The 1,071,184-nt window shown below is 38.8% G+C and overlaps 1 protein-coding gene, 1 long non-coding RNA gene and 1 pseudogene across 43 annotated transcripts; 1 reads left to right on the top strand and 2 right to left on the bottom strand.

The window, feature by feature from the left end:
• Window positions 1–540, bottom strand: part of LOC129622095 (40S ribosomal protein S15-like) — a 2,081-nt pseudogene extending 1,541 nt beyond the window's left edge.
• Window positions 541–96,413: 95,873 nt separating this feature from the next.
• On the top strand, window positions 96,414–791,147 carry LOC129621292 (uncharacterized). Of its 42 annotated transcripts, none has more exons than XR_008699202.1 (13): window positions 278,129–279,492; window positions 435,090–435,197; window positions 446,336–446,389; window positions 456,564–456,738; window positions 458,379–458,475; window positions 507,265–507,390; window positions 529,764–529,834; window positions 531,641–531,775; window positions 602,685–602,837; window positions 603,287–603,381; window positions 612,906–615,028; window positions 740,253–740,445; window positions 790,888–791,147. XR_008699202.1 is itself a non-coding variant. In XM_055537540.1 (8 exons), the coding sequence occupies exons 2-7, from the start codon at window positions 127,569–127,571 to the stop codon at window positions 602,830–602,832; spliced, it is 603 nt and encodes a 200-aa protein (XP_055393515.1). In that variant the 5' UTR covers window positions 96,419–98,141; window positions 127,272–127,568; the 3' UTR covers window positions 602,833–602,837; window positions 603,287–603,972. The 42 variants fall into 42 exon arrangements, 16 of the variants coding, with proteins under 16 accessions (XP_055393513.1, XP_055393517.1, XP_055393514.1 ...); XR_008699203.1 differs by lacking the exon at window positions 790,888–791,147 and adding an exon at window positions 758,127–758,782; XR_008699201.1 differs by lacking the exons at window positions 602,685–602,837; window positions 790,888–791,147 and adding an exon at window positions 758,071–758,782 and having other exon boundaries at window positions 278,130–279,492.
• LOC129621294 (uncharacterized) lies at window positions 246,609–248,726 on the bottom strand. Its single transcript, XR_008699211.1, has 2 exons — window positions 248,395–248,726; window positions 246,609–246,783 (listed from the first exon to the last, which is right to left on the bottom strand). It is a non-coding gene; the product is annotated as an uncharacterized LOC129621294 (long non-coding RNA).
• Window positions 791,148–1,071,184: the final 280,037 nt, after the last annotated feature.

Genomic DNA, 1,071,184 nt, shown 5'->3' with positions numbered 1-1,071,184 from the left:
TCCGGGAGTTGGTGATGGACAGGGAGGCCTGGCCTGCTGCGATTCACGGGGTCGCAAAGAGTCGGACACGACTGAGCGACTGAACTGAACTGAAGGTCTTGCGGTTGTAGACGCTCATCATGCTGTCCAGCATCTGTGGCAGGAAGATCAGTTTGCGCAGGTGCGTCTTCACCACCTCGGGCTTCTCCAGGGGCAGCGCATCCTTCCTGGCCTTGCGCAGCCGCTTCAGCAACCAGTCTCGCTTCCGCCGGAGGCCGCGGTTCAGCCGCCACTGCCGCCGCTCGCCTTATGGCTGCATCGGCTGCTCGTACGTAGGACATGTCCAGGTCGTAGAACACGGTCGAGATCCACGCCACGGTAGGTGAACTTGCGGATGGTCCGCTTCTAATTCTGTTCCACTTCCGCCATCTTGTCGGCTCCTTGGAAAGGATCTGTGCTGCATTTCAAAAAGGCATACTCAGGCACTTGTCTCATTTGACGTTCCAAAAGCTCTGTGAGGTAGTTGGGGCATCGATCATTATTCTAAAATTTCAGAAGAGAAAATTGAAAGTTAGAGCTAGGTTTTTAAAATACTCCAGGTCTTGGTCTTGTTCTGTCTCCGGGTAATGTCTTGCTCTCTTAAATCAACCCCCGTTTGTTGCACTGACTGTATGATTACAATAGTAATCACCTGATTTAGGAGCACATCACTTAATGGATACAGAGTATCTATATTGTGTGCTGTTCGCTGTTCCTATTATTGAAATGGAAAACTTCATCTCTCCAATAGAGGAGGGGTCCTAGCTTCTACTTAGATGTTATTTTAAATCACAGGCTGACTAGCTCTCAAATGAATGGATTTACTGCTTTGTAATTGCAAAGTAATAACAAGAACAGCATCCCATTGCTGAATTCCTGATTGTAGAAGAGTTAAAAATTGTGTAAAAAGAACTTATTCATGGAAACAACTCAGGATGTTATTGGGGAGAATCATACAATTATTTATTATCTTCATTGAAGAAAAGGAATTATAAAGTAACAGAGAGGTAAATTTCAGCAGAAAATGAGGAAGGAGAAACTCGGGGAAAAGCTATTCCATTTAGGGAATAGTAACTTGAAATGGAGCTTCTAAAATCAGCGTTTAGGCATTAGCTTCCCCCCAATCAACATTCAGAAAACTAAGATCATGGCATCTGGTCCCATCACTTCATGGCAAATAGATGGGAAAACAGGGGAAACAGTGGAAACAGTGGCTGACTTTATTTTTCTGGGCTCCAAAATCACTGCAGATGGTGATTGCAGCAATGAAATTAAAAGACGCTTACTCCTTGGAAGGAAAGTTATGACCAACCTAGACAGCATATTAAAAAGCAGAGACATTACTTTGCCAACAAAGGTCCGTCTAGTCAAGGCTATGGTTTTTCCAGTAGTCATGTATGGATGTGAGGGTTGGACTAGAAATAAAGCTGAAGAATTGATGCTTTTGAACTGTGGTGTTGGAGAAGACTCTTGAGAGTCCCTTGGACTGCAAGGAGATCCAACCAGTCCATCCTGAAGGAGATCAGTCCTGGGTGTTCATTGGAGGGACTGATGTTGAAGCTGAAACTCCAGTACTTTGGCCACCTCATGCGAATAGCTGACTCATTTGAAAAGACCCTGATGCTGGGAAAGATTGAGGGCAGGAGGAGAAGGGGACAACAGAGGATGAGATGGTTGGATGGCATCACTGACTCGATGGACATGGGTTTGGGTGGACTCTGGGAGTTGGTGATGGACAGGGAGGCCTGGCGTGGTGTGGTTTATGGGGTCGCAAAGAGTCAGACACGACTGAGTGACTGAACTGAACTGAACTGAATCTCAGGAATATAAGAATGCAAACAGGACCAAGTTTGCACTGAAATAGCACAAAGGACAAATGTGTGGTTTGCATTTGCTGCTTCTGTTTCTTATTCCTCAATTCCTTGTGAATCCTCCAAAGTCTGATTTCTACCCAGTTATTTGCAGTTGCTCCCAGATTGATTCTCTACTCTTTCCCTGTTGTTTGTATCAAGCCTACAAAGCCTTTCTGTCGCACATGTATCTTGGTCTTTGTTTCGGCATGCTGGATTTTTAGTTATGGCATGCAAACTCTTTTTTTTTTTGATTGAAGAATAATTACTTTACAGAATTTTGTTGTTTTCTGTCAAATATCAATGTGAGTCAGCCATGGCCCATGAAAGGAGCTGGCAGAACACTAGGGTGGTTTCTCAGGCAGCACTTCAGTCTCTGTCATTTTCAGCTCAGTAGACCGCACCCTTTCTTCCCTGTAGCCGCAGCTCATGGTAGGCAGCCTCAGGTCCTGTCCTTTCCACCAAAAGTCCTGATTCTGGTTTCTGGCATCATCATCTCCTTCTTTTGTTCTGTTAGGCCCGGGGTGGCAAAAACTTCGTGGTACTGCTAATCTCTGGATTGCCCCATTGTCCCTTTAGTGTCTCAGCTCTTCCATCACTTGGGTAACTAATTACTTTTATTGAGTCTCCTTTACTTGAATTGCCTCTCCTCAGTTTTTAATTATTTGTGCCACTTACAGGTCTCTTCTTGATCTCTACAGTTTCCTTTCCCCCCTGCTTTAACTCAGTGAACTTACCATTACCTCTGCCTCACTGGTATTTGCCTCTAGTACCATTTTTCTACCTGCCTAGAGGATGTCCCCACCTGGCAATGCTGCAGAACCTTTGAGATCCAGATGCCCCCAAGTTATTTAGAAGACAGAGGTGATGGTGGGGGCGGGGAGCTCTTTGGCTCAGAGATATTTGGAGATTGAGCAATAGTGGTAGGGAATAGCAATAAGTATAAAGAATATTGTGGGTAAGTGACATGAAACTTAGATGATTTTTCTGCTTTCCACCTGCATGGCTCTAGTCCAGAACCTCAAGCTGCATTGCTTACAGGGTTTCAGGCAGGTAACATAATTGAGTGAAGTGGGCTGGGTGAAAGAAGAATGGTCTCTTGATTTATATCCTTTTGACACAGAAACACTTTGTGTGCATATTATAACACTGTGGGAATGCTCTTCCCTTCCATAAAGAAAATGTTCTCTTCCATTTTTCAGGAAAAATTCAGCCCTCTTTTGTTTTTCCACCTTGGTAGAGACTTACAGGTTTCCCCTGCTATTCAAAAGTAGAGCATTCCTAGGAAATCTTCTTTAAGCTGAAAGTTATAAGGCAAAGAAGCAATTGCCTTAAGACACATCTTGCTAATGGAGGCACAGGCTAAATTGAGAGAACACATAGATGCTCACAGAGACAGCTCAACGCTCCAGCGGCCTGATGCTGAGATGCTGCGTATCATTCCCGAGGAGGGAGCTTAGTGGGGCCACTCTGGCTTCTCAGGGTGCAAGCTGATTCTCTTAAGTGTTTAAGGGCTCACTGCAAAACGAATGTGGAACACTATTTTTGATTTTCATCTTTCTTTGGTAAAAGCAAAAATCCTTCTCTGATTTCTTTTGGTTGGTGAAAACAGGTACTAATGTACATCTTTTATAAAAGTAAAGTGATGAAAAGCGAACTTTTGAAAAGCAAGGGATACCTGTGGATCCAGAAAAGTACTTTTCTACTATAAGTAAACACCCCTGTTTACCTTGAACTTACACAGTGCTCTTTGTCAGTTATATCTCTTTTTAAGTTTTATTTTTTTTGTGTGTGTGTTATATGTCATAACATATATTTCACTAAAACTGGAAGAAAAAATATTGCAAATTTAAAAAGAAAGAGATTTCCCGCCAGCAGGCCCTGAGCGGTAGATGCCTTGCCTCTAGTGGCTCGCTACGACCGAGTGGTTGAGCCTCAGCAACGGTGGCTATGTCGTGACAGAACACACTGCGTAGCTTCTTCCCTAAGTTTCCAGGCGTGAATAATTCCAACAAAGCCCCTGTCAGGGCCTCAAGTGAAAGCAGAGCCATTGCCCCTAGCACCGGGGCCTCCCTTCCCCCAGGCGGGGATGTGGCCTGGAGCGAGGCAGGGCCAGAGCCCCTAGCGGTTACCATGTCGGGGGCCGAGGCCAGGAACCTCAACGGAGGGCTGTGGAAGTCAGCATCCCCTGCGGTCCCCACCAGCAGTTCTTGTGACTTCTCACCAGGTGATTTGGTTTGGACCAAGATGGAGGGTTACCCTTGGTGGCCTTGCCTGGTTTATAACCACTCTTTTGATGGAACATTCATTTGTGAGAAAGGAAAGTCTGCCTGAGTTCATGTACAGTTTTTTGATAATAGCCCAACAAGGGGCTGGGTTAGCAGAAGGCTGTTAAAGCCGTATACAGGTTCACATTCAAAGGAAGCCCAGAAAGGAGGTCATTTTTACAGGGCAAAGCCTGAAATACTCAGAGCAATGCAACATGCAAATTAAGCCTTGAATAAAGACAAGATTAAGAGGCTTGAGTTGGCAGTATGTGATGAGCCCTCAGAGCCAGAGGAGGAAGAGACGGAGGCAGGTGCCACTTATACATCAGATAAGAGTGAAGAGGAAAATGAAATTGAGAGTGAAGAGGAAGTGAGGCCAAAGGTGCAAAGATCCAGGTGAAGTAGCTGCCAAATAAAAAAAACGAAGGGTCATATCAGACTCTGAGAATGACATTGGTGGCTCTGATGTGGAATTTAAGCCTCTCCATTGGCAGGCGGATTCTTCTTTTTTTTTTTTTTTTAAATTTTATTTTATTTTTAAACCTGAAACACTGTATTAGTTTTGCCAAACATCAAAACGAATCCGCCACAGGTATACATGTGTTCCCCATCCTGAACCCTCCTCCCTCCTCCCTCCCCATACCCTCCCTCTGGGTCGTCCCAGTGCACCAGCCCCAAGCATCCAGTATTGTGCATTGAACCTGGACTGGCAACTCGTTTCATACATGATATTACACATGTTTCAATGCCATTCTCCCAAATCTCCCCACCCTCTCCCTCTCCCACAGAGTCCATAAGACTGTTCTATACATCAGTGTCTCTTTTGCTGTCTCGTTACAGGGTTATTGTTACCATCTTTCTAAATTCCATATATATGCATTAGTATACTGTATTGGTGTTTTTCTTTCTGGCTTACTTCACTCTGTATAATAGGCTCCAGTTTCATCCACCTCATTAGAACTGATTCAAATGTGTTCTTTTTAATGGCTGAGTAGTACTCCATTGTGTATATGTACCACAGCTTTCTTATCCATTCATCTGCTGATGGGCATCTAGGTTGCTTCCATGTCCTGGCTATTATAAACAGTGCTGCGATGAACATTGGGGTACACGTGTCTCTTTGATTCTGGTTTCCTTGGTGTGTATGCTCAGCAGTGGGATTGCTGGATCATAAGGCAGTTCTATTTCCAGTTTTTTAAGGAATCTCCACACTGTTCTCCATAGTGGCTGTACTAGTTTGCATTCCCACCAACAGTGCAAGAGGGTTCCCTTTTCTCCACACCCTCTCCAGCATTTATTGCTTGTAGACTTTTGGATCGCAGCCATTCTGACTGGAGTGAAATGGTACCTCATAGTGGTTTTGATTTGCATTTCTCTGATAATGAGTGATGTTGAGCATCTTTTCATGTGTTTGTTAGCCATCTGTATGTCTTCTTTGGAGAAATGTCTATTTAGTTCTTTGGCCCATTTTTTGATTGGGTCATTTATTTTTCTGGAGTTGAGCTGTAAGAGTTGCTTGTATATTCTCGAGATTAGTTGTTTGTCAGTTGCTTCATTTGCTATTATTTTCTCCCATTCTGAAGGCTGTCTTTTCACCTTGCTAATAGTTTCCTTTGATGTGCAGAAGCTTTTAAGTTTAATTAGGTCCCATTTGTTTATTTTTGCTTTTATTTCCAATATTCTGGGAGGTGGGTCATAGAGGATCCTGCTGTGATGTATGTCGGAGAGTGTTTTGCCTATGTTCTCCTCTAGGTGGCAGGCGGATTCTTATCCGTTGTACCACCAAAGAAGTCCCATACACCTCTCCTTCATTATCCCTGTCCTGGGAAGCTAACGTGTGTGTGTCTTGCATCCATAGCCTTTCTACTTGGTTTCCTGCTGCTTTTGGCCAATACAAGGCATGGGGGGAGAGGGGAGAAAGGGAGGGGATCAAGGTCTCAAAGTAGATTATATGCGCGGCTGGGCAGTGAAGGTCATCTCTCTTGAACTATGACTTTGGCTAAACTGAGGAAATTATGAGTTGAGTAATATTTCAACCTGCTACCCAAAAAAGCTAGATCTGCACCTCAGTAGCCATGGTCCTTGACAAGTCTTAACAGAGTTGCAACTTCTGTCAGAGGTCTTTTTAAAAAATATTTATTTTTATTTATTTATTTGGCTGTGCCAAGTCTTAGTTGTGGCATGTGTATCTCAATCTTTGTTTCGGCATGCTGGATTTTTAGTTATGGCATGCAAACTCTTTTTTTTTTTTTAATTTATTTTAAAATTGAAGGATAATTGCTTTATAGGATTTTGTTGTTTTTTGCCAAACATCAACATAAATCAGCCATAGGTATACATATGTCCCCTCCCTCTTGAACCATTCTCCCATCTCCCTCCCCTTCCCTCCCCTCTAGGTTGATACAGAGCCCCTGTTTGAGTTCCCTGAGAAGTACAGCAAATTTGATTGGCTGTCTATTTTACATATGGAAATGTCATTTTCCATGTTACTCTCTACATACATCTCATCCTCTCCTCCCTTCTCCCCATGTCTGTTCTCTGTGTCTATTTCTCCATTGCTGCCTTGCAAATAAATTCACCAGTATCATCTTTCTAGATTCCATATATATATGTTAGTATATGATATTTATCTTTCTCTTTCTGACTTACTTCACTCTGTATAATAGGCTCTAGGTTCATCCACCTCATTAGAACTGACTCAAATGTGTTCCTTTTTATGGCTGATGAACTATGGACAGAGGTTCGTGACATTGTACAGGAGACAGAGATCAAGGCCATCCCCAAGAAAAAGAAATGCAATAAAGCAAAATGGCTGTTTGAAGAGGCCTTACAAATAGCTGTGAAAAGAAGAGAAGTGAAAAGCAAAGGAGAAAAGGGAAGATATACCCATTTGAATGCAGAGTTCCCAAGAATTAGCAAGGAGAGATAAGAAAGCCTTCTTCAGTGATCAGTGCAAAGAGCTAGAGGAAAACAATAGAATGGGAAAGACAGAGAAGTCTTCAAGAAAATTAGAGATAGCAAGGAAACATTTCATGCAAAGATGGGCTCAATAAAGGACAGAAATGGCATGGACCTAACAGAAGCAGAAGATATTAAAGAGGTGGCAAGAATACACAGAAGAACTGTACAAAAAAGATCTTCACAAACCAGATAATCATGATGGTGTGATCACTCACCTAGAGCCAGACATCCTGGAATGTGAAGTCAAGTGGGCCTTAGGAAGCATCACTAGAACAAAGCTAGTAGAGGTGATGGAATTCCAGTTGAGCTATTTCAAATCCTAAAAAATGATGCTGTGAAAGTGTTGCACTCAATATGTCAGTAATTTGGAAAACTCAGCAGTGGCCACAGGACTGGAAAAGGTCAGTTTTCATTCCAATCCCAAAGAAAGGCAATGTCAAAGAATGCTCAAACTATCACACAGTTGCACTCATCTCACACACTAGTAAAGCAATGCTCAAAATTCTCCAAGCCAGGCTTCAGCAATATGTGAACTGTGAACTTCCAGATGTTCAAGCTGGTTTTAGAAAAGGCAGAGGAACCAGAGATCAAATTGCCAACATCTGCTGGATCATCGAAAAAGCAAGAGAGTTCCAGAAGAACATCTATTTCTGCTTTATTGACTATGCCAAAGCCTTTGACTGTGTGGATCACAACAAACTGTGGAAAATTCTGAAAGAGATGGGAATACCAGACCACCTGACCTGCCTCTTGAGAAACCTGTATGCACCTCAAGAAGCAGCAGTTAGAACTGGACATGGAACAACAGACTGGTCCAAATAGGAAAAGGAGTACGTCAAGGCTGTATATTGTTACCCTGCTTATTTAACTTCTATGCAGAGTACATCATGAGAAACGCTGGGCTGGAAGAAGCACAAGCTGAAATCAAGATTGCCAGGAGAAATATCAATAACCTCAGATATGCAGATGACACCACCCTTGTGGCAGAAAGTGAAGAAGAACTAAAAAGCCTCTTGATGAAAGTGAAAGAGGAGAGTGAAAAAGTTGGCTTAAAGCTCAACATTCAGAAAACTAAGATCAGGGCATCCAGTCCCATCACTTCATGGAAAATAGATGGGGAAACAGCGGAAACAGTGGCTAACTTTATTTTTTTGTGCTCCAAGATCACTGCAGATGGTGACTGCAGCCATGAAATTAAAAGACGCTTACTCCTTGGAAGGAAAGTTATGGCCAACCTAGACAGCATATTAAAAAGCAGAGACATTACTTTGTCAACAAAGTTCCATCTAGTCAAGGCTATGGTTTTTCCGGTAGTCATGTATGGATGTGAGAGTTGGGCTATAAAGAAAGCTGAGCGCCGAAGAATTGATGCTTTTGAACTGTGGTGTTGGAGAAGACTCTTGGGAGTCCCTTGGACTGCAAGGAGATCCAACCAGTCCATCCTAAAGGAGATCAGTCCTGGGTGTTCCTGGGTGGAAGGACTGATGTTGAAGCTGAAACTCCAATACTTTGGCCACCTCATGCGAAGAGCTGACTCATTTGAAAAGATGCTGATGCTGGGAAAGATTGAGGGCAGAAGGAGAAGGGGACGACAGAGGATGAGATGGTTGGGTGGCATCACTGACTCAATGGACATGAGTTTGGGTGGACTCTGGGAGTTGGTGATGGACAGGGAGGCCTGGCGTGGTGTGGTTCATGGAGTCAAAAAGAGTCGGATATGACTAAGTGACTGAACTGAAATGAACTGAATCATGGAACATGTGTTCTGGAGGAGAGCCCTCAGAGATTTAATGATGTGGTTTAATCAGTCAAGAAGATGGAAAAAGGGTAGTTGTTGGCTGATGTTTTGGACATATCTGCTCATGGAAGATGGCAGGAGTGCTCCAGTGTGGGCAGTGAGCATGTGGCCACTGAGGGCAAATGGAGAGAACACACAGGGTACTATTCGAGGTCAGTTTCAAGGAACCCAGTGGAATGTATCTGGCCAATCAACTATTAATTGAATAGCTACTTCATACCTGGGAGAACTCTATTCATGGGTCTGCATTTCAGCAGCTGGAGTTTAGCCACAAGAAGGTGACTAAAGATATGGTGTTGATGGTAGAGGAATTGGACTTTGGGTAGATTACCAAGGCAGGGATGCAATGACAGGGGCCCCAGGCAGGGGTCTCACTCCTCACAGAATATGGTAGGAGTGTTCTTGGACTTCTTAACCTGAGACTATGAAAAGCATAGGACTAGCAGCCAGGCCAGAGTCCCTCCTTAACCGCAAGGAGTTAGTCTTTAGTAGTAGAATTTCAGGCATCGTGGAAGATAATAGATAACAGCTCACAATTATTGAGCACTTTCTATGTGCTAGGTACTGTGCAAAGCATTTCCTGTGTATTATTTCATTCAAGCTTCACAACAACCTGTGCAGTAGGATGTGTTATCCTTCTTTTTTAAAGAAGGTAACAAATAACTTTCATTTATTTAAACAAAAAAATTATTTATCTATTTTTGGCTGTGTCAGGTCTCAGTAGCTGTACCTGGAGTCTTTGTTGAAGCGCGTGGGCTTCTCTCTAGTTGTGGTGTGTGAGCTCGGTAGTTGCAGTTCATGGGCTTAGTTGCTCCAATGCATGTGGTATCTTAGTTCCCCAAACAGGTATAAATCCTGTGTCCCCTGCATTAGAAGGCAGATTCTTAACCACTGGACCACCAGGGAAGTTCCTTATCACCCTTACTTAAAAAATTAAAAAAATTTTATATTGGAGTATAGTTGATTAACAATGTTGTGTTGGTTTCAGGTGTACAGCAAAGTGATTCAATTATACATATACATGGATCTATTCGAGTAATCCTAAATAAGATATGGTTTTTGACATAAGTGAACTTGATACGCATGCATGCATTGGAGAAAGAAATGGCAACCCACTCCAGTGTTCTTGCCTGGAGACTCCCAGGGACAGACGAGCCTGGTGGGCTTCCGTCTATGGGGTCACACAGAGTCGGACACGACTGATGCGACTTAGCAGCAGCTTAGCAGCATTCTGTTAGGCAGTTAGAATAGGAAAAAGGAATCCAGAATGGTGGTGACAAGGAAGGGAAAAACTTGCGAAAATAGAGCAAAGGAAGGTCTGAGGACTGGAGTGAGGACCTCAGGTAAAACAAACAGCACTCCTGGCTAGCCCAATTTACATAGAGCAGGCCCAGGGGGAGGAGGAAAAACATATAAAAGGAGGAGCCAAAATTGGGACAGGTGCCTCTCTTCTCTTCGAGTCTTTTGGGTCAGCATGCCCTCACACCTCAATTATGTATTTTCCTTTCCTTTTTAAATAAAACTGAGCTGTAACACTGGCCCATCCATCGCTTCAAATTTTTGTCTCGGCGAGACAGAACTGAGGAAATGACACACACCTCTGACACCCATGGTGCTGTTTCTTGGATTTAACCTGGCTGAAACAATCTCGGCATGGACACCCCTGACACCCATGGTGCCGTTTCTTGGATTTAACCTGGCTGAAACAATCTCAGCATGGTCCCACAAGGAGGAGGCCAAGCACAGCAGGAGCCCACTCAGTGAAAAGCTCCCACGGTGGAAGGTGAATGCGAAGAAAACCCAGAGCAGGGGAAGTGACAAGAAGCCCAAACAAGCTCAGCAGAAAGCTCACACAGCTCAGTCTCAAATTCCAGAAAACCTCCGGTTAAGGTAGGAGGTCCTTGCTCCTGTGGCTGGAAGGACGTATGCTTAACAGAGTCTTAATTCCTTTACAATCTCTCGTTTCTTGTTTCCTCAAACCCCCAGCGAACAGGCGAGGGGCTGTGAGTGCAACTGAGGGACTCTGGAGAGACTACTCCTCAGTGTGTTGTGAAGACTCCACTATCCTCTGCGTTCTAGTAGCTGTTACCCAAGCCAGTGGGGGTTCTTCTGTCCTTAATCTTCTTTGTGCCAAGAATCAGGCCAATGAAAACTGTGAGCACAGGTCAGGTATTTAGCAGATTTTCCAGCAGGTTATGAAGGGGATTCCTCAGCATGTTTTTCCCACTGCTTTTTCCTCATGTCCTTCAGCTCCTCTCTTCTGGGACTCGAGCCTGGCCAAAACTTATGGTGCTTGGCTTCAGGACCTAATGAATCCCAGGATCTGACATCTCATTGCAAAAATTCAGTTAGAGACACAGCAATAGTTAAGAGGTCGATTTGTTCTGATATAGAGAGAAGCACACTCCGCAGGGTGTGGGCCATTGCAGAGGGCAAGTGCCATGGAATGTGGTGCGGCTAGTTTTTGCCAGCTAGTGAATTCATATGCTAATGAGTGGGAGGATCATCACAATCACTGGGGAACCACTACTCCTCTGTCTTTTGACAGTGTCTTGGAACTGTTCTGCCACCTCTGGGAGTGTCATTTAGCTTGCAGATTGGGGATCAAGGTTTAGTTGAATTTGGCTTGTCATCTTGGACCCCTTTAATTTTAATCAGTTATTGTTATGCCCTTGGGCTATGTCATTCTTTCAAAAGTTGTGTCCTGCCCCCTTCCCTCCTGTTTCATGCTCTTTTCCTGAACCCAGTCTGGGCCCACAATGTTGCCTCTACAATTTTCTGAAGGGACAACCAGAAAATAGCTGGCCCTTGGGAGGGAAATACTGTATAATATCCAATCCCTCTAAATATTCAGGCCTTCATCCTCCATGTTTCCTACAACATGTGCAACAACAGCATCTCTCAGTGAACCCACTAGGGTTGGTGACAGGCACTCAATGCCTACTAAAAGTCCATCTGTTGGCATCCCTTCAAGGCAATTGGGCTTCTGGAGATAATGTTTGCCACTTTGGGAGTTAGCCCTATAGGCCATTTGAGCCCAGACCCCAGACCCTTACTGCTGCTGCTGCTAAGTCGCCTCAGTCGTGTCCGACTCCGTGCGACCCCAGAGACAGCAGCCCACCAGGCTCCCCCATCCCTGGGATTCTCCAGGCAAGAACACTGGAGTGGGTTGCCATTTCCTTCTCCAATGCATGAAAGTACCCCTCTCCTAAAGTTACAAACATACCCCTGGATCAAATCTCCACTCCACTTTTATGGAACATCTGGTCTGTTGCCGCTTATCAATTTGTTCTTAAGCTTCTTACTAACTCCTGCAACCAGGACCCTGCCCCCTTGTGGGCAACATTATTCCACCCTGTTTATTATTAAGATACTCTTAATGCCCCTAACAGGGCCAGATAACTCACTCCTTTTCATTACTTCTGTTATTACCTAAAGTGGGTCTGTGACAATGAAATGTTTATCATGGGAGACACCCTAACCTGCTCTTATGGAGGACTAGGGGAGGAAATCAGTGACTTACATTCCCTTAGAACAGTAAGAGAATAAGGTTTATGGCCGCTTCATCAGGTTCCCAGTCTCAGGGCACAGGCTTGGATTGCTTTACATCATGGTATCTATTCCCATCTGTGGTGAACAAACTGGCAATGAGTTAAGATTACAACCTACCCAGGACTGGTCACACTGGAGACCTTGGGGACGCCCAACTCCAGTCTGTGGGTCCCATGAGGTCGACCTGCCTCGACTTGCCTAGGAATCTGGTCCTTGAAAGGTTGTCACACCTCACCCTGCTCAGGGACCCACCAGTCCAGGGGTCCCAGGAGATCAACATGCCTTGACCTGCCCAGGGACCCAATTCTCAGGAGGCCAACATGCCTCAACCTGCCTGGGGATTCGATCTCCAGGAGGCTGTCATGCCTCAGCTTGCCTAGGGATTGGCACCCTGACCCAGGGACACCTGGCTCTCAGGTTGCAATAGTACTGGGTAGGATAAGCTTCAAAAAGACTCACCCCTAAGGAAGTCCACCCATGGAAACTGAAGGAGGCTTATTAGTTTTTTCTTTTTTCTTTTCCTCCCTGTCATCACTGTCTTTCAGATGGGAAATAACCAATCCACTTCCCGACAGACGCCCCTGAGATGCATCCTTGATAATTGGAAGCTGTTCCATTCTCTAACTCTAAGAATTCGCTAAAATTCTTTTGTGCCACTGCGTGGCCATGGTATCCTCTGGGGGACAAGGAACACTGGCCTGAGGGTGGGAGTTTAAATAACAATACCATTCTTCAGCTAGACTTATTCTGCAAAAGACAAGGGAAATGGACAGAGATCCCCTATGTCCAAATTTTCTTCCAACTAAGAGATATGAAGGAACTCTGTCTTAAGTATGGGTTTGTTATATGCCCTAAAAGTGAGCCTACTAGGCACATAGTGTTAGGCACAGACAACCAAGAGAAGGAACCCACCCCCATGAAGGCTCACCTCCCACAGCCCCCGAGTTGCCTGGTACTCCTTCCTGTATCCAAACATGCCCCCATATCTGGGAGCACCCCCTCCACAAAAGCCAACTCCAGTATGTCTCTTAGTTGAAACTGGAGGAGAATTCGGACCAACCCAGGTCCATAAGCCCTTCTCCCTCATAGAACTAAGACAAATCAAACAAGACCTGGGAAGCTATACAGATGACTCAGGCAAATATATAGACACATTCTAACACATTACCTTGGCCTTTGACTTGACATGGAAGGACATCATGGTCATATTTAGTCAAACTTTATCTGACCCTGAGCATGCTAGGGTCTTAAAGGAAGCCTGAAGCTATGCTATGGGGCTTCATATGTCAAGCAATAAATACCCAGTAGGGGAAACTGCAGTCCCCTCCTCAGATCCTAACTGAAATTAAACTGACCCTGAGCACATCTGGGAAAGGGATCATTTTCTGATTTGTGTGAAAGCAGAACTGAAAGCAGCCCAGCAAAGAGTAATCAGCTATGCCCGGGTCTTAGCAATAACTCAGGAGCCCAACGGGAACACCATTGCCTTTCTGGAAAGGCTAAAAGAGGCCCTCCAAAAGTTTACCAGTTGGGACTTAGACTCTTACGAGGGACAGGTGATTTTAAAGGACAAATTCCTGTCCCAATGTGCATCAGACATCAGGATAAAGTTACAACAGCTACAGCAGCAGGACCCTGCTGCCTCTTTAGATGAGATGGTCCAGACAGCTACCAATACCTTTTATAGCAGAGAACAGAAGAGGGAAGCCAAGGCCCAGGAAAGGGAGAAAAGAGATAAGGCATGCCCAGATGCTGGCCGCCTTCCAGGGAAGCCCTATGGCAAACCCCGAGTTGTTGAAGGACAAGGCACCAGGCAAATGCCTAATCTGTAGGCAGGCGGGGCATTGGGCCAAAGAGTGTCCAAACCGTGATAAGTCTCCTAAAATGGCTTGCTACAAATGCCATCAATTGGGACATTGGGCTGCACTCTGCTCTCGGGATCCAAGAACCTCAAGGTCAAGCGGTTCAACAGGACTGAAGTGGCCCACTCCAGCCAGCCTGCCTGTCACAGATAACCATCACGGGGCTGGAGCCAAGGGTGCAACTGGATGTGGCAGGTGGGTCTGAGAATTTCTTGGTTGAGACAGGGGCTACTTACTCTGTCCTGACCTCCTACTCCAGAGCCTTCTCCTCCCAAACCTGTACCATTTTTGGGTGCTGCAAGAAAAACAATTACTAAAAGATTCACCCAAGCACTTCTTTGTTGCTGGGATGGACAAATATTTTCCCACCAGTTTCTGGTGGTCCCTAAGTATCCTACTCCCTTATTGGGAACAGATACATAACTAAACTGGGGACCACCCTTGTGATGGGAAACTTTTCAGCCCCTAGAGCCCTAAAGCTTCTGGTTACTACTGAGGAACCCATTACACCCTCTCCAATAGAGAGGGACCAAAATCTATGGGAGGACAAAATTAACCCCCAGATGTGGGACCAGGGGACTCCTGGACGAGCCCACCAAGCTGAACCAGTCATCATTGTCCTCTGAGATCCCACTCGGTTTCTTAACTAGAAACAATATTCCCTCAGAAGAGAAACTAAGGAAGGACTACAGCCTCTAATAAATAAATTCCTTGCCAGTGGGGCTATTGGTCCCTACCAATTTGCCATGTAACACCCCGATCCTCCCCTGTAAAGAAAAAGGATGGAATCTGGCTAATGGTTCAAGATCTCTGGATCGTAAATGAAGCAGTAGTCCCCCTCCATCTCAGTACCCAATCCCTATGTAATCTTGGGAGAAATCCCACCCAGTGCCAAGTGATTTACAGTCTTGGATCTCAAAGATACATTCTTTTGCATACCACTGGCTAAAGAATCCCAATATCTTTTTGCCTTTGAGTGGGAGGCTCCAGAAGAAAAACACCAACGGATGACTTGGACAGTATAACCTCAGGGATTCAGAGATAGCCCCAACCTGTTTGGGCAGGCTCTTAGCCCGAATCTCTTAGATCTGGACCTGGGGCCAAATGGGAAGATATTACAATACGTAGATGACCTACTAATCTGCTCTCCAGATGAGAAAAATGCCCAACAACACGCAATTCAGGTTCTAAACTTTTTGGCAGAGAGAGGATATAAAGTCTCCCATGCTAAGGCACAGATGGTCGAGACAAAGATCACTTACTTGGGAGTTCAGACTACACACGATCCAGGAGGCTGTCCTCTGATCGAGTACAAAGAATCCTCCAGTTGCCCTCCCCAACGACTGGAAAACAATTGTTTGCTTTCCTGGGGCTAACTGGGTATTGTACAGTCTGGATACCCAACTATGGTCTAATTGGCCTGTCCGTATATGAAAGCTTGAAGGGACGCGATGATTTAATCCCACTGATATGGGGAACTCCTCCAAAGAAGGCATAGGCTACACTAAAACAAGCCTTAACTCAAGCACCTGCCTTGAGGTTGCCAGACCCAAAAAAGCATTCCAACTTTCAGTTGAGTTCAGTTCAGTCGCTCAGTCGTGTCCAACTCTTTGCAACCCCATGAACCGCAGCACACCAGGCCTCCCTGTCCATCACCAACTCCCAGAGTCCACCCAAACCCATGTCCATTGAGTTGGTGATGCCGTCCAGCCATCTCATCCTCTGTCATCCCTTTCTCCTCCTGCCTTCAATCTTTCCCAGCATCAGGGTCTTTTCAAATGAGTCAGCTATTCGCATGAGGTGGCCAAAGTACTGGAGTTTCAGCTTCAACATCAGTCCCTCCAGTGAACACCCAGGACTGATCTCCTGTAGGATGGACTGGTTGGATCTTCTTGCAGTCCAAGGGACTCTCAAGAGTCTTCTCCAACACCACAGTTCAAAAGCATCAATTCTTCAGCACTCAGCTTTCTTTATAGTCCAACTCTCACATACATACATGACTACTGGAAAAATCATAGTGTTGACTAGATGAACCTTAGTTGGCAAAGTAATGTCTCTGCTTTTTAATATGCTATCTAGGTTGGCCTTAATTTTCCTTCCAAGGAGTAAGCGTCTTTTAATTTCATTGCTGCAATCACCATCCGCAGTGATTTTGGAGCCCAGAAAAATAAAGTCAGCCACTGTTTCCCCATCTATTTGCCATGTCCTCGAAAAAGAAGGAATAGCCTTGGGAGTGTTAACTCGAAGGTTGGGACCTGAGCCCCAGCCTGTAGTTTACTTATCCAAGAGGCTTGACCCAACTGCCTGAGGCTGGCCTCCCTGCCTTCGAAATCTTGCAGCTACTGCAATCCTGACAGAATAGAATCCTTTAAAATTCTATTTGGGGGGCAAACTAACTATTTTTACCAGCCACCAAGTGAAAGAACTCCTGAAAGGGAGGGTCATTTTTGGATGTCTGATCAAAGAATCCTCAGATATCAAGTAGTGCTGATGGAAAATCCAGGCTTCAGTATATCCCCTTGTGAGGTTCTTAACCCAGCCACCCTCCTGCCTACCCTGGAGGGCTCTCTCCCCTTTCACTCTTGCCTAGAAACCTTGGACCACTGGACAAAACCCCAAGAGGGATTGTCAGAAGATCCTCTGACCAGTCCTGAGGAAATCTGGTACACTGATGGAAGCAGCTTTGTTTTGGATGGAAAAAGAAGAGCCAGATATGCAGGAGTCTCCAATTTTGAGACCATGGAGGCTAAACCTTTGCTACCAGGTACTTCAGCCCAATTTGCTGAGCTCATAGCCCTGACTTGAGATTTAGAGCTGGGAAAAGGAAAAAGAGTAGCCATTTACACTGACTCCAAGTATGCTTTTCTGGTGCTACATGCACATGCTGCTATTTGGAAAGAAAGGGGCCACTTATCCACCCAAGGGTCCCTAATCAAATATGGTGATCAAATCCTTAGGCTCTTGGAAGCAGTCCATCTGCCTGCTGAGGTTTCAGTCTCCCACTGTAAAGGACACCAAAAAGGGAGCACGGAAGTGGCATGAGGGAACCAAGCAGACAATCAGGCAGCTAAGAGAGCAGCATTACAGAGCAATGATCTAATATAGGGGTTGTCACCTTAGTTCCACAGACTAATTTGCCAGAAACTCCTTCTATACTGAAGGTGAGACTCTTAAAGCTAAGAGTGAGGGGCTTTCAAGAAAATCCTATGGGGTGGTTCCAAAAGGAGGGACTCCTTTTTCTGCCTGGGAACCTCCAATGGAAGTTGGTTAATTCCTTACATGCCACGACTCATTTAGGGGAAAAGGCCCTCCAAAGGTTACTAGAAAGATCCTTCAGAGGAAAAGGCCTCCAAACGACTATAAGGCAAGTGGTTTCCTCATGTCCCACTTGCCAATTAAACAACCCCCAAGGAGCTCGAAGATCCCAGCTGGCCCAGCCTGTGCAACGATGTGGGACCTACCCAGGAGAGGACTGGTGGATGGACTTCACCCAGAAGCCAGTTTCTCAAGGGTATAAATACCTATTAGTCATGATAGATACATTTACAGGATGGATTGAAGGCTTTTCCACTCGGACTGAGAAACCTGAGAAGGTGGTAAAAAAACTGCTCCATGAAATCATTCCAAGATTTGGTCTGCCCAGGTCATTGCAAAGTGACAATGGGACATCGTTTCCTTCTAAGGTCACCCAAGGGGTCTCTAAAGCATTGGGCATTGCTTATTATCTCCATTGTGCCTGGAGGCCTCAGTCTTCAGGAAAAGTGGAAAGAACCAACCAATTCTTAAAATCAGCAATAAAAAGATAACCCAGGAGACCTCCTGGGATGAATGAGGCTTTACCAATAGCTCTCCTCTGCACCTGTATTGTCCCCAAGGAACAGGTTGGTCTTAGTCCTTATGAGATGCTATATGGGAGACCTTTTGTTTATGTCAATGACCTCTTCCTAGATCCAGAGGCTCAGACCCTCCAGTCTTATACTGTGGCCATTGGGCAATTCTAATAGGATAAACGCTTGTGGGGAGTCAACCAGGACCCAAAAGATTCTGAAGAGTCACCACTATATGCTCCAGGGACTCAAGTTCTAATTGAAGTCTGGAAAGATGGGTCCCCAAAGGCTCAACTCTGGCCTACATGGAAGGGCCCCTACCCTGTAATACTTTCTATCCCCACCACAGTCAAGGTATCAGGACATGACTCCTGGATTCACTACTCATGAGTCAAGCCATGAAAGAAAATAGAAGAGGACACTCAATACACCTGTGAGCCCCTGAGAGATCTCAGATACCAATTCAGGACTACAAATGAGTGCCATTCTAATGGACATCCCCAAAATTAAGTTTCTGGGGATAAAATTTCTCAGGAGAGCTCTAAAGAGCCTTGGTAGGGGTTGTACTCCAAAACAGATAGGAGATAGATCTCCTGATCCCTGAACAAGGAGGGACTTGAGCCATCTTGAGTGAGACATGTTGTTTCTGGGTAAATACATCCAGTTAAGTACAAAAAAGATCTTCACGACCAAGATAATCACGATGGTATGATCACTCACCTAGAGCCAGACATCCTGGAATGTGAAGTCAAGTGGGCCTTAGAAAGCATCACTATGAACAAAGCTAGTGGAGGTGATGGAATTCCAGTGGAGCTATTTCAAATCCTGAAAGATGATGCTGTGAAAGTGCTGCACTCAATATGCCAGCGAATTTGGAAAACTCAACAGTGGCCACAGGACTGGAAAAGGTCAGTTTTCATTCCAACCCCAAAGAAAGGCAATGCCAAAGAATCCTCAAACTACCGCACAATTGTACTCATCTCACACACTAGTAAAGTAACGCTCACAATTCTCCAAGCAAGACTTCAGCAATATGTGAACCGTGAACTTCCAGATAGTCAAGCTGGTTTTAGAAAAGGCAGAGGAACCAGAGATCAAATTGCCAACATCCACTGGATCATCGAAAAAGCAAGAGAGTTCCAGAAAAACATGTATTTCTGCTTTATTGACTATGCCAAAGCCTTTGACTGTGTGGATCACAATAAACTGTGGAAAATTCTGAAAGAGATGGGAATACCACCTGACCTGCCTCTTGAGAAACCTATATGCTGGTCAGGAAGCAGCAGTTAGAACTGGACATGGAACAACAGACTGGTTCCAAATAGGAAAAGGAGTACGTCAAGGCTGTATATTGTCACCCTGCTTATTTAACTTCTATGCAGAGTACATCATGAGAAAAGCTGAGCTGGAAGAAGCACAAGCTGGAATCAAGATTGCCAGGAGAAATATCAGTAACCTCAGATATGCAGATGACACCACCCTTATGGCAGAAAGTGAAGAAGAACTAAAGAGCCTCTTGATGAAAGTGAAAGAAGAGAGTGAAAAAGTTGGCTTAAAGCTCAACATTCAGAAAACGAAGATCATGGCATCTGGTCCCATCACTTCATGGAAAATAGATGGGGAAACAGTGGAAACAGTGCTGACTTTATTTTTTGGGGCTCCAAATTCACTGCAGATGGTGACTGCAGCCATGAAATTAAAAGACGCTTACTCCTTGGAAGAAAAGTTATGACCAACCTAGATAGCATATTGAAAAGCAGAGACATTACTTTGCCAACAAAGGTCCATCTAGTCAAGGCTATGGTTTTTCCAGTGGTCACGTATGGATGTGAGAGTTGGACTGTGAAGAAAGCTGAGTGCCGAAGAATTGATGCTTTTGAACTGTGGTGTTGGAGAAGACCCTTGAGAGTCCCTTGGACTGCAAGGAGATCCAACCAGTCCATTCTAAAGGAGATCAGCCCTGGGTGTTCTTTGGAAGGACTGATGCTAAAGCTGAAACTCCAGTCCTTTGGCCACCTCATGCAAAGAGTCGACTCATTGGAAAAGACTCTGATGCTGGGAGGGAGTGGGGGCAGGAGAAAAGGGGACGACAGAGGATGAGATGGCTGGATGGCATCACTGACTCGATGGATGTGAGTCTGAGTGAACTCCAGGAGTTGGTGATGGACAGGGAGGCCTGGCATGCTGCAATTCATGGGGTCGCAGAGAGTGGGACATGACTGAGTGACTGAACTGAACTGAACTGAAGTTAAAGAAAGCCTCACAGTCCTCAAGAAAAACATTCAGACTCTATGGGATCTCAAAGAACAAGCTGGAGAGTTCTCCAGGTGGCTACAATCTCTCTTTGAGGGATCCTCCTGGTGATGGGAAATTTGGAGTTGGCTAATGCCCCTACTAGACCCTGTCATCACCATATTGATGCTGCTTATGATTGTCCCATGTATTATCAATTGTCTGACCTGTTTTATCTCTGCCCAGGTCAACAAGCTACAAAATGCAGTGCTGGTTCAACAAGGATATATAAAACTACAGCTGACCACAGAAAATATCACTCACCCTTGGATGGACACCACTATAAGAACTCTGAGGCTTGAGACTAGCAAGAGGGAAGGCCCAGTGCCCCTTGCCAACCCAGTTCAGCAGGAAGTAGCCAAAGAGTACCTCGATGTCCCTATTCCCAAAGAATTGGGCCTGCTATCTCTTGAGAGGGGAATGTTAGGTAGTTAGAATACAAAAAAGAAGTCCAGAATGGCGGTGGCTAAAAGACAAGGAAGGGAACAACCCGTGAAAATAGAACAAATGAAGGTTCTAGGACCAGAGTGAGGACCTCAGGTAAAACAGACAGCACTCCTGGCTAGCCCAGTTTACACAGGGCAGGCCCAGGGGGAGGAGAAAAAACGTAAAACGAGGAGCCAAAATTGGGCCGTGGACCTCTCTCCTCTTTGCGTCTTTTGGGTTGGCATGCCCGCACGCCTCCAGAATGTGTTTTCCTTTACTTTCTAAATAAAACTGAGCTGTAACACTGGTTCGTTCGAAGGCTGTAACACTGGTCCATCGTACCCTTCAAATTTTTGTCTCAATGACACAGAACTGAGGAAATTACACACTCCTCTGACAATTCTTTTAAGGATTCTTTTCCCATTTAGGTTATTACAGAATATTGAGCAGAGTTCCCTGTGCTATACAATAGGTCCTTGTTGGATATCTATTTTAAATATATCTGTGTGTACATGTCCATCCCAAACTCCCAATCTACCCCTCCCCATCATTCCCCTCCAACCATCAATTCATTCTCTCAGTCTGTGAGTTTGTTTGTTTTGTAAATAAGTTCATTGTAAATAAATTCTGTTTTGTGAATAAGTTCATCATCTTTTGAGGTTCTGCATATAAGCAATGTCATGTGACATTTTTCTCTGACCTACTTCACTTAGGTCATCCTTATTTCTAAACAAGGAAACTGAGGAGTGGAACAGTCGTGCAAGGTCACACACACTTAGTGATGAAGCTGGGGTTTGAGCCACGGCTAGCCGTTTGTGAGTAGGAGACTGTACTTCAGGCCCTCAAATCCACATCATTGGCAGTGGCCGGCTCTGCACATCTGGCAGCCTTCAGATGGGTGTCCTGAGTGTCCTGCAGCCTTCAGGGCACAGCAGATGCTCAGGGAGTGTGGCTGCCTCACTGTTAAATTTGTCTATGTGGCTCCACCCCCTCTACTGGTTCTGTGGTCCCCCTACTCCTACCCTGTGAATGGCCCTGACATTAAATATTGGAAAGTCAGAGACAGAGTGGGGAAGATTCTGAGAAAAGCAACAAAAATGATTCAGGAAAGAAAGGGGTTGATGTATGTGGAAAGATAAAAAGAGATATATTTATCTGACTGGGCTGGGTGACAGCTAAGAAAGGATGTGAACACCCAAGAGGGCAAAGAATGGGCTAGGACTGTCTTTTTTTGAAGTACTTTACAGCTCCAGCATCAATACCTCTCTCTCTGGTCTCCTGCTGAAATTCAACAAGGATTTATTGAGTGTGGGAGGCTTTACTTTTGTATTCAATGTGTTTCCAGAGGCTGTGTCTTAAGCGGCTCAGTTGTAAGGTAAGAACCCGAGGGCACTGTGTTAGTGCCTTCCTCTGAGCTGATGCATTTTCGCATCATTGTTGGAAGTCATCAAATGAGTGGGATAAGGCAGAGAGATACGATTTTTATACCTGAAAGAGACCTGAAAAATCATCTAATGGTCATTTTCTACGTATGAAGACTGAAGCTCCAGGTAGTTATGTGATCCATCCAGAGTCACATGGCAAAGTTGGTGACAGGCAAAGCAGAAAGGCATCCTGATTAGAAAGTACAGTGTGCATGAAGTCTGTGAAAAAGAGCCAGGCCGATCACATTGCAGACATATTGAGGGACATCTCTCTACCAGGTCCAATTCTAATCTCAGATGCAGCCATGAACCAGACAGGCCAGGTTCCTGCCCTCATAGCACTTACACTGTCACAGAAATTATAGAGGTTGGCAGAATCCATGTTTAAACCCAGCTGTACCCAGCCAGTGACAGGAAGGGCTATGACAGGTAGGCGTCCCTGGTAGGACACTGGTGGGATGGGGTGGGGGATCAGGAGAGAGCTCCTGTTCGTCCGCTGTGATAAAAAGGGGATGCTGAGCACAGCATGCCCAGTTACTCTTCTCAGACTTACCAGTCGCATGAGTTACTCTACCTCCTTGGGTTGAGTGCATCTTTGGACAGAGAGAGGTCAGCAGTGTATCACACACGGGGCTCTCTCCTATGGAAGGAAACTTTGTTTGGCTGCATCATACAGTGTCATACATATGGGATCTTCGTTCCCTGACCGGGGATCAAACCTGTGACCCTTGCAGTGAAAGTGCAGAGTCTTTAATGACTGGAGTGCCAGGGAAGTCCCTGGAAGGAAACTTCTTCTCTCCTCACTGGAAGAAATACAATACCAATACAATAATCAAATGTACAAAGGTAAAATTTGCATTGTGGCAAGCCTCAGAAGTGGACATTCCTGATAACTTAATTATCTATTGGTGGACATTACAGTTGCTCCTTTGTTTTGTTCTTACAAAAATGCAGCAGTGAGCATCCTGGGACATCTGGTGATACATTTGCTAACTAGTAATAAGTAAATTTCTAGGAGCAGAGTTAATGGCTCAAAGAAAATGTGCATTTCAAATTTTGATAGCTATTGCCAAATTGCTCTCCAAGAATGTTGTACCGATCTGCATTCTCAACAGCAGCATAGGAACATAGTTGCAGGTTCAAATGCTGGGCACACAGTCTGTTTTAAATGATTCAGAGAGAACGTTCAATTTCTACAATACCGTATAAAGTGATAGCACATAAGTTCATAGAGTGTTTGTTGGACATTTTACTTAATATGATCTTATTTAACCCTCATTCCTATGAGGAGGGCATTATGGTTTCCATTTAAAATATGATGATACAGAGGGTAAGCAAGATTAAATTGCCCAGGGTCACAGAGTCATAAATGGCAGAGACAGTTTGTAGTCCAAGCAGTCTGGTTCCTGTGGTTGTGCCACATAACACTCCAGCTGTGTGACACGGCTGATGCTGGGAAAGATTGGGGGCAGGAGGAGAAGGGGACGACAGAGGATGAGATGGTTGGATGGCATCACCGACACAGTGGACATGGGTTTGGGTGGACTCTGGGAGTTGGTGATGGACAGGGAGGCCTGGCGTCCTGTGGTTCATGGGGTCGCAAAGAGTTGGACACGACTGAGCGACTGAACTGAACTGAACTGTGTGACACGGTGATTTTGCAAAGAGAAGAGCGTAAGAAAAGGATGGTGCTGTAAAAGATGAATTCTCTTGAAAGAAGGTGCTGCTTTCATGCAAATGTTCCTTATAATGAGGCATCTGAAAGAATCATTGACAATGTGTGGTGTATATAAGGAGAGCTGCTAAATAAAATGTTTTCTGAAGATTTGCATGAAACATCAGCTGGGTTTTGATGCTTGCTGGTTGTTTAAGATGTTTATTCATGTTGAACAATGTTTATTTATTGAAAGTATCATCTATTTAAATCAAATTATCTCCATAACTGAATATTTATATGGATGCTTTATTGAATATTCCTAAACATTTGCCCAAACCACAAACGATTTATTCACAGTTATAAATGTTTACTTCTTTAGAGTAAAAAATTGCTTAAAAGGAACTTAAAAGCAAATTGGCATTTCTGCCATTTGTGAACATCTGCAGTGCTTTCTGCACATTAGCTGCTAGATAGTTCTGCCTTAGAAAATAACTAAATATTCTAATTATTTATGTTCAATAAAATATTTAAAATTTACACAGCATCTCTTTTATTGTGTCATGTAGGAGCAGCAGCTCTTGGCTCTGGGACCCACTGGTAATAGATGGATTTTGAGATTTTTCAAACACCTCAGCTGCAGTAGCATTTAATTAGCTGAAACCCCATTTATTAGACTGTACACTCCAGCGCCACGAACATTAGGCCTTAAATAATCCTGGGCTGAACAGATGCCAGTATGAGCTATGAAAAAAGCAATAAACAAAGTGATGCAGTGCCTCATGGTTTTATTCACTGTACTGAAGGTTCCCAGGGACTAGATTTGGAAACTTTATTGTTACCTGTAAAGGATCATTGACCCTTTGATGGATGGACGCAATTACGCGCTTCTTTGGCTTTGGTGAAGATGAACGCTTCAGGAGTCTGGAGGCCTCAGTGGGAAGCCTCACCTGTGCAGAGGGGGACGGGGAAGGGTAGGCACTGGATGGTGACCTCGAGGCCCTCTTTGGCTCTCTCATCTATGGTTCCATCATTCTGATCACAGTCCCAAGGCTGAGAGCGACTTGTGATGCTCCATCTCTTTCTGGGTGTGCCAATTTGTTGTGGTGGTCTTAATGAGCACTATCTGTTTCTGAATCAGATGAGGGCCCAGGTTTTCCAGGGTTACACTCAACACCCTCTCTTCCCAAACGTGTGCACACATCTAGTGTAAAAAAATACTCTGTCCGGGTCCCACTATTGAAGCAATGAACTTGTTGGGAAGATAGTGAGTGAGCCCGTCCGGGGCAAGCAGGCACACACTTGCCAGGAAAGTGGCTTCGAAGGCAGATTCTAGATGTCCTCGCCATCCCTCCTCGCCTTCCCATTGCATTCCATGAGCCTCACATTGCGTGTAAGGGTATACTTACTCAAGGTAAAGTCTGTTGAAATAAGAAAAACCAGAAAATAGGAAAAGGCTAACCTCAACCCTGTAAATCTCATGACCCTGCTCATCACCATCCTTTCCTCAAAGTCGGCTTTTCTCCTCTTCAACGTTTCTCCTTCTTCTTCTTCTTAAACCATTTAAAAATTGAAGTCGTTACTTTACAATGTTGTGTTAGTTTTAGGTGAACAAAAAAGTGATTCAAATTAAAAAAAAATTTTTTTTCTGTTACAGGTTATTACAAGATAAGGGATATAGTTCCCTGTGCTATACAGTAGGTCTTGCTGTTTATTTTATATATAGTAGTATGTATGGTACTCCTAATTTATACCCTCCCTCCCCCCACTCTCCCCTTTGGCAACCATAAGTTCTTCAACACTTCTTCAAAGTGCAAGGACATTTATGGGAGAAAAATGAGGGGAACAAATCAGAAAAGTGTGGAATAGACGAAGAGTGAGAAGAAAGAAACTAGATGATTTAGGTTATGCCCAGCCAGAGATGCCACTGGGGTAGCAGCTGAGAATAGGTGTGGACAGGGGTGCCCATAACTCCCCAGCACTCACCTAGTAGTTGGGGCTAGAGATGAAACAGAGTGGGGAGAGCACCTGGATTCTATCAGATTTTTCCTGTTCCTTCCCAATTTGCTATTAAACCATTATTCGTCTCATCTAGGGGGACAATGTGAGACCATTGCGAGGATGAAACAATATCGTACACCCCTTCATCCTCTGGTGATGCTGGTGGTGGTGGGAGTGAATGGAGGGCGGGACCTGCCCCTACTCTCCTGTCCCCTGCCTGGCTTTTCTCTGCTCCTTCCCACAGTCCATGATTGTTGTGGACAAGGGTCTGCACCTTAAGCCCTCCTCTGACCTGGTTGGCCGCATCAGGTTCAGGCGTCTGATGGTAGAGGTCAAACTTACTCCTCTGTACCTCACTCTGGGGGCCTGTTTATCTTTAACTCCATTTCTGGGACTGACTCTGTGATGTTCGGAAGACAGGTTGACTTAAAAGGACAGCTGTCTTAAAAGGAAACTTTAACCAATATTGTCTTAGTCATTTGTTTTTCTTAGCTATGAGCAAGTTGTTGACTATAAGTCTAGAGAGAAAATGTTTTGACTTTGGGCTGAGGTTTAGGGATTTAGGTTAATTAGGAAAAGTCACCTATATTTTCTTGATTTTAGCCCATTGTTACTTTGTTGTCATTTCATTTAATTCAATGCTCATAAAAATTAGGATATGCAAATATATGTCTAGTAAAAAATAGACATCACCTCCCCACAGTTTGATATCTTGTTCTGTTGTTTTGCTTTATTACCATATCAATAACTTAAAAAATAATTTTATGATAATGATGGTGTCTAATCCACTACTCACGCAGAGAGTGTGGATCTGATGGTAGCTCAAGAGTAATAAATGTCACTTGGGAGAGAACTAATAAATCATCACAAAGCTATCTTTGGGTTATCATTTTATGGCAATCAGAGACAAACTTAATTTTGTCTTGACACACATACTTGATGCTATGTCTTTTCTTATCAAAATTTCCATCTTTTTTCCATCTATTTCCACTGGTGTTGATATCTTACCCTAGTGTGTAGAACAGTGGCATTCCCTTAAAGAAAAAAGACTTATTGAATGAATAAATGAATTCTGGAAAGTTTTAGGGTGTAATAATGACATCTTACATCTGTCTTTCTAGGGGATGTTCCATTTTTTTCAAAGAACTTATATATTCTTCATCTCATTTGTTTTTCAAAAAAAGTCCTATAAATCAATACACAATCTCTCCTATCTCTACAAATGAAAGAATTGCAGTTAAAACATTGTGACAGGGAATACCCTGGTGGTCCAGTGGTTAGGAGTCTGTGCTTTCACTGCTAAGCCCCCAGGTTCAATCTTTGGTCAGGGAACTGCTGCTGCTGCTACTGCTAAGTTGATTCAGTCGTGTCCGACTCTGTGCAATCCCATAGACGGCAGCCCATCAGGCTCCCCTGTCCCTGGGATTCTCCAGGCAAGAACACTGGAGTGGGTTGCCATTGCCTTCTCCAATGCATCAAAGTGAAAAGTGAGAGTGAAGTCGCTCAGTCGTGTTTGACTCTTAGCGACCCCATGGACTGCAGCCTACCAGGCTCCTCCATTCATGGGATTTTCCAGGCAAGAGTACTGGAGTGGGGTGCCATTGGGACCTAAGACCCCACAAGCCCAGTGGTCAAAAAAAAAATATTGTAACAAAAGTGGGACTAGATCTTCTTGTCCAGAGCACTGAAGTTTCATGTTGCACAAAACAGTATAATCTTTTCTGATTTTATTATTTTAGAGTTACACAAGTAATAGATAAATGCACTTTTATTTTTTAAGTATCAGGGAATACAGGTGTATAAAGAGCAAAATGTAAGTTCTCTTACATTTTGTCCTGCAAACACCATTCCTAGTTCTTCCCCCTGTTCACCGGGCCTCAACAATGGGTATGTATATTATATTCATTCTTTTATGCAATGACATCAATAGGTATGTGCACACACAAGTGTTCAGGTAAATGGACTCTGATTTGCTTTATCACTTCACAGTCAGTACTGGAACATTGTCCAAAACTGGAACATTGTCCATGTCAACATTTAATTCTACCTCATTTTTAAACAGCTGCTTAGATTTCTCAGCATATGGTCGTACCATAAATTAAAAAAATTCTATATTGATGGTTATATAAAGTTGCTTGAATTTTTGGGACTCCCCAGTGGTTAAGATTCTGCACTCCACTGCAGTGGACATAGGTTTGATCCCTGGTCATGGAACTGAGATCCTGCATGCTTCATGGCACAGCCAAAAAAAAAGTTGCTTGAACTTTGAAGCTTTGGACTTTTATAAACAGTGATGCTGAATTTAACATTCTTGTACATACATCCTAATTTTGTCAAATTCTTGCTTATTTCCAGCCTGGAACTGTTAAATTAAAAAAAAAAAAAAAGCTGTTTAAAGCCATTTATATTGCAGGTTAGGTGGTTTTACCTTGCATCATAAGATTAAATGATACTATATACTAATTTAACTATATCTTAAAACTAGGAGAGATTTTATGATTTAAGAGAGAGATAGCATTTTGGGTTTTTCTTCCTCATACTTCATGGCGGATTCTGCTAAATTTCCCTCTCCTTAATATCATTCTTTGGGATTGGAATGGAAACTGACCTTTTCCAGTCCTGTGGCCACTGAGGAAATGGTGGAAACAGTGTCAGACTTTATTTTTGGGGGCTCCAAAATCACTGCAGATGGTGACTGCAGCCATGAAATTAAAAGACGCTTACTCCTTGGAAGGAAAGTTATGACCAACCTAGATAGCATATTGAAAAGCAGAGACATTACTTTGCCAACAAAGGTCCATCTAGTCAAGGCTATGGTTTTTCCTGTGGTCACGTATGGATGTGAGAGTTGGACTGTGAAGAAGGCTGAGCGCCAAAGAATTGATACTTTTGAACTGTGGTGTTGGAGAAGACTCTTGAGAGTCCCTTGGACTGCAAGGAAATCCAACCAGTCCATTCTGAAGATCAGCCCTGGGATTTCTTTGGAAGGAATGCTGCTAAAGCTGAAACTCCAGTCCTTTGGCCACCTCATGCGAAGAGTTGACTCATTGGAAAAGACTCTGATGCTGGGAGGGATTGGGGGCAGGAGAAGGGGACGGCAGAGGATGAGATGGCTGGATGGCATCACTGACTCAATGGATGTGAGTCTGAGTGATTTCCAGGAGTTGGTGATGGACAGTGAGGCCTGGCATGCTGCAATTCGTGGGGTCACAAAGAGTTGTACACGACTGAGTGACTGAACTGAACTGAACTGAATATCATTCTCCTTCATGTTCCCTACTAGCACTGATTTGGGGCAATAATGGAGCAGTGTAAAACTAGATTTTCCAGGCTTTTTTAGAAATAAGAGTGACTCTTCTGGGCAATTAGACACAAGTCCAGGAAAACTATTCTTTTCCTGACAAATGGACAGATTCAGTTGGTACACATCATTTACCTCTAGCCTTTCCTCTTTCCTTTCTATGGGGCCTTCCCAGGTGGCTTGGTCATAAAGAACCTGCCTGCCAATGCAGGAGACACAGGAGACTCGGATTCCATACCTGGGATGGGAAGATCCCCTAGAGGAGGAAATGGCAACCCACTCCAGTATTCTTGCCTGGAGAATCCCATGGACAGAACAGCCTGGCAGGCTACAGCCCATGGGGTAGCAAAGAGTTGGATACAACTGAGCACACACACGCTTCTCCTTTCTACTGCTGCCTAGAAGGAAGTCATCATGTGACCATGAGAAGGGCCACATGCTAAAGATGGAAGAGCAGGGGATTAGATGAAGCCTGAATCACTGGTGATTTCTTTGAGCATCTGGTTCCGCCATGGTTGGCCTGCTTCTGATTTCTGCCTCTATAAGAAAAATAAACCCTAATTTGTGAAGGCAATCAAGTCAGATTCCTGCTGCATACAGCTTAACACAATCTGAACAGAGCCTTATCTTAGTTACTGAACAAACATAACTCAGCCTAAGTGAGTGAGTTGTCTGAAGATTCCTGTCTCTGACCTTCAAAATTGTGTGTTCTGTGTCAGAGACTAAGGTTTATTTTTTTTTTCCTAGTTAAGTATTCTTATTTATTGCTTTACATATAACTATATCTCTAGCTGTATATACCTAATGTAATTAATTTTTGAGCCATTATGCAAAAAATTAAAACTATCCTGAGGATCATGACAGATATTTGTGTATGTTTAGTTGCTATTTTTTTGTGTCCTTTGTCTTTGGCATTGGCTGTCTGTTTTATGAGAAACTGAAATTAAAACTTCTAATATATGAGGTGTCTTTTCCTGAGAGACTCAGGGGGAAGACAGTGTCATTTGTTGTCAGGTTGGTGTCTTTTTTGTTGTTGTCTTTAGAGCATATAGAGTCGATTATTTTCTCCCAGTGCCAGGTTTGAAAGGGGTGCTGTCAAACAGTAATAATGTAATATTGTTTTAGATAAATTTTGCATCAAAGTAAAAGCATGTGGGAGAAACATCTTTTTCACTTTGTTGATGGGTCGAGTTTGTTTTCATTAAAAAAATAAAAAGTAGTCTGAAAGCTCTTGATAGTGTGTGTTAAAGGGATTAACCCTCTGGAACCATGACCTTCCCGAGCCTCTGAGAGAGGCCTGTGAGTGTGTCTGAGTGGTGTGGGAATTGCTGGAGAATGGGGGTGGGAATTGAACATGTCTGAGAAATTTTGGCATATATTATACATTTGGAAAAGCAAGGCATATCAGGTTCCTAGGGCTGCTGTAACCAACAGATTGGGCAGCTTAAAACCATAGACATGAATTGTCTCATGACTCTAAAAACTAAAGACCAAAACCAAGGTGTCAGTAGGGCCACGTTCCCTGTAAAGCCTGTAGGGGCCTCTTCTCGCTTGTGGTGGTGGCCAGCGGTTTCTGGGATTTCTTTCTTACACATGTGTCATGCCACTCCTGTCTTCATGTAGCGTTCTCCTGTGTCTTTTCACGCTGTCTTTCCTCTGGGCATGTCAGTCTCTGTGTCCAGATCCTCCCTTTTATAAAAAACTCCAGTCCTATTGGATTGGAGCCCACCACAATGACCTCAGTTTGATTTGACTATCCCTGTAAAGACTTTATTCTAAAATGGTCTGGTGATGAGGTGCTTGGGGTGAGGACTTCAGTGTGTCTCTTTTGGGGGGATACAGTTCAACCCATGACAAAAAGTTTTCCATGTCTAACTTGGAATAATCAGGAAAGCGTTTCTCACACATATCCACTATTAACCTGAATTTTGGAGCAGGGAAGCAGAGTCGTAAATTTGATGTCATTTGTTGTAAGCACTTTATCTCCTTGAGAGTTCCCCTCCTAGATGTCATGTTCCATTTTGCCTCCTGTGAAAACCACTGCCTGGTCCTAATCAAGCTCCATGTGGGCCTCTCTTTCTAGTGATGCCCCTAAGATCTTGGCCTTTCCAGAACCCTCTCCATCAAGAGTGCTAGGTTTCAAGGAGTCATTTTCATGGTTACCTCCCTGCACTTGGCTTGGAGTAGTTCCGTGAGGCTAAGTCCTTGCTAGTTATCCCTGAGATGTTTACTCATCTCATAATGAGACCTTGCCATCTCTGGGAAGTTCCTCATAAGTAAGGTGGTTGGTTTCTGTCCACAATGTCTGATTTCCTCTCCCCTTCCTAGGGTATTGATCCCTTTCCTTGTCCACTGCCTTCTTTTCCAGTTCAGCAAAATCCCTTTCCTGAAAATGATTTCTTTTGGAGTGGCTATTGGTTCATCAGGGGGCTCTGGAGTTTTCTTCCAGTTAGGCCTAGTCCCTGGGACCACAAAAAGCACATCCCTTTTCTCTGGAAGATGGCCTTAGCCTTAGAAATGCTGTAGCCAGAGAAAAAGGGAACACAGGTCTTGCAGCCCATCCTTGGAAAGATTGCCTTCCCCCTAGAATGGGCAGAATGACTTCTATATAAATATAGCAAAGAGGAAGATGAAGTGAGATTTCATGTTAAAACTAGATTTCATGTTGGATGTTTGCCTCCTGTGATAGGCGGATTCTCTGGGCCGGTTTTGTTTGAGCAGACCTATCAATATACTTCATGGGCCATGATAGTGACAAGCGGGTTTGGTCATGGAGGTAGTCTCTGATGCAGACACATGGTAATTACTCATTAATAAGTATTACTTTTCCAAGCCTAAAATAACCTTTAGTGGTTTTATGATGTGAAAATTCCTGTTAGATAACTTGGCTAATTGTTACATAGCTGCCACAATAACAAATCACCACAAATATCAGAAACTGATTCTCTGTCAGTTCTGGAGGCTGGAAGTCTGAAGTTGACATCAGTTGGCAGAAGTCTAGGTGTTGGCAGGGCCCCACTCCCTTCAGAACTCTCTCTTCCATCATCCGGGGTTGCTGGTCTTCCTTAACTTGTGGCTGCATCACTCCATTCTGGCCTCCATGTCTCATTGCCTTCCCCTCTTCTGTCTGTGCCAAATCTTCCTCTGCTTTGCTTTTTAAGGGTACATGTGTTTATATTTGGGGATTCTCCAGTGGCTCAGCAGTAAAGAATCCACCTGCCATGGAGGAGACTCAAGAGACATGGTTTCAATCCCTGGGTTGGAAAGATCCTAGGAGGAAGACATGGCAACCCACTCCAGTGTTCTTGCCTGGAGAATCCCATGGATAGAGGCGCCTGGCGGGATAGGGCTACAGTCCATGGGGTCGCAAGAGTCGGACATGACTGAAGCGACTGAGCATGGCATGGCACGTGATTGCATTTAGGTCCACCTGGATAATTCAGGATCATCTCTGCTTTTCAGAACCAGAACTCAGTCACATCAGCAAGGTCTTTGCCATATGGGGTCACATTTATAGGTTTCAGAGATTAGGATCTGATACTTTCTGATGCCATTATTCAACCCACCACAGGTATTATGTGTGACAGCCATGTGTCTGCCAGGGACTTCTCTACACTGGGCACCTGCCTTTTAGATGGGCCTTTGTCCCAGCTGGTGACTCCTCCCTTTGTTATTGTGAAGGCCTCAGCACGCTCCCTGGCCCCTGGTGTGTTAGCAGAGAGAACTGTGGAGATTAGTCTTTGTATGACCCAAGATCTCTGCCCACAGCCTTAGCAATAAATGGCAGACCAAGGAACTTGAGTTAATTGCCTTGGCACACAGAGGGGCACTGACATGTGCAGGCACATGTATGTGTGTTCACTGTGCTCCTGTTACAGAGCAGTGTATCCTTGCTTTGACTTTGGGACTTGGCTTTTGCTTTGGACTTGGGAATCACGGGGCCTTGACTATTTATTTGGGAAGAGGCTTATCAAAACCTCATCCTAACTGTGAGTTTCTTCCTGCCTTTCAATGACGAAGAGAATCCTTTCTCAAGGTTCTGGTATCGCTGGAGCTCTACTACCTAAAGGCCGCCGGAGGTAGGAGGGAGCCATAGACAGCTCAGGATTCTTCCTCTCAGTGGAGTAACTGGTAACTCAGGGCTGAGCTGTGGAGTCTTCCTTGAGGTTGTTATATCCTGTTGAAAGCCTCAGAGGATACATTTCCCCCCATGATTATCTCTGGGATTTGGCTATGCTGTTCGCTATTAATAAGATTTTGGAAAAATGATGTAAGAAGACTCTTGAGAGTCCTTTGGACAGCAGGGAGATCAAAGCAGTCAATCCAAAAGGAAATAAACTCTGAATATTCGTTGGAAGGCCTGATGCTGAAGCTGAAGCTCTATTACTTTGGCCACCTGATGTGAAGATCCAACTCATTGGAAAAGACCCTGATGCTGGGAAAGATTGAAGGCAGGAGAAGGGGATTCAGAGGACGAGATGGTTGGATGGCATCACTGACTCAATGGACATGAGTTTGAGCAAACTCCAGAAGATAGTAGAGGACAGGGAAGCCTGGTGTGCTGCAGTCCATGGGGTTTCAGTGTCAGAGATGACTGAGCAACTGAACAACAACAAAACTAGTTTGATTCTCCTGATGATTCTTTATTTTTTAAATAACATATTTGCATCTTTATTGATTATAGGATACATTGTTTCATTTGGGAATGCAAACTAGTACAGCCACTATGGAGAACAGTCTGGTGATTCTTTAAATAGCTGCTGACACCAAGCAAGGCAAGGGTTTTGACATTCAAAATGAGAACTAGAGCTGAGTTAGATCCCAACTTTCAGTCACTAAGGACCCAGGAGGTAACATTCCTGTGCCCAGTTAGCATTTAAATTGGAATCCGTCAACTTGGCTCTTAGAAGAGTTTCCCCTTCATTTACCTTTTCTAAGCAGGAACCACTGGCATGGAAGATTATTGGTGTAGTGACAAAAATAGAACTAGTAATAAAATACATTCACCTTCTTGTCTCTTGTTAGTTCTTAATCTATCTGTCTGTCTATCTATCTATCTATTCTGGGCCAAGGTTCTCCATCTTGTCTCACTCCAGGAAAGTCACTTAATCCCTTGCCATAGGCTGTGATTACAGTGTGCTGATACCCTTTGATTCATTATGCTGAGGACAGATGTATTGTTTTCTCAGATGGTACATCTACCCAAGTGTAACCCTTTTGAGTTAATTATGGTCATTGTCTTACTGCTTTCTGGATGCTGCTTCCATTTGCAAAGTGTAACCCGTGAAGATGATGGGAATTTTGTGTATGAAAAGGAGCTGCCCCCAGGCTGTGGAACGCTGGTGCTTTAGTGGTACTCTAACAAAAGGCAACCTGAAGTACATAAGTACTTTGTACATAAGTACACTTTCCAAATGATTGAGAAGAATCAAGTTCTCTCCTATATAGTTCTTACATCACTGGCATCTACTATTGTGGGCAAACTTGAGCACACCAAAAATGACTGACTGAGGAGCAGGTGAGTGTTGATGGGGAGAGTCTGAGACTGCTGATCTGGCTTAGGTGGAGTTATTTTTCCTGTGGACCCAGAGACTTATAGTTGTAATGTTGCTAAATCATAAATACCTGCTATCAATATGATATGACATGATCATTTTTTTCCCCCTGCTAATACAAATGTTCTCAGTTGTATGATGGAATAAGTACTTTCATGGTGTCAGAAGAAAAGGATTTAGTGACTCAAATAGAGCTGAAAGGCTTTCTTTAGCTGAGGTACATCAGAGAGCACCTGCCGACTGGGTGATCCCTCCATCAAGTAGGGAGTGGCAGGGTAGGGGGCTGAGTTCTGGCCGTGTGTTGTGGTGTGAGCTTGTGTGTGCTCAGTCATGTATGACTCCTTGTGACCCCATGGACTGTAGCCTGTCAGGCTCCTCTGTCCACAGAATTCTCCAGGCAAGAATACGGGAGTGGGTTGCCATTTCCTTTTCCAGGGGATCTTCCTGACCCAGAGGTCAAACCCGAGTCTCTTACATCTCCTGCATTCACAGGCAGATTCTTTACTGCTGCACCACCGGGGTAGCCCTGTGGTGCCAACTTAGGCAGTGGTTTTCTGTGTTAATTGAACCTGCAGCTGAGGTTTCTTCTTGTTTCCATGTCTGTTGTTTGGGGTCCAGATGACCATTCCAGCAGTATTTTCTGAGGACTGTTTTTGTAAGCCTTGTGGTTTATTGGCTAGTTGAAATAGGGGGCAGGGAAGGTGGTTGTCAAAAAAAGAAATAAAGACAAAGGTAGAAGACATGGCAGAAGCTGAGGACCCTTTATCATGTTTGTCTTTGTTAAGTTTTCAAAGAGTTCCTGGGCTTCTCGTTTCTTCCTTCTTTAGTGTTTTAAAAATTACTAGGAAAAATGATTGACTTCAAGTGAATTCCATTTGTAGAAAATTGTAAGTAATCTGTACATATAAATTATATAAGTATATATTTAAAATATTATATAGTACAAATATACAATATAACAGAAAAATAAATAACATATAAATATGTATATTTAAAATATAAACATATACAACATAAGCATATTATATAAAAATAAGTTGTAGCATGTATATTACATGAATATTATATAAATATGTAATATGTATTACATTATATTATATAAAATAAGTGTTATTTGATAAAATACACATTAGACCAAGTTCTATATGAATATATACAATTTGTGAAACTCAGCCATGCTAACAATGTTAGGATTTAGTAATTTGGTAATCTTAGGCATGAATACCGTTGACTCTGGAACAACACTGGTTTGATCTGCTGTTGTTGTTCAGTCACTCTGTTGTGTCTGACTCTTTGCAAAACCCCATGGACTACAACATGCCAGGCTTCCCTATCTTTCACCAACTCCTGGAGCTTTCTCCGACTCATGTCCATTGAGGCAGTGATGCCATCCAACCATCTCATCCTCTGTCCACCCCTTCTCTTCCTGCCTTCAGTCTTTCCCAGCATCAGGGTCTTTTCCAATGAGTTGGGTCTTCACATCAGGTGGCCAAAGTATTGGAGCTTTAGCTTCAGTATCAGTTCTTCCAATGATATTCAGTACTGATTTCCTTTAGGATGGACTGGTTTGGTTTCCTTGCTGTCCAAGGGATTCTCAATAGTCTTCTCCAGAACCACAGTTCAAAAGCATCAGTTCTTCAGTGCTCAGCCTTCTTTATGGTCCAACTTTCACATCAATACATGAAAAACTGTACTACTGGAAAAACCATAGCTTTGACTATGGACCTTTTGACTATAAGGAGCTTTGTTGGCAAAGTAATGTCTCTGCTTTTTAATACGCTGTCTAGGTTTGCCACAGCTTTTCTTCCAAGGAGCAAGCATCTTTTAATTTCATGGCTGCAGCCACCATCTGCAGTGATTTTGGAGCCCAAGAAAATAAAGTCTGTCACTGTTTCCATTGTTTACCCTTGTATTTGCTGTGAGGTGTTGGGACTGGATGCCATGATCTTCATTTTTTGAATGCTGAGTTTTAAGCCAGCTTTTTCACTTTCCTCTCTTAGGTTTATCAAGAGGCTCTTTCGTTGCTCTTCACTTTCTGCCATAAGGATGGTGTCATCTGCATATCTGAGGTTATTGCTCTGCTGCGGGTCTGCTTATATGCAATATTTTTCAGTAGTAGATACAGAGCCACTATATTTATAGATCCATGGTTGGTTGAATCCATGGATAGGTGGTGCAGTGGTAAAGAATCCACCGGCCAATGCAGGAGACTCAGGAGACTTGGGTTCAATCCCTGGGTTAGGAATATCCCGTGGAGAAGGAAATGGCAACCTGCTCCAGTATTCTTGCCTGGAAAACTCCAAGGACAGAGGACCCTGGTGGGCTGCAGTCCATGGAGTCGAAAAAAGCTGGACACAACTGAGCACACACCCACACACGCAAGTATATGGAGGGCTGACTATAAGTTGTACAAGGATTTTCTATTGTGCAGAAGGTTGGCACCCCTAATACCCACATTGTTCAAGGATCCACTGTAGTCTCTCTTCTAAGAACAGAGGTAGTAATTCCACCCAGCCCCTCATGGGTGATAGGAAGCATAATCATAATAGCTACCATTTATTGAACTCCTTCCTGAGCCCGGGCACTTTATATGTTTCCTAAAAATGACTTATATTTACATAGTAAAAAGCCTGATTAAAAAAAAAAATTGACTCAGAAATTTGGAGTGGTTGTGAATGGTAGTTTTCTATTCAAGATGGTGCTCAAGGTGCTCATGGGCTTTGTTTTAATTTTCTGTGTTGAATAAAATTTTATAGTAGTCTATAAATTATGCCACAACCTATGGAATTGTGTTCATGTAGTTCTGACAATTCTATCACAGGTCTCACAGTTCTAAAAGTTTTACCCCTTCTGGGCTCGCAGAGTATTAGCTTGTAGGTGGGCTGGGGGTGGAAGTTGAGAGCCCTGGGTCCCTTTTTATGCCCCTAATGTTATGCATTTGCTAGAAGTTATTTATCCAAGCAATTGTCTTCTTAAGAGATCTCCATGAGGTTGATAGTACATTTATTCTACTGCTATTGTTGCCTGAAACATAATAGACATTCTTCTTAGTCTGCCTTCAGAACTAGTCTTGGGAGCATACATATTTAAAAATTCATTCTCAGTGCTTTATGGGCATTTTAGATGACAAAGTAATTTTAACACGCTCCATTGTCCACATTATTGACCAACTTTAGCTGTGAATTCTAGTTAGCTGTTCCCAGTCAACAAATCCTTTCCTTATAGGGAAAAAAGAATCCCACTAGTTAGGATAGATAAAAAAACAAATGCTACAAGCCTTGAAGGTAACGGTAAGAAAGAATTTCCAAAATGTTTCATAAACCAACATCTACTACTGTAGGAATAATTGTATAGCCACTTAAGGTGGGGGGGTACTTTGAAAATTTTGTGTTTGCTAAGAAAGCACAACTCTATTGTGAATGAGGAGCCCTGCATGGATGTCAGATCAAAAAGATGTGTTTGGTCACAACAGGAAGTGTCAAGGCCAGGAAGCAAATTCAGTGGGTGGAATTACTATCTTGGGTTATCGTTAACTAAGACTTTAGGGGAGGAGGGCACAGAGGGAGACAGGACAGAAAACAGTTACTTTTTAGGATTAAGAATATGTAGATCTAGTTATTGAGGTTTGCCAGTGTCTCTGTGGACTTCCATATATGCATATGTGTGCAGTGTCCTTATTTGAATTTAGTAAAATTGGCTGGAGAACTTGAATGAAATGGTTTATTTTGCCCCCACAGCAAAACTGATGGGAAGGATAATTTTCATAAATGCTGTTTTTATTTCCAGATCTCTAAAAGAAATGAATCTGAGGGAGGAAATGTGGATTGAAAACAAATAAATGTAGTTCAGGCCTTCTCAGGATACATCACTTCTTGGAACCCCCCTGACTATATAAATATGTAGTTAGTAAAGAATACTGACCACTTGGGGGTAGTGTGGAATCTCTGAACCCTAGAGGATGGATTTCACATTTGGGAAAAGTTTCTGATTAATGAACCAAAAGCATTTCTTTTTCCACTATTTTCAGATACTATTAGAAAATTATACAACAAACCAGTCTTGCAAAACTATAGCCATTTAAAAAATGGACATTTTTATGAGAAGTGTGGATTCACATGCAGGTGTAAGAAATAATACAGAGAACTCCTAGGGGGCCTTTTGTCCAGTTCTTCCCAGTGATAACATTTTGCAAAGCTATCTACAGTATTATAATCAGGATATTGACATTGCTGGGATCCACAGTCTTTATTTAAAATTTATTTGTTTATTTATTTGGGTGTGCCAGGTCTAAGTTGTGGCATGTGGGGATCTGGTTCCCTGACCAGGTATTGAACCCAGGCTCCCTGCACTGAGAGTGTGGAGTTTTAGCCACTGGGCCATCATGGAAGTCTCAGAATCCACAGTCTTATTTAGATTTTTTCTAGCTTTGCTTTTGTTCATTTTTTATCTATGTGTATATTTAATTCTTGCGTTTCCCAGATGGCGCTAATGGTAAAGAACCTGCCTGCCAGTGCAGAAGACACAAGAGATGGAGGTTCAGTCCCTGGGTTAGGAAGATCCCCTAGAGGAGGGCATGGCAACCCACCTCAGTATTTTTTCCTGGAGAATCCTGTGAACAAAGGAGCCTGGTGGGCTACAGTCCATGGGGTTGCAAAGAGTCAGACACAACTGAAGTGACTTAGCGTGTACACACATATTTAGTTCCTAACACTTTAATCACGGAATGTGTATGCTTCAGTGGTCTTCAGTGTATCACCATGTCATGCAGCCATCACCACCGTCTAACCCTAGTCTTGTTCCATCTTAGCACATAGATAGGTTTGTGTATCACTGCTGCAGTCAGGATTGGACTCAACACTTCAGTCTTGCTCAGTTCAGATGGAATGACCACATGGAAAGCCACGTGGTTGCCTTTTTATAAGTGCACCCACTGCTTGTCCCCTCCCTTCTAGTCCTAACCCGAGGCCACCACTGATCACTGCAGTATTTTTTATTGTTGTTGTTTTAATTCTTTAGATGTGAAATCTGAATGATTACAATTAGAAAGAAAACCCCTTTAAGCTCTGGCCTGGGGATTCTTAGCCACTCGTCTATTTGAGAATTCTAAACTCTGTGTCTAGGGAGGGCATTTTTTAAAAACCACTTAAAAAAACCTAAAGTGTAGTTAATTTATAACATTGTGCTAGTTTCAGGGTTACAGCAAAGTGATTCAGTTATGCACATATCTATATATCTGTTTTAGATTCTTTTCCATTTTAGGTTATTGTAAGACATTGAATATGTTTCCTTGTACTACATGTTAATTCCAAACTCCCAATTTATCTCTTACCTGCTGATTTATCAAAGTGGGTCCAAGGCAATTACCAAGGTCCTTTAAGATGAAAGAGGAAAGCAGAGGCAACTGTATCAAGGTGATATTACTAGCGAAAAACTTGCTCAGCCATTCCTAGTTTTGAAGGTGGAAGAAGGCCATGAGGTCAAGAAATGTAGTTCTAGAAACTAGAAAATCAAAAAAAGAGATTTTGCCATAGAGCCTCTGGAATAACACAAGACTGCAACCAACAGCTTGATTTAAGCCCAGGGAGACCCAATTTGGACTTCTGATCTTATGAACCATAATATTTATATAATAAGTGTGTGCTGTTTTAAGCGGTCAAGTTCATGGTAATTTGTTAACAGCAACAGTAGAGAACTAATATACCAGAGGACATGGAAAACCACCCAGTGGCTGCTGCTACTCAGCATGAGGTGATGAGACTTAAGACCAAGATGATAGCTGTGAAAAAAATGGCCAAATTGATCCAGTGACTGTACCCACTGGCTCTATAACAGAAAGCTAGAATTTAGAAGATTTGTCAGAGTTACTTTATAAGGAGTAGAGAATACCTTGATGGTTTGCCTCCTTCCATACCTTCTGAGCCAAGTGAGGGGGCAGAAAGGCTAAGCTTGAAGACCAGTGTCTCAGGCGTGACTGGTTGCTTGTTGAACCAAGGACTCAGGGCCTGAAGGGACTGAAGCAAAATATGGGGAGAAAGTTCTTGGAAGAGTTTGACTCTGTGTCCCTGGAGACTGGGAGGCCTGAAAGCTATGCTTGACTCTTTTTTATTTTTAAAAATTTTAAATTATTTTAAATTGAGTTATATTTGATTTACATTGTGTTAGTTTCTGTTGTACAGCAAAGTGATTCAGTTATATATCTATATATATTTTTTCTTTTTCAGATTCTTTATAGGTTATTGCAAGATGTTGAATATAGTTCCTTATGCTATACAGTAGGGTCTTGTTTATATATTTTATATAAAGTAGTGTGTATCTTTTAATCCCAAGCTCCTAATTTATCCCTCCCCTTCTTTCCTCTTTGGAACCATAAGTTTGTTTTCTGCCTGTCAGTCCGTTTCTGTTTTGTGAACAAGTTAATTAGTGTCATTGTTTTTCTATTTATATATTTTTAAACAATGGCTTTTCTAAGTGAAATATTTAGTTTTGGCTGCGCTGGCTCTTCATTGCTGTGCAAAGGCTCTCTCTAGCTGGGGCGAGCAGGGGCCACTCTCCAGTTGTGGTACTTGGGCTTCTCATGCTGGTGGCTTCTCTTGTGGAGCATCAGCTCTAGAGTGCGTGGGTTTCTCTGGTTGTGGCATCCAGGCTTAGTTGATCGGTGGCATGTGGAATCTTCCTGGACTAGGGATTGAACCGGTGTCCCATGCATTGGCAGGTAGATTCTTAACCACCGCGGAAGTCCCCTGCTGTATTTTAAATTGTGATCTTTATTATGTGTCAGGGGCCCTTTCGATGTGAAAGCATAGTTGAAATAGGCAGAAATCAATTAGAATATAATTTGATTCGCAAAATCATGTCTGCCTATAAATTCTGTTGTTGTTTAATCTCTAAGTCATGCCTGATTCTTTTGTGACCCCATGGACTGTAGCATGCCAGGCTCCTCTGTCCTTGGGATTTGCCAGGCAAGAATGCTGGAGCGGCTTGCCATTTCCTTCTCCAGGGTATCTTCCCAACGAGGGATTGAGCCCGAGTTTTTCTGCATTGACAGGCGGATTCTTTACCCCTGAGCCACAAGGGAAGCCCCCTAGAAACTTTGTTGTTTGATAACTAAGTCGTGTCCTACTCTTTGTGATTGCGTAAAGCAAGGCTCTTCTGTCCCACAACACAAATAATCTCGGTCCTCAATGTGTTAAGACAAATTGTGTGCAGTTCCACATATAGACACTAGGCGGCACTCTTGTAAGGCAAACCCTGGCTCTACTAAAAGTAAGTCTGGGTTTTGCTGGTAAAATGTAGTCACTCGAAGTTGATTCCCTCATTTTGTAGTAAGATTTTCAGCCTGCTAAGCATGAGAAATAGAGAAGAATTGATTTATCCTGATACTCTAAAAGAGACATTGCAAGGGGCAATCTTACAAATGCTATGTGTGTAGGACTTAATGGGACACCACATGTTGTAGAGTTGACCTAGAACACAAGAAATCATCAAGCCCTTTGGTGGAAGTGGGTAGTCACTCAATCCTATTTTGAACATTTTAAGCTCCACACTTATAGATAGATTTGTATTTTTTAATTTATTAAAAAAAAAAAACCTTTATTTTGTATTGGGGTATAGCTGATTAACAATGTTGGGATAGTTCCGGCTGGATAGTGAAGGGACTAAGCCATACATATACATGTATCCATTTTCCCCAGACTCCCCTCCTATCCAGGCTGCCTTGTAACATTGAGCAGAATTCCATGTGCCCTAAGCCCGAGGCCAAGGGTGGTGGCGGGGAGGAGCAACCGCACAACCGAGACCAGGGGCAGTGGCTGGGAGGACCAACCCCACGTCCAAGGAGCCGTGGCTGCGCGGGTGCAGGAGGGCCTAGAGGAGCTATCCCACATTGAAGGTCAGGAAGGGTGGCGGTGAGGAGATACCCCTCGTCCAAGGTAAGGAGAAATGGCTGCGCTTTGCTGGAGCAGCCATGAAGAGATACCCCATGCCCAAGGTAAGAGAAACCCAACTAAGATGGTAGGTGTTGCAAGAGGGCATCAGAGGGCAAACACACTGAAACCATACTCACAGAAAACTAGTCAATCTAATCACACTAGGACCACAGCCTTGTCTAACTCAATGAAACTAAGCCATGCCCGTGGGGCAACCCAAGACGGGCGGGTCATGATGGAGAGATTTGATAGAATGTGGTCCACTGGAGAAGGGAATGGCAAACCACTTCAGTATTCTTGCCTTGAGAACCCCATGAACAGTATGAAAAGGCAAAATGATAGGATACTGAAAGAGAAACTCCCCAGGTCAGTAGGGGCCCAATATGCTATTGGAGATCAGTGGAGAAATAACTCCAGAAAGAATGAAGGGATGGAGCCAAAGCAAAAACAATACCCAGCTGTGGATGTGACTGGTGATAGAAGCAAGGTCTGATGCTGTAAAGAGCAATATTGCATAGGAACCTGGAATGTCAGGTCCATGAAATCAAGGCAAATTGGAAGCGGTCAAACAAGAGATGGCAAGAGTGAATGTCGACATTCTAGGAATCAGCGAACTGAAATGGACTGGAATGGGTGAATTTAACTCAGATGCTTGAGAGTCCCTTGGACTGCAAGGAGATCCAAACAGTCCATTCTGAAGGAGATCAGCCCTGGGATTTCTTTGGAAGGAATGATGGTAAAGCTGAAACTCCAGTACTTTGGCCACCTCATGCGAAGAGTTGACTCATTGGAAAAGACTCTGATGCTGGGAGGGATTGGGGGCAGGAGGAGAAGGGGACGACAGAGGATGAGATGGCTGGATGGCATCGCTGACTCGATGGACGTGAGTCTGAGTGAACTCCGGGAGTTGGTGATGGACAGGGGAGCCTGGCGTGCTGCGATTCATGGGGTCAAAAAGAGTTGGACACGACTGAGTGACTGATCTGATACAGTAGGACTTTGTTCGTTATTCATTTTGAATATAGCAGTGTGTGCATGTCCAGGGCTTCCCACATGGCTCAGTGGTAAAGTGCCTGCCTGTCAATGAAGAAGACACAGGAGACGTGGGTTTGATTCCTGGGTTGGGAAGAGCCACTGGAGGAGGAAATGGCATCCCACTCCAGTATTCTTGCCTGGACAATCCCATGCACGGAAGAACCTGGCAGAGTATAATCCATGGGGTCACAAAGAGTTGAACATGGCTGAGTGACTGAGCACTCATGTGTACATGTCCATCTCAAACTCCCTAACTATCCATTCCCCCCATTCTGCCCTCCTGGAAACCATAAGTTTGTTCTCTAAGTCTGTGAGAGTCTTTCTGTTTTATAAGTAAGTTCATTTGTATCATTTCTTTTTAGATTCCACATGTAAAGAATGTCATATGATATTTCTACTTCCAAGATAGATATATCTTTAAACTAATTTTATTTTCAGTTTGTGCTTCCACATTCATGTGATTAGATGAACTTGATGAAGAAATGGTGGGAGAGAGAATATAGGAATAGAATACAATTTGGGAAGCTTCATTTTCATCTACACACAATTCAGCAACAGTCCTTTTCAGAATCCACTATTGCTGTATGTTGAAGAATATCCATAGGTTCCTTGCCCCAGCTCTACACTGAGCTGTGTGTGTGTCTTAGGGATCTTGAGTCTGCATAGAGAGATGTTCATTTTGACTCTTGATTCCTTCCACTGACCCTTCGCCCAGGGCTACTCTTACCTCTGACTCTCAGATGTGCCTTGGAGTCTGTCTTTTGCAGTCAAAAGGAATGACTTTTTGTCTGATCTTTATTAATGACCATGAAAAAAATTGTTACATATTCTAAAGAAAGGGGAGGAGAGAAATCATACTAATGAAAGCAACTAGTTTTCAGTCCTTTAACAGTGTTGTTGTGAGGAATATCACTTACTATGAGAGACCCTTTGGGGGATCCTTTAGTTATAGGTAATTTTGATATCTAAAAGAGAATTTGCCCTGATGGTAGGAAGGCATATTCTAATCTGTCTCTCATCTTCCCACATCCTTTGTAGTCTGCTGAGGATGCTGTGTCTGTGCTTACCCTCGTTGTTGATTGTCCAGCTATCCATCCATCCATCCATCCTTCCATCTCCCTCACTCTGATACTTTTCCCTCACCCAGTAAACATGCCTCAGTGTATCCTCTACTCCAGGTGGGATCTTTCTGAATCAAAGATGGGTCTTCTGATTTTCTCTTTTTAGTTCTACACTCTAGCTTCTAAGTATTACGGGGAAATATACTTTCCTCACCAAGTTAACCATCAAGACACACAGAATGCTCATCTTTTCAGAAGCAAAATTTTTTAAAAAGGAAAAAATATAGATGTGTATGTATCATACATGCTTCCCAGCTGGTGCTAGTGGTAAAGAACCTGCTTGCCATTGCAGGAGATGCAAGAGGCTTGGATTCAACCCCTGGGTCGGAAAGATCCTTTGGTGTAGGAAATGGCAACCCACTCCAGTATTCCTGACTGAAAAATTCCATGGACAAATGAGCCTAGTGGGCTACAGCCCATGGGGCCACAAAGAGTTGGACATGACTGAGCACATTTATTATACAGGTACATGCTGTTCTTTAGCTGTAAAGTGGAGAAGGGACTCATTAACGTCCAGGAGACATAAAGATGTGACCCCCAGAAGCTTCATGCCTAATGTTGGTTTTTTTGTTTCAGTGGATGACTGTGTTAGCCCTTTCTCAGTCTGAGTAGGTATTTGCAATTCCGAGCATTTGAGTCACAGTTTTTAGTTAAAGAATTGATGCTGAAAGACCCTGTTAATATGCAAAACTCTTTACAGAAGAAACTTATCCTCATCATCACCTATTAACAGAGGTCAGTCAGTTAGTCGCTCAGTCATGTCCGAGTCTGTGACCCCATGGACTGCAGCACGCCAGGCTTCCCTGTCCATCACCAACTCCCGGAGCTTGCTCAAACTCATGTCCATTGAGTCGGTGATGCCATCCAACCATCTCACCCTCTGTAATCCCCTTCTCCTCCTGCCTTCAATGTTTCCCAGCATCAGGGTCTTTTCCAATGAGTCAGTTCTTTGCATCAGGTGGCCAAATTATTGGAGCTGCAGCTTCAACATCAGTCCTTCCAATGAATATTCAGGACTGATTTCCTTAAGGATTGACCGGTTTGATCTCCTTGCAGTCCAAGGGACTCTCAAGAATCTTTTCCAGCACCACAGTTTCAAAAGCATCAATTCTTTGGTGCTCAGCTTTCTTTATAGTCCAATTCTCACATCCATACATGACTACTGGAAAAACCATAGCTTTGACTAGACAGACCTTTGTCAGCAAAGTAATGTCTAACAGAGGTCAGTTGATCAGAAAAACTTGCTGACAGAGGACCAGGTCCTAGGAGAAATACAGCTTCAGAGAATATGTTCTGACAGAGAAGGGGAATGTCCTCCGGACTTGGGTTCTTGATTAGGAAGAGGGCTGCCTCAGAGGGAAACTGCGTGTAGGCAGTCAGGGCCTGGGGCATGAGGAGGGTAGAGTGAAGGCTGATGGGGAGACAGCCTGGAGTCACAGACGAATCTCCCTGCCCCACAGCCTGCCTGTTCTGGTCCCAGGGACGCTCAGGCAGGTTCTGGGCCAAGTGCTCAGCCTGCAGCACATGCCTCGGGCTTCCCTTCCTGGTGCATTCTCCCTGTATGTCTCAGATGCATTTTGGCCCCTCCCTTGAATCCTGGCAATATCAGTGTTCATGAGCATGCTCACGTGTTTTTGTGTACACAGCCTTATGGTTTGGACACTGAGGCAAAGCTGAGGCTGTGTGAGGCCACCAGCTGGGACTGCCAAGGTGCCCATGGGCATATATATCTCCCACTCGAGACCTCCTTTCCAACCGGAGGCATTTCACTGTGATGTCCTCCTTGGAGCTAGAGATCTCATTCATGTGGTTATTTTTCTTTTGCAGTTCTCTCTCTCAGCTCGCTTGGTCCTGGGGCTTTTGGCTCGGCAACACTTCTCCCAGGAGGTAAAGGAGAGTTTAATTAGAAAAAGATCCTCTTGCCTATGGTGGTGATTATCATCCTTTATCACGGTCACAGTCTTAACTCCGGTCTGCTCCCCAGTTTCAGTGCTTGGCTGGGAGGCCAGTGGCCTAATTCCATGCTGCTCTCCTGTGGCTTGGCAAGGGAAAGCACCTCTCTTCCCACCTCCATCGCTTTAGCAAAATCAAATGGTTCTTTAAAAAGGCTTGTGCAAAGCTTTAAAATCACAGTGCTTCAGGTGAGGTCAGACAGAGTTTTTAGTGAGGAGTTTATGAGCCCAAACTTTGAGGCTTTCATTGCCTTTGCCAGGAAATAAGGCCCTGCTCTCAGGAAATAAGCACATGCTCTCTGGGTGCCTCCACGGTCACTGCTGTGAAGGGCATGGAGCCAGGGGCTTAGAATTCCTTCTACTGATTAAATGTGGTCGGCTGAAGGCTGAACATTTTTAAGAGATGCAGCTTGTATGTTTAAAGAGTAAGGTTGTGCTGACCAGGAAAGAGCACGGGGCTGTGAGTCTGGGACCTGGAGGTCACAGGTCTTGCCTTCATCTTCCTTTCCTGACTGAGAAGCCATGTATGTTTTTCGGTTCCGGCATTGTTTTTTGTTTTTTTTAAACTGGGACACTATTGTTGTAAAGGAATCTGCCTGGCTGCCTGTTGGCCCAAGCTGAACTCCACAAAGGGCAGTTTAAATTCCAGAGATGTGTTCTTCCTGTCCCGGAGATAAGAGAGCGCCCTTCATGGGCAGGGAGCCACTGAGGCAACATTGCTAACTCCACCCCCTGCCCCCACCCCTAAACTGCATAATCCCAGCTCCAGAAAAAGTCTCTACATTCATAGTGTAACCCCAAGCAACCCTTAATGTACAGTCCTGGAGAAGTGGTTGGGATGTGTATGCAGGATGCACCTTGTTCTAAACTTCTTGATGTTTTGGACATCTGGATATGAAGACAAGACCTTCAACTTAAAAAAATTTAAACTTTCTGCCATCATGAGCTGTAGTGGGGAGGGGTGTCTACTTTTTTAGGGAAATGATTGGCACTCATCAAGGTAGTGTGTTTAAAGGAGAGGGCTCCCTGACTGAAAATAACTGCTTATCCTCCTTCCTGTTTATAGAATAGTTCATTTGAGTAAAGGAATTGCTCATTCCAGATCCCCTTTTTAAAAACTCTGGACTTTCCTGGTGGTTCAGTGATTAAGACTCTGCACTTCCGATGCAGGGGGCACTGGTTTGATCCCTGGTCAGGGAATTAAGATCCCACATGCCTTGCAGCTTGGCCAAAAACAAAAAAAACAACAAAAAAAACAAAAAACAAACAAAAAACCAACCCCAAACTCAAACCTCTGAGAGGTGTTAATAAAAGGAAAAAAGAAAGAAAGAAAGTGAAGTTGCTCAGTCGTGCCTGACTCTTTGCAACCCCATGGATAGTAGCCTGCACCAAGCTCCTCCGTCTGTGGGATTTTCAAGGCAAGAGTACTGGAGTGGGTTGCCATTTCCTTCTCCAGGGAATCTTCCCGACCCAGGGATCGAACCCAGGTCTCTCACATTGTAGACAGACGCTTTACCATCTGAGCCACCAGGGAAGTCCTTAATAAAACGCAGCCATTGTTATTCACAAACACTTTAGTGAATTAGTTTGGCTATTAACTTTTTTTTTTTTTTTTGGAAACACTGCTTGTGGGATCCCCATCCAGGGATGAAAACCACGCCCTTGGCAATGAAAGTGCAAAGTCCTAACCACTGGACTGCCAGGGAGTTCCCAGGCTACTGACTTTTTAATGGCAGCAAGGTGAGGGCTCCTTGGGAAGGCACAGCGGCAGCTTAGTTGATACATGTGTATATGCGTGTGTTGGGGGAGTGGGAGTAAATGAGGAGGGTCCTGAGCACCTGGGGTAGGGGGTGGGATGCTCCAAAGACAGTTTCTTCCTCTGTTGTCGTTTTCTTCAGAGCACTATTTCTGTAGCATTTCCACCCACCAGAGGTCCACAAAGCCACCGTCCTTATCACTAATGCCATTAATTATGGGAGGAGCCTGATGGGAGGAAGCATTTCCCTGTACCTTCTCTAGTGTCCTGCTTTAAAATGACCTTGGAACTTACTAGTTGTGTTGTCTTATTATGGCTTTTACACTTTTTTTTTGCTTGTAAATGAATACAGCTATTTTTGTTTGGAGCTTTTTTTTGGGGGAGGATAGAATTACAGCACCCCACTCCAGTACTCTTGCCTGGAAAATCCCATGGGTGGAGGAGCCTGGTAGGCTGCAGTCCATGGGGTCGTGAACAGTCAGACATGACTGAGAGACTTCACTTTCACTTTCATGCATTGGAGAAGGAAATGGCAACCTGCTCCAGTGTTCTTGCCTGGAGAATCCCAGGGACGAGGGAGCCTGGTGGGCTGCTGTCTATGGGGTCGCACAGAGTCGGAGACGACTGAAGCGACTTAGCAGCAGCAGCAGCAGAATTAACAAATTTCACATTTTTGTAAGTCTTTAATTTTTTTTCTTAATCTTTTTCTTGGATTAAATGTCTAAATCCATAGTGTCTTAATGCAGGAATCCAGACTGTACACAGGCTGTTAGCTGGTACCAGCAGCATGGCCCTAGCTGTTGTTAAAATATTAGTGAACTTTTTATACTGGTTGAGCTAGCTATTGTCCTGAAGCTCCTGACAACCCTTCCAGCCCCTCATCTGGAATTCCCTTCTCCTCACAATCCGATAATAAAAGGTTAATGCCTGGTCCCACAGGAGGCCTCTGCACTTGCAGCAGCTCCATTGCCAGTACATACTTCTTGGGGATGATATTTTGTGGTCCCCTTCTCCTTGCCAAGCACTGTTAAAGTTTTTTTTTTTTTTTCTTATACCATTTTAAAGGTTATACTCCATTTATAGTTATTACAAAATATTGGGTATATCCCCCATGTCATACAATACATCCTCATAGTCTATCTTACATCCAATAGTTTGTTCCTTTCACCCCCCACCCCTATATTTCACCCACCTCCACTGGTAACTGCTAGTTTCCTCTCTATATTGGTGAGTATGCTTGTTTTTGTTGTATTTCGTGTTGCTTCTATATCTTGGCCCTTGTAAACAATGCCGCTAAGAATGTTGGGCGAATGTATCTTTTTGAGTTAGTGATTTTTTGTTTTGATATAGGACTGGAATTGCTGGGTCATAGAGTAGTTCTATTTTTAGTTCTTTGAGACACCTCCATGATGTTTCCCATAGTGATAGCACCAGTTTTCATTCCCATCAACAGTGTATGAGGGGTCCCTTTTCTCCACATCCTCACTAACCTTTGTTATTTGTTATTCTTTTTGGTGATGGCCATTCTGACAAGTGTGAGGTGATGACTCTTTGTAGTTTCTTGTTTAGCAATTTTCTTGGTTTATTATTACTGTTTGGCCATGCTGGGTCTTTGTTGCTGTGTGTGGGCTTTCTCTAGTTGTGAGGAGCAGGGGCTACTCTTTGTTGTGTTGTGTGGGCTTCCCATTGTGGTGGCTTTTCTTGTTTCAGAGCATGGGCTCTAGAGGGCACATGCTTCAGTAGTTCCAGCTCAGGGGCTCAGTAGTTGTGGCTTTTGCGCCCTAAGGCTCAGGTTCAGTAGTTGTGGTGTGTGGGCTTACTTGTTCTGAGGCATGTGGAATCTTCCCGGATCAGGGATTGAACCCATGTCCCCTCCACTGGCAGATGGATTCTTATCCACTGCACCACCAGGGAAGTCCTGACTCACTGTAGTTTTGATTTGCACTTTTCCCCTGATGATTAGCAATGCTGAGCATCTTTTTATGTGCCATCAAGCACTATTTTTAAAAAATGTGTCATGCAGTAATTCCGGGGTCTGGAAATCTGGCTTGGGGGGGCACATCTGGCCACCTCCTTTTGAAAAGAGTTTTATTTGACATGGCCTTGCCCATCCATTTGCATAGTGTTTTGGCTGCTCTCACCCTACAGAGTTGAGTAATTGCAGCTGAGACTCCATTGTCCACAAAGCCTAAAATATTTATTACCTGATCCTTTGCAGAAAAAGTTTGCTGACCTCTGCTTATCCATTCCTCAGACAAGCAGAATGGTCCAAGGAATTTGCCTGTGACCACGCTGCGTCCTTGGCATTGTCAGCTGATCAAGGAACTTCTTGTTTTCCTGATGTTGATTTCTTCCTCCCACTTCCTTGCTCCTGCATCCTACCTCACTCTACTTCTATTAATAAATGAAAAAAGTAATGAAGAGATGGGAGCTAGTAATTGTTTTTTTTTTTTAAACAAATGTCAAAAAATCCTAAGAGTATTCCTGACATTAAAAAAAAAAAATGTTGGTGGTTCTCTATTTACATAGAGTTTTATGTGATTCAGAAAGCCCATCTGTAATTCATTTGAGTTGAAGTCCCATTTGTCACTGCTGTCAGGATGGTAAAATATATTTGAAACCTTTTTGCTTTAAGGAAAATAGAAAGCTTCGCTGCACTTGACATTGAGCTGAACACTTTGCCACTTTCAGGGAAATGTCAATTCTGAGAAAGACTTGTGCAAAATGAGGATTGGACAAAATAATTATCCTTGAAACAGGGTTCTTTTTTTGCTTAAATAGGATCCATTTCCCCAAGAGCCCATAGGTTCCTAAAACAAGAGGCTGTGAGAGGGTTAGGGTGGGGGTCACCATCACAAGTAGCCTTCACTTCGCTTACCCCTCGATGGAGAGTCAGTAGCAACCCTCTGGGATGTGTTTTGTAGTCACTTCTAGAATAAAAATTTAATGTATTTAGGTAAAAATAGGTAAATCACTATAAAAGAAATTCATCAGTGTATATATATATATATATATATATATATATATATACACACACACACACACACACACACACACACATACATACATACATACTTCCCTGGTAACTCAGACAATAAAGAATCCATCTGCAATTCAATGTGGGAGACTTGGGTTTGATCCCTGGGTTGGGGAAGATAACTCTAGAGAAGGGAATGGCTACCCACTCCAGCATTCTTGCCTGGAGAATTCCATGAACAGAGAAGCCTGGTAAATCACTATAAAAGAATTCATCAGTATAGAAAAGTACAATTTGAAGAAACTTTAAAAAAAAGCATGAATTCTAAATCCCTCTTTTCACTTTAGAGACAGTGTGTCTGATGTTCTTGTACTCACTGTAGTTGGACCCCCTTTGAAGATCTGTGTTGGGAGGAGCAGGAGATCTGGCCACTTTAACATAAGGTTTCCTCAGCACGAGCCCTCTTTGGCTGCCTACTTTCATTCTGAGGGATGGCTGTCACAGAAGTAACCTTATCTGAAAAGGTGCATCCCATTATATTCTTGCTTTTTCTGGAGCAAAGAAATGGTTGCAAAAGTCATTTTTTAGCCTTTCTGGTTGATCAACTAAGGAAATATCCTGTTAGGGCCATCCATGGGTTTAGTTAGATCACAAGACAATGAGAAAGTGGCCAGAGACTTGTCAGATCCAATCCTGAGTGCGATAGCTTGACCAGAGAAGAGACGACAGGGTGGCGGCATTTCCTCCAGGACTCGCGGGAGTGGCCCCCGGGGTGTCCAGGCTCCAGTGACACGTTGACAAGGCTTAGGGTGAGCTGCTTTCCTCTCACAGATAGAACTGTGCCCTGCGACTGAAGGCTCTTCTCAGGCAAGGTTCATGTTACTATATTATTGCTTCTCCACTCTTCCTTGTCATTTTCTCCTCTCACTTGCTTCCACCCACCCATTCTTTTTCACATGTGGTGGAGAGAGCCAAGAAGAAAGCAAATCAAGGAAAGAAGGGGAGAGGAAATGGGGGTTTGGAAGGGTAATGAAATGTCAGTGACCATACAGACCTTTGAGTCAAAAGGAAAGGAGGGGGAAAAAAAGAAAAGAAAGAAGATATAACCACTATGATTTCAAGGGGCGAAAGCAATCCTTGGAGCCCGTATCCTATCCTAAGAGAGTTTCACAGGAGCCATCTCAGAGGGCATGACTCACGGCTGCAGAATCTTCAGAGAAATCCTAGGAAACAGGCAGTTTGTGCAGGACATTTAGATTCTCTTGAGTAATGAGTTTTTACATGGGAAAAAGTTGACTTTTTTAAGAGTTGAGTTTTTACTGGAAAAGGATTGACTAAAAGGGAATAAGGAAATAGATACATGTATAAGTGTGTGGGTGTGTGTCCTTTCCTGTTTCCATCTAGGGATCTTTCCTTCCTCCCTCCCTGCTTTCCCTTCCTTCCTTTCTCTCTTCATATGCTAGAGAGCAGACTGGCTCAGAGCTATCTGTAGGCCATATGAGACTTAAATGGAGACATGTAAAGCAAATGTTCCTTATTTAGAAGAGATACATAAAAAGGAATTGGCATTCTCCCTTTGATGAGAAGCCAGAAATAAACCCTGAGCACACAACCAGCAGCTGTGGAAAAAAATTCTTAGGTACCCAATGGTGAGAAGAAAGCAAAGTTTAGGTCAAAAGCTTGAGTTGAGCTTAGTTATGCTTTGAGTACTCCTCAGGGTCTAGTTCGGAGAAGGCAATGGCACCCCACTCCAGTACTCTTGCCTGGAAAATCCCAGGGAGGCGGAACCTGGTGGGCTGCTGTCTATGGGGTCGCACAGAGTTGGACAGGACTGAAGTGACTTAGCAGCAGCAGCAGCAGCAGGGTCTAGTTATTTTTGCTTGTCCACTCATATTCCCCTGGGGCTCTCCTCTCTGGTAATGTGGGGTGGCTGCTGCTGCTGCTGCTAAGTCGCTTCAGTTGTGTCCAACTCTGTGCTACCCCATAGACAGCAGCCCACCAGGCTCCCCCGTCCCTGGGATTCTCCAGGCAAGAACACTGGAGTGGGTTGCCATTTCCTTCTCCAATGCACAAAGTGAAAAGTCAAAGTGAAAGTGAAGTCGTGCCCGACTCTCAGCAACCCCATGGACTGCAGCCTGTGGAGGCGAGGTCTTAGTCCAGATCAGTCCTGGAGCGTGGGGCAGGGGGCTGGGAAGGGAGCCCAAGCACTGCATGGCCACTGTGATTCTCCAGCTTGCCTGTTTGGAGGGGGATGGGGAGTGAAGGCTGCAGGCAGCTTGTTGCTTGTTTCCATCACACATGGAGACACTATCAGTTTATTTTTATAAACTGTTGTAAAGCATTGCCAAGCCTGCTCCATGATCTCTGTTGGAAAGTGCGCACTTTTGTAGGGCTAGCTTTATTTAGGCTGAGTAGAACTTGCTTTTCTGTTAAAAATCTGGTACCTTGCAAAATCAGGAGCATAGATGAGGTTTAGGGATTGTAACAGTTACAGATGTGTTTGGGCTTCCCTGGTGGCTCAGTGGTAAAGAATCCTCCTGCCAGTGCAGGAGACGCAGATTCAATCCCTGGGTCAGGAAATCCCTTGGAGTAGAAAATGGCAACCCACTCCAATGTTTGTGCCTGGGAAATCCCATGAACAGAGGAGCCTGGTGGGCTACAGTCCGTGGGGTCGCAAAAGAGTTGGACATGACTTAGTGATTAAACAACGACCACAAATAATATGTTCGGTGGAAGGCAAGAAGAACGCTGACTTGCAATGGGTTGAGTTGAACAAATGGACGTTTCTTTCTTTTCAGATAAGAAATTTAGAGGTTGATGGCTGCTGCTCTTGTTTCATAGGCTCAGTGATGTCAAGCTGGTGTGTCTCAGAGTCTCTTACTCTTTCTTTTTGATCTTATTGCCTCTTGGGAGCAAGGCTGGCTGCCCCAACTCTAGAAATCAGGTTGGAAATCAAGGCAGAAAGGCGAGGAAAGAGCATAATGCCAGTGACGACTGTCTTCTTTATGAGAGGAACGAAAACTTTTCTAGAAACTCCAGTCACACTTCTATTTGTATCTCAATGACTGGAGTCATGTTGCATGGCTCTCCTTGGAAAAGCTTGGAGAGAAAGAAGGGGTGGATGTCAAAATATAGTTTTCAAAGAAATTAAAATGTGACTCTCGGGGACTTCTCTGATGGTCCAGTGGTTAAAACTTCACCTTCCAATGTAGGGGGGTGCCGGTCCATCCCCTAATCTTAGATCAGGGAAATAAGATTCCACATGACTTAGGGGCAAGAAACCAAAACATAGAACAGAAGCGATATTGTAAAAAATAGAACAAAGACTTAAAGAAATAAAATGTGCCTCATACAGATAAAGAATATATGTAAAGCATTAATTTATTAATAAGGCAAGAAGCAAGATAGGTAAAGGAAGTTCAAAGTAGAAAGGAGTAATTTGCTGAAGTAAGTTTCCTAGGTTAGAGACAAAACAGGTTAATTAATAGTGAATAAACTGTAGCCTTTGGTATTTGACTATACAGAATGATACAATACATTAAAAAAACCTATGTGATGTTAACATGTAAACATCACAGAACCTGGGCTTTGTTCCTCAAATATCCCAACCAAAAAGGGTTTTCCAGCAAGAGAAGAACAGAAGTATATTCATCTAATGTCTCCTGGACTTCTTTACATTGTCAAAATTCAGTCAGGATTTATAAGGTCTCCTCAGATCTAGAGGGAATAAAATAAATTGATTTATGATTTTTAACAGGCATGACTGAGTAAGGAATCATGCCTATACAATTTCAAAGTCATGAAAAGATATTAATCATAATTAAGTTTCCTCTAAGAAGACAGTTTAAACAGAGATCAGATGCCAGGCTAATTGATTATACAACTATAGGATGGTCACTCTGACGGTGGCGGGAATAGGATATTTTAGACTCAGTGTCTAAATATTTAATATTTAGACAATATTAAATATTGGGAAGCAGGGAATTGGGACAAAGGCTGTAATGAGGAATAATAGAAATCAGCTAGACGGGCAATGGACATGTCCCTATGATTATGTAGTATGTAAAGAGAAAAAGTAATTAATAGAAACGAGAATGAGAAGCAGGAATGATATACATATGAATGAAATACATATATATTAGCTGCTGACAGAAACCACACACTTGTAAAGGTCATGTCCAGACATTTAGAAATACAATATTCATCTTCAAGGAAAGTGATACTGCTTTAAAATGAGAATGCAGAGACCTTATATTCTGCCAGAGTTTTGAATTCTTGTGTTCCTTATAGTTGTAAAACAGTATGGGTTTCAGCCAGCTAAACTTTTCAGTATAAAACCAGTAGACCAGATAGTTTTTAGTGGATCTAGTTTAAAATTGCTTAAAAGGAACAGTGGTTTTGGTTTTCTGGGTTCTTATGTTTTAAGGCTCTTTCTTTTTATGTAGGAATTAAATGCCCACAATCTGGAGAAAAAGAGACAAAAGAGTGTTTTTCAGTTGGTGAGATGTTGTCTGGAAGGCCCGTAATGGGTGTTGGGGTAGCTGAGAATTAACACTAATTTACCTGAAACTGCCTTAAGTACTTTTATTCTATCTAATAGTCTTCCAGTGCTACCCACGTGGTTGTCATTTCCTTCTTTGATCTTTGTCCCATGACAGTACACACAGCATTTTAAACATAGGCAGGAAGGACAGGGGAGACACTACCTTGGCAGAACCATCTGTTCTTGTTACACAAACCATCCATTTCTGCTGTTCAGTGAACACCGCATCCGTCTCTAGCAGTGACCTCTCTTGCACTCCATTACTGGCTGGTGTGTTTAAAAGCTTTGGTACCTTGGATGGATGTTTCTGGAGAGATACACATCTTAAGCCAGCTCCCAGGGAGGGACTGTTGTTCCTGCCTGCTGTCCTTTTTCATTTTCTCATTTACTTTTCCTCTTTCCTTTTTCTCTCTGGAGAACTCAGAGCACATTTTTCTCCTAAGGGCTTAATTATACTGTCTTGTACTCAGCAACTGTTCCGTAGGTGGCTATGATTGTAGGACACCCCATTTGTCTTGAGAGTCTCTTTTCAGTGGGCACGGAGGCTGCCATTATTTGCTCCATTACAGCTCAGGACACTGGAATGCAGGCAAAGAACACTTGCCTGAAGTCCTGTGGAAAGTTGTAGCCCGAGACCCACCCAATCCACCCAGAACTCAGTTCTTTTGACTTTGTTGACTGCTCTGGTGTTTATGTTGCTTCTGCAAAACACGCACTCGCGCTTGCATGCACACACACACAGACACAGACACACACATTGGGTAATCCCACTCTTCTCCTGACTTCCAGGCCTATTCATAAAAAGAAACTTCATAGACAAATAAAGTACTCAGTGTGGATACATGGACAGCTTCCTCCTGTGTTAGGAAGGAATCACTGAGAAAGTTCAGTAATCATATATGTAAAGCATGCGAGTGACGTACTTAGCATGGTATTACAGTTTGTCATTTAGTATTTAAAAATGTAGATTTGTCTGTGACTCCTTCCTGTACATATGTCACACATGGAGACCGCTACAAGTACCTGCTGCTTCTCCTAAGTGATGGATTTAAAGATTTATGAATCTTAGCATTGGAAGGGATCTTATTTTATTTTATTCATATATGTATGTGTGGTATGTGTGATTTAATTTTATTTTTTCTTTTCTGAAAAATGGAAGTATAGTTGATTTACAGTGTTGTTTTAGTTTTGGGTGTACAGCACAGTGATTTAGTTATCTATTAATGTATCTATTCTTTTTTCAGATTCTTCTCCCCTTACAGGTTATTACAAAATTATTGGATATTCCCTGTGCTACACAGTAGGTCCTTGTTGGTGGAAGGGATTTGAAATGTTGACTGTCTAGGGTGGAATGTTCTGAAAACATCATCTCCCTCAAATCAGGCCCTCTACTTCAGTTGCTATATTTTAAGTTGTAGGCGCTTTTGATTGCGAAGTGAATCACTCTGAACTTAGTTCCACTAATACCTACCCCCACTCCTCCTGGTCATTTTCTCATAGACTCCATTAAGGCCCATTTCCCCTTATCTTATGTTTTTGTAGTAGAATTTCTAAACTCAAGAGCTGGGTTTACACATCCCTATCACATTCCATTTTTCTCAACAGTCAAGGTAATTTTGAGTTTTTATTTTCTGTCATCCATCAAAAATCTTGGGGTCATTCTTGGTTTCTTAGTTCTTCTCATCTCTCACAGCCATTCCTTCTGCCAAGTTGGTCAACTCAGCCTTTAACATATATCGCATGCAATTGCTTCTCACACATTTGCTGTTATCAGTGTAGTCCGAGCTTTGGCTGTCTCTTGCCTGCACTAATGTATCAGTGTCCCACTGTCCTCTCTGCTTCCATCCTGATTCCCCTACAGTCTGTCCTGCTCCACTGTTAAAAGTTTAATTATCTTCCTTAGAGGGAGAGGAGAAAGGGCACAGACGCACAGAGAACAGCAACCTCTGTCATGAGTCAAAAGTAAATACAAAGCCCCGTTTGTCAGGTCTCAGCAAAAACTCACCAGTCAGTTGCAGCAGCTTTATGTCCAGCAGGGACAACATGTTGCATGCCAACGTTGCCTTTGCTGTGATGTTCCTTGACCCAGGCATGAGTCTCTATTTCAGGGGTGCACAGAACATTTCTGTCTTTTTAAAAACAATTTGGAGTAATTTGAGCTCACGGTTGACAGGCCAAATAGCATGAAGATTTTACTGATAGTTGGAAATAAAACTATGTAATCGGTGGTTCAGGATGAGGCATGAGTGAATTCTCAATGCCATGGTTGGGACTATCCAGTGTCCTAAATAAATTACAGTTCATGACTTGGTGGCAAAGTGACAGTTTTTCTAAGGCCTGGACACATCAGAATTTCTCAAGACAATTGATGAGAAAAGGATATGAAGAATAGCACATTCCCTGTTGTCTGCCACCCATTGGAAACCAGATGGTCAGAGCACAGGATAGAAGCTTGTCTCCTGGCACTCTTGCTACTTACAGAGGAAATGAAATAGTAGTCATGTGCAGAACAGACCCAGACTGGTCAAGAACCAGACTTACTCCAGGAGCCAAGAGACAAATGATTAGAAACAGAAATTGAGTCATCTGGAGTAAAAGCTACATCTCCATAGCCTGTTATTTCAGGAGCTGAGAAAGTCAAACCTGGATGAAAGAGGTCCGAGTTGTATATTTATCAGGTAACACAGCTAATTAAGTGTTTCTCTTCCAGTGGGTGGAAGAGAAACTCAGGGATAAGAGCAATAAGAAAACTAAAGGGTTTTTATTTGCAATATTTTGCAAGAAAGACCAGCCTTCAGAATTGGCTTTCCAAGTAAAGGACACAGCAAGTATTTAAGAAAAAAAAGCCCTTCAGGATTACCACTGGTTAGCTGTTCATGATGGGAAACAATGGCAGTTTTCTCATGTAGTTATTAAAGCTGTAGAAATGGAGAAGTTTTATGTAAATTTACTTTCCAGTGATGTATGCATACATTGTCTTGTATACAATAATTAAACCTTCTATGCCTTAATATTAAATGAAGAAGGTATGAATAAATCACAACTGATCAGATTAAAAATGGGGCTTCCCAGGTGGTGCCAGTGGTAAAGAACCCACCTGCCAATGCAGGAGACATAAGAGACATGGGTTCAATTCCTGTGTCGGGAAGATCCTCTGGAGGAAGGCATAGCAGTCCACTCCAGTATTCTTGCCTGGAGAATCCCATGGACAGAGGAGCCTGGTGGGCTGTAGTCCACAGGGTCGCACAGAGTCAGACATGACTGAATTGACTTAACACGCAACATAAGATTAAAAATATATCTGTAGAATATTCAGATATCTTTAGATGCTGGTATTGTAAAAGTCAGGGGTCAACATGTTCACTCTTGAGTTGTTTGGGACAGGGCTCAAGGTCTCATTTATTTTGAGGATGAATGTTTGATAGGATATCCCTGTTTTCAAGGTTTATCTGCAGATGTGAAGTGCTTTTTAAAAAAATTTGTTAAAAAATTTTTTTTTTTAGTATGTAGTATGCTTGGTCACAATGGTGGCAGGGCAAGGTGTTAGTTTTGCTTATTCATTATGTGTATTAGTTTCTTTGGTTAATGTTTACCTCTTCCTTTGACTCTATGAAAGAAAGCAACGTGTCTATTTTGTGTTCTGCCATATCCTGATACCTAAGCTAGTGTCCTGGCTTACAGTAGGTAAATATGCTGGGAGTTGGTGATGGACAGGGAGGCCTGGCATGCTGCAGTTCATGGGGTCGCAAAGAGTTGGACATGACTGAGCGACTGAACTGAACTGAACTGATGCAATAAGTATTTGTTGAAGGGATGAATGGGTTTGAGGTAATTGGTCTTCATTCCATCTTTGGGCATTTATGAATTTGATAAACCTACTTTCTGCATCTTCAAACTTGTTGTTAACATGACATTGAACATCAAGGGAAGAGTCTTTGAGCAGATCAGCATTAATCCATTAATTGACAATCTTGGGGGCAGTTAATGGAGTGATTTCTCTCATACTGATGTTCTCGCATTTTTAAATATTGAAAACTTTGTAGTAGATGAATTGGTAGTAGAGACTTCACTTCTCGCTACCCTAGAAGACTACCCTAGAATGGATTGACTTGTAGGGCTTCAAGTAGGACAATACAGGATGACAGTGACTGTTCCAGAAAAACCCCTCCAAGGCAAGAGTTGATTCCTTTTCTTCCCAGGCGTGACTCAGTCTAGACAGCACTCTTGGTTGTATTGACTGTTATCAACACCTTATTAAAAAGTCAGCTCTGTAGAAGTTTTTTTGGAAGCAGGGACTTCCTTGGTGGACCAGCAGTTAAGTTTCTGCACTTCCAATGCAAGGGGTATGGGTTCAATCCCTGGTAGGGGAACTAAAATCCCACATGTCATGCAGTGAAGTCAAGAAAAAAAAGTCCTTCATCATTATTAAAACGGGTGTTTTTATTTTTTGGAAACAGAGTACTTTTTTAACTGTTAAAATTGGTTTCATCATTAAATTAACTACCTTTTATTAATAAATTAGACTGGCTGCTAGAAATACAAAAGTGAAGGGTATATGATTTCTGCCTTGAAAGAGCTAGAAATCTTATGGGAAAAACACTGTGTGAGTAATCATGGCCCTGTGTTGAAGATGTTTGCAGTGGAGTAGATGGGACGCTGGGGAGCAAAGAAGGCCTGTTTAAATTATCCAGGTCAGTCATGAAGGCAGAGGTAGCAGGTATGGAGAAGGGGGACAGAAATGAGAGATGTCGAAGCATTCAAGGTTTATTTACCCAATATTTACTGAGCATCTCCTAGGTTAAGGACTAGAATTTAGAGATTGAATGAAATAGAATCTCAATCTTTGAGGAACGGATAGTCTTCTAGGGTAGCAAGACACAAAAGTAAGTGCTATGATGGAGGCATGTATGTATGCTGTGAGCTCAGAGAGGAGTGAGAGGGTGCAGGTGGTGGGAGGGGAGATTACCAAGGTGGTATTAAGCTGAGCCTTAATGTGAGTTTTCTAGGTGGACCAGGCGGGGAAGGCAAACCAGGAGAAAGAATAGGATGTGCTTAAGCAAAAAAGGCTCTGAAAGAGTTAAGTCATTCCTACTGGGAACAAAAAGGAAGGTAATAAACAAAGGAAAAGATTTACATAAGTTTATCATTTAGCTTTTGCTGTGTAATACATCACCCCAAAATGTGGTAACTTAAAACACCAACCATTTATTAATCTCATGATTCTGTGGACCAATAATTTGGGCTGGGCTCAGATGGGCAGTTCTTCTGGGGTTTGCTGGGTTCACTTATGTATCAACCATTGCTCTGAGGGCAGCTGGGAGATGGTTGATCTAGGATGGCCTTAGCTGGGATGACTCATCTCTGCTGCATGTGGTATCCTGTCCTCTAGTAGGCTAGCCAAGAGAGTTAGCACAAGTGTGCTCAGTTCTGCTGAGGCCAAGATCGGAACTTCCACAGCATGCCTTCTGCTGCATTTTACAGGGCAAAGGGAATCCCAAGATTTGTCCAGATTTATGGGCTCGGAAAGACTTCATCTCTTGGTGAGAGGAAACTTGAAATTCATGCTGTAAAGGGTGTGGTTAGAGAGGGGTGTGAAAAGCTGTGATCCTTTTTGCTATTTACTATAATATGTATGAAAATGGAAGAGAAAGATACTATGGCTTCTTTTCTTTGCAAATATGGATTGGGGCTGAATGAATGCTTGAGGAAATTGATAAGTCTTGGGACTATTAGGCTATTAAGAATAGACTGGGGGGTATGATTGGCCAAATGAATGCCTTATTTAGTAAGATTGAGTGTCCAGCTGAGAATGGAAGCCAAATATTGGAAACCAATCATGTTTAGATTGTTTTTCTCCTCTGTCAGATATGAATAACAGCAAAGATTTACCTGCATGACTATGAATTTTTTTTTCTTATGACACACTTGTAGAATGCTGGGAAAGAGTTGATGCTTGAAGCATTATTTACTGAATAAAGTAAATAACTTGGTGGCATGTTTTTAGTTAAATTCAAATCATTTTATTTTCAAGTTTTACAGCAACAGTTTTCGCTTTCACTCACTCACACATTCATTCATTATTTCCATAAATATTTCTATTACATACCTGCTCTATTCCAGATACTGTTCTGGCACTAACATAGTTCCCACTATGTTAGTGGTCCAAACTATGTTTAGTGGTCCAAACAGAAAAGAGAAATTTGTGGAGCTTGCATTTTAGGGGGAGGGGCTGGCAAGTAATGAGATAAATTCAAAAGTATAGAGTATGTTAATGATAAGTGTTAAAGATGAAAATAAAGCAGAGAAGGGGGATATACAATTTTTTTGAAAAATTGTTGAAGATAGGCTGGCCTGGGATGGCTTTGCTACCAACCAGTGTTCAACAGAAATTGATAAGAGGCCAGACAAGAAATTGAGGCAAGGCTTTATTGGGGTCCTTGGTGGCTCAGATGGTAAAGAATCTATCTGCAATGCAGGAGATCTGGGTTTAGTCTCTGGGTCTGGAAGATCCCGTGGAAAAGGGAATGGCAATCCACCCCAGTATTCTTGCCTGGGGAATTCCATGGACAGAGGACCCTGGCAGGAAAGGGCTACAGTCAATGGGGTCACAAAGAGTCAGACCCGACTTAGCGACTGAACAATAACTAGTCTATGAATTGTGCTTGACGTTTACACTTGATAAACAAGGATGTGAGGAAGTGGGTGAATTGAGAGTAAAATGAAGGGTGGAAAAAAGGGAAAGAGGACATGATTATCTGATTTGTGCCAGGCCTGGTTCTAGTCTAGGACTGTGAAGAGTTTTACTGTCTTCACAAAGCATTGCTCTGCTTTTCAGATTGTTTGGTTTTATGCTGGAGAGAGGAATAGGAATGACTTGGCAGATTCAATTGTAAGATTTTGATGATTAGGCCAGGAGAGTGGGCCATGATATTTGTTGGCAGTATTTGTCGCACATGTACTTTTTGCCAGGCTCGCTGTAGATGCTGAGGATATAAGCACCGTAAGACACAGGATCAGCCCTCAGAATGCTTGTGGTCTTGTGGGTCACGTGGATGAGCACACAAGCAATTTTAATACAGGGCTGTGGGACACGTGGAGGAATATCTGACTTAGTTTTATTTATTTTTTAGGAACTTTTTTTTTTTTTAGGAACTTTTTAAAAAAAAGATTTATTTTATTTCTTGGCTGAGCTGGGTCTTTATGCTGAGCGGGTTTTATCTAGTTGTGGTGAGCAGGAGCTACTCCTCATTGTGGTGTGCAGGCTTCTCATTGCAGTGCTTTCTCTTGCTGCGGTGTGACTGTGGCTGGTGCACCCGCTTTGTTGCTTGGAAACATGGAATCTTTCCCAGACCAGGGATTGAACCCCTGCTTCTTGCATTGCAAGGCGGATTCTTAACCACTAGACCACCAGGGAAGCCTGGCCTTTGCTTTAGAGTGTCAAGAGGAGTTCTTGGAGAAGGAAGACTGGAACAATGAGTAGGAATTACTTAGGCAAAAGTGAAGGGGTAAGAGGGTTGTATTTTAGGCAGAAAAACAGAATGTGCAGAAGATGGGAGATGAGGAGGTAAATTCAGAGCACTTTAAGTGAAGGATGCTGGTAAGCCGTAGTGGATCGATCAGATTATTTAAATAGGTCCTCAAAAACTACAAGATTTCCACAATATAAGACTTGGGTCGTGTTCCTGTCTCCTGGCTTTTTTGTTTTATTCTGGAAGGCAGCTATGTTCAGTACTGTACTGCCAGCTCCTGTTTCTGTTTTATTTTGTTTGAGCTACTTGGGGTTTTCTGTTTTCCATTAACAACGTTATTAGAAATGAATCAAGGATGAATCAGGGTTCACTATCAGCCACTGCAGATTTATTACTGATCTTAACAACCTTCACTCTTAACTTGGCCTACTTTAGTGTTTGCTTCTGTTGTTTCTTTATGTAAAAATGTAAAAATGTTTTGCACGTAAAAAATCTCACCGAAACAGAGACCCTGCCACTGCAGCTTCCAGTTTTTGTTAGAGAACATGAAAATAAGCACGTTTACACATATTATTGGTGAGTCTATTTTCTTTCTGGTCTTTTATCTTCATCCTTTTATCCTTATTTTATTGGAATCACCCTCCTCTGATGACCGGGGCAGAAACTGTGCCTCATATGTGGGCCCTGGAAGCACGGAGAGTCTGTTTATAAAGACTTAATAAAGGTGGAGACTCTAGGTATGGGAGAAAATGCAAATGAGTCCAGTGAAAACTTTTTCCCCTGAAGGCGGATACGTTATAATGACAACAATCATTCTCCCCTCTCCCAGAAATCCTTCCCTTTGTGCTGAGTCAGCCTTATCCTGCTGTTTCAATTTATTCTCTTGCTATCCTGCAATAAGAGTAGATGTTGAATTTTTCGCTTATTGCTTGCTGCTGCTGCTAAGTCGCTTCAGTCGTGTCTGACTCTGTGTGACCCCATAGATAGCAGCCCACTAGGCTCCCCCGTCCCTGGAATTCTTCAGGCAAGAACACTGGAGTGGGTTGCCATTTCCTTCTCCAATGCATGAAAGTGAAAAGTGAAAGTGAAGTTGCTCAGTCATGTCCGACTCTTAGTGACCCCATGGACTGCAGCCTACCAGGCTCCTCCAACCATGGGATTTTCCAGGCAAGAGTACTGGAGTGGGGTGCCATTGCCTTCTCTGACTTATTGCTTAGGAGTCTTTATATCTGGAAAGGAATTGAGAGATTATCTGCATTGTTGTTCCCCATCTACTGATAAGGAAACAGCCTCAGCCAGGTAAAGAACTCCCTAACGGCGCATGTCCAGCCCATTGCAGAACCAAGATGTTCTCAGACCAGAAGCCAGGTCTTCTGACTTGAATTTCAGGGTCTGTTCTCTTCAGCTGTTAGCTTTCACCAGAGGCAAAAATTTTTTAAAAATGAGGAAAAAGGGTCATCTGGAGTCCCCGTGGGTTTTTGCTTGACATGACTACTTGTTCAAAATGCTTAGGCAGCTGGGCGTTTTTGTTAGAGCAATTATCTCTAGACATTTATGCAAAGTTATAAAATAGGGCCAATAGTATAAATTTTGAGATTAATACAGGGATATTAGAAAGTGATTAATCATTGTGTGAAATGTTTTACTGAGTAGGTACTCCTATTATTTGCTAGTTATATATATACGTAAATATGTATTTTAGAAATATAAATATTTAGACATATCTAATATGGCTGGCTATCTGTGATTTATGTGTTTATTAATTACTGAAGTATAGTTGATTTGCAATGTTGTGTTAGTTTCAGGCATACAGCAAAGTGATTCAGTTTATATATATATATATATATATATATATATATTCAGATTCTTTTCTTTTTTTTTTTTTAGCTGCAAAAAACTTTATTGTTTCCATTTGGTCCAAGGCTTGGGAGAGGGCTCCAGGATGGTTAGAAATTTGCCTAGTTGCTGCAGAGAGGGTCTCCAGACAGAAGCCCTAACACTAGAGGGGCTTCTCAAACACCACTGGGCTCCAGAGGCTCCTAGCTGTGCTTGTGAGCCTTCCTAAGCTGTGCTCACCCAACTCCACCTGGGGACCAAACAGCCTGCAGAGGTTGGTCAGGTGGTCACCCACCTTCTTGATGAGCTTCACCTACTCCTGCAGGAAGTGACTCTCCCGAAAGTCACAGAGGTGGGGTCTGTGTGGGTGGACCCGAGGCCATGCAGATCCTAAAGGGCCTGTTTCAGGTTCTTCTTCATGAGAATGGCACTTCCACATGATCCTGGATTTTACCCCACTCATCTTGAGACATCTTCTGCACGTCCTGGAAGAAAGCGCAGCTGCTGTGCTGGTTTTGCATTTTTGAGAGACTCAGCACCCTCTTGCTTCTCCTGGACAATCTGGGGGAAAATGTGGCCCATGCCAGAGCCATATCGTCACAGTCGAAATAGACAAGAGGTAGGTGTGGGAGGCCCGCAGATGCATGTTGACCAGGGAGTTGACAGCCTCCCTGTTGGCAGAATAATTCTAATGTATCTGGGAGCTCATGGTTGATGGGTAATAAGGAGTTAAGCTCAAAACATGGTGTTGGCTGGTCCCAGTGACCGAGGATAGTTGAGTGGCTGATTCTGAATATTGGGACTGGAAGAAATGTTGGAGGGTGGTCAGAGACTGGAGCGAGGGGCGTCCCTGGGTCTCTTCTATCTGAACATTGTTGAAGCAAGAGACAGATCTGCGGGACCGTGGGGCACACTGTACACACACATCTTTTCCTGTATGGGTTATGACAAAATATTAAGTATAGTTCCCTGCGCTAGACCAGTCCTTGTTGACTATCTGTATTATGTAGTGTGCATATGTTAATTCCAAACTCCTAATTTATCCCTGCCTTTCCCTTTGGTATTCTCTCCTGGAGAATCCTGTGGACAGAGGACCCTGGCAGGCTACAGTCCATAGGGTTGCAAAGAGTCAGACACCACTGAAGCATCTGAGCACAACTCCCCTTTGGTAACCATAAATTTGTTTGGGTCTATTTCTGTTTATTTCTTTATTATTTATATGCAACTTTTCCAGGAATCTGTTGCTTCAAGGGAAGCCTGATCATTGACTGGGGTTTTATAACTCACTCTAGCTGTGTTAAAAGGCTCAATGAAAGTTTTTGATTTTCATACTGAACTCTGCAGCAATTTGTGGGGGATCAATTATGTTTTATCCTGTAGAGTTCCGGCTGAGCTTGTGACTGAGCTTGCAAACCTGGGACTTGGGTAGGAAATAGGAGACACTTTTTGTTAGGTGGTGGTGAGAGAAGATATGATTTGTCTTTATAACCCTCTAGTGAGCTTTTCTTATGAACGCTTGCTTTGAGTCTTTAGGCTGGGATCTGTTCTGTGATCATTATAGCTTTTCAATGTAATAAACAGCTGATATGCACTTATTTGTTTAGGAGGCTCCTATGTGTTTCAGAGTTTTAACTCTATGACTCCATGATAAGTGAGCAAGCAGTGGGGGGCCACCATCACTGTTTCTTCCTGGAGAGTTGAAAAGAGAAAGGTTTATAGTTTATGCAGACAACTTAGGCCCGTGTTAAGAGGCATGGATAACCTTAATGCCTAAATAACATACTGATAGTTTGCTAAATATGTCTAGCAATTTCTCAAGCCTGTGAAAGCCAAGTATTGTTTAAAATATAGGTTTAATAGTATTTAACATCAAAGAAACAAATCCCTATAAATTAGAATAAATATTGAAGATGAGAGGCAGCTACTGACTAAAGAGTGGGAGCACAGTGATACAATCAACCACATTTGTTCTTTCTGACACCCAGTGGTTGAGTTGATTAATCTGCATTCTGTGACATAAATGAGATGTCAGTCTGCAGCATTAACTCACTTTTTATACAAGTTGTCCCCTTATTCTGTTATTAAGGTAGGCTCGGTGAAGTCACAATGACAAACAGCCCTTACCTTTTGATGGCTTATATGTAACAAAAATTTACTTTTTTGCCCATGTCACATGGTCGATGAGAATTGACAGGAGGGCTATGCTTATCTCAGTCATGCAGAAACACTCAGGATGATGGTAATTCCAACTCAGTCTGAGTGTCTGTGATTCCCAGGAAGCATGAATGGAGTTCTGTAGAGTATCAACCTAGTAATTAAATGCTTCTGCCTGCAAAAGACACATACCACTTCTACTCACATTTCATTTCCCAAGTTCAGTTCAGTTGCTCAGTTGTGTCCGACTCTTTGCAACCCCATGGACTGCAGCATGCCAGGCTTACCTGTCCATCACCAACTCCCGAAGCTTGCTCAAACTCATGTCCATTGAGTCAATGATGCCATCCAACTGTCTCATCCTCTGTCATCCCCTTCACCTCCTGCCTTCAGTCTTTCCCAGCATCAGGGTTTTTTCCAATGAGTTAGTTCTTTGCATCAGGTGGCCAAAGTATTGGAGTTTCAGTTTCAGCATCAGTCCTACCAATGAATATTCAGGACTTTCCTTTAGGATTGACCGGTTTGATCTCCTTGCAGTCCAAGGGACTCTCTCAAGAGTCTTCTCCAACACCACAGTTCAAAAGCATCAATTCTTTGGTGCTCAAAGTGAGTCGCATGTCCACACCCAGTTCAAGGGGTCAGAGAAACACAGTCCCACCAAGGCTCTGAAAAGAGTGAAAAAAACAAGTAATACAACTATGATATAGTAGCACATTGAATTGGTAAGATATTATCTGTAATACTTTACTTTCCTCTTTGCATTTTCAATAAATGAAATAATAGGATGATATTTCCAGTGATAAGTGATTGATTCTTATTTAGAAGGTCAAGTAGGTTATTCTGAATACCCTCTTTTATTATTTCTATGTGGTTATAGTATATGGAGACCATAACCATTTAATTTATGTCATGCCCAGAAAACTTACTTGAACATTGAATTAAATTGTTAATTTTATAGTTTCCAGAGTTAGAATTACTCTTTGCTTATTAGGTTTCTTCTAGAATTTTTAAAAATTTGTTTAATTACTTGAGAGTCTCTCATAGAAAAATTAAAAAAATTGTCATGTCATATATGACAATTAGAACCTTCGATCTAAAAAGGCTGTAGCATGTTAAATATGTCCAGTGTGAGAGGCACATTACTAGCTACTTTATCTATGTTATCTCATTTAATCTCCCCATCAATTCTATGCAATAGATATTATGGTCTCTTTTATAGGTGTGAAAACAGACTCATAGTAGTTAAGCAGTTAATCTAAGCACACTGCATTTATGGAGCTGGAATTTGCCCATCTCCAGGGGATTGTTCCAATCCAGGGGTTGTACCCAGGTCTTCTGCACTGCAGGTGGATTCTTTACTGTCTGAGCCACCAGGGAGCCTATATCTTACCTACCTAATGCTTTATGAGGATTAAATTAGTTATTATTTGCATAAGTGCTCAGAATAGTGGTGAGAACAGAGTAGGTGTTGTACAACTGTTTTACGTGAATGAAATCTGTGGCTTTTGGTCATGAGAGTACAGAATTGGAAACGCTGAACAACAAAGAATTCCCAAGACAGTAGGGGCAGAAAACCAGGAATATCTCTTTTAGGTAGAGGGAAGCTCTCCAGTTTTTGATGGAATGAAACTCTAATCTTCAGTTGTATTTTGGAGGAGAAGGTATACAGGATCCATCTGTTTTTTAGGTAGTTGACTAGCTGTTACTTTTCCTTTATTTATATAAACTATTGAGTTACCTGATAAAAACAGAATGGTATTTAGTCACTGTCATGTCTGACTCTTTGTGACCCCATGGACTGTAGCTTGCCAGGCTCCTCTGTCTGTGGGATTTCCCAAGCAAGAATACTGGAGTGGGTTGCCATTTCTTTCTCCAGTGGATATTCTAGACCCAGGGATTGAACCCAGGTCTCCTGCATTGGCAGGTGAATTCTTTACTTCTGAGCCATCAGGGAAGCTGGATTAAAACACAGTATCCATACTCAATTTAGGCACAGGAAGGCGCTTTGTTACTTGAAAGAAGATTCGGGAAAGAGTTTCTTGACTTTCTATGGGTCTCATGGTGCAACGCCCTTTCCCACCCACCTTGTCCTGCCCTATACAGTGTTGTGTGTTATAGATTCTTAATAAATATTTGAAACTCAAGTGGGCTGGAATAGCAGTTCTTGATGGTTTCTCTATATAAAATAGAACGAAACCTCCGTTTAAATTTTCAGATTCTTCTTCTTTTTAAAAATTATGGACAGGATAGCTATTAGGCAAAACTTAGAGCCAAGAATATGCAGCTAATGCAATTTGAAAGGAGCTTTATTATTTATAAAAAATATTTTGATTTATGTTTTTACCTTTTTATAGTAAAACAGGTAATTTCCTTTATTTGGCCTATATATGGAGTTTCTCTTACACTTTGGTTCATGTCATGACCACCTGGATTTGTGCTATTACAGTGAATTAAGCTAAAACATGAGAACTATTGTGAAGTTACATTATTAAAATCAATAACAGCAGCAAAATGGCAACAACATTTCATTCTTAATGGCTTTACTAGTGTGTGAAAGGAAACATATTTGTAAAAAAAATTTTTTTTCATGTTGAGAATAACATTTTAGACTATCAGTGAAATTTAAAGTCAATCACTAGATAAAAACTCTCTTTTATGTACATTAAAATTTTCCATTTCTGAATTTATAATTGTGTTTATTTATTTAGGTTCTGGTTGTGCCGAGCATTCATTGCCATGTGGGCTTTTCTCTAGTGGCAGCGAGTGGGGCTACTCTGCAGTTGTGGTGTGTGGACCTCTCAGTGTGGTGGCTTCTCTTGTTGCGGAGCATGGGCTCAAGGTGCTCAGGCTTTAATTGTTTTGATTCCTGGACTCTGGAGGCTCAGTAGCTCAGTAGTTGTGGTGCAGGGGCTTAGTTGCTCCTAGGAATGTGGAATCTTCTCGGACCAGGAATCGAACCCATGTCCCCTGCATTGACCTGAATTTAAACATTTTACTTTTTGGATAATCATGCTTTTTCCCTTAAAAATTAAAAAAAATTGTGGCCAAAATACACAGAACATGAAATTTACCATCTTAACCATATAAAAGTGTACAGTTCATTTGAGTTAAGTACATTCACATTGTTGTGCAACCAGTCTACAGAACTTTTTTCATCTTGCAAACCTGAAACTTCTGTACCCATTAAAGGACATCTCCCTATTTCACCATACTTGTAGCTCCTGGGAACTACTATTCTACTTTTTTGTCTCTGAATTTGACCTCATATAAGTGAAATCATATTGTATATGTCTTTTTGTGACTGGGTTATATTATGTAGCATAATGTCCTCAAGGTTCATACATAATGTAGCACGTGTCAGAATTTCCTTCCTTTCTAATCTGAGTAATATTTCCATTGTATGGATCTATCGTATTTTGTTTACACATTCATTCATCAATGGTTGATGGATGCTTCTGTGTTTTGGCTACTGCAAATAAGGCTACTTTGAACATTGATAAGCAAATATCTTTTTAATAATAGACCTTGCTTTCAGTTCCTTGGGTACGTCGCCTGAAGTAGGATTGATAGATCATACAGTAATTTCATGTTTTTTTGGAAAAACATTGCATCACTTGGCATATGAGTTCTTAGTTCCCTGACCAGGATTGAACGTTTACTGTTTGCAGTGGAAGTGCAGAGTCCACCACTGCCAGGGAAGTCCCCCATTTTTATTTTTTGAGGAACACCATACTATTTTAATAGCTTTTAAAATTCACTTTAATTTTTACTTTTATCAAAGCAACTTGTGCACAAAAATAATTAGATAGTACTGAAACGACTTGGTTACCGCACCCATTTCCCTAAAATAGTTATGTCACAAATTTTGGTTAAATAACCACTGCTTACATTATTATGATGATTATAAATATTTTGTGTTCCTGGACCATTATGAGCTGTATGATAAGTTTCTTTTCTTGTGCTAATTTTTTTCAGGTTGACTATAACACTTAAGGAAAATCAGTGAAATTATTATTTTTTACTTCTTTTTTTCTTTTCCTTTTTTTTAATCAGTGCAATTTCATCAGTAATTAAATGATGAGATCCCATCTATGTTTTTATTATTCCTGGAATTGTTAATATCTCATTTTTTTCCATTGGCTTTGTCTCTGCACTTATCGCTATACTGTATTTCCCAAATGCTTTAATCAAGCTGTCAAATGCTTCTACTGGTTTTTCCAAATGCTCAAGCACATTGTTCATCCTATTGATTCCGCTGTTTCCTTATGCAGCCTTCCTCCTGCAGCTCTGTCCTCCTGCTCTCCTCTGACTGGGTTGAGTTCTAGGCTTGATGCACAGTTGATATCCCAGGACTTGTCTTCACCCCTTTGGGTGTTGGAGGCTCTTCCTTAGTTCTCCCATCTTAGCCTTACTTTTTCCTTACTCTGCCTTTCTTTTTTCTTCCTGGGAACTTTGAGAATCTTTATTCCTGGTACAAGTCTTTTCTTATTCACTGTGCTTGGAACATGGTGGGTCTTTTTGTATTATTTCCTTGATGGCTCCTTTCCTCTGTTTTTTTCTGTTCTCTCTTAAATGGAACTTGTCCTGTTTCATTTTAAATCTCTTGAACTAATTCTCTAACTTTCTTACTCATCTCTTATTTTCCATTTCTTTGTCTTTTTTTTTTCAACTTTGAGGGGTTTCCTTGGCTGAGATCACATTCCAACCTTTACTGAGCTTTTCTTTTTGCTTTCATATCTATTTAAACATTTCCAGTAACTCTTTCTTGTGCTCCCATTGCTATTTAAAAAAGTATTAGCTTCTTGTTTCTGTTTTTTGAATGCACTACATTCTTTTCACTTCGTGGGCACATTTAATACGGACTTTAAAGTTTCTTCTTTGTTTTGTTTATAGTTTATCCATTTCCTCCAGGTTCTTCTTTTCTGTTTATTTTTACGATCTTACACTTCCATACTTTGAATTCTTTCCTCAAATTTCTAATCATCTTTGGTTGTCTTTCCCATTTAAATGTGAGGCACAAAAATGCTGATAGAAAACTCTGTGGACATAAGGTGGGCTTCTCTGACATGACAGGTTATAAGCAGACCTTTTGTTCAGGGAAGCCTTAAAGATCATGATTGTTAGATCTTTTCTCTTTGCCATTCAGTTTCTCCCCCAAATTTCTTGTCTCCTGCCAAGAGATGTGTGCATGGCTGTTAGCATCCTGGACATAGAATGGAGGTTTTATTAATAATAAGCAGGCTTCATTTAATTCTGATTTTCAGTTTAGCATCTCACTCCTGCCCTCAATTCTGAGTGCCTCTGAACCTGGTGATTATAATGCCGATTAAACTGCCTTTTTAAAGCTTATAAGTTGTTATTTCTCAGTTCTATTATAATTTGCCTTGCTGCTGATATCTGCCGTTCAATGACTGATAAGTTAATAGAATTAAAAAAATCAAATGCATTTGACCTTCTGGAAAGGCAGCAAGTACTTTTAAAAGTTACATGAACAAAGAAAAATTAATCACAGAGAAAGGAGGAAGCGATTCCCTTAGGCAGAAATGTTTTCAAGAGATTTAATTTTTGACCTGATAAATACAACTGATGAAAAATAGGAATGAAAGTTACTAAGCTGCTGTTATGTGGGATCTAGCAGCGATTAAAAGAAAGAAAAAAAGAAAGTCATTCAGTTGTGTCCGGCTCTTTGTGACCCCATGGACTGTAGTCCATCAGGCTCCTCTGTCCATGGAATTCTCCAAGCAAGAATACTGGTGTGGGTTGCTATTTCCTTCTCCAAGCAGTGATCTAAGGCATAGTATTAATATAACTGTCATATGGGCAGCTGCAGGATGAAGATGGAATTAGTAGTTGAAACGGAAACAGAAGATGAAACAGACAAAACTTCACAGACGTAGCCCTTGAAACCTGGAGGCTGGGAGGGGCTTGCAAGGGAAAGCGGAAGATTTTTCTTAAAGCCAAGAACAGGGAGAGATGGCAAGGAAGAGAGAAACTCTAGCATGGAGCATAGTATGGTTGATGTACAAGTGAAAGTGAGAGTGAAGTTGCTCAGTCGTGTCCGACTCTTTGCGACCCCGTGGACTGTAGCGTGCCAGGCTCCTCTGTCCATGGGATTCTCCAGGCAAGAATACTGGAGTGGGTTGTCACTCCAGTGGAAGATCCAGGGGATCTTCCCAACCCAGGGATCGAACCAGGATCTCCCGCATTGCAGGCAGACGCTTTATCCTCTGAGCCACCAGATGTACAAGTAGGAACCTTAAAAGCTGAGACCAAGAGGTGCTGAGTGACGACAATGGCTTTGATCCATGACCATGAACTGGGACTCTGCCCTTTTTATCCTGATACTATAGTTTAGGATATAAAGGGCACAGTCCCAGTTCATGGTCATGGATCAAAGCCATTGGGAACTATAGTATCCTACAAAGAAGGCAATGGCATCCCACTCCAGTACTCTTGCCTGGAAAATCCCAAGGGTGGAGGAGCCTGAAAGGCTGCAGTCCATGGGGTCACTGAGGGTTGGACATGACTGAGCAACTTCGATTTCACTTTTCACTTTCATGCATTGGAGAGGGAAATGGCAACCCACTCCAGTGTTCTTGCCTGGAGAATCCCAGGGACGGGGCATCCTGGTGGGCTGTCGTCTGTGGGGTTGCACAGAGTCAGACACGACTGAAGTGACTCAGCAGCAGCATAGTATCCTAAGACCCTGCTGTAGGATGTCTCTTGGGTCTGGCCAGGTGGCTAATTCAGGTTTTCCTCATGTCCATGGTGGAGGGAGCCTTTTTTTTTTTTTTTTGCCATTAAGAGTGAATACAAGACCTTTGTGTTTTAACTAGATTGTCAGAATATATCTCTGCTCTTTTGGTTGTTAATACTTCTGACAGGCTGCCTCTTACTTGCAGAGACTTAAGAGTTGCTTTGTGGGCTTTCTTGGTGGCTCAGATGGTAAAGGATCTGCCTTTGATGCAGGAGACCTGGGTTCCATTCCTGGGTTAGGAAGATCCCTTGGAGAAGGGAATGACTACCCACTTTAGTAGAATTGCCTGGAGAATCCCCATGGACAGAGGAGCCTGACGGGCTACAGTCCATGGGGTTGCAAAGAGTTGGACACGACTGAATGACTAACACTTTACTGTTCAACAGTTGCTTTGTAGCTCTCTCAAAGTTTGTCTCTCACTTTTACTACTTTTGCTGTAAGTTAACCTCTTTCCTTTACCTTCTTTTGGAGAGGTCTTTTGACTCAGGTCTTGGGATTAACGGCTCCCAAAGGTTTCACATTCCCAGCCCACTTCCTACGCTCTCTAGGGTCAGACTGGTCTGGGGGAGGTTGAGAAGAACTTGGTCCATGTTCACAAGATGCCCCGATTCCCTGGGGCAAGCATGCTGTGTCTGGGCTGCAGGGAGCGGGGGCACTGTGCTTCCTGGAGAAGTCTCGGGGGAGGGGTCCAAAGAGATTTCTACAAAAGCACAACCTTTCTGTGAAGTGTCCTGTTGTATTTTGAAAAACATTCAGGCAATTAACAAATTTAAAATCCATACTATATCTGTATTGTTCTAATAGTTAAATATTGAGTGATATAAAGTTTGCATAAATAAAATAATATTATTTCCTCTCTAGTCCTCGGATATACATGATACACATGCTTTATGGCATGACTGCACACCCTTGGTGGCTCCCTTCTGTGACCCTCTGGGGTCATGTATAGATGAATTTGACAAGTAAAGAATTAGAAAGAACATTGAACCAGACATGTTCAATGTGTCTATGACCTTGGTTCTCTGCTCACAGGCCATGTACCTGAAGGTCAACTGCCTACTCTCTCTGAATCTCTGTTTTCTCCTCTGTAAAGTGGGGAGTTTGGAATCGATGTTCTCTCTCTCTCTTTTTTTTTTTCTCATTAGCATTTCTTTCTCCTGAATTACCTAGATTTTTGTCTCAATATTCTGCTTCACTTCACACAAAACCATGGCCACCTTGTAATCTCTACAGATCCCCTTTTATTTGCAATATTTGTGGTAAAATGGTATTAGTGCTCCCCGTGAGGTGGTTAGAAGCCACCAAGAATAAAAGTTATTGCAAAGCTCTTTGTGTTAAATAGAGAATAGCATACAGTCATGTTAATTAATTTTACGCTTATGTGGTTTCAATTCCAACCTGGCCTTTTCATTTGAACATACATATGTATTTATGTGTGAAGTGTGTAATTAGGTTTGTCGAATTATGTTCTTGGCTTAAAGTCTCTTCCAGGCATAATACTTAAAAAAAGCAAAACAATTAATTAAAAAGTGGAATTGTTTTGACTATTATCATTAGAGGAGAGATGTTAAAACTCAGAGTGGCTTGGAGGTTGTTGGAAGACACATGCATACAGGTCTGAAACAGGCCTCTGGGTATTTGACGTGAACAAAACTGATACAGTATTTCCAAATGATTGTGCTAGGATTTAGAGATTTGTTTTTATCCTTGGTGCAGAGTTCAGCTGTTTTTCCAAGGGATGGAAGTCCTGAGGTGAAGTAAGCACTGTTTCATAAGGTATTGCTCCATCTTACATGGAATAATCTACAAATTACTCGCAAGACTTTGATGCTAGGTCCAAGGAGAGGAAACCTGAGGGATGTTACAGTTTCAAAATTGGGCCCAAGGACAAAGACCCAGGACCCTGGGGAGGAAGATTTTAGCCCAAGTTTCTGGTCAAGGAAACACCTTAGAAGCCACAGAGACTTTTGAGCTTCTGTTCTTAGGGTATACATACCTATCGCTAGATTGGTTACATGAGCAGAACGTGTGCTTTCTGAGAACATGGCTGTTTTCTGAGTGTTTATCAGGGCACAGTCCTGCTCAGACAAGCCTGGAACATCCCACTTCTCCCATCCCGTTTTCTGCCGTTCCCTGCAGTGGTCCCGTCTGTAGCCAAGCTGAACAATTTTCTACTCCTTAAAGAAAGTCGCCGTGTACTTGTGCGCTCCTCCCTTCTTTGCCCGGCTGGTCAGATCTCACTTACCATTCAGCGGATGCGCTACTGTCATCCTCTGGGAATTTTCTACTAGTGGTACCTCTGCCCCAAAGGGAGTGAGAGGGCCACCTGCGCTGCATCAACACTCTCTCCGCTCATCGCTCTTCTCACTTGGCTTGTTATTTCGGGTTAATGTCTGTTCACCTGCTAGATTGGGTGCTCTATGTGGGGAAAGAAGGGACCAGGCCATATTCAAGACTGTATTCCAGACTGGCCCAGGCTCAATAAACATTTGTTCAAATGACGACTGCATGTCCTGCCTACCTGGGTCTGTATTTCCTCTGGACCTTGTTGTCTTTTTTTCCTGAATGCACTTGGCACTTTATTAGTAGGGGAGTGTGGCCTGGGAAAGGGGAGGCTGGGATGGACAGGACCAGAGCCCATCTTGTGGTCTTGCTCAGTTTCCCATGCAGCCAATTCGAGCATCAGAAAAGTGCCAAGAACGAGGAGATCCTGAATTACCTCAAGTACATCTGACCATTTTGTCTTTAGTCTTCCCCAGATCAGTCATTTAGCCTTCATGGGGTAGTGTTTGGAGTGCATGGGCTCTGAAGTCAGTCTGCTGGTTGGAATCATCTGCTACTTATGAACTATGTGACTGCTATAAACCTTGGTTTCCTCATCTGTAAAATGGGGATAATAATAGGATTACCGAGTTGTTCTGAGGATTAAATGAGTTAATATTTGCAAACTCCTTAGAAGAATTTTTGACTGACACTTAAGTTGTATTTTATTTATTTATTGAAGTTGTATTTTGAATAGGTAAAATAATTTTGGGGAATCTAAATCAACACAGTAGATGGAAAGGTGATGACTATGGGCCCAGTCCCCATATTGTACAAAGAATGACCTTTGCTGATTAGTACCATGCAAATTTGCCTCCTGTGCAAAGATGATTAGATATGATTTCAGAATAAATCTCATTGCAGGAGTGAAAACTTTATTATCAACTGAAAAACATCCCTGTAGCTCAGGAAAAGAAAATATAACTTTAATGCCCTTGTCACCTAATTTTTAAAAAATTTGCAGTTCTCATTTAAACATATCATTACCCTGTTCAACACTTGAATTGTCTTCTTTTTAAGTTTATTTTGAAAATGTTTATCTTTTAGAAAATATTTATTTTTTTTACATTAGCCAGGTATTAGTTGTGGCGTGGAGGATCTTTTTGTCACAGCACGTGGGATCTTTGGTTACGGCATATAGGCTCTAGTTCCCTGACCAGGGATTGAACCTGGGCCTCCTGCATTGGGAGTGTGGCGCTGTAGCCACTAGACCACCACAGAAGACCCTTGAATTGTCTTCTTATTACTCCAGATTTCTCACTGTGCCTTCAAGCCCCACATAACCTGACTTTACGTACCTTCTGTAGCTTCATCTCTCTCTCTCTCTCTTTTTTGGCCAGTCCTTGGGACATGAAGATCTTAGTTCCCTGACCAGATATCAAACCTTTGCCCCCTGCAGTGGAAGAGTGAACTCTTAACCGCTGGACTGCCAGAGGAGTTCCGACAGCCTCATCTCTTGCCACCACTCCCTTTATCTTCCAGATGTGCACTCCTGTCCATTCCCAAACATGCAGGGCTCTTTTCCCTCAGTGCTCCCCTTCCTTCCATCTGTATAAGCAGATCTCTTCCTGTTGCTCTGGTTTTCAATTCAAGATAAGTGTTATGACTTCCCTACTAGCTTAGGGACCTTGGCTATCTCATCCCCTAGCATTTGGATCTCTCTTACTGTACTTATTTTCTTACTGTGGTGCATTTGATTGCTTAATTGTCAACATTCCCCATTAGATTATAAGCTCCAGTGGGGCAGGGGTCAAGTGTGTTTTGCTCACTGTTTTTATATCCCTAGTATCTTAAATAAGACCTGGTGTTCAGTAGGCATTCAGTAAATACTTACTGAATGGTGTTTAATTTTAGAAATCAGAAGCTTTTAAGTCTAACCCAACCCAGATGTCAGCTCTCTGGGTGTCCCCAAGTCTCCCAGCTTGTTGCAGTGGGATTGTCCATTAAGACTGAGTGAAATTGGAACTTCCTTGGTGGTCCAGTGGTCAAGACTGAGCTTCCAGTGCAGAGGGTGTGGGTTCAATTCCTGGTTGGGGAACTAAGGTCTTACAAGTGAAGTTAAAAAAAAAAAAAAAAAAAGACTGAGTGAAATTGGCTTGGGTCCCCAAACCATTTATGGTGGGTCATCTCATCTCTGTGGGACTTTGGACGATGGGTCTCTTCCTCCCAGACATCTCTGCTGACCTTTTGCAATTTATTGCCTTGCCTGGTGGTCCTTTTCTCTATGGCAGCTCTCTACTACACACCATCTCAATTCCCTTACTGCCCAAAGTGATCCCTCTCAAGGCTCTGTGAGTCGTGGTTACTCAGCAGTGCATTGCAGCCAGCAAGTTAAAGTTTGACACATCTCCTTTTTGAATGATCCTGTGTCTATTCCATCTCTGAACTTTTTCTTGCTTATCTTTTGGACTTGGATGGCAGCTTCCTGTGATGATTCTGGGTCTCTCTTTGTCTTTTGCTCTATACCCAAGTTTCCCAATTCCTGTTAATTTCTTACGCAGACCCAGCTTAGCTGTTTCATTGTCTGGCTTTTTCTCATTCAGGTTCTGTCCCTAGGAGTTTATTTTTGTAATGAAACCTGTCCATAATGACTAAGATGGAGGCAGCAGAGGGTCATGGGAAGAGGATGGGCTCTAGGGCCAAACAGGCTGGTTCCATACTGAGTCTCCACCTTTACTGGCTCTGTGGTTTCTCCGGGCTACTTCACTTCTGCTGCCTCAGGGTCCTCCTTGGTAGGATGGTCACTGTCATGATATAAGGTAGGAATTGTAATGAGGATCTCATGAGTTAGAATGAAATGAAATAAAAAAAAAAACTTAGAAAAATGCCTGGCACAGAGTATGTGTGTGTGTGTGCTTAGTCACTCAGTCCTGTCTGACTCTTTGCAACCCCATGGACAGAGTAGCCTAGTGGGCTACAGTCCATGGGGACTCTCCAGGCAATTCTACTGGAGTGGGTTGCCATGCCGTCCTCCAGGGGATCTTCCCAACCCAGGGACTGAACCTAGGTCTCCTGCATTGCAGGTGGATTCTTTACTGACTGAGCCACCAGGGAAGCCCCAGAGTAAGCACCTATTAAATCTTAACCTGTGTTTTTATTATCTCTTATCTTTTTAGAATTGAATGTAGTTGATGTACAATATTATATAAATTACAGGTATACAATATAAGGATTTACAATTTTTAAAGTTTGTACTCCATTTACAATTATTATAAATATTGGCTGTATTTCTTGTGTTGTATAATATGTCTCTGTGGCTTATTTTTCACATAAGAGTTGGCCCTTCTTAATCTTGTACGCGGTGTTGCCCCTCCCCGCTCCCTCTCCCCACGGGTAGCCACTAATTTGTTCTCTATATCTGTGAATCTGCTTCTTTTTTGTTATATTCACTAGTTTGTTGTATTTTTTACATTCCACATATAAGTGATATCATACAGTATCTGCTTGACATTTTACTTCGCATAATGCACTCTAAGTCCATCCATGTTGTTGCAAGTGGCAAACTTTCATTCTTTTAACTTTTTTTTAAAAAAATTGAGATGTATGCATAATCAAGGCAGTTCTGTCCCTGAGAGAAATTTTTCAGAACGCTGTTTAAGCAACTGCTTTTTCCTTATTGTACTAATTCCAAGACACTTGTTGGTTTTCTAAGGGGTTTTCTGACTATTGTCAGCATGTAGGCGTGGCTAAGAGCATCAGCTCAGGGATCAGACTGGACTTAGGACTTAAGGCCATCTGGTTTAGTTTTGTGATCTTCAGAAACTGATTAAATTCTCTCAGACTCAATTTCCTCATCTATCAAATGGGGACACTACTACTTTCTACAGAGAGAGTGTGTGTTCCATGAGCCCATGTATATAAAGCATTTAGCACAGTGTCTAGTATATAGTAAGTTCTTTAGGACTGTAAGTGACTATTCTGTTATACTGGAACAGAGCAGGGCCTTGTGGTCCTTCCCCCATCTTCTCTGCCTGACTTTTGCCTATGGAAAACTTTAGTCAAAGAATAAGTTTAATCAGAGAAATGAGAAATGCAGAAACAAAGGAAAGCAGTCAGAGGCGACCAGATGATAATAATGTACTCATTAAGTGTAGTCAAGAACCTTTAGTTCCTCCTCAAGGTCTATAGACAATATTCTGAGCCCTAACCTGTGAACTATCTTATAGATACTGAAACCTTCACCAAGTGAAGAGGTTAAGTACGTGATGAGCAGGCTGTAGCCATGACATAAGCTGCCACAGTTCTAAGAACTGGCTCCATAGAAATGAAAACAAACTGACCCTGGAACTGAAGATTAAATATACCTAAATCAACCCTGACTATTCATTGAAAGGACTGATGCTGAAGCTCCAGTACTTTGGCCACCTGATGCAAAGAGCTGACTCATAAGAAAAGACCCTGATGTGGGGAAAGACTGAGGGCAAGAGGAGAAGGGGGCTTCAAAGGATGGAATGGTTGGATGGCATCACTGACTCAATGGACATGAGTTTGAGCAAACTCTGGGAAATGGTGAAGCACAGGGGAGCCTGGCTGCAGTCCATGGAGTGGCAAATAGCAGGATACCACTTAGCAGCTGAACAACAATGAACAGCACAATGACCAAGATTGCTTGTCAGACCACCGATGTTTAATCTGAAGATAACTGTCAGTGCTGACTATATTGTTTCTGCATGTAGCCCCCTTCTTTTAGCCTATAAAAGCTCTATCACACTGATGGTCAGTGTGGGGAGTTGGCCTTTGGACAGCAAGTGGCCAGTATCTGGAAAAAACTAAACTTTCCTTTCCACCAACCTGGCCTGTTTATTGGCTTTTGAGTGGCTATCAGCTGGATCCCACACCTTTCAGTAACAATATTAATTTTATTGTTACATTTTTTAATCATCAAGAGCTATAGCATGTGCTTCTTGAAGGCTGAAGAATTAAGTAGCACATCACTTCATCACACCCTGTGGTGTGAAATATCTTCTTATTTATTTAGAAAAGGCTATTAGTCTTGATGTTCAGTGGAGCTCTTATAGGAGGGACAAGAGAGGAGGCATGAAATACATTTCATGAGAAGAGCAATGGATCTGTCCATATGGCACTTTTACCATTGGTGGAATTAAAAACTATGAAATAGAAAGCTTCTCTTCTCAAGGGGCCACAGCTCTCCAGGAGTGGAGCCTTCTGCTCTCCTTTGACTGATGAGTGAATGGATGAATGTAAACTTGCCATCCAGCAGAGAGTCTGATTGAGTGATATCCTAATGGAGCCATTGGCAAAGGATAAACCAAGATAGAAACAAAGCTGCATTCCAAATAATGCTCAAAGCCTTTCTTGATACTTCCATTATAATTCATTCCTATGAGAGGCACTTTGAACCATTTTAAGGCTATTACATTGTAATTTCAGAGTTGGCTGTAAATTTGAAAGAACACACATGCATGGTTTCTTAACCATTCAAAGAAAGTAGAAATAAATGTAAGATTTGCCATCCAGAATCCACATTCCAAAACTAGTGCGATATTGAAATACTGCTCTGCATTTCATTTGAACTCAGTAGACAATACTTTAAAAATAAATCCAAACTTTAAATATAATCATTCCTGTGCCGACTGTATAGATATATATATCAAAGAGGGTAGAGTGCCAGAGATCTGAAGGAGGAAAGGACCTTTCAAGAATCAAAGGATCCTGAATTTAGTTAAAATCTTCAGCTAAGTTGTATAACAAAGTATGAACAGTTGCTTATTGTTTGGGTGGTAGTTAACTTATATGACAAAGCATTAGAACAATACAAAGAACAGCAAATCTGCTACAAAAAGCAAATGCCTCATATGTTATTCAGTGGCACTAACTCTTCTCTATCTGGGCCAGCCAAGGGGAAAAGAAAAGTCTGAGTTAGTCAGATGAAGGCTTTTGCCAAGAGTTTTAAGACACAAATTTTACTAGGTAATAAAGTTTATATAGCTGTTACCACATGGGCCACTTTGCAGGCAATCTGTAGTTCAGGCACATGGCAGAATTTATTATTTTTTTTTTAATAAACATTCCTCACCACTGGACTTGTTGATAGCTTTAATTATAAGAGCTTCAGCTTCTCGTACCTTCTTCCTAAGTCAGTGACTGCCTCAGACAGCTTTGGAATAGAGGGGGAAAGAGTACCAGGGAGAAATTAGATCCACATTCTTTATTCTGCTGCCAGGTGCTGTCCCCATCCTGCCCTAAGCCAGAGGAACAGGCTTCCTTCTCTCCAGTCCAGCATCAAGAGGCCCCACGATCAACTCAGGGCCTTTTCTGGACTTGGGGCCAATTTTCCCGGACAGTTACTGTGGTCCTAGACATAGCACGTGAGTCTTGTCATAGCAGGAAATAGTGGCTGAAGCTTTAAAGAAAGTACCCAACCCTGCCTCACAAGTGAAGAGTTCTGGGAAGAATTTTAATGATTATCTAGTCCCAACACCTCATTTTACAAATGAGAAAATGGAGGCCCAGAGAAGGGACCTTACCCAAGTCACAGATACACTAGGGTAGAACAAGAACCTGGGTCTTCCTTACCCTCAAGTTCTTGACATTTTGGAGGCTCATGCTCTGTTGGGTTCATCTACTTGAGTTCATCCTTTGATGGAAAGCAGTCACGTTGCTTGGCACCTGATCAACTTTACGCCCTTAATACAGCTGACTGACATTCTTCTGTTGTACATAGAAACACTGAGTTTATTCATCACTATTTGTGCACTTGAATAGTATTGCAAGGCCATCCTTGAACACAATGAAACTTTTGGCTTATTACATAAAAACAACTCAATTTTGGGAGGGGTTTTTTATGTGGAGCATCAAGGAAGTGAAGTCTTCCAACTTCTTTTCTAACATTCCTCCAGTGAGAGCTCTTGTTGAGTGGGTTTAAGTTGGTGCTTCCCAAGTAGTAGACAACCTCCAGAAATGTATATAGGTACACCAGGCCAGGCTCCGTGGTAGGTGAGGCTTGAATATTTCAGTTACCTATTTTTGAAAATGTCCCAGGAGCATCTGCCCACTGAGTCTCATTGGGACCAACCATGGGATTCTGCCCTAGGCCTTGGCACCTCCTCATGTCAACCACAGCTCAAGGATTCCACAGCATGTGTAGGATTAGACAGTGAAGAATCATTGCTCCAGAAATTCAAATGTTACAGGGAAAACAAGTAACTCAAGACACTATTTACTGAGTTTAAAAGGCATAGGAAGTTTCTGTGTGAAAGACCACCATGTTTTTTTATCTAGTTTGCCTTTATGAGAAGTCATTTATTTATCATAAATTTATTGATTGATTGTAACAAAGTATATATTATTTTAGAGTCTGAGAGTTGTCAAATAGAAATTAAATGGTTATGGTGTTTTGAGGCATTCTCTGTTGTGAGTATGCATAGATTTATAGATTTACACAAGTATTATTTTATTTTTATCTCTAAATGTATATGTATTAATATACACCTTAATATTTTTAGTATATTACCAGGCTGTGCCGTATGATAATACATTATAAACATGTTCACCCTATCATTTTATTACAAAGTTGTCTTTGACAATGTGTATAACTAGAAAAACTATAATGATATTCTTTATACTTATTTATTTAATTTTAGATATTTAGAATGTGTAACACTGTTATCTCTATGTATTTTATATTGTTTTATGAATCATAGGCCCTTGGGATTGAAAGGACATTTCCAGTTACTCAATTCAGTGGTTCTCCTTTTGAGGTGATTTTGTCTCCATGGGGATGTTTGGTAACATTTGGAGACGTTTTCGATAGTCACATCTGAGGGGCTCCTACTGGTATCTAATGGGTAGAAGCCAAGGTTACATAGAAACAACCTATGATCCAGAAGGTAGCTCCCTCAGCAATGATTCAACCCCAAATGTCAATAGTACTGAGAATGGCAGACAGTAACTTGGTCTAGCTACCCATCTTTTATGTAGTTCATCTCTCTTCTGAGAAAATAAGTTTCAAAATTTAGGAAACCAATAAGTCATAGTTACAGGAAATATCAGAGTATGTTTATCTCATTTTCCTCATTCTTAATACACATAAAAAGTGGTATGCATTTGTTTGAGATGGAAGGTAATGAAATTTAAAGACAAGATTCCAGATTAATATGCTTTTCAAGGTGACCATTTTAGGAAGCTAAAAACTTACTCTAGAGTGCAAATTGTCTCAAAACATTTTTAGAAATGCCTTAAAACAATTTTAGGTAGCAAACAAAAATCAATTGTACCTTATTTCAGTATAAAAATTGGTATTTGACAACTTGTTCCATCAAATTTAGTTGTCAAAGATGTATGATTTTCTCTAAATCAAATCCTCTTTCAAAGACTGAGACTTGCCACTATTTAAGAATGTTCCCCAGTATTTTGTGCAATGGCAAATCATTGCATCAAGTGCAGCTTCCTCAGACAACTTTGTGTAATGCTAGCAGAATTTCGACTGTGCAAGTTCTGAGTATGATTGCTTTTTTAAAAGTCTAATTTAATTTTGTACTTTTTATATATTTAAATATTTTTATAAGGCTATATATGTTTATGTGTGTATTCTATTTTATGCTTACAAATTCCATGTTATTTTAAATCTGCAAATCAAAAGTATGTTATTATTTTTTAAAACAAAATTATAAACTGTGTGTGAACCGAACATATGTAAAGGTCTTTGTCATAAAAATTTAATTGTTAGAATCTCAGAGAGTCTCGTTTTTCATGGTGATAATCTTAGTTTTGAGTCTCATGTATGCTATTCCTCAAATAATATATTAAAAAATATACTAGGAAAATATAGCTTCTTATGGAATACTTAAGAAATATAGATAAAAGAGTTTTTAAATTAATTTTGTTTACATTCTTATGATTATTGGTAACTTGAATAATATGTTTCTTAAATATAGAATTGCTTAAAATTTTATTATTTTCTAAAGTTATCAGGTTATGGATGTATATAGTGGTGTTCAAATATGCAAGAAAAGAAAAGCTTCTGAATCTTTTGCCTCATAGGATATAAATTCTTGAGTTGGGGATGATTATAAAGAGTATTTAAATTGCTGCTGCTGCTAAGTTGCTTCAGTCGTGTCCGACTCTGTGTGACCCCATGGACAGCAGCCCACCAGGCTCTGCCGTCCCTGGGATTCAAATTGCTACATAATGATTATTACCTGTTGGTATATGAATGTGAGTACAATTTTCACTTTTAATTAGTAAGCTCACTGAATTTCTTGATAACTTTATGAGAGGAAAAATTTCTGTGATAGTATTAGTAGGTAATTGAATCATTTTCAAATAACATAGGGTCAGTATCTATGTTATATTATAATATGTAATAATATATAATTAATATACAGTAATATATAATAATATACAATATAATGAATATGAAGGTTATCATCTTATTGTAGACTTCTTTGTTTTATGCCTAAAATTTAAAAATAATAAAATAATTTTAACTTCCAAAAAAAAAAAGAATCATTGCTCCAGCATCAGCCTTTTACCCCTCTTGTTAACCTTACAAACATGGAAGGTAAGTTAGCCACAGGTTTATGAAACACTTTTTTTTTTTTTAATTTTATTTTATTTTTAAACCTCAAACACTGTATTAGTGTTGCCAAATATCAAAACGAATCCGCCACAGGTATACATGTGCTGAAACACTTTTGAGTTTTTTCTTTTTCTATATTCAGTTTCAATTCAATTGACATTTGAATTGGGTTCAAATAGTGATCACAGCTGTAGCTCTTTCTAACAGTCACACATTACTATTCTGCTTACATTTAATGTTCTGTGGTCACCTTCAAACACTCCCACTAAAAGCAGCCCATTTTGTTTTCCCCTCCCCCTGCTAGGGATCCATCATCATACTGAAGTTTTTCATTCATCTCGATTATCTAATCCCCTTTCTTACATTAATCATGTTTTACATGAACTCCACTCTAACTTCCCATGCTACAATTAATCTTCATTACTATCCAATGAGATAAACTATTATCTCCATCTTATAGATGAGGAAACTAAGGTTTAAGAGAATAGATCATTGCTAGTACGTAGCAGATATGGGATTTAGACTCCAGGTTTTCAACTAGTACGCTATCCCAATCCCACCCACCTTAAACTGGTTTCAGCATCTTAGAATTTGCTGTTGAGATTGCACACAAAACTCTGACATTTTTGATGACTATTAGTACTAAAGCCAAGCCAGAAGCAGCCAGTAGCCAGGGTTATTTCTGAACTTAAATGTTTATATCTTTAAAATATCTTATATTACTTGTACCTTGACTTTGCATTCCTGCTTTTTGCACACATCTTTGGTTCTGAACCCTACGAAGTCTGTTATTCTATTAGTTTCCTTGATTCTCTTGTCTGTTGGGTGTATATGGTCCTTCATATAGAGGGAATGGAGAAGAAACTCAGCAGAAGTATGAAGACTGTAATATTCCATTTCACTTTTGTCTGCCTTCATGTATTGTGGGAGAAACCTCATATTCAAGTTTCAATGACAGTCTAGGAAGGAGAATGATTTTCTTTAATATCTTTATAAAAATCTTCCAGAATGGATTTTGGGTAACTGGAGAGCAGTCTTTCCAGCACAGAAATAGAAAATTTGTTCAACTTATCTATCATTTTAATATTCAGCTAACTTGGATATTGTATGGCTCATCTTTGTCTGGAAAGCTGTTTTGAAAATGTTTCACATATCGAAGGAGACAAGTTGATGATGAATATGATTTTTCTTTTTCATAAAAAAAAAATCAGCTCCTGCAGCAAGACTTTTGTGTGGCTTTGGGTTTGTAAAGCTGTGCAGGAGGTATTTTTATATATAGAAATATCATAGTTAGGGGAAATTTTTATTGGCTTTGGGGATAGTAAAATAGAAAATTTGTAACTTGCAATGGTCCCCGAGTGTCTCAGTTTTACTGTAGTTATAACTGGAGAAATTTCTGTCAATTGGTTTGAGAGAAGTCAAGTGGATTGAGTAGAAGTTTCCTCTGACAGTATCTGAATAAAAATTTGCTTTACTGAGACAATACAGTCATCTCTAGGCTACTTTATCATAGATAAATGAAAGAAGTGTGCCAGCAAATAGTACTGACTCTGAAATCTCCAAATGTACATCCTGTCTGATTTCTCTGGTGCATGCTCTGATTATATTTAGTCAAAACTCCCCAGAAGGCAACTTTCTGTTTTCTCCAAGTTTAATGAGAATGCTTGGCTGTACTTGTTGAAGAAAGACTAAGGGTAGGAATCTATTAATTTACTCTGAATGGCAATTAGGGTGATCTATAACTATTATCATCATGTACTCTGTTATCTGTCAATTTGCCAAGTATGGAAAAAACATGATTGCTACACAGTTTCTAATGGGAAAAAATGGAATTCTTCTCAAATTTGTAACATTTTCATTTGCATCATGAAACCTCAGGGGAAGCAGCTACTTGCAATTCTGTGAGTTCAGTTGGTTTTCGAGGAGAACAAATGCAACAGGAATTTTCACAGTTATACAGAAACTTCACCTTGGATGCTTCTGTCTACTCTTCTAACCATCGGAAGTATACAATTTTGGGAACTCACAATATGTGCTGATACCTTGATGAAGGAATTTTCTGGAAAGCAAGATATATCACAACAGCAGTGTTGAAAGCAATAAACCTGAAGTCTATGTACATTTTGCAAATGCTGGGCTTGAGTTTGTGCCATTTTGAAGAAATTCCTTATAGCTCAGATAGAAAAGAATCTGCCTGCAATGCAGAAGACCCGGGTTTAATCCCTGGGTCTGAAAGATCCTCTGGAGAAGGGAAGGGCAACCCACTCCAGTATTCTGCCTAGAGAATTCCATGGTCAGACCATGGGGCCACAAAGAGTCGGACATGATTGAGCAGCTATACACACCAGGTGCCTCTGTCTAACTGATGGTCCAGCCTCTGTGAGATTGGACTTCAGTATTCTCAGCCTCTCAGTCTTTCCAGTCTACCTCAGCACCTTTTCCCCTAAGTTGGGAAAGACCTGAGATCAAGCAATTGCTTATATTTGTTTACTGTATTATATAGTGCCGTCTCAACTAGACATTGGAGGTTAAGCCTTTTTTAATTTACTTAGTGGAATTCTCTGCCTTCTGTTTTAACCAAATTTCTGACAAAGAATTGTGCTGATCAACTCACCCTTTTCATTAACAAAAGCAATACAATTCTACCCCAGTAGGCCATCAAATTATATAATGTTTGATATCCTTAGCCAAATAGTACTATCCCATATATTGACTTCCTACCTGTGGATATAATCACTACATATAAGGAACAGAGAATTTCTTTTTCAGGTGATTGGTTTGAGCTTAGTCACTCAGTTGTGTCTGACTCTTTGCAACCCCATGGACTGTAGCCCACCAGGCTCCTCTGCCCATGGGGATTCTCCAGGCAATTCTACTGGAGTGGGTTGCCATGCCCTCCAGGGGATCTTCCCAACCCAGGGTTAAACCCAGGTCTCCCACATTGCAAGTGGAGTCTTCACTGTCTGAGCCATCAGGGAAGTGCAAGAATACTGCAGTGGGTAGCCTACCCCTTCTCCAGGGGACCTTCCCCACCCAGGAATTGAACTGGGTCTCCTGCATTGCAGACAGATTGCCTTTTTGAAAAATTGAAGTATACTTAATTTACAACATTGTGTTAGTTTCAGGTGTACAGTAAAGTGATTAAGTTATACATATATACACACACACACACATATATTCTTTTTCAGATTCTCTTCCCTTATAGGTTATTTTAAGATATTGAATACAGTTCCCTGCCCTATAGAGCAGGTCTTTGTTGTTTATTTTATATATAGTAGTGTGTGTCTGTTAATCCTAAAATCCTAATTTATCCCTACTCGTCCCTTTTCCCCTTCGGTAACCATAAGTTTTTTTTTCCTATGTTTGTGAGTCTATTTTGTAAATTTGTTCATTTGTATCATTATTTTAGATTTCACATGTAAGTGATATCATATTATATTTGTCTTTCTCTGTCTGACTTCACTTAGCATCATAATCTCTGGGTCCATCCATATTGCTGCAAATGGCATTATTTCACTCTTTTTCATGGCTAATATTGGTGGCTTAATATTTCTTAGCATCTGAGCCACCAGGTCATACAGTTCATAACCTGTATAATCCATCAATTAGTACACCATATATTTCCTTCAGTGTATCTATCAGTAGATACGTTGGGTTTCCAATCAGTAGGCATTCTTTCCTTCCTTCATTCATGCTACTGCATACTTGCAACTGAATAGCATGTGCAAGACCTGCAATTGTAATTCATCCCACTTCTGATGGAAACTCCCTACAGCTTGCTTGATGAACCTCACATACTGACTGACTGATGTCAGAGAGTTAGTTCTGAGTTTGTGTATTTATTTCCTATTACTGCTGTGACAAATTATCACACACTTAGCGAGTTTAAACAATACAAATTTGTTATTTACAGTTTTGTCATTAAAGTCCAAGACAGGTGTCACTGGGCTAAGATCAAGGAATTGGCGAGACTGCATTTCTTTTGGGTGTTCTAAGGAAGATACATTTCCTTGCCTTTTCCAGCTTCTAGTGGCTGCCTCATTCCTTGGTTCTTGTCCCTTCCTCTGTCTTCAAAGCCTGCAGTGGTGTGTAAAGTCTTTCTTACAAGGTATCTCTAACTCTTCTTTCATTGTAGCTCTCTCTAACCACAGCTAGGAAAGTGTCTCCACTTTTAAGTACTCTGAGCCCATCCACATAATTCAGGATAATCTCATCTTTAAGGCCACAGTGACTTTTTATTTTTTTTTGCCAAATAAGGTAACATAGTCATGGGTCTGGGGGAATAGTATGTGGACATCTTTGGGGCCATTATTCTGCCTCCCACAGAAGGGTATGGTCTTATAGTCTTTTCAAGTACATAATTTTAAGTATAGAAAAGTGCTATTTAGGAAAGCAGTCTCATTATTTAATAAATAAAGGATGAAGCTACATACTTGGCTAACAGATCTATTAGATGTTGTATTTGGCTCCTAGAGGGCAAACACTTTTCTATCACCACAACGGAAGCACACTGAGAGACTGAAATATTAATAACAAAGTATTCAGTAAATGGAGAGTAAAACAAGATCCACAGGGCTGCCAAATTCCAGGAAAATCTAGACTAATGTTCTGTATTATATTTTCTTTCTTACAAGAAAAGACAAAGTCCAAATAGTTTAACTGAATACAGAGAACTTTACAAAGACAAGTTTCTGTCTTTCCAGCATGCGCATGTACACTCACACAAATGCACACACACTTTTTCTTTTTTGAAACAGTTTACTTTCTGGTGAATTTGGTCAAAATAGAAGCTGCTGGAATGCTTCATTTTTTGGAACAAACTGGATGAGAAAATGTCTTATTGCAGGCTCCTAATTGGTACACAGGGAAAAAATGGCACCCTGTTTTCTGAGAAATTAAAGCATTTCCAGTGCAGAGATGCCAGTGATGGGTTGCAGATGACCATGAGAGATGGGCAGATTATGGAGCTGCAGTGTGGTGCTCACAGCTGGAGGCAGGCTTAACATGGGGCCATCACTTGCTTTTGCTTTTTTAATTTTATTGAAGTATAGTTGATTTACAATGCTTTGTTAATTTCTGCTGTACAGCAAAGTGACTCGGTTATACATATATATATATATATATATATATGCATATTCTTTTTTATATTCTTTTCCACTGTGATTTAACACAAGCTACTGATATAGTCCTCTGCACTATATAGTCGGACCTTGTTGTTTATCCACTCTATATACACTAGTTTGCATTTGCTAATCCCAAGCCCCCAGTCCATTCCTCCCCCATCCCCTGGCGACCGCAAGTCTGTTCTCTGTATTTGTGCGTCTGTTTCTGTTTCGTAGTGTTGTATTTTAGATTCTACATACATGATGTCATATGATATTTGTCTTTCTCTTTCTGACTTACTTTGCTTAGTGTGATAATCTCATTGCTGAAAATGGCATTACTTCAATTCCTTTTTATGGCTGAATAGTATTCTATTGTTTATATATGCTACATCTTTTTTATCCATTCATCTGTCACTGGACACTTAGGTTTTTTCCATGTCTTGGCTATTGTGAATAGTGCTGCTATGAACATAGGGGTGCATATATCTTTTTGAATTGCAGTTTTGTCTGGGTATATGCCCAGGATTCAGATTTCTAGATCATATGGCAACTCTATTTTTAGTTGTTTGAGGAACCTCCATACCGTTTTTCGTAGTGGCTACACCAATTTGCATTCCCACCAACAGTATAAGAGAATTCACTTCCTTTTGTTTTCAATGTAATTTCAGAACAAGTCTTTGTGTCTTTGTGTTTTCCTGGTCATTAGGAGTCACAGGAGTGGAGGGAAAGGGGAAATGAAAGAGAAAATTGAAGCATGAATGTAGCTGAGAAAGAAGGGAAAAGCTAATAGATTCTTGCAAAAATACTTGACATGCAACCATTTTAGGATCCAAGAGAAAAAGTCCAAATTTGAATATCAGTGATCACAGTTAATGTTAATAATCTCAATCTATTATGGGGTGACAAGCACTGTGTTAAGCTTGTCATATATTTGGCTCATTTGATTCTCCACATTCAGTGAGTATAGATATTATTATGGTCCCCATTTTATAGATGAAGAATTGAGAGAACAGTTAAGCAAATTGCTTGAGGTCATACAGCTGTCAGAGCCAGGATTTTAAATCCCGTTTGGCTTACTCTCTGTCCCTCTCAGCCCTGAATGGCTTGGGTTGGGTGGGAGAGATGGCATCTCAGTGGCCAATGTCTGCTGCCTGGCTGGCCTCCCAGCATTGTCCTGAGGGCTAGTGTGTTCTGGAGTGGATGGTTTTGGAAACTACTGTTTCCACAGTGGACTGTGGGCATGGGTCCATGGTTACTGCTACTGCTGCTAAGTCACTTCAGTCGTGTCTGACTCTGTGCAACCCCAGAGATGGCAGCCCACCAGGCTCCCCCATCCCTGGGACTCTCCAGGCAAGAACACTGGAGTGGGTTGCCATTTCCTTCTCCAATGCATGAAAGTGAAAAGTGAAAGTGAAGTCGCTCAGTCGTGTCCGACTCTTAGCGACCCCATGGACTGCAGCCCACCAGGCTCCTCCATCCATGGGATTTTCCAGGCAAGAGTACTGGAGTGGGATGCCATCGCCTTCTCCGGGGTCCATGGTTGGGTGTGAGCAAAGCCCAAGCTTGTGAGAACCCCTCTCCACCTGCTCCACTTAGAAGACTGGGCCATCATCACCTGGCTTCTGGCTGGGCAGGTTCTGGGCCATCACAGGGGAATCAGGTCCTACATAGGCTGAGCTGGTGTGACTGCGTTTCTTTCAGGCCAGCTCCCCAAGCTGACTCTGCATGTCACCCAGCTGAAAGAGAGTCTGAGGCTCCTCCCCTGCCCACATAGAATGACTTACCTGGTGTGGGTTGGACCATTATCCCTCCATGGTGGGAAGTATCAAGCTCAATGTTTAAAATCATGTTATCCCTATTCGTGTAGAGACAGAAGCCTGCCTGTGAAAAATATCATCCAAGTGGATGTATATGTATTTAACTGCTTTTTCCTCCCTATGAGAATGAAGAGAAACCATGAAACCCAAATGAGCCTGTTGGGTTCTGAGTCTGTTTGATAAGTCAGCAAATGTTTACTTCCTTATTCAAGCGCATTCCATACTAAGTACCATTTTTGATGCTTTGAGTGACAGCATGACTGGCACGCAATAGGCATTCGATGAATGTGGAGGTGAATCCACAGGAAGAGGTACAGGGTTGGTTTCCAGTTTTATAAATGTCACATCCCAGTGGGAAGAAAGTATGCACATGTGAAGCAGAAGAGAAAACCCGCCTATTTAATGGGGCAACCATGGAAGGGACAGAGCATTCTAGAGCAGCAGCCCTCAGCAAAGATTTGGTGGGTGTGGGTTAAGTTGTGAGCAGCACCCAGAAGGAAGTGTAGGAATAAATTGAGTTTGAGTAGGAGGGGCCTGTTCTGGGTGGAGATTTCTGGGAAGGTGGAGTGCTGGGAACAAATGCGACGTATCACAGGAAGAACAGAAGGGACAATGTGGAGGAGCTGTGTGGCAGTTCCAACCTTGGTGGAGAGCTGATGTGGTGGAGAGCTGATGTGGTGGAGTTAATGAAAGACGACCTTCGGGAAGGGGTGTCTCATGAGGAATAGGAGAGGATGTGGCTGGTCATAGATCAGGGCTGGCTCACTGATGGCCATGACCTCAGGAGGAAGGGCTTGTTCTTGATTTGAGTAGTACCGGAAAGATATAGGTTCATTAAGACATGCAGTACACAATTGTTGAACTAAATCAAAGACAAATTTGGGCGTTATATAAAATGGATTGGAAGGGATTTTAAATCTGTAGTTCTTATTTGAAAATATAACTTAGATTGTTACTGAACCAAACTTAGGTCTGTTCTCCTGCACACAATAGAGCCAATGACCAACATAGACAGCAGATTAAAAAGCAGAGACATTACTTTGCTGACAAAGGTCCATCTAGTCAAATCTATGGTTTTTCCAGTAGTCATGTATGGGTTTGAGAGTTGGACTATAAAAAAAGCTGAGCGCCGAAGAATTGATGCTTTTGAACTGTGGTGTTAGAGAAGACTTTTGAGGGTCCCTTGGACTGCAAGGAAATCCATCCAATCAGTCCTGAAGGCAATCAGTCCTGAATATTCATTGGAAGAACTGATGCCAAAGGTGAAGCTCCAATACTTTGGCCACCTGTTTGGAAGAACTGACTCACTGGAAAAGACCCTGAAGCTGGGAAAATTGAAGGCAGGAGGAGAAGGGGACGATAGAGGATGAGATGGTTGGATGGCATCACTGACTCGCTGGACATGAGCTTGAGCAAACTTTGGGTATTGGTGATGGACAGGGAAGCCTGACATGCTGCAGTCCATGGGGTCACAGAGTTGGACATGACTGAGCGACTGAACTGAACTGAACTGACTGACACCAGATTGTGGGGACTTCCCTGGCAGTCCAGTAGCTAAGATCCATGCACCAACTGCAAGGGGCATGGGTTCGATCTCTGGTCAGGGAACTGAAATCCTATGCATGTGTACACACACACACACACAAATTCACTTCCTGACACTGGGTTGTGGTGCCTTTTTTTTTTTTTTAAAGGAAACTTCATACTGTTCTCTATAATGGCTGTACCAATTTACATTTCCACCAACATTGTAGGAGGGTTCCCTTTTCTCTACACTCTTTCCAGCATTTATTGTTTGTAGATTTTTTGATAATGGCCATTTTGACTAGTGTGAGGTGATATCTCATTGTCATTTTGATTTGCATTTCTCTAATAATTAGTGTTGTTGGGCATCTTTTCATGTACTTTTTGGCCATCTGTATAGGCTTCTCAGGTGGTGCTGGTGGTAAAGAATCCTCCTGCCAGTGCAGGAGATGCAAGAGATATGGGTTTGATCCCTGGCTTGGGAAGATCCCCTAGGGCAGGGGATGCCCTGCTCCAGTATTCTTGCCTGAAGAATGGACATGGAGACAGAGGATTCTGGTGGGTTACAGTCCGTGGGGCCGCAGAGAGTCAGACATGACTGAGCAACTGAGCACATGTCTTCTTTGGAGAAATGTATATTTAGATCTTCTGCTAAAAATGGTACAAATATATTTATTATAAAACAGAAATAGAGTCACAGATGTAGAAAACAAACTTTTGGCCACAGGGGTTGGGGAGAGAGAAGGGATAAATGAAGAGATTGTGATATACACACTACAATATATAAAGTTGATAACTAATAAGGACCTACTGTATAGCACAGGGAACTCTAGTCAATACTTGTAATGACCTGTATGGGAAAAGAATTTATAAGAAAAGTGGAGTATATGTATATGTATAATTGATTCACTTTGCTGTATACCTGAAACTAACACAACATTGTAAATTGACTATATTCCAAAAAGAAAAAAAAGGTGCTGTAGGTGGCTGGTGCTCATAAACCCCCAAACTCCAGGAGTGGTTTCAGCAAAGCATTTTCAAAGGCCAGGTGAGGTGTGTGTGTGGGATGGTCCCAGGGTACCTGATCAGCTCATGCACAGTTCTCTGATTGGTCGATGGTGAGATAACAGGGTGGTGTCACAGGGGTTAATATCATCAGTTCTTAGATATCAGTAGGTCTGGGGCCTTTGTGCCCAAGGTCATCAAGTATTTAATTTCTTTCATTTAGTGGTGGTTTTAGCATCTACAATCCAGGAAATGTGCATCAGATACTATTATCTAGGTACTTCAGAGAGGAGCTGCAGCAGAGGATATGGGGGAGGGGTCTGTCCCAGAAGGCCCCACAGGGTCTTGTTATTAACAAGAATTAGAGGCAGCTTTTTATGGGACTCCGGTTGTGGGGAGGGGTATAACCTAAGAAGTAGTTCTGAAAAGCTGTTACTCTTGTAAAGGCCCCTGACCACCTCCCCCTTTTTTTGGTGGGGGCAAGGGAGATAGGGTGGCAATAGGAAATTAATCAGCTGTGGGGGACTTCTCTGGTCGTCTAGTGACTAAGACTCTGTGCTCCCAGTGCAAGGGGCTTGGGTTTGATCCCTGGTCAGGGAACTAGATCCCACATGCCGTAACTAGGAGTTGGAGTGCAGTAACTAAAGATTCCGTGTGCCCAAAGAATCTCGAAGATCTGGTGTGCTGCAGCTAAGACCTGGTGCAGCCAAATTAGAAACAATCAGCTTTGGGGTTCCAGGGTTCCCCCAGGGCCTCCATGGGCCTGTGTGGAGGCCTTGTGTGTGAGATGTGTTTTGTTGGCCTCATGGAACGAGGGGCACACAGGAGTGGAGACAAGTCTAAGCCCCAGGCGGAAGCCTGCACATCTCCTCTGGTGCAGAGAAGCTATTGTTCTCCTGGGCTCTGGGCCCTGCATTTACTTCATCTGGTAAAAACCCTAAGCCCAGTTATTACAGATGCCCTGTGAGGAAGCCACTCTCAAGACCTGTGTGGGGCCCATTAGCGCCTCAGCAGCGGCTCCCAGTGTGCCCGGAAACAGCACGACATCATTTCAGTGAGCCCGGTCTTTCCCTGCAGCGTGAGAGCCATTTAAATCTTGACTTTGCCTCCTCATGCTTCATTGTATTTACAGCCGGGTGTTTTTCTACCATTATTTGGTGATTTTTCCTGCAAGGAAGCCATTTGATGAAAAATGCCTGATTATTGCTGCCAGAAAAATAATATCTAACCATTTCTTTGAATGACATAGTCTGAAAAGTTAGTGTTATTCAGACAAATGCAAATAATTTCAACAATGACTCTGCAGTTAATCACGGCTAAATCAGGTCCTCCCCGTGTGCCTTCTCCTGCTCAGTATGCAGTAATGGAGTGTTCAGTGGAGTAAACACTGCACAGGGTCTGAGAGGGAAGGTATTCGCCTCTTCTAGCATGTCTTGTTAGAAGCCTGATCCGTTTCAGCTGACACTAGTTGACTTGTAGAGTGACCCCTGGCAAATATGTAGCTATTAGGTCCCACAGACATCACACATTTCTTACAAGTGGTGAGGCTGAATCAGACCTTGGCACATGATGAATCCTGAAGCAGGTGAGTGGAGCGCAGAGGTGGACTGTGTTAGGGAGTCCCGGGCACTGGGAACTGAATCCTCCCTTTAAAAAAATTGTATTATTTATTTATTTGGCTGCCATGGGCCTTAGTTGTGGCACGCGGGCTCTTTAGTTGCAGCATCTGAACTCTTAGCTGAGGCCTGTGGGACCTAGTTCCCTGACTAGGGATCAAACCCAGTCCGCCTGCATTGAAAGGACAGACTCTTATCCACTGGACCGCCAGGGAAGTGCCTGAATCCTCCCTTTTTAAAGATGAAAAGTCTGACTGTCAATGAAAGCTCTGAACAGGGCAGGTTCCGCGTTGCTCCTGCAGAGGTTGTTTGGTTGGTGCCTCTGAGAGAAGCTCCTGTGCCCACTGGGGTGTGTGGCATGAGGGTTCTTCACAGCTCTCTGAAAGGGCTAAATGAGTGTTTCTCATCTATGGGGTCGCACAGAGTCGGACACGACTGAAGTGACTCAGCAGCAGCAGCAGCATCTACTAATATCCAAGATGGTGAATCCAAACCTTCTCAGGGACTCAGCTCAGACCCCTCAGTGACATTCGCAGGTGGAGCAATCAGGGCTAAGTACGAAGATCTGTGCGGTGTCTTCCCACCTCAGCCAGTAACAGGCAGAAGCTCTGCTAGATGCCTGGAGAGAGACTGCCATCAGACAGCGTCTCTCTGAAGAACTTCCAAACCCCCTTTATAAAGCAAACCCATTACAGGAAACTGCCTTTTCACCAACATTGTTCTGGGGAAATGGGGTCATTGCTGATAAAAATGCCAGATGGATATCTGCTACTTTGAGATTTCTGAATTGCCGTAAAGAGGACCTTCAATTTCCTTTGCCTCCTGGAGAGAGGATTCCATCCACAAACTTTCCTGAGCACCTACTAAGGCCAGGGATCATGACTGGTACTTTCCATAGGTAAGTCCTGCAGGTATAGCCTGCGAGTGTAGTTGTCTTGAAAGGTGGGGCTGTTTGTGGGCTCTCTTTTCTGGGATGAGGGCAGAGTACCTTTGGACGAGTTTTGCCACCCAGGAATCACGGTGGGTGTGACACAGGGGCACCGGACCTCTGTGTGCAGACTCTCCTTTGTACAGCGAGTGTGAAGACAGCTCCTTTCAGCAATCCATTTAGTTTGCTAGCAGCCCGCCCCTTGTTTTGAGCAGGGTTTTTCCCCCAAGTGTGGTCTGTAGACCTCTTGCGTTAGAATCACCTGCTTGTCAAATATGCACCTATCGATTCGGAAGCATGGGAAGCAGACCTGGGGGTCTATATTTATAACAAGTACTCAGATCAGTTTTACGGACACTGCAGTTTGAGAACCAGTGGCTTAAAGGATAAAATTCCAATTTCTTCACCCAAGGTACAGTCCTTTTACAGTCTGGCCCCAGCCTACCTTTCCCACGTCCACTCCAGGGCTCGGAACTTCTCTGGTCTCCTCCCGTGCCTGAATGCACCTCCCTGTCCTTTCACGAGCCATGCCCTCTCTTCTTTCCTTACTGACCAGTTCCTCTTTATCCTTGAAGACCCCGCTCAAATGTCTGTGTCCTTGTGAAGTCATCCCTGAGTCTGGCTGGGGGCCTTTTTCACTCCATCCTGTCTTCCTACATGGGCTCTCAAGTGGGGAACACCTCGGGGCAGGCCTGGATTTCAGCACATTGGCCACAGCCCTGAAACCCCATCATGGTGGGAGCTACTGGTCCACTTCTCTGAGTCTGCTGGAAATATTGGTAAATTGCCAATATAAAGATTACTTTTTTGCAAGGAAAACTGAATTATTCTGTTACTTTGGTGCCCCTTCCACCTGGAAGTTAGAATTAGGCTTCTGAGAAAAAGGAGAACATGATGGCTCCCAGAGGACCCGGGAGTGGAGGAGTTCCATAGCAGATGACATTTAGAGGACCATCTCCCCTCCCTTCCGTCCCTTCCGTTTATAGTAAACCCTAGGAGTATCTGCTCTTGAGTGGTAAGGACATTGAGGACAAACATGAAATGAGTGCTAATGGAACAAATAAGAACCACAAAGACAACATATAATTGTAAATGCAAAATGTGATCAGGTTGCCAGCAGAAGAGCTGGGTCTCAAGTGCTCTTGAAAACAACAGGGTGATTGCGTCTGTGTCCCGTGTCCCACCACATGCGGCGTCCCACAATCACCACGTGATAGTTTGTGGCGTGTGAGGGATTTCTGGCATTTCTGAGAGTCCAGTGTCAATTCCATATGTCAGTTTCATGACTGGTTTCATCTAGAACAGGGTTTGTCACAAGGATCCAAGGATGTAGCTCAAGAGGTCCCTGTATCCTCAAAATTATTTGTGAAATTTGGCATGAGTGTATATACGTTTTTCTTTGGAAATGTCCATTGTTTTCATTGGTTTCAAAAGGGTCTGTAAACCTGAGACTTTAGAAACACAGCTCTAGAACTCCCCAGGAGTGGAGCCCTATTTTTAGCATTTCCGAGAAGGGACTTAAGCATAGGCTTTTGGGTTCAAATTACATCTTGGCTCATTTACTCACTGTGTGACTTTGGGCAAATTCCCTAGCTTCTTTGAGCCTTAGTTTCTTCAAGTGTAACACGGATTGCTAACTTCACCTACTTCAGAGAGTGGTTGCAAGGATTACCTGAGTTAGTCCATGTGAGGCATTTATAACCTTGACTGTGACAGAGTAAGCATTCAATTAACGTTGGCTGTGTTCATGCTATTATTGTGGGTTTTATTACTTTATTATTATCATCTAGTGACCCTTGAATCTCTGACAGGCCTTTGTATACCTACTACCATTGCAAACTTCTACTTCCTTTACCCCACCCAGCTCAGTGCTCTATCATTTGGTCTGTAAGCTTAGGGACAGATAGAGTAACTTGCCTCTTGCATTGAAATAGCTATGATGCTCTGGCATTAACAAGGTTCTTTGGTAGACAGTGAAATTCACACCCGTTCCTACTTTCTTACTGCTAATCAGTGATGCCCTGACTTCTTTAGGACTATCCTCTGCATAAATAATATTTTGCATAATTTTGCATTTTCTGCATAATTCTAGTTTGCTGCATAACAATGTGTCAGTTCATTTTTCCCCTTTCTGTGCCCTGGAAAGAAAGAAAGTCATCTGAAATGGCTGGCAATCTCACAAGTGTTTGCTCGTTAGCATTACATCTTTGCAACATTCCCCAGAGGTATGCTAATAAGCATCAAGCAAAACAACAATAAAGAAAATCAAGGGAGAAAAAAATATACACTACTGCAAAACAGATTTGTAGCTTTCACTGCTTCCCAGTCACTCTGCTGCTGCTGCTCAGCCTCTGAGCTGTTAATTGTATGTAATTATAAAGTGCTGAACTATGAATGGTCCTGACTCAAAGCTGGGAACACAGAACGAGGCTATATTCAAATGATGCATTGCTCTGTGAAGAGAAATATGCTGTTTACAATCTCAGTGGGTTGTTTCCCTCGTAGTTCTATGATTCTTCAGATAATATTTTTGGTTGTGGAGAAACAGCATATAATGGTATATAGATGAGAGAGAGAGTGCCTTCCACATCAAGAGTTTGGGGGATTGAATAAAAATGAGATCCGTTTTTATTAACTTATACCTCAGGACAGAGGGTTTTAATTTTGGTAATTTAGACCTAAACTTGACCATGAATATTATGTAAAAACTCTTTAAAGCAAAGGAGGAAGGTGTTTGGGAGCTGTAAGAAGAACTGGGAAAGGACCTTCAGCTCTAAGTGTGAGAGGTTGCAAGGTCTTAGAAGAGGAGAGGGCATTTTGAGTTGTCCTTTAAACCTGTTTTGAACAGTTTTTGTGGTATGGGAGCTTAAAAATGGCCACAGTGGCCACACCTAAGTTCTCTTGAACTTAGGTAACCTTGAAAGTAAATGAGAGCAAGCTAGATTTTGGAAAAATAATTACTCTCAGTTTCATTTAGGTGTTGTTTATTGTGCTTTCTAAGCCTAGGAAAGGCATTCTTTAGGTTGAATACACTAGAGAATGTTTCCAATCATGAAATAACTGAATGAACTATAAACTCTCTTGAAGAATTCTTTCTTTTACCTGTTTAGCAAGTATTGAGATATTGGGTTCTAGAGTCAGACATTCCAAGCGCTACTATTTATCAATACTAACTATATAGCTTTATAGCCTTGGTCACTCTTCAGTTGCCTCAATCTGTAAAAGGGATGTAACAATATGTTTTCTTCCTATCTCGCTGAAACATTTGGAGAGTCAAACAAGAAATTGCCTGTGAAAGTGGTTCATAGATTCTGGTGTTCCATTATGATCAGCTATTACTCTAGACCAATTTCTCATCCTCAGCTGCATAATTTTTCATTCTACTGGTGTAACAACTGTCATTTTTTTGGCACCAGAAATTGTTAGATACTTAATGTATATAGTCTCAGTTGAGACTTGGAATGATTCTGTGAGATAACAGGTAGCTTGACTCCCTACCTTTGTGAATGGGGAAATTGAGGCCCAGCAAATGAAGTAACTTACTAGGATCACACAGCTAGAAATGGGGGTGAGGAGGGAGACAAGTTTCTCTGTGTCGATCACTTAACAAATTACTGGGAGATCCATGCTTAGAAATAATCATGCTTTAAATTCAGTAGATACCTACCATAGTGATGATAGAGGCTTTCTGCCTTTGGTTTAATTATTCTTTGTAAGACAGATTACAAACCACATGATTTGGCAAACAAGACATACTTTGGCACTGCGATTCTCAGAAAATCACTCAAGAAGCTCATGAAATAAGCAGATTCTAGGGCCTATCATTCAAGATCCTAAGTTTGGAGTCCTGAGGAGGGGCCTTGGATCTGTCCTTTGAGTAAATTCTGTCAGAAGTTCTCCCAGGGTATTGGGTGACAGGTGGATCACAGCAAAGAAACACTGCGCATCTGGTTGTTTGGGAGTCTCGACAGCATGATTTGTTCTTTTGCATAATGTTTTTTACTATTTCCGTTCAGTTCTTTTCGTTCAATGACGTGATGAGGCATCTTATGATAGAATCGAGGCTGATTTAGGTGTGGTTAAGGCTGAAAGGCATTAAAAAAAATCAACCTCTGGTAGTTTTCCCCTCCCACCACCCCCACACCCAGGCCCTGCAGGAAAGTAAGTGACAATTGCTATAAAACAGAAGCTGGAATGAAAAATTAGGACCTGTTTTAATATTTGAGCCTCAAAAATGGTTTATAAAAATGCAGCAGCTTTAAGAATCATTAGCTAGGATAGAACACAAAGGACATTATTTGTTGTTGGTTAGTTGCTAAGTTGTATCCAACTATTTTGCAATCCTATGGACTGTAGCCTGCCAGACTCCTCTGTTCATGGGATTTCCCAGGCAAGAATACTGGACTGGGTTGCCATTTCCTTCTCTAAGAGATCTTCCCAACCCAGGGATCGAACCCACATCTCTTGTGTTTCCTGCATTGGCAGGCGGATTACCACTGAGCCATCAGGGGAGCCCAAAGGTCAGTATTAGAGGGATTTTTAAGAAAGTTCTTGTTTTATCAGCAAAGAACATGAACAAATACTTCACAAAAGAGGAAATATATATGGAGATGTCAACCCCAATAACAAAGAAATAGAAATCAAAGCAGAAATACGTTCTTTTTAACTTAGCAAATTGGTGAATATGTTAAAAACTGACAAGAATGTGGGTGACAAGAGGGTAGACATTATTTTAAACAGTTTACTTATATTAATTTAGCCAGCACAATGACTTCATTATGTACTCTATTATTATCCCCATTTTACACCTGACAAAACTGAAACATATAGGGGATTTGGGTACTGCTGGTGGCATTATCTTTTTATTGGGTAATTTGACACTATGTTCAAGAGCCTTGAAAACATTCATCTACTTTGACTCTGTAATTGCACTTCTATGAAAACAAAGAAAGGTTTATAGAAAAATCTATGTGCAAGAATATCCTGGTAGCTTTATACAAAATGCAAAACAAAAAAACAAAAAAAAAACCCATCTGATTTTTTTCCCTTTTTTAAAAAGAAATATGTTGAGAACTTTTACGTTTTCACTTAAAGTAAGCACTTCACAGCTTCTCTTTGGCATATTCAAATCGCCAGCATCACTACTCATGTGCTTTGGGGCCATTATTAAGTAAAATAAGGGTTACTTCAACACAAGCACTGTGATGTCCTGATCCTTAGTAGTTATCTGATAACCAAGGCAGCTACTAAGTGACTAACAGGGGTTGGGGGCTTGGAGGGATCCCCTGGATAAAGGGATGATTCATGTCCAGGGCAGTAAAGAGAGTAATGGCTTGAGGTTTCATCATGCTATTCAGAAAGGTCTATAATTAAAAACTTAAGAATTATTTCTCAGATTTTCCATTTAATATTTTCAGACTGTGGCTGGCCATGAATAACTGCAATTGCAGAAGGTGAAACTGGTGATTAGGGAGTCTACTCTATAATGGAGAAGATATAGACAGAAAATGCCTATTTTGGTGTCTTGAAGACCTGGGCTTTAGTCCCAGCTCTGCTTTTACCAACTGTGTGGACTGAGGCCAGTTATTCTATTTTTCTCTGAATGTATGTTTCCTCTTTGTTAAAATAGGCTTTACAATACTTATAATACTGGTGGTACAGGGTTCTTCGATTTGTTAAAAAAAAATAGCAGCCACTTGTATAGTGCTTACTATTTGCTAGGCACTATTTTAAACAGTATATAGTTATATTAACTAACGTGCACAGCGATTGTCTTAATTACATGCTATTATTATTCCCATTTTATAGATGAGGAAACTGAGGCACATTGAAGTTAATTATCCAGGATCATACCTCTAGATAATGCTCAGATTTGAATCCAGGCAGTCTGGCTCAGATTTATACTTTAATTATGACACTACGCTGCCTCAAATCAAGTTAAATGGCTTATGTGGAGCATCTAGTATATCTTTCTCTGTGGGAGTAATATCATCCACCTCCAAAAGGAGTAAAAACTGGTTATTAGGGGACAAAAATGTTTTACACTTTTTGTATAAAGCACAGATATTCATGCAGTATATAAACAGATACAGAGTATATTTGTAGTATTAAACATAAATGGGGGAGGGGAGTGATTAGAAATAAAATGTCTAAAAAGGCTGCTTGTTGTTGTTTAGTCACTAAGTCCGACTCTTTGCAACCCCATGGGCTGTAGCCTGCCAGGCTCTTTTGTCTGTGGGATTTCCAAGGCAAGAATACTGGAGTAGCTTGCCATTTCTTTCTGCAGGGGATCTTCCCTACCCAAGGATGGAAACCTCATCTCCTGCATTGCTGGCAGATTCTTTATCACTGAAAAAATGTTCCTTAGGGGGAATAGTAATGAAAAAGTAATGAAAAAGAGTTTAAACACCACTGATCCAGTGCAATGCTAGGCACACAATAGGCATCTCATAAATTCTCTTTCCTGTTTTCACGCCAGTTTAGTTTGAGAGGTGAGAAGTGGCCCAACTGATGTGTTCCCCAGCCCAAGAAGAGTTTAGTCTGAGCTTAACACAAATGGGCTGAGAGGTAGAGGGCTAATGCTATCGCTTGACTTACACTGGAGTGGGAAGCTTGGTAGGACTGAAGGGACTGTGGCTGCTCAGAGGCTGTTTTGAATGCACATTAAGCTTAGTTATTAAGCAGCATCTTTAAAAAAATTATGCGAGATTTCAATGTCACAATCAGGCTGCTATTCAAGAATAGATGAATATTCAAACCTAACAAATACATGAGATAAATAATTTCTGCAGTCACTGTGGTGTATCTCTTGGGTCCCAGGAATAAATGCAAACCAAGTACAACTCTATAGAGTATGAAAAAAAAAAAAACCCAGGCAAATTCTTATGTATGGTTAAAGAAGAAATTATTATATTTATGTATAATGTCTATCTCTCTATGTGTAAAATCTTATCTTTAAAATAAAAAATTAATACAAAAATAGCACAATTAAGTCCCTTTCACTTTCCTTTTCTGTTTGGGGGAATATTGTCTTAATTATTTTACTCACCAGGTAGAGTTATGTATTCTTTTTTAATGTAATTTTTATTAAAAATTTTTTTTAAATTTTATTTTATTTTTAAACTTTACAATATTGTATTAGTTTTGCCAAATATCGAAATGAATCCGCCAAAGGTATGCCTGTGTTCCCCATCCTGAACCCTCTTCCCTCCTCCCTCCCCATACCCTCCCTCTGGGTCGTCCCAGTGCACCAGCCCCAAGCATCCAGTATCGTGCATCGAACCTGGACTGGCAACTCGTTTCATACATGATATTATACATGTTTCAATGCCATTCTCCCAAATCTCCCCACCCTCTCCCTCTCCCACAGAGTTCATAAGACTGATCTATACATCAGTGTCTCTTTTGCTGTTTCGTACACAGGGTTATTGTTACCATCTTTCTAAATTCCGTATATATGCATTAGTATACTGTATTGGTGTTTTTCTTTCTGGCTTACTTCACTCTGTATAATAGGCTCCAGTTTCATCCACCTCATTAGAACTGATTCAAATGTATTCTTTTTAATGGCTGAGTAATACTCCATTGTGAAAAGATGCTCAACATCACTCATTATCAGAGAAATGCAAATCAAAACCACTATGAGGTACCATTTCACGCCAGTCAGAATGGCTGCGATCCAAAAGTCTACAAGCAATAAATGCTGGAGAGGGTGTGAAGAAAAGGGAACCCTCTTACACTGTTGGTGGGAATGCAAACTAGTACAGCCACTGTGGAGAACAGTGTGGAGATTCCTTAAAAAACTGGAAATAGAACTGCCTTATGACCCAGCAATCCCACTGCTGGGCATACACACTGAGGAAACCAGAAGGGAAAGAGACACGTGTACCCCAATGTTCATCGCAGCACTGTTTATAATAGCCAGGACATGGAAGCAACCTAGATGCCCATCAGCAGATGAATGGATAAGAAAGCTGTGGTACATATACACAATGGAGTATTACTCAGCCATTAAAATTTTTTTTACTGAAATATAGCTGATTTACAATGTTTTAGTTTCAGATGTTCAGCAACGTGATTCAGTTATATACACACACATTCTTTTTTTACTTTCTCTTCCATTATAGGTTATTATAAGATATTGAATATAGTTCCCTGTGCTATGCAGTAGGTCCTCATTGGTTATCTAGTTTATATATATACTTGCTTGTTCTTTTTTTTTTTTTTTTTTTTTGCCTCTCTTGCTACATCAATCCTCTGAATGTTAAAATATATAAGTATAATCTGGATACAATTTATGATTATATTTCCTGTAATGAAATATAGAATATAATGGTTCTAATTTAGAACCATTATAGAGCACATAGCAAATTTCTTCAAGGATGTTTTAAAATGAAATAAGACCTGCAGATATGCTCTTCACCAAAGTAAGTCCTGTAGGACTACCTACTTTACCTCTCTTTTGATTCTGTTATTGCACCTCTTGAATCAAGTACATTCTTACCAGGTACCTGTGGAGACTTGTGGTGGCTTTTAGGGAGCTGAAAACAGTTATTTGCCAGTAAATAGCTTTCTTGGTCAACTTCGTCAGAAAGAGCGGGGCCCCCCTTTTCCTGGCAAATAAGGCTCAATAGAGGACTGGTCAAAGGAAGACAGAGCCTCTTTCACCCTTTGTCCCCTGAGGGGTTGAGAGCCAGGAAAAATTCAGGAGACCCATTTCTCTTCGGAAAGTGAAATCTAGGTGAAAGCTACCATGGATGATGTCATTCCCTCCTGTCCCATGTCTAGGTAGATACCAGGCAAGGTTATGAAAAAGAAAAAAATTGTTCTTGGCTTCCCAGATTCACCCTCTCCCTTTCCCATCCCTGGTTGTCCACCCTAGTCTTTTTTAAGTTTTTTTTTTTCTTTTTTTATGTGGACCATTAAAAAAATTCAATTAAAGTATTTTGTTTTTGTCTGTGCTAGGTCTTTTTTGAGGTGTGAGGGCTTTCTCTAGTCGCGGGGTGCAGGTTTCTCTGACGTCTCTCGTTGCAGAGCACAGGTTCTAGGCACATAGACTTCAGCAGTTGCAGCACATGGGCTCTAGAGCACAGGCTCAGAGTTGGGGCTCATGGGCTTAGTTGCCCTGTGGCAGGTGAAACCTTCCCAGATCGGGGATTGAATCTGTGTCCCCTGCATTGGCAGGTGGATTATTAACCACTGGACCACCAGGGAAGTCCCAATGTGGACCATTTTTAAAGCCTTCATTTAATTTGTTGCAATATTGTTTCTGTTTTGGTTTTTTGGCCATGAGGCATATGGGATCTTAGCTCCCCAACCAGGGATGGGACTTGTACCCACTGCATCGGAAGACAAAATCTTAACCACTGGACCACCAGGGAGGTTCCCCCACTTTAATCTTGATCTAGCTGATATGACAACCTCAGTGAACACTCTCTTTTTCTCCACCCAAAGCTGAATGTTGCTCCAGGGGAGAGGGTATAAAGGAGAGAACAGGGGCTTCCTGCACAGAATCTCTTGTCTTCTCGATCACATCCTCTAGGGGCTCTGAGTGGGAATTCCAAGACATAAACCAAACAAAAAACAGCTAAGGGTTGAGGAAGATTGTTTGGCCTGTTGTGTCCTCATGGTGGCATCAGGAGTAAGTCGTGACTATTTGTGAACTGATGACGGGTGCTAACCACTCTGTTTCATGCTGATGCAGGCAGGGCTGGTTCTAGCATCACAGGAGACAATTCTGGTCTATTATCTCCCAACCTCCCTTCTTGTGGCCACCCCGGGATGTGTATGTCAGGTCCCCCACTGACATGTTTCCTGACTTCAGGAAGCACAGTTGATGGAGGGCCCAGCTGCTGCATTCTGAAACCCATCCCAAATTACTTTAAAAAAATTTTAACATTTATTATTACTTTCCCCCCACATGTATTGAAAAATAATTGATATATGACATTGTGTAATTTAAGATATACAATGTGATGATTTGGTACACATATACATTGAGAAATGATTACACAATAATATTTGTTAACACCTCTGTCACTTCATAAAGTTATCATTTATATGCATGTGTGTTGAAAACACTGTAGATCTACTGTCTTAGCAACTTTCAAGTCTATAGAACAGTATTGTTTATTATCTTCTACCAAGGCCATGTTCCTGCTCAGCTGTTTTCAATGACAGCATGAGTCAGGGACTGTGTCTGGGGAACGTGAGACTTCTCTGATGGCCAACTTTGGCTCAGGGACTCCCTGATGGCCTTGCTGAAGTCAGTACTGCATTGCCAGATTGTTGCTGTTGTTGTTCAGTCTCTAAATTTCGTCTGACTCTTTGGGACCCCATGGACTGTAGCACAGCAGGCTCCTCTGTCCTCCACTACCTCCCGCAGTTTGCTCTGATTCATGTCCATCAAGTCAGTGATGCTATTTAACCATCTCATCCTCTGTTGTCCCCTTCTCCTTCTTCCCTCAATCTTTCCCAGCATCAAAGTCTTTCCCAATAAGTTGGCTCTTTGCATCAGGTGGCCAAAGTATTGGAACTTCAGCTTCAGCATCAGTCCTTCCAATGAATATTCAGGGTTGATTTCATTTAGGACTGATTGGTTTGATCTTCTTGCAGTTCAAGGGACTCTCAAGAGTCCTCTCCAGCATCTCAGTTTGAAAACATCAATTCTTTGGTGCTCAGCCTTCTTTATGGTCCAATGTGATTGCTATGCTGGATGATTATAGGGTAATGCCAGTGTCAGATGCTTCCATCCAGTCTCCTGTCCTTCCTTCACTCTTTCTCTCAGGCTCATATCTGGACTGTGCTCTGAGGCTCTCCAAGTCCTGTGGTTACTTCATTTTCGATAGGCATTTCCCCTACTACATTTCTAATGTGTTCATCCCACTTTGACTTCTGTTTTGTAGAGAAGACCCTCATGATGCTCTACCTCCTGGCCAGTCACTTCCCACCTTTGTCTTCAGCCCATTTCCCTTTCTACCCACTTCATTAGAACTTACTCTCAGGAAAGAGGCTCTGATACCAGCTATTTTGGGTTACTTCTCGTCATACTCATATACCAAGAGAGCTCTATTTGCAGAGTTACAAATTTTTGTCCCTAACAAAGAAACTTCAGGCTCTCACAAGCCTCTTGGATGCTCCAGCAACCAGGTCCAACTACCTAATCTGCTTTTTATAAACACTAGTTTCCCATCATAAACTCAATGGACATGAGTTTGAGCAAACTCTGGCAGATAGTGAAGGACTGGGAAGCCTGGCATGCTGCCGTCCATGGGGTCGCAAAGAGTTGGACATAACTGTGACTGAACAATAAATTTCCCATTTAAATTTTTAAAAATTTATGGGCATCCACAAAAAATAGAAGTGGTTTTGGCTGGGGGGCTTTGGCAGGGAAGGAATGTTGAGGGGCTAAGGGAAACCATAGTGATTCCTACTCTGGTGTGGCCATTCTCCTGCCTTAGTTTCCCCCTGGCTCCTTCCAGTGAATATGGAAGTGTCTATGTGGGGGTCAGGTGGTCTGGGTATAGGCTGTGGCTCTAGCTGTTCCTGAGTATGGGAACCCAGACCAGCCTGGTTGCCCAGGGTACCTCCACAGCTGATGTTCCTGGAGGCTGTGCATCTCAAAGAGCTGTCCATGGTTTTGAAAGCTTGTTCCTTATAACGTGTATGGGAAAGAGAAGGTGTTACTGTTTTTTGTGCTGACCTCACCTGCTTTAGAACCAGAGGTGAAGGCGTTCTCTCATTTCCATCCAGGTGTCGACTCACCTGGAAGGGTATTAGCTATACGTCTTCCATGCCCAAAGTTCTCTCTAATTGTGATCTACCTTAACCCAGACCCCTTTAGACCTGTTCTTGTTGTTCAGCAAAGCTGTTTGTTCTTCTAGATGATTATAGGGTAATGCAAATCAGGGAAGCAGGAAAGCTGGGAGATACACACCCTAGTCCTCAGATGGATGGTTGTTTTTTTAAATAGAATGTTTTTTTCTTTTGATGTTAATAATTTTTAAAGTCCCCATCAAATTCACTACAACATTATTTCTGTTTTATATTTTGGTTTTTTGGCCTTGAGGCATGTGGGATCCTAGCTTCCAACCAGGAATCGAACCTACACCCCCTGCATTGGAAAGTGAAGTCGCAAACACTGCACCACCAGGGAAGTCCCTGAATGGTTGTTCTTTATACCAGAGGACTAACTGAGAAACATAGCTTCCATTGGTCATGCAATCATGCACTTACAATACAAATACTAGCAGCTAACATCTATTGAACATGCAAAGAAATAGAGGAAATGCAAAGAAATAGAGTAAAACAATAGAAAGGGAAAGACTAGAGGTCTCTTCAAGAAAATTAGAGATACCTAGGGAATATTTCATGCAAAGGTGGGCAGAATAAAGAACAGAAATGGTATGGACCTGACAGAAGCAGAAGATATTAAGAGGTGGCAAGAATACACAGAACTGTACAAAAAAGGTCTTAAGGATCTGGATAACCATGATGGTATGATCACTCACCTAGAGCCAGACATCCTGGAGTGTAAAGTCAAGTGAGCTTTAGGAAGCATTACTATAAACAAAGTTGTGGAGGTGATGGAATTCCAGTTGAGCTATTTCAAATCCTAAAAGATGATGCTGTTAAACTGCTGCAATCAGTATGCCAGCAGATTTGGAAAACTCAGCAGTGGCCACAGGACTGGAAAAGGTCAGTTTTCATTCCAATCCCAAAGAAAGGCAATGCCTAAGAATGTTCAAACTACTGAACAATTGTCCTCATTTCACATGCAAGCAAAGTAATGCTCAAAATCCTTCAAGTTAGGCTTTGGCAGTATGTGAACCTAGAACTTCCAGATGTACAAGCTGGATTTAGAAAAGGCATAGGAACCAGAGATCAAATTGCCAACATCCATTGGATCATAGAGAAAGCAAGTGAAAGCTCAGTCATGTCCAATTCTTTATGACCCTATGAACTGTAGCCGCCCAGGCTCCTCTGTCCATGGGATTCTCTAGGCAAGATACTGGAGTGGGTTGCTGTTCCATTCTCCAGGGGATCTTCCCAACCAGGGATGAAACCTGGATCTCCCACATTGTTGGCAGATTCTTTACCATCTGAGTCACCAAGGAAGCCCAGGAATTCCAGAAAAACATCTACTTTTGCTTCTATGCTAAAGCCTTTGACTGAGTGGATCACAACAAACTGTGGAAAATTCTTAAAGAGATGGGAATATCAGACCACCTTACCTGCCTCCTGAGAAACCTGCATGCAGGTCAAGAGGCAACAGTTAGAACTGGACATGGAACAATGAACTGGTTCCAAATCGGGAAAGGAGTATGTTAAGGCTGTATATTGTCACCCTGTTTATTTAACTTATATGCAGAGTACATCATACAAAATGCCTGGCTGAATGAAGCTCAACCTGGAATCAAGATTACCAGGAGAAATATCAATAACCTCAGATATGTAGATGACACCACCCTAATGGCAGAAAAAGAAGAAGAACTAAAGAGCCCCTTGATGAAGATCAAAGAGGAGAGTGAAAAAGCTGTCTTAAAACTCAGCATTCAAAAAACTAGGATCATGGTATCTGGCCCCTCTCACTTCATGGCAGATAGATGGGGAAACAATGGAAACAGTGAGAGACTATTTTCTTGGGCTCCAAAATCACTGTGGACGGTGACTGCAGCCATGAAATTAAAAGATGCTTGCTTCTTGGAAGAAAATTTTATGACGAACCTAGACAGTATTAAAAAGAAGACACATCATTTTGCTGACAAAGGCCCGTCTAGTCAAAGTTATGGTTTTTCCAGTAGTAATGTACCGATGTGAGAGTTGGACCATAAAGAAGGCTGAGTGCCTTAAGAACTGATGCTTTCAAACTGTGGTGCTGGAGAAGACTGTTAAGTGTCCCTTGGACAGCAAGGAGATCAAACCAGTCAATCCTAAATGAAATCAACCCTGAATATTCATTGGGAGGACTGATGCTAAAGCTGAAGGTCCCATACTTTGGTCACCTGATGCAAAGAGCTGACTCATTGGAAAATATCTTGATGCTGGGAAAGATTGAGGGCAGGAGGAGACGGGGACGACAGAGGATGAGATGGTTGGATAGTATCACCAACTCAATGGACATGAGTTTGAGCAAGCTCTGGGAGACAGTGAAGGACAGGGAAGCCTGGTGTGCTGCAATCCATGGAGTTGCAAGGAGTGAGACACGACTGAGCAACTGAGCAACGACATCACTTGAACATAGGCTACAGGCCAGATGTTGCTTAGTGCTTTACCTGTACAGCCTCATTTAAATCTCCTTATGTGCTTGAGCTATGAGGACAGGTCTGTCATCCCATTTTGTAGCTGAGAACTTGAAGCTTACTTGCTGAGGGTCACAAACCCAAGAAATGGTTAGGCCAGGATTCAAATCCAGGATGTCTAATGGCTGAATTATACTTCTTCTCCTTTTTGCCAAATGTGTTGAGCACTGATACATGTCACCTTCTGAATGGCATTTGCTTGGAACTAAATAAGAGCAATGTTGGGCTTAAAGCTCAGCATTCAGGAAACTAAGATCATGGCATCTGGTCCCATCACTTCATGGGAAATAGATGGGGAAACAGTGGAAACAGTGTTAGACTTTATTTTTTGAGCTCCAAAATCACTGCAGATGGTGATTGCAGCCATGAAATTAAAAGATGCTTACTCCTTGGAAGGAAAGTTATGACCAACCTAGATAGCATATTCAAAGGCAGAGACATTACTTTGCCAACAAAGGTTCATCTAGTCAAGGCTATGGTTTTTCCTGTGGTCATGTATGGATGTGAGAGTTGGACTGTGAAGAAGGCTGAGCACCGAAGAATTGATGCTTTTGAACTGTGGTGTTGGAGAAGACTCTTGAGAGTCCCTTGGACTGCAAGGAGATCCAACCAGTCTATTCTAAAGGAGATCAGTCCTGGGTGTTCTTTGGAAGGAATGATGCTAAAGCTGAAACTCCAGTACTTTGGCCACCTCATGTGAAGAGTTGACTCATTGGAAAAGACTCTGATGCTGGGAGGGATTGGGGGCAGAAAGAGAAGGGGATGATAGAGGATGAGATGGTGGGATGGCATCACCGACTCAATGGATGTGAGTCTTAGTGAACTCCAGGAGTTGGTGATGGACAGGGAGGCCTGGCGTGCTGTGATTCATGGGGTCGCAAAGAGTTGGACACAACTGAGCGACTGAACTGATTTGATTGAAATAAGAGCAGCACAGAAAGCTGAGAGTCCTTTGGATCTCTTTGTTATCTATTTCCCTCCCTCCCTTTCCTCCCTTCTTTCCAACTTCCTAGCTTCCTTCCTTCCTTTTAGTTTTAAATTCTGAAATGCCAATGTCCAAGCACAGAAAACATCAAGGTGGCTGTCTCACCCCAGGAGTTGGTACCAAGACTAGAGCCCAATCCCTCAGGTCCTTGACCCATAACTGTACTGGCTGGTGATGTGGAAGAAGGCTCTGGTTGGGTCTGGAATGGCCCACTCTCCTGGACAGTCTCCTGGCCTGGCCTGTAGAGTCTTTGAGAGATCAAGTGCAGAAGGAGAAGAACTATTTGTTGAGAGGCAGGTAGACATTTCTCAGGCCTTCGTAAAATGGGAACAGTCATAAAAAGTAAATCATATGAAAGAGCCTATTCTGTTCACTGCCTGAGAGTTAGTTTCCTGAGATAAGCTTTTCTGAATAGTTGCCTGATCATCTGTGCCATCCATGGCCATTGACATTCTGTTGGCATTGGTGTCCCCTCCCTACTCAGGAGTCTAGAGTGTTGATCTGTATTGCTAATGACAAGCCAGGGAGACATAACATTCAGAATAAGCAGGCATCAGGAATATTTATGTGTGTCCTGTTAGCTAAAACCTCAGTTTTGTGCTGCCAATAAAAACTGGGTGACAGCTCTCTTCCAAGAATTTGTTTTCTTTGCCTGTTATTTGAAAATGTTGCTGTGTCTCAGCTTCACTTGGAAGACAACAAATTTTACAAAACATAAATATAGTGCAGTGTCAGATTCTGAAGGCACTCATGATAACAGCAAGACTTGTTTTTAAATGACAAACAAAATCCTTTCTAGAGTGAAGAAAAGAGAAGATGGGGGAAACCTGTTTCTCTAAATGAGTTGAGCGGAGTCTGTAGATGCCTGTTTCAAGACTTTCCCCCAGGATTGGGGGATTTCACTGAAGAAAAAGCAGAGTCTCTCCAGAAAGGAAGCTATACACACACACACATACACGGGCCACCTGCATATGTCTCATACAGGGTAGGTGCCCTATACATTTTTATTGATAATGGTGACTGTGTTAGTTATCTGTTGTCGTATAATAAACTGCCCCAAAACTTTGTGGCATAGAACAGTAAATGCTTATTATCCCACACAGTTTCTGTGGTTCAGGAATCCAGGACAGACTTTGCTGGGTGGTTCTGCTTACGGTCTCTCCTGAGATTATAGTCAAGATGTGGCCAGGTGCACAGTCCATGAAAGCTTGAATGAAGCTGAAGGAGCTACTTTTAAAGTGGCTGACTCACTTGCATGACAGATTTGCGTAACTTGTCGGAAGGAGGCTTTAGTTCCTCACCATGTGGACCTCTCTGTGGGAATGGTTGAGTGCCCTCACAACATGGCGGCTGGTTTCCCCAGAGCAAGTGACCCAACAGAGAGAGCAACAGGGAAGTCTAAGTGTATTTCATGACTTGCCCTCCTAGGTCATGCTCTATCATTTCTGCCACAATTTATTTATTAAAAGAGAGTCACTTGATCCACACACAAGGAAGGGGAATTAATTCCACCAAAGGAAACAATATCAAAGAATTTGATTTGAAATTCTTTTATTTGAAAACAATCACAGTGACTTTTAAGATGTGTGCAAAATGGGATACTTAAATTGTTCACAACTGTTTCCCTTTGAAGACGATAATGTCTCTGACATCAATCCAGAAAGGCTGTCACCAACATAGAACATGTCAATAAGAAGAATGATGGGCAGTCAGTAAATGATTTTTTTCATGGAAACAGATCAGAAGAGAAACTAACCTTTCTAAAGTTAAATTTGAGGCTTCACTCTTCAAGTTTTAGATGATGGTGAATTTTATTTTCAGCTGAGTAGAAAGAGACAAGTTTGATGTATTTCATTCATAAAGAATGTTTGGGTGTGGGATTTTCATTTATTCCCTGCATTAATATAAGGATCCTAATTTAGATCCTCTTTTCCTCATGACTTTTCTCAAACTTTCTTCTGTAAAAAAATGCCTCTGCTTTTACTATCAACGGTGTGGTCTACTCTTCTCCAGAACTGCTGTGGGGAGACATATATGATTGGAAAAATGAGATGAGGTTGAGTGAGAGAATATCCTGCTTTGTTTCCTCTGTGATTTGAATCTTCTTTTACTTAAAAGAAATGACCCCCGCCCCTGAAGTGTCAAATCTGGTTTTTATCAAAGACTAATTTTGAACTTTGGGAACATGAGAGTTTTCCTCCAGCTATTTGGAATCTCTTTTCTCAGCTTTAAAGAGAGATCTGATAGCACTTCGGATGCTTTAACATCCTTGGCAAAAATAATTAGCACATTTTAAAACCAAGCAGAAGATAGTGATTATTATAGAGAATATTTTATGGGTGGTGAATTAGTCATGGCAATAGATTTCTGGATGGGAGGATTTCTGGATGGTTGGACGAGATAAATAAATCAGTGTGTATGAAAGCAGTGTGTAAATGTAAAGGGCTATTAATCAGCATTCCAAAATGCCTCAAAATCTAAAAAAGATTTCCCAGTAAAACAGCCCTCTTCAACACAACTTGAATAAAGAGATGTTAGTGTTACTCACTCAGTCCTGTCTGACTCTTTGTGACCCCATGAACTATAGCCTGCCAGGCTCCCCAGTTCATAGGATTCTCCAGGCAAGAACACTGGAGTGGGTTACCATTCCCTTTTCCAGGGGATCTTCCCGACCCAGGAATCGAACCTGCATCTCCCACATTGCAGGCAGACTCTTTAATGTCTGAGCTGCTAGGGAAGTCTAAAGCAGTGCTTTTTTCCAAATGGGAAGGGGAGATGTTTATCCTACATGTAACTTGGAGCCCATATGGGGCTTGTTTTCATTCCAGGGGAAACCAGAGCTTGGCTGTGTCTGGATAGCACAAATCTGGCAGTTTGACACATCCCTATTGAGCATTAGGGCTGGGAATTGGTAATGGCCCTTCAGTTAATCCAGGCTGGTGGTACATTTTTCATCCTGGTGTTTCTAATGACTCTTGGGGTTTTCATGCCCAGGCCCTGTTCCGGCTTATCAGTGGCTTCCCTGGGGTAGGAAAGATGCTCTTTTGATGTTGTCTGTGGATCTTCACATTGTCCCCATTAGCTGATAAGCTGGTCTACAGTGATGCTGTATGTGCATAATCATAATGAAAAGTCAGTCTTACTACCTTAGGGAAGCATCCTAGGAGAACAAGCATTAACTTCATCATGGAAAAATCCTATGCCAACACAAATCTACTCATGGGGATAGAGAAGTGCAAGATCTCTGCTGTATATTACCTGGGCATCTGAGTAATTATTCTGCATATCACACATGCCCTTAGAAATATTTACTCTCAGACATGTTCCCCAGGCACTTGCAGGACGGGATCTGTGGGCTCAAATAAATGAGGATATTGCCGTGGGTAGTGATGAACTAAATTCAAGGTTGGCATTAGATTTTCAGTAGATGCATAATTAGACTAATCAAGACAGAGATTGAAGGGGCTTAGCCAGAACTTGAAAGAACAGCTGTTCAGTGATAAAACAGAATTTAGGCAGTTTTTTTTTTTTTTCCTGACATAAAGGAATCTGTGGTTTACTTTTTTTTTTCCCCCTTAAAGCAAAGCACCTGTGAACTGGAATGAGGGAGAATTTCAGTTTTTATGTTTATGATAATGCTTGCCACTCTGATCCGCAGCCTGAGCTGAAGTCTTTTTCCTCTTGCTATCCTCTGCCTCCCTCTCCCTTTTAATCTCTGCTCAGTGCTTGTAGATTTGCATGTATGAATAGTAACACCTACTGACGGGCAGGGCTCAGGAGATGCAATTTGGTTGCTAGCTTTTCCTACTGCAGAGCCCTGTCAGCATAACGCATTGGTTTGGAGTGTAATCAGTGTCCCTCCTTCTGCCGTGCCTGCTCCTCCTCGGCTCTGAGTTTCCTCCTCTAACTCCCTTCTCTGGCACTGGCCTTGCAGCAGATTGCTTGGAGAGGTTTGATTTCACCCTCTGTAGATACCAGAGGCATCAGTTGCAGGGCCAGTCATATGTTCTCCAGGGAAATAGCTCATACTGTCATTTTTAATCGAGTAATTTCTTGCCTGTTTTGTCATTTATCATATCCTTTGTTTGAAATATTAGAGTGCTCCAGCTAAAAATTACAGGCCTCCATTCTGGTACCCTTTGAACACTAGCTTCATATTAGAAGAGAGATGATACGAACTTCTAATCAAAATTCACTGCGTGAGGTTCTGTCTTTTCAATAGGGGACATTTAAAAAGCCTGGGAGAGGAGGAAAGCAGTAAACATCACCCTGATGGGAAAGTCCATGATAATAGTGAAGGAGCCCACAGAAGAAATCTTTTTTTTTTCTTTGAAAAAGCAGCCCGCTTTTTCAGTGCAAGACCCCCTGTAGACTTTGATGACTGAAGAGTCTGACATCCTGTTAGCTTTCAGTGGGGGAAGGGTGTTTAAGCAGTTTCCAGTTACTGATAATGAGGCTAATGGCAGCATCTTTCTGAGAAGGCGGAAACCCTTACAGATCGACATCCCAAACGCCTCTCCCTCTTAATACTCCCCTTCCAACCCATCTGCCACCAGCTGGGATCACATAACAGGATGATTTGTCAGGAGGGTCTATGCAGTCTCAGGGCAAGCTTCCTTCGAATTTACAGTACTTTTCCACCTTCTGACACAGGGACATGAGTTAGGCCATGAAAACTCTGCATGAGACTGGGGAAATGGTATCAATATTACTCCTTTCCGTGGTTTTTCATCTTTTACTCACTTATTTTGCTTGTCACATCATGTCTACAAAATAGTTACAGGAGCATTGTTTGAAGTTGCAACAATCACAGGATAATTCACACAAAGTACCTTTTTCCCCCTCCCCAGATATTCAAGGCTATGTTTGTATATTTTTAAACCTGTCCATAATTATTTCAGATGAATGGCTGTGTCTCCTTAGTGGCCCCTCCCTCCTGCCTTTGGCTGGTTCAGAGCCTGTGAGAACCTCTTTAAGGATATAAAAGTGTCCCGTGAATGCTTTCAGCTGTGAAACCTTTGGCACAGGCTTCAGGTCCCTTTCTTGTATGAACACCACAAGCTTCATATTCCTATAAAATAGGTCTTGGACTTAAAAAAGGCTAGTTTTTCAATCTATTGATTGCCCCAGGTCAAGCCAGCTAATTCCTGAGCACTACCTCTGACAGTATTGAACAGGCAGATCCTTCTAGATCAAATAACTCACATCGCTAAAATAATATTAAGGTTTGTTGTGGCACAAGCCAAATAGTGGAGAAAATCCATCATTATCACCTGATGCCTCTGCCCTTTAATTTATATCATTATAAAAAGATAGAGAAAGGAGCAAAGAAAAGTACAGGGAAATGTAATCAGTGTGATCTACAGTGTTCTTAATAAAAATGCCCTTCCTTTATGAGCACCTGAATGGGCATATAAATATAAGCAGCGATGGGAATTTTAATCAAAGCTTTACAGCTTTTGCTTTTTCAAGACTTTGACTTCCTGACCAAGTTAACTTCCAGCCTGAGAGTTTCTGGTTCTCCTTACCCATCTTGAGAAGAACTTTTTTCTATTTTTGTCTTGGCCCTTAACCAATGTAAGTTGGTCTCCTTTTGTGTTCCTCCGAAAATGATTTCTCTTATAAAAAGGACTGTGGTGAACATTTCTTAAAAACTTTTGGGAATTAGAAAATGAAAGCAACAGATTGAACATCATCTCACTTACAGATAGAAGAGCAGGGCCAGCTGCCTCATGGGATGCTGTAGGGCATCTGTGAGCCTTGGGCTGCAGACACAGCATGTTTTTCCAGATCTGTTGGCTGTGCTGGGTCATCCTCAGACTTTCTCCTTTTCATACACTCAGAATTTAACCAGATGGCATCTCTGCCACAGTTATAACCTTGGTCAATAAAAGGAGTTGGGAGATGTGAATCTGAAAATGGGGCAGAGTGTCAGAAGACCAAAGTGTGATGTTGCTCCTTTAGAGTTCTGACGGGCTATGAGTAAATGAAGAAGGAAACAAACAAGAAACTTCCACAGAAAAGAAAACATGTAGGGAAATGTAGAAGTTTACATAGTAACTGAGAATAGGACTAAGTGCTTTATAAAGGTGTCCAAGAAATAGTTATGGTAAAAAAAAAAAATAAAACTACACATATAGAAAGGCATGAAAAAAGTAAGCGGAGAAAGGAAACCAGAAATTAGCCATGCAAGATAGAGGCAAGTAGTTAGGGGTTAATTTTCTCATGAATTGGCTTTCTCATCTTTCCTTCCTAATATAATGGGGATCTCAATTTGAGAAATTGAGTTGTGTTTATCCCTGGACTTATTTGTTCTTTCTGAGCAGGAAGCTGGATGACACCGCCGCTACTCAAGGACTCAATTTGCTCTCTGACTTAAGAAACTATCTTAGAGTAAGGTGTCACAATAGCACACACAACTTTTATCATGTTATACCTTAAAAAGAGTGGAGTATACCCTACAAGCAGCCAGGAACATTTTCTACTTCTGATAGGCAGAATGATTGGAATATGTAGGCATCTGCATCTTGACTTTCTTCCTAAATTAGTGATTCTCAAAATTAAATCTGCTAAGAATTCTGATTGCAGAACTGAATACACGATATCATAAACAGTGTACTTTGTAGGTGATTGTAAAGGTAATTTTATTTGAATATATAATTAGATATAATTTTTACAATATAGTTACTTACATTATATATGATTTTTTCTATGTATTTTTTATTTAAAAATTATTTATTTTAATCGGATGCTAATTACTTTACAATATTGTGATGGTTTTTTCCATACATCAACATCAGTTGGCCACAGGTATATATGTGTTCCTCCCATCCTAAACCCCCCTCCCACCTCCCTCCCCACTCTCTGGGTTGTCCGAGAGCACTGGCTTTGAGTGCCCTGATTCATGCACTGAACTTGAACTGGCCATCTATTTTACATATGGTAATATACATGTTTCAATGCCATTCTCTCAGATCATCCCACCCTTGCCTTCTCCAACTGAGTCCAAGGTCTCTTCTTTACATCTGTGTCTCCTTTGGTGCTTTGCATGTAGGATAGTTGGTACCGTCTAAATTCCATATATATGTGTTAATATACAGTACTTGTCTTTCTGTTTCTGACTTACTTTATTATGTATAATAGGTTCCAGGTTCAGCCACCTCCTTAGAACTGACTCAAATGCATTCCTTTCTACTGCTCAGTGATATTCATTGTGTATATGTACCACAACTTCCTTATCCATTCATGTGCTGATGGATATCTAGGTTGCTTCCACATCCTGGCTGTTGACAGTGCTGCTGTGAACATTGGGGCACATGTGTCTCTTTCAGTTCTGGTTTCCTTGGGTGTACGTCCAGGAGTGGGATTGTAGGGTCATGTAGTAGTTCTATTTTTAGTTTTTTAAGGAATGTCCATACTGTTCTCCATAGTTCTGTACCAGTTTGCATCCCCACCAACAGTGTAAGAGGGTTGCCTTTGCTCCACACCCTCTCCAGCACTTACTGTTTGTAGACTTTTTGATGATGGCCTTCTGATCAGCATGAGATGATACTTCATTGTGGTTTTGATTTGCATTTCTCTAATAATGAGTGATGCCGAGCATCTTTTCATGTGTTTATTAGCCATATGTATGTCTTCTTTGGAGAAATGTTTGTTTAGGTCTTTTGCCCACTTTTTGATTGGGTTCTTCATTTTTCTGGTATTGAGCTGCGTGAGCTGTTGTATATTTTAGAGATTAATTCTTTGTCAGTTGTTTTGTTTGCTATTATTTTCTCCCATTTTGAGGGCTCTCTTTTCACCTTGCTTATAGTTTCCTTTGTCATGCAAAAGCTTTTAAGTTTAATTAGGTCCCATTTTGTTTTTATTTCCGTTACTCTGGGAAGTCGTCATAGAGGATCTTGCTGTGATTTATGTCATTGAGTGTTCTGCCTATGTTTTCCTCTAAGAGTTTTGTAGTTTCTGGTCTTATGTTTATATTTTTAATCCATTTTGAGTTTATTTTTGTGTATGGTGTTAGAAAGTGTTCTAGTTTCATTCTTTTACACGTGGTTGGCCAGTTTTCCCAGCACCACTTGTTGAAGAGACTGTCTTTTTCCCATTGTGTATTTTTGCCACATATATGTGATTTTTAAAGGTAATTTTATTTTACTTTGCTATAATTCTTGATTTTATTTATATTTTCTTATTGAAGAATAGTTAATTTACAATATTGTGTTAGTTTCTGATGTACAACAAAGTGATTCATTTATATATACATGTTTATATTTTGTTCAGTCACTCAGTCAGGTGTGTGTTTGTGTGTGTGTGTGTGTGTGTGTGTATATATATGTGTGTGTGTTTGTGTGTATATATATATATATTCTATTTCATTATGGTTTATTACAGAATATTGAATGTAATTCCCTGTACTATACAGTTGGTCCTTGTTAATTATCTATTTTGTGTACAATAGTTTGTGTCTGCTAATCCCAAGCTCCTAACTTATCCCTCTCCCCCCTTTATCTCTTTGGTAACTATAAGTTTGTTTTCTGTGCTTCTGAATCTGTTTTATAAATACATTCATTTATATAATATTTTAGATTCCATATACAAATGACATCATACAGTATTTGTCTTTCTCTTTCTGACTTCAGTCCATATGATAATCTCTAGGTTCATATTTGTTGCTGCAAATGGCAACAATTCATTCTTTTTTTATGACTGTATACTCCATAATTTTAGAATGTAAGTGTCTATAAAATGTGATTCCACAGTAGATCTTTGCATGCTCCAGGAGATTGTTTGCAAAAGATGTCCTGGGGACAGTGAGGTTGGTGGTGGACAAGAAGAGTGGTGTTGATGATAGCATGTTGCTAGTCACACAGCTCACTGGTGCTCAGCCTAGCCCTATAGCACTGAAGGCAACAGAAGGAAGGGAAATGACGCCTCTGGAAGCCCAGAATGGATGTGAAGACTAAGCCTTGGGTTATATCTGCTCATCTCTGCCAACAGAGAGGAAGCAGATGAGGGTGTCATGACTGGGTGGCATTGGAGCTTTGACTGCATTCTTGGCAACACTAAGAGGCAGCGTCATAGTGATCCATGAGAGGAGAGGGGGGAATTGGTGATTGTTACATAGTAGGTGTGGGATCTCTTTGAGGGGATTTCCTAGGTTAGAGGCTATTTACCCAAGTGGTTAAGAGTTCCAATTCTAGAGACAGGCTATTTATATCCCAGCTCTGCCATTTAATAATTCTGAATTCTTGGGCAAGATAGCTACTGATCTGCTCTCAACTTCCTGTGTGTAAAGTGAATAATAATTTCACCTTCTTTGCAAGGTGGTAGTAAAGATTAAAGATAATATACTTAGAGAGCCTGCCACATATGGCAGTTATTACTATTCTTTCTCTTGTTTAGGGCACCTTTCCTAAGGAGACATGTTATGATTTTGAAGTGTTCCTCTCTCCACTTATAATTTATTGTGTATGTACTCTGAGTCGAGCACTAGGCTGGGCTCTGGGGAGGTGGGAAGGCAGTGAGCTGGAAAGTAAGTATGGCTGAAGAAAAGCTATTTCATGGAAGATGTGGTATCAGAATACTTGAATTGGATTAGGTTGTGACTGTGATTTGGGATAAAAAATTGCCACTATAAAATTGGACCTTTGTGTTCAAGTGAATATTACACTTGAGCAAGATTCAGCGACATTAAACCTTCTGTCATAAAGACAGAGGTAATGGCTTTTTGTGGGCAGAGTAGTAGAAATGCTTCGATTGTTAAGTATTTATATAACCCTTTATATTTGCAATGTATGCACTTTATCATTTCCCAGAAGTTAGTGTCTAGAAATATTTCCTATTGGGGAGAGAAGGTTCCTTATACGTTCTGGCTATACCTAACACTTTGGGAGTTTTTGGCAAATATTAAAGGACCCCCAAGAAGGCTATTATTAAGGAAGGGAGGCAGAGCTAGCTTGAAAGTAAGTTGAGGAGAGCTGACATCTCTCCTTGCTTCTTTGATCCTCTTGCCCCTGATCCAAAGGTGTCCTGGAGAGTACCTCAACCCCTGAAGATGTTTTGGACTCCTCTTGGTCACTGGTTAGAGAACTTGTTCCTGAGACGTGCCTGGCTCAGCTCCATTTCTGTTCTTCCCTGTGTGATGACTTTTCCGGGACTTCCTTCATTGTTGGGCACAGGGTTTGAGACCTTGGAGTTCCCAATAGGGCGCCTGATGTTACACGAATAGGGATAAGAGATTAGGGCTTCTGATGACTTGTAAGGATGAAGAGATTAAGACTAATGAGACTGCTTATTTTTCCCATTTGAGACAACTATTTTTTAAAAATTTTAATTAAAAAAAACTTTTTGTTTTATATTGGAGTATAGCCGATTAACAGGATTGTGACAGTTTCAGGTGGACAGCAAAGGGACTCAGCCATGTGTATACATGTATCCATTCTCCCTCAAACTCCCCTCCCATCCAGGCTGCCACATAACATTGAGCAGAGTGGCCTGTGCTGTACAGTACGACCTTGTTGGTTATCCATTTTAAATATTGCGGAGTGTACATGTTGATCCCAGTCTCTCTCTCTCTCCCCCTCATTCTTCTCCCCTGGCACCCGTAAGTTAGTTCTCTAAGTATGAGACTGCTATTTAATGTAACCACCACTACATTTTCAACTAAGAATAGAGTTGATTATATTCCATTCGTCTTCCATTTGAATCATAATTTCTTCCCAGGAATATGGTTCTGCTGTCTAGGTGTAATTTCTCTCTACTTTTCTGCCACACGTGAATAGTAATTATTACTGTGGGGTCTCTGCTTTCCAGCTCAAGGCCCTGCCGTGTGCCCCAGTTTAGACCTCTCAATAATGTAACCGTGTGCTAGTGTCTACCTCATTTCTAGCAAATGAGGTAAAATAATAACGTCATCTGCAAAAAAGGACGTGCAGGACGATGTGCGATGTAATAAAGATAGAAAGAAAAACTAGTTACCATTGATTGAGTAGCTATGACTTGGAGGCCTAGCGTTAAGGATTTTACATACATTATCCTTGTTTCTCTCTCAAAACAGTACCACCAGGAGTGTGCTACTCCTTTTATTTTTCAGATAAGGAAAGGTGAGGTGTGGAGAGAGTAAATAACTTGTTTAAGTTCACATGGCTGGGAAATGTTGGAGGCAGACCACAAATGACTCCCAGATATGTGTTTTTGACCACTCTGTGAAGTGACCTCTCATAACGTGAAAGTGAAAGTCGCTCAGTCGTGTCTGACTCTTTGTGACCCCATGGCTCCTCTGTCCATGGGATTCTCCATGGCAGAATGCTGGAGTGGGTAGCCTTTCCCTTCTCCAGGGGATCTTCTCAACCCAGGGATCGAACTCAGGTCTCCCACATTGCAGGTGGATTCTTTACCAGTTGAGCCACAGGGAAGCCCTAGAATACTGCAGTGGGTAGCCTATTCCTTCTCCAGGGGATCTTCCTGACCCAGGAATTGAGCCGGGGTCTCCTGCATTGCAGGCAGATTCTTTACCAACTGACCTATGAGGGAAGACCCTCATGACATAATGAGATTTTAAAATAAAATGTGCCAGAGTATATACATCTAAATGTGCCCTTCTAAATCATCATCTTGAAAGGTCACACAATTATTTCACTGAAGCAGCTACTGCTCAGAAAATTTTATTTTTATTGAATAAACTTGCTTTACAATGTTGTGTCAGTTTCTGCTGTACAAGAAAGCAAATTGGCTATATACATTAATATACGATACTTGTTTTTCTCTTTCTGATTTACTTCACCCTGTATGGCAGACTCTAGGTTCATCCACATCACTACAAATGACCCAATTTCATTCCTTTTTATGTCTGAGTAATATTCCACAGTATATATGTACCAAAACTTCTTATCAATTCATCTGTTGACGGACATTTAGGTTGCTTCTGTGTCCACTGCTCAGGACATTTTTGAAACTTCTTTTGAATGTTGACAGATCTAATCTTTTGAGGGTGGATTTGATCTCTGGAAATGTCTATAAGTCACTTGGAGTTCAGTCTGTTGAATAAGGTTGACCATCAAGTTGGATGGCTCTAATTTTTCATCTAAGTAAAGACATGTATGGACTTAATTTCCCTTTTTGATTTATGCATTCCCCAAAGGCAGTTCCAGAAATATTTTGGGCAACAGAAACATGACCTAACATGTACATCTGTTTGGGAGATTTCTTTGAAGGATGTTATTAGGAAGTTCACATAGAATTTTATTTCGTGATACTTACTTACACCTTGCAGAAACACATATACACATGTACAGAATGAGTTGATGAGCATGTTAAGTCATCTTTAAACATTTTTGTGGTTTAAGAGGATTATCTTTTCAAGAGCAATGCATTGTCTCAACTGCCATTTAAGCAGATTATTTGCAAAATGTTCCATCTATCAAGATGTCCTGAATTGCCATGTATTGAATTCCCCTTTGACTCCTTTGTTCACATTACTTATAACTTTTTCACTATGTAAATATAGAAAAATGATCTTGTACATGCTTCTTGCTCTCTTTTCATTTCATATTTATGAGATAGAGAAAAATTCAGAAAGGAAGTACCGAATGAGTGAATGTTAATAGACTCACATATCAACCTATGTAAAAATATATTTCTACGAAAATTGAAGTTACATGCTTTGAAGCACAGTACATTGAGGATAATGAAGCTAAAAGCAAAGTTTGAGTTCTGAAATATATGAAATAAGAACACAATAATCCACAGTAGTGTTAATACAAAAGTCGGAGGTGTAGTATATTGAAGCCCTGAAGAATTTGCAGTTTCAGTAAAAATTTCATGCTATTAATATTAAGGAAGGAGAGGGTGGGATGAATGGAGAGAGTAGTATGGAAACATATACACTCCCATATGTAAAATAGATAGCCAGTGGGAATTTGCTGTATAACTCAGGGAACTCAAATCAGGGCTCTGTGACAACCTAGAGGGGTAGAATGGAGTGGGAGGAGGGAAAGAGATTCAAGAAGGAGGGGACATAGGTATACCTTTGGGTGATCCATGTTGATGTATGGCAGAAACCAACACAATATTGTAATTATTCTTCAATTAAAAATAACTTAAGAAAATTTCAGAAAATACTATGGTTACCATGCAGTGATATCTATTGTTAAATTTTCAGAAATTTTGTGAGCCAGTTGATGTCATGTAAGTAGTCTTGCGATCAGCCATGGTAAGAGCATTTATGCCAGATATTGGCAAATGCCACTGAGTGATTTTTCCTTCTCAGGGACTGAGAATAATTGATAAATATCACTAGAACAATACTAGTTGCATATCTGAGTTTTATTCTTCTTTACCCTCTATTTGAAGAAACTTTAGTTAATTGTAATGCTACTAACATAGGTATAATTCTCAGAATTATGATTCTGAGGGTGCCTTCTATCAGTGACCCTTGGAATCATAATGAAACCTAACAGAAAAGCAAACCGATTACTTTCCAGGATTTCTCTGGTGACACACTGTGTTCTGTGGAATTTTATGTGAGTGCTGTTGTGAGCAAGTCACTGAGAGTACCTGGAATTCTTAGGTTCAGCAGAGATAAAATACCACTTGCTACCTTTAACTCAAGGAAGTTGTAAGAATTCATTAAGATAAATGATAAAAAAAAAACAACAAAACCTGGGTATAAAGTGATGATGCTGAGTTGCATAAACCAGACACCAAGCAGCCTCATGACTTGATCTTTATACCTCACTTGTAGTGTGCCTATGATGCAATAAGAATTGTTGATTTGATACACCAGATCTTCTGCCTTTGACTGAACATTGTCCTCTTCAACAGTATCCCCTTGGGAAGCAGTACACTTATTTGCTGTGAAGAAAGCTGAGCGCCGAAGAATTGATGCTTTTGAACTGTGGTGTTGGAGAAGACTCTTGAGAGTCCCTTGGACTGCAAGATCCAACCAGTCTATTCTAAAGGAGATCAGTCCTGGGTGTTCTTTGGAAGGACTGATGCTAAAGCTGAAACTCCAGTCCTTTGGCCACCTCATGCGAAGAGTTGACTCATTGGAAAAGACCCTAATGCTGGGAGGGATTGGGGGCAGGAGGAGAAGGGGACGACAGAGGATGAGATGGCTGGATGGCAACACCGGCTCGATGGATGTGAGTCTGAGTGAACTCCGGGAGTTGGTGATGGACAGGGAGGCCTGGCGTGCTGCGATTCATGGGGTCGCAAAGAGTTGGACACGACTGAGCGACTGACTGAACTGACACTTATTTGCCCGGGCTTCCTAGGTCTGCTCGTCAGTGCAGGAGACACAAGAGACGTAGGTTTGATCCTTGGATCGGGAAGATCCCCTGGAGTAGGAAATGGCAACCTGCTCCAGGATTCTTGCCTGGATAATTCCATGGACAGAGGAGCCTGGTGGGCTACAGTCCATGGGATCACAGAGAGTCGGATGTGACTGAGCATAACACACTTATTTGAATGATGCTACTGTTGCATCATCAGAATATGTTTGGATCTCATTTTGGATCTAATTTCAGAATCATTTTACAAACCAAACAAGAATACTCAATTATTTTAAAGCCACAGCTCAGCTTATACTCAGAATGGTGTTACCTAACAAGGTTGTGCTTTTATTTATCAGGGTTGACTTTGAGTGACTTGGGAGCAATTTTCAGAAGTTAAACCTGTTCTCAAAAGATGGAAATTTGCCATCACCAAAGGAAATTAAAAAAGGGGGCAGGGAGGTTGGGAAGAAGAGAGGGATCAGACACTCTCATGCATTGTTTAAGAGTTAAAATTTATACTGTCTCTTTGGAAGGCACTTTAGAAACATCAGTTTTAAATAAACTTAACCTTTGACCTAGCAATTATACTTCTTGGAATTTATCTGACAGATACACTCATGAAAGTACAGAAGGAATCTTGTATAGATTATTTACGGCAACAGGAAAAGATTAGAAGAAACATAAATATCCAACAATAGGAGACAGGTTAAGTAATTATGGAACAACCATAAATTACAATACTATTCCATCATTAGTAAGAATGAGGCAGTTTTATGTGCTGGTAAGGAACAGTCTCCAAGATAATATATGGAAAAACTAGTTGCAGAAGTGTATACTACCATCTTTGTTAAAAAAGGATATAATTACATATTGACTTCTTCTAGACTTTAAGCGTCTATATCTATATACCTGTGTTTCTCTCTATTTGTATTATCTCATCTCTGAAAGGATTTGAATAAACAGGTATCACACTAACTCTGGGAAGGGGAACTAGGAAACCAAAGAGAAAGGTTGAGAAGGAGATAATTTTTTATCTTATAATACTTAAATTTTTGAATACATATGTTCAAAACACAAATAGAATAAATGTCAGGCACAAGGTGATTCTCAAGCGTTTCCTTAAAGTTTTAAACACTGGTAGTACCACTGTTTAAATAAATAAATAAAAAGTGAGCTGTGAACAAAGATTTGCCACTTGGAGGGGGCCGAAGATGCATACGTTTCTTGGGTGTATGTGTTCTGATGTGTTTGTTAAAGAAATGTTTCACGACTTTAATCTCATTTTACAGAGGGATTCCACATTGGCAGGAAGGTGCTAAAGACAACAAATTAATGCCTGGACCTTGAGGATTCCATAACGGCAGGGACCGCACATGTTTATTCACACCTAAGCGTAGAATGGTGTCTGAGTCTCAGTCAGAATTATCAAGTCATAAGTAGTATGAACCACCTCTAGCTATTTTAAGTAGGAGAGGATATCAAACAGCTCACAGACTTTTGGGAGGGATGGAGTGCCAGGTTCAGCACAATGGAGCGAAGACAGTGCACCAGCCATTGAAGAGTGCAGAACCACTGCTGGATACTGCTGCATTCAAGATGCCTGGGCTGGGGCTACTGTGGCACCCACATTGGACCCTGGGTGAGGCTGCAGGTGAACATCGCTTGGCTACCAACCTATTGGTCAGAAATCAGTCACACGAACAACAGGAAACTATCACTTATGTTGGGTAGCCATGTGCCTAGCTAGAATTTGATGCTCTGTTACAAGAGGGAGAGGGGAAAATGGATATTGTGAGACAATAGCAGTCGGTCCCACAGAATCCATTGTTGAACAAACATGACTTGGAAAAATGGTGGGTAAGAGTCATCTCCATGTGGGTCTTGATGTGAAGGCATCGGACTTAAGTCTTCTTGAATCTATGCTCTTAAGAATGATTTTTTTTGCTTCAAATGAACAGACATTGAAAAAATAAGAAAACCACTATTTATATATATTTGTTTTTGATTGTTTCCTTGTGGTTTTTGCTAAATCACTAAGCATGGAGCCATGCATAGGCATCTCGGTCTGCTGGCAGTTGGGAAAAGGGAAGTACTATTGTAGCTCTGTCCTATTGGAATGAGTATTTTTAAGTTTGACAGTTGATGAGATTATAGTTTTATCAGATTTGAGTAAATGAGTTTCTTTTTTGCAGGGGAGCACTGGAACCCATCAGAGAGAGCATTCTATGCTACAAGACTATTAGTGTAGTAGAGAGACCCCAATTGTCAAACTCCTTGACTGGGGAAGGTTGCTGTTTTTCATTAACCAGGAACTTCCATTTTCTGCAATATGATAAATAGCCAGGTGATGTTCTGGTTCATGGAAAACTCAAAGTAGCTGTATGAAGGAGTTTTCTCTTCTGAGTATTTGCATTTTCCCCTTTTCTTTTTCCTTGAAGAAAGTCATCACTGGATGATCTCCAGGTTATTAAAAATTGTAACAGTGTTTTTATCGTTTGAGTATGAGAATCTTTTCACCTATGAAAGCCAGTGTAACTTGAAAAATGAGAAGTGGTGAATCCCTGAGGATGCTGGAACTCCAGTAGAGATGTTCTGATGCTGAAGAGTCTAGTTGTAGAAGTAGTCTGTGCCTGGGGATGGGTATGGATATAGCAAGATCAATTTGGAAGCTGCCTTGTATTAGATAGCCTATCTCCAGAAAGAATTAAAAAAATAAAAGTTATAACTTCTTTCAGAGTCAATGGCACACTCATTTTGTTCGGTTTTAAGAAGCTATTAAGCATTGAGGCAAATTTAAAAGAGGGGGTAGTCTCAAAAATTTTAATAAGAGAAGAATTAAGAAATTAAGCCAATGCTTCGTGACATTGTACAGGAGACAGGGATCAAGACCATCCCCATGGAAAAGAAATGCATAAAAGCAAAATGGCTGTCTGGGGAGGCCTTACAAATAGCTGTGAAAAGAAGAGAAGCGAAAAGCAAAGGAGAAAAGGAAAGATATAAACATCTGAATGCAGAGTTCCAAAGAATAGCAAGAAGAGATAAGATTCTTCAGCAATCAATGCAAAGCAATAGAGGAAAACAACAGAATGGGAAAGACTAGAGATCTCTTCAAGAAAATCAGAGATACCAAAGGAACATTTCATGCAAAGATGGGCTCGATAAAGGACAGAAATGGTATGGACCCAACAGAAGCAGAAGATATTAAGAAGAGATGGCAAGAATACACAGAAGAACTGTACAAAAAAGAGCTTCACGACCCAGATAATCATGATGGTGTGATCACTGACCTAGAGCCAGACATCCTGGAATGTGAAGTCAAGTGGGCCTTAGAAAGCATCACTACGAACAAAGCTAGTGGAGGTGATAGAATTCCAGTTGAGCTATTCCAAATCCTAAAAGATGATGCTGTGAGAATGCTGCACTCAATATGCCAGGAAATTTGGAAAACTCAGCAGTGGCCACAGGACTGGAAAAGGTCAGTTTTCATTCCAATCCCAAAGAAAGGCAATGCCAAAGAATGCTCAAACTACTGCACAATTGCACTCATCTCACACGCTAGTATAGTAATGCTCAAAATTCTCCAAGCCAGGCTTCAGCAATATGTGAACCGTGAACTTCCAGATGTTCAAGCTGGTTTTAGAAAAGGCAGAGGAACCAGAGATCAAATTGCCAACATCTTCTGGATCATGGAAAAAGCAAGAGAGTTCCAGAAAAACATCTATTTCTGCTTTATTGACTATGCCAAAGCCTTTAACTGTGTGGATCACAATAAACTGTGGAAAATTCTGAAAGAGATGGGAATACCAGACCACCTGATCTGCCTCTTGAGAAACTTGTATGCAGGTCAGGAAGCAATAGTTAGAACTGGACATGGAACAACAGACTGGTTCCAAATGGGAAAAGGAGTACGTCAAGGCTGTATATTGTCACCCTGTTTATTTAACTTCTATGCAGAGTACATCATGAGAAACGCTGGACTGGAAGAAACACAAGCTGGAATCAAGATTGCCGGGAGAAATATCAATAACCTCAGATATGCAGATGATACCACCCTTATGGCAGAAAGTGAAGAGGACCTAAAAAGCCTCTTGATGAAAGTGAAATGGAGAGTGAAAAATTTGGCTTAAAGCTCAACATTCAGAAAACGAAGATCATGGCATCCAGTCCCATCACTTCATGGGAAATAGATGGGGAAACAGTGGAAACAGTGTCAGACTTTGTTTTTCTGGGCTCAAAAATCACTGCAGATGGTGACTGCAGCTATGAAATTAAAAGACGCCTATTCCTTGGAAGGAAAGTTATGACCAACCTAGACAGCATGTTCAAAAGCAGAGACATCACTTTGCCAACAAAGGTTCGTCTAGTCAAGGCTATGGTTTTTCCTGTGGTCATGTATGGATGTGAGAGTTGGACTGTGAAGAAGGCTGAGCACCGAAGAATTGATGCTTTTGACCTGCGGTGTTGGAGAAGGCTCTTGAGAGTCCCTTGGACTGCAAGGAGATCCAACCAGTCCATTCTGAAGGAGATCAGCCCTGCGTGTTCTTTGGAAGGACTGATGCTAAAGCTGAAACTCCAGTACTTTGGCGACCTCATGTGAAGAGTTGACTGATTGGAAAAGACTCTGATGCTGGGAGGGATTGGGGGCAGGAGGAGAAGGGGATGACGGAGGATGAGATGGATGGATGGCATCATGGACTCGATGGACGTGAGTCTGAGTGAACTCTGGGAGTTTGTGATGGACAGGGAGGCCTGGTGTGCTGTGATTCATGGGGTCGCAAAGAGTCGGACACAACTGAGCGACTGATCTGATCTAATACTTTAATGTGCCAGCACTTTAAGAGATCTCCAGATGTTTACACTGAGAGCTCAACTGTAAATCATACTCTTTAGCTTGCAAAAATATATTAAATAGGTTAAACAAAATGGTCTGTACTTGGGAAAAGTGTCTTTGATCATTTCTAGTGAGCTCTGAGATTTGAAAGTGTTCATATACTGTTTTAAATGTTTGCCTCCCAAAGGGTCTTATCTGACTCATGCTTGTTTTCTTTCTTATTTTTTCCCAAAGTGCTAGGAAGAATTCTGGTTCTCAATAGTGACTGTTTAAGGAACAACTCTTGCCACTGGGTTTTCCTTCTTTTGTTAGTTTGTCTCCTTCCTTTCCTTCTTTTTTTTTAAAATTGGGAATGCAGTTTTTTGTGTCCTTTCTCTGAGAAGACTGATTTCTTGGCATTTCTACTGTTTATTCCCTGAGACTATGGGTGCTCAAGAAATTTTCTTCAGCATCTTGTCATCCAGTCTCCTCCTATGGGTGTCACTGTAGGGTAATTGTGTTACCTGATTTGGGTAAATGAATTTTTCTGTTTTTGGGGGAAGGCATTGCAATTACTTGTTCAACCTCCTTGTCCGTATCTTCCTTTGTGTAGTAGAGAATTGTGATTAAGACAAGGAAATTCATATTGTAGTTGAACTTTTCTCTTGGCAAAGGTGACCTTGTAAGGTCTCTACAATTAACTAGAACCAAGATACAAGGGTGGCTATAAATGACCAAGCTGAAGGTTAATTTAAATATACTGGCAGCTAAAAATGGAACAGTTTGTCTTTTAGCTGAGCTAAGGCATTTTATGATTCATCAGTCATTTCAGTTCAGTCGCTCAGTTGTGTCCGACTCTTTGTGACCCCATGAATTGCAGCACGCCAGGCCTCCCTGTCTATCACCAACTCCTGGAGTTCACTCAAACTCATGTCCATTGAGTCAGTGATGCCATCCAGCCATCTCATCCTCTGTCATCCCCTTCTCCTCCTGCCCCCAATCCCTCCCAGCATCAGGGTCTTTTCCAATCAGTCAACTCTTCGCATGAGGTGGCCAAAGTATTGGAGTTTCAGCTTTAGCATCAGTCCTTCCAAAGAACACCCAGGGCTGATCTCCTTCAGAATGGACTGGTTGGATCTCCTTGCAGTCCAAGGGACTCTCAAGAGTCTTCTCCAACACCACAGTTCAAAAGCATCAATTCTTCAGCGCTCAGCTTTCTTCACAGTCCAACTCTCACATCCATACATAACTACAGGAAAAACCATAGCCTTGACTAGAAGGACCTTTGTTGGCAAAGTAATGTCTCTGCTTTTGAACATGCTATCTAGGTTGGTCATAACTTTCCTTCCAAGGAGTAAGCGTCTTTTAATTTCCTGGCTGCAGTCACCATCTGCAGTGATTTTGGAGCCCCAAAAAACAAAGTCTGACACTGTTTCCACTGTTTCCCCATCTATTTCCCATGAAGTGATGGGACCGGATGCCATGATCTTTGTTTTCTGAATGTTGAGCTTTAAGCCAACTTTTTCACTCTCCTCTTGCACTTTCATCAAGATGGTTGTAAAAATAAAGAGGTGCAACAGATACCAACTGCAAACCCATTCTTCCCTGTGTGTCTAAAGCTTGCCTGGTGTTACTGTGGGTGAGCTTGTCTGGAAGCTCATTCAGAGTATGTCCATATGCACATGTCCCTTCCCAGCTTTTTCCTTTCTGTAAATAACCCTACTAACACCTAGCTCACTCAGTGTTAAGATCTCTGGGTCACTGTGGATCTTCTGTTTGTCCAGTAATTGTGGTCACTTGCCAAGTCTTGTCCATTCCTCTGTTTCAAATCTGTCTCATCTTGGCAGAGGGCTGTGCCTTCCTGTCAGAGTCACCGCCACACCCCCAGTTCAGGGGCCCATGGATTGTTGCAATAACCTTCTGCTTCATCTTCTTGCTTTGGTCACTATTGCTTCAGTCCATCCTGTGTTTAACATTATTAATAGGCTCAGTCCTTGCAATACATTGTTTTTTTTTTTTTTTTTTTTTTTTTATAAAATTCTATGATTCCTGTTCCTCATAGGAAAAGCTCCAAACTGCTTGATCTAGCTTTTAAGATTTGGTTTTTACTTTACTCTTTTTACTCCCCTACATAAATACAGTTTCTAGGAAGATGATTACTTTCTTCTTCTTTCCCTTCTGCTTACATCACCTCACCTTCATCTTATGCTGTTTTCAAATCCTATCTGTTTCTCAAGGGCGCAACTCAAGCCTCATCTCTTGGTGAAGTCCTCCTTGTGCATTTCTTCCCAGGCCGACCGGGTCCTTCTCTGAGCTCAGAGACTCTGGAGAAAGTTGGAGCTGGTGGGCCTTAGCAGCTATGAGTCCATTGGTTCTTTCTGCTGGTCATGTAATTTATACTCTTACTCCTGTCTCCTCCACTAGACTTGGGGCCATGTCATGATTTTCCATGCCTGGCACACTGCCTGGCACATGGTGCTTGGCACAAGGATGCAGTGAAAAGAGACTGGGGCCCAGGCCACTAGCGGCAGTCCTGGGCCAGGCCTTCAGGATTTTTCTGGTCTGTATTGTTCTCTGTATAGCTCTTGTATGCAGAACTGGGTGGATTTTTCTCTTGTATGGTTCTTTAATAATTCAGAAGCTTAACTCTTCAATGATCTTAGAAATATCTCTTCAACACCACTTCCTCTCTGTCACCACTCTTCAGGGATAAGATCATCTTTTTCTTTTCACTTGTATCCCTCCAAACCCTAAGTCCTGACAGACCAACTGTTGTGAGCTCAATTGGTGGACATTTCTTGAAGGTATCTGTCTGTGAGACCACAAGCTTTTGAGGAGTGATAGAGGAGAGAACAAACCTTTTCTGACTATGGACCACAGCTGACTGTGGAAATAGGTTTTTTATTCTAGTTCCTATTTCTGGTACACTTTTAGCTCAAATTTCCGGTTAACATGGATTTTTGAGTGTTTTCTGATTTACACATTTCTACTGAGCGGGCTGGCACTCTCTTTTCTCCTCCTTGCAAAGAGTTTAGATTTCATCTGCTGTCTGCCTTCTAGATTGGATAAATATCCAAGATGGTAATTAGGCTAGAATCCTCTATGTTCTCACTCTGACAATGGGTTTTTATGGAATGAAAAGTTTCCTAAGATTTTGAAAATGTGTCATGTTTCACCTGGCATGGCTAGGAAGTACATATTTTTATGTATTTTCCTATAGAAAAGCCATTTTTCTCCCTGTTCTGCCAGGAGACAAATCTGTGGGGCTTGAATTTGAAACCTTTAATAGATAATCACTATCATCCCATATTTAGCGCACAACCACAGGTGCCTGGCCCTGCCTGTGCTGCTGTGAATAATGGGCCCCTTACACTTGGACCTAAGGTACACTTAGCCAGTTTACTGGAGGACAACTCCCATCTGTGTGATATTAGAGCACTTTAGCGTGGCCCAAGTTCTGATGTGTTTGACTTGTTAAAAAACACATAACGGTTTTTTACCCTGAGAAGGTGAAGGGGGCAGGATCTGAGTTACTCATGAATTATTTCCAGAATCCATTTCAGAAGAGAACTCCGTTTAGATCTCACACCCTAAATTAAGATTCTAAGACCTGTACATTTCCATTGTCACCTTGGAAGTATCTCCTAAATGCCCCTCCCTCTCCATTCCCACTGCTTTCGCCTTTGAAGACTTCTTACCAAAATGGCTGCCGCCCTGACCCTCTGGTTGTCTTTTTTGATGCTGGCCCCACTCTCCATTTTGTATAGCATCTCCCTGTCACATTGATCTCTCTTAAACACCTCATTCATCACATCAGTGACAGCGGTTTCTTAGAGAATGTCAGAATTTTTAGCCTGCTGAAACACGGATAATGTGGCCACTTTCCCTATCCTCAGAATCAGGGTTTTGTGAATATGGTATGGCTTGCTTCCTTCCCAGCATCTCTTGCAGCCCAGGGAGTTGGGAAGAGACAATAAACCAAGAGGTTGAGTTAATGACCTTTCTCTAAAATCTATTATACTGCTACGCATTGCCTCCATGAGGGAATTTAGAAATCATCTGTCCCCACACCTTTCCATTTCATAAACGAGTGAGCTGAACCCCAGAGCCTGTAGACACTCACCCAAATTCATCCAGCTACTAATGGCAAGATGTCTTGACCCCAATCTATCATTTCTCCTCTTATTACTCTTCGGGGCTCTACAGGCTCTCCATGACCTGATCTTTCCAGCTAATCTTTGGTTCTTACAAGTCTCCAACTCAGCCTGCTGTTCTGATGAAGGCAGATTTTTAACTGTGATGTGAAAGTGAAAATCCTGTGTCTGTGACCATGTTCTTAGCTTTTCTTTTGCCTGCAATAATCCCTCTTCCTTTTAATGGTTTTAAAATTTCCTCATTTATGCTATGTGTTAGAAAGAATATGGACTTTAGAAACAGATATTTCATCATCTGCAATGTGAGTGATCATGGGCAAGATAGTGAGTTTGTTTCCTCACAAGAGGGTTGGATTAACTTAGGCAACATGAAAAAATGGAGTTTATTTCCTGGCACATGGTAGGACATCAAACAAGGTTTGTGTCTTGCCTTTATTCCCATCTCAATGTCCGCACAGTCCCTGGTGCATTTTCTGATCATCTCTCCTTTTACTAGTATTGTGTTTCTTTGCCCTTTCCTATAAGAGGGTTATCCATCTCTACCTCGCTGCTTTTGGGCTTGATCACATGACTTGCTTTGGCCAATGGAATGTGAACATGCGTGATAGACATCATGTTCTCCTTAGAGAAAGTGTGTTTCTGCTAGCTCCCTCTCTCATCCCTGCTGCCGCAAGACTGGTTTGTGGCACACAGGAGTCACTTGAGTCCTAGAATGAGAAAACAGGTGATGCTGCAGGAGTGACCTAAGATGTGAGCACAAGATAGATGTTTGTTGTGGTACATCTAGGAGATTGTGGGAATTGTAACCACAGAAGATTTCCTAATCAGTTCCTTTTTCCTCTGTGTTAATCCTGTTTCCCAAAGTAGAGTTCATAAATACAGGTGTTCAAGAAATTTAACAGATTTTATTTCTGTAATAATTCTGTCTCTAAGCCTCTATGCTGCTGGATATGGAAAAAACCCAGACAAACAATTTCACCCTTTCTTGGAATGGGTGCTAGTCACTGCAGTTGTGTCCGACTCTTTGCAACTCCATGGACTGTAGACCCCCAGACTCCTCTGTCCATGGGATTCTCTAGGCAGTAATACTGTAGTGGGTTGCCATGCCCTCCTCCAGGGGATCTTCGTAACCTAAGGATTGAACCCATGTCTCTTTTGTCTCCTGTACTGCAGGTGGATTCTTTACTGCTAAGCCATCAGGGAAGCCCTTCTTGGAATGTCTTCCCCTCAAATACCTTCCTAGGATTGTGCTAGAGTTATTATGGGGGCCCAAAGCCCTGGGGTAGTGGGTTTTGTTCAGGTGGCCATCATTCCTGTGGACACAACCTCTTTGGTTATGCTTGGGGTGTGGGAATCTTCGGCAGGATCCAGATGCAACCCACTAACAATTTCTGTATTTCTGGATCCCGAAGAGTGTTGCCAGTATGCAAGCCTTAGGTTCTCTTTGTTTTTGAGACTCATCAACCCTCTCCTTTTCTCTCCCTGCTAATCCAGAAGCATGTTCTTCCAATATTGGGGGAATCTTTCCTCTTCCAAATTTTTGCAAGAAACTCTGACTTTGCTTTCAAATTCTCTTCCCATAAAAATTGGAAAGCCTTGTAAGCTGCTGTTTTCCTGCTGTGTACCTACTTGGCCTGAGGCAAGGAGCATAGGGCTGACTGTACCTATTTGACTGCAGTATAAAGAAAAGGGAAAAGTCAGGAACAAAAATAAGTTAGTATTTAAAATTATTCTGTAGCTGCATTTCTCATTTAGGGCAGGGTTTTTCAACCTAGGTACTATTGATGTTTGCACCTGGATCAATCTTTGGGGACTCTCTGGTGCATTGTAGATGCCAGTAGCAATTCCCAGCCCCCACCAATGTTGTGACAACCCAATATGTCTCTAGACATTGCTAAATATCATGAGGGGTAAAATTGTGTGTACTCAGTTGATAACCACTGATTTGATATATGAATGTTACCAAGCTTGGTCTGCTTGCTGCATGACAGGCCAATAATACTGAGACAAGGTACCATCTTATCGGGGTCTGGATGCCGGTTTCTTTTATAGAACAGAGAGGCGGAGGAGGTGAGGAAGTAAAGTAAAAAGGCTATAAGTCTTGCAAAATGTCTCCTGGTTTGACCAGTGTTACGGAGTGCCTGTGTGCTAAGTTGCTTCAGTCGTGTCTGGCTCTTAGAGACCCTGTGGACTGTAGCCCTCCCAGGTTCCTCTATCCATGGGATTCTCCAGGCAAGAATACTGGAGTGGATTGCCATGCCCTCCTCTAGGGGATCTTCCTGATCCAGGGATCGAACTCATATCTCTTATGTCTCCTGCCTTGGCAGGCCGGTTCTTTACCATTAGCGCCACCTGGGAGGCCCCCAGCATTAGGGAGAGGATGTGTTAATTTCTTCTTTTCTGCAGCCAAGCCATTCACTGTTGTGCAGGGTCTGAATGTCTTCCTGTGAGCTCAACAAAGGCATTTTAACGTTCAGGCAGAGAGGCAGGGTTCCCCGAGACAGGTCATTATGTGTGCTTATAGCTTATAGGTAGTGTCCTTTCAGTGATTATAGTAACAAAAGCAACAGAGAGCAAAGGTTAAAGCAGAAGAAACAGATCCAACATGGAGTCAGATTTTGTTCTTCCCTGTTATATGAATTGAGTTAAAACCTTTGCTTTCCGCAAGACTTAAAGAGGCACTCAAAAGATATTTTCTAACTAGAGGAATTAAAGTAGTAGGTTTTATTTCTATTTTAGCTGGGGGGCTGTAGTTCCTTTTAAATAGGAAAGTGAAGAAAAACAAACAAGTTTGTCTTAAAAACATTTCCCCTTCCTCACCCTTTTGCAGGTATGCAATCTCTCTGGGTGAATGCTCAAACTAATTACTATTACTGAGGTATTCTAATGAAATGCTGAATTCAGTCACTCAACCAGTGTGGCAATTAACAAAACTTTGCTTGAGGAAGAACATTTATGAAAAGGAACTACAAAATAAATACATACCGAAAAACAGAATTGCTGGGAAAGCATGAGCATGAGTCTATCATAAGATTCTGCCAACATCTCAGTCCCAGAGTTTGCTGCTTGAGGGGTTTGTGAGAGTGAAGGATAAAAAGGTGAATTGAAATCCCACATGCTAATAAAGCTGTATATGCTGTCATGGCTCCAATGCCCCTGAGGATCTTTAGCAATGACAGGAGACTTTCCCTTGAAGGGTGAGGGCTTTTGACATGATGTTTCCTTAGCCGGTGAGGATTCCATGTTGGTCAAGAGAAGAGATTCTTTGAGTAGGAGAGGTGAGTCTTGTTCGTGTGGATATGTCAGAGTTGAAGGCGTCACTTAAAAATTGTTATTTATGTTTTATAGGAAATTAACCCTGCCTCTGTTCTTGGACACAACAGCCACCCAATTACGAAGGCAGAAAGGCTAGGAAGGGATTAGCATTACTCGTGTTTGGTGCTGCTTATCCTTGGTTATGTGAACTGTGTGCATTTATCTTCAGGCACACAACAGATCGTCTGTCATCTCGGATTTCTGAGAATTTATATATGCAAACACTTGGCAGAGCTGGTATCTTCACAACCTTTCTTAATAATAACAGACGCTGTTCAGTGCCTAGGGTACAATTTAGTGGGTACATCTCATTTTGGCATATGTGTGAAGAGGAAAGCCTTGTGTGGTAGGATTACTTTACCACTGTGATATTTCAGAAATTGCTGAGATTTAAATTACCATGGGACAGTATTATTAAAGTGAGGGATTTATTCAGTTTACACTACAAACCCTTGGAGAGAGAAATGTACTTATATTACAGGTAAAATCAGAAGGGTAAATAGCAAGTCTGGACACCATTTTCATTTAAGTAGTATTTTAGTTGTATGATGATTTTTTTTTAAGGACAAGTGCAGACAGAGGAGTGTTTAATCAGAATGTGAAAAGGTAAGCTAGGAGGCAACTAAGAATTCAAAAAGAAGCTTATTTTTCAGACAATAAACTATAACTGCTACCCTTAGAACAGCCTATTTTTTTTAACCTAAATCATTTTTTTAAAGGACTCTACCAAGTGTGGTATGTTTTCTCCTCCTTTCAACTCTTAAGGTATGTTTCGGACTTGCCTTTCCTAGACTTATCTTTCTCACTTCCCTGATAGCATCATTTAGTTTCTCTTTCCCAGTTTTATCCATCACTTTCCAGAGATCAAGCTGAAGACTCCCTTTGTTCCCAAAGTCTTCCTTAACTTACACTAATCAGTATACTGATGACTGTCTTGCTGGTGTGGGCTCCACACTTAATTTTCAGAACAGGCTTATATCAGTGCATTCTAGAATGTGTTGTAAGGGTTGACACTTTATGGGATGTTAATTGTCCATAACAGGGTAGCATGGCTGAGTGGTCTAAGGTGCTGGATGAAGGCTCTGGTCTCTTTGGGTGCATTGATTCAAATCACACCGCTGCTAAGTGATTTTGGGCTTCCTTAGTGGCTCAAATGGTAAAGGATCTGCCTGCAGTGCAGAGACTGGGGTTTGATTGCTGGGTCAGGAAGATCCCCTGGAGAAGAGAATGGCTTCCCATTTCGGTAGACATCACATGACAAAAGGTACCCATGTTGATGAAATAAGTTGGAAATCCTGTGTAGACAAACTTTTGCCCCCTTATCTCCAGATCCCCTAACCAAAACTTCTCAGTGATGTGAATCTCCAAGATGGGAAAATAATACATGGTATTTCCACACATTGCTCACAGATTTTTTTTCTTGTAACATCTATTAACTTCCCATGACGTCAGCATTCCATTGAACAGAGCAGACATTGGGAATGGTGGGACTCTGACAAGATGATGCTGGCTGTGCACATGCTGGGATGAAGCGGCGACTGAGTTCAGAGCTGGAGAATACACGGGTGAGTGGGAAGTCACAAGGGAGCACTTCCATGAAGGTACCAGCCACAGGAGATCCAGACCAAGTGGTCCATAGATCTGACCCAGTTCCAGGTAGGCTGTGAAAATCTAGTGGACAGAGGGACATGACCAGTGGCTTGTGGAATAGAGAAATGGCTTTGAAAGTGCTGTGCTAAAATTGTCAGAAAATCAGGAAGTAAAAGAGATGGAAACGAGCATGACTATTCATAAATTCATCACGTATTTGTAGAGTATTGATTATGCATTAGACAGAGGGTTTGAAGGAATGAAGTGACCAAGTAGAACCCTCCTAACTAGCTTGAGAATTTGGAGTGGAGAGAAGAGGAATGGAGAAAACCAGATCCTTAAGACATTTGTGAAAATGTTGAAAAGTGTGGATGGGGGTGCTTTGCAGAGGTGGACTGCTCAGGAGCATCCCCGTGCCTCTGCCCTGTGGCCAAGGGCATTCGCTGTAATTTCCAAACCCCATGACCTGAAGGGACATGGGCTGTTGACATGCAGCCTGGTGACTTAGAAAGAGCACAGACAGCTGGGGTCAGCCAGGGACTGACGTAGCCATCCATGCCATGATGGAAACAGAGAGTAAACTCCTTGCTCCTAATGACTTGTTGGGTTTCAAGAGCAGAGAGCCCTATTGTAGGAGGTGAACCTCCTCTACCAATTTCCTTTTATTTGAGAAGCACCTATTACATTTCTACAACCATTAGACTTCTCTCTCTTCTTCTTGAATTAACTCCCCCTCACATGGCTGCCCTTGTGGCTTGGCTGGTAAAGAATCTGCCTGTAATGCAGGAGACCCGGGTTCGATCTCTGGGTCTGGAAAATCCCCTGGAGAAGGGAATGGCAACCCACTTCAGTATTTTTGCCTGGAAAATTCCATGGACAGAGCCTGGTGGGCTATAGTCCATGGGATCTCAAAGAGTCAGGCACAACTGAGCAACTAACACACACACACACATGGCTACAGTCCACAGGGTCACAAAGAGTGGACACGACTGAACCGATTTAGTACACACCTTCTTTTGTTTCCAATCACTGTTCAAAAAAGAGTATATTGAAGTAGTGGGGAAAAAAATAAAGCAAATTGAGCCATCTGGAACAGTTCCATATTCTTCCTGCCAAGAATGTCCTATGTCCACAGCAGGAAGTTCAATTAACAAATCCATGAATCAGGATTTTAATTATGCATTTATCTGGAAGGAAAATGTTAGCTTCCCTTCTACCCCATACCTTACTTGTGGGAGTCACAGTGTGACAGTGACTGAGCCTGGATCCCTGTGGTGAAATGCGAGATGGTGAAATGCTAACGTGTTGTAGAAATTCATTTACTTTTGTTCACCAGTGTTTCTGTATTTAACAAGTAGCAAGAATTCTTAGTTGTATGAAAAGAATCAGAATTGTCTCTAGAAGGTTAAGAAGTACCCTAATTAAGAAATTTGCTAACTGTTATTTCCTGCTGTGTCTATAGACGGTATTTGGTTTTAAGTCATGACTAAGCATCTGAACAAAAGGTTTCCTTTATTTGAACATGTTCTCTTTTGTTATCCTGCCTTCCCAGATAATGGTGTGCTCCTTATGGCTGGGGACATTCTTCCTTCTCCCTGTTTTCCTCCTCCTCCTCTTTCCCTCCTCGGCCCCTTCCTTCTTTCCTGATGCCTCTTCTTCTTTCCACTGCAGCTCTTGAACCTAGAGGCCCCCAGTTGCTCATTGAGAAACTTCCATTAATTCTATCATATAGGAGAAAATTGCTCTCATTGCCTCTATGCTTAGATATACCCTAGCCTGAGTAGGAGGGTTGGTAAAAGGGCTGAGTATTGGGACAACCAAGTCCATCCTCTCTGAAGGCTGTGGCCTACACTGTCCAGAGTAAGAAAAGAGAAACATCATTTGCCAGACAGGATCTTAGGAGATTTTGTTGACCACATGACTTCAATCAACTCTCAGAAGATGGAGGTAGTTCAGAGAGAGAAGATTTAAGCACCAAACTTACAATAGCTCCCCAGATCCTTTCCAAAAGCCAACAAGTCTATCCTGCTTATGAAATTGCTGGACGACACTCGCTGTTCACACTTTGTTATATATATGACAAAACTGATCCTTGGTCCTTTGAAGTCTAATCTTGTTTTTAAAGAATCTGAAACTATGATCAGACTCCTTAGCTCCCCAATGCCAAATCTAAAAAATATGAAGTTATTGATTTTATGTATCAAATAGGAACACTAATATTCTTTTCTTTTCCCTTCTTATCCCTGTTTACAGAGGGAATTTAACTGGGCTCAAGGTTTTCACACAAAGTTATTTGATCGAGGGATGAGAAGGAGCAAAGGAAAGCCATTAAGGGATATCTGATCACTCCAAGCCACCTTGCCAAAGTTGTTCCCTAGATGGGGAAGAATGGGAAGTGAATGGCAAGAACACTCTGGGTTCACTGCTATTTTATTTTACATGGCATGTAATATCACATGCCTATAGTGGTTAAATATACCTTTGATAGAAGAGAATTTGTGGGCCAATGAGCAATAAGAACTATCTCTTAAAAAGTATGAATCCGAGGTGGTTAAACAGGTAGTTAAAAAAGGTGTAGGAATTACAAAGTAACTCTCCTAGATGCAGCACTGGGCTAAGATTTAATCAAGCCATTGTGAGTTTTTAGGATATTTATGCTGAAGACTTCAGTTTAGGGTAGTAGGAATAAGTACTAATAAGGATAAAAAGAGCTTTGGAGTTGGCAGAACAGCTTATCTTCAATTTTTTTTCCTTTTGTATTGCTAAAGAATTTGGAAAAACAAAGTATTCCTTCCCACATTTTAAAGTCAGTTTCTAAAATTTTAACATATTTATATACAAGAAAAGATGTAATTTATCAAATGTAAGTATGGACTTTTAAAAAGAAGACTGTTACATTATTCTTATTTTATCGCATTTCCCTTTGCCTCTCCAAGAGTCTAAAGACCATAGCAATTTACACTGAAGTTGAATTTATCTCATGTATTTCTCTCACCATAAGTCTCAAAGTGTTAACATTTTTCTGTACAGAGTTATTACAGGTTGGGATAATTCTTAAGTAAAAAATTAGTTGGAAATGCATCACATAATGAGACGGTTTTAAAAATTCTTGTATCTGTGGATGAATTTTGCTAGAAAGGAACAGAGTTAGCATCAATATAAAATCTATTTTTATTCTTTTATATTTGTAAGCATTTGAAACTTTGTTCATCAGTGAAAAAATGGAAAGCAGGTTATTTCAATGTCAGTCAATTCTTTGGACTCCTTTCAAGTTAAGTGTCAAAGAAAAATCAACTCTTGATCTTTCATTAGAATAGAAGGAAGAGTTTTTATCAGTGATTTATTGACTTGTTCTTTATTTAACCAGATTAAAAGCAGGAAATTGGACATCATCTGAGTTGTAAAAGGATACATAACCCAGTCAGAGAGTTACTTTCTCAGCAGTGTTTTGATTTGTCTCTTTGTTGCCCGAGGTTTCTATATTGCAGGGCAATGCACTGGTGAGAGATCTAGCTGGGTGAGCTCCGCCTTTCTTTCATAGAACAGGAGAAGGGCTCTCCTGAAAGGGGAGGTAGGAAAGGAGAGTCAGCATGGTGCCTTGAGGACATTTGTTCTCAGGAAGATCACTTTCAGGCATTTTAGGATCTGGAAATGGTCTCCTCTAGGACTTCCTGAGAGCCTAAGGGAAAGCCTTTGCACACTGCTACCCCAGTGAGAGGACCTCTCACTTAAGAACATCAATGAAAAATATTGCCTGCCATATCAGTAGACAAAGAATGTTGCAGCTATCCAGTTGGTACACCACAGTCCTCCTTCCTGCTCCCCCAAGGTGCGGGAAAATACAGATACTGGCCCTAGATAGCTGAGGTGCATGTCAAAGGAATGATTTCAATGAGCCCTGACGCTTGCAGCTTCCCATACATAGAAAAGCACTAAATTCTTAACTTGAAATATCTGGTTTTCTTTTATTAACAGTGATCTTCTGATATTCCAATTACCTGGTATTTTATTTTGAAAACTCCTATAAATCCTGGCTCCCCCCTTGCCTCCTCAGAGCAGTCTCTCAGAGTTATCTGAGATGCTGTGTCCTGGGCTTATGTCCTCAGATTTGTCCACTGAGTAGAACATCACTCTCAACTTTTAGGTTGTGTATTTTTTTCAGTTAACAGGAATAATGCAGATTTCCTTACACTATTGGAAATGGGCCCTTTTGGAATAAAACCCTAAGGATTTGGAGTTATTTAATCTGTGAGAAAAGCAAGAGAAGGGAAAGGAATATCAAAGGATATGGTCTGGTGGGTGGTGAGAAGTTACTCTTCATTTTATTGGGAATATAATAAGAATCAATATAATAAATTTAGACCAGAGTCCAGAAAGGTTCTATCATTGGGATGTATCATTAATCCTTTTTTGAGAGATCTTTAAGAAAGATGTAATAATACAATTTTCAAGCTTTTGGAGAATGCTAGTAATATTGAATATATCTTCTTTGCTTGATCAAGGATAGTCCAGAATAAAAGGCACAGAGTGAAAATTATTTTTGATAAATTTTACCTGATGTGACTATATAGGGGAGGAGTTACTGAGTATAACAGTATGCTGCTAAGTCACTTCAGTCGTGTCCGACTCTGTGCGACCCCATAGACGGCAGCCCACCAGGCTTCCCCGTCCCTAGGATTCTCCAGGCAAGAACACTGGAGTGGGTTGCCATTTCCTTCTCCAGTGCATGAAAGTGAAAAGTGAAAGTGAAGTCGCTCAGTCGTGTCTGACTCTTTGCGACCCCATGGACTGCAGCCTACCAGGCTCCTCCATGGGATTTTCCAGGCAAGAGTACTGGAGTGGGGTGCCATTGCCTTCTCCAGAGTATAACAGTATATTGAGCTCTATTTTCAAATAAAGTTCTGCTTTGGTCACTTACTGGCTGTGTAACCCTAGGAGATTTTTTTAATTGTCTCTAAGCCTCAGTTTCCTTCTCTGTAAAGCAAGACCTACTCCATAGGAGAATGAGGATAAAATAAGATAATATGAAATCATTAAATATAAACCACTTGCATGCTACTAGCACCATACTAATTGTTCAGTAAATAATAATTAGCCAAAATCTGGAGGGAATTTCTGTAAAAGAACTGTACTCATTAGAGCTTGTGTGAAGAAATCTTTGAATTTTGACAGTCTCTTAAATTTTTAGTTTTTATTCAGCTATCAATTATCTGGTAACTTCTCTCTGAATAGGCATGGATGTCAGGTTCCCTGATATGAGAAACAGTATTGAGGCAGGAGATGGTGGGCTTCTGGGCTGGACACCTGGTATTTGTCAAGTGGAATAAAATTCAAGCTTTTTTCTCACCCAGACACTCCAAAGACAAAGCTAGCAGCAAAAGCTGAGCTCTGCTAAAGCAAAGAGATAAGGTGCCCACTCCTGAGATCAAGGAAGACTTTCCTGTCTGCACATGAGCAAGAAGCCTTCTTGAGGGTCAAAAAAGGAAGGGGCTCCACCCTATAATAAGTGTGGACATGCAGCCATAGGCCTCTGGAGTGGGGTCCATCTTAGAAAAAAGTCGTGCACACATCTTGGGGAGGGTTCAAGGACCAGTCAAATGAAGAAAAAAAACAAGATAGTTGGCCAAAGGTAAACAAAGACCCAGAAGGACTGTCCTATGTAAGTGATTTACATCACCTCCTTATTGTGTTCTGCCTCATTCAGGATGCCCGCACTCCTCTCTGGGTGTGTAACTCAGGTTAGCTTCCAACTTATTGCACTCCTCCTCATTAGAGAGGATGCCCATACCCTTTCTCTTTGGGTGTGTATCTCTGCCCTGCTTCTGAGTTAGATAAACAAAATGTTTTCCTGTGTGCTCTCCCATACATTATGTGATATCTCTAATAAACTTTGTGCCTGTTTTTACAGATTTTCACCTCCTTGAAACATCCTTGCTTTCAAACAGGGGCAAGAGCCAGGGCCACTTTGCTTCCAGCCTTTAGCCCCTGGTGGTCTGGTGGCTAGGACTCCTAGTTTTCATCCAGGTTACCCAGGTTTCATTCTTAGGCAGGGAACTAACATCCTTCTTCAGGACTGCTCACTACTCTGCTTCCAAGATCAGTACTAAAATTTTTGGTAACAATTAGTGAATCTTTCAGTCTCTTGGATGTGGTGAAGAACAGAACAGTGTGGAGAGGACCTTGGGTTGGTGATTGAGAGTCTCTGGTTCTCACCCTTGGTCCAGTCATTAACCAGCAATGGTCATGGGCAGATGATTGGTCCATAGTACCCATTTGCTAAGCAGTGAGGCTGCTGGTCAAACCTGGGTGCAAAGGGCATCTGCTTAGTGTATATGGATGAAGTTGCAGGAATGTTATACAATATAGATGCAAAATTGCCTGGACTATGGTCAAAGTGAAACCTGCCCTGTTACACAGCCTTTATAAACCCTGGACTGGCTTTGCAGAGCAGCCAAGCAAAAGGCCCAGTGGGAGAGGCATATTGAGCAGGACTTCCAATACATGCACTCAGATGTGGAAGGGTCTTAAAGCTTCTTTTCAGCCCCATAAATCTTATTCCTTAGCTACATTTCATCCCTTAAAAGAAACCAATTGACTTTGATGTCCTCTTAAATTTTCTGTTATCAGTACTTGAAAAGAGATCCTTTCAAATAATAGACCAAATAATGCAAAAAAGAAAAAATGCAAATATAAGAACATAAAAAAATAAGTTAGCAAAAGAATTAAAATTATGTTGACAGCTTTCTTTTTCCTTTTAAAGAAAGCAGAAACTTTTCTAAAAGATGGAAATGGTTGGTGATGTGAAGTCAACATTTAATAAAATGAATATAGGCAGAAGGCCCTTGCAGTACTGTCAGATTCTGATGAAAATATCTTTAAGAATAGACATGATTATTTGGCCTGAAAATTTGTATTTTTCAAGAAGCACTTGTATGGGGATTCCAGAAGTGTTCTGGTCCTATAGGCCTCCTTTGTCTTTTCTTAGGGTAAGTCCTCAAACTGAAGCAGGAACTGCTAATTAGCCCAGGCACACATCTTCACCTCGTAACTCTACTTAAATCTTCAAAAGAATAGACTCGAGTTTGTGAAGGCTTCAGAGCAATATAATTGTCTAATTTTCCTAGATAAAAAAAGTGACTTAAGGTTAACTTTCTGTTTCCTAGAAAATACCACAGTAGGAATCTTGACGTGGCTACCTTCCCTTTGAAGAGAGAGGTGAGTAAGATTGATGGTCTAGTCATTTTCAGGATGTTTCAGCTGATAATTTAGGACACTTGCAAAAGCATCATAGCTCATTTAAATACCACGTTAGAAATTTCCAGTTTTCCTCATGAGGGCAAGAGATGCAAAGATGTGCTCATTATCACTATGCATGGCTTCTGACAATTAACCATATTTCAGAAGCATCATCAGAAGTCAGGGTAAGCCTTGCTGCAGGGTGAATTGGGGGTTCCGCACACCTAATTAGCCAGGATTCAATTATTCAGCATCAAATGGGAAACCAGTCAGGACTTCCAATTATAATTCAAAAATGTTTTCTGTCTTACACTGCAATAAAAATAACACTCTAGAGTGAAAGAATCAGATAAGGCACAGTTACAGGAAATGCTGAGGGAACAATTACCAAGAAGTGAAATTAGAAAGCTGTAAATGGATGGGTGAAACCTGACTGGAATAAACAGAGCCTTCCTCTCAATAAGTGGTTCTCATGAAGGCAATGGCCTCTTTTAGCCTTGTAGGTTGTGAATATTCCAGGAATGACCTAGGTTTTATAAGACAGGTTTAATCATGAATGGGGTTGGGTCAGGCATTAAATTCTCACTTGATACTACACTTTGAATCTCCAGCGTGACTTGGCCGGTTATGCAGGGTACAAGAGTTTTCCTGGAAAAGCATATTATTTTTTAATAAATGGCAGTGATGTATTTATTAAACTAAGGAGATTGAAGCCAACCAATGATTATAGTTGATAACGGAAGTGTGTGCTTTCTTAATTGGTGAACGTATTAATGATTCTCTTCATGTTGACTCACGTTATTCATTTATGACAGAGGTGTCTTACAATGCATATAAAAACCCTTCCTTTCTAGGTGATGGGAGGAGCAGGCAAGAAATCCCATGCCAGTTCAGTTTTAAAACTGGCATCTGGAATTTCCAGACTGATCTTTATAGCCAAGTCAATTGTTTCCTACCCAGTTGGAGCAACTTGTTGAGAGAAAAATGATATTGGGACTTGGAAAATGCTTGAGAATGTTGTCTATATCTTAAGTCAAAATGTCTAAAACTGTGTATTGAAGGATTCTCTAACATCATTATTTTTGAATGTATTTATCATAACATGTAATTGTAGGATGAAGGGCTATTTTGAGTGGGCTGTGCAGCCAAGGACATTGAACGAGTCAGGCATCCTCATGCAGGATGATAGATAATGCTTATACTACCCTGGTCTGTGTTAAGAACGTTCTTACACATGCTGACTCATTTAGATGTACTTAGTATTTCTGAAGGGTAATAATGTATTAGCTTTACATTTCTTCTGTAACATTACTACAAATATAGTGGCTCAAAGCAGCAAACATTATCTTACACTTCTGTAGGTCAGAAGTCCAAAATGCCTCTTCCTGGGTTGAAAATCGAAGTATTGGCATGTGTATGCTAAGTCGCTTCAGCTGTGTCTGACTCTGTGTGACCCCATGGACTGTTGCCTGCCAGGCTTCTCTGTCCATGGGATTCTCCAGGCAAGAATCCTGGAGTGGGTTACCATGCCCTACTCCAGGGCATCTTCCTGACCCAGGGATAGAACCCACACCTCCTAAGTCTCCTGCACCGGCAGGTGGGTTCTTCACCGCTAGAGCCACCTGGGAAGCCAAGTGTTGGTACAATCATGTCCCTCTGGAGGCGTTAGGGGGGAATCCATTTCCTTGCCCTTGTCTGCTTTTAGTCATTCTGCACTCCTTCAGAGCCAGCAAACAGTAGAGTGTTGTTTCACACTGTATCACTTGGAGAGTGACTCTTTTATCTCTCTTTTCGAAATTTAAGGACTTTTGTCATTACCTAAAACCCACTGAGATAATCCAGGATAATCTCCCTATTTTAAGGCAATCTGACTAGCAACCTTAATTCCATCTGTAACCTTAATTCTCCCTTGCTGTGTAATGTAACATAGTTACAAGTTCTAAGGATTAGAAAGCAGACATATTTTGTTGTTGTTCTTGAAAGAAAGTGAAAGTGAATTCGCTCAGTCGTGTCTGACTGTTTGCGACCCCATGGACTGTAGCCTACCAGGTTCCTCAATCCATGGGATTCTTGCCTAGGCAAGAATACTGGAGTGGGTTGCCATTTCCTTCTCCAGGGGATCTTCTCAGCCCAGGGATCGAATCCTCATCTCCTGCATTGGCAGGTGGATTCTTTACCACTGAGCCACCAGGGAAGCCTGTGGACATATTTGAAAATGAAAGTGAAGTCGCTCAGTTGTGTCCAACTCTTTGCGACCCCATGGACTGTAGCCCACCAGGTTCCTCATCCATGGGATTCTTGTTGTTGATTAGTCCCTAAATCATGTCTGACTCTTCTGTGATACCATGGGACTGTAGCCTGCCAGCCTCCTCTATCCATGGGATTCTTGCCTAGGCAAGAATACTGGAGTGGGTTGCCATTTCCTTCTCCAGGGGATCTTCTCAGCCCAGGGATCAAATCCTCATCTCCTGCATTGGCAGGTGGATTCTTTACCACTGAGCCACCACGGAAGGCTGTGGACATATTTGAAAGTGAAAGGGAAGTCGCTCAGTCATGTCTGACTCTTTGTGACCCCATGGACTGTAGCCTACCAGGCTCCTCAGTCCATGGAATTTTCCAGGCAAGAGTACTGGAATGGGTTGTTATTTTCTTCTCCAGGGGATCTTCCTGACCCAGGGATCGAACCCTGGTCTCCCGCATTGCAGGCAGACGCTTTACCATCTGAGCCACCAGGGAAGCCCTGGTGTAGTATCCAGTGGACATATTTGGGGGCCATAATTCTGCCTTCCATAGTAAGTATTATTATTACCCATTTTATAGCTGATAAAATGCAGAGATGTTAAGTAATTTGCACAAAGTCATTTAGCTAGAAGGATTGGGGCAGAATTTGAACCTGACACTAGAGTCCATTCTTTCAATCACTATACTATGCTACTTTTACTGATATTTTGGCAGCAGGAGTTTGGGTCATTCAAGTGCAACGATATCAACATATCCCTTAACTAGAATCTATGCATGCACTACTGGAGAAGGCAATGGCACCCCACTCCAGTACTCTTGCCTGGAAAATCCCATGGGCAGAGGAGCCTGGTAGGCTGCAGTCCATGGGGTCACTAAGAGTCGGACACGACTGAGCGACTTCACTTTCACTTTCCAGTTTCATGCATTGGAGAAGGAAATGGCAACCACTGCAGTGTTCTTGCCTGGAGAATCCCAGGGATGGTGGAGCCTGGTGGGCTGCCGTCTCTGGGGTCGCGCAGAGTCGGACACGACTGAAGCGACTTAGCAGCAGCAGCAGCAGCAGCACACATGCGCTACTAGAACAGGATCCCCTGATCTCGGGGCATAACTAGGATGACTGTGTCTCTTTCAGGATGGTACTTTCTGGTTTTGATCTTTCACAGTCCTAACCTAGGTAAGACAACAAAGAATAGAGATAATTCATCCTCCCAGAGGTGGTTGCATTTTCTTATCTTATTAACATATATTTATCAAATCCTTTTTGAGGGTTTATCAGACCTTATGGTTGGCTCTGAGGAACCCAGATTAGTGACATATTGCTCCTACCTTCAAAGGGGTCATAGTCACTGGCAGAAAGAGACAAAGTTACTAGAAAATGTGGTAAGTGTGATTACAGAATAGTATAGAAGATTGAGTTCTATTAATCCTGCCTCCAAAGCATATCTTGACTCTCTTCTCTGTGGCCATCCCATAGACCAAGCCACCACTGACTCTGTTACCTGGACAATAGTTTCCTCATTTGTCTCTCTGCTTCCCCTCTTGAATCCCTATAAGTTATGCTCCAGAGTTGAATTAATTTTCTAGAAAATGAAAATCAGATCTTATATCACCCCTGCTTAAAACCCTCCAGGAGCTTCCACTCTACTTAACATACACAAAACTCTGTAACAAGTTCTAAAACCCCCTTGTGCGCCCCCCTCAACTCCTCCTCCTGTCACTCTTGTTCATTGTTCTCTCACTAACCTATCTTCTGAAAATGTTAATGTGCCAAGTTCTTTCCAGCCTGGCCCTTGCATGTATGTCCTCTGCTTCCTTCTTGAACTTCACATGATGGTTCCTATTCCTCTTTCTGGCCTCAGCTGATCTGACCACTTAAATAGGTGCTTCCCTCCCTCACTGTTTCTACTACAACCCTCTCTCTTTTTCCTTACAGTTTATACTGTCTGTAAGTTTTCTGAAGGCACAACCATATCTAGAGTCCTGCACAGTGCCTGGCACACAGAAGGTACACAATGAGTATTAAAAAAAAATCCCAAGTAGCAGAAAAGAAACCAATTAATTCAGTCAATGGACATGAATTGGAGCAAACTCTGGGAAATAGTGAAGGACAGAGGGGTCTGGTTGCAGTCCATGGGGTTGCAAAGGGTCGGACACAACTTAGTGACTGAACAGCAACAATTCAGTCAAAAGAGATAACACTAGTACCTCCCCTAGGGTTCTAGCAGCAGCTATAGGAGAGTTGGACAAAAGGAGAGAATTCACAGCACACTTAGTATGGCATCTGGAGAAGATGGAATTTTAACTACTGTTACTTTCACTGGGCTTCCCTGGCGGCTCACATGGTAAAGAATCTGCCAGCAGTGCAGGAGACCTGGGTTTGATTCCTGGGTTGGGAAGATCCCCTGCAGGAGGGAGTGGCTACCCACTCCAGTATTCTTGCCTAGAGAATTTTATCGACAGAGGAGCCTGGTGCGCTTGCAAAGAGAGTCCATGGGGTCGCAAAGAGTTAGACACACTAAGCACTAACACTTTCTTTACTTTCAAAAAGGCATCAGGTAGTGTTTAAATGCAAATTTCCATACTCATTTATGTTTTTCAAATACACTTTCATTTTTTAAGAGTGAGAATAAATAGAGACTTTGTGTCAATTAAAGCTGTATTTCATCCCATTTTTAGTTCTTCACGTTGAAGATCTTCGACAAAGGACTTTCCCTTCCTCCCTACATTGAGGGCAGCTTTCACTCTGGTTCCTGTTCTGTTTTTCTCCTGAGAATTGTCTGCTCTAATTGGATACAGACCACTGCTTACTTAGCTTTAATAACAATTCTGCTTGTTAATAAACAAAATTAATCTTGATTAAGCCAGTTTATTCAAATAATATTCTATTCTGTTTCCTTGGGGTTTATTTCCTTAGGCCTTTATGCTTCTGTTCTAAATTCACATTTTTTTTTTTTCTCTCTGAGTGCTTTCCTTCCTTACTTCATTCTCAAAGTAAACATGTTTAAAGTATAAAAAAGGAGCTTATGGATGAAAATGAACGGGAGGCAAAACTCCCCTGATTTTGTTTCCTCGTTCCCTTGAATCTGTCTGGTTGTATTTCCTTTTTGCTTGTTGTTTGAACTAAGAGCTGTATTAATGGCAAAGGCAGATTTGTTTCCTTGGCTTGGAGGTGATTAGTCAGTTTAGAACAGGCCTGGTTGGTTTGTTTTTACTGCCAGACTGTCCTGGCTCACCAATCCACAGTCAAAACAGGGCTTGTAAATCATCATTTCCTTGCTGGAATCAATGGGGATCAATTTTCCAGCCTCTAGAAACATCCTCCACAAATCTCTGAAAGCCTTTTGCAGGAAAAAACTGTCTAGCCTGATTCAGTCAGCCTGCTTCCAAAGTTTATCATCTGTTTTGATACCTGAAGTCACTCTTGTTCACAGACTGAAATGCTCTGACTAGTCCCCTGCCTGGAGAACATCCTCTGGAGATGTTCTCTCATCTGGAAGGACTGGAAGGCACTAAACCTTTTACATTGTCTTCCTTGGTTCCCATATAACAAAACATGTGGCTTTAATAGGCATATTTGCCTGGGAGTATTGGTAGACTTTTGCCGCATTGATGTATATAGTTCTTAACCTTATAGCATTGCCCTTCATAAGTTCTTACCATTCAATTGCTCAGTTGTGTCCAACTCTTTGTGACCCCGTGGAATGCAGCACGCCAGAGTTCCCTGTCCTTCACTATCTCCTGGAGTTTGCTCAAATTCATGTCCATTGAGTTGATGATGACCTCCAACCATCTCATCCTCTGTCACCCCCTTCTCCTCCTGCCCTCGATCTTTCTCAGCATCAGGGTCTTTTACAATGAGTTGGCCTTTTGTAAGATTGACACCCAAAATAGGTTACTGTTGGAGAAGTAACTGTACATGGGCATGGGTTGCCCACTCTTTAGAGGAGTTATTTATTCAGTTCTGATGCTTTTTTTAATTATTAAGACTAAATACTCATTTCAGGTGAAGGTGGTTGTTCCACAGAATAGGTCTAATGTAAGTGCTCTCATTTAGTTCTTCTCAACCAAGATCCCACAAAGAAATTGCTTCCTAATGTGTTAAGGCATCCAATGAATATAGTGAATTAACTTCTTGTCTATGCCTCTGCTGCTGCTGCTAAGTTGCTTCAGTCGTGTCCTACTCTGTGCGACCCCATAGACGGCAGCCCACCAGGCTCCCCCATCCCTGGGATTCTCCAGGCAAGAACACTGGAGTGGGTTGCCATTTCCTTCCCCAATGCATGAAAGTGAAAAGTGAAAGTGAAGTCGCTCAGTCGTGTCCGACTCTTCGCGAGCCCATGGACTGCAGCCTACCAGGCTCCTCCATCCATAGAATTTTCCAGGCAAGAGTACTGGAGTGGGGTGCCATCGCTTTCTCCTGTCTATGCCTCTAGGATGGTACTAGTTTTGTTCCATTCTGGGAAGAATTGAGAAAAAAATTACACACCAATCATATTCTGCAGGATTTAATTCTCCAGTGGAACTTTGAGAAAAACTGTAGAGAATACCGTGTCTACTTTGGAAGCAGGTTTTCAAAAAATCAACTCTGTGTGTGGTACTCAAATGTTTGTTAGAGTTGAAGCTTTCATGTTCATACTCAAGGTACTTCCGAATTCCTTTAAAGGTCCATCCATCAAACCATCCTGGTGAGGTTGACTTCTTAACTTACCTTCAGTTTGTTTCCCTTGGGTTCAGGACAGTTTCTGGTCTTTATTTCCTCCTGGCATCTATACAATACACTCACACTGTAAATCCTTGTTCCAATCTTAGTTTTGAGAGTTATTACTTCTCTGGCCTTTTTTAATTTCTTCTAGTCCACATTAGGAATAATAATATGAGTATTTCTATCTCAAAGAAGAAAATGTGGATCAAAGAAGAAAATGTCCTTGAAGGTACTTTATAAACTATGAGGCCATATAACTATTGTAATGATCCAGGCAATTAGAATTATAGGAATGGGCAATGGATTTAGATGGATCTACATAAACATAGGGTTCAAGTCCAGGTAGATACAGCAGGTCATGCACCCCGTTCAGGCAGCCAGAAAAGTTGGCACAACACATTAGTGATCAGGACCCTTGATACTGAAGAGTGGGGTTTCATCATTCACCTCAAAGAGGTGGTACACAGAGCAGATGAACTGCACCTAAGAGAAGATGGATGAGAACACCCAATTGGAAAGGAGATTTAGACAACTGTAGTGAGGGGAGATTCATGACCAAGATAATCATGATGGTGTGATCACTCATGATCACTCACCTAGAGCCAGACATCCTGGAATGTGAAGTCAAATGGGCCTTAGGAAGCATCACTATGAACAAAGCTAGTGGAGGTGATGGAATTCCCGTTGAGCTATTTCAAATCCTAAAAATGATGCTGTGAAAGTCCTGAACTCAATATGCCAGCAAATTTGGAAAACTCAGCAGTGGCCACAGAACTGGAAAAGGTCAGTTTTCATTCCAATCCCAAAGAAAGGCAATGCCAAAGAATGTTCCAACTACCGCACAAATGCACTCATCTCACACGCTAGTAAAGTAATGCTCAAAATTCTCCAAGCCAGGCTTCAGCAATATGTGAACCGTGAACTTCCAGATGTTCAAGCTGGTTTTAGAAAAGGCAGAGGAACCAGAGACCAAATTGCCAACATCTGCTGGATCATGGAAAAAGCAAGAGAGTTCCAGAAAAACATCTACTTCTGCTTGATTGACTATGCCAAAGCCTTTGACTGTGTGGATCACAATAAACTGTGGAAAATTCTGCAAGAGATGGGAATACCAGACCACCTGACCTGCCTCTTGAAAAACCTATATGCAGGTTAGGAAGCAACAGTTAGAACTGGACATGGAACAACAGACTGGTTCCAAATAGGAAAAGGAGTTCGTCAAGGCTGTATATTGTCACCCTGCTTATTTAACTTATATTCAGAGTACATCATGAGAAATGCTGGGCTGGAAGAAGCACAAGCTGGAATCAAGATTGCTGGGAGAAATATCAATAACCTCAGATATGCAGATGACACCACCCTTATGGCAGAAAGTGAAGAGGAACTCAAAAGCCTCTTGATGAAAGTGAAAGAGGAGAGTGAAAAAGTTGGCTTAAAGCTCAACATTCAGAAAACGAAGATCATGGCATCCGGTACCATCACTTCATGGGAAATAGAAGGGGAAACAGTGTCAGACTTTATTTTTTTGTGCTCCAAAATCACTGCAGATGTGATCACAGCCATGAAATTAAAAGACACTTACTCCTTGGAAGGAAAGTATGATCAACCTAGATAGCATATTCAAAAGCAGAGACATTACTTTGCCAACAAAGGTCCATCTGGTCAAGCCTATGGTTTTTCCAGTGGTCATGTATGGATGTGAGAGTTGGACTGTGAAGAAAGCTGAGCACCGAAGAATTGATGCTTTTGAACTGTGGTGTTGGAGAAGACTCTTGAGAGTCCCTTGGACTGCAAGGAGATCCAACCAGTCCATTCTAAAGGAGATGGGTCCTGGGTGTTCTTTGGAAGGAATGCTGCTAAAGCTGAAACTCCAATACTTTGGCCCCCTCATGTGAAGAGTTGACTCATTGGAAAAGACTCTGATGCTGGAAGGGATTGGGGGCAGGAGGAGAAGGGGACGACAGAGGATGAGATGGCTGGATGGCATCATTGACTCAATGGACATGAGTCTGAGTGAACTCCGGGAGTTGGTGATGGACAGGGAGGCCTGGTGTGCTGTGATTCATGGGGTCGCAAAGAGTCGGACATGATTGAGCAACTGAAATGAACTGAACTGAGTGAGGGGAGATTCTGCCAGCCTGAGGAAAACAATAGGGGAACTCCTTTTGGACTTTGTGTGTTATGTTAGTAAAATTCATTACTGGAGCAAGTGCAAAAGAAGAGCATTGAAACTACTTAAATTAGCACATGCTTAAATATTTGTGTGAGTGTGTGTTCAGTCACTAAGTTATGTCCAACTCTTTGCAACCCCATGGACTGTAGCCCACCAGGCTCCCCTGTCCATGGAATTTTCCAGGCAAGAATACTGGAGTGGGTTGCCATTTCCTCCTTCCGTGGATCTTCCCAACCCAGGGATTGAACCTGTCTCCTGCACTGGCAGGTAGATTTGCCACCACTGAGCCACCTGGGAATCCTTAAGTATATTAGGAGCCAAAGAACCAAGCTTTGTGCTCAATTCAGCTTGTTCTTATGGGATGTCAATGGAAGTCATTTCAAACTGATGATTGTTTTTTAGATTCTGACATATAGGAATTACTATCAAGGAGGACAAATAGCAAATGAATATAAAAATTATATATCACAAGTTGGGAATATAATGATAATAATAAATTAAAATTATTGAGCACATGTTATGTTCCAGGCAGCATTTTAGGCACTTTTCTTGCTTAATCCCTGTAATAACTCAATAAGATAGGTACCAATTTTATCTTCTCCATATTACAGTAGGGAAATTGAACCCTAGAAAGTATAAGTGACTTGCCCAAGGTGCCACAGGCAGTTATTGGCACAGCTATGTTTTGTCTCCAGAGTAAATATTCCTATCATCTATTCTAGAATGCTTTAAGGCAGATGTTTATAAAGTGCTTGTCAGTAGAATGATCTTAAAAGCTGGGATGGCAAGCCAGAGACGGCCTTGAGAAATAGCCAGAAGTTAATTGAATACCATTTTAATATATTTATGAGTTATAAGGTCCCATCAGATATGGAGAACATGATAAGTTGCAGAGTTCTGTCAAATGCAAAGATAATTATAACTAGATGAAAGGCTATTTAAAATCTCAAGATTCAAAGAAATTGAAAATCCAAACAAGTAATGTATAGTAGCCTGAGTTGATTATAAAGTACTCAAGATCTACTTCTTTTGTTTTGAAGCTCCCATTATGGACTGAAAATAGGACTCAGTAGACCACATAAGGAATTCAGTGAGGACTGAAAAAATAAAATTGAAGATAAGAGAAAAGGATAAAAACTAGACATGAGTTGAATAAATCTTGAGATATCTGTTGAATTTAACATTTTATTTCAGGGAACAGAGTGTAATTAAACCAAATAATTTAAGGGCTATGAATACTTTGGGGTAATCTTTTTTTTGTGAATATTTAATGCATTAATTTATTTCTTTCCTTCATGTCTTTAATTAATTGTCACCTTTTCAGTGAGTCTTTCTTAGCCACCCAATTAAAACTACACACTCCTTTACAGCATCACATAATACATGGGACACTTTATCTACCCTGTGTGCTGTATTTTTCTTCCTAGCACTTATCACCTTATAATACTCTTTTTTTAAAAAAAATTGAATATTTGGGCTTTCCTGCTGGCTCAGAGGTAAAGAATCTGCCAGTCAACACAGGAGTCACAGGTCAAGAAGATTACCTGGAGAAGGAAATGGCAACCCAATCCAGTATGCTTGCCTGGGAGATCCCATGGACAGAGGAGCATTCCAGGCTATAGTTCATGGGGTTGCAAAAGAGTTGGACATGACTTTGCAACTAAACAGTAACAACAGTAGTTGATTTACAATGTTTCAGGCGTACAGCAAAGTGATTCAGTCGTCTACCTACCTTACCTACCTACCTATTCTTTTTTCAGATTCTTTTCCATTATAGGATATTACAAGATATAGAATATAGTTCCCTGTGCTATTCAGTAGGTCAATGTTGTTTATTTTACATATAGTAGTATGTATATGTTAAATTTCTAAAATTTCAAATTTATCCCTCCAAAGGGGAGGAGGGAAAGGGGAAATGGGTAGCCATAGTTTGTTTTGTAGCCATACTTTCCTCTTTGGTAGCCATAAGTTTGTTTGCTCTGTCTGTGAGTGTTTCTCTTTTGTAAATAAGTTCATTTGTATCATTATTTCACATTCCATATTTGAGTGATATCACATGGTATCTGTCTGACTTACTTGACTTAGTATGCTAATCTCTAGATCCATCCATGTTACTGCAAATGGCATTATTTTATTCTTTTTTTGTTGCTGAGTGATATCCTATTGTGTATATTGGAATGCTTCCATATCTTGGCAATTGTAATTAATATTGCTATAAACATAAATGTATCTTTTTGAATTAGTGTTTTTTTTTTTTAATATATACCCAGGAGTGGAATTGCTGGGTCATATGGTCATTTTATTTTTAGCTTTTTGAGAAATGTCAATACTCTTTTCCACAGTGGCTGCACCAATTTACATTTCCACCAACAGTGTAAAAGTGTTCTGTTTCTTCACATCCTCATCAACATATGTTATTTCTGTTTTTTTTGATGATAACAATTCTGACCACTCCAGTACTCTTGCCTGGAAAATTCCATGGACAGAGGAGCCTGATGGGCTGCAGTCCATGGGGTCGCTAAGAGTCAGACACGACTGAGCACCTTCACTTTCACTTTTCACTTTCCTGCATTGGAGAAGGAAATGGCAACCCACTCCAGTGTTCTTGCCTGGAGAATCCCAGGGACGGGGGAGCCTGGTGGGCTGCTGTCTATGGGGTCGCACAGAGTCGGACACGACTGAAGTGACTTACCTTATTCTGACAGGCGTGAGGTGAGATATTGTGGTTTTGATTTTTATTTCTCTGATGATTAGCAATGTTGAGCATCTTTTCATGTGACTGTTGGTCTTCTCAATTTTGTTTTAGGCAGATTGAAATTCCCCTAGTAGGTCTTAAGGTAGGTAGGTGAAGCTATTTGGCTGTTTTATAGGTAGAATGAGAAAGGTTTTGATCTGTAATCTTCACATGGTAGAGCTGGTGATAGGGTCTGCTTTCAATGATCAGAATTGTTGTGTTGGAGTACATAGTTTCCTACTGAAGCTATGTTAATTTAAAGGTGAAATACTCATCTTATACTCCCATGTAATACGGTTATAGAAAGTTCATAGGGTGATCAATACCTCCTACCTCATGGGGTGGAGGTGGGGTTCCTGTGACTAGCTGATGGGGGATGGAAATTTCCCAAGCTTGAGTCACAAGTGGGTCAGCTCAGTATGTGAGGGCAGGAGAAAATTATTGCAGCTATAAAAAAGCAATGAAGACACTCTTTATATTGATAATAGAAATATCTGAAAGATGCTTATTTAAGTAAAAAGAAAGAACAAGGGGTAACAGAAACTGTTTAAAACGGATAAATGAGGAAATAGGCATAGTTCACCATTTAGATGTATGGTATGAGTGTGTGTGTTAGTTGCTTAGTCGTGTCCGACTCTTTGCCACCCCACGGTCTGTCCATGGGATTGTCTAGGCAAGAATACTAGAATGAGTTGCCATTCCTTTCTCCAGGGGATCTCCCCAACCCAGGGGTCAAACTAGGATCTCCTGCATTGCAGGCAGTTTCTTTACTGTCTGAGCTACCAGAGAAGTCCTCAGGTGTATGGGGGTAACAACCAAAGGAAGTAAAAGCAGAAACTGACAAAAGTGAGTTTATCTGAGAAGAGAGATTATTGATAGGTCAGAAAGGGTTGCAAACTGCTGCTTTTCATTTCGTACCTTTCTATACTGTTTTAAGTACAACTTACTGAGAAATCTGTATATAGGTCAAGAAGCAACAGTTAGAACTGAACATGGAACAACAGACTGGCTTCAAACTGGGAAAGGAGTATGTCAAGGCTGTAAATTGTCACCTTACTTATTTAACTTATATGCAGAGTACATCATGTGAAATGTTGGACTGGATGAAGCACAAGCTGGAATCAAGATTGCTGGGAGAGATATCAATGACCTTCAGATACACAGATGACACTACCCTCATGGCAGAAAGTGAAGAGGAACTAAAGAGCCTCTTGATGAAAGTGAAAGAGGAGAGTGAAAAAGTTGGCTTAAAACTCAACATTGAAAAAACTAAGATCATGGCATCTGGTCCCATCACTTTGTGGCAAATAGATGGAGAAACAATGGAAACAGTGACAGAGTTTCTTTTCTTGGGCTCCAAAATCACTGCAGATGGTGACTGCAGCCATGAAATTAAAAGACACTTGCTCCTTGGAAGAAAAGCTATGTACAACCTAGACAGTATATTAAAAAGCACAGACATTACTTGGCTGACAAAGGTCCATCTAGTCAAAGCTATGGTGTTTCCAGTAGTCATGTATCGATGTGAGCATTGGACTATAAAAGAAAGCTGAGTGCCAAAGAATTGATGCTTTTTAACTGTGGTGTTGGAGAAGACTCTTGAGAGTCCTTGGACTGCAAGGAGATCAAACCAATCAATCCTAAAGGAAATCAGTCCTGAATATTCATTGTAAGGACTGATGCTGAAGCTGAAACTCCAATATTTGGCCACCTGATGCAAAGAACTGACTCATTGGAAAAGATCCTGATGCTGAGAAAGATTGAAGGCAGGAGGAGAAGGGGATGACAGAGGATGAGCTGTTTGGATGGCATCGCTGACTCGATGGACATGAGTTTGAGCCAACTCTTGGAGTTGGTGATGGACAGGAAAGTCTGGTATACTGCAGTCCATGGGGTTGCAAACAGTTGGATATGACTGAGCAACTGAACTGAACTCTAGGTTTTTCTTTTTCTTTTTATTGTAGATAGGGCAAGAGGAAAGTGTAAGGGTGGGGGGTGGTCCCAATATGGCAGAGGAATAGGACAGGGAGAATTTCTGCCCCCGACAAATTCATCAAAAGATCATTTGAATGCTGAGCAACTTCCACAAAACAACTTCTGAACGCTGATGGAGGACACCCAGCACCCAGAAAGGCAGCCCATTCTCTTTGAAAACAGACAAGCAAAAGCTGAGAGAATTCAGCATCACCAAAGCACTCATCAACAAATGCTGAAGGATCTTCTCTATACAGGAAACACAGAAAAGGTTTATAAACTCGAACCCAAAACAACAAAGTAAATGGCAGTGGGATCATACTTATGAATAATTACCTTAAATGTAAATGGATTGAATGCCCCAATTAAAAGACAAAGACTGGCTGAATGGATACAAAAACAAGACCCCTATACATGGTGTCTACAAGAGATCCACCACAAACCAAACACATAAAGACTGAAAGTGAAGGGCTGGAATAAAGATATTTCATACAAATGAAGACCAAAAGAAAGCAGGAGTAGCAATACTCATATCAGATAAGATAGACTTTGAAATAAAGGCCTTGAAAAGAGACAAAGAAGGACACTACATAATGATCAAAGAATCAATCCAAGGAGAAGATATACAATTATATATATATACCCAACACAGTAGCACCACAATATATAAGGCAAGTGCTAACAAGTATGAAAGGAGAAATTAACAGTAACACAATAATAGTGGGAGACTTTAATATTCCACTCACACCTATGGATAGATCAACCAAACAGAAAATTAGCAAGGAAACACAAACTTTAAATCATACCATCGACCAGTTAGACCTAATTGATATCTATGGGACATTTCACCCCAAAAGAATGAATTTCACCTTTTTCTCAAGTGCACACTGAACCTTTGCCAGGATAGATCACATCCTGGGCCATAAATCTAGCCTTGGTAAATTAAAAAAAATTTGAAATCATTTCAAGCATCTTTTCTGATCACATTGTGGTAAGATTAGATGTCAACTACAGGAAAAAAACTATTAAAAACAAAAACTTATTGAGGCTAAACAATACACTTCTGAATAACCAACAAATCACAGAAGAAATAAAAAAAGAAATAAAAATATGCATAGAAACAAATGAAAATGAAAACATGACAACCCCAAACCTATCAGTTCAGTTCAGTCTCTCAGTCGTGTCCAACTCTTTGCAAACCCATGAATCGCAGCACGCCAGGCCTCCCTGTCCATCACCAACTCCGGAAGTTCACTCAGACTCACATCCATCCAGTCAGTGATGCCATCCAGCCATCTCATCCTCTGTCGTCCCCTTCTCCTCCTGCCCCCAATCCCTCCCAGCATCAGAGTCTTTTCCAATGAGTCAACTCTTCGCATGAGGTGGCCAAAGTACTGGAGTTTCAGCTTTAGCATCATTCCTTCCAAAGAAATCCCAGGGCTGATCTCCTTCAGAATGGACTGGTTGGATCTCCTTGCAGTCCAAGGGACTCGCAAGAGTCTTCTCCAACACCACAGTTCAAAAGCATCAATTCTTCGGCGCTCAACCTTCTTCACAGTCCAACTCTCACATCCATACATGACCACAGGAAAAACCATAGCCTTGACTAGACAAACCTTTGTTGGCAAAGTAATGTCTCTGCTTTTCAATATGCTATCTAGGTTGGTCATAACTTTCCTTCCAAGGAGTAAGCGTCTTTTAATTTCATGGCTGCAGTCACCATCTGCAGTGATTTTGGAGCCCAAAAAAATAAAGTCTGACACTGTTTCCACTGTTTCCCCATCTATTTCCCATGAAGTGATGGGACCGGATGCCATGATCTTCGTTTTCTGAATGTTGAGCTTTAAGCCAATTTTTTCACTCTCCACTTTCACTTTCATCAAGAGGCTTTTTAGTTCCTCTTCACTTTCTAAGGGTGGTGTCATCTGCATATCTGAGGTTATTGATATTTCTCCCAGCAAACCTATGGGACACTGTAAAAGCAGTGCTAAGGGAAAGGTTCATAGCATTAAAGCTTACCTCAAGAAACAAGAGAAAAATCAAATAAATAACCCAACTTTACACCTAAAGCAACTAGAAAAAGAAGAAATGAAGAACCCCAGGTTTAGCAGAAGAAAAGAAATCATAAAAAATAGGCCAGAAATAAATGAAAAAGAAACAAAGGAGACCATAGCAAAAATCAACAAAACTAAAAGCTGGTTCTTTGAGAAGATAAATAAAATAAAATGAGATAAAATAGATGAACCATTAGCCAGACTCATCAAGAAAAAAGGGAGAAGAATCAAATCAACAAAATTAGAAATGAAAATGGAGAAATCACAACAGACAACCCAGAAATACAACGGATCATAAGAGACTACTATCAACTAGACAACTTGGAAGAAATGGACAAGTTCTTAGAAAAGTATAACCTTCCAAAACTGAACCAGGAAGAAATAGAAAATCTTAACAGACCCATCACAAGCATGGAAATTGTACCTGTAATAAAAAATCTTCCAACAAATAAAAGCCCAGGACCAGATGGCTTCACAGGTGAATTCTACCAAAACTTTAGAGAAGAGGTAACACCTATCCTACTCAAACTCTTCCAGAAAATTGCAGAGGAAGGTAAACTCCCAAACTCTTTCTATGAGGCCACCATCACTCTAATACCAAAACCTATAGACAAAGATGCCACAAAAAAAGAAAACTATAGGCCAATATCACTGATGAACATAGATGCAAAAATCCTCAACAAAATTCTAGCAAACAGAATCCAACAACATATTAAAAAGATCATACATCATGACCAAGTGGGTTTTATTCCAGGGATGCAAGAATTCTTCAGTATTTGCAAATCAATCAATGTGATACACCACGTTAACAAACTGAAAGATGAAAACCACATGATTATCTCAATAGATGCAGAGAAAGCCTTTGACAAAATTCAACGTCCATTTATGATAAAAACCCTCCAGAAAGCAGGCATAGAAGGAACATATCTCAACATAATAAAAGCCATATATGATAAACCCACAGCAAACATTATCCTCAATGGTGAAAAACTGAAAGCATTTCTCCTAAAGCCAGGAACAAGACAAGGGTGCCCACTCTCACCACTACTATTCAACATAGTTTTGGAAGTTTTAGTCATAGAAATCAGAGAAGAAAAAGAAATAAAAGGAATCCAGACTGGAAAAGAAGAAGTAAAACTTCACTGTTTGCAGATGACATGATCCTCTACATAGAAAACCCTAAAGACACCACTGGAAGATTACTAGAGTTAATCAATGAATATAGTAAAGTTTCAGGATATAAAATTAATACACAGAAATCCCTTGCATTCCTATACACTAACAATGAAAAAACAGAAAGAGAAATTAAGGAAACAATTCAATTCACCATTGCAATGAAAAGAATAAAATACTTAAGAATAAATCTACCTAAAGAAACAAAAGACCTATATATAGAAAACTAAAACACTGATGAAAGAAATCAAAGATGACACAAATAGATGGAGAAATATACCGTGTTCATGGATCAGAAGAATCTATATAGTGAAAATGAGTATACTACCCAAAGCAATCTATAGATTTCATGTAATCCCTATCAAGCTACCAACAGTATTTTTCACAGAGCTGGAACAAATAATTTCACAATTTGTATGGAAATACAAAAAACCTCGAATAGCCAAAGCAATCTTGAGAAAGAAGAATGGAACTGGAGGAATCAACCTGCCTGACTTCAGACTATACTACAAAGCCACAGTCATCAAGACAGTATGCTACTGGCACAAAGACAGAAATATAGATCAATGGAACAAAATAGAGAGCCCAGAGATAAATTCATGCACCTATGGATACCTTATCTTTGACAAAGGAGGCAAGAATATACAATTATACAATGGATAAAAGGCAATCTTTTTAACAAGTAGTGCTGGGAAAACTGGTCAGCCACTTGTAATAGAATGAAACTAGAACTTTCTAACACCATACACAAAAATAAACTCAAAATGGATTAAAGATCTAAATGTAAGACCAGAAACTATATAACTCCTAGAGTAAAACATAGGCAAAACACTCTCTGACATAAATCACAGCAGGATCCTCTCTGACCCACCTCCCAGAGTATTGGAAATAAAAGCAAAAATAAACAAATGGGACCTAATTAAACTTAAAAACTTTTGCACAACGAAAGAAACTATAAGCAAGATGAAAAGAAAGCCTTCAGAATGGGAGAAAATAATAGCAAATGAAGCAACTTACAAAGAATTAATCTAAAAAATATGCAAGCAGCTCATGCAGCTCAATTCCAGAAAAATAAACGACCCAATCAAAAAATGGGCCAAAGAACTAAGCAGACATTTCTGCTTAGTTGGCCAACAAACACATGAAGAGATACTCAACATCACTCATTATCAGAGAAATGCAAATCAGAACCACAATGAGGTACCATCTCATGACAGTCAGAATGGCTACTATCAAAAAGTATACAAACAGTAAATGCTGGAGAGGGTGCAGAGATAAGGGAACCCTCTTACAGTGTTGGTGGGAATGCAAACTAGTACAGCCACTATGGAGAACAGTGTGGAGATTCCTTAAAAAACTGGAAATAGAACTGCCATACGACCCAGCAATCCCACTGCTGGGCATACACACTGAGGAAACCAGAATTGAAAGAGACACGTGTACCCCAATGTTCATCACAGCACTGTTTATAATAGCCAGGACATGGAAGTAACCTAGATGTCCATCAGCAGATGAATGGATCAGAAGGCTGTGGTACATATACACAATGGAATATTCAGATCAGATCAGTCGCTCAGTCCTGTCCGACTCTTTGCGACCCCATGAATCGCAGCACGCCAGGCCTCCCTGTCCATCACCAACTCCCGGAGTTCACTGAGACTCACGTCCATCAAGTCAGCGATGCCATCCAGCCATCTCATCCTCTGTCATCCCCTTCTCCTTCTGCCCCAATCCCTCCCAGCATCAGAGTCTTTTCCAATGAGTCAACTCTTCACATGAGGTGGCCAAAGTAATGGAGTTTCAGCTTTAGCATCATTCCTTCCAAAGAAATCTCAGGGCTGATCTCCTTCAGAATGGACTGGTTGGATCTCCTTGCAGTCCAAGGGACTCAGCTATTAAAAAGAATGCATTTGAATCAGTTCTAATGAGGTGGATGAAACTGGAGCCTATTATACAGAGTGAAGTAAGTCAGAAAGAAAAACACCAATACAGTATATTAACACATATATATTGAATTTAGAAAGATGGTAACAATAACCCTGTGTACAAGACAGCAAAAGAGACACTGATATAAAGACTTTTGGACTCTGTGGGAGAAGGCGAAGGTGGGATGATTTGAGAGAATAGCATTGAAACACGTATATTACCATATGTGAAATAGATCACCAGACCAAGTCTGATGTATGAAACAGGACACTCAAAGCCGGTGCACTGGGACAGCCCTGAGGGATGGGATTGGGAGGGAGGTAGGAGTGGGGTTCAGGATCGGGGACACATGTAAACCCATGGCTGATTCATGTTGCTGTTGCTAAGTCACATCAGTCATGTCTGACTCTGTGCGACCCCATAGACGGTGGCCCACCAGGCTGCCGTCCCTTGGATTCTCCAGGCAAGAACACTGGAGTGGGTTGCCATTTCCTTCTCCAGTGCATGAAAGTGAAAAGTCAAAATGAAGTTGCTCAGTCGTGTTAATGTATGGCAAAACCACTACAATATTGAAAAGTAATTAGCCTCCAATTAAAATAAATAAATTAATAATAAAAAGGAAAGTGTAAGGAGGTGGGGGCTGAGGGAAAAAGCCACAGGAGACAAGACTGTTTTAGAGAATATTCCAGGTCATTAGCCTGGTGAGCTTTTCAGATGCTCATACCAGAGTTACTGATCTTGACTCCATTTCAGATTCATTCTGCCAATGTCCCATCATGGCTGTTAGGATCCATGGTAGCCCCTGGTGTCTGCTTCCCAATCCACTGCCCACATGGTAGCATGGGTGCTGGCAGATTCAAGTTTCAATGCAGATGCTTCCAGTGATGTGCTCTGTTGGGAGAATAAGCAATCATGCATTTACAGATCCTTTCATGGTACCTAGAGAAGTGTGAAAATATTACACAATACAGCATTCTGCAGGAATGTGAAAGAGGCACCTCCAGTTACTTAAGTGTGAAGCATCATCCACATGAGGGCCTTCCAACCTCTTTCTACCTGTGTCATCTTCTCCTGCAGCCTTTGCTATTTTACCCCTTAGGCCTCAGCCTTCCATGATGCTGATCAAAAGTTGGCCTGCCATCCTCCCTCTCCTGCCTGCTAGGCTGTATCTCAACCCTAATTGCTTTCATCATGTCTGCATTCATCCTTATTTATCTGTTTACTTATTTTTTGTTCATCATGTCCAATAGAATCTAAGATTCACTTCAAGTTTATCATTTACTTAATATGTGTTGAACTTGAACAAATTTACTTATTTTTTATGCTTTCCTTTACTCATTAGTGAAATGCAAGAACTTTAAAAGCATTGGAAGCATTTGTATTAAATGAATGAATACTGAACTCTTTTTGTATTGCTTGAATATATATATTTCCCACTATTTATAACAGTTAATGTTTTAAACTATCTATAGTAACTGTGTTCTAAAAGGATTTGAAACACCTGGCTGCCAGGCACTCAGTTAAAAACAAGGGATTCTATTACTGTGGAATTCTCCAGGCCAGAATACTGGAGTTGGTAGCCTTTCCCTTCTCCAGGGGATCTTCCCAACTCCAGGATCGAATCTGCATTGCAGGTGGATTCTTTACCAGCTGAGCCACAAGGGAAGCCCTATTACTAATGGAAGAGTGGATCAAACCTGCATTTGCAGCATTGCAAGTGGATTCTTTACCTGCTGAGCCACTAGGGAAGCAGAAGTTTTGGGTCCATTGGAAATTCTTTATGGTCACCCTGCTACATAAAAAGTAAATTTTGGAAGAACACTTGACTTTCCATATGTACCTTATAGTGCTGCTTTTCTACATTTCCTGGTTTATGATTTTATTTTACAGACTGTTTTACATTATTTGAAAACACACATTGTAGATGTGTTATCCATCAAAGTATAGTTGAAACATTTTTAGTCTTGGCATTTGACATTGTATAAAAATTATTTATATGCATATTTGCAAAGTTAGTAATGCTAATCAGGGTAGGCTTGCATTCCCTTCATACCAATTGTTTGTTTTCATCATAAAAATCATATTTACTACTACTATTTTTCTGTTACAAGCTACAGAGTTGCTGTGTTACCTCAAACTCACTCTTCTCATGTTATTAAAAATAAGACGGAAAATAACTTAGTTTAATTGTATTGCTCTGTAATTTGTCTTTATTGGAACAAGTTAACTATAGCTTCTAACAGTGCATTTCACTATCACTGGGAAAATTTAAGGAGTCTGAAGTAATTATAGTGTGCCTTTGTAAGGAGTAATGAATACTGTCTTGGTTACTGAGAGCAGCTTCTCCTTTTCTTAATGATAATGTAAGGTAGAGAGTAATTCCCAACTCATGGTACGTGACTCCCTAATGGGTGTGACTTAGGAAACCTCAAAACTGGGGAGTTTGTAAAGGAATATTTACCAGAATCTAATTCCTCAAATGTCTGTATGTGTGTATGCTCAGTTGCTTCAGTCTTGTCTGACTCTTTACAACGCTATGGACTGTAGCTCCCCAGGCTCCTTCCTCCATCTATGGGATTCACCAGGCAAGAATACTGGAGTGGGTTGGCATGCCCTCCTCCAGGAGATCTTCCTGACCCAGGGGTTGAACCCATGTCTCCTACATTGCAGGCAAATTCTTTACCCACTGAGCTACCTGGGAAGCCCAAAGTCTGTATGGGGAACCTTATATTTAACATACAAACAATGAAACATAAAGCATAACAAAATAAATTTTTTTGAGTGGTTGAGGATGCTTATGGGAGATAGTACCTTTTTTTTAAAATTAGTGATTCTTACTGGAAAGCTAAAGGTTTTTTTTGGAAAGCTTAAGATTTTATATTATGTGAAGTCACAGTGGCATAAGGGGTTAAAAAGGGACTAAAGTAGTCTTTGAGTGTATTACTATTGACTCAAAAGTTACTCATCCCTGTTAGAGTTTTTCTGTACTATTCAAAATCCACATACTTTTTTTTCCAATTTTTCATCTTCTCTCTGTCTTCTAGAGTGATATTCTTTGTGGCTGCCTGTTTATGTGTTCTTAGCTTTTGGAACCAACAGTGGTAAAAGCACAAGTTATTTACCCTCTGTGGAAGAGAGTTCATCTCTGTAGAGAGCTTTTCTCTAGGGTAGTGTTTCCAAAACATATCCATCATGCCATCTCTATGATATTCCTCTCATCTGTACTATTATTTACTTATTTTTCTTTAAATACAATCCCTTTCTAAAAACTTTAAATATATTTTAAAAAGAAACAGTTTTACTATTAGTAAAAGCCAATTTCATTTGTCACAAATATAAGATAACTATAATAATAAATAAAATACCTTTACTCCACATTGTCATTAACTAAATAACAAAGGAAAACAATAATATCAAGTTATAAATATAATTAATTTTACAAAAATGCATACCTAAAAGTAAATTCCTTGAGGAGAAGAATGGAATTTTTCAGCAGTCAGTAATAAAGTATGTTTAATGTCACCTAGTTTAAAACAAAGTTGAAGTTCTTCTTCAGTAGCATTATTCTTTGATTCTGGTGTCACTTAGCACAGAGTGTCACTCAGCACAGAGAGTGTCACTCATAGGTGTTTTGTGTTCAGAAAGAGTCAAGGGTAATTATTCAGGTTATACATACACAAGGTCAGTGATGGGTATGGAAACATGGTATACGGGGATCTGTGTTAGAGATCTAGGCCACCATCATTAGTAATGCTCCCAATAAGCCAAGAAAGTCAATTCCTAAAGATCTGAAGCACTCAAGCTGTGCCAGGGCACACAGTGCCTTGCTCAACTGGAATAAGATAGGTTACTGCAGTTGCAACAATTATTGTCTCATTCAAGCCAGTGATCCCCAACCTTTTTGGCACCAGTGACCAGTTTCATGGAAGACAGTTTTTCCACAGATGGGGTGGGGATTGGGATGGTTTTGGGATGATTCAAGCACATTGCATTTGTTATGCCTCTGACAGGAGGCAGAGCTCAGGTGGTAATGCCAGCAATGGGGAATGGCTATAAATACAGATGAAGTTTTGCTTACTTGTCCATCATTCATCTCCTGCTGTGTATGTTTTTAACAGGCCATGGACTAATACCAGTCTGTGGCCCGGGGGCTGGGAACCTGTGTTCTAAGCCACAAGAGCCTTGGGTGTGTCATACTAGTTATATATTTTTTTCCTAAGATACTTTAAAATAAATACAGAATTATAAAAATTGTGGTTCCTACCTCCTCATATTGCCCATGAAGGAGGATGGCTGCATACATTTGACTCAGGTAACAATATGTAGTAAGAGCGTTCATTTAAGGAACTATAATATTAAGAAATTTTCATCTGCATCAGGGTTTTTTACTGCATTTTTGTGTATGAGAAATTTCAGAGACTGGTATATGTTTTAGGATATTTCAGAAAAAATTCTGAATCTTATCCTTAATGTATTTCTTCTATATCTCATTTATCCTAAATGCAGAGGTAGATACCATGTTGGTATTTGATAAGGCAGTGGAAATGATTCCTGAAAGTGTCTGAAAGGCCCTGTCATTGAATATTACTTTTTAAACCAATCATTGCCAACCCAGAATTAAAGATATAGCATATGTCTTAGTGTGGTATCAGTCTTCTGAGAGCATAAAGAAGGCTTCAAAACTCTCTACTTTGCAGCTTGTAATAGCTTTTAGTATAAAAACAGGGGCTTTGAAACTGCTGTAAAGGTTAGAAATGAGAAGACCTCCTTGAACGATCTTAAGATCTTGTAAGAAATCACTTGGCTGTGTCACTTCTATCAATAAATGACCTTCCAGTGAGCATGGTTAAAATACAGCATCAAAATCTAAAAGCTAGAAGGCACTGGCTTAATAAAGATCATGTTTGGAAGTACTTTTGTCAGGAAAGGGTCTCAATTTTTTTCACCAGTCAAATGTATATCGAACCCAGTTTCCAAAGACTTCTTTGAGCTCTACAATTCTTGTAATATTAAAGACTTGGAGATCTAATCTATTTCTACTGCCAGTTCCCTCAGTGGATGAGGGGACAGAAATTATTAGAAATGCCTGTCTTAAATTTACCAGTTAGGGATTTAAAAATGCGTTCTCAAATGAATTCAACAATCACTTATTAGTAGTGGGGTTATCACTAGTAATCTTACTAGTGGGGATATTACTAGTGATATTACTAGCAATGGGGATATTACTAGTGTCATCTGACTTTTGTCCTAGAGATATTCACTATTGAGGAGGGAGGCAAGCATTTACATAATGCAAGCCAAGCTGTGATAACTGATCTATAGTGATTTAAAATGGGAAAATGTGGGAAAGAGGAGACAGTGATTAATTCTTGGTTGGTGGATGGCTTTGAGAAGTAACACTTTGGCAGAACTTTTGAAAATAAGGAGTTTGCCTTTTGGAAAATGAATATGAGCCACTTTAGGTAGAAGGAGCTGCTCAAACAAAAATATAGTGCCTTGATCAGGGTTGAATGAGTTACCCTGTGGGGTTGGAGGTGGGTGTTGTTAGGAATGAGAAGAAGAGTGTTGGAGTCATTTGGGAAGGCCTTCGAATTTCACACTGGGAGTTTGGATTTTATATTGTAGAATGTAATGAGCCATCGGGAACTTGGTAGTGGAATGATATCATTCAATTGATTTTTAAAGATAACAGGGAGCAATTTGGAGGGGGGTGGGGTTGGAAGCAGAAAAAGCAGTTAGGAGCTTATGCAGTCACCTGAGATGTTGTACAGAGTTAGTTTGGGGGAAATGAGGTGAGGCAGATTGAATATGGATTGATAGGACTTAGCTATTGAGGGATATGTAAATAAATAATTTGTTGTTCAGTTCAGGCACTCAGTTGTGTCCAACTCGTTCTGACCCCATGGACTGCAGCATGCCAGACATCCCTGTCCACCACCAACTCCCAGAGTTTACTCAAATTCATGTTCGTTGAGTCGGTGATACCATCCAACCATCTCATCCTCTGTCATCCCCTTCTCCTCCTGCCTTCAATCTTTCCCAGCATCAGGGTCTTTTCTAATGAGTCAGTTATTCACATCAGGTGGCCAAAGGATTGGAGTTTCAGCTTCTGCATCAGTCCTTCCAATGAATATTCAAGTCTGGTTTCCTTTAGGATGGACTGGTTTGATCTCCTTGCAGTCCAAGGGAGTCTCAAGAGTCCTATCCAATGCCACAGTTCAAAAGCATCAATTCTTTGTGCTCAACTTTCTTTATAGTCCAACTCACATCCATACATGACTACTGGAAAAACTATAGCTTTGACTAGACAGACCTTTGTTGGCAAAGTAATGTCTCTGCTTTTTAATACGCTGTTTAGCTTGGTCACAGCTTTTCTTCCAAGGAGCAAGTGTCTTTTAATCATGGCTGCAGTCACCATCTTCAGTGATCTTGGAACCCCAAAAAATAGTCTGTCACTGTTTAAACTGTTACCCCATCTATTTGCCATGAAGTGATGGGATTGGATGCCATAATCTTAGTTTTTTGAATGTTGAATTTTTTTTTTTTAATTTTTTGTAATTTTATTTTATTTTTAAACTTTACATAACTGTATTAGTTTTGCCAAATATCAAAATGAATCCGCCACAGGTATACATGTGTTCCCCATCCTGAACCCTCCTCCCTCCCCATTCCACTTTTTCACTCTCCTTTTTCACTTTCATCAAGAGGCTCTTCAGTTCTTCTTCACTTTCTGCCGTAAGGGTGGTGTCATCTGCATCAGATCAGATCAGATCAGATCAGTCACTCAGTCGTGTCCGAATCTTTGTGACCCCATGAATTGCAGCACGCCAGGTCTCCCTGTCCATCACCAACTCCCGGAGTTCACTCAGACTCACGTCCATCCAGTCAGTGATGCCATCCAGCCATCTCATCCTCTGTTGTCCCCTTCTCCTCCTGCCCCCAATCCCTCCCAGCATCAGAGTCTTTTCCAATGAGTCAACTCTTCGCATGAGGTGGCCAAAGTACTGGAGTTTCAGCTTTAGCATCATTCCTTCCAAAGAAATCCCAGGGCTGATCTCCTTCAGAATGGACTGGTTGGATCTCCTTGCAGTCCAAGGGACTCTCAAGAGTCTTCTCCAACACCACAGATCAAAAGCATCAATTCTTCAGCACTCAGCCTTCTTCACAGTCCAACTCTCACATCCATACATGACCACAGGAAAAACCATAGCCTTGACTAGACGGACCTTTGTTGCAAAGTAATGTCTCTGGTTTTCAATATGCTATCTAGGTTGGTCATAACTTTCCTTCCAAGGAGTAAGCATCTTTTAATTTCATGGCTGCAGTCACCATCTGCAGTGATTTTGGAGCCCAGAAAAATAAAGTCTGACACTGTTTCCACTGTTTTCCCATCTATTTCCCATGAAGTGATGGGACCGGATGCCATGATCTTCGTTTTCTGAATGTTGAGCTTTAAGCCAACTTTTTCACTCTCCACTTTCACTTTCATCAAGAGGCTTTTGAGTTCCTCTTCACTTTCTGCCATAAGGGTGGTGTCATCTGCATATCTGAGGTTATTGATATTTCTCCTGGTGATCTTGATTCCAGGTTGTGCTTTATCCAGCCCAGCATTTCTCATGATGTACTCTGCATATAAGTTAAATAAGCAGGGTGACAATATACAGCCATGATGTACTCCTTTCCTGATTTTGAACCAGTCTGTTGTTCCATGTCCAGTTCTAACTGTTGCTTCTTGACCTGCATACAGATTTCTCAGGAGGCAGGTAAGGTGGTCTAGTATTCCCATCTCTTGAAGAATTTTCCACAGTTTGTTGTGATCCACATAGTCAAAAGCTTTGGCATAGTCAATAAAGCAGAAATAGATGTTTTTCTGGAACTCTCTTGCTTTTTCAATGATCCAGCAGATGTTGGCAATTTGATCTCTGGTTCCTCTGCCTTTTCCAAATCTAGTTTGAACATCTGGCAGTATCACGGTTCGCATACTGTTGAAGCCTGGCTTGGAGAATTTTGAGCATTACTTTGCTAGCATGTGAGATGAGTACAATTGTGCAGTAGTTTGAACATTCTTTGGCATTGCCTTTCTTTGGGATTAGAATGAAAACTGACCTTTTTCAGTCCTGTGGCCACTGCTGAGTTTTCCAAATTTGCTGGCATATTGAGTTCAGCACTTTCACAGCATCATTTTTAGGATTTGAAATAGCTCTACTGGAATTCCATTACCTCCACTAGCTTTGTTTGTAGTGATGTTCCCTAAGGCCCACTTGACTTCACATTCCAGGATGTCTGGCTCTAGGTGAGTGATCACACCATCGTGGTTATCTGGGTCATGAAGATCTTTTTTGTATAGTTCTTCTGTGTATTCTTGCCACCTCTTCTTAATATCTTCTGCTTCTGTTAGGTCCATACATTTTCTGTCCTTTATTGTGCCCATGTTTGTATGAAATGTTCCCTTGGTATCTCTAATTTTCTTGAAGAGATCTCTAGTCTTTCTCATTCTATTGTTTTCCTCTACTTCTTTACATTGATCACCGAGGAAGGCTTTCTTATCTCTCCTTGCTATTCTTTGGAACTCTGCATTCAGATGGGTATATCTTTCCTTTCCTCTTTTGCCTTTCACTTCTCGTCTTTTCTCAGCTATTTGTAAAGCCTCCTCAGACAACCATTTTGCCTTTTTGCATCTTCTTTTCTTGGGGATTGTCTTGATCACTGCCTCCTGTACAATGTCATGAACATTGTTCTTGAATGTCCATAGTTCTTCAGGCACTCTATCAGAGCTAATCCCTTGAATCTATTTGTCACTTCCACTGTATAATTGTAAGGGATTTGATTTAGGTCCTGCCTGAATGGTGTAGTGGTTTTCTATACTTTCTTTAATGTAAGTCTGAATTTGGCAATAAGGAGTTCATTATCTGAGCCATAGTCAGCTCCCGGTCTTGTTTTTGCTGACTGTATAGAGCTTTTCCATCTTTGGCTGCAAAGAATATAATCAATCTGATTTCGGTATTGACTATCTGATGATGTCCATGTGTAGAGTCTTCTCTTGTGTTGTTGGAAGAAGGTGTTTTCTATGACCAGTATGTTCCCTTGGCAGAACTCTGGTAGCCTTTGCCCTGCTTCTTTCTGTACTCCAAGGCCAAATTTGCCTGTTACTCCAGATACCTCTTGACTTCCTACTTTTGAATTCTAGTCCCCTATAATGAAAAGGACATGTTTTTTGGGTGTTAGTTCTAGAAGGTCTTGTAGGTCTTCATAAAACCATTCAACTTCAGCTTCTTCAAGCATTGCTAGTTGGGGCATAGACTTAGGTTACTGTGATATTGAATGATTCAGCTTGGGAATGAACAGGGATCATTCTGCCATAACCTCTAGTTTGTTCTCTATCCATAAATCCAATTGTTTTGTTATATTCATTCATTCACTTTAGTTTTTAGATTCAACATGAGTGATAACATACAGTATTTGTCTGACTTGTCTTGACTTCCTGCTCTTAACATTCTCTCTTTATTTTTAACCTTTGCCATTTTAATTACAGTGTATATTGGTGTGGACCTCTTTGGGTTGATCCTGTTTGGGACTCTCTTTGCTTCCTGGACTTGGATGGCTGTTTCTTTTTCCAGGTTAGGAAAGTTTTCAGCTGTTATATTTTCAAATATGTTCTCAAATCCCTTTCTCTCTCTCTTCTCTTCCTGGAACTCTTCTTAATGGGAATGTTAGTATGCTTGATGTTGTCCCAGAGGTCTCTTAAACTGTTTTAATTTTTCATATTCCTTTTTCTTTTGTGTTCTGCTTCAGTGATTTCCATTACTCTCTTCCAGCTTGCTGATTTATTCCTCTGTGTCTTAAGCTAATGTTTTTCATTTCAGTTATTGTGTTCTTCATACCTGTTTGGTTCTTCTTTTCTAACATTTTGTTAAAAACTTCTAACTTCTCACACTGTTTATCCATTCTTTTTCTGATTTCTTTGATTCTCTATGATCACTACCCTGAGGTCTTTACCAGGTAGATTGCCTATCTCTATTTCACTTAGTTTTTCTCTTGGGGTTTTATTTTATTCTTTCATTTGGAACATGCTCTTCTGTCACCTTATTTTTTCTAATTTGCAATTTTTATTTCTGTGTATCTATTAGTTAGTTAGGTTAGTTACTTTTTCTAGCTTTGGAGTAGTGGCCTTTTGTAGGAGATGTTCTGTGTATCCTAGCGTGCATCTCCCCCCGCCACCCCGTCCCCTGCTCTAGTCACTGGAGATGTATTCTCGAGGGGTGCACGGGTCCTTCTGTTGTGGTGGGCTGACTACTGTGGGTGGTCTGGTAAGCCTTGCTGGTCCCTGTCCAGTGAATTACCAAGGTCTGTGTTGTGTAGATGCTGTCAGTTACTGGTTGACAGGGCTGGGTCAGGAGGAAGCTGGCTTAAGAAATCTGGGGGACCTGGGGTTAGTACTGCCTCACTGGGAGGCAGAGCCATGTTCTGGGGTGGGTGGTTGTGGGGCTGGGGTTCCCAGATCCAGTGTTGGCCTACTGGTGGATGGGGCTGTTTCCTGGTATGGCTACTTTGGGCTACAGGGTGTCCCAAAGCTGGTTCTGGTCTGTTGGTGAGTCAGCCTGATTCCCAGGGGCTCCTGGGACTGATGTTGATTGGAAGATGGGTGAGAATGGGGCCCAGGGGAGTCTTAGGGCTACTGCTGACTCACTGGTGGGCAGAACTGGGTCCTGGGGTCTCTGGGTGCAGGGCCTTGGGAGTCCCAAGGCTGTTGCCATCCTTCTGGTAGGTGGGGTTGGATCTCAGGGATACTGGCTAAGGGGCCCAAGGTGTTCCAGAGCTGGAGTTGGCCTGTTGGTGGGCAGGGATGGGGCCTAGGGTGTCCTAGGATGGTGCTGGTCTCCTGGTGTGTGGGCTGGTTTCTGACAAGGCAAACTGCATGGCTGGGGTGTTCTTGGGGCTGGTGTCCACCTGCTGATGGGCAGGGTTGGGATCCAGGATATTCTGGGATTGATACCCACCAGTGTGTGAAGTAGCCAGGGCTAGTGCTGGTCCACTCATGGGCATAGCCAGGTCCTGGGGTCTCTGGCTGCAGGACGCAAGGTCCCAGAGCTGGTGTAGGACTGCTGTCAAGTGGGACTGGTTCCTGACACAGCTGGCTGCGGGGTCTAGGTGTCCCAAATCTTGTATCAGTCCACTGGTGAGTGGGGCTGGATTCTGGGGTTGGACTGAGAAGACCAAGGTGTTTTAGAGCTGGTACTGGACTGCTGAGGCGTGGACTAGGCCCTTCCATAGCAGGCTGTGGGACTGTGATAATCCTGAGGCTCATGTCTGCCAGCTGGTAAGAGGGGCTGGTGCTCAGTGGGTCCAGGGGCTGATGCCTACCGACTGGTGTGTGAGGCTGGTCACAAGGCTAGGGTCAGCTTACGGTGGGTGGGCAGGGCCCAGGGAGCCCTGGGAATGGTGTCTGCCCACTGGTGGCAGAGCTGGATCCTAGGGTTTCTGGCTGCAGGGCTCCGGGTGTCTCAGCTCTAGTGCTTGCACACTGGTGTGTGGAGCCACATTCTGGGTCCTCTGGTGGCTTAAGGCTGGGGGGAGGTGGGGCACTTTGGGGGTTGGGGGGAGGGCAGCTTAAGAGATCCTACCGGCTGGTGTGTGTAGCTGTCTCCTCCCGGTTCCCACAGCTAGTTGCTTGGCCTGAGGCATTCCAGTACAGTTGCCTACAGGCTGGCTGACAAAGGCAGGGCCAGATCTCAAGGCTAATAAGCTGGAGGGAGTATTCCAAAATGGCACTTCCAGCACCAGTGTCCATGTGGAAGAACAAAGTCCCCAGAATGGCTGTTGCCAGGGTCTCTGTCCCAGGTTGAGCTCCAGTTTGCTCCTGCCTCTCTGGGAGGCTCTTCAAGATCAGCAGGTGGGTTTGACCCAGGCTCCTGTTGAATTACTGCTTCTGCCCTAGGTCTAAGAGCATGTGAGATTTTGTGAAAAGTGAAAGTGAACTTGTTCAGTCATATCCGACTCTTTGTAACCACATGGACTGTAGCCTAGCAGGCTCCTCCGTCCATGGAATTTTCTGGGCAAGAGTACTGGAGTGGGTTGCCATTTCCTTTTCCAGGGGATCTTGCTGACCCAGGGATCGAACCCGGGTCTCCTGCATTGCAGGCAGACACTTTACCTTCTGAGCCACCAGGGGCCCTTCAATAATGGAGTCTCTCTTTCCCACAGCCGTCTGACTCACCTGAAAGTGAGCCCTACTGGCCTTCAAAACCAAAATTTCTGGGGGCTTGTCTTCCCAATGCAGGACTCTCAGGCTGTAGAGCCCAATGTGGGCTAGCCCCCTTGCTTCTTGGGGTGAATCTCTGTAATTGTAATTATTTTCCCTTTTCTTGGTCACCTACCTGGATGTATGGGTATTAACAATACTGAAACTCTGTCCCACCTACTGGTCTCATTGTGGTTCCTTCTTTATGTCTTTAGTTGTAGATGATCTTTTCTGGTAGATTCTGGTCTCTCTTATCAATAATCGCTCTGCAAATAGGTATAATTTTGGAGTGCCCATGGGAGGAGGTGAACTCAGGGTACTCCTACTCCACCATCTTGACCAAGCTTCTCCAGATGGGAGGATTTTTAAGAGAAAACATAGGTCATCTGTGTTGACTAATCACCACCCACCCTCCACCCCCTGCCCAAATTAAGCTTGCTTGTATCTTTGTTACAGGAGGTAGTTTTACACTGTGGTGTTGGGTACTAGCTGAAGTTAGGGTTCTGCACCCTGCCACTAAGACTGGCAGGGACATGCTCCTTGATAATTCAGTTCAAGGAGTTGGCTCCCAGGTCCTGGAGAAAGGCAGTCCTGGGTTGTAAAACTGGCCAGAGCATTTAAAAAAGATTTTCTACGTATCAAAGGGGCAGAAAAAGAATTTATAATTTCAGATTTTCTAAAGGAAATGTCCTAAGAAAAGGGAGGTCAGGGCCTGGAGTGAGGAGGAGCTCTGCCTAGAGTTATGTCTAGTAGAGGGGATTGTTAAGGCAGTCTTGATCAGATTAGTGGACTTGGATGTAGAGGTTGAGGGGAAGGTATGTCAGATGATTCTTTGGTTTCTGGCTTTGGTCTTGGGTTTCTTTCTTTCTCCCCCCGCCCTTTTTTTTTTTTTTTTTGATGCCATTTTCTCCCTGATGGCTCAGTGGTAAAGAATACATCTGCAGTGCAGGAGATGCAGGTTCAATCCCTGGATTGGGAAGATCCCTAGGTTGGAGAAGGGAATGGTAACCCACTACAGTATTCTTGCCTGGAGAACTCCATGGACAGGGGAGCCTGCTGGGCTACAGTCCATGGGTTGCAAAGAGTCAGACACAACTGAACAACTAACACTTCACTCGCATAGAGAAGAGAAGAGGAATAGAAGATGGGTTTTAAAAAAAAGACAAATTAAGTTTTAGAGAAACTGAGTTTGCAGTGCTTGTGGGATATCCAAGTTGTGTTGGATGTGTGGGTCTATGATCCAGAGAGATGTGGATTGGGAGGAAGGTTTGAGAGTGGACATATGGAGCTAGTGGCACCTTTAATTTCAGCTCATTGATTGCATAACTTATGTTTAGGTGAAACTAGCATTGCCCTCCCACACCTCCAGTTGAGGGAGAATCTGTATGGATTAAATGGAATTTTGTGAAATAGTAAGATGCACCGAATAAATGTCCAATATATCTCGTTACTTCTGTTATGGTTGTGTGTGTGTGTTAGTCACTTCAGCTGTTTCCGACTCTTTGCAACCCCATGGACTGTAAGCCGCCAGGCTCCTCTGTCCATGGAATACTCCAGGCAAGAGTACTGGAGTTGGTAGCCATGCCCTTCTCCAGGGGATCTTCCTGACCCAGGGACTGAATCTGGGTCTCCTGCATTGCAGGCAGATTCTTTACCCTCTGAGTGAGGAGCTAATGTAAGTTAGAACATGAGAATCAGATGGTTAATGAATGACAGTTACCATAAAACTAATTTTCATTGTGTTCCAGAGGCTATGAGAGCCCAGAAGAAGGGGTTGTTTACTAGAATATATTTTCCTTAGAGTCAGCAAACAAACAAACAAACACCAATGAGACAGAGTTCCCCAGGGCTCATTTTCTTTTTGCAAGGTCATTTTGCATCCAGTGAAGGATTTGGACCTTCCCTGAAAGAGAAAAGAAAATATGCCCCCCCAACCCTCCCGCCCCGTCCCCTACAAACCAAAAGCAGTTAGTTTTCAGACAAAATGGTGAAAAATGGAAAACCACATCAATCAGTCTGTTCTCTTTGACCCAGTTACTACCTACTTTTCCTAAGGTCTGTTCCTAAGTCTGTAAGGTCTATTTCTTTGCTAAAAACATTTAAAGATGCCTATGGTATGGGGGTGGGAGGGTGGGGAAGGATGCAAGCCATGATATTGTCTTTCCCTGGGTTTTCATGGAGTTTCAGATGCACTGGGGAACCTGGAACTATAACTTAGGGGTAAGAATATTTTGAAACCTGGGGACCATGGATATTTTTGTGCTTTTTTGTGTTATGATTGGACAATAGCAGCAGAGTGAGTTTAGCCATGACAAGCCACATCAGCTCAGCTGTAGTAACCTTTGTATAGTAGTATCAGTTTCTGACATTTAAATGATGAAGGATAGAAGCGTGTGGAAGGTAAAACTCTAACCTGCTCCTGACTTCAGGGGCAGATGACAGTGGCATGAATTTTTACTACTTGGAATTTGGCATTGGGGTTTGTTTATAGCTAATGCAGCTTTCCTGTTATTAAGACACACCTTTAGATTGGTGTTCCAAGAGTTCTCCAAAGGCTGTTCACATGTATTTTGAAGAGCTCTTTGAGCATCAAATGGCTCACACGAAAGAAGGCTTTTCATCAACTGAATGTGAAGGGGAACATGATTCATAGGAAAAATAAAATCCCCCCATCGGCTTTTTGTGAGGAAAACCACAAAGGGGAGCTCTGGGTTGGAAAATTGTGTTCAGTTAAGCTTATTATGGCACAAAGACTGTAGGGTTCTTATGTTCCTCCCTGTATTTATGGGATCCTTGAAAAAGGTAGGTGTTTTTTTTTTTTTTCCCTAGCTCTGAAAAATGTCTTTTGGATTTTTGGTGTATTTTAGTGGCGGTGTCATTTCTGAAACAAATGGTTATTGACCAGAAATTCATTTTCTTTGCAGTTAGTGAACAAACAAGCAAAAGCAAAGAGGGAGAATCCTCCCCCCAAGGCCATTTTCTGAATTTTGCTAAGTACTGGATCAGCTGGGTATAGTCTATCTCCTGGACAAGTCAAAACCAGGGAAAACCAAAAAATAAGCTGTGTGGGAGATGCTTCCCATTTTCAGTAGGAGGGGAGGGAACATCTGGAGTTTAGCTGGGAGGGAAAGCAAGCTGAGCTGGCTCCCTGCTGCTGGGGTCTGTTGGAAGGAAGCTGTCAGACAGCAACATGATATATTATCCTCTGCAGACAAAACAATACGTGTAAAAATAAATAGCCATGGATGTTAAGCTCCCATAATGCATGTTGACACATGAAAGCAGAAACATCACAAACAGGTTAGTCTGCCTTGCTCCCCTGTCTCCTGTGATGATACGAACCAGCATAATACAGAGAAGAACTGGGGGAGGAAGAGCCAGGGAGAGGGGAGAAAGGAAATGAAGAAATGTTGCTCTTTAATCACCCTGGGTTCCCTTGATGCAGCTGTGGTGGGTGAAGAAACTTATAGTCACATATCAGGTGATTTTGGAAGACAGTCTATTTTAAAACAGTTGCCTTGGGGGATACAGGTTTTAGGTGGCGCTAGTGTGCCCAAGACTGATTTGGAGCTTTAATAGTTGTTTTATTTTAAAATAAAATGATGAAGTTTGTTTTTACCATTGTACTGAATAGGAGTCTGTTAACTGAAGTCTAAGTAAAGTGGTTAAAAAAGGAAAACCATTTTCAGACAGTCTTTCCTTTCACCCCACACCTGACCCCTACTAAGTTTTAGTTCAGTATAATTTTGTTATTAGACTCCAAAACTTGACCTCAAGGGACCCTTTAATGTGTGGGTTTTTGAGATACACCTTACTGTGAACGGTGGGGTTAATCTCCTGAGTGGTAAGAGCCAGTTCTTTGTTCCTTGAGTTTCTAAATACCAGAAACATGTCTTTCCTCTTTAAAAACGGTGGACTATGTAATATGGAAATTCACTACAAGTCATCAATTACACAAAATGGATTTCTAAGGGATTTTTTTTTCCTGTTTCTGACTCAGGCTGTTTTCTGATCTGCATCCTAAAGAATCTGAGCTTGTAGGGGTTGGTAATAGATGCTCCAAAAACAGTTTTGTGAACAAATAAACTTGAGACTCTCTGGCCAACCAAGACCGTGTATGCATGCGTTTAAACTGGGGGACATTTTGGAGCCTGGTCCTGCCAGGACGCGTTGGGCTTTGTATGCAGTACTTTACAAATCGATTTAACCATGGAACTTCCAAGAAACCCGGTTTGGATTCTGGACAGATGGGTCTAATTTTTCTTAGGGTTTTTACAGAAGAATTACTATAACACAATATCCATAACCTTAGGTTGTTTATGTTTGTAGTATTGTCAATGTATTGAATAAAGGCAAAAAATCAGTAAAAATGTCAGACAAGTCTTTTTTCCCAGATAGTTCCAAAGCTGCGAAGTGTAAATGTTATGGTTCATGTTGGCACCATAGAGGTTGGTAATACTTTGTTTTTATTTCTAGCCAAAATTCTTAAATTCCCACTATTCTAATTCCAGTGGCAAGGATCACAATAGAACTCTTAAAAATTCACACAAAATGGCTTTTTGAAAATATAGAAATGGTTTTTTATTGTAGAAAATACAGAAAAAGCATAAACAACAATATGCAAGAAATAATATTTGCTTGAAATCCTGACACCCAGAGAAAACCTCTGTTGACATTCTGCATAAATCAGAGCTGCTGATGATAGTTTGCAGATGTGTTTTATTTGGCTGTGTAATATTTACATTTTTAAAAATTAGACTGTCAACATGTAAAAATTGGGTGATTTCTTACAGACACATATATCTTCTAGCTTCTTCTGAAATAGTGAAGATTGGTATCATGTGACCTGCATTCTGGCATGTCAGGGTTCACAACTGCTGTCTTTAGGAAAGAACCCCCGTCATAGTGTATCTGCCTGTATGGGGAGATATTTGGGTATGAAACTCCAGTTATAAGTCCTTTCCCATCTTTTTCCTCTTGCATAACATTTAATTTTTTAAAAGGTACTTATCCTTTTATATTCAGGTATAAGTTTTTTCCTTTGGCTATTTTATAAACATTTTTCTATGCTCTTAAATATTCTATATCATTGCTTTTGTCTGCATAATATTTTACTATATGGCCATACCATTCTTTGGGCCTCCCTGGTGGCTCAGATGGTAAAGAATCTGCCCGCAATGTGGGAGACCTGGGTTCAATCCCTGGGTTGGGAAGATCCCCTGGAGAAGGGAATGGCAATCCACTCCAGTCTAGAGAATTCCATGGACAGAGGAGCCTGGCGGGCTACAGTCCATGGGGTCACAAAGAGTCAGACATGACTGAGCAACTAACACTTTGACTTTCACTTTCATACCATTCTTTATATAACCAATTTCCTACTCTACTGGGCTTTCATGTAATTCCTTGGTTAATGTATTCAATACATAGCACAGGGAGATAAACATCCTTGTGGGAAAATCTGTGCACACGTCCAAGATTGTTTCCTTAAGATAAAGTCGTATACTTGGGAATCACTGAGTCAAAGAACATAAATACTTTAAAGACTTTTGAGACTCCTTGCTAAATGTACTCAACTGTATTTTCACATACTTGATAATGAAGTAATCTCTTCAGAAGTCTTAATTGGTTAATGTGTCTTCTTAGAGGTGACTTGGAGAAGGCAATGGCACCCCACTCCAGTACTCTTGCCTGGAAAATCCCATGGACAGAGGAGCCTGATGGGCTGCAGTCCATGGGGTCGCGAAAAGTTGGACACGACTGAGCGACTTCACTTTCACTTTTCACTTTCCTGCATTGGAGAAGGAAATGGCAACCCACTCCAGTGTTCTTGCCTGGAGAATCCCAGGGACGGGGGAGCCTGGTGGGCTGCCGTCTATGGGGTCGCACAGAGTTGGACACGACTGAAGCGACTTAGCAGCAGTAGCAGCAGCAGAGGTGTGACTGTGAGCTGTATTTCCCACATTTTAACACAGGACTCTTTTCTCACATACCTGCTAATAGCTCAGGACACAGTAGTGTTCTATAGAGAGTCTGAGGAATTTCAAACTGAGTTCCTGATTGTGAGAAAGTGCTATAGGTGAAGGGCATTCAAACAAGCTGTGTTTACGCTGTAATTCTCTGTAGTTGTCAACTTATGTATATTATGTTAGGAATTCCTATCCAAAGAAAATTTTCTTGAAAAGCCTGCAAAATTCTCAGGGCAGGGACTATTTTTATCCATTCGCACTCTTTTTTTTTGGGCACTCCTTATGGTTTTCAGAATTTTAGTTCTCAAACTAGGGATGGAAATGGGCCAAGGCAGTGAAAGCGCTGAGCCCTAACCACTGGACTGCTAGGGAATTCCTCATTCTCGCTCTAACCAACATCCTCTGACCCCCTCTTTCTTCCTTCTTCCTCGCCAGTATTGCCCTTATCACCTCTGCTTGTTTTTCTTTTTTTGCTTATGTGTGAAGAAACAAATATCAACCCTCATTTTTTTTCAGAACACAAACTGATAAATAAATAGACTCCCTGTAGAAATTTGGGAGAAATAATCTATTTTGCAGTGTGGAGCCATAAGCAGGTTAGTGTGTAGTAGAGTGTTGAAGGTGAAGTCGAAGAAGAAGGCAGGCGAGATGATCTGAGAAGATCTTTGTGGGGAAGAGACTTAAAGGGGGCAAGCCAGAGAAAGAGAGAAGTTACAACCTGGATGTTTTAAGTGAAAGATAATGTGAGGCTGAGTGGTGAGTGTCTTCAACTTGAGCTTGATGGCAGAGGGATATGTGAGAAAACTGGAGAGGGAGGAGAAAGCACCGAGGATGACTTTTCAAATATCTCAACCATCAGTGACATGTTAATTTATGTCTATATATAACTTCCCAGGATGTTTATATCCAAATGTATTCATGGAAATGGAAAAACAATTTAAATATACACATTTAGAGTTAAGAGGCTCTTATGTACATAGTGGTCTTAAATTTTTTTCAAAGTTAAAACAACTTCATTAAAAAAATTGAGGTGTAATTGATATACAACGTTATACTAGCTTCAGGTGTACGACAAATGGTTCAATATTTGTATATATTGTGAAGTGATCACCGCAGTAAGATGTGGCGATCACTTCAGTTAACATCACCACAGTTAATATCCATCACCATACATAGTTACAGAATTTATTTTTCTTGTGATGAGAACTTTTGAGATCTACTCTTAATGCCTTTAAAATATGATAGTATTATTAACTATATACCGTGCTATGCGTTACATCTCTAGCACTTATTTATTTTATAGCTGAAAGTTGTGCTGTTTGACTCCATTCGCCCTTTCACCACCACCTCCTTCCCCTCCTCTGGCAACCATCGATCTAAAAGAGCTTTATTTTTGACTTAAAAATTTAGCTAATTTATAATTATTAGAGAAATGCAAATCAAAGGTATAATGAGGTGTTGCCTCATACCGGTCAGAATGGCCATCATCAAAAAGTCTACAAATAGTTAATGCTGGAGAGGGCATGGAGAAAAGGGAATACTCCTACATTGTAGTGGGAATGTAAATTGGTGCAGCCACTGTGAAGAACAGTGTGGAGATTCCTTAAAAAAATAAAACTAGAACTACCATATAATCCCACTCATGAGCATATATAGGGAAACAATGAAAATTCTAATTTGAAAAGATACATGCACATAAGTGTTCATAGCAACACTATTTATAAACCATGACATGGAAACAACAATATCCCTTGACAGATGAATAGATAAAGAAGATGTGGTATATAAAAAAGGATGTGGTATATAGACATACAATGGAATATTAGTCATAAAGAAGAATGAAATAATGCAATTTTCAGCAAAATGAATGAGCCTAGAGATTATCATAAGAGAAATAAGTCAGACAGAGGAAGACAAGTAGCATATGATATCACTTATATGTGCCCCATACATATGCTCCTGGCTCATGCTGGTAAACATTGACTAGGCCTTGTTTTTCTTTCAGGGTATGATGCCTGTCCTTCTAACAGACCCAATTCTTTCTGGGTGGGTTATATTTTGACTTGGTCTTGATTACTGGTCTTAGTTACTAAGTATGGAGGGAGATGCTAGAGGAAGATCTTAAAGGGGGTGCTCATATTGTCTTGCAATGTAGAGGCCTCTGTGTTAATTGCAAGGGGGACGTTCTAGCCTTCAACGCTGGGGAATGGGACACTTATGTAGGGGAATCTGGAGTTTTATGCCTGCATCTCAGTTCTCAGGAATCTTCTTACTCAGAGCTCTGAGCTTGGCACTGGAGAGAACTCAACCTTCTCTTTAGGTGTGCTATGCTTATAACTAAGTCCTAATTCTTAGCTTTTTGTATCTTTTGGCTGCAGGAGATAAAAATGTTTTTATATATTGCCACTAGAACCTTTGTTTTTCATAATTCACCTTCAATTAGTGATTAATCACCCTAGCTTTTCCTTGTCTTTCTCCAATGTATTGATAAAACTCAGCAGTAGCCATCTGATTCCAGTGCCTTTACAACTGCTACTTCTGTACCTGTCAGTGCCTTCTCTCCTGAGAGTATCCCATTCTGGTTCACTACCAGTGAAGATTTTAACAGTTGCACTCCTGCCAAATGCCAGGGGCTTCAGTTCTGCATCTTATACCAGTGATGGGGTCTTAATTGCCAGCCAGTTAGCAGGTAGACAAGTTTCAAAATCCCATGTTAGATTCTGCTTTCTCAGTTGCTCCTGGCATCTTGTATCTTAGGTTGCGTGTCTTGGGAAACAGATTGTGAGACAGAGATTCACATGCAGAAAGTTCACTGGGGAGTGGTCTTGGGAACAGCTCCTGTATCTTGGGTTGGGTATCTTGGGAAACAGATTGTGAGACAGATTTACATGCAGGAAGTTCACTGGGGAGTGGTCTTGGGAACAGTTCTTGTGAGGAAGTAAAGCAAGCAGGGTTGGCAGAGAGAGAAGATGAGCTGCAACACAGTCGCAGCAAAGGCCTCCACCGATCCCATGAGGGACTTTGTTTTGGGGATGATGCTTCAGAGTAGGTCCAAACTTAGGCAGGGGAGCCAGGCCACTGAAGCCCTGTAGCAAACAATCATTGGGTGTGGACTATCCTCAAGGAGAGGGAATAACCTCAGATGGGACAATTTTCTAGGCCCAAGGGCATTGTCTGTGGAGGAACTCAGCTATAAGCTATGAGCCACCACCACTCCTGGCAGGTGGGGGAATTAGAGAACCAGGACACAGCATAGCATTCACTACAGTGTGTTCTGAGATTGCTACTCACAAGTCTAACAGACATCAGAGGCTTATATATAAAGCACGGCCCTCGTGTTTTTTCTATCCAAGACTGTCTTTCAGAGTCTTTTTCTGTAAATGCTAAAATAGTGCATCTATGAGGTTCAGATCATAGCTCTTGTTTTCTTTCCTGTTTCAACCCTCACCTAATATGCCAATAAGTACTCCCAACAATAACTTCAAAATATTTGTTTTGAGTCCATTCACCTCTGCATTTTTATTGCTGTTATCTCAGTCAAGCTACTGTAGTCTCTTGCCTGTTCTACTACAAATGTCTTTTAAGTCCTTGTTTGCACTTGTATTTTCTACAATTAATTTTTCATGTGGCAACACAGCAATCTCTTAAAGATGTAAATAGGGCCAGGTCACATTTTTACTTAGACACTTAATGGTTTACATTGCATTTAGAAAAAAATCTAAAGCTTTTTGCCATGGTTTACAAGGCCCAATATGATCTGGTCCTTCCTAGTTTCTCTGACCTCATATTTACGTCTGTCCTCTATCATGATGGTCACTATTATGGCCTACCCAATAGTCATTTCCTCTCCTTCTTAGCAACAGAATTTTGATTTTTTTGGCATGATGTCAATATCCCCAGGTGATGTAATAAGACTAATCCAAGGCAATTATGAAAATCCTAACTTTCCCAGCCCACTTCCCTGCTAGATGCATGGTTGGGGGATGTTTATGAACCACTCAGGCCAATAATACCAAATTGAATTTTGCTAGAGTGTTTCTGAGAAGGTTTTCTCTATTCATTTCTTGTTGAAAGGAGGTAATAAACCTAACACATTGGTCCTTTCCTGTTCTTTCTGCCGTGATTGTAGACACACTGTCTGGAACCACTGCAGCCATCTTCTGACAATGAAGAAACGACCTACAGAATTACAGAGATGTTGACTCTAAAATTCTTTGACCTCTGAGCCAGTTTCTTATCTTTATCACTCAAACACTAAACTCTACCACTTGCCAGCCAGGTCGATATACTTGTTCTCACCAAGTCTGAAACGCTTTTTTTCCCCCCTGTATCATCACATGGCTGCTGCTTCTTCATACAGATAGATTTCAGCTTACCTCCTCAAGGAGGTTGTCTCTGACCACCCAGTCTCAAGTTGGATCACTCCTCTGAGTCCTGTTCAGACACTGTATCAGGATATATATTTAAACTAGCACTTAGTGTTTTGTGAAAATATCTTATCAATTGACTACTTTTAAATAATCTTTCTCCACTAGAATGTGATTCATGAGAGTGGGGATACTATTTGCCTTGTTCATGGCTATTATCACCAACACTTAGACTAGGGCCTGGCAGATAGTATGTACTACTGAATGTTGGGTCTTCCCTAGTAGCGTAGTTGGTAAAGAATCTGCCTGCAATGCAGGAGACCTGGGTTCAATCCCTGGGTCAGGAAGATCCCCTGGAGAGTGAAATGGCAACCCACTCTAGTACTCTTGCCTGGAGAATTATATGAACAGAGGAGCCTCGTGGACTACAGTTCATGGGATCACAGAGTCGGACATGACTGTGTGACTAACTTTCACTTTCCACTTTCAGTGAATCTTGAGTAAATGAATAAATGCTACCAAATACTAACTGTATTTGGTCATTCACTCTTTTAAGTTTGCTGGCCTTCATAGTTTATTTTTGGTAGAGATTCTAAGTAGTACCATTTAGAAACACCACACGGTGCTGTGAAAGTTGAATAGAATCACGTGTATGGAGGTCCATGGGAACACAGAGGACAGTGCAAGCTCTAAGATTATGAATGACAGCTGCCCTTTCTCATTTCTGAATGTCCGTGCTGCAGGCGTTGCAAATTCCCCTCTTTTATTAAACTCTTATATATGCAGGAAAGAGTTATGAGCTTAGGAACCTGGGAAAGTAAAATCAAATGACTTGATTGCAGTGTTTATTACAGCAGGCACCTGGGAGCACTCTGGCTGCTATGTTTGAATGTGGTATTACTTGGTCTGGGTACTACAGAGTGAATGAGTTTGGATTTAGTGTACCAAGGGTAAAGTCAACATATAGACAGTTGCTAGCAGAGTGGAATGATAAAGGTGTGATTATCTGAGGAAAGTGATTGGGGATTTAAAAATCAGACTAATCATAATAATAAAGTCAGAAATTGGGCTTTATCAAAAGAAGGGGAAAAACAGAAGGAGGCATTTGGGAAAGAGATCATTGAGGTGGTAGAAACAAGTATACAGAGGTATTTTTGGCTGCTGTTTACAGAAGTGATGATAGAGGAAAATTATGAAAACTAGGGGGATTATTTTTGATAATTTAAAAGTGGAAGTAGACTGGGTAACATCCATCTCTCCATTGCTCCATTGTTCTCAACAAAATACAAGAGCTTTATACAGAGAACAAAGATTTAATTATTATCCAGATATGAACTGCTGGAAATCTAAGATGGAAGAAGTAAACACATAAAAAAGGAAAAGGAAAACAGTTTTCTGATGTTACAGTGGAAAGAGGACTGGGCTTGGAATAAGACAATGGTTGATTAGTTCACTAAATATATTAATTAGGTATCGTCCATGTCTAGACATTGCTGGGTGCTGAGATACAGTATGGTTACTACCTTTAGGGAGTAGCTCTAGAAGAGGCTATGGGCAAGTTGGCAGCAATTTTAATAGAGGATGATAATACTGTAGTAAGGGAGAACAGGATGCTTTGAGAACACATAGAATCTGCCCTTGTGTGTGTGGGCACTGGAGGAAGTGATGTCTAAGCTGAGACAGTGAATGTGCTGTTTGTGCCGCAGGGTCTTCGAGCCATCTGTTTCTTGGATTGCTATTCCCCCTGTCTTCTGCATAGCTGTCTCCTTGATAGCTTAAAGATAACTTTCTCAGGGACATTTTCCCTGAGCAGTCAATCTAAGGATATCTCACAGAAAATCTACCATATCACTCTTCTATTTTTTGAGCATTTCTCATTATTTACTATTTTTTGGTATTTTTACTGTATGTCTCCCTTTAGCATATTTGCTCCAGGGGACCTGAACTTTGTCTTCCTTTCCCATCACTGGATCTTTAGTGCTTATGACAGTGCCTGGCTCAGAAGAGTTTCTCAACAATATTTGTTGAATTAAAAAATGAGCAAATGAGAACAGCAGTCACAGAAGGCAAAAGGGAGATGAAAGAGAGAAGAAGGGAATGTTTTGTTAGAGAACTCAACAGTTGTGGGTTCTGATTGATTCCTAAATCCCTGTTAAGGTTTTTTGAAGAGATTGGCTTCTCAGGGGAGCCTTCTTTGCCTGTGTAAAGTGTTGGCTCTTCTGCACTGATGGACTTTAATTTCAATCTGGTCATATTCTGCTGCATATTTCAGAGTTCTATTTTATCTCTGTTTTGGCACTCTTCCCTGTATTCCTGTTTTTGTTGCAGAGGTCTTACTTTTTAGATTTCCTTGGTCCTGTCAATGGGATCTAGCGGATGAGTGGTCAATCTATGGACTCAGGTTGCTATCTTAAATATGAAAGTCTGAAATGTTTCTCTTAGGTAGATTTGAACCTATGTTGCTTTCCCCCATAGACCATAGCTAGTAATTTATTTTTCCTTTGCCCAGAATTTACTCATGGTATACCATCCTTTCTTGCTTTAGGAAAGCTATAGGTGGCTCATCTTAGATTTATGGTCTCCAGATCCTGGTTAGCACTTCCTGGGAGACACAGCTATAATTAATTATAGTTGTTAAGTGGTGTTGGTTCTGCCCTAGATTTGGGGGAATGGCTCCTATTTTGGGCTTTTGTCTTACCCTGCACAATCTCCATGGACTATTTCTAGTGTTAATTATCATTAATGGTAGGTCTTCTCTCACTTCTGGGGAGAATGGGCTTATTGTTTGAAACCTGAGTATAAGAATACATTATAATGAGTTTTTCTTGCTTTTTGAATTTTTAAGTACTCATTTAACATTTGTTTGAGGGAGATGGCAAGTACTCTCCTTTTCGTGTGTTTGCTACTGCTTCTAAGTTGCTTCAGTCGTATCCGACTCTGTGCAACCCCATAGACAGCAGCCCACCAGGTTCCTCTGTCCCTGGGATTCTCCAGGCAAGAATACTGGAGTGGGTTGCCATTTCCTTCTCCAATGCATGCACGCATGCTAAGTCGCTTCAGTTGTGTCCGACTCTGTGTGACTCTATGGACAGCAGCCCTCCAGGCTCCTCTGTTCATGGGATTTCCCAGGCAAGAATACTGGAGTGGGTTGCCATTTCCTTCTCCCTTTGTGTGCTTGAGATAAAAAAATAAAGTTTTATCAGAACAGAAAAAGCTTTATTTGGAAATTATTGCCTGATGGATGCAATACCTATATATATCTTCTATATATATCAAATGGATATTCTTATACATGGGAAGTCTCCACTCTAGTCCTGTCCTTTCTTGCTTGATTGTCACTGATGTGTACATCATTATCAATCCACCAGTGCTTGAAGATAGTGAGTCCGGAATTGGTAATGAGATGGGGAAGAAGCTGTGAAAATCAGAAGCAGTTTAGAGGAAGTGAACACTCCTTCCCCAACCCAGGGTAGCTCCCAGGTAGGACTGTTCTAGCAAATGCTGATCCTCCAGCCCTTTTATTTTGTTTTGTAATTCAACCTGAAATCCTGTCAGTCAGATACTCATTTGGGTAAATAAAAACCTGTTAAAAACATGCATTTATCTGTAGAAAGCATGAGTAATGATCTCACAAGTAGAATTAATCTCTTCCTTCTCTATGTTTTTCTGTAAGTTACCTCTTGCTGTATAGCAAATCACCCAGGGTTAGTGGTTTAAAAACAATAATCATTTTATTTGCTCATGATTCTGTTGTCAGTGATTTCGGCTGGCGTTAGATGAGAGGCTCTGCTGCTGGTCTCTCTGGGGGTCACACATATCTCTGCAGTTATCTGGAGGTCTTAAGTTGGGCTGGCTTCTCTCTGCTGCTGTGGACCTATCTGCCAGCAGGCCAGGAGGCCAGCGTGAGCTTCCTCACGTGGTAGCGTTGGCTTCCAGAGAGAGCGAGACCTCTGCAAGGCCTCTTCACGCTGTGGCTCAGACATCACACGATGCCTTTCTGTCACATTCTATTGGTCAAAGTCAGTGAAGATCAGCCATAACTTAAGGAGTGGAATAATAGACCCCACCTATTGATGAGAGCAATAAACTGCTCCTAAACTTCCCCTAACCTGCTCCTGCTAAAGCCTTTGACTGTGTGGATCACAACAAGCTGTGTAATATTCTTAAAGATATGGAAATACCAGACCACCATACCTGCCTCTTGAGAAGTCTGTATGCAGGTCAAGAAGCAATAGTTAGAACCAGACATAGAACAACGGACTGGTTCCAAATTGGGAAAGGAGTACATCAAGGCTGTGTATTGTTACCCTGCTTATTTAACTTCTATGCAGAGTACATCATGCAAAATGCTGGGTTGGATGAATCAGAAGCTGAAATCAAGATTGCTGGGAGAAATATTAGCAACCTCAGATATGTAGATGATACCACTTTAATGGCAGAAAGTGAAGAGGAGCTAAAGAGCCTCTTGATGAAAGTGAAAGAGGAGAGTGAAAAGCTGACTTAAAACTCAACATTCAAAAAACTAAGATCATGGTATCTGGCCCCCTCACTTCATGGCAAATAGATGGGGAAAATGTGGAAACAGTGTCAGATTTCATTTTCTTGGGCTCCAAAGTCAATGCAGATGGTGACTGCAGCCATGAAATTAAAAGACGCTTGCTCCTTGGAAGAATAGCTATGTCAAACCTAGACAGTATATTAAAAAGCAGACACATAACGTTGCTGACAAAGGCCCATATAGTTAAAGCTATCGTTTTTCCAGTAGTCATGTATGGATGTGAGAGTAAGACTATAAAGAAAACTGAGCACCAAAGAATTGATGCTTTTGAACTGTGGTGTTGGAGAAGACTCTTGAGAGTCCCTTGGACAGCAAGGAGATCAAATCAGTTAATCCTAAAGGAAATCAACCCTGAATATTCATTGGAAGGACTGATGCTGAAGCTGAAACTCCAATCCTTTGGCCACCTGATGCGAAGAGCTGACTCATTGGAAAAGACCCTGATGCTGGAAAAGACTGAGGGCAGGAGGAGAAGGGAACGACAGAGGATGAGGTGATTGGGTGGCCTCACCAACTCAATGGACATGAGTTTGAGCAAAGTCAGGGAGATTGTGATGGACAGAGAAGCCTGGTATGCTGCAGTTCATAGGGTCACAAAGAGCTGGACATGACTTAGCGACTGAACAGCACTTGATGCGAGGGGGCTTCCTTGGTGGCTTGGCGGTAAAGAATCCACTTCCCAGTGCAGGAGATGTGGGTTTGATTCCTGGGTCAGGAAGATCCCCTGGAGAAGGAAATGGCAGCCCACTCCAGTGTTCTTGCCTGGGAAATCCCATGGACAGAGGAGTCTTGTGGACTTGGCAAAGATTTGGACATGACTTAGTAGCTAAACAACACATTGCTGAGATGACATACACAGTCTCATTCCAAAGGAGGCATGCCTCCAGAGATGGGAGGGATTATTGCCACCATCTTTGCAGCTTCTATGCATGGCTTCCTCTTTAAGCTGTTGGAGAGCAGAAACTTTTATTTGATCATCCTGCAGAGGGACTAGAGCGTTTCAGAGCAGGTGTTTGATAGTCATTGGCTGAACTGAATTCATACGCAGAGTAAGATTAGCTCAAGTCCCACAGGAAGTCAAAGTTCGAGTGTCTGAATATAGGTGAAATTGGGGAACTTGGGGTAGGTTCAAAGGCTGGGGGTAATGATATAGTTATATTAGTGAAGTCACGGTTCTGCTGCTCACAGCTCAAAAACCAGTACGAAAGGCTAGTGTTGGTTGGAGAAGAAAGATTGCTTTATTCAGGAGGTTGGCAGCCTGGGGGAGACGGCTGATTTGTATCCAAACACCAGCTCCAAACTGACCATAAAGTTTTTCAGGGGAAAATCATTTGAGGAGAGAGGCAGTCTTTGTTATCTTCCACTGCATACACTGCATTCTTTCTTCTGATTGGTTGGTGGTGAGGTAACAGGGTAGTGCTCCAGGAAGCTTGTGCTCAGCCTGCAGTTACCATCCTCCACCCTCCACTGCAGGAGGGAATGGCGAACCACTCCAGTGTTCTTGCCACGAGAACCCCATGAACAGTATGAAAAAGCTACATTACTTGCATCAAAACAACTCCTAAAATGTCTGTGGGTTTCTCTAAGACTGATTCAGATCTACTCCATGCAATAAAAGTCTCACTTGCGATTCTGAGCTAGGTCTGTCTCTTCTATGGGAGCTGTATCCTGCTTCCGTGAGACAATAACTTGAATGAAAGCACTTTGTACAGCTGAGAGAGCCTACCAGTTGCTGCCTAAAATATTTCAAAGGTATTAACAAACAGGCATTCAGGGTTTGATTTGATCTTTGTTCTGAGGTTGTTTCTTGTTTTGACAATCCTTTACCACCTATAGAAACTGAAATGTTAAACAATGTTATCATCCAGTCCAGCAAGTTCTGGCTCCCCTCTGTAGCTTCTAATTCTGCTTGCAAACCGAGCAGTTCTTCCTCTAGCCCATCTCTCTTTCTATACTTTCTCAGAATCAGCTAGATGGAGCCAGTGGACACTTTCAGCATTCTGCTAGGAAATCATCTTGCCAAGGTCCACAGTTTCATTATGCTCATTTGCTATCTTCTAAGTTACCATAAGTGATAGTTTTGCCAATTGTTTCTTTATCACCTAACACGGGTGTCCTTTTCCAGCCTGCTGGAGCAGGCTCTTCATTGCTTTGTCAGCCTCGGCTAACAATTAGCTTGCCATTTTTCAGCATTGTCTGAAATTGTATCTGCTTCTTTTCCAGGTCCTGCTATCTACCTGGTCTTAAAACCAATGCTGCCTGTTTTACTAGTTATACTAGTACACTCTGTTATACTAGTGCTCTAGTTCTGAAATTAGATCTCTCTCTCAGATTTTGCTTTGTAACAAATCACCTTCAAACCTAATGGCTTAAAGAAGAAATAGTGATTATTTCTCACACCCTGTGAGTAAGTTGGGTGGTGGTCTGATTGGGGTAGACTTGGCTTGGCTGGGGGGTATAAGATGGTCTCTCTCACACGTCTTCCAGTTGCCTAGGTGTCTATGGGGTGATGGAACTGACTTGGCTCAGCGTCTTTTATTTCTTATATTGTGGTAGTTGCAATTTACTAAAAGTATCAGAAAAAGGCAAGTTCCTGAACTTGCAAGTTCTTGCCCAAAAAAGGCAAGTTTTTGAGTTCCTGCTTGTATCATGTTTGCTATTATCCTCTTGGTCAAAGCAAGTCAAGTGGCCAAGCCCACAGTCAGCATGAGATGTGATTACCAAAGGCAAAGACAGGGAAGGGAGCTATTGCAGCCATTTTTACAATCTCCTGCATTTGATGTGGTCAGTGTCCCTTTTAGGATTTTAAATTTGGTTCAGTATTTCTTCCATTCCACAAGAAGTAGCATATAATGTTTTGTGTTTGTATTTTCCAGTACCGCACAAATCAGTGTATGTTCACAACATTCATGAACAATAAAGGGAAATTCCTTATCTGTACAGATGGTGAAGTAAACATTATGAGATTAAAAGAATGTTTCAAAGAATGTTTCTTTCCCCAGTTTTTGTAAAGATCTCACTTGTGAGGAATTGGACATATTTTTGTGTATTCCTTTCTCACAAAGAGTAGGCTTTCAATCCTTTGAAAACATTGCTGATGATATTCAGTTAACATGAACATCTTTTTTTGTCTAAGAAGCAAAAAAGTTGTAAAGATGCTGTTACATTCACTTCTCTGTAGTATTAACAATAATAGCTCTTATTGCTTAAAAAACTAAAACAACTTGAGATCTTCTAAGTTTTATATTGACAGTGCTCCATTAAGTATCTGCAGAAGAAGAAACTTATAGTGCTGATATCTAAATGGAAAAAAAGAAGCAGCAGGGCAAAGTGGTTGAAGAGAAATGGAAAGCAATAAGAAAGCAATTAAAAAAAAAAAGTTTGATGAAGAGGAAGTAAACCAAAAGAGTTATTAAAAAAATCAGGCTTGGCCTATGTGATAGTTATGGGCCAACTTGACTAGGCCACAGGGTTCCAGATAAACATTAAAAAAAAAAATTAATTTATTTTAGTTGGAGGTTAATTACTTGACATTATTGTAGTGGTTTTTGCCATACATTGACATGAATCAGCCATGGGTGTACATGTGTCCCCCATCCTGAACCCCTCTCCCACCTCCCTCCACATCTCATCCCTCAGGGTCATCCCAGTGCACAAGCCCTGAGCGCCCTGTCTCATACATCAAACCTGAACTGGCTATCTATTTCACATATGGTAATATACACGTTTCAATGCTATTCTCTCAAATCGTCCTACCCTCGCCTTCTCCCACAGAGTCCAAGTCTGTTCTTTATCTCTGTGTCTCTTTTACTATCTTGCATATAGGATCATTGTTACCATCTTTCTAAATTCCACATATATGTGTTAGTATACTGTATTGGTGTTTTTCTTTCTGACTTACTTCACTCTGTATAATAGGCTCCAGTTTCATCCACCTCATTAGAACTGAATCAAATGTATTCTTTTTAATAGCTGAATAATACTCCATTATGTATATGTACCACAGCTTTCTTATCCATTCATCTGCCGATGGACATCTAGGTTGCTTCCGTGTCCTAGCTGTTGTAAACAGTGCTGCAATGAACATTGAGGTACACGTGTCTCTTTCAATTCTGGTTTCCTCGGTGTGTATTGCTGGGTTGTATGGCAGTTCTATTTCCAGTTTTTTAAGGAGTCTCCACACTGTTCTCCGTAGTAGCTGTACTAGTTTGCATTCCCACCAACAGTGTAAGAGGGTTCCCTTTTCTTCACACCCTCAGCATTTACTGTTTGTAGACTTTTTGATAGCAGTTTTTCTGACTGGCGTGAGATGGTACTTCATTGTGATTTTGATTTGCATTTCTCTGATAATGAGTGATGTTGAGCATCTTTTCATTTGTTTGTTAGCCACCAGATTAACATTTGAATCAGTAAACTGAGTAAAGCACATTGCCCTCTTTCAGTTCAGTTCAGTTGCTCAGCCGTGTCCAATTCTTCGCGACCCCATGAATCACAGCACGCCAGGCCTCCCTGTCCATCACCAACTCCCAGAGTTCACTCAGACTCACGTCCATCGAGTCAGTGATGCCATCCAGCCATCTCATCCTCTGTCGTCCCCTTCTCCTCCTGCCCCCAATCCCTCCTAGCATCAGAGTCATACGGACCTTGCTTCTATCACCAGTCACATCCACAGCTGGGTATTGTTTTAGGTGGGTGTTAGTCAGTCATGTCCGTCTCTTTGGGCCCCTTGGACTGTAGCCTGCCAGGCTCCTCTGTCCATGGGATTCTCCAGGCAAGAATACTGGAGGGGGCTGCCATTCCTTTCTCCAGGGGATTGTCTTACCCAATTAGTCAAAGGTCTGAATAGAATAAAAAGGCTGACCTTTCCCTTAGTAGGAGGAAACTCTTTCTGCCTGACAGGCTGGAGCTGGGATACAAGTTCTTTCCTGCCTTTAGACTCTAACGAAACATGTGTTCTTTTTAGGTCTTAAGCCTCCTGGCTTTCAGACTGGAACACACCAGGGTGTCTCTGGCTTGGTGCCTGCAGGTATTGGTACTTGTCAGCTTCCATAATCTTGTGAGCCAATTCCTTGTAATAAATTACACACACCTACACACATATACTCACATGCACCCTACTGGTTCTATTTCTCTGCAGAACCCCGGTTAAATATAGGCTAGAGGATTAATTGGAAGGAGAAGAAAAAGTAGAATTAGAAAGAGATTTTAGTTTATGATGAAGATGTCTCTTAATGGAGAAATTAGCAAGTGTTGTGTAGAGAGAAAGCAACTGTATCACTTCTCCCAGTTCAGATCAGATCAGATCAGTCGCTCAGTCGTGTCCGACTCCTTGCGACCCCATGAATCGCAGCATGCCAGGCCTCCCTGTCCATCACCAACTCCCAGAGTTCACTCAGACTCATGTCCATCGAGTCAGTGATGCCATCTAGCCGTCTCATCCTTGGTCGTCCCCTTCTCCTCTTGCCCCCAATCCCTCCCAGCATCAGAGTCTTCTCCAATGAGTCAACCCTTCGAATGAGGTGGCCAAAGTACTGGAGTTTCAGCTTCAGCATCATTCCTTCCAAAGAAATCCCAGGGCTGATCTCCTTCAGAATGGACTGGTTGGATCTCCTTGCAGTCTAAGGGACTATCAAGAGTCTTCAGTTCAATTGCTCAGTTGTGTCTGACTCTTTGCGACCCCATGGACTGCAGCATGCCAGGCTTCCCTGTCCTTCACCAACTCCTGAAGCTTGCTCAAACTCATGTCCATTGAGTCGGTGATGCCATCCAACCATCTCATCCTCTGTGGTCCCCTTCTCCTCCTCTTTCAAGGATCTTCAATTTCAAAACTGTGGAGAAGGTTTGAATGAAGGTTCAGTAGTCATTATTCAGTTCACTAACTTTTATTCCCATAAATTATATAGTTTGGATAGGATAGAAGGCAGATTACAGGCTTATTTACAGATATGTGGTGGTGGTGTTCATTGTTCAATTGCTAAGTCATGTTTGACTGCGTGTGACCCCACGGACTGCGGCACGCTAGGCTTCCCTGTCCTTCACTACCTCCTGGAGTTTGCTCAAACTCATGTCCATTGAGTCAATGATTGCAGATGTTAGGCAACACCCAGAACCAATAGGGGGAAGCCTGCCAATAGCAGCAGTTAGTGGGGAAGCCCAGCAGAATGGAGGGCAGGACAGATGCAAAGGAGGAGAACACATTATATTCAGGATTAGCTTCTGAATGAATGGGAGTTGGCATCATGGTGAAACCCCCTAAATATTTCTGGCAAAATATTAACTACTCTGGAAGTCAGGCTAGCTTGAGGAAATCAGGAGATAAAGAGAGAGCAGAATTAAGAGTTCCCTTTTAAAGGTGCTTTAGGGGTGGATATTATCCCAAAAATGGTGGCTTAAAAGGTTCAGTGTCACTATTGTTCAAATTAGAAAATGCCTTGAAAAAGTAGGAAAGAATGATAAGGCTCATTAGAGTTTTTATAGTGGTTGTGGGAAAAATTGTAGAAATAACTGTTCCAAATTTAATGAAGGAGCACATTTAAAGGCAAGTTTTGATGCAGTGAACACACATTTATGACAGAGGGCCATTTTGTTTAATTATCCTGTTCGTGGAGAGTATTTGTGCCTCATATATAAGATGAATATGGATAGACTATACAGATTATTTTGGATGTTCAAATAAAGAAAGTTTAAGGACAATGGTGATACAATTTTAAAAGAATTTATATAAGTACAGTTTGGAATTCTTATAATTAAGATATTATATGAGAAATTTGTTCATATTATAGAAGACTTAGAAATTAGGGGAAAAGGCACCAACAGTCCCATGACCTCAACTGCAATCACTATTATTACTTTGATATATTTTATTTCTAATATTAAAATGTATTTTTAAACAGTTTTAGTTATAGTTGACTAGCTTTTGTCATTAAACATTCTATTATAAACATGCAACAAGGATTGTAATTTTAAAATATTCAACCTCCTTTTCTCTCTTTTTTTGTTTTAATGGGTACCCAACTTTTGGTGAGTGTAACTTCTCTAGCCACAAAAATGTTTGCGGTTGCTACTGAATAAATGCCGAGCCCTAAGCGGGAAGGTCAGGCGCTTGTTGGTTGCTTACTCCATGTCTGTTTCACCAGTCTTCTTTGCTAACAGAACCCTGATCTTGTCCAGATATTGTCTTCCCTGACATGATTCAGAGGTGGGTGACCCAGTCTGTGGCTTAATAGTTGATCCTTGGTTTAGATGATAAGATATGAGGGTGGGGAGTCTTTTCTTTCTCTTAAAAGGGTACCAGAAAAGCTGGTCCTTGTCCAGAATTATACCTTTGGATGGCAGAACCAAGTTATGAAAGGAACCTAGGATAGTGTTGATGAGCACTAAGTCAGTTAACTCTGAAACCTCTGGCTTCCTCACTGTTGAAGCACATTTGAGTTAGGTTTTCTGTATGCAAGGAGAAAGGATTCTAACTGAGAGATGAAGGTCATATTTTGGTTTGACATTCAAAATCAAATTATACAGTAGGTCAAGAACAGTGAGAGATGTACTTGAGAGATTTATTACATTCTGTAGCTCCCCTCGCTCTCTCTGTGTCCACCCCTGTCCCTTCCCGCCAACCGCCCTCTGGCTAGCATATTGACAACTGAATTTGGAAGGTTTAGTTTACAGTGTTCTCCAACTGTATGGTTGGAGACCTTTCTGCCAACCTCTAAGACTTAACTGGGAATTAGAAGAAAGAAGGTCTTAGGGAAAAGGTAAACCTTTCTGGGCTCAGGGGATTGTGGATTGTGGGAGGTATGGGCAGGAGAGAAAGAGAGGACAAAGCATTTGGATATGAGTTTCCCAAGCTCTTTTTTTCTAGTTTAGTAGCAGAGATTCATTCTTTGGGGGTAATCCTGAGCCAAAATAGGAGGGTTTTTGCCTTTTCTCCCCTTGGTCATGGCCAGAGAGAAAAATAGAGTAAGATGTTCAAGAAAAGGGCAGGGAGCTGAGATTAGGTTTTGGGGGAGTAATTCCTATGCTATATATATAGATGCTAAAACAAGAGCCAGTGTGCTTGCCACAGGCTCACTTAAGGCAAAGGCTGGGACGGATGCTGGGCCAAAGGGCCAGGTGGGGACCTGGCTGAGGCTCAGAGTTCTTTCTATAGTGTGCTCCAAGGTGAGGCCAGATTACCTAGGGAGTCCTAATTCACTGAAACAGAAGAGACCAGACTACATGTTACACCAGAGGCATTCTCCTTGAATGCAAGTGAGGCAGTATAGAGATCAGAGGAGGTGAGGCAGCAGTCACGGAAGGTCCTGCCAAGGTTAGGGGTGATGTTCTTTCCACTCACTCTCATCATATAACACAGCCCATCTTCTTATGAAAAAAGACAAAGAGGTAAGGAAGCCTGAATAAAACCCAAAGGGAATATTATCATTGTTATTAAATTATTACATTGGATACAATCTCGGTCTGGACAGAATAATAAAAGCTATTTTTTTTTCATTTAATAAAAAGTGAGAGCTTAGTGTGATGACCAAATTAATTAATTATAAAAATTAATTATAGACAGAATAAGCATTTTCTCTGTATTTCAAAACTAAAGTGTGAGTTGAATTGTATTTTTTCTGTGTTCAACATAGTTTTCATCACTGCAGTTTATAACAGTGGCACACTGCTGCTGCTGCTGCGAAGTCGCTTCAGTCGTGTCCGACTCTGTGCGACCCCATAGACGGCTGCCCACCAGGCTCCCCCGTCCCTGGGATTCTCCAGGCAAGAACACTGGAGTGGGTTGCCATTTCCTTCTCCAATGCATGAAAGTGAAAAGTGAAAGTGAAGTCGCTCAGTCATGTCTGACCCTCAGTGACCCCATAGACTGCAGCCTTCCAGGCTCCTCCATCCATGGGATTTTCCAGGCAAGAGGACTGGAGTGGGGTGCCATTGCACAATAGTCCGTGACAAACATCTTTGAGCATAACAGATTTTTCTACATTTTGGGTTATTTCTTGAATTAGATTTCTGCCATGAGTTTGCCTGTTCCAACAAAATGATCATTTTGTTTTTATGCTGAAATGCGCTCCAAAAAAGCAATTTTAATTTACACACCTACTAGCAGCAAAGTATCAATTACAGTTTCACATATTCTCTGGCATCTAATATTATTAAATATATATATTTTAATATAATCAGTGAAAAACATTGGTGTTTTATTTCTTATTCAGTCAGTAGAATATATATATTTTTTAAAATTCATTTTCATCTGTAGTGATTATTTAATACTTATAGCTTATTATTTCATTAGATGCAATATCAAACATTTTGTGCCTTTAGAAAGCAATGTTTGTTGAGTGTAAAGAAGTTAGTTAATTCAGTCACAGGTCTTTATGCCTGTTGGGGGACTTTAATAAGGATGGCAAATGGCCAGAGCTGTTCAGAAGCCCATGATGCATCTCTCTTTGGAGAAGGTTTACTTGGGGTAAGCCCTACCCATGAGCCTTAAAAAATTTCCATGCTGAGCTTCCCCAATAGCCTGGCACCATATTCTCATTTACAAGTTTCCTGGCTGCAACTTATAAGAAGGAAGTTTTAGAAACCAAACAGTGTAAGCTCCTACTCTGGAAAATCATCCAACAGCCAATATTGTAAAGTTTCATGGCTTTCATCTCTTTTCCTTTGCTTCTTTTCCTGCAATGAGTGTGTCCCAGCAGGCATGGGCTGCTTATTTGACCTGCTCTGTGGGGGTGCAGGTTCCTGTTCTTCTCATCACATCACACCACACGGTGTGTGAGGCAGCTGTGTCATCCGACAGAGTGTCACCAGCCTCCTTTGGAAGTCAGCATCTGAGGAGACTGTGGGAAGTCACAAGGGTGCCTGAGACCTCTCCCTAACCCCGCCATCCTTCTCCACTTTCCACAAATAGTGTGATGTGACCTGTCCCCACTTATCTCAGTGATCCTCAGTTCTTTCTCATTGGACATTGATGAGAAGAGTAAAGTTGTTGCCGGTTCTTGCCATCCGGGGAGCCTGCCTCCTGCTGCTTCTGGGACAGACTTGCCCTGGGAAGGGCCATTCAAATCCCCAGGTAGTCAGTCCTGAAGGGTAAGATCAAAGATCCAAGTTTTGTGTCTAGTTAAACTGGGCTACATGTGGGAATACTAAAGTTTATCAGATTAAGGAAGAAAGTGACAACAGAAGGAAAAAGAATCGTTATCCCACCAGATAAAGCTATTTTAATTAGTGTATATTTCACGTCTTTCTTTTTGGTCAACTTTTATAAATCTAAATTGTAATATGCACACAACCTTGCAGTTTGCATTTTTGTTTCTGTGTCTGTATAAACGAGCTTCCACACGCTGTTACACAGTGTTATGTAGGTGTGGGAAGTTTGCAAATCTGACATGGCTTCCCCGTGCTTCTTGCCAGTGATTGGCCCAGAGGTGCTCAGGCGACCAGCTGTGGCCCATGTGATATGAGTGTACTAAGAAAGAGGAGAGGAAGAGGAAGAGCCAGGCCTTCTGTGGGGCCCGGTTATGCTTGCGAGGTGATCCTCGTTACTGAGCAGCCATCTTGTTATTATGAGGCCCGCTTCAAAGGCAGGAAGACACTGAAGGTGGCAACTATTCCCTAAGCACTGTTTTGTCCAAGATGTGCTGCTGTGAGTAAAGTAAGCACACCGTGGTCCCTGCTCTACTGACGAGACAAATCTACAATCTGCTGACAAGACAGAGTCCCAAATAATTATAATACAAAGCCAGTGTGATGCTTCCTTTAGCGTTGTTATTACTAACCAGTGGCATGTAAAGAAAACTGTCCAATGCTTTACCAGTTAGCAGTTGTGGGTTACAGCACCTCTCTGTGATCTGGTTGGGTTACCACATATCACTGACCTTGGTCATCTACCCATTTGTAGAATGAGGAAGCTATACTATTTGAGCTCTATGTCTCTTTTAATTATTAATAATATTTTATATTTCTCCCATTCTGGTAATAATAAGCCGGCATGTGAACAATTGAATGAATGACTCCCCAGAGGGTTTTTTGTGGGGAGTAGGGGTTGTTTTTTGAGTGTGTCAAGAAGTTATATAAAAGTAAAACAGAACAATGAGAGAAAAAAATGTAAGGTGCACAGATGTTTGGTAGGCAAGTGGAATTAGATATACTTTGCAAATTGATAGAATGAAAACCAGCCAATTTTATTTTGGATTATAAAAATAAGATATACAATGTGTTCTGTAATAGAAAAATTGTGTGTCCAGGAAGAGGTAGGAATTGGAGGGTGGCATGACTGGCATCTTTAGGCTGGTGAAGGGCACAGTGTTAATTGATCATCTTCTTCACTTTGTGTTTCCTCCCATCAGTGCGGTAGGTCAGTGGTGCTGATTGGATGGTGAGTCAGAGAAAATGAAAGGAAACCTATTTCTACTCTGGGTTCTCAGCACATAGATTTATTGCTCCTGTATTTATTTCAGCAACAAATATAGAACCAGACTCAAAATGACAAGTTTACAAGCCAAGCAGGACCTGTAGTTGAATACATTCCCCAGAATAATGACATTTCCTTCTTGGAAACCAGCTGTTACCCGGAAGGTTAAGAAAGAAAACTTTCTCTGTGTAGCACTGTCTAGTTGGCTAGATCCACATGCTCCATGTATAAACAAGGCTTTAAACTAGAATATACTCTAGTTTCAGATCTTTGGAGCTATCAGTTTTTGTGGGACTATCCCAAGTTGCCTCACCTTTCTTTGAAACACTGTGCAAGTTGCTTCAGTTGCTACTGTGTTCTCTATATTCTGCTCTGCTGCTGCTGCTAAGTCGCTTCAGTCGTATCTGACTCTGTGCGACCCCATAGACGGTGGCCCACCAGGCTCCCCCGTCCCTGGGATTCTCCAGTCAAGAACACTGGAGTGGGTTGCCATTTCCTTCTCCAATGCATGAAAGGGAAAAGTGAAAGTGAAGTCGCTCAGTCATGTCCGACTCTTTGCGACCCCATGGTCTGCAGCCTACCAGGCTCCTCTGTCCATGGGATTTTCCAGGCAAGAGTACTGGAGTGGGGTGCCATTTTCTGCTCTAACTCTCTTCTATTCTAACTGTGATAGTCAGTTAAAGCACATATCATGTCAATGGACTGCTACAAATTCATCAGAAGTTTCCTAGTGTTACCAAGAATACAGTCTACCTCTCTACCATGGTGCACAGGCTGCTGTGTTATTGGTTCTTGTTTTCATCTTCACCCTTGTCTCATAGTACTCTCTCGCTTGCTCACTCTGTTTTCTAAAAAGAAACCTCCTAAGCTCCTTTCATTTAGAGGTCCTTTGAGGTCATTAATTTATTTATTCATTCATTCAAATCATCCATTCAGTTAAAAAATATTTACTAAGTCCCTCCTAAGAGGTGCCAACTACTGTTTTAGTTGTGGTCTAAAGGTTACTACATGTGTGAGCTGGCATTTGTGCCCACTGAGATGAATTTGCCTGGGAAGAATTGCAAAAATGTATTTCTAGCACTTCTCATTTAATTCAGTTCATTTTAAGATAATAAAGAATTGGCATATTTTGTTACCCTTGGCTTTGTGGTATTAGAGGCATAACGCTACAGTCTAAAAAAATTGCTTTAGCAAAAAGAATGATGCCAAGAGGTAATCTATTTCCATACCGGTTTTCTGTGCTTCGTGTATGATGCATATGTCACAGTGGCTCAGATTTGTGTATTTTGCATTTTTAAGAAGTTTGAATTGGGGGAGGAGGATATTCTGTTTATCTTTAATGGAACAGCTTGACTCTGTGCTTCACAGTCACCAACTTTAAGACACTGTTACACTAGGAAAGCAAATGGACCAGGGCGTAAAGAGCAGGTCAAAGATTGTATGGAAAATGACAATATTTTACAATGTAGAATTTTGGCAAAATGTGAATACGATAATTACACATTCAAACCTCTTCAGCTGCTGAGGTATCATCTAATAACGTCCAACAATTGGCTCCCTACCAGGTATACTCCAAATGTAATGATGTTCTTGAAGCTTTTCTTTACAGAATCATTTCTCAAATGTGTACAAATTGCCTTGTGCCAGCATGGAGAGCCCTTTCAGCATTTCAACTCAGATTTCAGAGGAAGACTCATTAATTAGGACTTTTTCAGACAAATTCCCTTGCTGACAAGAAAAACTGCTGACTCATTACTGAGATGATACCAAAGTTCAAACCGTGTGTGTGTGTGTGTGTGTGTGTGTGATCCCTTTGAAGTTGAACTTTTCATTCCAAGGTTTATGGTGTTTCACTTCTGTTGATTTTATGTCTGTTTCCAACTAGGTTGAAAAATTTTGAGAACAGATAATATCATGGTATATTATTTTTTTCCTTCTTTCTTCCCTCTCTTCCTCTCTCCTGTATTTCCCCAGTTAACACAATCATAGTTTTCAGCATACGACAGTAAATAATAGATACTTGATGTAATTTTTCCCATTAGACTATAACCTTGAGAGAGAGAACTGACCATCTCATTCATCATTATAACCTTGATGTCTGGTGCCTGGATATAGTAGGTGCTCCCTAAATTTTCTAAATCAATAAGTGAAAAAGTAAATTTTGTTGATTAGCTGATTAGCTGATTATCATAAGTACTGCTTCAGAGGCACTTATTCACTTACTGAAATCCCTGGAAACTCTGGAGAAGGCCCAAAGAAGTGGATACTAAATACATAAATGGCTCATTCTATTTTACAGGGAAGACATATTTCTGGCTCAGTTGAACAGTAAAATTAAGACATTTGAGTATGACTATCTTCTGGACCAACTATTTGTAGAGAACTCCTCTGGAGAGAGCCAGAAGCATCATCCTACATGACATGGTGGTTGTTTTCTCTCCAGTCTAGTATTTCTGTCTGATGGGATCATGAGTCTCTGACTTTGATCCACTGCTCTCTACTTGTTCACCTTGTGTAAGAGAACTCAAGGGGCATGGGGAAATGTTACTGACAAAGGACCATACTCTTCTAAGGGATGCTGAAATGTGCAGATGGTGTTATCATGAGGCACGGTTAGGTAAAAATCACATACACAGAAACAATCATAAGGTCTGATGCATGATTATATATGGGCTTATTTTATTAACATTATTGCATAGAATATAATATATACTACACTATTGTATATTATGAATAGTATCTATTCTATTAGCATTACAGTATTCTATATCCAACCAGTCCATTCTGAAGGAGATCAGCCCTGGCATTTCTTTGGAAGGAATGATGCTAAAGCTGAAACTCCAGTACTTTGGCCACCTCATGCGAAGAGTTGACTCATTGGAAAAGACTCTGATGCTGGGAAAGATTGGGGGCAGGAGGAGAAGGGGACGGCAGAGGATGAGATGGCTGGATGGCATCACTGACTGGATGGACGTGAGTCTGAGTGAACTCCGGGAGTTGGTGATGGACAGGGAGGCCTGGCGTGCTGCGATTCATGGGGTCGCAAAGAGTCGGACATGACTGAGGGACTGAACTGAACTGATTCTACATTACTATTTTGTTATTTCCTTTTCTATTATGTTTTTATTGTGCTAACAAAATACACTTTATCATCAAAAGTGAAAGTGCTGAGCTTAGCTCAGTCTTGTCTGACTCTTTGCAACCCCATGGACTTCCCTGTTCATAGAATTCTGGCAAGAATACTGGAGTGGGTAACCCTATTCCCTTCTCCAGGGGATCTTCCTGACCCAGGGATTGAACCTGGGTCTCCTGCATTGCAGGCAGGTTTTTTACTGTCTGAACCTCCAGGGAAGCCCACACTATAGTTCATCTATATTCTAGCTAAATAATTTATTATTATTATTCATCCTTATATTTATGAGAGATAAGTTGATATTCCATTCAGTTTCAAAAGATGAAACAGATTCATAGTAGTGAGATAACTTTTTGTGTGAGAAAAACTTCTTAAGAAAGGATTACAACTAGGAGCCTCCCTGGTTGAAGGACCATACATTACCCAAATCCTCAGGCCAACTCTCTTTGTGATGAACTAGATCTGGAACATGAACAAGAGGCTGTTATTACTGCAGTGTGGAAACATGAGAGAATTCTAACTTTAAGTGACATTCACTTCTTATGCACTTAACATTTTCATAACAGTTTCTTCAGACTCCACAGAAAAAATGTGAATGCTCTGAATGAGTCATTCTGCACTAAAGGGAATTAGTTATCTTTATTTCTTTGGGTTTTTGAACCCAGGCATTTATTTCCTGTCTTCTGTTTTGTAGAGTGTATATTGGAGTAAATTGGGGGTGAGTGAATTTTGTAACAGCTTAGAGTTGGAAAGAACATTTGGGATTGTCCCCAGTACAAGAAGCCCTGCTACACTATTCCTGACCTCAGCTACAGTTTGCACATTTTCAATGATGATCTAACTTACCACTTCAGCCTATTCAGTTCAAAAGGTTTGAATTGTTAGAAGATTCTTTTTTTTTCCTCCTTCCCTTTTTCCCATCTTTTCTCCTGTTCCTTCTTCTGTTGTAAATGAAAATCTTGATTTATTTATACTTCCACTCACTGGTTCTCCAAAGCTATATAGAATGATGCAGATCTTTCTCACATATGTTAGCCCTTTTTTGTATTTGATGCCAACCCTCCTGCTGGCCCCAGGGAATCTGGTGTCAGGGATAAACATCTCAGTTTCATCAGTCATGCTCAAGGACAGGTTTCTTGGCCCTTTGCTCTCCTGGGAACACTTCTCTGGATGAACTTTTTGTTTATTCATGTCATGCTCAATACTTGGAGTTCAGACTGGAAGGTAGTATTGTGGACCATGAGTTTAGGCCTTCCAGGTTCTCAGCACTACATTCTATTAACTAGGAATAGAACTATTAAGCGCTACACTTCTACCAGGTTTGTGTTTATATCACTTATGTTATTGGTTCATATTATGATGGCTACTGAAATCCATGGGTCTTTTTCTTTAAGAAATAACTTCTTTCTTATAAAAGATATAGCTATTGTTATTGTGGAAACTTTAAGAAATGTAAAAAATAGAAAAAGTCACCTAAGTAAGTGCATCATACTTTAGGAATGTATTTAATATGTTCTTGAATGTATTTTACAAAAGTAAATAATACTAGACATATAAATTTATAATCTTTTTCAACTTTTTATATCGTGAAAGATCTTTCTATTCTAGTCAATATGAAATTACTTTATTAAATTTAATTTCTTTGTAGGATTCCTTTGTGCAGTTGTATGGTTATCATGATTTATTTAACCTTTTTCCTATTGATGATTATCTAAGTTGTTAATACTTTTATTTTTTATGATGAACAATGCTGTGATGGGTATTCTCCATACACATTTGCCTATTTATTTGATAAATTCCTGGCAGGGGAATTGCTAAATCAGAATATGTACAACTCTAGAAACTGTTGACCACTTTGTACTTTCTCTAACAGCACAGAAGACTGGGCTTCTGGTTGATTCTGATGATAACAAGGGTGGTTGGGGCCAAAGTACACTATGGGAACTTTACATACTTATAAAGTATGTGGAAATGGGGACAGTGTACTTGTCCAACAGTCAGGTGCATTGTTGTGTATGTGTGTGCATGTGTGTGTATATCTGGCAGATTTTCATGCATATGGAAATAGGCAAGCACCTAACTGCTGCTGCTAAGTTGCTTCAATTGTGTCCGACTCTGTGCAACCCCATAGATGGCAACCCACCAGGCTCCCCAATCCCTGGGATTCTCCAGGCAAGAACACTGGAGTGGGTTGCCATTTCCTTCTCCAATGCATGAAAGTGAAAAGTGAAAGTGAAGTCGCTCAGTCGTGTCCGACTCTTCGAGACCCCATGGACTGCAGCCTATCAGACTCCTCCGTCCATGGGATTTTCCAGGCAAGAGTACTGCCATTGCCTTCTCCAGAGCACCTAACTAAGTATATGCAAATGAGAGACAATTATGTAGTAGAGTTTAGGGGAGGAGAAGAGAGAGAGGACAGAGTTTGTCATGCCATGTGTGGACCACATAATTTGAGAGGATCTTTGAGGTGCAGGCGTGAGTCCTGTAGGATCTAGTTTGTGCTTCTGGATTCCTTGGTTGGTCTTAGACCTTAGGGATAAAAGCATTTCTGATATTAACATCTCTGCTCAGTTCTTTCTGTTGCTCCCATGGCTCTGGCAGATCCCCCTGCCCCTTGCTAAGGCATTTACCAGCCTGCTTGGCAGGACTTCCTCCTCAAACCTGGTATTTTGTCTTCAGTACCATGTGCTGGCCTCCTGGATTTTTGTAGATGACCTTAACTTCTTGATGTGAAGTTTTACTCCCGTGTCCTTTTAAAAATTGGAATTATGACTCTGAGAACAAGAACTATCTTTCAGTTGTCATATTTCAGAAATTAATTTGGTATCTGTGTCACAGGTTTTTAGGGTATCCCTATGGATTTGAGAAGGAAACAAATGTGACATTAAAAAAATCTTTGTAAATAGTTTTGTAGCAATTGATTTAAAAAATAGGAAAAAAAATGCTAAGCCTTCCATGAGACAATCCTTTGTATGGCTAGGTAAAGCGTTTTCTTAGGGTATTAGAATTAACTGTCATTCTTAAGTTTAACACCCTGTCACTCTTAGGGGGAAATGAACATTGCTTAGTGTCCTCTTCAGCTCTGTGTCCCAGCAAATCCTGCCTTGTTTTTATTCCCAGTTATTCCACACTCCATTTATCTCAGATATACACCTTTCCTCTGTCTGAATGTTCCGTTATTCTTTCTCTGTCTGCAAATCATTGCTTAGCCTTCCAGATTGGGTTCAGACATTACCTCTTCCAGGAAGGCCTCCCTGATTTCCCCCTTACTCCAGACCAAAGGGACCAAATGGAACAGGGTGTCTAGTGAGACTGACTAGAGCACACACTCCTCTGGGTTGCCTTGGCTGCATGGTCTCCCTCACTCCACCATGACAATGAAATCATGGTAAGAAAAACCACAAGTAAGTAAAGTGATTATTAATCAGAGGATGAGCAGTGATGGTTTGGATAGCTCCAAGCAATGGTAGGGTATGGGAAGGAGTTCTGGAGGGGTTTGAGCAGCAGACAAATGGAATCACGAGGGAAGGAATGTCGGTTGTCTGTATAAAAGGTGTGAAACAATCCTGGATTTAGTTGTGGTCAGTGCAGCTGGTAAACTAAATATGTGTATGTCCACAGTGCCACACATGTCCTGTCTGATGCCGCTGTGCCTGGTGGGCTGGAGGGAGAGGGGTTATGAATCAGCACCCCTAAGGCCTGGCTGCAGTATGGCAGACTTTCCTAGAGGACTAGGGATCCTGGAGTCCCAGCTCAGAACAGAATAGGAAGCTATTTCCTGTTGGTTTCAAATGTCTGTGTTCCTAAATATGTCGCCATCAATCCCCACAACAGGCACTCTTTCTCCTGAGTCCTTTCTTGGGCTCTGCCTTATTGTTGGACCCCTTCTCTCATCCTATGCTGATTTTTCTCTCCTTTTGACCTTTAAGTCTGGACACTTCATACAGTCATTCCCTTCTTATCCTTTGGAACTTGCCAGTGAGAAGCTCATAATTTCTTTCAGTGTATACCTCAGACAGGTCCTGCCTTTGCATAGCCAGGAAAGATCATTAATGAGCTTTCCCAAACAAAGGAGTTGACTTTCCTGTTATTTTATATGGCTGCTTCAGAAGCAATTACAGTGTTTTATTTTTAAAAGAAAGTTTTCTTTCCTCGGCCCATTAGAGTATTTTTAGGGGTAGGGTGTACAGAGAAATGGGAGAGAACTCTGGTGCAGAAGAAAGAACCTTGGTTTCTGAGTCAGAAGACATGGTTTTAAATGCCCTTTGAACTAACTGTTCATAGGTGTGTGACCCTAGGAGCACTGCTTAATCTCTCTGAGCAGAAGTTGTGTTATACTGGTTACAAAGTGTGGAAAATAGTAACGATTGTCACAGAGATTAAAGAGACAATGCATGTTAGAGTGAGCAGGACAGGGGCTGGTTCAGAGCAGGTGCTCAAAATTGTAGTTTTTAAAAAAGATATTTCTGATTTCTATGATATTGTTAGTCACTATTGTGGCAATGGTCTTATTTATCTTTTTTTATGTCTTTCAGTTCTCACTGTCTTATACCCCAGCCAACACTTAGCATTATCCAGCTTTCTAAATTTTAGCTGTCTTGTTGTAAAGTTGCATTTCGTTGTTATTTTAACTTTCCTTTCTCTGATTACTTGTTGATTTGAATGTCTATTCTTATGCTTGTTAGCCTTCAAGATTTCCTTTATCATCAATTGCATTTTGTAATCCTTTGCCTATTTTTCCTTTGAGAGTGCTGTCTTTTTATTTTGGATTTAGGAGTTTCTTAGACGTTCTAGATACTAATCTCAAACAGGTAAAGCCGTGTGACTATCTCCTCCTATTCTGTCAGTGCTCTATTAATTTTGTCCACGGTACTCTTTATGGAACTGAAAAGCTTAATTTTGATGAAGCCTAATTAGTCAATGTTTTGATTCTTGGTTTTGTGTTTTTGCAGTTTAAGAAGACTTTTCCCATTCTTAGGTCATGGTAGGTCTTCTGCATTTTCTTTTACTAGCCATTGTAGCATTTAGGTAACTGTTATGGAGTGAAAGTTTGTGTCTCCCCCAAATTCATATGCTGATTTCCATATACAGTCCCCAACGTGATGGTACTCAGAAGTGGCGCCTTTGAGAGGTAATTAGGTCATGAGGGTGAAGCCCTCGTGGATGGGATTAGTGCCCTCATAAGAAGATACATGGGAGAGCTTGCCTCTTCTCTCTCTGCTCTCTACTGTGTGAAGATACAACAAGAAGATGGCCACCAGTAACCCAGGAATCAGGCCCTCACCCGGACACCACATGTGTCAGCAGCTTGAGATTGGACTTCCAAGCCTCCAGAACTATGAGAAAGACACTCTTGCTGTTTATAGCAGTCTGAACTGACATAGTAATTAATCCAGGTAGAGTTTGTGTAGGGCTTTGCATATGGTTGAGCAGGGATCCAGTTTTAGTTTCCTCATTATTTTCTTTATATTTTTAGAACTTAATTGGTACATGGTAGTGTTGAGTAAAGTCTGTTGACTGAAGGAATTGAAGTTTCCTCCAAAGTGGGGAGAAGAAGTGTGTGTACGTGTGTAGAGTGTGAGTATATTGCGTGAGTGTGTATGTGGTGTGAGTCCGTGTGGGGGTGAGTGTATGAGGTGTGAGTGTGTGTAAATCCTGTGAAAGGTGTTTCCCTCTGACTAAGAAGACTATGGTTAGAACTGGTGGCTATACTCCCTCCTCCCCACCCCAGCTCAAATACTGACTTAGGGTTTATGTGGGAGGATGGAATCGGAGCATAGATTTAAGAAAATATTTATCTCTTGATTGAAATCTACTCAGGTTTCTGTTTTCAATTCAGTTTTATTTGAATGTGATAGAGTCAAAGGTTATATTAAAAATATCTAAAGCTGGTACAAGTATTCTTGCCAAGAGAATCCCATGGACAGAGGGACCTGGTAGGCTACAGTCCATGGGGTCACAAGAGTCGGACACAACTTAGTGACTAAACCACCACCACCACTAAAGCTGTACCATTTAGATACTGACCAGTTAAAATGAATGCTTTTAATATGTCATATTGGTGTGTTCTGGCTGGATATTAACCATGGAAGCAGTAGTTTCCCAGTTTTTATTAGATATTATTAAATGATAATATATATAAAAGAGCTCTGTGAACCAAAGACTTAACACAAATGTTAGGCAATACTATTATTATCTCTGTTTGCTTAGAAATACAATGTGAAAAACCCTATTTTTCTATATAAAATGGATTCTGGTTGCTAGAATACAACTCTCTGGATCAATGGTTGAAAGAAGATAATGAATTTAAAAAGTTTCCTGTTTGCTTAGAAATACAATGTGAAAAACCCTATTTTTCTATATAAAATGGATTCTGGTTGCTAGAATACAACTCTCTGGATCAATGGTTGAAAGAAGATAATGAATTTAAAAAGTTTCCTGTTTGCTTAGAAATACAATGTGAAAAACCCTATTTTTCTATATAAAATGGATTCTGGTTGCTAGAATACAACTCTCTGGATCAATGGTTGAAAGAAGATAATGAATTTAAAAAGTTTCCTTTGACTTGACTGGAAAATTCTCTGCACCTCAGTGTGACTTGACATTAGGGTCAACCAGCACCTGTTCTTTGACCTCTGATGCTGTTGAAGTTTTAGTTCAGAAAAGTTTGGGGGCACCTTTGTGGTTCTCCAGTCTGATTTGAGTGTTTTCCTATTTTTCGTCAGTTTTAGGTAAACTGATTCCAGTAGGTGGAGCTCTTTCTCAATGTTCAGTTTTCATTCAGGTGGGGACTTGTTTTTCACCTTTCTTTTCTACACTGGCTTAGTCATAACTTGGTACAGGTACTTAAAACAGTGTCTGAAATTAGCATCAAATGTAGGTTATGTGTTTCTGTAAAATGAGTTTTCCCCCAAGTTGTTTCATGGAACAGCTATGATTAATTTCCTTCTGAGGTCTGATCAAACATTATTGACTTTTTTTCCCCCTTTGATTATCTACATCAAAGACCCAAAATACCTACACTTTACTATGAAGCTATGTCCAGGTCCTTGATCAAATGTGACATCTTTTGATGTGAATTCTCATCATGCATATTAATGCCCTGGCTTTTGTGTTACATGGTCTGTGTTGCCTCACTCCTCCTGTATATTAGCAATGTTGAGTTTGGGGTTTAGAAGCTGCAAATGTATTTGGTCATAAATATGCATACAGCAAGAAAGCTTTTTCTCATCTGGATAATCCATTTAGTGCCACATCTAGAGGCTTCTCCATATACTTGGAATTATGCACAGAAAACAGAATTTAAAAAAAGAAATGTCTAGAGGTTATCACTTTTAGAAGCAGTAGGCTGAGTTGTAAAATGGACATCCATGAGCCAGTTTCAGGGCTTAGTAGAATTTTTTTTTTTTAATTAGTAATCTATTTGCTTTAAGAAATGTCATCTAAACTCTAGATTTTGGACTGATTTATTAGTAAACATTAGTAACCATCAGTTCAGTTCAGTCGCTCAGTCATGTCCGACTCTTTGCGACCCCATGAATCACAGCACGCCAGGCCTCCCTGTCCATCACAAACTCCCGGAGTTCACTCAGACTCATGACCATCGAGTCAGTGATGCTATCCAGCCATCTCATCCTCTGTCATCCCCTTCTCCTCCTGCCCCCAATCCCTCCCAGCATCAGAGTCTTTTCCAATGAGTCAACTCTTCGCATGAGGTGGCCAAAGTACTGGAGTTTCAGCTTTAGCATCATTCCTTCCAAAGAAATCCCAGGGCTGATCTCCTTCAGAATGGACTGGTTGGATCTCCTTGCAGTCCAAGGGACTCTCAAGAGTCTTCTCCAACACCACAGTTCAAAAGCATCAATTCTTCGGCACTCAGCTTTCTTCACAGTCCAACTCTCACATCCATACATGACCACTGGAAAAACCATAGCCTTGACTAGACAGACCTTTGTTGGCAAAGTCATGTCTCTGCTTTTCAATATGCTATCTAGGTTGGTCATAACTTTTCTTCCAAGGAGTAAGTGTCTTTTAATTTCATGGCTACAGTCACTATCTGCAGTGATTTTGGAGCCCAAAAAAATAAAGTCTGACGCTGTTGCCACTGTTTCCCCATCTATTTCCCATGAAGTGATGGGACCAGATGCCATGATCTTTGTTTTCTGAATGTTGAGTTTTAAGCCAACTTTTTCACGCTCCTCTTTCACCTTCATCAAGAAGCTTTTGAGTTCCTCTTTACTTTCTGCCATAAGGGTGGTGTCATCTGCATATCTGAAGTTATTGATATTTCTCCCAGCAATCTTGATTCCAGCTTGTGCTTCTTCCATAGTTTGGACTAATTTATTAGTAAAGATTAATAAAATTAAATACTTACATATGGAAATTTATAGCAGAGTTATGATGCTGTTTCTTCAGTGAAACTTCAGGAATTTTTTTGCAGGAATAAAAAAGAAGTAGCTAAAGTGTCCAGCATCTGTGACCACAGGTATGAGAGCAGAAAATGTAACAAATTCTTTTTTCATTTGTCCTGTTTTCTTTTCCCCCCTTTCCTGCTGTTTGACTTGTGAGCAGTACAGAAAGCACGTTTCAAGTATGTGGCATTTTTCTACTGTTAGCCTGGAAGCATGATAAGTAAATGCTAACAGCACATTAACGGGGTATAGTGGACTAGGTATGTTAGACTTTCTGCTAAGATGCTGAGAGATGTTTAAGGAGATTAGAGATAAAGAGGAATAGATAAAGAGATAAAATAGATAAAGAGATTAGAGATAAAGAGGAATAGCTGCTGTTCTAGATGTCTCTGGGTACTAGGCAGGAAGACTAGAGAACACTCCAATAATTTCATTGCTTCTCTCAACTCTTCATGCTTCAAGGCTAGTAGTGGGGGATCCGAGTAAAATTAATTCAACAGATAGTTACTGAGCACTCAAACAATCTTAGTAGCTAGACACAGGAATCTGAATAAATATGGATTTTGTCTTTTTGAAGGATATACACAAATGCATAATTATAATTGTTACTATTGTGATAAGTGTTGTTATCATGGCAATCTCTATCTCTATACATGTATAAAATTAATTAATTTCCTGACTCTTGGTTTTCTCATATATGCATCTTCCATGCCAGAGACTTTTCACGTACTTTAAAAATTATTTAATTTCCACAACAATCTTGTGGGGGGGATATTATTAACCACGCTTTATAGATGAGGTTTGAAGCAGTTATAAAAGCAATGTTCCATTGACCCCATCTTATTATCTGTGATGTTCTTTTCCAGTGTCACATAGTGGGACCTAGAGAGTCAGAGGCTTGGGTATTCAAGACACAGTAGATGCTGCCCCACATTTTGGGTCTCTAATCCCCGAAATTAGTGAGTATAAAATTGTCCTTTTGCTTCAGTGAATTTATCAGGAGGCCTTCCCTAAACATATCAAAGGGCCAGTGATCTCCCATTTCTCTTAAGAAAATTGACATAGATATGACATATAACACTGTATAAATTTAAAGCTGTATAATTCCATTTACTTTTGGATATTGCAAGAGTGTTATTGCACTGGGGTGGCAGGAGGGCTGCGAAAACCCCTCAGGAAACAATTTCTGCTCCTTCCTCGTTAGCCTGACACTGCTACATCCAGGAACAATCCTGTCTGCGGGAATCCCAACTGAAGGTGCTGTCCGATTGGCTAGGACCGATTGGCACTTGTTCTCAGTGACAGCAGCTCAGTGGTGAGAGGTGGTGGCACTGTTTGATCATGGCTCCTTTATAGACGATGACAGCAGCTACCCCTCATTATCTCCCATCTCTTTCAGTATTGCTTTGGCGTCTTGGCAGGCGGCTCTCTTAGTTCAGCACCGCTAGTGGAGGACAGCTCACAGCACCTTCAGTACTTAACTGAGTTCTTCCGGGGCGGATCTGGGAAGGAAGATGGGTTCACCAGGGAGGTGAGTCTGGGTTACAGATCTACTGTGAGGTTTCCTTATAGCAGTTTTGAACTTCTGAGGCAAGGTATAGGTCTTCAGAATTCCTTAGTTCAGAGTGAGCTTGTATGCTTCTTGTGGTTACTATGAAGTAACTACAGTTTCCTCCAGGCAATATCTGAACTAAAATTCCTCTTCATGTGCCTCCTCAGTAGGTCATGAAAGCTGGGAGTAGCCATAGGGAACCTCATATTTCTTCAAACTGGATGCTTGGAACTAAATTTCAGAAGGGTCTCTGGGTTAAATAGATGGAAGTGGTCACCTTTTAATTCTTGGTGTATGATTTCTGAGGTGTCTGCTCTCATTGACTTAGAGAACAAGAATAAAAACTAGCTTTCTATTATTAATAGTTCTGCTATGAACATTGGGGTGCATGTATCTTTTAAAAATAGAGTTTTTGTCTTTTGGGGACATATGCTCAGGGCTGGGATTATCGGATCGTATGGTAGCTCTATTTTTAGTTTTGAAAGGAAACTCCATACTGTTTTCCAAAGTGGCTGTACATTCCCACCAATAATGTAGAAAGGTTACCTTTTCCCCACAGGTCTCCAGAATTTAATATTCTTAGATTTTTAATGATAGCCATTCTGCCTGGTATGAGGTAATGTCTTATTGTGGTTTTCGTTTGAATTTCTCTAATAATTAGTGATGTTGAGCAACTTTTCATGTGCTTGTTGGCCATCTGTATGTCTTCTTTGGCTAAATGTCTATTTAGGTCTTTCTGCCTATTTTTTGACTGAATTGTGTTTTTTTGATATTGTGGTGTATGAGTTGCTTGTATATTTTGGATATTAACCATTTGTTAATACCATTAACAACTGATATTTGTTAATGGTCACCATTTTTTGTCATATCATTTGTAAATATTTTTGCCCATTCTGTATGTTATCTTTTCATTTTGTTGTGGTTTTCTGTGCTGTGCAAAGTTTTTATGTTTGATTAGGTCCCATTTATTTATTTTTGCTTTTATTTCTTTTGCCTTAAGAGATTTGATCTAAAAAGATATTACTAAGATTTATGTCAGAGACTGTTTTGCCTATGTTCTCTTCTACGAGTTTTATGGTATCATGTCTTTTATTTAGATCATTAAGCCATGTTGAGTTTATTTTTGAATATGGCATGAGGGAGTGTTCTAATTTCATTGATTTACATGTAACTGTCCAGCTTTTCAAACACCACTTGTTGAAGAGACTATTTTTTCTCCATTGTATATTCCTGCCTCTTTTGCTGTAGGTTAATTGACCATAGGTGTGTGGTTTATTTCTGGGCTCTCTATTTTGTTCCATTGATATCTTTACATCTGTTTTTATGCCGAGATGTGGAAATAACCCAAGTATCCATCAACATACAGTTGGTTTAATAAGATGTAATATATAAATATCAATACAGTGGAATATTACTTAGTCATGGAAAGAATGAAATACTGCCATTTGCAGCAACATGAATGACCTAGAGAATATCATACTGTGTGGTACTGATAAGTTGGACAGAGAAAGACAAATAGTATATGATATCACTTATATGTAAGAATATAAAAAAATAGGACAAATGAATCTATGTACAAAATAGAAACAGATTCACAGGGATAGAAAACAAACATATGGTTACCAAAGGGGAAAGAGAAAGGGGGAGGGATAAATTTCAAGTACGGGATTAGCAGATACAAGCTACTATACATAAAATAGTGAAGCAATAAGTTTTTACTCTATAGCACAGGGAACTATGTTCAATACCTTGCAATAAACTATAATGGAAAATACTCCAGAAAAAAATAACAGAATCATTTTGCCATACACCCGAAACTAACACAGTATTGTAAGTCAACTATATCTCAAAAAAAGAAAACAAAAAATACTAGCTTTCTTCTGGCCAACTCCGGCTTTTCCACATGTCTTTTCTCTCCTTCACCTGCCAGCTCAAAGATTTGAAAGAGACAGCTTTTTCTTAGGAGTTTATTTGTGGTGTTCTTGTTTAACCCTCCTCCTCTTCATTCCTGGGAAAGACCTTCTTTTTCTCTTCAGTTTAGCTGAGGAAACTAATTTTCATGCTGTTGTTTTCTTCCACAGTATTGCTAGAACACAGCAATACCCACAGCATTGCTAAAGAGTAAATAGTAGGTAACTAACCATTTCATGTTAAGAACTACCATGTTGAGAAACCCCACAAATGGAAATGGAAGTTTAACAACAGCGTTAGCCATAGATCCCTAGGCAATTTCACTTTGTAAATTCCAAATGACCAGGTAGCTGTGTGTGGTGTTGCAAAAGAATAGCATTGGCCCTGAGGCAATTCCACTGGTCAAGTTCTATAGGCCATTTAAACTCAGGACTATTTACAGAGCAGAGAGTCCTTACAAACAGTCCTTCAAAAAGCCTTGTGAGCCTAAGGCTTTGTGGCTCCAGAACCCGCTATATAAATCAGATTTTAAATTAGTATTCAAATTGAAGAGGTATGTACATCTGTTACAGAGAAGGCAATGGCACCCCACTCCAGTACTCTTGCCTGGAAAATCCCATGGATGGAGGAGCCTGGTAGGCTGCAGTCCATGTGGTCGCTAAGAGTCGGACATGACTGAGCGACTTCACTTTCAATTTTCACTTTCATGCATTGGAGAAGGAAATGGCAACCCACTCCAGTGTTCTTGCCTGGAGAATCCCAGGGATTGGGGAGCCTGGTGGGCTGCCGTCTATGGGGTTGCACAGAGTTGGACACAACTGAAGCGACTTAACAGCAGCAGCAGCAGTACATCTGTTATGAGGCTGGTCATAGACTATGGGAGATGAGGGGTCATTTACTTGAGTTTTGGTTGTTTTGAGAAAAGGTGACCCCAATGGGTTCAACTATTTTCACACATTTGGTCAATCTTGCAGGCAAGTTCCCTTATTGATAGAGAAAATTAGCTCCCCCAGGGAGCTTTGGGGCAGAACCCCATGCAGATCTCCCTTTCATTAGTGCCACAGTTTTTATTGGGAGTTTCAAATTTTATTGTATAATATAACTAGGATTGTTTTAAAATAAAAATAGCACTTGAATTATCCACTTAGGACAATTCATAGTCTATGTGCCATGCTTATCTTGGAGTTTTGTACATTCCTTGGGACACCAGACACACAAACACAGTTTGAGAGTGTAACCCTGGCTGGATCCTGGGCTGTATCTGTTTGTCTCAGCCTCTGGGGAGCTTCTCTGATAGCTCAGTTGGTAAAGAATCTGTCTGCAGTGCAGGAGACCCTGGTTGAATTCCTGGGTTGGGAATGTCCACTGGAGAAGGGATAGGCTACCCACTCCAGTATTCTTGGGCTTTTTTTGTAGCTCAGCTGGTAAAGAATCTGCCTGCAAAATGGGAGACCTGGGTTCGATCCCTGGGTTGGGAAGATCCCCTGGGAAAGGGAAAGGGTACCTACTCTAGTGTTCTGGCCTGGAGAATTCCATGGAGTGTATAGTCCATGGGGTCACAAAGAGTCGGACATGACTGGGTGATTTTCACTCTCTGGGGGAGGAGACCCACCTGCATGGTTCCTAGGAGCCAGTAACCTACCTTCTCACCATGTGGTTGGACCATATGAAAACAGCAATTCTGTGGTTCCTGAGCTTAGTTATAATCATTCCCTCTGGCTCATTTCAAACTTTACTTGTTGACATGCTTTCATCACTGCTGGTTTTTGTTGAGATATTTGTCTTCCTGATTTGGTCCTTGCTTCTGTCTTCTTGCCAAGGTTTAGGAATGCTTCCCAAGCTTGGCCTTTTCAGCTCTCTCCTTGACTTCAGTCTTTCCTTTGCATACCAGTCATTGGACTTCTAGGCAGTCCATCCCTGTCCCCAAGATACCCTATTTCAGCACAGCTTACTCTGCAACATCTCTTCCAGATTGGCTAATGTCCCATGAAGAGAGCCAGGGGTAGGTCCTGCCCTCTCAACAAGTGGACACAGAGGACAAGAATGTGTTATTGGGTAATGCTTTGTAGCCACGGTTTCTTTCAATATGTCCTGGAGCCTTGAACTAGACTAACTTTTCTATCATTTTTTCAATTAGAATACTGTTCTCAACCAAACATTAGTCTGCGGTAGTTTTAAATTACCATGCCTGATTCACAGTGATTGAATTTTAACAAAATTCCTGCCATATTAATATGTTCAGGAATAGGAAGTTGATTGGGAGTCATTTCATGAGTGGAGGAGAGCAATTTAAAATTGTTAGAACATTTCACGTATCTTAGCACTTGGTTTGGGATGGTTTGGTGCCTGCTTAATATAGGAGAATGTGAAATTGCTGGCAATGAAATTTCAATCAGTGGCTCTGTATCTGAGGGGAACTCTCTAGCAAATAGGCAGTGAGTTTTCTCACCACTATTCCCCTTTGGAAAATCTCTGACCCTCCTTTTCACCTTGTTTGGGTGTTTGGGGCACATTTCTAGCCAACATTTAACTAGGCTTAGAGTTGTATCAAGCTCCACAGTGATCTAGTCTCTCAACTTGCAAACCTCAGTTCCCTCTGTATTTTCTGCTATTTCAGAAATGGAAAAGGTCACAACCTACAAAAATTTTGACAAAAACAAACTCCACTCCCAAGTTGCAGAATAATTATTTATTTCTCTGGAAATTTAAGCCTTTTCTGGGGGCAGTATGTTGAGCATCGGTAGTGTAAAGGTGTTTACACAGCACCTGGGAATCAAAGTGTGGCCAAGCAGGTGAGATTTTCTTCAGCTTGCACCTTGCTAATGATTTTGCTCTCAGTTTTATTTTAAGATTATCACAATGAGTTAAAGAATTCCACCTAGGTCTAGACTGTGTGAAAGGTAGATTTCTGTAGACTTGAAAACCAAGGAGCTTGATTCTCAGTGGCCTTTGAGAAATAACCCTGTGATTAAAAAAAAAAAAATTATCCCCTTGGCAACTCATCTCAGTATGGTACATTAAGACACACCTAGGTCCCTGGTGGGGAAGTATTACCACCTTAGGCAGAATTAAAAAATAGATGGGGATACTTTTAAGATATCTCTATTCCCTCTTTCTTTTTTCCCTCTCCAATTTTAACCCTAACTCTAACCCTCACCATCCTCTCTGCCCTTTGAAATGTCATCTCAGTCTTTCCTCTTTAATTCAGTCCTCCCTTTCTGTCAAAATATTTTGGTTCAACACTTGTCTTCTAGAAATTCTGATTCCTCTTAGTACATTGATGAGTGCATGTCTGTATGCTCAATTGCTCAGTTGTGTCTGACTCTTTGTGTCTACACAAGAGTAGACTCTTGTGTCTACTCTTTGTGACTCAATGGCCTGTAGCCCTCTAGGCTCTTCTCTCGATGGGATTTCCCAGGCAAGAATACTGGGGTGGGTTGTCATTTCCTTCTCCAGGGGATCTTCCTGACCCAGGGATCAAACCCATGTCTCCTTCGTCTCCTGCATTGGCAGGTGGATTCTTTACCACTGAGCCATATGGGAAGCCCACACTGATGGGTACTAATGGATTAATCTATCACCTGTCATAGTCCACATGTCTCTTTTATTATTATTATTTTAATATTTTATTTATTTACTTATTTTTAAAAGGTATACACTGTGATGATTTAATATATGTATACATTTGGAAGTGATTGCTAAAATCAAAAGTAACTTACCTGTTACCTGGTTACCAATATTTCTGGTAGTGAAAATACTTAAGATTTACTTGCTTAGCAAATTTCAAGTTTACAATAGTGTTATTAACTATAGTCATCATGCTGTACGTTAGATCCCCAGAACTTATTCATCTCATAACTGAAGATTCATAGCCTTTCACCAATATCATTTCCACCATCCATCAGTCCCTGGTAATCACCATTGTCTGGTTCTATGGGTTCAACTTTTTCAGATTCCACACGTAAGTGAGATCATACAGTATTTGTCTTTCTGTGTTTGGCTTATTACCCTTAGCATAGTGTCCTCCAGCTTTGTCTTTGTTGGTTCAGCCATTATGGGAAATGATATGGAGGTTCCTCTAAAAGTAACAGTAGGTGTACCATATGATTCAGCAAATTTACTTCTGGATATGTATCCAAAGGAAGTGAAATCAGTATTTCGATGAGATACTGGGATATTTGCACCCCCAGGTTCATTCTTGCATTATTCACAATAGTCAAGATATGGAAAGTATTTTAATGTTCATCAGTGGAGGAGTGCATCATGAATATGTTATGTGTGTGTGTGTGTGTGTGTGTGTGTGTGTGTGTGTGATGAAATATTATTCAGCCACGAAAGAGGAAATCCTGGTGTTGCCCCATGTTTATTTTTAACAGTCCTTTGGAGACAAGGGATTAATGGCCATCAGTGACTTTGACCCTGGTAGTGGATATTTCTGCCCTGCAGTAGTTAGATAGAATCATACTTCTGAGCAGGTGGTCTTTTCCCATGCCTTCCAAAGCCTTTGAGAAGGCCCTTACCCTTCACGGTTGACCTCAAATAAAGCCTGCAGGGACCGTTGGTGTTTCTCCAGTATTTACCGAAGGACGAATCTCAGAGTACATTAACTTGTAAGAAATGCATACTAGGGCAGGCATGCATTGTTTATTAACTTGTTTCAAAGGCAATTTAAGAAAGCTCAAGTCTGATTAAATGATACAGAAATGATGTTTCTGGAGAAAAGATCTCAGTTCATTAATTTTTAAAATCTCTGCCCCTCCCCCATCTTTTGAGCTGCAGTGCTTTTTTCATTCTATTATTTATTTATTTTTCCAAAAAGCTGTTTTGAAGTCTCTGAATTTTCCTCTTGGGTACATTTCACTCCCATTTCAGTCTCTTAGCACTATTATTCAAATGTTCAGCATTTAGAATCACTAAATGTCTTTCCTGGGATTATAACTTTTATTCCCATTTATCTAATGAATGCAAATCAAATATTTATCATGGATTGTGATTAAAATATATAACCCCCTAAAGATGTTTATATTAAAGCAGTTCTTCCTGAAAAATATCCTTATTTTTTTAACTGTTACTGTACAGTTGTGAAGTGCATCTTCTGATGTATATTTATATTGATAAAGTTAAAACTATAAAAAATTTAAAAAACGACTTCTCGATAAATCCCAGGAAGTTATTTATATATATCAAGATTCCTCATTTTAGTGTTGAAGACATTTTTATGTGACCTGAGGCAAAGGAACCTGCTTGGGGTCTCCTTGTGAATTGGGGGGGTGCTGTTGGAGCACACAGCTCCTGATGACACGTTGAGTTTTGAGCCACATGCAGGAACTACAGCTAATGAGTCTCAGGCAAACACAAACACTGACTGCACAGCTGCAACAAAGTGGATTGTTTGTGTTATTTACGATAAAAGACATTCTATCAATGAACAAGAACTTTAGGGACATATTTGTCAAAATTAGTTATTTTTTATAGTGGAGGACAGAGGAGCCTGGTGTGCTGCAGTCCGTGGGGTGGCAAAGAGTCAGACATAGCAATTCAACAACAACAATGAGTTATAATGCATTGATTGGGTGTTTGAGAAACTGCTCTGGGAAGGTGGTTCAGATGTTAGAGTGTGATGCCAGGAGTGGCCTGGGCTTTATGTGGCCAGTGGGCTTCTCGGAACTCTTTGAGGAAACACAGATAAGCAAATCCACATTTAGGTGAAGCTGTGGAGAAAACCAAGGAGCAGAACAGATGTTGAAAAGAATTGTGGTGCTAGTTTGCTGGAAAGAAGGGAGAAGTAAAGCTATGGGAGTGAAGGAGGCACTGAGGCTTGGAGGCGCAGGAAGGACCCCATTTCTGGGCCCCCAGTTACACTTCCACACCAGGTCACATTCATTTCATAGCATCCCCTGGGGGCAGGCCTTATTTCCCCAGCTGACATGTGGGGAAAATGAGACACAAGGAGAGGTTAAAAGCTGCTTGACGTCACATAGCTAGGATGTTTCAGAATTAGAATTCTGACCCAAGATGTTCAATCCATGATTCTGCTAATTCATATTACAAGCATAGTGGAGAGGTTTATTTTCCTTGATGAGTTCTCTGAAGGATGCTTTTTTCCTTACCTGTTTATCTCTTAAGATGTTCACACATAGTGACCAGGTCCCCTTATCTCTGGGCTGTTCATGGGGCATTTTCCTAATTTCCTTTTATCACAATGCAGGTTTTAGCCTGGGCTGGGTTGCTCCTCATTTAGATTCCAGACAGAGGAGGCATCTAGCTTTGGCAACCCCAGCTTGGCAGAACCTCTGAGGGGCTTCTGGAGAGAGACAATCTCAGAAACATCAGTCATTTTCCCAGAGGTGCAGGGACAGTGAAGAGAAGAGGTCTAGCCTGTGTCACCCTGTGACCAGCTGTGACTTCTGCAGCTGCTTGCTCTCCAGGATGCTGTGTCCTGTAAAAGGCAGCGGCCATGGAAAGCCAGCCTGCAGCTACAGCTCTGGATGGATGAGTCCCTCCATGAGGCAGGGCAGCCAGGGCAGATCCGCAAGGCTGCAGGTAACAGTGGGCTCCCGACTGCCCCTGGAGTCCTGCTATCAGACTCTCTAGAGAGATCAGGAGGGGAAAGTGCAACTGATGTACTAATCAGTTCTGCTTTTGCAACTTACATTTGGAAAAGGTTACAAGGAATGAGCACGTCTATAGCTATACATATTCTCCCTGGTGGGATGGTTTCAATGCTTTGGTTGCCACCACTTTTCTGTGGGCTTCTGCTCTCTAAGAGCTAATATTATGGACTTCATTCTTTGTGGTTATAGGACTCTCATGGGGAACAAGGACTCAGGGACTGAGTTTTGTTTCTGTACCATAGTGTCTGGGTCTTTGTTAGCAGCCACATGCAGGAGTCCATTGTTGTTCTTGTGTAGTCGCTAAGTCATGCCTGACTCTTTTTGACCCATGGACTGCAGCACAGCAGGCTCCTGTCTTTCAGTTTCTTTTGGAGTTTGCTCAGATTTATGTTCATTGAGTCAGTGATGCTATCTAACCATCTCATTCTCTACCACCAACTTCTCCTGCCTTCAATCTTTCTCAGCATCACGGTCTTTTCCAATGAGTCAGTTCTTCATATCAGGTGGCCAAAGTATTGGAGCTTCAGCTTCAGCATCAGTCCTTCCAATGAATTTTCAGGACTGATTTCCTTTAGGATTGACTGGTTTGATCTCCTTGCAGTCCAAGGGACTCTTGAGAGTCTTCTCCAATACCACATAGTTCAAAAGCATCAGTTGTTTGGCACTCAACCTTCTTTGTCATCCAACTCTCACATCCATATATGACTATTGGAAAAACCATAGTTTTGACTAGATGGACCTTTGTCAGCAAGGTGATGTCTCTGCTGTCTACGTTTGTCATGGCTTTCCTTCCAAGGAGCAAGTGTCTTTTAATTTCATGGCTGCAGTCACCATCTGCAGTGATTTTGGAGCTCAAGAAAATAAAATCTGTCACTGCTTCCATTTTCCCCCCTTCTATTTGCCATGAAGTGATAGAACCAGAAGCCATGATCTTAGTTTTTTGAATGCTTAGTTTCAGGCTAGCATTTTCCACTTTCCTCTTTTACCCTCTTAAAGAGGCTCTTCAAATTCTCTTCACTTTCTGCCATTAAAGTAGTGTCATCTGCTTATCTGAGGATGTTAATATTTCTCCCAGCAATCTTGATTCCAGCTTGTGATTCATCCAGCTTGGCATTTCACATGATGTATTCTGCACAGAAGTTAAATAAGCAGGGTGACAATATACAGCCTTGATGTACTCCTTTCCCAATTTTCAACCAATCAGTTTCATGTCCGGTTCTAACTGTTGCTTCTTGACCTGCATACAGATTTCTCATGAGACAGGTAAGGTGATCTGATACTCCTATCTCTTTAAGAATCTTCCAGTTTGTTGTGATCCACATAGTCAAAGGCTTTAGCATAGTCAGTGAAACAAAAGTAGATGTTTTTCTAGAACTCCCTTGCTTTTTCCATGATCCAGCAAATGTTGGCAATTTGATCTCTGATTCCTCTGCCTCTTCGAAACTCAGCTTGTATGTCTGGAAATTCTTGGTTCACATACTGCTGAAGCCTAGCTTGAAGAATTTTGAACATAACTTGCTAGCATGTGAAATGAGTGCAATTGTGCAGTAGTTTGAATATTCTTTGACACTGCCCTTCTTTGGAATTGAAATGAAAACTGACTTTTTCCAGTCCTGTGGCTGCTGCTGAGTTTTCCAAATATGCTGGTGTATTGAGTATGGCACTTTAACAGCATCAGGTCTTAGGATTTTAAATACCTCAGCTGGAATTCCATGACCTCTACTAGCTTTGTTCGTATTAATGCTTCCTAAGGCCCACTTGACTTCACACTCCAGGATGTCTGGCTCTAGGTGGGTGACCACACCATCATGGTTGGGCTTGGTTATACTTTTTTATATAGTTCTGTGTATTCTTACCACCTCTTCTCAATCTCTTCTTTTTCTGCTAGATCCTTACTGTTTCTGTTTTTTATCATGCCCATCCTTATATGACATTTTCCCTTGATATCTCCAATTTTCTTGAAGAGATCTATAGCCTTTCCCATTCTTTTGTTTTCATCTATTTCTTTTCATTGTTCATTTAAGAAGGCCTTAATCTCTCCTTGCTATTCTCTGGAACTCTGCACTCAGTTGGATATATCTTTCCCTTTCTCCCTTGCCCTTCACTTCTCTTCTTTTCTCAGCTATTTGTAAGGCCTCCTCAGACAACCATTTTTTTGCCTTCTTGCATTTCTTTTTCTTGGGGATGGTTTTGGTCACTGCCTTCTGTACAGTGTTATGAACCTCTGTCCATAATTCTTCAGGCACTCTGACTACCAGATCTAATCCCTTGAATCTGTTTGTTGCCTCCAGTGTATAATCCTAAGGAGTCAGGGAGAATAGTAAATACTTGTTGAATGAATAGGTCAATAATGAATGGCAAACACCACGCACTGGGATTTATTAAAAAGTGTTCTTGACAAGATCCCCTGGAAGAGGGCACAACAACCCACTCCAGTATTTTTGCCTGGAGAATCCCATGGACAAAAGAGCGCTATGGTCCACTGGGTCATAAAGAATCTGGCATTACTGAAGCAACTTAACATGCATTCAACCCATTCAATCCTCATAATTACCTTGAGGTGGGTACTTTTATAATGACCACTTCCATTTTACAAATCATAAAATAAAAATACAGAGAAGAAGCTTGTTCTAGTCATCTAGCATGTAGTGAAACTTGTGTTTGTATTACTTACTGTAAACAGGCCAATAAATCGAGTGAGAAGTTATTAGGGCAAGGAATAGAGACTGTATTTGGAAAGCTGGCAGATGGAGAAGATGGTGGACTTGTGTCCCAAAGAACCATCTTACCTGAGTTAGAGTTCAGGCTTCTTTTATACTAGAAGGGGAGGGAGTCAAGTCAAACGTTTCCTGGTTCCAGTCACACTTCAGAGGAAATGTGTTAATTTCTTTCTTTCTGCAGTCATTCACAGGCAGACCTGGTCAGGATGCTTCATGTGAGTGAAACAAAGGTATTTTAGCTTACTGATCATTACCTTGGAGGCAGGGTTCTCAGAAGTGGACCATTATGTATAATTTAAGCTTATAGGTAATATTCCTATAGTGATTGACTATAGTGATTCCTATAGTGATTAAGAATACAAAAGTTCTTACTGTTATACTTGGAATCAAATTTAGATCCTCTGGCCCTGAAGTCTGTTTTTTGGCTACTAATCTATACTGCTTTTTGGAGGAGGGTAGGGGCTGACCGGAGAAGGCGATGGCACCCCACTCCAGTACTCTTGCCTGGAAAATCCCATGGATGGAGGAGCCTGGCTGGCTGCAGTCCATGGGGTCGCAAAGAGTCAGACATGACTGAGCAACTTCACTTTCACTTTTCACTTTCCTGCATTGGAGAAGGAAATGCCAACCCACTCCACTGTTCTTGCCTGGAGAATCCCAGGGACGGGGGAGCCTGGTGGGCTGCCATCTATGGGGTCGCACAGAGTTGGACATGACTGAAGTGACTTAGCAGCAGCAGCAGCAGCAACAGGGGCTGACAGCAACCTCTCTAGAATCTTTAAGGTCACATACACTAGTTACCTTGGCTGACTATGAAGAGTCTTGAATTTTACTATATATTTCTTTTAAATGGCTTAATTTCAGGAGGTATTGCTCTACCTTTAAATATTCTCAAAATTTCCTAAAATGGAAAATCATTCAAGGCTAAGGTGACATTGATGCAGTTGTTGCTGGAGCATTTTTATACTGGACCTAAAAGTCAGGTTCATGTGTCCATCTGGTGAGATGCTTGTGGGCAGAAATGGCTTGGCTCCAAGCCTTGGAGGCTCCCAGGGGAAGCTGTTGGTAAGGGGTACAAGTTTTTGCAGAGAGACTGGCTCATCCCTTTTATCCCTCCTTTCAGAGCTTGGAGTCAACTCCCCAGCTGGGTACCCCAGAGGCATAGCATTCTTCAAAACACTGTGGCATAGACAAAGAAACAGACTTGTGGTCGCCAAAGGGGAGGCAGTTGGGGGGAAGGGTGGCATGGGAGTTTGGAGTTAGTAGATGCAAATTATTATATATAGAATGGAAAAGCAGCAAGGTCCTAAGCACAGGGAATTGTATTCAGTATCCTGTGATAAACTATAATGAAAAAGGATATGAAACAGAATGTGTATACGGATACTTTTACTGTGCAGCAGAAATTAACACAACATTGTAGGTCAACTGTACTTCAATAAAATAAATTAAAAAAAAAGCACCATGCACTACGGAAAAGGTTCCCTGAGTGTAGGTATGAGCCATTTCCTCATGGGCCAAGCTGACTTGCAGCTGGTGTGGGTGGCTACAAACCTAAATGGGAAGCACAGGAAAAGGGAGTGAAGCAACGTGCAGCTACACAGGCTGACGGGGGCGGTGATAGGAGCTTCTCCTGTTACCGTGGTTTAATTAAGGGTAGCTGGAGGAGGACTTTCTTCAAGGAAATGCCATGAGTGTCTAACGGATGTTTGAAGTAGGGAGTTCATTTGCAGCATAAGGAAGGACGATTTCATTCCATTGAGCAAATAGGCAGGGAGATGAAGAGCAGTGGTGACTTTTAATTTCACTTTAAGGAGATTATGAAAAGCAATAGAGTAATGATTCCTGGGAGGCAGCCACGAGCCAGTAGACTCACTGTTAATGTCAGGGACTTTTGCTTATATTTAAATCTTATTATTTGTCTCTGTTCTTCCACTGACAGGTTGTACAGTCTTGATCCCATTCCATTGCCTCCATTCTTCCATGGGGAAGATGGAATTATTTCAGTTCTTGGGGATCTGGTGGTTTATGGGGCTCATCTGGGAAAGAAACTGGGGAGTGTTCCTTCATAAACATTTTCTAAGTCTTGTAAAGATGGTAGCATATGGCCTTTGGCCTGGAGGCATTCCCACCCCAGACTTGCCCACTTGTTTGATTTTGAAGACAGAGAGGTGCTAATTTTAATTAGTATTTTTTTTTTCAAATAAATTTTTGCTGCTTGGCTTAAGGATCCACCCTGTTGCTGGAAATCTATGCTTTCTTTAGAGTCTGTGGAGATCCTGATGATGTTTCTAACTCTTCCCTTTGAATGGAGAGAAGAGGTTCTGCGGCCTACATGGTTTTCTCTGAATAGAGAAGCTCTCGCAACTGTTTTCTCAAGTCTTCTCTGGAGGGAAAGGAAAGCTTGAGGGCTTTGATTTTAGAGCTGTTTTCTCCCCCAAGGGCCTGCTTGGGAAGGCTATTGTTCCTAGTTTTCTTGAATTCCTAGGTTGCTGGATGGAGAATAATGCAATGAATTCATGTAAACCTGGGTGCCTGGCTCTCCAGGCACTTCTCTATAATGAATTAGCTCCTCTCAACCCAATTCATTGGTAAGAATGAATGATTCTGTCATATAGATTCCTGAGGCCTTACACTTGTGGCCTTGCCAGCTCTTGCTTCCTGCATCACTCAAAGTCCAACAAAGAGAATAGAAGCCATTCTGTGCATTTAAATTAAATGAATTTAATACAAGGTACTTGTTATTATCAGTCAAGGGAGAGATGGGTAGTCAAGGGGAGGACAGTAGATATTCAAGGGGTTAGAAACAACCAGAAGCTTCCCTATCCTTATGCGGAGAAGCAAAGGGAGAAGGTGATGGTATTGGAGCCCATGGGTTGGGCTCACCCATAGCTGGCTGTCCAGTATGAGCTGGGATCAAGGAAAAAGCATAGCTTCTGCTGGAAATGCTACTTAAGACAGACTGGGAAGGAGTTAGGGAATTGCTCTGACTTCTCCCTTTCTCCTGCCTCCCAGTCTCCTTTTAGTGTTCCTGTTGGTCAAATCCAGTTGGAAGCCAGTTTATGAGACAGGATGAGAAGCAGCCTGATACAGGGGCAGGTCCCTCTGCAGCATAGTAGAGCAGGGGAAGGCTGGGGAAAACTTTAGGAGCAAAGGGGCCCATGGCTGGTACACCCAGGGCATAGCACCCATGTGGGTCTCACCCATGGGGTCTCCGCAAAGTCCCTAGACAGTTCTGGCCCTCAGGATTATGTGTATGCTTGGTTGTATGCGTTTGGGAACCTGATATAAATGTGTGAGATCTTCCTGGTTGCTCGTTTGGAGAAGTTGCGGGGTCTGCCACCTCCCTTAACTCCACTTTCATGTTCTGTTTCCTATTTATTCATGCCACCTCTGCATCTTCCTGCTCATACAGGCTGCACACTTCCTACTAACTAGTGCAGAGCTAATCTGCCAATCTGCAGAGGGTTCAGTTTCATCCTAACTAATTTGGTCATGATTTCTCTCTGCACTCCTGTATCCCCTCCTTGGTCATTAGGAATCATTTTCTTTGATAAGGTAATTGAGATGCTGGGCATAATTTATCAGCTAACATGGCTATATAAGGATTTCATATTAATGAAGACACAGTGGTAAGACGATGATTCTAGTTCCTATTAAATACAAACGCATCCACGGCATTGACACTGACTGGCAGTAAACCACCATTCATTAAACTCGCCAAGCTTATATTATTCTCTGTAGAGACAGCTGGAAAATTATCCTTGGGTGCCACAACACTAATTTTAATTTTAAAGAAATGAGCCATGAACTACTGAAAATAATAATTCTCAGTGATGACACCTGAGAGGCTGTTGTGGGTATCAGCCAATATATTAATTTTATCTCTGGTTTCCAAGCTGCAGAAATCCTCTTGTGCTAGTTATACAAAAAATGTGTTAAGGCATGGCCCATACAGCTATAAACACAAAAAGATTTTTAAAAAATAGTTCTCTATTTTGCTGAACAAATATCTGCTCATCCTTTACAGGGTTTTTCCATTCAGGATGGTAGGGAGTTGACCAGGTACTTGTCTTTCAGAGAGACCTGTTAAAATAACAGTGCTACCATTCTTATTTTAGGAGAACTGTATTTTATAAAGATGCCATTCCTATTTAGAAAACTGTGTTTCTTTGTTTGGTTGATTCAAACAGTTGCTCTTGGAGTCTAAAAGAATCTGTTTTGCAACCAGAGTGAATATTCCACAATATGTGCTACCTAGTGCTAACCACCGCTAGTCTCTGAAATAGTTTTGAGATACAAGAGCTAAAAAGAAAACCACTTCGGAATTCCAAAGGAAAATTAGTCTGCATTACATTTTAATTTCAACTCATCATCATCACCACCATCACTATCCAAACCCATTTGCCTTCTTAGTTTACAAATTTTATCAGAATTTGCCCCCTTTTACCAGAGAAGGCAATGGCAACCCTCTCTAGTATGCTTGCCTGGAAAATCCCATGGACGGAGGAGCCTGGTGGGCTGCAGTCCATGGGGTCGCGAAGAGTTGGACACGACTGAGTGACTTCACTTTCACTTTTCACTTTCCTGCATTGGAGAAGGAAATGGCAACCCACTTCAGTGTTCTTGCCTGGAGAATCCCAGGGATGGGGGAGCCTGGGAGTCTATGGGGTCGCACAGAGTCGGACACGACTGAAGTGACTTAGCAGCAGCAGCAGCAGCAGCAGCCCCTTTTTACAGGCTCACTTAACATGTTGGACTGGTTTCTTCAATTATCCTCCAGTGATAAACTCTGGCTCCAATGTCTAAAGCTCCCTGTTCAACTGCACCATAAAATATAAGATGGATCTTATTAGGGAGGCAGTGCAAGCTCTTGATAGTGAGAGATGGGCCCTAAATGGTTGCAGTCTTGGTGTGCCCCATGTGGCTGCTTGAGAGTCAGGAAGGTTGAAAATCGAATAATTGAATTCCCTAGTGCTAGAAGGGGAGAAGCTGCAATTGCTTGTTCTCTTCTTCATTTAAATTTCTGCCTTTTTCCATCTTGGAAGCACTCTCCACGGGACTAACAGTTGAACCACCAAGGAGAAGATTTATTTCTCTTCCCAAAGATCAGGTGGTTTACTCAGAAGCAAGTGGCCACTGGAGGTTTGAATGAGTTCAGTAAGAAGCTCCTCTTTGAAATCAGTGCTTTGTTCCTCTTGCTTCCTCGCAAGGTTGCACTGAGGAGATGAGATTTTGCATGGAGAGTTTGATTTGCTTCAGAAATCATGACTTTGCAGCTGTAGATAATCTTGTAAGAGTTCTTTTGATTGCCTTTTATTCAGCCCAGAAAATGGTCCTAGAAACGTTACTTGTTTGCTTCCCATATCAGGAGGTCAAAATCTATGCTAATACACAAGATAACCATTCTTAAAAATTCCCCCAATACAGTTTTTATATCTTTGCTTGGAAATGCATTTTTTTTTTTAAAAAAATAGATAAACCAGACAAAAAAGGAAATATACTACTAGCATGCTCGGTTTAAGTCATTCTTACTCTGTTTCTTTTAGATTCCGTAAGTCAGAATTTTACAATTACTATTTTAAAAGAGTTTCTTAAGGATACAGGGAGCCTAAGAATTATTAATATCCTCTAAAGCAGTCAGAACAGTTCTGGATATAGAGTGGCCCTTGGGGTGTGTTGATTAACTAACTGGATCTGATTTCATTGAGATGATGAAGATTAGTTGGAGTGCTTTCTTCTTGGGGATCAGGATTCTGTTGGTTTGGGTGTTACACTTTGCAGAAAAGAAAAGCTCTAAGGTAGGTTAGCTTAAAGATGACCCAGAGGGATGGTATGGGGAGGGAGGAGGGTTCAGGATGGGGAACACATGTATACCTGTGGTGGATTCATTTTGATATTTGGCAAAACTAATACAGTTATGTAAATTTTAAAAATAAAATAAAATTAAAAAAAAAAAAAGAATAATTAAAAAATAACACTTGTGGCTCAGTGGTAAAGAATCTGCCTGCCAAGCAGGAGACCTAGTTTCGATCCTTGGGTTGGGAAGATCCCCTGGAGAAGGAAATGAAAACCCACTCCAATATTCTTACCTGGGAAATCCCATGGACAGAGGGGCCTGGCAGGCTAGAGTTCATGGGGTTGCAGACAGACACGACTAAGTGACTAAAGAACAACAACAAGGAATAATGAGGTTTTTATCAGCTCCTACCCCAGAGTAAGTTATGACCAACCTAGACAGCACATTAAAAAGCAGAGACATTACTTTGTCAACAAAGGTCCGTCTAGTCAAGGCTATGGTTTCTCCAGTGGTCATGTATGGATATGAGAATTGGACTATAAAGAAAGCTGAGTGCCGAAGAATTGATGCTTTTGAACTGTGGTGTTGGAGAAGACTCTTGAGAGTCTCTTGGACTGCAAGGAGATCCAACCAGTCCATCCTAAAGGAAATCAGTCCTGGGTGTTCATTGGAAGGACTGATGTTGAAGCTGAAACACCAATACTTTGGCCACCTGATGCGAAGAGCTGACTCATTTGAAAAGACCCTGATGCTGGGAAAGATTGAGGGCAGGAGGAGAAGGGACGACAAAGGATAAGGTGGTTGGATGGCATCACCGACTCAGTGGACATGGGTGGACTCTGGGAGCTGATGATGGACAGGGAGGCCTGGCGTGCTGCAGTTCATGGGGTCACAAACAGTCAGACATGACTGAGCGACTGAACTGAACTGAACCCCAGAGTCAGGTTGGGGAGCAGGAGTGGGGAGGCTTGAGCTCTGAGATGCTCTCTGCTCTGTTTCCAGCTGGTCATGTAAGATGATTGCCAGCCTCATAATCACTGAACAGAGTATTGAGTTCACTAAGTCTTCACCCCCAAAGAGTCAGTTTCAGTTGATCTTAGGTGATGCTCAGGAATTTGGATGCTCGAAAAACTCCCCAGGTGATTCTAAAGCGCAACTAGGGATGAGAGCCACCCTCTAGTAGAGGTGTATACCTGAGTCAGGGTGACTTAATAAGATTTTTGTCTCTTTGGAATTTGAAATCTGGCATGGAAATACCCAGAAATTTAATGTTTCGTGGGCTGTCATGTTGATGATAGTGGTCTGCTGAGAAAATTTCTAAATTCTCCTGTTGAGGTTGGTTTTTGAATTTATTGTGGTACTTTTCTCAGTTCTTAGACATTCAGTTCTCCCTTTGACTCTGTGAGATCAGTTGGTTTTCTTCCATCCATCCATCCATTTATCCACCCATCCATTCATCAAACATTTATTCAGTGCCTAGCTAGTTGTTCTTTCTTTCCTGGATTTCATGCTGGAAATCTATGAAAGTGGTTTAAAGTTTGAAGTGGGTAAAAGTTTGAAGTCTACTGTTCCAGCTCTTGTCCTGATGAACGCAAGTACTTTCTCATTCTTTGGTCCTACTTTCTTCATTAAAATAAACATTCTTTGTTTTGTTTTGCACTGTGTCTTCCTGAGGTCCAATGTCTTGCTTACCAGAGCATTAGCATCCTCAAATCTAGAGACAGTTTGGAAAAGTGGTGACTAGTGTGGACTCTCTAACCTGTCTTTTTAGATTTGACTCTGGCTCTTCTTATAAGATACCCAGCTTGTTTACTTCAACTTTATTGAGGTATAATTATATTGACATATAAAATCAAAGGATATTTCAAGTGTATATGATGGTGATTTGATATAGGTACATGATGTATGTGGTTTCTTTCTTAAAACGATGGTAATGAAAGTGCTTCTAACTTATAAGGTGCTTGTGACAGTTAAATGAGATATCTGTGTAATCATTTAGCATCTTTTCATGGTAAATATTCAGTGAGTGGTAAATTTTTGGTATAATCATCAGATGTTCTGTTGCTTAAAGCAGGTATATCTGATTATTTCAGTGATGGTTCAAATAGTCTCTGTGGCAACTACTCAACCCTGCCATTGGACTGCAAAAGCAGCTACAGACAATACACGAGCAAATAGGCATGATGGCCACTGAAATTTAAAAACATATGTGGTGGGTGGATATGGCCCTTGAGCCATAGTTTGCCAGCCCCTGGTTTGGAGCAATAGGAACTACAGGCGTGCAACAATATAGTTGTAGAGGGAGGTTCTTATTCTGGAGAGTGGTGGCTTATTGAAACCTATAAGAGAACTTCTATTATTTTCAAGAATTAATAAAATTCTGGGAGGATAAAGGATGGATCAGGACTCCAGTCTTGGCAGGACTTGAGGCCATAAAATATAGGCTTCATCATTACCAATACACATTTATTGTTTAAAATGTGCCAACCAGTGGGGATGGAAAGGAAAGGTCTGGAGGACCCAGAGCTCACTGGGAAGCGCTGCTCATCTTTCCCCCTCAAGATACTTCTTATTACAGGTGTGGGTTCTAACGTCAGTGATGTCACTAGGATTCCTGGAACAGGTAGCTGTAGAAACAAAGTTGTCTTGTGGGACATCATTTCATGAGAATAAATGTTTTTCCTCAGAAGCTCTTGATTAGCCATGTGGAATCTACTCTGGGGCTGAACCTAGAAAGGAATTCTTTAAGGAGCCTCCTGCATGTAGTTATGGTTTCATTTTTCAGTGAAGCAAGGTTGTGAGAGTTTACTCTGCATTTAGAAGGGAAAAATGTGACACCTCGCTGTCCCATTTATCAGGAGCTTGGCACTTTTGTAGGCAGCAAGGAGACTTGTAAAGAAGACAGATAAAACCACTGGGAACAATAGTGATTCAGTCCCAGGGAGCTCCTTGCCCAGCTGTATCTTCTCATTTCCTGGAATGTAAAATCAGTACTACTCCCCGCAAAACAGGAAAACCCAAATGGAAATACCAAAGTGAGACAGGGAGAGGAGAGACACTTGAGGGAGAGAAACTGGGGAAAAGAGACCAGGTAAAGGGAGACAAAGGAGAAAGAATTCTTCCCATTGTTCCGGCCTTCTTCCTCCACAGATGGAGACACAGAGAAAAGATATTCAGAGAGGAAGGTGAGAGAGAGAGATAGACAGAGGATGCTATGGGTCTGCAGGGGTGGAATATAACAGGGCATAGTTCATTGTGACACGTGAAACTAATTTTCATCTTTTACGGCTTCATCTTACAGGGCTGCAGTTTATTTTGCCACCTGGTATCTCCAAGAAAGATGCACAGACAGTTAACGGCCATAGGATGGCATCTCTGATGTGCTCATGTACTCATCTATCCTGTTTAAAGAGCTAGTTCATTCGTAAAATAAAGTCACCCTGGGGCCTTAAAGTTCATAAAATAATATTTATTGGCTATTCATAGTTAATTCTTCTCTCTGGCCAGCAGGTATCATATCTTAAGGAAACCTCACATACCTTTTGCTTCTCCGGCAGAAGAGAGCCCAGGGTATGTGTGTACTGCTTACAGGTCATGGACTTTTCACAAAAATCTTGATTGAGTGGGAGGGCTATATTGTTGGTTTCCAGTTTTCTTTCTTTTCCTATGACTTCATTTATGGAAGAAAATTTTTGTGCTGGTTTGCTTTAAACAATAAAAATGTTGTCTCCCTCCCCCCACTTATAGATCTTGGGTGAACTTCAGGAGATGGTGAGGCAGAGGGAGGCCTGGCATGCTGCAGTCCACACGGTCACAGAGAGTCGGACACGACTGATTGACAACAGCAACATCGACTTAGAATTTAATAGGAGCTAGCCTTTGGGTTTTGCACTTGAAAAGGGTAGTGGTGATGAGAGTAGTGATGAGAGGGGAGAATTTTCTCCAAGGGAAGTGTCGAGAAATCTGAGATAATAAGCATTGCTTTGCTTTTCAGATATACTTTGGGGGTTTTTAAAAAGCTTTTGATGACAATTTTTGGATTGACAGTTCTGAAGGTCAGAAAGCTTCATTTACTTATGGAATAGGTCAGCCATAATAGTTGTGTAGGTTCATAGGCCGTAGGATTTGAAAGACATTTGTGTAAATGTAAAAGAAACTAGACCTTAGCCGATAAAGGATTTCAGTAAAAATGGATGGTGGTATTTCCTTGGGCTACAGACTTTACTTCTGTTAGAGCTGTGTCCCACATCTGATTCTGAAGTTGGTTGAGGTATGGTTTTCAGGTTGGAACGAGCCAAGGAATGAGCTGCTTGGCTCTGTGTGCTGCGTCTCCTATGGTCTGGGCCTTGGGTTGTGTCAAGGCCATTTCTCTGAGGTGGCAAGAGGATAAAGAGCCTGAATGGAAATATTTTCACTGACACTGTTCCTGGACAGAAGCCAAATTCTGATGCTTGTTTGGGGCTAGAATAACTGCTTGGCTGGAATTGCTACTATGCACTGAGTTATATGCCCAATCAGAAAGGAGTGGTAGGGGAGAGACTTGGAGAAAGGGTATAAAAGCTCTTGGAAGTAAGGAACTAAACAAAAGCAGGTTTGAATCTCCTTTTCTCTAGGGACTCAGAATATTTCAAATTTCCGCTGTGAGCTGTGCTCTCATTAGACTGCTATAGAATATCCATTCAGGATATTCACTTCATCAACAGTGAAATGAAGATCAGATCTTTTGTCTGCCTTTCATTATCCCCATGGACTGCTGGGGGGAGATGTTTATCTTTTCCTGGAAATGAAAGGCACACTACCTACCTAATAATTAACCCCTTGAGTGTCATGTAAAACATGGAACTCAACTCCTTTGCTCTGGAAATCAGCCTTTATCCACAGGACATCCTGAACTGAGAAATAAACTCGTCATTGATTGTGAGTCAATAAGAGAGTACAAAGAGGAGCCTGGTTACAAAAGGCAGGTTTGTAACCTGCTTTGTTACAAAAGGCCTGGTTTCATTTGGCAAACCAAATGAATTTCTTTTGGGCATTGTAGTGGTCTATAATAGTGTCTCTTGCCCTTCTTCTGAAGGACATTGAGTAGATGTGACGTTGAGGACTACTGATGAAGAGCCTGGTCATAGAATCAAAGCTTTACCCCTAAGACATTTTTCTTCATTGCTTTATGTATTCTAAATACTTAAGAAAATTATTCAAGCAGCAAATATAATTTTATACTTGATTAACAGCTGTTTATTTGTTTATATTTTTAGTTGGAGGATAATCGCTTTATAATATTGTATTGGCTCCTGCCATGCAACAGTGTGAATCAGCCACAAGCACACATACATCCCCTCCCTCCTGAACCTCCCCCTACGCCCCCACCCCATCCCACCCTCTAGGTCATCCCAGAGCACCAGGTTGAGCTCCCTGTGCCCAAATAGCAGCTTCCCTCTAGCTAGCTATTTTACACACGGTAGCCTATGTATGTCAGTGCTACTCTCTCGGTGTGTTCGACCCTCTCCTTCCTCCTTCCCCCGCTGTGTCCATAGTCTTTTCTCTATGTCTGTGTCTTTATTCCTGGCCCTGCAAATAGGTTCATCAGTACCATTTTTCTAGACTCCATATATATGCATTAATGTATGAAATTTTTCTCTTTCTGACTTACTTCACTCTGTATAACAGGCCCTAGGTTCTTCCACCTCACTAGAACTGACTCAGATGTGTTCCTTTCTGTTCATATGCTGTTTTCAAACTAAAATATTTGTCCCCACAGTATTCATCCCTATCTCTGTAGTTGATATGGAAAGAATGCTGGAGTTCTCTCTTCTTAGAACCCGTTCATCATCACACCACTGCTTGTACTGTTGTAAAGCAAACAAGCCCACTAGGGCTTCTGGGAAGTCATTCTGATGCCCCATTTGATACAAACCCTGGGCAGTGAAGAACACATCCAGTTAATATATCCCAGCAATCCTAACAGTGCCTGTTGGTTGCTATTCTCTGTACCCACTGACCCACCCTTACCCTGTTGCTGGAAGGTTATATCTATTTAGCAGCATGGAAGATAATTTTGCCTTTCTCTTTTAAGCAGAAGTCTCTTCTGTCCAGATACCTATTTTAGTCCAACAACTAAACAGTTGCAAAAGCTCTTGAACCTGGTCTTTTGGCGCTTCTGCACCAGCAGGTGCTATGATCACAGATATATAATAACAGAATGAGATAAAAATACTAGCAAGTATAAATCTGGTAATCCTGGATTCGTATCTTTTCTTCCCATTTGGCTTTAAAAGAACTTGAGTACTTGGGGGGAAAAAGGCTGAAAGATGTCCCATCTGATGTCCTGATCCTCTAGGTGATGTTCGAATCAAAGATTAAGAGAGATTCATGGGACTTTGACTTTTCCTTGTTATCTTCTTTAAGTGCAAAACTGACATAAGAAACGTCAACCTGCCAGGAATGTGGCATTTGCTTGAAAGAAACTGTTGGTGTTAAAGCCAAACAAACACAGTCTTCCCCTGTTCAGACCAGGGTGCATCCCAGTGGCTTTAGCTCACACTTATCCTCCTCTGCGGAGAAGGCAATGGCACCCCACTCCAGTACTCTTGCCTGGAAAATCCCATGGACGGAGGAGCCTGGTAGGCTGCAGTCCATGGGGTCGCTAAGAGTCAGACATGACTGAGTGACTTCACTTTCACTTTTCACTTTCCTGCATTGGAGAAGGAAATGGCAGCCCACTCCAGTGTTCTTGCCTGGAGAATCCCAGGGACGGGGGAGCCTGGTGGGCTGCAGTCTATGGGGTCGCACAGAGTCGGACATGACTGAAGCGACTTAGCAGCAGCAGCAGCAGCAGCATCCTCCTCTGATGTCCCCACAATGTCCCCTCATTTTGCTGGGTGAAATTTCTCTGTTTCTGAATGAAAAAGCTTTTGTTAAAATTCTAATAATTCCTACACTTATAAGTCCATTTTATTTATCTCTCTGGGAAGTGGAAAGAGGGAAAAACTGAGAAAAATTAATCATATTATGTAATGTGTGACTTGTTTAAAGCATGGACATTATTTTACCTCTGAGAGAGTATTTTATTCTCTAACATCATCTCCAATATTCCATGTCCCTAACTTTCCTTCCCTCTTTGATCAGAGAGAAGTGGGTTCTCTCTCCCCTACCTCACCATACCACCAGGGTGCTTAACATCTGTAGTCTGTTGTGTACTTAATTATTTGTGTTTGTATCACCCGTTGGGTCATACATTTCTTGAGGAAGTTGTGTTTGGTTCATCTTTATTTCCTCAAACAATCAAAAAGAGTTCTTTAGGATTTCCCTGGTGGTCCAGTGGTTAAAGAATCCTCCTGCCAGTGCAGGGGACACAGGTTCGATCCCAGGTCCTGGAAGATCCCACATGCTGTGGAACAACTAGGCACATGTTCCACAACTACTGAGCCTGTGCTCTGCAACAAGAGAAGGCACTGCAAGAGAAGCCTGCAGACCGCACAAAGAGTAGCCCCACTCGCCACAACTAGAGAAAGCCCATGCACAGCAGTAAAGACCCAGCACAACCAAAAATAAATAAATCAGAAAAAAGAGTTTCCTTATACATAGTAAGTACACAATAAAGTAATAAATAAATGTTAATGGAGGTGGTTTCTCCTTGTCTTTTTGAGTATTTTGAAATGATGCTTCAGTTTTCTTCTTACGATGAATACTTATTTAAAGACATGATACTACGGGCCAGATACTGTTGTATGCACTGGGGATATAGCATGAATAAAACACAGAAATCATCCTTGTGGCTAAATATAAAAAAGCAAGTGTGTGTATGTTGTTGTTGTTTGATTGCTGAGTTGTGTCTGCCTCTTTTGCAACCCCATGGACTATAGCCCATTAGACTCCTCTGTTGATGGGATTTTCTGGAGGGGTTGCCATTTTCTTCTTCAGGGGATCTTCCTGACCCAGGGATTGAACCCACATCTCCTGCATTAGCAGGCAGATTCTTTACCACTGAGCCACCAGGCAAACAAGGGGTGAGATGGGAGAAGACCTTCTACAGTCCAGGCTTTTGCTGTGACGTGGAAAGCTCACAGGCTGAATGTTGAAGTGACGTGATTTGACATATGAGGTTAAGAAATATGTTGTCAGTAATGATAATTGTGTTTTGATGATTAGAAATCTTGGTGCCACCGGTGAAAATGACATTCACTGTAGGGTGGAAGGGAGTTAAATGGCTGTAGGAACCTTTGTCTTGAAAGCGTACATTAGACATATTCAGAGTTTCTAAGGGCTTCCCTGGTGGCTCAGGCACTAAAAATTCTGCCTGCAGTGTGGAAGACCTGGGTTCAATCCCTGGGTCGGGAAGATCCCCTGGAGGAGGGCATGACAACCCACTCCAGTACTCTTGCTGGAGAATCTCCATGGACAGAGGAGCCTAGTGAGCTATAGTCCATGGGATCACACAGAGTCGGACACAGCTGAAGTGGCTAAGCAGCAGCAGCAGAGTTTCTAAATGCATTTAAAACAGAGTACTGAAAACAGCATGACCGTCCTGCTGTGATTCTGAGTATGAATGCGTAAAGCCTGTTTTGTGGCCAGTGTCTTAGTATGGCTTGTCTTGTGCGTGTGTGCTGCCGCTTCAGTCATGTCCGACTCTTTGTGACCCCAAGGACTGTGGCCTGCCAGGCTTCTCTCTCCATGGGATTCTCCAGACAAGAATACTGGAGTGGGTTGCCATGCCCTCCTCCAGGGGATCTTCTTGACCCAGGGATGGAACCTGTGTCTCTTGTCTTCTGCATTGGCAGGTGGGTTCTTTACCACTAGAGCCACGTGGGAATACCTGTCTTGTCTTAATTTAAGCTTTATTGATGCACTACTCTGAATATGCTTTTCGTGTCCTCTTATCTGCCAAGGTGCTTTTGTTATTTGGTGTATACAGTAAGCACCATAATGTGTTGGAAGTAAATTCTTACCAAGTCAGCAGCCATTGTAGGCCAGTGGTCACAAAGCTTATCGGATCTTATGCCTCTATCTGTGATATATTTTTCAACATTCACCCACAATCTACTTATATTATTTACTGTTTACATGTACTCGAATAGTCATATATATTTATTATAAAACATACACTTAAAGGAATTTAAAAAGATGATATAAATAAATACCTTAAATGATATTTTATTTAGTTTATGGTTACAAAATATTTTTTCTGTCATTAAAATATTGTTACCATTTAAAATGAGAGCAATGTACTTGAATATGTTTTATTAGTTTTTAGACTATCTGTAAAAAACTTTGTGATGAAGCAATTAGAAGAGGTATTCCAGTTCGAGTTTGAGACTTGGTTTTTCAATTGTTGTCATAGTTGAAAAATATTCCTCAAAAACACCCAAATAGAAGGAATTCATCATGGACTTCACTTCATCATGTAAGTCAATTTACAGCCCCAAATTCATCTTGCAGTAGGTTTTCATTGAAATACAGCTAGTGAATTTCCATCGTCTGTGATATCAATCAGATGTTTTCGCAAAACTAATTTGAAGGTAAGGCATTTTAATGTTTTGAACAAAGGTGTTCAAAACCCACTGAAACTCTCCATTTGGAAGATTTAAAAACAGTTTTCAGAGAGGAGAGTGTTTATAGCAATATGCTTACAGTATTTTCTTCAACAAAATCATATAATGATGGAAAGATTTTCAAGCATTCATTTTCACAATGTCTTTCTGTACATGAATTTCTTTTGAAAAGCAGTTGCTTTCTTGCTTATTGTTAAAGCATCTAATTTACCTTGAAGGGACAGATTAAGTAAGTAGCTGAGAAAGAGCTCATACAGGAAGCCGGAGAAGTGTTGACTTTGCTTTTGCCATCTTATGTTTTTCCTTGCATTGTTAGTAAGTTGGTTTCTTTGCAGAAATATCTTGAAGCCATCAGAGCTTTTGTGAAGGATTAGTTTGATTAACTAGATGATACAGCCTGTGAATCCACTGAATTGGGCACATGTAAAATGCAATAGGGAGCAGGATGCTAAAAAGTAAGGAGAAAGCCGGGGCAGGGCTGGCTGCTCCTCCCACGTCCCTCCTAGAGAGATGCCGTCTGATGACCTGGCAGGCAGACATCTGTGTGGAGAGAAGATGCTGGAGCTGATCCATAGGTTAGATGTTAGCAGATCTTTATTCCTTTCTTTTGAAGGATTAAAATATATTAAAAAATAGAAGTCCTAATATTTTTTATCACTTCAGAGCCTCACCTGACACACCTCCCAGGGTTTGTGCAACTCGCTTGGGAGACTCTGTCCTTAATGCTGGCATTTTCAATTGGAGGGCTTGAAAGTCCTGAGGAAACACAAAGCATTAAAAAGTTTTGCTGCTCCATCATTTGTAAGATCCCATCAGCAGAAGATCAAGCAAAAGAAAAATAATGGTTTGGGGGACAGAGATAATTTATGGCATCACTGTAGTAATTGAAAGCAAAGCTAATTAAATCTCCTTTGGCTGGTCATTGCTTACCTTCACATGCAAATGAGTGTCTATAGCTGTCCAAAAAGTCCTGTATCACTTATGCTTTCTAACAGCTTAGTCACCCTGGGGATGGCTTCCAGTAAGCCTTCTTCCTATTATAAATTCCGTCTTTCTAGCTGGTTTCTGTCTTGCCTCTCCTTTCACTTTTCCTAGATTAGGTATGCCATTGCCTGGGGAGAGGGATGGGTTCATTCATTCCTTCTTCACTTTTGGTATCAAGTTATCAGTGTCATCCCAGGAAGGGAAGGGTTGGAGCCCAGTGTACCATTCAAATTAATGAAATATTTTTACATCTGATTCTGTGATGCTTTGTTTATTATTTTTTTAAAAAAGTTATTATTTTTTAATGGGCTCTGAGAAAACAGAGTTTTTCTTGTTTGTTTGCAAGCAAGTTTAATGTTGTGAATGTTCCTCTCAGAGTTTAAAATTCCCAGGGCTGCTGCAGTGCAAAAAATATTAATCTTTTCTTTTTCTTTTTTCCTTAAAAATATCTTGGGAGAAGAGTAAACTGTTAAGAGATACAGAAATTGCAAATGGTGTGTGGCTGCAGTGTTGATGGGTGTTGCCACAGCTGAATAATGTTGGCAGTCCAGGGAGGGACACGAAAAGGCAGTAGGAGGAAAAAAGTTTAGTTTTATGAGCGTGAAGCGGTTGGTGGCAGAAAATGTTGCTGGACATTTCCTTTCTTCCTCTGTTTCTTTTTCCTCCCTCCCACCTTCCTTTTTTCCTTCCTTCCCTATTTTCTTTCTATAGAGCATAGGAACATTTAGCAATTTGTTCTGTCGAGGTCGGGGGTGGTGGGATGGGGGGAAAGAAATGATTCCAGATATGAGGAGTTTAAAGGAAGCCAAAAACTCCAGCGATTTCAGAGCATGAGTGAGGTAAGAAAGGCGATCCCTTGATAGGGTAGCCCAGTGTGGGTATCAGAGCCGGAGAAGGTTTCAGGTGGGCATCCATACAGGTGGGAGACTAGTGTCCTGACATGGAGTGCCAGAGCCTGATTGGGGGTATAAAGCGTCTAAAACTGCTGTGTGGGAGCAGTCAGCCCAGGGTCGCAGAGCCCTAAGCAGGCTAAGGAATGTATTCCCAGGGGCAGAGTCTGACAGCCTTTTGTAAAACTTGATTTTCTACCGTTATGCCTTGAAAGGATAGGGGACATTTTTCCACCTTTCCAAGCGCGGGGAAGCATTGCTAAATCGATGAAGGGTCACCTGGCTGTGCCTTTACTTTAGACTGTCACAAAAAGGGATGTGAAAGATTAGGAGGGAAGCACTGGACACGTAAAGCATATGCTGGGGAAAAAAATAGGAAAGTGATATTTCAAAACGTTTGAAGAAAAACATATACAGAAACCTACAGGTCAGGACTCCCAATAATTTTGTGTTCGTGCTTACAAAGCATGAACAAAAATAGAAAATCTCTTACCTTGACCATCACCTTCAGAATGGGAAGCAAGAAGCTGCTTTTTTTTTTCCCCCCCTCTCCTCAGCATGACTTTGGTATGATGGAGAGAAACAGCTTTGGAATCAAACTTTGTGTTTAAACTTCATGAAGGGCATCACTGTGGGACCGTGGAAAGACATTCTGGCCTGTGAAACTGGATAGATCTCATATAAGTGGTGTCAGGTCCTGCTTACTAACCAGGCATTTGGTCCTCCCCACCTGACTCACATATGGTACTACGTAGAGATGGTCCAGGTGGTGAGGGCGAGGGGTCTGTGGGACTCCAGAGTGTCAACCTCTTTCCTACTATGGCTTATTTGTGCACCTCTTCTTAAAGAGGCTCTACTTTGAGCTGAAACACAGAGCAGCTTTTTAATTCCTTCCTAGTCTATCGCTGTGGTGGAAAGCAATTTGCAATCTCCATGCTCCTTTGGCTATCTCACTGATGGTAATCCTCAAGACTCTTCTTTTTCTGATCCAGAATTTACCTTTTATTTATTTCAAAAAAGATAGGTGGTGGCTTAGAAGAGGTGTTGTGCTGGTAAATGTTTAACACCCAGCTTCCTAACTAACTAACCAGTCCTGTTTTCTGATGCCAGTTTCTGTGGTGTAAGTACTTCCACATGGCTGTTTTCAAGCTACGAGCGTGACACATGCAGCGGACAAAATTCAGCAACCAGCCACTGCACGTTGGTACAGCCAGCTCCCCACACCCCTAGAGCCCGTACCCAGAAATGCTTTTGTTTAAGCTGAGCTAATTTCACTTTTATCCACTTTTACACACTTCTCAGTAAGAAATAAAAAAAGAAATAGAACTTAAATATTCTTAGGTATCTTTTAAGCCTGATGTGATGATTAGTTATTCATTTTTTTTTTCTGAAGTGAAATGAAAATAGGGAAAAGGGAGAGCTATTTAGACTAGACTTTCTGATTAGATTTTAAAATAGAATAAAGTAATTGCCTTTTCTGGAGATTTATAAAAATAAGATTTGAACCTATCCAAAATCAACCATAAGAAGTCTGTCTGGTGGCTGAAAATGTTTCAAAAGAATGTTGAAATTCTTATCTAATTCTTTTTGATATTTGATCTTATTAAAAGAGAGATCTGTATTTTCTTATACAGTTCTACGATTACCTTTTCTCTTCACTATTTTCGTGTCTTATTCAATGTGCCTTGACCCATCAGACTACCATATGCACCATTTTTAATTTTTGCTTTTCTTAAGGGAAGGTTCACAAGAGAGGATTATTAATAGTATAATGAAATCAAATTTCAAAAGGGAGGCAAGTTGCTAGCCAAATAGCTTCCTTTAGTTGGATGTATTCTGGGCTTTATTATGGTCATTGACCTTGGATTTTTTAGGAACTTTAAGTGGTTTTGAATCAGCTCATCTGCCCTGATTTTTAAAATTTGGAACTAAAATATTTTCTGAAATGACACATGAAGAAATAGCTCTTTAAAATTACATCTGGAAGTTTCTTTGTTCTTCCAGCATTACCTTTTTATTTTGAGCAGATATGCATTATGTTTTCCTATAAAGGTTAAAGTTCAAAGTTAAAATCTACAAATCTACAAGTTTCTTCTTCTGGCCTACTTTTCAATCTACTCCTTTATTTTCTTTCTGCTCCCTTTTCTCTCCTTTTTCTCCCTAGGCTGTTACAGTGCTAGTGGATTGTGAACTCGTTGAATGTCAACTTCTCTTATTCATCTTTGATCCACAGCTTTGAAACTGCTTGGCATATAGTAGACTTTTAATAAATTTTACTGAAATCCATTTTTAACTTTTTCAGGTAATTTCTGTTGCTTGTGAGTCAAGCAATAGACCCTTGGGTCTTAGATATTTTATTCAGAATACTTTGGATAGGAAATGAGATATAGAATAAAGAGCATATATGGAGAAAGCGAGAAATAGTGGATTTTGTTTTGAGATGATTCATCAGTGGCAAGTGTAAGAAGCATAAAAAAAGACTTCTTTTTAATAAGGCTAAAATGTAAGTGCTGAAAAATTGCATTCAGCATTAGAATGATCAACTGTCTTGGTTTGTTTGGGACTGAAGGGGTTCTGGGATGTGAAACTTTCATTGCTAAAACTGACAAAGTTGTGGATAAATTGGTCATCTAAGGATTAAATTAGTCTTACCTGGTGGCACGGTAAAGAATCTGCCTGTAATACAGGAGACTGGGTTCAATCCCTGGATTGGGAAGATCCCTGGAATAGGAAATCCACTTCAGTAGCAACTCACTCCAGTATTCTTGCCTGGAGGATTCCATGGACAGAGAAGGCTGGTGAGCTACAGTCCATGGGGTTGCAGAGAGTCAGACAAAACTGCGTGACTAACAATTTCACTTTCACTTTTCAGGACTAAACTCATGGAGAGGATGGAAAGGTATTCTGCAGTGGTTCTCAACCTTGAATGCACTTTGGAATCACCTAATGAGACTTGAAATATAATGACACTCCCTTGGAATTCTGGGGGCTTCCCCAGTGGCTCAGTGGTAAAGAATTGCCTGCAGTGCAGGGGGATACAGGTTCGATCCCTGGATAAGGAAGATTACCTGGAGGAGGGCATGGCAACCTGCACTAGTTGCCTGGAGAATCCCCATCCTGGAGAATCCCCATGGACAGAGGAGCCTGGCAGACTACAGTCCATAGAGTTACACAGAGTTGGACTAAAGCGAGTTAGCATGCAAGCACGCACTTGGCATTGTGACTTAATTGGGATGTTGCCTAGGCATCTAGATTTTAAGAGCTCCCCAGGTGATCCTAATGTGTAGGAGATCTGCTGTGTCAGGCGGGTCTTAGTATAGAACAAGCTTGTTCTCATAGCTTTGGCACTGGAAATGTTGTTTGGACTTGGTGAGCTAGGCCTAATGACGAACTTTGGTTTGGGTTGCAGTTTGGGGAGAATGATGACTTGGACTGTGTTAAATCTTGCCTTGCCTTCTGCTGCTGCTTAATACTGAAATAACAAACAAGCAATCCAAAGCTATACTCTAGATAAGGAGACAGAAGAGTGGATATAGTTCATCAACCTCATCATCTGCTCCCCTTGGGAGGCATCTTGACAGGGATATTTGGCCCTGGTGGACTCACCTCATCAGAAGAGTTCAGAGTTGTGATTTAGCCACTTGGGTACCATAAGGGTGGATTAATAGTGACCTCAACACTGAAAGTCCAGTGAACATATAAGGATATTACTGCTGACCCTTGGAAACAAACTTTTGCTTTCTTTTTCTTACCAAATCATTGTTTTTAACAGACTTGGCAATGGCCAGAGAACAAGGTAAAAGTATAGCTGTGGATTCTCTTTGTACATTTTTCTTACAGTGCATACCAACATCATTAACCTGACAAAGACTCTTTGTTGCAGTTGGGCTGTTAGGGAGTCTCCGTTTTACATTTTCAGAAATGGAGGCGTGTCAAGGTTAAGTTTACCAGACCCAGCCAGTGAAGATGAGGATAGAATCTGCTTTCCTGGTTGCTCTGGGAAACTCTGCCCAGCTCTTTCTTCATAAAAGCTTTATGTAAGGTTTAGTCACTCCATCCTGTGTTTGTAAAGGGGCCAATCCCTTCCTAATAAGAGACGGATGGAGATAACAAACTCATTATCCATAGGCTACTGGAGAGTCATTATGTGGAAATGACTTTCACTCACTTTTGATCTGAGTGGTATGGGGATATATAAATCTAGTAATAAAAGGCCTTAGCTCTTGTAGATAAGCCCTGAGGTGTTCCGTCCTCTGACAGTTTGCCCTTTTAAATTAAATTAGAATTATCCCTTTATCATTTAGGCAGCAACACTGCTTTCTGGACAAGCTCTGTGAATTTTTCTAGAGGTGTGGGCATAAAACCTTGACCAAACTCTGCCCTCTTTCAATTTATTGAAGACTAATTGAACAGCTAAAAGTTGAAAAGAGGTAGTGATGCTTTGCAGCACTCCAAATTGGGCTGCTCTGAGGGTGTCTTTAGGACAAGTGGCAGGAGGAAGGGACATGTTTGTCTCTGTGCAGCCTGCCTTCTTACCAGTGGCCCATCTTCCACCCAATATGGTTTTTCTGCTTTGGCATCAGTTAATGGGGCTGTTACTCACATGGTCATGTGGATGCTGTTTTACTGTAAACACAGATATCTTGGCTTCACTACATGATTAGAATTGGGACTTGAAGGTTACTTACGCTTTGTCAAAACTTTATGTCCTTTTAAAATTTTTATAAAATTAACTTTTATTGAAGTATATTTGCTTTACAATGTGATAGTTTCTACTGTACAGCAAAATGAATCAGATATCTGTATATTTGTCATTGTTTAGTTGCTAAGTCATATCCGACTCTTTGCGACTCTATGAACTGTAGCCCTCCAGGATCCTCTGTCGATGGCATTTCCCAGGCAAGAATACTGTTGTGGGTTGCCTTTCCCTTCTCCAGGGGATCTTCTTGACTCTGGTCAAACACACGGCTCTTGCTGCATCTCTATTGCAGGCAGATTCTTTACCACTGAGTCCCTGGGAAAGCTCCACAGATACATATGTCTCCTCCCTTTTGGACTTCCTTCCCATTCAGGTCACCAGAGTTCACTTGGTAGAGTTCCCTGTGCTATACAGTTATGTTCTCTTTAGTTATTTATTTTACATATAGTGTCAATAGTGTATATGTGTCAATCCCAATCTCCTAATTCCCTGCCCCCACTTAAAGGACCTAGTCTGTCATCTATTTTTTTTTTTTTTAATTTGGAAGCACAGATTTCCCATGTTGTAGAATTTAATTGAACTTCAAGCAGCTATTTCTGAACCTTGACATCTCCAGAGCTGGCCACCTTTCCCTAGAATCTGTCCAGCTGTAGCAGCAGCTGGGTTTTTCTGCAGCAAAGCTCTTTAGGAGAGGCCCAAGCTGTCTCCTCCTGCATATCGTTTGCTTTTGCACAGTGCAGCTGGGACTCTGCCTCTGAGGCAGAGGGTGAGTTGTCAGAAAAGACCTAGAAAATGATCTGATTGGCTTTAATTCTTCCGGACAGGGGCACAGGGTCTTCTCCTCTCCTAAAAGCATCACCTGTCCCCCTCTCCCCCACCAAAAAAAGTGTAGAAGGAGAGCATTTTGCTTTGGTAACCTTCAAAAGTGATTGAGGAAAGTGTATTTTAGGAAAAAAAATAATCTCTTATATGACGAACATGACATAGGTTCAAACTGAAAATGATTATAAATTATGTCAGTCTTCAAGCTATTAAAAACCTGCTGTACTCAACAGGTGTGTTTGCTGAAGTTCCTCTTTTGATAGGGTCATGGAAAGCTCCCACCTTCCCAATAATGAGCTCTGCCTTTCTGATGAGATGGCGAATGGCAGGCAGTAGGCTCTGTGACTCCTAAACCTGTTGTATGGAAGGAAGGATGTTTTCTTCCGTGATGAATATGTTTACTATCTTGTCACAATAGAAATGTCAAAACCTAAAGGACCAGCCCATAGGCTGAAAACCAAATTTCCATGCCAGTCACAAATCCTTATTATGAAATATAGTCTGTTTCCAAGGAGGATCGACTTCTCTGAAGAACTCATCTGGGTTTAGAATGAAAGCCATAATGAATATGTTGTGATGACTGGAAGGAAAACTAGCATGTGGTAAGTGGTGAGAATTTGGAAACTAGTTAAAAGAACCTTGGCTCTGCCCATCCTGTCACACAGCCCTTGTGTGTTAGGAGAATGGAGAATTATGTGATTAGTGATTTTGAGCATTTGGTAAGACTTTTTAAAAGCAGATTATTATGTAGTGAACACTGATTATTTGTAAACACTTATTTATAGAAATTATTATGATGTTTACATATGATTTTTCTTTTCCGTAAACTTACAGACTAGTAGGAGAGATAAATTATACCTCCACATAAGCAGAGTTAAATTTGATTTGTGCAAAGCACCATGGGGTGGGTATAGTCTGAGTGCTGTGGCTGTTTGGTAGAGTGAGAACTCATCACTTCTGTGTTGACCTGAAAATTTCATGGAGGAGGTGGCATTTGAATTGGACCTTAAAGGGTGAGCAAGTTTGACTAGGTGGAGATGAAGGGTCAGTCCAGGCAAAGCTGGCTGTCAGTGAAGTGCAGCATGAGACAGTGATGGGCATGTGTGGGAACCAGCTTGCAGCTAATGGAGCCCCCAGAAGGTGACTCGGATGGTAAAGAAACTGCCTGCAATGCAGGAGACCTGGGTTCCATCCCTGGGTCAGGAAGATCCCCTGGAGAAGGGAATGGAAACCCACTCCAGTATTCTTGCCTGGAGAATCCTTTGGACAGAGGAACTTGGTGGGCTATGGTCCATGGGGTCACAAAGAGTCAGACATGACTGAGCAATTAACACTTTGGGCTTCCCAGGATGGGGCAGTGGTAAAGAATCCGCCTGCAGGAGACATGAGTTTGATCCCTGGGTTGGAAAGATCCCCTGGAGAAGGAAATGGCAACCCACTTCTGTATTCTTGCTTGGAAAATCCCATGGACAGAGGAGCCTGGTGGGCTACAGTCCATAGGGTCTCTCTTTTTTTTTTAATTTTTATTTTATTTTTAAACTTTACATAATTGTATTAGTTTTGCCAAATATCAAAATGAATCCGAAGAGTCAGACATGACAACTGAGCACACTCACATAGAAGCTAATGAATGAGATTGTAATGTTTGCAGGAAGGAGATGTGGAAGATAAAATGGGCTGTAGGGAACCTTGCTTCAACATTTAAGAATTTGTTCTTAATTCAGTAGTCATCACCCTGGTTTCCAGCTAGTGTGGATCAGGACAAAAATGGCCCTTGAAAAGGGCAAGTCTTCACTTGTTCTCTGTACTGAGTCTGGCTCAGTTGTGAGGAGAGTCAAGAAGAATATTAAAGTACTAACTAATTTACTCTAAAAATTGTGTTAGATTTGGTTAAACATTTAACTCTGAAATGATGCTCTTTTAATTCACAGTGTTTTGAATGTTTTCTGGAGGCAAGAGAGGAAAGTGTTTTGAAATCTTGGTTAAGCCCAGAGACTGTCACTGACTGTGCTGAGCACAGAAGATGAGCATGGCCTTAGGACAAGCTCCCTCTGAAGAGCAGAGAGATTGATATCAGAGCATCCCTGCTGACCTTGAGATTTAGAGAAATGATCCATAGCTAAAAATCTGGGATAATGGATAAGGAAGCAGAATGAAAGTCAAAGTGAAAGTGAAGTCGCTCAGTCGTGTCCGACTCTTTGTGACCCCATGGACTGTAGCCTACCAGGCTCCTCCATCCACGGGATTCTCCAGGCAAGAGTACTGGAGTGGGTTGCCATTTTCCTTCTCCAATGACAGGTCCACTAATCTCCAAATTGATGAATGAGATGAAATTTAAAAAATATTTCCTGAAATGTTAAATCCTTAAAAAAAGTGGTTGTTTAGCTATGGTTCTGAAATTGACCATGGAGAAGTGGGAAAATCCCACTGGTTTTTTGTGTTAGGAAGGATATTAGTGACAAAATCTCCTCATGTGTGTTGTGGGGAGCCAAACTAGAGGTCACTGTAACTTCATTCTTTTCTGAGAAGTCTGAAACAAGAGTGTCAGAGGCTATTTTAGTCACTCATCTGACAGATAATCATCACTGGTGTGATTTCATGATTTCTCTAACTCCTTCAGAATATGTTGGCATATTAAATTGCTTGGTCTTCTGATTTTCACATTGATTCTTCTTGCTGAAGTATTTCACTGGCACACACCTCCCATTCATGCTGTTTAATGCACATTTAAGGGACATTTTGATCAAAGAGTCAGAAGGATCAGAAGCCTTTTATTGGGAAGAAATGAACATTTATTAACTATCTATAACTATTCAGTGCCAGACAGATGAGTGAGTACTTTCCATCCTAAGCATTATCCCATTTAATTTCTGCCACAAGACTGTAATGGGATATTAGACCCTTTTTTGGATGAAGAAATGGAGGCTTACCCTTTGGAAGTGAGTTACCTGAGGAAATGCAGCAGTAAGGATATCAGGGTTTAATCAGCTGAAATCTCAGATCCAGGCAGATCTGAAATTTCAGCTTATTTTTTTCACCATACTTTCAAGGTTTTGCAATCCATGAAAACTACCTTTTACAGACCATCTTCTAAGGATCTTAGAAATGAGTTGATAGGTTGCCCTTTGGTTCTCAAACCCAGTGATTCAGTTTTATGCCATCTCTCTTTCTCCATCTTCAGTGTCTCACTGGCCTGCCCACGGAAATTTTTCTTCCCAGTTGTTCTGAAGGTAGGAAGATAGATAGGGAATAATGATGATCACCATAGACCAGAGGTAGATGAACACATATATATGAACACATACATACAGTTCTGTAGCCTAGGAGTCCCTTAGCAACAGAAGAATGTTTTGGAACAATCTATTTACCAGAGTGCCAATCCTTTTACACTTGGGGGTTCCTTAAAAAGGAAGCATCTTTTGATGGCCAACAATCACCTTTTAATATTTAGTCACTTTCCCCACTGTGGGGATTATGTTTGCTTGGCTTTAGCTGTGGGCAGACCTTATGTGTGTAGCTGTAACTATGTGTATGTCAGCGCTGAGTCTATGGTGGATCACTGGTAGATAGAAGCAAGATAATAGAGAATAGAGAATGGAGACAAGTTACTGCCTTGACTCTTATCTTCCTGTCATAGCCAGATTGTCACGGTTTTTGAAACATGTCATCTCCATGTCCTGATTCCATGGCCCCCACTACTCCATGGGAGCTGCTCTTACAATGCTGTCTGGTTTTTAGGTCCAGTGGACAATTCTTACCTCTTACCTTTCTTGACATTTTTATGTGCTTTTCACACATTCACTATTCACTCCTTCCTAGAGAAAACTCTTTTCTTAGCTTCCCTGTCCGGTCCTGGTTCTGCATTTTCATCCTCTGACTTCCCTGGACATATCTCAGCCATTTGGAATTCTTCTTATTCGGTCTTTACATGATGAAGCTTCTCAGGACCAAGTCCTCTGTTCTTTCACTGGACATTTGGACTCTAGGTTGATTTCATTCCTTTCTATGGCTTTAGATCTTTTTGTTGACCTCTAAAGTTAAACTTTTAGCTCCAACCTCTCTCCAGGTGCAATATGTAAATGATATTCCTTCTTGTATGTATAATAGGCACCTCAACATGAACATGTTCAAAACAGAACTCATGTTCTTCCACCTCAGACTTGCTCTTCCATGATATCTCCAGTTCATCATATGGTGATGAAACCGTTTACCTGGTTTCTCAGCTGGCATCCATCTCTCTCACTGCTCACACCCAACTTAGTCATTGGCATCATATCCTACTGAGTCTACATCCTAGATATTTCTGGCATCTCTCTCCATCCTGTTTTGAACCACCACCATCTTTTTCCTGAGCAGCTGTTAAAGCCCTCAGTGTGATCTCCAAAAAAATCACTCTATATAACCTTCTTCACGTGCAATATGATCATCTCACACCCTCTCTAACATTATCTCCAAGCTGCCATGTGCTATTATGGTAAAACACACTTTCTTGATGGGTGTGATTTTTCCCTCCTCTTTGACTTCATTTTTTGCTTGCTTCTCCTTATGCACTATGCTTTCAGCTCATGGGCTCTTGTTCAGTTCCTCGTCCTTATCTGATCCTCAAGGGCTGCCTGGATCACTTTTCTCCCTGTTTCCACCCTTCTCTCAGCCTCCAAACTTAATCAACTTCCATTTGTCCTTCTAATCTCAGATCAGATGTTGCTTTCTTCATGAATATTTTCTTGATTGCTCCTTCTAGCTGATAGGCCCATATTGTTCTATAATTGATGCTTCCCAGGTGGAGCTAGTGGTAAAGAACCTGTCTGCCAAAGCAGAAGACATAGAGACTTGGGTTCAAGCCCTTGGTTGGGGAGATCCCCTGGAGGAGGGCATGGCAACCCACTCTAGTATTCTTGCTTGGAGAATCCCATGGACAGAGGAGCCTGGTGGGCTACAGTTCATAGGGTTGCAAAGAATTGAACATGACTGAAGCGACTTAGCACATGTACACACATTCTATACTCTTGCGACACTATACATTTCCTATATAGCACTCTTTCATAAACATTTGCTTAATGTCTGTGTTCCTGCTAAGATGATGAACTCCAAGCTCTATCTGAGCAGAGATGTGTTAATTATTAATGTATTGCACAGTATTCGGCACAAAGTAGGCACTTGTTACATATTAATTGAGTGAATGAATGAATATTCTTAGAATGCATACAGAGTTATAGTGGCTCATAAAGTAGCCACTGGCCACATGTGGTCAGTGAGAGGTGCTGGAAGTGTAATGTACACATTGGATTTCAAAGACTTTAATAAGAAAAAATGTAGAATTCCTCATTAATACATTTTTCTATTTATTGCACATTTACATGATAATATGTTGGACATATTGGGTTAAATAAAATGTAATGTTAAAATTAACTTCATCATTTTTTTTTACATTTTTAAATGGGGTTTCTAAAAATTTAAATTACACATGTGGCTTTCACTCTATTTTGGTTGGACAGTACTGATGCAGAGCATTACCTGCAACTAAAACTGAACATCAATGCTTTTAAGCTGTCATGTAGAAAATATTAAAAAGGCTCCATTTTAAAACCTTTTGCATTGTTCATTCTGCAACCTCATTCTCTCCCATTGCAATGTGTTTGGTTACCTGGCTTGTGGGGTCCATCAATGTCCCTGTCTTGCACCTCCCTACTCAGTTGCTAATTTCTCTGCGGTCACAAGGGTGCCCAAGAAATATCTGTAATTGGCAGTCCCCTATTAACTGGCTGTAGGGAAAATTTGCCCTTGGTGCAGTGATAGTGCCTGCTTGTCAAGGGATCTCTGTACTCATAATTCTAAAAACTACGTAATTGGTATGTGAGTAAGAAATAAGAGGTGGTGTTTGTCCTTGAAACGTTTCTTTCTCCAAGTCTCACTGAAGCCATGTAGGAATGGGTTTGGCTGTAATAAACCCTCCCTCCTCCGCCCCTCCACACCATTGCTTAGATTGTTAAAAGAGTTATTTGGAAATATGTTTGATTATTCTCTATTTCCCTTAAAAATGTGAAGACTCTCTGTTGGGATATTTTAAATTTATTAAACACATCCTATTGTCTTTGCCTTTGCTGCATTTGTGTGAGTGATCTATTTTGAACATTTGCCATATGTTTTTTTCTTAATGAAACTGGTGGATTGACTTAATTTGAACATTTCAGGGAAAAAGCATACTTTTCCAGTTTTTGTTACCTCAATGTTATTTATTATATTTGAACACTTTATTTATTAGAGTTCTCCAGAGAAACAGAAGCTATGCTAAGTTACTTCAGTCGTGTCTGACTCTGCGACCCCATGGACTGTAGCCCGCCAGTCTCCTCTGTCCATGGGGTTCTCCAGATAATATTACTGGAGTGGGTTGCCATGCCTTCCTCCAGGGGATTTTCCTGACCCAAACCTTCGTCTCCTGCATTGCAGGCAGATTCTTTACCTGCTGAGCTCCCTGGGAAGCCCGATATATCTCCATAGGCATAGATATATATGAGGAGATTTATTATGGGAATTGGCTCATGTGATTATGGAGGCTGAGAAAAACCACAGTCTGTTGTCTAAAAGCTGGAAACCCAGGAAACCTGGTTATACAGTTCAGTGTCTGAGTCTGAAGGCCTAAGAATCAGGGGAGCTGATAGTATTACATCCTGATTTGAGTCTGAAGGCCCAAGAACTGGAAGTGCTGATGTCCAAGGGCAGAAGATGAATGTCTCATCTCATCTCTTTGCCTGAGATGAGACATAAGAGAGCGAAGTCCCCCTTCCTCTGCTCTTTTGTTCTATTAAGGCCCTCAACAGGTTGGATGATGCCCACCTACTTTGGGGAGCACAGTCTTCTTTGCTCAGTTTACCTACTCAAATGCTAGTTTCTTCCAGAAACACCTCATAGACACACCCAGAAATAATGTCTTCCCAGCTATCTGGGCGCCCCTTTACCCAGTCAAGCTGACACATGAATTTAACTATCACACCATAGATGCTATATGTGATACATGTGTGTGTGCTGTGTGTGCTCAGTTGCTCCATCGTGTGCAACTCTTGGTGACTGCATGGACTGTAGCCTGCCAAGCTCCTCTGTCCATGGGATTTCTCAGGCAAGAATACTGGCTGGGTTGACATTTCCTGTTCTAGGGGGATTTCCCTGACCCAGGGATTGAACCTGCATCTCTTGTATCTCCTGCATTGGCAGGCAGATCTGTTACTGGTGCATCACCTGGGAAGCCCCATATACCATTCACAAAGTAGAACAGAAATGCTTTGTTTTGGCTTCAAGGAATTTATACTCAGATTCATTACACTATCAGTCTGGACATTGCAGACAATCCTAGACAGGGTTTGACTAGGGATGGGAGGCATTATGTGAGAGAAGTATACTGACTGAAATCATCTGGATTTCAACTGGCTTTGTATTTGTGTCCAGCCACGTCTATTAGGCTCATCATGAATGATTGCATGTTTATTCTGACCATAATCAGAAAGTCATCCTTGATCCATATTAATTGCTCTATTAGAATGGCTGCTTTTTCAGTCTTCAGTTGACCAATACCCAGGGCATGCATAATCAGATTGTCTCCTGTGACTGTTGTAAGCATGAGGCCATCAGATGGACTGATCTCAGCCCAAAATAGTGTAAAAGAACCTCCTTTACAGGCCCCGTTGCTCTCTGTGTAATATATTTATGAGAAATAGTTGAGACGTTTTTAACTTTGGAGGTGTTGTTCTGGCTGAGTGGGCTGTTTCCCTGGAGAGTTACCCTGGAGTCCATGTCACCTGAGCAGAGCTCAGGGGAGACACGGGCCAGGGCTTCAGGTTTACTGGCCTTTCTTGTTCTGTCCTAGACTCACTGACTCATCTAGGTTGTCATAGTGTGAAGAGCCACCTGAAGAAATGTCTTATAAGTTCCTTGCTATGCATCCCACTTGTCACTGGGCATAACAAAAGATAGATGCTCCTTGGTTATCTAGAGACTTAAGGGGTCAGGAGCACCTGTGCAGGGCTTACCAGGGCTATTGTGCTCTGCATGTCTTGAGTGGAAGGGGAGCCTGTAGCAGTTTTTTTTATAGGTTGAGGTGTTGGTAGGCAAGTAGTGCCTGACTCTTAAGGAGGTAAGAATGACCATAGAAAAATGAATTTCCTCCAATAGAAGTAAAAATGTATGGCTTGCTACAAACTTCTAAAATACTTCAAGATAAAATATTCCAAGTAATATACACACACATGTGTATATATACATTTTAAAGCTCTGAAGTGCAGTATATGTTCTCTTTGAAGATCTCCACAGTGTTAAATAAGTTTGGGGAGAATATGTGTACTAACATTTAGACATCATGAGTGATAGAGAATTGATTCTGAAAAGAAAAGGAAATGGGTGTAATGAATGATTGAAAGTGAATGGTATTCAGTATAGGTGAATGAGGAAGAGATTTTATCCTCGTGTACTTTCTGGATATTAATATGGTAGTAGAGAGTATATCAAGGATTTTTAGTTGCAGAGATTTTTCTTGCATGTGTATTTATTTAGTCTGCCTCAGAAGAGTGAGAGAGAAAATAACTCAAGCGAGCATATAAGCCCACTGGTTTGTGGGCCAGTTGACTGTGAATTTTAGAGCATCTGTTGACCCATTTTGCCTTACAATGTTCTGTATAGAACTAAGATTTGTTTATCAAGCATTTTATTTTCAAATTAAGTTTATTTGTTTATTTATTATTTTTGCTTGCCAAATAGTTTATTTGGATGAAATTATACTGAGAACAAATATTGCCATGTGAGATAAGTTAAAAGGAATTCAGTTTCACAATAGATTGTGAATTTATACTGAAACAAAACAGTTCACTCATTTCTCTTATTCACCCTCCCCCCACCTATATTTTCGTTATGCTTTTCTCCCTCTGCTGCTTTATTTGCAAAGAATAAAACATGTCAATTTCTGGAAGTTAACTTGCTTGATTCTTTTTATCTCTTAAAAAAGCAATTTTTTCTCATATCCTGAACATAATAGGGGTTGTGATTTAAGTAGGTAAAAATAGAATAAACTTTATTTTTAAAATGTCAATCATTAGTTTGATAAACCCATTAAACAAAAGACAAAATGATATCAAAGATTTGGAGTCAGGCCTGAGAAAATTAAGACAAAGCAATTAAAAAACATCATGAGTTTGACAAAAATAATCTGACCTTCCCATCAGGAACTCTTTTGATCTTTACGATGCAGTGGAATCAGACTATGGTTTTATGGACTCATCGCTCTCTCTTTTACTGGGAACTCCTTTTTTCTCAGGGCGGAATCCTGTGATAGGTGTGATATGCTTTCAAAATCCCAAAGTTGGCTTCTTGACCTGAACTTGGGCATTCATTTCTTCCTGGGATTTTTACATTTGCAGAGAGCTGGTGAGGTATTCTCTCCGTGAAGGGTGAACGTCATAGAAAGTCACAAGAGGTAAAGCACAAATGCAGCCCAGAACTTGCTGTTTGGAGGCGTTAGTAGGCAGTGAGAGGGGATTGGGGTTGGGGGCAAGAGAGAGAGGGAAGGAGGGAGACAGAGACAGAGAGGCACAGAGATTTTTCTCTAGGTTGTGGGCGGCTGTTAGGGTTGGTTCTAGCCCTGCATATTCTGCTGATTGATCAGGTGATCTCTTTGGCTTTCATGAGCTGGTCTACTTAACCAGGCTTGAGTTATTTTTTCCCTTTTGTAATCAAGACAGCCCTGATTCACATACAGTCTTTAAAGCTATTTTCAAAAGACAGTAGGGATTTGACAGCATATCTTTCAAATTGCTTATCTATCAAAGTAAAAGGCTTGCTAATTTAGCTTTCTTTGGGAGTAATTTCCAGTTATAGGTACTCATCTGTTTCACTCTAACATAACACATTATAGCAAATATTCTCTCGTGTACATTTTGGTATGGTATTTAGTAGACAGTGCCAACTAGCATAGATTGGAAATCTCCTTCATATAACTTCAATTTTATGACTGACTTTTATATTAAATTAAATTTAGACATTAAGTCACAAAACCATTAAATCACTAAATCTTCATGTCACATTGATTCCATCTTTGCTATTCAAATGAGAAAGTTTTTGTTTCCTAAAAGCTTTTTGTTGCAACTGGTGCAGGTAGAGTAAAGAATGTTCTAGTGTGGTTGAGGCTGAGGGGAGCTTGTGAATGCTGCCCAAGAAATGCTTCAGAGAAGAGAATCCCAGAAGAGGTTGTATTTCTGGTTCCAGAAAGCCTGGACTCATCACCCTAGTGACCTCACAGGTAAGACTTGTCCACTCTCCTGTTGGGGGTTTCTTGGTAGATGAATAATAACCTGTAGTAGCTAGTGGAGAATGGATGTCTGGTTTGTTTCTTGATTTTATTTCTTCTGAAAGAAAACATCTCTGATCCAAAATTTCAAAAGATGTCTTCATTTCAACTGAAGCAAACATGATCAGTTTGACTGAGACCAAGATGAACAGTATATAATTTATAACCTCTGAGACAATTTTTTCCTGCAGTTTCCTGAGGGTGGAGGACAGTTGCTATTTATAGATACATTTTTAAAATTAGCATTCAGACCTTTACCAGAACATGAGTGTAAGTATAATAGTTCTGTTGTATGTCATCAACACATTGAACCAATGTCAAAAGACTTTTCTTAGTGTTCAATACTTCTGTACTTTTAAAAATCATATACCTACAGTTTATTTGCTGAAAGCTATTTTTCTCAGTGTAAGTTGTAGCATACTTAAACAAAATTCAGCCTGGCTAAGACATTGCTCATTAAGGATTCTCCTTCACTGAGTTGGCCTGGCCTTGAGGCACAATAGTGAACAAGGCCCAGCCACTATACGACTCTATGGATCATCATATCTGGTGGAAGGGTTCTTTAAATCAGATAATAAAATATTTGTGAAGACTTACTGAATTAATGTGATCTACAAACAGTCTACTATAAACATTTATATATGACAAAATATAAGGTTAGATAGTGTTTTAGAAACATTTCCAACTCCTTCAAAGGAGGGTGTGATAATCTAAAACCATAAAGTTAAAAATATAGTTTCTATTATGTTGTTCAGATCTTTTTCTTTGTGCCCTGATGCTTGTGTTGTGGGATATCTATCCTGGTTGTCCACCTCTTGTCACTGTGTCCTGGGCTTTTCTTAAACACTCATCAATCAGTTATTAATCAGTTGATTTCTATAGAATTTACTTCCCTCAAATAGGTTACAGAAAAAGTTAACTCCTTTATTTGTTAATGAAAATGACTCACTGAGTTTCAGCACATTGTGACTGCATTCTCTCTGAGGTCTTGTTCTCTCTGTGGAAAATAGAAGTTTTCTGTGTTGAGGGACTGAGAAGGAAAATTAAGTATCTTCATTGGTGAGTAGAGTCATTTTCTTCCTTAAGTCTGGGGCCAGAAATAGATTTGCCCCACTTTACACACCACTCTGTTATGCTTTCTAAAGCCCCAGAGAGCCTTCTCCAAATAGTAGCATCTCAAAATCATTGCTTAATTACTTCATGACCCACATTGTGTGGGCTTTAAAAATGCAAGGTTTTTTTCCCCTGTGAAAAATGGCCTTACCCAGCATTTTTTCTATGTAGTATGTGTTGACATTTGGTTTATGCTGTTTATTTTTAGCTGTTTAAAGTAAAGGTAAACTTAAAAAAAGACTCATTAGAAGTCAAATGGCCTTTGTTTATCCATAACTTTTTTGGAGTATGAATACCTCATAAAACTTCCAAAAGGCTTGACTGAAGTTTAGCAGTGGTGAAAGTGGTCAAGAAGTACATACATACATAGCACATATAAGAATGTAAAATGGTACAGCCATTATGGAAAACAATATGGAAGTTTCTAAAAAAAAAATACCACTTCTATGTGATCCAGCAATTCTACTCCTGGGTATGTATCCAAAAGAAATGAAAGCAATACCTCCAAAAGATATCTGCCCTCTCTTGTTCACTGCAGCATCATTTACAAAAGTCAAATATGGAAATACCAAAAATGTCCACTGATGGATGAACGGATAAAGAAAATATGGTATATACAAACAATGGGATAGTATTCAGTCATAAAAAGAAGGAAATCCTGCCATTTGTAACAATAGGGATAAGCCTAGAGGCCATTATGCTAGGTGAAATAAATCAGACAGACAGACAAATACTGTATCATCTCATTTATAAGTGGAATCTGAAATACTTGAGCTCATAGAAGCAGAAAGTAGAATGGTGACTGCTAGGAGCTGGGGTGTGGGGGAAATGGGGAGATATTCAGCATGTACAGGCTTCCAGTTATAAGATGAACATATTCTGGGGATCTAATGCACAGCATGGTGACTGTAGTTAATGATATAGTATTCTATAGTTGAAATCTGCTAAAAGAGTATACCACAAGTGTTTTTACCACACACAAAAAATTGTAACTCGGTGAGGTGATGCATGTATTAATGAACTTGATTATGATAATTATTTCACAATCTGCACATATAACAAACCATTCCACTGTATACCTTAAATATGTGTGCTAAGTCACTGTGACCCTATGGACTGCAGCCCACCAGGCTCCTTTGTCCATGGGATTTTCCAAGCAAGAATACTGGAGTGTGTTGCCATGCCCTCCTCCAGGGGATCTTCTTGACCCAGGGCTTGAACCTACATCTCCTGTGGCTCTTGCATTGCAGGTGGATTCTTTACCTCTGAGCCACTGGGGAAGCCTATACCTTAAATATACACAATTTTTATTTGTCAACCATACTTGAATAAAGTTGGGAAAAAAAAGAATAGCAGTGACTGGTGCAGGTTCAGCTGTTTCAAAGTTAGCAGCAGTGGGTGCTGGCTGCACTCTGCATGATGTGTGCAGACAGTGATGTGGGATAAATGATCCTTTCTGAGACCCATGGCATGTGGTGATGACCTTAGGGCACTGGAAAAGGATGTAAAAGTAAGGTTGAGTGGCTTTCTGTGTCTTCTTGAATTTGTTTAAGCAGTAAGATAGCCTGTCTGAAATGTCTTGTAGACTGAAAAGTATGAGGGACTAAGGGAAATGGGAAAATCCAGAGGAGTTTGATGGATCTAAATTTAGATGGTAATAGGTAATTACTTTGGACACAGTTCTTGCATGAGACCAGATGACAAAGGACAGGGAGGGAAAGTTGATGAAGAACTTGGATGGAGAGTCTATTGAGTGATCTTGGCAAATGTTCCATGGTGTACCAAGTTGAGATTCTGTTAGTTGAGAAATGGATTATCTAAATATTGATTACTTAGGAAAAAGATGGTGCCAATGGGAAGGATAGAAAACAGTGAAATTAAATAGGAAATACTGAGATGTAACTGAGGACAAGACCATGGAGAGTCATTACTATTTTCTGTAGAATAGTTCTGGAAAGTATAGAGTTTAGATACCATAGAGTTTAGATACCAGGGAGATAAGTCCATTGGATTAACCTCATACAGAGGTTGGTTCTTAGGTACTTGAAGTTTTTGTCTTGTTATTTGGTTTGAGTATTCTCGTGACCTGCCCTTTCCTTATAATACTTATGTGGTCCCTCTTAAATGCAATTCAATAGTACATAATATTAATTTTATTATATTGGTTATTTCTGTTCGTAAGTTGAGAATTACTCCTGTGTGCATGGTGGGAGAGGGAGTGCTTAGGGTTCATGTAGAAAGCATTAGAACTTTCACTTAAATTTATCATATGTGTATTATATATATGAGAAAGAAATCGCATGTGTGTGTGCTCATTTGTGTCTGACTCTTTGTGTTCCTTTGGACTGTAGCCTGCCAACCTCCTCTGTGGAATTCTTCAGGCAAGAATACTGGAGCGGGTTGCCATTTCCTCCTCCAGGGGATTTTCCCAAGCCAGGGATCTAACCCATGTTTGCTGAATCTTATGCATTGCAGGTGGATTTTTTACTGCTGAGCCACCAGGGAAGCCCCTGCCCCCAAATTAAGAAATTAAGAAAGAAATTAAGCTTTACTAATATTTAATATGCAGGTTGATATTGGCTCCTTTCCTTAGCATGTATGTCACATCACAAAAATATGCCATGAGAAACTTGGGGGCTCCACAGGTCAGTGCCCCAACTCTTTACTTTCAGTATGTTGTAATATTTTGCAGTTAATTTGCCTCTGGTTAAGTAGATCTATGGATTATAGTCTAGATGTAAATAAAAACTCTCATAAAATGGACAAGTGGTTTACAAAGATTCTAACCGAAAAATTTTGGCTAAGGTGAAACTAGAAATGCTGGGAACTACACAGAAATTCCCACCCTAACACTCCTCATCCTAATTTTAACCTTTATCAATCACATCACAAAACAACCACAGTTTAAAACCATCAAGAAGAGTTTAAAAAGTAAACTCTGTGTAGGCTCAGTCGGATGTGACTGAGGACCGCATGGACTGTAGCCCGCCAGGCTCTTCTGTCCATGGAATTTTCCAGGCAAGAATATTGGAGTAGGTTGCCATTTCCTTCTCCAGGGGATCTTCCCCTGGATCCAACAATCCATGTCCCTTGTGTCTCCTGCATGGGCAGGTGGAATCTTTACCACTAACGCCATCTGGTGGAGAAGGAAATGGCAACCCACTCCAGTATTCTTGCCTGGGAAATCCCATGAACAGAGGAGCCTTCAGGGCTACAGACCATGTTGTCGCAAGAGTCGGACACGACTTAGCGACTAAACCACCAACACCAACGCCACCAGGGAAGCCCAAAAAGTAAGCCACAAAATCTCAATTGTTAATGATCATCTTATTCAAAATTTATATTATGCCAAGTGATAAAGAACTACCATAGTACTTCCTTACTATTACATGCATGTATTTATATAAATAAATAGTACTTGTGTGCTGCTGCTGCTAAGTCGCTTCAGTCGTGTCCAACTGTGCGACCCCAAAGACGGCAGCCCACCAGGCTCCGCCGTCCCTGGGATTCTCCAGGCAAGAACACTGGAGTGGGTTGCCATTTCCTTCTCCAATGCATGACAGTGAAAAGTCAAAGTGAAGTTGCTCAGTTGTATCCGACTCTTAGCGACCCCATGGACTGCAGCCCACCAGGCTCCTCCGTCCATGGGATTTTCCAGGCAAGAGTACTGGAGTGGGGTGCCATTGCCTTTTCCAAGTACTTGTGTATGTTTATATAAATAAATATACATTTTGAGTGAACACTCAGAATTTTTTCCTGAGGGAATGTGTATGTGATTAAAAAGTTTAGAGACTGCTGCTCTTGATTATTTCTATAGCATTAATAATACAAGCATGCCTTTCAATCTTCTAACACCTATTTAGAGTTATTAACATACTTAGATATACAACTCACAGTTCTAGTAGGGAAAGTTACACATGTGTTATGAAGCCTTGACTATAATGAGACCAGGGTCATTATTGCTCATCTGAACTTCAGGCATTGGATCAGTCACCTTTTACTTCTCTACCAACTTATACTGTTCAACTGTATCTGGTCTTCCCATAAGGCCTCCTTGCCAATAACAACCCTCTGTTTTATGCTCTTTAGAGGACTGCATTTCTGTTTCAGTCTTAAAAAACCAGACCATGTAATAATGGAACACTTAAAATCAGACATGTTTTGAAAATCTGGGGTGTGTGATAGCCATGATTACAGTGTTATGTATAAATGCAAGCTCAAAATTACTCTGTTGATTGAGACAAAGACTCAAGTATTAGTCTGTGTGGAAGGATTGGTATCTGTGTTGCCTTTGCTCAACACTGCATGCACTCAGACGACAATGCAGTAATCCCTCAGTTTTTCAGGGCTTAAGTTCAGGTGGAATATGACTCACGATATGGAAATGAGGCAGTAATCCTGTCTGCACTTTAAAAGGTGATGGGTCTGAGATCAAGACGAATTTAGCATGTTTCACGTCCTATGTTCATAATTATTTGATTAGCGCTGACTGCTCTTCAGTGCCACTGGGGAATGTAATTGGGTAGTCATCTGCAATTTGGTTTTGTTCGTTTGTTTTGGTGCATGTGTTTTTATGTAGATATTTGTGTGTTTTCAGTTTTCCTTCCAATATTTAGTGTAAAAGCAGACACTAAAAAAGAGGATAATTTCCATTTGGCCATGATGGCTCAGGGAATGGATGTAAGTAGTTTCAGCAGCTCAGATTTCTCCTATTTCTCAACTGATTTATTGTGTTCCTTTCAATAGCTTTTTTGTTGTTTATTTTATAACCCATCTTCCACATCCACTGTAAAAGTCATAGTTTGCTTTTAGTATGGCTTAGAAAGAATATTATTTAAAAAATGTTTTCTCCAGAAATTATTTATACAGCAGAAGTTTTTTTGTTTAACAAAATTTGTGTCATTTAATAAATTCTATAATAGAAAAATATAATGAATTATACCCGATCAGAAATAAGCTCGAGGCATATCTTTGAAAGAACTAGAATCCATAGTTCAAAGAGAAGTGTCAATTTTAATTTAATAAGGACTTTCTGTCTTAAAGCCAACAGATTATCTTTTTAATTTTATTTGTCATGAATAATATTACAGACTCACTAAATGGGTTTTCTTTTCTTTTTACAAATGGAAATGAACTGAATGAACAAATGTCAGTTGTAATAGGTTCAGATTGATCGGACACTGATCACATTAGGGTAAATCAACCAAGCTTTTTTTAATCTAGAGGTTGTAGAAAGAGGTCAGAGCAACATTATCCAGTGACTTTCCCAGGACCTTCAGGGAAGGTCCTTCCCAATAAACAGGACCTTCCTGGTAGATACACTTGGGTAAGATACACTGTGGGTAAGAAGTCTGAGTGACCAGCGGTTATGTTAAAACCTCTGGAAGTTCAGCCCTTTACACCTGAGGCCAGAGCAGTTTTGCACGCATAGTTTGATGTGAGCTGGGAGTGCTCCACTGAGCCAGGTGCATTTCATCCATGCCAGTGTTAAAAAATATACAAAAGGTCTCCTGTGTGTGCTTCAGTAAAGCACACTTAAGCTAGAACACAATGCTCATTTATCACCTTCAGACTCCCTAGACTCTCATAGCCTGGGCTTCCAGCTTTTCTGAACTGAGTGCTACAAACCAAGGATGGGGTCAGTTACCCAGGCAACTCCAGACTCAGGCCAGCAGGTCTTGAGACAACTAGTAGGATTATCCTGCATGTATAAATATGAACTATCTCTAATTAACCCACCAAGAGAATCCAGCATTTACATATTGGGGAATGTTTCCTAGGCATTTCCCAAATAAAAGCACACTAGCATACTATTTAATCATTTGCTTTTACCTTAACACAATGCTGTAGATATTGATAACTTTTCATATTAATAAATATTGATATACAATTTTTTAATTATTTTAATGGCTACATAATAGCCTATGATATGGTTTTATATTGCCAGTTGCTAATCAGCTATTGATCAACATTCATGTTTTTATCTTTTTGTTATTATAAAAATGTGACATTGAATCTCCTTGTAGTTATGTTATCAAATTAATTATTTTTCCTTTCTCCTATTGAATTCTCTTACAGATTTTGTGGGAATACAACTCATGATATTATTACATATTTAGATGTTCATGAAGGTTATTTTAATTCTGGATAGTCTGCTAAACAAATAATGATTGGAGACTGGCCAGAGGTAGAGGGTAGTCTTGCTGCTGCTGCTGCTGCTAAGTCGCTTCAGTCGTGTCTGACTCTGTGCGACCCCATAGACGGCAGCCCACTAGGCTCCCCCGTCCCTGGGATTCTCCAGGCAAGAACACTGGAGTGGGTTGCCATTTCCTTCTCCAGTGCATGAAAGTGAAAAGTGAAAGTGAAGTTGCTCAGTCGTGTCCGACTCCTAGCGACCCCATGCACTGCAGCCTACCAGGCTCCTCCGTCCATGGGATTTTCCAGGCAAGAGTACTGGAGTAGGGTGCCATTGCCTTCTCTGGAGGGTAGTCTTAGGCTAAACTAATTAAACCAAGAAAAATATTTAGAGCAGGAAGGAGTTTTTTTCTTTGAGGTATAATTTACTATATGTATTAAAATTTGCCTTGTTTAGATGTATGTTTCTTTTACTATCCATAAATGCACATAGCCAGGTAACCTCTTCTTTTATTTTTTATTGGAGGATGATTGCTTTACAATGTTGTATTGGCCTCTGCCATACATAAACATGAGTCAGCCATAAGTATAAACATGCTCCTTTCCTCCTGAACCACCCCACCCCATCCCACCGCTCTAGGTGGTCACAGAGCACCAGGTTGAGCTCCCTGTGTAATGCAGCAACTTGCCACTAACTATCTGTTTTACATATGGTAATGTATACGTTTCAGTGCTGCTCTCTCAATTCATCCCACCCTCTGCTGTGTCCACAAGTCTGTTTTCTATGTCTGCGTCTCTATTCCTGCCCCACAAATACCTCTTTATTTAATTTCCTCCTCATTCTGAATGTTCTCTCATGTCCCTTTGAAGTCATTCCTTTCCCACAACCCCAGCTCCTGTCAACCACTAATCTATTTTATTATATAGTTTTGCCTTTTCCAGAATATCAAAGAAATGGACTCATGCAGTATGTAGCCTTTTGAGGCTGACTTCTTTTATGTAGCATGATCTATTAGATATTCAAACATACAGCTGCATACACCAGTAGTTTGTTCCTTTTTACTTTACTCATCAGTTGATGGACATTGAGTTGTTTTCAGTTTTTGACAGTTATGAATAGATCTGTTGAAAACACGTACCTACATGTTTTTATATGGCTGTGTGTGCATGCTCAGTCACTCAGTTGTGTCTGACTATTTGCAGCTTTGTGGACTGTACCCTGCCAGGTTCCTTTGTCCATGGGATTTCCCAGGCAAGAATACTGGAGTGGGTTTCCATTTCCTTCTCCAGGGGATTTTCCTGACCCAGAGATTGACTCATACTTCAACACACACACATGCACACAGCACTTCAGCAAAGGTTGGGAGATTTACTGATTCAAGGCATTCAAGAAAATTTCTGTTCAGCCATCAGCTGATCACTGAACTAAATAAGCAGAGACTTCAGTGGTTACATATGACAAAGGATACAGACTATCAAATTTATAGTCTAGGAAAGTCACTATGCAAATAAATAGCAGTAACGCTTTCACTTTTTAAGCAACAGCAGTAAACAGCAAAAAGAAAATACTCTGTGTGTGTGTAAATCTTATTTTCAGAGTTGCTACATTATATTATTTATAATGTCCAATTTTCAGCCAAATATTATGAGACACACAAGAAACAGGAAACTATGGCCCATTTATTGGAAAAAGCAGTCAGTAGAAACTGTCCCTGAGGAAGACTTCAACAACACTATATGTAAACCAACCAGACCTAAAAGACATCTACAGAACCCTCTACCCACAAATAGCAGAGTATAAATTTTTCTCGAGTTCACAAGAAACATTTCCAGATAAACCATATGTTAGGCCATGAAACATGTTTCAGTATGACCCAGAAGACTTCACTGGTGAAGTTCATGAATTTTAAAGAAGAATGAATACAAGTTCTTCACAACCTGTTCTGAAAACAGAGAATCACTTCCCAGCTCATTCTATGAGGTCATTGTTACCCAGATACCAAAATCAGACAAAGCCATCATGAGTAAAGAGAACTACAGATCAATATTGCTTATGAATATGGGTGTAAAAATCTTCAACAAAATACTAGCAATAGCATGCAAAAGGATAATATACCATGACGAAGTGGGATTTATCCCAGGATTGCAAAGCTGTTCAACACTTGAAATTTATTCAAAAGAAAGTCAACAGAGTGAAAAGGCAACCTAAAGGATGAGGAAAAAATATATTTTCAAACCATGTATCTGCTAAGAAGTTAATTTCCTAAACATAAAAGGAATTTCTACAACTCAATAGAAAAAAGTTCAGATAACCTGATTAAAAATGGACAAAGGACTTGAGTGGACATTTCTCCAGAGAAGACATACACATTTGAGAGACACATCAAACATTGCTCAACATCACTAATCATCAAGGAAATGCAAATCAAAACTACAAATGATGAGATATTACATCGCATATTTTAGGGTGGTTATTATTAAAAAAACAAAAGATAACAAGTGCTGGCAAGGTTATGGAGAAATGGAATTCTTGTACACTACGGGTGGGAATGTAAAATGGTACAGCCTTTCCAAAAATTACTGGAGTTCCTTCAAAAATTAAAAATAGAAGTACCACATGATCCAGCAATCATACTTCTGGGTATATATGTCCAAAGATTGAAACTAGGATCTTGAAGAGAATGCATTTCCTTGAACACTGTCTATAGTTGAAGTGATGAGAGGGAAAGAGCAATGAACTGGATGCTGGGTGATGCTATCTAGACCTCTGAAGAGAAGCATCAGTCAAAATACCTTAGTCTGGAAATCACAGACTGAGAAGTTATTATGCTCCCATTGGAACATAGATAGACGAGTGAAATTTCTAAACAGAGATAGACATTTGTCATGGGTTAGGGAGAAATTGCCTCTATGTCAATTGCCTCTAGAACTAAAGGATAGATTGTTTTTCCTGGAATAAGGCTCTGGATATTTTTTCATTTTTTAAGTCTCTCAGTTGTGTCCGACTCTTTGCGACTCCATGGACTATACAGTCCATGGAATTCTCCAGGTCAGAATACTGGAGTGGGTAGCCTTTCCCTTCTCCAGGGGATCTTCCTAACCCAGGAATTGAACCCAGGTCTCCACATTGCAGGTGAATTCTTTACCTGCTGAGCCACAAGGGAAGCCCCCTGGATATTAGAGTTGTGTATGATGTTTCAGTATTGGATCATCTAAATTTGGAGCTCTTTTTGTTGAGTCTAATAGTTTTACCCACTATTCTGTGTACAGGATAACTCTGTAGTATAGATGACACAGATTGAAAAGACTGTCTTGTTAGTCTCCTTTAATTTTGTGTCCTATCTGCCCAAGTAGAACAAAAAGACTTTTTGGATAGTGATAATTATGCAGCAGTAATAATGACTAATGTCTCTTGGGGTACTCTGCTTGTACTGTCCATGAATTATCCCATGCAAACCTCACAACAGTCCTATGATGTAAGTAGCATCATGATTCTATTTTATGATTGGGAAAGTGGAGACATGAAGGGGTCAAGTAACTCACTCAAGGTTATGTACCTCCTAAGTACTAGAGCTGAGATCTGAATGGAGGCAGGTTGATTCCAAGGGCACATTGTAAAATATTACTACGTATGTGTTTTATATGACATTCTTTCTACAGTACTGTTTAATATTGACAACTTACAAATATTATAATTATCTGGACCTACAAAATGTTGGGCTGGCAAAAAAGTTCATTTGGATTTTTCCATAGCATCTAACAGAAAAACCCAAATGAACTTTTTGGTCTACCAATAAAAATAGAAGTAAATAGTAAACAAGGTCATAAGGCAGCAACATGGCATCAAGCCCATAGTAAAGACTCAAAGTGTTGAATTTTCTAGGAGGAGTGAAGCTTTAACCAGGTTTAAAAGCAAATATTTTCAACATCCCTGTGCAAAAGGATCCCTTGGGAGCTGCTTCTCTTAGAGATTGTAATACAGGTCTGAGAGCAGTAACCTGGAAATCTGCATTTTAACAAAAACCTGTATCATTCTGATGCAAATAGTTGGTGGCCTATAATTTGAGGGACAGTGTCTTAAAGACAGCAGGACTTGACTAGTAAGGCAGAAGAAAAAGCTTTGCATTCAGGCAGTGATAATGAGGTGGGCCATGTGGGTGAGTAGAGGGAATAATAGATAAAACATTTGCTCCAAGCCACTGGTTCTGATTGTCGCTGCTATATCATTTACTTATTTATACAAACATTTTGAGCACCAACTATGTGCTGCTTACTATAAGCACATTTTCAATAACAGAAAAAAAGGAAAATGGCTAGTCATCTTCCTCAGAGAGCTTCATCTTATAGAAGAGAGGCAGGCATACACACAAAAATAGCAATATGGTAGCACAACAATGCATATATCGATTTGCTGTGGTAATGCTACAAAAATGGGGAATGAGTAAAGCTAAGATGAACTTTGAAGGATGGATAGGGTTTGAACACAGAGATCGATGGGTATAGGGCAGTCCAGGCTGAGGGTACTATGTGAAAAATATCGTTGTGAAGGGAAAACAGGAAAAATTCTGGCATGACAAATAGTGTGGTTTTGGCATAGAGTATGTGAGAAGAAATAATGGGGAAGATGACAGGAAGGAGGTATATAGACTAGATTGTGGAGGGCCTTAAATGTCAAGACAGAAATTTGGACTTGATTTTACCAGCAATGGAAGCCATGGAAAATTTTGGTCTAGAGCCATGAATTAATTCAGTCTGTAGTACTAAGCAAACTATTTTCATCTGATTAGAGTAATCTCTGGTAATACTTAGGAAAATATAAGTTCTCAAGCCCCTCTGCTATAAATTCTGATTCAGTAGGTCTTATGCAAAGTCTAGAAACTTATATTAGAAAACCCACTCATATGATTCTTAGGATCAGAATTGTATGAACAACAGTGAAGTAAGAAAAGCCTGAAATCAGGGAGAGAAGTTGGGAGCCCATGGTCGTAGTTTAGATGAGAGGTAATAGATAGTTCTAGACTTGGTGGTGCCTGTGTGGACTGTATTGGTGCACACAGACTAAACAGCTGCTATGGAGGTAGAATTAATAAGACTTTTGTGCCTGGATATAAGAAAGAAGGGAAAGACAATGACTAAAAAGATTTTGCATGAATTCCTGGAAGATGCTGGTGCCGTTAATCTCATCAGGCAATCCAGGAATAGGAGAAATAATCTTTAAGCTTGAATAGAGGAGTCCCAATTTTGAGATGCCATTAGGACATGCAAGTGGAGATTTCTTCATGCAATTGGAATGTGAGGTCTGCCTCTCTGGAGAGGGTTGGGGAATGAAGGTAAATATTTGGGAGACATCAGATTAGAGGTAATGACTGAGGACATGCTAATAGGCAACAAAAGAATGGGTACCATCTACAAAATCTTGGAAATATCAGAAAGAGAGAGGAATTCTGAGAGCAATGAAGGCTGTAAATGAGTGAAGTGTTTGGGAAACCTAGGGAGAGAACATTTTAAGAGAGAGGCAATAGTCAACAGTGTTAAACTGTGAAGGCAAATGCTTCTGATTCATGCTGTTGGCCGTGTAATCCAGTTGTGACTTAATTCTTAGAGCTGCCGTAGACATGAAACACGTTAATATTAATGCAGCTGGATCAGCCTGATTGACAAGTAACTTTACAGAGGCTCCAGAATTGTATGTAATTCTCCCTCTTATAGTCTCTTGAGGATAAAAATTGTGTACAGATCTTTAATTGTCTGATTAATTCAAGGTGGTTTATTTGTGTGATATACTTCATTCTTTCACTTATATATGTGTAGTTTTGAATGGTTTCTTGAAATAATTCAAATTTATGTAATTTAAAAATCTTGTCCTATGAATTGCTATGCCATTTTATATCTTCCTGTTGTCATAGCAACTAGTTATATTCACCTCCTTTTTCACCTGAATCTCTCAGTCTGGTCACTGACAATTAGATGCAAATGTGAGCTTTCACATCTTATAGGAAGGGTAGGAAGAATAGGGAACTTATGATTTGTTTTTTTCCTCTGATAAGAAGGTTAAAATTTAGAAGACTCGAGGCCAGCTTCTGTTTTATAGAAGGTTAGAGAAGAGAAAAACCTTGATTAGAAGAAACAAGCAGGAAGAGATAGGCCAATCCCTGGAGCCTGAGGAGGAGAAGTAAGAGTGTGACAGGGGAGCATCCCAGACTGAGGAGTGACCTGGGGCTTGAATGTGGCAGGAGGCTGTGGACTCCCAGGCTCACCCACTCCTGAAAATGTCTGTCACTAACTCAGCTTGTGAGAACAACAACCAGCACAGACTTGGAGCTGGAGGCATCTTCTTGCTTTCCTGGAGGTAGGAAGCCACGATGAAATCAGAGTGAATCTGCCCTTATTTTCTGCAGGGCTGTAAAAGGGAGAGGAAGGAGGCTTTCTGTGGTGGAATATATTTTGCTGTTGTATCATTTCCGAAAGTCATAGGTACAATTACAATATTGTATTTAGGTACATTCTGAGTTCAGTAGGCTTTTGTAGACCAATCCACATGCACTGACAGGTATAGTGCAAGGATTCCAAGCATGGCTGTTGGAACCATGTGGATCTGAGTTTAAATTCCTGTAGGACTCCTTATGTGACCTTGGGCAAATTACTTTCACTGCCTCAGTTTTCTCATCTGTAAAATGGGCATATTTACATATTTAGCATAGGTTTTAATGATTTCCTGAAATTATACAAAGCACTTAACATAGTGTGTGGCATATAATCAATGGTTAAAATGGTAGTTAATGTGGCAAATGTATTATAAATTCTAACAAACAGCTAGCAGAGACTTCTGTTGCAAGCTGCATGCACATGCAGTTGGTGAAAGACTGACTTGAGACACATAGATGCACTGGATTGCCTTCTATTTCTACAACAGTTTAAGTGGAATTCTTTATTCAACAGGTATTTGGTAGAGACAAGGAAAACCTGACTTTTTGGTAGCAAAGACTAATTTTCTCATAACAAAAGTATGTATCTTTTATGTTCAAGATAAAAGGATTATTATTTGTAGTGAATATTATGCAACACTTAAATTTATTTAAAATGGTCTTATTTTATGGTGTTCCATTCTTTCTAAGAGGGTAGCATTAATCATCTTCACCAAAGACTGAGACACTCTCCATGGATTTACAAAATCTTCATAAAAATAGGTGTGGCAAGTCAAATGATTTTTTTATTACACATCTCTCACATCTCTCTGGGATGTCTGTGAAATATGTGCTGGTTATTTTGTTTCTAATTAACCTGGTGCATACGAGTTAAAAAGTGAAGTGTTAACTCTGATTTTACTCTGCCTTCAAGATGTAAACAGTTTAGGTGAAGTTCAGTTTCTAGAGCTGAAACTGGTTAATTTCTTGGGTTGTGAGTCCCCTTCTTCCTCCTCGTCTCCTTCGGAGACTGCTTCTGGATTTGGGGAAGAGGAAGGTGAAGGGTGACCCTGTGGTGGTGGAGGTTCTGTAGCCTCTGAAGTGTCTGGAGTGATGTCACCATCATCGCCCTGGTTGCCATCTGCCTCATGTGACCTTTGCTCTTTCCCCTCTGCTGGATAGAGGGGTGCTACCCTAGTTTTTCTGGTGTGGAAAACAGACCCTAGGGTGTTGCAGTGTTCATATCTTTGTGTAATCCCTCTCCTTATTTGAAGTGAGACCCAGGAATTGCTTCTAACCAGCTGAATGTAGCAAAGGTGAAATGATGTCATACCCACGGCTATGACATTATATGCCAAAGGTGAAGGGATTTTACAGATATAATTAAGGTCCCAAATCAACTGATTTTGAGTAAATTGAAAGGACAGTTACCTTGAGGGGTGGGGGTGGTGAGGGCTGATATAATCAGGTGAGAGCCCTTAAAAGAAGGACTGCCCCTTTTGGAGGTCAAAGACCCCAAGCAGGAGAGACTCCTGTGGGTCTGATGAAGTAAGTAGTGAGGATGCCAGTGGGCAAGACACTGTGGGTGGTCTTTAGCTCTGAAGGTGACCCCAAGCCAACAGTCAGGAAAAACTCACTCAGGGCTCTTTATTTTATAGCCAAAATGAAATGAATTCTGCCAACAACTTGAGTGAGGTTGAAAGCTGACTCTGAGCCTTTGCATGAGAATGCAGCCTACCGCCACCTTGATTGTAGCCTGTGAGCACCTGAGCAGAGGACCCAGTTAAGCCACGCCTAGACTTTTGACCACAGAAACCCTGAGATAAAACATGTGTATTGTGTTAAGCTGCTCAATTTGTGGTCATTAGTTACACAGCAATAGAAAACTAATACACCTGGGAAGACGGCCCCTCCCAGCAGCAGTTCCGTGCTCGGAAGTCAGTTCTGACCCTCGTTCAGTGGGGACCTGACCTTTGCTCTGCAGGCCTGGCTTCAGCTCTACTTTGGTTCCCACCACGGTGCCCCTTCTGCCAGGCTCCTTGGTCATCCTGCAGCTACTTCTTGATCTTATTTTTGCCACAGAAGAACCAGGTAAAGTTGCTCTGAAATGCTAAATTTTAGTACCTTTCTTTGTCTGATCAAACCACCCTGGCAGATTGACATAGCAATTCCTTGGGTTGGTGTGAGAGCCACACAAGTGCCATCTTTTTCAGAAGTCTGAAACAAAATGGGGTCAGATTTTCTTCTGCCTTCAGTGTTGTCTTTACTTGTTCAATGCACAGAAATCAGGGCATACATTCTGGTAGTCTTGCTCCTTCTTTTCTCTTCATCTATAATCTCTTTGGGGAGATAAGGGTGAAACCTCCTTCCTGCCCCCTCCTCTCCCAGCAGCACATTCTTTTTTTGTTAGAATAGGCCTTCATTATTACAGAAAGTTGTATTTTCTACTCTAGGGGAAAATTCCATGAATTTGGCAACTCCAGGTTGAATTGGCAACTCTAGGCTTGGTTGCTGATATATTAAAGGAGGAGATAAAGATATAAACTCCCTTGTTCATTTGTTCATTCGTCCACTAAATATTTGTTGAATGTCTGCTCTTTGTTGAGAGTCTGTTACTGGGCTCTGTTCATAGCGGATACAGCCATAAACAAAACAGAAAATACCTATTCTCCTGGCGATTATAGTCACTCAAAGGGAATGCCTGACATTCAAAGTTATTTCTTGCTGCATAATCTTATTTTGCATGTTAGAAGCTGGAAATCACTTCATTCTTTCTCTTTGCATCCTTAAAAATATAATTCATTTGTTTATTTTTGGCTGTGCCGGGTCTTTGTTGCTGCACGGGTGTTTCTCTAGTTGTGGCAAACAGGGGCTACTGTTTAGTTATAGTGAGCAGGCTTCTCATTGCAGTGGCTTCTCTTGTTGAGCGTGGGCTCTAGGCTTCAGTAGCTGTGGCGCACAGGCTCAATAGTTTTAGTGCATAGGCTTTGCTGCTCTGCAGCATGTGGGATCTTGATGGATCAGGGATCAAACCCGTGTCTCCTGCATTGGCAGGCGGATTCCTTTTCACTGAGCCTCCAGGGAAGCCCTTATTTGCATCTTTGAGTGAAAAAATTCTTTTCTCTACGCCCTCCCCCAGCCAGATGTCAGTCAATATGATGGTCTTATACTCAAAAAGTCAGAATAAAAAGCACATTAATGGCTTTCAAAATATTGCAATCATTGAAAATGTTTCAGTTCAGTTCTGTCACTCAGTCTTATCTGACTCTTGCCATCCCCTGGACTGTAGCATGCCAGGCTTCCCTGTCCATCACCAACTCCCCAAGCTTTCTCAAACTCATGTCCATCGAGTCAGTGATGCCATCCAACCATCACATCCTCTGTCATCCCCTTCTCCTCCTGCCTTCAATCTTTCCCAGCATCAGGGTCTTTTCTGATGAGTCAGTTCTTCACATCAGGTGGTTAAAGTATTGGAAGTGATTGTTTCTTCTGAATTTAGTGTTAGAAAGTGTTTTTTAAAATATTTTTAAAAATTATTTTTCACCTTCCAGATTTCTTTTGTAACTTTTTAAATGAAACAATTAAAATGTTTAAAATTTGCATAGTAAAATGAGATGTTTTTCCAGGTAACTACACTATGCTGTTTAGTGTTTCCTCAGAGTTTTAGATGATTTGAGAGCATTGACCCAAACTAATCATCAGCTGGCAGGAATCAGGGTTGCTGAGGCTTGTGATTATTGTGTGAATCTTGTACAATGCAGCACAAATTCTGAACTGAACTGAGTACTGATGAGGAGTTTTTTTTTTAAACTAATTTTAGTAAAACATTTCATTTAAGGTCCCTATTTTGGTGGGAGTAAGGCCAATTTCCATTTCATTAATTATGTAAGGGATTACATGTGGAAACTTGAGATAATTGATACAATATTTTCAATTTATTACAATGATAGTTTAGTATGCTACGGATTGAATGTTTGTATTCCCACCAGCTTTGCATGTTGAAACCCTGATTGACAATGTGATGGTATTGGGAGACAGGACCTTTGGGAGGTAATTAGGTCATAAGTGTGAATCTGCTCTCATGGCCTTAGTGTCTGTAAGAAGAGACATGGAGGGCTTGCCTCCTGTCTCTCTCTTCCCACCATGTGAGGACCCATCAGGAAGGCAGTCATCTGCAAAGTGGGAGGAGAGCTCTCATCAAAACCCAGCTACCCTGGCACGCTGATCTCAGACTTCCCAGCCTCTACGACTATGAGAAATAAATTTTTGTTGTTTTTGAGCTCCTAGTCTACAATAATTTGTTATAGCAGCCCCAGCTGACTAAGACAGAGTGCTAAAAGATTGGTGTCTGACTGAACCACCCTCGAATTTTCCTCTGATTGTGCTCATGACTGTGTGGGGTTAAGGGGTCATAATAAAAGCAGGTGACAGAGCCCTGGGGGTGCTTGGGGCCTCCTGTGGTGATTCATGACTATGTTTTCTTCTAGTTAGTGCTAGTTATGGTTTTATTTCTATCATCTACTGGATACTGAAATATTTTAAACAAAATAGCTTTTATAACTAGTCTAGTGGAACAGCTTATAAGATTAGGGTATACTTAGTGAGAAATGTAAAAAGGAAAAATTGATGAATACTCTAGGAAATGTACTTTATACCACAAGATGTGTGCTGAGTGCTTTTTTAATGTAAAGACCTTAATATGGCAGATTCAGGCCAGAGGGGGAAAAAGTAAAATACCACCATGCAGCCTAGTGCCATTCAGAAAATTTGGAACACTCTAATTCAATTATATTGTCTGCCCTTGGTGGAAAGTTCCAGTTTTCATGTTCTTCAAGTGGTAGAGCAACTGTGAACAGAAGGTAACCAGGAAGGCTTATGTGATATGCCAATGTGAAGAAAGCTGAGCGCCGAAGAACTGATGCTTTTGAACTGTGGTGTTGGAGAAGACTCTTGAGAGTCCCTTGGACTGCAAGGAGATCCAACCAGTCCATTCTGAAGGAGATCAGCCCTGGGATTTCTTTGGAAGGAATGCTGCTAAAGCTGAAACTCCAGTACTTTGGCCACCTCATGCGAAGAGTTGACTCATTGGAAAAGACTCTGATGCTGGGAGGGATTGGGGGCAGGAGGAGAAGGGGATGACAGAGGATGAGATGGCTGGATGGCATCACTGACTCGATGGATGTGAGTCTGAGTGAACTCCAGGAGTTGGTGATGGACAGGGAGGCCTGGCATGCTGCAATTCATGGGGTCGCAAAGAGTTGGACACGACTGAACTGAACTGAATGTGTATTTCTATCTGGAGTAATATGGCAGGCAAAAGAGAGAGCTAGTTGGTTTTCTAAATATGCTATATCAATATCTCATGATTTGGATTCTCTTAAATAAACAACTAGTGCACAGATGAATGGGGAAAAGAAATAACTCTAAATAAAGTATAAGCAAGAGATTTTGGCCTTTGAAGGAAATCAACTTTTAAGTTTTCAGTTGTAGCCCAGTTTTTAAAATCTGCAATTACCAGTAATTAGTCTAACTCTGGGAGCTAGTGAAGGACAGGGAAGCCTGGCATGCTGCAGTTCCTGGGGTCACAAAGAGTTGGACATGACTAAGTGACTGAACAACGATGACAAAATCTCCTCTTAATGTGAAACTTTCCTATGCTTACTGTTTACCAAATACAAGAGTTGTTAGAGGTTCAAATGGTGATAGTACTAGAAATAGGTAATAACATAATACCTCGAAGTTACATGATATAAAGACCCTTTGAGTTATTCAGTGCTTTGGGAACTTTGTTTGTTGTGTTTGTTATACATTGTTTTTAGAGGTGTGTTGGAATCCTGATTGGGTAGTAGAAACACTGGGGACCCAGTGAAGAGGAGGTGGATCCTAGGTAAAGATAGATAAACTGATAGTTAGACAGCGAGAGCTAAGATGGCTCCTACCAATAGATAGAACGGTTTCCCTACTCCAGGTAGGAGTGAGGGCTTTGTTATTGATGTATCTCAGGTGGAGAGCAGACATTAGTTCCAGCACAGCCTGTGGTTTTCCAGAAGGGGAGGCATTACGTGCCAGACTTTCATGGAGGAGAGCCAGCAACAAAAGAAAGAAGAAATGGCCCTTTGGGAAGGAGCTGAGAGAGATTTTCTGGCTGTTTTTTAAGACTTGGCATATACAGCAGAGTGCTGGCAAAGCTGGGAGAAAGAACACAGGAGCAAATCTAGCTGCTGGGTCTTGCATGAACGTTAGAAGAAAGGAAGAAGCATGTGGTCAAGGACGAAGATAATGGTTTTAGTAGGTTGAGGTCACTTGAATTTTCAAGGCCAAGAAGCAGTGTGTCCACCTAATGTATGATATGTGGATGTATCTGAGAATTATTTCGGCTATTTAATTGCTCATAACTTTCTAAATCCTTAGCCTGTTTTATCATTATTTTTTGATATGGCATTTATCACTACCACATTATATATTCATCTGTTTACTCTTAATTTCTTTCTACTTGCTTTATAAGGGGAGGCACTTGGCTTCATTTATTTATGTGTAACAATCAAATGGTATCAGATGGATAGTAAATACTGAAATCAAGTGTATTTATATATGATTGTGGTTAATGCTGGTTCAGGAAGTCTAATACATGGGCAGGGGTTCGAGAAAGAACTGGGGAAGGGGCAAAAAGTGTGTTAGTGGGTGTAGTTATTTAAAGAGATGCCCACAAACTATTCGATATTCCTCTCTCCAGAATGTGGAGCCCAGTTTCCCTCCCCTTGAGTGCAGGCTGTACTTAGTGACTCACTTCTGATTCACTGACTGTGGTGGAACTGATGGGTGTAACTTCCGTGTCTGAGGCCTGAAAGATACAGTGGTGTTTCCTTGGTTCTCTCTCTGTCTGGTGCACTCACTCTCTGTCTGCTCATGCTGGGGGAAGCCACCTGCTGTGTCCTGAGGTACACAAGCAGCCCTTGGAGGGGCCCAGGTGGCAAGGAACCATTGTTCTGGCCAACAGCCAGTGAAGAGCTGAGGCTTCTGCCAATAACCGCAGGCATGAGCTTAGAAGCTGGTCCTCCAGCCCCGGCTGAGCCATCAGCTGCCTGCAGACCCTGCCAGTACTTTGTCTGAAACTTCAGGAGAGATCTTGAATCAGAACTGGCCCTCCTGCCCCACCTCAGGCAACTTCCAAATTCCTGACCCTCAAAACTGAGATCATAAATGCTTGTTGTGTTAAGCCCCTAAGTTTGGAGGTGATTCGTTCTACTGCAGCAGACAACTACTATCAGGAAGAATCTGTCACCCAGAAATAGTCATACAACTGTTACCTGGGAGAGTAAAGAAAAAATGCATGAATGGAAATGCCCACACCTACTCCTACATATTTTTATTTCTTTTTTCCATTTGGTTTCTTTTTTGTAGAAGACCATATATTTATATTTTTATAACATTCTTCAATGCCTATCCTGCCAACCATCAATGGCTAATAAGTGATGATGACAAGTTTTACATTTTTATGATAAAGTTCTCAGCTAGGACAGAAGGCAGTTTCTACATCAAGATGTCTTTCCCCTTTTCTATTCTGTTTCATCATATAGATTATTTGTCATATGAACGAAGAAACATGACTGTGTGTATGTGAGAGAGAGAAGAGAACAACCTCTAACAACCATACTGTGGCTTTTCAAACTCACATCACATACACAGAGCTTGAAAACATGTACAGAAACTGATTTAAACTGCTTTACAATCAATTAGTATTTTTTTTTTCTTGAAAATTTACTGAAAAATGGTCCTTACCTAAAGGGGATTTAATTAACTCCTGGCCAGAAAAGTTTGCTGCAGAAATATGTTTTCTTTTAACTAACAAATATGACTTATTTCAAAATGTGAATGCAGAATATTGAAAGATAGTAGATATTGTTAGGATTTGGAAAAGGATTTTTCTTAGATTTTGGAAGAAAAAGTCTATAGTCCCTTTTTGAGAGCTTGTTATGCCATGATCTCCTTCTCAGCACTCAGAAATGGACAACACAGAAGTCATGCTATCTTACACCTGGGAGATGATGTTGGCTTTGGGGTCAGAGTCATCTGGGTCTCACCATTTACAGGTTATGTGACCTTGGACAAGTGATTTAACTTTGTTGGTGCTTAGCTGTCCCTCTCTGGCACCTCCCCCATTCACTCACTCCAACAATTCAGTGAACAATGAAGATGATGACATATGCTCTTTATTTGAAGCCAGTTAACGTGGAGATAGGTTGTTAGCTTGGTACTAAAAATGACCTTCTAATTGGAAAAATGATTCCATTTCCCCCGGCCAACCATGAGGTAATTGATAGGGGCAAAAGAGCATGGTTTCAGTTCTACAGACATGATGTAAAGAAAGGCTAAGTGGGCTGAATGCAAGGGTTAGAGTTGGCTGTTAATCTGATTGTGTTAGCAGAGCTGAGGTGTAAAAGGGCAGCATAGCATGGCTTCTTCTGAGTCTTGGCATGTGTCAGGCGTGTTTTAGAGTGTGTAATTTCAAGTTGTGGGTACATATGAGTGATCCAGAAAAGGTGTGTGTGTGTGTGTGTGTGTGTGTGTATGTGTGTATGAGTAAATACCAGTATGGTGTGGCTCAGCAAAGCTGGGTGACTTAATTACATCTTGACAAGGTTGGCAAATTCTGATTTTCCAGACAGAAGTATATGCTGTGCTTGAGACTTGCTTATTAGTGAAGAGATCAGGATTTTCCTCTCGCCTGTAGGATTATCCCTTTGACCAGATAGCAGTGTGATATGGACTTAGGAGTCATGAAGTTGCCTTAGCCCTCAGTGTCTCTGGACCAGAGCAGGGTAAAAAATATAAAAAATGGTACCAGCTAACATGTACTTGGGCTTCCCTGGTGGCTGAGTGGTAACGAATCTGCCTGCTAGTACAGGAGATGTGGGTTTAATCCTTGGGTCAGGAAGACCCTGTGGAGAAGGAAATGGCAACCCACTTCAGTATTCTTACCTGGGCAATCCTCTGGACAGAGAAGCCTGTCAGGCTACAGCCCATGGGGTTGCAGAGTTGGACATAGCTTAGTGACTAAGCAACAACACTTATCATCTAGCTCTGTGCCAGGCAACATTGTTTTTCACATGGATCTCGTAGCTCGATACCCCCCAATCCCTCTACCTGCTGCCACTGACAGTCTTAAGAGGGAGGTGGTATTTATAGCTACTATTGGCATGGTGGTCGTTACCCCGTGCTTCATCATTTCACTTCACTGACCCCGGTGACCCTACTTTCCACTAGCTGTTAGCATTCTAGAGCTGCTCTTTCCTTTGAATTACTGTCACTATTCACCCGGGAACATTTCCATCATCTGTTTTTTTTTAAATTGAAGTACAGTTGATTTACAATGTTGTGTTAGTTTCAGGTGTACAGCACAGTGATTCAGTTATACATATATATGTATTGATTCTTTTCCTTATAGGTTATTACAAAATAACTGAGTATAATTCCTTGTGCTATATAGTAGGTCCTTATTGGTTATCTATTTTATATATAGGAGTATGTATATGTTAATTCCAAACTTCTAATTTATCTGTCATCTGTTTTTGTCTTCTGCTTCCCCCCAACCCAAATAACTCAGTGCTACTGAAAGTCACTTACATTTGATAATTCTCTCTTATATAGAGGCAACCATTCATTCAACCTGCTTTGTTCTAGGCACTGAAGAGAGAGTGGTGAAGAAACAGACAAAATCCTTGCTCTTGCTTACTTTCTGGTAGGGGGAGATGGGTAATAAATGGGACCATAAAGTAAAATATATAGCACAAGAGAGTATAAGTATTGAGGAGTATTTAGACTGAAAGCAGGGAGCGGGAATAAGAGGTAGAGATGGGTAGAGAAGCTACAGTTTTAGATAGAATGTGTATTGAAAGTCTTACTGAGAAAATGGCTTTTGCATAAAGAGATGGAGAAAGTGGAGAACAGATTGTTGCTATGACCTTAGTTGGACCCCTGTGAATGAGCAGCAATTATTTCATCCATCTCTTTTTGACTCAGTCTCTCAGACTACAGAAGTTTTCAAATCCCTCTAAGCTCCTGCCAAGTCCTTAGCTTTATGAGATCAGGATGCTTCCATATTTATCTGGTAGGACTGAGGATTTATCAGCACAGAATTTATGCTGCTGATATTTATTGAAAGCCAGTCAAACAGAATGATCAAATAATCAATCCTGATCTCCTGTAGTTTATATTTTAGTTTATGGAGCTTCTAGCATCATTACCTCATTTCCTACTTTCATCTTGAAAATGTCTCCATCTTTCTCTCTTCTCCTCTCATCCTGCTAGATTTATTGATATAATTGACAAAATTGTAAGATATTTAATGTGTACCACTTGATTTTGATATACATTTATACTGTAAAAGGACTCCTGCATCTAGTTAATTAACCCAACCGTTACTGTGCATATTTATTCTTTACTTACTACTATTTAAAGGAAGTAACGTGCCATCCATTTATGCTATAGATCTCAACTTCTTCTACCTTCCTCTAACAGTGCCATTAATATTTGCCCTTTCATTTGTCAAATCTTTACCTTCCTGCTTCACTAGTTACTTAGTTCCATGATGCTTCCAAATGTGTTGAGGACTTTACACTCCTAAAGAACCTCTTGATTCTCCTTCCAGTTATAAGTATTGGTGATTACTATTTACTTTTCTTTCATTGAGAAACATCTTGAAAGCTTTAACTGCATTGTTTCTATCTCTTTACATGATGTTACCACCGTTTCATATGGAAAATCACAACACATGGTGCATTCTGAGACAGAATAAATTGAAATTGGAGTGTTGCAGGAAGTCTAGGGTATCCTGATTCCTACCTATGAAGTGAATTTACCCACAGTTTTACTGACAGTGCTCAGTTAATAGTCCCTGATATCTTTCTAGCATCAAGTCCAAAATAATTTTCTCTCATTGTCCTTGAACTCTTTCTGGAAATATACAGTAGTTGATATTTTTGATATATTTTCTCTTAGGATGTGGGAGTTATCCTTCTCTTTTTCCTCCTGTGGCCTCTTCATCTTTTTCACTAGCTTCCTTTTCCTTTTATCTCACAAGAGTGCAAATTCTTTAATGCTTCTCTGCATGGACTTGCTACTTTCCTGCTTGGTGAAGAAGTCTAAAGTTTTTGGTTGTTTGCATTCGTGCTACCTCCCAGATTTGTATCCAGTGCTCTGACTTTTCTATAAATTCAGGCCAACATTTCTAACTGTTTTATTTTTCTATAATTTAAATATCTCCTGTATAACACACTGTAGGTTAACTCACTGTCTGTTGTGCCTGCTATAAATTCAGTTTATTTCTGTCAAAGATGCCTCCATTTGTTCAGTCATCCAGGCTTGAGTGCTCAGTGGCAGTTTTGATGCCATTCTTTGTCTTTCTCCACAACCTATCCCTTGCCCTGGCCATCTTATCACTCTCTCTGATTTTTTTTTATTGTTTTCTTCAAAATTTGTAAATATTTATTGCTGTATATGTAAATTTTTTGAGATAATGCACAATACCCACCTTACTCAACATTCTATCTCCGGCTACTAGCACAGTACCTGGTACAGAGTAGTTCTTATTAAAAATCTATTGAATGAATGAATGAAGGAAGTACAGTTATTTCTCCAGGATGTCTCCAGTTTTTCCTTTACTTTGAATTGCCATCCCCACCACTTTAGTTCAGCCCTTGTCAATGATTGTTGAGATTATGGCAATAGCATCCTACATGGTCTCCATCCTCAGTCCTTCCCCTGAGCTGTCCCTGCTATGGGTAACTACTAGAATTCCTCTCCTTCTAATAAAAGACATTCTTGTAGGAAAAAATTAGCCCAGCCCCCTGAGATGATCATTAAAGGTCTTCTATACTTAGTGCCAGCTCTTCATCACTGTCCCTCTTAATCTGCATTTCATACCTCTGTACGTCAAGAGCTACATGGCACAAGACTAGTTATGTAACATCTGGTTACCTTTAATCAAGAGTTGTTATTCCTGGGAGAGGGCCTTTGACAAATATTGTCCAAAAACTAGATGATCATTATCAACTCTGTAGTTATGAGAAATTAGTAATATAAGTTAGAACTCTGACTTTATATTCAGACTCTTCTCTAGAATATATTTTACCAACAATGGGAAGGGGAAGTATAGGAGGAATAGAATTAAGACAATACCTTAGGAATACATTGTGGTTATGGAGTGAGGAGCTATAAACAAAACTAAACTGCAAAACTTCCAGAAAAGTACACGACATGTAATATCTCTATAAGTAGCAAGGAAGAAGGGAGATTGTATACAGGGGAAGGTTGGTTGCAACAAGTAGACTCTGGAATAAATGTAATTTAATCACTTAGATGATTCTTTTCCTTTCTGAAATTTCAATCACAAAATCCCACTTAATTTTATTTGTAGTAAAGTCACCTGAATCTGGATGGAATTCATGATTTGACATATTGTGGATCAAACAGATATGGTCCCACAGTAGATGTATTAATAGAATAAATGCTGTTGAATGAGTAGATAAATTTCCTGTCTAGAGACCATGTTTGGCATAGCAAGTGATGAAAGATAATGTAACTGGTGAATACATAACTTGGAATTGCAAGAGGGGCAGATTTAAAAATTCCAAGGGCACAGTAATATGGGGCCTTTATAATTGATTCTGAAGAGATTGAGTATTTATTGAATGAAGTAAATGTAGGGAAACTTGTTGGTTAGAAAGACTTGGGAAGCCTGTAGTGCTGATTGGAATTCTAATCTGTCGTTTACTTTCTCTATGGCCCTGGATTTTTTTTTTAAATTTTATTTTATTTTTAAACTTTACAAAATTGTATTAGTTTTGCCAAATAGTTTTCTCATCTGCAGCATTGGTGAGTATTTGTTCTTGCAGGATTATTATAAGCTTGAGATGATGAGTAAAACAACTAATTTGGTACCTGGTACTTTGCATTATCCCCTTTTATTTGGTCGACAAATGATAACTATTATCCCTAGTATTTGGGCTTCCCTGGTGGCTCAGTGGTAAAGGATCCACCTGCAATGCAGGAGCCGCAGGAGACTAGGTTCAATCCATGGGTTGGGAAGATCTCCTGGAGGAGGAAATGGCCCCCACTCCAGTATTCTTACCTAGAGAATCCCGTAGACAGAGGAATCCAGCAGACTACAGTCCATGGGGTCTGAAAAAGTCTGATACGACTAAGAGTCTTAGCATCTATCACTAGTATTTAGCTAAGGAGTCTAGAGAACATCTTCCTGGAAATATTTAAGATGAAAATAAATAATTGGTGATATGACTAGTTTAGATTTTCTCACTTTCTTGGAGATAGTTCAAATAATCTTAATAGTGCATCACAACCACGAAGTAGCATTTTATGTGAAATATACAACCAATTTACAAAAAACATGGTATAATTAGTGTTTTGGTGACTTTTAGATTTGGAGATATGGAATTGAATTGTGAATAAAAGTGTTGTTTGCCAATTGCACATGTAACTGAACACAACAACATTATCAGGATGAAAAGGGCCAGGATATTATTTCTGTAGTCACAGAAAAGCAGTGAGATGTGGATAAGAGATGCCCAGATGACATCATATGGAATGACTTTCCCTGGATGTGGTTCATTTGTAGAAACTATGATATAAATGGTTGATTATCTTTATCTCTCACTCCATTGTAACAGATGGCTAGAAATATTTGCTTTCCCTTCATTCCAAAGAATAATTGCTGAGTAAAGCTAAGGAATCTTGTGATATGCAATTTGAACTATTTGAGAGACATTTTGATATATCTTTATAAAGTGTTTATTCCTAAAGCATCTAATGTGCTTCAATAGCTAATAAATCACATTCACCTGAAAGGTTGTTCAAAACCAGCAGCCCCTCTCCAAAGGTACAAAATTTGCTTTACTTGTCTAGATCAACCACTTTTCACTAAAAGGTTAATGATATTTCATTGATTTCCCAGTAAAGGTACTCTCTACAGATCATGTGAATACCAATATAATTTTATATGTATTACAGCAGAAATGTATCAAGGCTAATAATAGTTTTTTCTTTAACTGAAACATATTTTAAACCACAAAACATTTTAAAAATTCATGTACCCTGGAAAATATTTAATATTATGCAATGCTATTCTATAGTATTCAGGATATGGATAGTGTCTACCTTACTTGTTTTTTATATATATTTCTCTCCAAATATGTATCCCTTCCTCTGTACTATCTCTTGAAGTTTGGAAAATATGTCCTGCTTTAGGAAATTGTGATTTAAAAATCTTAATTCATAAGCTAGGTACATTTCTTTGCAAATGTACTTCTACTTATTAATTGCCTTAACTAAAGAAAATCATCTAGTTTATTTGTGCCTCAGTTTTCTATGCTATACAATGGGGATAATGATATGTTTTCTTATTTCTCTTACACAGCCAGCATGAACTTTAGGTATGATTAATATTTAGGTATAATCAATGATATCATTATTTGTATTAACTAAATATCCTGTTTATTGAGATATAATAGACGTTTAACATTAAGATGTACAATGTGATGATCTGATATGTCTATTGCAAAATGATTACCATAAGATTATTTATTTTGAAAAATTGAAGTATAGTTGATTGCACTGAATGTATAGATTGCTTTGGGCAGTATGGACATTTTAATTTAATTCTCTAATCCATGAGTACAGGATATCTTTCCATTATTTGTGTTTTTAATTTATTTAATTAATGTCTTATAGTTTTCAGCATACAAATTTTTCAGCTCCTTAGTTACATATATTCCTAAGCATTTAATTTATGCTATTGTAAATAGGAATTTCTTTATTTCTTTTTTAGGTATGTTGTTGTTAGTGTATAGAACAGAACTGATTTTTCTATGTCAATTTTATATCCTGCAACTTTACTGAATTTATTAGTTTTAAAATTTTTTTGGTGAAGTCTTTAGGGTTTTCTGCGTATAATTGACCCTTGAATGATGTGGGAATTAGGGACAGCAACCTCTTATGTGGTTGAAAATCCACATATAACTTTACAGATGGCCTGTTGCATCCTTGGATTCAACCAGCCATGGGATGTGTACATACACTGTTGTACATACTTACTGAAAAAAATCCATACGTAAGTGGACCTGTGTAATTCAAACGATCTTGTTCAAGGGTAAAGTGTGTAAGGTCATATTGTCTGCACTTGGAGACAATTTCACTTCTTCCTTTTCAATTTGTATGCCTTTTAAAATGTCTTTTCTTGCCTAATGTTATGACTGGGATTTCCATACTGTGTAGAATAGGAGTGGTGGGGATGGACAGCTTTGTCTTGTTCTTGATCTTAGAGGAAAAACTTTGAACCTTAATTGAGTATATGATATTAATTGTGGGCTTGTCAAGTATGGCCTTTATAATGTTGAGGTATGTTCCTTCTATACTCAATTTGTTAAGACTTTCTATTATGAAAACATGTTAAATTTTGTCAGATGTGTTTTCTGAGATGATCATATGATTTTTATGTTTTATTCTGTTAATGTGGCATATTACATTTACTGATTTTTATATTTGGAACTATCCTTGGCATCCCTGGAATAAATCCTATTTGATCAAGTTGTATAATCTTTTTAATGTGCTGTTGAATTCATTTTGCTAGTATTTTGTTGAGAAATTTTGCATCTATTATATTCATCAGAGATGTAGTTTTCATTTCTTTTTGTTTTTTAAAAAAATTGTAGTGGTAAACCTTAGAGAATTCTTCCTAAGATGTCTTTTTTTTTTTTTTTTGTAATGTTTAATTTTTATAGAATTTTAAGAGATTGCTTTCCATTTACAGTTATTGCAAAATATTGGCTTATATTCCCCATGTTGTACAATACATCCTTGAGCCTATCTTACACCCAACACTTTCTATCTCTCCCTCCCCCACTCCCATACTGCTCGTTCCCCCACTCATAACCACTGGTTTGCTCTTGCTTTCTATATCTGTGAGTGTACTACTTTTTTTTTTTTCATTTCTTATAATGTCCTTGTCTGGCTTTGGTATCAGCGTAATGCTGGCCTCTGAAAATGAGTTTGGGAATATTCCTTCCTTTTTCTATTTTTTGGAAGAGTTTTAGACGGATTGACATTAATTCTTCAAAATTTGGTAGAATTCACCAGTAAAACCATCTAGTCCTGGACTTTCCTTTTGGGAGTTTATTTTTTTTTTTTTAGTTACTGATTAAGATTCATTAATGGTCTGTTCATAACTTCTGTTTCTTAAAATTCAGCCTTGGTAGGTTGTATGTTTCTAGGAATGTATCCATTTTCCCCTATGCTATGCTATGCTAAGTCACTTCAGTCGTGTCAGACTCTGTGTGACCCCATAGACGCTCCAGGCAAGAACACTGGAGTGGGTTGCCATTTCCTTCTCCAATGCATGAAAGTGAAAAGTGAAAGTGAAGTCGCTCAGTCGTGTCTGACTCTAATTTTTCTCTAGGTTTACCAACTTATTGCCATATAATTGTTCATAGCACTTTTTAATGATTTTGTCTATTTCTGTGGTATCAGTTGTAATGTCTCATCTTTAGTGATTCTGAGTCCTGTTTTTTTTCTCTTACTCTTGCTAAAGTTTGTGTTTTTGTTTCTCTTAGACAAAAAGCAGCTCTTAGTTTTATTGATCTTCTCTGTTTTATTTTAATTTTTTTTGGTCTATTTTATTTCTGCTCTGATCTTTATTATTTTCTTCCTTCTGCTAACTTTGTGCTTTGTTTGTTCTTCTTTTCCTGGTAATTGAAGAGTGAAGTTAAATTGTTCTTTCCATCTCTTCTTTTTTCTTAAGTGTCACTGTTTTTGTGGCATTCCATAATTTTTGGTATCTTGTATTTTCATTTTTGTCTGTTACTTTCAGATTTCCCATTTAATTTCTTCTTTGACCTAATGCTTGTTCAGGATTGTGTTTATTTTTTACATTCTCATGGGTTTTTTCAGTTTTCTTCTTATTGATTTCTAGTTTGATATAACTGTGGTCTGAAATTGAAGATTTCAATCTTATTAAATTTGCTAAGACTTTTTTTTTAAATTTTATTTTAAAACTTTACAAAATTGTATTAGTTTTGCCAAATATCAAAATGAATCCGCCACAGGTATACATGTGTTGCCCATCCTGAACCCTCCTCCCTCCTTCCTCCCCATACCATCCCTCTGGGTCGTCCCAGTGCACTAGCCCCAAGCATCCAGTATCATGCATTGAACCTGGACTGGCAACTCGTTTCATACATGATATTTTACATGTTTCAATGTTCCATATACAATGGAGAAAAAATGTTTATTTGCTGATGGATGGAAGTTTCATTTATTAGTTTCATTTCATCTATAATGTTATTCATGTTCACACTTTCCATATTGAGCTTCTATCTGGATGATATATTGATTGCTGGAAGTATGATATTAAAGTCCCTTCTACTATTATATTGGTGTCTATTTCTCCCTTTAAGCCAGTTATTGTTTGCTTAATCTGTTTAGATGTTGCAATATTGAGTGAATATATATTTACCTTGTTATGTCTTCTTGATAAATTAACCTCTTTATCATAAAATAATGACATGCTTTGTCTCTTGTTACAGTTTCTGATTTAAAGTATATTTTGTATGATATAACTATCCCCACTCTCTTTTGGTTTCCATCTGCATGTAATATCTTTATCCATTCTCTGAAAGCTGAAGTGAGTGGTCTTAAGACTGAAGTAAGTCTTCTGCAGGCAATATATAGTTAGGTCTAGTTTTTCAATTCATCAATTCACTCTTTACCTTTCAATTAGAGATTTTAATCTAATTAAAGTACTTATGGGTAGTACTTACTAATGCCATCTTAGTAGTTTTCTGGCCGTAGTTTCCTTGTTCCTTTTTTCCTCTCTTGCTATATCTTCCTTTGTGAATTGATAGTTTTCTGTAATGATATGCTTTGTGTATATCCACGGTAAGTGTTTGCTCTGTGGTTACATCTAAAACATCTTTAGATACAGTAGTCTGTTTTACAGTGATAACAACTTAACTACAACAACATACAAAAACTCCACCTTCTACTTCCCATATTTTGTTTTGTTGCCATGCCTTACCTTTTTAAATTGTGTATTTATTAACAAATTATTATATAGTATGTGTGTGCATTATTCACTAAGTCGTGTCCAACTCTTTGCCACTCCATGGATTGTAGTCTGCCAGCTTCCTCTGTCCATGGGATTTCCCAGGGAAGAATACTGGAGTGGGTTGCCATTTCCTTCTCCAGGGGATCTTCCTGACCAGGGACTGAACTTTGGTCTCCCATATCGCAGGCAGATTCTTTACCACTGAGTTACCAGGGAAGCCCTGGATCCACCTACCTTTGAAAATTGTGTTCTGACCTGTGACTGTTGTCCCAGCCACTCCCTGCCCTGATCCTGTAGTTCACAATTCAATAATTTGGATGGGATGAGAAAGAAGTTGGTCTCTTTTACAGTGAGTGTCTTACACAGCTGGGAAAACTGGGTGCTCACTGATGCATTCTCATTTTCCCCCTGGGAGAAATGTGGGACAAGAAGGACTCCTCACACTTAGCTGTGCTTTTTAGGGGGAGAGGTGATGCGGGTTAAGTGAAGCTGTTCCTCTTATCCTCTTCAGTACTTCCGATCATATATTTTTGCTCAAATGGTGTGCTAGAACTTCTCTTCCAAACTCCTAAATTTCCCCAAAGACTCCCTTGTCCATGAGAGTTTTTCTAAATTGGTCTTCTTCCAGGCCAAGAGAGTAGCAAACTTATTTTGCCATGATGATGACATCACTTCTTAATTTGAATGCCACTTCTAGCTTGCTTTATATTAAAGAATGAGGAACATTACTATGTTTTTAGTTAACAAAGCCATTTTTATTTCAACTGAAAGTTGCCAGTCCAGGTTCGATGCATGATACTGGATGCTTGGGGCTGGTGCACTGGGACGACCCAGAGGGATGGAATGGGGAGGGAGGAGGGTGGAGGGTTCAGGATGGGGAACACATGTATACCTGTGGCGGATTCATTTTGATATTTGGCAAAACTAATACAGTTATGTAAAGTTTAAAAATAAAATAAAATTAAAAAAAAAAAAAGAAAAAAAAAAGTGACATGGGGCCTTGACTCTAAACTAATTTATTTTTTGTTCCCATTAATAGTGAGTGACATGAAGCTACATGAAATGAAAGTCTTGGATTTATTTGAATCAGTATAGGTTTGCAAAATTGCATAGAGACTAAGGATATTCACTTAGAGATTCAAAATTATTAAAGTATCTTTGGATGAAAGTAGCTCCAACTAAGGTCAGCAGTAAGATGGTACCAGTTCTTAAGGAAAAACTCATTTTAATATAAAGGCAGTTCTGGACTAGAGATTTGGCATCTCTACTAGGTTAAGGAGGAGGAATAATATGAAACTAAGAATATGAAGTTTTTTTTTTCTTACAATTAACCTTACTGGGAGCATGCCATGAGAAAACTGGCTGTACTTCTTTGCAATGAAAAATTTTAATGCTCATGGGAGGAATGGCCTTCTTTTGTAACCTAAGGAACCTTGGTACCTTGGCATAGTCTGGGCCAGCAGGAGGTGTAATGACCAGGATAGAAATCTTAACCCAGTTGCAAAGCTTCAGCTTTCTAGTTTTTTTCAAGTGAAGGCTCTATAACAATTGAAATTAGCAGAGAGAAGAGGGGGAATATTTTCTGATTACTGAAATTTTGACTATGTCCAATTTTATGAGTGGTAGGAGCAGCATCTGGCAGTATGTTCTAAACCGATAGATACCTAGTGATTCTCTGGACATCACTTCACGCTGAAGATCAGATCTCAGCACATATGAGTCATCTGAGGATCTTGTAAAAATGTAGGTTCTAATTAACCAGATATGGGGTGAATCTTGATTCTTCATTTCTCACAAGTTCCCAGGTGATATTAATACTGCTGGCCTAAAGATCACACTTTGTGTAGCAGAGAGTAGTAGAAAGATTTATGACCCCCAAGAAAATTTATGCCCTAATCCCCAGACCTGAGTATGCTACCTTACATGGCAAAAGCAACTTTGTAGATGTAATTAAGTTTACTAATCTATTGACCTTAAAATAGGAAGATTATCCTGGATTATCTGAGTGGGTCCAATATAATTACACGAGCTCTTAAAAGCATAGAGCAGAGAAGAGGATGTTGGAGAGAGTCCACATATGAGAAGGACTTGGCATATGATTCCTGGCTTGAAGAAAGAAAGGCCATGAAAGTATGAGGAGGAACTGAGCTGAATTCTGTCAACATCGTGAATGCGTTTGAGAGTATTCTTTTCCGAAGCATCCAGTAAGGCATGGAGCCCTGCCAACCTCTTTGGTCTTATGAGACCCTAATCAGAGAGTCCAGTTGAGCTATTGTGCCCAGAATTATGAGATATAGAAACTATGAGGTAATAAATGGGTATTGGTTTAATTACTTAATTTGAGATAATTCATTATGACAGCAACAGAAAACTAGTAAACAAGGTAATCTAGAGCACCTAGAATCTAGGGAAGCGGGAAATCATCCCCCATAACAGCGAGAATTTGAGTCTGAGTATCAGGGAAGATATGAGAACAATCACAGTTGGCCTTTACATTGACTAGACCCCTAGGTGTCTCAGAGTTATTAAGGAAGGCAGGACCCTGACAGACCAGAGATCCTCTCACAGTAGAGAGGTGGGGCATGGGAGTCATATTAAAATAGAATACTCAGAGAAATAGGAGGTTCTCCAAGCTGGCAAAATTGGACATCAAAGTCATAAGCTGTCTCTCTATATTACAATAATATCTATGTACCAGGAGACACTTCTCTGTGGGTCTCTTGTACTTCTTCACTCCTGTGAGAAAAAACACTGACAGATTTTTATGCAGACAATCCTTTCAAGGATATTTGTGTACTGAACAGCCTTGAAAGATGGAGCTAATGATGTCTTCCTCTGGAGCAGGGGAAGGTTTATTTACTGTCCAGTATAACAAAGATAATGTCTCCATCTAGTTCAAAGGTAAGGCAGATTTGCTTGCTGCCTATTATAAAAGATTGGGTTTCCTTTAGCTTGGTATTCCTTGGCTGTGGTGAAAATCCACTCTGCGTTCAGATTCTATGTGAGATGTGCAACATTACCACACTGGGACTTGAGGAGCAAGGAGAATAAAAGTAAATGTGAAGCTTATGGTTGCTGTGCTGTGAGCAATCATGTCCTTTGTCTCTGACCTAGAAATCTGTCTTCTGTCACTGGCCAGGAAGCAGTGGCAGACTAATATATTTGCTAGCAAATAGGTTAAAACCTCAGATCTTCGTAGTTGTTGCTCAGTGCTCAGTCGCTTCAGTTGTGTCTGACTCTTTGCCGCCCCATGGCCTGTAGCCCTCCAGGCTCCTCTGTCCCTGTGATTTTCCAGGCAGGAATACTGGAGTGGGTTGCCTTCCCCTCCTCCAGGGGAATCTTCCTGACCCAAGGATCGAACTGAGTCTCCTGCATTGCAAGTGGATTCTTTACCTGTTGAGCCTTCTTAACTATGAGTAAATTTGTATGTGTTTGTATTTATGTGTATGTGCACACAAGTAGCTTCCAAATTTCAATTTTTTATCTGTCAACTATTAAGTTGAAGATTTATGTATTGTGGAAATGTCTGAAGTTTCTCAATACCCTGAATTCAATAGGTTTTTGGCTCTTAAGTCATATAGTGTATATTGAATCTCTTGCCATCAAAGAAATATTACACAAGAACTCCAGATGTTTTAATGAAATAAGCAGCTATATTAACTTTTTTGATATTTATTTTATTACCATGGTTAGCATGTATGTTAAGTAACATATATCTTTCCCAAATAACATATTACTTGGAATTTTTGGTTTTCTTGCATCATTCTCATTAGTGGTTTTGGGTTGTTGTTGCTGTTGGAAATATCTTTGCTTCATTTAAATAATAATGGTAGTAATGATAATGAGTTAGGTTTTTATTTAAAAAGTTTTCTTAAATAATACATTCTAAATTTTGGGACTTGAGCCTTTATAAACATTGTAAGAGGTGATTATTATTCTTCACAATTTTTAGGAAGAATTAATTTTGTAGGATGGTCTCAGTATGATAGTACCTTACTGAGAAAAACATAAAAATTTAGCAGATATTTATTGTTCTTTTTTGGTAGACTGGGAAATTCTCTGTAAGAGCCCTGTTTTCATCTTTTATGTCTGTCAAGGAGGAAGAAGATGAGTATAACTGAAGATCATTCAATTAGTTTCTTTTTTCAAAAATGTGTACTTGGGGATCTGGAAAGTTTCAGATATTCAGAGTCTAGCGTGTTTAGTATAAAATACTGCTTGATGTTTTTCCTCATCAAAGCTTTTTCTTGAATATGCCTATTGAAAATTCATTGTGTCTACCAAGACAGATTAAATATTTGCATGCAGAATTGTTCCAATTTTATGAAAAGACTATAAACAATTATATGTGTATTGTTTTTGTTTTTAACCACCAGTATTTCTCCATCTGTTCTTCATAGGTTTCTGCCAAGCAGAAAAACATGACAAAGAATCTCGACCCAGTGCTACCATTTTTTGAAATGCTGGGCTTGTTTATAGAGGAAAAGCAATAACAAGTAATTGTATAATAAGGCATTGCTCCTGTGTGCTGAGTGGAAGATGATTGCTGCCAGACCCTGCTGAAATTAGGGCAGAGGTGGTACAGGAGATGATGGAGAAAAAGTCGTTCCATCCCTCCAAAAGCTTTCCTTTTTGTATAGGCTGGGCTAACCCGATAAATCAGCTTTTTAATTTAAATTTTTCACAGTTAAAAAATAATTAGTTCTTTTACGAAGTATTTTTTTGAGCACCTTCTATATACAAAGCACCGTAAGCTAAGCAATATAATTATTTTCTTTTAAAAACCTAGCAAGTCTTGCCAACCTCTCTATTCAGCAGAGGGAAAAAAGCCCAAGCTTTCTGTGCTGCAGCAGTACAGATTTGTTTTCAGTATATTGAATCCAAACCTTGAATAAGATAATTTTTCTTTTTCAACAGATCATTGTCAAAATGTAGTTTGTTTTGGCTATTATATAATATCTTCCTGAAGAGGTATTCATTCACTATTTCCAGATTAGTAAAGATCAGTTTAGAGGATTAATAAAAGGTCACCAAAATACCTTAAAGGAAAAAACCATTTCTAAAAAGAAGGGTGGTTCTTGTTTCAACAAAATGTTAGAACCATTGACTTTATCTTCAATGTTCTATCTTCCCCTTTAATTCTCACTGGGCTAGTAAAGTGCTGTGATTTGAGACTGGACTTCTCACCTGGTCATGTGATACCATTTTAACATTATAAATCCTGCCCCTCTTTTTCTTTGTGATGTTGATTGTTGATATGATTTTTCCAAACTATTTCATAATATTGGAAGTATAAATTTGACACACATTTATGAAAATATCAGTGATTTTGCTGTTAGTTTGATATCCACCACAAGGTGCATATCTAACAAGGATGCTTTTAGTTTCTGAATTATTAAGGTTATGTAATGTTCCTAGAAATGGTACATTTTATAAAATCATGAAAATGAGCCTTATAGGATTGGAGGAATGGAGTTTTGAGGTCTCTGTTGGCCCAAACTAATAGAAACCAGGGTATCTTATTTGCATTTGTATTGTTGTTTCTACACAATGTAATTTGTAAACACCAGTAAAAGTAGTGTTTATTTATTTATTTTTTCATATGGGGGAAAATGTTCTATCTTGACGATAGTTTGTAAAAGGATAGTAGATTAAAAGTTCAAAGCAGTTCTGTTATTGAAATAATGGAATGAGATGGGAGTTGAAAATGTTAATATTTCCCCCGTTAAAAGGGAAAGTAATATTTATTTTCAAAGTGTTACCACATGAGTAGTTTTTCATAGACCCTATCCCCCCAGGATATTTTTATGTTTTCTTAGTTTGAGGGGAATAGTTTAACAGCTTCTTTGATTAAAGTGGGAACTATTCTAAGTAGTCTTCAAAATGCTGTGCAGATTCTCAGCTCAGCACTGGCTCTTCTGTTTCCTTTTCCTGTAGTAATGCATCCAACACTTCCCCACACCCGACAGTACCCTCAGCCCAAGGGACAGGCCTTCTGGATCTCCTGAGTCTTATCTTAGTCCACACTGAAGTACCCCCTCCCCTCATGTTAACCCTTACTCACCTTGAAAGAAGCTATTCGCTTGGCTCTTTCTCTTGTCCTTTCATGTTTATGGGTTTTGATTTTCTGACTGCTGTGCAAACCCTGTGAGAGCCAGAGCCATGTTTTATAAGTCCTGTGTAACTCTGTGATGCCTGGAACAGAGTAGCTATTCAGAAAATTATCTTTCTTGACTGAGTGACATCTGGGACCCCAGTATGAGCGGTGTATTGGGTCCTCTATGTTTGGCTTCTATCTTAGTCAACTTGGCTGCTGCAACAAAAATACTATAGATGGGTGGTTTATAAAGAACAGAAATTTATTTCTAATAGTTTTGGAGACTGGAAGGCCAAAATCTTCTCTCTTGTGAGGACCTGCTTCCTGGTTCATAGATTCATCTTTTTGCTGTGTCCTCACATGGTAGAAGGGTCAAGGATCTCATTGAAGTCTTTTTTATAAGGGCACTCATTCCATTCAGAACGCTCCAGTCTCATGACCTAATCACTTTCTAAAGGCCCTACTTCAAAATATCATCACATTGGGGATTAGGTTCCAACATACAAATTTTAGGGGGATAAAAACATTTAAGTCTGTGGCAGCTTCCTTTCTGTAAAGATCCAGTGCCTGTATGCAGAAAGAGGTTAAAATGTATTAATTCCATAAATGAATGAGACAATGAATAGGATGCAGTTTTTGAATCAGGTGAAGCAATCTCTTAAAGAAGGGCATAGAAATGGCATAGAACCTTCCATTGGAAATAGCCTTACAGAGGGGTATGTCAAGTGTGATGACAACCAGTATAGGGCACTGGAAACTGGAAAAACAGTCAGATGGCACCACGTTTCTGCTTAAAGGGATAAGATACCTTGTTTGGATCCATACCCTGTGGGAAATACAAACTCTGATTAAGAATCTCAGGTTTCTATGGAATCTAGAAAGATGGTAGTGATGTACTTAAGTTCAGAGGGCAAGAATAGAGTCACAGACATAGACAACGTACTTGTGGACCCAAAAGGGGAAGGAGAAGGTGAGATGAACTGAGAGAATGGCACTGACATATATACACTACCATGTGTAAAATAAATAGCTAGAGGTAAGCTGCTGTTTGGCACAGGGAGCTCAGCTCGGTGCTCTGAGATGATCTAGAAGGGTGGATGGTGGGTGGCGTGGCAGGGAGCCTCAAGAGGGAGGGGATATATGTATACTTATAGCTGATTCACAGCAGAAACTAACACAACATTGTAAAGCAATTATACTCAAATAAATTTAAAACAAATCCTGAAAAAAAAAAAAAAAAAAGAATCTCAGCTTTCTGGGCCCATACCTGAAGCTTGACCATTAGAAAAAGCATTTTTTAAATCAGCTTTTAAAGTCTGATCTTTTGGAATAAAAACAAACCTTTATCAGTATTGTTGGAGAAAGTGACTGGAAAGAAAAACTGGACAGATGAACCTAAAGCTGCTGATTCAGCAGCAGCTTCCTTTAGTGCTGCTCTGATAAGTTGTGAGGGAAGAACAGCTCTCTTAGAAATATGGACTTGAGTCTTCTGCGTGAACTTGTTCCTTGCCAGGTGAGCCGTGTTACCCGCTTGGAGCACGTTTTTCTGTAAGGTTGTCTTACCATGGAAGTCTGTCAATATCGGAGGCTTTTTTTGACTCAAGTCGAGTGCAGGGTCAGCGGTGTCTGGCACCACCCTCTGAGGTAGTATCTCTGTAAAAGTCTCTCAGTGTTCTTTTGTTTCTGCGGCATTTGCTTGTCATCTCATCACCACTGACTTCAGTAGGGATGGGGTTTTCTAGTAAACCTGGGTGTGCTTTGCTTGTGAAAAATACATTAAGAGAATATAGCTGAGGTGCTGTGGTCTAGAGATCAAAGCACAGAAACTGGTTTTGACTTGGGCCTAGCAGAGATTTGCTATGGCTCTGTTAGCAAAACTTGATTGGTTGGGAAAAAAAAAACTGATATATATATCAGTTTTTTTCCAACCAATCAAGTTCTGCTATATATATATATATATATGTATATATATATATGAAAAGCACCTGGGAATATTTAGATGCTTTCCTAATTTGGAAAAGAACCTGATGCAGAAGAACAAATTCCCAAAAGCCAGTAGCTCTTTGGTCTATTGTTAAAATTATGCTGAGAGATTTTGGAGAAAGACTATATGGAGGAACTACATAAACAATGCCTTAAAATTGTCTTTAACATTGTAAAATGATGCATTTTGCATTTTCTCATCTGTATATTAATCTCTTAGTGAATTAATATCTGTATTAATCTTCTGTATTTTTTTATTTGGAGGAAAAAAAACTTCCTCCTTTTCAAGGATAGTCTCTCCATTATTGTCAGTGATCTCATTTATTTGGACTACTTTCAGGCTAGTAAAATAAATTTCTCTCCCTTTTTTTCATTTGCATATTTAATCCCTGTCTCCAGTGGCTCCTTTGCAATTTATCTACAATAAATTAAGATTTTCTCATCTCCTAGAATCCCCTTCTGTTAACCTTCCCTTACTTTTGGTCTGTTGTTCTATTTTTATTCTCATCATTAATAGTGCTGTTCAGTTCACCTTTATGAATTAGACACTGGGGAGGCAGAGATGAACATGGAATGTCTGTTTTCAAGTAGCTGATGGTCAAATGGAAGGTTCCGACAAAGGAGCCAACATAGTGGATTGTGATAAATACAAAGCCAGGTTAAGAGACTGAACCTAAGGAGACAGGGCCATGTGACTCCATCTGAATGAGCAGGAAACTTTCTCAAAGTAGGTGCTGCTTTAGAGGACTCATCAAGGATGAGCAAAGAAGGTGGAAAGGCCTGCATGCACAGAAACATAGAAACATGAGAAAATAGATATTTGATTTGGTTGAAGAGCAGGGACTTTGGAAGGTACACTCACAGACAATGATTCTAATTGCCAAGATAGAAAATAAGGAAGGGGGAACCAGCAGGTTTGGGATGAAAAAAGATTTTACTTCAGTTTTGGTTGTGCTGAGTTGGAGTGGAGAGATGTACCAGTGGTAGGTCGGGCCCAGTTTGTTAATGGCCCTACATGTCATACAGAGGAGTGTCAGTTTCCAATTATTTCATAACAAATTAACAAAGACTTAGTGGTTTAAAACAACACAAATTTATCACCCAGCTGTCAGATGTCCTATGAGGCTGACATGAAGGTGCTGGAAGAACTATATTCTTCTGGACATTCTAGGGGAGACTCTATTCATGGCCTTTCCCAGATTCTAGAGGCTGCCTGCAGTCCACGGCTCAGGAGGCTGCATCACAAGCTCTGGACGTGAGACATGGATATCTTTGGAGGGTTGTTATTTTGCTTACTACATAAGGTGTTTGAATTAATCCTGAATGCAAGGAGAAGCTATTGACATATATTTATCCAAAGAATATGGTGGTGCTTTAGAGATTCATGCTTCACAAGGGTCAGTTAGTTGGAAGTATAGATATTTGGGGCAAGCTGAAAAAGGATACTGCAGTTTTCCATGCAAGAATGTTGGGATCCTGAAACATGGCAGGTAGCAATGTTGTTGGAAGGGGAGAGGGCAGACTTAGAAAATGGACATAGGGACTGATTGAGGTATTTAGAATGAGTCATCCTGGATGATGCTGAAGTTCCAGCCTTAGGGAGCCTAGATAGATGACAATTCCCTTAGCTGAGATAGACAATAAAGAAGGAAGTGCCAACTTATCTGGGGAGACGAAAGATTTGACTTCAGTCTTGGTTGTTCTGAGTTTAAGCTGAGAGGCATGGTACCCAGTTGAAAAAGATCTGCAGCCCAGGAGAGAGGACTGTATTTGGAATCATAAGACAATCCTTGCATGGAAATAAAAGAGGTAGCTTGAGGATAGGATATAAATTGAGAAGACTTGGGGCAACTTCTGTGAATAATTTCAAGGTCTATATTATTGACTGGTTTTACAAAGCTGATATACTTTTACAAGTGCTATTGGACATAAACTAATGCATATTCCATATTTGGTTCAAACTCATGATAAATTAAGAGTGGAGGTTCTTTGAGGATGGGGCTAAGTCTTTATATATCTGCATCCCCTTCTGTGTCTTCCTATTGATTGAATGAGTATCTGTCCACACTCAAGCATAAATTTAGTTTGGAGTTATGTTGGACTTTGTGCTAAAATGCAAATCCCAAGTAATTAAAATAAATTCTTTGGTTTATTGATGCATTTTATAGTATAACTTACAAGCAGAATATTTGGTTTTCTCTGTCAATTGTTCTTCAAAGTTACAATCATTATCCCTGTTCAATTAGGTTAAATATAGATACTTCGTAGGGCATTATCTGAAATGTATATGTTGTCGATGCTGAATACTTAAAGAAAAACTGTCTTCTCTTTACCTTAGATCAGGGGATAGAGTTTTTATCACAGTTTATGTCTGTTCCACACAACTTTATGATACTGTTAGTGTCAGAAAGAAGCTGTGAGAGACAATCCAAAATTTCCTCCGGAATTACTACCTTTCCCAGGATTTATTTTCTAACTTGATAAAATCGTCACTGTCGTTTTTGGACCAGAGGCCTTCATGGTTGTCTTTGGCTTCACTTTCCTTCCCTTTGTTCAGCGGGCCTCCCAGATTTGTTAATTCCCTTTCTGAAATGGCTCATCATTTTCTACTCTTATTTTTCCTGAACTCTTGAAATAACCTTTTAATAAGTCTCCCTGCGTTCAGTCTATCTTCAGCACTAGTTCATTTTAAACATTGTCACAAAGCAAGTTTTTTGAAACAACTGATTGAATCCCATATAAACCCATCAGCAGCTCTACGTTGCCTATAAAATAAAAATAAAGCTCCAAACTTCTGACACATGAGACCCAGCCTGCCCTCCTCCAGATACTTCCCACTGGGGACCTCCCACTTTGTGCTTTGTCACTTGTCTCCTACTCTTCTGGTTGGAAAAGCCTTTCTTCCTCAGCCTTCCTGGCCTCTGCATTGGTTTAGTGAACACTGACTTATTTTCAAAGGTTCAGCTCAGAGGGCATCTTTTTTGTGTGCCTTAGACCCTTACCTGCTTCTACTCCAAGTGTTCTCACCATATTAGCCATTTGTACTTTAATTCTTTAAGTGTTCCCATCCCTACTCCTCACCCTTCCTGACTACTCTTGTCTGTGGATCCTTGGCATATAATTTCTACTTAATAATGGAGTGGTTTCATGGAAAATCTGATGAGAATCTAATTCCAGCCTCTTCCAGGATTGTGCATCTCTGGGCCTCTTTCTTTGCCTATAAAATGGGAGGAAATTCAAGTATATCAGATCAACTCATGATAGCATGAGATGGCTGCCACAAGTGTTCTTAATTTACCTATGAGTTTTTAAAAATTAATTTATTTTTCATTGAAGGATAATTGTTTTTCAGAATTTTGCTGTTTTCTGTGAAATCTTAACATGAATCAGCCATAGGTATACATATATATCCCCTCCCTTTAGAAACTTTCCCATCTCCCTCCCCATCTCATCCTTCTAGGTTGATAAACAGCCCCTGTTTGAGTTTTCTGAGTCACACAGCAAATTCCCGTTGGTTATCTATTTTACATATGGTAATGTAAGTTTCCATGTTACTCTTTCCATACATTTCACCCTCTCCTCCCCTCTCCCCATGTCCATAAGTCTATTCTCTATGCCTGTTTCTCCATTGTTGCCCTATAAATGAATTCTTCAGTACCATTTTTCTAGATTCTGTATATATGTGTTCACTTCAGTTCAGTTCAGTCACTCAGTTGTGTCTGACTCTTTGCAACCCCATGAACTGCAGCACCCCAGGCCTCCCTGTCCATCACCAACTCCCGGAGTTCACTCAAACTCACATCCATCGAGTCAGTGATGCCATCCAGCCATCTCATCCTCTGTCTTCTCCTTCTCCTTCTCCTCCTGTCGCCAATCCCTCCCAGCATCAGAATCTTTTCCAATGAGTCAACTCTTCACATGAGGTGGCCAAAGTACTGGAGTTTCAGCTTTAGCATCATTCCTTCCAAAGAAATCCCAGGGCTGATCTCCTTCAGAATGGACTGGTTGGATCTCCTTGCAGTCCAAGGGACTCTCAAGAGTCTTCTCCAACACCACAGGAAGCAACAGTTAGAACTGGACATGGAACAACAGACTGGTTCCAAATAGGAAAAGGAGTACGTCAAGGCTGTATATTGTGGTATGTATTGGTGTGCATGCTGGCTATGGCTCGGGAGTCAGGTCTCAGAGGCCCACGGCTGAACTTGTGTCAAGGCTTAGCCCTTTGGTGTGGGACTGTGGTGTTTGGGAAGCTGGCAGGGTGCCTGGGCACAGGTGTGAGGCAGTGGCCACTTACCAATTAGTAGGGAAGAATTTTAATATCTTTTCTAGCTAATTATCATCCCTGAGTTGAGAGGTTGACTTACTCTGCAGTATATTTTAGGGCTATTGGGAAGACCATTCTCCCTTATAATTCCCATTTGTTGGTTGATACCATAATTTATATTTTCATTCACTCATCACACTAACTTACAATGTCTGAGTACTGCCAAAACGTGAATTCCTCAGCTATGTTTAAATCTGAGACACCAACTATTGTCTCTGATCATTTGTTCAATGGGGAACACATGTATACCTGTGGCGGATTCATTTTGATATTTGGCAAAACTAATACAGTTATGTAAAGTTTAAAAATAAAATAAAAAAAAAATCTAGTGCTTGTTTTCATTTCTCAGTTTGAAATTATGTTGTAAAAACCAAAGTGCCCAGTAGCTTGACTTATAATTGTCCAATTTTCTTTGAATTTAAATTATACAAGTTGTCCCTTACTAACTGTTCATTTGGTGCTATGCACTGTTCTTCCTCATAGCAACTCTAGGAGGAAGGTGTTTTCTACTGTCTCTTTTTTGTTCAGTCACTCAGTTGTGTTCAACTCTTTGTGACCCCAGCCTGCAAGGCTTCCCTATCCTTCACTATCTCCTGCAGTTTGCTCAAACTCATGTCCATTGAGTCGATGATGCCATTCAATCATCTCGTCCTCTGTCACCCCCTTCTCCTCTTGCCCTCAGTCTTTCCCAGCATTAGGGTCTTTTCCCAATGAGTCGGCTCTTCGCATCAGATGGCCAAAGTATTGGAGCTGCAACTTCAGCATCAGTCCTTCCAGTGAATATTCAGAGTTGATTTCCTTTAGGATTGACTGATTTCCTTGCTGTCCAAGGGACTCTCAGGAGTCTTCTCCAGCCCCACAGTTCAAAAACATCAGGTCTTCAATTACTGTCTCCTAAGAGATGAGAAAATTGAGCAGTTAATGCAAGTTGTCCAAAGCCACAACTAGTAAGGCTTCTGGAGTCTGTGTTGCTAACCAGTGTACTGTTGTGCCTCTGTGTTAATAACCTGTGTGATAAACAAAAGAGACTATTTTCATTGTTCTTGAGTCAGCCTTGTGATAGATGTTAACATGATTTTGTCATAATCTATTTTAGATTCACTTGGTGGTAATGAAAAGCATAGTAAAATATACACAGAGATAGAGAAAATTCTCTTCTCTTCTTTTTCTCCAGCAGAGGCCACAGTGTTTTGCTCTAGGCATAGCCTTGTGGGTTAGGAAATGGTGTTGTGTTATCTGAGGGACCTCCTGGCCTCAGCTTTTGATAAAATATGAAAATTTAACTCTGGAGATTCATTGTATTTATGGAAGCTGTCAAGTAAAAAGCTGCTAATTGATTTATCTATGCTGGAATATTCAAATTCGAGTGCCTTCCCATGTTGTGAGCATTTTAATTGAATCGAAGATGACTTTCTCAGATGACTTTCTGTAAAGAGGTGTGATAGGGGCCATGTTTTATTGGTGCTATCTAGCTTGGCTGATGGTGGCTAAGGAACCTAGGCATAGAAACTACATATTAATTAATCAATTTGTTGATCCTACAAATATTTATTGACACCTCCACTGGGCTCAACATCATGCTATGTGCTGGAATCTAGAGTCAGCCTTCACTGTGATTGAAATGACATGCTGAAAGGAGTGTGGTGGGCTCCGAAAATCAACCCATTACCTTGGGAATTTTGCCTCGGGCTAGGTTGGTCTTCTCCAATACAATATTTATCACCAGTGGATAAAGTTCAAGACAAGATTTTTCCAAAGAGAGATGACGGGTGGTGAGCTGTAGAATCTTGTAGTTTTGCTGCCCTTCTTTTGTCTGACTTTCAATTCTGATACAGTCAATAAGACCAAAGGGGAAGAGGTCGGGGAAGATGAGAACTCCTAACAACATCAACAGGTCTGGCAAAAGACCTGGGCCATCAGCGATTAGTTTGCAACTTTAGCTCTGATAAAGTTTTGGAATTATCAATGATTAGACTTTTCTGTATTCTCATGTATTATGTTTTCTGTTAACATAGGGTGTGGCACATCATAAGCATTAGTTTAATGTTTTTTTTTTTTTTTTTAATTTTATTTCATTTTTAAACTTTACATAACTGTATTAGATTTGCCAAACATCAAAATGAATCCGCCACAGGCATACATGTGTTCCCCATCCCGAACCCTCCTCCCTCCTCCCTCCCCACTCCATCCCTCTGGGTCGTCCCAGTGCACCAGCCCCAAGCATGCAGTATCGTGCATCGAACCTGGACTGGCAACTCATTTCATACATGATATTTTACATGTTTCAATGCCATTCTCCCAAATCTTCCCACCCTCTCCAGCATTAGTTTAATGTTAACTGATTAAAAATTGAGTTAAATATCATTTCTCCTACAGGGGTAGATACTTTTGCTTTTAAGCATAACTGAACTTTTCAGTTCCACAGATCATGAAATTTGAAGACCTACAATAATTAGAGCAGTAAACAAAACCCCACAAATCAAGGGAAAGGCACATCCCTTATTCTAACACTCATAGAATGGGTGAGATAAAAATTAGGGCTACAGAGGGTAACCACTTACTGGTCTAAGGCTTTCATACTGGACTCTTCAAGAAGACTAATTTAGCATGGAGATGCAGTAGTATTAAACTCTGGTTCTTTTATGCTAGTACCTCTATGAATTAACTACTCAGAATTTCGAACCATAGTTAACTGTCCCAATTTACTCCTCTAAGATATTTCACCTAAGAGAACCATGGAGGCACACTCTGCTTGAACAGTAGATGTCAAACCTGGTTGATGAATTTGGTTTCTTCTGCATACCTGAGTTGATGAATGGGAACTGCTGATAAATCTATACAAATGAGAACTTTCTGGAAGGCGGGGCAGAGATGAAAGACAGCTGTTTTTGATTTTGCCTGGTGGTTCCACGTTGTCCTGTTTTACTATACTTTTGGCTGTCCTTGGTGTATACACATCCCTGCGCTGCTAATGGTTGATCTCTTTTTGGGAGTGCTAGTCTCTAAACAAATGTTCCAAGTGGGAATTTAGGGCTTAAGAAATTGTAACTCAGAGCTAGCTTTAATATTTTTGGTTCACTTGCTGCTTGCCTTCATATGATGCTTTCAAGACAGTCCTTCAAACATTTATTTATAATGAGTTAGGTGACCATACCAGTTTAAAGACAAACCTATACTGTATCTGCTGTGCCAACTGTAGAATAGTTATTACTCTGTTTAGTAGCTAACTCCAACAATAATGTTCATTAATAGAATTTTTATATTATTTTTACTTTTACCAGGAATCTCTAGTTTTCCTGCTTTATGAATATTCAAAATAAAATTATAGAAAGTGCTAAATTTTTCTTTCTGGAGAGGGCTGGTTTTCACTTCCTTGAATCTCCTGTTTCTAGGGTATTTTACAGCGTTAAGCTGCCTCTTAGGGCTCTCTTATTTTCAATCCTTGAGATCATTAATAATTCATGCCCCAGCTGTGTGAATTGGGAGGTTTAATTAGCTATTACTATTTTCCAGAAAAGAAAATTTCATTTATGAGTTTTATTTCATGGAACAAACTACTCAAGGAATTTAGGTGTTTAAAAATATCTTTATTTGAACTGACTCTCAGGCTCCAAATTTATTCTTCATTGCATTTCCATTTTATTTTAGGTTGGAAAGCTTATTTATAAAATATTATTTTTGTAGATTAGCATATTTTTGCCCTTTAAGTGCTTACAGTATTTTGGGAGTGCTTTTGCTTGGCCTTTTCCCAATACCCTATTTTCATTGCTGTCTCAAATCTTAAGTGGTTAGTGTCACATATTTTTTTTTTATGCACTGTAAATTTGTGAGACATTTAAAGAGCCACTTACATTTTTGTCTAATATTCCATAATCTTTTGTACTTAGTTTAAGTAAATTAAGTATCTTTTAAAGACCTGAGATAATTACTTTCTGCTATCATATTTTGACGTTAGTCAAATCTCAGGATATTGGACCTTCAGTCAGGCAGAACTTGGCCTCAAGACCAAGACAGCGTGTACATCTCTGTCAAAGTACAGATAGGGTTGTTCCGAGAGGCCTCTGTACTTGTTTATCTCTTGATCAGAAGATGTGCATGCATGCTGTCACTTTCAGTCATGTCCAACTCTTTGAGACCCTGTGGACTGTAGCCTTCCAGGATCCTCTCTCCATCGAATTCTCCAGGCAAGAATACAGGAGTGGATTGCCATGTCCTCCTCCACGGGATCTTCCCAACCCAGGGATTGAACCCACGTCTCTTACATCTCCTGCATTGGCAGGCAGGTTCTCTACCAATAGTGCCACCTGGGAAGCCCTGATCAGAGGTATGGCTGTTCAGTTATCCTACAAGCATAAAATTAAAAAAAAAATTAAATTACTTTATTTCAATTTGAATGCTTAAGAATTCATAGGAAACAGGAAGAGCAAGGATGTTGCAAAATCTAAAACCACAATTTCAAAATCTTTGAGCCATTGGGTCTGACCAATTTTCCTTGGTGTTAATCTTTTTAAAGGGATGATGAGATGACTTTGTAAGGTAAATTTTCTGCTAAATGTAGTACAAAAGGAAACCTTTGGAACTGGAGAAATTTAGAAAACTAAATTTGATTTTAACTTATTTGGATGAATTAACTTTATTTCATCTGAATAAGTGTCTCTAGATAAACTTGAGAAAATCCAGGAACTCACTGAACAGATAAATTTTTATTTGCCTCTGGAATGACAGTCTGTGAATCAGTCTGGGAAAATATGCTAACTAAGGCAAATTCTTAGACACTTAGAGATTTACATGTGTTTATTTTCATGTGAACTATTATATTCAGGCTGAAGACATTTTGGAAAGATTGTCCCCACTTCTTTTGATGTTTAGAGCTACTTTATGAAATAATCCCTCTTCTTTAATTTTATAGTATGCAGAATTCTGTACCTTGTCAGCTCTCAGCTTCTTTTGCTGCTATTTTAATTGTTTGCAATTAAAACTTTTACTGTTAGGCAGGTAGTTTTATTTATTGATTGATTAATCACCTAATTTCAAGTTAGGTGTGACTACATGTGTCTGATTTACCACTAGGACATTGTATGTGGTTTAAATGATTACAGAAAGGACTGTGCTAAATAGTGATTTACTGAGTACCCATGAGTGCATTGACCATACCAGGGAAAGATATATTCCTTTATCTAACTTCATTTCTGTCTCTACTATAAATAACCTACAAGCCTTCTGGGATCTTGGTTTGGTTTTTGGTCACTGGCTAATTGGTGTTTGAATTATAATTTCACAAATTATAAACAGAGGATTAAGTCACAGGGTATAAAACTTGTATTTTTTCCTTATGCAAAATTAATTTATTTCTGTGAAAGTAGATGACATTATTTTTCACACCGATTTCATTTTCTTGGGATAAGTGGAACTGGAAGAAGGTCTGTTTCCTCATTATGCTATAATACCCCCTGTTCAAAAACCATGGCCATATTACATTTTACATTCCTTTTTCTGCTTTGCCTTGGTAACATTTCTGTGAAATTATTTCAAGAGCTGATTGCATTTCAGAGCATGTTTTAAATGAAAATATGGGCCCTCCAGGAAATTTGTGTTATCTTGGAGGTACTTTAGAAGAGGAGAAAGAAGCAAAGATGCAAGTGAGAAGAAAGCAGGTAAGAAGACTCTTTCAGTTTAGGTATGCATAGAGAAAGCCATGGGCTTCCCGGGTGGTGCAGTGGTAAAGAATCTACCTGCCAATGCAGGAATCGCAGGAGATGCAGGAGACGTGAGTTCGATTCCTGGGTTGGGAAGATCCTGTGGAGTAGGAAATGGCAACCCACTTCAGTATTCTTGCCTGGAGAATTCCATGGACAGGGGAGCCTGGAGGGTACAGTCCATGGAGTCTCAGAGTCATCCATGACTGAGCATGAACACAAGAGAAAGCCACATTAATTGATAGAAGTTTTTCTTTTTTTTTTACTGGGGACTCTAAATGGTAACTGTCAAACTGTCATTTTGCATTTTCACCTTCTGCTTTAGTCAGAATTCTTTTGGTTGCAAATGACAGAAAACCTAACCCAAACTGGCTTGACTTGTTTAAACGTTGGAGTTTATTGGTGCGTATGAGTGAGATGTGATGCCCAAGTGTGCCTTGATGCATGGCTTGGACCACACTGCTAAGAACTGAGTTCCTGTTATCCAGTGTTGGCTTTGTTTGGGGACCTCATATAGTTATGAGGTGTCTGCCAGCAACTCAGATGTTTAGATCCAGGGTGAGTAAGCAAGGATCCTTGTCTCGGTGTTGCCAGAAAGTATCCTGAGAATCACAAGGACTAGACTGGATTAGGTTACTTGCCTACCTATCCTACCCCAGTCACTGTGGCCAGGGAAGGTCTGACTCTAACTGAAGGGGCTTCACCCCCAGAACTGTGGAGGGGGCCTGTCCAGATCACGTTATTTAACAGTAGGAGGATCTTATCTCCAAACAAAAATTAAGGCAGTTGCCAAAAGGGGAGAAGGAGTTTGGGGAGGTGAAGGGAATGTTCAGTGTCTACTACACATACCATAGGGATCACCCTTTGGACTGGATTTACTATACGCATTATGTTAAGCTTTTGTTCCCAGGACTCCATAAAACTCCCAATCCTGAGTACCATCTGAAGTATAATCATTCAGTAGGAGGAATATGTGTGCTTAGTCACTCAGTCATGTCCAACTCCTTGCGACCTCATGGACCATAGCCTGCCAGGCTCCTCTGTTCATGGGATTTTTCCAGGCAAGAATACTGGAGCGGGTTGCCATTTCCTACTCCAGGGGAACTTCACAACCCATGGATTGAACCTGTGTCTCTTGGATCTCCTGCATTGGCAGGTAGAATTTTTACCACTGCACCACCTGGGAAGCCCTCTGAGAAGTATTTATTCATTATTTACTCTCAGGACTCCAAAGAGCAGGGATTAATCCTAGTCATAGCATTTAACCTTTAATTATTGACTACCAAGTAAGAAAGGGAATATTTCCAATATCCAGATATTTGATTTTAAACATGCATATACCACTAGATGATGCTTTGAAGTTTATCTAAAAGTGCAATGTGTAACCTTTTAGAATTTGATAATGTCTATCCACTCTCCCCAGAAAAGTACATGGGCACATACAAAGTATGACACAGAATTTCGTGGGGAGGGGAGATCCAACCGATCCATTCTAAAGGAGATCAACCCTGGGTGTTCTTGGGAAGGAATGATGCTAAAGCTGAAACTCCAGTACTTTGGCCACCGCATGCAAAGAGTTGACTCATTGGAAAAGACTCTGATGCTGGGAGGGATTGGGGCAGGAGGAGAAGGGGATGACAGAGGATGAGATGGCTGGATGTCATCACCGACTTGATGGACGTGAGTTTGAGTGAACTCCGGGAGATGGTGATGGACAGGGAGGCCTGGTGTGCTGTGATTCATGGGGTCGCAAAGAGTCAGACATGACTGAGCAACTGAACTGAATTGACTGATCCACTCTCCCCAAAAAAGTACATGGGTACATACAAAGTATGACACAGAATTTTGTGGAGAGGGGATAGCAATTCCAATTGAAAACTGATGAAATCCCACTACTTATCCAGAGATGGCTTGCCTTTTGTGATATCCTAGAAAAAAGTTGTTCAGTTTAAATTTGAAATTGCCAGGGCTTGATCCAACTTTGGTCCTAGAACAGTCTTAGTCTGCTAGTCATCTCAGAAGCTTCCTCAAGGCTTTACTTTCATCCTTCACTTATATGTAGGCATTTTTGCCTTTTTTTTTTTTCCTTAGTCTTTGAATAAAGATTCTCTCCCTTGTGTCTCTGGACAGCCACTGATGGAGACCTCATGGCCACTCAGTTCAGTTCAGTTCAGTTCAGTTGCTCAGTCATGTCCGACTCTTTGCGACCCCATGAATCACAGCACGCCAGGCCTCCCTGTCCATCATCAACTCCTGGAGTTCACTGAGACTCACGTCCATCGAGTCAGTGATGCCATCCAGCCATCTCATCCTCTGTCATCCCCTTTTCCCGCCTTCAATCTTTCCCAGCATCTGGGTTTTTTCCATTGAGTCAGTTCTTCGCATCAGGTGGCCAAAGTATTGGAGTTTCAGCATCAGCAGCAGTCCTTCCAATGAATATTCGGGACTGATTTCCTTTAGGATTGACTGGTTGGATCTCTTTCAATGCAAGGGACTCTCAAGAGTCTTCTCCAACACCACAATTCAAAAGCATCAATTCTTCAGTAGTCAGCTCTCTTTATAGTCCAACTCTCACATCCGTACATGACTACTGGAAAAACCACAGCTTTGACTAGATGGACCTTTGTCAGCAATGTAATGTCTCTGCTTTTTAATATGCTGTCTAGGTTGGTCATAACTTTTCTTCCAAGGAGTAAGCGTCTTTTAATTTCATGGCTGCAGTCACCATCTGTAGTGATTTTGGAGCCCAAGAAAGGAAAGTCTGTCACTGTTTCCATTGTTTCCCCATCCATTTGCCATGAAGTGATGGGACTGGATGCCATGATCTTAGTTTTCTGAATGTTGAGCTTTAAGCCAACTTTTTCACTCTCCTCTTTCACTTTCATCAAGAGGCTCTTTAGTTCTTCTTCACTTTCTGTCATAAGGGTGGTGTCATCTGCATATCTGAGTTTATTGATATTTCTCCCAACAATCTTGATTCCAGCTTGTGCTTCTTCCAGCCCAGCGTTTCTCATGATGTACTCTGCATATAAGTTAAATAAGCAGGGTGACAATATACAGCCTTAATGTACTTCTTTCCCGATTTGGAACCAGTCTTGGTTAGAAGCTTGGAATCATGTTGTTCCATGGCCAGTTCTTAATTGTTGCTTCTTGACCTGCATGCAGATTTCTCAGGGGGCAGGTCAGGTGATCTGGTATTCCCATCTCTTGAAGAATTTTCCACAGTTTGTTATGATCCACACAGTTAAAAGCTTTGGCATAGTCAATAAAGCAGAAGTAGATGTTTCTCTGGAACTCTCTTGCTTTTTTGATAATCCAACGGATGTTGGCAATTTGATCTCTGATTCCTCTGCCTTTTCTAAATCCAGGTTGAACTTCTGGAATTTCTCAGTTCACATACTGTTGAAGCCTGGCTTGGAGAATTTGGAGCATTACTTTGTTAACATCTGAGATGAGTGCAATTGTGTGGTAGTTTGAACATTCTTTGGGATTGGAATGAAAACTAACATTTTCCAGTCCTTTGGCCACTGCTGAGTTTTCCAAATTTGCTGGCATATTGAGTGCATCACTTTCACAGCATCATCTTTTAGGCTTTGAAATAGCTCAACTGGAATTCCATCACCTTCACTAGCTTTGTTCATAGTGATGCTTCCTAAGGCCCACTTGACTTCACATTCCAGGATGTCTGGCTCTAGGTCAGTGATCACACCATTGTGATTATCTGGGTCACGGAGATCTTTTTTGTACAGTTCTTCTGTGTATTCTTGCCACCTCTTCTTAATATCTTCTGCTTCTGTTAGGTCCATACCATTTCTGTCCTTTATTGTGCCCATCTTTGCATGAAATGTTCCCTTGGTATCCTAATTTTCTTGAAGAGATCTCTAGTCTTTCCCATTCTGTTGTTTTCCTCTATTTCCTTGCATTGATCACTGAGGAAGGCTTTCTTATCTCTCCTTGCTATTCTTTGGAACTCTGCATTCAAATGGGTATATCTTTCCTTTTCTCCTTTGTCTTTCACTTCTCTTCTTTTCACAGCTATTTATTTGTAAGGCCTCCTCAGACAACCATTTTGCCTTTTTGCATTTCTTTTTTCTTGTGGATGATCTTGATCACTGCCTCCTGTACAATGTCATGAACCTCCATCTATAGTTCTTCAGGCACTCTATTAGATCTAATCCCTTGAATCTATTTGTCACTTCCACTGTATAATTGTAAGGGATTAGATTTAGTTTATACCTGAATGGTTTAGTCAATGCACTAGTTTTAGCAAACCCCCTCTTCCAACAACACAAGAGAAGACTCTACACATTGACATCACCAGATTGATTATATTCTTTTGCAGCCAAAGATGGAGAAGCTCTATACAGTCAGCAAAGCCAAGACTGGGAGCTGACTATGGCTCAGATCGTGAACTCCTTATTGCCAAATTCAGACTTAAATTGATGAAAGTAGGGAAAACCACTAGACCATTCAGGTATGACCTAAATCAAATCCCTTACAAACTGAGCAGGGGCCCCACCCAAATCACATATGAGAGTTCTGCCTCTCAGTGTTCTTTCTGATGAAAATACTCAAGTCGCTGGTACAAAAGAAACATTCTTCTTAGCTGCTGCATCGGCAGTTCCTTTTCTGTCTACTCAAACCAGTTCTTCTCGAATGGGAGTTCAGTTTGGAGGTGGTCTCTTAATTACCAGTAATCTACCTGCAAGTGCTATTGGTAGGTGTAGGAAGGTGGTGCTATAATTTTATGGGGTCTGTGCTTCATGTCTGCTTGAGGTGACGAGGTTTCATTTTCACTTAAAAGAGTGGATCACATAGACTTTCAGCATGCATTCTTCTCTTTTAAGCCCTCATTTGTTCTACCATCAATAGCTAAGTGAAGGGCCATGGATGCTGCCAGCATTCTTGCAGCCTTTGCTCTTTGTTTCCTGGATTCTCTGTGGCAGTGGAATGGGCTGTTCTTGTTTAGAATCTAAAATATGGAGCTGGTTAAACACTGGCAGGGAAGCCAGTGGCAGTAGATTGTCAAGTGGTCCTCGAAACTGGGCAGGAATGAGTGCTCAGAGGCAGCTGATGCCAGAGTGTTACTTGGAACTTCTTTTCTGTCTTTGGTAAACACAGGATTTCAGCTTTGAGCTGGAACTAACCTGCTGTGAGAATTCTTTGAGTACATAAGCAGGATTGGCATGGTGCAGACGTGGTAGCCCAGAGGCTTGTGCCCTGTGTGCGAGTCAGCATTTCTAAAATCCACACCGGGTGGGTGCCAACATCACAGAGGAAGAAGTGTAAGCTAGGAGGCGACCCAGAGGGAGTTAGAAGTGAAGGCAGATGGGGTCAGCTCCCAGTTGGCGCCACAGGAATTAAGGGAAGAGGAAAGGTAATACCTCAGGGAGACATTCTAAGGCAGCAGTGAAATGCTAGGTAATAATCAGGTGATGCACAAATACAGAAAACGTTAATGCTGAACAACTGAGTGGGAAAAAGCAACACATAACCTGACCAAGTACTGTTCAGTAACCAATCTTGAACAGATGCAGCTTACATAAATGTGGTCCATTTAGACCAGTGCAAGGTATTTGTTTTCTCAGATCCCACATACTTTCTGATTTTACATCCAATAAAAGTAGGTCAAATGCTCAAATAAGCCCTGTTAGGGAGATTCTGGCTTTCATAGGGTAGACTCAAAGGTGGCCAAGCATGTGGGTTCCCAGGGAGGACAGAGTAGACCTGTTGATAACGTTTCTCTTGACCAGTTCCTGTCCTGCTCTTAGCAAACAGCTGGGCTGTTGCCGAGTTCCACCCCAGTTCCAAAGCCGATCCTGAGACAGGATACAAATGAGTAGTCTTCACCAGGTTCCTTCCTTCCTGCCTCCTTCCCTCCCTTTATTCGTTCCTTCTCTCATCTACAAATATTTACTAAGCACCTATGGGGTGTCAGGAATTGTGCTTGATGTTAGGGATTTCCAGGAGAGAATGCAGATGTAGTCCCTGCTCTGCTGGAGTTTGCAACTGAATAAAAGAGAATCAAATAATCATACCAATCCACGTATAATTATAAACCTTGATAAGTTCCATGAAGGGAAGGTACAGGGTGCTATGTGTATGTACCATAGCAGGGCCTTAGTTTTAGGGCTTAGAGGAGGCCTCTGTCAGGGTGCACCGTTTGAGCTGAGGTTTGAAGGATGGATAGGAGTTTGCTAGTCAGTTGAGAGTGGGTTCCCTATGTCTGTAAAGGTCTTATGAAGTAAAGAAACATGGGACGTTTGAAGAGCTGTAAATAAGATTGTAAGTGGTTGGAACACACAGAGAGGAGAATAGTTTGACATGAGCCTGGAGAGATAAGTGGGCAGAGTTAGTCTGTGAGGGCCATGCCAAGGTTTTGTTCTCTGTCTTGTTAACGACGGGAAGCTATTAGTGTGTTTCAAGAACTGGTGAAGGGGCAGTGGAGCAGCGCTGTCATCAGGCTTACATCTCAGAAAGAATTCTCTGGCTGCAGTAGACGGAATGGACAGGGCTGGGAAGGCTCTGGCTGATGTAGGGAAAGAGCTGAGAAGCTTCTGTGGTTGTTGAAGGGGGGTGGGGTGGGGGGTGGGGGGATGGAGTGGGAAGTGATGGTGCCCGGATTAACATTGCAACAGAGAAGTAGGTTATTCCCACAGATACTTGGAAGGCAAAATTTGCAGGACTCGGTGATGGACTGCCTATGATACTTACTTGCGGGTGTTTGGGGTGGGGGTTGTGGAAAATTCCAGCATGACTTCAATGCCCTTGTTCACAGAAGTAGGCTGGATACTGGTACCACTCACTGAGAGAGAAAGTGGAAAAGTTGTGAGTTGTTCTTGAACATGTTGAAATATAAGGAATTTCTGCAATACTTTCCCCTCCTTTAAGATGGGGTTTGAAATTAATTCACAGCACAGAAGAGAGTCTTTGACTAAACCACAGTATTAAGATTCTGTTGAATGTCTGCCCCAAATGTTCAGCTTCTATTCAGATCTGAGAGGTGATATTTTGGGGTCAACCAGACATAATTCCAAGGCTGTCTATGACATGGACAATTTACATTTAAACCTTGGTTTCTTCAGTAAAGTGGAAAACTCATTGAGATGAAAGATGTATTAAGTCATATGGCAGGAGTCCAGTGCCATGTATGAAGGAAGGACAATTTGGATGCTTAGGAGAAATTTTGGGATCTTTCTATAAATTAATAGCTCAGGGTTGCTAAGGAGAAACATGCCTGTGGACTGTTTCCCCATCCTCTCCTAAGTTCCCAGGGATAGACATATGACTTTATGCTGCTCAGGAATGAAATTCCATGCTAGGATGTAGCAGAACCTGTCAACCTGCTCATCTAGCACTTTCTGTAAGACAGACAAGAGTGTAGTCCCAACAGGGCTGCTACTCTCTTACTTTCTTCTGTTTATTTTCTTTTCTCCCCAAAGCCACATAGCAAAAATACGTACTTCGGTTCTTCCATTCACTTTAACTTCATTTTACTTTGTCAATTCTAATATTCATCTTTGTTAATCATTACTGACAGTGTGTGGATCATCTCGCACAATGCCTAGCATGTAGAATCTACTCAACCGTCATCATTTCTTTTTCAGCAGAAGCCCAGTGTTTTGCATTTACAGTGACTTTCTTTAAGGCCCTAATTGCTCACATCTGAACGGGGAGTTAAGTCACTCAGGTGAACAGAGCTTTCCTCCCATGTTTAGTCTGACAATGGTAGAAGATATTGAACTTAAATCTTCTTAGGAATTGGGGTCCCTAAGCCCAGTCTGCTGTTTGGTCGACTATTAGACTTCAGCGATGTCATTGGATTTCAAGGCTAGTCACCCCACTCCAGCACTCTGGTGGGCTGCAGTCGCTAAGAGTCGGACACGACTGAGTGACTTCACTTTCACTTTTCACTTTCATGTATTGGAAAAGGAAATGGCAACGCACTCCAGTGTTCTTGCCTGGAGAATTCCAGGGATGGGGGAGCCTGGTGGGCTGCTGTCTATGGGGTCGCACACAGCTGGACACGACTGAAGCGACTTAGCAGCAGCAGCAGCAGGGATATAACTAGGCCCAGGGAGAATTTTAACATGTTGCTCCTGGAAGATGATTTTGGCCATTCTATATGGACCATGGGTTCAGACTAGTCTTTTGCTCTAGGAAATTTCCAACTATCAATATTGAATGTTGAACTCTTTGTTCACGCAGTAAATGCTGCTGATGTAATAGTAAAATACTATTCTTGTCTAATTTAGTTCTGTTCTTTACATATATTCTTAGTACTGGGAAATTTGATGTGGGCATATCTTTACTGGGGTTTCCCCAGTGGCTCGGTAGGTAAAGAATCCATCTGCCAATGCAGGAGATGCAGGTTCGATCCCTGGGTTGTGACTATCCCCTGGAGGAGGGCATGGCAACCCACTGCAGTATTCTTGCCTGGAGAATCCCATGAACAGAGGAGCCTGGCAGGCTATAGTCCATAGGGTCAAAAAGAGTTGGACACGACTGAAGCCAATGAGCATGTGTGCATGTATCTTTATTATCAATGGGAAGGTGCTGAATTAGAAATTTTCATTTAAATATTGCTAACTGGATACTTTGCACATAACATTGTCATGGTCTCTCAGGTGTTAGGCATGAGACTTTTTTTCTTCTTGATTTTGGAGAGTTAGTGTCAACAGGGAAATAGAAAACAGGTAATTCAAACATGTTTAGCAAATGAAGATTAGTTTCCTGACACTACTCTTGCCCTTTTTCATGAATGATAGAAAAATGTTTTTCCATAGGAAATTTTTAGTATAATATTTGTCATCCTGTCTCAAAGCAAATAGGAAATTTGCTTATAGTTTTGTGTTCCTCACTAGAATTATTTTTGAACCAGGAGGATTTTCTGAAATCAGAGTTTGGTCTTTTTAGTCCTGTGTAATTCAAGGGAGAAGACCTCGCTCAGTGTTTCTTCAAGTCCTTCCTCATGGCTGAACCTTGCATAGCTCCTGTTGGCTGGTACATTTTTGAGTGAGGGTTTTAAAAAAATGTGGCTGCAAAAGTTTTCTTTTTGTACCCATCCAAACACTAGGTTCTACTAGATGCAAATGGGCTGCACATGATTGGAGTGATATCATTTTATTAAAACTCTTCTCATAACCCAGCTCTAAAAGGCCTTCTGTTTCTATTATAGCTAAGTTATTGATGCTAAATAGTTCAGCAAATTGGGTTGTTGAAGCGCATCTGCCATGCATTATTCATGAAGCTCGTCTTTCACAAATCAATGCTGTCTGTTGCCTCTTCCTGGAGTCCTAGCAGCACCACTTCCCGGGAAGTGTGCTTCCTTTGTGAGCCAAGAACCCGTGTCATATGCACAGCCACCAGGCCAGCACTTGGTTACACTGTTGTCCTCGAAATGTAGTGCCTAATGGGGAAGAGGTTTAATTAATGTGCTACAGTAAGGTGTCTGTTTATAAAGAAATAATGTACTATAAAATTAAGCCACGTATAGTGAATGTACCTCCTAATGGTGAGGCTGGCATTTTAAGTGATCAGTAAATCACTTAAATATTAAGACTTTCTTGAATAAGGGTAATAAAAGGAGACATTTGGAAATGGTAGATACCGGTACATACAATTATCCACTAAATAAAACATTTTTATTGTGATACCAGTGTTAATCACGTTGTAGAACGGGGCTGATCAGGAGCAGAGCAAAATAGTATCTGGACATTTTCATTTCTGACGTGATTAGCCTACATGAGAATGTAAGTTGCAAATATTTAAACCAGACTTTCCTCAGAGGACAGCTGTGGTTTAGTTTCCTGAGGCTGAAAGATTACTTGTAAAACTTGTAGAGCTGCTTTGTCCTACGGTTTAACCCTTCTTTATTTGAATCAAGTTATCTGGGTTTGTGACTTTTCCCAGCTTCCTGCTTCTGGGCTGTCTTTCTAGCTTGTAGGGCAGAAACCTATTCTCAGGTTTTTCCTACTCTCCTCACCATAAAGGGCTCTCTCCCACTTCCAGCATCCGCAGGCATGATCAGTCCTACGTGGTCTCCTTGACCTAGTTCTCCAGGTGGTGCTAGTGGTAAAGAACCCTGCCAATGCAGGAGACTAAGAGATGTGGGTTCAGTCACTGGGTGGGGGAGAGCCCCTGGAGAAGGAAGTGGCAACCCCCTCCAGTATTCTTGCCTGGAGAATCCCATGGACAGAGGAGCCTGGTGAGCTATAGTCCATAGGGTTGCAGAGAGTTGGACACATCTGAAATGACTTACCATGCACACTCACACCCTGTTGCTTATAAGGAAGTTGACTGAGGGCTGAGGTGTGAGGCTTGCTGTTGCTCATCTGTGCCCTGGAGCTATTTAATACTCCCTCTGTGTCCAGTGTCCTTTGATCACTGTGGTCGAACCCAAGGAAACCAGATGGACCAGGAGGTTGTACTGTTTTACTCCAAGGGCTCAGGCTTTTCCAATAAACCCCTTCTTGTTTCTGGCATAAAACGATTTGATTATAAAAATTTTCTACTTTAAGCCTTATTAAACAACATGCTCCCAAACCATCATGTGTATTTCCCTCCCTCATTAAAAAAAATTATAAAAAGAAAGTTAACAAATGGTTACACTATTTAGTTATAATTAAAAACTAAACAAACAATCAAGAACTTGTATTCTCAAGCCTTTGCATAGTATATATGATTAAGTGCATTCTGCAAAATGGAAATTATCTGTCTGTAAAGTGTTAAGCCAATAATAATATATTCAAAATGCTTTAGAAGACATCTATTTATATTTAATCTTTTAATAGGCTACTGTATGTGAGCTGGATTATCTTTAGAGGGTTTTGTAAAACGGAATTGTAAATTTCAAGATGTTGTGCTTAATGGGTTGTGGTTCTGAATCCCAGATCTCTACTGATGAAAATTTGGCAGGTTGGGAAGTGAGATGAGGGTTTAATGAACAAAATCTAATCTAAGAGATGGAAATGCTGTTCCTCTTAAATACAGAGAAATTAATGGAGTGGAAAAGGCACAAACAATTTCTGCTGCGGCACTGAGTGATTTCCGTAATGGAGAGGATGGAGGCTGGATGGTTGGGGCGTGTGTTAGGCAAACACTGCTGGTGACTAAACCTGGCCACCAGGTATTATGAAGCCTTTGTCATCCCCACTCCAGATCCCTTAGCTTCAGTTCATACTGGTGTTCCAAGGCCCTGCAAGGAGATGCTTTTGATTGGTTTAAAGGCCAGTGGATGCTTGTTTCTTTAACTCAATAGAACATCACGCAATCAGGAGCTTTCTTACTGTGACCTTGAGTAATAAGGGCAGGACCACTGTTAGAGATGTGGATTTAGAGATGTTAATCAATGGAAAAGCTTTCTCTTACCTCCAGTTAATTTTCTGTTCTAAATGCTGAACAAATTTCTCCTTTCTTCTAGCACAAGGTAAAATCTCTTTAAAAAATATCTCTAACTTGGGATTTAGTTATGAGCCAAAGCCAGTTGCTAGGGGCAACCAGGACAGAAGCTGTTAATTAATTAACCTCTGTCATTGTGTACAAATTAAGCCCCTGAGTCCTGGCTTGAAAGCCGATGGGCTGGGTGGGCGTGTTTTGCTGGGCTTGGGGATTGGGCTTGAACAGCCTGGCTTCAACCTCATCCCGCCCTTTTCTATCACCAGTTCCCAATAGGAAGTTAGTAGCTTTTGTCCAGGAGTCAGTAAGGGAAGAAGATGAAGAGGCAGGATTCCTCTGCTTATGGAGAAAACATCCTTAAAGGGAATAAAACAAAGACATGAAACTAACATAAGCTATTGGTTAGTGCCTAGCAGGTGGCAAGAAAGTCCTGTTACCTCTGTGTGAGTGTGTGTGTATTTGGTAGGGGATGGGTGAGAAGTGGAAACTTTTGGACAGCTAGACGTTAATTCTGGTTCTGGCAGTGAAGAGCACATAGCACTGTGGGGTCCAGGAGATCTGGATTCACACAGTACCAGAGAATCACAAACATGGCGCTAGAGAATTAGTGACACAGAAACCAGGCATTTGCTGACTGTCCTTCTGCAGGTGGTCCATTTGGTTGGTGGCTAGTGGATGGCCCAGGGCCTGAAGTGCTAATTGTCACCAGAACAACATCAGGGGATGGCAGGTGAATTTGCTCCTGAGAGGAACAAACCAGAAACATTGGGGACTTTAAAGTTTTAACCTAAACAAAAGAACAAGCCAGAGCAGAGAATAATGGCTTGCTTCCAAGTTAAAATTTATAATGAATTAATAAGGATTATAAATAAAATGATGACCACAGTCCTGGGAGCTATTGGAAATGATCTGTATCTTAGGCTTCAGATTTACTTTTTAAAATGTTATTCTAGAGAACAGTTATTTTTCTCTTTGAAGTCTTTCTTATTGTTTGTAAATGTTTTATAAAATTTTTAAAATTGAAGTATAGTTGATTTACAGTATTGTGTTAGCTTCAGGTGTACAGTGAAGTAATTCAGTTATGTATGTGTGTGTATACGTACATATATATACATACATATATATATGTATATTCTTTTTCAGATTCTTTTCCATTTTAGGTTATTGCAAGATACTGGATATAGTTCCCTGTGCTATGCAGTTGGTTCTTGTTGTTTATCTATTTTATGTATAATAGTGTATATCTGTTAATCCCAACTGGCTTGTCTTAATTTTGCTAATGATTTCTTGTTTTAACACAAATAGAAATTCTTGATATTAAAATGTGTTTTGTTGTCATTACTGGCAAAATATAGTTCATGCTCTGCATTGGCTCCCTATGAGCTACAAAATTCTGGGTCAGCTACGCTCAGGGCAAAATGGAGGGCAAGCCATTTTACTTCCCATAGAATCTGGTCTTGCTTCCTCCATTGACTGGGGAAAGATTGTGCAGTTGCTGGAGGATTAAGAAAGGGTAAGGAAGAGAAGTGTGTGTGTGTGTGTGTGTGTGTGTGTGTGTGTGTGTTTGTGTTTACTAGAAGTAAACTCTGTGAATCAAGGATCTTAGCTGTCTTGCTCACTGCCCTGTCCTCAGTGCCCGGCTTCTGCCAGACATTTGAAGAATAGGTCTCTCTAGCTAGCTGTGAGGCCCTATATTGTCTGGCCTGGCTCACTGTTTACTACCTCACTGTCCTCATTTCCTATGGTTTTTCTTACTGCTCATTCAGCATCAACCACATTTTCCTTCTTGTAGTTCCCTATACACCTCAAGCCTAGTCTCACCTCAGGGTCTTTGTACTTGCCATGATTTTAGCCTGGAATATGCCTCCTGGATTTAGGAATGGATTTCCCTCTCACCTCCTTCAGGTTTCTGGTCAAAAGTCACTGCATCAGGGAAGCTTCCCTGGCCCTCTATTTAAAATAGCCTTCCTGTTTGCATGGCCTTCCTTGTTTCTCATCTTAGCTTTATTTTCCTCCTTAGCATTTATTGTCTTTGGCATATGCATAATCTATCTCTGGCTTGTTGATTGGTCTGTTTTTGGTCACTAGAACATAAACTCCAACAGGTGAAGAGTTTTTGTTTTGTTCACTGCTGCTTTTTAGGACCCAGAACAAGGCCTGGTGCAGAAGAGGCCCCCATTAAATTAGTTGAATGAATGATGGAATGAACAAATATCATGTATTATTTTGACTATACTTACACATATTGATAATATAGCAATTGTAGCTCAATATTTTCTACTTTACTCACATATGTAACTTAAAACAAGTGATTTCATTAGGGCTTATTCCACAAACACATTTGACAAGCTTGAATGGTTATTTACACAAATACTGCAAAATGGATAATTACTTCAAGAATTAAAAAACTGATACAACTGAAAACACAAAACAGAAGTTCAAAATGGAAATTTAACTTATTTTGCTAGTATGAGATCAGAAAAAGCAAGAGAGTTCCAGAAAAACATCTATTTCTGCTTTATTGACTATGCCAAAGCCTTTGACTATGTGGGTCACAACAAACTGTGGAAAATTCTTCAAGAGGTGGGAATACTAGACCACCTTACCTGCCTCCTGAGAAATCCGTATGCAGATCAAGAAGCAACAGTTAGAACTGGACATGGAACAAGAGATTGGTTCCAAATCGGGAAAGGAGTACGTCAAAGCTGTATATTGTCACCCTGCTTATTTAACTTATATGCAGAGTATATCATGCAAAATGCTGGGCTGGCTGAAGTACAAGCTGGAATCAAGATTGTTGGGAGAAATATCAATAATCTCAGATATGCAGATGACACCACCCTTATGGCAGAAGGTGAAGAAGAACTAAAGAGCCTCTTGATGAAAGTGAAAGAGGAGAGTGAAAAAGTTGGCTTAAAGCTCAACATTCAGAAAACGAAGATCATGGCATCTGGTCCCATCACTTCATGGCAAATGGATGGGGAAACAATGGAAACAGTGACAGACTTTCTTTTCTTGGGCTCCAAAATCACTGCAGCCATGAAATTAAAAGATGCTTACTCCTTGGAAGAAAAACTATGACCAACCTAGATAGCATATTAAGAAGCAGAGACATTACATTGCTGATAAAGGTCCATCTAGTCAAAGCTATGGTTATTCCAGTACTCATGTATAGATGTGAGAGTTGGACTATAAAGCTGAGCGCTGAAGAATTGATACTTTTGAACTGTGGTGTTAGAGAAGACTCTTGAGAGTCCCTGGACCGCAAAGAGATCCAACCAATCAATCCTAAAGGAAATCAGTCTTGAATGTTCATTGGAAGGATTGATGCTGAAACTCTAATACTCTGTCCACCTCATGTGAAGAACTGACTCATTAGAAAAGATCCTGATATTGAGAAAGATTGAAGGTGGGAGGAGACAGGGACAACAGAGGATGAGATGGTTGGATGGCATCATTGACGCGATGGACATGAGTTTGAGTAAGCTCCAGGAGTTGGTGATGGACAGAGAAGCCTGGTGTGCTGCTGCAAAGACTTGGACATGACTGAGTGACTGAACTGAACTGATGAGATCAAAATCAATTAGAAAGTACCATCTCCATCACTCAACAATGACTTTGTCTGCAGTAGGGTTTACAGTAGGCTTTCCTTGTTCCTGTGCTGGTTATGATGTTGATTCCTGAGCACAGAGTAAAGACCTGATTTCCTGTCTCTCCAGAAAAACATAACCTCTGTTTCTGTCTTGGGGATGTTTGACTTTCTATTATTATCCAGTAACAGCACACTGAAATTGCAGAAGATAATGCTGTGAGAACTGAAATTGCAAAAAAATATTTCAATCAAGAAGTGATTCTTTTGTGATATAAAATCTCCTAAAAATATCCAGAATTAAAAGTGAATAAAGGGACTTCTCTGGTGGTCCAGTGGTTCAGACTGTGAGCTCACAATTTGGGGAGCCTGGGTCTGATCCCTGGTCAGGGAACTAGGGGCTTCCATGGTGGCTCAGACAGTAAAGAATCCACCTGCCATGCAGGAGACCCAGGCTCAATCCCTGGGTTGGGAAAATCCCCAGGAGAAGGGAATGGCTGTTAACTCTTTTAAACAAAAATTTTAGTTTAAAAAAGTGTGGGTGATTGTTTTGATTTGCTTAGTTTCTAGAAACATTTTCTCTATATACGTAATTCTTAGAGAGAGTGCATGCGTGCTATGCATGCTAAGTCACTTTCATTGTGTCCGACTTTCTGCGACCCTACGGACAGTAGCCCGCCAGGCTCCTCTGTCCATTGGATTCTCCAGGCAAGAATACTGGATTGGGTAGCCATGCCCTTCTCCAGAGGATCTTCCCAACCCAGGAATGAATCCTGTGTCTTTTATGTCTCCTGCATTGGCAGGTGGTTTCATTACCAGTGGATTAAGGCATTTAGAAACACTCTCTCTCACAAAATAGTCTGCCTCCCAGTCAATACCTCCTGGTATAGGTGGTGAACAGTGGAGAATGGTGGAATCCCCCTTTAAAGAGAGGGTGGATATGGAGATGGGCTCACATGCACTGTGTCAAACGCATCAAGATGTGTTATCTCTAGGCAGTGATCTTGAAGTAAGCTTCTCTGCATCTCATCTGAAATTCTACTCTTGGAAGCATTTGCTGAGCTCCAGTCGTTACTGACCCTTGCAAAACTGACAAAGGAACATTTCAGAGAGGGGAAACTAATTTATTCTGACTGCTTGTCAAGCATCATCTTAACTAGCCTTATCTTTTTGCCCTAAAAGGTGTAAGATTCTAACCTCTGCTTCTGCAGCATCCACATTAAACGGCAGAATGGCCAAGCAGCTCCTATCAGGAGGTTTATACATTAGTACAGCACCATTAAGAGCTGGGAGTACTTAAAGCACTGATCTTTTGAAATCAGGGGCCAGATGGTCAGATAAATTGACCTTCATTGCTCTCTTATTAGCAGAACGCATCTTTTCTTTTTAATTCAAAATGGTTGCCAGGAAAGTGGATTCTGAAAATTCTCTGAACTTTTAGGTTTGAGATGCAGAACTCTTGAGCATGTGGCTGCTTGAGACATATTTGGGAGTAATATTGTGCTAGCTGTACTTCCCATAACTTTCTTCACAAAGGACTTGATGAATGCCTTCCTGACCTGGGGTGTGTAGGGCTACAGATTTGGGAAGTTTTTCATTAACTAAAGCAAAAATCTTAAAAAAATTTTTTTTGAAGTATAGTTTATTTACAGTGTTGTGTTAATTCTGCTGTACAGCTAAGTGATTCAATTACACATGTGTATATTTTTTTCAATTAGCAGGAATATTGGATATAGTTCTCTGTGCTGTACGGTAGAACTTTGTTGTTAATCCATTCTATATATATTATTAGCAGATTGCCCTGGCTAACCCCAAACTCCCAGTCCTTCTCTACCCCACCTCTTTCCCCTTGGCAGCCAGAAGTCTGTTCTCTGTCTGTGATTCTGTTTCTGTTTCATAGCTAAAGTTCATTTGTGTCATATTTTAGATTCCACATATAAGTGATATGATAGTATTTTTCTGACTGCACTTAGTATAAGGGCACATACTAAGTGTGCATACTAGAGTATGCCCAGTCTCTAGCTGCACCCATATTGTGGCAAATGGCATTATTTCCTTCTTTTTATGGCTGAGTAGTATTCCACTGTATATATGTATTATATCTTTATCCATTCATCTATCAATGGACCTTTAGGTTGCTTCCATATCTTGGCTATTGTGAATAGTGCTGCTATGGGGTCACACAGAGTCAGACACGACTGAAGTGACTTAGCAGCAGCGGCAGCATGAACATAGGGGTGTGTGTATCTTTTTGAATTACAGTTTTGTCTGGATATATGCCCAGGAATGGAATTGTTGCATTGTATGGCAACAACCAGAGGAAAATTCCTGAATCACTATTTCTTTTTTTTGGCTGAGGTTCACTCTAACTGCACTTCATATACTGTCTAATTCAGCCATTGCAGGGGCCTGGTATATGTGCCTTGGGTATCAAGTCACATTTGCTTACAGGAGGGAGCTGGTGGATGGTGGGGGTGAGAACAGTGATTGCAGAGGCAGAGGTCTGTGGTAGATAGAGCCCTCTTGCTCATTTGTGTGTTTTCTAGTTGGTCAACTAGAACATAAGCTTCATGAAAACATGGCTGTTGACAATTTTGTATTCCCAGGCATGGTGACTGGAGTCATGCGCTCAGCAAACATTAGCTGAGTGAATGAAAAGACAAAGAGTTTCGCTGGAAAATACATGGCCTTTTCCATTTATTGCATTCTGACGTGGCAGATCCAGAAAGGAAGAGATACCACATGACACTTGGAAATGGCCAAATAGGTTGAGGCTGTCTGGGGAGGGAGGAAGGGATTCAGAAGGACTTGCAGGGTATACTGGAAATGCTATAGAAATCAGGTCCAGACCAAGATTTAGACATCATAGGAATGCTCTTTCCATAAGTAGTTATGGTCCAATCCTTCATTCTGGGATTCTGTCCCTTCAGCTACTTTACCTGCTTCACAGAAATGTTAAGATAATAAAAGAAGATAATAGATTTAAAAGCACTTCTAAAAGAGTGTACTCTTATGGAGAAAGCTACTATTTAACTGTTGAAAATATGTTATATTCAAGTTAAAATTGTTCCTAAGTGCTCAGTCCCTTTAAAAAGTGATTGCTGCTGGCAAGAGCCATTTTGATGGACAGTTATTGCCTCCCAACTGAAGTGAGTAGAATAATCAATTTCCATGGTGTGTCTGATGACCTGTGGCTGAAAAGAGAGCCTCAGGGGTGATCGGGTAACTGTTATCTCATAGAAAGCCGACAGCCTGGGAACATGGGGATGTGGGAGAGATGTGCTCAGGTGACAGCAGGAATCCATATCTCTGCCTGATCTGGAAATTCATTTCGATGAAGTAAATAAGCCAGGGGAGCAAAGTAGAACTGCGTGGGAAGCAGCTTCTTGTTGCAGTTAGAATCAGTTGGTGAGGCAAGTTTTCACTTTTGGCAAGGACAGTTTGAATATTCTGGTTGATCACTCGAAGGGCTTTGAGCCTAGTCCACTGGATGCTTGAAGGGCTAGGATTGGAGTATGAATGGCTCCAGCCTGCTCCCTCTGGCTCCACCCACACCCAGGGAGCCTCCAATCAGTGTACACGCGAGGTGCCCTCCCCAGCCTGAAAGACTAAGCTCTAGTTTCCTGCAAGCAACAGACCTTGGCCTGTCTTGGGCTTCGGTTTGCAAACGGAGGAGCGCGACCTGGCTTAGGGAAGGTAGACCAGAAGAGGGGGTGCATAGAACCTGGGGATGAGAGGCTCCTATTTGTGTGCAGAGTTCCTGGGCGTTGAAATGTGATCTAGAAGGAGGGAAGCGGCTCCGGATGAGCAAGTCCCTTGACCTCCCGGACTCCTCACCCTAGGAGGAGAGGTGAACCAGGAGAGGGCCAGAACAGGGAAGGATTAAAAAAAAAAAAAAAAAAAAAGGGGATTCAAGACAGTGGTCCAGTTTCCAGATCTAAGGGAAGTACATTTGATATCAAAGCATGAGCAGGCAGGTTAACTGCAAGAGCCCCTAACTGTCAAGTGAGGGATTGAATAGCAATTCTAGGTAGCTGTTTATTGGAAGGTAAGTCAAGCAAAACTCTCCAAAGGGTTGCCACCTGACTCAGAGGAAAGTTGTTGTCTTTGCAGTGGCTCCAAGGCCGTGCATGATCTGCCAGCCCTCTCTCCTGTGACCTCCCTGACCTTACCTACCCTCTTCCCCCACTGCCAGCAACTGTGCTCCATCAACACTGGCCTCCTCACTGCCTTTCAAGGGTGCTGGGCATGTTTGCAGCAGCTTTCCCCTCTGTGTGGAATATTCTCTGAGAACTGCCTGTGCTCTCTGTTCAAATGTTCTCCTTCCACTAACCTGATAGGCCTATTTAAAATGGAACCAGGCACTCTGATTCCCCCTCCCCTTCTTTCTCCTTCCCTGCCCTACTCCTGACCCCATCCATCACCTAGTAAGTTACTTATTGATTTTTTTGGTCTGTCTCACCTCTTGGGAATGTAAGTTTCATAAGGCAGGCTTCAGTCCCCAGGAGAATGCTTGGTATATATTAGTAGTAGGTGCTCAATACATCTTTGTTGAATTAATAAAGTAACTTCTATTAAGTAACAAACAATGAGAGGAATTCCTGAAAAAAAGATTGTCAGTTTCTTAAAATGCATAGGATGTATAATTTCTTAATTTTCTTGCCATATGCAGGGGGATAGTATCTAAATATTTAAATGAAGGCTTTTCTTTCTCATCAATTTTCTTGTGGCTTCATAGGTCTCATTTATTGAGCCAGTAGCATTTACTGTCTTCTGAGACTGAAAACTCAAGACCAGAGGAAAAAAGAGTCAAAGAATTCCAGGGGAGGCTCTTGAAATCAGTAGAAACCTCTGAGAACAGAACCTAGAAATATTTATTGGATTGTATATATTCTGTCCTTCTCCCTCTTATTTTTTCCCTTTTCCTTTCCTCTGCTCTCTTTTCCTTTCCTCCTCCAGATTTGGAGCAAGGTGCTCTGTTAGGACTGCAGGACTCAGAGATGGATGGTGTCAGTTCCCAGGAGTTGACAGTTTGGTGAGGGAGATTTCTGTGGAAAGAAATCATTTCAGCATCATGTGCACACTGCTATCATGGAAGTATGCCCAGGCGCTGTGGGAATCAAGCTGTTGAAAGATACCTCGATTGGCCAGTGGAGACAGAAGAGGCTGCCAGAGGAGCCCTGGGCACATGGGTGGAATTGTATACAATGGAGACATGGAAGACTATTGAGTTATTGTTGAGGAATTATGAAATCATTTTAGGTCTGAAAGAGTCTGGTTATTTCTAAAATTCCCTTTTTCAGACCCCTTTCCTACTCATTCTGCATAATTTCCATCTGTCTCTCTGTTTCTATGTACATAATATACACATATGTATATATGCATATCAGTACCACTGGCAAAGGTATTATTAATATGGCTCCTGTAGGAGTAATTTTAGCAACCGCCATTAGCAACCACCAAGACCTTGGCATTGGTGACCTCATTTACTTCTACTAACACACCAAAGCAGAAGAAAGCAACACCACCCTCATTTTATAGTTGAGGAAACCACAGCACCATAATAACACAATAACAATAAATAACACACAGTGATACCATTATTTGAGTCTTTCTGATTTTGATTGTCCATGTGTTCTTCTGCATCACCTGTATGTGTCAAAAATATGTTTATATCCTAAGATGTAGGACAAACATGTATGTGAAAATATGCTGCTGAAAAAGTGGCAGAATGAACAAGCAGCAAATGTGTGCATTCTGGAGAAGCAGTAGCTGTAAGAAACCCCCAAGACTGAAGAGGACTTCTTGACTGCTGCCTGTATCTTAAATGCCATGAACTTTCTTATGCCTTCCTTTTATGAGTAGAAACATCTGCTTTATAATAATGTTCACTTTCCTTACAGGAGAGTATTTAAATGAAGTTATCAAAATTTTACTTGATGATTTTAGAGAATTTTAGTGCTCCGAGAGGTAAAGAAATGGGGGCAGGTTCCTGTGCTGGCTTGGTATGGTGGGAATTCCTTTGCAGTTCTGTCAATGAGATTTAATCATGTTATCTAGGTACCTCAGTGTTTCTGTTCTAATGTCTTATTCCTGTTGAATTGTGATAATGGGTAGTGGTTTTAGATATTTTGCAGTTTTTCCCATGGTACTTTGTGCTAGCCAAAAAGCTCTAAGGACACATGCTCTTTGCAATTAATGTTTCCCAAAACTTTGTAATTCACATAACTCTTTGATAACCAGATAGTGATTCCCACTCATGGTGTTTAATGTTTCAGATGATCTCCAGTTATCTGCAGGAATATAAGGAATTTAACATTTTCTAATAAAATGTATTCTAATTTATTATTATTTTTAACTTGGAATGAATTACCTGTACATAGCTGAAAAGCTCAGTGGAGGACAGTATCCATTTTTGCTTTAATTACAAGTAACCTTGGCCACTATTTAAAGTGCTCATTGCTGCTTGCACCACTGTATATCTGCAGCTATGTGATATTAATTTTTAATGAGAACCTGAAATCTAGGACTGTGCTCACTGGGTTTTATTGTATGTGTCTTTGGGAGTTTCCATTCTGAATAGAGTTGTTGACTAAATACTAGTCTTATAACCCATTGATGAAATCAAGATAAATGCATTAGCCCCATTCTAAAATTTTCTTCAGTTCTATCCCACTCAAGTCTCTGCTTTGGCCTACATATATGGGTGTATTTAACTGAAATAACTGAAGTTTCCTATTCCCTCATTGTTTTACTTATAACAGTAATATGCTCATCAAGATTATGTAATAAAGGGGTTCTCTGGTGACAGCACTAGGCTGGGTATTATCTTGGAGGAAAGAAAGAGTTTTTACAGTTAAATCTGAATATTATAAGAGCAGATATAAAAATAAAATGTGAAATTCTTAAGCATAAGGATCATTTGTGTCTCATTCACAATTGGATCCCATATATGTGACACATATTAGGTGCTCAAAAGGCTTGAAAGAATGACTCACTTATAAAAATGGCATTTATTTATTTTTTGCATGTTTTTACTAATATTTTAATTAATTAATTTAATTTCTTTACAATATTGTGATGGCTTTTGCCATACATCGACATGAATCACCCATGGGTGCACATGTCCCCCCATCCTGAAACCCCTCCTGCCTCCCTCCCTACCTCATTCCTCTGAGTTGTCCCAGGGCACTGGCTTTTGAGTGCCCTGCTTCATGCATAGAACTTGCACTGGTCATCTATTTTGCATATAGTAATACACATGTTTCAATGCTATTCTCTCAAATCATCCCACCCTCCCCTTCTCCCACATAGTCCAAAAGTCTGTTCTTTACATCTGTGTCTCTCTTGCTGCCTTGCATATAGGATTGTCATTCAGATCAGATCAGATCAGTCGCTCAGTCGCGTCCGACTCTTTGCGACCCCATGAATCGCAGCACGCCAGGCCTCCCTGTCCCTCACCAACTCCCGGAGTTCACTCAGTCTCACGTCCATCGAGTCAGTGATGCCATCCAGCCATCTCATCCTCTGTCGTCCCCTTCTCCTCCTGCCCCGAATCCCTCCCAACATCGGAGTCTTTTCCAATGAGTCAACTCTTCGCATGAGGTGGCCAAAGTACTGGAGTTTCAGCTTTAGCATCATTCCTTCCAAAGAAATCCCAGGGCTGATCTCCTTCAGAATGGACTGGATCTCCTTGCAGTCCAAGGGACTCTCAAGAGTCTTCTCCAACACCAAATTCCATATATATGCATTAATATACTGTATTGGTGTTTCTCTTTCTGAATTAGTTCACTCTGTATAATAGGCTTCAGTTTTGTTCACCTCATTAGAACGGACTCAAATGCATTCTTTTTTATAGCTGAGTAATATTCCACTCTGTATATATACCACAGCTTCCTTATCTATTTGTCTGCTGATGGACATCTAGGTTGCTTCCATGTCCTAGCTGTTGTAAACAGCACTGCAATGAACATTGGGATACATCTGTCTTTTTCAATTCTGGTTTCCTTGGTTTATATGCCCAGCAGTGGGATTGCTGGGTCATATGGCTATTCTATTTCCAGTTTTTTAAGGAATATCTATACTGTTCTCCATAGTGGCTGTACCCGTTTGCATTCCCACCAGCAGCGAAAGAGGATTCTCTTTTCACCATACCCTCTCCAGCATTTATTGTTTGTAGACTTTTTGATGGCCATTCTGACCAGCATGAGATACCTCATTGTGGTTTTGATAAAAATGGCATTTAGCATGATGCTGGCCATGTGGTAAATTTTCAGAAGCTACTTATTGATCTAGTATGAACCTTGGGACCTCATGCAAGGGAAACTGGACTACCTTCCTAAGTCTTGGATGTGGGCATGACTGCCAGTGGGGAATCGAGTTAGGTTAGACATAAATTTTCACATACTCTTTTCTTCCTCTCCTTCTTCCTATCTGCTCCATTTATTATCATCCTTCTGTTGCTGCCAGCTAATCCAAAATCCTGTATGATTCACTACCATAGGCGAATATGTTTCAAAGTCACTTCTTAGAGTAAAACCTTGAACTTCCTCTCATAGTATATTTGAAATTTACATCTCAAAACTCACTGCAAAGTTTCTGACTCCTTCAATTCTGGACTCTGTCTACTGCCTAAAATAGTGTGAGTGCTAAAAATACATGTGCTCTGCCCCAAAGAGTTTACTATGTTCTCAGTAGAAACTTTAAACTTTCCCTTAAAAGTTAGATAAATTTGGCTCAATGGCAAAAGCAAATTTATTTAAAAACCGTTTTTATACTTGTTTCATAATAGTAACACTTTATCTTTTTTACAGTGATTTATAGGCACTGGAGCAGAACAGGGGAGTCATGGAAAAAAAGCAATTAACGAATAAAGGAAAAAAGTACCAATAGTGAACAGGAAAAAAATCTTCTGAAAGCTAAAGAAGAGAGAATAATTGATGGTTCCATTTTAGCTTAATGTTATTTCTGGATCTCTTTTATAATGTGTTATTTACTGCATAGTTTATAGTTGACAGAAAATAAACAGCATTTGCAATATAATGTCTTTAGCTCTGCCATCCACTTGCTCATCCCCCTTGCCTGTCAAGCCGGAACTTCCACCAACATCTGTCAAAGTCTCCTGTGATGGAGTCTGTTTTTAATAAGCCCAGCACTATAATTACCTTATTGCAAAGTTAAAACCAAATGACACTTATGATGAAGGTTTCAAGGCTAAACAGTACAGTCAGTGAAGCACGCCAACTGTCAGACCGGAAATAGCTGCTGGAGAATTTGTTTATTGCTTGACGAGGGTCACTTCATTTGTACTTGGAAACTTTAACAGCTACAACAGGTAAAGATAGAAAAAGAATGTGTGTCATGGAAAATAACTTAGAAAGATACACTTATTCATAGATTTTGGGGAAGATTAATTAGTGGGCTTCTGTGCTCAGGAACAACTATACTAGGTATTTCTGTAAATATTTTCAACCAATATTTCAAAACTCCCTAATGATCCAAAGAGTTAAAGCATTGTCCGAATTTTGTAAGTGAGGAATCTGAGTCTTTGAGAGTTGTTAAACTGTGGGCTTGAGGCTACCCAGCTGGTAAGTGATCAAGCAAGGCCATGAACCCAATCTAGATGATTCAGAGTTCAATGTAGTTGGCCCTTAACATTATAGCTGCCATAAGCTCAGGTGTTTGGTCTAACATGGCCCAGATCGTGGTCTGGATGGAAATGGGATGCAGGTTAGACATGTCCTCATACTAAGTTACCAAAAACTAAGGAGGTAAGAGACACTCAGATGAAAGATTATCCTGTATTTTGTGACAGAGATCCATCTCTATTTTATACTGTTTGAAGCTTTACCTTTCTGTGACAATCACAAGCAATTGTGAACTGATATGTCAGTGAATGCTGCATCACACATAGCATCTTTCACTGAAGAAGCTCTGGAAATAAATAGAGTCTTGCTCTCCTCTTAACATGTGTGGATGACAATGATAGAATGTGTGTCTGAAAGCTTAAGAGCATCATTTTTATTTAATGGATAATACAAGATGGATTGTCAAGTCATCTGGCTCATTCAGAGCCACCAGGCTACTAAATCTGGAATCCCTTTTCTCTATCTAGTATTGCAAAGCAGAAAGATGGGACTTCATTTCTAGTCTTCTCTTAAATTACTTCTGGGCAATGGTAAAAGCATCAGACTCTTTTTCTAGTTCACTTGAGCGTTAGTGTTGCACCAACCTCAAAAATCTCTCCACTGGCACAGCTGGGAAGAAGCGTGCCCTCTAGTGGCTGTGCTTCGCAATGCAGTGTTAACCTTGGCGCCGCCAGACCTGTAAGCAATTTACTAAGCAAATAGGGTATTTCTATTCTCTGGACTAACTAACCCCTAGAAGGGCAGGGGTTTAAAAGGATGAATTGATGAAGTGGAAAAATAACTTAAATATTTGACTCAGTCACAGGTTTATAAAATCTGTGTGAAAGAAAGGTGTATTTCAGGCTATGGGACTTAACATTCAATCATTGCCATGCTATATTGGCAAAGATGGAAACTGTTGAAATTGAACTGTTGTCTCTTGGACGGCATCTTTGTGCAGTGCCTGGAAATGTCTTCAGCTGAGCCATCAAATACCATGCAGCCTACAAAGCTCAGTGAGGGAGTCAGCTAACATGTGGGTTGTTGGAAAGCTGGAATCCTGACTTACTAAGCAGAATACTTACTCTTCCCCAGCCCTCTTCCTCTCCCAGTACTGGGTTGCTTCTCAGCCTGGGTTGGGGAGAGGGTCTGGGGATTGGAGTGATCACTGAGGGACTTCAGGGTTGTTTCATTTGTTCTTAGTAGCCATGGAAGGGGGATCTGGCCCTCAATTTTCTGCACATTTATTTAAAAGGAAGAGTATTTGACGTCTCTGTCATTGCCATTGTCTTCGTGCTACCACTTCTGAGGCAACAGTCTAAGTCTTCTCTCAGCATTTTGCTATATTCACATGCTTTACTCAGAAGCTGTAAGGTTTTCTATCATTTCTATTAAGAATACTAGTACTGTATCTACAACCTTTAGACCTGATAGCTTTTCATGTTTCACTACTACCTCTAGTCACATATAATCACTTTGTAATATTAAAATTGCTCATGGCTAGACCAAATGTGTACCTCATGTGAATAGGATGGAGTTAGTTTAGAAGGACAAACATTGGCAGTGAGCTCATGGGGCTATATTCCAGCCTAGTGTCAGAGGGAGGGTGGATTCCTTTTGTCGGTGTTTAGTTGCTGAGTCATATCTGACTGTTTTGTGACCCCATGGATGGTAGCCTGGCTCCTCTGTCTATGGGATTTCCCAGGCAAGAATATTGGAATGGGTTGCCGTTTTCTTCTCTAGGGGATCTTCCTGACTCAGGGATTAAACCTGTGTCTCCTACATTGCCAGGTGGTTTCTTTACTAATGAACCACCAAAGTTTCTAACTCATGCCCTTCACTTGGATCTAAAAATAATCAAATAATTTTGTGTGTTATTTCCATCTCCAACATCCAGACCAGGGTACAACAATGAAAGTGAAGAAAGTGTTAGTTGCTCAGTCGTGTCTGACTTTTGCGACCCCATGGACTGTAGTCTGCCAGACCCCCCCGTCCATGGAATTTTCCAGGCAAGAATACTGAAGTGGGTTGCCATTTTCTACTCCAGGGGTTCTTCCCAATCTAGGGATCAAACCAGGGTCTTCTGTATTGCAGGCATATTCTTTATCACCTGAGTCACCAGGGAAGCTGGTACAACAGTAAAACAATAAAAAACATTTATGCAAGTGTATGTTATGAGAAATAAGCTACACCAAGGGCCAGAGATGAGCAGGATTCAAAAAGAGCTGCTGTGAATTTGAATTGCCTGGGAGAGGTTGCCAGTAAGAGTTAAGAGCATGACTTGAGATACAGAGTGGCATAGCGGGCCAGATGTTCTGTCTGGTAGGGCCACAGAATAAGGAGCGGATGCCTGGAACTAAGGAGGCACTATCCTGCAATGTCTGGATTCAATTCTTAAACTGTAATAGTAATGGGTGTGTAATTGCTATTACAAAGATTACGAAGGTCACTTAATACCTCCACATTGATGCATTTGACTTAAATTTATGAACACCATTTTTAGTGTTTATAGTGAAGAATGTTTCTTAGTCATATCAGAATCACCTTGAGTGTTTAAAAAGGTGCTTCTGGGCCCTTTCCCTCTTTCTGGCTCTCACTCTCTTAGGATGGGGCTTAGGATTCTGCATTTAAGATAACCTCTAGAGAAGAATGCTGTCCTCTCTAAAGTTGGTGAATCACTGGTAAAGAAGAAACTGAAAGTCCATGTGCATTTATAACAGGACTTAGGGATATGTTATTGGGTAATTGGAATCTTGTCACGTGAGGGCTGTTGCTGATACGTGGCTTTTCCTGCATCTGAGAGATATCATTTGGCTGCTTCAGGCAGAGCCTCATGGAATGGAGTCCTCATGGGTTTGGAGCCTGGACCTCAACTTTGCATATGCAGAAATTAAATGGGATGTATTTGCCTGCAGAGAGGCTGACTCTTGTTAGTACATTTGCAGGGGACTTGCTAATTAACAGAATGCTGCTTTATTAAATTGTCATAGAAGTTATGTCTGACTCAGGAACCAAGACCACACTGGTAGGCCCTCAGGAGAGACAATATATGGCAACAGGTGACTCAGTGAGCAAAGAGTTATCGAAGTGCTTTGAAACTGTGTGAGTGCTAGTCTCCTTCTCTGCCCAAATTGGACTTTTCTTGAGCATCTCATTCCTGGTACTCTCTTCATGTATTATGTGGCTGTTCACAAAGTCAACACTTAAGAGAGTTATTGAATGAACAAGTGATTCTAAAGCAAGGGGATCAGATAATCATAAGGCACATCTACAGTAATCTAGGCCAGTAGTATGGATCATTGTTCTGTGCATCAGGGGTATTTTTGCCTATGAAAAGAGATGCTCTATCCTGGGCACCTGTAGAAACTGACAAATTCTTAGTTCAAGATCTCCCTTACTGTAACTGTCTCTGCAGAGCCCTGCTCTGTGTTCTATATTTCAATATGTAACTGTATCTCATATTGTCAAGGTAAATTCTGAGTAGATACTCCTTTGTTGATTTGTTTAATAAGTTATATGTCAGTTACTTGCCTGATGTCAACCTTGACCACCTTATTAAATTGAGAACAACAATGGACATGAGTTTGAGCAAGCTCTGGGAGTTGGTGATGGACAGGGGAGCCTGGCATGCCACAGTCCATGGGGCTGCAAAGAGTCAGCCACGGATGAGCGGCTGAACGAACTGATGGTAATCTCATTTAAATAACCATTCTTTTTAGGGGGACTTTTTTATTTCTCACTTCAGAGAATGTAACATTTCCGGCCTTGTTTTCATATTCTGAAACATTTTTAAATTATTTTTTAATGTGAACCATTCTTTAATATTTATTAATTATTATAATTTTGCTTCTGTTTTATATTTTGGTTTGTTGGCTGCAAGGTATGTGGGATCTTAGCTCCCTGACTAGGGATCGAATCTGCACACATTGCATTGGAAGTGGTTAAGCAGAGTCTTAACCACTTGACTGTCAAGGAAGTTCCTTTGAATTTTATAGTTTGTTATATTCTCTTATAACAAATTGTTTCTAGTGTTTTTGATGAAGAGTTAACTTGTGCAGAGGTTTTAAGATAAAATTTGCCAATGACAGATGCACAGGAATAGTTATAATTATTTTAAGGTAGGTTTTGTTGATTTTTGCTATGGTCTCTTTTGTTTCTTTTGCATTTATTTCTGCTCTAATTTTTAAGATTTCTTTCCTTCTACTAACCCTGGGGTTCTTCATTTCTTCCTTTTCTAGTTGCTTTAGGTGTAGAGTTAGGTTATTTATTTGACTTTTTTCTTGTTTCTTGAGGTGTGCCTGTATTGCTATGAACTTTCCCCTTAGGACTGCTTTTACTGTGTCCCACAGGTTTTGGGTTGTTGTGTTTTCATTTTCATTCGTTTCTATGCAAATTTTGATTTCTTTTTTGATTTCTTCTGTGATTTGTTGGTTATTCAGCCTCCATATGTTGGATTTTTTAATAGTTTTTCTCCTGTAATTGAGATCTAATCTTACTGCATTGTGGTCAGAAAAGATGCTTGGAATGATTTCTATTTTTTTGAATTTACCAAGGCTAGCTTTATGGCCCAGGATGTGATCTATCCTGGAGAAGGTTCCACGTGTGCTTGAGAAGAAGGTGAAATTCATTGTTTTGGGATGAAATGTCCTATATATATCAATTAGGTCTAACTGGTCTATTGTATCATTTAAAGTTTGTGTTTCCTTGTTAATTTTCTGTTTAGTTGATCTATCCATAGGTGTGAGTGGGGTATTAAAGTCTCCCACTATTAATGTGTTATTGTTAATTTCTCCTTTCATAGTTGTTAGCATTTGTCTTACATATTGTGGTGCTCCTGTGTTGGGTGCATATATATTTATAATTGTTATATCTTCTTCTTGGATTGATCATTTGATCATTATGTAGTGACCTTCGTTGTCTCTTTTCACAGCCTTTGTTTTAAAGTCTATTTTATCTGATATGAGTATTGCTACTCCTGCTTTCTTTTGGTCCTTATTTGCATGGAAAATCTTTTTCCAGCCCTTCACTTTCAGTCTGTATGTGTCCCCTGTTTTGAGGTGGGTCTCTTGTAGACAACATATGTAGGAGTCTTGTTTTTGTATCCATTCAGCCAGTCTTTGTCTTTTGGTTGGGGCATTCAACCCATTTATGTTTAAGGTAATTACTGATAAGTATGATCCCATTGCCATTTACTTTATTGTTTTGGGTTCGAATTTATACACCGTTTTTGTTGACAAACCATTAGCCAGACTCATCAAGAAACAAAGGGAGAAAAATCAAATCAATAAAATTAGAAATGAAAATGGAGAGATCACAACAGACAACACAGAAATACAAAGGATCATAAGAGACTACTATCAACAATTATATGCCAATAAAATGGACAACGTGGAAGAAATGGACAAATTCTTAGAAAAGTACAACTTTCCAAAACTGAAACAGGAAGAAATAGAAAATCTTAACAGATGCATCACAAGCACGGAGATTGAAACTGTAATTAGAAATCTTCCAGCAAACAAAAGCCCAGGTCCAGACGGCTTCACAGCTGAATTCTACCAAAAATTTAGAGAAGAGCTAACACCTATCCTGCTCAAACTCCTGCAGAGGAAGGTAAACTTCCAAACTCATTCTATGAGGCCACCATCACCCTAATACCAAAACCTGACAAAGATGCCACAAAAAAAGAAAACTACAGGCCAATATCACTGATGAACATAGATGCAAAAATCCTTAACAAAATTCTAGCAATCAGAATCCAACAACACATTAAAAAGATCATACACCATGACCAAGTGGGCTTTATCCCAGGGATGCAAGGATTCTTCAATATCCGCAAATCAATCAATGTAATACACCACATTAACAAATTGAAAAATAAAAACCATATGATTATCTCAATAGATGCAGAGAAAGCCTTTGACAAAATTCAACATCCATTTATGATCAAAACTCTCCAGAAAGCAGGAATAGAAGGAACATACCTCAACATAATCAAAGCTATATATGACAAACCCACAGCAAACATTATCCTCAACGGTGAAAAATTGAAAGCATTTCCTCTAAAGTCAGGAACAAGACAAGGGTGCCCACTTTCACCATTACTATTCAACATAGTTTTGGAAGTTTTGGCCACAGCAATCAGAACAGAAAAAGAAATAAAAGGAATCCAAATTGGAAAAGAAGAAGTAAAGCTCTCACTGTTTGCAGATGACATGATCCTCTACATAGAAAACCCTAAAGACTCCACCAGAAAATTACTAGAACTAATCAATGACTATAGTAAAGTTGCAGGATATAAAATCAACACACAGAAATCCCTTGCATTCCTATACACTAATAATGAGAAAACAGAAAGAGAAATTAAGGAAACAATTCCATTCACCATTGCAACGGAAAGAATAAAATACTTAGGAATATATCTACCTAAAGAATCTAAAGACCTATATATAGAAAACTATAAAACACTGGTGAAAGAAATCAAAGAGGACACTAACAGATGGAGAAATATACCATGTTCATGGATTGGAAGAATCAATATAGTGAAAATGAGTATACTACCCAAAGCAATCTATAGATTCAATGCAATCCCTATCAAGCTACCAACAGCATTCTTCACAGAGCTAGAACAAATAATTTCACAATTTGTATGGAAAAACAAAAAACCTCGAATAGCCAAAGCGATCTTGAGAAAGAAGAATGGAACTGGAGGAATCAACCTACCTGACTTCAGGCTCTACTACAAAGCCACAGTTATCAAGACAGTATGGTACTGGCACAAAGACAGAAATATAGATCAATGGAACAAAATAGAAAGCCCAGAGATAAATCCACGCACATATGGACACCTTATCTTTGACAAAGGAGGCAAGAATATACAATGGATTAAAGACAATCTCTTTAACAAGTGGTGCTGGGAACTCTGGTCAACCACTTGTAAAAGAATGAAACTAGAACACTTTCTAACACCATACACAAAAATAAACTCAAAATGGATTAAATTTCTAAACGTAAGTCCTAGAGGAGAACATAGGCAAAACACTCTCTGACATACATCACAGCAGGATCCTCTATGACCCACCTCCCAGAATATTGGAAATAAAAGCAAAAATAAACAAATGGGACCTAATTAACCTTAAAAGCTTCTGCACATCAAAGGAAACTATTAGCAAGGTGAAAAGACAGCCTTCAGAATGGGAGAAGATAATAGCAAATGAAGCAACTGACAAACAACTAATCTCGAGAATATACAAGCAACTCCTACAGCTCAACTCCAGAAAAATAAATGACCCAATCAAAAAATGGGCCAAAGAACTAAATAGACATTTCTCCAAAGAAGACATCCAGATGGCTAACAAACACATGAAAAGATGCTCAACATCACTCATGATCAGAGAAATGCAAATCAAAACCACTATGAGGTACCATTTCACACCAGTCAGAATGGCTGCGATCCAAAAGTCTACAAGCAATAAATGCTGGAGAGGATGTGGAGAAAAGGGAACCTTCTTACACTGTTGGTGGGAATGCAAACTAGTACAGCCACTATGGAGAACAGTGGGGAGATTCCTTAAAAAACTGGAAATAGACCTGCCTTATGATCCAGCAATCCCACTGCTGGGCATACACACTGAGGAAACCAGAAGGGAAAGAGACACGTGTACCCCAATGTTCATCGCAGCACTGTTTATAATAGCCAGGACATGGAAGCAACCTAGATGTCCATCAGCAGTTGAATGGATAAGAAAGCTGTGGTACATATACACAATGGAGTATTACTCAGCCATTAAAAAGAATACATTTGAATCAATTCTAATGAGGTGGACGAAACTGGAGCCTATTATACAGAGTGAAGTAAGCCAGAAAGAAAAACACCAATACAGTATACTAACGCATATATATGGAATTTAGAAAGATGGTAACAATAACCCTGTGTACGAGACAGCAAAAGAGACACTGATGTATAGAACAGTCTTATGGACTCTGTGGGAGAGGGAGAGGGTAGGAAGATTTGGGAGAATGGCATTGAAACATGTAAAATATCATGTATGAAACGAGTTGCCAGTCCAGGTTCGATGCACGATACTGGATGCTTGGGGCTGGTGCACTGGGACGACCCAGAGGGATGGAATGGGGAGGGAGGAGGGAGGAGGGTTCAGGATGGGGAACACATGTATACCTGTGGCGGATTCATTTTGATATTTGGCAAAACTAATACAGTTATGTAAAGTTTAAAAATAAAATAAAATTTAAAAAAAAAAGGAAAAAAAAAAAAAGAATGAAACTAGAACACTTTGTAACACCATACACAAAAATAAACTCAAAATGGATTAAAGATCTAAACGTAAGACCAGAAACAATAAAACTCCTAGAGGAAAACATAGGCAAAACACTCTCTGACATACATTACAGCAGGATCCTCTATGACCCACCTCCCAGAATATTGGAAATAAAAGCAAAAATAAACAAATGGGACCTAATTAACCTTAAAAGCTTCTGCACATCAAAGGAAACTATTAGCAAGGTGAAAAGACAGCCTTCAGAATGGGAGAAGATAATAGCAAATGAAGCAACTGACAAACAACTAATCTCGAGAATATACAAGCAACTCCTACAGCTCAACTCCAGAAAAATAAATGACCCAATCAAAAAATGGGCCAAAGAACTAAATAGACATTTCTCCAAAGAAGACATCCAGATGGCTAACAAACACATGAAAAGATGCTAAACATCACTCATTATCAGAGAAATGCAAATCAAAACCACTATGAGGTACCATTTCACGCCAGTCAGAATGGCTGCGATCCAAAAGTCTACAAGTAATAAATGCTGGAGAGGGTGTGGAGAAAAGGGAACCCTCTTACACTGTTGGTGGGAATGCAAACTAGTTCTCCACTATGGAGAACAGTGGGGAGATTCCTTAAAAAACGAAATAGACCTGCCTTATGATCCAGCAATCCCACTGCTGGGCATACACACTGAGGAAACCAGAAGGGAAAGAGACACGAGTACCCCAATGTTCATCGCAGCACTGTTTATAATAGCCAGGACATGGAAGCAACCTAGATGTCCATCAGCAGTTGAATGGATAAGAAAGCTGTGGTACATATACACAATGGAGTATTACTCAGCCATTAAAAAGAATACATTTGAATCAGTTCTAATGAGGTGGATGAAACTGGAGCCTATTATACAGAGTGAAGTAAGCCAGAAAGAAAAACACCAATACAGTATACTAACGCATATATATGGAATTTAGAAAGATGGTAACAATAACCCTGTGTACGAGACAGCAAAAGAGACACTGATGTATAGATCAGTCTTATGGACTCTGTTGGAGAGAGAGAGGGTGGGAAGATTTGGGAGAATGGCATTGAAACATGTAAAATATCATGTATGAAACGAGTTGCCAGTCCAGGTTCGATGCACGATACTGGATGCTTGGGGCTAGTGCACTGGGACGACCCAGAGGGATGGTATGTGGAGGGAGGAGGTAGGAGGGTTCAGGGTGGGGAACACATGTATACCTGTGGCGGATTCATTTTGATATTTGGCAAAACTAATACAATTAGGTAAAGTTTAAAAATAAAATTAAATTAAAAAAAAAGTTAAATAAGCAGCCATAGACAATAGCAAAGAAATGGTATGACTGTGCAACAATAAAACTTTATTTATGAACAACAACCAAAAATTTTAAGGTAGGGAAACAGTTGAGTTGTTCAAAAGGACAGTGCATGTTCTATTTCAAATTAACTCTTGTGTTTTTATACATAGGGAAATTTCTCACTAGTCTGAAATCCCGACAGTGAAGTCATGAAAACCTCCTTATCTGGTTGATTTTTCTAGAGATGATACCTTTCACGTATACTTGAAAACACTTACTAAGGTTTGACACTATGGTCTGCCTTCCAATATCCTCTTCATTGCCTAGACTCATCTAGAAGACTTTGAAGAATGACAAGTCTGAAGAGGAACTTCTTCAAGAAAAGAAATTTTTCATTGCTGAGAAATTGATAAGATCTTTAAAACACGTCATGTACAGAAAAAATTTAAAAAATGACCAAACATCTGTCTGTCTCTTAGGCAAGCAGAGAGTCTTGTCTTTTTTTTTTTTTTTTTCATTTAATAACAGCAAGATGTCACCAGCTCACGATTTCTAGTGGTTTGGACTAGAGAATAGGAAGTGCATGTGTGTATGTGTAAAATAAGAAATAAATAAAACATTAAAGCATTGAAACTCAATGAGGCTACTGCATACAATGTATTATCTTGTCAGAGTAGAAAAAGAGCAAGATTGTCTATTTTCTTTACCTGTTGGTAAATAGGTGCATTATAGTAAAGAACACAGGCATCTTTTTTTTAAATTTTATTTTATTTTTAAACTTTACATAATTGTATTAGTTTTGCCAAATATCAAAATGAATCTGCCACAGGTATACATGTGTTCCCCATCCTGAACCCTCCTCCCTCCTCCCTCCCCATTCCATCCCTCTGGGTCGTCCCAGTGCACCAGCCCCAAGCATCCAGTATCGTGCATCGAACCTGGACTCTTTTTTAAAAATCAAAATAAGGTATAAAAAATAGATTCTCAAAATTTCAATTTATTTCTTTTTTTAAAATATAAATTTATTTATTTTAATTGGAGGCTAATTACTTTACAATATTGTTTTGGTTTTGCCATACATTGACATGAATCCGCCATGGGTGTACATGAGTTTCCCATCCTGAACCCCCCTCCCATCTCCCTCCCCATCCCATCCCTCTGGGTCATCCCAGTGCACCATCCCCGAGCATCCTGTATCATGCATCGAACCTGGACTGGCGATTCATTTCACATATGATAATATACATGTTTCAATGCCATTCTCCCAAATCATCCCACCTTTGCCCTCTCCCACAGAGTCCAAAAGAATGTTCTATACATCTATGTCTCTTTTGCTGTCTGCATACAGGGTTATCATTACCATCTTTCTATATTCCATATATATGCGTTAGTATACTGTATTGGTGTTTTTCTTTCTGGCTTACTTCACTCTGTATAATAGGCTCCAGTTTCGTCCACCTCATTAGAACTGATTCAAATGTATTCTTTTTAATGGCTGAGTAATACTCCATTGTGTGTATGTACCACAGCTTTCTTGTCCATTCATCTGCTGATGGACATCTAGGTTGCTTCCATGTCCTGGCTATTAAAAACAGTGCTGCGATGAACATTGGGGTACATGTGTCTTTTTCAATTCTGGTTTCCTTGGTGTGTATGCCCAGCAGTGGGATTGCTGGGTCGTATGGCAGTTCTATTTCCAGTTTTTTTAAGGAATCTCCACACTGTTTTCCATAGTGGCTGTACTAGTTTGCATTCCCACCAACAGTGTAAAAGGGTTCCCTTTTCTCCACACCCTCTCCAGCATTTATTGCTTGTAGACTTTTGGATAACAGCCATTCTGACTGGCATGAAATGGTACCTCATTGTGGTTTAGATTTGCATTTCTCTGATAATGAGTGATGTTTAGCATCTTTTCATGTGTTTGTTAGCCATCTGTATGTCTCCTTTGGAGAAATGTCTGTTTAGTTCTTTGTCGCATTTTTTGATTGGGTTGTTTATTCGTCTGGAATTGAGCTGCAGGAGTTGCTTGTATATTTTTGAGATTAATTCTTTGTCAGTTGCTTCATTTGCTATTATTTTCTCCCATTCTTAAGGCTGTCTTTTCACCTTGGTTATGATTTCCTTTGTTGTGCAGAAGCTTTTAATTTTAATTAGGTCCCATTTATTTATTTTTGCTTCTATTTCCAATATTCTGGGAGGTGGGTCATAGAGGATCGTGCTGTGATTTATGTTGGAGAGTGTTTTGCCTATGTTCTCCTCTAGGAGTTTTATAGTTTCTGGTCTTATGTTTAGATCTTTAATCCATTTTGAGTTTATTTTTGTGTATGGTGTTAGAAAGTGTTCTAATTTCATTCTTTGACAAGTGGTTGACCAGTTTTCCCAGTACCACTTGTTAAAGAGTTTGTCTTTTCTCCATTGTATATTCTTGCCTCCTTTGTCAAAGATAAGGTGTCCATAGGTGCGTGGATTTATCTCTGGGCTTTCTATTTTGTTCCTTTGATCTATATTCCTGTCTCTGTGCCAGTACCATAGTGTCTTGATGACTGTGGCTTTGTAGTAGAGCCTGAAGTCAGGCAGGTTGATTCCTCCAGTTCCATTCTTCTTTCTCAAGATAGCTTTGGCTATTCGAGGTTTTTTGTATTTCCATACAAATTGTGAAATTATTTGTTCTAGCTCTGTGAAGAATACCGTTGGTAGCTTGATAGGGATTGCATTGAATCTATAGATTGCTCTGGGTAGTATACTCATTTTCACTATATTGATTCTTCCAATCCATGAACATGGTATATTTCTCCATCTATTAGTGTCCTCTTTGATTTCTAGTAAGAGAAGAATATAAGAATAATTTTTGTCTAGATTTCTTTAGGGAATATTTACTTCCTTTTTTCTCTTTTGACTGTGATTTAGCCAATCAAAAACATAAAAGTGCTAGTTCAGAAAGTGATGATGTGCATAATATGCCAGACTAGTAGTGATGGATGAACAAAAAAAAAAAAAAAAAGATTTGCCCCTACAATAGAGTTAATTGTGTTTTTCTTTTCTCCTGATGGTTTTCTGAGTTATTGGATTTCCTTGTTAGATGTTATACAGTAAATTGTTAGATGCACTTGTCAGGAAGTGACTTATTATGTATACTTGTCGCTGAAAAATATAGCAAATAGCATGTTCATTGAAGGAAACATTTATTGAAGGAGCATCTATAATCTATTAGTGCTGTTTTTTAAAGAAGAAAAGAATCCAAAGATATTTTCATGGTTTGCCTTTGTTTGCAAGTCTGTTAAGAGCTAAATATTTCAGCTGCCCACAACTTGGTAGGTGATTGCAATTAAGGGTGGCACTGAATACTATAATTTCATAAATACCTGTTAAGCAGCAGGGATTTACTGAGCTTTTATTAGATACCTGGCTTAGTAAAGTCTTTTGCATGTGGAGGAGGAAGGTGAGTTTCAAAAAGAACTGAATGAATTGAAAATAAACTGCATATCCAAAAGTATTCTTGGAATTCTGTAGGTGGAAATCAGTATCAAAACTCTCCTGAAAATCCTTGCTATGTGGCAAGTCCCTGGACTATGCTTTTGTTTGTCTCAGAGAAGCTCCATGAAAGTATGTTTTCTTTTGTGAATCTGTTCAGAGAGACACCAAGAAGCATCCTCCTCCTCCTCCTGGTGAGGAGGATCTGGAGTTAGAATTGAGATATATCCTGGCTGAAAATGCCCTAATTCTTTTAAAGCTAACTCAGCTTATTAAATGCCAGAGTTCTCACTCACTTGGTAAAAAACAATTAACGATGAAGGCTGAGCCTCAATTGGCACTTTATATCTAAACAAAATTCACTCTATTGGTGACTGCTTTTTTAATCCCTATTTCTGATTAGTTATTAAGTTTCTTGACATTGTTACAAAAATTAATGGAGCTTAAACAGCTGGATTTCTGATGATGTTGCCCGTAATGGAAAGTATGATATCTTGACTATGGAAGTTCAGGGACAGGAATATTCAGTGTGTGCTTTGGGCAATCACAGAGGTGTGCTGAGATAGATTGTCAGCAAAGTCCTGAAATGTGGACCTGGTTTTGGAAAGACTGAGCAGGGTAGACATACTGGGGGCAAGAGTAGCAGAGGTAAAAGCATAGAGCTGGGATGTGAATTGTGTGTGTGTGTGTGTGTGTGTGTGTGTGTGTGTGTAAATGAACATGACAGGAAGAGACAGTTTCCAGCGACTGCAGAGACTATGCAAGTTGACATTCTATGGTAGAAAGCTTTGAGGGCTTATAAGAGAAGATTGTATTCAGCAAAGTAGGCAAAAAAAAACTGCCTTGAAAATTACTGAAGGAGAGAAGGCCATGAAGAATGTTTTGGCCTAATGATTGGAACAGCAGGGGAGAGATGGAAGTCAGTTATATTGTTAGAATAGATACCCAATTAGTGGGCCTTTCCCAGTATTTGAATAGCTTTAATTCTGTTTTCTCTTTCACTTACTTAGTACAAATGAAACCCGCTGGCTGGCTGTCTGGCCCTATAGTCTTCCCACCCTGCCTCAGTGCTGTCCGGAAGGGACTTTTTTGGTAGATGGTTTTAGACACACCAGCATGTGAGTCCAGGCTCTGTCTGCCACCTCCATTCTACCCTATGACAGTCATCCCATGGCCCTGTGTTGGACCTGAGGACATGTCACCCATGGTGCTATCTGCCCTTGGGAGAATGGACCCAGGAAGTAGCATACGCAGGTTCCAGCTCAGGGATATTTGGGCACATGGAGTGATATTTAGAGGGTGGAACATAGCTCCAGGTGGCTCATCCCCTTGACCCCAGGCCTTTCTCATTCTTGGGGAGAGGCTTGCTGGTAGAGGGCCTAGTCATACAAGAGAGACCCTAGTCAAAAGCCCTTGAATGCAAGTAAACCAGAAAGAAAAACACCAATACAGTATACTAACGCATATATATGGAATTTAGAAAGATGGTAACGATAACCCTGTGTACGAGACAGCAAAAGAGACACTGATGTATATAGAACAGTCTTATGGACTCTGTGGGAGAGGGAGAGGGTAGGAAGATTTGGGAGAATGGCATTGAAACATGTAAAATATAATGTATGAAACGAGTTGTCAGTCCAGGTTCGATGCACGATCTGGATGCTTGGGGCTGGTGCACTGGGACGACCCAGAGGGATGGTATGGGGAGGGAGGAGGGAGGAGGGTTCAGGGTGGGGAACACATGTATACCTGTGGCGGATTCATTTTGATATTTGGCAAAACTAATACAATTTTGTAAAGTATAAAAATAAAATAAAATTAAAAAAAAAATAAAATAAAAGCTCCTAGTGCTGTTTTTCTGGTTAGTGTACTTAGACCTGGAGGCATTATGAGTTATACATAGACATCTCAATCCACTATTTTGTTCTTTTAATAAACATTCACAAAACATTTGGTGCATCTTTGTGAAAAACAAAACTTTAAAAAAATATTTTTTTTCCTGAACTTCTCACATCATTTCTTATGATGTAAGGGGCAGAGAGGCAGAGTTAGGCCCTGCCAATCTCCCTTGCATGACTTTAATATTATTCTTTCACTTACTCAGGAATTTATTGAATGCTTTTCTCTTAAAGCATCTTCAGGGCACTGTACTGAGTAAATACTGAAACTATAAACAAATGTACACAGCTTCTTTTCTCAAGGAACCTATAGTTCAATTGAGAGGCAGACTTTAGGTAAACATTCGAAAGATCATGGTAATTAATGTAATTAATGGCATTTCAGATAATTACAAGAGACACAACTAAAGGATATGATGATGCTGAGAGGTCAGAGAAGGCTTCTCCGAAGGAGTGACTATTATTGAGTAAATTGAGAGGTGAGAATTTTTTTTTACAGGGGACACAGCTGTTGCTAAGACTGGAGGAATACTGACTATTCAAGGAATCACAGGAATGCAAAATGGAGAGAAAACAATGCAGAGTGACAGTAGTTAGACAGCAAGCTGAAAGTGCAGATGATTTAAGGAACCTTTAAAAACCTTTAAAGGTTTTTACCCTAAAAGCAATAGTAAGCCGTGGAAATACTTATTTAAAGGGGATAGGATAGTGTGCTCAGACTGTATATTTAAAATCTCCCTCTGGCCTCATTGAGGAAAACATCTTAGAAGGGAGATGGGTCACTTGAGGAGGTCAACTAAGAGGCTGTTGGTAGTAGTAAGGAAAAGATAATTATAGCTTGGATGAGAGGTGATGATAATGGACAAGGGGAGAAGTATATGGATTTGAAAACTATTTAAGAGGTAAAATTAATCAGACTTGAAGAGGGAGATTCCAAAGGTGATTCTCAAGGATCAACCCTAGGATTTCTCTTTATGAACATTTATAGTGGCTGGTAGACCAGAAGGGGGATTTCTCGGATAGCTCAGCTGGTAAATAATCTGCCTGCAATGTAGGAGACCCTGGTTCAATTCCTGGGTCTGGAAGTTCACCTGTGAAGGGATAGGCTACCCATTCCCATATTCTTGGGCTTCCCTGGTGGCTCAGATGGTAAAGAATCCGCCTGCAATGCTGGAGACCTGGGTTTGATCCCTGGGTTAGGAAGATCCCCTGGAGGAGGGCATGGCAGCCCACTCCAGGATTCTGACCTGCAGAAACCCATGGACAGAGGAGCCTGGCGGGCTACATTCCATGGAGTTGCAAAGAGTCAGACATGACTGAGCGATTAAGCACAGTACAGGACAGATCAGAAGGCCTACAAATAATGATGACCAAATAAATATGAACTAGAGGGGAAAGGAAGAAAGCCAGGGGAGTGTGTTCCAGAGATGAAAGGAAGATAAATTCAAGAAGGTTTCTGAAATAGCGAATACAATAAAGAGTAAGAAATATTCTTTGGACTTAACAATGTAGAGATCATTGGTAACCATAGTAAATATAGTTTTAGTACAGCAGTAGAGGCAGAAGCCGAAATTAGTGGGTCAAGAGGAAATGGATAATGTAAATATGGATAATTCCAGATTTGGCTGAGAAATGGTTATGAGATAAAGGTCTATATGGGCATGAAAGAGTTAAAAATTTTTTTTTTAAATATTAAAAATATTGAACCACTTGAGGATGTTTAAATTTTCTTGGAGCAAGTCCTAAGAGAGGGGACGTAATTGAATATACTAGAGGAAGAGTCCTCTCCTTACCTCAGCATCCACCACTAGTCATTGTTTCGTGAAAACTTTCTGTTCTCTGGAAAAATTCTGAGGGTAAGAATTGAGAACTTTGAAGCAACAGCAGTAAGATTAGGAACTTTGCTGGGGCAGGAAATACATCAAGGAAAAGAGTGACAGCCCTGGTAATTGAAGGACTGATTTAGAATTCAGACATTGTTTTGCAGCAGCAGAGCCTGTGATTATGCTGGGTGGGAATGTGACTTATATAGACCTTTTTCATAGAGCCTTTCATTCCTTGGGGTTCCTGGAACATTGTGACTGTAAGTATCTGTGCTAGTTTCTGAAGCTTGACTTACTCCATTGAAATCACAGGAAGAATGTTATTTGATTTATGAAAGGAGTTAGCCAGCCATTCACCTAATTTTGAAACAGTTACAGGAATAGGAGGAAAGAAAAGAGATATTGAACCAGAACTGTACAACTTGCTAGTTATAGAGATGCCTAAGGAAGATAAAGATTTTTTAATATTTAGAGTCATAATTCATTCAAATGATGTTAAGAAATCAGTTTTCAAGACAATACAAAATCACTAATGTAGACAAACTTTGAGTGGATTTTTTTTTAAAAAAGTTTGACCTGTAGAATAATATGGAAACCTTAGTTACTTTAAATCCTTCTTGAAATGAGAAAGGGTATGAAATGTTAAAAGAAATATATCTGTTTTCTATTAAGTTCATGAAATTATTAAAGCAAACCAATAGCATTTCTATTTAATAAACTCGGTGATGTAGTTGTGTAGCAATGGTAGTAACTGTGCATTTGTTATCTCACAGTTTTTGTGGGACAAAAGTCAGGTATGAGTTAGCTAGGTTTACTGCTCAGCGACTCCCAAAATTGAAATGAAGGTGTTGGCCAGAGCTGTGATCTTATCTGGAGCTTGGGGTCCTTGTCCAAGCATCTCCTGGTTGTAGTTATAGGACTGAGATCCTGCTTTGTTGCTGGCTGTCTGCTGGGGTGACTCTCAGCTCCTCAAGTTTGCCTGCCATTCCTGGCCATATGGCCGTTTCCATATATGGCAGTTTGTTCCTTCAAGGCCTTCGAAAAGAATCTGCTCCAGCTTTGAATCTCTCTGATTCCTTTTGTCTCTGTGCCCTAGACCCTTTTTTTAAAGGGGTCTCATTTGATTAGGCTAGACTAGACTCACCCACACTCAATGAAAGTCGCTCAGTCATGTCTAACTCTTTGCAACCCCATGGACTGTACACAGTCCATTGAATTCTCCAGTGGGTAGCTGTTCTCTTCTCCAGGGGATCTTCCCAACTCAGGGATCAAACCCAGGTCTCCTGTATTTCAGGGGGATTCTTCACCAGCTGAGCCACCAGGGAAGCCCAAGGATACTGGAGTGGGTAGCCTATATCTTCTCCAGGGGATCTTCCTGATCCAGGAGTTGAACCAGAGTTTCCTGCATGATAGGCAGATTCTTTACCACCTGAGCTACCAGGGAAGGTCCACCCATACTCAAGAGGAGGGGATTATATAAGGTGTGCGTATGGGACAGCAAGAATTTTTGGTACCATTTTAGAATTGTGTCTTCCACAAATGGCTCAAATTGTGTAGATGTTAATAGACTGTACGCAGAGGTGAGCAGGATTAAGGAAGCACAGTAGGAATGATGAAGCCGCCTGAGAATAGCAACAGCAGGATATTGTTATCAGAGCCTGGTGAGAGTTTGGGACTGTGGGGGACAGCTATGGCCTTTGGAGAAGGCAGCTACTGCCAGAGTCTTGGACTGAAGCAGAGAATTAACAGAGAAGAATCCCCTACTTCTGTTTTCCTGTCTTCTAATCTCCTGTGTATGGCTTCCATGGGTGAAACTGAGCTTGAAACTGAGGGCTCCAAGCCTGGATCAAGCAGTCCACAGAGGTCAGCCTTGCAGAGCCCAGAGAGGCAGAGAAGATAAGTGAATTGACCTTCACAATGCTCAAGAAATGGTAATTGTTATTGTTAAGGGATCTCTGGTTTATGAGCATATCCATAAGTCTAGAACTATAAAGGACCAATCTCCCCTGTCAACATTCTAAGTGTTTCTGATAGGTGGGTGATGACAGAAATGTGGGAGAATGAAACTGGCCAATTTATTGTGAGTAGAGATGGAATAATGAGCTAACCTTAGCATGTTCCTTTGTCTGGAGGAGATCATTGATATATATTTGTAGCAACTGCCAAGGTAATGATGAAATTGTAAAAGTTGTTAATGAATAGGAAATTATTTCATAAATATTTGCCAAATGAACAGAATGCTAACTCACATTAGTGAAAGCGAAATTCACTCAGTCATGTCTGACTCTTTGTGACCCTAGGCACTACACAGTCCATGGAATTCTCCATGCCAGAACACTGGAGTGGGTAGCTGTTCCCTTCTCCAGGGGATCTTCCTAACCCAGGAATTGGACGCATGTCTCCCACATTGCAGGTGGATTCTTTACCATCTGAGTCACTCACATTAGTACTTAAAAAAAAAAAAAACCCCATTGATATTAGAAAAAAAGAATTCAGTGGATCCTACTGACAAATTTTGTGCTACAGTAGGGTGTGAACTTGTTTAAAGGAGGGAGGCAAGAGAGTGTGTCCTTTTCGAATTCCATTGACTGAACTAATTGCATTTACTATGTCCATAAACAATGGCTTATGAAAACTAACTTTGGAATCAAAATTATAATTCCTACAATGATCACATTAAACCCATAGCTATCCAGTGAGAACACTGAAAGTCAAGATTAGTCTTGTTTATGAATTCCTTCAGTTGAGTTCAGTCGCTCAGTTGTGTCCAGTTCTTTGCGACCCCATGGACTGCAGCACGCCAGGTTTCCCTGTCTATCCCCAACTCCTGGAGCTTGCTCAAATTCATGTCCATCGAGTCGGTGATGCCATCCAACCAGCTCATCCTCTGTTGTCCCCTTCTCCTTCAGTTGCCATAGTGAAAGAAATAGCATCTCTAATAAACTTTTCAGCACCAGGATTTTAAAATTTATAGTTATCCTTCCTCTGGCAGAATTTATTTTTTCATCTTAATGTGTAAACAACAAAGCATTTGTTTTCATTTGAAAGTCTAATTTTTATTTATTTTAATTTTTGAAATTAATTACTTGAAATGTTAAATAAGTTTATTTATTTATTGGCTGTGTTGGGTCTTTGTTGCTGCGTGAGTGGGGCTACTCTCTGGTTGTGGTGTGCAGGCTTCTGTTGTACAGGATGGGCTTTTGGGTGCCTGGGCTTCAGCAGTTGTGGTGGGCTCAGTAGTTGCGGTTCCCAGGCTCTAGAGCAAAGCCTCAGTATTTGTGGTACATGGCTCTGTGGCTCTGAAGCATGTGGGATCTTCCCAGACCAGTGATCAAACCAACCATCTCTCTTGAATTGACAGGCGGATTCTTCATCCCCGAACCACCAGGGAAACCCCTGAAAGTAATTTTTAAACTCCACTGAGTCTGAGTGTGGGGAGAGAGCAGGAGGAGGGTGCGGTTTGTCAGTTTCTACCACAGTGATAGTTGAACCTGAAAATTTAACCATGTACATTGAACAGGACAAGGCAGACTCAGATTCTGATTTTTATGTAGGATCTCTGATTATATTTTAGAAATTGAAAATAGAAATTAGAAACCACTTTACCATGGGACTTCTTGTTTAGTATTTCCAACAGTTTCTGATTATTCATTGGTGATCAATGAGTTTAGATTTCTAGCCAAATTAATAACACACTTAGTATAGTTAGGAAATAAGAGAATAATACATATTTCACATTTTTCTCCAAATGTGCAAAGTCTGATTTATGAACTTTCAATGTTCCACCACCTGTAATGCTTATTTTTATGTTAATTTTGCATTGAAAAAATTGCCTTAATGTTCTAATTAGCATTTCCATCGTATTTGCTAACATACTTTCATGCTTATCTTATGCAGTGGAAAACTATAGTTAAACATTCCTCTAGGAAAATTAAAAAGTTCTTCATCTGGATACATTTTTCTGATAAAAACTATAGCAGGGACCTCAGAAGGAACACTGGTAAGGAATACTGAAGATGGAACGGAGAGTCTGAAGCATGGAGACAGTGTAATATTATGTTAATTTCATTTTTAATATCAGACTTGGAAATTTTTCTGATGTACTTTCTGCTTTGACTACCTATATCCATTTATATTATTTAAATTGTCCCAGTAAATGTAAAAATTTCTCTCTGAAATGTATGTAGAAGATAGGATTTTACCAATGACCATCTGGTATTGTTTGAGTACCAGTGGAAAAGTTGCTCTATTTTTATTAAAAAGACTTAGTCTTTACTTCCTTCATTCTTATGAGTTGTTCAAACCAATCTAAACCTTTCCTTTTCTCTTCAAATTTTCATTATTCTTGGATATCTAGCCTGGATAATAAGAATTTAATTTTATTTCATGATTATTGCTGCTCTATTTTAAAATTTCCCTCAATTTAACTCCAGTTATTTTAGAAACAGTGATCACCTAGGTAGAGTAACCCAGCATTTTATGGTAATGTAACCTACCACTTTATAATTTAACAACTGTATTTTAATATATTTTTAAGAATGAAAACTTTCAAAGTGATGAATGTCACACCTTTGTTAATGACTTGAAAATCATCCAGTATCATTTACTCTTGGCACTTGTTGTTTTCTGTTTCCTTCTTCAAATTTAGTTCTTCACTAAAATAGGCTGGAATCACTCCAGAAGGATGCATTGCATTAGTATAATTGGACAGCTCTCTCTTTGTGAATTGGAAGGAAGGGCAGTAGAAAGCAGCAGTATTTTGTGTCCTTGGAAACACTGTTTGAGGAGCTGCTATTTGGGGAACTTTCTGACCTACTTTGTGCGGTCCAGTGGCCACATCGCTGGTGGAAGCCTTGTTCTGCGTGGCACTTGTGTCATGGATTGGGAGGGCTCACGACCCTTCTAGAGGTGGGATTTATGACCCTCCTGTCCTGGGATCCCACCCTCATTATACACAATGAGATTTATCTTTAGCCTGTTAGTGGAAAAAATGTGGTCATGTCATAAAATGGAAGTTGTAATCTTTCGAAAACTGAAGGGAAACTGGGTAGCCAGATTATAGAAAATCCATTTTTTTTTTTTCAGGCTGTTTTACTTCAACAGAAGTAATATGTCTGTGGGTGGTAATAAATTGTAGCCAGCCAGGGTTTAACACTGATGTGTATTGTGCAGATTTAGATTCCCTTCATCTTTGTGTAACTGGCTCCCTACACCAGAACTGCAGCATTCCAGATGTGATAGGAATGTGAATATTTCCATAAAGTACAAACGCTGGTGACTGTTTAGTAACTGTGATGGTGCGTGCTTAGTAATGAACTTCAGTGTTTTCCTGTAATGCTAGTTTCTGAAGACACAATAAGCTTAATTGTTTTAGGAAAACTATCTGGGCACATGGTATTTATATTCTGGTGACTGTGAAGTTTAGGTAGACAATTGAATTCGCGAGCCCTGTATTCAATAAATTTGTCTAGGGTAAGCTTATTTTGATTAGTGGGCTAAAGCTGTTTTATATTTACGCCCTTGTTGTTTCTGGAATAAATTCTAGGTCAAGGTAACTCAAACTGCTAAATGAATATTTTTTCAGTGAAGTCTTGTAAGTTGGGGACAGTGCTCTTAAATCTTCTTGGCTGAGTTGCCATCCATTGAATTGCTGGGCTGAGATAGGATCAAAGTCATTTTTTATACCTAAAAAAGTTAAGTTTTTATTAAAAAAACAGACTCAGTCCAGAGAGTATCTTCAGTCATTGAAAGGGAAGGTCACTATATATTTTTCATTCTTGTAAATTATCAGCTGAAGTATTTGGAACAGTTCTAGAGAAGAAGAAAATCAGATTTCTTGCTATGAGAAATTATAGCTCATGCTAAAATACTCTCATGATTTGTGTTTTTAATCAGTTTATTGTTATTATAGTTAATACACCTACTATCTCTGAGGAGTAGGTTAAAATTATTAACCCTACTTTACAAATTGGGGAATCAAGACACACTTATGTTAAGTGGGGTCGCAAGCTCCCACAGTAACTCACTGACTCAGGGAGGATTAGTCTGGTGTTCATGGGCTGTCTTTAGTCCACGAAGTCTTTGATTTACTTGTAATGAATTACACTGTTGCACCCTCTGTTCCTATTTGGAAAAGAAGTACTGACATTTGACCATCTTCCTTTTTTTTTTTTCCTTCTGAGCCATTGAAGATAAACTTATGGTTGTAAAATCCTTTGTAAAATGTGCATATTTTGTGGTTGTAACTTTCAGTTTCATTTTAATGTTAAAGATCTTAGACAAATCTGAAAATTAAATTTAAGCCATAGGTACATTTCATTGCTTGGCTTCCCAGGTGGCACAGCGGTAAAGAATCCACCTGCAATGCAGGAGACACAGGAGATACTGGTTCGATCCCTGGCTCGGGAAGACCCCTGGAGTAGGAAATGGCAACCCATTCCAGTATTCTTGCCTGGAAAATCCTGTGGACAGAGGAGCCTTGTGGGCTACAGTCCATGGCATTGCAAAAGAGTCAGACATGACTGAGCAACAAAGCATGCATATTTAATTGCTATTCTGTTCATTTCTATATATTTGGATGCAGTTAATCAACAAATATTTATTGAGCATTTACAGATTAAAATTTGTGTTGAGTGATTGTCAGCCACAGACTTTCCTAGGAAGTGTTGTGATATTTTTCTCTCAGGTGAGATATTGACAGTACTTGTAGCAAATTTTGGGTCACAACTCAGCTTTCCTCAGATGGTACTGGATGACTTAGATAAGATCATGGTATAAATTTTCAGCGTTGGAGTGCTTAAGGGTGATTAGTTCATTCTCATACCATATTGCTGCTTTCTTCTCTCACCGCACACTTGGAGGCACAACTTACACTTCAGGTACAGTTTGTTCTGCTTGACCCTTTACATTCCAAGCTCCAGCCATCTGGAGAAGTGCCTTGAAGACACTCTACTGTCACCACCAGCTTCTGTACATGAGTTTCCTTAATCAGGTTACAATACTTTACTCCCTCTGCACCCTCTGTCCCATGTCCCAGGCTGACTCCCTAGCTCTTAACTCCAGTTTTTGAATCTTAGCTTAAGTACTAAGATTTAAAGATCAGATCCTGCACAGTATAAACAAAATTTAAAATTGTGGTCTATTTCATAATCCTAAACAGAATCTTCCTGTTTCTTTCTAAGCAATCCTCTATGGAACTATCCTTAGAAACAATTAACCCCAAATCCTTTCTCCAGTTCATTTCAGTTGCTCAGTTGTGTCCAACTCTTTGCGACCCCATGGACTGCAGCATGCCAGGCTTCTCTGTCCATCACCAACTCCCAGAGCTTGCTTAAACTCCTGTCAATCGAGTTGGTGATGCCATCCAACCATCTCATCTTCTGTCATCCCCTTCTCCTCCTGCCTTCAATCTTTCCCAGCATCAGGGTCTTTTCCAATGAGTCAGTTCTTTGCATCAGGTGGCCAAGTTATTGGAGCTTCAGCTTCAGTAACAGTCCTTCCAATGAATAGTCAGGACTGATTTCCTTTAGGTTTGACTGGTTTGATTTCCTTTCAGTCCCAGGCACTCTGAAGAGTGTTCTCCAACACCACAGTTCAAAAGCATCAATTCTTCAGTGCTCAGATTTCTTTATGGTTGAATTCTCACATCCATACATGACCACTGGAAAAGCCATAGCTTTGACTAGATGGACCTTTGTCGGCAGACTAATATCTCTGCTTTTTAATACGCTGTCTAGGTTGGTCATAGCTTTTTTTTCCAAGGAGCAAGCGTCTTTTAATTTCATGACTGCAGCCACCATCTGCAGTAATTTTGGAGCCCAAGACAATTAAGCCTGTCGCTGTTTCCACTGTTTCCCCATCTATTTGCCATGAAGTAGTGGGACTCGATGGAGAAGGCAATGGCACCCCACTCCAGTACTCTTGACTGGAAAATCCCATGGACGGAGCAGCCTGGAAGGCTGCAGTCCATGGGGTCGCTGAGGGTTGGACATGACTGAGAGACTTCACTTTCACTTTTCACTTTCATGCATTGGAGAAGGAAATGGCAACCCACTCCAGTGTTCTTGCCTTGAGACTCCCAGGGACGGGGGAGCCTGGTGGGCTGCCGTCTATGGGGTTGCACAGAGTCGGACATGACTGAAGTGACTTAGCACCAGCAGTGGGACTGGATGCTATGATCTTAGTTTTTTGAATGTTGAGGTTTTTTTTTTTTTTTTTTTTTTCCTGAGTCACCAGGGAAACCCAAGAATACTGGAGTGGGTAACTTATCCCTTCTCCAGGGGGTCTTCCTGACCAAGAAATTGAACCAGGTTCTCCTGTATTGCAGGCAGATGCTTTTTTTCTTTTTTTAATTATTTAAATTAAAAAAATTTAATATAAATTTATTTATTTTAATTGGAGGGTAATTACTTTACAATATTGTATTGGTTTTGCCATACATAAACATGAATCCACCATGGGTGTAAACGTGTTCCCCATCCTGAACCCCCCTCCCACCTCCCTCCCTATTCCATCCCTCTGGGTCATCCAGTGCACCAGCCCTGAGCATCCTGTATCATGCATCGAACCTGGACTGGTGATTCATTTCACATATGATATTATACATCTTCAATGCCATTCTCCCAAATCATCCCACCCTCTCCCTCTCCCACAGAATGTTCTATACATCTATGTCTCTTTTGCTGTCTCGCATACAGGGTTATCATTACCATCTTTCTAAATTCCATATATATACGTTAGTATACTGTATTGGTGTTTTTCTTTCTGGCTTACTTCACTCTGTATAATAGGCTCCAGTTTCATCCACCTCATTAGAACTGATTCAAATGTATTCTTTTTAATGGCTGAATAATACTCCATTGTGTATATGTACCACAGCTTTCTTATCCATTCATCTGCTGATGGACATCTAGGTTGCTTCCATGTCCTGGCTATTATAAACAGTGCTGCGATGAACATTGGGGTACACGTGTCTCTTTCCCTTCTGGTTTCCTCAGTGTGTATGCCTAGCAGTGGGATTGCTGGATTGTATGGCAGTTCTATTTCCAGTTTTTTAAGGAATCTTCACACTGTTTTCCATAGTGGCTGTACTAGTTTGCATTCCCACCAACAGTGTAAAAGGGTTCCCTTTTCTCCACACCCTCTCCAGCATTTATTGCTTGTAGACTTTTGGATCGCAGCCATTCTGACTGGCATGAAATGGTACCTCATAGTGGTTTTGATTTGCATTTCTCTGATAATGAGTGATGTTGAGCATCTTTTCATGTGTTTGTTAGCCATCTGTATGTCTCCTTTGGAGAAATGTCTGTTTAGTTCTTTGGCCCATTTTTTGATTGGGTCATTTATTTTTCTGGAGTTGAGCTGTAGGAGTTGCTTGTATATTTTTGAGATTAATTCTTTGTCAGTTGCTTCATTTGCTATTATTTTCTCCATTCTGAAGGCTGTTTTTTCACCTTGGTTATAGTTTCCTTTGTTGTGCAGAAGCTTTTAATTTTAATTAGGTCCCATTTGTTTATTTTTGCTTTTATTTCCAATATTCTGGGAGGTGGGTCATAGAGGATCCTGCTGTGATTTATGTTGGAGAGTGTTTTGCCTATGTTCTCCTCTAGGAGTTTTATAATTTCTGGTCTTACATTTAGATCTTTAATCCATTTTGAGTTTATTTTTGTGTATGGTGTTAGAAAGTGTTCTAGTTTCATTCTTTTACAAGTGGTTGACCAGTTTTCCCAGTACCACTTGTTAAAGAGATTGTCTTTTCTCCATTTAAGCCAACTTTTTCACTCTCCTCTTTCACTTTCCATTGAGAGGCTCTTTAGTTCCTCTTCACTTTCTGCCATAAGGGTGGTGTCATCTGCATATCTGAGGTTATTGATATTTCTCCCGGCAATCTTGATTCCAGCTTGTGCTTCATCCAGCCCGGTACTTTGCATGATGTACTCTGCATATAAGTTAAATAAGCAAGGTGACAATATACAGCCTTGATGTACTCCTTTCCTCATTTGGAACCAGTCCATTGTTCCATGTCCGGTTCTAACTGTTGCTTCTTGACCTGCATACAGATTTCTCAAGAGGCAGGTCAGGTGGTCTGGTATTCCCATCTCTTGAAGAATTTTCCACAGTTTGCTGTGACTCACACAGTCAAAGGGATTGGCGTAGTCAATAAAGTAGAAGTAAATATTTCTCTCGAACACTCTTGCTTTCTCTGTGATCCAGTAGATGTTGGCAATTTGATCTCTGGTTCCTCTGCCTTGTCTAAAACCAGCTTGAACATCTGGAAGTTCTTGTTTCATGTATTGTTGAAGCCTGGCTTAGAGAACTTTGAGCATTACTTTGCTAGCGTGTGAGATGAGTGCAATTGTGTGGTAGTTTGAACCTTCTTTGGTATTGTCTTTCTTTGGGATTGAAATGAAAACTGACCTTTTCCAGTCCTGTGGCCACTGCTGAGTTTTCCACATTTGCTGGCATATTGAGTGCAGCACTTTCACAGCATCATCTTTTAGGATTTGAAATAGCTCAGCTGGAATTCCATCACTTCTTTGTTCATAGTGATGAACATAGTGATTCCACTACTAGCTTTGTTCATAGTGATGCTTCCTAAGGCCCACTTGACTTTGCATTCCAGAATGTCTGGCTCTAGGTGACTGATCACACCATCATGGTTGTGTGAGTCATTAAGATCTTTTTTGTACAGTTCTTCTGTGTCTTCTTGCAACCTCTTCTTAATATCTTCTGCTTCTGTTAGGTCCATACCATTTCTGCCCTTTATTGAGCCCATCTTTGCATGAAATGTTCCCTTGTATCTCTACTTTTCTTGAAGAGATTGCTAGTCTTCCCCATTCTGTTATTTTCCCGTATTTCTTTGCATTGATCGCTGAGGAAGGCTTTCTTATCTCTCCTTGCTATTCTTTGGAACTCTGCATTCAAATGGGTATATCTTTCCTTTTCTCCTTTGCATTTAGCTTCTATTCTTTTCTCAGCTATTTGTAAGGCCTCCTCAGACAACCATTTTTCCTTTTTGCATTTCTTTTTCTTGGGGATGGTCTTGATCACTGTCTCTTGCACAATGTCATGAACCTCTGTCCATAGTTCTTCAGTCACTCTGTCTTATCAGGTCTAATCCCTTGAATCTATTTGTCACTTCCACTTATAATCATAAGAGAATTGATTTAGGTCATACCTGAGTGGTCTAGTGGTTTTCCCTACTTTCTTCAATTTAAGTCTGAATTTTGCAATAAGGAGTTCATGATCTGATCCACAGTCAGCTCCTGGTCTTTTTTTTGCTGGATGCATAGAATTTCTCCATCTTTGACTGCAAAGATTATTATTTCTGTAATAGTTGCTGCTAAACAACCTGGAACTCTATATTCCATGTCCAAAAAAAGTATGCAAATGAACTGCTGCTTTGTCTACTTTGGTATTAATATTATCCATTTGCATTCTTTGTTCCCCTTTGCTTGGTTTACCTTGACTATTTGTTTACTTTACTTTTGTGATTTGTTCTAATGAGATTGATTTTGGCTTTTTATTTTGACAATTTTTGCTTTTTAACTGAATTAACTCTTGAAGACTAACAGCCAACATTATATTTAATGGGAAAATATCAGTGGCTGTCCTAAAACCAGAAATAAAGTGGGACTCTGAAATCACTATTATTGCTTGAACATATTCTTGAATTTATGGAAAATGCAATAAATTATGAAATAGAAGTAGGAGATATCAGTAATCAAAAATAACATTTAACGTCTCATAAGTAGATGATATGAATTTTTGGTTTAAAAACAATCAAGAGAACCATTTGAAACTATTATGATTTTTGAATAATTTCAGTAAGCTAGAAACAAGATAGAAGGCAATGGCACCCCACTCCAGTACTTTTGCCTGGAGAATCCCATGGACGGAGGAGACTGGTGAACTACAGTCCATGGGGTCGCGAAGAGTCGGACACGACTGAATGACTTCACTTTCACTTTTCACTGTCATGCAGTGGAGAAGGAAATGGCAACCCACTCCAGTGTTCTTGCCTGGAGAATCCCAGGGACAGGGGAGCCTGGTGGGCTGCTGTCTATGGGATCGCACAGAGTCGGACACGACTGACGTGACTTAGCAGCAGCAGAAACAAGATAGGGAAATAATATAATGCTAATAGTTTTCTTATAAATTAATAGTAACTAATTAAAAGATAATAGATTAAAAGCACAGTAAGTTAGTAAGAATAGCAATATCCATTATATCAACAAAACTTTTGAGAGCCTTCTATGTACCTGCATTGAGCTATAAAGTCCTTGCCCAAGGGCTTAAATTGTGATATGCAAGATTAACATACAAACCTGCAACTAAAGTATAGTATGTTCTGTGTACAGGTAACATTCAGGTTAAGGATGTTTCAGCTGAGTTCTAAGGGAAAAGTTGGGTGAATTTTAACAGGGAAACAACAAACACCTGTTTTTCAGGTATATGGAGTGATGATGGACAATAGTATCAGGTGATGAGAGGGAACCTCATGCATTCAGGAAGACTGGACCGTTGGGTGCAAGGGAGGGAATAAGAGTGATGAGCCTGGTGAGAAAATGTGTGGTCAGTTCACTAAAGTCTCTGTGAACTGTGTTGAAGGTGATAAGGAAGTCCCACCTGTGACCGTCTCCCCTTCTCTTGGCATCTTGAGGATAATATTGGTAGCTTGGATGATACTGGTTCACTGTCTGTCATTCTTTTCTGAAGAGGTTTGGTGTGAGGATGGTTGTAGAGTTTTCTTTTCTCCTTCTATATAAATAGGGTAATGTATTTGAATTACTTTCTGATTGACTGGTGTGCTGAGCAGGATGTTTTCCTGCACCAAACTCCTTCTCAGGGATTGGATACGTATTAATAAAAACCCAACAGTGAGCCCTGGACTCTGAAGGAAGGTTTTAAGATGGTCTTCATAGTCAAGGAGGTAACCCACTCTGGTGTGTCTGAGGTCAGCTGAGGTCCACACAAAACCTATAAGAGGACTTGATACGGAGCATGTGGGGTTTAGCAAATAATGGCATAATGAAACTATAAATACCTGGGTTTGCCTGATGGCTACACTCTGGAGAAGTGCATGTATGTAAAATAAAGTCTTTTGCTTAGGAAAGTGCTATCCAAGTCTAACACTGGATTTTCACAAAAAATATTGAGGTTCTCTTGAGAAGCTATGGGGGCTTCCCAGATGGTGCAGGGGTAAAGAATCTGCCTGCCAATGCAGGAGATATGGGGTACACGGGTTCGATCCCTCGGTTGGAAAGATACCCTGGAGTAGAAAATGGCAACCCACTCCAGTATTCTTGCCTGGAAAATTCCATGGACAGAGGAGCCTGGCAGGCTTGTATAGAGTCAGACACAACTGAGCTCACACGCACGTTGAGAAACTAGGATGGTTCATTGCTTCTGCCAGTTGAAGGTAATGAGATTCTAGCTGGGTGGGAAGATCATGAGTTTATGTGCCTGGTTCTATTGCGGTCAGGCATGCCATTGGTCTTCTGGCTTTTAAGAGTTATAAGTTAAATTTCACAAGAGAGATCATCCATCTTACTTGGCATTGACTGAGCCACTAGATGGTAATATTAATAATAGCAGTTAACCTTTATAGAGCACTTAATATTTTTCAAGGCTCCATGCTAAATGCTTCCCTTGAATCTTCACACCCCTATGAGGTAGATAGAAATCATTATCCCCTTTCTATCAGATAAGTGGCTCGAGACAGGAGAGATGGTATCTTGCTTATGGTAATATAGGTAGCACTTTTGGGGAGTGGGTTTCACACCCACACCTGTCAGATTCCCAAGTGCATCCTGTTAATCAGGGGTGTTTGGGGTTTTGAGAAGCGGAATTTCAATTTGGAGTGGTTGGTCAGGCTGTCATTTTTTACTCTATAGACACCAGAATACAAGTTGAATGTGGCTTTGTTGACTAGAAATTTTTCCTCTACTCAAGAAATCTTGTTTTTGTCCCCCCCACACCCCCCAAAAAAAATCAAAACATGCACATGGAGTTCTTGGGATAAGATGAAGCTGCTGATCATTTTTGATATATTTATCTTCTTTCTCAATGGCTTATGTTGACTGGTCTGGAATGGAAATGTGAAGTGGGAGGTACAGATATAGATGAACAATAAGTACAGATGTGCAGAGCAAGGTCTGAGATACAGGCAAGGTGTGGCTGATAAGGGTCAGGAAGAGGAGCTCCTGAAAGAGCTCACAGTTGGCCCCATAAACATGAACATATGTTCTTTTTTTGAGGAATCCTTATATTCTTGTTTTTTTTTTTTTTAAATAACTGAAGATATTTTTGCATAAGACTTTTGATTATAAAGCAAAACATGACAATATAATAAAGCACATATACTGTCCACACAAATAGATCTAACATTTGAATTTTACTTTCAGAATGGCATTTGTCATGATTTGTAACTAGCAAATAAAAGTAATTGCCATTTTATTTCCTATATGCTTGATCTTCTCTGATTGGATGTGCACACTTTGTAAAGCACTGCCATTCTACATTTTCCCTTAAATTGATTGCCTTTAAATCACTGTATGTTTGGACAAAGACTGTTTTGCCATAGAGATGGTGACTGAAGTCATCAATAATCAAATTAAAATAGGAAACACCTCAGAAAATCTTGTGGTATTCATGTAGTATTTTAAGATAGAATCTCAGCAAATTCATAAATAGTTTTGTCTTAAAACTTTGCTTCTTTTAAAAAAAAATAATTTATTTTAATTGGAGGCTAATTACTTTACAGTATTGTAGTGATTTTTGCCATACATTACCATGAATCAGCCATGGGTGCACATGTGTTCCCCGTCCTGACCCCGCCCCCCCACCTCTCTCCCCATTCCATCCCTCAGGGTCATCCCAGTGCACCAGCCCTGAGCACTGTGTCTCATGCATCGAACCTGGACTGGCAATCTATTTCACATATGATAATATACATGTTTCAATCTATTTTCTCAAATCATCCCACCCTCACCTTCTCCCATAGAGTCCAAAAGTCTTTTCTTTACATCTGTGTCTCTTTTGGTATCTCGTATATATGGTCATCATTATCATCTTTCTAAATTCCATGTATATGTGTTAATATACTGTATTGCTGTTTTTCTTACTGAATTTACTCTGTATAATAGGCTTCAGTTTCATCCACCTCATTAGAATGGATTCAAATGCATCCTTTTTTAATAGCTGAGTATTATTCCACTGTGTATATGTACCACAGCTTTCTTATCCATTCATCTGCTGATGGACATCTAGGTTGCTTCCATGTCCTGGCTATTGTAAACAGTGCTGTGATGAACATTGGGGTACACGTGTGTCTTTCAATTCTGGTTTCCTTGGTATGTATGCCCAGCAGTGGGATTGCTGGGATGTATGGCAGTTCTATTTCCAGTTTTTTAAGGAATCTCCACACTGTTCTCCATAGTGGCTGTACTAATTTGCATTCCCACCAACAATGTAAGAGAGTTCCCTTTTTTCCACACCCTCTCCAGTATTTATTGTTTGTAGACTTTTGGATAGCAGCCATTCTGACCAGCGTGAGATGGTATCTCATTGTGGTTTTGATTTGCATTTCTCTGATAATGAGTGATGTTGAGCATCTTTTCATGTGTTTGTTAGCCATCTGTATGTCTTCTTTGGAGAACTGTCTGTTTAGTTCTTTGGCCCATTTTTTGATTGGGTCGTTTATTTTTCTGGAGTTGAGCTGCAGGAGTTGCTTGTATATTTTTGAGATTAATTCTTTGTCAGTTGCTTCATTTGCTATTTTCTCCCATTCTGAAGGCTGTCTTTTCACCTTGCTTATAGTTTCCTTCATTGTGCAAAAGCTTTTAAGTGTAATTAGGTCCCATTTGTTTATTTTTGCTTTTATTTTAATTACTCTGGGAGGTGGGTCATAGAGGATCCTGCTGTGATTTATATCAGAGAGTGTTTTGCCCATGTTTTCCTCTAGGAGTTTTATAGTTTCTGGTCTTACATTTGGATCTTTAATCCATTTTGAGTTTATTTTTATGTATGGTGTTAGAAAGTGTTCTGCTGCTGCTGCTAAGTTGCTTCAGTCATGTCTGACTCTGTGCAGCCCCACAGAAGGCAGCCCACTAAGCTCTCCCATCCCTGGGAGTCTCAAGGCAGGAACACTGGAGTGGGTTACCATTTGCTTCTCCAATGCATGAAAGTGAAAAGTGAAAGTGAAGTCTCTCAGTCGTGTCTGACTCTTAACGACCCCATGGACTGTAGCCTACCAGCATCCTCTGTCCATGGGATTTTCCAGGCAAGAGTACTGGAGTGGGTTGCCATTGCCTTCTCCGAGAAAGTGTTCTAGTTTCATTCTTTTACAGGTGATTGACCAGTTTTCCCAGCACCACTTGTTAAAGAGATTGTCTTTTATCCATTGTATACTCTTGCCTCCTTTGTCAAAGATAAGGTGTCCATAGGTGTGTGGACTTATCTCTGGGCTTTCTATTTGGCTCCATTGATCTATATTTCTGTCTTTGTGCCAGTACCATACTGTCTTGATGACTGTGGCTTTGTAGTATAGTCTGAAGTCAGGCAGGTTGATTCCTGCTGTTCCATTCTTCTTTCTCAAGATTGCTTTGGCTATTCGAGTGTTTTTTTGTATTTCCATATGAATTGTGAAATTATTTGTTCTAGTTCTCTGAAAAATATTGTTGGTAGCTTGATAGGTAGTTGATAGCATTGATTTTATAGATTGCTTTGGGTAGTATACTCATTTTCACTATATTGATTCTTCCAATCCATGATCATGGTATATTTCTCCATCTATTTGTGTCATCTTTGTTTCCTTTCATTAGTGTTTTATAGTTGTCTACATATAGGCTTTGTTTGTTTAGGTAGATTTATTCTTAAGTATTTTATTCTTTTCGTTGCAATGGTGAATGGAATTGTTTCTTTAATTTCTCTTTCTGTTTTCTCATTGTTAGTGTATAGGAATGCAAGGGCTTTCTGTGTGTTGATTTTATATCCTGCAACTTACTATATTCATTGATTAGCTCTAGTAATTTTCTGGTAGAGTCTTTAGGGTTTTCTATGTAGAGGATCATGTCATCTGCAAACAGTGAGACTTTTACTTCTTCTTTTCCAATCTGGATTTCTTTAATTTATTTGTCTTCTCTGATTCCTATGGCTAAAACTTCCAAAACTATGTTGAACAGTAGTGGTGAGAGTGGGCACCCCTGTCTTGTTCCTGACTCACCACTGAGGATATGTTTGCTGTGGTTTGTCATATATAGCTTTTATTATGTTGAAGTATGTTCTTTCTATGCCTGCTTTCTGGAGGGTTTTTATCATAAATGGATGTTGAATTTTGTTAAAGGCTTTCTCTGCATCTATTGAGATAATCATATGGTTTTTATCTTTCAATTTGTTAATGTGTTGTATCACATTGATTGATTTGTGAATATTGAAGAATCCTTGCATCCCTGGGATAAAGCCCACTTGGTCATGATGTATGATCTTTTTAATGTGTTGTTGGATTCTGTTTGCTAGAATTTTGTCGAGGACTTTTGCATCTATGTTCATCAGTGATATTGGCCTGTAGTTTTCTTTTTTTGTGGCATCTTTGTCTGGTTTTGGTATTAGAGTGATGGTGGCCTCATAAAATGAATTTGGGAGTTTACCATCGTCTGCAATTTTCTGAAAGAGTTTGAGTAGGGTAGGTGTTAGCTCTTCTCTAATTTTTTGGTAGAATTCAGCTATGAAGCTATCTGGTCCTGGGCTTTTGTTTGCTGGAAGATTTCTGATTAGAGTTTTGATTTCTGTGCTTGTGATGGGTCTGTTAAGATTTTCTATTTCTTCCTGGTTCAGTTTTGGAAAGTTGTACTTTTCTAAGAATTTGTCCATTTCTTCCAAGTTGTCCATTTTTTGGGCATATAGTTGCTGATAGTAGTCTCTTATGATCCTTTGTATTTCTGTGTTATCTCTTGTGATTTCTACATTTTCATTTCTAATTTTGTTGATTTGATTATCCGCCCCCCCCCCCTTTTTATGAATCTGTCTAATGGTTTTCTTATTTTATTTATCTTCTCAAAAAACTAGCTTTTAGCTTTGTTGATTCTTGCTATGGTCTCCTTTGTTTCTTTTTCATTTATTTCTGCCCTAATTTTTATGATTTCTTTCCTTCTACTGACCCTGGGGTTCTTCATTTCTTCTCTTTCTAGTTGCTTAAGGTGTAGAGTTAGGTTATTTCTTTGATTTTTCTCTTGTTTCTTGAGGTTAGCTTGTATTGCTATGAACCTTCCCCTTAGCACTGCTTTTACTGAATCCCATAGGTTTTGGGTTGCTTTGTTTTCATTTTCATTCGTTTCTATGTATATTTTGATTTCTCCTGTGATTTGTTGGTTATTCAGAAGAGTGTTGTTTAGCCTCCATATATTTTTATTTTTAATAGTTTTTTTCCTGTAATGAATCTTACCGCATTGTGATCAGAAAAGATGCTTGGAATGATTTCGATTTTTGTAATTTACCAAGGCTAGATTTATGGTCCAGGATGTGATCTATACTGGAGAAGGTTCCATGTGCACTTAAGAAAAGGGTGAAATTCATTGTTATAGATATCAGTTATGTCTAACTGGTCCATTGTATCATTCAAAGTTTGTTTCCTTGCTGATTTTCTGTTTTGTTGATCTATCCATAGGTGTGAGTGGGGTATTTAAAGTCTCCCACTATTATTGTGTTACTGTTAATTCCCCCTTTCATACTTGTTAGCATTTGCCTTACATATTGTGGTGCTCCTATGTTGAGTGCATATATGTTTATAATAGTTATATCTTCTTCTTGGATTGATCCTTTGATCATTATGTAGCATCCTTTGTCTCCTTTGTCTCTTTTCACAGCCTTTATTTCAAAGTCTATTTTATCTGCTATGAATATGTCTACTCCTGCTTTCTTTTGGTCTACATTTGCATGAAATATCTTTTCCCAGCCCTTCATTTTCAGTCTGTATGTGTCCCTTCTTTTGAGGTGGGTATCTTACAGACAGCATATATAGGGTTCTTCTTTTAGTATCCATTCAGCCAGTCTTTGTCTTCTGGTTGGGGCATTCAACCCATTTACATTTAAGGTAATTATTGATAAGTATGATCCCATTGACGTTTACTTTGTTTTCTTGGGTTCGAGTTTATACATCTTTTCTGTGTTTCCTGTCCAGAAAAGATCCTTTGATTTTCAGTTTCAGTTCAGTTGCTCAGTCATGTCCGACTCTTTGTGACCCCATGAACTGCAGCACGCCAGGCCTCCCTGTCCACCAGCAACTCCCAGAGTCCACCCAAACCCGTGTCCATTGAGTCAGTGATGCCATCCAACCATCTCATCCTTTGTTGTCCCCTTCTTCTCCTGCCCTCAATCTTTCTCAGATCAGGGTATTTTCAAATGAGTCAGCTCTTTGCATCAGGTGGCCAAAGTATTGGAGTTTCAGCTTTAGCATCAGTCCTTCCAATGAACACCCAGGAATGATTTCCTTTAGGATCAACTGGTTGGAACTCCTTACAGTCCAAGGGACTCTCAAGAGTCTTCTCCAACACCACAGTTCAAAAGCATCAATTCTTCTGTGCTCAGCTTTCTTCACAGTCCAACTCTCACATCAATACATGACTACTGGAAAAAACATAACCTTGACTAGACGGACCTAGTTGGCAAAGTAATGTCTCTGCTTTTTAATATGCTGTCTAGGTTGGTCATAACTTTCCTTCCAAGGAGTAAGCATCTTTTAATTTCATGGCTGCAACCACCATCTGCAGTGATTTTAGAGCCCCCAAAATAAAGTTTCCACTGTTTCCCCATATATTTGTCATGAAGTGATGGGACTGGATGGCATGATCTTAGTTTTCTGAATGTTGAGCTTTAGGCCAACTTTTTCACTCTCCTCTTTCACTTTCATCAAGAGGCTCTTTAGTTCTTCTTCACTTTCTGCCATAAGGGTGTTGTCATCTGCATATCTGAGATTATTGATATTTCTCCCGGCAATCTTGATTCCAGCTTGTGCTTCCTCTAGCCCAGCGTTTCTCATGATGTACTCTGCATATAAGTTAAAATATAAGCAGGGTGACAATATACAGCCTCGATGTACTCCTTTTCCTATTTGGAACCAGTCTGTTGTTTCATGTTCAGTTCTAACTGTTGCTTCCTGACCTGCATACAGATTTCTCAAGAGGCAGGTCAGGTGATCTGGTATTCCCATCTCTTGAAGAATTTTCCACAGTTTCTTGTGATCCACACAGTCAAAGGCTTTGGCATAGTCAATAAAGCAGAAATAGATGTTTTTCTGGAACTCTCTTGCTTTTTCAATGATCCATCGGATGTTGGCAATTTGATCTCTGGTTCCTCTGCCTTTTCTAAAACCAGCTTGAACATCTGGAAGTTCACTGTTCATGTATTGCTGAAGCCTGGCTTGGAGAATCTTAAGCATTACTTTACTAGCATGTGAGATGAGTGCAATTGTGTGGTAGTTTGAGCATTCTTTGACATTGCCTTTCCTTGGGATTGGAATGAAAACTGACCTTTTCCAGTCCTGTGGCCACTGCTGAGTTTTCCAAATTTGCTGGCATATTGAGTGCAGCACTTTCACAGCATCATCTTTCAGGATTTGAAATAGCTCAACTGGAATTCCATCACCTCCACTAGCTTTGTTTGTAGTGATGCTTCCTAAGGTCCACTTGACTTCACATTCCAGGATGTCGCTCTAGGTGAGTGATCACACCGTGATTATCTTGGTTGTGAAGATCTTTTTTGTACAGTTCTTTTGTGTATTCTTGCCACCTCTTCTTAAGATCTTCTGCTTCTGTTAGGTCCATACCATTTCTGTCCTTTATTGAGCCCATCTTTGCATGAAATATTCCCTTGGTATCTCTAATTTTCTTGACGAGATTGTTAGTCTTTCCCATTCTGTTGTTTTCCTGTATTTCTTTACATGATCGCTGAGGAAAGCTTTCTTATCTCTCCTTGCTATTCTTTGGAACTCTCCATTCATTTGGGTATATCTTTCCTTTTCTCCTTTGCTTTTTGCTTCCCTTTTTTTCACTGCTATTTGTAAGGCCTCCTCATACAGCCATTTTGCTTTTTTGCATTTCTTTTCCATGGAGATGGTCTTGATCCCTGTCTCCTATACAGTGTCGCGAACCTCATTCCATAGTTCATCAGGCACTCTGTCTATCAGATCTAGTCCCTTAAATCTATTTCTCACTTCCACTGTATAGTCATAAGGGATTTGATTTAGGTCATACCTGAATGGTTTAGTGGATTTCCCTACTTTCTTCAATTTAAGTCTGAATTTGGCAATAAGGAGTTCATGATTTGAGGCATAGTCAGCTCCTGGTCTTGTTTTTGCTGACTGTATAGAGCTTCTCCATCTTTGGCTGCAAAGAATATAATCAATCTGATTTTGGTGTTGACCATCTGTTGGTGTCAATGTGTAGAGTCTTCTCTTGTATTGTTGGAAGAGGGTGTTTGCTATAACCAGTGAGTTCTCTTGGCAAAACTCTATTAGCCTTTGCCCTGCTTCATTCTGTACTCCAAGGCCAAATTTGCCTGTTACTCCAGGTGTTTCTTGACTTCCTACTTTTGCATTCCAGTCCCCTATAATGAAAAGGACATCTTTTTTGGGTGTTAGTTCTAGAAGGTCTTGTAGATCTTCACGGAACTGTTCAACTTCAGCTTTTTCAGCATTACTGATTGGGAGATAGACTTGGATTACCATGATATTGAATGGTTTGCCTTGGAAACAAACAGAGATCATTCTGTCATTTTTGAGATTGCATCCAAGTACTGCATTTTGGACTCTTTTGTTGACTATGATGGCTACTCTATTTTTTCTAAGGGATTCCTGCCCACAGTAGTAGATATAATGGTCATCTGAGTTAAATTCACCCATTCTAGTCTATCTTAGTTTGTGGTTCCTAGGGTGTCGATGTTCACTCTTCTCATCTTGTGTTTGACCACTTCCAACTTGCCTTGATTCATGGACCTAACATTCCAGGTTCCTATGCAATATTGCTCTTTATAGCATCAAACCTTACTTATATCACCAGTCCCATCCACAACTGAGTGTTATTTTTGCCTTGGCTCCATCCCTTCATTCTTTCTGCAGTTATTTCTCCACTGATCTCCAGTAGCATATTGGGCACCTACCGACCTGGGGAGTTCATCTTTCAGTGTCCTATCTTTTTGCCTTTTCATACTTTTCATGGGGTTCTCAAGGCAAGAATACTGAAGTGGTTTGCCATTCCCTTCTCCAGTGGACCACATTCTGTCGACCTCTCCACAATGACCTGTCCGTTTTGGGTGGCCCCACACAGCATGGCTTAGTTTCATTGAGTTAGACAAAGCTTTGGTCCCTGTGATCAGATTGGCTAGTTGTCTGTGATTGTAGTTTCAGTCTGCCTGCCCTCTGATGCCCTCTCTCAGTGCTTACTGTCTTACTTGGTTTTCTCTTACCTTGGATGTGCGGTATCTCTTCACAGGTGCTCCAGCAAAGCACAGCTGCTGTTCCTTACCACTGCTCCTTACCTTGGATGTGGGGTAGCTCCTCTGGGCCACTGGGCCTGACCTCAGGTGTGGGTAGCTCCTCTTTAGCATTTGTTGAAAAGCTGATTTAGTGGTGCTGAGTTCTCTCAGCTTTTGCTTGTCTGTAAAGCTTTGATTTCTCCTTCATATTTGAATGAGATCCTTGCTGGGTACAGTAATGTGGGTTGTAGGTTTTTCTCTTTCATCACTTTAAGTATGTCTTGCCATTCCCTTCTGGCCTGAAAAATTTCTATTGAAAGATCAGCTGTTATCCTTATGGGAATCCCCTCATGTATTATTTGCTGTTTTTCCTTTGCTGCTTTTAATATTTGTTTTTTTGTGTTGATCTTCATTAATTTGATTAATATGTGTCTTGGGGGTGTTTCACCTTGGATTTATCCTGTTTGGGACTCTCTGTGTTTCTTGGACTTGAGTGGCTATTTCCTTCCCTATTTTAGGGAGGTTTTCAACTATTATCTCCTCAAGTATTTTCTCATGGTCTTTCTTTTTGTCTTCTTCTTCTGGGATTCCTATGATTTGAATGTTGGGGCGTTTGACATTGTCCCAGAGGTCTCTGAAGTTGTCTTCATTTCTTTTCATTCTTTTTTTTTTTTTCCTCTCTCCTTCTTTTATTTCCACCATTCTATCTTCCACCTCACTTATCCTATCTTCTGCCTCAGTTATTCTACTGTTGTTTCTCTCCAGAGTGTTTTTGATCTCAGTTATTGCATTATTCATTATTGATTGAGTCTTTTTTATTTCTTCTAGGTCCTTGTTAAGCATTTCTTGCATCTTCTCAATCCTGTCTCCAGACTATTTATCTGTAACTCCATTTTGTTTTCAAGATTTTGGATCATTTTTACTATCATTATTCTGAATTCTTTTTCAGGTAGACTCCCTGTCTCCTCCTCTTTTGTTTGATTTGGAGGGCATTTATCATGTTCCTTTACCTGCTGACTATTTCTCTGCCTTTTCATCTTGTTTAGATTGCTGTGTTTGAGGTGGCCTTTCTGTATGCTGGAAGTTTGTGGTTCCTCTTCATTGTGGAGGTTCCTCCCTGTGAGTGGGGTTGGATGAGTGACTTGTCACGGTTTTTTTTTAGGGAAGTTTGCGTCAGTATTCTGGTGGATGGAGCTGGATCTATTCTCTCTGGAGTGCAATGATGTGTCCAGTAGTGAGTTTTGTTGCCTGTGGATTTGGTGTGACTTTTGGCCACCTGTATTTTAATGCTCAGGGTTATGTTCCTATGTTATTGGAGAATTGGCCTGGTATGTCTTGCTCTGAAACTTGTTGGCTCCTGAGTGGAGCTTGGTTTTAGTGTAGGTGTGGAGGCTTTTGGGTGGGCTCTTGTTGATTAATGTTCCCTGGAGTCAGGAGTTTTCTGGTGTTCTCAAGTTTTGGATTTAAGCCTCCTGCCTCTGGCTTTCAGTCTTATTCTTACAATAGCCTCAAGACTTCTCCATCCATACAGCACTGATGATAAAACATCTAGGTTAATGGTGAAAAGATTCTCCACAGTGAGGGACACTTAGGGAGGTTCACAGAGTTGCATGGAGAAGAGACGAGGGAGGAGGGAGATAGAGGTGACCAGGAGCAGACGAGGGGGATGCAAAAGAGGAGAGAGCAATCTAGCCAGTAATCAATTCCCTATGTGTTCTCCACAGTCTGAAACACTCAGAGAGGTTCACGGAGTTCCATAGAGAAGAGAAGAGGGAGGAAGGAGATGGAGGTGACCAGGAGGAGAAGAAGGGAATCAAAAGGAGATATACAGACCTAGCCAGTAATCAGTTCCCTAAGTGTTCTCCATAGCCTGGACCACCCAAAGAGATTCACAGAATTGGGTAGAGTAGAGAAGGGGGAGGAAGGAGATAGAAGTGACCTGGGGGAGAAAAAGGAGAGTCAAAAGGGGGAGAGAGCAGTCAAGCCAGTAATCACACTCCTAAGTAAAAATTGGTGCTGAAGATTGGATTCTTAAAGGTACAAAATTGATAACAAATGCCAAAAAGCAAAGATTAAAAATCTAGAGTAGAGTTTAGACTCTCAAAAATACAATATTAGAAGAAACATTATCACAAAAATTATAAAAAATATATGTATGAAATTTGCTTTAAAAATAGGGTATTATTTTTGCAAGGTAATAGTAGGTAATAAAAATGAAAATTAAAGGAATAATAAAGAACTTAAAAATAAAAAGAAATTTTAAAAATTAAAAAATGATAATAGTAAAATATATCTACAAATTTCTCTGGATCTGTTGAGGGCAGTGTGGAATCAGTTCAGTTTCAGATAATTCCTTGTTGCCGCTTATACTTCTTCTCAAGGTCTATAGGTCCCTTCCAATGTAGTCAGTGTTAACTACAGGGTTTCAATCTGTTGTACCTGTCACTTCCAAAGCGGTTCCCTTTTCTTTGTTTATTTTGGCTTCCTTTGTTTGCAAGTCTCTTCAGTGTCTAATTTCTGCCCTGACACAAGGGGGCTAAGGTGGTCACTTATTTAGGCTCACTTTTTCAGGTGTGCTGTGGGGAGGGAAGAACACTGCAAACAAATACCACTGGTGTATGTGGGGAGTGCTCGCAGTGTATGGACTGCACTGGGTTTGCCCCAGCTCATGGCGGTGGCATGTGCTTTCCCTGTTGACACTGCTCAGGCTCCAGGTTGCTCTGCAGGGAAACTGTCTAAAGCGTGCCCTGGGTTGCGTGCACTTCCCAGGACTAAGCCACTCATGTTCAGGTTCTCAGGTACTCCACAAAGGCACAGCCTCGGTTGGGTGTGCGTTTTATGCCCTTCCCAGGTCTGAGCAGCTCAGGCGACCAGGTGCTTGGTGAGTGCACTCTCTCTGGTGTGCACTGCATCTTATCACCTCCCTGATCCAGCTGCTCGGTTTTCTGGGTGCGCAGCGAGAGTGCCATCTCAGGTGTGCCGTGTGTCTCCTGGCGGATGTCAACCGCCCCAAATCCCAGGAACGCTTGGTTACCAACTGGGAGCCTGCTCACAGTTTGGTGGAGGATGCCGTCTCTGGGGCCGAGATTGCCTCTTGCCTTCCAGCTCTGGCTATTGCCAGCCTGCCTCTCTGCCTCCGGTGGGGGGAGGGGCCGATCCGCAGCCGGCTAGTTCTCCTCTGGTATTCGCTCAGTCCTTTGTTCTGTGAGTGGGCCAAGCTGTGCCTTAGAGCTTTTTGCGGGGAAATTCTCTCTCTCTCTCTTTTTTTCTCTCTCTGGCTATCCCACAGTTTGGGTTGCTATCTTACATTAGCTCCCTCAGATTGTCCTCAGGGCATTTAGGCCTGGTCCTTACCCTAAGCAACACAGCTGGCACCTCCCTGTTCAGCCCCTGCTTGCTGTTGGCGGTCGTGAGAATCTGGGCTACTTCTCCGCTGGGAGTTGCGGTCAGGTGTGTAGTCTGTGGGTTTTTTGTTTTTCCTTTTTCCTCCCAGTTATGTTGCCCTCTGAGATTCAAAACTCTCCACAGACCCGCCAGTGAGAGGGTTTCCTGGTGTTTGGAAACTTTTCCTCCTTCACAACTCCCTCCCCTGGACGGGTCTCTTTTTTCTCTCTTTTTATCTTTTATATTTTGTCCTACCTCCTTTTGAAGAGAACAGGTTGCCTTTTTGGGCGCCTGGTGTCCTCTTGCCAGCATTCAGAAGTTGTTTTGTGGAATTTGCTCAGTGTTCAAATGATCTTTCGATGAATTTGTGGGGGAGAAAGTGGTCTCCCTGTCCTATTCCTCCTCCATCTTCTGAACATATGTTCTTAAGAGCAGGCATTCTCACTGTGAAATCCATGTTCATCAAGCCCTGCTTGAGCCTTGCCATTCTAATAAGGCAGAAGGAACTATAGAATGCACTTGTTCAATAAAACCTCAGTGGTGTCTGAAGTGCCAAGAACCTATGGACAAAGTGCTAAACACAATCACTTTGGATGGGAGTTGAAGTTGGAATCAGTGGGAGGCAGTAGCGGCATGTACTTGGCACAGAACTATAGATTCCTGGGCACCTTGGCAAGTCTGCCCAGTGCATGCTTTTATTAGGTTACCTATTTGTTGTAGTTTTTGCCTTTTCTTAACTGGAAGCCTGCTGATCTCTTTGTTGGGATGAGCCCTAAAAATGTAAAAAGGCTATTTTACACCTAAAAAGGTAGAAAGTCTACAATGTATCACCTCCTTATTTTAGGCACAATATTATTTTGGGCAGGGCATTTAACTAACTTTCAAATGTTTGTCTTTTGAAATATTAAAAAAAAGAAACAAAATGAAGTTTATTTATTAAGGGGAAGTGAATGCCACGTTATTATACATGACAATAAAAACCAAGTGTCGTGTTAAAAAGTTACTGTGTCAGTACTATTTAATTGCCCATTTTAAGGGGAATTGTAAAATCACTTTGATATATATATTCTAGAAAGTAAGACTTATCTACTACTTGATGGGGATAAGCCAGGCTTGTTCTATGTTTTTATGATCTGAAAAACGTGGTTAGGGATCTGTGGGCAGGTACGGGCTGATGATAACAGCTCACCCTTTCTGAGATATGATGAGAATTCACATTGGCTACTGGGAAATGATGGTGGTTTAACTCCCACTATTAAGTTTATGACGTTGTCCAGGGTTAGAACTTACTCCTAATGGTGGCAATAGCTCACATTTACAAGGCACTTTCCTCATGAAGGGTCCCAGAGTGCCCTCTGAGCATATGTTTACGGGAATGACTGCTCTCTGCGATGCAGCCATTTCTCCGGAGAACAGCACCACCCATAAGGTCACAGCTGTGTGGTACCCACCAAGGACAAGTGTGATGATAACAGTCACTCGGGCGTTAGTTTTAAAGCAACATAATCTACTCACCCAATTTGACTGGCATACCAATATTATTAATAATGTCCTTCTAAAGGTTTTGAATGAGCCTTTGATGATTATGAAGTCATTTTTGGCTTTTTTAATATGGCTCTTGATAGAACACTATCTCTGAATGTCTCTCTAACTTAGTATTTTTATTTTCAGAGATATTAGTTCTTTCTTCTGACTTAATGAAAAATAGATGTTGTATGTCCCCTCCAGTACCCATGTGTTCTTTGGAAATTTCTAATTTCCATATTGTCTTTGTTTATGTTTGTGTGAATTTCCTCATTAGGAAATAATTTCCATGTCCAGGAAGGATACTAGAAGGGTTTTAAAGTTCCTCCCAGATATCTGCCTTCATAAAGGCAAATACGAATGAAAAATAAGAGGCTTAATTCTACCTGATGAAAATAGACTGTTCTTCTCCCTTTTCTTGGAGGGTTTATTTTAGAAAATTTGTGATTTCAGGTTCTTTCTCTGTTTCTTTGAAATGCATGTAAACCCTTTTTTAAAGCTAAATACATCTCTTATCAGTTTCTTTTTTGACCCAAGAATGTCTCAGGGGCCTGGGAAACAATTCTTGGAAATATCATCAAGGAAGTTGATGCCCCTAATTTCCCAGTTTCTACAGGAGGGTAGAGGTTCAGAGAGTACCTGCCTCCAAACTATCTCACATCATATAGATATGAGAAAATTATTTTTCTTTTTGATGAAACCATCTTGCTAAGCCAGGTGGTCACCTCCATTACCAAGTGAATCTAAGACAAACTGCTTGTGACAAATGGGGCTGTCAAGTCCTCTTACCTGAGGACTAGTTATTTCTTTTGAGAACTTGCATGTAATGGAGGGATGGTAGCTGCTTGGCTACATAGAAGGGGTGAGATTTCTTTCTGTCTTTGTGGACTCTCAGTGGATTAGTGTGCTTCACATTCTGGCGTAATGTTTATTCAGTAATAAGGCTTTTCTTTTTCATTTACATTTGCTGAGAGGTTTCCTAGGTTTAATTCTGTTTCCCCAACATCTTCCTATGTGCAGTGCCATTGGGCAGTTAGTAAAGTTTTATTAAAATAGCTTAGGCACAGCTGTTAGAACTACTGTGTCATGTAAAATAGTATGGCTAACCTGTGCTGAGGAGTGCTATATGTGATTTAATATATTTTGCTTCTCATTCTGTGAGAAAAACTTGAGGGAGGTCAGTTTAATTTTCTTGTACATTTTAAAAGATAAAATATAACCATTTTAACAATAATACATGAATTATCACTATACTCAATTTACACATTTTATAAAATACCATTGCAGGGCTAGTGTCAGAATTTCCTAAATTTCACTTCTGAGTTATCATTTTTAAAAAAATTGAAGTATAGTTGATTTACAGTGTTGTGTTAGTTTCAGATGTACAGCAAAAGTGATTCAGTTTTGTATATAGATATTCAGATTGATATGTATTCCCTGAATATATATATTCTTTTTCAGATTCTTTTCCATTACAGGTTAATACAAGATACTGAATATAGTTCCCTGTTCTAACAGTAGGTCTTTGTTATTATTTTATATGTAGTTGTATGTATCTGTTAATCCCAAACTCATAATTTATCCCTCTCCCCAGCCTCCCACTCCTGTTTCCCCTTTGGTAACCATAAATTTGTTTTCTATGCCTGTGATTCTGTTTCTATTTTGTAAGTAAGTTCATTTGTTCTTTTTTTTTTTTTTTAGATTCCACATATAAGCAATATCATATGATACTTGTCTTTCTCTGTCTGACTTACTTCACTTAGTATGATCATCTCTAGGTCCATTCATGTTGCTGCAAATGGCATTATTTCATTCCTTTTATGGTTGAGTAATATTCCATTCTGAATATTTTTGAGAGTGATAGTGAAGTTGCTCAGTCATGTCTGACTCTTTGCAACCCTGTGGACTGTAGCCTACTAGACTCGGTCCATGGGCTTTTTCAGGCAAGAGTACTGGAATGGGTTTCCATTTCATTCTCCAGGGGATCTTCCTGACCCAGGGATTGAACCCAGGTCTCCTTCACTGCAGGCAGACACTTTACTGTCTGAGGCACCAGGGAAGCCCTATTTCTCTGCTCATCTATAAGTGTACCTCTTTTTATTTCAAAATTTCTTTTGCCATATAAAATCCTTAATTAAAAATTTTCAAATCTTTTCCAATAACTTAAGCCTCCATTTTACATTAACATTTACTGAGATTTAAATACAATAATCTGTACAACATAGTCAGCACAGAACACATGGGAGGGATTCAGTGTTAGTTGTCATTTATTATTATGGGCCAAACAATGAGAAGGTGGAGATAGAGGGAAGACAGGGAGGCATATAGTGATTTTAAATACAGTTGTTATTTTATCACTTGTATGTAAACAATTTGTAAGAAAATTCTTGGCTTCCCAGGTGGTGCTAGTGGTACAGAATCTGTCTGCCAGTGCAAGAGACACAGGAAACACAGGTTCAATCCTTGGGTTGGGATGATCCTCTGGAGAAGGAAATGGCAATCCACTCTAGTATTTATTCTTGCCTGAAAAATTCCATGGACACAGTCCCTCTCTGAGTCTGTCTAACAGTTGAGGTGAAGATCAAAAAGGAAATGGCAGAGTCAAGTTTCCAGAGGGGGCTTTAGTGAACTTTCAGATAAATCCCAGGTTCAAGCTTCCTCCTTAGCCTATTCCACTGACTCACACATAGGTTTTTACAATGAGGGCTTCCCAGGTGGCTCAGATGGTAAAGAATCTGTCCACAGTGTGAGAGACCTGGATTTGATCCCTGGGATGGGAAGATCCCCTAGAGAAGGGCATGACAACCCACTCCAGTTTTCTTGCCTGGAGAATTCCATGGACAAAGGAGCCTGGTAGACTACAGTCCATGGGGTTTCAAAGAGGTAGACAAGACTGAGCAATTGACACGACTGAGTGACTAACACACACACACACTCAAGAGGTACTCAATAGTGCATCTCAGCACTGGTCCTCAAATGAACTTCAGCAGAAGGGTGCAAACTTCCAGTTACAGATGAGTAAGTCCCAGGGATGTGATATACAGCATAATGACTATAAGTTAATAGTATGTCCTGTACACTTGAAAGTTGCTTCTGTATACACACAAAAATGGTAACTATATGGGGTAATGAATTTGTTAACTGACCTTATTGTGCTTATCAGTTTGCAATATATATGTATATCAAATCATCACATTGTATGACTCAAATTTATACAATGTAACATATCTAATATGTTTCTATAAAGCTAGCAAAAAAAAAAAAGAATTACCTGCAGGGAGGTTGCCAAGGTGATGAAATCAGAATCATCAGGCCTGGGGCTTGGATATTTATATTTGAAAACTGTTCAAGTGATTCTTATGTTCTTTATTTTCAAGAATTACTTTTTTCTTTTTTTCAATAGCGGAAGGTAACTAAGGTGAGGCAGCTCTCCATGTTAATCTCAGTCTGGTTTCCTTCTGTGGTTCAGTATTCCTTTTCTTGCCACTAACTGGTATTTGTTTTTAAATATGTAAACTAATTCTGAAATCAGCTTCAGCTCATTTAGCAGTATAATTTAAAAAATTCAACAATTTTAAATTGAGGTATAGTTGATAAAGTTATTAGTTTCAGGTGTACAACTGAAACTGATAGTTATTAGTTTTTAGATTAGTTTTTCAAAATTATTTAGATTATTCTCCATTTAAAGCTATTATAAAATATTGGCTGTATTCCCTATGCTGTCCAATATATTTTTGTGGCTTATTGATTTTACAAATAGTAGTTTGTATCTCCTAATTCCTTACCCCTATCTTGTCTCTCCCCCTTCCCTCTTCCTACTGGCAACTACTGGTTTGTTCTCTGTTATCTTTGTTTTGTTAAATTCGTTAGTTTTTTTTTTTTTTTTAGATTCCACACATAAATGATAATATTCAGTTAAACATTATGTAGGATTCATTCTTAGGTCGAATGTCTCCCTTTCATTTGAATGCACCTTCTTCTGTTAGTCTGCAGATTTGAATAGCTCATCTGGTGATCTCTTCACCCCTCTTTGCATCAGGAGGGGCGTGGCTGTCTGTCCTCAGCACAAGAGGGGACACTCAACCGCTCAGGAAGCTGGATTAGCACCTGGAGGGCACCTCCTGTGTTCACTGCTGTGTTATCACCAGACTGGGCACCCTCCTCCCCTGCCCTTTCAGCTCATTTCAGGTGTGGAACAGGCAACTGCATTCCTGAGACCTGCCCTTCCAAATCTATTTGTCGCTCTGCAGTGGTAGCAGTAGCATGAGGCTAAACGTTAAAAACGAAATTTTCTCGGTGAAGCAAGCAGAGAATGTTTCATTTTATTCATCATTTGCCTCCACTGCAGCAGTTTCTCACCATCCCTCCCTAATTTTTAACACAGAAGATGGAGATGGGGAAGTGTGTGAGGTATTGATGCCATGGTTAGAGAGTTCAATACATTGAACAGAAGCAGAGAGATTTCATTTTCCAAACAGCAGCACCAAATAGCCCTGACCAAACAGCGCTCCTGATTTGATGGCGGTAGAAGGAAAGAATCTGCCTCATTCCTGAGGTGACTTTCACAGAGGGAGACTGGAGAGAGGCCAGCCTGGTCTGTGTGTGTGTTCTGACACATTGAGAAAACATTATTCCATAAAGTAAGTCTATTTCTGACTTGGTTTGCTCAGGATCATTCCTGAGCTTCATGCTTGAACACAAATGAACACAAGAGGGGAGAGTAATACTAAGAGGACCCTTTATTGTGCTGTGGTATTGTGCAAGGACTACACGAGGAGGAGGAGGAGATAGCATCATGAAGACTTTGGTAGTTTTTACTTCATGAAGTTGTTTTAAAACTGAAACAAGATAAGGCAAATGAGATGCTTAACACAGTATCTGACACAAAAAAAGTGTTCAATAAAAGACAGCTATTTGGTTTTATTACTGGTGCTTTTTTGAGAGTTGGCCTAGTACAGTGAGGTTAAAAGTGCAAGCTCTGACTCTAGCCTTGTTGTTGTTCAGCTGCTAAGATTTGTCTGACTTTTTGCAATCTCATGGACTGCAGCACACCAGGCTTCCCTGTCCTTCACTTCTCCCAGAGCTTGTTCAAACTCATATGCATGAGTCAGTGATGCCATCCAACCATCTCATCCTCTGTCAGCTTCTTTTCCTACTGACCTCAATATTTCCCAGCATCAGAGTCTTCAATGAGTCGGCTCTTCGCATCAGATGGCCAAAGTATTTAAGCCTGCCTGTGTTTAAATCTTCACTCTGTGACTGTGGGCAAGTGAAAATCTTTGAGCCTCAGTTTCCTCATCTGCAAAATGGGAATAATAATACTGTTTGTACCACGAGGCTGTTAGAAGGACTGCACTTACAACAGTGCCTAGTATGTAATGCAGCATAATATTTGTCACTTTAAAGAATGATCTGTTTTAAAACATGATCTATTGCTAATCCTCAGAAAAACAGGTGGGTAATATCTACATTTTATAGAGGAGGAAGATAAGGTGAGTCACCCAGACACATGGTTTATAAGTGCTAGAAACACAACTTGAACTTCAATCCTCCTGCTTCCAAAGCCCACATTCTCCCCAGAAGTCCACAACATTTTAGCCCATCACTTGATTTATTTGTGCCTGAGCTGAGTTTTTATTATTATTGTTGAGGTTATTGTTACTATTTTTAGAACTTGGTGAAATGGGCTCCTAAAAACAAAAATTATAATTTGTATTGCTCAATGGAGAGGGGATATATGTACACATGTGTAGCTGACTCACTTTGCTGTACAGAAGAAACTAACACAAAACTGTAAAGTAACTATATTCCAACTTAAAAAATTGCTAAATGACAAATCTTTAGAGAAGGCAGATTGAAAATAGTAAGGTCAATTTGGATAGCCCTGGGTGTCCTTTGAAGGAATGATGCTAAAGCTGAAACTCCAGTACTTTGGCCACCTCATGCGAAGAGTTGACTCATTGGAAAAGACTCTGATGCTGGGAGGGATTGGGGGCAGGAGGAGAAGGGGACAACAGAGGATGAGATGGCTGGATGGCATCACTGACTCGATGGACATGAGTCTGAGTGAACTCCGGGAGTTGGTGATGGACAGGGAGGCCTGGTGTGCTGCGATTTATGGGGTCACAAAGAGTCGGACATGACTGAGTGACTAAACTGAACTGAACCGATTGATTTAAATTTTCAAATTAATTTTTACTTTTTATAAGCCTATTTGACAGTTGTACATTATTTAATATTTTGTATTTCTATGCAAATTTTAGAAAATTCAAATTTTAGGAAAAGTCTAAGGGAGGTTTCCCTTATTTTGGTCAGTTTGATGAAGGGATTGGAAAGGAAGCATTTATGGCTTTGAGGACAAGTTACTCCACTACTCTGGACTGAAAAATTCCATGGAAAGAGGAGTCTGGTGGGCTATAGTCCATGGGGTCACAAATAGTCAGACATGACTGGGCATGCATATATACACACTAGCTTATAATAAACTCATATGACAAACTAGAAAATTCTAGAGTAATATATTCATATACCTGAAGTTGGGGTGCTCTCAAAGTTGTAGGTGCCAAGCGTGGTGAAGACCACGTGATCAATACATGGCTGTATCCTCAGGGATGCTGAAGGAACTGTGGTTGTGAAGCAATACATCAGTGCTGGGGATTATTATCACCACCCAGTGGAAGTAAGCCTACTTTCTCATTGAGTCCTCTCTTCCTATTAAACACCTAAAGGCTGAACATCAGGTGTGAATTATTTTTTTCCCTCATTACCATAAGGCCATGAGGTGGCTTTAGCTATCAACTTCCTCTGCAAAGTCCACCTTTTATAAAGGGTAAGTGATATGTCTTCATTCTAATGTAGAGCTTCCCAGGTGGCACTAATGGTAAAGAACCAATCCGCCTGCCAATGCAGGAGATGTAAGAGATGCGGGTTTGATCCCTGGGTTCGGAAGATCCCCTGGAGGAGGGCATGGCAACCCACTCCAGTATTCTTGCCTGGAGAATCCCATGGACAGAGGAGCCTGGCGGGGTACGGTCCATAAGGTTGCACAGAGTCGACCAACTGAAGCGACTTAGCACACACGCAATTCTTATGTAAAGACTATGCAAACACAGTGTAACATAAGGCTCTCTCCCAGCTAGATAGTTACTCCTAAGTCCCTACTATAATACAATTTCTGAGCTGCCGCTCTTTCTCACTGTTAGAGCACCACTGTTGAAATTTGGCTTTCAGAAGGAATCTAACTTTGGTCTCTATTGTTTAAGACACTGTAATCTGATCTTTTATGATTTTTCCTACTGTCTATTTTGTAAGCTGAAATTTTCCCTCCCAGTGACTCTGGAAAATGTAGATGTTGATGAATTTGAACTGTTATTGCTTGAAAAATTGCTGCTTTATTACAAAACCCCTGGATTTCTCCATTTTTGTTAGCTCTTCGGTGAGCCCTGGTGATGGTGTTAACAGAATTAACTGCCTTAACTCTTTATTTAATGAGGAAAGTAAATTTCAATGGTAGATCAATTAAGCAGATGTATTGATTTCTTATGGCAGAAGTGAAGAGGAACTCAAAAGCCTCTTGATGAAAGTGAAAGTGGAGAGTGAAAAAGTTGGCTTAAAGCTCAACATTCAGAAAACGAAGATCATGGCATCCGGTCCCACCACTTCATGGGAAATAGATGGGGAAACAGTAGAAACAGCATCAGACTTTATTTTTCTGGGCTCCAAAATCACTACAGATGGTGACGGCAGCCATGAAATTAAAAGATGCTTACTCCTTGGAAGGAAAGTTATGACCAACCTAGATAGCATATTCAAAAGCAGAGACATTACTTTGCCAACAAAGATTCGTCTAGTCAAGGCTATGGTTTTTCCTGTGGTCATGTGTGGCTGTGAGAGTTGGACTGTGAAGACGGCTGAGTGCCGAAGAATTGATGCTTTTGAACCGTGGTGTTGGAGAAGACTCTGGAGAGTCCCTTGGACTGCAAGGAGATCCAACCAGTCCATTCTGAAGGAGATCAGCCCTGGGATTTCTTTGGAAGGAATGATGCTAAAGCTGAAACTCTAGTACTTTGGTCACCTCATGCGAAGAGTTGACTCATTGGAAAAGACCCTGATGCTGGGAGGGATTGGGGGCAGGAGGAGAAGGGGACGACAGAGGATGAGATGGCTGGATGGCATAACTGACTCGATGGACGTGAGTCTGAGTGAACTCTGGGAGTTGGTGAGGGACAGGGAGGCCTGGCATGCTGCAATTCATGGGGTCGCAAAGAGTCAGACACGACTGAGCGACTGATCTGTTCTGATCTGATTGATTTCTTGTGAATTTTACTTTAGTCTTTTCTCATATTAAATTGTATAGATTCAAAAATAATAGGTTATCAAATTTTACTTTCTGCAGATTATTTCCACCCCCTCCACCACTGTCCTTCAAGGCTCTATATTTGTCCTTCTAACTTATTTGTCCTTCACAATATGCTATTTTACTTGCAAAGTTGGAGATAAGATATCCATATATTTTTATATCTCTGCCTCCAGTATTTTTTGAGCCTAAAATTCAGACTCATTTATCACTTCGAAAGGCACTTTCAATAAAAGGGGCGTATAGTATAAATGCCAACAATGTGTCATTTCACTACACCTGTAATGAAGCTTTTGTTAATAGTTCTTTTTATCTATCATCCATTCAGTCATCTACCTCTCTATCCAGCCTGAAAAAGACAGCAAAAATTTTATAAGAAGTCGTCATTGGTACTTTTAGGATTCTTTCTCATCATAAAATCTTATAAGAGATTGATTCAGCTTAGAGCAAGTGAAACATCAGTGAGGGATGCTATATTAATGGATGTAGAGACAATGAAAATGATGGTCTGAACGAGGAATAAATTGGTTCACTTTGGTGCATAAATTCTATCAGGCCATTTGGACACACTTTAATAAATTTTGTTTCATTGCATGAAATGCTTACCCATTAGCTGGAAACAGTGGCACCATCTCTGAGAAGGAAGAAAGAGCTATAAGAGTACGTTACAGACTGTGCAGACCAGATTAACCCACTAACCTGAGTCAGTAAGATTCAGAGGAAGAGTAAATGTGGGGTACAAAACAATGCATTGCTTGTCAAGTCTGGCACAGAACTGGTCTAACTACTCTGGTTTGGCATCTCTACTACCTGAAGTCTTCTTATTTTAGATTTGGTTATTGTATTAATTTTCTGTTGCTGTGTAACAAATGAGTACAGATTTACTGGCTTAAAACATCACACATTTATCATCTTACAATTCCCGTGGGTTGGGAGTCTAGGCAAGACCTAGCTGGATCCTTGGGAACAATACAATCAAAGTTGTCACCAGGACAATGGATCATTTTCCAAGCTCGATCAGGAAATTGACAAATTTTGTTTCTTGCGATTGGAAGGATGGGAACCCCAGTTTTCTCCCCATTCTGAGTTTCCCCAAGAGCTGGCTGTTGTTGAGATAACCATATCTCCTAGAGCCCTTATATTTCCTTGCCATACTGTTTCTATGGGGCTTCTCACAACATGGCAGCTTGCATGTTTAAAACCAGCACGAGAGGAAGAAAACAGTAAGTCTGTTTGCAAGATAGAATTTGACGTAATGTAATCTCAGGAGTGATATCACATCACCTTTGACATAGTCTGTTGGTAAAAAACAGGTCACAGGTCCTGCCCGCACTCAAATGGAGGGGATCGCAAAGGGAAATAAAACCAGGAGACAGGGTCATGAAGTCATCTTGAGGTTTATCTGGCATACTTAGTCAGGACATTTGAGTCATGCAGAGAAATGGAAATCAGACCCTGTGTACGGTATAAAAGTAGCTCCAAGACAGTGATTTATCTGCAAAATCATCTGCCTAGGGAGGGAAGAGGGAAGCCCTCTTTGTGGGATAGAGGAGGCAATTACTCTCTGGTTTTTTGTGCTTTAATACCTGACTTTGTTATTGTCAATTGCTGTGTTTATCTTTAGAGGGTTTGTTGGGTTAGAGAGTAGTAATGAATTAAAAGCTGTCTTAGACTCCTTCTGTCTATTTGAGATTTTCTTAGAGGATTAACATGGTTTTGTTTTCAGCTTTTATCAAAATGACTTTGGTATTCTCTAGCATGCAGTGTCGGAGAAGGCAATGGCACCCCACTCCAGTAGTCTTACCTGGAAAATCCCATGGACAGAGGAGCCTGGTAGGCTGCAGTCCATGGGGTTGCTAAGAGTCGGGCACGACTGAGCAACTTCACTTCCACTTTTCACTTTCATGCATTGGAAAAGGAAATGGCAACCCACTCCAGTGTTCTTGCCTGGAGAATCCCAGGGATGGAGGAGCCTGGTGGGTTGCTGTCTCTGGGGTCGCACAGAGTTGGACACGACTGAAGCAACTTAGCAGCAGCAGCAGCAGCATGCAGTGTAATTTTTACCCAGTTACTGGAAAGATTTGATGTACAGTGATCTCAGAAATATCAATAACCTCAGATATGCAGATGACACCACCCTTACGACAGAAAGCAAAGAAGAACTAAAGAGCCTCTTGATGAAAGTGAAAGAGGAGAGTGAAAAAGTTGGCTTAAAACTCAACATTCAGAAAACTAAGATCATGGCATCCAGCCCCATCACTTCATGGCAAATAGATGGGGGAAACAATGGAAACAGTGAGAGGCTTTATTTTTTGGGGTTCCAAAATCACCACAGATGGTGACTGCAGCCATGAAATTACAAGACGCTTGCTCCTTGGAAGAAAGGCTATGACCAACCTAGACATCATATTAAGAAGCAGAGACATTACTTTGCCAACAAAAGTCTGTCTAGTCAAAGCTATGGTTTTTGCAGTAGTCATTTACAGATGCGAGAGTTGGACTATAAAGAGAGCTGATCGCCAAAGAATTGATGCTTTTGAACTGTGGTGTTGGAGAAGACTCTTGAGAGTCTCTTGGACTGCAAGGAGATCCAACCAGTCCATTCTAAAGGAAATCAGTCCTGACTATTCATTGGAAGGACTGATGCTGAAGCTGAAACTCCAATACTTTGGCCATCTGATGGGATGAACTGACTCACTGGAAAAGACCTGATGCTGGGAAAGATTAAAGGTGGGAGGAAAAGGGGACGACAGAGAATGAGATTGTTGGATGGTATCACTGACTCAATGGACATGAATTTGAGTAAGCTCCGGGAGTTGGTGATGGACAGGGAAGCCTTGTGTGCTGCAGTCCTTGGGTTGAGTTGGACACGACTGAGCGATTGAACTGAACTAATCTGCCACATTGACTAACATCCTTTGCAAAACCTGGTATACTTTTTGTTTGTTTGTTTGCTTAAAACTAAAGGCAGTCAGTAACAAGTAAGAGTACTAAGTTCATTGACCCTAGGAACAAGGAAGCTTTTCAGTTCAGTTCAGTTGCTCAGTCGTGTTTGACTCTTTGCAACCCCATGGACTGCAGCACACCAGGCCTCCCTGTCCATCACTAACTCCTGGAGCTCAAACTCACATCTATCGAATCAGTGATGCCATCCAATCATCTCATCTTCTGTCGTCCGCTTCTCCTCCCGCCTTCAACCTTTCCCAGCCTCAGGATCTTTTCCAAGGAGTCAGTTCTTTACTTTTACTGAAAGATATTTAGTCTTGTGATAATTTATAGCCAAGATGATGATTAGCTACTTAAGAATCTGAGAGCGGTTTATTGTCCACCAAGGACCTGGCTCATATAATGTTGCTGATAACTGTGTTTTGATGGTTTTTCTTTCATAGCAATTAATCTGATTTTTTCCCTCCCCTTTCTTAGTTGCCCCATTCCCTGTTATTTATTCTCCAAATTGCTTTTGGGCATTCCTTAATGCTTCTGTTACCACATCTACAGACCTAATATGAATGGCACACTCTGCCTGGAACGTGAACACTAATTGAATTTGCTTGCATTCAGTGATTTTAATGGGGCTCTGGAGTGTTGTTTAGTGACAACTTTTATATGGAAGACACTGAAAAAATTAACATGTTACATTTAGTAAATTAGCAATTACTTAGCTCCATTATATCAAAACCAGCCACCTACATTTATTAATATTATATTCACAAAGCATGGATTTAATGCAGGGCTCCAGATCTCTTTGTTTCCATGGAGCAATGTTTATGTCAGCATTGTATTTTCCAGAGGAAAAGAAAAATTTGGGGATGAATTCTTAGATGGAAAAACCCTCATATATAGTAACTAGTGTTATTCACTTTCCTCTTCTTTGCTGGTAGACCCCTCCAAAGTGGTCTCATTGAAAGCTGAAAAGAAAGTGAATGAGGGCTTCCCTGATAGCTCAGTTGGTAAAGAATCCTTCTGCAGTGCAGGAAACCCCAGTTTGATTTCTGGGTAAGGAAGATCTGCTGGAGAGGGATAGGCTACCCACTCCAGTATTCTTGGGATTCCCTTGTGGCTCAGCTGGTAAAGAATCCACCTGCAATGCGGGAGATCTGGGTTCTATCCATGAGTTGGGAAGATCCCCTGGAGAAGGGAAAGGCTACCACTCCAGTATTCTGGCCTGGAGAATTACATGGACTGTCTATCCCCAATTATAGAAATAAATGTTTGTTGTCTCAGCTTGTCTTTGGGCTATATTCTTCTCACCACTAATTTAGGAAAAAGTTGTAAGGTGTGAGATAAAGTCTGCATGTAGGCTTTTGGGAAAATTTATTTTGCTGCTATAAAGAGGTATAAGAAAAAGCATTCCTGCTTTTTCTTTTTGAAGTTGCATCTTCATATGACATCTGAAACTCTGGTAGCCATCTAGAGGTCATGAGGGCAGTTGACATGTTGAAATGGCAGAGTGGAAAGAGGGAAGGAAATGGAATCACTATGACATCATTAACTTCTGAATTAGTCTGTCCTGGAGATGTCCTACCCTGGTACATCTTGGTATCTAAGATAATAAATATCTTTATTATTTAAGCCAATCCAATCATTATTTATTTCCTTCCTGTCTTCTCTCCCTCCCTCCTTCTCTCTCCTTTCTGTCTCTCTGTCAAGCAAAGTCATTGTGATTGATTCACAAATGTATCTGGGAATCAGATTATCAAAATGAGTATCTTATCAAGCTTTTCACCTTCCTTCTTCTTTTCTTACTGATTAGTTCAATGAGTCTTTGTTCATGCTTGTTTATGGAATGGATGAAGGAGCTACTCCTCTTATATATCATTGTGAGAATGACAGTAATCAAGGGAAACACAAGCCTAGTAGTAAATAAATGGCAGCTACAGCTGTTACAGTAAAAAGCAAAAAACCTAGGCCCTATAAGCTTCTGCTCATTGCTTGCTTTTAGATCAATAGGAGCTGGAAACTTCTACTCATTGCTTATTTTTTGGTCAGTTATCATAGCCTCTTCCCACCCCCAAATTCTTAATATGTGAATTAGATTAAGAGGCAAAGGACAAGTGTATCCACTGCCTATATCTACCAAGCAGCTATTTATCTACTGAATGGATTTAGAATCAGCTCCTTTTTAGAAAAAATTTCCACGGGGGGGTTTTGTGTTTTGTTTTGTTTTGTTTGTTTTTTGTTTTAAAACACAGGCTTAATTAGCTACCAAAGCCGAATTTAGAGCCAGCAGGTCTGGGATTCCAGACCCAATTCTGCTCCTTCTTAGGAGCAGGGGCAGGGCAGGTCACTCTCTAAACTCTGGGTCTTGAGTTCCTATCTAGAAAATGAAGAAAACTACTTGAGTGTTTCCCTGATGATAAAAATCACCTCCCCCCCACCGCCCCCTGTTTGGGGCAGTTGTGGGACTGCAGCATCCAGCTTTTCTACTTATAACCTATGTGATCCTGGGAGTGTAAGCTAACTTCTCTGAACTTAGATGTTTTTGTTCATTAAATGGAAATAATGCCTCACAAGACAAGATGGTGAGTGAGAATCAAATATAATGTGTATGTGAAGACGCTCTTGTGAAAAACAAGTGCTATATACATGTAAGGTGAGAATGTTTCGTTAGGTTATCACAGACTGTCTTCTGTAGTTCCTTGTGAAGCCTGTATTATCTTTTTAGTTCATTTTGGTACTATGCTCTGTGTACTCTAACTTGGTCTCCAAGATGCTTTCAGAGATTCTTCAAGGTCAAAACTGTTTTCATAATAATACTAACATGTTATATGCTATTTTTACTCATTCTCTCACAATTGGATTTTTCTGGAGGCTCTGTGTTTGGTGATACCACAACAGATTGAATATAGAAGCAGATGAAATATAGAATATAGAAGCAGATGAAACTTCTTTTTAAAAAATTTTTTTGTTTTATATTGGAGTATAGCTGATTTACAAAGTTATGTTAGTTTCAGATGTCCTGCTAAGTGATTCAGTTATATATGTACATATATCGATTCTTTTTGGGATTCTTTTCACATTTAGGTTATTACAGATTATTGAGCAGAGTTCCCTGTGCTATACAGCAGTTCCTTATTGATTATTTTATATATAGTAGTGCGCATCTGTTAATTCCAAATTCCTAATTTATCCTCCTCCCTTCCCCTTTGGTAACCATAAGTTTGTTTTTGAAGTCTGTTAGCCTATTTCTGTTTTGTAAATAAATTCATTTGTATCATGTTTTATTAGAGATTTCTAATAAGCCAAAGTCACAAAACTAAAAAACAGTGCCAGTCTTCTCATTACCTTTTTTGTTTTCATAAAAACATGTCATTCATGTTAATATTAATGGATTTATTTTAATTATTACTATTTTAAAATGAAGTAACACAATTCTTGAAATTTCTAGGCTTAACTTTCAGTCAGGTTAAGCATCCAATGATATCCATATAAACACCCACATAAAAAACCATGTAAACAAGGGATCTTTGAAGTTGCAATAATCTTTAAGATTGTGAAGGAGTCCTAAGACCAGCATATTGGAGAATCACTTGTCCAGGCTCAGCTCCTTTTCTTTGACCGAGAGAGCACTGGGCTGCCTATTTCCACTGCCTTCTAGGCGGAATTTCTTTGTGTGCTACACTGAGAGTTCATACTTAATGGTCAGTTTCTAGTTTCCTTCGCTTTTTCTGTCACTGTTCTGGGAGCACTTGTGGCATGGATTGGTCTCAGTTTTCTAGATCTCCCAGTCATTCTTCTTTCTCTCCTTCGATGGGTCAAAAATCTCAGGTAAGTTCTCTTCCAGGCAGTTTAACATAGTAGTAGACTTCTGTTTTTTTTTTCTGCCTCACATCCCAGCTCCCTTCCTGTTTAGGGACCTCTGACTCTTGGTGGAAGACAGCTGCTTCTCCCAATTTAGTAACTGAAGGGAGCAAATACTCCTCTACACTCATGGTCCATTGGCTACAGCCATGTGAACTAGGTTTGGCATACTGAATGCCCTGCCTGGGGCTTTGACTCTGGGGTGGGTGATGGAAGGAGGAAGGATGGATTAGGACTTACCTGTGGCAGTTACTGTGTGTGGTAACAGGGATCACACACACCACCTCCAGTAGCAGTATCCTGCCCTGATGTGGGCAGTGCTGGGGGCAGTGATGTTCTCATAGCCTGGGAATCCTAATGCTTTGATGCCTTTGTTTCCATCCATTTTATGTGCTTTCTCCAGTTTTTCCTGTCAGTTCTGTAAGCTACCTAATTTCCTTTCAATATATTCCTTTTCTGCCTATGTTAGTCAGAGACCATTTCTATTTACAGTCAATAATAGCTAACACTTTATAGTGCTTTCTGTGTGCCAAGCCCTGTTCTTAGTACTTTGCATCTATTAACTCCTTTAATACAGCAATGCTGTAAGAACGATACCATTATAATCCTCTTTCTACACATGGGGAAAATATGATACAGGTTAAATGATGTTTCCCACATCACACAGATAGTAAGTGGCCATGCCAGGCTGCAGGCCCAGGCAGCCTGGCTCCAAGCCCAGGCTTTTACATTCTCTGTTGCACTCTGACTGAACACATATGTGACTGGGACAAAGATAGGAGTCTAAATCACCCAAGAGCAAGTAATAGGGGCCAGTGCTACATGAAATCTGGGTCTTTTATCAACTCTTACAACTATAATCCTTTTGACACACAAACATGTGCCTTCATTGAAGTAAATTTAAAAAAAAATAATAGGTTAATTCATAGTTGCCCATGGCAGGTATTTTTCTAAACATTTTAAATTTTCCTTTCTAGCTGTGCTTTATATGGATTCTAATGAGAATCCATTTAGAATCTGTCAAATAAGCTGGTAACAGCCAATGTACCTTTAAATAGATGAATAGATATGCATACATAATGTGAAGTGAAGTGTTAGTTGCTCAGGTGTGTCCTACTCTTTGTGACTCTATGCACTGAAGCCCAGCAAGGTCTTCTTTTGTCCATGGGATTCTCCAGAAAAGAATACTAGAGTGGGTTGCCATTTCCTTCTCTAGGAGATCTTCCTGACCCAGGGATCGAACCCTGGTCTCCTGCATTGCAGGCAGATTCTTTACCACTAAGCCAGTCACCAGGGAAGCCTGATACACACACATACACATGTTAAATGTATGTTAACTGGCAGTCACATATAGTGCTGATGGTTTGTAGATAATTGAAATGGAGAAATGACCAATGGTATCAGGACTTCAGTGTTTGCTCCCCTGTAACTCAGAATAATCTGGAGTCCCTTATATCATCTCCTCCTCCATTCTCACATGCTTCCACTCTCCAGGGCTAGGTGAGGGAATATGGGTGCTATATTTTATTTTATCTAGACCATAAAGTGAACATCCGGCAGTAGAATTAATTAGAAGAAAGGAAAAATATCAAACAATGAATAGATTTCAGGGCATTAATTCAGTTCCATGCACTGCATTGCGTAATTACCAACCACATGGCTTCTCAGCAATTACATCATCATGAGCAGTGAAATTACAGTTCAGTGATAATTTTACAAGTACAGCAGTGGCAATCCAGTATTAATAACTCTGAACATGATTATGAAAAGCCAGAGTCTATGGTTCAGTAAATACTGCTTGTAATTGGAGTTAAATTTTCATTTGCTGTAGATTTAATATGTTACCTCTTTAACCTTCGTCAGTGTGTTCCTTGTTCTCTAAAAGTTTCATAATCCCGTTCAAACAGAGATGAACTGTAGTGCCCTGGACCTCTGATAGGGAAAAGATACCTTGACTTTGAGAGCTGTGCAGGGGTTCTCAGGGAGCTTGCTCTGCAGTATTCCATAGGGACAGTGGTGTAATTGTGGCATATTGAAAGCTTTGATAACTTGGTGAGGAGGAGGCAATGGCAGAGATGAATTCCGATATGATGAAAAGAGCTGAGTTTTGAATACAGGCAAAGCATTGAACTGGCTGGCCAGCTTCTGGGTCCTGGTGAATATGACAGCATACCACATTGTGCTTGGGAAGGCAGAGAAATCAGACAAGTTTATTAGAGTGTTCGTTATTTTTCCTTGAATTATCAGACACTATTTGGCAGCCTAAGACTGGTATTCTGAACTTCGAGAGTGGCTGAAATAAGGGCTTCGGGCAAAATTTCACTCCAGGGATGTTGAACCATGGGAGGGTTCAGTTTAGACTTCGTGTTTGGTCCAATTTTACCAGAGGGCCACTCTTTGATCAATACTGTGGTCAAGGCTGTGTAATTCTAAGCCTTTCAAGTTCTGCTTGTGTTGTGCCTTTAGCTCTGCTAGGAAAACTGGGTCAAACTTAGTTTATGCTCCTTATGGAAAGAATTTCATAGAAGTACTTTTCATTGTCATGACTATGGAAAATTAGGAAATGTTCTTGAAATAATAGAGTTGTTTGATGACACTTATGGCTAATGCAAACTAAACATATTTCTATATTTGCCACAGGGAAATTAAACAACCTAACATTCCCTCTCTTATCGTGTTTGACCATTACTCCCCACAACGCACATACATACCTTCCCTAAGGGTTCTTTTAGTTTTACAGTTCTTGGTCCATTTTATCTCTGACCCTGTGTTAGGGTCATCTTCAGAATTTTAAGAGGGATGGGAAATTGATATTGTTGACTCTGTCTTGTTCCCTTCTACTGTATTTTGAAAAGTGTCTTGGGTCTTCTGTGTGTCCTTCAAAAGTGTTTCTCCTGTTGACTTCTACAAGTTGAGTCAGGGGGATATGCCAGGGTAGATAAAGAGCATATTGAATTGGCTCCCTGGAGTAAAGCATCAGGGTGATAAATTGGACTTCAACACATACAGGACTGGGAATTGCTTTCGATTTGTCTTATGTAGCTTGTCTCCCTGTGTATACCTTTCATACCTATAGCACATTTTGCAACAGATGCTCACCTAAGACAAATACAGTGTTGAAATATGAAGGAAGAGATCAGATTAAGTTCAAGTATTGTGAAATGAAATGATGGAAATCTCAGAAGATCCAGCAAAAATAAAAGCTACAAAGTTATAAAGAGCCCATGTCATAGATTTAGCAGAATTAATGTCTTAATTGTAAGAATCCATGGGCCTTGGAACTTGGCAATGTTGACAAAGTATTGCAACTCAACATGTCCATGTGTAGCGAGATCGTGGCTGGTCAGAGCCTTGGGTAAATTAGTGCAGTTGAACTTGTAGCAGCTGAATGGAAGGAATGGTAGGAAAAATGGAGTAATTCTCCAGTAATCAAATGGCATGCTTTGATAGAGGGAGTTGCAGTCTGCTGGCTGCTGGGAGAAACTGTCACACTAGTGGTAACTGATGAAAGCTTTGCCAGCAACTGTCAGTCCATCCTATCTGGCTTGATATTAAATGCAAAGTTGGAAAGCATTCAAAAGTAGAGTCTAGCACAAAGGAATAAAACAGATAGTTTGACCTGGCAGACATCAGCAGGAGCTATCAAAGAAGTGGTCATTCATTCATTTAATAAATACAGAGTACCTAGAATAGGCCAGGCATTCTTCTAGACCCTATATTCCATACAGCAGTGAACAAGATAGTGAAACTTCCCTCCTTCCCGCCCACGGAGCTTACATTCAAGTAGGAGTAGTAGTAAATAATGTAAGTAAACTAGCCAATAGTTTAGATAAGTTCTATTAAAAAAAATCAAGGAAGATGGATAAGGGTCATTGTGGATAGGGTTGTAATTACAAATTGGATGGATGTAGAATCCCAGCTCTAAGCAAGAGGAACAGACAGCATGGGAAGTGTACTAAACCATACTTAACTTTTGGTTTCCTGGCTTGAGGAGAAAGTAAAAAATGTTCAATAATGTGTTCTCTGTTTTCTGGATTATTATCTAGAATAAAGAGGATACCTGAGGAAATCATTAAAAAAAAAGGAGCCAGGAAATTGAAGATTCTGAGGCTAGAGGGGAGAACCAGAGCTAGGAATAAAAGAGAAAGAGAGGAAGAGATGGAGTCAGAGGAAAAACTGCATCACCGGAGTTTCCCACAAAGTGTGATATTTCCCAAAGGCAGAGAAATCAGGATCTCCTGGAACAGATGCAGATTTAGAATGTTGGACTTAACACATAAAGGGAAGGGAACCTTGCCTCCAGTCTTGCCCATCTCCTCAGTGTGCGTGTCCCAGAAGTACCTCCAGCTCAACTTCAGATGTATTGAAATAATGTGAATATCAAAGGAGCAACCTGTGCTTTTCTTAACATGTCATTCTCACTATATATGCATATTTTTTTCTAGTTCTGGGTGTCACAGTTTAGGAAAGACAGTGTCAAACTAGTGTGTACTCAAAATAGCATGTTCCTTATGGTGAGGAGAATAGAAAGTAGATCACAAGAGGAATAATTGAAAGAGTTGGAGATGTTTAATATATTGAGTAGAGTTAGTGGTGTGGCTTGTTAGCTATTTTCGATATTTCACAATTTTTGTATGGTAAATGGTTTCAATTTATTTAGCCTCAGAGTTGAAAACCAGGATTAGACAGTAGAGATTTCTGGGATATAGATTTCAACTGAATACCAGGAGGTACTCTCACAGTTAGATCTCTCAAAACTGGAATGAAATGTCTTAAGAGACAATGAGATTTTTGCTGTCAGAGTGGCATCTTGTCAGAGGCAGAATAGCTACTTAAGGGGCTATTCCAGAGGGGACTCTACTGCAAGATTCAGACCCGCAGTTGAGAGTGATGATGGTGGTGTGGATCAGGGTGGCTTTTCTGGAAGATCAGAGAAGGAAAGCTTTGTCTCACGTTGCAAGCGTTGGATTTAGTATTTGGCCTTGTCATAGCCACTGTCTGGAACTGGCATTCATAAGCTGACTGTAAATCAGAATTACCTGGTCCCATTTCTGGGAATTCTAATTTTGATGGTCCAGATGGGAACTGAGTGTGGGAGTTTTTAAGAAGCACATCAGATGATTGTAATGTGCAGACAGAGTTGAGAACTACTGGTTAAAGGAAAGCGCATCCCTGGCATTCAGAACTGTCCACAGTCAAGTCCCTCCCTATTCTTCTCACTTTCTCTCCCACTATTCCATGAGGAAATCTTGGGCTTCAACCAGTTCTATTGGTTGCTACTCTCCAGACCTCTGGACTGGGTTTTTCTGGACTTGGTGTGTGACCATGCCCTAACCTCTGCCAGGAATGTGGCCCTCCAAACCCTTATCCTGCTCAGCACTGCCAGGCCCCCCTATTTATGAACATGCTTCTTGAAATCCTCCAGATTTTCAGGTGCCATCTTCTTAACTATCGTCTCTTATGTGAATTTTAAGGTCTTTTTTTTTACTGTTCCTAGGAAAACTTTTAATCTTTCACCATTAATATGATATAAACTGTGGGCTTGTCATATATAGCCTTTAGTGTGTTGAAGTATGTTCCTTTTATACTCAATTTGTTGAGGGTTTTTATCATGAAAGGATGTTGTATTCTGTCTAACTTTTCTTTTGATTAATTGAGATTATTCTGTGATTTTTATCTTTCATTCTATTAATATGTATCACACTTATCTATGTATGTTGAACAATGTTTGCATCTCATGAATAAATACCACTTGATTAACATGTATGATACTGTCAATGTGCTGTTGAATTCAGTTTGCTAGTATTTTGTTGAGAATTTTTGCATCTCTCTTCATATAATTGGTCTGTAATTTTCTATTTCAATTTAATTCTTTTTTCTTGTAGTGTCTTTATCTGGCTTTGGTGCCAGGATAATACTGGTCACATAAAATGAATTTGGAAGTGTTCTCTCATTGTAGATTTTTTGCAAGACTTTGTGAAAGATTGTTGTTAATTTTTCTTTGAAGTGAAGCGAAAGTCGCTCAGTCGTTTCCCACTCTTTGCAACCCCATGAACTATACAGTCCATGGAATTCTCCAGGCCAGAATACTGGAGTGGGTAGCCTTCTTCAGGGGATCTTCCCAATCCAGGTCTCCTGCATTGCAAGTAGATTCTTTACCAGCTGAGCCACAAGGGATATTAGTTAAAATTTACCAGAGAAATCATCCTTTCCTTGTTGGGAAGATTTTGATTAATTCAATATTCTTACTCATTATTGATTTATTCAAAGTTTTTATTTCTTTATGATTTAGTCTTGATAAGTTGTATGTTTCTAGGAATTTATTCACTTCTTCTGGATTATCCAATTGGCTTAATTATTCACAATAGTGTTTTATGATCTATGTGTTTTTGGTCATATCTGTCTTAATGTCTCTTCTTTCATTTATGATTTTATTTGTGTCTCCTCTTTTTTCCTTAGGTTATCAAGCTAAAGGTTTGTAAATTTTGTTTATCTTTAAAAAACAGCTTTTAGTTTCATTGACTTTTATTTTTCCTCTCTATCTTCTAACTTCTGCTAACTCTGGGCTTAGTTTGTTCTATTTTTAGTTCTTTGAGATACAAAGCTAGGTTAAGATCTTTCTTTTTTCTTAATATGAACATTGTTTTTTTATAAACTTCCTTCTTGGAACTACTTCTGTGATATCGCATAGGTCTTGGTATGTTGTATTCCCATTTTCTTTTGTTTAAAGATATTTTTGATTTCCCTTTTTATTTCCTCTTTGACCATTCACTGTTTAGGAGTGTGTTGTTTAATTTCCTTATATTTGTAAAATTTACAGCTTTCCTCTTGTTATTGATTTTTAGTTTTGTATTACTGGAAAAGATACTTGGTATGATTTTAGTCTTCTTAAGTTTGCTAAGACTCATTTTGTAGCCTATCATATTATATATCCTGGAGAATGTTCCCTGTGTGCTTGAGAAGTATGTATGTGCTGCTGTTGTTGGATGGAATGTTCGATGTCTGTTAAGTCCATTTGGTATAAGATATGGTTTAAGTTCTGGAGAAGGCAATGGCACCCCACTCCAGTACTCTTGCCTGGAAAATCCCATGGATGGAGGAGCCTGGTAGGTGGCAGTCCATGGGGTCGCTAAGAGTCAGATATGACTGAGCGACTTCACTTTCACACATTGGAGAAGGAAATGGCAACCCACTCCAGTGTTCTTGCCTGGAGAATCCAGGGACGGGGGAGCCTGGTGGGCTGCTGTCTATGGGGTCGCACAGAGTCGGACACGACTGAAGCGACTTAGCAGCAGCAGCAGCATGGTTTAAGTTCAGTGGTTTTCTGTTGATTTTCTGGATGATCTAATCATTGTTGAAATTGGAATATTGAAGTCCCCTACTATTTATATTTTTTCTACTTCTCCCTTCAGATGTATAAGTATTTGTCTAATATATTTAGGTGCTCTGATATTGGTTGTGAATATAATTATTATTATATCTTTTTGATGACTTGACCTCTTTATCATAATATCACAAAGGTCATTACCTTTGTCTCTAGTTACCATTTTTGGCTTCCTCCCCCTACTCATGGAACTTCTGATTTAGTACTCTGGATGCTACAAGAGAGAAGTGAGTCTCTCTTGCTGTATCCTGTACACCTGGGGAAGCTGGGTGCTCACTCAGCTGCTCTCCCTTTCCCCCGCGGGAGAAATCACAGGCTAAGAAGTTCTCACTTAGCTCTGAACTGTGCTGCCCTTGGGGAGGGTTAATGTGGCACACTCACGTTATTGCCTTTACCCACTATAGTGCATAATTTTTTCTTTTTCTCCAGAGAAGAACTGGAACTTCTCTTCTGGAAACCTTGATTTTTACAAAGGTTCTCTTGTCTGTGGGTGGCTAAGTCAGCGTCCTCTAGGTATACTTGAACTGTGGCCAAGAGGGTCTGGAACTGGTTCACAGGCTGCTGTGGGAACCACTGTTGGCACTGAGGTCTGTCTGAACTTTTAATTGATGCACAGGTGGGCAAGACTCTTCCCAGATACCTTGGTGTAGGTGCTGGCTCCCACAGAGACACTTTTGTTTGTGGATGTTTTGCTGAATTTTTATTGTTGAGAAGGCAGACAGAAATGAAGGATACCTAATGCCACCATGATGCTGACATCACTCCAAAACTCAATGTAAGATTTAATCTATAGATAATTTGGGGCTGAGTGGACATCTTAAACATACTGAGATTTCTAATTTATGGACATGGTTTAAGTCTCCTTTTATTGAAATTGCCACACTTTTCTGGGCTCTGATATTATTTTATATGCTCTGATATCTGTCCAGTTACTCCATTCCCACAGTCTTGGCAACAGGCAAAAGAATTTGTCTGGTCTAGAAACTTTTCTTTCTCTTAATATTCCACAGATTTCTAACACTATCAGTAATTAGATGATGTGTTTTGAATGTCTCTGGTTACTGAAATTTTATCCCTTGGGGGCTAAGTTCCTCTTTGAGGATTTTTGAAAAAAGAAGAAATATTCTAAAGCAATGAGTAGAGAAAGAACAAAAGGAACTAGGGAAGTCATTATGCAAACATATGAACAATTGAAGCTATTCTGCCTTGAAGACATGATGTCAGATATCTAGCCAATGATCTGAGTGAGCAGATTAAAAAATCTTTTGCAGTTCTTGTCCACCTCAGTTCTTGTTTGAATGTTGATCTCGTCTATGGTTTCCAAAGAGTTCCAGGAACATCAAACTTCTACAGTTCTAACTCTTTAATAGACCTCAATATTTCCATTTTAATCAGGCAGCTCTCAGTTGATGGGTGCTTTTCTCATTCTTCTGAAACCCAAACTTACTTCATTACCAACATAGAAGAACTTGGGGGTATTTCTCTGCCCTCTGGCTTTTTAGTTTTTATTCAGGAAAAGTCTTGTTTGAAGTGATTATAGGCAGATTAGCTGATGGAACTCTACAGCTGTGATTTTTTAGAAACTGCACCGTAGGAAGAGGCAGTTTTTTCCAGCATTACGTTTAGTGCTTTTAAAATGCAGATTTATTAAGCGGTAACAGGCCTATAGACTGGTTTAGCTGCTTGTTCCTATTGAGGCTATAAAACAGACTCATAGTCTTCTCAAACACAAAGTAGTTTGTTGCATTTATACAAGGCTAGGGTGGAAGGATTTTTAATGCTGCCCAGCAATTTAAGGTTCATAATGATTTTTCTAAGGTTATTGTACTTTGGTAGGGAAACTTAGGTTTTGAGATATTGTTTGTTGTATCCTTTACACATGACAGGTAAAGAGACCCAAATATACTTTTCCAGTTAGGAAACAGTTGTTTTCCATCTCTAGCATGAAACATGTGTTTTAATTTTGGCTAGCATTAAGCCAAGGTGGAGACTGAGCTGAGCCTGGGTTAGCAAGTCTGAGTTCCCCAGTCTTCTGCAGACTCCTCTGGTGACTTGTATTGCTCAGGCTAAGGTAACAGATTTTATGGAATCTGCCAGGTCAAATGGTATTTTCATGCTTTGTACTCATTGGGAGGTGATTGTTGTTCCTGTCCTAAGGTACCTTGGGGATTTAAAAATTTTGTAATAGACAAAAACCATCCAAAGAAGTTTTGTGACTAACAAAGAGAGGAAAGTGAGAAACTGATGGATAGAAGGGAGATTTAGTATAATGCTAAAAGAAATTTGCAGTTTCAAAATGGGATTTTTATAGAAAATAGAGGCAGTTGGGTCACTCTAATGTGCGGAAGCAGGAGAGTTCATTTTCTTGTTTTTAAAGGGATTTATCTCTCCCTTTTTTCACTTTCCTTATTTATTGTTTGAAATATAACATATGTAACTTTTAGCCCACCTAGGAAAATGATCTACTTTTGTATATTCTTCTGATTTTTCACTATTTTGGAGAGTTGAATACCTTCTGCATAAGAATAAAATATAGAATATAAAAATTGTCTTATGAATCATTTAAACTTTATGATGGTATTAAAAAACTTATTTACTTTATAAAAAAGACCAGGAATTGTGAAGTATTATAGAGGTCATAGTTCTTCTCTTTACTTATGAGCTAGTGGACTCCTGCATTAGAAAGTCTTGAACATGTCTTCATTCTGCAGTGGGCAGAGGAAAGGGAGAAGCCCAATGGTAAGAATGTTTCTCTGGGACTAGGCTAATGTGAGAAAGCCTGCTATAGTCGGGTATCTGAAATAGTCATAAAGGGGAAAGTTTTGATTCCAGGACTGGTTTCAGGGAGCTGTTAGGATAAGACCTTTGAGCTTTTCTATTTCTTTTTGGACAGCACAAACTATTTAGAGGTCAGGCTCCTCCAGCCATCTCTTTCAGTCACTTCTGTGTTGAGGGGCTCTAAAGCCATGCTCAGGATTGCTGCTTTGCTAGAAGGTTTTCCAAGACTCAGAAATGCTGTCATACTCATGGTTGTGGTTTATTTTAAGGAAAGGATATGAATCAAAATCAACATGGGTCCAAAAGGCACTTGGGTGAAATCCAAGAGAAACCAGATTTAAGCTTCCACAAGTCCCCTCCAAGAAGAGTTGTACAGAGCTGTTGCTAATTTTCCCAGCAGTGCTGTTTGACATGTGTGAAACACTACCAACCAGAGAAGGATATATGGAGCCATGGTGTCCAGGATTTTTATCTGAGGTCTGCTCTGTAGGTATGGAACATCTTCATGACTCCCTGTAGTTATTCAATGTCTTGATCACTCCCCAGCACCCAGAGGTCAAACTAATATGGGATATTCCAGTGTCTCAGGCATACTAAAATAGGCATTTATGACAAGTTACATTGGTAGCCTAAGCTGTCTTGTCAAAGGACTAGAGGGTGATCAGAGGACTCAGAAATATAGACATGGTCTCAGGCAGGATATTCCTAGGAATCAGAGGTTATCTCCCATGAGTTGGTCAGGGGCCAGTCTTCCTGAAGTCAGTCCTTTCTTTGGAATGTTCCCTCCTGTTTCAAAACAGGAGGGAAGGGAGCAAGGTGTTGGGTTGGCCAAGTTTATTCAGGTTTATCCATAAGATGTTATGAAAAAATCGAAACTAAATTTTGGCTAACCCAACACAGCTTTAAGAGAAAGACAAAGCCATTGAGGATATGATAGACTGTTTAGAACCAACTAGGTCTTCAGTTCAGTTCAGTCACTCAGTCATGTCTGACTCTTTGTGACCCCATGAACCACAGCACGCCAGGCCTCCCTGTCCATCACCAACTCCCAGAGTCCACCCAAACCCATGTCCATTGAGTCGGTGATGCCATCAAACCATCTCATCCTCTGTTGTCCCCTTCTCCTCCTGCCCTCAATCTTTCCCAGCATCAGCATCTTTTCAAATGAGTCAGCTCTTCACATCAGGTGGCCACAATATTGGAGTTTCAGCTTCAACATCAGTCCTTCCAATGAACACTCAGGACTGATCTCCTTTAGGATGGACTGGTTTGATTTCCTTGCAGTCCAAAGGACTCTCAAGACTCTTCTCCAACACCACAGTTCAAAAGCATCAATTCCTTGGCACTCAGCTGTCTTTATAGTCCAACTCACATCCATACATGACCACTGGAAAAACCATAGCCTTGACTAGACGGACCTTTGTTGACAAAGTAATGTCTCTGCTTTTTAATATGCTGTCTAGCTTGGCCATAACTTTCCTTCCAAGGAGTAAGTGTCTTTTAATTTCATGGCTACAGTCACCATCTGCAGTGATTTTGGAGCCCAGAAAAATAAAGTCAGCTGCTGTTTCCACAGTTTCCCCATCTGTTTGGTATGAAGTGATGGGACTGGATGCCATGATCTTAGTTTTCTGAATGTTGAGCTTTAAGCCAGCTTTTTCACTCTCTTCTTTCACTTTCATCAAGAGGCCCTTTAGTTCTTCTTCACTTTCTGCCATAAGGGTGGTTGTCATCTGCATATCTGAGGTTATTGATATTTCTCCCAGCAATCTTGATTCCAGCTTGTGCTTCCTCTAGCCCAGCAGGGTTTCTCATGATGTACTCTGCATAGAAGTTAAATAAGCAGGGTGACAATATACAGCCTTGACATACTCCTTTTCCTATTTGGAACTAGGTCTAAGATGGTGGAAATTTTGACTTCCAGCAGAACTTGAGCCTCAATATATGCACCCAAGTGCCATGATAGTTCCAAGGCTGACCATAAAAAGGCCAAAAAATAGGTGGTGTTCCAATTCCAGGAAATCCTTGCCGCATTGCCCCAAAGCAGTTGGAATAACCCTCCCACTCATTAGCCTATTAAATTACCCAGCCTGTAAAAACTAATCACTCCATATTTGGGGGTTGCTCTCACCTTTTGAGATGGACTACATTCTGTCTATGGAAGGTGTCTCTCTCTACATAAATCTACTTCCTACCTATCACTTCTCCTCTTGCTGAATTCCTTCTGTGCTGAGCTTCATTAAGTCCTGAAGGCCAAGTGCACAATTCAATTATAAGAGTGGGTTTGAGTCCCCATCCCAGTTTTGGCTTGGTTTGAGTCCTATTTGAGTTGTGTGGTTTCAGTTTGAACACTCAGTGCCTGATGAATTAACTGTTTACTATACAACGTCAAGGGTTTCCCAGGTGGTTCAGCATTAAAGAATCCGCCTGCCAAAGTAGGAGACGCAGGAGGCTTGGGTGCAATCCCTGGGTCAGGAAGGTCCTCTGGAGGAAGGAATGGTAAACTGCTCCAGTATTCTTGCTGGAAATTTCCATGAACAGAGAAGCCTGGTGGGCTATAGCCCATGAAGTCGCAAAAAGTCAGACGCAACTGAATGAGCGTGTGTGTGTGTGCACACACACACACAGACACACTCATAAAACATCAAATTCATAAATCCTGAGAGGCTAGTTTCACAGACTAACCACAAAGCCAAATGCAACAGAATGGAGGTTCAACTTTTGTTGAACTCACTACCACGGTTCTTAATTATTTTCTTTCCCTTTTTCCTTCAATTCTGACCCATCTTCTTTCAGATCAAGGCAGTCTTTCTTCCTAGTTCTGCTCTTGTTCTCTGAAATAACGGTGGCTTTCTTTTAGTCATAACCCAAGAGAAGACAGAGATAATATTTATACCTATTTTCCATTATTCAGGTTTTGTAAGTGTAACTTAAATAATATAGTTAGAAATGCTTTCCCTCTGCATGGGAAAGGTGGGGGTAACATGGAAAGAATAATGTGATTCTTGGCCACATACTTAGAGAAGGTTTCTCAATGCCTGGATGTCATCCTTTTTTCTTTTTCTGAACAACATTTTTGGCTGCTCCCAATGTAATAACATATAATGAGAATTTTTACTTACTGTGCATAAAGAAAATTGAAAATTTGCCAAACATTTATCCTAAATGTAACAGCTTAACAAGTTATAACAGAAATGAGTTGGAAGTATAAAGACAGCTCACTTCCTCCAAGTAGGGGTAGTGTAAAATGGGGTGTTTATGCTGAATTTGTGTAACAGACATTGTTGACTAGAATTAGAACTGTTAACTCACTGGCAAAATACATGTTTCTTAAGCCAGATATCTCAGTGATGGTTTCAGACATGACAGCTTCTGAAAGGAAAAATACAAACAAAAACAAACCAAAAAATGTCTCTTTTACAGTAATGGAAAGCAGGCTGTGTGTGTGTGTGTGTGTTGGGGATGAGAGGGGAGTGCTTGGCCACACAGACCCTGATTAAAGTCACCTTGGCACTCATTTTTGAGAAGCAGAAGCTCATTAGTGTAGAGAAGCAATGGGGATGTAGAGAAGCAACGGGGATCACCAGGCTGATGGGGAGATCTGGCTCTCAAACTAAAATCTAGGTTTCACTTGTCAGGAACCAGGACTATTTCATTGAATAATTCCTGATTATATTGAAAGAGTATTGTGAACTTTTGAGGAAGCTTTTATGTTTTAATATCTTCTTGTAACTTTATAAAAAAATTTTTTTTAAATTTTTAAGTTGAAGGATAATTGCTTCACAGAATTTTGTTTTCTGTCAAACCTCAACATGAATCAGCCATAGGTATACATATCCCCTCCCTCTTGAACCTCCCTCCCATCTCCCTCCCCATCCCATCCCTCTAGGTTGATACAGAGCCCCTGTTTGAGTTTCCTGAGCCATACAGCAAATTCCCATTGGTTATCTATTTTACATATGGTAATGTAAGTTTCCATGTTACTCTCTCTGTACATTTCACCCTCTCCTCACCTCTCTCCATGTTGATAAGTCTGTTCTCTATGTTTGTTTCTCCATTGCTGCCCTGCAAATAAATTCTTTGGTAACATCTTTTTAGATTCCATATATATGTGTTAGTATACGATATTTATCTTTCTCTTTCTGACTTACTTCACTCTGTAAAATAGTTTCTGGGTTCATCCACCTCATTAGAACTGACTCAAATGAGTTCCTTTTTATGGCTGAGTAAGGGAGGCCTGGTGTGCTGCAGTTCATGGGGTCAGACACAACAGAGTGACTGAACTGAACTGAATTGAACTGAATATTCCATTGTGTATATGTACCACAACTTCTTTATCTATTCATCTGTCAATGGACATCTAGGGTGCTTCCATGTTCTAGGTATTGTATATAGTGCTGCAATGAACAATGGGATACATGTGTCTTTTTCAACTTTGGTTTCTTCAGAGTATATGCCTAGGAGTGGGATTGCTGGGTCATAAGGTGGTTTATTCCTAAATTTTTAAGGAATCTCCATACCGTCTTCCATAGTGCCTTATCAATTTACATTCCCACCAACAGTGCTAGAGGGTTCCTTTTCCTCCACGCCCTCTCCAGCATTTATTATTTATAGACTTTTTGATTATGGCCATTCTAACTGGTGTGAGGTGGTACCTCATTGTAGTTTTGATTTGTATTTCTCTAACAATGAGCAACGTTTAGCACCTTTTCATGTGTTTGTTAGCCCTCTGTTTGTCTTCTTTGGAGAAATATCTGTTTAGGTCTTTCCCCCACTTTTTGATTGAGTTGTTTGTTTTTCTGATATTGAGTTGTATGAACTGCTTGTATATTTTGGAAATTAATCCTTTGTCAGTTGTTTCATTTGCTATTATTCCTGTTCTGAGGGTTGTCTTTTCACTTTGTTTATAATTTCATTTGCTGTGCAAACGCTTTTAAGTTTAATCAGGTCCCCCTTGTTTATTTTTATTTTTATTTCCATTACTCTAGGAGGTGGGTCATAGAGGATCTTGCTTTAATTTATGTCATTGAGTGTTCTGCCTATGTTTTCCTCTATGAGTTTATAGTTTCTGGTCTTAAATTTAGGTCTTTAATCCATTTTATCTTTGTGTATGGCGTTAGGAAGTGTTCTAATTTCATTTTTTTATATGTAGCTATCCAGTTTTTCTAGCATCATTTATTGAAGAAGCTTTTGCCTTTGCCCCATTGTATATTCTTGTCTCCTTTGTCAAAAATAAGGTACCCATAGGTGCATGGGTTTATTTCTGGGCTTTCTATATTGTTCGATCGGTCTGTATTTCTGTTTTTTGTGCCAGATATCCAATGTTAAAGCATGCATATACACAACATAGAATTTAGAGCAGCTCATACACCATGATCAAGTTGGGTTTATTCCAGGGATGCAAGGATTCTTCAATATATGCAAATCAATCAATGTGATACACCATATTAACAAATTGAAAGATAGAAACCATATGATAATCTCAGTAGATGCAGAAAAAGCCTTTGACAAAATTCAGCACCCATTTATGATTAAAACTCTTCAAAAAATGGGTGTAGAAGGAACCTACTTCAACACAGTAAAGCCCCTATATGATAAGCCCACAGCAAACATTTTTCTCAATGATCAAAAATTGAAAGCATTCCCCCTAAGATCAGGAACAAGACAAGGGTGTCCACTTTCACCACTACTATTCAACATAGTTTTGGGAGTCCTAGCTACAGCAATCAGAGAAGAAAAAGAAATAAAAGGAATCCAGATTGGAAAAGAAGAAGTAAAGCTCTCACTGTTTGCAGATGACATACTATACATAGAAAACCCTAAAGGTAGTATCAGAAAATTACTAGTGCTAATCAGTGAATTCTTGTGAGTTTTATAACCAGTAGTTAAATTATGCAACTCTCAATAATTGATTAAATAATGCTCTCCCCCACCCCCCAAAGCAAATGATATTGTGGTGCTGTTTTCTGATTCTGAGACTTGGCTCTCAGTGCATTTCTCTGAGGGCAAAATCTCCTTGTGTTGTTTACTGGGGCTGAGGAAAAAGCTCTCATACACATTTAGAAATAGTATCTGTGTCCCAGGGAGTGCAGGAGATGAATACTTTTATTCTCTTTTTAAGTTGTCCTGTGACTTGAAAATGCTGTAGTAGAATCGTGACACTAATAGTAATGGTCTGGTCTCTCCATGGAATCCAAACTCCTGTCCCAGTGGCCAGTCTGCTCTAAATTCTATGTTGTGTATATGTGTGCTTTAACATTGGAAATCTATTTATATTTCAATAGAGTATATAAGAGGGGAAAACATTAACAAGGAGTTGGAGTAACACATGTTTTTATATACAATATTCTGGTATTGGCAGTCAGCTTGGAAAATCATTCCATAGTGAGGCTCTGAAGGAATGAGGCTCTTGAACAGTAAATTTGATAGGGAAAAGGAATCAGAAAGTGGTCCGAGTGTGGGATGCTGATGTGACAGTCTGTGCAGAGCCAGGGATCGACATGGGCTGTTAAAGTTGTGTGGGGGATTCCACACCCTCTCCAGAATTTATTGTTTGTAGACTTTTTGATAATGGCCATTCTGACTGTGTGAAGTGGTATCTCATTGTAGTTTTGACTTGCATTTCTCTAATAATGAGCGATATTGAGCATCTTTTCATGTGTTAGTGATCTGTATGTCTTCTCTGGAGAAGTGTCTGTTTAGGTCCAGGGATGGGGGAGCCTGGTGGGCTGCTGTCTATGGGGTCGCACAGAGTCAGACACAACTGAAGCGACTTAGCAGCAGCAGCAACAGAACATGGAAGCACCCTAGATGTCCATTGACAGGTGAATGGATAAAGAAGCCATGGTACATATATACAATGCAATATTACTCAGCCATAAAAAGGAATGAAGTAAGTCAGAAAAAGAAATATAAATATAAATATTGTATACTGATGCATATAAATGGAATCTAGAAAGATGGTACTGATTAATTTATTTGCAGAGCAGCAATGGAGAAACAGACATAGAGAAGACACCTGTGGACAAAGGGGGAGGGGAGGAGGGAGAGGGTGAGATGCATGGAGGGGGTAACATGGAAACTTACTTTACCATATGTAAAATAGATAGCCAATGGGAACTTGCCATATGCCTCAGGGAACTCAAACAGGCACTCTGTGACAATCAAGAAGGGTGGGATGGGGAGGGAGATGGGAGGGAGGTTCGAGAGGGAGGGAACATGGATGTATCTATGGCTGATTCATGTTGATGTTTGACAGAAAACAAGAAAATTCTGTAAAGGAATTATCCTTCAATTAAAAAATAAATAAAATGACAAAAAAGTATTACTAAAAAAAAGTGCTTTGGGGGAGGGGGATGTGATGAAAGGAAGATGGAAGGATGAGACTTGACTAACTTCTAACTTCCTCTAGGATCAGACGTTAGTGGTGTGATGATCAATCACATACTCCGCCCTAAGGGGACCAATGCATGGTCCTTTGGTGAGCTTTGCAGTAGGCAGTGCCAGCCCACTGGGCAGGCTTTTCTGGTGCCCATTTGTGACTCTGGTGACACCTGTAATGGATCATGTTTCTCAATACTATTTTCCTAATTCTTTGTCTGTTCTGACCCTAAATGCCAGCTATGACTTCAGGCTTCATTTCTCATGATATTCATTAACATTTTTTATTTAGCTCAAAGGTACCCCCCCCCTTGGCTTACATTTGAGGTGTTTTGATGACTTTGGGAAACTATTCCAATCAGGCATTCTGTATTTCTCTGTTTCCTTATGATTATTCAGAGATCTGGGCCCCACCATTTTCAACTCATGGCTTCCAGGGTCATTCTGGTCATTCATATTTTAACCAGCAGTAGGGAGAAAGCCTGGGAGTTCAAAATCATAGGATTCCTCTCAAGTATGAGATGCAGAAATTGTACACATCAGTTCTGTTCAAATCCCACTAGTGAGAGCTTGACCTCACAGTTGGTGCTATGTGGTAAAGAATCCACCTGCAAATGCAGGAGATATAAGAGACTTGGGTTTGATCCCAGAGTTGGGAAGATCCCCTAAAGGAGGGCATGGCAACCACTGCAGTATTTTTGCCTGGAGAATCCCATGGACAGAGGAGCCTGCTGGACTACAGTCCATGGGGTCACAGAGAGTTAGACATGACCAAAAGCAACTTTGCACACATTCATGAAAGTTTGGCCACATGGCCTCTCTTCATTGCAAGGGAAGCTGAAAAATGCAGTTACTGCCTGTGACCCAGCCACAACACGTCACTACAGAAGAGGAGGACAACAGATTTGGTGGCTACCTAGCAACCTCTGCCACAGATAATTTTATATAATTCCTTGGCTCTGCCAATGAGAACCATCAGTTTGCATTATATCAGAAACTCCCTTTTTCTTGACTTTGAGAATGATTGAAGCTAAATTTAGTGGCTGTTAGAGTAACTCAGTTTCATTTTTCGGTATGTTTTTTCATTACTCTGAACCAGTTTTTGATCTCTCTTTTTACCTTTAATAGTTTTGTCTATCATACAATTTAATATTTTAAGCCATTTCTAATCCTTTTGGGAAGTAAGTAGAATATAAATAATAAATGGAATAGTACAATGCAGTAAGAAAGCCGCCCAAGAGTGGATAATGTACAAAGATGTAACTGTGTTTGGAAAATGTAATTCTATTTGGTAAGTTCAAATTGTTGCTCTGAAAGAAATGTGGGGAGAAGAGTTCCTTTGGAATACATTGTAGAACTTACATTCACAACATGGGCAACCAGTTGTGGCAAAAGTCCAGGCAGTGTGACAGTTAAGGAATGGGATGACTCTCTGGTGGAGAAGGGATGTTGCATACCAATATATAGGTATCTTGTCCCATAATATGTAAGAATTACTGTTTTTCTTTTGTTTTCACTACTAAATGATGCTTTTTAGAGTAGAAGAATCGTTCATATGTCAGCAATTATGGTCATGTTTAAAAATCAAACAAACAAACTGAGTTTTGAGCCCCTAATATGAGCTGAGCACTATGTTAATTTCAATGGGAGATCTAAACAATGCTCCCTTCCTAAGGAACCTTGATACTCATATAAACCTGAGAGACATGATGTATTATACTCCAAGGTATTTGCAATCAGCCTTATGAAGCACACCACTCCCCGCCCCTCCGCCCCCACTGCCCTAGTTCTGTGCTTGGCATGGTGTGGATTCTCAAAGACTCAGGGTGAATGAATGAATAGTATTAGGATGTCAATGAATACTGAGCTGAAATTTGAAATAGGTATTAGGAGTCTCAGAAATATACAGAATTTTTTGATGTTCTAATTACAGAGGTTTTGCTTGGATGCACTAAAAACAAACAAGCAAAAAACCTTAAACTTAGTTCCCAATTTGACAGGGAAATTCATAGTAAAATCCTATTTAATAACTCCTTCTAGAGTTGTCAGTCAACATACCTGTTCACTATCCTTAGAATTGTGAGAAAACATATGTCCTATTCAGACAGATGCCTCTTTCATAGGCATTTATGACAATATACCAACACCTAAGATGTGGGTAGCTTGAACTTTGAGTAATAAGGGATTAAACTTTTAATATATCTACCTATGGGCGTTCATTTATTAGAAGTTGTGCTTAACATTTTATTAAGTTATAAGCTTTCCAAAATTGCCCATATTTTGAGCATTTTCCATCTATCTTGGTGGTGGTTTATCTTTGCTTATTCTGTCTAGCTTCTCTCATGATTTTAAAAAGCTTGCAAATTCACTAAAAGGACACAAATTATGTATAAAATCTTTTGTTTATATGGTAAATACTTATAATGTGTCCAAATATATTCTTATACCATTAATGTAATACAAGGCATGGACTGCTGCTGCTGCTGCTGCTGCTGCTAAGTCGCTTCAGTAATGTCCGACTCTGTGAGACCCCATAGATGGCAGCCTGCCAGGCTCCACCATCCCTGGGATTCTCCAGGCAAGAACATTGGAGTGGGTTGCCATTTCCTTCTCCAATGCATGAAGGTGAAAGGTGAAAGTGAAATCGCTCAGTCGAGTCTTACTCTTAGCGACCCCATGGACTGCAGCCTACCAGGCTCCTCCATCCATGGGATTTTCCAAGCAAGAGTACTGGAGTGGGGGGTGCCATTGCCTTCTCCGAAGGCATGGACTATCGGTTGCTTATTAGCAAGGATAGAGCACTGCAGCTTTCAGTTTCTGATATCTTTACTGCATGGCCTTGGGCTGCTCATTCTTTTTCCTTTGGTGACAATCTGAGTAATTTTTCATCACTTAACTTTATTGTTTTATTTGATCTAACATTTAGGAAGCATTGTGAACCTGGTGAAATAGAGAAAAATTAACAAACACTATTCATGATAATAGTATTGCCAGGAACAATAATCCAATTTCCCGTGCTGGTAAGTGAATTCTTGCTTTTCACATCGAAGAGGCTTAAGGAGGCTTTTGATAATGGGGTGTTTATTGAATGTGTCATAGATGTGAAGTAAATCAATTACCTAGGCACAATAACCTCTGTAACTTTCTGCTAGCAAAGCAATTCAAATGGGCCTTTAAGAAAATTTTTTTTCTCTGTGCTCTTTGAAAGTTGTTCACACTTCAACAGCTAGGACCTTCTCAAAGGCCCATGTAGTAAACATATAGGAATTTACACTCTCTGTGAGAACTGATTTAAACTCCTAGCTTTCCCACGTAACTTGAGGTCTCTACTCTCCTGCAGGGAAGCTTTGTAGTCCTCTGAGGATAAAGCATTCAGGAAGTAAAACAATCCTTTCACAGTCACCTATCAACATATAAGCATTTTTGACTTGTAATTATAAAGTCATGAAACTTTATGGACTATGTAGTCACAAATTTTGGTTGAAAGATAAATTTTAAAATGTTGTATATTTTAAGAGATTTCTACCCTCCAAAATCTTGGACTAGCTGAGTTTTGCTTGCCTTAAGTTGTGTTGGGTATGGGATTCTGTATATAGACGTCTCAGCAAAATACTGCTCATGTGTGGAACAGTCCTGCCACATTCCTCGGACCTCCAGTGGCACAGATGACACTTCTCCCTGTACAGGGCTCTCAGTCAATTCAGGACTTTTCTTCCCCCTCCCTCCCATATCCCTCTCCCCTCCTTGGCTGTCCCATCTTAAGCCAGTGCATATCCACTCAGGTCCCATGTTGCTTGGTTCTTCCTTTCATGGTGGTCTTAGTTTAGGTTCCCCAGAAAGCTAGGCTGAGGCAGTGGATTTATGTGTTACTAGAGATTACAATCCCAGGAAGCAGGAATGAAAGATAAGAGAAGTGAGAACAAGAAGGAAGAGCCAGGGCAAGGCTGTGGCATAGAACTAGCTGCTATGAAATGTAAATGATTGCTTGATGTTCAGGGCTGTTCCCTGAACAACTGTATGAACAGCTTCTCAGGACTTTCCATTGGAGGATGGAAAGGACAGAAAGGGCACTGTTGGTGCCCCACCAGATGCTCTTTACTGGGCCTGGTCATCCATCTTTAGCTGCTGTGCTGGCTCATTGCTGCTGTCTGCTCTGCAGTGGCCAGTGGCCAGAAAGTCACTGTAGCATAGAGTTATGTCTCCTGAGCCCACAGCCGTTGGCTGACTGACAGGAAGTTCAAAGGACTTTCTCTCTGCCTCAATTCATGTTGCAGAGTGGCCCGCATATTCAGACAGAAGCTAGTCATCTTCTGAGGTCAAATCTTTGATTGGCCCCTTCTCCTATCTTGATCTGATTTCCTCACTCGCCTTGTCCTGAGAGCTTTCCTTTCATAAATCACTTGAACATAGATTTTTGCCTCCAATTCTGATTCCTGAGTTCAAATGGGGCTCACTTCTCCACTGGCTTCTATTTCCCTTGGTCCTGAGTCAGTATCAAAGGGCAGAGGGGCAAGAAAGGCACTTAGCTCAGGCCTGTGGTGATGTGCTTGCTGTGAGGTGCACCAGTGTGAGGTCAGTAAGAGCCCCTATGGAGTGGGCTTGCTGTGGCAGCAGCTGAAATGATGGGCAGAGAAGGCCAAGAGTGTCTGAAATGGATGTACAAGAAATCTGATGCAATCCTCCCCTTGGACCACTCACATCATTTCATGATCTCTCTTCTTCCCCTGGCACAACATGGGACCTCTAGTATTCTGGCAACACTATGGCCTTACTTTCTCCCTGGGGGCAGGTACAAGTTACAGTATTTCAGAGTGGTAGCTAGCTATATTCTCTGAGGCAAGAAGGAAAGGAAAACAAATTATAGTCCCAAATTCTGCAGCTGATCCTGATGCCTTGTTTATTAAATATTTTTTAATTTCTTCACCTGATATTCTTGGTTTCCCTTACTCTCTATCAACCCTTGGCTGATCTGAATTGCTTGTCTGGTACCATGATCTAGGCTCTTTTCTCCAGGAGTCTGAGTCCTTGGTTGTTTTGTCCTTACTCAGCTGTGGTTGCTGCAATTAACTGGTTACTATAATCACTGGGTAATGAAGCACTTGAGATGCCCTGGGTTCCAGGTGTGCGGCTTTCTGCCCCATTGTTTAGCGGACACATCAGCTCATCTTGGCAGTCAAGGCCAGTGATCTTTGTCAGCATGACCACTCCATTTTCTTCCTAATTCCATGAAATGGAAAATCCAAAGTGACAGGAGATAGGATGTTGTGGATGTTGTTCAATTGTTAAGTCATATCCAACTCTTTGCGACTCCATGGACTGCAGCATGCCAGGGCTTCCCTGTCCTTCACTATCTCCCGGAATTTGCTCAGACTCGCACCAATTGAGTTGGTGATGCTATCTGAACATCTCTTCCTGTGATGCACACTTCTCCTTCTGCCCTCAGTATTTCCCAGTATCAGGGTCTTTTCCAATGAGTCAACAAGAGATAGGATGGTGAGCATGGGTGTGGCCCTTGGCAGAAACTCCCTATATTCCACCCCTACACTCACCCTCCCACACATGTGCATGTGAACACACACTCACACACACACCCAGACTTTGGGATGAAGACTCCTAACCAGTTAGTGACTATCATTGCAGGAGTAGTAAGCACATATCCTGCAAGTGGGATCTAAAGACCTGTTGGGCCAAATATCAGATCCACTTGAGGCAAAACTTCATTGATCATTTGGTTTCCATAAGCTTCCATCTCTAAACAGAGGACCATAATTTTAGTAGCATTGAAGGATTCTTCATCAATCAGGGGTCTCTATGAACTGACTTAGATTTGGAAATTACCCAAGCGAACTACGTTTTTCTTCTCTTTGTTGTAGTTGTTGATGTCATCCTTTTGCCAGCCAGTTCTCAATTTCTTGTGTATTATACAAGTTAAGATATATTACAGACCTGGTCTAGTGTCTATCTATTTGACCAGAAACTCCATGATATATTAACTATTGCCTGAAATAATGTATAAAAAGTATGTAACACAACTAATATCGTCCCTATATATACATTCCTAGGTTTGTCAATTACCTTGGTTGATGGTGCCATTTACTTAGGGACCGTGGGAGGAGGAAACTAAAGCAATCCCACTGCTGGGCATACACACTGAGGAAACCAGAAGGGAAAGAGACACGTGTACCCCAATGTTCATCGCAGCACTGTTTATAATAGCCAGGACATGGAAGCAACCTAGATGTCCATCAGCAGATGAATGGATAAGAAAACTATGGTACATATACACAATGGAGTATTACTCAGCCATTAAAAAGAATGCATTTGAATCAGTTCTAATGAGGTGGATGAAACTGGAGCCTATTATACAGAGTGAAGTAAGCCAGAAAGAAAAACACCAATACAGTATACTAATGCATATATATGGAATTTAGAAAGATGGTAACAATAACCCTGTGTACGAGACAGCAAAAGAGACACTGATGTATAGAACAGTCTTATGGACTCTGTGGGAGAGGGAGAGGGTGGGAAGATTTGGGAGAATGGCATTGAAACATGTAAAATATCATGTATGAAACGAGTTGCCAGTCCAGGTTTGATGCACGATACTGGATGCTTGGGGCTAGTGCACTGGGACGACCCAGAGGGATGGTATGGGGAGGGAGGAGGGTTTAGGATGGGGAACACATGTATACCTGTGGCGGATTCATTTCGATATTTGGCAAAACTAATACAATTTTGTAAAGTTTAAAAAAAAAAGAGTAGACAATGAGTTTAGTTTTATTCATTTTGAAGACATGCAGAAGCTGACTATCTCTGGATCTGATATTAGGGGAGGGGGTCTGTGCTTAAGGCAAAGATTTGAGAGCCATTTGGATATAGGAAGTAGTTGATATAATGGAGGTAAAGGCTATCATTCAGATAAACATTGAGCTCTAACAAAAGATCCTCTCCCCCCAAAAAATGCTTGTAGATAGTTCTCATTGCATTCTCAGTCACTTCACAGAACCTCTTTTTCACCTTAATTAAAAGTCAACTGTCCCCAAAGAATAGTGCTTTCCAGAAAAACCTTCAGGCCTGTGCTCTTTTTCACCATGCTTTCTCATACCACGGATTCCAGAACATTCTCTAAGAGCTCCATGACTGATTTCTTCTTTGGCTGGATCACCTTCTAGAGATCCTTATTGTTGCTACTTTCTGACCATCTTTCATGGAAGAGATTGTTCTTTTAGACCTCAACCCTTACATCAGCACATGGTCATATGAGTCATGCCACAACATAGCCTCGATGATCAATTATATTACCATTCACTCATATTTGGTGCCGATCCTGCTGGTGATCCTCACTGGGGAAGAATTGTACATCACTGATCTGTGGAACTGAGGCACAGACATATGGCTTGATTTGGCCAGGAAAGTGTGAAAAGAATTAAGGAGTGTGGTTTCTGAGGAGAAACGTTGATAGTTAAGTCAAGATCTACCTTGCTCTTTTCCTCCTGTCATAAAGACTGGTAATGTTCCAGATGGAGGTGGCTTGGTCAGCATGGATCACAGTGTAATAGAACAGAGCTTTTTCGGATTTGAGATGCATATGTCATCTGAATAAGAAATGTAGCATTATTGTTATAAATTAGAGATTTGGGGGCATTTGTTTACAATCTACCTGTCAGTTCAGTTCAGTTCAGTTCAGTCGCTCAGTCGTGTCCGACTCTTTGTGACCCCATGAACCGCAGCACGCCAGGCCTCCCTGTCCATCACCAACTCCTGGAGTTCACTCAGAGTCATGTCCATCGAGTCAGTGATGCCATCCAGCCATCTCATCCTCTGTCTTCCCCTTCTCCTCCTGCCCCCAATCCCTCCCAGCATCAGAGTCTTTTCCAATGAGTCAACTCTTCGCATGAGGTGGCCAAAGTACTGGAGTTTCAGCTTTAGCATCATTCCTTCCAAAGAAATCCCAGGGCTGATCTCCTTCAGAATGGACTGGTTGGATCTCCTTGCAGTCCAAGGGACTCTCAAGAGTCTTCTCCAACACCACAGTTCAAAAGCATCAATTCTTCAGTGCTCAGCTTTCTTCACAGTCCAACTCTCACAACCATACATAACCACTGGAAAAACCATAGCCTTGACTAGACGGACCTTTACCATCTCAGAATTCCAGATTACCTCAATTCTAGTAATTTACTCTCAAGGCTACATCCAGATGTTTATGAATCTCTAGATAATTCTAGCGCTAAGGTAGTAAATGTTGATGTAGACATCTGGAGTCACTAACCTTCATTCTTCAAGCTCTCTTGCTTCCTTACTTTACACTTGATCTTAGGTCTTGTACCACTTTATAAACATTCACACTCACCTCTCTAGTCACGGCTATAGTAAGATATTGGTTAGGATTTGGCAAAATTTCTTTTTATTTTTTTTTATATGCATCAAAGTTTTTATTGTAATATAGTCTTATTTTTTATTGTAATATAGTCTTTTTTTAAAATTTTATTTTATTTTTAAACTTTACATAACTGTATTAGTTTTGCCAAATATCAAAATGAATCTGCCACAGGTATACATGTGTTCCCCATCCTAAACCCTCCTCCCTCCCCATACCATCCCTCTGGGTCGTCCCAGTGCACTAGCCCCAAGCATCCAGTATCGTGCATCAAACCTGGACTGGCAACTCGTTTCATACATGATATTTTACATGTTTCAATGCCATTCTCCCAAATCTTCCCACCCTCTCCCTCTCCCACAGAGTCCATAAGACTGTTCTATACATCAGTGTCTCTTTTGCTGTCTTGTACACAGGGTTATTGCTACCATCTTTCTAAATTCCATATATATGCCTTAGTATACTGTATTGGTGTTTTTCTTTCTGGCTTACTTCACTCTGTATAATAGGCTCCAGTTTCATCCACCTCATTAGAACTGATTCAAATGCATTCTTTTCAATGGCTGAGTAATACTCCATTGTGTATATGTACCACAGCTTTCTTATCCATTCATCTGCTGATGGACATCTAGGTTGCTTCCATGTCCTGGCTATTATAAACAGTGCTGCGATGAACATTGGGGTACACGTGTCTCTTTCCCTTCTGGTTTCCTCAGTGTGTATGCCCAGCAGTGGGATTGCTGGATCATAAGGCAGTTCTATTTCCAGTTTTTTAAGGAATCTCCACACTGTTCTCCATAGTGGCTGTACTAGTTTGCATTCCCACCAACAGTGGAAGAGGGTTCCCTTTTCCCCACACCCTCTCCAGCATTTATTACTTGTAGACTTTTGGATCGCAGCCATTCTGACTGGTGTGAAATGGTACCTCATAGTGGTTTTGATTTGCATTTCTCTGATAATGAGTGATGTTGAGCATCTTTTCATGTGTTTGTTAGCCATCTGGATGTCTTCTTTGGAGAAATGTCTATTTAGTTCTTTGGCCCATTTTTTGATTGGGTCATTTATTTTTCTGGAGTTGAGCTGTAGGAGTTGCTTGTATATTCTCGAGATTAGTTGTTTGTCAGTTGCTTCATTTGCTATTATCCTCTCCCATTCTGAAGACTGTCTTTTCACCTTGCTAATAGTTTCCTTTGATGTGCAGAAGCTTTTAAGGTTAATTAGGTCCCATTTGTTTATTTTTGCTTTTATTTCCAATATTCTGGGAGGTGGGTCATAGAGGATCCTGCTGTGATGTATGTCAGAGAGTGTTTTGCCTATGTTCTCCTCTAGGAGTTTTATAGTTTCTGGTCTTACGTTTAGATCTTTAATCCATTTTGAGTTTATTTTTGTGTATGGTGTTAGAAAGTGTTCTAGTTTCATTCTTTTACAAGTGGTTGACCAGATTTCCCAGCACCACTTGTTAAAGAGATTGTCTTTAATTTATTGTATATTCTTGCCTCCTTTGTCAAAGATAAGGTGTCCATATGTGCGTGGATTTATCTCTGGGCTTTCTATTTTGTTCCATTGATCTATATTTCTGTCTTTGTGCCAGTACCATACTGTCTTGATAACTGTGGCTTTGTAGTAGAGCCTGAAGTCAGGTAGGTTGATTCCTCCAGTTCCATTCTTCTTTCTCAAGCTCGCTTTGGCTATTCGAGGTTTTTTGTATTTCTATACAAATTGTGAAATTATTTGTTCTAGCTCTGTGAAGAATGCTGTTGGTAGCTTGATAGGGATTGCATTGAATCTATAGATTGCTTTGGGTAGTATACTCATTTTCACTATATTGATTCTTCCAATCCATGAACATGGTATATTTCTCCATCTGTTAGTGTCCTCTTTGATTTCTTTCACCAGTGTTTTATAGTTTTCTATATATAGGTCTTTAGTTTCTTTAGGTAGATATATTCCTAAGTATTTTATTCTTTCCGTTGCAATGGTGAATGGAATTGTTTCCTTAATTTCTCTTTCTGTTTTCTCATTATTAGTGTATAGGAATGCAAGGGATTTCTGGGTGTTGATTTTATATCCTGCAACTTTACTATAGTCATTGATTAGTTCTAGTAATTTTCTGGTGGAGTCTTTAGGGTTTTCTATGTAGAGGATCATGTCATCTGCAAACAGTGAGAGCTTTACTTCTTCTTTTCCAATTTGGATTCCTTTTATTTCTTTTTCTGCTCTGATTGCTGTGGCCAAAACTTCCAAAACTATGTTGAATAGTAATGGTGAAAGTGGGCACCCTTGTCTTGTTCCTGACTTTAGAGGAAATGCTTTCAATTTTTCACCATTGAGGATAATGTTTGCTGTGGGTTTGTCATATATAGCTTTGATTATGTTGAGGTATGTTCCTTCTATTCCTGCTTTCTGGAGAGTTTTGATCATAAATGGATGTTGAATTTTGTCAAAGGCTTTCTCTGCATCTATTGAGATAATCATATGGTTTTTATTTTTCAATTTGTTAATGTGGTGTATTACATTGATTGATTTGCGGATATTGAAGAATCCTTGCATCCCTGGGATAAAGCCCACTTGGTCATGGTGTATGATCTTTTTAATGTGTTGTTGGATTCTGATTGCTAGAATTTGGTTAAGGATTTTTGCATCTATGTTCATCAGTGATATTGGCCTGTTGTTTTGTTTTTTTGTGGGATCTTTGTCAGGTTTTGGTATTAGGGTGATGGTGGCCTCATAGAATGAGTTTGGAAGTTTACCATCCTCTGCAATTTTCTGGAAGAGTTTGAGCAGGATAGGTGTTAGCTCTTCTCTAAATTTTTGGTAGAATTCAGCTGTGAAGCCGTCTGGACCTGGGCTTTTGTTTGCTGGAAGATTTTTGATTACAGTTTCAATTTCCGTGCTTGTGATGAGTCTGTTAAGATTTTCTATTTCTTCCTGATCGAGTTTTGGAAAGTTGTACTTTTCTAAGAATTTGTCCATTTCTTCCACGTTGTCCATTTTATTGGCATATAATTGTTGATAGTAGTCTCTTATGATCCTTTGTATTTCTGTGTTGTCTGTTGTGATCTCTCCATTTTCATTTCTAATTTTATTGATTTGATTTTTCTCCCTTTGTTTCTTGATGAGTCTGGCTAATGGTTTGTCAATTTTATTTATCCTTTCAAAGAACCAGCTTTTGGTTTTGTTGATTTTTGCTATGATCTCTTTTGTTTCTTTTGCATTTATTTCTGCTCTAAGTTTTAAGATTTCTTTCCTTCTACTAACCCTGGGGTTCTTCATTTCTTCCTTTTCTAGTTGCTTTAGGTGTACAGTTAGGTTATTTATTTGACTTTTTTCTTGTTTATTGAGGTGTGCCTGTATTGCTATGAACTTTCCCCTTAGGACTGCTTTTACCGTGTCCCACAGGTTTTGGGTTGTTGTATTTTCATTTTCATTCGTTTCTATGCAAATTTTGATTTCTTTTTTGATTTCTTCTGTGATTTGTTGGTTATTCAGCAGCGTGTTGTTCAGCCTCCATATGTTGGAATTTTTAATAGTTTTTCTCTTGTAATTGAGATCTAATCTTACTGCATTGTGGTCAGAAAAGATGCTTGGAATGATTTCTATTTTTTTGAATTTACCAAGGCTAGCTTTATGGCCCAGGATGTGATCTATTCTGGAGAAGGTTCCACGTGCGCTTGAGAAAAAGGTGAAATTCATTGTTTTGGGATGAAATGTCCTATATATATCAATTAGGTCTAACTGGTCTATTGTATCATTTAAAGTTTGTGTTTCCTTGTTAATTTTCTGTTTAGTTGATCTATCCATAGGTGTGAGTTGGGTATTAAAGTCTCCCACTATTATTGTGTTATTGTTAATTTCTCCTTTCATACTTGTTAGCATTTGTCTTACATACTGCGGTGTTCCCGTGTTGGGTGCATATATATTTATAATTGTTATATCTTCTTCTTGGATTGATCATTTGATCATTATGTAGTGACCATCTTTGTCTCTTTTCACACTTTGTTTTAAAGTCTATTTTATCTGATATGAGTATTGCTATTCCTGCTTTCTTTTGGTCCCTATTTGCATGGAAAATCTTTTTCCAGCCCTTCACTTTCAGTCTGTATGTGTCCCCTGTTTTGAGGTGGGTCTCTTGTAGACAACATATGTAGGGGTCTTGTTTTTGTATCCATTCAGCCAGTCTTTGTCTTTTGGTTGGGGCATTCAACCCATTTACGTTTAAGGTAATTACTGAAAAGTATGATCCCTTTGCCATTTACTTTATTGTTTTGGGTTCGGATTTATACACCGTTTTTGTGTTTCCTGTCTAGAGAATATCCTTTAGTATTTGTTGGAGAGTTGGTTTGGTGGTGCAGAATTCTCTCAGCTTTTGCTTGTCTGAAAAGCTTTTGATTTCTCCTTCATACTTGAATGAGATCCTTGCTGGGTACAATAATCTGGGCTGTAGGTTATTTTCTTTCATCGTTTTTAGTATGTCTTGCCATTCCCTCCTGGCTTGAAGAGTTTCTATTGAAAGATCAGCTGTTATCCTTATGGGTATTCCCTTGTGTGTTATTTGTTGTTTTTCCCTTGCTGCTTTTAATATTTGTTCTTTGTGTTTGATCTTTGTTAATTTGATTAATATGTGTCTTGGGGTGTTTCGCCTTGGGTTTATCCTGTTTGGGACTCTCTGGGTTTCTTGGACTTGGGTGATTATTTCCTTCCCCATTTTAGGGAAGTTTTCAACTATTATCTCCTCAAGTATTTTCTCATGGTCTTTCTTTTTGTCTTCTTCTTCTGGGACCCCTATGATTCGAATGTTGTAGCGTTTAATATTGTCCTGGAGGTCTCTGAGATTGTCCTCATTTCTTTTAATTCGTTTTTCTTTTATCCTCTCTGATTCATTTATTTCTACCATTCTATCTTCTAATTCACTAATCCTGTCTTCTGCCTCTGTTATTCTACTATTTGTTTCCTCCAGAGTGTTTTTAATTTCACTTATTGCATTATTCATTATATATTGACTCTTTTTTATTTCTTCTAAGTCCTTGTTAAACCTTTCTTGCATCTTTTCAATCCTTGCCTCCAGGCTATTTATCTGTGATTCCATTTTAATATCAAGATTTTGGATCAATTTCACTATCATTATTCGGAATTCTTTATCAGGTAGATTCCCTATCTCTTCCTCTCTTGTTTGGTTTGGTGGGCATTTATCCTGTTCCTTTATCTGCTGGCTATTCCTCTGTCTCTTCATCTTGTTTAAATTGCTGAGTTTGGGGTGTCCTTTCTGTATTCTGGCAGTTTGTGGAGTTCTCTTTATTGTGGCATTTCCTCACTGTGTGTGGGTTTGTACAGGTGGCTTGTCAAGGTTTCCTGATTAGGGAAGCTTGTGTCGATGTTCTGGTGGATGGAGCTGTATTTCTTCTCTCTGGAGTGTAATGAAATGTCCAGTAATGAGTTGTGAGATGTCTATGGTTTTGGGGTGACTTTGGGCAGCCTGTATCTTGAAGCTCAGGGCTGTGTTCCTTTGTTGCTGGAGAATTTGCTTGGTATGTCTTGCCCTGGAACTTGTTGGCCCTTGTGTGGTGCTTGGTTTCAGTGTCAGTATGGAGGCATTTGATGAGCTCCTGTCAATTAATGTTCCTTGGAGTCAGAAGTTCCCTGGAGTCAGGGTTTGGACTTAAGCCTCCTACTTCCAGTTATCGGTCTTATTTTTACAGTAGTTTCAAAACTTCTCCTTCTATACAGCACCATTGATAAAACATCTACATTAAAGATGAAAAGTTTCTCTACTGTGAGGGTCACTCAGAGAGGTTCACAGCGTTACATGGAGAAGAGAAGTGGGAGGAGGGAGTTAGAGGTGACCCAAATGAGATGAGGTGGAATCAATAGTGGAGAGAGTGGGCTAGCCAGTAGCCACTTCCTTATGTGCACTCCACAACTGGACCACTCAGAGATGTTCATGGAGTTATACAGAGAAGAGAAGAAGGAGGCAGGAGATAGAGGTGGCCAGAAGGATAAAAGGGGGAAATGAAAAGGAGGGAGACAGATCCAGCCAGTAATCAGTTCCCTAAGTGTTCTCCACCGTCTGGAACACACAGAAATTCACAGAGTTGGGTAGAGTAGAGAGGGGTTAGGGAGGAGATACAGGTGACCTGGTGGAGAAAACGGAGAGTCCAAAGGGAGAGAGAGCAATCAAGCAAGTAATCTCGTTCCCTAGTGAAAAATGGGTCCTGAAGATTGGGTTCTTAAAGGTACAAAATTGGTAAATAATACATAAAATCAAAAATTAAAAATCTAGAGTAGAGTTTGGAATTTCAAAAATGCGATGTTAATGAAAAGAAGAAGGAAAAGAAAGAGAGAAAAAACGAACTAAGAAAAACAAACAAGGTTGTGAAAATTATAAAGAAACTACAGGTACAAAATTGATAACTAATACCAAAAAGCAAAAATTAAAAATCTTGAGTAGAGTTTGGAATTCCGAAAATACAATGTTAAAAAAAGAAGAAGAAGAAGAAGAAAAATAAAGAGAGAAAACAAACAAACCAACAAAAACAATGTCACAAAAATTATAAAGAAAATACAGGTACAAAATTGATATCAAATACCAAAAAGCATAAATTAAAAATCTTGAGTAGAGTTTGGAATTGCAGATATATGATGTTATATAAAAGAAGAAGAGGAAGAAACAGAAGGAAAAAAAAGAAAAAAAAGTCACAGAAATTATAAAAAAAAACCCACTATATGTACAAAATTGATAACATATACCAAAAGGCTAAACTTAAAAATCTAGAGTAGAGTTTGGAATTTCAAAAATACGATGATAAAGAAAAGAAGAAGGAAAAGAAAGAGAGAAAAAAACGAACAAAGAAAAACAAACAAGGTCGCGAAAATTATAAAGAAACTACAGGTACAAAATTGGTAACTAATACCAAAAAGCAAAAGTTAAAAATCTAGAGTAGAGTTTGGAATTTCAAAAATACAATGTTAAAAAAAAGAAGAAGAAAAATAAAGAGAGAAAACAAACAAATCAACAAAAACAAAGTCACAAAAATTATAAAGAAAATACAGGTACAAAATTGATATCAAATACCAAAAAGCATAAATTAAAAATCTTGAGTAGAGTTTGGAATTTCAGATATACGATGTTATACAAAAGAAGAAGAGAAAGAAACAGAGGAAAAAAAAATCACAGAAATTATGAAAAAAACTATAGGTACAAAATTGATAACATATACCAAAAGGCTAAAATTAAAAATCTAGAGTAGAGTTTGGAATTTCAAAAATACAATGTTAAAGAAAAGAAGAAAAACAAAACAAAACAAAACATGATCAAAAAATTATAAAATATATATATGAAGTTTGCTGAAGAAGAGAAAAAAAAAATAGGGTCTTTTTTTTTGCAAAGTAATAGTTATAAAAGTGAAAATTAAAGGACAATAGAGGACTTAAAATTTGTTTAAAAAAATTTAAAAAAAAAAGAAAAAAGAAAGAAAGATTGATCGTAAAAATAGTAAAAATATATCTAGGTCTTTCTCTGGTTTTGTTGTGAGTATTGTGGGTTCAGTTCATTTTTGGCTAGTTCCTTGGTCTGACTTATATTTCTCAAGATCTATAGGCCCCTTCCTATGTAGTCCGTAGTAACCACAGGGTTTTAATCTATGGCCTGTAGCTTCCAAGGCGTTTCCCTCTGTTATAGCTTCTTCTGTTTGCTGGTCTCTTCAGTGTCTGGTTCCCACCCTGACACAAAGGGGACGGTGGAGGACACTATTTTTTTAATTTTATTTAGGCTCACTTGTTCAGCCGCGCTGTGGGGAGGGAGGGAGGGATGCTGCAAACAGATAACACTGGTGTGCGCTCGCAGTGCCTCAGCCACACTGGGTCTGCCCCTGCTCACGGCGCGTGTAGCCTCCCTGCCCACACTGCTCGGACTCTAGGTTGTTCCGCCGGGAACAATCAGAGGCCGGCCCTGGGCTGAGCTCCCAGGTCCAAGCCGCTCAGGTTCAGGCACTGGGGTAGTCCTCAGAGGCGCAGACTCGGTTGGGCCTGCGTTTTGTGCTCTTCCCAGATCCGAGCAGCTCAGGTGATGTGTTTGGCGGGCGCCAATGCTGCGACTTATCGCCTCCCCGCCACTCGGTTATCTGGGTGTAAAACCGGCGCACCTTCTCAGGCAGATGTTGACCGTCCAGACCCCCAAGAAGTTTTAGTTAGCAAAGAAGCCTGCTTACAGTTTTATAGATAGTGTCTCTCTTGGGCTGCGATTGCCCCCTTAGGGCTCTGGCTGCCTGTCACCGGAGGGGGAAGGTCTGCAACCGGCTATCTCTGTTCAGTCCTTTGTTCTGTGCGCGGGCCTGGTGGTGTCTTAGGTTAGGGTTGGCTTTTCGCGTGGTAGATATCCCACAGTCTGGTTTGCTAGCCCTAATTATTTCGCTCAGATAGCGCTCAGGACATTCAGGCCCGATTCTTACTCTAAGGGACACAGCCTGTGCCGCACTTCCCTGCCCAGCCCCCGCTTGCTAATGCCGTGTGCAGGCGTCTGCGCTGCTTCTCCACTGGGGGAGTTACCGTAGGGCTCACAATCTGCGATTTTTAATTGTTTGTTTATTTTTTTTTCTCCCTTTTATGTTGCCCTCTGTGCTTCCAAAGCTCGGCACAGATTTGGCAGTGAGAAGGCTTCCTGGTGTTTGGAAACTTCTCTCTTTTTAAGAGTCCCTTCCCGGGACGGAATGCCGTCCCTCCCTCTTTTGTCTCTTTTTTTGTCTTTTATATTTTTTCCTACCTCCTTTCGAAGAGTTGGGTTGCTTTTCTGGGTGCCTGATGTCCTTGCCGGAATTCAGAAGTTGTTTTGTGGAATTTACTCGACGTTTAAATGCTCTTTTGATGAATTTGTGGGGGAGAAAGTGTTCTCCCTGTCCTATTCCTCCGCCATCTTGGCTCCTCCTCAGGATTTGGCAAAATTTCTGAAGGTACAACCTGCCAACATTTCATCATATGTCCTGCTTCCTTTCTTGAGACTTCTCTGATGCTGTGGCATGGGATGCTTCAGGAAAATTTGGCAGTCACATATGTGCAAATTGGAAATGTGATGCAGTTAATGCCAATGGAATCACCTTCACCAATGATGTCTGAAAGTGCTTGGAAAATATTATTTTTTAAAATTAATTAAAAAAATTGGCTGTGATACACAGCATGCCTGATCTTAGGTCATTGACCAGGGATCAAGCCTTTGCCCCCTACTGTGGAAGCACAGAGTCTTAACCACTTGACTGCCAAGGAAGTCCCAATACTTTATTCTTTTGTACCCCAGGTGAACAGTTATGGACACATTTCACAGTTCTCAGAAGACCAAATGAGAGATCAAACACTAGTTACATGTATCCATGACTAACTTGATAACATATGCTTATATTGACTTCCCTTTCCTGTTTAAATCTCTCTGATCCTTATTCTGGTTCCTTAGACTTTCTCAAACCTTTGTCTGAGGTTCTGCTTCCAGGAAACACACACTATGACAGTTTTTCTCAAGTTCCCTAGTTATGCATCCCTCAATTTTCTCCTTAGTGCACTGTCCACTCATGGCTTCATTTCTTCTAAATATTACCACAAGCTTGTTATATATTACTTCAACCATTTTGTTATGAGCATTCTTAATATCAGAGTTTCCCTGTGTTTCCTCTCTTAACCAGATCCATTCTGTTAACCCTGACTTGGATCAAGCCTTTTTCACTCCTGTATTTTAGGTGCTGAAAGATGCTGGATAAAATCAGAGTCGAGGGAACTGACACCAAGCTGATGGGCTCCACTGTGACTTGCCACCTCAATACTGCCCTTAATCAGCTCCTCTTCTATGTCTCCAGATCACTTTTCCTAAACATCGATCACCCTCTTCAAAATACCCACTCACTACTATTGCCCTTTTTCTCTGGAGATACTTTCTTTTCCATACAGGAAAAAAAAATGTGCTTGTCGAGACAGGTGTACCCCTTGTTGAATTATATCTCCAACCATGCCAATGTATCTGTCTCTGTTCTACCACCTACTTTCCTTTAAAGCTTGAGATATCTCTTCTTATATCTAAGACAAATTAATAATATCTCCTTGGTGGTCTTGATTTCATCAGTGCTGGTTCTTGTTCAACTGTTCTCTGTATTCTCTGTTTACCACACTTTAAAGTATAGATATGGCTGAGTGCTTCATCCAGAGAGACCCTCGTAGACCCTGTCCCTCCCTTTGTTATTATTTTCCTCACTACCAGGGTTTTCAAAGGATGTCGCATAATTCATCTCTTGTTATTATAAGGACCTTTCTCTGCAGCCCATTATAATCTGGTTCCAGCTGTACTGTCCCACTGAGTCTGTTACGAATTTCTTTCTAAACGACAAACCCCAAAGACTTTGTATTTTTATTTTTGGTTTGTTTGCTTATACTTTACCTGTCACAGTGCCTGCCAATACTAATCTCTATCTTCTTGAAAATCCTTTTTCTCAAGCCTTCATAGATAGCAGTGGCTTGCTCTCTGAGTTTCCTTCTCAGTACCTTTTCTTTCTCAAGTCCACGTCGTCTTTAATCCTCACCTCTTTTGGACCAGATTTCTTATTTGCTAAATCAGCTTCTGATTTTAATTTGATTTTTTAAGTATGTTTGCCTGTAGGGTAGAATTCATTGGTTGAGGGATTTCTTTCTTTCTTAAAAATTTATTTTTAATTGGAGGATGATAACTTTAGGCTTCCCTCATGGCTCAGGTGGTAAAGAAGCTGCCTGCTAAGGCGGGAGACATAACAGATGTGGGTTTGATCCCTGGTCTGGGAAGATCCCCTGGTGAAGGAAATGGTGATCTGCTGCAGTATGCTTGCCTGGGAAATCCCATGGATAGAGGAGCCTGATGAGCTACATTCTATGGAGTTGCAAAGAATCGGACACTACTTATGTATATGCTGTGTGTGTGCTTAGTCTCTCAGTTGTGTCCTACTCTTTGTGACCCTTTGGACTGTAGCTCGCCAGGCTTCTCAGTCCATGGGATCCCTCAGGCAAGAATACTGGAGTGGGTTGCCATGCCTTCCTCGAGGGGATCTTCCCACCCCAGGGATAGAACCCATGTCTCCTGTGTCTCCTGCTTTGCAGGCAGATTCTTTAGCACTAGCACCACCTGGGCAGAGAAGGCAATGGCACCCCACTCCAGTACTCTTGCCTGGAAAATCCCATGGATGGAGGAGCCTGGTGGGCTGCAGTCCATGGGGTCGCTAAGAGTTGGACATGACTGAGCGACTTCACTTTCACTTTTCACTTTCATGCATTGGAGAAGGAAATGGCAACCCACTCCAGTGTTCTTGCCTGAAGAATCCCAGGGATGGGCTGCCGTCTATGGGGTCACACACAATCAAACACGACTGAAGCAACTTAGCAGCAGCAGCAGCAGCACCACCTGGGAAGCCCAAACTCAACTCATAATTGCTTTACATAATTGTGTTAGCTTCTCCTGTATAATAACATGAAGTAAATCAGAGAAAAGCAAATATTGTATATTAACACATATATATGGAATCTAGAAAAAGGGATTTCAAGTAGAGTTTGAAGGCTTATTTTCATAATGCTTTTAATTGGCATGCTAATTTATTTATCAGTCTCTCATCTGACTCTTAAGAATGACTCATCCTCTGTGAGACTGCTAATCTCTGTGAATCTTCCTGGAGGAGAGCAGATGCTGAGATGTGGTGACTGTAGCTCCACAGTGTCACTCCATGAAGCGCAGGTAACCAGCTGATTACTGCCTACTGTGCGGAACATGGGTACCTCATTTCTCTGTAACCAGAGTAGCCTTATGAGAGAAGTGAAGGGGAAATTTTAAGGGTCCATGTGTGAGAAAAAGGACGAATTATCAAAATGAGCATCTTGTGGGGCTAAGGAGATTCTTTGAAAAAACAAAAAAACAAAAAACACAGATACGAGTGAAGTGCAAAAATTTCTGTTTCATGGGCCCTAAGGTTACCTTCGTTAAAAGATGGGGCCTAGGATAATGCTGGTTTTAGAAGATACCTTACGAAGATTTGTTGACTGAATAATGGCAGATCTCTGTTTAGAAATTTAAACTTTTATCTGAATGTCAACTCCTTTAAAATTAAGGCTACAGTATTCACATTGGAATTCAGTGGATGGTTTAATAACTGCCAAAAAGCATATATCATATATTAATATTTAAATGCTTCCATGAGTTGCCGTTATAATACATGCAATTTTTAGTCTTTCTAACAGACTCCAAGGATCTCTTTCCCCACTCAGTTTTAGGAAGAAAGATGCTTTTGTTTCTTTGGGTTTTGATATTGGTGTCTAGGGTACTTCACAGGATTTGAAAATATCTAGCTAGACTTGTAGAGAATATTGTGTTCTTGGGATTTTGAAAAAAGAGATTACTTTGACATGTTGTAATAATAGTGAAAAGTAAAGTTATATCTATTAAAGGCTTAATTGATAAATTCTAGCTAGGGTATCTGATTTTGCACGCTACAGAATAACATATAGGCAAGTTTGAAAACAAGTACAGTAATTGTCTTCTATAGATGTTATATCCACGTGTTTCTGGCAGATCCCATATTGGCTATAAAAAGAAAGTAATAGTATAGTAGCAAGGCAAGTTGAGAGTTTTCCTTTGAGAATCCTGATGACTCATCTTTTTTTATTGCTAGATTTAAGGTGAAGAACACTTGTTTTGAAAAATGTGATTTTTCTCTATTGCTGTGTTTAATTAAATGCAAAAATCCTAGAGTGGATCAACCTTTAAGACTGCAAATTTCAACTCATAAAAGTCAGATAATGGAAAAGTGAAGGTTGTGATAGCAATGTTAACTCATCCATTGCATATAGGTTGCATTTTGCATGACTAATTAGGCGATTTAAGCAAGGGTGATGCCAGAGGTATCTTTCCTCTCTTCTCTTAAATCTGGGACTATTTTAAACTAGTCTTTCTATATGCATCATTTAGTAAGAGCCAAAAATACTTTTAGCATAATTTAGTGTTAGTATTTCTTTCTGAGAAGTTGTATTAGCTTTGAGAATAACTCCAGTGGCCTGGATCAGCACTACAGTGGCCAATTTCTTTCTAGTATATTTTTTCTGAGTAATGTTTTAAACTTTAATATATGGAATACTAAAATAATAAAGCAACTGAGAGGATTCTATAGTAACTTTACTGGAATATTTTCCAAGAGACCACAATTTACTTAATTTTTCTGATTTTGTTGGCTTAACTCTAAAAAGGGGGATAAAGTTGACCATACAGGATGGTTGTGAGGATCAAAGACATAAAAAGGTCATGAGTTGTTATGTCCTTATTATTTTACTGTTATTTCACAGAGAATAGTTATAACGATGTTCCAGCAACATTTGAAATATTTCCGTCTTGTCAGCCAAGTAGAACTTGCTGCAAAATTAGTCTGACATGTTTCCTGATGTCATGGACATCTGATACATTTTGTAGATTTCTGGCTCCGTAATTCTCTTCCTGCTTCTCCCAAGGCCCTCCTCTGATGCATTTTCCACACTGCTGCCCTAGTGGTTTTCAAGGAGCATGTGTATGATCAGTTCACTTTCTTGTTTAAAATGCTTCCAAGGACTCCACTGCCTTGAGGATAAAGTTCCACATTTGCCCCGGATGCTTCCTGTTAGTCTGTGTGTCTTCGCTTCTCTGAATATTCAGTTGTGTTGCTTCATATGCCTTTACCCATCTCAACCACCTGCTTCAAATTCTCCTTTATTCCTCATGACTTACTGTGGTGTGAATTCTTCCAGAAAATTTTCTGTGATTGTTTCAGCTAAATTTAGGTGCCCTTTCTGGGGCTGGGAGGCACTTGGTTCTCTTGTTGTTGTTTAGTCATTAAGTTGTGTCCAACTCTTTGTGGCCCCATGGACTGTAGCCCACCAGGCTCCTCTGTCAATGAGATTTCCTGGGCAAGTATACTGGAGTGGGTTGCCATTTCTTTCTCCATGGGATCTACCTGGATCAGGGATCAAACCCACCTCTTCTGCATTGGCAGGCAGATTTGTTTAGTGCTAAGCCAGCAGGGAAGCCCAGAGTTCTCTTAGCATCCTCTTATGGTTTTTATTATTTGTCTTGGAACTGCCCATCTCCTTAGTAGACATCCTTGGATTAGACATCTCTGAGGCTAGTGTCAGCATTTTATTCATCTCATCCCACTATCTCAAGGGCTGACAAAATACCTGATAAATAGTCAATGCTCAATAACTGTTCAACTGAAATGCAGATTATGTGTAGTGAATACCTTTGGGATCTTGGCAGTCCCTTGGCAGTTGCTTCTAGTAACCTCTTGGAAGCATGTTGAACTCATCTCAAAATCTCTCCTAAACAAAACCTCCCTACCAATGTATAATAGTTTTGGAGGGGTAGGGTGAGGAATGAAAGTAAGGCAATGGTGTTTATGTATGGAGTAATTTCTACCATAATTCAACTCATTTTAACAACTATAAATGACAGCAATATACTTAATGTGTTGCCTGTAGGTGGCCAGAACCCCAGAGTGAAGTATTTCTTTTAGGTTCTCTCCTAAGGAAGATGGATCAAGTTATATCATTCATCATTCTATGGCAATATCATAAGAGATACTATTAGTTTTCTTTTGTTTTTAACATCTGCATCTGCAAATGCATAAAAGCAGCTGTGATCTCTGCATCTAGTTGAAGAGCAGAGAAAGTCAGACATATAAGCCACCTGTCAACCTGGTGTCAGAATTTGACACAGGCAGTAGGAGAGCTAGTGAGGTGGTCTACTGACGTTAGGGTATTTCTCTTTTAGATATGGACTCCCTACCTTTAAGTTACCATATAAATGCCATGGACAAGTTTCTTTACTTTAGGTCCACTGGTGGGCTAGGGAAGCTACTAATTAATTTTGAGGGAAGTGGGGTGGGTAGGGTGGATTTTTTTTTAAACTGCTGTCCATTTTAAAAAACAAACTTGCAAGTACTAATTTCCATTAGGCACTTTAAATGAGTCCAGGACCCTTTAGGGTAAGGACCCTTGCTCATTAATTGATCAGGCTCTTATTGATGAAACTGCAAAGGTGAATTAAATGTAGGACCAAGATTTTAGGAGGGTGATGGGTAGGAATGAAGGAAACTGATTTGGAATGACAGTTTCCTCTATCTAGGCAAGGAAGAAGGCTTTCATTCCTAATAATGCTTTAGCCTATGAAAAAATTTATTGATTTAAGAGTTTGCTTCTCAGTAAAGATTGAATTAATTCATTTGCACCTTCCAAGTGCACCCTTGTAAAAGAGGTAGAGTGAAAGATGTCCTTAAAGAGAGAATGTGAGCTTTCTTTATAACATATACAAGTTAGTTCAAGATAAATTTTAATTTTTAGGAGAAAACTATTAATTATATTTATAAGATTTAATATCAAAAAAAGAGTTAATGAAGAGCCTAAAAACCAGCAGTTCTATTTTATCCAGAAGAAAAAAAGCTTTGTCATTTTCTAATAATTTTTGTAGCAAATATGAAATAGTTCAAGACATCCAACTTTATGGATTTTTAATAATTATGTTAAAACTTGAATTTACAGACTGAAGTAAGACCTGAAATCATGACTCCTAGAAGAAAACATAGGTTGCATGCTCTTGGACATTGGTCTTAACACATTCTTTCCTTCTTGGATTTGTCTTCTCAGACAAGGGAAACAAAAACAAAAACAGACATATGAGATGACATTAAACCAAAAAGTTTTGCACAAATAAAGAATGCTATTAACAAAGCAAAAAGGCAGCCTACTGAATGGCAGAACATATTTGCAAATGATATATTTAATAAGGGATTAATGTTCAAAATATATAAAGAACTCACATGACACAGTATCAAAAACTAAACAATTTGATTAAAAATGGACAGACGCTCTAAATAGAAATTTTTCCAAGGAAGGCACGCAGATGACCAACAGGCACATGAAAAGATGCTGAGCATCACTAATCATCAGGGAAATGCAAATCAAAACCATAATGAGATATCACTTCATATCTGGGAGAATTGGTTATCATCAAAGAAGACAACAAATAACAAAACTGGTGAGAATAAATGGCAATCCACACCAGTACTATTGCCTGGAAAATCCCATGGACAGAGGAGCTTGGCAGGCTACAGTCCATGGGGTCGCAAAGAATCGGACACGACTGAGCGACTTCACTTCACTCACTGTGCACTGTTAGTGGGATTTATAAATTGGTATAGCCACTATGGAAAACAGTATGGTCCTCAAAAAATTAAAACTAGAACTATCATACAATCCAGCAACTTCAATTTGGGGTATTTATCTAAAGAAAACAAAAACATTATTTCAGAAAGCTATATGCACCTCAGTGTTTATTTCAGCATTATTTGTAGTAGCCAAGATATGGAGGTAACCTAAGTATCTGATAGATGAATGGGTAGAAATGATGTGGTATATCAATAGATTGTATTACTCAGCCATAAAATAATGAAATGTTGCCATTTATGACAACATAGTATTTTTCTAAGTAAAATAAGTCAGAGAAAGAAAAATATTATATGATTTCTCTTATATGTGGAAAAAACAGACAAAACAGAAATGGACTCATGAACAACAGACTCACAGCAAATGAGTGGTTGCCAGAGGGAAGGGGGCTGAAGGTTGAGAAAAATAGGTAAAGGGAATTAAGAGATACAAACTTCTAGTTGTAAAATAAACAAGTCACAGGGATGTAATATACAGCATAGGGAATATAGTCAATAATACTGTCATAATGACAGATGGTTACTAGACTTATCATGATCAATTCCTAAAGTATATAAATGCTGAATCACTATGTTGAACACCTGAAGCTAATATTAAATTGTGTGTCAGTTATATTTCAACAAAAAATAAAAAGGAAAAAACTGAGTTTTCAAGCTGCAGAGACAGAGTTGTGTATTTTTAAAAATTATCTCTTTGGAAAGCTACACGTGGAAAACACATTGAGTCCTCAGCAGGGAGGGTGGCACGAATGGAAATTTTATGTTAAATTACAGCACAAGCTGGCTGTGGCTGATAGGATAAAAAGAGTTGGTTGTGACATTGTGAAAATCTAGGATAGCTGGCCAAGGAATCACTAGAGATTGAGTAATGTCCTACTGAAACAAAATCTGATATCCTTAACACATTTGATGTGGCTTTACACTCAACCTGCTGAAGTACAATCCGTGCAGGTTCTGAACTGAGTAAAGTCATAGATCGAATTTTAACCTAGAGCTTCTATCTGAAAAATCTTTTCACACAAGCTCTCCAATTTGCTAATTCTTTTAGAAACACTGACATGAAGGAGTACACACAGAGATAGTTTTTAGACAAACAAGGGACATATTTCTTATTCTTAAATATTTTAAATATGGCAATCATATGTGTGAATATTTAAGAAGACAATTACTGATAAAAATGAAATCCCGAGATTAGTTGTTTGTCAGTTGCTTCATTTGCTATTATCTTCTCCCATTCTGAAGGCTGTCTTTTCACCTTGCTAATAGTTTCCTTTGATGTGCAGAAGCTTTTAAGGTTAATTAGGTCCCATTTGTTTATTTTTGCTTTTATTTCCAATATTCTGGGAGGTGGGTCATAGAGGATCCTGCTGTGATGTATGTCAGAGAGTGTTTTGCCTATGTTCTCCTCTAGGAGTTTTATAGTTTCTGGTCTTATGTTTAGATCTTTAATCCATTTTGAGTTTATTTTTGTGTATGGTGTTAGAAAGTGTTCTAGTTTCATTCTTTTACAAGTGGTTGACCAGATTTCCCAGCACCACTTGTTAAAGAGATTGTCTTTAATCCATTGTATATTCTTGCCTCCTTTGTCAAAGATAAGGTGTCCATATGTGCAACTCCTACAGCTCAACTCCAGAAAAATAAATGACCCAATCAAAAAATGGGCCAAAGAACTAAATAGACATTTCTCCAAAGAAGACATACAGATGGCTAACAAACACATGAAAAGATGCTCAACATCACTCATTATCAGAGAAATGCAAATCAAAACCACTATGAGGTACCATTTCACACCAGTCAGAATGGCTGTGATCCAAAAGTCTACAAGTAATAAATGCTGGAGAGGGTGTGGAGAAAAGGGAACCCTCTTACACTGTTGGTGGGAATGCAAACTAGTACAGCCACTATGGAGAACAGTGTGGAGATTCCTTAAAAAACTGGAAATAGAACCGCCTTATGATCCAGCAGTCCCACTGCTGGGCATACACACTGAGGAAACCAGAAGGGCAAGAGACATGTGTACCCCAATGTTCATCGCAGCACTGTTTATAATAGCCAGGACATGGAAGCAACCTAGATGTCCATCAGCAGATGAATGGATAAGAAAGCTGTGGTACATATACACAATGGAGTATTACTCAGCCATTAAAAAGAATACATTTGAATCAGTTCTAATGAGGTGGATGAAACTGGAGCCTATTATACAGAGTGAAGTAAGCCAGAAAGAAAAACACCAATACAGTATACTAACGCATATATATGGAATTTAGAAAGATGGTAACAATAACCCTGTAATGAGACAGCAAAAGAGACACTGATGTATAGAACAGTCTTATGGACTCTGTGGGAGAGGGAGAGGGTGGGAAGATTTGGGAGAATGGCATTGAAACATGTAAAATATCATGTATGAAATGAGTTGCCAGTCCAGGTTCGATGCATGATACTGGATGCTTGGGGCTGGTGCACTGGGATGACCCAGAGGGATGGAATGGGGAGGGAGGAGGGAGGAGGGTTCAGGATGGGGAACACATGTATACCTGTGGCAGATTCATTTCGATATTTGGCAAAACTAATACAATTATGTAAAGTTTAAAAATAAAAAAAAATGAAATCCCTTGTTTAATTTTTGCACCCTGTTTTTCCTATTGAAGAGTTTAGATTCTCTTGAATTTTATGTTAACCCTACCTATGTATGATTTTATTCTATTGCTGCGTATGTACTTAGCCATAAGTTAAATATGTATTGGGTTGGCCAAAAAATTTGTTCAGGTTTTCCGTAACATATTTTGGAAAAACCCAAATGAGCTTTTTGGTTAACTCTACTATTTTGCATGGTTTCAAGCTTTAGAACTGACACCATAGAACTGACACCACTCTCTGTGTCAATTCCTTCCTCCTCATCCCTTTAATAATGTATTTCTGACATCGTGTTATTAGATTACACTGTATTTATTCATTCTTCCATTGGAAAACATTTAAATCATTTTCAGTTTTTTTTTTTTTTTAGCTGTTAAAAATTGTGTTCTCTATTTGTGCATTTTTTCTTTAAACAAATTTCTATTGTATATCTAATGTGCTGGGAGAATATTATTGTACTAGGTGTTGAAGATACAATGGTGACCAAAACTGATAAAAATCTGTTTCTTTATGGAGGTTATGTTCTTCCATTTCTTCTTTCTTGTCCTTAAGTATTATTTCATATTTTCTTATAAAGATGTTTTCCATCTTTTGTTAAATTCATTTTAAATACGTTATGTATTGCATTGCTATAGTGAACAGGATGTATTTTCTTCTATTATATTTTCTACTTAGTTGTTACTGACATATGGGAATGCTAGCAGTTTTGAGGAGTTGATCTTGTATTCAAAACCTTGCTAGTCTGATTGAAATATATACATTACCATGTGTAAAATAGCTCATGCATAGCCTAATGCATAACGTATAGTGCAGGGAGCTCAGCCTGGTGCTCTGTGACCACCTAGAGCAACTAGGCGGCAGGTGGGAGGGAGGTTCAAGAAGGAGGGGACATCTGTATACCTATGGCTGATTTATGTTGATGTATGGCAGAAACCAACACGGCATTGTAAAGCGCTTATCCTTCAATTTAAAAAAAAGGAAAAAGCTTTCTAGTCTGTATCAAAACTTATAATACTATGCCCATAGTATTTCTTGAATTTCTGTTACTATAAAATTGTTTTCAAATGAAGTCAGTGTTCCTTATTTTTACTGACAAAGAGTGATAGAGATATATACGTTCCAAGACTGGTGAGACTATTACTAAAATATTCTTTATTAAGCATACTATTTGCTCTTAGTTTGTTAAATACTCTTTATGAGGATGAGGTTAATGAAGTTTCCTTCTATTTCTTGTTGCTAAGAGTATTTTCATGAATAGATAGTAAATATTAGTAAATGGTTTTCTGTATCCATTGAAATGCTACTATTTCTCCTGATAGTATATTTCCTGTTGGGTATGAGGTGCATGGCTTTGGTGATGCTGAATCATCCTTGCATCTTTGAGATGATGCCTCATGAGCAAACATTGTTATCACAAGAACATGCTAAATTTGATTTACTTAAGTTTATTTAGGATTTTTTTTTCTGTAATCATAACTGAGAATGATCTAAGCCTTCTTTTTTCTTGTACTTACCTAATCTGATTTGGGTAGTCTATGCTACTTTTATGAAACATACTGAGTTGGTCTTCCTTATTATTATCTTGAAAAAGTACATAATAAATAGTTATTTTTTAAGGTTTGGAAAACTTATAAGACCATCCATCTTACCACCTGCAAGTCTTTTAATTGCCCAGATTCCTTAATAGATGTTGATATAGTTTGATAGTTTTAGTTATTAAAAGATAGTTTAGTTATTGATAGTTATTGATACATTTTTTGGAGAAGGCAATGGCACCCCACTCCAGTACTCTTGCCTGGAAAATCCCATGGATGGAGGAGCCTGGAAGGCTGAAGTCCATGGGGTCGCTGAGGGTCAGACATGACTGAACAACTTCACTTTCACTTTTCACTTTCATGCATTGGAGAAGGAAATGGCAACCCACTCCAGTGTTCTTGCCTGGAGTATCCCAGGGACGGGCGAGCCTGGTGGGCTGCCGTCTATGGGTTGCACAGAGTTGGACATGACTGAAGCGACTTAGCAGCAGCAGCAGCAGATACATTTTTCTAATTTCTCTTGCGTAAATTTTTTAGAAAAATATCTGCATCATATACATTTTCAAATTTACTGGTGTGAGTTTGTTCACGCATAGATTTTACTTGTGATTTCCAAATCTAAACTGTATTTCTAATTACATTGTTTTACTTCTGTTCCCAATAGTTTCACTTGTGTTTTCTGTCTCTCATTTTCTACCTTTCTCCCTCCTTCCCTCTTTCTTTCTGTTTTTTTTTTCCCCTCTTTCTTTTTAGATCTGTTTTCGTTAGAATCTTTTTTTCAAAGTATCAGCTTTTGATTTGCTGCTGTTTGTTGCTGTCTTTTCTATATCATTAATTTCTGTTAATCTCCAATTAACAGAAATTAAAAATAAAAAAATAAAATCTTTCAGCTTTTTATTTTGCAGTTTATTTTGGGTTTAGTTTGTTATCCTCTTTACAGCTCCTTAATTTAAAACTTAGCTTATTTTCCTAATCTTCCCTTTATAAATAAATTCATTTAAAACTGTGCAGTTTCCTCTAGCTGTTCCTTTAATTATATACCATTACTTATATATAACACTTTCATTATTATTCACTTCTAAATGTTTCATAATTTTATTGCTATTTCCTCTTTAATATTAGGGCTTCTCTGGTGGCTCAGCTGGTAAAGAATCCGCCTGCAGTGAGGGAGACCTGGGTTCTATTCCTGGTCTGGGAATATCCCTTGGAGGAGGGAATGACTACCCACTCCTGGCCTGGAGAATCCCAGGGACGGCGGAGCCTGGTGGGCTGCCATCTATGGGGTCGCACAGAGTCGGACATGACTGACGTGACTTAGCAGTAGCAGCATGCTTTTATTATCTTATTTTCGCTCTCAAATGTTACTTTAGATATTGTCATAAAATATGCATACTACTGATTGAAATTTTGTTTAGTCTGCCTTTGTAGGTTTATTCCATGGTCAGTGTTCTTAAATGTTCTCAATTTTCCATATGTGTGGTGAATATATAATTTTATTCTCTGTGGGATGTTATATCTATTAGATAAGCTTGTTCATTTTGTGGTCAAATCTTTTGACTTATATCCATTTTGCTGTTTGAATCATTGGTTTCTAATGTAGTTGTTGTTCAGTCGCCCAGTCATGTCTGACTCTTTGTGACCCCTTAGACTGCAGCATGCCAGGCCTCCCTGTCCCTCACCCTCTCTTGGAGCTTGCCCAAGTTCATGTTCATTGCATCTCTGGGATTTCTTTGGAAAGAATGATGCTAAAGCTGAAACTCCAGTACTTTGGCCACCTCATGCGAAGAGTTGACTCATTGGAAAAGACTCTGATGCTGGGAGGGATTGGGGGCAGGGGGAGAAGGGGACAACAGAGGATGAGATGGCTGGATGGCATCACTGACTCGATGGATGTGAGTCTGGGTGAACTCCGGGAGTTGGTGATGGACAGGGAGGCCTGGCGTGCTGCGATTCATGGGGTCGCAAAGAGTCGGACACGACTGAGTGACTGAACTGAACGGAACTGAACTGATGGGTTCTAATAGAGATATGTTAAAAATCTCCCATTATACTGTGGCTTTTTCAATTTCTCCACATAATTCTGTCAGATTTTTCTTTGCATATTTTGAGACTGGGCTGTTAACTATATACACTTACGATTGTTATACAGTCAGTGAAATTTTCCTATTTATATAACATACTGTCTATTTGTGCTGCTATTAATGATTTCTGTGTCAGATACCTTTTTGCCTGGTGAAGCAATTTCATTCCTTATAGTGGTTTAACTCCCAGTCCTATTGGTCATGCTCACTGCTTTGCTCCACAGAGATTCAGTTTCTATTGAGGTAGTTATATTGTTTTGGAGCTTGGCTGTTTTAAACTCATTATATTTTATTAATCATTACCATGGGTTTAGAACAGAGGTGTGTCAAAATGTGTATCTCTGATTCTGTGATTGACTTTTTTTTTTTTTTTTTTGCATCTAGAATGCTAGTTTTTGAAGTGGAATCTGAAAACTACTTGTATTGGAGTCACTTGAGGTACTTTTTTGCATTCCAGTCCCCTATAATGAAAAGGTCTTGTAGGTCTTCATAGAACCTAGATAGCATATTCAAAAGCAGAGACATTACTTTGCCAACAAAAGTCCGTCTAGTCAAGGTTATGGTTTTTCCAGTGGTCATGTATGGCTGTGAGAGTTGGACTGTGAAGAAAGCTGAGCACCGGAGAATTGATGCTTTTGAACTGTGGTGTTGGAGAAGACTCTTGAGAGTCCCTTGGACTGCAAGGAAATCCAACCAGTCCATTCTAAACGAGATCAGTCCTGGGTGTTCTTTGGAAGGGCTGATGCTAAAGCTGAAACTCCAGTACTTTGGCCACCTCATGCGAAGAGTTGACTTATTGGAAAAGACCCTGATGCTGGGAGGGATTGAGGGCAGGAGGAGAAGGGGATGACAGAGGATGAGATGACTGGATGGCACCACCGACTCGATGGACGTGAATTTGAGTGAACTCTGGGAGTTGGTGATGGACAGGGAGGCCTGGTGTGCTGCGATTCATGGGGTCACAAAGAGTCGGACACGACTGAGCAACTGAACTGAGCTAAACTGAACTGAGGTACTTTTTATAAATTTAGGTCCTCTGGCCTTACTCAGAACTAGATTAGATTCTTGGGGTATAGTGATGGTATCTAGGAGTGTTTAAACAAGATTTTAAACAAAATTCGCGTAGGATTTTCATGTGCACTAAAGTTTGTGAACTACAAACATGATGGAAACTTGTCATTTTCTAATCTGTTACAACGTTTATCCAAATATTCAGACAGATGATTCTGTTTTTACATGTCTTCATGGTTTTTAGATGGATGGATAAACACTCTAGGTGGCTTTGGGCACTTTATTTGTATTTTTCAGTCTCAATTTCTCAATCTGTAACATGGTTAAATAGATCTGTTTGGTTAAATAAGAGAGACTCTAAATACCAGTCTGGCACTGAATAAATACACAATAAATAGTAGTAGACTGTGTTGTTACAAAGAGAAACCTGAGGCATAAAGCTTGAAATTTGCAAAATAATAGTCTGAACAATTTTATTGTAGTTTCAGTTTTTTAAACTATGCCCAAAATCTGAGAATAGAAATCAGTCTGTTTGAAAGGAAGAATGAGAGAATGCTTCTGAAGAGCTTAAATAATGAAAAATAGCTAGATAAAAGATGACTTGCATCTGACTCCAGTTACAGGTTATAACTCATGTTTTAATAATCCCTTGTTTAATCTTTATGGCTATTTGAAATCAAATTACATTCTACAACAAAATTAAGTAGAATTGGTTTTAAGTTTCTTTAAAATCAATGGGTGTAACTGCATGAATTGATATTTTCAATAAAAAGTGAACTGACATTCCATTAATCTCAAATATTAGAAATGTTTTTAATATTGAAGAACTACATGACTATGATTGATCACTGGTTTATCACTTCTTATTAAACATTTAGAAAAAATTGTTTTAGGTGTATAGAAACAGGTTAATATTTGGCACAGAGTAGCAAAGCATGAGTTTACTTTAAAGAAAAGATCAGAAGAACCAAGAAGACAAATGGAAGAAAAAATTTCAGGACAGTTCTTCATCTATATTTCCTTAGAAATCAGGTACATGCAGAAGCAAAGTGTTTAAATCTCTGTTTCTGGTTAAAATAGAAATAAAATAGAAATGACTTCCAGTTCTGCTGTTGTCTGACTGTAAGCAATTCTCACTGACTTTTGTTTTTGATGGTCATGTATATACTTATATAATAACATCTCCCAATATTATTACATTTTAGTCCATAAGTTATAAATATCAAGATGGAATTGTGAATACAGTTGTCCCCACTTATCCACTGGAATAGGTTCGAAGACCACCAGTGGAAGCTTGAAACTGCAGATGGTACCTGACCCTGTTTTTTTCATCTACCTACAGACATACCAATGATAAAGTTTAATATATAAATTAGGCTCATTATTCTCATTGACTTTAAAGTCTCTGTTCCTTCTCTGTAACAATGGGGAAAATGATAGATATCTATATCCTAAGACTGTTGTGAGGATTCAATGAATCAACCCATTTCAAGCTTTTAGGACTGTGTCTAAACTTTTAAAGACCTAATAAGTAGGAGTTACTTTCTTTGGCTCTCTAACACTGCTTCAAAATCATTTAGTGGCTTTTTTAGTCTATAATGTAATATAAGTAACCTGTATGAAGTACTGAGTTAAATACTTTGCAAATCTATGAGCAAGTTCTATTGATATTATTATTATAATGTTACTTATATTATTAGTTCACATTTAAGGAAACTGAAGAACAGGAAGTGAAACAATGAATGAGAGATCATAAGAGCCAAGATATGAACTCAGAGATTGTGTTTTGATATCTCTCTCTCTTTTTTTTTTTTTTTTTGCCACAATACTTAGGAGTTGGTGGAGGAAGCATTTACTATCACCCTATAGGGGGATAGCTCAGTACAGGTATTATAATTCCTTAAACATCATTCAGGGTTGGAGATTGGCTAAAGGAAAGGTTTCTTCAGGTTATTCTTAGAGGCTAAAATGATGCTGGTTCACTATTCTTTCAATCATATCTCTTGCCTATTCCCTCTCTCATCCTCTCTCCTACTCTCCTTTCACCACACACCTACCCTCAACTACTTACCTATCCATCTGTAACAGTGACGCCTTAGTGGTCTTTATTTAAAGTGAAGAATGTCTATAATGGGACATAGACCAAGCTTTATTGTACATTGTTTCATTTATTTCTATCAGGATAGTCTTTAAATATATCTTCTATCTTAAGTAAAATTTCACACTGGAGAATATATAAATTCTTAAAGAATGATCTGCTATCTTTCATCAAGAAAAATTGATTTTCAGAATATAACTTTAAGCATGTTTTTGGGTGCATTCATTTTTTTTCCCCTACAAAGATTAACTTACCATCACATCAATAAGAGGGAATGATTATAACAAACTCCTGAGTTGAAGATAGTCATTATAAAAAAAAAGTAACAAGAGATATTTCATAGGTCAAGTATTTTGTCTGTGAGCCTTGCTGCTGCTGCTGCTGCTGCTAAGTCACTTCAGTCGTGTCCAACTCTGTGTGATCCCGTAGACGGCAGCCCACCAGGCTCCGCCATCCCTGGGATTCTCCAGGCAAGAACATTGGAGTGGGTTGCCATTTCCTTCTCCAATGCATGAAAGTGAAAAGTGAAAGTGAAGTCGCTCAGTCACATCCGACTCTTAGCGACCCCATGGACTGCAGCCTACCAGGCTCCTCTGTCCATGGGATTTTCCAGGCAAGAGTACTGGAGTGGGGTGCCATTGCCTTCTCCGCTGTGAGCCTTACCCTGGCTCTATTAGCTAAAAGTGTTGCCTCTTCAAGGCTGAGTAAATTCTTGCAAACATATCTTCTCTTTTGCAAGATTTTCTTAGAGATTGGGTGAAGTGGTGGGGTGGAGGAAAGTGATTGACATTAACTCTTTTCTGGATGGAGTCTAAATTTGTAACCTCATGACTCAGAGTTATGTATACTTCCCAAGTCTTCGGAGTCCTCTTGAACATCATTTTACATTTATTGTGTAGTGCTATACTACTGACTTGGTCTGAAATACTCAAAGTGGTGTTTTTGTAAGAGATTTTTAAAAATATAATTATCTTTTTATAGATTGTAACTATTTACTTTTGGCTACAGAGTAAACATTAGCTAATAATTCCAGGTGACTATAGAAAACTTGTGCTTCTAGGTGTGAGGTCAGTATCATGGTGGCAGAAGATATTCTTCCTTTCTGTGCACCCTTTTCACAATTATGGTTTGGCATCCATCTCTGAACAGCAGTGTCTCTGTGGGAGGTGTGGGACCCACCATCATTTGCCAAGAGGCCCAGAAGTCTCGTGGACCCGTGCATCAGGCACTGGGCAGACAGACCTGGGTCTGAGCTGTGAACCACCTCTAGCCCCTCTCAGCCTCTATCAGTGAGATCCTGGAGAATGTTGTTTCGGAGAGGCACCCATGGATGAGAGCATTTGTAGGAGTTCTGGTTTATACTTCCTGGATAGCGCAGTGGTGAAGAAGCCAGTGCAGGAGACACAGGTTCCATCTCTGGGTCAAAAAGATGCTCTGGAATAGGAAATGGCAACCCACTCCTGTGTTCTTGCATGGAAAATTCCATGAACTGAGGAACCTGGTGGGCCATGGTCCTTGGGGTCGCAAAGAATTGGACACAACTGAGCACGTACCATTTTTTAGATTTCCTGAGGAGAGATTCTAGCACTCTGTTGGAACCAAAACAACAACAATAAAAAATGAGTTTGGATTCACTGAAGAGGGCGAGAGGAACTTTCCATTGCTGCTTCTCTCCACAGGTGGCACTATACTTTCAGTGCTGCTGCTGCTGCTAAGTCGCTTCAGTCGTGTTCGACTCTGTGCGACCCCATAGATGGCAGCCCACCAGGCTGCCCTGTCCCTGGGATTCTCCAGGCAAGAACACTGGAGTGGGTTGCCATTTCCTTCTCCAATGCATGAAAGTGAAAAGTGAAAGTGAAAGTGAAGTCGTGTGTGACTCCTAGCGACCCCATGGACAGCAGCCTACCAGTCTCCTCCATCCATGGGATTTTCCAGGCAAGAGTACTGGAGTGGGGTGCCATCACCTTCTCCGCTATACTTTCACACTATACTGCTAAGTCGCTTCAGTTGTGTCCCAACTCTGTATGACCCCATAGACGGCAGCCCACCAGGCTCCCCTGTCCCTGGGATTCTCCAGGCAAGAACACTGGAGTGGGTTGCCATTTCCTTCACCAATGCGTGAAAGTGAAGTCGCTCAGTCGTGCCCGACTCTTAGCGACCCCATGGACTGCAGCCCACCAGGCTCCTCTGCCCATGGGATTCTCCAGGCAAGAGTACTAGAGTGGGGTGCCATACTACAAAACTATAGTAATTAAAACAGTATTTTGTTGTCATGAAAATGGACACATAGGCCAATGGAACAGAATTGAGAGCCCCGAAATAAATCTCCACATATGCAGTCAACTAATATTTGACAAGGGGGCCAACAACATTCAGTGGGTGAAGTCAGTCAATGGTTTTGGGAAAGTTGGATAACCACCTGCAGAAAAATTGGACTGCTATCTTACACTACTCGCAAAAATTATCTTGAAATGGATTAAAGACTTAAAGATAAGATCTGAAACATTCAAAGTTTTAGAAGAAAACAGAGAAAAGGCTCCTTGACAGGGATCTTGGCAACAGTTTTTGGATATGGCACCATAAATCAATCATCAAAAGCAAGAATCAATAAAGGGGACTATATCAAACTAAAAAGTCTATGCACAATAAAGGAAAATAAACAGTCAATAAAATGAAGAGGTAAATTAGGGAATAGGAGGAAATATTTGAAAATCCTATGTTGGAAATTTGGTTAATATCCAAAATATATAAAGAATGCATACAACCCAATAATATTTTTTATTAAAAATGGGCACAGGAATTGAATAGATATTTTAAAGATAAATCTGAATAGACATTTTCCCAGCTAGTAACAAGTGGGAGGGATTCTGGGCAGTGAAAACAGCATGTACTGAATGAAGTTCAAGGTCCTTAGCTGTTCAAGGCTACCTATTTATATTCATTTGTGTTTCTGCTGCTGGCTGTGTTTATCATCCTTTTTCTTTCCGGTTTTTTTGTATATAACTTGGGAGCTGACACTCTACATTGACTGTTTTCTTTTTTCCTTCCTATTCATTATGGCTAGTCTTTTAAACATTTATGTAACTCTTTTATTAAGTTATTTATGTTATTAGGAGATTTTTGGTGTTTTAAACCTGCCATGCTACTATATTTTATATAGTAGAAGTTCTATTTACTTATTTTGAATTGGTTAATTCTTTGAATTTGTTTGGATATTACGTATATATTAAATATATATATATATATAATTTTTAGTTTTTATTGCAATATAGTTCATTTACAATGTTGTGTTCATTTTAGGTGTACAGCAAAGTGATTCAGTTATATATATTCTTTTCTGAATTCTTTTCCATTATAGGTTGTTATATTGAATATTGTTATAGTCCCTTTGCTATATAGTAGGTCTTTATTGGTTATCTAGTTTATGTATAGTAGTATTTTATATATGATAAGTGTATATTTAATCTCATACTTCTAATTTATCCTTCCCCTCCTCCTTTCATCTTTCGTAATCATAAATTTGCTCTCTATGTCTGTGAGTCTATTTTGTAAATAAGTCCATATCATATTTTGAATTCCACATATAAGTGATACCATGATATTTGTCTTTCTCCCTCTGACTTACTTCATTTAGAATAATAATCTCTAGATCCATCCATATTGCTGCAAATGGCATCATTTCATTCTTTTCTTGTGGCTGAGTAACATTCCATTATGTATAAGTACCACGTCTTTGTTCATTCATCTGTCAGTGGTCACTTAGGTTACTTCCATGTTTTGGCCATATATAAATATTTCAAAATTGTTAAAACGACTCAAATAGTAATTTGGGTACAGAGCTCATTGTGTTTTTTCAGATTGGTAAGCAAGGTCTTGTTTCTGGAAGGTGAGATATTTTTCTATGTATCTGAAATACAACTTGTATCTAGGACAAATCCTCTACTCCATCTTGGAAAACTATATTTCACCTTAAGATTTTGGATAATTCAGACTTCTCAAAGATTAAGGCAGCATAGCCATGTGGAGAGAGTCAGACAGACTTGGGTAGAAATATTGGATCCTTTACTAACTGTTACTTTGGATGCAGTATTTATCCTCTCCGAGCCTTTCTTTTTTCATCTGTAAAATGGAACAATGTGTATTCATCAATATTTTTTGATCACTTCCTATGTTCTAGGCATGCTTCTTGAGGTGCTATTTTAAGTATTAAAAGGTTAAAGGAGATGCTGCATGGCACAAAAGTTGTGTTAAGTAACTGGCGATAGATTGTCTCCATCATCATCCCCTTAATTCACTTGAAAATTCAGTTTTATTTTATCAGCAACATCTGCTAGAGAAGAACTGGTTTATATTGGGTTTTTCTTGATCCTTTCGTAAACTCTGGGCTCCAGATAGTGGAGTTGTTTGGCCTATACAGTGTTTAAAAAACAAAAGAATTTGAGTACTTTGAACATGACTTGTATCCCTAAGTTAGACACATGCCCAATATTCCTATTATGTTGATATTATCCTACATCTACATCTGTAGCTCTTAACTGCCCATCAGAATCATCACTTTAAAATATCTATATGTCTAGGCTGCATTTCAGACCAACCATGTAAGAATCCTTCAGGGTTGGAGCCAGGCATCAGGATTATTTAAAGCTCTTCAGGTTCCAGTGCATAGTAGAGGCTGAGAACCATTAGGGGTCTGTTACATTTATTTATGTGAACTGTGTAGCCCCTGAAGGCAATGGATACCATTTGGGAAAGCTATGATTTTGACTTCTAGAAAAACCTCTTTGCTTCACGTGACCTTCTGGCTCATATCCTTTCCTGTTTAGTAATGAAGTCCTCACTTTCTGATGGAGGCTGGACATCACGAGGTCCTTGTCTGCCTCTGAATATACACTGAATTGACACAGCTTCACTGTGGATAAACATGCAATATTATCCCTGAAGCCTGTTCTCTTGGATCTTGGAATTTTTCCCATGAACTGTACAACCATCTCCTATTTAACCCCTCCCCTGGAGGTTGGAGCTGTAGGTTTCTCTCTGCTCGCCGTGGCTGTTCTGCCTTAGCTTAGGTAGCTGGCTTCAGGTTCAGGTAGGAGCTGCCCAGATTTCTGGTTAGCTGTTTAACCAGTTTCCCCATAAAAACTATTTTGCTTGTCTTCCTGTTGCGAGAAGTGCTGACCCCAAATGTAGAAACATTAATATGAGGAAAATGACAACAGATGTGTCCTGGGCTAGAAATAGGAAGGGGTGGGAGGCAGCCAAGACAGACAGTGATGGTTTTTAGGTTTAAAAGTAAACCTAAATAATTCCCGTCTGTGTCTGACCTCATTTTTCTATCTCCAAATAAGTATTTAAACAAACATATTTTGAAACCCTCAGCTGTATGATTTTAGTTGTTTAATGGGCTCAATCAAGCCCTTGTGTGTATGTTTATAATAACCTATTTGATCTGTGAAATTGAATGCCCAAGTATATCATCTCAGGGAACTGTTGGCTGAAAACACTTGCCTGTCTTTATTGTTTCCCATGAATGGTTGTGATTAGACTTTGGGAGAGTGACTAATACAAACTACATCTGAAATCACAATCACCAGTTGAACTCTTGCCATGCATTTAGGGTTCTATAAATGGCTTGGTGGGCTTCATGGAAGGCAGATTTTAAGCCACTTGCATGAAATGGTGATGTAAAATCCCTGGACAAACATCAGTATTAATAATCCTTTAACAGTTTTATGATAGTAGTAATAAAAATCAAGGCAGGTTCCTGGAATAATTTCTCTCCCACTCTGTGATGAAGGCATTCTTTATTATGAGATTTCATTGTTCAGGGTCTTTGGTAACCATGGAGTCAATGGCCATGGTGGTTCTTTTGAATCTCACTATTGGTGCATTTGATTTAATTCAGCTTTTCAATTTCTCCTTTTAGCCTGGAGTCACAAATTAATTACTCCCATGCTTGTCATAGAGCCAATGACCTAACTTGAAATAGTCAGAGTATTTTAAATTTAGCAAATTCTTCCATAGCCTAGATTAATCTAATCTGTGCAACCCTCACCATTCCACAAGTAACTCTAGCCTAAATCTCTATTTTTGTTGCAGTCTGAGTTCATAAGTCTTACTCTGGGTAACTATTTTCTCTCACCTCACTTACACCTTTAACAGCCTTTTAATTTTCTTTGTTGAAGATATTGCTTCCCTTCAGAGCTGACCTCTTACCAAATACACTTGACAAGTGCTCAGGAAAATTGAATCCCTCCCCTGCTGCCCTCCTCCAAAGAGGAACTGATCTATATCCCTGTTGACCCATAAAGAATGTTTGCTAAAATGTGCCCTTGACTAGGTCACTTATGTTCACAAAACTCTAGTGACTCATTTGCTTTTCTAGATTAAGCCTATTAATTCAGGCTAGACTAGCATCTAGCCTGAATTTCCAAATCTTACTTTCTCTGTGAAGCCTTCCTGCCCTTCCTTAATACGGGCAATACCCTCTCATCTAGAAATTTAAAGTACTGTTTTCCACACCGCTTATAATTTACTGTCCTATATTGTAGGTTTTTTTTTTCTGCTGTCTGTGTCTCATTCCTCTAATAGATGATAAACTCCCAGAGGGTTCCTCCCACAGAAAGTGCACTCAGTAAATATCTGTCATTGATGAGAACAGATGATAGATCATATTTTGTTGGAGGAGTGGAGGCAAAGTCTCAGAAGGAAAGCTGTAATTTTAGGTTTATCCCCTCCCTCATAATAAAAAATGGGAGCATTTGTTGCAGGCTTAGACTTGGTAGTTGATATGAATTTTCTCTTTTAATCTTCCAAACCCTATATGGTTCGTGCTATTATTATTTATGGATGGTGAAACAGAGGCACAAAAAGTTTAAATCACCCATCTAAGATCATCCTGCCAATAAATGGATAGCTTAGATTTGAAACCAAGGGAGTCTAATTCTGAAACCTGTGCCTTAATGTTTGCACATGCTCCCTTGCCCCATCTCATCTGGACTAGTTAGGAATGGATATGCAGGTGCAAGTTTCAAGAATCTATCTCAATGAAATATTGGTCCCTTAGAAGAGTTTCAGGGATTGCCAAACATGATTCCAATGACCAAGTTTGCAATCAGGCCTTGATGCTGCTAATCTCTGCCTTTGGAGGAGGAAGAGAGGAACTATACCCCTTCAGGAGTTATTTTTATTGAAGCTCAATGTGGAGGAGGTAGAACTTAGAATTCCATCTCTTTTGATCAAGTCCAAAGTGTTGCGTTTATACATGTCACCCTTAACTCACACTGTGGATCACCAGATGTACCATCTTCATTATATCAGTGAGAAAGAGAAAACCGCTGAAATGATCATGGCATGATGTTTTTGGTCACTTGAATTTTTAAATTTTCTACTTGATGGAAGAGCTCTTTTAGTCTTATTCATACACATAAACAATATTAGTTGGTTAAAGTATGCTAAAACTTCTTTGTATCTAGAGTCTGAATCACCAATGTTTATGTTTTCCAGACAGCATCATCCTCTTTGCCATCAAGCGTATTGGTCAGGCAGGACTTCCTGAAAGTATGCTCCACTACCACCTCTGGAATTTTCTTGCAAGCTGCTGATACCAGTTTTGCAAGACTGGGTGCACATGTGCAGTCAACCAGATTTCATCTCTACTGCTTCATGGCCAACAGCAATTGTAAGTCACTTTATGTTCTCATTTTAAGAGAAGTTAAAATATGAAAAAGCATTCGTCAGAATTGGTGAAATAGAGCAAATATAATTTTACTCGAAAAATTGGTTCCGCTGTTTGAAAGTATTTGAAAATCTCTAGTGTTGTCAGAGGAACCTCAGTCTTGAGGAAATCAGAGGACCTGGGTTAAGTACTGCTTCTCCTGACTAGTTTTAGCAAGCAATATGGTCTCTCTGAATCTTAGTTTTCTAACCTATAACCAGGGAATAAGCACACTTACCTCATGGTATGGTTGCAAAAATTAAAAGAAAATGTATATGCTACCAAAGCAGGAATATTTCCAGCTTGATTGTCCCTATCTTTCTGTTGTCCAGAGCAGTAATAGGGACCTAATAGTGGTTTCTAACAGTTGTATATTGAATGAATGGACCTTTCATGTGGCAGACTAAATGCCAACTCTCTCTATTGTCTTGGGGAAAGGCAGTATATTCTAATTGAAGGAGAAAGCTAAGCAGGGAATGTTTAAGCAGGTGTGTAATGTTCTTTAGTCTCTCTCCATTTCGTGTTAGTGGTTTTGTGGTTTTGGATTCTGTGTACTTCCCAAATAGTGGCCATTTTTTCCAGTCTAAAATTGCTTGGTTATTTTCTTATATGGCAAAGAAAATTGACATAACTGTAGGTCATAACTGTTTTATTACTCTTGAATTCTTAAAAATGTCATTTATTTTAGTTTTCTTATATATGTTTATTGTTGAAATATTAAAATATACAGAAAATGTGGAAAAGAAAAAATCATTTTATAATTTCACTGCCTAAAGAGAATAATTACTGATATTTTTTCTTATATAATTGGCAATGCAGTATACATATCTTATAGTCTGATTCTTCACTTGATATATTTGAGCATTTCTCCATATATTTAAATGCTCTTCATAAACATTATTTATAATGGTGCTATATGATAATCTGAGTAATCTGCACTTGCTGAAAATTTAGATTGTTTCCAATATATTGTTATTTTAGATATTACGGTAATGACTATCCTTGAATATTTATACTTATGTGCATCGCTCATTTTTTTCAAAATAAATCCTTAAAAGTCTATTTATAAGGTCCAAGGTTGAAATTTTACTCTAATTTAGTTAAGAATATTTGAATTTAGCTAAAAAGTGTTTCTAGAAAGTGACAAAATGAGGAGGATTGTGGAGGTGTGCCTGCCAGACTTGCCAGGTGGGCTTTGCCAGATTCACGCTTCCGTTTCCTCGGGGGCTGTCATGATGTGCTTTCTGAGTGACATTAGGGCTCATGAGTTGCTAGGACTGTCAGATGTTAAGACTGATAAGCCTCTTATTTATCTTTCTTTTTCCATCCAAAAAACCCGAACGTGATGTCCTCACTAAATGATGGGTAACTATGAGGAACAGTTCCCATTATTCCCTCATTTCATTCACATGATGAATGAGTTAGAAAATGAATGCAATGTCTGAGCACCAGGGGATCTGATTGTCACAGTATGAAAAGCCTTTTAGTGATAACTGCATACATGCTCCCATATTACTGCCAACAGAGTCGGCACAATCGAGTTCGAATGGTAGATGTACTAACTCCCGTGTGGGACCATTGATGTTTTTACAACCTACTTGCAGCATCGTGTAACTGTTTTGCCAAGTCGAATCCTCCCAGTGAAGTCCAAATTGAATTGAGGAGGAGGTTCGGTTTTCAGTGCAGTGGGAAGTCTACAAGGTAAGAAAAAAGTCTCCAAAATTATAATGCAAACCTGCCCCAGAAATGTGTATTATTTCTCGGAATGTGTACCAGCTGAACTGTAGGAAAAATAACAACCAAAGGCCATAATGGCTCTTTGGTGGATATTGTGTCCCATCTGTTGGTGGTAGCAAGGAAGACTCCAGGCTGTTATATTTGTAAAGCTTCTCATTGGTAACAAACCAAAGTCCCTCCTGGCATTCTTCTTACTTTGAACTTGCTTTGTAGCTCATTTATTAGAAAGAAAAGATATGAAAATGGTTGGATGATGTCTGAAGGGCAGTAAAAATTTCAAGTATTCCTTGTTGCTTTCTAGTGAAGAGGATAAGATGAATGATTTCATAACAAGCAACCAGAAAGACTTTGAGAGCCAAAACTTTTGGCCAGGATTCCTACAAAGTATATTCTTTAACTCACAATAACCCTGTGTACGAGACAGCAAAAGAGACACTGATGAATAGAAAAAAAAAAAAAAAGAATGTAATATTTGTGACAGGGAGTTTTATGTATCAACTTGAGACAGGTGCTCAGATTAAACACTATTTCTGGGTGTGTCTGCAAGGGTTTTTCCAGATGAAATTAGCAATTGAATTAGTGGACTCAGTAGAACAAATTGCCGTCCTCTATGTGAATGACTATTATTCAATCCGTTGAGAACCTAAACAGAACAAAAGGCAGAGTCATGAGGATTTTTCCTTCCTCCTCACTTTTTTCTGTTAGCTTCTTGAGCTAGAACATCTCATCTCATCTTTTCCTGCCCTTAGACTGAAATTCGAACCATCTGCTCTCCTGGTTTCCATGCCTTTGGCCTTGGTTTGAATTACACCGCTGTCTTTTCCGGGTCTCCAGCTTGCAGATAGCAGATAATGGGACTCCTCAGCTTCCATATTTACATGAACCAATTCCTCTTAATCAATCCATCTCTCCCCTAGCCCTGAAGGTTTTGTTTCTCTGGAGAGCCCTACTACAATAATTCACTCTGATTTTCCTCAAAGAGAAACAGAAACCTAATTGTATTTATGGCCCAGTGTGTGGATCACTGACCTTCACTCTTGCAGATTCAAGATTCTGGCTTAGATTGGACTTTTATAGATGCTGGTCTCAGTTGGTCAGCCACTGACATGAGAACTCAGGTGCCTCTGGGATAATGTGTCTCAAGCACTCAGTTTGAAAACCTTAGTCATTCCAGAAGAGAGGCAGTTGTGAGTACAGAATTATGCCTGCCCCTTGTCTGAATCCTGTCAAGGCATAAGTGCTGTAAGTGAAACTAAGAAAGCTATTTTAATCCTTAAAGAGATACTTTTAAACCTTTAGAGCTTCAGCGGAAGCTCAGATTGGGAATCCCATATTAAAGTGTAACCCCAGAATGTGGGCAGAGCACTGGGGCGACATCATTGTGGTGTCTTGAGGAAAGTGGCAGTGGAGGTCCCATGCTCAAAAGGGCCAGGTATACTGTGAATAAGTGTGACTTTGCCCCTCCCTACAGTCTCCTGGAATACTTGGTGGTAAGAGTGGGTATGGGTTCGAGTGTTGAGGACAAGCAGAATCATGAGCCAGTGAAATTCATGCCACTTCTGTTAATATGACCTCATTCACACACTGGGAAATTGAATCCTCAAATCAGTGTTCACAAGGCATTCATGAGAATCATTTAGTTAAAGAGTATTAATCTTGCAAAGGCCTAATGCTGCAGAGACCTAAAATTAACCATACTGAGACCTAACTGTGTAAGAAAGTTAGGGGAACTAGTCAAACATAATTGTGCTGAAAAGAAGAAAATGTGTGAACTTGGTTCTTTCTCTTCAATGTATATGCACAGGAAATATGACATTTCTGCCCTAAGTTGAATGGCAGTTTGCCTATGTAATGTGGTTTTCTGGTGATGGTGGGGGTGCCTACATTTTTAACTAGCTGACATAGGGATACAGAAGACCAGCCTGCTTGCCTCAAGCTGGAATACTCTAGGGTACAAGTCATGGCCTTGAACTTGCCATAGGATCAGGCCAAAGCTAACACACATAGACTTATTAAGTTCCAGGCATTGTTGTAACTACTTTATTAACAGCTCATTTAATTTTCACTCTAACCTTGTGTATCAGACATTAGTTTCACTCCATTTTAATGATGAGGAAACTGAGACACAGGGAGCTTAAATAACTTGCCCAAGATCTCTTGGCTAATAAGTGCAGAACTGAATGTAAATCTAGGCATCTAGCTCCAGAAGTCTTTCTTTTAAGCAAGATTCTGCCCAGATGCTTAGTGGTAACATTCACCTTTTGGTAGAGGTATTTTAATAGCATAGAATCTATAAACAGGGTGTGTGTGTGTGTATTGGCAAGTGTTGAGAAATGTGTGAAGACAGTAAATACAGATACTAGTCAATGATATTTTATAATTTTTGAAGGAATTTTACATTTTTGAAGAAAGTTAAAAAGTTAAAACAGAATATGAGTATCTACAAATAGGTGTTATAAATTCTTCAATCCGAGTCTTTAAATCTCTCCTCTTTAAGGTAAAAGCCCAATGTACTACTAATCCCTTATGAAGAATAGCAGCCTGATTTAGTTTCATACCCTTTGACAGAGTCACCCATCACTGTGTACAACCTGCTTAGTATGGGAGGGATGAACTTTGATCTGATGAGCTGTATTTTATAAATGGAATTAATCACAGGCTTCAGGGAGATGAGGTCATCAGATTTACACTGAAGTTCTAGTGCAGTACAGGCATCAAGGCTGTATCTGCTCAGCTCCTGTCCAAAGGGTGAGCCTTCTCTTCTCCATGGAGGTATTTGGCCTTGGCTCCTCAACTAAGAGCATCCTCTCTGCTCTGCAGTCCTGCTGCTCTGTGCTTTCACACTGGAATGGAGAGGGAACCTGTCAGAGTCAGAAATGCGTCTTCTTTCCATTATCGGTGTCGCCTCACATTTCTCTTCGATGCCTTTGACACTTCCAGTCTTCAGCCACTGCCATGTGTTCTGCATAAATTTGTCCACTACTATTGCTTTCCTCATTGGTCAGAGGAGGGAAATAAATTTTTCCTTTCTATATTTTGTACTGTCTCTGGTGAACCTGTGTGCGAAACTGATGAGCTGTCTCAAGGCAGAGAATCCCAATTTCTGAGGCTTCAAGAAGCAACTCAGTAGCTATGCATCTTCTGCCTGCTGGCAATGGAATAGTTTCCAATTCAGAGGCATAGACCTCTACTTTCCAATCTCTTTGGGATCTGAGATTTCCTGCCAAAGACATACACACACAGACACGCACATGGTGTGGAACCTCTATATTGATAGAAGTGGCTGTAGCCCCTTCTGTATCTCCTGTGTTCTTCAGCCTCCCTATGTTCAACCCTTGAAGCAGGCTTGGTTTACAGCTAAGCAATCACGTGCCTGTAAGACCTAGTTTGTTCCTAAAACCTGTTGGGCTAGAGAGTGCTGTTCAAAGCTGTATTGATTGAAAGCACTTAGGGTTTCAGTGCCTCTAAGGCAGAACTCTCAGAGGTTGTTTGATCTGTGGTCTCTTTGAGCACTCTCCAATCTGCTTTAGTGTCTCTTAAACATGGATGAGCTTTAGAGGAAACCTAGCATTTTGTGGCAGAGGAGGACTGGAGGGGTTGGTACAAGTCCTTCTGGAACAGTTTAGGACTGGAATAGGCTGCTCAGATCCACAGCACTCAGGACCAGCTGGTGGGCTATGTTGCACCATGGGAAAGAAAGTCGGGTGGCAGCCTTGCAGACAGTTATGTGCTCTAAGGCTTGACAAGGCCTTTGGGGAAATTCTGGAACCACGATTGCCTGGGAGAGAGGTCCTGTGTCTCCCAGGAGTGGATTTACCTTAATACCTGTTGCCTCAGCCATCCACTGTGAACAGCCCACAAGAAGTGGTTTTGCTATAGACATAGTGGTGGATCTTAAAGTGTAGCAGCTGGGACTCTGGCCTAATTGTGTTCCCTATTGGTAGCGGTTTGAGAGAACCATTCTCTCAGTCACTGCCATAAAGGACTCCATGAGGGTCAGGCATGAGGCTGCCTGGGAACATAAACAGAGTTATCCCTACCTAAGTGGAGAAGAGAGAGCCTGGGTCTGAGCACAGTGAAAGGAGGACCTGTTCACTCCAGTGAAAGAGAAGGCAGGCTCATCTCCTGAAGTTTCTGCATTGAGAGTAGGAGATAGGAAGAAGCAGATGGTGACCTCCAGGAAACGGAAAAGAGCAGAGGAGATCTCTGTGGGAAGAGGAGCTTTCTCGCAGTGCCTAGCACATGGCCAGCAGAGAGATGCCACACAGTCAGCATGGGGCCAGGTTGCAGCAATGGGATCACGGTGGAGGAGATGGTGGCTGAAAGAGCTGACTTTCATGGTGACAGTGAGATACTGTGATTCTGTAGTGACCAGAAATGTGGGGAAACAGCCTTGATCCAAGGTCGAGTCAAGGAGAGTCACAAGCGGTGTTGATGAGAGCTGTTATCTATGAATGTGAGTCAGGAACAGAGTGGTTGGGAGCTCAGGGTTCCAACAATCACACAGAGGCCATTGGCGTTCCTCATGTTATGGCGGGACACCTGTCCATGTGTATGCCAACTAAGGAAGCACTTTCTCTCTCTTTTCTCTTTAAGTGCATGTCAAGGATGATGAAACCAAATGGTGACTGAAGAGGATATGGAGCAATTATATAAAGAGAAATAGTTTGACTTGCGTGGTTGAAAACTCTAAGTGAATACAGGCATTAGGTCAATCATTTTCCTATCCTGGTTTGACAAGGACATGGACTGTGTGGAGAAAGGACAAGCTTTTCAGGATAAAATGCTCCTAGTTATTGGCTGACAGTATTTTATTTATTTATTTTGATGTAAGCCACACTGAGCCCAATAAAGGAGAACTAGCCAAATTAGCAGGATCTGGGTTCTCATTCCTGGAACTTGCTAACAGGAGGGTATCAGTCAGGCTTACAAAATTAACATTTTACTGATAGCAATGCACAAAGCCTTTTAATGATGGCTTTGGTCTCTGAGCTTAGGCTCTTGACTGCCTGTTCCTTAGCAACGGAGGGATTGGCAGAGAATGTGTTTTGATGTATCATTAAATAAAGGCTGCACAATGCTGAAAACTGGGGGCAGAAATTGGGATAATTGTATTTATTTTTTGGTGTATTATGTTAAAAATAAACAGAAATCCTTTATGCCCTAGAAAATATGCTCTCACTTGAGCATGCTGTCTCTGTCTCTTTCTCTTGTGCTTTTTGAGCACTACCGTTTCTTTTTCTCATTCCCCACCCACCTCTGCAATTTAAGCACGCATTTATCTTTTCTTATGGATAGCATTTCAAGGTTTTTTTCCAGCTCTGTTCTGTCATAAAAAAATTGGATCACACACTATCACAGCCAAAAGAGTTTGTAGGGATCCTTTAGCAACCTGCTTTACTTTATTCTTATTGAAACCATGGTTCAGAGAGGGGAAGGGACTGCCTGGATCTGACTTGTCCTTTACCTCTCAGATTAATTGTCACCTCCTCTGTGAAGCCTCTCCTAATGGCACAGGGCTAATAGGCACCTTGTTTGAAAGGATTCACCAGATTATAGTTGTTGTTTACTTGTTTGTCTCGTCAGTTCCACAATGACTCTTGTTCATTGTCCCAAACCCAGAATTCATAGGGTGTCTGACTTGCATTTGATATATAAGAAATATGATTTAAAATAAATTGTCCAAGGCCATGGCACCAGTTAGTGAAAAACTAGGACTAAGACCCAGGTTTCCTGGTTTCAAGTTTACTGTTATTCCATGGCCTACTTTACAACTGTTACCAAATGCAAGTTTCAGTGATGTCAAGTCATACCGAAACATCTGAGTTTTGAGCAGAGAAAGGTTTATTGCAGGGCCAAGCCAGAAGAGCGGACGGCTCATGCCCCTAAACCCTGAACTCCCCAGATGGTTTCAGCAAAGCATTTTTAAAGGCCAGGTGAGGGAAGGGGAGGTCACAGGGTATGTGATCAGCTTGTGCACAATTCTCTGACGGGTTGATGTTGAGGTAACACAGTGGGTAACATTATCAGTCCTTAGGTGCCAGAAGATCTGGGGGCTATGTGCTCATGTTTATCAGGTAGTTAATTTCTTCCATTTGGTGGTGGTTTTAGCATCTGAAAAATTCTGGAAATATGCACAAGATACTATTATCTAGGTATTGATACTGCAGAGAAGAGCTACAGCAGAGGACATGGGGGAGGGGTCTGTCCCAGAAAGGCCCCACAGGGTCTTGCATGGTGACACAACTCTTATAGTGATGTAGAGAAAATGAACACATTTAGAACCCAGCTATGCTAAGTCTTCCTGCTGCTTTCAGTCAAGGAGAGTGGACCATGAAGATGACCAAATCCAAGTGGCTGGGGCTGCCTGGGCTTCAGCTCCATTTCTGCCGTGGGTGGATCCAGTTCATGGAATGAGCTGGACTCTACTTCAGATCATCCCATCTCCCTCCCTGACATTTAGCAAAAGAACAAAGTGCCTGTTCTACAGGTGCTGTGTTAGTCTCTGCTGATGCAATAGTTAACTAAAACAGTCAGGGTTCTAACTCACACAGAGACAACAGCAACATCTAAGCATAACCACTACTGGCCCCTCACATTTTTTACTCCATGTCACATTTCAATATTCCAGTTCTCTAATTATCAAGGTCTCCAAGGTTTATGAGGGAGATATCTCTAGTAAGATACTTCTGTTCTCCACATTTTCTTTTCTCATTAATCAGACTCTGATGAAACCCTCTGTGCCCAGAAATGACAGCCAAGTTACTCCTCTCCATATTCTGACAGTTTGATAGGATATTTTACATTCTCCATCTGACATCAGCACCTCTCATTCATTTTCTAACCATCTGCATTCTGGCTTCTGCTCCTCATCTCCCCAGCCCACCTTCCATTGGCCTTCACTCCAATATTTCATGAAATTCCTCTGTCAGAGTCTCCAGTGATTTCTAATTGCCAAATACAGTGAATAGAGCTTTAATATTCACTGTACTTGCTACCTCTGTGGTGTAGTAAACCCTTGACACTTGGGTGAAATATGTCCCAAGAACATTATGTACTCTAGATTCTTGAGTGTCACTCTTGCCTATAACATCATCATAACTTGCACTAGATTGCAACTAAAGAATTTTGCTGATTTAGATTCTTAATGAGAGTTAATGTGTCCTTGACAATAAGTAGAAGAAAATACAGCTGCTTAGAGAGGTGGATGTTTCCTGCTAAGTGATGTGCTGTCCTTAGTAGCTGAGAACTCATGTGGGTGCCCTCACTAAGATTTCAGACTGCTACTTGTCATGAAAATTGGGATTGCTCAGACAACTGAAACTAAGAAAGTTAAAACTATGAAGGCCTGAGGCTACCTTTCCATCGCTCACTCCGTCTTGAACACCCTTTCTCCCCTTTGGCTTTGGATTCCTTGATCTCTGTTTCTCTCAACTCTTCAGGATAGATTCCTTTCCTTTCGCCCATCCCTTAAGTATTAGTATTATGGAGAGCACTGATCTCAGATAATTTCCTTTTTATTGAATAAACTCTCTTGTGCCTGAGAGTTTGATCATTCCATATTTACTGTATATTCCAGTACTGGATGGTTCAAAACATAAATGTGCTGGGAAAAATTGTCCGTACAGTGTGATTTCTGTGTTGTGCTGACACCATTCCCCATGTACTTGTAGTACGTGCACTCGTGTTGGTTACTTTCCATTTGATCTAGGTCTATTCTCTACTTGTTCCTTGCTACATGCTCTGGAAGGCTGACTTCTGTAGTATGTATCACCTAGTTCTTTGGCCAGTCAGAGGTACTGATTAGAGCTCGGGGGACAGGAGAAGAGAGGTGGGGGCCTCTCTTGCCCTCATTCTCTCCCTGCCTGGCAGTGAGACTGATAGTGGCTATACTCCTTTGTGGCCAGAAGTTATACTAGGTGGGCCTTGTCTCATGACTTCAGTTCTCAGTGGGCTATAATAACATAGTTTATTCCTTCTTGCTGTTGCTAGCCCCTGGCTGTTTCAGCATTCTCTTGTTTGTTTCCCTAAACATGCCTGTGACTCTGTAAATAGTGCCTCCATTGGAAATTCCTTCAGTTAAGCCATTCTGAATGAGCCATCTGTTTTCCACAGGTCCTTGAGAATACAGAGCTCATTTACCTTACAGAAACAGGCACTAAATCATCTCCTACCCTTCCTCAACTACCTTAGCTATTTTTCATTTTAACTATTGCAATGTCAATTGTACAAACTCTCAGAATCAGTGAAAGTCATCTGCCAGAAAAGAGCTCTGAGACTGGAGTCCTACAGAAGGTGAAGATATAAGGGCTGGGCAAAAGAAAATGCATTAGTGAATAAGGCTTTAAAGAAGCAGTGAAGAAGATCACTAAGTCTCCCTTCGTTTCTCTTCATTCTATTTCCCTTAGTGGCACCAAATGAAATTTCTGAAATTCAAGTTGGATCAGGCTATTCTCCTTAAAAACCTCTGGTGGCTCCCTGGTATTCATGATGTAAAATTTAAACTCCTTTATGTGTGTTCATAATTCCTTATTGTTTTGGCTTTTCCTTACCTTTCTCTGGCATCCTTCCTGCCAAACCCTGAATGCCCACTGGCCCCTTATGTACCATATCAAGTATTTAGTTCAATATTTTTCTCTCCCCAGCTTCTCCTGCTTTGTTTTCTGTCTTAATGACATCATTAGTCATTTAAATTCTCGAAGTCACAAGAGGCTTTTAATTTTATCTCCTTCAACATCAGCATCTAGTAACTTGAAACGCTACCTAGGAGAGAGAGACCCAGCTTCGTCCTTTACCGGAAAAGTCACTCCATGTGAATTTTTAGTTTTGTACATTCAGAAGGGTTTGGTACACAGTAGGGAGGTGATGTATAAATTAGCCCAGGATCCTGAAGGCATGTCAGTGAAAGCACTCTCTTTCTCTCTTTAGTTGCTAAATCGTGTCCAACTCTTGCGACCCCATGGACTGTAGCCTGCCAGGCTCCTCTGTACATGGGATTCTCCAGGCAAGAATATTGGAGTGGGTTGCCATTTCCTTCTCCATGATAGCACTGGAAGTTTCCAAATAACTTGTTCTCTCTAGCTTTTCCTTAGCTCTTTTTACTATGTTTTTGTTTCTTTTAGAAATAGATTTTTCCTTCACACTGTATACTCCAAAAATGCTGTAATAGAGATGGAAAAAGTTTCCATGACTATGAGAGTTTCCACAGCAGACCCACCACCTAGTGGCCTTGGAAGAGAACAGGAATAATTAAGAATTCAAAGGCAGTTCACCATCAAATTACAAATTTGGCAGCTTTAATTTTGGAATTAAAACAGCCAGATTGTGTTCATTTAAAATGTTTTATATTGGCATAACAGATGTCTTCCCTGGGGAACACTCTCAGCAATTAAAATATATAGATACATAAAATATATATGTATATATTTTAAGATCCATTATTCTGTGGCATTGTTGTTTTTATGTTACCAGCCAGAGGAAATTATAAAATGGTAATAATAGCAGACATTTTTAACAAACTCTTCTTGTACAGACTCTGATTCAAGGAAAAAAATACCCTGAGATACCAAAACAGATAGATGATTCTTTTAATCTAAAGAAATCTAGAGGAGAGAGAGTCCACAGATGGATTTGCCAACTCATACTAGGATCCACAAAGAGCAACTGAAATTTCTAAAGAGAGAGATGTCTTACATAAACATTTTTTATGCAGGTGAGATGAAGGGGAAAGGTTAGTGCTTTGATAAGTAGGTTGTGCACTTATTATATTTCATTTGCTTTTGACTTAGAAGTTTGAAATTGACCTAGGTACTTGTATTAGCCAGTGTTCAGCCAGGAAAATGGAAGCAATTCATGTCTTCCAAGTATGGAAACTTTTATCCAGGGAATTGTAGGCTTACGGAAGTTGGAAAGTCTGGAGAGACAAAATTCTGGGAAGCCACCAACAATGATATAGTTATTGGCTTGGCCAAAAAGTTTGTTCAGGTTTTTGTACCATTTTATGGAAAAACTGAAGTTTGACCATCAAAAAGGCTGAGCTCCAAAGAATTGATGCTTTCTAATTGTGATGCTGGAGAAGACTCTTGAGAGTCCCTTGGACTGTAGGGAGATCAAACCAGTCAATCCTAAAGGAAATCAACCCTAAATATTCATTGGAAGGGCTAAAACTGAAGCTAAAGCTTCAATACTTTGGCCACCTAATGTGAAGAGCGGAATCATTGGAAAAGACCCTGATGCTGGAAAGATTGAGGGCAGGGGGTGAAGGGGGTGACAGAGAATGAGATGGTTGCATGGTATCACCGAATCAATGGAGATGAGTTTGAGCAAATTCTGGAGTTAGTGAAGGGAGAGGAGCCTGGTAGGCTGCAGTCCATGAGGTTGCAAAGAGCTGGACACAACTTAGTGACTGAACAACAACAATGAAAAAACCCAAAAGAATTTTTGGCCAACCCAATAGTAATGGCTTTCAAGGGGTCCCCTGGAAATATATGTGAATCTCAAGGATTCGAGACAGCTATCGCTACCTTCTCAGCCTTTAGCACTAAGGCAAGTAGTCTCCAGGGACCTAGGCCCATGACCTTAGCTAGCTTCCATAGCCTGGAAGCTGCCTGTATGTCCACGTATGTCTGCCTGTGCCTGCCTCTAGGCAACAATGGCTTCCTTCCATCTCCCACCCTCCAGCTCTCACACCAAAGGTTCCACATTGGCAGCTGTAGCCCAAAATCAGGGGAGAAAGGGAATTTGGGGGATGCTGTTTCTGGCTTCCCCTTTCCAATGCAGAGCAAGTCAGAGGAGGAACATTAATGTGAAAAGTAAAGTATATAATTTCAGTGGCAAAAGTTTCATATTCAGCAGCAAATTTCAAATAGCATTGGAAAATTTCTCATTAATTTTTACTGGCAGGAAGGAAACATGTATAATGGAAAGAAAGTGGTCTTTGGAGTTGACACACCTGGGTTTGACTCCTGATCTCCCTCATCTTAGCTTTGTGGTCTTGAATGCATCATACCACCCTTCAGAGCCTTTGTATTTTCATCCAGAAAAATGTAGATAATGATGTCCTTTGTGAAGCATTGCTTTGGAAAGTAAATGAAATAATCTATGTAAAGCATTTATTTTGCACCACAGGGCTTGGCATGTAATAAGCAGTCAGAAAATGTTAACTCTGTAAGAAATTGAAACTGGGGCCGGGCATTCAAGGCTATAGCAGGTTGTCTATTTCTATGCCTTGAGCAAATTACAGTGTTGTTGCTACATTTGTAATGGCTTGCCTTTTCCCTTGTAGTACATTACTTACAACTTTCAGTATCAATAAGCTTTTCTCTCTCGGTATTTCTTTTACAATTTTCTCATCCAGAAATAGCAGCACAAGGAAGGCAGCATAGTTTGGAAACTTTGCCAGTAATTGGTTGTGTCTCCCTGAACAATTAAGTTACTTTCTCAAAGCTGCAATCTCCTTATGTGTAAAATGACGAGCTTAAAGTATGCAGGAAGGAGGAAGGCATGACTTTGATTGTTTGATTTGCTTTATTTCATTTGTCCAACATTTTCCTGCCTTGTCTGTTATGTTTAAATCACTGTTAGCTACTATGTGGGTGACTAAAAAAGATGTATATTAAAACCACTCACCTAGAGCCAGGCATCCTGGAGTATAAAGTCAAGTGGGCCTTAGGAAGCATTACAACAAACAAAGCTGGTGGAGGTGATGTAATTTCATTTGAACTATTTCAAATCCTAAAAGATGATTCTGTTAAAGTGCTGCAGTCAATATGCCAGCAAATTTGGAAAATTCAGCAGTGGCCAGAGGACTGGAAAAGATAAATTTTCATTCCAATCTCAAAGAAGGGCAATGCCAAGGAATGTTCAAACTACTGAACAATTGCACTAATTTTGGATGCTAGTAAAGTTATGCTTAAAATTCTTCAAGCCAGGCTTCAGCATTATTTGTACAGACACCATCCAAATGTACAAGCTGGGTTTAGAAAAGGCAGGGGAACCAGAGATCAAATTATCAGCATTCATTGGATCATAGAGAAAGCAAGGGAATTCCAGAAAAACATCTATTTGTGCTTCATTGACTACAGGAAAGGCTTTGACTGTGTAGATCACACCAAACTGTGGAAAATTCTTAAAGGGATGGGAATACCAGACCACCTTACCTGTCTCCTGAGCAACCTGTATGCGGGTCAAGAAGCAACAATTAGAACCTTACATGGAACAACTGTCTGGTTCAAAATTGGAAAAGGAGTACATCAAGGCTATATATTGTCACCCTGTTTATTAACTTAGATGCAGAGTACATCATGTGAAATGACAGGCTGGATGACTCACAAGCTGGAATCAAGATTGGCAGGAGAAATATCAACAACCTCAGTTATACAGATGATAATACTGTCATGGCAGAAAGTGAAGAGGAACTAAAAAATCTCTTGATGAGAGTGAAAGGAGAGTGAAAAATTTGGCTTAAAGCTCAACATTCAAAAAACTAAGATCATGGCATCCAGTCCCATCACTTCATGGCAAATAGATGGGGAAACAATGGAAACAATGATAGACTTTATTTTTTGGGGCTCCAAAATCACTGTGGATGGTGACTGCAGCCATGAAATTAAAAGATGCTTGCTCCCTGGAAGGAAAGCTATGACCAACCTAGACAGCATATTAAAAAGCAGAGACATTACTTTGCCAACAAAGGTCCATCTAGTCAAAGTTATCATTTTTCCAGTAGTCATGTATGGTGAGTTGGACTATAAAGAAGGCTGGATGCTGAAGAATTGATGCTTTTGAGTTGTGATATTGGAGAAGACTCTTGAGAGTCCCTTGGACAGTAGGAGGTCAAACCAGTCAATCCTAAAGGAAATCAACTGTGAATATTCATTGAAAAGACTGATGCTGAAGCTGAAACTCCAATATGTTGGCCACCTCATGCAAAGAGCCAACTCATTGCAAAAGACCCTGATGCTGGGAAAGATTGAGGGTAGGAGGAAAAGGCAGAGACAGAGGATGAGATAGTTAGATAGCATCACCAACTCAATGGACATGAATTTGAGCAAACTCCAGGAGATGGTGAAGGACAGGGAAGCCTGGTGTGCTGCCATCCATGGGATCACAGGGTCAGACATGACTTAGTGACTGAACAACAACAATATAAAAACATGGCCCCTGCCAGTAAGACAGTATAATCCAGTAAGACAAAGTTATCAATACATAAATTGTAGTAGATTTGGAGTTTCTGGCATGAACTTACAAGGTTTTATCATTGTGGGTAATAAGTCCAGTAAATATATGAGAAACTTCAGGGAGAGGAAGGTAAGTGATACTCGCTTTAAAAAATATTCCAAAACAAGGACTATATTCAGTATCTTTTCATGACCTATAATAGAAAAGAATCTGAAAAAGAAAAAAAATATATATCCAAATCACTTTACTGTATAGCTGAAACTAACAAAATATTATACATCAACACTTCAGTTAGAAGAAATATTCCAGTGATTCCTCTAGGCTTTGCTTTCTATTGAGAAAAGACACTGCCAAATGTAAATAATTGGTTGGTTCTTCAGTCAACCTCTTATCGACAACTTGGCACCCATTTTCTGTACTGTTGTAGGCTCTGTGCTAGGATGTGGATATACTGACAACTATTTTATCTGCCCTCAAAGATTTTTCATTTTAGTTGTTTGAATGTACCTTTTACATAGTTGACGTATCTTTGGTTAATCCCATGGACAGAGGAGTCTGGCAGGCTACAGTCCAAGGGGTTGCAAAGAGCTGGACACGACTGAGTGACAGAGCATACACACAAAATCGCTAAGAAAGGCTTGTAGGGTTGGAAAACTGTCAGTCTCTGTCTTTGCCATAATGTTAAAATTTAACTCACTTTTCTTTTCTAAAGTCTTCTAAAGTTTGTCTGGGATTACTCATTTCATCCTTTTAATTGGTTTCTGATTTAGGAATATGGGTGGTATTACCTTTTCTAATATTCCACTGAGTTATATTTATAGACTATAATTTTGTGTATTGAATACACTAGTTATCCATAAAATATTAATTACAGAAGCAATTTAGAAAACAAAACTGGTCTCAATTTAAATAGTCTTTTAACTGTGAGGACTTATGACCTACATATATAATTGAAATTAAGTTGTACTAAAAATGACAGGTACATTCAATGTTGAAATGAGTTAGAGAAGTTGCTGTTAGATCACTATTTCAGAATATTTATTAAAAAGTTTTTTAAAAATTCCTCGGAGAATCATAGTGATTAGTGCAATGGGCATTTTTTTTTCTCAAATAGGAACATGTCTGACATTCAGACAGAAGTCCTCCTTTCAAAGATATGTAGCCACAGAGACACTAATGGATGAGCCATCAGTCATGCAATGGGAGAACTAGTTTAAGTTTTAAGGCATACTAATCCTTGATATCTCATACCTCAAAAAGTTAATCCTGGCTTTGCAAATCGTGTTGCAGAACAGTATTTTATGAATGGTATAGCATCTTGTTATCCATTACTGTGCTGTACAAGCTTTGTTGCTACCACTTCATTTTCAAAAGCACCAGGCTAGTGCTGTTGATGATGTGTAACACTGTTGTATATTGTTCAGGCCATGTTTTATAATGAGGACAGGAATTTTCAGTTTGGGTGTCTGATATTAAAATGGGTTTTCTTTACTACATTAAGCTGTCTTGGTAAAAGATCGTGATAGAATGTACCATTAACCATTCCACTTGGATTATCTCCAAATGAATATGAAGTTTCTTTGTGTTTAGATCTCCAGAGATTTGTTACAGGGTAAAGGAAATTTTGGAACTAGAAAGGACAAATCCCTTCAATATCTAATACCTAAAACATCTAACTGGGTTATTTGACTGGGAGTGTAGTAGTGAGACCAGTGGAAAGTGAGGCTAATAGATGTTAAACCACGATGGATCACCTTAGTTTCCTGTTTAAAATCCTGTATAGGCTTTTCATTTTGTCAAGCTAAATCCCCAATATCTTGGCACAGCCTTCTGTTATCTAAGGATGGTTTGCTTGCCCACCTTTATCTTCCGCTCTTCCTCCTACCTCTCTCCCACAAGATTCCTTAAAATCTTTCTTTTCTCTCCCTGGAATGTTCCTGTCTTTTCTTTATCTACCTAATTTATAGACAGAGCTCAAGTGATAACTCCTTTGGGCAGCATTCCTTCACCAGCCCAGAAGAATTAATTGAAGAATGTAAAATTTTAACTAGAGATACTTTTCTCATGTCTTATCAAATTAATCAATTAACCCAGTATGTGATATGATATACTAGAGTTTATCCAGATTAGTTAAAGTGATACTGACCAGGGCTCTTGGCCTTCCCCAGTCAAAAGAAATCGATAAGAGGCTAGAAAGGAAATTTAGGCACGGCTTTATTGGGGGCCCTGTTGTAGCAGTGGGGAGTAAAAACAAGTAACAGTTTCCCATGCTTGCTCCCAAAGGAGGGGCAAGCTGATTCCTTCTATGAGGGGGAGGTAGGGATGTGTCCGGGGTTGGGGTGGAGGCATGGCTGAGGTGATTTGCCCTCCCCTTTGGTGGTGTTGAGTGGAGGGGCACACACAGTACCCTGCTTCTGCTCCCAAGTTCCTGCTTTTGCTCCTGGCTCTTCAGAAATGGCAGTTACGCTTTCTGGTTTTTTTTTTTTTTTTTTTTTTTTTTTTTGTATCTTCTCCATAGTTTGCCCCAACTGTGCATGCACATGGTTGTTTTTAGTCTCTTAACAGTTTGTGTGTATTTTATTGCTTGAGGATAGGTTTGTTCAGGTGCGAGCATTATTTATTGCAGCAAAGGGTACCAGGGCCCAGCTTGTCTCAAAAGGACGGTCACAGCATCCTATACATACCTGTAATGTTATGTTGATCAATCTCTAGTGAAATTTCTAAGTACTGGTTTGTCCATCCTTATATTTGTTTTTAACATGTGTATCTCCAGTACCTAGCACCATCTTTGGCACAGAAGAATATATAAGAACTAACATTTGGCTGAATGTTACTATATGCCAGCCACCTTATCAAGTCTTTTGCATTGTATTAACTCATTTAATTCTCAGTATTAACCTGTGATTCAAGGGCTAGCATGATCAGCATTGTACAGATGAAGAGTCAGAATGATAAGAAGTGTGACCCATTTCCCAAGATCACTTAGTAAGTGACAGAATCAGGGTCTGAATGGAATGGTCCCAAGACCCATGTTTTTAACCATGAAATGTTCTTTCTCTTTTGTAGATGGTAGATTCTCAAAAATATTTGGTGAATGAACAGCAATATAATTAGTGTGATGTATTCGTTAGTATTAAAGTTTACACAGGCCCCTGAGTATCTGCATTCTCAGTCCAACGAAGCTTTCTTAAAGACTGTCCTACTTTATAAGTCAGAAGAACAATGTAGTAAGTATGCTAGCCTGAGGGACCTGCATTCTAGTTAAGTCCTACCATGAACATAATACATGACCTTAGGTAAGTAAGTTTACCTATCTGGGCCTCAGTTTCCACATTGTGAAATAAACTAAAAGGACTCAATGAATACCAAGGAAACTACCAACTCTATAGTTTTATCCTTTCTGAGTATAATGCCATTTGCCTCCAACTTGTAACTAAAATTGCTATTTTAGGTATTGTTAGCAAATATTTCAAAATTAGTGTATATATACTTTATGCTGGTTGTGGTGGTGGTTTAGTCAATAATTCATGTTCGACTCCCCCAGGGACTGTAAAAACCCACCAGGCTTCTCTGTCCATGGGATTATCCTGGCTAGAATACTGGAATGGGCGATTTCCTTGTCCAGGGTATCTTTCCAACTCAGGCATCAAATCTGTGTCTCCTCCATTGCAGGTAGATTCTTTGCTGCTGAGCCAACAGGGAAACGTGTGTATAATTTATAAATAGTCCTAATTCACGGACTAATTTATTTAGTTCATGAATGAGTCTACACCACCATTCCCTGTGTATCATTGGAGAATGTATTTGACCTCATTAATTTACTATGTCCCTCTCTATGAAATGAGGATAATAATAGTGTGTACCTCTGAGGGTTATTGTGAAGATAAAAAGAGACAATGCATGTTTTATGGGCTGACGTGGGGCCCTCCCTAGCCCTCCCCAGATACCTCTGAATATGACCTTATCTGAAGATAGACTACAGAGATAATGAAGCTAAAATGAGGTCATTAGTGTGGGCTCTAATCCAGTATGACTGGTATCTATATAAAAAAGGGAAATTCAGACATGAGACCTAGACTGAGGGAGACTGCGTAAAGAGAGATAGGGGAAGAATATGGTTTTCTACAAGCCAAGGGGAGGGACTTAGAAAAGATCCTTCCCTCACATACCTAAAAAAAGAAGCAACTCGGCCAAAACCTTGATGTTGGTTTTCTAACCTTCAGAATTGTAGGACAATACATTTCTGTTGTTTAAACCATGTAATCTGTGATACTTAGTTATGGAAGCCCTAATAAATAATACAGCAATAAGTTCTTTGCCACATGTAGTTCAGTTCAGTTCACTTCAGTCTCTCAGTCATGTCTGACTCTTTGCAGCCCCACGGACTGCAGCACACCAGGCTTCTTTGTCCATCACCAACTCCCGGAGCTTGCTCAAACTTATGTCCATCGAGTCAGTGATGCCATCCAACCATATTATCCTCTGTCATCCCAGTATCCTCCTGCCTTCAATCTTTCCCAGCATTACAGTTTTTTCCAATGAGTCAGTTATTTGCATCAGGTGGCCAAAGTATTGGAGTTTCAGGTTCAGCATTAGTCCTTCAAATGAATATTCAGGACTGATTTCTTTTAGGATTGACTGGTTTGATTTCCTTGCAGTCCAAGAGACTCTTATGAGTCTTCTCCAACACCACAGTTCAAAAGCATCAATTCTTTGGCACTCAGCTTTCTTTGTAGTCCAACTCTCACTTCCATAAATGACTACTGGAAAAACCACAGCTTTAACTAGATGGACCTTTGTTGGCCAAGTAATGTCTTTGCTTTTTAATATACTGTCTAGGTTGGTCATAGCTTTTCTTCCAAGGAGCAAGTGTCTTTTAATTTCATGGTTGCAGTCACTACCTGTGGTGATTTTGGAGCCCCCAAAAAGAAAGTATGTCACTGTTTCCATTGTTTCCCCATCTATTTACCATGAAGTGATGGGACTGGATGCCATGATCTTAGTTTTCTGAATGTTGAGCTTTAAGCCAACTTTTTCACTCTCCTCTTTCACTTTCATCAAGAGGCTCTTTAGTTCTTCTTCACTTTCTGCCATAAGGGTGGTGTCATTTGCATATCTGAGGTTATTGATATTTTTCCCAGCAATCTTGAATCCAGCTTGTGCTTCATCCAGCCTGGCATTTTGGATGATGTACTCTTTATATAAGTTAAATAAGTAGGGTGACAATATACAGCCCTGATGTACTCTTTTTCTGATTTGGAACCAGTCTGTTGTCTATGTCCAGTTCTAACTGTTGCTTCTTGACCTGCATACAGGTTTCTCAGGAGGCTTATAAGGTGGTCTGGTATTCCCATCTCTTGAAGAATTTTCCACAGTTTGTTGTGATCTACACAGTCAAAGACTTTGGTGTAATGAATAAAACAGAGCATTAATGCACCATATTTATGGAGCACTTACATGTGGCATACTGAACCCCATGAGTAATATGCCACATGTGAGTGCTCCATAAATACTGGTGTATTAATCATATGATGACAATTTCTTTTTGTTGATATAAAATGGTGGTTTAGATATTTTTCAGGTATCTTTATGCTTTGTTTTCTCATGTATCCTAACAATGACTAGATTTAAATTATATACTTTTCAAAAGAATTTTATGGAGTGAAGAGGTATATTGACTAAAAAAGAATACACAGTCTCAAAGTTGAGAATTGTGTTTTATTTGGCAGACTTACTAAGGACTAGAACCTGGGATACACTATCTCAGAAAGCTCTGAGTGACTGTTGCAAAGAGGTAAAGGAGGGTCAAGATATATAGGTGTTTTTGCTGAAAGGAAAAACACATGTAGTCAAATATCAAAAGATTTACAGCTAATCACAAAAATAGACATCCCAAGTTAATGATTTTAGTGCTTTTATTTATATGGTAAGGTAAAAGAGTCTTGGCCTCTTGAAACCATTCTTTGGTAGGCATCTTAATTATCTAGGGACAGTATCCTATTTTTATCTATCCTGAATTTCCTGCGGGTTCACCATTAAGGCCAGTTGCAGTGGCTGATGGCTTTGTGGCTGAAACATTCTTTGTTTACTGAAATGGCAGGTGACACTCTTTGTTTATAGGTATCTCTACTTTACAGTTAGGAAAACTGAGGCAAAAGGAAATTAAAAGCCTTTGCTCAAGCTGCTTATGTAATTGTTTTAACTGAGTTTTTCCTATGTGAGCTTTAGAATTCAGTTCTCCACATTCAGTAGTCAGCATTATTCTATGCACTTTGGCCAGAAGATGAAATGATATGGCTTTTGCTTTCAAACCAATCATCTTTCAATGGAGAGAAAGACATAGGGACCAATGTGTTGGTTACTTATTCTGTAGTCACTCTCCCTTCTTCAGTTTATAGAATCCCAATTTTGTTTAATTTGCTAGTCCCAGGTGATGGATCATGACTGGTTTAAGACAGTAATGACAGTCTGGTTTTTGTAGCTCAAAGGATTGCAGCTCACATAAACCAATAAAAGTATAACAAAGTTGGAATTAAGGAGAATGTGAAAATAAGCTAAATCTACAGGGTCTGTATCAAGAAGACAGTGGTTTACCTTCTTTCAGAAGAGAAATACTTTTGGAAGAGTTGTCACTGAACTTTGTTTTGAACACTAAAAGGAATTTTCCAGGTGGATGAAGGGCAGGAAGTCATTCTAAGCAGTCAGGACATTATGTGTAAGAACAGAGATGAGCATGGCCCTTGAGTGTTCGAGAAAGTGACAGTAAAGCCATTTGTTGGTCTTGAAGTGTAAAGGGCAGAGTGAAAAGTACTAAAGGTGAGACTGAATGCATCTCAAGGTTAGGTTATATAAAGCTTTATGCAATATGTTTACGAAACTAAACTTTATTCTGTTTAAACAATTTAATTCTGGGAACAGACAATGAGGAGCATTTAATTTTAGGCTGGAGAGAAATTGTGGTCATAATGGTCATATCTGGTGTTTAAAAAGATCAGTTCTTCAAAGCATTGTGTGTGTGTGTGTGTGTGTGTGTATCAAAGCTAAGAAGAAATTTGGGCCATTCATGTGGGAGACAATGGAAGCTTGAACCAAGTCAGTAACAGTGAGGAGTAGTTCATTTACTCATTCATTCACTCAACAATTCTATACTGAACACCTCCGTATTAGTGTTCCCCAGAGAAACAGAGCTAATAGGATATATATTTATGTACAAAGAGATTTATTACAGAGAACTGGCAAATGTGATTATAGAAGCTGAGAAGTCCCAAGATTTGCAGCTGGCAAGCAGGAGACTTGGACTTAGATTGGAACTTATATTTTTAGCTATCTCTCTGGCTTCTCAGCCCTCCAGTCCAAGTCCAAAGGCAGGAGAAGAGCAATGCCTAGCTTGAAAACAGGCAGAAAGAGTCAGTCACCTCACATTACTGTACTCCTAGAAATTTCACTGAGGTAGAAGATACCTGAGCTTTTGTTGGATTTCCTACCCTCTAGCACACATATGTCTTATCAATAAGTCTGGAGCAGGCGCTGCTTCTTGCTCACTGGGTCAAATTAGCATAGCATCATCAATGTAATGAACCAGTGAGATATTGTGTGGAAGGAAAATGCAATAGATTCCCTGTAAACTAAATTATGACATAGGGCTGGAGAGTTGACATACCCTTATGTTGGACACCGGAGAAGGCAATGGCACCCCACTCCAGTACACTTGCCTGGAAAATCCCATGGATGGAGGAGCCTGGTGGGCTGCAGTCCATGGGGTCGCTAGGAGTCGGACACAACTGAGCGACTTCACTTTCTTTTTTCACTTTCATGCATTGGAGAAGAAAATGGCAACCCACTCCAGTGTTCTTGCCTGGAGAATCCCAGGGACGGGGGAGCCTGGTGTGTTGCCATCTCTGGGGTCACACAGAGTCAGACACGACTGAAGTAACTTAGCATAGCATAGCATAGCATATGTTGGACACTGAAGGACTGGTCTTGCTAGCTAAGAACAAACAGCTTTTGGTGGCCTTTATTAACAGGTACAGAGAAAAAAGTATTTGCTAGGTCAGTAGTTGCATACCAGGGTCAGTTCAGTTCAGTCACTCAGTTGTGTCCAACTCTTTGTGACCCCATGGACTGCAGCACGCCAGGCTTCCCTGTCCATCACCAACTCCTGGTGCTTTCTCAAACTCATGTCCATCGCATCAGTGATGCCATCCAACCATATCATCCTCTGTCATCCCCTTCTCCTCCTGCTTTCAGTCTTTCCTAGCATCAGGGTCTTTTCCAATGAGTCAGTTTTTTGCATTAGTTGGCCAAAGTATTGGAGTTTCAAGTTTCAGCATTAGTCCTTCAAATGAATATTCAGGACTGATTTCTTCTTGGATTGACTGATTTTATTTCCTTGCAGTCCAAGGAAATCTTAAGAGTCTTCTCCAACACCACAGTTACAAAGCATAAACTCAACATTCTATTCTTCTGGAATCACTCTCATTACCAAAATGTGCATTAGGATTCTCCAGGAAAACATAGCCAAAAGGTTGTGTATATATATTACACATATATAACGAGGTTTACTATAAGGAACTGGCTCACCTGATTATAGAGACTGAGAAGTCTCAAGATCGGAAGTTAGGAAGCTGGAGACCCAGGAGAGCCAATGATGTAGTTCCAGTCTGAGTCTGAAGGCCTGAGAACCAGGAGAGCTGATGGTATGAGTTACTAGTTCAAGTCAGAGTCTGAAGGCAGGAGAAGGCTACTGGTCAGCTTGGAGACAGGTATATAGAACGTGTCAATCCTTAGTCAGCCTTTTTATTCTATTCAGGACACTCACATTGGGGCGGTCAGTGGTCTGTGGTCAATCTACTCATTTAAAAGCTAATATAATCCAGAAATACTCTCAGACACCATCGGAATAATGTTCCAGCAAATATCTGGACACCCATGGCCCAGCCATGTTGACACATAAAATTATCCATGTCACGTTTGTTGTGCTACACACTTCTCCAGACAATGGGGGATTACATCAGTGAATAAAACAGAATTCACTGCCTTCCTTCACCTTACATAGTAGAGGGAGACAAACAATAAAGAAAACGAGAGTGAAGAACAGGAGTCTCCTCGACTTTGGCAAATAGGTTGTGTGGTGACAGAGCCTGGACCACGTGAGGGGAATGTGAATCTGGAAGGAGCCCTCCTGCCTCCCACCTCCTCTTGCTCTCTTATCCCTCCTCAATTACCATATTCCTATGTGCTTTTAGTGCCCTGTTCCCTGCTATACTCTGTTGTATCATGCAAGTTTATTTATTGGGAGATGAGAGTCACATTTTGTTTTCAGTCCTTCTCCAGTATTCAGTGGCAAATTAAGTTTGAACAACCTGTCATTTAAATAGAAAAAGAGACATCTAGTATGTGTAAGCACCTGTGTGGTACCTGCTATGTTGCACATTACAAAGAAAAAGCCCTGAGAAATAGGTGTTAGTGAGTTGTAAGGAAGAGATCCCAACCACAGGCTGGGATGATCATAGGGCCGCTCATAGGGCACTAGATCTCTGAGTTGAAGAATGGGTAGGATTTCAGAATATGAATTGGGGAGGAGGGGAGATTTTCTAGGCCAGTGGTTCACAACCTTGGTTGCATTTTGGAATCACTCTGGGAAATTCTAAAAATAATATTTGGGCTCTGGGCTGCACCTCCAGCAATTTTGTTTAACTCAGTCTGGGGTGAAGCCTGACTATTGGGATTTTTAAATCCTTCCCAAGGGTTTCTAATGGACAGTTAAAATTGAGAAGCATTGTTTGAGGTAGAGGTGATCTAATGAGCAAAGACGCCCAGTAAAAGTGAGTGCAAAGAGCAGCTGGGCATGGTGATGCCAGGTTCCTGAGGGATGTTCGTGTGTGTTTGACATGACAAGTGTCATGTCAAAAGAAAAGCAAGAAACAGACTGTGGAATGCCACGAGGACCAAAGTGAGAATGTTGGGAAACTACTGAAGGATTTTGAGCAAGGAATAGCATGATCAAAGTGTGTATGTGTGTGTGTGTGTGTGTGTGTGTGTGTGTGTGTAAGGGATATTATTTATAATTTGGAAATTAATTGCTTTGAAATAGAGCTTTGGTAGAATTCAAGATGATGGCAGACAGCATTAAATCAGCGCTTCTCAGACTTCACTGTGCCTACAACCTGGGGATCTTGTTAACGAATAGATTTGATTCAGTAAGTCTAGGGTGGGGCTTTAGACTGCATTTCTAAGAAATTTCTCAGTGATTCTGATGTTGCCGATCCTTGAATATCAAGGTGCTGCTACTTACAGAGTTACTCTTATGGGAAACTGAGCTCAAACACAAGAACCACAATTTAAGAAAAGCCTTGGCTGTTCTTCATGATTATTTTCCATTTTCCATAGGCTTAGTATGGGGAGTGTGTCTTATTCATCCTTGAGTTCTTATAGTGAATTGACAGTGCTTTGTATGGATAGAGACTCTGTACATTGACTAAATGAATGAATTATTCCCTACAATTAATCCTGTAATGCTACTGAAAAAAAAACTTAGCTCCCTCATGGCAACCATGCTTGTACTTTCCAGTTCTTTCTATTCCTTTTGGGAGAGAATTCACACTAATTTCCTCTGTATTATTGCTGCTTGTGATGGTTTCTGGTTAATTTTAAATATCTTTCACCAGGGAGTTTCTACAGCAGTTGTAGAATTCTGGCAACTTTAGTATTTCTTTTCCTGTATTTTGTATAACTTCATTACTTTTTATTGAATTTTATAAACAGCTATTCTTTTATAAAAGAACTAATCAAGTATTTGGGTCATACACACTTTCTCTCTCTCATTTAGATAAATATATACTCTGTCCAAATTGCATAGATTTCAGTTTTCAAGAAGGATAAAATATTTCTCAGTTTAATATGTCTAGATGAAACACATTTTCAAATATTTTGTACTAACCTCTCTACTTTAATATCTAGCAATCTATCCTTCATTATGTTTAAATGCATTCTAAAAAAGTATCCTGTGCAAAATCCACAGACAACTCTCTGGCATACAAAATGGGTTCATCCCCATAAAAATGCAAATTAACTGTGTGCAAATGTAGGCCTTGAGTATTTGTATAGAAAAGAAGAAAGGCTTCTAACCGAGCCCCAAGGAACTCTATCCACAATGAACTGCTCTGCGGCCACAGTAGTGGCACTGGATACGCTTCAGAGTCCTTCTCTGAAGACACCTGCTGAGTATTGAACTGGAGATTCAAGTTTTTAATCAGAAAATGGTCTGCTTGAAAAGAATTAAAGACCTGTTAGCACTTTGCAGAGCACAGTCATCCTACCTCCTGTCAGTCTGAGATTATATGGGTGTTGTAAATTTCCTGAATGAGAACAGAAATTGTGCAGTAAGTAGATCAAACTCTGAAATGATCAATGAACAAAGAGAAGTAATTATTTAACTGGTGGCAAGCAAGAGCCTCTCAGCCTTTGATTGGTCTTTTATCAGGCCTATCTGGAACTGTGTGTGTGTGTGTGTGTGTGTGTGTGTGTGCAGGTGTTAGAATACCTGGTTTTATGACAATCACATGTGTGCGTGCTCAGTCACTTCAGTCGTGTCTGACTCTCTGCGACCCTCTGGACCATGGCCCGCCAGGCTCCTCTGTCCATGGGATTCTCCAGGCAAGAGTATTGGAGTGGGTTGCCATTTCCTTCTCCAGTCATAAAGTATGAAGTGAGTGAAGTGAAGTCACTCAGTCGTGTCCGACTGAGTGCAACCCCAAGGACTGTAGCCTACCAGGCTCCCCGTCCATGGAATTTTCCAGGCAACAGTACTGGAGTGGGTTGCCATTTCCTTCTCCCATGGCAGTCACACACTGTGGCAAATAGTTGGCAGGAAAAATGTTGCTGATGCTTTGTTACCAAGTTTACATGTGTATATTCATGTCTTAGAAGTCTGATAAGTAGGATGTATGTATTACTGTAAAATCCCCTTCATGGTTTTCAGTGAGTGAAGGCACCAGGAATATTCTATTGAAACTATCAAATACAAATCACCTTTCTCACTGTGTTTCCAAAAACATTATATCAGTTAGCAAATTACTCTTTCTGGTAAGTTTAATCCCTGTGGCTTTTCATTTTGCCTGTCTCTAAGGCTGTGAAAGCAGAAGGAAACACATACAAGTCCTGGGACTCAGCAATCCAGAGGATCAATTCTCTGCGCATGATTATAGCCAATTTGTCTTTCCTGGGGAGGGGGGCATTCTCCCTGATGAGATTCTTAGGGGTCTTGCTTCTCTCTCTCTCCCTCCACTTTTCTTTTCTTTCCACAGCTGTGCCCTTAATGAGTTCCTGTTTCTCGCACTTGTTATTTCCAAGCGTTAGACCAACCTATGTTGTTTTCAAGTGATTCTTGAGTATATAATTATAAAGCTGACTGATCAATATAAAATTTTACTTTGGATAGCAGTTGTTGTTCAGTTGCTTAATCCTGTCCAACTCTTTGCGACTCCAGGGACTGCAGCATGCCAGGCTTCCCTGTCCTTCACCATCTCCTGGAGCTCACGCAAACTCATGTCCATTGAGTTGATGATGCCTTCTAACCATTTCATCCTCTGTTATCCCCTTCTCCTCCTGCTTGCAATCCTTCCCAGCATTAAAGTCTTCTAATCAGTCAGTTCTTCACATCAGGTGGCCGAAGTATTGGAGCTTCAGCTTTAGCATCAGTCCAATGAATATTTAGGGTTGATTTTCTCTAGAATTGACTGTTTTGATCTTCCTTGCAGTCCAAGGGACTCTTATGAGTCTTCTCCAACACCACAGTTCAAAAGCATCAATTCTTTGGCACTCAGCTTTCTTTGTAGTCCAACTCTCACTTCCATACGAGTCTTCTCCAACACTACCGTTCAAAGCATCAATTGTCTGGTGCCCAGGCTGTTTTATGGTCCAACTCTCACATCAAGACTTGACTACTGGAAAACTATAGCTTTGAATAGATGGACCTTGTAGGCAAAGTAATGTCTCTACTTTTTAATATGCTGTCTAGGTTGGTCATAGCTTTTCTTCCACGGAGCAAATGTCTTTTAATTTCATGGCTGCAGTTACCATCTGCAGTGATTTTGGAGCCCCACCCCCACCGCCCCCGAAAATAAAGTCTGTCACTGTTTCCATTATTTACCCATCTGTTTGCCATGAAGTGATGGAACTGGATACCATGATCTTTGTTTTTTGAATGTTGAGTTTTAAGCAAACTTTTCCACTCTCCTCTTTCACTTTTATCAAGAGGCGTTATAGTTCTTCTTCACTTTCTGCCATAAGGGTGGTGTCATCTGCCTATCTGAGGTTATTGATATTTCTCCTGGCAATCTTGATTCCAGCTTGTGTGTTATCCAGCCTGGCATTTAGCATGATGTACTCTGCATATAAGTTAAATAAACAGAGTGACAATATACAGCCTTGACGTACTCCTGTCCCGATATGGAACCGGTCTGTTGTTCCATGTCCAGTTCTAACTGTTGCTTCTTGATGTGCATACAGGTTTCTCAGGAGGCAGGTTTGGTGGTCTGGTATTCCCATCTCTTTAAGAATTTTCCAGTTTGTTGTGATCCACACAGTCAAAGGCTTTGGTATAGTCAGTGAAGCAGAAGTAGATATTTTTATGGAATTCTTTGCTTTTTCTGTGATCCAACGGTAGTTGACAATTTGATCTCTGCTTCCTCGGCCTTTTCTAAATTCAGCTTGAACATTTGTGAGTTCTTGGTTCATGTACTGTTGAAGCCTAGCTTAGAGAATTTTGAGCATTACTTTGCTAGCATGTGAAATGAGTGCGATCGTGCAGTAGTTTGAACATTTTTCTGGATAGCAGAAAGTTTTTCTTAAGCCTTTCGTATGTAGTGCAGTTTGTAAATGAGACATTTTCTAAGTTAGCATATGTTCTGGAGTCTGGCTCACTATAACAGTAAGATCTGAAAGCTGTTCAGGTTTTTCTCCTTTAATAGTATCTGTCTGTCTCCCTCCTTCTCTTTGGCAATGTCTGCCTTAAGCAGAGTGGTATAACAGATGAGGAGTGCCAAAGAAGTCATGGCTCAGAGAGCAGAAGTGTCCTGTGTGCTTCTTATGTGGTGGGATTGTGGGTAGGACAAATTCCCTGGTAGAGAATGTTTTCTCACAGGCACGGCCTCCAGCCTGACTGGGAAGCAGAAGAGCTATTTGTGCCCCATGGTGGCTCACATTTAGTAAAGGAAGCCATAGGACTGTTAGGATGAAGTGAAGAACCACTGAAAGATGGGCAAGACCTGAATTGGAGGCCTCAACAGATACTCCCTGGACAAGACCCAGACTGACTCAAGAATAAGGTGGGTATTCATCCTCAGTGTCTGAATACCCTGAATACATCTGGAAACCTCGGAGGAGAGTGTGGGACCTCATGTTGATGAAGATTATCTTTGTCTTATTCTTGGAAAAAGAAATTCCCTTAAATTACTTAAACATAGAGTAATCTCCCTTGCATACTTGCACTTGTAGGCTTAGATTCATACTGACTTCATTACTGGGCTAATAAAAGTGTATTTTTCCACGTGGCCTACCATCTTCTTTTTAAGGTCATTTGTGTTGGAAGTCTTTTTTAAACATTTTCTCTCTCTTGCTTCCTTTTAGTTCTCTCAATTTTTTTTTTTTGATGGTATAATTGGAAGACTTGATGCCCATTTTCAAGTGGGGAGGGAGATGAATCATCAAGAAATAAAGCCAGTGACAAGAAGTTATGTGAGACAGGAGGGCCAAAGAATCACACTGATGGGTACTGAGACAGGGTGAATCCTGCATTGCTGTAGGGGCCAGGCCATGGCACACATCAGTGCAAAGAACTCTGAAAAAGACCTGAAGCCTTTTAATCCATTTGAAAACACACAAAGAAGGACTTCCCGAGTGGTCTAGTGGTTAAGACTTCACCTTCCAATGCATGGGATTCAGGCCCGATCCCTTATTGGGGAGCTAAGATCCCACATACCATGTGGCCAAAAAACAAAACAAAACAAACAAACCATAAAGTAGAAGCAATATTGTAACAAATTCAATACAGACTTTAAAAATGGTCCATCTAAAAAAAATCTTTAAAAAAACACATCAGTTCAGTCAGTTCAGTTGCTCACTCGTGTCCGAGTCTTTGCGACCCCATGAATCGCAGCACGCCAGGCCTCCCTGTCCATCACCAACTCCTGGAGTTCACCCAGACTCGTGTCCATCGAGTCAGTGATGCTATCCAGCCATCTCATCCTCTGTCATCCCCTTCTCCTCCTGCCCCCAATCCATCCCAGCATCAGAGTCTTTTCCAACGAGTCAACTCTTCGCATGAGGTGGCCAAAGTACTGGAGTTTCAGCTTTAGCATCATTCCTTCCAAAGAAATCCCAGGGCTGATCTCCTTCAGAATGGACTGGTTGGATCTCTTTGCAGTCCAAGGGACTCTCAAGTGTCTTCTCCAACACCACAGTTCAAAACCATCAATTCTTCTGCGCTCAGCCTTCTTCACAGTCCAACTCTCACATCCATACATGACCACAGGAAAAACCATAGCCTTGACTAGATGGACCTTTGTTGGCAAAGTAATGTCTCTGCTTTTCAATATGCTGTCTAGGATGGTCATAACTTTTCTTTCAAGGATTAAGCATCTTTTAATTTCATGGCTGCAATCACCATCTGCAGTGATTTTGGAGCCCAGAAAAATAAAGTCTGACACTGTTTCCACTGTTTCCCCATCTATTTCCCATGCAGTGGTGGGACCGAATGCCATGATCTTCGTTTTCTGAATGTTGAGCTTTAAGCCAACTTTTTCACTCTCCTCTTTCACTTTCATCAAGAGGCTTTTGAGTTCCTCTTCACTTTCTGCCATAAGGGTGGTGTCATCTGCATATCTGAGGTTATTGATATTTCTCCCGGCAATCTTGATTCCAGCTTGTGCTTCTTCCAGCCCAGCGTTTCTCATGATGTACTCTGCATAGAAGTTAAATAAGCAGGGTGACAATATACAGCCTTGACACACTCCTTTTCCTATTTGGAACCAGTCTGTTGTTCCATGTCTAGTTCTAACTGTTGCTTCCTGACCTGCATACAGATTTCTCAAGAGGCAGGTCAGGTGGTCTGGTATTCCCATCTCTTTCAGAATTTTCCACAGTTTATTGTGATCCACACAGTCAAAGGCTTTGGCATAGTCAATAAAGCAGAAATAGATGTTTTTTTGTGGCAGAGCCTCAGCACCTGTGTGGAAAAGCCCCCTTGCTGTGGGGGAGCTTTGATTTAGACAGGTTACATGCAAGGTCAGAGAAATCTAGAAAAATCCAGAAAGTTGTCCAGAGGTTTGGAGTCAGGAAGAACATTGAGGAAACAGCCACTGGAGACAAAAAATAAGGAGGAAAATAAAGGCAATGACCCGAGAGGTCTTGAAATTACAAATGGCAAGTCAAAGATGGTAAGGACTTATCAGATGCATCTGGGGTCTCACCACTCTGGATATAATGGAAGCTGAATGGAATCAGGTGTGTACATTGGCCCTGACAAAGGAGACTCCAACTTAACACGGGGTAGAAGCTTTTTAATAAGCAGTCCTCTCCTTTCTTGGCACTTCCCTGTGTTTGTGTTAGTCCCTCAGTTGTGTACGACTCTTTGCAACTCCATGGATCATAACCCACCAGGCTCCTCTGTCTAAGGGATTCTCCAGGCAAGAATACTGGGGTGGGTTGCCATTTCCTTCTCCAGGGAATCTTTCTGATCCAGGGATCGAACCCAGTTCTCCTGCATTGCAGGAGAATGCTTTACCGTCTGTGCTACCAGGGAAGCCCTGGCACTTTCCTACTCTCATTCTACTCAGAAGACCTCTAATTTCTGTCCCACATGTCAGGGAGAAATCCACCTCCTCATGTGGACACTTTACCCAACACGGTAAGCTCCAAGTCTTTTTCTGGACTGGTTCCCTCTTCTCATGACATAGGTGACTGCTGTTTTTGTCCTCCTCTTGACTGAGTTGCCTTAATGGAATCAGGCAAATGGTGCTTGATGGTGATATTTTTAATTGAAGTGGCTCTTTCATCGATATATAAATATAGAACAGTGCCAATTGTGAACCTCCATTATAATTTAAGTTTTTACATTTAATTTTTATATCTTGGGTGGGCTGTGGGCTGCAGGGGGCAGGGTGGTCCAGGTGGCAGACTGGGTCGGACTGGGAGGTGGGGAGGGAACTGAGCCTGCACTGGGCATCACAGGTAAGAAGCTGCCACCACCGCCATCTTCTCTTCTGCCCCAGTGTCTCTGTCTCACTGGCTCCTCTCCCTCCCGAATGGCCAAGTTTTTTAATATTAGCAACGGTTATACTTTCCACCACCCATGAGTGTTTTGCATTTGGCACCCAGTGCCAATCGTGAACCTCCATTATAATTCAAGTTTTCCTGGGGGTAGGGAACCCCTGTTAGGGGGTTTAACCCCTGTTAAAACTTGCATGATGATTCTTGTTCTGTATCCGGTATACTCTCAGATCCAGTGGTCTTTCCTGACACTGCTTTCTTATGCATGTCTCATCTTTTTAACTCTCATGGGAACACCATTTACTTTAATAAAATTCACAGATCTTAAGGTATGGTTTGATGAATTTTGACAATTCTCTATATGTAGGTAATATCCACTCAAATTAAGCTATAGAACAATCCATCATCCCATAAAGTTGCTTTGTAACTCTTTCCAGTCAGTTCCCCTACCCCCAGGAAAATTAGTGCCTTATTTCAATCCCCATGGGTTAATTTTGCCTGTTCTTGTACTGGGTATGAATAAAATAATTTATCATGTGCTCATTTGGATCCAGTTTCTTTTATCTAATACTGTTTAAGGTTTTAAGATATTCATTTTGCATGTATTGATGGTTCGTTACTTTTCACTGCTGAATAGTAATACATTGTGTGACTATATCACAATTAGTTAACCCATGCTACTGTCCATAAAGCGTTAAGCTGTTTCTAGTGTGGAGGTATTATGAATGCGACATTTATCATCCTTCTTTCACAGGTCTTTATTTGTTTTGTGGGCATACTTTAAACACGGGGGGTAAATATCTAGAATTGATATTGCTGGCTCATATGGTATTTCCAAAGTACTTGTGCTATTCCACATTCCCATCTAATCGCGTCATGTCCTTGTCAGCATTTAATGTTGCCTACTAGTTCAGTCTTTCTAGGAGATGAATATGGTATCTCATCGTGGCCTTAAATTGCATTTTCTTGGTGATTAATGCTGTTGAATGCCTTTACATATGTTTTGTGGTTATTCCTTTATCATTTTTCATGAAGTGTTTGTTCAAGTATTTTACCCATTTTAATTATGTGGTTGGTCTTTTTTATTATTGAATCATAGGGTTTAAAAATATATTTCATCATATTTATGACAAAAATAATATATATAATATGTAACATATATGTACTATATTCTCCTGTCTGTAATTTGCTTGTTTTGTTAATAGTTTTTTTTTTTTTTTTGAAAAGCAGAATGTCTTAGTTTTTATGAAGTCTGATTATTAAACTTAAAAGTTTATGATTAGTAGTTTTTATATTCTGCCTATGATATATTTGCCTTTACCAAGGTCACAGAAATAATTCTTATTTTCTTGTAAAAAACTGTGACTTATATTTTCATGATCCATTTAGTTTTGACAAGAAGTCTTTTATATCTCTTGATAGATTTTTTACATAGATATTTGACATTTTCTGGTAATATTTTAAACTTGTTTTAAGATTTTAATTTTATATTATTTATTGTTAATGGAAATACAAATGACTTTCAAAAACATGTTAAATTCATTATGTTAGTACCTTTAAAAAGACTTCTTAGGATTTTCTAAGTGTACAATCATCTCAACTATGAATACAATTTTTTTTTGCTTTACACTTTCCTGTCTCATAGTTTCTACTTCCTTTTCTTGTGTCATCTACTGGCAGGAACTTCTACTATAGTGTCGAATACAAGCGATGACAGTGACTATTTTGTCCTGTTTCTGATCTTAGGGGAAAATCATTTAGTCTTACAGCATTGAGGATAATATTATTTCTCAGTTCAGTTCAGTCACTCAGTTGTGTCTGACTCTTTTCGACCCCACGGACTGCAGCACGCCAGGCTTCCCTGTTCATCACCAACTCCCGGAGCTTACTCAAACTCACGTCTATTGAGTCGGTGATGGCATCCAACCATCTCATCCTCTGTTGTCCCCTTCTGCTCCCACCTTCACTCTTTCCCAGCATCAGAGTCTTTTCAAATGAGTCAGTTCCTCTCATCAGGTGGGCAAAGTATTGGAGTTTCAGCTTCAACATCAGTCCTTCCAGTGAATATTCAAGACTGATTTCCTTTAGGGTGAACTGGTTGGATTTCCTTGCAGTCCAAGGGACTCTCATGAATCTTCTCCAACACCACAGTTTAAAAGGATCAATTCTTTGGTGCTCAGCTTTCTTTATAGTCCAACTCTCACATCCATACATGACTACTTAAGAAACCATAGCCTTGACTAGATGGACCTTTGTTGACAAAGTAATGTATCTACTTTTTGATATGCTGTCTGCTACTGCTACTGCTGCTAAGTCGCTTCAGTTGTGTCTGACTCTGTGCGACCCCTGAGACGGCAGCCCACCAGGCTCCCCCATCCCTGGGATTCTCCAGGCAAGAATACTGGAGTGGGTTGCCATTTCCTTCACCAATGCATGAAAGTGAAAAGTGAAAGTGAAGTCGCTCAGTCGTGTACGACTTTGAGCGACCACATAGACTGCAGCCTACCAGGCTCTTCCGTCAATGGGATTTTCCAGGCAAGTGTACTGGAGTGGGGTACCATTGCCTTCTCCGGATATGCTGTCTAGGTTGGTCATAATTTTTCTTTCAAGGAGTAAGCGTCTTTTAATTTCCTGGCTGTAGTCATCATCTGCAGTGATTTTGGAGCCCAAAAAGATAAAGTCTGTCACTATTTCCACTGTTTCCCCATATATTTGCCATGAAGTGATGGGATCAGATGCCATGATCTTAGTTTTCTGAATGTTGAGCTTTAAGCCAACTTTTTCACTCTCCTCTTTCACTTTCATCAAGAGGCTCTTTAGTACTTCTTCACTTTCTGCCATAAGGGTGGTGTCATCTGCATATCTGAGGTTATTGATATTTCTCCCAGCAATCTTGATTCCAGCTTGTGCTTCATCCCGCCCAGTGTTTCTCATGATGTACTCTGCATATAAGTTAAATAAACAGAGTGATAATATACAGTCTTGACATACTCCTTTCCTGGTTTGGAACCAATCTGCTGTTCCATGTCCAGTTCTAACTGTTGCTTCCTGACCTGCATACAAATTTCTCAAGAGGCAGGTCAGGTGGTCTGGTGTTCCCATCTCTTGAAGAATTATCCACAGTTTATTGTGATCCACACAGTCACAATAGATGTTTTTCTGGAACTGTCTTATTTTTTCAATAATCCAGCAGATGTTGGCAATTTGATCTCTGGTTCCTCTGCCTTTTCTAAAACCAGCTTGAAAATCTGGGAGTTCATGGTTCATGTACTGTTGAAGTCTGGCTTGGAGAATTTTGAGTATTACTTTATTAGCATGTGAGATGAGTGCAATTGTGTGGAAGTTTGAACACTCTTTGGCATTGCCTTTCTTTGGGATTGGAATGAAAACTGACATTTTCCAGTCTTGTGGCCACTGCTGAGTTTTCCAAATTTGCTGACATATTGAGTGCAGCACTTTCACAGCATCATCTTTTAGGATATGAAATAGCTCAACCGGAATTCCATCACCTCCACTAGCTTTGCTCATAGTGACGCTTCCTAAGGCCCACTTGACTTCGCATTCCAGATGTTTGGCTCTATGTGAGTGATCATACCCTTATGATTATCTGGGTCATGACAATACTTTTTGTATAATTCTTCTGTGTCTTCTTACCACCTCTTCTTAATATCTTCTGCTTCTGTTAGGTCCATACCATTTCTGTCCTTTTTTGAGCCCATCTTTGCATGAAATGTTCCCTTGGTATCTCTACTTTTCTTGAAGAGATCTCTAGTCTTTCCCCTTCTATTTTTTTCCTCTATTTCTTTGATCACTGAGGAAGGCTTTCTTATCTCTCCTTGCTATTCTTTGGAACTCTGCATTCTTGCTTTTCTCCTTTTCCTTTTTCTTCTCTTCTTTTCACAGCTATTTTTAAGCTCTCATCAGATAACCATTTTGCCTTTTTGCATTTCTTTTTCTTGGGTATGGTCTTAGTACCTGCCTCCTGTACGATGTCACGAACCTCCTTCCATCGTTCTTCAGGAACTCTGTCTATCAGATCTAATCCCTTGAATCTATTTATCACTTCCACTGTATAAGCATAAAGGATTTGATATTATTTCCAGGTGCCCTTTTTTTTATTTAAGGAGGTTTCAATTCCTACTTTGCTGAGAGTGTTAATTTTTTTTTAAGTTAGCAGATGGTTGTTTAATTTTGTCAAATGTTTTTAATGCCTGTATTAAGATGGTCACATGTTTAAAAATTTTTTTTCTGTTTGTTTTCCATTTTCTTATTTCTCTTATGGGTCATTGAGTTTGATTTGCTAATATTTTTAAAGAACTTATGGAAATATTACTCTATTATTTTATTTCTTATAATATCTTTATTAAGTTTTGGTATCAGAATTATGCTGGCTTTGTAAAATAAATTGGAAATTGCTTCCTCTTCTATTTATGAAATAGTTTGTGTAAGATTGCTTTTATTCTTTTTTAGTGACTCCAATTACATATTAGTTACGTATGATTTGATAGTATCCTACCAGTATCAGAAGCTTTGTACAGTTTTTTCCTATTCTTTATCTTTGTACTATTTTCTGAATGCATTTTAATTCACTGACCCTTTATTAACTCTTAAACTTATCTAATGATTTATTTATTTCTAAGATCACATTTTTTTAGTTCTAGAATTTCTTTTGGATTATCCTTAGAGTTTCTGTTTTCCTGCTAAGATTTTCCATCTGTTCACACATGTTGTTTATTTTATCCGCATTAACATATTTAACACATTCATAATACGTATCTTAAACATTGTCTGCTAATTTCAGTATCTGGGTTTTCTCTTGGTATGCTTCTGTTGATTGTTTTCCCTCTTATTTGGAGTCATGTTTTCATGCCTTAATATTTCTGGTAAACTTTTACTGTTAATATTATGTGTCAAAAAATCTGGTAGAAACTGAAGTAGATATCATTTGCCCCAAGAAAAGGCTCAAGTTCACTGGAGTTACTATGATTCCCCTATAAAATGTTAAGTTATTTATTTGCCCACTGTATACTGGTATTTTGTCTGCTTTACCCTTGAAAATTTGATTTTGTCTGGTCTAGTATATGGCATACTCAAATAAGATATTTGAATTTTATATTTCCAGGGCAAACAAAATAAAACAAAAAAAATCTTTTACATTGTGGGTAGAAACCAAAGGTAGCACCTCAAAGGGTAACAAACATATTGTTTGCTCATTCCTTCTAAATATTTATTTTAGTAATTGTAAACAAAATAAATGAGTGTGTAATTATTACTGAGATTCAATATTAATCACAAATCTTGGAAAAATAACACACACACACACAAATTCCCTTTCTCACTGGATCACATTTGCAGCTTAATTTTTTAATTTATGAATCAGTCCTCTTGTCAGGTAGGATAAAAACTCCATAAGTTTAGGCACTTTATTATATCCACCTATGAACTTTTTCTGTTTCAAGTAGGAAGACACAACAACAAAACTCCACACATGTTGGCTCTTTGCTTATGTCAGGTGTAGGGAAAACTTGTGTTCAGTGGTACATTCAGGTCAGTGCCAGGATTTATGTATCCCATGATTTTTTGGTGACCAGATAAAATCTTACATTTAGTTAATGCAGATGAAACTCATATCTTGAAAATTCTGATTGAAGGTAACTGACTGCAGTTGAAGGTAACTGTGAAATTGTCCCTTTGTATAAATGGGGGAGGGAGGGGAAGAAATAAACTTTTTTTTTTTTTTTTGAGGAGTTTGATATTTCATAGTTGTATTGAATGATCTGGGCTTCCCTGGTGGCTCATTGGTAAAGAATACCTGCCAATGCAGGAGATGTGGGTTTGATCCCTGGGCTGGGAAGATCCCCTAGAGAAGGAAATGGCAATCCACTCCAGTATTCTTGCCTGGGAAAACCCATGCACAGAAAAGCCTGGTGGGCTACAGTCCATGGAGTCACAAAAGAGTTGGATATGACTTAACTACTAAACAGCAACAGCAACAACAATTGAATGATTGGCTTGAAAGGTCGGAATCCTATAGCACTCCTCCCCATCATGAGATGTCTTAAGACTTTCTCCATTCTTGAATACTCTCAGTACAAAATTAGGAACTGTGCTATTTTGTTTTTCTTACATTGAACAATTTGGCTTTTTGTGTGTGTTTGTGTTTTATTGTTCAACATTAATATAGACCTTAGCAATGTTGTATGTTGCTGATGCTGGGTATAGATTTCAAAACTCTTAAGGAGGATACTCTAAGATATTTGTGTCACCAGGCTGCCAAAAAATTACCTGGGAAAAACCTTCTTAAAAATTACAGTGATTAGAACTAAAGGAATTACAAATATGAAAAAAGCTCACATGTTGTCCCCAGAGGCAGATGTGAAATGAGATTCATTTTCTAAATTATCAGAGGAAAAAATATTTTAACAGAACTAATTTGAAACATTTGTCTGTATTATTATAGGAGGAGATAGGTAACTAGATATTTATGGGAATGAACTCTGTGTTTCAGAATTTAATGAAGAAAAATATCCTTGCCTTCATGAAGCCTTCTCAAGTGAAAATCTGAGGGATACATAAATGTTTGTGATGAGTACCCTAGCCATGATTTTGGTCCAGATGTTTTATTTCCTGTGATGTCCCTATTTAATTAGCAGCAGATTCAATATAGTCACAGATGTGAGCCAGTGAAATGATGATGATGAAACCATTACACGGTATAATTGTTTTAGCTGTTCCAGTTGTTTTTTCTTTCTTCTCTAATGGCCTATCATGTACTCTCATCGCAAATAAAATGTTGTGTTTGGTAATGGCTCCCTTTGAAATTATTTTTCTTAAATGATTTTGGATTTTCTAGATGTTTTGTGTAAACTTGCAGTTGATAACTAACATGGTAAGACAAGGAAACAAGCCAATAACACAGTGGATTAGAAGATTGTTCCACTTAGAACATTGAATTGTTGGATGCAAATTTGTTGGAATAAAAGGTTGATGCATTTGCATCTCTATGTTAAAGAAGAAAGACATGTTGGTTTTGGATTAGAAATCTAATTAGGGACTCGAGCTACTAGTATAATGATTCTTAGCTATTTCTGAACAATTTATCTTAATTTGCTGAAACATGCTTTTATTTCTCTTTTACCCCTGTGCACCCTTTCCTTTAATATATTCTGTACCAATCAGGGCGTCAAAGTGCAGTTCATGTATTTCCAAGGGAGCTACTTGGAAATTTCAGAAATTTAAGTTTATTAGCGTGGCTGTAATTTTATTCTACTACTTAATGCAATACAAGCAAAACAATGCAAGTACATTCTCACTGTCCATAATGGTTTACAGGGAAACAATCTGGAATTCTATAAAACTGTAGTCATTATTTCCTGTGTTCAGGTACGCTAAAGCTGAATCATTGCCTTGCTGTAGAATTTGAGGTATGTCTTAAATAAATATTTTATTTTTGAAGAAACATGAAGATATTAGCATGGCATTGCTTCACTAATTCTCTAATAATGACTCAATAGATAGTGTCAGAGTGATGCTTTAGTATAGTATTTATAAATCTAGTAAGTTGGTGTTGTTCAGTCACTAAGTCCTGTCTGACTCTTTGCGACCCCATGGACCCCAATGAATCGTTGATGCTCTCTGACCATCTTACCCTCTGCTGCTGCTTCTCTGTTTGCCTTCAGTCTTTCTCAGCGTCAGGGTCTTTTCCAATGAGTCAGTTCTTCGCATGAGGTGGTCAAAGTATTGGAGCTTCAGCATCAATAAGTAAACTGCTGTAAAAGTGTAAATATCCCAAATAATATCTTTCCTTCTATAAATAGGCTATGCCTATTTATATAAATTCACTATATTATTACAATAAATTTGTCTATGGTTAAGCAAGTGTATGTATTTGAATTTGATTTTTTTCTATGGAGACTTTCTGTTCGATATTTTAGGGTTTCTTGATTTTTAGCAATGCAATTTTGTTGTTTCTGTTATTGTTGATGATGGGCATTAAGCAAAATGGTAAATAATAAATTTGTCTTTCCATGGCTTTATACCTGTCCTCTGTATGTGTATTCTTCCTGATATATAATAGAAACAAGAAGAAAAATATTTGTAATCATGGCTGTGTATTTTGGTGCTTCCATGCCCAGTAATAGCTGTAAATGGACAGTTAGAACAATCATAGTCTGACAGGACAAGGCAGCTGAAGGCTCAGATCCCTTAGTATTAGAAGTCTAGATTACCTCACTAGATAAATAATCCAGGCCAGCTAACGTGTTGGCTGAAGACAAGGGAACTATAGAATGGCAATTGGAGAAGAGAAGTAATGAGTTTCAATTATAACATGATGACCAGCTTTACCAATAGAGACTAGAACTTAGTTTTTCTTTTTCTTCTTTTTATTTGACTGCATTGCATGGCTTGAGGAATCTTAGTTTCCTGACCAGAAATTGAACCCATGCAGTGAAAGCACAGAATTCTAACCACTGGACCACCAGGGAATTCCCTAGAACTTAGTTTCCTAACCATCTATAAGCCATTTTTGGTGACTGAAATTAGCTAGCCTTTGGAAAGAGTCACTTCTCCTTGAGGGGAGAATTTAGATCCTTTTTTTTTTCTCAGAAGAGGACAAAAGAGAATCTCCATGTCCCAGGGTGTTCACTGTGTTGGGCTAGTTTAAGCAGATCCCTGGGTTTGCTTAGCCAAGATTTTTTGCTTGATATTGTGGAAGAGTCTCTAGGAATGTTGCCTGAAACTAAGTGTATCCTTGCAGACCTTAAAGGAGTGGTTTCAGTATTCAGGACAGGGAGGCCCTGTGAATGCTGTTTTTGTCTTCTATCGGGGCAGCTATTCTCAGGTCCCCACATTGCTCGTGGTCATGACCTGGCATCGTCTTTCCTCAAGCACCTTAAGAGCTTCTTACCTCTCTCCCAGAGACTTCACCATCACTGTTGAGGCCCAAGATTCCATGGGGTCTGCTGGTGGGAAGGTGGAGGGAGGGCAGTGCCTGAGTGTGCACCTGCCCCTGACTTTCCTCTACGAACTTGCAGGTGCTGCCAATGCCATCTTGGGATCTGGCTTTCTAAGCTTTGCCAGATTGGCTGGTGTGGTACAACCTGAAAGTGTCAAGGACTTCATGTTCCATGGGGCAAACAAGTCCTTAGGTATATTCTTGTCCCTTTCACATCCCTGTGGACTATAAAGAGAAATAGTTCATACTTCCTTTGTGAAGACATCTCATGAGACAAGGCACTCATCTGCATTTGGTGGAAGGGAAGCTGAGTCTAACTGGGGTACCCTCTCCCCATTACTTGTTCTCCCTCCTTTCCTGTCTCATCCTCTCTTACCTACTACTTCTGCTTCCAGGAATAGCAATTCCCAAAAGAGTATTGGCTTGTAAATTTTGGCCATGAACACTTTTGTAGGAAGGGGTTGATAATCTGGTTAGGGGAAGGAAGTTTGCCTTGTTCACCCCAAATCACATATTCAAACACCTACCCTACAATGGTTTTTGTGTATTAACCAATTCATTTCCAGCCATTCAGCAAGGGCAGTTAAAACTGCCTTCAGAGGGTGTTAGCTAGTGTCCAGGTGTGAAGTCATTAAGAGTTGTGCTGGCTGAGCTTTGTGTCTTGAAGACATTTTTTAAAGATCAAAACTTCAGTGAATACAAGCCAATTATGCTTTTATGGCTGACAGACTGACTGGAGGGACTCAGAATTATATGGAAGCAGCATTTCAAGAATCAAAAGGCACCTTTACAGCACATTAGGGCTTTGGTATGTTCTGAGTTATAGAATACAAGTTCTGGAGCTTTTCAAACTTCCTTTAAAAGAGGTACTTCCTTCCAAATGCTTGTTGTTTTTAGGAGATGAAAGCTGAAAATCCTGTCTGATGAGGTGCTTAAGAACTCTAAGTGTATAATCGTGACTTAAGATGGAAATAGCTATTTTGACCTTTCTATTTTCAGTTGGTTAAAAAATCAGAAATAGCAACAGTAATAAGCTTTTACTTTTAAGTGTTTTGGAAAAAAATGTTAATTTTTTTCAGATCCATTTAATAAAAACGAAGTAAATGAACATATGAAGTGAGATGAGATGACCTTATTTATATTCAGAGTTGAAGTATATAGTATTTGATATTTTTGATTTAAAGATTTAAACTATGGAGGAAACAAAGAACATTTAAAGTTGAATTCTAAAAATCAAGGGCAATTTAGACCACAGTGCATCTAGCCTAAAGGTACCCATTGGTTAAAGTTACTTTTTCACTTTTTGTAATCCTGACTCTATTAAATATGATGGGGAACTATATTCTTATATGGAGAAAATATGTTCTGGTTGAGATTAGTAGTTTTATATGGTTAACCTAAAAACTTTTTTTTTTTTTTTTTTTTAGCCCAAGCAAGGCTAGAATACGAATGAGAAAATATATGGAAAGTTTAAAAGAGGAAAAAAATGCAATCACCTTATAGGTTTATTAAACATGATTTTAATGCTCTAAGAGGGGTAAGGAAGGTAACCACTTCCTTACTAAAGAATTTGACTACGAGAGAAATGGTCCTTGAAGGACCATTGATACTGCTTATGGAATTTGTAATCCTTATTTTGTAGGAGTGAAATTGGATACAGGGAATATGGTTGTATTAGTTTTCTATTGCTATGCAACAAATTACCTCAGCTGATGAAAGCAACAGGAATGTGTTAGTTCAGAGTTCTATGTGTCATAAGTTCAGGCAGGCTCTCTTGGCTCTCTGCTTATGAGGTCAAAATAAACATGTGCGTTGGGCTGGGCTGACCCCTTATCCAAATGTTCTAGGGAAGAATCTGCCTTCAAGTTCATTCAAATTGTTGACAGCATCCAGTCACTTGTGGCTGTAGTTCTGAGGTCCCTGTTTCCTTGTTGGATATCAGTTAGGGATACCTTCATCTCCTGGAGGTTCCTTCATCTTTAAAATAGCAACTACTCTTCAAATCTTTCTCATACTTCCAATATCTTCTGATTCTCTCTTATGCCTTCCTCTTTGTCACCAGCATGAGACATCTCTTTATTTTTAAAAGCTGAAGTAATTATAATAGATCAGAACAACTTGAATGTGTTCTTTTAAAATTTATTGGAGTATAAGTGATTTGAGATGTGTTAGTTTCTGCTGTATAGCAAGTGAATCAGTTATACACATAACATATTCATATATCCACTCTTTTTTAGATTCTTCTCCTATATAGGTCATTACAGAATATTGAGAAGAGTTCCCTGTGCTATACAGTAGGTTATTATTAGTTATCTATTTTATATATAGTAATGTGTCAGCTGCAGTCTCCATTTATACCTTTTCCTCCTTCCCCCCCGATAACCAAAAGTTTGTTTTCTACATCTGTGATTCTATTTCTGTTTGTAAATAACTTTATTTGTACCGTTTTTTAGATTCCACATATAAGTGATATTATATGATACTTGTCTTTGTCAGACTTACTTCACTCGGTATGACAATCTCTAGGTCCATCCATGTTGCTGCAAATAACATTTTTTGTCCTTGATTGTGGTTTTTAAAGGTAATCTTTTTAAGAGTAAACTGTGGCATGTAATATAACACAACCACTGAAGTGGTGCTTCATCACATTCACAGGCTTCAATAATTAGACTGAAATCTTCCATTTCTAGAAATTCTGTGTACCAGAATGGTTTTGCAATTTTGAGGGAGGAAGACCAAACAGTTAATTTAAAAATTTACCTTCCTATTTTTCCTGTTTTCCTTTTTTCCCAATTCAATCAAGTTCTCTGCCTTCTTCCTGTTGTCTTGGAATAGAAGTATGGCTGGTTGAAAAGCAGAAATCAACTCTGATTCTTCCTGGCTTATGTTTTGAAAACTTAAGCCAAGGGATGGTAGAAGTTGCCTGGCTATAGATAATTTTTTTGTTCCCAAATACAAAGGCAGAAAGATATCCCTTTATGCTAGAGATTCCCAATTGAGGAAGAGGAAAGCTTGTTCAAAGCAAAGAGGTGTTTCCCAGGGAGAGCAGTTGGGAGGCAGCAAGATCCTGCAGCTAAAACTGCTGTAAGAACTAACTGGGCAAAGAGGTTTATAGTCAGCCTCATGAAGAACTATCCCAGGTGTGCCAGGAGCATCTGCTAGTCACCAATGGCAAGGAGTTTTAAGGGTAGTATGGTAAATATCTCAGCGACAATTTGTGTGGACTGCTGAGATGATATAGGACATCCTGTCCTATTTTCCTTAGAAACTCCCCTCCTTCACCTATATCAGATTCCAGAACTGTGACTTGACCCAGTGATTTGTTGCTGTTTAGTGACTAAGTCATGTCTGACTACTGTTTGACCCCATGGACTGTAGCCCACCAGGCTCCTCAGTCGATGGGATTTCCCAGGCAAGAATACTGGAGTGGATTGCCATTTCGTCCTCCAGGGGATCTTCCTGACCCAGGGATTGAACCTGAGTCTCCTGCCTTGCAGGTGGATTCTTTACCACTGAGTCACCAGAGGAGCTCAGAAATACAGGTTTAATATAGAGGCTCCTTGAAAGAAATACTATGGCAAGCATAGATAGCATATTAAAAAGCAGAGACATCACTTTGCCAGCCAAGGTCCATATAGTCAAAGCTATGGCTTTTCTATTAGTCATGTACAGATGTGACAGTTGGACCATAAAGAAAGCTGAGCACCAAAGAACTGATGCTTCTGAACTGTGGTGCTGGAGAAAACCCTTGAGGGTCTCGGACAGCAAGGAGATCAAACCAGTCAGTCCTAAAGGAAATCAACCTTGAATATTCATTGGAAGGACTAATGCTGAAGCTGAAGCTCCAGTACTTTGGCCACCTGATGCAAAGAGCTGACTCATCGGAAATGACCCTGATTCTGGGAAAGATTGAGGGAAAGAAGGGGGCAAACAAAGGATGAAATAGTTGGATGGCATCATCAACTCAATAGACATGAGTTTGAGCAAGCTCTAGAAGATAGTGAAGGACAGGGAAGCCTGGCGTGCTTCAGTCTTTGGGGTCGCACAATTGGACACGACTGAGCGACTGAACAACAATAGTGGCAAATTAAATTGCTTCAGAGGATAAGGTTGTTCTTCTCATGTTCCTGGGTATTTGGGTTGTGATTCTTACTACCTTGCTCCTCTTTTCATAGTTTCCCCCTTCACCTTCTCCTGATCTTGGTGACATAGAAAATGGAAACGCTTATTGTTTGTAAACACTAGCACTACCTCCAGGAGAATGAAACTATTAGATGATCAAAGATGAACACGGGGTGCCTATATGTACTGGGATTATGGGCTAGAGATAACAAACATGTGCTGTACATTTGTATTTACTGAAATGTGCTCACGAGTCCTACTCTTGGTCTGTGGAATCTTGTCAGTCCTATAGCAGATTAGGCTACGTTATGCTACAGTAACAAACTGCCCCCAAATATTGATGGCTTATAAAAAATCTTGTTTAAAAAAATCGTAAAAAAAGTTTATATTTCTTGCCCCAACTATCTGTTTATCCTGAATCATTGTGACTCTGTGCCAGCTTTATTGTGGGATACGGACTGAAGAAGCAGCTTCTATCTGGGATGCTGACCTCATGGCAGGATCCCAAGAGAGCATGATTCTTGAAGCTTCTTTTTGGAAGGGGTCCATCTCATTGATTCCATATCATTGGCCATATAAGATACAGAATTAAGGCTGACATCCAAAGGGTAGTAATATATAATCCTATCACATGAAGAAGAATATTTATTTTGAAAAACATAATAGGATCTATCACAAACTTCCTTCAAAACAAAACTATTATCTCGCATTTTCTATCTTCTCAAGTTTTTTCCCCTAACTTATATCAGATATTATGTTAGAAATTTGTCTGTCTTTACTAGCTGGATGGATTTAAAAACATGACAAAGTGTTTCTGGGCTATGCCAGTTTCTTTCTCTCTGACTTTCTTGGATATTTCTGGAAGATATCAATTATCCTGATGTTGTCTGGACCAGGATGCTGGTGATGAGCCAAAGACTGCAGTAGCTGGCGGCTCTGGCTCATGTCTGTCTCTGTTCACAGCTTATTAAGTAACCAGCATGAACAGGGGCTCTGTGAGAGAAGGAGATTAAGACAGAGATCATTGGTCCCTGTTGGGGTTAATGATCTCATAACGTCATCATTCTTTTTGTTTTACTTTGTTTATAGTGTCTCGGCAATCTTAATGATTCACATAATTGCACATGCATTAAAAATTAATTTCAACTCAGAAATCTTGAAATACACAATAAATTCACACGTCTGAGAGGAAGTTGAACTTAGAAAAGAGTTATTACAGCTCTGAGGTGTTCAGGGAATGGATATGAAGAGCCACAGGAGACATACAGGTTTGAAATTTAAAAAAAAAAGGAGCCAATCACATAATTTTAGAGACAGAAGAACTTTGTGTATATTATTTATCAAAAATCACCAGATAAAAAACTTGAAGGTTTATTTGAGGTTTATTCAAAGTCTGTTTACTGTACATAGTCTCTATTCAAGTATGCAAGTCTTGTCACACACATTTCATGTGACTTCTGACATTTGTTTTCATTGAAATGACTGACTAAATTGTTCAAGCAGTTTCAAAAGGCAGACATCAGTGTAGTGAATTTCAAAAAATCCCATGCAAAAATATCTATCAAAATTGGATGAACAGGAAATGTTTGATGTTATTTATTTTCTTGAAGTAGAAAATTTGGTTAGAGATTCCCACCTTATGAGGTAGTACCAGAATCTGAGAGGCTAAGTTCAGTTCAGTTCAGTTCAGTCGCTCAGTCGTGTCTGACTCTTTGTGACCCCATGAATCGCAGCACGCCAGGCCTCCCTGTCCATCACCAACTCCCGGAGTTCACTCAAACTCACGTCGATCGAGTCAGTGATGCCATCCAGCCATCTCATCCTCTGTCGTCCCCTTCTCCTCCTGCCCCCAATCCCGCCCAGCATCAGAGTCTTTTCTAATGAGTCAACTCTTCGCATGAGGTGGCCAAAGTACTGGAGTTTCAGCTTTAGCATCATTCCTTCCAAAGTTAGTGAAAAAAAAAAAAAAATGGTGTGGGGGGGAGATGAAGTTCACATTTTCCAAGCCCATAGTGAGGTTTTGTAGTTTGATAGCTTTTTGTTTGTAAGCAACACATAGGGTGCAGGGAGCTTTGCAATATCTAGAACCACCCAGTAAAGGATGCCATGCCCTTGAGTACCTTCTGATGTCTTACTGTCCCCTCCCTGAGGGCACTTTCCCAAGTGTTTGGGACCAACTCTCTTTCTTGCCTTTCCTACTCTTTTCTCCCACATCTTTGCTCAGTTTTGTGGAAATTGCTGTTTCTTCTAGTTGCTTAAAAGAGACTGCCATTTTTTTTTTTTTTTTTGCCCTCAAGGGCACTATCTTCTGCATAGCAGCAAAGCAATTGGCATTGAAGCTGCTGTGCTCCAGGGTCTGAAGGTGCTAACATCCCCGAGCGGATGGGCAGATGTCTCCAAGGTGAATTGTATATTTGGTTCTTCTCCTTTCAATGAGTGAATGGTTCTGCTTTGTCATTTGATAGATACATCTGATAGGTGTCATAGATGAAACTGCTCCAGAAATCGAATGGCACGTGAGTCTACACTAGCACATGAATCAAACGGCATGCCTTGCTTTTATTTGAACCCTGATGAAGCCAGGTCTCTACCTGCATCCCAACAGATGTTCTGCCTTTGTTGACACAGTTTTCAAGATTCTTTTCCTTTTAGCACCAGCTTTGACAGCCTACTCCTAGAATAACAGAACTCAGGGAGTTTCCTCAACTTGTTTTTCTTGTTGCTGTCAGTTGTTAACCAATTGATTTCTTGATAATGTCTTGACTGCAAACATCTAAGCTTGATTGTGTGTCTTTATAGAGTTGTCTAGGTGCTCTGTCCCGTATTTTGTGTGTTCCTGACAGACTGCAATAATGTTTAGTATTGTAGGATTTTTGTTGTTGTTGTTGGTTTTTTTATTTTTATTTTTTTAGTGACAGGTAATGGTGGTCCTTTTATCAGACCCAAGACTGGGTAAATAGAACTATTTATCCAAGTTCAGATTATTATGAGCCCAGTTGTACCAGTGACAGGGAAGTTTGAAGGGCATAATGAGGTTTATGCTTCCATGCAAAATGTGTGAGGTTGATAAGATGTTGCTTTTGTGAAGCACTGGGAAATTAAATTGCTGAATGACGCTGAGCATTGGTAGGACTTAGGTCTGTACCACAGGCCAGTGACAGAGGGTAGGAGGAAGAGCAGTATATTTTATGATCAGTAAAATATAACCTGTGAAATTTAGTATGTCCTTCAATTATATGTTGAAGGCAACAAACTCTCTATTAGCAGCACCTGTGACTTTGTCATTAATAGAAATCATGGGTGTTTTTATGCCATACTGTTGCAGATATTTCAAAATCATTTACACTCAACACTACTTTGAAATTATTGGTGTTATTAGATACACTGCTACCCCTTGTAATTTAATGTGCTAATAAAGAAGCACATGCATTACTGTATGACAGTAAAAACTGTGATATTTCTATTCCACTGATTTTTCTTTTCTATTTAATTTCATGCATTTAAAGCATATTTTGACAAGAGGTCCCCAGCAGTAAAGGTTAAGAGTCTCTCCTTTGATAGATGCCCTGGTTGTAGCCAGACCACAAACAGCTTCTTTTTTCTAATCTCTTTCTTTTCCTTACTCTTCAGTACTGTCAAGGATGTTTTTTCAAAGATGTGCCTTGCCTTCCTGCCCTGCATGAGGGCTCACTTCCCCTGAAGTTATAATTCACTTTGGAAATTTCAAATTTGCAAGTGTTATTTGAAATAGGAAAAAATAAAAAAAAATCAAAATATAGGTCCAAGACATTGATGTGGTATAATCTCCAAGAGCTAGAAAATCCTAAGTATTAATAACAATGGCTAAATTAGAATACAGTTCAAAATACTCATGTGTATTAAATTCCTGACCTCCTTAAACTTTATAGCTCTTTATGCACTTTGCAAACCCTTTTAAGGGATGGCTACTGGAGGATGAGGCACACGATTTGTTCAACATCATATTCCTTACAGTACTTTGCAAGAATCCTGAAATTGGCTAGCATTCAATTGTTTCTTGAATTGAGTTCTAAAGGAGAAACAAAGGCAGTTTTGCAGAGAGATTGAGAATATACATGTTGTTTTGATTATTGCGTTAGTGGCTGACATCTTGATGTTACTAATACCCGGTTTTTGATAACAGTGAAGGCATTAGAGACACAGAAAACAAAATGTAAATCTACAGTGAAAGTAACAGTGACTTACAAAATAAACATGGTCATATAGCTGTATTGGAAAGTTATTGGACCTATCATAGTTATGACATCCACTGGAATAAATTAGTTCTATACTCGATTGACACCTGTTCTCAGGCAGCATCTTTTTTTTTCCCCTGGAGATATCTGGTGTAATTACAGATACTGTTTTTAGTGTACAGTGTCAGAACACGATTTGATTGATATAACTGACATGACATCACCTTTGGAACTAAATAGATAATATCAGATTTAAGATGACCATATATTTATCTCTCTTCTGTTTTAGCTGCATATTTTATTAACTCTAGTTATGAATACATTTAAGGGATGTGAAGAAAAATGGAAAATATTGTATTGGAAAATCTCATGTAAGAGAAGCAAACACTTTTGTACTAGTGATTTTCAAGCATTAGCTATTTTCTGGTAAAAAAAAATGTAATAAAATATACAGATATTCTTCCTTCTTACTGTTCTGCAGTCTTGATCCTCTTCATTTTTATTTTCATTGCACTTAGAGACTTAAGAAGTACTATATACTTTACTTATATGTGTGGTTTATTGTCAGTCTCTATCTAGTGGAATGTGAGCTCTTTGAAGGTAGGAATTTTGTTAACTGATATATACAGATAGTTTAAAGTGATGCTTGGCATAGAGAAGGTCCTTAATAAATATTTGCTGAATAAATGAGTGACTGATATATAAATGAATAAAACCAAAGTATATAGCATGAGTGTTTCTTTGTTAACTCTGGTTTAAAATTTATCTCAGAATCTCCTTATGGTCATTTATGCCCTGGTTGCTTATTCTACAATCCTTTGATTAACTATAATTGATAACTTTAAACATAATTTATTGTATTAAAGGTTACTGAGGCATAAAGCAACATGGGGAATTCCCCATGGTCTGGTTAGGATGTAATCACTAGTGATTATGTTAATTGTGTCATCATCCTAACGATTTTATAAAATTTGTGAAATGTTAACATTGACATCTGTCACCAATTTTCTACAGAAATGCTGAAGATGAACCAGACAGTATGTATTAAAAGCTCAAGCCTTTCAGGAACATAATCAAGAACTGATTCTGAAAGACTGGCATCACAGTGGCTAAGCACAGATTGCCAACCACCGTAAAAATGTACGCAGTGAGCACTAATGGTTGGTTAGATAACAATGTAAGAAGAATGCTTGTGAAATGTTTTATTTTTGCCTTCTAAAGATCAGTGACTTGGAATTCTTTTCTCCTTCTCAGATATTGAACTGAGTTCTTAATTCTAATTCTCATTTCTAATTTTGTATTTTAAAAATTCACATTGGCAACTGTGAATACTTTGAAGTATTGGATGAAAAAAGGTTTCTAGAATAGAGCATGAAAGGATCCTGGGGCTATTTATTTGCAGCTAAAGATATCATTTTAAGTGAAATATTGGCCAGATAATCATGAAAAATATGAACCAATGCACTCAGTTCTGGGAACTCTAAAAGCACTCACTAATTACACACTATTTCTCAGGGAAAACATGTGATTTCCTTAGACTGCAGAGTTGTACTAGCTTGTTTGATTATTTGAAAAATCTTTGCTTTTTGGAAGGAGATAAAAATAAACTATGGTTCTTTCTTCATGGCAATAAAACAAATAGCTAAGCAATGAAGTATTTAGACAAGTGTCATTAATTATATTATTAATAAACCAGAGAACAGAGTTAAGTGGATTCAACAAAAAAAGAATTGGCTGTGGTAAAAAAAAAATTGTGTGTACTGACATGCTCACTTTTCTTTTTGCCCATATGCCAGTAATGATAAAGAAAATAAATGAGCAAGGGAAGAAAGAAATATATTTGATACAGTTGAAGTCTGGCCACTTTGAAATAACTCTTAGAAAAGGGATGAAGAAAATGAGGGTGTTCTAGACATCCTAAGTTTATTGCCAGCATCTTTTACCTCATGCTTATATTTTAATTCCTTTGATCTTAAAAATAACCCTGTGAAATCAGTATGATTATCCTCTGCATTTTCTGTATGAGAATGGGATGCTCATAGAGGTAAGAAATTGAAGTAAACTCATGTAGTTAGAATGTATGACCCAAGTCCAAATTTTTGGATTGCAAAGCCCATGTGTTTTCTGCTCTATTGTGCAATAGCTCCTCATTTCAAGCATGTGGGGGTAATATCATAATTTTAGATCCCCTAAGAGATTAGCCCTTCTTCCCATGATTCTGGAACTCACATGTTCTCAGATTTCATGATCATTTTTGCCTTTAGAGGGCTGCATACTTGGCTTGTTGTTGTGGCAGTTGCGATTATTTTACTGATTTGAGCTTAAATATGGATTTACATTTAAAGATTTAGGAGCTTAATAACTTTAGTGGGGAAAGAAGCTTTGGGTTGAACTAATTAAACACCATAGGTGAACCAGATTAGGGGTACATTGGCTAATATTTCATTGAGGTGCATATACACACGATACGAAGTGTTAACAATCAGAGATCAGATCAGTCGCTCAGTCATGTCCGACTCTTTGTGACCCCATGAATCGCAGCACGCCAGGCCTCCCTGTCCATCACCAACTCCCGGAGTTCACTCAGACTCACATCCATCGAGTCAGCGATGCCATCCAGCCATCTCATCCTCCGTCGTCCCCTTCTCCTCCTGCCCCCAATCCCTCCCAGCATCAGAGTCTTTTCCAATGAGTCAACTCTTTGCATGAGGTGGCCAAAGTACTGGAGTTTCAGCTTTAGCATCATTCCTTCCAAAGAAATCCCAGGGCTGATCTCCTTCAGAATGGACTGGTTGGATCTCCTTGCAGTCCCAGGGACTCTCCAGAGTCTTCTCCAACACCACAGTTCAAAAGCATCAATTCTTCTGCGCTCAGCCTTCTTCACAGTCCAACTCTCACATCCATACATGACCACAGGAAAAACCATAGCCTTGACTAGACGAACCTTTGTTGGCAAAGTAATGTCTCTGCTTTTGAATATGCTATCTAGGTTGGTCATAACTTTCCTTCCAAGGAGTAAGCGTCTTTTAATTTCATGGCTTCATGACTGCATCTCTAGTGATTTTGGAGCCCAGAAAAATAAAGTCTGACACTGTTTCCACTGTTTCCCCATCTATTTCCCATGAAGTGATGGGACCGGATGCCATGATCTTCGTTTTCTGAATGTTGAGCTTCAAGCCAACTTTTTCAATCTCCACTTGCACTTTCATCAAGAGGCTTTTGAGTTCCTCCTCACTTTCTGCCATAAGGGTGGTGTCATCTGCATATCTGAGGTTATTGATATTTCTCCCGGCAATCTTGATTCCAGTTTGTGTTTCTTCCAGTCCAGCATTTCTCATGATATACTCTGCATTTAAGTTAAATAAACAGGGTGACAATATACAGCCTTGACGAACTCCTTTTCCTATTTGGAACCAGTCTGTTAGGTATCATTACAGTGTGATTCTTTTCTTAAATACTAACCCATCATCTCTAGGGGTATTTGCAAGATAACACCCTTTGATCTCTGAGTAGCTAGATAAGTAAAGTTTCCTACATAATCTCAATCTTGCCATCCAAGTTTGCCTCCAAGTCCTCTGGTTTCTTAACCCACATTAGCCTAGCTGTTTTTCTGTCCTGGTGCTCAGAGGTTTTTTCCTTACTGACAAAGCCTTTGCACGTCAGATTCTACCTCACAGTATAATACTCCTATGTGATTGATTGACTGTGATGTTAGGTAAGGAAAGGATTTCATTCCTTGACCAGAAGACTTTGTTCATTACCTGAAACCTGAAATAGATCTGGCGTACATGTCACCTTAAGTTCATAGGCTTACCAAATAATCTGTAGTCCAAAGGGCCCTTTTGAGGGGACACTATTAATAATTATACCAGGACAATAGGTGTAAGCAGGCACTATATTACAAGCCAACCAGCACACCCCATTAATGAAGGACTGCTGAGTGAATAAATGACTAAAATGCCCTTCCTTCATTCCCTGTTAATGTACTGTGTTGAAGTTCAGGAAATTCAAACAAGTCTAGCTCTGGGTCCTGAGAATGTTTGGCTCATCCAGAATCTCATCAGTTTAATCACTTTGCATCTCCTTCCAAGTAGGGAACAATGGCAAGATCAAAGTGTTATGGCTCCAACCTTATACAGTTTCCTAAAACGGGGGATTCTAGTACTTACGTAGAACACAGATTTAAAAGATCATGTTTTCTTTTTTTTTTTTAATTTTATTTTTAAACTTTACAAAATTGTATTAGTTATGCCAAATATCATAATGAATCCACCACAGGCATACATGTGTTCCCCATCCTGAACCCTCCTCCCTCCTCCCTCCCCCCTCCTCCCTCCCCATACTATCCCTCTATCATGTTTTCAAACACTTTCTATCCTTGGAATCTGTGTAGAGGTTTCTCCATGACTTTGAAGAAAAGGTTGATGGCATTTTGCTATGAAACACACGACAAGGTCTATCCTTCAGATAAACTCCTGCATCTTTGTGGGAGATAATTTTTCTAAGCTTGTGTATTTTTTTGTAGTATATATTATTCAGCGATAAAAGGCAAAGGTCAACAATGAATGTGAAGCTCCATCCTCACAATCTATTCAAATATGAATGTCTTTAGACTAGACATTTACAATGCTCTCCTATTGCCTCTGATTGGAAGCCATGATGGGATTGTATTTTTATGCAAATAAAAAGACATTAACTTTGGAAAAGATCTATAGTGAATCCCTTCTGGGGTTCCAAGAAATCTGCTGAATTCAAATGCATTTGGATGCTATAAATGACACTAATGTGAGAGAAGAAGGACTATATTCAGGAGAATAGCTCTAAGATGATCAACCTGGGGTAAAACACCACCACCACTTTTCATGTCATTTATAAAATGTTAACTTTGCTGAATTTCTGCATCCAATTGAGAATTAATCACCTCTTTGAAGCAGAAGTTTCACCAAAAAATATACCACCTTCATGCAGGATAAAGTGTTTGATTTTTAAAAATAGCTCTCAGTATTTTTTAACAGGAGGTTGACCTTTAGGTAGTTTTCGATTATTTTACTCTCATGTTGTGTTAACAGCCTCTGTCTATACATAAACAGAAATATTCTTGGCCGTTAAATTCTGCATTTTCTAAAGCATGAGATATATTGAGTATCCTATCTCTTTTAAAAATCAAAGTCCAAATGGAAAGTTGGCTATTAAGCAGTTTTGTGTGTGGTATTACTAGTGAGTTATTAAGAAAGGGCATACTGTAATGTGCTTTGAGGGCAGGCTCATTCCTTACTAATGTACATTGGAGAGCTGACCCATAACAGCTCTTGTATATAAGAAGGATTAAGCATCAGAGGCTACTGTGTTATTAAATACATAATTTTAATCATTTTCCTCAAGCATCATAAGTGATGTGATTGAAATACAAATTAGAAGATTCTAAATTTAATCCTATACTTGAGACTGTGGATGTATATACTTAATATCCAATATTTGGAAACAATGGGAAAGACATAAAAGAAATGGGGCATATGTTGAAAGATAGGAAAATGAGAAAATATTACATTATTTCAAGGAAGAAAGAATAGCCACTTAAAGTACATTAATTAGTAATAGTTTGCCTGGGGGTGAGGTGGAGGGAGTGGATGTTGCTTACACTAACAAATAATTTGATAATGGACTAGAATGAGCTTGTGGAGTGAGTGTGCTGAGGTGAGGGAGAAGGAAAAATAAAAAAAAATGACTCTAAATTTTGCAATTTGGGTGAGCGAGAAGATGATCCTTCTGTGAAAAGACATAGGAAAAGAGAGTTGAGGAGTTGTCCTGAGTGTAGGTGGGTAAGGTTTGCACAGTGATGGAAGTCAAATGACATTATTTTTGAAAGACTTTTAGAATGATTTTAAAGTAGAATATTAAAGAAAGGGTATGGTAGGAAAAGAGAATATTCCAAATGCAAAGGCTTTTAGAAGGGACAAAGTGTGCTCATGCACAACCACAGAAAGGGGGTTTTACTTTGCTCTCAAGAGAACACTGATCCAGGGTTATGCTTAAAATAGTCCCAAAAGAAAGGTATAAGGCCTTACAAATAGCTGTGAAAAGAAGAGAAGCGAAAAGCAAAGGAGAAAAGGGAAGATATAAATATCTGAATGCAGAGTTCCAAAGAATAGCAAGAAGAGATAAGAAAGTCTTCTTCAGCGATCAATGCAAAGAAATAGAGGAAAACAACAGAATGGGAAAGACTAGGGATCTCTTCAAGAAAATCAGAGATACCAAAGGAACATTTCATGCAAAGATGAGCTCGATAAAGGACAGAAATGGTATGGACCTAACAGAAGCAGAAGATATTAAGAAGAGATGGCAAGAATACACAGAAGAACTGTACAAAAAAGATCTTCATGACCTAGATAATCACGATGGTGTGATCACTGACCTAGAGCCAGACACCTGGAATGTAAAGTCAAGTGGGCCTTAGAAAGCATCACTACGAACAAAGCTAGTGGAGGTGATGGAATTCCACTTGAGCTATTCCAAATCCTGAAAGATGATGCTGTGAAAGTGCTGCACTCAATATGCCAGCAAATTTGGAAAACTCAGCAGTGGCCAGAGGACTGGAAAAGGTCAGTTTTCATTCCAATCCCAAAGAAAGGCAATGCCAAAGAATGCTCAAACTACCGCGCAATTGCACTCATCTCACACGCTAGTAAAGTAATGCTCAAAATTCTCCAAGCCAGGCTTCAGCAATATGTGAACCATGAACTTCCTGATGTTCAAGCTGGTTTTAGAAAAGGCAGAGGAACCAGAGATCAAATTGCCAACATCCACTGGATCATAGAAAAAGCAAGAGAGTTCCAGAAAAGCATCTATTTCTGCTTTATTGACTATGCCAAAGCCTTTGACTGTGTGGATCACAATAAACAGTGGAAAATTCTGAAAGAGATGGGAATACCAGACCACCTGATCTGCCTCTTGAGAAATTTGTATGCAGGTCAGGAAGCAACAGTTAGAACTGGACATGGAACAATAGACTGGTTCCAAATAGGAAAAGGAGTTCGTCAAGGCTGTATATTGTCACCCTGCTTATTTAACTTATATGCAGAGTACATCATGAGAAACGCTGGACTGGAAGAAACACAAACTGGAATCAAGATTGCTGGGAGAAATATCAATAACCTCAGATATGCAGATGACACCACCCTTATGGTAGAAAGTGAGGAGGAACTCAAAAGCCTCTTGATGAAAGTGCAAGTGGAGATTGAAAAAGTTGGCTTGAAGCTCAACATTCAGAAAACGAAGATCATGGCATCCGGTCCCATCACTTCATGGGAAATAGATGGGAAAACAGTGGAAACAGTGTCAGACTTTATTTTTCTGGGCTCCAAAATCACTAGAGATGCAGTCATGAAGCCATGAAATTAAAAGACGCTTACTCCTTGGAAGGAAAGTTATGACCAACCTAGATAGCATATTCAAAAGCAGAGACATTACTTTGCCAACAAAGGTTCGTCTAGTCAAGGCTATGGTTTTTCCTGTGGTCATGTATGGATGTGAGAGTTGGACTGTGAAGAAGGCTGAGCGCAGAAGAATTGATGCTTTTGAACTGTGGTGTTGGAGAAGACTCTGGAGAGTCCCTTGGACTGCAAGGAGATCCAACCAGTCCATTCTGAAGGAGATCAGCCCTGGGATTTCTTTGGAAGGAATGATGCTAAAGCTGAAACTCCAGTACTTTGGCCACCTCATGCGAAGAGTTGACTCGTTGGAAAAGACTCTGATGCTGGGAGGGATTAGGGGCAGGAGGAGAAGGGGACGACGGAGGATGAGATGGCTGGATGGCATCGCTGACTCGATGGATGTGAGTCTGAGTGAACTCTGGGAGTTGGTGATGGATAGGGAGGCCTGGCGTGCTGCGATTCATGGGGTTGCAAAGAGTCGGACACGACTGAGCGACTGATTTGATCTGATCTGATCTGATACATTAATATGCACATTGTAAATTGCATAACACCTTGAGGACAAATTGGATATTTTAAAATATATTTTATCTTATGCAGTAATTACATTTATATTAATTTACTTCTTTTGGTTCTGCTCAGTGGTAATAAAGGAGAAATCCGTCTTTTCGTCACTTTGTGGGATGGTGTCTTAGTCTGTTTGGGCAGCTATAGCAAATTACTATAGGCTCTGTGGTTTAAACAACAAACATTTATTTCTCATAGTTCTGGAGGCTGAGAAATCCAAGATCAAGGGGCTGGCACATCCAGTGTCTGGTGAAGGCTTGCTTCCTGGCTTTAGATAGCTCTCTTCTCATTGTATGCTCACATGGCAGAGTAGAGACCTAACTAGTTCTCTGGCCTCTTCTTTTAAACTAATCTCATTCATGAGTTCTCCACCTCATGACCTAATTAACTCTGTAAAGTTCCACCTCCTGATACCATCAACATTGGGATTAGGATCTCAACATATGAATTTTGAAAACATTAGTCACTCAGTCATGTCCGACTCTTTGCGACTCCATGGACTGTAGCCCACCAGGCTCCTCTGTCCATGGAATTCTCTAGGCAAGAATACTAGAGTGGGTGCCATCCCCTTCTCCAGGGGATCTTCCCAGCCCAAGGATCAAATCAGGGTCTCCTTCATTGCAGCCAGATTCTTTACTGTCTGAGCCACCAGGGAAGCCTAATGAATTTTGAAGAGACACATTTAGTCCATTGTAGATAGGTACATAACTCTTTTTGACTGACTCTAACAGTAGACTTTCATTTTTATGTGTAGAAATAATAAGATAAGGAAAATAAAACTTGGTTTCTTAATCTTGACCAGAGTTAAGTAACTAGTATATGGGAGAGTTGGGATTCAAATCCAGGAAGCCTACCTTAAAAACTGTTAGTCTTTATTATTATCTTCTTTAAGATAACTGTTTCAGGGAGTAGGAATTCATATTTGTACTAATACAGTTTCTACTATTCATGTACTGTTCACATATATAAGTAAACTTATTTCATAAATTAAGTAAAAAATTCGCCCTTAGGAAATTAAAATAGTATACCATATTCTAGAAGAAATAACTTTAATAAAAAGCTCATCATCTGTAATTTGACTTAATATGTTATCTGGAGAAGATAAAAATTATTTCTAAACATTGATGCTAGTATTTTCCATGGAGTTGTTTATAGAGCTTGGTTTGTTATATAGTAGACAAGAAATAGGCAATATCACAAAAAGAAATTCCATTTAGTGTCAGACTAATTTGGGATTCACTTATGGTTTAAATGGGCTTCCCTTGTGGCTCAGCTGGGAAAGAATCTGCCCACAATGCGGGAGACCTGGGTTCGATCCCTGGGTTGGGAAGATCCCCTGGAGAAGGAAAAGGCTACCCACTCCAGTATTCTGGCCTGGAGAATTCCATGGACCATATAGTCCATGGGGTCGCAAAGAGTCGGACACGACTGAGCGCCATTCATTTCACTTCACTTCACTTCAGGCAAGAAAGAGAACCTGTTATAAATAAATGTTTTTGTATTTTTGTGTATATTTATATATAGTACATACACACAACAGAAACTGGATACCGAGTATTCAAAAGGTCAGTGCAGTGTCCAAGTCTGGTAGGTTTGTGTTTTGTCTGCCTACAGAATTAAGTAGGAAATTGGGTACTTTTTAAAAAATTGATTGTTGTTGTGAAAATCTTAGGGATTGAAAGTCCGATAGGTTGTATTTGCATTATTGGTATTATTCTTTTGAGGAATGATAGGCTGACACCAGCACAGTCCAATGTCAACCAGTGTCGTGATGAAGGTCAGGAATGAGACCCAACCAGAGGCTCAGAGAAAGTCTGGTATTGAAAGCCCTAGGATTACAGAGAGCCCGGATTATAAATTATATCCATTTAATCTTTTTTTTCCCCTGATTCTCTAAAGCTGCTTATGTGAACAGCTGATAACTCAAGCTTCCTTGTTTATGACAACTATTATATTAAGGGCAGAGTGACTCCAAATTTAATCTATTGACATTTCTGTAAAAAATAACCTTGTCATATTCCCTCAGTACTGTTCCCCTATATCCTTTGGTTGTCTAAGTCTAAACCCTCAAATCTCATCAGCTTCTTTGTCTTGTGACAGGGTACACACTCACAACACACACACACACACACATTTATATAACCTCAAATGTTTTTTTATTATTACTGGATTTCATTACTGGATTTCTTTGCTTTATGCAGAGTATTCAAAGAGAAGAATAGTATATTCACTGATTTTATGATGGTAGATTTATGTGCCATCGTAAAAGTGAATAAGAAAAATTAATTTGTTAAAAGGTTTTCTAGCATCTTCAAAGAAGCTCTGTTAAGGTACAGAGGCACTTTCAGCATAATCTTTTATCTCCAGGAATTTAGGGTGATGTTTGTCAGAGGCTGATTACAGCCTTACCTCTCACTGTATAAACTGGAGCGAAGTAAATTTCATTCTTCAAATATATTACTTACCACTTTTATCATTAGTTTGATGTGCTTTGTTAAGCGGGATTAGAGTAATATTGTATCACAGTGATCTGCCACACCCAAAATAACAAATCCACTTGGCATATCATCATATTTAGGAAACTGAAGCATAGCTGCAATATTGTATATATATTACATAGTGAAATTCTTATCGTCTGAAATTCATATCATTTTAAATTCTTACACAGTAAAAATCTGATCTGTTAGCCAAGTTTATTCATTTTAAGCAGCTATGTTCTCTTGTCCAGCAGGCATGTAACATTATGCATATGTATTTTGTCTTAAATGCAACTTCAACTTAACAAGCCAAATTTTATTTTCCTGAGAATGAAAAAATAAGTGATCAGGTATGCTTTTGGCTATGCTTTCTTCTTTTTCTTTCTTTCTTTTTTTTTTTTTACAACTTCTAGTTCTTAAAGTAGCTATGAATATTCAGTTTTCATATTCTTCTAATATATGCATTTTCCTATTGTTTTTCTTGGAGTGTCAAATATTATTTTAGAGTCAAGCTCCCCAAAGCTAAATTAAACTTATATTATCTAATGATTGGCTGAGATGTTACAACAAAGAGACTGGAAATAGGTAGATTATTCCCATTTCACATAATAGCCCAGAGCTAAGGAATTTGGGCTGGAGCGGTAGCTGTATCACCCTTACATAAAACTTCAGTGGTGACCTCTGTGGTGGCGTCTCCCAGCTCTTGAGAAGGAAGGAAAAGAAAGTTCTGCAGAAATGATTAAGGACATGACTGGAAATTATATCTAACACTTCTTTTCATAGCCTATTGATTTAAATTTAGCTGCATCACCATACTTTAGTGCAAGAAAGATTAGAAATCATAGTCTCCAGATGTATGGCCGTATATGAGCAGCTAAAAATCTGGGGACTCGCTCCCTCTGAGGAAGAAGGGAGCACAGTTTGGTGACTTCTCCATGGTCTACCTCTCTGACCTCCCACATTTCTCTGCTCATTCATGCATACCTGTCTCAATGTGTACCCTTGTTGACTCTTCTCCCCTACATAGAACAGGTACCCTTTCTATGAGAGAGAGGCACCCATGCTACATCTACATCAAAGTCTAGGACCTCTGAGTGGTGCCTGTCCTCTTTGCTGGGTTTTGGTGCAGCTCTTCTAGGTTCACTAATTTATAAAATAAAAGGCAAGATATCATCCATCCTGTCACCATACCTGATGTACAATGGTGGAGTAGCAATAGGAAAATACATTTTGTATTCTAGAGGGAGAGTGGGGATATACAACAGTTAGTGTTAGCATAGTTATCAAATCCTATTGAGTAGAAATTGTGAGGTCTCTCCTCTAGTAGGAGGGTGAGTTCCTTGGAGGACCCATCTTGCTGCCTCTGCCCATAGAGTTGTTCCTTTTGCCATTGGCTGTGACCTCTGGAGAGTTCTTCCCTTCTTTGGCCAACTTTGAAGAAGGTGTTGGAAAGCGTGTTTTCCTGGGCGCTACTCTCAGTAATAATTTGTATGTTCATTAGGGTGGTGTTATACCATACAGACCTGAAAATGCAGTGGCATAAATAAGACAAAAGTTTATTTCTCTCACATAGCAGTTTAGAGGTGAGTGGTCCCTGAACTGGGGGGCGTCTTTACTGTCCTCAACATGTATGGCTTCCATGGTTGTCCCCATCGTTGTCACATCCTGGATAGTGGGAGGGATTCAGGGCAGACTATATCTAGGACAAGTATCTTTCTAAGAAGACAATCTAGAAGTCAAGTACATCATTTCCTTCACATCCCATCGGCCCATACTTCGCTGTTAGCAACACCAAACTGTCTCAGAGATAGAATCTGGAGCTGGGGAGCCATGTGCCCAGATATAGCACTGGGGTTTTCTTTACCAAAAGGAAGAATAGCTACTAGAGAAAAGGAGTGGGTATCTTTCATTCCTATTTGTTCTCAGTAGGGCCATTCTCCATCCAAGAAGAGAAAAGGGCAAGGAAACTCAAAAGAAGAGAGAAAAAAAATCCTAAAAAAAATAAAAAAAAAATAAAGCAAACCAAACAAAAAACCCCAGAACTTGATATTTCCTTTGCAAGCAGAATTTTAGGATATAATTTTTTCAGTAATTTCTTTGATTCTCTAGTTTAATTCTATCCCTGGGCACAATAGCTGAAAGATCATGAGCTCTTTACGTTGTAACTTTATTTTGGACAAATCAGCAGTGTCCTTGTCATTTCTGTGAAGACATTGGTCTGTTACAAATGATTTGTTCCATCAAGAGTCATGACCAGAATGGTTTTCTGTCTACGTTCTATATCAGGGTTTTCCAGAGAAACAGAGGTAACAGAAATTTCTGTATAACATTTATCCAGACTCACCAAATTTGAACAGTTCGCTGCATTTGTTCCATTGTTCTCTTTCTCTCTCTCTCCATATATACATACATATATGTATGTATATATGTGTGTATATATATATATGGGCTTCTCTGGTGCCTCAGCTGTAAAGAATCTGCCTGCAATGCAGGAGACCAGGGTTTGATTCCTGGGTCAGGAAGATCCCCTGGAGGAGGGTATGGCCACCCACTCCAGTACTCCTGCCTAGAGAATCCCATGGAGAGGAGCCTGGCGGGCTGCAGTCTATAGGGTCTTACAGAGTTGGACATGACTGAAGCGACTAAGCAGAAGCAGCAGCATACACACACACAGTTTTTCTGTTTTTTTCCCCAGAAAAATACATTATATACATCATACTTCTTTACCTCTTAATACTCTAGTTTTCTTAAATCAAGAATATTTTTACATAATCATTTAAGGTTATCAAATTCACAGAATTTAACATGATGCAATACTTTAATATATCATTCATATTCCAACTCTGTTACTTGTTTTTATAATACCCTTAACTGAAATTTCCCCCTTCCAGTCTGAGATTACACATCGCATCCGGTCTCCTTTCATTTAGGACAGTTCCTTAACTGTGTTTTGTCTTTCATGACATTGATAGTTTTGAAGAATACAGTCTAGTTTCTTTGTCAAATGTTCTTAATTTTTGTATAATGTTTCCTTATGATTATATGGAGGATATACATTCCTGCTCTGAATACCACAAAAGTGATAACATGTCCTTCTCAGGTACCACATTTGAAGTGGTACCTTCTGTCCCTCAAGGGGGATGTTGATGTGATTACCTGATCCAATTTTTGTTTGGCTTATTCACTGAATAGTTATTTAAAAATTTTTTTCCCCAATTAATAAGTTATATATGGAAAGCTTGTGTCTTGGTTTGTAGAGTTTGTTGAGTATAGAGAGCTGTCTCTTGTGGATGACATTGCTAGGCGTGCAGCACTATGCCTTGGGTCTCCCCAAAGACACAGCAAGAAACATTCTATTAAGTATCTGTACAGTAAAGTGACTCAGTTAGGACACACACACACACGCATGCATACATATATTCTTTTTATAATCTTCTCCATTAGGGTTTATCACAGGATATTGAGTACAGTTCGCCGTGCTATACAGGAGGACCTTATCGTTTATCCATTCTATATATACTAGTTTCCATCTGCTAAACCCAAACTCCCAGTCCATCTCTCTCCCATTTCCCTTCCCTTTGGCCACCACCAGTCTATTCTCTATGAAGAACATTCCAGTCCTTATAAATTGAATTCGGTCAGTTTTATTAAACACTTACTGCATTGTCTTTATTCTTATTATTTGACTATTGACCAGTGGAAACTGCAATGAATGGCATTATTTCCCAGAATAGAATTAAGAGCCACTGATTCAAATAATTAGACAATGACCAACTTAATGTGAGATTTAAAAATCTCATTAGTTTAATTCATGAGGACCATTGTACTCTTACATTTTAAAACTTACAAGCATATTATATATTTCAAAATTATTTCAAATTTTATAATTATTCTTTGGCTTATTGAGGTATAAATGTTGATAAGTGTTCTCAAATCTGTATTTTTATTACTCCTTTACTGACTTTTAAAATATTCATTAGAAGCACTAAAATGTACATTAACTTTCTCCACATCAGCTTACACTTAAGAATAGTTTAACTAAAGATTAGACTATCTTAATAGTAAACAGTTCTCAGAATATTAGAATTTTGCAGTAATGGTTTTTCTAGTTTTAGTAACCACATGCTTTATATTAATTTTACTCAGAAACTAGTATTAAGATGCAATGCTATAAAATCTAATAATTAAATCTGGTGAAGCAAATGAAAGGAAATTGCAGATTCATTTTTCAGAGAGAAAAAAATAAAATTTAAATAGCTTCATGTGGAATAAGTTGAACTCCTAAAGATTTTCATCTATGTACTCATAAATTGTCATACCTGCTTTAACATTCTTAAGATGATGATCAACAATGCCATCACAAACTTAATATACCATGACCACAAATTTATTTTCCAAAGGAAAACAAAAATTTAAAAACTCATTTGGTCTATACATTTCTAGAGGATTAGGTGGTGTTTTTCCTACATACATAACTGGTTGTTGAATTAATCAGTGGGTGAAAAAACCTAAAATGATTTCTCTTACCACTTTTAAATAGATTAATTTTTGAAAATAATTTCTATTGTATTTATTTATCTAAAGTTAGGTTTTAAATAAATCACATAGTAAAAAAAAAACAAACCCATAGAAATGAGGCCTAAATATAAGGTTTAATCTATTCCATTAAAAATGTCTGCATATTGTTACTCCAGGGCTACTATTGAAAGCTTCACAAGGTCATCAGTGACTCTGATACCCTGTTATCTGTTTTCTGTCACTTTTGCTTGTGGCTACTATATTCAGTGATAGCTCATGGTTTATTATGACTACTGGGGCTCCTGCCATCACAATGACATTCAAGGAAGCAGGAAGGAGAAAAAGGGAGGAAAGAGAAAAAGCACCAAGAACCTCCCTGTCAAGTGAATTCCTCTCTAAGAAAATTTTCTCAAAGTTCTACATATTAATAATGCATCTGCTTATATGTCATTGGACAGATCTTAGACAAAGACCATACCTACCTGCAAAGGAGATTGGGAATAGGTGCTGCTCGCTGGGGTCAGTGTCATCTTGAATAAAAGTCAAGTTCTGTTACCAAAAAGATGGAGGAAGTGGCCACTGTGTAGGCAACCAACAGTCTTTGCCACATGTATTTCAAAATATATGCCACATGTATTTCTGGCTACTAAGGTATTGAAAGTAATGAAGAAATACTGCAAGAGGTGTGATAAGGCTATTTGGAGGTTCCAATATTTGATGCTTTTTAACTTATAAATGTGACAATTTTATATGATTTAGCTAAATATTTCTGGTAAGTTGGCAGGCGTAAGTTCTCTAAACTGGCTACAAAACATCCAAAGTACTAGAAGAAATAATTTAAAAGCAAGCAAACAAACAAAAACTTTTGTATTTATAATTTCATTATCCTAAAGAAAAATACTAAATGGGCAGTAAAGAAGAGAGAATATACATATTTGAGATAAAGGAGACTCAAAACTGCTATATCCCCTGAAGGTGTCCAAAGGTGAGATTTAGATCTTTCATACCTAAGTGATGCTAGGGGTCAGGGGAGGCAACTGTGGACCAAGACTTGGCCTTGCCTGGAGCAGGAGGTTGGTTGGGAGACCACCTCATATAAAGCCAGGCTTCAGATCTTATTTTCTGCTATTCTCTTGTCACTGCTGCTCCTGCCACTAGAGCTTCCTCATTTCTCTATGAACAGGCAAATGAGGTTGCTATGGTAGGGTCTCTGCATTGGCTGTTCCTTCTGCCTGGAATGTTATTTTCCCAGGTGTCTGTCTGGTTTGCTCTCCAACCTTCTCCTAAGTCTTGGGTCAGGGCCACCTTGACCACCTTATTTAAAATTGCAAAGCCTACCCCATCTCACACACATCTCATTCCTACCCTGCTTTGTTTTCTGGTCCTATGGCATTTAACGCCTATTATTATAGAAATTAGCTTTTAAAATGTCTACTTTCCTCTCAGACAGAATGTAAACTCTGCAAGGGAAAGTATTTCTTTCTGGTTCTTTGTTTGGTCCCAGGTGTCTAGAACAATGACATTGTATTAAGTCTCGATATATATTTGTTGAGTAAAAGACAGTTTATTATTTTCCCCGCTAGTTGTGAGAGTTGAGCTTTGCTCAATGAAATCTGAGTTATGTGAGTCCTTTCATTGTCCAGTTCGCCCTTCCTCTCTTAGGGAGTACTGACAGGAGGTCTATTTCCAGGACCATTATACAAACATCTGGTCCACTCAGAAAACAAGTATTTTGGCTGATTTTTTTTTTTTTACCCACTAAAATAACTTTATTTGACTCCACAAATTACTGATATTGGTGCAGCCTTAAATTGGATTTGAGGTTCTTTTATTATATATCCCATAATGGACAGCAGTATAGTGTTCTGTTTTTCTACGGACTTTAGAGCCGTGTCAGAGAGCAATAAAGTGGTTTCACTTTGAGTTTGAAACCAACCTACTCACTCTTAAGTCTGATGGAAATGTATTGCTTCAGATTTTTTCCAACTGTGACATTAAACACAAAATGAAACAAAAACTCAACTACTCAGATAAATAAACTTGTGAGCTGCTATTAATTTTTATGTGCTGTCCATGGAGGAGTGACAGATAATTTCTTAGTAGCTCTCTATCACTAACCCAGCATCCAAAGATTCACTGGAGATAATCTTAAATATTACAGCATAGTCTGAGAATAGGACTATTGCCCATCCAGACAAAAAATAAATGGCAAATGGTGCCACATACCCAATTTCTGAAAGTCATCCTGGATTTGCAGCACTGAAAGCCTGTCCCTCTTTTTAGTTAACAAGTGTGCTATTTAAAGTGATACCCCCCACCTCAACATGATATAAAATATTAAGTACTTTTTACTATAGTTTTTCTGAATATGGTTTTGGAAATCATCTTGGGCTAAGTTCAGAGAGGAGAGTAGGGATGGAGAAGGCAAAATGAGTTTCGTGGCCACTATTTATTCACCTGTCTTTGAAATATTAGACATCTATAAGTGCTTTCATTTGAACAAAGTATTATTGCACTCAAGAGTTGACCTGAGGAAGAACCTTTATCAAAAAATACTGAGATCACATTGTGTTGCTAGTTCTATCTACTTTTTTAACTTAACATCACAGCACAATCTTTTGGAATAGCACAGAATGTCTTTAAAATGCTAGCTGCCATGCTTAATTTTTTCAGTAAATATTGGCTTATTGTTTTTCTTAAAAGGGCTACACCTGTGTATGATGTATTTTTGATACTCTCATGAAGCTTGCATATATAAATAAACTTTTATTACACAGAAGTATATGTTCTGTATTTTTCTGGTTTTGGAGATTACCGAGGTATAAACAAAATAGTCTAATTTCACAAGCCAGCTGGCATATTTCATTTCCTTAGTGAATAAACCAGTAATTCTTTGCAAGACCTTAACTTTACGTAAACACAGATTGTGTGTTAAATATGCAATGAAAGAGACTTTAATTATAGCGTCAAAACCTTGCATACTTATAAATGTAAGTATTGTACACACAGGCTTGTATTTGTTTTGATATAATGAAGTTTCACAGAGAAATTGGTGTTCAGATTATGATCTAAGCACATTTCTAAGCATTTGTTAAATCCTTGAGTGACACGTTGGATAACATAGTGAAAATTGACTGCAATTTCTCATATCTAATGATGGTTAATAGCTCAGAAAACAAGCTCAGAATTCACACTCTCATAATGGGGATGTGCCGCTGTCAAATCACTTAGGTATAATTATGATTTTGTAATCATAATGACTAAGTGTGTGTAATTAACAAAACAACTTAGAGTGATATGAGAAGAAAATGCTGTGAAAATGTACGTGAGTGTTAAAAACAGAATGTGTGATATCAGTTAATTCTTATCTGAAAGCTGTATAATATGTATGTCTTTTGATTCTAGAGAAAAATATCTAAAAAAAACAAACTAAAACAAAACAACCAAAACCCAAACCCAGTCTGATGCACATAGTGAAAATATAGTGGATGGATGTCTCTTGCAGTTAAACTCATGTCCTTGGAGTATATAATTTGTTTTAAGGTATTTCACAAAGCTGCAGTGAGGTACTAAAAATGTGCTGAGTTTCAGATTCTCCATATTAACATTGGATGCTAAAATTTATGGGTTTCATTTTTGCAACTGTTTTTGAACCCATGGTGGGTACCAGTGAAGAGAAGAGGAAGAAAGGAAAGATGAATTGAATGAAGATAACCCTGAAGTATGACACTTGAGATTTGACCGAACATTAATAAAATCTGGTATTACCTGCCCCTCTGAAAGCAACAGGAATATGAGATGGTAAAGGGTTTGGTTTGGTAATGGTCTTTATCATCCGGTTGTTGTTCAGTCGCTAAGTTGTGTCTGACTCTCTGCAACCTCATGAACTGCAGTATGCCAGGTTTCCCTGTCCTTCACTGTCTCCCTGAGTTTGCTCAAACTTATGCCCATTGAGTCAATGATGCCATCCAACCATCTCATCCTCTGTCGCCCTCTTCTCCTCTTGTCCTCAATCTTTCCCAGCATCAGGGTCTTTTCTAATGAGTCTGCTCTTTGCATCAGGTGGTCAGAGTATTGGGGCTTCATCTTCAGCACCAGTCCTTCCAATGAATATTCAGGGTTGATTTCCTTTAGGATTGACTGCTTTGATCTCCTTGCTATCTAAGGAATTATCAAGTCTTCTCCAACACCACAGTTTAAAAGCATCAATTCTTCAGTGCTCAGCCATCTTTATGGTCCAACTCTCACATCCGTACATGACTACGGGAAAAAACATAGCTTTGACTATACAGACTTTTGTCGGCAAAGTAATATCTCTGCTTTTTTATGCACTGTTTAGATTTGTCATAGCTTTTCTTCCAAGGAGCAAACGTCTTTTAATTTTGTGGCTGCAGTCATCATCTGCAGTGATTTTGGAGTCCAAGAAAATGAAATCTGACGCTGTTTCCACTTTTTTCCCCTTCTATTTGCCATGAAGTGATGGGACCTGATGCCATGATGTCATTTTTTGAATGTTGAGATTTCAGGCAGTTTTTTCACTCTCCTCTTTTACCTTCATCAAGAGGCTCTTTAGTTTCTCTTCACTTTCTGCCATTAAAGTGGTGTCATCTCCATATCTAATTCCAGCTTGTGAGTCATCCAAGCTTGACATATTCCTTTCCCAATTTGAACCAGTCCATTGTCCCGTATCCAGTTCTTACTGTTGCTTAAATCAGTTACCTGATTTTGTCATTGAACTTTAGTCTGCTCCTTTGACTTCCACTCAATTTTTCTTACTATTAATTTTTATGTACATGATATTTGAATTTCTAACTATAAGTTAATGTATCTGTATTTCTGTTGTTGTTGTTTAGTCATGAAGTTGTGTTTGACTCTTAGTGACCTGTCCCTTTAGGAAACAAAATCCTAAAAGTCAGAAGAAAGGTATGTTTTTCTTATTCTGATTTCTTCAAAAATCCCATAGAAGATGATTAATACACATTTGGTAAATCTTTTAAAAAAATTTCTACCTAAACCTTCTGTTCTCCAAAAAGGCAGTAAATGAAACTCTTTGTAGAGTACTTTGTTTTCCAAAATGCTTAGATATTTATGCTACTTAAAAGTCATTAACAGGTTAGATAACTTTTCAAACACTAGGATTAACCTTCCACTTAAAGAATCAAGACAGTTTATTATGTATTTCCCCCTTTGCCCAGTAGAGTATTTAGCATAACACATACTTCAGAAAATATTTTCTCATCGTTACCATCTCAGAATTCTTCTTACTTCTTTCCTTAGAGTTCTTGCTGTTAGATGTTGGTAATATAATGAGCAATTTACTGTCTGTACATCTGACACAGATATTCCTCTTAAGGAGAGAACTGTCCCTGCTTGAGAACAGAGTTCCCTAAGAAGCTTGGGGAAGAGAATGACCCTCTGAAATCCTAAGTGTCAAATGGGAAACCACACTCATGTGCCAGGAGGTGAGGGAATAATCAAATGCTGGCTCAAGATGGTACAGTCAAGTGATATAATATTGGCATAATACAGACTCATAGATCAATGGAGCAAAATAGAGAGCCCAGAAATAATGACATATATATGACCATGCATATATGGTCAATTAATTTTTGACAAAGACACCAAGAGTAGATAATGGAGAAATTGTAGTTTCTTTAACAAATGGTGTTGGGAAAACTGGACAGCCACATGCAAAAGAATAAAATGGAGTCCCTGTTTTATACCATACACACAAAATCAACTTATCACAGATTAGTGACTTGAAAGTAAGACCTGAAACTGTAAAATTCCTAGGCGAAAAACAGGAGACTTAGTTCCTTGCTATTGATTTTAGCAGTCATTTTTTGGATTTGACACTGAGCGCAAAGGCAGTAAAATCAAGAATAAACACATGGGATTGAATCAAACTAAAAATTCTACAGAGCCAAAGAACCAACAAAATGAAGAGACAATCTGTGGAATGGAAGAAAATATTTGCAAACCATACATGAGATCAGGGGTTGATAACAAAATATATTGGTACAACTCAACAGCAAAATAAACTCTAAGTTTAAAAATTGGGCTAAGGATCTGAATAGACATTTTCCCAAAGAAAACATATAAATGGCCAATATGTACAGGGAAAGGTGCTCAACATCACTAACCAAGGAAATACAAATTAGACTGCAATAATTTATCACCTCACACCTGTTGGGACATCTATTATCAAAAAAAAACAAGAGATAGCAAATGCTGGTGAAAATGTGGAGAGAAGGGATCCCTCCTACACTGTTGGTGGGAGTGTAAACTGGTACAATCTCTAGGGAAAACAATATGTATGTTCCTCAAGAAATTAAGGATAGAACTACCATATGGTCTAGCAATTGCACTTCTGGATGTATATTCAAAGAAAATGAAAGCATGATACCAAAGAGATATCTATACATTCATTGAATTCAGTGTAGTATTATTCATAGTAGCCAAGATATGGAAACAATCTAAGTGTCCATCCATAAGAAGATGTGATGTGCGCGCGCGCGCACACACACACACACACACACACACACACAAACACACACACGATGGGATATTCAGCCATGATAGGAAATCCTGCCATTTCAGATAATAGACCTTGAGGGCATTATGTGAGCCATATAGAGAAAGACAAATGGCATCACTTGTATATGAATTCCTAGGGAAAAAATTCAATTTCTAGAAACAATTTAGAATAGTGGCTGCCAGGGGCTAGGAGTTAGAAGAAATGAGGAGAGATTGGTAAAAGCATATAAATTTTTCACTTATAAGATGATTAAGTTCTCAGGATTTGATGTATAGCATAATGACTGTAGTTGATAATACTGTTGTATAATTGAAATTTGCTAATCAGTCTCAAAGTAACTGGATGACACAATTTCATTCCTTTTCAGGTATGAATGATGGTGGGGAATCTTTCACAATGTTAACTCATCATATTGTATACACTTTTATATTGCAAGTTTTTTTTTTTAACAATTATGTACAATAAAGAGGATGGAAAACTTACAAATAAATGGCAGAGTCAAAGGGTTACAATGTTGGCTGCCCATTTCTCTGATGGGGCTAGGCTCTTCATTCTTGGTTTTGAGGGCAGTTGGTGGGGGAGGTCATCTTTGTATCTCTTTTAGGTAACTCTTCATTTGTGAAGCAAAAACTCAGATTATATTATATGTTGACATCCAAATAGTTTTATCTAAATCCAGTTCCAAAAAGCTTCAAATTACTGTACTCTAAGATTGTGGCATGATAATGTCACTCTCTATTTCTGACATTGTAGTGAATTTTTAATCTTTTGTGAAAATCTGTGACATTTGGAGAAAAACTGAGAATGGATTTTGTGGGGAATGGAAGTTTAAAATGTCTGATTAAAGAATTGCATGAGTCTATTTAAATAAAACCAGTGGGTATGTGTATGTGTCTGTGCATAGAGATCCAGAGAAAAGGAAAAATTATTGCTTAAAGGATAGACACTCAAATGTAAAGGCTTGTTTGTCAGATGTGGCCTTATTCTGAGTGTGAGAAATTTTAAATATTTTTCTTCCCTATTTGTTATAATTGTATTTCTTGGAAATGAGATGGTGGCATGTCTTCCTTCTAATATCTGGATAAGATTGCTTAGAGCTTCCCATTCCATACAATGTGTTTTTCAAAGATCTCTTGAGGGGTTTATATTATGCTCACATCTGATGCGAAACTATTTCCTCAGAATTAATTTAGAAATTGAATCACCCTTCTTTGCTTGCTTCTTTTACTCTACCATGTGGAATCCCAAATACGAACCTTCAGCACAGTGTTCATAAAAGCTATTGTCTTAGGGCAGATGTATGTGATAGACTCTACTGATAATCTACAGTGGGTTATGGACAGATTTATTCTACAGAAGTGCCATTTCAAATTAGGAAATTTTTTTCATCCTCTGTAACCCGAGGTTTCTTCATCAGTGGTATCACCACTCATAGATTCTGGCCATACACCATCCTGACTGCCTTTCTCTTTCCCCCTTTCCAGTTCTTCTCTCCAACTCTTTTTGTCCCTGGATAGCATAGGTAACTCCATACTCTTCTTAATAGTTTTTTTTTTTTGTAAAGCAAAGTACTTTTGCTCAGCTTCTAATCACAAAACTCATTAAGGTGTTCAAAACAAAAAGACTTCCTTTGGAAAGAACTACCAGAAATTGTGATTCAAAAATAGCACTTTCTGCTACTAATACTCCTTTCATAAGAAGAATAATGATTAAGATGGTTTTATTATTTTCTACCAATCTCTCCCCTTGCTCTAGAAGGTAGATGATAGAATAAAAGCAGGCTCTTAATTTTATTTGTATCAAGCAGTCCAAGGTCAATAGCTTTTTAGAAATGTAGATTGCATGAGAGCAGCCTGTCTGAAGGCATCCAGGTCAGAAAGCTATAATGGCCACATCTTAGAAGGTTGCTATTCCTGTTTTGGAGGAAAATGTGAAAAATTCATGGGCAAAAGGAAAAAGTGTATGTTTCCTTTATTCTTCTAGATGAAATTTTGGACATCTTTTACAAAGTTGAACTTTTAGAATTAAAGCAGCAAGTCACGAGTGTCTGTCAGGTATGGGCACATACTTTGTAACTCTACAAGGGCAAACCTATTTCTACTTGTTCTAACTATTTAGTTTCTGGTTGTAAGACATGAAGGAGGCTCAAAGATGGATTAGATAGATAAGAACACAAGCGTTCCGTATCGGAATTTATTTTGAATTTTGTTTGGCTATAGGTGATATTTCTGTTATGAGCTGACCTTGATGTAAGATCGTACTCAGAACTTTTGTTTCCAAGAGCTATTCTGATGTCACTTGGTGTCCACAGCATGATCTACTAATGTGGTGGCATCATCTCTGTGACTTATAATTATGTGCTTTTGCCCACTATTGTGAGGCACTGGGCTTGGGAAGTCCTCTGGGCTCTGGAAATAAGCATTTCAGATATGATGTTCTTTATGGACAGTTTTTATTCTATTCTCCAGCCTGCATTTCCTCATTCATTACTCAGAAATAACTGCTAAAATTCTGGAACTCATTATTATCTTTCTCTTTCTTTAGTACAATATTCCCCATACTTTGGAGTGGTATTAAAAATTCATTTTTCTGGGCTTCACCTTAGACCTCCTGAATCAGGCTCTGGTAACTAGTCATATGATCTGAAGCCCTATCCACCCTCACCAGGCTTGAGTTTGAAGGGCCCTTGGGGAGGAGAGAGGAATCCTGGCACCCCTCTTTAGAAATGTGTGACCATAACATTCTTTTTTAGATTTGGACTTCAGAAATAGCTATGAAACTGCAGCAAAGTTCTGTTCAACATTATGTTTATGGAGTAGCTCTTCTTTTCCTGGTTTCAAAGACTTTTTTTCCATTTGTATACAAGTATGGTACCAAACTTGTCAAATAATTTTCCAGGACTTATTGAGAGGACCACTGATTTTTAATTTGAATAATTACTGACTATAGGTCAATGTTTCTAATAATTTCTAACTTTAATCAATGTTGTATTCTCCACTCATAGGCTCATAATATTAAAGAATCATTGATTTTCCTGGTTTTTGTATTTTTTAACGTGCAGATTGATTTGTGAGTATTTTAGCTAGTATTAATATATTACATCTATAGTCAATAGGTGAGATTGACCTAGTGTTCTTTTTTTTCTTGAACTATATATTTTTTTAATTTTAATATCATGGTTATGCTAGTTTTGTAAATGCCATTTTGGAGGCTTTATGTGTTCTGTGCTCTGAAAAAGTTCATAAAGCACTAGAATTTTCTGTCCCAATTCTGATAGTATTGCATCACAGTAGGATTTGGGGGTCTGTGGGAATAGGAAGGTCATTCTGGGTGAGGCTGGGTCAGGATAGGCTGTTTAAAATGTAAGCTTGGTACCCACAGTACTCAGAATATTCCAGTCTTTTTAGTCCTATATACCTTCATTTCAGCAGCTACAAGATACTTGGAGAGGATCATAAAGAAGCAGGTGCTCCTTTTGGATGAAAACAAAGTGTGCCTTTTCCATCCCAGGAAGAAGGATGAAAGAGCTCAAACTTTCCTTTGACACACAGTGCTGCAAAAGTTTGAAAGATCATTTTAGCCTTGCCATGTTGCTATGGTAACCTGGCTTTCTGTAGCTAATTGTGTGCTTGCTTTTTTCTTTCTTTCCAAGTAGAATGAATTGTACTCATGCTCAACCTTTTAAGCAGCAAAAGTAAGGCACCCAGAAATATGGACTGACCATTCTGTATTTATGGACATTTGCATTTAAGAATAATTATTAATTATACATGGGAGTGCAGAACTGTGAATTCAAAAGTCTTCAAAGTAAACCAGAACATTTTCTATTTATCTTATCGATGTTTTTTGTTCTCCTGCAGCAACTGGCTTTTGGCTTAAAAGATGAAGGTGATGTGGTTAAGTTTTGTTCCTTTCCGAAGGCATCCAGCCAGAAGTGAAGCCATAGGAATGCATGTTTGCAGCAAATCATGGCTTAAGCACGATCCTACTCAATGGTAATTGAGTATTCCTGTGGTAAGACATGGAAGTAAATTGAAATGGGGCTCTAATTTAAAATTATGAGCAATTCATGCCCTACTTCCAATGATTCTGTCATAAATAAGCCCTCTTTTGGTCTGATATAATTTTGTTTTTTAAAAACTCCTGTATCATAAAATGGGTGGATATCTTTTATTTTCTCAGGAAACTAAACCCTTTGTTTAATTTTGAGAAAAATTAGCAAAGAGCCTAAGAAAAATGCCGTCTACAAGTAGGTCGTGTAGCTGCAGTAGGACATTATGAAGCTATTCCATTCAGTGAGTTGTGATTAGTAAATATGGAATCACATTTGGCAAAGATCTAGAGCACTACCTACCAGGTCATACAATAGCTAACATGAATTACACCTACAATCCTGAGGACATATCATTTCTCCTTGAACGTAAATAGTCTTATTTATTTTAAAATGAGAGTAATGAACTAGCCTTGGGTAATTGTTATAACTTTGGAATTCAAAGAAGCAAGTGATAGTGACACAGTCACTATTCATAGGCAGATGATATATTGCTTTATGTTATAAACTTGGATGAACCAAATTGCAGTAAGCTGTATTCTTCAGCAAAGGAGAGCAATTTATTTCAGTTGAAGAGATGAGGTAGTTTCTGAATGAGGGAACTAATATCTGTGAGTGCTATATGTCCTATATTTTAAATCTGTAATCTCACTTTATCATCATCATCGCTTCAGTAAGTAGTTGGAATTGAATGCATTTTGCAAATGTGTGAACTTGAGGCCCGGAAAGTTTAAACCATTTGCCCAAGTTCACAGAAGTAGGAGCTAGTCAAAAGAGGGATTCAAATACTAGTCCGTTGCTCTCTGAAATGTGTTGGTGCCTTTCATGAATGATGAGGTATACATGAAAGTTTATGAAAAAGATGACAGTGTTCATTGTGTTCTTTTAAGTCGATCTGTAAAAAGAATACAACCAAGGATAGTTAAGGCCTCAAGGGGAATCATTTCAAGGGAATCTCTCTCTGCCATTTTTTATACCTCTCTCTGGTTCTGCCATAAAATGAGAAACAGTGATCTGACTTGTCGTCATAGTTCATTTTACTGCTTCAGCTCAATTTCTGGAAGAGGGGCTTTCAAAGGGGTGGAAGTGTGGCATATGTGGGCATGGTTTACACATTTTTCCACTTATTCCTTCTATGCCCTTAAGTAGGAGGTTGCTTTAGAGTGTTTTCCAGCTGATTAATAAAGTAGGACTTCACTTCCATTTACTTATCATTATTCTGTAAACCTACCTTCCCTGGGGTCCACCTAGGGAAGAATGGCTGTGATCTGGGGGCAGATTTCAGGTCCTCTTGTCAATACCTCATGGAAGCACACCAGAACCCCCTATTTATAATGGAATAAAAAGTGAAAATTTCAACAAATATATCTTGTAATCATCATTGAGTTGTGGTTGGAATTCCAAGAAGAAAAAAAGTATGAGAAGAATGTTGACATGAAGGAAATTAGAAGGAACCTATGTGGTGGGTGAGAATTCTGCCTATACAAATTAGACAATACAAATATAAGCTTAAAACGACTTGCTTATGGAGGTAACAATTGAATTCAGGGTGTGCAGGGAATCAGACCCATCTCCTCTGATAACCATTGACCCAAGGGCCCTATTAATATAGCAGCTGTACAGAAGGGCTTCAGTAGAATTGTGCTGGGAGCTGCTAGCCCTTGGAAGCTTTGTCCAGTCTTAAATCTTTAACCACTACAGTTTGACAGAATTTTTGGCCCAGAAATCTGAGCCCTCCTAATCTGGTATTGTACCTCTCCCAGTGCCCTATATTTGGACTATGCAATCCTAGAAAAATAAAAAATAAATTGAGCACAAAGAAAGAATGAAAAAACTCATCTTGATGCTTTTGTGTTGACTTCAGGATGATCATTTGTATTTTAAATGTTTGTAATATATAAGGCAATGTCATATCAAAGAACATACATAGTGTTTAATTCATTTGATTTAATAAAGAATTATGCATTATGCACTTAAGTAAGTACTTATCAGGGAGGTGATGTCCTCACAAATCAAATATATTAAATGTATAAACCCAGCTTGAAATGTTGAAAGGAATTAATCCAAGTTAGGAATAGATTGCTTGTGTGTGTGTTCTTAGTCGCTCAGTGGTGTCTGACTCTTTGTGACTCCATGGACTGTAGCCCACCAGGCTCCTCTGTCCATGGGGATTATCCAGGCAAGAATACTGGAGTGGGTTGCCATGCCCTCCTCCAGGGCATCTTCCCAACCCAGGGGTCAAACTCGGGTCTCCCGAATTGCAGGTGGAGCTACCAGGGAAGACCATAGATTGCTTAGGAGAGTTTAATTTGCTTGATTTGTGTTAATGAAACAGTTGTCAAAAATAAGGAGTCAGACTGTATGGATTCAAATTTCGGGGGTATTGATTTTGTACAATTTACTTCACCACCTTTTGACTCAGTTTCCTCATTTGTTAAAGGAAATTTGTTGTTCAGTTTGCTCAGTCCAACTCTTTGTGACCCTATGAATTGCAGCACGCCGGGCTTCCCTTCCTCTACTGTCTCCCAGAGTTTGCTCAAACTCATGTCCATTGAGTCACTGATGCAATCCAACCATTTCATCCTCTGTCAGCCCCTTCTCCTCCTGCCCTCAATCTTTCCCAGCATCAGGTCTTTCCCAATGAGTCAGCTCTTTGCATCAGGTGGTATTGAAGTATTGCAGCTTCAGCATCAGGCATTCCAGTGAATATTTAGGGTTGATTTCCTTTAGGATTGACTGGTTTAATCTCCTTGCTGTCCAAGGGACTCTTAAGAGTCTTCTCTAGCACCACAATTCAAAAACATCAATTCTTCAGTGCTCAGCCTTCTTTATGATCCAACTCTCAAATCCATACATGACTACTGGAAAAACCATATCCTTGTCTATACAGACCTTTGTTGACAAAGTAACGTCTCTACTTTTTAACACGCTGTCTAGATTTGTCATAGCTTTTCTTCCAAGGAGCAAGCGTCTTTTAATTTCATGGCTGCAGTCCTGTCCACAGTGATTTTGGTAGTAGTAAATAATAGTAGTAAAATAATTTTACCTACTTCATTGGGTGGTTGGGAGGATAAAGAGAGTTAAGACATACATAACTGCTTGGAGCAGAGCATGGTGCATTGTAAGCCTTATAAACATGCTTGCTATTGTTTTTTTTTAATGTAAATTTATTTATTTTAATTAGAGGCTAATTACTTTAAGCAGAGTGAGAACAAACATTTTTGTTCTTACCTTTAGCTTTTTACCTCCCTCAGGGAAGTATTATGTGTTCTTCATCAGCCCCACCCATATCAGAGTAAGTCCTTTCTCACATGCCCTAATTACTACTTCTGCTTCATAACACTTATACATAACACTAAGTGGCATGTATAAGTGTGTGTGTGTTTGTGTGTGTGTGCATACACGCGCCATTTTGTGGTTGAAAAAACACAGTCCTAAGACTGAAATGAATACCAATTTATGAGTTTTACTTGCTTTTCTTGAACTCTATGCTAGGGTCTACATAATCACAGTGTTAATTACTAATTCACTATTTCCTCCCCCATTCACTTCCCTCACATTTCTTAAAGTCTGCTCACATACCTTTCTTCGCTTACACTTTCCCCAGCCTGAGACTCATTCTGATCCTTTTTCCTTTCCTCATTCTTTTGTACTGAAAAAGCCCAGAGGCCTATTCTGGCAAGATTGAGCCCTTCTCAAAGGATGGAGAGGATAAGAACCTGAATAGAAACATTAAAAAGTGCTTACTAAGTCCTTGTTGAATAATTCAGTGGGGTTTTTTTTTTAAGTCATTTATTATTAGGGATGCTGGCTTTTTTGTTAAAAAATGTTGAATAATTTTTGTTGATTAGAGTAGGACCTATCAAATTGATATACTTGATCTGATTATTCAAGAGAAATAGCATTTTTCAAGTAATATATAAACCCAAGTGAAGTACTTTAGTACCTTCAGGGTACAACTTGGGGAGTTCTTTTTCTAGTTGGAAAGAGCTAATGCTTTTTCAGGTGTACTGTGTGCTTAGATTGTTACATAAATTGAACTTATTTTCTCATGTCTGCAGTGAAGGTAGTTATTCTTCCCATTTTATAACTGGGAACTGAACTTCAGGGATGTTTAGTGATTAGCCAAAGGCCATAAGACTGTAAGTGATAGGTCAGGGGTCTGAACCTAGGTTCAAAGATCTAAAGTTTACATATTTTTACATCCTACCACATCTGGGGATGTAGGCAAGTAGGAATCTTTGTCTCAGCTTGGTAAACTCTTAGTTTGAAAACATTCTGTACAGTAGTCTCCCTTATCCACAGTGGGTATATTCCAAGACCCCCAGTGCATGCCGAGATATATACTGTGTTTTTTTTCTATACATACATATTCATGATAGTTTAATTTATAAATTAGACACAGTTATCTTCCTGACCCAGGGATCGAAAAGAGATTAACAGTAATAATAAATAATTATTAAATAAATAAACACAATAAGAGAGTAGCCAATAATAAAACAGAATAATTGTAGCAATACACTGTAATAAGTTACATGAATGCGGTGTCTCTCTCGAAATGTCTTATTGTACATGTTTAATGCCTTTTCCATCTGAACTAAGCACTTATGTCCTATGGCTATGACTTTTGAAGTTTGAGGTGCAACAGTAAAACAATCACGAACTTCTTTTTCCTTTTCACAACTTTATGGACTGAAGATTCATTCTTATTGTAGATATGAGCAACCTCACCATATGATATTTTTTTTCCTTATTAAGTTGAGAACTTTACCTTTTCACTTAAAGGGAAGTGCATTATGACTTCTCTCTTTCTTTTTTTCTACTAAAGTAACAGCTTCTCTTTGGCTGAATTGGCAGTATTACAACTCTTTCACTTTGAGGCCATTATTAAGTAAAATAAGGATTGCTTGAACAGAAGCACTGTGGTACCTTGACAGTCGTCAGATAAGCAACACAGCTTCTTCTTGTTTAGTCGCTCAGTCATGTCTGACTCTTTTGCAACGCGATGGACTATAGCCTGCCAGATTCCTCTCTGCCCATGGGATTTTCCAGGCAAGAATACTGGAGAGGGTTTCCTTTTCCTCCTCCAGGGGATCTTCCTGACCCAGAGATTGAACCCGCATCTCCTGCACTGCGGGTGGATTCTTTAACACTGAGCCACTTGTGAAACCCCAGACAGCTAGCTAGTCATTGCCTATTGGGCAATAAAGGGTTGATTCGCATTCCTGGCAGGATGTGCAGAACCACAGAGATTTCATCGCACTGCTCAGAATGGGACACAATTTAAATATATGAATTGCTTATTTCTGAGATTTTCCATTTAATATTTTTTTAATTTGGTTGAGTGGTTAGCTGAAACTTCAGAAAGTGAACCCGTGGACAAGGGGGTGACTGTATACTAGTCTCCAATCAGTGTGTAAATTACTTAATGGGTTAATCTGAGGGAAGCTGGAGTCCCAAAGAATGGTTCAGTTTTTTTGTTTTGTTTTGTTTTCTGTACTCACTGTTTCCCTTTTCTCATCTTTTCTAAGTAACATAGAAAGTTTTTTTTTTTTTACCAATTTCTATATTGTAAGACACCCTGTTCACATAAAATTATTCAAATTTAGCACATTTATTTCCAAATAAGTTTTGAGATACAAGCATTGCAGAAAACTCATGTTTAGTTAAAAACACCAGTGGATATTGAAACACTCTTGGTTATAAGTAGAGATCTGAGAATGTTATTATGTAAATATCATGGAAATTTTATTTTTTATGCTTGTAAGAATACATTTCTGAAGGTATTCCAGGAGGGTACTCACATGAGTAAGAAAAATCCTGAGAAGTGAGGAAAGCAGACCCCTCTTACTTTTTGTTTGTATTGTTAAATATTATCAATTCACAATGAATTAAAATAGCCTAGAAAATCTTTTCATTTAGGAACTGAAGTTTATAACGCTTTTTTTGAAATAAGTTTTCACTGTAACAGAAAAATAACCATCTAACAGACTATAAAAGTGAAATAGGTTAACTTGGTCCAGAAGCTGAGCACAATTTAGACAGTGGTTGGAAGTGAATTGCAACCAAATTGAGAGCTCTGTTTCCTTTGTTGGGGGAGCAGGGCAGGAGCAGGACCAGCTCATAAGTGACTGAGCGTCCTTGTAACTGGAAGTTGTGAGGGAAGTTGTGGGGTTGTAGTGACAGACAGGGGAGGGACTTCCCTGGTGACTCAGATGGTAAAGAATCTGCCTGAAATGTAAGAGACCCAAGTTTGATGCCTGAGTTGAGAAGATCCCCTGGAGAAGGGAATGGCTACCCACTCCAGTAATCTTGCCTGGAAATTCCATGGACAGAGGAGCTTGGCAGGCTACAGGCCATGGGGTTGCGAAGACTCAGACACAACTCTCCACTTTCATTTTCACTTTTCAGTGACTGATGGGGCTCACATGGCATACAGAGGAACAGAGTGCACAAAAATGTAATTCTTCAGAATGGAATGAAGAAGAGAGTTACATTAGAATATCCGTAAGTTTTATTACAGAAAAAGAAATTTTAAAAATTAAGCAGTATGCAGACAGTGATTGGAAATTAGAAAAAAATTAATCTTATATAAACATATTAAAGAGGACTATAGATTTTAAAATTTGAGAACTGGCATCTTTAGATGATTTTATTGGCTTCCAGCAAACATTTATTTGAAACATTAGACTTGATAGGTTTTTCTCTTTTCCTTCCTGAACTCTTACCGGTTACATACAAGCTATGCCACTGAAACTGGTTGGATAGTTTCAGTGGCTCAAGTGACAGGAGAAGAATGTTGAATAATGTTAAATGACATTACATTTTGCTATATTGAGCCATCTATCTGTTGTTATCTTGATAATAGAAGAAATGTTGAAAGTATTATCAGAAACTGGGAATTACAGGCATCAGCTCCTAGCTTTCTTCAAGGAAATGAAAGATTTGGTTCACAGATCCAGCATCTTAACTTTTCTAAGGGTGCTCCCCAGAGGACAGGCTGCTGTCTCCCGAGTCTTGCAGGTTTCAGGGATATGGCACAGGCTAGCTGCCTTGGGGAGAGTGGAGAAGGCAGCTTGGGTTGATAGAAGACATAGCACCTCCACTCAGCTCAGTAAAGGGCAAGTGGACAAAAACCATGGCTGCCCACTTCTCCCTGGGGAAGGAAAGTGTTTATTCAGGCATCTAATGTTACAACTCTTCTGGGAGCTGGTCAAAGGTTTTGCTTCTGACTTTCCTGTCCCAGACTGCTGATGGCACCTGGCATAACCTAGCTGCCTGGGGATCAGTGAGAACGGAGCTGGAGATTTGGGTTGGGAGTTGCCATATCCCTTTCCCCCTGGTTCAGGAAGAGCAAGTGGTCAGAAAATTTTCATTCATGACTTTTGGGAATGTAAAATAATATAGCCACTACCAAACATAATCTTACCATAAGATCTGGCAGTTGTGTTCCTTGCTAATTGCCCAAAGTAGTTGAAAATTTACGTCCATGCAGAAACCTGTACATAAGTGTTTATTGCAGCTGTATTTATAATTGCCAAAACATGAAGTCAGCCACAGTGCACTTCAGCTTTGTTGTTGTTCAGTTGCTGAGCATTTTCCAACTCTTTGCGACCCCATGGAATGCAGAACACCAGGCTCCTATCTTCTACCATCTCCTGGAACTTGCTCAAATTCATATATACTGAGCTGGTGATGCTATTGAATGATCTCATCCTCTACCACCCCCATCTCCTTTTGACTTCAATCTTTACCAGCATCAGGATTTCTTCCCATGAGCTGACTCTTTGCATTAAGTGGCTGAAGTACTGGAACTTCAGTTTCAGCATCAGTCCTTCCAGTAAATATTCAGGGCTGATTTCCTTTAGGATTGACTGGTTTGATCTCCTTGCTGTTCAAGGGACTCTCAAGAGTCTTCTCCAGCATTCTAAAACATCAGTTCTTCAGTTCTCAGCTTTCTTGATGATCCAACTCTGACATCTGTACATGGCTACTAGAAAAACCAAAACTTTTACCATCTGGACTTTTGTTGGCAAAGTCATATCTCTGCTTCTTAATACAATGATATGCTGTCTAGGTTTGTCATAGCTTTCCTTCCAAGGAGCAGGCGTCTTTTAATTTCATGGCTCAGACACCATTCGTGGTGATTTTGGAGCCCAAGAAAATGGTCTGTCACTGCTTCCTCTTTTTCCCATTTTATTTTTTATGAAGTGATGGGACTTGATGCCATGATCTTAGTTTTTTGAATGTTGAGTTTCAAGCCAGCTTTTTCACTTCCTCTTTTTCACCCTCATCAAGAGGCTCCTTAGTTGTTCTTCACTTTCTGCCATTAGAGTGGTATCATCTGCATATCTGAGGTGGTTGATATTTTTTCTGGAAATCTTAATTTCAGTTTGTGATTTATCCAGCCCAGCATTTTACACATGTACTCTACCTGTAAGTCAAGTAAGCAGAGTAGCAATGTATAGCCTTGTCATACTCATTCCCCAATTTTGAACCAGTTTGTTGTCCCATGTCTGGTTCTAACTGTTGCTTCTTGACCCACACATAGGTTTCTGAGGATACAGATAAGGTGGTCTGGTACTTCCATCTCTTTGAGAATTTCCCACAGTTTGTTGTGATCCACATGGTCAAAGGCTTTAGTGTAGTCCATGAAGCAGAAGTAGAAGTTTTTATGGAATTCCTTTGCTTTCTCCATGATCCAACATATGTTGACAACTTGATCTCTGATTCCTTTGCCTTTTTGAAACCCAGCTTGTACATCTGGAAGTTCTTGGTTCATGTACTGCTGAAGCCTAGCTTGAAGAATTTTGAGCATAATATTACTAGCATGTGAAACGAATGCAACTGATGGTAGTTTGAACACTCTTTGGCATTGCCCTTCTTTGGGTTGGAATAAAAACTGACCTTTTCCAGTCTTGTGGCCATTGTTGATATAATTTCCAAATTTGCTGACATACTGAATGCAGCACTTTAACAGCTGTGGTACATATACACAATGGAGTACTACTCAGCCATTAAAAAGAACACATTTGAATCAGTTCTAATGAGGTGGATGAAACTGGAGCCTATTATACAGAGTGAAGTAAGCCAGAAAGAAAAACACCAATACAGTATACTAATGCATATATATGGAATTTAGAAAGATGGTAACAATAACCCTGTGTACGAGACAGCAAAAGAGACACTGATGTATAGAACAGTCTTATGGACTCTGAGAGAGAGGCAGAGGGTGGGAAGATTTGGGAGAATGACATTGAAACATGTGTAATATCATGTATGAAATGAGTTGCCAGTCCAGGTTCGATGCACGATACTGGATGCTTGGGGTTGGTGCACTGGGACGACCCAGAGGGATGGTGTGGGGAGGGAGGAGGGAGGAGGGTTCAGGATGGGGAGCATATGTATACCTGTGGCGGATTCGTTTTGATGTTTGGCAAAACTAATACAGTGTTTGAGGTTTAAAAATAAAATAAAATTAAAAAAAAAATGAAATGGCTTAGCTGAAATTCCATCACCTCCACTAGCTTTGTTCATAGTAATGCTTCCTAAAGCCCACTTGACGTCACACTCCAGGATGTTGGTTCGAGGTGAGTGACCATACCATTGTGGTTATCCAGGTCATTAAAACCTTTTTGAATAGTTCTTCTGTGTATTCTTGCCACCTCTTCTTAGTCTCTTCTGCTTCTATTAGGTCCTCACGGTTTCTGTCCTTAACATGCCCATCCTTGCATGAAATGTTCCCTTCGTATCTCTAATTTCTTGAAGAGATTTCTAGTCTTTCCCATTCTATTGTTTTCCTCTGTTTCTTTGCATTGTTCCTTGAAGGCCTTCTTTTCTCTCCTTACTATCTTCTGGAACTCTGCATTCAGTTGGGTATATCTTTTTTCCTTGTCTTTTGCTTCTCTTCTCCCCTCAACTATTTGTAAAGCCTCCTCAGAGAACCACTTTGCCTTCTTGCATTTCTTTTTCTTTGGAATGATTTTGATCATTGTCTCCTGTACAATGTTATAAACCTCTTTCCACAGTTTTTCAGGCACTCTACCAGATCTAATCTCTTGAATCTATTCATCACCTCCACTGAATAATCATAGGGGATCTGCTTTAAGTTATACATGAATGGCCTAGTGGTTTTCCTACTTTCTTCATTTTAAGCCTGAATTTTGAAATAATGAGCAATAAGTAGCTCATTATCTAAGCCTCAGTCAGCTCCAGGTCTTGTTTTTGCTGACTATATAGAGTTTCTCCATCTTCAGCTGCAAAGAACATAATCAATCTGATTTTGTTATTGACCATCTGGGTGATGTCCATGTGTAGAGTTGTCTCTTGGGTTGTTGGAAAAATGGTGTTTGCTATGACCAGCTTGTTCTCTTCACAAAACTCTGTGAGCCTTTGCCCTGCTTCATTTTGTACTCCAAGGCCAAACTTGTCTGTTATCCCTGGTATCTCTCGACTTCCTGCTTTTGCATTCCAATCCCCTATGATGAAAAGGATATCTCTTTTTGTGTGTGTGTGTGTGTTAGTTCTAGAAGATGTTGTAGGTCTTCATAGAACCATTGAACTTCAGCTTCTTTGGCATCAGTGGTGGGGGCATAGATGTGGATTACTATGGTGTTGAATGGTTTGCCTTGGAAATGAGCTGAGATACCTCTGTTGTTTTGAAAGTTGCACCCAGGTACTGCATTTTGGACTCTATTATTAACTATGGGGGCCACTCCATTTCTTCTAAGGGGTTCTTGCCCATAGTAGGCCGTTCATTTTAGTTCACTGATTCCTAAGATGTCGATGTTTAGTCGACATCAATCTTGCCGTTTCCTGCTTGACCACATCCAATTTATCTTGATTCATGGGCCATATATTCCAGGTTCCTATGCAATATTGTTCTTTACAGTATCAGACTTTACTTTCACCATAGTACTGGTGGTGAACGTAATTCAGTAGGTGACTGAATAAATAAACTGTGGTACAACCAAACAATGATATTTTAGCACTAAAAAGAAATGAGCTTCCAAGCCATGAAAAGGCATAAGGAACCATATATACATATGATTAAGTGAAAGTCAGTGTGAAAAGGCTACATGTGATATGATTCCAACAATATATATTACATTCTGGAAAAGGCATGTGCTGTGCTATGCTTAGTTGCTCCATTGTGTCCGACTCTTTGCGACCCCAAGGACTGTATCCCTCCAGGCTCCTCTGTCCATGGGGATTCTCCAGGCAACAATACTGGAGTGGGTTGCCATGCCCTCCTCTAGGGAATCTTCCCAACCCAGGGATCGAACCCAGGTCTCCCACATTGCAGAAGGATTGATTACCACCTGAGCCCCTAGGGAAAGGCATGGAGACAGTGAAAAGATCAGTGGTTTTCAGGGTGAAAAGGATGATAGGTCAAGCACAGAGGATTTTTAGGGCAGAGAAAATACTCTGTATGATACCATAATCATGGATGCATGTCATTGTTCATTTCTCCAAACCTATAGAATATAAAATATCACGAATTGAACCATAATGTAAACTATGGGTTTGGGAGATGATGTGTCAATCTGATTCATCAAGTGTAACAAATGTACCACTCTGATAGGGTATATGGATAATGGGGAAGGCCATGTATCTGTGGGGACAGGGGCATATAGGAAATTCTGTGCTTTCAATTTTGCTGTAAGCCTGCAAGTAGTCTAAAAAATAATGTCTTAATAAAGAACAAGTAAAACTAGCACAGAAATGCAGGGAATGCCAGATTCCAGGTGACTAGCAAAAGTATTTTAAGGAATGCAGTTGTATTTTTATATAAACTGGTTTATTTAAATTTTGAATAGGTGAAAAGCATTATTTTTCAGCTGAGGATTCATATGTAGCAGACAAGGGTCCAATCACCTGACCTTTTTGACTTTTAATAACATACTGTAATTTTGATGACTATTATTGAATGTGACGTGTGTGTTGCACCGGTTATAAGAAATAACCATGTAGAATGCAGCTGTCATAAAAAAAATGTGCTTAATCATTTTCATTTGATGAATAAGAAAATTATGCCTCTGAACTGTGAATTACAAGATCTCTTGGGAATAAACTATTTGACACAAATGTGACATTTGAAAATGAACTTGCATTAACAGTGTGGTGATTCTGCCAGGTTTCACTGGAATTGTCGATAGTAAATTGGAAAAGAGCTGGGACTAACTTTGCACCCACTGCAGTATCTGTGCTGCTCCTTATCAGGCTCAGTGTCAAATAAACTTCATGAAGACTTAAAGCCTTAGAGATAAGCATCCAATTGAAAATGCTCTCCTATTATGCATTTAAGGCAATGTGATCCTACCTGGTCTCTAAATGGAATTTTAAATGACTGGAACCATTGGGAACTAATTTTCTGCGTTGAATGCTGATTTTCAGGGATCATTCTTATTACAGTTCATTGTAATATTCCATTTAAAAATATTTAGAATTATTTTAAGTGATTTTATAGTTTGGGATTATTGGTAAGAAGATACAAAGTGATTTCTATGGCACAGGCTTATTAAAACCAGCTTATGTTGCTGGTTTTCCTTACCCATAAGAGTTGTTGCCTAGCAAGAATTGTAAGTATGAAAACACCTGATTCCATTTGGCATGCCTGTGATCTGCTTATGGCTTAGACCCAGAGACAAGTGACTTTTGTAAGCAGTCATCTGCTGTGTGCCCTGAAATGATGATTTTTTTAAAAAAATTATTTCACTGAAGTATGGTTGATTGCCAGGAGAAATATCGATGACCTCAGATATGCAGATGATAGCACACTTATGTCAGGGAGCGAAGAAGAACTGAAGAGTCTCTTGATGAAAGTGAAAGAGGAGAGTGAAAACGCTGGCTTAAAACTCAGCATTCAGAAAAGTAAGATCATGGCATCCTGTCCCATCACTTCATGGGAAATAGATGGGGAAACTGTGTCAGACTTTATTTTTCTGGGCTCCAAAATCACTGCAGATGGTGACTGCAGCCATGAAATTAAAAGACATTTGCTCCTTGGAAGAAAAGTTATGACCAACCTAGACAGCATATTAAAAAGCAGAGACATTACTTTTCCAACAAAGGTCTGTGTAGTCAAAGCTATGGTTTTTCCAGTAGTCATGTGTAGATGTGAGAGTTGGACTATAAAGAAAGCTGAGTGCTGAAGAATTCATGCTTTTGAATTGTTGGTGTTGGAGAAAACTCTTGAGAGTCCCTTGGACTGCAAGGAGATCCAACCCATTCATCCTAAAGCAAATCAGTCCTGAATATTCATTGGAAGGACTGATACTGAAGATGAAATTCCAATACTTTGGCCACCTGACGTGATGAACTGACTCATTTGAAAAGACCTTGATGCTGGGAAAGAATGAAGGCGGGAGGAGAAGGGGATGACAGAGGATGAGATGGTTGGATGGGATCACTGACTCAATGGACATGAGTTTGAGTAAATTCCAGGAGTTGGTATGGACAGGGAGGCCTGGTGTGCTGCAGTCCATGGGGTTGCAAAGAGTCAGACACGACTGAGCGACTGAACTGAACTGATATTTGATTTACAATGTTGTGTTAATTTCTGCTGTATAGCAATGTGATACAGCTTTATATATACACACACACGTTCTTTTTCACAGTGTTTTCCATTGTGGCTTATTACAGGATATTGAATATAGTTTCCTGTCCTATAGAGTAGGACCTTGTTGTTTACCCATTCTATATATGACTATGTATAATAACTTGCATCTTCTAACCCCAAACTCTCAATCAATTCCTCCCCCACCCCTTTCTCCCTTGGTTAGACAAGCTCTCTGTGTCTGTAAATCAGTCCTATTTCATAGATATGTTCATTTGTGTCATATTTTAAATTCCACATAAATGGTGTGATATGATATTTGTCTTTCTCTTTCTGACTTCATGTAGTATGATCATTTCTGGGTCAATCCATGTTGCTGCAAGTGGCATCCTTTCATTCTTTTTATGGCTGAGTAGTATTCCATTGTATGTATGTATGTATGCATGGTCCACATCTTTATTCATTCATCTGTCAGTGGACATTTAGGTTGTTTCCATGTCTTGTTGTTCAGTCCCTAAATCATATCTGACTCTTTTCTACCCCATGGACTGCAGCATGCCAGGCATCCCTGTCCTTCACTATCTCCCAGAGTTTGCTCAAACTCACATCCATTGAGTTGATCATGCCATCCAATAATTTCATCCTCTGTTGTCCTCTTCTCCTCATGCCCTCAGTCTTTCCCAGTGTCATGGTCTTTTCCAATGAGTCAGCTCTTCACGTTAGGTGGCCAAAGTATTGAAGCTTCCGCTTCAGCATCAATCTTTCTAGTAAATATTCAGGGTTATTTTCCTTTAGGATTGACTGGTTTGATCTCCTTGCAGTCCAAGGGACTCAGAGTATTCTCCAGCACAATTCAAAAGCATCAATTCTTCAGTGCTCAGGCTTCTTTATGGTCCAACTCCCACATCCGTACATGACTACTGGAAAAAACATAGCTTGGACTATATGAACCTTTGTCAGCAAAGTGATATCTCTGCTTTTTAATACCCTGTGTAGGTTGGCCATAGCTTTCCTTTCAAGGAACAATCATCTTTTAATTTTGTGGCTTCAGTCACATCTGCTGTGATTTTGGAGCCCAAGAAAATAAAAGTATCTCACTGGTTCTCCATCTATTTGGCATGAAGTGATGGGACTGGATGCCGTGATCTTAGTTTTTTGAATGCTGAGTTTTAAGTCAGCTTTTTCACTCTCCTCTTTCACCCTCATCAAGAGGCTCTTTAGTTCCTCTTTGCTTTCTGCTATTAGAGTGATATCATCTGCATATCTCAGGTTGTTGATATTTCTCCTGGCAATCTTAATTCCAGTTTGTGAGTCATCCAGCCCGACATTTCACAAGATGTACTCTGCAAATAAGTTAAGTAAGCAGAGTGACAATATACAGCTTTGACATACTCTTTCCCACTTTTGAACCATTCTATGTTTTGGCTATTGTAAATAGTGCTGCTGTGAACATAGTCTTGCATGTATCTTTTTGAATTATATTTTGTCCAGATATATGCGAAGGAATGGGGTTTTTGGATCATATGGTAACTCTGTTTTTTGTTTTTGGAAATCTTCATGCTGTTTTTCACAATATCTGCATTAATTTTCATCCCCACCAATGGCATAAGAGAGTTCCCTTTTTTCCATATGTTCTCCAACATTTATTTAAAGATGTTTAAATGATGGCCATTCTGACTGGTGTGAGGCGATATTTCATTGTAGTTTTGATTTGCATTTCTCTAATAATTTGGGCTGAAATGATTTAATGCATGTTCCAAGATGGATTGTTCTACTTAAAAGAAAAAAATTAAAGACAATCTGCATCAAGTTTCATTGACCCAATAGCCTCTTGAAGATGATGCTGGAGGAAGAACGTGGCTGAGGCAACTGTTGAGCTGACTGAGGAGTCCCAGCTGATCACTTAGTAGCTGTGTAGTTGGGGCAAAGTCCTTAACCTCTGTGGACCTTAATTTCCTCATGGTGAATTGGGTACAATAATATCTATTTCCAAGAGTTATTTGTGATATGTTTAAAATAACAACATATATGTGAAACTACATTTACAGACAATGAAGTCTTATACAAAAGTTGGGGCAAGACTGGGTCTCAACTGAGTTGCCCCAGGCAACATTGCTGGCAGTGTGAGGAGACAGTTTTGCTCGTCAGAACTTGGGCAGGAGATACGCTGCTGGTATCTAGTGGGCAGAGGCCAGGGGTCCTACAGTCCACACACGACAGCCTCCTGCAGCAAAGAGTGCTCTGGACTCAAATATCAGTAATGGCTGTTGAGAAATGCTGGGTTAAAATTTAAAAACCCAAACTTGTATATAACTCTAAGGAGCTGACTCTCCTAGTTTTTCAATCATCCTTTAAATGCCATATTGATTACTTAATTTACATTTTCATCCCAAATAGACTTAAAATAATAGTATTCACTATAGCACTACAACTTACATTTTGCCTTACATTTTTATTATATTACCACATATGTTCACCTTTCTGTTAAGCTTTATATAAGGAATTATAATTATGAAAGTTCTCTTGAGTTAATTTGTAGGATTCCTGAATTCACAAATACTTTAGTCTTTTAAAAAATATTTGATAGTTTTTATATTAGTTTATTATAAGTCCATCATCCATTATTTGAAAATATTAAACCAAATGTGTTCCAGCATTCAGGATCTTTTTGGATTTCATAAAGGTGCCTCAGTGGTAAAGAATCCACCTGCCAATGCAGAGACACTGGAGGTACAGGTTCAATGCCTGGGTCAGGAAGATCCCCTGAAGGAGGAAATGGCAACCCACTCCAGTATTCTTGCCTGGAAAATTCCATGGACAAAGGAGCCTTGTGGGCTACAGTCCATGGGGTCACAAAAGAGTCAGACATAACTTAGTGACTAAACAACAACAACAATGTCATGCCAACTTTGCATATGTGTGTATTGTGTAATACCTCATCAAGGTCTGGGGCATTGTGCTGCATTCAATAAAATATGTAAATAGTCACATTAAGTGGGTTAAATGTGCTTTATATCAGTTGAGATCATATTTTACCTAAAAGAATTTGGGTTGGGTGTTGTTGCCAAATAAATTGCAAAACAAGGCTTTCAGATTTTAGAGCCTTTGTGAATTTTGAAATTGTAGATGAGATAGTCATGTCCCTTTACTAAGCATAATGCCCCATGTCTCTGCAGTCATGTTGTATCACGAAAAAAAAGCAATAGAGTATATAAATTTTACTATACCACACAGATATGCAGCCCTCTCCCAGTCAGTTCAGTAATTATTGGAAAGGGCATGTACATTTGAAACACACACTGCTTTAATTAACATTCCAAGTTATGCCAGACTATATAAATAAGTGTCCCAATTAATGAGCAGTTGCAACCAATTTTCACAGTTAACAGGGAAAATACACCCTGCAAAATGAAAACACTTGTAGAAAGGATAGAATTTATAACACAAGATGTTTACAAACTATAATTGGATATATACAGTCTGAGAATGAAAGTATTATTAGTGTCTATTTTAATTAATAGTAAATATATATGTTCAGAACTTGACACAGTTTCAGAACAATGTCATTCTGACCATGTGTAATAATACCTTCAGTTCTTACTGTGTTCCCTTATGAATGCTTAAAATTTAAGACTCTCAAAGAAAGGGATAATGGGACAAATACTCAAGAAGTTTGATATATGATAAAATGAATTGGAGATGCAAGAAAATGCTTTTCAAAGTCATTGCTTTCTGCATAAGACTATGGACATGGAATGTGTAGAATTCTTAACTTAGATTTATAAATGAGTATCTTTTTCTCTGGCCTGTTCTTAAGGTTTCTTCACACTGGAGCACATGATATTGAAGTATTTCAGGGCTTTTTCTCCTTATTATTTCCCATATGCTGTAGGAGCCTTGGCCCTGATGGCTACTTCTTGCTTAAGGCAAATGTCTTTGATGTAGGTTTCCTTGAAATCCACTCCATGTTTGAAACCATCCAAAAGGACTTTGGTCTCCAGGAATATGGTAGTAGACAACCTGAAAATACTCCCATTATAAAACATTTATGAGTGTTTAAAATAAAAAATATCTTTTAAGTTCCAGAGCTAGGGACCTAAAAAGTAAAGAACACTTCCAGCTCCTAAAAAATGTACTGGGAAACCAATTCAGGAAGCAGAGGCCTGAAACAGCAGTTTAATGAGGCGCTTAGAATTTTAAGACTTAAATGATGAGAGGAAAAGGGGCTTTGGATAAAGAGAGGATGTTGGAACCGACCTGTGGCGGATTCATTTCAATATTTGGCAAAACCAATACAATATTGTAAAGTTTAAAAATAAAATAAAATTAAAAAAAAATAAAAAGCCAATACCTTCAGAAACCTATACATCATAATATTATGGAGTAGGGGAGAAACGCTAATTGGCTAGGGAATATGACAAAACAAGTTGGTAAAACTTGGTTTTTGACACTGGGTAGAACATGAATATATACCTGTTTCATAAAAACTTGTAGTCAGGACTTCCTTTCACATTTGCCAAATATGTAACCTCAGGATATTAACAAAAATTTTCTTTGGTGTAAACAAAAGAGATGCCTATTGTTTGTACAGAAATAGATAAAGCCCTGGCTATTTTGGTAATGATCCAAAATTACCAAAGTTTCAAGAAAAAAATTGAGAATAACTTAGCAGATATAACAAATACAGGGAATAACCCCCTAAAAATGTAGAGCTATCAGTCATAAACCATAATATAAGTATTAAGATTAGCAAATTAATGAAGAAGGAAAAAATTGGATGTATAAAACAAGATAAAATATTACCAGGCTAATTTTTTGAAATGACATGATTTGTTGCTAGAAATTTAAAAATATTGTTCAGTAGAAGAACTTAAAGATAAAATTAGACAGAGCTTAAGAAGAATTTTGGGCTTCCCTGATGGCTCAGTTGGTAAAGAATCTGCCTGTGATGCAAAAGACTTGGGTTCAATCCCTGGTTCAGGAAGATCCCCTGGAGAAGGAAATGGCAAACCACTCTAGTATGCATGCTTGGGAAATTCTATGGACCCCAGACCATGGGGTCGCAAGAGTCAGACATGACTTAGTGACTAAACCAACCAACCAACACAAGAGGAATTTCATGACCAATAAAGCATATTAGGGGCAGTTATCCAGGATGCAGCCTGAGAGGTAAAAAGATAGAAAATATTGTGAAACATGGATCACTAAATGTTAGGTGAACATATACATCTACAAGTGGGTTCTAGACAGAAAACTGGGAAAATAAAGTGTTAGTCACTCAGTCGTGTCCAACTCTTTGCGACACCATAGACAGTAACCTGCCAGGCTCCTCTGTCCATGGAGATTCTCCATGCAAGAAACTGGAGTGGGTTGCTGTTCCTTTCTCCAGGGGATCTTCCTGACACAGGGATTGAACCCAGGTCTCCTGCATTGCAGGTATATTCTTTATCATCTGAGTCACCAGAGAAGCCCAGAGAAAATTGGGAAAATAGGGGGGATATTATTGAAATAGACTGTGGGAGAGGGAGAGGGTGGGAAGATTTGGGAGAATGGCATTGAAACATGTAAAATATCATGTATGAAATGAGTTGCCAGTCCAGGTTTGATGCACGATACTGGATGCTTGGGGCTGGTGCACTGGGACGACCCAGAGGGATGGTATGGGGAGGGAGGAGGGAGGAGGGTTCAGGATAGGGAACACATGTATACCTGTGGCGGATTCATTTTGATGTTTGGCAAAACTAATACAATTATGTAAAGTTTAAAAATAAAATAAAAGTAAAAAAAAAAAAAAAGAAAGAAAATAGTTGAGAATTTTCCAGATTCTCTCAGATTTTTCACAGACATGACTTCTATGGATTCAATAATTACAATGAATCCAAACACAATATCAATTAAATTCACATTTGGAATATTAAAATTAAGTTGAAGATAACAGAAGACTTTAAAAATACCAGAGTAAATGCTGATGATATACAAAGAGGGTGACAGATGATCAGCTAATTTATCAACAGTTTTAATAGAAATCTTTAAATAGTAGAATGACTTTAGAAGTTATTAATCTGGAATTCTATACATAGGTAAACTACAATTTAAGAACGTAGGCAAAATAATCGTGCTCAGACTCACACTGAGAGTTTCCTAGTAATAGACACTAAAAAAAACCAAAGAATGTAGTAAAGAAAAAAGTCATCTCCAGAAAGGAGGCATGAGAAGCAAAATGGAGTGCTGAGCAAGCAAATTATTAAACATATAGCAAATTAAAATACACATTACAGTTGTGTAAAGCAATAGTGGTAATAAGTGCTTATTTGGGGGTTATAAATCAAGATGGAACTAGAATACTTATGAACAATAACAAATAAGGCCTACAGGAGGCTATCAATTCATTTATTTAATGAGTATTTATGGGTCAGACAAACACTTTGGGTGCAAGAGATTCAGCAGTGAGCAAAACGGCAAAAGTCATGACCCTTGTGGAGATTTCATTTTAGAGGGGAGAGGTAGTCAACTATCAGAGTAAAATTATATAGTATTCCTGGTGAGGATATAGTTAAAGAAAATTTAAAAAACAGAGCAGAAATAAATCCTAAATTGGATGGGTTGCAATTTCAAATAGGAGGTCAGAGTGCACTTCATTGAGAGGGTGACCCTTGAGCAAATCTGAAGGTTGAAAGAGATTCTGGGCACAGAGTAGATGCAAATGTCCCAAGGAAGGAGCTTGCCTGGCATGTTTGAGGAAAAGCTGACTCAGAATAAGCTAGGGAGTCGTGGGAGGTGAAGGTGAAGAGGAATAGGGGGGTAGAAGATGCAGAGAGTTAAATTGGGTGTTAGGATGAGAAACAACACAGGCTTTGGAGAAGAATGACAGGGCAAGAATTACATTTTACGAAGATTTGTCTGGATCCTGTGTTGGCAGGCAAACACAGGAGAAGAAAGAAAGATGGGAGGAAGCGTTAGGACACTACTGTAATAGTCTAGGCAAGAGATGGAGGGTGTGAAGTTTCCATATGGTTCAGAGGAGGTAGAAAGATTGACTAATTTTAGATATCATTAAGCCAAATGGGTATGTTGTCTGACTACTGAACTATATAACATTACCATTCTTGTAAGTTAAAAATGGTCAAATATTAGTAACTTCCTGTGGTTTGATATAACAGAATTTTAATAAAGTTGATGGAAAAGTATCAAAATGTTTAATGAAATGTATTAAAGGAGAACTGGAGAATCACAGAATCACATAAGGTGCAATTTAAATTAAAAGCACAGAGCATGATGGTAAAACCATAAATGTATCAGTATCAAAATATATCCAAAGGGACTAAATTCACCGTTAAAAGACAGAGCTTGCCTGTTCGGAAAAACCAAAACTGCTGTTAAGTTCTTAAGAGAGCCCTAAAACATAAAACACAGAAAGGGGAAAAGTAAAAGCATGAAAAAACTATACTGGGTAAATATTAGCCAAAGGAATACTGGTGAAGCTATATTATTTTTACCAAAAAAAAAAAAAATACACTTTAAGGATAAAAGGGTTGGTATATGATGATAAAGAGAATGGTTCTCAGAAATACATAAAATGACATCTCATGCTCCTAATACCATTTTGAAATATGTATATAGAGAAGAATTGATGAAAATATACAGAAAGTCTAAAAAGTCAATAAGCATGGAGAACTTAATAAACTTCTCTCAGTAATTAGATGAATCAGACCAAATATTTGGTTAGGTTATAAAGGATTTGTATATCACAGTGAACAATACTGATCTTTTATGCCATAAACTAAGTCTCAAAAACACCAGAACTTTGGTATCATGCCAGTCATGTTCTTTGATCACAGTGCAACTAGTAATTGCAAAGGGATAACTTAAAACCCCCAGATTTCTGGAAATTAACAAGTCCTAAATACCTCATAGGGCTTTCCTGGTGGCTCAGTGGTAAAGAACCCACTTGCCAATGCAGGAGATGTGGGTTCAACCCCAACCCCTGGGTCAGAAAGATCCCTGGAGAAGGAGATGGCAACTTACTCCAGTATGCTTGCCTGGGAAATCCAACGGACAGAGGAATCTGGCAGGCTACAGTCCATGGGGTCACAAAAGAGTTGGACACAACTTAGCAATAAACAGCAACAACAAATACCTCATGGGGTGACATTTATAGTTAATAAATGTTAGAAAATACTAGGTATTGCAAATGATTTGACAGCAGTTGCTATCAGATAATGAAAATACTACAAATTTGAGAAATGTAGCAAAAGTAGAATGTAATGGAAATGTGTAGACTATAATTCTTAGGAAGAAGAAAGGCTGAGAATTAGGTAAGCATCTAACTCTGGAAATGAAGTAGAAGACGATCTCTGATAAACACAACAGCAGAAATTATTATAATAAAAAGCAAAGAAACAACAGAGAAGGTCGATAAGACTAAGAGCTGGTATTCTGGAAATAATAATAATCTAATTATTTGATGTGGTTGATCAAGGATAAGGGAAGAAGGCACACATAAACAGTAGTAGAAATGATAAAGACACCATGCTGTGCTTAGTCACTCAGTCATGTCTGACTCTTTGCAACCCATGGACTGTAACCCTCTCCTTTAGCCAGGCTCCTCTGTCCATGGGGATTCTCCACCAAAAATACTGGAGTGAGTTGCCATGCCCTCTTCCAGGGGATCTTCCCAACTCAGGGATCAAACCCAGGTCTCCCTCATTGCATGCAGATTCTTTACCATTTGAGCCACTAGGGAAGCAAAGACACCATAACTCTAGGTAAAATAAAAGAGAAAAGTTAAAATTCTATGGAAAATGTTATACCAATAAATTTGAAAACTTATATGGGATAAACTATTTTCTAGAAAAACATACCAAACTGTCTCAAGAAGAAATGGAAAGCCTTATTAGACATATTAAAAATAAAAATGTGCTCTTCTGTCTCCAAACCCAAGCACCAAGCCTACTTGACTTTATTGGTGAACTCCGGTAAACATTCAAGAAACAGATACTCTCAGTCCAATGCTATGGAAGAAGATCATTGTTAATCTTTAAAAAATATGTATATATCATACTATATATGCTTTTAAATTTAATTTTAGATGTATAGTTAGGCTTTGAAATTCTGTATGTAATCCTGAGACTTTTAGCTGTTCTACTTACCAATTAGTAGAATAAGAATTTCTAGACAACTGAGAACTGTTTATGACATGCAAGTAGATAGAACTCTTATTTTAAAGGTATTTTCAAAGAGGCTATTAGATAAGAATGTATATGCAAGACCACACACAAAAATATATTTACCACTTGTTTGGAATGGACCTTTTTATAATAATTCATATTGGTAGCCATCCTGTTATCATACAACCATTTAGTTGCCCTTGTGTACTTATGTGTAGAAAGTCCTTTGTGAAACATTGTTTTCAAAGGTATAATGTTATCTTTCAAAGAATATAAACTTTAATCTGAAGTCCTTATAAACCAATTATTTCTCATGAAAGATGGCATCCAACCTAGGGTATCCAACTCTACATGTATGTTCAGGAATTTTTTGTCTCTTTCCCCTCTAGATTTAAGTGTATGTTAATAAATTGCTTTAGAAGATTTCTTACCTTCAAAAATCTTGTGAAAGTAATTTTTTTAATGACAATATTATATGTAGTCCAGAAATGAAAAGGCAATTAATTTATAAACAAAACTTACTAATCTAAATGTAAGATTCCTAAATTAAACATTTGGCAATTCAATTTTAGTGGAATATTAAATAAAAATATCTAACCATCAGGTTGGGTTTAGTCTAAGAACTCAAGGTTAATGAACAATTAAATCAAGGATAGATTAAAGGAGACAATTCATATATATAAATAGATGCAATGAACATGTTTGAAAAAATTTAGTATCAATAATGATAGAAATTTCTTATGAAACTATGAATAAATACAATGAATGATATTTACCAAAACCACCCAGGAGTATCATTCTTAAGTACTGTCCACTCACACACCCTCCTTAAGAGGAAAAGCATAAATAAACATGTTTCCTTGTAGTTCCCTTGCATGTGAGTGAAATTTTTACCACTAAACATTTCACTGAGGGTAAAGCCCACTTGAGTGCCTGTTCTTTCTGCAGTGGTTTTAGTCTATAAGTCATGTTGGTGATGCCAAAGCCTAATTTCTTGTTCTTGGAGCAGTTGTTAGGTACTGTCTTTGTTACAAAGTCAGCAGAGTTCTGAGTCCATAATTTCAATTTAGTTTTTTCTGACTCTTAGAGATTTTCCGTAATTTTGATTGAGCTTAGGTCTGTTTTTAAAAGTGAAGTGAAAGTGAAAGTCGCTCAGTCGTGTCCCACTCTTTGTGACCCCATGGACTATATAGTCCTTGGAATTCTCCAGGACAGAATACTAGAGTAGGGAGCATTTCCCTTCTCCAGGGGATCTTCCCAACCCAGAGGTTGAACCCGGGTCTCCTGCACTGCAGGCAGATTCTTTACCAGCTGAATCACAAGGGAAGCCCAAGAATACTGGGGTGGGTAGCCTATCCTTTCTCCAGCCAATCTTCCCGAGCCAGGAACTGAACCAGGGTCTCTTACATTGCAGGTGGATTCTTTACCAACTGAACTATCAGGGAAGACCTGGTATATTGTTATAATTTATCTAGCATCTGGATGTTTTGTGGAAGCTAAGGATGTTTTGTGGACACTAAGCTAAGACTAGAGATCTCTTCAAGAAATTTAGAACTACCAAGGGAATATTTCATGCAAAGATGGGCACAATAAAGGACAGAAATGGTATGGACCTAACAGAAGCAGAAGATATTAAGAAGAGGTGGCAAGAATACACAGAAGAACTACACAAAAATGATCTTCATGACCAAGATAACCACGATGGTGTGATCACTCACCTAGAGCCAGACATCCTGGAATGTGAAGTCAAATGGGCCTTAGGAAGCATCACTATGAACAAAGCTAGTGGAGGTGACGAATTCTGGTTGAGCTATTCCAAATCCTGAAAGATGATGCTGTGAAAGTGCTGCACTCAATATGCCAGCAAATCTGCAAAACTTAGCAGTGACGACAGGACTGGAAAAGGTCAGTTTTCGTTCCAATCCCAAAGAAAGACAATGCCAAAGAATGCTCAAACTACTGCACAATTGCACTCATCTTACTTGCTCGTAAAGTAATGCTCAAAATTCTCCAAGCCAGGCTTCAGCAATATGTGAACCGTGAACTTCCAGATGTTCAAGCAGGATTTAGAAAAGGCAGAGGAACCAGAGATCAAATTGCCAATATCCATTAGATCATTGAAAAAGCAAGAGAGTTCCAGAAAAACATCTACTTCTGCTTTATGGACTATGCCAATGCCTTTGACTGTGTGGATCAGAGCAAACTGGAAAATTCTTCATGAGATGAGAGTACCGGACCACTTTATCTGCCTCCTAAGAAACCTGTATGCAGGTCAAGAAGCAGCAGTTAGAACAGGACATGGAACAACAGACTGGTTCCAAATTGGGAAAGGCGTATATCAAAGCTGTATATTGTCACCCTGCTTATTTAATTTACATGCAAAGTACATCATGTGAAATGCCGGGCTAGATGAAGCACAAGCTGGAATCAAGATTGCTGGGTGAAATATCAATAACCTCAGATATGCAGGTGACACCACCCTTATGATTATGGCAGAAAGTAAAGCACTAAAGAGCCTCTTGAAAGTGAAAGAGGAAAGTGAAAAAGTTGATTTAAAACTCAACATTTAGAAAACTAAGATCATGGCATCTGGTCTCATCACTTCATGGGAAATAGATGGGGAAACAATGGAAACAGTGACAGACTATTATTTTGGGCTCCAGCATCACTGCAGATGGTGACTGCAGCCATGAAATTAAAAGACACTTGTTCCTCGGAAGAAAAGCTATGACCAACCTAGCCAGCATGTTAAAAAAAGCAGAGATATTACTTTGCCAACAAAGGTCCGTCTAGTGAAAGCTATGTTTTTTCCTCATGTATAGATGTGAGGGTTGGACTATAAAGAAAGCTGAGCACCGAAGAATTGATGCTTTTGAACTGTGGTGTTGGAGAAGACTCTTGAGAGTTCCTTGGACTGCAAGGAGATCCAACCAGTCCATCCTAAAGGAAATCAGTCCTGAATATTCATTGGAAGGACTGCTGCTGAAGCTGAAACTCCAATACTTTGGCCACCTGATGTGAAGAACTGACTCACTGGAAAAGACCCTGATGCTGGGAAAGATTGAAGGCAGGAGAAGAAGGGGATGACAGAGGATGAGATGGTTTGATGGCATCACTGACACGATTGACATGAATTTGAGTAGGCTCCGGGAGTTGGTGATGGACATGGAAACCTGGTGTGCTGCAGTCCATGGAGTTACAAAGAGTCAGACATTACTGAGCGACTAAACTGACTGAAACTATTTACAAGAGGTTGGAAATAAAGTAATATAATGTATAGTTTATAAATTATCAGGTAAACACATAGAATTGATGAAAAAATGAGTTTCTGGATTTCACCATTTTCACTCATTCCTCAAAATTGTTTGTAGAAACAACCTTGGATAAGGGCATTATATTCTAAGCATTCTAGGACAGGAACCATGTCATCATCTACTTGCTGATAAGGTTCATCATACTAAGTGCTCTGCTCAGGGCTCAGTATGTGTCTTACTTGCCAGGGGTTATTTTAACTATAAAACCAGCCTTTAGTTTCTACAATTTTGTATAAAATTATACCAAGTCTAAGCTAATATAACTTCAAAGGCATGGGACTTAAACTTATTCTTTCATGTAGCACCAGTAAGTATCTCTAAACCTAACAAATACCATATGATATAAGGCAGATTTTTTAAAAAATTAAAAATTTAATTTTTTCATGAAGTATTTGAAAATAGCCAAAGACTGAAGAATTTGACATCTTTTAAAAGACAGTTCAATCGTATTTCTATGGGTGCATATGTAGAAACTAGGAAAGTGAAGGATATATTTCACCTGTGGTAGAATAAAACATTTCCCAAAAAATGAGTACATATTTGCACTAAGAAAAGGATATATCCTAAGTGTATGTAGATGGTTTTCTCTTGGGGTGCGGATGATGCTTACAATTTCAGTTCAGTTCAGTCGCTCAGTTGTATACAATTCTTTGCGACCCCATGAACCGCAGCACGCCAGGTTTCCATGTCCATCACCAACTCCTGGAGTCTACTCAAACTCATGTCCATCGCGTCAGTGATGCCATCCAACCATCTCATCCTCTGTTGTTCCCTTCTCCTCCTGCCTCCAATCTTTCCCAGCATCAGGGTCTTTTCAAATGAGTTGGTTCTCCGCATCAGGTGCCCAAAGTACTGGAGTCAGCTTCAGCATCAGTCCTTTCAATGAGTATTCAGGACCGATGCTTACAAAGAGAATGCTTTGGATTTTAAGATTCGGTTGGTTCAGTGTGTCACCCAATTGAAAAGAGCACAAAAGGTAGGGGACCAATTGGTATAATTAGTTTGGGTTGGCCTTAATTTTTATTTCTTTTTGTTGTGAACATTATGGTCCAGTAGTTTTCTTATTGTCGAGGCACTTTCTGATCTGCAGCTCTCATCACTATGAATGCTTTGGATGCAACTGGCTCTTGGCTAATTCTGAATTCACTAGAGCCATTAAACAAATAAGTCTATAATGAGGCTTTTTTTTCCCCCACAAACCTTTTATATATCTTCCTCCATAGGACACTTAAAAAGTAATTTAGTGTCAGCTGCAAATCAGCATCTCTACAGAAACCATTATGTTTTTATGTTGCTTGGAGTACTCTAAGAAAAATGCCATTTATGAGGTTAATTAATTAATTTCCAGTTTCCATGTGGTAGCTGACACTTTTGTTTACAGACTCATAATAAGGTCTCACATGACAAATGGAAATATTTGCTATGAGATATACTGTAGTTTACTGTATATAAATTATACCTTTCTATATTCAATTTGTCTATGCTAGTTATGCTCCAAGTTCTTAAAATCTATTTTAGGATGCAAAAGTATATATGGACATTTTAATTTAAGCTTTATCTCTGAATTAATTTTCTCATTATTTTTATCCTTGTGATTGCTAGAGAGTCATTAGTTTTAAAGTGACGAAAAGCAAAATATTTATTGTGACTCTTTATTCTTAAACATTATTTAGAAAATGCTCTGACTTTTCACAAATCCTAGTTGATATCTCCCTCTAGTCTTTTCAGCACACAGAATTTTCCTGCTTTATTAGAGAAGTGAGTAGATTGTAGATACTCGTGGTTGAAAGGTAATCTTTGATCCCCACCACCAACAACTTTTCCTTGTTCTCTAAAGTGATTATTCATGTAAAGGACCATTAAGATACTAAAATCATTACTTGGATTATTAACAAGGCCTCCTAAAGTCTTAGAGATGGATAAACTTGATAAATTCACTGGCTGTTCTGAATGGGCAGTCTCACCAGTCTCATTAGCACAGAAGTCACATTCAGAGGACCACTGAAGTCACTCTTCCCACAAGGATGTTGAAAATGAATGACATGGAGCCCTTTTTGAGGGCATTCACTGTAACAAAATCTCGTAAGTTGTGTCATCTTTCCAGCGCAGTGCCATAATCATGATGGCTGATCTCTATTACTGCAGAAAGTTCAACCAATTTTATCCATATCACTAACAGGATATTCCTGAATGCTTCTGTTTTGGCTACATAAATGTGTTCAGCACTTCTGTCCTTAAATGATAAAGGACTAGGAGTTACATTTTCAACGAAAATGCCCCCATGAATATATGAGTGAGCATCTCAAAGCCTCGAGGACTGTGAAACTAACAATTATGCTTGAAAAACTCCCTGTAGGAAATGCGATGGTTTGCTTTGTTCTGCAGTTCTCTTGTTCCTGTTGTGGGGCTATGATCATCCGTGTTTGAAACTCAAGATGAAGTAGACCTTCATCTTCTATTGAAAGGCCTGACCTTCAGTTTCCTGTGATCCTTTGGTTAAAAGAAATAAAAGGACTTTTTCTTTCCAGTAAGATTGTCTAGCAGGCATTGACAACCTTTTCAATTCCTCTGTCAAGCTAGCGGGGGCATACTGGAGTAAGATATGTCCCTGCTGAGTTACCTTTACCTATGACCTGACATTTTAAGCATTTCTTGTTCCATCCTCTCCCCAGACGTGTAGAATCTTTGTTACTATCCTTTCAGAGTATAGGTAGAGTCTGATAGAAAAGAAATGGAGAATAGACATGGATGGAAAGAAGAGGTAAGAGTAGATGGGTCAAGTGGCAGCTGGAGACAGACCAGGGAGGCTTTCTTTTTCTTACCTGCTGCAATCTTTTCCCCAGATTTGACAAACCTGGGTGGAGAGTTTGGTGTTTGTGCTTATTAATTACATTGGTTTTTAAAAATCTATTATTCTGTGGCAGTGTAAGTCTCCCAGTTTATTTACCTGATAATGTCATTCTATGGTACTAAAAAATGGTGGTTCTCCATCACCACTTATTTCTGAAACACAGATCTTCATTTTTCTGTTATTTTTTTGGTTAAAGCCATTTACTATTTCCTAGTATCTATCTGAGAGAATAAGTTCAAGCTCTTTAGGTCTCTAACATGAGATTTATTTAATTTTTTTCTTCTGATCAGGCCTAACTTACCTTCTTAACTTCTTCCTGTTACTTCTCCCAGCATACTCTGTGCTCCAGCCACAATGATCCATAAGCACACTTGATTAAGGGTTGAGTTTTGTGCTAAGTCAGAGCCAGAGTTCCTTTCCAGTTCCTTTTCACCTTGGCAGCAGCTCTTCATTCTTATATTTAATTCAAATCCCTTTACCTCCATGCCATAGCTCTGTCATTTCTTTCACTTAACATTATGGCAGAAAGTGAAGAGGAAATAAAAAGCCTCTTGATGAAAGTGAAAGTGGAGAGTGAAAAAGTTGGCTTAAACCTCAACATTCAGAAAACGAAGATCATGGCATCCGGTCCCATCACTTCATGGGAAATAGATGGGAAAACAGTGGAAACAGTGTCAGACTTTATTTTTTTGGACTCCAAAATCACTGCATGGTGACTGCAGCCATGAAATTAAAAGATGCTTACTCCTTGGAAGGAAAGTTATGACCAACCTAGATAGCATATTCAAAAGCAGAGACATTACTTTGCCAACAAAGGTCCATCACAGTCAAGGCTATGGTTTTTCCTGTGGTCATGTATGGATGTGAGAGTTGGACTGTGAAGAAAGCTGAGCACCAAAGAGTTGATGCCTTTGAACTGTGGTGTTGGAGAAGACTCTTGAGAGTCCCTTGGACTGCAAGGAGATCCAACCAGTCCATTCTGAAGGAGATCAGCCCTGGGATTTCTTTGGAAGGAATGATGCCAAAGGTGAAACTCCGGTACTTTGGCCACCTCATGCGAAGAGTTGACTCATTGGAAAAGACTCTGATGCTGGGAGGGATTGGGGGCAGGAGGAGAAGGGGACGACAGAGGATGAGATGGCTGGATGGCATCACTGACTTGATGGACGTGAGTCTGAATGAACTCCGGGAGTTGGTGATGGACAGCAGGCCTGGCGTGCTGTGATTCATGGGGTCGCAAAGAGTCGGACATGACTGAGCGACTGAACTGACTGAACATTATTATAGTTGTTGGTCAGTTGTTTCAGTTCAGAGTGATGATTATACTCTTTCATATTACCTCATAATTTTATCCCATTTCCTTGACCATTTCCTTCATGGGTTCAGTCTTTGTCATTTCAATATTTGTGCCAGTTCTCCCTTTATTTTTTAGCTGAGGGTCCAGCAGTATCATCTCTTGATATGTGATGGGTCAATGCTGTTGGTCAGGATACAATATTAATTGCAGAAAGAGAGAGGCCCAGAAAGTGGATAATTTATGTTACAGATGCACTCAGCCCGGTATTATTCAATAGAGAGCTCATCGCCTGAGAGTTGTTGCATGATGGTTGTTCACGCTCATTGAAAGTATAAACTACAAGCGCTTTCATTGGGAGAGAATGTTGTAGTGCTCTGAAAATGTGAAAAATACATATAGCAATATATACAGGTGTATAAATATGTGTTTGGGCTTCCCTGGTGGCTCAGATGGTAAAGAATCCACCTGCAATGCGGGAGACCTGGGTTCAATCCCTGAGTTGGGAAGTTACCCTAGAGGAGGGTGTTGCAACCCACTCCAGTATTCTTTCCTGGAGAATCCCCATGACAAAGGAGCCTGGTGTGCTACAATCCATGGGGTCGCAAAGAGTCGGACATGACTGAGTGATTAAGCACATTCACACACGAGTGTGTGTTTGATTTTTCCCTCTTTTAATAGAGAATACTAAGGGACTAAGGGACAAATTTCTCTTGTGTTGTTGGAAGAGGATGTTTGTTATGACCAGTGCATTTTCTTGGCAAAACTCTATTAGTCTTTGCCCTGCTTCATTGCGTATTCCAAGGCCAAATTTGCCTGTTACTCCAGGTGTTTCTTGACTTCCTACTTTTGCATTCCAGTCCCCTATAATGAAAACGACATCTTTTTTGGGTGTTAGTTCTAAAAGGTCTTGTAGGTCTTCAATGAACCATTCAACTTCAGCTTCTTCAGCGTTACTGGTTGGGGCATAGACTTGGATTACTGTGATATTGAATGGTTTGCCTTGGAAACGAACAGAGATCATTCTGTCGTTTTTGAGATTGCATCCAAGTACTGCATTTCGGACTCTTTTGTTGACCATGATGGCTACTCCATTTCTTCTGAGGGATTCCTGCCTGCAGTAGTAGATATAATGGTCATCTGAGTTAAACTCACCCATTCCAGTCCATTTCAGTTCGCTGATTCCTAGAATGTCGACATTCACTCTTGCCATCTCTTGTTTGACCACTTCCAATTTGCCTTGATTCATGGACCTGACATTCCAGGTTTCTATGCAACACTGCTCTTTACAGCATCGGACCTTGCTTCTATCACCAGTTACATCCACAGCTGGGTATTCTTTTTGCTTTGGCTCCATCCCTTCATTCTTTCTGAAGTTATTTCTCCACTGATCTCTAGTAGCATATTGGGCACCTACTGACCTGGGGAGTTTCTCTTTCAGTATCCTATCATTTTGCCTTTTCATATTGTTCATGGGGTTCTCAAGTCAAGAATACTGAAGTGGTTTGCCATTCCCTTCTCCAGTGGACCACATTCTGTCAGACATTGTACAGGAGATAGGGATCAAGACCATCCCCATGGAAAAGAAATGCAAAAAGCAAAATGGCTGTCTAGGGAGGCCTTACAAGTAGCTGTGAAAAGAAGAGAAGCAAAAAAACAAAGGAGAAAAGGAAAGATATAAACATCTGAATGCAGAGTTCCAAAGAATAGCAAGAAGAGATAAGAAAGCGTTCTTCAGTGATCAATGCAAAGAAATAGAGGAAAACAACAGAATGGGAAAGACTAGAGATCTCTTCAAGAAAATCAGAGATACCAACGGAACATTTCATGCAAAGATGGGCTCAAAAAAGGACAGAAATGGTATGGACCTAACAGAAGCAGAAGATATTAAGAAGAGGTGGCAAGAATACACAGAAGAACTGTACAAAAAAGATCTCATGACCCAGATAATCACGATGGTGTGATCACTGACCTAGAGCCAGACATCCTGGAATGTGAAGTCAAGTGGGCCTTAGAAAGCATCACTATGAACAAAGCTAGTGGAGGTGATAGAATTCCAGTTGAGCTATTCCAAATCCTGAAAGATGATGCTGTGAAAGTGCTGCACTCAATATGCCAGCAAATTTGGAAAACTCAGCAGTGGCCACAGGACTGGAAAAGGTCAGTTTTCATTCCAATCCCAAAGAAAGGCAATGCCAAAGAATGCTCAAACTACCGCACAATTGCACTCATCTCACACGCTAGTAAAGTAATGCTCAAAATTCTCCAAGCCAGGCTTCAGCAATATGTGAACCGTGAACTTCCTGATGTTCAAGCTGATTTTAGAAAAGGCAGAGGAACCAGAGATCAAATTGCCTACATCCGATGGATCATGGAAAAAGCAAGAGAGTTCCAGAAAAACATCTATTTCTGCTTTATTGACTATGCCAAAGCCTTTGACTATGTGGATCACAATAAACTATGGAAAATTCTGAAAGAGATGGGAGTACCAGACCACCTGATCTGCCTCTTGAGAAATTTGTATGCATGGAACAACAGACTGGTTCCAAATAGGAAAAGGACTATGTCAAGGCTGTATATTGTCACCCTGTTTATTTAACTTATATGCAGAGTACATCATAAGAAACGCTGGACTGGAAGAAACACAAGCTAGAATCAAGATTGTCGGGAGAAATATCAATAACCTCAGATATACAGATGACACCACCGTTATGGCAGAAAGTGAAGAGGAACTCAAAAGCCTCTTGATGAAAGTGAAAGTGGAGAGTGAAAAAGTTGGCTTAAACCTCAACATTCAGAAAACGAAGATCATGGCATCCGGTCCCATCACTTCATGGGAAATAGATGGGAAAACAGTAGAAACAGTGTCAGACTTTATTTTTCTGGGCTCCAAAATCACTGCAGATGGTGACTGCAGCCATGAAATTAAAAGACGCTTACTCCTTGGAAGGAAAGTTATGACCAACTTAGATAGCATATTCAAAAGCAGAGACATTTCTTTGCCAACACAGGTCCGTCTAGTCAAGGCTATGGTTTTACCTGTGGTCATGTATGGATGTGAGAGTTGGACTGTGAAGAAGGCTGAGTGCTGAATTGATGCTTTTGAACTGTGGTGTTGGAGAAGACTCTTGAGAGTCCCTTGGACTGCAAGGAGATCCAACCAGTCCATTCTGAAGGAGATCAGCCCTGGGATTTCTTTGGAAGGAATGCTGCTAAAGCTGAAACTCCAGTACTTTGGCCACCTCATGCGAAGAGTTGACTCATTGGCAAAGACTCTGATGCTGGGAGGGATTGGGGGCAAGAGGAGAAGGGGACGACAGAGGATGAGATGGCTGGATGGCATCACTGCCTCGATGGACATGAGTCTGAATGAACTCCGGGAGTTGGTGATGGACAGGTAGGCCTCGCGTGCTGTGATTCATGGGGTCGAAAAGAGTCGGACACGACTGAGTGACTGATCTGATCTGATCTGAAGGGACAAATAACTTTATAAAAACCAGTACTTGTAGAACCATCACTAAATAGGATATCTGTGTACTTGATAGTCCTTCAAATGCTTTTTTTCCTTTCATATCTTCATGCTTTTCCCCAAGATGTTTTTTTTTTTACCTGGAATACACCTTCTAAGAATCCCTTTAACTTGGTGATCTTGGTAGCCATCGTGATTAGATCTCCAGTCTGTGTGAGTGGAGTTATCAAAAACATGCTTCTATTCATTGTTGTCTAATTGCCAAGAAGCCTCTCAAAACCAAGCAATAAGTATTACAATTATCTGAGAACCTCTTCAAGTAGCTTCTTGAGCTCCTGAGGACTAAGACTTGGTCAATTTTTGGTTCAACTCCAATCTCAATGGGTTTTTCTAGAAAGCTCAAGGGTCTTGTGTTAGCAAGGTGAGACAGATTCCAAATTGTATGGCAATACAGAGAGGTCACCCTGAGAATAGGGATGAGGGAGATAAGCATTTGGGAGGCACTCAGAATTCTGTGTAAAAAACAAAACAAAACATAAATTTTGGCAGAAATCCAACTTTGGAATCAACCTGGACTAGAGTTAAACTATAAGTTTAGTAGCAGGGTAATGAAGACTTCTCAAAATATGATTATTAGAAACTTAAAACTGCTCTTCCTTGTGAAAATTTCTACTCAGTATATTGCTTTCCGCGTCGATCTCTTCTTTGGGCCCCCACACACATGCAAAGCAGAATATTTCCAACTTTGTGTAGGTACTAACACCTGCGACTATTCTCAGTAGATTAACTTATAGTTTGATCATGCCAGAAGATAATTATAGCAGATAAAATTTTATTAAATTGTTTATTATTATCTCAGGAGTGTTTTTCTTGGGTTGCAGTCATATTGGGGAGAAAAATGAATGTCTATGAAGGAACTATAACTAAAACCACTAATATGTGCTTTTAAGACTGGATAATGTTCATTTGTTACTGTATGTGGATGAAACACGTTGTTGTTCAGTTGCTCAGTCATGTCCAATTCTTTGTGACCCCGTGGACTGCAGCACGTCAGGCTTCCCTGTCCTTCACTATATCCCTGACTTTGCGCAAACTTACGTCCAGTGAGTCGATGATGCCATCCAACCATCTCATCTTCTGTTGCTCTCTTCCCCTCCTGCTAATCTTTCCCAGCATCAGGGATTTTTCCAATGACTTAGCTCTTCACATAAGGTGGTCAAAGTACTAGAGCTTCAGTTTTAGCATCAGTAATTCCAATGAGTATTCAGGGTTGGTTTTTCTTTAGGATTGACTGAAACACATCACTCAATCACAAATGTTCCCATTTCAAGTTTGTTTTTTATGAAGGTAAACAGAAGGGAACTAATATCTAATGAATGTCTCTGTGAGTCAGAAATTCTTCCAAAAGATTTCTATACTATGTTTCACATAATTTTGACAACACTGTCCTTTGGAAGATGAGGAAGTCAAAGCTCAGAGATATTAAGTAATTTATTCACAGCCACATAGCTAGTAAGGGGTGGCCAATGTTTTGAAACCAGGACTCTCAAATTTCAAAACCGTGTATCACATTATCTTTCAATAAAAACAAAAGCATATTTTAAAATACTATTTTACTTTTGTCTTTCTCTGTATTATTTTACTTAGTGTAATGCCCTCCAAATCAACACATGTTGCTGCAAATGACAAAATTTTATTCTTTTTATGGCTGAGTAGTATTCCATTGTGTATATACACCATGTCTTCTTTATCCGTTCATGTGTTGATGGGCACTTAGGTTGCTTCCATATCTTGGATTTTTTAAATAATGCTGCTACCAACATTGGGGTAATGCATCTTTTGTAATTAGTGTTTTTGTTTTTATTTTGGATATGTACTCAGGAGTGGAATTGCTGGGTTCTGTGATAGTTCTAGTTTTAGTTTTTTGAGAAACTTCTATACTGTGTGATCTCACTTAAGTGTGGAATCCAAAAAATGTTACAGACTAGTGAACATAATAAGAAGTAAGCAGACTCACAGATAAAAAGAACAAACTAGTGATTACCAGTGGGGAGATGGAAGGGGGAAGGAGCAAAATAGGAGTGGAGGAGTGGAAGGCACACATCTATTGAGTGTAAGGTATGCTAGAAGGATGTATTGTACAACACGGGGAATGGCCAATATTTTGTAATAACTCTAAGTGGAGTGTAGTGTTTAAAAATTGTATAAAAATAAATAATAGTTTACTTTCGATAATGACTCTCCTTTGGCAATTTGAAAGATACAACACGTATCCATAAATAATTATTATAAGTAATAATCATAAACACAAGTGGTTGTAACAGGTAATGTCTAACAAAAAATGGCTAGAATTGTTTAAAGAATGTCTGTGCTCTGTGTGGTTCTGGCTCACTTTTTTTTAAATTCTTTCAAGTTTATGGTTAATAATACAAATTAACCACACATTTAACATGTAAATATGAGTGTAAGTGCACATAGATACCTGTAAAATAAATGCTTTATAAGGTGACTAACATAGATCATCAAGTCAACAAATCAGTTTCTGTTTATATTGATCATTCTCTAATCAAAGTACTAGTTAATATAAAGGTGAAATCAAAGGTGAAATGTGACTTGCTGATACGTGCAGGAGGCACTGACAACTTTGAAAGTGGTTAAATTGGGGATACTTACCTAAAGCAGACTCTAAGTGAGGTTCCCTATCACAGGGGGCGACTGTGCACGAGGATGCATTCCATTTGGTCCTGTAGCACTTTTTTTTCATCAGACAATACATTTCAGAAACAGCACAGTTCTGAACTGCAATATTGCAGGAGGCAAAATTCAGTATTTTAGGAGTTGCAAAGGTCTGATTTTAGACATTAAAGTTTATTAGGCTGTAATGATAATTTTCTTAATGTTTGGTGGGATTTAACCTTTAACAGAATGACATGCCAGCTCTAAACTGTTTAAATGCCTTGACACTTAAGACTTACACTAAAATACCAATTTTCATTTTAATCCTTAAAAAGGTTATTGAAGTAGATTAAACAAGTGCTTATGGAAGCCAGTGTATCTGACACCATCCATTCTACCTTATAATAATATGATTTCTATAAATTTTTGACATTTAACAAGGAATCTACTGATGCCTTTGTCTCAAGGACAGTTCTTCTGCCAAAAAAAAAAAAAAAACCCCAAAAAACCCTAAAAGATAAGATGATTATAACCTTCCAGGTGGCAATATTTTTATAATCTTCAAATGTAACCGTAAAATTGTGGTCTCTCTGAAATGTACATTTTAAAAATCAATTTTATTGTAAAATGTAAATATTTATATAAAATACCTGTAGTCATTTGTTCACATTTCTGTAAAACTTCTCCATAGCAAATTAGAGGGGAATGTAGCTTTGTCTTAGGTGCCCAGAATTTCAAGATTGTTAAGAGGATTTGTGTAACTTAGAGATCCACCTTCCATTCTCGGAATATCGTGTATTTATTGAGTACTTCCTATGGAGCTTTGCACTAGTCTTAAATGTTTACAGAAATGAACTCCTTTAATCCTCTCTACAATCTTATAAGGTAGATACAGTTATCTGCATTTTGCAGTTGGGAAAACTTAGGTATGAAGGCTGACTATTTTCCCAGTGGTAGACAGCTCACTGATATGTGAGATACTGGCACGTGAACTCCTGCCGTGTCCCTGGGTAGCACCAGCTCCCATTGTAGGCTACTAGTTCTCTTCTTTTCTGACTCTGCTCTGTGATGTGTTGTTGAGATCTTGGCTACGTGTGATGTGAGGGGTTGCTCCAAACTAGACATGCCATAGCTTATTTTGCCATGTGATTAGGTAGACTCTTGTATGAAATTTGAAAGGAGGATGTAGGAGGAAGAAAGGAGAGATCAAGAAAAGGAAGCTGAACCATAAGATAGCAGGAACTTAGAAAATACTGGAGGATACAGTCCAAAGTGAAATGCCTGCCTTGGCAATAAACAAATGGATTCTGCTAAGCACAGAAGTGGGAAAATTTCATCTGGAGACAAAAGAATAAAGGACAGAAAGAGAGGGCATGCATTTGTTTAAGGTGACAGACCTGCTGAAAGTTTGAGATCATTTTGCACATCAAATTGAACGGAAACAGATTCAGTGATGAGACTTTGGCTGGCTTCAAACGATATAACTGTAATGTTATTCTTCCTATTAGTACTGCTAGCTCCTATAGTAAGCTGAAGAAAGAATAATCTTGTGATTGGTCAAGCTTGAGGTGTTCCTGCTTCTTTTTATTAGCTGCTGAAAAACACACAGTTAATTGCCTTAAAAGGGCTGGTCATCATTAGTGTGCCATATAAAACCCTATAAATATAAGGATATCACAGGAAGTCCTAGCAGTCAGTTGCTGAGATTTCCTTGTACTGATGGACTTGATGAGAAAGGCTTCTCAGTCTGGGTTGATTTAGGAAAGTAGAAACCACTTTAGGACATTTCAGCCAGAGGGAATTTAGTATTGGGATGTGTGATACACAATGATTTGCTTGGACCTAATAGAGAACAGTGGAATAACTCGGAGGCTAGCAATAGCAGGAAGATGCTAAAACCCATAAAGCTGGACAGATAATGGGTTGTTTGGAGGTCGCTAAAACAAAGGTTTTCAGAGCTGTTTCTGCAGGATTTGGAGTTGTAGAGATGTGGCCATTCCAGGTGATGCTTCTAAGGCAGGAAGAATGAGAAAATTATCTGTTTTCCCCTTCTCTCTGTCCAATAGAGCCCAAGTGAGAAGAGAGCCTGACAATGAAATTAGTAAGAGAAAGGCTGGGAACATACCTGAAAGCAAACAGACAATGATATTTGCACATTTCTCAAAAACGTGTTTCAGACCATAAGGAAAACTTTGGGCCAGGTAGAAATAGAATGTAGACATTTGTGAGATTAAGTTCCTGTGTTTCTCCAGCCCAGCTTTGTGAGCGTACTCAGTCATGTCTGACTCTTTGCAACCCAATGGACTATAGTCCCCCAGGCTCCTCTGTCTATGGGGATTCTCCAGGCAAGAATATTGGAGTGGGTTACTATTTCCTTCTCCAGGGGATCTTTCCAGACCAGGGATCGAATCCCTGTATCTTGCATTTCAGGTGGGTTCTTGACCACTGCATCTGGGAAGCCCTAGCCCAGCCTTGCCTAGGGACAAAACTATTGTAGCAAGTCATAGTCTCTCTATCTCTGACCCCCTGTGTAAATATTATGGGAATCCCAGTCCTGTTGCCAGTCCCTCCAAGAGAGAGAGGTATTTTTTATGCTTGAAATACAGTCCTCTTGCCTAAAAGTGTGTATTCTTTCCTTCTGCCTCTTCTGTACTGAGGGGCACCAACGTCAGGTGACTGGGGCACTTGACACTTTTTACTGATAAACTCATAGGTCCCTGACTCTATCTTTCCCATTCTAGATTAGGTTTTGGTCATGTTCTCCCATTCCTTTTATCTACTGATGGACTCCCAAGACCCTCCCACATTGCCTCTACTGCTGCTGTTTACACATTCACGCCAAAGGATATAAGAACCAGTCTTCTTCCTTTCTGACCTGAATCAGGCCACAAAACATCTATTTATCATAGTATTATCACGTGTTCCACCCCTATAATTCGAGGAACCTGTTATAAGAATACAGATGGTGTCCTACTTATCATACTGGTGGTTGACAAATGCATGTTCATGATGACTTGAAAAGGCTGATCCAAACGTACAATTCTCAAATGTCTCCAGAGTTTCCAACTGGAACATGGGAGCACAGGGAGAGAGCTATCTTTGATCCTGCCCCACTTCTTTCACCATCCCCTCCCCTCATTTCTCACCCTGGGGGCTGCCCAGGCATGTGTGTGTAGTGCACACACCTAAGCCTGTTCATACTAACTTCCTCTTCTTGCATCTAAAGGTGTAGGTACTGCCTATCAGAATGCAATGGAACAACGTTTGACTGGATGCCTCACTGGACCATAAAGCCTATGAGGCCAATGCTCAGATCCATGACCCGCAGAAAATGTGAGATAATAAATGTGTGTTATTTTAAGCTGCTAAATTTGTGGTGATATTTTAATGCAGCACTGGATAATGAATGAGGGGAGAGTCTATGTTAATTTGTTCATCTAGCATTTAGTGTGCAAATAAATATTTCCTACAGAAAAAAAATGAATTCATCAAATGTTTAATATGCACCACCAAATATCAAGAATTACTTTAAGAATGTCCACCACAAACAAAACTCCTTTTGTCCAACAAGACAAAGCTCCTTTTATACTAAGAAGTACAGGAGATCAACAATGAAGCTGCTGGTATGAGAATACAGGGAAATGTAGAGCAGGCAGGTATAAATATTGGAGTTAATTAGGTGCTTGTTGTAAAATGGGAGTAAGTTTGGATGTTTCACTCGATAGTATAACACATTTTTATTACCAAGTGAGACGCAGAGTAACAGAGAAACACAAGTAGACAGAGGGCTTTATTTCCAGTGATCTGGCATTGAATGTCTTTAGTTGCAGAAACTGAAACTTACATATTCCTGGGATTTCATGAGAGTTGTGAAATAGCTCTTATATGATTGATCCTTGGCACCATGCTCACCTGTTCACCAGGAGCATCTTTGTTATTGATCCTTGAGAAAAACTGAGCACCCTCAGAGGTGAAAGATCTGAGCTTTGAGGTTAGGAAGTTTTGTTCCTCTCAAAAGGTCAGAAGGCTGGATGAAAGTAATTGCTATTTAATATATTTGTTTAGATGATTAAGAATTTCCTGAAGATTAGCCTAAGTGCCTTATATACTGTTATCTTTGACTTTGTTTCTAGTATGAGACATTTTCAAGAAATTATAAGGAAATGTCTTGGTTTACAGCCCAATTTGTGTACTGATCTTTCACAACTAAAACGTGAGGTTGAAACCTCCGCAGTGGCAGCAGGGTCAAAGTCTGAACTCTGAATATCTGAAGTCATTGCTCTCATGGGAAATAGAAATGCACTTTAGTCCATGAAAACAGACAGAGAGAAAAAACCCATTTCTTCCTAATGGTGTGTGTGTGCCTTTTGTAGAGATGTCTAAAAACAACCTGCTGGGCTTTGACTCCCATTTGAAGTTCAAACATGATGCCCGTGGTATAAATTACAAAGCTTTTATTGTGTCATTTTTATGAAGGAGAATGATACATACTATGCTTTAAATTATAGTAATGACCCGCTTATTCAGAGGTTGAATTTCTAACAACCTCTACCCTTGGGAACTCAGCCCAAACTTAGAAGGAAGAAAAATCAGCCCTGAAGGCTGACAGTGGTTACAAAGGCATACACTTCACTCCTGGGGCAGGGCCTTATTGGCCTCCCTTTAACACACAGTTTTTTAACAAGCTTGGTTATCTGGCTTCCTAACTCACAGAAGACAAGAAATGACAAACTAGAAAAGAGGCAGAGAAGAAAGTGTTGGAGGTGGCCATCAGAATAGCCCGTGGTGACTCATAGTCTGGCAGGAAAGGCAGAGACTGAAGCTAAAAGGCAGAAACAGCTGAGATTTGCCACCCTGACCAATACGGACCGTACATTATCCAGAAAATGCATAATGATGCTCAGCATCCCCTGTTTAAGAAGTAAAGAAGTCATGTGTAGCTGTGTAACACTTTGATAGGAAATTGTATTTTTCAATTCCTTCTACTTCTTTCCTTCTTCTTATCATTGAAATAGCATGAAAGTTATCTGTGTTGCTATGCTGTGCAGGCAAGAGATGGTACAGAAAGAGAAGAGTCAAATTCCTGGCTTTTGAGCTCTTGTGCATACTTTTATATATCTATAACAGAGATAAAAAGTCTTAAAAGTCACAGCTTTCGCTTGAAAGAGCCAGGGACTCAGGTCAGAAAAATAAGTTTTATGAATTCCAAAAACTTGGCTTTAAATAGTAAGGCCAGAATCTTGGAAGATTCAATGCATAGAATTTGAACTATAACTGCTAGAAGGGGAAGCATGTTTGATGAGGTAAACACCATTTTCCTGGCCAGAGAGGATAAGAGAATTGGAGGAAGTATGTGACTTCAGCTTAGATACACTTTGGGTACCTGCGAAGGGCCTGGTGCCCCCTTCTGCTTTGGTGCGTCTTGGGGAAGGTGGTAGTGATTAAAATCTCGTATAGATGTAGGAGGTCTGAGAGCAGTGTCTTTTGCTTTAGGGTGTAGAGTAGGAACTCTGTGAGATTCAGGTAAATTAAACCATGTGTCCAGTCTGATAAAGTAGCCGTATGTCAGTGGATTTTTTAGGACATAGTCTTCCAGGGTTCTCTAATGTAGTGTAAGGATCCATCAGAAAAGCTCACGGCCCAATCCCCTCCCGAGATCCCCTGAGGGCAGTGAGATGAGCCGCACCCCTGGTGCACATCACGGTGTCAGGGGGTCATGTGTGTAAACCTGGCTGCTGAAGGGAGAGGCCAGAGAGATGAGGCTGGCTCAAGAAAGGGCAGTCAGTAAAGGTGGCGGTGCTCACCTCTCCAGCCCCCTCCTCTTTGACTTGAGCCCAACAGATACCCAATGAGAAGGAAGGGGAGGATGTGAGGGGAGAGTCGTGGAGAACTGAGGAGTTGCTCAGAAGAAACTGAATTTCAAACTGAAAAGACTGAATTACCTTTAACTGGCAAAGATGAGAAAACAGACACTCATAAGGAATAAGGTAAATTTAGTTATTGAGAAGCAAAGAATGGTATAAATTTTTGTACATCCAGAATATATTCTAAAAGATTTAAAAAGATCTTCACTTAAAATAGTTAAGATGGAAAAGAAAAAGGGTTTTGGCATTTCACCTTTATAGTATCTCATCTCCTCACAGTGTCTCTCAAAAAAAATAAAATAAAATAAAATAAAAGCCAAACAAACAAATCCTCCATGTGTAATATAGTAAAAGTATTTTTAACAGCAGCTCACCCTTATTTTTTAACAAACAAATCCTCCACGTATAATATAGTACAAGTATTTATAACAGCAGCTCACCCTTATTTTTTTGGTAAAGTCCAAAGTACATTGCCCTGGGAGATGCTGTTTTTTTGAGAACAGAAAAGCTTGCAGGCCACAAGTGGTTAAATGCACCTGAAGCACCATAATGTATATGGTGCAAATACTAAGAATATTGTTTGTATTCAAGAAAGGAGGTGTGTTGTCACCTGTTTTCATCTGTAGACGCATCTAGATGATATATACATCCTATGCATCATCCCTACATGTGCATATTACAGCAAGGGAATGCATTTTTTTAGATATCCCCAGTCCTCTCAGTCCTCTTCTGCTCAGCAGCAGTTTTCATATGTGATTAACATCCAGATAGCATTTTCCACATTAACCTTGTGATGTCTGATAGGACAGAGACGGATACTGCCTTGCTCAAATGTGTACACATAATCCATAATGAATAACTGCAGCTCCTCAGTGACCATGGCAGGACATCACAAGCAAAGTGAAGACCAGGTTGAGAAAGACGCTAAGTCCAAAAAGCAATATTGAACGATTTGTCTGAGCATGCAGTTCAAAACACCAGCAGAGTTCCTTCCTGCTTGGTCCAACCCAGGCGTGTCATTCTGTACCCAAGGAGACTCAGCCACAGCTGTCCTTAATATCCCTTTCCCATGGGGCATTGGTTTAGATAGGGCTTCCTAAATGGCCCTAGTGGTAAAGAACCTGCCTGCCAATGCAGGAGATCTAAGAGACTAGGGTTCAATCCCTGTGTCAGGAAGATCCCTGGGAGGAGGGTACGGCAACCCACTCTAGCATTCTTGCCTGGGAAATCCCACAGACAGAGGAGCCTGATGGGTTATAGTCCATAGGGTCATAAAGAGTTGGGCATGACTAAAGTGATTTAGCATAGTAGAGCATAACAGGCATCTGCTAGATTCTTCTCTATAGGAGAGAAGACACAGATTCTCTTTTTTTAAATTAATTTATTTTTAATGACATAGATTCTCTTGTCTGAAACTGCAAAATTCAGTGAAAAGTTATTTTAAGATGAAAAGGAACAAATTAAAGAACTTAACATTTCATGAAATTCTACAAATATAGAAACAGGTGGCATTGGGATTGGAATGGTTAATCTTATATATTGTGTGGAATTCTAATGGGGAAGATTGGTAAAGGGAGACACAAATGGTAAGCTCTTGAATTAATTACATTGGTGAGAAAGAAAAAGAAAGGTAAGAAAAGTGAAAAAATTGCAGAGGAAGAATGTATAAAACTTGAGAATTTACAGAATATGAGGACAGGAAAAGATGTGATTTTGAGTTTTTATGCAAGGATGTTTGAATGGATGTTGTCACTAACAGACCAAGGAAACTGGAGGAAGAAGTAGTTATCAGAGTAGGAAACGCATTTATTTCCTATACATGGAATTTAAGTTGTGGGGACAGGATAGCGAACATGTCTTTCAGGTAGATTTTGTGGCTCAGGGGAATATCAGCTGCATGCCATAGCCATAGATTTGTGTTGTCTGCATTGAAGTTGTAGCTGAAGGTGTGTAGTATATGAGATCCACCGGAGGGGAGAAGCTAGAGAATTCTGAGCAACTATTTGGAGATAAGAAGTTCTCTCATTAAAGGAGAGAAGCTTTGTTCAGAAAACAGGGATTGATTTCAAGAAGGAAGTGATAGAGTTTCAGAATGTGAATGAATTTTGTTCATTATGCTGATTGCATCAATGGGGTAAAGTGTTGAAATCTGCATTAGTATAAGACTTAGTGTTTTTTGTTACTCAAAAAAGAAACCTCCCTACTAAAAATTCCAAATAAAATTATGCTTGATTTAAGTTGTTTTACCCAAGGATTATTTGTCTTCCTTCCCTCCCTCCTTTTTGCAAATTGTTCTTCTGGGTTTGGACCTCTAATTCTGGAGTTTTGAGTCTCTAACGCTTTATGTCAGGGGTCCCCAACCTCCAGGATCTAATGCCTGATGAACTAAGGTGGAGCTGATATAACAGAAATAACGTGCACAATAATTATAATATGCTCGAATCATCCCCAAACCATCCCTCCCCACACTGGTCCATGGAAAAATTGTTTTCCAGGAAACCAACCTCTGGTGCCAAAAAGGTTGGGGACTGCTGCTCTATGTGATGGATGTAGTCTTTCTCTTACTCTTTTCCACTTCCATGTGCAAAAAATAACCTAAATGTTCTTTAAGCCCCTCTGATGTTCGTATCAGTAAGAAATCGCTGTTTTGAATATAGTGTAGTGAGTTGCCTTCTTCATTTTTTTATTAATGAATTGAGGCAAAATGCACATAAACATAAAAATATTAGCTTAATAATTTCTAAGTCTAATTTAGTGCTAACTATATTGCACTTTTTGTAACAGATCTCTAGAACTTTTCATCTTGTGAAACAGAAACTCTCTACCCATTGAATAACAGCTTGCCTACTCTCTTCCCCCCAGGACTTAGTAACCATCATTCTTTTTTCTGTTTCTAAGAGTTTGACTACTTTAGATACCTCATGTGAGATGAATCATGCAGTATTTGTCTTTTTTGGTGACTGACTGACTTCATTTAGCAATGTCCTCAAAATTCATCTTTGATATCAAATATTACAAATTTTCCTTCCTTTTTTTAAGGCTAAATAATATTCCATTGCACATACATACCACATTTTGTTTACCCACACATACATCAGTTAACATTTAGGTTTTTTACTTGTTGGCTATTGTGAATAATGCTTCAGTGAATGTAAACACGCAAATATCTCACTGGGATTCTGTTTATAGTTCTTTCACATAGATACCCAAAAGTGAGATTGCTTTTACACCATTTGCATTACACCATTTTACATTCTCACCAACAGTACACAAGGGTTCCAGTTTCTCCACATCCTCACCAATACTTATTTTCTGTTTTTATGATAGTGGCATCCTAATGAGGGCTTCCCAGGTGGTGCAGTGGTAAAGAATCCACGTGCCAATGCAGGAGATGCAAGAGACATGGATTTGATCCCTGGGTTGGGAAGATACCCTGGAGGAGGGCATGGCAACCCACTCCAGTATTCTTGCCTGGAAAATTCCATGGACAGAGGAGCCTGGCAGGCTATAGTCCATGGGGTCACGAAGAGTCAGACGTGACTGAGCACATATGCATATCCTAATGGATCTGAGATGATAACTCACTGTGGTTTTGATTTTCATTTCCCTGATATTTATTGATGTTAATCATCTTTTCATATGCTTGTCAGCCATTTGTATATCTTCTTTGGAGAAATGTCTATTTAAGTCCTTTGCCCATTCTTCGAGGTTTTTTTTTTTTTTATTGTTGTTGAGTTGTAGGAGTTATTTATGTATTCTGAATATTAATCCCTTATCAGATACAGAGTTTGCAAATATGTTTCCCATTCTATAATTTGTTTTTCACTCTGTTGATATTTCCTTTTCTGAGCAGAAGTTTCTAAGTTTGCTGTAGTTCTATTTGGCTATTTTTACTTTTCTGGCAGGTGGCTTTATTCCTTCTTTTAAAGTGGGACAATCGTATTACTGACTCTAAAATCATATTTGCCCATATGATTTTAGAGTCAGTAATACTAAAGTATTGACTAAGTACTAAAGTAATACTAAAGTATTGACAATACTAAAGTAATGACTAAGAGAGACAGACAATATGCTAAGCTTCCCAGACCCCTGTGGCCTGATATGTTCTCACCATTTTGGCAGTATGTCTTTACTTTTCCTCAATGAGAGTGAGTTTATCAGGGGTGAATTCTATAAGATCCTTGGAAGGTCATTCTTTGGCTATCGGTCAAGATGGGACATTATTTTTGCTGAGGGTATCATTGTTGGTTAAGGGTTGGGTCAGAAGACTGTAACTAATATATCTCTCAGCTGTAACACTTTCTTGTTACTTTCTATATATGGCAACAAAATTCAATGAAGGGAAGAGCCTCTTCCAAAGTCAATTAATTGGGAAAGGCAAATAGTCCAGAAATCACAGGGGAGTTGCATGTTGTCCATCTATTGACTAGAGCTGCAAACAGAGCTGCTTAATGCAGTGTAAGAACTTGTCATTGCAAGCAGGCTTTTGCTCAGTTTACTAAATGTATTGACTGTAGGATATAAAGAAATCCCTTATAAACAGATTTAAATGCAAAGCAATTACAAACACAGCCATCTATTTTTCTCTCTAATCTCAGGAGGGAGGGAGGAACAGCTGGTATAGCCATTAGCCTCAAGGAAAAGCACACACAGCAACACCTCTGGCTCCCCCTTTATCACCTGCCTGTTTAGCAATGTTGCTTCCACTCACCGCTTGATTGATGTGAGAGCCAGGATTCCTGTTTTCTGTGAATCATCATTTGCCCACAAAAACAATTAAAAGTTCTGAGGATAAAATAAAACCTTCTAGTTATCCTTGCATATAATTAAGGCATGTCCAACAACTTGGTCAATAGTCCTGTTTTGTGACAAGTGTGCAACAAAATGAGTCTATATAAGCAGTTCATAGTCAAGCATCAACAAGGGGGCTTAATTTAGGTTTGGAGGTTCCATTAATAGCTAAAACATTGATATTGCCACAGTCAACTGTATATCAAACCTTGGAACTTCTGTTTGTTTTTGAAGTTGGCCACAGAAAATAATTCATATTGGTCCTATAACTCTTAACTTTCTTTAGAAAACATATCTTTAATTGAGCTCTGCCCTTTCATGTCTAAATCATTATCATTCTGGCCTCAACCACTAAGATTCTGTTGCCATCATAACTCTTCTTTATAATTTTATTGTTATCTAATCCATCTGAGCTCCTAAAATGAAGTCTATAGAGTGGGTGACATAAAAACAACAGAACTAACTTTCTTATGACTCTGGAGGATGAAGTCCAAAACCAGTGTGCTATAGATTCAGTGCCTGGTAAGGGCCCACTTCTTGGTTTAGAGAAGGTTGTCATTTTGCCAGGTTCTCACAGGGCAGAAAGTACAAGAGAGCTCTCTGGAGTCTTTTATATAAGGGTACTAGGCCCAGTGTTGAGGGCTCTACAAAGGCCCTGCCTCCAAGTAGCATCACTTTGAGAGTTAGGATTTTCACTTTGAGAGTTAGGATTTCACATATGCATTTTGCGGTAACACAAACATTCAGTCTATGGTGTGTATCGTCTGGCTGCTTTCATCTTTTCACTGTTGATTGGCAAAAGATAAACATGGGTGTCGTCAGGTTTCCACTGCCTGCAGGATGGTAGATAGTAATGTCCAGAACACATTTAAGTTATTTAGGTTAGTGATCATGCTCCAGTGTGATTCACAGATGTTACTCTGAGATGCCTCCATTCTATAAGAGGAATAAGTAATGATTTCATGAGAAAAACTACTTGGAAATTTGAAAGTACCATGTAAAGACAAAGAGTAAATTTTTCTGTTCTAACATTGGAACAAATTAGATTGACTCTTGTGATACAAAATAAAATTAGTATTTTACCAGAAGGATACATGTGATCAAGAAAATATAATTTTGAGGAATTATTTAGTACCTGTTATAGAATCATTTTTCTGATGATGAAAACACTTTATGAAGAACAAATGAAAAAAAATGAGTGCTGCAGTGAAATAGGAACACAGACAAATCTGCATTGAAATTCTATTAACAAGATGAAGTGTGGTTCACGTGTCTTACAGCTGCCAACAGTGAGATTTTTCTTAGCCTTGGAATGCTGTTTGAATGCTTGTTTAATGGAAAACCCTTTGAAAGGAGGTTAGTATGATTGGCAGTATATGGAAATTAACCCTCAGAGGTAACCCAATTATTAATGCTTAAACCAAAGGACTGACCACTTGATTTATAATTTAACCCACATTTTAAATTTCAGTTAGGAAAAGTATGACTTGAAGATTTTTTTAACACTTCTTATTTTAAAATAATTATGATTCACAGAAGTTTTAAACAAAGTACACAGAGAAGTCCCATGCATCTTTCACCTGACTTCCCCATATATTAACATCTTGCATAACTATAGGGCAATAGCCAAACTAAGAAGCTGGCGTTGGTACAATCAATAGAGCTTTGTCAGACCTCATCAGTTACACGTGTATGAAGGTTTTCTCAGGAAATTTTTTATGACTTTATTGTAATTCTTCAGATGGTCTAGATCTAGAGCTTTTAAAACTAAAAATCACATCTTCTGTAAAATGGCAAAAAATGATCTTGGAGAAATAGCAGTGAGTGGTCTTAAAGAGAGATCTTATTAATAGCTCCCTGCCCAGGAATTGAAGCTAGGTAGTCTGGATGAAGTCTGAACCAGGTGGCTCAGATGATAAAGTATCTGCCTGCAATACAGGAGACCTGGGTTCAATCCGTAGGTTGAGAAGATCCGCTGGAGGAGGGAATGGCAACCCACTCCAGTATTCTTGCCTGGAGAATCCCATGGACAGAGGAACCTGGCAGGCTACAGTCCATGGGATTTCAGAGTCGGACTGGACTGAGCAATTAACATTTTCTTTCAGCTTGGATGGAAGCCAGGAATCCTAGCTGCTAGACCACCACAGGGTAGAGACTGGAAGTAAGGTTTCCCTGCCTCTTGCCCCATTTAACGGCAAGAATGTTTCAGGGAGGCCAGAACTGTAAAAACAGGTACAAAATCATTAGAGATACAGTACAACAGGTTGGAGAGTACATAGAGAAACAGTGTTTATTTAAGACAGAAGCAAGGCAGAAATACACATCCAAAGAGAGAGTGTGTGGGTGGCCTCCCTAATGCAGTAAAGAGGTGATTTAAATCACTTAAACAGAGCAGTTCTTCCTGGTCTCTGTTTACCTTTGGCCAATTATCTTGTTTCTTTTTCCACAACTGACTAGTTTTAGGACCCACCCCTACATGCGTGGGCTACTTTTTGCTAAGATGGATTCCACTGCAAAGGCTTGTGCGGGGTTTTGTTGTCACCTATTATGGGGTGGCACCCCCTCCTTCTAAACCCCCAAGTAGTGTTTCTGGGCCTGTGCAGTCAGGGGAAGTTCCTTGACCTCAGGAGTGGTCATCTTGTCTTGTTATTCCAGCAGAGCTCAGCTTTTGCCACTAGCCTTGTCCTTGGAGTGTCTGGGGGAAAAAAAAGCTTCAATTTCACTCCACTTGACAAACACCAGCTGTTCATCCATCTATCTCCTACCTCAAAAGCACAAACTGATTCTTATTTTCTTGAAGGAAGCTGCATATAGAGTATGTTGTAACCTCAAATAATCCACTGCTGAATCACTCAGAAAGAACTGCCAGCAAGTCTTCTCTGATTTGATCCTGATCAAACCAGCCAAAATTGTAGGAGCCTATCCCTTTATTCATTAGGCTAAATTTACTTCAATTAAGAAGGGTAACTGAGAAGCACTCTTTGATAGCATGTATGGGATGGTTTATTTACTATAGTATTAGTCATTCATTTAAAATATTTTGGTTTTCATTTTTTAAGATGTGTTCAGATTATTTTTGCTCTGTGGTACATGGTATTATCTATTTTTTTAATTTATAACTTGGTTTAGGGTGTTTGTGTTATGACTGGAAGCTTTGTGTGACATTGTACATCCTTTGTTTATTCTTCTTGCTCCTATTGACATTGTTAGAGTGTTCAGCCTGGCACACTGTAGGAAAGCAATATATATTGTTGGAAATGAATAGCTCTTGGACTTCCTGTTGGAAACAGATGCTTCATTTTTCTCTTTCTTTAAGTTTTCTGTAGCCATTAAGGTTGTCTGGCTCCTATCATCAAATATCATGAGGCCCAGACCCAGAAACAATTTCTTTGGAGTAACAAATGAATGAGCTCCTATCTTCTTAATTCTTCCACTTATAAACATCTCATCACAGATTTTCAAACTCTTCATTTGGTTAAGTTATTTAAGGGACTTCCTTTTTCCTTATCAATTCCTTCTATATCTAATGCTAAATTATCTATGAGACTCTGGGTAAGTCACTTTACCCTTTAGGGTTATTTTTTTATCTAAAAATGGAATTTGAATCTTAACTTTTCTTGTGTAATTTAGTGGTTAACTTGTAACTCCTTTCAGTATATGGTTATTCTACAATTTATTTAAACATTTTTCTCTGGGTGCTTATTTGGGTTGTTTCCAGTCTTAACTGTGTGGTTTATAACTCTCAAATATATTTTTCAAGTCTGGTAGATTTAGTGTCAATGCTACTGAGGATAGAGGATTAAAATATTGCTACTTAGGTAAGAGTTGAATAAATTACTTCCTTCAGCCTTCTCTCTCCACCCAATTAACTTCTTTTACTTCTCTTTCTACTTTTGTGATCCTTTTAATTTATATATTCTAGCTCTCTTTTTATCTATCTTTCTAATCTCACTTGCTGCTGTTCATTTAGATTGAACAAGAGTCAGGAATCCCTAAGTTCTGAAAGTCTTAATATATTAAGAGAAAGTTATATTTAGTTTATTCAGGTTTTTATATTATTTTATATTGATTGAATATTAATGTTTGTAGTCCTCTCCAAGAAGCTCCTTTCAACATTTCTAAAACCAAGAATGTGACTTGAGTTTTCTTTGTATTATCCTCCCAAAATAAAGAATCTAGTAACAGTGGTCTGAGAAAGTTACAGAATAAAGTAAACCAAGAAAAGTCTGAAAGTTGAATAAGCAATAGAGTAAAATCTTACCTGTTGCTCTTACCTTAGTAGCGTTTAGCTTTTATTTATCATTGAAAAAATGTATTGGAGGCTGGAAATAGGTAATAAAGAAGCACAGCTACTGGTGAAGGATTTTTGGAGATTGTGTTTACGCTGTTAGTTTCATCTTAGTTATTTTACCCCATTCCTTCTCACCTCTGCTCTCGACTTCCCAATTTTTCTGGCAGGAAATACAATATGATGATGAAGAATGATAGCTGGCAAATAAACTGACCATTTGAAGATTCAATTTCTTCCTCTGTGAATGGAGATAATGCAGTTTCCCTATTAATATTTTTAAAGTTAAAGAGCATAGCACAGTGACCAAAATGTTGTGATAGCTAAAAGAAACACTGTAAGTGCTGACTTATTAAAAGAAATGTTAAAAAATGAATGACACATGCCTTACCCTTGAGGCTCCAAAAGCTAGTGGAGTGAATATCTTCCTATCTATTAATATCTTTCTATCCATTCATCTATATACATCATTCTAAAAAGAATTAAATGTATTGGAAATACAAATGAAGTGCTATTAGAAACAGAGGAAAAGGTGATTGATTTTGCCTAGGGAGAAAATAAATAGAGCAGGTTAAACACAGGAAGTGATATTCACAACAGATTTTGAAAAATAATTCAAGTTTTTGACAGAGAATTTCAGAGAAGAGAAAGGCCATTGTGTACACAGAGAGAAAAAATATAGAATGTTGGGTGAAGACATTGGCATACTTGTAGACTGAGAACAAATAGTCAACAGAGAGGTAGAGGTTGAATGGGGAGGCAGAAAAAAATCAAATTATATCCAGGGGAGTAAGGAGAGTACAAAATTTAGGGCTTATTTACAAAATAAGAAAACAGTTTGCCATGGAAAAAAAAGGAAGGACCCTTAGCTTAGTTGCTAGGAAAGGAGGTAATTAAAGGAGGAGTTACATTTAGAGGTGGAAGAGAGAAAAATTAGGTGGAAATTTTAAAAAATTGTTTTGATATATTATAAAATGAGTGTGGGATGATTCTTGGAGGACTTGAAGAAAGTGATGATTGTTTAGATAAACCATTTGGCATGTCAACTCAGAATGAATGAAAAGAGAATAGCAATGAGTTTGCTGGAGGTTATAAATTTCTCCCAGGTAAGGGTTATTTCTTAATCTGATAGATTTCCCCAGTTAGTTTTGACGTCTCTTGCAAAGACCAGAGCTTGAGGCCATCAGTACTCATGCACTACCTTCTGTATGCTAGGCATGACATCAACAATAGCTGACATTTATTGTGTGTTTGCTATATGCTAAAGCAGTTTGAATCTGTTATTTAATCCTCCTAAAAACCTTTGAGGTAAATACTATTTTCTTTCCTTATTTCACATAAGAAATTATTGAAGTCAGAAAAGTCAAGGTCAGAAAGTTACAAATTAGCAAACCATGGCTGGAATGCAAGCAGTCCGGCTTCAGAGCCTGTGCCCTTAACTTTTATGCTGTATATCCCTGCCCAACGCAGTTAACAAAACTGATATGGTCTATGCCCTTTGGAGCTTATAGTGTGGGCAGAAAACAACAACACAAAATGCATATAAGTAAAATAAGTAAAAATTATGGTAAACGTTAGAAAGAAAATCAGTAGAAGGAGCCAACCAAGAGAAAAGCTGGGGACAGAATATTCTAGGCAGAAGAAAGAATACCTTAAGGATTTACGATGGGGAAGAGCTTGGTAGTTTTGAAGACCTGGAAGAATACTGGAGAATAAGAGAAGGAATGAGAAGCAAGAGATAAAGATGGAGATATAGGTAGACACTGTATCTACTGAAGCTTTGAGAGCCATGGTAAGAAGTTAATACTTTGAGTGATTGTGGGAAATCATTGCAGAAATTTAGCTAGGGAAGTGACACAATCTGCTTTGCATTTCCCTGGCAGATTTCTGAAAAGAATGTATAGAAATGAGTTAAGATGGCAACTGGGAGGTGGCTGGCATAACAGATCAGGAAAAATATGATGATAATTTTGACTAGGAAAATGGCCAACGAGACTGCAAGAAAGGAAATGGTTCCATATATATTGTGAAGGAGGAATCAACTAGTCTTAAACAGGAGAGAGAGGGAAAAAGAGCTCTCGAGGATGACTTCTAGGGTTTTGGCTTGAGCAGCTTGGTGGCTAGAGGTATAATTAAAAAATGTGTGGAGATTGGAGGTATGGAAAGCTTGAGATATGAATCAAGAGCTGATTTGGGGTATGTTAAATTTGGGGACTCTGACATATCCAAGTGCAGATGTTATGTTATTGGATATGCAAATCTAAAACTTAGAGGGAATTCGTACAACTGCTGAGTTCTGCATTCTGCTGAGGACTGGGCAGTTGATAAGTGGTTTTTGAACCACAAACCAAATTTAATAAGGTTTGGTTTGTGGCTACAATCCATTTGTAAAGTACATTCTTTGTTTCAATAATGAGTTCAGGGAAGATCTTGATTTCTTAATATTTTTCCATGAGTCAAATAAAATTCTGTACTTATATCTTGCTGCTGCTGCTACTGCTAAGTCACTTCAGTCGTGTCTGACTCTGTGCAACCCCATAGATGGCCTCCTACCAGGCTCCTCTGTCCCTGGGATTCTCCAGGCAAGAAGATTCTCCAGCCCACTGGAGTGGGCTGCCATTTCCTTCTCCAATGCATGAAAGTGAAAAGTCAAAGTGAAGTCACTCAGTCGTGTCCGACTTTTAGCGACCCCATGGACTGCAGCCTACCAGGCTCCTCTGTCCGTGAGATATTCCAGGCAAGAGTACTGGAGTTAGCAGTGATTAATTAACTAGAAATGTGAGAGCAGGGTCTATGCTGTGTATGTAAGCAAGGTCAAGTCACTGATTGGCTACATCTTAGCAGGCATTTGAGGTCATGACAAACTCTGTTGTCAAGTTTCATATGTACTAGCTCTTATCATGGTGAAAGATGTTCCACATACCATTTTGGCAAATATATGGTATATACTGAGCCTGTGTGCGTGTCCATTGTCTTTGACATTCTCAAACTAAAAAACAGACCACTGATAATTTGTGATTTGTTGTTTTCTATCAAAAATTTTAAAAAATCAACCTGGGACAGTATAATGTTACACCTGTGCATGTATAAAACAAGGGTTTATACATGCTTTAAATCACTGGGCTTTAAAAGACCTGCAGGGTGTGTATCTATCATGGCTATATTTCTGTTTCTTGATTTATTCAGTTCAGTTCAGTTCCTCAGTTGTGTCCAACTCTTTGTAACCCCATGGACTGTAGCACACCAGGCCTCCCTGTTCATCACCAACTCCTGGAGCTTGCTCAAACTCATGTCCATTGAGTTGGTGATGCCATCCAACCATCTCATCCTCTGTCATCCCCTTCTCCTCCTGCCTTTAATCTTTGCCAGCATCAGGGTCTTTTCCAATGAGTCAGTTCTTTGCCTCAGGTGGCCAAAGTATTGGCCAAAGTATTCTTTCATTGGAAAGTCCAAAATACTAGGAAGTTCCTTCAGTGAGTCAAAATTTGTCTCCTTATTACTTCTGTCCTTTTTCTGTCTCCTGGAGACATGGAACAAAACTGTACTTTCTTATTATGTGGAAATCTTTTGTATGTCCCCTCTGTATTCTTGGTCAAGCATCCTCATCTCCACATTCTTCACATGATGTGTTGTTAGTCCCTTTACTATGTTATAGAATCATGTCTATAAGCGTTACAAAATTAAACATAATGACCCATTGTGCTTCATCAGTATAGAATACTTTGGATTTATTACTTCCTAAATTGTAGATCTCCATTTCTGTGAATTCATCCTACAACTGCACTGGTTTATTTGACACACACATTATGCATTTACTTGAACTCCTAAAACAATGATAAAAATGAAAATAATAGTGACAACAAAAAGTGCCATTGATTTGATATACACCTTTCCCCATGATCAGAGCTGTTACATTTGAAACTTAGCAACGGAATTTGTCATGTCCTGAAGCAGCAGGTGGACTGCTTCGCCAATCAATATGCCAGGCACATTGTATGCAATATCTCAGGAATTTGAATTCATAGTTGACTTAACCCAATATCTTTTTTTTTTTTTCACGCTCTACTAACTACACTTTCCAAACTCTATTCCTCTAGGTACAAGGTCTTCAAATACTGGGACCTTATCTATTTTGTGTATCACTTTTTCCCGAGTGCCTATAATAAATGACACATAATGGGTGCTTAGTAAATGGTGGCTCTCATGGTAAAGAACCCACCAGACAATATAGGACACATAAGAGACTCGAGTTCAATCTCTAGGTTGGGAAGATCCCCTGGAGGAGGGCATGGCAATTCACTCCAGTATCTTGCTTGGAGAATCCCATGGACAGAGGAACCTGATGGGCTACAGTCCATAGGGTTGCACAGAGTTGGACATGCACACACACAAATACTTATTAAAGGAATAAGAAACTAATTTTACTTACAGCCATATCTCTTTTTGTCATCTTTTCCATAGGAATATAATTTTATCACAATATCTTGTTTAAATCGTGAATATTATTGGCCCTTTTAATATAGAATAGAAATCTTGCTAAGGAAGAAATAATTTGAATTGGACATGATCTTTCTTAATGGGTTATGAGTCAAGTTTTAAGTAAAATTAAGGGAGTTTATAAACTCCCTGAAATTGTTTGCAAAATTTTGTTTGTTTGCATGTACATGTTTTGGGAAGATAGCTATCCATCCTATATTTCAGTTATGCATCTAATGTTTTGGGGGCAAATGTATCCATAGCTTGAATCAGATTTCTGAAAGGATCTCTTATTCAGGAAAGGTTATCAACCTTGGAGTGAGTGGTTCTCACACACTTTTATTTCACAGTTGGGTCCTGCCTGGAATTGAAGTTCGTGCTGAGTGTACCTTGCCGCCTTTGAAAATTAGAATCACATTCACTGTCTTCAATGCTCTGGGACTTTCATGTTTCCTCAGTTCTCTAAAGATTACCTAAAGCAGTCTATCATCCTGAAATGAAAGTCTGTTCAGTAACCTGAAATATAATTCTCAGGTCAAGAGATTGACTTATTTACAGCCTATAGATATCCCCTTACAAGCCCTTCCCTCACTTTGAGCTTCATTTCCCAGGTAACCAATTGTTTGTTCTACTCATTTTAGTCTAAATGTCTTTTCCTTTACAGTGAGTACAAAAGCAAAACAAGAGTTGAGGAGTTCAGTTTTCTATTTGTTCTCTATCTACAATACACCATCAGTTTCAAACAGCAGGTAGACTCCTCCTTTGTGGCTGGGTTTCTTTCATTGGAGAAACTTACATTTGTAGGTGGCACACTAAGAAGTACGTGAGTGAGGCTGAAAAGGAGAGGGTGACAAAGCAATGCTGTTGTGGTTGTATGTGAGAGCCCCCCGGGGTAAATGATCCAGGGATGTGTTGGCGTGTTCCTTACACAGGTCACGGAACTGGGACAGAGACAAGAGGTGCCAGAAGTGGAGGCAGGGGGTAGGTGTTAGCCATTCAGATACAAGTACATTCAGATGGCTCTTACCAGCTGATCACCATCAATTATCACTACCTTTCAGACTGTAATTACTCAACAAACTAGGAAGGAAACCTCTGAGGGTTTGAGAAGGTTGCTCATGTTTCCCTGTTCTAGATTCTTCTGCTTCTTAGGGGGTTCATTCTGTGCTTTCTGGGTGGTATGTTTGTTTTTCATGGCATCTTCTTGCATCAGTGGACAGATATATACATGTGGGTATCTGACTTTGATTCCTTCACAACCATACATGCCCTGTGCATCTTTTGCATCAGAGTTCACCCTCCCCATTGCAATGAAAGTCTTCAACAAAACGAATGGAATTTCAGTGGTTTCTTCCCAGCATATTTCCGCTGAGTTAGTGCAGAATCAGTTCCCTATATCTAAGGAGACAAGTGTGCTACTGTGAGGAATATTTCTTAAATGCTGGATAAGGTTAATGACTTTAAACACAATTTAAAGTATAGCACTTTAAATAAGTCTTGAACATGAATGCCCTAGTTTGCCATAAAGAAAGCAAACTAACCAACCAAATCCAGCTACTTAACTAACCAAATAAACCAGCCAACAAACAAAAGACAGTGAGAAAAATGGAAAGAAATTAGAGAAAGAAGCTGAAAGAAAATTATTTTCACCCATAACTCTTTTCTGATCAGCACAGATTTGATGGTAGAAGGTTTGTATGTTTAGGGATTATTTGGAATACATTTAATTAAGAAGAGGTTTGTTTGGAAGTCTGGTGATTTGGGGAGTAGATAAGGCCCTGGTGATAGACACGAATGTAAGAAAAACCAATGCTACAGTAGTTTGTTGAAGGTTTGCTGAGTACATTGGTTATATGACCTTTTGGAAAGTGAGGAACATAGAAACAACTATTTTGGATTTTTTGTTTATATTGTTTGAAAAGACAGCAGTTCACACACACACACACACACACACACACACACACACACACCACTTACTCTTCTCTTTCCTCTTTGGAGGCGCTGTGATTTTCATAAACACATTTTTCCTGCAAAGATCTTGAAATGAATTTTATAGGAGTCTGCAGTGGAAAACATTAACATGCTTCAGAGTATGACTGAATTTGGCACCTGTAATAAATTTCCAGTGTCATTCTCTGAACCTGATAGGCCTTGCTAGAATTTTAATAGCTTCTCCACAAACCTGTAAATACAACTAAAGTGTCTGTCACCTTTAGAAAATAATCATTCTGACATGCTTTATTCACTTACAACTCATTTGACACATTTTCAGTTACATTTAAATGTGAGCTTCATTTAGTTCCTCATTTCACTTAGCAAAGGTTAGCTATTCATTACATAAGTTGTTTCCAGAGATAGAAAGACCCAGATCAACAGAATTAGAATACAACGTGAATATGGTATTCTTGTTAAATCTTCTGTGCTCAAAATATATTTGCAATTAATTACAAATGTCTCTAATGGGATTTCAGGGTAATGGAAATATCAGTATTGATTGTTTCACTACATACTTGATTTCTCCCCTCAAAAGCATCATTTCTTTTTCTCATTAAGGAATATTTTATATTTGAAGACTTGCAGTTTGTGGAAAGGAAGAAGAGAGCTGACATTATTCCGATCTTGCATGTGAAATCTTCAGTTTGAAATATCTTTCTTTCCATTTCAATTTGTGAAGGCATAGAAAGACTTCACGTGTTGAAGGCATTAGGTAATTCATTTCAGAGCTAGAATGATTTGGCAATCTACTGAAGACACAGATGAACCAGGATCTCAACTTTCCCCTTCTTATTTGGGGCTGAAGGAAACTCAGAAAGAAGACAAAAACTCACAAATTGGCTAGCTTTTCACTTAGTGATTAGTTTACCACTGCCAGACTCCAGTCTCTTGAAGACTAATGCTCCTTCTTGCCACCAGACCCTTGATGCATGTTTGGCAGACGGTTTGAATGCTCTAGTACTGAGGTCTACTTGCTGGGCAGCTCTGTGACCGGGGGTTATGGCTGACAATCAACTTACAGTATCTAGATGGACACAAAGGGTGATTTCAGCTTCCTCCAGGTAGAGCATGATGTTTTGAAGAGGGCTCAGAATAGGATCTTGTTCACTCTCAAGCACAGGTGGCCAGGCTCTTTGCTAAATAGGTGTGTAAATTGTTAAATTAAACAAGGGAGCTGTTAGACTGAGGTGGTTCTAATATCTTAGCAGTGTAGGTCAGCAAACCAAAACCTAAGCCTGAAAATCCTCAAGGTTAAGAAATTAAGCCTGAGAATAAGGAACACGCTATGGCTCACCAAAGGTTTCCTTGCTTTGTTTCTGCCTTTTCTCTATAAAAGTCTTTCCCAGAACTCTTGTTGGTGGAGAGCTTTCAACTACTTCTGGTTTTGGTTTTGCCCTATTCAAATTGATTTTTGCTCTAATCAAACTCTTAAACTGAAACATATTAAAATTTTATCTTTTAAAACTGAAACATATTAAAATTTTATCTTTTAACAAAATGTATTGTTTCCCTAAGGCTTCTCTCAGCCATTTGCAGAAAAGGGAAGGGGAGAGGGGAAAAGAGGAAAATGTAGGTTGGGGGGCTCTTAATCTTATACAATTGCTCTGCAGAGAATGACAATCAGAGCACATCAGGCCTCAGCTTCACAAGAAAATGCTCTCTAGATTGAATGTTTATATGAGGAAAAGTTCTCCAATAAGTAAGAGAATGATTCTTCCTCCTAGGCACAGTGTAGGAAGGGAACTTAAGGGAAGATTGTTCATTATAGAGTGATGCTTGTTAAATTACATTTGAACTGGCCTTTGGATTTTCCAAAGTGCTTTTATTTTTCATAATCCCCATTTGTCCTGTAAAACAGCTCCATGAAGTAAGGAAAAGGCAGGTGTTTTTCTCAGACGTGGAAAGAAAACTCTGAAACACCAAAGTAGGCTTTCTGAATGAAGCTTGTTTACTTGCTTCCCTGGAGGAGCCGTGAAAGAGAAAGCTAAAATGCTCTCATGGTGAACACAGTAGGACCACATCACTTATTCCTTTATTTCAGATACTGGCTTTATTTTCTTACTTCTACCATCGTTCTCCCCACCACATCACTCTGACACACACACTTAAAACCGCATGGCATGTGGAACAGTTGGGCATCCTTATGCAAATCAAAACAACCCTCCAAACCCCCCAAACCTAGACACACCATATTTAACCAAAATAGATCATAGACATAAATATAAAATGCAAAATTATGCAACTTCTAGAAGAAAATATAGGATAAAATATCTATGTGATTTGGGGTTTGCAAATGAGTTTTTAGATGGAACACCAAAAGTTTGTTCTATGAAATAAAAATTTGATTTATTAGACATTATTAAAATTAAAACTTTGCTCTGTGAAAGACACTGTCAAGAGAATGAAAAGATAAGTCAGTGACTAGGAGAGAATAAAAAAGATGTCAATGACTAGGAGAAAATATTTACAAACCACATATCTGATCAAAGATTTATAGTCAAAACATACAAAACTCCTAAATTCAACAGTAAGAAAACAAAAAAGCCCAATTAAAATTGGTACAAGAGCTGAATATACACCTCACCAAAGAAGATATATAGGTGGCAAATAAATGTGTGAAAAGATGCTTTATGTTATTTGTGTGTTTAAAGAGCAGGAGATAACACTACACATATATTACAGTGTTAATATCCCAAAGCCAATAATATCAATTATTGGTAAAGATGCAGAGCAGCAGGAACTCATGTTCATTGTTGGTAGGAATACAAATTGATATAGCCATTTTGGAATATGATTTGGCAAATTTCTTACAAAGCCAAACTTGGTCTTGGCACATCATCTAGCAGTTGGGATCTTAAGTGTTTACCTAGTTGATCTGAAATTTTATGTCCACATAAAAATTTGCATTGTGAGTGTTTGTAGTAGCTTTATTTTGCCCTTTTTTTTGTTTTAAAATTTAATAGTTAAATTTATTTATTTTTAATTGAATAATATTGCTTTAAAATATTATATTGATATCTGCCATACATCAACATAAATCACATAGGTATACATATATCCCCTCCCTCTGGAGCCTCCCTCCCACCTCCTACCCCATCCCACCCTTTGAGGTTGTTACAGAGCCCTGGTTTGTGTTCCCTGAATCATAGAGCAAATTCCCATGGCCTATCTATTTTACATAAGGTAGTGTATATGTTTCCATGTTACTCTCTCCATTTGTCCCATCCTCTCCTTCTTCCAGGATGACTGACTCTAGGTGGGTGATCACATCATCATGGTTATCTGGGTCATGAAGATCTTTTTTGTATGGTTCTGTGTATTCTTGCCATCTCTTCTTAATATCTTCTGCTTCTGTTAGGTCCATACTATTTCTGTCCTTTATTGTGCCCATATTTGCATGAAATGTTCCCTTGGTATCTCTAATTTTCTTGAAGAGATCTCTAGTATTTCCCATTCTGTTGTTTTCCTCTATTTCTTTGCATTGATCCCTGAGGAAGGCTTTCTTAACTCTCCTTGCTATTCTTTGGAACTCTGCATTCAAATGGATATATCTTTCCTTTTCTCCTTTGCCTTTAGCTTCTCTTCTTTTCATAGCTGTTTCAGACAACCGTTTCGCCTTTCTTTTTCTTGGGGATGGTCTTGATCACTGCCTCCTGTACAATGTCATGAACCTCCATCCATAGTTCTTCAGGCATTCTGTCTATCAGATCTAATCCCTTAAATCTATTTGCCACTTCTACTATATAATTGTAAGGGATTTGATCTAGGTCATACCTGAATGGTCTAGTGGTTTTCCCTACTTCAATTTAAATCTGAGTTTGGCAATAAGGAGTTCATGATCTGAGCCAAAGTCAGCTCCCTTTATTTATTTATTTATTTTGGTGGGGGGGCGGGGAAGGGAGGGTCTCCAAAATCACTGAAGATGGTGCTTGCAGCCATGAAATTAAAAGATGCTTGCTCCTTGGAAGAAAGGCTAAGACCAACCTAGACAGCATATTAAAAAGCACAGACGTCACTTTGACAACAAAGATCTGTCTAGTCAAAGCTATGGTTTTTCCAGTGGTCACATATAGAAGTGAGAGTTGGACTATAAAGAAAGCTGAGCACCAAACAATTGATGCCTTTTGAACTGTGGTGTTGGAGAAGACTCTTGAGAGTCAGTTGGACAGCAAGAAGATCCAACCAGTGAATCCTAAAGGAAATCAGTCCTGAATATTCATTGGAAGGACTGATGCTGAAGCTGAAATTCCAATACTTTGGTCATCTGATGTGAAGAACTGACTCATTTGAAAAGACCCTGGTGCTGGGAAAGATTGAAGGTGAGAGGAGAAGGTTATGACAGAGGATGAGATGGTTGGATGGCATCACTGACTCGATGGACATGAGTTTGAGAAAGTTCTGGGAGTTGGTGATGGACAGGGAAGCCTGGCGTGCTGCAGTCCATGGGGTCACAAAGAGTTGGACACGACTGAGTGATAGAACTGAACAGAACTGAACTCCTTCCCACCCCCACCCCTGTGTCTGTTAAGTGTCTTCTTTATATCTGTGTCTCCATTGTGTAACAACTTTATTTTGAGTCACCAAAACCCACATGCAACCAGGAGGGTTTTCCATAGATAATTAGATAAACTTTGATACATTGATACTGTGAATTAGTATTCAGTGATAAAATGAAAGAATTATCAAGTTATGCAAAAGCATGAATAAATCTTTACTGTATATTGTTTAGTAGATAGAAGCCTGTCTGGAAAGACTTTATGTTGTATGATTCCATTGTATGCTGACATTCTGGAAAAAACGAAACTTTGGAGTTAGTAGACAGATCAGTGGTTGCTGGCAATTTGGGAAGTAGAGGAGGATTAAGTAGTGAATTATAAGGAGTTTTTAAGGTGATGAAACTATTTTGTATGATATAATGGTGAATTCATACCATTTGGGGTCTTAATATCATGGAACTTTACAGCACAATGAGTGAACTTTGTGTAAATTAAAAATTATTTGAGAGGTTGAGGGATCCCAGGATGGAATGCAGAGTATGATGAAGGAATCTAACTCTATTAAAAATGTATAAAGTAACCTCACAGATGGGAGTGGGAAGAAAGCTGCTGACCTACGTAACTTTGGAAGAGTAGAGACTAAGACTAATCGCAAATGGAAGTATACATGTACTCTAGTTGATAAAGTCATTTCCCTCTGAGGCATGGGTGAAAAATGCTGAAATCACTATGCATGTATACTGAAATTGAACAATGGCAGATGTTGGAAACAAGGTTTTTTTTGTTTGTTTGTTTGTTTGTTTTTTCACTGTTGGAGTTAGAGGTTATAGACAAGCAAGGGGAGAAAGCTAGAATGATCCATGAAATATTGAATCAGATGAGCCTTGAATCTTACAGTGCTGGAATGTAAAGAAGGGCTAAGAGAAAACAAACCAAAAAGCCCCTGAAAGAGGGAAGGATGTTAGAATGACACCAGTGCCAACTGGCTCCTGCTGGCCAAAACGGAAACAATTTAAGCAACACAATGAAGTATATTAGATAATAACTCAGAGTATAAAATAACTATCCATGAATCTATAATGATATGAATAAATGCTTGAATAAATACATTGGGAGAATAGACAGATCTGGGCAGAAGAATTTTCAGTAATTTGTGTAGATGCTATATTATCAGGGAGGAGGCTCTTGCTTATCATTCAGCTCTCCTTAGCTGTGGTGTGCATAATGACTTTCTTCCAAACAATGCCTGCAGTATGTTTGGGGCGGGGGGTGAAACAGCTTGACAGTGGAGAAACTTCACACACCCTCCATTCAATGGGCTACGTTAATGTCAACAGTCATAAATCATGTGGGCTGTATGTATTCTTGATATGATCGGATGAGAATGGTACTTTATCTCTGTGGCTTTTTTTTTTTTTTTCGGGAACTCTATAACTCCAGTTAATCTTGAGAAAAACATCAGACAAATCCCGATGAAGGGACATTCTACTAAATTCCTGACCAGTACTCCTCAAAACTGTCAAGGAAAATATGAGAAACTGCTAACAGACAGGAGGAGCATAAGGAGATATGATAGACCATTAAGTATAATGTGAAATCCTGGGTAAGCTCCTCAAACAGGAAAAGGGCACTAGGTACAAATTAAGGAAATAGGCACAAATTATGAACTGTAGTAAATAATAGTGTATCAGTATTGGTTCATGAGTTGTGATCAATGTGCCTTACTAATATAAGGTGTTATCAGTTGGAGAAATTGGGTGTGAGATACATGGGGACTCACTGTATAACTTCTGTAAATCTAAAACTATTCTAAAATTAAAAAACAAAGAACCTTGAAAACTCCTAAAAGAAAAAAAAAAAAATTAAATCTTCCAGGAAGGTGAGAATACTTTGAAATTCTCTACCTACCCACCATTGGCTGTCAAGATTTGAGAGTTATCATAGAAGCAAAAATTCTAAATAATCATAAGTCTGCATGGATGAGTTTTTAAAATTCATTTCATTATTCTGGATAGATGATTCTTAAACTTTGATGTGAGTAGTAATTACTATTCAGATTTGTTGACCAAAATCATGTACACTGTACTTTATGCTTGATGTAAAGAAACTTCTAGGGTAATTCAATTCCTGTGACTTTGGCTTTGTACACCAACTTTGTAATATAACCCTGGAATAAGTTTCTGTTTTTCTATAATTCATCTTGATCTAGGAACTTTGGATCCTTTGGTGTAGACCAGTGAGAATGTTGTGTTATGAACAAAGGACTATGATGGATCCTATTATCTTGCACCCTCTTTTATTTTTTTTTTAAGCCAACAGAAAGAAAAGGAGAAAAACACCAACCCTTATATTTTCCTTTCAAGGCCAAATTTAAGTGTGTCCTCTGAACTTTTCTTGATTTCCAGAGTGAAATAAACCATTCTGTACCTCCAAAGAGGAGGCATGGCTCCACTCCAGTATTTTTGCCTGGAGAAGCCTCATGGACAGAGGTAGCAGATCTGACAGCATGACAGGCATCAGCATCTGCTTCAAATGTTGAGGCTCAGCATCCTTGTCTGATACTTCTAGGTGGAGTCTCGGGTGGTGGATCCTTGTATCTGTAGGGTATGCTACAATGAAGACTGAAAGAAAGCTGAGTAGAGTGTGCATTTATGCATTCCCCGTTTTTCTAATCTCTTCTTTGGGATGCCTGGAGGTGAGACTTTAATAGCAAATATTCTGTAATCCTTTACTTTTATTAAACAAAATTATGGATAATAAAACCTATGTACACCTTTTTTTTTTTAAAAGCAGGAACTAATAGAGAAATATAAAATGAAAGTAAGTTAAAATAAAATACTGTACCTTTCACTACAAGCTGAGCACTGAAGAATTGATGCTTTTGAACTGTGGTATTGGAGAAGACTCTTGAGAGTCCCTTGGACTGCAAGGAGATCCAACCAGTCCATCCTAAAGGACATCAGTCTTGGATGTTCATTGGAGGGACTGATGTTGAAGCTGAAACTCCAATACTTTGGCCACCTGATGCAAAGAGCTGACTCATTTGAAAAGACCCCGATGCTGGGAAAGATTGAGGGCAGGAGGAGAAGGGGATGACAGAGGATGAGATGGTTGGATGGCATCACCGACACAATGGACATGGGTTTGGGTGGACTCCGGGAGTTGGTGGTGGACAGGGAGGCCTAGCGTGCTGCAGTTCATAGGGTCACAAAGAGCTGGACATGACTGAGTGATTGAAGTGACTGACTGACATTTCACTATATAACACATAGGCATAGTTATACTGGAAGGTCAAAAAAATGAAGAAAATCATGAATTTCTAAAATATTCTTAAGGTGGGACATTAATGTTGCATTTGCATGTGTGCTAAGTCAATTCAGATATCCCATGTCCAGGGGAAAAGGAGAAGCCCCAGCAAGATGGTAGGAGGGGCAAAATCATGTTTAGAATCAAACCCCGTACCCACCAGAGACAGAGGGCTCAAGCATACCTTGTGTGCACCAGGACCTGGACACCCTACAGAGACTAAGACAGAACTGTATTTGGGTATCTCCTGAGGAGGTACGGGTCAGCAGTGGACTGCTGCAGGGGCAGGGGCTCTGGGTGCAGTAGACCTGGGTATGGCATAAGCCCTTTTGGAGAGGCCACCATTAACCCACCATAGAGCAGGTCTGGGGAAACAGACTCTGGGAGGGCACAAACAGAACCTTGTGTGCACCAGGATCCTGGAGAAAGGAGCAATGACCCCACAAGAGATTGAACCAGACTTGCCCATGAGTGTCCAGGAGTCTCTGGCAGAGGCGTGGGTTGGCGGTGGCCTGCTGCAGAGTTGGGGGCACTGAGTGTAGCAATGCATGCATGGGACAATGCATGTAGCAATGCATCATTAGCAATGCATGAAGGAGGTTGCCATTATTTTCATTACCTCCACCATAGTTAGGCCTCAGGTCAAATAATGGGGAGGGAACACAACCCCACCTTTCAACAAAAAATTAGATTAAAGATTTACTGAGCATGCCCCACCACCCATCAGAACAAGACCCAGTTTCCCCCTCAGTCGGTCTTTCCCATCAGGAAGCTTCCATTAGCCTCTTATCCTTCTCCATCAGAGAGCAGACAGACTAAAAACCACAATCACAGAAAACTAACCAATCTGATCACATGGACCACAGCCTTGTCTAACTCAATGAAACTATGAGCCATGCCATGCAGGGCAAACTGACTGATGGGTCATGGTGGAGAGTTCTGACAAACATGGTCCACTGGAGAAGGCAATGGCAAACCACTTCAGTATTCTTGCCTTGAGAACCCATGAACAGTATGAAAAGGCAAAAAGATAGAATACTGAAAGATGAACTCCCCAGGTTGGTAGGTGTCCAATATGCTACTGGAGATCAGTGGAGAAATAACTCCAGAAAGAATGAAGAGACGGAGCCAAAGCAAAAAATAACACCCAGTTGTGGATGTGACTGGTGATAGAAGTAAAGTCCAATGCTGTAAAGAGCAGTGTTGCATAGAAACCTGGAATGTTAGGTCCATGAATCAAGGCAAGTTGGAAGTGGTCAAACAGGAGATGGCAAGAGTGAACACTGGCATTTTAGGAATCAGCGAAACAAAATGGACTGGAATGGGTGAATTTAACTCAGATGACCATTATATCTACTACTGTGGGCAAGAATCCCTTAGAAGAAATGGAGTAGCCATGCTAGTCAACAAAAGAGTCCAAAATGCAGTACTTGGATGCAATCTCAAAAATGACAGAATGAACTGTGTTTTTTTCCAAGGCACACCATTCAATATCACAGTAATCCAAGTCTATGCCCTGACCAATAATGCTGAAGAAGCTAAAGTTGAATGGTTCTATGAAGACCTACAAGACCTTCTAGAACTAACACCCCCCAAAAATGTCCTTTTCATTATAGGGGAATGCAAAAGTAGGAAGTCAAGAAATACCTGGAGTAACAGGCAAATTTGGCCTTGGAGTACAGAATGAAGCAAGGCAAAGGCCAATAGGGTTTTGCCAAGAGAATGCACTGGCCATAGCAAACACCCGCTTTCAACAGCACAAGAGGAGACTCTACACATGGACATCACCAGGTGGTCAATACCAAGATCAGATTGATGATATTCTTTGCAGCCAAAGATGGAGAAGCTCTATGCAGTCAACAAAAACAGGACTGGGATCTGAGACTGTGGCTCAGATCATGAACTCCTTATTGCCAAATTCAGGCTGAAATTGAAGAAAGTAGGGAAAACCACTAGATCATTCAGGTATGACCTAAATCAGTTCCTTACAACTATACAGTGGAAGTGACAACTAGATTCTAGGGGTTAGATCTGATAGAGTGAGTGCCTGAATAACTATGGATGGAGGTTTGTGACATTGTACAGGAGACAGGGATCAAGACCATCCCCAAGAGAAAGAAATGGAAAAAAAGGCAAAATGGTTGTCTGAGGAGGCCTTACAAACAGCTAAAGAAGAGAAGCTAAAGGCAAAGGAGAAAAGGAAAGATATATCCATTTGAATGCAGAGTTCCAAAGAATAGCAAGGAGAGTTAAAAAAAAGCCTTCCTCAGTGATCAATCCGGAGAAGGCAATGGCACCCCACTCCAGTACTCTTGCCTGGAAAATCCCATGGATGGAGGAGCCTGGTAGGCTGCAGTCCATGGGGTCGCTGAGGGTCGGACACGACTGAGTGACTTCACTTTCACTTTTCACTTTTATGCATTGGAGAAGGAAATGGCAACCCACTCCAGTGTTCTTGCCTGGAGAATCCCAGGGACGGGGGAGCCTGGTGGGCTGCCGTCTATGGGGTCGCACAGAGTCGGACACGACTGAAGTGACTTAGCAGCAGCAGCAGCAGTGATCAATGCAAATAGAGGAAAACAATAGAATGGGAGAGACTAGAGTTCTCTTCAAGAAAATTAGAGATACCAAGGGAACATTTCATGGAAAGATGGGCACAATAAAGGACAGAAATAGTATGGGCCTAACAGAAGCAGAAGATATTAAGAAGAGATGGCAAGAATACACAGAACTATACAAAAAAGATCTTCATGACCCAGATAACCATGATGGTGTGATCACCCACCTAGAGTCAGACACCCTGGAATGTGAGGTCAAGTGGTTCTTAGGAAGCATCACTATGAACAAAGCTAGTGGAGGTGATGGAATTCCAGTTGAGCTATTTCAAATCCTAAAAGATGATGCCGTGAAAGTGTTGACTCAACATGCCAACAAATTTAGAAAACTCAGCAGTGGCCACAGGACTGGAAAAGGTTGGTTTTCATTTCAATTTCAAAGAAAGGCAATGCCAAAGAATGCTCAAACTGCTAAAGAATGCACAAAAGCACTCATCTCACATGCTGGTAAATAAATGCTCAGAATTGTCCAAGCCAGACTTCAATAGTATGTGAACCGTGAACTTTCAGATGTTTAAGCTGGATTTAGAAAAGGCAGAGGAACCAGAGATTAAATTGCCAACATCTGTTGGATCATCAAAAAAGCAAGAGAGTTCCAGAAGAACATTTCCTTCTGCTTTATTGACTATGCCAAAGCCTTTGACTGTGTGGATTACAACAAACTGTGGAAAATTCTTCAAGAGATGGGAATACCAGACCACCTGACCTCCTTCCTGAGAAATCTGTTTGCAGGTCAAGAAGCAACAGTTAGAACTGGACATGGAATAACAGGCTGGTTCCAAATCAGGAAAGGAGTTCATCAAAGCTATATATTGTCACCCTGCTTATTTAACTTATATGCAGAGTACATCATGAATAATGCTGGATGGGATAAAGCACAAGCTGAAATCAAGATTGCCGGAAGAAATATCAATAACCTCAGATATAAAAATGGCACCACCCTTATGGCAGAAAGTGAAGAAGAACTTAAAGAGCTTCTTGATGAAAGTGAAAGAGAAGAGTGAAAAAGTTGGCTTAAAACTCAGCATTCAGAAAACTAAGACCATGGGATCTGGTCCCATCACTTCATTGCAAATAGATGGGGAAATAGTGGAAACAGTGGCAGACTTTATTTTTGGGGGCTCCAAAATCACTGCAGATGGTGACTGCAGCCATGAAATTAAAAGATGCTTGCTCCTTGGAAGGAAAGTTATGACCAACCTAGACAGCATATTGAAAAGCAGAGACATTATTTTGTCAACAAATGTCTGTCTAGTCAAAGCTGTGGTTTTTCCAGTAGTCATGTATGGATGTGAGAGTTGGACTATAAAGAAAGTTGAGTGACAAAGAATTGATGCTTTTGAACTGCAGTGTTGGAGAAGACTCTTGAGAGTTCCCTGTACTGCAAGGAGATCCAGCCAGTCCATCTTAAAGGAAATCAGTCCTGAATATTCATTGGAAGGATTGATACTGAAAGTGAAACTCCAAACTTTGGCCACCTGATGCGAAGAACTGACTCATTTGAAAAGACCCTGATGCTGGGAAAAGATTGAAGGCAGGAGGAGAAGAGGACAACAGAGGATGAGATGGTTGGATGGCATCACTGATGCTATGGACATGTATTTGAGTAAACTCTGGGAGTTGGTGATGGACAGGAAGGCCTGGTGTGCTGCAGTCTATGGGGTTACAAAGAGTCGGACATGATGGAGCGACTGAACTGAACTAAATAAATTCAGTCATGTCTGACTGTTTTTGACCCCATGGACAGTAGCCTGCCAGGCTCCTCTGTCCATGTGGATTCTCCAGGCAAGAATAGTGAAGTAAGTTGCCATGCCTCCTCCAGGAGATTGTCCCGACCCAGGGATCAAATAAGCATCTCTTATTTCTCCTGCTTTGGCAGGTGAGTTCTTTACCACTAGTGCCACCTGGGAACCCCAGTGTCCCATTTAGGACACTGAAGAACCATATGACTGAGAGAAGCTGTAAGTCTAAGTATATTAAATATATCTTTGAGATTTGATGCTCCTCCTATTGCTTCCTAGATTGTATACGAGATATTTAGACATCTTGGTTGATGTCAGGTCATTCTGCTTGTTTTTTCCATAAAGACCAAGCTTCATCACATTTAATTTGCTATTTACTGAGTACCAGGTTGGTCCTAGGCTAAATTAGTAAGTGAAACCTTTTGTGCTTTCCTTGTATTAACCAGTGCTCATCTCAGGTCTTTGCTCTAGAGCCAAGTGTCTCTTTTTCTCTCTCTACTTCCCAAAGCCTTCCCACATCCCACTGTAGTCAGCTGCACTTTGCCTCATTTCTGAAGTCTGTGCTGGTATCTGACTAGCCTCTCAGTCTTACTGAATATCAGAGTTGGAATGGACATCTGTTTACTCATTAAATCAACACTTTTTTTCTTTTTTTAGGTCATACTGTCAAATAGTGAAGTGAAAGTCGCTCAGTTGTGTCCAACCCTTTGTGACCCCATGGACTTTACAGTCCATGGAATTCTTCAGGCCAGAATACTGGGATGGGTAGCTTTTCATTTCTCCAGGGGATCTTCTGAACCTAGGGATTGAACCCAGGTCTCCCGCATTGCAGGCAGATTCTTTACCAGCTGAGACACAAGGGAAGCCCAAGAATACTGGCGTGGGTAGCCTATCCTTTCTCTAGTGGATCTTCCTGAACCAGGAATCGAACCAAGGTCTCCCACATTGCAGGTGGATTCTTTACCAACTGAGCTATCAGGGAAGCCCTACTGTCAACTATCTCCTAGTTCCTGGGGCTATGGAGGTGAATGAAAGATGGTTTCTTACTTGCAAGGTGTTTAAAAATCACGGATTGCTGTGCAGCAGGATAAATGCTTGATACAGGTGAGCCTGAAAGTCTTCTTACAGAAGCGTTCACTAAAATTTGAAAGATAATTAAGATTAGAAACTTGGGGGAAAAAAAAAGGCCAAGATGTCATTATATATTCACACCACTCCCTTGCCCCCAAGGACTGTGTTTTCGCATGAGAAAACATCCTGTACCATAAAATTCACACTGTCTTGCACTATTTCCTTAAGACATTTTCGTGAATATAGTAATTTCTGAGAGAACTCAGTGCACAGTCAGGATTTTCTTGAAGGATTCTTACTTGTTACTGAAATGATCCTGCTCCTGTGTGCCATGAAATGCTGAAGTGTGGGTAGATGGTTGCGTGCGCCCAGTCAGCAGCCTTGGGCTGACTCCATCCAGTGGTTTAAAAATAGTCATAATGATGCTGCTGTTTGTTTTGCCTGCAGCATTTCCTCACAGCTGTTATTTTCCACTCTTCTAGATATAGGGATGCACTATGAAGATCAGTGATGTTTCAGGATAAATCCTTCGAAAGCCTGGACTGTGGCAGTTCATTGAGGTTAATTATACTTCCTGGTGAGCATTTCTGTGGCCTTTTCTGAGCTGCTGTGAGTAACCAGAGTCCCGAGTCTTCCTTCTTAGTTTGAAATGGGAATATTCTGTATTATCTACTGCCAGTACTTTCACCAGGTGGCCCAGGTCATACTTCTGAGAGTGTATTTCATCCAGGTTCTGATTAATGCTGTCTATCGATTTCATATCATGGCCAAAACCCATACACACACCTGAGTAACCTGAGGGAAGTAGCAAATCCTGTATTTTAAAAACAAAAGTATCCAGGCAGTCCCAAGATGGTGGAGGAATAGGATAGGGAGACCACTTTCTCCCCCACAAATTCATCAAAAGAACATTTGAATGCTGAATTATTTCCACAAAACAATTTCTGAATGCTGGCAGAGGATACTAGGCACCCAGAAAGGCAGCCCATTCTCTTCAAAAGGAGGTAGGACAAAATATAAAAGACAAAAAAAGACAGAAAAGAGTTAGGGATGGAGACCTGTCCTGGGGAGGGAGTCGTGAAGGAGGAGAAGTTTCCAACCAGTAGGAAACCCTCTCACAGCCAGGTCTGTGGGGAGTTTTGGAATCTCAGAAGGCAACATAACCAGGAGGGAAAAAAGAAAGAAAGAAAAAAAAACCCCTACAGATGACATGCCTAACTGCAACTGCCAACAGAGAAGTAGCCCAGACACTCATGTCCAGCATCAGTGAGCGGGGGCTGGACAGGGAGGCCTGGGCTGCATCATCGGTGCTTAGGGTAAGGACTGGTTCTGAATGCCCTGAAGACAATCTGATGGAGCTAACTTGATATAGTAATCCAAACTGTGGGATTTCCAGAGAGAAAAAAAAAGAGAACTTTCCCGCGAAAGGCTCTAATGTGCAGCCTGGCCGGCTCACGGAACAAAGGATTGAGCGAATATCAAATGAGAGTTAGGTGGCTTCGTACAGGCTCCCTCCCCGCGGCCCCCCTCCCCACCCCCACTGGAGGCGGAGAGTCAGGCATGCGACAGTCAGAGCTGGAAGGCAAGGGGCAATTTTGGCCCAGAGATGGGCATCCTCTACCAAACTGAGCAGTCTCCTTGTTGCTAACTACGTCTTTCTGGGATCCTAGATGGTTGACATCTGCCAGGAGGGTCACAGCCTGAGATCAGCTCCCCAGAGGAGACACACGGCATACCTGAGATGGTGCTCTCCTGGCACACCTGGGATAAGGCCCACCTGGGACAGTGTCCTTGGCAAGCACCTGGTCACCTGAGCTGCTTGGACCTGGGAAGGGCACAGAACGCACACCCAACCTAGTCTGTGCCCATGCGGAGTACCCAAGAACCTGAACCTGAGCAGCTTAGACCTGGCAAGTGCATGAACACAATGGTCCAGACAGTACCCCTGCAGAGCAACCTGGAACCTGAGCAGTGTAGACCGGGAAAGCACACGCCACCGCCATGAGCTGGGGCAAACCTAATGTGGTTCATACACTGTGTGCACTCCCCCCACACACCAGTGATATTTGTTTGCAGTGTTCCTCCCTCCCCACAACCCAACTGAACAGGTGAGCCTAAATATGTGACCACTTTCACCCCCTTGTGTCAGGGTGGAGATTAGACGCTGAAGAGACTTGCAAACAGAGGAAGCCAAAATAAAGAAGAGGCAACCTGCTCTGCAAGTGACAGGTGCAACAGATTAAAACCCTGTAGTTAACATTGATTAAGCATTGGAAAGGACCTGTAGACCTTGAGAAGAAGTACAAGCTAGAACAAGGAACTATCTGAAACTGGACTGACCCCACACTGCCCTCAACAGCTCCAGAGAAATTTCTAGATATATATTTACTATTATCATTTAAAAATTTTTGTAAGTTATTACTCATTTAATTTTCATTTTTATAACCTACTCTTACCTTGCAGAAAAAAGACTGTATTTTAAAAGCAAATTTCGTATATATATATATTTTATACTTTTTGTGATTGACTTTGTTTTGTGTTTTAAATATTGTATTTTTGAGAGTCTAACCTCCACTCTAGATTTTTAATCTTTGCTTTTTGGTATTTGTTATCAATTTTGTACCTTTAAGAATCTAATCTTCAGTATCCATTTTCACTTATTACTACTACTACTAAGTCGCTTCAGTCATGTCCGACCCTGTGCGACTCCACAGACGGCAGCCCACCAGGCTCCCCCGTTCCTGGGATTCTCCAGGCAAGAACACTGGAGTGGGTTGCCATTTCCTTCTCCAATGCATGAAAGTGAAAAGTGAAAGTGAAGTCGCTCAGTCGTGTCCGACTCTTAGCAACCCCATGGACTGCAGTCTACCAGGCTCCTCCATCCATGGGATTCTCCAGGCAAGAGTACTGGAGTGGGGTGCCATTAGGGGTGTGATTACTGGCTTGATTGCTCTCTCCCCTTTTGACTCTCCCTTTTCTCCCCCAGGTTACCTCTATCTCCTCCCTCCCCCTTCTCTTTTCTACTTAACTCTGTGAATCTCTCAGGGTGTTCTGGGCTGTGGAGAACATTTAGCGAACTGATTACTGGCCTGATTGGCCTCTCCCCTTTTGACTCCCCCTCTTCTCCTCCTGGTCACCAATAGCTCCCTCCTCCCTCGTCTCTTCTCTATGTAACTCTGTGAACCTCTCTGGGTGTTCCAGACTGTGGAGAACACATAGGGAATTGATTACTGGCTAGATTGCTCTCTCCCATTTTGACACTCCCTCTTCTCTTCCTGGTCACCTCTATCTCCCTCCTCCCTTTTCTCTTCTCCATGTAACTCTGTGAACCTCTCTGGGTGTCCCTCACTGTAGAGAATTTTTTTTTTTTACCATTAACCTAGATGTTTTATCATCTATGCTGTATGGATGGAGAAGTCTTGGGGCTACTATAAGAATAAGACTGAAAGCCAGAGGCAGGGGGCTCAAATCCAAAATTTGAGGGCACCGGAGAACTCCTGATTTCAGGGAACATTAATTGATAAGAGCTCATCCAAAAGTCTCCATACCTACATTGAAACCAAGCTCCACCCAAGAGCCAACAAGTTCCAGAGCAACACATACCATGCTAATTCTCCAGCAACCCAGGAACACAGTAATGAGCATTAAAATACAGGCTACCCAAAGCCATGCCAAACTCATAGACACCCAAAACTCGCTACTGGACACTTCATTGCACTCCAGAGAGAAGAGATCCAGCTCCACCCAACAAAACACAGACGCAAGCTCCCCTAACCAGGAAACCTTGACAAGCCACTACTCCAACCCCACCCACAGGGAGCATGCTCCACAATAAATAGGAACCACAAACTTCCAGTCTACAAAAAAGGCCACCCCAAACAGAGTAATCTAAACAAAATGAAAAGGCAGAGAAATAGTCAGGAGGTAAAAAAACATGATAAATGTCCTCCAAACCAAACCAAAGAGGAAGACATAGGGAGTCTACCTGAAAAATAAGTCAGAATAATGATAGTAAAGATGATCCAAAATCTTGGAAACAAAATGGAGTTACAGATAAATAGCCTGGAGACAAGGATTGAGAAGATGCAAGAAATATTTAACAAGGACATAGAAGAAATAAAGAAGAGTCAATCAATAATGAATAATGCAATAACTGAGATCAAAAGTACTCTGGAGGAAACCAGCAGTAGAATAACTGAGGCAAAAGATAGGATAAGTGAGGTGGAAGACAGAATTGTGTAAATAAATGAAGGAAAGAGGAAAAAAGAAAAGAATTAAAAAGAGGACAACATCAGAGACTTCTGGGACAATGTTAAATGCCCCAACATTCAAATCACAGAAGTCCCAGAAGAAGAAGACAAAAAGAAAGGCCATGAGAAAATACTTGAGGAGATAATAGTTGAAAACTTCCCTAAAACGGGGAAGGAAATAGTTACCCAAGTCCACGAAACCCAGAGAGTCCCAAACGGGATAAACCCAAGGCAAAACACCCCAAGACACATATTAATCAAACTAAAGAAGATAAAACACACAGGGCAAGTATTAAAAGCAGCAAGGGAAAAGCAACACATAATGGTCAAGGAGATCCCCATAAGGATAATAGCTGGTTTTTCAATAGAAACTCTTCAGGCCAGAAGGGAATGGCAGGACATATTTAAAGTGATGAAAGAGAAAAACCTACAACCCAGATTACTGTACCCAGCAAGGATCTCATTCAAATATGAAGGAGAAATCAAAAGCTTTACAGACAAGGAAAAGCTAAGAGAACTCAGCACCACCAAAGCAGCTCATCAACAAATGTTAAAGGATCTTCTCTAGACAGGAAACACTGAAAAGGTTTATAAAATTGAATCCAAAACAACAAAGCAAATGGCAACAGGATCATACTTATCAATAATGACCTATATGTAAATGGGTTGAACGCCCCAACCAAAAGACAAAGACTGGCTGCATGGATACAAAATAAGACCTATATATGCTTTCTACAAGAGACTCACCCAAACCAAGGGACACATTCAGACTGAAAGTGAAGGGATGGAAAAAGATATTTCAGACAAATGGAGATCAAAATAAAGCAGGAGTAGCAATACTCAGATAAAATAGACTTTGAAATAAAGGCCATTACAAAAAAAAAAAAAAAAAAAACAAAACACACACACACAAAGAAGGACACTACAAAATGATCAAAGGATCAATCCAAGAAGAAGATATAACAATTATAAATATATATGCACCCAACATAGGAGCACCTCAATATGTAAGGCAAATGCTAACAAGTATGAAAAGGCAAGTTAACAGTAACACAATAGTGGCAGACTTTAATACCCCACTCACACCCTATGGATATGTCAACCAAACAGAAAATTAGCAAGGAAACACAAACTTGAAATAATACACTTTACCAGTTAGACCTAATTGATATGTATAGAACATTTCACCTTTTCCTCAAGTGCACATGGAACATTCTCCATGATAGATCACATCCTGGTCCATAAATCTAGCTTTGGTATTTAAAAAAAAAAAAAACTGAAATCATTTCAAGCATCTTTTCTGATTACGATGCGGTAATATTAGATGTCAACTACAGGAAACAAACTATTAAAAATACAAACAAATGGAGGCTAAACAGCATGCTTCTGAATAACCAACAGGTCACAGAAGAAATAAAAAGGAAATCAAAATATGCATAGAAAGAAATGAAAATGAAAACATGACAATCCAAAACCTATGTGGTTGAGTAAAAGCAGTGCTAAGGGGAAGATTGATAGCAACACAAGCTTACCTCAAGAAATAAGAGAAAAATTAAATAAGTAACCTAACTTTACACCTAAAGTGACTAGAAAAATAAGAAATGAAGAACCCCAGGGTTAGTAGGGGCAAGAAATCATAAAAATTAGGGCAGAAATAAATGAAAAAGAAACATAGGTGACTGTAGTAAAAATCAACAAAACTAAAAGCTGGTTCTTTGAGAAGATAAATAAAATAGACAAACTATTAGCCAGACTCATCAAGAAAAAAAGGGAGAAGAATCAAATTAACAAAATTAAAAATAAAAATGGAGAAATCACAACAGACAACACAGAAATACAAAGGATCATAAGAGATTACTATCAGCAGCTATATGCCAATGAAATGGACAACTTGGAAGAAATGGACAAATTCTTAGAAAAGTATAACCTTCCAAAACTGAGCCAGGAAGAAATAGGAAATCTTAACAGAATCATCACAAGCATGAAAATTGAAACTGTAATAAAAAATCTTCCAACAAATAAAAGCCCAGGACCAGATGGCTTCACAGGTGAATTCTACCAAAAATTTAGAGAAGAACTAACACCTATCCTACTCAAACTCTTCTAGAAAATTGCAGACAATGGTAAACTCCCAAACTCATTCTATGAGGCCACCATCACCCTAATACCAAGACCAGACAAAGATGCCACACAAAAAAGAAAACTACAGGCAAATATCACTGATGAACATAGACGCAAAAGTCCTCAACAAATTTCTAGCAAACAGAATCCAACAACATATTAAAAAGTTCATACATCATGACCAAGTGGGCTTTATCCCAGGGATGCAAGGATTCTTCAATAACTGCAAATCAATCAATGTAATATACCACATTAACAAATTGAAATATAAAAACCATATGATTATCTCAATAATGCAGAGGAAATCTTTGACAAAATTCAACACCCATTTATGATAAAAACTCTCCAGAAAGCAGGCATAGAAAGAACATACCTCAAAATAATAAGAGCCATATATGATAAACCCACAGTAAACATTATCCTCAATGGCAAAAAATTGAAAGCATTTCCCTTAAAGTCAGGAACAAGACAAGGGTGCCCACTCTTACCACTACTATTCAACATAGTTTTGGAAGTTTTAGCCACAGCAATCAGAGAAGCAAAAGAAATAAAAAGAATCCAGATTGGAAAAGAAGAAGTAAAACTCTCACTGTTTGCATATGACATGATCCTCTACATAGAAAACCCTCAAGACACCACCAGAAAATTACTAGAGCTAATCAATGAATATAGTAAAGTTGCAGGATATAAAATTAACACACAGAAATCCCTTGCATTCCTATACACTAACAATGAGAAAACAGAAAGAGAAATTAAGGAAACAATCTCATTCACCATTGTGACCGAAAGAATAAAATGCTTAGGAATAAATCAACCTAAAGAAACAAAAGACTTATGTATAGAAAACTATAAAACACTGATGAAAGAAATCCAAGATGACACAAATAGGTGGAGAAATATATGCCATGTTCATAGATCGGAGAATCAATATAGTGAAAATGAGTATACTACTCAAAGCAATCTATAGATTCAGTGCTGCTGCTGCTAAGTCACTTCAGTCGTGTCTGACTCTGTGTGACCCCATAGACGGCAGCCCACCAGGCTCTGCTGTCCCTGGGATTCTCCAGACAAGAACACTGGAGTGGGTTGCCATTTCCTTCTCCAATGCGTGAAAGTGAAAGTGAGGTCTCTCAGTCATGTCTGACTCTTTGCGACCCCATGGACTGCAGCCTACCAGGCTCCTCTGTCCATGGGAGTTTCCAGGCAAGATTCAATGCAATCCCCATCAAACTACCTATGGTAATTTTCAGAGAACTAGAACAAATAATTTCACAGTTTGTATGGAAATACAAAAAACCTCGAATAGCCAAGGCAATCTTGAGAAAGAAAAATGGAATGGCAGGAATCAAGCTGCCTGACTTCAGACTATACTACAAAGCTACAGTCATCAAGACAGTATGGTACTGGCATAAAAACAGAAACATAGATCAATGGAACAAAATTGAAAGCCCAGAGATAAATCCACACACCTATGGACACCTTAGCTTTGACAAAGGATGCAAGACTATACAATGGATTAAAGAGAATCTCTTTAACAAGTGGTGCTGGGAAAACTGGTCAAACACCTGTAAAGGAATCAAACTAGAACACTTTCTAACACCATACACAAAAATAAACTTAAAATGGATTAAAGTTGTAAATGTAAGACCAGAAACTATAAGACTCCTGAAGGAAAACATAGGCAGAACACTCACTGACATAAATCACAGCAGGATCTTCTATGACCCACCTCCCAGAGTAGTGGAAATAAAAGCAAAAATAAACAAATGGGACCTAATTAAACTTAAAAGCTTTTGCACAATGAAGGAAACTATAAGCAAGGGAAAAAGACAGTCTTCAGAATGGGAGAGAATAATAGCAAATGGAGCAACTGACAAAGAATTAATCTCCAGAATATACAAGCAGCTCATGCAGCTCAATTCCAGAAAAATAAATGACCCAATCAAAAAATGGGCCAAAGAACTAAACAGACATTTCTCCAAAGAAGACATACAGATGGCTAACAAACACATGAAAAGATGCTCAACATCACTCCTTATCAGAGAAATGCAAATCAAAACCACAATGAGGTACTATCTCATGCTGGTCAGAATGGCTGCGATCCAAAAGTCTACAAGCAATAAATGCTGGAGAGGGTGTGGAGAAAAGGGAACCCTCTTACACTGTTGGTGGGAATGCAAACTAGTACAGCCACTATGGAGAACAGTGTGGAGATTCCTTAAAAAACTGGAAATAGAACTGCCATACTACCCAGCAACCCCACTTCTGGGCATACACATCGATGAAACCAGAATTGAAAGAGACATGAATCCCCCAGTGTTCATCGCAGCGCTGTTTACAATAGCTAGGACATGGAAGCAACCTAGATGTCCATTGGCAGACAAATGGATAAGAAAGCTGTGGTACATATACACAATGGACTATTACTCAGCTCTTAAAAAGACTGCATTTGAATCAGTTCTAATGAGGTGGATGAAACTGGAGCCTATTATACAGAGTGAAGTAATACAGAAAGAAAAAAACCAATATAGTATATTAACACATATATGGAATTTAGAAAGATAGTAATGATGACCCTATATGCCAGACAGCAAAAGAGACACAGATATAAAGAACAGACCTTTGGACTCTGGGAGAATGCAAGGGTGTGATGATTTGAGAGAATAGCATTGAAACATGTATATTACTATATGTGAAATAGATGAAAAGTCCAAGTTTGATGCATGAAACAGGGCACTCAAAGCGGTGCACTGGGACAACCCAGAGGGATGGGATAGGGAGGGTGGTGGGAGTGGGGTTTGGGTTGGGGAACACATGTACACCCATTGCTGATTCATGTCAATGTATGGCAAAAACCACCAAAATATTGTAAAGTGATTAGCTTCCAATTAAAACAAATAAATTAATTAAAAAAATAAGAACACAAATATATGTCTGTGCTATGCCGTCATTCTGATTTGAAATGCAAATTTATAGTTAAAAGTATTGTCATCTTTGGAGTGATTAAAAAGTATTTGGAGAGGAGTCAGGAAGTGGCCGTTAGCTGAAAGGACTGAAAAAAGATGAGAGTTTCTGGAATATATGTAAAAATTACATTTTGTGCATGATTTAGGTTTGTTTCTATTTCACATGCATTGCAGTTTTTGAACACTTATGTGATAAAATGACTTGATCAATTATTATGATAATGACACTTGAGTCAAATTATGAGTTTAATTATAATTATCATCTTTATACAGAGTTAATTAATCATAAAAGAGTACATTATATAATCTTTCTGTTTAATGAAATTCATTATAGAGGCTCCCAAAGGACTAAATATAGTTTAAAACAAATTAAACCTGTGACTGGGGTTACGACTATTAATGCAAATGTGGTCTGGATTAGTCACTAAAAAGGACTGAATAAGACATTAGGCCCCAAAACGTTAAAGCATCAGACCCTGATGACATATCTTTTTCCTCTGGTAAGCAGAACACATCATTTAGTGACTTTCTGAGTAGTCTTGAAATTTAGTGATAAAGCTGGGACTGTATAATTTAACTAGCATAGATAATACAAATGGCTGTGTTCAACTGTGAATGTAAAGAGCTACATTTTAAAGAGTTGGAGTCGTTTACACGTATTGAAAGAGGAATCTATTAGAGGATATAAGCTTTGCACCACTGACTATCAAACCCTCATGTTCAGAGAAGCAATAAATAACAGTAATGTTCGTGATACTATACAGGTATCAAGACAGAAAATGTACAGAGAACAAAAGAAAGAGAAGATAGAGACCTATGTTCCTGGAAGAACTAAACCCTGCTGGTCTGTGCACAGATGCATTTTCGGAAGTTCCTAATTGGGATTTGTGCCAATATTCCTCTGTATATCTGAACGAATTAGCCTTGCTCCCAGGATTGAAGTGAAATGAGTCACAGCTAAAAGAAATCGGAGCCTTGGATGAGACAGAAGCACAGTAGTAGGTAGACCCTAGAGAGACCGTGGGACCCTATCTGTTCAAAAACAGACTTGAAAAGTCTGAAAATGGCACACAGCATTGTCAAACCTTTCCTCCATGGTTTGGCCTGTGTTCTACTCTTTGGGTGGGCTTTCCTGACTCAGTTTCGATCCCTGGGTCAGGAAAATCCCCTGGAAAAGGAAATGGAAACCCACTCCAGTATTCTTGCCTGGAAAATCCCATGGACAGAGGAGCCTGGTGGGCTACAGCCCATGGGGTCACAAAAGAGATGGACACAACTAAACAGCAATAATTACTCTCTGGGTTGATCCTTGTTTAGTATTGTATTTTGGGACAGTGTCATTAATAGGTTTGCCTATATCTATGGTTCTCTCTCTCCATATAGTTTTATTTTCGCATTTTTAAAATAACCATTTTACGATTTGGATAGGAACTCTTTACTTATTTTGTAGTGACTTTATGGACCTTCTGTTTTTTTAAAAAAAATTGTAGTAGGCTTTATTTTGATTCTAAAAATAATAATTCACTTTAGAAAAAATAGAAAATAAAATGAAGATAAATGATAGTAATAATGAACACCAATATACTGTTTACTATGGTGCCAGGTATTATTTCTAAGGGCTATAATATTCTGAATCATTTATTCTACAAAGTTCAAAGTAGTTTCAAAGGCTTTAAGTTCCTTTACCCATTTGAGGGGAAGTACAGGATAGATGCTGAACAAATACTTAGTGAATGTTGGTCAAATAAAACCAACACTTTAAGACAGTTGGTATATATGCTCAAGACTTTGATTACAAAAATGGGATCACACTGGGAAAGGGAGGAGTAGTGAGCTATTTATTGGAAACAAAGTTTATGTTTAGGATGATGGAAAAATTCTGGAAATGAATTGTATAATGGATTGTTATATGGATGTACTTAACGCCACTGAATTGAATACTTAAAAATGACTAAAATGGTTTATAGCTATTTTAACACAAAAAATACTAAAAAAGAAATTTAGGACCCTATGATACAAAGCATTTGGAAACATATATTTTCTAAAAAATGAACACATTTTTAACCCATTCTAAGGTCACTAAGTGGACAAGATAGATAAGAATCTATAGGAATCATTGTCATTTTCTCCATTCCCTCTAACATACTTGAGGATTTTGCAGTGATTTGAAAAGAGTGCGTCCATTAAGTCATTGTTTTCATGTGGTCAGGAGAATGTGGGTAGTGGTGTTGGAGCCCCCCCATTAGTGATTTTGATAGGGCCATCTTAGTTGAGAGTCGCTTGTCTATGATATTCACTTAGGATAGACAATATATTATTTTGATTATTGCCATGTTCTATGTGATCTTTTCCTGAACTTGGGGGAAACGTAAGGTTTTAAGTAATAATACACTATCCCATGTAGAAGATTATTTAATATTGCTTGGCTGGTGCTGCATACAGTGAAATGCCAGAAAAGTGTAGGAGTAACCACTGGATAGAAAGGCTTTCTCATGGAAAGATATACACAAGTTGAGGGGAAAGAAACCAGGATTCTATTTCCATCTATTTTGATAACACTCTGCTGCCTCTTATTTAACTGATTCACAGCTGTGGCCTAAATGTTCATTTTCTCCCAAATTCATGAGTTGAAATTCTAACCCTCAAGGTGATGGTATTGGTAGGAATTTCGGGAGGTAATTAGGTCACGAGGGCAACGCCTTCATGAATGGGATTAGTGTTCACTTAAGAGGTCAGAGTTTCCTATCTTCTGTCATCTTGTAAAGATACAGCAGAAAGATACCATCTATGAAGCAAGAAGCATGTTCTCACCAGATGCTGAATCTGCTAACACCATGATCTTGGACTTCCCAGCCTCAGAACTGTCAGAAATAAATGCTTGTTGTTTGTAAGTCATCCAGTTTTTTGTTTTGTTGTAGCAGCCTGAATGGACTGAGACATTCCCATATAGAGAGTTAAGTGTTGCTGAAACTCAGTCTCTGTTCTCTGGTGCTGAATAGAAACATGGAGACGAAGTTTTGGGTGAAGTAGAAAAGAGTAGTTTTGATTGTTTTGCTAAGCAAGGGGTGCTACAGTGGGCTAATGCCCTGAAGACCATGTGACCCACCCTAGAGGGGGTAGTGAGGAGTTTTATAACATGAAAGGAGCAGGGCATGATCAGCTTGTGGACAGTTCTTAGATTGGTTGGCATGGTGAAGTTTCAAGCCTGATCAACCTTCTGGTTTCAGCCAGTCTAGGGCCTATGTTCTAGTGCTCAGCAGTTTTCATCTTCCTATTAAAAAAATTGGGAATGTATATCAGGCCTTTATCTATATTTTGGAGGGAACTGGGAGCTCAGTGATGCTGTTATGTGGCAGAATTATAGTCTAAATTGTTACCAGTTCCTTAGTCCAGCAGCTATTCTTTGTTTCTAACCTTTACATTTTCCAATCATTAATTCTTGAGTCAACATTTTACTTCAAAAGACAACGACACAGGGGCTTGTACACAGTTTCATTAGTTTCTGAGTCTCTCTGATTTTTGAAAACATAGAAGAGGCATGTGTTGTCATGGTGATGGGATAATAACAGGAAAGATTGGTATTTAACAGTGTTTTGAGCTATGTAAGTTTCTATAAAAGCTAGATATGAGACATGACTTCACCTAAATTGGTAATACTGGTGAGAGATAGAAGGTTGATAAAACTTCCTAAGATTCAGCCAGCTAGAATTAGAAAGTAAAGGTATCAATTTTAGAAAAATTTGTAATACTGGTATTTGAGTGTTTACGAAGTAGGTCACTCCTGTATTAGTTTCTTAGGACTACCATAAGAAATTAGTATAAACTGGGTGGATTAGAACAACAGAAATTTATTGTCTCACAGTCCTGGAGTCTATAAGTCCAAAATCATGGAGTTGGAGTTGGCAGGGCTAGACTCCCTCTGAAACCTGTAGGGGAGAATCCTTCTGTGCCTCTTTTATTAGTAGCTTCTGGTATTTGCTGGCATTCCTTAACATTCCTTGGCTTTAAGGGCATCACTCCAACCTCTGCCTCCATCACATGGCTATCTTCTCCATGGTGCCTTTGTCTGTGTCTCTTCTCTTTTTATAAGGACACGAGTCATATTGGATTAAGGGTTCCCCCTGTTCAGTATGACTTTATCTTAACTAATTGTGTCTAGTCACATTCTATGATATCAGAAGTTAGGATTTCATACCTTTTGGGGAGGATACAATTCAACCTATAGCATATGTTAAGTTGGTTCTCAAATACAGGGTCACAGATTTTTAGCTATATTAATTTAATAGAAGTAATCTAACTTTTACAGAGGTTTAACTGAGATACAGAGAACTAAAGTGAATAGACATGGCCAGGTAACCTCTTAAACGCAGATAAGATGCTCACAGAGAGTTGCGTTCTTCCTTGGGACAAAATGTATGTCACTATCCATTGAATTCTGGGAAATGGGGAGGCTCTAAGTGTAAACTCCTGTATGTAATTTTGTATATGTAAGCATCATATATGTATGTCAGTGTAAGATTATCTAAGTATAAAGGTGGTAAGGCAAAATCTGTTTACCTATTTATGGAATCTGTCTGACAAGATGATTTCCAGATGGCAATGTTTTGTTTCCTTCTGTACAGACTGGTGACAGTGTGATTAAATAGGAAGTGCTGGTTGGGAGTAAGTTTGAGATTTTGCAATGCTGCTAATTTGCTGAATGGTATTAAAACGCAGAGACATTACTTTGCCAACAAAGCAACACTGGACAAAATTAGTAATTAGACAAAATTACTTTGTCTAGTCAAAGCTTTGGTTTTTCCAGTAGTCATGTATGGATGTGAGAGATGGACTATAAAGAAAGCTGAGCACTAAAGAATTGATGCTTTTGAACTGTGGTGTGGGAGAGGACTCTTGAGAGTCCCTTGGATTGCAAGGAGATCCAACCAGTCCATCCTAAAGCAAGTCAGTCCTGAATATTCATTGGAAGGACTGATGCTGAAGCTGAAACCCCAATACTTTAGCCACCTTATTTGAAGAACTGATTCATTGGAAAAGACCCTGATGCTGGGAATGATTAAAGGTGGGAGGAGAAGGGGACGACAAAGGATGAGATGGTTGGATGGCATCACCAACTCAATGGACATAAGTTTGAGTAGGCTCCAGGAGTTGGTGATGGACAGGGAAGCCTGGCATGCTGCAGTCCATGGGGTCACAAAGAGTTGGACACGACTGAGTGACTGAACTGAACTGAACTGATAGGTAGACCTAGAATTCATCATATCAACTGGGATATTTTTGGAAGTAAAAGAGGGTGCCATTAAGAATTATGCCATCAGAAAAATAGGCATAAATCAGGAATGTCCAGGCAAATTAAGATGTATATATTAAATTATTTTTTAAGTAGATAAAATTTTTAATTGGAGTTCCATATTCAAACTCTCAGAAACTAATGAATAGACAGAGAAGTAGAAGGATATAGTAGACCTGAAAAGCACTATGAACCAATTTATCATGATTAGATTTATACAATTTTCACACAACACTAGAATACAAATTCTATTCAAGTTCCCATAGACTGTAAACTAGGAAATATGGGAACATATCCAGGAACATAAAACAAGGTACAAAAATTTCATGGTCTAAAGGTATTGAAATTATACAGTCTGTTCTCTTATCATTGTGGAATTATGTTAGAAATCAATATCAAAAGATATTGGGAAATAACTCACATATTTTCAAGTGCAGTGTGATATTTACCAAGAGAGATCTTCAACTTAGCCATCGAAAGCCTCAATAAAGTTAGAATGAAAAAACAAAAACACAGAGGATGATTGCAGAGAACAAAGTATTTAAATGAGAAATTAGTATCAAAATGAGAAATTAGTATTAAAGATATTTTAAACAAAATCCCATGTATTTGGATATTAAATATCTATCTTTAAATGAAGGTGTACATAACACTAAGAAGCCTAAACACAGACATCTAAGAAGCCATAACACAGAAAATTAGAATATATTTGTAGTACAATAAAAATGAAAAGAAAATTTATCAGAATTTGTTGCATGCAGCTGAAGCTGCTCAATGCAATTAAATGTGGTGTGGAGCCTTGAATAAGATAAGATGTGAAAACAAATAATGGACACTAGCATACAATTTTGTGAAATTTGAACAAGATCTGTACTTTAGTTAATAATACTATATCATTTGTTAATTTCCTGTCTTTCTTTTTTACAACATAGTATTTCTTCATATTCTAAAAGTTGGATTAGAAGTTTCAAGCCTCATTCAAATTTTTTAAAATTCACTAAGATAATAAATTTTCTGGACTTTTAGCCGTAATACTAGATGACAAAATACATGGAACTGTATCAAAGTTTTGAGTGAATATAAATTAGAAATCTAAGATTCTCATACTAAGTCAAAAAAGTGGAATTAAAATGTCATAACTTTTTTAGCTATGCAAAAATTCATACATTTTCTAAAATATGTTATACAAATTATATATATATATGTGTGTGTGTGTGTATAGAAAAGCTTTTCTACTATGCTTGATAAAGGCTCAGTGAATTTTAACAGATATATACAGTTTGTCTAACTACCAAAATGACTTAGAACATTTCTGTCACCCATAATTTTCTCTGTGCACCTTTGTAGTCAATGCTAATCCTATTCTTGTCCTGGGAACCCCGATTTATTTTCAGTAACCATAGTTTTGCCTTTTGTAGAACTCAATTTAAAAGGAATAAGAAAGTAGGTAGCCATTTGTGTCTGGTTTCTTTTCCATAGCAAAATGCTTTAAAAATTCATCTACATTGTTGCATATTAAAGTCTCAGCGTGATACCATTAAACACTCAGGAAACACCACTATAAAACACCTTTTTATTATTGAATAGTGTTCCATCATATTTACATAACACAATTTGTTTATACTTTCTTCAATTTAAGTCTGAATTTGGCAATAAGGAGTTCATGGTCTGAGCCACAGTCAGCTCCTGGTCTTGTGTTTGCTGACTGTATAGAGCTTCTCCATCTTTGGCTGCAAAGAATATAATCAATCTGATTTAGGTGTTGACCATCTGGTGATGTCCATGTATAGAGTCTTCTCTTGTGTTGTTGGTAGAGGGTGTTTGTTATGACCAGTGCATTTTCTTGGCAAAACTCTATTATTCTTTGCCCTGCTTCATTCCGTATCCCAAGGCCAAATTTGCCTGTTACTCCAGGTGTTTCTTGACTTCCTGCTTTTGCATTCCAGTCCCCTATAATAAAAAGGACATCTTTTTTTTTGGGTGTTAGTTCTAAAAGGTCTTGTAGGTCTTCATAGAACCGTTCAACTCCAGCTTCTTCAGCATTACTGGTTGGGGCATAGACTTGGATTACTGTGATATTGAATGGTTTGCCTTGGAAACGAACAGAGATCATTCTGTCATTTTTGGGATTGCATCCAAGTACTGCATTTCAGACTCTTTTGTTGACCATTATGGCCACTCCATTTCTTCTGAGGGATTCCTGCCCGCAGTAGTAGATATAATGGTCATCTGAGTTAAATTCACCCATTCCAGTCCATTTCAGTTCGCTGATTCCTAGAATGTTGACATTCACTCTTGACATCTCTTGTTTGACCACTTCCAATTTGCCTTGATTCATGGACCTGACATTCCAGGTTTCTATGCAACACTGCTCTTTAAGCATCAGACCTTGCTTCTATCACCAGTCACATCCACAGCTGGGTATTGTTTTTGCTTTGGCTCCATCCCTTCATTCTTTCTGGAGTTATTTCTCCACTGATCTCCAGCAGCATATTGGGCACCTACTGACCTGGGGAGTTTCTCTTTCAGTATCCTATCATTTTGCCTTTTCATACTGTTCATGGGGTTCTCAAGGCAAGAATACTGAAGTGGTTTGCCATTCCCTTCTCCAGTGGACCACATTCTGTCAGATCACTCCACCATAACCTGCCCGTCTTGGGTTGCCCCATGGGAATGGCTTAGTTTCATTGAGTTAGACAAGGCTGTGGTCCTAGTGTGATTAGATTGACTAGTTTTCTGTGAGTATGGTTTCAGTGTGTTTGCCCTCTAATGCCCTCTTGCAACACCTACCGTCTTACTTGGGTTTCTCTTACCTTGGGCATGGGGTATCTCTTCACGGCTGCTCCAGCAAAGCACAGCCATTGCTCCTTACCTTGGACAAGGGGTATCTCCTCACTGCCGCCCTTCCTGACCTTCAATGTGGACCATTCAGGTATGACCTAAATCAAATCCCTTATGATTATACAGTGGAAGTGAGAAATAGATTTAAGGGCCTAGATCTGATAGATAGAGTGCCTGATGAACTATGGAATGAGGTTTGTGACATTGTACAGGAGACAGGGATCAAGCCCATCCTCATGGAAAAGAAACTCAAAAAAGCAAAATGGCTGTCTGGGGAGGCCTTATAAATAGCTGTGAAAAGAAGAGAAGCGAAAAGCAAAGGAGAAAAGGAAAGATATAAACATCTGAATGCAGAGTTCCAAAGAATAGCAAGAAGAGATAAGAAAGCCTTCTTCAGTGATCAATGCAAAGAAATAGAGGGAAACAACAGAATGGGAAAGACTAGGGATCTCTTCAAGAAAATCAGAGATACCAAAGGAAGAGTTCATGCAAAGATGGGCTCGATAAAGGACAGAAATGGTATGGACCTAACAGAAGCAGAAGATATTAAGAAGAGATGGCAAGAATACACAGAAGAACTGCACAAAAAAGATCTTCACGACCCAGATAATCACGATGGTGTGATCACTGACCTAGAGCCAGACATCCTGGAATGTAAAGTCAAGTAGGCCTTAGAAAGCATCACTACGAACAAAGCTAGTGGAGGTGATAGAATTCCAGTTGAGCTATTCCAAATCCTGGAAGATGATGCTGTGAAAGTGCTGCACTCAATATGCCAGCAAATTTGGAAAACTCAGCAGTGGACAGGACTGGAAAAGGTCAGTTTTCATTCCAATCCCAAAGAAAGGCAATGCCAAAGAATGCTCAAACTATTGCACAATTGCACTCATCTCACATGCTAGTAAAGTAATGCTCAAAATTCTCCAAGCCAGGCTTTACCAATATGTGAACCGTGAACTTCCTGATGTTCAAGCTGATTTTAGAAAAGGCAGAGGAACCAGATATCAAATTGCCAGCATCTGCTGGATCATGGAAAAAGCAAGAGAGTTCCAGAAAAGCATCTATTTCTGTTTTATTGACTATGCCAAATCCTTTGACTGTGTGGATCACAATAAACTGTGGAAAATTCTTCAAGAGATGGGAATACCAGACCACCTGATCTGCCTCTTGAGAAATTTGTATGCAGGTCAGGAAGCAACAGTTAGAACTGGACATGGAACAACAGACTGGTTCCAAATAGGAAAAGGAGTACATCAAGGCTGTATATTGTCACCCTGCTTATTTAACTTATATGCAGAGTACATCATGAGAAATGCTGGACTGGAAGAAGCACAAGCTGGAATAAAGATTGCCAGGAGAAATATCAATAACCTCAGATATGCAGATGACACCACCCTTATGGCAGAAAGTGAAGAGGAACTCAAAAGCCTCTTGATGAAAGTGAAAGTGGAGGGTGAAAAAGTTGGCTTAAAGCTCAACATTCAGAAAACGAAGATCAAGGCATCCGGTCCCATCACTTCATGGGAAATAGATGGGGAAATAGTGGAAACAGTGTCAGACTTTATTTTTCTGGGCTCCAACATCACTACAGATGGTGACTGCAGCCATGAAATTAAAAGACGCTTACTCTTTGGAAGGAAAGTTATGACCAACCTAGATAGCATATTCAAAAGCAGAGACATTACTTTGCCAACAAAGGTTCGTCTAGTCAAGGCTATGGTTTTTCCAGTGGTCATGTATGGATGTGAGAGTTGGACTGTGAAGAAGGCTGAGCACCAAAGAATTGATGCTTTTGAACTGTGGTGTTGGAGAAGACTCTTGAGAGTCCCGTGAACTGCAAGGAGATCCAACCAGTCCATTCTGAAGGAGATCAGCTCTGGGTGTTCTTTGGAAGGAATGACGCTTAAGCTGAAACTCCAGTACTTTGGCCACCTCATGCGAAGAGTTGACTCATTGGAAAAGACTCTGATGCTGGGAGGGATTGGGGGCAAGAGGAGAAGGGGACGACAGAGGATGAGATGGCTGGATGGCATACTGACTTGATGGACGTGAGTCTAAGTGAACTCCGGGAGTTGGTGATGGACAGGGAGGCCTGGCATGCTGCGATTCATGGGGTCACAAAGAGTTGGACATGACTGAGCGACTGATCTAATCTGATCTGATCTGATTTGTTTATACAGTCAAACAATAAATATTGGGATTGTTTCTAATATTTTACCTAATACAAATAAAACTTCCTTGTATATTCCAGGACAAGCCTTGTGTAGACAAATGTTTTAATTTCTCTTGGAGAAATAGCTAGAAGGCAATGGCACTCCACCCTAGTACTCTTGCCTGGAAAATCCATGGACAGAGGAGCCTGGTGGGCTACAGTCCATGGGGTCGCTAAGAGTCAGACACGACTGAGCGACTTCACTTTCACTTTTCACTTTCATGCATTGGAGAAGGAAATGGCAACCCACTCCAGTGTTCTTGCCTGGAGAATCCCAGGGACAGGGGAGCCTGGTGGGCTGGCATCTGTGGGGTTGCACAGAGTTGGACACGACTGAAGCGACTTAGCAGCAGCTGAGGTGTCTAGATTGTATAAAAGTGTGTTAAATGTTATAAGACATTGTCAAACTACTTTCTAAAGTTGCTGTAGCTTTTTACTTTCCCACCAGAAATGTGTAAGCATTATAATGCTTCATGATTTATACTAACACTTGATTGACTATTGTCAATCTTTAAAATTTTAAAATGGTGTTTCCTGAGTGTTTAATGGTATCACACTGAGACTTTAATTTGCATTTCTCTAACGACTGTAGATATTCAGTTTCTTTTTCTGTATTTCTCCATCATTTGTATATCTTCTATAGTGAAGTGCCTATCCAAATCATTAACTCATTTTTTAGAAAACTAAGTTGGTTTTAACATTTATGTTCTGGTTACAAATAATTTAATATTTATTTTATAAATATATTATAATAAGCATGACTTACTTATTTTAAAAGTTTCTAAAGAATGTCTTTTGAAGAGCAAAAAATTTAAATTTTTATGAAGTTCACTTGTATTGATTTTTTCCTTTGACAATTCCTGCTTTTCATCCTAAAATTTAGTTTGTCTAATATTAATATAATCACGTGAACTTTTACAAAAATTACTGTTCATGTGAAAAGTTTTTTTCAGCCTTTCATTATTAACTTGTTTTCATGTTTTATATTTAAAGTAGGTTTCTTTTTGAAAGCATATATTAGGCTTTTCTTTTTAATCCAATTTTTCCATCTGCCTTTTAATTAGATTGTGTACGTAATTTGCATTAAATACAATTTCTACAAATGTAGGCTTAATTTACTATCTTGATGTTGTTTTACCACTTATCTGTATTTTTTGTCGTTTTCTTTTCCCTTTTTGCATTAGCATTCGATTTTTATTTCTACATTTGTATAAAAATCTATACCATTTTATTTAGTTGTATTTTTACTATTTATAATCTATAGGTTTAGATTATTACAGTCTATGTCAAATAATATTATACCTCTTCACCTAAAATGTAAGTTCTATAGAGCTCCATTTCTTTTCTTATCCTTTGTGCTACTGTTTGATGCATTTCACTTCTACATATGAAATTAATGTCTACATCTATTAGTATTTCTTCTTTGACTAGTTAGTTATCATTTTAAAAGATTAAAAATGAGATACATGCCTTTCATGTATACTGATGAATCCACCACTCCTGTCTTTCTTTAAATTTCTATCTGACATCATTTTCCTTTTGCATTAAGAACTTTATTGTAGTGTAGGTTTGCTGGTAGTTAGTTCTTTTTCATTTAAGTTAAGCTCTTGTTTAAGTAAGAGAGTCTTTTGTTTATTTTTGAAAGATAATTTGCTTCATTAAAAAATTCCAAGTTGACATCTCTCTTTTCTATAACTAACGTCAACTGTGCTTTTGTCCTCTTGCTTGCCTTGCTTCTCAAAAGAAACCCGCTACCATTTTTCAACTTGTTCTCCTGTGTGCAGTGGTGTGCTTGGGCCAGCTTATACCACCTTGTGAGAATTGATTGTGAGCCTCAATTCTTTGTGTCCCAAACTCAGCATTCAGGAATATCAGACTGACAGACTGAAATAGGCCAAATGGGAGTATTTATACTATAGAATCCACAAATACTCCAAGCCATGTTTTCTTCCCCAGATAGCATGTTGTTAAACATTTTGCAGCATCCCATTATCTTTCATTATCTATCTCTTTCTCAGGTTGCTTTTAAGATTTTTCTCTTACCTCTGGTATTTAACAATTTTATTATGATGTGGCCTTGTGTGGCATTTAAGTTTTCTTTTACTTCAAGTTTGCTGGTATTCATCAGATTTAGAGGCTTTTTTTCAGACATTATTTCTTCAAATATATATATATATGTGTATATATATATATATATAGTGTTCCTTTCTGTTTTTCTGGGACTTTAACTATAAGTATGTTAGATTACTTGATGTTATCCACAAATTACTGATGGCCTGTTCACTTTTTCCTCCATATTTTTTCTCTCTTTTCTTTATTTTGAATAGTTACTATTGCTTCTTTCAAGTTCACTCATCTATTTTATTTGAATGATTTATTCTAATGTCATTTCCTAGATGAGATTGTTACCTTATCTCTAGAAGTTCAATATGCATCTTTTATATCATATCGTCTACTTCTCTCTTCATCGTGTTCAGATTTTTCTCTACTTTGGTGAACTATGGGAAATATTTATAATAGCCATGTAAATGAACTTTACTGCTAATTGTACCATCTCTGTTATTTCTGGTTCTGGTTCTATTGATATTTCTCTTAGGTCATGAGTCATGTGTTCCTTTTTCTCCATATACCTAGTAATGTTTTTATTGGATAATGGTCATAATAAATTGTATGCTCTTAGTTCCTATATTCTGTTATATTCTTTTAAATTGTGTTAGACTTTATTCTAGCATAAAGTTATGTTACTTGAAATCAATTGGATTATTTGAAGCTTTACTTTCAACTTTGTTAGGAAGGGTCCAGAGCAGCTTTTAATCTAGAGCTAATTTAGCCCCAGTACTAAGGAGGTATCTTAGAACTTTATTTAAAGGTCTTGTACTACAAGGCATTTCCACTCTGATAAAATATGATCCATTTCTAGCCCTGTGTTAACTCTGCCTGTCACTTCTCAGTGGTTATTTCCCTGGGTCTTGGGTAGTTTCCTCTCATACATGAGCGGATCAGTAGTAGCCAAAGATGTTCCAGAGTTCTCTGAGGGCCCGTCCCTTTTCCCAGCATCACAAATGTCACATTCTAGTTGTCTTGGCCTCAAACTCCAGTCTTTCTTTCTTATACTTAGTGGAACTCTGAACTCTAGTTGGGTTCTTCTTCCTTGCACTGTGGCCTAGAAACTGACTCCAGGCAGTTGACTGGAGTGCTGGGGCTCCTGAAACGTTCCCCCTTTATTCTTTAGGAATCAGAGACTTTCACTGCCTATTGTCTAGTTGTGTGGTTGTCAATACCATCTCTTGTATACCATTATAATTGGAATCAGAAGTTGAAGATTTGATTTTATTTTAGTTATAAGTATTGTGAAGCAAATAATCTCAATTGTATGTTTATATTTGATTGTAGACTGTAAACAATTAGTCCCTATTGAAAACACTAACCCATGCGGTGTTCGGTCCTTACCTACTTGCTCTTCAGGGTCTGCCTGTGTCCCTAAATCATTTAATAAATGCTCTTCAGTGTATGGAGAATGCCCAGGGCAGTTGCCAATGATTTTGAGCAGCATAGTATTTACCCATAATATGTTTTCTAAAGGATATTGTGAACACTGTCTATAAAGCAGACCTGAAGCCTGGGATTTCTTTTTCTGTTTAAACTCTAAACTTTCATCTTACCATCCTACGTATTCTTCTTTCATACACAGGAAGCAGCACTTCTGCCCTTTAATGGGAAAGAAGCAGAGGTGATCAGAGTGTGAATTTCTACTATCTTCGGCAAAAGGGCTATAAACTATGGAAGAATCTATTTCCAGTTATGATTGTAAAATTGGAAAGCAGTGGAAAAGATATATTGTCAAACAGACACTTTCTGATTTCTTACCTTGGAAAGAACACAGAAAGCATCATGAGTCACATAAAGGAAGGAAAGTGCATTGGCATGACTGGCCATGGCAAGAAAATCTATCAGATCTTTGGAAGTAATAATTTATTTTGGGAGGTAGTAAGTCAAGTTCTCTGTCCTTGGGCACTTTGTAGAAAGTGGAAGTGGGTAATGTAAAATATAGCTCTTTCTTCTATAATATACCTTCATGCTTCTCTTTATTAGCCTAACAAATCTGCTCTGTCTCTTGGCTCTTTTGCTTTTTAGCCATTTCACTATTTTCCATCCTTAGGAATGCTTGTTTGTTTTCTGCTTCTCAGACAGAGTTTGTCTACCTCACTAAAATTAGTGTGGAGACCATATCTCTTCTAGAAGCCTTCCTAGATGCCCACTTGGCTCTAGTTTCCCTGACTTCAAGTTTCTTGTTGATAATAATGGGTTTAAAATCTTGTGTATGGAGCATCTCTGGCGACTTAGTGGTAAAGAATCTGCCTGCCAGTGCAGGAGACACAGGTTTGATCCCTGCGTTGGGAAGATCCCCTGGAGGAGGGCACAGCAACTCCCTTCAGTATTTTTGCCTGGGGAATCCCATGAACAGAGGAGTCTGGTGGGCTACAGTCCATGGGATCACAGAGTTGAATACAATTTAGCAACTAAACAACAGAACACTTACTGTGTAACAGGCTTTATGCTAAGCTCTTGATGCACAGTTGGAAACTACAGAATTTACATGTAGTGGGTTAGGAGAACAGGATACAAACAACAGCAGAAAAACACAATTGCAAATTGTGATACATTTCTGATAGAGGTAATGTTGTGGGTGAGGAGTGGACTTAAAACTGTTCTGAAAGGTAGAACTTCAACTGAGTAGGTACTAGGTAGAATAGTGGTCTTTGCCCTCCGAGGAGAAAGAACACCAGATACAAAACCCACAGCCTTCTGTTTAGTTAAAAGGCGCAAAGCCTCTTAAGAGAGGTGGGAGATGGAATTGGAGATATCGACAGGTGTCCAATCAGGGCCAGCAGTGGAGGCCATGGCGGGGGGCTTGATTTCAGTCTGAGTGCAGACATCTTAGTGCAGATGACTGAAGAGAGGAAATGGTCAACATCTTAAGAAGATGGCTGGGTGGATTGAGGATGGATGCTGGGGAAGGAGTAAGTCTCAAAGTATGGGGGAGGTTTCGTCCAGAGTTTAGGCCAAGGATGACCATTTCTGGAACCAAAATGATGGCAGACATATTCAGGAAATTCTTTCTTCTCTCTATTCTTGAAACTCTATTTGCTATTTTACCTTTCTGTCAATTTTTCTGTCTCCTCACAACTTTGCCCTGTAAGTGGGTATCAATACTACTCTTTTCTTTATCTGGGGCATGATAGAAGTGGGAAGGGAAAGGGTCACTGTAATTTTAAGAAAACCACTTAAAGTTGGATATTAGACATCACAGTTCTTAGAGGTCTTTGGTTTAGTCATGAGGGCTCCCTTCCTGATGTCCTTCCCCTGAGGCTCCACCTGCTAACATTTTCAGGTGGTCCTCATCTCAATGGCCCCCATCCTAGACTAGCCTCTGTCAGCTGCCTCTGATGAATACTAATAATGACCCATTATTGAAATTACTTAAACTAAATCTCTATCTACTGCAGAGATGAATTCAGAGATCACCTAAAACAAAGAAGCAAGCTATTTCAGTCATTTTAAAAGCATTTTTCCACAATATTACATAAAGTAGAAACAGATAATGCCTATCTAGAAGAATTGCTGTAAGGATTGAAAGTTATGTGAGTAACAGTAACTTGAGGAGGATGGGATTTAAAGTGGAGCTGCTGTTTCTGCCAGCTATGGAACTGCACTGTCTGGGATTGTGGATTCAGAGGAGGCTCTGACATGTCTTGTGCAGTTGTCTTCTTCAATAGAGGTGCCTTTGTAGTTGCAAGCACCCCTTCCCTCGTGACTCAGCTCGTAAAGAATCTGCCTGCAATGTGGGAGTCCTGGGTTCGATCCCTGGGTTGGGAAGATCCCCCGGAGAAGGGAAAGGCTACCCACTCCAGTATTCTGGCCTGGAGAATTCCATGGACTGTATAGTTCATGGGGTTGCAAAGAATCAGACACAACTGAGAAACACTCACTTTCACTTTCATAAATGACCATGTAGATTTCTGATCTTGAACTGGAATGGAAAAGGTCATGATTGGCTAGTTCTGCCATTTTTCCAATTAAGGACCCTAAACCAATCTGTCCATCAAGAAGGGCACTGTGACAGGATGCACAGCTCATTCTACTCTGATGCTTACAAGACAACACATTTTCTTGCTGTGAAGCTACTGAGCTATTTATAATACCCAGAAAATATATTGCTTTTTAAAAAATTACTTTCTGAGTTTGCTTATCTATTTCATTTGCCTAGACTGCCCTTCCCATATAGGAGAGACACCTACAGTTCTGCTCAGCTCAGCTCAAGTTGAGCCTACTCCTTCCTGACTCTCCACTTTTTGTCTTATCTGTTGCCCCATATTGAGCTATTTCTCCTGTATTCTGAGTGTGGCTTATGGATATTCCCATTATAGAACTTTTCACTTTAACTGTAATTGCCTGCTTTGTATTCCTGCTCAATTATCAACTCTTTAGAGGTAGTCTTTCCATTTTTGAATCCTCTGCACTTCAGGGAATGTTTGACATTCATTGGCCACTCAAGAATTATTGAATAAATAAAGGAAATAAATATGCAGTTGTAACTGGAATTTCTATATTGCCCTGGACCAATGAAGGTTAAGTTCATAAGGCTTTTATTAACAGGACCCTAGATAAGCTGGCAATGGCACCCCACTCCGGTACTCTTGCCTGGAAACTCCCATGGATGGAGGAGCCTGGTGGGCTGCAGTCCATAGGGTCGATAAGGGTCAGACATGACTGAGCGACTTCATTTTCACTTTTCACTTTCATGCATTGGAGAAGGAAATGGCAACCCACTCCAGTGTTCTTGCCTGGAGAATCCCAGGGATGGGGGAGCCTGGTGGGCTGCCGTCTATGGGGTCGTACAGAGTCGGACATGACTGAAGCAACTTAGCAGCAGCAGATAAGCTGGTGTTTCTTGTCTGTCCCTGTCCCCACCTTCTTTCTGATCTCCTCTCACTACTCTGCTCCTGACTCACTCTGCTCACTGTCGTCTTTGCTCTTCCTCTAACAAACCAGACATGCTCCTGCCTTTAGGCCTTTATGAAGGCTGTTCTCTGCCAGGAAGGCACTTTGCTCAGGTATCTCAATAGTTTGTTTGCCACTTCCTTCAGGTCTCTGGACATGTGTCACCTTCTCATTGATGGCAGTCCCCTTCCCCTCCCTGCACTGTAACCCTCTTGCCCTGTTATGTTTTATTATTCTTTCCATGGAATGAATTGTCTTTTAATCCCACATGCGTGCTTAGTTGCTCAATTCATGCCCAACTCTTTAGTGACCCTATGGACTGTGGCCTTCCAGACTCCTCTGTCCATGGGATTTTTTCAGGCAAGAATACTGGAGTGGGTTGCCATTTTCTCCTCCAGGGGATCTTCCCAACCCAGGGATTGAACCCATATCTCCTGTGTCTCCTACATTGGGGCAGATTCTTTGCCCTCTGAGCCATGGGGGAAGCTTCTTAATCCTGGCATTGAAGGCAAAAGAAGGGGGTAGCAGAGGATGAGATGGTTAGATAGCATCACCTGTTCAATGGACATGAATCTGAGCAAATTCTAGGAGATAGTGGAGAACAGGGGAGCCTGGTAGACTATAGTCCATGAGGTTGCAGAGTTGGACATGACTTAGTGAGTGAACAATGAATAACAATAAGAATATACTTCTGTCTCTCTTCTTGCTAGAATGTAACTTCACTAGGGATAGTTGTCTGCTTTCTCCATTGATATTTTTCATTGATGTATACCTAACAGCATTGAAGAGAACAATGGTTAGTGCATTGGAGACACTCCATGAATATTTGTTGACTAATGAATGTATTAATATTCAAATATATTCCTCAAGGGATTTCCTATTAAACCACTGTCTTATATTAATAATGTCTTAGTCTTCTCAGGCTGATATCATAGTGTCATAGATTGGTGGCTTTTGAACAACAGAAATTTCTTTCTCACAGTCCTGGAGGCTGGGAATTTCAAGTTTGCAGGTCAAGTCAATTTGGTGTTTGGTGAGGGCCCACTTTCTAGATAGTTCTTTTCACTGTGTTCTCACATGGTGGAAGGAGGTCATGCAGCTCTGCAGGGTCTTTTATAAGAGCATTTATATCATTCATGAGGACTTTGCCCCATATCTAACCACCTCCCCTAAACCTCACCTCCTGTCACCTTTGGGGGTTAGGATTTCAGCATAGGAATTTCTCATGGACACAAACATCCAGATTAGAGCAGATATCATAGTGTAAATTAGTTCATTTGCTTTTCCAGTAGACATCTAGGACCCAAGGAAATGAGATAAGGGTAGTACATTTCAATGTAATGAGAAAAAGGCAGGTTTGGATATAGTCTTGTGTTGGGAAGGGATCAGCCCAGGAAAGGGTGCACCTATGGCAATCCTTGAGTGGACCATGGATAGCTGCAAAATATGGCAGTGGGGAAGTAGGAAGAAAAGGTGGTACTGTCAGGGGAGTGTAATCTCCTCGGTTCTGTCTCGTCACAACAGAGATTTGAAGCAAGGGACGTTAAAGCCCTTTGCGCATCACAGCTCTCAGACAGTGTTATAGCTCCCTCAGTTTTACTTAGAAAATCAAGGAAAATACATCCTTAAGGTGTGAGGGCATGCCGACCCAAAAGATACGAAGAGGAGAGAGAGAGAGAGAAAGAGCATGCATAGGAGAGAGAGACTCCTGGCCCTTTGGCTCCTCTTTTTATATGTTTTTTCCTCCCCTGGGGCTGCCCTAGGTAAGTTGGGCTAGCCAGAAGGGCTGTTGTTCTACCTAAGGTCCTCTCTCTAGTCCTTGGACCTTCCTTTGTTCTATTTTCGCAGGCTTTTCCCTTCCTTGTCTTTTAGCCACCGCCATTCTAGATTCCTGTTTCCTATTCTAACTACCTAACAGTACTAAAAGTAGGATTTCTAGAATCTGCAAACAAACAAACAAACCAAAAAACACAAAAAACCTTGTTTTTCCCCAGAAGTTTGCTAAGGGTAAATCCTACATAAAAGAATTTCTCTCATCATAGTTTTCTTCTGAATAGATTAGCTGCTTTTTTGGCATTGTTCTCTTGAACAGAGATTAATGATACCACAAAATAGAAAGACCCTACTTATCAGCTTGATGAACTTACAGAGTGCCTTAAAGATTTTGTTCCAGATCGAATGGATTCCACAGAGTAGAGTGGATCTTAGGTAACATGAAAACAGAACTCAGTGTTTTTGACAAAACTCTATTTAAGTTATTCAGAGTTGAGATGAAGTAACTAATTTATAAAACATAATACATATAATCCATCTATTTTGTAAAAGAGGAAATATGATTACAACATCTGTGCTGTGTGTGTGTGTGTTTGTGTGTGTGTGCATTGCTTCACCAATATGCTGACATGGAGAATTAAAATTGCCTCAGTATATCAACACTTACCCTTGTTCTCGAGCCAATTTTTGTCATTCTTTATAAGAATTGAGCAAAGATTTACTATTTAACATTCAGGAGTCTTTCCTTGTCACCTATAGTATTTCAAGCATATGACACAGAAAACCATATTTGAGATATGAAATTGACTACTATTCATATCTTAGATAAATGAAAGGAAATATATCAAAATGTATTTCCATAAGCTGCACCATGTGTTGATCTATGATGTTTTGACTTCCAAGAGAAAATTATATCTTTTTTTCTGCAGGTTTAAGAACTGTATTCATACTGCAGGTTTCAGGGGCACGCTACAATGCATCTCCCTTGGATTAACTTTGCTAATATGTCTTATTCAAAACTGAACAACAACAATACCACAGGTATTTCATCACCATTACAGAGGTAAAGATTAGTATGAAAATATTAAAGAAGAAAGCATTGTATCTTAGAATGCTGAAAGTTCTTATTTATTTTCTCTCTTGTTCATAAAAAGCACCTTGGGGAAATTTATATTTATACCTCAGGTCATACACTGATGACATAATAAAGACATGAGGAAACATTTTCCTCTGAGGTGTAGCGCTAAACATTTAGACAGGTGCATCTGATACATTTCCTTTTCTCTTGGCTTAAATATTGATTGCAGAGATGACATTTGTTAAGTGCATGCAGAATCACTTAGAAAATAAATCTAGGACCACAGTTTTCTCACCCTGTGGAAGAGCTAGACCAGAGTGTGGGAGTTCTTTTATTCCTAGTTGGGGTTTATATTCATGTTGTTGGTCGCCATTAAGATGTCTGTAGTCTACTTTATAATACTTCAGTAAACAGTATGATGTAAATGTGCATTAGTTAGCTTTAATCTCCACCAGAGGGGCAGTCAGTTGCCTTAATTCAGTATTCACACTCCAGGGGTGGTCCACTAACATTTAATTAGCAAGGCCACATTCCAGAGGCATTATTACAAGTGCTTTAGCTTTCTTTATCCCTAGCACTGAAGATTAGTCAATTAGCACATTAGCAATGGGTTTTCATTGGCAGAATTAATAGCTTGATAATCAGCATAATGGTTGATATAAATTATGGGGGTGAAATAATAGTTTAAAGTAATAGATTGGCTTAAATATTTTAGAAGCATTTCTCACATTTCCTCAATAGGATATAATATTGTAGTGAGCTGTCTGTTCTTCATCTTTAAGGAAGGCACCTGAGTCTTACTGCCTAAATGGTCCAGTGTGCTGTTGTGGTTTTGGAGGGTTCTGACTGCCTGAGTCTCATCATCAGGTTAACTGAATTCTGCCTCTATAATATGTTCATGCCCCCTCCATCCAAGAGAAGTTTTTATACAATGTATGGTTAAAGTACTTACAAAATCAGAGAGCTGCAATTTTATTAAACTTACAGTACAGGTTTTAAGATCATGATAAATATATGCCACTTTATGGAAATATTTGCTTTCTTTATGATCTGGTTGTGAGGATAAGAGAGATGTCTCAGTCACCCATCCTTCCACTTGCAAATTTACCTGTTCACACATATATTGTTGACTTCAAAAATAGTCACAACCCAGAAGTTGAGAGTTATATTTGGTGGGAAGTTTTAGGACTTCAAGCCCCATAGACAGCATCTCAAGTAGCCTTGAGAAAATTGTTATGAGGAGATGGAAGGAGGAGTCAGTTTATATAGAAGTTTGCAACAGGAGCAGGTAGTGTGAATATCAAAAGATTATTGCTAATTAAGGAAAACCAGATAGATCCAGTGAGGAATTTAGGGCTTTTCTATGTATGGGAAGATGCAAGAGTTTGGACTTACTGAAATCATTCCTTTCATATGCATCTCAGTTATCTGGGGCCAGTATCCTCCTGCATTTTTAAAATCCCTCCCTGACTTCCCTGATAACTCAAACAGTAAAGAATCTGCCTGCAATGCAGGTGGCACAGGAGACTTGAGTTTGATCCCTGGGTTGGGAAGATCCCTTGGAGTAGGAAATGGCAACGCACCTCAGTATTCTTGCCTGGAAAATCCCATGGACAGAGGAGTCAGGTGGGCTATAGTCCATGGGGTCGCAAAGAGTCAGACAGGACTGGGCAAGCACACATGCACAGCCCCCCCACCCCTACTCTACCCCCACCCCCGGACCCCCAGCTCCTCAGTGCTCACCAAGGTGAGGGCTCATGCCTGCTGAATAACAGGCATTGTTCTTTCTGGATGCCCTCCAGGCTCAGAAATTCATATTTTGAGGGGTGGAGTCACAGATGGCTGTGACATCCCTATTTATAGATATGAGATAAATATTCCAGTTCTCAATATTCATTTAATACTTCAACAAACAACAAACATTAGACATCTACCATGTACCAGACATTGTACTTTTTCTAGGGGATATAAGCATGGGAAAGATGAAGCCCTCATGAAGAGTTTGATTACTCAGAAATGCACAAACACATGGATATTTATGAATAAGCACCAGGTGTTATCTATGCAGCATTATAGCAGGCATGGTACTCAAAGGGCTCAGGGACTTCTGGAGAAAGTGACAGTTAGGTTGATCATACTGGAGCAGTTGGATTTGGTTTGTTAGGGGAATGGGAATAAAATAGGTGAAAAAAAAACACCATGAGCCAAGGATTGGAGAGGAGGACAGCATGGTATGCACAGGGCATAGATCAGGCTGTAGAGATGGATCAGGACCTGGTCATGGAGGCTTGTGAACACATGCTGGTAAGCAGCCTGCCCTTATCTCTGAACTGTCTGGAGCATTTGAAGGGCTTTAAGCTGTGGAGGGACAATTAAATTGATCGTAGTTAGATATTTGACAGCTGTGTGAAGGGAGACTCATAGACACTGATTTAAGAAGCTGTTGTAATGATAGAGGCAAGAAATTATAGCAGGGATTAATAGGAGGGGATGGATTTGAGACATGTTTAAAAAATAAAATTCATGGTGAAGGAATGAGAAGAGTTGCTGAGGATAATGAGTTTAGTTCAGTTTGGTCGCTAAGTCCTGTCTGACTATTTGAGACCCCATGCACTGCAGCACGCCAGGCCTCCCTGTCCATCACCAACTCCCGGAGTCCACCCAAACCCATGTCCACTGAGTTGGTGATGCCTTCCAACCATCTCATCCCCTGTCATCCCCTTCTCCTCCCGCCTTCAATCTTTCCCAGCATCAGGGTCTTTTCCAATGAGTCAGTTCTTCGCAACAGGTGGCCAAAGTATTGGAGTTTTAGCTTCAGCATCAGTCCTTCCAGTGAAAATTCAGAATTGATTTCCTTTAGGAATGACTGGTTGGATCCCCTTGCAGTCCAAGGGACTCTCAGGAGGCTTTCTCTAATACCACTGTTCAAAAGCATTAGTTCTGCGGTGCTCAGCTTTCTTTATGGTCCAATTAATTTCTCATGTTAGTATCTAACCTTAGAGCGTGCCATGGCATCATTTCATAATAAAGAAATTTATATGTGTAACTGTGCATATAACACAGTAAAAATGGCAGAATAAAGGTGGTGGGGAATTATTGTAAAGATAAAATGAAGTTTTACAGATGCAGGCACTGAATTGTTGCTGTACCTCTGGGAACCAGCTCCAAGGAACCATTGAGAATTGATGTCCCAATCTCTCTGCCTCTCAAGGATTGCATGGTCTCTCTTATTTCTGGTTTCTGTGCTTCTTCCTATTTCCACCACCCCTCTTAATCTGCTTATATGACACATAAATGTCAGTGATAACTACCATGATCACCATCAGTCTCCTTGAATGTTAACTCAAATTTTTGAGACAAATTGTGAATGAAATGGACTTCTAGCTAGTCAGGAACTGGCTTCTTACTCTGCTGTGGCCAGGAGTATGGGGTCATGTAGTAAAGCAAGGCCTCTGATTCTGTCCCATGGCCTGGGGCTGTGGGCAGGGGAAGTTTCTAGAAGGTATGATTCCAAATGATGCAGGCAATAAACATCCTGTATATGTAATCAGTGTGTATCTGGATGTTGGTATTCCTATGAATAACTTATTATTTTGCATTTAAAATCTTTTCTAAATAATTTGAAATAAAAGCATATTATTTTTTATAATAAAATTTTATCAAAATAAAATTAGTGGGAGGATATAGGAGAAAATGCAGAGAAGGAAAGAAGGTTGGGGGGTGAGGATGGGTTAGAAATAATCGGCATCAAGTATGTTTGATAAAATTTGTGAATACTGGATTGAGGATCCCAGGTGATTGGGTTTTGGGGCTGATGAAGCTGTATTGGGATTCTTAAAAAGTGACCTGGGATTTGCTTAGGGTGAGGACTTGCAGGATTTTGGAGGAGGGTCTTCTCCTTATATTTTACTAATAAAGTTTATTTGTCTCATGAAGATTGTTGAAGTCAACTAAAACTAATAAAACAAAGTCTTGCCCATATACATACATTCTCATTTTAAAATTTTATTTTATATCATTCTCAATCAGATGTTTTCAAAATCAAATGTTTGCTTCTGCAAAATAAGAAAATAGACTTAAAAATCTGAGTATTTTTTAAAAATCAGGATCTGTGATGATGTATTATTTGGGGTCATAGATTTTTTTGATGAGAGTTACATCATTGGTTCACTTACTTCTGCTGTGGTGACTATGCAGATTTAGCTGTGATGTTCCTGTGTGTGAAACGTCACTCAGGTGAGGAACATTTGTAAGAAGTAAAGTGAGAATGACCTAATAAGTTAAGCAGAATAATTGCTGGATCATAACATACTGAGAATTTGAAAAGGAATGCTAGCATCCTGAGTGGTTGGAAAGAGATGCCTTTGGAACCATAACGAATGCTCGAATACTATTTAACATGTTGCAAAGTATTTTAAAACCAGGATTTAAAAACTTTGTATTTTATCTTGTATATCATTAGCTAAAGGAAGAATGCAAGGTTATATTTTCATCTGAAAGAATAAATGCACAGGTCAAATACTATGTAATATTTTTGGATAGGCAATGTAGAGTATTTATATATGAAATCCTTCTCCTTTGGGGTGAATACTCGCATGTAATTCCTATGCAACATAATTTTATTGATTGTCCTGAGTGATCAGATCTCTATCTACCTTTGTCCTATTTCTTGGATATTTATTCCAACTTAGTCTATTAGTCTTCTGCTTCATTATTTTTTTTTAATTTTATTATTATTATTATTTTACTTTAAAATATTGTATTGGTTTTGCCATACATCAATATGCATCCACCATGGGTGTACATGTGTTCCCCACCCTGAAGCCCCCTCCCACCTCCCTCCCCATACCATCCCTCTGGGTCATCCCAGTGCACCATCAAAAAGCATGTATTAAACATCTTTTAAACACATGGTTTGTATTGGGTTGGCCAATAAGATGGTACAGAAAAACCCAAATGAACTTTTTGGCCAACCCAGAACTTGGTTCTCAGGATGCAAAGATACATCTTTTATTTCTTAGACATACGAACCTAGCAAGGGAAATAATATAAAGATTGTTGTTGTTATTTAATCACCAAGTTGTGCCTGACTCTTTTGTGACCCCATGGGCTACAGCCCACCAGGCTTCTCTGTCCAAGGCATTTCCCAGGCAAGAGTATTGGAGTGGGTAGCCAGCTATTCCCTTCCTCAGGGGATCTTCCTGAACCAGGGATCCAGCCCAGGTACCCTGCTTGGCAGGCAGATTCTTTACCACTGAGCCACCTGGGAAGTCCAAAGATAAGAATACCCACACTACAATGTGAAATTGCTAAATGAAGGTACATTTCTGGTAGTAAAGGTAGTACAGAGGAGGAAGCAACTGATTTATCTTGGAAAACAAAGGAATTATTACAGTCTTCTCTATTGGCTCTTAAATAGGTGTGTGTGCTCAGTCACTCAGTCATGTCCAACTCTTTGTGATTCTATGGACTGTAGCCTGCCAGGCTTCTCTGTCAATGGGCTTTCCCAGGCAAGAATACTGGAGTGGGTTGCCATTTCCTCCTCCAGGGGATCTTCCCAATCCAGGGGTCAAACCTGTGTCTCTAATGCCTCCTGCATTGAAAGGTGGATTCTTTACCACTAGCACCACCTGGGAAGCTCTTACATAAGGTACTTGTATTTCCTGATTTGCCTGTTGTTCGTCATTTATGCTTCCTTTCCCAGGGTGAATATTAATAGCTCCCTCTTTCACAATCAAAGGTACCCTGATATGCATGACACAGTCATTAGGTCATCCTACTCTTAAAGACTGAAACTAAAATATTATCTGGATCCAGGTTACCAAAACCCATGTATCCCTAGGTAAGTGATTTGACCTGTTGCCCACAGGTTTTGGGAATCCTGGGTGTCGGTAGGAAGTTGTATTAGAAAGATGGCTCTGCTGGTAATGTGGAGAATGCAGTGGAGGAGAGAGCTTGAAAAAAAAAATAGTTTAGGTGGTTATTGTAATTGTCTATATATCAGTAAATTAGATCCTGAAGTAAAGTGATCCTGGGGATAGAAAAGAGGAAATCAGAAAAAAACAAACTCAAGATAAACACTGTTTGCTGTAATATTACACTAATGTATGCAGTTTACTGTGATTTAGAATGAATACTTTTGCTTTCCTAAATTATAATTAATGTTACATACAACCATCACTTTTGAATTCTTATAACTATTAGAGACAATTTTGAAATAGCTGACAGTAAACTTTACAGGCTTCTTTTGTGGAAGACCAAATTCAACTCAATACAACAATTTTTAAAAATTATATGTAGAAGCTTAATGATTTTTAACTCTTGGGATAAACCAGTGGTTTATAAGAGAATGACCCAGATATTTTAAAATATTTAATTTATATCTTAAAGTTTGAAGATTTAGCAACTTATTCATTTTCCTTCCCACATACTTGTATGTAAAGGTCTTACCATTTACCACTCAACAGTATTCATTGGCAGTGAGTAGGCAGCTGTTCAACACATTTATGGGCGTCATAAATCCAGCTGTTTTCATTTTCCATTACCCAGGTTCCTATAGTAACCAGTGACATTCAGGGCTGACTTAACGATTCACACGGCATTAAAACTGCTTTTGCTTTTACTCAGATGAGTTTCAATTGCTTAATACACCCTAATTTCCTACCTTTCACATCTTGTCATTCCATGTCTATCCTGTTCCAATCCATCCTTCAACATGTTTCTTAGCTTGAAAATGTAGCAATCACAGTTTTTCTCAAAGCAATCACTGGATTCAGATAGAGTGTTGACATTCAGCAAGCAGATGAGTACATTTTAGAAACTTCAGCTTCGAATGGGTTAACCCAGAGGAAATTCTCATAACTGGAGTGATACCTTAGGGTTTTAATGTTTTGGTCACAGAAAATTTAACTGAGCTCTGTTGTGAACCAGATGTTCATATATCGTATTTGAAAACTTCCTTATTTACTTTGGAATATGATTTGAGCTTCCTTAGGCATAATCTCTTACTATTTCATAAAAATAGGAAATGTCTTTTCCATTTGTCGAATTTGAGCATCAAGGGTATGATACAACCATTATATATGCCAGTACAAAAATCACTAGACTAGGTGATTTTTCACTTTTACCACCTTCTTAAAAAATTTTGGCCTACCCTCTCTAACCTACTTTGTGGGAGTGACAGTCAATAAAATGACAGAATCTTTTTATTTTGATCTGGTGAAATAGGTTGAATGAGACAGGCATGGTTTGAATGTGGACTTTGCCACTTACCAACTTGTGAACAGAATACGCGAAAACCTTACTGAACTCTGTACTCTAAAGGAGACAAAACAAACCCGTAGCTTGTACAGTCCTACATAACCTGGCTTTTACTGGCTTCTCACACCTTTTCTGATGGTACCCCACACCCAGAACTCCCTTGCTTATTCCATGTACCTGAGTGAAGGCTGTTTCTTGAACATGTCAAGTTAATTCAGCTGGCTTTGCTTTTGATCCTCCCTCTGTCCAAAACCTTCCTTTCGGGTCCTCCAAGCTGGGTTCTTTCTCATCACTTATATCTGATCTCAAATAGTTTCTTTTAAGAGAGAATTTTTTCTAAATTAGCCTCTCACATCCTCCACACTTTAAGTCTGCTTTTTTTCCTTATAATACTCATCACTAGCCAAAATTATCTCTCTAACTTATGTCTTGTCTGCTTCTTCCCAGGAAATTTTCCATGAAGGAAAGGACCTTCATTGTTTTCTTTACAGCTTAATCTCCAATGCTCAACCAACACCTGACAAATAGTAGGGGCTCACTGAATGTTTACTGAATGAATGAATGAATATATATTGTTTTTTTACAGGGATATTAAAAGTGGAGTGCAAAGATAGAGGAAAACAATAGAATGGGAAAGACTAGAGATCTCTTCAAGAAAATTAGAGATACCAAGGGAACATTTCATACAAAGATGGGAACAGAAATGGTATGGACCTAACAGAAGCAGAAGATATTAAGAAGAGGTGGCAAGAATACACAGAAGAACTGCACAAAAAAGATCTTCATGACTCAGATAATCACGATGGTGTGATCACTCACCTAGAGCCAGACATCCTGGAATGTGAAGTCAAGTGGGCCTTAGGAAGCATCACTACAAACAAAGCTAGTGGAGGTGATGGGATTCTAGTTGAGCTATTTCAAATCCTAAAACATGATGCTGTGAAAGTGCTGCATTCAATACGCCAGCAAATTTGGAAAACTCAGCAGTGGCCATAGGACTGGAAAAGGTTAGTTTTAATTTCAATTTCAAAGAAAGGCAATGCCAAAGAATGCTCAAAATACCACTCAATTGCACTCATCTTACACATTAGTAAAGTAATGCTCAAAATTCTCCAAGCTAGGCTTCAATAATATGCAAACCATGAATTTCCAGATTTTCAAGCTGGTTTTGGAAAAGGCAGAGGAATCAGATCAAATTGCCAACATCTGCTGGATCATTGAAAAAGCAAGAGAATTCCAGAAAAACATCTATTTCTGCTTTATTGACTGTGTTAAAGCCTTTAACTGTGTAGATAACAATGAACTGTGGAAAATTCTTCAAGAGATGGGATAGCAGACCACTTGACCTGCCTCCTGATAAATCTGTATGCGGGTCAAGAAACAACAGTTAGAACTGGACATGGAACAACAAACTGCTTCCAAATAGGAAAAGGAGTACATCAAGGCTGTATATTGTCACCCTGCTTATTTAACTTATATGCAGAGTACATCATGAGAAAAGCTGGGCTAGATGAAGCACAAGCTGGAATCAAGATTGCTGGGAGAAATATCAATAATAACCTCAGATATGCAGATGACACCACCCTTATGGCAGAAAGTGAAGAAGAACTAAAGAGCCTCTTGATGAAGTGAAAGAGGAGAGTGAAAAAGTTGACTTAAAGCTCAACATTCAGAAAACTAAGATCTTGGCATCCGGTCCCATCACTTCATGGCAAATAGATGGGGAAACAGTGGAAACAGTGGCTGACTTTATTTTTTTGATCTCCAAAATCATTGCAGATGGTGACTGCAGCCATGAAATTAAAAGACACTTACTCCTTGGAAGGAAAGTTATGACCAAGCTAGACAGCATATTAAAAAGCAGAAACATTACTTTGCCAACTAATCAAAGCTGTGGTTTTTCCTGTGGTCATGTATGGATGTGAGAGTTGGAGTATAAAGAAAGCTGAGTGCTGAAGAATTGATGCTTTTGAACTGTGGTGTTGAAGAAGACTCTTGAGAGTCCCTTGGACTGCAAGGAGATCCAACTAGTCCATCTTAAAGGAAATCAGTCCTGAGTATTCATTGGGAGGACTGATGTTGAAGCTGAAACTCCAATATTTTGGCCACCTGATGCAAAGAGCTGACTCATTTGAAAAGACCCTGATGCTGGGAAAGATTGAAGGTGGGAGGAGAAGGGGGTGACAGAGGAAGAGATGGTTGGATGGCATCACTGATGTGATGGACATGAGTTTGAGTAAAGTCTGGGAGCTGGTGATGGACAGGGAGGCCTGGTGTGCTGCAGTCCATGGGTTCACAGAGTCTGACGTGACTGAGCATCTGAACTGAATAAGTGAAGCACTTGACTCAGGGTAGATGCTTAAATGATGGCGTTTATTCTTATTAAGTACACAAGTAGTATTTGCCTATGAAAGTTGTCAAGTTTTTATTCTAGTACAGATATTAAGTTATTCAGAAATAAATGATCTCTCTAAAGAAATCCTCCACAAGATAATTTACTTGAAGTATGCCATCAGTTTCCTTTTTGAATCCTGACTGATACATCATCTCTGTTCATCAAACAAAAGATTGCTTATTATTTTTCATATTAAGCGCTTTTTTTGGTATGATTTTTAGGAACACTTCTTTCCATATCTGAGTAAGAATAACTACTCTTACCTTTGTTGTTTTCTTGTTTCTTATATATATCTATCACATCGCTTACAATACTTTATTGCATGTTGGTGGTAAAGTATCAGTAATCTTTATTAGACTCTGCCCTTGAGGAGAAGGCTTATGTCTTATTTGTCTTGGTATTTGTAACACCAGCTACATTGCTGACTTCTTAGTGGCCACTTGATGATTAATTGTTGAACGAGTAACTCTGAAAACTATCATGTACCATATGTATTTTAGGAGTTTGTATTTTTGTCTTGATAGGAGTGTGTCTTTTTACTGTGATTGCCAAGACCTTAAATTCTGGTCCACAGTGATGATATTAGAAATTTTATAGATTTTGCACTTATTCTGAAAAGGTGATAATTGACACAACTCAGTGCTACAGTAAAGCTAGGGAAGTAGGTCAGGTTAACTGTGTGGGTGCAAACTGTGGATATTCAGTGGGGCAGTTAACCTCAAGGAGGAAGGTAAGTAGGGAAAAGACACTGCAAGGAGTTTAAGTTGACAACAGTATTAAAGATTTCCAACCCAAATTAATTCCAATAAATAAATACATACAGTTTTTAAAAACAGTGAAAAACTATTTTACAGTGAGCAAAAGTTTGTTGTTAAATATTGGTCTTCCTGATTCAGAGTTAGGTTCTAGTGCTTTTCAAAAGGCACAAGCTTTGTCTTCTTCCTGAAATTGGTTCCTACTTTTGTTTTTCATAATTAAGACATCAAAGGACAAATGATCATGATGGACTGTGTTTTATAATGGTAGTGTATTCAGGGTGTTTACAAATTATATTTCAAAGTTAAAGTATCACTGGCTATTTTAGATAGAATTATATCTTTACATAAGCAAGCCAGCAACCATTTAAATATACTCTAGATATGTAATTAATAACTTAATGGTGTTCACAATATTAGCAGGAGTATGTATTGTTCTCCATTGTTTTTTAATTATATTAAAAGAGTAAGTGGAAATTCACCTACATGGCAAAAGAATATGAAGAAAGCAGTATATAATTTGTTTAAATGTCTCTTAAGACAAATTCAGGTAACCCCATTTATTTAAACCATGTCTTCAGTGAAAGTCTTGTTAATGGCCTCAAATCTTCCAGGTCTGGTTTACATTAATCTGTATAGATGATTTTACTCTTTCTTCCAGTACTGAAGACCACACCAAAGTCTAGTACGCATGTGATGACTTTCTTGGTTACTTGGTGAAGATTTTAGAGTCAGTATTTTACATCACTCTGATTGTCAGATTGTGTCTTTGAGATGTCAAAGGCATGAGAATAAAGCTGGTTGTATACATGGACAATTAGGAAGCCACTTATTTGGTATGTTTTCAGGGAAAAAATAAAATTCTACCACTTTATCTGTCACCACTTATCTTCCCCATTAATCTAAGCTGATGTCTAAGATTTCTCATCAATTTCACTTATTTTGAATTAAAATAACCTCTTTCACTAGACTCTGTTTTAATATAAACATTCAAGCCCTGATGGCGAAGTCTTATTAATCAACAAGCATGGATGAACTCATAATAATAGATAAGCTTAAAAATGAGAATGATGCCCCATAGAATTCCATCCTTGGTCCTTCTTTCTTTCCACACCAATGTTTATACTTGAGCATTCTTTTTCACTCCTGCAAAAATATTATTATTTTCCAAGGATGCCCTGGAAGTCACCTACATCAGGAATGACCTCGGGTGCCTGCTAAAATGCAAAATACTAGAGCATTTATCAGGCCTATTGTAACAGAGAATCCTAGGGCAATATTGTGAAATGTACGCTGAAACATTTTTAACTTTCTAAGTAATCACTGACCTATTGTGATGGCTCTTTGTCTATATCTTGGACTCGTTCCTCTTTTTTTTTTTTTAAAGATACAATTTACAAACAATACCGCTAACCTTTTTAGAGTTTATAATTCAGTGGTTTTTTAGCATACTCAGAAGGTTTTATGACTATCAATATTATCTGGAAGAGGTTGGAGGCAAGTACTGTGGAGAATTCAGTTATGTGGGAGAGTCAAAAAGAGATGTATTAAAAGAATTAGATGTATTGTTAAGTGTTACAGATGCTTACATTAGATATTGTGTGGTTTCATCACTTTCAATAGTAACATTTAAAGTATCTCTGCGGAGATAGTGCATGGTGGGGCTGGGGGTGGGGATGAGGATAAGTATTGTTCCAAATTGAAAAGATGAGTTCTTACTCCATGTAGTATTTATGTAGTATATGTTTGTGGCATTTATATAGTAAAACATAAAAGAATGGTCCATGTAAAACAATACATCTGATGGTAAGTCCCTGTGACTCTCAGGCTAAGGAGCTGCTTTGGACACTTCCCTTCTTCTAATCCTTAATACAAAGTGTGTAGACCTTCTTCTAATCCTTAATACAAAGTGTGTAGAAGACAGCTGTTCACATCGTCATAGGTGAGAATGGGCCTTATTAGGCTCAGCCTCTCAAGTGCTATCCATTTTCCCTGTAGTCAGGTGTATGATACTAGCTAATGGCCTCTTCACCAAATAAAGCTGAAAAACTTTCATTAATAAGAACTCTGAAAGCAAAAGCATAATGTTTTAAGTCACAAGCATTAAAAGTGAAATTCTCCCTCTTGACCCTCAATAATACTAGTTTTTATTTTTAATAGAACTCTAAGAATGTTATTTACATATATGTATTTAAGGTTTATTTGCTTCTTGGTATCTGCCAAATTTCTTTGAGTATTCTTTTTAGTTATTTCTTTTCATGGAATTTCTCTTTTTAAAGTTGGAACAACAGATGGGTTGGATCAATATAGTCAGAAAAGTCAGAGTGATGCCTTTAAGTCATTGCCAAGTTTGGGATTTTCAAAAATGCAGTTGAAATTCTAATGGCTGTTTTTTATGGTGGAAATTAAAGTGAGGATTTTGAAAGGGTCAACATTCAGAAAACTTAGATAATGGCATCCGGTCCCATCACTTCATGGCAAATAGATGGGGAAACAGTGGCTGACTTTATTTTTCTGGGCTCCAAAATCACCGCAGATGGTGATTGCAGCCATGAAATGAAAAGACGCTTACTCCTTGGAAGGAAAGTTATGACCAACCTAGACAGCACACTGAAAAGCAAAAACATTACTTTTTTCACAAAGGTCTGTCTAGTCAAGGCTATGGTTTTTCCAGTGGTCATGTATGGATGTGAGAGTTGGACTGTGAAGAAAGCTGAGTGCTGAAGAATTGATGCTTTTGAACTGTGGTGTTGGAGAATACTCTTGAGAGTCACTTGGACTGCAAGAAGATCCAACCAGTCCATCCTAAAGGAAATCAGTCTTAAATATTCATTGGAAGGACTGATGCTGAAGCTGAAGCTCCAATCCTTTGGCCACCTGATGTGAAGAGCTGACTCATTTGAAAAGACCCTGATTCTGGGAAAGATTGAGGGCAGGAGAAGGGGACGACAGAGGATGAGATGGTTGGATGGCATCACCAACTCAATGGACATGGGTTTGGGTGGACTCCAGGAGTTGGTGATGGACAGGGAGGCCTGGCGTGATGTGGTTCATGGGGTTGCAAAGAGTTGGACACAAGTGAGTGACTGAACTGAACTGAATTATATTAATTCATAAACACCTGACTTGTGTTTGAGAAAAATTGATGCTTAGCACAGGTGCATTTTTTGTGCAATGTTTTGTAAGGCAAGGATTTGTCAGATCTTCTTTTCATGAGTGAAAGCTACTTTCTGAGTAATAGTGTACAAAAGTGCCCAATTTGAAATACAATAAGGCTGATTTATTAAAACCAAGTTCCATATATGTAAGTGATTCTTCAATTACTTGACTAAATTAAATATTTTTAACCAAAATGATTTGAATATAGACAATATTTGAATACCAAAAACATGCCCCATCTCTTTGAGGAATAATATATTTGGCCTTGTTATCTTAAGGAAGCTCTGAAGAATTTTTCTCCTCCCTTACCTAGTGTTTCATGTAAACACATGACTAAGATTGCAAATTATAGGCCAAAGTGGATTCTTTTTTTTCTTCCCACTCCTCCAAACTTTAAGTGTCCCAAGAGAAAGGTTTTAATGAAATCACCATCTCAGCCTTAGCTATTGCATCTAGCTTGACACTGGGAATACTTGTTATAGGCAAGTTGAAAATTTTTAAATCATGAAAGATTTACATGAATGTTGTAAGGTTTGAAATGTTTTATGGCATGTTCATTCACACTAAATCAGCCTTTGCTTTTTAGATTTTTCTTGCAAGACACTTATGCAAATCCAAAATGACAGGAATGGATTTAAAATGAATTTCAGCATCTGAAGATTAGCAAAAGACGACAGACTCATAAAGTGCCATACTCTTTCTGAGGATGAAAACTTTGAGACATTGTAAGCTGGAGCAGACTGGAATGAGAATAGATAAACAGACTAAAGCTATTAATTTCATCTTTGTTATTGAAGCAGCTCAATCCTTTACTCTCAGGATGCCTTCACATCTGTTCCATGGTCTTTGGGAAGCAATACCATCTATGGCATATAAATGGCTCTGCTCAAAGGCTTATCTTCTGTGTTTTCCTTATCATGTTGCATTGAACTAAGCATAGAAGAGTTTTTACATATTAGTAAAATCTTTATGGCAAAGGACTGAATAGTTATTTGATGAATTTGGTACTGTTCTTCACAGAAGTTGACTTTTCCCATGACAGAGTATAAAAAGATGTGCTGTGTCACTTTTTAGTCATCAAATAAATATGTGATTAGTTGTATGTCAATCCAGAGAATTTGTTTATTGCTCTCCCTTCTTAGTTTTCAGACGTCTGTTTTCATTTTCCCATATTAACTGCCTCTATCAACAGACTCCAGGGAAGTGAAGGGCTCAAGTTTTGGTGATCAGTCATTTGATTTTTTGACAATGTGGTGAAGAATATAAAAAAGTGAACAAACAACTCTAGTAACACTAAGTGCTACAGAGAAGAATTACAGTTAAGATGGTTGTGGCAGGTGGTATTTTCCAAATATGGTTGCAAGACCAGCATCCACACTCCATGCTCTTCAATGTGACCTTGACCTCCACCATCAAGAGGTGGAGTCTAATTCCCCTTCTCCTGATTCTGGTCTGGCCATAGTGATATTCTTGTTTCCAGTAAAGTGAATCTGAAGTCATGCTGTAGGGTTTCTCTGCTGGGTCAGAAGGAGTGTGACGGCTTTTGCCGTGGACTCTTGGAACCCTGCTTCCTGCTTGCCCCTTTTTAGAAGTTTCCCTTTTTGGCCTTGGGCCCTTTGACCTGGACTAGTAGGCTGCTCAGAGCCCCATGCCTCAGAGTGTTGTTGTACTAGAAAATTCCAAGAAATCATTCCAAAGACCTCTTTTTTGTGTGCCTGGTATTGGCTAGGGCTAGTGATGCTAAGAAGTGACTTAGCAGCAGCAGCAGCAGTGATGCTATCTGGACAGGATGCCTCAGGCTGGACTGAATCTTAGACCCGCAGATCCACTCCTCTGATCCTCTGTACTAGACCCACGGTTGAGCAGCAGACCTGAGGATTGTGCCTTGAGAGTTGTCCAGGAGCTCTGCACCTGGGCCCAAGTTCTAGGAGGGCAGCTCCTTGAGCTGTTCTCTCTTTCTGGCCTGTGTCATGTTTATTTGGGGAGATAATGTGAGTTTGTGTTGTCAGAATAGTGCTGACATGATGACTTGGGGTGACTCAGTCGCACTCTAGATTCATGATGCACCTAGAGCTCAGAGCTAGTGAAGGTCCAGAGCTCTGACAGTCCTCAGAATGAGGGCTTGAGTTGTCATCCAGGTTGTGACTACAGTGTGGACTTCAGCCTACAGCATGGGAGTCTTAAGCTGGGATGGATGAGTAAGGGACATTCCTTACACTAATGGAACTAACTGCTCTATTCACTTCGCCTATAACACTTAATAGACAATTATAAGAAAGAAGCACACTCCGTGTGTGCACATATGAGCACATGCATGCATGCGCCCAGTACTTAGTCTATAATGAGCCCCTCTAGGAAGTATATGCTGAATTGGTTTGTTGAATTAAAAAGTTGCCAGTACTCAGATCTTCTGTATTCACAAAAATAATTGGTCAGATCAGAACAAAAATAAATTTAAGGTATAAACTTTAATTCTGGGTGGATCAATTATAGAAGCTTTAGGACTTGTCAGGTTTGTGTGTTTTCAGTCTCAACTTCCGCTGCCCAAACAGTGTTTGTCTTGCTTGGCTTTGAATCTCTGGGGTGAGCATACCATGCTCCCTTAGGTGCTATTGCATTGTTATAAGGATACTTGCTCTTAAGGAATTAATAAGAATTACCTTTTTAAAAATAGAAGGTCTTAATTAATTCTTCATATGTTCCAGATACATTTTTTCCTGAAGAAATGCAGATGGCTTCAACACAGTAGTATATTTGTTACTGTTAGAAAATGCCTCCTCTTGTATGAAAAATGGCTGTTACACCATCAAACATATGTATTGGCATATACACCCAACAGTGTATTATTCTATAAGGAAATAACTCACACAAGCATTGTTAAGTTTCTTCATATAAATTTTTAAAAAAATAGGCTTAAAATTGTTGAAACTTTAACATCTTTTTTTATAAAAATATATTTCAATTATACTCTTTACTAATACAGTGTTTCAGGTTTAAAAATAAAATAAAATAAAATATAAAAAATAAATAAATAAAATGTCCCACAATAAAAATAAAATAAAATAAAATAAAATTCGGTTAATATTTTCTTCATCATTTGGATGAAGAGAGGTAATTCAGGTACTTAGGATTGCTTTCATGTGGTAGATATATTCTCACTACAAATATTTTTTTAATTATAAAGAATTGCAAATCATATAAAATCTTTCATGTACTATAAGATACTATCTTAAGTGTGTTTCATGAATTAACTCATACAGTTCTCACAGCAACCTTATGAAGTAAGCGTATAAGTTCCAGGGGGATCATTTAATTTATATCAGGTTAACATAACTAGTAGGTAATAGATTTGCCACTTGTGCCTAGGTGGACTGGCTTCAAAGTGTGAGCACTTAACCACTATGCTTTTGATGTTATGAAGTTAAATATAAATATTTCTGTTATTAGGCTAATGAGAAGTTTTCAGTTTGAGATGGAATGAATAATCTGAGTGTGGTAAACTAACATATGAAGTAGAATGTGGCAACAACCATAGATTCCATGGCTTTCCAAGTGTATCCTTTCAAGGGGGATACCTACAAGTGAAACCTGGTAGAGGTTAAAGATGATATCAAATGGAGCAACTTTGAACACCCATCCATTCATCCATCAATCTATTAACTTAATAAGTATTCATGAAATGATTTATCACATAATATCTGTAAGTTACAATGCTAAAGACTATGAAAAATATAAAATATAAAATATGACTCCTTCCCCCATGACCCCTATTTAAAAATGACATTTTAAGTATGAACAAATGTAAGTGCTTTAGGGTGTTACTGAAATTTTTCCTTAAGGTTGGGATAATCATACTGATAATATAGATAAGATGGTTTCATAGGCCCCATCATAGGTTTCATAGGTTGCAAAATATACAACACAGAGTAATCACACCATCATAAAGTACTTGCTAGAGTTGTATACAGCTTCCCAGATGATTCTTAGGCTCACTATGTTTTGAGAACTATGCAGACATTAATCTTGAACTTTTATATTTTGTTGTATGTCACATTATACGTTATATTTGTTGCATGTCCTTAATTTTTTGTGGTGGCATACATCCTTTGGCAGTTTACAAAGCCTATCATAGATATATGCTCATGAAATATTAGGAGCAGAAGTGGAACACAGTATGGTGAGTGTTTTGAGTTGAAATGTGTTTTTCCTCAAAAGTCATGTTTTGAAGCCCTAACTCCCAGTACTACTGAATGTGACCTTATTTAGGACTAGGGGTGCTTTCGATGTTATTACAGTTGACCCTTGAACAGCATGGGAGTTAGCGGCTCTGATCTTCTGTACTGTAGAAAATATGCATACGGCTTATAGTTGGCCCTCTGTATTGTGGTTCCTCTGTATCCTCAGCTCCTTTGTATTCATGGTTTCATATCTGTGGATTCAGCCAGTGGAAGATCATATAGCGCTGTAGTATTTACCATTTAAAAAATGTTCATATAAGTGGACTGGGCCTGGTGGTCTACAGTCCATGGGGTCATGAAAGAGTTGGGCACAACTTAGCAACTACACACATACACACAGTTCAACCCGTGTTGTTGAAGGGCCAACTGTAGTTAAGATAAAGTCATTCTGAAGCAAAGCGGATTCCTGTCCATCATGACTGGAGTCCTTATAGTAAAGGACATACACATGGGTAGAACACCATTGAAGACTGAGTTATGCTGCCACAAACTAAAGAACTACTTAGTAGGCCTGCAACAGATTTTTCCTTAGCACTTTCAGATAGAGCATAGCTTTGCTGATACCTTGATCTCAGACTTCTCGTTTTGAAAAGAGTGAGACAACAAATTTCTATTGTTTAAGCAACTCAGTGTGTTACACTGTGTTATGGCAGCCTTAGCAAACTAATACAGTGGGGAAGGAAGATAATTTTTTCCAAAATACTTGATTAGGCCTCTAGATTATTATTGCATGTAAGTAACTTACAGATACATTAAGATATAGTTGCCTAGAACTATTCTAAAATTGAAAGGCTAATTGGGAAGTAAGTTAATGGTTAAAAAAACAATAAAAGTGAAAGAAAGTGTTAGTTGCTCAGTTGTGTCCTATTCTTTGTGACCCCATGGACTGTAATCCACCAGGTTCCTCTGTCTGTGGAATTCTCCAGACAAGAGTACTAGAGTGGGTAGCCATTCCCTTCTCCAGGGGATCTTTCAAACCCATGGATCAAACCCAGGTCTCTTGCACTGCAGGCAGATTCTTTACCACCTGGGAAGCCAAAATGAACTTTAGCTCTAGAAGGATCTGGATCCTAAATTCAGGTCCACTGCTTATTATCTATGTCACCTACAGTACATTAATTTTTCTTAGCCTTTGTATTCTCATCTGTTGAGTAGTAATGGTAGTATATGTCTATCTTATATAGTTGAGGTAAGTGCCTGTGTGCGTGCTAAGTCGCTTCAGTCGTGTCTGACTCTTTGCGACCCTATGGACTGTAACCCGTCAGGCTCCTCTGTCCCTCATTTATCCAGGCAAGACTACTAGAGTGGGTTGCCATGTCCTTCTCTAGGGGATCTTCTTGACCCAGAGATTGAACCCACATCTCTTATGTCTCTGCATTGGCAGGTAGGTTCTTACTGCTAGAGCCACCTGGGAAGCCCAGTTCCGTTACAAAGAGATAATATCTGAAAACAGAGAACACCTTAAAACAGTGTTTGGTACTATGGAAGCACTCAATAAATGAAAACTCTTGTTAGGACTTATTATTATCCATCAATTAGTGTTAAGTCTACAGTGATTCCCCTACAGAAAGAGAGTAAAACTGATTTTATTTTTGCTTTTATTCTCCATTATACTAGATATGAGAACCTGGCAACTTGTTTGAGTTGATGGCTAGAAGAGGGTTATGGATGTATCATTATGAGACTTCCCATGCAATTTATGGATGGATGGAATTTATAGCTTTGTAAATAAAGTGATTTAACTGTTAAATAAATATGTTAGTTTATTTACAATATAATACAGTGCTGACCCAGACTGAAGAGTGTTCACCAAATCAAACATTTCCAGCCTAGAAAGGTCCACTCATAAGGTATTTTTCTTTCTGTCCCAGGACATTTTACTTTGTATATGCAAAAAATACAGTGGGACAACACTTAACTCAAGCTAATGCTTTCTCATTTCCAAATTTAGGAAGTTTAAAGAAGAAAATAAAAACCACTATTCACAATAGCCATAGATAAGAAACAAGCACTTAAATTCTTGATGTATATCCATATATGTATATGTATGTTATACATAACATATATATAACATGTATATATGCATATATATGGTTAAAAATAAATAAACATAGCTCAGTCTGTCTATATATAATTTTAAAAAACTTTTATATGCTGAACATGAATATAATTTTTTAAGACTATGAGGCTAATAACTTCAAATATGTGTCCATATATTTGTATAGTCCAAAACTTAGTAGATCCTATATTGTGTATATTTTCATTGTTTTAAAATACTGAAAAGTATGAGTGTGACTATTCTTGAATATAATTCTTTGTGAAATTCTCTAAGTTTTCCTTAGAGTAAACTGAAAGTTTGAGTCCTTATTAATGACCACATAAACCTTGGTTTCAAGTAACTGACATGTAAAAATAATTCAAGAAATCTGACTTGGGATGCATTTTCACATAGAGCCTATTTTGACTAAATTCAGTGAAAAATAAAGTTGTAATTAAATAATGAATAAATTTCATATGTCATTTTTATGACATGCTGCTGCTGCTGCTGCTTCTGTCGCTTCAGTTGTGTCCAACTCTGTGCGACCCCATAGACGGCAGCCCACTAGGCTCCCCCGTCCCTGGGATTCTCCAGGCAAGAACACTGGAGTGGGTTGCCATTTCCTTCTCCAATGCATGAAAGTGAAAAGTGAAAGGGAAGTCGCTCAGTCATGTCCGACTCTTAGCAACCCCATGGACTGCAGCCCACCAGGCTTCTCTGTCCATGGGACTTTCCAGGCAAGAGTACTGGAGTGGGATGCCATATGAAACCCAAATACCAGGTTTCTTGTTTTAATGTCCTCTAAATAAGGCCTTTGGTTGCCTGGACTCCAAGTTGGCCATAAAACAACATTGTCCCATAGCTGTCATTATCATTATGATAACAGCTAACATTTGTGAAATGCTGCAATGGGTGCTTTTTGCATTATTTTAATAAATCCTTTCAGAGCACTATGTAGAAGGCATTATCATGTCCATTTTGAATTGGAAAAAAAGCAGCCTAAAAATAAGTCACTTTCCAACATCCCAGAGTAAATGGCAGAACAAGTTGAAAGTCAAGCCCAGGGCTGTCTGCCTTCAGAGCACAGACTCTTATGCAATATGCCCTGTGTGTTAGTCACTCAGTTGTGTCCAACTCTTGGTGACCCCATGGAATGTAGCCCGCCAGGCTCCATTGTCCTTGGGATACGCCAGGCAAGAATACTGGAGTGGGTTACCATTTCCTTCTCCAGGATTATGCCCTGTGACCGCTCCAAACATTTAGAGATTCTTAGGATTCTCAAAACTGTTCACAGTTTGGATCCGTTGTGCTGTACTGTGCTGTTCTAAGTCACTTTAGTGGTGTCTGACTCTTTGCAGTCCCATGGACTGTAGCCCTCCAGCCTCCTCTGTCTATGGGATTCTCCAGGCAAGAACACTGGAGTGGGTTCCCATTTCCTTCTCCAGATTTATGCCCTGAGACCTCTCCAAACATTTAGGGATTCTTAGGATTCTAAAAACTGTTCAGAGTTTGAATCCACTAGAGTCTCTTGTAATTAGGAACATCCTACACTTTCCTTCATATTTATCCCACTTCAAAATTATATTTCCACTTCCAGAGTGGTACTGGCTTCTTGTTAAATATCTAAGCCCTAACAACATGTTCCAGGGCATTTGAAAGTTTATGCATTTTAGAAGGGAGACCATATAAACTTTGCTCATGGTTCATGCTCCTGAGACTTCTTGGCAAAGATACTATGTTCTATAAACTTTCACTCTATAATCCAGATCATGAACTCCTTATTGCCAAATTCAAACTTAAATTGAAGAAAGTAGGGAAAACCACTAGACCATTCAGGTATGATCTAAATCAAATCCCTTATGAGTATAAGTGGAAGTGACAAATAGATTCAAGGGATTAGATCTGATAGACAGAGTGCCTGAAGAACTATGGACAGAGGTTTGTGACATTGTACACAAGGCAGTGATCAAGACCATCCCCAAGAAAAAGAAATGCTAAAAGGAAAAATGGTTGTCTGACAAGGTCTTACAAATAGCTAAGAAAAGAAGAAAAGCTAAAGGCAAAGGAGAAAAGGAAAGATATACCCATTTGGATGCAGAGTTCCAAAGAATAGTGAGGAGATAAGAAGGCTTTCCTCAGAGATCAGCGCAAAGAAATAGAGGAAAACAATAGAATGGGAAAGACTAGAGATCTCTTCAAGATAATGAGAGATACCAAAGGAACATTTCATGCAAAGATGAGCACAATAAAGGACAGAAATGGTATGGACCTAATAGAAGCAGATGATATTAAGAAGAAGTGTCAAGAATACACAGAAGAATGATACAAAAAAGATCTTCATGCTCCAGATAACCACAATGGTGTGAATACTCAATACTCACCTAGAGCCAGACATTGTGGAATGTGAAGGCAAGTGGGCCTTAGGAAGCATCACTACAAACAAAGCTAGTGGAAGTGATGGGATTCCAAATGAGCTATTTCAAATCCTGAAAGGTGATGCTGTGAAAGTGCTGCACTCAATATGTCAGCAAATCTGGAAAACACAGTAGTGACCACAGGACTGGAAAAGGTCAGTTTTCATTCCAATCCAAAGAAAGGCAATGTCAAAGAATGTTCAAACTATGGCACCATTGCACTCATCTCACACACTAGTAAAGTAATGCTCAAAATTCTCCAAGCCAGACTTCAGCAGTATGTGAATTGTGAACTTCCAGATGTTCAAGCTGGATTTAGAAAAGGCAGAGGAACCAGAGATTAAATTGCCAACATCTGTTGGATCATTGAAAAAGCAAGAGTTCCAGAAAAACATCTACTTTTGATTTATTGACTTTGCCAAAACCTTTGACTAAGTGGATCACCACAAACTGTGGAAAATTCTTCAAGAGATGGGAATAGCAGACCAGCTGACCTGCCTCTTGATAAATCTGTATGCAAGTCAAGAAACAACAGTTAGAACTGGACATGGAACAAGAGACTGGTTCCAAATTGGGAAAGGAGTACGTCCAGGCTGTATATTGTCACCCTGCTTATTTAACTTATATGCAGAGTACATCACACAAGATGCCGGGCTGGATGAAGCACAAGCTGGAATCAAGATTGCTGGGAGAAATATCAATAACCTCAGATATGCAGATGACACCATCCTTATGGCAGAAAGTTAAGAAGAACTAAAGAGCCTCTTGATGAAAGAGGAGAGTGAAAAAGTTGGTTTAAAACTCAACATTCAGAAAACTAAGATCATCGCATCTGGTCCCATCACTTCATGGCAAATAGATGGGGAAACAATGAAAACAGTGAGAGACTTTTATTTTTGGAGGGCTCCAAAATCACTGCAGATGGTGACTGCAGCCATGAAATTAAAAGACCCTTGCTCCTTGGAAGAAAAGTTATGACAAACTTAGACAGCATATTAAAAAGCAGAGACATTACTTTGCCAACAAATTCGTCTAGTTAAAGCTGTGGTTTTTCCAGTAGTCATGTATAGATGTCAGAGTTGGACTATAACAAAAACTAAGCGCTGAAGAATTAACTGCTCTGAACTGTGGTGTTGGAGAAGACTCTTGAGAGTCCCTTGGACTGCAAGGAGATCCAACCAGTCCATCTTAAAGGAAATCATTCCTGAATATTCATTGGAAGGACTGATGCTGAAGCTGAAACTCCAATACTTTGGCTACCTGATAAGAAGAACAGACTCATTTGAAAACACCCTGATGCTGGGAATGATTGAAAGCGGGAGTAGAAGGGGGCGACAGAGGAAGAGATGGTTGGATGGCATCACTGATGCGACAGACATGAGTTTGAACAGGCTCCAGGATTGGTGATGGACAGAGAGGCCTGGCGTGCTGTATCCTGACATGGGGTCACAAAGAGTTGGACATGACTGAGTGAATGAACTGAACTGAACTGAGCCCAGAAATTATATAATTAATATTTATTTTAAAATATCATTGATGATGCCTGTGGTGGAGATGATAGGTTTTTATCTGGGGTTTAGCATGGGGAGCGTATACAGTTGTTACAAATCTTATAAACTTGGACATTCAACTCCCTTGTAATTTTCATAGAGCAATCTCAAAAGAAAACGTTCAAAATATTAGACATATTGTACAGAAATAATCCCTTTACAGTGACTAAACAGAAAAAAGAAAAACAATACACATTTAAAGAAAAGAATTTATATAATATTTGAATGCTTACAAAATGTCATGAGAGATGCAGGTCAGTCTAAATAATGCTAACACCTTTTAAAAAATTAAGTAGAAAATTTGTAAACCAATATTCCTTTTAAGTAATTAGTTCAGTATTGTTAGATTTATCTAAAGTCAACCATTGAAATACATAGTTTATGCTAGTTTTGGAAAATAGATGGGAAGGAATAGTCTTCAACATTTTGGACCCTGCTCCTATCTTTAAAACTTATGGTCTTGTCAATCTGTTAGGTTACTTTTCCACATTTACTCAGATTTAATATGTAAAATTTAAGATGTATTTAGATGGATTGTTTGTATCTTTATCTGAATAAAATGAAAATAAATGAATTTTGAAAGTTCTCGTTGAATTTATCAGAATATAAGGATGAGAGGTGGGGGGAAGACAGACAGACAGACAGACAGACACACACACACAGAGGGAGACAAAGGTGGCGGGGTGGGGGAGGAGAGAGAGAAAGAATGAATTACTTCTATCTTTTCTTTTTGGATTTCTGAGAATGTTTACAAACCAGAAATGTGATGCTTGGCTAAACTTTGGTTGTTTCTCACTGTCTAATCAATAAAATTCAAATCTGCTTGAGTCTGAGGTTTTGTGTTATGTGATGTGGGAATGATATTTTGGTTTTGCTAAATCTGAGGTTCTGTGTAACATCCAGGTTTATATGTTGAATATAAGGTTTGGAACTGGAGAAAGGTTAGACCATTAAGAAGAGAAGAAAGATCACTTACCACAATGCTTGACACTTGAGTTGTCGCCCAGTAAGTGCTTTCTTTTACCCTCTTAAGTAGTAAGAGAAGACAGGGAAAGTTATAGAAAAGTTTGCAATTCTCTTTGGATAAAGAGTAGAATTTGAAGCTGATGAAAGAAATGTAATATGTTTTCTCTTGTTTCTTTCCATCTCACCAACCAGCCATCAAGAATTTACATCAAATGGGGCTGATATTGACATTCTTTAAGTAATGAATTTGTTGTTATATGTAAGTGTATCTCAGGCTTTGCAAAAGTCATATATGAAAATACATATTTTGATAAATTACCTTATTCTTATGTTCTTAAGAGGATTCTTATGATTGTAGACTCAAAATGGTCCTGGGAGATAATTCTCTAAAGGTGTGTCACATTTCTAAACATTGTGTAAGTGAGGCACTAATGGATCTTTTATCTTTTCAAAGAAGTCTGAATAGTGATCAGCCTTGGAAAATAGAGCTAGTCTTCCTTTAGAGGAAAGGGCAGGCATGCCTTTTGCACACAATAAAAGATTCAGGCTCTCTAAACTCTGGGTTTCTCTTTTGTAATGCAGCTCACTGTGTATAAGCATTCATCCGAGTTCATTCGTATCACCTCTGTGGGACTTGAGGGGAAAAGGGAGCTGCTTTCAGATATCCTGACGGTCATGCTGCTTGCTGTGCTGTAAATAATAGAAGTCTGTTTCTGACCCAGGGGTCTCTTGTCATCTGCCAGCTCCCAAGAAACTAGCAGGCTAACTTGTTAGTGTGTGAGTACAGTGAACTCAGACCCTTCACAATTATTAGAGATAGCTTCTTAATATATACCAGTTGGGTAACTGAAAAGTTTTCCCATTAAAAGAAAAATAGAAATTGATTTACATAAAGTTAAATTACATTTTTAAAAAATGTATTCATACATACTGGATAAAGCAAGGTGTCTTTATATAGATTGGATTCAGAATTGTCCCTCTTAATTGAAAAGAAAACATCACACTGATATATCTTAAAATGGTAAGAAAGGGTTTATTCAAGACTCTTACAATAGAAATAAACAATAAGAGAAAGTGATTGGGCTCAACTCCAAACATGGTAAAGACAGCTGGGGATTTATCACCAAAGAACAGAGTGAGGGGGTCAGTGAATGGAAAATAACTAGGTAAGATGTCAAAGGTAGGGGAATTCTTGCTGGACTGATTTAACATGATTCTTGCCGAAGACAGGCTGAAGGCTTAGACATCAGGATAAGGGATGAGGAATTTGATCAGATATCAAGTGCAATCAGATAACAACAATGGGAAAATTCTCACTAAACTGACATATCAGGATCCTTACTAAGACTGGAGGGGAAGACAGGTCAAAGACAGGATGGGACCAAAGTTGAGACCTCATTGGAAGGAGTTCACAGGAGCCAGCTAAAGCTTGTTCATGGGGGAGTCTTTGGCAGAATTCAAATGTCATGTGCGGAAAATTTTTTATTATTTGTGAGAATGGGAGGCAGGCATAGGGCAGTGGGCACTGTATGTCTCCTCTACAGGAAGATATATCTGTATCATTTAAGAGTCCTTTGTTATATAGGGTTTCTGCTGACTTAAAGGAGAATAAATACTTATCACAACTGCAGCTCAAATAACACTTCAGCCAGGAAATATTTCTAGATCAACGAAGTCAGAAATCTTCATTGCTTCTAGGAATACGTGTAGTACTCTATCTGCTTCTGAATCTCAAATTTGGAAACTCATTACTTAGAACTGTGTATGTAGCCTGCAATATGTGACTTCTAATTCATACTATGCAAAGCTTTATCGTTATCCCAAGATTCAAAATTCATTGGAGATTTAGTCATTTTCTGACTCATATTTGTAATTCCAGCAACAGCTAGCAGTGGTTCACACAAATCCTTAATCAAAGTATCAAACAACTTCTCCTCCTCCTCTACCACCACTCTCCCTGCCTCTTCTGGCTCCTCCCTGACTCCTTCTGCTTGCCTTTCTCTCTCTCTCTCTCTCTCTCTAATATATATAAAATATGTATATGTATATATAGAGTGTGTGTGTGTAGGTATATGCATAACCTACATATATGCATAACTATGTATGCATAGCTCCGTATATATGTATCCACACACACACGTCTATATGTTTGCTTTTCAGACTTTAAGATCATATAGGCTGTAACATTTCAATGGACTGCCTATGGGAAAACCAGAATGATGACAGCTACTGCAATAATCTTGTTGAATATCACCTGGCAAAAAAAACTTGCAAAATTCTAAAAGGCATAGTTTGATGTATAAGGTTTGCTAATGGGTGAACTGGCTTTGATATTTTGAAAGCAGCTGGGTGCAGTCTCATGTGAAATAATCAGAAAGGGACTTTAATTTCAGTTTTTACTATTTTAGTTTGTTTTAAATGTCGGTTCATTTTTCCTGAACCACAATCTGTTAGGATAGTACCTTGAAGGCAGAAGCCATATCTCACACTGCCATAGAATGCATGATGCACATCAAGTCATTTATCGATAAATGTTTGATAAAACAATCAATAAAAATGAAAGTCTTAGATTTTTTTATGAATGATACTTCTTATCTGTTTATAAAATAAATACATATTCACTGTATTAAAATTTGAGAGTGATGATACAATATAATGACAAACAAAAAGGATCCACAATTCAAATATTAAGATTACCACTTTTAACGTGTTAATACATCTATTTTGTTTCTTTTATTGCCATATGTGTTTCAGAGCTTTCATTACTATATATATTTTAAAAAATGAAATCATTATATAGACTGTTCACTGTATACTAGTGAATACAGATAATGTATATGCTCATATCAACAAAACAGATGATCATCAAAGTAATTATGTTGAGAGAAAGAAGCCAGAAAAAAAATACATACTGTATAGTTTCATTTATATAAAATTCAAGAAAATGCAAACTAATCTATTGTGAAAAGCAGATCAGTGTTTGCCTGGGGAAGGGAGGAGGCAGGAATGGAGGAAGGATTACAAAGGAGCAGGAAGAAAGTCTTGAGGGTGAAGGATATGTTCATTATCTTGATTACAGGGATGGTTTTGAGCTTCCGAGGTGGCTCAGTGGTTAAAAAAAAAAAAAAAAAAATTGCATACGAATGCAGGAGACTCTGGTTCCATCCCTGGATGGGGAAGATCCACTGGAGAAGGAAATGGCAACCCATTCCAGGGTTCTTGCCTGGAGAATTGCATGGACAGAGTAGCCTGGCGGGCTACAGTCCATGGTGCGGCAGAGAGTCAGACAGGACTTAGTGACGAAACAACAGCAGTGGTGCTTTGATGAATATACAATATGTCAAAACTTTTGTTACACTTTAAATACGTGCTAATTTTTGTCAACATGTTAATTATACTTCAATTTGTTGTTTAGTTGTTCAGTGTGTCTAACTCTTTGTGACCCCTTGGACTGCAGCATGCTAGGCTTCCCTGTTCTTCACCATCTCCCGGAGCTTGCCCAACCATCTCACCCTCTGTCATCCCCCTCGCCTCTTGCCTCAGTCTTTCTCAGCATCAGGGTCTTTTCTAAAGAGTCGGCTCTTCGCATCAGGTGACCAAAGTATTGGGGCTTCATCTTCAGCATTAATCCTTCCAGTGAATATTCAGGGTTGATTTCCTTTAGGATTGACTGGTTTGATCTCCTTGCTGTCCAAGGGACTCTCGAGAGTCCTCTCCAGCACCGCAGTTCAAAAGCATCAATTTTTCGGTGCTCAGCCTTGTTTATGGTCCAGTTCTCACATCCACACATGACTACTGGATAAACCATAGCTTTGACTATACGGACCTTTGTTGGCAATGTCTGTGCTTTTTAATATGCTGTCTAGGTTTGTTTTATTTTTTCTTTCAAGGAGCAAGGATCTTTTAATTTTGTGGCTGCAGTGACCATCTGCAGTGATTTTGGAGCCAAAGAAAATAAAGTCTGTCACTGTTTCCATTGTTTCCCCATCTATTTCCCATGAATTATGGGACCGGATGCCATGATCTTAGTTTTTATTTTTATTTTTTGATCTTAGTTTTTAGAATGTTGAATTTTAAGCCGGCTTTTTTGCTCTCCTTTCACCTTCATCAAGAGGCTCTCTAGTTCCTCTTTGCTTTCTGCCATAAGGATGGTGCCATCTGCATAGCTGAGGTTATTGATATTTCTCCTGGCAATCTTGATTCCAGCTTGTACTTCATCCAGCCCATATAGGTTAAATAACCTGGGTAACAATAAACAGGCTTGATGTACTCTTTTCCCAATTTTTAACCAGTTGGTTATTCCATATCCAGTTTTAACTGTTGCTTCTTGACATGCATACAGGTTTCTCAGGAGGCAGGTCAGGTGATCTGGTGCTCCTATTTCTTTAAGAATTTTCCATAGTTTGTAGTGATACACTCAGTCAAAGGCTTTAGAGTAGTCAATGAAGCAGAAGTAGATGTTTTCTGCAATTCCTTTGCTTTTTCTATGATCCAGTGGATGTTGGCAATTTGATCCCTGATTCCTCTGCCTTTTCTAAATCCAGGTTGAGCATCTGGAAGTTCTCGGTTCACGTACTGTTGAAGCCTGGCTTGCAGAATTTTGAGCATTACTTTGCTAGCATGTGAAATGAGTGCAATTGTGTGGTAGTATACAAAATGCTAAAAAAGAGTTATATTCCTTAATTTTTATTGAGTATTTCCTCTGGGGATTTATTTTAATTACTAGTCAGTAATTATCACTTCTATGTGATCTTATGTTGTGTCTAATTATGTAAGGAATCATTTTATAACAAGTAACACTAAACTCATCTATAAAGCAAGCAATTTTGAAGACTTAGTTTGCAATCTGATATAATGGATAAAGTGATGTGAAGACACATCCATCTTTCAGATGTGTAATAACAAATAGAAATAAACTGCTATTTGTACTTTAAATTGACATTTCTTTATTTTAATTTAAAAATGTTTTAAATGTGAACACATCCTAGACAAGTATTTGCAAGTCATTAATATTATGCGTGAGTTATACAGTTATTCCTGGGATGTTTTTGTGCATGGTGAATATGTATCATCTGTGTGTTAGTCACTCAATCCTGTGCGACTCTTTGGGACCCCAGGCTCCTCTGTCCATGGAATTCTCCAGGCTGTGTGGCCCATGTATACCATGGATTTCTCCAGGCCTTATGTACCACGTGGGAGAGGGAAAATTATATTCAGGTCCCTGGTTGGCAAAATATGAAGAATATTTGTTGTCCACAATACCCAGAAAAGAATAGAGTATTTCTCATGAGGGCATCAGGAAAAAGGGGCGACAAAGGATGAGATGGTTGGATGGCATCACTCACTCAATGGACATGAGTTTGAGTAAACTCCGGGAGATGGTGAAGGACAGAAAGCCTGGCATGCTGCAGTCCACGGGTTGCAAAAAGTCAGACAGGGCTTAGAGACTGAAGAACAACAACATCAGAGGTGTTTATAAACTGACAAATCTAGCCCAGGGATTTTGGTTCTGCACATGACCAGGATGAGACACTGATTGGCTTGCTACTGTCCCTCATTTAGGGCTGAAACTCTCAACCCTCTGTTCCAGGTCAGGCATCTGGGGCATTGTTAAGATGGGCATCTCTGGACTCTTCTTGAGATACCAGCTTCAGTTCAGTTCAGTCGCTCAGTCAAGTCTGACTCTTTGTGACCCCATGGACTACAGCATGCCAGGCTTCCCTGTCCATCACCAACTCCCAGAGTTTACTCAAACTCATGTCTATCTCATAGGTAATGCCATCCAACCATCTCATCCTCTCTTGTCCCCTTCTCCCCCCACCTTCAGTCTTTCCCAGAATCAGAGTCTTTTCCAATGAGTTGTTTCTTTGCATCATGTAGCCAAAATATTGGAGTTTCAGCTTCAGCATCAGTCCTTCCAATGAATATTCAGGACTGATTTCCTTTAGGATGGACTGTGTGTTAGTCACTCAGTGACTAACACATTTAGCATCAATTCTTCAGTTCTCAGCTTTCTTTATGGTCCAACTCTCACATTCATACATGACTACTGGAAAAACCATAGCTTTGACTAGATGGAACTTTGTTGGTAAAGTAATGTCTCTGCTTTTTAATATGCTGTCTAGGTTGGTCTGTCTCTTTTTCTTTCAAGGAGCAAGGGTCTTTTAATTTCATGTCTGCAGTTACCATCTGCAGTGATTTTGGAGCCCAAAGTTTCTCACTGCTTCCATTGTTTCCCCATCTATTTTCCATTAAGTGATGGGACCAGATGCCATGATCTTAGTTTTCTAAATGTTGAGCTTTAAGCCAACTTTTTCATCAAGAGGCTCTTTAGTTCTTCTTTGTTTTCTGTCTTAAGGATGGTGTCATCTGCATATCTGAGGTTATTGATATTTCTCCCAGCACTTTTATTCCAGCTTGTGCTTCATCCAGCCCAGCATTTCTCATGATGTACTCTGCATATAAGTTAAATAAGCAGGGTAACATTTTCTTTTCCCTATTTGGAAGCAGTCTGTTGTTCTGTGTCCAGTTCTAACTGTTGCTTCTTGACCTGCATACAGATTTCTCAGGAGGCAGGTCAGGTGGTCTGCTATTCCCATCTCTTTCAGAATTCTCCAGAGTTTATTGTGATCCACACAGTCAAAGGCTTCGGCATAGTCAATAAAGCAAAAGTAGATGTTTTTCTGGAACTCTCTTGCTTTTTTGGAAAAAAAAAAAAAAGTGGAATATTCCACTCTTCCCTGATGGCTGAGGAAACTGTTATTTTCCCTGTCATTTTAATTTTATTTGTATCAAATGTTGCCTGAAACTTAAATGTAGTATGAATTTTATTTTAAGAAACTGGGCTATCAACTTCTGTTAAGTTGAGTGAGTTCCCACAATTTGTTAGGCACATGTAGAAGTGCCTAACACTTCTTTAAGATTTGCACAGTGTAGACATGTCTGGGGAATACTTTCTTGAGCATGTTATTATTCTTTTGTAGACAACCTACTATGGTAACGATAGTATTTCTCTGTGTGGATGAGGCTGAAAAGACAATATAGAACTACCTATCACTTCTCTACTGTGTACACCTAGCATTTAGTATTTGCTTTATTTTGGTAGCACCAATTTGAATATTGTGTTACAGTTTATTGTGAGCTGTGGCTAAAGAATTTCCTGTATAGCTGGGTATCATTTTAATTTGTCAGTTTTACACAATTATATCAAGTTGCTTGAAAATGTTTATCAGTAGCTCATTGAAGGCCTTTCTTCAGTCTCCCTTTTTTGTGATGATCTCACTTGGTTTGCTTACACAACTGTTAGACTATCCTGTTTTTCTTTGAAATTCTTGATCACATCTTGGAGTAGTTGTATAGTATTGCCTGAACTCTTTGTTGCTGGACTGGGGTATGAGTTTCTAGAAACTCATTACAGCTCATCTTATCTTTCCATAGAAAGTGATATCAAGATAGTGCTAAAGATCTTGAAAATGAGTTGAATTGCAGTCCTCACAATATTGAAGTCTTAACCCCCAGTATTTCTGAATATAACCTTATTTGGACATAGGGTCCTTGAAAAATGTTAAGATGAGATCATATTGGATTAGGGTGGGCCCCCAAACCAGTATGACTGTGGTTCTTATATTAAAAAAGACCATGTGAAGACAAAGATATATGGGGGACAGCATGATGACAAAGGCAGAGATTGGAGTTTGTAGCTGAGTTATGTAACTTCAAGCCAAGGAACACTCAAGACGGCTAGCAAATCATCAGAAGCTGGGAAGAGGCAAGGAAGGACTCTTGCGTCTTCCCATAGGTGTCAGAGGGACCATGGCTCCACGGACACCTTGATTTCAGACTGATAGCATTCAGAAATGTGAGATAATAAATGTCTAGTGTGTAAGCCACCCAGTTTGTGTTACTTTGTATGGCAGCTTTGGGAAACTCATATACTAGGGAGTCAATATTTTTATTGAATTATTACCTCTTTGGAGAAATTGTTTCTCTGTCTCCTTTGGTCATTTACTCCTATGAGAATTGACTTGTAAACAATCCAGAAGAAGAATTTAATGATTAAATCTTAAAGCCTTGAATTTGGAAAGGACCTTCCAAGGTCTCTGATTCAACCTTCTGTTTAGTGCAGTGGTTCTTAATGTAAACTATATAATGCTTCCTAGAAGAGTACTTACAAAAATGAGCAATCACTACCTATACAGAGTAGTACATTCCATTTAAAATTGTTTTTCTTCCTATTTTAAAACTGTGATTAATAAATATATAAAATCTACTATCTACTATCTTAACTAATTTAAAGTGTACAGTAGTGTTAAGTATATAATACTGTTTTAGAATCAATTTCAAAAAAGTTTGCAAGAACTTTTTTTTTTCATCTTGCAAAACTGTGATTCCGTACCTATTAAACTCCCCATTTCCCATTTGAAAGCTCCTCTGAAGTTCTTTTCAGTAGTGAATTCTAAAGGGTAAGATTGTCTTCTTGCCTGCCAAGAAGCTAATTCTATGCTTTGGAGTGATCCAGTTGGCTTATTGCTTTTTTTTTTCCGCATGAATACCATATAAATTATTGTCTTAATGTTGTTACTATTTGCCTTCCAGGAACTCACAGTCAATAAAGTGTCCAGATTTTACCAGGCAGTAAAGCCTTTTGACTTATGTCTAATATTTCTTGGATTTTTGATCTCTTTCTTTGGTCTGTGTCCACTATGATTACTCATATAAGTCACTTTCTTCTCTTCATGTCTTTTGATTTCCATAAATCTCAACCTTTTGAAATTATCACTTAGTGATAATTTTAGTATTTTAGATATATTTTTATATTTCTATTTCTTCTCTAGAACTTGTATGCCTCCATTTCCCATGTTAGTCAATCAAATTCATCAGGGCAGTGATCAAGTTCTTTCATTAATGCATCATCCATACCTATCTAAGTCTTGTCTTGAGCCCCCTAATAGGCACCTCCTGCTGCCTGCTTCAATCCACAAAGTCTTAGGAGATATAGTGTTTCCCAGCACCGTCTTTCAAGATTGGAACTGTGATAGAATATTGTCTCCTCCAGAGGTGTGAACTTGGATAATATATTTAGCTTTCTGGGGCTTAGGTTTTCTTCATTGGTACAGTGGAGATAATAAAAAAAGAATTACTGGATTTTTGTAAGAATTAAATGAGAAAAGGCAAGAAAAATGCTTGGTAAAGCATTTCCTATTAAAAACTCAATACATTGTCATGTTTTTATGCATGTTGTTATTATTTCTGTACATTTGACAAGATGACCATTTTATGTGTATTAATCTTATTTCTCTGGTTAGAATTTAAGATTTTTAGAGGCAAGAATCATGGCGTAAACTTCTTTTGAGCTCTCCATTGCCATTGGTACAATGCTATCCCCATAGCATTGAGTTAAATCCTATATTTAATACATATGTGAAGATAGTTTTTATTAAAATAAGGAGAATTGGATAAGAGATTTAATAGAAGACTGGCAGATACCATATTTAAGATATCATTCTGTTGTATCGTTATTAAGATATGTACATGTCTGTATTATAAAAAGGGACATTTTATGCCTTATTAGGATGCTGTGGCAATATTGAAGCTATTTGGATAATAATATGGTCAGGACATCTGTGCAGCAGTTATAGAATGGCTAATGATGGACATGTATATTTGCCCGCATGTCCTTCTTTGGTCATTTGAGGAAATAAAGAGGAATTTTTCAACAAGATGTAGCTTTGAAAACTTTACTTTTTAGAATCACTGTGGTATATGCTATAGAAATGCATTAAACTCTTCCCTCAGAGCAAGAGGCTGTTATGTTCTCCAAAGTATGTGTTCTGGAATCTGTTGATCATTGTGTCTTATTGTGTCGTCACAGATATTCTACCTTAGCCACAACAAAAACCATCATTTAACATTTATGAAGTATCATTTAAAATATAATGCAAAGCAAATTTTGCTTTGATAGAGAAGCCAAGGTAGTATTATAAATATTCATGTAAGGAATACAAAATCTGTATTAATGATTATGAAGGCTTTTTAAATTTCTTTAATATTTGCAAACCATATATTTGTTCAGCTAGCAGAGGGAAGTTTGTTTTCTATTACCTAGATTCTCCTTTTCGTCTGCTTTACACAGTTACCTTCATTGCTTATTATGTACTTTTCTTACTATGATCCAACTTTTAAATGAATTGCTTAATTTAGCAAATATTTACCTACTGCCTTCTACACACCAGACACTGTGTGAGGAGTAGGGAAGATGCTGCTAATAAAGAGACACAATTACTGCCCTAAAGAGCTTCCATAATTATTTACTTTCAACTGAAAAATTTTATCATATCAATGACATAGGCTACCTATCAGTGATAAAAAAAGGTTAAATCTAAAAATAGTTAAATTTAATTTGTATCATGTAACATCACTAACTCAATATATCTATTAGAAATTTTGATTCAAACCTACAAGATGAGTGAATTGCAATGCATTTTTGTGACAAGAGAGAGTACAGTTGACCCTTGAACCACACAGAGGTCAGGGTCATCAACCCCTAGATAACTTGAAAATCCACATGTAAACTTTGACTTCTCCGAAACTTGACTAATAGCCTATTGTTGACAGGAAGCTTTATGGATAACATAGACAGCTGATTAACACATATTTGTATGCTATATGTCTATCCACATATATTTTGTGCATTCACAACTTATCTATTTTCTTAAATTTTTTTTACATATTTCTAGGTTACATGGTTCATCTGCAAGTTTTTAAATTGTCACAAAATTGTAAAGATTTTTCTAATGTAATTATTGAAAAAAAAATCGTATAAGCAGACCAACATAGTTCAAACCCACATTATTTAAGGGTCAACTGTAACTACTTACTTATCACACAAGGTGCATTACCTGAGAAAACATCTACATTTTCAAAATGCTTTGGTTTATTTTTATTCAACTATGAATTATGCTTCAATGTCTGCTTTTATGAATTAAAATAAGGAATGCTGATTTAAATGATTTTGTAGATATGAAAACATGGTTTACTCAATGCCTCATCTTGTTTCTTTGCATTATTCTGCTTCTCTTCTAAGGCTTGAAAAATGTCTATCTAGTTAATATTACCTTATAAAGGCAGGAGTTCATTAAAGTTGTATAGAAAGTAAGAACTTTTTTGGGTAGTGATTCACACTGTTAGTATTTTTCCCAGATGATACCACCTTATTTATAGAACTAATTTTAATTGTAGATTTTTATCAAATATATGACTGCTACGTAGTCAAATCCCTTAATGATTATGTAAAAATTGGTTGAAAAATGACCTATGTTTATATTCTTTGATAGGTAAGTAATGAATGAAGTTTTGTACATGTATTGGTTTACTCAGCATTTCAAAAAGAATAATTCATTACATATCTAGTTTCCTGAACTCTAGTGGGGATTATTGTTGAAACTTGGGCTGCAGTGTGAAAATACATCCTTAAAGATAAAATGGCAGTTAGAATTTGCTTTTTCATGTTGGGGTCTTTATATTTTAAATGGTGTTATATTTAGGCTAAGGTAATTCCTAGTGAATTTAGTGTAAACCTGGATGTGAGAAATGTTATAAAATTCAATTTGTGGCTTTTCTAATTCTGCTTATTCCAAGTATTATAGAATCTCTGGTGACACTGCTTAGAGATATGAATTATTATTTGTGTGTGCTCCAGAAATAGTAAATAATCTTGGCATTTGTTTTCAATTTATTTGTTCAGAGGTTCTGACCCCTTCTCACCCCCCAACCTAAGAATACATTCCCTCCCCACTCTCAGGTTGTTGATTTGTTGTTGTTCAGTTGCTCAGTTGTGTCCAATTCTTTGCGACCAGATGGACTGCAGCACACCAGGTTTCCCTGTCCTTTGCTATCTCCCTGAATTTGCTCAAACTCCTGTCCATTGAGTCAATGATACTATCCAACCATCTCATCCTCTGTCGTCCCCTTCTCCTGCCTTCAATCTTTCCCAGCATCATGGTATTTTCCAATGAGTCAGCCCTTTGCATCAGATGACCAAAGTATTGGAGCTTCAGTTTTAGCATCAATCTTTCCAGTGAATATTCAGAGTTGGTTTCCTTTAGGATTGACTGGTTTGAACTCCATGCAGTCCAAGTTACTCTCAAGAGTCTTCTCCAGCACCACAGTTCAAAAGCATTAATTCTTCGGTGCTCAGCTTTCTTTATAGTCCAACTCTCACACCCATACATGACTACTGGAAAAACCATAGCTTTGACTAGACGGACCTTTGTTGGTAAAGTAATCTCTCTGCTTTTGAATATGCTGCCTAGGTTTGTCATAGTTTTTCTTCCAAGGAGCAAGTGTCTTTTAATTTCATGGCTGTGGTCACCATCTGCAGTGATTTTGGAGACTCCCAAAATAAAGTATCTCACTGTTTCCATTGTTTCCCATCTATTTGCCATGAAGTGATGGGACCAGATGCCATGATATTAATTTTTTTTTCATGATCTTATTTTTAGGATTGTTGAGTTTTAAGCCAGCTTTTTCTTTCTCCTCTTTCACCTTCATCAAAAATCTCCTTAGTTCTTATTCACTTCCTGCCATTAGATCAGATCAGATCAGATCAGTCGCTCAGTTGTGTCCAACTCTTTGTGACCCCATGAATCACAGCACGCCAGGCCTCCCTGTCCATCACCAACTCCCGGAGTTCACTCAGACTCATGTCCATCGAGTCAGTGACGCCATCCAGCCATCTCATCCTCTGTCTTCCCCTTCTCCTCCTGCCCCCAATCCCTCCCAGCATCAGAGTCTTTGCCAATGAGTCAACTCTTCGCATGAGGTGGCCAAAGTACTGGAGTTTCAGCTTTAGCATCATTCCTTCCAAAGAAATCCCAGGGCTGATCTCCTTCAGAATGGACTGGTTGGATCTCCTTGCAGTCCAAGGGACTCTCAAGAGTCTTCTCCAACACCACAGTTCAAAAGCATCAATTCCTTGGCGCTCAGCCTTCTTCACAGTCCAACTCTCACATCCATACATGACCACAGGAAAAACCATAGCCTTGACTAGACGAACCTTTGTTGGCAAAGTAATGTCTCTGCTTTTGAATATGCTACCTAGGTTGATCATAACTTTCCTTCCAAGGAGTAAGCGTCTTTTAATTTCATGGCTGCAGTCACCATCTGTAGTGATTTTGGAGCCCAGAAAAATAAAGTCTGACACTGTTTCCACTGTTTCCCCACCTATTTCCCATGAAGCGAAGGGACCACATGCCATGATCTTCGTTTTCTGAATGTTGAGCTTTAAGCCAACTTTTTCACTCTCCACTTTCACTTTCATCAAGAGGCTTTTGAGTTCCTCCTCACTTTCTGCCATAAGGGTGGTGTCATCTGCATATCTGAGGTTATTGATATTTCTCCCAGCAATCTTGATTCCAGCTTGTGTTTCTTCCAGTCCAGCGTTTCTCATGATGTACTCTGCATATAAGTAAACAGGGTGACAATATACAGCCTTGACGTACTCCTTTTCCTATTTGGAACCAGTCTGTTGTTCCATGTCCAGTTCTAACTGTTGCTTCCTGACCTGCATACAGGTTTCTCAAGAGGCAGATCAGGTGGTCTGGTATTCCCATCTCTTTCAGAATTTTCCACTGTTTATTGTGATCCACACAGTCAAAGGCTTTGGCATAGTCAATAAAGCAGAAATAGATGTTTTTCTGGAACTCTCTTGCTTTTTCCATGATCCAGCGGATGTTGGCAATTCGATCTCTGGTTCCTCTGCCTTTTCTAAAACCAGCTTGAACATCAGGAAGTTCACGGTTCACATATTGCTGAAGCCTGGCTTGGAGAATTTTGAGCATTACTTTACTAGCATGTGAGATGAGTGCAATTGTGTGGTAGTTTGAGCATTCTTTGGCATTGCCTTTCTTTGGGATTGGAATGAAAACTGACTTTTTCCAGTCCTGTGGCCACTGCTGAGTTTTCCAAATTTTCTGGCATATTGAGTGCAGCACTTTCACAGCATCATCTTTCAGGATTTGGAATAGCTCAACTAGAATTCCATCACCTCCATTAGCTTTGTTCATAGTGATGCTTTCTAAGGCCCATTCTGCCATTAGGGTGGTGCCATCTGCATATCTAAGGTTATTGATATTTTTCCCGGCAATCTTGACTCCAGCTTGTGCTTCATCCAGCCTGGCATTTTTCATGACTTACTCTGCATAAAAGTTAAATAAACAGGGTGACAATATAGAGCCTTGATGTACTCCTTTCCCAAGTTGGAAGCAGTCTGTTGTTCGACATCTTGTTTCTGTTTCTTCTTGACCTGCATACAGGTTTCTCAGCAGACAGAAAAGGTGGTCTGGTATTCCCATCTCTTGAAGAATTTTCCACAGTTTGTTGTGATATATACAGTCAAAGGCTTTAGCATAGTCATTTTTCAACGATGCTTTTTTTCTTAAATTCCCTTGTTTTTTCTATGATCCAGCTGTTAGCAATTTGATATGTTTCCTCTGCCTTTTCTAAATCCACCTTGAACATCTGGAAGTTCTCGGTTCTTGTACAGTTGAAGCCTAGCTTGAAGGATTTTGAGCATTACCTTGATAGCATGTAAAATGAGCATAATTGTGTGGTAGTTTAAACATTGTTTAGCATTGCCCTTCTTTGGGATTGGAATGAAAACTGACCTTTTCCAGTCCTGTGGCCACTGCTGAGTTTTCCAAATTTGCTGACATATTGAGTGCAGCACTTTCACAGCATCATCTTTTAGGCTTTGAAATAGCTCAGCTGGAATTCCATCACCTCCACTAGCTTTGTTTGTAGTAATGCTTTCTACATTGAAGATCGAAAGCAGGTGGAAGGAAAGTTTGAAGGCAGGAGGATAAGGGACAACAGAGGATGAGATGCTTGGATGGAATCACTGACTCATTGGACATGAGTTTTAACAAACCCTGGGAGATGGTGAAGGACAGGGAAGCCTGGCATGCTGCAGTCCACGGGGTTGCAAAGCGTCAGACAGGACAGAGTGAGTCAACAAAACCACAGTGCTTAAGGCCCACTTGATATCACATTCCAGGATGTCTGGTTCTAGGTGAGTGATCACACTGTTGTGGTTATCCGGGTCATTAAGACCTTTTTTGTATACTTCTTCTGTGTATTCTTGCCACTTTTTCTTAATGTCTTCTGCTTCTGTTAGGTCCATACTGTTTCTATCCTTTATCATGCCTATTTGCATGAAATGTTCCCTTGGTATCTATAATTTTCTTGAAGAGATCTCTAGTCTTTCCCATTCTATTGTTTTCCTTTATCTCTTTGCCTTGTTCACCAAGGAGACTATCGTATTTCTCCTTGCCATTCTTTGGAACTCTGCACTGAGATGGATATAACTTTCCTTTTCTCCTTTGCCTTTTGGTTCTCTTCTTTTCTCAGATATTTGCAATGCCTCCTCAGACAATCATTTTGCCTTCCTGCATTTCCTTTTCTTGTGGATGGTTTTGATCTCCATCTCCTATACAATTTTATAAACTCTGTCCATAGTTCTTCAGGCACTCTGTATATCAGATATAATCCCTTGAATCTATTTGTCACTTCCCCCATATAATTGTAAGGGATTTAATTTAGGTCATACCTAAACAGCCTATTGGTTTTCCCTGCTTTCTTTAATTTCATGCTGAATTTTGCCATAAGGAGTTCATGATCTAACCCATAGTCACCTATGAGTCTTGTTTTTGCTCACTGTATAGAGCGTCTCCATCTTTAGCTACAAAGAATATAATCAATCTGATTTCAATATTGACCATCTGGAGATGACCATGTGTCAAGTCGTCTTTTGTGTTGTTGGAAGAGGGTGTTTGCTATTTCTTGGCAAAACTCTGTTAGCCTTTGCCCTGTTTCATTTTGTATTCCAGGGACAAACTTGCCTTGTACTCTAGGTATTTCTTGACTTCCTTCTTCTGTATTCCAGTCCCCTGTGATGAAAAGGACATCTTTTTTTTTTTTTTTTTTTTTTGGTATTAGTTGTAGAAGATCTTGTGCTGCTAAGTCACTTCAGTCGTGTCTGACTCTGTGTGACCCCATAGACAGCAGACCACCAGGCTCCCCCGTCCCTGGGATTCTCCAGGCAAGAACACTGGAGTGGGTTGCCATTTACTTCTTCAATGCAGGAAAGTGAAAAGTGAAAGTGAAGTCCCTCAGTCGTGTCTGACCCTCAGCGACCCCATGGACTGCAGCCTTCCAAGCTCCTCCATCCATGGGATTTTCCAGGCAGGAGTACTGGAGTGGGATGCCATCACCTTCTCTGAGAAGATCTTGTAGGTCTTCATAAAACCATCCTACATCAGCTTCTTCGGCATTAGCAGTTGGGCATAGACTTACATTATTATGATATTGAATGGGTTTCCTTGGAAATGAACAGAGATCATTCTGTCATTTTTGGGATTGTCCCCAAGTACTGAATTTTGACTATCAGGGCTACTCCATTTCTTCTAAGGTATTTTTGCCCATAGTGGTAGATATAATGGTCAGTTCAGTTCAGTTCAGTCGCTCAGTCGTGCCTGACTGTTTGTGACCCCATGAATCACAGCACGCCAGGCCTCCCTGTCCATCACCATCTCCTGGAGTTCACCCAAACTCATGTCCATCGAGTCGGTGATGACATTCAGCCTTCTCATCCTCTGGCGTCCCCTTTTCCTCCTGCCCCCAATCCCTCCCAGCATCAGAGTCTTCTCCAATGAGTCAACTCTTTACAGGAGGTGGCCAAAGTACTGGAGTTTCTGCTTTAGCCTCATTTCTTCCAAAGAACACCCAGGGCTGATCTCCTTCAGAATGGACTGGTTGGATCTCCTTTCAGTCCAAGGGACTCTCAAGAGTCTTCTCCAACACCACAGTTCAAAAGCATCAATTCTTCAGCGTTCAGTTTTCTTCACAGTCCAACTCTCACATCCATACATGACCACTGGAAAAACCATAGCCTTGACTAGACGGACCTTTGTTGGCAAAGTAATGTTTCTGCTTTTCAATATGCTATCTAGGTTGGTCATAACTTTTCTTCCAAGGAGTAAGCGTCTTTTAATTTCATGGCTGCAGTCACCATCTGTAGTGATTTTGAAGCCCAGAAAAATTAAGTCTGACACTGTTTCCACTGTTTCCCCATCTATTTCCCATGAAGTGATGGGACCAGATGCCATGATCTTCGTTTTCTGAATGTTGAGCTTTAAGCCAACTTTTTCACTCTAGTCTGAATTAAGTTTACCTATTCCTGTCTGTTTTAGTTCACTGATTCCTAAAATGTCAGTGTTTACTCTTGCCATCTCCTGTTTGACCAGGTCTAATCTACCTTGATTCATGCACCTACCATTCCAAATTCCTATGAGATATTGTTCTTTACAGCATTGGACTTTACTGTCACCACCAGACACATTCACAATTGTGTGTCATTTCTGCTTTGGCTCAGTGTCTTCATTCCTTGTGAAGTTATTTCTCCACTCTTCTCTACTAGTATTTTGGACACCTACTGATCTGGGGGTTTGTCTTTCAGTATCATATCTTTTTGCCTTTTCATACCGTTCATGGGGTTCTCATGTCTATAATGCTGAAGTGGTTTGGCATTCCCTTCTCCAGTGGACCACTTTTTGTCAGAACTCTCCACCATGACCCGTCCATCTTGGGTGGCCCTACATGGCATGGCTCATAGTTTCATTAAGTTACACCAAGCTGTGATCCATGTAATCATTTTGGTTAGTTTTCTGTGATTGTGGTTTTCATTCTGTCTGCTCTCTGATGGATGGGGACAGGTTGTTGATGATTGTCAAAATTTCCCTGGAAATGATTCCTTGCTATATTATAGAATTAAATATTGTCCAGTTTAATTTAACTCACATAGTTTAATAACTGTGAAATTCTTTTAAAAAGTTAATCAAAGCATACTTTAGAAACAGATTGATAATGTGATTTTGCAACTCCATATTTTATCTGGTACTTTAGATGTTAGTCTCACAGCACATTGTACTGCACTGTGTAAATTGAAACTCCTGGGTTAAGGCTTTACATAATTATGTTTTTGTCCACAGATTAGGCTTTCTTCCAACATTGTTTTCCTCATATTACTAATAAATTTAGTCACCTCTGTATGTAATGTAGAATTTTTTCATTGGGTAATATGCCTAAGAGATGGTCAGAAAGTTTATGTGCAAATATGAGATAGAGTTATCCTTAATATAATATTTATTGTACATCTGCAACAGGGTATCATTATGTGACAAAAGACATAAAGAATAACTTCCAGTATGAAATATTAACCAACCTACTGGGATAGATGAGCTATATTTTAGACACTGGTTTGAAAAGAAGTATATAATTAAATTCCTAAGAATGACAATACAAAATGCTTTAATTCAGGAAGGTGTACAGGCCTTTGCTGATGATATTTTTCCTGCCTGAGATATTCTTCAATTTGTGTTGCTATCCATTCAAATTCTTTACATTTTCTACAGAATCAGAGAGTCACCCTATACAATCTTTTCCTGCTCTTTGATCCCTCAATACACATTATATAGTCTTTTTTGCTTATTGTTAAAATATTGCTGAGAGGAAATATTGGGAAAAGCCTATTGTAATATTATTTTTTTCTCAACACACTATCATAAAGCATCACAGATGGTTCTCTACTGTATGCTTATGTCAGTTTTGAATTTGGAGACATGTAGCAATTCTTTTGACAGTTTTGTCTTGAGAGCTTTTGCAAATGCTCCTGATTTCTGGGATTGTTCTCATGAAGAATGCCTTTTGTAGTGTGGCAATTTGTAGACATGATCATTTACTTTATCTACTCTGTGTTGCCTGGGTTGTTGAAGATGATAAAATTCATACCGGATGGTCAGCTATGTAATAGACCTACATTCTCCTCTTATGTTTCTCCTTTGGTATTTAAAAGGAGTGGACAATCACAGTTTATGTCTTTAAGTCTTGGAAACTAAATTTTCTAACTAAACTAAGTGATCCTGCACAATGAATTTTTTTTTTTAGCTGGAACCACAAACCTTTAAGAGCTCTAAACTAAAATATATTCTACATGTTCTCAACCTAAAATATTAAAGTACACAAGGATGCATTCTTAAATCATTACTAACTGGACTTGATTTGAGGCAAAATGGGTATTGAATGATTAGAAACAATGATCAGCAAAAGACAAAAGTCATAGTGTATAGATACCAAAAAAGTCAATTATTAGCTCTGCCCACTTTAGCTTGTGACAATGAAAGAGTCACTTAAACTCTATGGGTAACTATTTCCCTCTTTTTGTAAATTAGGAAACTTAAACTAAGAACCCTTCTATTTCATTCTAAAATTATCTGATACCTGCATTCTTTTGAGTGGTAGAGTCCCTATATAGTCAGCTCTCACCTTGGGAAGAGGTGGGGCTGAAGTTGGAGGAGGGGAGGGGAGCTAGGATCAGAGCCAAATGTGAGCCATTGCTTCTCCTCTGATCAATGGCCAACACCTCACTATCCACAGTGGGAGCAGGTCCCAAGTTGCTGAAGCAGAAGTCCTGAGGGTTGGGTCTGAGCTTGTTCTGTTCCCTCTTAAGTGTGTGCTCACCTTTTCCCCTCACCACCACCCTCAGCCCCAAGTAAGCAGCGCTAGGGTAAGAGGTTCTGTCATGCGTCTTCAGTGTCAGCCAGGGTGTGGCTGTGGCAGTCCTGACACAGGTCAAAGTCACATACTGCTTCTGATGTGCCACCTCCTTAAGCACCTGTATTGACTGTTCCCACCCTTTTTGATGCCACTCTGGGTCTGAGCTGGTTCTGTTCCTCACAACTAAGCACGCCTTTTGGCTGCTGCAGCTCTTGTCCTCATGCGGAGCTGTGTTTCAAGACAAGTGGGGCTGGATCAAGTGCTTGGGTTTGGCTAGGGCAGTTGACGGAAACCAGACAAAATCCTGGAGAAGGCAATGGCATCCCACTCCAGTACTCTTGCCTGGAAAATCCCATGGACGGAGGAGCCTGGTGGGCTGCAGTCCATGGGGTCGCTAAGAGTCGGACACGACTGAGAAACTTCCCTATCACTTTTCACTTTCCTGCATTGGAGAAGAAAATGGCAACCCACTCCAGTGTTCTTGCCTGGAGAGTCCCAGGGACGGGGGAGCCTGGTGGGCTGCCATCTCTGGGGTCGCACAGAGTCAGACACGACTGAAGTGACTTAGCAGTAGCAGCAGACAAAATCCTGTGCAGTCTCAATCTGCTTTCTCCACCTGGTTTCAGCAGTAAGGAAATGTGTGCAGGTTCTTCATGAGCAAAGTCTAGGTTTATAGCCCTCCTGTTAGTCTCACTAGTTCTCTAAAGCTAAGGGGACTCGTCTTGACAATGTTGTACCCCAGGGCCAAGCACCCAATGTTTGGCTTAAACTGCTCACTCCCCAAGGAGGATCTCCAGTGGTATAATCTCCATCTTCTGTGTCTCCTCCCAGGGTCACAGGTCCTGATCTGATCACTTCTCTTCCCTGCCTCCCCAGCTGCATGTGAAATTTTCTTGTAGACTTGGTTGTACAAGAGTCTTCCTGCCAGTCCCAGTCTCCAGTTAGTTTTCAGTGAGAATTATTCCACATATAGTTGTATTTTTGATGTATTCATAAGGGGAGGTGCGCTCTGCATACTCCTATTCTACAACCTTAATCTGACTCATCAACACCATGGATTTTCAAGGTTCATCTTATCCACAGTGTTTTCCTTTTGATAAAATACTATCTACAACTTTTCTACTGTGTTTTTCCTTATACTATACTATCCAACACTTTTACTATTCTTTTCTAAGTCATCAAAGTTTGGCAGTTTAGTGTAGCATGATTTTTTAAAAATTTTATTTACTTTTTAATTGGTAGAAAAGTGCTTTACAATTTTGTGTTGGTTTCTGCCATACAACAACTTGAATCAGTCATAAGTGTGTGTGTGTGTGTGTGTGTGTATGTGTGTGTGTGTGTGTGTGTATCCCTTCCTTCCTGAGCCACCCATCACTTTAGGCCATCACAGAGTGCCAGGCTGGCCTCCCTGTTTTATTTAGCAACTTCCTACAACTATCTGTTTTATACTTGATAGCCCAATGGCTCAGCAGTAAAGAATCTTCCTGCAATGCAGAGATGCAGCAAGAGCTGCAGGTTTGATCCCTGGATTGGGAAGATCCCCTGGAGAAGAAAATGGCAACATACTCCAGTCTTCTTGCCTGGGAAAAAGAGGAGCCTGGTGGGTCCATGAGGTCGCAAAAGAACTGGACATGACTTAGTGACTAAACAACAACAGAAGTGTGTACATGTCAATGCTGCTTTATCAGTTTGTCCAACCATCACCTTTCCATGCTGTGTCCATAAATCTGTTCCCTAGTGGGGTCATCAGTACCATTTTTCTAGATTCTGTATATTATATATGTGTTAATATATGATACTTGTTTTTTTATTTTTGATTTACTTCACTCTGTATAAGAGGCTCAAGGTTCATTCAACTATGACCCAGCAATTCCACTACTTGTCATTTATCCTGAGAAAACCATAATTCTAAAAGACACATGTACCCTAATGTTCACTGCAGTAATATTTACAATAGCCAGGATAAGGAAGCAACCTAGACGTCCATCATCAGATGAATGGATAAAACGTTATGGTGCATTTATACAATTAAATATTATTAAGCCATAAAGAGGGACAGATTTGAGTTAGTTGTTGTGAGGTGGATGAACCTAGAGCCTCATACAGAGTGAAGTGAGTCAGAATGATATTAAGAAATTAGGTATCTCAGTAAGGAGGTAAGTGAGGGTGCAAAAGTAATGTTGTTCAATAGTTAATGATAGAAAATGAATGAAAATGAAATTTGTTACTGAAATATCAATAACCTCAGATATGCAGATGACACCACCCTTATGGCAGAAAGTAAAGAGGAACTAAAAAGCCTCTTGATGAAAGTGAAAGTGGAGAGTGAAAGAGTTGGCTTAAAGATCCACATTCAGAAAACGAAGATCATGGCGTCCAGTCCCATCACTTCATGGGAAATAGATGGGGAAACAGTGGAAACAGTGTCAGACTTTATTTTTGTGGGCTCCAAAATCACTGCAGATGGTGACTGCAGCCATGAAATTAAAAGACGCTTACTTCTTGGAAGGAAGGTTATGACCAACCTAGATAGCATATTGAAAAGCAGAAACATTACTTTGCCAACAAAGGTCTAGTCAAGGCTATGGTTTTTCATGTAGTCACGTATGGATGTGAGAGTTGGACTGTGAAGAAGGCTGAGCGCCGAAGAATTGATGCTTTTGAACTGTGGTGTTGGAGAAGACTCTTGAGAGTCCCTTGGACTGCAAGGAGATCCAACCAGTCCATTCTGAAGGAGATCAGCCCTGGGATTTCTTTGGAAGGAATGATGCTAAAGCTGAAACTCCAGTACTTTGGCCACCTCATGCGAAGAGTTGACTCATTGGCAAAGACTCTGATGCTGGGAGGGATTGGGGGCAAGAGGAGAAGGGGACGACAGAGGATGAGATGGCTGGATGGCATCACTGACTCGATGGACATGAGTCTGAGTGAACTCCGGGAGTTGGTGATGGACAGGGAGGCCTGGCGTGCTGTGATTCATGGGGTCGCAAAGAGTTGGACACGACTGAACGACTGATCTGATCTGATCTGAAGCTATTGGCCAGTCCAGGCAATCACTCTAATATATATCTGGCTCACATCCTAAATTAAACTGATTAACAGAGTCACTGGTTCTTGATTTTATGGTTTGGCCATAGGATGTTATAATTCACATGTACTATTCAACTGAAAGATTGCTTAGATGATCAGAATGAACAATTGGAATGTTTTAGCAGCTGTACCACTTCTCAGAAAGTTCCTATGCTGAGTATCAAGCCAAGTGCCCACGAATTACTCTGACCATAGTTGTTAAGCACAGTTAAATTGCCTTTGAGTACTAAAGGAACCTTGAACTACTCTGTGTTCTCCAAATCACTTAATGGGATATCTCCATGACTATTTTGTCTGTTTAAAAAAGAGGAATAAATCAGAGTTACAATTATTGTGATAAAAGGTAACTCTTAACAGCCTAACTGGGTTAAAGGAAAGCACACAAAAAAAATCAAAGGTGCAAATTAAATTTCCATAATGATAAAAATTTGCATGATATCAAACAGTGAAATACCCTATTAGCTGATAAATAATCTCATTGCTATGTACCTTAGTGTATTATTCTCACATTTTTATGGTAATTATTTCTTGCCTAGGGACATTTGTTAAGAAAAACATTCAACTCAAACTAACAGTAAGGTCATAAAATACACTTTTCTAATCAAATTTTGGGATGAATCAAATATATTCTTTGATTTACACTTGTCTAAAGAATTTGGCTTATATGATCACAGTTGATCTGTGGCAATCATGAGGACATTAAAACAAGTCAAACAGAAAAAGATAATAGTATAATTAGTATAATTTGATGCAGCTTTTATGTGCATGTGTTATTAATGAAATCATCCATAGGTAGTTCTTGGAAACTTTGATATATATAAATATTAAATGTATTTGTTCTTGGGCCAGATTATCAAAGTGTTCATTAAGCGACATTTCTGATTACTCTTCTCTGCATCTCTGTGCTGTTCCACTTGATTTCTGTTCTGCTTATTCTTTGGAAAAGATAGCTGCTCAGTACTGAGGATGTTTTTCAAAGCATAGATGAGAATTTAATTTCTATCCCTGAATCTATCAATCAAAAATTTTTTAAAAAGTCAATTATACATTTGGTATAGAGGGCTAAAAGGGGGTTCCTTTTTATGAGGAGGAGATAGATTACAATGTAATACTCCAAACCATCTTCTAGTTTAGAAAAACAATCATAATACAAAATTGTTAATAATATTGTTAAAAATAGTAGTTATTTTTTGCTAAGCACATATGTCAGACACTGTGCTTAGACTGAAATTTTCATTTATCCTCTTAACAGCTCTGTGAGGTAGTTACTGTTCTTATTCCTATTTTGTACAACATGAGATCAGGATAGTGTGTGTATTTATGAGTGTATGCATTCAAATGTATATGTACATGTGTGCTGTACTATATTTAGTTGCTCGGTTGTGTCTGACTCTTTGAGACCTCATGGACTGTAGCCCGCCAGGCTCCTCTGTCAATGGGATTTCTCCAGGCAAGAATACTAGAGTGGGTTGCCATGCCTTCCTCCAGGGGATCTTCCCAAATCATGTGGGAGACTGAACCCAGGTCTCCCACATGCAGGCGGATTCTTTACTCTCTGAGCCATCAGGGAAGTCCAAGAATATTGGAGTGGGTAGCCTATCCCTTCTCCAGGTGATCTTCCTGACCCAGGAATTGAACTTGGGTCTCCTGCTTTGCAGGTGGATTGTTTACCAGCTGAGCTACCAGGGAAGGCTGTATATGTATATGAATGCACACAAAGGAATAATCACACATATATTTTACAATCTAAAATATTCATCTAGAAGTATGTTAGGCAAATCACTCCAAATTAGTAGAGTTAAATCATTACATTTATGGCTGCCTAACATTCTGATTTTATTAGCAGATATTTAGATTGCTAAAATTTTTTCTATCAATGACGATGCTCAAATAAAAATACATATACACATTTTGTTATTGTTCTGTTGCTAAGTCACATCCAATTCTTTGTTACCCCATGGACTATAGCATGTTAAGCTTCCCTGTCTTTCACTATCTCCTGGACTTTGCTCAAATTCATGTCCATTGACTCAGTTATCTATGTTATCTAACCATTTTATACTCTGCTGTCCCCTTCTCCTTTTGTATTCAGTCTTTCCCAGCATCATGGTCTTTTCCAATGAGTGGGCTTTTCACATCAGATGGCCAAAGTATTGGAGTTTAGTTTTAGCATCGGTCCTTCCAGTGAATATTCAGGGTTATTATCTTTATGTTATTTGAAGTGGAATCACTAGGACAGAGAGTTCCATTCATTTAAATATTGTGATACAGAAAATGAATATCATGGCATCTGGTCCCATCATTTCATGGGAAATAGATGGGGAAACAGTGGAAACAGTGTCAGACTTTATTTTTTGGGGCTCCAAAATCACTGCAGATGGTGACTGCAGCCAGGAAATTAAAAGACGCTTACTCCTTGGACGGAAAGTTATGATCAACCTAGATAGCATATTCAAAAGCAGAGACATTACTTTGCCAACAAAGGTCCGTCTAGTCAAGGCTATGGTTTTTCCAGTGGTCATGTATGGATGTGAGATTTGGACTGTGAAGAAGGGTGAGCGCCGAAGAATTGATGCTTTTGAACTGTGGTGTTGGAGAAGACTCTTGAGAGTTCCTTGGACTGCAAGGAGATCCAACCAGTCCATTCTGAAGGAGATCAGCCCTGGGATTTCCTTGGAAGGAATGATGCTAAAGCTGAAACTCCAGTACTTTGGCCACCTCATGCGAAGAGTTGACTCATTGGAAAAGACTCTGATGCTGGGAGGGATTGGGGACAGGAGGAGAAGGGGACGCCAGAGGATTAGATGGTTGGATGGCATCACCGACTCGATGGACATGGGTTTGGGTGAACTCCAGGAGTTGGTGATGGACAGGGAGGCCTGGCATGATGCGGTTCACGGGGTCGCAAAGAACTGGACACAGCTGAGATTATGAGATTTCCTGTTTAACATTAGATACAATTTGTATCTGTGTGGCATTCTGATAAAGTTTAATTTCCTCTGGTGCTAACGGTGATGCTGGGGCTCTTGATTCATGTCATGAAACTGTTAAGATAAAGCTGCTTTCATGAGTTTCTTCCAGCACTTTTAATAATTAAATTTATAGATGGTGTTCAGGATAAACTTGTCTTGTACTCTATTTCACGCAAAATGGAGCTTTACTAAAGTAAGGCCATAAAGTATTTTAAACTAATAGGTTTTCACAGATAAGGACTTATTTTAGCTGTCTGTGAGTTGCCTTAATGTAGGATATGTTGAGTATCACATGGACAAACTTAGGTTTAGAAGTAAGATAGGTGCAAGATGAAGTTGACTCAGAGAGGATCACAGAAGTATGGACAAACAAGAAAATTCCCACTACCTAGATAAAGTAGGACTGCACTGGGAAAAGGAATGGCTAGTGAAGGGAAATATGTTTTCAAATGTAGGGCTAAATCAGAAATCTTAAGGAGACAAGGATGTAGTAAATGATGCAACAAAAACTTAAATGAAATTTAGAATGACATAAAAATAGCTGCCTATTTAGCAAAAACTAGCTACAATAAATATCTCATAAAACCCAAGGGAATGCTGATGCTTTGTGATGCATTCTAATTGTCTTCTGGATCCTTCTTTGGGTGCTTTAATTAACCTTAGTAATCCAGTCCTCAGCTTAATCCTCAACAATAGCTAAACTGTTACAGAATTACGATCCTATTCAGCATTGGGTCACTGAATTGAATGAAGCAAGTTTACAAATTCCAGGCCTTTTCTTCATTCTGCCACTGTGGAGTGAAATGAATCATGAAGAAATTTGGTGATCCTGATGTGCTGTACATTTCAACTTCTCTTCCTGAAATACTTCCCTTTCCCCAGATAAAATAGTGCACATTTTTTGGTGAATATCTACCAGAAAACTCAGTAACTTTATCATTATTTTGATGAAAAAATTTTCAGAAAGGATTAAATAGAGTATTTGGAAGGCATTTTAAGATCACACAGATTAATACTGTATGAATGCATGTTCAACAGTATCATTGTAACCAGTTAAGCCTTCTTTTTTTTTTTTTTCATTTTCTTTTAACTTTTATTTATGAAAATTCATAAGTCCAGCAGTTATTGACCAATACATACTAGGTATTTACCTAGTGAAATTTCAGGGTCTGGGCATAAAGAAGTAAGCATGACAGCAAGGCACTGCTTTCATGACACTTTCACCTATCATTTTAATGATTGATATGCAGATTCATTTTAATCTTAGTGTTCACTATTTAATGAATTTTACATACAGTTATGTATGTATAGATACATGTATTTTTATATTTGCATGTATCCCCATATCATACTTCATGGAGTGAATAGTGCTTGAGAAGCAGCCAAAACTAATTAGAGGAAGTGGCTAGTCTCTGAGGGACATGTGCATTCTGGAGAACCAAATTGGTGAACATATTATACTTTAGATTACTTTAAGAGAATAAAATTATACATGTTATAACTGTATAAGTGTATTTATAGATTTTCATTTTATTTTTTCTTCTGCATGTATTGATACTTTAGAATGTTAATAAATATATATGACTGATGGGTGGCTTTATGATAGAAACATGGGAAATTTGGCAGTGTATGTAGTGAGCTTGTTAAGTAATAGAATCCTATGTGTCTAATGATGCTAGGACATGATAGAATGCATTTCCCAGTTTCCCCTGCGTGTGACTGGATTGTGAGCACAAATGGGTCCCAGGGATAGGAATGACTCTCCATGTTTTTTTCCCTTTTAGCTTGATGCTGTTAAAACATCTAGTCGATGGTATAGACTTCACTGCAGAGTTTCTGTCATCATGAGTTCCAGAATAATTGAGTAGACCAGAACCCTACTTGCCTGGAACTACTTTGGAATGTTAGGAATAAATTCTTGTATATTAAGCTACTAAAATGTTAGAGCTTATCTATTACAGCAGCAAGTAGTACCCTAATGAATATAGGAGGTGATAATTAACAGTACGAGAAAGTGAAGCTAAATTTAAAAGTGAACAGAGGAAGAATAAAAGAGTAACTAAAAATAATGAAAATATTAAGGAATAAATATTTAGAGCAAAAAATGATGTTAAATAAGAAATCAGCATAAAGTAGATAGAATAAATATATTCTAAGTATGAACAGACTGATTTCCACTAAAAGGCTAACTATTGGATAGAGTTAGAAAACCAAACCCAGCTGTATGTAATTTATAATAAATAAGCTACAAAAATGATGCAGACAGACTGACAATCTAAGAGATCCTGGCAAAGATAAATAGTTCTAGGTAAATATAAGCCTAGAGAAAGAGGTGGCAATGTTAATAATAAGGTCATTTGAAAAATTTAGAGCACCAAACAAGATAAAAAAGAACAGTGTATAATATAAAATGCATATTTTTAAAGATGTTATATTAGTAATAAAACTACATGAAATGCATATGATAACAAAGAAAACTTCTGCAATTAAAAAAAAGTAACTATATTACTATCTGCTCATAAATCAATACAATTGAGGGAGAGTGAGATGAATGGAGAAAGTAGTATATATATATATATATATATATATATATATATACACACACACACACACACACACACACTATCATGTGTAAAATGGATAACTGGTAAGAAGCTGCTGTGTAACACAGGGAGCACAGTCTGTGATGACCTAGAGGGGTGGGATGGGAAAGGGGAGGGAGGCTAAAGAGGGAGGGATATCCCAGTGCACCAGCCCCAAGCATCCAGAATCGTGCATCGAACCTGGACTGGCGACTCGTTTCATATATGATATTATACATATTTCAATGCCATTCTCCCAAATCATCCCACCCTCTCCCTCTCCCACAGAGTCCAAAAGACTGTTCTATACATCAGTGTCTCTTTTGCTGTCTCGTATACAGGGTTATTGTTACCATCCAGAGGGATGGTATGGGGAGGGAGGAGGGAGGAGGGTTCAGGATGGGGAACACATGTATACCTGTGGCAGATTCATTTTGATATATGGCAAAACCAATACAATATTGTAAAGTTAAATAAAATAAAATTTAAAAAAAAGAGGGAGGGGATATATGTATAATTGTGGTTGATTCGCATTATTGTAAGGCAGAAACCAGTACAACATTGTAAAAATTAAAAAACAAAACATAAAAAAGAAATTGAAAAAATATTTTAGCTACTTAAATTTAGAAAACACATACCTATAAAACTCTTGTATCAGTGAAGAAATTAAAGAAATCAGCCATGCAAAACACAGTGGAAAGGAGAATACTTCATATGTATAGAATGTATAAAAAGCTAAAATTAAGGGATATTTTATAGCCTTAAATATTCTCTTATTAAAGAGGAGAGACAATAAATGAGAGAAATCAAGTGCTTATTTTAAGAATTTTTAAAAGTTCACTGGCTAAGAATGTAAATTTTATAAGTTCCATGGCTATGGGATTTAGTCTGTTTCTCCCTCCGACAAAGTTTTATTAAAATATCATTGACATACATCACTGTGTAAGTTTTAGGTGTAAAACATAATGGTTTAACTTACACATATTGTGAAAAGATTACATGCAATAAGTTTAGTTATTGAGGTACATAGTATCATATAGATAAAAAAGAAAAAGGAAAAAAAAAAGGCAAAAAATTTCCTGGTGGCAGGAACTCTTGCAATTTACTGTCTTAACTTTCTTATATGTCATACAACAGTTTTCACTATAGTCATACATTCTTAGTACTTGTTAATTTCATAACTAGAAGTTTATAACTTTTGACCACCTTCCTGAAATTCCTCCTCCCCACCCCCACTCTCCCACCTCTGGTAACCACAGATCTGATATCTTTTTATGTGAGTTTGATTTTTTAAGATACCACATATAAATGAGATTATACAGAATTTGCCTTTCTCTGTCTGACTACTTTCACTTAGCATAATGCCCTCATGGGCTATCCATATTGTCACAAATGGCAGGATTTCCCTTGTTTTTTAATAGCTGAATAATATTTCTTTATATATATATATACACACATACACATATGTACATGTATATGAATATGTATGAAACTGAAAAGTGAAAGTGAAAGCCACTCAGTCTGACTTTGTGACCCCATAGACTATATAGTCCATGGAATTCTCTAGGCCAGAATATTGGAGTGGGGGGCCTTTTCCTTCTCCAGGGGATCTTCCCAACCCAGAGATTGAACCTAGGTTTCCTACATTGCAGGCAGATTCTTTGCCAGCTGAGTCACAGGGAAGCCCAAGAATACTGGAGTGGGTAGCCTAACCTGGGGTCACCTACATTGCAGGTGGATTCTTTACCAACTGAGCTATCAGGGAAGCCCATGTATATGTATATACACCACAATTTCCTTATTCATCCTTTTGTTGATAGACACTTAGATCGTTCCCATGTCTTTGCTATTGTAAATAATGCAGCTAAGAATATGGGGTGCAGAAATATTTTTGAGTTATTTTTTTCTCTTTGCATATCTTCCCAAGGGTGAAATTGCTGCATCATGTAGTAGTTCTATTTTTAATTTTTTGAGGTGATGTGTTTCTTTAGATTTGTAATCTCAGCCCTTAGTAGAGACCTAGCTCATAAAGCGACCTTTGGTGAATATTTGTTGAACAAATAAACTATAGGAAACCCAGTAATACAAATAGCTGCCATTTATTAAGCATTTACAGTGTGCCAGCCAGGGTGCTTTACATGAATTAATTTATTCACTCAGAAATCCTATAAAGGTATCATCTTTTTATAAATGAGAAAATGGAAACTTGAAGAGGTTCAATTAATTGCCTAACCTACAAATTTAGCAAGTTTCAGGGCTAAGATTGTAACCCATAGGTCTTATTTTAAAAATATATATGGAATTTAGAAAGATGGTAACAATAACCCTGTGTACGAGACAGCAAAAGAGACACTGATGTATAGGTCAGTCTTATGGACTCTGTGGGAGAGGGAGAGGGTGGGAAGATTTGGGAGAATGGCATTGAAACATGTATAATATCATGTATGAAATGAGTCTCCAGTCCAGGTTCGATGCCCGATACTGGATGCTTGGGGCTGGTGCACTGGGACGACCCAGAGGGAGGGTATGGGGAGGGAGGAGGGAGGAGGGTTCAGGATGGGGAACACAGGTATACCTGTGGCGGATTCATTTCGATATTTGGCAAAACTAATACAATATTGTAAAGTTTAAAAATAAAATAAAATTTAAGAAAAAAAAATAAAAATTCATGAACCAAACACCTATCTTACCTGGAAATAATAGAACCTGAATAACCTTGCAAAGAAAGGATTAAATTTTTCTTATGATTGGGGGATAATAAATTTTTAACCTGTCCAAGCAGATGTAAACGTGGAGCTATAGAAGTCCATGTGTCTGATCAAGACAGCGTAAGATTAGCTACTTGCTGCCTTATACTCCCTCTGTGAGAAGCAATGGGTCAGTCCACAAACTAATTTGGTGGACCGTGTTAGTTTCCTGTGACTGTTATAATCAGTCACCACATACTAGTGACCTAAGCAACAGAAGCACATTCTCCCATAGTTCTGAAGGTCAGAAGTCTGAAATAATGAGCAGGGCTGTGTTCCCTCCCAAGACTCTAGGGGAGAATTGATTCCTTGCTTCATCCAGTGTCTGGTAGCTATTGGCATTCCTTGGTTTGTAGCTATCTCTCTCCAAACTCTGCCTCTGTCTTCACATGGCCTTCTTGTCTGTATGTATGTGCTCTCTCCCTTTGCTTCTCTTTTATAAGGGCAATTGTGATGGCATTTAGACCTTCTGGATAATCCAGGGCAGTCTCATCTCAAAATCCTTAGCTGCATTGCATCTTCAAAGACCCTTTACCCAAAGAAGGTAAAAATAGAAGTTCCAGGGATTTGGACTTGATATCTTTGAGTGGCCATTATTCAGATTATTACAGGGATTTCTCAAGAGGGAGCTACAGAGGTACAGGCTTTGAGGGGAGAAGCAAGAACACATTAATCCAATTAGTGCCAATAAAAATTGTTAAAAGAATTGAAAAGAGGGGAGTCATTTGGACTCAGATTTTGGGAGAGCCTTTAGGAAAGTAGGATCTGAGCTGTTTTAGGAAGACTATTAAGAGTTTTGCAGTGAAGGAATAAGCAGAGACCTGCAGCTGGAAATTTATAAGGTGAATTTTTGAGGGGATGAGGAGAATCTGGTAAATATTTCTCAGCAGAGGCAATGTTGTTAAGTGATTAATATCACAGAATTATTAAAAAAAAAAAAAACTGGCCATGCATGCCTTGCTAAGTGGGAGGCAACATTCTCCAATAAAATTCCATGCTCTGACAGATGTTAAAGTAGCACCTCAGAAATCCCAAATGGGCTTCCATATGCACATGGGGATCACAAAAAACTGGAAAATTCTTCAAGAGGTGGGAATACCAGACCACCTGACCAGCCTTCTGAGAAATCTGTATGCAGGTCAGAAAGCAACAGTTAGAACTGGACGTGGAACAATAGCCTGGTTCAAAATTGGGAAAGGAGTATGTCAAGGCTGTATATTGTCATCCTGCTTATTTAACTTATGTGCAGAGTACATCATGAGACACGCTTGGCTGGATGAAGCACAAGCTGGAATCAAGATTGCCAGGAAAAATATCAATAAGCTCAGATATGCAGATGACACCAGCCTTATGGAAGAAAGCGAAAAAGAACTAAAGAAACCCTTGATGAAAGTGAAAGAGGGGAGTGAAAAACTTTGCTTAAAACTCAACATTCAGAAAACTAAGACCATGGCATCCGGCCCCATCACTTCATGGCAAATAGATGGGGAAACAATGGAAACAGTGGCTGACTTTATTTTTCTGGGCTCCAAAATCACTGCAGATGGTGACCACAGCCATGAAATTAAAAGACGCTTGCTCCTTGGAAGAAAAGCTATGACCAACTTAGACAGCTTATTAAAAAGCAGAGACATTACTTTACCAACAAAGATCCATCTAGTCAAAGCTATAGTTTTTCCAGTAGTCATGTATGGATATGAGAGTTGGAGTATAAAGAAAGCTGAGTGCAGAAGAATTGATGCTTTTGAACTGTAGTGTTGGAGAAGACTCTTGAGAGTCCCTTGGACTGCAAGGAGATCCAACCAGTACATCCTAAAGGAGATCAGTCCTGAATATTCATTGGGAGGACTGATGCTGAAGCTGAAACTCCAATACTTTGGCCACCTGATGCGAAGAACCTACTCATTTGAAAAGACCCTGATGCTGGGAAAGATTGAAGGCAGGAGGAGAAGGGGACAAGAGAGGATGAGATGGTTCGATGGCATCACCGACTCAATGGACATGAGTTTGGGTAAACTCTGGAAGTTGGTGATGGACAGGGAGGCCTGGCATGCTGCAGTCCATGGGGTCATAAAGAGTCGGACACGTCTGAGCGACTGAACTGAACTGATGCATATGAAAAAGGCCATTTGTCTCCCTGTCTTAGAGCTCAAAACATGCACCATTACTAAGGGGCTCTCTGAGATCCCAAGAGTGAAACGTGGCACAAAGATACAAATTCCTTTTAGGAAGATCCAGATTGCATCTACGAATTTGAGAAACAGAGCCTCCAGTCTTAAAATGTTATCAGTCTTTACGGATGCTGTTTCATTATAAATATAAATCCTCATTTACTCAAGTTTTCTGTGCAGTAATCTCAGTTCACTTCTGTATCTCCTAGCAGCTGATCACTTGGGGCTAGAGTGACTCTGGTAACTTTATTTTTGCAAAAGATGTATTTATCCTGCTGGGGAATATCATCATTTTTCTTCATTCTCTCTGACATTGTGTCCGTTATATTCTGAGTTTGCCCACAGGACAGAAATAAATAGCTCAGTCTTCTTTAAAAACAAAGTGCGAATTGAATAAATTTAGAGGCTGCATGGCGCTCCTGATGCTGATGGAAGAGTGTCTTTCTTCAATTTATTCTGTTTCCCTTTATTTCCGAAGGAGACTGGTTATTTATTTTGCTTCATGGAGAGAGCTCTTAGCATCAACGTTAGGGCCAGAATAATTACGAGTAATAGTTGGACAGAAACTATAGCTGAGTCAAGGCATTACTGAAAATCTGATTTACTCTGTTTCATGAGGTAAAAACAACACCCGTATACCAGACAAATTGTACCTTACAATGTTAACACTTAAGAGTCCAACTCTAGTGTAAATTAACTGTGTGTTTGTGGTGCTGAGGAAAGGATCTCAGTGCAGAGGGCATCAGTGTTTTTCTGCTTTATTTTCACAGGGAGGACTGTAATTCTCAGGAAACTCTGGCTCTCAGCTGTCTGTCAAAAGGGAAGGTTTTTTCAAGCAGCAATTTCCCAGTGAGACCCTTTTGGGCTATAAGGATCAGAGTACTCTCACAGGAAGTGGAATTCAAGAGTACTCTTCAAAGCACCTTCTGGTCTTTCCTTATCCATTCTTAGCTTTTGAAGTATGCTAAGAATCCTGCTGTTTCTTTGAATTTTCCCCAGGTACACTTCTGACGTGGAGACTTGGGTCTCACCTGGATTCTGTCACCCAGGTGGTAAAGAAGTTAGTCAGGGAGAAAACTCCAATATCCTAGCCCTTCTTTGACTGTGATTTATGTACAGGGACATTTTCTGATATTCCAGCCTGTTCCTCAATGATCTTAGACATGACCTAAAAAAAAAAAAAAAAAAAAAAGATAAAATTGGATAGCTACAGATTTAGTGAAAGGAGTTGTAGGATATAAACAATGTCGGAAAGGCTTAGAGTAGAATCAGCTAACGATAGAAAATGCTGCCAGCCTGGTGGCCAAGGCTTATAATTTCAAGTACCTATGTTCACTCTGGTAATATGGGGATGCACAAAAAATTTTCAAGAGATCTGACACAACTTCCCATCATGATACCAAGTTCACATACGAGCTTAAATTTTATAGGAACACCTAGGAGACAGGTGGGTTTCAGTTGCAGGACCACTTTAACAAAGCAAGCTGCACAGACTTTTTGTTTCCCAGTGTATATAAGTTATTTTTACGCTATTACTGTTGTCTATTAAAGTAGCATTATGGCTAAAGAAATCTACACAATTTAAAATACTTTATTTAAAAAAATTGTGATTTGAGCCTAGAGCATGTCAGTGTAGTAATATCAAAGATCACTGAACATAGATCATAATAACAAATATAATAATAGTAAAATGGAAATATTATGGGAATTACCAAAAGGTGACACAAAGATACAAATGAGCAAATACTGTTGGGAAAATGGTGCTGATAAATTGGCTTAATGCAGAGTTGCTACAAACCTTCAATTTGGGAAAAACAGTATCGGTAAAATGCAGTAAAGTGAAATATAGTAAAACAAGGTGTAATATAAGTAGGTACAGATAACATGGGTTACAGACTCTGGTGTATAGAACCATTTTTAAAGAAATTAGAAGACCCTTTCAAAGAAATTTTCCAAGATTCATTAATTTCTTTCCTGACCTATATTTCACAAGAAATGAGAAACTTTATCCTAGTCAGTTCAACATAAACACATGTAGTTAGAGGTTTTTAAGTCAATTCCAGATTTCCTAGGTAAATTGTCTCTTCCCCTATGTGAAGGCAGAATTCTAAGGTTGATGGCATGAAAGATGGGGCAAGGAGTGCAGGCAGGCTCTAAGAGCTGAGACTGGTCTTTTCTTGGAGGAGGGCAGAAGGAACAAAAAGTGATGGTTGAATTGAGAAGGTATCTTGAGATCCAGAAGAGGCAGGCAGCTCCATATAATCAGTGGATCGGCTTATTACAGCGTGGGGCTTCCAAGGCGGTGCTAGTGGTAATGGAGCCTGCCTGCCAATGCAGGAGACATAATAGATGTGGGTTTGATCCCTGGGTTGGGAAGATCCCCTGGAAGAGATAATGGCAACCCACTCCAGTATTCCTTCTGGGGGAATCCCATGGAGAGAGGAGCCTGGCAGGCTACAGTCCACGGGGTTGCAAAGAGTCAGATACTACTGAGCGTCTGAGCACTAAATTACAGGGTGGGATGGGCAGACAATGATCTGGAAGCATTTACAGCTGTACTGTGTACTGCCAAAGGGCCACTGGAACAAGTTCATGGTTAGCTTTGGGTATGGGGTTAGGTGTTTGGGAAAATGAAGTGTGCTCCTAAGTCAAGATTTATGAATGGATAAATAGTCTCATAGGTGCCAGGAGCACATCAGGGAAGGTCTTCATCATCGTTTGGGAACTAATAGCATAGAGGCAACTTGGTCCTGATGATCATTAAACAATATCTATTAACTACAAAGCCCTTGACAATACAGAAGTGATTCCCCACACAGTACAGTTCTGGGTAAGCTGAGGTTAAATCCATCAGATTTGTCATTAGAAATGAAACACTTGGCTTAGTGTACTGCTATTGTCTTTGTTGGTATTTTACATTATGTGTTAGTTATTTAGCAGATAGCAAGATACTTTGGCCACCTCATGCAAAGAGTTGACTCATTGGAAAAGACCCTGATGCTGGGAGGGATTGGGGGCAGGAGGAGAAGGGGACGACAGAGGATGAGATGGCTGGATGGCATCACTGACTCGATGGACGTGAGTCTGCGTGAACTCCGGGAGTTGGTGATGGACAGGGAGGCCTGGCGTGCTGTGATTCCTGGGGTCGCAAAGAGTCGGACACGACTGAGTGACTGAACTGAACTGAACTGAACTGAAGATATATAGGGAGAAGATAGGAACAAATTGTATTGGGATCCTTACCATTGCAAATGCTAGAAACTCAACGTGTACTGGTTAAACAAACAGTGGAAGTTCAAGGAACTTCAGCTGCAGTCTGAGACAGTTTACAATGATACCAATATTTATCCTATTCCCCTTTCACTGTATCATTATCTAAGTTTTGGTCTCAGAGCAGCATCAGTCTAACTAAGGATAGTAGTGACTTTTAAAGAACTCTCATGACCTTGTTTGAGCCATGATTCTGCCCCTGAACTAATCACAGTAGCTCAGAGGGGAGGAAGGGTGGTTTGATTGGTCAGCTTTGGTTACATGACCTGGATATTGGAGAAAAGGAGGCCTACCTAATATATAATATCCAAAAAGCATTGAGTAGAGGAAAAGCAGTTCATAATTAGAAAGATACTGATAACTAAATTATCTCTGCTTGCATTCTATCCCGTTCTTTCTTTCACTAACTAGAAGTGTAGTCTATGGCAAGTCTCTTAAATAGGCTGGATGTTGGTTTCTTCCACTATAAAACAAGGTGTTGTGCTCTATGACTTATTCATCCATCTGTCCATTCTTCAGTTATTGACCACCTCTTGCCAGTATTATGCTAGTTGTTAAGAATCCAAAGATTAAATATGACCCCTTCCACTGATGGTCTAGAGGGGGACAGACACAAACGAAATAATGACAGTGAACTCATATAGGGTAATGTGGAATACAAGTAGAGATAGCTGTTCTTTGTTAGGAATTTATTCTATGCTAGGTTCTGGTATACCTGATTTATATGCATTACAATATTTGGCCCTCATAATACATAATAAAGCAATTGCTGGACTAAAGTACTTTAAAGATGAGAAAACCAAGATTAGAGGGATTTGGTAAATTACTCAGGATCAGATGATCATAGTGGCTGCTGGCAATTTCGGATTCATGCTGGACTCTGAATACTCTGTTCTTGGCACTGCACCACAAGCAGAGAGGGGGCAACTACCTCTTCAGGAAAGGTTCGGGAAGCTCTTCACAGCTGAGGTGACATTACAGCTGAGTGGAAAGATAAAAATTTGCCAAGTGGAAAAGAGGAAAAAGCATGAACATATATGGTTTATTTAAGGATAAACTCAACTCCTGCAAAGTCCAGTCAGGGGCTGCTGGGGAAACCGAGAAGTGCAACTAGGAGGGGAGTTGACTACAAATGTGTGAGGGCTTTGAACAAAGGACATTGGACTTTATTTGTAGGCAGTAGGAAGCCCCTTTCAGAGATACTATGGAGGGTTTAGAACAAAACTTTGAAGAATCATATTTTGGTTTAAAGATATCACCTGTGGTCCTTTAGATGATAATGTTTTACCTGGTGTCACATGCAGTTGTACATTTGATCAGGTAGTAAAACAGAGGATCTTGAAATAGTGTGTAGAAAAATATAGGATTTATTACATGTAATTTTTAAATTCTATGTCTTTCATATAAGAGTTAACATGTTCTTTCTTTCTCCCCCGTACCGTTTGTTTTCTTGGTTGGTATTTCCTGAGGAACGTGTGAATGCAGAATTTTAGATTTTATATTTTTACCTGATCTCCATTTTATGTAAAGAAAAACAAATTCAGAAAGCTCTGACTTAACTGTGGTTGTATCTATGACTGGGCTTTTCAAGTTAATGCCTTTTTCATACAAAAGACCTTGTTTTTGTATTAATCAATAACTAGTACAATTTAAATGTCTTGGGGTCATTTTCTCCATGGGAAAAAATGCTCTAAGCTGGGGGTAATCAGAATAGCTGTGCTTATCATAAGGCTGCCATTGCCTTAGACTTATTTATTTATTTTACCACGTGGACTGTGATAAACGGAATGAAATCAACTAACTGTATATTAATAATGCTGCTAAATTATTTTTGACCCGTTTTATCTGAAATTTAATTATGTTTTCATGTTCAACCATTTTTCATTTGAAATTGCCCCCTAGTACTACAGAAGTCTCTCATTCATTATGATAATTTCTTTGAATGTATCACATAGAAATTGTACTTGAGTTATTATGGCTTTTCCTACCATAACGTTAACCCTCTGGCCTGGTGCTGAAAATGCCTTGCTAGTTTAAATAGATTAGAAGATATCTTGATATATTGAAAGAAGATGGGTCCTACAGGATCCCTAAATTGCATGAAAGTAAAAACTTATATGCTTTGAAAAAGGAAAAACACAAGTCTTTTGTGTTTTTATCTGCTTTTCAAGATATACAGTGTAGATTTTATGGGTTTTTACTTTGAATGAAAGTTTAGCTACATTTAGATAACCAAACTCAATAAATTTCCCTGTCTTGATCCTTTTTCCTTGACTACTGTTATTTCTGGATACAGACGTGAAATGACAATCCTAGTATTACAAGTGTATTGCAAGTCATACTGGGTAAACACATTCAGAGTTTGTGCCATGCTTGGTAAGTGGAATTTATCTCGAAAGGAAGCTAACTTTCATGTTCTCTCCTTCTCTCTCTCTCTCTCTGTCTCTCTGCCTGTCTGTCTCTGTCTCTATCTCTCTCATATAGGAATAGGTTTAATAAATATTTGTCCTCAGATGGTCAGTATACTCTACACTCACATTAGAACTTTTTATTTCAATAATTCTTTCTGTCCTTAGACACTTAAAGTCAGTTCCCACCTGGTATGACTCCCAGTTTCATCATATACTTTGTTGCTTGGTTTAGTTAAATTTATAAATGTATCCATGATTTACATGCACATATATCTGCTCTGTAATTCTCTGGTGCTCAGTGGACACATTACTATTCCTCATGATTGGCTAAAGGAAAGTTTTTAGTACACAGTTATGTTGTTTCATTTTTGCTGATGCCAGAGTTCAGATAAAGTGATGGATCAGAAGTATAGTCTTTATTTATATTGCAGGATGTCCTTGCTGACACAAGGAAAGTTTACACATTTAGTAATGAAATTCTCTGTTCATCGCCCAAATAGTCTAGGAAAAGCTAGTCTTTAAAATGTAGTATTGATAAGAGAAAGGCTGAATAGGTGGAAATTATTTCCACCTAAAGGCATAGTGGGTAACACTGAGATGAGAAAACGAGTGGAGGAAAGCTGTTCTGAAAGTTTGTTAAAAACTAGGTCTGATTATTGTACTTTCCCAGGTTTATACCCATTTGAGGATAAGTACTCCTTTAAAGAGACTTATGAAAAGGCAGCACACTTTTTCATTCCTCTTTGCAAAAATTTCTCAGACTCCAGAAAACGGCCTGAAAACTGCTCAGAATGAATTTTACAAGCTGCTTTTTATTTTATTCTGGGAAATAATGGGAAGAGTTCATGCCAGAGAAACAGAAGGTGACATTATAGAATGCACTTTACCTAATGAAGAATAATATTTCAGTAAATGTTCAAAACAGTTTTACTGAGGTATAACTGACACATAATAGATTGTACATGTTTAAAGGGTACAATTTCAAGACAATATACATGTATTTTTAGCTACAATTACTTTATCAGATACATGATTTGCAAAAGTTTTCTCCCATTTATGTTTTTTTATCTTTTCTTAACAGTGTATACTTCAGCGATAACTCATTTTAATTTTTATGAATTCCAGTGTATCAGTTTTTCTTCTATGGATTACCCTTTTGGTGCTGTCTCTAAGAAACTTTTGCTTGTCCCAAGGTCACAAAGATGTTTCTCCTATACTTACTTTTAACTTTTTTGTCCATGATCAGTTAATTTTTGTATAAGATGTGAGGTATATATTGCAGCTGATTTTTTTGTATATTGACATCCAGTTTTTCCAGCACTACTTGTTGAAAAGACTGTCCTTTTCCTACAGAACTGTCTTTGCAACTTAGTTGAAAATTAGTTTTCCTATGTGTATGGGTATATTTCTTGAGTCTATTCTGTTCCATTGGGTTATTTTTCTATCTTTACAACAGTGCTCACTGTCTTGATTGCTCTAGACTTATAAGAAGCTTTGAAACCATGTGGTGCTAGTTCCCCAAATTTGTCCTTTGCTAGGATGTTTTGGCTATTCTACATCCTTTGCATTTCCTTAAAGATTTTAGAATCAATTTATACCAAAATGTCTAATAGGATTTAAATTGAGATTGTATTTAAATCTATAGATCAATTTGAAAGAATCAACTTCTTAACAGTATCTCATCCTGTGACTAATGAGTATGGAATAACTCTCCATTTATTTATTCTTTTATTTATCTTGGCATTGTTTTGTAGTGTTTAGATCATGTAGTATTTTGTCAGGTATACATCTAATTATTTGCATATAGTATTGTGTTTTTTATAAAATTTCCATGTGCAATTGCTTTTTACTGTTATATAGAAACAAAATTGATTTTTGCATGTTGATTTTTATCCTGCACACTTGCTATTAGTTTTTTTAAATTGATTATATTGTTTTATATATATTTAAATAATTTTATACTAGTTGTTTTATATATCACTGTGTTTGATGTTTAGGGGCTGTGAACACATAGTAGTTGATTTGTTTTAAGTCACCCATGAAGAATTTAACAGTTCTATAACAATTGGGTTTCCATGGTAGTTCAGATGGTAAAGAATCTGCCTACAATGTGAGAGACCTGGGTTCTATTTCTGGGTCTGGAAGATCCCCTGAAAAAGGGAATGGCTGCCCACTATAGCACTCTTGCCTGGAGAATTCCGTGGACACCGTAGTCTGGAAGGTTACAATGTGGGGTTGCGGAGAATCAGACATGACTGAGCAACTAACATGCTACATGCCATAACAATTAACATTTAGATCTCCATCAGAGAGTGCATAGTATTATAAGAGTTATAGCTGGGACCCAAATGCAGTTAGAAATAAAATAACCAATTCTTGCCAGAGACCATGACTAACTTGAAATTTTAAACAATCCCCTATATATTGTTAATGCTCAGTAAATATTAAATATTAGTACAGTTAGATGGGATAAAACTCTTCTTCTCAATATTGATTTACCTTCATATAACATTTGTCTTCTAAAGAAACGGAATGATGCTTTGAAGTAATGAGTGTTCCTCTTTTAGGTCATTATCATCTGTTCTTTGTCATTTGAAACATTATAGAGAACTGTAACGGAGAAGGCAATGGCACCCCACTCCAGTACTCTTGCCTGGAGGGTCCCATGGATGGAGGAGCCTGGGTCAGACACGACTGAGCGACTTCACTTTCACTTTTTACTTTCACGCATTGGAGAAGGAAATGGCAACCCACTCCAGTGTTCTTGCCTGGAGAATCCCAGGGACGGGGGAGCCTGGTGGGCTGCCGTCTATGGGGTCGCATAGAGTCGGACACGACTGAAGCGACTTAGCAGCAGCAGCAGCAGAGAACTGTAAATAGGATTAACAACAGTATTTTGTTTTTATCAAAGTGCATTTAATAAAGGTGTTTGGATTATTTTCTTCTTAATATTTCAAGTATTAAAACTTTGTTCTTTTAGGATGTTTACAGAGAACTAATCATAGCCAATAAATCACTTTCAGAAGAAATCTGTTCAAAGACAGATCTATACTGAAAGCATTCTCTTTCTCTGTCTATTTAAAGACCTGCAAATGTGAAATAATCCTAACTTGCATGGAATTTATCAGGTAAATAGTTTCTTTTAATCTCATTTTGGGAACGAACTTTGTAATAGAAAAAGCTTTTTATTTCAGTTATTAGGCAATTAGATAAGGATTGCTTTTGAGAAATCACTCTTATACATCTGGATTAGACAGTTCTGGGTGCTCCCACAGGTCTCTGTTTTTTGCTGATCATGACATTGCTCATTCTGTGTTGGGATTGCCTGTATACATGTTGATGATCTCTGGACTGTCAGCTCTGTGCAGTCAAGAGTCTCATCTCCCTTCTGCTCCCTAGCACTGTGTGGAAGACAGAAGACATTCCAAAAACGCTACTTTGGAATGAGTTACTTTAAGACATGCTGTTTTAAATCTAGTTTTTAGTAACTCATTTCTATGAAGGGTATTAAATCAGTAAGTCATTTAGAATTTTAGTGATCTTACTTGTTTAAACATTATACAACTAAATCCTAATCTTAGTAGGTAAACCAACTATAATTTTTTAAGATCTTTTTTTGTGGTCAGGGAATGAAACATTTTCAACATTATGTGATGCTAATACTCAAAACAGATGTTTGGTCAGAATACTTTGCTCTCTAAGTCACTATCTCTAATTAGCGTATTGCAAAATTGTTATTGTAATGTTTCTTCCTAGCACACTTTTTATGAAGTATGCAAATATTAATAATAAAAGCATTTTCAAAGGAAAGGAAAGTAGATAAATTTGCAGCTGGTTATATTTGTTTATAGTTCTAGTTTAAATTGAATGGAAATGAAGTTTAAAACTAATTATTAAAATGGATTTTTTTCCTATTTGTAGTAGTTGCTATTCATACAACCCTTCTCCCTGATTATACAGTTCAGGTAATGAGAAACAAAGGTTAAATCCCCTTTGCATTTGGTTATCTTACATTTGGACCATCTACGTTTTCTGCTTCAATTACTAAAGGTTTCTAAACTTTTCAGACAAAGTAAGCTTTTTGAATTTTCTAAATGATACCATGGAACTGTGGCTTAGCACCAAGCACAAATTATACATTTCAAAGAGAAGTTAATGTTGAGTACAACCCCTTTATTTTGCAGAAGAATCATATATTATGTTTGGAAGCTCTATGATAATAGATAAAATAATCTCTTATCTTTAGGGATATAGAATTTATTTAAATCTGCTCAACAAAAATCCTCCCAGGTGAATGGAAACCATGAAAATTTTGACAAGGAGAAAGTCCTCTGTTTGTATGAGACAAGTTTATCTGTAAATCTCAATCAGGATGCATATTTACTTGACTGTTTGCAATTGATTTGATTCTGAGTTGCCAAAGGAACAATACCTCAGTGTAAATCACAAGAACTTGGGATAGGAATAGGCTACAGAAAGTCTGGGGATATTACTTGGGTAAAGTTCCATATTGCAGAGAAATGGCGGGGAGGTCTTAAAGAGAGATTTTATAGATATATGTCTTAGTTTGGGTTTCTTCAGAGCAGAGCCTGAGGCCAGGATTTTGGTGCTGAGATTGATTAGAGAGTGATTCCTGATACTGGAGTTAGGACTGGGGAAGGAGAGATAAGGATGGAGGGAAAGTCAGCACATCAGGATGTTATCAAAGATGCTATGGTGAGTGATGCACATTGTATTCTACTGAGACCATGGAGAAGTGTACAGCATATCCCAGAATTTTCCAGTTGGAGGAGGCATAATGTTTGTCTACGGCGTCCTGTCTCTTACTGCTTAAAGGTGGATTCAAGGGTCCTCCTGCCCTATTCTTCCAAACAGCACTTGCAAGAGATGAATAGGCTCTTAACGCATCTAAAAAGGAGTTGAGACTAAATGCAGAAGGATGGTGCTTGCTACAGCAGCACATATACTAAAGAAGACATACAGATGGCTAACGAACACGTGACAGATGCCCAGCATCACTCATTTCAGAGAAATGCAAATCAAAACCACTATGAGGTACCATTTCACGCCAGTCAGAATGGCTGCGGTCCAAAAGTCTACAAGCAATAAATGCTGGAGAGGGTGTGGAGAAAAGGGAACCCTCTTACACTGCTGGTGGGAATGCAAACTAGTACAGCCACTATGGAGAACAGTGTGGAGATTCCTTAAAAAACTGGAAATAGACCTGCCTTATGACCCAGCAATCCCACTGCTGGGCATACACACTGAGGAAACCAGAAGGGAAAGAGACACGTGTACCCCAATGTTCATCGCAGCACTGTTTATAATAGCCAGGACATGGAAGCAACCTAGATGTCCATCAGCAGATGAATGGATAAGAAAGCAGTGGTACATATACACAATGGAGTATTACTCAGCCATTAAAAAGAATGCATTTGAATCAGTTCTAATGAGGTGGATGAAACTGGAGCCTATTATACAGAGTGAAGTAAGCCAGAAAGAAAAACACCAATAGAGTATACTAACGCACATATATGGAATTTAGAAAGATGGTAACAATAACCCTGTATACGAGACAGAGTCCAGGCTGTATAAAATTAAATTACACATATGTTGCAAAGTCTTTTCAGCTTTGTATCATTACTGCTAGATAATGTGGAAGCAAGAACACATTTGAGGCGATTTTGTAGACAAAACAATGAAAGCAATTAGCTATAAAGATGAGAGAATAGAGATGAAACTTTTGCATAGTTGTCAGTGAATTAGAGGCTGAAGTGAATATCAAAATAGCAATAAAACTTTCCATATATGGAAAGAACTGAATTTACAAATCTAAACTTGGAACACTATGTTCCAAAAAAAGTAGAATTATCAACCCTGAAGGGTCATATGGCATAAATATTAATGTTCAAGATTAAATAACGAATACTATAGTCATCCATCAGAAAAAGTAGTTACCTTCAAAATGGAAGACTAGGCTGAACTCAGATTCTTCACAGCAGGATGCCATGTCAAGAGATGGCAGAGCATGTATGCAGAATTCTGAAGTTAAAACTTATGATTCTAAAATGTAATAACCAGCTATTTTAATCCATTCATAAAGGCAACAGTCCTTTCTTAAATAAAAAAGGATTCAGAGAGTATATGAATCCATGAGATACTGTGAAGGAAAGCATCTTAGTTATGAATTCTGTTAACCAACCTGTATCAGATTGCTTTTCTAAGAAAGCGATCACCCCAAATGTTGTCACTTTAAACCAGAGCTCTCACTTTGCTTATGGTTCTGTGTATAGGCTGAGCAGTCTTTCTGATCTGGGCAACTTGGTCAGTGTCTCTGGGCTCTCATGCATCTGCTTTTAGCTATGTATCTCCTGGCAGTTGAACGATCCAGGATAGCCTCACTCAGATGTCCATGGTTGGCAATCTGTTGGCTGAGCCAATGAGGGTAGTTGGGTTGCATCTCTCATCACACACAAGACTGCCTTAGGTTTATTAGCAGGTGGAGGTGGCAGAGATCCCAAAAGCAAAAGTACCACAAGAGTGGGAATTGCAATGCCTCCTGCAATCTTGGGTCAGAATCCACATGGTATTGCTCTGCAGCATTCCACTGGCCAAAGCATTTTGCAAGGAATAAAGACATAGATCTGTCTCTTTTAGGAGAAATTGAAAAGTGTTAAGGTCAGTTTTGACATCTGTCATACAACTGAAAAGTTAAAATTTAAAACAAAACAACAACCCTTGGAAATGAGGAAGGAATAGTATCAAAAACTATCTATGCATTCTGAACTCATATAAATGTAAAAGTAAGGACAATGATTTGTAGGCATATTACATTTAGAAATTAGAATATAAACCCAGATCAAAATATAAAAGTACTAAAATAAAGTAAGTGATATATTGTTAAAGGAAGTATATCTAAACTTTCATAGTGTGGAAATAATAGATGCTTTCTAAACTTTATAACGTAGAGACCTGCATTTTAAGCATATGATTTAAAATTATGTGGAATTCCCTGGAGGTACAGTGGTTAGAACTCCACGCTTTCACTGCTGTGGCCAGGGTTCAGTTCTGGGTTGGGGAACTAAGATCCTGCAAGCCATGCAGCACAACTGAAAAAAACAAAAGATCAAATAAAATAAAGAAGGAAAAGCAGCTGAAAATTAAAAATGGATTTTAATATCACTACAATTACTAGGAGAAGAGAAAGAATATACACATATCACTGCAAGATAGGATAACAATAAAACGAGTGATTAAAAATCTGAAAAGAAAACGAAGTATGTAGACTTCAGGGCAAATATTTTCATTGTCACATACATATAAATGAGATAAAGACACTGATTAAAAGGTGAAAGGCTATGGGATTTAATAAAAGTAATGAAAACTCAGTTACATCCTACATAAAAGAATCAAACATTTGTAACATTCTCAAAATGAATAAATTATATAGCAGAAATAAATTATATAAGAGAACAGATGAATAGCTATCACTTTGATCTTGTATTGCTATGTAGTTGACATGTAACATTATAATAGTTTTGGGATCACAAAATAGTGATTCAGTATCTGTATATATTGTAAAATGTCACCACAATAAGTCTAGTTACCATCTATTACCACACAGAGTTACAAACATTTTTTTCTTGTGATGAGAATTTTTAAGATGTACTCTCTGAGCAACATTCAAGTATACAATCTAATATTAATAACTATATTCGTTGTGCTGTACATTATATCTCCATGATCTATTATTTTGCAAATATTTATTTTGTACCTTCATTCATTTTACCCCTTCCAAACCCCCCATTTCTGGCAACCACCAATCTGTTCTGTGTATTTATGAATTTGGTGTTTTGTTTTGGTTTAGATTCCACACATAAGTGAAACTATTTATTTGTCTTTCTCTTCCTGAATTATTTTGCTTCGCATAATCCCATCAAAATCCATCCACATTTTTGCAAATGGTAAGATTTCTGTCTTACTTTTGGCTGAATAATATTCCATTGTATATATACCACTTGTTTATTCATTCATCTGTTGATGGACACTTGGAATGTTTCATGTCTTGGCTATAATAAACAATATTGCAATGAACATGGGGGTGCAAACATCTTTTTGAGTTGGTGTTTTAATTTTCTTTGGTTAAATACTCAGTAGTGAAAGAGCTGGATCACATGGCAGTTCTATTTTTAATTTTTTTTGAAGAAACTCCATCCTGTTTTCCACAGTGAAAAAAACAATTCAGATTCCCAGTGTATCAGGGTTCCCTTTCTCCACATCTTTCCAATTTGTTATTGCTTGTCTTTCTGAGTCCAGCCGTTCTAACAGATGTGAGGTGATACCTCATTGTGGTTCATTATTTGCATCACCCTGATGATTAGTGATGTTAAATACCTTTTCTTGTACCTACCAGCCATTTCTATGTCTTCTTTAGAAAAATGTCTATCCAAATCCTCTGCCAACTTTTTAATCTTTTTTTTTTTTTGGTGTTGTTTGAGGTCTTTATGTATTGGAAATTAACCCCTATTAGATATACAATTTGAAATTATTTTCTCCCACTCAGTAGGTTGCCTTCTCATTTTGTTGTTAGTTTCCTTTGCTATGTAGAAGTTTTTAGTTTGATAAAATGCCACTTGTTTTGCTCTTGTAGCCTTTGTTTTTGGTATCCAAACAAAACAAGCAAACAAAAAAATCATCATCAACCAAAGTAAAAGAGCTTATATTTTCCTTTAGGAGTTTTTTGGCTTTGGATCTTATATTCAAGTCTTTAATCCATTTGGAGTTAACTTTTGTATATGGTGTAAGATAGTGGTCCAGTTTCATTCTTTTACAGGTTGCTGTCCAGTTTTCCCAACACTATGTATTTAAGAGACTGTCCTTTTCCCATTTTATATTTTTGGCTCCTTTGTCAAATTAATTGATACTATGTGTGTGAGTTTATTTCTGGGCTTTCTATTCTGTTTCATTGATCTATGTGTTTTTATGCAAATGCCACAGTGTTTGGGTTATACTAGCTTTGTAATACAGCTTGAAATTAGGACGTATGATGCCTTTTGCTTTGTTATTCTTTCTCAAAATTGCTTAGGCTAATCAGGATCTTTTGTAGTTTCATACAAATTTTAGGATTCTTTGTTCTATAGCTGAAAGAACACCATTACAATTTTGATAGAAATTGCATTGCATCTGTAGATGGCTTTGGGTTGAATGGACATTTTAACAATATTAAAAATTCTTCAAATCCATGAGTATGGCAAATCTTTCCATTAATTTATGTCTTCTTTAAATTTTTTCAATGTCTTACAGTTTTCAGTGTAAAGGTCTTTCACTACGTGATTATATTTATTCTTTTTGACACAATTGTAAAAGAGGTTGTTTTCTTAATTTCACTTTCTGAATATTTGTTACTGATATATAAAAATGAAACTGATTTTTGTATATGGACTTTGTATCTTTGTATTAACTTTGCTAATTTTGTTTATTAGACCTAACAGTTTATAAATGGAGTCTTTAGAATTTTCAATGTATATCAACTCTAAAAAGTGACAGTTTTACTTCTTTATTTTCAATATTGATGCCATTTATTTATTTTTCTTTCATAATTGTTCTGGCTAGGACTTAAAATACTATGTTGAATAAAAGTGGCAAGAATGAGCATTGTGGTCTTGTTCCTGATCTTAAAAGAAAACCTTTCAGGTTTTCACCATTGAGTATGATGCTAGGTTGCGGGTTTGTCATATACAGCTTGATTATGTTGATTACCTGCCCTCTCTACCCAATTTGTTGTGAGTTTTTATCATAAATGGACATTGAATTTTGTCAAATGCTTTTCTGTCTATTGAGATGATCACATGATTTTTATCCTTCATTTAATTAATGTGATGTATCATGTTGATTGATTTATCTTGTGGATATTGAACCATCCCTGCATCCTGGAATAAATCTCACTTGATCATGATATATGATCATTTTAATCTTTTGTTGAATTTGGTTTGCTAATATTTTGTTGAGGAATTTTTCATCTATGTTTACCAGGGATATTGGCCTGTAATTTTCTTTTCTTGGGGTATCCCTCAATGGTTTTGAATAAGGGTGATGCTGGCCCCATAAATTAAATTCTGAAGTATTCCCTCCTTTTCTTTTTTCTTTTTGGAAATGTTTGAGAAGAATTGATATTCAATCCTCTTTAAATATTTGGTCAAATTTACCAGTGAAGCCATGTGGTTCTGGACTTTTGTTTGTTGGAAAGTTTTATTTATTACTGATTAAGTCACATCACTGATAATCAGTTTGTTCAGGTTTTCTGTTTCTTTGAGATTCATTCTTAATAGATTGTATACTTCTAGAAATTGATCCATATGTTCAAGGCTGTCTAATGTTAGCATAATTTCCTTACTTTATCTTAGCTAAAAGCAATCATACTAGTGACTTATAATACTTGATTTTTATTTTTATTTATTTTTTGGTATCAGTTCTAATGTTTCCACTCTCTGGTTTTGTTTGAGTTATCTCTTTTTCTTGGTGAGTCTAGCTGAAAGTATGTCAATTTTGTTTATCTTTCAGAAAAGCAACTCTTAATTTCATTAGTCTTTTCTCATCTCTTTTTAGATTTTTATTTATTTCTCCTCTGATCTTTCTTTTCTTTTACTGACTTTGGACTCTATTTGTTCTTCTTTTTCTAGTTACTTGTTGCATAAATTTGTTTGAGGTTTTTCTTGTTTCTTGATATTGGCCTTTATTGCTACAGATTTACCTCTCAGTACTGCTTTTACTGAATCCTATAAGTTTTGATTTATTTTCTATCTTCTTTAGTCACAGGTATTTTCTTTGGCCCTTTGATTGTTTAACAGCATGTGTTTAATCTCCACGTATTTGTGAATTTTCTAGTTTTCTTCTTGTAATTTATATCTAGCTTCATACTATTGTGGTCAGAAAATATGCTTGATATGATTTCAATCTAGAAGTAATTGCTCTGGGTAGGAGATGAATGTTATCATTCAACTCTGCTCTAGCTGTTGGTTGTCTCTCAAACCTTTGTCATTTTCCAAGTGGCTTTATTTGTTTTTAGTGCCCCTTGTTTTTAGTTACAGTTGTGCCAAGACCTGTCAGTCCCAAAGGGGAGGATCTCAGACAGCGTCTAGATTTAAGCTCATTGGAAGCCAGACCCTCAGGCAGCAGCTTCTAAAGTATGCAAATGTATATGATCCTGTGGTATCGGAAGCATAAGCCCAACTGGATATGAGAGCCAGGTGATCCTGGGGTGTCCCCTGGGTGGCACCCTCAAAATTCATGGTGCCAGATTAGTGGACACGCTCCTTTCTAAGAGATACCAGTAACCTGGAGTCAGGAAGAAGGAAAGGACAAAGATGGTGTCCACTGGCCTCCATCCCCTAGGAGCAGCTCTCCAGGTCCCTAAATTGTGCCAAACTAGAAGTCTGGCCTTCAGGCTACAGTTCCAGGACAATTGAATAGGCTTCTTTCACAGAAAGAGTGGTAATGTGTTTCAGTCAGCAGTCTGACTGTTTCCTGGAGATGGCACCTGATCAGAAACTGTCTCTCCATCTCTTACAGTGACAGGGGACCCAGAAACTCTAGCCTTACTGGCCACAAGAGCTAGTCAGTCAAGGGTCACACCCTGGAAAGAATCCATAAAAACTGGCACATCAAATGTGTATAAGGCCTTTTTTGGGGAGAAACTCGCACTCTGGAGCATGGCAGAGGGAAAGCGTGAAGATATTGTCTGCCCTCCAAGGTCTCTGGAGAGGATTTCAGCTGACCCTTAGATGTGTGTAGTTAGAAGGCTGCCCCTAGGCTGCAGCTATGAAGACAAGCTAACAGATCTCACAGAAAAACTGGCTCCTTAGTTGTTTCCTCTCTGCTGTGCCCTTGGGGTGGTAGCCTGTTAAGAACATTTTCTGTTTGTTACAGTCCTGGGGGACACAAGAGTGTAAGTCCTGCTGACCACCAGAGCAAGGAGTCCTAGAGGGATCGCCTGGGTGGCAGCCACATAAAGTGGAGCACCAAACAGCGGTGCAAGCTCTGTCCAGGAGATCCATGCTCGCTGGAGTGAGGCAGAGGGAGAGAGCAAAGATGGTGCCCACTGGCCTCCACCTTTGGACAGTATTTCCACAGACCTCTAGATGTGTGCTAAGTTAGATGTTTGTCCCTTGGGCCACATGTTTCAAATAATAAAATAAGCTTTTTTCACAGAACTTCTGGCTGCTTAGCATTGGCGGGCCCTGGGGTAGGTAAATCTGCCTGTAGGAACCTTTTATGAACTGTCTCTCAGTTCACTACAAACTGTGGAACTTATGGGTGCAAGTCTTACTGACTTTCAAAGCTATGTGTGTGGTGGTTCATCTCTGAAGTGCAGGTCTTAAAAAGTGGAGTGCCAAATATGGGGTTCAAACCCTTTGCTCCGTAGGGAGAAGTGTGAGTTGTGCTTCCTCCCAATTGTGGTTGCTGAGCTGAGGGTGGTGTTTATGGTGAGATTGTATCTCAGCTTCTCCCACCCACTTCAACATGGATGTGGGATTTTTCTTGTTTGACTGATGTGTAGGAGTTGCTTATTGAGTTTTTTTGGGGGGTGGGGTGGGGGTGGTGCTGGATTCTTTTATAAAAATCTGTGGATTTGGTGTGTCTATGAGAGAAGATGAGTTCAGGATCTTTTTTGTACATTGCCATCTTGAACCAGAGCCTAATAATTTGATTTTGATTTTTAAAATGAGGAAATGGTAAAATAAACAGTATATTGGAAAAAAAGTTGAAATTGGCTATCAGTATGTGAAAATATGAACTAAATAAGTGCAAATTTAAACACAATAAAACATGATTTTTCAAAATTCTCAGACTGGCAAAAATGAAACAAAAATTATAATACTAAGTGACAGCAAGTGTTGTGGAAACAAAAACTGTTAGGTCCTGTTAGTGAAAGCAGATGAGTTCTTAAATTTATTTAAGAATGGAATATAAGCTGTCAGCTTTCAGTCTGTCCTTGTTCATGTCCCAGCTCCATGCAATCATTCATCAGAAGGGGCCCGGCAACATGTATGGGACCATCAAGCTCCATCCCCCACATCCATGTTCAAAAACCTTGCTGACCTGTCAAACCTCAGCATGTCATTTGCAATCCATCCCAAGAGGAACAGATCCAGAGAAGAGACCCTTCCAGTCCCTGGAAACAGACCCTGGCATGTTTAGACAGGAAATTTTCCAGCCCCATGCTCTCAGATTATGATCTGAAATAGAGAATATAGGTTCTTGGTAGGCATGTCCTCATAGTTCCAGGATTTCCTCTCATTTCTGGCAGAGCCATGCTTAGAGCAAGACCAAAGGAACCCTGTAAAATATGGCTTAGCACAGGAGTCCTGGTTGCCTAGGACTCCACCTCTAAGGTGGTCTTGAGTAAAAGTATAGATTAACATCTTTATGGAAGGTTATGGGAGGTTTTTAATATACTCTATCAAATTGTAAAACTATCCTGATGTCCATCAATAGGAAGTTAAATAAATTTTGATACTTCATACAATGGAGTTTCTGGCAGGTATGTCATATAGTGAGATACTGAAATAAGACTTGTAGGGCAGCACCTGGTGGGCTGCCATCTGTGGGGTCGCACAGAGTCGGACACGACTGAAGCGACTTAGCAGCAGCAGCAGCATACCATAAATATAGAACTAAATAAAAAAGCAAGGACCACAGTGTAGAATGGTGCATTGACACTATAGCACATATGTTTCTTTCCATTTTCACCACCATGGACTATTACTCCAAGATTTCCTATGCTTTATTCTTTTCCATCGTTATGACTCAGTCATGGGTTGCTTCTTTTTTAGGACAGATATCAGTTTACAGAAGATGAACTCAGAGGAATTGGGTTTCTGAGAGAGAATGTTCAGGGTAAAGAGAAGGTTTTATTTTTTATTTTTTTTCTGTTGGCTATTTTATTTTATTTTTTTTAATTTTATTTTTAAACTTTACATAACTGTATTAGTTTTGCCAAATATCAAAATGAATCAGCCACAGGTATACATGTGTTCCCCATCCTGAACCCTCCTCCCTCCTCCCTCCCCATACCATCCCTCTGGGTCACTTTATACATGCTCAGTTTTTTTTGATATGGGACATTGATTATTATTAAAGTAAGAAGAACACATGAAAAGATATAGACTGGGAATAATTTTAATCTTTGTTTTACTGTTGAGTAAACAGTCTCAAAGGATTAGGCTGACTTATGTGAGATAGTGACAGAAAAGAGGTCAGGTAAGACGAGTGGATGAGGATATTAAAAATAATATTTTCAAACTGATTTGTGGCAGGAATAATTTACTTTGTGAACCTTGTTATCAGTACAGTGGAGCCCCGATTTTTAATTCCAATCACTCTTGGACTTGAAGTTCAACCCAAAGGTTGTTGGTCATATGCAGCTTTACAATTGGAAAGAGTACGCAGGACATAGCATTAGATGAGAAAGGAGATGTTTCCTTCTTTCCTCTCCTTAGGCTTACTTATGAGTATATTTTTCCAGCCAATACTGAGGACGCAGAAGGGAGAGGAAAGATGGTGGGCTCTCTTCTGTAGTCCTAAAGAGTTATGAAAGAAAGGGAAATGGTCATTTTCCAAGACACTGTTCTTTCATGGCTAAACTACAATCAACTAATCAAATAGCAGCATTACATCTCATAGACCTGAAGGTAGTAGATAGGGATGGTGGAAATTGAAAAAGAATTCAAATTTGTTGAACTGTAAAGATCTCTCAAGAAAAAACTATGGAAAATTCTTAAAGAGATGGGAATACCAGACCACCTTACTTGTCTCCTGAGAAACCTGTGTGCAGGTCAAGAAGCAACAGTTTGAACCGGGCATGAAACAATGGACTGGTTCAAAATTGGAAAAGGAGTATGTCAAGGCTGTATATTGTTATCTTGTTTATTTAACTTGTGTGCAGAGTACATCATGTGAAATGCTGGGCAAGATGAATCACATGCTGAAGTCAAGATTGCTGGAAGAAATATCAACAACCTTAGATAGACAGATGATGCCACTCTAATGGTAGAAAGTGAAGAGGAACTAAAGAACCTCTTTATGAGGGTGAAAGAGGAGAGTGAAAAAGCTGGCTTAAAACTCAACATTAAAACAACTAAGGTCATGGCATCCAGTCCTATCATTTCATGGCAAATAGAAGGGGGAAAAGTGGAAGCAGTGACAGATTTTATTTTCTTGGCCTCCAAAATCACTGTAGACAGTGACTGCATACATGTAATTAAAAGATATTTGCTCCCTGGAAGGGAAGCTATGACAAATCTAGGCAGCATATTAAAAAGCAGAGACATCACTTTTCTGACAAAGGTCTATATAGTTAAAGCTATGATTTTTCCAGTAGTCATATATGGATGTGACAGTTAAACCATAGACATGACTAAGGACTGAAGACATGCTTTTGAATTGTGGTGCTGGAGAAGATTCTTGAGAGTCCCTTGAACTGCAAGGAGATCAAACCAGTCAATCCTAAAGGAAATCAACCCTGAATATTCATTGGAAGGACTGATGCTGAAGCTGCAATACTTTGGCCACCCAGTATAAAGGAAAAGACTGTGATGCTGGGAAAGATTGAAGGTAAAAGGAGAAGGGGGTGCAGAGGATGAGATGATTAGATAGTATCACTGACTCAATGGACATGAATCTGAGCAAACTCTTGGATATAGTGAAGGACAAGGAAGCCTGGCATGCTGCAGTCCATGGGGTCACAAAGAATCAGACACAACTTATAGACTTAATAACAACAAATAGGAAAAATCAGTATATGCCATTTAATTCAACTTCTATCCTTTAAGAATTTTAAGCAATAACTGAAATTTCAGAATAGAAAATATGCCATCATCAGAAAATAGGCATCCAACTTATAATCCCAGAAATACCATTTGCCCATTTAAATACATTTTCAAAGACAAGAAGTCGTGGTATGCATAACTTGAAATGGAAGTTGAGAATTCCTTTTGTCCTTTTGTACTTAGATTGTGGCAAGAAATAGTGTTTGTCAGCAGAGAATACATGGCTTATTCTTGAAGGAGGACAGTCTGCAGAAATAGCAATTTATTACCTGAGTGTTGTCTTAATGGTTTTCTCTGGATGTGGTTTTGTTGTAATCAGCTTTGAAAATTCTGGAAGGAAGTACATTAACTCGTCTCCCAGGATCTGATTTTCTTCCTGTCAACATATTAGTCAGTGGCCAGCTTTGACCACTGTGGTTGATAGTGTTACTAAATCCACTCACAGTGAATGACTGAGAATAAAAAATTCATTCTCTTTTATAGTCAGGCATTTGATAATAGGCATTTAAAGACATCCCTTTAATTACAGAGGTGGTGGATCAAGTCCATTTTACCCTGACCCCTGCGAGTACAACATCTGTTAAATTTATCACCTCTCCCCCAATATGACTGTGCAGTGTTGATTAACTAAGCATGTGGCCCTTCCAATTTGGTGACTCCAGAGAGCCCATATATCACTTAGCACATCAGAAAGCATGTTCAATTGCTTTTGCCTTCATTTATTACCCCACAGGACAGAAATGACTCTTAGCTTCCCTGATTAAAACACTATGACCGTGCTTTAAGTTTAATTGTATACATTGCTAGTTAATAGCAAACACTTCCCTTGGGCATCAACTTTTAAATCTAATTTAGACTGACTCTATGTTATGATAGAACTTCTAGCTTGGGTCAAGGGGGAGTGTGGTTACTATACCTTTGGTCTTTAGCCATATGTATGAAGTGACTTAGCAGTAGCAGCAGTACATCTTAGAAATTCACAGAAAAAGCAAATTCAGGTAAATTTTAGAGATAAATTCCCCAATAAATAATCCTCAGAAAATATTTTAAATTAAAAATAATATTGTCCCGATAAAGAATAGGCTTATCTTTCTGGAACATTAAGGCAACTTGACACTGAAAAAAAGAATCCTGGAAAATATATGTGACCAATTATAAGCATGATCTTTTAAACAGGTGACTTTACCTTAGTAGATATTAAAAAAGACAATAAATACATGCAAGTAGGGAGGATAAACAATCTGAAATGTTAAATGAATTTAAGTCTTTTTAATTGTTATTTTTTAAATCCTTGAGCATCCTCAAAAACTTAATAAAAGAATAATTTAAGACATTTTAATATTGAGAGTTTAAATGAAATTTTAGACATTATTTTTAAAAAATTTTTTTAGAGTATAGTTGCCTTACAATGAGTTATTTATATTTAGGAAATTTTTTAAATTTTGTACATTTAAAAAAATTCCCTTGGTTATCGAGTTGTTGCAGATGAAGGAGAGTCCTCAAAATCAAATCTGTATGATAAGCTAGTGAGGATCTAGAGATTTCCAGGCATATTCCCAAGATATACATTTGTCATTAATCAATATAGTCTACTGTTTAGTAAATAGAGGGGATACAAAATAAACACAGGACAGATAGAATTTAAAATATAATTTAAGCAATGGCATATTGGGAGTAAGTAGTCTATCTTCATGTTTGCAGATAAAATGAACATAATGGTAATCTGCAGAGTAAATGAAAAATTTTATGGCTAGAAAATATTGGTGGCATGGTGGGAGTGTATTAACAATGGTGTTATCTGTTTAAAATTTTGGTTTATGACACTCTCCTTTTTTCAGCTGATTATTTTAGTGAAATACAGGTGTAAGATCTCTTATATGTATCAATTTCTCTTTAAAGAATCACTTTGATAATGTTTGCATTAGTATTGCTATATGTTTTAATCAGTTCCAGGTTCATTGTAAAGCAAAGCCAAATTTGATGACAATTTTGAATGCTAGCTAATATAATAATTCATCTGAAATACTTACAGAAACACTATGTGCTGAGGACCATCCTAGACTCTGGGAATATAGTTGTGAATGAAAGCAACAGAATTCCTGACATCATGGAGTTTACGTTCTAGGGAGGAAGATAGGCAATATGCAAATGAACACATACAAAAGACTAGAAAGATAAAACAGCACAAGAGGACCTGGAATAATGGGAGATGGGTGAGAACAGTGGTGTGGACCCTCCTGTTTGAGAGGTCGATGGTTGAGCAGAGTCTCAATGTACTGAGCTGTGTGAAAGTTGGGTGAATGTGCTGAGTTTGTGTGTGTGCTGGGGAAGGTGGAGGGAGTGAGGAAGAGGCTTTGAGTCATAGTGATAAAGGGCAAAGGCCATGAGTTGAGAATGTTCCTGGCTTATTGGAGAGGTTACAAAGAAGATAGTAAGGCTAGAACAGAACAAAGGAAGAGTGATGAGATTAAGGTCAGGGATCAGAGCATGGGGCCAGGGCATGGACAAGCAAGAAAAAGGAAAATCGATTTTATTCTAAATACATTTGACAGAGCAGGAGAATGAAGTGATCAGATTTGCATTTTAAACACACCACACTAGGTGCAGTGTGACAAACACAGGGTATGTGGAGTGAAGATGGAAACAGCAAGACCAGTTGGGAGATGGTAGCAGTAGTCTAAAGAAGAGTAGCTGGTATTTGGACCAGTGTGGTAGCAGTGGTGAGAAGTGATTGGGTTCTTAATTATTTTTTAAAATTAATTTATTTTTATTAAAGGATAATTGCTGTACAAAATTTTGCTGTTTTCTATCTAACCTCAACATGAATCAGCCATAGGTATACATATATCCCCTCTCTTTTGAAACTCTCTGCCATCTCCCTCCCCATCCCACCCCTCTAGGTTGATACAGAGCCCCTGTTTGAGTTTCCTGAGCCATACAGAAAATTCCCATTGGCTATCTATTTTATATATGGTAATGTAAGTTTCCATGTTACTCTTTCCATACATCTCACCCTCTCCTCACCTCTCCCCATGTCCATGTCTATTCTCTATGTCTGTTTCTCCATTGTTACCCTGTAAATAAATTCTTTAGCACCATTTTTCTAGATGGGTTCTTAATTCTATTTTGAGGTGCTTTGATAGTGGGGATGATAGAATTTGCTAATAGCTATGGCAGTGGGTGAGTAGATTAGGGAAAAAGCAAGAGTTAAGAATTGTTCCCTAGTTTAAAGCAGAACAATACAGTGGATTTTGCTCCAGAGTTTCTGAAATGGGGACATGTCAGGGCTCAGAGGAATGATTCAAGAGTTCTGTTTTGGACTTAAGTTTGAATTATCCATTAGACATTGAAAAAGAGATGTTGAATGTGGCTACACCTATAAAATGATCACTCAAGAAGAGACGAAGGTGAAACGAACATTTCCAGTTCATCAGTGTACAGAATGGGTGACTTCAGCAAATGTAATTTCAGAACAGCAGAGAAAAGGATGGTAAACTGAACCACTCCAAAATTGGGAAACAGAGTAGAAATCCTCAATGGAAATTTGGGACCAGCCAGTGCGATAAGGAAAATAAAGTTTAGTACTTTTTAACTTGATATAAAATGATTACTACTGGTTGGAGCAATACTCTCTTCCTAATCTCTTTCTGAGGCACAGGGAAAGGTACTTTGCTCACAAAAGCAAAAGATACACTTTGTGTTCCTGGACATTGTGTTCTGGGTTCATGGAGAGATGTGGAGAAGGGATGGTGTTTATTTCTTTGCTTTGCATTGAAAACAATAAATTCTTTCCTCTGAGGGAATCTTTCACTATAAAGGCATTAGCATAAATAGTAACAGCACACTTTTTGATAGATAAAAGCCCTACTTAAACTGTGCCTATTGTGTGGACAGTAAAGTGTATGGGACTGGGGTGGGGAGGGCATTAAGTGTGAACTTAGGGAAGCTCATTAGGAGGCCAGTAGAGTGTTCCAGGTCAGAGACGATGGTGACTCAGGCTTCAGTACTAGTGACATTCTAGAAGGGTTGGAACCTAGCCGTACTAGTCAACCTGGAAGCAATGGGATTTATTCTAGTGTCAACTGAGCTTGGTAGTTTCAGCCTCTAAAGTGGTTCTTTTACCTTAAGATTTAATAAAATATCATTATTTATTGAAAAGAGTTAAAGAACTGCTTGGAACAAATTGCTTATACTTCAACAAAAAGTTATTTAAAAGATGCTTATCCACAGTGCAGTGTAATTGCCTATTTTGTAAAGTTAAGGCTCTATATCTCTTTTCTCTAGGAAACTGGGGATCCCTTTCTTCAGGAGGGGCTCTTGAAAGACTCTGTCCTTTGGCTGGTCTAGGCATCCTCTCCTTCTGTCATCTGATTCTGTGTCTTTCACTAGACTGATTCATTGACCCATGATAGTCTGTGATGCATTGGTTCATGCCTTGCTGAATTCTCTATGTTGCTGTAGATGCCAAGAGGTCTACATCTCTTACAAATTATTCAGGGTTCAGTCCTTCAAATATTCAATAAAATATATGTTCCTAAGTCATTTCTTATTTACTATTGGGCACTTGTGAAATGCACAAAAATATTGTCTGTGCATTCCTCTTATCAAAATGTCTGCCAGAGGTGGGAGGGTTATACAAAGATCTCCACAAATTTAGATGAGAAAGAATAACTTTGACTGATTGAACTATGTATCTGTCATTATATTTTTATTGTATATGTATATCATGTATATAAAGGTAATATGCATAATATATATGTGTATAAACATAAATGTATAATAGGTAGGCAGATATATAATTTATATATGATATATGTGTGTAAGTGTATTTGTACAAATGTAAGTGTATATAATAACTTGGCATAGGGCTTGGTAAAAAGTTAACCAATTGAATTTCACCATCCCTCTGTGAAAAAGTAAATGCCTCCTCTTTTTTGGCCTGGTGGGGTTTTGCAATAAATTACTCAGTAGCCTGACGGGTAAAGCTCAAACAAATTTTATGAATTAACTGCACCTTTCCCTTTTAATGCACATGCCTTCATCTGCATCTTTGTTTCCATTTGATAGGCCCAAATGGACAGGAGACCCAGTCAACAGGCAGATAAAATGCTGATGAGAGTATTTGCTTCTTTTTATTTGCTGCCTTTTAGCTAGCACTTCAGTTTTAGAGGAAATACCAGGTGCGCCCAATGACTCATCTGATATAAAAGATGAATGTCAGAACACAGTGCCTTGCAAATGTGGTTTCAGTTTTAGAATAAAAGCATGTGAATAAATGGAGAAGTCAATGGCACCCCACTCCAGTACTCTTGCCTGGAAAATCCCATGGATGGAAGGGCCTGGTAGGCTGCAGTCCAGGGGGTCGCTAGGAGTCGGACACGACTGAGCGACTGCACTTTCACTTTTCACTTTCATGCATTGGAGAAGGAAATGGCAACCCACTCCAGTGTTCTTGCCTGGAGAAACCCAGGGATGGGGGAGCCTGGTGGGCTACCTTCTACGGGGTTGCACAGAGTCGGACACGACTGAAGCGACTCAGCAGCAGCAGCAGCATGTGAATAAAACCTAGGACTTGGAAATAGCTTAAATATAGTAAGCATTATGGCATTTGCTTAATAATGTATATAACTAGTGTTGGTAATCACAGGATAAAAGACACACACACATAATTATATAACCAAAATTTCTTTTATGCATAAAACAACATAAGAAAAATTTTAAGGCAGTTATAAACTTGAAAAATATTTCAAAAACATATGACTAAGTATTACTAAACTTAATATATGAATAATTCTATAAAACAAAATTTTAAAAATTTAGTTAAAAAGGGTAAGTCCAAAAATGAGGAAATAAATTTATAAAGAATGTTCAGTTCAGTTCAGTTGCATAGTCATGTCAGACTCTTTGAGACACCATGGACTGCAGCACTCCAGGCCTCCCTGTCCATCACCAACTCCCAGAGTTTACTCAAACTCATGTCCATTGAGTTGGTGATGCCATCCAACCATCTCATCCTCTGTCATCCCCTTCTCCTCCTGCCTTCAATCTTTCCCAGAATCAGGGTCTTTTCAAATGAGTCAGTTCTTTGCATCAGGTGGCCAAGTATTGGAGTTTCAGCTTCAGCGATCAGTCCTTCCAATGAATATTCAGGACTTATTTCCTTTAGGATGGACTGGTTGGATCTCCTTGCAGTCCAAGGGACTCTCAAGAGTTTTCTCCAATACCACAGTTCAAAAGCATCAATTCTTTGGCACTCAGCTTTCTTTATAGTCCAACACTCACATCCATACATGACTACTGGAAAAACCATAGCCTTGACTAGACGGACCTTTGTTGGCAAAGTAATATCTTTGCTTTTGAATATGCTGTCTAGGTTGGTCATAGCTTTTCTTCCAAGGAGCAAATGTCTTTTAATTTTATGGCTGCAGTCACTGTCTGCAGTGATTTTGGAGCCCCCCAAAATAAAGTCCACCACTGTTTCCACTGTTTCCCCATCTATTTGCCATGAAGTAATGGGACTGGATGCCATGATCTTAGTTTTCTGAATGTTAAGTTTTAAGCCAACTTTTCCCCTCTCCTCTTTCACTTTAATCAGAGGCTCTTTAGTTCTTCTTCACAGTCTGCCATAACCATAAGAGTGCTGTCATCTGCATATGTGAGGTTATTGATATTTCTCCTGGCAATCTTTGTTCCAGCTTGTGCTTCATCCAGTCCAGCGTTTCTCATGATGTGCTCTGCATATAAGTTAAATAAGCAGGGTGACAATATACAGTCTTGACGTATTCCTTCCCCTATTTGGAACCAGTCTGTTGTTCCATGTCCAGTTCTAATTGTTGCTTCCTGACCTGCATACAGATTTCTTAAGAGGCAGGTCAGGTGGTCTGGTATTCCCATCTCTTTCAGAATTTTCCACAGTTTGTGGTGATCCACACAGTCAAAGGCTTTGGTATAGTCGATAAAGCAGACTAGATTTTTTCTGAAACTCTCTTGCTTTTTTGATGATCCAGCAGATGTTGGCAATTTGATCTCTGGTTCCTCTGCCTATTCTAAAACCATCTTGAACATCTGGATGTTCATGGTTCACGTATTCTTGAAGACTGGCTTGGAGAATTTTGAGCATTACTTTACTAGCGTGTGAGATGAGTGCAATTGTGTGGTAGTTTGAGCATTCTTTGGCATTACCTTTCTTTGGGATTGGAATGACAATTGACCTTTTCTAGTCCTGTGGCCACTTCTGAGTTTTCCAAATTTGCTGGAATATTGAGTGAAGCACTTTCACAGCATCATCTTTTAGGATTTGAAATAGCTCAACTGGAATTCCATCACCTCTACTAGCTTTGTTCATAGTGATGCTTTCTAAGCCCCACTTGACTTCACATTCCAGGATGTCTGGCTCTAGGTGAGTGATCACACCATTGTGATTATCTGGGTCGTGAAGATCTTTTTTGTATACTTCTTGTGTGTATTCTTGCCACCTCTTCTTACTATCTGCTTCTGTTAGGTCCATACCATTTTTGTCCTTTATATTGCTCATCTTTGCATGAAATGTTCCCTTGATATTTCTAATTTTCTTGGTTCAACCCCTCTGAAAAAGCAGGCACATATTAAATAAAATTTTCTTATCAAAATGAATAAAATTTTAAATATATATACTCAGGTTTGTACGGAGAAGGCAATGGCACCTCACTCTAGTACTCTTGCCTGGAAAATCCCATGGACGGAGGAGCCTGGTAGGCTGCAGTCCATGGGGGTGCTGAGGGTTGGACGCGACTGAGCGACTTCACTTTCACTTTTCACTTTCAAGCATTGGAGAAGGCAATGGCAACCCACTCCAGTGTTCTTGCCTGGAGAATCCCAGGGACAGGGGAGCCTGGTGGGCTGCCATCTATGGGGTCACACAGAGTCGGACACGACTGAAGTGACTTAGCAGCAGGTTTGTAAAGGTATGAAGAAATTTATATTATGTTATATTTTTCTGGAGAACAATTTGGTAATATAAAATTTAAAACCCTGAGAAAAAATGCACTTATCTACTAATTTAATTTATAAAAAATAATATTAATTATATTAATAACAATAGTAAAAGACTAATATCTATAAATGTTCATCATATGAGAATGGTTTAAACATCCTTCTGACAAACTCATAGAATGAAATATGGTACAGGCATAAAGTAATCTTGCCAGAGCATATTTAATTATGTGGAAAATATTCTCCAAATACTGTTAGTTCTGCCCTTCTGTGCACATTTGTGCATGTAAGTGTGTGTGTGTGTGTGTGTTTGTATAACAGTGAGAAAGAAAGGACACGGTTGACTAGTGATTTAGATTTTGGCTATGAGGCCAGCCTGCCTGGTTTCATATTCTGATTCTGTCAGTTACTAACTCTATCTTGGGCAAGTATTTCTGTTGTCTCAGTTTCCTCACTCATCAGATTGGGAAAAATAATGACACCTTTCTTATCTGATTGTTAGGAGGATTCAATATGTTTGCACATGTAAAGCATTTAGAAGAATGCCCCAAATTAGCAGCCCAAGGCATTATTTTTAATTTTTATAATCAGAATGTTAACAGTGGATATTCATTTATTCAACAGATATTTTTGAGAGCATGTTGTAGGTGAAGAGTTTTGATCAGCACTGGGGATGCACTGATGAACAAAAACATCCTCAGGAAGCTTACATTTTAGTGAATATACATGACATGGAGATTAAAAAAATTAATATGCAATCCAAAGTTATATAATGGTGCCAAAAGGAGGTTAAGAAGTGGTAGGATTCAGAAGAGGGGGTTATGGGAAGGGTGTTGCTTCAGATGGGGTGCTCAGGATGGCCTATTTGAGGGCTGATGCTGAGTAGAGACCTGAATGAATCCATAGCCAAGGTCATGAGTACCTGGATAAAGAAAGTTCTAGTCAAGGAACAGCTGGAAATGCCCTGTAGTAGGAATGAGCTTGGAATGTTTGAGAAATCCTAGCTCAATATTCTGGACTGGAGCAGAATGAGGTAAGGCAAAAGTGATGGCAAATTAGGGAGAAACAGAGAAAGCCTGGGGCCAGGTTATTTGGGGCTATGTAGGCAGGGAAAGTCATTTAGACTTTGAGGTGTGCCAGGGATCCATTAGAGGATTCTGAGCAGATGAGCAATTTACAAAAATCACAGCAGTTGCTTTGTGTAAAATGAACTCATGCAAAGGTAGTTAGTGGGATAATGGATTATTTAAATGATATTCTGTCTAGCTATATTTTCCAAGTTGCTTACGATGGACTGTATTCCTTAATAAGAAAATAAACTTGCTAGTATTTTAAACTGGAGAAGGCAATGGCACCCCACTCCAGTACTCTTGCCTGGAAAATCCCATGGATGGAGGAGCCTGGTAGGCTGCAGTCCATGGGGTCATTGAGAGTCTGACACGACTAAGCGGCTTCACTTTCACTTTCCACGTTCCACTTTCATGCATTGGAGAAGGAAATGGCAACCTACTCCAGTGTTCTTGCCTGGAGAATCCCAGGGATGGGGGAGCCTGGCGGGCTGCCATCTATGGGGTCGCACAGGGTCGGACACGACTGAAGCGACTTAGCAGCAGCAGTATTTTAAACAAAGGATTTGGGTAACAATTAAGCACATGAGATTGTTATTGTATTTACCATTTCCCCGAGTCTTCAAAAGGGCTTGAATTTTATACAGACACGTAACATCTCCATGTTTCTCTGTTTTTTTTTAGACCAATTCTCTAAAATTATTTCTAGTGATCTATCCTTTGTCAGACCTCATAAACAGTTCAGTTTTTAATTTTCCTTTTTGGAGACACCAGTCTATCATTACACAAGGGCATCTTCACATTCACTAAAACAAACAAACAAACAAAAAATGCACACACACACAACACTTTTCATACCCTTGTTTTGTTTTCAAGGCCCCAGTACAAGTGCCACTGTTGTGAAAACGCCTGTCTTTCCATTGTGCAGTTAGTCTTCAGTCATTGTGAACAACCATTGTTGATTTTCTGCACCAATAGAAATTATGATAGTTACTGCTGAAAAATGACATATTTGAGCTACCATATCATTACTTACCAAATGACTGGCCAAAAAAGAGAAAAAAAAACCCAGATCCTCTCATGCTGGCAGTGAAACATGGCATGTCACAAAGATGGGCCTCTTCTTCATGCCACATTGCCCGTGAGAAGGACGATGGCTAGGCTTGATCACTACTTGAAGCATGTGGTTCATGAAGAATAATGTGAGCACTTAGGCATTTGCAATCATGGAGAATGTGTCTATCTCTGTCATATTTTTGTGAACAGTTACTTCATATCTGACACTGATGACCTTAGCCAGAATTCTTAGTAACACATAAAAAATATTCAGTATATGTAAAAACAAACAAAAAAATTCAAATAGAGTCCTTGCCTCCTTTCCTTTGTAAGCATATGTTTCAAAATCAAAAGTGTAAGAAGTAAATAAATAGGAAATTAATTGTTACAATCTCAGCTATTTTATGTAACACACTAGCTGTGATTTTAATTAGGTGTAATGGCATTATTTTGATATATTTAAAAAATAATGATAGAAGCTAAAGTTTAATTTAGAAGGAATATAAGAACATATTTAGAAAGCCTTCTGTATTTAACCACCATTATTTTACATGAGATGTTCCACTTTGCCCTAGACTATGCCTCAGAAGAGAGATGAGCCTCAGATGGCTCTTGGTTAGGTAAACAGGCTCTAATTCATCCCTTTCTGCTCTTTCTTCTTTTTGACTACAAGGCAAAGGTCTTAGAATCATGGAACTGTGTGTTTTAATCTAGAAACCGATAATGACCCCCCAGCCCAATACTACCTCCCATACCATTCAAGTAAGGGGACAAGTGATAGAAATGCTAAAAACAATAATTAGAGCTAGTATTTCCTGAGCTTTGACTAAATGTCAGACAAAGTGCTACAGGTATAATGTGTGTGTGTGTGTGTATATACATACACATCATTCCTAATGATAACTTTTATAGTATAGACTATTATTTTATCATCCTTGTGGTACATATGAAGAAAATTGAAGTCAAATAAATTGTTCAAGATTGCACAACTATTTGATATGTTCAGAATTTAAACCCAGGCAGTCTGCAATCTGAACTACAGATCCTACGTTCTCAAACATTTTATTAGGCCTAGCAAAATTCACACATGGTATTCTTGGAAGCATAATATTTGAACTTGTAGTAGTATCTATTCATTGCCTCATAGAGAGTAATTGCCCTATCAAAGTTAATCCTATATGATGACATTATTCATAACTTTTCTAGAACTCAAGTTACACAGGCAGTGTTAATTCAAATGTTTTCAGACAAATGAGGTGAATCAAATCAGCCATATAACTTCTCTTTATCAGCCAAAAAGATATTTCTAAAAGTGCATACTGCCCTCCTTGGTTTCTTTTAAAGAAAGATCAATCCTAAGTGCTACTCTTGTCTTCAATTAAATGTTTTCCACAATATTTAGCTTACCTGAGCTACTGTATGAATGCGGCTGCAGCATTTTCTTTAAGATTCATTTTTGCTTTTTCCCTTGAACAGATTGCATGAGCCCTCTATTATTTACTCTGAGGTTTAGGAACCCAGCTAGGTCTACAACCACATGCTCCCTCAATGTACCCTAAATACACAAAGGCCCATTAGGCTCATGTATTATGTTCAGATGGATAATTAGAGTAATCAAAATCTACTCACAGCCTCTGCAGAATCATTTTTGACCGAAGGCGCTAGAAAATTGAATGTTTCTTGTTAGACCTAGAGAGAACATGAACTTATCACTAGCGGCAGCAATTGATGCAAAGAAAGAAAGGCTTTGCTCTTGTGCATACTTATGATTTGTCACACGTCCAGGCAGCACTGCTGTATAAGCCATGCTAATGCTAATAACTATCTGGGAAATTTGGTCATCCATTTGAAGGGAGCAACCCTGTTCTTATTAGTTTCTAAATTTATTTTAACTTCCATTGACATAAATTAAAACGGGACTCTTGCTGCCCATTGATTGTGTCAATAGTCAATTTTTATCTCTCTAGAATTTATTTTTAAAGACTTTACTTTTTAAACTAAATACTGCTGGTTAACTAAAATCTTGTCTTTTACAGACTCAGGAGAGAAGCATCTAACATAAATTAATCATGACTTAATTGACTGAGCTAATTCAAGTTCCCTGCAGCCCACTGCACAATATTCTTATCTTCCCAATGAAGGCTAAACAGTATATTGTTTCAGGAGTAGCAAATTTTATGACTTTAGCATAACATTTTTCCCTCAAGATCTAAAGTTTTAACATTCTTGGAATTGCCTACAAATGTATTCACAGTTAGGAAGACTAAGTTGATTGATCCTACACCTTACGGCTGAGCAATTTTTCTATTTATTCCATGCATGGACTAACATCTTTATTTGTAATATTGTTACACACATACAACAGCAACAAGAATTTGTTTGATTGCAATTTACATCTGTTTTTCTCTACCCTCAAATGATTTGAATTCCTAATATTAACACTATTGTTGCTATAAAACATAAAAAAACAGCAAAATAAGTTAAAATATCAATGGTAATAGTTTTCTCAAATCATGCTTAGACAGCATAGTAAGTATTGATAAAGCTGTAAAGAAATCATCAAAAAATATGTTCCAAGAGCTTATTTTCTAATTATCATATGTGAAAGTAAAAGTGTGAGTCACTCAGTTTTGTCTGATTCTTTGAGACCCCATGGACTGTAGCCCTCCAGGCCTCCTCTTTTCATGGAATTCTCTAGGCAAGAATACTGGAGTGGGTAGCCATTCCCTCCTCCAGGGTATCTTCCAGACCCAAGGACTGAACCCAGGTCTCCTGAATTGCAGGCAGATTCTTTATCATCTGAGCCACCAGGGAAGCCCATGTATCATATATAAGAAGGCAATACAATAGTATGTGGAAACACAAAATACTCAAGATTTTTAACTTTTATATTCTTTCCTAAAATTATCACCAGAATTTATAATAACCTTGAAAGCTAAAGAACTATTCATTCTTACAATAGTAAGAGAACCACATAAAGAAAAAAATTATCTTAATGTTATCTTTTTTCTACAAGTCAGTACTCTGTTCATTGGAATAGTATGGTACACAAAAGAATGCAGAAAAATATATATATATATATTTTTAAATAGAGTTTAGAATAGTTACTGCAAAAACTGGGTTTCTTGAGCAGTTTTGTTTTGCTTATTTGTATTTTGTTATGTTTGTCTCTTTTTTGTTTTATTTTGGTTATTTCTGTTTTGTTTGTTCGTTCTTTGGATTTTTTGTTTTGCTTGACTCAGAGTCCTCTCTCAGGGCCTCTTTTAGGACTTAAATACAACTAAGAGTACCTAGACTGATATTGTGAGTTCAGGGAAGTCATTGATTTTTCACTGACCATGACTATAAGCAATAAAACCACGTAATGACAAGAACTGATGATGGCCAAGTCTCTAAAAGGAATAGGGAATAAAGGACAGCATTATGTTTAAGGCTTACTGAGCATCTCTTCATATATGCCATGATATATTTAGTATGCCCTAAGAAAGAGAGGTGTGTATGTAGTCAGGTAATAAGAATTTTAGTTATTTCACTACTTGCTATATCAACTTGTGCAAATCTGCTCAATTTAGACTTCCTTTTCCTCAACAGTCAAGTGGGATTTTATATACTTCAATGTTACCTACTAATGATTAAATGAAATCACTTGTAATAGCCTTTTATAAACAGAAAAGCATTATCTTCTGCTGAAGAGGTCCTGTTTTGCTTTCATAATAAGATGAGCTAACTCAGGCATACATTAGTTATCAAATTATACTCTCAAAATTTTTTTCTGATTTAATTTTACTGAACAAAAAAACAACCTGCCACTTGTGAATTGGCATGTTTCTTATAAATTTTGGGTCAAAAGTGTTCCACCTGTATGTGATAAAACAGGTGAGACCTGCCCTAAGCTATTGAAGTATGCACATATATATATATACACATACACACATATATATAAAATTTGTGGAAGTACCATTGTTAAATACATCCCCCGTTCTTTTTTACTGCTTAGCCTTAAGCATTGACTCTTTGGAGACTTTTGTATTTAATGTATGTGAATCTAGAAGGAGAAAGATCAAACTTAGAAGCTGCTGACCTTTTACTGATTCTTATTGAACCACAATTGCTGGTCTCGCCAGAGTGTTTTCTGGCTTCCTGTGACCATCAAGGGGACACTGGGTGATGCTAGATGGTATGATCAAGCAGTGGGATAGTGGACTCCTTAACCAGTTCCTTGAGGCTGAGGACAGCTTTGGCAGAAGCTTTGAAATAAAGAATTGAGCTTTCACATAATTTCATTCCCCCAAAGTTAAAGTTCTCTCTAATTAGATAATATCAAGCTTGTATTAAAAAGCCAATGTAGTAGACAACAGATGATCTGACATTTAATGTGAAGCTTCTGGGGTGGCTCTTGGATCTTGGAAAGTTCTGAGGATGTGGTTAAATTAAAGTAGGGGAAAAAATGCCCTTTAAAATAGGCATGAAAACTTTAAATAGCTATAAACTGTCATTTCTTATATAATAGAACAAAATTGAATGCTCATATTCTTCATCTTAGTATAAAAATTTATTATTTTTTCCACATGATTTCCTAAAAGTTAATTAAGTTAAAAGTTCAGGACATATATAGCTTTCATCTGTTTAAAAGTTTGAGTTATTTACAAAATTTAGATTCTATCTATTATTTAATCTCACTTGGGAAACTGACTGCTTATAGGTATCTCAAGCATATGACTGGTTAATGTAATTTTCTACTCTGGTTCTCATCTATTAAGCTGAATCATGAAAATATTTTTGCCAACAAAAAGGGATCAAATTTTGGGAGTTGCATATGGTTCAACCTAGTATATTTGTTTCTACTCTCTCATCTTGTTTTGTGAAACATATGTCCTTCCTGACAGTACAAAGGGTATTAGACAGTATGTTTCATCAGTATCCTTATGAGAATTTAAAAATTATTTTTGCTTCATTTCCAGAAAAGTTTATTATATAAAGAGGAGTTTATATCAATGATACAGGGAGAGAGTGCATTTCTGCTATCTTTTAGTGCTCTGAATATATGAAAATATTCTGGGTTGAATATATTTGGAGCACATTCTGTTTCCAAGATTCAGTATAATACTCAGTAATAAACATTAGTGAAACCTTTGTTTTGGGATTCTATGTAATACACAGTTCAAGGCAGAGCATATTTATTATGCACAAACCATTTGATTCTATTTGCTATTTTCTTTTTTTTTTTTTCACTAAAAGAGGGAGACAAATACAGGGAAACTACTTCTCTAGCAGTTTTTTGAAAGAATATAAATTTATGTGCAACAGAAACTACCAATTAAATACTGACTCTAATAAGCTCCAAGAACATTTTCCTAGTATTCTCCTCAAGGAGCATTTCATTACAAGGTTTGATTCTTTTATATGTCCATTTTGGTTCCAAGTTATTAATTGCTGATAAGGGTTATTATGTATTTCCCTGGTGGCTCAGTGGTACAGAGTCTGCCTGCAATGCAGAAGACACTGGGGATGCAGGTTCCATTCCTGGGTAGGGAAGATCTCCTGGAGAAGGGAATGGGTACCCACTCTAGTACTCTTGCCTGGAGAATTCCATGGATAGACCATCCAGGAGGGCTACAGTGCATGGGATCTCAAAGAGTCGGACATGACTGAACAACTAAGCACAGCTCAGCACATAGTAACATAACAGTGCTATAATAATAGTAATGGCAACAATAACAATCACATTTGTTTGGTACTCCTTGTCTACTGTGGGTCTTAAAGTTTCATTTGCCTTATCTCAAAAGTACCTCTGAGGTAGATACTATTATTATCCCCATCTACAGATGAAAGACTGAGACACAAGCAGATTTTTTTCATGGTCACAGTGAGCTGATATTTGAACCAAGTCAACTGGACTCCCCTGGATTAGGAAATGGCAACCCACTCAAGTATTCTTGCCTGGGAAATCCCACAGACAGAGGAACCTGATGGGATATAGTCTATGGGGTCACAAAGAGTTGGACACGACTGAGAGACTAAACCACAATTGGACTCCACAGCCCATACTTTTACACTATATGGAACTAATTCTTGTGGAGGGAAGAGATTGCAGTGGAGATTGACTGATTTACTATTGTACCCATGTACCTTTGCTTCTTTCCTGTTGAAATTAGTGAAACCTCTCCGTGCCAATGGAAAGCCAGTTTTTTTCCACTTGATCAACTTGGTTGTTAGATTCTTTGCTTGTGATCTACTCAAGGATTTTGCTTCTGCAGGTGTAGCTTATTTCTTTTCACAATCAATTAATTTCTTCTATCTAAAAATTGCCATGAAAAATTAAAAAAAAATTACAGTATCTTCCTCAATAAATTCTTATTCTTAATAAATTCTAGTCTTCACAATATTCCTCTAGTGCCTACCTTATTTGTCTGCTCTTTTTCACACATGTATTCTAGACACACTATTTCTACTATTCTCTCCACACCTCTACTTTTCAGTCCACTTCCGTTAAACATTTTTCCCATGATCTACTGAAACTGCTTTTGTCAAAGTCACCAGTACCTTCCGTCTTGATAAGTCCAGTGGTCAATCCTTGTTTCTCAACTTAGAAATCTCAGAATTATTTTCAGGTCTACACTCTCTCCTTATATGATCTAATGTAGTCCTGTGACTTTTAATAGCATCTTATGTTCATGACTATTAAGTTTACATATTCAGCCCCAATCTCTGAGCTTAAGAATGATATACTTTTCCTACCTTTACAAAAGCTTCATATAGATGTGTAGTTGGTATTCTAAACTTCATTTGTTTCCAAGAAAACACTCGCTTTTGGTTGTACCCCTCAGTTTCCATCATCCTGCTCCTGTTCTAGCCTTCTACATCTCAGTAAGTGATGCTGCCTATATATAAAAAGTATATACAGGAGTTACTATCGCCTTGTTCTGTACATCCAAGCCACCAGCAATTTAACCCTATGTTAAATGTATTTCCCCAAACCTTATCACTTTTCATCTTTTCCATCATTACTGCCTCCATGATTATTAGCCTGCTAAATGATCCATTTGTCTCTAATCTTGTCAATTGGTTATTTTGAAGTATGTAGGTCTACTGTTTAAATATTATATATATTTTCCATTATGCTAAAAGAAATTCAAATTACTTTCCATGGCCTATGTACTCATCAGAAATCTGGCCTCTGCCTACTCTCACACCTCTTCTCATACTGTGCTCTCTCCTGTTTCTTCTTCTTTGTCCACTTTAGTTTTCTCATTTTGCTTCAACAGTAAAACTTATTCCCAGCTTAGACATTTATATTTGTTTTTATCTCAAGAACTCTGTTTTCATTGGATCATGAGGCTGGAGTACTTTCATCTTTCAACCTCCAGCTGAAATGATAGTTTCTGCATAGGGCCTACATTGAGTAAAGAAACCCACCCCGTTAAGTTACTTTCCATTTCCTACATCTTCCTGTTTATTTCTTGGCCTTAATAATTATCTTACTTTTTTGTGGAGTGATCAATTTATTCATTCAATTATTCCTTATTGTCCTGTAACTGGACTGTTAGCTCTAAGAATATATGTGCTTGGTCAGGGACATAGAATATACTCAGTCAACATTTGCAGAAAGAATTAATTATACTTTAGAACTGACAGAGGAATTTTTATGTATATAAACTCATTATCTAATTAGCTATTATCAGCAAGGAATGCAGTATATTTCCTCCCATCCTAGAGGCCTGACATAAATATGGTTTAAAAGATCATCTATTCTACTTCTCTGCTACCATAATTAAAACCTCTTTTTAGAGAGATTTAATTGATTTGCACAGACTATAAGAAAGAACTGAAATGGAATTTACCCCTAAACAACCTAATGTCAAATTCTTTAATGCCTTCCTTTTATTCCTGTTTTGACAGTTTATTGTTTGACATATTTTAGAAAATACACTGAGAGCACCTACAAATTAACCTCTTTAAGTAAAGCTAAATCTACTCTATAATAAACTTGACAAGATTAACAAAATGATAGATAAATGTATGACATTTTAGAATAGGGTGTTTATCAATCTCTATGAGATTTAAAAAAAATAAAAAAAAAAACAAATCCATTGGTACCAGAATATCTTCCATTAGTCATCAAGGTGATCAAAATGTATCTATATTTATATTTAACCAATACATACTGAGTAAATACTGTGTGTTAGATATTGTGCTGATTACTTTTGCCTGTGCCATCTCATTTAATTTTCACAATCATTTGGTAGTTATATTTATAGTTTTTGGTTTGCGAGAAAGCCTCGTACAGCAAGTAACATATCAAAGTCCTCTGACCCATAATTAATTTCTCCTCATATTGTATTTTACTGTTTCTATACTATTAGAAAAATATCTTTGCAATATAATTAGTGGAAAAAATTTGGCATCTTGACAACTGTACTGTAATATACCATTATACTAGTGCTCATCTTCTTAAGCCACCAACCCTGGATTTTCCTTTATTTCTCCCTTTCCTTCATGCCCATCCCTTATATTTAATTCATCAATGGATCCTGATTGATTTGTCTTTAATTTGTGTCTTGAATTGGTTCACTTCTTTCCATCTCCACTCTTATTGTGATGGTCCAAATCCATGTCACCTTTAAACTGTAATAACTTTATTTCTACTCTTACTCTTGTTGCTTACAAGCCATTCTTTGTAGGTTGTAATTAAGCTCTTTTAAAAACTGAAATCAGGTCATGGCTCTCTGTTAAAACTTAAACCAAAAATAAAACAACAATAAAAAGTCCTTAATGACTTATTGTTGTATTTAGAATCAAAACCAAATGCTTCCTTTGGCCTACAAGACATCACATGATCTGCGTTTCACCTGTTTTGTTTTATACTTATCACTTCTTTTTCTAGGTTCCAGCTACAAGAGCTTTCTTTCTCTTACTCGAGCATGCCAAGGTCTTTCTTCTCTTGTGGTCTTTGCATTTGTTATATCCCTTTCCTTCATTGAATTCACAATAAGTTTTTCACGGCTGGTTCATTTTCATAGTTATGGTCTTGTAAAGATTTTTCAAGGAGAATTTGTTGATCATTTCATTTTGTATAGTGTGTGCCTCCTCCCTGTACCTGTTTAATTACACTTAATTCTATCACAGTGGAATTTAAGAAAAAAATCCTGATCACTTTTTAATATTGTCTTTCTTTACTTGTCTATTTTTTGAGTTTCTTCACAGATGAAGGAAGCTCTGTGATCAGGATCTTCCTTGAATTGTGTACCATTCTGTTGTCAAGTTCAGGATAGTGCTGCTGCTGCTGCTGCTGAGTCATGTCAGTCGTGTCCGACTCTGTGAGACCCCATAGACGGCAGCCCACCAGGCTCCCCCGTCCCTGGGATTCTCAAGGCAAGAACACTGGAGTGGGGTGCCATTTCCTTCTCCAATGCATGAAAGTGAAAAGTGAAAGTGAAGTCGCTCAGTCGTGCTCGACTCTTAGCGACCCCATGGACTGCAGCCTACCAGGCTCCTCCATCCACGGGATTTTCCAGGCAAGAGTACTGGAGTGTGGTGCCATTGCCTTCTCCAAGGATAGTGTTAGATACCTGCTTTTGGAATGAGTCAGTAAAGATGAGAAGGATATACAACTGGAATTAAGAAAAATGACAGAATCTGCAAAATTTGTTAGTTTGCCTTCTTCATTTCAGTGCAACACATAAGATTGAGTACTTATTATGTGATAGACAATGAAGAGGAAAGAACAAAATGATTCCTAAGGAGTAAATTTGGTACTTATGAGAGAAATATGCCTTATTTAGAGCATAGAAATCATCCGTCTAGCCGTGCTTATAGAAGCATTTCTAAAAAATCTTTGTTTGCATTAATTCAATAATGTGAATTATATTCCATATAATAATGGAGTAAATTCCATTAAAAATGACTCATATTGGTACACTAGCCAAATATATCTCCCACTGTATGTAACTAAATTGACAGATGACTTTAAATCCAATTGTGTGGAATTAAAAAATATATTTCACAAAGAGATAGTAGCAAAGATCAGCTAAAACCAGAGCTGATGATTTGAAGAGATTAATAAATTACCCTCTAGTAAGAATTATTAGAAAGAAAGGATAATCAAGAGCTCAAAAAGGTATCCACATCCTCATGTGCATTGCAACATTATTTACAATAGTCAATATATGGAAAAAATCCAAATGTCCATCAACAGGTGAATGGATAAACAGAATGTGACATTTCAATACATATACAATGCAGTATCATTCAGTCTTAAAAACAGACAGGTACCCTACATTTGTGACAGTGTGGATGAACCTGGAGTATGTTATGCTAAGTGAAATCAGCAAGTCACAGAAGGACACATGCTATATTATTCCACTTACATAAAGTTTCTAAAATAACCAAACTCATAGAAGCAGAGAATAGAATAATAGTTTTCAGGGAATAGGGTGAGGGGATATGGAATATAGATATAAGCTTCCGTTATACAAGGTGAATAAGTTCTAGAGAGAGGCTTTATAACATAGTGCCTATATGTAGTTGCTGCTGCTGCTGCGCTTCAGTCGTGTCCGACTCTGTGCGACCCCATAGACGGCAGCCCACCAGGCTCCGCCGTCCCTGGGATTCTCCAGGCAGGAACACTGAAGTGAGTTGCCATTTCCTTCTCCAATGCATGAAAAGTGAAAAGTGAAAGTGAAGTTGCTCAGTCGTGTCCGACTCTGCGACCTCATGGACTGCAGCCTACCAGGCTCCTCCGTCCATGGGATTTTCCAGGCAAGAGTACTGGAGTGGGTTGCCATTGCCTTCTCTGCTATATATAGTTAATAACACATTATTGTGCACTTTAAAGTTTGTTAAAAGATAGATCTCATGTTAAGTGTAAGACACAAAATCACACAAGGAAATTTTTGGACGATGGATATATTTAGCATCTTGATTGCAGTGATGTGCATATGTCCAATCTCATCACAGTATTAAATCTGTGCAATTTTTTTTTTTTTTTTTGGAGATCAATAGAGCTCAATAGATCTTCCTGCTCCTGCTAAGTCACTTCAGTCGTGTCAGACTCTGTGCGACCCCATAGACGACAGCCCACCAGGCTCCCCCGTCCCTGGGATTTTCCAGGCAAGAACACTGGAGTGGGTTGCCATTGCCTTCTCCAATGCATGAAAGTGAAAAGTGAAAGTGAAGTCGCTCAGTCGTGTCCGACTCCTAGCGACCCCATGGACTGCAGCCTACTAGGCTCCTCCGCCCATGGGATTTTCCAGGCAAGAGTACTGGAGTGGGGTGCCATTGACTTCTCCCCAGTAGATCTTAAAAAGCAACAAAAATGCATGTCAATGAATTTGAAAAGTTAAATGAAATAGATAATTTATTGAAAAACACTTAAAGTATTAAAATGGTCTCAAGAAGTAAAAATCTGAAGAGACCTATAATTACTAAAGAAATTGAATTGGTGTTCTGTTCTTTGCCCACCCCCCACCCCCCACTTCTCAAAGTCCTGCTTCCCTGGTGGCTCAGACAGTAAAGAATCTGCCTTCAATGTGGGAGACCTGGATTCAATCCTTGGGTTGGGAAAATCTCCTGGAGAAGGGAATGCTACCTATTCTAGTATGAAGAGAGGAGCCTGGCAGGCTACAGTCCATGGGGTCGCAAAGAGTCAGACATGACTGAGTGGCTTTCACTTTCAGACACTTTCTCAAAGTCCTAAATTTATAAGCACTTACAAGGACATTTCACAAAATCTTAAAAAAAGATAATGTTAATCTAATATACTACTCTAAAGACTCAGAGCAATAGGTCTTCCAAATCACTCTGAAGAGCTACCACCAAACCAGATAAGAACAGCAAGGAAAAGATCAATATCTATAAACATAGAGGCAAAATTCTAAAAATAATTAGCAAAATATATAAAGTAATACACAGTTAAAATACACCAGAGTAAAATAAAATTTAACCCTCAAATGTAAGACTTGTCGACTAGTTGAAAAAAATATTTTAATTTCTCCAATCCCCAAACAGATGATAATTAAGGCATAAATACTAGATGCTTTCAATTTAAAGTCAAGAACAAGCAGGAAATCCAGCTGTAATGGCTTCTATCTAATATTTCACTCAAGGGGTTCAATAAAGTATGTTTTTTTAAAAAGAAGATATAAAATTCTAGCAAAGGAAAAATAAAACTTCACTGTTTGCTGATGAAATAATTGCTGATGTGAAAAAATTTAAAAGCATCAACATTAATAGTAGAAAGGACAATTTTCTATGTACCAACAGCTAGTTAAAAATACTTTTCACAGTAGCAACTAACCCCATAAGGCTGTATACAAAGTGTAAGGTTTGTATAGGAGAAAAAAAAATGTGTATATAATCACTGAAGGACATAAAGAAATACAAAATAAGTGAAAACATATCTCATCCTTGTGTATGGGGGATGTAATATTCAAAAATGTCCATTTTTCTCATAGTAACACATATTCAATTTGTGTTAAAATGTCCAAAGCAATTTCATTAAAAATTCCAACAGGGTCATTTCTGGTAATTTATAATTGGAAGATTAAAGTGGTTTAAAAGAGCCAAACTGAAATTTTTAAATAGACTTAAAATCAAAATAAAATATACTAATATGTACAAATTATTAAAGTTTAATGCAATCCCACTAAATGCACTAACTCATGAAATTACTACACAGATTAACAGATGAAACATTATTTGCACATCATTAACCACCTTCACATTCTCCTACTCTGTGAGTAACATCTCCCAGAGGTAACCACTTTATAATGTCTAATATCACATTTTAGTTTTGACTGCCTTTTTTTGAGCTATTTAAATGGCATAGTAAACAATGTATTATTATATATTTGGCTTCTTTTCCTCAACATTGTGTCTGTAAAATTCACCCATTTCTTTAGGTATAATACTTTGTTTATTTTCAATGCTATATAGTGTATAGTTTCCTTTTATTTATTTTTTATTTTATTTACTTTTTGTTAGTATACCACAATTTACCTGTTTTACTGCTAGTGGGTATGTGTGTTGTTTCATGTTTGGGGTTATTACAAATAATAATACTGTAAATGATTTTGTGCTTGTCTTTGGTGCACACATGCATGTTTTGTGAACATATCCAAGGATATGATGGGATTTTAAGGTCATAAGATGTTGTACGTTCAGCTGCAGTAGGTACTGCCAAACACAAATTATATTCCCAGCTGCAGCGTTTCCATTGTTCACAACCATCCCAGCACTTGATATGTCAGTCCCTTTAACCAAAGGTGTTCTGGAGGAGCTGTAATTGTAGATCATTAAGGTTTACTTTGTATTTCTTGAAGAGTAGTAGACTTGCTAACTTTTTATTTATTAACTATGTTGATAGGCTATTTTATTGAGTGCCTCTCCAAATCTTTTTGTTTATTTTCTATCAGGTTGCCTGTTTTTGTATCTTTCTGATTTGCATATCTTTCAGTTCAGTTCAGTCGCTCACTCCTGTCCGACTTTTTGCAACCCCATGTATTGCAGCACGCCAGGCCTCCCTGTCCATCACCAACTCCTGGAGTTCACTGAGACTCATGTCCATCGAGTCAGTGATGCCATCCAGCCATCTCATCCTCTGTTGTCCCCTTCTCCTCCTGCCCCCAGTCCCTCCCAGCATCAGAGTCTTTTCCAATGAGTCAACTCTTTGCATGAGGTGGCCAAAGTACTGGAGTTTCAGCTTTAGCATCAGTCCTTCCAAAGAACACCCAGGGCTGATCTCCTTTAGAATGGACTGGTTGGATCTCCTTGCAGTCCAAGGGACTCTCAAGAGTCTTCTCCAACACCACAGTTCAAAAGCATTAATTCTTCTGCGCTCAGCTTTCTTCACAGTCCAACTCTCACATCCATACATGACCGCTGGAAAAACCATAGCCTTGACTAGACGGACCTTTGTTGGCAAAGTAATGTCTCTGCTTTTGAATATGCTATCTAGGTTGGTCATAACTTTCCTTCCAAGGAGTAAGCGTCTTTTAATTTCATGGCTGCAGTCACCATCTGCAGTGATTTTGGAGCCCCAGAAAATAAAGTCTGACACTGTTTCCACTGTTTCCCCATCTATTTCCCATTAAGTAATGGGACCAGTTGCCATGATCTTCATTTTCTGAATGTTGAGCTTTAAGCCAACTTTTTCACTCTCCACTTTCACTTTCATCAAGAGGCTTTTGGTTCCTCTTCACTTTCTGCCATAAGGGTGGTGTCATCTGCATATCTGAGGTTATTGATATTTTTCCCGGCAATCTTGATTCCAGCTTGTGCCTCTTCCAGCCCAGCTTGTGCCTCTTCCAGCCCAGCCTTTCTCATGATGTACTCTGCATGTAAGTTAAATAAGCAGGGTGACAATATACAGCCTTGACATACTCTTTTTCCTATTTGGAACCAGTCTGTTGTTCCATGTCCAGTTCTAACTGTTGCTTCCTGACCTGCATATAGATTTCTCAAGAGGCAGGTCAGGTGGTCTGGTATTCCCATCTCTTTTAGAATTTTCCACAGTTTATTGTGATCCATGCAGTCAAGGCTTTGGCATAGTCAATAAAGCAGAAATAGATGTTTTTCTGGAACTCTCTTGCTTTTTTGATGATCCAGCAGATGTTGGCAATTTGATCTCTGGTTCCTCTGCCTTTTCCAAAACCAGCTTGAACATCTGAAAGTTTACAGTTCATGTATTGCTGAAGCCTGGCTTGGAGAATTTTGAGCATTACTTTACTAGTGTGTGAGATGAGTGCAATTGTGTGGTAGTTTGAGCATTCTTTGGCATTGGAATGAAAACTTACCTTTTCCAGTCCTGTGGCCACTGCTAAGTTTTCCAAGTTTGCTGGCATATTGAGTACAGCACTTTCACAGCATCATCTTTCAGGATTTGAAATAGCTCAACCGGAATTCATCACCTCCACTAGATTTGTTTGTAGTGATGCTTTCTAAGGGCCACTTGACTTCACATTCCAGGATGTCTGGCTCTGGGTGAGTGATCACACCATTGTGATTATCTGGGTCATGAAGATCTTTTGGTACAGTTCTTCTCTGTATTCTTGCCACCTCTTCTTAATATCTTCTGCTTCTGTTAGGTCCATACAATTTCTGTCCTTTATAGAGCCCATCTTTGCATGAAATGTTCCCTTGGTATCTCTAATTTTCTTGAAGAGATCTCTAGTCTTTCCCATTCTGTTGTTTTCCTTTATTTCTTTGCATTGATTGCTGAGTCAGGATTTCTTATCTCTTCTTGCTATTCTTTGGAACTCTGCATTCAGATGCTTATAGCTTTCCTTTTCTCCTTAGCTTTTAGCTTCTCTTCTTTTCACAGCTATTTGTAAGTCCTCCCCAGACAGCCATTTTGCTTTTTTGCATTACTTTTCCATGGGGATGGTCTTGATCCCTGTCTCCTGTACAATGTCACGAACCTCAGTCCATTGTTCATCAGGCACTCTATCAGATCTAGGCCCTTAAATCTATTTGTCACTTCCACTGTATAATCATAAGGGATTTGATGTAGGTCATACCTGAATGATCTAGTGGTTTCCCCTACTTTCTTCAATTTAAGTCTGAGTTTGGCAATCAGGAGTTCATGATCAAGCCACAGTCATCTCCCAGTCATGTTTTTGCTGACTGCATAGCACTTCTCCATCTTTGGCTGCAAAGAATATAATCAATCTGATTTCGGTGTTGACCATCTGGTGATGTCCATGTGTAGAGTCTTCTCTTGTGTTGTTGGAAGAGGGTGTTTGTTATGACCAGTGCATTCTCTTGGCAAAATTCTATTAGCCTTTGCCCTGCTTCATTCCATATTCCAAGGCCAAATTTACCTGTTTCTCCAGGTGTTTCCTGACTTCCTACTTTTGCATTCCAGTCCCCTATAATGAAAAGGACATCTTTATTCAGAGATTAGGAGGCCATTAATTTAGCCTACTATACCAAGCTACTCAAGTTCTTCTCCTATTATATCATCCAGACCCTTCATGGTTCACATTTCCATTTGGAGCCTATCTGGAATTGACGTGTGTGTATGTGTGTGTGGTGTGTGTGTGTGTGTGTGTATGTGTATGTTAGGTTGGAGGGTACAGGAAGGATACAAGGTTTTTCCATGTTAGTACTTCCTAAAATATAATATCAGTACCATCTCTGTCATGAATTAAAGGTTCATACATGTATGGCTCTGTCTGAAATTTCCATGGCTTCCACTGGCTATTTGTCTTCCTTTGCATCAATAGAATTCTGTCTTAATTTCTTGTAAGGCTAATGTAAGTCTTTATACATGGTATATATTCTCTGTTATTTCTCCTCAGGACTGTCTTTTGTCTTTGACATTTTTGGCACAGTTTACCAGTTTCTCTCCCCAGAACTTCATGCCCAACCCCCAACCCCAAATACTTGCTGGGCTTTAGATTGGGATTGTATTGTACTGAATCTGTAGAACAATTTTGGGAGGAATTTTCCATTTTATGGTACTGAAACTTCAAATTCTTGAATGTTATTTCTTCCGTTTATTTTGCCCTTTGATTTCTTTCAATATTTTGTAGTTTCTGTGAAGAGGACTTTTAAATCTTGTATTAGATTTTTACCTGAATACTTAATGTTACTTTGATATAAAAGTTGTGAATGAATTTTGTTCATCTAACTTTCAGGGTGTTTATATTTAAATACAGTTGATTTTTATATGTTGATCTTGTGTCTATGGAGCTTGCTAAATAGTAATAAGTTGTAGATATTTTGGATTTTCTATGAACACCAACGTGTCATTTGTGAATAATGATTTATTTAGTTCTTCCCTGGAACTTTCTTCAGCTTTTACCATGTGTTGTTCTGGACAGGAATTCTAGTGTAGTATTAAAAGAAGCTGGGCATGTGCTCTTGTCATGGGTGGTCTACACTGTTTTGAATCTGCAGGCACTTGAGTCAGGCCACATGGATTCTCGCACATGCTCACAAGCAGGAGCAATAAGATCAGCTTCAGAATGTATTTCCATAAAAAAGCACTGACATTATTACTTTTAGGGGCCATGAGCTTGTATTTTTCAAAGAAAAATGCAGTGTACCGTCAACTACTTACTAAAGTCCCTGTTCAGTAAAGTCTGGTAAAATTAAGTCATGGCTAGTTTCTGACAAAATGCCTTTCATTTATAACCTGACCAATTTAAAAATATTTCACTTTAAATCTGATTTTTATTGCCCATTACTCTTTCATGTAATTAAACTACACACTTATGCCCTTTTTTCAAATTTTCTATTTATGTATATATATTTTTTCCTTTATGGAATTTAGGAACTGAATTTGTACTCTTTTCAAACCTTTACATTATGAAAAAATTTTAAATAAAATAGACCAATGCTACTTTTAATATAAGCACAATGTTCTCATCTCTAAAAATGAGTTTAATTTGCTCTACTTTTTCTAACTTCTTGAGGTGAGTTTTATCAGACTTCTTTTCTGATATTTACATTTAAGACTGCCAACAAGAAGGTATTACCTGCATCCTACTAGTTGGAAAATGTCACATTTTCATTATATTCAATTAAAAGCATGATAAATTTCCATTTTTTATCTAACTCATTCTTTGACTTGAGTTATTCAGATGTATACACTTAATAGCCTAACATATGGGGATTTTTTTGTGGTTATAGTTTTGTTTTTAATTTCTAGCTTATTCCTCTATGGTTATAGAACACAATCTATAATTTCAGTCCTTTGAACTTTGTAGAAATGTGCTTAATCGTGTGCTAGTATTTAAATGATATAGTTAAGTCAATATGGGTAAATGTTCAGATAGCATTTGAAAAAAAAAAGGTTTTGCAGTTGTTAGGTACAGTGATCTACTGATACCAGTTCAAGTCAATGGTGTTTTTACTAGATATAAAATAGATAAACAATAAGGGTACTATAATAACTGAATCACTGTGCTGTATACCGGAAATTAACACAGCTTTGTAGATCAACTATACTCCAATTTAAAAAGAAGTCAATAGTGTTAATCATGTTGTTTCAATCATTTATATTCTATTGATTTTGGTTTTTGCTTGTGTCATCAGTCTTTGAGATATATTTGTTATAATATTCCATTTTGGTAGTGGCTCTAATAGGCCACTCAAATACCCCTCAGAAATGAAGATTTAGTACCATGTCTGTTGAGAGGGCTAAAGTAGACAGCTTTTACCAGACAACACCCTTCAGAGACCTTTGTGGAGTTTTCTACACCCAATAACTGATCAGTGTAGGGATGTATCCAATTTGGAAAAATTCAAAGAATCCTCTCATCTTCAGAACTCCCCTCAGGGTAGGCTAAGACTTTTGCAGAGACAGCATTAGATCTCAACTTTTCCTTCTGACCAGTTTTGTCTCTTTCCTCTTTCTTTTATAGCTGCTGATCCCAGGAACATCCTCAACACATCTATAACATGATAATCTGCAGCTAAGTATCTTCTTCTGGGGAACCCAACCTGTAGCAGTTGACGCCAGGAATGGCCCAAGAAAGTATATACAAAGGTGGAAATTTTGAGTTGAATCATTTGCCATGCAGCTAACAGTGAGGACTGCCATCCTTGGTGTAGAAGGTAGGTGAAGACCAGATACCTATACAAGGTAGGTGTCCAATTATTAGACTTCCACAAGCATTGGATTGGACTGCAATGGTAACCTTATAGAAAGGAATGCCTTCACTGACAACATAGATCAGATCTCTGAGAAAGATGGAAAAAAATTTACAAGGGCAATGAAATTGGGAAGTCACTATTGGACTCAGTTGATATTTAGAAAAAAAATTGTTTTTACAAAGTAATTTTTTAGGGAGAAATTCATCAGTTAAAAGCTAAATCGAGCAAGAAAAGAGAACTCCTTGGTTGTGTACCAACAGCTCTCCTCTCCTGCAGCGTGGAGAGCAGAGAAAGTTGAGGACCAGGCTCAGGAAGTCATTGTAAAAGTAGCCAAGATCTGAGTATTAAATTTACAGTCAAGACAAGTCATCTATGTCAAGATTGGGAACCTGATTGGGGAAGAATAGGAACCCTCAAATTGTGAATCCTTGGATTACCCTGAAATTTCTGAGTCTTCACGAGTAGAAAGCTCAGAGGCAGGTCCACTCAGGATCTGCCTGTACTACTCCTCTGGGTTACTAGAAGAGTAACTAGAGTTAAATTATAACTCAGCTGGGGACACCTGCATCTGATAAAAGAGGAAAGAGCCTATGCTCAAAATAGTGGGCAGCAAAACTTAGCCTGTGTGTTCTGGCAGGAGCTGAGAGATTAAGCATGGGATTAGATTCTGATGATTCTTGATCAAGGGGCTGAGAGACAAAATTGGATAAGGGAGGGGTTATTCATTTAGGAGGACCCTTATGGATTCAACATCTTGACAAGGACCCCCAGAGATAATACAAACATGCTAGTGAGATGACTTCTGCTGCTGCTGCTAAGTCGCTCAGTCGTGTCTGACTCCGTGCAACCCCATAGATGGCAGCCCACTAGGCTCCACTATCCCTGGGATTCTCCAGGCAAGAACACTGGAGTGGGTTGCCAGTCTTCTCCAATGCATGAAAGTGAAAAGTGAAAGTGAAGTCGCTCAGTTGTGTCCGACTCTTAGCGACTCCATGGACTGCATCCCACCAGGCTCCCCCATCCATGGGAGTTTCCAGGCAAGAGTACTGGAGTGGGGTGCCATTGCCTTCTCCAGAGATGACTTCTAGGAGTATGATAAAAGCAATCACTAACATTTAGTGTGGTAAAATTGCCATGACAGATAGTGCAGAAAGGGATTAAAAGGCTTGGATAAGTGGGAATGCTGGAATGAATATACAGTGTAAGGCAAAAACTCCACTCAATGATTATGTTTTACATACAACCCAGAGGATACATAGTTTACTAAGGCAAAAATGAATGAATTAGTGTAAAGGATGTTAGGATCACTAAGAAATTCAGTGGGGGTATCTCTTTTATGGAAAGACTTATGATAGGAGATGACATTGCAGAAATGGGCTCACTGATAGCAACTGGGTTGGTCAGAAAGATTATTAATTATCAGAAGCTGCATGGACAAAAATCACAGTGAGTGGCAAGGTCAAAGTATTCTTTCTCTCCTCTTTTCTGGGACACTAATTACATGTAAATTAGTCTTGTCACCATGTCACCTTTATTAGTTTTTAAAATTTCTATTCTTTTTAAAACACTACATTTCCTTTTTTTTTAAATTTTATTTTATTTTTAAACTTTACATAATTGTATTAGTTTTGCCAAATATCAAAATGAATCCACCACAGGTCCTTCTGTTTATTTATTTATTTATTTATTTGGCCTATATCCTGGTTACCAGTTCGCTGATTAGCATCGCCTAATACACTATTAAACCCATCTTCAGAGATCTTAATTTGCTTATTTTTTCTCTATTCATTTATATTTTCTACTTTATATTAAAATTATAGATTTTGTCTCATTACTGTTTAACTTATTTAACAGTTATTTTTAAAGCCTGTATCTAATAACTCTATTATCTAGTTCCTCTGTGCATCTATTTCTATTGTATATTTTTCCCTTTGTTGTATTTACTTTCCTTACTTTCCTCATTGTCCTGATGATTTTTTATTGGTTGATACAGGCTGCTTATAATATTTTAATAATATGGTACCTAGGATAATATTATGTTCATTCAGAAAGGATGTGCATAAACTTCTAGCAGACAGCTAGGACATGAGCAATCTTGGAATCGCTTTAAACAATTCTAAGGAATTAATAGTATTGAGAATGAGAATATCCCCTATGCACACTTACTCCTTGAATGTGGTCCCTAAAGCATGAAGGGTTTATCAGGACTTGGCTTGTTAGCAGCTCTGAACTGCAACTTTCTCTCCTCTAGTAACATGACACTTGTCATGAAGTCTAACCCTGACATTACATTATCATGAAGGCACAGCTTCTCAGACTAAGTGACCTTTTCCAAAATTTACAGTGATCTCTAGAGAAATAGCTGCTCTGTGGACCAGGTTCATCTTTCTGAATTCCCTTTGTCTCAATTTGCACATATTCACTACTTTGATAGTTGAATGTGTGTGTGTATGTTTGTATGTGTGTACAGGTTTCCCACTTATCTTTAGTGAAGTTAACAGTATCTAGTTTGTGACATTTAATATCCTAAACATGTTTTCTTTATTATTTCTTCATATATTTGTGTCAAGGCATGTTTTGTTATTTCAGATAAACATTAAAGTCAATTGGGAAAGTTACCCGAAAACGTCCAATTTTTTACTGAGGTACAACTGACATATAACATTATATTAGTTTTAGGTATTCAACATAATGATTTGATATTTGTATATTAGGAAATGATTACCTCAATAAATCTAGTTAACATCTATTGATATAAAAGGTTGCTATATTTTTTTCTGGTGATAAGAATTTTTAGGATCCTCTGTTTTAGCAACTTTCAAGTATACAATAAATATATGATACAGTATTATTAATTATAGTCACCATGCCATCTATATATTACATTTCCATAACTTATTTATTTTACAATGTGAAATTTGGATCTTTTGACAGCCTCATTCATTTTCTCCACCTCCTACCCTTCCTTTTGGTAATTACCAATCTGTTCTCTGTACCTATTCAGAGAATGTAAATTCAATAAGTATTTAAAAAAAATTCCACCTATAAGTGAGATCATTCAATATTTGTCTTTTACTGTCTGATTCTTTCACTTAATGCCCTCAAGATTCATCCACATTGTCACAAATGGTAAGATTTCCATCTTATTTATGGCTGAATAATGTTCCATTGTGTATATGTATCATATTACTTATCCATCCATCCATCAATGGACACTTAGGTTACTTTCAGTCCTGGCTAGTGTAAACAATGCTGCAGTGAATGTGGGGGTGCAGATATCTTTTCAAGTTACTGATTTTGTTTTGTTCAGATAAACACCCAGAAGTGGAATTTGGATTTTATGGTAGTTCTGTTTTTAATTTTTTGGGAAAACTCCACACTATTCTTCATAGTGGCTGTACCAGTTTATATTGCTACCAACAGTGCAAGAGTCTCTTCTACGCCCTCACCAACACTTGTTATTTCTCGTCTTTGCTTATACCCATTCTAACAGGTGTGAAGTGATTTCTGTGTAGTTTTGATTTACGTTTCCCTGATGATTAGTGATGGCATGTGCCTTTTAATATTGCTGTTGGCTATCTGTATGTCTTCTTTGGAAACATATCTATTCATATCCTCTGTCCTGCTTTAATTGGAGTGTTATTTATTTTTTGCTGTTGAGTTGAATTTGTTCTTTATATATTTTGATATCAACCCCTTATCAGATATATGATTTGTAAATAATTTCTCCCATCTAGTATGTCGCCTTTTAATTTTTGCTGATAGTTTCCTTTGCTGTGAAGAAGCTTTTTAGTTTGAAGTAATCCCACTTGTTTATTTTGCATTTTCTTGCCTTTGTTTTTGGTGTCAAATCCAAACAAATCATCATCAAAACCAATGTCAAAGGGCTTGCAACCTATGTTTTCTTTAAGGAGTTTTATGGTTAGAGGTCTGTCTTTGAAGTCTTTGATCCATTTTGAATTACTCTCTGTATGGTTTAAGATAGGGGTTTAGTCTTATTATTTTGTGTGAGGTTGTCCATTTTTCCCAATACAAATTATTGAGCAGACTGTCCTTTCCCCATTGTATATTCTTGACTTCTTTGTCATAAATTAATTCACCATATATGTATGAGTTGATGAACTCTGTTCTGTTCCATTGATTCATGTGTCTGTTTTTATGGTAATATTATCATATTGTTTTGATTACTATGGCTTAATAGTATAGTTTGAAATCAGGGAGTGTGATGCCTCCAGCTTTGTTCTTCTCTCTCAAGATCGCTTTGGCTGTTGAGGGTAGTTTGTGGTCTCAACAAATTCTAGGATTGTTTTGTTCTCTTTCTGTGAAAAATGCCATTTGAATGTTGATAGTGATTACATTGAATCTGTAGATTCCTTTGGGCAGCATGGGCACTTTAATAATACTAATTATTCCAATCAATTATAATGGAATATCTTTCCATATATTTGTTTTTTCTTCAGTTTCTTTCATCAGTATCTTACAGTTTTTGGTGTCTTTCACTTAATTGGTTAAATTTATGCCTAGGTATTTTATTATTTTTGATACAAATAAAAATGGGATTGTTTTCTTAATTTCTTTTTCTGATAGTATATTATTAAATAGTATATAGAATTGTGACTGGTTTTTGTATATAGGTTTTATATCCTGCAACTTTATGGATTTTGTTTATTGGTTCTGCCACATTTTTAAGAGTCTTTAGGGTTTTTTTTTTTTTTTTCCCCTATGTAATATCATGTAATCTGCAAATGGCTACTGTTGTACTACTTCTTCTCTGATTCGGATGCCTTTTATTTCTTTTTCTTGCCTAAATTCTCTGGATAGGACTTTCAATATAATGTTGAATAAAAAGGACAAGAGTAAGCAAACTGAGAAAATCATAAAAGTATCCAGATAAAAAGTACATGTTACATTTAACAGTAAGAGTAATGGCTGACCTTGAATAAAAATGAAACCAGAAAACAATAAAACAATATCCCTGAAGAAAAACAATAACAAAAGTAGAATTCTGTATCCTGCAAAGATATGTTCCCAAAACACAGACAAATAAAGCTATTTTCAGGCAAAAAATAAAAAGCAATTTGTCCTGAGGAAATTCACACTACAAAATACTAAAGAAAGGCAAAGACCCCTAAATAGGCATTGTGAACTGCAGGAATAAGTGAGTAGTACTGAAAAGTGTAAGACATAAATAGACTGATTTTTAAATGTTTGAAAGACTTCTGCTTTTATATAACAATGTTTTGTTATCACCATCACTGTGATATCCAGGTCATGATTCTGTCATGATGAGATTCTGTTTGGTCATCTCAGTGTCACTCTTTATCGGGGGGTGATGTTAAGTTACAGCTTTTGGGCATGGTCAAGGGAACCCTGGGAGACCTCATTGACTCAGGCTTCTCTGTGAACTCGATGATGTGGTCCACAAAAGCAATAAATGGGGGAGCTCTCCACTGCTGCATGGTTATAAGTAAGCCCAAGAAAATTTCTGCAAAAATGAACTGCGGCTTCTTGTGGAACCAGTGGTTGGTGCTGTTGAGTTTGCCACTGACCCCAAGTAGCATTTGGCACCATATATTGTGGTTCATGGGCTTCCCCAGTAGAGCTAGTTGTATAGAACCCGCCTGCCAATGCAGGAGACATAAGACATGGGTTTCTATTCCTGGGTCGGGAGGCTCTCCTGGAGGAGAAAATGGCAACCCTCTCCAGTATTCTTGCCTGGGAAATCCCAGGTGCTGTGTGCCTTGGCTCAGGAATTGCAGTGAATGGACGTGAGGAAGCTATGGCCTCTTTGTTCACTTGCAGTAATGCGGTCCACATCTCTAGTTGCACAAAGACCTGATCTTTTAGGGATGTGATATACATCCAACTCAAAAATCTGGTACTTGTGCACCATGCTATATCTATAGGTAGCGTTTCCATTTTGCTGAAATTGATGACAATAATATTATGAAATTTATAACCTGGAGAAGCAAAATGGCTGACAATAATCATACAAAGAGCAGTGGGTGAAAAATTAGAAGTATACAATTTTATGTTGGCTATATGAAATTATTAATTGGTTAAATATTAACAAGTTGTACTACATTAAATAAAGGATATATGATGAAATCTCATATATTAACCAGAAATCTCATAGATTAACCAAATCTCATAGATCAACCAGTTAATAATTATTAAAAAAGTATAACTAGAAAGTCAATAGACAAGATAAAGTGAAATAATAGAAAAGATAGAATGGATAATATACTATACTAGAGAAAGGGAGAATAGAGGAAAAGCAAGTAAAAATAAACAGAGGGCACAAATAGAAAACAAATAACAAAATGATGAACTTTAACCTGGTTATATTAGTAATGACTTACACAAGTAATTTGCAATCACCTATTAACTCCAAAATTAATATCATTGAATTTAAATAATGGCTTTGAATCATAAGTTATGATGTATTTATCCAGTGTAGTACTGAGGTATTTCAGTGTGTTGAAGGACAACAAGATATTGTGATGTTATTCTCAGTCCTTCCTTAAACGAGGAAAATGATTTTAATTATCCTTAAAATTCTTGTATGTAAAGTAAAATATTAGCCTGAAATTGTTTTACTCTTCAAAATGAAAAATTCTAAGGCCATAAATTTTACTAAAAGACTTTGCTACATTATAAATAAATATTATTCTAATCATGCATCCTATATATTCTATTGCAAAATCTGTTGGATGCAATAATGTTGTGTGAAAAGTTTTTATCCATTCAGACTTTGTTAAAAATTAAAAATAAAGTTTACACATGCAAATTCAGAACTAAAACTTTTTAAAGAAACATCACATAAGACAAAAGTGACTTTATTTTTGAAATATATTTGACATATAACATTGTGTAAACCTAAGATGTACAGCATGTTAATTTGATACATTTATATATTGCAATATGACTGTCATTGTAGAGAGCATTGGCACCTCTATCACTTTACATAACTATCGTTTCATTTGGTGGTTAGAATCATTAAGATCTAGTCTCTTAGCAAGCTTGATGACTAAATACAATATTGTTGACTATATTCATTATACTCTGCATTATATCTGCAGGACTTATTTTTGACTCAATGCAAGTTTGTAACTTAAACGTGTGAGCTATCCTCCTACCCTTATTCCTCATAACAATCATTTTACTTTCTGTTTTTACCAGTTTGGTTTTTTTAGAGTCCACGTATAGGTGAAGTCATATAGTACTTACCCCTTTCTATCTCTCTTAGCATAAAATGCTCAAGATCCATCAGTGTTATCACAAGTGGAAGGATGTCCTTTTTCATGACTGAATAATATTCCATTGCATAATTCTACCACATCTTCTTTATCCACTCATCCACTGATGGGCACTTAGGATGTTTCGAGAACTTTTGTTGTTGTTCTTGTTGTTCAGCCAGTCAGTCATGTCCAACTCTTCACGACACCATGAGCGGCAGGATGGCAGGCTTCCTTGTCCTGAATTCACCATCTCCCAGAACTTGCTCAAAATCATGTCCATTGAGTCGATGACGCCATCCAACCATCTTTTCCTCTGTTATCCCCTTCTCCTGCTTTGAATCTTTCCCAGCATCGGGGTCTTTTCCAATAAGTTGGCTCTTTGTATCAAGTGATCAAAGTATCAGAGCTTCAGCATCAGGCCTTTAAATGAATATTCAGGGTTGATTATCTTAAGGACTGATTGGTTTGATCTCCTTGCAGTCCAAGGAACTCTCAAGAATCTTCTCCAATACCATAGTTCAAAAGCATCAATTCTTTGGCACTCAGCCTTCTTTATGGTCCAATTCTCACACCCATACATGATTACTAGAAAACCCATTGCTTTGACTATACAGACCTTGGTCCACAAAAGTAAGTCTCTACTTTTTATATGCTGTTTAAGTTTGTCATAGCTTTTCATCCAAGGAGCAAGTGTCTATTAATTTCATGGCTGTAGTCACCATCTGTAGTGATTTTGGAGCCCAAGAAAATAAAGTCTGTCACTGTTTCCATTGTTTCCCCATCTATTTGGCATGAAGTGATGGGACCAGATGCCATGATATTCATTTTCTGTATCACAATATTTAAATGAATGGAACTCTCTGTCCTAGTGATTCCACTTCAAATAACATAAAGACTCTACAATCAAAAAGCTAAGATCATGGCAAGTCTTGATTCCAGCATGTGATTCATCCAGCCTGGTATTTTGCATGATGTTCTCTGCATATAAGTTAAATAAACAGGGTGATAATATACAGCCTTGACATACTCCTTTCCCAGTTTGAACCAGCCTCTTTTTCTATGTCCAGTTCTAACTGTGGCTTCTTGACCTGCATACTGGTTTCTCAGGAGGCAGGTAAAGTGGTCTGGTATTCCCACCACATTAAGAATTTTCCACAGTTAGTTGTGATCCACACAGAGAAAGGCTTTAGAATAGCCAATGAAACAGATGTTTTTTCTGGAATTCTCTTGAGAATTTTACATCTCAATTTTACATCTTGAGCTTTTACATCTGGAAGTTCTCAGTTCATGTACTGTTGAAGCCTAGCTTGGAGGATTTTGAGCATGACTCTGCTATCATATGAAATGAATGCAGCTATGAAGTAGTTTTAACATTCTTTGGCATTGCCCTTCTTTGGGACTCGAATGAAAATTGACCTTTTCCAGTCCTGTGGCCACTGCTGAGTTTTCCACATTTGCTGATGTCTTGAGTGCAGAACTTTCACAACATCATCTTTTAAGATTTGAAATAGCCTAGATGGAATTCCATCACCTCCACTAGCTTTGTTCATAGTGATGCTTCCTAAGGTCCAATTGTCTTCACACCCCAGGATGTCTGGCTTTAGGTGAGTGATCACACCATCATGGTTATCTGGGTCATTAAGATCTTTTCTGTACAGTTCTTCTGTGTATTCTTGCCATTTCTTAATAACTTCTGCTTCTGTTAGGTCCATACCATTTCTGTCCTGTATTGTGCCTATCTTTGCATGAACTGTTCCCTTAGTATCTCTAATTTTCTTAAAGTATTCTCTAGTCTTTCCCATTCTATTTTTTTCCCTCTATTTCTTTGCATTATTCACTTAAGAAGTCTGTCTTCTTATCTCTCCTTGATCTTCTTTGGAACTCTGCATTCAGATGGGTATAGCTTTCCTTTTCTCCTTTGCCTTTCACTTCTCTTCTTTTCTCAACTATTTGTAAGGTTTCCTCAGATAACTATTTTACCTTTTTGCATTTCTTTTTCTTGGGGGTGGTTTTGATTGCTGCCTCCAGTACGATGTCATGGACCTCTGTCCATAGTTCTTCAGGCACTCTATCTATCAGACCTAATTCTTTGAATCTATTTGTCACTTCCTCTGGATAATCAAGGGGTTTGATTTAGGTCATACATGAATGGCCTAGTAGTTTTCCCTACTTTCTTCAATTTAAGTCTGAATTTTTCAGTAAGGAGTTCATGATCTGAGCCATAGTTAGCTCTCAGTTCTTTTTTCCTGACTGTATAGAGATTTCTCCATCTTTGGCTGCAAAGAATATAATCAATCTGATTTTGGTATTGGCCATCTGGTGATGTCCATGTGTAGAATCATCTCTTGTATTGTTGAAAGAGGGTGTTTACCATGACTGGTGTGTTCTCTTGGCAAAACTCTGTTAGCCTTTGCCCTGCTTCATTTTGTACTCCAAGGCCAAACTTGCTTATTATTCCAGGTATCTCTTGACTTCCTTCTTTTGCATTCCAGTCTCCTATGATGAAAGGACATCTTTTCTTTTCCAGAACTTGGCAATTGGGAATAAAGCTTCAGGAAACAGTGTCAGACTTTATTATTTTGGGCTCCAAAATCACTGCAGATGGTGACTGCAGCCATGAAATTAAAAGATGCTTACTCCTTGGAAGGAAAGTTATGACTAACCTAGATAGCATATTGAAAAGCAGAGACATTACTTTGTCAACAAAGGTCCGTCTAGTCAAGGCTATGGTTTTTCCAGTGGTCATGTATGGATGTGAGAGTTGGACTGTGAAGAAAGCTGAGCGCCGAAGAATTGATGCTTTTGAACTGTGGTGTTAGAGAAGACTCTTGAGAGTCCCTTGGACTGCAAGGAGATCCAACCAGTCCATTCTAAAGGAGATCAGCTCTGGGTGTTCTTTGGAAGGACTGATGCTAAAGCTGAAACTCCAGTACTTTGGCCACCTCATGGGAAGAGCTGACTCATTGGAAAAGACTGTGATGCTGGGAGGGATTGGGGGTAGGAGTAAAAGGGGACGCCAGAGGAAGAGATGGCTGGATGGCGTCACTGACTCGATGGACCTGAGTTTGAGTGAACTCTGGGAGTTGGTGATGGACAGGGAGGCCTGGCATGCTGTGATTCATGGGGTCGCAAAGAGTCAGACACGACTGAGTGACTGAACTGAACTGAACTGAAACATGTAAGTGCATATATCTTTTCAATGTCCTGTTTTCATATCCTTTGGATATATACCTTGAAATGGAATTTCTGGACCATATGGAAGATTGATTTTTAATTTTTTAAAGTATCTCCATATTGTTTTCCATATTTGTTGAACCAATTTACATTCCCACTAACAGTTTAGAAGGGTGCTCTCTTATCCACATTTTCGCCATTATCTCTTGTCTTCTTGTTGATAGCCAGTCTAGTAGTTGTGGAGCTATACCTCATTGTGGTTTTGATTTGCATTTTCCTAATGGATTAATGATGTTTAAGCCATTTGATGTCTTCTTTGGGATAATGTCTAGTTTCTCTGCCTATTTTTTTAATATAAATTTATTTATTTTAATTGCAGGTTAATTACTTTACAATATTGTAATGGTTTTGCCATACATCAACATGAATCCGCCACAGGTATACACGTGTTCCCCATCCTGAATCCTGCTCCCTCCTCGCTCCCCATACCGTCCCTCTGGGTTCTCCCAGTGCACCAGCCCCAAGCATCCAGTATCCTGCATTGAAACTGGACTGGTGATTCGTTTCTTGTATGATATTATACGTGTTTCAATGCCATTCTCCCAAATCATCCCACGCTTTCCCTCTCCCACAGAGTCCAAAAGACTGTTCTATACATCTGTGTCTCTTTTGCTGTCTCACATACAGGGTTATCATTACCATCTTTCTAAATTCCATGTATATGCATTAGTATACTGTATTGGTGTTTTTCTTTCTGGCTTACTTCACTCTGTATAATAGGCTCCAGTTTCATCCACCTCATTAGAACTGATTCAAATGTATTCTTTTTAATGGCTGAGTAATACTCCATTGTGTATATGTACCACAGCTTTCTTATCCATTGATCTGCTGATGGACATCTAGGTTGCTTGCATGTCCTGGCTATTATAAACAGTGCTGCAATGAACATTGGGGTACATGTGTCTCTTTCAATTCTGGTTTCCTTGGTCTGCCTATTTTTAATTGGATTTTTTGTGGTTTTTATTGAGTTGTATAAATTCATAAGTATTCTATATATTAACTCCTTATCTGATATGTGGTTTGCAAAAATTTCTCCTATTCTGTAGGCTGATATTTTATTTTGTGTAGTGTTTGTTTTCTTGTGCAGGAGCTTCAAGTTTGATGTCATCTTATTTGTTTCTTTTTTCTTTTGTTATCTGTGCTTTTGGCATTGCACTCAGAAAAACACTGCCAAGACTAGTGTCAAGGTGATGCTTTCTTCTTATATTTTCTTTTAGGAGTTACGGTATCAGGTCTTATGTTTAAGTCTTTAATCCATTTAAATTAGTTTTTGTTTGTGGTGGAATATAGGGGCCAGTTTCATTCTTCTGCATGTATTTATCCAGTTTTTCCATGACCATTTGGTGAAGAGGTGAAACTATTCTTTCTTCATCAGGTGTTCTTGGCTCTTTGTTGTGATGAGAAAATGGATTTTTATCTATGGGACGTTTTGTGTAAGCCTCTGTCTCTGTGAAATTAGATGGAACAGTTGCCTATCCAAGTCTTGAAGGTATGTCGTTATGTGGGAGCCTCCCTATACAGTTGTCGTTTCCCCAGAGGCTTTAGTGGGAGAGATTTAAAGTGAGCACAAGTCATGTTATTCTCCCAGGGTGTGCTGGCTGCTATCTAATTAGTGGGAGGTGCGGCCTGAGGTAGAAGGACTAGAGTCAGAGTCAGGTGTGAACTGTTGCTTCCCCTCTGCTCAAAGGCCAGCACCATTTTCTAAGGGGCAGGGGCAAGTCCTAAGTTGCTGGAGGAGAAGCCCTGAGGGTCTCATCTAAGCTCACTCCATTCCCTCTAAGTGTGTGCTCTCCTTCCTCCTAGCACTGGCATCTTGGTCCCAGAAGGAAGAAGAGCTGGAGCAAGAGGAGCCATAGTGGGTTCCAGGTGTGGTCTGGGCCACACACTGGGGCAGTCCCAGCACAGCAGAGTTCCAAACCACTGCCAGTCTGCCACTCCCATGATCACCAGTCATAGCTGCTTTCACCCTATTCAGATGTCAATGAAGGGTCCAAGCTGGCTCCAGTCCTCACAGCTATATACCTCCTTGGCAAAAGCCTTGTCCTACTGTGGCTCCACCGCAGAGCAAGAGAGGCCAGGGCAGGTGCTTAGCCTGGGCTGGGACACGCACAAGGGCAGTCATAGGAACCCACACAACCTGGTCAGAGTCCTTCAATTCTGCTTCTCTGCCTTGTTTTGGAAGTAAGCAAGCATATGTGTGTTCTTCTCAAGCAGAGTCAAGGTTTCTTATAGCTGTTAGTCTCATTGATTTCTCAGACCAGCTACGGGGACTCAACTTCCTTGTACCATACTGTAGGGCTGGAGTGCCCCGTTATGTGGCTCAAACTATTCACCCCCAGGGAAGAACACTGACCTGTGTAATTTCCCTTCTCTTTTGTGCCCTGTCCTGGGGATATAGGTCTTGACCTGATCACTTCTCTTCCCTTTCTTCCTGACTCCATGTGGAACTTTCTTACAGTCCTGGTTGTGTAAGTCTTTCTGTTAGTCTTCAGTTTGTTTTCAATGAGAATTACCCCACAGGTAGATGTATTTTTGATGTGTGCATGAGGGAAGATGAGCTCTGAGTCCCCCACTCTGCCATCTTGATCTTCTCTCTAGGAAATCTATTGATTTTCTACCTGGATGAACCATCCATTGCTAACAGTGGGGTATAGAAATTCTCTACCCTTATTGTATTGTTTTCTATTTCTCCCTTTAGGTAAGTTGTGTGTGTGTGTGTGCTCAGTTTTGTCCAACTCTTTGCAACCTACGAACTGTAGCCCATCAGACTCCTCTATCCATAGGATTTTCCAGGCAAGAGTACTAGAGTGGGTTGCCATTTCCTACTCCAAAGGATCTTCCAGACTCAGAGATTGAACCCATATCTCTTGTGTCTCCTGCACTGGCAGGCAAATTCTTTACCACCAGCACCAAATACCTGGGAAGCCCCTTAGGTATGTTCAGTTCAGTCGCTTAGTCATGTCTGTCTCTTTGCGACCCCATGAATTGCAGCATACCAAGACTTCCTGTCCATCACCAACTCCTGGAGTCCCCCCAAACCCATGTCCATCGAGTCAGTGATGCCATCCAACCATCTCATCCTCTGTTGTCCCCTTCTCCTCCTGCCCCCAATCCCTCCCAGCATCAGGGTCTTTTCAAATGAGTCAACTCTTAGCATCAGGTGGCCAAAGTATTGGAGTTTCAGCTTCAACATCAGTCCTTCCAATGAACACCCAGGACTGATCTCCTTTAGGATGGACTGGTTGGATCTCCTTGCAGTCCAAGGGACTCTAAAGGGTCTTCTCCAACACCACAGTTCAAAAGCATCAATTCTATGGTGCTCAGCTTTCTTTATAGTCCAACTCTCACATCCATACATGACCACTGGAAAAACCATAGCCTTGACTAGATGGACCTTTGTTGGCAAAGTAATGTCTCTGCTTTTTAATAAATATGCTGTCTAGGTTGGTCATAACTTTCCTTCCAAGGAGTAAGTGTCTTTTAATTTCATGGCTGCAATCACCATCTGCAGTGATTTTGGAGCCCAGAAAAATAAAGTCAGCCACTGTTTCCCCATCTATTTGCCATGAAGTGATGAGACCAGATGCCATGATCTTCGTTTTCTGAATGTTGAGCTTTAAGCCAACTTTTTCACTCTCCTCTTTCACTTTCATCAAGAGGCTCTTTAGTTCTTCTTCACTTTCTGCCATAAGGGTAGTGTCATCTGCATATCTGAGGTTATTGATATTTCTCCTGGCAATCTTGATTCCAGCTTGTGCTTCTTCCAGCCCAGCGTTTCTCATGATGTACTTACTCTGCATAATAAGTTAAATAAGCAGGGTGACAATATACAGCCTTGACATACTTCTTTTCCTATTTGGAACCAGTCTGTTATTCCATGTCCAGTTCTAACTGTTGCTTCCTGACCTGCATACAGGTTTCTCAAGAGGCAGGTCAGGTGGTCTGCTATTTCCATCTCTTTCAGAATTTTCCACAGTTTATTGTGATCCATACAGCCAAAATCTTTGGCATAGTCAATAAAGCAGAAATAGATTAGGTATGTTAATAATTGCTTAATATATTTAGGTACTCTGAAATGGATGTTTATATATTTATGATTATACTATCTTCTTGATGTATTGATCTCTTTATCATTATATAATTACATTCTGTGTCTCTTGTGACCATTTTGGCTTGAAGTCCGTTTTGTTTTACACATTCTTTTGGTTTCCACTTAGATGGAATATCCTCTTCCCTCTCAACTTTGAACTTATGTCTGTCTATATGGATGAAATCAATGCTTTGTAGACAGCATAGTTGGGTTTTATTTTTGTTATTCATCCAGGCACACCTTTAGATTGGTGAACTTAATTCATGGTACAGGGAGGCTTGGCATGCTGCAGTCCATGGGGTCGCAAAGAGTCGGAGACGACTTAACCACTGAACAACAACCAACAGCAATAAGCACTTTCTATTGCCTTCTGGTTATCATGAGGCTTACATGATAAAAGGCTTAAAACCTCACATAGATAAAAGTCCATCTTATGCTGGGAGCAACTTTATTTTCATTCTTCAATCAAGATTCCAGCTCCTTACTTCTCCTTGTTTATATTTTCAGTGTCATGATTTTTTTTTATGTTGTGAATTCATTAAAAAATTATAGTAGTATAGTTATTTTTAATGCTCTTCTCCTTAAGCTTTATAGTGTAGTAAATGGGTTAATACCCAATTCTAAGTGTTTATTTTTCATCTTCACCAGCAGTGTGTACCTTCATATGTTTTTATGTCTCTGATTAGCTTCTTTTCGGTTCAGCTCGAAGAACTCCTTTTAGAATTTCTTCCAAGAAATGTTGCTGCTGCTGTTAAGTCACTTCAGTCATGTCCGACTCTGTGCGACCCCATAGACTGCAGCCCACCAGGCTCCCCCATCCCTGGGATTCTCCAGGCAAGAACACTGGAGTGGGTTGCCATTTCCTTTTCCAATGCATGAAAGTGAAAAGTGAAAGTGAAGTCCCTCAGTCATGTCCAACTCTTAGCAACCCCATGGAATGCAGCCTACCAGGCTCCTCTGTCTATGGGATTGTCCAGTCAAGAGTACTAGAGTGGTTTGCCATTGCCTTCTCTGGCAAGAAATGTTGAGAGGTAGGGAATTCTCTTAACCTTTATTTCTCCCTCATATTATAAGAATAACTTTGCCAAATAAAGTATTTTTTCTGGCAATTTTTATATTTCCACACTTTGAATATGTCATTCCGTTCTCTCTTTTTCTGTAGAGTTTCTGCTTGGAAGTCTGATATGAGCCTAATGGGGGTTCCTTTGTAGAGGTCTATTTTTTCCCTAACTGCTTTTAAAATTCTTTATCATTGGTTTTTGACAATTTCATTATAATGTGTCCAGGAAATGATCTTTTTGCATTGAAATACCAGTTCTATTAGCTTCGTGAACTTGTATATTCCAATTCTGTCCATGGTGAGGGAAGTTCTCAGCTATTATTTCTTTAAATAAACTCTCTGCCCCCTTTTCCCTCTTTTTTTTTTTTTTTTTCCTTCTGGTACACCAGTTATTCTTATATTTGCCTTCTTGGTCAAATCTGATAGCTCTTATGGGATTTGTTCACTTTTTAAAAGTGTAAAGTTCACCTTTGAAACTGCATAATTTCTGTATTTCTATCCTTCAAGTCATTCTTCTTTCCTCCATCTGCCTGCCTTGTTACCTATGCTCTTCATGCACTCTTCATTTATTGAATTATTTAGCCCCAGAATTTTTTTTTTTTATCATTTTAATCTCTTTGGTAAAGAACTCCTTCTGTTCATTAATGTTATTCCTGAGTTTTCTTATAGTTCAGTAAATTTCTTCATAACAGCGATTTTGACTTTTTTATTAGATTGCAGTATTCTGTGTTTGTGATCCCACAAAGGTCCGTCTAGCCAAGGCTATGGTTTTTCCAGTGGTCATGTATGGATGTGAGAGTTGGACTGTGAAGAAAGCTGAGCGCTGAAGAATTGATGCTTTTGAACTGTGGTGTTGGAGAAGACTCTTGAGATTCCCTTGGACTGCAAGGAGATCCAACCAGTCCATCCTAAAGGAGATCAGTCCTGGGTGTTCCTGGGTGGAAAGGGCACACAGAACTGGCAGCAGAGTGAAGGGAGGTATGGGCTTGGCACCTGAGGCTTTGAGGATTGCCCACGAATTTAGTAGACGGCCCTGCAGTGGAGACTTAGGTTCCATCCCCGGCAGGGAAGATCTCCTGGAGAAGGGAAGGGCAATCCAATCCAGTGTTCTTGCCTGGAGAATTCCATGGACAGAGGAGCCTGACAGGCTGCGGTTCACGGAGTGGCAGAGAGTCAGGCACGACTGAGTGACTCTCACTAGTAGAGAGATCTTCCAGCAGGACATGCCTAGAGGTCCATGGGCAGATCCCCTGCTGAAATCTCAAGGGAGAGAGTATATTCCTTTAGTGCCTTTTAAAGGTCATCTCGGATTCCTTCCATTTCTTCTCCCTCCCCACAGTCACTGAGCGCCCCCTTGTGAAGGGAAAAGGGTCCCTCCATCTGCATCCGGAACAACTGGGAGAGCTAGGTGGTTACTCAACACTTGGACTTTCCACCTACTCTGCCAAGGAGGTGGCCTCTGATGTACAGGTGCTGACTTGCCGAGTTCCTCTGTCCTCTGCTTGAAAACTTGTCTTTATTCCTCTCAAATGGCAGGCCACATCCCCCTGTCTGGCAGGCTGGGCCTGAGACCAATTTTCTCTCATCTGTGGCTATCCACACAGTTTTGCTCTCTCCCTGTTCTCTTTTTTTCTTCATGGACAAGAGTGGAGATAGGGTAGGCTCACTGTTTCCCAGGATCTATCACCCCACTGAGGTCTTATCTGCCCAGCTTTGGAAGCACAGGTGGGTAGAACACCCTGGCTGTTCTGTTAAAATAAGCAGAGGACTTAGGTTTGGTTATGGATGTCCAATTAGTTACAAATCTAAAGAGAGAGGAAAAAAGGCAAATGATGCAGGGTGCCATCATGCTGTGGACAAAAATGACTTGTCTTTGAATTTTATGAAACACTGTTTTCTTCACTTTGTATAATGGAAAAACATGAGAAATAAACCTAATTAATTTTTCTATTTAACGAAAGGGCTTCAAGGGGCTTCCCAGGTGGCCCAGTGGTAAAGAACCTACTTGCCAATGCAGGAAGGAGACAAAACAGATGTGGCTCAGGAAGATCCCCTGGAGAAGAAAATGGCAACTCACTCCAGTATTCTCGCCCAGGAAATCCCATGGACAGAGGAGCCTGTCAGGCTACCATCCAGGGGGGTCACAAGGAGCTGGACACGACTGAGCCCTCACACAACAAAGGATTTCAAAGGTTAAAGGCAGCAGGTGACATTTCTGCTCTATAATATAAATGAACCTCGCTCAAGTTTTCTGACACTTGATGGAAAACTATGTGCCAGTAAAACCCTTCTGTAAAACATCCCTTGCCTTAAATGATGAGAAAGTGGATGAGTTTTTGATGTATTTGGGGGAGGCTGGTGATCTCCCTGTCTTACTCCTCTGCCATCTTCTTCAGTCTCCCAGAAATTGGATTTGAATTAGATTCCCCAGAATGACCTAGGTGAGTTCAGAATGCTAAGGAAACAGAGAGGTCATGAGAGACGAAGTATGTGAAAGCAAGGCAAGTGACATGTGGCTGCCACCATGTAGAACCGGGCGAGAGCAGCCTCATAGCACCGTGCTTACCATGGGGAACTCAGCTAACTGCTCCAAGAGAACCACTTCTGTGGCTGGGAGTGACTCCTTTATTCATTACTCTACGGGTTCCTCCTCAGCTGCTGAGTTCAGATGTCCTGAAAAGATTATAGGAAAATAAACACTGTTTCTAAAGCTAACATCATTCCTATGCTGAGAATAGACAAGCCGGGGCTATATATGTATTTTTATTAACTTATGACAGTGGCACTAAAATTAATAAAATAACTGGAGAACAAAAAATAACTTGTTAGAAGGCCTAACTAGTCTATCATGAGGTGAAATAAATGATAAACCTTTGAAATCTCACAACTATTAGGATTTGCCACAGACATTTTCATTGGATATTCCCTCTAGATATTTATATTTAGCTGGTATTTTATGTCATTTTCCAAAAAGGAAGTATTCTAGAATCTGATAATGAACTATAAGTTTATGATAATTTTTATAGCATTTACTTAGAATAAAAGTAACTACCTACATGTTCATAATTATTCAGACACTTTAATTGATTTTATTTTGAAATATTACTTTTAAAAATGTTAAAAGCTAATATACTTGTTTCTGAATATTTCTTGAAAAAATAAATTCACATATTTGGGTACTTTAAAATGCAAATTTATTGTTTTGACTCTAATGGAACATTTTAATAATGAAATATCTTTTATTATAATATTTGCATTTTGAAAAAAGATGAGCATTTTTTTCACAGTTTATTTCATATTTAGACTATAAACCAGTATATTCTGGAAAAGTTTGAAGTAATTCAAAGGTGTTAAGAATACTATTACTATAATATTTTCAAGTAACTCATGGATCATGTGTGGCCTATCCTTTTCAATAATATATCTTGATGGCTTGGTTATTTTGTATATATGTAATTCTATTTATTTATTTATTTGGCTGTGCTGGGTCTTCATCGCTTCAAGGGCTTTTCTCTAGTTGCTGTGGGCAGGGGCTGCTGTGGAGTTGCAATACACAGGCTTCTCATTGTGGTGGCTTCTCTTGTCGTGGAGCACTGGCTCAATAGTTGTGGTGCACGGGATTAGCTGCTTCATCGCATGTGGGGCTTCCCTGGTGGCTCAACCAGTTTGATCCCTAGGTCGGGAAGATCCCTGGAGAAGGAAGTAACCCACTCCAGTATTCGTGCCTGGGAAATCCCATAGACAGAGGAGCCTGGCAGATGGCAGTCCATGGGGTTGTGAAAGGGTCGGACACGACTTAGTGACTAAACAATAATGTGGGGTCTTACCAGACCAGTGATTGAACTCACATCTCTGGCACTGACCAGCAGATTCTTTACCACTGAGCCAACAGGGAAGGCCTTGGTTTGGTTATTTTTAGTTCAGCCATGGAATTATGCCTGAAACTGCGGGAGAGTGTTGTCTAGGCAATTCAGAAGGTGGCTTAAGAGTAAAAGGAAATGTTAATCGGGGCTCCTTAAGATGCCTAGGCAATTATTAGGACACTGAATGTGGAGGGAAATGAATACTTTTCTGAGATAGTATTATGGTCTTTAACATGGGTGAGAGAGTGCTCAAAACCAAACACCGTTTCTTTAGCTAATCATTGGACAATGTGTGCTTCAGTCTTTGTTTGTTATTGTTCGGTTTCTCCTACAGGTTTACTGAATAGCTAGTTAGAAAAATGATTTAGACAGAGGTACATGGCAAGAGTCTATTTGGTCAATAGCAGCTTGTCTGAAAATAACTTTCAGTTCAGTTCAGTAGCTCAGTCGTGTCCGACTCTCTGCGACCCCATGAATTGCAGCACGCCAGGCCTCCCTGTCCATCACCATCTCCTGGAGTTCACCCAAACTCATGTCTATCGAGTCAGTGATGCCATCCAGCCATGTCATCCTCTGTCGTCCCCTTCTCCTCCTGCCCCCAGTCCCTCCCAGCATCAGAGTCTTATCCAATGAGTCAATTCTTTGCATGAGGTGGCCAAAGTATTGGAGTTTCAGCTTTAGCATCAGTCCTTCCAAAGAACACCCAGGACTGATCTCCTTTAGGATGGACTGGTTGGATCTCCTTGCAGTCCAAGGGACTCTCAAGAGTCTTCTCCAACACCACAGTTCAAAAGCATCAATTTTTTGGTGCTCAGCTTTCTTTAAGACCTACTCTCACATCCATACATGACTACAGGAAAAACCATAGCCTTGACTAGATGGACCTTTGTTGGCAAAGTAATGTCTCTGCTTTTGAATATGCTATCTGGGTTGGTCATAACTTTCCTTCCAAGGAGTAAGCGACTTTTTGAATTTCATGGCTGCAATCACCAACTACAGTGATTTTGGAGTCCAAAAAAAAAAAAAAGTCTGACACTGTTTCCACTGTTTCCCCATCTATTTCCCATGAAGTGGTGGGACCAAATGCCATGATCTTAGTTTTCTGAATGTTGAGCTTCAAGCCAACTTTTTCACTCTCCTCTTTCACTTTCATCAAGAGGCTTTTAAGTTCATCTTCACTTTCTGCCATAAGGGTGAAGTCATCTGCATATCTGAGGTTATTGATATTTCTCTCCGCAATCTTGATTCCAGCTTGTGCTTCATCCAGCCCAGCGTTTTTCATGACATACTCTGCATATAAGTTAAATAAGCAGGGTGACAATATACAGCCTTGATGTACTCCTTTTCCTATTTGGAACCAGTCTGTTGTTCCATGTCCAGTTCTAACTGTTGCTTCCTGACCTGCGTACAAATTTCTCAAGAGGCAGATCAGGTGGTCTGGCATTCCCATCTCTTTCAGAATTTTCCACAGTTTATTGTGATCCACACAAAGGCTTTGGCATAGTCAATAAAGCAGAAATAACTTTAATATCCCAAATTATAATAAAGGTCACTTTGTGCAATTGAAGGAATTTAAAGCCAATTTTAAGGAGGATGGGAAAGGGGAAAAGAATAAACCCTTGTTTTTTATCAATAGAAAAAATATTTGTGGAGAAAATTAAGAGACCAGAGAGAGAACATGGAAGATATATGGAATTTGTGTGAATAGCGCAAGAGACTAGTTTTACCATCCAGGGACCAGCCCTCTGCTCACATATTCATGATGGCCTGTGGTAGGGAGGGGACTTTGTTTTGAATAACCAACTTTAAAAATGAACCCATATATAAAACTATGTAACAATATACCTATATAAAAGCTGAGAAAATATGACCAAAAATAAACTTAAGATAATACTATAAAGCCAGAGGTAGGTTAGTACACAAATATACCTTATGAAGCCCTAGAGTTCATAGTTGCTAGAAGTGAGCAATAGATTGGTGCTGTACTTCTTAGTGGTAAAAAAAGGAAAGAAAATTACAGTGTCCAAGGAGTAAAAACCACACCGTTCATCAGAATAAGCATCACTGCTATTGAAATTGAAAACTGAGAGTAAGCAGCCAATGAAGGATGTCATTAACAGGTCTCTAATAAAGGTGGTATCAAGTTTCAACTGAGTGATTCTTACATTGATCTGAAATGCAAGCCATATGCCAGGTAAATCAGTAAATAAAATTTAAAAGGCAAGAAAACAATATTACCTATCTAAGCAACTTTCTGATTATCTGGGCTGATCTAAGGATAAAATAATAATAATAATAAAAGCCTGTCCCTTAGCTCCGGAGAAGGCAATGGCACCCCACTCCAGTACTCTTGCCTGGAAAACCCCATGGACGGAGGAGCCTGGTGGGCTGTAGTCCATGGGGTACCTGAGGGACGGACACGACTGTGCAACTTTACTTTCACTTTTCACTTTCATGCATTGGAGAAGGAAATGGCAACCCACTCCAGTGTTCTTGCCTGGAGAATCCCAGGGATGGGGGAGCCTGGTGGGCTGCCATCTATGGGGTCGCACAGAGTCAGACACGACTGAAGTGACTTAGCAGCAGTCCCTTAGCTCAGGGTTATCTGTCCTTCAGTCACATAAGTGCTTGTTAACTTGCAGATCCCAGGACGTTAAATATGTTCTGTGAACCACAGATCACCTCAAACATGACTTAAGGCAAACTTTAATATGTATTCTATGAGTTAGGAGTATATTCAGCTGAAAGTGTGAAAAACCTAACATCACAGATTTAAGCAAGGAGTGTCACTCTAGTAACCAACACGCTAAGAGGGAAGACATTCTTCCTCCGTGTCATCAAGGGCCTAAGCCATTCTGTCTTCTTGCTCTGCAAGCTTTAGCATGTAGCTTTCGCTCTCTTGATCACAAAAATTTCCCTGTTACCTTTGATGTGTCAGATTCAAGCAACAAAAATGAGAAATGCAAAGGAGTAAAGGAAGATGCAGACTTTTTCTGTCCTTTTGAAAAAAAATTTTCCAAGAAGTCTTACCTGGTTATATTGTCATAATTCCTTTTCCATCCAATTCATTTGAACTAAGTGAACTAGTCATTCACTGACTACTGCTAGAAGCAAAAAGAGACTGAGACGCTGCACATTTTAAAGAAATGCTGTTCAAAAGAAAAAGTGGATTTCTCTTCATAAGGGAGATGAAAAGAATGGATATTTGTTGGCAACCAGTGGTGTCTGTCATATATATCATTTATTGCAGTCAAGATTTTTGGAGAAATGGTCATCTGAGAGATCAGAGTTATATTTTGTATCAAGAAAATGCAGTGCAGTTATGCTACATTGCCAAGTAAGGTACTGAATGTGTAACTCAACAGAGAAGAGTGCTGGTATCTTTTCATGAAAGTAAATAAGCCTCACCAGTGCATAGGCTTAATATGTGACCACTGCTCAAAATTATACCAAAGAAATACTTGTGTGTATAGTAGTGGCATGTGTCAGAAAGTAACCATGGTTGTGTTATAACACACTTAGAGTTAATGTGTCAAGATATTCAGTAAATGATCTATTCATCAAATATGTTTGTATATTTTATATCCATATAAAGCATCCAGCAGGTATTAGGAATGATACAGAGGGAACAAAGGCTTTACATAAAGTATTACTGTTTGCTAGGAGAGATCATTTTTATGTACAAGTAGCAATTAAAATAGAAGGAATATGATAATATACCAGCATATATTAGGAATGTCCTGACAAAATTGCATACAAGTTTATTTATTTCCTTTAAGGGAATGTAAACAATGGAACTTAGGAGGAGAGGTAGAAGAGGGGTTTGCCAAATTTGGAGCTAGAAATCCTGATTCAGTTTCTAGGTCAGCCACTATTCATCTGTGTGATCCTACAGATATCTGGAGATAAAAAAGACTGTGAGGCTGTTCTTTTTTTTTTTTTTTTTTTTGGTAATCAGTAAAACATATCAGCTATATCTTTAACAACAATGCTATTATGGTTCTTTTAGTCCTCAAAAAGGTGTAAATGAAAATTTATTCTGTTAATTTGATACTAGATGTTTCAAAGAAATATTTCTCCTCATAAATAAATGTAGCGAGACCATGCTAGGTTATTTTCCGTTTGAACCTTTTTGTACTTTTATAATCTAGGTATCTTGTTGCACAGAACCCAGGAAATAGTTAACATTTTAGGAGAAAAATAACATGAAGATGTAAAATATAACAATCTATAATGAATTCTTGTTTATTTAAGTCTTCAGTTAAGTTTGAATAGACACATCCTTCTGAAAAAATTCAACATTACTATTATATAACATGTGGCAGGTTGAACAGTAAGCAAACACAAAAACCTTATTGGTCATTCCGTGATATTTGATTTCAAGATATCCTTAATAATCTGCACAAACCTTTCAATATAAATATTTGCTTCACTATGGTGAAATTTCTGCACATTGAGTTAAACACAATCATCTGAAGCTTTCTTGTGGAAACATAACTGGTATAGAATAGTTTAAGATTGAATGCAGTTGAAGTAGAAGCATCTTAAAAATATTTTGAAAAGCCTACCAACATGTTAAGAAGAGTTTTGCAATTTTAATACTTTGAGTGAGGTTACTTACTCATTAAAAGGTTTTAAAACAGTTTTGCAATTTTAATACTTTGAGTAAGGTTACTTACTCATTAAAAGGTTGACAACTTTAATAAGCTATGGTAAAGACATTAATCATTCCTAAGTACAGTTTTTGTTATGTTTTATGTATAACAGTCAATCATAGTTTTAGCTAATATCTTCCAGGAACAGTTAATTTCCTATGTGTACTCCAAGCACTGTCTCCAGGAATAGAAATCTATTTTCAATGAAAATGCACCATTTATGCACAGATAATTCAGTAATGTATCACCTCTGGAATTCTCATAATGGGTCTCCATACAAGAAAAAAAATGAACAACAGCAATTTTCAATTAAAACTATTTTTGATCACCTTAGATGAGATGATTTGAGAATGACCAGTGCAAATTACCAGTAGTGATGAATTTGATCAAATTCAAGTTTTTTGAGGAACTTTCATCCATAAAGAAATAATTCATTCATCAAAATCAATGTCTCAGTGTCACTCTGAGCAGCACTTGCTGTTAAAACCAGAACAATGACTGGAGCTCACCAGGATGGTGTAACATGAACATTTTGTTCCATTAAATGTTCAAGTGTTTCCAACAATAGTTCTCTTAGGGTTAAAGACATTTTATAGTTCTCTCATTTAAAAAATGTTTTTGAGCAGTTACTATATCTAGGGTATGGTACTACACTCGGTCTTCACTGGAACTGTTTGATGGTCATGACCAGAGAAAATAACATCAAACTCCTGCTTTAAATTTTCATTGCACTGCTGAATCCCAAAGGTCGGTAGTTTACAGCTTCTGGTATCTTTCCCTAGGATGAAGACTTTGCATATTTATTCTGTTATTGACTAATTGCTCCATAATAGTTTTATAAAATCCCATTTCTGAATTTGACAAGAGGCTTATCTAAGAAGCTATGATACGTAATTATTAAAAGTGAATATGATCTCATCCACTTGTAATAGTGATAATGTTCTAAACTACACCCAAGGGCTTTTCTCTTTTGGCATTTTATGTGATAATCCTTTTCTTTATTTCACCTAGAATTTTTATCTGCCTTGGAATTGGCTGGATGTTAAAGGTTGAGAAAACAGTCATTATAGGTAAATGCAAAAATAAAGAGAAAGATATCCAGTTTTGTTATTTAAAGCAGAATTTTGCAGTTAAGAAACACATCTTGAAGCCCAAAATTAAAAAAAACAAAATAGGCTTTCCTGAATTCTCTTAGATTTACTATCTCACAAATCTTAAGTAGAGGGTGGGATGATTTGAGAGAATAGCATTGAAACATGTATATTATCATATGTGAAACAGATCGCCAGTCCAGGTTCGATGCATGAGGGTGCTCAGGGATGGGATGGGGAGGGAGGTGGGAGGGGGGTTCAGGATGGGGAACACATGTACACTCATGACTGATTCATGTAAATGTATGGCAAAAACCACTACAATACTGTAAAGTAATTAACCTCCAATTAAAATAAATAAATTAAAAAAATGAAACTGTAATTTGAATTCTTCAGAATGTTGAGAGGATATCTTTTTGTTTGTTAAAACTAAATTTGTTGTATTAGATAAAAGAAAGGAATAAAGCTGAGGATGTAAAAACCTAAAGCTTGACCCTTCCGTCTCTAGGGGTTTGTAGGAAAAAGTAAACAGGATAGAAAAGAGGAAGGAGATCAAAAAGGTAAGGCACCGATCTCTCTAGGATCTGAACCTCAAGTTGGTAGGGACACTTCAGAAATACCCAGATTAGTATGGGGGCGGGGGTGAGAACATGTGACCTCTGGCGTGCTTCAATCCAGGAGATGCCCTATCCACGGTGCCTTCCCATATCAACGTTTTACTCACCAACCAAGCCATACATTCAGGGAAATCTTCCCACTGACTTTTCAACCATGAGGGGAAAATCAGAAATCTGTATCTTCTGCTTATCTAGGACAAGATGAAGTATCTCTTTAAGAAGACTTTGTTTCTAAAATAATGTTTATATAAAACAAGTGTGTAAATATACAAATCATTATGCTACAGTTTCTTTCTTTTTTTTTTTTAAATTTTATTTTATTTTTAAACTTTACATAACTGTATTAGTTTTGCCAAATTTATACTAGGTTATATCTTCAATAAATCTTTGTTGATATTATACAAATTCAGTTACTTGATTCACAGTCACATAAATTTTGTGGTATTAAATGTTTAGATAACACAGAATTCTGGCTGTACTTGAGAGTAATAGTCGCTGAATTTCCTTACATCAATGTTAGTAATCTTTCTCTTATTATAGGGTTTGCAAGGTTATCATTTTCTACATAAAGAGGCTTAAAAACAATGACAATGAAAATTTAAATTAAACACCCCAAAGAGATGGCTTTTGATGATCTGTGTGGGTGTAAAATCCACTATAAAAGTATTATCTATTTAATTTTGTGAAGTGAGATTGCATTTTTCTCCTATCTTTCGTGTTTCATGAGCAATTCACATTGTTTAAAGACAAAAAGAGAAGATTAGGAATCTTTTTTTTGAGATTCAAGACAGGTATATATACTTTATCTATAATGAAAACATTTAGCACTTACAGTAAGTTCAACCCATTTACAATATTTTAAAGACTTTTGCTTTTTCATACATGAAACCAGCTTAAGTAGGAGGCAGTATCTATTCTGAATATACCAAAGTTCTAGAAATTATAGCTGCAATGAGAGAGAGAAAGAAAAAGGTGCAGCTGTTCACACTTGTGGCAGGTATATCTCTGTTAGCTTATACGGCCTAAAATGAACAACTACTGCAAAAGAGATTTGGACTGATGAATTTAAAATTTGTGAGTACTTCACATGCCTTGGAAAGCAACCATGTGAAAGATTAAAATAGCCCGCTCTGGTTTCTGATCCACTGAAAAGTAGCAGAAGCAGTCGTGGAGATGCATTCAGAGATCCATTTATTTTACTAAATATTATCACCACCCATGTGCCATTTATTTGCTAACAAAATTATTCCTAAAGTTTATAAGTTAACTCTTGTAATATTTGCATTATGCTTTTTTATGATCTGTCTATAAATATGAAGTCTAATATAGGTGAAGAGTTCTGTGCATTGGGTTCCCCATGTGCTTTGGTGAGAAAGTTTGTACTAGAGAATTCTTTAGAGCTTTTCTTAATTTGGTTTTTACTTCCTGTAAGTTTACCTCTGTCACTCAAGCATGCAAGATTAGAGTTTACTGACTTCTCATCCTAAGAGCTTACTGTTGTTGATGTGATTTTTAAACAAAGGTTTACTTTCAGCTAACTTAGAGTTTATTGCTTTTTTAAGTAGATAAACTACTCTCAATCAAATACTATAGGTTTATAAGACTGCTTAATGTTATAGTCAGTGGTTAATCCTTCATTCCCAGGTTGGAAAACATTCTTCTGGTATCTCAGCTTTGATTCTCAAAGGCTGTGTATGGGTATTTTAACTTTCCTGATCCCTGATAAATACATATACTATGTTAAAAGTAAACTAGAGAGGCATGGTGAGGATCTATATAAGATCATAAATATAAAGTATTTAACAAGATGCCTAGCAGTGAAGTTTAAAAAGTTAACTATTGAAATTGTTTTTTCTAAATGTAATTTAAAAATTTTAGACAAAAGAACAGGTAACAAACAGGAAAAATTCTGGTTCTCCCATTAACTCTTCAACCTGGAAAAGGGCTAGAACAATATTATAGTTATGATTCAAATAACACATCAAAACCACAAGTGGTGGCTTTTCTCAATGTGGTCCTAAAAGTGTTCTATGGAACTAAGAATGGATTGCCAGAAACACTTTTAACATAGAGTACAGTGTTCACAAAGGAAGAGAAAAATAACAGCCAGTGCATGCTCAGTCGTGTCCAACTCTTTGTGACCCCCCCATGGACTGTAGCCCCTGCCAGGTTCCTCTGTCCATGGAATTTTCCAGGCAAAAGTACTGGAGTGGGTTGCTAGTTCCTACTCCAGAGGATCTTCCCTACCCAGGGATCGGATGCGCATCTCGTGTGTCTCCTGTGTTGGCAAGTGGACTCTTTACCACTGAGCAACCTGGGAAATTCCCTAACATAATGTTCACAAAGGAAGAAAAAAACCATTAGCAAACTCAAAGAAGACACAGTATACAGGGAATGAGATACTATCCAGATAAAGGTTTGTAGGACAAAACAATAGCATGTGTTTTGCTTTTAGTGTAGAAAATAATACATAATTGCTGATAAGGTTACTTTTAACTATTTCATTCATCAAATTATACTTTAGACACCTAATACTTGAAAGTACTTTGAATTCCTGTAACCCCATACCAGAGAAATAAAAATTGAAACTACCCTAATAAAAATTTTCCCTTTATTTTCACTAATTAGATTGGCAAAATTTTAAATCAGCTCAACCTTTGAAAGTACACATTTTGGAGAGAATATAGGGAAACACATACTGTTGATGCCTGGCTTTGGCCACCTGATGCGAAGAGCTGATTCATTAGAAAAGACCCTGATGCTGAGAAAGATTGAAGGCAGGGGGAGAAGGGGATGACAGAGGATGAGATGGTTGGTTGGCATCACTGATTCACTGGACATGAGTTTGAGCAAACTCCAGGAGGTGGTGAAGGATGGCGAAACCTGGCGTGCTGCAGTCCATGGGGTCTCAAAGAGTCAGACACAACTGAGTGACTGGACAACAACAAAATAAGGAAGCACGCACTTTCTTATATTGCTGGAAAAGATTCAGATTTGTACAATCTCTATGGAGGGAAATTTGGCAATATCTAACTGTTGGACTTCCCTGCTGGCTCAGCCAGTAAAGAATCTCCCTGCAGTGGAGACTTGGGTTTGATCCCTGGGTCTTGAAGATCCCCTGGAGAAGGGAATGACAACCCACTCCAGTATTCTTGCCTGGAGAATCCCATGGACAGAGGAGCCTGACAGGATATAGTCCATGGGATCGCAAAAAGTTAGACACGACTGAGTGACTAACAACTTCACCTTCAATGAACTATTAATACATATGTGTTTACCCCTTTATATAGCAACCCCATTTCTAGGAATTTACCTTAAGGATATGCCCAACAATATAAAAATACATTACAGCACTATATGTAATTGTTTGCAATCTCCTGTATTACCTTATATTGGAGAGAGGTTGAAGACAGTGGTACAGACACACAATAGAGTATTACATATCTGTCTTAAAAAAAAACAGAATGAGAAAGATTCTATAAACCAGTATAAACTGATGTTTAGGATATAAGTATTAGGTGAAAAAGCAAAGGAATAAAGTGTATTTTTAGTATGCTCTCTTTTTGTAAGAAATAAAAGGAGATAGGAAAATATACAGATTATCTGCTCATTTTTCTAAAAAGAAACACATTAACAAAGAAAGTATAGACTAGTGAGATTGGTTACATATGGAGTATGAACAATGTTACAAGGTGTGAAGACACTTCTCTAATACCTTTTGTGCAGTTCTGACTTTTTTGTTGGTTCACAACCCTAGGAGCTTCCAGGGTGAAGTTGGAAACAGTCTCCTCTATGTGGAAGGCAGGGACAGACCTTTTAGATGCTAAATAAGCCACTTGTTAGCTTTAAGACCTAGGACCCAGTTCTTTACACTATGATCTTGTAGGAAGACAGTGCCAGGGCTCCAGTTCTCTGTAGGAGGCTAGGAGCCTGATTTGAATTAGTCACTCATTCCAGGGGGCAAATGGATTGTATCTGTAGATATATAATACAATTGTATCTATTGTATTATATATCTAGGATATATAAAAGGGTGATTTTTTTTTTCTTTCTGTCTAGGCAACCTCCTAAGACAGGGAGAGGGAAAGAAAAGTAAATGTGACAGTATTAACATTTGGGGAATTTGGATACAAATTACAAGGAATTCTTTGTACTGTTCTTTCACCTCTTCAATCAGTCTGAAATTAAGTGAAAATAAAAAGGTAAAAGGAAAGAATAAAACAGAGTAAATAGTGTGAGGATACAGAAAAAAATGCTGACCATTAAACTCACCAACTTAAGGTTAGTTTTATTCAGGAAATCCAGAGCTTTTGGTACCTCTTTCAGAGTTTTGTTCCACTAGTCACCACTAATGAGATCTCAAGCCTGACTTACAACAAATTTACCCACCTCATCAGCTTATCACTTAGGAACTTTTCAGAACTATGTAACTCTGAGCTCCTAGCACTATAATAGGAAACATTTTCTCAAGTTTGTGACAATTCAATATGCAATTAAATTTCCAAATATGACTGAGAAGTTATATTTGATTTGCAAATTTGGAAATGTATTATGCAGTGAATATTTAGCAAAATCAGCAAATCTGTTATTTCTGAAGGCAAAACATATTTATAAGTCACTTTAGTAAACAACAAAATTATAATATATACGAGGAGAAATCAACTGTGCCATAAAATTAGAGAAGCTCTTGATAGCTTATAATTAGCCTTTTGGTATCAAGAAAAAAAAGACTGTTGAGCTTCAATAGGAGAAGCTGTAGTGTTGAACTATCAAAAAAGAAAATGCCTCAGTAAATCATAAAAAAGTTAAAAAGCAACTGCTCATATCTGTGTCTACTAGAAACATTTATTTCCATATCTTTCTCTATGTCAGTTATAAATTCTCTGTTCCAAGTTTATGTGCCCACTGGTATTATGAGATGGATAAGCTGGTTTTAGAAAAGGCAGAGGAACCAGAGATCAAATAGCCAATATCTGTTGGATCATTGAAAAAGCAAGAGAGTTCCAGTAAAACATCTATTTCTGCTTTATTGACTATGCCAAAGCCTTTGACTGTGTGGATCACAATAAACTGTGGGAAATTCTGAAAGAGGAATACCAGACCACCTGACCTGCCCCTTGAGAAATTTGTATGCAAGTCAGGAAGCAACAGTTAGAACTGGACATGGAACAACAGACTGGTTCCAAATAGGGAAAGGAGTACGTCAAGGCTGTATATGGTCACCCTGCTTATTTAACTTATTATGCAGAGTACATCATGAGAAATTCTGGGTTGGAAGAAGCACAAGCTGGAATCAAGATTGCCAGGAGAAATATCAATAACCTCAAATATGCAGATGACACCACCCTTATGGCAGAAAGTGAAGAAGATCTAAAAAGACTCTTGAAGAAAGTGAAAGAGAAGAGTGAAAAAGTTGGCTTAAAGCTCAACATTCAGAAAACGAAGATCATAGCATCTGGTCCCATCACTTCATGGGAAATAGATGAGGAAACAATGGAAACAGTGAGAGACTTTATTTTCTTGAGCTCCAAAATCACTGCAGATGGTGACTGCAGCCATGAAATTAAAAGACACTTAGTCCTTGGAAGAAAAGTTATGACCAACCTAGACAGCTTATTAAAAAGCAGAGACATTTCTTTGCCAACAAAGGTCTGTCTAGTCAAGGCTATGGTTTTTCCAGTAGTCATGTATGGATGTGAGAGTTGGACTATAAAGAAAGCTGAGTGCTGAAGAATTGATGCTTTTGAACTGTGGTGTTGGAGAAAACTCTTGAGAGTCCCTTGGACTGCAAGGATATCTGACCAGTCCATCCTAAAGGAAATCAGTCCTGAATATTCATTGGAAGGACTGATGCTGAAGCTGAAACTCCAATACTTTCGCTACCTGATGCGAAGAACTGACTCATTTGAAAAGACCCTGATGCTGGAAAAGATTGAAGACAGGAGGAGAAGGGGATGACAGAGGATGAGATGGTTGGATGGCATCACTGAATCAATGGGCATGAGTTTGAGTAAATTCAGGGAGTTGGTGATGGACAGGGAGGCCTGGCATGCTGAAGTCCATGGGGTTTCAAAGAGTCAGACATGACTGAGCAAATGAACTGAACTGAACAGAATCTCTTATATGTTGTGTATTCCTCACCCCTATAATGCTGGATATTTCTTTTTGTCTAGTTTATCTTGTAATTCAGACTGTCTCTACTTACTAAAATTATAGGAAAAGCAAAATATTGGGTGTCAAAGAAAGACAAAAGCTAAAATGTGTACCATCTTTCATTTCTTGTAATCCATTTGTCAAATTTTTTTCAGTACTGCAATACTAGCTTCATTAATTTCATTGGCCAAAAAAAGTCTAAAAGTGTACAAATAATGATAGTTAAAAATAGTAATAGCTAACATGTCATAAGCACTTAATATATATCATGTGCTATATTATGCACTTAGACATTTATTTCTTACGATTTTAAAAGTCTTATTATCTCCAGCTTATAAATGAACTAACTGAAGCTCAGAAAGATTAAATAACTTTTCTAAGGACACAAAGCTAGTAAATGAGTGGATCAGAATAAATTTAGGACTGTCTGATTTCAAAAGCCTGTAAAAATCATCTGTAACAACAGTATTTCTGAACCTGGGTTCATTATCAACCACAGAATATAAGGAAAAAATTGAGTGGCCACTTCCTCAATTTTCCCAAGAGAAGTTAATTCATTAGCTCCTCCTCATTAGTGATTGGTGTGTTCTGCATAGTGTGCCATGCACTGTGCGTTGGTTCATTTACTACTCAAAGCCACCTGAGGGGAAATTGGCATCATCTCAAGTTTCCATGCTGGGAACCCGGTACTCAAAATGGGGACTGAATTGACTGAGTTCATACAGACAGTAAGTGGTGATAAGAGAACAAATGACAAGCATGTTATTTCAGTTGATTCTGATACACTACTCAGAACTTAACTGAAAAGTGAAGCTCCACTTAATGAATGGGCTATTTACTACATCATTTGTTCTTAACTTGACTGTACAAGCTGCCTGAGTTCCACCCTAAGAAATTATAATATAATTGAGCTGGGGTAATTCCAGGGCATCAAGATTTTGAAAGCTTCTCAGATGACTCTAAGGTACAGTCAAGTTTTACAGTTTCAAAAATTGGCCCTTATTCTATCCCCTCCTTGTCCTCCATCTCCTCTTTCTTTATCATCATTTCCCTCTGCAATAAACTGACCAACTGCCTTAGGTAATGCAGAGACTTACTAGGCTGTATTTCAAAGAGAGGGAGAGAGATTACCTGATACATCTCATTGATTTTGCATGATGCTCTCTCTAAAACAGCCAAGCTGTTTTAGAAAAGTATAAACTGTTACCACAGAAAACTATATACTCTTCATATACTACCTGGTCCCCATCAGGAGGTCCATCTGCTGAAGGAAATTTCATTGTTGTAATATACGTTTTCCAGGAATTTGCTGGATTGATCATTATCACCACTTTATAAACAGAAGGCTAATCTGTGCTTTGCAAAATCTGAGAGGTAAGAGACAGACCAAGCACAGAATTGGAATTACTTGAGAAGGCCTGACATGGGGGATTGTGGAAAATAGTGCAGATTCAAAGAATCAGAAACTGAAAGCTAGCTAATCTCACAGATAAGTTAACAAAAAAGTGCAGTGAATGGGCAGCTTCATAAATGAATAAAGATACTTCCACTAGTAATACAGCACCACCGTTATAGAAAAACGGTGTGACCCCTCTATGGTTGGATCTACTTTTTCAGCCTTGCTCCTCTTGCCCCTCTCACCCAAGGCTCATAAAGAAGAAAGCAGATGGGCAAATAAGCCACCCTCAAAGAGAAATAACTGAAAAGCAGAAATGAGAAAGTCATTGGTATCATGAGTACCATACTGATTCCTACTCCTGTACTTATTAGTTATGTGACACTTGACAGTAATCAGTCTTGAGCAAGAACAAATCTAGAGGTAAAATACTTCCTGATTGAAACTAAACCACAAAGCTACAGTGATCAGCACAACGTGGCATTGGTATAAAAACACATCAATCAATAGAGCCGAACAGACTGTCCAGAAACAATCCATGCCTAAATGGTCAGTGGTTCCTGTAAAGGGTCTAAGAATAGAGAGTGGGTAAAGGATAGTCTCTCCAATAAATGGTGTTGGGAAAGCTGGACAGCCACATACAAAAGAAAGAAATCGACCCCTATCTTACACTATAGACAAAAATCAACTCACAGTGGATTAAAGGCTTGAATGTATGACCTGAAATTGTAAAACTTCTAGAAGGAAACATAGGCAATAAGTTCCTTAACATCAATTTTTGCAATGAGTTTTTAAATTTGGTAGCAAAAGCAAAAATAAAGAAGTAGGACACCATCAAACTAAAAATCTCATGCTCAGCCAGGGAAATTAAAAGAGGAGGAAAACTATGGAAAGAGAAGAAATATTTTCAAACCACATATCTGATAAGATGTTACTATCTGAAATATATGAAGAACGCATACAACAGTAAAAAACCAAAATAACTTAATTGAAAAATGAGCTAGGATCTGGGTAGACATTTTTCCAAAGAAGACATACAAATGGTCAATAGGTACATCAAAATTGCTCACCATCACTAATCACCAGGGCAATGCAAGTCGAAAATCACGATCAGATAGTACCTTATATCTATAAGGATAGTGTTTATCAAAAAGACAAGAGATAAATGCTGCTGAAGATATGAGGATATGAAGAAAGGAATGTAATTTGGTGCAGCTACTATGAAAAACAGTATATAGGTTCCTCAAGAAATTAAAAACAGAACTAAAATATTATCCAGCAGTCCCATTCTGGGTATATATCAAAGCAAGGCAATTATCTCAAAGAGGTATTTGCATTCCAATGTTCCTTGAAGCATTTATTCACAATAGCCAACATCTGAAAACTACCTAAATGTTTTCACTTAGGATAAAAGGATCAAGAAACTGTGATATTCCATGCACACACACACACACACGGAATATTATTCAGTCTTAAAATAGAAGAAAATCCTGTCATTTGTGGTAACATGATAAACCTGAAGGGCATTATGATAAGTGCAATAAATTAAAGAATGATAAATACGGCATCACTTAAGTGTGGAATATTTTTTAGAAGTCAAATTTATAGAAGTTGAAAGTAGAAAAGTGATTGCCAGGGATTGGGGAGAGGTAGGGAAAATAGGAAGTTATCAAATGGGTACAAGCTATGTTATAGGTTGAGTAAGGTATGAGGATCTAATGTATAATGTGGTGACTATAGGTGATAACACTATGTTGTAGCATTGAAATTTGCTAAGAAAGTAAAACGTAAGTGCTCTCACCCCATGGGAGGAGATATATATATGTGAGGTGATGGATGTGTTAACATGATGGAGAGAATCCTTTCACAGTGTGTACATATATCAAATTGTCACTTTTTATTCTTTAAATACATTACAACTTTGTCAATTATAACTTGATAAAGCTGGAAAAAAGGTTCTATGAAAACAGGAATTGTTTTATTTGCTGCTTAAGACCAACTTTTGATAATAGTGCCTGGCACATGGTAGAAATTAATATTCATTTTTTCATTTCTCCAGTTGTATTTTGTCAATATTACTAGGTGCCCTGCACTTAATATTTTCTTTCTCTGCTTACATTTGTTCTGTTTTGTTTACCACTTTTTGGCTTGGGATAATTTGCTACAATCCTTCCTGAGTTTTCATCTGCTTTATGTATTCATCTACTGATACTGTCTTGCATTTTAATATGAATATTGTAGTTACTGCACAGAGAAATTTTCATTTTACTTTTCCTAGTTAAAAATATTAAACAGCACATTTTCAATACTAAGTATATGGTTGTTGTTTATATATACTGTAGAAGATACAAAAGCGTTTTAAGAAAAAGTAGCGTTTCAATAAACTAAATATCTAGTTGGGCAGAAAAAAAATACAGAAGAAATGCAAGATCATGTACTTCAGAATGGTAGTTCTTTTTTTTTTTTTTGAATTTTATTTAAAAAAAATTTTTTTTTAAATTTTATTTTATTTTTTAACTTTACAATATTATATTGGTTTTGCCATATATCAAAATGAATCCGCCACAGTTATACATGTGTTCTCCATCTTGAACCCTCCTCCCTCCCCATACCATCCCTCTGGGTCGTCCCAGTGCACCAGCCCCAAGCATCCAGTATCGTGCATCGAACCTGGACTGGCGACTCGTTTCATATATGATATTATACATGTTTCAATGACATTCTCCCAAATCATCCTACCCTCTCCCTCTCCCACAGAGTCCATAAGACTGTTCTATACATCAGTGTCTCTTTTGCTGTCTCATACACAGGGTTATTGTTACCATCTTTCTAAATTCCATATATATGCGTTAGTATACTGTATTGGTGTTTTTCTTTCTGGCTTACTTCACTCTGTATAATAGGCTCCAGTTTCATCCACCTCATTAGAACTGATTCAAATGTATTCTTTTTAATGGCTGAGTAATACTCCATTGTGTATATGTACCACCGCTTTCTCATCCATTCATCTGCTGATGGACATCTAGGTTGCTTCCATGTCCTGGCTATTATAAACAGTGCTGCGATGAACATTGGGGTACATGTGTCTATTTCAATTCTGGTTTCCTCAGTGTGTATGCCCGGCAGTGGGATTGCTGGATCATAAGGCAGTTCTATTTCCAGTTTTTTACGGAATCTCCACACTGTTCTCCATAGTGGCTGGACTAGTTTGCATTCCCACCAACAGTGTAAGAGGGTTCCCTTTTCTCCACACCCTCTCCAGCATTTATTGCTTGTAGACTTTTGGATCGCAGCCATTCTGACTGGCGTGAAATGGTACCTCATTGTGGTTTTGATTTGCATTTCTCTGATAATGAGTGATGTTGAGCATCTTTTCATGTGTTTGTTAGCCATCTGTATCTCTTCTTTGGAGAAATGTCTATTTAGTTCTTTGGCCCATTTTTTGATTGGGTCATTTATTTTTCTGGAGTTGAGCTGTAGGAGTTGCTTGTATATTTTTGAGATTAGTTGTTTGTCAGTTGCTTCATTTGCTATTATTTTCTCCCATTCTGAAGGCTGTCTTTTCACCTTGCTTATAGTTTCCTTTGTTGTGCAGAAGCTTTTAAGTTTAATTATGTCCCATTTGTTTATTTTTGCTTTTATTTCCAATATTCTGGGAGGTGGGTCATAGAGGATCCTGCTGTGATGTATGTTGGAGAGTGTTTTGCCTATGTTCTCCTCTAGGAGTTTTATAGTTTCTGGTCTTATGTTTAAATCTTTAATCCGTTTTGAGTTTGTTTTTGTGTATGGTGTTAGAAAGTGTTCTAGTTTCATTCTTTTACAAGTGGTTAACCAGTTTTCCCCGCACCACTTGTTAAAGAGATTGTCTTTAATCTATTGTATATTCTTGCCTCCTTTGTCAAAGATAAGGTGTCTATATGTGCGTGGGTTTATCTCTGGGCTTTCTATTTTGTTCCATTGATCTATATTTCTGTCTTTGTGCCAGTACCATACTGTCTTGATGACTATAGCTTTGTAGTAGAGCCCGAAGTCAGGCAGGTTGATTCCTCCAGTTCCATTTTTCTTTCTTAAGATCGCTTTGGCTATTTGAGGTTTTTTGTATTTCCATACAAATTGTGAAATTATTTGTTCTAGCTCTGTGAAGAATACCATTGGTAGCTTGATAGGGATTGCATTGAATCTATAAATTGCTTTGGGTAGTATACTCGTTTTCACTATATTGATTCTTCCAATCCATGAATATGGTATATTTCTCCATCTATTAGTGTCCTCTTTGATTTCTTTCACCAGTGTTTTATAGTTTTCTATATATAGGTCTTTAGTTTCTTTAGGTAGATATATTCCTAAGTATTTTATTCTTTTCGTTGCAATGGTGAACGGAATTGTTTCCTTAATTTCTTTTTCTATTTTCTCATTATTAGTGTATAGGAATGCAAGGGATTTCTGTGTGCTGATTTTATATCCTGCAACTTTACTATATTCATTGATTAGCTCTAGTAAATTTCTGGTGGAGTCTTTAGGGTTTTCTACGTAGAGGATCATGTCATCTGCAAACAGTGAGAGTTTTACTTTTTCTTTTCCAATTTGGATTCCTTTTATTTCTTTTTCTGCTCTGATTGCTGTGGCCAAAACTTTCAAAACTATGTTGAATAGTAGTGGTGAAAGTGGGCACCCTTGTCTTGTTCCTGACTTTTGGTGAAAAATTGAAAGCATTTCCCCTTTGAGGATAATGTTTGCTTTGGGTTTGTCATATATAGCTTTTATTATGTTGAAGTTCGTTCCAAGGCAAACCATTCAATATCACAGTAATCCAAGTCTATGCCCCAACCAGTAACGCTGAAGAAGCTGAAGTTGAACGGTTCTATGAAGACCTACAAGACCTTTTAGAACTAACACCCAAAAAAGATGTCCTTTTCATTATAGGGACTGGAATGCAAAAGTAGGAAGTCAAGAAACACCTGAAGTAACAGGCAAATTTGGCCTTGGAATACGGAATGAAGCAGGACAAAGACTAATAGAGTTTTGCCAAGAAAATGCACTGGTCATAACAAACACCCTCTTCCAACAACACAAGAGAAGACTCTATACATGGACATCACCAGATGGTCAACACCTAAATCAGATTGATTATATTCTTTGCAGCCAAAGATGGAGAAGCTCTATACAGTCAACAAAAACAAGACCAGGAGCTGACTGTGGCTCAGACCATGAACTCCTTATTGCCACATTTAGACTTAAATTGATGAAAGTAGGGAAAACCACTAGACCATTCAGGTATGACCTAAATCAAATCCCTTATGATTATACAGTGGAAGTGAGAAATAGATTTAAGGGCCTAGATCTGATAGATAGAGTGCCTGATGAACTAATGGAATGAGGTTTGTGACATTGTACAGGAGACAGGGATCAAGACCATTCCCATGGAAAAGAAAAGCAAAATGGCTGTCTGGAGAGGCCTTACAAATAGCTGTGAAAAGAAGAGAAGCAAAAAGCAAAGGAGAAAAGGAAAGATATAAACATCTGAATGCAGAGTTCCAAAGAACAACAAGAAGAGACAAGAAAGCCTTCTTCAGCAATCAGTGCAAAGAAATAGAGGAAAACAACAGAATGGGAAAGACTAGGGATCTCTTCAAGAAAATCAGAGATACCAAGGGAACGTTTCATGCAAAGATGGGCTCGATAAAGGACAAAAATGGTATGGACCTAACAGAAGCAGAAGATATTAAGAAGAGATGGCAAGAATACACAGAAGAACTGTACAAAAAAGATCTTCATGACCCAGATAATCACGATGGTGTGATCACTGACCTAGAGCCAGACATCCTGGAATGTGAAGTCAAGTGGCCCTTAGAAAGCATCACTATGAACAAAGCTAGTGGAGGTGATGGAATTCCAGTTGAGCTATTCCAAATCCTGAAAGAGGATGCTGTGAATGTTCTGCACTCAATATGCCAGCAAATTGGAAAACTCAGCAGTGGCCACAGGACTGGAAAAAGTCAGTTTTCCTTCCAATCCCAAAGAAAGGCAATGCCAAAGAATGCTCAAACTACCGCACAATTGCACTCATCTCACACGCTAGTAAAGTAATGCTCAAAATTCTCCAAGCCAGGCTTCAGCAATATGTGAACTGTGAACTTCCAGATGTTCAAGCTGGTTTTAGAAAAGGCAGAAGAACCAGAGATCAAATTGCCAACATCCGCTGGATCATGGAAAAAGCAAGAGAGTTCCAGAAAAACATCTATTTCTGCTTTATTGACTATGCCAAAGCCTTTGACTATGTGGATCACAATAAACAGTGGAAAATTCTGAAAGAGATGGGAATACCAGACCACCTGATCTGCCTCTTGAGAAATCTGTATGCAGGTCAGGAAGCAACGGTTAGAACTGGACATGGAACAACAGACTGGTTCCAAATAGGAAAAGGAGTTTGTCAAGGCTGTATATGGTCACCCTGTTTATTTAACTTATATGCAGAGTACATCATGAGAACTGCTGGACTGGAAGAAACACAAACTGGAATTAAGATTGCTGGGAGAAATATCAATAACCTCAGATATGTAGATGACACCACCTTTGTGGCAGAAAGTGAGGAGGAACTCAAAAGCCTCTTGATGAAAGTGAAAGAGGAGAGTGAAAAAGTTGGCTTAAAGCTCAACATTCAGAAAACGAAGATCATGGCATCCGGTCCCATCACTTCATGGGAAATAGATGGGGAAACAGTGAAAACAGTGTCAGACTTTATTTTTCTGGGCTTCAAAATCACTACAGATGGTGACTGCAGCCATGAAATTAAAAGACGCTTACTCCTTGGAAGGAAAGTTATGACCAACTTAGATAGCATGTTGAAAAGCAGAGACATTACTTTGCCAACAAAGGTCCATCTAGTCAAGGCTATGGTTTTTCCTGTGGTCACGTACGGATGTGAGAGTTGGACTGTGAAGAAGGCTGAGTGCTGAAGAATTGATGCTTTTGAACTGTTGTGTTGGAGGAGACTCTTGAGAGTCCCTTGGACTGCAAGGAGATCCAACCAGTCCATTCTGAAGGAGATCAGCCCTGGGATTTCTTTGAAAGGAATGCTGCTAAAGCTGAAACTCGAGTACTTTGGCCACCTCATGTGAAGAGTTGACTCATTGGCAAAGACTCTGATGCTGGGAGGGATTGGGGGCAAGAGAAGGGGACGACAGAGGATGAATTGGCTGGATGGCATCACTGACTCGATGGACATGAGTCTCTGTGAACTCTAGGAGTTGGTGATGGACAGGGAGGCCTGGCGTGCTGCGATTCATGAGATCACAAAGATCGGACATGACTGAGCGACTGATCTGATATGATGTTCCTTCTATTCCTGCTTTCTGGAGAGTTTTTATCATAAATGGATGTTGAATTTTGTCAAAGGCTTTCTCTGCATCTATTGAGATAATAATATGGTTTTTATTTTTCAATTTGTTAATGTGGTGTATTACATTGATTGATTTGTGGATATTGAAGAATCCTTGCATCCCTGGGATAAAGCCCACTTGGTCATGGTGTATGATCTTTTTAATGTGTTGTTGGATTCTGATTGCTAGAATTTTGTTAAGGATTTTTGCATCTATGTTCATCAGTGATATTGGCCTGTAGTTTTCTTTTTTTGTGGCATCTTTGTCAGGTTTTGGTATTAGGGTGATGGTGGCCTCATAGAATGAGTTTGGAAGTTTACCATCCTCTGCAATTTTCTGGAAGAGTTTGAGTAGGATAGGTGTTAGCTCTTCTCTAAATTTTTGGTAGAATTCAACTGTGAAGCCATCTGAACCCGGGTTTTTTTTTGCTGGAAGATTTCTGATTACAGTTTCAATTTTTGTGCTTGTGATGGGTCTGTTAAGATTTTCTATTTCTTCCTGGTCCAGTTTTGGAAAGTTGTACTTTTCTAAGAATTCGTCCATTTCTTCCACGTTGTCCATTTTATTGGCATATAATTGCTGATAGTGGTCTCTTATGATCCTTTGTGTTTCTGTGTTGTCGGTTGTGATCTCTCCTTTTTCATTTCTAATTTTATTGATTTGATTTTTCTCCCTTTGTTTCTTGATGAGTCTGGCTAATGGTTTGTCAATTTTATTTATCCTTTCAAAGAACCAGCTTTTGGCTTTGTTGATTTTTGCTATGGCCTCTTTTGTTTCTTTTGCATTTATTTCTACCCTAATTTTTAAGATTTATTTCCTTCTACTAACCCTGGGGTTCTTCATTTCTTCCTTTTCTAGTTGCTTTAGGTGTAGAGTTAGGTTATTTATTTGACTTTTTTCTTGTTTCTTGAGGTATGCCTGTATTGCTATGAACTTTCCCCTTAGGACTGCTTTTACAGTGTCCCACAGGTTTTGGGTTGTTGTGTTTTCATTTTCATTCATTTCTATGTAAATTTTGATTTCTTTTTTGATTTCTTCTGTGATTTGTTGGTTATTCAGCTGCGTGTTGTTCAGCCTCCATATGTTGGAATTTCTAATAGTTTTTCTCCTGTAATTGAGATCTAATCTTACTGCATTGTGGTCAGAAAAGATGCTTGGAATGATTTCAATTTTTTTGAATTTACTAAGGCTAGATTTATGGCCCAGGATGTGATCTATCCTGGAGAAGGTTCCGTGTGCGCTTGAGAAAAAGGTGAAATTCATTGTTTTGGGATGAAATGTCCTATAGATATCAATTAGGTCTAACTGGTCTATTGTATCATTTAAAGTTTGTGTTTCCTTGTTAATTTTCTGTTTAGTTGATCTATCCATGGGTGTAAGAGGGGTATTCAAGTCTCCCACTAAGAATGGTAGTTCTGTTGTTATATGCAACATAGGTTGAGAAGAGAAAGCTTGGTGTAGGTTGATTTAACTCCTCTTTACCTTTGCAGTGAAGGAAGTACTCTTCTCCTTACTTAGCCTTCTCTTTCATACAAAAGAGAATTTTCCTTCCATTTTTTTGTATTAAATTATTATTACAGAGAATTAAAAACATTTACAAAAAAGAAAGAATACTATAGTGAACCACAAGGAACCCATCACTTAGTTCCAACAACTATTGCCTCAACACCAATCTTGTTTCATTCATATCTGCATTTAACTCCTCCCGTCTCCTTCCTTTACCATTGTGTAGCCAACTCCAAATACCGCATCATTTTATCTATAAATATGCCAGTGCGAATCCCAAAACAAATGGACCGTTTCAAAACATAGCAACAGTGTTATTATAACCCTTGTATAACAGAAACAACAATTTCTTAAAATCATCAAGATTTACTGATTATCCGTATTGTCCAGTTGTCTTATTTTTGATAGTATGTTTTGCTTGAATCAAAATATTAAAAGGTTCTTTATATTTGCAATTGATTAATATCTCCCTCAGAAGTATTTTTTATTGACTCATTTTAAGGCTGTAAAACTAGAAATTTATTCCTTTTAATTGTAAAATTTTTTGTCTAAGCTTAGCCTGGAGAACATATTTGATATCAGCTATAAAGCTAGGAAGAAAATTGAGATATCGGAATGTGACTTCTGTAAGAAATTATTCCTCCTTCACTGACTTGAGGATGAGAGCTTGAGCTAAGCAGCCTCGAACTTCTTGCTAATCAATCTCTCTGTCATACACTGTAATGGTCATCCTCATTGTGTTACTCTAAGCATTCATAGCCCCTGCCCCAATGTAAAAAAGGGTGTGATTCTCATGTCATAGAGATTCTTGGGCTGCCTTTTTATCAGCAGGATTGTTATTCAATAGGAAGTTATTCTATTTAGATGTTAATATTTATTCAATTTCTGCTACCATAGCCTTATGTGATTTTTTTTTCTGCAATGAAAAGAAATATAACACACTGTAATAGCAATGATTGGAAATAACTCTTGAAATGTCAAGGACTTTTTCTTTAAAGAATAATTAGCAGATCAAATGCCAACAAGTATATTTAATAACCATGATATTTTGCATTTGGACCACAGCCAACATCATCAGTAAGTGTAGTATTTACTTAAGGATCACATAGCATTCTGATCTTGAATTAAAATATTATTTATTAAGGTATATTTTCATTTTTCAAAAGTAATCTTGACTATATAAGGTATGTACAGTAAGTCTGAAAAGTTATACTGTACATGGAGTTAACTAAACAATAAGAAAGTAGTATCTGAGAGTAAACTACATGTCATTCTAGCTTTGCCCTTAAATTTGTGATTAAATTTTACTGCCCTACAGTCAATATCCAAGTTTTCTGAATTCATATACAATTTTTTAGAAAATATGAACATTATGTTAATCCACTAAATATTTATTTAATGCCTATTTTATATGCCAGATACTATTCTGAGGAGTAGGTATAAAGCAGAAACTAAAACAAAAATCCCTACTTTCACAGAGCCTCCTTTAAATGACCCTCCCAAAAGAAAATGGGAAGAAGGAAGATTTCTCATTGACATTTCTGAAAAACAAGTATGAGTGTATCTATTAAATATCCAACATGTTCTAGGCACTGTGCTAAGTAGCAGGGAAAACAAAAGGAATTGGAGACATTCCTTCCCTCCAGAATATTGTGAGAAGCTAATAGAGCATAGTCATAAGTAGCAAACTAGGCAACTAAAGAGTCAGTAGCAGAAACAGCACCTGAAAACTAAAAGCAATGCTGGCAGACAAGACTATTAGTGGGAAATAATGAAAGAGCAGGAAATAGAACAGGAGAGGATATGGAGTTGGAATTTTCCCACCTCATTTTGATGGCAGATTCTTGGACAAAGAGATAAAATTGATTTAGCTTTTAGTTTGCCATAGATTGAACTATATGACAAGCTGTTAAGAGTAACAACTTCAGACTGCTGAGTGTGGAAGTTGAAATACACTTTTAACAACAAGGTAAGTCAAAGCAACAAAGTATGTTGAAATAAAAAAGAGTTTACTAAATCAAGTTGATTCTGCATTTGAACTAAATCAGAATTTATAAGGCTTTCAGGAATGAATATCTGATCCTATAACTGAAAGTTTATGAAAATTAACAGATTTCTTCCTTGCATGATTTTTTTTTTTCTATTAAAAATGGCATTTAAGTCAGAAAAAAACAGTTTGGGCTACTTTTGAATTTTATCATTGTTTTTCTTTTGTGTTGTGTCTCATAAGGGGCCACTTTCTTCCTTTCAGAACCTTTGCATATGCTCTTCGCTGGTCATAGAATGGTTATCTCACCCCACTAACTGTAAATTCCTTCTCCCCCTAATTCCTTAGGAAGTCTTTCCTGACCACAGACTGTCAGCATACCCTCCTCGACGGAAATCGCTGAGTTCTTTGAAACATTGATCAGACATTGTAATGAACTACTGTCATCTCAGAAAAGGCAGCAACTCAAAGTTTTCTCCCCATTATCTTTCCAGTGTTTCCATAGAAAATAATACAAAGTAGATGCTCAGTAAACATTTGCTGGATAAATGAATTTAATTATTTCATAGAATGAGATGTCTCTCCTGAAGAATACTGAATCTCCAGTTGGTGTCTATATAACTCTGAAGGGATTAAAAAAAGCACCATCTTCAGTAGAATTACTATTGACATAAAATTCCTGAAGATGAGAGATCTCTCTGTTCATTGTTTTCTAGTCGACATTTCTCTAGAACCAGAACTCCAAATTGTTTTCGCGCTTTACATACAGAAAGGCAGGTGCACAAAAATCTTTAAAGAAACCATTCAGAAAACGATCAGTGTCCTCAAAAAAAACCTCAGTAGAAGAGTGATTTAGAATGGACTGCTGCTGCTGCTGCTGCTAAGTTGCTTCAGTCGTGTCCAACTCTGTGAGACCCTATAGACGGCAGCCCACCAGGCTCCGCCGTCCCTGGGATTCTCCAGGCAAGAACACTGGAGTGGGTTGCCATTTCCTTTTCCAATGCATGAAAGTGAAAAGTGAAAGTGAAGTCGTCCAGTCAGGTCCGACGCTTAGCGACCCCATGGACTGCAGCCTACCAGGCTCCTCTGTCCATGTGCTTCTCCAGGCAAGAGTACTGGAGTGGGGTGCCATTGCCTTCTCCCTTAGAATAGACAGTCCTCCACAATATACAGTTAGTTAAAAACTCAATGGTAATGAAAAGGTGTAAAGAGTCAAAATAAAGAAGCTATTACCCCTAACTGGTTTGTGATAGGCCTCAATAGTCCCCGTGACAGAGACAATTAAATTTCAAAGATTTTAGCATGGGTAATAATAACCTGACAGACTTGCTCAGTTAGCTTCTGAGCTTAGATCTGTACTGATTTGGGAAGAATATTGAGATGCTGAGGTTTCAGGTGTGGCATGAAGCAGCTGGGCTCTGAGAAAGACCCTTCTGGAAGTGAAGACGGACTAATACAGTGAAAACCTTCTCAATGGATCTGTTTGTATTTCAGTGTGTGTGTGATTTTTAATCTTTCTTCACTGATTGCTCAGGTTGGTATATCAGGAGATTAAGAGCTGTCAAGCACAAATTTTAGAAACTCTAAAGGACAAGACTAAAAATGAAAACCAGAAAGCTAAAACATTAAGGGAAAAACCTGGCCTTCTGAGGGACAATTAAGCCAGGTCCTGGCAGAACAAATCATCAGAACAAAGATCATCAGCACATATATTCCTGCTTGGATATTGATATGTTAAAAAATATATATTCTGTTTTATGACCCTTGCAGAAATTTTGCCACTCTAGCATGATTGTTATTTTTATATTTGAGTACATTAAAAAGTAGGCAGTTGGGACCTAAGACTTTCAAGTAATGATCAAACTTATACATAGTAAAACAATAAATAAGAGCCAAAGAATATAAGTTTTGAAAAGCTAAGATGGCTAAAGTAATCTGCTCATCTGATCTATTCCCAGTTCAGGAAAAATTGAGGATTAGATATTGCAAATATCTGAGAGTTAAATGCAGGTGTACTTAAAAAGTATTTCTCTATAAAAGTAAGTGTTATGAGGGCAGATGCAGTTCTATTTTCAAACCAATAAGCCAGTTCTAAGAGTACTTTCATGTAAAAGCATAGAATAAATACAATGAAAAATAAACTTCTATACCTATTCTCCTAGAATTTATCAGTAATGAATACAACTTTTAAATGATATTGTTATTACCAGGGCACATGAGCAATAGTAGTAGTTGTAGGCGCATGGATGAAGAAGAACAAAATAAATTCATCTCACTGTCAAATGATTATATTACTAAGATTACTGTAATTAGTCCACACAAGATTCCAGTTTCCAAGAAATATTGGAATCGTTGCCTCCTACAGGGACAATGCTAACTCATCAGTCTCCTCTGTGAGAATTATGGGGAAAAAGAATTTCCTTCCTTTGGGTAGATTAAGCACAGAACAAGGAGTCAATGAGTCAGTTCAGTCACTCAGTCGTGTCCAACTCTTTGCAACTTTATGGACTGCAGCAAGCCAGGCTTCCCTGTCCATCAATAACTCTCAGAGCCTACTCAAACTCATGTCCATTGTGTTGGAGATGCCATCCAACCATCTCATCCTCTTGTTCCCTTCTCCTGCTTTCAATCTTTCCCAGCATCAGGGTCTTTCCAATGAGTTGGTTCTTTGTATCAGGTGGCCAAAGTACTGGAGTTTCAGCTTCAGCATCAGTCCTTCCAAAGAATATTCAGGACTGATTTCCTTTAGAAAGGACTGGTTGAATCTCCTTGCAGTTCAAGGGACTCTCAAGAGTCTTCTCCAACACCACAGTTCAAAAGCATCAATCTTTGGCACTCAGCTTTCTTTATAGTCCAACTCTCACATCCATACATGACTACTGGAAAAAACCATAGCTTTGACTGCTTGGATCTTTGTTGACAAAGTAATGTCTCTGCTGTTTAATATGCTGTCTAGGTTTGTCATAACTTTTCTTCCAAGGAGCAAGCACCTTTTAATTTCATGGCTGCAGTCCCCATCTGCAGTGATTCTGGAGCCCCCCAAAATAAAGTCTCTCACTCTTTCCCTTATTTCCCCATCTGTTTGCCATGAAGTGATGGGAACAGATGCCATGATCTTAGTTTTCTTCATGTTAAGTTTTAAGTCAACTTTTTCACTCTCATCACTTTCTTCAAGAGGCTCTTTAGATCTTCACTTTCTGCCATAAGAGTGGTGTCATCTGCATATCTAAGGTTATTGATATTTCTCCTGGCAGTCTTGATACCAGCTTGTGCTTCATCCAGCCTGGCATTTCACATGATGCACTCTGCATATAAGTTAAATAAGCAGGGTGACAATATAAAGCCTTGACATACTCCTTTCCCTATTTGGAACAAGTCTCTTGTTCCATGTCCAGTTCTAACTTGTTGCTTCTTGACCTGCATATAGATTTATCAGGAGGCAGGTCAGGTGGTCTGGTATTCCCATCCCTTTAACAATTTTCCACAGTTTGTTGTGACTCACACAGTCAATGGCTGCATCGTAGTCAATAAAGCAAAAGTAGATGTTTTTCTGGAATTCTCTTGCTTTTTTGATGATCCAGTGGATGTTGGCAATTTGATCTCTGGTTCCTCTGCCTTTTCTAAATCCAGCTTGAACATCTGGAATTTCATGGTTCACATACTGTTGAAGCCTGGCCTTGAGAATTTTGAACGTTTTTTGCTAGCATGTGAGGTGAGTGCAATTGTGCAGTAGTTTGAGCATTCTTTGGCATTGCCTTTCTTTGGGATTGGAATGAAAACTGACCTTTTCCAGTCCTGTGGCTACTGCTGTGTTTTCCAGATTTGCTGGCATATTGAGTGCAGCACGTTCACAGTATCATTTAGGATTTGAAATAGCACAACTGGAATTCCATCACCTCCATTAGCTTTGTTCTTAGTGATGCTTCTTAAGGCCCACTTGACTGTGCATTCCAGGATATCTGGCTCTAGGTGACACCATTGTGGTTATCTGGGTCATGAAAATCTTTTTTGTATAGTTCTGTGTATTTTTGCCACCTCTTCTTAATATCTTCTGCTTCTGTTAGGTCCATAACATTTCTGTCCTTTATTGTGCCCATCTTTGCATGAAATGTTCCCTTGGTGTCTTTAATTTTCTTGAAGTGATCACTAGTCTTTCCCATTCTATTGTTTTCCTCTATTTCTTTGCACTGATCACTGAGGAAGGCTTTCTTTTCTGTCCCCAATATTATTTGGAACTCTGCATTCAAATGGGTATATCTTTCCTTTTCTCCTTTGCCTTTAGTTTCTCATCTTTTCTCAGCTATTTGTAAGGCCTCATCAGACAACCATATTGCCTTTTTGCATTTCTTTTTCTAAGGGATGGTCTTGATCCTTGTCTCCTGTACAATGTCACAAACCTCTGTCCATAGTTCTTCAGGCACTCTATCAGATCTAATCCCTGAATCTATTTGTCACTTCCGTTGTGTAATTGTAAGGGATTTGATTTAGGTCATACCTGAATGGTTTAGTAGTTTTCCATACTTTCTTCAATTTAAGTCTGAATCTGGCAATAAGGAGTTCATGGTCTGAGCCACAGTCAGCTCCTGATCTTGTTTTTGCTGACTGTATAGAGCTTCTCCATCTTTGGCTGCAAAGAATATAATCAATTTGACTTCAGTATTGACTATCTGGTGATGTCCATGTGTAGAGTCTTCTCTTGTGTTGTTGGAAGTGGGTGTTTGCCATGACCAGTGCTTTCTCTTGGCAAAACTCTGTTAGCCTTTGACCTGCTTCATTTGTACTCCAAGGCCAAATTTGCCTGTTACTCCAGGTCTCTCTTGACTTCCTAGTTTTGCATTCCAGTCCCCTATAATGAAAAGGACATCTTTTTTGGGTATTAGTTCTAGAAGGTCTTTTAGGTCTTCATAGAACTATTCAACCTCGGCTTCTTCAGCATTACTAGTCAGGGCATAGACTTGATTACTGTGATATTGAATGGTTTGCCTTGGAAATGAAAAGGTCATTCTGTCCTTTTTGAGATTGCATCCAAAAAATTCTGAGATTGATGAAAAATGATGCGACTGCATTTTGGACTCTTTTGTTGACTATGATGGCTACTCCATTTCTTCTAACGGATTCTTGCCACAGTAGTAGACATAATGGTCATCTGAGTTAAATTCACTCATTCCAGTCCATTTTAGTTCACTGATTCCTAAAGTGTTGGTGTTCTCTCTTGCCATCTCCTGTTTGACCACTTCGAGTTTGCCTTGATTCATGGACCTAACATTCCAGGTTCCTATGCAATATTGTTCTTTACAGCATCGGACTGTACTTCCCATCACATCCACAACTGAGTGTTGTTTTTGCTTTGGCTCCATCTCCATTCTTTCTGGAGTTGTTTCTCTACTCTTCTCCAGTAGCATATTAGGCACCTACCAACTTGGGAAGCTCATCTTTCAGTGTCCTATCTTTTTGCCTTTTCATACTGTTCATGGGGTTCTCAAGGCAAGAATACTGAACCAGGAGTATGGTTCTGCAACATTCGTCCTGTTAGTCTATTACGTTTATCAGGACACCAGCCTTAGAGGCTGGCTCCTCATCAAGGTGAAGTATTTCCTCTGTTGCCTTCAGGTATAATGTAGACAGAGCTTTCATTGTACTTGCCAAAGATCCTGTACCTACAACTAAATTTAACTTCTTATATTAAGATGGTCTCCTGCAAATGCTATTTGGGAAACTTGCAAATACATTTCTAGATAAATGGACCAACTAAAATTGGTTTATTATTATTATTATCAGCCTTGAAATGACAGTGAAAAATGAGAAATGATTTTTAGTTAATTAATAAGGTCAGAATATACTTCTGTGGTCAAGAAATGATTTGTCATTCTAACACACATTTGATGAGGGACTAAAAAATTAATTACACCTATTGAAACCATGTACAAGCCCCTGTGTCCTTGTCTTTTGAAGTAAAATGCTGACTCAAAATTTAATTATTGGGAAACATGAAGATGTAGAAAAAGAGAATAGCTGTTGGGCTAAAGAACTGGTAACAATTTAGACTATAATTCTGCAATGTAACAAAATCAAACTCCCAGTTTCCTGAAAGATATAAAGGCCTGACACACTTTCCTATGTTGTTTTTACAGGAAGCGGACTCCCTCTTCAGATGAAAACTGCTGACCACAGGAACGTAGACCCTAAACTAGTTGAAAGCAGAAGGTTGATGATACTTGAAACTTCACCTTGACACCAATCAATCCAAGAGCTGTCCATGAGCTGATCGAACCCTTCTCCTTGGACATGAAAAAACTCCTTACTACCCCCCTTTCAGGGTGGGTCACATAGTCTTCAGGACATGAGCCCACTGTGGCCCCCTTTTCCTGGCAAAGCAATTAAAGCTACTCTTTTCTACTTCACCCAAAACGCTGTCTCTGTTTTTGTATTCAGCACCCGGGAACAGAGGCCAGGATTTCCGCAACATTATGATACTTTTTTAGTTTAGAAAGTAAAAATGACAAGAATATATCATCTTAAACATACATTTCTAGCTATCTTCAATAAGTATCTTCTCCACACACATGGGCATTTTTAGTCATGAAATGAAAATATATAGAGAACAGGAATTCTGTTGGTCAATCCATTTAAAACCCAGGTAAAGTATAGAATCATAAAAAATGTATAGCTACATAATCTAAACATTTTAATGTAAAACCTAATGTATATTAATGTATCATATGTATCTTATACAAGTAATATATAAAATTTGGTTTGCATTAATTATATTTTCTTTTCTTTTATAAATATAGAAAATATATTTACTATGAAAACTGTGGGCAGAATCCTTGTAGAGATTAACCAGTATTTGCAGACAGTTATATTGATAATTAAGTTTCCCAGGTGGTAAAGAATCAGCCTGCTAGAGACAGGAGTCCGATCCTTGGCTTGGAAAGATTCTCTGGAGTAGGAAATGGCAACCCACTCCAGTATATTCTTGCCTAGAAAATCCCATGGACAGAGGGGACAGTCCATGAGGTCGCAGAGAGTTGGACATGACTGAGCAACCAAGAATGCCACATATTGATAACTAGTCTCAGCCACTCATTAGTAAAATTTTCTGCTGTGGAATAAATGTTCATGTCCCCCAAATTTCATATGTTCAAATCCTAATTTTCAGTGTGATTGTTTTGGCAGGTGGGGCCTTTGGGAGATAATAGTTTATTAGAGTGGAGCTGTCATGAAAGGGATAGAGCACTGGCTAGTTCCCTATGTCTATCTTGCTATCCATGTTCTCCCCAACCTTGCCCATTCTCATGTGAAGGTACATGGAGAAGATGTCTGGCTGCTGACCCGGAGGAGTGTACTGACTAGATATCAGATCTGTCAGAGCCTTAATCTTCAACTTCCTAGCCTACAGAATGGTGAGACCCAAATTTCTATTATAATTTCTATATATAATTTCTATAGTAATTATAGCATGAGAAATGCTGGACTGGATGAAGCACAAGCTGGAATCAAGATTGCCGGGAGATAACCTCAGATACGCAGATGACACCACCCTTATGGCAGAAAGTGAAGAACTAAAGAGCCTCTTGATGAAAGTGAAAGAGGAGAGTGAAAAAGTTGACTGAAAACTTAACATTAAGAAAACTAAGATCATGGCATCTGGTCCCATCACTTCATGGCAACAGATGGGGAAACAATGGAAACAGTGAGAGATTTTATTTTCTTGGGCTCCAAAATTACTGCAGATGGTGACTGCAGCCAGGAAATTAAAAGACACTTGCTTCTTAGAAGAAAAGTTATGACAAACCTAGACAGCATATTAAACAGCAGAGACATTAATTTGCCAACAAAGGTCCATCTAGTCAAAGCTATGGTTTTTTCCAGTAGTCATGTATGGATGTGAGAGTTGGACTATAAAGAAAGCTGACTGACAAAGAAGTGATGCTTTTGAACTGTGGTGTTGGAGAAGACTCTTAAGAGTCCCTAGGACTTCAAGGAGATCCAACCAGTCCTTTCTAAAGGAAATCAGTCCAGAATATTCATTGGAAGGACTGATGCTGAAGCTGAAACTCCAAACTTTGGCCACCTAATACAAAGAACTGACTCATTTGAAAAGACCCTGATGCGGGAAAGATTGAAGGCAGGAGGAGAAGGGGAAAACAGAGGATTAGATGGTTGGATGTCATCACCGACTCAGTGGACATGAGTTTGGGTAAACTCCAGGAGCTGGTGATGGACAGGGAGGCCTGACATGTTGCAGTCTATGGAGTCAACTGAACTAAGACAATTACCTATATCAGGTTTTTTATCACGTAACACTCAAGTAGCTTTTCTTAAGATACATTTTTACAATTCTTAAATGAGTTATTAAATTCCATAACTAGAGTTCAAAATGCAACTGGCATAATCTATTTAAGAAACATACAGATGAGTGTTTTTGATTGTATCATTCAGGTAGTAGAGTAAAAGTAGCTACAGGGATGCAAAACAAATAGACAACATCAATATTCAAAATAACAATAACAAAAAGTAACATCTTCCAGCTACTGACCTCTAATGGCAGGTTCTTCTATTTAACGTGTAAAGCTTAACTAAGGAAACTTACCTCTAACATACTACATTTTTTCTGTTTTAATTATTTTCTTCCCTAAGATCCAAGTTACCTTATTGCAGAAAAATGTAGACCATCATTCATAGAAAACTTAAAGCTATGGTTGTCCTATACTTTACGCTTAGTAAGTCACATACAATTTTTGCAAAGTGTAAAATTACTGTTGTCTTGTTACTGTTCTGATTTTTTTCTCTCAAGAGTTATCTAATATGTCATTGGAAATATTACTTGGCAGATTGGGTATTCACAGTCTGAAAAACACCTTGGTTCTAACCATATTTATCTGTTCCATGTCACTAAAAAATGCATACCTTTGTTATTAACTCATCTGACTTGTATAGCAAACCATTAAAGCTATAATTTGAGTCCCATTATTTGGAAGAAAATGTTTCATTTCTTTACTGTTTATTTTAAAAAAGAGAGTGGGTAGTAAAGAAAGGGAGATGGCTAAATGTATTATAAATACTATACTTAATAGAGTATAAATACTATATATAGTATATTTATACTAAATATAGTATGAATACTAGACATAATCATTGAAATTAACATTAACATACTGAATTTCTGACATTTGCAATTTCTCACTTCAATGAGGGACTGTTATCCATATGTCAATTTGCCTCAATCTCATAATTATATGCTTAGAATACAAGCATGGTGAAGGAGTATTTCAATCTAATTGCACTCTAAAATTTATTCTATATGAGGCCTGTCAATTGCATATGTATATAGATAATCATAGCCGTAAATTGACTCTTCTAATGCTTTTCATATTTGACAGAGATTTTATTGAAAGGCAAAAATCAAGTATGTAATTTCCTGATCTTTTATGCCTCATTAAGTGACTAGGGTTCTAATCTTCCATTGGCTAATACTTGTGAAAAGGTATATTCTTTCCACATAAAATTCCTACATTAAAAAAAAAGTAAAGGAAAGAAAACCTGAGACAATCAGTATCTTGCTGTCTATATGAAAAGTCAAATATATGTAAAAGATTTTTAAAGTGGCATTCCATATGATCAATTCTAAGAGATAAAAATATGCTTTATTAATTAAAAAATTTTTTTTGCTGTTTCTCTTCCTTTTATTTATTTATTTTTTTAAATTTTTTTTAAATTTTATTTTATTTTTAAACTTTACATAATTGTATTAGTTTTGCCAAATATCAAAATGAATCCGCCACAGGTATACATGTGTTCCCCATCCTGAACCCTCCTCCCTCCTCCCTCCCCATTCCATCCCTCTTGGTCGTCCCAGTGCAACAGCCCCAAGCATCCAGTATCATGCATCGAACCTGGACTGGCAACTCGTTTCATACATGATATTTTACATGTTTCAATGCCATTCTCCCAAATCTTCCCACTCTCTCCCTCTCTCAGAGTCCATAAGACTGTTCTATACATCAGTGTCTCTTTTGCTGTCTCATACACAGGGTTATTGTTACCATCTTTCTAAATTCCATATATATGCGTTAGTATACTGTATTGGTGTTTTTCTTTCTGGCTTACTTCACTCTGTATAATAGGCTCCAGTTTCATCCACCTCATTAGAACTGATTCAAATGCATTCTTTTTAATGGCTGAGTAATACTCCATTGTGTATATGTACCACCGCTTTCTTATCCATTCATCTGCTGATGGACATCTAGGTTGCTTCCATGTCCTGGCTATTATAAACAGTGCTGCGATGAACATTTTTAAATTCTAAATATACATTTTTCCTCTTTATCCTTTAGAATTCCACAAAGTTTTCTTTTATTATTTTCTTTGTACATGTGATATTTTGGGAAAATATAATGGGTTTCTGGAATGATTGTAATACATGGTTAGTGGAAAAGAAACAATAACTATTAAAGAATTAGGTTCATTGCAATGATTTTTTTCACATTAAAAAAATGTATTTAAAAACAAACATGTTTTTCTCATTCTACATCAAGATGTTAAAAGAATATTTTATAACTGAGAAATCTCAAATTCCCAGTCAACTCTGATGTAAGTGGAGTTAGTAGAGACCAACCTTTTACTGTACTCACATCTGACAAATGTCTTGCTTTGTAGATCATTAAAAATCCATATTTCTGAACTAGAGTAATACACTATTTTAAGAAAACACTTTTAAATATGCCCTAATTAATACTTTTTCAAGGGTCAGCTGTATATATGTAAACCAGCTAATTTATATTACAATGTACATTTAATTTGTGTTGATTTGACTGAACAGACTCAGATACTGAGGATATAGATATAAGGAATCAGATCAGATCATATCAGTCACTCAGTCGTGTCCAACTCTTTGCAACCCCATGAATTGCAGCACGCCAGGCCTCCCTATCCATCACCAACTCCCGGAGTTCACCCAGACTCACATCCATCGAGTCAGTGATGCCATCCAGCCATTTCATCCTCTGTCGTCCCCTTCTCCTCTTGCCCCCAATCCCTGCCAGCATCAGAGTCTTTTCCAATGAGTCAACTCTTCGCATGAGGTGGCCAAAGTACTGGAGTTTCAGCTTTAGCATCACTCCTTCCAAAGAAATCCCAGGGCTGATCTCCTTCAGACTGGACTGGTTGGATCTCCTTGCAGTCCAAGGGACTCTCAAGAGTCTTCTCCAACACCACAGTTCAAAATCATCAATTCTTTGGCACTCAGCCTTCTTCACAGTCCAACTCTCACATCCATACACGACCACAGGAAAAACCATAGCCTTGACTAGACGAACCTTTGTTGGCAAAGTAATGTCTCTGCTTTTGAATATGCTATCTAGGTTGGTCATAACTTTCCTTCCAAGGAGTAAGCGTCTTTTAATTTCATGGCTGCAGTCACCATCTGCAGTGATTTTGGAGCCCCCAAAAATAAAGTCAGCCACTGTTTCCACTGTTTCCCCATCTATTTCCCATGAAGCGATGGGACCAGATGCCATGATCTTCGTTTTCTGAATGTTGAGGAATATTTGTAATTAATATCTGTTACTTTTTGGGTATTATCTAGAAATTTATCTTCCCTATGATACACCTGTATAGATTTAAAATGTTTTATTTCATTATAGAAGTATGTCAGAAAGAGTGTGAGCTAATGTAGAGAAATTTAGCCAATAATGTTTTATATCTATGTTCTAGTGCAAATTCTAATGATGTATTCTTATTTTGCCACTTCTAATTATATATTATCAGTAAGTACTTGAGACAAGATAAAGTCAACCTTCCTTCTAAATATAGTAATTTTAACTATTATGATTGCCTTTTTCACACTCCAAATTTGATAAATTGAAATTTGTAAATAGGAGATGGATATAGATATATTAAAATTAATCCTAAGTAAAGCTAATTGAAATTTCCATTTCAACAGGATGTACAAGAGTGAATCATAAAATTTGTGACACATTGTGATGGTTAAGGCAACTTGACTAGGTCACCAAATGCCCAAATGTGTGCTCAAACATCAGTCTGGATGTTTCTGTGAAGTATATCTGTATGAGATTAACATTTAAATCAGTAGACTCTGAGCAAAGCATGTTATCTCTCATAATGTGAGTAGGCCTGATCAAGTAAATTGAAGGGTTGAATAGAACAACAGACCGACCTCCCTCTAAGTGAGAGGGAACTTTGCCAGCAGAAAACCTTGAGAATGGAACTGCAACATAAGTCCTTCCCTGGGTCTTCAGCCTGATGGTCTTTGGACTTGAACTCTTTAAGCCCAAGAGTTTGATGCTAGAGTCCAAGAACAATGGTTCTTCCCTTAGTGTCCAGCCTGCTGACCCAGACTGCAGAGTTTGGACTTGTCTGCCTCCATAATTGTATGAACTAATTCTATAAAATCAGTCTCTCTCTTCCTCCCTCCCTCCCTCTCTCTCTCTCGTGTGTGTGTGTGTGTATGTGTGTGGAGATCCAACCAGTCCATTCTAAAGGAGATCGGTCCTGGGTGTTCTTTGGAAGGAATGATGCTAAAGCTGAAACTCCAGTACTTTGGCCACCTCATGCAAAGAGTTGACTCATTGGAAAAGACTCTGATGCTGGGAGGGATTGGGGGCAGGAGGAGAAGGGGACAACAGAGGATGAGATGGCTGGATGGCATCACCAACTTGATGGACGTGAGTTTGAGTGAACTCCGGGAGTTGGTGATGGACAGGGAGGCCTGGCGTGCTGTGATTCATGGGGTCGCAGAGTCGGACATGACTGAGTGACTGAACTGAACTGAACTGATACATTGCAGGCAGATTCTTTACTGTCTGAATCACCAGGGAAGCCCTATAATACATAAACCATTCTGTTTCCCTAGAGAACCCTAATGCATACATCAATAAGAGTTACTTGTTTTACAAAATAAGAGTTACTTGTTTTATACGTTCTTTTAAAACATCAACTGCATAAAACATTGACTTTATATGCCCCGATCTGAGCTTGTTGCCTCATAGATTCAAGTCTCAAAAAAAGAGTTATAACTCATTAACAATGTGCTTGTGTTAAAAAATATTGTGATCACAATAATAAATGCTTGAGAGTGTGTGGAGAAAAGAGAACCCTCCTACACTGTTGTTGGGAATCCCTCATCATCAGGGAAATGCAAATCAAAACTAGAATAAGATACCACCTCACACCTGTTAGAATAGCTGTTATAAGAAAAAACAAGGAATAACAAGTGTTGGAGAAAAAACAAGATTTAGAGAAAAGGGAACATTTTCATACTTTGACTGGGGATGTAAATTGGTACAGCCGCTATTGAAAACAGTATAGACAGTCCTCAAAAATTAAAAATCTAAGTACCATATGATCTAGTAATTCCACCTGTTTTTTTTTTTTTTTTCTTTTCACTTTTTTCTTACATTGGTAACAGATAGAGGGCACACAGTGTGGCAGTAACCCAACACCTTCTGGGGAGACCAGGACAATGGTAGCCAGAGTCAGGGACACCATGATGGCCAGGCTAAGTCCAATATCACATAGGTGGGAGAGGAGGTCAACCCTTCCACACCATGGTCACTAGTCTTTCTCAGGAAGATGAGTGTCCCTGTTGTAATATCCAGAGAAAATGAAAATACTAACTTGAAAAAATAGCTGTATACCCATATTCATTGCAGCATTATTTACAATAGCCAGACACAGAAACAACCTGAGGAGATGAATAGATTAAAAAAAAAAAGTGACATGGTATGCTGATACTGCCCCTAAGTGCTTCAGTTGTGTCCCACTCTTTGCAATCCTATGGGATGTACCCTGTCGGGATCTACTGTCCATGGGATTCTCCAGGCAAGAATGCTGGGGTGGGTTGCCATGTCCTCCTCAAGGGGATCCTCCCAACCCAGAAATCAAACCCGCGTATCTTATGTCTCCTGCATTGACAGGTGGGTTCTTTACCACTCGTGCCACCTGGGAAGCTGTGGCACAGTCTGTGTGTGTGTGTTTGTGTAAATGGAATATTATTTAGCCACTAAAGGAGAAACTCTTGCCTATTGTGACAACATGTATGGACCTTGAGGGCATTATACCAAGTTAAATAAGTCAGACAGAGAAAGACAAATATCATATGACATCACTCATGTGGAATCTAAAACAATGGTATAAAAGAACTTATTTATAAAACAGAAATTGAGTCACATATGTAAAATACATATTTAGCATTATGGGGGAGGGATAAATTGGGAGATTAGGATTAACATATACATACTACTATACATAGATAACTAATAAGGACCTACTGTATAGCACAGGGAACTCTATTCAATACTTTGTAATGACCTTTAAAGTTCAAATTGGGAAAGGAGTGAGAGGGTAACAGGCAGGAAGGCCAGGGGTCTCCAAATGGAGGAAATAGCCTGCAAGTGTCAGACATTTTTATCTCTCTTAAGCAGCAGGAGGAAACAAACTAGCAATATTTTTTTCCTTCTCTATACAAATTTAAAGAGAGGTTTCTCTTAAAATACTGTGTTGCCATAATGACACCAGGTTTCTCCTGAAGTTAGCTATTCTTGAGCCTAGAGATAACCAATGCCTTTTTCTTATGGAAATGTTTGTCTTAAGCTATGCTAATGTACTACGCCTTTACCCCAAACTCTGTCTCCAAGTCGGTTCTGCCTCTTGGCCCAAAACCTACTTGACAAACCAGTATGTTATACTCAGATATTGTTCCCCTAATCTATGTAAATGAAACTATTTGTATGGTGGTCTGCCCTTCTTTAAGATTCAAGTTAATTATTTTATGGCTCAAGATAAACCGTTTGGTGCCATTCTAAATTTTAAGACATTCCTTTCTTTCATTAACAGACTGCTAGTGACTATATAACATCCAGCTGAAGACTAGCAAGGGGGTACTCTTTCTGCCCCCTTCTGATGCCTATGTCAGAAGCTTTCTCTATCTCCTTTATACTTTAATAAAACTTTATTACACAAAAGCTCTGAGCGATCAAGCCTCGTCTCTGGCCCCGGATTGAATTCTTCTCCTCCGGGGGCCAAGAATCCCGGTGTATTCGCGTGATTCAACAACAACCTTTCAGGAGTATGTAAAGGCTGTATATTGTCTCCATGCTTATTTAATTTATATGCAGAATACATCATGGGAAATGCCAGACTGGATGAAGCACAAGATGGAATCAAGATTGCTTGGAGAAATATCAATAACCTCAGATACGGAGATGCCCCCACTTTAATGGCAGAAAATGAAGAGGAACTAAAGAGCTTCTTGATGAAAGTGAAAGAGTGGAGTGAAAAAGCTGGCTTAAAACTCAATATTCAAAAAACTAAGATCATGGCATTCAGTCTTACCACTTCATGGCAAATATATGGATAAACAAATGAAACAGTAACAGACTTTGTCTTCTTGGCTCCAAAATCACTGTGGAAAGTGACTGCAACCATGGAATTAAAAGACACTTGCTCCTTGGGGAAAAAGCTATGACAAACCTAGACAGTGTATTAAAAAGTAGAGACATCACTTTGCTGACAAAGATCCATCTAGTCAAAGCTCTGGTTTTTCCAGTAGTCATGTATGGATGTGAGAGTTGGACCATAAAGAAAGCTGAGCACCAAAGATTTGATGCTTTTAAGCTGTGGTGCTGGAGAAGACTCTTGAGAGTCCTTTGGACAGCAGGGAGACCAAACCAGTTGTCCTAAAGGAAATCAACCCTGAATACTCATTGGAAGGACAGGTGCTGAAGCTGAAGCTCCAATACTTTGGCCACCTGAGGCAAAGAGCTGACTTGTTGAAAAGACCCTGATGCTGGGAAAGATGGAGGGCAGGAGGAGAAAGGGATGACAGAGGACAAGATGGTTGGATGGTATCAACAACGCGATGGACATGATTTTGAGCAAGCTCTGGGAGATGGTGAAGGACAGGGAAGCCTGGCATGCTGCAGTCTATAGCATCACAAAGAGTTGGACATGACTGAGTGACCGAACAACAATAACAATATGGAAAAAAAGATATGTTAAATATATATATATATATATATAATTGATTCAGTTTGTTATACAGGAGAACCTAAAACAACACTGTAAATTAACAATATTCTAATAAATTTAAAAAATTTTTAAAAAGAATATATGTCACTTGAAAGGGAAAATTATGGGTGCTATACAATCTACACAATGTATCAAGTACCTTTGGGACAAGTTCATTTATTTTGGTGGTTTAGAACCATTTTGAGCCTTAGAACATTGCCTGGCATTTTGTATGATATGATAAAACATATCTATTCATGTTAAAACATGTAAACACAAAAAGTAATTCTAGTTCCAGCAGTCCAGCATATTTTTATTATTCTAAATGAAAATGTCCCAGGATATTTGTTAAGAAAGGCAAAGGAGCAAAGGAAAGATATACGCATTTGAATGCAGAGTTCCAAAGAATAGCAAGAAGAGATAAGAAAGCCTTTCTAAGTGAACAGTATAAAGAAATAGAGGAAAACAATAGAATAGAAAAGACTAGAGATCACTTCAAGAAAATTACCAATGGAACATTTCATGCAAAGATAGGCACAATAAAGGACAGAAATGGTATGCACCTAACAGAAGCAGAAGATATTAAGAAGAGGTGGGAAGAATGCACTGCTGCTGCTGCTGCTGCTAAGTCGCTTCAGTCGTGTCCGACTCTGTGTGACCCCATAGACGGCAGCCCACCAGGCTCCCCCGTCCCTGGGATTCTCCAGGCAAGAACACCGGAGTGGGTTGCCATTTCCTTCTCCAATGCATGAAAGTGAAAGGTGAAAGTGAAGTCGCTCAGTCGTGTTTGACTCTTAGTGACCCCATGGACTGCAGCCTACCAGGCTCCTCTGTCCATGGGATTTTCCAGGCAAGAGTACTGGAGTGGGGTGCCATTGCCTTCTCCGAAGAATACACAGAACTATACAAAAAAGATCTTCATGATCCATAAAACCATGATGGTGTGATCACTCACCTAGAGCCAGACTTCCTGGAATGTGAAGTCAGGTGGGCCTTAGGAAGCATCACTACGAACAAAGCTAGTGGAGAGGATGGAATTCCAGTTGAGCTATTTCAAATCCTAAAGATGATGCCGTGAAAGTGCTGCACTCCATATGCTAGCAAATTTGGAAAACTTAGCAGTGACTACAGAACTGGCAAAAGTTAGTCTTCCTTCCAATCCCAAAGAAAGGCAATACCAAAGAATGTTCAAACTACTGCACAATTGCACTCATCTCACACTCCAGCAAAGTAATGCTGAAAATTCTGAGACAGGCTTCAATGGTATATGAACTCAGAACTTCCAGATTTTCAAGCTGGATTTACCAAAGCAGAGGAACCAGAGATCAAATTGCCAACATCTGCTGGATCATCGAAAAAGCAAAACAATTCCAGAAAAACATCTGCTTCATACTATGCTAAAGCCTTTAACTGTGTGGATTACAACAAACTGGGAATTTCTCTAAGAGATAGGCATACCAGACCACTTTACCTGTCCCCTGAGAAACCTGTATGCAGGTCAAGAAGCAACAGTTAGAACCAGACATGGAACAATGAACTGGTTCCAATTGGGAAAGGCATATGTCTAGGCTGTATATTGTCACCCTGCTTATTTAAATTATATGCAGAGTACATCATGTGAAATATTGGGCTGGATGAAGCAAAAGCTGGAATCAAGATTGCCAGGAGAAGTATCAATAACCTCAGACATGCAGATGACACCACCCTTGTGGCAGAAAGTGAAGAACTAAAGAGCCTCTTGATGAAAGTGAAAGAGGAGAGTGAAAAAACTGGCGAAAAACTCAACATTCAAAAATGAAGATCATGGCATTTGGTCCCATCACTTCATGGCAAATAGGTGGGGAAACAAATGAAACAGTGACAGACTATTTCCCTGGGCTCTGCAATTGCTGCAGGTGGTAACTGCAGCCCATGCAATTAAAAGACATTCCTTGGAAGAAAAGCTATGACAAACCTAGATAACATATTAAAAAGCAGAGACATTATTTTGCCAACAAAGTTCCATATAGTCAAATCTAGAGTTTTCCAGTAGTCATGTATGGATGTGAGAGCTGGACCTTAAAGAAGGTTGAATGCTGAAGGATTGATGCTTTTGAACTGTGGTGTTGGAGAAGACTCTTGAGAGTCCCTAGGGCTGCAAGGAGATCCAACCAGTCCATCCTAAAGGAGATCAGTCCTGAATATTCATTGGAAGGACTGATGCTGAAGCTGGAGCTCCAATACTTCGACCACCTGATGTGAAGAACCAACTCATTAGAAAAGACCCTGATGCTGGGAAAGATTGAAGGCAGGAGGAGAAGGTGACAACAAAGGACGAGATGATTGGATGGCATCACCAACTCAATGGACATGAGACTGAGTAAGTTCTGGGAGATGGTGAAGGACGGGGAAGCCCGGTGTGCTGCAGTCCATGGTGTCACAAAGTGTCAGACATGTTTGAGTGACTGAACAACAACAACAACAAATTTGTTAAGAAATAACATTTGTATGTTACATATAGCCGTCACTAGTGTCTTGAAAAATAACTTGATATTAAACCCTGCTATAGATAATTTACAGGCCGAAGAAGAGAGAGAAAACAAAAATCAGTATCACAGATAGCGTATGCTTACACAACTAAAAATGTGATGTGCAGACATTAAAAATCCTGCTTTGGGAGGTAACTCTAATAAGTACAAATTAAGAGGCAGACTCTCTCACTCCTGATAATTCCCATGTTGATGATTCACACTCCTCCATCCTTTTGAAGAACCAGTTTTCCTTTCCATTGACCTTCCTCAAGGAGATCTAAAGGAATTTGTTGCATGATTCTTTTTCTCAAGTCCAGTGATTGGTCTTGAAGTGGATTAATGGCCCACTGGACCAGTAACATACATCATATCATGGCCTCTGTGATTGCTCTAGAACAGTGTTTACCAAACTTTGCTGATTCTAAGAAGTCACCTGTTAAAGATACTGCTTTCCAGGCTTTTCTCCTGGAGTTTCAGATCTAAGTAGTATGGGATGGGGCCTGAGAATTGGCATTTTAACAAGTCTTTTGATCAGAAAGTTTTTAAATGTCTTCCTCTAAAGCAGTACTCCTCAAACTTTGTCCTGGGGGATTAAAAGTCCAAGTATTGAAACTTCATGCCAATTAAATCGGAATCTCTGGAAGTAAGAAAAAGGTATCGGTGTGTAGTGTGTGTTTAATTTTGAGGATTAGCAGCATCAGACTGATTTGAGAGCTCGTTAGAAATGTACAATCTCAGATACTACTCCAAGCATACCTATCGTTTATAATCAGAATTTTCATTTCATTCCTTGCATTCTTTCCTAATTTCCTATCTTTGCAAAATTTACATGTAACTAGGTGAACTTTTCCTATATTATCAAGGTGTTAAAAGTATATTTTTCCTGGGCTTGCTCTAATACTTACTCATTGAGAGATTAATTCTCTCTACTACTCTCATACCCTAGTACAATGGGAAGTGAGGTTATTTTTATTCTTTTGTTCTGTGGCATAAATGGATTTGTAAATATATATAGAGATTAAATATTTTTAAAATTGGGGGGGATTATAAACTCTAATTGTTACAAAAGCAAAACCACAGTTGATGAAGTAATTTAAGTGTGTGTTTCCATTACTGTAACATAAAATGAATCCTTGGGATGGTGACTTAGTTATCAGTGGTAAGCTATTTTCAAATGATTTAATTCAAGTAGTAGAAATATTATTTGAAGCAGAGAGGTGCTGAAATTATTTTTTGGGTGGCTTCTATGAGCCAACTGTATGTTAGGACCTAAGAGAAGTCATGAGAAAGTGGTCAGCAAGCCATCTGCTCTCTAGGCCAGCAACCACAACTTTGCACGTAAGCCTCACTAGATTGGAAATCATACCTATCAGAGTGATAAAGAAAAGAAAACCTCTTGAGATCTTACTGAGAAGTGAATAGTGAAGCAGTGTAGTTTCCACATTTTTTTCCTTGTTCTAAATTCCCTGATGGCCTCTCAGTTCTAGATGTAGAAACATAAGCACAGATTACCGACCTGTTCCAATGAACTTCACAAAGCCCCAGGCATTTTGGGTGAGTACATCATCCACCTGACTTCTTATACATCACGAGTGAGGACTCATTAGATTCACAATAACAATTTGTAGAAATATTTAATTTTCTTCTGTCAGAAATAAATTACTGTCTTGATCTGCCAAGTATTTTTTGTATTTTCTGTCTAAAGGACACAAGACTTGTGTGAAATAGGGTAGGTCACATCAGGTCATGACATAAGGTCCTTTTGAGGCATTTTTCTACAGAAACAACACAGAGGTGTTTTTGTTTTCCTTGGAGAGATAGCAAAAATGAAGGTGACATCACCCTTCATACAAGTAGTTCTACTTATATAGGAAACCTCAAGAGTCAATGCTCAAACCTGGCAGACAATAATATCCCATCATATGTTTTTTGCTTTCTTTATTGTTTTTCACCTTTTAGATTATGGCTTAACTTTAAATATCCTTGTAAAATTGCTTACTTAAAATCAGTTAAATCCCTACCATAAATTCTAGTCTCCTATTTCATCTTTTTTTAAGAAGCTGACTCTACTAAATAATTAAAAATATGCTTTGTTGATAGCCACTTTTAAATGTAAATTTTCAGGAGGTCTGTCCTGCAGTGGAATGTTATCAACATTTTACCATATTTTGAAATATCATCAGGAGTAATGTCAGCAAGATGATGAAGTAGGAAGCATCATCTTTTCCCCCCATAATCATACTGATTTAGCAACAATTAGTGAACAAATTCCTTTCCTGATATAAAAGAAAAATAATTGAAAGGCTCCAAATCCTGGGAGACTGAAAAACTGGATTGCTGAATCTGGTAGGGAGATTGGAGACACCTTGTTGGTGGCATTTGCTCTGACACAGTGCCATATGATCAAGGACCCCTCCTAGCTTCCAGCATCACCTAAGGGAGGGAAGGATTGGCTCACATGTTCAGTGCCCCAAAAAATTTCTGAGGGGGCTCTTCAGAGGTCTGGCATCTGAATTGCCAGTCTTGAAGTTCTGACATATCCAGCACATTCTAGCTGCCCAGGGGAAAGGCAGCAGCTTAGGCTAGCAGATGCCATTGATCCTGTCCCCTGGCTCAGCACACAATAAGTGGACTATACAACAGTTGCCTACTTCTCCATAGTGTGTGAAAGAGTAAGCAGAGGCCCTTAGAATCTCAGGCTGGAATGACTGGTAAGGAACTTTCTCTATGTAAGGTTGGTCCATGAAGACAGAGAGTGGATTAATGGATTAAAGAAATCAAACAAACAAGCAAAAATGAGACCCAGCTATGCTTTCTACAAGAAACTTACCTTAAAGAACACATAACTGAAAGTGAAGAAATGGAAAAGATTTCCCATGCAAATGGTACCCTAAAGAATGAAGCGATGGCTGTATGTATATCATACAAAATAGAGTTTAGAGTTCAAAACTGAAACAAGAGAAAAAGTAGAACATTATATAGAAATAAAGGAGTCAATTCTCCAGGAAGATAAAGAAATTATAATTATATATGCAACCAATATAATTAGCACATAGATATGTGTCAGGCAAAAATAGATGTGAAGAGATATATAGCAATAAAATAACAGTAGACTTCAGTACTCCTTTCAATAATGAAGAGAAGATCCAGACAGATTATCAATAAAGAAACAAAGGACTTGAATAACATTATAGACCAAATGTACCTATAAGATATTTATAGAATGTTCCATTCAATAGCATGAGAGTTCACAACTCTACTTAAGCACACATATCTTTCTCTAGAACAGATCACAAGTTAGATCATAAAACAAGTTTTAAAAATTTAAGAAAATTGAAATTATAACACTTTTTTTGATCATAATGGAATGAAATTTAGAAATCAAAGCAGAAGTGAAAATGTGTGGAATTCACATAGGTGTGGAACTTAAATAATACACTTTTAAACAGCCACTGGGCCAAAGAAGAGATTAAAAAATTAAAAAAAAAAACAAAACTAGAAAATACCTTAAGACATACAAAACAGTGACAAAAAATATACCAAAACTTAGAATTTGCAGCAAAAGCAGAACTAAGAAGAAAGTTCATAGTGATAAACATCTACACCAAAAAAAGAAGAAAAATCTCAAAGCAACAATCTAACATTATATCTCAGGAACTAGAGGAAAAGAACAAACTAAATGCAAAATTAGCAGAAAGGAGAAAATAATATTAGAGTAGAAATAAAAATAAAAAAGGTTTTTTCAAAGATAAACAAAAATGGGCAACCCTTAGGTAAAAAATACAAAGAAGACTTAAGTCAGAAATAAAAATAGAGTGATGCTATGAAAATAAGAGTCATAGAAGACTACTGTGAACAATTATATACCAACAAAACAAAGCCTAGGTGAAATGGATACATTCCTAAAGACATAAAAACTACTAAGTCTAATCTGGAGAGAAATAGAAAGTCTGAAAAACTCATAGCTAGTATGGAGATTAAATAAGTTACCAAAACCACTCAAAGTAAAGCTGAGAACTGGATGAATTCATTGGTTAATTGTATAAAACATTTAAAGAACAATGAACATAAGTCCTTCAAAACTACTCTGAAGGAATTAAAGAGAACACTGATAATCTTATGTGACTGACATAATCCTGATACTGAAGCCAGACAAAACACCACAAAAAAGAAAAGTGCACACCATATTCCTGATGAATATAGATGAAAAAAATCTTCAAAAAATTCAGGAACCAGAATCCAATAGCATGTTAAAAGGATCATACACCTTAACCAAGTGGGACTTATAGCTGAGAGACAAGAATAGTTGAATATATGAATATCTAGTAATGTGATACACTACATTAATAGAATGATGAGTAAAAATCACGATGGTCTCAGCAAATGCAAATCTCTATTTAGCAAAATTCAACCCCCTTTCATTATAAAAACTCAACAACCAGAAATAGAAGACTGTTTTCCCAATTTGATAAAGACCAAATTTAAAAAAACCACAGGTAACATCATATTCAGCAGGGAATAACTGAAACCTTTTCCTGTAAAACTAGGAACAAGGCAATGATGTACATTGTCACCACTTTTATTTAACATAGTACTGGAAGCCCTCTTCAGAGCAATTAGGCAAGATAAAGAGGGCCAGTGGTAAAGAATCCACCTGCCAATGTAAGAGATGCAGCAGATGTGGGTTTGATCCCTGGGTCAGGAAGATCCCCTGGAGTAGGAAATGGCAACCCACTCCAGTATTCTTGCTGTGAAAATTCCATGGACAGAGGAGCTTGGCAGGGTACACTCCATAGGGTTGCAGAGTCAGATATCACTGAGTCACTGAGGATGTCCAAAGAAATAGAGGGCACACAAATCATAAAGGTAGTAGTAAACTGTTACTGTTTTAAAATGATATGATCTTATATATAGGAAACCCTAAAGGCTCTGTAAAGCTACTAGAATCAATAAATAAATTCAGTGACATTTCAGGATATAAAAAGATCAACATACAAAAATCGGTTGCATTTCTACACACTAAAAATAAACTATGCAAAAAGAAATTATCAGACAATTTCATTTACAATAGCACTAAAATGAATAAAATACTTAGGAATAAACAAATAAGGAGGTGAAAAGACTTACTGAACACTATAAATTACTGGTGAAAGAAATTAACTAGGCACAAATGTAAAGATTTCTCATATTCATGGATTGGAAGACCTGATATTCTCTTTTGGCATGTAGAACTTCCCTGACCAGAGATCAAACCCATGCCTCCTGCAGTGGAAGCATGGAGTCTTAACCACCAGACCACCTGAGAAGTGCCTAAAACCTGATGTTCTTATGATGTCCATACTATCCAAAGCCATTTACAGATTCAATGCAATCCCTATCAAAATCCCAGTGACAGTTTTATAGAAATTGAAAAAAATAGTAAAATTAAAAAGAGAGGTTACAATAACCAGAAGAGTATGGAACTGCCATAAAATCAAATGTATAGACCAATAGAGCAGATTTGAGAATTCAGAAATAAACACATGCATCCAATGCATATAAAATCAACTGATCTTTCCCAGGAACACACAACGGGGAAAGGGCAATCTTCAGCAAATGGTGCTGGAAAAATGGATAACAATATGCAAATAAAGAAAGATAGAGAAATTGGACCCTTGTCTTAACACTTTACACAAAAATCAAATCAAAGTTGATTTAAGATTTAAAATATAAGACCTAGAACTTTAAACCCGATAGAAGAAAGCATAGGAAAAAAAAGTTTAATGATACAGGTCTTGAAAATATTGGATGGATATGGCACAAAAAACACAGGCAATAAAAAGAAAAGTGGGACTACATCAAATTAAAGAGCCCCTGCACAGAAAAGGAAATTAGCACAAAGTAAAAAGGCAACCTGCAGAATGGGAAAAACTACTGCAAACCATATATCTCATGAGGGGTTAATGTCTAAAATATATAAGGAATTCCTATAACTTAGTATTTTTCAAAATCCCTGATCAGATCAGATCAGTCGCTCAGTCGTGTCCGACTCTTTGTGACCCCATGAATCGCAGCACGCCAGGCCTCCCTGTCCATCACCAATTTCCGGAGTTCACTCAGACTCATGTCCATTGAGTCAGTGATGCCATCCAGCCATCTCATCCTCTGTTGTCCCCTTCTCCTCCTGCCCCCAATCCCTCCCAGCATCAGAGTCTTTTCCAATGAGTCAACTTTTCGTATGAGGTGGCCAAAGTACTGGAGTTTCAGCTTTAGCATCATTCCTTCCAAAGAAATCCCAGGGCTGATCTCCTTTAGAATGGACTGGTTGGATCTCCTTGCAGTCCAAGGGACTCTCAAGAGTCTTCTCCAACACCACAGTTCAAAATCCCTGATAACCCAATTTAAAAACAGCACAAGGACAAATGTAAATTTTCTGCAAAGAAAAGTTAAAAAATGGCCAACCTATATAAAAAATGCTCAATGTCACTAATCATCAGGAATATAGAAATCACATCTATAATGAGCTATCACCTTAACCTATCAATATAGTTATTATCAAAAATTAAAAGACCAAAGAACAAGCTGAAACCAAAGTCAACAGAAGGAAGGAAATAATAAAAATTAGGGCAGAATAAATGAAATAGAAATCAGGAAAACAACAGAAAAGTTTAAATGAACTAAGTTTGTTCTCTGGGCAAGCTAGAAAATGGAAAATCTCTTAGAAACATATGAATTACCAAGGATAAATAAGGAATAAATAGAAAATCTGAATAGACAAGTTACTAGAAGAGAGATTGACTCAGTAATAAAATATTTCCCAGCAAAGATTATCTAGAACCAAAAGGCTTCATTGGTGAATTTTACCAAACATTTAAAGAGGAATTAATGCCAATCCTCCTCAAATATATAAACCAGTAAGAACTCATGCAATTTTACCTAGATATTTGGTGAAAATGAACAATGGACCTGAATAACATTTTTCTACTCAGAGTATCCAAACTGTTTTCCTAAAAAAGGAAATAAACGATCAGTTGGTACATGAAAGAGGCTCAGCCTCACTAGTCATTCTGTTCAGTTCAGTCACTCAGTCGTGTCCAACTCTTTGCAACCCCATGGACTGCAGCATGTCAGGCCTCCCTGTCCATTACCAACTCCCAGAGCTTGCTCAAACTCATGTCCATCAAGTCAGTGATGCCATACAACCATCTCTTCCTCTGTTGTCCCCTTCTCCTCCTGCCTTCAATCTTTCTCAGCTTCAGGGTCTTTTTCAATGAATCAGTTCTTCACATCAGGTGGCTAAAGTATTGGAGTTTCAGCTTCAGAATCAGTCCTTCCAATGAACATTCAGGACTGATTTCCTTTAGGATGGACTGGTTGGATCTCCTTGCTGTCCAAGGGACTCTCAAAAGAGTCTTCTCCAACACCACAGTTTAAAAGCATCAATTCTTTGGTGCTCAGCTTTCTTTATGGTCCAACTCTCACATTCATACATGACTAATGGAAAAACCATAGCCTTGGCTAGACGGACCTTAGTTGGCAGAGTAATGTCTCTGCTTTTTAATACACTGTCTAGGTTTGTTATAGCTTTTCTTCCAAGGAGCAAGCGTCTTTTAATTTCATGGCTGCAGTCACCATCTGCAGTGATTTTGGAGCCTCAAAAAATAAAAGTCTATCACTCTTTTCATTGTTTCCCCATCTATTTGCCATGAAGTGATGGGACCAGATGCCATGATCTTAGTTTTCTGAATGTTGAGTTTTAAGCCAACTTTTCATTCTCCTCTTTCACTTTCATCAAGAGTCTCTTTAGTTCTTCTTCACTTTGTGCCATAAGGGTGGTGTCATCTGTGTATCTGAGGTTATTGATATTTCTCCCAGCAATCTTATTTCTAGCATGTGCTTCATCCAGCCTTGCATTTCGCATGGTGTACTCTGTGTAAGGTAAAGGAACTAGAGAAGGTTCAGTCTGGAGAAATAATGAGACTGATACTCTACATGAACAGATCCCCTTTATTGAGGTGAGAAGGGGTAGCAGTCAGACCAGTGAGCTGCTGCCCTAAGTCAAGAAAAAAGTAGGTATATATAGAAAACATATATATGTGGAGATACATTGTTTTGAGGGGGTCTGTTTTTCCTCAAGATTATTTTGATTAGTTAGCTTCTAACAACTGGGGCAAGGAATTCTTGAGACCAGCCAGAGACTAGGACTGGCTGGGAGCTGAATGTAATCAATCTTAATGTTCATCCCTCTTTTTGTGGGGGGAAGGTTATTTTTTCTGTATAGAATGGTAGGGAGGACCTGGAGGGGAGTTTTAACTCTAGGCTATTTTGAGACCTGTAGCTTTCCTTCATTCTGCATATAAGTTAAATAAGCAGGGTGACAATATACAGCCTTGACTACTCCTTTCCCGATTTGGAACCAGTCTGTTGTTCCATGTCCAGTTCTAACTGTTGCTTTTTGACCTGCATGCACATTTCTCAGGAGGCAGGTCAGGTGGTATGGTATTCCCATCTTTTTTAGAATTTTCCACAGTTTGTTGTGATCCACACAGTCAAAGGCTTTGGTGTCGTCAATAAAGCAGAAGTAGATGTTTTTCTGGAACTCTCTTGCTTTTTTGATGATCCAGCGGATGTTGGCAATTTGATCTCTGGTTCCTCTGCCTTTTCTAAATCCAGCTTGAATATCTGGAAGTTCATGGTTCACATACTGTTGAAGCCTGGCTTCGAGAATTTTGAGTATTATTATGCTTGTGTGAGATAAGTGCAATTGTGTGGTAATTTGCATTCTTTGGCATTGCCTTTCTTTGGGATTGGAAATAAAAACTGACCTTTTCCAGTCCTGTGGCCACTGCTGAGTTTTCCAAATTTACTGGCATATTGAATGCAGCACTTTCACAGCATCATCTTTTAGGATCTGAAATAGTTCAACTGGAATTCCATCACCTCCATTAACTTTGTTTGTAGTGATGCTTTTTTTTTTTAATTTTATTTTATTTTTAGACTTTACATAATTGTATTAGTTTTGCCAAACATCAAAATGAATCCGCTAAGGCCCACTTGACTTCACATTCCAGGATGTCTGGCTTTAGGTGCGTGATCACACCATCATTATTACCTGGGTCATGAAGATCTTTTTTGTACAGTTCTTCTGTGTATTATTGTCACCTCTTCTTAATATCTTCTGCTTCTGTTAGGTCCATACTATTTCTGTCCTTTGTCGAGCCCATCTTTTCATGAAATGTTCCCTTGGTATCTCTAATTTTCTTAAAGTGATCTCTAGTCTTTCCTGTTATATTGTTTTCCTCTATTTATTTGCATTGATCATTGAGGAAGGTTTTCTTATGTCTCATTGCTATTCTTTGAAACTGTGCATTCAAATAGATATATCTTTCCTTTTTTCCTTTGCTTTTCACTTCTCTTTTCTCAGCTATTTGTAAGTCTTTGTCAGGCAAGCATTTTGCCTTTTTGCATTGCTTTTTCCTGGGGATGGTCTTGATCACTGCCTCCTGTACAGTGTCATGAACCTCTGTCCATAGTTCTTCAGGCACTGTATAAGATAATCCATTGAATCTATTTGTCACTTCCACTATATAATCATAAGGGATTTGATTTAGGCCATGCCTGAATGATCGAGTGGTTTTCCCTCCTTTGTTCAATTTAAGTCTGAATTTTGCACTAGTCATTACAGAAATGCAAATCAAAGCCAAAATGAGATATCATTTTATACCTGCTACAGTGGCCACGATCAAAAAGACAAAAGATACCAAATGCTGGTATGGATGTGGATAAAAGGACATGTTTTGCATTGTTGGTGAGATTATTCACTGGTACAGTCACTATGGAAAAAATATCAAAAAATTAAAAATAGAACCACCATATGATCCAGCATATGGATCATATATTCCCCTCCTGGATGTATATCAGAAGAAATGAAAACACAAACTCAAGGAGATATAGGCACTCCTTTGTTCATTGCAGCATAATTTCCATAGCCAAGACATGGAAGCAACATGTGCCCAGCAACAGATGAATGAATTAAGATACACAGACATGCACACACAGACACAAGAATATTATTTAACCTTAAAAATGAGGAAATCCTACCATTTGTGACAATATATATCAACCTAAAAGACATTATACTAAGTGAAACAAGTCATACAGAGAAAGAAAAACACAGTATGATCTCAGTTATATGTGGAGTCTTTAGGGGAAAAAAAAAAAAAAGATTAGACTTGCACTTACCAGAGGATGGGGATGGGAATGGAAGAAGGTAATCAAAAGTTACAGTCTTCCATGAGCGTGCATGCTCAGTCATTCAGTCATGTCTGGCTCTTTGAAACCCCATGGACACTAGCCTGCCAGACCCCTCTGTTCATGTGATCCTCTAGGCAAGAATACTTGAGTGGGTTGCCATCTGCTTCTCCAGGGGCTCTTCCTGACCCAGGGATCAAATCTGCTTCTCTTGCATTAGCAGGTGGATTCTTCACCACTGAGCCACCACAACCTTCCATACAATGAGGTACCACCTCCACCTCACATCTGTGAGAATGGCCATCATCACAACATCTTCAAACAATAAATGCTGGAGTGGGTGTGGAGAAAACAGAAACCTCTTGCACTGTTGGTGGGAATGTAAATTGTTACAGCCACTATGGAGAACAGTATGGCGATTCCTTAAAAAAGTAAAGATAGAGCTGCTATATGATCCAGCAATCCCACTACTGGAATATATACCCTGAGAAAACCATAATTCAAAATGACACATGTTCATTGCAGATTATTTACAATAGCCAGGACATGGAAGCAACCCAAATGTCCATCAACAGATGAATGGATAAAGATGTGATACATATATTCAATGAACAATTACTTAGGCTAAAATGGAGTGAAATTGGTCATTTGGAGTGATGTGGATGCACTAGAGTCTGTTATACAGAGTTAAGTAGGTCAGGAAGAGAAAAGCAAATATCATATATTAATGCATATATATGGAATGTAGAAAAATGGTACGTATAGAACCTATTTGCAGGGTAGGAATAGAGACGCAGATGTAAAGAATGGACCTGTGGACATGGTGGGGTGAAGGGGAAGTGGAGGGTGGGATGGGAACAAGACTGACACACATACACTACCATGTGTAAAACAGATAGCTAGTGTGAAGCTGCTGTACAGCACGGCAAGCTCAGTTTGGGACTCTGTGATGAGCAGTGGGATAGGGGGTGGGGGTGTGAGGGCGGCTCAAGAGGGAGAGGATACATGTATACATATTAACTGATTCACTGTTGTATACCAGAAACTAACACAACATCACAAAGCAATTATACTTCAATATAAAAAAGGTACAGCCTTCTAGGTTTAAGGTGTATAAATACTAGGTATGTAATGTACAACATGATGATTATAGTTAACACTGCTGTATAATATACATGCAAGTTAAGGGTAAATCCTAAGAGTTCTTATCACAAGGAGATTTTTTTTCTTTTTGTTGTATTTATGAGATGATGGATGTTGTCTACAGTTATTTCACAATGTATGTAAGTCAAATCATTACAATATACACCTTAAACTTACAGTGATATATGTAAATTATATATCAATACAAGTGAAAAAATCCCCAAACACCACAAATATTTGAGTAAGAAGAAATTGGAACCCTTTTACACTGTTGGTGGGAATGTAAATGGTCTAGCCGCTATGGAAAACAGTATGGCAGCTTCTCAAGAAATTACAAGAACTACCATATGATCTCAGATCATCTCAAGAACTACCAAATGATCCAGAAATCCCACTTTGGGATATTTACCCAAAAGAATTGAAATAAGGATCTCAAAAAGATAGCTGTACTCCCATGTTCATTGCAGCAGTTTACACTAGCCAACATATGAAAACAACTTAAATGTCCATTGAAGGATGATGGATAAAGAAATTGCTGTATATACAGTTGTTTAAACTATACAGGTCCACTTAAACAAGAATTTTTTTTTCAGTAGATACTTACTGCAGTACTAAATTGTTGGTGATGGGTTGAATCCTTAGCTACAGAACCACACTGCAGATGCGGAGAGCCAACTGTAAAGTTATACTCAGGTTTTCAATTGCACAGGTGGTCAGTGCCCCTAACCCCTAAGTTGCTCAAGGTTCAACTGTACAAACAATGAAATAATATTTGGTCTTGAAAAAAAGGGAATTCTACAAAATTCAACTGCATGCATGAAAACTGAAGGCATTATGCTAAGAGAAATAAGCCATTTGTAGAAAAAGAAATACTGTATGATCCCACTTTTATGAGATATCTATAAGAGTCATATTTATAGAATCATAGAGTGGGATGGTGGTTGCCTGTGGCTGGAGGTTGAGGAGAAACAGTTCCTAACCAAGGTGTTTGAAGTTTAGTCAAGCAAGATGAACAAGCTCTAGGGATCTGTTGTAAAACATTGTACCTATGAGTCTGCAGTAACATATTGTATACTTCAATATGGGCTTCACAAGTGGTGCAGTGGTAAAGAATCTGTCTGTGATGCAGAAGATGCAGGAGACACCATGGGTTCAATCCCTGGGCCCGGAAGATCCCCTGGAGGAGGGCATGGCAACCCATTCCAGTGTTCTTGCCTTAGAGAATCCCATGGACAGAGGAGCCTGGCAGGCTACAGTCCATAGCACTGCAGAGAGTCAGACACAACTGAAGTGACTGAGCATGCATGCACACACACTCAAATATTTTAAGAGGAGAGGTTTCATGTTATATTTTTTCCAAATAAAATAATATGGGAAACTCCCTGTTTCTTCTTCTGGTATCTGTAAAGCAAAGATGCATTTCCCTATTTTTTTTATCTTAAAAAAAGGGAAGGGCACCTGGATATCTTTATTGATCCCTATCAGAAGTCCCTCACAAGATGGGTGAGATACATTTAAAGGCTGAATAATATAGTCTACACTAGGCTTCAATTCATTCCATACTCCTCCTTGACTTAAAATTCAAATTGTTAATTATGATTAGGACTGTCCCTAGAATTATTAATTTAGGAGGAAAATACAAAAAAAAGTCCAAACTAGACTGCTATCTTTCTTAAATTACTCAAAAATATAGTTAAATCAGTGAAGCTCCAAGAAATCCTAACTTGAAATGTATGATCTTATCATAAGAGCAATGAGTAGAATTAATTTCACATGGTTTAGCTTCTGATGTTAATAAATGTGTTTTGAGATTTTTGAAGTTTTGCTGGAAGCCATTTTCCAATCCATTGACAACTTTATATACTTCCTGTTTAGACAAATAACATAATATTTTAAAATTTATGGTTCCCAGTAATTACAATGAAGAATATAATTTCAAGTAAAAGGATCTATTGTCCACAGTGCCCAAAACATATATTGCTGTCATTTTTAGTCACTAAGGCATGTCTGACTCTTCCTTAACCCCATGGACTATAGCCTGCCAGGCTCCTCTGTCCATGGGATTTCCCAAGCAAGAATACCAGAGTGGGTTGCCATTTCCTTCTCCAGAGGATCTTCCTAACCCAGGAATCAAACTCACATCTCCTGCATTGGCAGCACAGATTCTTTACCACTGAGCTGCTGGGGGAGTCCAGGGATATGTATATGAGTTTATTTTTTGTGGTTTTGTTGATTTCTTAAGTAGTGCCACCTTTATAGTAGATGGTCAGAGGGAGACCCCCCCAAAAATAAAATCAAAGATAAACTAGATTTACTATTAGCAATAAAGTATTCTCATATGTTTTTTTACTTTTAAAGATCCAGGACTTGAATGTGTTACTGACTTTGAAGTCCTAGACAGAAATAATAGGTAAATTGCATATTTAGAATCACAGAATATCAGATATAGAACTTAACTTAGAAGTCACAAAGGTTAAAAATATGTAGATAAACTGGAATCTAGCAAAGGGAGCAGATGGCCTCCAATCATAGAGTTATATTTTTAACAGGGCTGAAATAGACTTAAGGACTCCTGGCTTCTGGGTCAGCGCTTTCCCTTGAAGATCACTTGTGTCAAGATTTCCCAAGACTCCTGCTCAGATTTGATTCTTCATTAGAAGGACCTGTAAAACTCAGAAATTCACAGTTCCCATTTATTACAGTCAAAGGATAGAGGTTAAAGTCAGCAAGGAAAAAAGCTAAACAGGACACAGTCCAGGAAAAACCAGCCATAAGCTTACAATTGTCCTCTCCCAGTGGAGTAACATGGACAATGTTTAATTCTCCCAACAATGACCTATGACAACATACGTGAAGTCCTGCCAAGAAGGAAAGCTCACCTGAGCTGTGACAGAGATTTTTCACAGGGATTGGGAGGGTTAGTCATGAAGGACTACTGGCATGGAGCACCAGCATGACTCATCTGAGTTACTCAATCTATAACCCCTCCAAGATCAAACTAATACAGCCCAAGGCCCCCATCATAAAGCTTGATGTTAATATAAACTCTCAGGCATGGATCATGGCTCTGCTATACAAATACACTCTCATCATGCAGAATATTCCAAGGATTTTGAGATAATCTCTCAGGACCTGGTCAAGAGTTAATCCTTTCTTTAGAATATTCAAAGTTTGTGCTACCTAATTCCACTGAGTTAATCCTTTTCTACATAGTGAGCACCCAAATGCTGAGTTAACTCTTTCTTTCATACCTCCTAACTATATTGTTGGTATTAAGAGACAGCATTCACAAGGGTCAAGGCACTCTTGGTTTTGATGGTTTAGCGGATCTTTAATTTTCTTAAGATTCTCACCCAACAATCTAAAAAGGATTTGAGGCAGTTTCAGGCAGAAATGGACTTCTACTACTAAGTTTTGATCTTTGTAGGCCTGAGCGGATACTAGCTCCTCAAACTTAGGTATCCTGGTTTCCAGAGCATCTTGGCATCAGGTGAGGAAAAACGGAAATGTTAAAGTGATGGCAGATTGGAAGTAGGACTCAGGAATGTCATCATCCTCAATTTTTAAACACAGAAAAAAAGTAGACTTGGGACTCTCACCAAGCACAATGCATTTACTTTAAATTGTGCCTTTAAAAGTCAGACATTTCAATCTTCACTTCTTAAGATATTACCAGTGTGTGCTAGTAAATTTAATAACAAGCTCTCCAGGGGAGAGAAAGCTCTTATTTGAGGTATCTGCTGATTTCTAAGGTGCAAATATTCCCACCATGGTTGATTTCAAGCAACTAAGGTAAGGTCACTGAATGTGGAATTGAAAGAAATGTGAATAGGTTCTTGCAAATCCATAGGAATCTTCTACTGTACACCACTGGATATTTTCAAGTAAGTTAGGCATAGCTATGTCTATGGTCCTAGTGTTTAATTGTTTGATGTAAACTAAATATTTCCTGTAACAAGCCTAACGACTCTTGACCTCTATTTATGACAAAAAAAATGTATCCTCAACTGTCATTAAAATTCTTCTTAAATCTTGGACTTTTATTATCCCTTGCACAATAAAATGTGCTTTGGCTCCAATATGTTACAATTGATTTTCTTGTTACTAATGCTATATTTTAAAAAGACAAGTAGATTTAAAATATTATTTAAAAAAAACAACCTATTTAAATGTGACCTTTGAACTTTGGATTATCTGTGGGTCACTGATGTTATCATGTCTAAAAGTAGTTAGAATAAATGTCACAGGCAAAGAAAAGTTTGCTTCCAAAGACATTAATGGATGAGAGTAATAGAAATACAATTTTAGAGCAGTATATCCAGAAAATCATTTGTACTATCAAATTACTTAAGTAAATGCAGCTAGTCTCTGAGAGAATTTTCGTATCTAGTATAGAAATTTAATTCCCTAGAAAGAAGATAACTGCATAGCAAAGGACAAAGGTGAAACTCAGAAGACTATAAGAAAGAAGAACTATTTGGGACCAAGGTTAGGTTTCTGATTAATCTTTTCATTTGCTCATGGCTCTAATGAGTTTTCTGGTCCTTTAATAAGGGAATATTGGTTATTAAACAAAGGCCTCATATAATTACAAACATTATAATTAGTTTTACATCTACCAAATAGTTCAACACATCAGTAAGTACTGTAAATATTATACCTATTTTTTTTATTCAGTTCCTTTGTTTCTACTTTTGTAATAAAAGAATTCCATTCAGATGTTACTTTGAAATCACCTAAAGTGAAAATAGCAACTGCTGCTTGGGTGTCAATTAAAGATTCTGCAAAACATTACAGGCATACTGTGGAGATATTGCACGTTCAGTTTCAGACCACAAGAATAAACCAAATATCATAATAAAGTGAGTCCCACACATTTTTAGTCTCTCAGTGCCTATAAAGTTTATGTTTACATTCCAGTGTAGTCTATTAAATGTGCAATAGCGCGCCCCTCCCTCTGTTACCACCTCCACCCTTCTTTGGCTCACCTGCTACCTCACCCGATCCCTCTGCCACACCCCCTCCCCAGACCCTCCTCTGGCCTCTCACTCCTCCTTGCCTCTGAGCCCATGCTGTTAATAAAAGCTATTATTGAGCGCTAATAAAAAAATAAATAAATAAATAAATGTGCAATAGTGTTACACCTTAAAAAAAATGTGTGTACCTTATTTAAAAAAAAAATTATTTTATTGCTAAAAAATGCTAACCATCTGAGCCTTCGACAAGTGATAATCTTTTTGCTGGTGGAGGGTGTTGCATGGATATTGATGGCTGCTGACTGATCAGGGTGGTGGTTGCTGAATTCAGGTGGCTGTGGCAATTTCTTAAAATGTGACAAAAATGAAGTTTACCACATCAATTGACTCTTCCTTTCACAAATGATTCCTCTTAGCATGCAGTGATGTTTGACAATCGTTTACCTACAGTAGAATTTCTCTGAAAATTGGAGTCAATTTTCTCAAACTCTGCCACTCCTTTATCAACTGAGTTTATGCATTATTCTAAATCTTTTGTTGTCATTTCAGCATTCTTCACAGCATCTTCACCAGGACTAGATTCCATCTCAAGAAACTGCTTTCTTTACCCATTCGTAAGAAGCAACTCATCATCTGTTTAAATTTTATCATGAAATTGAAGCAATTCAGTCACATCTTCAGACTCCACTTAAAATTCTAGTTTTCATGCCATTTCCACCATATCTGTAGTTACTTCCCCCACTGAAGTCTTGAACCCCTCCAAGTCACCCATGAGGGTTGGAATCAACTTCTTCCAAATCCTGTTGATCATCTGACCTAAAGCCATGAATCATAAATATTCTTAATGGCATATAAAATGGTGAATCTTTTCCAGGGGTTTTCAATTTATTTTGCCCAGATCCATCAGAGGAATGACTGTCTGTGGCAGCTATAGCCTTGAAAATGTATTTTTTAAATAATAGGACTTGAAATCACCCCTTGCTCCTTGGGCTGAAGGAGTATACTGTATTGCAGGCATGAAAACAACATGAATCTCATTGTACATCTATCTCCATCAGAGCTTTTGGTTATGGCAATTAACAGATTAGGTGACTTGTCAATGATTGCTAATACTTTGAAAGGTATTTTTTTTTTTTCCTTGAACAGTAGGTCTCAATAGTTGACTTAATATATTCAGCGAACCATGTTACAGACAGGAGTGCCGTCATCCAGGCTTTGTTGTTGCATTTATAGAACACAAACAGAGTAGGTTTAGCATAGTTCTTAAAGGCTCTAGATTTTTTCAGTGGTAAATAATCACTGGCTTCAACTTAAAAGTCACCAACTGCATTAGTCCTTAACAAGAGAGCCAGAAGATCTTTGGAATATTTGCAGCCAGTCACTGACTTTTCCTGTCTAGCTATTAAAATCATAGATGACATCTTCTTCCCATATAAGGCTTTTCTGTCTACACTGAAAATCGACTGTTTAGTGTGAAGTGAAGTGAAAGTCGCTCAGTCGTGTCCAACTCTCTGTGACCCCATGGACTGTATAGTCCATGAAATTCTCCAGGCCAGAATACTGGAGTGGGTAGCCTTTCCTTTCTCCAGGGGATCTTCCCAGTGCAGGGATTGAACCCAGGTCTTCCAAATTACTGGCAGATTGTTTACCAGCTGAGCCACAATGATCTTAGCGAGGTTTTCTGTATAACTTACTTCAGTTTCTATTAATACAAACAAGACTTCCTGCTTCACCTTGCACTTTTGTATTAAAGAGACAGCTTCTTTCCTTATAGCTCATGAGAGAACCTTTGTTGACTTCCTACTTTTCTTCTGCAGCTTCTTCATTTCTTTCAGCCCTCACAGACTTGAAGAGAGTTAGGGTCTTGCTCTCGATAAGGCTAGGGTTTAAGGTAATGCTGTGGCTGGTCTGATCTTTTATCCAGATCACTCAGACTTTCTCCTTATCAGCAATAAGACTGTTTTACTTTCACATCATTCCTATGTTCACTAGAGTAGCACTTTTAATTTCCTACAAGAAGTTTTCACTTGCATTCAAAACTTGGCTGTTTGGTAAAAGGTCTAGTTTTTGGTCTATCTCAACTTTCAACAATTCTTCCTCACTAAGCTTAATCATTTCTAGCTTTTCATTTAAAGTGAGAGAATTGCAACTCTTCCTTTCACTTAAACACTTTGAGGCTTAGGATCTTTAATTGGTCTACTTCAGTAGAGTTGTGTATCAGGGAACGGGGAAGACCTAAAGAGAGGGAGTGAGGTGGAGGTAATGGCTTATAGGTGGAACAGTCAGAACAGGCACAACATTTATCAATTAAGTTTGTCATCTTGGATGTATGTGGTTCATGGTATAGCAAAACAATTACAATGATAACATCAAAGATCACAGATCTCCAAAGTAAATATAATAATAAAAATGTTTAACATATTGTGAGAATTACCAAAATGTGACACATTTAAGTTATGTTTTTAACAGCTACCCACTCCAGTATTCTTGGGTTTCCCTGGTGGCTCAGCTGGTAAGGAATCTGCCTGCAAGGCTGGAAACCTGGGTTTGATCCATGGGCTGGGAAGATCCCCTGGAGAAAGGAAATGCTGCCAACTCCAGTATTCTGGCCTGGAGAATTCCATGGACTGTACAGTCCATAGCATCACAAAGAGTCAGACACGACTGAATGACTCACTTTCAACAGCTCACAAGCCATGAACATTTCTGTAGTTAAGATTAATGGTGGGTAAATGAAACAAACAGTATTTTATGTGATATGTGATTAAATTTTATTCATATTGTACTCAGATATTTTCAAATAATTCTTTGCTTTAAAGTCCAGAATGAAAAGTGCCAACCTACAATGCTCCTGAATGTGGTGGCTCTTCCTAGCATTAATGGCTCTATGCTAGACACTGGAGACTTAGCTACAGACTACTCATACTGCTACATAAAGAGGAAAAGACAGTTTCATTTCACTTTTTCCAATCAGATATTTCAGAAATTTTAGTATAAAATATAATTATTATCCCTATCTTCCATTTAAAGTAGAGCTATCATAATTATAAAGAATTCCACAAATGATAATAATTATTTCATCTATATTTTTCCACACTCAATATGAGAGCTATATACCATGATAACTTTGTGAGATCACTATATTACAAGGGTATTGTCAATTGTTTTCTCTTGAAACATTATTCTAAACAACAGGTAATAAAGCATGTACAAATATGTCTATTCTTGTTTTCTCCCAAGAACTTTACCAGGATTTGTTACATAGATTTATGTTATAAACTAGATTTATCATTTTTAATATGTAAAATAAAATTAGGAATCACATCCATGGAAAATAAATATTACTTCCTAAATGTCAAAAGATAAACATTGGCAGTATTTAATCATTAAAAAGGGAAATCAGGGTAGATTGGGTGATACAGTATTTACAATTTTATAATATACTCTATATTTAGGTCAGTAAGTTAATATAAAATTCCTTGTTTTGACAAAGTACAATCTAAAAGTTGTGTAGAAGTAATAACTTCTGCTACTAGAAACATAATCTCTCCTCAGTCAAAATCATTAGAAGTGTGGCATTTGAGCTTTAAGTGTTGAGAACAAAGTTGTTCTGATGGGGGAAACATACACGCTACTCAGTCTTTCAATAGTACCTTTGGCTGAGAAGTTAAAACATCCCATCATACCTCATATTTGTATTTATTAAAAAAAAATAGGGAACAAAAAGTAATGAACTTTGAGTGAATTAAGTTATGGCTGGAGCTAGTTGGAGAGCAGCGGTTGCTCCAAAGCAAATGAAGAGTTATGATTACTTCAAGACTCTGGGGAAGTAACTCTCTTAGTCATCCAGTTATTTCACAAGTGACAAAAATAATGGCAGTTTCTCTTCTGAGAGGATGTTTACCCTATTCCAGAAACTATACCACATACTTGCAAAGTGCTCAGCTAATCTCCACCCAGATAGTAGGCTCCACAAGGGCAGGCTTTTGGTGCTCTCCTGTTTGCGTCTCTAACACCTAGAACAGTGTCTTGAATATAGTAGGGTCTCAATAAGTATTTCTAAATAAGCAAATGAATGAATCCATGTGAAAAATTACCAGAGTACTACTAATATAACTGTGATTTTATAAGCCGAGAAACAGAACACATGCTAACTTGTCTCTAATCACACTGCCAGTGAATGTGAAGGTTAGAATTCAAAATTAGGGCTGCCTTCCCTCAAAGCTAACCACTAGGTTATACCTGTATATCTATATAGAATATCATGGTGTATTTTTACTATGTTTTGAATATTAGTGCAGTAGTATATGGAAGACTGATTTTACACTCAGACCAGGCAAATGATTATTGCACAAAATTTTCCATTTGAGGAAAAAAAAAACAGGAATTTTTAATCAAATCTTTTTCTGAAGTTCATAGTATTTGATTAACATCTTATTAAATGAGAAGATAAATGATATAATCTGGAATCCTTATATTTCTATTGATGTTTAAACAGGGACCTGATTCATCTCTCAATTTCAACTGACAATGCTTTCCATTTATAAGAGAGGGTAGGAGGGGAAAAAAAAAGACCATTTTCCTTTGATACTCTCCAGTAAGTCACGAGTTTGGAGTTTCTGGTCTACTACAATTAAAGGTACAAGTAAAGCCACACTTAACTTTGATAAAGCAAGTTATCTTACTCTGAGCTCTTATCCGCCAAATAAAGAAAGGATCACTCAGCCCTAACAGGCCTCCCTGTGCATGCAGCGTGTGCAGCCTCCAGACACCTGCCTCAGATTCTGACCTGCCTGTACTACCTGTCTGCAGGTGAACCAGGTCTGGATCTGTTCCTCTCAGCAAAGAGTTCTCGAGTGCTGTTTTCAGGATGGGCCATTCTGGAAGAGAACCACTGTTCACTGCCTTCTCTAGTTGCATTTACAATTATTTAGACTACTTTTCTTGATCCTGTGACCCACTTACCGCCTCCAGGAGGCTCTGTGTTGCTCTGGCTGAAGCCCAAGAATCTGCTGAAATGCAGCCTTTATTGTGCCACTTCCTCTAGCTAGTCCCAAAACCATTGTTTGTACAACCACCAGTTCAGGCTCTGGCGAACTGTTTCAGAGAACTGTGTTTCCTCAGGACCTGGCAGAAAACTTGCCTTTCTTCAGTTTTCCTTTTAGTGTCGGATGCCCCATGCCTAAAGGTCCATGTGCAGGATCCCTACATAAAGCCGACCCCCTAAAACCACTGTATAGTCATTCTCTCCTCCTCTCATAACAAAAAGCTACTTTTAAATCACTGTATACATTGCCACCAGTTAGAATACTATCCTTCTCTGACTTCCTTCTAAGAATGACCATGTGATTCAGTTCTTATCAATGAGATATATGCAGAAGAATGTGTGAGAAGTCTCCCTATAATGGAGAGGACACATACTTTCTTCCCCACCCTCCTTCATACTGAGCAGAATGAAGACATAAAGTGCGGAATTTAAGCAACCATCCATCTTAAGCCTTTAAAAATGAAAATATCTGAGGAAAGTGGACCTTTAGCTGTTATAGGGACCTAGACCAGAAACAGTTGTTTATGCCCTTTAAAAAAATTATTAGAATGACTCTTATCATCCTACCACCACCAAGAACAAAATTAAATGCCTTATAGTAGTCTCTCTGTATTATAATGGTGAATACGTATAATTAAACCTCTTTTTCTTCCAGTTTTTTTTTTTTTTTTTTTTAAGATATTGGGTTGGCCTAAAAGTTCCTTAGGGTTTTTCCAAAAGATGTTACAGAAAAAGCTGAATGACCTTCCTGGTCAACCCAATATAATTCACATGCACCATTATCTAAGTTTAAGGTGTACAGCATGATGATTTGACTTGTATATATCATAAAATGAGTATCAAAATGAATTTAATGAACATTTATCATTTTATATAGATAAAAATTAAATAGAAAAAGTATTTTTCTTGTGATGAAGACTCAGGATTTACTCTCTAACCAACTTTCATATAACATATGGCAGTATTTATTTATTATGTCATTCTTGCTTGGAGAATCCCATGGACAGAGGAGCCTGGTAGGCTACAGCTCTTAGCATCACACAGAGTCAGATATGACCAAAGGATTAGCATGCACGCATGCACACAAACACACCTTACATGCCTCTTACTTAAGTATCTTACAAAACTGGAAGTTTATACATTTTGGCTGCCTTTTATTCAATTCTCCCTTCCCTGATCCCTCAGCCTCTGATAACCACAAATTTGATCTCTTTTTCTATAAATTTGTTTGTTTTCAAAGTATAATTGACCTACAACACTATATTAGTTTCTGTTATATAACTTAGTGATTTGGTATTTCCATACATTTCAAAATGATCACCACAATGAGCCTAGTGTTGACATGTCGCCATACAAAGGTATTACATAGTTATTGACTGTATTCTCCACATTGTACATTTCATTCCTGTGACACATTCATTTTGCAACTGTAAGTTTGTACCTCTGAATATCTCTCACCTGTTTGTACAGTCCCCTTAAACAACCAACTCAGTCTTTAGTACATGGTGAAGTAAAGTCATGAATATATATATATATATATTTGCATAAAGCATACACACTAACATGTAAATAATTGTGATTGCACTTGTTGTCTCCACTAGATTATGAGTTTATTTGGGGCAGGGATTATGTCATATTTTAATTCAATATAGTGCTTAGAAGCACAATAAATTATACTGAAAAAAATCAGAAACAATAAAAAGTAAGGATAACAAAGTGTCCTTGAAAAGAGAAAATTGAGGGATATAACCATATGATTTCCAGTAAGCGAATGCTATTCTCACTGAGCAGCACAGACATACAACTCTTCAAGCAGCTATTACCTATAAATGTCCATCCTACCTTGCCCAGCCCCTGAAAGCTGATCTTTTTCTTTCACTCTTTTTATAAAACAAGTCATGTTTATTTTTATTTATATGAATACAGATACAGCAGTAGAATGAGATCCAGGGCAATTGGTCATGTCAAACATTTAGAAGACAACCAACGAATATTTGTTTTGGGTAGAAATTGATTTTCCTCTTCAAGAAAGTATTACTGAAGAGGTGACTGAAGCCCAGTAGTATACTGGTAAATGTTTAAAGAGCAAATTTCTAGACACAAAGAAAGCAAGAAGAAACAACTCTCTTACCCTCACAACAGAAAGAGATAGAGATAGCTAGAGAGAGAGGGAGAGGGCGAGAGAGAGAAGCTCTGATTGGTAGTTTTCCAGATTCTATGGTGTAATTATAGACCTCATGGCAAATTTCAGGCTACAAACTATTTTACTGCTGACTCATGAAATTCCTGAAAAATTAGCTCCTCTTAGATCAGGAGGATGAGTTAAAGTACACTGCCTTCTACAAGGACTACAAGTGTAGTCCTTCTACAAGGAGGACTGACTGCAGCATGTGCTTCCTATAAATTTCTCTAGTAATAATGGATTTGCTTTTAAAGGTTTCAATTTTTAAAGTATTTCTTAAAATAATACTTGCTGTGGTCCACCACATCTGGAAATAGTCCCCATGTTTAATGACTTAGTTGTCAATGTTTACATAACTATTCTTTGTTTTGATTTGAAAAATACAGGTTCAAACCCAGATCTGACCCTTTGAATCTACAGCAAAGCCAAGAAGCAAATCTCAGTCTATATATGGTACTCTCAGAGAATTTTGCTATTTCAGAGACAGAAGACTCAAGTATTCCTGAACCAGCAAAAGTTCTGTTTAAGCAGGAAGAGTTCCCAGTTATTTAAATCACCACATAGTTATTAACAAGCCTTTGCAGTCTGTATATCATTTATAGCACTCAAGTTCCTAGGTTATTTTTACAGAGAGACTTTATTTAGGGGGGCTAAAAAATCACTGCAGATGGTGGCTGCAGCCATGAAATTAAAAGACGCTTGTTCTTTGGAAGAAAAGCTATGAGCAACCTAGATAGTATATTAAAAAGCAGAGACATTACTTTGCCAACAAAGTTCTGTCTAGTCAAAGCTCTGGTTTTTCCAGTAGTCATGTATGGATGTGAGAGTTGGACTATAAAGAAAGTTGAGTGACAAAGAATTGATGCTTTTGAACTGCGGTCGGTGTTGGAGAAGACTCTTGAGAGTTCCCTGTACTGCAAGGAGATCCAGCCAGTCCATCTTAAAGTAAATCAGTCCTGAATATTCACTGGAAGGACCGATGCTGAAGTTGAAACTCCAATACTTTGACCACCTGATGTGAAGAGCTGACTCATTGGAAAAGACCCTGATGCTGAGAAAGACTGAAGGCAGGAGGAGAAGGGGATGACAGAGGGTGAGATGGTTGGATGGCATCACCAACACGATGGACATGGGTTTGAGTAGGCTCCGGGAGTTGGCGATGGACAGGGAGGCTTGGTGTGCTGCAGTCCATGGGGTTGCAGAGTTGGACACAACTGAGCGACTGAACTGAACCTTAGGTATGTGTTTGTTTCTTACATAGGCAGCTGTCCCAGTGCTCTAGGTAGCATATATCCATCAAATTCTGAATCAAACTGTAGCAACTCTATTTTCATATCTTAATGTAAGTGATTACTATTTGCTAGTTACCAGTGATTACTGAATGCAGTGATAAATTAGTTTCCTAGGAAACTAATAAAGGAAGACAGTCTTCCTAGAGGAGACTGTTAAGTGTAGCAAATGACTATAATATAATGAGTATTCATTGTTTTAAATATCAACTTGAAGTGTATTTTATACATCATAAATACAACCTATGCTACAAAGGAATAATCACAACAAATTAATTATACTGAACAAGAGTATGGTACTTGCCAGTTTTCAAGGCATTAACACAAAGATTTTCTCATTTGTTGATTGTCATCCTAATACCACACACAAACATAAACTCAAAATGGGTTAAAGACCTAAATATAAGGCCAGACATTATAAAAGTCAGAGGAAAACACAGGCAAAATGCTCTCTGACATAAATCACAGCAAGATCTTTTTTGACCCACCTCCTAGGGTAATAAAAATGAAAACAAAAATAAACAAATGAGACCTAAGTAAACTTAAAAGCTTTTGTACAGTAAAGGAAATCATAACCAAGACAAAAATACATAATGGGAGACAATATTTGCAAGTGAAGCAACAAAGAATTAATCTCCAAAAGATATAAAAACTCATGCAGCTCAATATAAAAAAAAAAAAAAAAAAAAAAAAAAAAAACCCAGACAACCCAAGGAAAAAATGGGCTAAGACCTAAAAGATATTTCTCCAAAGAAAACATACAGATGACCAAGAGGAACATGAAAAGTTGCTTAGCGTCACTAATTATTAGAGAAATGCAAATCAAAACTATAATGAGTTATAATCTCACACCAGACAGAATGGCCATCGTTACAAAATCTACAAATAATAAACACTGGAGAGTTTCTGTGGAGAAAAGGGAATCCTCTTATACTGTTGGGGGGAATGTATGCTGCTGCTGCTACTGCTGCTGCTAAGTCGCTTCAGTCGTGTCCAACTCTGTGCGACCCCATAGATGGCAGCCCACCAGGCTGCCCAGTCCCTGGGATTCTCCAGGCAAGAACACTGGAGTGGATTGCCATTTCTTTCTCCAATGAATGAAAGTGAAAAGTTAAAGTGAAGTCGCTCAATTGTGTCTGACTCTTCACGACCCCATGGACTTCAGCCTACCAGGCTCCTCCGTCCATGGGAGTTTCCAGGCAAGAGTAATGCAGTGGGGTGCCAGGGCCTTCTCCGGGGTGGGGGTGGGATGTATACAGCCACTATAGACATTATGGAAGTTCCTTAAAAAATTAAAAATAGAACTACCATATGATCAACCAATATCACTCCTGGGCATAGACCCTGAGAAAACCGTAATTCAAAAGTTACATACACCCCAATGTTTATTGCCATACTATTTACAATAGCCAGGACATGGAAGCAACCTAAATGTCCATCAACAGAAGAATGCATAAAGAATGGCTAAATGGTACATATATACAATGGAATATTACTCAGCAATAAAGAGGAATGAAATTGTGTTATTTGCAGAAACATGGATGTACCTGCTGCTGCTGCTAAGTTGCTTCAGTCATGTCTGACTCTGTGTGACCCCATAGACTGCAGCCCACGAGGCTCCCCTGTCCCTGGGATTCTCCAGGCAAGAACACCGGAGTGAGTTGCCATTTCCTTCTCCAATGCATGAAAGTGAAAAGTGCAAGTGAAGTCGCGACTCTTTGCGACCCCATGGACTGCAGCCTACCAGGCTCCTCCATCCATGGGATTCTCCAGGCAAGAGCACTGGAGTGGGGTGCCATTGCCTTCTCCGATGGATGTACCTAGAGACTGTCAAACCAAGTGAAATAAGTCAGAAAGAAAAAAAAAAACATATCATATGTTAATGTATATAAGTGGAATCTAGAAAATGGTACAGATTAATCTGTTTGCACAGCAGAAATAGAGAATAAACATAGATACCAAGGGAGAGGGGAGGTGGGATGAACTGGGAGATTGGGATTGACATATATACATTACTAACTCAGCAGTGGCCACAGGACTGAAAAAGGTCTGTTTTCATTCCAATCCCAAAGAAAGGCAATGCCAAAGAATGCTCAAACTACCACACAATTGCGCTCATCTCACACGCTAGTCAAGTAATGCTCAAAATTCTCCAAGCCAGGCTTCAGCAATACGTGAATCGTGAACTTCCAGATGTTCAAGCTGGTTTTAGAAAAGGCAGAGGAACCAGAGATCAAATTGTCAACATCTGCTGGATCATGGAAAAAGCAAGACAGTTCCAGAAAAAACATGTATTTCTGCTTTATTGACTATGCCAAAGCCTTTGAATGTATGGATCACAATAAACTGTGGAAAATTCTGAAAGAGATGGGCATACCAGACTGACCACCTGACCTGCCTCTTGAGAAACCTATATGCAGGTCAGGAAGCAACAGTTAACTGGACATGGAAGAACACACTGGTTCCAAATAGGAAAGGGAGTGCGTCAAGGCTGTATATGGTCACCCTGCTTATTTAACTTTTATGCATCATGAGAAATGCTGGGCTGGAGGAAGCACAAGCTGGAATCAAGACTGCTGGGAGAAATATCAATAACCTCAGATATGCAGATGACACTGCCCTTATGGCAGAAAGTGAAGAGGAACTCAAAAGCCTCTTGATGAAAGTGAAAGAGGAGAGTGAAAAAGTTTGCTTAAAGCTCAACATTCAGAAAATGAAGATCATGGCATCTGATTCCATCACTTCATGGCAAATATATGGGGAAACAGTGGAAACAGTGTCAGACTTGATATTTTTGGGCTCCAAAATCACTGCAGATGGTGACTGCAGCCATGAAATTAAAAGACGCTTACTCCTTGGAAGGAAAGTTATGACCAACCTAGATAGCATATTCAAAAGCAGAGACATTACTTTGCCAACAAAGGTCTGGCTAGTCAAGGCTATGTTTTTTTCCAGTGGTCATGTATGGATGTGAGAGTTGGACTGTGAAAAAAGCTGAGCACTGAAGAATTGATGCTTTTGAACTGTGGTGTTGGAGAAGACTCTTGAGAGTCCCTTGGACTGCAAGGAGATCCAACCAGTCCATCCTAAAGGAGATCTGTTCTGGGTGTTCTTTGGAAGGACTGATGCTCAAGCTGAAACTCCAATACTTTGGCCACCTGATGCGAAGAGTTGACTCACTGGAAAAGACTCTGATGCTGGGAGGGATTGGGGGCAGCAGGAGAAGGGGACGACAGAGGATGAGATGGCTGGATGGCATCACCGACCCAATGGATATGAGTTTGGGTGAACTCTGGGAGTTGGTGATGGTCAGGGATGCCTGGCGTGCTGCAATTCATGGGGTCACAAGGAGTCGGACATGGCTGAGTGACTGAACTGAACTGAACTGATGTATAAAATAGGTAATTAGTTTATAGCACAGGGAACTCTACTCAGTGCTCTGTGGTGACCTAAATGGGAAAGAAATCCAAAAAAGAGGGGATATATGTACATGTATAACTGATTCATTTTGCTGTACAGCAGAAACTAACACAGCATTGTAAAGCAACTATACTCCAATAAAAAAGATAAGGAAGATGTAACATTTCCATGTAAAGAGTGTTATGAAGAGTGATGTGTTAGTTCATCAGTCATGTCCAGATTTTTGCAACTCCTTGGACCATAGTCTGCCAGGCTCCTCTGTCCATGAAATTCTCCAGGTAAGGATCCTCGAGTGGGTTGCCATTCACTTCTTCAGGGGAATCTTCCCAACTCAGGGATTGAACCTGGGTCTCCTGCATTGCAGGCAGATTCTTTACAATTTGAGCCACTAGGGAAGCCCCAGAAGCAAAGAATGTTATATACTTAAGTCAAAATTATGTGATGGTTTCAATTTTGTTTAGAAGGAAGTTCACAAGTTACACATTCCATGTTCTGATTTCAGGGCATGATAGGGTTTATTAGGCACTGTTCTTTGTACAGTTGAATTGCTTAATTCTCAGAAGCTGTGTTTGAAATTTACTCATCTAATAACTGGAAAAAGGTATCTTCCATAAAATTTTGAAAATTTAGTACAGACTCATTGATTTTTTACAATTTATAGAGAGAAGAGGAAGTTTTACAGAGCGTCTTTTAATAAGAGAGCTATGTACATAATTGATAGCAATAAAATAAGTTCAATATATTTTATATAGTGCTATGGACCTTGGCTACTCTGATGGCTTTATTTCCTTTTTTTTCTGTACCATGTATTTTTATCAACTCTTCCAAATTTGCTCACAATTCAAGATATTTTTTTATCTTGGATCAGAGCAGATTTCTGGGGAAATATGAACTGCTGAACAGATACTACTAAAAGAGCTACTATGTATTACTGTTTATAATGAAACATGGTCATTTGGTCCACAGTTTCTATTAATGCTGCAATGGTTTTAAATCAATATAAATATTAATATTGACATGTTTTTTAAAAATATAAAGCATTTATTTCTCTCATGAAATAATTTTGGGTCAAACCCAACATCGATTATTTGACAAGTTCAATTGCCTTTTGAGTTTCCTTAAGAAATGTAAAATTCCAACTGAAAGAAAGTAGGATCATTCTTAAAAAAAAAAAACTTAATATGTGCACTTTATGAAATAGTATACATGTAAATGCTTCTTCAAAAGCATCCATTATCTTCCTTTGGAACATAAATGAAAAAAAAAATCAAAGCCATTCTAGACTTTTCAAATTTTAGGAATATATAAGGAAAAAATGAAAACATTCCTGTTTGCATCCATGGTCTACATATGGATGTTCAACTAGCAGGAAAATGTGTGATTAATAGCACAAATGTAAATGGATATAAGGTTTTACACAATGACAATACATAGTTTGATGTAGATGATTAATGAATTGTTTCCTCCCATCTTTCAAAGACAAGACAACTTTTATTCAAAAGGATATTTTGTTGCATTACCTATTTAGTTGTCTCAATTTTTGAAGGTATGTGGATAAGTGCACAACATTCAGATATGAAGAGTCTAGCATTATGCTCTAATAAGTGTCTAAGTCTCTGATATTTTTAGGTCTTACAATGCCACATTAAATGGCAGATAACAATGTCAAAACCCATTTCTGTCATACCTGTATCACAAAGCACAGAAAAGAAAAGCTTCAGAGCCAAAAGGCCGGTTTCTGCTTTGACTACATTACAAATTAATCAGTGATTATGAAATAAAGAGGAAAGGGACCCCTGGAATTCGGCCCGTGTGTTTCCTCCATCTGGGTGACCCATTCTTTCGGAAACTGCGTCAAAACCATGGAGGTGGCACCAATGCATGAAAAGTCTTTACTGAATTGTCAAGAGTCTCAGCATTTGAGTCTGACCTTCAGTGTTTTATGGTTAAATTTCGCTTTTCTACTTGCAGCTGGAAGAAAGTGCCTTGTAAACCAAGAGGTGATGGAGAAATGATGAATCCTGTTTGCTAGAGCTATTAGTCTTGAAATGCTTTTCCCACTGCTGCTACAGAAATCTCAAAATGCAGCCAAAGATAAGAAATTTCAGGTATTAGTCTTTGATTCTATGCAAGAGTTTTCATGGCTTGAATTAAAAGGATCTTATCTGCAAGCAAAATAGCACATTTCAGAATATCTAGTAGCTCAAATCTAATTTCCATCTTTTTATGGATATGTGAAATATCATTATGGATTCCTACCACTTAATTCAAGAAGAGAGTTCCCCATACAGCTAAAGGGTTAAATATTTTACTTTGATTATAGCTATACATAGGTCTGCCAGGAAGCTTTGCAAAAGCATTGCTGGTGTGCAAACTCCAGACATGCACAAGATGGAACATTTTGTAGAGGCCCCAAGAGAGTGGGTTTTAGCTAAAATGAGCCTGTGAGTTTTGGTCTTTCCCTGGACTTCACTTCATGCTTTGTGAGAAAGAGAATGGAATAATATATGATATACATACTCTTGCACACACAAACATACACAAATTAGGCCTTTTTATTCTTTGGAACTTTAGGATTTCTTTTAAATTTTCATTTTGAAATTTTATTTGTTGGTCATCCTCTCCCGCCATGATATATTAATAAAAAGATATTTAGATTGACCCATTTCTACTCAATTGTGTAATTTAGAAAAGCTTGCATCCTTCTGGGAACATTGCTTGGTAAGCAGAGGGCAGGTTGGATTTCAGTATTCAGCTATTTTATTGGTCAGGTCTCTTCAAGCAGAGCACAAACTGCTACAACTCTTCATGGCAACCTGGCTATCAGGGAGGTGGTCCCAAGGAAGTAGCCAAAGATCAAGAGAGAAAAGAATTTAATAAAAGAATTGGAGAATGAGGCAATAAGGTAACTTTTATTGCATTATTGAGACTTCATCTACTTGAACAGAGGCTAATTCTGAGTCTTATTTGGAGGAAAGGAGAGTAATAAATAGACCTGATACTAAAAAGTACATTCTCAGAGAGGAAATAAGCTGTCAGCCCTTAGCCTCATGGGAAATGTGTTAATTGCTTCATCCCTATGGTCACTTTAGACCTGGCTGCAAGAATCTTGGGCAGCATGATGGGAGGTGTTCCGAAAATGCTATCTCAGGATTTTCTAGAATGAAAAACTTAATTACTCTCTATTTGGTTTTAGAATTCCAACTATACATAAAAAAGGTGTAGTGTCTGGCAGTTTTGAGACTCTGGTCTCTCTAAAAACTTTGGAATGAATATTCCACAGGAAATAACTGCTGTCAGCCACCACCCAAGTCTTTTGTGTAGTCACATTATTGTCTCTCTCCCAGGGGCATATGCATTTAACCTGGAGGCTGAAGAAACAGAAGCGAATAAGGTTATGTATCTTGCCCAAGATCACACAGATAGGATGAAGCTCAAAGGAAATCTATATCTACCACGTTTTAGATATTTTTTCATGATTCCATGGAGTCTCATCTCCTGAATTGCCTGCTCCAATATAGACCTGTGCCCCTGGGCAGCTCAAATGGCACTGGGAATCTGAGATCCAACAACATGGGCACAGATATCACAAGACCCCATGTAGACTGTTGACACCCACCATCACCACATGGACTCAAACCCCAAAGCGTATGTGATCTTTCCCATCATCCATCTATCCCTTCACCCTCCCACCCACACATATTTAATGCTTATTTATAACTACTACACACCTATGCACACACACATCCTGTAAGACTGCCTGCAAAGAATAATGTGGAATATTACAGAAAACATCATAGAGTTATCGAAATAAAATCATAGTATATTTTGAAAATGTCAAGCATTTTATGTATATTCCAAGAAAACTCTCAAATGTTTATTTGATTTATAAAATGGAAGCCTGACTCTCCAGCTTAGATGATGAGGTCTTTCTCTTTATATGGCAAAACCTCAGTAATCTGTAGGGAGTTTCAAACTCTTTGGAAAGCAACATAAGTTATAGGTTTCTTCACAAAGCTGTGCCAGCATGGAGCTGCTTAGTTTTGACTCAGGCTAAGAAACAAATGAAACACTTGCTGTGTTAGTCTTGTTGCCTGTTACTCAAAATATACAGTTGTGAATTACTGAGTATCTAACAAGGCTTAGGGAAAGAGGTCCGTTGGCAGTAAATCATTTGCTATTGGGTTTTACCTATAGGAAGTAGAAAATATGCTTGTTTTCTTTTTTTATGGGTACCAGTGTCTCTTTAATCACTATGTGGTATAACTCAACTACCTCATGCCTACTGTTTTCATTACTGCCAAATAAATAAACTCTGGTGCAGTATATTAATCCAATCCCAGATTTATCTCTCTGTAGTTGAAGAATGCTATTGTCATTGCATGTAGTGTCTCAATTATATGAGAGCTACAAAGACTAAAAATCAAAATAGTATGTAAAAATATTTTAAAGCAATTATTTAATTTCTTAATTCTCATTTCAGAATTTTTGATATATTTCTGGTTTTTCAGATACACTACCATACACTTTAAAAATATGATTGTATGAAAATAAAGAAAATAAAAACCAAGTTTAGAGAGAAAAGAAAGCTCTAGATGTAACTTGATGAACCATTTCATTATAAAAGGTAAAGCAAATTAATTTGCAAGATAAATTATTCTGCTACTGCTGCTAAGTCGCTTCAGTCGTGTCCGACTCTGTGCGACCCCATAGACGGCAGCCCACCAGGCTCCCCCGTCCTTGGGATTCTCCAGGCAAGAACATTGGAGTGGGTTGCCATTTCCTTCCCCAATGCATGAAAGTGAAAAGAGAAAGTGTGGTCGCTCAGTCGTGTCCAACTTGTAGCGACCCCATGGACTGCAGCCTAACAGGATCCTCCATCCGTGGGATTTTCCAGGCAAGAGTACTGGAGTGGGGTGCCATCGCCTTCTCCGTAATTCTAGTACCTTTATTATCAATCATAAAAGTATATTTTGGATATATCTTTATCTCACTTCTTCTTTCATTCTATGTCCTATTCTATTCTTCCCATAACTGAACTCATTCTATACTTCTCATGCATAATGCCCTGCAAAGCCACCTTATTAGCTAACTGTAGCTGATACTCAGTTCTTTCAGGAGTTCTATACTTGCAGCCTGAATATTTGTCCTTTCTCCATTGCTAAGTACTAGCTGAGCTTAGTTGCTCAGTTGTATCAGACTCTGTGACCCCATGGACTGTAGCCTGCCAGGCTCTTCTGCCCATGGGGATTCTCCAGGCAAGAATGCAGGAGTGGGTTGCCATGCCTTACTCCAGGGGATCTTCCCAATCCAGGGATTGAACCCACGTCTCCTGCATTGCAGGCAGATTCTTTACCATCTGAGCCACCAGGGAAGCCCTTCTACTGTGTACAGGTGTGTAGTTCAAAGGAGAAGACTAATGGCCCAGAAGCTGAAGCATACACAGCAACTTCTTAGAAACACAAAGAAAATGAAAGTGAAGTCACTCAGTCGTGTCCGACTCTTTGCGACCCCAAGAATTGTAGCCCACCAGGCTCCTCCATCTATGGGATTTTCCAGCCAAGAGTACTGGACGGGGTTGCCATTTCCTTCTCCAGGGGATCTTCCCAACCCAGGGATTGAACCTGGGTCTCCTGCATTGCAGGCAGACACTTTACTCTCTGAGCCACCAGGGAAGCACCATCCAGATTGTTGGGAGAATGACAATGCAAATTGTGCCCTCTGGGCTCTCTGGGGGGCTGGGTTCCTGAGGGACTCAGCAAAAAGAGCGACTTCCACAAGAGATGTGAGGGTTGTAAGAGAGAAAATCCTGGGTATTTCTTTTGCAAAAAAATTAATAAATAGAAACTTCAATTAAATAGAATACAGGGACCAAAGAGGGGAGCTCTCATGCCCTGCAATGATAGCAGAGCCCAACAGGAAGAAGACTTCTCTTCTTCCTGGCAACAACTTGGTCAATGAAAATCTATGGACACTTTTTTTACTATAGCCCCTCACCCAATTTCCTTTTCCCCCTCTGTAAAGAAGTTCTCCTTCCTGTGCTGTGGTGGGGACTTGTGCATGACTTATCATGGTCTGTGACTCATTGTGGTTGCTGACCCTGAACTGCAATTGTGTGTCAATTCTTAATAAAGCAATTTTTGCTGGAGATATTATTAGCAGTCTATTTTAGGTTAACATTATAGTGACCTGTACACAGATCCAGAGAAGACCCCCTACAAATCAGGGCCCGGTGAGGAAGCAGGTGTGTTACCCACACTGAGTCCATTGTTACTGCTTCTCTTGCTAACCCTGGAGTGTGTAGGTACAGCTTTATCCTGGGTCCAAGCTTAAATTTTATTTATTTTTTTTGCATTTTGAAACTCTAGGCTTTATACAGAATCTACACTATGGTTTTGTCTTTTCTACTTAAGGCCTTGCTCTGTATGCAAGTTCGCATTTGGCACTTTGGTCTGACTTGAAATGAGCCTGTTCCAACTAGACTGTCTGTGCCTTTGGTCTATTCCTTTGGCAACAGGGCCTGTTTTATTGGTACTCAGCCAGTGCAGCCTTTGGCCCATCACTGTAGAAAAGAGGCTGTTCTATGGAGATGGAGCTGAGAAGTCTTCAACTTAGCTCCTCTGGGACCAAGCTGCTCCCTTAGAACTCGTTAGTATTAAGCCTGTAGGTTGTTTGAGCTACTTGATGTGTGTGAATTGCAAGTTGCTTGAGCTATCTGAAGTGTTTAAACTGTTGTGGCCTTAAGCTGTTTAGACTATTTGAAAATTATTCTTTTACTTTAGAGAATAACTTTTAAGAAATAGGATCCCAGTTGTCAATATTTTGATGGTGCTCTCCTTACCTCCAACAGCACTCTGGTTGATTTTATGTTTAAAAATCCATGGTCCTTCCTTATGTGCATTTCTAACTAAATGGACCGACCTGACCAAAGGCAATTTAGAATATTAATGAATGTTACGGAAGTTTTGAAATTCGCAGACTTAAGTTTCTTAACATGACTATCACAAGCCAATGGGAGTTTGCTGTATGACCCAGGGAATTCAAGCTGGGGCTAGATGACAACCTAGAGGGATAGAATGGAGGGGGGAGGTGGGAGGGATGTTCAAGTGGGAGGGGACATGGGTAGCCCTATGGCTGATTCATGTTGATGCTTGGTAGAAACCAACACAATTGTAAAGCAATTATACTTCAATTAAAAATAAATTTAAAAAAATGAATTGGACTATCACAGCTCTAAAATTTCAGGAACTAAATGGAATATCTATTTTGAATGGTATTTAAAGGATTCCAAATGTTATTAGGAGTCTAAAATTGCCTCTTAAAAAATTATTTATGTATTTTTGGCTGTGCTGGGTCTTTGTTGATGTGTGGGCTTTTCTCCAGTTGTGGCGAGCAGGGGCTCCTCTCTAGTTACAATGTGTGGGCTTCTCACTATGGTGGCTTCTCCTGTTGTGGAGCATGGGCTCTAGGGCATGCAGGCTTCAGTAGTTGTAGGACATGGACTTAGCTGCCCCACGGCATGTGGGATCCTCTTGGATCAGGAATAGAACCTGTGTCTCCTGCATTGGCAGGATTACTTACCACTGAACCACCAGGGAAGCTCCTAAAATTACCTCTTTTTAAAGTTAACTAAGGAAAACAATTTTAAAAAGACACAGTAGCTTCTAAGTCATCCTGCTCCTCTTCCTTGGCTACTTTTTCTCAGGCCATACTTCTCATGCCCTCTTGTCTGTTTCCCTTGGTTCCTCCTGCTCTCACCCTGCCTCTGGCACCATCTTCCTTCTTCCCTTCTGTACTCCCTCTATACTCTCAGTTCCCTCATATCAATTCTCTGGTGAACTTCCCTTTCTGCTGAACTTATCGGAACCTATTCCTTTAAAATTAAGTCTTCCAGGATCCAGAGGCTAAATTCTTAATTTCTTATATTCCCTGGACTAAAGCTGAAATGTGAGCCATAGTCAAACTTTTCCCCAAAGTAACCAAAGATCCTCATAGATCAGCCTGATTTCTCTTTCTCTTTCTCATATGAATCAGCTAGTTCATATGCTTGTTAGGGAAGGCCAGGCCCAGAAATAGATTAAAACCACTAATTGGGAAAATCCTAAAAGACCTCCAGAATTGCATCTGGAAGACTAGCCTGCTAACTTATTATATGATCAGATTTGAGTAATTATTAAGTGATTTCATTGGGTAGTTTCTAGGGCTTGTCTAGTTTGTGTTTAGGCTTGAACAGAAAAATCTGATAACTCTATTCATAACTATTAGAATTGACTTCATATCGCTTTCAAAGAAAATTCGGGTCTTCCTTCAGATGTCAATTTCACTTGGGTATACAGTGGCTCAGATGGTAAAGAATTTGCCTACAATGCAGGAGAACAGGTTTGAACCCTGGGTTGGGAAGATCTCCTGGAGAAGGGAATGGCTATCCACTCCAGTATTCTTGCCTGGAGAATTCCATGGACAGAAGAGCCTGGCAGGCTACTATCCATGGGGGTTGCAGAGTCAGACATGACTGAATGACTTTCAGTGTACTTCATTGATGTAGAGATTTTAACTCTATGTTTATTAATGGGCTGAACCAGGATTTTCCCTTCTAGCAAAAAAAATCAGGAAGGAATGAGAAACTATGCCCACCTCAGATTTAGTCCATCTGGTAAACTATCTTTCTTGCACTCTAAATGAGTCACCTTAAGGAAAACCACTAAAATTCTTGATCTTCAACTCTAGCAATGAAACCAAAGCCCTCCTCGTTTCTGCTATTATTGCAAAGAGCCAGGACATTGGAAAATAGATTGTTATAAATTTAAGTGCTTTGAGAACTTTTAGCTCTCTAAGCAGCCTTTCTGACACCTTCCCAATTATCAGTGGTGGGGCTCTGAGAAACAACAGGGGCTCTTCCCAATTCTCCCTCTTGACTGCCATAGAGAAACATTTCTGCAGATTGGGGATGAATCGCTTCCAGTCCTAATTGACACTGGCACTCTACTCTGTGTGCTCAATTCCACTACTATTATATAAAGCAGTTCCCACTTTGGAGTACTAAAGCAGTTCAAATAGTGGGGCTTTCTAATGAACCTCAAAATGTTCCTGTCTCTGAATGCCCTTTGAGAAATACACACCCTTTTCTCCTTAGTTCCACTGCCTCTATCCATTTATTAGTCCAAGATTTCTTAGAGACGTATCATGCTGGGATTTCTTTTTCCCAAAAGGGAGAAATAATTCTAGAATTTGATAGTAATCAAAGTAACCAACAAGATTAATTAAATGACCCTTTAACATCTTTTATTGGCTCCATCTCTGGCTGTGCTAGAGCTGATTCTAGAAACATAGTACTTTTTGAGTCAGCTACCACACTATATATGGGCAAATTCTCTTAACTGATATTGGCAAAATTCACAGAGCACTTCATATCAGGATTCAAATAGATCCCTTAAAATCCCTTTCCAGAATCAATCAATATCCTATTAGTTAAGAAGCCTTTCAGGGCATCAACCGGGTAATAGAAGATTATTGAGCTCAAGGCCTCACTATCTCTTGTACTAGTCTCTGTAAATCTCCCATTTTCCTGGTGAGAAATCCTGAGGGCTGAGGGTGGAGGTTTATTCAGTACTTCTGATGCCCTGTTATTATTATTCATTTATTATTATCACTGTTCTCAGACATTGTTGCTTCAGACCCTTATATATTACTAACCTTCATTCCCACTGGAAGCAAATTCTTTACTATAATTGATTTATGTTGTGAATTTTTAGTATTTCAGTTTGCTATCATTTGGGGAGAAAAAAATTTCACCTGGACAGCAATGCCTCAGGCTTTTATTGAGAGTCCTTATTTCTCACAAATACTGAAGGCTGATCCAGATGACAGGAAGTTTCCTAGGGCTTCTATTTTGTTGCAGTATGTGGATGAATTCCTTCTTTGTTCTCTTTCTCAGGTTTCCTCACAGACAGTATCCAGTATTAAAGCTTTTAGCCTTAAAGAAACATTAGGTCACCAAAGAAAAACTGTAGTTTGCCCAAACCCAGTTTCAATATTTCAGGCATCAGAACAAGGTCTATGTCTAGACCAAGGTAGGTTTTATGGTGCCCTAAATTTCCCCAAAGCCCCAAACTAAGAGCCAACTGAGAGATTATCTTGGTTTAGTCAAGTGTTAGTCACTCAGTCGTGTCCGACTCTTTGCAATTCCATGGACTGTATAGCTCACCAGGCTCCTCTGTCCATGGGATTCTCCAGGCAGGAATACTAGAGTGGATTGTCATTTCCTTCTCCAGGGGATCTTCCCGACTGAGGGATCAAACCCCCGAGTCTCCTGCATTGCAGGCAGATCCTTTACTGTCTGAGCCACCAGGGAAGCCCAATTATTACTAAAACTGGATTCCAAGTATCTCTCGTATGGCAAACCTCTGTATGTTTTACTAAACAGTAGCAAGTCCAACCCAGTTCTATGCGAAAGACCCAAGTGACATAGACTTTAAGGCCTTAAATGAGAGTTGATGAATCCACTTGCCCTTGGGCCTCCCAAAGATCAGATATCCTTTTCCCTTTTTGTATATGAAAAGGAAGGGGATGCCCTTGGGGTACTCAACCCAAAACATGGGAACTGTTATTGACACATACAGTATTATTCTCTCTTTGCCTTAGAATCATTTCAAACACTGGCCTTTTGGTTAAAGCCACTGGAAAAATTGTTGTGGAATCTCCTTTAACCATTTTTATACCTCATGCACAGAAGCTTTCCTGAATTCTTGTCACACTCAACATTTCTTAGTCAGCTGTCTCAACTCCTATGAAGACCTTTTATTAACTGCTTCTCACATAACTCTTTTACGTTGTAATAACCCTAACCCTGCTATATCCCTCCTATCACTGACAAAGTCCCTCACAACTGCTTAGCACTGACAGATAAGATCCTGACTCACGATGCTCTACAGGAAATTCTTTGAGTAACACTGACTTCTCATGGTTTACTGATGGTTTCTTATTTAAAATGTGGTGATGTTCAACATTGTGCTGAATATGTTACAACAACTCCTCTGATGTTATTGAGCAGCACTTTTACCTATAGTTACTCCAGTGCAACAGGTTTGTGTCTGGGCTGTAACCCAGGTTTGTATTTTAGCCAAGGACAAAATTATCAATATTTATACTGAGAATAGATATGCTTTCAGAGTAACTCAAGACTTTGGAGTGCTGTAGAGGCAACGTGGCCTCTTACTTCCAGTGGAAATACAGTAGAAATGGCCACTGTGCTTAGGAATTATTAGATCCAATGCTTTTACTACCTGCTGCTTCAGTTATTATTAAGATTCTGGGGCATTCTAAACTTGACTCTGAAAACTAAGAGGTGTCACCTTGCTAACATTTCTGTAAAGAATGCTGCTCTTAAAGGAATCAAAATCAGTCAAATCTTAGAAAAACTAGCTAAGGAAGCCCAACAATTGGCCTTAGAAAAGGAAAACAAAATTGGAAATTCAACAATTATTGGTTGGATACCTGTGGCGGATTCATTTTGATATTTGGCAAAACTAATACAATTATGTAAAGTTTAAAAATAAAATAAAATTAAAAAAAAAAAAAAAAGAAAAAAGAGAGCTCTGGTTCTGAACAAATAACAACATAGTCCTCCTAGAAACTCTTAAGATTTCCACCCTTTATTACTGTACATGCAGTAAACTATTGGTCTACCAACAAAATGATAGTCTTCATGAATCAATATTGGTGGGGGAATCATGAAGGAGGTCACAAAAAGTGCCTACTTCACCTGTCCCATTTATCTGAAATACAACCCAGGGAAGCCTGTTCATACTGTTTCTGAACATTTTCAACTGCCTAATGGACCATTCATGGTCTGGCAAATGGATTTCATGCAACTTCCTATGTTTCACGGGTATAACTATGTTTTATTCATTGTCTGTACATTCACACTGGACTGAAGCCTGCCCTGCAGTCAGGTCACTGCTTCTTATGTGACTAAAGTCCCTTTGGAAAAGACTATCCCTACTTGGGAAACTCCCTTGAGCTTCAGTAATTCAGGAACCCATTTTACTGGTCAGGTTATTTGACAAGTACGTGCTGTTTGGCTGGATTTACAAGTTTCACTCCAATTACCACCTTCAATTTTCTGGTTTAGATGACTGCATTTAGTGGCATTATTAAGACTCAATAGGCAAAATTTTGGAGACCTCCTTAATACCTTGGCCAAAAGCATTGCTGTTGGTCCTCCTAAATCTCAGATCTACCTTCTTTGGAACTCAACTCACACTCTTGGAGACAGCCATTAGACACTCAATGCACCTGGCTCCTTCCTCTTTTGACTCACAACTGATAAAAGGAGAGATACTCCTATATTGCAAAGGCCTAGTTGCTAAAAGATGCTTGGTAGAGCAACCTGTTCACAGTGTGCTCTCAGGAAACAAAGACTTTAAGCACCACACCTTGCAACCTAGAGGTCTCACCTATTAGAAAAGACACCCCCAGGAGGTCTCTCTCCATCATAGTTGGAGAGGCCCCCTGCTAATAAATCCTTGTGCTGCCAGTCTCCGGGGAACAGAATTCACAAGACACACCTACAGATAGCACTGGACACGGACTGAAACTGCACATCAACTGAAAAAGATTTTCCAGAATTGAAGTAGACATCTAATGGGGCAGCTTTCCCAAGATATCCAGACCAGGCCTCTTGGAAGTTTGCTTCCAAAACTTTGATGGTAACATAAACTTTCAGATGATCTCCAGTGTCTATAATCTTAGTAACATAAGACTTGAGATTCAAAGGGCCTCAGAGTTCTCCTTCCTACCTGTCATGTGGCCTCAATAAGTCTTCAGTCTGTACACTTTCCCTACAACTTGAAACACTGCACCTAGGGAAATTCCTTCCAGGCATCAAGGGACAAAAGCCAGTGAAATCAGAAAATCTGAGTCTTGATCAGCAGTGCTTTCAGAGAAAGATATTTATCAAAGGGGGGAAAATTAATAAACAGCTGCTGCTGCTAAGTCACTTCAGTCATGTCCGACTCTGTGCGACCCCATAGATGGCAGCCCACCAAGCTCCCCCGTCCCTGGGATTCTCCAGGCAAGAACACTGGAGTGGGTTGCCATTTCCTTCTCCAATGCATGAAAGTGAAAAGTGAAAGTGAAGTTGCTCAGTCGTGTCCGACTCTTATCGACCCCATGGACTGCAGCCTACCAGGTTCCTCCATCCATAGGATTTTCCAGGCAAGAGTACTGGAGTGGGGTGCCATTGCCTTCTCTGTAATAAACGGCAACCCCAATTAAACCCAATTAAAGTCAAGGCACCAGTAGGGTGAGCTCTCATGCCTGCAATAATAGTGTGTGTTGTTTCCTTGCTTTCTGTCTGACTTTTTTGCGACCCATGGACTGAGGCGCCAGGCTCCTCTGTCCATGGAATTCTCCAGGCAAGAATACTGGAGTGGGCTGTTGTTTCTTCCTCCAGGGATTCTTTCTGACCCAGGGATAGAACCTGCATCTTTTGGATAGGTAGGCAGATTCTTTTCTGCTGTGCCACCTGGGAAGCCCAAAAGAGCCCCACCAAAATAAAGAGCTCTTCTTTCCTGGAAACAACTCAGCCAATAAAAGCCATAGTCTCAATGTAGTATAGCCCTCCCAACTTCCTTTTCCTCTCTATAAGAGTTCTCCTTCCCTTCCTGTGCAAGGACTTGCATATAGCTTGCCATTGTTGCTAAACCTGAATTGCAATTCTTTGCTAATCCCAAATACACCTTTCCTGATTGAATGCCATCTCACTTTCCACCCTCAGCACCACACATTCAAGAGTTTAACCACACTGGAATTTACATAGAATATTCTGTTTTTCCTTATATTTGCAAATATGTTTCTTTTATATAAGATTGCCTACATTTTCCTTTTTATCAAATTCCTACTGATCCCTGGATCTAGCTCAAATCCCTTTCCCAGGGAACTCATTGCAGTTAGCTTATTTATCCACCTTGTTTTGTCTTTGAATGGGCAAAACAGTTCTCAAAGAAGTTGAGCCTATTAGATTAGCAGACAATCTAAAAGGCACTGTTTCATAGTCAGTGGTCTTCAAACTATTTTTTATTCCCAAGGTACTGGTTAGCTAGATGTCCTGCTCCTATTCCTTGGAGCTCTACCCTTCCCTTCTGACTGTATTTAGAATAGACTGTCAAGGGAGCAAAATTTGCACCCTTGACTATCACTTTGGCATGCAGAATATCTCAAGATGCTGGCAATAAAGGTTCAAAAGACTCAGGAAGAAGCTATGACCTCTCCCTAAATGTCTAAAGAATGCAGTTAGAGGACCTGTTCCAGGAAGGGAGCTATCACCATAGATGACTATAGTATGAACTAGGTATGTAGATGGGGGTAATGAGCCAAATGTGTTAAAATTCCTCTCTGTGTCCCACTGTCTTTGCACAGCTCAGCAAACATTTCTTTACCATTTTCTCTCCCATCTCCATGTCAATTGCCTTTCTCTCCTTTCAAGTCCCAAGCCGCTATCCTAACATTCTCTTTTGTTTTTGTTTTTTTTTAATTTAATTTAATTTTATTTTTATTTATTTATTTTTTAATTTTATTTTATTTTTAAACTTTACATAACTGTATTAGTTTTGCCAAATATCAAAATGAATCCGCCACAGGTATAAACTTTACAATATTGTATTAGCTCCGCCAAACATCGAAATGAATCCGCCACAGGTATACCCGTGCCCCCCATCCTGAACCCCTCTCTCTCCCCTCTCCCCACACCCTCCTCCTGGGTCATCCCAGTGCACCAGCCCCAAGCATCCAGTATCGTGCATCCAACATGGACTGGCGACTCGTTTCATACATGATAATATACATGTTTCAATGCCATTCTCCCAAATCTCCCCACTCTCTCCCTCTCCCGCAGAGTCCATAAGACTGTTCTATACATCAGTGTCTCTTTTGCTGTCTCGTACACAGGGTTATTGTTACCATCTTTCTAAATTCCATATATATGCGTTAGTATACTGTATTGGTGTTTTTCTTTCTGGCTTACTTCACTCTGTATAATAGGCTCCAGTTTCATCCACCTCATTAGAACTGATTCAAATGTATTCTTTTTAATGGCTGAGTAATACTCCATTGTGTATATGTACCACAGCTTTCTTATCCATTCATCTGCTGATGGGCATCTAGGTTGCTTCCATGTCCTGGCTATTATAAACAGTGCTGTGATGAACATTGGGGTACACGTGTCTCTTTTGTTTTAAGCTGAAGACAGCATTTAAAGTGAAGATTTCAACCATTTTGGTGAATTCCTCAGTTTTCCTCAGTCTTTCCCATGTATGTATGTTATTAAACTTTTGTTTGATTTTCTCCTGTTAGTCTCTCTCATATCAGTTTAATTCTTAGGCCAGCCAGAAGAACCTAGAAGGGCAGAGGAAAATGTTTTCCTTCAATAGCATCTAATTTTCTAAAAGTGAGGCAGCGGGGCAGGGAAAGGAAGGGAGGGAAGGAAGAAAAAAAGGATGAGCACCCATTTTTGTTTGTCTCTATTTGTAGATATGGCCAAATACTTTGGGTGTTTTAATTTCCAGAATCATCATCTTATAAGTTTTCCATACAAGTCAACAGTGATGAAAGGCATTTTGTAGGAGTCTGCTGCAGTGCTAGTGGTAAAGAATCCACCTGCCAGTGTAGGAGACCCAAGAGACATGAGTTCAATCCCTGGGTCGGGAAGCTCCCGTGGAGTAGGAAATGACACCCCACTACACTGTTCTTGCCTGGAAAATTCCATAGGCAGAGGAGCCTGGTGGGCTACAGTCCATGGGGCACAAAGATTTGGACATGACCGAGCAACTGAGCACCTTGATAAAGCAGCCAGAGTGCAGTTTTTCATCCTGACAATGACTTGGTTAGCTAAAAATGGATTCAAACAATAAGAAGCTGGGGGGTAGACATAATTTTTTACATTGGCTATGAGCAGAACTTCACAGGAATATTTCTTAGGGCTTTAGCCAATGAACTTAAAAAATAAAACATACTTTTGTTGAGAATAAAATTAAAGCTCAGTCTATTTTCCATAAAAGTATATTTGCTTCTCTTTTTTTAGGTCATATCAGATATTAACGTCTGATGATAACATTATTTGTTAGTTGCTATCTAATGGCATCATTTGAAAAAAGTTTTCATTTCATTACCAAGGGCTTTTCATAGCATTCACTACAATTATTGGAAACATACATTCACTACAATTATTGGAAACATATGTTTTCTTTCTAATTCTCTCCTGCATGAGTGTGCTAAGAACAGAGAAAAGGAACAGATAAGAATTTGCAATAAGACTGGTAGTTAAAACAGTTTCAAGCATAGGAAATATTTTCCTAATTTAAACCACTAAAAAAGGAGTTCATCCTTTGCCAGAATTTTTATGTAGTCCATGTTGTGTTAAACTGTGCAGACTTTAGTACTGATTTCTGATTTCTACACTGATTGTACGGATTTATTAAGTCCAGCTTAATTCATTAAGTCCAGCTACCCTGCTGGCACTAGTGATAAAGAATCTGCCTGCCAATGCAGGAGACATAGGTTCAGTCTCTGGTTTGGGAAGATCCTCTGGAGTAGGAAATGGCACCCCACTCCAGTATTTTTGCCTGGAGAAATCCATGGGGAGAGGAGCCTGGCGGGCTACAGTCCATGGGGTTTCAGAGTCAGAAACAACTGAGCAACTGAGCACATGCAAAATTAAACATGCATATCAAAGAACTTGTTTGCTTTTCCCATCAAAGCCGCAGCCAAAGGACAGACAGTTTGGTAAATGCACTTCTTCACCACATAATGAGCCATATGAAAAGTACTGAAAGAGCTTCCTGCTTCTCAGAGTGTCAGGCTTTTCATTGAATACAATTATCTACATGTTCCCTTTAAAGGAAGATATCAGCAGTTATCATGTATTATAAAATACAGAGCTATCAAATATCATATAAATATTTAAATGAATTCTAAATCATTTCTCTCTTCAGGAATACAAACACAGTATAATTAAAAAGAGCTAAAAATTCTTGACCAAATCAATATTAGTGTTTTCACTAAAGGTGTTATGCTTATAGAAAGTCAAATATTGGAGAAAGAGAAGTAGGGCTAATTTTACTACTATTTCATAGGTGTACACATTCCTTCAGACTACATTATTCAAAACGCTTTGCTGAAATCACCTCATTAATATATGCAATTTCTCATTCAGGCATCACAAACATATATATGTTTATATATATATATATATATATATATATATATATATATAGTGTTAAACTTAGAGAATCACAGAGCAGTCAATTGACTGACATAGTTGCTGAAAAGGAAAACAGTCCTAAAACTGAAAAATATTGATCTAGAGAGTATCAGGGTTAGAAAAGACCTAAAATTTCCTTCTCTATTTCTAGCCCTTTCAAGTGTTAATTTTTCTTAAAACATAGCAGTAAAGGTAACAAAACCAAATATAATTATATTTTATATCTGTATATCTCTTACTGAAAGTCACATCTATTTTTAAAAATTCAATTTATTTAAAAAAAAAAAAAAAAGGCAACCCATTCTCCCACGCCTCATCCTCTGGCAATGACAAACTTGTTTTCTGTATCTTTGTATCTATGAACTTGTTTGTTTTACATTCTGTATATAAAAAGAGATCAGTATTTGTCTTTCTTTATATTCTATCAACTTTAAAAAATCTACTTTATTCTATCTTTGTAACAGTAATTTAAGCACCATTTTACATAGGTCTATTTAGTTTCTTTGTTAAAAGAAATTGTTTTCAAGTGAACATCTTAAGATTTTCTCTTCTATATTTCTCATATTCAAGGAATTTAAGTAATTTTTAGTTTTTCTTGTTCCTGAGGTTATCTGAATTCTACTTCCACTTTGCATAGGCTGGGTAAGTGGGTGGGGTATTGGATTCAAGAAGGATAAAGAAGGAAATAGCTATTGATCTGACCTTAAATGATGGGTAGATTTTTAACAGCTAAATTTAGAAATCAAGCTCATTCTAGGTAGAAGGGACAGCAGAAGCAAATGCATTGAGGGAAAATAGCAGATAGGTTTATAAATAGGAACGATCCCAGTTAGAGTGGAGTCTTAGAAATCAATCTCCTCCTAACCCCTGCTCCCCCATCTCTTTCTGTCTCTAGGTGAGTCCGATGTAGGTGGTCTATGGAGCACACTGAGTGATACTGAGTAGGATGCAGAAGTAGGGGATGGAGAAGGTCAATACTGAATTCAATAACATTAGGGGAGCTCAGTAATTCACAACAACAATAATCTCGACTCCTCTGAGAATCTCCTTTTCTTCCTCCTAATCTTTCCCCATGATTTAAGCACTGGCTTATTATTTTAGCCTTGTTATTCTAAGTGGTTTATTATTCTTGATGAATAGTGAATTATTCTAATGGTGCTTATTATTCTATTCATTACAACTTGAGGCTGATTAGGAGTGAATAGCTGCTAAGGAGCTGTTCTGATAGCCAAATTAAATTTCTACATTTTTATGGTGCTTATTTTTCAGTATCAGTAATTGTCCTGGTAGTTTCCACCACTTAACCACCTCTTTCTTTGCTTTAAACCAAAGAGATACAGTTCAGGGTTTCCAAAATAAAGAAATCTCTTTATGGAGTAAAAAGAATATTTTAAAATCACTTTATATTCAACTGACTGTTTCACTTTCAAAAACTGTCTCACAATCATGCTTCTTTTCTAATCAATACATTGACAAAATTATGCAATGATACTGCAGTGGTTACATCATGAAAGGTATATATAAGGCTGTTATCAACATGCAGTAAAAAGACTCCAAACTTCAGCACATACACATACAGTCTTCCCTCTCTGCCTCCTTTACCCCATGAACTTCTGATTTGCCTAGCCAGTTCCTTAAAATATTTTATAAAATACATACATAACATATTCATATACCCACATTCATGTGTGTGTATGTCTCCTATTGCTTCTCTGCCTGAGTCTTGACTAACATCATCTTTATCCTCATGTTACTATAGCATTTTATTCTATAATAACTGACTTCCTAGTTTTCTGTATAAATTCACTCAAAAATTAAAAACATTGCTATTACATACGATCTCTTGTGAAATTATTACTGGGATTTGATACCTAAAATGTAAGATGTTATTTTATGGCATTAAATATATGTTGCTCAAAGAGACCATTACTAGAAAATGTAAGGAGAAAATGTTAGGAAGGATAGCATAATTATTTTGTAATTTATTATCTTAATTTACCAATGACTATCAAGGGGAAAATTTCCATGCCACAAAACTGATTTTTCTGGTTTTTAAGTTCCCAACTTGTTCATTTTCTCTTAATCACAATGGAAAGTACTTGTTTTACCTCCCCTCTCTTTGTACAGAATCTCTGTGCTAATACAATGCAGGCTTCTGAGGATACTGGTCTTCTTCTTAAGGACATTTTTATGAGCCCTTCTGACTTCTTTACATAATTTGGACTAATTTTATTCTAGCCTACAGCATGTCTGTCACCATAGGATTTGATCTTACTGCTGATCTGAGTCACTCTTAGTCTTTCTTAGGTATTCTTAGATGTTCTACCCTCCTCTTTTTTGCAATCCCTTTTCTTGTTGTTTTGCTCAACTATGAATAATTTTCTTTTCCAGAGGACTATGCACACTAGGTTTTTTGAATCCTGTATATTTAAAAAGTATCTTTTAGTGATGGTTATAATTTTTAATTGGCAATTTCATTAAATATAATAAAGTTTTATGTTTAAATAATTTTGACTCAATCTTGAAAGGTTTTTTTAAATTATTCTAGTATTTTTTTTTTTTTTTTTTTTGTCAGCAGTCTAATGACATTCTCACTTTTTTCCTCTTTGAAGGTAATTGCATCCTTCTTTTCAGAAGTTTTGTATTCATATCAAAAATACATGGGTTCCTGTTGCTTCATATTTTCACCAAATATAAGCACTGCCACTCTAAGAATTCTTATTCTTTTTTAGTGAGTAGGTAGTGACATATAATTTTGGTTTATACTTAAATTTACCTAATGAGTAATGATTTAAAACATCTTTTCCTATGTATTTATGCCATGCGTATATGTTTTTTGGTAAGATGTCTATTTAGATCTTTTGCTCTTTTAAATATCAGGTTGGTTTCTGGGTTCTTGTTATTGAATGGTAAGCATTTTTCACATACTATATTGGTCCTCTCAAACCCAACAGTTCCATAATTGAACTCTTCATTATATGCATTTTTTCCCCTACCAAACCTTTTTGACTTTAATTATTTCCATTTCAGAAAAGAATCCAATTAGCCACAACTGCTTAAACATTTCTTGTTATTATTATTTTTTTTAACCCAAGATCCAATTTGTCCTACAACCTTTTGGGGAAAAATGTTTTTGATATGATCCCTGAATCCAACCTACTCCAAGTCAAAATTATTTCTCAATTCAATTCAGTTCAGTTCATCCGTTGTGTCTGACTCTTTGTGACCCCATGGACTGCAGCATGCCAGGCTTCCCTGTCCATCTCTCAATTTCTCGTCCAGTTCTCAATTATCATACTGTAATTTCTTCCAGTTTTCCGTCTCTACAGAAACCAGTTTTTGTTTTTTTTTTTTTTTTAAGTCACACAATGTTTTTGTAGTAACTCTTATTTAAAGATATCAAATTTAAATTAACCTAAATTTCAACATTAATTTGTTGTTGTTCAGTCACTCAGTCATGTCTAACTCCTTGTGACCCCATGGACTGTAGCAATGCCACACTTCCCTGTCCTTCACCATCTCCCGGAGCTTGCCCAAACTCAAGTCCATTGAGTCGGTGATGCTATCCAACCATCTCATCCTCTGTCGTCCCCTTCTCCTCCTGTTTTCAATCTTTCTGAGCATCAGGGCCTTTTCTAATGAGTTGGCTCTTCACATCAGGTGGCCAAAAGTACTGGAGCTTCAGGTTCAGCATCAGTCCTTCGAATGAATATTCAGGGCTGTTTTCTTTTAGGATAGACTGGTTGGATCTCCTTGCAGTCCAAGGGACTCTCAAGAGTCTTCTCCAACACCACAGTTCAAAAGCATCTTTTCTTCAGTGCTCAGCTTTCTTTATGGCCCAACTCTCACATCCATATGTGACTACTATAAAAATTGTAGCTTTGACTATATGGACCTTTGTTGGCAAAGTAATCTCTCTGCTTTTTAGTATGCTGTTAGGTTGTCATAGCTTTTCTTCCAAGGAGCAGTCACCATCTGCAGTGATTTTGGAGCCCAAGAAAATAAAGTCTGTCACTGTTTTCATTGTTTCCCATCTATTTGCCCTGAAGTGATGGGATGAGATGCCATGATCTTAGTTTACTGAATATTGAATTTTTCACTCTCCTCTTTTACCTTCATCAAGACTAATACCACTACCTAAATAACACTCCTAGAATTGTACATATACGAGTGAGTGCTAATTCAAATTTCATGATGCGTACAAATTACCTAGAACCAGCCCTACCGATTCTAATTTGGTAGGTCTGGAATGGGGACCAAGAATAAGCTCTCAGACAATGCTGCTGATAATATCCATTGACTATATACAGTATCTACATGACATGTGTCTTTCCAAACTCTCCCGACCCAACTATACTTTGGCCATATGAGCTTTTTTTTTCTGTCTTGAATGCAGCAACATCATTTCAATCTCAGGATGTTTTTCTTCCATTCTCTTTCCTCAGAGTCTCCTCAAACACCCTGAGATTGCCTCTTTTTCATTATTCAGGTTTTATTCATAGGTCATCTTCTTGAAAGACCCAAATCCTGGGGACCATTCTTCAATTCAGTAACTCATTAATTATCTTTTACTTCTTTTCTGATTAGCATTCATCACTATCTGAAATTATCTTATGTAATCATTTATATTTTATCTTTTATCTTGACCCATCCTACTCCCCAGACTAGAAAATAAATGCCTAGGACAGAGACTTTGCTTTGTTCAATACTGAACACTGCATGTTTTTGTAGACACTGAGAATAAGTGACTAAATGGGAAAATTTAACATATCTAAGGATTATTAACAGGAGACAGCTTCCATGAGCTAGGCAGAAATTAGTTCATTCAGGGCTTTGAATCAAATACTAAGACTCATCCAATAAAATGTAATGAGGAGAATATTACTTCTAGATCTATTTCCATTTCTCCTCCTCGATCATGGCTATTTCTTTCATTTGGCATTGTTAATCATCTAAATTTTAGCAGATTGTATGAGGTTGATAAGCACTATTTGGAAAAGATCCAGAAACATTTCAGTGTAGAAAAGGGGGTGGAACCTTCCTTTCAGTATTTTCCCTATGAGTACAAGAGATATTTCTTTGTAATAGCTCCAGTTGTACATGCAGAAGTGTTACACAGATTTCAACCATAAACCACTCTACCATGCTTCTCTGCAACTTCTAAATCCTAGAACTATAGGTTAACAGTATGTTCCTCAACCTTTCTCAAAGCCTAATAATTTGGGGTTGGGTTAGCAGTGTGAAATATAATGGGAGGTCATATCATCATCAAATCCCTACGAGTAGAATGGTCAAAGAATCCTAAACATCGAGGTTCCTGAAAATTTATGGCTACAGATTTTCTCTCTATTAACATCAGCTGAATCTACTGTTCAAGATATCCTCTTGGGAAATTAGAATTACTAAGAATTTTTCAGGTCCAAGAGTTGGAACCTCAATAATCAGCTAGTACTGGCTTGTTCTAAGCCAACCCGTAATAGGAGTCATAATTACTTTAAATCAAGTTCAGAATGGTTCCAACTGTGGATAGACAATTTAACTGGCTAATGCTTATAATTTTGCTTTAATCTGACTCTACTTTGATCTGCTTTCCTTGGTCTCCTGTTAAAGAAAATGTCATATATTCATGACTGATCGATTTCTATGTTTTCAGAGTATATCAAATATAGGCTTGCAGTAAATACAGTACAGTAGTTGGGCTACTATTTTTTTAAGAGAAATTAGTGCCAGATAAATCCAGGGTTATCATGGAAATGTTTTTTCTTTGTTAAAACTTCTGGAAAGCATCAAACCAGTAATTCCCCTAGTCTTGTGAAATGAGGCAAAGGAGAAGCATGGATAAATCTATAATTTTAGATATCAAGAAATAATTTAAAGCAGGGTATGTATAAAAAAAATCCAAGTCTTAACATATTATTTCTATTACTCTCACTTTATCAGGCTCAGTTCAGTTCAGTTGCTCAGTCATGTCTTTGCAACCCCATAAACAAGCTGATTTTAGAAAAGGCAGAGGAACCAGAGATCAAATTGCCAACATCCGCTGGATCATGGAAAAAGCAAGAGAGTTCCAGAAAAACATCTATTTCTGCTTTATTAACTATACCAAAGCCTTTGACTGTGTGGATCACAATAAACAGTGGAAAATTCTGAAAGAGATGGGAATACCAGACTACCTGACCTGCCTCTTGAGAAATCTGTATGCAGGTCAGGAAGCAACAGTTAGAACTGGACATGGAACAACAGACTGGTTCCAAATAGGAAAAGGAGTACGTCAAGGCTGTATATTGTCACCCTGCTTATTTAACTTATATGCAGAGTACATCATGAGAAACGCTGGACTGGAAGAAACACAATGTGGAATCAAGATTGCCGGGAGAAATATCAATCACCTCAGATATGCAGATGACACCACCCTTATGGCAGAAAGTGAAGAGGAACTCAAAAGCCTCTTGATGAAAGTGAAAGTGGAGAGTGAAAAAGTAGGCTTAAAGCTCAACATTCAGAAAACGAAGATCATGGCATCCGGTCCCATCACTTCCTGGGAAATAGAAGGGGAAACAGTGGAAACAGTGTCACACTTTATTTTTTTGGGCTCCAAAATCACTGCAGATGGTGACTGCTGCTGCTGCTAAGTCACTTCAGTCGTGTCCGACTCTGTGTGACCCCTTGGACAGCAGCCTACCAGGCTCCCCCGTCCCTGGGATTCTCCAGGCAAGAACACTGGAGTCGGTTGCCATTTCCTTCTCGAATGCATGAAAGTAAAAAGTGAAAGTGAAGTCGCTCAGTCATGTCTGACTCTTAGCAACCCCATGGACTACAGCCTACCAGGCTCCTCCGTCCATGGGATTCTCCAGCCAAGAGTACTGGAGTGGGGTGTGACTGCAGCCATGAAATTAAAAGACACTTACTCCTTGGAAGGAAAGTTATGACCAACCTAGATAGCATATTGAAAAGCAGAGACATTACTTTGCCAACAAGGGTTTGTCTAGTCAAGGCTATGGTTTTTCCTGTGGTCTTGTATGGATGTGAGAGTTGGACTGTGAAGAAGGCTGAGCATTGAAGAATTGACGCTTTTGAACTGTAGTGTTGGAGAAGACTCTTGTGAGTCCCTTGGACTGCAAGGAGATCCAACCAGTCCATTCTGAAGGAGATCAGCCCTGGGATTTCTTTGGAAGGAATGACGGTAAAGCTGAAACTCCAGTACTTTGGCCACCTCATGCGAAGAGTTGACTCATTGGAAAAGACTCTGATGCTGGGAGGGGTTGGGGGCAGGAGGAGAAGGGGACAACAGAGGATGAGATGGCTAGATGGCATCATTGATTTGATGGATGTGAGTCTGTGTGAACTCCAGGAGTTGGTGATGGACAGGGAGGCCTGGCGTGCTGCGATTCATGGGGTCGCAAAGAGCTGGACACGGCTGAGCGTCTGAACTGAACTGAACTGAGGGTTCCCTGTCCATCACCAACCCCCAGAGTTTGCTCAAACTCATGTCCATTGTGTCAGTGATGCCAACCAAACATTTCATCCTCTATCATCCCCTTTTCCTCCTGCCTTCAATCTTTCCCAGTGTCAGGGTCTTGTCCAATGAGTAGTCACCTGAAAATTTGATGCCTATAATTTACTTCTCCCATTATCCAATATTCCTAGGCTATTAAAAATGCCTACACTGATCCTCTAATAACAAACTTTGATAATATTCCATTTCAAAAATACAGTTACATGTAAAAGAGAAGACGATGTTAAATGTCCCAAACCACCTTGATAGAAATTATTTGCAGTTGTATTCTTTGATTTCAGTATGTCCACATCAGCAATCAAACAATGAAGATGCACATTCAGTGTTTGGTTTCATCTTAGAAGGGATAAAAGTATTTCTACTCTTATTTCCAATTATTAAATTCAAGCTTTAAAATGCCAGCTTTCTGTATTCTCTCAAGTGACTAAATCACGAATGCAGACTAAGTACATTAGAGCTTTCAAACTACAATAAACAGAAAGCTTTGATGTTTCTGATCTCTTAGGAAGCATTATGGTGCTCTTATGTCATTGTTAATAAACTAATATGCCTGTACTTCTCAACTCAAAATTTATGGAAGTTTCATTTCTCCCCCATAGACTTTCAGATCACATTGGAAAGCTCAGATAGAATTATTCTACCACCCTTGTCTTACAAATGTGAAAACAGATCTGCACAATTTTTCACTAGTAGAAGAACACACACTGGTTTTAAAATCTATCTTCTATTTTCAACAATCCAAACTTTATTTCTATGGAAACAGGACTCTAGAGCCTGCAGGATACGTTAACCCAGTCTCAAATGCTAGTGGCTGATAGCTCACTTCCATTTCTTTTCTTGATGAAAATAGATGTCAAAATGGTTAGGACAAAGGAAAGGTCTTGCAATGCTTCTTAGAAAAAAAATTTATGTTATTTCAGTTGCTTCAGTTTCTTCAGGACAAGATGGTAAAGGCAATCAGATATTGAGAATGCAACTACCAGTTCATTTTAACTCCAAGGAATTGGGCTAATTCTGAATGAACTGTTACATAAAGCAAAAGAGCATTTGGTTTTTGGCACCTAAAACATTGAGGCATTACAATTTAAAGTTTTTAACTTTCTTTATGTTTAAAATACTCTTTGAAATTCACCTTTTAGTGTCCTTAAAATAAAAAAAAAATTCTCATGTAGTATCTTTTCATTCTTTAATCACAAAATTATACAAATAACATGTTTAAAATAATAAAGTGAGCTCTTATAAAAGAAAAATCAAGGAAAAATCTAATCTCTGTTCCTATAGGTAAGTCCTCAGAGGCTAATATTTATCCTTTCTTTTGTAAGTGTTAATATCTGCTTTTAGAAATAATGTCTCATGACATTTTTGTATTTAATCACCAAGTTATGTCTGACTCTTTGCAAACCTATGGATTGTAGACTTCAGATTTTTCTGTCTATGGGATTTCCCAGGCAAGAATATTGGAGTGGGTTGCCATTTCCTTCTCCAGGGGATCTTCTTGACCCACAAATTGAACCCTTGAATCCCAAATTGGCAGGCAGATTCTTTACCATTGAGCCATCAGGGAAGTTCATCTTATAACCTTAATTATTATTATTAAGAAATTAGATTAAATACCGCATTTTTAAATCCTCTGAAGGACAAGGTTGGAAGATAACAGAATATGAATAACCTATAACTATGAAGTCTCAAATATTTAAGTTCAATATACATGGCATTCACATAATTGAAATGTCTGCTGAAGTGCTCTCTCTTTAGAAAGGAGGGCGATGATCATACCTTAACAGTGCACCACACCACAATCTCCAGATTGTGCATTGCTTTTCTTCACTGTGCTTATTCCTTCGATTGGTACATTAATTTTATACTTATTTAATTAACTTACCCATTAATTCAGTTCAGTTACTCAGTCGAGTCTGACCTTTGCGACTCCATGAACCACAGCACGCCAGGCCTTCCTGTCCATCACCAACTCCCGGAGTTTACCCAAACTCATGTCCATTGAGTTGGTGATGCCATCCAACCATCTCATCCCCTATCATCCCCTTCTCCTCCTGCCCTCAATCTTTCCCAGCATCAGGGTATTTTCCAATGAGTCAGCTCTTTGCATCAGGTGGCCAAATTATTGGAGTTTCAGCTTCAACATCAGTCCTTCCAATGAACACCCAGGACTGATATCCTTTAGGACTGACTGGTTGGATCTCCTTGCAGTCTAAGGGATTCTCATGAGTCTTATCCAACACCACAGTTCAAAGGCATCAATTCTTCGGTGCTTAGCTTTCTTTATAGTCCAACTCTCACATCCATACATGACTACTGGAAAAACCATAGCCTTGACTAGATGGACTTTTATTGACAAAGTAATGTCTCTGCTTTTTAATATGCTGTCTAGGTTGGTTATAACTTTCCTTCCAAAGAGTAAGTGTCTTTTAATTTCATGGCTGCAGTCACCATCTGCAGTGATTTTGGAGCCCCCCAAAATAAAGCCTGTCATGGTTTCCACTGTTTCCCCACCTATTTGCCATGAAGTGAGGGGACCAGATGCCATGATCTTAGTTTTCTGAATGTTGAGCTTTAAGCCAACTTTTTCACTCGCCTCTTTTACTTTCATCAAGAGGTTCTTTACTTCTTCTTCACTTTCTGCCATAAGGGTTGTGTCATCTGCATATCTGAGGTTATTGATATTTTTCCTGGCAATCTTGATTCCAGCTTGTGCTTCTTCCAGTCCAGGGTTTCTCATGATGTACTCTGCATATAAGTTAAATAAGCAGGGTGACAATATACAGCCTTGACGTACTCCTTTTCCTATTTGGAACCAGTCTGTTCCTTGTCCAGTTCGAACTGTTGCTTCCTGACCTGCATACAGATTTCTCAAGAGGCAGATTAGGTAGTCTGGTATTCCCATCTCTTGCAGAATTTTCCAGAGTTTGCTGTGATCCACTCAGTAAAAGGCTTTGGCATAGTCAATAAAGTAGAAATAGATGCTTTTCTGGAACTCTCTTGCTTTTTCTATGATCCAACAGATGTTGGCAATTTGATCTCTGGTTCCTCTGCCTTTTCTAAAACCAGCTTGAACATCTGGAAGTTCAAATTCACATATTGCTGAAACCTGGCTTGGAGAATTTTGAGCATTACTAGCATGTGAGATGAGTACAATTGTGCAGTAGTTTAAGCATTCTTTGGCATTGCCTTTCTTTGGGATTGGAATGAAAACTGACCTTTTCCAGTCCTGTGGCCACTGCTGAATTTTCCAAATTTGCTGACATATTGAGTGCAGCACTTTCACAGCATCATCTTTCAGGATTTGAAATAGCTCAACTGGAATTCCATCACTTCCACTAACTTTGTTCATACTAATGCTTCCTAAGGCACACTTGACTTCATATTCCAGGTTGTCTGGCTCTAGTTGAGTGATCACACCATCGTGATTATCTGGGTTGTGAAGATCTTTTTCTACAGTTCTTCTGTGTATTCTTGCCACCTCTTCTTAATATCTTCTGCTTCTGTTAGGTCCATACCATTTCTGTACTTTATCAAGCCCATCTTTGCATGAAATATTCCCTTGGTACCTCTAATTTTCTTGAAGAGATGTCTAGTATTTCCCTTTCTATTGTTTTCCTCTATTTCTTTGCATTGATCACTTTTGTATAAATAATAAAAAAGGATCTGTGCTAGATTAGAGGTGATTTCAATGGCATGAAAGTAAAGTGCGATACATGGTTGTCATTGCATACTGGTTTAAGCAAACTATTAAATTATTAAGACAAACTTGAGTTCAAGAACAAATGGAAATCATTACTAGGAAAAATAGGGTACAAAAGAGCATATACTATATGATCACATTTTAGTAAAAATAAAAAATATATATACATACACACACAAACTAAAGGAAATGTAAACATCTACAATAAGGTTCTCAGAATGGCAAATTGCCAACATTTTTTGGATCATAGAAAAACCAAGAGAGTTCCAGAAAAACATCTACTTCATTGACTACACTAAAGCTTTGATTGTGTGGATCAAACAAACTGAAAATTCTTCAAGAGATGGGAATACCAGACCACCTTACCTGACTCCTGAGAAATCTGTACGCAGGCCAAGAGCAACAGTTAGAACCAGACATGAAACAACGAACTCATTCAAAATTAGGAAAGGAGTACATCAAAGCAGTATATTTTCACCCTGCTTATTTAACATGCATTGAACATCATGCAAAATGCTGGGCTGAATGAAGCACAAGCTGGAATCAAGATTGCTAGGAGAAATATCAATAACCTCAGGTATTTAGATGAAACCACCCATATGGCAGAAATCAAAGAGGAACTAAAGATCATCTTGATGAAAGTGAAAGAGAAGAGTAAAAATACTGTCTTAAAACTCAATGTTAAAAAAATGAAGATCAAGGCATCTGTTCCCATCACTTCATGGCAAAAAGATGGGGAAAGAATGGAAACAGAGACTTTATTCTTTGAGGATCCAAAATCACTGCAGATGGTGACCTCAGCTATGAAATTAAAAGACGTTTGCTCCTTGGAAGAAAAGCTATGACAAACCTAGACAGTGTATTACTAAGCAGAGACATTACTTTGCCAACAAAGCTCTGTCTAGTCAATGCTATGGTTTTTCCATTAGTCATGTATTGATGTGAGAGTTGGACCATAAAGAAGGCTGAACACCAAAGAACTGATGCTTTCGAGCTGTGTTGTTGGAGAAGACTCTTGAGAATCCCTTAGACTGCAAGGAGATCAAACCAGTCAATCCTCAAGAAAATCAGTCCTGAATATTCATTTGAAGGACTGATACTGAAGCTGAAGCTCCAATACTTTGGCCACCTGATAAGAGCTGACTCATTAGAAAAGACCCTGATTCTGGGAAAGATTGAAGGTGGGAGGAGAAGGGAATGACAGAGGATGAGATGGCTGGATGCATCACTGACTCAATGGACATGAGTTTAAGCAAACTCCAGGAGATGGTGAAGGATAGGGAAGCCTGGCCATGCTGCAGTCCATAGGGTCACAGAGTCAGATACAGCTGAGCAACTGAACATCATCAAATTATCTTAGAATAAGATAACCATGAAGTTTTCATTCTGTCATTTTCATTTATAGATATTTTCTTTCTACAGTATCTGTGTCCACATGTTTATGTAATAAAGGTTATATTACTTTAAAATATGAATCAAGAAATAAAGCATGTTGATAATTCCTAACATTAAGTTCATGAATTCATGTTAGCATTCACCTTTTCATTGTATTTTAAATATTTCATAATGAAAATATGAATTAATTAAATGATACAATATGTTTTTTGAAACAATATGTTTTTTGTTATGTAGTAGCTTGGCATGGATAATGTCATTTTTGAGGCATTTTTCTCCACCATGACTCAGTCCCTTTCCACTTTTAGCCCTTTCTTCTCTCCCTTCTGCCTTGGTTCATGAGTCCATAATAGGTAGCAGTCTTTCATTCAGGCTCCTTGGCAGGGGGACAGTTCTCCCTAGTGAGTTGTATCTTCCTGACTCTCACCCAGTGCCATTCTGTGAAGGCAAATAGAACACTGAGGAGCCTGCCTCTTTTTGTCTCGTGTGTACTGTTACATTACGTGAGTAAAAGTCCTGATTGTTACTTTTAGATGGACTCATTTTCCTAATTGGCCATCTTAAAAATGTTCAGTAGTATTCAGCAACTTAATTGAATTTATTCACCTTTACATTCTAATATTTTACTATTTTTCTGGCTTATATTTTTGGACTTGTTTTATAGAAAGAGATTTCTATTGCCCAGAGAAAAGCATAATATTGTTCCTTCCATTCTAGTACGTTTACCTCATTTTCTTTTTTCTATGTGTTTGAATGGACACATTTTGTACAATGATGAATAATAGTGTGGTGATGGATATTCTTTTGAAGTAATGACTTTGAAGGAAATGCTAGAATTTGTTCCCTCTTAATTTTCATTTCTATTTCTTATAGATGTAATTTTAAAAGATTATAGATCTGCACATATCAATTTCCTACACTATTTGCAGCTTATAAATAGCTTTTATATATATCAACTTATATCCATGTGTAACACTCTATTTATCCACTATCAGAAAAAAAATCACTGTAGTATTTGATCCACAACTAAATCATATATAATTTCAGGAATTGAAGCTTAAACATATTATTTTATAAAGTAGTTGAGTAGAAAATTAAAATTCTATCAAGTAAAAATCATAGATTTAATGACTACATATTAAGTGAAAAACTTGATTTACAAGAAAGTCGTTAGATTTTTAAATTCAACAAAACGGTTAAATAGTATACTACCTAATAAAATGGACTGTAACAATACAAGTTGAAATTGGTATTCAGATATGAAATTAAAACACACTTGCTCCTTGGAAGGAAAGTTATGACCAATCTAGACAGCATATTAAAAAGCAGAGACATTACTTTGTCAATGAAGGTCCAACTAGTCAAAGCTTTGGTTTTTCCAATAGTCATGAATGGATGTGAGAGTTGGACTACAAAGAAAGCTGAGTGCCAAAGAGTTGATGCTTTTGAACTGTAGTGTTGAAGATGACCCTGAGAGTCCCTTGGACTGCAAGGAGATCCAACCAGTCCATCCTTAAGGAAATCAGTCCTGAATATTCACTGGAAGGACTGATGCTGAAGCTGAAACTCCAATACTTTGGCCACCTGATGAGAAGAACAGACACATTGGAAAAGACCCTGATGCTGGGAAAGATTGAAGGTGGAAGGAGAAGGGGATGACAGAGGATGAGATGGTTGGATGGCATCACCGACTCAATGGACATGAGTTTGAGTAAACTCTAGGAGTTGGTGATGGATAGGAAGGCCTGGCATGCTGCAGTCCATGCAGGTCACGGAGAGACTGAACTGAACTATTCTGATATATAAGAATTATATTAATGCTGCTGCTGCTGCCTAGTCGCTTTAGTCATGTCCGACTCTGTGCGACCCCATAGACAGCAGCCCACCAGGCTCCCCCGTCCCTGGGATTCTCCAGGCAAGAACACTGGAGTGGGTTGCCATTTCCTTCTCCAATGCATGAAAGTGAAAAGTGAAAGTGAAGTCGCTCAGTCGTGTCTGACTCTTAGCGACCCCATGGACTGCAGCCCACCAGGCTCCTCCATCCATGGGATTTTCCAGGCAAGAGTACTGGAGTGGGGTGCCATTGCCTTCTCTGATATTAATGCTACTATACACACACACACACACATATGTGTGTGTCTTTGAGGCACACACTTAGACTATGTGAATATATTTATTTTAAAAATGAATAAGTCTGCTAGAATGGAGAGACAAGTCCTACCTGTTTTCTCATACTGTAGAGAACACATACAGTTTAGGAATTCTGAATTTCCTTTAATTTAAAATAAAAGAAAATTTAAACCTTCTGAAAAATAATAAAAGATTAAAGAAGAAAAATTAAAATTAAATATGGAATTTGAAAACTATATTTTATCTACAAATTGTTGGTTTTTTAATTAAAATTTTTGTTTATACGTTCTTAGGTTTAACCAGTTTCACAGATAATTTCAGCAGTATACTTTTCAGTAAACTAGCCCTGAAATATCGTGAGGTTCATCAAAAATTCTTTTACCCAAAGATTCTTAGTATTGGGTTGGCCAAGTCTTCATTTGGATTTTTCCATAGCTGGTGTGGGAAAATTGAATGAACTTCTTGGCCAACCTAGTGAAGTCCAGAACCAGAATGGCTTCACTGGAGAATTTTACCAAATATTTAAGAAAGAATTAAAACTAATTCTCCTCAATATTTCAGAGGAGAAACACTTTCAAAGTATTTATTAGGCTATTATTAACTTGATACCAAAGCCAGACAAAGACATCATAATAAAATAACAATACAGGCCAATATTCTTGATAAACATAGATGCAAAACCCTCAACAAAATGCTAGTAAAGCAAATTCACCAACGCATTAAAAGGAACACACATTATGAAAATGTGGGATTTATCCTTGGGATAAAAAAATGTTTCAACATACATGATTTAATAACTGTGATATGCTACATTAAAATAAAGAAGGATGAAAATCATCTGTATTTGTAGATAGAATATTTGACAAAGTTCAACATAATTTCATAATAGAAATCTAAAAAATTAGGTACAAAATGAATGTATCTCAGCAGAATAAAGGCCATGTATGGCAGGCCCACAGCCAAAAATCATACTCATCAGTGTTAAAGCATTTCCTCTAAGATCATGTACAAGTCATGAATGCACATTCTTGCCTTTTCAATTCAACACAGCACTGAAGATTCTAATTAGAGTAATTAGGCAAGGAAAAGAAAAAGCATTCAAATCAGAAAGGAAAAACTAAAGTTGTCTCTGTTTGGATATGACTCAATATTATATATAGCAAATCCTAAAGACTCTATCCAAGAACTGCTAGAGTTAATAAACAAAATTGGTAAATCAGGAGGATATAATATCAACATGCAAAAATCAGTTGTATTCCTATATAGTAACAATGAACATCCAAAAAAGAAATTACACAAAATAGATCCCATTTACAATAGCATCAAAAGAATAAAATAATTAGGGATAAATTTAACCTATGAGGTAAAAGATCAGTACATTGAAAGCTATAAGCATTAATGAAAATAATTGAAGAAGATATATAACATAATGGAAAGATATCCTGTGTTCATGAATCAGAAAAATTAATATTGTTAAAACCAGTATTAAAATTAATTAATATTGTTAAAATGTCCATATTATCCAAATCTATCTACAGATTCAGTGCAATACCTATCAAAATTCTGATGGCATTTTTCACAAAGATAGAAAAAGCAATCCTAAAATTCATATGGAACCTCAAAAGACCCTTTATAGCTTAAAGTAATCTTGAGCAAAACGACCAACGCTGGAGGGATCACATTTCAAAGGTAATCAAAACAAAATTGCCATAAAAACAGACAGAAAGATCAATGAACAGAAAAGAGAGCCCAGAAATCAACCCATGCATTTATGGTCAACTAATTTTCCATGAAAGTGCTGAGAATACACAACAAGGAATGGATAGTCTTTTCAATAAATGGTGATGGGAACAGTGAATATCCACATACAAAAGAATGAAACTGGCCCTTTATCCTATATTATATACAAAAACTTCCCCAAATGGATTGATGTCTTAAATTTTAAGAACTAAAATAATAAAACTCATATAAGAAAACGGGGTAAGTTTCCTTGACACTGGCCTTGGTGATGATTTTTTGGGTTTATTGACAAATGTACAGGCAACAAAAGCAAAAATAAGTGGGACTGCATCAAATTGAAAACTTTTTTTCATAGGAAAAATCAAGCAACAAAATGAAAAGGTAACCTATGAAATGGGAGAAAATACTTGCTAATCATATATCTGATGATAGGTTAGTATCAAAGGCATGTAAGGAATTCTTACAACTCAGTAGCAAAATAACCAAATAAACTGATGCAACAAAGGGGATAAGGGACCTAAACAGAAACCCCAAAGGAGGCTGACAAATGACCCACAGACAGATGAAAAGAAACTCAACATCACAAACCATCAGAGCAAAGCAAATAAAGATTACAATGAGATATCACCTCTAATTTCTTAGCATTTCTATTATCAAAAAGATAACATCAAGTGATAATGAAGATGTAGAGAAAATGAAATCCTCATACACTCTTGGTCAGAATGTAAATTGTTATAGTTACATGGAACAGTATGGGTGTTCCTTAAAAAATTAAATATAGAACTACCATATGATCCAGCAATCACACTCCTGGATCATTGGAGTGAGAAATGAAATCAATGTCTTAGAGATATCTGTACTTCTGATTTTATTGCCGCGTTATTCACAATAGCTATGATATAGAAACAACCTATGTGTTTATTGAAGGATAAATGGATTAAAAAATACAACACACACACTTGGAGGACTATTATTTGGCCATAATAAGAAGGAAGTTTTGCCATCTGTTATAACATGGGTGTACCTAGAGAACATTATCATAACTAAAATAAGACAGAAAAATACTATTTGTGTCACCTAAATGCGGACTCTGAAAAAAAAGAAAAATCAGACTCAGAAAGAGTAAATAGAATGGTAGTTGCCAGAACCTGGGGGATAGGGTGATGTTGGTCAAAGAGTACAAGATTTAAGTTACAAGATAAATAGGTCCAAGGATCTAATATACAGCATGATGATATAGTTAATAGTCTGGGAGATAGTAAGGGTCAGGAAAGCCTGATATGCTGCAGTTCGTGGGGTTGCAAAGAGTTGGACATGACTTAACAACAATGTATTGTATACTTGGGGCTTCCCAGGTGGCACAGTGGTTAAAAAAAATCTGCTGCCTATGCAGGAGACACAAGAAACATGGGTTTGATTCCTGGATCAAGAAGATCCCCTGAAGTAGGAAACTGCAACCCACTCTAGTATTCTAGCCTGGAGAATTCCATGGACAGAGGAGCTTGGAAGGCTATAGTCCATGGGATTACAGAGACAGACACGACTGAGCAAAAGTGCAAGGAAGCATTGTGTACTTGAAGTTTGCTGAGTAGATCTTAAACTTTCTCATCAAAAATAGATAACTAAATGAAAAGAGAAAAAGATAGTTGTGAGGTGATGAAAAATGTTAGTTGCTCAGTTGTATCTGATTCTTTGTGACCCCATGGACTGTAGCCCACCAGGCTTTTCTGTCCATGGGATTCTCCAGACAATACTGGAATGGCTTGTCATTTCCTCCTCCAGGGAATCTTTCTTACCCAGGGATTGAACCTATGTCTCCTATGGCTCCTGCACTGCAGCTGGATTCTTTACCTGCTGAGCCATCAGTAATGGATGTGTTTATTAATTTGATTTTGGTAAACATTTCACAATGTATCCATATATCAAATCATCATGTACATCTTAAAATGTATTTTAATTGTATCAATTATATCTCAATAAAACTGGGAAACAAAATAATTAACTGTAGTCTCCTCATGCATTGTAGCTGTCAGTAGGTGTTCCTAATTTTATATTTGGCAAGATGGATGAAAAAGTATCTAGTTAGATATGCAGATAGACAGGCAGATAAACAGGCAGATGAACAGACAGATGGATGGACTATATCTATATAGTGTGTGTATGTGATATATATATATAATATATAGACAAACAATTATTTGGCACTTGAATCTGCAAATTTATATCTTTTATAAACTGCTATGTATTGTTGTCTGCTTAATTTATAAGGTCATATGATAATTCATTTTATTTATAAATTTGGCTAAGCTATGATGTCCAGTTGTATGTTCAAACACCAGTCTAGATGTTTCTGTGAATATATTCATTCTCTGTCTCTCCTCTTTCTGTATGCTTGTGTGTGTGTGTATTTGTGTATAATATTTCTAGTTTTATAATAAGTTGCTTCTAATACAAAGCAATTCCAATGAAAGAAAAGTAAAGCCTTTTGATTTTCATGTGCTTTATAATGTCTCAAAGTCTATAAAATTTGTTTTGATGTGTATATTTTACTACAGTAGTTAATAATGTAGACAGTTAAATCCCTCTTTTCACATTTCTGTTTCTTCAGTATTTTCCGTCTTGATTAATGGGCTGCTTCCTGCCCCACGTTGTACACAAAGAATTCAAATTTTCTTGCCAAAAATTCTTATTTTTACCTCATGTCACTTCAGCATGTTTTTACATCTGATATAAAGGGAGGTTGTTTCATTTCTGATTCTCTAAGAAGCAGTCCCCAAGACAATTCAGAACTGCAAGATATTTATTGGGGGAAAACGCCTATGAAGGAAATAAGAACGTGAGCAGAAGTAGGTGATGAGAGACTTCAGATCATAATAGTTCCAATACATATTAAGGGGAAAAAAAGGTGAATTCATTCAACCTATGAAAGGCAGGTCCCCATACCAGCTTTCAGCAGGACTCCTACAGACCCTGAGCCCTCAATTGTCCTTTATTCCTTGTGTGTGTGTGTGTGTGTGTGTGTGTGTGTGTATGCACGCATGCACGCGGCATGCTTAGTGGTGTCCAACTCTGCAACACCATGGATTATAGCCCACCAGGCCCCTCTGTCCTTTGGATTTTCCAGGCAAGAACATTGGAGTGGGTTGCCATTTCCTGCTCCAGGGGATCTTCCTGATCCAGAGATCAAACCCACTTCTCTTGTTTCTCCTGCGTTGGCAGGCAAATTCTTTACCATTGCCTATTGGGAAGCCCCTTATTCCTCTTAGGTCTCAGCAAAGAGATTGTTACTAAAAGAGGAATGTAAGAATCTGCCTGCAAGTTCCTTAGTTCCCAGAATTCTCCTGCCTCTATACTCCTGTCATTCATCATTTTTTACATTTTATTCAGATACTTTTAATCCAGAGCCCATTCAGTAATGTTCTTTGTATTTACCATCATCATTCGGGTACCTTCCATCTTTCTCTTTGCCATTTGCAGTTTTACTGTCAGAATCTTTGAAAGGCTTCAGTTTCTTTTGCACTTTCTTCTGAAATCTCTTTCCATGTAACAATTTTTACTTATGTCAAATTTCCTAAAGGTTTTGCCTGATTTTGTATTGCTACTTGCCATGTGCTCATAAGTAGAACTTTGTTGTAAGTAATTAAGTAATAAACTGTCACTCAGTCATGTCCAACTCTTTGCAATCTCATGGACTGTATGTAGCCCACCAGGCTCCATTGTCCATGAAATTCTCCAGGCAAGAATACTGGAGTGGGTTGCCATTCCCTTCTCCATGGGATCTTCCTGACCCAGGGATCAAACCCAGGTTGCCATATGCTAGACAGAGTAAAAATTATGGACTGCAGCTTTGCTCACTATTGATTTCCGTGAGTCATCCAAAAATATCTGACTTTCCATTGCTCTCTATTAAATGGGCATAATTACATTCACTATACAAAGAGATATAAGACTGTTTAAGACAGAAGGATTTATGGATGGATGGATGGATAAAGGTGGACCATACAACTAGACATTTCACCATACTTTCTTACTGGTAGAAACCCAGCTTTGTTCATGCATGCTAAGTCGCTTCAGTCGTGTCCGGCTCTGTGCAACCCTATGGACAGTAGCCCACCAGGCTCCTCTGTCCACGGGATTCTCTGGGCAAGAATACTGGAGTGGGTTGCCATTTCCTTCTCCACAGCTTTGCTCAAGGCTCAACCATTTCCCTCAGGGACTCAAGGAGGAGAAGTGGCTCTTTTTCCAGGTTTGAGGTTGAGTTCCAAACTCTTTATATCAATCATTGGCACCCAATTTCTTTTCACAATGATAAGTCTGATTACAAGCATACAATTACGTCCTGTTCAATGAGATGTGAAGGAAGGCTATCGGCAGGCTTCTGTTGCAGGTGCTTACTCTCTTAATAGTGCTACTTAACCAGGAAAAAGCCCCTTCTCCTTACACTGTTTTTGTTTTTTTTTAATTTAGTCTTGCCCCCTTGTATCTATCATATATAAGGTAGCCAACATGACATAGCTAAGATACTGTACTGATCATATGACTACCTTACTTAAACATCCTTAATAGATTTTCATTTCTTAAAGGTTAAAATCAATTTGTTAGCACCATTTAAAGATTTCCTCTTGCTCTGCCTTAGCCTTGAATTTCACATCTGGTAATATCAAGCTGCTTATGCTTTCACACCTCCATTCTCTATTCATGTGACCAACTTAATGATCTAAGACTTTGAGCATCTTCACATCCAGAAAGGCTTCCTCAAATGCTATGTGCCACTCCAAGGGTGCCTCACCTGTCATCCTCCTGCCATGCACTTCTCAAGCACAGTTCTGTGTGGACATGACTGAGACTAGTGCCTAGAATACAGTGTTCGATAAATATGTTGCATTTTTAGCAATGCTCTTGCCCGGAGAATCCCCAAGGACAGAGGAGCTTGGTGGGCTACAGTCCCTGGGGTCGCAAAGAGTTGGACACGACTGAGCAACTAAGCACACATTTGCTGCTCAGGATAAGGACCAGGGAAGCTCTCTCCCATCACCCTTTCTATATTTCAATTGGAAGAAAATTCTCAGGGAGAGACAGTGAAAATGCATTTAGTGAATTTTCTGCTTTTAGCAAAATAACACTGCTAACAGCTGTCTGGAGAGGTCTGGTCACCACTTTCATTTGCTGCTATGCCAGATTGATATATCACACACACATGTACAGACACACACATGCATATACACACACATAACAAAACAAAGTATTGGCCTTATTTTTTCCCTGAGAATGTATGCTCCTTGAGTGGAATTCACACCAGTTTACTTTTTACCCTTATCAATATTTCCACCAATTAATCTCTAATGTAGGAGAACAATACTCTTAAAGCAATGCAATCAATGAGTCGAATCTGTAACACAGACCCTGTTAGGTTTCTTAACCCCCTGAGTGGTATATATTAATAATTATCGTCAACAGTATCACTTTTGTTTCTTGTTCCTTTTGTTTTCACTGCTGTGCTATCATGCTTCCCTGGCTTATCTCTTTATGCACATGTTGTTGCTTGATGTACACTCATGCTTCCTAGTCCTCTTGGAGAGTCTTGTCTTTAGAACAAAATATGTCACTCATGCTGACATATGCACGTACACATGCATGCAGAAACTCTAAATGAGGAGTGTCTAGAATTTTTTTAAAGTATCAATTGTTATTAAATTTCCTAAATGTTTAGAGGAAATAGAGTATGCCTTTATTAGTTTCCTGTAAATGAAAGTTTGGGATGAAAAAAAGATGCCCTGGTCATCTATTGTTTATTACCTTATAGTTGATTCTACACTCCACCCCGATAAATATTTTAAGTTGAATGTATTTACTAAAAATGAGGAGTCAATAGAGAGCAGAATACATTTACTACATAAAACACCAAGGTATACCTCTGCTCGATATTTGATTCAAGCACATCTCAAAACTAAACTTTAGGTGATTTGTGTGTACCTTTTTCTCATGGTGACTCAAAGCAAAATTAAAAAGTCCTTGAGGGACTGAAGATAGACATCATGTTAATCATGATGTTTTCAACTCCCAGAATTTCACTGGTGCTACTAATTAAGAGAGATTTCCAGTAGTCTCTTGATTTTAAAAGTGAAGTTTCTAGCCATTCATAAACAAATGCAAATGTCCATGGCATATAAAAACTTATACTTTTGCTGAGGCAAATGGTTGAATCTTGTGCACAAGAAACTGCTATGAAGTGACATGGGAATTACCAGACAGGTGGGAAAAATGAACTTTACAAAACCTTTATCTCAACATAGCTTTGGTGCTCTCTACTAACAAGAGTATTTACAAAGATAAGGGTTATCAACCCAGATGTGCAACCCAAACAAATATATTTAGACAATTTTCTTCAGCTACAGTTATATTTCATAAGTGCCACACTTTAGAGAATTTTTAAAGAGCTGTTTATAATCCTTCTCTACATTTTCCACCTTAATCTCACTTTGAATATACTTTCTTTTGAGCCCGCTTTTGCAAAGGTTACCAAAGACTTGTCCATAAAAACATGGGTTAATTCTCAGCACTCATCATAAAAAACACCCTGCTGCTCTTGCTGCTAAGTCGTTTCAGTCGTGTCCGACTCTGTGTGACCCCATGGATGGCAGCCCACCAGGCTCCCCCGTCCCTGGGATTCTCCAGGCAAGAACACTGGAGTGGGTTGCCATTTCCTTCTCCAATGCATGAAAGTGAAAAGTGAAAGTGAAGTCACTCAGTCATGTCTGACCCTCAGCGACCCCATGGACTGCAGCCCACCAGGCTCCTCCGTCCATGGGATTTTCCAGGCAAGAGTACTGGAGTGGGTTGCCATTGCCTTCTCCAATAAAACACACTAGCATCATTTAAAACAAAAGATATCTCTTTTCTTAAAAAAATATTTTTCACTTGCTTCTGGGACATTATCTTCCTTTTCATCATGTTTCATTGACTTTTTCTTCTTAGCTTTTTAAAATAAATCTTCCTCTTCACCAAAGTCTAATTTTAGAGCCCTCCATCATTCATTGGATCATAGAAAAAACAAGGGAATTCCAAAAAACACCTACTTCTGCTTCATTGACTATGCTAAAGCCTTTGACTGTATGAATCACAAAAAAACTATGGAAAAGTGTTAGAGACGGGAATAGCACACCACCTTACCTGCCTCCTGAGAAACCTGTATGCAGGTCAAGAAGAAACTGCTAGAACCAGACATAGAACAACAGACTGATTCCAAATTGGAAAAGGGATATATCAAGACTGTATGTTGTCACCCTGCTTACTTAACTTACATGGCAGAGTGCATCATGTGAAATGCTGGGCTGGATGAAGCTCAAACTAGAATCAAGATTGCTATGAGAAATATCAATAACTTCAGATATGCAGATGACTTACCTTGTTGCTCAGCTGGTAAAGAATCCTCCAGCAATGTGGGAGACCTGGGTTCGATCCCTGGATTGGGAAGATCCCCTGGAGGAGGAAAAGGCTACCCACTCCAATATTCTGGCCTGGAGAATTCCATGGACTGTATAGTCCATGGGGTTGCAAAGAGTTGGGCACACTGAGCGACTTTCACTGATTCACTGAGCAGATGACACCATCCTTATGGCAGGAAGAGGAACCAAAGGAGCCTCTTGATGAAGGTGAAAGGGGAGAGCAAAAAAACTGGCTGAATTCAACGTTCAAAAACTGAAGATCCTGGCATTTGGTCCCATCACTTCAAGGCAAATATTGGGAAAAATGGAAACAGTGACAGACTTTATTTTGGAGGGCTCCAAAATCACTGCCGATGGTGACTGCAGCCATGAAATCAACAGACGCTTGCTCCTTGGAAGAAAAGCTGTGACAAACCTAGATAGCATATTAAAAATCAGAGATATTACTTTGCCAACAACAGTCTGTCTAGTCAAAGTTACGGTTTTTCCAGTAGTCATGTATGGATGTGAGAGTTGGACCATAAAGAAGTCTGAAGAATTGATGCTTTTGTACTGTTGTGTTGGAGAAAACTCTTGAGAGTCCCAAGGACTGCAAGGAGATCAAACCAGTCAATCCTACAGGAAATCAGTCCTGAATTACTCATTGGAAGGACTGATGCTGAAGCTGAAGCTCCAATTCTTTGGCCACCTGATGCAAAGAGCCAACTCATTAGAAAGACCCTGATGCTGGGAAAGATTGAAGGTGGGAGGAGAAGGGGATGACAGAGGATTAGACGGTTGGATGGAATCACTGACATGGACGTGATTTTGAGCAAGCTCCAGGAGTTGGTGATGGCAATGACAATGCACTCCAGTACTCTTGCCTGGAAAGTCCCATGGACAGAGACGGCTGGTAGGCTGCAGTCCATGGGGTCGCTGGGAGTCGGACACAACTGAGTGACTTCACTTTCACTTTTCACTTTCATGCATTGGAGAAGGAAATGGCAACCCACTCCAGTATTCTTGCCTGGAGAATCCCAGGGATGGGGGAGCCTGGTGGGCTGCCGTCTATGGGGTTGCACAGAGTTGGACATGACTGAAGCGAGTTAGCAGCAGCAGGAGCAGGGAAACCTGGTGTGCTGCAGTCCATGAGGTCATAGAGCTAGACATGACGGAGCTACTGAACAACAGCAACAACATCATCATCTCAGACCTATCTACTCTTAATCTCTAGGAAATCTTATTCCCTACCATGTCTCCAAAAATTATTTATACGTAGGTTATTACAAAATATATGTCTAGCCTAAACAAAAATCTCACAAATACATTGTCCAAATTGATATCTTTAATGTTTACTAAGAAAGACACTGTTCACTTCTTTCTCTTAAATTCTCTTCAGTACGGCAGCAGAATTTCTTAAAAATGCCTTTGAAATCATATGGTTCATACAACCACTTCACACTCCCTACGCTATGTCTCTACTACTATAACAAGGAAACATTTTCACCTTTAGCCTTTTCTTCACACAGCAGCTTGAGTGTTTCTTCTAAAATGTAAATAACATTACTGCCCTATTCCCTACACAATATGGTTTCCTGTCATATTTAGAATAAAACTCCAGATCTTTACTACAGCCTATATGTGTGCTTAGTCACTAGTCATGTCCAACTCTCTGCAGCTGCATGGACTATAGCCCACCAAGCTCCTCTGTCCATGGGGATTCTCCAGACAAGTATACTTGAGTGGGTTACCATGCCCTCCTCCAGGGGATCTTCCCAACCCAGGGATTGAACCCAGGTCTCCTGCATTGCAGGCAGATTCTTTACTGTCTGAGCCACCAGGGAAGCCCATGGCCCTACATAATATGGTACCTTTTCATGTTTTTATTTGGCAGAGTTACTCCTAAGATAATGAAAGGATAGTTTAAATTCATCATGCATATGATTCTGTAAATATACTATAAAAATTATTTGATGTTATACTATTCTAAAATGCAGGAATATATGGATGTTCTAATGGACCAATAGCAAATTTCAAGATTTTTTACAATATTTATTTACAATATTCTATTTGAGTTTCTCAAAATTTAAATAACTATAAATCACGTTTTGATTTGGGGGAATCATAAAGTACTACTGGAAAATCTGAATTATCAGTAGTATAATTTAAAGTTAATAGGTTTGATAATAAAGTGAATTTCTATTGTTATTATCCATAAATTACTAATTATATTAATATTTTCTTTGAATTGCTGAAGGCAAAATGCCCACAGCTGTAGTCAGTTTTAGTGATTATATTGATCTCTCTGTTTCAAACACTGACATGATATGTGAACAAAAATCAATAAGAGCATAGAAGAAAAACCTGTGTTTGCAGGCACACATGCTGTCACTTTAGTCATTTCCAACTCTTTGTGACCCTATGGACTGTAGCCCCTTAAGCTCCTCTGTCCATGGGATTCTCTAGGCAAGAATACTGGAGTGGATTGCCATGACCTCCTCCAGGGGATCTTCCCCATCCAGGGATGGAAGTCTCATCTGTTCTGTACCACTAGCGCCACCTGGGAAGCCCCAGAAGAAAAACACTATCAATCAAATTGACCAAATTGACCAATAGAACACTCCACCTAAAAATACAGGAACACACATTCTTTTCAAGTGCACACTGATGAAAATAGATTGTACAATAGAAAAATAAATTGAAAAGCATTGAAATAAAAAACATGTTCTCTAATGACAACTAAATTAAACCAGGAATCACTAACAATATTAAAAAAAATATTTATGCAATTCAAAAAGTTTTAAGTATGTGGAAATTAAATGACAATCTTCTAAATAATCCATGGGTAATAGAAAAAAAATTTAAAAATGATAAATATTTTGACCAATTAAAGTGAAAACAAAACATTTCAAAGGTTATGGGATATATCCAAAGCAAAAGAGGAAACTTGGTAGAACTAAACACGTATTTTAAGAAAGAAGAAAAGTTTCAATTTAATAATTAAGCTCCTAAAGTTTAAGAAAACAAACTGGAAAAAGGAGATCAAATTAATTCCAGATAAGCTAAAGAAAGGATAAAATAAAGTAAAACAGAAAGTAATAAAATAGAAGATAGAATAATAGAAAAATTAACAGACACAAATTTGTTTTTTATAAAGACAATGAAATTATTAACAATAAACCTCTATTCAGACTGACTGGGGTAAAAATAGTGCTGAAGACAAAAATGATAAATATAAGAAATGAGAAGAGAGGGCCATTACTACAGATCCTATGGATGCATGTTGCTGTTGTTTAGTCGTTAAGTCGTGTCGAAATCTTTGCAACCCCATGAACTTCAGCATGCTGGGTTTCTCTGTCTATCACTATCGCCCAAACATATTTTCATATTCTTGGCAAATATTGTTAACAATTTTATACCAGTAGACACATCTTAGATAAAATGAACAGACTCCTTGAATGATATATGCCACTAAATCCTGCTTAAGAAGAAATAAATATCATAAATAACCTGCGTGGGTTAAACAAATATAATTTGTAGTTAAAAAACATAGCTACTGAGAACATCTGCACCCAGATGGCTTCACTGGACCATCTGCCACAAACTCTTTCAGACAATAGAAAAGGAGAGTCCACTTCTCCATACAAGGAGAGGCCAGCATTACCATGATACCAAAATCAGAGACACTAAAATAGATTCTAATGTTTCTCATGAATATAGATACAAGAGCCTTTAACAAAAATTAGCAAAATTAAGCCATTCACAAAAAGATTAATATTTCAGGATCATATGTGGTTTATATCAGGGGTACAAGCAAAAGATTGGATTCATATTCAAAAGCCAAATATAAATTGCCATACCAGTCGACTAAAACGAAAAGCCAGTGATCATTCAATAAATTCAGAAAAATATTTTGATAAACTTCAAGAATCACATGTGAAAACAAAACTCTCAGCAAACTAGGAAAATAAATAAAATCTTGACAAATAACATCTTAAAAACCCCTATGGCTAAAATGAAAATTGAATATTTTCCACAATAGTAGAGAACAAGACAAGAGTGCCTGCTTCACCACATATTATTAGAGGTTGTTGGTTAGTATCAAAGACATAAATATAAAATGCAAAGAAAAGGAAGAAAGCAAGAGGATAGGAAAAGAAACAACGATTTGAAAGGAAGAAACAAAACTGTATCTATTATCATCAGCTGATATGATTTCCTGTATAGATAAAACTAACAAATATACCCAAAACTGGGGCTTCCCCAATGGCTCAGTGGGCAAAGAATCTGTCTGCAATATAGGAGACACAGGAGATGCAGGTTCCATCCCTGGGTTGAGAAGGTCCCCTGGAGAAGGAAATTGCAACCCACTGCATTATTCTTGCCTGAAAAATCCCATGGACAGAGGAGCCTGGCAGACATCAGTTCAAGGGGTCACAAAGAGTCAGACACGGCTGAGCATGCATGCACAAGCAATAACAACTAGTAAATTAATTTAGTAGAATCACAGAATACAAGGACAATATGCAAAATCCATGTCTGTGTATTACCAACAAACAATGAACAATTAAATTAAAAACATAAAATTTACATTAGCATGAAGAAATATGAAAACTTTAGGGATAAATTTTAAAAATACAAGATATTTACACTGAAACTATAATCTATTACTAAAAGGAATTAAAGAATATCTAAAGGAGAGAGATACCAGTAATTTTTAAAAATGGTAAAAAAAAAAAAAAAAACAACCCACTGACATTCACAAAACATCCTCAGAAATGTAGGCACATATACTTGCTTAAACAAAAACTAGAACAGGTATTATTATGAATTATAAAGTTATTTACATAACTTTATGTAAAAATAAAGTGTAAGAATATATAAAGTGTAAGAATCCAGACACAAACATTAAATAATTATAATACTTTGATGTAAAATTCTAGAAAAATTATGGTAATAGAAAGCCGCTCTATAGTTGCCAGGGTCCAGACAAAGGGAAGTAGATCAAACACAAAAGTGACATGAGGCAGCTTTTTAGGGTGAGCATTTGTATGTCATTTGGTGATAGTTATTTGTCTGCAAATTTGTCCAATTACATCAAATTGTACACTTAAAATTGGTCAATTGTATTGTGCATGAATTAAACCTCAATTAAAAAGTCAGCCAACCTAGAGTTTGCTTTTTCTGTATTATAGTCTTCTACAATTTTAATACTTAGTAACTTTGGACTATGTTTAGTTGAAACCATTAAAAGAAGTGCTTTACAGAAGCAGAGTTAAGATTTTTACTTATTAGCTGATTCTAAAACTTTATCTTTTCTATGCTGCAGTTTATTTGTGCCAAATAAATGTGCCAACTCAAGCTTTTTTCTTACTATAATGACAAAATATCTATCAGCTCCCAAATGCCCTGCAGATACAGTGAAACACTTTCAATAATGGTAAAAACAAAAATGCAAAATATTAATCATGTTCAGTAGTGGTTCATATTCATCTTTTAAAAGGATCCCTTATCTTCCACTAACAGGAGAATGAATTAAATTTTTTTTCAATCTTATTTTTTAAGTAAAGGAAGGTCCACAGGTCAAACATACAAACTAACTTAGTTCCCTTTTTAATGAATCTCACTTTTCAGTTTTTTTTAAATAATACAGGTTCCAAGAACAAATTTTTATATCCCAATTTTTAACTGAATGCATGATTCAGATAATACTGCATTTTAAAATATTTTATTAAAGAAAGTATATTCCTGGCCCTTCTTATTGCCCACTTCCTACATATTATCTTGGGAAACAAGTTTCATATAAGAAACTTATATGAAAAACTTACAATTATATTACTTCCTAAGTATTTTGATTCCTTCCTTTGCAGGTTACCTGGAAATGTCTGCCATTTCAACTTCATTTAGCATCCTAGCTCTGAGTTCATACTTCAAGCAACTAATCAAGCAAACAATTGGGGCTATTCTCATTTTCTTGAGCTGAAAATGAAGTCCAAGCCTTCCTTTGGTCTAGCCCCAGCAATGAATTTCACTCAACTTAAAAATATGTCCCTTACACTGTGTTGTATCACACTAAGGATCCATTCCTATATATATTCCCAAGTATTTACAATAACAAGTCTTGCAATCTTTTATTCTCCAGATGATGCTTGGTCCATGTTTTCCCAGGATTGTATGTCTAGTTATAAGTAATATGGTAATAAAGAAAGCAAGGGATATACCATCACATCACCTTGCAAAGCATACCTCAGGTAAGATAATTACAGGGCCTTACAGAACATTAAGACCAATCTCATAAGGAAGCAAAGGAGAATCAATATCATGTAGCAAGATATTCTCACTGTGAGCTTTCTAGTCTGCACAACAGAGGCACACTGGTAAAAATGGAGCTGAATTGAAATCCACCATATTTAGCAGTGACAACAAACCCAAGAATCTTTTATCCTTATGGATTATTTTCACCCGTGATGCTTTACCCACAATCCAACCAACTTGGACTATTTTAAAGTATCACATGCCCTTCCTTTTTGGTATTCCATTCTATTAAAAAAGTTACATTGTTTGTAGCATAAATGATTAAAAAATTTAAATGAAACCTAATTTAACATCAGATGACTACATTCCTTTATTTTTTTTTTTAAATTTTATTTTATTTTTAAACTTTACATAATTGTAAGATAATACGATCCATAAGGCAAATGGGTCATTTTTTAAAATGTTAATTGTAATTTTATGTGCCTTTCTTTTCTCCTCAAGTTGGTTGTTTCTCACTACTTAAACCAAGGGCATGTGGAGAATTTCGACTTCTATCAAATAAATGCTTTCTGTACACTTTTAGGACATATCAAATGTAAAATATGAATGTTTAAATAATTTGAAGGAATACACATAATGGAAACAGATAGGATTAAATCACTATTCACCATTAGGGATCTGTATACACATGGGCCCTTTTTTTTAAACAGAATATCAAGTTCATTATGCTAAACGATATTTTTCTTGTAAAGAACCAAGTATTTTGAGTTGATGAAAAAGCTTTTATCAGTCTCTCCGAGAACTAACAATGAAAAGAAATATCATTCTGACCTGGTTACTAACAGTACCACACTCAGTCCTCATTGTATATTTACTTAGTAAAATTTTATTTATTCAACATTGAAAAAAGAAGGGTAAAAGACAATGTTTCACCTACACAGTTTGTTACTCAAAAGCAAACTAGAAGCTCAGGATCTTTATGGCTACCTAACCACACTATACTGAACTCCATGTATTCCAGCAAAGACTAAGGATTTATCTCCCAAAGGATACTACCTTGGTTCTGCGGAATAAGTAAAAATATATTGATAGAAATTGATAGAAATTTGTAGAAATGTGTCAGTAAGAAGGATAGTGATGCGTCCTAGAAGAGTAGCTGCTGCTGCTGCTGCTAAGTTGCTTCAGTTGTGTCCAACTCTGTGCAACCCCATAGACGGCAGCCCACGAGGCTCTTCCATCCCTGGGACTCTCCAGGCAAGAATACTGGAGTGGGTTGCCATTTCCTTCTCCAATGCATGAAAGTGAAAAGCGAAAGTGAAGTCGCTGGGTCGTGTCCGACTCTTAGCGACCCTATAGACTGCAGCCTACCAGGCTCCTCTGTCCATGGGATTTTCCAGGCAAGAGTACTGGAGTGGGTTGCCATTTTCTTCTCTAAGAAGAGTAGTAGAGAATATCAAAATAGATGAAAGTTTTATAGAATAGACCTTGGCTGCCATATCCCTGCTAAATGCAGCAATACTAACTATTACAAGTAAAGGCATTTCTACCTTAGAGACATTCCCAGTTTCTGAGCTAGCCTGGTGTGTCAGAGAGAGCCCTGTTAAGCAGGACTCATAATCCATGGATCAGATTTTAAACTGAATTCATGCCAATCTCAGACACTCTTACTCACTTCCCCACCCCAAGCCCAGTGTAAATTCAAGCAAAGATATTTTTATAATTTCAACTTATTCTTTTTTCTCTCATGCCTTAATTTTTAAAAGGAACAAAAATATTTTCATCACTAGTCTTAATTTTGAGTTTTGTTTTTTCATGAATATATATGGCCTCTGAAGCAGCCCCCAGGGTCACCCTGCTCACTGGCCTCTGACTATACCTTGGAATTCATTGCTTCAAGAAAATAGCAGTGGTAGGAGTTATACTAATGCGTACCGTGTGACAAGCCCTGTTCTAAGACTTTTTTGCTTATTAACTGATTTAACTCTTTCAACTTCCCCATTTTACAGATGAAAACACTGAGGCACAGTTTTAGTAACTTGTTCAAGATGACAGTCCTAACATGTGGCTGAGATGGAATTTCAATCCAAATAGGCTAAGACAAAGTCTTGGATTTTAGCATTACACAATTTCAGCAGAAAAATAGAAAAGGAAGCAGTTTTCTCAGCCTCTCATGTCATGTTTCACGCCTAAGATGTTAGACTTGACTAGTTCTTGTCAGTTCTGGCATTGAATTACATGTGCCACATTCCTCTTTTGAAGTTATATGGAATATTAACTCCTCAAAAGGCAAGACGCGATTTGCTGGGGATTTTTTTAGAGACAAATAAAATGGAAAGTTTCTTTTCTTTTTGTTTTGTTATCATAATGTGATTTCAAGAAATAAAACCCTATTATTATATTTAAAGAACCATTCCATTGTTTTTGGAGAGGTAGAAAATTTTCCATTGTAATTGCTCCTCTTCTCATTAAAGTAATTTATTCACTCATAATCTGGTGGAGCAAGTGATTAAAGTTGAGGCAAAGAGAGAGAAAAGTTAAACAGAAGCAAATGTTTTTGCATTACGTCCTTTTATTGATTGCTGGAATGAACCATACTCTTATCAGATTTAAAATAGTGTTCAGGTTCCAATGAAGTTAAATCATAGCACCATTCCACTTAGAGATCCTTAAATTCTGATTTTCTCTCTTGATCTATGAAATAAACAGTGAACTTCAAGTGGACAAAGTTTATAAGTCACTGAACTCAAGTTACACTTGAAATTGTACTTATAAACCATTGGTATGAACCACTTCCATTTCCAAAGAATAGCAGTGTTTTCTATCATTAGTTAAGAACTCTAGCAAGTGGCCCATACCTATGGCTTCTCATCAGCATGCTTACCATTTCCACTTAATCATGTAACCTACAAGTAAAGCTTTATTTTTTGCTCAGCTACACATCATCTGGGAAGGCAAGTGATCCTGTTAACACTGCCAACTTCCAGCACTACTAAAAAAAAATCCTCTAATGTGGGATGAGATGCTACAGGGTGCTTCTTACTGATCCCTTAATGTTTGCTTTGTTTACATTTTCTCAGTAGATAGAAAATGCAGCTTATTATAAGAAATAGGTCAAGACATAGAAACTGGAATGGAATAAAAACAAGTTAAACGAGTAATAGAATTGATAGGCTCATTTCCACAGGCTGACTTCAAATTATTCCTGCTTCAGCCAGCAGGTGTCTACAGGTGTAGGCCGGCAGGTATCTTCAGCATGGCAAGGCATGAAGAGTCAGGGATTTCAGAGTAATTGCCATGGAAAGATAAATTAGCCTAAGTGCTACTTGCCAGCAGAAGTCTGTTGGAAAGCTCCCCTCCTCTCATTCTGGATCTAATATAGCAATTAAGTTTAGCTCTTCCTATGAAGAAAAAGGTTTAAAGTAACAGCAAAGCTCTATCTGCAAGTAAGGAGAGAGGGGGAAGGAAAAAACCTCTTAAGAGTTATACCTGTTCTAATTGCTATTGCCATTTCAACTCGTGTTTCTAGAGTCATCTTATTTACATACTAACAATTTTTTTCAAGGTAAAGGAACAGTTGTTCATGCTTAGAATAAATTTTTATGAATTGGACATTTTTGCTAGAAGTTATGGAAACAACTTCTCTAGACCATGTGAAAATAACTAGTAAACTTCATAAAGCAAAACACTGTTGATTAGGTAGTATATACATACATACAGACAGACACTACCTAATGTGCTATAACTAAAAACTTAGAGAAAGTATTTTATAGCAGAAATATATACAACATTTAACATTTTCCCCAAACTGTAAATTAATATGTTAATTATTGTTGTTTAGTCACTGAGTCATGTCTGACTCTTTGTGACCCCATGGGCCACAGGCTTCCCTGTCCTTCCCTATATCTCCTGGAGTCTGCTCAAACTCATGTCCATTGAGTATAGTCAATGCTATGGTTTTTCCAGTAATCATGTACAGATGTGACAGTTGAACCATAAGGAAGGCTGAGCACTGACAAATTGATGCTTTCAAATTGTGGTGCTAGAGAGGACTCTTGAGAGTCCCTTGGACAGCAAGGAGATCAAAACAGTCAATCTTAAAGAAATCAACCCTGACTATTCATTGAAAGGACTGATGTTGAAGTTCCTTCAGCTGAAGCTGAAGAATACTTTGGTTACCTAATGGGAAGAGATGACTCATTGGAAAAGACCCTGATGCAGGGAAAGATTGAAGGTGAAAGGAAAAGAGGGCAGCAGAGGACGAGATAGTTAGACAGCATCACCGACTCAATGGACATAAATCTGAGAACACTCTGGGAGATAGTGAAGGACAGAGGAACCTACATGCTACAGTCCATGGGGTCGCAAAGTGTCAGACGTGACTTAGCGACTGAACAACAACAATAAATGCTGGAGAAGGTGTGGAAAAAAAGCTTCCTACCCTGTTGGTGGGAACTTTAACTAGTACAACCACTATGGAGAACAGCATGGAGTTTCCTTAAAAAACTAAATATAGAATTACTATATGATCCTACAATTCCACTCCTGGGCATATGTCTGGAAGAAACACTAATTTGAAAAGATAACTGCACCCCAGTGTTCATAGCAGCACTATTTACAAGAAAGTAGAAAGTGAAGTGAGAGTGGAAGTTGCTCAGTCATGTCCGACTCTTGGCGACCCCATGGACTATACAGTCCATGGAATTCTCTAGACCAGAATACTGGAATGGGTAGCTTTTCCCTTTTCCAGGGGATCTTCCCAACCCAGGGATTTAATCCAGGGCTCCCACAATGCAGGTGGATTCTTTACCAGCTGAAATATATATATATATATATATATGCATGTATATATACATACATATAATGGAATATTACCCAGCCATAAACAAAGAATGAAATAATGACATTTGAGGCAATATGGATGGACCTAGAGATTATCATATTAAGTGAAATAAATCACATAATAAAACACAAATCTGAAAAAATAATACAAATGAACTTATTCACAAGACAGATTCATGGACATAGAAAACACTTATAGTTATTAAAAGGGGAAGAGATGGAGGGCTAAGTTAGAAGTTTAGGATGAACATGTACACACTGCTGCTGCTGTTAAGTCACTTCAGTCGTGTCCGACTCTGTGCGACCCCATAGATGGCAGCCCACCAGACTCCCCAGTCCCTGGGATTCTCCAGGCAAGAACACTGGAGTGGGTTGCCATTTCCTTCTCCAATGCAGGAAAGTGAAAAGTGAAAGTGAAGTCCCTCAGTCGTGTCCGACTCTTCATGACCCCATGGACTGCAGCCTACCAGGCTCCTCCATCCACGGGATTTTCCAGGCAAGAGTGCTGGAGTGGTGTGCCATTGCCATGTACACACAACTGTATATAAAATAGATAAACAAAAAAAGACCTATAGTAAAGCCCAAGGAAATATTCTCAATATCTTATAATACCATGTGGCTCAGCTGGTAAAAAATCTGCCTACAGTGTGGGAGACCTGGGTTTGATCCCTGGGTTGGGAAGATCATCTGGAGAAGGGAAAGGCTATCCACTCCAGTATTCTGGCCTGGAGAATTTCACGGACTGTATAGTCCATGGGGTCACAAATAGCTGGACACGACTGAGGACCTCCACTTTCTCTATAATAACCTATAATGGAAAACAATCTGAAAAAGAAAGCATATAATACATAGATATAACTAGATCACTTTGCTGTAAGATTGAAACTAACGCAGAATTGTAACTCAACTGTGCTGCTGCTAAGTCACTTCAGTCGTGTCCGACTTTGTGCAACCCCATAGAGAGCAGCCCACCAGGCTCCCCCGTCCCTGGGATTCTCCAGGCAAGAACACTGGAGTGGGTTGCCATTTCCTTCTCCAATGCATGAACTACATCAATTTAAAAAAAAAGAAAAGAAAAAAATCCATTGTAAGAATGCTTGTCTATATGATAATGGAAAGCAAGGCATTTTTCAGTTATATACTCTGTAGTGAAAGAAGGTAATATTTTCTAGATAAAAGCTAGTTAAGAAGCACTGTACATTGTAAAGTAATTAGCCTCTAATTAAAATAAATTTAAATTAAAAAGAAGAAGCACTGTACACATATTCTCTCATTATTCACCAAAACAACCCTATAAATCAGACTCAATATCAAGTCAACTTAAGATAAAAATTATATGGATTTTCAGTGCTAAATAATTACTATCCTACTATGTGGTAAATAGTAGATCTGGGCATTGAACTCAAGTCTACTGAACTCCAATGGCTTTGTGCTTTCCACTATCGCCTGCTGCCTGAAGCATAAAGTTTCCTCAAATTTTCTGCCCAACATTCTGACCATCACCATAATTTCTTCATAAATATAATGAATACAAAACTCCTGTCCAGTTTTCATTTTCAAATTTGCATTTTTATTACTTTTCAGTTCTACATTTGATGTCTTATTAATAATTTTAAGACTGGAAATGTTTACTAATATTTAATTTCTCCAGTTTCACTCCCATATTGTGATATTGAGTAAATTTTCTAAGCAAATGATGAAAAATAAAGATACACATCATTAATGACTTTTGAATTACAAAAGGAAAAAAGCAAGTTCTTGATTTGAAAATATAAAGTGATGGGCTTCCCTGGTGACTCAGATGGTAAAGAATCTGCCTGCAATGCAGAAGACCCAAGTTCAATCCCTGGGTCGGAAGATCCCCTGGAGAAGGGAATGGCTACCCAGTATTCTTATCTGGAGAATTCTATGCACAGAGGAGACTAGTGGGCTTCAGTCCACGGGGCTGCAAAGAGTTGGACACCACTGAAAGACAAACACTTTCACTTTTCTATTAAGAACTACTGAAACATTATTTGCACTTTACTCAGATGGAAATTTTTACTCCCAGACTTAAATAATTACTACTTTGTCTCCTTTATTTGAAAATATGATTTTTTCCACTAAAGTCAATTTACCTGTCTCTATTTTTCCAGTCACCAAACCAAATAATGGTGTGTTGATAGTATGAGGATTCTGAGGTAAAAAATAATAAACACAAACAAAATTATGACTTATTTATTCTATTTCAAGAAAACATTCAATTTTTGACAATATTAAAAAGAGTTAAACATTTATTCTTTAATTAATATTTCACAGGTAAATTATGTGGCAGGAACAGCCTGCACCTATATTCTAAAACCAGCTGTTCCTGCTAAAATTAATGCCTTAAGAATCCTGGCTCGGAGTGAATGATCGAGCCATTAATCAAAAATGTACAGGTTTACCAGGGTTTTCAAGTTTGGCACGATTGTAATTTAGTCATCATCAGTTTCCTGAGAAATATAGCTAGACAAAAATAATTAAATAAAATTCTTGATTAAACAAAGTAAGTTTTTGCTAATACTGACTTGATTCATTGGATTCTTCTTAGAATCTCTGTCTCTTTTCCATGCATACAATGTTTCTCATACATTTGCCATATACTAGTGAAAGGAAAGGAGAAGGCAATGGCACCCCACTCCAATACTCTTGCCTGGAAAATCCCATGGATGGAGGAGCATGGTAGGCTGCAGTCCATGGGGTCACTGAGGGTCGGACACAACTGAGCATCTTCACTTTCACTTTTCACTTTCCTGCATTGGAGAAGGAAATGACAACCCACTCCAGTGTTCTTGCCTGGAGAGAATCCCAGGGACAGGGGAGCCTGGTGGGCGGCCGTCTATGGGGTCGCACAGAGTCGGACAGGACTGAAGCGACTTAGCAGCATCAGTGAAAGAAAGGAAAGAAGGAAGGAAGACTTAGGAATATAAAATGAAAGCAAAAGAATCTGAAGCAAACTTATAGACACTCCTCCTTGATCTCTGATCCTAAAATATATCCCTCACTTTAATATGTTTAAATTAATCTGCTCTGCATTTATAAAAAGCAGTGTAAAACTTTACACTTTGTTCTGCTTTCAGCCAAGAGGTAAAAACAGGGACCATATTTTTTCTTCTTCCTAGAAACAATTTTCAAAAATTGGAAAAATATATAAAATAATGGTTTTCAAAATTTTGGACATCAATTATTTCTGAGAGATAGAAACAAAGAAAATGAGCAATATAATTACTTTGCCTTCCAGTTTGGAGACAATTTCCAGGCTTAGGACAAAGAGAAAGTACCAAGGTGAAATACATAAGTATTTCACTGAGCTAAAATAAAATGATACTTTCTCAGTTTGATAAATTTCAGCTATGGAAAATTTACAAGTAACATCACAGTTAAAGACTATGTTTCAATAATAATAATGCAGTAAGAATATCTATTCTTACCAGTTCTATTAACATTGTACAGGTAGTACTATTTAGTCTAAGCAGTAAAGCAAGATAAAGATATTCATATTAGAAAGGAAGAAGTAAAATTCTCTTTACCCATGGATGCCATAATTACCTAGACTTGAGAGTTGGACTGTGAAGAAGGCTGAGCGCCGAAGAATTGATACTTTTGAACTGTGGTGTTGGAGAAGACTCTTGTGAGTCCCTTCGACTGCAAGGAGATCCAACCAGTCCTTTCTGAAGGAGATCAGCTCTGGGATTTCTTTGGAAGGAATGATGCTAAAGCTGAAACTCCAGTACTTTGGCCACCTCATGCGAAGAGTTGACTCATTGGAAAAGACTCATGCTGGGAGGGATTGGGAGCAGAAAGAGAAGGGGACGACAGAGGATGAGATGGCTGGATGGCATCACTGACTCGATGGACGTGAGTCTGGGTGAACTCCGGGAGTTGGTGATGGACAGGGAGGCCTGGCATGCTGCGATTCATGGGGTTGCAAAGAGTCAGACACAACTGAGGAAGTGAACTGAACTGATATATCATTATGCTGTGGCCATTCATTCATTTCAGTGAAGTTGTTTATTGACTTCCTACATTCAGTATGTTGTTATTCAGTCACATAGTCATGTCCAACTCTTTGCGACTCCATGGACTGCAGCACGCCAGGCCTCCCTATCCCTCACCATCTCCTGAAGTTTGCCCAAGTTCATGTCCATTGCCATGGTGATGCCATCCAGCCATCTCATCCTCTGATGCCCAGCTCAAAAATAACTATTATATAATTATATAACCTTTATATATATAATTGTGTTCAAGCACACTGAATGTCCAGGTCTCACAGCCGCATGTGACCACTGGGAAGACCTTGACCATACAGATCATTATCGGCAGGATTGAACCTGGGTCTCCAGCATGGCAGGTAGATTCTTTACCATCTGAGCCACCGGGGAAGCCCCATGGTTTGATGAAAGATGTATCTATACTTCTTGGTAATTTTAATACCTCAGTAGTTAATAAATCTGTATGTTGAAGATATGGCTAAGTGCCTACAAAATGTATTTCTAGATATCTCCAGCCTCCCCTTTGGTCTGAATTTTCTCCAATGTCTTCCTACAATAGAAATAAAAATCATTATTTTCCAGATAAGGTAATCACTTAGGATAAGGAAATGAATATTAAAGGATGGAAGTGGCTTAAAGGGAAAGTCAAACAGGTTTTTACTAGGAGGCAAACATGTATAGTGGTAGGAACTGATATGGTGTGTGGAAGAGGCCAGGGAGGATAATGATTTAATTGAAGCAGAGAATTTGTGTGTGGCACAAAGGTTGACCAAGCATGAGGGACCTATTCCAAGTTATGGAAGATAGTGAAAACCCAGCTCAGGAATTCACTCTGTAATCATTATATATTTAGCTTTGAGCTGGACACATCAACCTGAGTGCATCTTGCCCTTCTATCCATGCCACTTTCATTGCTGATTCATCATCTCTTGTCTGGACAATATCATAAGTTTCCAAACTAATCTCTATGCTTCCTGGATTTCTATACTAACCCATCCTTTATATGCCTAGGGAATGTCAATTTAAACACATAAATTGCCTACTTAAAACCTTGTGATGCTGGATCATCTTCTGAAAGATAAAGCCCCAAGTCCTTTACACAGCCTATAAAGCCCTCAAATATATACCCTTTCTCCCTGTTTCACTTGTTTCTCTCTCTCTCTAAAATGTGAGCTATTCTCTTCTTCACCTTCCTGAGTTCCCATCTGTGTTTTTTCAAGCTTCCTTAGATTCTTCTGCTTCTCCCTAACACACATGTGCACACTCCCACCCCAAAATAATTCACATTCCCTGCTCTTTCTGGTATCTACTCTCTCTCAAATACCTCCTCAAGCATTTCCTCCTGTCTGAGAATTTCCCAGACCCTCCCAGATCTATCCCTCTATGACATCAACTTCTTATGTATCTTTCATTGTAAGACTAAGAGCAGGAAAGATGGTATTTGTGTATTTCCATGTTCAAGCTAATGGTAGATGATCTATATAAATTTGTTGACTCCACAAATGGAATTGTCCTTAATAAACAGTTTTCATTTGCTACAGGCATATTTTGGTTACATGTTATCAGTAACTCTAATATAAGCATAAGGAAAACTTTATGAAGTTATCTAGCCATGGAGAGCAAAGATACTTTGCTGAGTTTGAAAAATAGTAAGACCAAATTATGTGTTCCAATGTATAAACATATACACCAAATTTATAAAAATGTCCAATAAATAAATAGAGAACACCCAGGAAATGTATTAAATGTCCACAACAGTCCTCAAGTCTTCAAGAATTTCTCAATTCATCCAGTCATTCCAAAGTTATTAAAATTTTAGTGTTAAGACTTAACATGTCTACATTTTAGAAAGTAACCTAGCCCTCTGTAATACATCAATTGATGCCACTTTCTCTGACTGAGAACAAGAGGAAATCTTCCCACTTCACTCTACTATGTGAACACAGGAGCTATTTATATAGTTATATGTGGAATAAGTAACCACCTAAATTCAGTGAGAGATTGCATATATAATTTTGAAGTCAATCATCTTTCTCTTCTAAGAAAATACACACTAGCCCTAAAATTTTCATACTTTTGAAAAAAAACTCACATAAATATAGGTAATAATGATTTCTTAGTTTTTGACTAGCTCTAACCTAACATTTTGAGATAGTGAGGTTATTTTTTTTTTTTTTTTTACTTACTTCGGGGAAAGTTCTGCTAAATTTGTAGATAACCACAAAATATAAGATCATAAAGTTAGAAAACTTTGGAATACTTATTGGAGTTTGGAGAATGCAATCAAGTACTTTGTGCGAGTAGACAATGCCATGCTTACCCATTTTTTCCTCCCCAATCCCCTTGGGTTCACTGCAAGCAGCATTCATTGTGATTGACTAAGACACTCACATAAAATGCTTCTGCAAGCTACCATAACCCTCACTAGGCAATATGGTTAGAAAAATATTTTTATAAACTCTTGACTTAAAAATCATAGTCTTTATTGAAAAATCATTACAAGGTAAAAAGGAGAAAAAGACTTTCAATAAATGTATAATCATTTAGAATAGATTTACCACAAATGGCAGATTTAATAATAGGAATGATATACTAAGACAGCTAGGATCTTTGGAGAACAAAACCTGTTGAATCTTGGGCAAGTTACAACATTGATGAAATACAGTAGAAACGTGTTCAGATAAAAAAATTACAAAATTGTAACTTGAAAAAAACAATCTGCAGTCTAACTCTGTCTTATTCAAAATGGCTCAGTAATTATCCCTGGAATTTCTTACCATAAAGGAAGTCCATGGGGATCTTATGTTTTCCAGAGTTAATAGTATCAGCAATTTCTCCAACTGAAAAGTATTTTCCAGAGTGGAATCTTGAGAGCTCTTGTATATCCTGAGAATCTGAATGATTCTTAAGAAACCAGTTTATCTGCTGAACAATATCCCTGTGTATCCTATTTCTGAATAATAATATTTGACAAAATATCATCCTGATTTTTACTAGATGTTTACCATTTTAATATTTATATTAATTATTTTAATTTTTCCAATAAAATTATTTCCTTAATTATCCTGGGCTGACTGTTAATGAATTTTTTCTTTTTTACTCAGTATGTAATGCATGATTAAACATTCAATAGCTCAACTTTCCAAATTATTTCTGCTACAGAGAAAATGGCAAAATGACTAACCAAGTATATTTTTCTTCACTGTATTATATCCACATCAAGGTTAAGCACAACGAAGTAGTATAGATGCTATGTTCACTTACTAGTTCATCCAGCTCATGTTTACTGAGTGTGGCTTGTGTCAAGTACTGTGCTAGGTAGACTGATTAATGCAAAACAGACTCCTTGTATACCGGAAGTCCAGTGTATTTATTTACAAAAGGGAAAACTCATGTCTATTATCCTTTGCTGTTCTTATAAGTATAAAATTTCTAAACAAATAACCTCAGTGTCTCTTGATGTGCATAGAATCACAGCAAAGAATTTGAATATTTTGAATATTTCATCCTGTCTACCATGAAGCCTGATGAAATATTTCTGCCTCACAACAGAATAGATTTCCCTTGTGAATTAAATAACTGTGTCTGCCAGATACATTTTCCCTTTCCCTTAGAATGTGTTAGCTAAATGCTTACAATTTTTTAATCTACTTTTCTATTATCTAGGAATGTTGACCACATCATTATTTCCGAAAGCAAGATTATAGCAGAACTACATGAGTTCCATCTTTCCTTAATCTGGAGATACATTCAGATCCTTCAGATCAGACATGATATCACTCAAGTCTCCAATGTCAGCACTTATCAAGACATCTTCTCTAAATGTATTCCTGACAACCCTAAGTTTTCCATTTTATAATGGCTTGATGAGGATGAAAGAGGAAAGTGAAAAAGCTGATTTGAAACTCAACATTAACAAAACTAAGATCATGACATTTGGTCCCATCACTTCAAGGCAAATAAAAGAGGAAAAAGTGCAAGAAGTGAGTGATTTTATTTTCTTGGACTCCAAAACAACTGCAGATGGTGACTGCAGCCAAGAAATTAAAAGACACTTGTTCCCTGGTAGGAAAACTGTGACAAACCTAGAGAGTGTACTAAAAAGCAGAGCCATCATTTTGGTAACAAAGGTCCGTATAGTCAAGCTATGGTTTTTCTAGTAGTCATGTTCGAATGTGAGAGTTGGATCATAAAGAAAACTGAATGCGGAAAAATTGATGTTTTCCAATTGTGGTGCTGGAGGACACTCCTGAGAGTCACTTACTGCAAGGAGCTCAAACTAGTCAACCCTAAAGGAAATCAATCCTGAACATTCTTTGGAAGGACTGATGCTGAAGTTCCAATATGTTGGCCACTTAAGAGTTGACTCATTGGAAAAGACCCTGATGCTGGATAAGATTGAAGGCAGGAGGAGAAGTGGATGACAGAGGATGAAATATTTGGATGGCATCACTGACTCAATGCACATGAATTTGAGCAAACTCTGGGAGATGGTGAAGGACAGGGAAGCCTGGCATGCTACAGTGTATGGGTCACAAAGAGTTGAGCATGACTTAGCAGCTGAACAACAATGTGGTTGCTTTTTACTACTTTTATTCTAAGTGTATATATAACCTTATCTCCAAATCCTAATGCTAGCTTTATGATTCTATATACTGATTGAAGTTTCTGAAGTTCTATCATGCTTCTTGGCTTTTATCAGAAAAGTTCATTTGATAAATAGAAATAAAATATAAAATAATGGTATATATACTATTAATACATGCATAAGCCTCAGAAATACTATGCTAAGTGAAAGAAGCTGTTTCATATTCATATGAAATATCCAGAATAAATCTATGTAGATAGGAAGCAGAGTAGTGGTGGAGTAGTTGCCAGGGGCTGGGAAAGGAAGGAATGGGGAAAAACTGTTTAATAGGTACAAGGTTTTATTTTGAGGTGATGGAAATATTTTGAATTGGAGGTCATAATTGCACAATATTGTTAATGTAGTACATTCCATAGAATTTTTCACTTTAAGTGTGTCTCTCTTTATTATGAATTTCATCTCAATAAAAAGTATTTTAAAATAAAAGCATGTTAGAGATTAAAACAGAATAAATGAAACACTACATAAAAGTAGGACATTAATGAAATAAATAACACACAGACACACAAATTAGATTGTGTTACTCAGGTTTAACATGAAAAAAATATGGTCATGATATGTTGCTGTGAAACAATTGGCTAATCTACTCAGATGTTCTTTCTAGTAGAAGAGAAGTCTTTGTCATGAAGGAGTGGAAATAGAGGGGTGGTTTTGTTTTGAGAAGTGTTGGTTTGAATGGTTTTTGATAGTTTTATGTAAACGAGTAATGCAGGTAACTGGAAATTCAAGTTTGAAGTTTGTGAAATTTACAATAGTGGCCAAATAACCAATATATATATATATAAGAGTCAATAGATATAGGTGCCAGGTAAATATATTTAATGAACAAGTATCTAAAAAAGAAAGTATACAGACAATAAAAGCAGTATCCTGAAGAATACGTACTTTTGAAAGGAAAGTGTATGAAATAGTCAGAGACACCAACAAAAGTAGCTGAGTAGATGAGGTCAAAGGACAGGACTACTTACAAAATTTAATCACTAATCATTATATACCTATTTGTCCCAGGCTCCAGAGATGTAGCAAGGAGCAATTATATTTGCTTAATGAGAGCAGGTATCTTATCAGTCTGGTTCAGTGTTGTATTCCAAGATGTAAGCAAATATCTAGGAGATCATAGTCTCCCTGGTGTGATATGCTGCTGTATTTTAAGTATATAAGGCAAACACATCTCACACAGAAGAGTATTTTAATAGACTTTTTCAGATATTTGTGAGTGGTCTTCCTTAATATTACATTAAAACTCATCAAGGGGTAGTTTTTTTAAGAGGTTCACCACAGTGTGAAATCTGAAACTATATCAATGATTCTTTAATACTTTTTAAATAATAAATTCATTCAGTGTATCTGTACTTTGAGTGGAACATTTTATCCATGTATGATTTTGTAACATGGTTGTTGTTTTTCAGTTGCTAAGTCATATCTGCCTCTGCAACTTCATGGACTGCGGCATGTTATGTTTGATCATTTGAAGAATATTGGTTAACTATACAATGTAAAATATATGTATTCTCTAATATCATTATCACCTTCACGTATTGCTGAAGCCTGGCTTGGAGAATTTTGAGCATTACTTTACTAGTGTGTGAGATGAGTGCAACTGTGACTCTTGAGAGTCCCTTGGACTGCAAGGAGATCCAGCCAGTCCATCCTAAAGGAGATCAGTCCTGGGTGTTCATTGGAAGGACTGATGCTGAAGCTGAAACTCCAATATTTTGGCCATCTCATGTGAAGAATTGACTCATTGGAAAAGACCCTGATGCTGGGAGGGACTGGGGACAGGAGGAGAAGGGGATGACAGAGGATGAGATGGCTGGATGGCATCACCGACTCAATGGACATGAGCTTGAGTGATCTCCAGAAGTTGGTGATGGGCAGGGAGGCCTGGCGTACTGTGATTCATGGGGTCGCAAAGAGTCGGACACAACTGAGTGACTGAACTGAACTGAATATCATTATCAATTTACCAAAAAATATTTAAGTATTGGGAAGTTGTCAGCCCAAAGTGGATAAGTTGCCTACACCTAATTTTCACTTAAAAGTTCACAATTTTTTCATTGATAACAAATGTCAGCTCTTTTCCTGAAATAAAAGGCGTACTATATTTAACTTTGTGAAAATATCTGCCAAATACCCAATCAAAATAACTTTACTTTATGAGTTTTTCTTTCAAGTATTGTAAGAATGGTATTTCATGAAAAAAGTGACTAGTTCAATTCATAAACCACACACTCAGATAAATTCTTTTCCTCAAGGAAAAATACCGTATTTTTGTATGGAGCAGAAGTGTTCTATGTATATTTGCCATTGTCATCATTCAAGATATTAAAAAAATACATATAGTCAAGAGTTGAGATTTAATATACTCAAAATGTTTTACTGCTTTATCAAGGACAAAGCTGGCATTTTGTTTTCTCCAAGTGCAGGGCAATGAAAAGTAGAAAGACTAGTGTTAATAGTCCTCCACCAATGCCATGACTTGTACTAATGTACATAAGTGTCACCTGCCGCAGCTTTTCCATCATGACTGCAAATATCAACACAGTGAAAAGACAAAGGATCTCTTACTATTATGGAAATAACTTTGACCTCAGTGACCACTCTGTCCACTGACCACACATTACAGACTGCCATGGAGAGAATCAGAAGTATTGATAGATTCTCCCCACTCAATTAAAGACCTTTTGTCTGCTGAAAATAAATGGAGTGGGAATGGGGTAGTGATGAATTTCCTGAAATAACTGGCTAAGAGAGAGAGTTGAGTAAGTTTAAAAAAAGTCAAATCATTATACTAAAGCACTAGTTGAGACTGGAAGTTACAAACTGATGAATTAGTGTTTGAGGGTTTTATAATTTTTTAAAAAAAGATTCAGGCATGTGGATTATCAAAGGTAAGTTAAAGAAAGGGAGGGGAAGTTGGAAGTATTATTTAAAAATCTTGAATGTAGCCATTTTATAATTTGATTTTGATAATATATTTGTTGGTATTTACAGTTACTGATATGAGAAAATTATAAAATTCATGTTCTAAGAATAAGGAAAGGATATGATTACATTTTATGTCATTATTCCACATTTTACCATTACTATTCAAACTGTTGAAATCAGAAAACTGCTACATTTGTTTGATGGTCTATTGAATAGTACATGAATATTCAATCACTAGAAAGTTCCTACCTGAGGTGTGAAAAGTTTAGTTTTCAAGGTTATTAGAATGAAAGGTGCAATTTCAGCATCACAAATGTGCCTTTTTTCCTTGTAAATCTTTCCTTTCAAACTGTACACACCAGAGGTGAATATTTCCTGATGTTTTGATGTGCATGACAACCTCTAAGATTAATAATGAATATTAGCCAATTCCTGACAATTATAATCTAAATATCATGAATAGGCATTAGCATTGCCACAAGAAAGGTGAGAATCCATATTCAGTAAACTTTCAAATAAAGGAATTACTTTCTTCACACTTAAAAACTAGAAACATTTCTTAGAGTTTGAGGTCAAAGTTGCATACAAGAATAATAATATATTTTCTTAGTATTTGAGCCAACTATGTTCTCTAAATATTTTATATAAATGTTTATACTTGAAGGGACATTTATTCGAAACTCTCGATGAGTTGAGGTATAGTTAGTCATATTCCAATCTATATTAGGAAATGCATTTTTATTTCCTATGTTAAGACAGAAGGATACCAACTATAAAAATGTTTACTCCATTTAAACTAAGAATTTTAAACATATAAAATTTCATTATATGACACCAAACTTTATGTAACACATTGTTATATTTTAAAACTACATGACAATTTTACCTATTATCTTCCTACATTTTGGCTATAATCTTTTGTCCTTCCCGTGATTAAACAAACTGTTGTGCAAACAACAGATTGTATGGATGTGTTCTTATGAAACACCTTAGAAGTGTCTAGAAATCTTACTGAAATTGTGAATTGTCAGACTTATTTTTTGTAATATTTTGGTTAGCATATATGTGTGTGTGTATGCACAGTAAAAACAAATAATTATATGCTATAATAACAAAGGTAGATATATGCCCATTTTCTTTTTTCCTTCTCTGTAATAGTATTGGCTGGCACTTCCATATTTGTGCTAAATAATAACAGTGATAATAGACATCTATTTTATTAATGATTTGAATATAATTTTTCCTAGCATTTTATCTATTGTGGATTACTGTCTGGACCACCAGGGAAGCCCTAAAGAATTTAAGGTTATGATAGATATATACTTTTTAACTTTTTAATCTGATTCACACATTAATAAATTTTTATTAAGAATGGATATTTAATTTTATTGAATACCTTTGGATCACTTTGGAGTTGCACATGTGATTTTACTTTTTTGGTTTCTTAAGATGATGAATTATATTACTATCTTCATAGATATTGAACCATTTTAACATTAAGTGAATATGCCCCATTTAGGTAATTTTAATATGTTGCTTGATTTGGTTAGCTAGTGTTATATTTAACATATTGGCAACCTGTTTGTAAGTGAGATTGGTCTACAATTTTCATCTAAATTAGCATGTTTATATTTCTTCTTCCTTTTCCTTGCCCCATCTACAATCCAGTTTTTGTTGATTATGTCATTTTTCTTGGTACTTTATCTTTTACTACTTTTATACCTCCATTATTCTCTTTATTAGATTAGAATAATTTTTTTATCAACTAACATTAAAAGATGAAGAAATAAGCATACTTCATCACGTCTCACCTTATTTAGAAGGTTTTCTTCCAACTTTTGCTACTTAATTCATTATGAAGATTTGAAAGATGTATATGTGTCTTTGGAATTTTAATCTCCACATTTAATTATATTCCAGTTTTGGAGAGGAAAATGGAAACCCACTCCAGTGCTCTTGCCTGGAGAATCCCATGGATGGAGAAGCTTGGTAGGCTGCAGTCCATGGGGTCGCACAGAGTAGGACACGACTGAAGCGACTTAGTAGTAGTCCTTCAGTTAAATAAAAATTATGTCCATTGTTATTTCTTTGGATATAGGTTCTCTTTAATGCTTCTGGTATAATATTTGTACCATAGTTTTTTTTTTTTTTCAAATATTCATGTGTTCTTGCATGTTCAAAACATTTTTGTTTTATGCCTTTGCCTTTGAACAACTTTCCAGTTGAAGATACAATTTTTCCTCAAGACTCCCTAAGCATTGTTCAAAAACTTCTAATACTAAACATCGTGATAGAAGACTATAAGAAAAAAATTGATGTTTTTTATACTCAATTGTAGCAATCTTTTTGCTTGCCTAATGAAGATTTGTGTGTTAATTTTGAAATTTGCAAGTTTTAGTAAGATATGTCATATTGTTAAACATGATGTTAAACACCTGGAACATATTGTGGCCTTTCAAAATACAGAATTGTTTATTACTTCTTCAATGTATAAACTTCTTCAAAATTGTTTATTACTTATTCAGTTGTTTATTACTTCTTTAAGTATCTTTCATCCCTTCAAGGACACCAATGTGTATATCCAATCTATTTTGCCTTGAGTGTCTATGATTTTCTTCTTTTCTAATTTCATTTCTCTCAGGTCTTCCCATATCACCTCAATTTCTGCTGCCAGCATCTTGCCCCATCCACAGACATGTCTTACTCTGATCATACGAACCACACTATAACAAGTTTCCCTGCTTCAGCTCTCACTTTTGCCCAAACTACTTTCTACCTTTCTTCTTCCCACAGTAATAGACAGTAGCCACAGGTGACTATAGAACACTTGAAGCAAAGCTTATCTGCATAAAATCACATGTGATTTTGAATATTTAGTATAAAATATATAAAATAATCAATAACTTTATATTGATTATATATTGAAATGATAACATGTTAGCTATATTAAGGTTTATAAAAATTAATTTCACCAACTAATTTGTACTTTTTTTTTATGGAGCTACTTTAAAATTTTAAACAACATATATGGTTGTCTTGGCTCATGATATATTTTATTGAATACCAGTGCTTAATACAGTAACAAAAATAACCTTGTTGAAACATTAGAGCATGTCACAAAGGAAACTAAAACTCTCAGATGACTTTTATACTTGAAATCTAATCCAAACTTCTGATCATGACTTAGAATATATTTCATTACTTTATCTCTGCCTATCTGTCTAATTCTACCTTGACCCAAGTACCTTCCCATATGTAACTTTTGTCATGTTAGTCTTCATTCTGTTTTTTGAACACACAAAATCCTTTGTTATCTCAGGACTTGGCATATGCTTTTCTTTCTTATTAAACCACATTTCCTGGGCTTCCCTGGTGGGTAAGTAATAAAGAATCCACCTGCCAATGCAGAGACACAGGTTCTGTCCCTGATGCAGGAAGATCTCATGTGCCAGATGCTGCCATAGAGCAACTAAGCCCATGTGTCACAACAATTGAGCTTCTTCTCTAGAGGCCAGGAACTACAACTACTGAAGCTCACAAGCCCTAGTACCCACGCTGTGCAACAAGAGAAGCCACTGCAATTAAAAGCCCATGGAAAAGATGGCGGAGGAATAGAACAGGGAGACCACTTTCTCCCCCACAAATTCATCAAAAGCACATTTGAACGCTGAGTAAATTCCACAAAACAACTTCTGAATGCTGGCAGAGGACATCAGGCACCCAGAACAGCAGCCCGTTGTCCTCGAAAGGAGGTAGGAAAAAACATAAAAGATAAAAAGGGAGACAAAAGAGGTAGGGATGGAGACCCGTCCCAGGAAGGGAGTCTTAAACAAGAGAGAAGCTTTCAAACACCAGGAAACACTCTCACTGGGGAGTCTGTGGCAAGCCTTGGAACCTCAGAGGGCAACATAACTGGTAGGAAAAACAAATGAATAATTAAAACCCACAGATTATGTGCCCAATGGTAACTCCCAGTGGAGAAGCAGCACAGATGCCTGCATCTGCCACTAGCAAGTCAGGGCTGGGCAGGGAGGCGAGGGCTGCATTGCTTAGAGTAAGGACCAGCCCTGAATGCCCCAAAGGCAATCTGAGGGAACTAACTTGAGATAGCAAACCAGACTGTGGGATAGCTATCCTGTGAAAAGCCCTAACCTAAGACGTGGGGTTGCTAGAGTCGGACACGACTGAGCGACTTCACTTTCACTTTTCACTTTCATGCATTGGAGAAGGAAATGGCAACCCACTCCAGTGTTCTTGCCTGGAGAATCCCAGGGACGGGGGAGCCTGGTGGGCTGCCGTCTATGGGGTCGTGCAGAGTCGGACATGACTGGAGCGACTTGGCAGCAAGACACCCCCAGACCCGCTCACAGAACAAAGGACTAAGCAGAGCTTAGTCAGGCAGGGGAGGGCAGCCAGAGCCGGAAGGGGCAATGGTGGCCCCAGAGAGGCATCCTCTACCAAACTGCAAGCAGGCTTCATTGCTAACTAAGACTTCTTGAGATTCTGGATGGTCGACATCCGCCGGGAGGGTCACAGCCAGAGATTAGCTCCCCAGAAGAGACACACAGCTCACCTGAGAAGATGCGCTGGTTGTACACCCAGAAAACTGAGCGGCAGGGATGGGGGAGATGTTAAGTCACAGTGACCATGCTCGCCAAGCACCTGGTCACCTGAGCTGCTCCAACCTGGGAAGGGCACAAAACACAGGCCCAACCGAGTCTGCGCCTTTGTGGAGTACCTGAGTACCTGAACCTGAGCGGCTTAGACCTGGGAAGTGCATACAATCCAGGGCCGGCCTCAGACAGTTCCCGGCAGAGCAACCTAGAGCCTAAGCAGTGTAGACAAGGAAAGCACACATGCCGTGAGCGGGGGCAAACCCAGTGTGGCCGAGACACTGTGAGCAGAGCACACACCAGTGTTATTTGTTTGCAGTGTTCCTCCCTCCCCACAGCACAAGTGCACAAGTGAGCCTAAAAAAGTGTCCACCACTGCCCCCTTATGTCAGGGAGGAACTTAGACATTGAAGAGACAAACAAACAGAAGAAGCTAAAACAAACAGGGAATTGCCTTGGAAGTAACAGGTGCAATAGATTAAAACCTTGTAGTTAGCACTGACTACATAGGAAGGGGCCTATAGATCCTGAGAAGTATAAGCCGGATCAAGGAACTATCTGAAAATGAACTGACCTCACACTGTCCGCAACACCACCAGAGAAAATCCTAGATATATTTTAACTATTATCATTCTTTAAATTTAAAAAAATATTTGCTTTTTATTTTTAAGTCCTGTATTACTCCTTTAATTTTCATTTTTATAACCTATTACTTTGCAAAAGAAAGAAAAGACCCTATTTTTTTAAAGCAAACTTCATATATATATATTTTTTTTGTAATCTTTGTGACTTTGTTTTTTTCCTTAATATTGAATTTTTGAGAATACAACCTCTACTCTAGATTTTTAATCTTTTAATCTTTGATTTTTGGTATTTGTTATCAATTTTGTACCTTTAAGAACCCAATCTTCAGTACCCATTTTTACTTGGGAGTGAGATTACTGGCTTGACTGCTCTCTCTTCTACTTTGGACTCTCCTTTTTCTCCACCAGGTCGCCTCTATCTCCTCCCTCCCCCTTCTCTTCTTTACTCAACTCTGTGAATCTCTATGTGTGTTCCGGACTGTGGAGAACACTTAGGGAACTACTGATTACTGGCTGGATCTGTCTCTCTCCTTTTGATTCTCCCCTTTATCCTCCTGGCCACCTCTGTCTCCTTCCTCCCTCTTCTCTTCTCTGTATAACTCCGTGAACATCTCTGAGTGGTTCAGACTGTGGAGAGCACATAAGGAAGTGATTACTGGCTAGCTTGCTCTCTCCTCTTTTGATTCCCCTTCTTATCCTCCTGGTCACCTCTATTTCCCTCCTCCCTCTTCTCTTCTCCATGTAACTCTGTGAGCCTCTCTGGATGTCCCTCACTGTGGAGAAACTTTTCATCTTTAACCTAGATGTTTTATCATAGGTGCTGTATAGATGGAGAAGTCTTGAGGCTATTGTAAGAATAAGACTGAAAACCAGAGGCAGGAGGCTTAAGTCCAAATCCTGAGAACACCAGAGAACTCCTGACTCCAGGGAACATTAATCGATAGGAGCTCATCGAACGCCTCCGTATCTACACTGAAATCAAGCACCACCCAAGGGCCAACAAGTTCCAGAGCAAGACATACCATGAAAATTCTCCAGCAACACAGGAACATAGCCCTGAGCTTCAATATACAGGCTGCCCAAAGTCACACCAAGCCCACTGACATCTCATAACTCATTATTGGACACTTCATTGCACTCCAGAGGGAAGAAATCTAGCTCCACCAAACAGAACACCAACACAAACTTCCCTAACCAGGAAACTTTGACAAGCCACCCATCCAACCTTCCCTCAGCAAGGAAACTCCACAATAAAGAGAACTCCACAAACTGCCAGAATATGTAAAGGCCACCCTAAACACAGCAATATAAACAAGATGAAGAGGCAGAGAAATACTCAGCAGGTAAAGGAACAGGATAAATGCCCACCAAACCAAACAAAAGAGGAAGAGATAGGGAATTTACTTGATAAAGAATTCCAAATAATGATAGTGAAAATGATCCAAAATTTTGAAAACAAAATGGAGTTACAGATAAATAGCCTGGAGACAAGGACTGAGAAGATGCAAGAAAGGTTTAACAAGGACCTAGAAGAAATTTAAAAAAGAGTCAATATATAATGAATAATGCAATAAATGAGATCAGGATGGGGAACACATGTATACCTGTGGCAGATTCATTTTGATATTTGGCAAAACTAATACAATTATGTAAAGTTAAAAAAAAAAACACTCTGGAGGGAACCAACAATGGAATAATGGATGCAGAAGATAGGATAAGTGAGGTAGAAGATAGAATGGTAGAAATAAATGAAACAGAGAGGAAAAAAGAAAAACGAATTAAAAGAAATGAGGATAATCTCAGAGACCTCTGGGACAATGTTGGGAATGCCCCAACATTCAAATCATAGGAATCCCAGAAGAAGAAGACAAAAAGAAAGACCATGAGAAAATACTTGAGGAGATAATAGTTGAAAACTTCCCTAAAATGGGGGAAGGAAATAATCACCCAAGTCCAAGAAACCCAGACAGTTGCAAACAGGATAAACCCAAGGTGAAACACCCCAAGATGCATATTAATCAAATTAACAAAGATCAAACACAAAGAACAAATATTAAAAGCAGCAAGAGAAAAACAACAAATAACACACAAGGGGATTCCCATAAGGATAACAGCTGATCTTTCAATAGAAACTCTTCAGGCCAGGAAGGAATGGCAGGACATACTTAAAGTGATGAAAGAAAATAACCTACAGCCCAGATTACTGTACCCAGCAAGGATCTCATTCAAATATGAAGGAGAAATCAAAAGCTTTACAGACAAGCAAAAGCTGAGAGAATTCAGCACCACCAAACCAGCTCTCCAACAAATGGTAAAGGATATTCTCTAGACAGGAAGCACAGAAAGAGAGTATAAACTCAAACCCAATACAATAAAGTATATGGCAATGGGACCATACTTATTAATAATTACCTTAAATGTAAATGGGTTGAATGCCTCAACCAAAAGACAAAGACTGGCTGAATGGATACAAAAACAAGACCCCCTATCTATGTTATCTACAAGAGACCCACCTCAAAACAAGGGACACATACAAACTGAAAGTGAAGGGCTGGAAAAAGATATTCCACGCAAAGAGAGACCAAAAGAAAGCAGGAGTAGCAATACTCATATTGGATAAAATAGAGTTTAAAACAAAGGCTGTGAAAAGAGACAAAGAAGGGCACTATGTAATGATCAAAGGATCAATCTAAGAAGAAGATATTACAATTATAAATATATATGCACCCAACATAGGAGCACCATGATATGTAAGACAAATGCTAACAAGTATGAAAGGAGAAATTAACAATAACACAATAATAGTGGGAGACTTTAATACCCCACCCACACCTATGGATAGATCCACTAAACAGAAAATTAACAAGGAAACACAAACTTTAAATGATACAATAGACCAGTTAGACCTAATTGATATCTATAGGACATTTCATCCCAAAACAATGAATTTCACCTTTCTCTCAAGCACACACGGAACCTTATCCAGGATAGATCACATCCTGGGCCATAAATATACCCTTAGTAAATTCAAAAACATTGAAATCATTCCAAGCATCTTTTCTGACCACAATGCAGTAAGATTAGATCTCAATTACAGGAGAAAAACTACTCAAAATTCCTACATATGGAGGCTGAACAACACACTGCTGAATAACCAACAAATCACAGAAGAAATCAAAAAAGAAATAAAAATATGCATAGAAACAAATGAAAATGAAAACACAACAACCCAAAACCTGTGGGACACGGTAAAGCAGTGCTAAGGGGAAGGGTCATAGCAATACAGGCATACCTCAAGAAACAAGAAAAAAGTCAAATAAATAACCTAACTCTACACCTAAAGCAACTAGAAAAGGAAGAAATGAAGAATCCCAGGGTTAGTAGAAGGAAAGAAATCTTAAAAATTAGGGCAGAAATAAATGCAAAAGAAACAAAAAAGACCATAGCAAAAATCAACAAAGCCAAAAGCTGGTTCTTTGAAAGGATAAATAAAATTGACAAGCCATTAGCCAGACTCATCAAGAAACAAAGGGAGAAAATCAAAACAATAAATTAGAAATGAAAATGGAGAGATCACAACAGACAACACAGAAATACAAAGGATAAGAGACTACTATCAGCAATTAAATGCCAATAAAATGGACAACATGGAAGAAATGGACAAATTCTTAGAAAAGTACAATGCTCCAAAACTGAACCAGGAAGAAATAGAAAATCTTAACAGACCCATCACAAGCACAGAAATTGAAACTGTAATCAGAAACCTTCCAGCAAACAAAAGCCCAGGTACAGATGGCTTCACAGCTGAATTCTACCAAAAATTTAAAGAAGAGCTAACACCTATCCTGCTCAAACTCTTCCAGAAAATTGTAGAGGAAGGTAAACTTCCCAACTCATTCTATGAGGTCACCATCACCCTAATACCAAAACCTGAGAAAGATGCCACAAAAAGAGAAAACTACAGGCCAATATCACTGATGGACATACATGCAAAAATCCTTAACAAAATTCTAGCAAACAGACTCCAACAACACATTAAAAAGATCATACACCATGACCAAGTGGGCTTTATCCCAGGGATGCAAGGATTCTTCAGTATCTGCAAATCAATCAATGTAATACACCACATTAACAAATTGAAAAATAAAAGCCATATGATTATCTCAATAGATGCAGAGAAAGCCTTTGACAAAATTCAACATCCATTTATGATAAAAACCCTCCAGAAAGCAGGAATAGAAGGAACATACCTCAACATAATCAAAGCTATATATGACAAACCCACAGCAAACATTATCCTCAATGGTGAAAAATTGAAAGCATTTGCCCAAAAGTAAGGAATAAGACAAGGGTGCCCACTCTTACCACTACTATTCATCATAGTTTTGGAAGTTTTGGCCAGAGCAATCAGAGCAGAAAAATAAATAAAAGGAATACAAATTGGAAAAGAAGGAAAACTCTCACTGTTTGCAGATGACATGATCCTCTACATAGAAAACCCCAAAGCCTCCACCAGAAAATTACTAGAGCTAATCAATGAATATAGTAAAGTTGCAGGATATAAAATCAACACACAGAAATCCCTTGCATTCCTATACACTAATAATGAGAAAATAGAAAGAGAAATTAAGGAAATAATCCCATTCACCATTGCAATGAAAAGAATAAACTACTTAGGAATATATATACCTAAAGAAACTAAAAACCTATATATAGAAAACTATAAAACACTGGTGAAAGAAATCAAAGAGGACACTAATAGATGGAGAAATATACTGTGTTCATGGATTGGAAAAATCAATATAGTGAAAATGAGTATACTACCCAAAGCAATCTATAGATTCAACGCAATCCTTATCAAGTTACCAACAGTATTTTTCACAGAGCTAGAACAAATAATTTCACAATTTGTATGGAAATACAAAAAACCTTCAATAGCCAAAGCAATCTTGAGAAAGAAGAATGGAACTGGAGGAATCAACCTGCCTGATTTCAGGCTCTACTACAAAGTCACAGTCATCAAGACAGTATGGTACTGGCACAAAGACAGAAATATAGATCAATGGAACAGAATAGAAAGCCCAGAGATAAATCCACACACCTATGGACACCTTATCTTTGACAAAGGAGGCAAGAATATACAATGGAGAAAAGACAATCTCTTTAACAAGTGGTGCTGGGAAAACTGATCAACCACTTGTAACAAAATGAAACTAGAACACTTTCTAACACCATAGACAAAAATAAACTCAAAATGGATTACAGATTTAAACATAAGACCAGAAACTATAAAACTCCTAGAGGTAAACATAGGCAAAACACTCTCCAACATAAATCACAGCAGGATCCTCTATGACCCACCTCCCAGAATATTGGAAATAAAAGCAAAAATAAACAAATGGGACCTAATTAAAATTAAAAGCTTCTGCACAACAAAGAAAGCTATAAGCAAGGTGAAAAGACAGCCTTCAGAATGGGAGAAAATAATAGCAAATGAAGCAACTGACAAAGAATTAATCTCAAAAATATACAAGCAACTCCTGCAGCTCAATTTCAGAAAAATAACCAATCCAATCAAAAAATGGACGAAAGAACTAAACAGACATGTCTCCAAAGAAGACATACAGATGGCTAACAAACACATGAAAAAGATGCACAACATCACTCATTATCAGAGAAATGCAAATCAAAACCACCATGAGGTATCATTTCATGCCAGTCAGAATGGCTGCTATCCAAAAGTCTATAAGTAATAAATGCTGGAGAGGGTATAGAAAAGGCAACCTTCTTACACTGTTGGTGGAAATGCAAAATAGTACAGCCACTATGGAGAACCGTGTGGAGATTCCTTAAAAAACAGGAAATAGAACTTCCATACGACCCAGCAATCCCACTACTGGGCATCCACACCGAGGAAACCAGAATTGAAAGAGATACATGTCCCCCAGTGTTCATCGCAGCACTGTTTATAATAGTCAGAACATGGACACAACCTAGATGTCCATCAGCAGACAAATGGATAAGAAAGCTGTGGTACATATACACAATGGAGTATTACTCAGCCATTAAAAAGAATACATTTGAATCAGTTCTAATGAGGTGGCTGAAACTGGAGCCTATTATATAGAGTGAGGTAAGTCAGAAAGAAAAACACCAATACAGTATAATAATGTATATATATGGAATTTAGAAAGATGGTAATGATAACCCTGTATGTGAGACAGCAAAAGAGACACAGATGTATAGATCTGTCTTTTGGACTCTGTGGGAGAGGGCGAGGGTGGGATGATTTGGGAGAATGGCATTGAAACATGTATATTATCATATGTGAAACAAATTGCCAGTCCAGGTTCAATGCATGAAACAGGATGCTTGGGGCTGGTGCACTGGATGACTCAGAGGGATGGGATGGGGAGGGAGGTGGGAGGGGGGGTTCAGGATGGGGAACACATGTACACCCGTGGTGGATTCATGTCAATGTATGGCAAAACAAATACAATATTTTAAAGTAATCAGCCTCCAATTAAAGTAAATAAATTTATATTTAAAGAAAAAAGCCCATGGACCACAACTAGAGAGCAGCTACCACTCTCCACAACTAAAGAAAAGCACATGCAGCAATGCAAACTTAGCACAGCCAAAAATAAATAAATAACATTATTTAAAAAGCCAATAAAAAATAAACTTTCCCTCATGATCAAGTGGCAGCTTATTTCCTTCTTTTTAGTCTCAGCTCACTGTTACATTTTGGAAAAGTATCCTTTGGCTGCTCAACATAAATAATCTTTTATGATTCCTTATATCATTTCCTCATTAACTCTTAACAATCTGCAAATATACATAACAGTTAGGGACAATCTGTGATGATTCCAGGGTATTTGCAAGTCCTGAAAATCTTTGCTCCCTACAGTTTGATATTTTCAAATCAATGGATGGGAATCAAGGGAGGAGCTGATGCTACTGAGAACACAGCATTCGTATCTCAACTTTAAACTTCAAAGATAATTTCTTTTTAAATTCATAAGAAAAAAAATAGTCATTAAAGTAACCAAAGGAAAAGATGCTTACTGTTTCATTCCTGAAACATATCAAGAGCCAGCCCTTTGTGGATATTGTAACATGATAATATTAGAAGTCAAAAGGATTCCACCTAATCCACATTGGGAAAGAGGTAAGGATGTCTGGGGTACAATATAAGGCTGAAGAGTATATACTAATAGCATCTTAAGAACCAAAATATTGTTAATTGAATCAGCCAAAGAGAACCATTAAGCTTTGAAATTCTCTCAAAGAACCCCTAGACAGTGTATTGAAAAGCAGAGACATTACTTTGCCTACATAGTTCAGTATAGTCAAAGCTATGGTTTTTCCAGTAGTCTTGTATGTATGTGAGAGATGCACAATAAAAAACGCTGAGTGCTGAAGAATTGATGTTCCTTCGAACTGTGGTGCTGGAGAAGACTCTTGAGAGGCCCTTGGACAGCAAGGAGATCGAACCAATCAACCCTAAAGAAAATCAACCTGGAAGGATTGATGTTAAGCTGAAGCTCCAATTCTTTGGTCACCTGATGCGAAGAACTGACGCATTGGAAAAGACCCTGATGCTAGGAAGGATTGAAGGCAGAAGGAGGAGATGACAGAGGATGAGATGGTTGGATAGCATCACTAACTCAATGGACATAAGTTTGGGCAAACTCCAGGAGATGGTGAAGGACAGAGGAGCCTGACATGAAGCAGTCCGTGCATCGCAAAATAGTGGAACACAACTGGGTGACTGAATAACAACAGAGAACCCAAGTTCACTCCCCAGAAATCAATTCAATGGGTGTAGGAATTATACTACATCAGGTCATCACAACAGGACTAGTGATGAGGCAGTGGATTTCTGATCCAAGGCTCCCTTGTCTACTTCTGGGAGATCAAGAATTCCCATCCTCTACCCCAGTCACCTTCTTAAGAAGAGAGAGAGGAGGAAGAAATTTGGAAATAAACTACTGAAAATTTGCAGAGATAAATTTGCCACTTTACCTTTACCACAGCTCATGAAGATGAATTCATCAAGTTTAGATAAATCAGAGACAATAATATCCATGTGCAGTGGTATAAATGTGTTCATCGCCACACTTTTTATTCTAGCTTTCTAACCAAAACCTAGGCACCACTGGTATGAACTAAGTCTTCTTCATCAACACTATATATTCAGCCGTTAGTATAAAGTCTGGCATTCATAGATACTCAGTAATATAAGCAGAAGGTAGGAGGGTCAGAGTTAGAGATGTGATAACAGAAACAAAGGTTTAAGTGATGTTCTTTGAAAATGTAGGAAATGGTTAAGAAAGCATGAATGCAGTTTCCTCTAGAAGCTGGAAAAAACACAGGGACAGATTTCTCCCTAGGGCATCCAGGAGGAACACAGTTCTGTCCGTAACTTAATTTAAGAACATTAGACCTACTTTGGACTTCTGACTTCCAAATCTGTAAAATAACAATTAAGCGTTGCTTTAGGCCACTAAGTTTGTAATCACAGACTTGTTACAGAAGCAACAGGAAATGAGTATAGATTCTCAGTGAATCAATAAATTATTGTTGTTCAGAGTCGTGTCCAACACTTTCATGTTCAATGTCTAATTTGATGACTTCCAATAATCTTGGTATCTTAAAATTTGCTACTGAATGAAGGTTTTTAACCACACTACACAGTTAATAGTGTACAGACTCCAGAGTGCATTTCTATATTGTACTAGTTTAAGTATCGGTAGAACACTGAATTTACATAGCTTATGCTCAGAAAATAATACCAGAAGGTAAAATTATAGTTAATCATACTCTTTAGTATCAAGAGTACATTTGTATTGCTAGGATGGCTTTTATATACTCCAAAAAATTGTTTTATAATTTCATAACAGTTGCCAATCTTTTGTATTTATCACACTAAAATATCTTTATATTTTCAGGACATATTTAACTAGTCAAAAGGAAGAACTTTCATTAATCTCTTGTGCTTAGTTACAAATGCATAGTTTTGCCAAAGGAGAAGATGATATGCATAATTCCAGAATAACAAGATAAATTTAGGAAGTTAACATTCACTTAATTGTTTACAAAAATATTCATTTATGTGGAAAGATGTGTAATAAAGTATTTGCTTGAAAAGTCACTGAGTACTTGTCAGAAGGTCTGGAGAAATAGCACTTTCAGAGTCAGAGATTAAAGATAATTTAATCAGTATTGTTGACTGAATAATAGATGATAAATGAAAATATCCATTAAATTCTAATATAAGCTAATGGTAAATATGAGTCCATTGAAAAACAATGAATTTAGGAATACATTTGAGTCAGTTCTAATAGGTGGATGAACCTAGAGTCTATTATACAGAGTGAAGTAAATCAGAAAGAGAAAAACAAATATTGTATACTAATGCATATATATGGAATCTAGAAAGATGGTACTGATGAAATTATTTGCAGGGGAGCAATGGAGACAGAGACATAGAGAACAGACTTATGGACATGGAGGGAGAGGAAGGAGAGGGTGGGATGTATGGAGAGAATAACCTGGAAACTTACATTACCAGTAAAATAGATAGCCAGTGGGAATTTGCTGTATGACTCAGGGAACTCAAAATTGGGCTCTGTAACACCCTAGAGGGGTGGGATGGGAAGGGAGATGGAAGGCAGGTTTAAAAGGGAGGGGATATATGTATTCCTATGGCTGATTCATGGTGATGTTTAGTAGAAACTAACATAATTCTCTGAAGCAATTATCCTTTAATTAAAAAATGAGTGAAAGTCACTCAGTCGTGTCCAACTCTTTGTAACCTCATGAACTATACAGTCCATGGAATTCTCCAGGCCAGAATACTGGAGTATTTTCTTTTGAATACTGGAGTATCCCCTTCTCCAGTGGATCTTCCCAACCCAGGGATCGAACCCAGGTCTCCAGTGTTGCAGTTGGATTCTTTACCAGCTGAGCCACAAGGGAAGCCCCAATTTAAAAATAAATAAATTTAAAATAAAAAAAATGAATTTAAAAATATCCATTAAAGTGTACAGATACTGTATAAAGAAGATAATTTAAATATTTCTAGCTATATGACCCCATGTTTCTCAACAAACTGATTTTGCTGTAAATAGCTAAAAATGTAACCACCCCACTTCAGAGTGCTGAAATGACTAGCAAAATGATTTTTTATCCAAATAAAATTCATTGTAAGTACTAATTGCAAACATCATCTTTATCTGCCTCAGGCTTCATTTTTCCTTATCCTTGGATTCTAATAGTGCTCTTGCTCTCGCACTCTCTCAATTTTGTCCTACTTTATAGGTGAGCCTAAAAAGAATTGAATATGACACAGATATCATACAAAATGTTCCTCATAATTTTAACTGACAGTCTAATGGAGAATCTAGTCCACCCTTATAGAACTGTGATGAGACAAATGGATTAGTGCAGACTTTATAGTCAATTTATTAATATTTCTCATAGGGCCAATAATTCCATAGTATTCACATGTCAATTAACCCCAAATGTTAGCCTGCAACAATCTGTTTAGCATCTACCCTTTCTGGATAGGTGGCATCTTTTATTCTTGAAAATAAAATGAAATAGTATGAAAGCAAGAACAGTACAAAAATGAAAAAGGTAATTGAAAAGGGGAGGGAAAAAAATCAGGTTACTCTCAACTGATCGATTGTCTTTTTAAAATGTCCTTCAGTAGGGCAGATTTATAAGCATAGGATTTTACTACTTCAATATTAGTGTGATTAATATTGAAATAACTAATGATTAGTTCACCATTAGTATGATGATATTTTTCTACCAGAATCATATTTTCTAATTTGTCACCCATATTTAGGAATTTAAGGATGACAACCACTAAAAAAAAAAAAATACAAAAAACTGCAAACTTCTATGTAAGTGATTATAAAAAATTGTCTTCATTGATAAGACTTCATTAACTCTACTAAACAATAACTAAGGCTTCCCTAATAGCTCAGTTGGAAAAGAATCTGCCCACAATGCGGTCTGGCCTGGAGAGTTCCATGGACTGTATAGTCCATGGGGTTGCAAAGAGTTGGACATGACAGAGCCACTTTCACTTCACAGGCAATAACTAAAAATTCCCATGGACAGAGGAGCCTGATGGGCTATAGTCCATGGGGTCGCAAAAGAATGTGGTCACAAAAAAACAACTAAACAACAAGCAATAATTAAGTATCCTGTTTTAGGCAGTCAATGAATGATTGTCCATGTATGTACCTGTGGGTTCTTTTGAAAATAGACCTATCTGTTCACTAATGTATTACTTCATCCAATTTAAGCATATATTGAGAGAAAAGAGTCTGACTTTAATTTATATGATATGTCATGGTATAATCTTTGAAAATAATTCCCAAGAAAGTGCTATTTTAGGTCTACACTTAATATTTTACTTTCTGTATCCACAGTGATAGATTTAGAATTCTTTTTATCTCCAGAATCAGAGAAAAAAAATTAAAAAAAAACTTTAAATTCTAATTTATTAGATATTTAAACTGTTCAAATTATGAGAATATTTACTTGAATGCATATATTTATGTTGTCTGTTTAAATGCTGAAAAAGGTATAAACTCATTTACTTTCATAAAATAAAAATACAAAAGAAAATGGTCACACAGCAGTTATCAGCATAAATGTAAAACAAAATTAGTGACTCTGTATTATTAAAAATGCTCTGTAAAAAACTATTTTCATGTAAGTATTATCACTTTTTAATGTTAGTGACAACATATTAAAATTATTTATCTAAACAATGAATTGAAAAAGGCACAAGGAAAATACAGTATTAACTGCTAGCTTTGATCTAGCTTTTAATCTTCTTTTACATTTATTTTTATCTTAATATGGCCTATTCAGTCTATTGTTGCTTGATAAGTATGTGTCTTATTTGATAGCAGACAGCCCAGGTATATTAGGTTTAAAATGCAACTAGACAATAAAATGACAGATTATTTAGTAAGTGTAAAAGACCCTACGTACTTGAAGTCTTGTTTTTCACTGCTAACAGGGAATTAAAATTTTCACTTTCCTTTGTCCCTTTATCTAAGTTCAGAAAATATGGTGGAAATATATGCAGCATTCTGTGGATTTGTTAGCAATGAGGTGAGGGGAATGATTTTTTTTTTTAAACACAAGACATTTTCATCACTAATTTTCCTTCTTAAAAATCCTTGACCTTTCACAAATTTGCATGATGCATGTAGATGTTTTTCTGGTGTTTTGTTTCCCTTTGAAATATTTCAAGAGCCATTTTCATTGCATCAGAAGATTTCCTCCTATTAATAGCCTCTCAACAACCAAAAATAGAATATGGGGAAGCCTTCCTTGATTTTAGCTGCAGTGTAGCATTTTAATTCTTTTTAAAATGTTCCATGTCACTTTCTGACAGAAAATGTCTGCATTCGGCATTTTTCTATTTTCTCTTAATATTACTTAAGTAGAACATTTCATCCTAGCTATTCTTTTGAGCTAGATTCTGTTTTCTAGTTTATTGGAAGAGTAATGTGGATATATTCTGATAACGGTCTTCCCCTACTGAGGAAAAAATTAGCACAGATCAATTTCTTTTCTCTTTTGTTACTAAGTTTTATTCAGTTTTAGATTCCTGTTTCTTCAAGAAATTTATGGTCTGTAAGCTGACCATACTCTTTTTTCCATACTTTTTTCCTATTAATTAAATTAGCCAGGAACATAGAAGCGAGGCTGCTTTTGGGTAGAAATGGCACCACAATATATCAACTGCAAAATAATTTTCCATGATCAGTTCATTTTACAAAAAGCTGACAAACATCTGTGTGTCCATCCTGACCCATCAATATAATTTGGTCACTTGCAACGCTTCTGCCACAGCATGACCATTCTTTCCTTTCTTCTTTGGTCTCCCCTCCTTCGGGCTATAGTGGTCATGGATCTTTCAGGCTGAGTACACATCACTGGTGTTAACAGTCTAATGACCTACTTGCCCAGCCCCTTGAAATTGTCCTCACATCACAAATGGTCCCCAGGTCCAATAGCATTTACAGTAAAAGGTAAACATTGAGAAATTGTTGTAGAGCTTATGGTTCCTATTAGTTGCTAGGAGCATTATAGATTGCTATGGCTTTATTAGCTAATTATAGGCAATCAAAATGATGAATATTTCTAGGTCTCTAAAGCATGCTGCATAGACAATTAAAAGTTATAATCTAAAATATCAAAACATATCTTAAAGCAACTCAAATATAAAAATAATCATGCAAGAGAGATATTAGGAAATTAGTTTATTTCAATTTAATGAGTATTAAATAACTATTCTTCCAAGTACTTTTAAAATTGTCATAGTGAATACAAGCATATGTGAGACATAGATCCTGTACTAAAAAGTTTATATGCTAGCCAGTGACATGGGACTAACATTTAGGGAAGATTAAATTAAAATACAAAGCAGTCCATTTTCCATCAAGTTAAGACAGAGGTAGGTTTAATTTTTAGGAATTAGAGAAATTTCTTAGAGTTATGGGATGAGAGAGCTGCAGAGACCATAGGAATTATCTATTCAAGGCCCATTATTTTGCCAAGGCAGAAAAGAATGTTAAGTGATTTGCTAAATGACTCAGTTGAGTGCCATAGTAGATCTAAATATCTGTATTGACTCCTACATGATGGCTGTTTCTAATATAGCACTGTTATTCTTGTTGTTCAGTAGCTAAGTCATGTCTGACTCTTTGCAACCCCATGGACTGCAGCATGCCAGGCTCCTTTGTCCATCTCTATCTCCCCAAGTTTGCTCAAATTCCTGTGCATTGAGTTGATGAGGCTACCTAGCCATCTCATCCTCTGCTGCCCTCTTTTCCTTTTGCTTCTAATCTTTGTCAGCATCAGGGTCTTTCCCAATGAGTCAGTGCTTCCTATCAGGTGACCAAAGTATTGAGTTTCAGCAGCAGTCCTTCCGGTGAATATTCAGGATTGATTTCCTTAGGACTGACTGGTTTGATCTCCTTGCAATCCAAGGGACTCCTCTCAAGGGTCTTCTTCAGCACCACAATTCAAAAACAAATTCTTTGATGCTCAGCCTTTTTTTATGGTCCAGCTCTCATATCCATACATGACAGCAGGAAAAACCAAAGCTTTGACTCTATGGACATTTGTTGGCAAAGTGATGTCTCTGTTTTTTAATATGCTGTGTAGCTTTGTCATAGCTTTCCTTCCAAGGAGGAAGCGTCTTTTAATTTCATGGCTGCAGTCACCATCCACAGTGACATTGGAGCCCAAGAAAATGAAATCTGTTACTGCTTCTACTTTTTAATCAAAATTAAAATTAATTAATCAAAATGATTAATTCATCAAAATTATTTTTATTCTTATATATTAGAATGGCAATTCAAGTATTTCCTGCTAATTTTTATCTTTTATAAGCATAAAGCCTACATTGGTTCAATACTTCTATAGCTTTTGGTTCAATATTCCAGAGTAAATCATATATCAATATAATACTTGTTTTCCTGGGATTTATTGGTTGAGAAAACTGGTGGCAAGTGAAATCCATTTGCCTAGTTGTTCCTAGAAGGCTGAGGACTGACTAATGTTTATTCAGAGACATATATTCCAGCAATCTCCATGACTTCATCACTCTTCTGCTCTTGAGCTCAAATCCACTTTGGTTTTGATGCAGCCAAAACTCGCTCTGTTAAAGCCTGAAGCTACAGAGGGACAGTCAACACTTCACTATTTTGGCCTTGGAAAAGAAAAATATGCTGTATTGTCCTTGTAAATTAGTTTTTAAAAACTATGCAAATTAAACAGTAAGCTGAATTAAAACATTTTTTGTGCATTCCAAAACCAAAGTGCATACTAAATGTCTTGAATATTAAAATATTATGTTTCTTGGATTGGTGACAAAGAACAAACTAAGATGATGCTAAGGACATGGTTATTTAAAAACAAAACGTTATATTTGTTATTTCTTCTCTTAACAACAAATGTCCTTACAATAGGTTTACTATTAAAATGCTATTCTTATATAATGTGTGAATTAACATATTTATACTTAAAAACACAATGGATTCTAAGATTTACTACAAAGAATAAATAGTTGCATAAAATTTTATATAGAGGCAATGTGAATGGATAAAAAAATGAGCTTAATTAATTTAGCTGATTGTGATCAGAGCCTTGGATCCAGTGTTTTCTCTTTAAAATGACTTCAGTGAATTTAGCCTTGGAAAATATGAAGCAATATAGCCCTTCTCTCATTCATTTTGAATCAGAATTTCAAAATAGTAGAGATAGGAATCACTGAGGAAATATTCAGTGTTTGAAAATCAAGAATAATTTAAGAACAAGAATTCCATGGACTAAGCAAATTATCAAAATCAACATGTAATCCATTTTCTCTCAAATACCAAAGTTACTAATTCCATATATAGATATACTGGTTGTGGCAGTAGGCAGAACAATGTCCTCTCCTACCCCCATAGATGTCCATATATCATAATGAATATATTATGATACAAGGTAAAGAGGAATTGTGAAAGTGTTAGTCACTTAGATGTGTCCTACACTGCAACCCCATGGACTGTAGCCCACCAGGCTCCTCTGTCCATGGGATTCTTCTGGCAAGAATACTGAAGTAGTTTGCAACACTTTTCTTCAGGGGATCTGCCTGACCAGGAATAGTACCCGGGTCTCCTGCATTACAGGCAGATTCTTTGCTGTCTGAGCCACCAGGGAAGCCCCAAAGAGGTATAAAGATTATAGATATTAATAGAAGTAAAGTTACTAATCAATTGACTTTAAAGATTATCTTGGATTATTTATAAAGGCAAAGAAATGGATTGTTCTTGTGTTTGTTTCTTATTGTTGCTGTAACAAACTACTGTAAACTTGGCTTAAAACAACAAACTTATTACTGTATTAATCAGTGTTCTCCAGAGAAGCAACAGCACTTGTGTGCATACATGTATATGTGTGTATACATCGAGAGACTGTTTTTAGGATTTGCTCATACTATTGAGGGGACTGGCAAGTCTGACACCTGCAAGGCAGCCAGGAGGCAGGAGATATAGGAAAGAGTTGCAGCTGGAGTGGAAGACGGTCCACTGGCAGAATTCCATTCCCCTTGGTGGTGTCAGTCTTTATCTTAAGGTCTTCAACTGATTGGATGAGACTCACCCATCTTGAGGTAGATCATTGCCTTTACTACAATTTTACTGATCTAAGTGTTAATCTCACCTAGAAAACACCTTCACAGTAACATCTAGATTGGCATGTGACCAAATATCTAAACCCCACGGCCTAGTGAAGCTGAGACATAAAGTTTGCCGTCACAATGATTGCATGTTTCGGAGGTCTGAAATCTGACCTTGGTCTCACATGGTGCCAAAGTGCTGCACTTCTTCTGAAGGCTCTCGAGGAGAATCTGCATTCTTGCCTTTTCCAGGTTGCCCACATTTTTTGGTTTGTGGCCCTCTTCCATCCCCAGAGCCAACCAATGGCTGGTTGTCTTTCTCATGCTGCATTTACTAGACATTGACTCTTCTTCTACATCCTGCTTCCACTTTATGGAGCATCGGGACCACCAAAATAAGACAGAATAGACTCAATATTTCAAGGCCAGCCAATTAGCTCCTTGAATTATATCTTCAATTTCAGTTACCTTTTGCCACATAATAAAACATACAAATTCCAGAGATTAGAATGTTGATATATTTGAGGGTTCATTATTCTACCTATCACACTCTTTCAGAGCCTCCAGAATGAAATGCAGCCATTTAAACACCATGATTTTACCTCAGTCTTTAGAATAGTCAGACTTCCAATAACCACAACTGTAAGATATGAATTTGTGTTGTTTAAGCCACTTTGTGTGTGGTAATTTATTTCAGTAGCCAAGAGGAACTAATACAGTTGTCTAAACTTCTCCTTCCTTCATCATGACAACAGAGTTTGTATCTAAATATAATACAAACCACTATGGGAATTTTCAGTAAGTCAAAGGGATTCAGACGTTTTTATGCACTTGAAACATGATGCTTCCAGAGTGTTAAAACCAAATATTAAGAAATGACAGGAAAAGTGCATGAAAGAAAAAAGAAATGACAGTAGACTAGGAGGTAGATAGTACCCTCTGTCAAGCTTCTCAAAATGTGTTCCTTAGAGTATTAGTGCTCTGTGGGATATTTATAAGTTTTCAGGCAAAAATAAAGGTTTTTCAAAATGTTTCTTAAAAACTCAGGGTTTTTTTTTTTTTATAAACACCAGGCTTTATTGTGTTTATATTCATTGGAAATATCCAAATATGTAAGGTGAAGTCTTTCCTTAGAATCCAGGGCAATGATTACTTGATGTAAATATACTGTGGTTTAGATGCTAAGTCGTGTCTGACTCTTGTGACTCCATGGACTCTAGACTGTCAGGCTCCTCTGTCCACGGGATTCTCCAGGCATGAATACTGGAGTGGGTTGCCATTTCCTTCTCCAGTAAATATACTGTAATAAGAGATTAAACAGAGACACAAAGCATCAGTGTATGGCTTGGATTTCCATACACATGATAGAAAAGTTTCTCATAACTCTGGACACCAAGTGGAAAGAAAAAGGTAACAATCAAATCTAGTGATATATAAAAGGATAATATTAAACAAGTGGAGTTAATACCAGTAATCCAAAGTGGGCTTGGCATTAAAATAAGTCAATGGAATTCACCACTTTTACAAAATAAAGGAGAAAAGCTGTATGATTATTTCATCAAAACAGAGAAGGCATTTGATAAAATTAGATAACTACCATTAGGAAAATAAAATCCTCAGAAAAATAGAAGTTGGCACTTCAAATAGGTAGCAAACAAACTCTTTTCAGAAGATTGCATATCTCTACAATAAAAAGAACATCGATCCCTTACCTTAAACCATATACCAAATCAGTTTCAGGAGGATTATTTATCTAAATGTGACAGGTAAAACAATCAAGTTTCTAGAAAATAATAAAGACATTTTTAAGACCTTGGGGGTAGGCTAAGATTTCTTATCAGGATACAAGCAACACTAACTGTAAAGGAAAATGATGGCTTTTGGACTACTTAAGTATTTTTTAAAGTCTCTGTCTTTAGACAACTTTAAGAAAAGTTACAAAGCAAGCCGCATAGTAGAAGAATATATTTTTAGTACATATAACCAACTTACTTGTATCCAAGCCATGTAAAATCAATAGGGAGAGGTAGAAAATTTAGTTTAAAAGGATCATAAAAGATATTTATAAGAACGTCACAGAAGAAGAAATCCAAATAGTCAACACCCAAGTGCTCTTTTCTACTAGTTGGCAAATGAAAGGCAAATGAAATAAATTATGACATGTACCTATATTCCCATTGCTAGAATGGCTAAAGTGAAAAAAACTGGGAGTAACAAGTGTTAGAACATGGAACAACTGAAACTCTCATACACTATAGGTAATAGAACAAATGGTACAACTTCTTTGGAAAACTGTTGCTATCTGTCATGGATATATCCTACTACCTACCGGTTGTATCCTTAGGTATACAACCAACATAAACCCATACTGTGGACACCAAAAATATAAAAATATCCAACATTTTTCAAATAATCAAAAATTGGAAAATTGTTCATCTACAATAGAATGGATTAACAAATTCAGATATGTCCATAAAATGGGATTCTACATAGCAATAAAATTCTCTATAGTTCTACTATGGACAATAACATTTATTAATCTCACAAACATAACAATCCATGAGTGATGCCAGACACACAAATGAATATGAAGTATAACACTCACTTTATATAAAAGTACTCGAATGAAATAAAAATTAACCTCTGACATTAAAGTTAGGAAAGCAGTTACCCTTAGAGAAGAGGGTAGAGCTAGTGACTTGAAGGGTTTTGAGCTGTTGGCAATATTCTATATCATGGTTGGCAGCAGTTCGCCTATAAATTAATTTTAGACTTAAGTTCTGTGTACTTTTCCATATGTGTTATATACAGTAATTAAAAATTAGAAGTTCTTTAATGTTTTTCTAGCTATACAAAAATAGAATAAAGCAGATTCCATAACCAATACACACTAATTAACTGATGTGTGTTAATCTAGGCTTGTGAATCTACAAAATGACTTGGTTAACATTTTATCAACACATTTAAGAAATGGTGGTAGTCATTGTTAAGATGACAAACTTGGGTGAAATAAATTTGTATGAGGCTAAAATTACGCCTGAAATAATCCTGACAGATTTAATACTGCACAGTTAAATATTTCTAAAATTACATTTAATATAAACGGAGGGTCTGCACTTGGTTCAAAATATATTTTAAACTAGTCTGGACAAAGAGCAGTACAGGCAGAAAGAAACAGTCTCAGATTAGGTTCTCTGGAAGCAGAAAATTAGACTAAGTTTGATATACAAGATGCTTATTAAGGATCAATTTATGAGAAAAGGCAGGGCTGGGAGGGGATGAAGAAGTAATGGGCAGAGGAAAAAGTAAGATAAAGCCTTGGCCAACCCACTGGGGAATTGTGAAACAAGTATTGCCCAGGCATCCTTCTTTGGACAGAAATTTTGGGTCTTTATACCTTTGTCCCCCTCATTCAAAGGATGTGAGCTGCTCTGGGAAGTTCATAGCTTTGCTTAAGGCTCTTCTCTGCACCTGACTCTGATCCTGAAGGAATGAATGGCTGTTTTCTGACCTCATTCTCCTTCCCAGGGGAAAAGGTTGAAGAGGGATCTGAGTAGAAGATTTTCATGTCTATAACACATATGAAAAAACTGGAACATATTCAGAAGTGAGTAGGATAGTGATTATGTCAAATATTCATGAAGCTGTTATATATTGAATTCTTCATGTCTATCCTGGAGAGGAAAAACATTAGAGTGTTTTTAAATATTTGAAAAGTTGGAAGATAGGTGAGGTTAGAAAGTAGGACCAACTTATGAAGGCATATATATAACCACAATATAGTGATCAATGTTGTTATTATAATAGATTACAATTGTGAGGTGGTAGTCTCCCCACTTGAAGGCATAGGCAAACCTTGGTAACCACTTCCCTGGAATACTACAGAGAAGATTTAAACAACAGAGAGAAGACCAGGCTCCTGACATCATGGCTAATATCAGGTCTAATAGTCATTAATTTTTAGGTGCCACCGGTCAAGAAACTTTAAAATGAAAATGTAAATAGATTATGTGTCATGTACATTGGTGAGGACAAGTATAGCCTGCCTGGCTCCTCTGTCCATGGGATTTCCCAGGCAAGAATACTGGAGTGGGTTACCATTCCTTTCTCCAGGGGATATTCCTGACCCAGGGATTAAACCCATGTCTCCTGCTTGACAGGTGGATTCTTTTACCACTGAGTCACCTGGGAAGCACAGTAAAAAGATATACATCCCAAAATTACAGTAAGGTTTCTGAATTTCAGAAGAGATTAAAGGAGAGACAGCATTGCTGGCTAAGCATCTGTGAAGTTCTATCAGAACTGGAGAATGCAGAGCAGGAAAGTCAAGCTGACTTCAGATGAAGATATGAACTATGCACAGGATATATTGTAGAATATCAGTGGGGAGAAGAGAGAATCATGCAAAAAATGTGATGGAATCAAAAGAAAATGTCTGTTTTTATTTGCCCTCATTCCCCTCATGATTTTATAAGTTGTAGATGAAGTTATTCTTTGTCACCCCTAATTATGACCACATATGCTGACAAAAGTCCATATAGTCAAAGCCATGGTTTTTCCAGTAATTATGTATCAGTTTGAAAGTTGGACCATAAAGAAAGTTGAGCGCAGAAGAACTGATGCTTTTGAACTGTGGTTTTGAAGACTCTTGAGAGTCCCTTGGACTGCAAGGAGATCAAACCAGTCCATCCTAAAGGAAATCAATCCTGAATATTCATTGGAAGGACTGATGCTAAAGCTGAAGCTCCATTACTTTGGCCACCTAATGCAAAGACCCGACTCTTTGGAAAAGACCCTGATCCTGGAAAAGATTGAAGGCAGGAGGAGAAGGGGACAACAGAGGATGAGATGGATGGCATCATCTACTTGATGGACATGAGTTTGAGCAAACTCAGGGAGTTGGTGATGTACAGGGAAGCCTGGCATGTTGCAGTCCATGGGGTTTCAACGAGTCAGACATGAGTGAGCGACTGAACTGATGCGCAAAGTGCAAGTAACATTTAATCTAGACAATCATTGAAAGAAAAAAAAAAAAAGACTTCAAAATGTTGTGAACAGACAAGATAGATTACTTCCATCAAAGCAGTCGATTTGGTAGTTTCAGGTTCTGTTTTTACTTAAGGTGCTTCTATTGTTAATTATTTTATTTGGGTTTGTGGTAAATCTATATGTTCCAGTCTTCATAGTGTAGGATGGATCCAAGTATTACCATCATGCAAAAAAAAGCAGCTGGATAATTTTTCTACTCCTCTATGCTGCTAATTCCAAAATACTGCATTGTTTTGTGTATTTTGACATCATGATTCAAATGTTATATATATTTGAATATATATATTTTGAAACTGAAAAGCTTGGAAGCAGCTAGTCGTTGCTTCCATGATTATCTGTGTCCCACCTCACAGAGATGAAAGGAATGCATATATTTTGCTGCTCTACTAATATGCAAATTCATGCTTCCTGCATTGCGAGTCCTGGAATACATCTTATAACTGGTGGGGAAGTAGAAGCTGGTGGAAATGCTGCTCTTGGCCTTGACATAAGAATAGATGATTAAAATAAAACTGCACTTCTCTGGTGCTGTTAAACATTGGCTAGCTGCCTAAATTCAGTGGTGCACATTCTGGTAGGCTTAGCTTCTTTCCTGACACATCACACCACTGAGCACAGACTTCCTCTGCCTGTTCCTTCAAATGTGCTATGATTGATATATTTATTCTGCCTCATTGCCTGTGGGAACCGAAAGCATTAAAGAAAAGATTAACCTGCAGGTATGATGAACACTGGGGACTCTTATATTAGATGTCTCTTCTTAAAGCATTAACTTTCAAAGATGGTGCATACGCAAGCCAGATCAAAATGGAATTTGTGCTGCATAAGTTGTTAACCATTTTCTAGAGGATTAAAATTTGTGTGAATATGACATCATACCATAAACCAAGTACAGTTTGTAGACTTTTTATTTATTTAATAGCTATAGGCATTATAATCAATGCATAACAGTAGCAAAGATTTCCATGAATTGTTCAGGAGAAAAAAGATCTATACAAATTCTTGCTTTATGGAGTAGACCCAAAACTGAAAAGTTCTTTTTAAACTAATTTAAGAAAAATTTCCCTTTCCTCACCTACACTTTCCAATGAATTGTAGCTTTGTTGTATCTTTAATCAATTATATATTACTTCATAGAATATAAATAATTATAATGTAGTGACTGATAGTGTAGACACAGAATTGCCAGAATTGTAATTGCAACTTAGGGAAGATTTCTAAACATGCCTTACATGTCTGTTTCCTCAACTGCTAAAAAGAAAAATTTAGCTACTCTCCCATAGGGTTGCTGTGAGAACTAAATGATTTAATACACAATAAGCACTTAGTACCTGACACCTAGCAGATGTCTGGTTAGTGTCAACTACTATGATTAAACAGGATAGACAGTGGGCATACTGAATGTTCATGAAAACATGGCATGTATGAAACTACCCATGTTTATACTCGAGAAAACTTTGAAGGTGAGGTGTTAGTTGTCCTTAAATGGCTGAAAGTGAAAGTCACTCAGTCCTATCCGACTCTTTGCGACCCCATGGACTATACAGTCCATGGAATTCTCTAGGCCAGAATACTGGAGTGGGTAGTCTTTCCCTTCTCCAGGGGATCTTCCTTATGCAGGAATTGAACCCAGGTTTTCTGCATTGCAGGTGGATTCTTCACCAGCTGAGCCACAATGGCCGAGGTATTGTTGAATGGTTAAGACTTTAAACTTAACATAGTGGCCCCTGGTCATCTGCAGTTCTGATTTCTGCAGTTTCAGAAAATATTAAATGGAAAATTCCAGAAACAAACAGTTAATACCATTTGATTTTCACTCTGTTCTAAGTAGCTTAATGAAATCTTGCACAGTCCCAGTCTATCGTGCCCAGGGATGTGGATCATCCCTTTGTCCGGCAAATCCCACCTTAAGTCACTGAGTAACTGTTTCCATCACTAGATGAGTACTGTGGTATCACAGTGCTTGTGTTCAGTAATCATTATTTTACTTACTAATGGCCCTGAAGTGCAAGAGTATTGATACTGGTAATTCTAATATGCCAAAGAAAGAAGTCATAAAGTGCTTCCTTTAACTGAAAAGGTGAAAGTTCTTGATTTAATAAGAAAAAAAATATCTCACACTGAGGTTGCTAAGATCTACAGTGAAGAACAAATAGTCTATCCCTGAAACTGTGAAGGAGAAATATAATCATGCTAGCTTTGCTGTTGCACTCAAACTGCAAAAGATATAGCCACAGTGAGAGATAAGTGCATAGTTAAAATGGAAAAGTGGCTTCCCTGGTGGCTCAGATGGTAAAGAATCTGAGTCTCCTGCAATGCAGGAGACTTGGGTTCAATCCCTGGGTCAAAAAGATTGCCTAGAGAAGGGAATGGCTACCCTCCCCAGTATTCTTGCCTGGAGAATCCCATGGACAGAGAAATCTGGTGGGCTACAGTCCATAGGGTTGCAAACAGTTGGACATGACTGAGCGACTAACATACAAAATGGAAAAGGCATTAAATTTGTACAATAAGATTAGAGAAAGAGGGGCCACATAAAGTTTTCTTACAGTGTATTGTTATAATGGTTCTGCTTTATCCTTAGTTTCTGTTAATCTATTACTGTGTCTAATTGATAGATTAAACTTTATCATGGATGTGCATGCTCAGTCACTTCAGTCGTGTCTGTTTGTGACCCCATAGGTGTGTATATATAAAAATAATGTATGTAGGCATCAGAACTATCTGCAGGTTTAGGCATCCACTGGGGATCTCGGAACATACCCCTGTGGATAAGAAGACTACTGTATATGTATGAGAGAAGAAAAATAATGCCAACAGGCACATGTTTTATATAAATACTATGCTATGTTGTGTGCTCAGTCATGTCTGACTCTCTGTGACCCTTTGAACTGTAGCCCTCCAGGCTCCTCTCACTATGGAATTTTACAGGCAAGAATACTGGAGTGAGTTCCCATTTCCCCCTCCAGGGGATCTTCCCAGCCCAGGGATTGAACAAACATCTCCTGCATTGCAGTGGATTCTTTATCGCTACAATTCTTTACTGCTGCTCAGCCACCTGGGAAGCCCATATATATATATACACTATATATAAAATATATATATATATATGTATATATAAATCTAAACACACACACACTAATCATATCTCTGATTCCAACCAAAAGTGATGCCCCCAAGGGTCTTGAGGCAATATAAATTTGGACAAAAGTTATTTGGATGGTGGGATTTAATCTGTACTTTTACAGAGAAAATAGTAAAAAAGGAAGTCAGATAATGTACACATCTAGCCTCTTAAGAGACAGTTGTTCACATAGACATGTGACCTCCCAAAATACATATATTCAAGTATCTTTCCCCTAATATCATCTTCCCTCAATGAAATAATGTAAATTCTTATAATCTAATGATGAAAGACTAGGAGGGAGAAATAGAAAAATACAAATAAACAACCTTTTCTTGAACTTTGTTACCCTGTTCTTCAGTGTTACAAGCTAACCACATTCAGGCAACTTAAGCAAAATTCAAAACTCCTGAGTTCTAAAATTGTATACAGTTAATAGGAAAAAGCAGCTTTCTGTAGTTTTCAGGCCTACTGGTGTCTTACTAGGATGGTCTTACAGAGTTCAAGAAGCAGTGGTTTTGTTCTGGATGCACATTAGGATCACCTAGAGACTTGAGAAAAATTCTTATATCCAGGTTACCACCCCAGAAAGTGATTTTTTTAATCTGGGGGTACTGGCCTGGAATTAGTATTTTCAAAAACTCTCCAGGTGCTTCTAATATGTAGCCAAGGTTGAGCCGTTGGTGGTGTCTTAGTTGTTCAACAGAAGTATTCTAATACAATTAAGTAGGAAGGAAATAAACAATGGAAATTATTACACATGTATATAACCATTTAAAGCCAGGGTACCTCATGAGAGAAGGATAGTAAGCTGGGGCTTTATTTAAGTTCTCAATAAAGTTATAGTTGATATCATGTTTCTGTGTGATTATGAATAATACTACAACCCACATAAAGACAAACCACAGTTGTATCACCATAGCATAGCCACTGGAAAAAAAAAGCATAATCTAGGCTCAGAAATAGGAATACAAAGATGGCTTAAACAAGGCCTCTGCTTACAAGGAGCTCAACATTTAATAGCAGGGTAGCTTGAGCATGGACCTAATGTTTATTGAATTCTTACTATGTGCTAGGCGCTTTTCTAAGCATATCTGTAGGTTATATTCTCCCCATTTTATAGTTGAAGAAATGGGGGAATTTAGAAGCCAAGAAAATTACCCAAGATTATATTGCTGCTAATGGTGGAGCTAGGATTTACCTGCAACAATATACTTGGAGAGGCTGTAGTTGTAACCACTATACTTACTGCTGAAAGCGCAAAACCTCCCTGAGTCTCTGTCACTTAGCAATCTATGTATTCATATGAATATCATATGTACTTATTAGAAAAGTATTCTTTTGTGTTTTTTTTTTGTTTTTTTTAAATTTTATTTTATTTTTAAACTTTACATAACTGTATTAGATTTGCCAAAGTATTCTTTTGAAAACAAAATTGTTGATGCTTTGTTAAAAGCAAGATTTGAGAGGTATTGCTTTGTTTTGTTTAGAGTTTTGAACAATCTCTAGCAAAAACCAATTAGTGGTATTTGTTTGCTATCCAAGAAAACCCATTCTTGGTTATAATATAGATAACTTTAGAAAAGTATGTAGATGAAATAACTCACAAAACTGAAAGGAGACCTGAAAGAACAAACCTTGGGAAATTCAGGTATCAAAGCAGTTGGGTCAATAAAGGAAGCAGGACCACAAGGGTCTTTTCAGGGCCCCATGATTGGATAATTTCTCCTTCTTGTAACACTTCACCAATATTCAAATTATAAGAAGAGTCTGATTGGCTGAACTTAGGTCCTATGCCCATAAGAGGCTTGGCACCTTGATAATTAATTTCACCAGGACCATTTTAAATAAGAGCAAAGAGTTCTCCAAAGAAAATCAAAGTACTGCTACAAAAAAGGATAAGGAAAACAAGCAAAAGTAAGAGCTGCCCAATAAATATCTAGTGCTATTGAAATGAAGCAATGTAATTATTTTGAAAATCTTATGAATTTTTATATATTGACGAAAAACTGCCCTCAGAAGAGGAAGGGGGGAGGAGGGCAAAGTGTAATTCATTCACAAGATAGCTACAAGTACAGTCATTATGCATCACTGAGTTTATTCAACCTCCCCTGTTTCTTACCTTTCCAGCCTGCTACATACTATGCTTTCTGACAAGATAAATCCTTTTTTAGGTAATTAAGGTTGGAGCTTATGAACCCCAGAGCTTCCATCAGTGAAACTGATTTTAATGTGAGGTCGGGAAAAGCTCTTTTCTAATTCAGCGAAGTTAAAAAGTTGAGATCACTTATCTGTCTTTCCTTAATTAATTCTCTACTGAAGACTGGATCTCACTCTTGAAGTAGAATAGGCATCCATCTAAGACTGGACATTGTGGTTAGGCATAAGCATTCTCTTGCCATCACCTCTACACTGACTGTAACATTTTCCTCATCTTATTTTAGTGCTAAAGACGTTGTGGCTCTTAAGTTTGAATTCCTAGTTATAGCCTATTTTTCTAGGTGCAAGTCATGCCAAATCTTAAGGCTTATCTACTGTGTTATGTTGCCTCCTCCCCAGAAAGAAAGTGAGAGTTACAATCACCTCTGGAGAGTTGGGTGAGTTGAAAGAGAGAAACCTAGACATTATGTAAGGAAAATCAAGACGTAAGGAAGACAGAGAGATGAAGGGATGCCTGAAAGGTAAAGTGAAATAGGATTAAAGAAAAAAGGGGGTGGTTAGATTGAGAACCATGGAGTTTTGTATTACAAAATATAATAGGACACAGCACAATGTCCAGCATGAAACAGCTACTTAAAATTCAACGACTATCTACATAGAAAAATATAATCATGAAATCAAGGTTTCAGTATTTATTCCTTGAAAAAAGCCTGAGCCACTCTTTAGGAGCATTTAGGAACATTTACGGAAATGATAAATACAAACATGAAATCACCTAAGTGACATTTTTTCAATTATGTTGAAATAGATTATAACCTTACACTTGTACTTTAAATTGTGTGGCTTTATTCTAATTAAATCAAGATAGTGAATACAACATAATTTGATGATTATGTACTTAAGGCTCAGCTGGTAAAGAATATGCCCGCAATGTGGGAGACATGGCTTCGATCCCTGGGTTGGAAAGACACCCTGGAAAAGGGAAAGGCTACCGTCTCCATTATTCTGGCCTGGAGAATTCCATGGACTGCATAGTCCATGGGGTCACAAAGAGTCGTACACGACTGAGCAACTTTCACTTCACTTCAAGTCCTTATTCATATTCAATACTTTAGTCTTTCTTAGAAAACTGCTTAAAAGTAGAAATTACCAATTCATTGAAAGCCTTGACAACACAATCCATCAAAGATAGAACTGCTGACTAGATCTTGCATTTATTATTGGGATAGATTCTGACTGGAGTGTTTCATAAATGCATTACTGTTCTCACTTGGGACAACACGGAATACATTCCTGGGCATATATGCAGATGTTCAAAGCATAGAAATTACCACAGATAATAAGTTAAAAATTCAATTAATACTCTCCAAAGAAAGAACAAAGATGAAACTCATCCAAGACAAATCATCAGGGTAATCTTTTTCCAGATGATATTTTAAAATGTGAGAATCTTAGATAAATTTTTATAGGCCTGACTCATTAGGGCTAATTTGTAGATGCAAGGTATACCATTCATCAATCTGGTAAATTAGGAAATAAAGCAGAGTACAACAGTAAAAAATAATATACTATTGTTCAGTTGAAGTCATTGGAATATTTAGAATTGACTCAGTTTCTTAATCAAGGTCAATCCACCTAATATAGATGATTATATATATTCCATTTAGAAGCCTTCTTTACAAAATAAGGCCTAATCCAACATATTTTCAATTCAGAAAAATTGTTTTAGTAAAGAATAGAAAAACATAATACTTCCCTAAGCTAACATGAAAGTGTAAGTCGCTCAATCGTGTCTGACTCTTTGCAAGTCCATGGAATTCTCCAGGCCAGAATACTGGAGGGGGTAGCCTTTCCCTTCTCCAGGAGATCTTCCCAACCCAGGAATCGAACTCAGGCCTCCCACATTGCAGGCGGATTCTTTACCAGCTGAGCCGAGCCACCAGGGAAGCTGACATACATTATTTTAAAAATGATATTTTCAATCATCCATAAATTCACAAATAGTTTTATTGGAATTAGTTCTCAATATAGGGAACAATTATTCTCATTTCTAGCAAGCTACTCTACCTTATCAAGTGACAGATATTTTCTCATATGAAACTGAATGAAGGAGCATATGAATTGTGTGTCCAATAACTAGTCATCTATGGAGCACCTTGATTAATAATGATGCTTTCACCTCTGTTCTCTTCCATTCATAGTCCATACTTCAGTCATCTAGTCCGATGTTAGAATCTATTGTGTGGTGCTATCAGATGTACTTTCTGATGGTTGAAGGAGTCTCCTTAATCATCTTCTGTTAAAATATCAATTTAGAAATCCAAGAAGGCTAAAGTTTCTAAAGCAGTACAGTAATGGTAAAATGTTCTAGCTTTTTTTTGCTATGTGGTATCATTTGTTCCCAAACTCTGTGGCAGATTATTCTCACAGTTAGGTTTTATCAAACAACTTTTTAGATTATGATTTCATGGCATAAATAAATAATGTATGGAAGAAAAGCTGTAAGTTATTGAGTGTTATCCACAATAGATGCCATATTTTCATCTCAATTTTTGCATGTTCTACTCTTTTGGGGATTGATTAACACCTTGCCATTTCAAGCATGAAAATTTAAGGACTAAGAAAGGTTTTTCCTGGTATAAAATATGTGCTGTGCCAAGTATGAAAATTTAATGGTAAAGAAAACTTTTCCTTACTATAAACAAAGTAACCAATATTCATGCCCAGTACTTTTTCTTACTGGAAATTCCTTTTCCTACTTATCCATTGACTATTCAATTCACTCCAGCCTGAATTGTGACATCATTCTACCCAAGTTACTCTTGTTAAGAGCACCACTTTCTAATCACCAAATCCATTGTTTATAATTCTTTGTTCATGTTACTGAATTATCAGAAATATTTGATAGAGGTGTATATTTCCTCTTCATGGAAAAACTCTTTATTTTCATGACATAATATTTCACTAGTTTTCCTCAAACTTCTCAGAGCCAATTTCAGGGCTTCCCTGATAGCTCAGTTGGTAAAAATTCTGTCTGCAATGCAGGATACCCCGGTTCAATTCCTGGGTTGGGAACATCTGCTGGAGAAGGGAACGGTTACCCACTCCAGTATTCTGGCCTGGAGGATTCCATGGACTGTATAGTCCATGGGGTTGCAAAGAGTCAGTCACAACAGAGTGACTTTCACTTCACTGTCAGAGACTCTTCCTCTCCCAATTCCTAAAGCTTGGCATCTTTCAGTACCATATGAAGCATTCTGTTCTTGATCTATATTCTTTTAGATCATCTCATCTACTCATGTCTGATTTCAATTTTATACTGAATACCATAAAAATTATATTTAGAGTTAAGCCTCTCTCCTGAGCTATACTGACCACCAGATATCTCTATTTGAACATCTTATTAACAACTCAAATGTAACATAGCCCAAACCCACTCCTCTGCTATCTCTTCAGTGTTTCCAACACAGTGAATGGGACCTCTCACTAACCAGCTATCCAAACCAGAATCCTGAGTTTCAAGACTAACCTTTCCCCTTCCTTTGTCTGCCACTACACTGCCAGTTCTTATTGATGTTAGTTACTAAGTATATTTATGTTATAAAATAACTGTTTTTCTCTTCCCTAATTAGACAGGCTGCTGTCACATCTCCTGTGCATTACTGTTATAACCTAGATGTTTTTCCTGTGTTATCTCTTACTCCTTTTTTTCCATGTTGAATGATTATACTACTAACTAAAAGTTCTATTTTTTTTTTAATTGGGAAAAATCTTAATTTTAGCAAAAATGGTATTACATTTTTCCCCTACTTAAATCCTTTCAATTGGTCTCATCTCAGTTTTGATCCAGTTTAAATCTTTTCTTAGGAAAACACCACAACTGGTGGCCCAATCAATAGCCATTTTCGCGCTCTGACCAAGATGGATACACTTCAGTTTGAAAAGTTGCCAAAGAATTAGAGACATTATGGCTGCTGCTGCTGCTAAGTGGCTTCAGTCATGTCCGACTCTTCATGACCCCACGGACTGCAGCTTACCAGGCTCCTCCGTCCATGGGATTTTCCAGGCAAGAGTACTGGAGTGGGGTGCCATTGCCTTCTCCAACATTATGATTATGCTATGCTATGCTAAGTCACTTCAGGCATGTCTGACTCTGTGTGACCCCATAGACGGCAGCCCACCAGGCTCCCCCGTCCCTGGGATTCTCCAGGCAAGAACACTGGAGTGGGCTGCCATTTCCTTCTCCAGGGCATGAAAGTGAAAAGTGAAAGTGAAGTCGCTCAGTTGTGTCCGACTCTCAGCGACCCCATGGACTGCAGCCCACCAGGTTCCTCCGTCCTCGGGATTTTCCAGGCAAGAGTACTGGAGTGGGTGCCATTGCCTTCTCCGAACATTATGGCTAGTTGAGATTAAACTTCATCTGCCATTTTATCTCCCAACCTTCTCCCTACACACAGACTATTAGTGTAAAGAGTTGTATGTATTCAGTGCCTCCGTTTTCTCATCCCCCATGCATTCTGTGAGTGACTGCAGTTATGGTCGTCACATTCCACATTACCAGTGACTGGTGTAGAAAGCTAACGGTCCTGTGACCCATTCTGTCCAATGAGATAAAAGAGAACTTTTCAGGGTACTTATGGGAATCATTCCTTTTGAAAAAGGAATACAAAGTAAATATGTTTATAGCTCTGGATATTGGCATGTGAGAATGTAATACATGAAACCAATGTAGGCATCTTGCAAACATGAGAGGGAACTACTAACAACCTGAGACTGTCATTCAAAAAACAGAAATAAATTGATAACATAACTTACTGAATTAACCAAAGTTTTCTTAGCTTATGACTTATTTTAATATAGGCAAAAAAAAAAAAATCCCCAGTTTTGAAGCCAGTCGCTGTTAAGATTTTCTGATGTCTGCCCCCAAATCCATAGTATTCTAACTGAATGATAAAATGCTGGGTATGCTCAAAGACCCATGGAGATCTGGCCCTAAATACCCTTTAGCCTCCGTGGCTCCTGTGTCCTCACTTGTCTCTCGGTGACAACTATATTGGCTCTATTTCGGCCAATACATTGAAATGTGCCATGCTCCTCTCCACCTCGAAGTTGTTTCATGTCTTGCCTTTTTTCCTGGAATTCTCCTGTTCCTGCTCTATCGCTTACTCAAGCCTCAGCTGAAATGTCACTTCCTCAGTCCTGTGTTACATGTGCTATAACACAACACTTATCCTTACACTACTCATCACACCTCTGTTCAGTGTTACTCATTCCCATTTCATTTCAGCTTTGGAAGAAAGCAGGTATGTCTGTCTTATTTCATTTATATCCCAGGACTGAGCCTAGTTCTTGGCATACAGTATGTGCTACATAAACGTATGTAAAAGTAAATCACAATGAAAGTCATAAGTCGATAAAAAGACTTCTGAACTTTTATTCCTGCAGGTGTTGTATTTACTTCTAGGCTCCACATATGAGAAGAACAAAATTTCCAACCATATCCTGATTCTGTTAAGAAGACCAGCCACGTAAAGAAATGGCAGCAGCCAGACACCAGGTCACTGGCTATGAACAGCATTCCTTACCTGGACCCCAAGACTTAAGATAAAATAAAAGTGGAGAGGAGGTGGGTAAATACAACCCCAAGGGGAAAAGAACCAAAGAGAAGCCTTGTCTTTTTGCTAACAGTCTATAACAGATCTGTGTGTTCAAGACTTAGAAAGGAAATAGTATCACAAGTACTGGGGTAGAGATAGACTGATTTAGTGTACCCACAGTGGTCTCTCTCTCAACCAAAGCTGGAGGAAAAAAAAGAGACCATCCTAAGAAAAATCATTTTCTCATACTTTTTTCCCAAATAATATGGTCTGTCCAGGAGTATGTGGTATATCCAATACCAGTTACTGTTTGGATGCTAAAGCCTGTCCCAGGAAGCTCCCATCCACAGCCTTACTCTGGTTACAAACCCTATGAGTGTCAATAACACCCTCTTTTTATTTTTCTGACCTTTCTTTTATAACGTTTATTATAATTACATGTTTATTTATGTTTGACCCCACTTTTTCATGACACAGACTAAATCATACAGAAGTAATGTATTATTTTTTAACAGCTAGCAAATTGTGGGACAGATGGTGACAATTCAGAAAACATTTCTATTAATGTTAACTAGATGGATTGTGTCAAGCACTATAGGAAACTTCTTACACTGAAGGATGTTTTTGTATAAAAAGATGGAGTGAAAAGAAAAATTCTCTCCTCCACAGGTAGACTAAGGATATGATTTACAATGTAGCTTTCTTCCCTAAGGTGAAAGATATTTTTATAAATCAGACCTTTTATTAATATAAATACTATTGAGAGAATAATTTGAAATTGGTTTCTTAAAGCCTACATTTATGTTAAAATTACCATATTTTCACTAAAAATGTTGTCATATATTTTCTGATTATAAGTATAAAAAAATAAATAAAATAAAAAGACCTAACACAAAGGATAAAATGATAAAACTTCTAGAAGAAAATGTAGGAGATAATCTTGGCAACTTTTAGGTTGGCAAAGATTTCCAAAACACAAAATGTCTTAAAAAATGATCAGCTGGAGTTTATCAAACACCAAACATTTTCAACTTTTCAACTTACTCTTAAGAAAATAAAAAGATGAGCTACATCTTAGGAGAAAACGTTTGTAACACATGCAGCTGACGATGTGTTTCCAAGAGCTCTTAGAACTCAATAATAAAAGGACAAACAGTGCAGCATTTTTTAAATGGGCAAAATCTTTGGACAGACAATTCAGGTATATAAATCAGCATGGGAAAAGATGGCCAGTATTTTTTTTATTACCAGGGAAATAAAATGTAAACTATAACGAGATACCAGTGGGTACCCATAAGAATAGCTAACATTTAAACAGCTAATGGCATCAAGTGTTGACAAGTATAAGGAACCCCTGAAACTCTCATACATTCCTGTAAGAAACTACAGCTTTCTGTACAACCACACTGGAAAACTCTTCAGGAGTTTCTTGTAAGGTTAAACATATTTCTATCCTATAATCCAACAGTGTTAGTGTTGGGAATGTACCCAAGAAAAATACAGCATTTGCCTATAAAATACTTGTACATGAATGTTTATCAAATTATTCATAATAGGAAAAACCTGAAAATAATACAGATATTCATCTAGAGAGAAATGAAAATAATTGTGGCATATTTGTATAATGCCATCAGCAATGCCAAGGAGCTAACTACTATGTGAATTCACTATAGCATGGTTGAATCTAAAAATCAGTATATTGATTGAAAGAAGAGAAAGATGAAGAGGATACTATATGATTCCATTTACAGCTAAAAATAAATAAATTGAAAAATACGATCATTGTTTTTCTGGGGCCAAGGTTTGCAAGGATGGGAAGATAGATTACGACGATTCCAACACGATTTCTTTAGGGAGATGATACCACACATTTCTCAAACCCTGGTGTGCAAACTCATGTCTTCTGTGAGGATTCTGAAAGAGCCTGTCCCATGCTTCATGGTAACCACAAGCTGACCCAGCTGGACCTGAGCCCTAACAACTTAGGGATTACTGTGTCTATGATGATTTTTTTAGAACTCTGAGGCACTCAACCTGCAACTTCAAGTGTCAGTGGTTGGAATTGTGTGGCCTCACCTCTTGGTTTGTCATCAGCTCTTTATAGAACTCAGCAAGAACTCAAGTCTGAGTTTCCTCAGGCTGGGGGACAATGATCTCTCTAATGTTGAGCTTAAAAGACTTTGGGGGCCCATTAAGATGTCCAAGTGTCCCCCGAAACAGCTGCTGCTAGAGAAATGCAACTTGTTGGCAGCCAGCCGTCAGGACTGGCCATGCTTCTTGCCAGCACCCAGGGAATGACTCAAGTATACTTGGAATTTCCTCAGCTCCAAGATGATGATGTAAAGCTGCTGTGACTCACCCCATGTGTGTCTTAGAGCGACCGCTACACTGGTTCTGCCAGCTTGGTGCATCCTAGGTGTAGGTTTTTGTCAGATGTTCTCCTCCAGAACAAGAGCTTTATAAAACTGAATCTGTGGAAGAATAACCTGGGATATGAGGGAGTTAAGTTTCTGTGAGAGACACTGAGCCATCCAGATCACAACCTGCAGAACATGGACTTGCCAGACTGTTCCTTCACAACAAAGTGCTGTCAGGAGTTTGCTCGTGCCCTCAAGTGCAATCATGTGAAAATTCTGGATCCTGGGGAAAATGATGTTGAGGATGATGCAAGAGCAGTGCAGGGTTCAAAAATGTCCAAATTGTGTGGAGACACGTAGGTTGGAGAAATGCGATTTGATGCCTGATTGCTGCCAGCATATCATTTCAGTTCTCAGAAGCAGTTAAAGCCTGGTTAATCTGAACCTTTTAGGAAATGACCTGGGGCTGGATGGAGTCAACACAATGTGGGCATCCTTGAAAAAAATCGGCATGCAAACTATGGAAACTTGAGTTAGAAAAAGACTTATACTCTATAGTGAGAGCAGAGTTGGAGAAATTACAGGAGAAGGAGTCCTTTTTGAGAGTCAAGTTTAAGTGGAATTGCAATGACTCTGAAAACACAGGTGGAGGTGGTGATCCAATGATGAGATGTCACAGCTTTACCATGGAATGTCTTGAAGTACAACCACCAGGAGGTCCTGATCCATGTGTTGCTCAGGTGTTACTGTTCATGGGGACAAATGAGGAATTATCTCCAGAATGCTTGTTCATGGTTTGTATAGGCAGCATATTCAGTACCTAGTCTCCAGAATCCTAACCCAATACTATATTTGCATTAACAGCCTACATTGGCTTCACCTTAAGATCTTTTTGTCCTTGGTGTAGTATTTTAAATTCCTGGGGCTATTAAGAGATCTTAATAAAGTAAAGGCTATGAAAAAGAACTGTAAATCTTCAAATATTATGAAAGTATAAAACATAAAATGGAGATATCCCATATAATTATCTCTTCCAAAGTAAAACAGCTTTTATATAGTTTGGTCGGAGAAGGCAATGGCACCCCACTCCAGTACTCTTGCCTGGTGAATCCCATGGATGGAGGAGCCTGGAGGGCTGCAGTCCATGGGGTCGCTGCGGATCAGACACAACTGAGCAACTTCACTTTCACTTTTCACTTTCATGCATTGGAGAAGGAAATGGCAGCCCACTCCAGTGTTCTTGCCTGGAGAATCCCAGGGATGGGGGAGCCTGTCGGGCTGTCGTCTATGGGGTCTCACAGAGTTGGACACGACTGAAGTGACTTAGCATAGCATATAGTTTGGTAATATCTTACTCTACATTTTTGTGCATGTATGTATATATGTTTATATATATATATAAAATAAACATTTTTATTTCACAAAAGTTGGGAAAGTAACACATAAGCCACTTTTCTACTTGTTTTGTTTTAGATGATTATTTTTGATGCTATTAGGTCATATAGCATCCTAATGAAAAAAAATCCAATATTCTAATGAATACCACACTAGCAGTATGGTGATGTGTGTGTGCTCATTTGCTCCAGTTGTGTCCAACTCTTTGCAACCCTATGGACTGTAGCCTGCCAGGCTCTTTTGTTCATGGGATTTCCTGGCAAGAATACTGGAGTGGGTTGCCATGCCCTCCTTCAGGGGATCTTCCCAATCCAGGGACTGAAACTGCATCTCTTGCATCTCCTTCATCTCTTGCATTGCAGGTGGATTATTTACCACTAGTGCCAACCGGGAAGCCCAGTTTGGTCATGGCTTAGTGGTGAAGAATCCACCTGTCAAGCAGAAGACATGGGTTCAATCACTGGGTTGGGGAGATCCTCTGGAGAAGGAAATGGCAAGCTACTCCAGTATTCTTGCCTGAGAAATCCCATGGACAGACGAGCCTGGTGGGTTACCGCACATAGGGTCACAAAGAGTGGGCCATGACTTGGCAACTAAACAACAACAAACATCACCATATTTTACCAATGATAACTGGTGGAAAAAATTCAAAGTCTACTTCTAGATGTTTTAGCTTGACAAAGTAAATGCATCACTCTTAAAGATATCTTTATTGGCTGTTCTAGTAAAACAGAGCTTTTGGTAATTGTAAAAAGGTCAGAATAAATTTATATCAGTCATGCATATTTTCAAAACTGATAAAAATGTTAGCAAGCAACATCACATGATAACATGTGATGTCCTTAAGAGACCATCTAGATTATATTAAAAATGCAGCTCAGATGAATCCAGAGACATATCCCAGGTCACAGAGATTATTGTTGGTAGAACCAGCATCAGTAAGGTCACCTGATTTTATTGTAGTATTTTCTACATATTGTCCTTTGTCTATAGCTCACTAACCTCGAAGAAGCTTCAAGCCATCATCTTGGCATCATTAACATTGTGTCTTAATGCCTGATATCACCCATCTTCTCTGTATTTGAATAATTCAGAAGGAAGATAGAAACACTCTGATGAAGGCATGGAGGTAACATGGTGCTTATCTTTCAGGAATGTTTCTTTAGTTTCACAATTTAACATACTGCAACAGCATGACACATCTAATGATTTTTTAAAACAGCTTTCTGCTGACAGCATAAACAGAAGCAAGTTTATTTTGAGTGAGCAGCTGCTCTTTTTTCATCAAGGAAACGTTGCTTGCTGAAATAATGCAGCAGGCTGGCACTGCAGTGAGTGGATAAACATCTACGGAGTTTGTGGACTGGCAAACGTAGGACCATTCTGCTTGTGGAGCAATTACCAATAAACCAAACAGCCCATCTCCAATTTTATGAGAATGAAAAGTTTAGCCAGTCTGCAGAAGAGTTACAGAAATGGGCTGCACAGATTGTCTTCTTTTAATGAATGGATCAACCACAGATGTCAGATTTTTTTGGTCACTGTATGTGGAAGTAGTAAATTTCTTTATTTTTTAGACTCCGAATTAGTTAATCAATCATTTAAAAATTATCTTTTCCCTGTATATAGACATTTATTACAAAGAACAGTTAAGGCAAAGATATGGAGTTTCATTAAAACAAAATTCTTTTTTGCTCTCCATAACAATTTATTCATATATATTCATCTTCTCTCAAAGATTTCAGTAGCCTAAATTTGGTCTGAAAGAAAATATACTTGGGAAAGGACTGTTGGTCAGCAAATGACCTCAAGAATGTTGTGGATTGACAAAAATATTGAAATGAGGGATCTCTATCTTTTGTAAAGTTTTAGAAGTTTTTATCAGCTCCACCTTTATTTTACAGGTTCAGGGAAAGCTGACAAAGGCTCTGGTCTGAGATCTATTATTTATCCTCTTGTTTCTGCATTTTCACAGACCTATAATTACATAACACCATCACTTGGTTGACCTCAAACATTCTGCTCAAGTATAAATAACCATGTGTTCTATTAAAAAGATTTTTAAAAGCTGAACTCAAAGAAGAGTTGCAAAAATAGAATAGAAAGTTCCTATGTACTCTTCACCCAACTTTTTCTTATATTGATTTGTTATATAATCATAGGACATTCATCAAAAGTAAAGAGTAATTTTCACATTAGATATTATAATTTTTATAATTAAAAAATGCAATTAATATAGTCAAAAATGATGGCAAATGATAAGTATACAGAACCTAAGAGGAAATGTCAAGTATGAAGACTTTGGAAGGAGGGAGATTACTTCCAACCAAGAAGAATACTAAAGTATTTAGGATTGAGTGAAACTTCCACTGGGACCTGGAAGATTTCTAGATCTGGACATACAACAGTGGAGCAAGAGGAACACTCCTTAAATTAAAAAAAAAAAGTAATAATAAAAGAACAATATAAAAGGCAAAATTTAAGAGTAAATAAAGCTGTGGAAGTCGGTACCCTATGAAAATTTGTAAACAGACAAGATTTCTCTAGTCTCTTCCAATGACTTCTCAATGTAATAATTTTGCTGTTAAGTCATTAGAGGAACAACAGTTATTAACTGGAATATATTAAAATTAATAAAGTGTTTGTTACTCAGTCGTGTCAGACACTTTGTGACCCCATGGACTGTAGTCCGCCAGGCTCCTCTGTCCATGGAATTCTTCAGGCAAGAGTACTGAAGTAGGTAGCCATTCTGTTCTCCAGGGGATCTTCCTGACTCAGGGATAGAGCCCAGGTCTCCTACACTGCAGGTGGATGCTTTACCTTCTGAGCCATCAGGGAATTAAAAGAAAACCTTTAACTTGGATCTTTTGGCAAACTGTTGAATTTACCTTTAAATTATATAGTGAACTTTTTCTTGGACTAATTCCAGGTAATTATAATTGTTCTCTTATATGTTTTCACCTTTGCATAGTTAGCATTTCATCAGGTGAACAGGTCAGGTCCTTAGAGGTGTCAGTTAATCAAATTGCAGAAACTTCACTTATTTTCTTTAGCTCTTTAAGTATGTAGTCTCCTTGAGGATCATGAATATTTGCTTAAAATATTAAGTGCTGCTGCTACTGCTGCTAAGTCGCTTCCGTCGTGTCTGACTCTGTGCGACCCCACAGACAGCAGTAAGTATAGTAAATGTAATCAATTATTCCTGTGCTGTGTTATTAATACCATTTAGAAATTATACAGCACTAATGTTTTAAAAGTATGGGCCAGTCACAACGGTAACGAATTGCTAGAATAATTCCTAAGCTTGTTGGGTAAAAGAACAATAGTCTATTTTTGCTAAAAGTGGTTGTTTCTATTGACTCTTCTACAAAGATTAGTCAACGCCTAGTTTAAATTGTTGTTTGTAAAACGAAGTGACATAAAAATGCTAATTCTAGAATTTTGATTTTATTATCAAAAAGAGTGAACATCTCTCCTATGTGAAACTTCTCGAGTCTTGAAAGCAGCTTTAGCAGACAGAAGTATACAGAGTTGCTTTGATATTTATTCAAATCCAGCAACACCCTTGAATAATTTCTATTTCTGAGATAAAATCTAGAAATCTATGGAAGAGCGCATTCAGCCTACTACACATTATGCATTTTTGGTTTGGCCTCTTATTTTTCCTTCACTGAAGACATTACTAAACAGAACTCAATTCAAAAGGTCATTCTCACTTCTCCTCTGCCTATTCAAATTCTATCAGTTCTACATGAGTCAACATTCAACTGTGTGTGGCCTTAACTCTTCCTCAGAATATTCCCTCTTCCTCCATGTGTGTGTGGCATTTATGTTCTACATCTTTACTGAACCCTACTATATTGCATTTTATTATTTGTTCCTAAATCACACTTTACCTAGTCTTCTCAATGAGACTAATCTCCTTGAGGAAACTTATTAGCAATCCTTCCTATGGTAAATTTTTCTGAAAAAGTTACCACTGGAAGCCCAATATAAGTATTTTGCTTCTGACCTATTGGCCACTCTAGGTATAGATCACTCCAGAACATTATGTATCACCTAATTAACCATTTCATTTTTATTCATTGAGTCATTATTAAGAGCTCATTAAGTGCAAAGCACCACACCAGCAATATACAAAGATGATTCATGTGCAGATTCTGTCTCTATAAGGCTTGCTGCTTAAGAAGAAGAATAATTCAAGTATATATAATTATAATACACCTGGGAAAGCCATATGCAGTTAAGAGACTCATGGTTAAAGGCTTCCCATGTACTAGGGGTACACATGAAGGGCAAGAGGATGTCAGAATGAGACCACACCACACTGCTGAAGTCACTGCAGGAAAGTGCAAAGAATCCACAGGGATGAGTGCAGAGTTAAAACTGATAGAAGAAATTAATAATTCTAATTAATTTTGAAAAAATAAGCCAAGTGCAAAATAATAAAGATTACATATAAGAGTTTTGATTTTATTCTGAAAATGCGATTTTAAAAAAATTGATGAAAACTTATATGTATTTTCAAAAGATTATTTGTATGTCAGAATGTAATAATATGGAAGTGGGAGATAAAAGTCTGGAAAGCTGACATCTTGTGTGGTAGTTTAGAGAACAAACTTTGGAAATGGAAAGTAGGAGACAGATGAGAGATATTACAGAGCGGAAACAATAGAACATGTAGGCATCAACCTTCAGCAAACACTCCTTCTTCACGGACCCACAGCAGAGATGAAAAATAGACTTTGCCTTAATGAAGAAAAGCAGATGATCAGAGTTTCCAGGGAGAAAAAATATATATAAAGAATTCCTTTACCAATATCTTTCAAACAAGTTAAGAAAAATTATATACTAAAGAGGATATTTTCTTTAGAAGGAGGCAAAAAAGTAAATTTTAAAAGAAATATTTTAGAATAAAAAAGATAAGGAGTTGAATGCATTAAAAAGAAATTTAAAGGAATCAAATACTATAGCAAAGAAGAACTCCATCTTAGGCCAAGAAAAGATTAAAAGATCTAACTTAGGTGTTGGTTTTTTATTTAGTTAAACATTGAATATATTGAAAAGATATTATTTTGGATAACAAAACTATGCAGCTACACATTCTAAAGTAAACACAGGTCTATGTACCAAAAGCATGTATAAACAATTATCTCATGAGCCAAATGAGTATTAAATGCTAAAATTCTGATTATCCTTTATGCTATTTCTGTTTATTTCTTGTCTTTTTGTTTAATGGCAAACAACAATATACTTTTAAAGAATCTCTGTGAATTTAATACATAGGATTCTGGTATTGTAGTACATTATTAATTATTTTGGAAATATTAATGTTTTTTACTAGGGTAAAATGAAAAAAATGGCAGGGCTTGTGAATCTAACAAAGAGATGTTCAATTGCAAGGCAAAACAATGTGAAAAGAAAAATCAAAGTAGGAGACAATGTTAAAAATTTTCAAAAATAAACTGCCCGTATATTAAGCATGTTGTAACCCCAAGGGCTATAGCCTGCCAGGTTCCTCTGTCCATAGAATTCTCCAGGCAAGAATCCTGGAGTGGGTTGCCATTCCTTCCTCCAGGGGTTTACTTAGTAGGCTGACATCTATTAACTTGTATTGACTAAGGTAGGACATTAATATACACAAATTTTCTATGTAACATCTCTTTTCTCCCACAGAATATTTTATCATAATTGGGCATGCATCTGAGGAAGCTGCTTCTTAAGTATACTTGATGCAATTTGTGCTACAGGTAGGAAACTGACTGCAGAAGGCTTGTATATCAGTGAAAGGGACATAAATATTTGGCCATTCAGCCCACTTCTGAGACCATACAAATATATTATGTACCATATATTCAGTCCAACATGTTTGATAGATCAAGATGCTATTCAGTCATTTAACATTTCTCAGCCATGAGACCATACAAATACATATGTATATAAATATATTAAAGACCATATGTATATAATGTATGTATTACATAACATAATATTATAAATTATAAAACACTATCTACATCCATCTTAAATCTCTTGATCTTAGAGATTCCAAGAAATCAAAATCCTCTAATTGTCAACCATTATTGAAAAAGACAAAAGCAGATGTAGTGTGTGGCATTAATAAATATGGACAGTGTCTACATTTTACAGATCAAAAGCTCAGTAATTTTCTTCACCTCTCATTGGCTTGTTTCTCTGCCTCCTGGAAAAACCAAGGAAAGAGTTGGCAGAAGCCACTTACTCTTGAGAGAAAAATTTTATTTCCTTACAGGAATCCTTTAACATAGAAATAGGCATATCTTTTGTGAATTTCTTGCACAAAAGATACCACTGTTATATTGGGAAGAATGAATTATTCACCATAATTAATTCATTTTATTCCAAAACCACCTAATATCATCTCAATTCAAGTTCATTAATTACACACACCATTACAGTTCTGATTGGTAGTGAGGTTGTTACTGAAAAATGGAGTATTATTTTTCTTGGCACAAGTACTTATGGGCAAACACAAATACAACTCAGCATGAAATTATGTACTCTTTGTGAGTAAGTATGATAGTGGGGAAAATTATTTCTCTTCCTTACATTTATTTATATCAGGATAAAATTACATGCTGGCTTTCAGAATTCATGTTTAATGAGCTTATTTACTTTCGAAAAAAGTCTTCTTTTATTCTACCATCATCCATAAAGCAACACACTTCTCAGGGCTCCATGTTATGGAATGTAGCACAGATAAGGATGAAATGAAAGAATTAATCTAACACATGCCTTTCCAGTACAACACAGAAGACAAAACTTACACTGGGAAAAGCAGCCAGGAAATCACAGAAAAAGCACAATTTAGCATTTCTTTGTAAACCAAGAAAAGTTGACCAAATAACTTCAAAAAATTATGGGTCTCTAAAAGTTGAATTTAAATTGCCTGAAAGGTAAGGATTTGTGAATTTATTGCTGATGAAAGGAGATAGCAAGTGCCTTACACCTGGATATTTGCAGACATCAGGAAAGGCTTATCTGTGGAGCAGTTCTTGAGATGCTTTACCCATCCAAGACTATTTGCTGAATCCATTGTGGAAAACAGATGGAGGTGCTCACTTGTGGATAGCAACATAATTATATTAAATCATAGTGATTTTGCCAGGAGAAGGGAAATGCATAATGCACTTGCTTAAATCTAATTGCTTTTTGCAGAACCATGAAGATACAAGAGTGTGCATGTATGCATGCAGACTCTCCCTTCACATCTGGAGCATCAAGAAAACGCTAACTTCAAATATGCTGTTACTATCCTTAGCACTGCTATCAACCCCACATTTTTCAAAACAAAAAGAACATTATGGTAACAATCCTTTTGGCCCTTATCCTTCTTGCTTCCATGACAATCATGGCAGATTTTATTGGTTGTAGTGAATATGCAGACATTTTCTCCCCATATGAAGGAACAAGTACAGGGTAGACTTATTTTCTCTGTTTTTTTTCAGAGATGTGATATTCAGGACACTGGGATTATATATGCAAGATACTGCTATTAATTTTCTCCACAGTTTCTACTAAAAAAAATTATAAGCTCCCTAACTAATTACCTGGATACCACTAACTTGTAAAGAAGGAAAGTTGTGTAGGAGCTTGAAGACAAGCATGCCAAAAGGGGGGGGGGAAATGCTTGCTGAACTAGGATCATAAATGTAAATTTGCTGAGCAAGGAAAAAGTATGTAAATGACTTAAATTTTTCAGGACAGTCATTTTCCTTTCTTTCTCTTCATGCTGAGAACATTTTATTTTTAAAAGATCATGGTCAGTAGAGGTTGAATATCCACTAAAAACATATTTCAGCACAATTATATGTCAATACATTCTAGACAGAATGTGTGCTGGTCTTTGTCTGTATTGATATGTTTGAAATAAAATATGTGCTAACAAACAGCCCATAGTGGCGATACAAGTTAATTGCATCATTATATTGTGATAAGGCAAGGCAATTAACACATCTCACTATACAGAGTTCTCAGAATGGGCATCCAATTAACTTAGGTTACCAGGCTCCTTGCTTAGAATGGGGCTTTCGGTCTGCTTCCAAGATGACTTCACATAGTTGGCTATCTCTTGAAGTGCAAGAAAACTTTTTTAAAGAAATAAGGCAATTTTGAAAAGGTTAGGAGAAAACTGCTGTATCAACTTGATTCAGAATATACTGTGCTGATAAATGTCTTCAGGGTGTCATGGAAATATTGTTTAAAGTTGAACAGAGTGACTAAAATATGCAAAAGTTCATCAGGTTGTTTTCTATAAATATCTTATTAGAGTTGACTATAGTCTCAAAAATATCAGACAGCATGGAAATTGCATTTGATAAAGGTATATTTAAAATTGAGAAGATTATTAGAATATCACAAGCATAGCAAGAACCTTGCATGTAATTTTAGAAAATTTGAAATGCCTTTTAGAATGTGGCAAGATAATAGGTTTTAGATATAGAAAGAAATGTGTCCTGTCATGGAGGAGTTCTTTAATTCATTTGTTATCCTGAATAGCAAGCCACACTGAGCAGAAGTGGCAAAATAATTAACATTTGTTAGCACCAGCCCCTCCAGCATAAACTGGTAACCTCCTTTGCCACTACATAGCATGTATTTACCAATTTTATAAACACTTGTCATATTATAATTATTTCTAAGCTTCTTCCACAATAATGTAAATTGCTTACAAATAGTAATGTCTCCAAACTCACTTTTCCATCCCTTTCATCTATAATACAATTGGTTTTCAATATGCATTTGTTGACTAAACAAGAGAATATTTTATGAATAGAATAAAATTCCATTTTTCATTAGGCCATACAAATATTGGTCTCTTGTTATTTCAGAGAGGACCATCCTCAGCTTTATATAAAAAGGAAATAATAGCATGTAATATTATGATTAAATGCCTGGTTCATCACAATGGTCTGTAGCCAATGGGACAAGCCATGAAATGGAACATTGTTGTTGAGGGTGGTACAGAAACCAAGAGAAGCTCCACACTGATAGACCATATACAACATTCAAACACACACCAAGGTAATGCACTGACCGACATTCCTCACATGGAAAGTTTGATGCCAACTGATGATATTTAACAATACCTGCATCTTTAAGCTCTGTTAAAATCTTCTCACCACTGCACTGAAGTTATACCTGTGGCGGATTCATTTTGATATTTGGCAAAACTAATACAATTTTGTAAAGTTTAAAAATAAAATAAAAAAAGAAAATAAATAAAAAGAAAATAAAAAAATAAAAAATAAAATAATTTTGTAAATTGTATTTAAAAAAGAATAAAGATATGGGTCTTGATTTCTAATTTAGACAAGGGCTTGGTCCTATAGAGGATGAAATATTGGTCAAAAGTCAAGACAAATTTTGTCACTAGGAAAAACACAGCTCTCTGAAAGCTGGAAACGACATGAAAAGGAGATCTGCTACATAAATCACAAGTCCAATATAGTTTTAAATACAGAAGAAGATTGACTTGGGGTATGGATAACTTAATTTTAAATCTTAGGTGGCTTTCCTGTTTACTGTCAAAATTCAGGATTCTTTCCAGAGACAAAACTGGTCTGAACCTGCTAATGGGAGCAAAGTATCTCTACCTATCAGTGAAAAACGTTTGCCAAGATAAGGAATTAGGCAGAATCTAACAAAAAGCTTGCAACCATGGTTCCCTATGAGCATATCCAGTCCTTCATGGATAGGCAGCCCCTTTCATGGCTTCATGAAGTGAACTTAAACAGGTGGCAATTGGACACTTTTAGCCTCAAAAAGTTTCTGATTCACTGACCCACATTACAATCTGCAGTCTGGGATGACCTCAGATCTGTTATCCAATCCTGGTTGAAGTTTACTTACTTGGGATTACTGTTCCTAAATATCGAAACTGCTCAAATTTCAGACTGGGTGTATTTAACTTTGCTTTGTAAACATGAACATTTACCTCGTGGATCATACGTGCGTTTGGACTCAAGTTGAGTAAGCCCCTCGCCTAGATGAAACCCACATCCTTAGAGCAATCAGCGAAATCCCTTTTGCTTCTAACTGTTCTATCCTTGAAGAAATGAGATGAAATGACTCCACATTTTTCCTACTAAGAGGCCCTTAGTAGGATTGTGCAACTGCAGGATGAAGGGTCAGACCCAGATTAAACATGACTTTTTAGTTCACACCCTAAACGCTTGGATCACTGTTCAAACAGTATGTGTGGCCCTCTGCTATTTGTATTTCTACACTAAGATGCATTTCTTCTCTCAAAATTATAAATAATATTTATTCCAGGTGTCAAAGCACGGGAAGCAACTTCATGGCTTCTGTTTCTGTTATTTACTATAAAAGATAAACCTATGTATCTAGATGGTAGTTACCAAGTGCCTGGGCATATGATACTTCTGTATACTGCCTGCAGAAAAGTGAAAAACAATATTCATATAGAAATCATACAACTGTGTTCTAGAAATCAACATGTGTACACTCCAGCGAGGGGTGCTGCAACAATGGGGATGCTGGGGAGGGTCTTCTATCCTCCACCCTTTGGGAAAATGTGTTTCCTAGATGATAACATAAGATCAAGGAAAAAAACATATGTTAAATACTGAACTTTAAAGGCAACTCAGCAAGAACTATTCAAAATTCCAACTTTATTTTTCAAACTTTTGAATACTGGCTTGCTTTTATAAACTATATTCAAATAAAATTACCAAGATATGTTGCTTATGCTCATGATGAAGATGCTTAAGGCATACTTTCTCAGTTTCTTTGTAATGAGCTGTACTGTCAAACATGACTTTATTATTTCCAGGTCTATTTTTAAATGCCCTTAAAAATTAATACTAATTGACTGGAAAATCAAGTTACACATATTGGATAAGAGAAATGAGAGAGATTTTTGTTCTCCTTCTCTATGTAAATTCTCAGAATTTAGAATACCCAAGGTTGAACTGGCATTTAACACTGAAAATGACCAGTACTCAAAGAGAATGTACTTAGTTTTTTAGTTTCTGGGTTTTTTTGTTTGTTTGTTTGTTTGAAACTGACTTATCAATATTGCACCTCTTTAAATGTTTTAAATAATTAAATCACTCAAAAGCAGAAAATAAAATCTACCTTTATAATCAGTTTAGTTAGTGAAGGAATTTTATAAGGAAACTATCACACCATGGGATTTGATCAATTACCCACAGTTGCCATGCTTTACAGTATGAAATCTGCTTGTGGTGTTTCACAAAAATTCTGAAAACACTGTAGTAATGCCAGACTTTGAGATTCTCGATAGGATGGGAATATATATATATATATATAGTCTTAGTTTACTTAAAAGTTTACTACCCAAAAGGTAGATGCTTGATTGATCCTGCCCTGGAACTTTCGTGGTAAACCCCAAACCCTTCTATGGAATACTAGAGCAATACACAACAATGCAACACTGTCTAATATTGAAACTGAGGATTACATTAATTAATGGACTGAAAACCTGATACAATTTTTCTCATAAAATGCTCTTTTCTTCTTGTGTAGTGGCAGAGAAAGAATCTCCCTCAACTACTGTCTCCTTCATATGGCTGTAGCAATCTTAATAATTAAAATCACATATATAAGCACTTAACCTTTTAAGAATCATTTCAAAATTGTGCCATGTGAAATAAGCTAATAAATTAGGTTGATAAGAATCAAAGTTTTTCCAACTGATTCCATTCCAGCTAAAAGGGAATGTTATATTAACCATCATAATTGTGTCCTATATTAAAATTTCTTGCTAAATTGGAAAACGGAAAATTTTCTCATTAATATTAAATAATTTTAAATGATTTGATTACTAATCTATCAAGTTTCATATTTTCCAAGCTCAGATCCATGTTCTCATAATTTGTCTCAAAGGCAGATGTCATTCATCCCTATGAATCTACATTTACAGTTCATGAGTTATAGCACATAACATCTTACTTTTCATATTTTCTATATTAATTAAAACCATCTAATGTTTCCTTGGGGGTGGGGATGGTTTTAGCTTGCATTTACCTGTAATGATTAGAGAACAATTATTAACTATAAAACCTACATGTCAAAAATTATGGCCTTCCTAGACTGCTTCTAATATAGCTACTTTTGATAATAAAGATAATATATTTCATTAAATTTAGGTCTGTATAGTCAAAGCTATGGTTTTCCAGTAGTCATGTACAAATGTGAGAGTTTGATCATTAAGAAGGCTGAGTACCCAAGAACTGATGATTTCAAACTGTGGTGCTAGAGAATAGAGAAGACTCTTGAGAATCCCTAGGACTGCAAGGATATCAAACCAGTCCATCCTAAGGGAAATTAACCCTCAATATTCATTGGAAGGACTGATACTAAAGCTGAAGCTCTATTACTTTGGCCACCTGATACAAAGACCTGACTCATTGGAAAAAGATCCTAATCCTGGGTAAGATTGAAGGCAGAAGGAGAAGGGGATAACAGAGGATGAGATGGTTGGGTGACCTCACTGACTCAACAGATATGAGTTTGAGCAAGCTCTGGGAGTTGGTGATGGATAGGGCAGCCTGGCATGCTGTAGTCCATGGGGTCTCAAAGAGTTGGACATGACTTAGCAGCTGAACAACCAACAACAATACTGAGACATTCTATATCCTCATTCACAAATTCACTATTACTTGACTATATCTCAAACTTTATAAGTGACCCTAAATATTAAAGTAGGTTCTCTTTGTTTGAAAAGTTTTGCTTAGGTTTTTGGTCCAAAGTGATATAATTTTGAACTGAGACCTAAGTAAAGCTTAAGATTGCTTAGGCAGAATGTATCTTACTCATGATTTCCTATATAAGAGGCAAAAAGGTAAATTTAATGCTACTTAAGCCAAAATTTTTCTTTCATCTGCTACTTTATAGGTATGAAAGTGTCAGTCACCCAGTTGTGTCTGACTCTTTGGGACCTGATGGACTATAGCCCACCGGGTTCCTCTGTCCATGGAGTTCTCCAGGCAAGCATAGTGGAGTGGGTTTTCATTACCTTCTCAGGGGATTTTCCCAACCTAGGGATCAAACACAGGTCTTCTGCCTTGCAGGTGGATTTTCTGCCATTTGAGTCACCAGGAAAGCCCCACTTGTAAGTATGAAATGTGAGAAATCTAACACTAACATTCTTTTACCATATGATTTTCAGGGATAAATTTAAAATGAAAAGATGTATGGCAACTTAAGGACATCATCATTCTTCTAGCAAGTATTTATGGGGCCATTGTTCAAATATAAATCATAACATTTGATACTAGATATAAGAGATAAAACTAAACCTCCAACACCAATAGGGACTTCTGGTTATATGGGAAGAAAGAACAAAGAATTCAATCAATATCACTAAATCCATCCATGTGCCTCTTGACAATCCTAGACTTCATTAACCTTCTCTTCCAAACAGAAACCAAGCCCTAATCTCATTTACTTTCTCCTCCCTGAACTCATGGCCTCTGCAACACACCAAAGAATGTAAGTAGGTTCATGTATTATGTGTGTGTGTGGGTGTATGTATATATACACATGCACATACATATATTGAGTTCTTTCAGGGCTTCCCTGGTGGTAGTGGTAAAGAATCCACCTGGTAATGCAGGAGATATAGGTTCAATCCTTGGGTGGGAAAGATCCCCTGGAGGAGGAAACGGCAAACCACTCCAGTATTCTTGCCTGAAGAATCCCATGGACAGAGAAGCCTGGCAGGCTACAATCCATGGGGTTGCAAAGAGTTGGACATGACTGAGCACACACACATGCATACTGAGATCTTTAAAAAAAAAGAAGTTCAAATTTTTAATGATAAATGTAATCATGTATATGAATCTGTTGTATCATCTATCATGAGAAAACCATGGATGGATTTTAAACAAATGTGGGCCTTTTATGTCTGGGATGATAAGTCTTAAAATGTGGGTGATGTATGTATTCAGGATACACTTTGGGGAGACTTTAGAACTAAAGAGATCAGCAGTTGTCTCCCAGGGCAATCAGCAGAAAGGTCTAAGGGAGAGGTCTGTGTGAAGGCTTTCCTGCAAAGACACACCACAAGAGCCAGGGCCAGAAGGAAAACAGCAACATGGCTGGGCATCAGATATGAGGACAGGCTCACAAATGATGGGATGTGGTTTTTAATGTGCTGTGTACTTCACTGAAAAGATTTCTCCAGCTTACTCCAGAGGAACAATGGTAAGGTTTAATTACGCAGTAAGAGAACATTGCCCCTGCCTCTCTTTCTGTTTTGCAGGACATCTTATATTACGTGGAAGGTTTTCTCACCCTGGCCTCAAACACCCCTTGCATTTCTGTGACTCTGATTTGGCCCCTAAGGTCACTGACTTCCTCAACACAGAGGTCCTAAATTCAGAAGTAAAGAACTATAAATCAAGTTTTTCATACAGTTTTTTTATGTCCACAGCACAAATAAAAGGAATATTTTCTGGCATCACTATAGTTTTGATACTTTTATATCTGAAATGTCTTAAAATCCCAAACCTGAAACTAATAATATTAAACATGGATGGCCATGAAGCTGGATTTAGGTAAGCAGCAGGGTGGGAAGTACCTATATACTTCATACTAGCAAATGAGTTGCATTTGTCTGGCAAATAAAGAAGTGAATCACCTCCTTGCCTAAAGCTGCTCATTCTTTGGAGGGTGATTATCACAGCAGAAGAAAGAACAGTGGCTGTGCTTGCTCATGTTATAAGCAAGAGTGATAGCTAACAGAGAACATTGCCAAAACATCTGGTAAATTACATTTACATTGATGTCTATAAAACCCCACCTGCAGCTTGTCAATAGTATATCAACCTGGATCAAGCTTTGATCAATAGCAGCAAGTGGTTATCTTGGGGAAAAAATCTACTTTGCCTCTTCAGTTTTAGATTCTGCTGTTAAGGTGATATACTGATTGAATTTTAGATCTCATGCACAAAGACTGAAGATTATTAGCATTCTTTGAATATAAATGAATACTCTGTTATGGGATTCAATTTCTCTCTGAATTTTAATTTTGAAGATGTACTTTTTTGTTTTGTTCATATTAATAATCAGAATTTTAATCATTTTTTGTTCCCATGAAAATACTACAGAGTTGGAAGAAGAAGAAAATATAGTTAGATATATCAAGTTTCAGGTCTGTGATGACATTAAGATCATAATATACCAGAGACAGATCTCCAGTGTAAAGCAATCTCATTGTTATTTTAGTCCATAAAAAGAGTGACTATGATGAAAAGATGTTCACTGAATATACAGCTTTTCCTTTCCTAGTGATGACTTCTCCTGATCAACTATATAACAAGTCACCTAAACATACTAAATTGCTTTTAGTTTGTACCAATAAGAGGCCACTAACTGAGCTTGCTCAGAGACATGAAAATAAATACAAGCTTGTCAGTTCTTCTCCGAATCAAAAGAGGATATATATTATCAGGAAGAATTCACAGAGAAAATGGGAACAGGCTGCACTCTGGGATAAATCTTTAAAGCAGATTCTATTTTCACCTTCCAGAAAGCAGACATTAAACTGTATCTCACCTTTTTCATCATCTCTCTTCCCCCATAAATGCATGAGTATAAAATATACTGTCCCAGTTGAGGCTGATTCAACAGGACAGTCTGCGATTTTTAAGACCAAAATACTATCATTAGTAGATAACTGAAGAAGTAGTTCCATTCTTGTGACTCCATGCTTCTGGGTGTCCATTTACTTACTCTCATTCTAAGGGTATTTACATACTAAGATCAGATATTAACACTATGAAATTATTTTGCTTTTCATCAAAAATTCTTTTATTGTAAAATAACATAACTGTGCTGTATACAACAACTTTAATCTCTTTGTTTAAGTAGGGACAGATATTGTAAAGAGAGATTTAGCTAATACTTTTTTAGGAGAAAGGATGAATTTAAGGAATGTATAACCATACCACAAGACAAAAATTCTGAAACAAATGAAGATTTGTATTATGTAACTTATCATGCCAATTGCCTTTGAAAAATGTTGGGAGGGGGTGGTTATATCTAGATATTTGAATTATACAAAGTATTTTTTAAAAATCAGTTTCTTTAGTAAAAATAAAGTAGAATTCAACAACTCGGTGCCTCAAGTAGCTAAGAATATACATTCATTAAAGCATCCAACCTCAAATATAAAATTTAAAATAAAGCCAACCTTTATGGTACAGGATTTACTTACATGATGACTATTTATCTGGATAATATAGAGATATATATTTTTTCCCCAATTTTTAAAAGTTTCATAATTTTTATTTTCTTTAATCTAAAAACTATACATTTTAAATGTGGGATTGATTTGTGAAGAATCTGTTAATTCTTTTTTATTTTCCCCCTGCTAAGAGATGATATTTCAATTTTGTGATAACTGACAGTGAGGATGTGGTGATACAAAATTATCATGCTGACTTTCTAAGTGTCCCTTACCCCTAAGGTATGGCATTGTCTTATTTTCTTAAGAGTTTGATGTGATATGGGCTTTTAAGTTGATGAGATGAACAGGATTTGCCTTGGATTGGACAAGTCTTCACCTCTACACAGGTTATTCAGTCCTCAAATTCATGAAGTTTTGAACAAAAAGTTTAAAGTGATTTCACCTGTGTAAAAATTAAAATATAGACGTCTTCCTGGATTGAAAACCAAGTGAGAGTTGGACCAGTCTGAAGTCCTGATGGTCAGACATATAAATTATTGCCATTCTGTATTATTAGGTAAATTCTACAATTCTTTTTTAAAGTTATGTCCCAATTTCCTGGACTTTTCCAGAGATTTTTGTCTTCAGTAGTCACCTCAGTACTTTGGCAATAGTGTGAGCTCCAAAAACATTTGATCTGAATTAAATATGTTGCTTTTCATTGGGAAAAATCTCATTTTATCCCTGCTCCACTCTCGCCTTCATCCTCTTTGCCACACCATAACCTTATTGAAATACAGTCCACCAATTGTTATTTTGTTTTAATGCTATAACAAATATCATGCTGACACAAATTCAGACACCATGAAATACAGAATATTATAGGAATTTGGGGGAATTGGTATGTTTTTAAATAAGTGATATAAAATAAAACCTTCTAGATTTTTAAAAAGCTACTCTGCAGTGGAAAACGTTCTCTGTGTTTTCTCTGTTCAGCTTCTTGAGATTGTAGAGAAACCTTGCCTGTCTTCTAACATACCCTCTACAGAAACATCAAGTCGGAAATCACTGAGCCCTGCCATAGCATTTGCTTTTTCTGCAGTTCATTTTATGGGAGCACCTGTTCATGTAGATAAATGATGTCAAATGTGGATGCCAGCCTAAAAGATAGTGATTTCAATGAGGGAAGCCAAGCAGGAGTTGGACATGCATGCAGTAGGCAAGTCCATCCAGCTTCTGTAATCAGGCCCTGAGGGACCACATTTATGACAGCTGTTTAGACCTCCTACATGTCTGCTCATCTGCTTACTGTGGAAGAAATGAGCACTTATCAACTCAGTCCTGGAGTGAACATCTATCTACGGCCATTGGTTAAAATGGGTCCTCTAGCCTACATTCATTGCTTGGCAATTAGAGTCCATTTGAATGAACATGGTCTTATGTAAATAATTTGAAGTGTGGCAATTATCACAAGTGTGCACATTCAACAGGCTTTGTCTGCTTTTACTTGTTGCCAACTCTACAGTGAAGGGGATATTTCTGAGTCTAAAAACAGGACAGAGAAAGGGTCAAAACTGCACAAGGTGTTTCTTATCAAAATATACAAACTATCTTTTGGAGTATACCTTCATCAGCCCAAAGGTAAAATAAATCTTAATGTTATTCTGGGATATTAGACAACTCTACTGGAAATAAAAATCATTTTTAGAGTCCAGTTTACTTCCCCAAAAAACACTATTGACTTCATAAAAATTCCTACTATAAACACTTCACAGTTGCCAAATGACTTTCATAACTGTAGTTAAGTAGGACTCTATTTACTGATGTGGCAAAGGCAAGGGCAAAAACTGATGTACTGTCACTGGCGAGGAAACGATAGAAAGTAGTTATAAATATGTACAATATTTTCGATATGGTACAAGAGTCTTAAAAATAGTTGCCCCTTGAAAGTGAAACTACCTAACTGGGAGGAGAGGGAGGAGGGACACTTCTTTATGCTCCATTCTTTGGAACTTGTTGAATTTTATCCTTTATGTTTTCTCTATGAAAGCAAAAAGAAACAATAAATTTAACTTGTGAATGCTATGGAACTATAGGAAATTTAGTTTCGCTTGTTGTTATCACCAGGGTCTTAGAGAAGAACCTGGTATGCATTACCTCATTCAATCCTAAGAAATTTGGATTATTAACCCTCTATTTACATGGTGAGGGGGTTATCAAGCATAGGTTGTGCTCGACCATTGCTGTTCAACAATAAGATAGGAACCAGTATTTTCCTAGTAGCTTCCATTTATTCAGCTGTCATCGATATTTCTATTTGGGGATAACAAGACGCTTATTTTGATCCAATGAAATCAGAGGTGAGGAACAATTGTCCACACAGTCTACATAAGAATCTGTGAAGACCATGGTCACTAAAAGGGCTATTCAGCTAGACAACCATGTACAGTTAGTTTTCAATGGGAGACTTTTATCTCACAGAAGAAAAAACAACAGTCGACTTATTTTTTTTGCTCTGTTGAGCCTCAGTCCTACACAGAATGGTGAAGAAAGAGCTGCTAGAGATGATAGTTTCCCCACAACTCCCTATAGCATTTACGCTTACCCGTTCCCCGGTCCCTCTGCCATTTCCTCCCAGTGGTCCTCTTCTAAACTCTTTAGGACTGGAGGCAATGTTGTTTAGCTGTAACTCTATTCACTGTTCAACATTATTCTTGTAGCATGAATTCTCTTCCTTGCTTCCATTAATCCTTCCTAATCATTTAGAAAGTGTTTTTTTTTCTTTTACAAATTTCCTTACTGATGCTCAAGACAGTGGATCTAGTTCTGTCCAACTAAGAAATTTATCAAGTATAAGAAAGTATAAAGAATGAACTGACAAAAGTTTTTTATTTCTAAATATTATCTTAAATATAGATGAAAAAACAGAGTTGTTGAGTAATCCAATCAAGGTGATAGTTACTAGTTTGAAAAAGAGGCTCAAAACACAGTTTTAACTAACTCCAGCACTCATACATAAAAACACTAGGTTTTACATTGTTTCATCCAATTCTCAAAACAAACCCATATAGTAGGAGTTTTCTATTGATGCTCTAACGAATGAGTGCAAATTATAACAGCTTAAGACATTACAGTTCAAAACAAGAAAAAATCCATTTTCTTACCTTTCTGAAGTCAGAAGTATTAAGGCACTTCTTTTGAGGGTTCTGAGGAGAATCTGCTTCCTTGCTGCCCATTGTTTTTGTCTTGTGGCTTCTTCCCCCAACCTGAAAGCCAGAAATGGCAACTGAAATCTCTCAGGAAGCACCTCACTTTGATACTAACCCTTCTGCCTCCATCTTCTACATTTAAGTATCCTTGTAATTACATTGGGTCCACCTGGATGAGTCAAGCTAATCTCCTTATTTAATTACACCTGATCAGCAGCTTTACTCCCAATTGAAACCTTAATTCACCCTGCCCATGAGTTCATAGTTTGTGGGGATTAGAAAGTGGATATTTTTCAGGGTCAGTTATTTTGCCCACCAAAAATAGGGATGATTATCCTCATTAGTAGGCTTCCCAGATGATGCTAGTGGTAAAGAGCCCACCTGCCGATGCAGGAGACATGAGATGTGGAGTCAATCCCTTGGTTGAGAAGATCCCCGAGAGAAGGGAATCTCCCCTGGAGAACAGTCCAGTGTTCTTGCCTGGAGAATCCTGTGGACAGAGGAGCATGGCGGGCTATAGTCCATAGGGTCACAGAGTTGGACATGACTGAAGTGACTTAGCATGTATACACATCCTCATTAACACATAAGATAAGTGAGATTTAAAGAAGCTGAACCACTTGCCTAACTTTACACAGCTGATAAATTGAAATATTGGGATTGTTCCTACTCATTTTGCCCATTATTTTCTGTATCCTTCAGAATTTTGGCAGGAAAGAAATGGCATATTCAAACTGTGTGATTTAAGGAGAGTTTAATTAAAGAAATATTTTTATTTATTTATTTATTTTATAATTTTTTAAATTAAAGGATTATTTTATTTAACTTAGAATAATGTTTTCCAGGTTCACCCATGTTGTCACAAATGGCAGAATTTCTTCCTTTTTTAAGGCTGAATTACATGTACACACATAAATAATTTTATAGATACACATCTCATATTTTCTTAATCCATTATCTGTGGATGGGCACTTAGGTTGTTTCCATAGATAGACTATTGTAAATTGTCTAAGCAATGAAATGGGAGTGCAGATATATCTTAAATATCCTGACTTCAATTATTTTGAATATATATCCAGAAGTGAGGTTGCTGGATCATATGAAATCTATGTTTTCAATGTTTTGAGGAATCTTCATACTATTATTTCCTAATATTAGTAAATACTACTAAAATACTAATATTTCCCATAGCAATTGCACCATTTTATAGTTTATGTTCCCACAACAATGTGCAAAGGTCCAACTTCTGTACAACCTTTGCTATCTTTTTTAAAAATAATTGTCATCCTAATGGGTGTGAGGAGATAGTACGTTGTGGTTTAGATTTAGATTTCCTTGATAATTAAGGATGTTGAGCATCTTTTCATATCCTGTTAACCATTTGTGTATCTTCTTTAGAGAAATATCTGCTCAAGTCCTTTGCCCATTTTTTAATTGAATTATTATTTTTTGCTACTGAATTATAGTAGTTCCTTATAAACCAGATGTAGACTTTGCAAAGATTTTCTCTAGCTCCATAAGATGCCTTTTAATTCTGTTGTTTCCTTTGCTGTGCAGAAGCTTTGGAGTTTGATATAGTCCCACTTGTTTATTTTTTCTTTTGTGGCCTGTGCTTTTGGTATCACATTGAAGAAATCATTGCCAAGACCTGTGTCATAAATATCTCCTCTATGTTTTCTCCAAGGAGTTTTATAGTTTTAGATCTCACACTTAAGTCTTTAATCCACTTTGATTTTATTTTTGTGTATGGTGTAAGGTAAGATTATAATTTGATGTTTTTATATGTTGATGCCCGGTTTTCCCACCACCACTTATTGAAGAAACTGTCCTTTTCCCACTATGTCCATATAGACAGGCTGGCAGGAATTGAGACCTTCTGTTATGACAAACAGCAAGCCAGTGTCAACTCTCCTGAAAGGGGCCTATGGACTAAGAACCCTGATCCCCTCTCCTTTGTCCCACTGAGCTCCTCCCAATGTTCCACAGTTAATCTGGCCACAAGAGAGCAGCCATACAGGACATTTAATGAGGCTAAGCAGTCAGCCTCTATGGACAGCAGAGAAGAGAAGGGCAGAAAGAGGATGTGGAGGGGCCACAGATGACACCTGGGCATTTCCCTCCATTGGTTTATTAATTTATTGATTTCCATGAATATTCATTGCTGCTTTCAAGATTCTACTAACAAACATATCTTCAACATTTAAATTTTATGAGCAATTAGTATGGAGGTAGTTAGAATCTGACCTTTTCCACTATACCATCCCTTCTACATGGAGAAGGCAATGGCACCCCACTCGAGTACTCTTGCCTGGAAAACCTCATGGATGGAGGAGCCTGGTAGGCTGCAGTCCATGGGGTCGCGAAGAGTCGGACATGACTCAACTTCATTTTCACTTTTCATTTTCCTGCATTGGAGAAGGAAATGGCAACCCACTCCAGTGTTCTTGCCTGGAGAATCCCAGGGATGGGGGAGCCTGTTGGGCTGCCGTCTGTGGGGTCCCACAGAGTCAGACACGACTGAAGCGACTTAGCAGCAGCAGCATCCCTTCTACAAAAATGTACTTATTTACCTGCTCTTGTTTAATTGCCTTTAAACTTCTGGATGCATGTACTCACTGGGAATGATTTATGGTTGGGCTTTTACTGGCTGCATTTTGAACATATCTTTTAGGTTTAAGCAGTATTAAACTTCATGGGGTTGGATTTGACCATATAAGAATGAGATAATAATAAAGGTGTTGAGCATTAAAATAATGATTAAAATCACATTTAATCTGCTTAAATTAATTATGAGAATGGTATATGTAAACTAATTAGCACAACCTAGTAATCAGCCTTATAGAATGTATTTACTGTGATGACATCATCAAGATGGCAACATAGGTAGTTCTTGACTTCAGTCCTTCTCACACGAGTTAGTACCAATTCATAGATAAGAAACCATTGTGAAAAGTCCCGGAACCTGAGAGGAAGGCTGAAGCACCCTTGAAATCATAGAAATCAAGTAGTATTATATGGGTAAGAGGAGCAATTCACCTTGACTGCATTGGCCCCTCCATAAAGTGGGCAGAGTGCTGTGCCAAGAGGATCTCCTGGCATCTCAGTTTTTCCAATGGGAAAAGAGAATCCAAGATGGACATCCAGAGTCCCCTGTATTATGAGACACAGCTTGGGAGGCACACTCAGGTGTCACCTCACACTGAGGCACACTGAGGTCAGGGGTCACTGGGAGAAGCTTCAGGACTGAACCAGGGGGAATCACATAGAGATGGAGAAGGGGGTGGCGCTTACAGCCACCAGTGCTCAAATTATGGAAGCCCAGGTGGCTGCCTGTAGCAAGGTGTAGTGTTTTAGCAGAGACCCCCGCCAGCTGCTCTGCACCATCTGAAAGCAAGCTGGTATCCCATTCTGTTCAGGGACCTTGGTTTTGGCAGTTTGGCCTGATATGGGTCCCCAGCCCAGGCCCTATTTGCCATGGAGTATGTTCTATGGCCCTGCATAGGCAAGGAAGCTAGTTCAAAGCCCCGCCCAATGGCTGAGCATAATCTACAATCCTGCCCCTGCTGAGAAGCATGTAACCATGCTCAGCAGCCTTGTAGCATATCCTAGTGTGTCCAGGCAGAGAAGAAAATTCACAACCATACCCAACTGCTGAGTTTAGCCTCCAGTCTGACCTGACCAAGAGCTGGCCAGAGATCCCAGGTATCACCGAGGCCCTCTTACAGTCTTCCCCTGACAGGGAGACAAACCAGCAGCCAACTCCATCTGTGAGCATAGCCAATGGCATTGCATAACCAGAGAGCTGTTATGGAAAACAGCTGGTTTTCCAGCTGGAAAGCCTCAAAAGTCCTGCCTATGGTACTACTCAGCTGTAGAGTCCAGTCAACAGCTCTACCTGACTGCTAAAGACAGCCAGTGTGATCTGATCCAGCACAACTTGTGGCCGCCACTTGATGAGAAAGCCTAGGCAGTAGTTCTGCCCAGCTGCAAAGGATGGTCTCCAGGCTCACTGATCTGTGAGATCCAGGTGGAGACCCTGCCCAGTGAGAGAGCATGGCCAGCAACCTCAACCAAAAATGAGTACAGTCACAAGACAACTTGATCACCCTAATTATTTTTGGACACGGCCTGTGGTTCCACCTGATCACAGAGCACACACCCTAAGGCTCTATGGGACTGCCAAGCCCTGCCTGTACCCCACCTGAGCAAAGAATTGAATCAGGAGCACCATCCAATCAGGGAGCAGCCCTGCCCAACCAGACTTTTAAACAGTGGCGACATAGCCTACAACCCCACTCAATGAGAGGGGACTTCAGAGTCCATCTAGTGGTCCCATCTAACATAGAGCCTGCTGGCAGGCCCACATGAATTACCACAGAGTCCAGCCAATGGCAAGCCACCAACTCAGCACAGGCTTTACTCTAATACCAAAGCCAGATAAAAGATACAACAAGAAAAAACAAAGAAAAACTACAGGTCAATATCCCTGATGAATATGGATGCAAAAATTCTCCACAAAATGCTAGCATATTGAATTCAACAGCACATTAAATGTTCAGACACTATTTAATAAAATACAACATAATGGTGTTCTTTTATCTTTTACCTCAGTGTTATTTTATGTTATTTTTAAGTATCAAAATATCTTGATATAAATAAAATATTAAATATAAATATAAAATATGAATAAAAAAATAACAATATATTTAAATAGAAATTTATTTAAAGTATTAAAAATATTAAAAAGACATTTTTATAAAGATAGTAGGCCAGAAAATTTTCCTTTTATAGACTCTTTTTTTTGAGACCTCTGGAAGGCATCCAAGCTGCTTGATGGATTTTTGATCAACTAGTTCAAGTGTATCTCTTCATTATAGGTTTTCTTTAGTCTTTATTGTCAGTTGTTCCTTTAGCTGTATTCAAAAGAAAAATTCAATTTTCATTCGTATCAGCAACTTCACCTTCAACCTTGACTTGTGCATGCACTCAGAGTTTTATTTCTCCAAAATACACGCATATTTGCTCTAGAAACTTTTTATGTTATAACTTTTTCCTAATGTGTTATTCAGTGTCAAAACATTACAAAACTTGAATTGTCAAGCTCAAATGCATTTCTGGACACATGAAAGAGAGCCTTTCAATAGCCAAAGCCCTGTCTTTCACATCTAACTCTGCCACCACTAATACACAGAAGAGTGAGATAATGGAGTTAAGATGAACAAAGCCGAGAAAGGAAATAAAAGTGAACAGGTCATTTATTTTTGTGTCATGTCCATCACAGGGAAACCTCACAGAAGGGTTTATACCGAGTTTGGCCTGCAAGTAGGAAAGATGAGATCTGCATCTAGGATAAATCTGGAAGCCAGAGATAATCTTAGAAAGAAATCACTAAGAATACAATGTACTCAACTTCATTAGGCCTGATTCCAGGTCTGTGAAGAGAAAAATAGTAACTTAAAATCCAGAAACACCTACTCTTTAGTACAATAACCTCAAATAGGATTCAAAGTCAGTATAACAATCTGTTCATTTCATAGCTAACACATAAGTGCTCTGACTGAAAACCAGCGTATGATTTTCTCAGGAATAGTGTGAGAGAACCGCTACACTATAACCTCTTAATCAAAGCATATGTCTTCTGAAAACATTGATCCTATTCAGTGACCCTTGTGTCAGTTTCAGTAGATCTATACCATCAAGGCTCAACCTAAAAGCTGCCACATGAAGACAAAATCCTTTGCTTAGCTATAAACTTAGGTTTGTCTTTTCAAGTAATGGCCTAAGTGAAGATGAACTGTTTTGTTGGTTTCAAATAAACTCAGCTTGAATTTTTCCCTAAAATGGTACTTTTTTTTTTTTTTTTTAACACGAGGCATCTCCTGTAACCAAAAGAATTTGAAAATCAAATGAGGATGGAGTCATACTCTACACTGTGTACCAACTTACGTTCAAACCATGAAAACTTTAGAGATATACAAATTAGGACAAAGAATAGAATCATGAGTTAACTGAAAGATCTTTTTTATATGATTCCTTAGAAATTGCCATGCTTTATGAGCAATGGAGGGAAATTATAAGATCATATTTAATTAGAAAATGTTATTTATGAACCAAAAATAAAGCACTAACTTCCTTTTCCAACACTGCTATGCAAGTCAGAGAGAGAGATTTCTGCAATGTACATTGAAGAATATGTCTTATATTTACATAGAAAAAAACATTTTTAAAAAGTAGGGAATATTATGAGAGAGAAATAATCCTAAAAGTTATACAATCAGAAGAAAGATACTAGTAGCTTAAAAATACAGTAGGTGAAACTTTTCTTCTGTGAACCTCTTAGGTCTCTCATCTCTACCAGAATCAGAAGCAGACGTGGGTATAAGGCAAGAAGAAGAAGGGAGGGGAGCAGTGAAACTAAACTGAAAGAAGCAAAGAGAAGTCAAACATAGAGATGGAAAGATGTCTGATGCTGATCTTTGAACACTATGCAGACAGGGTCAAAGAGTTCTCAGCAGTTTATTTGAAAACTCAATTTCAAAATGACATGAGTATTCTAACTTGGATGACAGACTATATGGAGCACAAAGAATCGGTGTGGAGCCAATCAGACCAAAGAAAGCAAGTGTTGACAGTCAAACTAGACCAAGAAAGAGACATTTGCTACAAATTTCCTAAGGCTTACACCAGTTCTCTGATGGAGACAGATTTCAGACTGGCATCACAATCAAATTACATATTCTTTATAATTCACCACTTATTAATGTTTAAGCTGTTAGATGAACTATGAGTAATTAATTTTAAAGTTGGGTGAAATAATTTTTGAGTAATCCTTTTGTTGCCATTTTCAACTCCTAAATTCAAGATTCATTCCTTCCAGTATTAAAAAAAAGTTGAGCTGAAGTGATTCAAAGGATGTAGCAGCCAATAACCGTTTCAGAGTGTTCAGAATGGACGGACCAAGTTAGTAATACCTGGCTTAGAATGCTTACCTAGCAAGACCTTCAACTGTCTGTGAGAATCACAGATAAAGGCCACTTTTTAGAGCTCAGGTCTGCCCTGAGTGTCTTTGCTCATAATGGCTTTGAAAAACATTGCCAATACCCTCTCCTTATTAAAAGTGCAATGCATGTTTGCATTTGACAGAAATTATTTTAAACCTATTTATTTTTATATGACCCTTTATATGTGACCTAATTTTTAATGAAAAATATATATAATTTAGATGATTAAAATAAGTTTTTTCCCAAGATCCTCTAGAACAGGAAGATTTTTAAGATGTTTCCCAAAGGTTATCAGGAACTTAAATCATGTTTAACAGCCAATGACCTGTCCAAGTTCCATCTTTTCTACAATGAAATACTATTTACTGATGCCCAGACCATGTATCTATGTGTTTCCCTGGTGGCTCAGATGGTAATAAATCTGCCTGTAGGTTCCCTATGTGGGAGACATGGGTTCAATCCCTGACTTGGGAAGATCCCCTGGAAAACGGAATGGCTACTCACTCGAGTATTCTTGCCTGGAGAATTTCATTCATTCCAGTATTCTTACCTGGAGTACAGTCCATGGAGCTGCAAGAATTGGACATGACTGAGCAACTAACACTTCAGACCAAATACCTAAATGACTGACTTTCTAGTTTGTCAGACATTTTGATATATTTTATTTACTTCTCATGTTACAAAACCTTTGATTACCTATCTTGTCTTTGCAATTTGTGTATTTTGCTCATTTGTCTACTTAGTTTCTGACCCACTGATTATTTAACTCATCTCTTCAATGTTTCTGACTGGCTACATTCTACCCTGATCCACTCAATAACACTTTAGCACACAGAGTACTAAGTGATATCCAACTCTGGTCTCCATTGTATCACCTTTCTCTCCTATGGCATGATTCCTCTCTTGAGTTAGTGACCCTGTCCAATATCCAAAGTTTCCAACTCTCATCTTCAAGTGTATTCTCTGTCCAATATCTATGGCCCACATGTTTTTCAGTCAGTCAGTCAGTTCAGTCTCTCAGTCTTGTCCGACTCTTTGCAACCCCATGAACTGCAGCATGCCAGGCCTCCCTGTTCATCACCAACTTCTGGAGTCCACCCAAACCCATGTCCACTGAGTCAGTGATGCCATCCAACCATCTCATCCTCTGTTGTCCCTTTGTCCTCATGCCCTCAATCTTTCCCAGCATCAGGGTCTTTTCCAATTAGTCAGCTCTCTGAATAAGGTGTCCAAAGTATTGGAGTTTCAGCTTCAACATCAGTCCTTCCAATGAACACCCAGGACTGATCTCCTTCAGGATGGACTGGTTGGATCTCCTTGCAGTCCAAGGGACTCTCAAGAGTCTTCTCCAACACTACAGTTCAAAAGCATCAATTCTTCGCTGCATAGCTTTCTTTATAGTCCAACTCTCCCATCCATTCATGACCACTGAAAAAACCATATCCTTGACTAGATGGACCTTTGTTGACAAAGTAATGTTTTTGCTTTTTAATATGCTGTCTAGGTTGGTCATAACTTTCCTTCTAAGGAGTAAGCATATTTTAATTTAATGGCAGCAATCACCATCTGCAGTGATTTTGGAGCCCAGAAAAAAAGTCAGCCACTGTTCCCACTGTTTCCCCATCTATTTCTCATGAAGTGATGGGACCAGATGCTGTGATCTTAGTTTTCTGAATGTTGAGCTTTAAGTCAACTTTTTCACTCTCTTCTTTCACTTTCATCAAGAGGCTCTTTAGTTCTTCTTCACTTTCTGCCATAAGGGTCATGTCATCTGCATATATGAGGTTATTGATATTTCTCCTGGCAATCTTGATTCCAGCTTGTGGTTCTTCCAGCCCAGTGTTACTCATGGTGTACTCTGCATATAAGTTCAATAAGCAGGGTGACAGTATACAGCCTTGACGTACTCCTTTTTCTATTTGGAACCAGTCTGTTGTTCCATGTCCAGTTCTAACTGTTGCTTCCTAACCTGCAGACAGGTTTCTCAAGAGGCAGGTCAGGTAGTCTGGTATTCCTGTATCTTTCAGAATTTTCCACAGTTTATTGTGATCTACACAGTCAAAGGCTTTGGCATAGTCAATAAAGCAGAAATAGAAGTTTGTCTGGAACTCTCTTGCTTTTGCGATGATCCAGCGGATGTTGGCAATTTGATCTCTGGTTCCTCTGCCTTTTCTAAAACCAGCTTTTATCCAGTCAGAAATTGGATACAAGATACAGATATAGATACAAACTAAATGTTCTTTTTACTGCAGTCAAATGGAGAAAAGAAAAAAAAAAACCGTATAAAGCAGAAGATCTGGTTTTTCCTATAGCCATATGACAAAGTGTTTTAATTCCTCTGAACTTGTTTTCTTTATTTGTAATACAAGACTGATTCTATCAGCTTTATACAAGTCCAGAGGTCATAGGAGAATCAAATAAAATTAAAACTAGTGAAAAATCCTTGAATATAGTATGAGCTCAACAGTGTAGTGGAGTATGTAGAGCAGCATGAAATTCAAAGCTAATAACTCTCTCATACATAATAGAGTTAAAAATTGTTTTCTAGTTGTGGTGATGAATTTGTAAAAATATAAGCAGTATTTTTTTCCATGTCAATGAATCCTCAGAATACTCCCTTTAGTGGATGACATTTAGCGGGTAAGGGCAGGCAGGTAAGCCCTGCCCTTACCCTTTTGCTCCTTACCACCTCAGTGATATCCATCTACCTTCCAGTGCTCACATGTAATTGCTCTGGGTTTTGTTTTTCTGGCCAGAAGAGCCCACTCTGTTATCTGTTCAGGAAGCCATAATTTTGTATCCTCTGGTTGGAAGAATTCTTAAATGCATGCAGTCATCCTTTGGTATACAGTGGAATTGAATTGGTTCCAGGACCCCCTGCAGATACCAAAATCTGTGATGCTGAAGTTTATTACATAAAATGGCATGGTATTTACATAAAACCTATGCACATCCTTCCAAACACGTTAAATCATCTTTAGCTTACTCATAAAACCTAAAACAATATAAATGCCATGCAAATAGTTGTAAATACAAAGTCAATGCTATGTGACTATTTGCTGGGCTTCCCTGGTGTCTCAGATGGCAAAGAATCGGCCTGTAATACAGAAGACCTGGGTTCGATCCCTGGGTCAGGATGATCCCCGGGAAGAGGGATTGATTACCCACTCCAGTATTCTTGCCTGGAGAATCTCATGGACAGAGGAGCCTGGGGGGCTACAGTTCATGGGATCGCAAAGAGTTGGACATTACTGAACAATTAATACAAGGAAAATCCAAATTTTGCTTCTTGGAACATGCTGAGAATTTTTAAAAATGTTTTCAGCCGACAGTTGGTTGAATCCATGGATGTAGAGAACCCATGAATATGGAGGGCCAATTGTGTTTTACACTGGCTCTCAGTGTTCTCCAGTGAGATTAGTATGTAGGTTCTCCAAGGGGTAAGTAGCATGATAAACTATTGGCTGCCTAACCTTACCTGACTTACTGTCAAAATATCTATAGATAGTATCCTAGGGTCACCTAAAAAGGTAAACATATAAATATTTGTTTTTATATAAGAAAGAATTCATTTTACTCAAATCTTTGGTTTAGGGTCAACTTTTAGGGAAATCCAAAACAAAAAAAAAATTATTTAAAAATATAAAAAGCATTCTTATTCATAGCTTTTGATCACATGATTGTCTTTAAAAGCACATCTACTTAAATCAACCATCTGTTGATGGGCTGTTGGGTTGTTTCCATGTCTCAGCTATTTATTGTATACAGTGCTTCTAGGAACATTGAGATACATGTATCTTTTCCTATTGTATTTTCATCTTTGCCAAATATATACCCAGGAGGCTTTCTGGATAGATAATTGGCTTAAGAAGATGTTTCACACACAGAGAGAGACACAGAAACACAGATACACTGGAATATTACTCAGCCATAAAAAATAATAAAATATTGCCATTTGCAGCAAAATGGATAGACCTACAGAATATTATACCAAGTGAAGTAAGTCAGACAGAGAATGACATTATTATGTGATATCATTTATATGTGGAATCTAAAAAATAATGCAACAGAATTTATATACAAAACATAAACAGTCGCACTCTCTCTTTCATAAGAAAACACACTTATGATTACCAAAGGGGGAAGAGGAAGGGAATGATAAATGAGGAATATGTGATTAAGAGATATAAAATGCTATATATAAAATGAAGATTTTATTAACTGTATAGCACAAGGAACTATATTCAATATCTTGTAATAACATCTAATGGAAAATGGGCTTCCCTGGTGGATCAGATGGTAAAGAATCTGCCTGCAATGTAGGAGACCCAGGTGCAATCCTTGGGTTGGAAAGATCCCCTGAAGAAGGGAATGGCACCCCACTCCAATATTCTTGCCTGAAGGGTTCCACAGACAGAGAAACCTGGTGGGCTACAGTCCATGAGGTTGCAGAGTCAGACACAATTGAGCAGCTAATACGCATATATGGAAAATAATCATTAAAATTCAATTATTTTAATGTACATCTAAAACTGGCACAATATTGTAAATCAACTACATGTCAATAAAAAAGAAATAAAAACCAAAATAAATAAATTAATTTTAAAAACTACTGAGTAAAACAAAACAGAAAACAAAAAAGCATGTCTAATTTTGTTATTTCTGAACCTGAAGTTCAGCAATAAGCTCCTTACAACCTACCAAATGATATGCACCCTCCAGGAACATTTCCTACATATGCTCTGTGCTTCAGGCATAGTGAGCTATTTATATGTCATCTATGGGGGAATTTCATGCTTCCATGTCTGCATATGCTAGATGTATAGTAACTGAAGTATCCCCTCCCCTTACAGTACTAGAAAGGATTTACTGACTTTGGACACAAAGATTGACTATCTTCCCCACTATAAAGTTTGCCCAGTTTTCTCTGACAGATTTTATTTTTCCCCTTTTTTTGAAAGAGATACCTAATCATCTGAGATACCTAATACAGTCTCTTGAAAATGTGAAATCTCTTGAAAATCTTTTAAAGATCACATTTCTAGATAGTTCTTGCATACATAAAGACTCATGCTTACATCATAATAAGCAAAGCTCTGTTAATGAAGGCCTCACATGCAGTCAGCTATCTTTAATCCCTAACTTCTGCATGCCAGCCCCACAAGGCTCACAATCAACATCTCAAGAACGATGCTTTCAAATAGTCAAAACTTTGAGTGATAAACCCAAGAACGCCAAGAGTCCAGTGCTATTAATTAAATTGCAATTACTGTATTTCTTTAATATACATCTTCCATTTAGATTATGCAGTACTCTGGGGATAATTTTTCCTATTCCCAGACCTTAGTAGAGTGCAGACACATAACATGAACTCCATAAATATTTGTTGAATATCAAAAAATGAAAACAATGATCCTTTTGGCCATTGCATTGAGAACATACATCTTAAGATGTAACACTGAATATCCAAGCACTGACTAGAACACATGCCAATGTGGAAGGAAGAGAGAATCACCTGGGTAAGTTAAAAGGTAGGAAATGAAGCAGGAACCGCCAAGGCATTTTTTTCAAGGCATTTATTTCATATATTTCTGTGAGCCCATGTTTACTATTTATTCTGTGCCACACATTATGAATTGGAAGAGCAACTAACAAGGCCAAAATGCATACTTGTAGCTATGTAAAGGAAGAGCTTTGTTGAAGGAGTTGCTAATTTCTAAAGGCTAATTTCTGTCAGGTTTCCAGAAAGTTTATTTCTAATATTACTCCAATAAGATGATCAAAGAAATAACCTGTGAGTTTTCCGTCCCACTGAATGTAGAAATGCTGGAACTAATTCCCTTTAAAAGCTTAAAAGTTTATTTACTGTGCATCTTTGAATCAGCAGAAATTCCTGTCAGAGATTTTACATTATCATAGTTGATCCGGATGTAAAAAAAAAGATGAAGGGGAAAGTCTGAAGATTCGTTTCTGGTATGTAACTCTTGAAAAGGAAGTTAAGATAGTGACAAACATCTGGTATAGACTTTGTCAGAAGTCTAGCTAGCCGATGGAGGTACACCTCACATTGCGTCTGCATTGTAAGTTTTGATTGGCTTGTTACAGACCAGTGCCTTTGGGTTTTCATCTCAGCATCACACAGTCTCTCCCTTCTGATGGGACTGTGAAAATCGAGACAGGGGAGGTAAAGCTTATCAAAAACTGGTATTTTCCTTTTATGGATTTAAATACTGAGAAGTGCTTCTTCAACAATTGTGTAGATTCTCTACCTCCTTCTTAACTTTTTCTGAAAAGAGTTGTTGCCCTCTCTTAAATCAGTAGGTTACAGGAGCTAATCTAAATAGAGATAATTATTTGCATGAGAGCTGTTGAGAAATTAAGTGTGGAACTTGTGGTGAGTGTTTCATAATGACAAGAGGAGGAGAAAGAGGGTTGTTCAGAAACTAATCAGCTGACTTAGTGGTTCTACCATTTGTAGCTGATCTCAGTCGTTGCCTCGTTGTTCCTGTGCGCCTACTTTAGTAAGGAACCCACGCGTAAAGAAATAAGTGTACAGTAGTTAGCTCTAGTCAGACTGAAGAGCCCAGGGTTTAATCTCAGTAGTGCACTAATGGAGTATAATTTGCAGATTCAGACAGATGCATCTAAATTTAGACTCTGACACAATGCCAGTTGCTAGGAGCTCAAAAAAGAAATCAAGGAACAAAGGGAGTAGTTTTTGAAGTGGTTGAACTCATTTACAGAAGCATAAAGACTGTACCTTTGTGATATTACTTCTGTGCTGTTGTAGACTATTAGGATGAATGACTAAATGATAGAGGGGTAACTTGGCAAAAATGTCATGAAAGCTAGAGATCTAGGAGAGGCAGAGAGGTAACTTTCATTATAGTGAGCCAGGATTCAAGCATGAAAGTCACATTAACAATGCCTGGATCGCATGTCTAATTTCCTGCCCATTGAACCAAAAATTGTCTCCAGGTTTCATATAATGATAAATGTAAGGTATTTTATTTGATCTTGTCCTTTTCTAAAGCTATATGCACAATTTCTCTAGACACTATCCATTTCCCTCTGATTTTGATCTTTCTCTATTGATGCCACACTCATTTCCTGTGACTTGCTTTGTTAGCATTAAGCAGCTTTGCACAAATATTCAAGGTCTAGGGGTAAATCTTGATCCTGTAAAGTTATTTAATTACTTAGTTTTCTTCTGCCAGTTCTTTCTATCGTACTCCACATAATCCCTTCAGTTATTGAATTAGGCAATTCTAAACGGAATTCTAGGAATGATGACAAATTTCAGTTGGAATCAGCAGCTGAGTTTTTACTGGGTGTTTCAGGCAATTGCTAGACAACATTTCTTGTATGATGCTCAAAACTCATTCATAAGACAGACAGTTATTATGTAACAATCCCAGTGATGAGGTGAGGCAGAATACATCCTACATTTGAAACAGGAGGAGCATGGGCTTTGATGTTCACTAACAATAATCTTCTATTCCATAAGATTCAACCCCAATTCCAGTCTTTGTTCACATATTTCTAAGAATGGCTTTATTCAAAACAAGCAGATAATTAATCAGAGACTAGACCTCCCTTCCTCTCTTGCAATCTGTTTCAAGTTTATTTTAAAACTAAAATTTTGTTTTCATAGCATCAGGAAGGTTTCTAAGAAAAAATGCTTACTTTTTTCTAAGAACTATCAATCCAGTTTTCCATGTTTTCTCAATCTCTCCATTTTATTTTCAATCTCTCTAGCTGAGGTATCAGGCCATCAAAGAGGTCCATCAAAAACAAACTGTCATGGTGGGTGCGAAGGAGGTTCAAGAGGGAGGGGATATATGTATACATGTATAGCTGATTCACTTTGTTGTACAGCAGAAACTAATACAACATCATAAAGCAATTATACTTAAAAAAACCCCTGTCAGGTCCTTTCTGATATATACTATGTGTACAGGCCTATGTTCTCTCAGTGGTAGGCCAAAAGTGTCAAGAACAAGACCCCAACTTAATACCCATTTGAGGAACTTTGTCCCTGAATAAAGGCAACTTTAATCTCAGGCATTTTTAATCATGTGGTCTAGAGATCTCTCTACTGAATTTAAAGTGAAGAAAACTTTAGAGTTAAACGTGAGGTCTTTGGACCACATAACTAAAATCTTCATAATGTTAATGATTGAAGAAAAATAATTTTGCCTAATGAAACTTAGGGTACAAATAGGAAAAGGGGACCAGGGGTGCCCAGAGACCAAGGTGGACAAAAGCCAGAAGAAGGTGCCTGATTGAGGATAGGGTGGCATCACAAAAAAAAGTAGTGATGCCTTATAAAGAACTCCTCAGTCCCTGACATTTACATAAACAGCTAAAAATATTCCCCAAGTTCTTCTATCTGTCTGCTTCTCTTTCGGTCTTCCTCTATCTGCATCTTGAAGAATGGTGTTTCCTGCAGTTCCTTACCAAGCTCCTGTCTCTGTTCATTAAGCCCCCTCCAGGTGAATGCATATATTTCCATGATTACAACTACTACTATCTATCGATTCTATCTTGAATTCAAACCTCTACTTGGAAACCAGTCCCAGTATCCAACTGCCTTCTCTAAGGCTTCATTGTGTCCACAAATGTGTCTAAATCTGAAATGTTTATCTTTTTCACTATCCAAATTGTTCCTCTCATGAAGTCATCATGTTTGATAACTTTTCCCTTATCACTGGGAAGCCGTTGTGCAGAATCCGCCTGCCAAAGCAGGAGACAAAGGAGATATGGGTTTGATCCCTGGGTTGAGAAGATCCCCTGGAGTAGGAAACAGCAACCCACATGGAACCTCTTAGAGTTCCTGAATGTGCTCTTCTCTCCCCATGAGAAGGAAAAGACTCTTGCATGAGAGTATTACAATTATTTTACTGAAACTGACTATTTTTTCTTGCGCCTGATATGGCTATACACACTGATTAACTTTAATATGGACTTCTCTGGTGGCTCAGATAGTAAAGAATTCACTTGCAATGCAGGAAAGCCAGGTTCAATCCCTGAAATGGCAAGATACCTTGGGAAGGAAATGGCAGCCCACTCCAGTATTCTTGCCTGGAGAATTCCATGGACAGTGGAGCCTGGCAGGCTACAGTCCATGGGGATGCAAAGAGATGGACATAACTGAGTGAGTTTCACTTAACATTAATATGGTTATACACTCCTCTAGCAAATATATGCCCTTCCCTGCCTTGAGAACACCCTTCACCACTGCTACTCCCTTCTACTTATCCTACTATTTCACTTAAGCAAGTGACTGATACTCACTTGCAAGAACTCAACTCTGGAGTCACCTCCCCAGGAAGCCACCTTCTCACAGTATGTATGTTCTGCATCCATATATCATAATTCATGTCATCCTGCCTTTTAGGAGCTATTCACTTGCCTTTCTCTCCAATAAATTATGACCCCTTTGAGTTTAGTGATTTTGTCTTAATCATATAATCCGATGTAGGGAAAATGACCTGAACTTTAATAAAAACTCATTGTGTGAATAATAAAGAGGATGGATAAATGAATAGCAGTAATTCAGATGTTAGGCCAAAAAATAATGAATATCAGTGGTTCTATGATTTATTTTTTAAGTAACCATGTGTAATTTCAAATGATGACTTCAATAACTTAATTCTTCCATCTAAGATTCTCCAAACAAAAACAAGTATGTATCACCTGAATCAATTAGTGAAAAATATTTAAATACCTCTGTTAAAAGCAGATACAATACTTAGATCACATAATATATAATTGGGGAATTTGAGGAGGAAAAGATAATAGTAGAGTGTGTGCATGAGTGTGTGCTCAGTCATGTCCGACTCTTTGCAGCCCTATGGACAGTAGCCCAACAAACTCCTCTGTCCTTGGAATTCTCCAGGCAAGAATACTGGAGTGGGTTGTCATGCCCTCCTCCAGGAGATCTTCTTGACCCAAGGATTGAATTTAAGTCTCTTGTTTCTCCTGCATTGGCAGGCAGATTCTTTACCACTGTGCCACCTGGGAAGCCCAATAATAAAATAGTATAATACTAGTAACATATCCAGAATATTTTACAGTATACACAGCTCTCCAATGCAAATTTTTTCATATGTTCATAATAGTCCTGTGCCATGTGACATATGTATTATTTGTATTCACCAGTTCAGACATTAGGTGATGAAGTTTCCGAGATTGCAGTTCTGCTGGAAATTAAGCAGCCAGGAAGATCAGTGACAGAACCTAAATTGAACTCAGGTTTTCTGAATATAAATGGTGTAATTCATCTAATGTTAAACTGCTATTTGAGTAGGTTTTATAATCTTATGTAGAAATATTTATTTGGAAAAAAGAGTTTCGAACATCTTATTTGATTTAGGGGCGATATAGTCTATAAAAGGAAGTGATTTTTATTTTCAAATTTGCCACAAGCTCCAAAGTTAAGACTTCTGAAACACTTTGCATTTTTAATGTATTTGTCTTGATATGAAAGCTTAAAATCTTTGAGCTTTTTTCTGCGCTGGAAGCAAAAGTTTTGGTCTTGGGAATATTCATGTAATCCCAGGGCATTTTATCATACCTCAGCCTACAAAATGCAAATATCATTACCTTCATCCTCTCAGAAGAAACTGAATTTTAGACAATTCATTTCTAAGTCAGAGCTAAGAGTTGTTTTTTTTTTTTTTTTAATGTATGTATGATGTTGCTTTGTTCTGTAACCATGAAAAATCATGGAACTCTGATTTGTGATTAATTTTAACTTCAGGTTCTAGAGAAGAGAGACTACAGAGAAGAACACCCACAGCTATTTGTCAAGTTTATAGAAAAACATACCTGAAAAATAGGACATATGTAGATATTTAGAAGAAACATAAATGGAAAAATACCCAAGGAGGCAGAGTAATTAAATGTTTTCAATAATGCAAGTCCCATTCATTGTAGAATTGTACAAGTTGAATAAACATTTAAGAAAATTCTCTAACAAAATAAATACATCTGATTTCCTTTAACCTGAGGAAGGTGTCAGGGTAACAATAAAAACAAAAGTCTGGCTAAAAATCCCCTCTGGCAAACATTGCTGCAGCTGCCACCTTAAGGATGGTGGGTCCACAGACACAGCCTTCTAGACTTCCAGACAGGAGAGTGATCAAGATGTCCCCTGCTCTGAATCTGGAGCTGCTTCCCCTCAGCATCACCTTGGGGCAGTGAAACTGAAACATCCATTACCATCAATGAGTTCTTCTAAAGATCCTTTAGGCAATTATCTGTTCCTGAGCACAGATAAACAGATTATCACCAAATAATGACTATTTAAACAATAATGGCAACATTCTTGGCTTTGAGAAGCTGATAATTTAGCCTTTAGCACTAACTTTGGTTCAGCAGCCAGGAAGTACAGTGGCAGAACCTAACTTGAACCCAGGTTTTCAAATTTAAATAATGTAACTCATTCAATGTTAAACTGATAACAGATTTCATAAACCCATTTAAAATTATTTACTTGAAGGAAAGGTCTCCAACTATCTATCATAATTTAGAAGTCATATATCCTACATAAAGCTACACAGACACACACATAAAAAATCAATCACTGTGCAATGTGCTAAGTGCTCAAATGTTTGCCCAAGGTGATATGGAACCCCAGGGAGAGTGACCCAAACATTGCCTGGGAATAACAGAGATTCTAGGTAAAAGTTATGCTGAAATTAGAAAGGATAAGGAGAAGTTAGCTAGATGTTAAAGACAAGGGAATTCATTTCCAGCATAAACAGTAATATACAATAAAATATGGATCTGAGACAGAGTTGGGAGAATTGTAGAAAATGAAGTGATTCAGTGTGAATACAGTTCAGGGTGAATGGAAATGGATGAGGGAGATAGTTCTGTAAAGACTTGGAGGTGGCTGAAAATACAGGGAGCAGTATATAATGCTAAAAAAGTTCCCTTTTATCTTAAATATATTTAACTATTACTACATTAAAAGCAAGAGCATGAGTAACATGGTCAGATTCACTATGCGTTTTATATTGTTGAGACACTATAGAAAATGAACTTCAGAGAGAAAAGCTGGCTACCACAATTGTCTTACTGACAAAATTAAGTGTCTAACACTAAGACCATGGAGATGAAAAAGAGATTAACTTAATAAATATTTAGGAAGTATACAAGGAATAGAAACAGAGATTATAGTGATAACAAGTTATATAAGTGATATCTAATCAGTGATAAAGAGGTCTAGAATGACATTTGATTTTGAAGTTTAGCAAGAAATGATTGGTGATCAAAATAATCAATATAGGGAATAAAAGATGAAGACTGTGTTTAGAAAAGGAAGATAGGGATTTTGACTTTACACAAGTTGTGTTTAGGATGACTATGGCACATCCAAATGGAAATGCCCAGGGGCATTAATAAATAAGGCTCTGTAACTCAAGAGTGAAGTCTCTATTAATGATATGTTTTTTAGTTCAAACATAAAACTAAGATATGAAATCACAAGTGTGGATAATCTTGTTTAAAGAAAATCTATAAAGTGAAAACAGATGAAGATTTTAATTTTCAGCTTATCAGTTCTTTCTTTCAAGGATCATGCTTTTGGTATTGTGTTTAAAAAGTCACCATCAAACCAAGTCATCTAGATTTTTTTTCCTGTCACCATCTAAAAGTTTTAAGTTTTACATTTAGGTCTATGAGCTAAGTTAATTAAGTTAATTTTTGTAAGGGTATAAGACCTGTGTGCAGATTCATGTTTTGCATGTAGATGTCCAGTTGTTTCAGCACCATCTGTTGAAAAGACTATTTTTGCTCTACTGTCAAAATTTAGTTTACATTTTCTGCTTGGTTAAAGATACTGTCAAGAGACTGAAAAAGATGCCATAAACTGTGAAAAACATTTGCAAAAGACATAGCTGATAAAGGACTGTTACACAAAAATTACAAAGAACTCTTAGAACTCAAAACAGGAAAACAAACAATGCATTGAGACTGGTGACAGAGGTAAAGTATGATGCTGTGAAGAGCAATATTGCATAGAAACCTGGAATTATAGGTCTATGAATCAAGGCAAATTGGAAGTGGTCAAACAGGAGATGGCAAGAGTGAACATCGATATATTAGGAATCAGTGAACTAAAATGGACTGGAATGGGTGAATTTAACTCAGATGACCATTATATCTACTATGGTGGGCAAGAATCCCTTAGGAGAAATGGGGTAGCCATCATAGTTAACAAGAGTCCAAAATGCAGTACTTGGATGCAATCTCAAAAATGACAGAATGATTTCTGTTCATTTCCAAGGCAAACCATTCAATATCACAGTATCCAAATCTATGCCCCGACCAACAATGCTGAAGAAGCTAAAGTTGAATGGTTCTATGAAGACCTACAAGACCTTCTAGAATTAATACCCCAAAATATGTCCTTTTGATTATAGGGGACTGGAAAGCAAATGTAGGAATTCAAGAAATACCTGGAGTAATGGGGAAATTTGGCCTTGGAGTACAGAATGAAGCAGGGCAAAGGCTAATAGAGTTTTTGCCAAGAGAACACACTGGTCATAGCAAATACCCTCTTCCAACAACACAAAGAGAAGACTCTACACATGGACATTACCAGATGGTCAGTACCAAAATCAGATTGATTATATTCTTTGCAGCCAAAGGTGGAGAAGCTGTATACAGTCAGCAAAAACAAGACCGGGAGCTGACTGTGGCTCAGATCATGAACTCCTTATTGCCAAATTCAGACTTAAATTGAAGAAAGTAGGGAAAACCACTGGACCATTCAGGTATGACCTAAATCAAATCCCTTATGACTATACAGTGGAAGTGACAAATAGATTCAAGGAATTTGATCTGATAGATAAGAGTGCCTGAAGAGCTATGGACAGAGGTTCGTGACATTGTACAGGAGACAGTGATCAAAACCATCCCCAAGAAAAAGAAATGCAAAAATGCAAGACCTCTGCTAAGTGCTAAGTCACTTCAGTTGTGTCCGACTCTGTGCGACCCCAGAGATAGCAGCCCACCAGGCTCCCCCGTCCCTGGGATTCTCCAGGCAAGAACACTGGAGTGGGTTGCCATTTCCTTCTCTAATGCATGAAAGTGAAAAGTGAAAGTGAATTCGCTCAGTCGTGCCCGACTCGCAGCGACCCCATGGACTGCAGCCTACCAGGCTCCTCCATCCACGGGACTTTCCAAGCAAGAGTACTGGAGTGGGGTGCCATCGCCTTCTCCGAAGGCCTCTAAGAGGCCTTAAAAATAACTGAGAAAAGAAGAGAAGTGAAAAGCAAAGGAGAAAAGGAAAGATATACCCATTTGAATGCAGAGTTCCAATGAATATCAAGGAGAGATAAGAAAGCCTTCCTCAGTGATCAATGCAAAGAAATAGAAGAGAACAATAGAATGGGAAAGACTAGAGATCTCTTCAAGAAAATGAGAGATACCAAGGGAACTTTTCATGCACAGATGGGCACAATAAAGGACAGAAATGGTATGGACCTAACAGAAGCAGAAAATATTAAGAAGAGGTGGCAAGAATACACAGAACTATAAATTGTGGTACATCAAGACAATAGAATATTCTTCAACACAAAACAGACTAAAAATAGCTGAGTGTTCAAGCCAGGAAGAGACCTGCAGGAAAATAAATCTGTTTTATTAAGTGAAAGAAGCCAATCTAAAAAGGCTACATACTTTCGGATTCTAATTATATTACTCTCTGACAAAAGTCAACACTATGGAGACATTAAAGAGATCAGGCTGCCAGGGACTGGAGGACAAAGGGATAAATAGAGCACAGTGGGCTTTTAGAGCAGTGAAATTAATTTATATGATACTATACTGGTAGACACGTATCACCATACATGTCTCCAAGCCCACAGAATGCACAACACTAAATTTAACCACAATGTAAATGGACTTCTGGTGATAAAAATTAGTCAATGTAGATTTAATTGTAACAAATGTATTAATTTGGTGGGTGATGTTGATAATGGGAGAGGCTATGCATATATGGGTAGTGGGTGTATGGGAAATCCGTACTTTCTGATGAGTTTTGTTGTGAACCTAAATCTGCTCTGAACATCAAAATCTAGTAAAATTGCATGATTTGGAAATGCTGATTATACTGTCCTATGTATGTAATTAGTTCAATTTGTAAACCCTGTTCAAACTTTTTAATCCTTAATTATAACTTGACTGCTATTTTTTTAGGTTACTTAGATATATTAAAAATCTTTTATTACAATTGTGAATTTTTAGGTCTTCTTGATTTTCTTTTTCTTTATATGAGTCTGTATTATTTGGTACATATTGACTTGACATATACTTGATATGACAAATTGTAATTCCCATATCATCTTGATAGATTGACTCTTTAATAATTATGAAGTAGCTCTCTATACCTGTGAATACTTCTTTCTTTAAATTACGATTTTTCTTCTAATGCAATATATTTTTTCAGCTTTTTTAAGTTAACATTTGAAGAATATGGCTTTTCTATCTTTTTTCTTTTAACTTTTCAGGTATTTGTATTTAAGATTTGGTTCTTGTAAGCAACATATAGCTGAAATCAATTTTATCTGCTTCCTGTTTAACAATCTTGCCTTTCTTTAATTTAGATTTCCATTTCATATAATTACTGATAAATGCTATTTTAAGTTTGCAGTTTATTTGTCCCATTTCTGTTATCCTTTTACTTTTTTTCCTTCAATTGACTCAATCCAATTGGAATTGTCAACTACAAACTGGCACTTGCCATTTACTTCCATAAAGATTACATCATGTGCTGTTGCAGCTGCTAACTGTCAACATCCCCTTGATAGGAGCTCAAGGTGGAGAGCAGAAATGAGGCACTTTGTTCTCTGCAAAAACTGTCAGAACACGTCTTTAGATAGTTTGATACCTTCAGGAGCTGATTTTATGAGCCAAATTCTTGTATCTCCTCATATCTAGAAAAGCACTAAAATCCTCCATGGTGATGACTGATCCTTGTGACTAGCAGTAACCTTCATAAGACTAGCAGAAACCTCCCTACCTCTTTGGAGCAGTTTCTCAGAGCTATCTGAAATGCGGTCTCCTGGACTATAGTCCTCATTCTTCATCCAATAAAATGACTCACAACTTTCACACTGTGCATTTTTTAGGTCACTATTCCAGAAGACACTAACAGTCCCATATCCCAGACAAAGCAAAATCTTTTCAACATTATAAGTCTTATTCCTTTCCTAATTTTTGTGTAATGTTGTATTTTTATGTTTTATATATATATACACATATATATACACACACATTTTAACTCCTACCAGTCTTTAAAAAATATAATCAATTTGAATTTATATTTTCTCACAGACATGCCTTTCCTAATTCTATTTACTTTTATTATTTATTGTACTCCTTACTACAGCTTGGTATTACCTCCTTTCTTTTAAAAACATTCTACAATACTTCAATACTTATTTTGGTGTTAGTCAGCTGATGCTGAATTATCTGATTTTTTGTTTACCTAAAGATGTCTTTGGAAGGAATGATGCTAAAGCTGAAACTCCAGTACTTTGGCCACCTCATGCGAAGACTTGACTCATTGGAAAAGACTCTGATGCTGGGAGGGATTGGGGGCAGGAGGAGAAGGGGATGACAGAGGATGAGATGGCTGGATGGCATCACTGACTCGATGGATGTGAGTCTGGGTGAACTCTGGGAGTTGGTGGTGGACAGGGAGGCCTGGCATGCTGCCATTCATGGGGTCGCAGAGAGTCTGACATGACTGAGCGACTGAACTGAACTGAAAGATGTCTTAATTTCATCTTCATTTTTGAACAAAAGTTTTGCTTGACATAGAATTCTAGTTTGATAGTCATTTTTTTGCCATCTGAAAATATAACTTTATCATTTTCTGAGTCCCATTATTTTTATTGATATGTTAGCTATCAGACTCCTTTGAAAGTAATATGCTTTTTCTCTCATTGCTTTTAATATTTTACCTTTGATTTTCATCAGATTTATTATCATCTTTCTATGTATCATTTTATTTGTATTTATCTTGCTTGAAATTTGTAGCATTTCTAGAGGTTCTGACTTGATGTCTTTCATTAGTTTTGAAAATTCAGCAACGATCTTTTCAAATGTTACTTCTCTCTTCTTTTTCCTTTTGGACTCTAATTAAATGTGTGTTAAATCTTTCTACAGGTTTTCTCACAGGGTCTCTCAGAAACTTTTATTTTCCATCTTTTGTCTTTCTATTACTGAGTATGGATATTTTCTTTTGATATATCTTCCAATTTTATGATTATCTTCAGTGTACATAATGTGATTATTAAGTCTAACTGTTCAATATTTAGTTTCAGTTATTGTTTTTCAGTATGAGAATATCCATTTTATTCTCAATGTAGTTTTTATGTCTGAAAATTGTCCATTTTATCCTATAATTTCATGACAAAATTAATTACCATTGCTTTTATATTTGTTACCTTTATTATTTGATTCTTGTTTTAGTTTCTGTTGCCTATTTCCTCCCTTTTCCTTCTGTTTTTTTTAATTGATGTCTTCCTGTCTGCATTTTATAAGGTTGATTGTCATGTATAAAAATGTAGAGATAATCTGAGTATCTATTGTTGTTTTTCAGGGCAAAATTTCCTTTTGCTTTTTTCAGAGCGTTAAGGCATAAATAGTTCATACAAATGCAATCAAGAATTGAGGCAATTTGAAATTCTTTGCACTTAATTGTACGATTTCTCCTACTATAGAAAGAAAAAAGAAACTGGAGATTATTTTTGTGTCAATTGAAAAAAGTGCACAACTTAAAAGCTGACAGTTATGTTTTATTTGGTGGATATTCTGAGGACTTCAAGTCTGGGCTGCAGCATCTCAGATAACACTGATAAATTGCTCTAAGGTAGAAATATGAATAAAAGGTATATTTTACCTCAAATGTGTTATTCCCTCTCATTTTAGGTTTTTATACATAGCTTTATAAAGCAATACTGAAGGGAGCCTAGAATTGTTTAAAAAAAAAAAAAAAACAGGAGGAGAAGGAGGCATTTCTTGTGTCAAAGAAAAGAAAGGATTGTAGTAATAAATAACACTACAATTTAGATCTTCTCTTCTCCATCTTTGGAAACAATTCCAGACAAAATTTTAAAACTGAAATAACTATAGATTGATCATAAAAATAAGGACAACTAGTATTCTATATCTTAATCTTCATAGTTGGCTTTCAAAAGGAGTACAAACAAAAGTAAGACATTTTCCACAAAAGGTCTGAATCAGAAGGTTGAAAACGTGATGTCATAGGAAACTGTTCAAAATCAGGAGAGATCATAGTAGTCTATCCTGTACCCCACTGATGGAAGTTTTAATTTTAGAAAACTGTTCAAGCTTTAAATAAAAATATGACATGTTTATTTTAGTAATTTGTTGTGGTTATATTGTTCTTATAACTCAAAAAAAAAAAGAAAATTCCTGGAAGCCTTTCTGTGATTCTTATATAGGCCCTCAGTCACTTGTAGATAACTGAGACTGTCTTTGAAATTATTAATCAGTTAGGGAGAAATGCATATGGTTTTTAATGATTATTCTTTATAAACTAAAATATTAGTATACTATAAAGAGAGGAACACACAAATAGGACTTAGGGACTATCTCTTCTACAATCTAACTTACAAAGGACTAAATCAAGAATGTATTACTTCATAAAACTAACCCGAGATCAGGGTTTGGATTCAATGTAAATGTGATATACATTCACTTCAGACACTAAAGATAAGCACCATAAAGAAAGTAGTGAAGGAAACATCAGGTTTTGTAAGATTGCTCACAGAATGGGATTCCTACTGGGATTTAGGGCAGTAGTTATGAGCACTTCAGGGAATGTGCTGGTTTATCCAGTGTGGGTCACTATGAATGGTATGTAGAAGAATCTTAGTCCAAGTTCAAGGCATGAATGAATAAATGGTGCCAGAGGTCCCCACCTCCTGGGCCATGGACCAGTACTGGTCCGTGGCCTGTTAGGAACTGGACTGCACAGCAGGAAGTGAGTGGTAGGTGAGGGAGCAAAGCTTCATCTCTATTTACAGCTGCTCCCCACCGCTAGCATTACTACCTGAGCTCTGCCTTCTGTCAGAGCAATGGTGGTATTAGATTCTCCCAGTGAACCCTACTGTGAACTGTGCATGCAAGGGATCTAGGCTGTGCATTCTGTATGAGAATCTAATGCTGAGGAAGTGACGCTAACACTCAGGGCGTTGCGTTTAACTGCACAGAGACCATAATTAATCAATTGCTTACAGGCTCATATCAAAACCCTATCAGTGAGTGGCAAGTGACAATTAAGCGGCATGTGGTGGCAGGTTTTATAGTGGCAAGTGAGTTAATGTACTTCAGCTGTAAACCTGCATTTGGTGGCTGACTTTTCAGAATCCAGTACTTTTTAGTCCATGAATGGCCTGCCCATTATTTTGTTTACCACTTCCATCCATGCCTGCACATTTGTCTCAATCACAGTTTTTGTAAGCCTACGAGCTAATCTTAGCAAAAATAAGTGAAAAGCAAACATCACTGGAGACCCTCTTTGTAAAGCGGGAAAGACCCAATGATGAGACAGCAGAAGACTGACAACAAAAGGAAAGCTGCATTTAAAAGAAAATGCCAAATGTGCCTCTTAAATTGCAGATTCATTTCAACAAGTGATTCACATTCTCCAAGCATGCTTTGTACAATATGCGGCAACTAGCTATCCAAATGAAGCCATGAAACCTTCAAAACTGCTGTGCCACATGGAGACTGAGTACTATGTATGAAAAGACAAGCCTTTGGAGTTTTTTTTTTTTTTTTTTTTTTTAATGTGAACATGAAGAACAGAAGCAATTATTGAAAGCTGCCATTTTATCAAATATTTCTGCATTGAGAGCATCATTCTTAGTGTCTAACCACATTGCTAGAGCTAAAAAGCCCTTTACTGTGGGTGAAGAGTCTATCCTGCCTGCTGCCAAAAACATTTGTCTTGAACTTTTAGGAGAGTCTGCAATTCAAAAGACTACATCTGTTCCTCTTTTGGCTAGCACCATAATTAGATGAATTGATGAAACAGCAGAGTATACTGAGGCACAATTGTTAGAGAGGATTAATGAGTCATTGCAGTGCACAATCCAGGTGGATGAGTCTACAAATGTTGACAAGGCAACGATGCTTGTTTCAATGCAATATATTTCTCAGAGGATGTGCAAGAGGGTATGTTATGTGCCCTTTTGTTGCCAACCAATACCACAGCTGCAGAACTATTTAAGTCTTTGAATGATTATGCATCAGGGAATTTGAATTGGTCATTTTGTATTGGTATATGCATAGATGGAACAGATGCCATGTCTGGATGACTTTCTGGCTTCTCTCCTTTGGTCAAAGAGGTCACTTCTGATTGTGAGTCTATGCACCGTGTCATCTACAGAGAAATGATGGTTAGCTGAAAAATGTCACCTGAACTTAATGTTTTGCAGGATGTGATTAAAATGATCAACCATATTAAAGTACATGCCCTTAACTCATGTCAGTGCATGCAGTTCTGTCAGGAGATGGATGCAGAGCACACACATCCTCTCTTATATGCAGAAGTGAGGTGGCTTTCTCAAGGTAGATCATTGGCTAGAGTTTTGAATTATGATCACTTCCAGAGATTCTTTTAAAAAACAGTCACCACTGGCAGCACATTTCAGTGACGTAGAATGGGTCCAAAGCTTGCTTGTTTGTGTGACATACACAACCTGTACAGTGAACTCAATCTGTCACTTCAGGAGAGGACAGAAACTGTGTAAAAGTCAGCAGATAAAGTGGCTTCATTCAAGGCAAACTGGAAATATGGGGATAATGAGTGAACACTGGGATTTGGCACATTTCAAACATTAACAGAGGTTTTGAAAGTGACAGACTAGGGTCTTCTTTCTCCCTACTAGTGCATGGAGAGAAAGCTGCATCCATCTCAGCTTTCAAAAGAGTTTGAGCATTACTTCCCACCCACACAAGACCCTCAAACTGGGAAAGAATAGATCCATGACCCATTTGTGAATAAACCAGGTGAACTGACTTTGTCCGTGCTAGAAAAGGATCAACTACTTGAGATTACAAATGATGGTGGCCTATAAGTATGATTGAGACAACTTCAAATCTCTATAAATTCTGTATTTCAGTCAAGGTAGCATATCCTGAGATTGCCACAAAAAGCACCGAATAGTTTGCTTCCATTTCCAACATCCTATCTTTGTGAAGCAGGGTTTTGTACAGTGACAGCAACCAAAATGAGATTATGAAGTAGACTGGACACAAGCAACATGCTCCGGGTGTCACTGCCTCCATAACCCCCAGATGGAACCATCTAATTGCAGGAAGAAAGCTCAGGGCTCCCTCTGATTCTGCATTATGGTGAGTTGTATAATTAGTTCATTACATGTCACAATGTAAAAATAATAGAAATAAAGAACACAATAAATGAATCACTTGAATCATCGTCACACCATTCCCACCCTGGTCAGTGGAAAAATTATCTTCCACGAGACCAGTCGCTCGTGCCAAAAAGTTGAGGACCACTGAACGGTGCTATCCTAGATTCCCAAATGCAGCTAAAATAGGCTCTCAGGTGATTGCTTTTTAAATGGTTTAATTTGGAATTATATTTTAGACATGGGAATTTTAGTTTAACCCTGAGATCTCTTTTTCATCCTTTTTCTAAACTCTATGTTTCCCAGATTCAACACAAAGGCTTTAGAAAATTCTTGGCTATAGAAACACTTTGGGGAACACATGTATACCTGTGGCGGATTCATTTTGATATTTGGCAAAACTAATACAGTTATGTAAAGTTTAAAAATAAAATAAAATTAAAAAAAAAAGATTAAACATAATTGAAAAAAAAAAAAAAGAAACACTTTTGGGTGGTCTCTCCTGGATATATTTTCTATTATTCCTTTAGAGTTGTATAAGCATTTATTATTCAAGATATTGCCTGTAAAAACAAATGAAGGCGAGCAAATCATTACTTTAGGTTCATCTTGCTTATTTGCTGTCAGAGCAATGTTCCCCATTGTTCTGAGTAGTTATAATTTTTTCAAACTCTATAGAGTATACTAGCTTATTTACTTTGGACTATTTTCTGCATATGTGTCAAAGCATGCACATCAAGTCATCTCTAATGCAGAACTAAAATGCCTGACATGTACAAAAGGTACTCAGGCATTGAGTTATTAGTAAGATATTGGCAATTAGTGCAGCTGGTGCCAAGAGGACCACAATTATGGCCAGAAGTTGAGATGCTTTTCTTTTATCACAAAGGTATGGAAAATTGTAGATGGCATGTAATTCTATCCACCTCTGACCAGTTAGACACAATTACCACAAGCTATCAGAAACGTTGCTACAACTCTGTTTTGAATCTAACTCATAAAAATTCAGAGAATATACACTGAACTTCAATTTTTTTTCTGTCAGGTTTTAGTGGATATTTTATTTTCCAAGGATTATAATTTGACATTATGTGAAAGCTAAGCTTGTTCTATTTCTAAAAGAATGGCCTCTAGTAGTTAAATGTGGAATGGATGTATTTATTTCTCCTGCTGAATCTATTGCTTGATATTCATGTAACAGTGACTCCTTTTTTCCTCTCACACTTCAAATACAATCCAACAGCAAATTCTGTCAGCTTTTCCTCAAAATTCTATTCAGAGTCCAACCACTTCACAGTATCATCACCACCACTGTGGTCCAATCTATGCTTTTTCTTCTGGACATCTCCATTACCTACTAACTGGCCTTCCTTCTATTTTTGTTGCCAACTTGCTACCAGCCTATTCTCCATGCTGCAGCTATAGTTACTCTTGGAAAGTAAATCAGATCATGATATTTCTTGCTCAAGCTCCTCGAATGGCTATCTTACCTAAAATTCAAACTTCTAACCAGGGCATACAGCCCAGTACTATCTGAGCTCATTCCCACCACTCTGCCACTCTTTCACTCTTCCTCAGCCTCCTTGCCCCTGATGGTCCTCAAAAATACTGAGCAAACTCCAGCTAAGAGCCTTTTCCTCCGCCTAAGAGATCATTCCCCACATGCACTAAGTGCTGAGGCTAGATGTTATTCAGTAATGACTAATGTCATGAGGAAAAGGACTTGGTGAAATGAACTCAACTTCACTGAAGCAAAAGCAGGTGCCTTTGTAAAGGACGAGCTGTGCTAAAGTAGGGGCACTGAGGTACTGAGAGGAGCTGGTCCATGTGCCAAAACCATATAGGTTTGTCAACTGGAATTTATCCAGAGGAGAAACAAAGAGATGGCATCTTTAAGACAGGGGGCAGTGTTGCAAGTTAAAACAAGTGCCTGCCAATTGAGCCTTTCCCTCCCATAAGGACTGGGAACTAGAGTGAGAGTTATCTCCTTGAATGTTTGCATTTCAAACAGAATGGTTCTCAGGTTCTTGAGAAGACAGTTCTGAGTGGTAAGAGATTTATATCTCCAGGAGGCAGAAAAAGCATTTGTAATTGCAAGTTTTCTAAAGTAACTAGTCAAAGAAGGAATTCAGGAGTCTATTTGTCCCGTTTGGAACAAACAGTAAATTCTGCTGATATAAATACATATCTATGTGTAATAGAAACACATATATTATATATCATCTAACTTTATTATTAAAGTTCTATAAAGGGCTTTATTTACTGCAGAATCCCCAGTGCTTACTATTGTACTTAGCACATAGTAGGGACTCGGTAAATAGTAATGCTTGTCAATAAAAAATTAATTATTTTAAAGCACTTACTTAGAATTAATTGTCTATATGGCACTGTGATTCTCACCTAGAATATTAAGATAAGTAAAACAGCCCCAGACATTAAAGAGCTTCTGGCTTAGTGGAAGACATAAATATGAACACATTATGGAACAACAGAGATATTGTTGAAAATTAAGAGTGCAAAATAGCAAAAAAAAATAAAAAATCCTGAAATTTGAGCAACAATCTATTGGGGAGAAGTAATACATCAAGAAAAACTCTTAGAAAGATTTGATTATTTGATGAGAGTCTTGAAGGAAGACAGCCAATGTATTTGAATACATTTCCAACAAAACTTGGCATATATTTCAAAATGCTGTATTGATGATTTGTGAGTACAGACACTTTTATTTTTCCTGTTAGAAAAACTCTTCCTATGGAAGTTTGACAGCTGGTAGTACAGTGGAATTACTGACTTAAATCTTATTCTCAATGCAATTTTATTTCCTCTCCTGCCTTATCACAAGGACCCAATGTTTCATTAAGGAACATGCCCCACTTTTGGTAATCCTTCAGCTTACCCAAGGTTACACATTTCTTTGCTTTTTGTCTGCAGTCATCACATGACTGGGGCTAAAGAAGATGACTGTATTATTGCTACTAGTATACACCACTATAGGAAGGAAGGACATTTATTCATGCCTCCAGTTCCTATTATAATTCCATCTCCACCCTGGTGAAAACAGCACCTCTTGAAATGAAAAGTATCATAATGCTCTTTAATCATTTAACCTTAAGTATACATTCACACAAAGTCATTGCACATATATAGTTTAACACCGAATCAAAGGGCACTATTTCAAATGGAAGTATAGACAGGGATTTACAAGCATATAGATATTTTATAGGATTTTCCTTTAATAAATTGTATTATATTTATAGCACTAATGTAGTATTAGTAAAGCCTTTTTGGGAAAACAGTAACAGATATTGAATAGTCTGAAATGCTATGACAGTAGTCAATAAAATGGAATTCTGTCTACATAGGAGAATCACTCAAAGCACAATACTAATTAGGGGTCAAATTTTCATCTTGAACAATGAAATACTTATAATTAGTGTGACTAAGGTAGTCAGTGGTTATCAAGAAGAATGAATTCCTTTAAAAAATATTTTAAATAAACACTCTTCCCTAGAAAATCAGCAAAATATCTCAAGTTCGTTATTTTCTCTGTGTTTATGTGATAATATAAAAGATAGAGTGATACTTCATTTTGTATCATGGGCCATTAAGTCATTCTGATTCACTTAAAGTGATATTGTCACAAAGGCTTCAGTCACTGAATCTCAATCATAAACCTTGTTCAAACCACAAAATTGATAATAAATATTCTTATCTGCTTCAGGCTCACTATAGTTTTTTTCTTTTTTTTAATACTCTAACATCATTACCAGGAATTGAGAGGTTAATCTCCTTTCCCTAGAAGAATCTCTTTCATTCCAATGAAATGACAGTGAAGGCCAGTGCAAAGAACTACTGACTTAGGGTGCAAGAGAGTTGGATTCTATGAAATACAGATTTTGACAAGCTGCCAAACATTCTTTGTGGTTTACAAATTATAAATTTGGGAAACTATTTGCTTCATACCTGTATCAGCAAGAAATGATATGAATAAATGGGTTAATTTATATGAAGTGGTTTGTACTATTCTCAAGAGATCTTGGCAAAAATTCAAAACACCAATGTTCCAAAGTAATTAGCTTCACTGTCCCCTAGAGTAAGAACATGCATGCATCATTATCAAACTAGACATTCAGAAACTATTTAGCAGTGCTATAAAAATAAGCTATGTTGATGCCAATACATCCCAAGTACTTTTGAACCAAACTGCCTTGTGTTTTTCAAGTACTTGAATTCTGTTTTGTAAAACATAGCTTACAGTTTTCTAAGAATTAATTCCTAGAATATATTTTAAATACTTAAGTATTTAAATACTTAAGTTTTGTCCAAGATCAAATAACTGCTTTTCTACTCTAACATACTAATAATGTATAAATACATCCTCAGTAAACATATTTCTTGGGTTTATTCTCTCTTTGAAAAAATAAAAAAAACTGTTCTCATTGAAACTCCAACTTCAGCCCAGTTTCCAACTTCCAACTGTTTTCACACAGTCTTTGTAAACAACACATAAATATCCGTCAAACAACTATCTGGTGTTTGTGCCTTTTAGCCATTTTCTTACTGATAGTATGAGATTATTGCCTATTTTATACTTTCATAATAAGTGCATAAAAATATATTTGTGCATAATTTTCTCATTCTTGTATTTAAGTTGCTCCTAGAAACAGACATTTAGAAGGAGAATTTTACTAAGCCCAAGAGTATTAAAAATTTAATTGCTTTTAAGAACATACTGCTAAATTGTTTTCTGAAAGGGTTGTACCAATTTACAGGGTCACAATCAATGTACGAAAGTGCCCGTTCTTTTTATGCTGTCAAAATCAAAGCAATAAGAATATTGTCTATAAAAACAAAAACTGGTGACTCTCAGTCTATACAGAAGTGATCCAATGAAGCAATAAATGGATTATACTATCTATGCATGAGATTTGAGGTTAAACATGGTGCATTGTATATACACATTTATCTATTCTTCTTTCTGAAATCTGGGTAAATTCAGAGTAAAGAAATATAGTATAAATTAAAAAAAAAAGTCAGATAGGTGTTGACAGCATAGTTTACAGATGCTGGAAAGTGGATACAAGATGGAAAGGGAACATCTAAGGCAAGCAACCTAGTTCTCAGTTGAAGGGCTCTCACACTAAAGACCAGGTGTGATAGAGGTGAGATGAAACATGGACTAAAATAAGAAAGAATTGAAAGCGTCCTGTTTAACCACAGGACCCCTTTCCAATCCAGCGCAACCAAGCATCTGCCACTCTCACTCCCTGCAAAAGAACAGAGACTTACTTGGTAGAAAAATTGAACTAGAAGCTCTATACCCAAGGACTTCCAAGGCACAGGACAAGAGGGACAAAGGCTGGCATTAAAAAAGAGCTAATAAGGGAAAGTCTAAAGCCTCTTCTTACACAATAATATAAGGGCATTGTCAGTGTCTTAAATCAATAACCAATTTGGTAGGTGCCAGAAAAAATAGTAACAAAAATTAGGGGATAGAGATTTGGGGATAGGGAGAAGTAAGGAAGGGGTCAGTTGTTTTTCTTTACACTTGAACTTTTAAAAGGTGCATGTATTACTTTGATCTAAAAAATATATGCAGAAAATAAAATATGGTAATAAAGGCTACCTACCTTGATGAAAGGACCAGCATTTTTAATACTTTGGGTACTTCCTTACTCCTAGATTGTAAGGGCAGCAGATGTGCATACTAAGTCACTCAGTCGTGACTGACTCTTTGCAACCCTATGGACTCTAGCCCACCAGGCTCTTCTGTCTATGGGATTCTTTAGGCAAGAATACTAGAGTGGGTTACCATGCCCTCCACCAGGGAGGAGGGCGATTTAAGCAGCAAGATACCTGGATTGCTGAACTTATCTTTTATAAGTCTGACTCCTCTGATTTCTTTTTTTTTTCCCAAGTAGATAGGCCAATACATTGCCTTACCTTGCCCAGGTAAGGCAGCATGAATATGTAGCACCCTAATAGGTTATTTAGTGCCAAAACTTACTGGAATAGTCAGTAAATAATAACTCAGCAATATTTGGAAAGAAGGTCTTGCTTTCTTAAGTATGCAGCCTCAAGTTAACTCTTTTATAAATCTCTAATATCCATTCCCTCATTTTGTTCATTTATTTGTTGTTGTTTGAAGTATAATTGGCCTACAGTGATTTGTTAGTTCAGGTACACAACATAGTGATTAGATATTTCTCTACATTACACAATGATCACCACAGTAAGTCTAGTTACCATCTGTATTCATGCAAAGTTATATTATTATTGATTATATTTTCCATGCTGTACATTTCATCCATGTGACTCATTTATTTTGTAACTGGAAGTTTGTACTTGAAGCTCCCTCACCTATTCACCCTACTCCCCTCCCCCTGGAAAGCACCTGTTTTTTTCTATATATCTGTTACTCTGCTATGTTTGTTCTTTTCTTTTTTTTTTTTTAGGTTACACACATAAATAAAATCACACAGTAATTGTCTTTCTTTGTATGAAATATTTCAATCAGTGTAATTTCCTCTAGGTCCATCCATGTTGCCACAGTGATATTCCATTCTGTCTCATTGTGTGCATATACCACATATTCTTTATCCATTCATCTACATATGGACACCTATGTTGCCTCAATATCTTGGCTATTGTAAATAAAGTTACAATTAACATAGAGGTACATATATCTTTTTGAAGTAGTGTTTTCATTTTCTTCAGAAAAATACCCAGAAGTGGAATTGTTGGATCATATTGTAGGTCTGTTTTTAATTTTCTGAGTATCCTCCTCCATACTGTTTCACATAGTGGCTGTACAAATTTACATTCCCACCAAGAGCACACAAAGGTTTGCTTTATTTCACTTCCTTGCCAACACTTGTTCTTTGTTGTTTTTTTGGTAGTAGCCATTCTGATAGTTGTGAAGTGATATTTCATAGTGGCTTTGATTTGTATTCCCCTAGAAATTAATGATGTTGAGCATCTTTTTGTCTATCTTTTGGCAATCAATATGTATTCTTTGGAAAAATGTCTACTCAGGTCATCTGCCCATGTTTTTATTGGGTTGTTTGTTTTTCTGATGGTGAATTTTCTGAGTTCTTTGTATATTTTGGATATTAACTGCCTAATGAATATATCATTTGCAAATATCTTCTATTCAGTAGGTGGCTTTTTCATTTTGTTGATAATCCTTCACTGTAAAAAAAGCTTTTTAAAATTGATGCAATACCACTTGCTTTTGTTTTTATTCCTCTTGTCTGAAAGGACACATAAAAACTATTGCTAAGGCTATTGTCACATAGCATTCTATGTTTTCTTCTATAAGTTTTATTATTTCAGTTCTTACAAGTCTTTAGTCCATTTTGAGTTTACTTTTCCATTTGTATGGTAAAATAGTACAGATTTTTTATTTTTGTGTATCTGTCCAGTTTTCCCAACACAATTTACTGAAGAGGCTGTGTTTTCCCCATTGTACATTTGCCCTCCTTTGTCATAAATTAACTGCCCATGTAAGTGTATGTTCATATCTGGGCTCTCTTGTCTGTTCCATTGAGCTATGTGTCTGTTTTTGTGCCAGTTTTGCATTGTTACCATTACTAATTGAATACACACACACACACATTTCTGTTTGAACATACACATGTGTGTATATGTGCTCAGTTGCTCAGTTTCATGTCTGACTCTTTATGACTCCACGGACTATAGCCTGCAAGGCTCCTGTGTGTGTATGTATATGTGTGTATATATATACACACATATATATAATATATATGAAAAATATACCATGCTCATGGATTGGAAGAATTAATATTGTTAAAATCATCATACTGTCCAAGGTAATCCACAGAGTCAATACAATTTCTATCAAAATACCAATGGTATTTTTTTACAGAACTAGATCAAATAATTTTAAAATTTGTCTGAAGACACAAAAGACCACAAATAGCCAAAACAATCTTGAGAAAGAATAAAACAGATGGTATAATTCTTCCTGATTTCAAACTATATTATTCAAATCTTTATGTTTGTATCATCTTTAATTCCTTTCATCAGAGTCCTAAAGTTTTCTGAGTACAGATCTTTCATCTAATTGGTTAGATTTATTCCTAGGTATGTTATTCTTTTTGATATAATTGTAAATGGGACTTTTTTCTTAATTTCTCTTTGTCATAGTTCATTGTTAGTGAATAAAAATGCAACAAATTTATGACTATTGAATTTTGCATTCTTCAAGTTTACTAAATTCATTGTTTGGGACTCTGTGCTTACTGGACCTCTGTTTCTTTTCTGAGGTTAAGAAAGTTTTCAGCTATTATCTTTTTAAATAAGCTCTCTTCCCCTTCCTCTCTACTTCTTCTGGACCCCTGCACTGCAAATGGTAGTAAGACTGATGTTGTTCCATAGGTCTCTCAATTTAATCTTATTTTTAAAAATTCTTTTTTCTGTTCTGTTGCTCTATGCTCATCTGTCCTTTTATTAATTCCTTCTGAAAAGTGAAAGTAAAAGTGTTAGTCGTTTAGTCATGTCTAACTCTTTGTGACTCCATAGACTATAATCCATCAGATTCCTCTGTCCATGGAATTCTCCAGGCAAGAATATTGGAGGGGGTAGTCATCCTCTTCTCCAGGGGATCTTCCTGACTCAGGGATCAAACCCAGGTATACTGCATTGCAGGCAGATCCTTAACCATCTGAGCGACCAGGGAAGCCCATTGTATTTTAAAATTTCAGTTATTATGTTCTTCAGCTCTACTTGGTTCTCCTTTATATTTTCTAACTTTTTGTTAGAAAATATATTCTTCTTCCAAGTTTTGATCATTACCTTGAACCTTTTAGTAGGGGTTCAAGTAGACTGATTATCTCCACTTTTTCAGTTTTTATTCAAGGGTTTTATCTTGTTTCTTCTTATTCCTTGGTCACCTCATTTTATTGAATTATCTGTTTTTATTTCTATGTATTACATAGATTTGTTATTTTTCCAATCTTGAAGAGATCTTATGTAGGAGACACACTATAGGTTTCAGCAGAACACTTCGCTCTGGTTACCAGACCTATATGCCCTAGGGGTGCCCCCTATATAAGTGTGGTGGGCCCTTCTGTTGTGGCAGGGCTTACTATTGTGGGCATGCTGGTATACACGGCTGGGGCTTGGTCAGGTTGACTGTCGGGCCCTGTCTTGCATGGAGATTAAGTCACTGGTGGGCAGGGCAATGTCCCAGTATGGCTGGCTGTGTGGTAAGGAGTCCTAGGCATGGTGTTGTCCCACTGGTGGGAGGGCCGGATCCTAAATTACCTGGCTGTTTCCTCAAGCTCTCACTTTCGCTTGACCTCAGAAATGTTTCTCAATCTATTCAGAAGTGAGTCTCCTCTCATTATCACTTACTTTATTTAGATGTGCTTTTCATTCAGATGTCATTTTGATAAGGTGAAGGTCTTATTTCCAGGGTGACCAGGAATTGTGTATATGCAAAACACATTTAATCTTTAATTCTCATAATGCTCTAGATATTTTTTTGAAGTGGTAAGAATGCTAACCATTCTGCAGCCTGATCCATTTGGGACTTCCCAGTAGTAAAGAACTTGCCTGCCAAGGCAGAAGATGTAAGAGAGGTGGGTTCCATCCTTGAGTTGAAAAGATCCCCTAAAGGAGAAAATGGCAACCTACTCCAGTATTCTTGCCTGGAAAATTCCAGGAGGAGGAAAATTCTATGGACTGGAGTAGCCCCATCCATTTACTCTCTTAAATTTCTCTCTCCAAATTCTGACTGACCCACAATGTTTTTAATGAAATTACTAATTTAACCCAAAAAAGATCTTCACAACCAAGATAATCATGATGATGTGATCACTCACCTAGAGCCAGACATCCTGGAATGTGAAGTCAAGTGGGCCCTAGAAAGCATCACTACGAACAAAGCTAGAGAAGGTGATGGAATTCCAGTGCAGCTATTTCAAATCCTGAAAGACGATGCTGTGAAAGTGCTGCACTCAATCTCCAAGCAAATTTGGAAAACTCAGCAGTGGCCACAGGACTGGAAAAAGTCAGTTTTCATTCCAATCCCAAAGAAAGGCAATGCCAAAGAACGCTCAAACTACTGCACAATTGTACTCATCTCACATGCTAGGAAAGTAATGCTCAAAATTCTCCAAGCCAGGCTTCAGCAATATGTGAACCATGAACTTCCAGATATTCAAGCTGGTTTTAGAAAAGGCAGAGGAACCAGAGATCAAATTGCCAACATCTGCGGGATCATCGAAAAAGCAAGAGAGTTCCAGAAAAACATCTATTTCTGCTTTATTGACTATGCTAAAGCCTTTGACTGTGTGGATCACAATAAACTGTGGAAAATTCTGAAAGAGATGGGAATACCAGACCACCTGACCTGCCTCTTGAGAAACCTATATACAGGTCAGGAATCAACCGTTAGAACTGGACATGGAACAACAGACTGGTTCCAAATAGGAAAAGGAGTTCATCAAGGCTGTATATTGTCACCCTGCTTATTTAAATTATATGCACAGTACATCATGAGAAACACTGAGCTGGAAGAAACACAAGCTGGAATCAAGATTGCTGAGAGAAACATCAATAACCTCTGATATGCAGATGACACTGCCCTTATGGCAGAAACTGAAGAGGAACTAAAAAGCCTCTTAATGCAAGTGAAAGAGGCGAGTGAGAAAGTTGGCTTAAAGCTCAACATTCAGAAAATGAAGATCATGGCAACCGGTCCCATCACTTCATTGGAAATACACACTAAATTTGGCATTTCTTTAGAGTTTTAAAGTAGGAAATAGTTTATATAAGATTAAAATGGTGTATCATAAATATGTCTCCAGCATTCTTGTGGATTGAAGAATTCATTACATATGAATTCAATACAATATCAAACAATACAATAAATATATTTGTATTGAATAAGAATTCAATATAAATTCATTCATACATATGAATTTGTATGAGTTTATTAATAAAACAAGTGTTTGCTCTTCCCCTCCTTTTTGATTACTGGGCCTGGAGTAGGACCTAAAGTGGCAGCATTTGTAACAAGTACTCTGAGGCAAGCGGATTGAGAAGCACATTTTGAAAAACATTAGCTTAAGCACTTATACTTTTTATATGAGGAAGTGACCTAGAATTTCCTGTTCAGAAAATGTTGTCATGCCAAAAAACATGCAATTTATCTAGCATGAGTATGTGGGGGCATCCATTCCATAAGCGGACATAGAAATAAACACTTCAGTTTCTGAATTATTGAACTATAAATTCAAAGAAGAAAAACAACACCAGTATCAGGAAACCCACTAAAACCCTCTAAAATAAAGAGGAAAGTAAGGATTTTCTGATGTTCACCAACCAAGTTTATATCTGACTAATAAACAAAATATTACTGGGAATATAAGAGACTCCAATGTAAAAGACCCACTTAGAGATAACTTTCAATAATGTTCATACAAATGTGATTAAGATAAAAAATGACTGGTGCTAATTAAAGCTGAAATAGTTTGAACGATACAAAATGGAAAGAATACATAAGTTAATTTTAATGATTAAGGATAATTTATCATGCTGCTACTAATAATGATGTTTATTATGCCTGGTTGAACATAGGGAATTTTTCTTCATGTTCTTTACTTGAATTCTGTATGTCTTAAAGTATCTTAACCTTCCAGTGAGTCTTTCTGGCTAAATATATAAAAAAGGAGCCAGATGATATTGTTAATCTAGCCAGCTACCTCTTTTCTTCAAATGGCAGCAGAATCTAGGAGATAGCCTGGCAAAAAAATGACTGATACATCAGGTAATTTTCTGATTAATTCCCTAGGGTATCCTACATCTGTCCAGAGTGGGGTCTGGAAATCTTCATAGAACCATCTAAGCACTGTACTTGGAGGTAAGCTTTACATATCATTGTCTCAGGTTGAAATCATACTAATTTCAGTCTTTTAACTACAGACAACTGAAATAAAGGATTGATTTCTATTTTGTTGCTATGCATGATCTCATTTGATGTTGTGAAATACTTAATAGGCAAAGTTCTAAATTTTATTATCTATTTCCTATGACAAAGTAAGGGTTTTGACATCAAGATGGCAGAGTAGAAGGTCATGTACTCATCTTTTCCCGTGAGAACTCCAAAAATGCTGAGCAACCATTGACAGGAGAATGTTGGATCCCACTTAAAAAAAGATACCCCATGTCCAAGGGCAAAGAAGAAGCCCCAACAAGATGGTAGGAGGGGTGAAAACACATTTAGAATCAAATGCCACACCTGCTAGAGATGATGCTGTTAAAGTAATGTACTCAATATGCCAGCAAATTTGGAAAACTCAGCAGTGGCCAGAGGACTGGAAAAAGTCAGTTTTTATTCCATTCCCAAAGAAAGGCGACGCCAAAGAATGTTCAAACTACTGCACAATTGCGCTCATCATACATGCTAGCAATGTAATGCTCAAAATTCTCCAACCAGGCTTCAACAGTATGTTAACCATGAACTTTCAGATATTCAAGCTAGATTTAGAAAAGGCAGAGGAACCAGAGATCAAATTGCCAACATTCATTGGATCTTCAAAAAAGCAAGAGTTGCAGAAAAATATCTACTTCTCCTCTATTGACTACACCAAAGCCTTTGACTGTGTGGCTCACAATAAAATGTGGAAAATTCTTAAAAAGATGGGAATACCAGACCAACTGACCTGCCTCCTGAGAAATCTGTATGCAGGTCAAGAAGCAATGCTAGAACCAGACATGGAACAGCAGATTGGTTCTAAATCAGGAAAGGAGTATGTCAAGGCTGTATGTTGTAACCCAGCTTATTTAATTTATATGCAGAATGCATCATGTGAAATGCCGGGCTGGATGAAGCAGAAGCTGGAATCAAGGTTGCAAGAAAAAGTACCAGTAACTTCAGATATGCAGATGACACCAACCATATTTCAGAGAGTGACAAGGAACTAAAGAGCTTCTTGTTGAAAGTGAAAGAAGAGACTGATAAAGCTGGCTTAAAACTCCACATTCAAGAAACTAAGATCATGGCATCTAGTCCCATCAATTCATGGCAAATAGATGGGGAAACGATGGAAACAGTGAGAGACTTTATTTTCTTGGGCTCCAAAATCACTACAGATGGTGACTGTTGCTATGAAATTAAAAGACGCTCACTTCTTAGAAGAAAAGTTGTGACCAACCTAGACAACATATTAAAAAGCACAGACATTACATTGCTAACAAAGGCCCATATAGTCAAAACTATAGTTTTTCCAGTAGTCATGTATGGATGTAAGAACTGGACTATAAAGAAAGCTGATTGCCGAAGAATTGATGCTTTTGACTGTGATGTTGGAGAAGACTCTTGAGAGTCCCTTGGACTGCAAGGAGAGCAAATCAGTCAATCCTAAAGGAGATCAGTCCTGAATATTCATTGGAAGGACTGATGCTGAAGCTGAATCTGCAGTACTTTGGCCACCTGATGCGAACAACTGACAAGGGTCTCATTGGATAAGACCCTGATGCTGGGAAAGATTGAAGGTAGGAGGAGAAGGGGATTTCAGAAGATGAGACGGCTGGATGACATTGCCGACTCAATGAACATGAGTTTGAGCATACAAGGGGAATTGATGATGGAGAAGGAATCCTGGCATGCTGCAGCCCATGAGATTGCAAAGAATTGACGTGACTGAGCAACTGAACTCAACAGATGACAAAGTAAATAGTCTATTGGGAATGTGAGGTCCTAGAAAGCTCAGTCAATTACCAGAAAATGGCCTTTACCATGGAACAAATAGGAAGTTATAGAAATCTGCCTTCCTAGAGAACTTGAGGTTTTGTTTTGTTTTCCTCAAGATGCTTGGCCTCCAAGCTTCTCTTACAAAGATGCCTGAAAGCATGTCACTGTCACATTCTTTTCTTCAAATGCATCTATGGATTCTAGTACTAAAGAATGGGAGTTTCCGAATTTTTATTGCTTTTGCTGTAACAACATATTGATCTGCTGCATTTTCATTACAAGCGAAATTAAAAATATTTTCCAATTTCCCTTGTGAATGAGTTAAAATTTTATTTTTATCCAGAGAATTCTGATTCATTCTCACAAATTTGGACATTTTCTACCTACCTTTTCCTTACTGAGATCTAATTTAATTTTACAGAATGCAGAGACCACATGCTGCTCTATTTTAAATCTTTGAAATGTGCTGAGACATGATTCATAGCTCAGAATATTTGATAGATGTTCCATGTTCACCAGAAAAAAAATGTTTTTCTACATTTATTGGATATAGTGTTGGGTAATCTCTATTAGGTCAAATTGGTTAATCATGTTGTTTCAATGTGCAATGACTCGCTCTTCTCCATAAATTACTGAGAGAAGTGTTTTAAAATCTCCAACTCACATTGTAGATTTTTCATTCTCTCATTATAGTTCTGTTATGCTTTGGTTTATATTATTTTAAAGCTATGTTATTAAACTTATATAAACTTGTTGTTATTTATTTATTCCTATTAATTACCTATATGAAATGTCTCACTTTATCTCTCCTGTTACTCTTAACTTTAAGTCCTTTTCTGCTATGTTACTATTATACATTAATATAAATTAAATATAATATGTAATATTGATACAGCAATAGCAACTTTGTTGTTGATTGCATAACGTGTTTACATAGCATGTATGTCTACCTATTTGGAGAATAAAATCTTGCTTTTTTCATTTTCTTTTTGGCATTGGCATTTTTTATTTGCCCTTTTATTTCTCCTCTCATAGTTTTTTAAAAATTAATTGCATATTTTTTATTATTTCAGCATATCTTTTTTTATCTGAATTGCTATAAATTTGATTATCATTCTTTTACTGGTTACTTATGATATTACAAGGGATACCAAAAATACCTAGAAATAAACTTAATCAAGGAAGTAAGTGAAAAACCTATACTTTGAAAACTTTACAATATTGATAAAGGAATTTGAAAATGATACAAAGAAATGGAAAGATATACCATGTTCTTTAACCAGAAGAATAAATATTAAGATGTCCACACACACAAAGCAATCCTAGAAGAAAACATAGTCACAACACTCTTTGACATAAATCACAGCAATATTTTTTCAGATCTAAGTCAAAAGAAATAAAAGCAAAAATAAATAAATGAGTCCCAATTAAACTTAGGGCTTCCCAGGTGGCGCTAGTGATAAATGCAGAAGACTCGCAAGAGATGTGGCTTTGATCCCTAGGTTAGGAAGATCTCCTGGTGTAGGAAATGGCAACCAGCTCCAGTATTCTTTCCTGAAAAATCCCATGAACAGAAGAGCCTGGTGGGGTACAGTCCAAAGGGCCGTAAAGAGGAAGATATGACTGAGTGACCGAACACACAATTAAATGTAAAAACTTTTCCACAGCAAAAGAAAACATCAATAAAATGAAAAGACAACCTACTGAGAGAAAATATTTGCAAATGATAAAACCTATAAGGAGTTAATATCCAAAATATATAAACAGCTCATACAACTTAATACTTTAAAAAAAAACCCAATCAAAAATGAGCAGAAGATCTAAACAGACATTTCCCCAAAGACACATAGATAGCCAATAGGCCATTAGAGAAATGCAAATCAAAACCGCAATTAGGTATCACCTCACATCTATCAGAATGGCCGTAGTCAAAAACTCTACAAATAATAAATGCTGGAAATAGTGTGGATAAAAACCTTTATACACTGTTCATAGCGATATAAATTGGTACAGCCACCATGGAAAACAGTATGGAGGTTCCTTTGAAAAGCTATCATATGATCCAGCAATACTATTCATGGGCACACATCTAGAAAAGATGTAAACTCTAATTTGAAATGATAAATACACCTTGATATACGTATCAGCACTATGTACAATAGCCAAGCTGTGGAAACAACCCATGTCCATCAACAGATAATGGTTTAACAGAATGTGTGATATATAAATACACATGCACATGCATGCACGTGTACACACACACACACATACACACACATTTACACAATGGAATACTACTCTGCCATTAAATATGCGATTCCACCATTCATAACAAATTGGATGTACCGAAAGAGTATTCGGAGAAGGTGATGGCACCCCACTCCAGTACTCTTGCCTGGAAAATTCCATTGATGGAGGAGCCTGGTAGGCTGCAGTCCATGGGATCACTGAGAGTCAGACACGACTGAGTGACTTCACTTTCACTTTTCACTTCCATGCATTGGAGAAGGAAATGGCAACCCACTCCAGTGTTCTTGCCTGGAGAATCCCAGGAGCGGCGGACCTAGTGGGCTGCCGCCTATGGGGTCACACAGAGTCGGACGCAACTGAAGCAACTTAGCAGGGGCAACGAGTATTATTGGAGAAGGCAATGGCAACCCACTCCAGTACTCTTGCCTGGAAAATCCCATGGATGGAGGAGCCTGGTAGGCTGCAGTCCATGGGGTCGCAAAGAGTTGGACATGACTGAGCGACTTCACTTTCCCTTTTCCCTTTCATGCATTGGAGAAGGAAATGGCAACCCACTACAGTGTTCTTGCCTGGAGAATCCCAGGGACGGGGGAACCTGATGGGCTGCTGTCTATGGGGTCGCACAGAGTCGGACACGACTGAAGCGACTTAGCAGCAGCAGCAGCAGCAGCAGCAGAGAGTATTATGCTTAGTGAAATGTCAGACAGAGAAACACAAATACTATGTTATAACTTACATATGTAGAATCTAAACAAATAAATCATACATACAATGAAATAACCAGACTCATAGATTTTGAGAACAAACTAGTGGTTACTAATGGTGAGAGGAAAGTGGGGAGGGGCAATATAAGGTTATAGATTTAAGAAATACAAACTACTATGTAAAAAATAGATAAGCAACAAGGATATAGTGTACAGCCCAGGGAAATATAATCATTGTTTTGTAATAATGTTAAATGGAGTATAATCTGCAAAAACATTGAATCATTATATTGTACATGGGCTTCCTTAGTGGCTCAGTTGGTAAAGAATCCACTTGCAATGCAGGAGACTTGGGTTCTATCCCTGATTTGGGAAGATCCCTTGCAAAAGGGAACAGCTACCTACTCCAGTATTCTGGCCTTGAGAATCCCAAGGTGTCACAGAGAATAGGACATGATTGAGCAACTTTCACTTTTACTTTCATATTGTACACATAAAACTAATACAATGTTTTAAATTAACAATACTTCAATAAAAATAAGTTAAAATTTTTTAGAGATCTCCATAACTTATTATCATGTACTTTTTATTAGACCAGGTCCAGTACAATGTCAATAATTTGATGCAATATTTAATACTTTTTGTAATGCTGAAGAAGCTGAGGTTGAACGGTTCTATGAAGACCTACAAGACCTTTTAGAACTAACACCCAAAAAAGATGTCCTTTTCATTATAGGGGACTGGAATGCAAAAGTAGGAAGTCAAGAAACACCTGGAGTAACAGGCAAATTTGGCCTTGGAACACGGAATGAAGCAGGGCAAAGACTAATAGAGTTTTGCCAAGAAAATGCACTGGTCATAACAAACACCCTCTTCCAATAACACAAGAGAAGACTCTATACATGGACATCACCAGATGGTCAACACCGAAATCAGATTGATTATATTCTTTGCAGCCAAAGATGGAGAAGCTCTATACAGTCAGCAAAAACAAGACCAGGAGCTGACTGTGGCTCAGACCATGAACTCCTTATTGCCAAATTCAGACTTAAATTGAAGAAAGTAGGGAAAACCACTAGACCATTCAGGTATGACCTAAATCAAATCCCTATGATTATACAGTGGAAGTGAGAAATAGATTTAAGGGCCTAGATCTGATAGATAGAGTGCCTGATGAACTATGGAATGAGGTTTGTGACATTGTACAGGAGACAGGGATCAAGACCATCCCCATAGAAAAGAAATGCAAAAAAGCAAAATGGCTGTCTGGGGAGGCCTTACAAATAGCTGTGAAAAGAAGAGAAGCGAAAAGCAAAGGAGAAAAGGAAAGATATAAGCATCTGAATGCAGAGTTCCAAAGAATAGCAAGAAGAGATAAGAAAGCCTTCCTCAGCGATCAATGCAAAGAAATAGAGGAAAACAACAGAATGGGAAAGACTAGAGATCTCTTCAAGAAAATCAGAGATTCCAAAGGAACATTTCATGCAAAGATGGGCTCGATAAAGGACAGAAATGGCATGAACCTAACAGAAGCAGAAGATATTAAGAAGAGATGGCAAGAATACACAGAAGAACTGTACAAAAAAGATCTTCATGACCCAGATAATCACGATGGTGTGATCACTGACCTAGACCCAGACATCCTGGAATGTGAAGTCAAGTGGGCCTTAGAAAGCATCACTACGAACAAAGCTAGTGGAGGTGATGGAATTCCAGTGGAGCTATTCCAAATCCTGAAAGATGATGCTGTGAAAGTGCTACACTCAATATGCCAGCAAATTTGGAAAACTCAGCAGTGGCCACAGGACTGGAAAAAGTCAGTTTTCCTTCCAATCCCAAAGAAAGGCAATGCCAAAGAATGCTCAAACTACCGCACAATTGCACTCATCTCACACGCTAGTAAAGTAATGCTCAAAATTCTCCAAGCCAGGCTTCAGCAATATGTGAACCGTGAACTTCCTGATGTTCAAGCTGGTTTTAGAAAAGGCAGAGGAACCAGAGATCAAATTGCCAACATCCGCTGGATCATCAAAAAAGCAAGAGAGTTCCAGAAAAACATCTATTTCTGCTTTATTGTCTATGCCAAAGCCTTTGACTGTGTGGATCACAATAAACTGTGGAAAATTCTGAAAGAGATGGAAATACCACACCACCTGATCTGCCTCTTCAGAAATTTGTATGCAGGTCAGGAAGCAACAGTTAGAACTGGACATGGAACAACAGACTGGTTCCAAATAGGAAAAGGAGTACATCAAGGCTGTATATTGTCACCCTGCTAATTTAACTTATATGCAGAGTACATCATGAGAAACGCTGGGCTGGAAGAGGCACAAGCTGGAATCAAGATTGCCGGGAGAAATATCAATAACCTCAGATATGCAGATGACACCACCCTTATGGCAGAAAGTGAAGAGGAAGTACCTCTTGATGAAAGTGAAAGTGGAGAGTAAAAAAGTTGGCTTAAAGCTCAACATTCAGAAAACGAAGATCATGGCATCTGGTCCCATCACTTCATGGGAAATAGATGGGGAAACAGTGGAAACAGTGTCAGACTTTATTTTTCTGGGCTCCAAAATCACTGCAAATGGTGATTGCTGCCATGAAATTAAAAGATGCTTACTCCTTGGAAGGAAAGTTATGACCAACCTAGATACCATATTCAAAAGCAGAGACATTACTTTGCCAACAAAGGTTCATCTAGCCAAGGCTATGGTTTTTCCTGTGGTCATGTATGGATGTGAGAGTTGGACTGTGAAGAAGGCTGAGCGCTGAAGAATTGATGCTTTTGAACGGTGGTGTTGGAGAAGACTCTTGAGAGTCCCTTGGACTGCAAGGAGATCCAACCAGTCCATTCTGAAGGAGATCAGCCCTGGGATTTCTTTGGAAGGAATGATGCTAAAGCTGAAACTCCAGTACTTTGGCCACCTCATTGGAAGAGTTGACTCATTGGAAAAGACTGATGCTGGGAGGGATTGGGGCAAGAGGAGAAGGGGACGACAGAGGATAGGATGGCTGGATGGCATCACTGACTCAATGGATGTGAGTCTGAGTGAACTCTGGGAGTTGGTGATGGTCAGGGAGGCCTGGCGTGCTGTGATTCATGGGGTCGCAAAGAGTTGGACACGACTGAGCGGCTGATCTGATCTGATCTGAACTTCTCTTTTTCCTTCTCCTCTATTTTTATATTTTTATATATTTTACAAAACACCACAGTGATTTGTTAACTTGGTTGCTTTGTCCAATTGGTAGTTGTTCTTGCATTTACTTTTTATTTCTTATATATCCATTATTCTACCCAGGATCAATTTCCTTCATCATACTGAGCTTGTTTGTGAGAATCGAAACAGTCACAAGAATTGTTAGCTGTGGTCACTTTTGGAGAGCTAGATTTTCAGTTTTTACTTTATATCTTTCTGCAAAAGAGTGGCATTAAAGACAGTTTTGCTATTTTTTAACGCTTTCAAGTAAAATTATGAGCCCCAAAGCCTAAAATTTGAATTTATTTGGTATATCAGTATTACAATAATTAGTGTAATTTGTGCCAAGGCTATAAAATTTTTTACTACTTAATTACATACATTGCAACCTATTCATATGGAAGACAAATGTTACAAAACAGTGAAGAATAACTATGTTGGCCAATAGAAAAACATATGTCTTCTTCATATGTGTTCATCATTTCCACTGGAAAAATAAAAATATAGTAAGTTTTAATAATCTCCATTGTTGAACACAGTTGAAGGAGATAGTTCCATAAATCACATTTGGGCATTAGATAGGAAACAGGGTTGTGATTCTCTGTCAGACTCTGTGTATTTCATGGGATTATGGGAACCACTTCAGACTGTATGATACACAACTGTCAACAGCATTCTCTTGAGACTGTGTCATAACAGTACCACAGAACAATTTCCCTTTATTCTTCCTTGTCTAGGCGAAACATTTGATTCCTGAGGAAACCAAGGTTCTTTGCCAAGGTCCAATGTACTTATTTGAATTAGAAGCCAAATCTGAATAAATTTTATTTTGATGTTGAATGCCTGCATTTCATAGACTTTCCACCTGATATGTCTCAAGTAATTTGACCTTAAGGGATGAATGGCAAATTCATTATCTTCTCCATCTTAGCACATTTTCATCCTGTCTTGAACTTTCAATGTTAAGGAAGAGCTTACTATTCACTAGTTTTCCAAACCAGAAAGTCTGGAGTCATCTTAGCCTTGATGCCTATTCCAGTGGATCATCAAGTACTATTTATCCATCTTCATAAATATCCCTTATATCTATACTTTGTTTTTATCATGCTATTGTGCCATTAAGCATCATTTTTAGGGGAAAAAAGAATCCCATCGGCTTATTAATTGACTGTGCTACAAATACAGAAGTTCTAGCTTTTGTAATTCATTCTCTAATTTTAAATCCTTTTATTTATTCCTAATTGACTCCCATTTCAAAGTTCTATATGGGCCATTTCAAATTTTCACTAGTTCTTGAATGCATTATTTCAGTTTTCATCTCATTATCACAGGAAGGTGGTAAACTACAATCAAGTAGGCACTTTACCTAGTAACAAATGCAAACATTTTAATTATATGGTTAAGATATAATGTGGCTCTTTTGCTGTCTCGTACACAGGGTTATTGTTACTATCTTTCTAAATTCCATATATATGCATTAGTATACTGTATTGGTGTTTTTCTTTCTGGCTTACTTCACTCTGTATAATAGGCTCCAGTTTCATCCACCTCATTAGAACTGATTCAAATGTATTCTTTTTAATGGCTGAGTAATACTCCATTGTGTATATGTACCACTGCTTTCTTATCCATTCATCTGCTGATGGACATCTAGGTTGCTTCCATGTCCTGGCTATTATAAACAGTGCTGCGATGAACATTGGGGTACACGTGTCTCTTTCCCTTCTGGTTTCCTCAGTGTGTATGCCCAGCAGTGGGATTGCTGGATCATAAGGCAGTTCTATTTCCAGTTTTTTAAGGAATCTCCACACTGTTCTCCATAGTGGCTGTACTAGTTTGCATTCCCACCAACAGTGTAAGAGGGTTCCCTTTTCTCCACACCCTCTCCAGCATTTATTGCTTGTAGACTTTTGGATCGCAGCCATTCTGACTGGTGTGAAATGGTATCTCATAGTGGTTTTGATTTGCATTTCTCTGATAATGAGTGATGTTGAGCATCTTTTCATGTGTTTGTTAGCTGATGTATAGAACAGTCTTATGGACTCTGTGGGAGAGGGAGAGGGTGGGAAGATTTGGGAGAATGGCATTGAAACTTGTAAAATATCATGTATGAAACGAGTTGCCAGTCCAGGTTCGATGCACGATACTGGATGCTTGGGGCTGGTGCACTGGGACGACCCAGAGGGATGGAATGGGGAGGGAGGAGGGAGGAGGGTTCAGGATGGGGAACACATGTATACCTGTGGTGGATTCATTTTGATATTTGGCAAAACTAATACAATTATGTAAAGTTTAAAAATTAAAAAAAAAAAAAAAAAGATATAATGTGGCAAAAGACCTAAAAGCAGAATGATCTTTTTCCTCAAGAACAAGATTGAAAATCAGCATTTTCTTTGGAGAAAATACAGTATGCCCAATACACACTTAATTAAATTATTAGACCTGATTTTATATTAGAAAATGGCTTCATTAAATATTGTTTGAGCTGAATAAATTGTAATATAAAAGGGGTGCTTTAAAAACCAATAATTCCTGTTTAAAAATTTTTTTTAAGTCACTGAGAGTATGCTTCTGCTTTCATGCTAAACTCATCATGAAAATAAGGCTTAGTCAATGACTTTGAACAGAAAGGCTTAGAGCTTGAACAAAGATTGCAAATCCATTTTGACTTTAAGCTATGAAATGGAGTCATTTTCTTAGCCAGTGAGTAAAGACTAATGATGGTGGACTCTTCAGGATAAAGTATTGACTACAACATGTCATCAATTGCCCCTATAATTATAACTTTTACATTGAAGATATTTTTGATACTCCACAGATATGACATGTAACAGTGGCACTACGTCTCACTGTTTCTTATTACAATGATTCTGACATTCAGCATAAATTACAGACATGATAACACTAGAGGCCTGGAGGCTTGAACTCAGAGTTTTAAGCACTTAAGTTTTACACTGGTAAAATATTTTGCTTGTAACTAGCTTTACAGTTGAGTTTAAAGAGATTAGAAGAAAAGGATATGATTCAGTTAAAATTAGAAAATTCATATATGAGAGCTTTGTATTTGTATGTTATTTTAAATCTATACAAATGAGAAACAGGTACAGAAAACAAATTTTCAGATCCACTTCTGAATGGGAAGATATTTGCCAATTACAATATTATTATTATAGACATGATAATTATTTTGTTAAGGATTATGTTTAGAAATACAGGCTGAAAATTGTAGGTAAACTCTCTAATCTTTAGGGTAAAATTTTTATTTGCCATTTTATATCCATTGTAAGGCATTTTCCAATTTTGACTTTTCATTTCAAAGGTCTTTGTAAGCAATGGTCAAGAGAGTGATATTAAGTGAGTTTAGAGGGCTTCCCTGGGTGCTCAAACAGTAAAGAATGTGCCTGAAATGCAGAAACCTGGGTTCAATCCCTGGGTTGGGAAGATCCCTGGGAGAAGGGCATGGCAACCAACTTCATGGACAAAGGATCCTCGTGGCCTACAGTCCATGGGGTCACAAAGAATCAGACACGACTAAGCAACTAACACACACACACAGACGCTAGGTATTCCAGTGGGGAAGGGGATGGACAATTTAAAACACAAGTGCCTTCATAAACTTACCCTGAAAGCTTACCATTTCTGTTAAGGAGGTTCTAGTTTAAGGGTTATATTTACAGGAATCCACCTGCATACTTCCCTTTGAAGACTATCTGACAAAGTCCTTTCATTTCAGTTCAGTCACTCAGTTGTGTTCGACTCTTTGCGACATCATGGACTGCAGTATGCCAGGCCTCCTTGTCCATCACCAACTCCCGGTGCCTACTCAAACTCATGCCCACCCTGTCAGTGAAGCCATCCAACCATCTCATCCTCTGTTTTCCCCTTCTCCTCCCACCTTCAATCTTTCCCAGCATCAGGGTCTTTTCAAATGAGTCAGTTCTTCGCATCAGGTGGCCAAAATATTGGAGTTTCACCTTCAGCAACAGTCCTTCCAATGAATATTCAGGACTGATCTCCTTTAGGATGGACTGGTTGGATCTCCTTCACCGATATATAGGCCTCAGAGAAGAGATCTCACCTTTCTACCTGTGCTTTCTCCATCTGAGGTCAGATCCTGTTCACTGTGCCCTCCTCTCTTTCCAGTTTAACTTCTGTACTCTTGATACACCAAACTTTTCAGTCATTATTTATTTGAATAACTTTCTGCCCCTTTCTTTCTGTCTTTTTCCCTGGGACCCCTATAATGTGTATATTGGTCCATTTCATTGTATCTCATAAGTCCCTTAAGATGTCTAATCTTTTTCATTCTTTTTATTTTCTTCTCTAATTGGATGAATTTCTCTGCCCTGTTTGCAAGATCCTGTCCCCTGTGTAATTTAGACTGCTGTTGAAACCTTCTATTGAACTGTTTAATAAAGCTTTACTATATTCTCCAACTCTTCTATTTTTGTTTTGTAACTTTTCTATTTTCCATCTCTTTGCTGAAATTTTTACTTTGTACATGCTTATCTCAGTGTGCATGCTCTTTTACTGTTATTTTTAATTCTCTATTAAGTCTCTTATCTCCACATTTTAAGATCTGTTTGTGGGTATTTATATCTTTTTTGAAATATATTCCTCTGTTTCTTCATTCCCCTTGACTGTGTTTGTGTCTGCTCACTAGACAAAACAGCCGTCTCTCCATAATGACAGAAGGTCTTTCCTAGAGAACCTCATCAGTCAACCTGGCCTGAGCTCCTGGTTGTCTCAAACTGTTGTGATTTTCCAAGCTGTTTTATTTGTCTTTAATAGCTCCCAATAGTTGATGGCTTGCAAGACCAATGTGTCCCAATTGAGAGGATCACAGTCAGCATACAGACGCAGGCTGATTAGAAGCTGGATTCAAGCAGGGAGAGTATGCAGTAAAGCTCCTATCAGGGAGAAACTGGGAGATGAGTGTTTTCCCTACCTTCTCTATGTTGGGCTCAGGTATATAGCTACAAAGGGGATATGTCCTGTGCCCTGTAGAACTGCTTCTTTATTTTTTTTTGCTACCCGCCTGGTGGGCTGCTGTCTATGGGGTCACACAGAGTTGGACACGACTGAAGTGACTTAGCAGCAGCAATGAGACTTGTGAATGCAAGCTCATTGACCACAGGCAAGTGATCTGGGGGCCCTGTCCCTCCACCAATAGAGGCAAAAGCTGAGGTATCAGACATCGGTACAAGCTCCTTCTAGGTAAACACTGCTCACTTGGCGCTGGACGGACAGAGCATGTGGGGAATATGCTTGCCAGCTTTCCTGGTCTCTGGGAAGGACTGTAGTCAGCTCCTATACCTGTGATAAATTAGAATCCTGACACTCAGGCAGCAGCTTTAAAAGTATTCAGATGAAAGCCTTTCAGGGAAAGCCTGGGAGACAGAACGTTTTGCCTGTTACCTCTGTGCTGAGCTCTGTTTATCAGTTGATGGGCAATTTGCATTGTTTCTAGTTTTTGTCTATTAAGAATAAAGCAACTATGAATATCCATGTACATGTTCTTATGTGGACATATGTTTTGATTTTTCTTGGCTATATGTTTAGAAACTGAACATGCCATATAAGGACTCTAACATTTTGAGGAACTGCTAAACTGTTTTCCAAAGTGCCCATATCATTTTATTTTCCCACCAGCAATGAGGGGTCTAATTTCTACACATCCTTGCCAATAGTTGTTATTGCCCATCTTTATTATAGTCATCCTCATTTGTGTGAGGCGGCACCACACTGTGCTCTGGTCTAATTAGTATTTCCCTAGTAATTCTTTCAATCATATTTTCTTGTGCCTGTTAGCCATTTGTAAATCTCCTTTGGAGAAATTTCTTTTCAAAACCTTTGCCTCTTTAATATAAGTTTTATCTTTTTTTCTAAATGAATAGATTTTATTGTAGAAGCATATTTAGGTTTACAGAAAAACTGAACAGAAAGTACAAGAAGCTCTCAAATATTCATTTTCCCACCTACTCATTATTATTCACATCTTGCATTGGTATGGTACATTTGTTACAATTGATACATTATTATTAATAAAAGTCCATAGTTTGCATTCACTCTGTGTTGTACAAGTACATGGATTTGTCAAATGCATAATGTCATGTATATACTGATACAGCATCATACAGAATAGTTTCACTGCCTTAAAAATCCCCTGTGCTCCAATGTATGCATCCTCTCCCCATCTCCCTCGGCAACCACTTATCTTTTTATTGTCTCTATAGTTTTGCCTTTTCCAGAATGTAATGTAGTTGGCATTGTATGTAGCCATTCTAGACTTGCTTCTTTCACTTTTCAATATGCATTTAAGTTTTCTCCATGTCTTTTTGTGTCTTGACAACTCATCTCTTTTTATTGATGTATAATATTCTATGGAATGGATGTACCACTTTTGTTTATACATTCACCTATTTAAAGGCTTCTGCAGTGGCTCAGATGGTAAAGAATCTGCCTGCAATGTGGGAGACCTGGGTTTGATCCCTGGGTTGGGAAGATCCCCTGGAGAAGGTAACAGCTACCCATTCCAGTATTCTGGCCTGGAGAATTCCATGGACAGAGGAGCCTGGCAGGCTATAGTCCATGGGGTCACAAAGAGTCAGACACGACTGAGTGATATTCACTTCACTCACCTGTTTAAGGACATCTTGGTTGCTCCAAATTTTGGCAATTATGACTATAGGTAGTGTAAGCATTCATGTACAGATTTTTGTGTAGGCCTAATTTTTAAATTTGGTGGTGAAATCTTTAGACACATGACTGCTGGATTGTATGTAAGACTATTTTTAGCTTTGTAATAAAGTGCCATACTGTTTTCCAAAGAGGTTGTACTATTTTACATTCTAACCAGCATAAATGAGAGTTCCTATTGCTTCATATTCATGGCAGCATTTGGCATTATAAATATTTTAGATCTTATCCATTCTAATTAAGGTAGGTAACAGTATTTCACTGCTGTCTTAATTTGCAAGTTCCTAATAACATATAATATTGCACATCTTTGGTGAGGTATCTGTTCAAATCTTCTGTCCTATTTTTAATTGGGTTAAGTTCTAAGAGCTCTTTGCATAATTTGGTTACAAATTCATTATCAGATTAGTATTTTGTAAAATTTCTTTTTCAGTCTATTGCCTATCTTTGCATTATTGTAAGAGGTTCTTTAGAGGGGCAGACATTTTTAATTTTAATGAGGTCCAACGTATCAAATTTTTATTTCATGGATTATTATACTTTTGTTGTATATAAAACTCAATGGCAACACCAAAATAACCTATATTTTCTTCTATATTAACTTCTAGAAATTTTATAGTCTGCATTTCTTTTATGATTCAATGAATTCATTTGAATGAATGGTATAATGTCAGCTCTAGACTCATTTTTTTTTTGGTTATATGCGTGTCCAGGGTTTTAGAATTATTTTTTTCCATTGGATTGCCTTTGCTTTTTTGTCAAATATATTTGGGTGGCTCTATTTCTTATTTATTTATTTTTTGTTGTTGGATTATAATAGTTCTTTTTATATAAATACAAGTTCTTTAGTAAATAATATTTGCAAATATTTCTTCTAATCTGTAGGTTTCATTTCTTTTCATTGCTATGTTGTCTTTTGAAGCACAAAATTATGCAATATTGATGAAGTCCAATTTAGTTTTTTAAAATCTTTTAAAAAATTTCTTTTGCTTTTGGCATCACATCTAAAAAAATCATTTGCTTTACTTAAGCTTATAAAGAGCTATTTCTGCTTTCTTCTAAGAGTTTTATATAGTTTTATCTTATAAATTAAAATCTATCATCCATTTTGAGGCAACTTTTGTGTATGTTTTAAGTAGGACTCCAATTGGAGAGCTTATTCTATTTTACTTGAAGACATACTGTAATGATACAAAATTAAATAGCATCTCTAATCAGCATAAGCCTAGACATAAAAGTCAGTATAACAACAGAATCTAAATAAAACAAAAAAAGACCCATATAAGTGATCAATTAATTTAATAAAGGTGCCAAGGTAATTTGGCAAGGCTGAGTTATCTATGTATTTTGTGAGAACAACTGGGTATATTTATAGAAAAATAAATAAGCTTCAGCCCCCTACCAAATAAAATATGAAAAATAAACTCAGAATGTATCATAGGCTTAAATAAAAACCCCAAACTATGATATTCCAGAGGAAAACTAGTTTTTCAAAGAAATCATGGTCACTGCAAACTAGGTGTAGGCCAAGATTTCTTAGGACCAAATTAAAAAAAAAAAAGAACAAAAAGCTGTAAATTGGACTTCATTAAAAAATCCTCTTCAAAAGCAATACTGAAAAAGCCAAAAGCAAGGCAAATAATGGCAGAATATACTTAGCCTACCCAATAATGTAAAGGGCTTACTATCAAATATGTAAAAACCTCTTGTAACACAATAATTAGATGTCCGAAATGGGCAAAAAACAATGCTCAAGATATTTAGTCATCAGAAAAATGCAAAATAAAACAGCGTAATAAATATTACTACGCATCCAATTGTAAGCTAACATTAAAAAGAGCGAACACGAGTAAAATAGATAGCTAGTGGGACACTGCTGTATAACACAGAGAGCTCAGTCTGGTGCTCTGTGACAACCTACTACTACTACTAAGTCGCTTCAGTCGTGTCCGACTCTGTGAGACCCCATAGACGGCAGCCCATCAGGCTCCCCCGTCCCTGGGATTTTCTAGGCAAGAACACTGGAGCGGGTTGCCATTTCCTTTTCCACTGCATGAAAGTGAAAAGTGAAAGTGAAGTCGTGTCCGATTCTTAGCGACCCCATGGACTGCAGCCCACCAGGTTCCTCCGTCCATGGGATTTATCAGGCAAGAGTACTGGAGTGGGGTGCCATTGCCTTCTCCGCTGTGACAACCTAGAGGGGTGGAAATGGGGGATGGAGGGGAGTGGCGATCAAGAGGGACGCGACATATGTATACTATGGCTGATTCATGTTGTATGGCAGAAACCAACATAATACTTTAAAGCAATTATACTTGAATTAAAAATAACTTTTTAAAAATTAAAAAAAAAAGGTGACTATACCAAGGATTGGTGAAGATATGGAGCAAACAGGAATTTTATGCATTTCTGATGGAAAAGAAAAGTGATGTGGTTGCTCTGAAAAGTAGTTTTCCAATGCCTTAGGATATTAAAATACACTTATCATACAATCATCCTTCTATGAATTTCACTGAGAAATAAAAACATGACCGCACAAAAACCTATACATGCTTATATAAATTTGTTCATAAGTATCATACTATTTATCAACAAGTAAATGAATGAACCAATTGTGGTATATTTATTCAATGGAATCCAATTTAGCATTAAAAAGATACACTAGTGATACATGTAACAAAATTGATGAATCTCCAAAACCATTATGCAGAGTGAATGAAGACAAAAACAATAAAGTACTATCATATTCTATTTATGCATGTGTGTGCTTAATTACTTCAGTTCAGTTCAGTTCATTTCAGTGGCTCAGTTGTGTCCGACTCCTTGTGACCCCATGAATCACAGCATGCCAGGCCTCCCTGTCCATCACCAACTCCCAGAGTTCAACCAAACTCATGTCCATCGAGTCGGTGATGCCATCCAGCCATCTCATCTTCTGTTGTCCCCTTCTCCTCCTGCCCCCAATCCCTCCCAGCATCAGAGTGTTTTCCAATGAGTCAACTCTTCGCATGAGGTGGCCAAAGTATTGGAGTTTCAGCCTCAGCATCAGTCCTTCCAATGAACACCCAGGACTGGTCTCCTTAATTGCTTAGTCATGTCCAACTCATTGTGAGCCCATAGCCTGTAGCCTGCCAGGCTCCTCTATCCATGTGGATTCTCCAGGCAAGAATACTGGAATGGGTTGCCATGCCCTTCTCCAGGAGATATTCCCAACCCAGGGATTGAACCCAGGTCTCCTGCATTGCAGGTGGATTCTTTTCCATCTGAGCCACCAGAGTAGCCCAAGAATACTGGCATGATTAGCCTATCCCTTTCGAGGAGATCTTCCCAACCCAGGAATCAAACCGGGGTCTCCTGCGTTGCAGGTGGATTCTTACCAGCTGAACTACCAGGGAAGCCCATTCTATTCATATGAAGTTCTAAAAGAGGCAAAAAAAACTATAGTGTTGGAAATAAAATTAGTAATCCCTTGAATGAGGAATGAGGTGGTATTCACAAAGTTGTATGTTATTTGTCAAAATTCAGCTCTATCCACACATTTTACTTGATTGTGTTTCACTGTAAGTAAATTATTCCTAAGTAAAGCATATTTAGAAAGCAGTACATGTCAAAACAAAATATAGTCAAATAGAACAAAGGTGAAAGCTAATAAAAAGTAGGTATTTCTCAGCCTACTAGCAAACAATGTAAACAGTTTAGGCTTTATTTTCCAAGAAATATTATCTGTATATGTATAAATTCAAAAGTACATAATTAAGAGGTTTTTTCTTTACTATCAAAGGAATGTTTTTATGCATAAAATGAGCACTTAAAGTTTTTTTTTTTTTAGATAGGTGCATATCTTTTTTTTTTTTTTACCTTTTATTTTATTTTTAAACTTTACATAATTGTATTAGTTTTGCCAAATATCAAAATGAATCCACCACAGGTATACATGTGTTCCCCATCCTGAACCCTCCTCCCTCCTCCCTCCCCATTCCATCCCTCTGGGTCGTCCCAGTGCACCAGCCCCAAGCATCCAGTATCGTGCATCGAACCTGGACTGGCAACTCGTTTCATACATGATATTTTACAAGTTTCAATGCCATTCTCCCAAATCTTCCCACCCTCTCCCTCTCCCACAGAGTCCATAAGACTGTTCTATACATCAGTGTCTCTTTTGCTGTCTCATACACAGGGTTATTGTTACCATCTTTCTAAATTCCATATATATGCGTTAGTATACTGCATTGGTGTTTTTCTTTCTGGCTTACTTCACTCTGTATAATAGGCTCCAGTTTCATCCACCTCATTAGAACTGCTTCAAATGTATTCTTTTTAATGGCTGAGTAATACTCCATTGTGTATATGTACCACAGCTTTCTTATCCATTCATCTGCTGATGGACATCTAGGTTGCTTCCATGTCCTGGCTATTATGAAGATGTTTGTTTTTACACCAAATTTAATAAAATTCTAAATTTCAAAAATCCCATTTCTCTCACCATATGAAAATAGAGGCCAATGATAATGTCGTATTAAATTTGGTTTCCTCACTACCTCCATTCTTTAGTCAATTCCAATACTCTGAATATAATAGCAGGTCGATAGATATTCATTACATTAGTAGAGCCTATGTGAGTCTCTTCAATCACACTACCAATAGGACTGGGGATTATATTTTGGAAAAGGAGCAAGTGAAATGTAATAATCAGAGTTTGAGAGGGATCTGTGTTTTAAATTTGTGTAGGAAATCAGAATTTAAAAGCACACTTTGTTCTACCAAAATTTTTATAACCTAAGCACATGATTTATAAGGATTATTTTCCCTTTAAAAATCAGTAAGCAATGTAAAGTATTGTAATTTTTACTGCAGATTTATGTCATGCTAAAAAGTTGATCTATTCTTGGAAGATTAAACATAAACAGTTTTGACAAATGGTTAGTAATGAACAGATTTCATCTTGCTTTCCCCCAAAATGATTTTTCAGCACTAAACCTCCTTGTTATATTCATTATAAATATATTTAAACTGAAAGAAGGATTTAATGATGAATGTACATTGAAAAATAAAATTAACTCTCTATTCAAAGAAAAAAGTTTTGAAATGAATAAGAGAACAAATCATTCACATTTTATGAATGTGAGGAGTCTGAGTTGTAGCTAATGATTTGCTAGATTGTGAGAATACATTCTTTTGTTATGTGTCTATAGAAATGTCCTTATTTTTCTTGTGTATTCATGTTTTTTTAACAATGAATCACACATATTCCTTTGGATTAATGTAAATACAGAATTTAACATTTACCTAGAACTGGCAAAGTAAATGAAATCTGATCAGATATCCGATAAACCTGATAAAACACAACTTTTTTTCCTCTGTGACTTTATCAGACAAAAACTGATAAAATCCCATATAATTTCTTAAAAAATTTTTTTCAGGTGAATTTATATGGGTAATTCAAGATCTGAATTCATGAAATAATTTCCTAAAAGTCACAAAATAGATTATTAGTTGAACAAAAAGTATTTTTAGTCCATTAAAATTATCTAAAGACTGAGTGCCAAAGGATTGATGCTTTTGAATTGTAGAGTTGGAGGAGACTCTTGAGAGTCTCTTGGACTGCAAGGAGTCAAACCAGTCAATCCTAAAGAAAATCAATCCTAAATATTTATTGGAAGGACTGATGCTGAAGCTGAAGCTCCAATACTTTGGCCACCTGATGTGAAGATCTGACACATTAAAGACCCTGATGCTGAGAAAGATTGAAGGTAGGAGAAGAAGGGGATGACAGAGGACAAAATGGTTGGATGGTATCACTAACTCAATGGACATGAGTTTTAGCAAACTCCATAAGATGGTGAAGGACAGGGAAGCCTGGTGTGCTGCAGTCCATGGGGTTACAAATAGTTGGATATGACTGAGCAACTAAACAACAAAAATTACATAATCACAACTTGCTTCTGATATTGTACTTTTTCTTTCAGTATTAATCTGCAGTTGGGATTTTGAAAACATCAAGGCACTAAGTAATAGTGCTTTATGAAGAAAGCAAGTTTACTTATATGGAAATTGTCTAAATTAGGTAGTCATTGTTGGACATCCTCAATCATTTTTTTAGGGCGTATTATTGGTTGAACTTTGAAACAACCTGAATTTACTGTGTTTAGCAGAGAAGCAGACACCAACTGCTAAAAGAACAAAGAATGGTTACATGACCTGAATAGAACCTATCAGGGGACACTTGGAAATTGTGGGAAAAAATTAGGGTATGTAGAGCATAATATGAAGAGTTAATCATAGAGCAGACTACTAGAATAGAGTTCAGCCCTCCTACAGAACCAAGACACAGCCCATAAATCTCAATACAAAACTCAGTGGGTAAAACATTCAATGCTCTATATCTGATATTTACCCAGATATTTCTTTTTTGCATCAAAGGATTGAGAAATAAAATGGAAATTGTATTTTTATCTAAAATGTGTTCATCAATAACCTGTTCAGAGTGATTGAATTATTTTACAACAAAATTAAACTAAGAACATTTTTTTAATATTCAGTTTTGAATCAAGTTTTCTTTGAATTGAATCTGCAATAGATTTATATTCTATATTTATTTTCTAACTAATGATTGCTTTCATGTTCCCATATTACTCTGTCACAGATAGCTTATTAACATATGGGGAAATCATTAATTCTTAGTTTCCATTAGCACACTTAACCACAATTACAGCATTCTTATATTTGAATATTTTAATGTCTTACTGCATACAAGTACTCCTTTCTGAATATGGCAGAAATAGTTACTTAACTAAAAGTTCTAAAAAGTTGGGCTCAGCAATCAATGATATATTTGCCATCTAATATAATCCATTTTAAAATTGGGGTCAACCAAAAAAAAAATAGTGATGACAGAACAAATATCTTCTCGGAATGATCACAGCCTTTCATGTTATAATTCAGAGAAAAATACATTAATTTTATGAATGTAGGGCTTCCCCCCCCATTATAGCACAAAGACAACTAGACCTGTTATTATCAGCAATGACTATTTTATCATTGAAAATAATTGTAAATAGGCTTTTGACTTTTCTTAGAAATGAACCCACACACTAGAAAACATAAATTAATGATCCTCAAGCAATAAACCTGAGGATGCTGTACTGCTCCATTGGTCCTTTGCTGGCTTGACATCTAATGGTCTCCTGCTATCTGTTGTTTGCACCTTGAAGAAGTAGGATTATTTATGCCAGCCTTGCAAATAAGTACACAACAATTTATCAGGACAAAATTGTTTTGTCAGCCTGTCTTATCCTTTAGTTTTGCCAGTTAATGAACAATAACTTATTTTACCTTAGTAGCCTAACATAAATCACTGCTTGTTCTCAACAAACATCAGAAGCAGTACTGTCAAAGTTGATAGCAGTGAAGTCTAAGCAAGTTAGAATAATATTAGCATTTATTTGCTGTTTTTTGTTACAGGTATTATACCTATAAATTTCTGTGCTATTTTGACTTATATAATACAAAATAACTTTTACCTGCAGGTAAATTTAGCATATTGACCTCACACATTTTTTTCCCTCCTCTTTTTCAGAACTCCATACAAAATAGGAAACAGTAATACAAAATAAATAAACGGCTTAGTTCAATAAGAAAGAGGTCAGTGAAAGGAGAACAAATAGCATTCTGGAAATTACAGAGGGGATGGAAAATTTATAACAACTTAGTAAGCCACAGAAAGAGAAAAGAGCTCAGGGGAATTAAGGTGAGGATGGGGATGTAACAAAAACCAGCCTTATTCTGGAAATTTATATCCACAAAGGTTCTAATGCCTACTTCTGAAGGCAGAGTATGGAGGTCGTAAAAGAAGGATAGTTTAAACAGTGCTAGACTTCTACTGTAGGCTTCCCAGGTGGTGTTAGTGGTTCAAAAAACCTGCCTGCCAATGCAGATGTAACAGACACAGGTTTGATTACTGGGTTAAGAAGATCCCCGGAGAAAGACATGGCAACCCACTCCAGTGGAGAACCCCATGGACAGAGGAGCCTACAGAGGTGGGCTACACTCCATAGGGTCACACAGAGTACGACATGACTGAAGCAACTTAACATGCACACAGGGGTCTTAGACTTATTCTTTCCTTCATGAGGATTGATAGCTTTCTAGAGATATGGAACCATATTGCTTCTGATTTGAGCAACAATCCCGGCTGAAGGTAGGTGGTGAATGAAAAGGCTTAAAGTGGAGCTACACACTTATCATCATGATAAGTATTAAAACTCTCATATTCTAGATTTTTCATTATATTTTTATTTTTTAACAGTTACTTTGATTTGGGTATTTTCTTACTTGCAGCCAAGCCATCTTGAGTGATACAGAAATTTATCAGCCATTTACAAGCTCAAGTTAGTGCTTGAAAACCTGCCTCAACATAAAGTACTTTGGCCCCACAGGGAGTGAGACAGTTGATAAGCACACCAAGGCTTAATTTATGTCACAGTGCTATTCTACCAAAGTGTATTTTTGGATCTAGCAGTGAGAAGTAAGAGTGTTACTTCAAGACCTTGAACTTAAGCCTATCTGCTACTGATAATTCGGAATGTCCAGGTCCAGATATGTTAATGATCTTCATTCTTCAGAAGTGGAACATTTCTGCCTTTGGCCATTTCTCACTTTTTTGTAGATATCTATCCTAATGTATGCAATCAAGTAATATAATGAAATACTAATACTAGTCATGTGTGTAAACAGTAATCTTTCCTTTCATTTATTTGTCTGACAATTATAAATAAGTATTTCTCTAAGCATTACATACTACACATCCTCTACTTGAGGTGATAATGACACTCATTCTTTTTATATTATGTGATTTGCTAAAATGCTTTAAAAATTAAAGAATTTTTGTTTCATGACATAATCTTTGTGATTTACAGTAGTAACTTTCAAACTGCATCCAGACCTAGAGTTCTGCAGAGATATCCAGAGGACTTTCTTAGGGGCTGGTGTGTGTATGTATACATATCTATGTTTATATTTTGTCTGTTTATGTTTATAAGCTTCCCAGGTGGTGCAGTGGTAAAGAATCTGCCTGTCAATGCAGGAGATGCAAGAGATATGGGTTTAATCCCTGGGTTGGGATGATCCCATGGAATAGGGAATGGCAACCCACTCCAGTATTCTTGCCTGGAAAATTCCATGGACAGAGAAGCCTGGTGGGCTACAATCCATTGGGCTGCAAAGAGACAGGACTGAGTGACTGACCATACCAACAGGAACTTGACTGTAAGCAGATAACATAGGAGGTCCCAGGAAAAGAGACCTGGTCATGGCTCTTTTTGATATCAGAGAAACCATTTTTGGCCTAAGCCATTTTGTGATTTAAGGTTGGCCATCACAGTGATTGCCCTTGAACAGTTCTCTGTGATTAATGATCTTAGGGGAACAAAAGAATGTAGGAACAAAGGACTGTGATCAGGCAAAAGGAGTAACAATAGGAGAAATAATATATGGGTTGTAAAGACCACAGAATGATCTCTGTTCCTTTCCAAGGCAAACCATTCAATATCATGGTAATTCAAGTCTATGCCCCAACCAGTAATACTGAAGAAGCTGAAGTAGAATGGTTCTGTGAAGAAATACAAGACCTTCTAGAACTAATACCCAAAAAAGATGTCCTTTTTATTGTAGGGTATGGGAATATAAAAGTGGGAAGTCAAGAAATATCTGGAGTAACAGGCAAATTTGGCCTTGGAGTACAGAATGAAGCGGGGCAAAGACTAATAGAGTTTTGCCAAGAGAACACACTGGTCAAACAAACACCCTCTTCCAACAACACAAGATAAGACTCTACACATGGACATCACCAGATGGTCAACACTGAAATCAGATTGATTATATTCTTTGCAGCCAAAGATGGAGAAGCTCTATACAGTCAGCAAAAACAAGACCAGGAGCTGACTGTGGCTCAGATCATGAACTCCTTACTCCCAAATTCAGACTGAAATTGAAGAAAGTAGGGAAAACCACCAGACCATTCACATATGACATAAATCAAATCCCTTATGACTATACAGTGGAAATGACAAATAGATTCAAGGAATTTGATCTGATAGAGAGCCTGAAGAACTATGGACGGAGGTTTATGACATTATACAGGAGGCAGTAATCAAGACCATCCCCAAGAAAAAGAAATGCAAAAAGGCACAATGGTTATCTGAGGAGGCCTTACAAATAGCTGAGAAAAGAAGAAAAGTGAAAAGCAAAGGAGAAAAGGAAAGATATACCATTTCAATGCAAACTTCCAAAGAATAGCAAGGAGAGATAAGAATGCCTTCCTCAGTGATCAATGCAAAGAAATAGAGGAAAATAATAGAATGGGAAAGACTAGAGATCTCTTCAAGAAAATTAGAGATATCAAGGGAACTTTTCACGTAAAGATGGGCAGGATAAAGGATAGGAATGGTATGGACCTAACAGAAGAGAAGTTATTAAGAAGAGGTGGCAAGAATACACAGAAGAACTGTACAAAATAGATCTTCACGACTTACATAATTTGATGGTGCAATCACTCACCTAGAGCTAGGCATCCTGGAATGTGAAGTCAAATGGGTCTTAGGAAGCATCTCTATGAACAAAGCTAGAGGAGGTGATGGAATTCCAGTTGAGCTATTTCAGATCCTAAAAGATGATGCTGTGAAAGTGCTACACTCAATATGCCAGCGAATTTGGAAAACTCAGCAGTGGCCACAGGACTGGAAAAGGTCAGTTTTCATTCCAATCCCAAAGAAAGGCAATGCCAAAGAATGCTCACACTACCACACAATTGCACTCATCTCACAAGCAGGTAATGCTCAAAATTCTCCAAGCCAGGCTTCAGCAATATGTGAACCGTGAACATCCAGATGTTCAAGCTGGTTTTAGAAAAGGCAGAGGAACCAGAGATCAAATTGCCAACATCCACTGGATCGTGAAAAAAGCAAGAGAGTTCCAGAAAAACATCTATTTCTGCTTTATTGACTATGCTAAAGCCTTTGATTGTGTGGATCACAATAACCTGTGAAAAATTCTGAAAGAGATGGGAATACCAGAACACCTGACCTACCTCCTGAGAAATCTGCATGCAGGTCAAGAAGCAACAGTTAGAACTGGACATGGTACAGCAGACTGGTTCCAAATCGGGAATGGAGTATGTCAAGGCTGTATATTGTTACCCTGCTTATTTGACTTATATGCAGAGTACATCATGAGAAATGCTGGGCTGCTGAAGCACAAGCTGTAATCTAGATTGTTGGGAGAAATATCAAAAACCTCAGATATGCAGATGACAGCATCCTTATCGCAGAAAACGAAGAACTAAAGAGCCTCTTGATGAAGTGAAAGAAGAGAGTGAAAAAGTTGGCTTAAAACTCAAGATTCAAAAAATGAAGATCATGGCATTGGGTCCCATCCCTTCATGGAAAATAGATAGGGAAACAATGCAAACTGTGAGAGACTTTTTATGGGGGGCTCAAAAACCACTGCAGATGGTGACTGCAGCCATGAAATTAAAAGATGCTTGTTCCTTGGAAGAAAAGCTATGATGAACTTAGATAGCATATTAAAAAGCAGAGACATTACTTTGCCAACCAAGGTCCATCTTGTCAAAGCTATGATTTTTCTATTAGTCATATATGGACTTGAGAGTTGGACTATAAAGTTGAGTGTCAAAGAGTTGATGCTTTTGAACTGTGGTGTTAGAGAAGACTCTTGAGAGTCCCTTGGACAGCAAGGAGATCCAACCAATCCATCCTAATGGAAATCAGTCCTGAATATTCATTGGAAGGACTGATGCTGAAGCTAAAACCCCAATCCTTTGGCCACTTTGCAAAGAACTGACTCATTGGACAAGACCCTGATACCTGGAAAGATTGAAGGCGAGAGGAGAAGGGGACGACAGAGGATGAGATGGTTGGATGGCATCACCATCTCGATGGACATGAGTTTGAGTAAACTCCCAGAGTTGGTGATGGACAGGGAAGCCTGGCATGCTGCAGTCCATAGGGTCGCAAAGAGTCAGACATGACTGAGCGACTGAAGTGAACTGAACTGAAAGACCACAATTTCTCTTTCACTGGTAAAGATTAGCCTGAAGCTCTCAACTGGCACCTAAGGGATGATATTGACCTTTCTTGAGCCTCTTGACTTCAATCAACTAAATCAACTAAGCCCCTTCGTGAATATGTACCTATGCTTCACTTAAAACTTGCCCAATTTTGTAGTTCAGGGAGATCCTGCTTTGGGAACGATCCCTGGTGTTCTCTTCACTGCTACAAGTAATCATTCCTTTCTTTTATGATCTTTGGCTTGGTTGGGTCTTTTGGCTAGACTGCCACCAAAAGGTAAACGTAGTTTGGGGAAGTAACTTGATTTTATGTGCATGCATGAATGAGTCTGCGTATGCATGTATGTGAATGAATACAGCTGTGAATGTTTCTACATTTGTGTATGTTTGTGTATGTTTATGTAGGGAGCTATTCAAAGGAGTGTAGATGCAGGATCCATCTCTTGCTTTAATATAGAAACTATGATTACATTTATTTTGATTTTTAAGCTTTTTATAAGTTTGCATTTAGGCAAACAATATTAAAGAAAGATTAAAATGTAAAAGGAGCTCAGCAAACAGCTAAAAATCATTTAAACCTACTTTTCTAAAATAATTAGGGACATACACACTTTAAATACACATATAATCTCTCAATTTAATTTTGCCAAATATTCACCCTTCTACCCTTCTAAAGATTTTTTCCTAAGTCAGATCTCCACAAATAGCCATGAATAGGTTTCATTCAGATTTCTTTCTCTTTTATTTTTTTATTTTTCCTGGATCACTCTCTGGAAGAATTATAAGCAGCATAAAAATTGGCAAAATCTAAGGATCATAAACAAAAAAGAAGTGGAACAGGGCTAGATAATCCATAAACTGCACAATAAGCTTTAGAATAATGGAATTGATTCTAGTTCAGAAATGGCTTGGCCTAAAATATTCTTCTCTGTCTGTAGTCTGCGTATTTGCATATGCTTTCATAGAAACCAAGGCCAAATCACTTGGCAGAAATATCCTTACTATATTTGTCATTTTCCTAGTGACTTTGAAGCTGTTCTGAATTCATAGAATTTTAAAATAATTTATGCATTTCCTAGAGATTCCTTGAGAATGGGGAACATTAGTGGAAATACAACTATGCTTATAGAAATATTGATGACTATAGGAAATCTACAGTTTGAATTTAAGAATTTAGACATATGTAACATGGAAGAGTTAAGCTGCCTTAATTTTTCCTGTTTATGGAAATTAAATTTAAAAATGAGAATGTGACACTTGCAAGTTGCATACACATTGTATTGTATTTTCATTTTCCATAGTCTTCATCAATATTGCAAAGTCTTAAACTTGGCATTAGTATTACCTCCTAGTCCTTTAATGACTCAAGTGCAGGGTTCTACTTTCTCTACTAGGAAGTCTAACTTGGGCTGTTTTATTATGACTCACGGACTGCTGCAACATATTGCCTGGCATTTATGAGATGCAAATTCTAGGTATTTATTTGATAGGAATTGGGATGTGACATACACACATGGAACTCAAACTTGTGTACACTGGTAACAACTTGTGTGGATCCCTTCTCTATTGGCATTGGGGTTCCTCAGGTCTCAGTCACAGGTCATCTTCTATTCTCTTGTTATATCTTTTTATAGATGATTAAATCCATCTTTCATACCTTTAAAACATATCTGTAACTTGACAATTCCCTAATTATTATCACCAGGCCAGCCATCTCTTCTAAACTCCTGATTTATATATATACTTGCTCTTTGACATTTTCACTTGAATGTCACATTGGCAACCTACTTTTTTAATGTCCCAACACTGAACTGAATTTGTTTTTTCAGTGTTACTTATAATAGCATTTGACATGGCTTATAAAATGAACTTTTTTTTTCTTTATTCCTTCTCACAGTTATGGAGATTGGAAGGCTAAGATCAAGTTACCAGTGCACTTTTGTCTGGTGAGAGGTTTCTTCCTGGTTTACAGATGGCCATTTTCTCCTTCTATCCTTACAGAGCAAAAAGGAGAATAGAAGCAAGCTCTCTCTCATGTCTCTTATTAAAAGGGTGCTAATCCTATTATTAGGTTCTATCCTCCTGACCAAATGACCTCCCAAAGGCCCCATTTCTAAATACCATCCAATTGGCGGCTATGATCTCAATGTATTAATTTGGGGGTGAGTAAGAAGACACGATCATGTAGCCTATAACATAAACTCACATTCTGTCAATTAAAAACTTTTCTTGATTTCTGCTTATGCTATTCTCCTCTAAGTCACCATCATCTTTCACTAGATCAAATGCAAATATTGGATTGACCAAAAAGTTCCTTTAAGTTTTTCCATAACAGCATATGGAAAAACCCAAATGAAATTTTTGGCCAACCAAGTATAAATCTGAACTCAGCAATGCCTTGATAAAAATTATTAATGCTTCCAATTCTGCTAAAATGAAATTTCAACTTATTTATAAGATACTCAAAGCCCTAGTCAACACTAACATCTATCTCTAGTTACTGTCATCTTCCTACTGTATTTCTGCCACACAAAACTGCATTTTTCTCTGCTTCTCCAACAAACATGTTTCTTCCTTTCCACTTTCACAAACTTCATTTGTGCTGTTCTGCCCTCCCAATTCCCTGCTTCCTTCTCCACATCTAGCCTCATCTTACTCTGCCTGAAGTAGTCCTACTTATGGAGCAAGTTTCCACATATGGGGAATTTCTTTAGGAAGGTATAATCTTTCCTAACACTTAGAAGCTCCTTGATTGGATTATGCTCTCTCATATTATTTTGTGAAACTACGCTTTTCTTTGTGTTACAGTACTGAAAAATAATTATACATATTCTGTGGGGTTTACAGAATCAGCTTTTAAGAGGAAACTTATGCTTTGAAATTCCTTCAAAAAATATGATATTGGAGGTAAATATTTCATGCTCAAGTCCAGTGAGACAAGATTCTTTCAAGTTTGAAACATGTTTCTTCTAACATGCCTTAAATAAAGTAATTATCTTGTATGTAGGTGCCATGCAAATGGAAATATGTAGTTTTAGGCAAAAGAATTACATTCTACATGACAAAATGCTATGCTATGATAGGCAAGATCAGTTTTACACATCCCAGCTCAGCTTCAATCTAGACTTTGTATACTCCCTGCATTCAAGAGAGTATATATGATTCAACTCTATTTATAAACATTATGAAATTACTTTCTACTCTATTTGCCATACTTCTCTCCCTTATAAGATGATAAACTCAATGAGGGCAATTGCCATGCCTCTACTTTCAAAACTGTATTCCTAGTGCTTAATACCATGGCTGGTAAATTCTATGCACTTAACAGTATTTGTCAAAATAGTGAAGAAAAATATTTTCTGTATGAATGACTTTCTATCCTGGCTCCCATATAGTGTTACGGTATAACTAGCATATGACATGCCTGACAGTGATTGTCAGGGATCTTGGTACATAATCAGCAATCTCCTGAAGACAGAGAACTTATGAGGTCCTGAAGAAAAAAATAATTGATCAAAAGTGACATTTTAGACATAGATTTGGATTAAGGAAGTCTTGCCTCCTCTCAAAATAGTTCAAGTATTGGTTCATGTTGTTGATATGCTGTGAACAAGTGAAGAGGAGAAATATCATCTTATTCAGACTTGTCTAGAGCAGCAGTCTTCAACCAGAGGGATTTCTCCTTAAGGAGACATTTTGCAGTGTCATGAGGCATTTTTGATCATCACAACTTGGGGCAGGGGTGTTAATGGCATCTCTCTGGCAGAGATCATTTACCACTGCATGACTACCATAAAAACGGGCAAGAAGAAATCTAAAATGTTAAAGAATTGCTAAAAGGCAACAATGGACTTTTATGATGATATAGAATTTCAAGGAGATGCAGATACAAGGGGATTCTGCAAACTTTCATAGGCTTATTTCCTTGGCCCTCCACTGGATACTCATGAGAAAAAAAATAGTATAGGAAGTATTCTGAAGAGAACCCTCTCTGTTAGCACTATAGGAGATGCCTGCAACTGTAAGAAAGGCATGAAGCCCCACTTCTTACTTGGGCTTCTTTCTCAAAAGTCTTAAGTCTCTACTGAGATCAGTAAGTAGTCTCACACCCAAGACACAAGTAAAACTCATTCTTGCTATGGGGAATAGGGACTATAACAACTATTTCTGCAAGTGGGGCTGGAAACTCTCATGAGTCCAGATTTCAAATCTAATACAATCAGAGATCTTCTTCTTCCATGGACAGGGCAGGAAAATTTCCCACAGAAGAATGCCCACAGATGAAAGCTGAAATTTGGCTACCAAAAGGAGCAACAACCCCCTAACACTGAGATTAAGGCACATTTATTTGTCCCGCATAAAGCTGAGGGTGGACTAGGAAGACACAGAACTCCACTTGCCCTACAGCAAGCTTAGGAAACACTGAATAGTTAGCAACATTACTCTGACTCCAGAAGAGATAAGATCCCTTCTGAGGCACTAACTGGTAGGATCAGCTAAAAATTGGGCATAGAATTTCATCCCTAAGTTAAATCTTCAATTCAGTCTAAACTCAAGCATGGGTATCTTCAGTGCATTGCAGATACTGTTTCATTGAAAGTGAAAGTGAAAGTCGCTCATCATGTCTGATTCTTTGCGACCCCAAGGACTATACAGTCCACAGAATTCTCCCAGCCAGAATAGGCCAGAATACTGGAGTGGGTAGGCTTTCCCTTCTCCAGGGGATCTTCCCAACCCAGGGATAGAATCCAGGTCCCCATTACAGGTGGATTCTTTACCAGATGAGCCACAAGGGAAGCCCAAGAATATTGGAGTGGGTAGGCTTTCCCTTCTCCAGGGGATCTTCCGAACCCAGAATTGAACCAGGGTCTCCTGCATCACAGGCGGATTCTTTATCAACTGAGCTATCAGGGAAGCCCTGACTTATTTCATCATCTCTGACTTATTTGTTTCTGAAATCTACTTTGTGTCTTGTCTTTGCTCCTCTGTCTCAAATATGTCTTCTTCTCTGGCTGCTTTAGTAATTTTACCTTTATATTTCTTTTTCCAGCAGTTTGAATATAATGGATCTAGAGGCGTGTATCTGTGTGTGTGTGTGTGTGTGTGTGTTTATTTATCCTGCTTAGGTTTCTCTGTGTTTCCTGGACTTGTAATCTTTTATTATTTCATTATTTTCATGAAACCCCAAGCTATTATATAGTCAAACATTTCTTCTGCTCTGTTCTTTTCCTCTACTCCTTCTGGAATTCCAATATATTGACCATGTGATATTGTTCCTCAGTTCTTAGGATATTCTGTTTTTCACTCTTTTTGTTCCTTTGTGCTTCACTTGGGGTAGTATCTACTAATCTGTGCTTAAGTTTATTATTTTCTTTCAGGTAGTAAGTTCATTGATATATATGTCAAAAAAGCCATTCATGCCTCTGATACTGCATTTTTTAGCATTTCCTTTTGATTCTTTCTGTAGTTTCTTTCTTCTGAAATTCCCCATATATTCAGACATATTATTTACCTTTTCCACTGGATTCCTTAACACGTCAATCTTTGATATTAGTAAATATCTCTTTGATGGCTCCTATATCTGAATCTTCTCTGACTTTGGTTCTGCTAATTATTGTTTTTGCTGACTTTTCTTTATGTCTCATAACTTTTTAATGAATGCCAAACATCTTGTATAGGACAGGGGAGATAAAGCTAAATAGAATTTATACCTAATACTGGGCATATCTCTTCTTAAGGCTATTAATGTAGGGGATTGATTTGAAATTATTAGGCGGTAGATTGGGTTTGATTTCTGTTGTTGCTATGTTAACTTTAGTATTACTTAGAAACATTAAAAAATACTATGTATACTATTTTTATAAGACATGAACTAAACATCAATTTTATAAATGAAGAAACTCAAGATAAAAGGGATAAGGAAAGGGTTTAAGTTTACACAACTTGGGATAAAGTATTTTAAAAAGCCAGATGTACTTCAAAGCTGCTGCTCTAAATGGCTTCCTATGTAGCTTTCAGAGTTATAGAGCCCATGCCCATCTATGATGGGATAAAATCTCCTGCTAGGTAAGAATTCATAGAAGAGTTTCTATTAACAGCTAATCTCAATGAGTATAAGCCACAAGTCTCAAACTTGTTTCCCATGAGCACACTATGAAAATTTGCAGATGCATTTACTGAATGAATTTTGGGCATCTTTAAATTATCACATAGAAGAGGAAGGTCCTGAAAATCTAGAAAATGTAAAATATTCAGTTTTCTCAAAGGCAGGTAGATGGATGAAACAAACTATAGACTAGGGAACTGATATTAATAATAACACTAGGGTAACTTTTGAATTAGTCATTTGTTCCCCCAAGAGAAAGGTTGGGTCAATGAAAAACACAGTTTTGCTTTTTTTTCTTTTCTTTCACTGTAGTATTAGGGTGGACCACCACTCCAAATTTGGTTTTGATATTGAGACCAGTTCTCACACACACACCAAAAGGTTATGAAAAGGTTTATTACTCACATAATGAGGCTTTCTGGGGAGAGTGGTGGGGCTCCTAAGCAGGTCTGAAAATGGCTAGAGAGAAAACGTTATTGGCTTGGGGTCTCTTATGGTGATCAGGAGGTGGGGCTGCAGTGACGAATCTGACCTGTGGCTTGAACTTCTTGCCAGTGCTAAAGGAGAAAGCACCAGGCTTTTTTACATGATTGTCCAGATATGGGGCAGAGGGAAGAAGAAGGAGTTATTAAAAGCTGTCAAAAGTTGAATATAAAAAATGGAGCTACATTCTTTATTTAAATGATGAAACTACTCATAGATGGGCAAACAATAAAGTCATTTTACATTTGACTCTTTGGAAAACTTACTTGTGCTTCCCTTCCCTTTTGCCCTACCAGGTATTTTTTTGGTCTTATCAACCAAGGATATGTGTTAATTTCCTAATTTTGAATGTCCTGGGACCTGCAGGTAATATGAGTTAAACATTAATGTTTTTCTATTCCATTTAATTTCCCATTTAGACAGGTATAGTTAATTTTTAACCTTGCTATTGTTCAGTCGCTCAGTCATGACCAACTCTTGGACTCATGACCAACCCCATGAACTGTAGCCTACTAGGCTCCTCTGTCCATGGGGTTTTCTTGGCAAGAATACTAGAGTGGGTTTCCATTTCCTTCTCCAGGGGATCTTCTTGGACAAGAGATTGAACCTGTGTCTCCTGCATTTGCAGGCATATTCTTAACCACCTGGGAAGTCCTAATTTTTACATAGTACTTAGTAATGTTTATTTTGCATATAAGAAAGAAATATGCTAGAGATATTATAATTGAAACAACGTTTGGCTATTCCAACTCAAAGTACTAATAAATTGTGCATTTCCATGTGGATAATAACGAAATATTTACTTTCCTTTTGAGTTCACATAATTTGAAAGACAATCTTTAATTTTTGTTTTATAAAGATAGATAAAATGCAATGTACCAAAGAAGGGTAAATGCAAATATTTAATGATCCATAATATTTGTTCAGATGTTTCTAAATTTAGGGTATATTTGAACAGATGAGGAAAATTAGTAATATTTTATTCTCTTTTTATTTATTAATTTATTCAAGAAGTATTTGGGGGCACCTATATGTATGAGGAAGTGTTTTAAATCCTGAGAAGAAAAGCTATACAATTTAGAAATCTCATAAGATGAATAAAAATTCATGTACAATTAAATTTTGTTTATAGAAATGAATACTTTATGCTTATTTACATCTTAGAAAACTTCACAAATGACACATGTTCTTAAAACCAAATATAATTATGATTAGAAATATTAGTTTCTATTTAGATGATAAGAAAAATATCTTAAAATATAGTTACTAATATCTTTCCACCAATATTAAAAATTTTAATTATTAAGAAAATTTTAAGCATAATGATTATTAAAACATCTTTCTGAAAAATTTTATTAACTGGTAATTAATAGGACACATCATAGAATGTACTATCTTTTATATTTTTTACATATAAGGCTCATTTACAATTTTCTGTCTTAAATTTGTTAATACATTGATATTTAATAATATCAAGGATAATTTGATCTGCTGATATAATCAGTACTGCTGATATAAAACAACCAGGACTTCATATTTTAGGAATCAGAAAATAGTCAACTAAATGAAATCCCCCTAACTAAATGCTTAATGTATATTTTTTTGGTTTCCCCAGAAAATGTTGATGTGTAAAGTTTTAATTATATTATATATTCAAAAATGTTCATATTTTGAGGACCCACACAGAAAAAATAATACAGTTGATTTAATTATTAATTATACCCTACTACTACTAGGATCAATTCCAAGCAGTTAAAAAGGCTTAATTAAATAATTTCATCCTATTGCAGTTAACTCATAAATAGCTTCATTGTTTCCAAAGGATACAGTAAAAAATGATTATAGGAAATAGCTTTTTACCATTATTAAGGTGCGGTAAATAATTGGAAAACTTGTAAAGACAGTATTACAACTGTTTCACTGTAACATTCCAATCATATTAATTTTAACACTTTCAGGAACACAAATTAATATTAGATTTTGTTTTAAATGGTAATCTTATATCCTCTGACATCCATCCTTTGCTGTTTCAGAGCAGAACCAGAATTTTTCCGGACATATCACTTTTGAGGCTTAATTAAAGATCATATATAGTTTTCTCCCTTCCTTAGACTTGATGTTTTTAAGTAATTAAGTTAGATTTTTTTAAAACTTTTTATGTATTCTTATTGTCTCTTTTGAAATGTTATTGTCTCATTTTACACTTCATGAGAATCACAGGACTATTATAGCTAATTCTGCTTGAGAGAATACTATACAATTCTTTAATTCACAATGTAGAGAATGAAATCATGAAAGATGAACAGAATAACCAAAATTATCTTAAATTGTTTCATAACATTTTAAAATATAATTATAGGCAGTTATCCTAGAGTTGATCTCAAGCAGAATATTTGTGTTGTGGCTTTTTAAATAGTAAACATACTTTAGCTCTTTACTGAACATGTATTGGAAAATCTGAATAATTTCAGGGAGATAGATAAAAAACACGTACACACAAATCAAATTTACCTTGACACATCTATGCTGTGAGATGACAGTCAGATGAGGTTTCTAAACTTGAGAGACTACTTCCAATGTCCTAGAGTAATACAAACTAGAGGCTTCCTATGCTACAACCTGAAATTTGAGTCACATGTATTTCTCTTACTTTTATGTCAACCATTTACCTTAGACACCTGTATTTGCCACCACACTGACTTGATGAAGCAGAGAAAACACATTTTCAAAATGCAATCCCCAGAAGTGATTATTGGTATCAACTTGTTAAAGCTACCAATACAATAATTTAAAAAATCTTTCTGTCATTTTTTATCTTTAAGATTGAAAAAATATAATCTTTATATAGGATCTTTAGAGGAATCAGCCACCTGAAAGTCAGGGGGATTTGTAGTTCTTAGGCAGGGCCAATCACATCCTTTGTCAGTGGTTAACTATTAAAATGGTTTTCTTCTGGTTGGTAATAATAAGCACTTGCCTCCAGTCCCTGAGCATTACTTGTGTTATATGCTTATTGTAACTCCTTCTTAGAGATTCTGAGGACCTCATCATAATGCATAATCTTTCTGGCATACCAGAAGATCCAGGACCCTGCTATGGCATCTGTTCTGTATGTTGTATTTGTTAAGTATGTTAAGTATGACGGCTTCCCTGGTGGCTCAGATGGTAAAGAATCTGCCTGTAGTGCAGGAGAGCCAGGTATGATACCTGGGTCAGGAAGATCCCCTGGAGAAAGGAATGGCTACTCACTCCAGTATTATTGCCTGGAGGGTTCTGTGGACAGAGAAGCCTTATGGGCCACCATCCATTGATTCAGAAAGAGACAGACACAAGTGAGTGATTAACACTACTTTCATGTTGAATATACATCCCTGGTGGAAGAGATACAGTCCTACTAGAAAACAAATTCCACATTACTGTTGGAAACATAGCCTGTTATCTATGTGTTATGCCTTAAAATATAAAAATGAAAGTAAACCAAAAGTTTGTAAATAAATCCAGAAATCCATTATTTGCAGATTCAGATTCTCTTTGTATAGAGAAATATGGGGTAACATGTGAAAAAGGCTGAACAAAATGTCTGAGTCAAAGCTAAAGTAGCTTGTCTCTTTACACCTTTCCCAGTGGGTTTTAAGAGCAAATAAGGTAGTGTGCAGTGCCTAGAGAATTGTTTAGCCTAATTATTTCCAATGCCCAATGCAGAGACTGGAAAACATGATGTCTACCACCTTGACACAGGGGAGTTGTCATTTCAAATTTCTTAAAACCCAGATCAAAAATGATGATCATTACATAAAATTCTTTAGTCATCTCTCCCAGACATCCAGAGTGGAACTTATGATTCAGGAGATAATGATTTCAGACAAAGTGAAAAGGAAGTAGGATTCTGCCCCCTCTAATTACTACTTCTGAGATTCTGAAAATAACTTCCTTGATGAAATGTGAATGCTAATAATAGTTAAAAGAATTGTTTATGAAGACTGACTATGATAACATATGTAACACAACCAGTTTAATGCTTGGCATATTTTAAGAACTCAAAAGGTGATATTATTTTTATTATATAAACTATTAATAATTATATAAATTAATTAAAAGGAAATGTTAGTTTCATTGTCATTGAAGGATTCTGTATTTTCTTCTTTTGTCATTTATTATTAAAAGTGCCAAGAACAGAAAAATATTGAGAAGATGGAGAGAAGAAATTGTTAGAGAGTAGAGGGGCTATTGATTTATTTAAGATGGAGATAGTGGTATTGATAGGAATTATCTGCCAAGTAACTTCCTATCTTTTCCCATCAGGGATGTCCATAAGGGTATTTAGGCAATAATCTCTTCATTCCCTCTCCCTGCCTCTTTCTCCTTCCTTTTGGTACTTCTTCCCACATCAACACCAAAACGTATTCAAAATATTATCTAGGTTCTCTTCTATTCATGAAAGCTTTTGGTAGAAACATATATAAGCCCTAAAAAATATGTAATTCTTTGCAACCCCATGGACAGCAGCAGACCAGGCTTCCCTGTCCTTCATCATCTCCCAGAGTTCACTCAAACTCATGTCCTTTGAGTCAGTGATGACATCCAACCATTTCATCCTCTCATCCCTTTCTTTTTGCCTTAAATCTGTCTCAGCATCAGGGTCTTTTTCAATGAGTTGGCTCTTCGCATCAGATGGCCAAAGTATTGGAGTTTCAGCATGAGTCCTTCTAATGAATATTCAGAACTGACTTCTTTCAGGATTAACTGGTTTGATCTCCTTGCAGTCCAAGGGACTCTCAAGAGTCTTCTCCAACACCACAGTTTGAAAGCATCAATTCTTCAGCACTCAGCCTTCTTTATGGTCCAACTATCACATCCGTACATGACTACTGGAAAAACCATAGCTTTGACTATATGCAACTTTGTCAGCAAACACGACTGAGCGATTTCACTTTCACTTCTCACTTTCATGCTTTGGAGAGGAAATGGCAACCCACTCCCCCACTCCACTGTTCTTGCCTGGAGAATTCCAGGGATGGGGGAGCCTGTGGGCTGCCGTCTATGGGGTTGACTGAAGCGACTCAGCAGCAGCAACTTTGTCAGAAAAGTGATGTCTCTGCTTTTTAATATGCTGTCTAGGTTTGTCATATGCTACTGGAGAAGAGCGGAGAAATAGTTCCAGAAGGAATGAAGAGGCTGAGCCAAAGCAGAAGCAATGCCCAGTTGTGAATGTGTCTGGTGGTGAAGTAAAGTTTGATACTGTAAAGAACAATATCGCATAGCAACCTGGAATGTTAGGTCTATAAATCAAGTAAATTAGAATTGGTCAAACCGGAGATGGCAAGAGTGAACATCAACATTTTAGGAATCAGTGAACTGAAATGGAAGGGAATGGGCAAATTTAGTTCAGGTGATCATTATATCTACTACTGTGGGTAAGACCCCCTTAAAAGGAATGGAATAGCCCTCATAGTCAACAAAAGCATCCAAAATGTAGTGCTGTGCTGCGCTTATTTGCTCAGTCATGCCCTACTCTTTGGGACCCCATGGACTGTAGCCCACCAGGCTCCTCAGTCCATGGGGATTCTCCAGTCAAAAATAGTGGAGTGGGTTGCCATGCCCTCCTCCAGGGGATCTTCCCAACCTAGGGATTCAACCCAGATCTCCTGTATCGCAGGTGGATTCATTACCATCTAAGCCACCAGGGAAGCCAAAATGTAGTACATGAATGCAATCTCAAAAATGAAAGAATAATCTTGGTTAGTTTCTAAGACAAACAATTCAATATCACAGTTATCCAAAACTACGCCCAAGCCACTAATCCAAAGAAGCTGAAGTTGAATGGTTCTATGAATACTTACAAGACCTTCTAGAACTAATACCCAAAAAAGCTGTTCTTTTCATCATACAGGATTGGAATGCAAAAGTAGGAAGTCAAGAGACACCTGGAGTAATAGGCAACTTTGGCCTTGAAGTACAAGAAACAAGGCAAAGGCTAACAGAGTATTGTCAAGAGAATGCACTGGTCATAGCAAACACCTCTTCCAACAACAGAGACACTTTTACACATGGACATCACCAGATGGTCAATACCAAAATCAGATTGATTATATTCTTTGTAGCTGAAGATGGAGAAGCTGTATAGTCAGCAAAAACAAGAGCAGGAACTGACTGTGGCTCAGATCATGAACTCCTTATTGCAAAATTCAGACCTTAAAAAACTATGCTTATGGTATACTAAGTATTGGCTCAGCTGCATGTTTTTCATCTTTGGCAATTTTCAGTCTGTATCTCAAGCAAGTTAGGTTCTGGGGGAAAAAAAGTCCCTGTAACCTAAAGCATTTCCATTGCTTCAATAGCTAGAGTTCTCTTTGGTCTGACAGTACACCCTAGTTTCAACCAGGTCAAAACCGTAGACTGGTTCAATTGAACCGTAGTGGTTCAATTAAGAACCACTCATTTCTGACTGGAAATATCTCACACAATAAAATTGTTTTATGTATAACTGAATTTTGTTTATAAAAATTACAATTTTATATGCCTATTTTCATTCGGAGTAAACTTCTCAAATGATACATTTTTAAGAATTTCATCTATATTACTGAGTGTTACATATGCACTTGAGAAGAATAAGGATTCTCCTATTTTTGATCAGGACTTTTTAAAATACCTTTAAAAATATTTTTTCTGAGTTCTTAGTTTTTCTAAGAACTCATAACAGCAATATTTCTTAGTTCTATTTATCACTTTCAGTACATTATAAAAATATACACTTTTTAAATGGTATCTGATGAGTATCAAATTTATTAGATTCAAATCATTCTCCTACATTGTAGAGATAAAAGCTAGTTTGTTGAAATTCATTATTAGATGGCTTAAGTTTGTGATTTCCTAAGTTTTTCATTCATGTTCTTAAATGTGATTTTTCTTCTGGTGATTTCCTTTTTGTGTCCTAATACATAAAGATAAAGGGTATGCTACATTCACAAAATGACCTGAGTTGATTACATCTCAATGAATCAAGCTTTGGAAATAGCTTATATGAAATGACAACTAGGCATTTCATAAAATTTACAAATAACACTCTTATGTGGATATATTTCCTTGATATATGGCAAAACCAATAGAATATTGTAAAGTTAAAAAAAATACATTTAACCCCCCCCAAAAATAAAAATATTTACCATAGTTGTTAGTCTTTCAGGATTTTTATATATAATGAGTACATTCTGTTTATTCATATATTTTATAATAATCTAGTTCAAGTGGATAATCAGATTTGTTGTATGATTATAGCTATATTCCTTGCAGTTTCAAACTATCTGGCACTTAAAAATTCAATTATGTACATTTCCTATTTCTAGTTCTTTTTTAATTAAAATTTCCAGGAAAAATGATATTTAATTATTATTTTTCTCAAAGAACTATCTTTAAACTTTTTATCAATTCTTAAGCTTTCCTGGTTATAGTTCACTGGTATTTGCTTTTGTCTCTTTTTTATGTTGGCTTTATTTTTCCATCTGTTTAAACTGAATGCTTACATCAGTATATTCTATTTTTTCTAGCTTAATGACAACATATTTAACACAAGGATTTTAATTTATAGGTATTTTGTGTGTGTAGCCTATAACTCTTAATATTTAAAATTTAGTGATAGATATTTATTATAGTATTTGCCTATCTATCTTCAAAGGGAGGTTGTCTTGCCTTCTAAGTAACTATATTCCCTGGATGCACTATTACTGCTCCACGGAGTAAGTATTGGATCCAAGTGAGATAATCCTATACTGGACAGAAAAGATTTTTACATATATATATATATATATATATACACACACATATATATACATACACACACATATACCAGTTTTACATATGTATATGTGTGAATTATATGTATATGGATATTTATATATACACACACATGCAGGAGGAGAAGGGGATGATAGAGGATGAGATAGATGGATGGCATCACTGACTCAATGGACATGAGTTTGGGTGGACGCTGGGAGTTGGTGATGGACAGGGAAGCCTGGCGTGCTGTGGTCCATGGGGTCACAAAGAGTTGGACATGACTGAGCAACTGAACGAAACTGATATATACATGAAAATCTATGATCAACTTAAACAGCATATTAAGAAGCAGAGACATCACTTTGCTTACAAAGGTCTGTATAGTCAAAGCTATGGTTTTTCCAGTAGTCATATATGGGTGTGAGAGTTGGACCATAAAGAAGGCTAAATGCCAAAGAATTGATGCTTTTGAACTGTGGTATTAGAGAAGACTCTTTAGAATCCCTTGGACTGCAAAGAGATCAAACCAACCAATCCTAAAGGAAATCAACCCTGAATGTTCACTTGAAGGACTGATGCTGAAGCTGAAGCTCCAATACTTAGGCTACCTGATACGAAGAGCTGACTTATTGGAAAAGACCCTGATGCTGGGAAAGATTGAGAGCAGGAGAAGAAGGGGAAGACAGAGGATGAGATGGGTAGATGGTGTCGTTGACTCAATGGACATGAGTTTGGGAAATAAACTCTGGGAAATAGTGAAGAACAGGGAAGATTAGCATGTTGCAGTCCATAGGATTGCAAAGAGTCAGACACAGCTGAGAGCCTGAACAACAACAACAGGACATGAGATTGGTACCTTCTGGAGTGGGATTACTGCCTTTATAAAAAGAGACATGAGAGAGCCTCTCCCTCTGTTCCTTTCCCCTCCTTCCTTCTCTCTCTTCCTCCTCTCTCTTCTCCCTGCCAACCACGTGAGGACACAATGCAACTGGATACTGGAAAGAAGGCTCTCACTAGAATCCATATCTATTAGCTTCTTGAACTTGGACTTCTCAGGTTCCAGAACTGCAAGAAATAAGTTTTTACCAATATATGGTAACTTATTCTACCAGTGTGAACTAAGACACTTAGTTTCTGACAACAGTGAACATGTATTTCTTGCTCATGTCATGTGATGGCTGATGGCTGTTTGGCTGTGGCTACGCTGAGTTGTTACGAATCACCTGAACTTATTAAGGATTATTTACACATGTCTTTTCAAGTGGGACCCAGGCTAAATGAGTAGGCACCCTTAGGTACATATTTTTCACATAGTGAAGGATAACAGAAAAAAGACCGAGTCAGGCCATGCAAGACCATGTAAAATTTTTGTTTGGATGATACATATATAAGGTCAATTTTCACTGGCTGAAGGAAGTTACATGGCCAAACCAAAAACCAATGGAAAAATATACTCCTCTTATAGGAAAACATGGCATGGGCAGAAGAGGGAATGTAATCTTGAATAAATACAATCCATTATATTTGTCTAGCAGAAAACTCTTCTGTCAAAACTTCTTTTTTGTGCATGTTTGCTAAAAAGTACATCAGCATTTGTACTTTTAAGGAGCATGATGCTGCTACTGCTGCTAAGTTGCTTCAGTCGTGTCCAACTCTGTGCGACCCCATAGACTGCAGCCTACCAGGCTCCTCCGTCCCTCGGATTCTCCAGGCAAGAACACTGGAGTGGGTTGACATTGCCTTCTCCTTTTAAGGAGCATACACATAAGTAATATATTTTTTCACCTTTGCATCTTTGTGCTTTTTAGAATGTTTTATGGTTATTTTTCCCTTAAATAGGTATGAACCCTTTGGGGACACTAAAACTTTCCCCTTGAAACTGACTTGGTGAGTCTTTAGATCCAGGGAAAATAAAAGTAGATGAAAAAGAAAAGAGCAAAATGTAAGAAATATCAATATTAATAGAGAAAAGGAAATGAAACTTTGTTAAAATACTAAACAAAAACAGAGTAACAGAATGAAAACTGATAGTACAGGTAAAGGATTTCAGTGAATGTTTCAAGATGTTAACATAGCCAGAGGCTGCGGAAGGATCAGATAGGATAATGAAAAGAAAGAATCCATTAGATTTAATAAGGATGCCATTAGTCTCCTGATGAGACCGTTTCAAGAAAGTGACAGGGAACATGTTATTCTACAGTGGTGGATAGATATGAAAATGAGAAGAGAGGGAGGAAAAGTAAGTGCAGACAATTTTTTCTTAGTCTGCTAGTATGTTTCAGGAGCACAGCACTAAGGTAGAGTTTAATATTCTCCTACACAACTCAATCAGCAAAACAATACTCTGACATAGTCTTACTTTACTGAAGAAGAAAAGAAAGCAAAAAAGTTGCTCATTTATCCAAAGACACACAGCTTGGATTCAATTCCAAAGGCAATCTTTTCTTTAAAGTTCCCTTCTTTTCCTTACTTACAAAAGAGATCATATTTCTCATGTAGACCTAAACCAACTGTGATTAAATTGCGGCATTATTTGCATCTTTCCAAGTCTAGATCATCTGTAGTTCCCATATGTAAATTCAATTCCATCAAGAAAAATATTTTTTAATCATCCAGAGTACTTTTCCAACTTATTTATTTGGGTGTTTGTTTATTGTGAATGATATTCTAACATTTAGATAAGAAGTCTAGCCATAACTGTTAAGGTCATTTTGAGGAGCAAAAGGTTATTATAATGCTGATACCTTAGACGATATTATTTTTCTTTCACTTTCATTGCCTTCCAGTGGCTGGTTGCATTTTTTAAAAAATTAGATGGGAAAATTAGCAGTTATTTGTGTTGAACTTCCTACAATGCAATTGCTCCTGGGTGTTGCAAAAATTAATTACTTTAAATAAAGTTATTTTTGTGGAAATAAAGTTATTATTATTGCTAAGAAATAGTTTATCTGTGTTCATTAATGTAAAATTTTTGTTATTAAAGCAGAATATGCATTTGGACATATATGATAAAAATTTTTCTTAAGAGTTAAATGTACCTACATGCTTTAATAAAGCAAAGGCTATAGGTAAATTAATCCCACTCTAGGAAAAACACATTTTCTGCCACCTACACCTGCATTTTATTTTAATCCTGACTAGAAATCTTCCTGTGGCAACTTACATGTATCCACTATTAGATTATATCATTGAGTTATGGTTTTTTGACATTACTTTGTTTCAGTTATGTAATTTTAAATATTTATTACTTTATTTTCTTATTGTTGAATAGTTTTAATTAGATCTTGTCTAATTTACATTAATCAAGCCCTAGTATTATGTAGGAATAAACATTTTAAATAACTTAAAAATGTATTAACACATTGTTTATGCTGATGCTTAATGCGTGTGCTAAGTATGTGCTTAGTTGTGTCCGACTGTTTGCAACCCCATGGATTGTAGCCCACCACGCTCCTCTGTCCATGGAATTGTCCAAGCAAGAATACTGGAGCAGGTTGCTATTTCCTTCTCCAGCAAATCTTCACAACTCATCAGGGACCGAAACTGCATCTTCTGCATTGGCAGGCAGATTCTTTACCACTGAGCCATCTTAAAAGATGCTTATTAGAAACTCTATTTATTTATCAATCAAATCATTCCAATCCTGTTATAACATTTGCATTTGAAAACAATAAAGAAGCAAATAGCATTTTTAAGAAACACATAATATGATCTTTTTTCTGGAAGATAAAAATAATCTTAATATCATTGTGAAGTTATAACGTTTAATACTACATATAACAGAAAGAAATAATATTCATATTTCAATTATACTATCATATATCGTTTAGCTAGTATGAACAAAATTTTAATCAATGAAACCATCTACTTGTAAATAACTTGAGAATGTAAGACCTGTCAAATGTCACTTAAATCAGAAGAAATAATAACTACAGTGACATTGTAATCTAGCTTAACAATCAACAATTGCAAAAAATATTTAATAAGCTGCCACACTCGGAAGTTGGTTTTGGACATTTTTAAAGTAATATTTGTTCATTAATACCATTTAATAAACCCTAATCATAAAATTTCAAGTACAAGAACAGATGATTTTTACTGTATTCATCATCACATTATTAATGCAACTTAAAGCTCATAAATTTTTTTTTGAAAATCATTTTTGAAAATGTATTTTTAAATAATATATTTGAAATTGTCAATACATTGGTATTATAATATGTTTAAGTTACATATGTAATAAATAAAGATATTTAGAATCAGATAGCCTGATCTATCGGAGAAGGCAATGGCACCCCACTCCAGTACTCTTGCCTGGAAAATCCCATGGATGGAGGAGCCTGGTAGGCTGCAGTCCATGGGGTCGCAAAGAGTCGGACACGACTGAGCGACTTCACTTTCTCTTTTCCCTTTCATGCATTGGAGAAGGAAATGGCGACCCACTCCAGTGTTCTTGCCTGGAGAATCCCAGGGATGGGAGCCTGGTGGGCTGCCATCTATGGGGTCGCATACAGTTGGACATGACTGAAGCGACTTAGCAGCAGCAGCAGCAGCAGCAGCAGCCTAATCTATAGTCATATAACTAATTTTTCCTGGCCGAAGAACTTGTGGCACAATCATTTCTTACACGTACTTGTCCAGCCCCTCCAACTGTGGGACAACGGTCCCAGTTAGAGTCAAACTTTTGAAAGATTTGATAATGAAACATTTTTTTAAAAGATCAAAGTATGAGCTGTTCTATTTTTTAATGATTTCTCCTTAAAAGTGAAAGTCGCTCAGTTGTGTCCGAGTCTTTGCGACCCCATGGACTATACAGTCCATGGAATTCTCCAGGCAAGTATAATAGAGTGGGTAGACTTTCTTTTCTCCAGTGGATCTTCCTGACCCAGGAATCGATCCAAGACTCCTGCATTGCAGGTCGATTCTTTACCAGCTGAGCTACCTTCTCCTTAACATTATCCACTATTTCCCTACATAGAAAATCTTCTGAGAAACAGGGTATGTCCCAATTACTATTATAAAATTTGATTGAAAAAAAAAAAGGCTCAGAACAATCAATATGGATTATATCTAACTATAGCCCTTAGAAATTAATTTATATTATATGGATTGCTCTGAAATTTTTCAATTAAAAAATATGCTTTATAAATATGTCAGTAAATTTAGGTGAGCTTCATTTTGTAATGTTTGCTAGCATTTTGTAACATGTATGCCATTATTTACATATTCCTTTATTGCTAGTCATTAAGGATTTCTATTTTAAAGTATTAAATGAAATTTTTAATAAATATATTTACTTTCATATCTTTATGAAAATACATGAGTATTTGTATAGGGTACATTCATAGAGTTGATTTGCCAAATCATGGAACAATGCATTTATATTTTGGTGTTATTAAATTGCCAAAATATAAATGTACATTACCAATTTATAGTCTGTTGTACATTTTCTTTGTTTTCATAGGAAAAAGATTCCTGACACAGGTTGTTTGCATATGGGTTACTGGGCAATATTCACAGGAACAAATCCTGTATAAGGGTGATGGAAGCAAGATTGGGCAGAAGAAGAATTTAAACAAATATAAGGTGTTTGTAACAAACACCTTAAACAATCCCACAGGGAAGGAATTCAGAATCTGTATTGGCCATTCATGAAGCATCTTCAACTGATGCAAAAGAACTAGCCTTTTGTAATTTCCATGACTACTAGTCACTGGAAACAAGGTGCCCTCAGAGCCTAGGGACATAACCCTGGTGAAGCAGCCATCTGGGCTAAAGGCGGTTCCTGGGAAAGAAATTAGTCATGAACTCTCACCTGACTTCACTCCTGACTATTGGGGATTGAGTGCTTTGGTCCTGGAAGGTAGCATCTGGGTGACACACCATACACTACAATGTACCCTTTGTGCCGCTCAGATCCAGTTATTTACATAAGGAATACACTCCACCTAGTGTCAGCTTCTCTAGGATTCTGGTTGGCCTCTTAAGAAAACTTACAGGAAAAAGATTGTTGAGACACACAGAAGTTAGCATTTCTGCTAATCTAGGTTCTTTACCTGGTAGGATGACCTAGCTCCTTCTCTCTAAAGAATCTGATTTCCTGGTCATTATGTCCTTTTCAGATCATGATTGCATGCTACTCCTTTTACCCTTGATTTGAGGCTGGGTAATATCCACCTGATCTGCTTCTTGAGAAATTTGTATGCAGGTCAGGAAGCCACAGTTAGAACTGGACATGGAACAACAGACTGGTTCCAAATAGGAAAAGGAGTTCGTCAAGGCTGTATATTGTCACCCTCTTTATTTAACTTATATGCAGAGTACATCATGAGAAACGCTGGACTGGAAGAAACACAAGCTGGAATCAAGATTGCCGGGAGAAATATCAATAACCTCAGATATGCAGATGACACCACCCTTATGGCAGAAAGTGAAGAGGAACTCAAAAGCCTCTTGATGAAAGTGAAAGTGGAGAGTGAAAAAGTTGGCTTAAAGCTCAACATTCAGAAAACGAAGATCATGGCATCTGGTCCCATCACTTCATGGGAAATAGATGGGGAAACAGTGGAAACAGCGTCAGACTTTATTTTTCTGGGCTCCAAAATCACTGCAGATGTTGACTGCAGCCATGAAATTAAAAAACACTTACTCCTTGGAAGGAAAGTTATGACCAACCTAGACAGCATATTGAAAAGCAGAGACATTACTTTGCCAACAAAGGTTCATCTAGTCAAGGCTATGGTTTTTCCTGTGGTCATGAATGGATGTGAGAGTTGGACTGTGAAGAAGGCTGAGCGTTGAAGAACTGATGCTTTTGAACTGTGGTGTTGGAGAAGACTCCTGAGAGTCCCCTGGACTGCAAGGATATCCAACCAGTCCATTCTGAAGGAGATCAGCCCTGGGATTTCTTTGGAAGGAATGATGCTAAGGCTGAAACTTCAGTACTTTGGCCACCTCATGCGAAGAGTTGACTCATTGGAAAAGACTCTGATGCTGGGAGGGATTAGGGGCAAGAGGAGAAGGGGACGACAGAGGATGAGATGGCTGGATGGCATCACTGACTCGATGGACATGAGTCTCAGTGAACTCCGGGAGTTGGTGATGGACAGGGAGGCCTGGCGTGCTGCGATTCATGGGGTCGCAAAGAGTCGGACATGACTGAGCAACTGATCTGATCTGATCTGATCTGAATATCCCCTAGGGGCTTGCCGGGTGGCTCAGTGGTAAAGAATCTGCCTGACAATGCAGGAGATGTGGGTTCCATCTCTGGATTGGAAAGATCCCCTAGAGTAGAAAATGGCAACTTACAGTAGTCTTACGTGGGAAATTCCACAGACAATGGAGCCTGGAGGGCTACAGTCCATGGGGTCACAAAAGAGTAAGACATGACTTTAGTGACTAAATGACAGCAATATATCCTAGATAAAATGTATTCTGTCATGACTTTCTTGTATAAGAGTGACCTCTATCTCCCTCTGATATGGTCAGTTAACCTTGTCAGGATAACTGTGTCTTGCCTTGCTTACCAGTCTCTTGGCACAATAAGCGTGAAGTTACCACACTGCAGCCACCAGTTAGTCATTCAGAGCAATGAGCAAATGGGATTGCATCATGGCCACAGTCATTTCAATTTATATCCACATACTGAGATGACCTCAGACCAAATTTGGACTTCTTTGTTCAATGTCAGCTGAATATATCCCTACACTGCCCATCCATGGCTATGAGTTAAGAGAATGGTGTCAGTGTAGTAATGGCTGGTAACACGGTCATCTGAGCTGGCTGTTTGTACATCTTACTTGTACACTTCTGCCCTGATCATTATAACATGGATACTATGTCCATCTAACCCTGGACTGCTGCTGACTCCTCTTTAACTTGTAATGTGTCTGAGAAGATTTAGCCCATGATAGGAAGTTCTGGTTACATGGTTATGTGATGTCTCATATCTTTCAGGGTACAGTAGCATGCCATAGCTCTTTCTCAAATGATATGTAATTCTCTGCTGCAAATTACATGGGCTTTACTGAAGATGTCAAGAGTCTAAATGGAGATTCTTCTGTGGGAGCTTGTCATAAATCCCACACTATGTCTTTCCTCATTATAGTACCTCTAGTTCTTAATTTGTATGGTTCAAGCTACATGGTAGGTTGCATCATAGCCCAGATATCCTGAGGAGCCCGTCACTCCACTGACTCACTAGACATCAGCAGTCTTCCATCACATTTGCTGAAAAGATTGGAGTAGTAACCTCAAATGTAGAATATGCTGCATGCAGAAGTCAAAAAAGGCCTTTCCTTCTTTTACTGAGAGGTACAAGGTACAATAATTTGTTTTCTAGTTCAATGTGATATTCTAGCATATCCCAGACCACTGGACTCCTAAAAACTTTAGTAGTATTGTAAGTCTGTAATAGGGTTATATCCTATCACCAGGAACACTTGCATCTTACCAAGGACTCTAATGTATTTTTCAACTCTTGTTTATCTGCTGATTAACAGGATGCCATTGATATAGTAGACCAATGTGATGTCTAACTGGTGCACACTCAATTGCAGAATATGATAGAAGAGTTAACCCTAGCAGAGTCAATTGTTTATCCCATGTGAATACACACTGCATCTGCTCTGATCCTTCTTCCTGTTAGAGATGAAGAAGGTATTTATTAAATGATTGGCCATTGTATATATACCTCAAAATTCTCCTAGCCAGGCTTCAGTGGTATGTGAACCATGAACTTCCAGATGTTCAAGCTGGTTTTGGGAAAGGCAGAGGAACCAGAGATCAAATAGCCAACATCCGTTGGATTACGAAAAAAACAAGAGAGTTCCAGAAAAACATCTACTTCTGCTTTATTGACTATGTCAAAACCTTTGACTGTGTGGATCACCACAAACTGTTGAAAATTCTTCAAGAGATGGGAATAACAGACTGCCTGACCTGCCTCTTGAGAAATCTTTATGCAGGTCAGGAAGCAACAGTTAAAACTGGACATGGAACAACAGAAGGAGAAGGGGATGACAGAGGATGAGATGGTTGGAGGGCATCACCGTCTCGATGGACATGAGTTTGAGTAAACTCTGGGAGTTGGTGATGGACAGGGAGGCCTGGCGTTCTGCAGTCCATGGGGTCGCAAAGAGTTGGACATGACTGAGTGGCTGAACTGAACTGATGTACCTCAAGCTATGTTATCTGCTAGGCAAAGAAAAAACTGGTAAAACAACTATAACTGATGCTACTATGTAGTTAAATTTGGTAGTACATTCCATTCCAGTTTTGAAGAAGACACTTTGGTGATTTATATTGGAAATGATGAGGACTACCACACCCCATCCTTTGTAATATGAAGATGACACTCATCTTTATACTCCCTTGAGGTATTATGGTACAATAATTTGGCTGGGGACATTTCAAGGCCTCCTTTTCATTCTTTTCATTACAGGGGACTGGAATGCAAAAGTAGGAAGTCAAGAGATACCTGGAATAACAGCCAAATTAGGCCCTGGAGTACAAAACAGAACAGGTCAGAGTCTGACAGAGTTTTGCCAAGAAACACACTGGTCATAGCAAACACCCTCTTCCAACAACACAAGAGAAGACTCTACACATGGACATCACCAGATGGTCAATATCAAAAACAGATTTACTATATTCTTTGCAGCCAAAGATGGAGAAGCTGTATACAGTCAGAAAAAAAAGACTGGTAGCTGACTGTGGCTCAGATCATGAACTTCTTATTGCCAAATTCAGACTTAAAATGAAGAAAGTAAAGAAAACCACTAGACCATTAGGTATGATATACATAAAATCCTTTATGATTATACAGTGGAAGTGACAAATAGAATCAAGGGATTAAATCTGATAGACAGAGTGCCTGAAGAACTATGGACAGAGGTTTGTGACATTGTATAAGAGGCAGTGATCAAGACCATTCCCAAGAGAAACAAATGTAAAAAAGCAAAATGATTGTCTGAGGAGGCCTTACAAATAGCTGAGAAAAGAAGAGAAGCTAAAGGCAAAGGAAAAAAGGAAAGATACACCCATTTGAATGCAGAGTTCCAAAGATATTTGCTATCCTTGCAGAGAGATAAGAAAGCCTTTCTCAGTGATCAATGCAAAGAAATAAGAGGAAAATAATAGAATGGGAAAGACTAGAGTTCTCGTCAAGAAAATGGGAGATACCAAGGGAACATTTCATGCAAAGATGGGCACAAAAAAGGACAGAAATTGTATGAACCTAACAGAAGCAGAAGATATTAAGAAGAGGTGGCAAGAATACACAGAACTATACAAAAAAGATCTTCATGACCCAGAGAACCACGATGGTATGATCACTTACCTAGAGCCAGACATCCTGGAATGCAAAGTCAAGTGGGCCTTAGGAAGCATCACTATGAACAAAGCTAGTGGAGGTGATGGAATTCCAGTTGATATATTTCATATCCTAAAAGATGATGCTAGGAAAGTACTGCTCTCAATATGCCAGCAAATTTGGAAAACTCAGCAGTAGCCACAGGACTGGAAAAGGTCAGTTTTCATTCCAATCCCAAAGAAAGGCAATGCCAAAGAATTCTCAAACTACTGCATAATTGCACTCATCTCACACACTAGCAAAATAATGCTCAAAATTCTCCAAGCTGTCAACAGTTCTCCAGCATTCTCCAGCCTTCAACAGTTCATGAACTGTGAACTTTCAGATGTTCAAGCTTGTTCTAGAAAATGCAAAGGAACCAGAGCTCAAATTGGATCCCAATTTGATGATGATCCAACATCCATTGGATCATCAAAAAAGCAAGAAAGTTCCAGAAAAAAACATCTACTTCTGCTTTATTGACTACTCCAAAGCCTTGGACTCTGTGGATCACAACAAACTGTTGAAAATTCTTCAAGAGATGGGAATACCAGACCACCTGACCTGCCTCCTGAGAAATCTATGTGCATGTCAGGATGCAAGACTTAGAACTGGACATGGAACAACAGATTGGTTTCAAATAGGGAAAGGAGTACGTCAAGGCTGTATATTGTCATCCCGCTTATTTAACTTATATGCAGAGTACATCATGAGAAATGTTGGGCTGGATGCAACACAAGCTGGAATCAAGATTGCCAGGAGAAATACCAATAACCTCAGATATACAAATGACACCACCCTTACGGCAGAGATCAAAGAAAAACTAAAGGGCCTCTTGATAAAAGTGAAAGAGGAGAGTGAAAAAGTTGGCGTAAAACTCAGCATTCAGAAAACTAACATCATGGCATCCAGTCCCAACTGTTCATGGCAAATAAATGGGGAAACAATGGAAACAGTAAGAGACTTTATTTTATTGGGCTCCAAAATCACTGCAGATGGTGACTGCAGCCATGAAACTAAAAGACTCATGCTCCTTGGAAGAAAAGCTGTGACCAACCTAGACAGCATATTAAAAAGCAGAGACATTACTTGGCCAACAAAGGTCCATCTAGTCAAAGGTATGGTTTTTCCAGTAGTCATGTTGGATGTGAGAGTTGGACTATAAAGAAAGTTGAGCACCGAAGAATTAATGCTTTTGAACTGTGGTGTTTGAGAAGACTCTTGAGAGTCTCTTGGATGGCAAGGAGATCCAACCAGTCAATCCTAAAGGAAATCTGTCCTGAATATTCATTGGAAGGACTGATGCTGAAGCTGAAACTCCAATAGTTTAGCTACCTGATGTGAAGAACTGACTCTTTGGAAAAGACTCTGATGCTGGGAAAGATTGAAGGTGGGAGGAGAAGGGGACGACAGAGGATGAGATGGTTGGATGGCATCACCATCTCGATGGACATGAGTTTGAGTAAGCTCCGGGAGTTGGTGTTGGACAGGGAAGCCTGGCGTGCTGCAGTCCATGGGGTCGGACACGACTGAGTGACTGAACTGACTGACTACAACTCTTGCTCCATGACAACAGTGAGGGGTCCGATGTGAGGATTCTGCCAAATATCAAGTAAGTCCATTTCAAAGACTAAGTGAATTGACCACTTGGGGGTAGTCTGTGAACTGAGATGACCCAATGTGAGTTAGATTAAGGCCAGTACTCCATTTATTAGTGGCCCCTTATCCCTTCACCTTAACAAGAGTAAGAGATGGGAGCATACCGTTGCTTTGAGGCATTAAGTATCTGTGTCAACTCAGATCCAGGGACCTACAGTAGTAAAATTTCTGAATATTTCCTTTCCATAGCATACTATGAGCTGAGTAAACTTCCATAGATATTTGAGGGGACTAATTACTGTCTAACCTTGCAGTGTTATTCAAGGTTCCTCTTCAACCATTGAGATGCAGATCTGACGACAGATTTGAATTCAGAGATCAGACCAGTGATTGTGATTTTTTTATGGGTGAAGCTGCCCTCAGTCTCTTCAATGACTTTTGAAATTTTCAGATTGATTAATTCTTTGTTTGGCTATCTATCTTGCCTTTTGTTTTTGTTTTTGTTTTTAAATTTTATTTCATTTTTAAACTTTACATAACTGTTTTAATTTTGCCAAATATCAAAATGAATCCGCCACAGGTATACATGTGTTCCCCATCCTGAACCCTCCTCCCTCCTCCCTCCCCATTCCATCCCTCTGGGTCGTCCCAGTGCACCAGCCCCAAGCATCCAGTATCGTGCATCGAACCTGGACTGGCAACTCATTTCATACATGATATTTTACATGTTTCAATGCCATTCTCCCAAATCTTCCCACCCTCTCCCTCTCCCACAGAGTCCATAAGACTGATCTATACATCAGTGTCTCTTTTGCTGTCTCGTATACAGGGTTATTGTTACCATCTTTCTAAATTCCATATATATGCGTTAGTATACTGTATTGGTGTTTTTCTTTCTGGCTTACTTCACTCTGTACAATAGGCTCCAGTTTCATCCACCTCATTAGAACTGATTCAAATGTATTCTTTTTAATGGCTGAGTAATACTCCATTGTGTATATGTACCAAAGCTTTCTTATCCATTCATCTGCTGATGGACATCTAGGTTGCTTCCATGTCCTGGCTATTATAAACAGTGCTGCGATGAACATTGGGGTACACGTGTCTCTTTCCATTCTGGTTTCCTCAGTGTGTATGCCCAGCAGTGGGATTGCTGGATCATAAGGCAATTCTATTTCCAGTTTTTTAAGGAATCTCCACACTGTTCTCCATAGTGGCTGTACTAGTTTGCATTCCCACCAACAGTTTGAAATGCTGTATTCTGTTAATCATAAGGATGGCAATACATATAGTTTCATAGTATATTTTGAAAACTGAATATTTTTTGTAAAAATTTTTGGTATTATTAAATATTTTCTCTTCATGAACATTACATTTCTCAGGAAATGAAGACAATTTAATTTGAATTCAAGAATATAAGTGGAAAAGAAGTAAAATTTAAAAAATTTTTACAATTAAACTTATATATATATATATATCTTTCTGTCCCTGTTCCTATCTATATCTATCCTCCCAGATAATTTATACTGTAATGGTTTTAGTGAATGATGTTATTTCCTTTGCTTATTAAAGATTATTAAGAAAACTATTAAATTTCAAAAGAATATATGGTCACCTTTCTAAACCATTTGATTCTAATAATTAAAAGATTTATTTTCCTGACCTTCTAAACAAAGTGAATATTACCTGACTGTAAGTTTTGTTTCCCTCCTTATTTATATTTATAGCTCTTCCTCTCCCCCCTACCAATCACATTGGGTAGAACTGCCAAAACTACATTGCCTTTTAATTGCTGGAAATTATTTCACAGTTATCTTAGATGGTATTTTTTCTAGTATTTCACCAATAAAGAATATTGGTATTTAATATTTCCAGGAAATTTGCTTTATTAATAAACATAATTTCTCTCTGTTTCACCTTTGGTAAGGATTTTTATTAATTTGAGAAGTTTAATTTTATCTATTTTTTTTAAAGCAAGATTGCCATTTCTACTCAATTTATTCAACCAGCTAACATGCCTTATTGAATCAACATTTTTTCTAATGTTAAACCATCCTTGTTTTCTGGGACAAGCTGAGGTTGGTAATGAGTTACTCCTTATCTACACATTCATATTTAAGAACTAGAAATTCCCACATATCTATAAGTAAAATTTGTCTATACTTACATTTTAAATTTGATCATTGCTTGATTTTGGTTTGAAAGTTATCCTAACCTTATAAATGATTGAGAAAATGATCCTTCATTTTGAATGTTCTTGACAGTTTATAAGGTATAGATATTGTTTGCTTTGATGACTACATAGCTCTCAGAAGTCAGAATATAGGACTGATAACCTGTTTTTTTTTTTCTGAGATTAATTCTTATATATTTAAAAATATTTCTACAAATTAATTGTTTATCCTACTTCAGTTACTCTTAATTATGTCTTGTTACATATACATTTTTACTCTACCATTCAGCAGATTTCACAGGAGCCCTTAACTGCAAAATATATCTCTCTAAGTCTTTTATTAACATTTTATCAGGGTATAAAAATTGAGTTCAAATAATCTTAGTACTTGCTTGAAATTTACATAGTCTTGGCTTGTGCTGAAACTACACTTCAAATCTCACTCTTTCAAGCTATTATTTATTCTTTCAGGTAGGCTATTCATATTTTGTGGAAATAATACTATAAGAGTAGTTAGGTGACTTCTATTATTGACTCTGGTAGCTAGCAAGCTACTCAATTTTTATGGGTTTATTTCCTCATGTATATGATTAGGGTAAAATTTGAAAGTCCTTTCATTCTAAACTACTGACAATATTTCTAATACAAAACATTATTTTGAAATATATATAATTTTCAATCTAATGTGAAAAAGTATTTTATAGTGGGAAAAAACTTTTGGAATAATAATATGGTTTCTTAAGATATGAAAATTTGGCTAAGAAAACACCTGCTACATTGCAAAAGAAAGCTGGAAAACAATGTTATAAATCCTGACTATAATATCTTCAACTAAAACTAGCAGAGTAAAAAACAGAAAACTGGTTATTTTTAGCTCATTCAAATTAATGGATTTTTGAAATATCATTTTAGAAATGTTAACAAATATTTATATGTGAACAAAAGATGCATTTATGGTGAAAGTACTTAATTACAAGATGTTATCAATAGATTCATTATTCATATTATCATAGATTTGCCTAAAATAATTTGTGGTATTTGAGGATTTTTTTTACCCAAGGTAGTATAAAATTAGACACAATATCATACTGAAGTATTTTCATTTAGTTAACTGTTTCAGCATTCTTTAACATTTTCATTCTTTTGGGTCTGTTCATTATAATTTAAAAAATATATATTCTAATTCATACGGTTATACAAATGCCTATAAAATACTAGCATTGAAGCAAATTATACAGCATGAGGATTTATGTAGCCTTTCCTAAGGAAAATATTATTACATGAAACAAAAGCTAATTTGCATCTTTTGCTCTTTAAATCCATTCATGAGCTAATAAAAAAAACTATATAATTTATAATAAATGTATATAGGAAGCCATCATGAGAATAAGGCATTCATTCTTAAGGTTCTAGCCTACAAAATTCATTAACTTGTCATGGAAAATGTTTACAATTGCATGACTTGTAGAATTTAATTATATATATATTATATTGTTAATTCAAGATTTATTTTCAAATACAAGGGAAATTATAAGGCCATTTCCAACAAAAACCTGCTGTGAAACAGATATATTCACATTTTATTTTCTATTTTATTCATGTTTGTTATTTTCATCTCTTTTTGCTCATAGGCTTTCTCTGAATCTAATTCATGTCAGATAGTTAATTTAATAGCTTGTTGGAAGTTTAGAATCTAGCTGTCCAAGTAAGCATTATATCAGTATTCATATGGAAAACCCAGTAAGTTATACAATAAAGATGCTTTTATTCATCTTGAGAGAAGAAATATGTTCCTTTCTCCATTCTTAGGAATAGTAGTATAAATGTGTACAATGTACAATGAATGATTTCTTGGTGTTCTTAGTGTTAAAGTGTTAGTAAAGTGTTAAATAATCTTAGTATTAAAACAATAGTTCTGAAGTTTTGGCAAGTACACTTATATCTATGATTCTGGAAAGTGAAAAATAATAGGAAATATATGAATATATTGCCAAATCACGTGACTGGCAAAAAAAAAACACACACAAAAAAATAAATCAGTTCTGCAGAAAAAAAATAGTGGACAGACAAATACTTAATGGACATACTGGATTGGACTTGATTACAGAAGAATTTTCTCTTCCTCCAAATAGGGACTATATTTTGATTGTATTTGTATTATCAGGGAAATAATACAGCCAAATGTGTATGTTTTTGTGTATCATAATTATGAATATTCATCTTCACTTCTTCATGTGTAGCAGAGCTATAGCTAACTGTAAAGAGACTTTTATCCTTGTAAAGCCCTTGATGCCATTCTGACCCAGGATAGTGAGGCAGTATCTGGACAGTGTGTATTACCTTACAGATTCTATAGCTGCGCTTTTTACACCTATAAAAGAATGACACTGCCACCATTCTCAATAGCAACTTATGTATGTAAGCCTAAAGGGTCTGAAAATGTACTATTTACCCTCTCCTCCACTAAGTAAATGTATTAATTTCCTATTTCTGTCTAAAATATTCACACAGACTTAGTAGCTTAAAATAACACATTCATTATCCTGCAGTGGTGGGGGTCAGAAGTCTGAAATGGCTAAAACCCAGGTGTCAGCAGGGTTGTGTTACTTTCTGAGGAGTCTAAGGGAAAATCCATTTCCTGGTCTTTTCCACCCTCCAGAGGCCTCCTACTTTCCTCAGCTTGTGGTCCCTTTCTCCATCTTCAAAACCAGCAGCATAGCATCTATAAGTCTCTCTCTGGCTCTTATGTCCTGCCTCCTTCTTCCACATTTAAAAGACCCTTGTGAGGCTAGTGGAGGTGATGAAATTCCAGTTGAGCTATTTCAAATCCTAAAAGATGATGCTGTAAAAGTGCTGCACTCAATATGCCAGCAAATTTGGAAAACTCAGCAGTGGCCACAGGACTGGAAAAGGTCAGTTTTCATTCCAATCCCAAAGAAAGGCAATGCTAAAGAATGCTCAAAGTGAAAGTGAAAGTGAAGTCGCTCAGTCATGTCCGACTCTTTGCGACCCCATGGACCGTAGCCTACCAGGCTCCTCTGTCCATGGGATTTTCCAGGCAAGAGTACTGGAGTGGGGTGCCATTTCCTTCTCCAGAGGATCTTCCCGACCCAGGGATTAAACCCAGGTCTCCCACATTGTAGGCAGACACTTTACTGTCTGAGCCACCAGGGATGCTCAAACTACTGCACAATTGCACTCATCTCACACACTAGCAAAGTAATGCTCAAAATTCTCCAAGCCAGGCTTCAATAGTACATGAACCGTGAACTTCTAGATATTCAAGCTGGATTTAGAAAAGGCAGAGGAACCAGAGATCAAATTGCCAACATCCGCTGGATCATCGCAAAAGCAAGAGAGTTCCAGAGAAAACATCTACTTTTGCTTTATTGACTACTCCAAAGCCTTGGACTCTGTGGATCACAACAAACTGTTGAAAATTCTTCAAGAGATGGGAATACCAAACCACCTGATCTGCCTACTGAGAAATCTATATGAAGGTCAGGAAGCAAGTTAGAACTGGACATGGAACAACAGACTGGTTCCCAACTGGGAAAGGAGAGCATCAAAGCTTTATATTGTCACCCTGCTTATTTGACTTATATGCAGAGTACATCATGAGAAACGCTGGGCTAGATGAAGCACAAGCTGGAATCAAGATTTCTGGGAGAAATATCAATAACCTCAGATATACAGATGACACCACCCTTATGACAGAAAGTGAAGAAGAACTAAAGAGTCTTTTGATGACAGTGAAAGGGGAGAGTGAAAAAGTTGGTTTAAAACTCAGCATTCAGAAAACTAAAATCATGGCATCTGATCCTACCACTTCATGCCAAAAAAATGGGGAAACAATGGAAATTCAGAGACTTTATTTTGGGGGGGGCTACAAAATCATTGCAGATGGTGACTGCAGCCATGAAATTCAAAGATGCTTGCTCCTTGGAAGAAAAGTTATGACCAACCTAGACAACATATTAAAAAGCAGAGACATTACTTTGCCAACAAAGGCCTGTCTAGTCAAAGCTATGGTTTTTCTAGTAGTCATGTATGGGTGTGAGAGTAGGTCTTAAAGAAAGCTGAGCACCAAAAAATTGATGTTTTTGAACTGTGGTGTTAAAGAAGACTCTTGCGAGTCCCTTGGACTGCAAGGAGATCCAACCAGTCCATCCTAAAGAAAATCAGTCCTGAATATTCATTGGAAAGACTAATGTTGCAGCTGAAACTCCAATACTTTGCTCCCCAATGCCAAGAACTGACTCATTTGAAAAGACCCTGATTGCTGGGAGGGATTGAAGGCAGGAGGCTAAGGGAACAACAGAGGATGAGATGGCTGGATAGCATCACCCACTCAATGGACATGAGTTTGAGTAAACTCTGGGATTTGGTGATGGACCGGGAGGCTTGGCGTGTTGTAGTCCATGGGGTAGCAAAGAGTCAGACACGACTGAGCAACTGAACTGAATTGAACTGTGATGATATCAAGTTTACCCGTCAGACCCAGGATAATCTCCTTATCTTAAAGTCTGCTATTTCACAACACTAATTCCATCTGGGATCTTAATTATCCTTGCCATGTAACTAAACATAACCACATTTTTAGGGATTAGAACATGGACATCATTGGAGGGGGTTCAGTATTCTCCCTACCACAGCATGTTATAATGTCTTATCATATTATTCCATTAAAAATACCTTTAGAGTCAGCAAAGGGATTATTGAGTTCATCTGCTATAACATGAACAAAGAAATACAAGAGAATAAACACTGGGTTGGAAGTCAGAAGGTCAACATTGTAATTCTAACTCTGCCCTTGAATATATGCATGTGTCCACAAAGTCACAGTGATATATGTGAGACTAAATTTCCAAATATGAATTGGCTAATTCTCCAAAATCTCATTAAGCACTATAATTAAAGTTGATATCACTGGGAAAGAATGAATGTCAAGTCAAACCAGAGCCTTGTAAAATCAGAAGACTAACCAGACAGTAGTGGTCAAAAGACTAACTAGACAGTTAGTCTCTCAGTCATGTCTGACTCTATACAATCCCATGTGCTGTAGCTCACCAGGCTCCTCTGTCCATGGAATTCTCCAGCAAGATTACTGGAGTGGGTAGCCATTCCCTTCTCCATGGGATCTTCCCAAACCAGGTATCAAACCCAGGTCTCCCTCATTGCAAGTAGATTCTTTACTGTCTGAGCCACCAGAGAAGCCCAAGAAAGTAGTAGACCTCGACCTTGATATTAATACTTATCAGATATAAGACTCCAAAGGGGGACAGAGCTGATTTTTTGACTTTCAGAATCAGACAAAGAAGGAAAACAATCACAAACTCTGCATTGTTTTGTCATTTTGGGGGCCATGTAGTGAGAGCTGGATAAATAGCTGGCAGTGCCTACACGGTCCACATTCTCTGGAGGGAGCACTATCAATGGATTATGCACATGCCGGTGGGAAACTTGGATTCTAATGGCAGAGAAGAGTTTTGGAATTTAGTGTGTTCTCTAGCCCCTCACAAAAGCAGTTCACAGTCTGTGAGGAGAAGAAGTAAGGACCCAATGTTCATGGAAATGTCTCTAGTTTGGGTACAGCATGTTTGGATGTGAGAGTTGGACTGTGAAGAAAGCTAAGCGCTGAAGAATTGATGCTTTTGAACTGTGGTGTTGGAGAAGACTCTTGAGAGTCCCTTGGACTGCCAAGAGATCCAACCAGTCCCTTCTGAAGGAGATCAGCCCTGGGATTTCTTTGGAAGGAATGATGCTAAAGCTGAAACTCCAGTACTTTGGCCACCTCATGCGAAGAGTTGACTCATTGGAAAAGACTCTGATGCTGGGAGGGATTGGGGGCAGGAGGAGAAGGGGATGACAGAGGATGAGATGGTTGGATGGCATCACTGACTCGATGGACGTGAGTCTGAGTGAACTCCGGGAGTTGGTGTTGGACAGGGAGGCCTGGAGTGCTGCGATTCAAGGGGTCGCAAAGAGTCGGACACGACTGAGCAACTGAACTGACTGACTGACTAACTGACTAATTAGAACAGTTGAGAACTTTGATGATGGAACTGTAGAGCCAGACACATCTCACATCTGAAGGGTTTTTAGATGGGTCAAATGAATATGCATTCAAGGGCGGGGTTGAGATTTTCATGGACATTTTTAGCCTATTCTTCATAAATATATCATAAAATTTCTCATTAAAATTTAATATAAACTTAATCTCAATATAATCTCAATGTAAGCTTCTTATACAGTGTTCTAGCTATTTCTGAAACTTCTTGGATTAAGGAATTAACTATCAGGAAATGTTATATAAACTGACTACCCTTGGAATTTGATAAAAATAGCAAATAAGTACATTTAAGAGTGGGTGGGTATGAGTGTGTGTTTGTATGCAATAAAGTAGTATTTATCATCTCTATCTCTAGTGTACATAACTAACACATGATTGAAACGAAAGCTGTATTAGCCTTCTAGTATAACAAATATTTAACTAAGTTTATTCTGAGAAAATTATAAACCTATATTCTTGAATTCATGTTAGGGACATTTTAACAAATAATGGATTTGTGTTGAGTTAGTGACAGCAGAGATCAAGAATGCTTTTTCTCTGTGAATGATAGGGATTAGCAAGACTAAAAATGACAGAGCATTGAGCTACTTTGAAAGCAGTAGAAACAGTTAGAAAATTTGGGAACACATCAGGCTCTCCCTGGGCATCCCCATGTATCCTGGAATAGCTTCATGTCCATGGCTAGGAGCAGAAACCGGGGGTACAGGCTGCTACTCATGTCTTAATTCTGAGATTTGCAGACAAGGTCATGCTCTGAAACATACAAAAATACTTTCTAAACAACTATGTTGCCATGACTAGAGCTGAAAAATATTCTACTATATTTCTAATGTCCAGAGGGTATAATAATGCTGTAGAAGGAAAAAGGAAGATTCATATTTATTTTCTTCACCCTTCAAAAGTAGTTTACAAATAAATTAAGTTATTTTCCAGTATTTCCTCTACCAAATTGCATCATATATCCTAAAGGAAATGCACAGAGCATAAAAGATAAAATAACACTTGTATGCACCAGAACAGACTAATAAAAAACCATCCCATATTTCTTGACAAGGAGACCACCTAAGGCTAGAAATAGTTGAGTGTGATAGAAAAATGAAAAACTAAGGGATAGTTAGAAGACTCCCTCACAGGGCTGTTTTATGGCATGATCTATGGACTTAGGATAGGGTAAGCCCTACTGAGTGTACATTCAATCATAGTAACAATAAGTCACAACAGTGTACTCACTGATGATCATTCCAGACTGTGCATATACATTTTAAAAATAAAAGCCATACATAAGTGTCAGCAATTTTCTAATGGATCACTTTAATTACTATCTCTTATGTTTAGAATATATTTATTGTGTACCTGAGAATCACAAAGTAATTTATCAGCAGGCTGCTTCAACAGTTCCCACATTAATATATAATATTTAATTAACTAGGATTGTGGATAGAAGGTTTATTCTATTTGCCACTTAAGCAGTCTTCCTTTAAATAGATATTTAGTCAAATATTCCCACTAGTAGTTTAGAGCAGGTTGCTAAAAGGTGACAACCATAGTTTTGATACCTGAATAGACTAATTTTCATCCTATACTGCAAATTTTTACTAAGTATGCTTTTAGCTTAGTCTTTTAAAAGTTGTATTTGTAAGGCATTATTGGTGGCTTATCATAAACTGCTATTCATCATCATTGAACATAAAGTTCACTATCAGCTTTGACTAAAAACACAACCATCAGATAATTTTCATAAATGAAAGCACATTCTTAATATTTGTACTACATTAAATAGAGACTACTAAAGAAAAAACTATAGAAAAAATGTCAGTAAGCTATATCTAAAGAGTAAGTATTATATAAACCAGTTAATGCATTTTCAAGTGATTGTAGATTCTGATATTTTCCTTCCACTAAAAATGAAAAACGAAATTTCTACTTTTTATTTGGCAACAAAGATAAAAATATTTAATTCTCATTAGTGTATGCTTGACAGTTCCTCTGGCTCAAATTCGAAGGATTTGTTGACATTCTGAAAACTGCTGAATGGTATCTACTATATGTTGTTCAGTCACTTAGTTGTGCCCAAATCTTTGCAACCCCATGGACTGCAGCACACCAGGCTTCCCTGTCCTTCACTGTCTCCCTGAGTGCGCTCAAACTCATGTCCACTGAGTTGATGATGCCATCCAATCATCTCATCCTCTGTTGCTTCCTTCTCCTCATACAGTAATATTTACTGTATATTTATAATAATGATAGGTTGTTTTTGATTAATAGGTGTTAAAACTACATTACAGTATATCATTTCTTCTGAATAGAAAGAAACTCACTTTTGCTATATGATTTTCCCTCAAACAAATCATAGGGCTACATAGAAACAGTTGGGAAAACCAGAATGTTAGCAGTTGCATCTCTTTTAAAAGGAGGAGGTGGGGATAAAATAAGGAAGGAGTTTGCTGATAAAGAGTGAGCATAAAAATAGTGGCTACTTGCTTGTTCATAGGAAGATAATGTTCTGGGACACTAAGTGAAAAAACACAGAGAGCAAGCTTGAATAGGAATATCTTGGCCATCTATTTGGTTGGCAGAGTTATATATGATTCAATAGTTTTTATACCTAAAATTGAATAAAAATCATGGTCTCTATTTAGCAGTATTAGTATATTACATGCAAACAAACACACAGCTAAATATCAAACACAATCTAGTGTTTCATTTAGGCAAAGAGGAACATGTGATGATTATCTGCCTTTTTCTGGATTGTTGATAGGAATTTGAATAGACTACAAGCAAAATAGATAGAGTAGTCAGACATTTGAGTAGAAACTGGATTCATTCCTCTTGTTTGCATAACAAATTGTTTTGAGGCTTGCATGGATTTGTACATGTTCTCACTTCTAAGAACTTTATGGTAGGTACTAAGGTGACTCAGATAGTAAAGAATCTGCATGATATGCAGGAGACCTGGGTTTGATCCCCAGGTCAAGAAGAGTCCATGGAGAAAGACATGGCAACTCACTTCAGTGTTCTTGCCTGGAGAATTCCATGGATGGAGGAGCCTGGTAGGCTACAGTTCATAGGGTCACAAATAGTCAGACATAGCTGAGTGACTGACACTTTCAGTTTCAGTTTTTCCTATGTAAAAGATACTATTCTAGGAGCCACGGATATATAAAGTCTGATATGGTCAAAAAAGTCCTTGGAGTAGCACAAATGCAAGTTGAAAAACTTTCATTGAAAAACATTAATTGACCAAAGTAACTTAAGAGATCAAAAAGAATTTAACGAAGCAAACTTGAAGTCTAGATAGCTTCATTGGTAAATTCAGTCAAACATTTAGGCAGAAATTATACCATTCTGATACTTATTCTTTAAGAAATTAAACATGAAGTTCATGCTAGCCACTTAATTTTAGACTAGTATAACCCTGATACCACAAATCTCACAGACACTGAAAGAAAAATATAAACAAATATTCTTCATAATACAAGTAAAATATCTTCAACAAAATAACAGCAATCTAGTAATACATAAAAACACTAATCCATCATCACCAAATAAGGTTCATCCTATGAATGAAAGTTTAGTTTAGTATTTGAAAATAATCAATGCAATGCACCATAGTAATGGAATAAAAGCTAAGTAATACCAATTTGTAATTAAAGAAAGTCCTCAGTAAATTAAGAATGAAAGGAAAGTTTATCAGCTAATAAAGGATATCTATAAATAAAACCATATAGCTAATGACTGAATGATTCTTCCCTAAGATTGGGGACAAGCAAAAATTTACACTTTTACTAAGTCAATCAGCATGTTCTGCAGATCCCAGCTCAAGAAGTAAAACAAAACAAAAATGACAAATATTAAAAGAAAAGAGCCTGCTCAGCTGTATTTATCTGAGGTCAACATATTTGTCTCCATAAAACAATTCCTAACAAATCATTCAAAGATATTTTTGAACTATAAGATTAATATGTGAAATTAACAAGATGAAAAGATGCAAGGCTAATATGTAAAGGATTTTTTTTTCTTTTAACTACAATGCCTATTAGATAGATATATAGAGTTTTCTTATGTTTTTTTTAAAGGACAAGCAGTCTATTTTATTCATGTATTTCCTACCCTGAGTACGTGAGACATGTATCTGTGGTTCCTTTTAACTGTCAGGGTCTTCAGTTTATTAATATGCATGCATTCCTCTCTCACAAGAGAAGTACTTTTACTTGTTCTCAGCTGACCTGTTTCCTTTCTGACTATATATATATATATATATATATATATATATTTAGATTACCAATACCAATGTAATCTAAATATATATATATAAATATATATATATAAATATATATAAACTATATATAAATATATATATTTAGATTACATTGGTATTTTAAAATATTTTACTATAGTATAAGGCACATACAGTAGGATTTATATGTCATATGTGTTCAAGGAATTTTCACAATACATTGTGAACAAGTAAGTTCTCATCAAGATATTGAGCTTTACCTGCTTCCAAAAGCCACATATTGGGTTCCTATGCAGTGACAGCAACTGTCTCCATTTGTTTCCTAATTTGTAAGAATTTGTTATTTTTGCCTGTTTTTTAAATTTACTTATTTTTTTGTTTGCTTGTTTTTTTAATATAATTTACTTATTTTTAATTGAAGGATAACTTCTTTCTGACATTACACTGATTTTTGCCATACAGCAACATGAATCAGTCATATGTACACATATGTTCCCTTCCCTCTTGAACTTCCCTCCCACCTCTCATGCTTTTTCACCCCTCTAGGTTGCTACAGAGCCCCATTTTGAGTTCCTTGATTCTTACATCAAATTCCCACTGGCTATCATACTCACAGAAAACTAGTCAATCTAATCACACTAGGACCACAGCCTTGTCTAACTAAATGAAACTAAGCCATGCCCGTGGGGCAACCCAAGATGGGCAGGTCATGGTGGAGAGATCTGACAGAATGTGGTCCACTGGAGAAGGGAATGGCAAACCACTTCAGTATTCTTGCCTTGAGAACCCCATTAACAGTATGAAAAGACAAAATGATAGGATAATGAAAGAGGAACTCCCCAGGTCCATAGGTGCCCAATATGCTACTGGAGATCAGTGGAGATATAACTCCAGAAAGAATGAAGGGATGGACCCAAAGCAAAAAGAATACCCAGCTGTGGATGTGACTGGTGATAGAAGCAAGGTCCGATGCTTAGAGCAATATTGCATAGGAACCTGGAATGTCAGGTCCATGAATCAAGGCAAATTGGAAGTGGTCAAACAAGAGATGGCAAGAGTGAATGTCGACATTCTAGGAATCAGCGAACTGAAATGGACTGGAATGGGTGAATTTAACTCAGATGACCATTATATCTACTACTGTGGGCAGGAATCCCTCAGAAGAAATGGAGTAGCCATCATGGTCAACAAAAGAGTCTGAAATGCAGTACTTGGATGCAATCTCAAAAACGACAGAATGATCTCTGTTCGTTTCCAAGGCAAACCATTCAATAACACAGTAATCCAAGTCTATGCCCCAACCAGTAATGCTGAAGAAGCTGAGGTTGAACGGCTCTATGAAGACCTACAAGAACTTTTAGAACTAACACTCAAAAAAGATGTCCTTTTCATTATAGGGGACTGGAATGCAAAAGTAGGAAGTCAAGAAACAGCTGGAGTAACAGGCAAATTTGGCCTTGGAATATGGAATGAAGCAGGGCAAAGACTAATAGAGTTTTGCCAAGAAAATGCACTGGTCATAACAAACACCCTCTTCCAACAACACAAGAGAAGACTCTGTACATGGACATCACCAGATGGTCAACACCGAAATCAGATTGATGATATTCTTTGCAGCCAAATATGAAGAAGCTCTATACAGTCAGCAAAAACAAGACCAGGAGCTGACTGTGGCTCAGACCATGAACTCCTTACTGCCAAATTCAGACTTAAATTGAAGAAAGTAGGGAAAACCACTAGACCATTCAGGTATGACCTAAATCAAATCCCTTATGATTATACAGTGGAAATGAGAAATAGATTTAAGGGCCTAGATCTGATAGATAGAGTGCCTGATGAGCTATGGAATGAGGTTCGTGACATAGTTCAGGAGACAGGGATCAAGACCATCCACATAGAAAAGAAATGCAAAAAAGCAAAATGGCTGTCTGAGGAGGCCTTACAAATAGCTGTGAAAAGAAGAGAAGTGAAAAGCAAAGGAGAAAAGGAAAGATATAATCATCTGAATGCAGAGTTCCAAAGAACAGCAAGAAGAGATAAGAAAGCCTTCTTCAGCGATCAATGCAAGAAATAGAGGAAAACAACAGAATGGGAAAGACTAGCGATCTCTTCAAGAAAATCAGAGATACCAAAGGAAAATTTTATGCAAAGATGGGCTCGATAAAGGACAGAAATGGTATGGACCTAACAGAAGCAGAAGATATTAAGAAGAGATGGCAAGAATACACAGAAGAACTGTACAAAAAAGATCTTCACGACCCAGATAATCACGATGGTGTGATCACTGACCTAGAGCCAGACATCCTGGAATGTGAAGTCAAGTGGCCCTTAGAAAGCATCACTATGAACAAAGCTAGTGGAGGTGATGGAACTCCAGTTGAGCTATTCCAAATCCTGAAAGATGATGCTGTGAAAGTGCTGTACTCAATATGCCAGCAAATATGGAATACTCAGCAGTGGCCACAGGACTGGAAAAGGTCAGTTTTCATTCCAATCCCAAAGAAAGGCAATGCCAAAGAATGCTCAAACTACCGCACAATTGCACTCATCTCACATGCTAGTAAAGTAATGCTCACAATTCTCCAAGCCAGGCTTCAGCAATATGTGAACTGTGAACTTCCTGACATTCAAGCTGGTTTTAGAAAAGGCAGAGGAACCAGAGATCAAATTGCCAACATCCGCTGGATCATGGAAAAAGCAAGAGAGTTCCAGAAAAAACATCTATTTCTGCTTGATTGATTATGCCAAAGCCTTTGACTGTGTGGATCACAATAAACTGTGGGAAATTCTTCAAGAAATGGGCATACCAGACCACCTGACCTGCCTCTTGAGAAATTCGTATGCAGGTCAGGAAGCAACAGTTAGAACTGGACACGGAACAACAGACTGGTTTCAAATAGGAAAAGGAGTACGTCAAGGCTGTATATTGTCACCCTGTTTATTTAACTTATATGCAGAGTACATCATGAGAAATGCTGGACTGGAAGAAACACAAGCTGGAATCAAGATTGCCGGGAGAAATATCAATAACCTCAGATATGCAGATGACACCAGCCTTATGGCAGAAAGTGAAGAGGAACTCAAAAGCCTCTTGACCAAAGTGAAAGTGGAGAGTGAAAAAGTTGGCTTAAAGCTCAACATTCAGAAAACGAAGATCATGGCATCTGCTCCCATAACTTCATGGGAAATAGATGGGGAAACAGTGGAAACAGTGTCAGACTTTATTTTTCTGGGCTCCAAAATCACTGCAGATGGTGACTGCAGCCAGGAAATTTAAAGATGCTTACTTCTTGGAAGGAAAGTTATGACCAACCTAGATAGCATATTCAAAAGCAGAGACATCACTTTGCCAACAAAGGTTCATCTAGCCAAGGCTATGGTTTTTCCTGTGGTCATGTATGGATGTGAGAGTTGGACTGTGAAGAAGGCTGAGCGCCGAAGAATTGATGCTTTTGAACTGTGGTGTTGAAGACTCCTGAGAGTCCCCTGGACTGCAAGGAGATCCAACCAGTCCATTCTGAAGGAGATCAGCCCTGGGATTCCTTTGGAAGGAATGATGCTAAAGCTGAAACTCCAGCACTTTGGCCACCTCATGCGAAGAGTTGACGCATTGGTAAAGACTCTGATACTGGGAGGGATTGGGGGGCAGGAGGAGAAGGGGATGACAGAGGATGAGATGGCTGGATGGCATCACTGACTCGATGGACGTGAGTCTGAGTGAACTCCGGGAGTTGGTGTTGGACAGGGAGGCCTGGCGTGCTGCGATTCATGGGGTGGCAAAGAGTCAGACACAACTGAGTGACTGATCTGATCTGATCTGATCTATTTCATGTGTGGTAGTGTATGTGTTTCCAACCTAGTGTTTCCTGCATTGGAGGCGGACTCTGCCACCGAGCCACATGAGAAGCACACAAATATATTATAGTTGTTTACCAATTCTACTATTAATGGACATTTGCTTTATTTTTCCCTAATTTGGGCCTCGTATGAATAAATCCTCACAGTCGCTCCTGCAGTGCACAGCCGCCACTCTATAAAGAAAGTTGAGCGCCGAATTGATGCTTCTGAACTGTGGTGTTGGAGAAGACTCTTGAGAGTCCCTTGGACTGCAAGGAGATCCAACCAGTCCATCCTAAAGGAATTCAGTCCTGAATATTCATTGGAAGGAATGATGCTGAAGCTGAAACTCCAATACTTTGACCACCTGATGTGAAGAGCTGACTCATTTGAAAAGAACCTGATGCTGGGAAAGATTGGAGGCAGGAGGAGAAGGAGATGACAGGATGAGATGTTGGATGGCATCACTGACTCAATGGACATGAGTTTGAGTGAACTCTGGGACTTGGTAATGGACAGAGAGGCCTGGTGTGCTGCAGTCCATGGGTTCGCAAAGAGTTGGACATGACTGAGTGACTAAACTGAACTGAATGAATAAATCCTCTATGGGCATTTTTATTCATGTCTTTGGTGACTATACATTTATTTATCTGGGTATATAATTAGTTATGAATTGCTGGACCTGGAAAAATCCATATATTCAGCTTCAGTAGATACTGAATGTGGTACTAATAGTAATCTTGCAGTCTGTGTAAAAGAATTTCATTTACTCCAGATCCAGGCCAGCCTTTGGTGGCTTCCATCTGTTTTATTTTAACCATTCTTGACTGATATATTTTTAATGCTTTGATCACTGCGTATTTAGAATAATAGTAAATTTAACAAGGGTATTAACTCACAGTTATAGCCCATATGTACTTCCTCTTGGGTCCATTTCTGTGTTAGTCTGCTAGGGCTGCCATTATAAAATACAACAGACAATGGCTTAAGTAACAGAAATTCACTTTTTTACATTTCTGGAAGCTGTAAGTCTAAGATGAAGCTGACATCAAGGTTGATTTCTGGTGTGGCATATCTTTCTTTTCCTTTTCTCTTCTCTTCCTTTTCTCTTTCTCTTCTGCCGGGGTCCAGCCCCGGCTGATCCAGGGTCTTCGAAGGAGAGACGGCTAGGCGGCCTATTCAAATGTTAATTAGATATAATAAAGAGGAATAGAATGAGGATAGCTCAGTAGGAAAATTCAGTGGAGAAAAGAAGCTGAGTGGCTTGGTTTACGCGGAAAATCAATATAACCCGTGACACCAGGTTAGCTCTGACCACGGAGGCCGCAGGCGCCCTCTCGAATAGCGGAAGGTGCCCCACCTTAGACACCTTCTCGAGTGGGTCTTAGAAGCCCAGGCAAATAAATGGTCGCAGAGGACATCCACGCTCCAGATGGACACTCAGCTAGAAGTTAAAGGGAAGAATGACATGGGGAGACCAAGCGTTGGTGAGCAAGGCCCATAGCTTTATTTTCAACAGGGGCTTTTATACCCTAAGTTACACATAGAGGACAATAGGGGATGCAAAATCAGCAGTCTTTGATGCTTATCAAAAACCAGGGTTTCTTTCCTGCAGATTTATCGTATACAAATGGTTTAGGTGATTTACATCATCTTCTGGCCAGAGGCCTATTAACATTTTATGACTCTTGACAAGGACTTATCAACAAAGACTTATTTTCTCTAAGAGTAATTATTTTAAGGTTTGGCGCCATCCTCCGAAGATAAGATTACGTTCCTATAGGGTGGATGTGTAATGGGTTTACAAAGGAAAGAATTTACTACCTTAAGGGTCTAAAGTTACTAACACCAAGGCCACTACTTATTTTTTCTAATACCAACTATATTAATTAATGCACATTCAAGGATACAATTCAGGGGATGTGAAAACTTGGCAACAAACATTGGCTCATCAATGAAATCTTTTACTAGTTTTATTCTGACAGTTTCTAATTCTCTGAGAGGCTCTAAGCTATTTGAATATCTTAAGCTTCCCGTGCCTCTGGAGGCTGGGAGACTGTAAACAATCGTATGCATAGCTGTAGGTGTCCGGGTAAACTTGTCAGGCGAGTTAGAGAGCCATCTGAGGGGTTTGGATTTAAACACTCCTAATTGCCCAGGAACTTTATTAATTGGAGCTGTAAGTTAACTTTTTGACAGAGAGAGTGAGATGGTGGTGGGGGACAGCCCCCAGTAAAGTCAGAGGTGAGAGCACAAAGCAATAAAGTAGGCAGACTCTGGTTTTTTGGGGGGTAGATGCTCGAGAATATCCAGGGGCACTCCCGAGGCTCGATCCCGCCTTTGCGTATGCCGAGCCCCCTTCCTCATGACCTTTGTCACGAGTGGAATGTCTCTCGCCGGCTCCCAGCACTCTTCCTTTTCTCTAAAGACACATGACTTCTTTTCTGTGTGTGTGCACACAATGTCTTGTATCTGTCCCTCTTCTTATAAAGACACCAATTCTCTTGGGCTAGGGCCCAATCCTTGCTGCTGCTACTGCTAAGTTGCTTCAGTCGTGTCCAACCCTGTGCGACCCCATATATGGCAGCCCACCAGCCTCCCCCGTCCCTGGGATTCTCCAGGCAAGAACACTGGAGTGGGTTGCCATTTCCTGGACCTCATTTAACCTTAATATTCCCCCTGAGGTCCATTTTCCAAATATAATCACTCAGTGCTTCAACACTCGAATTTTGGGGAGGAGGGCACAATTCAGTTCATAAAAATTTCCCTTCTTGCTGATGTACATCTTCTAAGAGATACTTCAGCAAATAAGTTCAATGCTAAAATTTTATTTTACTCTTAAGCTTATATGAAATTTTACCTTGATGAACAATTTTAAATTTTAATAGACTTCACAATTTTATTACAGTCTTACCCTTGTTAACATCTGCTTCACTCTTCTTTCCTCTTATCCCATACCTTATATTTACTATCTTCCTATTCTGTTTAAGTTTTTCTTTTATAATATTCTAGCATATTATATAATTTACTATACTGTTATATCTATTGCTTATTTTATTTCTCCTTTCTCATGTAGAAACTGGTATAGGGCACAGACCTTTAATGTTCTATTGAATAATGTGTTCCATGCACCTAAGAGTGCCCAACTGACTATATTTTCAATAAGTTTTTTTTTTTTTTGGCATTCTTGTTTTTCTTTCTTAATTTTTAATGTTTTTTTTTTCAGGTAGAACACATTTACAAGATTATACTAGTTTCAGGTGTACAATATAGTGATTCAAAATTAGGGGAAGGTGAGATCTGTATTGTGGAGTACGGGGATATGGAGCACATATCCTCCAACAAACATATCAAAACATATCTACATATGTAAAAATTCCCATGGAAAGCTAACTGGAAACTGGAAAAAGGATGTTTGTACAGCCAACACTGTAAGAAAGATAAACACATAATCAGGTGGGAAGGGAAGAAAAGTGGCTGAGTCAGAATCTGTGTCTCTGGGAGGGGACTCAGAGGAAAAGGGAGATTGCAAGATGACATTAGCCCTGGGGAGTGAGCATTTCAAGCCATAGTTGGGCGCCCTAGTTCTGGGGTTCTTCATAGAGGACACAAGCCTCCTTGACTGGTTAGAGCATGGCTAGGAAAAACAGAAGTGCTGTGGGAAGCCTGAAGCCCTCACATGAGAGGCATATGAGCTGACTAGCATCTGAGGCAGGGCAGTGAGAGGTCTGCTCTAGGGGCTGCTGGGTTTCCTTGAGACCACCTCTCTGCATGCCACAGGTCAAGAAGAAGCTATTATACTTGCTAATATATATGCATCCAATGTAAGAGCACCTAAATAAATAAAGCATACTAACAGACATAAAGGGAATATTTGACAATAACAGCAGGTGACTTTAATACCTCACTTACATCAATGGACAATCATCCAGATAGAAAATAAAAAAGATTCTATAGATTGAATCTATAGATTGCTTTGGGTAGTATACTCATTTTCACTATATTGATTCTTCCAATCCATGAACATGGTATATTTCTCCATCTGTTAGTGTCCTCTTTGATTTCTTTCACCAGTGTTTTATAGTTTTCTATATATAGGTCTTTAGTTTCTTTAGGTAGATATATTCCTAAGTATTTTATTCTTTCCGTTGCAATGGTGAATGGAATTGTTTCCTTAATTTCTCTTTCTGTTTTCTCATTATTAGTGTATAGGAATGCAAGGGATTTCTGTGTGTTGATTTTATATCCTGCAACTTTACTATAGTCATTGATTAGTTCTAGTAATTTTCTGGTGGAGTCTTTAGGGTTTTCTATGTAGAGGATCATGTCATCTGCAAACAGTGAGAGCTTTACTTCTTCTTTTCCAATTTGGATTCCTTTTATTTTTTTTTCTGCTCTGATTGCTGTGGCCAAAACTTCCAAAATTATGTTGAATAGTAATGGTGAAAGTGGGCACCTTTGTCTTGTTCAATGCAATCCCTATCAAGCTACCAACAGTATTCTTCACAGAGCTAGAACAAATAATTTCACAATTTGTATGGAAATACAAAAAACCTCGAATAGCCAAAGCGATCTTGAGAAAGAAGAATGGAACTGGAGGAATCAACCTACTTGACTTCAGGCTCTACTACAAAGCCACAGTTATCAAGACAGTATGGTACTGGCACAAAGACAGAAATATAGATCAATGGAACAAAATAGAAAGCCCAGAGATAAATCCACACACACATATGGACACCTTATCTTTGACAAAGGAGGCAAGAATATACAAGGGATTAAAGACAATCTCTTTAACAAGTGGTGCTGGGAAATCTGGTCAACCACTTGTAAAAGAATGAAACTAGAACACTTTCTAACACCATACACAAAAATAAACTCAAAATGGATTAAAGATCTAAATGTAAGACCAGAAACCATAAAACTCCTAGAGGAGAACATAGGCAAAACACTCTCTGACATACATCACAGCAGGATCCTCTATGACCCACCTCCCAGAATATTGGAAATAAAAGCAAAAATAAACAAATGGGACCTAATTAACCTTAAAAGCTTCTGCACATCAAAGGAAACTATTAGCAAGGTGAAAAGACAGCCTTCAGAATGGGAGAAGATAATAGCAAATGAAGCAACTGACAAACAACTAATCTCAAGAATATACACACAACTTCTACAGCTCAACTCCAGAAAAATAAATGACCCAATCAAAAAATGGGCCAAAGAACTAAATAGACATTTCTCCAAAGAAGACATACAGATGGCTAACAAACACATGAAAAGATGCTCAACATCACTCATTATCAGAGAAATGCAAACCAAAACCACTATGAGGTACCATTTCACGCCAGTCAGAATGGCTGCGATCCAAAAGTCTACAAGCAATAAATGCTGGAGAGGGTGTGGAGAAAAGGGAACCCTCTTAACACTGTTGGTGGGAATGCAAACTAGTCCAGCCACTATGGAGAACAGTGTGGAGATTCCTTAAAAAACTGGAAATAGAACTGCCTTATGATCCAGCAATCCCACTGCTGGGCATACACACTGAGGAAACCAG

This window comes from Bubalus kerabau, chromosome 10 (genome assembly GCF_029407905.1).
Source record: "Bubalus kerabau isolate K-KA32 ecotype Philippines breed swamp buffalo chromosome 10, PCC_UOA_SB_1v2, whole genome shotgun sequence".
Taxonomy (NCBI): Eukaryota; Metazoa; Chordata; class Mammalia; order Artiodactyla; family Bovidae; genus Bubalus; species Bubalus kerabau.
Note: the sequence above shows the minus strand (reverse complement) of the source record. Positions and strands in the feature narration are given on the sequence as shown.

What these genes read in the sequence shown, in the direction of transcription:
- LOC129621292 (XM_055537538.1), top strand. Translation starts at nt 127,569, where the DNA reads ATGGCAACACCGGCTCGATGGAT. An exon ending in CCTTCCCTTTGAAGAGAGAG is followed by an intron (nt 148,808 to 435,089) that starts GTGAGTAAGATT and finishes CTGACTCTTAAG; the next exon opens with AATGACTCATCCTCTGTGAG. An exon ending in TGCAGTGGGAAGTCTACAAG is followed by an intron (nt 458,476 to 548,072) that starts GTAAGAAAAAAG and finishes GATTTCATAAAG; the next exon opens with GTGCCTCAGTGGTAAAGAAT.